General features: G+C 39.6%; 3 protein-coding genes, 1 long non-coding RNA gene, 2 other non-coding genes and 1 pseudogene across 35 annotated transcripts; 5 read left to right on the top strand and 2 right to left on the bottom strand.

Moving 5' to 3' along the window:
* The first annotated feature begins 48,060 nt into the window (after window positions 1-48,060).
* On the top strand, window positions 48,061-71,266 carry Otulinl (OTU deubiquitinase with linear linkage specificity like). Of its 3 annotated transcripts, XM_074077716.1 has the most exons (10): window positions 48,089-48,212; window positions 56,972-58,421; window positions 59,444-59,727; window positions 64,215-64,374; window positions 64,462-64,493; window positions 64,599-64,690; window positions 65,457-65,606; window positions 66,787-66,915; window positions 68,530-68,799; window positions 69,561-71,266. In XM_074077716.1, exons 3-10 carry the CDS (start codon window positions 59,682-59,684, stop codon window positions 69,732-69,734), a joined length of 1,053 nt encoding a protein of 350 aa, XP_073933817.1. In that variant the 5' UTR covers window positions 48,089-48,212; window positions 56,972-58,421; window positions 59,444-59,681; the 3' UTR covers window positions 69,735-71,266. The 3 variants fall into 3 exon arrangements, with proteins under 3 accessions (XP_020035351.1, XP_073933817.1, XP_073933816.1); XM_020179762.2 differs by lacking the exons at window positions 56,972-58,421; window positions 59,444-59,727 and having other exon boundaries at window positions 48,061-48,212; XM_074077715.1 differs by lacking the exons at window positions 48,089-48,212; window positions 56,972-58,421; window positions 59,444-59,727 and adding an exon at window positions 59,840-60,655.
* A 35,256-nt stretch (window positions 71,267-106,522) lies between these two features.
* Window positions 106,523-106,713, top strand: LOC141424359 (U2 spliceosomal RNA). Its single transcript, XR_012449306.1, has one exon. It is a non-coding gene; the product is annotated as a U2 spliceosomal RNA (small nuclear RNA).
* Window positions 106,714-115,347: 8,634 nt separating this feature from the next.
* Otulin (OTU deubiquitinase with linear linkage specificity) lies at window positions 115,348-154,493 on the top strand. Of its 4 annotated transcripts, XR_002212013.2 has the most exons (8): window positions 115,351-115,642; window positions 123,511-123,587; window positions 127,574-127,668; window positions 131,024-131,167; window positions 135,523-135,648; window positions 138,383-138,652; window positions 141,043-141,316; window positions 151,751-154,493. XR_002212013.2 is itself a non-coding variant. In XM_074077713.1 (7 exons), the coding sequence occupies exons 1-7, from the start codon at window positions 115,491-115,493 to the stop codon at window positions 151,811-151,813; spliced, it is 927 nt and encodes a 308-aa protein (XP_073933814.1). In that variant the 5' UTR covers window positions 115,348-115,490; the 3' UTR covers window positions 151,814-154,493. The 4 variants fall into 4 exon arrangements, 3 of the variants coding, with proteins under 3 accessions (XP_073933814.1, XP_073933815.1, XP_073933813.1); XM_074077713.1 differs by lacking the exon at window positions 141,043-141,316 and having other exon boundaries at window positions 115,348-115,642; XM_074077712.1 differs by lacking the exon at window positions 151,751-154,493 and having other exon boundaries at window positions 141,043-143,170.
* Ankh (ANKH inorganic pyrophosphate transport regulator) lies at window positions 154,228-288,985 on the bottom strand. Of its 2 annotated transcripts, none has more exons than XM_074077711.1 (12): window positions 288,504-288,985; window positions 210,259-210,475; window positions 199,776-199,894; window positions 193,097-193,180; window positions 186,294-186,464; window positions 184,231-184,365; window positions 182,143-182,235; window positions 178,307-178,402; window positions 160,951-161,080; window positions 157,966-158,089; window positions 157,313-157,412; window positions 154,228-156,262 (listed from the first exon to the last, which is right to left on the bottom strand). In XM_074077711.1, the coding sequence occupies exons 1-12, from the start codon at window positions 288,597-288,599 to the stop codon at window positions 156,149-156,151; spliced, it is 1,479 nt and encodes a 492-aa protein (XP_073933812.1). In that variant the 5' UTR covers window positions 288,600-288,985; the 3' UTR covers window positions 154,228-156,148. The 2 variants fall into 2 exon arrangements, with proteins under 2 accessions (XP_073933812.1, XP_020013426.2); XM_020157837.2 differs by lacking the exon at window positions 288,504-288,985 and adding an exon at window positions 213,565-213,588.
* A 2,784-nt stretch (window positions 288,986-291,769) lies between these two features.
* Window positions 291,770-675,034, top strand: LOC109682548 (uncharacterized). 24 transcript variants are annotated; one of them, XR_012449223.1, is made up of 23 exons: window positions 291,773-293,364; window positions 299,051-299,161; window positions 309,803-309,923; window positions 311,590-311,677; window positions 313,050-313,380; window positions 320,684-320,775; window positions 326,809-326,918; window positions 329,656-329,780; window positions 330,417-330,753; window positions 331,324-332,224; window positions 343,009-343,168; window positions 350,240-350,322; window positions 350,425-350,617; window positions 410,408-410,549; window positions 428,197-428,332; window positions 482,616-482,730; window positions 588,899-589,005; window positions 618,888-618,966; window positions 621,685-621,761; window positions 623,402-623,477; window positions 635,874-635,975; window positions 636,122-636,326; window positions 674,509-675,032. It is a non-coding gene; the product is annotated as an uncharacterized lncRNA (long non-coding RNA). The 24 variants fall into 24 exon arrangements; XR_012449240.1 differs by lacking the exon at window positions 331,324-332,224 and adding an exon at window positions 311,275-311,383 and having other exon boundaries at window positions 291,777-293,364; window positions 674,509-675,030; XR_012449239.1 differs by lacking the exon at window positions 331,324-332,224 and adding an exon at window positions 304,990-305,104 and having other exon boundaries at window positions 291,778-293,364; window positions 299,126-299,161; window positions 674,509-675,030.
* LOC141424336 (U1 spliceosomal RNA) lies at window positions 614,326-614,489 on the bottom strand. Its single transcript, XR_012449286.1, has one exon. It is a non-coding gene; the product is annotated as a U1 spliceosomal RNA (small nuclear RNA).
* A 68,560-nt stretch (window positions 675,035-743,594) lies between the features above and the next one.
* LOC141424311 (uncharacterized protein C2orf15-like) lies at window positions 743,595-745,930 on the top strand (annotated as a pseudogene).
* Window positions 745,931-863,371: the final 117,441 nt, after the last annotated feature.

The raw sequence follows: 863,371 nt of genomic DNA, 5'->3' as shown, positions 1-863,371 counted from the left end.
GTCTCACTTTTACCTGGGGCTGACCTCAAACCATGATCCTCCCAATTGTGACCACAGTTGTGCACCAGCTTATTGATGAGAGAGGTCTCACTAAATTTTTGCCTGGAGGGCCTCAAACCACAATCCTCCTATCCTCACCTCTTATGTAGCTGGGATTATAGGTATGTGCCACCATGCCCAGTCTCCCATCATTCTTGAAGGATATCTTTGGTCGATACAGAATTCTAGGTTAGCAGTTCTTTTCTTCCAGCACTTGAACATACCATGTACTTCTTTGGAAACCTGCTGACATTCAAATTGTTTTTCCTAGTAAGTAATGTTTTTAGTTTGCAGAAGTCTAATTCTCATGTTTCTTAGTGTGGATTTATTCGCATCTGTAGGTTTACGCTTTTACCCAATTTGGTAAGTTTTTTTTTTGTTTTGTCTGCTTGGTGCTGGAATGGAGCCCAGCCTCATGCATGCAAAGCACGCATTCCACCACTGAGCTTTCTCACCACCCCATCTTCCAGTTCACTCCATCCCTGCTGTCTCTATCGACTCCTTCTAGGACTCCAGTGACATAAGTGTTGTCATTTTTGTCATGTCCCACAGGTCCCTGAGGCTGCTGTCACTGCTGCTCCCCTTTCTCAGCCTCCTCCTTGAGATATTTTCTCCTTGTCGTTCACACTGAGTCATTTCTGTTGCTCTGTCTTTAAGCACACTGTCCATTCTCGTCCAATCCAGCCTTTTGCCAAGCCCATCTGTTGAGTTTATCTGCTGTGTTTCTGGGTTCTAAACTTTTACTTGGTTTTTCTTTACATCTTCTGTTTCTTTGCTGAGACTTTCTACTCAATGATTTCAGTCATGTTTATAATTGTTCCTTGAAGGAGCAGTTTTTAGCATGGCTGCCTTAAAACTGATTGACGAGTCTGACACCCTGTTGTTCATTTTTTCATTCAGGTGGAGATTCTCCTAGCTGATATGATGAACAATTTTCATTTGACGTGGGACATGTGGAGGATTAGTTGCAAGACTCTTGGTCTTATTTAAGACTTCTGGTTTAGTTGGCTCCCTCTGACACCGCAGGGATGGGGTGAGCTATTGCCTTGTTAATAGTGGGCAGAGCTGTGTTCCTAGGCCTCCCCTGATAACTGAGGGATCTAGGTGGCCCCCTTGGCTCTGGGTGATGACAAAAGTCCTCTCTCTGCATTAGGGCTCCGCCAATCCCACCCCAGTGGGGTCTTGTGACCAGTGGGTGGGACTGCAAGCTCCCCACATAATCTTCACTGACACCACAGGAATAGAGACCGTGCCTACCAGGGATGACAGTCCTGATGAGACAGAGCAGGAAGGGCCCCTAATCCCCCACCAAGATTTCCTGATGATGAAAGCTGCTTTCAAAAAATTGTTTCCACCAACAACCAGATGCAGGAATTACTGCCTCCTTCCCAAAGTTCTCCCACAGACCCTGCCTGAACTTGAGCCATATGTAACCTTCCTGGAATGGCAGTAGTGGACACCTCCACCATCTTATAGGAGCCGAGCACAGAGGAACCCAATGCACATAAGCAGATCATTGTGCCAAGAACAAAGAGCTGACAAGACGTGTGTGGGAAAAATGGAATCTGGTACAACAGCTGATGGTACACCTGCAAGAGCCTGGCTTTTTTTGTGTATATAAGCTTTTCTCCTCAAGTCCCCAGAACCAGTCCTGCACCCAATACCATACACTGTCTCCCTTGTGCTGGAGCATAAGCCCCAGCGGTGTCTCATTCAGATGGCATTGTTTGCCTCACATTGATTCGTATCTTGAACTGAGCAAAAGAACCCTCAGATAAGCTGCTAACAAACACTAAGAGCTAATTATGCCAAAAGGAGCTGGTCACATCAAAAAGCTGTCCATTGCCTTTTCATGATTTCTATCCTGAGTCAAGCAGAAGAAGTCCAGACTGAGTGGTTACACTGACACCCTACTTGGTCTCCTTTGGCTCAACGTAGCCAGGGCGCTGTTGTGCCCATCACAGATGGGCAGGGATAGAGGCCTGAGAGCCACACTTGTATCTGCATGTGGGGTGGGGCCACAGTTCCCTCCCGGGGAATTTGGCTAGAGAAGAGCAGTCAGCTCGCTAAAAGTCACTTTCTAAAAGTTGTCTTGCTAGACCTCCTTTTCCTTGTCCTTTGTTTAGGAGTGGGTTTTGCTGGGCATTTTTTGCCTGCATCTCTTGGCATTTTCAGATTTCTGGCTTCTTCAGTTCCAAGACTAGGACAGATGAGGCAAAAAAGAAACCCCAGGGAATCCAGCACCCTGTGGTTCTCCTGCCCTGAGGTCCCTCCTAGCTGGCATGCTTTCTTCTCTTCCTCTTGTGGGGTCTTCAACATTCTTTTTCTATAGAATGTTCAGGGATTCTCCTTGTAGTTAGCAGAGGAGAGGGGGTGGAGGGAGACAGACAGACAGAGAATGTCTACTTCATCTTCCTGAAAACTGAAGTCCAGTATCAGCACTCGTCTTGCATTGCCCAGTTTTAGGACAGGACACTGCCTCCTAAGGTAGGTACAAAACAACTGCTTGCTTTTATTTTAGAGAGGGGGCTACACACTGATGACAGTCAGAAGTTGAGTTCTTTGCACACTTTGTCTAACTTATAAGACATTCCTTGTGTGGCCTCTTTCTTGTTGACATCTTACGTACCCACAGGGCCTATAGTCTACTACCACCTCACTAATGAGGGGCAGGAAGTCCGGTGAGCACCACTGGCCAGAGCAGGCCCAAGCTGCTCCTGTAAGCTGGGCTCAGCCCGCTGTGGGAGGACGAGCGTGGGCTGGTTCTGTGCTCTTGGTGAGCATCTGGCGGGAGGGAGAGAAAAATAACCAACTCCACCAACTACTGGAAGAGGAAATGCAATGGATTGTGTGGCAGAGCTTCTGAGCATCAGAAGAGCTGGGCTGGGCCTTGAAGGAGATCAGGGTCTACAGGCAGTGACTGCAGGTTGGGACCAGGCATCAAATTGCTCTGGTGGCTGGGCCTGGAGGGCACAATTTACATGTCATTTGAGTCAACAGAGCATTTGCTTCCTTGGACATCTTTCTTCCATTGGCCGTTTCTTATTTACAATTCAAAAATGTTGGAGGTTTATCTTGCAGTCTGTGACTCTCATTCTATTGACAGCCCCACTCAGGGCTTCTTGCCGGGAATGCCATGTTTATGAGAGCCGCTGCCTGATTTCTTCCGTCATAGGACAGGAAAGCAGATTCTCTTGAAAGCCCAAGAAAAACAGACTTTCAAACGAATCACCTCATTTATCGTTACTGTTCATAGGAAAATTCATCTCTGCTCTGTGTTTGAAGGCTAGAAACATTTTACTCAGTCCCACTCAATCCATCAGTTTCCTTGGGCTACATTTCTCTCCTGTTAATGTACTTAAATAAGAAAGAAATGTCAGAACAAGTGACATAGCACAGGCTTTTGAGACACACCCTCTGGGTAATGTGAGAACTGCTTGTACTGTGTATTGTTAAGATAGGGTAATGACCTGGTTTCCATATTTACTTCAAATTGTTTACACCAAGAGAGAATAGATGCAAACCATCAGTTTTTTTTGTTTTTTTTTTTTTTTTGGTTTGTTTTTGCAAACATGAAAATGATCCACTAGCACTAAGGACTCCCAAGCAAGGTGTTAGCACATGGTGCTCACCACAGGTGGGGAGGGCAGAGGGCCTTCATTTTTCTGTTTCACTTGCATGACCAAATGGGAAAAATAGGAACTCATAACTGAGAGTAGGCGTCGCCCATGCAGGTGTTGAATTCATCATCCTGCACTTCTCTTCTTCATCCTGTTTCTTTGAGGCCTCCTCTCCTGCTCAGACAGGAAGTCAGCAGCCACCTTCTCTGCCTACACAGGCTCTTTGTCTAGGTGACCTCAGTTGGTCTCATTCCTTTGTATGTGGTATTGTTACAGATGACCACAAATTTGGTGGCTTAAAACAAAGGAAATCCTCTAAGAGTTCTGGAGAACAAATCAGCATGACTAGACAGAAGGCAGGTGTCTGCAGGACATGCTCCCTTCCCCACCTCTGGAGGCTCAATGGGAAAATCCGTTCCTTTCATCTTCCAGTTTCTGGTGACTTCTAGTGTTCCTTGACTTGTGACCTCATCTGTTTACTCTTCAGGGCCAGCGTCTTCAAATCTTTCTCTGCTCCATCTTCATGCTGTTTGCTCCTCTGTGTCAAACACCCCTCTGCCTCCCTTTCATAAGGACACTTTCTGTGGCATTGAGGATCCACCTAAAAATCCAGGATAATCTCCCCTGTCTCAAGACCCTTAATCACACATGCAGACTTTCTTCCAGAAGGGGTAACAGTCACAGGTTCCAGGGATTAGACGTGGGTATCTACTGGGAGGCCATTTTCAGCCTGTAACACTGTGGCTGTGCCATGTATCTCCAGCACAGTCCCTGTGCTCCAGGTGACCCTAACTCTAGGCAGACTTCCAAAGGACAACTCTCATCTAACCCCAGATGGCGACCATTTGTCCAGATGCTCAGCCAGAAATTCCAGAACCATTGTTCACACTCCCTTTCCCCTGCCTTCTGCAGTTTGTCAAGCTCTAGGTCCACCTCCAAAACAACCTCCTTGTCCCTTGCCCATCTCACTCATGTCCTCAGAGGCCTCCTAACTGGACCCCCTCCTCCCACTTCTACACTGAAGAGTCACCATAGAACAAGAAAACCACATCACAACCCTCCTTTGTGAACCCTCTGAGAGCTTCCCCCAGCCATGCAGACAAGGTCCAGCCCCTGCCTATGAGCCTGTGTCCCTTCTCCACCAGCAGCATTCTTTCCTCACTTCCTCCATCTGACCACTTGGCTTTGCTTGGGCCTCCAACAGGCAGCCACCTTCTCCCTTGGGGCCTGCGCACGTGAGCCAGACACTCTGGACCCACTGCCTCCTGATCCTCTGACTCAGGTGAGATGTCCTTGAAGCAAAGGCCAGCCTCTGATCTCCCAGAAGTAGCCTTTAATCTCTCTCTCATGTTGTACTTCCTTCCATTAACTGGTGCATCAGTGCTGTACTTCTTTCCTGCTTGTCTCCCCTCCAAGATTATAAGTGCATGAATTCATCACTAACCCGGCGCCTCCTACGCCATAAATACTCCCTCACAAATTCAAGACGTGCTCATCCTGCTTGGGCCTTCTGCTTCGCACGGTGACTCTTGTTCCTGACAGTAAAGGAGAGATGAAAAACAAAGGAACAGCATTCAAAAGGTTAGATCAAAAAGAATTAACCTAGAAGGTAACACCCACGCACAGGAAATCAATGTGAGTCAATGCCCTGTATAGCTATCCTTATCTCAACCAGCAAAACCCCTTGTTCCTTCCTATTATTGCTTATACTCTCTCTACAACAAAATTAGAGATAAGGGCAAAATAGTTTCTGCTGGGTATTGTGGGGGGGAGCGGGAGGGGGTGGAGTGGGTGGTAAGGGAGGGGGTGAGGGCAGGAGGGAGAAATGAACCAAGCCTTGTATGCACATATGAATAATAAAAGAAAAATGAAAAAAACAAACAAACAAACAAACAAATCACAAAAAAGGGCTATGGAGTGCCTCAGGATGTATGCCCTGAGGCGGAAAAAAAAAAAAAAAAAAAAAGGAACAGCATTCAAAAGTCTAGATGTTTAAGCTTTAGGAATTTTCTTAAGATTTCTCCCATTTAATTCTTTTCAGCAAGGCGGAGGCCGAACATTGTCAACCCTGATGGATTTCAGCACTGTATCTGTCAGAGCTGCTCAGTGAATAAACCCAGGAAGTCTGAGCACAGGGACAGGCATTTGTTCTCTCCTCCCTCTCCCTAACCCCCTACCCTGACCTCCACAATAATCTAGTAGGTTCTTTGGGCCTCCAGCCAAGTTTTATCTCAATCAGGGCTGCCTAAAAAAGTTTTCAGTGACTATGGACATGTTCTGTATCTGTGCTGTTCATCACAACAGCCATTGGATACATGTGGCTCTTGAGAGCTTGAAATAATGACTATGGAAGTCACTTTTATTTCATGTAGATTATGTTAAATATAAAATAAATAGCTCCTATACTAGACCGCAAATCTGGAGCCTCCTCACCTGTCTTGGAGAAACCCACACTGTATTGCCAAATGGCTAAGGGTTCTTTTGCTCTATTCAGACAGAAATCATGAACAAGCAAGGTAGAGCCCCCTTAGTGTTACAGCTCCAGCCTGGGCCTGGGCTGTAGCATGTAGGCTCAGCTCACAGAAGCTGTGTCTGCAGCCCTGCTGGCCACTCATGGTGACTTCCCACCAGCCAGGGATAGGAGCTTACAGGGGTTCTCTGGGACTTTTCCAGCAGCTGGAGCCAGCTGCTCCCTGTGGCATCTTCCATACTTCTTCCCTTCTCCACAGTCTTCCGCAGTCCTCAGCTCCCTCTCAGCCCTTAGCCTTCTGCAGTTCTTCACTCTCAGCTATTATTCACCTCCCATTAGCTGCTAGGTGTGCTTGGAGCCAGCAGGGCATTCATTATCTAGTCTCTGTGTGACCAGCTCAGCCTACTCTAACCAAGATAAAAATCATCAGTAGACTAGAATAGCATAGGAGGCTTTATCGGGGCCACCCCTGCAGCACATGGGCAGTACTCAGGAGGGGTCTCCTGGACTGACATGAGAACAAAGGGAGGGCCACTTATATATCCAGAGAAGGTGGGCTACACATGTGCCATCTCCCGTCTGTGAGCCAGTTTTGCTTAGTCACACAGTCTGCACCAGCACACAAAGCCTGCCTGCCTGCCCTGGATGTCATGGGTGGCCGAATGGAGCCACTTCAGAGTGTCCAGAGCAATTGCAACTGAAGTGGTGTCTCTTAAGGTAGCAGATGTTAGCATGGTGGCCTCCAGAACAAAAGTGGTAACTTCTGTGGCACCCATGACAGCTGCTGCAGCTTCCATGGCTGGAGTGAAATCTCCTGGGGTATCCATGGCTGAAGCGAAGTCTCCCTGAGTGGCCATGAGTCATGTAAAAGCAGCTACTAGCACTCAGAAGGCTGGAGAATCTTGAGTTCAAGGCTAACCTGGGCTACATAGCAAGACCTGTCTCAGAAAACCAGAAAAAAAATGAAAAGCAGCCACAGCTGTCGTGATGACAGCCTGCTAGACCATGAAGGAAGCAGCTCTTTTGGTCCTACAGAAGTGACATCTACTATAACACTCACAGCCCAGCCAGACCCCAGGCCTGCAAGAACCAGTAATGGCCCCTGATCTGGGTCTCTGTCCAGCCTGGAGCAGTCACCTGGTTGAGCTCTAGGACAATTGCTATTGTGGCTGGGTGTGGCAGAGGGATGTGACAGCTGTCAATCAAGCAGCTGAGCTGCTTGCTCTCACCAACCCCCAACAGCTTTAGAATATAAAACAGTAAAAAGTGCTTGTAACCAGTATCCAAAATAAAATTAACTATCCAAGAATAGTCCATCCAGTACTTAACCCCTAGCAATGCCCTCTCAGGAAAAATGTCCCCTGGGAGGGGAAGAAGCTTCTTTAGTCTATGTCACCTTCAGGAAGTGTGGATGGAGCAGAAGTGACCTTGAAGCTTAAGTGAAGTGTCTGTGGCATGAGGAGAAAGATAGATCCCAACCATCCCCACCTGGAGCAAGACCTTTGCCGTGATCCATGTAAATGAAACTTTCCATAAGCAAAGAAGAGCCTGCTGACAGGCAGGGGACAGCAGAAGGTGAGGTTTTGCCCAGGCAGGATGCAAACATAGGACAGCAAGAGTTCAGTTGGAAAGCAAGTTGCTAGGAAATCTGCTCCAGGTCTTGAAAGGGGCAACGGTTGGCAGGCAGACTCCTCCTGGTGGTTATCGTCGTTCAGGAGGGACCAGCGTCTAGGAGACCCAGCAGAGCCACTCATCTTCACCCTGTCAGGGGCAAAAGAAACCTCTTTGACCCCAAAACAATACTTGATGCTTTGCCCAGAATGGCCATCCCCTAACATGTGTATATGTGTACCTGAACACTCAGTGCTGCCAAGGGGAACTGCATCTTATTCTGTACTTTGAGGGTGAATGACTGAACCCTACAAATAGAAGTGAGATTTTAAAATGAACCTCTGCAGGAATGCACCAACTGGCCAAGCACCAAAAGTTAGTGGACAAGTAAGATCCTTTCTTGGGGGGCAGGTGGGTATGTGTTGTATCAATCAGGACCGTGTTGAAAACAGGTAACCCATTCAAGCTGGAGAGGTTGAGAGTTTAGCACAGGGCTATTGAAAGGTGTGGGCAGGGATATTAGAACTGGCTCTTCACGTGGTGAAGCAAGATCTGTTGGATGGAGGCAGGAGCCAGAGGAATGCATTTTATGGTTATCCCTTGTCTGCTTTCCTACTGTGCTCCCATTGGCCATTCAATCTGGACCAGAGAGCAGGAGACTCCTTGATGACACCCTTAGATTTCAGCCTCTGGGACAGGGAGAAGGTGGAGAGCACATCTGAGGGGCACCAGGGAAAGAGGAAAGAGCAGACAAAATTCAAGCATGACACTTGTGAGGATGACCAGAACCAGAACACTGACATCATCAAGTGCTGATGCAGACATGGAACAACCAGAACTCTCACTCATTCCTAGTGGAAATGCAAAATGGGGAGCTGTGCATATGGCTGGTGGGGGTGGGGGGAGGTAAGTGTCAGGGGTACCGGATGTCTCTTGGTACTTTCTGCTCACTTTGGAGAACAACTGGGCAGTTTCCTGCAAAACTAAACATATATTCACCATAGAATCCACAAATCTTACCCCTTAGTGCTCGCCCAAAGAGATTGAAAACATATCCACTCAAAAAGTTGCACAGGAATGCCTATGTCAGTTTTATTCATAATTACCAAAATTTAGAAGCAACCAAAATGTCACCAGTGGATGAATGAATAAACTGTGGAATATCCCAAAAATGAAATATTACTCAGTACTAAAAAGAAATGTGCTAACAAGTCATAAAAACACATGGAAGAAATTTAAGTGCATAATAACTGAAAGAAGCCAATCCGAAAAGGTGAAACTGTGGAGACAATAAAAAAGAACAGGCTTCCAGGGGTTAGGGAAGACAGGGTGGATAGGCAGAGCACAGAGGTTATGAAATTATTCCATGTGATTCTGTAATGGTGGATACATTTCACATTTATTCATCAAAAATCATAGAATGTACACTACCCACAGTGAGTCCTAAAATAAACTTCAGACATTGGGTGATAATAATACCTCAACTTAGGTTCATTGATTGTAACAAAGGTTCCACTCTGGGACAGGAAGTTGTCAGTGAGGGAGGCTGTGCATGTGGGGGGTGGCAAGGAGCATTTGGTTAATTTGGGTATTTTCTGCTCAATTTTTCTGTGAGCCTAAAACAGCCTTTTAAAATAGTCTATTTTTGGAAAAAAGAATGCAGACATTAGGGCATTGCTCTCAGAAACAGCCGGCAAAGGTGGAAACCGACTGCAGCCCAAAGCCAGGGCTGTCTGCGATGCAAAGTCAGGACTAGAACGGCCCTCTGCGCCTGTAATTCTCACCTGGCTCCAGTCACGGGCCATGGGAAGTAGCCCCCTTCCTCCCCAGTCCACTGGCCCACAGGCTTCCCCAGATTCACAAACATCCCATGGACAAACAGCTGCCAGGCCCTGGCCTGGGGACTACCATCCCCTTCAGATCTGTAGCTGGGCAATCCCTCCTCTTGCCGGTGGGGCTTCCTGCAAAGCCCACTCCAGCCCCTGGTCTAACCCCAGCTCCTTCCTGCCTCTCCCTTCTTCCCATGGTCCACCCCAGTGCAAGTCCAGCACAAAGCAGCATGGACCAGGGGAGAGCACGGGAGACCTGTCCTCCCTCTCTGCCAGCACACCAGCCTCCACCCCAGGCTGCCACCCACTGTTCAGTGTCCCTGGGCTTCACACCCAGCAGCCTGTTCCAGGCCCAACTCCAGCAAAGCCGCGTCCGCACAAGCCTTCCAGTGATGCACACAGGCATCAGCCTCCTCCCCAGGCTGGTTGGGACAGGAGGTCCAGATGCATTATGGCTCTGTGAACCCCAGACTGCCCTGGAAAACTCCCACGGCCTGTCCCATTGCCAGCATAGAAAACCTATTCACAGTCTCAGCTTCTTTTTGGATCATACCCCAGCTTAGAAGCTGGGGTTTGCTGTGCTCAGCTGAAGTGGAAGAATTAAGGGCCTTTAGGTATACCTGAACCTAACCCTATCAGTAAACCTCTTGAACTATGTGCCAAATGCTGGGGCAGGTCCCACTAGGAATTAATTATATGCCTCTGCAGGCATAGTAGCTGTGCAGGGTTTGAACTCAGAGCCGCCTACTTTCTAGCACATAGTTCAAGTAACAAACACAATACAAACAGAAATGTAACTTTTTTTTTTCATTTTTCTTTTATTATTCATATGTGCATACAAGGCTTGGGTCATTTCTCCCCCCTGCCCCCACCCCCTCCCTTACCACCCACTCCGCCCCCTCCCTCTCCCCCCCCTCAATACCCAGCAGAAACTATTTTGCCCTTATTTCTAATTTTGTTGTAGAGAGAGTATAAGCAATAATAGGAAGGAACAAGGGGTTTTGCTGGTTGAGATAAGGATAGCTATACAGGGCATTGACTCACATTAATTTCCCGTGCATGTGTGTTACCTTCTAGGTTAATTCTTTTTAATCTAACCTTTTCTCTAGTTCCTGGTCCCCTTTTCCTATTGGCCTCAGTTGCTTTAAGGTATCTGCTTTAGTTTCTCTGCATTAAGGGCAACAAATGCTAGCTAGTTTTTTAGGTGTCTTACCTATCCTCACCCCTCCCTTGTGTGCTCTCGCTTTTATCATGTGCTCATAGTCAGAAATGTGACATTTAAATTTGTAGCATCCTCATTAAAAATGACTTCCTGAGCCAGCACAGTGGCTCAAGGCAGTCTTCCAAGCTACTCAGGAGGTAGAAATTGGGAGGATAGCAGTTTGAGGCCAGCCCAGGCAAAAAGTAAGATCACATCTCAACCAATAAGCCAAAAGTGGTGTCTTGTGCCTCTGATCCTAACTACTCAAGAGGCTGTAGGTAAGAGGATGGAGGTCTGGGGTGGCCCTGGGCAAAAATGCCAGATTCTACCAAAAAAACTAGAGCAAAAAGGCCTAAGGGTAAGGCTCAAGAGGTAACGCTAACACTTGTGTTTGCATAGTGTTTATTACTTGCTTCTATAATTAAGTTAAAATTCTTAAAAAATTGCCACATTTCAAAAGAGCTTTTGCTGGGGAGTGGCTCAAGTTACAGAGTGCTCGTGTAGGAAGGCTTTTTAAACTCAGGGCCTCACACTTGCTAAGCAGACACCCTAGCACTTGAGCCACTCGCCAGCCGTTCATACTTTTATAGTATAATTTCTAAGAAAGATTGGGTGTGTCCATTGGCATGTTGAGAGCCTTCTAGCTCCTGCCTTCCAGAGTTCTGGGTCTTTTTGTCCATTGGGACACTTTGATTCCTCAGGGAACTAACTGTGTATAGTGGACAGCAACTGTGAAATACTGCCTTCATTATCTACAGAGCTCAGTGTTCCTGAGGCATTCATGTTTCCAAGAGGGCAAAGAAGCTCAAAACAAGGAAAATATGTCCACTTTAGGGCTGGGACATGAGGCCTGAGTTCAAACCACATATATATGTGAGATATATAGATATGCCTTTAACTTTAAAAATTTAAGCCAATAGAAATAATAGTTACAGAGGCAACACTTTTCAGGGAAGTAGCCAGGGTCATTTATAAAAGAAAACCAGCTCATTTGTAATATTCAAAAGCTTTGCAAGACCTCTTCACTAAAAAGCACAAAATTCTGAAAAGTTTTCAAAGTACTAAGTCAATGGAGGAGAACACTACGAGCATAGATTCAACAGCTCAGCACTGTCAAAATGTCATGTCTCCTGAATTCATCTACAGAGTCACGCAGTTGTAGTCAAACCCCCACAGTGCTTTTTTTCTTACGGAAATTAATAAGCTGGTTCTAAAACTGGATCAGAAATATAAAAGGCCCCCAAAACCAAAGCAATCTTGAAGGAGAATGATGAAGTTGGGAGCACTTGACCCATGGATGGACATCCCAATGGGACAAGCCAATTTGTCTTTGGTTTTTCTAGGCTGTGCCAGAGTTCAGGGACCATGACTGCTTGGGAGAACATCCTGGAATTAAGGAGCTACCCAGAAAGTGGCTCCTTTCTCCTAAGAGAAAGCCTGGCTGCACCCTCAGGTCAGAGAATCTTCAGAATGTTTGACTGAGGGTTGGTCAAACCCTCCTGGTAGGAAAAGGAGGCAGAAGGTGAGGGAGGGAGACACAGGGCTGAAGCCAAACACTTTCTGTTCAGAAAGTGCATCACTGCTAAGAACATTTCTTCTCAATTCTCCATTCACACCTTCCTTTTGGGAAATGTATGGTATGGCCAAGTGACTACATTAGTGCTGGTTTGTGTGGCCCCCAACAGTAGGCCAATACCCCGTATTCCTGGTGATGCTTGAGTCAAGGTACCAGTGAGCCCTGTGAAAATGCTAGTACTCAAGCCATTCTGAAAACCTGCACATGTAAATCTGGAAGTAAAGGAGCACTGCTGTGGGTTCAGTTAGAAGAAGTAAGGTACATTCATACACAGGAATACTGAACTGTTTATCAAACTTATAAGGACATCTCTGGATAGATATGGAAAAATACCAGGACAATTTTTTTCAGGCAGAAGGGTGTAAGACAATATGTACGGGCTCCTGGATTTAGGAGGAATTCCAATATTATTTTTTATCCTCATAACAACATAAATTAATCCCATAAATGGTGAAGGAGTGAAAGCTCAGGGAGTTGTAGAACCTATGACCCCATGTTTAACTCTGTGGAGTCTTGGGGAGAAGCTGAGTGTTCACTTCGCCCTGCTCCTCGCATCACTCTGGGCATCTAGCATGTGCACTCCTTCACTATGGAGCCCCTGGGTCAGCGGCACTAGCCTCGCTAGAGAGCTGGCCTTTTCCTAGCAGGACTAATTCCAGACATATTTTCCTTTCAACCAGAGTAGAGATCACTGTGCTGTCCTTAAACTGTAAGACACATGTAGAAAACCAGAATGGTGGAAGAGAATTTAGGATTGCATGCTGTGCTACTCATGGCTCCATGAACACAGCTACACCTATGGAGGTAGAAGTGATTAAAGAGCAGACACAAAAAGGATCCATCTTCTTCTTTCTTCTTCTCCTCCTCTTCCTCATCCACACCTGGGTTGTTTTTGTTGGGGGGGTCTCAATAATTTTTGCCCAAGCTGGCTTCAAACCACAATCCTCCCAAACTCTGCCTCTCAAGTAGCTGGAATTACAGGCATGTACCACCCCACCCAGTCCCCAAAATAATCTTTTTTTTTTAAGGATCCATCTTAACTAAGTCTTCTCATTTTCTCACTCCTTCTGTTCACACATGGCTATAACAGATAGAAAATTAAAATACATTTCAATCAGAAGAAAAGAAAGACAAATGCAGAATGCCAGGCCCCTTCAAGGTTCCCAGTTGATGTGTATGTGTATTAAAGTCTGAGAAGGGCACTGTGGGATGAAAGACAGCATCGTGGGCGTTTATACTGCTCTACCTAGTCTCAATCTATTTCATAAGACTGTGAGGAGGGTGAAATCATTACCATCAAAAACACAGACCCAAACGTGAAATCTCAGTGCAGGTTTTAAGCAACAAAGACAGGGTGGGAAGTTGACTGGAATGACACAAAGCATCCCTGGAATGTGTGTTCCGAGATAAACAGTGGGGCTTTTGGAAGCAGGGGTTAGGAAGAGAACTAAGTCAGAGTTTGTGGGAGCAGCAATGAGTCAGAACAGAGAGGCATGGCGAGTCTCTCCCTTTGTCCTGTTCCTGTTAAGCCATGTTTCTTCAAGCAAGGTAAACACGCCACACTTTGTTAGTCTTTAGTGATAAACAAAGCAGAGCACTTATACACAGCACATCAAACCGTGTCCTACAAGAGCAAAGCATTTTTAATACATAGATTATAGCAACAACACGGAAGGAAATCAAGGCCTTTGGCTAGGGACAAGATTCAAGAAATACGTCACTCAAGTGTGCAGCCAGTCAGGACACTGGCAGTAACAAGATGCCAGCGTCCATATCCCAAAACACAGGAAAGATCTCCACTCCACTGCCTGTATTCTTGCTTCATTGAATTGGTGACAAAATTGTCATGAAATATTTGATAATGAAAGGTCATTGCATAATCAAATCAAAACATTTAGCATGTGACCATCCCAGGCATTACTTTGTGTTGCAAAAAATGATCTTTAAACAAAATTAAATTAGAAATTAAGCTTTATGTCAATAATGATGGTGTTTTGGAAACCCTGCTTTATTTGGAAGAAGGCTTCTTGAAAAATCTTTGCAAACATTTTAATTCAGGCCATTTCTGGAGCGTTTCCATGAACCCTCCCAGTGCGAATCTTGGCTGATTCTTTGTTCTTTTCTCCACAAGCCACAGTAAAACTGAAACAAAACCCAAACATCATACACCCTGCCCTGTAGTTGGTATTCATGAATTCAGTTTGAGACCCTTCTACTAAGAACAGAATGAACTCAGTCCCACATCTAAAAGCTGCTGGCTAACTGGACAGTCATGCTTCCAGTCTCAGCAAGGCCGCCATATTAGATGGTGTGATGCAGCTGGTTTGGAGGCAAGGAATAGAGCTTTGCTCTGGTCTCCTCAGGCAACAGGGCCTCAAGCTGAATCCCATCCCCACCTTCCCTCCATCCCCTATTTCCACCCCTCCCACCACCACCCCTGCCTCAGGTACCTCGCCCAACCCATAGAGACACTGCTTGAAACCCCAGGCAACTCCAGGGACTCAGTAGCAAGACCTTTAGATGGCCTTCTCTTTGGGGACCCACCACTAATGCAATTCCCCCAAGCCCCTATTACTCCACGTGTCTTTCTTTTCAACACGATGGTAACTCCTTCTTGGCTGCACACATCCTCAGCCTACTCCTGACTTGCCAGGCCAGAAGTGGTCGCCAGGCTGGACCACCTCTACCTGCCTCATTCTCTTACGTGAACTGTAGTAACAGAAGAGAAGGAGAGAAGGTGTGGAGCCCCACATCTTTTCACATCCCACCACATCACAGGTTGTCCTTTGCTCCTGGTCCATTCAGAGGTGGACAGAGGAGGGTGGGCTGTGGGAGGACCATCACCCTCAGCAGGGGCTGGGTCTGACACTGGGTTTCACAGGTCTAAACTTTTTAACAGCTTTCATTTGACGGCTCAGATCTCAACAAAACCCTGGTGGTCTTATGGAGTCATTATTTATAAAAAGGGAAATCATTGTCATCCCAACACATTTTTGTGCTGTTAGGTTCAATAGCAATGGCACTGTGAGAAGCACTCCAGCTGCCTCTCCTGAGTTGTTCATCCCCTACAAAGAAGTTCATGCCTGCAGGCCCTTTGGAAATGGAGAACTCATGGGATGTTCTCCCCGATCCCATACCCAAATTTTTATTTGTTGTGTCCATCTCATTCCCTGAGGAAGTGTATCATAGGTGACCAGCCATATATGAACATATATGTATGTGTTATATATTAAAACAAGATGTGAATGGGTGCAGAGAGCTCCCGTTTGTGTGAAGGGGAAGAGAGAGACTGTGTCCACTTCTGCAGTACAACCCCTCGTGTGGAGTACATAAAGATATTTCACCCTGGGGACAAGGAAGCCAGCTGAATGACTGCAGGGAAGGGAGACCTTCACTTCCTGTCCTGTATATACCTCTTGAATTTTATAATACATAAGTCCACTTAAAATTCCATTATTCTTTCAAGTGCAATTATTCTGGCTTTCTTTGAGTCGCATCCCCAGCAAATGAGTAGCATGTTTTAATGAAAACAATCAATAGTTTAGTTCTTCTAAATACTTGCTTGTATAATAGCCTAAAATGCTAATGTATCATCTTCTAGTTGAATATTAATGAGCTGCAATATTAAGAAAATCATCATTTGCTTGTAAATGTTAACTCTTTTGTTTCAGCTCCTGTTCCTTTGTCTAAGGCAGTTTCTGTGACAGTCTTATAAGTCACATGTGTATGTTCCTTGGTTACCTTCAGTTCCCCAAAGCAGAAATGGCATTTGTAGCTGATGGTCACTATAATCCTGTATTCTGGCAAGGGGCCTTTATTGGAGACCCATGGCCAGTTCTGCCTCTGTCCCAACCATCTCCCCACTCTGTCCCCATCCCCCAGACAGAACTGAGCCTCAGAGCGCAGATCAGAGCCCAGGCCTGGCTGGACACTTGGACACTGCCCAGACAACTCCCTTTCTTTTCCCTGGGATGCCATGCAACTATCTTGTGTGTCTTCTGGGAACTTCACACTGGTCCTTCACCATGACCAGCTGCTTTCATCCAGGAGGCAGATTTCGGAGGGCCTCTCATCACCTGTCCTGGCCACGGGTGACCCAGAAGACACAGGGAGTCACATACTTCCATGTACCAGGAGGCCATGCTCCAGGAGGTGGCCCAGCATGATAGGCAGAAGTCCAAGTGCCATGTGCTAGCAGAAGCTCTGTGCCTATAAAAGAACGAAGCAAGTCACCTCACACAAAATCTGTGAGCCAGGGCAGGCAGGGCTAGCTCTGCTGCTATTGTTAGCATTTGTGGGGTGCTGCAGAGCTCTTCCCCATAATGCTAAGACAGCACAGTCCAAGGAATTTCTATCAGACTCCCTGGGAGTGGAGGAGGACTGCCCTCCCATGTGAGTGAGACACACTTGTTTGTCATTCCTGTTAGAAGGATGCACAAATTAATTAAGTAATTTAGAAAAGGAAGAAGGTGGTGTTTGTTGCAGTCAGGCGTGGTGAGGGCAGGCAACTACACGTTTTATATGTGTACATAAATATGCACACAGCAAGCATCTTCAAACGAGAGTGAACATTGTAGAGTCAGCACTTTGGCTACTGCAAGAACCCCAAGTTCCCTTCACAATGGTAGAGGGAAGAAAGAATATATGTCACCATATACTTCCCATTCTCCATTAAGTCACTCACTGTTCTCAAATGTGAATTCTAAAAGGAGAAACAAAGGCAGACTGTCCTGGTTGATTGTTCTAAGTCACTTTACTTGTCTTCTCCATGGCAAGGACACCTATAACCTACATTCAGCTCCAGTGGATTCAGTATACCTCCTGTGGGCAGCCTGGAGCCACAGAACATCCAGCTCTGGTAAGTTTATAAGTTAGGCATCTCCCGTGTCCCAGTAGATTTTTATAAATGGTTGTTTGTGCTTCTAGTACAGTGCTGATGGTTTCAAAGCCAGACTCACCCAGCAATTATGGAGGAGGGGAAAAGCAGAGAAAGCTCGGGCCAGCCAAACCTCAGTGCATAGATTATGTTATTTACTGTGCCTTCCTGTTAACACAACCAGGCAGGATTTGATTTCCCTTCACGTACCAATGTCATCAAGGTACTTTATGTGGCAACAAGGTACTTACTTCTTGGCATTGTCATAAAAGGAAAAAATCAGGGTTATACTTCTTATTGGGAAACTCTGCAGAGAACTTTTCCTTCCTGTGTATTTTGGTTCAATCTTAAATGTCCCCCAAAGGCCCATACTCAATGGGTTTTTCCCTAGCCTGTGGAACTACCGAGAGGTGGTAGAACCTTGAAGAAGTAACACCTAGTGGAAGGAAGTTAGCTTATTAGGGGTGTTCCCTTGATGAGGGTATTGGGACCTTAATCCCTTCCTGTCTTTTGCTTCCTGGCTGTCATGAAGTGAGCAATTTCTCCACCACGGGCTCCCACCATACCATACTGCCTCACCACAGGCCCCAAAGCAACAGGAGCCAAGCAGCAATGCACTGAAACCTCTGCAATGTGAGCCAGATAAACCTTTCCTCCTCTAAATTGTTAATCTTAGATATTATGGCACAGTGACAGGATGCTGACCAACACACTATGCTTTCCTGTGCCTGCTGACAAGGCAGCTCACTTTCTCTTTTCCAGGCTTTGCAGCCAGCTTCAGTTCAGCTGCTTATCTGGTTTCTGCCACATGCTCGATATTTAGGATGAGAAACTACACCCTCAAATTAGTGTCCAATATAAATTTATACTTAAAATCTGTCACACGGAGAGATTACAGACAAACATATCCTTAGGACCTGGGATATAGCCCAGTGGTAGAGCACCTTCCTACAAAAGGGCCTGGGTTCAATCCCCAGCACTGAAAAAAGTAATGATAAAATGAAACAAGAAAATCTCAGATAAGAGTAAAAGACGAGAGTAATCATTTGCATTTTAAAGTTAATCTTTATTTATGTAGTACTATAACATCATGGAAACCAGAATAAACTATGCTACCAATACAACCATTTTTGACATTTTTGTATACTTATGACCTTTTGTTATTTATCATATGCATATTTTTGTAGATGGGTCTACATTGTGATATCTTGAGTTTTTTTGACTCAGTGTAAATTGTTTCCCTGTGCTTTCTAATTCAACATTTATATTTTAGTGCCTGCATATTGTATTGCCTACTGCCCCCGCCCTAATGTTGCTCAAATTGTGCCGGGTGTGGCCGTTGGGAGCTCGTTCTGGTTGGCTCCTGTATCCCTCTCTCATGTCTGCACTCATATGTGCTTTGAGTTTTTCCTTTCTTCCTGGCAACAAGATGCTCCAGGTTCATCTTGTATTTCCTTCTTCACAGCCCTAGAATCAGCCATTTCTCCAAGATATCCTGGTTCCAATTATTGGGCAGCAGCATTAGAAACCAAGATCTGGGTGCTGCTTTCACTGATTTTTTTCTAATTTTCCCCCTATTCTCAACTTCATGGATGTTCCCTCTTCTCTTCATTGTATTCCGTACAATGATCTTGGAGAGTTGTTAGTACCTATGAAGACTGTGTATTGTATATCATACAATTCAACACTTTCATTTCTAGGAATTCACCCAGCAAAAGTGCCTGCACGTGTGCACCAAAAGACTCAGAAAAGAGTATCCAGAGAAACCCTAAGTGTTGTGTTGGTCACAGTTCTCTAGAAGAACAGAACCCAATAGAATGCATGGATAATTATGAGGCTTACATGATCAACTGGCTTACATGATCAGAGGCTGGATTGTCCCTGCAGCTGTCTGCAGGATGGAGAGTGGGGGGAACCGGTAGCTGCTCAGACCAAGAAGCTGGAAGCCTCAGAACAAGGGGGACCCATGATGCAGCCCCAGTCAGAGGTGAAGATCTGGAAGTTCTGTGGAGAGTAACTGGTGTGAATTCACATTCAAAGACTGAAGAATCTGGAGTCCAATGTCTGCAGATTATGGCAGCAGCAAAAACAAACAAACAAGCAAAAACAACCAAAATAACCCATACCTGCCTAAGAAAAGTTGAGCTTGTACACACATGCAAGTGTCCCTTCTTCTGCTTCTTCTTCCAGCCAGGGTCCCAGCCTATTGGATACTGTCACCCACATTCAGGGCTGATCTTCCCACTAAATCTGCTAGATCACATGACCATCATCTCTAGAAACACACTTAGACACACCCAGAAGTGTGCTTTACCAATTTTCCAGGCATCCTTGAACCCAGTCAAGTTGATGAGTACGATTATGCATCACATATCAAACTGGAAGTATCAGTGTGAATAAATAAATTGTGGCATACTCGTATGCAGTAAAAAGAACAAACTACTGATACATGCAATGATATGAATGAACTTCAAAAACTTTATACAAGGGAATGAGCCAGACACAAAGTGTCTTGTGTATGAATTTATAGAAGACTCATACAAGCCAAACTAAACTGTTACTAGAAGACAGGATAGAAGAGCTTTTGGGGAAATGGTGGGAGGGCCTTAGCAAGAGCAACAGGGAGAATTCCCGTGTATAGTAATATTCTTTCTCTTGATCTGGGTGGTAGTTTCATGAATTAGCTTGCTTTATAATAAATCCTCCAGGTGTATGCTTATGATATATATATTTTTGAATGAATATGATATTTTCATTAATATTTTTCAAAACTTGTTGCAGATTGGCTCTCCTTCCTAAACGGCTCACCTCTGACCGGTGGGAACCTCGTGTCCTGGTCGGCTGGTCGGCTATGGAATGTGAGCCGCATCCCCTATGGTCTCTCCCTTCTTTTCTGTGAGGGATTGTTGAAGTTAGAACCAGTAGGTTCTTCCTGCAGGTGGGAATCATGTTCCACGGAAGTCATCCTCATACACTCTTCCCTCCGTCTCTAACACCATACCATCTTTCTACCCTGTCTACATGCAAGAGCCATGAAGTCAGCTCTCACTGTTTCCTTAGAAAATCTGCCTCTCATAGCTGGTGCCTATTAATCTGGATAATCAGCTGCAACTTTCAATTTAAAATCTTCTAACATCCAGAATCTTGACTCTGTTGGTCTAACAGGATCCAGGTAATAACTTTAAATACTAACTTCTCAATGGCTCCTTATGAACAAATAAATAAATAAGTAAATAAAATGGATTGGCTGAAAGTCCTCAGAACCCCAAATTAGAAAAAAAGCCATTTTTATATAGACAACTCTGGCTGACAGTTCTTATTTGCATGTGCCCAATGCCCTGTCTCTGCTTATTTTGGCAAATCCTTTTTTTTTTTTGGTGGTACTGGGATTTGAACTCAGAGCCTGCACCTTGAGCCACTCCACCAACCCTTTTTTGTCAAGGGTTTTTCGAGATAGGTTCTTACAAACTATTTACCTAGGCTGGCTTTGAACTGCCTCTTGATATTTGCCTCCCAAGTAGCTAGGATTACAGGCATAAGCCACTGGTAACTGGCTTGGCAAAACCTTTTCTTCCAGGGTGAAGCCTGTTCCATACAGCTGTCGCTTCCCCATTCTCCACCTGGTGTCAGAGGTGGGAGTGTGACTCAGTCCTAGCCTGCAACAGTATTTCCTCTGTGTCACAGGATGGGCTTAACTAAGCAAAGCATCTTTACTCTCACCTCAGCCGGCCCTGGACTCCTCCCCTCATTACAAATAAGAGAAAGAGACAGAGACAGAGAGGTAGGGGGTTGATATGACAGTTTAAGTCAGGATCAAGTCATGACTGAAGCTACAAGCAACCCAGAAGTGTTAGTAACACGAGCCAGTGAATTCGCTGTTTTGCCTATGGCAGTCTGAGTTATGTCTTTACAACTCATCCACAAACATAATTTGCCCAAGTTATTCAGTGCATCCCATTATGTATCAAACTAGGGGTCTGAGGGCAACCAGTGTGCCCAGAAGGAGACAGCCTCCATTCTTGCCGTATCTGGACACTCTGGTGCAGCCTGGACCACCTGGGTTTGCAGGCCCACTGTCTCCTTAATGTTTGCCTGGAAAATGGCTCCCCCATTGGGCTGTTTGATGTCACATCCTGAGTGACACCAGTAAGCCTCCTTTCAAAAGCTCGGACACAGGGTATGACCCAGGACATCAACTTTTATGGCTTCATGCCCCTTACTCTATGGAAATATAATAGCATGGGAAGTTAAGTACACATTTTTCCCATCACACTGGAGTGTGGATGAACATCTGGTCCCTTTCATAGCTAGGAATTGTGTATGCCCCCTCCCATTTGCACACATTTTATGGTATGACAGCAATGTCAGCCTGGACAATATAAACCAGCACAACTCCTAGCTTTTCTAGGCACTAAAAATTAGGCAAGGACACTTGAGAAAATGTGAAAAACACTCCTGAGTGCCTCTGTGCACAGCCATTGCTGTACAGGACGTCTTCTCAGAGAGGAGACCCAGCAGACAAAGTTACATTATTATTTCTCGATTTCCATCCAGTGAGACACTGGCCAGAGGCTGAGAGTGGAGAATCCTCTAGAAAGTCAAGAGAGTATCTGATTCTGGCCACAGGAATAAACCAGAGACTTCTAATGAGGGAAGAGTGCAGAGCAGGCTGAGATCAGAACCAGGATGCTTTACTGTCTACAATTCCCAAACTTCTGGATTTAGCGACATCTCCTACTCATCTGAACATACATGGTACATGTTGGAATTCCACCCCCTGTTGCTCTCTGTTGAGGGGGAGGTGACTGAAGGCTAGCGGTGGTTATGGATGATCCTTTCAGGTATATGGTGGGGACTCCATAGTTACCCTGGGGTTGAGGGGGTGTCAGAATTGCTGATGGTATTTGATTTCCCCATCTGAGTTGTCCACAAAACTTTTCTGAGGCCACAAGAGGGAGATGCAGACGTACTTCAGATCCCCAGTGACTCCTTGTTTGCCAACTTCTCCCTCCAACTAGGAAACTTTCCACCCTTGTGATGGAAACTACACCCTTGTAATGAGGAAACTATCTTTGAAATGTCCACTGATGAATTTTCCTCTTGGTCACCTGACAGGGTGCTCCTCCCTCTTCTTCCTCCTGCCTGCCCCACCCCCTTCCTCCTCCACCTCCTCTTTCTCTTCATCATTCCCTCCTGGAAGGGCTTTCACCATGGGAAGCATGCCAGGTGAAGTAGGAAAGAAGAAGGATCTGGAATAAGAGAAGCTCCAACAGACTGGAAGAAGAGAGACTTCATTGCTTGGGTCAAAATCCCAGTGGGATTAAGGATGGTTATAAGCACCAAAGTAGATCAGAGACGTGGGGCAGGCAAAGTGCTAGTTTCTGACTTTCCCAGGGACAGGATGGGGGAAAAGATTGAGGTTCACGTCCAACATAGATCCTGACCGATTAGAAAGGGCTGACTCCAGCACCTACATGGTCCTGAGGTTCTATGCAATTCCCCACTCCTGTGGACAGGATGAGGAAAGTCGGAACACCTAGGCCTGTGCTCTGCTTCCCTCCTTGTTCAACATGGCGAAGGGCAGTGTAGGAGGTCAGCAAGATTATTCACATGCAGAGTCTTGGAGAATGCCTGGAACACTGAAGTATGCATATGTCACCCCCGTGCTTCTGGATGCCATGTGGGAGGACACAGGGTTGACAGGCTGGCTACATCTAGTGGTCTGCTGACATGTCATGCCCCTCTATCCTGGCTGAAATACATCCCCCACTACTGTTTCCTGTCTGTAGGACAGGAGGCTGCAGAATGCAGGGTTGGCCCAACTGAAAGTAAGAAACAATGACCAGGGTGCCCAGCACCCTCACACCCCAGGCAGGTCTGAATGATAGTGAGAGGGCTCTAATATTAAGCTAAACCACTCTGCAGAGGAGATGAAATGAGGACAGGGAGAAAGTGGCACAGGCCACTTTCCTGAACCTGGTGTCAGGAATGGAACACCCTGAGGAGAGACAGCCAGGCCTGGAGGATCCAGAAGTTCAAACCAACTTAGTATCTATCTCCAAGGCCAGTAGCTAGCCCCAGAGTGCCGTCCAGTGAGAGAACCGGGGGCCTTCTTATATGGTGTTTGATTATGAAACATAGATGTATTGGGTGCCTACTGCATGCATGCCAGATCCTGCTCTAGGTGCTAGAGATTCCATGACAGTGAGAGAGACCAAGTTCTACCCCATGTGGCTCGTGTCCTTTCAGGAGAGTTGAACATACATTGGGAAAGATGAAAGAAGTATTACGGCCTGCACTCAAACTCACACTTTGAAGTTCTAACTATATTTGGAGACAGGGGCTTTCAAGGGGTGAAGAGCTAAAATGCAGCCATTAGAGTTGTCTTACTCCAAACTGGTGCTCTTCTAGAAAGAGGACACCATGGGAGGCACTAGAGGTGCACGTGGGCAGAAGGAAAGCCAGGTGAGGACACAGAAGAGAACCATGTGCAGGCCACAGAGAGGGTCTTTGGAGGAAATCAGCCTTGAGACACCTTGATTTTAGACTTCCAAACTCCAAAAGTGTAAGAAAATAGAGTTCTGTTATTTAAGCCTCTTAGACTGTGGGATTTTGCTGTGGCTGCCTGAGCAAACCAAGACAAAGAATATTGTGTGATGAGAATATATACAAATGAAATTTAAAATATGACTGTAGAATATGATAAGCAGAATAAGGAAATAGGAAACAGTAGTGGGGGGTGTGTTTCAGATAGGGTGGAGGGGCATGACATCTCAGCAGACCGCTAGATGTGCAGAAGCAAGGAGCCACAAAAGGACTGGGAGCAACAAGTACAAGTTAAGCACTCCTCATCCAAAATCTGGAGCTTTTGAAGCACTGACCTGATGCTGTAAGTGAAAAATTCGACACCATAAAACTGCTTTGCATAAAATTATTTAAAAGCTTGCATAAAATTGCCTTCATGCTATGTGTGTAAGAGAGAAATGCATTTCCTGTTGGGTCCCATCTGCAGATATCTCATTTTACATACATGCAAACATTCCAAACCCCAGAAAGTCGGAAATCACTCCTGGTCACAAGTATTTTGGGATTACTCACCTGAAGAAAGGCCTGACGTTTGAGGGTATTTCTTTTCCTTGCGTCCTGGAGGAATGCTTATCCTCCTCCCCTCTCTATCTCCGTGAATTCTTACTCCTTCCTCTGGCACATGTCAAATGCTACTTACTGTACCGGGGCAGAGCTTGAGGCTCTGAGTTCAAACCCCAGTACCACCAAAAGCAAAACAAACAAAAATTTGCTTATCAAATGCTACTTACTTTATTCCAGACTGACCATTGCAGGCGAGACTGAATTCTCACTTTGGAATGTCTATACTATTTAAAAATACTCTTTAGATGTGCTTTTTATTTGCAAATCAATTAAGTTTAGCAGTTTTATTATTCGCAGTTTACCAGTTCCAGATACGTTGTTAAATATTTCTGGGCTCAAAGAAAATTAAACTGGCTCTCTGGTAAATAGTTTCTAAACATGGTAAACGGTGGGTGAGAGAGCCCTGGAGGTAGGCCCACTGTTGCCAACTGAGAGTCCCTTCTGTAATAAAAGCATTATGAGGAGGACCATTTTCAATTCTTCCTCTTCCTACCTTTCTGCAGTCTCATGGGAGGGCTTGATCCGTTCTGACCGTAGTTGGGCAACTGAGAAGAAAAGCCAAAAGAATTACAGACACCAACCAGAAAGAACCCTCACATTGTGGAGTCTCTGAATGAAACCTGCCCCCAACTGTCTAAATGTCGCTACCATTAAAGTAACCGATGGCAAAGGAAGAGCATTTGGTAAGGGCAGTCAACCACAGTGCAATGCAAAGGAAGCATCATAAGAGGGTCACACAGAAATGTGGAGGTGAAGAAATGGAAAGGACCGAGCACCAGTGGCTCACGCCTGTAATCCTAGTTACTCAGGAGGCAGAGATCAGGAGGCTCACAGTTTGAAGCCAGCCCAGGCAAATAGTTCATGACACCCTATCTCAAAAATCCCTGACACATGACAGGGCTGGCAGAGTGGGTCAAGTGGTAGAGTACCCGCCTAGCAAGCGTGAGGCCTCAATTCAAACTGCCCACGTGTTGCAGTAAGACTGAGTTTCCCCAGGTTGTTCATGCTCCTTCTACATGCCTAGGGGTGTGTGAGTTTTCGTGAACGTTTATGTGATCACTCAGAAATGTTGATCCGTTCAAGAGGATTAGTCATCTGGTTGACACTTTACTGCACCCACCTGAGCTGCTAATCTGGTGACGTCTGAAAAATAATCCTGAGAACAACCTCAAGCCTAAGAGCTATACCTCCATATTAGCAGACGTCTTCTAACTGGAGCATCTGCTCATCGGAATCGCCTGGAATCTTACTCCACAGAAATCCTGGTTGCCTCTAGGATCTGCCTTAGAATCTCTGGGGCTGGTAGCCTGGAATCTGATTTTTCGTTTTCCAAGTCCTCCACCATCACCCCGTGATTCTGATTTGAGAAACACTTCAACTAGAAAACCTTATAAAACAGAGTCCTAGTTCTTTGGGGGCAACTTCAAGGTGTATAGTGTTCAAATCTGGTTTTTCTGCATTAGGTTGCTACAGATGGCCCTGACTCACCATGGCCTGGCCTAGGAGTTTCTAACTTTGGGACAGTGTGAAAGTTATATGGCTTTAATGGAGACTGTGCTTCAGAATTCAGGCTGTTTCCCTGAGTGTCCCTTTGGCGACGTTGGACTCTGTCAGCCCCACGCTCACGAAGGGAGGTAGGCATACGCTTCAGCATGCTGTGTGGCTAAACTAGGATGGTCAATTGGTTGAGTGAGTTAAATGCATTTTCAATACGGTGTTTTCAACTTGTGATGGGCTTATCAGATGTAACCCCCGTTGTATATTGAGGTACGTCTGTACTTCACTATCTGGATAGGGTTCCTTTGATATTGAAGAGCAGTGCTGAGGGTAAACCAGGCACCAGAGGTCATAGGAAATAGAGCAGAGCCATAACAGAGCCCTTAGAGGACCTCCTTCCTCCTCTGTAGGAAAGGAATACAGTGCCAAGCAGAGATCTCAGCACTGGTTATGGACACCATGAGCCCACCGAACCCCATCAGTCTAGGCTGGGCTTCCCTCACTTCTTTTCCGTTCACCAGTCTCAGTTGACTTTGGAGATTGCTTTCCCTCTCTGTCACTAAATACATTTTGATCAATTACACCTTTATTTTATTTTATATATTTTTAATTGGCACAATAATTGTTCACATTGATAGGACTCAGTTTAGTATTTTATACATATAGACAATGTATAATGATCAAATTTAAGTAGCATATCCATCACCCAAACATTTTGTAAAGTTGGCTCAGGCGAGCCAGAGGCAACACCCACCTGCCAAGCCACAGCCACCCCCATGCTGTGACCTGAGTTTCTCCTTCCTTTTCTCTTTCTGTGCCACTGAGCCTGACATCTGCCCCAGCTGGTTGGAGATCTCTGTGGCTTCTCCAGAAGTTCTAAGCACATGAGAAGAGCTTGGCTCTTTAACTTTCCAGCACTGAAGTCGTGGGTACATTATAGAAATTGCCATTTGCAACTGTTCTTTACAGCTGACGGGGGTTGGGGGGAAGGAGGGACTCCCACCCCAAATACCCTCAAATTGCAGTTTTCAAGATCAGTCGTCATGGCACTTCTCCCTCCAAGCCCTGTCACTTGTGGCGGTTTGAAAGATGGAGCTTTCCCAAGAAAAGACCTGAAACCTTGTCTGTGCACAGATGGCTCGGACTGACAGAGTCAGCCACAGGAGGTAGGTGAGGGTGAATCTGGGGAGTGCTGCCATCTGTCAACACAAGCCTCAAAGCCACCCCAAAATCTGAGTTGAAGTTCTAAGGTCACTGACAAATACTTGATTTTTTTGTTTTTGTTTTTGTTTTGTAAGGAAGCAAAGAAAGAAGAAAAGAAAAACAATATAAAACAAAACTCCGTGCTCAACTCTAAGGAGTTGAGCCACAGGGCATTATAATATTTCTTCCACATTTGCCATTTATCTTCTCTTTTTGTCACTGCTGAAATGTTTTATAAGACTTGGCTTCAAAGCAAACCAGTTAGAGTCGACTGTGCCCGGTGTGGTAAGCGCAGTTCCTCTCTGGTTTCCTGTTGGCCCTGCAGGGTGAGACTCCTGTCACCTCTGTTCCCTCCCACGGCCTCCTGCCCAAGGCCTTCATCTTTGCCCTGTATTTTCGAGTCAGTCAGGGCACTTAGGTCTCTTTCCTGCCCCACCTGCTCATCTCTTTGTCCAAGCGGTTCTCTTTGCAAACAAAGATGGCAGAGACCAAACATGAAGCCAGAACACTAGTGTCCTGCTGCAAAGGTGTCGCAGATGAAGTCTGAGGTCTGAACTCTAAGTGGAATCCAGAACAGGCGGGGACAGATTTACCAGAGGTAGAAGTCCATGCTGCCGACCCGAGAGCAAAACCCGGATGAAAGTTGGGCGCAGCTCCCTCCTCGTTCATGTTCGCTCGGGAACGCCGGTGTCATAGCAGGAAGTGGCCGCCAGCCCCCCCAGCCCCCCACCTTCCTGAGCTAGGTCTCTTCCATCCTGTGCTTCTCTGATAAATGAGCTGCTGAGAGCCACCCGGACTTTTAAGCAAGTCAGGAGGGACTTCACACGTTCTCTGTTTCCTCTGCAGGGGTAGAGAAGAAGGGTGGGCAGGTGGAAAAGAAGTGGAGTGAGGGTGTCAGTGATCTGATTTGAGCGCAGAGGGGAGCTGGGACCGGGGATCAGCCGAGGGACCTCACCTCCCTGAGGAGAGGTCTGCAATTCTTTGAACCTTGCTTCACGTTATGTGGTGCTAATGTAAATGTCGAGATTGTTTGTGTGTAATTGTTTTTCATTCAGGGAGGATCACTGATGGAAAAATATGCAACTTTTGTCCTTTCCAGCGCTCACGAAGGAGCCAGGTTTTGAGACCACAAGCGTGAAACTCTGGCGACAACGTTAGGAGGAGACAGAGCGCGTGGTTCTTTACACCTGTAGGATTGAAGCCAGTCCTTGGCCTTAACTTTAAGTCAATTCCTATAGATCTAGCAGTAACATTTCCATTATTGAAAGTCAGAAAGGCTTTAAAATGTAAAACACAGGGCTTATTTACAGAAAATGTCACTAACATTCATTCATTGAGCGATTATTTTGTGTCAGGCACAGACTCCAGACTTTCTATAAGTTAACTCCTAACAATCCTTTGAGTAGTGAGGTTTACTGTTATCCCATTTTGTAGACACGGAGGCAGCAAAGACTTTAAGTAACTTGGTCAAGGTCATCTAGTTACTCAATGGGAGAGTCAGTCTTTGAACCCAGCTTCTCAGGTTTCAAAGACTGCTTCTCTTAACTATGACCTTATTGCTACTTTTATGAGAATGTGGTTCCAAGAAACATTATTCTGTCTTATCAGATATCATGTTTCTCATGCCTCCCACTCGCTAGGCAGGCACTCTACCTAGGATATCACAGTATTGGTGCTGTTTCTCAGGCAAGCACTTAATCTTCCACAGCACTAATTCCTTCAGTCATGTTAGCACCCAACAAGAGAGGTACTACGCTGTTCCTGGTTTTCTAGATGAGACCACAGTGGTTCAGGAAAACTGAGTGACTTGCCTAAGGTTGCAGAGCAAATTAGTGGTAAAAGCAGGGTGCACACCCACACCCAGGGTTTGACCTGGAGCCCCTGGGCTTAACGAAATTCATCTCACATCCATTAACCATGACACTCCTGATCACCCCATCTGAACTGATACACATTTCCTTTTCTTATAACAACCCACTCTTAGGGGAATCAGAGATCTACAAGAATTACATTAATCCCTCCTGAGGGCAATGCCCTAGTCACCTAACTGCCTCCTACCAGGCCCCAACATCTTAAAGGTCCCACCACCTCAACACAGCCACGCTGAAAACCAAGCCTCCAGCACATGAATTTTGGGGGCGGAGACAAACCACATCCAAACCTCTGCATCGCAGAGGACAGCAAAGTGGCATCCAATGGAACAGGAGTTGTGTTGTGGCCATCACTGGAAATCTGCCATGAATACAAGAAAATAAATGAGAAAACCACAAGAGCTACATGCCTTCTAAAAATACCAATGACCCCAAGAACAAAAGAAAGAAAGTCATTCAAATCTGTGGAGGAAAGCTGACTGTGCTGTAGTCCAGCATTTGCATGGTCTTTGTGAGAGTTCATAAGAAAAGGTAGAGCAGGAATTACAGAAGTTCAGCTAATAAAGACCTACGATATCTGCTCCAAGCAATTACAGACAGGGAAACCAAGGCAGCTGCGGCTGCAATAGCAGTCAGAGAGAGCTCTGTACATGTCCTGGAGTATGATTTTATGAGAATGAATAAAGACTTAGCAAGTGCTACAGTGCTAGAATGACAAAGGACGACAATTGGAACAGGCCCGGGATGGAGGCTGGGTCCTGGTTAATGAATTTTACCAATTCCCTGGTGAAGGTGATTATTTCTTACTATAAGAGCAGCACTCTATTAAACATGGGAGATGCTACAGTCACAATTATGCTTAAGTTACACTTGTTTCGGAATACATGAATTTCTATAGTTTTGTCTGCCCATTTCTCCTAGTAACAGACTGGCCTGTCTACTTTGGGAACTCTTGGTCCCCTAATTGGGGCTGAAATCTCTCATCCTTTGGGCTCAGGATTCAGTCTGGCTTCACGCAATGGTTTATACAATGTCTGGTTCTGAGTGTGTGTGTGTGTGTGTGTGTGTGTGTGTGATATGAGACCAGAACTCATTCTTGGGGATTTCTATGACTGCTGGGAGAAAAAGGATCTTTTTTTGAGATTGTACTAAGGATCACATGAGCCTGGTAGAGAGACACAGATAGGCGGAGACAGATCCTGACAGAAGAGATGGAGACGAAAGTAATGACATGGCATTGTCTGAACTATTGGGAAGCAGTTATATCTGGAGCCAGGCTTCCCCTTGGACTTTCTAGTCAATCGACTTAATGAATTCCCTTTTTAATATACGATGGTTCCCGCTAGGATTCTGTCCTTTGTGACCTTGGGTTCCTGACTTTCACATTAGTGTATAAACACTCTCCAGGGTGAATCCTGCCAGTCTTGTTCAGGTCTGTTGCCTTCATTGTGGTCCGCCGGGTGGAAGGGCTTCTCTTGGCATAGTTAGAGATGGTGTTTTGGACCAGCAAGTCCCTAAATCCTAACCCACTCATGACTCTGGAATTTAGCCTGAGCAGAAAGGCTAGCAGCAACACTGTCTGATGATTCATGCAACTCAAGAATACATGCTTGGGCTTCAGGGATGAACTCACAGCAACAAACATCCCCAGAATTACCAGCAGGAGGCTGGCATCATACAGAAAACATTACAGGGCAAGGAATGAAGACTCAAGAGTGCTGAGCTCCTTAAAAAATGGAAACGCACTTTGTTTTTGTCCAGTGCAGATTCATGCACTCATATTCATAGCTACTACTTTTTAAGATGTTTAAAATGTTATGTACTAGGATCTCAGCCCTGCCCTTGAACATGGGGGTCAGAACCTGGCTCCTATCAGTTCACAGACTGCCTCCCCACTGGATGGAAATCCCAAGGTCATCACTATGACTAAGACCTCTCTTTGCATTTTTGGGTCATTTTGCTATACAGAGGTTTCTTTTAGTAACTCCCCTCCCCCATATCTTCCCGCAATAACAGTTTCACTGTATTTGAAGAGACTTGAATTTGCAGGAAGTACATGTATTCTGGTTCTTGTATTTATTTGCTGGCTCATTTTAATGAAATAAGAAAATGGATTAAATTTTAAGGTTATGGACTTCTCTGGAACTATTGATTATCTGTTATATATTTAAAAAATAAGTACTTAAAATTTATACATAGATGTATATATTCAGTGCTATTATTTATATGTAGTATATAAACGTTTGTCTATAAAATAATAACAGATATGTTTTTAAAACCAAAATTTTTAAAAGGTTGTAACAATAAGCTCTAAAACCCCTGCTCTAAAATTCCAACTCTTGGCTGAGTGCAGTACTCAAGCCTGTAATTCTTGCTACTTGGGAGGCAGAGTTCAGGAAAATCATGGTTCAAGGCCAGCTCAGGCAAAAAGTTCAACCAATCTCAACCAATGGTTAGGTAAGGTGGTGCATACTGATCTTCCAACTATGTGGGGAAGCACAAATAGAAGGATCATGGTCCAGGATGGCCTTGGCATAAAGGGAGACCTTATATCAAAATAGCTAGAGCAAAATAACTCCAACCATGCTAGTAGAGTGGCTCAAGTGGTAGAGAACCTGCTTAGGACGCACAAGGCCCTAAGTTCAACCTCCATTACCACCACCAAAGAAAAAAACCCAACTCCCAGCTGAACTCTTAAGGTATTTCTTTTATATTTCTAAACAATATGCCTTTTCTAGTCTTTATCATTTTCGACATTATCTTTTGACTTCCTGTTATAATAGATGAGAAGCCTCTGCTACTCCTATGCTACATCCCCTCCCACTCTTTTATCTCTGCCCATCCTACCAATGTAGTATGTCACAATACTTTTAGCCTTCTTATGACTACGTCAGTATTGCTCACTGCTGATCCAAGAAGTGCAATGTAATACGTATTTCTCTTCTTGTACAACTGTTTGTTCTTCATTGTCTCATTTTGCTCTCTGACTGAGTTTTCTATGCACACATGTTGAATTTTTTTCCCAAATGCACCATCAGCTCTACCAGGTGTCCAGGACATTATTTTCAAAATGCTCAAATACACTAATAAATGACCAAGTCCATTTTTCTGCCTAGGGCCCTCCCTTCTAGAACCTTCCTGTCCCAATCACCTAGACCAAATGGTGTCACATTTGATACAGTAAGATGGCTAAAGATCATCCCTAAGCAGCAAAATAGTGACATCTCACTTCTAATGCCCAAATTCCAACCCTAGTTGGCTCTGTGGGTCATGGGCTCCTTCTTGCCCTGAAAAGATGGGGTACTCTGATGGCCCCTGTGCATTCTCTGTAAGAAGATATGGAGGGCTGGACATGGTGGAATATGCCTATAATTCCACCTACTTAAGAGGCAGAGACCATGAGGATTGCAGTTTGAGAGCAGCCTGGGCAAAACTGCCCACACACAAGCTGGTTGTGATGGTGTAATCCCAACGACACAGGAGGCAAAGTTAGGAGGTTTGCAGTCCAAGGTAGCCTGAAAAAACAGTGGGAACCCTATCTAAAAAATAACTCAAGCAAAAAAGGGTTGGGCTTTGGGTTAAGTGGTAGAGCACTTGCTTCACAAGCACAAGGCCCTGAGTTCAAACTCCACTGCTACCAAAAAAAAAAAAAAAAAAAGACATGGAACCTGGGAAGGGTCAGTGTTTTTGAAAGAAGGGGGCTTAACAGACTTACTTCATGTGCTTACTGTAGGGCCAAACCAAGAAAAGACAGGGAGTGGCACTACCTTGGGAGACTGGGCGTCCTACTCTATTCTTGGGTACCTGTTAAGTAGTTGCTTGACCTTGAAATTGATTGGCGGCTCTCCACCTCAATGTCCATTCCCTTCAACAGAAGGATCTAGATTTGGGTTTACAGTATAACCCAAGACTCTAAAATCTTTGCTTTGTGATAGAAAGGACACTCTGATTTGGACCTATGTTAGGTTACAAACAATAATGGAAAATAAAAGTGGAACCAGAAAGTAAAACAACAGTTAACACCTATTAAACTTTTCTGCAGTTGGGCTAGGCACTGTGGAATGCTTTGTTTGGATGAGCACATCTTCAGTTGCCAAGGGTTCTATTGTGTTCTCTGGCTGATCCATTTCAGTGCATCCTGTTACATCTCTGTGCCTCAGTTCCATCTGTGAAATGGAAGCCATAATCTTACTTAGTTCATAAGGATTAAGTGTCATGATGCCTGACCACTAAAAAATACTGAGAATGTAGTAAGTACCCAATACATATCACCAAGATCATTAGATCATTATTAGTATTCTTCCTGTTGGTTTTCTCCAAAGGAGGAACTTCAAGGGAAGCTTTTATCTTTTTGTCAGTTACCCCTTCTCCTTCTTTTATCCTAAAATGCATTGCAATTTTTGGTCTACTGTTATTTCTCCTTTGATTTTTTTTTTTTTGAGATAGGGTCTCTCTTTGAATCCAGGCTGACTTCAAACTCATGATGCTCCTGCCTTAGCTTCTTGAGTGCTGGAATTACAGATGAGTACTGCCACACCTGGCTATGTCCTTCTTTTTTAATTGCTCTGATAATTTTAGGGTAGAATAGGTGATGAATGTGTTCAATCTACTCCTGTTAAATACCATCTACCTGGCTTTAGCTTTTAGTAATGAATTTTTATTTCTTTTTAACTTGTTTTATCTAATCACATCATTTATAAAAGACTCATTCTTTTTTTTTTTCATTTTTCTTTTATTATTCATATGTGCATACAAGGCTTGGTTCATTTCTCCCCCCTGCCCCGACCCCCTCCCTTACCACCCACTCCACCCCCTCCCGCTCCCCCCCCCCAATACCCAGCAGAAACTATTTTGCCCTTATCTCTAATTTTGTTGTAGAGAGAGTATAAGCAATAATAGGAAGGAACAAGGGGTTTTGCTGGTTGAGATAAGGATAGCTATACAGGGCATTGACTCACATTAATTTCCTGTGCGTGGGTGTTACCTTCTAGGTTAATTCTTCTTGATCTAACCTTTTCTCTAGTTCCTGGTCCCCTTTTCCTATTGGCCTCAGTTGCTTTAAGGTATCTGCTTTAGTTTCTCTGCATTAAGGGCAACAAATGCTAGCTAGTTTTTTAGGTGTCTTACCTATCCTCACCCCTCCCTTGTGTGCTCTCGTTTTTATCATGTGCTCATAGTCCAATCCCCTTGTTGTGTTTGCCCTTGATCTAATGTCCACATATGAGGGAGAACATACGATTTTTGGTTTTTTGAGCCAGGCTAACCTCACTGAGAATGATGTTCTCCAATTCCATCCATTTACCAGCGAATGATAACATTTCGTTCTTCTTCATGGCTGCATAAAATTCCATTGTGTATAGATACCACATTTTCTTAATCCATTCGTCAGTGCTGGGGCATCTTGGCTGTTTCCATAACTTGGCTATTGTGAATAGTGCCGCAATAAACATGGATGTGCAGGTGCCTCTGGAGTAACAGTCTTTTGGGTATATCCCCAAGAGTGGTATTGCTGGATCAAATGGTAGATCTATGTCCAGCTTTTTAAGTAGCCTCCAAATTTTTTTCCAGAGTGGTTGTACTAGTCTATATTCCCACCAACAGTGTAAGAGGGTTCCTTTTTCCCCACATCCTCGCCAACACCTGTTGTTGGTGGTGTTGCTGATGATGGCTATTCTAACAGGGGTGAGGTGGAATCTTAGTGTGGTTTTAATTTGCATTTCCTTTATTGCTAGAGATGGTGAGCATTTTTTCATGTGTTTTCTGGACATTTGAATTTCTTCTTTTGAGAAAGTTTTGTTTAGTTCACTTGCCCATTTCTTTATTGGTTCATTAGTTTTGGGAGAATTTAGTTTTTTAAGTTCCCTGTATATTCTGGTTATCAGTCCTTTGTCTGATGTATAGTTGGCAAATATTTTCTCCCACTCTGTGGGTGTTCTCTTCAGTTTAGAGACCATTTCTTTTGATGAACAGAACCTTTTTAGTTTTATGAGGTCCCATTTATCTATGCTATCTCTTAGTTGCTGTGCTGCTGGGATTTCATTGAGAAAGTTCTTACCTATACCTACTAACTCCAGAGTATTTCCTACTCTTTCTTGTATCAACTTAAGAGTTTGGAGTCTGATATTAAGATCCTTGATCCATTTTGAGTTAATCTTGGTATAGGGTGATATACATGGATCTAGTTTCAGTTTTTTGCAGACTGCTAACCAGTTTTCCCAGCAGTTTTTGTTGAAGAGGCTGCTATTTCTCCATCGTATATTTTTAGCTCCTTTGTCAAAGATAAGTTGCTCATAGTTGTGTGGCTTCATATCTGGATCCTCTATTCTGTTCCACTGGTCTTCATGTCTGTTTTTGTGCCAGTACCATGCTGTTTTTATTGCTACTGGTTTGTAATATAGTTTGAAGTCAGGTATTGTGATACCTCCTGCATTGTTCTTTTGACTGAGTATTGCCTTGGCTATTCGTGGCCTCTTGTGTTTCCATATAAATTTCACAGTAGATTTTTCAATCTCTTTAATGAATGTCATTGGAATTTTGATGGGAATTGCATTAAACATGTAGATTACTTTGGGGAGTATAGACATTTTTACTATGTTGATTCTACCAATCCATGAGCATGGGAGATCTCTCCACTTTCTATAGTCTTCCTCAATCTCTTTCTTCAGAAGTGTATAGTTTTCCTTGTAGAGGTCTTTCACATCTTTTGTTAGGTTTACACCTAGGTATTTGATTTTGTTTGAGGCTATTGTAAATGGAATTGTTTTCATACATTCTTTTTCCGTTTGCTCATTGTTAGTGTATAGAAATGCTAATGATTTTTCTATGTTGATTTTATATCCTGCTACCTTGCTATAGCTATTGATGATGTCTAGAAGCTTCTGAGTAGAGTTTTTTGGGTCTTTAAGGTATAGGATCATGTCGTCTGCAAATAGGGATATTTTGACAGTTTATTTACCTATTTGTATTCCTTTTGTTCCTTCTTCTTGCCTAATTGCTCTGGCTAGGAATTCCAGTACTATGTTGACTAGGAGTGGAGATAGTGGGCATCCTTGTCTGGTTCCTGATTTTAGAGAGAATGGTTTTAATTTTTCTCCGTTAAGTATAATGCTGGCTGTAGGTTTGAAAAGACTCATTCTTAATTGTGTAAGCTTTCTCTTCTTCATCAGTAAAGCATGACTAAGCCTATGTACAATCTCCAGCATGGGGTCTGGGACATAGGAAAGACTGAATGAATATTTGTGATAATCCCCCAATCTTCTTTATCTTAAAACATCTTATGTTTTTGGCTCTAGGGGGGCCAAAAGCCAGCTTCATTCTATAGAGCACAAGATGATGAAAGCACAGCATCTCCTCCAAGTTGTGTGAAGACAACAGTGAACAGGTAGAATTTCAGCACTATCTGTCATGGGCAGAAGACAGCCATGGGGACAGCACTAAGGGCGTTCTGTTATAGGGTACAGCATTAAACCACAGTTGAAGGCAGGAGTGAGATGAATAAAGGAAAGGACCATTTGCTGGTAAGCTGTCCACGAAGGGCAGCTCATGCCATGGCCCAGTAACTCTTAACAGCCAGCTCATGACATTGATCCTGCAAATGTTTACAGAGGGACTGAAACACTCCAGGAGCTGAGTATCTCAGTGACCAAGACAGATGATGTCTATGCTTCTGTGAGTGCCCATTGAACTGGGATAGGTAACATAGCTTTAAATTTGGATTTCGGTACCCATAAGTAAAGTTGTATTGGAAAAAAACAGGAGAGAAATAATAAAAATAAGACCTAAAATAAGTGAAATAGAAACAAAAAAATATATACAAAGAATTAATGAAACAAAAAGTTGGTTCTTTGAAAAAATAAACAAGATTGACAGACCCCTGGCAAACCTGACTAAAATGAGGAGAGAAAAAACTTAAATCAGTAAAATCAGGAATGCAAAAGGGGAGATAACAACAAACACCATGGAAGTCCAGGAAATCATCAGAGACTAGTTCGAGAACCTATATTCTAATAAATATGAAAATCTTGAAGAAATGGACAGATTTCTATATACTTATGATCATTCAAAACTGAACCAAGAGGACATTAATCACCTGAATAGATCTACAACACAAAATGAAATTGAAGCAGCAATCAAGAGTCTCCCCAAGAAGAAAAGTCCAGGACCTGATGGATTCTCTGCTGAATTCTACCAGACCTTTAAAGAAGAACTAATACCAACCCTCCTTAAACTGTTCCATGAAATGGAAAGGGAAGGAAAACTGCCTAACACATTTTATGAACCCAATATTACACTCATCCCAAAACCAGGCAAAGACACCTCCCAAAAGGAGAACTACAGGCCAATCTCCTTAATGAACATTGACGCAAAAATCCTCAACAAAATAATGGCAAGCTGAATTCAACAGCACATCAAAAAGATTATTCACCACGACCAAGTAGGCTTCATCCCAGGAATGCAGGGGTGGTTCCACATACGAAAATCAATAAACGTAATAAACCACATTAACAGAAGCAAAGACAAAAACCACTTGATCATCTCAATAGATGCAGAAAAAGCCTTTGATAAGATCCAACACCATTTCATGATAAAAGCTCTAAGAAAACTAGGAATAGAAGGAAAGTACCTCAACATTACATAAGCTATATATGACAAGCCTACAGCCAGCATTATACTTAACAGAGAAAAACTGAAACCATTCCCTCTAAAATCAGGAACCAGACAAGGATGCCCACTGTCTCCACTCCTATTCAACATAGTACTGGAATTCCTAGCCAGAGCAATTAGGCAAGAAGAAGGAATAAAAGGAATACAAATAGGTAAAGAAACTGTCAAAATATCCCTATTTTGACAAAATGTTCCTATTTCTATACCTTAAAAACCCAAAAACCTCTACTCAAAAACTCCTAGACACCATCAAGACAGCAGGATACAAAATCAACTTACAAAAATCATTAGCTTTTCTATACACTAATAATGAACAAAATCAGAGAATATATGAAAACAATTCCATGTACAGTATCTTCAAAAAACTCAAATACCTAGGAATAAACTTAACAAAAGATATAAATGACCTCTACAAGGAAAACTATAACCCCCTGAAGAGACTGAGGAAGACTATAGAAGGTGGAGAGATCTCCCATGTTCATGGATAGGTAGAGTCAACATAGTAAAAATGTCTATACTCCCCAAAGTAATCTACATGTTTAATGCAATTCCCATCAAAATTCCAACGACATTCATTAAAGAGATTGAAAAATCTACCCTAAAATTCATTTGGAAACACAAGAGACAACAAATAGCCAAGGTAATACTCAGCAAAAAGAACAATGCTGGAGGTATCACAACACCCCACTTCAAACTATATTACAAATCAATAGCAATAAAAACAGCATGGTACTGGCACAAAAACAGACATGAAGACCAGTGGAACAGAATAGAGGACCTGGGTATGAATCCACACATCTATACCCAACTTATTTTTGACAAAGGTGCTAAAAATATACGATGGAGAAAAGACAGCCTCTTCAACAAAAACTGTTGGGGAAACTGGTTAGCAGTCTGCAAAAAACTGAAATTAGATCTATGTTTATCACCCTGTACTAGCATTAACTCAAAATGGATCAAGGACCTTAATATCAGACTCCAAACTCTAAAGTTGGTGCAGGAAAGAGTAGGAAATACTCTGGAAGTAATAGGTATAGGCAAGGACTTCCTCAATAGAACTCCAGCAGCTCAGCAACTAAGCGATAGCATAGACAAATGGGACCTCATAAAACTAAAAAGCTTCTGCTCAACAAAAGAAATGGTCTCTAAACTGAAGAGACCACCCACAGAGTGGAAGAAAATATTTGCCAGCTACACATCAGACAAAGGGCCAATAACCAGAAAATACAGGGAACTCAGAAAACTAAACTCTCCCAAAATTAACAAACCAATAAAGAAATGGGCAAGTGAACTAAACAGAACTTTCTCAAAAGGAGAAATTCAAATGGCCAAAAAACACATGATAAAATGCTCACCATCTCTAGCCATAAAGGAAAGAAATGCAAATTAAAACCACACTAAGATTCCACCTCACCCCTGTTAGAATAGCCATCATCAGCAACACTACCAACAACAGGTGTTGGCGAGGATGCGGGGAAAAAGGAACCCTCTTACACTGTTGGTGGGAATGTAAACTAGTACAACCACTCTGGAAAAATATTTGGAGGCTACTTAAAAAGCTAGAGATTGATGTACCATTTGATCCAGCAATACCACTCTTGGGGATATACCCAAAAGACTGTGACACAGGTTACTCCAGAGGCACCTGCACATCCATGTTTATTGCGGCACTATTCACAATAGCCAAGTTATGGAAACAGCCAAGATGCCCCAGCACTGACGAATGGATTAAGAAAATGTGGTATCTATACACAATGGAATTTTATGCAGCCACGAAGAAGAATGAAGTGTTATCATTCATAAGTAAATGGATGGAACTGGAGAACATCATTCTGAGTGAGGTTAGCCTGGCCCAAAAGACCAAAAATCGTATGTTCTCCCTCATATGCGGACTTTAGATCAAGGGCAAACACAACAAGGGGATTGGATTTTGATCACATGACAAGGCGAGTGCACACAAGGGAGATATGAGGATGGGTAGGTAACCGCGCTCCCCCCAAAAAAGATAACATTTGATGTCCTCAATGCAAAGGAACTAATGCAGAAACTTTAAAGCAACAGAGGCCAACAGGAGAAGGGGACCAGGGACTAGAGAAAAGGTCAGTTTGAGAAGAATCAACTTAGAAAGTAACACATATGTACATGGAAGCAATGCGAGGAATCTCCCTTTACAGCTATCCTTATCTCAACTAGCAAAAACCCCTGGTCCTCCTTATTAATGCTCATATTCTCTCTTCAACAAAATTAGAGATAAGGGCAAAACAGTTCCCGCTCGGACGTGAGGGGGTGGGGGCATGAGGGAGGGGAGGAGATTGGGGAAGGGGGAGTAATGACCCAATCCTTGTATGCACATATGAATAAAGGACGTTTTTAAAAAGTGGTATTGGAGCACCGTGCTTCTCATTCACTTATCAGTGATCTGCAGCTACTGCAGAGAGCTGATGGCCACCACAGACAGCACATGGCCTGGTGTTGACTCTGGCCCAGCACGAACAGTCTGCAGCCACACCATAGAATTCAGACCGTGATCAATAGCCCATCTGCCAAGATGTACCAAAAGCGTGTCCAATTAGATTAAAAGGTCAAACCAGGGAGGCAGAAGTGTAACACAGCAAAGTCCCACACAGTTTCTTAATGGATAGGATGCTAAGAAAACATTAAAAAATTAGGCTAGTAATAATTTTGGAAATGCTGAAAAGTATGCAGAAGAGAATAAAAATGGTCTTTCATCCTAACAATCCTAGATACTAATTATTACTATTTGGAGCTTATTCTTTCAATACTTTTCCTGTACATAATTTATTTTTCCTGTGAAATTTGCATACACCACATGCTACAGTATGGATAGGGCTTGGATGTGCCCAGGGGTTCATGTGTTAGAAGCTTTGTCCCCAGTGTAGGGATGTTAAGAGGTGGACCCTGGTGGAGGAGATCAGGTTACTTGGAGCATATGCTTCAGAAGAGATCAACGTCATTCTTGTGGGACTCCAGTTAGTTCTCTGGACAGTTAGCAGTTATAAAAGAGTGGACCCGGGCTGCGGGTGTAGCTCAGTGGTAAGGCACCTACCTAGTGTGCGTGAGACCTGGTTTTGATTCCCAGTGCCACATGCACGTATGCACGTACACACATAAACACACACACACAGCAAGCCTGACACCTGACTTCACTCTCTCTTTGGCTTCCTGCCTTGCACCTGATCTCTCTTTCAGTCTCACACATGCCTGCCATGACACCATTTGCCATATGGTCCTTGCCAGAGCCAGCACCATGTTAGTTGGACCTTCAGTCTCCAAAACCATGCTCTAAATAAATCTCTTCTTTAAAAAGTAAAGATAAATGAGGTGAATGAGCCTCAAGCATTTGTTATAATAATGGAAAATAGACTAATCTGCCATATTAGTATTAGTATTAGTATTTCAGTTGTAACTGATAGGAAACCTATCCTGGGGAGAGGGATTTGGGGACTTATAACTGCAGGGCATAGAGGAATTACTGCTTCAGGTGTGGCTGAATCCAGGAGCTCAATGTACAAAGGCCCTTTCTCCATCTCTTGGACCCAGTGCCACCATACATCAGGCAGATTTTTTCCTCACAGTGACCAAAGGTTGCAGAAGGCCCCATTGCACCTTTGATCTACACAGAGCAGTCCTAGTAGGAGAAAAGAGAGAGCATTTCTTTCCCAAAGGAAGCAAATAAAATAAGTCTTTCCATGTGTCTTAGCCTGCTCAGGCTGCTATAATAAAATGCCTTAGACAGACTAATTTATAAATAGTAGAAATTTATTGCTCACAGTCCTGGAGGCTGGGACATCCAAGGTCAGGATACCAGCAAATTTGGTGTCTGGTAAAGACTCACTTTCTGCTTCACAGATGCTGCCTTTGGTGAGCTCTCCCATGGCAGAAAGGGCCGAAGGGGCCAGGGCACTCTTTTTCACCTCTCTTAAAAGGTTGAATCCCACTCATGAGCACAGGTCGCTCATGACCTAATCACCTCCCAAAGGCCTACTTCTTAATACTGTTGCATTATACAGTAAGTCTTAATCTAGGAATTTTTTTCAGGGGGACACTAACATTCAGCCCATGGCACTGTCACTCAGTATTTTTGAGACTGTGAGTTTTTGTGGCTGTTTAGTGGTACATCATTTAAATGCACTGCAAGTGTTTAAACCAAGCCGGGTGAAGAAATTTTCATGTCAGAATTGTAGTTGTTAACCTGGCATGATACCCAGCTACTCGGGAGGTGCAGACAGGAGGCTTGTAAGTATGAGGCTGGCTAGGGTAGTGTTAGGGAGACACTCTCTCAAGAAAATCAAAACGGGGGGTGGAAATAAAGGAGAGTGATGGAGGGGGTGAATTCAAGTGTGATATCTTTGATATATTGTAAGAACTTTTGTAAATGCCACAATGTACCTCACCTAGCACAATAATAACAAAAAAGAAGAAAAAAACCCAAAATACAAATAAAAGGACTGGGTGTGTGGCTCAAGTGTTAGAGCACTTACCCAGCTTGTAAGAACTCCAGTGTCACAAAAAAAAAAAAAAGAAAGGAAAAAGAAAAAAATGTAATTGTTGGATTAGATGGGATCTGAAAAATCATCCAGCCCATTCTATTTTTCTTTTCTTTCTTTTTTTTAATTATAGATAAGGAAGTTGAGGCCCATAGAGGGTAAGTGATTTCCCTTGTCATTCAAGTAGCCAATTGTGGGGAGAGGCATAACTAGAAGATTCCAAGATTCACCCCCACCATGACCTGTTCTCTCTTAAATATCAGCACTGAGGCAAAATTTCCAGCCAGCAAATCAGTCAACTCACAGAGCGTGCCATCCCCATGCATCTCAAAAATAGAGAGCCAGAGAAGAGCAATCTGGTTTTCTTCCCACTCTTGGATTTAATTTTTAAAACTGGGGTGGGACAGGGCAAGCCACAACAGCTGTTATTTGTTTGTTCCTCTTTGACTAAATATAAAAAATATGCTTGTTGGTTAATCAGTGCTAGAGCTCAGTAAAATTTCTTCAAGATTTTAGAGATTGCTGCTCTTCAAATAGTTTTATTTAGTTGTCAGAGCTGGACGACACTGTCTTTTTATTTGTTCCTATCGTCATGTCCCTGCACACTTAGCAAACTGACCAGGCATGAAAGAGGAAGGCAAAGTGTGGGTATGGAGAACTGAGCTGGTTGACAGAGGAAGGGAGGGATGTCCTTGCAGACTGGTGAGCTTGGTGATGGGGCGTGGGGAGCAGTGGGCAGGGAGCCTTGGACGAGAGGTTTTATCTCACATCCAGCAAGCACTCACGGAGTCCCAGACATCATACAGGGAACTCGGGGGAGACGGATCAGTGTCCCTGTTCACCAGGAGCTCACGATCAAGCAAGGAGGCCAGGACTTGGCCGAGTACCTGGGAGGGTACTAAAAGTGTAGTGGGAATAGTAGGACGACTTGGGAGAGCGGAGAAGCCAGGTGGGAACTCATCTTTCCAATGGAATTGCTTCCCAAAGTATGGCAGGTGAGAGAGACTGGACAGACCCAGGGAGTCTGCCAGTAGCGCAAACACCAAGATTAAGGTCACAGGTGTTCAGGGAGCACAGCCCTATGTGCTGTCAGCAGGACAGGTGTCAGGAACTTGGGGAAGAGCAAAGCTGTCTAATTTGCTCAAAAATGAAAAAAAAAGTAAGGAAATAGTATGTTCTGGTCTGGTCCTAGGCAAATTCATGAAATTTTCCACACACAGCCTTAAGGATCTAAACTGACCTCCTTTGGCCCTCAGGCCAGCTCTCAAAAAGAACCAAGGCTCACTGACTAAGGTGACAATGACAAAACAAAGGACAGTGTTGTAAATTAGGTGGTGATGATTTTACACATTCAAAACATGTTTTACAATGATTTCTACTACGAATACAATTCAAAACACATTTTATAATTATTAATATTAATTTTCAACTCAAAACACATTTTGAGTTGTAGCATGAGGGCTCTGCTTGGACAGGTTAAATGTCCCCATCGCAGAAGCCTCTGCCAGAGCCAGCTTCAGGGTTTCTTGTGCTTGCTTCTGCGCCAGCCACCTCAGCCCCTCTCTCAAGAGCTCCCCTGGTTTCCTGGCCTCCATTGGCTTCACGCCTTAGCTTCTGCATCCCTGCCTCATCCTGCTGGGTCTCTCAGCTTTGCATGTGAAATTCTAGCTCAGATCTCAGCCTCACGCCACGAGCAGAGTTTCTTCACATTTACCTGTGATGCTGGATGTGGGAACTGAAATGTGGCAGCGAGGCCCAGGCTTCTCCTAGTCAATGCTCACCCTGGATGAAGATCCCACATGGTTTTGGAGAATTATTGAGTTCCTGGGAAGTGATTATGTTTTCAGGGAATGCTTTCCATGTGGCCCTGGAAACTGGGTACATTAAACCCCATGTGATTCAGTTTCTTTGTTATTAGGGATCATCCCAGTGTCCGTTTCAACTGGAGCTCATAGGATAAAGTGAGTTAATCCATGGCAGGTAGAAGTGCTCAGTTAAATTCTGCCACCACCGTCCTCATCATTCCTATAGATCTCTACTGCTATGCTATATTGCAAGAAATTGATCCTGACTGATTTTAGCACAAAAGTTTTTGTAGTTATTTGGGGACTTCATCTAAATAAGAAACAGTGTGACGAGATACAACGCAGAATGGAAGTAGAAAAACAGTGGTTTCTCAGATTCTCATTTGCAGGGATATCAACAGTGATGGCCTGTTTTAAAGACGATGGTCAAAAGACCTGCCCAGACATTTCCCCAAAGAAATTATATAAATGCCAATAGAGCACATAAAAATGCTTAAACTACTAATCATTAGAGAAATGCAAGTCCAAACCACAGTGAAATAAAAATACCACTTCACACTTGTCAGGTTTGGCTATTAAAAAAAAAAACCCAGAAAATGATAAATGTAGACTGGAAGTGTACATCAACGGTTAGACAACTTGCCTAAGACCCTGGGCTGATCCTCAGTACTGCAAAAGTAAGAAGTGTAGAAGAGGATGTGGAGGGACTAGAACCCTCAGACATTGCTGGTGAGGATGTTTTGCACTATGGAAAACAATTTAGTGGTTTCTCAAAAAGTTACACATAGAATGACCACATGAGCTGCCATCTGCACTTGTGAGTGCACCCTGAAGAAGTGAAAGCACAGCTTCAAAGAGATATTTGTACAGCTGGGTTCATGGCAGCAGCACTACTCACAGTAGCCAAAGGTTGGAAGCAATCGAAGGAATGTATGAACAGATGTACGGATCTAGATGAATGTATGAACAAAACTTGGCGTATATGTGAAATTAAGCCAGTCACTGTAAGATTCCGCTTTTACACAAGGTACCTAGAGTCATCAAACTCATAGACACAAAAAATGGACTGGTGGTTTCCAGGAACAATGGAGAGTTAGTGTTTAGTGACTATGGAGCTTCCATTTGAGAAGATGAAAAAAGGTGTGGAAAAACGTTGGTTGGTGATAGTTGCCACCGCCACTGAACTTTACTACACACAACTACAAAACTACAAAACTACTACAGAGTTTTGCTATGTAGCCCAGGCTAGTTTTGAACTCTCAATCCTCCTGTCTCAGCTGGGATTACAGGCATGCACCACTATGCCCACTCTATGTTTCTATTTGCCACACAAATGCACACAGAAAAGATCATGAACTTGGATAAGGACACTGGAAGTGGGCACAGGCTAGAAATTTTCACTGATTCTCAGTGGAAAGTCAAATCATTGCCTTCACTAACATTTTCACTCAATGAATATTGCATACCTTACAGCAAGTGACCCAGCACCTCCCTTTGCAAATCTCCTATTAGAGAAGGCTGTTTAAGTGGAGGTCAGCTTATCAAGGAAGCTTTCTGTAGGAATGCAGATTATAATGGCTTCCCAACATTGTAATGGGTTCTACTGTTCTCATGATCACTGTGAACTTGTCCTAGCTTGAGGCTGGTCGGGATATGAATAAGTGATCTGTGAGGAAGGGTTTAACAAAGCAGTGGAAATACAGCTGGCAGTGTCTTCAATTGTTCTGGACATTCATATTCCATTTTTCTTTGTTCAAATGGTCATGAAAACAAAAAATCAACAGGAACTATTGATCAGATTTTCTTTTTTTCTTCCCTCTTTCCCTCCCTTCCTATTTGGGTGTAAGTCTCCTGGAAACTAGAGGAGACATTGCCTTGGTCACTCATCCTGCACTCTCCAGGGTCTCAGTCAGGTGACTCTGAGCCCCATGCAAGGCATTGCCTTTGTGGTCTTTCTTGGTGGATATTTTGATGTCTGTGATTTGTGTAAACACCTTAGCCAAGGCTCCTGCTTCTGGGCACTGTGTTGAGCTCAATCTTTAGCCAGCCTCAGTACCCATTCATAAATATCCAAGCTGTGAGCTAGGCACTAGGGATTCTAGGTCTGAATTCTTGCCCACAAAGAGCTCACAATCTCTCTCTAAAACAATACTGTTAAGATGCAGTGAAGCACACAGGGTAGGACAGAAAGCAATCCAAAACCTCTATGTGCATTGATTCTGACTCTATGTGCATTAATTCTAATGTGCATATTATGAGGTTTATGTGTCCGTCTATGGGTTTTGCACATATTCGATCATTTTATCTCCATGAAAAACCCCATAAAGTACTTTTTTGAGTCCCACTTTTGAAATGAGGAAATTGAGGCACAAATACGTTAACTAACTTACAAAAGACCGTGTGGCGAGTGTCCAGGCAAGCCAGGCAGTCTGGCTCCAAGATTTAGGTCTCCAAGTACCACACTCAGACCTTTCACTCAGTTTTTCAGAGTAACAATGAACCTCAGCCCCAGCCACGAAATCCTAAATGTGGGTTAATTGAAGGGATTTTAGGCCAAATTCAAACAGCTGTGTTCGTAAATATTATCTTGTGGAAGAAGGGGAGGGAAACTGGCTAATTTGTTTTGTGGTTGAAGGGCTTAAGTAAATTTTTATTTTATATTACCACAAGAAATTAATCTTGGTATTTTCAGTTTCTAGAACAGACGATTTGGACTCATCACTGCAAATAACTTTGTTTAGTTTAATTAGGCCCAACAATTTGAAGTCGTTTCCTTTGTAAGAGATGCATATGGCTTCATACACGCAAGCAATGACCTATGGCTACAGGAAACTACCCTGCCATGTTATATATCTGATGTGGATAAAAAGGACTTTTTTTTTTTCTCACATCCAGTAGATCTAGGAACATTTTTATCTTCTGTGAATCTTGAGTTGCAGAATGGCTGGATGGTGAAGAGGTCTGTCTAAGATTCAAACTCTGCACTGGTTCTTAATGAGCTCAGTTTACTCTACTGTAAACTGGGAACACAACCTCCTATTTTGTTGGCAAGTGCAAAGATTAAATGAAACCATACACATAAAGGGCATATCAAAGCCTTGGTCTGATGCCAGCTGGCATTGTATCAACTGCTGTGGCTCCAGGGGGTTTACTGGAGTTACTAAGGACCTGTGATCCTCTGAGCCTTTGTTCTGAGACTCAGAGGGAGGGATACGATTAAATTACTTGCAGATGTTGCCCTATGGCCACTGCAGCCCCATAATATTCAGGCTGGGCTCCACATCTTTCTTTAGTAATGCAGCTTCCCTTTCAAAAGCTGCCAGAGTATTTCACACGCAAGTCTGTCTCTGGAATTGCCTATGTAGCTGGAGAAAGAGGAAGTGCTCACTAGGATTTTCATCTTCTTCCTTTTTCTTTTGAATAAAAAAAAGTGTGTATGTGTAGGTTCATCAAATTAGGAAATCAGGGACAAAAGACCCTTGTGTCTTTTTTATTGTTGGGTCGTTTATTACGTTAGCTACTCCCATACTTTTTCTTTAGATAAACCATTTTACAAAGGGACTGATTTTTGTCAATAATGCACTTATTCCACTCCTAAAGTAAACTCTGAGTTCTTAAATAAGCATAAGCCTGTTCTGCTGACCCAAGGGGAAAGATCTGAAATCTGTCCAGTCTAGAGGAACAGGCCCTGGGCAGGCACCACGTCTGGATTCCAGTCTGTCCCTCCCTGGAGGTGCCAGCCCAGCTTTAATGCACCTGCAAAGGAAGGGAATCATTTCGCTATCTTGCCCTGGGCAGGGAAAAACCACTGGTCCCTCTCCCCCAGCCCACCCTGCAGGTTTGCTTGCTTCCCACTCAGTGCGCTTTCGATGTAAAGTGCCAGGGAGGGCGGGAATCGGCGCAGGTGAATCCCCTGAGGGTGTTCCCGGAGGAGCAGCCCGGAGAGCAGAGCGCGGATGCCAGGAGCCGCTCTCCCTCCACCCTCGCGCGTCCCCCGCCCGCCACCCGGACGGCTCCGGGAGGCCCCGCCCCTCCCGCCCCAGCCTCCGCCTCGGCTTCTGATTGGCGGTCTGGCGCGTCAGTCGGGCCCGGGGCGGGACCGCGGACGGCTGTCCCCGCCCCTCGCCGCCCGCGCGGGTCGGCCGCGGGGAAGCGAGGCCGGGCTCCGGCGGGCGGCCCACGTCGGACTGACCCCCGGGCGGAGGCTGCGCGCCCGTCGGCAGCGCGCGGACCGCATGGCGGCGCCGAGGAGCTCCCCACGGGCGCGGGAGCGGCTTCGCCCCAGCGCCGCAGGTGGGCGCCGGGCCGGACGGGGCGGGGGGCGCGGCACGGGCGGTGCCGGCGGATGGGCGGAGGCCCCGGGAGCCGAGGACGGATGCGCCTGTACGCGGGGTGCTGGCGGTGGGGGGGCTGCACCGCACCTGCAGGGGTTGAGCTGCGGTGCGGACGGGGGTCGTGTCTGAATGAGGAACTAAAGGCCCTCGAGGGACAGAGGTGTTGGGGTCGCCTGCCGAGGCGGGGACGGCAGGTTCCCGGAAAGGGAAAGCCAGCCTGATGGGTTGGGGTGCGGTAGGTCCCATCACAGCCGCCGGGAGCGGCGGGGTCCACGGGCGGGGACAGCCCTGGAGCGTGGACCATCGGGACGCTGGCCAGGAGGGAAGCTGCCATTTCGCGCCTTGCGTGCAGAGGATGTGGTTCACACCTTCGCAGCAATCAGACTTGCTAAGCAACGGAGAAAACGCTGGCTTCAAAAAATGGCCAAGAACAAAAGAGCGGCGCAGGATGTCGGCAGGTCGCGCACGCAGGTCTGGTCCCTGACTCTGCGTCTCCGCCCCTCTGGCCGGGTGGCTGGGCCCTCCCAGTCCTGAAGACCATACGGGTGAAGGGCGTTTTCCTTCCTGCCCCTCAGCTGTGCCATTGATGCCCAACTAAAAGCAAGATGAACATAGTTGCTTCTCAGTTCTGATGGATTATTTCGGTTCCTGAGTTTCTCTGGTGGCCCGCTGTGAATCTGGGGAGCATGCCTGTTCACGGTGGGCTGCAGGGTCTGAGCCATTCTGGGAGGTGGGCAGATAACTGCTGTTCTTGGTCCCAGCAGGAGCTTTGAATTCACACAAGCAAGCTAAGCCGTTGGGCATAGTGGAAACAGCAGCCATTCTGGGAGTCAGGACTTGAGGTCTAGACATCATTCTGTCCGAGTGTCTCGATAGAAGTCACACTCACTCAGGACTGTCACCCCGCATCCATAAAATGAGGGTGTTGTGTTAGCTGATCCAGAAAGCACCTCCCAGTCAAGCAGTCTGTGATTGACTTACCTCCCACTCTGGAAAGTTTGGAGAATAAACTCACTTTTTAACCATTCTACACCTTGGGTTATTATAGAATTAGCCAAATATTTCCTGTGGGTGTATTCATTTGAACTTTTTATTATGTTATTTTCTTCCCTTCTCCTTGCCTTAATTTTGGCAGAAAAAGGAAAGTTGGAAGTGAAGGTAGGGGCACAGCTGAAAGAACTGGTTTGAAGGCAGAATAGTGCCTATTTTTGGCCTAATATAAGATAGAGAATTTTTCCTTTCTCTGCACCAAGTTCAAGGTCTGCCACACCTGTTAGCCTAGGGAGAGAATTCTCCTTTGCTTCAGCTCATGGGGTCTGCAGTTGGTGTGCAACAAAGGAAGATTGGAATTCAAGGATCAGATTATGGAAAACTTTTCCTCCAAAACAACTGAAGTCTTAGGAGCATAGTTTCTCTTCTTTGCTGGTTATGTTTGGCAAAAACTCAACAGTTTTTAAATCAATTGCCCAAGCTGGGAGGGAGACTGCTTTTTTTAATCTACCCCTAGCTATATATTTTGGTAACAGATGCAGATTAGCTTTTAAGATAACAGCATGTAATTCCAAGACAAATAACAAAAACAGAAAAAAACCCCACAGAACAGGTAGGGATAGATAAAAGGTTTTTGGTAGTTATTTATACTATTGTTAAAAGCGTTTTGATATGGACAATCATGGACTAAGTGTCTCGGGGCACAATATTCCTGGGAAGCCACTGTTAGTATCAGATATTGAACAAGGACGAGACATCGAAGCTCAGAGAAGATACTATCACCTATCGGGAAGGCAGGGGAGACCTGGTGGGACTGTAGAGTAGGCTCCCGATTCTCAGTTCCATTGGCAAACCTGTGTCTGAGGAACGAATGTGCACCACACATTAGTCCTTGATCCTCTTGACTCAGGGAGGTGGTACAGGTCCTCTGCGGTTCTTTCCACCACTGTCCGTCTGTTAGTCGTAATGCTCACATTTTCAACCATGTTCTGAGGAGCTTCCTAAATCCTTGATGGTCTTTAGGGGCTGGAGGACAGGAACGCCCAATATGGAAGGGGGGACCCATCAGCCAGGTCTCCCCGTTCCAGCTACTTTTAGAGCAGCTCTGCCTTTTTTCTTCTTTGTCTATTTCATGTTGCTGTTAAAGGTGAGATTTTGTTTGGGGGAAAAGGCTCTAATGTAATACCAGAGAATTTAAAATAACAGCGATGGCTAACATTTGTTAGTGCTTCCGTGTGTTAGTTCACTTATTACATGCAAAGTTGTCCTGGCCGTTCTATGGGCCCATAGTTAGCACTTGTATGTTAGCTGCTGTTAGTATAAAATAACACTACTTTGTACTACAAGGTTGCTATAAGGTTTATGTCCATTTTTAAAAAAACAGTAACACACAACTTATACAAGGTCACCTGCCTCCTACCCGGGCTTTTCTGCCAATTAAAAGGCGTGTTCTGTAGTACCTGTGTTCCGTTATCCCAAAGCCCTTCACGGCTGACTGATTTTATGTAGGAAGCAGATGTTTAGGGCAGGCTTAGGCAGTCTCTGGCCTGATCCCATGGGTAATTGCAGGTGGTCGCTAGGCAGGCAGGTGAGTTTACCTGGTGAGCCCTTCTGTGCACACGGGGACAGCTATTGACCGAGTTGCTGGCTGGGCATGAGGCGTGGGGGTGGGGTGTAAGCATCCCTTCCAAGGCAAGGACTGCTGAGCATGGGAGCTCGCTGTGCTCAAGGAGCGCACACTGAGTAGGGGTTCCAGCAGTGGTCACTGTGCCAAGAAGAGTGTAAACAGCTGTGGGTCTCCCATATGCTAGTTGTGAGCTTAGGGGAAATATTTTCCTTTAAAAAATGCTTTGAGGGACAGGGGGTGTGATTCAAGTGATGGAGCACCTGCTTTGCAAGTACAAAGTCCTGAGTTCAAACCCCAGTCTCACACACACCAAAAAAAATGTTTGAGGACTGGGCCATGGTGGCCCATTCCTGTGTTCCCAGCAGAGGAAGGAGGATCATGCATTCAAGGCTAGCCTGGGCAAAGTTAGGAGACCATATCTCAAAAACAAAATAAACAAAAGGGCTGAGGGCCTAGCTCAAGTGGTAAAATGCTTGGAGGCTCTGGGTTCAATCCCCAGGTCAGTACCACAAAAAAAGAAAAAAAAAATGGTTTGAGGGCTTAAAGGACAAAACCCAACTTTGTTAAACATATACCCACAAGAATGTTTAAAGGATCCACAATTGATGGGTTTTGCTACTCATTTGTCCCACTTTTAAGCTTTCTACTCTTACATTTCTATGAGATGATTAAACACCAAATAAAAATGTAGCTTTTTTGGTACCTTGTGGTTTATCTAGGTAGATATTCTTGACTGATATAGATATTAGCTGGAAAGTGACCTTTTGCCTGGCTTGGGTCCCAAGGGAGACTTAGGTTCAACAGGGAGGCCTCCTCTGGCTACCTGGGTGAGTGCTCTCCACTGTGCCCATGGCATCCTATGCTTGTCCCTGTCACAGTTACAGCAGGTATTTAAATTTTTTTTAATGGTGCTGAGCAGACACTGACCATGTGGTCTTTATAGCCACCATCCTTTGACACTCAGAATCATTGTAGAATGTGCAATGGCTCCAGCTTGGTGTGGGCCTCCACTAGTGACAGGTTCTCAGCCAACCATCTGCCTGCTGCATGTCTCCTGAAACAGAGTCCTGGCTTCTACCTGAGAGTGCCCCATAGTTCCCAGGGTCATCTCATCACATTAAAGCTCTTCTCAATGAAAACTGGGTTATCATTTTTCTTCCTTTGTTGTTTGAAGGGACTCTCACAGGCCTGGAGCATAGGAAAAGATAGGTTATAAACAAGTTTTCATTACCAAGCTAAAGTGTCCTATACATACAATGTCCTCTATTTGTAGCTAGTAAAATCTCTACTTAACCTTCACAGGAGTTATTGGACAAGTATATTTGACCAGGAAATGTTTCCTTTCTCTCCTGTTCACGGGAGTCACCTGATAAACATCGAGTTGCTTAGTAAGACAATTTGTTTTCAAAATTGAAGTCGTATGCCCGCTTGATTTGTAATTAATATAATGGAAGAAGGTTTAAATGTTTCTTCACAATAAATGAACGAAGGAAAGTTTAGGCATGTGTTCTCATTTTTCCAGTAGCCTTTATTCTAGACGTACTCCATTTTTTAACTTCCCCATCTCATTGGAGCCAGAGTAGAAGGTGGCATCCTGTTTAAATTAAGAGAATGATAAGGTGTTTGTGTGTAACTCTGGGACATGTAGGACTGTAGTCTGTTAGTACTGTTCCTGGGATTCCTAGGAAGTAAAAATCCCAGAAACTAGCACATAAAATTGTATGCTCAATACATTTCTGAATTAAGAATTTCATAGTAAATCTTTTGTTGTTGGTTTATCCATGTGGAATTGTGGGATGAGTAGACAGGGTTATTTAAAGTACCTCATTAGCTCTTCCTCCTCTTGCTTTGTTACTGGTTTTTAATGGATATTAGGTTTGGTCTTCTAGCAGAGGGAATAATAATGTAATTGGAAGTCAGTTTCTCAAGAGAGCCCTACCAGATTCTGAGAGAAGTGAATCTCATTAAAAGTCAAACTTAAAAAAGAGAGACGTATGCTACCCGTGTTGTCCCCATTATGGTGGAGATGAGCTCTCTGCAGTCTAGGCTTAGGACGGTCTCAGTGGGTGCAAACCAGTTCCTGGAGGTGGCAGTGGAGCTGGACTGGAAGCTCCTAGAGGGTGAGAGTTGAACATTCTGTGTTTGTCCCTAAGCCAGTGCATAGCATGCTCCCCATGGCATTTAGTCTCCCAAGTTTAAGAGAACTGAACTAAATTCTTTCTTGCCTTAAAATGAGAGAATCTATCCGTAGGTCTTAGAATAATGCCTGACACATCAGGGATGTATCCTGTGATGTGTGACAAGAAGGCCTCAACCTGCCTGTAAGCTGTGTACAGCTAAAGAAAAACAGTGCTTCTCAGCAGGCCACTTGGATGAGTGGAAATGCTGTGTAGTAAGCAGAATGCTGACAGGAAAGGGGAAGTGGAAGAGATGGCATGGCAGGCCCTGTGTAGTCTGACTAATCAGCCACCATCTTAATGTGAGTGCTGGGTGACACTGATGTCAGGGATGAGATGAGCTTTGTGTCATTGTACTTGGCATTTGTAAAATGAACTTGGAGTTCAGTCTGTAGCTAAGGAGGAGGCTGACCGCTTAGCTTAAAATGGAAACATAGCGAATGGATTTATAAATGTTGGGTGCCTTAGTCTTGTACCTGACACAGTGCAGGACTTGGGAGTATGAATTTCTTCCTCTGAGGTATAAAGATAAGAATCACTTTAAGAGAGTTTGCTCTATCAGTTTCATCTATGGTATATTTCTCTGTTTTGTTTTTAAAATACTTTTTGGATACTTAGCTGATTATCATGATAGATTACTTGTATAGCCTCTCTGTCTTGTCCTTCATGCTTTCATCTTCCAGGACATACTCTCTCTCATGTATGCTGTACCTCACTGATGTACTCATTTGAATTTTGGAGACTATAACGTGTGGACACATAGCTCCCCCTCTCCTGCTTTTTCCTTCTCTGTCTCATCAACAACTTCGTCCTCCTTCTCTTCTTTCTTCTCTCTTCCCTCTCTCTTTTCTCTTTTGCTGTCTTTTAGCGACATCACTTCTATGGAAATCCCTGTGAAAAAGACTCTTTACCAGAACTATGCTTTCAGGCCAACTGGTTTAATAGACTTGTAGACTCAAGCTTGAATGTCTGAGGATGGTGGGGAGTTTCTGGTGTTTGTCAGGATGATATGCATCTCTTGCCTGTGTATAGGGCACTGTTGCTGTGATACTAGCTTTTGTGAATTTTTTTTTTTTTTGGTGCTACTGGGAATGGAACCCAGGTCCTTTCACATGCTAGGCAAGTCTCTACTACTTGATCTATACCCCCTTCACCCCCAGCTCTGGCGTTAGCTTTCATAATGTTTTCAGTCTAGTTGAAGATCAGTTATCTCACAGCTGTCTAAATACCATGCCTTGTGTCCTAATGTGACTGTTCCCCCAACATAACTCTGAAGCACACTGAAATAGAGGCCTTAGGAGAAGGAAGGGAAGTGGTGGTTAATGGCCTGCCATCCTGTGTGTGTATTCACAGGGGAAGAAGCCGGGGTCCATGGTCACTCAGCTCTCTAGGACCAGACTCTGCGTCCCTCCTCATTCCACTACCTTGAAACCATCCCACTAAGTGACCACTTCACATTCTCACTTCCTGCTTTGTATTTACATGGAGTAATTAAGGGAAGAGAAACACACTGGCAGCTCAGTTTCTGACATGCATATTAAAAAGTTGGAAAGGAACACCTGATTGATAAAGACTGTCAATTAGGTTTAGATCTGGTGGAGTAACAGAGCAACCCCACATGAGTGAGTAAGTTTATTTTTTTCATGTCAGAGATCAGAAGTAACTCCTCAGGGCTGGGATGGATTTCATGGTGTCAGCAGTGCAGGCTCCTCCCACTTTATTTTCCCACTGTACATGGCTTCCTTGCCCACAGTCACTTTTTGGTCCAAGATGGCTGCTGGAGCATCAGTCATCAGGTTTATATTGCAGCTACCAGGGAGGAAAGAGAGGAAGTCATTCCTCTTGATGAGCCTTTCTAAAAGTTGCTCATTCTACTTCATGGCCAGAATCCACTTATACAGCTATACCTAGCGCCCAGAGAGGATGTATCCAGCTGAGGTTCAAGGTTCTTCCTCTATGGAAGGCGAAGAGAACAGATTCCGAAGCCAACCAGCAGTCTTCGCCACCGTAACACGGGGATCCTGACTACAGATTCATTTCATTCATCCAGCAAATATTTATTAGCTGTCTCCTCTGTGCCTAGGCATGGAGAAAGTAGAGAGAAAGCAGACACAGTCCCAGTCCTTAGACACTCACTGTCTTTGTAGGGAGACAGACACTAATCAAACACAAACACAGTTGTATAAACTGGAACAAGTGCTGGGAAAGAACACCCTGTGCTGAGAGAGGAAAACAGGGATTTGCTCAGCCTGGGGTTGGGAATGGGTCAGACAAGTGACATTTGAGCTGAGAGTTAGAGAATGAGTGGAGTGACCTAGGCCACGGGTGGAAGGAAGAATGTTCCAGACAGGGGGAAAAGCATAGGCAAAGCAAGGCAGAGGCTGAGGCTGGGTGAGGTCTGGGAGGCATTGAAGGTGAAGCAAGAAGAAGGGGTCCTGGGGGTGGTGATCAGCCCTCCTAGCCTGTGTGGAATTGAGGCATGTCCTGGAATGTGGGACTTTTAGTGCTAAAACTGGGAGAGTCCCAGGCAAACCAGGGTGAGTTGGCTGCCCTCCCTGGAGGCCACATGACCGGACGGGTTCCTTTCTTCATTATTAATTTCGGAAAATTTCCTTTTTGAATAAGAACAGCTCCCTGCTATAGAGAGGCAATTTACTAGTAAAAGTAGCCCCTCACAGGGCCAAAAGGAAGAGGGCACGAGACAGAAGCAACACTTACTTGTAATTGGACCACTTGCCCAGTGAGGTTTTTCTTTGTTGACTTGATTGCTCCTAAGGGTGATGCTGAAAAGGAATTGGCATCTGATGATATTTGAGATAACAGAAGGGGCCAGGGCTGGAGAAGCCCTTGATCTGTAGATGTTTCTCAGCCCTGGCAGTATATTGAAATCACCTGGAAACCTGAAAAAAAGAGACAGATGTCCAGGCCCAGTCCCTTATGTCAGAAAATCCACAGGGAGCACCGGCAAGATTCCCTGTGACCTGATGGCCTCTCAGCTGGGGATTCTGACAAGTCACAGACTCAACTTCAGTGAGGCCCGAGAATCTGTGCTTCAGAGAAGTGCTACGGTGGTATTGCTGCTGTCCATAGACTTTGAGTGGCAAGATGCCATCATACACACTGTCATGTTTGATGAGCTTGCGTTTGAAGCCACAAGTTGATTTCTTTTTAGGAGACCAGAACTATAAGCCTATGTAAAGATAGATGGGCTCAGGAGAGGAGAGAGAGGTAAAGAAGTGGGGAGGCCTCTGCCTGTGGTCCCATCACAAAGATCACCCTGAATCCCACTGGGGACATACCTTGAATTTCCAGGGGAGATGGGGAGTTACAGGGTGAGTCTTGGCTTGTAGCACTGACTGGCACTAATATTCTTGGTTATAGAAGAACCAGGTCCTGAGGCTTCTGGCTAGGATGGTATGATAACATGAGGTACCCTTCTTTATCTTTCTCAAATCTTGTCTAGGTACCTTTCCAGCCCACTTGGTGGCTGCTGGGATGTGAGTCCTTCCCACCAATAAGAAAAGCCATGGAAAAAATTTTAAAATGGAAGATGACACACCCACCAATTTTTTTTTAAAGTACCAACCTGAACTGGCTAATGGTGGAAAACAATTGGGGAAGAGAAGCCAATTAGAAGGATTAGTAACCATTAGCAGCAGCACCCAAATGACTCTGAAGAATGGGAAAATTACCATCAGGGTGAAAGCAAAAGGAAGGGTTTTCACACTTTTAAATGTAAATGTATTCTTCCAAAGAAGAAAGCAGTTTCCTGACATGAAAATAAGCAAAGTTCAGACTTCATTGGCCATAAATAAAGTTTTATTGGAACATTGCCCCATAGTGTATATAGTGTTGGCTGAATGATTGAGAAAGAAACCATTTGTCTGATGGAGCCTAAGATACTTGTTCTCTGACCCTTTATAGAAAACTTGCTGACCTGTGATCTAGAAGGAAGAAGGCGGTCACCTTGTTGAATGCTGTCCTGGCAGGGTCACATCCAAGAGGTTGTGTTCCCACCTGGGGCCTCACCATAAGCATGGAATGAGTTCATAGAACAGTAACTAATGAATGAAGAGACTCCCAAATCCTGTCACATGGGTGTTGGTTGTGAAAACCCAGAAGAGAAAAGGATGCACAGTGGAAATAATAGAAATGACAGAACTTCAAATTTTGTGCTCTTGATCGTTTTCATTCTTGGGAGAGAATTACTCCATGGAAAGCAGTAATACAGTTTCAAGGGCATTGACCTTCAGTCAGAGCACAGGGTTCAAGTTGAGGCTTCCATGTGTCTTCTGTGGGCTTCAGTTTGTTCACCTCAGAAATAAAGCAAGCCTGTGACAGCTCATCAGATGACCAGATCCACCCTGAATTAAGGTTCAGCATTCTTTCTCTGGCTTCCTGTTTGCAATGTGATCTCTTCTTCCTGCATGCACTCCTCCTGCCCTATGCCAGGGAACCCTCAACAGAGCGAGTGCTAGACCTTGAATCTCTGAAACTGTGATAAACCTCTTTTCTTCATAAAGTAAAGACTAATTTAAAAATTCAGCATTAGCCTCGGTGTTTGCAGGCTTGTAGGGGAAGCGGTCATGAGTCTACAGAATGAGCCTTCAGGGTGGACAAGAGGCTGAAGAGGGATCAGTTCTGCCCAAGGGGCTAGTGGAATCAGACCTTGGAGAAGAAACAGAATTCTAGTTCCTTTATCCCAAAGCAGTTTGCCCACCATTCTGTGAAAAATGGGAAATTATCCTATGAAAGAGGAATCAGACTTGTTTATCATGACCGTAACCAATAACAATTAGGGTTGTGGTCACAGATCTGATCACATCAGACTGTTCCTTAAAACTCTTCAGGACCTTTCTTGCTCTGCAGTCATATGTCGGCGTCCTGTCTCAATCCACAGGCCCTGCTGATTGGACCTTGGGCCAGTTGCCCCAGGGTGCCCTCACTTTCCTTGCCTTGTGAGCTCCTCCGTCCCTGGATCTCAGCTCAGCCTCACATCCTAGGGAAATCTTCCCTACCTGGTCTAGGTCAATCCCATTCCTTTCCCCAGAGATTGCCTCACTGGGCTCCATCCAATCCCATGAGGAAGGTCCATCTGTGAGTCCATGCCAGGAAACTCCAGTCAGCCACGTTCATAAAACAGTAGCATCAGCTATTGCTTGGCCTGCAAGTGCAGCTTAGAATGTGTTCCTAGAGTAAGGAGAAATATTCTGAAGGACTAGGGATGTAGCTTAGAGGTAGAGCATTAGACTGGCATGTGCACCACACTCTTCAATTCCTGGCACCAGAGAGAGAGAGAGAGAGTGAGAGAGAGAGATTGATTTTGAAAAAGAAATGGACTCTTACAAAAAGGAAATGAGTTCTCAGGTGACAGGTATCAATTTTGTTCCAACCCTATTTTATCACCATGTGTTAGCTATTGGGGAAACTTCTTGGGTCATCATGGCTGTGATTTGTCTGAGGTCCTGAACTAGAAAATGGCAGCATGAGAGTTTTTTCCTTTTCCTTTCTTTGTGTGTGTGTGTGTGTGTGTACTCAGGGCCTCATGCTTGCTAGGCAGGTGCTCTACCACTTGAGCCATGCCCCAGCCTGAGTTTTTTTGCTCATTCTGCAAAATCACTTGTCTCTTCTACGCTAGGGGAGCCTGCATGGTAGATAAAGTGGTTCTGTGATTGGAACTTGAATTTCTGTGATTTCATAGAGGAGGAATGACAAGTTGCTCTTTGATAGTAGATTGTCTCCCTAGAGCTTTTGTGTTGTTATCATTGGTGGGCTTTAAAAACTCCCTATGTAACTAGAAAATGAAACTTATCTTTAAAATGCTGAATTGCTTTAACAGTCCTATTAGATGCAGTCAGTAAAATGAAGACATCTCTGATTTATGATGTTATTAAAAGCATGCACACAAAACCCTCTCCATGTTAGGCAGGCAGCAATTTCCTGTTATATGATGGACATTTTTAGGAGCCCCCGGTGAGACATGCTCCGTCTGTGAGGATTGTGCTAACAGCTTAAGAGGCTACATGACAGGCTACAGTTGAAGATCTTATTGGTTATAACTTTCAAGATAAAAACCTTCCGTTTAGTGGTTCCCTTTCTCAGTGATAATGATCTTATAGTTGGCTTTAATAACTTGCTAAGTGGAAGGATGTCCTTACTTAATTGAGCAGAATTAATACCTGAAATACGAAAGTAGGAAGTCTTTTACCTCACCATTTTAAAGAGTAATTAAAATGGTGTTTTCTTCTAACTGTAATGATATTGAAGCAGATAGAAATATCTGTTGCTTATTAAATTGTGTTTTTACCTTAAAAATTTTAAACTAGGGGATTTGTCTGTTTCTCATTCCCTCTGTTGTCTCAGACATCTAATTAAATTGCCTTTTCTATCCTTTAGCTCAAGTTTGATGCCTCTCCTTGGCCCACTCAGCCCTGATATGCCACCTCTGCTTAGGAGAAAGTCGTTGGGCTGGATGCAGTTGACCATGTCATGGTTCTCGTGCTGTGCGGTGAATAAGACTGGGAGAGGAAGTAGTCGAGGTTGAAGACGCATGTGTAGCCCATGGGGAAGTAGAAAATAAAGAATTAGCTGTCCTGGACCCAGAACAGTGCTGGAAGCTTTGGAGGCAAACCAGATGCTGCTGAATTTCTCCCAGAGAGACTGTGATGTCCAGCCACTAGGTGCTTAAGGCCCCAGGGTAGAGCGCCGTCTGCATAACCACTTGATTTCCGGCTCTTCAGTGTCGGAAGACACTGTTTTCAGGGTTTGGTGTTTTTGTTTTTTTTTTTTTTTTTTTTCTCTCTCTCTTTTTGGTTTCCTGTTTTAATGTTTAAATTACTTCAGCTTTGAAATGTAGAGAATAGAAAAAAAAAACTAAGACTTTTACCACACAAGGCAGTGCCTTCTTGTAGTTCTACTCAGTGGTCTTGTGTGCAACATGTAGCTGGAGGGATCACAGATTAGATTGTAATGTTAGATCTTTTGCACTATTGGTTTTAGGAGATCCCAGTGCAGTTCCTCAAGCACATCTTCTGATCGTGTGGGTTGGGGTCTCAGCATGCATTAATGTTGGTGGTTGGGAAGATGTATGAAATACAGTTCACATGTTTTCCAGTACAACAGAAACGCATTGTACTGTATAGCTACCACCCAAGTGGTTCAATGCAAAAGGATTAAAAAGGAATTTCAGTTTTTGTGTCTCTTGACAGGCATGACAGGATCAAATCCGTAGTTCCTGGCAGCACTTTTCTTTCAACTGCCTCTCACAACCCATGCTTCTGGAGATTCTGCTTTTCCAGGACTTGCTTCCATCCACACTCCCTTTTGTTTCTTTCCTTGTGTGCAGTGACTGAATCTGTGGAGAGGAACTTCCCTCTTCCTACAGCACCAAATTCCAATCACCAAGCACCAGAACCCATCCAGCAGTGCCCACTTCCAGCAGCAGGGGATTGTGAAATTGGGCAAGCTCAGAACTCTCACTGCCTGGCAGGCAGCGGGACCCTCTGAACCTTCCAGTGTCCAAATGTTGCCCTATCTCAACTGTATCTGGAAAAATGAGATTCTACTCAGGAGGCCATCAGAACTGTACTCATGATGCTGTTTTGCAAGGTGTCTTGTTATGGTATTTTTTTTGTCTTTTTTAAATTATCATCCAGACTCTGGAAGTAGAAAAAGTTTAAAAAAATTTTTTGTAAATCTTAATTCTGGTTGCTGTAGCAATGTCAGTTTTTAAGATTTACTCAGCCATGTGGCAAAACAGGCAGCTTCTAGCACTGCATCCATCCTGTCTTTGAATTCTAGCTCTGCCGCTTACTCGTCAATTGGTCAACTAGTTAATCTTTCTCTCCCTAACATTTTTCTCATCTGCAAAATAAAAGTGATTAGATTAATAACAATAAAAATGATAATTCGTGTTTATGGGATATTATGTGTGGAAGACATTGTGCTAAGCACTTTTCTGACAGCTCTGTGCCTCCAGCCTTGGATAGACACAGCCATGGTAACAAGAGCAAACATGCATTGAGCGCTCACTGTGTACAGCTCCGCTATGTACTGTCTTCCTTCCTGGATTTAGAGCCTGAGGTTGACGGAAGTGAAGTTGTTTGTCCCACATCACAAGCTGCTGAGTGGAGGACCAGCTTGGGAGCTGTGCTGTCAGACTACAGGGCCACCTTTCTGTTGGTAGCACAGCATTGCTCACAGGAGTGAATGAGAAAATTCCTGTGAAGTGCTTAGCACAGGGGCTGGCATGTAGCCAAGTTCTAGCTGTCTTAGTGAGTAGTGAAGCCATACTTTTTCCTATTGAGACATTGCTCTTCCTTTCCTTGACTTAGAAGCCCCACTCCTGGTAACATTATCAGTGAACAGCTCATAGAGATCCCCATACATGGCCACATTGCCATGGCCAGCTCGCACATGAATGCATGGATCCTGCAAAGTCCCCTCCTGCCTCCAGATGCCCCCATGATTATACTCCCTGGCCCTTCTTGACTGGAGTTATTTGTACAAAAAATGTAGGCACACAAGATAAGGAATCCTAGGAGCCTGTCAGCAGAATGGGTTAAAAAAAAAAAAGATCTGTATAAACATTGGGGTTTTATTCAGCCAAAAGAAGAATGAAACCGTGTCACTTGCAGAAAAATGGATGGAAATGGAGGTGATTGTGTTAAGTGAAATTAGGTGCAGAAAGAAAAGTATCACATGGTGGTGGGGGAAGTAGAAGGGGAGAGGGCACCGAGGGCATGAGGGAGGGTGGATATGACCACAGCACCATACAGTCAGGTACAGAAATACCACAGTGAAATTCACTCACTTGTACAATTAATATGATTGAATACTTATGTTTAAAAGGTAGGCGTGCTGTGTGGAGGGAAGGCAGCAGTACAGGCTTGTGTTCCATCTGTTCAGTCCGTCATATCGGTATTTCTTGGGTTTAGTTGGGGCTTAATTTTAAGGATAATGTTAGTAGGCTAGAAGAGAGTGCGAGCAGTGAGAACCATGGTCTGGCCTCAGTTGCTGCAGGAGAGATGCCCTGAGAGGCTGGGTGGGACCTTAAATGAATGCAACAGGTCAGAGGGAGTATGTGACAAATGAGGGTTCGTGCCCATGGAGGGGGCGTGCCCATGGAGGGGGCAGCAGCCAGTGCCCAATGCCGTGGCTGCAAGCTCTGCACATACCAACACAAAGGAACACCATTCTGGCAATGATGGATGCTCTGAAAGGGTCCACAAGTAAGAAGAAACACAAATGGTCCAGGCGTACAGAACCTCGGTCTGGCAAACAATACAGAAATGCAGCCTAAAGTGAGGAATCCTAGCTGGTGTTGGGGCTTAGGGAAACAGGTGCTTTTGTACGTGTGGTGGGAGTGTTCTTAATCTGTTGAATCGATTTGGAAGACAACATCCACCCAAACTGACAGTGCGTTCACCCTTTGACCAGCATTTCCTCCTCATGAACTTATCCTTAAAAAACAAGCTGCCATGACTCCTCAAGGGGTGTTTTAAAAAAGAAAGTTTACCACAGCCTTGTTTGTAAAAGAGAAGTGAGAAATAATCCAAATGTTTGTCAATAAAGCAATGCTTATGTACAGGACAGTCTAGCTAGACCGAAGGGTTACACATTCATTACCAAGAATAATGTCCATTAAAATGTACCGATAGAAAAACTACTTATCTTTTGTGAAGAGAGAAAAGCTATAAAATCATGTAATGCTCTATATTTTTAAGAAGTGCTTACAGCTACAATAAAAATTATGTACTAAGTAGATACAGTTCTAGTTCTGTGAATTTAAGGATTTGCTAAAGATATTTCTGTGTGTGAGAATTTTCAGTTGAGAAAAATCATCCTGAGTTAATAAAAATGTAAACTATAGATGTAAAGGCAGTAGAGCTTACATTTCTAAATTGTTTTACTAAATTTCTAGTTGATAGTAAATGGTGATTTAAATAACTAATTAACTTTTAAATAGATAAGCACTTTTTAAAGAAGTGTTCTAGGTAACTATATTATATATGTAAGTATTTAATTTTCTAGTAATATTTTTATTTGTTGATAAACTCTTTCTTTATTGAGAGTGTAGATGTACATTAAATACCCTGATGATAAAAATGCTAAAACTGTAGATTCCATATCAATGAGAATTTTACTGTAGTTGGTCACTGGAATTTTACTAACTTATCTGCTGTGAAGGAAATTATTTCGCAATAAGCCTTTATTCACGTCTTCTTCCTCATTTGTACTTCAGTGTTTGCTCAAAGAGGATATATTTGGGATATTCTAAACGTAGCACAACTTGGCATGCACTCCATTTGAACCCCTAGACCTGTTAGTTTTCTCTCTTCTCAAATCAGGAATCACTGTGTACATCATAAGTAGCGTATCTAGATCCATCTTATGTGTCATCATTTATGCGGTCTACTTTCTGGAAATGTAGGCTCTTGCTGGGCTCTTGCTGTTTTGACTCACTTGTCCTATGTTACTAAGCAATGCCAGATATTATGGCCCATAATGACTCAAAAGTATAAGACTCGGCAGAAGTGGATCCTGGAAGCCACCTGGGTTGATTGCCTAGAGGCTGTTCATGGGCTCAGCAGGTACTCGGCTCCAACCTACTGCGTGCCCGGCACTGTGCTGGTACTTAAAAATCTTTGTTTTGCCTTTCTCCAGAGTCAGTATTTTCACCCTTATTTTCAAATTGCCCCAGTTACACAACTAGGTAAAGTCTAGATTCTGAAGCCCACACTCTTATGCACATCATCCTTATTTAATTTTGTGGGACAAAGATGTTCTCATAGCCAGATGCTGGTGGCTCATGCCTCTAATCCTAGCTACTCAGGAGGCAGAGATCAGGAGGATCGCGGTTCAAAGCCAGCCTGGGCAAATAGTTTGTGAGACCCTATCTCGAAAAAACCCATCACATACAAAAAAAGACTGGTGGAATGGTTCAAAGTGTAGGCCTTGAGGTCAAGCCCCAGTACTGCACACACACACTGATTATGAGATAACCAGGTATTTCTTGGTTAGATCAAATTTTTGAATACCTTAAAATGTCTGTAAATCAATGATAGATACTTTTCAGGCAAAATTATTATATGCATTTATGTGTATATACATTGTGGTTAGGCAGGCTTATATAATTGTGACATGCTTTTCTGTTTGTTTTTCATAGGCAGTGACCAAGTTCACTCTTGGACACTAGTTACAGGCCAAGCTCTTGATACTGCCTGGAGAATAGCAAAGGGCTCTGTGATGCTGGGAGTTTCACTTCTGATGGCCACCCTCTGCTACTTCAGAAGGCTGCATTTATATTTAGGGCATTGGTGGAAATGGTAGGTCATTGTATTATCTTTAAGTTTCAAGTATATCCTTGGGATTCCAAGCAGAATTTTGAAATTATTGTTCCCTTTGTCTTTCAGGTGGATTGGATATCTGCAGAGAAAATTCAAAAGTAAACATTTTATGCATATGTTTTCTTATTTTTAAAGTGTGGAGAAAGTTCACAAAGGGAGAAGAAAGGGAAAACTAACTGCCTTTAATTTTTTATCTCATCCAGGAAACCTCAGCGTGGAGGCGGAAGTTGATTTACTCAGTTATTGTGCAAGAGAATGGAAAGGAGAAACACCCCGTGCCAAACTGATGAGGAAGGTGTGTCTGTTTTATAGAGGCCATAGAAGATATAGACTGTGTCTGACAAATTCAGGAAACACTCTGTTCTGCTTTACTAAATCCAGAAATGAGCCAATACCTGATAGGATGCAAGTGACAATTCAGAAGCCAAGCAGTTGCTAGACTTTGGCTCTTGGCCTTTGACCTAGAGTTTGTGCCTTTGAGGACTTAGGTCAGTTAGATCAGTATTTCAGAAAATGTGAGCATTGTGCTGTTTTCAAGTTTCTCCTGGTCTGTTAAAACATCTGTGTGTGCAGTGGAGGCTTCCTTGAAACATCTGCATGTCAGGACCCTGATATAAATATTTTGAGAAGTTGTAGAATTTTCATTGGACTAATCTTGGTAAATGTTCCCAACAGTATTACCCAATTTTGTCACTAGCAAAAACTGAGATGGGAAGGAAGGGTACATTTAAAGTACTCTTTGGTGTGGTTTGAAAAGTATACAGTATTTTTCATTAGGTCATATCCATTATCAGCCCAAAATAACTTGCCCTGGCCTTCAAGATTTGTCATCTAAAACAGCACTCTATGCACAAGTCACCATAAATTTACACGCACGCATTAGGCATAACTTATCACTGTTTCTTTTGTCCACTTTATTTGGCAGTAATGCCTCATTGAGAAAACTTTCAGTGTGTTCACTGCATTGATTTTCTTTAGTCTTTCCAATAGAATTAATTACATCAATTATATCATCCTATCATCCAGCAGAATTAGTTAAAACTTTTTCTCTGTACTAATAGGCTTATGAGGAGCTGTTTTGGCGTCACCATATTAAATGTGTTCGACAAGTGAAGAGAGATAACTATGATGCTCTGAGATCGGTGTTATTTCAGATATTCAGCCAGGGCCTCTCTTTTCCATCCTGGATGAGAGAAAAAGACATTGTTAAGGTATGTCTTCACATGGACCACAGGGAGTGTTGTGAGAATGATTACGTGCAATTCAGAATCTCTTGATCCTCTCCAGGTGTGCTTTTCATGTGCTCACTTTCGGTCCATAGTATCTTCTTAGAAAAGTGTCTCAATCTTTTGTCCATTTTTTGTCTTGTTGTTTGTTTTCTTATTGTTGAATTGTGAGAGTTCTTTATGTATTCTAAGTACAAGTGCTTTATCAGTTACGTCATAAATAGCTATTTTCTCCCAGTCTGTGGCTTGTTTTACCATCTTCTCAACGGTTTAAGGCAGTACATTCTTGATGAACAACCTGAATTTTTATTTTGAATGCAGCATGCCTAATTTAGGATAGAGAAGCAAGAAATATATGGCATATTCATATATAGGTGCACGTGTTCTTATCTCTTAATGTCTTTAAACTTCTTTTTATTGGTTTGTTTTATCTAGCAAATACTTTTCAAGCATAAAGAGTGAGTTAGTTCTGCTGCTGGTTGCTGAGGACAAAGACTGTAACAAAGCCTTGGGGTCAGCAAGCTGAGCTGCATGGAAGATGTGATGGATTAGATTCTCATAGACACCATAATCTAATCCTCACATACCCCCAAATTTAATCCTAACGAGAGCCCTGTAAATTGAACAGTCTTATCTTTAATTTATGGTGGAGGCAATCCATTCTGGTCAAATCAACTCATAACTGATGCATGACAGCTAGGTTTGAAGTGCATAGTGCATCATTGCTGATGTGCTCTACTTCCCTAACACATTTGGCTAAAAATAGTTTCCAAAGGAGCAATACATCAAGGAAATGAGGTGTTTCATCCAAAGACTATTTATGGACATAACCTTTTATTTCAGGATTTATCATATATGAAATGAAGTAAGAATGTCGCCTAAAAATCACTCAATCCACAAATCTAAAAAAAGATGACTATATGTTCCTTTTTAAGACACGGTCTTGATGCATAGCTCAGGCTGGTCCTGAATTTCAGATCATCCTGCATCAACCTCCCAGGGCTGGGATTATAGGTATGCTCCATAGCACCCAGCAACTAAATGCTTTTAGTTAATGGTCTTTTTAAGATTACTGAATGAAAACGGTGTGCTATAACATATTCCAAATCGAATGTAATGAATATTGAGATACTAATCATGTTTTGACATCTACTTCCTTTCCAAGCTTCCTGAAAAACTTCTGTTTTCCCAAGGCTGTAATTGGATCCAGCAGTACAGTTTTGGTCCTGAGAAATATACTGGTTCAAATGTGTTTGGAAAATTACGTAAATGCGTGGAATTATTGAAAACACAGGTGAGCGTTTAGGGGAAAAAAAGACAAGGAATCAGAGCATACATCCTAAACATAGCTAGTTTTCTGTAGTGTCAGGCCTCTCATTGCATTAGTCAAGTGAGAAATGCAAGCAAAAATCTTCCTTCTAAGAGCTAATGGTTTCCTTTCCTTGTTCTTCTTTCTATTGTCAATGTCTACATGATAATTAGGCCTGTTGTAGGGTAAGAGACTTTATGGGCTGGCCTGGAAACCTGACCAACCATGTACCTTTGCTTCTCTAGAAAATGTGGTGCAAGGTACAGACAAGGTGCTCTGAAATGCCCTTCTGGAATGTGTCCTGTTAGTAAGTTGGGAATGGCACAGTTGTCGTAATTTGATTACAAGTTCTTCCTGCCTTTTGATAATGATCCAAATTTCAGATGATTGGAATGAATCTTGAGCTTACCATTTACTAGCTGGCTTACCTTGGGGAATGCCTTAACTTTTCTGAACTACATACCTGTGTAGTTATCGTGAGGATTCAGTTAATTAATACACATAGTGTGCTTTGAACTGTGCCTTGCTACATGGTGAATGTTAAAGAGTGCTAGCTGGCACTGTTCTTGCTAGAATATCTTTTGGATAACCCAACTAGTCTAAGCAGCTGTAGAGAACTGACTTGCTTAATATTTTACTTAGTAGGTGGTGATTTTTATTTTATCTAAACTAGTTTGTAATTATAAAAATAACATGTATATATGTCTTACAGCTCAGGATGCTAACAAAATACCGTAAACTGGGTGGCTTAAAGAATAAACATTTATTTCTCAAAGTTCTGGAGGTTGGAGGTCTGGGGTCAGGATACCAGCAGGGGGTGGAGTTGGTCAGCAGGACCCTGTCTCTGATTTACAGCTAGATGTACTCTTGCTATGTCCTCACATGCGTAAGGAGAGCTAGCAACCTCTATGTCCTCTCTAAAAATCAGTAACATGCTTTTGTTCTGAAATAGTGGTAAGCCTAGTATGATAATTATTATTTCCTCAAAAATCACTGAATTCTAGTATCATCTATCCTTTTTCTTATTGGTTCTCTTTCTTCACTAACATATTTTTAGTGTTGGGCTGTTAATGTTGCCACAACAGAGTGGGTCGTTGTTCATCTTAGGTGATTTTGTGAGGCATAAAGAAGGCAAGAAGACACTTGGGGCCACATAGAGAGTGATACTGTGGAGTCCAGAGTCATGTCTCTATTGTTGTCACCAGTGTCATGGAGAACCCTTCAAATTTACATTTCCCATCATTTTGCTAAGTCTTTGACCCACAGATGTGATGTTAGTCTGGTCTCTTCTTGTAGGGGCACCAATCCTATTCATGAGGACTCCACTCACAGAACTAAGGCCTCACCTCCTAATGCCATCACCCTGGATGAGACATTCAATATATGAATCTGGAGGAGGGAAATAAATATTCAGTCCATTTTAATATATACTTAATGGTTAAAAATATCAAACAGTGCCAAAGGTAGAAAATGGAATATTAAAGTTCTACCCTTGTCTATTAATCTTTGGTTTATTTTACCATTTCTTTAAAAGTTACACAGTGGTGTATGTAATCACCTTTACCCATCTGAATTTCACTTTTCCACTTCTATTTCTAGTGGACTGAATTCAGTGGAATCAGGGATCATCACAGGAGGGGAAGTATGTGTAACACCATCTTTTGTGATGCCATTCTGGAGTATAAACTCTACGAAGCTTTAAAGTTCATCATGCTCTACCAAGTCACTGAGGTTTATGAACAAATGAAGACTAACAAGATCATTCCCAGTCTCTTTAGACTCTTGTTTTCCAGGGAGACGTCAGCAGATCCTTTGAGCTTCATGATGAATCACCTGAATTCCATAGGCGACACATGTGGATTAGAGCAGGTAAGTGGGGGAGAAGAATGGCGTCATTTGACCCAGGATGATGAGCTGGCCAGCACTTAAACACGTGGGTCCTTGGGGTTTACTTTGAGCAGTAAAAAAACTAACTGCACAGAAGTGGCTGGTATATGTTATTGGTCCCAAATGAGGAAAGAAAGACTGGCAAGCCTGCTGTGTGCTGGTTACGCTGGGGGGTCTACAGACCCATGGCCTGAGGGCCAAGGAAACCTAGTGGCCTCTCAGACTGACAACAGGTTCTCCCACACAGAGGTTAACCAGGGGAAAGTCCAGTGGAAAGAGAGATAACTTCAACACAGCATTTGGTTATGTATTGCACATAAATAGAAATTATTAAAAAATGTAAATCCCCTGTGGAAAAAGGGCTTCTCTTTTGTTCTGCTTTTCTGGAGGAATGAACATAATTAACTGACATTTTCACACAAACTGATTTAAAATGATATTAGACTAGTTGGTAAACAAAGTAATTTTTAATTATGAGCATTCATTTCTTTTTCATTAGTCTTTTTTTACTCAAACAGCTTTTTCCTATAATTACTTCCCATTAGTCTAGAGAGCTGTTCCTGTACTTATCCACTTTCTTCAACATGATGGAAGTTTGTCCCTAAGTCTGTCCCCAGTTGGGTTTTTGGGTGGGTCTGTAAATAAGTGGATCATCTCCTAAACTCTGAAGAACACTCCCACTGTGGTGGGAGGCAGGAACTTAAAAATGTGTATTTGTGACCTCTCTTCCATCTCATCCCCAGATTGATATGTTTATACTTGGATATTCCCTTGAAGTAAAGATAAAAGTGTTCCGACTGTTCAAGTTTAACTCAAGAGACTTTACAGTCTGCTACCCAGAGGAACCCCTCAGGGAGTGGCCGGAGATCTCCCTGCTGACTGAGAATGACCGGCACTACCACATCCCCATCTTTTAACTCTGCAGTGGCCTGGGCTCCAGCTGTCACAGTGGCCATTGTCACACTTGCAAGTAAAATGTTTCTCAAAAACCAAAGCCAGTGTTTCAACTGTGGAAGGAATTAGGACCTTTTTCTCTGAAATTGAGAGTAACGTGATGGAGAGGTGCTTGAATGGTTTTTCTTTTCAGAGATCTTCTCTAAGACAGCCACACTGATGTATTTGGGGTCGGTGGTTTGACCTTGTTCATAAGCGCTCTGGTTATGTCACATAATGGCAGACTTTCCGTGGACAATAACAGGAAAACGCTAGAAGAAAATGAGGAGGGAGAATGGCTAACCTGGAAAGAAAGAATTTATCTCTGACCTTTGTGCTCTTCAGTAAGAATCTCATCTTGGGCTGATTTTGAATCATCGTGAATACGACGATATTTTTAAGCATTACTGTCCTGGGAATCTTTGTTGTATATTAATATTCTTGAACCATGTGATTTAAATAATGTGTGTGTTTATGTACATGTATGTTTACATATACACACAAATGTATACATTTATATATGCACAGACACACATATACAAATAGCCACTACTTTATAATACTGTACAGTTTGTTTTATATCTCTCCATGTTTTGTTACTGTTGAATCTGAGGAGCTTCATAGGTTTTATTTAGATAAAAAGGATAAATTCTATAGATTAAGGCAACTGAATGATAATTTTTGATCTGCCACAAAAATATTAAACTGCAGTATAGTTCATGTGTATTTACATGTGTGTTCATTGAGTGGAATCTCGTTGTGGTAGGACAAGTAAACCTCCCAGACACAAAGATGCTTTCATCCTATCCCAGAACTGTGACTATGTTGTGCTAAATGCCAAAAAGGATGAAGTTTGCAGGTAGAGCTAAGGTACCAACTTGCTGATTGAAGGAGGGAGTAGTTTGGATTCTCCAGGTGACACAATATGATGAAAGGGTCCTTAACAGAAGAAGAGGAAATCAAAAGTGTATCAAGGTCAGAGGAGAAAGTGAAATTCAGAACAGTCAGAGAGATGCACCAATGCTACCTTTGAAGATCTAGGGGGGCCGTGAACAGGAGTGCCAGAGGTGTCTGGAGCTGGAAGACGCTAGGAAACAATCTCTCCCCAAGCTGCCAGAATGAGCACAGCCCTGCCCACATCTCAAACTCAGCTCACTGACGTGGGTCAGACCTCTAACCTACAGAACTGTAGGATAACAGGTTCAAGTTTTAAACTAGTGTTTGAAGTAGTAGGCTACAGGAGTAACAAAAAATGGTATTCTCAGGCTAACTAAATTTTAGTTATCTTTATTTCTAAGTACTTTTCTAGTTCATTTGGGTAATCTCAATTTTGGGAGGACTTTGCTTATCTATTTTAAATTTCATAAATAAAAATAAATTTTAAAAGATTGCTAATAACATACCACTTAAGGGCCCACATACATTTCTAACAAGTAAGTGACTTATTTGGCAAGGTGCTTAGTGCTAAACACATGTTCATATTATTTCTTCAATAAATAAAAAAGTGTTAAATGCTGTGGTGTATGAAATCAATACATTCTTTTGCAGTGGAGATGATCAGCTGTATGTATATACAATATAAGCCCACTAACATTTTGTTTTCTGGTTGAAAATTAATGAACTCACATCACAAAGCTTTGCATTACCTTGACAGCCACTCAGAACAAGAGTTCTGACTCTGACTCTGCAGCCCCTTCCTGTGTGGACATGCCTATGGCTTTGTATAATCCTGCCATACAATTGACACTGTCAAAAGTCATCCATTGCTGTGTTACTGTGACAAAGAAAGCATGCAGTTTACCTTTTCTGTTCACAAGACATAGTGACAACCTGGTTCAGGTTGTCACTGGTATTTACATAACTGCTGCTCTGAACTTTGGCTCCAGTTGAACTGTCCAGGTACCTACCTGGCATTTGTATATTACCACTCACCTTGGATTTCCTTACCCAATGTAAGGATTACCCACAGCAATCCAGGATTGGAAAGAAAGCTTTTCACTGGGATTGACAGCAATCCATCCAGTGTGTTTATCCTAACTGTCGGGGTGTGGTGACATGGGACCAGAATTCTGCAGACAGAGGCCCAAGACCAAATTGTGAAAAATGAACATTTTAATATGTTGAAGATAAGAAAATAACATACTTAAATAGTGACTATGCTTTCAGAAGGCATTCAAACAAGGTTTTTAGGGAGGAGGTATTTTTTATATTTATTTGGTTTTATTTAGTTGTATATAACAAATTAGCCAGAAGTAACTGTATACAAATTAACAGCACTTTTAAATACCAACAATAAACAAGGTGAACTGCCTGTGTGATGCCAGCATCATGCTTTAAATTATGAGAGAACTATGGCAAAAATGGAACCATAGTGCCTTTGTCTTTTTCTGATTTTAGGATGTTTTAAAAATTTCTGGCCAATGTGTCTGTACCAAAAGGAAGTATGAATATTAGTATAAGACTTAACTTTATTGTAGTGAAATATGCCTAACAAAATTTGCCATTTTAAAGTGTACAGTTCAAGGGCCAGGTACAGTGGTAGCTCATTCCTACAATCCCAGCTACTCAGGAAACAGGTTAGGAGGATGTGACTTGAGGCCAGCCAGGCAAAAAGCTAATGATACCCCATCCCAATCTATAAGCCAGGCCTGGTGGTACACACTGTGATCCCAGCTATATAAGGAGGTGTAAGTAGGAAGATTACAGTCCAAGGCCAGCCCTGGGCAAATATGAGAGACCCTATCTGAAAAATATAACTAAAGCAAAAAAGGACTGGGAATGTGGCTTAAGTGATAAGAGTGTCTGCCTAGTGAGTGTGAGGACTTGAGTTTGAACCCCAAATACTACCAAAAATATAAAAAATAAGGTGTACAGTTCATCTTCAGGATTACTTTTTTCCATAGAAGGCAAGTTTAATTCCTCACTTAGGACCTAAATTTCTTTTACTTTTCACTTTTTTGGGGGGTGGGGGTACTGGAGTTTGAACTCAGGGTTTTGGACTTACTAAGCAGGCATTCTACCACTCGATCCACACCTGTAGCCTTAGCACATCCTCTACACTGAGTCCAGTATAAGGGAGGTTTAGGTGACTGTGTGGGTCAGGAAAACCCACTTATTTCATCTCCAAAGTAAAGCAGTAACGATGGTGGCATCTGGGTTCAACTTCGAAATAGTGTCATTTGGAGGTTTCCTAGGATACTATTGACTCAGAGTCACTGTGGTGATCACGTGGCACTTCGTGGTCTTGAACCATGAATTTGACCTGGGGGCATGTCCATTCCAGGTAGAGTTGGGTGAAAGTCCCAGGGCCTTCTCTAAGGAATGGGAGATCCTAGACTGAGGTGGTGAAGGATGGGCCCAGCCTGCAGGGGAGAAGAGCAGCTCAGGTCAGGGGCATTTACACTCATTTTCCCAGGACTTTCCTGCTAGTGGAGTTTGGATGGAGATGTTTGTTATTATTCTCAGTCACATGGCTTTCTCCTGTTTTAGCAGACCAAAGAGAGACAACTTAAACTGTCCCAGATGGTCTTGGAAGAAAAAATTCTAACTTTTGTGAATACTCTGAAGGTGTTGGAAATTCCACATCAAAGAAGGAAAATATGTTTATCAAAGAAGGTAAATACGTTTTGCAAAGACGGTAAATATATCGCTAACCCAGTATGTAAAAATCTATACACATGAATGAAAGGATGACTACTTGTGGAATTAGTAACAAGTTTTTGCTTGAATAGCAAGTTCTGAAAGCTGATAATTCATTTTATATGAGCATATTGTATATTGTTTAACACAACCAGTTACTGGGTAAAATTTATACATAAAAAGGTAATATGTGTTTTATGGACCTAAAACTTTGTCTATATGTTGCTTGTCATAGTTGATTGCCTTATAAGTATTATTGGTTATATTTAGGTATACTTCATAGCTACTCACTTTGTTTTTTAAATTTTATTTTAATTGATTAATTTTAATTGACAAATAATGGAACTATTAACTTTCCTTCAAATCCTGTTTTTATGACAATGCCTGTTTTACAACTGGGCACAAAATTAAGTGAGTCCAAATTGTAGAATCACTTCTTAGCCCCAGCTGACATGAAATTTGGGATCCTCCAGCCACAGTCTTCCAAATGCTGGGATTATAGGTATGTGCCACCACGCCTGGCCCCTATTCATACTCCTTTAGGCCAAAATATGAAAGTTTATCTGGATAATATTTGTGTTTAATATCCACATGGTGGATATGAAAACCCTACACATGTATTCAGCCAACTCTGACTAAAGTGCTCTATAGAATAGCTAGAGGCACACACCCTGAGTCTGCACTTGAAGCTCATGAAATGTGCTGGAGGACACTTATCCTCTGTATGGAAACAGTGGCTCAGGAGCCAGCGTGCATGAGTGCTACCTGAGTAGACTACACGTGGAGTAGTGGAGTTATCCACCTATCTGGTGTCTCTGGGAAAATACCATTCTCTGTTTAAAAAATCAAATGTGTGTGTCTAATCGTTCTACTCATCTTGCACGGTCATTTAAGCCACGCTGCTGCCACTAGTGTCACTCACTTATTTGTAATGATTCTTGGGAAGATTGGTCAAGAGACTTTCCTTAAATAAAAAAGTGCCAAGTATTTTCAGTCTAGTCTAAGTGGGTTATAAAATTCATTTCTGCACAAGTAGTTTATTTAAAACAGCAAGCTTTGCTACATGGAATTCCCCATTGAAATAGCTAGGTTAGTTATCTTTCCACAGCTTTGCCCAAAATACCTGCCAGAAACAATTTAAGGGAAGGGTAGTTTATTCTGCTCATGATCTCAGAGGGCTTAGTCTATGGTTGCTTGGGCAGAACATTGTAGCAGCAGGAGTGTGTGGCAGAGGTTCTCACCTCATGGCAGACAGGGAGCAGAGAGGAAGAGGAGGTTACCAGGGATCAGACAGAACCTTCAAAGACATGCTCACAGTGACCTTCTTCCTCTAACTAGGCTCTACATCCCAAAGTTACCACCAGAATATCCCAGCATTCAAGACATCCCAGAGACCAAGCATTCAAGATATGAGCATGTGGGAGACATTTTAATTATGGCCAGGAGTGGGTGGCTCACGCCTATAATCCTAGCAACTCAGTAGGCAGAGATCAGGAGGATCACAGTTCAAAGCCAGCCTGGGCAAATAGTTCTCAAGACCCTAGCTTGAAAATACCCATCACAGAAAAAAGGTGGGTGGAGTGGCTCAAGGCTAAGTCCCTGAGTTCAAGCCCCACTCCTGAAAAAAAAAATCTTAATTATGCAGTTCAGTTGATGTGCTAAGCTCTCAGTCAGCTCTGCGTGGTCATCAGTTGTGTTCAAATCACTGTGTGAGCTGTTGAGTATTTCCCTGCCTTTAGTTTTGTGAAAATACTATATGCCTTCCAAAAAACAAATGGTGCCCAAAAAACAAGGTAAAAGTGGATATGCTTAATTGAAGTGATAAAGTGAAAATTTTGGATTTGTTGAAAGGCAGCCTGTCTTCAGCAGAAGTTGGGTGTCATTATGGGGAAGCATGAATCAAGCATCCCACAGTACAGAACTGAACTCTTCATGCAATTTTTTCTTAATGGCAGACGCTTTGAAACCATAGATCTGCGATACTAAGCATCTACTGAATCAGCATAGCATCTCACAATTCTGTTTCCCTCACTCACAACTCTGAGATGCTGGCATGGGGTACAAGTCTGTGACACAAGAATGCCTTATGGACAGTGTGTGACTTAACTCCATGGCTTTCAATTTGTATTAGAACCAACACAAAAGCCCGGGACTATTGGATCCATTGCTTGTCACCACCGCAATCTGCAAAGACAAAATCTGGGAAATGACTTCAGGACTGTATAGAGTCTCAGCTGTGTCCACTGCTGAGCTTATATAGGGACTTCCCTTGGGTGTCAGCTTTTGTGTGGGTTGAGAGTTTCATGGAAATGACTCCAGGGGGACTGAGAGCAGCCAGTACAAACTGTTTTCCTAGGAGGGCAAAGACCAGAAAAACTGCTCATGTGTCCTGAAAGTTTTAGTATGCTTCCAAAACACATTTATGACTCCCTTAATAAAGAAGAAGCAGAGAGGAGGGAATGGCTGGTGAAAATGGTTTGTTATAAAATATTAATATCACTAGGTAAATAAAAAAGGCAAATATTTACATCTCTCTTATCAGGAGCTACCTTTAGCTATAGTTAAACATGCTGGGTAGGTTAAAAGAAAAACAGCCCCGGAGTAAATTTGTTCAGCAAATGGCAAATGAGTAAAATTCATTTTTCCCCTTGGTTTATATTTTGCAAGGTAATAATGGAATGCTTCAGTCTACTTGTGAGACCATTTCCATTGTAGCTGCATTTTTGGCTGTCTCTCCTCTATGTCCTTATAAGCGCAAGCACATTGAAAAGATATTTAGTACTCTGTCCAGGAAAAGGAAGAACCCCAGGATTCTCTTTTTAAAGCAAAAAGTGAAGTGGCCTTTTCCTTTTGCAAATTGTATTAGCACAGTGCTTTGTAAACTATCCATGGTAAAGATGGGTTTTTGAATCTCCCAATTCTTTTCCGATTGGCTCTTTAGTAAATACAATGAAAACTGTTGTACTGAGGTCAAACTGCTATAGAAATTTCTAAACACTCTTAATTTCTGTACTTAATTTTGCAGAGTGGTAATAAAGACTTCACAAGGTGACATGGGTCTAAGACCACACTGTAGTAGCCCTGAATTCGAATGTGGTTTTATCTGGTGATTGAGATTTTGCCCAGAGTGGAAGGGCAGTGGTTTTTTTAGTTTTTTGGTTGTTTGTAGTTTGCTATTATTTGTCCTACCAAAGTCTCTGTGTGGGGTTGTGCAGTGCGCACATTTCTCAGAGGTACCTGAGTACTGAGGAGATGGATGGGGGCTGATGTCTCCTCTCCAAGCCATGGCCCTGGAGGGAGGGAATGTCAACTGTCTCAGAGGAAAACGTGTCTTTCTTCCATCAACAAGGCTCAGCCCATTAGCCGAACCCTGCCCCAGTGGGGCATCTTTTCCTAATTTGCATAAAGGCTTGTTCTACAAGAAGTCCTGTGACTTCAGATAGGCTCCAGATAATACAATGACAAAGGTACACGTTTGCATAAGATGATACTTTTTCAAGAAGTTCGTCGGTTTCTCTAGTCCCTTAAGAAATCAGCAAGAACTTCAGTTTCACCTCGCAATTCTTTGTGCTTAAGAAAATCATCATCATGTTTTGTTACTTTCCCAGATTCCAAGCTCCTCATGGGAAGAGATGTGGGTCTTACTAAGGCTAGAACAGTGCTCATATAAATACCAAAAAAATTTAAAAATTTTAAAAAGTCAAATTAAAAGTTGATAATGAGAGACTAGCCAGGTTGTTACTACTTAAAAAAAGCAAAAAATCTAACAATGGGATTATTTCCTCCTGAAATTTCTTTTTATTGATCCAGGATTTGAACACAGGTTTTTTTTTAGATGCTTATCTTTTCTTTTGAACAGAAGTTTCCTATAGTAATGATAGTCTGACCTAGTCATCAAATCAGTAAATCAGTGTGGCCACAAGAAGTCAAACCAAGGTTTGCTAATATATCCTGTGAGGTTCAAATTAACCAGGGTCATTGAGTTCACTTAGAAACAGGCTATTCAACAAATGCAGCTTACAAAAGAACGTCACTTAGTGGGTTACAGACTCCTAAAGATGGACAGAACCTAACATGCTATGGAAGAGGCCTGACCTTGACCTACCTCTGCCCTGCCTGGGCTCTGCAGAACCACCATGCAGATCCCAGGTTGGAGATGTGATGCTAGATCAGGCTGGTGTGACAAACAGGAAGCAAAGGTAAGGTCACGGGCAGCCTGAATCAGCAAAGCCATAGAAAAAAAACACCAGTGCATTCAGCGAGTTATCAAAATCAGAGGCACATACTGATGGTCTACAAATTCTGCTTGGTTGACTCTGCAGGCCTCAAAGATGGTATGGCTGAAGAAGAGGCTCAGGTTAAATGTATATGCTAAGAGCATTGAACAAATCCATAAATTCCACTTCTGTGTGTACTTTATTGTGAATGCAAATGTTTATGAGCTTAAGTTTTTGTTTTATGATTCATAGGAAATATCACCTCAGCTTTGCAGGTCTTGCAAGAAACATAAGAAATATGACAGGAGAAAGTACCTTTGTGCAGAGCAATTCCCTTCAGGACAGGTTTGTCATTGCTCGTCCATATAAATAGCAGAAAAGCTACACTTGTGCTTTTTAAAAATGCAGACAGAAGCTCTGGGGGCTTTACTGCAGCATTTTGCTAGAAAATGGGTTATAGTTCTCTTGTTCTCAAGACCTTACTTTGGCACAGTTAGCCACACTTTTAGCCTGCAGCTGGGTAGCTCTGTTAGCAAAGCATTCCGGCTCTGGTACTTGAACTTGTGTTGTCAGCATTGGATCTGCCATTGTTGGCTTCCTCCATCCTCCATGACCACTTCCTTAATTTGTTGTTCTCTTCGTGTCTGAGTAGTACCTTCTTACCTGCAGTGAGTCCTGGCTTCTCATTCTTAAGCACAATCACAAGAGTCAAATCTGATGGTCTAGAACATCATGCACAGAATTCCCAACAGCTCTATCACAGACCGGTTTTATGTTTCCTGTAACAAGATATCCCCTACCCTGTGCTCCTGTGACTTCTCTGGGATGTTATATTTGTCACCCTGGGGCTAGGGGACAGGCAGAGTGCCCAACCCTGAGAAGGGTAAATCTGGTGACTTCCCTTATTGGCTTAGAATTGCATTTGTGGCTTTGTAGACATTGAAATAAATTAAAACAGTGGAAAACTGAAAATTTTGGGAGGATTTGATAGTGCATATCAGAAAATATAGTTTGTTTTTCTAAATGTATATTCCTGTAATCTATCTCTGGACCAATCTGTGCTAGAAACATTAAGTTTACCCACATTTCAATGGCTAACAATGTAACTAAGGTTTTATTTTTAATTAACTAATTAATTACTTGGATATTTTTGAGACAAGGTCTCACTATGTAGCCCACTCTTGCCTTGAACTTGAACTCGGCAATCCTCCTTCCTCAGCCTCCTGAGTGTTGGGATTACAGCTGTGTACTACCATACGCAGCTTTGCTTTGTTTTTTAATTAATTCAGACAAGAGGAAATCTTTTTTTATAAGCTAAAGATTGGCAACACACATAATGTTGAACATGCGTAGAAATTATGGTACCAAAGCAGTCAGACCTATTGCTCCATTCTAATAACCTCAGACACAAAGAAGCAAGTACCTTATAGGACAGATAGGACTATCCCCACCGTTACTGCAGTTCAGAAAAAGGAAGTAAATACATATGACGAAATAATTTCGGATGATTCTAGACCAATATCCTTACTTTACACCTAAAATATCTCCAGATAATGTGATTTCCAAAGTTATTTATTGTGTTAAGCAAGAGCCACTATGAAAAATTATAATCAAAGATTTTTCAGATAGAAAAAGTAGAATTCTCCAAACATGAGGCAATCTCCCCCACATACTATTACTTAAAAAGTTTTCTAAAGTCTAGGAATGTGAGCAGAGATGTATGATGATGGGAGACAACCACTTAACAATTCCCAGATGTGGCAAGAAGTAGGGAAATGTGGCCCATAACCATGAGGATGTAAAAAAAAGTCAACAGAGAAAAGATACACCAATGGCAAAGATTATACCATCAATATAAAAAAGACTTTGAAGTAGTTATTACAGCTATGCTCGATGTGTGCAAGGACATTTAAAATAGTGTGGATATAACCAGGAAAGTTAGTAAAGATACAAAAAACAACCAAGTGAGCTTCTAGAGAGGAAGATACAGTATCTGAAATGAAAATACTGGATAGGATAACTGCATCTCAGACATGGAAAAGAAAAAAATCAGTGAACTTGAAGTTGTAGCAATAGAAACTATTCAACTGAAACACAGAGAGAAAGGATTTGAAGTATATGTGGGGCGCCAGTGACTTGGAGGTGACCAAATGGTATGCATAATTGGAGAGACAGAAAAATATTTAAGAATTAATAGGTAAAAAATCTTCAAAATTGATTAAAAAAAACTCCAAAACTATGAACCCACAGGTGCAAGAACCTCAGTGAACCCAAGCAGGAGAAACAAAAATATCACATTGAAACAAATTGCTGAAAAAAAAGGTGAAAAAGAGATAATCTGAAAATTGGCCAGAGAAAAAAGGGCAGAACAGGGTAAGAATGAGAGCAGGCTCCTTTTTAGTAATTGTGCAGGTCTGGGGGCAATGGTGCAATACCCTTATTTTCAGAATGAAAAACATGTTGTCAACATAAAATGGCCTTTAAAAATTTTACCTTAAGATAAAATAAAGGCTTCCAAAACAATATGACTCTGGAGACTTTGTCACCACCAAATCTGTACTATAAATTTTAAAATTTTTCTTCTTTAGGCAGAAGGAAGATAAAACCAGATGGAAACTTGGATCTACACAGAAAAATAAACAACATAAAAAATAGTAAATACATAGGTAAATATGAAAGCATTTTTTAAATAAGAGACAGAGTCTTGTTATGTTGCCCAGTCTGGTGTCTAAGTCATGATCCTCTTGCCTCAGTCTCCTTGAGTAGCTGAGATTACAGGTGTGAACCACTGTGCTTGCCTGTAAATATGACAGGTTTTTTTTTTTTTGGCAGTACTGTGGTTTGAATTCAGAGCCTTGAACTTGCTAGGCAGGAAATCTACCATGTGGGTATATGCACACCACAGTCGACATACATGTCACTAACCCTGAAAGTATTTTATTGTTATTTTAAAATATATTTTTAAAGCAATCAATTAAGTAAAGTAAAAATGACAAATTTAAGATTTGTTACTTAGGCAAAAAAAATATGTGACAAACAGTACAATGAATGAAAGAGGAAATGGAAGTATACTGTTAGAAGGTTATAACAACATTCAAATATTATTTAAAGTAGGCTTGATAAGGATGTATGCTATAACTAATAACTAAAATGTAGAGGTGTAGCTAACAAACCAATAGCAGGAAGTAAGGAAGCAAATGAACAGGGAAAAGATGGGATAAACAGAACAAATAGCAAGATGGTAGATTAATCCAATCAACCATGTCATTAAATGTCAGCAATATATATTTTCCAATTAAAAAGAATGAATCTGCAGCCGGGAACTGGTGGCTCACGCCTGTAATCATAGCTACTCAGGAGACAGAGATCAGGAGGATCATGGTTTGAAGCCAACCTGGGCAAATAGTTCATGAGACCCTATCTTAAAAAAAACCTTCACAAAAATAGGGTTGATGGAGTGGCTCAAAGTGAAGGCCCTGAGTTCAAGCCCCAGTACTGCAAAAAAAAAAAAAAAAAAAAGAATGAATCTGACCCAGCTGATTAGAACTTTTGTGTAGGTAAAGTGGAAAAAACAACATGCAGAGTTGATGTATAGATATGATTCAATTTTGTTTCAGTGTTTAGGAAGCAGCAACTAAAACCTCACCATACCTACATATTTCTTTTTCTCTGTGTGTGTACATGTACATATATGTATACATTATAGCTTTAAAATGGAGAAAGTATAGAAGAAAAAATACAGGCCTGTTTGCATTGTTTATGGGTTGTAGCAAAGGAAAGAGAAGAAGGAGGTAAAGGGGGGAAGGGAGAATAGTGGAAGGGATTGAATGGACTAAAGTAAAGCACACCCACAGCAGGATACATTGAGATACCCCTTTGAACATCAACTTAAATATTAATAATGAAAAACAGGACTGTAAAGTAGGTACAGTGTGTGAGAGGGTACTAGTGAGGGGAGGAGGGTGAATGAAGGAGATTAAGGTGAGCGTATATAGCAGATGGACTTCATATACCTATATGAAACAGAACTTAGAAACCTCTTGCAATTGCTTGAAGTGGGGTTGGGGAGGAGGCTGAGGGGGAGAGATGATGGGGGCCATGTAAATAATGTACAACATAAGTCTAATTGGAATTGTCACTGTGAATCCCTCCCCTGTATAATGAATGTATCCTAAAAATTACTTTAAAAGAGATACTGGCAAAATGAAAGTATGCATTAGCATAGGTATTGATTATAATAAAATCTATAACAATATTGTTGATAAAAATGAGTTCTGAACATTGACCGGGACTAGAAGTTGTCATGAACAAGTGGAAACAGTGAATTGATTTAGGAGGGAGTTGTGGTTAATTTTACTCTCAAATTCTGGAACTTCAATATGGTTTCTGGAACAAAATATTCAAACTAAAATGTGAAGTTAGAATATACAGAAAGCTATGCCCCAAGTTCCTTTATGTAGTGTTTCTTGTGTTCTTCTAATCTCTAATTTGTAGAGGGAAAGAAAAAGATTCTTGCACAACAATTCTCCCAAGACAGTTTTCCAGAGCTGTTAGAAATGCTTCAGCTTTTTAGCTTGTATTGGCACACAACACTGGGTATTGTTTTAAGTGGTCGTTAACCATGGCAAGAGACGCCACCAAAAGTGAGAAATAAATTGGTAAGGATTCTTTGGTTATATGCAGCCAGAATTGACCTTGGCTGACTGAAAAGGAAGGAAATTATTTGCAGGATTAAAAACTAATCTTTGAGCTGGGCACTGGTGGCTCACACCTATAATCCTAGCTACTCAGGAGGCAGAGATCAGGAAGATCATAGTTCAAAGCCAGCCCAGGCAAGTAATCTTCAAGACCCTATCTCAAAAAAAAAAAAAAAAAAAGACCCACCACACACACAAACAAGGGCTGGTGGAGTGGCTTAAGGTGTAGGCCCTGAGTTCAAGCCCTCGTACTGGAAAAAAAAAAAAAACTAGTCTTGGAATCCATCCATCTCCAACAAGGAGGAAGCAAGAACTTCAGGAACAGTCTGTCAGTTGCTGTCACTGGTATGAATGAATTCTGGCCTTTCAAACATGTATCATTGTTTACATGTCAAAGTTCTGTGAGAAAGCTCAGGACTTATGGGGGCGCCCATTCCCTGAATGTACTGGGTCCTACTGGGAGGTGTTCAGAACTCTTTAGGGTCTCAGTAGCAGAAGGGCTACCACCTGTAAGTGCGGTTCCTCCAAGATTGCATACACACAGAGGGGAAAGGCCATTTCCCCAAAAGGAATCAGGGTATTCTTAGGAAATGCCGATGGACAATGGAGCCCAAAACATACCTTTCTTGGTATTGAAAACAAAAGAGGAAGCATGGATAAAAATGGTCACAGAGTTGAATGTTGCACTCAGAACACCCTCATATTATACACTGGTTAGATCACCTCCACCATCTCCACCCCTAACCCCATCCCAGCCTCACTTAAAACAATTATAAGAGGTTTCATCTTTCCATTTCATATATGTATACAAAGCCCATCAACCATATTCCCTCACCTTCATCTCCTCCATTCTCCCTCCCCTTCCCACATTTACCATCCCCGTACCTATTTTATAGTCCTGGCTTACATTTTTAATTCCAAACTCAGTGTTCAAAGGGATTTCTTGATGTATCCCAGCTGTGAATGTACTTGGTCAGTTCAACCCCCTCTATTACTCTCTTTTACCCTTTCTCTCCTACCCCCTATTATTTAACAGCTTTCAGCACAGATTGTTATGTCTTCTACCTGCACAGGTGTGATTTATTTCCGTACTGTTGAAGTTCTATCATTCTTTTTTCCTTTCTCTCCTCCCCTGAGTTCCGTAGAGTTCAACGGCATTCTTGAGTCTTAGCTAAACCGAGGAGAACAAGGCTTACGCATGTTTTTATGAGTTTATGGGATTGAATTTATGGTCCTATATCCAATATAATAGATACATTATAGCTTGCCTTTGGCTTGAAGGAAGTTGATATTGTAGTTTGCGTTGATGGTTTATTTGTAGGTGCCTGCCTGGAGGTAGTAGATGAATTTTTTTCAATAAATTCTGATTTTATTTTCAGTTTCTCATTAATCATTTTCTGTTGGAGCCCTAAAACTAATAAGAAAATACATTAATAAATCTGGGGAAAAAGATGATCCAAGTATAGTAAATGTTGCTGAATTATATGAGATAATAAGGCATGTTTTGGCCTTGGAGAAGGAGATTGCAAGGTGGGAAAGTTGGATTAATTACTAAAGAAATGAAGCCAACTGCTGAGATTCTGAGCACAGCAAAAGAAAAACAACTCTCTCTCTCTCTCTCTCTCTCTCTCTCTCTCTCATTCTCTCTCTCTTTCATTCTCTCTCTCTCATTTATCTATCAGTCTCAGATTGACTTCGAGTTGAAGAAAGTAATAAATTGATCATTGAAAGAAAGACAAGGATTAAGGAATTATCATGGAATGGAAGTGGAGAGACTTTGTTTTTTGAAACATTTAAACTCAAGGTGAATCTGCCAACTTAAAATGTGAGGAGCTCCTATTTGTGCCTGTTCCAAAGGATTGCACTTTCTTTTCTCAGGAAGAAAAGTACTATTTACTTCTATGCAGTAGTGAAACACAACATTCTTAATTAAATTGAAGTGAAGGAAACAATAGGCAACAGAACATGTATCTTCCCTTCTGTTCCTGTTAATGATTTTTATGTTTCTTCCCTCCCACTGAGGAAGTTGCATCTGGCTTTATAGAACTTGGCACAAGTAAGCATCCCTTTCTAATTAATTTTATATTTAAACATGAGCACGATTGGTAAATGGCAAAGTTGAGTCATATGAGTAAGAATGATTGTAATAAAAAAAGTACAGTGGAACTGCACCCATTTAGTTAGATTTTTGTGGCTCACCTTTTCCCGCCTCCCTACCTGTTATATAGGTGAGACTGCTATAGACCTGAGAAGTTACATCAGTTGACACAATTTTGCTGTTCAAACATTACTGGGACTTTTCTATACCATTTCTTGTTTTGAAGTGGTACTCTTACAGAATTCTTTTATAACCGTGTTATATAGGGTTGGAATTAACATCCACCTTATAGGTGAGTTTTGTTAGGATAGGAATGATCACATAGAATTATGTGTAGGGGACAGGTATCTACAATTTTGTGCTGACCAAATTAGTCCAAATTTTGGAAGATCAAGGGCTAGATACACAGTTGGTAATCATTTCCTCATCCTTAGGAATTAGCCTTTTTCTAGGCCAGATCCAGGAATGTCCTAGGATTTTTTTCCCCTGAAGCATGCTCAAGAATGCTATTCTTTCTATAAAGACTTTTTTTTTTTTTTGTGATACTGGTTTTTGAACTCAGGTACTCTATCACTTGAACCACTCTGCTAGCCTGCTATAAAGTCCTTTAATTGAATTAATCTTAAGCCTATGTATATCCAGGACATTTGTCTGGGCTTCTGGTGTCATGAGATATTTTATGTTCAAGAATAAAATAAATTGCTTAGTAATGCAATGACATGACAGGTTCATGAATACAGCAATAAAAGTATCTTTCATGAATATAAGTGAAATGAATTATTTCACAAACGTTTTCTTAGTTTGTCATGTGTGTATAATTATTCTCAAGTTTTAGATAAGGAAATAACTATAATAGAGACAAGTAATCTATGTAAAGTGTCTGGCATATAACCAATTTATTTTGTTAAATGAATGAATTAATGAGGTAGGGTAGCATATCTGTTGTTTCCTGGGCAGATGCTCACAAAATGTACATAGAAATGCAGTCATAGCTCCCATAACATATGGCAGTGCTAAAAAGAAAAGAATAATATAAATGTCACTGTTAGAAACATTTTCAGGCTCTGGTTAGCCTTTCATATACGATTTTTGAAAGGATGACAGTTGCAGGAGATCTGTCCATGGTGCTGAACCTGGCATGTATGTTTTCTTCTGGGCTTCTACTACCACTGACAATACTATTAATAAAAACATTATTTATTGGCTGGGCATTGGTGACTCATGCATATAATGATAGCTAATTGGGAAGCTAAAATCAGGATGATCACAGCATGAGGCCAGCCCAGGCAAATAGTTGGAGAGACCCCATTTCCAAAATAACAAGAGCAAAATAGACTGGAGGTGTGCTCAAGCAGTAGAGCCCCTGGTTTGCAAGTGTGGAGCCCTGAGTTCAAGCCCCAGTCCCACAATAATAATAATAATAATAACGATGATGATGATGATAATTTATCAGGTATTTTTTCCTTTTTAGGAATTTGAGGAACTTTAAAAATAACAGCTTTATTAAGCAATTTGCATACCACCAAATCCATCTTTTTAAAGTATTCAATTCTGTAGATTTTAGTGTATTCACAAAGTTTTGGAACTGTCACCACCATCTAACTTTAGAACACTTGTATTATGACAGAAAGTAATCCCAACTTCACCAAAAAAACTCTTAGACATCATTAATAGCTTCAGCAAAGTAGCAGGATAAAAAACCAATTTACAAAAATCAGTAGCCTTTCTGCACACCAACAGTGAACACACAGAGAAAGAATATAGGAAAGTGATACCATTTACAATAACCTCAAAAAATACCTAGGAATAAACTTAACAAAGGATGTGAAAGACCTATGCAGGAAAACTATAAACCTTTGAAGAAAGAAATCAAAGAAGATTACAGAAGATGGAAAGATCTCCCATGCTCATGGGTTGGCAGAATCAATATTGGGAAAATGGCTATACTACCAAAAGCAATCTACATGTTCAATGCAATCGCCATAAAAGTTCCAGTGATATTTATCACAATGATTGAAAAATTAACCCTAAACTTCACTTGGAAGCACAAGAGACTGCAAATATCCATAGCAATAGTGAGCAAAAAGAGCAATGCTGGAGGTATCACAATACCAAACTTCAAACTATACTACAGAGCCATACCAATTTAAAAAAAAAACCATAATACTGGCACAAAACAGACACAAAGACCAGTAGAACAGAATAGAAGACCCAGATAGCTATGCCCACCTGATTTTTTAAAAATTTATTTTTATTTTTATTTATTTATTTATTTTTATTTTATTATTCATATGTGCATACAAGACTTGGGTCATTTCTCCCCCCTGCCCCCACCCCCTCCCTTACCACCCACTCCACCCCCTCCCTCTCCCCCCACCCCCTCAATACCCAGCAGAAACTATTTTGCCCTTATTTCTAATTTTGTTGTAGAGAGAGTATAAGCCATAATAGGAAGGAACAAGGGTTTCTGCTGGTTGAGATAAGGATAGCTATACAGGGAGTTGACTCACATTAATTTCCTGTGCGTGTGTGTTACCTTCTAGGTTAATTCTTTTTGATCTAACCTTTTCTCTAGTTCCTGGTCCCCTTTTCCTATTGGCCTCAGTTGCTTTTAAGGTATCTGCTTTAGTTTCTCTGCGTTAAGGGCAACAAATGCTAGCTAATTTTTTAGGTGTCTTACCTATCCTCAACCCTCCCTTGTGTGCTCTCGTTTTTATCATGTGCTCAAAGTCCAATCCCATTGTTGTGTTTGCCCTTGATCTAATGTCCACATATGAGGGAGAACATATGATTTTTGGTCTTTTGGGCCAGGCTAACCTCACTCAGAATGATGTTCTCCAATTCCATCCATTTACCAGCGAATGATAACATTTTGTTCTTCTTCATGGCTGCATAAAATTCCATTGTGTATAGATACCACATTTTCTTGATCCATTCGTCAGCAGTGGGGCATCTTGGCTGTTTCCATAACTTGGCTATTGTGAATAGTGCCTCAATAAACATGGGTGTGCAGGTGCCTCTGGAGTAACCTGTGTCACAGTCTTTTGGGTATATCCCCAAGAGTGGTATTGCTGGATCAAATGGTGGATCAATGTCTAGCTTTTTAAGTAGCCTCCAAATATTTTTCCAGAGTGGTTGTACTAGTTTACATTCCCACCAACAGTGTAAGAGGGTTCCTTTTTCCCCACATCCTCGCCAACACCTGTTGTTGGTGGTGTTGCTGATGATGGCTATTCTAACAGGGGTGAGGAGGAATCTTAGCGTGGTTTTAATTTCCATTTCCTTTATTGCTAGAGATGGTGAGCATTTTTTCATGTGTTTTTTGGCCATTTGAGTTTCTTCTTTTGAGAAAGTTCTGTTTAGTTCACTTGCCCATTTCCTTATTGGTTCATTAGTTTTGGGAGAATTTAGTTTTTTAAGTTCCCTATATATTCTGGTTATCAGTCCTTTGTCTGATGTATAGCTGGCAAATATTTTCTTCCACTCTGTGGGTGTTCTCTTCAGTTTAGAGACCATTTCTTTTGATGAGCAGAAGCTTGTTAGCTTTATGAGGTCCCATTTATCTATGCTATCTCTTAGTTGCTGTGCTGTTGGGGTTCCATTGAGAAAGTTCTTACCTATACCTACTAACTCCAGAGTATTTCCTACTCTTTCCTGTATCAGCTTTAGAGTTTGGGGTCTGATATTAAGATCCTTGATCCATTTTGAGTTAATCTTGGTATAGGGTGATATACATGGATCTAGTTTCAGTTTTTTGCAGACTGCTAACCAGTTTTCCCAGCAGTTTTTGTTGAAGAGGCTGTCTTTTCTCCATTGTATATTTTTAGCACCTTTGTCAAAGACAAGTTGGTTATAGTTGTGTGGGTTCATATCAGGGTCCTCTATTCTGTTCCACTGGTCTTCATGTCTGTTTTTGTGCCAGTACCATGCTGTTTTTATTGTTATTGCTTTGTAATATAGTTTGAAGTCAGGTATTGTGATACCTCCTGCATTGTTCTTTTGACTGAGTATTGCCTTGGCTATTCGTGGCCTCTTGTGTTTCCATATAAATTTCACGGTAGATTTTTTTTTATCTCTTTAATGAATGTCATTGGAATTTTGATGGGAATTGCATTAAACATGTGGATTACTTTTGGGAGTATCGACATTTTTACTATGTTGATTCTACCAATCCATGGGCATGGGAGATCTCTCCACTTTCTATAGTCTTCCTCAATCTCTTTCTTCAGAAGTGTATAGTTTTCCTTGTAGAGGTCTTTCACATCTTTTCTTAGGTTTACACCTAGGTATTTGATTTTTTTTTTGAGGCTATTGTAAATGGAATTGTTTTCATACATTCTTTTTCAGTTTGCTCATTGTTAGTGTATAGAAATGCTAATGATTATTCTATGTTGATTTTATATCCTGCTACCTTGCTGTAGCTATTGATGATGTCTAGAAGCTTCTGAGTAGAGTTTTTTGGGTCTTTAAGGTATAGGATCATGTTGTCTGCAAATAGGGATATTTTGACAGTTTCTTTACCTATTTGTATTCCTTTTATTCCTTCTTCTTGCCTAATTGCTCTGGCTAGGAATTCCAGTACCATGTTGAATAGGAGTGGAGATAGTGGGCATCCTTGTCTCGTTCCTGATTTTAGAGGGAATGGTTTCAGTTTTTCTCTGTTAAGTATAATGCTGGCTGTAGGTTTGTCATATATAGCTTTTATAATGTTGAGGTACATTCTTTCTATTCCTAGTTTTCTTAGAGCTTTTATCATGAAATGGTGTTGGATCTTATCAAAGGCTTTTTCGGCATCTATTGAGATGATCAAGTGGTTTTTGTCTTTGCTTCTGTTAATGTGGTTTATTACAGTTATTGATTTTTGTATGTTGAACCACCCCTGCATCCCTGGGATGAAGCCTACTTGGTCGTGGTGAATAATCTTTTTGATGTGTTGTTGAATTCGGTTTGCCATTATTTTGTTGAGGATTTTTGCGTCAATGTTCATTAAGAAGATTGGCCTATAGTTCTCCTTTTTGGAGGTGTCTTTGCCTGGTTTTGGGATAACTGCAATACTGGCTTCACAAAATGTGTTTGGCAGTTTTTCTTCCCTTTCTATTTCATGGAACAGTTTAAGGAGGGTTGGTATCAGTTCTTCTTTAAAGGTCTGATAGAATTCAGCAGAGAATCCATCAGGTCCTGGACTTTTCTTTTTGGGGAGACTCTTGATTGCTGCTTCAGTTTCATTTTGTGTTATAGATCTATTCAGGTGATTAATTTCCTCTTGGTTCAGTTTTGGATGATCATATGTATCTAGAAATCTGTCCATTTCTTTAAGATTTTCAAATTTATTTGAATATAGGTTCTCAAAGTAGTCTCTGATGATTTCCTGGACTTCCATGGTGTTTGTTGTTATCTCCACTTTTGCATTCCTAATTCTACTAATTTGGGTTTTTTCTCTCCTCATTTTAGTCATTTGCCAGGGGTCTATCGATCTTGTTTATTTTTTCAAAGAAACAGCTTTTTGTTTCATTAATTCTTTGTATGGTTTCTTTGGTTTCTATTTCATTGAATTCAGCTCTTATTTTTATTATTTCTCTCCTTCTATTTGTTTTGGGATTTGCTTGTTCTTGTTTTTCTAGGAGTTTGAGATGTATCATTAGGTCATTGATTTGGGATCTTTCAGTCTTTTTAATGTATGCACTCATAGCTATAAACTTTCCTCTCAGGACTGCCTTAGCTGTGTCCCATAGGTTCCGGTAGGTTGTGTTTTCATTTTCATTGACTTCCAGGAACTTTTTAATTTCCTCGATGATCCATTCTTCATTAAATAATGAGTTATTTAGTTTCCAGCTGTTTGCATGTTTTTTGTCTTTATTTTTGTTGTTGAGGTCTACTTTTACTGCATTGTGATCAGATAGTATGCATGGTATAATTTCTATTTTCTTATATTTGCTGAGGCTTGCTTTGTGCCCTAGGATATGATCTATTTTGGAGAAGGTTCCATGGGCTGCTGAGAAGAATGTATATTGTGTATAAGTTGGATGAAATGTTCTGTAGACATCAACTAGATCCATTTGATCTATTGCATATTTTAGATCTTGGATTTCTTTATTGATTTTTTGTTTGGATGACCTATCTATTGATGATAATGGTGTGTTAAAGTCTCCCACAACCACTGTGTTGTAGTTAATGTATGCTTTTAGGTCTTTCAGGGTATGTTTGATGAAATTGAGTGCATTGACATTGGGTGCATACAGGTTGATGATTATTATTTCCTTTTGGTCTATTTCCCCTTTTATTAGTATGGAATGTCCTTCTTTATCTTGTTTGATCGATGTAGGTTTGAAGTCTACTTTGTCAGAGATAAGTATTGCTACTCCTGCCTGTTTTGGGGAACCATTGTCTTGATAAATCTTCTTCCAGCCTTTCATCCTAAGCCTATGCTTATTTCTGTCAGTGAGATGAGTCTCCTGTAAGCAACAAATTGTTGGATCTTCCTTTTTAATCCATTTCTTCAAGCGGTGCCTTTTTTTGGGGGGAATTAAGTCCATTAACATTAAGTGTTAGTACTGATAGGTATGTGGTGATTCCTGTCATTTAGTTGTCTTAGTTGTTTGAAGGTTTGATTGTGTGTACCTAAGTTGAGGTTACTCTCTACTGTCTTGCTTTTTCTTTTCCTGTGGTTTGGTGCTGCCTGTCTTTTCATGGTTATGTTGGGTTTCACTTTCTGTGTGCAGAATCCCTTGCAGAATCTTTTGTAGTGGTGACTTTGTGGTCACATATGGTTTTAGTTTCTGCTTATCATGGAAGACTTTTATTGCTCCATCTATTTTGAATGATAGTTTTGCTGGGTAGAGTATCCTGGGGTTGAAGTTATTTTCATTCAGTGCCCAGAAGATCTTACTCCATGCTTTTTTGCTTTTAATGTTTCTGTTGAGAAGTCTGCTGTGATTTTGATGGGTTTACCTTTGTATGTTACTTGTTTTTTCTCTCTTATAGCCTTCAATATTCTTTCCTTAGTTTTTGAACTTGTTGTTTTAATGATGATATGTCGTGGGGTAGTTCTATTTTGATCTGGTCTGTTTGGTGTCCTGGTGGCCTCTTGCATCTGTATGAGAATATCTTTCTCTAGATTTGGAAAAATTTCCATTATTATTTTGTTGAATATATTACCCATTCACTTCGCTTGCACCTCTTCTCCTTCTTCGATGCCCATGATTCTCAAGTTTGGTCTTTTGATGGAGTTGGTGAGTTCTTGCATTTTCTTTTCACAGGTCTTGAGTTGTTTAATTAATAGTTCTTTGGTTTTTCCTTTAATTACCATTTCATCTTCAAGTTCTGAGATTCTGTCTTCTGTTTGTTCTATTCTGCTGGATTGGCCTTCCGTTTTGTTTTGCAGTTCTGTTTCGTTCTTTTTTCTGAGGTTTTCCATATCCTGGCTGGTTTCCTCTTTAATGTTTTCTATTTTTGTTCTGAGTTCATTTATCTGTTTATTCATCGTGTTCTCTGTTTCACTTTGGTGTTTATACAGTGCTTCTATGGTTTCCTTTATTTCTTCTTTTGCTTTTTCAAATTCTCTATTTTTGTTGTCTTAGAATTTCTTGAGTGTCTCCTGTACATTTTGGTTGACCCTATCCAGTATCATCTCTATAAAATTCTCATTGAGTACCTGTAGTATGTCTTCTTTTAAATTATTCTTGTGGGCTTCATTGGGTCCTTTGGCATAGTTTATCTTCATTTTGTTGGAGTCTGGATCTGAGCATCTGTTTTCTTCATTCCCCTCTGGTTCCTGTACTAATTTTTTGCTGTGGGGAAACTGTTTTCCCTGTTTTTTCTGTCTTCCCATCATTGTCTTTGGTGTTGTTACTGTCCCTGTACTGTGTGCAATTAAGTATTTTCTAGCTCGTAATAATAACAGTGGTAATATTTAGAATGGAAGGGTGAGCTGAGATGGAAAGCAAGAAGTTAAAGTAAAGGGAAAAACAAATACACAGACAAGAAGGAGAAAACAGAACAGGGTATCAGACAAGAAAGTTTCAAAGGTATAAACAGGGAGCATTAGTGTACTAATCGACAGTAAGCTGAGCAGACATTAGAGAGACAGAGAGAGGATTGAAAATCAAAAATTAAAATAAAAAAAAAGTCTGGAAGCTTTGAAACTAGTGCAGGAAAGAACAGGGACTACACTGGAATTAATAGGCATAGGCAATGACTTCCTAAATAGAACTCAAGTGGCTTAGCAAGCTAAGAGAAACGATTTTCAAATGGGACTAAGTGAAATTTAAAACCTTCTACACAACAAAAGAAATGGTTATCAAATTAAAGAGGCTGCTCACAGAATGGGAGAAAATCTTTCCCAGCTGTACATTTGACAAGGGACTGATAACCAGAATATACAGGGAGCTCCAAAAACTAAACTCCCCCAAAATCAATGACCCAATGAATAAATGGACAAATGCACTGAACAGAGCTTTTTCAAAGGAAGAAGTCCAAATGGCCAAAAAACACATGAAGAAATGCACAACACCCCTGGCCATAAAGGAAAAATAATTCTAGACCACACTAAGATTCCACCTCACTCCTGTTAGAATGGTTACCATCAAGAACACCACTAACAACAAATGTTGGGGAGAACGTGGGGAAAAAGGAACCCTTCATACACTGTGGTGGGAACGTAAATTAGTACAATCACTATGGAAAATAGTATGGAGCCTCCTCAAAACTTAAAATAGAACTGCCATATGATCCAGCAATTCCACTCCTAGGGATATACCCAAAGGAATATGTCAGGTTACAACAAAGACACCTGCACACCCATGTTTATTGCAGCATTATTCACAATAGCTAAGCTATGAAAACAGCCAAGATGCCCCACTACTGATGAATGGATTAAGAAAGTGTGGTATTTATACACAATGGAATTTTATTCAGCCACAAAGAAGAATGAAATTTTGTTGTTTGCAGGTAAATGGGTGGAACTGGACAGCATTATCTTAAGAGAAGATAGCCAGGCTCAGAAGTCTGTTTTCACATGTGTTCTCTCGTATGTGAAATATAGACCTAATTAAATACAACAATATTATGAAAACCAGGTGACACTAAAGGGAGGTCACATGCGAGGGAGGGAGGGTAAAAGAAAGAAGTTACGAAGGTGAATATAGTTGATGTACTTCCTATACAAGAATGAACATAGAGTTTTTAAACTTGTCAAAATTACCATAAAGGGACTAAGGTATAAAGGAGAAAACTAGATGGGAAGAACCAATTTGGTTTTATATATATATATATATATATATATATATATATATATATATATATATATATATGGAAATGTCTCAAGGAAACTCCCTGTAGAGCTATCTTAAATTTTAAAAAATATCATTTTTTTTCTTTTACAAAATCAGAGAACAGGAGGGCAGAACAGGTTCTGCATGGGGAGGTTGGTACCAGTGGGAGGGGAAAAGAGGTAGGGTAAGGGTGTGGGAGGGTTAGTATAGTATAAATACTGTGTATCCATGTATATAAATGGAAAAGTAAGACCTGTTGAAACTATTCCAAGAATTGGGGATGGGGGGATAAGGGAGAATGATGGAGGGGGTGAATTTAACTATGATATATTTGATATATTATAAGAACTTTTGTAAATACCACAATGTACTCCCAGCACAATAAAAAGTTCTTAAAAATTGAAAATAAAAGTAATCCTATACGTATTATCAGTCACTCTAGTCTCCATTCCCTCCCTTCTCAGCCTCCAGCAACTACAAATCTACTTTCTGAGTCTACAAATTTTGCTTTTCTGACATTTCATGTAATAGGAACCATTCAATATATGACATTTTTGTGACTGGCCTCTTTCAGATAGCATTTTCTGGATGTTGAGGATTGAACCCAGGGCCTAGTGCATGCTAGTTAAGACCTCTTCCACTGAGCTACAATCCTAGCCTCACATAGCATGTTTTCAAGGATGTCTCTGTATTAATATTTATCAGTAGTTTGTTACTTTTTACTGACAAGCAATAATCTATTGCACAAAATACCACATTTCATCTATTTATTGACTGACAGACATTTGAATTGTTTCCACTTTTTGGTTGCTATGAGTAGTGCTGCCTTGAACACCCATGCAGGGTTTTGATGAACATGTTTTCAATTTTCCTGGTATATATCTGGGAGTGGATTTTCTGGATCATGTGATCTTTTGTCTTAACACACTGAGAAGCTGCGGAATATTTTCCCAAAGCAGCTGCACTATTTTACATTCCCATGAGCAAAGTATGAGGGTTCTGATTTCTCATCTTTGCCAACATTTGTTATTGTATGTCTTCTTGGTTTTAGCCATCCCAGTGGGTATGAAATTGTATCTCACTTGTTTTTTATTTGTACCTGTATTTCTCTAATGACTAAAAATGTTGAGCACCTTTCCATGTATTTATTGGCCATTTGTTCTTCTCTCTGGATAAATGTCTATTCAACTCCTTTAATCATTTTTTAAAAGTTGGTTTTTCTTTTTCATTGTTGGGGTGAAAGAGTTCTTTACATAGGCTGGTATAACTTCCTTATCAGACTTGAAATATTTCTACCATTCTGTGGTCTGTCTTTTTACTCTTTTGCTGGTATGAAGGACTATTTTCAACAGAATAATCCTTCTCCGATTCTTCCCCATACGCCCTCAGCAATCGTCCATGGGTACTTAGTAGAATATCTATGCTTTGAGTAGGTCAACCTTCTGCAAGAACTATATTCCCTTTAGTGGATAGAATGTGGACAAGAATCTTGTGAATGAACTAATTGATGTTTAGTCCCTTAAAAGTTACAAATACAGTATTTCTCTAGCACATACATCCAATATCTTCCAAGTCTAACAGCCCAGAGTCAAAAATACATTTCCCTATATTTACAGTTCTCCACTATGTGCTTAATGCTGAGGGAATGGTTGTCCTACTAAAACCAAAAAACTGATATCAGTATAATTTAAGAGTCATCCAAACATTTAAAGTTTCATTTGTCCATATAGATAAAGGACATTAAAAATTATTTCTTCAAATGCTTATTTTATTCAACAGAAATGAGGGTGATCTACTTAGTCCATGAGACTTTTCATTAATGTGTATCAGAAGCTCCCACTTAATTTATAAAGCCTTAAATGTCCTTCACCATAATATCTTAAAGTCATAACAGAGTCATTTGAAGTACTTTTAATATTTTATTCAAGGAACTCCTGGTAGGTTTACTTAAAAAAAATATATAGTGGGAGTCAGATGGCTTTATTTTTTGTGTCACTGTGATCGCTAGAATATATAAAACTGCTACTTTAATTTTACATCTCTTGAGGATGCTACATGAATAATTAGGGAAAATTGACCTAGAGTTTTTTCTTTATGGTGTTACCAGAATTGTAGTTTTTACTTTTGTTTTGCTTTATATGTTTTTCTTTGTTTTTTAATCATTGTCCACTACTGGGTCAAAAAGAATTCACAGTCTTTGAAAAAAAAAACTTGATATAACTTGAAGTAAGAGAAAGACAGTTCAAAGGGTTTCCTTGGTCAACTCACAGTCTGGTCATTCCCCTGCCCCACACAATCTCAGGGGGATGAGAGTATTACAGAAGGATGGGCTCTGCTAGTGTCTATCTCCTTTCATTTGCCAAAAATTTCAAAGCTGACCCCAAAGTAACCAAGTTCATCTGGAATTCCCAAAGCTTTCGGGAAGGACTAACTGGGAATTATTCTGATACCAAGAGATAAAAGTTTCCCATTTATGGTCATCTGAATAACCCCACACCATTGGGAGGTCTGCTGGAACTGTAGAGACAGAAACACTGTAAAATTCTGCCAGAGCTAACTGCCATTAAAAGAAAAAGTGAAAGTTAAATTTCAATAAGGTTCATTAATTTCACATGAAGCAAGCAAGTATCTACTTATACCTACTGTGTGCCAGGAACCAGGCCAGGTGTGGGGACAAGAATAAATGATATAGGCCTTACTATTGTAATGGGGAGGCTAATGGAAAACAAATATTGATAAAGCAGTTTTATACCTGTCTATGTTTTGAACCAATGAGGTAGAGAAAATAATTCTCACAGTCAACTAGAGAGTGGTAGAAGTTATAGTTTACAAAGTAGAGTGGATTAAATTGAGAAAAACGCAGAATGTCACATCAGTAATAATCAATGGATCAATGGGGAATAGTCATTTGAACTTTGAAAAATGACTGAGATGGATGTATGGGAGATGGAATTAGAGGAGAGACAAAAGTAGCAGGGAGACCAGTGAGAGGACTTGGTGGTCAGTTGGAAATAGAATGCAGAGAAGGGGAAAAATTCAACTCCAAATGTCTGGTGCTTTCTCTGATAACCTATGTAACATACAATACCTGTCACTACCAACTTGATTCATTTTTTCACATAGAACTTGCCACTAACACACACACACACACACACACATTATTTATTATTCATTTCAATAGTATATAAGACCCATCAGGGAAAGGACTTCACTATGTTTACTGTTGTATCCTTAGGGCTTACCACAAAAATAATTTTGAAAGGATGAATGAAATGGCCAACTTGAAAGAATAAGCGAGTTTCTGTATTGTTGATGATGATAGAAAATAAAGGAAAGGCAGGTTGACATGAATAGGAAATAGATTCTGTTCTGTTTAAGCATGGCGGTTTAGGGGTGCCATGGTGAATATGTAGTCTGGAACTTGGTAGAGAGGAGGAGGCTGGACACGGACATTTGGAAGTGAGTCATGGGTGTTTAGGTATTGACTACAGAATGATTTATAATCAAAGAGGCACAGTACACTATGCATGTCAGAGGGTGGCATAACAGACAATTTCTGTGACCTTGGTCATCAGAACTGTCTTCATCCTTATCTGCCTCTACATCACAAGATTGAATGTAATGCTTTACAGCTGTCAAGGCCATTGAGAATGCTGTTCTTGCAGCCATGCCTAACAAACACCTATCCAGTTATCCCTCTCTACTCTCTTGAGTGACTTCAGTTTGTTTCATATATGACAATATAAACTATATATATATTTTTTTTTTCAATCATGTGGAGCATTTTAATATTGTTTGGTGGGCATTTCTGCTTTACCATAAGCCATTTGAAATAAGTGCTCTATTCTCCAAACACCACACACACACACACACACACACACACACACACATGCATAACAAATTGTGTTACAAGCCTTGAAACTAACAGTGATTAAAAGAGAAAGTAATTTGATTGGATTCTCCCTCCAGTAGAATGCTCTGGACACAATGTCCGGAGAAGATGGGCATAATCTTGTTTATTTATTTATTTTTTTGGTGTGTGTGTATATTTAGGTTAGAACTCAGGGCCTTATGCTTGTTAGGCAGGCATTCTACCACTTAAGCCACTTAAGTCAAAAGGGCCCCCAGCCCTTGTAGTATTTTTTAGGTAGGGTCGCAAGATTTTGCCCCGGGCTGGCCTCAGACCATGATCCTCCTACCTATTGTCATCTGTGTAGCCAGTCACAGGCATATACTACTACACCATGCTTACTGATTGAGATGGGGTCTTGCTAACTTTTTGCCTGGTCTGGCTTCAAACAGCAATCTTCCTGATCTTCGCCTCCAGAGTTAGCAGGGGTTACAGATGTGACCCACCTTGCCTAGCATGATCTTGGGTTTCAATTGTAAATTCAGCTGTCCTTATCCATGACCTCACTTGGGCCTCCCAGCAGCAGTCTGGTGAGATGCATGCAGGGTAGGAAATAGACTTTCTCTAAAAAAATCAGCCACTAAAAAGCAGCACTGGGACTCAGATCTGGTCTCTTGACTGTATTGATGCTGGCTATTGTTTTCATGGAGGTTTATTCCTCTACGTAATATTCATAGCAGGAAATCAACCCCTTAGAAAGAAAATTTCTTAATGGACTCTTGTTGTTTAAGAGTTCTCTATGTTTCACCCTGTGCTGAAAAAGCTTTAGGCTGAAAATAGGCAACAGCTCTTGGGATTGCAGGAACTGCTTTAGGAGAAGCTCTCATGATGCCACCTAGTGTTGGTGATTGGATTTATCCACAAAGCTTAGGCTGTTAATATTCTGAAAAATAATTTATTTATGGAGATTGCAACAACCTAGTAAAGTCGAAGGTTCTCTTAAAATTAATACATTCAGGCCTGGCATAGTGGCTCATGCTTATAATACCAGCTACTTAGGAGGTGGAGACTGAGACGTATGCAGTTTAAGGCCAGTCTGGGCAAAATGTTATTGAGACCCCATCTTAACAAACAAGCCTGGCAGTGGTGGTGTAGGTCTGTCATCCCAGCCATGTGGGAGGCATAGGTAGGAGGATCTTTGTCCAGGCTGGCTGGACATTAATGCAGGACCCTATCTGAAAAATAACTAAAGCAAAAGGGCTAGGGGCATGGCTCAAGTGGTAGAGTAACCACCTAGCAAGTTGGAAGCCCTAAATTCAAACCCAGAACCACACAAAAAAAATTATACATTCTCCCATCCAAGTACTAACCAGACCTGACCCTGCTTACCTTCCAAGAGCAAATGAGATCAGGCATGTTCAGGGTGGTATGGGCATAGACAAAGTCACACATTCTGTGCCAGAAGTATCTGACACAGAGTTCAGGTCTGAACTCAGTGGGATAGTGTATTTAAGACACTTCATAAACTTCAAAGTGCTAGGCACGTGTTACATATAGTTGTAATTTTACAAGCACTTTTGCAGACTCTTGACACACATCCTTGCAAATCCTCATAACTTACTGATAAGAGTTACTGCCCAGATTTTGCATTTGAAGAAACCGAGGCTCAGAGAGGTTAAATAATCTGTCAAAGGTCACATAGTCTTATTTGCTATATTGCATGGCCTTTATAATATTGATGTAAAGAACTAATATTTAAGTCAACCAGCAAACATTTGTTAAGGACCACTGTGCACCATCCATTAGGTTAAGAACAAGGTATATAACAATGAATGTTATGGACTGACCCTCCCAATTCATATGCTGAAGCCATGACCCCTGCAATGTGACTGTATTTGGAGATAAGTCTATAAGGAAAAGTAATTAAGGTTAAATGAAGTCATAAAAGAAGTCCCTTATAGTACAGGATTTTTGTCCTTGTAAGAAGAGGAAAAAAAACTGGAGCTCTTCAACCCAGGGATAGGCCATGTGAGCACATAGGGAAAAAGAGAAAGAACCCTCACCAAACTTGACCATGCCCTCACCCTCTTTCAGACTTCCAGCCTCCAGAAGTGGGAAAGTCTGTTGTTTAAGCCACCCGGTCTATGCATCACCTTGCAGCAGTTGAAGATGAATAAGATGGTGAGCACCGCCCCCCTGCCAAAATGCTCCTGTTCCTCCTTGGTTATCCTCCCCAGATTCCTTCTCTGTCCCATTCCAGAGACAATGATAGCCATTAAATACCTGTGCCTAGTCTATCTTTTTTTTCTCATTTATTCACATGTGCGTACTTTGTTTGGGTCATTTCTTTCCCCCTGCACCCTTCCTCCACCCCTTCCCCCTCTCCCAGTCAGAACCTGTTCTGCCATTATCTCTAATTTTGTTGAAGAGAAGACATAAGCATAATAAGGAAGACAAAGCACTTTTGCTAGTTGAGTTAAGGCAGCTATACAGAGAGATTCCTAGCATTGCTTCCATGTACAAATGTGTTACAACCCAAGTTGATTCTTCTCTAATTGATCTTTACACTGGTTGCTGATCCCTTTTCTATATTGACCTCTGTCGCTTTAAGGTTTCTGTATTAGTTCCTCTGCAGTGGGAACATCACACACTTTCATGTTTTGGGTTTTCTACCTATTCCTATATCTCCTGTATGTGCTCTCCCCTTGTCATGTGATCCAAGTCCAACCACATTGCTGCATTTGCCCTAGACCTAAAGTCCTCATATGAGGGAGAGCATATGATTTTTGGTCTTCTGAGCCTGGCTGACCTCGCTCAGAATGATGTTCTCCAGTTCCATTCATTTACTTGCAAATGATAAGATTTCATTCTTGTTCATGGCTGAGTAAAATTCCATTGTGTATAAATACCACATTTTCTTGATCCATTCGTCAATAGTGGGGCATCTTGGTTGTTTCTATAACTTGGCTATTGTGAATAGTGCTGCAATAATCATGGGTGTGCAGGGGCCTCTGGAGCAACCTGTGTCACATTCCTTTGGGTATATCCCTAGGAGTGGGATTACTGGATCAAATGGTAGATCAATGTTTAGCTTTTTAAGTAGCCTCCAAATTTTTTTCCAGAGTGGTTGCACCAGCTTGCATTCTCACCAGCAGTGTACGAGGGTTCCTTTTTCCCCACATCCTCGCCAACACCTGTTGCTGTTGGTGTTTTTGATGATAGCTATTCTAACAGGGGTGAGGTAGAATCTTAGTGTGGTTTTGATTTGCATTTCCTTATAGCTAGAGATGGTGAGCATTTTTTCATGTGTTTTTTGGCCATTTGAATTTCTTCTTTTGAGAAAGTTCTGTTTAGTTCAGTTGTCCATTTCTTAATTGGTTCATTGATTTTGGGAGAGTTTAGTTTTTTGAGTTCCCTGTATATTCTGGTTATCAGTCCTTTGTCTGATGTGTAGCTGGCAAATATTTTCTCCCACTCTGTGGGTGGTCTTTTCAATTTAGAGACCATTTCTTTTGTTATGCAGAAGCTTTCTAATTTTATGAAGTTCCATTTGTCCATCCTTTCTCTTAGTTGCTGAGCTGCTGGGGTTCTGTTGAGGAAGTTCTTGCCTATACCTATGAGTTCCAGAGTGTTTCCTGTTCCTTCCTGTACTAACTTCAGAGTTTCAGGTCTGATGTTAAGGTCCTTGATCCATTTTGAGTTGACACTAGTATAGGGTGATAGACACGGATCTAGTTTCAGTTTCTTGCAGACAGATAACCACTTTTCCCAGCAACATTTGTTGAAGACTGTCTTTTCTCCATCGTATATTTTTGGCACCTATGTCAAAAAATGAGGTGGGTATAGTTGTGTGGATTCATATCCGGGTCCTCTATTCTGTTCCACTGGTCTTCTTGTCTGTTTTTGTGTCAGTACCATGCTGTTTTTATTCCTATTGCTTTGTAATATAGTTTGAAGTCGGGTATTGTGATACCTCCAGCATTGCTCTTTTTGCTGAGTATTGCCTTGGCTATTCGTGGTCTCTTGTGTTTCCAGATGAACTTTACGGTAGATTTTTCAATCTCTGTGATGAAAGTCATTGGGATTTTTATGTGAATTGCATTAAACACGTAGAGTGCTTTTGGTAGTATAGCCATTTTTACTATGTTGATTCTACCAATCCATGAACACGGGAGATCTTTCCACCTTCTGTAGTCTTCCTTGATCTCTTTCTTTAGGAGCTTGTAATTCTCCTTGTAGAGGTCATTCACATCTTTTGTTAAGTTTACTCCTAGGTATTTGATTTTTTTGAGGTTATTGTGAATGGAATTGTTTCCATATATTCCTTCTCAGTTTGTTCATTATTGGAGTATAGAAAAGCCAATGATTTTTGTAAGTTGATTTTGTATCCTGCTACCTTGCTATAGCTGTTTATGGTGTCTAAGAGTTTTAGGGTAGAGTTTTTTGGGTCTTTAAGGTATAGGATAATATCGTCTGCAAATAAGGATATTTTGACAGTTTCTTTACCTATTTGTATTCCTTTTTATTTCTTCTTCTTGTCTAATTGCTCTGGCTAGGAATTCCAGTACTGTGTTGAATAGGAGTGGGGAGAGTGGGCACCCTTGTCTCATTTCTGATTTTAGGGAAAATGGTTTCAGTTTTTCACCATTAAGTTTGGTGTTGGCTTAGGTTTGTCATATATAACCTTTACAATGTTAAGGTACATTCCTTCTATTCCTAGTTTTCTTAGAGCTTTTATCATGAAATGGTGTTGGATCTTATCAAAGGCTTTTTCTGCATCTATGGAGATGATCAAGTGGTTTTTGTCTTTGCTTCTGTTAATGTGCTGTATTACATTTATAAATTTATGTATGTTGAACCACCACTGCATCCCTGGGATGAAGCCTACTTGGTTATGGTGAATAATCTTTCTGATGTGTTGTTGGATTTGGTTTGCCATTATTTTATTGAGGATTTTTGCATTGATGTTCATTAAGGAGATTGGCCTATAGTTCTCCTTTTTGGAGGTGTCTTTGTCTGGTTTTGGGATGAGAGCAATATTGGCTTCATAAAATGAGTTAGGCAGTGTTCTTTCCCTTTTTATTTCGTGGAACAGTTCAAGCAGAGTTGGTATCAGTTCTTCTTTAAACTTCTGATAGAATTCAGCAGTGAATCCATTAAGTCCTGTACTTTTCTTTTTTGGGAGACTCTTAATTGCTACTTCAATTTTGTTTTGTGTTATAGATCTATTCAGGTCCTAGTCTATCTTTATATAACTTTACTGCAGGTCAGGGGATTCATCACTGACTGTAAGTGAAGGCTTTTCAAAGCAAATTTTATAATCTCTTTCACTTCAACAAGCATCTGTTGAGACATATTATGCAGCTACATTTTTCTGAGCTGAGAATATATGGTAGGGTTCCTGTGAAGAAATGAAAAAACAAACAGAGAAAATAATTTAAGATGGGATATAATGATCAAGTGTTAACAAGAGACATGAAAAGAGATCTGTATGGAGCAAAGTCTTTGGGAAAACCTTATGGAGACAGATGTTTGGTTAACAGATGAAGGCACTACAGATAGGGAAGATGCCTTGAGCCACAGCTTTGAAGGGCCCTGTCCTTATATCTCTGAATGTTCTGTGGGTGAAGGATGTGTAAAAGTTACTCAGGCTGACACTGCATGCTGTGAATTGATTCTGTGAACTGATCAAGAAAGAAAAAAAATAGATGATTCCAGCTTGGTAAGGGAGATAGTTTGATAGCTACAATCCACTTTCTGAGACAGATGTATGGCCAAAGCATTGTATACCCCTGCTTTATCAAGGAGTCCTGATGGTGAGCGAGACTAGCAGTGACTAGTCACAGATTCCAGACATCTGCTCTAAACCTAATTTGTGTCTTAGAAGTGACTTTGGGCTCCTCCTCGTTGACCAACACAGACTTCCTCAGAGCACCACATGCTGTCCTTTCTGGAGTGGGAGATGAAATGGAGTCGCAGAGCCTGTGACTGAACCTTGGGTTGTGGTTCAAGAACAGAACTTCTGGTCCTCAGTTTCTCCAGCTATGTAACAAAGGGTTTTGATTAGTTACCATTTAAGGCAGTTGTTTGAATATTCTTGCTCATCTTCCCCAAAATAGTTTTGAAAAACCATGAAACCGCTCCCATATTTGAGTTGACATCTAAAATTTTCTATTAGAAACATGGTTTAAAAAATATACATATAAGTATATGTACATTTTGTTAAATTATATATATATATTTATTTGTTAATTATGCATTGATAAAGCTGAGGGGGGAAAAGAGAAAAACTCGTCAGATGGAGGAACCACATTATAGGATTATATTGGTAAATAAACTCTTAGCAATCAGACAAAAATTAGGAGAGAAGCTCATGTTCTTTCCATGTGTACACAAAAGGGGTTTCCAGCTGTTTCTGTCACATAGAAAATGCTCAAGAAATGTTCATTTTATGAATGAATGAATGAATGAATTACTGTGTCTTCCAGTTTTTTCTTAAGTGGAATAGGTAATTGCCTACTGAAACTTCTGTACACATCCCTAGAAACAATTTCAAAGGATGTAATTTCTATTGTATCATAAATAAATATGGATATCTTAAAATAAAATTATAAATGACTCCTAAATTTTCAACAGAATCTAAATAATATATTTATCAGAAATTTAAAAAATTGACTGTACTTTTACATCAGTCCCTTTTCTCATTGAATTTTAATTTGTTTTTCACTCCCCATTCTCAGAATTCTATGTAATGCAATGTTTCTATGTTTGAGTCTTTTTGTTACTTAAAATTACTTGAAAATTTTATTATGAAAATTTATTAGTAATGAAAATTTGGTCAAAATAATATATTACTAATTTTGTAATTATCACATGTATATAAGTAAAATTTTATTGGATACATCACTTTCAAAATTTATTGATGAATGCTATTTATTGTTGGAAATAGGATTTGATTTAAATTCTGTTCCTACTTTTGGGCTTTAAGATGTAAGCACTGAGAAACACTGTTCTTATAAATAGATGGAAATAGAGGTTTGTTAAAAAATAAATTCTTGGAACTTCTGATTGCATATGAAAAATATCATAGTAACTTTTCATTTGATATTACTTTCAATATCATTTAGATCTCCCAAATTTGAAAGGAAATCATTGGAAACTACATGAACTGCAAAGGATTGATTATCCAGTTATTGGAGTTGTTTGTCTTCTCTGTTTCTGGAAGGTGTTATGATATAATAATCTCACTTTAAATCCCCATTCTGAGGAGAGTGCTAGCTAAGGAAGAGACTTTGCCATGAATCTGTCACCTGAGTGAAATAAGATGTCACTAATATTTCTTATCTTACATTCTTTGCTTTGTTCTCCAGAGATGCTCCAGGGAGCAAGGCATCTTTGAGTGAAATTAAAGGCTGAAAATTTGAGACTTAAAGTTAAGTCACTTGCCCACAGTCATATAGAGCTCTCTCTGCCACACTGAATAACCCTTACTGTCCCTCTCTACAATATATCTGAATCAACATTCAGCAAAACTATTCCATTTAAATAGCAAATGGAAGAAAAGGAAAGAGAAGATTTTGGTGCCTAATATTGGAGGCTTCTCTCAAAGCATTACTGCAACTGTTCCCCTTTCTTTAAATTAATGTACGTTAATTTTACAAAGGGGTTTATGGTGATATTTCCATAGATGTATACAATGTAGTTGATCAAATTTATCCCCTCTATTATACTATCCAAACCCTTTCCTCCTCCTCCCCCTCTTCAAACAGTATTTAGTGTGTTTCATTATGCTCTTTTAGAGTTTCTATTGTGAAATCTGCTGCTAGTCTGATGGGTTTGCCTTTATATCTGACTTCACTTTTCTGTCTTATAGGTTTCAGTAGTTTTTCTTTGTTCTGTATATTTAGGGTTTTAACTATCATGTATTTTGGGGAGCTTCTTTTTTGGCCTTGTTTGCTTGGTGTTCTGGAAAACCCTCTGTTTCTCAAGACTGAAGAAATTTTTCACTCTTATTTTATTGAATACATAATCTCTGCCTTTAGCTTACATCTTTTCCCTTTCTTCTACACCCATGACTTGTAGGTTTGGTCTTTTAATGGCATTCCAGAGGTCTTGCACGTTCCACTCATACTTTCTTGGTATCTCTTCTTTGCCTTTATTTGACTATTCTACCACAGTTATCCAAGTATCTGATAAATGCATGCATCCCCCGCGCGAAGGGGGTCAGCGCTCGTCGGCATGTATTAGCTCTAGAATTATTGACTATTCTAATTCCTATACTTTATGTTCAAGCCCTGATATTCTGTTTTTATCTGGCTCCCCTGTGTTAGAAAGGATTTCAACTGAGGTTTTTTTGGCTTATTGAGCTTTTCATTTTCAAAATTTCAATTTGATTTTTTTTCAGGATTTCTATATCTTTATTGCATTCCTTTTTCATATCCTGCATTGTCTTTCTTATTTCATTCAGATGTCTATTTGAATTCTCTTTGAGTTCATGTAGTTGTTTATTTTCATTCTCTTTGAATTCATTCAGGTATTTATACATGTCTTCTTTAATTTCATCGATCATTTTTATCATTGCTGTTTTTTTGAGTTCATTATTTCATCTACTTCACTGTCATTTAAGTTCTTTATTGTGAAATTGTTGACTTTTGGAGGAAATATTGCCTTATTTTTTCATATTACTTGTGATTCTACATTGGGATTTACACACCTAAGGTTAAGTTTTTGGTTGGAGTTTTTAATCTCCTGTGTAATTTCAGTTCAAGTATTCACAATGTATAGGCTACTACTATTACTATGTAGTGGCTATGTTGTGGTGTATTTCTTCACCACTTGACTGGGATTATGGCTTAGTAATCAAATAGTTGCCCTCCATGCTCAAGACACTGATTGCAGCCCCATATTCCACTCAAGGAAAGGATTAGATACAAAAACAATCATGGCTGATAGACACCCCCAATATGAGAATACGGTAATTCCTAATTAAGAATATTCACTGAATTGTTTCTCAGCCTTTTGACTAAGATCAAGTGTAGTATTTGTGCTTATCAGTTTAATATCTGATACATCTTCTATCTGAGGATAATACATTGAATGGATTTTTGGAGCAGGGTAATGGAATAAGAGCTTACTCCAGTCACTCCCTTCATTGACCTGGTATTTCAGTACCTCCAGGAATGGTACACCCCTCTGGGGACTTAAAAAAAAATAGATCACCACCAATACCTTTAGAATAATAAAGAAGCAAAGATAATACTTTGTGAACTAGTAAGAGATTACTTAATAATGGTAATAATGGAAAGAGGATGGAACGGATAATATTTATGGATTAAGATGTGTGGTGTAATAAGAATGGAAGGGAAGGCTGCTAAAGTAAATAGCATAGGGTAATGAGAAAGAAGAAGGAGATCGAAAAGATCTAGCTAAATGTATAGTGAGAAAGAAAAGAGCAAGAGAGAGAAAAGGCAATCTAGCAACCTACAACCTTCTTGAAATGATGACAGCAAAGGATTATGAATGGGAGAATAGGAGATAAGAAAGTAAGAGGAAACTACTCTAAATTGTGGGTGAAAGAAAGTAGAAATAGGGAAGGGTGACAGGAGAGGGAGTGAGAAGATATGGTTAAAAATTGAATATGAAAAGGTGGATGTTGTGGCTCACACATACTGACTGCCAAAAAAGGAAGTTAGAAAGAGAACAAACAAGAAGGCAAGAAAGAGAGAACATAAATACCCAAAACAAACAACCCCCCCAAAACACAAAGACAAAAGCAGTCAATATTTTCTTGCTGTTGGGGAGGAGGGTGGTTACCTTTCTTTCCCAGAGCAGTTTGTTTGTTTGCTTTCCTTCCTTATTTATTTATTCATTTGCTTGCTTATTTGTTCATTCATTCAATTAATTAATTAATTAAATGACTGAACTAATTAGGTCAGTAGGGCTGTCTCATTTAGGTCAGTGGGAGAATGACCACTCAGGTCCCTGAGCTGGGGCCCCAGTATAAGAGTAGATATATTCTGAAGATGACCTACTCCCAGGGGCCAGGCTCCTAACCTTCCAGACACCAGATACTCCACACTTGACCTGTGGTATCCTTCACATTTCCCAGGCCCTGTCAACTCAGACGTTGTTCTTCTTTGGACCATTGTGGTTCCCATGTCAGACCCTGCAGTGCTGGGCTCTTGGTTTGTTGACCTTCTCTATTGATCATGTCACTTAGGTCCATACATAGATTTCCAAACCTCACCTGTGGCTAATGGCAGTGCTGTGCTGGTTCAGTTTTCTAATCTGTTGACTCACAGGAGGGTCTGTGACACAGTTGATGAGGCCTCATTGGAAGGGCCTGTGGCAGAGCTAGGCCAGGGATCTATACCCATCAGGTTCCCTCCTGGCCAATCCAGATTTGATGCTCAGTTGGTATATACCTCCCAGCATCTGCTGGCATGTTCCTGAGATGCCGACGTAGCTAAATCTACTGTGCTGTCAGCCCCAATTTCCTTAGCTCTTCTGGAAGAAGTTTGGTGTGAGAGCAGCTGTTCAATTGGTGTATCTGTGAGAGGTGCCAGGGGTTGTCACTCAATCAGCAGCTTGCTGTTATTTCTGTCCCTTTTGCTTTGAATTTCTAGAAGAGTACCATCCATTAGAAACATAATGCAAGTCACATAATACATAGTAAAATTTCTGAGTAGCTACATTCAAAAAGTTAAAAAAAGGTGAAATTAGCATTTCATATATTGCAGTATTTCCAAAATTTTGCCATTTCAACATGTAATTAATATAAAAATTATGTGATCTCATATGTGTGTGTCCATGAAATCCTGTGTTTCACATGAACAGAAAATCTTATTTTGACCAGTTGCATTTCAAATGTTCAGTGACCATGCATGGATACTGTGTTGACAGTGCAGCTCTTGAGGCACACACTGTGTAAGATTGGGGTGGTTGAGAGGTAAGTTTTGTTTTTGTGTAGAAATGTGGCAAATGGAAAGGAAGTGGTTGGAAAGGAGAAAAGGCATATCCATGCTCTCCTGTACTTGTGAAAGGTAGCCTTCCCAGTAGGCCTCTGCTGTGTAACTATACAGTCTTGTACCCCAGGAACTAAAGTTACCTCAGTTTGAAGACCTATTAATGTGGATTAATATTTTAATGTGGATTCTAGTGGCCAAGGGCTTTGGGAATAAAGCAACAATGATAAAATTTTACATCCTTACATTCTGAAGATGACCTACTCAACTATCCTATGAATTCTGGACCAAGAAAAGAGCAAAATCCATTAGCAGAAAGGTCCAGAAAGCCCTTGTTACTTTGCCAGAAATAGTCTGGTATGATTTTTAAGTAAGATTGACAACCTATCTTATCACCAGTAATAGGGTAATAAGATTGGGTTATATTTGAATAAATGACCTAACATGAGACTACCTGAAGAGATGCAAATACTACAAGTTACATGGGATCTCTTCCTCACCTTTCTTTCTTAGGTAACTTTTATGATTTGCAGTTCCAGCTCCTTTGAGTTCTGGTGTACAGCATGAATGATGAGCTTCCTTTCCAAAGGAGCCCATGTCTTTGTCTTAAAAGCTAAGTGGAAGGATCTACTTTCTGATACTGTCTTAGTCCGCGTGGTCCGCCATAACAAAATACCACTGACTAGGTGACTTACAACTTATGGTCTTACGGTTCTGGGGACTGGAGAGTATGACCATGATTCAGATTCTGATGAGGCTTTCTTCTTGGCTTTCAAATGGCTGCCTTCTTGCTGTTCTGACATTGCAGAGAGAGTGAGCTTTGGTGTCCTTTTCTCTTCTCATCCCTCAATCACATTAGGGCCCTACACTTATGACCTCATTTAACCTTTGTCACCTCCTCATGGGCCCTATTTCCAAATACACACTGGGGGTTAGAGATTCAGTATCTGATATTTTTTTGGTGGGAATAAGCAAAAAAAGCAGATACTGAGGTGCTATGGTTATGAAGTTCTATTTTAAGAGATCTTCCAATAACATTATCATCTGCCTGGATAATGTCTTTAGGATGAAATTAAGTGTTGCTGGACTGGTTTAATGTTTTCTAGAACTCCAAGTCCATGAATTATAACTGCATCTTTGCAATTATTGAAATGGTTTCATTTTCATGATAAAGTAAATTTCATTTTGACCCATACTTCTCCCAATAAAAACTCCTGGGGAAAGTTTTGGGGGTTTCCAGGTAAAGTGATACTACTGCAAGGTATTCTGTTTATTGGATTATTCTCCCCTTTTTTGTCTATGAAGTAATTTAGTTTAGCCTCAAAGCTGCAAAGGTTTTTTTTTTTTCTTCTGTTTTTAAAAATAAGCATTCCATAATCAAGACGCATGCTGGAGAAAAGAGGTCTGTCAAATAAATGCTTGAGTGTTCCTGGAGTAATTTCTAAGTGAAACTAACAATTCTTCTTTTCAAGCTTGAGTACTATTTAAGAGCCTATGAAACTAGAATTAAGAAAAGTACCTTTCCTATTAAAACTATAGAAATTGATGTATAGAGTATACTTTTTTTTTCTATTTTCTATTGCTGTGGCATTGGGAAATTCCATAGAGTAAAAATAGTGTGTTTTGACTTTGCTGTAAAATATGAACTTATGGTATTAAAAAGGGGTTATGCACTCAACTTGTACTAAGTTCCTTAAAGAATATTAAAAACCAACAAGTACACTGTAATGGATCAGAAGTACTCTTTGTGAATAGTTATTACAAATAAAGGCTGGAATATGCAATGAAAATTAGCTTGGAGTTTTTCATACTTTAGCCTAAGCAAAGCCACTGAAGTAGATGTGTTAATTCAAGGTGAGTAAATATACGCTACTAAGTATTTGCAAATCACAATACCATTACATTACTTATAGTTATCTAATGTTTGAGTCAAGGAGGAACCTGGGTACTAGCTGGAGTTGTTTGGAGCACAGTTATATGGGCTCTTACTTAAGCTTATAGTATTTTTTTTGACACAAGAGTAGGCTTGCTGTTATATTAGTTTATGGGCTTTCTGCTCATGACTGACTCTAAGAAAATCTAATTTAGTTTTGACTTACTAGTCCAACACTTATGCAATTCTAATCATGTAGTTTTATTTCAGTAAAAATTAGCATATCTCCAATAAACATTTTAAAAATTCACACATATACCTGTACATCTAAGTATTATGTATACAACAGAAGAAAAATTTAAAAGAAGAGATAAAGGTGACGTAATCTCTGGATTTTTAAGCTGAAGTACAAAATAAGAGCAATATGACTGGATGTGCTTCATTATTTTGGAAAGTAATGGTTTGTCACTTTATGACACGGTGATCTGAGTTTGATGTTTTTTTTTTTTTGGTAGGACTGGGGTTTGAACTCAGGGCTTTGCATTTCAAAAGCAGGTACTCTACTGCTTGAGCCACACCTCCAGTCCACTTTGCTCTGGTTATTTTTGGAGGTGGGTGTCTCACAAACTATTTGCCTGGACTGGCCTTGAATCAGAGTCCTCCCAATCCCAGGCTCCCAAGTTACTAAGATTATAGACATGAGTTATTAGCGACTGGCCTGAGCTGGATTTTAAAAAAATGTAAGACTTTATTTTTAGGAACAGTTTTAGATTTACAAAAACAATTTGAGAAGATGGCAGTTCCTGTACACCCACATCCAATTTCCGGTATTACTAACATCTGACATTGGTATGGCATGTTTGTTGTAATTAATGTACGAGTATTCATACATTATTACTACTTAAGACCATGGTTTATTGAGATTTCTTTGGAATAATCTAACCTGAGCAGGATACTTTTGTTTTTGTTGACCTTAACAGTTTTGAAGAGTTCTAGACAGATATTTTGTAGGATGCCCTTTGAATAGAATTATCTGATGTCTGATGTTTTTTCATTAGTGTGGGGTTATGGTTTGGAGAAGGAAAACGACTTTCATCAGATCATGTCAAGGTTACATACTAGCAACAGGACATACCACTGAGGTCAGGCCATATGCTAACTAGGTGTCATGGTTAAACCTTCATCCTAACAGGGTCAGGTAGCAAACCAAAAGCAGAGTACTTTTCTGCAGAGGGTGGTAGGCCTTTGCTGCCAAATCCTAAGTGTTTGTACTGTTATTCACCTAAGATGCCTGTCAAAGACTAACCAGCATCTACCTCTGTCGCTGCCCCTTCAAGCACTACTGGACCTCTGGATCATAGGCCCAAGTGATGGAGCAACTGGCATTACTACAGAGTCTTCTTTTCTCCCACTAGGCACTGAGCTGCTCTTTCTCTTTTTCTTTGGTTGTAGAAGGGGCCAGATGCAACAACTTATTCTTCATCTTAGAAGTGGTGTCTTGATATGTCCTACAATGTTGACCCCAGCCCCAAAATTTCACTGAGATAGAAGGCTCTTGAAGTTTTGGGAAATTTATTTCCCACACTGTGACTTGCAAATATATTACCAATAAGTCCAGAGTGGTGGCTACTTCCTGCTCACCAGGACTAACTTGTGAGGTTCCCTGGAAGAAGGGAAAAGTGAACAAGGCTGCTATGGACTAAATTATGACACAGGGCCAAAGAGTTCATTTATCTCTGTGGTAGGGGAGGAAGGGATATTGCTGGTTTTCCCAGTTGGAAGTAAATAGCTTGTTTTTTCCCCCTAATGGATGTAGAGGAAAAAAGCATTTGTCAACCAGTATCTGCATACTCAGTACCAGATTTTCTCAAGCAATAAAACCAAGTCCTTTCAAAATAGCAGAACAAAGAGGTAAACCAGGTCCTGTCTGGGGGTTGGCACCAGTGGGAGGAGGGAGGATATAAGGAAAGGGTGTAGGAGGGTGACTGCAGTGGAAATATTACGCACTCATATATGAAAATGGAAAAATCAGACTTGTTGAAACTATTCCAGGAACGGGGGCAGGAAGTATAAAGGAGAATGATGGAGGGGATGAATTCAACTATGATACATTGTAAAAACTTTCGTAAATGTCACAATGTGCCCTTAGTACAACAATAATGAAAAAAAAAGCACAGGCAGAAAAAAAAATATCCTCAGCATTACAGTGAAATAAAAATAAAGACAAAGATGGTGAGGGAGGTGACAGTCTTAAAATGCCAGTTATGTGATCCATTACTTCTAAATGCAATTATCCCTGGCTTTGGGGGAACAAACCGCCCCCACTCGAGGTCATTATCACCAAGGTAAAAACAATGCCAAATATATGAGTATTATTTCTATGCAGATTTTCGGGCCTTTGCTATTATCTTTTGTGGTTTTGAACTTTAAATGGATTGTATAATGCCATGCATACCACCCTACACATGGTTTTTTCCATTCCACGTGTTTAAGATTTTCTCATATTGATACTCTCATTCCCATTAGTCTACAGTATTTCACTATATTGTCACACATTTTATAGTAATTCTTTTATTAATGGACACTTAGTTTGTTTCCAATTTTTGTTATTCAGAAAATGCTTCAGTAAAAAACATTGTGTCTTCTTCTTTACCCATGAGAAAAAAACCAAAAACTCAAAATAGCAGTACAGCTGGAGTCACCACATAATTCAATTTGTGAGACTCCAATATCACTTTCCAGGACCTGTGTTCCATGCATGCCAAATTGAAAAGGGATGTGGTACCACCATTTCAAGTCTTTGACATGGCCCTAATCTTTGCAGTCCCCCTGAGAATGTGGTATTGCTTTTGGTTTATTTACTGCCTGACAAGTTAAGAATTGATCTCCTACTGGCAAACACCACAGGTCTTTGCAAGTAAGACAATACTGCTTTGGTTCTGCTGGCCATTACAGTAACCATGTCACCTGCCTTTTGGCAAGTAAGTGCCACCCTTCATTGCTGCCACCCTGTATTCCCATTATCCCCACTGCATTTAGGAATCTCAATCTGATAGTCAGTTTCCCCTGTAATATATGTATATCACTATAGACAGGAGCAACCACAGATCTCTTGCAGGATGCTGGGGATCCCCTTGAAATTTACTTCACACAATCATGGTGAAAGGTCTGTTCTCTGTATCCTCCTGAGGTGGGAAAGTAGGTCTTACATAATAAATCTTCTGTAACATCTCAGTCTCCCTAAACCTTTGGCTACCTTCCACTAAGGTGTACCTTAGCAGTTCTGGCACTTCCACTTTGTTTAGTGTGGGTTCTTCTGGGTGGACAGAGGCTAAATGAGAGATGGAGTTTTTACTCAGATCCTTCTCACAGTGGGCCAAGTGGGCCCCAAATCCATCTCTGGTTATTTTCTCAGTATGACATGCATAATAGGAAAAAAACATACTCTACATCCAAATACAACATTAAAGCCTTTTATAACCCTTTGGGATAAAATATTGAATCCAGAATCTCTACTTGGTAGGACTATATAAATAAACTTGGCCTGAGAGAATTTTGTATCTTTCCACGTTGAGCATTGTATTCGTTTCCCAGGGTTGCCACAACAAAGTACAACAAACTGGGTGGCTCACACAAGAGAACTTCATTCTTTTAGTTTTGGAAGCTACAAGTCTGAAATCAGGTCATTGGCAGTGCCAAGCTTCTTCTGAAATGCTCTTTGAAATAATCTTTCCTCGCTTTAGCTTTTGGTGGCTCCAAAAGCTTTCCTTGGCTTATGGCTCCCTCACTCCCGTCTCTTGCCTCGTTCCCCACATGGCCTAGTTCCCCGTGCCTATGTATCTGTTTGCCTTCTCACAATACCAGTCATTAGATTTAGAGCCCATTCTAATCCAGTGTAACCTCATTTAACTACTTTATGCAAAGACTCTTTACAAGTGATCAAATTATGTGGTTTCCAAATAGAAACAAATTGGTGGTGGCGGGGGCGAGGGAGAGAACAACATTCAACCCTCTGCAATCCACACCCTTAAAATATTCTTTCATAATGCTCTCAATTTCTCACCATGTGCATTTATTACCTTTTCAAGAATTACAGGAAAAATAACACCCCAGACTTTTGCTTCAAAAAGCAAACATCGTCTCCATACGGGTTCGCCTTCTGCTGTCCTGGCCTTCGCCAGTCCTCACTCTAAACTGCAGACGTCGAGATCTCTCAAGGAAGACCAATCTCAAGCTTCGCAGTTCACCCACCGTATTTCTTCCGCCTCATCTTTCCTTAAAACGCCCCGCTTTCTACCCGTCCCGCCCCAGCCTCCCGCGGGCGTCTGAGCTGCCCTGGCCTGGCCGTTCTCCGTATTTTGGTCCTGGTTCTTGGCTGCCCATCCCTCCAGGCTGCTCCTCTAACTCTCCCCCCAAAGATGGAGCAAACATTTCACCTTCCGAGCTCTGAAGTGTTAGTCTGCTCTTTGCTTCTGCTCCTCTTAAATGAAAACCTCCCTGTGAGAGAATAAACCCAGGCACAACGCTGACGCGCTTGCTTAACTGTGACCCCCATAGCGGGGACCAAAGCCCGCGGGCTCCGCCACCGTCCCACGCGGCCCTTCCGCATCTCCGGCTTTACAGCAACGGAAGGCAACAACCGGGAGCCTCCAGCGACATTACAGGGCGTCCAAAATTTGTTAGCGCCCTTCGTTCCCAAGGCCTGCCTTCCTTGTTTTCACCCCGCCTCTCACGCCGGGGACCGGCTCCGAGGAGGAGCGGGGGCAGCGCGGAGGAGCGGAGCCAGCGCGGGGGAGCGGGACATGCGCAGAGGCCGTGCCGCGCCGGTTGAACCAGCCTTGCGACTCGACCCGCACATGCGCACAGGACGCACCGCGCCTTCAGCCTCTCCTCCCGCCCCCCCGCCCCGCCCCGCCCCGCCGCCCCGCCCCGCCCCGCCCCTTTCCAGACGCGCCCCTTTGCCGCGGGTTAAAGGCCGCGGGGCGGGCCGTGATGACGTGCGCGGAAGTGCCTTGCCGAGCTCTTTGAGCCGCTCGGCAGCAGAGCGGCAGCGGCGGCGGCGGCTACGGCCCCGGACGGCTGGGGCTCGGATCTTTGGGAGCGGGTGAACCCCGTTGGTGCCGCCGCCGCCGCATGAGTAGGGAGACCATGCCCCAGCCCGCAGCGTGGCCGGGCGCGAGCTGCGCGGAGATGCCGGCGCGGGAGGCGGGGGCCGCGGCGCGGGAGGGCGGGAAGGCGGTGGCTGGCGGGCACTCCCGGCCCGCGATGCAGTGCCCAGCCGAGCAGTGAGTGCGCGGGGCGCGGGCTGGGGCGGCAGAGGGTTCGGGGTCCCCGGGGACGGCTGGGTGGACCGGGATCCCTTCGGCTTCCCCACCTCTCAGGGAGGCCGTCCGCGACCAGGAGGAATTTGACGACCTGTTTCCCTGGGGCCGCAGTCACAGTTCTGGTCCCTCCCCCCCAACTCCGGCTTTGACATCAGCGCTTCTCTAAAATTAGGGAAAGCGCTAGAAACTTGGGAAACGAACCCAAGAAGAGTAGTGTGACTCACTAACTTTCCTCCAACCTGACCCGGGGAGGAAGTAAGGTCGCTTCTGTCACAGGCGCAGGAAAAGTGCCGTGCGACATCTTTGCTCTTGAAGGCAAGTCGCAACTTGACGAGCGTCCCACCTGTTGGACAGACTTTGGACGCCGTCTGACCCGGGCCGACTCACACTGTCGCGGCCTGGCACTTGTTCCTTCCGCCCTTCGCTTTTAAACGCGAAAGTCAGTGGTGCTCAGAGCGATGCCCTCCTGGATCCTGGAGAGAAAGAACCCTGCAGTCCGCGCGCCTGTACTGCTGCAAGGGTCTGCGGTGCGGTGGGAAGCGGGTGACATTTTCCTGCACTTTCGAGTTCCAAGCCCGTGTGAATGCCTTTGGGCTACCAAAATTGACAAAGCACTCAGCCAGTTTGATCTGCGTTTTAATTGGCTGGAAAGTTAAATTGTAAGGTGTTTAAACGGACCTTTAGAGGTCCTTTTATCCTACCTCCTAAAAAGAGGTCCTTTGGATGCCTGTTATGTACATAATATTTTGCAGTAAGCCATCTGCATAGTGCTTTGCAGTGGGTCTTGACATTATTCATTTTTTGGGCACCCAAGTGTGATGGCAATTATTCATTTAATGGGTGTTAATGGTCATTGAGGAAAGATTTAGGTGGGAGCTCTCAAACTTCTCCAAGAGCTAGGCAGGTAAATAACTTGTTAGTGAAGTCAGCCAGGTGTGGACTAGAGAGCTTGTGCTTCTGTACTGGGGACGCCAGGGTTCCCTAAACTCTCGTCAGTAGTTGTTGAATCCAGCTATCTTGGCTTTTGTATTACATAGCCCGGTTTTTAAGCAGTGACATTATTTTTCTTTATATTGGAACCAATACATAGGCCCATGTGTGAGTTGATCTGATCTGTGACTGCCAGTTTTCTGTCTGGGTGAGAGGCCTGCCTCAGCCCCTCCAGAGGGCTAAGCCTGGGGACTCTTGTCTCTGCCCCTCCTGGGGCCCATGCTGCTTCTTAACTGCTGCTGTCATGCCTTCCTCCTGCCCTGGGCCCCCATTTAGATGCCTGCCTCTCAGGTGCCTTGACCTATGTTGTTTCATGCCCTCTGAAAGATGCCGAAAATTGAAGCCATTATCATGTTCGCAAAAATACGAATAGTTGTGTGGCCGGTTTTCTGATGGATGTGGTTCTGAGTCTGAACACTGGGAGATGGAGTGGGGTGGGGAGTGGGCTTGCTTGAGGAAAAGTTTTCTTCTGTCTTCTGGCAGTAGACTTAAAGCTAAAAGGAACCTGAACCACCTAGCATAGGTTTGTCATCTTACAGGTTCCTTAGGTGCAGCTTGACCAGGAAGACATAGGTAGTAGGTTTCAGGGCCATTTCCCCTGATTCTTGAGTGGTATCCCCACACTGCTCCTCAGCAAAACCATAGGGGGGGCATGATTTATGATGACAGCAAGCTTCAGGCCACCTCTCCCATAGGTATTCTGGCTCGTGGTTTCCTTAGCAGCTTAATTTCTTTTCTTCCTGCTTTTGTCGTGTTTAATTATCCCATTCCCCTTTCTCCTCATCAGATGGGGGAATCAAAGGAGATGAATGTAACTTTCAGATGTTAACTTTCCAATCTCATATCTTAAGTTTTGTGCTTTGTAGCCTATTCTGTCTTTTTGAGTCAGCGTTATATGGGTAATAGGGCACCTTCTCTTTGTGATGTTTTCTCAGGGACTAGAGAAACTGGACTGCAATGTACAGTGTAATGTATGCATGTAAAGTCCTACATGATGGTATATGCAGCTTAATAATGTGAATGTAAATTTAAATAAATAATTCAATGCTCTTTTTAAATGTTGTTGGAGCCAAGGCCTTTCTTTCCATCCAGATAAAATCAATTAAAATATTTGTACCTGGTAGTTCAAAACATAAAGACAGTGTTTTGAGATATTCCATGGAGTAATTTTTAATACACTTAGTGGGAAGCAGTTATGAATTCAAATCATAGCCTACCTTCTGCAGCCGAATAATATATTTAGGATGTGACTCTTTGGAGGATAGGAGGGATGGCTCATTTCCTAGTAGCACAAGTTATTCTGATTCCTTTCTAATTAGCTCAGTGTATTTCACAAGGGAGAAAAGTGGGGAAGAGGGATATATAAACCACATGGATATGCTACGTTCTAAATCTCACTGCATTTTTTTTTTTCTCTAGCTAGCTTATTTGAGGGGTGTTGTTGGTTGGCATGTCCTGGGCAACCCCCAGGAGAAGTCAGCCAACAAATGACTCACAGGATAACTTAGGGTCGCATTTGAAGAGGTCTTAGACCAGATTAGTTGACTTTCTGGAAGCTCCCTCCCTGCCCCTTGTAGCAGGTCTCCTATGTTGTATTCTTTACCCTGTTAGCCCCCCCACATTTGACCCCTGCTGGTCTGCTTTTTACCTTTAGCTCACCTAAGCCACACTGGTTCTCAAGGACATGGTCTGTGGCCAGGCCAGAAATGCTTAAGGAATTGAGAAGAGAGACTACTCTGGCTTTTCTAGGTCTGCCTGAGGGTGGGACAGAGCTTGAATCTAGGGTTCACAGGCAGGTTGTGTTGGGGGCATACCATCTGTGAAGCCCTGTGAAATTGAAGACAAAATTTGTGTAATGTTGAAAAATACGAATTCTCGAAAAGGGTCTGTGACCCACCCACACACTAAAAAATACTGCTAAAGCTATTGATCTTGGGTGTTGCTGAGCATATTAGTATGTGGTGTGTTTTCTGCCTCCCCCTACCCCCAAGCTCCTAGAATATGTTGTGTAGATTAGGTGTATGAGATGGGATATAATGGCCCCTTTTCCTTTCTCCATCGGATGACGAGCCTGCTTTCGTGGTCAGAACTAGGATGTCTCTAAGAATCAAACCTCATTGTGAGGGCGGCTACATTTGCCTCGTATACCTCTGGAAGTCACATGGAGTAGCATGAACCAGTTGTGGAAAGTCCACTTATAGAAGGGGGGGTTGGAATTTTGGCTTGGGTGCCGGTACTTTCCTACATTTGATGTGCTGTCTCCCCTCTCTGCAACCACTAAGCGGTCGAGAAGGGCAGGGTTGAGTGGTCTTTGCTTTTTCCTGTGTCTGTGTGGGAAGGTATGTTGGTGTCACACTGGTGGACTCTGTCTCACTTACACTACCTGGGCCATTAGTCTTCTAAGACAGGCCAAGTCAAGCATGAACTGCAGGGCTCACTCAAGTTCAGAGTGAACAAAGCCATTCTCAATTCTTTTCGATAACTAACAGCATCTTGGTGCAAAGGTTCATAATGGTGAATGATTAAACCGTCTTGTCTATTAGAGGTGATTGTTTTCATATCACACATTTACTTGAGTCAGAAATTGAAAAATTGGCTTCATAGAAATGTCTTCTGCTTCACTGAGCTCTGCTTTTAACTTGCAGCTTGTCTTCAGAAATAATGTGGTTTTGTCTTTATATTAGTGAGCATTTTAAAAATAAGTCTTCAAAAATTGTTAGTATGGAGGTCTTTGAACAGAGCAAATAAGGCAATGTTATGTAGCTTAATCAATTTGGTACATTGCCTTCATATTAAAAATAAATTGTCCTAATCTTCCCTAGATTTTTGCTGCTAGAAGCTCTTTAATAGTTTTCCTTTGAGTTTGTGATCTCTTCTCTCTGTTGCCCTGAAGGGTTACTGTATTTTGTATGAACAATTAAAAAGTCTTTTATAAATAAGGTTTGCATTAATTAAAAAAAATCACACGTCTACTTCATGAGAAAACTGGTAAATACTGTTTAGTGGGATTTTTTTTTTTTTTTGGTGGCACTGGAGTTTGAACTCAGGGCCTCATACTTTCTAGGCTCTACCACTTGAGCCACTCCACCAGCCTTGGAACGTAAATATTTTAAAATAATGTCATGGTGCTAGATGAGGAAAATTTTAACCAGGAAGTATTAGCGTTTTGGTTTTAATATTTAACTCAACAATGTAATTGTGACTAGAATGCCAGGAAACTGAATCATTTAAAACTTGGGTCTTTCTTTTACCATTTTTCTAACTATATTTACGTTTTCCAAAAGGAAAATTTTTTTGCGTTGGTGATCATCTGCATCTGTGGGCTTCAGTGGCCTCTGCCAGTGTGGACACCTCCCTATTCCCACCCTAACACTTAACACAGAAAGTTGTCGAATTTCTGGAACTGTTCAGCGTTGATGATTTTAGCTAGCAATATCCCTTATCTTTTATTGTTTCACTGTCTTCCCTTTCCTAAACAAAATTTGACATCAAACCTCTACCTATTTCTGATTCTCAGCTTTATGTGTACTTTCATTTTGTCTTTTTCAGCTTTAATACTGATACGTAAAAAAGTAAGGAAAATGTTTGAGGTATTTTTATTTTTAAAAAAAATTTTGCTGTGCTAAGGGTTGAACTCAAGGCCTTGTGTATTCTGGGCTAGTACTCTAGTACTGAGTTTTATTTCTAACCCTGAAGTATTTTTAAAATGAAATTTTTTCTTTCTTTCTCCATCCTCCCTCCCTCCTTCCTTTAAATTGCTGAATATTTCATTCTGTCTGTTAAATGCCTTCCTTTCTGATTGTGTTGATTGAACTTCATAAGTTAAATTTAAAACTTATACTTTCTCCAAGGAGATGCAGCTTTGGGGTCATTTTTAAGGGCCATATTACTGTTTCCATCTGCCCTTGGTGGCCAAGGAAGTGTGCGTGGTCTGAGTGAAACCCAGTTGTGGCTAAAGTGATTTGCACAGTCTCTGGAGCTCTCACTCATCAGTTTCTGCTTTGTCTCTGTTGTTTGCTGTATTCGGAATCACTGTTTTTTATTTTCCATAATCTCCTTTGGTGCTCTGTCTTCCCTTTGCATTCAGTTCTGTTCATTCTGCTTTTTGTTCTTTCTCTGTTGGCCCTGTAGTATTTGTGGCTATCTGGTAAGATACTTGTTTAGAGAACCTCCTCAGAGTACTGGGGTTGTGATTGCATTTTTGCTATTTTGTTGATTAAAAAGGAAGAGGACCAAAGTGGAGCCAAGTGTGCATGCAGAATAGCCACAGAATTTGCTTGAAGTGCAAATGCATGCATAGACTGTTAGAACTAATAACTGGAAGAGGAACCATGTGGATCTTACAAATCGTATCTAGTCTTCTCATTTTGAAGATGAGAAAACAGGGCAAGATTGGGGAAGTGACTTGCCCAAAGACATGCTTCTGATAATAATATTAAATATTAAAAAATAATTAAAAATAATAGTAAATATTAAAAAAGTGATTCACTTAAATGACTGTTTTAGAAGATCAGAATTTCTCTCATTGATTAAGCTAGGAAGGAGGCTGAAAGATGTCGTTAAATTTGTCAGAGAAGAATGAACACATTTAGTCACATATTTCACTTCTTTTATCTGTAGTCCCTGGTCATCTCTTTGCTTTTAACTCGGGCACAGGCTCCCATCACACCTTTTAATTGAATCTTACTGGAGTCAGAGCGCAAGAGAAGTACCTTTTCCGTATTTGTCCTCTCACCCGCACAACATTAAAACACATGTGCATACTCTCACATGATTTACAAAGGGAAAAATGGAATAAGAATGATGATTGGGCAAGTTGTTTATTAATACTCTACACAAATGGATGTATAATAATAACTAACTTTTGAGTACTGATTATTTTACATGTGTCTGTTTCTCACAGTAGTCCTATGGGATGAATATTTTAAAGATTCTTTTTAATAGGTGGTTAAATTTAGACACCGAGAAGTGTAGTTACTCTAGTATCTGCTGTACATGCAGGTAATAATGGCTGGAGTGAAGGGTGATTAAACTCTGACAGTCTAACTCTTGGGTTTCTACACTACTGTTGCTCTCACAGAGGGCTTGCCCACACAGCATTCGTTGGGATGTGTTATGCAAGAGGCAGGTCAGGAGCTGGGAAGAGAGAGCACCTGGAGCAATGCATGGGCAAAGTGCAGGGTCATGTTGGTCAGGTGTTTGGACTGAAGCCTGGGTAATGCCTAGGGGAGTAATGGAATTTAGGCTAGATAGAGGGAAGTGGTGGGGCAGGTGTAGCTTTTGACATTAGTTCCTCCAGAGTTTGGGAAACGCTGAAAGGTTTCAGCAGGAGCATGTTAGACTTCCACCCACCTCAGTCTACCTCTCCCAGCGCCTCTTCATCCGTCTCTTCTTTTGACCTCCTCTTCTCCCTAGCTGTACTAGGCCACGTGCTGGGAGCTGGAGTGATAAGGGAATTGGAGGAAGGGGACTCTCAGTCATTCACTTTATTCCTGTGGTTTTAGCCTGACAGCTTCTTGCCTTCCACTGTGTCTGGAGGCTCTCCCAAACCCCAGTCTGGTGTAAGGGTGGTGTGCAGTCATCGGAGGAAGTACGGGGAGTTGTGGGACTGAGTGCTCATGAGTAAGCCAGCCTCCTTGTTTTTAAGCTCAGTGTGTTTGCCGCACCCTCAGACGGACTTGGTGGCCCCAGTTCCTGAGCCTGTCTGGGGTTCTGCCTGGTTTACCAGCTTGCCTTCCACAGATGCCCCTCTACCACTCTTGGATGTCCCTGCCTGTGTCATTCTGTGTTCTATGTTTTTACACATCTTCTGCTTTTAGCAAAGATGGAGTTGGTGTTTCTTTTTCCCTCTGGAATCTTGAGGGGAAAAGGGGGCATCTTCAAACTGGGATGCCTATTCTTCATCTTTGTCTACTAACTAATAGTTAATAAGCGCTCTTTCTCTCTCTCTCTCTCTCTTTTTTTTTTTTTTTTTTGGCGGTACTGGGATTTTGAGCTCAGGGCCTCATGCTTGCTAAGCAGGCGTACTACCACTTGTGCCACTCCACTAGCCCTGTTTTGTGTTGGGTATTTTCGAGACAGGGTCTCAAGTATGTTTGCTGTATCCTCAGACAAACTTGGTGGCTTCCAACCCCAGTCCTCTTGAGTAGCTAGGATTACAGGTGTGAGCCACCAGCGCCTGGCCTTGTTGGCTCTTGTTAGTTGACTAAAGAGAATAGACACTTTAGGAAGCTATTATATAAGTAAGAAGTCATCAGCAATAGTGGCAGAGTCATTAAAAGTCATTAAAGTTTGTGGGAACACAGAATGTGGGTGAGTGGTTGAATGTGGGGGTTAGGGAACAGGAGGAGCCTCAAGAAGAATTTTTAGCTTTGGGGACTGAAAATAATTGATTCACTCCTACCCTTGTTTTTAGAGTAGCTTTTGTCACATATACTTGCGACATTATCAAGGTTGGCAGTGGATCCAGAATTCCTTCATAAATATTTTTATTAGCTCTGTTCCTGTTCTTGGAACTTCAACAGAATCATCTCAGGAGCTTCACTGATAGGAAGTATGTTAATAGATGTTGATTTAAATGTCTATAGGACTTTGTAGCCAGTGGAGTGATGTAAACTGTCTCATTTAAAATAAGAAAATCTGAAGTAGAAGAAAGTGATCAAATAGAAACATGAGCATCTAAGATATAGAACCCATATGTTATCAGATTGTTGTCATGTAATGTGAAAAAAGTTAAAATTTTTTGTGTCTTATACATTTTATAAGCAGCTGTATATTTGTACTTCAGAAAATGTCAGCATAACAAGTGTTTGAAAATGTCTGCTTTGGTGTTATTTCAGTGAGGAGGACATGTACCGTGCCGCAGATGAAATAGAAAAGGAGAAAGAATTGCTTATACATGAAAGAGGGGCATCAGGTATGTTTGGAATTGTTTTATTTACAGAGTTTTTACTGTTTATAGTAGAACATAAAATGTGGACATGTACTTCCCAGGAAATATTCTTAGATGCCCAGTCTTATGTACATTGATTTTTCATTCTGCTGAAGTATGTTTAGGGCAGACTGTCTCCTGAGCTTTTTCAACTTTAATGCTAGTGTTCTTTATGTTCACGTTTCTGTACCTGTGAGGATTACTTTAACCTTTTGACACTACCCTCTCTCAGTTCCTGATTTCTTTACATTCTTAGAAGGAGAGTTTGAATTTGAAATGCATTTTTCATTTCCAACTGAAAGACTTATTGAGAAGCTGGCTATACACACATTTCCTTGCATGCAGATGGCCATGTGAATCTAACTGACTTAAAAAACAGTGATCGTGGGATTGATAGCACCAGTCCTCATTTTGTGATCCAGGTCATGTACGTGCTTCTCCTGTGTCAGGCCTGCACTTCTCACCCCAACCTGTTCTGTCACAGAGGTGAGGCATTGCCCCTGGCCCCCTCTACTGGTCATGGAGACTTGGCCAGCAGGGCTACAAGTGAAGCACATCCTTTCCTCATCTGCAGGCCTCATGCAAAAGCCAAGTGGGGGAATAATGCCTTAGATAATTCACAAGTGGTACTTTGTCTCTCATTACCTGTGTAATTTATGTGTTCTACTGATTTGTTTTGAGAATGGGCTTCTGTTTACTTTCTGGTTAACAAAAGCATTGTCCGTATAATTAGGAAGAAATGATACATAGGGTTTTGATAATTTCTGAGTCTTCCTCAGAATGAATCTGTGAACTCTTCCCTGTGGTTGCCATTGGCGATGTCTTTGTAGTGGTTTTGGGTGTTGCTGAACCTCACTGTTCCAGTCTCCTGTAGAACTTCAGAGTATGCTCAGTGTCTGTTGCTGTGCTTGCTCCAAATAACTTAGGACACAAAATCCTTGTAGTTCTATTTCTGAGAAGAATGTGCTCCTATGTATATAATCCTTGTTTGTTACTGCTGTGGGACCTCCTGTTTTCTCTCCTGCTTTCCAGGCTCTGTTGTGATTCTCAGCTGTCCAGTATTGTACCCTACACAGGCTTTTCAGTCCAAGCTTTTTAGTGGGTCTCGTAACTTCTAGTTTTGGTATGAGAGTAAAAGGGATCACTGGCTGGGTGCTGGTGGTTCATACCTAGCTAGCTGGAGGCTGAGAGCAAGTAGATTGTGGTTTGAGGCTAGCCCAGGCAAAAAAGTTTGCAAGACCCCATCTCAGCAGAAAAAAAAAACCCAAAAACTGGGCATGATGGTCTATGCCTGTCATCCCTAGTTACAGTGGGAAGCATAAAATAGGATTGTAGTCCAGGCTGGCCTGAGCAAAAAAGTGAAACCCCATTTCCAAAGTAACTAGAGGAAAAAGGGTTGGAAGCGTGGCTCAAGTGGTGGAGCTCCTGCCTAGTAAGTGTGAGGCCCTGAGTTCAACCCCCTGCCCTGGGCACCCCGAAATATCATTCCCTTTACACTCCTTGCATCTCAGTCCTTCTTAGTTCATTGCCCTTCCTCAAATAACATCCTTTGACAGGATATCCCCTTCCCAAAGCAGAGACAAGCAGGCAGAAAGGATTCTTACTCTCTTCCTTAAACTTTTCTGCCTACCTCAGAAGTCAGCAAACCATGGCTTGCTGGATACCTGATTTTATAAATAAAGTTTTATTGAAACTTTTAGTTTACATAAGTCTTCGGTGGTTTTAATGCATAGTTGAGTAATTGTGACAGAAACCTTAAGTCTTCAGAGCCTGTTATTTCCTATCTAATCTATCACAGAAAAGTTTGAGATTCCTCTCCTAGTCTATCCTCTGAGAGTCCTAGCTTCCTAGAGGGGTTCCCCTTTTATTTTTTTCACTTCTGAGGGTCTGATTCTTGTATTTGTTACTCACGTTGTGGTTAAGAACAGTCTTCTTGGTTATTTCAGCTCCTGCTTACCACTCTGGTTTTCAACTTCCCTTATTTAGTTTTAAATTTTTGCAAGCAGAAATACTCTTTTTCTGGAAACAGCAAGGAGTTTGTATAGTTCATAGTTAAAGAAAGGGACTGTTGTACTCAGTGAGCAGCTTGACGTCAAGTACTGCCTTGTCCTGTGCCTAGTCATGGCACGTAGTAGCTGTTCCAGTCCTCCTCCCAGAGAATGGTAACCAAATGGAATTCAAGTAATACTTTGATGCTGCCAGCTCTGGATCATCATTTTCCCAATCCTCCTACCTCCCCTCGGCCTGTGATTCATCATGAGGCTGTGGCCTATGTCTTGGCTTCTTGCCTGTCTGAGGTTCCAGGCCTCCTCCCCTCCATCTTGAGGTGGTAGGCCTGGCCTTCTCTGTCTGGGGTCCAGGTCTTGTGTTAGTGTGTGTGGGAGTGAGGAGAGCAGGAAGGAAGACTTCCTGTTGGAAGGCCTTTCTTGTGCTAGGAGTATGCTGTCTGTTAAAGGTCATACCTCTGCCTGAGGTAACATATGATCAGAAAGAGTCCTGACTCTGCACATTGTAGCTCTTCCTGCTCTTGGGGGAGGTGAGTGGAAAGGCAAACGCATGGGATCATGTTCTTGCCAGTAAGTATTTCTTGAATTTAAAAGATGCAGGATCTGTATTGAAGGACTGACTAAGTAGAATAGGTGTAGTGGTGGTCTCTGTGTATTACTCCTCAGGGTCTATTCACTTCTATGCTAAACCCATTGTATGCCACAGATATGTGTTTTCTGCATTTGTATCATTTTCCCTTTTATGTAAAAGGCTGATTTTCTTTATTAAAGGATTTGCAATGAGATTTTTTTTTTTTAAAGCCTGGTAATCCTTACAGTTTACTTTGAAAAAGGATTTGATTTCCCTAAACTGTAGGGAGGCTTTTTGCTCCTTAGTCACCCTAGCATCCATCTCATTCTGACATGCAAATAAACGCATGTGGTCTTTTCTTCCTGTAAGTCCTTTCAGGAAAGACTCTGTTTTCATTGCCTTCATTTTCCCAGTTCCTGGCTCAGCGCTTGGCACATATTAGACACTCAGTATATGTCTGTTAAATTGAGTTGAGTGGAACACATATTTTATGTACAGCTTCCTCATTAATAAGGAGGAATGCAAGATGTAATGCAAGGTTTATACCTTAAAATCATCACTGGCATCTACATTTTCAATAAAGGAAGTCAAAATGTGCCTTAGAATTTACCTCAAACACACACACTATGATATGAGTCAATGTATATATTTTCTCATAGTTCAGACTATTGAGTCTCTGATTAGGAAAATATTTACAGATATTTGTGGGTCAGTGCAGTTTTGGGTGTTGAGTGAGGATGCAGCTGAGAAACAGTACAAAGCCCCTACTCTTAAGAAGCTCAGGTTTTACTGTGTTCATACGTGGTTATGTGTAGCAGTTATAGAAAAAGAAATATGTCAGATGTTGGTAAATGCAAGAAGGAAAATAGAACAGCATAAGGGGTAAAGAGCAAAGGTGTGCACGTGTGATTTTAGGGGTATCAGGCGACTGGAGACTGCAGGGATAGGAAAGAGCTTGGCAGGAGTGTTGGAGAATATGAGGGGAGGCAGCTGGTGGGAGAGGGGCACAGTTAGGGTGGAAAGTGAGTCCAGAGAGGCACGGGGACTGGTAGGTCAGAAGATGGCTGTCTCTCAAGTGAGGGTAAGGTGCGAGGCCCCTGGAGCTCTCTGACCCAGGAGTGAGGGATGTTATCTGTTGATTCCTATATTAGATGGATAACCATGGATAGTTACTGGGTGGAGAATGATCTGGAGGGTGTGGTGACAAGGGAGACCCATTGAGCGATTCCCCTCGTTATCTGATGGACTAGAGGTATAGGCAGTGGTTGAATTCTGGATTTTTAAAAAGAAGTGAAAGAATGTAACGAGTGAAGGTTGACTCTCAAGTAAAGTAGTGCTGTTATTTTGATTATTCTTTGGTTCATTACTTGTTTTTTGTTTTGATTCTTTAACAGAACCCAGATTAAGTGTGGCTCCTGAAATGGATATCATGGACTACTGCAAAAAAGAGTGGAGGGGAAATACTCAGAAAGCAACATGTATGAAAAAGGTACAACAGAGGTGCACATATTACAGTCCACCATAAGTTCTATATGGTATTTTTAGATGTTGGTTATGACTGCTGTCATTAGACTTTGTAAATATTGGTATTCTAATTTTAGAGATAAGGAAACAGGCTCCAAAGGTAAAAGGACTCATTTGGAGTCACAGTGTTACTATAGAATCAGCATCGGTTTTTCAGTAACTTAATCCCTTTAAAAAACAGTTAAGACTCTATGCTATTCAGAATTGGGCCTGCCATTGGTAGTCTCCTGGTCCATTTGTGAATGATCTTCTTAGCCTGGTGTTGTAAAAGCCTCAGGGTTAGGGATGGGGTGATCCCACAGTTCCTGGGTTTGGTCACATGCTCTTTAGTCCATGGGACCTAGACCCTCATTCACTCTGAAAAGGGGTCTGGACCTGCTTCCTTCATTTGGGGTACCCAGGAGGTAACCCCTTATAGTTCCATTACATATACTGGCAATATCATCTCTAGGACTGGGATGATACTCGGGACTTGCATGATATGGTCTTGCTTTAGTGCAGACATCTTGACCCACATAACACCACACAGCTGACTGAGCAGCGTTCCTATGGGCTCTACCTTCAGATTGTATCCCTAATCCAACACTCTCTATTTGTACGTTGAAATTGCTACTACTTGACCATTCTTGACTATAAAAATGACAGTGTCAAATTGCCATCTCTCACAACTTCTAAGTTGTATCTTTTGTGTATTTTTCTCTTCAGATTGCTTACACTTTGAATTTGAATGTACTTCTTGTATATTAGAGATACTGACCTATCATATTTGATAGAAATATCTTTGAATTTTTTGTTTAGAATTGTATGGTTTTAGAGTTTCAGTTTTTTAAATATTTGAATACATTTGTTCTTTTCCTCATAGTTTGTTCTTGTAGAAAATATTACTTGTATTTCAGCATGCATCTCAGTTACACATGGACTTTTAGTCAAAATATAGCTATCACTTGGAAATCTGAGAAGAGATGTCATCCCTGTTCTTGGCAAGTCTGGTGTAACTCTATGTTGTATAGTGAACTCACTCATGAAATACCTGGGACTCTGCATTGCTGCCCAATGTTAAAAACATTTATATTTGGTAGGCCATCTGCTGACTCTACTTGTTAGCCACTCATACTCTGATTTCCAACACTGTATCAAAACTAGAAAATTAGAAAGTTTGGTATCTAAATTATATTTCTCATCTTCCTCAGCAATGCTTTCACTGACTTGTAATGTTCTTTTATGGCCTTAGTCACTTCAAAGGATCAAATAGTTGACATTACTGATGATGTCTGAGTTACCCACATATTCCATATTCATTCCTACATGGAATTACTTTCAGGGAAAGAAAGATTTGACTCCGAAGTTGACCTCTGTCAGTGATCAAATCAAGCATCTCATTTAGAGGCACATCTCATCAAGACCTATGGTGTAATTAGAGTATCTTGGGTACCTAGTAATAGCTTTGATCTTGGTTTTACTTTAGTCCTGTTTGCCTAAATGTCTGTTTCTGTTTTATGTTCTTTTGGGAATGTGTATAAATACAAATGTAATTTTAAAAAGTTTAATTCATCTCTGACATAGCATGAGTAATTTATGCATTTAGAAAGGTGCAGTTGAATTTATAATGTTAAGTATTCCTGGGATAAGTCCCTCACCAGAGGGAGCAGGTGCACATTAGTAGATGTGAGTTTGCCTGATGGTCCCTTATATGTTACAGTGGTTTAAACACTAACTGCAAATGCAACTCCAGTTTTTATTATTGGAAAGAAGTATTTTAATATTGACATAATCTTGCTCAGTCTAAAAGTAAAACAATGAAATGAACATGTTCACTCATATGCTTGGTCCTATGACACAAACTTTGAAAATGACTAATAAGAATCTAGTTTGTGCGTCCACAGGTGAGATGCATTATGCCTACTCCATGTGATGCTCATTTCTGTAAGTTCAGGTAGGAAATAGAGTTTCGAGTGACTGTCAAGAAAGAGTGGGACAAGGACAAGAGTGGACAAAGGTAGGGTGAGCAGCACAGTCCAAATAATGAACAGTGTCTAGCTGGAAAAATCAGGGTATCAAGATCCAGAGTCACTAGGATTTTGTAGTGTCCTTTTTTGGAGTATGCTTCAGAATGGTCCATGTGTATGGCTGTTTTTGAGTGACCAAGCATGTCACTTAACATTTTCAGTTCATTATTTAACTTCTAGACTGAGCAAGAGTGACACCTTAATCTACTTTAAAAAGTCCAACAGAATTATCTAGGCATTTCCTAGCAGTAGACTTTTATATACACATATACTCATATACTGACATATGCTCCATAATGATGTTTTGATGAACAACAGACCACAAATATAGTACATCCTGTAAGATTTTAACAGAGCTGAAAATTCTTATTGTTTAGTGATGTAGCAGCATTACTCAAATATTTGTAGTGATGTTGGTGTAAGCAAACTTGTATTTCCAGTCATATAAAACTATAACACACACAATTAGGATAGTATATAATACTTGATAATGATAATAAACTGTTACTGGTTATGTATTGTTATACTTTTAAAAATCATTATTTCAGTGTTTATTGTAAAGCAGTATCCCATGTTACGCTAGCAGCAGCTTTATAATCTTATGTTTACTGAATCTCTTGATTGTATCATTTTCTCTTGTGCTTAATTTAAGCTCATTTTGTTCATCATAGCTCTTAAGCATACAAACTCTACTACTAAGGTTCAGTAAGAGACCATACAGCCTAGGTGTGCAGTAGGATGATACAGCCTACTAGGTTTGTGCAAATTCATTGCTTGCACAATGATGAAATTGTCTAGTGACACATTTCTCAGAATGTATTATCATTGTTAAATGACACATGACTGTACATACATATACCTTGAAAACTTAGGATTTTTGTGCATTTTTTAAATATAGAAATATACTTAGCACATCTTTCTCTTTTCCTGTTCTTTTTATTAAAGAGTTCGGATCAATTTAAGCACAGATTAAACCTTTCAAAATATTATCATGGAGTGAGAGTTTCAATAGTTGTTTAGAAAGGACATGTGACTCTCACTTTGGGGGTGACCAGTGCCTGAATACTTGGTTATTATTTTGTATGTCAGGACTATTGCATCTGTTATGTATGCTGATACATTTTAAAATACTAGCATTTTAAAATAAGTGAATAATGAAAAGGAATTTGAATGTCTTACATGAAGGACTCAGCCAGTATTGTCTCCATTTTTTTCAATGATCTAGGGCAGTTTTTTTTTTCTACAGGAATGGAACTGTCCTTGCTAGGTGAAGCCAGTAACCACCATTTTTACTTCTTTGATACTTTTTCCCAGGGCTATGAGGAAGTTTCTCAGAAATTCACCTCCATAAGGCGAGTCCGTGGTGATAATTACTGTGCGCTGAGGGCCACATTGTTCCAGGCAATGAGCCAGCTGGCAGAACTGCCCCCCTGGCTGCAGGACCCAGAGCTCATGCTGGTACGCTGCTGTTGCAGGTTTGAATCCAGAATGTTTCAGATAGTTCTTGTGAGAAGACTTCCCTTTTCTGCTCATGCTGCCTGACAGTATTGTCTGCAATATGACGTCTTCAATTTTGTGTGTCTGGGATGATTTTACAGAGTAAAGTGAGCAGAAATAATTGGTATTTTCTAGAAGAGAAAAATGATAAAATTTAATTAAAAAAATTTATCTGAATTAAAGACCAGATGTTTGAGTTCATAAAAAAAATTTCAGTTTTGATGTTTCTGTTAAGTGGGCTGTAGATTTTACTATTTGAGAACCTGTCAGGGTTTTAGAGTACACATTTCTTTGTTTCTAACTGCAGTTCAAAAATTAGAACTCCATTCATGGTGAGATGATTAATGTTACATAGAGATAAGCTTCCCAGGCATGGTTTTCTTTCATGTTTTAAATCTGTCACATGATAGAGGTACCCTGGGATCAATGTGTCATGATACAAATAAGATCACATAATAAGATGGATGAAAGAATAGCCTGAAAGATTTTGGTGAGCAGGAATGATTGGTCAGAATGGACTATGTGATACTAATTGGAAGAAATTCTAAAGTCCTGTGCTTAAAAAAAAAAAAAAAGTTACTCCAAGTCAGGTGCCATGACTCAAGTCTAATCCTACCTACTTGGGGGTGTGGAGTTTGGGTAGAATATGGTTTGAGGTCAGCCTGGACAAAAAATTTGAGAGTCCCCATCTCAACCAATGACTATATGCAGTGGCATATACCTGTTATCCTGGCTATGTAGAGAAGCACAAGTAGGAGAGTTGAGGTCTAAGGTGGCCCAGGCATAAAGTGAGATCCTATTTCAAAAATAGCCAGCACAAAAAGGACTGGTAGATTGACTCAAGTGATAGAGTGCCTGCCTACTAAGCGCGAGGCCCTGAGTTCAAACCCCAGGACCACCAAAAAAAAAAGCACAAGGCCCCTTCTACTAATAGGATACTTGAATAATATCATCTACCATGTTAAAAATAGGTTAGGTAGTTTGCATTTGCCTTTGATCAGTGTTAGAATATGTTGTATGTGAGTGATGGGGCTCTAATGTGGTTTTCCTGGCTTAATTTGAGTAATGTCAAAATAGTTTTTAGATTCCCAAGTGTTCTTTCTAGTTTCTTCTCTTTTCTACGTGTATCATCCAGTATATTTTTCTCTTGAGGGTGTAATCTGATTAGGTGGTCACAGTGGTGGTGTTTTTTCATCTAAGCTTTACTGAATGTCAAGAGGCCTCTGTCAAAGAGAAAAAAAGTATTCCACCTGTCTGTGTTCTGTATTTACATTTACTGAACTTTGGTTTTACTGAATGTCCGCTGAAGAAATGAGTTGGGTTTTTTGTTGTTGTTCTCATTCAGCTAGAGGACTTGCCCTCGTGGTGGTGTTCCAGTTCTCAGAAACTTAATATGGTTTAAACACTTTCTTGATACATTCCCTTTTGTTGGCTTTTTCCTGAGGCTTAGTGGATAACAGATTTACTGCTCACCAGTCCTGGTTTTCCCCTTCAGAGCTATATGATTCCTTATCTACAAAAAAGGAAACTTACTTAGCAGTAAGTTTCCTTTATTCTGGGTGAATATCCCGGCTCTTTCAACTGCTCTCAGTATGAGATGAATCCTTTTTTGAGGTGCCAGGGAGGGAAGGAAAGGGTGTTAAACATAGTCTGGTTGTGTTTGACCAGATTGCTTTTTACCTCCTCCCAGTCATCCCTTAGACTCTCCAATGGATGCCTTCCCATTCCTGTTCTCTCTGGCCCCTCTGCCATGTCTTCCCTTGGAAAGTCCACTCTGACAAGAGCTTCATCAAGTGAGCAAGTATATATGGCATTATGAGTGCAAGGAGTCAGGTGTGGAACCTGTAGCTAGCTGTACCTGCTTCCACATGTAGATCAAGAGATGTTCTTTGTAGCATTTTGCCATGTTTCCTCTCTCCTAGAACATCATTTGGTTAATACCAAAGGGAAACAGGAGAGCTAGACTGAGTGATGCTCCCATGAATGAGCTCAGTGGAAGAAATCCTGGAGTTCCCTTTCTGCTGGTGTTCAGCTTCTCTGGCTTGCTCCCTTCCCTTTCTGTGGGTTGAGTGTTATCCTTCCTGCCACTCCAAATAGCTCAGCTGTTGCCTCGTCTTCTGTCTCTGTCTGGACTCCCTTTTGTTGTTTTTGTCCAGATCCCAACCTGTGTTTGACTTCAGTGGGATCATTTGAACCTGATCCCAACCTTGGAGATGACTTTGTCTGGCTATTCTTATACATGGGACAGCACCTTGTTCCTTGAGAAGTGGGTGCCCTTCATAGCAGGGGCTCTTTAGTTTCCAAGATCACTATATTTTAGAAGGTCTCTGAGTGGGTAGAATCTGTAAAGATGATTGCTAGAGCAGATATTGAAGCTCTTTTTGTGAGTTTATTTTGGGGAAATAAATTTTTGCTATTTGGTATATGCCATGATATCAAGAATTACAAGCATTTGTTAGAGAAGATAGACTGTTCAGTCACAAATGAAATGATCCTTGTGCTACTTACTGTATTCTTAAATATTTACAACCGTTGTTTCTTGTTTAAATCTTGTTTCTAGCTTTTGTCTTTCTCACCCTAAGAGAAATACTGTCTTTGCTTAGTAGAAATGAATGTGTTATGACCCCAGAGAGCATTTAAAGTTATATGCACATTTTTCTTTGGAATAAATAACTCCAAGTTCATTATTTTTTCCTAATGGTTTCTTTTTCATGTTTCACTTTTCGAACTTTCTCCAGGATTTCCATGTCTGGAAGTGTACAATCTGAACTAGATAATCACTTTACTAACAGATTGACCAGTGATTTTATGTTTCCCTCTGTGTGGTTAAATCTTTGGGCTGTCTGGAATAACTCAGCTGGCTGTTGTACCTGCTTTTTAGATAGCTGTCCAATGTCGCAGGATGCTCAGCTGATCTTCTGATCTGCCCTTTATCTCATTTCCCAGCTTATACCTTTGGGCCTAAGTGTAGTTCTGGGAATCCAGTTGTAATATGCCTTGTTGCCACTTGAGGGCACATTAGGTCCTGGTAATAAATCTGAGAGAAAATTTGAGGGTTTGGCAGAGTGACCTGCCACATGTTGCTGAAAGGTAGGACAGTGTGGCCAAAAAGCCAGGAGGACCTGACCCCTCCACTCCTTAGTGAGAGAGGTAGGTCGCTGTCACTGTGGTCAGAGAAAGAGTAATTTACATCCTTAGTGTGGTCGTTTTTTTTTTTTTTTTTTTTTTGGTAGAGATGAAACCATCTTAGTTTCACATGGTGGCTACAGACTGAGAAGGTACAATGAGAATTACCATTCATGAAAGGGTTTCTGAGGCTTAGATTTCAGTAGAACTGAACTGTAGAACTTTAAAACTGTATTTATAAACTGTTAAACAAGTTCAACATAAGATGTTGGGGAACTTAATGATCTTTTGATTCAGATGTGAACTTTTTTTCCCTCTAAATTTTATAGCAGTGAAGTGACTTGCCCATGCCAAGCCTAAATGTATGATTTTTCTCTTAACATACTCAGGACTGTGGGGGAAAGTCTGATTTTCCACATTGCCATTGGTCAAGTTGTGGCTAGATTGCCTTTCAAAGTCATGATTCTATTGATAAGTGGTACTTAGGGCGGTACCAGGAAGAAAAGAAAAAAAGGAAATCAGCACAGTAGTAGTTTAGCAGTTACACTCAAGAGTGAGAAGGGCACTGCCCCCTTACTCCCTTAACCTCTGCTACAGATTCTCACTTGTCCTTTTTATCTTACTGTGCTGATTTGGCAATAAAACTATAACAGTGTTGTTTCTTTGGATGTTAAAACTGAGTATGTGTGTTCATATCGTTTAACAAGATCTTTTCTGTGTTTTTCAGTGGATTTTTTAAAAAACAAGTTAGGTTTTTGTCTTCACATGAAGACCTTGTCTTGTACCTAGAAGCACCTACGTGAGCTCTGCATTAGGGATTGCTAAGGAGGCTGCCTGTGAACCCAGAAACTAGAAGTGGTCTGTGTAAAAAAACTGGTGGTGTGACTACTGCCTTAGCTTAGCGTTAGGATTGCTGTGGGGTGTCCCTGGCCATGGTTGGTGACCCACAGGCTTGCCTGTATCTGTGAATCTCAACTAAAAGCACCATTCACTCCAGCAGCCTCTGCATGCTAGTACTATCTACATTCCTGACTTCCAGATTTAGGTCCTCCATCCTAAACCCACATGACAGACTTGCAGGAATTAATTCTAGAAATAAAGGTAGGCTTCATGGTTTCTTCCAGCTTGGATCATGTGATAGAGTTCTTGAAATGTTGACCCCTTTCTATTTCTGTTTCTTGATATTCTAGTTACCAGAAAAGTTGATGAGCAAATATAGCTGGATCAAGCAATGGAAACTTGGACTGAAATTCGATGGGAAGAGCAAGGACCTGGTTGAAAAAATTAAGGAGTCCCTCACCCTGCTAAGGAAGAAGGTTTGGAGTGTGTGATTCCCTGTCTGTGCTCAGTGTAAAGCTCCCTTCCTATTGCCCAGCAGACCAGCTCTTAGTCTGTACTTAGTGGATTTTCAGGTTATTAAATGAGCACAAATTCTTCCCAAGAAGTCTGATAAAATGGAGAAAAAAGTCAACATTATATATTCTGGAGGAGCTACTATGCACTATTATAACAGATGATGAAATACTAATATTTTTCGGAGGATGGGGCTTGAACTTGGGGCCTCACACTGACTAGGCAGGCATTCTTTCACTTGAGCCATGCCTCTAGCTGTTTTGTTTTATTTTTTAGATAAGGTCTTGTGCTTTTTGCCTGGGGCTGGCCTCAGATTGCAATCCTCCTACTTCTGTCTCCCATGTAGCTGACATTACAGATGTGTGCCACCATACTCAGCCTGAAATGTTTAGCTTTCTTAAAAGGGGACCTTAACAAATGTTGTCATTGTTTAGTCATATTTGTAAGGTTCAGGGATATCATATAGTCATACTTACCAGTGATACTAATTCACATTTATTAAATTCTTACAAATTAAGAGTTTCTCCATACATATATTAAAGACTTACTATTTCCCAGCAAGCAAATTTATTATCCTGTCTTCTGAAAACTGTCCTGAGGGTTTGTCTGAAACAGTTCAGGAAGAACTGGTCTTTTATTTATTTATTTTTATTTACATATTTATTTTGGCACTGGGGTTTGAATACAGGGCCTCAACAATGCTAGGTAGGCATTGTTACCACTTTAGCCACTCTACCAGCCCTTTTTTTGTGAAGGTTTTTTCCAAGATAGAATCTCTTGAACTATTTGCCTGCCTGACTTCAAACCTTAATCCTCCTGATCTCTGCCTCCTGAGTAGCTAGGATTATAAGTGTGAGCCACCGGCACCCAGCAAAACTTTGTCTTTTAATTCCCCTTGATTTAGTGTATAAAATTCTACCTTTCTGTGTTTTCCTGTCTGCTCTGGATTGGACATTCTGCTTTCACATGGGCCTACATTAACCTCTAGGTTGCTTGGCATTCTACTCATTAAGAACCCTGAGTTGAGGGTCTGTTAGCTGTTCCAGGCTTTGTTGATAGAGAAGGTTGTTGTAGGCCAGGAGGGATCAGACATGGACTTTTGAGGTCATTCGTAGCATGTACCCCAAATGCTGACCTGTTTGTTCAAGTTCATTCTTTCTGCCTTTGTTGGACTTTCAGCTACCAAAGAGACTGTCCTGTTTATTCCTTTGCAGCCAGTGCCTTGCACCAGCCTTGACACATAATAGGCATTTGGTAAATGCTTTGTTGAATGTGCAAACTGAGAGCCCTGAGTTCCTCAAACTTGGTTTGTACATACAAAGATAAGTAATGTTTACCAGAAATCTGCTGTCAAAAGATGTGTAGTTGTTTTATTTTCCACTATAAAGAAGGGGGAGGGGGAGAGAGAGGGGGAGAGAGGGAGGGATTCTTTTCTCATTACCCATTGGAGTGGAACATGGAATTTTGGGGGACTAGAGACCTGTTCCTACCCAGTTCCTGGGTTAGTGATGGGATAAGTACAGGGCTGTAGCCTTGAGCAGTGGGAGAGCGTTTTAGCTGAGCTTCTGATCACAATTTCCTTTTCATATTTTTTAAGGTCTGGTGATACTGCTATGTTTGCTTTATTAGGTATGTCTACTGTAATTAGACCCTCACTGGGGGAGTGTTTAAGTGATACCCGTTTATAATAACACTAAAATTATTCATTAATAATGCCATACTTCACACCAAAAGTTTCACATGTTGCTTTATTCTCAGAACCATAAAGTGGTATTGCTGTGGTTATTTGTATTGTGTAGATGAGGAAAGTAAGGTCCAGAGGTTGCTTAAATAACCTGCAAAAACCAAACCTTAATTCCATCCTGACTTTTTGACTCTAGGCCTAAGCACTTAACTGCCAGCTTGGTCTACTTCTAGAAAATTATGAGATGTGTGGACAAGATGTTCTACCTTTCAACTCAAGTGTCAGAGTTCTGTGTAGTCATTATCATTTATGATTACTCTTATGTTTAAAAATCTGCAAAGGTTTTTGAAGTGAATGCTGATTAGTGACTTTAAGGTATTTATGTTTACATCTCTTTTCTTGTTCATTGTTAACTTAAGAGGAATTTTTTTTGGTCACTTAGTTGGCTGTGTTAAGATGAAAATTTTACCCTCTGCCTTATTCTGAATCAGGAGGTTAATAAGAAGTTTTGAATGGATCTATTCATTTGAAGCTCATGTATATTTTTAAGAGGTTGGGAAGGTCAGTTTAGTAAGCCAGTATTCAGGAGACCCCACAGTTTTCCTTGTCTGTCTTCCATTTTGGAGGGTTAGCTGTATGTTTCTGTAGGTAACTTTCTGAAAGCCCATCAAGCAGTGGAGTAATTGTAGCTGTATTCATAGTGCTGCACACAAATTTATCCTTTTAGTATTTGACTGTCTGGTTTGCTCTCATTGCCTGGGAATTTAGAAGAGTCAGAATTTCCATTCCACAGCCCCAGTGCAACTCCTTATTGCATTGTACTTCCATTTCAAATTCATGGGATAAAAAACTGGATAAGGAGGTTGTGTGGTCTAAAAAGTACCATTGTTTGAGCTGGAAACTTGAAACATTGGGATGTGACCCATGGTCCTCTACTTTTGTCCTCATAGTATGGAGGTATACCAGGAATTTTTAGAACAAAAATTCTGATTATTACAACTTTGTTATTACAGTGGGCAAGCCTGGCTGAAATGAGAACTGCTGAAGCAAGGCAGATAGCTTGTGATGAACTGTTCACAAATGAAGAAGAGGAATACAGCCTCTATGAAGCAGTAAAATTTCTAATGCTAAATAGAGCTATTGAACTCTATGATGATAAAGAGAAGGGAAAGGAAGTACCTTTTTTCTCTGTGCTCCTGTTTGCTCGGGACACATCAAATGACCCTGGACAGCTGCTGAGGAACCATCTAAACCAGGTGGGGCACACTGGTGGCCTAGAACAGGTGAGTTATGCCTCGGAGAATAAGTTACCTCAGGCCGTAGGCCCTTTAATGGTCAGGTATAACCTCATAGTGTCTATTGGTTGGTATTCAGGAGCAGCTTCTTTGGGTCTGAGTCTCATGCTGTTTAGGGCCCCAGTCTTGATTGGGGTTAGAGGATCTACTTCCGAGGTTCTGGGCAGGAAGCCTCAGTTCCTCATTGATAGGAGGATTCAGTTCCTTAGCATATGTGGCTCTTCTTAGGGCTGTTTGGATGCCCTCATGACATGACAGCTGGCTTTTCCCAGAGTGATCCAAGCAGAGAACAAGGAAGAAACCATGATGAGCTAATCTTAGAAATCACACACTTAATGGCACACAGATGTGTGCACATGTGTATATGTGTGTGTGTGTATAAAAAACTTACTCCATATTCTATTTGTTAAAAGTCAGTCACTAAATCCATAAGTCCATTTCACTGTCAAGGGGAGGGAAATTGGACATCTTTTCCAGTGAGGAATATTAGAGATATGTGGACGTATTTTATAACAACCACTGTTAGGCATCCTGGGCTTTCTTCTGTAGGGTAGTGGGAAGGACTAGTATCCTTGATTCTCTGGGAGGTTTCAAATAAATGGAGCACTTGGAAGAACCATTTGCAGGGTCTTGCTTACTCCTGACAGCTCTAGCCAATACAGCTTAGTCTCTCTTTGTCTTTTATAAATATGCTAAGTTTGGAATGTACATAGATATCTGGTATATTACTATCCCTTATCACCAGAAGTTGAGTCACCATACCTTGTTCAACTCTGGTGTGTTCATTTCCCTAAGAAGTCTTGTCTTTTTTTTTTTTTTTTTTAGTAGCCAGCCACTAAAAGTAACACTAAGGCTGTTCATCCAAACTGCTACCTTCCTGTAGACTCTTGTGTCTGGCTTCTCTTAAAAACCCCAAGTGCCAGGAGAGATACTGTAAGGAATAGAGCTGAGTTGGGTTCCTCTCTGAGCCATCCTAGGAAACAGCTGGTCCTGGCTGTGCGAGACAGGATTGATGATAATTGAATTATCTGTATTCACAGTGTGGGTTACTTATGTCTCCTGAACTATAGCAAATACCTTGCAGTAAAAAGCCTAGAAGTACATGGTTTGTGTTAGGCTGAAGTTACTCTTTCTGAGAGCCAACAAAGTCTGCTATAGTGGTGAGTCCACTGAACATTTATGGACAAAATTTTCACATAGATACATATTTCTTTTAAGTATATGCTTAAGAGTAGAGTTGTTGGAGCAGATAGTAATTCTTTTAAGATTTTGAGGAATTGCAGTTGTATTGGGTTAGGGATATAGCTCAGTGCAGAGTGCTTGCCTAGCATGTGTGAGACCTGAGCCTCATCCCCACACTGCAAAGAAAAAGAAAAAGCTGCACTATTTTACATTTCCACTATCAGTGTATCATTTCTCCCCGTCTTCACAAACACTTCTACTGTCTTTTTTAAAAAAGTGAGATGAGTTACCTAACATAAATTAAAATGTATAACTCATTGTTATATAGTACGTTTCAAGTACTGTGACCACCACCCACATGAAGTCCTCAAATACTAGGCAGGTGCTATACCACTTGAGCCATTCTACCAGCCTTTTGTGTTGATTATTTTTGAGGTAGGGTCTCACTTTATGAGAGACCATAATGGTCTCTCATATGGCTTGGCCAGCCTGGACTGTAATCCTATTTGTTCTTCCCCATGTAACTGGGATGACAGGTGCATCGCTACTGTGCCCAGCCTTTGGTTGAATGGGGTCTAGTAAACTTTTTGCCCTGGCTAGCCTTGAACCAAGATCCTCTTGATCTCCACTTCTCAAGTAGCTAGGACTATAGACTTAAGCTGGTACACTTGGCCTTCATCTTTTGATCATATCCATTCTAGTATGAATGAGGTGCTTATTGTGGTTTTGATTTGCTTTTCTCTGAGGCCTTACATTAAGCATATTTCCAAGTGGTTGTTAGCTATTTGTGTATTTTCTTTGGAGAAATGGCCTTTAAGTCTTTTGCCCAATTTTTAAACTGATAATTTGTTTTTTTAATTGTTGAATTATTAGCATTCTTTTTTCTAGGTACAGGTTCCTTAACAAACATATGTTCCATTCTTGATTACCTGCCCCCTCTTTTCGTTTTTTTTTTTTTGCATAGAAAAGAATTGGGGCTGAGTCCAGAGGGTAAGAAAAGCCCCCTTTTTTCTTTTTGTTCCTTTTTTTTTTTTTTTTTGCATAGGAAAGAATTGGGGCTGAGCCCAGAGGGTAGGAAAAAAGTTGCAGTTTAGGCACTGCAATGCATTGTCTGAAGTATGGGATAGAGCTGATAGATGTTAGGCCATCTTTCAGTGTGGCTTTGTCCAGAATACTCATTTGTCTTTTCTTCTCAGGTTGAAATGTTTCTTCTTGCTTATGCTGTGCGCCACACAATCCAGGTGTACCGGCTATCCAAGTACAACACTGAAGAGTTCATCACAGTCTATCCCACTGACCCACCCAAGGACTGGCCAGTGGTGACCCTCATTGCAGAGGATGATCGGCACTATAATGTCCCTGTCAGAGTGTGTGAGGAGACAAGTTTATGAGAGACACATGTACCTGGACAGCCTTGTGATGCAGCACAGGTGCACAGGCAGCTCCTTGGTGTGGGCCTCAGACCTGCAGGTCTGTGAGAACTCTCGGGCCCCTGAGAGCCCTGTTGGACTAGGATGTTCTGAAGACTTATCTTTTGATAATAAGAATTAACTAAGTCTTTTCCCTCATCTGTTACATTGTATTTCAGGGGGCCTTTAGAGCATTGCTTTTGGAAGGTACAAACTACATCTCCATAAGGCAAATATTTTTGTATCAGAGGAAACTCATTTTGGAGAGAAATATGTTTAAAATGCTCTCTAATGGAATCAAAATTGTCTCTAATGGTAAACTGGCTTTTAATTTAAAAAAAAAAGACAATAATTTTTTGGTGGTGGTAATGGGTCTCTGTAATGTTCGTCCTACGTGATCTGCTTAAGTGGTAGAGTTGTAGGATGGATTTATTAATGGCGCAGTCATAATATCTTCTGATAGTCTGATCTACTTGTGGGGGGTGGGCAGTGATTCAGATTTGCATATTAATAGTATTTTAAGGAGATTGTCTCTTAGAAGATTAAGATTGGGTCCTCAAGTGGGTTTTTTGAAGGCTGGAGGAGATGCATGAAGGAGTGGCAGAGGAACCTAGACTTTTGTGCTCTGTGTGACTGTGACAGATGTCTGGAGCTTGTATGGGTGGTGCCCTGTCAGCATGAAGAAGCTGCTTACACGGATGCTGTAGTATATTCAGAAATACCAAAGAGTCTCAATCTTATAGTCATAACAATTTATATATACCTGTATTTTCAGAGGTGGAAACCAAGGCCAGATGATGTCAGTCACTGATCTCAGTTAATAAGTGGGGCCGAGCTGGCCTCAGTCTTTCTGTGCCCTTTTCATGCTGTGTTTAAGGTAATTTCCATTGCCAAATCCATCATCTGATGATGGGATCAGTAGCAGCAAACAGACTTTTCATGAGTGAGTTGAAGCCGAAGCATGTAGTAAATGTAAGTGCAGAAGTGTGCTGAGCTGTTAGTGCCCTTGATTTGACTTGGGAAGTCCTGTTGTGAGCATTGACCTGGTTGGCACAGACTAGCATGGTGACTGGGATTGGTGATAGGCAGCTGTGTTGAACATGGTCTTCCTTAGGGCCTGTGTTGTCATTGTTCGTGACAGTGAACCAGACATATCACTCTTTAGGATTCTGTCAGCAGCACCTGAATGGGTTCAACATTGTGGAGGTGGTGTTTCCCTGAAGTACTAAGCTTATTTTATAATAATTAAAATATTTGATCCAATTTAATATAGTTTATAAGCTATATAACCTGCTTTGGGGGGAGGGACAGACCTTTGAAAATGTAAATTTTGCTTTTAATTAAAAATGAAGTCTTAGTTAAGACAACTCAGGATATACCAACTATTCAGGCTGTTACTTTAGTATTTTCCCATTGCCTCGTTAGTAATGTTCATCACACTTTGCTAGATGTTTATTGATTACAGTGTTGCTCTAAATGTGTGTGAATACATTAGAGAGGCTTTGTGTTTTTCACTGTGAAGTGCAGTGGTGCCTTGAATAAGGAGGTACCTAGAAGCCAAAATTTAAGTAATACTAATGACTTCTTATTGACTTTGACACTTCATTTTAGTATTTGTAACTATACAACAAGAAAAGCTCACCATTCATTTTTGAAAACACAACTTGAAATAGATAATAAAAGTCAGTGGCGGTCTGAACCCTTGGGGTACATTGAATCTGACCGTTGGTTCATATGCACTATTAAATTTTAACGATTATCTGCACTTTGAAAATAGTCTAGTCTTAGTGAACTTGAACTGGACCTGAGCAGCTGAATTGTTTACATTGCATGTTTTTCTCTTGTTCCTGTATGTGATACTATCAGGGTATAATTTCTCTGTATCATGTTCCATAGATGTAATGTTGCTCTTTCACGTTTTCAGATTCTCCTCCTTACTTGAGCTTCAGATATATAAAATCTGCTGGGTTCACTCATGCCCTCGGATCTTCATGCTGGCATGTGAGATGAGAAACCCACATATGTGCTCTAACTTAGAACTGGGGCTTATGTGGTTTTGATCAAATGTTTACAGTTTTTCCTTAGAAGAATATAGCATAAGAAAATGTTGTGAGTGCACAGAACAGGATTAATCTTTTTATATATATATAGCCACTTATACTTTTATTGCACTATGATATATACAATTAATGTCTGAGATATTTTTGATTAAGGAAAACAGACATCACCTTTTGTTTCTTTTAGTTAATTTTTTTCCCTCTAGTTTTAGAGCTTTTCAAGTAAAATCTTAGGCCACATGAATGGATAAAACCTCTTTTGGAAGAAATGTTTGTGAGCTTTAATGTGCTTGATATATGATATATATATTTTTTATGTTTTTTTGGTAAGAAGTTCTGTGGTATTCTTCCTGTGCTTCCCCTCATCCTGAGGTGCTATTTTATCTAAGAGTCAGTCAGTAGTCTGCCTTTTGAAGATAATGCTGAAGTGCTGTATCACCTTAAATGACATAGCACTTCTACCATCTGAACAGGTACATAGGACTGATGTAGACTTCCTAGCATGTCTACTGTTAAAATACAGTTTAATTAGGTTCCTATCTCATTCTCTTAAGTAATGCTTTGTAGGTACTTCCCTTTGAAGGCCACAAAGTATTTCCAGAAGCATAAACCATTGAAGAATCTTGCTTATAGGTATGCATTAAAATAAATGCCTTTATTAAGATCCGTGACTACTAAAAAATAATAAAAAGAAATGTATTTCTTTTTATATGAAATGTATATGAAACAGAATCCCCAAATAGTTTAGCAAAGGCAGGGCCTAATATCAGGTAATTTAAAAATGGTCTAAGGAACTGAGAAGTGAACTGAAGGAGGAACTGATTTTACAATAAACTTTAAAATGTTATAGAAAAGCAAAACAACAGATGTTCAAGAGAATTTCTGTGCTTAAGTTTAAAAGAACGAAAATCTGAATGGGAAGAATTACATGCATATAAATTCCCTTTTCTAAAATTTATGTCCCCTGTTTATGAGCAAAACTTTGTTTGCAATCTCTTCTAAGGGGGTGGAGAGATGAGGGAGTTGAGCAGTGGTTTGTGAATGTGTGAGTAAAGACATGGGCAGCTGATTGTTAATGTTCTTGTAATTCAGTTTATAATTTGGAGCCATGAAAAGCACCAAATTGAAGTGGCTCAGCTGCCTGCCAGCCCCTGGCTTTTCTGGGATATCAGTATGCTAGAACACAGTGGGCTTGGCCTTTGACCCATAGAGAGCAGTATGGATATGCTCATGCTAGCCTGCAGTTACAGTATCCCTTTCTTTACATGCAGTCCTGCAGCTTGGGACCTAGTTGTATTTCAGGAGGATAGAGGCAACTGTTCCATGTAATTATATTTTTTTCTTGGTAAATCAAAATTTATTATTGGGAATGATAGAATAAGTTAGTATGTATGTATTAAAATAGGGTAGCCACTCATTCTGAAAACATTAATTGTATTGAAATGACATACCAACCAGCCATCTATTATATATGTGTCTATTCCTAGGCCTCATAGCCATCTGTATATTTAAACATTTTAAATGCCCATTTGGACCGTTAAATAACAGTGGTGGAGGACACAGATTGGAGTTTTATCTCTGTTAAGTTTAAGTCAGGAATGAAATTCCAAAGCATGGGCTACTAGTAGGAGGGGCACTGATGTTGAAATGATCCATGTTCTTGGTAATCATTTCCCCAGTAACTGTAGGTGCTCGAGCTTAATGCTGAACTTCGAAGTAATTTTTGTACTTAAGTTTAGGAGTTTCCGTTTATATAGCAAAAATTGCCTTGGTCTATATTCATATAAATGGTGCTGAAAATGTGGATCCCTTACAAGAACTGCAGCAATCCACTGTAATGCTGATGACTTCTGAGTATTTTAGTATGGGAGCAAAGCCAAAGTGAATATATTTAATAAACTCCCTTCTCATTTCCATTGTGTTTATAAAACTGCTTTGGTATTGTTACCTGCATTTTAGCATATTCTAGCTTTCTGTGTTATGAAAACAACCAAACTTTAGAATTTCTGCCAGTGGTAATGGCATTTGGGGAATCCATCATGAAGGGACTGCACACTGTGAATGATGGCTGTGCTTCTCCCGGCTTGTTTCGCAACTTTTCTGTTGTCATTGTTAAGAAGGCAGCATTTGCAGCATTTGTCAACATACTCATCTGTTACGGAAAATGCCTCTGAGGCTTTGGGCAGTTTGGAGCCTTGATTCCTATCTGCAGGTTCATCCAGATGCCTGGCTTAGGGGCAGAGTTTCTTATGTCACTTACTGAATCTCTTGTCTTTGCTGTCAGAGGTTGAACCTACTCTGGGGTTTTGCTGTTGATCCTCTTTAGCACACCTGACTGCTGAAAAATAAATAACTAAAAATAAACTTAGAAAATAAAACTCAGAAAACTGGCTGTGTCACTGTGGTTAAATGCATGCTTTTGAGGACTTAGGCAGATTGTGATTCATGAGTTAGCATTCCAGCATCCCAAGGCTGGCCTGGGATGTGCAGAAGCCAACTCTTGACTTCACCTTGCCCTTGGTAGGTGGAGGAATGGAGGTTTGGGGCGGGATTGTTGGGGAGTGCTGCATAGTTAGATGAGATGAAGTGATTAGCCCAGTGCCCGACCCATAGTAAGGGCTCTGAAAAGGCACACAGTTATGGATATGGGTCTGTATTGAACATCAGCTGCTATTAGCAAGATGAGCTTGGATAAATTGCTGACACTTCTTAAATCTCATGGCTTCATCTCAACCATGCACAGTCTGTTTGAGGTGATAGTATGCATTAAGTGAGGTGCCAGCATGTAACAGATTTGGAGGAAGATGCCCACATAGCAGGGCTCCAGCCACAATCCTGACCCAGCCTTGCTGTGTTTTTGCTGAGGAGAGGCCTGTTGTGTGCAGTATATTCTTAGATCTCTGTGAACCATTGTGACTGCTGGAAGTGTACCTGGAAATGTAGTCACAAGAACTTATATATGTTGTGTATAAGTCTGACTCACTGAAAGAAGTTAATAATCCAAAGATGGGGCAAGATTTTCAAAGGTCTCTTGGGAATAGGAAATGGAGAACCAGTAGAGATCTGACTTCCTGTTAGCACTGAGTCTGGGGATCTTTTGCAAAATAGTGCAGGGCTTTGAAGGACCCACTGGTTGGGGGCATCTCTCAAGTGCAGTGCTAGGTTGGTAATGGGCAAAAAAAAAAAAAACACTACATGATAAATTTACAATAACAAACCATTCTCTTTCAATTCATTTGAATTACTCAGCCTTTTCAGTGTTCCCCTCTACTTGTCTGAGTTTATGTGCCTGGCTCATCTCTGAGGGCAATGTTTCTTGCATCTCTTCACTGGCCTTCTCCCACCCTAGGAAGTGGAAGACCAGAGGGTCCATGTTGTGGGTCTTATGGAGGAGTCCTTACAATCATCAGATGACAATACCAGCTGCATTTTATGTGTTGAAAATGAGCAGGTATTTATGCCGTGCATTCCCACTTCTGTTTTGCTCCAAGTTTGGAAATTGTTCCAGCAGTTAGAGTTGTTTCTCACCTTCCTACTCCTACTTCTGCCTTTTGTCTGGATTTAATTTCTTGTTTTTGTTCTTTGTCCAGAACATTAATCTCTTTCCCTAGTTGAGTGTGTGCTTAAGAATCTTGCCAAATTGAGTTCTAGAGAAGTTCCATTTATTTACATTCCTGCTGGAGAGTGTGAGGACCAGTTCCCTTAGGCCCTTTCCAACAGGAGCATTTTCTTTGCCAAGCTGATAGTTGGAAGTTTGGTTTGCATTCCGTTACTTGAGTAAAGTTGTCATACTTTCATTTGAATAAGCCATTTGCTGGTCATTTTCTGGGACTCAGTTGTTCCTTACCTTTGTCCATCAGTTAATTTTCTAACTACCTTTGGTTTTTATATCTATTTAATAGAAGAGAGATTTTGTAGGTTTGGGAGAAGTGAGAATGGGAGGCAGACAGAGGGGTAATTGGGAATCCTGTTGGCCCTTTTGTTGCAAGTAACAGATGCTCATGAGCTCACTCAGGTTATCTTAGTTTCTGGGTGGCTTGGCCTTCTTCAGAGATAAAGAGGGCTGTGGCACAGGTGTGTGGGGCCAGAACATGTTGAGGGGAGGAAGGTCCAAATGGCATGGTCCATCATCAACTGCCTGCTCTGGCCAACTGTGATTTTGAGCTATGGGAAGCAAAGATCAGCTAGCTGAGGCTGGGCCCTCTCAAACCCCTCTCCCACCCCTCTCCCTCCCTCCCTGATTTTTTCAGAGCTTTTGTGCATTTATAATAGATGAGCTGAACTAGCATGACCCCAGGGGTGGAATTACAAAGCAGTTTGGTCTTCTGTTGTTCAGGATGACTTCAGTGCAGAACTTCTTCCCCTACTCCTCAATGAAAACTCGACTTGATGTCCTGTGACATTGCCGACTGAACACTCTGGGGTAATAGAGCTGATTGTCATCCTAAATTGCCAGATACTATTTGGGTTAGCTTTCTATCACTGTAACAAATACCCAGGATAATCAGCTTACAAAGAGAAAAGGGTTATTTTGGCTCAGTTTTAGAGGTTTCAACCCATGATCGGGGACTCACTTTGTTGAAGCCTGTGGCAACACTGCACATCATGGCAGGAGCATGTGGTGGAACCAAATTTCTCACTTCATGGCCAAGAAGCAAAGAGGAAGAAGAGACCAGTGTTCTAGAATCACTTTTGAAGGAATGCCCACCACTGACCTAAAGATCTTTCATTGCCCACCTCTTAAAGGTTTCTTCATCTCCAGTAGTGCTAACCAGGCACCTGGCCTTCAACACATGGGCCTTTGGAGGGTTGGGAGAGGACACTGAAGAGTCAAACTGTAGCACCTTTCTAATTCAGAAATTAAAACATCCCATCTTTGTAGAGTCAGAGCTACAACTTAATTGTTGGCTGTCTTGTCAAGTCAGGACCAGAAAGCAGACTTGGGGTTCCCAGTATGTGTTAGAAATGGAAAGAGGCCCAAGTCAGGGCACCAGGAGTATGTAGAGCTGGATTTCCAACTAAGGTGGGAGAGGCCTGGGGACCGTTTTTTACTCTTTTCCAAAGAGAGTGTTGTTAAACAGCAGTGAGCAGCACAGTGGCTCTGGGAACGGGTAGAAGGACAGCTGGATTAGGATGCAGCCTTGCCAGGTAAGGTGGAGGAAGCACTTTTGAGCTCCATCACCATGGGCTTGCAAGCCTCTGCCCTAATGGCTGGGGAAGAGCTGGCCAGCTCTCCTCTACTTGGGCCAAGAGAGCATTCCCCGTTCATCAAGTGGAAGATCTGAGGGTAATCTTAGGCCTACAGCAAAGAGTGAAAAGAATTACTCCATTTATTGATTCTGTTTTGGTCTTTGGATTCAGGGGTTTCTGAATCTGAGATAAGATTAGGCTTTGTTCCTTGAAAGCTCTAGTCATTTTTCTTTGTTGAAGGCAACCCCAAGTATTCATAGATTCATTGGCTCAGGTGCTTCCCTGAGGCTTGGAAACTTAGCAGATGTGGCACCATGGACTTTTTGAACTGCCATTGATTGATCATGATCTGTAGATTCCGATGTCACAGTACAATTAGAACTAGGAAAGATCTTGCCCCTGAGTACGAAGGCTGATCCAGGGGGCACCAGTCACTTGCCTGCCTCATGGCTAATAAGCAGCAGGGACAGAATGAGGACTCAAAGCTCCTGACTTAATTTTTTCTTTTGTTCAAAGATCAGAATATTGAGCTGTAAAATTAGCATGATACTTACTGGCTTATGCTGTTCAGGTAAAACTGCTGGGTCAAGCTGGGGATCCTGGCGGAAAATGAAGGATACAAGTAGTACCTGCCTTCCCCCATCCGGTGTTGCTTTTGATATTGTTAGCAAGGGGAACTCAGAAGAGGATGGTTGTGTCTGTGATCCTGGAGACACTCAAGATTCTCTCCTGATGTGAGCTAGTGAGACCACAAGGCACACAGGAAAGAACAAAGTGAGAGCTATGTGGAAATAGTGTTGTCAGGGTGGGACCCTGCTAGAGGAATGGAGGTCATGGAAAAGTTGATACATGTAACTCCTCTAAATAGAGATGTCAGGGGGAACTGGGGAGGGTGCAGACTTGCTCCCCTCACCACCCCACCATGGTAGCACCACTTCCCAGGGGGGAAATTCTGCTTGGGGTGACATACCCCCTTACTGTCTTTAAGGTGGCCAGGAACAGAACCCACTCTGACACTAGCTAGGCATGAAGACATACATGCCCCAATACTGTGGGTGAAAGCAATGACGATGACCTCTTAAAACTTCAAAAACAGCTGGGTGTGGTGATGCACGCCTATTATCCCAGCATTTGGGAGGCGAAAGCAGGAGGATTACAAGTTTCTGGCCAGCCTGAGCTGTGTATTGAGACCCTATCTCAAAACAAAACAAAACAAAACTGTGATTAGTATGTAAGAAAAGCACAATAGAGGTAGGACTAAGAGCTGGATTTTTAACTAAAAAGATGTAATAAAGCAGCAGAAGAAAAGAAAACATAATCTGTAGCAAGTTAGTAGGACATTTATAATTTTATGGATTAAATCTTACGTATTAAAGAACTAGTATGAAGAAGCTGGAAAGGTGAGTGCCATCTTTGAGTTAAGATGTCATATTTTAAAAAGAGTAATTCTTCTCACATAAAAACTGATTAAGAGCAAGACTCCCAGATATGGACAGGAGGAGTTTTAGGCTCTATTCTTCTCAGACTCAGCCAATGTGACTAATGTTGGGATTCTCACTTTAGGAAAAGGGTAGAGAATTCAGAGAGGGTTCAGATAAGTACTTTCAGTATTACTGAAGCTATGTAGAAGTAAAAGTGATTTTAATACAGAATCAAATCAGATGAAATAGGTTCTATTTAAGACTAGGAGTTAAGGGAAATATCCCAAGGTATTTCTTGGTTTTACCTGGTAAGGCAAAGGGTCAAATTTTAGTATCTCAAAAAAAAAAAAAAAATGTCAGGATTAGGATATCAAGTGCCTTTGTGGTATGTAAACAAATGGTGAGGATAAGAAAATCAAGAAACTAAAAGCAATCTCAAGTATATGACAAATGTTTAACCTTTACTTACAGCAAAATTAGAGTAGGAAACCTTTGACAGTGTATGGGTACAAAAAAGTACCTCTGTACCCTCTGAAACAAAATAAGCATTTTAAATCCTCTGAGCAGTGACAAAACTTACATCCATTAAATACATTAACAGCACTTGTTATATTTGTCTCTGCAGTTAGTTTGAATCAAAGGCTTCACAAAAATTTTAATGTGATTGGTGTCAACAGTTTAAACCCAGAATTCTGAAGTGAAATGGAAAAACCTGTAAACTGACAGCCGTAGTGTATGATTCCCAGTAGATTTAATCTTGTTAAAAGAAAAAATAAAACCCAGGATTGCTGCTGCTGTTCAGATCTGAAGTGAAGAATGAGTTAATTTTATTTTCCCATTGTTGGAGATCATGTTCTTAAACTGGATTATCATAAAGGGCTAGATGAGAAAGGTGCCTTAGCAAAGTGTGGCCAGAGAAGTGATGTGGAAGTCATGCTGTGCTCTAGCAAGGACTCCAGGTTGGAAACTCTTCAGTGAGTAAGCACGGGTGTGTTGGTATTGGGCAGAATCTTGTGTGTGACTCTCGATTTTCTGAAGCTTTTTGACTCCTTGGTCATACAAGCTTTAGATAATCACATATCGAAACACCAATAAGCAAGCCAAAAGTACGTCACTGAATCCAAGGAACAAGGTGTTTGCCACCACAAGCCTCATGGATGTGGCAGCCCTGGGTAACGGGCCTGCTTCATGGTGATATGTCTGGTGCTGGGTGATGGGGTATACAACCCTGAACCTGCCTTGAAATGAGAGATGGTGTGAACTTTGCCTTCAGGAGGTGGTTTGTTCAAACCGTGGGTCTCTGCAGTTCACAGCCCCGTCCTGCAGGAAACCAGAGTCCACCTGGCTGGTCATACATGTTTGCAGACTCATGGTGGGGAACAACTGCCTCTAAATATTGTAGTATTCACTAGTCTCTATGTCAGTGAATTTCCATGATGTTGTATAGTGAGTGGGTACAACCAGTTTTAGCTGTCCATCCCCATCTCCTCCCTTCTTTAACCTAAGGAACTCTTTTATTCTGGAGACAAATGCTCCTAGGTGTCTGGCACTGTGGTTTAAAAACATACTTCCATGGAAGCTAATGCCAAGTCTTGCTAGTAAAGTGCACTTGGAGTTATATTAAAAAGAGGTAGCGCGTAAAAAACATTTGCTGATTCAGGCAAGCTATAAAAGTGCATATATATTAGGCAGTTTCTAAGAGACCCTGGTTGATTGCAATGAGGCAGAAAAAAAAATTATCACTAAAATATTTTTGAAGGTATTGATCATAATTTTCCTGGAAATACTTGGACTTGACAAAGTTTTTTTTTTTTGTGCTCTTCCTAGGAGAGATCTGCAGCAGCTAACACAAGACCTAACCTTCTGTCTTATGGCAAAAAGAAAACCTAAGCTTTAAATCTCTTAAGCTCTTCATCATTTCCCCCTTTGAAATCAGACAGTAAAGTATGTAATTTGTTTTGTTTTCTGAGTTTTGAGTTGAGTTTGGGTTATTTTGATTATATTATATGATTTCTCTCATGTTGTATATTGTGTGGTGTTTCAGACATTTAGCCTTTGAAGGTCCAGGCAACAGGGCCTTTTACATTTTTCTTCACATTTTCTCTACATCCTGTTTCATGTGTGGTTAGATCAGCTGATGAGTCACCTGATGTTTTGCTGCTTCAAATGACAGAAATAGAGATTCAAAATAACCACAAAGAGGAGTATCTCCAATGTTTACCAAACACATTGCTGAAAAACATACTTTTCTATGGTTCAAATGCTGTTTACAAAGGAGCCGTGTGAGGGCCGTGTGTGCAGTGCAGACAGCTCAATACTGAGTGACCATGTCTTTCTGAGTCCTACCACAGACTGCATGACAGCTTTGGTTACCAAAAGGGGGTGTGTGTCAGAACTTAGAACATGAAAAAGCCCTTTTCCTGGATGGTGCACTGGTTTGATCTATGAAGACTTTCATCGTTAGGTTTAGTGGCTAGCTCTCTTGCAAGGCCAGAGGCCAGAAACTGGCTGGTTGGCTGGTACAAACCAGCACATGATGTTCTGGGCACTGGTCTACTCAGAGGCTCACTTGAGTAGAAAGATTTTTAAATATAGGAAAACTTCTCAAGGTTATGTAATTTAATTACAAGAATGTAAATACTTTCTATTTTGTAATACACATTTTCATTCTGCTTTAGTTTGAAGAGAAAATTCAGTCAAGGGAACTACTGAATCTATAAATGGATGTGTTTCTAGAAAATAAGGTTCCCTCTGAAGAAAGAAAATCTCCTCAAACAGGGAACAATTAAGAGAATAGGGAGGGCCTGGGGTGTAGCTCAGCAGTTCAGTGCTTGCCTAGCATGTACAAAGCCCAGTGCTACAAAGAGGGGTGGGGAGTAGGGACCTGCTGACTTTTCTCACTAAAGCTGTAACTGAGTAAACTTTCCTCTTGTTGATCCAACCCTGCCAGATCCAGAAAGTGCTGTGTTATGCTCCAGCTACCCTTCCTCCTGGGCCTTGCACCCTACCTCCTCTCTCTCCCCAGAGTATTTATTGGGAAAATTTAAGAGTGAAGTATGAAGCTGTAAATATTGCAAAGATTTACTCAGCCTCATCTAATTTTTTTTTTTTTATACTTTGGATTGAATCCAGGGCCTCACACATGCTAGGCAAATGTTCTACCACTTGAGTTGTGCTCCTAGCCCTCATCTGATATATCTTAAACCAATATTAAGTGTTTCTGAGGACATTTCCAAGTCAAACCACCTGCCAAAGCTACAAAACAAAGGAGAATACCACCTTTGGTAGAAGACAATACCAACACAGGCAGCAAGGGGAGTTACTTTACCCTGTGATACAAACAGGTGGCTTAATCTGCCCCAGTGAAAGATTCTCCAGTGAGTGAAGGCTTCTGCCAATGTGCAAATCTCAGTACTCCCTAAGCTCTAGGGCTGGCAGGTCCAGTCCTTTCATGACTTAGAGCAAACCTCATCTAGTTCTGTTTGCTCAGTTCCCAGGTGTCATAGATGAGATCCCTGTAACTAGGGGCAGAACAAATGGCAACTGCATGTTGAGAATGACCTGTTGTGTACCCCTAAAAAATATGAGGCTGCTTTGATAATTCAGAGGAAATCCTCACTAGAGAAAGCCTATGCGTTGAACTGCCCAAACTCATTTCTCAGCATTTTAATGAAAATCTGCTTAGCGCTCTTGTATTTTTAGATTATATTTGTCTACAAGTAACCTTGAGAAAGTCACACCTGGTCTTTCCATAGTCCTTGACATGAGGATCTCATAGGCATGGTGTCCTTCTAAATATATCATCTATCTATCTCTCAGCTGAATGAACTGTACAAAAATAAACATGTTGGCAAAGTTGAAAGGTTGCCCCAATGCCTCTGGAAAGTGGGAAGAAGTGCCCCTGTGCTCACTTGAAGGATGGAATTCTTGGTGCAAGAATTGCAATTGGAGAATCTTCCATCTCAAGTTCTGCTTCAGGAGCCCAGGTGTGTGTCAGGTTTTGACACTGCAGCCCAGGAAAAGGAAGTGTAAGAGGGAGCCTGCACTTTGCATAAGCCCTGCAAAAATCACAGCTCCGAAGTTGAGGCCTGGGACTGGTGTTGCTTCCTGGGCTCTCAGGAACTCTGCCACAACATGATGGCTCTCATCTTTAGCACGGTCAGCAGCCCTGGAGTTATACTCACATGTTCAAATTACATAGAGAAGCGCTGATAGCTGATCTTTCCTGGATTCAGAGGGAAAGGATTTTGCCTTTTCAGTTTAATCTGTAAGTTCCAACCCCAGAAGCACGAAAGTCACACATGTTAAAAAATACTGCTGTTTAATTTTCTAGTCATGTACTTTAAAAAAGCCAATACAATCAGACTTTCCTCCCCTCACCATATTTCCAGATCTGCCTCTGAAACCACCCCAAAGTGGCTACATGTCTTCAGCATTCATGTAGGTAAATGGAGGAAAAGCCACTTTGAGGAAGCATGTGAGGACTTGTCCCCATGGTGGGCACATCTGAAGGGCAATGGGCACCCAGAAATGGGAGTGCAACCCTGTGATGTTCACAGCCAATTTTGTGCCCTTACAGTCTTTTTTTTTTTTTTTTTTCCTGTTAGGAATGGTATGATCACACAGCACTGAAACAATAAGACACTGAAACAAGGCCTGACAGTTTTCCCCCTTTTGCCCTTCCAACTTATACTTTCAATCTCTTTTTGTCTACATCAGTGGACCCACTTATTCCAGGGTTACCCATTATGAAAAATAGTTCTGTTGTCATTCACTGGCCCTACATTCATTAAAAAATAAGGGACTTTGTAAAGCTGCTGCAAATAAGATACAATGGTCATCAGTACAATAGGATTCAGCTGCAGACTTGGAGCACGCAAGCAGTAGCCATATTATATTAGAGACATTTTATTGAAAATGCGAAAATAGGAAATGTATTATAGCCTAAAATAAATTACATAACATATACAGCATATATTTATATCTTTAAAATATTTGTTTGGTTCTTTCAGTCTAGTTATTTTGACTAAATTAGAATTTAGTGAACTGTGTCCATAATTCTTTTTTTAAAGGAAAAAAAACCCGCTTTCCAAAACTTAGAAAAATATACTGCGCTAAATGGATTTCCAATGTGTCATTTCAGGGACTATCACATAGTGACTTTGATAACTGTTTATAAAATGTCTTGCTTTGTGGTGTGTAAGAAGAAAGTACCATAGTACACTCTGAATTACCTGTACCGCAGAGTTGTGACTAGGAATGGCAGAACCAGGTAATAAATCTACTTCAGAAGTTTACGAGACAGCAACCTGGCATTAGAATGCTAGATTATGACTTAGAGCTTCTGTTCACTGTAAAAAGTAAATGGCGAGTTAGAAAGCTCTACTTAACTCACTCTAGTGCCATCTTCTGGAAAGGAGAGTGAAAAGCCAGCCTTTGGGGAAAGTCATGCGTGAAGGATGCTGAGCTGACATTTGGAGATACGCTTTTGTGACAGTTTTACAAAGTTAGCTCATGTATATACATGGTGGGGAGCAGCAGCTCACTGAGAGCTAGGAAAAAAACGCAAAGTGAGATGCTGTTGTCGATCATGTCGGTTTGCTACTCCAGCGGCATCACAAACCCTTCTACAGATTATTTCCTACACCAGCCCAGCTTGGTCACGCATCTGTCCCTCTGGGTGAGCGGTGACTCTGGGCTGCAGCCTGTTGCCCACCTTTTATGTGCATGTGGTAAACAGTTGATAGCCGCATGTGGGAGGGAGTGGAAGTGGCCACCAGCTTGTATCATGGTACTGGGAAGCACATCAAATGGGGCTGCACTTTAACCTGATGATCTTAAGAGGCAAAAAGGAACAGGAAAGAGTCTGTGGCCTGGGAGGCAATGGCACAGCCGCAGTACTTTGGTTCCAAGTGGAGATTGTCCCAGGGAGGAGTAGAAACTTCAACCAAGAGGCAGCTATGTCTTTTGGGTTTTTCATGAAGCAGGGTACAAAGTCATGGTTGTGTTTACAAAGTGACAGTAAAGACCTTTTGTTAGGTCTCCACATCAGTGTGAGCATACCCAGTATGCTAGACAATTGACCTGAAACCTTTAAATCAAGGCATCTTTCGTTACCAAAAAAAAAAAAAAGGAACAAAATGTGATGGAGAGGTGGAGAGGGAAGAGATGATGTGAAGTGTTGTCTCAGCTGTCCCTGCAGTGTCCCGTCATGTGTCCTGTGCTTCATTCATTCTCCTCTCTCATTTCCACAATGTCTGTTACCTCCTCTGTTGGAGGCATATCGGTCATTGCAGAGTCTTCCCCCTCAGTGGCTGACTCATTCTCCATCTTCTTTTTCTAGATCAAATTAGACTCATCAGAGGGAGGCTGTGAGTAGGTGTGTGCCACAGCAGAACCATGAACAGGGGAGTTTAGGATTAGCGTCCAGGCTGCATTCTGCACAACAGGGTACAGTGTATTCCTTTCACTTTGGTTTTTTTACACCTGCTATGTGCCTGGCTCCCAATCCACTCATCTCTCCATGGTTTCACTGTGGCTCATGTGTGTCTTCCATGTCACTTCCCTATTCCCCTCAGCTTAAATGAAATGCTCAGTAACTAGTCACTTCCTTCCCTACTGTTCTTTGGTCAGGCAAAACCCTGACCTTACTTAGGCCCAAATCTCCATCAGTCTCAGCCTGATCACCTGGCCACCATGGCTGAGGAAGCCACAGGGTACCCTGAGCTGCATGTTCACCTCTGGGGGTGGGCTTTCATGTACACAGCCTGCTTTGCTAGCCTGTTCACCCTCCACTCTCCTGCCAGCTCTCACCCTTTCCCAGACCATGAGGCCATCTGTGCAGGGTCACCAATGCCCCCAACCATTGGCACAGGTGCTCTCTCCTGGCTCCCCTATGCCTCCCCGGTCTATTCTTATGACTTCTTCCTTCGAAGGGTAATTCATGTCCCCAGTCCCTGCATCTTGCTCACTCTGCTTCCTGTCTACCACGAGGTGAGCCACTCTCTACCATCTGCTCTTCCTCATGGTGTTCTACCTCACTACACATCTTCTACTCACTACTTGGCCCAGCAGTCATGGCGCTAAGGTGACCATGGACAAAAACTGTGAGCCAATAAACCTTTCTTCCCTTATGCTGATTTTTCTCAGGTATTTTGTCACTATGATAAGTGCCTAACAAAAGTGATAACCCCGTTCTGTTACTAAAAGCTGACTGAAGTGACTCTGGCCCTCAGGGTTCTCATACACACAAGTGGCCATGGACTCTTGGTGAACAGATCCTTGAAGGATGGGATGAAGGTAAGGCTACCCCCTACACATGTGTGGCCATGAACTCAGGCCTCCTGGCTCTTGGGAGGAGACACTGCAGCTGTCACCATTGTTTCTCACCTGTTTCCGATAGACGTAGCAAGCAGCGATAGCAACCATAGTGGATTCTCCCACAAACCCTGCGAGGAGGGAGCCCACACCCAGGGTGGCTCCGTGAACCCTGGGGATGAGAACACACAGTTGTTCTGTCTGTTAAAGCCAAGTCCAGGCACAACAGAATTGATGCCAAACCCAACTGACAATCTTGAAACCAGGAAAATAAACGCAGGCTAGAGAGGGACAGAAGACTGGTCTTCTCTCTTTGCTGAGTTCCAGTCAGGACTAAGCTGCCTTCCTCCTGGGACCACCATGGCCACGAGCTACTTGACCCCAGCATCAGCTCAGCCCTGCTCACCAGCTGGCATCTCCCTCACTGTAGACAGGGAGCTGCCTAAGGGCAGGGATGACTGCTTCCTCTCACTGATTTTCACCTTCCCTCATGTGCTCCTGGCCTAGAGCCCTGCCTGCTGCACCTCAGGAGGCGCTTGCTGAGCAGCACCTGTAGACAGGCTAGTGTGGCCTCAAGAGCCTGTATTGTATGGGTGCCAGACAGACAAAACATCCTTCTGAATTTCTAGCTCTAACACATTTGGGGATTTCACCCAAAAAGTACAGATTTTAATTTTCTAGAGAAGAGCACTTAAGTGGCAGCCCCAAATTCCCTGGTGACATACCCCAGGTAGGGCAGGACTACGAGGCTGGTGATGAGGACGATGATCCGCAGTACTGAGCTGGGTGCCAGGACAAAGGTTTTCTTCAGTGTCATCAGCCACCCAGTGAGATGGGCCCTCACGGTGACTGTGGGGAGAGAAGAACTTGTCAGCTGGGCCCTGCTTCTTCCTGTTCTACTGCCTTTGGCCTAGGGCAGGACCTTCAAGACCCAGGGGCTGGTTGGGACCCTATCTGTACTGTTGTGGCCCTGAATTGGTCACCCATTCTCCTGCCGGGGTTGGTGATCCCTGCTTCTGAGCCCGGCTGGGTCAGCTCCTGTTCCCACCCAGGCTTCCAGTCTCCTCAGTCCTGTGTCTAGATGGTCAGGTGCAGGCAGGTGCCTTGTCCCAATGTTCACTGTCTCCCTGGTGAGCCCACCTGCTCCCATGATGGTTCTGGTTAAGTCTTCATCTCTACCCCCAGACTGGCTCTGACCATCCACTTTTAGAAGAGAAAACCTAGATTAAAATGGCAACGTGGATGCTGGGTGAGCAGAAAAGCCGACACCAGATGCTGTCTCCCTTCTCACTGTCTGAGAGGCAGGGGGAAAGGAGAGGGACCTGCTACTGTCCCCACTTGCTACTGTGGCCTCCAGAGCCAGCCATTTCCCTTTCTCCTCCCCACACAGTGCCACCACTCATCCGCAGTATTGCTGTTTCACAATGACTGAGCACATGGTTCCTGCTCCCCCTCTGCCCATCCAGATTTAGGAGTGTGAAGGAAGGTGCAGGTGGACAACACATGAACAACTGTGCAGAGCACAGGCCTCTGCCCTTGCTGGTAAGAAGGGCTCTGAAGGTCTACCTGAAGCTGGAAGGGCCTTGGGGGACCCTCATCTCCTCCATGCAGCACTGGCAAAGACTCCTGGAGGAGTAACAACTTGCTTCTAGGATAGTCCATTTGGTAGGCAGAAATCGGCCTTGGTCATTTTGTGGCTGTTCTAAGGATCAGAACCCCACGCTTTACTCATGTTAGGCAACTTCTCTACTCTTGAACTGTACCCCCAGACCTACTATCTTAGTCTCACAGTGTCCTGCCTTCCCCAGGGGTGAAGTGCTATATTGAAGAGGCTCATTTTCTTATTTTAGGCGCAGACAGATGCACTGAAATTTGGTCACAGGATCACAGGCATGTAATCTGGTGGCCCCCATCCCAACAGATTGCCAAGTGTACATGGGATCTGAAAGTTTTCTGGAAGTTCCTCATCTCACAGGTGGGAAGCACAGTTGAGAGATTAAAGGTGAATGGCAAACCCAAAGATAGCCTGATCCTGGCTGGGGCTCTCCAGGCTCTCTGGCCTCTCCTTATGTCATCACCATGCTAAATGAACAACACATCTGGACCTCCAATTGTAGCCTCCTGCAGGTGCCACTGGGTTGGCCATCCTAAAGTTTGGCTCCCAGTGCCCATACAATGAAGACCAGACATCATCCCACTGTCATGGCCTTTTATCAGTTCCTCCATTCCTGCCACAGCTCAGAAGGTGACATCAGTAAAACCTGGCCTCCAGGAACAGTTGGTACCTGAGTGGGGCTGCTTTTCACCTAACTTGCGGACAGCACAGGGCTGGCTATGGGTGCGCCATTGGCCCTGGCCTGAAGCAGCTCCATAGCTCATATCTTAACCTAATTGTGGTTTTATAGAACCTGGCTTCTAACTTTAATGATTTATGTGGATTTTTTGGCAAATAATTTTTCCTCTCTGCCTCTCTTCCTTTCTTTCGCTGGGGATTGAACCCAGAATCTCGCATGTGGCTGAGCATATACTCTCCTGCTAAGCTACCTGCCCCCCACCTTCCCAGGCCTGGCAATTTATTTTTGATGAGGTGACATGCACTTGATACAGAATGTAAAAGTGCAAGAGAGAATACAGTACAAAGGCCTCCCTCCCAGTCATGATTTTCTGATCCTTGTCCTGCTTCCCACAGAGGGTCACTGTTATCAGCTTGATGAATTACTTCTAGAAACAGAAATTGTAATACAGATATACATATAGTGCTATACACTTATTGTCTTTAGAAGTACTGGAGTCTGAACTCAGGACACAAGTACCCTACCATTTGAGCCATCTCCCAGCCCTTTTTGGCTTTAGTTATTTTGCAGATAGGGTCTCCTGTTTTAGCTTATGATGGCCTCAGACTTCTATCCTCCTATCTGTGGCCTCCAGCATAGCTGACATCACAGGTATGTACCTCTACACCTGGCTTACTGATTGAGATAGGGGTCTTGGTTTGCCCAGAGTTGGCTTTGAACTGCAATCCTCCCAATCTCTACTATTCCAGTAGCTGGGCTTACAGGCTTAAACCACCATATCTGGCCTTGTGCTATAAATTTTTTATAGAAATGGTCACATACTAATCAACCATTGCACAGTTTTTATTTAATTTAAAGTGACCTTGCTCTTTTATAATATATCTCATTCTACTTAATCAGTTGGTAATTTTGATATTGGCTTATGTTTTACCTATGGGCATTTTCCTTTCTGACCTGTGCCATCTGGCCTCACCTTTGTCCCTGGATTCTTCTTGTCTCCAAGAGTCTTTCTTTCTCTTTGTCTGTCTCCATGTTTGAGCAATAAGTTTGCATGTTTTCTTTTCTTTTTTATTTTCCATTTAAAATTATACTGGGAAACTGGCCTTTTGGCATATGGATCTCAGAAGTGTAACTCTTGCACAGAGTTTGGTAGCATCACAATCAAGACACATGGCAGGTCTGTTGTCCCCCAAACTCCACATGCTACCTTTTTGGGTCTACTTTCCTTTCTTTTTACTGTGTTTGCAACTTTAAAACATAAATTTTGGCTGTTTGATTTTTTATTTTTGAACTTACAAACTGCTGGGTAACATCTTTGCATGTCTTTAACCCAGGGTGATATTTTTATTTTTTTTGTTGGTGATGTGATTGCAAACATTTTCAAAGAAATAGTATTTCACTAGGCACGCTTCTCACCTGGAACTGGGAAAAAGGAGAAGATACGCAGAGGAACAACGCAGAGTTCTGCAAAGGCGAAGTCCACTCCAATGATGTCTATCAAAATCTTCTCAGAGACGTTGGGGGTCCAAAACATCACAAAACAGAGCTGGGGAGAGTCAACATCAGGCAAGGTTGTGAGGAAAAGGCACAAACACGTGAAATGAGACACTCAGGAATGCCATGATCCCTGAGGAGTCTGGAAGAAGGCAAACCTACCATGCCTCCAGCTGCACTTGCCTGCCTTGCTTTTACCCGCCAAGGGAGGCTGCAGCTGTGGCAATTCACAATGGGTCCTATCTGAATGGGTAAAGGCAAGTGAAGGACACCAATGTGCTCTTGTCAAGGTTTATGAAGGTGCTACATGACTCTCAACCAATTCTGGATGGGCTCCAACAGATGCTTCCTCAAGCAGTTGAAACTAATGTGTCTGAATATGTGACAGGATTTATGTAAAGAAGAAACATGGGGATAAGTTAGTGCTAAGCACCCAGGAAAACAGTAAGACAATTATTAAGTCCAGGAAAAATTAAAGATGTGGAAAAAAGGAACAGCATCAGGACTTGCTTGTCATAATTCATCAAAAGAATTTACCATATTATCACAGGTTAGCCTAGTTCCATCCGAAGAGTGGAAGGTGCGCCTCTGAGAGCGGGAAAGAGAACAGGCTAGAAGGGAGAATGGCATGGGAGGTGAGCTGGGGCATGGGTATTGGTAACAATCCTTATCAAACTCACTTGAAATTTCCTGTTGATTTTAAAGACCTGAATTTAAAAATGTAATGTATATATGCGGACATTAGATCAAGGGCAAACATAACAAGGGGATTGGACTTTGATCACATGAAAAAAGCGAGAGCACACAAAGGAGGTGTGAGGATAGGTAAGACACCCAAAAAATTAGCTAGCATTTGTTGCCCTCAACGCAGAGAAACTAAAGCAGATACTTTAAAGCAACTGAGGCCAATAGGAAAAGGGGACCAGGAACTAGAGAAAGTGTTAGATCAAGAAGAATTAACTTAGAAGATAACACACATGTACAGGAAATCAATGTGAGTCAACTCCCTGTATAGCTATCCTTATCTCAACTAGCAAAAACCCTTGTTCCTTCCTATTACTGCTTATACTCTCTCTTCAACAAAATTAGAGATAAGGGCAAAATAATTGCTGCCGAGTATCGAGGGGGTGGAGGGAGAGGGAGGGGGCGGGGGTGGGGGATAAGGGAAGGGGTGGGAGGAAAGGGGGAGAAATGACCCAAGCATTGCATGCACATATGAATAAAAAAATTAAAAATATGTAATGATATTACTTTCATGGAATAAGGCTGGTCCTATTTACTATGACATGTTGAAACATTTGAAAATATCTTGGAGGATCAACTATAAATATATTTCACTTTACAAATGCAATAGGCTTTTTTCTGCATCTGGAAATTTATCCCGCTGTTTTTCAAAAATGGCAGATGGGCTGTCATTTAATCCTGGTGCTGGCTGCCAAAACACATATCCTGTTTTGACACGAAGGGAAAAATACTCCCTTGGATCTCGCAACTTGGAGCTCAGGGACTTGATTACCTGAGTGCCTGGACAAGTGGCTTGTCATCTTTTCCCACTGCAAAGCTGCCAACCTCAAACTTATGTTACTCCTGGCTATGCCCAAGCATGGCAGCAATTTCATATAACGACCCCAACACAATACCAAGTATGGGGCTGGGGTACATTTTATTCCCATCTATATCCCATCCCAACAAACAGATGAGTCACCCCGCTCTCTACAGCTTTGCTTTAGGTCTCAAATACTCCCCACAGCAGTATAGCTGTAAATGGTCGGGATGAGGGAGCACCACCCCAAGTCTGGAGTGGATCTGTGCCTTAGGACCTGCCACAGTGAACTGTTCTGTTTCCCTTATGGTTAAAGTGAAACAGGAGGCACATCCTGCTCAAAACGCAAGCTTCCAGGAGAATCATTATCGGGCTTTAGTTCTCAGCCAGCAGCAATCTGAATGTGAGAGAATGCCTCAAACACATGCTGCAATCTCTCTAGGCTTTGCAAAATCATTGGAAAGTGGCTTTTAAGTCACAACAAACCAAGGAAAAGGAGGGTGTGATTGCGTGTCAGAGAGAAGGATGGTGTGAGCATGCTTCCGAAGCAAACAAGCCAGGTAATTCCTCTCTCTGGCCTCTCTACGTGGTAATGCACACCTGGAGGCTTTTCACAGTCTTGTAGGAAATGATCAGCATCCTCTGGAGTGGGGAGGGTGCCATGATAGTGGGTGTGCCCACCTCACCTAAGACACTTCCATCAGTGTCAGTTAACCTGGGAAGGTGATTAAAAGTCCTGGTCTCTTGAATATATACAACCACAGTGTTCAGAGAAGATGGATCTCTAATAGGAGCTTTCTAGGATGGCAGCTCAATTTTGCATTTCGAAGGTTGCATGGTGTGACCTGGCACTACTAAGTCACTGGTTTCTCTCTGGTATCTACCTGTCCAGGTATCCTACACATCTTTTAGCAAAGTCACGTGCCTCTTCCTAGTTTTCAACCACACACACCTATGGCCTAGATAGGGACTCCTAGGAACATCCAAACTGAAAGCTGTCTGTCCAGTTTTAGGCTTGAGTAATCACTGGTAACTAAGGAGATGGAATGCTGCACTCATGGAGCCTCCTTTCTCTTTCTCCCTGAAGTGTCTGAAGCTTTTGCTGTGCTTGCAATACTAAAATACTGTCTCGCCTTGCAACCAGTTCTTCAACAAGGAGTGTTTCTACACTGTCCAGAAAGGAATGGTGTTTGTTAAAAGCTGCAATATCGCTCTGCAGGTCAGCTTTCCTGAGCAAAGCACTGCATCCTAGCATAATAAACAGACCTAATTCAACCAGTCTGTTTCAGAAAACAAGGAGCTTTACAAGTTCTGAGTTCACCCAGAGTAATCATGACTTAGAACATGCCCTCCTGACTGACCTTGACATGCTATGCTCCTCAATTATTTGCAGAACCCAGTGATGCTGACTTCCAAATCAGAATGCAAACCTAATAAACTAGTGACAATGAGCATGATTTATTCCCTGAGCGACTGTGGGGTTGGGTTTTCTGCTGCACTTTGCTGTCAATATTATCTCATTAGGAAGCAGCCTTCAAAATAGGACCACCCACCCTGCACCCAGATCTTGGTTTCTCTAGTTACTTTTCAAGCAAAGGAACCAGAGTTCTTTGAGGAAAATGACTTGTTATAGAACCTGGGCTGGGAATGTGCAAGATAATCCGCCTGGACTATCTACAGGGTCAGAGTGCTCAAAAAGCAAGCAGAGGACACAGGAGCTAGAGGACCAGGAGCCAACCAAAATTAGTCCCTAATGGCTGTAGCTGGAACAATTTGAGCAACATGACAATGTAGTATTGAATTATAACCCACAGTATAAAATAAATATCCCCGAGTCCATGCTCTGATATAAACAACAGGGGAGAAGGGCCTAATCTCCTGTAAAGAAGGCCACCTCCCATCCCTTAAGTGTGGGCTCACCACAGCAACCTCCTTCCAAAGAACACAGTATAGAAAGACAGGGAAAAAAGTAGCTTCACAGTGGAGAACCTGTGATCAAGGTGAAGGTTATGTGATCAAGTGGTAAGTCACGTTGATAGCATTTGGAACTGAGATTTGAAAAGTCAGTTGTACCATGGATAGTTGAATTCAGAGAACTTAGGAAGCCAGGCACAGTGGGACAGCCTTTCCTTCACATCCTTAGAGAACTCTCCTCAGAGAACGTAGCTCACTGCTGATTTTGACTTTACATCCATAAGATGATGACCATGCTTTTGAGGAGCCCACAAAGCTTTCTCTATTACCCTGAATAGCCAAGATTAGTGGCTAATGAGAGATTCTTATCCCTTGAAGTTAGAAAAAGCAAAATGCATGCACTATTTGAATTAAAATAGTTGGTCCTGGACATCATTTTTTATTTGGAGCTTTTACTTAGAAAGAAAGGTTCAGCAGAACTGTAATCAGGTTTAAATCCCTCACTGGGCAAGCCGGTGGTTAACTGTCAACAATACAGAGCACAAAGAGGTGGTTACTAGCTGCAGGCCCTGTATCCTGATTACCTGGATTGAACTCCAACCTGGCTGTTCTGTAGTTGCAAGTTTCTGAAGCATAAGGGGCTTCAGTACCCACATCTTCGAAATGGGGATAGTGCCTCGCTCACAAGGCTTCTGTGGGCATCGCCCCCGCCTTAACTGTTCTGACTGGTCCACACCATGATAAGGAACTGACTTCACAAAAGTAAATCAACACCCTGCTTCCTTCATTTAGAGTCTTGCCATACACACAGCGCCTCCCCTGGCGTGGGGGAGTCGATCCATCAGTGTCCACTACTCTTACTGTAAAAGGATTCCTGGGAGTGCAATGAAATGTTACCAGTGGATGCATCTGGAGGTGGTTAGATTAGGATTCATGTCATTTTCTTCTTTGTGCTTTTCTGCTTTTAAATACAGCAGACACTGAATGTGTCTTCACAGATACAGTTGGTCTTCGTGTACTGTGGCAGTGATGTAAGAAGTCTGGTTAGTGAGGGAGGGGCGGCTGTTAAGGTCAACACAGAACTGTAGAGAAAAGTGGAGGACTGAAGTAGTCTCTGATCTGTGGGAAGAGAGTAAGAATAACCGATGGGCAAGGCTTGGGAAAAGATAAGTACAAAAGGAACGCAGAGGCCAGGAAAGAGACATTGATCTTGGATGGGAAGAAGAAAGTCATCTTCTCTGAGATGGAAAGAGAGATGTGCATACATTTATAGTCCAAGGGGTTTAGAAATGACAGGAAATAGATGAGATTCCAATCCAATGAGGCGTAGTTCCTGTGCGAGTGGAGGAACGCAACAAGGAAAGCTAAGAGGCAATGGTCTGGTGCTAGCCACTGTGGGAAGCAAGGGTCTAGCTCCTGAAGCTGGGGACCCGACACATATACAAAGTGCTTAAGCCAATGTCTTCTTATAGGAGATCAAAATTTTCACATTTATGGAATTTTCAGCTATATTTTTCATGAGTAATACAAAAGCAAAAAAAAAAAAAAAAAGTGGTTGACAGCTTAGAGTCAACAACCAGCATCTTAGAAACCTAGTTGCTCCACTGATTTGATGCATGTGGATATGGAGGGACCCAAACAGAGAGGATACTGTTGCATAACACCAGTGTCTAACTGGCTTTTCAGAGAGAGTGTGGAGCCCCATTTGGCCTTCGATTCCTAGCATCACACCACATTGGCTGCACACGTTTGGGACGAGGGGCAGTTCCTGAAGGGTTCTGCAGGTCAGTCATGACTCTGGCTTTCACTCTGAGACATGTAGGTGAAGAAGCAGTTTGACAAGACTGACACTGTGACAGCCTTGCTCAGTGCTGGTTTGGGACGAGTGCAGAAGCAGGGAGCCCACTGGGGGGCTACTTTAACAATCTAGGCAAGAGCTGGGGAGGGCTTGGGGCAGAAGGGAAGTGAGAAATGGTTCGAGTAGGAAGTATGTGAAGGTCAATAAACAGGAGGAGTAAGAGACCGGTGCCAAGTATGAAGAAGGGAGTGGGGTGGGCAACAGGAGGAGGGCTGGAGGTGCAGTTGCCCTCTGGGGGCCTTCCTAACCCATTCTTACCACAGTTTCTCACACTGACACAGAGGGTCCTTTCTAAGAGCCTTCCCGATGCCAACCCTGTTTGTGGCTGGGCATTTCAACAGGATTGGGATTCCCAGTTCTGAAGGAAAAGCTCTGCTGTGTTGTTCTGCCATGGTGGAAATACCTACTGCCAACAGTAGGAGAAAGTAGCCAATGAGCCCGACTTCTGGGAATCAACACAGAAGGCGGTGGCAGGGAGCAGGCCTGGAGTGACTGGCAAAGAGAAGCGGCTGTCCTGCAGAGCTCCTCTGGAGACTGATGACTTGTCCTTTGAAAGGTAAAAAAGTCCTTTGAAAAGTCATGAGGGACAGCCCCGGAGGGAGAGGCCGATGGGAGAAGAACTCCTCCCTGCAGGTATCTCGAAGGGAAGGAGGAGTCACAGATGGGAAAACCTCATGAGGCAGGATGATGACGATATCAGTGTATGGCGGGGAGAGGTGGAGACTTCCCATGTAAGGTCAGGTTGCAAAAATGTGAATAGGCTGAAAGAGGCAGTCAACTGCACTGATCACTGAAACACAGAGCTTGGTTCTCTACGCTAGGGAGTTGGGAAAAGCAGATGACAAAGTGGTCATGCAGTACCTCATATTCTCCATCTGAATTGTTGATAATCAACCTCTTATTACATATCGTCCACAGGGGAGTCAAAGTTAAAGAAAGCATATTTATGGTTAAAAATGAGCACTTTTACATGTAGTTTTGTAATACTCTCCTCCCCTCTTTTTTTTAAGAATAAAGGTTTAGGTTTAATGAAATTGTCAGAGATATGTATTTCATAAGGGTACCAAGTGCCTTTCAGATCTAACATGACCTAAAATTCTTAGTGAGGCACAAATTGTTGATTGGGTGAAACAATACACCTCAAACAGCAGGGGGCGCCATGCACCAAGCCCGCAGAGAGCACTTGGGATCACAGGCCTGCCTGGCTCCACTTGCTGTATTTGCAGAATGTTTGATTCTTTCTTTCCTATTCTTACACAGTCTGAAGGATATTTAGAAAGTTCCACACTCCAGCTTCAGTTCAACTTTTCCTTCTCCTTGACTGTGAACAGTAATCTTGGAACTTGGGGATATGCAAAGATGACAGAGTGCTTAGGGATGGATGGTGGTGATAGTACCGTGACCATATGAATGATTTAACTGTTCAGTCAAAAATAGTTAATATGATAAATTTTATGTGTATTTTACACATAAGCTATATTTACATTTAAAACCATTTTTTAGATGTTTAAAAAAGTGGATCTTGCTCCTAAGAGCACAACATGCTTGTTCATTTGCCAATTATTTTCAAAACACATGAGGTTTGCATTGGCTTTTATGATGGGGACATAGGAACAGCTTTCGGGACCAGTCTTAATTGTGTCAATGTGCTCTGAATTCCTCCAACAAACCTATCAGCCCCTCAAATCTACAAGGCATGCTGATTTAAAAAGCGAATGCTGGACTATGGCAGCTTCTAGAGAGAAGTGTGCAGGGAGGGACGAGGTTCCACAGGCACAAAGTCTTACCTATTACTTATCACAGCCAAGAGCTTCCATGCATTATTTCATTTAATTCTCATTCAGTCCCTGGACAACTGTGTTATTCTTGGGTCCTCTCTGATGAGGACCAGGTCCTACAGGGACTGCATGACCTGCCTCAGTTCACCTGTTGGAGAAGGGTCTTAAGGACTCAGAAAGCTTGCTCTCTCCTATTTCCAGGATGTCCTTAAGGCACTGTAATGTCCCTACCCATTGGAACTCAGTGCACTGGTATGAGAAAGTTGTGAACTCTATTCACTCACCTTTCGTCCTTTTCTCCATCCCCCCCACACAAGAGAGCCATTTTCTTCTGCTGGATAATGGGAACAATGAAGCAGCAGTCTCCACCTCATGGTGTGGGGGTGGGGTGCTCAGCAGAAACAAAGCCTCAGACAGGCCGCCTTTGTTCCAGACAAAGGGTCAGCATGGTACGCAGCTGGAACAGGCCCCGGCAGTGGCTGGCTGGATGGCCGAGTGTCAGCCATGCTTCAGGGTGGTTTGCAACAGGAAGGTGAGCCTGGGTCATTTTTAGGAAACAACTTGTAACTAGCGCCCCAGGGCCACCTGCACAGTACAGGGTCCCATGGGACAGCGGTTATTTACTCTTTATCTGCTTGGATTTTGCTGCTCTCCAGCCCACGATCGATTGAAGGACTCAAGATTAACATGCTTTACTAAGATGTAGCTTCTTTTGAACAACACAACCAAGAGTAAGAGTTCTTGGTGTGACCAGTGTTTAAGACCCCACCCACTGAACAGGGTCAGCAGACAAATTTGAGAACTGAGGAGTTCATCCTGAATTACAAGGTGAAGATTGGCTGTGAAATTACGAAAACAGGCTCCTAAGTGGATAAACTGAGGACACAAGAGGCAGTGCTGGCCCTGACTTCAGCCTCAACTTCTGGGCAGGGTGTTTTCCTCCTGGCCTCTCTACCTTTATCTGCCAACAGTGCCTTACACAGACTGCTCAGACCTAGAGGAGCAGGTGGCCCCCTGGCTCCACAGGGGATTAGGGCACTATAAATACTGGCACTGCTGTGACCTTGCTGTCTTTCAAAGGTGGAGGCCGCCTGGGGCAAAGTTCTTGTTTACCCCTTTGGAACAAGGACCTGTCCTGTATGAGCAGCACAGACAGGTCTGAGGTGAGCAGTACCTCACAGAAAGGGGCATCCGTCATGACGGGGAGAAGGCCTCAGGGCTTTCAGCACACATTTCTCCCATTGCTTTCTTTTCTGCTGCCTTCTCCTCCTTCTGGGTGTATCTTTCTGAGGCCTGAACTTCTCTAGCTTTAGGGCTAGGATGGGTCTAAACACCAAATACCTCCCTCTGTAACTGCCTTCTCCACACCAGGGGCTGGAGATTTAAAGTTTGCCCCTCTGGACTCAGGTGGCACTTTAGTTCCACTGTGACAGTGCTAAGAGATGAACAGATGCTTGGGCCTAAGGAATAGGTTAATGCCCTTAAATATGGCCAACTGATATTACTGGATCTCATGTTCATCCTGGTAACAGTTCTATGTGGATATTAAAAAAAAAAACCAATGTAGTCTTAGTCAGCATTCATGAAAATTCTAACTCAAATGTATACAACCCTAGTCCACAGGATGTGGCCAGGCTAAACCCTACTTGGAGTTTGTGCTCCATGTTCTCAGGGGAGATACAATGTTAAAAAAAAAAGTGGGGGCTCCTGGCAGCCCAGCAAATGAGTTCCCGCACATTCTGCTGATATTTTCATGATCCCCAAGAAGGGCCCTCTCTGCTATCCTAAACAAAAAGTAATCTCCCTCACTCTCTTACACCGAATTCTCCCTTCAGACCCTCAGGGGATGCCTAAAACCAGGGACAGTACCAAACTCTATATGTAGTGTTTTTTTCCTGTGCCCATGTACCCACGACAAAATTCAATTTATAAATTAGCACAGAAAGAGATTAACAGTAACTAGTAACAAAGCACAACAATTAAAATAACATGCTATAATAAAACTGATGTGAATAACAGCACACAACTTAAACTTGTGAACTGCTTATTTCTAGAATTTTCCATTTCATATTTTTGGCCTATGGTTGATCTCAGGTAACTGAAACTGAGGGAAGAAAATCTGTGGCCAAGGAGGGACTACTGTACTTTATTTTTCTTTAAAGCACCTGTTAGTTCCTGTAACAGGTTGTGTAGGGGCCACCTAAAGACACATTCAAACCCCAATGCTCGCAGCTAGGAAATACTATGTCTTTCTGATAAAAGATGTAATTAAATAAAAGATTTTAAGATCAGATTATCTGTGTGGCCCCAAAATACTTTCACAGGATGGAAAAGGAGATTCGACACGAGACACACGGAGGCCACGTGAATACAGAGGCAGAGACTGGAATGATGGCCAAAGAATGTCAGTCGCCACCCGGAGCAAAGAGGCAAGACTAGATTCTCCCCAGACCCGCAAGCACATCCTGTCGACACCTTTATGCCAGCCCAGTGAGCCCAGTTTGGATTTCTGGTTTCCAGAACTGTGAAAGAATAAGTTTCCTATGTTTTAAGCATGCACATTGGTGGTAATTTGTTACAATAGATCCAGGAAACCATTGCGTGCATTATATGGTTACTGATTTTCCTTCCTCATTAGATGATCAATTTCCCAAAGAAAAGTCTTTATAAGTTTGATTCATCAGGTAGGTCCAGTGCTGAGCATATATATGGCAGGTGCTCAAACACGTATGAATAAATATGCATCAGCTTTTTTCCTGGGAAACTATGACCATCCACAGAAAACTGTTAAGCACTACCAATCCCCAATTAGAAGTGTTTGGATCCATTTCCTTGGAATTTGACTATTTCTGCAATGCCTATGACCCCATCTGTGTGACACAATGGCAACTCAGGGAGAAACTTGAGAGTCAAGAGCCACGCTAGTGTGCAGAGCAGAGAAGAGGAAGCAGAAGTGATGAAGGTGTCCTTAGGAAGTGTTCACATGGCTCTGGTAACCAGGCAGTACCCCACAAGAGAGGTTTCCCACATACATGTGGTGTTATTTCTAGTCTGAGGACTCAACTGCAAACACTCTTTCTAGGTCTGGGTGCAACTTAAAATCTGTCCTTTGTGCATTTTTCTCATACTTGGTGCCTACAGTTCTATCAGATGTCTAGTCATAAGACTAAACGTGTTAATTCTATTCTTTCTGTGCTCACTGCCGCGTGGTGGATAACTAGCACTTTTGCATCAGTAAGAAAGCCCAAGGCTGCGGGTAGGAAGGTCTGTCTACAGAAGCAAGTATACACCCATATGACAAGAGACTGATTTTTTAGAACACCCCCACCCCAAAAAAAGTCCCAGAGAATCTAGAAGGATTTCCACCAACACCTAATACGGCCAGGACAGTTACTGAGATGGGCAGCTATCTTTCCCTAGCTCTAAACCCTGTGCATCATGGTTGATGCCTGCGAGACGAGCTGTTGGTCTCTGCCCACAGCATTTGCCACCTATGACGTGGTAAATCTTCTCCTATCCATGTGGCAGCTGGGGCAAGTGAGGTTTATACTTTGAAGTGACTTTTCCAAAGAATGCCACGTAGCCCTGAATTCCCACCTGAGCTCATCTCTCCTGCCCTTCAAATCAACAGAGAGGATGGTCAGGTGTCATGGGAGCCCCAGGGCTGCAGTGTGACAAGCAGTCCCACATCTGAACCATCTCCAGTGAGCGCGCCCCGCCCTCTGGGTGGGTAAGGATCAATGGCTTCCTCAAGCTGCATCAGTTAAGAGCCCTGCAGGGAGGATCACAGGCAGGGTGCTGACGGCTGCCTGGCGCCTGATGGATGGCGAACAGGTTTTCCAGGTACTGCCACTTGTCATACCAAACTCTTTCCCAGCCTCTTTGGGGCTTGCACTGGGCTCAGAAGGGACAAAAAGGAAAACCAGAGTGGATTCTGATTGTTTTCTTTTGTTTCTGGGTCACATGATCTCTTACTTCAGTAAAGGCACACAATGGCTAGTTAGCATTCTTAGGAGGTCTTTCAGGGCTTCACTGTGCTCATTTCAAACTATTTGGTAGTTTTTGAGATATTTTGAGATAATGTACAAAAGAGTAGCTTGAGACAGTTTACTAAGCTTTGCTGGGTCCCAAACTGCTGCGTGCAAATCAAAGGTTTCAGGCTGTGAGGAGAAGAGCTCACAGTGAGGGCCCTGCGTGTCTGGGCACCCTGAGCCAGAAGCCCCAAGCCAGGAGCACCACGTCCCATGATGATTCCTGAGAAGCATCAGTCCAGGTCTGGACTTAACTCAGGGAGGAGCTCAAATCTGCTTCCTACACACAGTGTGCCGCCATGTGCCCCAGACTGTTTTTATTTTTTGCATTTAATGCATTTGCAAGTGGCCATGGACAGTCCTGAGGCATGCTTCCTGGAAGTCTGAGAAATAGGCCTCTGGAGTTCCTTTGCCGTTGTGTGGAGCCAGCTCCTGGCCCAGCTGACCTCTGCCTATAATAATAATGTCCTGGCCCCAGTGACTCGTGGAGAAGCGGGAGGCTGCCGAAGGCACCTGTGCAACAGGACTTGAGTCTGTAGCACTCAGCATCAGGGAGGGAGATGTGGGCCCAGCCTCCACCTCCCCGGGGCTGCAGGGGCTGGGAGCAGTCCTGCTCAGCAGCTCTGGGGACAAATACCCTTTCTTCCCTGTGTACCTCACAGATACTCAGAGCACAAGTGAGTCTGGCACACTAAGGTGGATATAAATGATTTTTATAACTGTGCCAAATCAAATTCCATTTATGCTATGGTTTGAATGGTGTCGAATGAGTCTCCCAATAGTTCATGTGTTCAAATTTAGTCCCTGTCATGAGGCTGCAAACTTAATCTGATTGGCATTTAGAAGCAAGGATTTTGGGGGGCGATTAGGATTGCATAAGGTCATCAGGGTGGAGCCCTGTGAATGAATCCTGGGGGTTTTATGAGAAGAGGGGGAGAGACCAGACACACACACACACACGTACGTGCTCCTGGTATCCCACCATTTCATATCCGTTCCCCCATCTCCCCACCCCAGCAGCTGTCATTTGTTGAAGCCAGAGGAAGCCAGGTGGTCAGTGGGATGCAGTCTGGAGCCCCAGTGCAGTCCCACAACCTCAGCATAAGCCGAACGTGGGTGCGCAAAGCCTGGTGCTGATTACATTCCACATCTGTCTTCCTGACATGGGTTAGTTCACCAAAAATCAACCTGTCAATAACTAATTTAGTCAACAGCAATTTGTCAAATGTCTTGATTCCTTCGAAATGTGTCTCTCTTAAATTCTACAGTTTACAGCAACTTGGGCCGGGAGGATTGGCAGAGCCCCAGGGGACTATTTGAGCCTGGGCAGCTGGGTTCCACATTCTCCCCATCTGTCTGAATCCCAACTTCTGCCATTCTGTTCTGTCTTTTGTGACAACCACCTCTCTGTTTTTCTGACCACAGTATCTTCCCCTTCTCCCTCTGCCCTCCCGTCACTCCATCTTGCTGACATTTAACCTTTCTCCCTTCTCTGATCCTGACTCCCCATTCCCTTACTGTCTCTGGGTACGGGGGATGCTTGTGGAGATCCACTGCACAGAAGAGCCTACAGGCTCTGCATGTCAAGATCCATCCGGATGGACGCCCATTTCCACTGTGCACAAAGGGGCCTGGGGAGCCCCCAGAGCACCCAAGCCCAAGCTTGGCATAGATCCTTCTCCATCTTTCCTAAAGCACAGAGGCCCCCGCTCTTGGCACCAGCTCCCCAAAAGCAAAAGCAGCCGGGAGCTCGAGAAGAGAAACTCCAAATGTTCTTAAAATGCCATTTGTGAGTCAAAATGGAAACGGGTCAACTAGAAGCAGCCAAAGTTGTTAAAACTTCTCAGTTTAAAATAATTTATTATGCATTTCAGAAAGAGTTAAAAGAAAAAAAAAGCCTTAGGCTAGACATATATTGGGTAAATCAGCAAATTTGATGAATTTAGCTTTCACCAAGTTAACCTGGCATCCAGATCAGCGTGGTCTGGAACTCTTGTTTGGCCATACTGAGGTTTGAACTCAGGGCCTTACACTTATGAGGCAGGCGCTCTACCACTTGAGCCACTCCACTGGCTCTGTCACCCTTTTCAGGCATGGGTGTCCCACTAACAGTACTGTTTGGAAGACATGTGCCACCCTGTTTAGTGGTTTCCATTTTTTCCCTGAGTAGAGTCCGGGGAGGACCACGATGGGCTTTCCAGGCCTCATGAGAAGTGAGGTGTCTGTAAGTTTGGCATTGCCAGTTTCTTCTCCAGCAAGAGGAAGCTCCCCTCTTATCGCCACTCTCCTCAGCCCATGTTCCCCAGGTCTGCTGAGAGAAATGCAGCCTTTTAGGGCATTATCACTGTGTGTACAGCTGGGCCATAAGTGACAGACACCATGGCTCTATGGGAGGGGTCAGGGCAAAGTGGCCATTTACCAGTGACTGCCTGTTCTGAGAGGCTCTGCCTCTTCCCTTGATCTGAATCATTACCAGCAATTCAGTCTCCCCATGTGGCTTCAACGTGGCAACGCCCTTCCACAGTAAGCGCCATCTTCAAGCTGTTCTTCCAAACCGCTTTACTCTGTATAGTCTTGGACTGTTTTCCCTACCTTAAACATCAGCTTGTCCATTGCCGTGCCTAACCTCAGTTTGCGTAAGTCCACTCCCTTATTAGTGAGGGAGTTAATTCTTATCTGACCAGTCTGAAGGAAACCTTTTGGATCAACTAATTATACCCCGTTTCCTCATCCTCACTCCTATGAGATGGTTTAGAGACAGCCAGTGCCTCCACTGTCCTCTCAACAACTGAAAGTGAGATGCTAATAAGAACAGGAACAGAAAATATACTGTTTTTCTGCTCTATATTCCTCCTGAATTCACCCTCTTCCAACTACACAGAAGATATTTGCTGCTTTTCTTAAAACTTAGCGATTAAAACAAAACCCACAAACACTTTTAGTACAAGGATTGAACCAACTTTTAGAGTGGGCTAGATATTCTAACTTTAAGTTGAAAGTCAGTAATACAGAGTAAGTAAACACATGAGACTGTAGCACGCTATAATATCAATCTCTAATAAATCGTTAAAAGTAGTAGAGTGCTGTTTTTCAAAGGCAAAGTCAGATAATGAACCCAAAATGCCAGAGCCCCAACAAAGAGTGAGCCTTCTGCGACGCAAAGGATGAATTTCATTCTGGAGAGTATAAGCTTTCCTTTGGAACAAAGCATCATTGAGTCACCAAGTGTCCTCAGGACAGATGTGAGCTTCCCCAAAGAGCTGAGCCTAGAGAACTGTGCAAAGGTGCATGGGAAGCTGTGAAGCTTATATACCATACATGAAATCGTCCACTGGAGTAAACGTGGAGTGTGCTGCTCTCCAGTGTTCCAGACATTTAGATGTTTTAAAAGTCAAAAAACAAAGACAGATTTAAGACTAAAGGGCCTCTTAAAAGCGTTAAAAATAAGATAAACTGAACATAAATAAGGAGACTGTCATTCACCAATTGCCACAGATGAGAACTGACTGACTGGCTGACTGATTAATTCTTGTGCTTATTACCCACCTACTGTGTACCTTCCACGTGTCAGGCAGGATTTGGGTCCTGGGGACTACACCGGAGGCCTGCTTTATGAGGTTCAGAGCCTAAGAGCCGCAACAGATGCACAAGCATGAATGTGCTAAGTGACATTAAAAGGCATATACACATTATAGTGACAGTTTACTGCTTAATTTAGAAAAATCTTTACATTTTTCTATGGTTTCTAATGACAGGTGCTCTACCTAAGTGTGGTATCAATTGACTGAATCATTAGAAGACAACAGATATGAGACAATACATAAGCTGCAAACCAAATACTACGGTTTTTAAATGGTGAAGAAACCACCATGTCTTCAAGTGTAGTGTCAAATGCCCTGGTCTTGAGGCCTTGCCACATTTGCTCCTATTCTTTGGGGACAGGGATCCTGGGGACTGAGTACTTGGACAAATCATTTATCCTAAGTCTTTCTTTTCTTTTTCTGAAAAGTTACAGGTTTTGACTAGCTCAGCTCCGAGTTCCCTTCTAACAGAGGATTCTGAGTCTTTATTTCTAAGGTGAAGATTTACCCTGAGATACTGCTAGTTATAGATTTTTTTTAAATGTGGAATTAGAACAATTAAAGAAACACATTTCCAGCTGGGGGACATAAGCATTTCCCCAGATTCTAAGCCATCGTTACAAAATAAACCTACGGCAGAATAATTTTTTTAGAGGTACAAATTATTGGCCGTACACCACGAGCAGCAAGGGCCTCCTGGCATCCAATGTGGTTATGCTCTCCATCACACTCACTCCAGCTGTGGGAAGATGCTTCTACCAGGAAAGAAGACAGAGCAGATAAACCTCCAGCAGCAGTGGCCCAGAGCTGCTGTCTTTTTGTGCAGATGAGGCCCAAGTCAGAACCTGGCTTTGGACTCAACTCAACTTTCTACTCAGTCATTTAATACAGTCTCCAAAAGCTGAGGTCTGTTCCTGGAATAGACACTTCTCTGTTTTTTCCTAAAATACTCTTTCAAGCAGTTTCAAAATTGCTCCGTGTTTTGCTAATACTTTTGGGAACTATGGAAAAACTTACACACAACAGAAAGAAAGAATGCCAACAGAGGAACAGGGTCGCCTGGGGTCACTGGTCCACCTTCAATAGGCATATATGATCAGAAATTCCTCCCCAGTGTGGAAGGAAGTCCTGAACTAAGTGTCCGACACCCTCAATACCACCATGGTCAATGGTGGGAGAAGCTGTGGTGGTGGTGATGGGTGCTGAGGATGTGAGGACAGACGCAGTGGTGTCAGAGGCCTCTGTGCTGGGCCATTCGTCTTGGGTTGTCCCTATCCTGCTCTATTCAGGTGTTGGATCAACAGATCAAATATTAAGCTTTGAAGCAATGTCCACTGAAGTTTAAAATGTGTTTAGGGCTTGGTTTTAAAGAACTGCTAAAAGGGCTCATCAAGATATATGGTTCTTATGATAAGGACAATAGTGACTGTGCTCCTATTCTCAGCATACAATGCTTTAAATAGCCTTTCAGTCCTCACGATTGGCTGTTTACTGCACACACTCAGACATTCCTGTAACATACTGTACATGTAAGTGGAAATTATATTCTACAGGACTTAATAGGAAATGTGTAGCCACAACAACAAATAAGAAGACGGAGTTTAGTTCAAAAGACTTATATTTCTTTTAAACCTCTTCTAATCTATATCTTAACAACCCATAAGGCACAGTCAACCATAAATGTTAGAGTTTTTGCTATTGTTGATATGTTATAAGTAACCTTAAATTATACATCATATCCTTTGGCTTATGAGGCACGTCCATATTTTCTGAACATTATCTTATATATTTGAATTGCCCATGGGAGCCTGACAAAGGAAGGATGTGTGTTGTTTATTTAAGGATGGGCATCTAGACACCAACAGACTGTCAATGGCCCAGTGTCACCCACACTTGTTCACAGCTGTATCCTCAGTAGACAGATAGGCTTGGGATCCAGAGGGAGCTCCATCAATATGGAAAAACAAGGAAGCTACATCAGCATAAGGTAATTAGGAAAGGAACTTCTACTAGGGAAACTGAAATAATGCCAATCAAAGTTGGGAAAGGGCAGGGATGGTTATAAAGTTGACTTTGGATACATAAAAAATTGGCTGGAAAATTGGCTGGAGTATCATTCAAATTAAAGGCAAAGTCTGTCTTTCTTGATCAGTTATAGTGTCCTGAGAAATGCTGGGAGTGGAGTTTTGTCCCTAGATTCAATGGCTTGTTTGAACAATAATCACTCATATTTAGGAATGAAGACATTTTCAAATAGGTATTAATCTAGCATAGTATCACATTAAAGAATGGAGGATTTCTTCTCTTATAATGGTAATTTCCCCCTTTACAAACAGAGAGAGAGAGAGAGAGAGAGAAGAGAGAGAGAGAAAGAGAGGAAGGAAGGAAGGAAGGGAGGAAGGAAAGAAGGAAGGAAGGAGGGGAAGGAAGGAAGGAAAGAAAGGAGGAAGGAAGGAGGGGAAGGAAGGGAGGAAAGAAAGGAGGAAGGAAGGAGGGGAAGGAAGGGAGGAAAGAAAGGAGGAAGGAAGGAGGAAGGAAAGAGAGGGTGCTGTGGGGACAGGCTCTCTTCTTACCGTCAGTGACAGGGCCATGCAGACAAACGTGAACTTCTTGATGTGGGCTGCCGTAACGGTGTTGCTTGTGCTCACCAGTTTATTGCTGGGATTATTCTGGGGAAAGAGAACAGCAGTGATGACGGGTGCTGGGTTATCCTGGGCTGACCCCCTAGATCTCAAAGAGCATCTTGTTTTATTTGATGTGCCTGAAGTTTGGGTTTCAAGTGACAGTTTGGAAGACAGCTGTCATGTTGGGTCTCTCTCAGACAGCTGTCAGGCTCCTGTAAATGAACCTTAACCAGAGCTAATTCTAGAGTGATTCAGTTCTCTTCCCTTGGCACCAGGTCACCCACCTTGCTCTGCTCAGGGCCTTGGCTCTGAAGCCGGCTCCCTATCCTGGTCCCAGCCACTAGGGTTGCATCCCTAAATGTCATAGCCCTGCCCGGTCTGAACCAGACTCACTTTCCCACCATTACGTCTATATCTGCATCACAAATGGAGCTTCTCACTCTTCCCCTATACACCTGTGCTTTGTTCCTTCTCCTGATTCATCCTTGTTGGATCTCCTGATTCTCAAAATACCCTTCTCTTCAAGGCTCATCTGCTTCCCAAAGCCTCTCTGACCTCCAGGCTATCTCTGGGCTTCCCCTCCTGTGCTGCCTAATGACCCCAGAGCTGACTTTAGGGCACCTTGGTATTCGGACTGCCTGTAAGGCTCTGTACCTCTGCTATCAGGTTCTGTCTCACCCACCTCTTTGGCTCTGAAGCACTTAGCACAATGTCTCTGGATCAGAGAAGGCCCTCAAAGAGCATTTGCTATACTGAATTTTAAGCCAATCCCGCAAGTGGCTCAGTGTCCTCACAGGTCACTAATCTGAGGCTTGCTGAAGCTCTCCTAGCCCACTGCCAAGCAAGTGCCTAACCCCATCTCAGCGGGAGCCTGGCCTCATAGCCAGGAAAATCAATAGAGAAGAACCCCTGCCTCATTAGGGACCCAATTAGTCCCAGAGCTGACGAACAAAAACAACCCCTGAAACCTGGCTCCGCATCCAGCCTAATGATCCCAGGATCCTCTTGGAAAGAGCTTTGGTTTTCCTTCACTTTGGAGGTCAGGCAACCTCTCAGATCCTCCCCCTGCAGATGCCACCAAGCACAGTCTTGGAAGGATTGTGTATTTCTTAATTCTATTCCTAAAATGTGTCTACTTTTTTGAACAACAGACTGCTGCTATAGCAAAGTCCAAATTCCAGTGCTCTGGTTATCTCTGCCTCCACTCAGAGTAGCGCCTGGTGGTTCAGTGGGAAGGAGCCATGCAAGAGAAGCAGGCAGCCTCACCCAAACACAGGCTCCACTCATGCTGAGGGTGCTGTGAAAGAAGAGGCACTCTTATTTGTAAAAGAGCAAATACTGCTGCTAGTGTGGTAAAGGTGAACTCTCATGCCATCAAAGAGCACAGATGTGGCACTTTGCTTGCTCAATCCTTAGCAGCACCCTTGTCCACAGATGACAACTGGACATCAGAGAATGTGCGCTAGTGGGAGCCTTGCTCAGTTTACATTTAATGTGAACTATGAGAGATGTGAGAAATCTTTACTCTCTTTTTCTGCAACCTCCAGAGGATAAGGGCTTCAACAGTCGAGGCAGTAAATTCTGGAAGTCTACACAGAGAGGTCCAGGATGTTGGTGACTAGATGGCATTTCCATAAATGGTTGGTGTTGCTCACTGGAATGTGTGGAAGCAACGGGGGAGGTTTTAAAAGGATTCTGAGCAACTCCTGCTCCCAGCCAGAGGTATGCTCATTAAAGGAATTTTTGTCATAGCTCCTTAACCTCTGTGATAAAGAGTAAAATAATGTTTTCTCGGACATTCCTCTAAAGCCATACAGTGTGGTATTGTTAAGTCTTATTATATCAAGGTGGCCAAAACCAATTTCAGATGGGACGCTCTGGTCTTCAGGTCGTGTTACATAATCTCATGCTCTGGGGCTAGAAGTACAAGTTAGCAGGAACGCTTATATTCAGTTTGTTTTCTAGGATTTACCTTAATATGCATACTCCTTGAAATGAAAGCAGTGATCTTTACCTATGGACTGCATTATTCCCACTAAGCAGAGAGCCTGCCTCTCCTATGAAGAACTCAGGCCTTTTGCATTCCAGTTGCGGAAGCCTGTGTCCAGCAACCAAAAGCACTCCTTTAGGAGAAGCTCTGCAAGCTGCTGTTGTATCCAAACGACTGCTCCAGGGGGAAGGTGGGAACTGGTAGCCTACAGAGGAAGGTCCACACCAGCAGATCCTACACAGGATCACCAGCCAGTCTCACACTAGGATGCCTGGTGGGATCTCTACAATTTGGAGGCAAGCAAGTCTTGATGGGTGAGCATGGGTAACCAAAACACAAGAGGAAGGCAAAAGGGACAGAAAGAACAGTGGGGGTGGGGGTGGAGGTGGGGGTGGGGGTGGGGGGAGGTTGAGGGGGAAGGAGAGGGGGAGGCGCTGGACGAGGGACACTGGATGGGAGGTGAGAGTAAAAGGTATGTGTGTGTGCGTGTGTGTGTGTTCACATAAGCATACACTAAATCTGCCTATGGAACTATAGGAGCAGAAGAGGAGATGAATGGACAGTAGGTGGTACCTGCACACATGATCATCCATGTCCACCTCATCACTGAGCTGCATGGGGGTGATGCCTTCAGCTCAAGGTGTGAGGTAGAGTGGAGGGGAGTCAGGCACTTCTGAGGCCTGCATTTCACAAGTTGTGCCCCTCCCCAGAAGCTCATATCCAGGTAAGGGGGGCATTTTGGAAGCTGGTGGCTGTGAGAAGGACCGAAGGATACATGTAGCTTGTGGCTGGTCCTTGCTTGCATTATTTCTCAAGGTTCCTGTACCCCAGAAGTCAGAGTGAGCATGGGGGTAAGCAGGAGGAGGGCCCAGTGTTAGCCAGATTCACTGCTACCTCTTTTGCCACAGTGACCTGCTGGGGACACCTGGCCAAGGGTTGTCCTCTCCTCTCTTCAAAGGGCTCTTGCTGGGATAAGAGAAAACAGTATCAGCAGTGGCTCTGAGCTACTGCCATAGAAATTCCAGGGAAAAAATTGTTATTAATGGTACAAATAACAGATTGTTGGCTTCTTTTTCATTTCTTCTTTTAAAGCACTATGTATGTATTTTGGTATTTTTTGCTTATCATTGGTTTTAGAATAAAAGCCTATAGGTTCAAAAAATATAACTGTAATGAAATAGACATTTTCTACCTGATGCACAGGACAGTCACAGGTAACAGGTCAGAAGGGTTTCATTCCTCCCACGGCAGAGACAGCAGATGGGGCGGACAAAGCTGTTGTTCATTGGGGTTTTCAGTTGCAACAAGTCTACCACACAGAAACCAAGCTGGACAAAAGCCTTGCATGGTCAATGTGTGCATGCATGTCCTCCGGCCACAGAAGGACAGCTGAGTGTGTATGGGCTCAAGGCCACATTTTATAACCACACCTCAGCCATAGGGAATGAACTTAGCAAGGTACTAGTTTAACTAAAGAACAAACCACAGAAATAAAATTCAAAATACATGGTTTTTAAGTTTATTTTCCCTTTTGCAAACAAATAATTTCTCAATAAGAATAACCTATAAGTGACCACAGGAGTGACCAATTTGAAAGAACATAACAGGGTTGGCATCAAGGGAAGCTTCAAATTGCTATTATTTTCAGAGGAAAATACCCCAATTACCCCAATAATATCTTAGCCTGACAAAGGGAGGTAGGACTGAAAAACAGCAGTGTTCCTCCTCCAAGACCCCTGTCTATCAAATGGCAATTGGAAAAAGTGTGTTCCAATGCTATGCTCACAGGTCTCACCTTGTCAAAAGCAGGATAGACAGCACGGATTTCCGTCAACCAGCCATATGGCATGTGACCCACGGGGTAGGTGGCTGTCAAAATTGCCACTGCCTGCAAGGGAGAGAGTGGGGAGTGTTAGCATGGGCACCAGCAGGAAGTCTTCCAGAAGCTGCCAGGCCATCTGACAGAGCTAGTGGCAGATCCCTCCATACTGGGTCTGGAACAGGGGAGAGGTGACACCAGGAAGATGCCTCTATACATAAGTGTAAGAAGAAACAGCACTGTCTGAGAGGCCAGGTTTTCAGCCCAGCATCCTCAGACTCCAGAATCTTTGCTGTTTTCAGTGAGCCCAACTGAACCCTCTAACCAAGCCCAGTTCTTGGGTCTCAAAATGAGACCACTCTTGCGAGCGTCTTAGCTAGGCACCCACCTCTCCACCTCCATTCTGACCTTGGCAGTGGCTGACACTGTATGTTTGTTGGTGGCTTTGTGCCACTCTTTTTCCAACTCGACTCATTCCAGATTGCTCGTCAGTATCACCCAATTAAAAATTTTAATAACATTAATAAATATTTCCTAGAGATAGTATTTCCGTGGAAAGGAGAGCTTTCTTTTCTCATGTGAAAGAAGAGGAGAAAAATGGAACCCCAGCGTCTCAAGCGAGTCAACTCTTCTCTCACTAGCACAGGAGGAAGGCAGGCTTTGTCTATTTTAATGAACAGCAGCAGTGCCCAGCACTTAGGAACATGAGGCAAGTTTTCAGCCACGGGAAGGAACTGCAGTATGGTCTGATGTGGCGTGGTACAGTGTGGTGTGGCATGGTGAAACAAAAGAGTATTGTGGTTAGATGGACCTAGAGCCAGAGCTTTTCCTCATGGCTTAACAGCTGTGCAAAACATAACCCTCTCAGGGCATCCCTATCTCTCCTCCAGCAGAACAGTGAGAATAACGACACCATCTTACAAGCTGATGGGGAGCCAGTGACATGCACATAAATAACTGCCTCCGTAAATGCCGGCTCTGGATGCCACACGCTGGGTTTCCACGCCATTGGCGGCAGTTTTGAAATGGCTCTAACACAAAATTTATCCCTTTTGTCTGCTTTAAGGGGAAAATGGAATTGCAGCACACAGGTGATGGCGGTCCCATACTTTTTACTGGGAAACTAAGTAGTCAAGTGAAAAAGCTGCTGTGTTAATGCAGCCACCCCAGGTGACATTTGTGACTCAAAAACAAAATTCAAGAACAAACTGAGGCCAGAGAAAGCGTTCTGCTTTTGATTTATAGGCTTCTCCTTCCTGACTGACATGAGGTCCTCCCAGGACATGGAAACTGGCAGCATGCTCTCAGCTGGAGAGCGGCTGACAGGGTAGTCAAGGGCCCGGCTGCTTCTTCGCAAAGCCACGCATAAACAGGAGGTCCTCATGAGCAGCCACCAGCCCTTCTGAAGGATGGGCAGTGCCAGAAACAGAATTAATTCTCCAGAAGGAAGTGGGGGAGGAAGCAAATGAAGTCACCCTACTTGTTCATACCCAACTTGAAAGAGGGAACAAATGAGTCAACTCTCTCTCTGGAGTAGCTGCCAGTTTCCAGATCCATTTCATGAGCTGTGAGTGAGTAAATAAAGGAGACCCTCATGTGGAGGAAGGTAGATTGCCAAAGAGCTCATCAAGTCCTGATGGGTGGGTGGACTGGGTCAGAACAGAGGCACTGGTCCTGCTCCCCCTGGGTATCCTCATTTCTGCTGCCAAGCGGCACGTCCCATCGTCCTCCAGGGAGGACGGCACATGCCAACACCTTGGAGAAATAGAAAGCCAGGTGAGAGTCAGAAGGCCTGGACCCTCACACTAGCCCAGCTTCCAGCTAGTTCTGGCCCTTTTGTGCCTCAGTTTCCCACCTGGTAAATGAGAAGGATGAAGTAGATGTTTTCTTCCATAATTATAAAAATATAAAGGTACATGATTGTAAGTCACTGACTGGTTCCTAGGGTGACTCTTCACATCACTTAATATTACAGAATCACTTGAGATCCTGAGGTAAGCTAGAATAAATTTGAATCCCTCTTCCCACACAAGGGGATGCTTATAACCCCCAAGTGTGCCTTACCTCTGTAGCCGCAGAACTGCCACCAAGGTCCCGGGAGACAAAGAGGTTGACAATAGGCCGGCTGATTCTCTGTGTGGCCAGAATCAGAGCCAAAGGCCACCAGAAACTCAGCATCTTTCTTATTGTTGCATCTCCCTGCATCAAAAAACACAGATCAAAGTTAAAGCTCCAGATACAGAATAGAAAAAACTCAGAATCAAAACTTTTCTTTTTTAATGCCAATCATGAGTCAATTCACTGTGCTTAACAGTAACAAAGGGAAAAGTCTCTGCAGACATGCCAAGCTGAATTAAAAGAAAATGTACAGTCTTATTAGAAATTAATTCAGACAGCTGGCAAGCTACTGTGAAATCAAAGCACACATTCAAGCTTGCTTGAATTTTCCATGCAGGCACTCAATCTCTAGCCAAGGTGGAACCCAGCTCTATGGCCTGAGAAACAGGTTTGAAATTAGCCTTTGTTTATATCATTGCAGTGACTGGCTAGACGCCATGTCAGTAGGAGGTATCTCTTAGAAGTACAAAATTATTATAATCTACTTTGGGATCAGTCAACGTATATTAACGTGACTAATTATTTCAGCACTGTGTAAATCGACTACAGGTTCTTATTCTCAAAGCTTCTGCAGAAGCCACATAAACTGTGCAGAAGCATATGCAAAAGAAAGCAGGTAAGGAAAAAGCGATGTGTTAGGGCCTCTGCAGCCAAGGTGTGTGCCACCTTTAAAGTCTGGCTTACATTATGCAATTTTGGTTTTACTTCTTTGAGGGTAAGAGTTACCATGGAACCATTCTCTGCCACTTTAATTTATATTCCTTTGCTGGTGGCTGAATGTTGAGAGATGGACTATTCCTGTCAAGACCGATTTGCTGTGGTTGGTCTCGTGGTGGAAATAACTAAGAAGGGTTTCATTGATGGCTTGACCAAGGATGGAGTAAGTGGTCAACACGATTACTGCTTTGACACAATGAAAGCAAAGTGTGGTTCAAGAGAGGATCGGAAGTGTAGTATGTTGATTTAGTCAGGGCTATTTATGGTCATTCCTATCTGCCATGTAGCTAGATAGAAAGAAGTCTAAGGATGCCTAACATCGATGGGGAGGAGAAATCAGCACACACACGTCAGAAAATGTTCATACTTAGGAGGAACAGAACGTTTGGCCACTTGTGAAAGGTTATATATCTTAACTTGTTTCTTTTTAGCTTTTAAGGCACAGGCCAAAGTCAGCCTTTTCCTGCTCCAAAGTGTGGCTTCTTGGACCACAGTGCCATGTTCTTTTCCTCAGTTTTAGAGGCTCTTATGGTTCTCACTGCAGTTCATGTGCTGTCTTGGGTTCATGTCTAATTGTTGCTTCTATGTTGGACTTATCTGCCATGTGGGATGTAAAGCTTTTGAAGTGAAAACCTATCTTAAAATTTTGTCATCCTATTTTCTCTAATGGTCTGCTTTAGCTTGGCTCTTTGGAGGTAGGTATCTAATTAAGAAATTGGGATTGGCCAGTGTAGAAAGTAGAAACAAAGCTTGGATACCTGCTATGGAATTAAAAATAAAATGTAAACTCAAAGATTCAATGGGTCATAAAATTTTCTTGATTATAGAAAAACTTACAGTGGCGAGTAAGAGGGGGCGTGCATGTTGTATCTGCCCTTGGCCTCACATGACCCATTGTGCCTAGTTTCCTCATACGGCAATGAGGAGGCTGGATGGTGATTGCTAAGATCACTTCCATCTCTAAGGTTCAGTAATTCTCCACTGCCTTTCCCCACCAACACCACCTAGCATTTGACCTTTGGGTACAATATCACAGAGCATATGCTTACTATATTGAGTTCTCATTTCATACAGAACTGGATGTAAACTTGTCCTACTGAGTCCCAGACAGACTGTGGTTGAACCGTTATAAACCCACAGGGGTTAGGGAGAAGGACAGGGGAGGCGGGAAAGGTAGAAGAAGGGTGGCTGGACATGATCAATGCATGGTAGATACATGTATGCCAACAGCACAGTGAACCCCGTTAACTGATACAGCGAGCGTGTGCTACTAGTCATTAAGAAAGGCGTACCCCTAGCTCTGGTCCACTTCTGTCAGGGATGATGTCGTGGATGTTCCTGTAGTAGCCCAGGCACAGGGTGGTACAGCGCACGAGTGCGCCCATGTATAGGGACAGGATGGGGATGAGCAGGGGCTCCCGGCATTCCAGGTGACTGTGCAGCAAAATGGCTACGAAAACAACCTGTGAGAGAAGATAGGACAGGTCAGTGGGAAGAGAGGGAGCAGGTCAACAGAGGCACAGCACACCACCCTGAGCACAGGCAAGGCAGGCCTCTGAAGGAGAACCTCTATGCTGAGGCACAGAAATGAAATGTGAGCTCTGACTTGACGTTACCCTCACGTGCAGATGTTTGGAGAACACGCCCATCATTTTGTTAGCACAACCATTAAGATTCCTTTAAGGCTAAGATTATTGCTTAAGAAATATCTAGAAACTTTGGCTTCCACGCTCCTCCCCAAGTATAGCAGAACTTTTCCCTCTAGAGGCTGGAGACTGGGGTGCATGTGTAACCCATACCTGAAGAAAAAAAAAGCAGTAGTGGTCAGTGATGTACATGGGCAAATGAACATGAATGTTTATAGGATGGAATTCACTAGAAATGCTGCCAAAACACCACCAGTAATTATTACAAAATGACCTAAATCAAATCTAAAGCACTAACTTACGAAAATGGAACAGGTTGAGCAGATTGAAATTTCCAGAATCAGAAGAGATTAGTTATAATAAAGTGTCAATCTTCATTGAATGGTATAGTCTTTAAAGCAAATTTTAAATGTATTAACCTCCCCATCCCTCAGAGATCAGAGAAATAGCCCAGCCTCTGTCCAGAGGCCTCATGGGATCCACTCATACAGAAGATTCTTGAAGCACACTGAGTGAAAAGCAGGGTAACTGGGCAGAGAGGATTTTCCCAACTCATGGGAGAATGGGCAGGTCAAATGTAATACCCCTAAATAATCCTAACAAAAGAATTGGATTGCTGTATCATCAAGATACGGCAAGAGCAGAACATTACAAAAGGAACTGGAGCCTGGTTAGATCCATGACATCAGTACGCTCCACTGTCCGAGGCAACACCCAGCAGCACTGAAGAGAACTGTGCTGAACACACTCTTAGATGCCAGGGGTGGCCAGCTCACAGCCTAGAGTGACACTTGTGCCCAGCTGTCATTCTGAAACTTAAGTGAAGCTGACCTGTCACCAAGTCCTCGGAAGCACAGAGGACAGAGGTGATGTTTGTCTGTATGGACACAATCAGGCTGCCTGAAGTGACCAAGTGACGTGAGTAGACTCAAGTCTAGGAACTCATACTTGCCGTCTCTCATGCACACTCACACATGCTTGCTGAGGACATGGTGGTTAGTGATGCAAACAGTCGTGTCTGTGATTGCCCCCATGCTTGCTGCTACCCAGTGGACCAAGGGACTGAAATTGCTGGAGGAAGCCTTGCTGGGACATATCATGTGTGGGACAGAAGATTGGGACTTGTGATGTGTCAATGATCCAATTTATTTATCTAACTAATTAGAATCCTCTAGGATCCCCTTATATGCACTTGGAGAAGTATACTTGCAGCAAGCTTCATATGTACCATGTACGAAACCTACCCTGAAAACCACAGTGGTGATATTAAGAAGCTGAAAACTGATGGTGTGAAAAATGAACATGTGAAGATCAATGTGTCCTCTGCCAAGTCCAGTAAGGACAGCTCTGCAAGACAGAAGTCTGATGAGCAGGACTGTGGAGGAAGTCCTGGACAAGAAGGAATGGGAAAACATGGGCAAAAGAGGAATAAGTGTGGAGATGACAAGATAGCTACCTGAAGTGTAGAGGGAGCTAGAGAGGAAGGGAAGTGGGCAGATGGGCTTGGTCAGTGGAGCTCCCACGGTCAAGGTGAAGATGCTGTTGGGCTCCCACTGAATTTTAAACAGACTGATGCCCTATAGCCCAGCACTTGTCACAGGTTTGAGGTCTTCATGGCAGACTGTGTCATCTACCAACTCAAAATAACACTTGTGCCCTTTGAATTTCAAACCATTATAATTCTGAATCTGATATAACCATCAAAAACATGTTAGACTGTGTTCTGGGGGGACCTACTGTCTCAGTGGTGAGGATGTTCCAGTGAGGGCTCTATATGCTGACCTGAGCTGGCATTCAGTGACAGAGTAGTCCCAGACTCTATTCTCCTGGGGCTGACAGTGTAGTGGAGGAGGCAGATGCACTTATCAGACAATGATCCAGAGGATGTCTACTGCCAGACTATAATGCACGTCAGGACAAAGTGTGGTACTGAAGGGGAAGGAGAGCATCTCATCTTTGCTGGGTGCTGTTGAAGCTGGAACCTCCAGTCTGAATAGAAGTAGAAGAGCAGGAGGAAAGTGGGGAAACTGAGACAGTATTTCTTCCTGGGCAGAGGGAGCAGCTGTGCAAAGAATCCTGGGGAAGGGACTCGGAGCTGTGGTGGGAACCACAGAGCAAGGGAAGGATAGGATGGGGCTGAGGCTGGAGAGGTGCAGAGTCTATGGGTTTTTTGCACCTTGTGGGCTAAGGTCAGGATTTGGGCTTTTCATCAAGGACACCAAGAAGCTATTTTTAAAGCAGGTTTTAAGTGGGGTGAGGTGGTCAGAAAATTGCTGGATGAAGATCACTGTGGCCACAGTGGGGATGACAGGAGCCAGGCAGCTGGGCGCAAGCCAGTGAGGAGACTTCTCAGCACTCCAGACTGGAAGGGTGACCCTCAGACTGGGGGACTTTAGCGGAGATGGGCAGACTGTCTAGGATTAAAAATCTAAAGACTTGGGGATAAAAGTAGTACTGTTGATTTACTTAACAAAAAGCTTGATGTAAAAGATCCTTAATTCAGGCTCAGGGTACCTTTGAAGGACTTGAGTGGAAATGACACAGAGGGATTTGAAATCCCTTGTCCAGAGCTCTGAGGAGAAGCTACAGAAATTTAAAAGGGGATTATAGCCATGTTATAGATGTTATAAACCTAGGATATTGCATCATCTGTTTTTCACTGCTATAACAAAATGCCCAAGGGAGGGGAGTTTATTTAACTCCAGTTTTGTAGGCTAAAACTCTAAACGGTATGGCGCAGACTCTGGTGAGACCCTTCCCTGCGGTGGTTGCATTACTTCATGGTTGATGCAATAGTGGGAGTGTGTATAGTAGGAAAAGATCACAGCTTGAAAACAGGAAGCCAGAGAGACTGGGATCCCACAGTCTCTTTGAAGACATCCTTCAATGACCTAAAAACTTCCCGCTAGGTCCCACTGAGGACCACATGAAACTTTGGGGATCAAACCACAACCGGGCCATAGTGGCTATGAATTAGATTCTCCATGGATGGAACAGACTGAGGAGTGTTTCAGAACTGAGGGAGTAGTTCACAGAGTGAAGGGCTGCAAAGACAGGCAATGAGATGGTAGAAACCACCTCCCAGATGTAATGGCATAAAGTAATTAGTAAGAACTATCCATGAGCTGACCAAAGAAAAGCAAGCCTTGGGTAGGGAACCAAAAGAAAAAGGAGTGAAAAAATGGAAGCAGTGAGTGAAAACCACTCTTCTAAGATGTTTGGCTATGAGGTATTAAGAGAGAATTATAGCTGAAGGGGCAGGTGGGATCCCCTTGCTGTTGTGTTTGCAGAAATCTGAGCATGCTTGCATGCCCAGAGAAATGGTCCAAGGAGAGTGAAGGGTCACTGAGAAAGAACCAATCAATAAGATTCCTAAGGAAGCAGGCTAAGCCAGCACCCAAGGTACAGGTGGAGGAAGTGATGGTGGATAGGAAGACAGACACCTGTTTCCCTGTAACAAGGTTAAGAGGAGATGACAACAAGATTTGAAGATAAACTTGCAGGTTTGATGGCCTGAAGTCGAAGAACTTCGGTCATCTGTTGGGAAGCGTGTGGTAGAGGGGAGAGAGGTTCAGAAATAATTCCCAGGGTCCAACCAAGGTGAGTGAGGTCATTTCGCACTCAGGGTTTAGTCACAAATCCTGTTGTATAGGTTTCTGAAAGAAGTGTTTACTACTTTGGGGGGCAGGTGAAGAGGGGATAAAGCATTTTCTCATTGATGATTACTCACTATTTATGCCAAGGTGGCAGTTCAAAGTATTTTGCACAGGATCTATTCATGAATTACCAAACTAGGTAACCAACAAATGCTTTCAGGTAATGAGAAGAATGAAGCCTGGGGTGGGAGGATGGAGGTATGGCTCAAGTGGTACAGTGCCTGCTTTGCAAACACAAAGTCCCAAGTTCAAATTGCAGCCCTATCTAAAAAATTAAAAAAAAAAATGAAAACTGGGGTAGGAGGAGAGAAGCTTAAGAACAAAAATGGAGCCAAGAGTTAGTGGTTCACACCTGTAATCCTAGCAATTTGGGAGGCTGAGATTGGGAGACTTGTGGTTTGAGGCCAGCCCAGGCAAAAAAGTTCACGAGATTCCATCTCCACGAATATCTTGTTGTAGTGGTGTGACCAGATGCCTGTCATCCCAAGCTACACAGGAGGCTGATATTGGGAGGATCATGGTTCTAGGCCAGTCCAGGCCAAAAAAAAGATTCCATCTTAATAGAAAAAATCTGGGCATGGTGGCACACATCTGTCATCCCAGTGGGAAGCATCCAGGCCAGCCTGGACAAAAAGTGACCTATAAAACAGATCCTTTTAGTGGGTGAGTATTAGTGGGAAGGGGAGGGTGAATGGAGGGGATAAAGGAGGGTAAATATGGTTGATGTATTTTATATATTTGAATGAAATGGAACAATGAAATCTGTTGAAATCATTTTGGCGGGTGGGGGGGATGGAGAATGATGGTGTACCTTGAAAGCATATACAGAAATATCACAAAGAATCCCCCAACCCCCATACAACTAATTTATGCTAATAAAAATGTGTTTAAACAAGTTTCAGACCACCTTGGGCTATATAATGAGACCCTATCTAAAAAAAAGCAAAATAAAATAAGATAAAAACATAGATCTAAAAGAAAAAAAGCAAGACCCTATCTCCAAAGGGCTGGAGTGAAAATGGCTGGAGGCATGGCTCATGCAGTAGAGCGCTTGGCTAGCAAGCACAAAGCCCTGAGTTCAAATCCCAGTACCACTCCCTCCCCTCTACCCCTCTTTCCGCCAAAAAAAGAAATTTATTTCCCCAACCAAATTGTGGCAGGCACTCAAACAACAAGGTTTAAAATAACAGTGCCATCAGAAGCAGCTCAAGGACAGATGGCATCTGAACTCAGCCTGCCTCACTCCTACTAACCAGATCTGTTTATTCCAACAAGCAAGGATCAGGTTGAAAACCGAGCAAGAAAATGACTGTGGGCGTACTGGCAAAGCATTTTTCAGGTTTTTTTTTTTCTTCTGCCCTTGGATGGTTACTATATTTATCAGGCAAAGTTAAGTGCTTTCTTCTTTTCTCTCTTTCTTTTTAAAATAACATACATCTACAAATGTTTACTAAGTTGCAAATGCAACATTTGAGATGAGAGGTGTTTCCTTCATTACAAATTAAAGGATTAGTGTGAAAAGGCAGCTTAGTTCATCTCTCAAAGAATGCTGAAAATAAGACTGGGACAAAACTCTTATAATGCTGCAAGAAAATTAACAAAGATATATCAAAGAATGATGTTAACTAGTATTTAGGCATGCACACACGTGTGTTAGCAGGAATTAATTTAAATTACTTTTAATAGTGATCCAAGGAGTAAGTGCAGTTAATTTGCAAGTTTAATTCTTGGTCTTTAGGGAGGTAAATCTAAGTTCAGCAGCAGATTATTTCAAAGAGTGGCTAAAAGATGAGGTGTGGCCAGACACAGTGGCTCATGCCTGTGATCCCAGCTACACAGGAGGGAGGATCGTGGTCCAGGCTGGCCTGGGCAAAAACATGAGATACTACCTGAAAAATAACAAAAGCAAAGGGCTAGGGGTATGGCTCAAGTGGTAGAGGACTTGCCTAGCAAGTACAAGGCTCTGAGTTCAAATCCTAGTACCACCCACCACCACCAAAAAAAAAGGATGAGTGTGTACAAGAAGGGCAAAAGCATGGGAATGCTGGTAGAGGAAAGCAGAATTTAAGTGCACTTAGAGCTCAAGGTCTAAGATAGGAATGAAATCTAAGTTTTTGCTGAAGTTTTTCTTGGCATCCTTGGTGGGTGGAAAAAGAAAGGAAGAACTGGAAGCCAGTGTCACTGCCAGACCTTCGAGAACTAGCCCTGCAGAAGGGTAAATGCTGGCCTTTTCAGACAGATGAATCACTTCTGGGTTCTTCTTAAATGTAGGAATTGACATGTGACTGACTATTCTTCGTGGCACCTGCACAAGAACCAGTGTTTAAGAAACGTTCCTGAGTGTGCACTGTGGAATGGAGTGACAGACTGTACTTTGTTGGGCCACACGGGATACTTTGTCAAAGGCACAGCAACTCCATGACCAGCTCAAATGTAGCAGGCCTGACTTAACATTTCATATGCATGCTCTTTAAAATTAATGGTTAAAGCCTCAGACACTACATTTAAATCCATACACCCCTCAAAACTAGCACAACTATATATATATATATATATATATATATATATATATATATACACACACACACACACACACTTTGGTCACAAGATATCTCCTTTTCCATTCATTTAAAAAGCATTCACCAGAATCCATAACTGGTATGAGTTGAATACAGGGAGCAGCACACAGCACATGATGCTAAGTGTGTCACCAGTCAGCTCTGTATATCCAGTGGGTCATTCACCAGAAGGCCACTCTGAGTAGCTCCAACTGACTCACGGGGCCATCATTACCTGAGCAATGACGTCTGAGATTGAGGCACATCCCACCAGGAAACTGTATTTGTGTTTCAAGAGGATGCCAGCATGGGTCCATGCCTGCCAGAAAGAAAAGAGTTTGCCATGAGATACACCATTGGATTATATTATTTCTCCTCATTATGATTTATTGGCTGTTCTTTATTTTTCTCCATACTGGGGATGGAGCTCAGGGCCTCAGGTTTGCTAGGCAAGTAGTCTGTCAGTTGGGCCACGCCCCCAGTCCTTTTGCTTTTAGTTTGCTTTTCAGACAGGTTCTCCTATCCAGGGCTGGCCTAGGACTGTCTCTTCCTGTCTGTACCTTCAGAGTAGCTAGGACCACAGACAAATGCCACTATGCCTGGCATTACTAGCTATTCCTGCAATATACTGTATGCTTCCAAAATTCTTAGCTGTGTAGGTTTGCTAAGTCTTCAGTAAGCAAAATTAACTTGCTCTTATGGCTAGCTCCACATGAGGGTTTTAAGTGGAATGAGTGACTATTATACTTCTTTAGAAGCAACTGTATGCACTAGTGTGCTGGTTAGCTTTGTATGCCTGACAGGAAGCTGATTGAATAGCAAGAGTAGAGGAACAAGATCTTTCACACAGAAATGGTTTCTCCTAGGAAGTGTGTTATAATGAGGGCTCTAATATGATTACTGAAGTCACCGCAGTTCTCACTGACTGATTAGGGTTCTGCTATTTTCTTCTCTTTCGGTTTTGGCAAGATTTAGTCTTGATTTTTTGTCTTCAAGGGAAGTTAAGAGGAAGGCTGGACAATGGGAGCAGGCAACCCAAAGTCTAGAGATAGCAGGTGTGGAGGTCTGAAGTTCATGAAAGGATCTGTGTAAGGATCATTCTTACTTTTAAGGCCAATCTGGACTACTGAAATAACCTTTCATCTGAGCTAAACATGGTCACATGAGTATGACTGATCCCTAGGTCAAGTCTTCTGATAGCACCTGCTGTGTCCACTTCCTTCCTCAGCTCAGAGGTCCCAAGGTGCCAAGTGTTAAAAGAAGTGCAAACTGTACATGACATGTGCACACAGCACCTTGTGGGCTGTCTCATCTGCTAGCCATCTGGATAATAAGCTCTGTGGTTTAGAACATTGTCCCTCCAAACAACACATCGGGGCCTGGTTATGTGTGAGTGTAGGTGGGAGAGGAGAACAGTGATCTGCTCTTTAAAAATGATTGCTATTTTGGTTTTTATTAGCTGAATCTTACTGTTATATTAAGGTCTTTAGGAGACTACATAGATAAAACATGAAAGAAAGGATATAATCACCTCTGCTATATAATGTATACATCAAGGATCCCTTCTTCAAAATGCCGGGACTACAAGTATTTCAGATTTTGAATTTCTTTGGATTTTGGAATACATGCATATATATAATAAGATATCTTGTGGCTGGGACCCATGTCTAAACACAAAATTCATCTATGTTTTGTATACACTTTATACACATAGCTTGAAGGTTAATTCTATACAATATGTAAAAATCTTTTGTGCGTGAAACATAGCTTCGCATATGTTGGATGTAGAATTTCCTAGTTGTGGTGTTATGTTAGTGCTCAAAGAAGTTCTGGAAGCTGGACACTGCTATTTCATGCCTGCAATCCTACCTACTCAGGAGGCAGAGATCAGGAGGATCATGGTTTGAAGCCAGCCCTGGGCAAATAGTTCGCGAGACCCTATATCTAAAAAAACCCATCGCAATAAAGGGCTGGTGGAATGTCTCAAGGTGTAGCCCTGAGTTCAAACCCCAGTACTGCAACAACAACAACAAAACAAAAGTTCTGGATTTTGGAGCTCTTAGAAGTCTGGATTTTCAATGAACCAATAAAGAAGTGGGCAACTGAACTAAACAGAACTTTTTCAAAGGAAAAACTCCAAATGGCCAAAAAAACACATGAAAAAATGTTCACCATCCCTGGCCATAAAGAAAATGCAAATCAAAACCACACTAAGATACCACTGCATTCCTGTTATAATAGCTACCATCAAAAACACCACCAACAACAAACGTTGGTGAGGATGTGGAGAAAAAGGAACCCTCATACACTGCTGGTGGGAATGCAAGCTAATACAACCACTTTGGAAACAATATGGAGGCTTCTTAAAAAACCTTAAACCTAGATCTGCCATATGATCCCACTCCTGGGGATATACCCAAAGGAATGCGACTCAGGTTACTCCAGAGGCACCTGCACACCCATGTTTATTGCAGCACTATTCACAATAGCCAAGCTATGGAAACAGCCAAGATGCCCCACTACCAACAAATGGATTAAGAAAATGTGGTATTTATACACAACAGAATTTTAGTCAGCCACAAAGAAGAATGACATTTTGTCATTCTCAAGTAAATGGACAGAACTGGAGAACATCATCTTAAGCAAAGTTAGCCAGGCTCAGAAGGCCAAAAATCATATGTTCTCCCTCATATGCAGATTATAGACCTAAAACAAGTGCAGTAATATCACTGGACATGGGTCACACGCTAAGGGGAGAATGCGCACGGGAGGAATAGGGAAAGGGAAGGAAACCTAAAACTTGAAAGTGGTTGATGTGCCCACTGTAGAGGAGTGAATAAGGTAATCTTAAACAGGCGGAGACCACTATGGGAAGGGGACTAGGAAGCAGTGAAGAGGTCTGGAAGATATGAACCAATGTGTGTTGTAATACACGTGTGTATGGAAACGACACTAGGAATCTCTCTGTATAACTATCTTTATCTCAAACTAGCAAAAACAATATGTCTTTCTCATTATCTGTTATGTTTTCTCTTAAACAAAATTGGAGAAGAGGGCAGAACAAGTTCTGTCTGGAAGCGAGGGGGTTGGAGGAGGACTGGGGGCGAGGGGCAATGGGCAAACAATGTATACACAAATGAATAATGTATAAACAATTAAAAAAAATGAAAGAATGGGGAAAGAAGCCCACAGGAAAAAAAACCGAAGTGTGGATTTTGGACTAAGGAGGCTCAGTCTACACTGAATTTTAGAAACTCTCTTGTAGCAAATTAAAATACAGCTGAAAGGCAGTAAGACAGGGTGTTCGAAGAGTTAGCAACTCACTTTTACTAACAGTCCTGAGTTCCCAGAATTCACCGTATAATTACAATTCTCTGTGTTTAGAGTCCTATTTCCAGTTCAGAGAAGGACAGAAATTAGAGCAATATCACAGCCTCAGTCTAGGGAGTTAGGCCTTAACTCTTTCAGGATGGGAAGAAGTTCACTTCATTAAGTTCTCTGAAAAGTGACTGACGAATGGATTAAGAAAATGTGGTATCTATACACAATGGAATTTTATGCAGCCATGAAGAAGAACGAAATGTTATCATTCGCTGGTAAATGGATGGAATTGGAGAACATCATTCTCAGTGAGGTTAGCCTGGCCCAAAAGACCAAAAATCGTATGTTCTTCCTCATATGTGGACATTAGATCAAGGGCAAACACAACAAGGGAATTGGACTATGAGCACATGATAAAAGCGAGAGCACACAAGGGAGGGGTGAGGATAGGTAAGACACCTAAAAAACTAGCTAGCATTTGTTGCCCTTAACGCAGAGAAACTAAAGCAGATACCTTAAAGCAACTGAGGTCAATAGGAAAAGGGGAACAGGTACTAGAGAAAAGGTTAGATCAAAAAGAATTAACCTAGAAGGTAACACCCACGCACAGGAAATCAATGTGAGTCAATGCCCTGTATGGCTATCCTTATCTCAACCAGCAAAAACCCTTGTTCCTTCCTATTATTGCTTATACTCTCTCTACAACAAAATTAGAAATAAGGGCAAAATAGTTTCTGCTGGGTATTGAGGGGGGGAGCGGGAGGGGGTGGAGTGGGTGGTAAGGGAGGGGGTGGGGGCAGGGGGGAGAAATGAACCAAGCCTTGTATGCACATATGAATAATAAAACAATTAAAAAAAAAGAGTAAATGGGAGTTTAACACTCAGATATTAATGTAATCCTGTAAATTAGGAAACAAATAAAAACATCATACTGTCAAAAAAAGAACATCGATTATATTTCTATCTACATGAAAATAGAAAATATAAGAACATCAAATAACAGTTTGAGAATAAATAAAAAGACACTAATTTTCTATGCAGAAAATTACAAAAGTAATCCTAAATAGATACACCAAGTATTTGAATTAAAAAATTTAATATAATAAAGATGTCAATACAATCAAATGAAAATGCTACCATTTTGTTGTAAAAACTGACAAGCTGATATATATAGAAATGCAAAAGGTGAGGAATAGTGAAAGCAATCTTAAAGAGTAACAATAAAGGTAGATGACATATGGCCAGATATCAAGATATACCAAAAGGTGATATAAGTTAAGATACCATTGTAGTGTCTCAAAGATAGAAAAACCATCCCACTTTCATAGGGTCACCTGATTCACAGCAAAGATTAAACTTCAATGCAGTGGAAAATCATCTTCTCAATAAAAGGTCCTTGGTAACCTAAATACATATACATAGATGGGATTACATCCCAATAAGCCCACTGTTAAGTTGAAAATATTGTAATTTGTTGGCCCAGTGATCCTGCCATACACAGCAATCTACAAAGGCCTTTCATGATGCCTAATTCATATAAAATATAGCTTATCATGTATCTTCTAAATGTTTGTAAATGGAAAAATAAGGCTTTTTGAAACTATCCCAAGAATGGGGGAGGGGGATAAAGAACGATGGGGGGTGAATTCAACTATGATATATTGTGAGAACTTTTATAACTATCACAATGTACCCCCAGCAAAACAATAATAAAAATAAAATAAAATAGAAAAAATATTTCTAATACTCTGGATACATGGAAAATTGTATGTCATCATGTAAAAAAAAAAAAGCATCAGGCTCCCTGTAGGCCAATGTGGACTGTGGGGAAGCTGGCTCCATGATTGCAGCTTCTTTGCCCTTTTCTTTTCCCTGAGTTACCTGTGTCAGCCACTAGAGGAAACCTAGCTGGTACCAAGTAAGAGAAAGAAAATCCAAGAGCACGTGTTTCAGACAACCTAATTCTCCCACCCACAGTGATATCATAACAATTAAGAACAAGGACCTTTGTGTCACAACTGGGAGTTTAATATTAAAGACTGTCTTGTAGATTAGTTGAAAGCCATCAGAGAATCACTGAGGCTGTGCCAATAATCTAACAAAAGGTCAAAGGTCAATTTAAGACTGTTGACCTGGTGGGAATGATCATATGTATTTTTACCTTGCCTCATTCCTTTAAGGGTTTGGGGCTGTGGCCTCACCTCAATGGAGATCCACTTACACATGAAACTTGAGAATTACAAGATTATGTAGACCAGAATATTCTAAAGTCTCCCTCCAGGGCTCAGTCACAGAGCACCTGCTTAGCATGCAGGAAGTGGGTTTGATTCTCTAGGATCACAATAAAAAAAAACCAAAAATTCTCACATTGAAGTCTTCTTCCAAGAGTAATTTAAATATAGCCCAAAGAGTTTATTTTCTAGTATTATATGTCGTTGGGTGTTAAGGGTGTTTATATCTATATACAGGTGAAAAGAAAAAAACATTGTCTTCAAGATCACTCACAAAGAATTTATGGAGATGAATAGTCCTTATCTAATGTAGTAAGGCTGGTTATTAAAGTAATGGAATCTTTTCAGTAGTTCAGGAAATTCTTATTCTAAAACTTTGGGTGCTTACACTATATGGGTGGTTAGCTTATCAGAAAGCTATTCTATCTGGGTGCTGGTGGCTCACATCTATAATTCTAGCTACTTGGGAGGCTGAGATTGGGAAGATCATAGTTTGAGGCCAGCCTGAGTAAAAAGCAAGACCCTACTCCCAAAATAAGTAAAGCGAAATGGACAGGAGGTGTGGCTCCAGTGGTAGAGCACCTGTTTTGTCAGTGCAAAGCCTCGAGATCAAACAAACAAACAAACAAACAAACAAAAAAAGCCAGGCATGTTGTAAAGGCCTGTAATCCCAGCATTTAGAGGCAGAGGCAGGAGGATCACAAGTTCAAGGCCAGTCTGGGCTACATTGAAAGATGCATTGCAAGATCCTGTCTCAAGAAACAACAAAAAAACCCCAAACCAAAACAACAATGATAACAACAAAAAAGGAATCACCATTTTATAGCAATCTCACTTTGGGTGTATATCCAAAAGAACTAAAAGCAGGGACTCAAACATATTTGTTTGCTCATGTTCATATGGGTATTGAGTATGATAGTCAAATGTAGCAGCAATGCAAAGGATTGGCTAGGCAAAATGTACTGTACCTATGCAATAGAATAGTATTTAGCTTTCAAAAGGAATGAAATTCTGACATGCATGCTGCAACATGGATACAACATTGAAGATATTATGTAAAATGAAATCAGGTAGTCACTAAAGAACAAACACAGACTGATGTCTCTCCTATGAGGTATCAAATGCAGTCAAAGTCATGGAGACAGAAGTAGAAGTGTGGTTTCCAGAGGCTGTGGAAGGGGGAAGTGGTTAACTGATACAGAGTTTCAGTTTTGCAAAGTAAGAACAGCCCTGAAGACTGTACACAAACATGAATGTTCATCATACCATTAAACTACCCACAGAAAAATGGTTAAAATGGCAAATTTTATGTTACATACATTTTACCATGACAAAGAAAATCCAGTGGTGTCCTCTACTTACCATGGCATCCATGAAAGGGAAGGCAGCTAGATACAGGAAGGCCCGTCTTGTTTTGCTCCCCACGGACTCGTCCACATGGTGCAGTTTGTTGATAATGTAGTAGCCTAAGTCACTATATGCTGCACAGGATCAAAAACACACATGGGAATATTTAGAAAAAGGTATTTTATAGGCTTTTTAGTCTAAAAACCTTAAAAAAAAATCTATAACCTCATCCCTCTACCCAGAGAGGGTCACCAGCTATCACTCTGGATTTTGGTTCTAATTGCTCAGTTCTGTATGGATGTGGGGGAAGGGGGTAAGTGTGTGAATTTTAACATGACAATAAGACTGACTACATATGGTTTGTAAGCATGACCATCTCTCTGTGGTATGTTTCTACATTTTAAGTCACTGAATTTGTAGGTTTACTTAGTATTAGCTTACTCAATCTCCTATTGTTGTGCATTTGTAATACCAGCTAAGAATGCTTAGCTGGGCACCGGTGGCTCATGCCTGAAATCCTAGCTACTTGGGAGGCTGAAATTGGGAGGATTGCTTGTGGTTCAAGGCCAGCCTGGGCGAATATTTCTCGAGACCCCATCTCTAAGATAACCAGAGCAAAATGGACTGGAGGGTGGCCCAAACAGTAGACCACCTGCTTTGCAAGCACAAAGCCCAACAGAAGGAATAAAGGAGGGAAGGAGGGAGGGAGGAATGCTTGGTGAATAAATGTGAAGTTAAATGTTTAGTTATTTCTAAGAGAAAATTTCTAGATGTTACCATGCCTTTTCAGTACAGTTTTAAAAAAATTAGCCCTTGATGCTTGCCAGTTCTTTTATTTCACTTCTTGGGAAGAGGGTGACGATATTGGGGACAATCCTGTGCAGTGGAAAGTGACATTTAGAAGGTATTCTTCAAAAGTCCCTATGTCAGGAGTTGTCACAGTGTGGGACTGAAACACAGAGGGCACTTAATCCATGAGGCAGATGAGTGTGTACATGCCCACAGACGTAAGAGAAGAGACAGGCAGGCCTTCCTAAGGACTACCTAGGCATCCTGACAAGGACCATCAGCAAAGTAGAAAATAGACCTCCCTGATGAAGGCTAAGTCAATGTATGACAGCATGAGCCTCTATGTTTGTCAGTGTTTTACAGGTATCTCAACAGTGAGTGGTCCACTGTACTCTCAGGTCTGTGTGTATTGACATGCAAATGATGGGCTGGTGGAGTGGCTCAAGTGGTAGAGCACCTGCCTAGCAAGTGTGAGGACCTGAGTTCAAACCCTAATACCTCCCAAAAAAAAAAAGAATATGCACAAACCACAGGAGAGACTCTGAAGTCAGAATGGAGCTGGAATACAGTCTCACTTTATGTGGAATAATAAGAATTCCCCCATTTCAAAGTTCAGGGGATAACTTATTATCACATTAATATTTTGAAGTGAGGTCTTGAACAGTATCCAAGACACTACAATGAACAGGTGGAAACCCCAGAGGCCATAGCGGGGAGATAGGTGATTTCAGGGGATGAGGAGGCTGGGATGGCTGGAATTTCCAAAGAGCAAGGCAGGGATGGATGTGGGAGGGCAAGCAAGTGCAGGAGGAAAACCCCACATCCTCCAAGGAAGGACAGAGGTGAGAACCAGAAGGCAACTGCAAAGGTAAGCAAAGGTGCCAGGTGAGGAGGGTGGCAGGGCCACAAGGGCCCTTGAGAGAGCTGGAAGTCCATGAGAGCCAGCATCACGAGGCAGAAAAAGACTAGATGTGGGATGATGAGATCAGTTATGGCAAGGGACAGGAAGGAAGAAGGCAGCTGGGCTGTCCCTTTTATTTGGATCAGAAGCCCTATAGAGATGACAAGCAGATGAGAGGAGGCTTGTCTTGGACTGGAAGGCAGCTCAGGAGAGCTGCAGCTGGACTTTACAAAGTGGTAAAGGCATTCAGACCAGCACTCAGCTGGCTGGAACCCAAAGCCAGAACAAAGATGTCACTGAATCATTTAAGTGGTCTGCTTTGGGTGCCAAACCATGGAGGTTTTGTCCCAGCATTTATCATTGCTGCTATTTATCTGTACATTTATTTTCATGTAGTCAACAAATGTTCACTCTGCAGGGTCTTGACCTACCCACACCACTGCCCCCACCTTGGAAGAGGCCACTGGCAATGCAAATGGTAGCAAGATCACGTGCAGAAGCAGGGAGCTGGCTATGGATACCTCATGAGCTAAAATCTCCTCACAAAGGCTGAAGTCAACATGAAATGCCTGGTGAGTAGACCTGGCTGCAATGGCCAAAGCTGGGGACCATAGAACTGAGGAAGAGCTGACCCTCAGAAGGATGGTATCATGGGCAAACTATGTCTCCTCAAAGTTCAAACATCAGGTCCTAACCCAAGGGCCTGAGGACGTGACCTTATGTAGCAACAGGGACACTGATGATATAATTAGTTAAGATGAAGTCATACTGTAGTAGGGTGGGCTCCCAACCCAACATGACTGGCATCCTTACAAAAAAGGCAAATTGGGATGCAAAGACAGATGCACACAAGGTGAACCTCATGCAAGGATGAAGGCAGATCCTGGAGATTCCTTTACATGCCAAAGAATGCCAAAGACTGCTGCAAACCCCAGAAAACAGGGTCTGGCATAGGCCAGATTCTCCCCCAAAGTCCTCAGAGAGAACCAACCCTGCTGACACCCTGACCTTGGACTTCCAGCCTCCAGAGCTGTGAGTTGATGAACTTCTGCTTTTAAGCCACCCAGTTTGCAGTACTTTGATACAGCAGCCCTGACAAACACAAGCAGGCAGCTTCTGAGTAAGAGAGAGAATTGTTTCAGTGTTAAACTCTGGGCTAGTGTTAGTTAAAAAAAGAAAACAAAGGGGGTCGCATGAGTTTGAGCAGTTGAAACAAAGCTCATGCTTTGCCAATGTAGCTTCTTACTAGTATATTTTAACTAAACCATCAAAAGTGCCTCAATGCAGGGCACTGGAGTAAACACACACAGATATGGGGATTGAAGGACGGCTTTAGTTCTCAATCTTTTCTCTTAAACAGGAGCCCACCCAGCTTTCTAGCCCTGGGAACATGTTTGACCCCTGCCCTTGCTTTTCTCAGCATCCAGGGCCTGCTGGGATACTCTCCTTGTCCCTCAAGTTCCAGCCTTGGGACTTATGGACGGGCCCAAGGCTACTTTGCTTCTCCTTCTTTTCATTTTAGGCTTTTTCTCTTTCAGCTACTGAAGGAGAAATGTGGAGGCCAAAATCAGAAGCTGTCCTTATTTCCTTCTATTCTTTACATAGTAGAAGGAGAATCTGCTTATAACCACTCTGGGCACTGTGAGTATAAAATCTCACACCTGTTTTCACCCAATCTCTCCAGTTCCCTGACTCCCTCCCTCCCAGCCCTTGAGCTATTTCCAGCCCTGGGAGAGCTCTTGGCCAAGGATGATTTGCTTGAAGTGCTTTGCACAGAGTCCCTAATTATCAAGCTAGCTGCCTTAGCAATATTTAGCAACCTTCAACTTCTATCAACTGCCTTACCAAGACTGTTCTGCAAGCTTGTATTAGTCCTTGTGAAGAGCAGAAAGTTATAAAACAAAATTAAACAAGGCTCCTGAATAGACGTAAGCAGATTTTATGACACTGCAAACAGCAAGAGGACATTGACTTGACCTGTTTATAGGTAGACAACTTTGACCCTGACCAAACAAGGAAAGACAGAAAGGGCCTTTCAGGTCTGTACCTCCTATGACTTCAACCAGGTAACAGGAAGGTCCTTTCTACAATCAATGGTTCTCAAACTTGTTCATCCTGTAGTCACTAGCATTTAATGCAAACCATGAAATATTAACACAAATCAAAACAAGTCTACATACATATATTTTCCAATGGGAACTTAGAAAAAGTCCCTGCTCCATTTTAGTACTAGGATAATATGTGTATTTCCAAGTTGCAAATTTGAGAAACCTAATTCTAATTCAAATTCCCAAGTTACCAATGCTTAAAAGTCTTCCCAGTACTCTTTACTGACCACTGGATCCTGTTTATGAGACTTCTTTCTTTTTTTTTATTGTGGTGCTGGGTGGGGGTACATTGGGGCATTTACAAAAGTTCTTACAATATATCAAATATATCATACTTGAATCCACACCCACCACCATTCTCTTTCATCCCACTCCCTCTTTTCAGGGGGAGCAATCAACTTCATTCTCAGTTTCTAATGTATCACTTCCAAAGTGTTTGTGCTTACAAGGCTGAGAGACCACATATAAATGACTTCAACTAATATGTGTTGAATGACTTGTTCATATTAGGTACTGTACCAACTAGCTCAGCTGTAAAAGGGAAGGTTTCCTGTATGGTAGCTGGGACCCTGACACATAACGTAACTCAGCTATAATCTGTACTGGGCAATGTTTGTCTGGAAAACATGGGGACAGGAGAGGCACACATGGCCTAGGACTAGGACAGATACCATGAACTCATGTATAAGTAGAGTAAATGCAAAATTTTAACAGAACAGAAGAACAAAATTCCTCCTCATTCAAGCCTTGGCAGAGTAGAGCTCATTAATTTATGGCAGGTATTTGCTTCTCTCTAGAGGACAAGTCTTAGTCATGTCTGAATACCCAGGATGTAGCCCAGCATTTACCCCACAGTAAGTTTGATAAAAGTCAACTGAATAGATACATGAATCCATCATCCCCAAAAGAAGTGACTGAAAATGCCCCCAATTCTTCCTTCCTCCTGAATCTCCACTCTGTGATTTTGCAGCTCTCCCTGCCAAAAGCTGGAGTTCATGTCCCTAACTCCTTAACCCTGGGCTCACCTGCTACCTTCTGGTCAGTAGCGTGCAGTGGAAGGGATGGCCTCAGGATGCCTCTTGGCCTCAGGATGCTTATGTGCCTCTACCCTTCCACCTGGAGTCTGGGCACAGCCATCTAAAGAAGTCCAGGCAATTCTACCAGACCATGAGAGACTGAGTAGAAGACAGCCCAGCTGTCCTAGCCGAGGCCGCCTGAGCCTGCCTGTGGTCAGCTAACTACCTCCAGGGAGCACCCCCCACCAAGATCAGCAGAGCCCCCCCCGACTGTTGGCTGACCACAGAGGTGTGAGCCCAGCCAAGAAACCCAGCCAGCCATCCATGGTGAGGCAAACAAAAATAAATGCTTGTGTTTTGAGCCATTAAATACCGGGAAGGGCTTTTAGATAACAAACTATGGGATGCTATTGAAACTGTCAGTTTGTTCCTAGCACCCTTGTTGGTGTGAATCGTGGCAAACTGGAGCATTCCTTCATTATAGGACTGATCTATAACCCAGGAACAAGGGGAAATTTTGAAAAGAGAAGATCAGAAAATGAACTAGTGTAGAATTACTTCAATTGCCCACTGGAGGAGCCTGTAAACGCTCAGCTCCCATGAGTTCTGCTGCCTCTTGGCTGCCTCAGAACACAAAGCGCAAGTCCCAGTTGAGAATAAGCATATAAAAAGAGCCCAAAAGCCACGGCAATTGTTCCTACAGCTCTGTGAAGGAGGAGGTCAGGAAACACCGATTTCCTTGTGGGAAATTAACTTGGGCCCAAATGAAACCAAACACAAGGTCAGCAAGCTTTCTTCTTTTATAGTTTCGTTAAGAGTGAGGAACAGGATCTCTCCTGCACAATGACCACTGGTCTAAATTAAGGGGTAGTGGCAAACCTTCTGCCCTGTATCTTTTATGAACAGTGTCTCATAGGTGAGTCCACGACAACAGGCATGGCGTAATTAAACTTAAAAAGGGACGCTAACTCAGCTGTCCAACAACAGCTAAGAAATGCTCCCAAGGTTCCTTCAATTTGGGTAGCTACAGCCAGGCTATGGGTGTGCACAGAATGGACAGGCCCTTCAGGGCAGTGAATCTTCTAGACTTTAAGTCTGTCAAATCCCACACAGTTCCAGGTTTCTTACTCATTTGGTCCATGGCATGAGGTTTGGAAGGCAGCTATGCTCACCACTATACCACCAATGCAAGCCATGGCATGAGGTTTGGTGGGTTCAGAAATTGCAGCCATCTTTGCCTTACAAGCTACATCAAGCCTTCCTGGGGAAGAGACTGTGTAGTCAGTGGGATTCAGTCTATAAGTGGGAAAGCATACCCCTGTACAAATGTCTGAAGGATAAAAGAATGTTTTCCTCACCAGTGGGGTCCAGAAAGAATGAATATGAAACACAATGGAAAAGAATTCCTTATCTTAGCAAATGTAGTTAGAAGGACCCAGTAAAAGGTTTTCTTTATTGAGACAAATGCAATTAATAACTAATGACACTATAAAAAAGCTGTTAGTGCTCTAAGATCTGAGCCTGTTTCAGTAGTGCCACTGCGACCCATTAACTGATATGCAGAGATGACATCGGGTAGTGAAAGCTACATCTGCATCCTATTTTCCAGAGGTGGACATGGTCACATTTGAAGTCCCTTCTAAGTAAAGAGGAGCCTCCAGGAACTGGTAGATTATTAGTACAAATACCAAAACCATGGAGTGTTCAACTTCATCCAGCTAAAAGCCAAAGAGGATCACACTAGGAAACAGGGTTTCTTCAATGTCTAGAAGCATTGCGGAACAAACGTAATTTTTGAAAGAAATCTTACAATATCTAACAAGGCACTAGTTCACAACCAGGGAGATGATGCAGAATTATAAAATACAGCCAATTTTTCTAAATATGAAACAATTTCTTTAAGGATTATGAGGTTATAAAGATGCAAATAAGCAGAACATAGCAACCTCTATTGGTTAAAGCTGAATTAAACATACACAAACAATAGAATAAATCTTACTCAATATTGCTGTCACTGAGCCATCACAAAAAATGCCCACTAGTGTGAAACGGTGTCCAAGGGACTTCACAAACAGCCATAGGCACACCATGTGATGCAACTGCTGTCCCTGCCAGCTTTCTCTCTTTTACTTTCCTACTCCCCTGCCTCTCCCAATTCCCCTCTCTCCCCCTGTGGTTTTCCATGCAGTCCACAGAGCTCTTCCTGGTCTTAGACTCTAAATCTCCTTTACCTGGTTACCTGCCTGGCCCGAGCACACGGCACCCATCCTAGGACCTATTACACTCAACTCTGGACCCTTTCTTGCTTCATTTCCCTCTGAGTTTTAAAGGTGTGGCTGCTGCTGGCTCTACCATCATTTCCTCCTTAACAGTTCCTTCTGTTTTCTCACGATCATTAGCTTACCTGTGTCCAGAGAGGTTTGTTAAATTCTCTGTTTTTTTTTAACTATTCTCAAAAGCGATCAATGGCTGAACACAGCTCTTCCAGCATTCTAGAAATTGGCACTGAACACACACACTTTCCCATCAGCTACATGTACTTAAGAGAGAAGGGTGTGCATCTTTTGTACCTATCTCACTTCTATTCCCACTTTTCTATCAACAGGTCCTAGAGTGACATGCACTAATAGTTCAGAACATATTTTGTTGAACCGCATCAATAAATGGAGACTGTGTCATTTGGAAAGTGAATGAAACGAAGGGCAGTTCTTACTCTCACTCTTCTGTAATCCCAGGAAGGATAATTTATAGAATAAAAGTCCCCAACACTCAAAGAGGAAGAAGAGTCTAGTGACGCGAGTGACATATCTCTGCCTAGTTAAAATGGCTCAATTCATACTTAACAACATCCTATGGGAACACAGATGAGTTTTACTAGTGAAAATATACAAAAAGAGAGCCATATTCATGAACTGTACAGAAAGCTTTATGTTGGGGAAAGTAGCTAGTATCTTAAAGAGTAAAATGAATGAACAGAAAAAGTTGAAAGCAAAGCAAAATGGATCCAAGAAAGTCACCATTAATTGAAAAAATGCACAATGTTGTAGTGGTGCTAAAGGCATGATTCTGTGCTAGACAGACATAACAGACATGTAGAAAGTAGGCAAGAAGAGTAACCACTAGGGACTCTGTGTAGATATGGATACACACACATATGCATATGTATGTGCATGTATATGTATATATTTTTTGAGGTACTACAGATTGAACCCAGGCCCCCTCTCATGCTAGTGTGAGGCAAGTGCCCTAACACTGGGCTACCCAGTCCTAGCAAAGTATTAATTTAGAGAACAGGATCAAATTCTTGACTTCATTTTATATAGAAGATTAGGAAAAAGCTAGGCAGGGTTGTACAGAAATACAACTCATCCTTTCAGAACCAGTCCATAAGGCCTTTCAGTCCCAACTCCCAAAAGAAAGAAGCTCTTCCTGCTCTGTGTGCTCATGAGCGCTTATATAAACCAGAGAAACTCGAGAAAAGGAAATAAATTCATTATGGCACTGAGGAAGTAGCAACCAAAGAAACACTTAAGGTAACCAGGCTGGTTTTGTCTGAATAGAAGAGTAGACAGAAATTAAGTTTAAACCTAAATTTCTCTGGTTCATATTCCCACTCTGTGATTTAAGCATGGCATATTTTTAATATGTGGCTTCCTGCTGACATAGATCCAGTCAGGGGCTGTTCCTGCAAGGAATAGATGCTCATTTCAGCATCAGTCTGAGCAAAGATGACTTGGAAGACTGCCGGAGGTCATACACGCTCCTCAAGTTAGGCTTATTTGGTGGAGGGTTCCCTGACACAATCATAGTCACCTGAGAGTTGACCGCTAAAGTAGAAATGTAAGCAGCTTTCTCAGCATCATTAAAAAGTGAAAATGGGTTTAAGTGTCTACTGTAGGAGACACACAAAGTAGAAACTGGAACTGGGAGGGAAATGTTTACTGATACAGGAAAAGGTGGGGGATAGAGAGATAGCAATGTCCCATCACGAAGCTGTGGTCAAGGTTATAGAAAATAAAGAATGGGCAAGACCTTACAGACCAATAAAACAGGAAGGAGGGAGAAAGGTGAGCAAATGTTCATGATGTAGCAGACAGCAGAAAACAACAGAGAGACTAAACAGTTTTGTAGAAAACTGAAATGAGGCCGGTGAACTAGAAGAGGGAAAAACCCTTGACATGTAAGATTTAGGTGTTGAACAGAATGGATAGCAACCGAAGAAAGCATTTGTTTGATGCAAGCAATAAAGCTTTGTAAAAAATATCAAATGTGATAAAATGATTATTAAATGTAATGGGATATACAGCTCTTTTGGCTTAAATTTCAGATTTTATGATTCTCCTTTAAAAAGGGAAAACTTACAATTTAAATTGAAAAGCAAAGTTCATTTTTATCTGAATGACCACATTTTCATCACATCAGTTTCAACCACAGCTTTTATGAACAGTATGTTCAGCTTTTTTCTTTCCTAGTTGTTCCTCAGCTATTCATTAGCTATTCATCCCGAAGTCTCATTTGACCATGGCTAACAGGGAATGCTAGGTTTATTTAGAGGTCCAAGTAAAAAGACTAATAGCAAAAGGAAACTAATTTACATATTTAGACAAGCCTTCAAAAATTCGTAGAATTTTTTCTCTCTATATACTATCTTTGGAAATGGTCCAGATCAAATCTAGCTGCAGAAATTTCTCTCAAATCCTGGCAGTTAGCATTTAGGGCATAAGGTGAGGGAAAGAAAGGCATCTTTCTCTACCTATCCAGGCCCTGAAGCTCTGAGCACAAATGGAATGATCAATATCAACACTTTGGCTGAATAATTTCATAGCAGATTTGTTCTCTTCCACACAGTTCTTAGAACAAAATTCTATGTCATAGTAAGGAGAAAAACCACAAAGGCCTTACCCTATTTACTTTTAGATTCATAGTTATGGAAGTAAACCTTAGCTGCTGGGAATACACCGTAAGTGGTCTGGATTAATCCTCAAGCTCCTTTATTCCCCAGACAGTCAGGCTCCTCACAGGACAGCAACCACGGTAAGGTCCACCACGGGCTTAAGAAGTGACTTTGGCGGTGTTTTAGGCAACTGGCTTCAACAGCTGTGCAGCTCAGTTTTAAAAATAAGCAAAGCTATTTTAAAGCCAACAAGTTGTCCAGTCATGCATGCCTTTGGGGTTTACCATCAAGAAAGCAGCAGAAACCCGGCCCTGAGGAAATGTCTTACCTGAGGGCTTGGTGAACCTACAGGTAAATACTATAACCTATCATTTTCTCACAATACTGATAAGCATTACTTCTAAACAGCAATCATTCTACTTTTATTGCTTTTATTCTCAATTAGTTTATTATTACAAAGTCGGTACAATAATGCACACATGTCTGTATCAAAAGCACCTGCTATTTTGTCCACCTTATGAAATGCTATTCCCAGTTATACTCACCGATTGGTGAAATCATTCCTTCTCTGACTTTGGGGATCAGAGACACAAAACTGCAGCCTTCCAGAAAAAACAATTATTTTCTTGAGCTAGGAGCATAAACACTATCTCTTCCATTGCCTGAAACTTTCATGGGGAATGTTTGACAATTACTGAAGAACTCATGTATTCAAATAGCTATACTTAAGTCCATCAAGAGGAGTAAGAAATGACCAAAGCTAGATGTTAAGTGACAGTCAGAACCTTACCTATCAAGGTATGGAAGACAGCAGCTATGGCGCCTGCCACCACCATGCACAGGACGGCTTTGGTCCTGTCTCGCTTGCTGTTCACAAACACCAGGCCCACATTTTTGAAGTCACTCATGGGACCCGTGAAGAACTTCATCAGGGAATATGCCAGCCCATAGCTTGCAAGCATCTCGACGGCATCTTCCTTGACAGCTGCGATGCCCCGGTTCAAGGCCTGCAAAGGGGAGAAACACCAGCAGCATGGTTACAGTGCAGCATCTCTGGGGAGTCATACCTCTGAAATAAAACTCAGCCCACTGAGTTTCTATAGAAACACCAGGTGGGTAAATCTCACTGTAATTTGGTAAAAGATAGTGGTTTTCATTTTCATCCCAATTAGCTTCAATATGAATATCTTTTTGTGAAGGAGATAGATACCTGTCCATAGGCTAAAGTAACAGAAAAATCCCAAAAGTATATTACATTAATATTGGGAAATACTTGTAAGGAGTTTTGGTGAAAAGCTGATTTTTATGAAAATGCTAACTGGGCGTGGTGGCACAAGTGTATAATCCCAGTATTTGGGAGGTACTACAGGCAGGAGGATGCTAAGATCTGACCAGCCTGGGCTACATAGCAAGACCTGGCCCAACAAACAAGCAAATACACTAACATGTTTAATTTTGCTTGTAGGCTGAATCTACATAATGGCAACAGGCATTTGGAAGTGAATTAGCCAGTTTATGGTCTGTTTTTTAAGTATATGTGTATGCACATCAGCTCGTGTGTATTTGAGTAACCGTCCACAGTGTGTGTAAGCCACTGTGTCATTACGAACCCCACTGTCAACCCTACAGTGCTTACCACTGCATGAGTTCTTTCTGTGCTATGAACAAGTGCATTATACCATCAATGGATGCTGATTTAATTAGAAATGTATTCCTCAGCTCTGCACAGAAAGATGCATATGAAAAGACCACCTTCAGACTGAATGCAATGTTTCATTTTTTTTTTTCCTTGTGGTGCATGGCAGGGGATGGAACCCAGAGCTAACTCGAAACACAATGTTTTACATAACGTTTGCTCAGGAAGATGCATCACTGAATGTTCTGACCACTTTAACCATCCTCCTGGAGGAACCTCCATTGACACACTGTTACCACTCAAGGCTCCTAGTTAACAGTAGGTGCTGTAAATTCTATGGGATTTGACTAATATAGAATGACATGTATCCATTATCAGAGTCATGTTTTTTTTAAATGACACCCCATTCTTGTCATTTCCACTCTTCCAACAGAAACACTATCACATTCATATATCTCTCTCATTTATCTGCTGTGTTAAAACGAGGAAGAAATGAAAGAAATGAATTTTTCAGTCAGGCATGGTGGCTCATGCCTGTAATCCTAGCTACTAGCAAGGCAAAGATCAGGAGTATTGTGGTTGGAGGCCAGCCTAGGCAAAAAGTTTGTGAGAATCCATATCAAACAATAGGTCGGTGTGGTGGCACATGCCTACAGATATGCAGGAAGCTTAAATAGGAAGATTACAGTCCAGGCAGGCCTGGGTATAAATGAGATCCCATCTCAAGAACAACTAAAGCAAAAGGGCTGGGGGTGTGGTTCAAGTGGTAGGACACAGGGCCTAGCAAGCTGGAGGGCCTGAATACAAATCCCAGTTTTGCAAGGGGAGAAAATGATTTTTTTCTGTCTGCTCCCCATTTTTATTAAGCAAACAGTGGTTCACAAATTTCTCTACAAATATAGTTACAGCATTTACACAAGTTTTGCTCCCTTGCAATACTCCTTAAAGCTAACATACACAACAGCAAATAAGCCAATGGGAGCTTGAAAAAAGAAAGGCTTGGTATAATAAATGATTCAAGAACAAATCCTCAAACACACATAATATTTAAGAATCATAACTCATACTACATTGAAACAAAACTACAATGAAACTGTGTTTCACTAACTTAAGACATTGCCAATGTAAGGTACATCATTTATAACTGCATGCAAATTATTTGTAAGATGCATCTAGAATGCAGACATGCTAACATGGGGTGTGTGGCTGAGAGGGTCTGAGAGGAGGTGTTTCATGTTACATTAATAATGGCTCCTCAGCTCTGAAGGCTAGTCTAGGATTTGGTGTCTAATGCCACCATTGGCATTCACCCAGCACAAGTGCCGGCAGAAATGTCAGCAAAACTCAAGGGCTTTACATTCTTTGCCTGTACTTTGTTCCCCTCCCTTTCCTAGGTGACACCACTAACTAATACAGTGAACCCTCACAGGGCTGAACATTCTTTGTAAAGCACTGTTACAGGAAAATGTATTTATAGGAAAATATCACTGTGTAAAAACAATTTTAGAAAAATCTATAATTAAAATGTATGATAGCCATGTGAACTTATCATTCTTCTGACAAAGCATCATAAAGCTATCTTCTAGTAATTGTTTGCAATGATTTTGCTAATTCTCTCTCTCTTCTTTAGAAATAACTTGAAAATTTCCCTAAGAACCTTCTTAGTTGTTGCCGAGCATCCCTGTAGTGATGCTTCTTTTAGAAACAAATTTTCCCTTTTGCGAAAACCGATTAAATACCTTAAACCAAAATAAAAAACAAGAAACTCCCTGATACGATTCTGTTAAATAGGAACACCCAGTGAGAGGGCGCTATTTGTCAGCGCTTACTACTCAATAACCTACCAAGTTAATTCCTCTGGACTTGGTAGTGGATACTGTTGGCTCCCACCCAGATCCCAGATATCAGCAGCGCACCCAACCCCAGGTGCTGGCAGTTGGCTACTAATGGCTCCCAGCTGTTTCCTTCTCAGGAAGAAAACCCTAACAGTTTGCATGGGTTAAACACAACTGACCCCCCCAACCTTGAACTCCCAGGTGGGGACAGGAAGACAAAGACTAGCTGACACAGGTTATAAAGATTAGCTCTTTTGCCTCCATGTGGGCCACTCTGCTGCAGTCATGTTCCCCTTGGGACCAGTGGAAGCAGTCTCCAGTGGATACCAATCCTTGCTTAACTTTCCCCAGCGCCCTATCCCACTGGCTCCCTCTACTTCGCCTGAAAGCACTTGTTCACTAAATCACAGTGCACGAGAATCCACACACAGGTTCTGCTTCCAGAGACCTCAACGTGGGACAGCTGCTCTCTCACACCAAAAGCCTGTACAGTCTGTTCTTTTTCTTTCCCCTCCCCGCAAGTCTACCACTGTGAATTGTTTACTTGTCTTTATTGCTTAAAAGTGTGTTAAAATTTAAGACATATATTATCTAGCACAAGTTTCAAAAGCTCTTGGTAGCGTACCTAAATAAAGTAGATTAGAATGTTTGTGACTTCTTGGCAAGACTTTCACTTTTTGCTAAAAAGACATCAGTTCTGGCTGGGCAACCACTGCAATGCTTTGTATTTCCAATGACAGTTCTTGATTTGCGTTCTGAAACTAGGGCTCAGGCAGTGGGAAGAGGAGGGTACAGGTAATGATAGCTCTGTCTGTAAGACTGAGTGAGAAAGTTTCATTTAGATCAACAATTATGGTAATTTGAGAAAGAGCACAGGGTTCAGAGGCAGGCAGAACTGAGTTACAGTCATCTTCTATCACTTAACTGCTGACTTATTCTCCCAGAAATAACCCAATGAGTTTAGAAGGGATATAGGCAAGTATTGCACAGGCCAAGAGGGTAGTGGCCTGGAAAAGGCATCTGAAAGTACGGATTTTTGTCTATTTTATTTACCACCTTGGTCATGCTATAAGCCCTGCTGAATGAATAAATGAATTTGCTGTTTTCTACCAACAACTTTAATGTTCATAGTGATTTTTATAAACTTAAAAAAATTACCTTTTAATTTTGAGATTTTATTGCTAATAACATATGCCACTGATTTAATCTTTGTAATGAGCATATTAAATCTACACATTATTTGAAAATCCTGTCCTAATTTTCAGAAAGTGTAAGAAAATGCAAGAAAGAAGCTTCAGAATTGAAGACATGTGCTACAATGCTATTAGCCACTTTTGTTCCCACTGATAGAAAGTATTTATCCCAATCTACTTCCTAATCTCATGATATTCTTCTGATATCAAAATATTGAGTTATTATGGAGTCTGTTGATCATTTTATGGAATTTATTCCATATCATCGGCCTTTGCCATTCTTACCCATCCATACATAATTTTGTTCTAGCTTATGGATTCATTTGCACACTTAACTTTCAATCTTTCTGGAACTTAAGAAGGAAGACATGGATCAAAATTAATTTACTCTAAATAGTTTGTGATGGTTTATTTTGATGGTTTCTTACCATTATTGGGTTTTTACATGTCTTCCGGTTACCTAATGTTTCTATCACCTGTCTCCACTTGTTCCCATTTTCCTTCCAGCATGTTTGTTCACTCCCTGACACACAGTATATTTACCTGTTATCTGTTTCACTGTTCCATTTCCTCCACCTGAATATAAGCTCCAGGAAGCACAAAGCTGTGTTTCACCACTCCATCCCCAGGCCCACAACATGGCAGGTGTGACAGATAATCAACAGATGAAAGAATGAAGTAAAATGTATTCAAGCAGAATAAACATTAGCTGTGAGGAATACTGAGAAAAGAACTCCTTGGAGGAGCTAATTTAGATAGGCAAGGCAATCCCTGTATGGAGGAGATAGTGGAGCTGAGAACTGAAGAACAAGGAGCCAGCGAGATAAAGAGCTAAAGAAAGGCAAAAAAGGAACAGAAGGAGGCAGGAGGAGAAGTAGGAGTGGGGGATAAGGTGGTCAGGACAAATAGGCAACGTCAAGGTGACCATTCCAAGCCAGGTAAAGAGGATGTGTCTTGTTCTGAGACCAGTGGGAATTCATGAAAGATGGTGGGCAGAGGAGAGACAGGGGCTTATACCAGCTATGGTGACAGATGTGGGCTGGAGAGGGAAGGGCAGAAGCAGGAAGTTGAGAGCTCTGTGGGAATCCAGACCAGAGACAGTAGCGCTGTGGCAAGGTAAGGAAGTGGAGAGGGAGAGACATAGATAGATTGGACAGCATTTTGAAAGATAAGCAGCCAGTTCTGGAGATGTACTTTGGGGTGGGGGGTTATGAGAAAAAGGGAGAAGTTGCAGGTGACTTGAATTTTTAGGCTCAAGACCCTGGTTAAGTCGAGCAAAGAAGCACTAGGTGGGTCACACATGTATTTGCATCTCCTAATATCTTCTGGGTTCATGATACTCTGTTGCCTGCTTGTTTTTGTTTTTTCACAGTAAGTCTGCAAAATCACAGGATATTAAAAAGTAAAAAAAAAAAAAAAAAAAAAAAATACAACCTCCAGGGAAATGGCTACCAAATCCCACAGGTATGAACTGATCTCTCTGGTATGAACTGTCTAGATCAGTAAATCCTAAAAGAGTTCATGACATTTTAAACTTGGGATCTGGAGACCAGAAAAATATCTATACTGCAGACTGAGCTTCTTCAGGACAAGTCACCAACTCCCTACTAACCTGCCATCATTTCATGCTGATGGAGACCCTTCTTCCCTGAGAGCAGGTTTGAGGCACAGGGTGGCTGGCTCCTCTCCTGGCTGGGAAGCCTGTGAGCTACTGATGTGTAGAAAGCTTATTTTTCTGGTCTCAGTACAAAATAAGAGCCAACGAGCCAGAAGGATGGCCATGGTAACAGAGGGACACAGTAGTTCGATTCTACCCGGCCTATTGCTGACAATACTGCTTTCCTTTCTCCCTGTGGTTTCAGTGGTAGTTACAAGGCCTGGGTGAGTGCCCTGAAGTCCTGCTCAAATGAACAAGCACTACCTCCCTGCCCTGACCACTCTCTTCCCATGGTTACCTCCCTCTGAGAGTGACCCCTTGGCTACTTATGTCCACCCACCAAATGAAATCCTTGAAGCACTCAGAGAGCCTGACAGAGTGGAGCAGAGGAATGTTGTAGTAAGCACAAGGGTTAGTGCCCTGCAACTGCACTGTGCTTGGGGCTATCCCTATTCTTCCTATTGTGGAGGTGGGAGAACATCCCTGGCTCTCCACAGCTGCTTCTGACCATCCTTTCTCCGTTCTCCTATAAACTGCCTGCTTCTCTGAGGCTCATACCACCTAGTGATATTCTCATCTAATTTAATCTCCCCTGAGAGATGCCCAGATAGAAAAGTCAAGTCCCTCTGGCCCCTTCAATATTCACTGATATTTCTGTCATGTGGCTTATAATTTCTTCTACAACTCAACTGGGCGGGGGGGTGGGAGCTGGGAGTTTCAATAGGCGTATGGTCAACTCTCTCACTTCTTTGATCTCCACTCCAGTGACCTTCTTCTCTATTCTGCTTCAGCCACCCACTCTTACAGTCACAACTTTGACTTCAATTTCAAATTTCAATGAAAATCCAACCCTCTGGCTAATATTTGCCATGTCAGCTATTTTTCCCACTCTACTGACTCTAAGTTCATTAAATTTGTTACTCTCTTAGCTCCTCCTTTACTTTCCTTACTACTCTAGCCAACATTCATGGTCATTACTTTAGCCACATCCTCATCAATGTCCACAACTCATGCCTGCAAATCTCTAACCTGAGAGTCACAAATTATTTACCTGTTCCACTCTTACCCATCTCTGTAGACTTCTACTTGGGTTTTGATAGCTGCTGGAACAAAATACAAAACATAATCTATGACTGCTCTACACACATGGTCTCCAACCTCAATGGGGCTGAGAGCTGCTCAGTCTTCTGTTCTTTCCCAATACCTCTTCTCAGTTTTCCTGGGCCACTTCATTCTCTCTCACTCAGGAGAAAAACTTATCTCTTACTTCATCTGTAATAAAGAATTGATTGGGTAGAGACTAAATTTCCTGTTGCTCTCTTCCTAAAACAATGAGGCTCAACAAAACACATCTGTCCCAGACAGGCATGGTGGCACCAACCTGGGATCCCAGCACTCAGGAAGCTGAGGCAGGAGGATCATAAGTTTGAGGCCAGCCTGGGCTACACAGTGAGTCTGTCTCAAAACAAACAAACAAACAAACACACACACAAAAATCTTTCCCAAGGCCTTCCCATCTCTTAGCTCCTGTTACAACAGGGAGGCCAGTCTGACCACGTGGGCCCAGGGTTATCCATCTGAGGCTCAGCATGTAGGTCACTCTGACCTTTTCAAGAGCCCTGTAGGAATCCACTATCTTCCTCGCTTATTTGTCTGATCTCTGCTACTTTCAGAAGGTCTGCACTGGTAACATCTCTTCAATCTCAAAAAGAACCTCTCTCCTAACTCCATACATCTTCCTGTCTCCCTGTTCCCCGCCTTCTCTCCTCTATGCTCTAGAGTGCTTTCAAAGCTCAGTGGACCCAAGACACCATTACTGCCCTTACCAGGGTGAGCTCTGGTCATCTGTCCATTCAATGGCCCAGCTTTATCATGTCTGTTAGTCCTAGGGTTAGAGAATGGGCTGATTTGTCACCAGTTTTTCTGCATCTACTTAGAGTCATGAATGTCTGAACTCAGCCCAGGAAAAAATGCATGAATTAACTGTGATCTATAACTTATGAATAAAATCCTCCGACTGTAGGTTTGGTTTTTTTGGGTAAAAAACAAGTTTTTGGTAGAGTCTATGGACTTAAACTTGCCAAGTGATGACAGCAGCACTGTACCTGGCTTTGTAGTTATGATGTTTTCTGAACAGATAGGCAGGGGTCCCCTCTGCTGTTTATGCTATGTCACATTGGGCACCTAGCTGGCTACTTCACTGTAGACACATGGACACAAATAGAATGCAGTCTTGGGCCACACTTGTCAGTGTAAAGCTTAACCAAAAGTTTTTTTTTTTTCCCAACTCCCTTTTTTCACTTCATTTGGATGACAATTGGGAGCCAGGACAAACAGTTCCCTTATGGAGTCAAACCCTATAGCAGAAGGTAAAGCTTAGGACTTGGGGAATGGCTCAAGTGGTAGAGCACTTGCCTAGCAAGCATGGGGTCCTGAGTTTGATAATCAGTTCAACCACAAAGAAAATCAGTCTTGGACTCAAAGAATAAGGCAGTCTTTTCTGGACAGACACTGAAGAAACTGAGAGAGAGAACACTGGTAATGGGTGAGTGAGTGTGGGGCTGGTGGTATGGCTCAGAGGCAGAGCATTTGTCTAGCATGCATGAAGCCCTAGGTTCAACCCCCGGAATTGCAAAATAAACAGACAAAGAGCTGAGTATGCCACTGACTTGAGACCACTGTGGTAATCTCCAAGTTCTGACAGACAGGTACTTGTGAGGGGAATGGAGCATTCAAGAGAGATGGCTGTGCATTTTAGGAATTTCCAAGGGCTCTGTACCACATATGCATGGTCATATGGGGAAAAAAATGATCATGTACATATGGAAATGGTCTCTAGTAGGAAATTAACATTGTCCCCTAAAATAGCAAGGAATTGTTACATGAAATACTAAAAGTACCAATTTTTTTTAGTGTTTAGTAAAGATGAGTACTTTCTTTAATTGCTTCATCCTGGATTAGAGAAGCCAGTGATACCTAACTGCTAGGAAATCATTTTATCTTGTTAAGAAATAGTCTAGACCATCTTCTAATCCCTTTGATAAAAGACAACTCCTCCGCTAAAGCTTTGATGTCTCTGTTACACCTATTATAGCATAACATAAACTGACCATAGTAGCTGGTGAATATAGCTTAAATATCTTTCTTAAGCCCAACATCTTCAGAAAGTTTACATTTGTGCAAGTGTGGGAACTTCAGAAGTGTATGTCTAGGCATAGCCACCTGTGGGAACAGCTTCTTCTAACGACATGGATAATCAGCCACTTTGGTTTACAATCCTCTCCTGGAGTCTGGTTCCTGTAATTTTCCACTGTTATTGTTCTGTTTGTCTGTATTTTAAAAAGTGGTTTGGGTTAAATTAGATCATTTGTCTTCCGGTAGTTTTCCAGCTACGTTTTATTTTCTCAAGGACCTATACTGCTCTAAATGAGACTGTCTTGCTCTGTTTAGCTGGAACTCCAGCCAAGAACTTGGCACCCACACATGGGGTTGTGGTTTGAAGAAGGCAACAGTCAAATGAACCTGGATGCTCTAAAGTCAAAGTTACTCCTCGGTGCAGGGTGTCCATTTTAGTGCTTCCTGAAAACTCAGAGATGAGCCTGGGCAAGCCAAAATATGACACTGGTGTTTTATGCCACTTCCCAAACCTATAGAAGAGTTTCTATGTAGAATAGAGGTGACTACTGAATGGGGTATGACAACATGTGGCTAATTCAGTTTTCTCCTGTCAGTTTCTTCAATATATCTGGGGAAATAAAAAACATTATTTGGGATGCCCTCTTAATCTGGAAATACATTTCTTCATTTCAGGGAATATTTTAGGGTCATAGGACTTTCCTCAAGTTCTCCTGATCTTTCATTTAGACAAGAACCTTACTGACCAGCTAAATTTAATTTTAGTTCAAGATGATGGAAGGCTTGATGAAGAAGGAATATTACTATGAAAAGTCTAGTGTTCTTTAAAAAACCAAAAGCTTCCTGTGCCATTTAAGACTCTTGTCTTGATCGCACATCTTTATTCTTACTGAAATGACCATATTTCTTACGGTTACTGGAATCACCATGTTTCCTAGTAATTTGAGTAATTATGAAGAAACAGTTTCCAAATATTTCTTGATATCTCAAGATTATGACTATTCACTTCAGAACTGAGCTCTATATGTTTTTATATTTACAAACAACTCCATAAATGATCTGGAATAAAAGGGTAACTCTGGGATCCTAGGAGTCTTTCTACTAACTCTCCATCCGTACTCTCTTCCTGCTTGCTAACAGACTTTTTCCTTGATTTCTTTAGCACCTAAACTGTGGCTGGGAATGTCCAAGCCACTCAGATGCTCCACTCCTTTTTCTGACTTAACTGTAACATTGAGATGTGTTGCCTGTCACCTTCCACTGACTTTTAGAAATGCATTTGTCCTAAGTGAAGAAAAAGGGAAGGCCCATTGTGCTTGGCTCTTGTGAAACTCAGTTACCACAATAATGCTCATGACGAAATGATCTGAGCATCCAGTACTTACTGAGGGCTTCACTTCTCTTGTTTGCTGGTGAGGAAACTGGTGCAGGGAGAGGCTAAGTCGCTTGCTCAGGGTGGACACAGAGATGGGAGAAAAACCTAGAGAACTTGGCCTCAGAGCTTATGATCCTAAGCCTCCTTCCTTTCACTTTGAATTAGATATTATAGGTGGTTCCAAATTCTGCCTATAACCAATAATTTCAACAGGAAGAACTAGCTATCAGATCAAAGAGAACTTGTGCATAAAGACTGGCTTTTTTAAAAAACTGAAATATCCCACAGATCCTAAAGTAAAGATTATTTCCCAAATAATTTGAGAAGTATTACCATGTGAATGTGAAGGATGAACCAAGTGTGACTGAAGACATCAATATTTCAGTTGTTCCAAGAAAATGAGAATAAAAGAAATCAGTGATGTGCAATCAACACTGTGTGCTCAGTGAACAGTTCAGAGCCTGTGAACCCAGCCCCATGCAGGCCTGCTGACAAGCCAGCACCTGCTCAACCATCCCCACGGTGATGGGACGGCAGAAGGCTCTCTGCAGCGGCCTCCTAAACATGCAAACGCAGCGCATGTGGACTGCTTTGAAACACAGGCAAAAACTTCATCCCAGTATCTTCAATGAGTCTAATGATTTTATTCACTTCTCAGCTATGGGCTTCATTTGTTCCTGCATGGGGGTCTGGTTAGGACTCACTGTTGGGAATTACTCAGCTGGTACACATCAAGTCTTAGGAATGATTTCTAAGGGCCTCGGGCTTTTGATTTGATCATTCTTAGGTGAATGAGAGTTTAAATTTGCCATTAAACAAGTTGGGTCATCCAGCTCATGGCGGGCCTCACAAGCCTCTTTTTGTTAAGAATCAGCAATGCTGCCCCTAATGACAAGGACGTGAAGTGACACTGCAGCACAAAATAAGGGTTGCCACTGTCCTCTACACACACACCCAAACCTCAGACAATGTTTCATTGTGACAAAGCTGTCTGCAAGGTTTGCTGTGTGCAAGCAGGCACGTCATCACCTCATCCCTACCCCTCCCGTTCTCCCCACTGCTGTTGTTGGCCTAAGTTATTGACTATGGTATCCTAGGTAAAGTAAATCCATCTTGCTGAAGTAAGCTATTTAGACACACACAGGAAGGGACAAAGGACATCAACACAAAGCAACAAGCAAATTAGGAAAGTGTCAGATGATGTCATTAATTACCGCAGAGATTTGAATATATTTCTTGAATTTATTTTGTTTTTACAACTATAACTATGTTTTATGCCTAGCACTTCTCACCTAAAAGTGACATGACAAAGTAATAAGCTAGAGAAAAATGTGAATAAAATTAAAATATTCTAAAGATAGAGTTGGGCACCAGTGGCTCACATCTACAACCCTAGCTATTCAGGAGGCAGAGAGTAGGAGGATTGCAGTTCGAAGCCAGCCTGGGCAAATGGTTCATGAGACCATGGTATCTTGAAAATACCCAACACAGAAAAGGGCTGGCAGAGTGGATCAAGTGGTAGAGTGCCTACCTAGCAAGTGTGAGGTCCTGAGCTCAAACCCCAGTACCACCAAAAAAAATTTTTTTTTCTGAAGATAGGAAAATGGATACATTTTATCAGTTTACTATTTCACACATATCAGTAGTGCTGGGTGTGATGGTACACACCTGTAATCCCAGCACTCAGGAGGCTGAGACAGGAGGAAGGTGAGTTTGAGGCCAGCCCAGGCTAGTTAGAAAGACCATGTCTCAAAACACCAAAAACAAATGAGTAGTAAATGCACAAGCTGAGATTCACTCCAAAAATTCAGATTCACTATAATGTAGGACTCATATCTCTGAAAATCAGAATCACCTAGAGAATTATAAAACTCTCCTGTTTTAGCCCTTTCTCCTACATGGTGAGGGGACAAATGGAATCCAGGGAAGCTGACATCTTCATCCTTCTCCACTTTGCCCTCAGAGCCCCTGATGCACACTGCAGCATCAGAAGACATATTTGTTAATGGACTACAATAATTCATTTCAGAAACATTTGTGCATTACAAGAAGGATAACAACCTCCTCCACAGATGGTACTGTAAAGACTTGCACACGACTTGACACATTCTCTTACTGGTTTTATCTAACAACACTCCAACAGCAGGGTAAACACTGAAAACCCTAAGTTATAGATGAGGAAACTGAGGCTTGAAGACATCTGTGTCTTGCCCAAAGTTCTTGGATTAGACATGGTGGAACCAAGTGAGAAGGAGTGAACCTGTCATTCTGGTGTCCTCTCCTCTTTGCAACGCTAGATGGAAGACAGAGAACAGGCAGGGACTCTTGACCAACATTGGGCCAGCAAAGCCAGGAAGGGGTGTATGTCTCTACACAGAAATGACACATGCCCTGCCCAGATACTTATGTATAAATCATAATTTGTGTATGAAAAATAACTAATAGTTATTTTCACGTCATGGCTATTTCATTTGGGGAATTGGAGCCTCCTTTGAGGCTTTTCCCTTTGAATGGAGAAGGAACAGGTCATGGTGTCTAGTAACAAATGCCAGGCGTGGTCGTTATCCTGAAGTCTGTGCAAATTCCTATAGGATCAGCAGCTCAATAAAACTCCCTGGACCGAAGCTCCTGTGGAGATCCCCACGGAAAAGAATCTCAATGAGATGTCCCTCTTCTCTGCCTGCTAGCTCTCCTGTACCTAAAGGAGCAAGTGAGCTGGAAAAGGTGACTGTTAACACTGGTACCCCAAGGCCATCGCTGACCCCAACAGAGGAGGTCAGCGATGATGTCACCAGGGATGGCAGGACTTACACTGGCTCCAATCCCTGGTAGATCTCCCCCCAGGTAGAGAGGTTTGAGGCCTTCCTTAGTTTCTGTTCATCTTTCCAGCAGGTGAAGGCTGAGAATAGACAGTGAAATCCCCCAAAGGTACTTACTGCCCAAACAGGGTTATTTAAGGCTTTGTACATCCTGTGAGCGTTCTGCTCAAAGTGGAGACCACAAAGCAAAAAGTGCTACTATTTACAAGTACTAAATTTTACCAGTTGAAATTGAAATTATTTTAAAGTATCTTTTAGGAAAATAATAATACAAATATGTGCTAGGAAAATAATGCTCTTCACATTCTCTAGTGAAACTCTTTACTGTGTGTTTATTATTTAAAAATAATCAGTGTTAAGGAAAAAAAGAAAATTAAAAGTCAGTTTTCTTTCTCCATGTTTGTTGGACATACACTCTGTGTCTATTAGACTGAAAAACTTTTAAGAACAGTGTAAGACTAATAAGCTACCTCTCTCCTACTATAAGAAAGACAAAACCATAAAATTCTTGAGACTAATTCAACAAAATAGTACTTTGTTGAAGTACATAAAATAAGACCTGTATAAATGAAGAAGCAAACTGTATTTCCCCATGTGAAGACAAGACCATAGGTATGTGAGAGATCTTTCTAAATTCACCTGTAAATCTAGGGCTTCAATCGGAAGTCTAGCAATTTGGGTTTTTAGTTGGAGCCAGGCAAAATGACTTTTAAGCTTACACAGGGGAAGCCAAGAAAGCTGTGATGAAATCCAGTGAAGAGCACAGACCTTATCCAATAGCCAATGACAGCAAAAGAGGCTCATGGAAGGAATGCCAGTGGGCTATGTATGCACAAAAAGATGTTCCACCTAAACCGAAATCAGAAAATAGAAACAAGATTGCCATCAGATTAAATAATTAAAACAACTGATAAAATCTAGTACTGTAAAAGGTAAGGCATAATGGGAAATCTTAACAGTATCATCAGGCATCTAAGCTGTTACAACTTTGGGGGAAAAGAACCTGTCAAGAGGTATTAAAATGAAAAGTGTACAAACTCCTTGATCCAGTAATCCCCCTCTAGAAATCCACCTAGCCAAAAGTGCTAAGATACAATGACATGCATATGAAGACGTTCAGCAAAGCATTCTTGTAATGGCAGACAGCTGACAACAATCCAACTGCCCACCAATATGAAAAAGTCATGGTTCCTCCGTGAACGGGAAAATTACACACAGAGCATGAAGTGAAACTAAATGTACTGAGCTGGTGGGAAGCTCAGAAGGAGCAGATAGCAGTTGCACCTTAAGCAATACAGCGTATTCTGGTAAAAATAAAAGAGAAAGACTCTAAAAATAAAAATGCTTAAGTATGAACCGAGAGGGAGCTGGAGGGTAACCCAGACCAAGCTGCAAAACTGATAATGCTGGCTACTTTAGGAGATTTGGGATTAAGGTGAACAGGAGGGGGAAATCAGTAGCTTTCCTCTATGTTGCTTTACTAATTTCAAAGACCAGATGTTACTTTTATTGGTTTAAAAATGATGAAAATAACAGTTCTTTCATTATGGCACACAAGATAATAAAAAGCTTAACTTCTTAAATGTAAAGCTATGTAAACACCCCTCCCCCAGATTTGAAGAACGCCATGATTTCCAACAGTTTTAAACACAGGCTAAATTCTAGGAGCTGTGTGCTGGCCAAAATACATCTGTAAGGCTCCAAAACCTAGACCTTTGGTCATGAGAAAAGAGGAATCTTGTCTGCTTAGCCCTAATTCCTGTTGTGGCTTGTTTAAACTCTTCAAGGCCATTTCCCCCCTTTTTTGACGTAAGTACCTAAATCAAGATTTGTTTGCAAATAGGTGAAACAATTATAACACAGTCATTAGAGTGTAAAGGCATTTGAGCCAGTCTGTGGTCAGGGAAGGACCTCTAAAATCCTAGACTCATAAGAGTACCTCAGTGCTGCCCTTGCTAAACCCTAAGCTGTGAAGTCCATTCTTTGAGTCTCCTCAGTTATCTCTTAACCCTTCAGAAATGCAGAAATGCCAGCAAGAGTCATCCTCCTATCTTCTGCCCATCCTCTGAGAACAAGGTCAAGGCCTTCCTCTTCCAGGAATCCCCTCCAATCAGTCTGAGCCCACATTGCTCCTGGATCAGGTACTATCAGCACCATTTATTTATTCATAGAACTATTTCATTCTTCCAGACATGCTTAGCGAGTGTGGTTGGCTGCCTAAGTGCTATGCTTGCTACTGATCATGACACAGTACCCATGCTGTCTGTCAACTTTTACGGCCACTGCATCATGTACATGGGTCAATAAAGAGCAAGGTGCCAGGCAATATAGTGTACTCACTCAGTGTATCTGTACATTCTTTATATCCTCAGAAAACCTTAGCTTTTGTAGGGTTTGTATGTAACAGTTACTGATGGATTAATGACTAATGCCATAATGACTGGGTCACTTTTGTATGACAATAAAGAGGACACACTCAAGGAGCTGAAGATGGAGAAGATGGTGAAATACACATAAAAGGACCAACACTAGCTGGGTGCTGGTGGCTCACACCTGTAATCCTAGCTACTCAGGAGGTAGAAATCAGGAGGATCATGGTTTGAAGCCAGCCCAGGAAAATAGTTTGTGAGACCCTATCTCAAAAAAACTTCACAAAAAAAGGCTGGTGAAGAGGCTCAAGGTGGAGGCCCTGAGTTTGAGCCCCATTACTGCAAAAAAAAAAAAAGATCAAGCACTGAACAAATGCTCAGATGTAAGCACTACATCCAGACAAGACACAGACAGGATAATAGCTTTAATTGACCAACATGGGTAGAAAAGGGAACTTTAGGGCAAAGGTTTATAGAATATACCCTCAGAATCTGTGCAAAAAGAAAAAAAAAGTATGTCTCACATGTCACAATGTAACTGGGGTTCTCTGCATATAACCACATCTAAACTTGTTTGCCATTATATAGAACAGCATTTATTTTAAGAATGCAAGCTTCATTCAAACCTCAGTGTTAACATTGTCTAACCAAGTCTCATTCTAGTACTTCATGTAGTTTAAATGCTTGTTTTCAAAGCAAATTTAATAACCTCGTGTCACACTTAGGGCCAGTGCAGTTATTCTAAACTCACATGTGCATCTTGAGTGGCAGGGATGGAAAAGCCTCATTTCTACTCTGTCCATCTAGACATTTTCTGAAGTGTCTCCACACCACAGTAAGCATTCCTTCTATATCCCTGACAAGAAAAGGCAATCCCACAGGGTTATTTATTAAATCTCAAAATGTGCAGATGCAGATATATTAAATTATACTTTGAGGATAAGAACAGTGATGGACTTTGACTATAACATAGATTTTCTCATTGTTTATAAATGGTAACAGACAATATGGCTTAGTCTGTTTAAAAGCAAAATTTCTTTCTTTCTTTCTTTTGTAGTACTGGGGATGGAACTCAGGACCTACACCTTCAGCCACTCTACCAGCCCCTTTTTTTGTTATGTTTTTTTTTTTTTTGAGATAGGGTCTCTCAAACTATTTGCTCAGGCTGGCTTCAAACTATTATCCTCCTGATCTCTTCCTCCTCAGTAGCTAGGATTACAGGTGTGAGCCACTGGCACCTGGCTAAAGCAAGTTTTCTGATACCTTCTAATTCCACAATATAGAATATGGTGCTTCTTTACAAGTTAAAATGCATTAAGATTCTCCCTCTAGTCTTCCTGAACTATGGAATATAAAGTTTCTCTATAGTTATTTACTTCCACAAGATAGAAGAATGCTAACAGATAAAATATGACAAGCTATTTTATCAGCTAGTTTTTAATCCTCTCAAACACACACAGAATGTGAGACTAGACCCATGACTGTGTTACATGTTTTCTTGGCTGATGTAAAAATTGAAGAATTCAAAGAGAAAAATACTGATGGGGAAAAACAGGAAGTCCCAATTTTGAAAAACATTCAATCCACCTTCTATGCAAACCACAAAGAGATTAGACAAACTAAGTATTTGTTAACATTGGCTGCAAATTTTGAAAAGGGGATAGAACCTTAAAATACATCTGGGATGAGACCAAATTACCTATTCACTGGTTTGTTTCTTTTTCCTCTCTCTTTAAAAAATACATTTCAAAGGAAGTGCTAAGTACAAATCTAAAATTATTTTCACATTTATCCCAGAAAAGACTAGCTGAGTTGTACAAAGATCCCAGGGTTTTCATGTACCCTCCTATGTGGTCATTTCTTATATGTGACCATACTTCATTTGGTCCTCCTAAAAACTCAGCAAGGTAGGAGTCTTAGCTCTATGAGAGATGGAGAGACTTGGACTCATAGGGAAAAATAATTTACCTCAGCCATAAAGATACTTACGGGCAGAATTGGGACTTTGGCCTCTAAATCCAGCCAAGTGAGATGGAAAGGCTGTGGGCTGACAGGTTATCTGAGGCACCTGACTTCTCTGAGATTGTGTCCTCAGTTAAGTAGGAATGCTCCCCCAAATCTGTCTTCTATAGAAGAGATTTTAGGTTAACTGAGATTATGAATCAATGGAGGCAAGCTACCAATTCTCTCATTCTCCCCTAAGTCAGAGCATCCACTGGAAATGCAAAGGTTTGGAGACGTGCATCCCCAACCAGAAGCCCTGGCACACAGAAATCCCAAGGTCCCAGTGGACCTCAGTATGCAGCTTTACATCAACTCAGACTGAATATAGTCACGAAGACCTATGGCATATCTAAAACTCTTCTGGAATTGACTTACTTTGTGGAATAGCCGAGTCACACTCACATGGCCCCCTAGTGTGGTCTGGAGGGGGTGGGAAGGCTCAGATGATGGACGAGCAGAGTCTTCTAGAATTGACCTGTGGACCGAACTGCCCAAGACTTAAAGACTATGGTCAGTAGAAAACAGAGAGACAAGAGGAACTGCAGCAACCTGCTCTGTGATTTCCCTAAAAATGAAAAATTACAGACAAAATGAAGTTTTTCCACTAGTACCTTCTCTACTACAGCCCTCTGCTGCTTAACTGGCTCCTACAGCTTCTGTAAGCCTTTTCTTATTTTCATTTTCTTCTTAAAAATATGTTGCCCTTGCTTTAAAAAAATGAGAAAAAATTGGTTTTGCATAAATGCAGCCACCGGCCAGAAGCTAAGCAAAATCAAGCAGACTTCTCATTACTCAGTGTTTATCCTCATCTATCTGATGACTTTAGAAGGAAATGTGCACAGTGGTGCAGTGAAACACTGGTTTTGCATTTTCAAAAGCACCTTCCAACAATACTTCATGTAATCAAGTCTCCCTGGCCTTTGCCATGGAGTCTCCCTATTAGAATGAAAGAGGCACAGAATAGATAGGTGTGAAGACAGTGCAATGTCAGCACTGGGTTTATTGTGGAGAAGTTGTCCTGTAGAGGGGGACCCCAGCAAGAGAGCTGGAGCCCCCCAGTGACTTAAGAGACTGGGGGAAGATATAGGAGGTGGGTGGCAAAGTCCCAGGAAGGTCACTGGGCAGAATAATACTCAATGGCCCTCTGACCCTCCCAAGATAATGGCTTATGGGCATGTCATTCCTTCTAGGCCAGGTGGGAAGTTTCTAGTAAATGGTTAAAGGTAGATTTTTTTTTTCTTCAGGGCCAGGTGGAGAGTTTCCAGTAAGTCACCTTCAAAGGAGAAGACATGCAGCTCTAACACACCTTCCTTTTGTTCACCCTAACATTCCCCGCTCTTTCCTTCCACTCCAGCAGTCTCTGCCACTAGAGGCAACTGAAGGGTCTGGCAATCACTCAGTTAAGAAGGATTTGTTCAGAACCTATTGTGTGCCTATTGCTGTCCAAAGTCAGGAGCATGGAGCACATGGAAGAGGTTTAAAAGGTGGTCCCTGCTTCAAGGAGATTACAGTAATAAATATGGCACATGTAAACGACAACTGGGATGCTAAGCGCAAGTTCTGCGTTCCTGGGAAGACAGGAAGGGATCCTGGATGCAGAGAGAGCTTTGAGTGGGATGGTGGGAGTGACAAAATTCAGTCTGCTCTGGGCTCAGGAAGGGCACAGGGGAGGGAGGGAAATAAGGTCTAGTGTCTAGACAAAAGTACCGTGTGAAAGGCAGGGGAGTTCAGATTGAATGTGACAGGCAACAGGAAGGACTATGAGCCTGAAAGTTATAGTGTATGAAGACTGGATTGGTAAGAATGTGCGTAAGGGAGGGACCAGAGTGACAAGAACCTGGACCTGTGCTGGTGGTAGGGAAGGAGGATGGGAGCCAACATTTCTCTCTGCTTCCTGTATCCTTCCTCCAGGTGTTAGTCTCCCTAGGGGCAGGACTGCACCTCCTTCACCCTGCATGAAGGTAGTCAGTGAACACTGATCAAAGGAAAGGATTTCAGGGTTGCTAGCCAGATGGCAACATAGGGGTTGGGGGAGCATCTCTGCCTGGGTGCTGAAGAACACAAGCTGAAAGCACTACCTGGGCTCACCGCCCACTCCTGAAGTTAACATAAGATAAAGATAAAACTACTCAGCTACCATAAGACCTAAACTAAAGGAGTGGTGCATTTTCTTACTTAGTCCCATGGGAGAAGGACAGGCTGTCTCCGACTCAGGCTGCTTTGACCTTGACATTGGTTTAAGTACTCTGATCCAAAAGATGCCTAGAGGGATATTGTGAGTCTCCAAAGACCCAATGGGAACACACCTGTAACTGATCTTCCCCTCATTGATTTGATATGTATGCAGTGGTAGCTCATGGGATTCTGTTTATCCTGGACCCTGGAGGAGGGCCAAGAACCCATTAGAGGCCCCTTGCCTCTGGGGGGACTTTCCCAGTAGCTCAGGGAATTCCCAGGGGTTGGTCTCATGCAGAACTGACCTCAGGATAAGCACTGTAGGGGATCAGAGCCAGGGAGACCACTGGATATCCAACAGAATGCCTCCCCAGGGGCAGAACTGGCTACGTGGTAAGAAAGTGAGTATCCAGGAGATGAGAGGGGATGAAAGGGCAGAAAAGACAGACAAAGGGCAGAAAAGACAGACAAAGGGCCAAGCAGCCAACACCAGGACCTTCATAGCAGTGGTCTCTGTGTGTTTAGTGCTGGAGACTTCGCTGCTACAGCAGCTCTTGCTCTGGAGAGACCCAGTTCTGAATGAGTCTGTTGGGGAAGCTTGCAAGTGTCATCAGGCGGCCCAGACAGCTGGGTGGACTTGAGCAGTCCTCTGCTCCTTTGCTGTCTCACAGGGCGGTGAGTTCTCTCCCTCTGTATTTGCTATCATTGCATTTCTGTGTTGCTGACTGTTGAACAATGAATGGAACAGCCGCCCACTGGGGGAAAAATGTTTTTCTCTAAGTGGAAGAAGTAATGCTAACCAATGATCCATTCTGACCTGCAAAGCAAATGTGTTTGCTAAGCTAACACTTATCTGATGGCAGACTGTGTTGGAATAAACAGAAATATCACTAGGATCTGTTTACACTGGTAAGAACCACTCTGTAGGATGCAGTCAGAGTTAATGTAACTAAGTGCAGGATTCTGCTTTCTCAAGCAGCAGGTGACTGGTGTGCAAACTCAGAGAAGGCCAAACGGCTTAGTCAGGATAGCCCCATCTTGGGACAGCAGAACCTATTTTTGAAGGACACTTATTTTAACCACAGCAGAGACTGGAAAAAGCTGAATTACTCAAGCTGGAGCCATAAGCAGTAGTTTCCTGTTCACCCAGCACTGATGGTGAATTCATGGCATAGGCATAGTGGAGACACACAGAACATGGAAAGTGAGGCTACGGACAGCAGCCCTGACCACGAACACGAACTCACAGGCAGCTGGTTCAGTGCAGGAAGGATGTTCAAGGAGCTTTGTAGGATGCTCCAATTAAATGCTTTTTCTCTTCCTCTCTTCTCTTCTTTCTCATCTTAATTACTTAACAGTTCTTCTACCATAAAAACCCCTTTTGCAAGCTATTAGATCACAGTCTTAAAAACAAATGTCCCCAGATTTATTACCTGCTCTAATTTGGAAATGTGCTGTGGTTAAGGCCCCCACAGGCAGATCACTGGTAAGTTATGGTCAATTATCTTTTTCATTAAGGTGACAACCATGATAAGCAAATGAGTGTTTGCTATACATCATTATATAATAAGCTTGCTTTTTTTTTTTAAATTGACATGGCTTTCAAGGCTTGGAAGGAAGCAGTTTCCTTTTCTTGGAATTAATTGAAGGCTGCACTTAGCATTACGTTGTCCCTAGGACTTCGAAGAAATCCGTGCTACATTTGCTTCAGCACAGGTGAGGTAACAGAACTAGAAGGTGGCAGCAGAGACAGCATGTGCCTCATCCTGCCTGTCTAAATGAGACAACAATGCCTGGACCCAAGCCTGGCCACTGTGCAGCCACCCACTGAGGCTCACGCCTCACCCAGCAGGGCAGACAGCTGCTCTTCTCCGTGTTTGTGCACAGAAACTCACTGGCATGCTAATGGCAATGCAAAACTTGCCAGCTGACGGAGCCACTGCCACCAAATATGAAAAGGTAGCTAGCAACAAGAGGGTGGACAAATTTTACTTTCAACTATGCTAGTAACATCCAATCACGGCTGAGTAAATGCTGTTGCTAGTTGTTTGAATATGCAGCATTTTCTGCATTTGAAGAAAATAGGTACAGCTTTTATCCTGACCTATAGAAATCCCTGTAGCAATACTGTGTGGCTCTTAAACTCATTTTAAGTGAAAATTGTGCCAAAATCATGTGAAACTGATATGACACCCCCTCCCCAAAGAAAAGAAAATGGATTCATCAAGTAAACCCTCACCATTTTCAAATGAGAACTGTACAAGGGACAGTGCAAAGCAGATTATGCTCAAAATGTACAAAGGCAAACATCTTGAGAGGAGCCCAGAGACTGTGGGGTTACTGGATTATTCCTTTTGCAGCCTGACACCATATTAGTGTCCTATTTCAGAGAGCATTTTATAATTAAAATGACTTTGGACACATTTTCCTTCTAGATTGTGAGAGTGGACCTCAGCTGAAAAAAATCTGGTTCTTGGAGGTGCCATTTTTACAGAATGGAGGTACCTTTTAAGAGTGTAATTGGACATAGGTACTTTAGAAGATTTAACAGAATCACTGGATTAAGAGGTTTGTTTACCAGGTTGGTTATCTCTTATCTTTACGCAGGACCCTTTTGGATGTTTTCTTTACCATTACATCCTTAAATTCTCTATGACCTTCCTGAAAACAAAGTCCCTGGCTTTGAATTCCTCCCTAATGCTTAACCTCATTCTGAAATACCCTAGATTTGGAAATTGACAATGCCCTTTCTGAAAGTGTGTCTCAAGAAACGTTATTTCTTGTGGGGGCATGGTTTAAGTGGTAAAGCACACACCTAGCAAGTGTAAGGTCTGGAGTTCAAATACCAGAACCACCAAAAAAGGAAAAAAAAGAAATACTGTTTCTTCCAGATGTTAATAGGTGCTATATAGAAAAAAGCTTCAGGCATTGAGATTGCTGTAGCAAAGGAAGTTAAACTTCTAACTACAGAATTTCTCAAAGACCATCACACGCCACAGTACACTACGAATCTCCAAAGGGACCATGACATTAGAGTGCTTCCTGTATGTCTTTTGCTTTCAGAACCCTGTTTTTGAGGTTTGTGACACAGTCACTCATGGGATACCATGGGATATGAGGCCTCACTGCTGAGAAGTGAAGCAGAATTCAACAGGCCTATCAAGAAGCAGAATGTCCACACCAGTTATTAAGAGTCAGTTCTCAAGTTTCACCCTCTTCTCATTCTACCTGTCCCCAAATACATTACTGCATCATATAGGCAATGCAGAACATCACAGTCAAGATTTTTACATTTATGAAACTGGACAGAAAGCAAGGATGTGTGTGTTGCAAATGTGGGCACACACAAAGTGAGGACTGGATGCATTTCCTCCTGTACATCACTGTCACAAAAGCACAGTGGCCATTTCCTCAGGAATCTCATATCCCACAGCTTCAATTCCTGTCCTCATGTCTACAAGGTCCCAACCTGGGACATGCTTCTTCCTGGGACACTCTCAGGTGAGCAGAATTAGTCTCCCATCAGATACTTCCTGGGGGGTTGGCAGTGCCTCCATCTCAATGGATTCTGAAGTGAATTCATCATTTAGTCTCTGATGCCCCCAGGGTGCTCCTTCAATGCTCCATTTCTAATGGCCACCCTCCCCAAAACTTGGCACCACTTCTGGTGTTTGCCTCTTCCCTGCTCCTCTTGTAATCCATCATTTATCCAGTTGCTCCTGCCCCAGAATCCTACCGGGTTTACCCATTCCTTTCCACCTCCAGGCTCCATGCAGACCACCATTATTTCTTGGGTATTTTTCCAGAGTCTGACTACTCACTACTTGATTCCCTTGACCCCCATCTTGCTTGCTTCCAGTCTACTTTCCATTTTGAAGCAGAGGAATCTTCTAGAGATACAGATCTAAACCTCCCACTCCTTTCACAGCTTCCCATCACCCCAAGTTCAAAGCCCAATGTTCTTAGTCTGGCCTGGCTCTACCTCCTCTATCTTAGCTCAAGACACAAAGCAACTCCTTCAGTACTGCAGGTTCTTCCCTCACACTCAGGCCTTCCCACTTTCCCTCCTGCTACCTCACCCTGGGTGAGGGTATTCCTACATGTCCTTCATTTCATATCACTGCCTCTGATCCCCAGGCTAGGCCAGGTGCCCAAGCCCATGTCTGGCCTATACTTTCTTGATCTAAGAGAAATCAAGATTTCAATTCTGTCTATGATCATGACAATGTTCAGATGTGTTCTCTCTTCAGGCAAGTGCTGTTTGCTGAGCCCCTTTCATGATGTCTCTCCCGACTCTTCTAACACAGCTCTCTCTAAAGCTAGCAGCAGCAGCAGCAGCAGCAATAGCAACAGTAAAGGGATTTGTTACGAGCTTTATCACTTGGTCCTACAATGATCTTATGAAGTAGATTCTGTTATGTCTCCCATTCCCTAGTGCCAAAGAAACAACAGTGCAGAATCTACCCAGAACAAACACAAACACCCCCCCTCCACCCCCCGCCCCCCCCACACACAGCTGGAGTCAAGAGAGAAATCTGAACCTGTCTGCAATGGACTTCCGCAGCTCCCTTGTGCCCTCTATACTGGCTCTCAAGTCACCTCCTAAAGGGCTGCTTGTTATCCCACCATCCCAGGTGCCTACAAGTCCTGGGCGTGCAGAGGTCTCCGTGGTCATTTGTGCTCCTATCTCTCAGAACACTCCTTGACTGTAGATAACTATTTGTAGAGTGGCAGAATGAATGGCTTTTTCAGAGTGACTGAGTGACAGTTATGAAGCAGGGCAGGACACGGCCAGAGTGTGGGCGTGTGTCTACTTTATATGTTGTTTCTTCCAGCAAAACAATGTACCTGTAAGGGAAGGACTGAAAATGTGACTAGAGCCTCAACTAGGCTAACGACTGGCATACAATGTTGTGAAACTACTGCTGACCTTCTGAAGTTAATGAAATTAATTAACTTTAAAAAAATTTTGGCAGGACTAGGGGTTGAACTCATGGCCTTGTGCTTACTAGGCAGGCAAGCTATCACTGGAGTCACTCTGCCAGCCCTTTTATGAGCTGTTTTTTTTGAGATGGGGGTCTCATTTTATGTGCCAGGCTAGCTTGTGATCCTATCTGGGCTTCCTTGAGCAGCTAGGATGACAGGCATGTATCATTGCTCCCACTATTTGGTTGAGATGGGGTCTTGTGAACTTTTTGCCCAGGCTGGATCTCTGCCTCCTGAGTAGCTACGATTAACACACCTGGCCTACAATTAATTAACTCCTGCTAGGTTTGCAGGAGCAGTAGAGCAAATAGATACTTTTATGTTTCTTGAGGAGGGAAATGAGGACTCACTGTCAGTGCTTGCTGATAGTTCCACAGGGTGATAATGGGTGGAGAGTCAACAGACCTAGGATCCAGGACTTCTTGTGGCACAGGTGGCTTTGGGAACGCTGGAGGTTACCTTGTGTCATTTCTTTTTTATGTCGTCTGAGCTCGTCTAATTGTACAATTCTCAGTATATTTGTAGGTTAGATGGAGGCAGCTGGAGATGACCAAGGTTTGACTCTCTAGTTTAGCCTTTCTTTCATTAGGTAATTCTTTTTTATTAGCATAATTAATTATATGAAGGAATTGTGATATTTCCATAAATGCACAAAATGTACTTTGATCAAATTCACCCCCTCTATTACTTTCTTATCTTCTTTTCTTTGCCCCTTTTTAAACAGTGTTAGTGGTTTCATTATGTTATTTGCATAAACACATATATGCATAGATGTATATATATGTATGTATATAATGTATTTCAATCACTCTAACCTTTTCTCCTTCCCTTCTCAAACAATGTCCTTTATATAATTATGTATCATTATTATTATTGTTATTTTACATTTAGTTGCACATATAAGAAAAAGCAGGTGACATTTGTCTTTCTGAGCTTGGTTGACCTCACCCAACATAAGGATCTCTTGTTCTATCCATTTTCCTGCAAATAACACAATTTCATTCTTCTTTATCACTGAATAATACGCCATTGTGTATATACCACATTTTCTTTATTCATTACCAGTTTATAGACACCTAGTCTGATTCCATAACTGGGCTATTGTGAATAAACATGGGTGTACAGGTGTCTCTATTGTATTCTGACTTACATTCCTTTGGGTATATGCCTGAGTCATTAGGTAACTATTCTGAGGTATCCAGTTTGCATGGAATTTGCCTTGACTTTCTTTAGTGACCTGGTTGTCTAGTGGACCCAATGCATACATTTCTTTCTATATTAGACAGTAGCTTGCACTGAATAGTTGATATAAAGTTATCAAAACTAGATGTATAACGACTTTGTAGATGGTTCTAACCAACTGCAAAAGTATTCATCTTCTCTTGCCTCCTAAAGTTAACAACATTGTCACTGGACAACATGTACTGCTAACTGTTTGCCTAGGTAAAAGCAGACTCCCAACTAACCAGAGTGACTCCATAGGCCAATCTGATACTCCTCCAAATTCAATGGTTTGTGCTTCTAAGTACTCTCATTAGCACTTAGCTAAGCATTTCAAGAAGATACACACAGAGCCAGGTATGGTGGTACATGTCTATGATCCCAGCACTTGGGAGGCAGAGGTAGGAGAATCATGAATTTGAAGCCAGCCTGGGCTGGCTATGCAGGAAGTTGCAGGCCAGTCTGGGCTACATAGTGAGACCCTGTCTCAAAAAAAGAAAGAAAGAAGACATAACATAAAGAGGTATTTTCTGACTTGTTCACAATGTAGATAGGGACACACAGTAAATACATAAAACTTGAATAAAAAGTAGATACAATGTTAATACAAGTATATAAAAGAAGTAGATAAGTAGCTACATATAACTTGTGGCAACTTTGTAACCATAATTTTCTTCCACCCTTCTGTCATTTTAACAATCTGCCTAATTCAATAGCTGTCAAATAAAATTAAAACATTAATCAGTTAAGGAGAATTATCATGTTTGAATGGAGAGAAAAGGCCAATCTACATAAGCCTACTACTTATTAGGGTTAAAACAAGCGACTTTAATGTTTTAAATAGAAGTGTTCATCCTAATTTTAATAATTACAATTTAATAATGATCTGGGAGTCCAACAGAACACTCCAGCATGGTGGTCTCTGATGTTTGCTATTTTGTTATCATGTGTTGGGGGAGGGTGGAGCTGGCTGTGGCTGCAGCAGGAGGTCACCTCTGCTGCCAGGAGAGCAAGGATGACTCTGTGGACCATGCAGAACAGTGCAGAGCAAGTTCCTGTGTGTGTTATTCTTGGAGGCCCTTCTAATGGGAATCACCGTGGAGGTTCTTCTATTAGATGTGATCTGTCTGAGGGTATCACCAGTTTTAACTGTCCTCTTGTGACCTCTTGTAAATAGAAAAAGGAAATGCTGGAAAAGACAGTGAATTCCCCAAAGTGATTACTGATAAAGTAACAAAAGAGGAAGAAACATGGCATGAAGCACTTCATACCAGGGAATCCTCTACTTCTGCAAGCTGTTATCTTAGACATGAAAGGAATTCTCCATATTCTGAACAATATTGATTGTCACGAATTTGACAAATATAGTTCCATATTTAAAAAAAAACCTTGTTTTTATCTTTTATTCCATGTTTTTATCTTTTATTCTTATATCTCTTTCTTCCTGCCCAAGCATTAAAGCAACTACCAGCAGCCACACTACACGGGTCTGGTGTGATTTGCCATGGTGTTGCCTACCAGATTGTTGATCAACACAATGAGTTTGTGAACGTTTAAGAAGTTTTACTATTTCTTGAGCACTGCTTCCACAGGTACCAGTCCTTAACCTGCACTGGTTATGAGAAAGTAAACCTATGAACATACGTTTCATGTTTGTATGCATGTCTTTACATGCAATCCCTCTGATCATCTGTGTTAGATTAGAAATCTCTGTAAGGCAGGCATTGTGTCCCTGTAAGAAAGTCTTTATGTCAGTCAATTGGCACATTAAAGGGGGAGTGTTTAAATGCTTTGATAAGGTGTTTATATAGCACAGTTAAAAGTGCTGATTTCCACCCCCCCCCCCCCCACCACAGTTCTTTATTTCTTCTTAATACAAATTGTTCATGGGATAAAAAGATGCTTTCTACAGGTGTGAGTTGCAGAGAGCAAGTATGACCTACAATGTTCAACTGTTATATTTCTGGGCTTCTCAGCCCTCTCAGGCTAAGTCCAGGGACCACTTGAATGAGAGGCTTCCAAGGAAAACTCTGGACCCACAGGAAGTGGGGTGATGACCTCAATAGGAGGGATCCTTCCTCTGAGTCAGCCTAGTCTCAATGTGACCCTGGACTGGGCTCCCAAAGCCAAAACAGAATTAAGATCTGAAACCAAGATTTTGCTCACAAAGGAGCCTACACAGGAAGTTGGTTTTTGAATGCCAGCTGAATTCAAGCCACAGACACTGACTCTGTTTTCATTCTCTGTTTTTTTTCCCCCCGTTATTTTGACTTTTCTGTGTACTAGGTACCACTAACAGATTACGAGTTCTTCTAAGGTAAAGAAGAACCAAGATGCAATGCTGAATTTCATGGGAGGGGAGAAAGAATAATTATTATGAAAGCAAGAAAATTAATAACTTTTAAAAACATAAAGTACAATAATGATGACCATGTATGCCATGGTAGCACTAAGTTTAGAAATCACTCTCTTTGTTTCTTTAATTTCAACTACCCATGTGACATTAACAATGAATTCAATACCTAGCTGTTTATCCCAGCAATTTCAGGTTCCAGGAATCTTTTACAGCCTTAAACAACAGAAGCTACCTGCCTCACTTCTACCTTCTGTCCTCTCAGAAGCCACTACTTTGGGTTTCCCTGGCTTATTCCAGGATTAACCTTTTGTTTCTAAATTTGAAAGTCTGTAAAAGAAAGAAAGGAAGAAAAAAAAAAAAACCAGGATGAGATCAAATGCTGCAAATCATTGTCAAGGTCATGTTTTACCTCTTCTCCACCTGACTATTGGATAGAAAAGTACATTTATATGATTCCAGATTTAATGCAATCATTTCCATGGTGACAAAATGCCATTTCACAGAGAATTATGATTTCACCAGGGCACTGTGGGGTAAAGAGGTAGGTGGGAAATAAAGGGCTTATAATTAGTGAAAGGTAAAGCACGTTTGTGCAAGCACAGATCGTGGTCCCTCCAGTGCAGCCCACATAGCCTCCTAAGTGAGTTAATTTCATGGCCCGAGCAGCACACTGCATTCCCAACACTTTACCGCAGCTGGTGACAAAACAGCCACTTGGCTTTCAAAGGCCTCCACTTTGGCAGTGCAACAAGCTCAGCCATTTCATATCCATTCTCCCACGTGAGAAAAGACAGAGCCAACCAGAATACTACAGCACAGAGGAAAGAGGAAGGGAAAAAAGAGAGCCCTAAGGACTTCGTGGGCACCAGGATTCTTCTCTGACAATTCCATGGCCACTCAGACACATCAAACTTTGCAGTCACAGCCTCCATGTGCAAGTGCATGACCCTGATGGGAGGAGGTAGGACTGCTGGCTTTAGCTCATGAAAGTCTTGGTATACGGTAGACCTTTTTGAATTGCCTTGTGGGCGTGTACTGTTGGATCAACATCTTATGAGCATTCTGATGATGTCACACACTGTCCCCAAATACAGCAAAAAATTAACCTTGCAAGATCCAGCAACAAAAAGAATACTGAAATTTTGACTTTCAATCCACTGAATTTTTAGTTTTACTAGCTTTTTAATACATTTCTAGTTCCAATGAAACCTCAAAATCTCTTTCCTTTTAGTTCCTAGGATCTAACTCAAAGAGGAACTTTACCACTTTCTCCCGAGTTCCTGTTTTCTGTTAAACAAATGTCTGAGTGCTTTTAATCCTTTTCCATGCCAAACAACCAACTCATCAAGCCAACGCTGGGCTATGGCTTCATTTTTTCATAAGGAGTTCATGTTTAGCATAGTCCATCTTAATTCAATTTCTTCTTCTGTTCTTAATTCTTCAAGGTCTAAAAGATCACAGGACTTCATTAGAAGTACCTTCTCAAGTTTTAATATAGAAAATAAAATATTTTCCCAGATCAATTAACAGTGCTATTATAGTCTATTATTCTCTGCTTCCCCTATAAAAATTCTGCTGAGATATTTTTTAATCATTTGATTCTGAAGGTGTTGCTTTAGTTAAGAGTATCTGCCTATTAAAAAATTAGAAAGGATCCCATACAGTTTGAAAATTACCAAGAGAAAACAGATTTTTCTTTAAGAGTTAATGTTTCTACAGCCCAAACAATGTATGCACATATAAATAAATGAATAAAAAAAGGTAAAAAAATAGAATAGGATGAGACAGAAAAATCACAGTATTTTGGAAAATGTTTCAATATTTACTTTGATTTCATATGATGGGTCATACTAAAAGATTTGGAAAACTCTACGCTAAGGCTATTCTCATAGACTATATTTCCAGCTTAATTTGGGGGAAGGTATTGCTTGGCAGTACATCTAGGATTATCTCTCTTGGAAAGTACCTTGTGACCTGTAGTTCTGGTCCAATTGTTAACTAAGGCTAGATGTGGGGTGGAGAGAAGGAAGGTGGAGAGAGAGGTACTGCTACACCTTTGAGGAAACAGAGCTCATAGACACATCCTACATGCTGCAACTGAAAATCTACTGGATCCATAAATTGGAAATGAACATGTTTAGAGAAGTAAGGGTTAGCTATGCTTAAAATCATGCAGTTTCTATTTCTACTTTTATCATCTGTATCCTTTGAGGTGGAAAATTAATATTTTTAAAGATGTTGACTTTCAGTTAAAGGAGTTGACTTTGTATGTATGTGACACAGAAATGACCTAAATTATTTCTTTTGAAAATATAAATAAATCAGTTTTGCATTTGTGCTAAAAAAAAAAAGAGTTAATGTTTCCATATTTGCCAACTATACATTAGACAAAGGACTGATAACCAGAATATACAGGGAACTTAAGAAAGTAAACTCTCCCAAAATCAATGAACCAATAAAGAAATGGGCAACTGAACTAAACAGAACTTTCTCAAAAGAAGAAATTCAAATGGCCAAAAAACACATGAAAAAATGCTCACCATCTCTAGCCATAAAGGAAATGCAAATCAAAACCACACTAAGATTCCACCTCACCCAAGTTAGAATAGCCATCATCAAAAACACCACCAACAACACATGTTGGCGAGGATGTGGAGAAAAAGGAACCCTAATCCACTGCTGGTGGGAATGCAAGCTGGTGCAACCACTCTGGAAAAAAATATGGAGGCTTCTTAAAAATCTAAACATAGATCTGCCATATGATCCAGCAATACCACTCTTAGGGATATACCCAAAGGAATGTGACTCAGGTTACTCCAGAGGCACCTGCACACCCATGTTTATTGCAGCACTATTCACAATAGCTAAGTTATGGAAACAGCCAAGATGCCCCACTACTGACGAATGGATTAAGAAAATGTGGTATTTATACACAATGGAATTTTATGCAGCCATGAACAAGAATGAAATCTTATCATTTGCAAGTAAATGGAAGGAACTGGAGAACATCATTCTGAGCAAGGTTAGCCAGGCTCAGAAGACCAAAAATTGTATGTTCTCCCTCATATGCGGACTTTAGGTCTAGGGCAAATACAGCAATGTTGTAGGACTTGGGTCACATGCTAAGGGGAGAGCACATACGGGAGGTATGGGGATAGGTAGGAAACCCAAAACAGGAAAGTGTTTGATGTCCCCACTGCAGAGGAACTAATATAGAAACCTTAAAGAGACAGAGGTCAATATGGGAAGGGGATCAAGAACTAGTGATAAGGTCAGGTAGAGATGAATCAACTTGGGTTGTAACACATTTGTACATGGAAGCAATGCTAGGAATCTCTCTGTATAGCTGTCCTTATCTCAACTAGCAAAACCGCTTTGTCTTTCTTATTATTGCTTATATCTTCTCCAACACAATTAGAGATAAGGGCAGAGCACGTTCTGCCTGGAAGCCGGAGGGGGGGGGTGAGAGGGAGGGGGCAGGGGGGAGGAATGGTCCAAACAATGTATGCACATGTGAATAAATGAATTAAAAATTTAATTAAAAAAAGAGGAGAAATATTAAAATGTTCTACCTTTTAAAAAAAGCTAATATTTCTTTAAATTAAAATGAAAACTCCAAATTTACTTTTATTTCCCAAAATATAACTATATTGGATCATCAAAACTGGGGCAAATGTTTCTGATGGGGGCCATGCTCTTAAGGCCCCCTTTCCTGTTCCTACCTCCTCTACTAGGCATTCCCTAGACTTTTACCACTCAAAGTCTAGTGATGCTTCCTGGTCTGGAAACAGACTGCACACAGGCATTACAGAACCTCCAAAAACACTTGTTTTAAACACTGAACAAGCAGTTCTTGCGCTTGTGAGTAACAAAAACTCCATCCCTGACCAAACTTCAGTTGGCCTCCTCTGAGCCCTCGGTTGGACGTTTCCTTGGACTCAGTTTTCAGCCTGCCTAATCCAGCTGTAGCAAGAACCTTGCTGAATCAGTTCAGTGAGAACCCCCCCCACCCTTGCTATCTTATCTCTTCTGGTATTTGATCAAGTGCCTCCTCCCCCACCCTAGATGCACAAGCCCTTGACCTGCCTTCAGCAAGAATCCGAGTAAGGCTGGTTTAGCAAGACGCCTCCTATCCCTGATCTCTCCTTTTAGCAATTTACCTTCCACTGGCCCCTGACTCTGTTCTGACTCTAAATCCCCACTTCTCCCTTGTGTTTGGAGTTCAGCCTGGTCTATCTCCTCTCCTGGAATAACCCTGACACCACTGACAACAGTCCTGAATAACATCTTCCTCATTGCTTTACTAAGTGTCAAAGGAATTGTTTTTCTTCAACATGGGGACAACGAAAACATGAAAAAAGCACATCCCTTTCCCCTTCATAATTGACAGTCTATGTCAGATACACAAAAATCCAACACAAATGCGAGGCAGCCCGAAACAAATGCACCTGTGTAAGAGAACAGCAGAGGATACACTTCGGTTTCCTAGTCCTATTTATGCAGGGTTGAATAGGTCCTCATTAGCACAACCCATTTTTCAGTGCATGAGAAAGTAAAGGGTTTAGGGTGATACAGGAGGGTGTTAAAAAATAGGTCTATAAATAGAGTAGGTCCATAGATAATTTCAGCAAAACACTACAGATTAGTAATGTAAAATGTCACCTGAATCTGCTAGCAAATACTAAGTTCAGATGGCTATTGAAGAATTATTTTTGGCCAAATGCAAATTTGAAAGTCACAGAAAGAGAAGGAGAAAAATTAAAATGTGCAACAGTGTCATCAGCTTTGAAGTGAAGTTCTCAACATGAAGAAGACAAAGACACATATGCTGGGCATCCTCCTCTGTGGGGACCCCAGCCAGAGACTCTCCAGGAGACTGAGTCTCACCAGGACACGGCTCCTCATGTATACCTCTACCACAGCCTCTCAGCTACAATTCTAGTCTCTTAGCTCTCTGATTGCTTCCCCACTCTGCTTCGGTATCATCTTCAAACATGAACAAATCATGTCGCTTCCACTGGAAAAAACCACTAAAGACTCCCATGCCAAGAGCATAAACCTAACTCTGGCCCATACTGATTTGTGCCAGTTCTTCCAACTTCTTCTCCCACTCCATCCCTGCTTCCATGTTCCTACTCTCTGTGAGTTCTTGGCAGCCCTGCAGGATCACATCCACCACTCCCCCTTGCCCTGCCTCCCACTGGTTCCTCAGGCAGACTCTCCTCACTCTTAGTCCCCTAGTCCCACCTATCCGTCAAGGTGAAGTCCAGGTCCTTGAGACAGTGACCGCGTCCCCCACACTGGAGCCAGCCATGACTTTCTCATTGCTTTTATACATAGCTGTTAGTCCCTGAGTGACATTTTGCCATTTATTTCACTCCTACATGGTTTTAAAAGTTACTGTTTGCCTCCTTTGCTATATCATAAGTGGTGTGAAGGCAAAGCTGGGTGTGGTGAGTATGCGAGATCAATGACTACTGGTTGGCTCGGGCAAATATCAAGCATCTAAGAGCGTAAAGGAATGAACATCAAACCTGATGGACAAGTCAGTTCCTTTTCTCCTCTTCTCCAGCTCTTTTTTTTTGAAAGCTCAAGAGTCTATTTCCAACACCAAGATACATTTTATGGCATTCCTTGACTCTAACTCAAGTATACACCTTGGGTGGTGAATATGATCTAAGTACACTATACGTATGGATGAAAATGTCCCAATGAAACACATTATTTTATGCAATTAATATACAGTAATTAAAAAAATAAACAGAACACACCTTGGATCTATCTGAACTACAAACAAACTACAACACCTCCTGAGGTCACCAAGTTCACTAGTTTTCCAATCCAGTTTTCACTCCCTCCTTTGCCTCTCTAAAGGAGGGTTTAATTCCTTCAAATTTTGTGAAGGATTGGGAGGTCCTGATCCCAGAGCACCAGTATTTACTAACCAAGGTCTTTTCACTTTACCCATACTTACCAACAGAACAGAATGCTTCACAGAGGTTTAGCTTTTCCAGCCTGAAGAGTCCTAACCATGGGAATATGCTTTTGTATGTCAGTATCTTATTTCTGTCCTTTTGAATACGTCACCACGTGGCCCTCTGGAAATTCTGTACTTCTCTAGGGATATATGATGCACAATATTCTGGCTCTACGGCTTTCTAGAAAAGTGAGGGAACACTTTGTTTCACTTTCAGTATTTTCCACCTAATGAACTTACTGGGCTGCAGAAGGACCTCAGGGTTGATGTGTTCCAGAGAGACTGTGCATCTTCTGGGTTGTACCACATCCAAGCATTTAAAAATTGATACCCACTGTGCTGTCATGACAGGGATGTTTTCCCCCATAAATCAATCCATTAGTACACGGGCGCCCAGGCTGAGGTATGCAGGTGAGTATATACGTGTACATGCATGGATCTAACAAGGACACTTCCACTGCCTTGAAACTGCTCACTGATAGCCGTTCTCACCATTTGCAGTCTCAGCTATTCTACCACTTTCTCCCACAGATCACTACAGAAACATGAAGATCTTGAAGTCTACAATGATTCCCAGGGAACCCCACAATTTCTACATTCCCCTAGTGAAATAACAGCTCTTTGCTTATCATGTCTTAAGTTTTCACAGAGGACAAAACACTCATTAGCTCCCAGCAGAGTATTATCGGATAATAACCAGGCCTTTCCCACACAAACAGAAAAAGCAATGCCAAGTGTATACCCAGAGACAGGGACCACAAAGCAGAGAGACACAATGACCACAGGTGCCCCCAGGGCACAAAGGCTCTAACAAAACAGTTGTCCCTTGGATTGGGTCTAGGACCAACTCCCCGCCCCCCCCCCCCAGGATACCAAAACCATAGAAGCTCCAGTCCCTTATATAAAATGGCATGGTATTTGGTATTTGCATAGGACCTACCTATATTGTCCTTCATACCTTACATCATCTCTAGATGACTTATACACCTAAGGCAATAGAAATGTGTATAAACAGTTGTATTGTTTAAGGAATAATGACAAGAAAAAGAAGTCTGTACATGTACACTATAAATACAATTTTTCCCCCTAGATTTATTTATTTTTTTGCGGTACTGGGGCTCGAACTCAGGCCCTTCACCTTGAGCAGCTGACCGGCCCATTTTTTGTGTGAAGGGTTTTTCAAGATAGAGTCTCAAGAACTATTTGCCCTGGCTGGCTTCGAACCTTGATCCTCCTGATCTCTGCCTCCTGAGTGGCTAGGTTTACAGGTGTGAGCCACAGCCCCCAAGATAGTTTTGATCTGAGGTTGTCTGAATCTGTATATGTGGAATCTGTGGAGATGTACTGATAAATTCAAATTGGAAAAATTTCCAAATCTTGCCTAGCTGAGCTACTCTTCAGGTAAATATCAAGGGCTCTGGCTAAGCCAGCCACTCACTCAAGGTGGGCACTTTATTGCTGAAAATGCCAATTCTGAGCTCTGGCCCCAACATTAGAAAAGTTGGAACACACACATTCACTAGGCTGTCCTATCTAGGTTTCTAGCTGAAGGCATTTTTTGGTATCAGGCTGAAAAGCTCTGAAGACAAATTGGTGAAAAATTCTCCACCTACAAAACATCTCCAGTTGCTATTCTAATGTGAATAGCATATTATGCTGAATTTCTTTCTGTTCCAAACCAAAAGATGTTTTCCTTTGCTTTGTTGATGTAAAAAGGTTGGAATAAAGAGATTGCTGTCTTCGGATAGGACCTTCTACTTCTGCAACTGCCATGGTTTCCTGACATACAAGATAAAAGAGAGCCGGCTTAGAAGAAATGAGAGAGGAGCGACTTTAAACAGGCCCAAGCTCAATTTCTTCTAAACCACAGATAAGTGCACCGATGACTTCTTTCTCTCACAACATGTTCACTGCCAAATCTGATTTAGCACCAGAGAGTGACTTGAAGCATAAGAAAAGAGCAGAAGCCAGCATGAGAAATTGTCAAGCTTAGAAGTGAGAATGAATCATGGCCATTTTGAAAGGGGATGTAAAAGCTTTGGAGGTGACTAACATTTGTGGCTCTCATCTCTCACAAAAGGTGTTTATTCCAGCATCAATATTTTTAAGAAGCCCACATGTTTCAGCCACCTTTCCTGAACGTTCATGTCAAGTACACCTGACTGTTCCTCGGCAGAGTCTGTAACAGGTTGGTCTGGTGTGAAGAAACGCTTTTCAAATAACCTCCTAACCAAGAGCACGGCAGTCAACAACACTGCAGCCTCTCCAGGAGCCTTGGTCAATATGCAATGTTCCGGCAAACAAACCACCCCACAGGGAAAAGAAAAACACTCATTCCAGATGTGACCAAAGAGAGGACCACAGGCCAGGAGCTCATGCTCTTACCTGATTCTATAGGTCTTTAATACACACATTGCCACAAGTTTCTGTTGAGTACAGTTTTTAAATTCAAAAACACTGTAAAATCTTCCTCATATAACACTGTGGCACAGTGTTTTCTACGTTGAAATATTTCACTGGATAAAATGCTTCAATTCCTTTAGACACGGGCTCTCCTTTTTCTGTTGTTTTTGCCAAATAGGCAGATGGAAAGGATGTATCGTGCTAGAGTCTAGGATTGGACACTGCAGGCCAGAAATGATGAATCAAAGCTTACTGATTTTGTTTGGCTTTCCACCGTGCACTTGGGCAGCCTTGTATTAACGATGTGTCAGAGGCCATCTGACTGTGCATGGTGCTCCTTGATGGTGGTAGGTTTCATTCCCCCTCGCCAAGTACTAGGGCTTGAATTCAGGGCCTACACCTTGAGCCACTCCACCAGCTCTTCTTTAGTGAAGGCTTTTTTTGAGATAGGGTCTCATGCACTTATTTGCCCAGGCTGGCTTTGAACCATGATCCTCCTGATCTCTGCCTCCTGAGTAGCTAGGAATACCGACGTGAGTCACTGGTGCCTGGCAACAGTGGTAGGTTTCTATGTGAGACATTACAAGTATGGAAACTGTTAAAAATGAGTGAAAATGAGTGAAATGGAAGATGGGAATAAGGAGAGCAAAAAGGGAATGAAAGAAAAAAACCCCAAAGAACAGAAAAGAATATAAGAAAGAACAGAGGTATTTGTGAACCACCATGAGGATACATTTTTCATGTTAGTTAGTCTCCACCCCTCACACACTCTGAATTCCTCAGAGACTGTCTAACCAGCTTTTCTTTACTCCTCATCCACCGGCTGTATTTATCCTGCATAGAACCAGTCAAGAAGACAGACTTGACTTTACACAGTGTGACACCTGCCATCATTTTGTACATTTAGGTTCACAAGTGTGAAGAATCAAAAGGTTGCTTATCTCCCCAGGGTATTTTGTGGAGAGAACCATTTGCTGGTGGCAGTGATGTCTCAGATATGGTTCCACAACTTACATCAGCATTCAGCTGAGACTGGCTTCACCTGGATAGAGGTGTCAACTCTCACTTTCAATGTAAAAATAAGTTTATTATAATACAAGATTTAAAATGTAAAAGCTGGTACAAAATGGGAAAGATTTTTAAAATTCCAGTAGCTACTTTATTATCTTTCTCATTAGTCTGCCCTAGTACTTATAATTCACAAAGCATCCCAAAGACACCGTTGGCTCTTTTCTCTTTCTTACTTTATTTTGTCTGGAAGTCCAGGGTTTGACCACCTCTATATTTAAGTCTTTATCACTCTCCAGCACAACCAGAGTGGGAGAAACTGGGTCCCTCCTACTTACCCCACATTTTCTTCCTGATACTGTTCTGTATTTTTAAAAAAATGAGGCAGAAAAAAGGATCACATTTATGCATCCATGCAAACTGGCTTCCATATGATCCTAATTTCAAGGCTGACATTTTTCTAGTAGAAATGTAGTGATTCTGTCTTTGATTCTTTCACAAAGAAATAAAAGCCCTCACCAAAACATTATCATTCTGGTCTGTGACATTTTGAAATATGCTCACAACAGACACTTTGATATCTTGGGGAAAGGCCTTCACCTAGAACTTAGCTTTTGGAAAAAGCTAATTTCCCTAAATCACAAAGTATTCTATTCTAAAAATAACTACATAGAAACTACTGAGGTTTAAAGATGGAGATTGAAAGTGGTGTCACAATAAGGCACTAAAGTCTCAACTCTGAACAGGGCATTACTGACCAGGTGGCCAGTGTGAGTGAAGCCCTCATCTGTCAGAAAGGGATCTTATGCTCAGTGTCAAGAAGGAGCTATGCAGTCTTGGGAAGTAACTCTCCAGAGAGTTTCCATAATAATCTTCACAAAAAAGGAAACACTAAGACTATTCTGTTTTCTCAACTTCTTTCTTTTGCAAATCTTGTAAGATAACTAACCATTGAGAAAAGGAATTTGGGCAGGAGATAGGCTGATACACAAAACTATGCATCCATGTCTATCTGGGATTATACTGCTGTCATGTGGTCATGAAAACATGCAAGGAGGGCCTGGACTGTCCAATGAAATAAGCTCTTCTGATGGGGCCCAACATTTACACCAGGAAGTCTTCTCTGTAGCAGAAATGATTTAATAAAGTTTCAGTGCAATTCTGTAGCACCTTCACTTCAGAGGGCTTGTCAGAGAGCCAATTTCCATGCAAACTCAGTGATTTCCTACAAGTGGATTACAATACGTTAAGCCTAATCTCTAACAACCTAGTATACAACACCAATGGCCCATATACAACCACACAATTTGGGCAAATTCATGACGTGAATTAAGAATGCCTAATTTCTGTAGAAATCTGCCATTTTCCTACTGACCAAAGTAAATCAGAACATAAACATTTCACAAGATTAAGAATATGGGAACTCAGCATTTCATAAATAAGTATTCTATAATGTTTTAGATGAGAGCTTACACTTTAAAGTATAATGTCTCTATATATGTATATACATACATATAATCTATTAACAGACAATGAGTTTTCTAACCACAGAACATATGCTAGCCTGTAGAGCTTTGGTGTTGCTTTTTAGTTTTATGAATGGGATGAAATAAGAATTTACTGCGTATCATTCCACAATAAAATTGTCCTGAACTCTTAATACATGAGCTTTCTATGCCACTTATGGGTCATTTTGTTAAAGAAGAAAGTTCTTCTGACACTTTTTAAGATGGTAACAAAGACTTTACCTGGGATTATTGCAATAGGGGTCAACTCTATTTTTGTATAACTGAATACAAAAGTAAGTGGAGATTTATATTCAGCTAGAAGAGTGAGGGGACACCCAGGAGACATCCTGGGTGTAGGAATTCTTGCTGAAGGCAATCCCAGGGCTTTATGTCAAGGGCAGAAGAACTGGATCAAATATTCGGGAATATTAGACATCAAAGGTGGAAGGAATATCACCAAACTGATTCTTTGCAGGACCCTTGCTAAAGGCAGGCCAGATAAGGACAGATCCAGAAGGCCAAGACTGAGGATGGCTTACAGTAGCCTTACTAAAGTCTGGTCAAGGAGAGAATCATTATCAATTACTACCATGCAATAAGTTAAGTTATTAAACTTCAAAAACATGCCAAGACTTTTTGCAACATCATACGAGCAATAGTTCCATGGATGCACATCAAGCTCATTCCAAGTGCATGTCTCTATTACTAGTCCCTGAGAGTAATACTCTAAAAAACCTTCCATCTCCAACCAAGAGCAATAAACTCAAAAGGCACAGCTTTATCAAGATGAGGCCCGATTGGCAACAACCATTTTAACTGGCTGGGGAGACAGTTTTATCACCTCACTTAGAATTATACTCATAGCTCTTTTACCTTGAAAATGAAAGGACATAAACTAGCCTGTATTCCAGAGAAGCACCAGGAAGGAATATCAGATCAGATGAAGACTTTGTGCCTAGTTCTGGTTATGAGTGAACACTAATTGCTTTTGGTAATTATACTTTTAAGTGAACGCTTTGAAGTATTTGAAATGGTATGAATGTGCCACTTTTCCATTGATCATACTAAATCAAAATATCTACAAATATTTAAGCAAAACTTCCATATTTTCGGGGGGAAAGCCTAATACAATAAAAAACAGCCTTTATTTAAAAAGTAATCTGATCATTAAAGAGGTGAGTATAACTGGAGTCTTTAATTTCTACTATATCCAATCTATGTGGCCATAGCAATAGTAGCCTCAGATAAATGGGTGAGAAGGATCTCAGATGTGTAGTTTTAATTTCCTTAAGGGAAAAACTATCATTAAATCAGATGTTTCCTTTTTTCTCCCCATGAAAATAAAGTTAACTCTGCTACTGAACAACATTCAACCTGTATAAACACCAGAAATGTAGCTATATTTTCCAGAAAGTACTGTCAACATTTTCCTTTTCAAAAAGTGACATTTAATTTTCTGCAAATGAATGGACATGTCACAAGCTTCTTTCTTCCTTCTACCTGAAGCTGCAATGGAACCACTGATGGGTTGACTTTATGAGAATACTGGACAGATGCTGTCCACTAACACATGACGACTGAGCATCTGGACAGAGGCTAGTCTGAACTGAGATGTGCTCTAAATACAAAGACACTATATTTCAGACTTAGTTTAAAAAAAGGAATAAATATCTCAATAATAATTTCATTTGATTATATGTTGAAATGATAGTATTTGGGAAGTGTGGGTTAACTATAGTACTTAAATTAATTTCAACCTTTCTTTTTGCTTTTTAAATAAGGCAACCAGAAAAAATTTAAATTTCTTTTGTTGCTCATACTATATTCCTGTTGACAGTGCCATATGAGTCTTCTTTGGGGGAGGGGTTTTCCTAGCCATCTTAACAGAATATTCTCACTTCAAAAATAGTACACTGGCAGAATCACACTAGTGATCCTACAATGGGCCCATCTGTTTAGATATGGATTCAGCTCTGTTAAATTATCTTTCTCATCATATATAAAAAGGAAGTAACCTTTACTTTTCATGACATATAGCATGCATCCAGAAGCAATACTTACCACATAGTAAAAACTCTGCCAAAAAAGAATAGAAATTTCATGACCACAAATCTTCAAATTTAAGAAATACACAAAATTCACTTTTGCCCTTTTCTTGTGCCCCATACGGCTGCCATTAAATACTAATTCTGCAAGTAATTTGAGGCTATCTGGGCTTAAAGGTATTAACTATTACACAATTTTACAATGCTAAATAAAACCTCACACTTAACTACACATGTGACATTGACTTTATTTCTCGTGAAGGACAAAGTATGAACTGCGGAGATTCCTTGGAACAGTTGTCTGGATAGTCAGACAGCTGAATCTATACTACTTAATACTATAAGAAAATGACTTTTGTTCATTTATTTTACTGGTCCTGAGTGCACTGAACTATGATTCACTTAGATATCAGTGTGTCTATCCTCCAAAATACCAGGATTAACATCAATGATTTTAAAATAGGAGAGATCCTGTTTATAGAATGAATAATTTGCTGTGGAAGTAAACAACTTATAATGCTATAGGGCAAGAAGGCAATACAGCATGGAATTTGAGTGGGTGGCCTTCCTACAAATAATTCTATAATTGGGAGACTGACAGAATAAAAAGTGGGTATTTTCAAGCAAAATGGAGATCCAAATTCATAAGTAGCTTTCAAGTTCATACCCTCTGCCCCTTAAGAAGTCATTTCCACATTGAAACATCCCTCTCTTCCTGTGGTGCTGCTGCCACAAATAAACAGGCAGCAGACAGAAACCCACTGCACAAGTAGGAGAGATGCAAGAATACCTCACAAGGACCAAGAGTCTGCAGAGCCCTCACAAAGCCGGACTGCAGAGCAAAACCATCTCCATTACATGTTGTCGCCACAAATACAAAGGCTGAAACAATCTGTTTCCAGCAGGACCACCCTCTCCCTTGAAAGAGGGGAAAAAAAAGGTTCTGATGAAATGCGAATAGGAAAAAACTAAACAGTGATGGAAATGGTTTTGTTTTTTTTTTTTTTTGCAGATTTCTTATTGGCAAAAGAAAAGAAAAAAGAATTAGAGTCAAGCAGACTTAGCTTAGAAATAATTTGTCTGATGCATAAAACATGTTTGTGTTTGGAAGTCAAAACCAGAACTATAAAAGTCTAACAACTGGGTGATTTTTCTTCCCCACCAAGAATAGAGATATGAAAAGGTGGTTTCATTTTTGATGTTAAAATTAGGCTATATTTGAATTAGGAAGGATTGATAATGCATGTCTTCAACCGTAACATCTAAAATACAGGGGGGAGAAATGACCCAAAAAAACCAAAAACAAAAACAAAAAACATCTAAAATACAACAGTATATTATGTCAGAGAACCCAACAAGATCCTCAATATCAGCTCATGGAGTGAGGATATGGAATATTTACAATAATGAAAATAAGCAGTCATTTCCTAACAATGCAAGTTAACAAATTCAATGAAAAGCCCTGCGTATTTGAGATCATGCATTTGGGTTTTCTGACATGTTATAGAAGGGTCTGTGGCAGCTAAGAATGAGGTCCCAAGTCTAAACTCCCTACTGAATTATCTCAGCTCCAGCCCAAAAAGTCAGCCCTGGATGCTTCTATTTTCTGCCTGGCCTCTGACTTAAGGTTAGTCACTCAAAGATCATATCAGTGCCCCAAGACTCCTGCTATACACCTGAAAGGTGAGCAATATTACCTTCCAACTAGTGAAAGTTACTTTGAAGAACAAATGTGATAAAGAATATAACCATACAGTAAAAAACGTTTTGAGATCTACAAGTGAACAGGGCACAGGCTTATCAGCTGTCAGTCATGGACAGATCAAACTGTTTGCCTAATGTTCCTCACATTTTTATAAAACCTGAAGAAAGGAGTATGGAAAACAAAAAAACACATGACCAAAGAGCAAATATTGAGAAACAGGTGCTTTCTTTGTTTGTCTGCCATTATCAAGATTTTTAAAAGGTAGATGAGGCCACAAACAATGAGGCAACCCTCAACAGTCTTGTGACTTGGCTAAAAGTGTTCAAGCAGATACACCAGCACACAGAAATTCCAATGCCCCAGCTATTCCACAGTCTATCAAAGCTCTCTGAATTGGTACACATGTGGGGCTACTTCCATCTGACATCTGAAAACATTTTTTAGTTCCATAGAGGGACCCAAACCTACAGAACAGATAAAGTCGGTAATAGGTAGACTTATCTTAACTGACTATGCAGAATCTTTTAAGAAAACAAGTACCTAATAAAGATCAGTCTCAACACTGTCCAACCCTAGGAGTTTCCAGAATTCTGCTTTATCTTTTTTCTCTATAAATCTATATTTGAAAATTTAAAGATCAAATACCCGTAACAGAGGTTATTTAATGTGTGTGACTGAAATACTAACTGCAGATCCAAGTAAGGGACTTAACTGATCTTTCAAGGAATAACTAAACAGATAGCAAAGGTTAAGACACTAAAGACTGATTCAATGTATGCATGGTTAACCTGAGAAGCAAATAAATTAAAGTAAACCAAAAGGTAAAGTACACACTGATGTATGTTTTTCCATGGACTTGAGTATTAGGTTTTCTTGACAAATCACCTAGTTCATCACAAATTAACAGGTTCTATGACAAGTAGAGTGAATTAAAGTCTCTTCTGCTGTATATCTTGATTTGGTCTCACTAAATAGAAAACAGAGTGGACAATTAAGTTTTCTCACTACCCAATTTTGTCAGTTTATGGATTAAAGGGATAGTGAATAGATCAACTAACAGCTTTATTAACACTGCCTGTGATTCTCCATCAACTTATATTTGTTTGTTTGGATTAATGACCTCTTTGTAATTCAGTTTCTTCATCCATCATACGCAAACAATTCTAGTATCTAACTCATAAGGGGTACAGTGGAAATTAAATAAATTATTTTCATATTATTAAATAAGATCAAATAAGTATCTAAATGACTTAGTATTTTGGCACATGGTAAATGCTCCATAGATGTCAGCTGCCAATATTTTATTCAGAAATAAGCTGTTGAATTTCTGCATGAACATAAGAATTTTCATGTTGTATGCAAAATAAGGAGATCTTTGTATTAACTCTTAAAATTAAAATTTAAAAAAGCCAGTGTTTCTTGGTAAAATCATTAACTGAAGTCATAATCATTAACTTGGTATTGGTTTTTCCATGTTCTGACCAACAGCCATAGTCTTTCCTGCTTCTTGGGCACACAGCTAAACTACATTTTCCAGAGTCCTCTGTAGTTATATGGGGCCATGTGACTGGTTCTGGCCAATGGAATGTGGGAGATGTTTAAATGTGGGTGAGGTCTGGCCTTCAAGAACTGCAAATCTCTTCCTTCACCTGCTGGCTGATGAAAATCAATGAAGAATTCAGAGGCCCTAGAATACAGCAGAACACAAGTAGTACACAACGAGTTAAGATCCCTGGATGTCTGCACAGAGCCAAGATGGCCTATGGACCAAGGCTGTGGCACAAATGAGAAAGAAACCTTTAAGTGGCTAAGATGTCACCATTGTATGCTCTGCAGTTATCATACTAGAATCCAAGTCTTTCCTCCCTTCTGTTCCTTAAGCATGACTCAAACATATTTTAGTAACAACACCTATTACTTTTACCATGTGCCAAAACTTCTCGGAGTACTCTCCATGCACTCATTAACCTCAAATTAGGTGACGATGGACTGCACATGTGATTGTCAAGCAATAGCCTACATCATATACCCTAGCTGTGCAGGAAGCTACACTGTCCAGGTTTATGTAAGCACACCCTATGATGTTCATGCAATGGACAAAATCAGCCAACACCACCTTTCTCGGAACATATCCCTCCCCATCCCACCCCTGAAAACATCTTTGTTGTTAAATGACACGAGTACATTAAAATTAAGAAATTTTTCCAGTTAGGAATTAAGGAGTTGGCTCTTCATCAGTTTCTAGTTCTATGAAAGTTTCTCCCTTACTTTCAGGGATCCCTTTACCTCCCTGAGGTCTCCTGAGTCGGCCACCATGTTGCCATCTCCATTTGCAGCCCAATCAGGAACCATCCACCAGGACTGGGCCCTGTGCCATTTTGATTAACTCTCTAGAGGAGGTTCCTGGCACTGAAATTGAGATGGACACATCAATTTGCAATTGAAGCATTTCCATTTTCAGTGAGTATTGTTTCTTGAATCCCTGATCTTTGCAAATGGTTAGCATTTATTAAAACACTCACTGAAAGAAACAGGAGTACTGTGACATTTCTAAAACCAGCAAAAATCAAGGACAGAGCCATTAGAAGTTGCCTGGATGTTTTGGGACAACGTGGGTCAAATTGTGGTGGTGCTAGGATGAGAAGCTGACACTATTGTTCCTGGAGTCCCTACTCTGCAGGGGTAGTTAATTTATCATTGTGCATTTGTCTCATCCTTGAGTGCGTGAGTGAAGCTGGTGTTTCATGGAGGACAATGGAGAAGGGATGGTTTCAAGTATTGGTAAAGGCAGACTGGAGAGTGGGGATTAGCCATGTGCTTTGGTTACATCTGCCTTGTCTCCTCTCCAGGGCAGTCATAATGGGGATGCTAAAAAGGGGAAGCAGTTCTCTCAAGTGACAAAATATAAAAGTGCAAATTTCAGTTGAAAGAATATTTTTTAAGCTTACTATTAATAATACCACTAAATAATATATCTTAATGTAAAAACAGTATATGAGAAGTCACCTTGTATGACTTTTAAAACAGCTCTCAGTGCTTCAGGATTTATCACCTTATGATAAACGTCACTTCAGCATTTGGAATTATCATAGTATCCTTTGAATTGTATTCTCTTTATTAGAAGACTGTCTCTTCATCTTAAAGTGTCTTTAAAAAAAAAAAAAGGTAGCTGAGTGTGGTGGCACATGCCCGCCTTCCCAGCACTTGGGAGGCAGAGGCAGGAGGCTCATGAGTTGAGGTTAGCCTGGGCTACACACTGATTTCAAGGCCAGCCTGAGCTATGTAAGGAGACACTGTCTCAAGAAAAAAAAAAAAAAAAGAGAGAATGATATGATTTAGCTGCCTCTCTCCTGAGGTGTATTGAGTCAAGACTTCAACACAGGGCACCAGCTGCTCAGGACTGAGAGTTTCCTGGGATGTGAGACTTTTAGTGCTAAAGTCAGGTGAGTCCCAGGAGATCAAGGCCAACTGGTGGCTTCTGAATGCCAAGCAGGATAGATGTTGGGGATAAAGTACTAATCTGAATTCAGTACTTTATCAACTAGTTGAAGGTATCAACTAGATTCCTTCCAGAACAGAGCAGGTCTTGTGAAAATGGTCAGGCAGGGGAGACAGTTTGGGACAAGAGGTCTTACAACCTTGAGTTCCTAAATAGCTTCTCACTCTTTTGGTTGAATTTATTGTTGCTGTTCTCTTTCAGTTATGTCCAAATTATTTTTCTAAGCTAGCAATGTTGTTTTTATCCCTAAAGCTTCACACGCGCACACACACACACACACACACACACACACACACACTCACTCACCTCACATTTACGTATCCGAATCCATCAAGGAATATCTTCCCAGCCACTTCCTTTCCCAGAGGTGTTTAGTTTGGCTTCTTCCCTGAGCACGGGAGCACATTTTCCTTACTTCCTATTCCTGTCCACCCCACCTTGGGTTATTCTGGCCCATGTGGGGAGGTGTAAACAGCATGAAGTAGCATCAACCCAGAAGGTAAGCCACAAGCAACATACTCTCAGTCTGATATGGCACTTCACATTAGGAAAACACAGTGGCCTGTGAACCCTGGTGTAAAAAAAGGAACATTTTGAAGGGCAGCCTCAAATACACAGAAAGATTTCTATATATTCCATAACAGGCTCATTTAAAAATACATGCTTGTTACTTACTCTGACATTCAATACAGTCTGTCATAGAGATGTGAGTATATCATTTCATGAGATGCTTTCAAATATTAACACTAGACTTTCCTTGTAGCAATTCATCCCTCCATCCATTTTACGGAACAAGAATAGATTAAGTGACCTTCCCCCTCAAATTAAGAAATTACAAAAAATAGGATCAGAAATCATGTAGTGATGATACCCTAATTTATATAAAATGGCCAACTCGCTCCTCTAGAGGATAATTTTAGAGGGCAGGTGGGTGTTTTCCTGGCAGAGTTATTATTCAGTTATGAGATGGTGAATCTTGATGAAACCACTACCTCATTTATGAGTTTTATTTTCTGTTTATCTTGAGCAGAGAGAAGGCAGTTTATATTCACCTCAGGTCCTTGCCTAAAGAAAATAGGAAATGTAGAACTCCTTCCTTCCATCCTCCCTCCCTCCCTTTCCTTCCTCCCTATCTCCTTTCTTCCCTCTCTACCTCCCTTCCTCCCTCTCTCTCTTCCCTCCTTCTCTCTTTCTCATAAGATCTTACCATGTAGCCCAGGCTGGCCTCAAACTCACAATCTTACCTCAGCCTCGCAAGTGTATATACCACAGGTGCACGTGCAACAGCTCTTTCTACTGATTATGATTTTGTGCAAAGGCTTTTTGCAAAGGCTGGCTCTAAGGACACACGTGGTATGTGATGGCTGAGCAGCACTAGCCTGGCAAAAGTGAATTCTAGATCACATACCAGACACTGTTGCACGAGAATAGGCAACTTGCCCAAATATATCCTTCCCAAGCACTTGACAGTTTATTTATAAAGCAGGGATTTGACACTTCTTCTTTGCGTACCTCAGAGCCTGTATTATACGTAGAACTTTGACATTTTCCATAGAAGCTGAATCCTGATTGCATAGCATATTCAGCTTGACAGTTCCATGTGATTATTTCTAGAAACCTCACCATTGTGATTGAGAAAGAAGAACCAAAGGGCCTTGGGCCTCTATTTACCAAAACAAGTATTTCTGGTTACACACAGCACAATAATGGTTAAAAAATGAATTAGCCTTAACTCAAGTCCTGGCTTTATCACCTATTAATGATCTGACCTTGGATAAGGTCACTCTTTCTAACTGCTTCCCCCTCCATATACTAATATTAAAGAGATGATAATGAAACATATTCCACAGAGCAGTAGTGAATCTTTTACTAGGTCAAGCAAGCAGCAAGCATGCTTACTTATAGCAATTAAGTCTTTCTGGGCTCTATTGTTCTTTTCATTATAATGGACAATATGAGTCACCAATTAACTAAAACTGCACTCAAGGTCCATGTTTGGAAACTGCTGCTTTATGACGGCCAGATAAGCAGATCCCTTGAGTATCTCAGACCTTAACAGCATGTACATTGGACTCAGGACTCAGGCAAGGCCATTCTAGCTTATTCTTTTACTTCTGGTTTGGATACTGAGTAAGGGGATGTGCATTATTTCAACTGATATTTTCCAATGGTGTGTCTAGAGCCTAGGCCATGCAACATTTTCATAGGTGTATTTTCCAAATTGCTGATGGTTTGATTCCATGGTATGGACCCAAAGAACTGCATTTTGGCAAAAAGAAAGCTTGTTAGAAGACAACCCTGGGTGGTATTCACACTCATCAGTCAAGCATCATCTGTCATTGTGCAGTGAGTTTTCCAATGTAGCATAAAGCAGACGGCAGCTTAAAGTAGGGTGCTGCATGGTAGAGGGTGTGGCTCAGTGGCAGAGCGCTTCCCGTACAAGGGAGGCCCTGAGTTCCACACCCAGCACCACAAAAAGAAAAAAAAGTAGGGCATTGCAGTGACCACCTGGAAACAAGACAATGTGTTTTTCAGTTTATAACTAATATGCTTTATCCTATGCTCCAACAGGGGCCTACATGGTAAGATCTGAGGTGCCAAGTACTCTCTATCCAAACAAATATGGTCCCTATGCCTACTTAGGGATGTTGGGAACTGCTGATAATCAAATTACCATCTCAGATTATGGCACTGTAACCTGAAGAAGGCCTGGGTGGAAATGAAAACTAATCTGAGGAAAGGATAACCTTGATGCAGTGTATCAAACTGTCATGTTGCTATCTCTCAGTGAGCAGGATTCCCAGATAAACAGGCCGTAGGACAGTAGTTTTGATCTGGGAAGAGACACAACAAAGGGAGCCAGGCCTGGTGGCACAGGAGGGAGGCTAAGGCTACATGACAAAAACTTGTCTCATAAAAGTGCCGCAAGAGCAAGAGAGAGAGACAAGGATCTGGGCATTAATACTGTATGGAGAGGGTCCTTTAGTTGGGACCCCAGGAAGCCAGGGGATGAGATACCTGATTACCTGCTACCTGATGAGGTAACAAGTTAACAGAGGAAGTAGAACGAGCTGTGAAGGGTGCTTTGGGGATCCCTGATTGACAGCAAGCTTTCTCCTCTCCTCTGCCTGGTCTTGAGCCCATATAACATCCAGGTGAGTAATCCCAAAGTGTGAGGTTGATACTTGGGCATTTATATTGGAAGTCTAGGTTAGAAGCTTAAAGTATGAACATTGGGGCTAGATCACAGCTTGCATCTGGTTCCTCAACTTACCTTGGTTGTATACTTTAGACAGATTCCTTAAGCCCTGTGTGTTTCACTTCCCTTTTCTGTAAAAAAAAATAAATAACTTGCTCACTGGGTTATGAACAGAGCTGAGATACACAGCCATGTTGTCACTCAGTGATGGAGATATGTTCTGAGAAATGTATATGAGAAATGTAAATGGATGATTTGGTCATTGTGTGACCACCACAGAGCGCACTTACACAAACTAAAATGACTACAGTGACATTAAGCGATAGAATCTTAAGGGACTGTCACGTACATGGTCCGTGGTTGATCCAAATGTTGTTATGCAATATGTGACAATTTATAGCTATGAGTGTGATGGTGCAAACAGTGTGCTCAATGTCTGAGGAGAGTCCTGCACATCACCACCGCCCCCCAAACCCTGCAGGGTAGGAAGACATCTTCATGCAGTCAGTTAACAGCACCCAACTTACCCGATCACAGGATCCACGTTCCACCCCAGACTTATCACCCAGCACATGTTGGGGAACATGCCCATCTAAGGTAGTTACATAATTAAAAAACCCTTCCTCAACTGCCGTATTAATTCCCCTGAGAAAACCATAGATTATTTCCCATAGATGGATCCCTTTCACCACCAAACTAAGTTATTAACAAAGACAGGGAGAGAAATAACTGTTTTTGGTATGGGGTCTCATTATGCAGTCCAGGCTGGATTCAAATTCATGATCCTCTTGCCTCACTGGGGGATTATGGTTATGTGCCACCAAGCCCAGCAAGCCAGAAATAACCTTTAAGGAGCAAAGATTAATAGTTTAGGAAAGATATTATGCTTTTAAAACTTTCCCCAGCTGGAGGTGTGTCTCAAGCCACAGAGTACCTAGCAAGTGCAAAGCCTGAGTTCAAGCCCAGTTACCACCAAAAAAAAAAAAAAAAAAAAATTCTCTAAATCTTTTTGGAAAAGAATTCCTTGCCCAGTGAAATATCCAGTTCTCTATGGCACGTCTCAACAGCTCCTATTACCAACAGTGCCAGCTCTACCAAAATCACGCCCCCCTCCAAGAAAAGCAATTTTTAGATCAATAACTTCTAAATACAGAGTTTTAAAAAATATTTTGTGGTCTGAATTTCATACCAAAGAATCTGCTTTCAAACAGTGGTCTTTCCAAAACAGAACATAATTCAAAAACTAAAAACATAACAAAAACATTTAAAAGTTATTAAAAAGGTTGCTGCCACAAACATTAATTTTATTGTTTCCACTGAAAATCTGACATCTTCCCAGGTGCAAATAAACATTATTTCTGCTATTGTGATTTTTTTTATAAACTTCCCCAAATAGTTTTAAGAAGGGAAAAAATATTCCTATATTATAAGTAAGCAGTTTCCTTTCCAAAAAAAAAAAACCTCAATAAATAAAGCCAATTATCAATTGCTAGTTGGTGGGAATAAGGGTAGTTGCACACAAAGGAAAAATAAAAATAAACATTACATTCAGTAAATAAGCAGATTTATAGAACTGTTTGTTCAACTAAAAAAGAGCATAAAAACTGAAAAACTCTTAACAGATTAATTTAAAGGTGCTAAGGAAGGAGTTGGAGCAGGTGAGTTGCCAACAAAGGCGATGCAAAGGCTAAACTGCAGACCTTAATTGCTCTCACGCTTTGGTTTTCTAGTTTTCAAGCTCTACTACCTACGTGGCTTGTTGGGCTGTTGGAAATAGCAATCTTTGTAATGCCTGGAGCAAAGGGAGGCTGCACCAAGGTTCAAAATGAGGATAAGGCTATGTGTCCCACTGTGAAAGCAATTAAAAATTTGAATTTTGCTAGTGAGATCCTGAAAACCATACCAACATGGAAAGCTACTAGAAAAGGGAAATTTAGTTCACAAAAAAAATTTTCCAGCCTATCTTCCACTTGACAGTTAAAACGTAAGTAGCCACAACTGAATGGGTGACAATTTCTGGGGCCTACCATGCTTTCAGTGTGCTGAGGTGGGTTGCAATGCTGCTTTGGTTGATCTGAGCTTGGCCGACCTCCCTGTGGAAAGGCTCCATCAAAGGGCACTGTCATTCCTGATGTCTCAGTTGGATCCACCAGGCAACAACAGAACCAGCACAAGGGCATGGTTTCCCTTCTGCTCACGTCAAGGCTTGTGATGCACTCCACCTTTAGATATCCCAGAGGCAGGTACACACCCCACTCTTAGATTACAGCATAGCTATGTATTTTGGAAATTCTATTGGAGAATTACAACTAAGAAAAAACTGGCTTGTTACACTCATTAAAACCTGGGAATGTGTCTTGATAGTCTAACACCTCTGCTCTGAAAAGCCTGGGGTCTTGTGGCTTCATTCATGTATCTGGTGCTAGATATTTGTGATGATGGGTAGCAGACTTGTAAACACTCTCAGCCACTCTCCTGCACTGCTTGCTGGGCTGTTAGAAAGACTAAACTATGCGACACGTGGAGCAAGGGAGGTCAAACAAGAGCTTGCTTGCTCTTTCCCTCGTCTGGGAATGTGGTCCAGAATTGATTCAGAAATAAAATGGGTGAGGATTACATGAGCAGTTGCTGCTGCACAACCTTAAAAGCCCATAGGGTGACATCTGCCAGGAGCTTCTGCAACAGCAAGGTTTCCCTTTGTGATCAGGCCTTTAGTGAGCTGCACAGGCCTATCAGGCCTATGGGCCCTGACTTACCTTATAATGCTATGCAAAGTAGAAAAGTGCTACAGTAGTCACTACATTCCCTGTGGGTCACTGCTTTGTGCAGGTAATATAAACACCAATGTGCAGGGCTCGGTAGTCCTCAGCTCCACTCCAACTTCCCTCTCTTTTCAACTGTCTCAGAGTTGGCAGTAGGGAGGAATGAGGAAACCAAGCAAGCAGCACAAGGATTACATGGGGTCACACTGACATGCACTCACTGCGCCGACCTGGCCCACATTCAGAATGCGCGCACCTTCCGTGAAACTCACGGGTATCTGTAAAGGACAGAGGCAGACCAGAGGGATTATGTATAAAATTTGAAAGTACAATGAAGAAGGACTAATGAAGTGGTGAAGAATGGGCGCTCTGTGGGGCACAGATAAGAACTCTGCTTGCTGTCTGACCCTGGGCAAGTTATCTGACATCCTTAACCTTAGTCTTCCATCTGTAAATGGAGATAATAAGAGGACCTGCCTCAGAAGATATGCAGTGCTCATGCTATCTGCCTACAGCTAGCTACAAATGCAGGCAAACACATGCCAAGGTGACAGGGAAAAAAGGGTGTTGTTATGATGGATGGAAAAAACCCATCTATTCTGGGATTACTAGGAAATTTCTTCAAAAAGATAAAGATCCATTGTGTGGTCTTGGGCAAGTCTACTTCTCCTTTCTGGGCCTTAATTTTTTCATTTGGAGAAATTATGATAACAATAGCTGCATCAGAAATTATTCAGAGGATTAGTAAATTAATATTCGAAGGTACTTAGAACAGCTGAATCTCAGTCAGCATTCTATAACTGTCACTATTTCCATCGTCAAGACAAAGAAAAGCATTGTTCTCAAAAGGACAGCCCAAGTGGGAAAGAAAAAACTTTTTATGTCACTAATATTAATGTATTGAGTAGGATCCATCATTACTCTTGATACTAGCACAATTCATTTTCATTTTTATGGCGATACAATCTTTAACAAGGTTTTGTTTTTTTTTTTTAATTCTGGATTTGTATAGAGCTTGTTAAACTTTAAAGTGCTTCCACATATATATTTAATTTTGTTGAGACTAAAAGAGATGAATGCTGCCAGCAGAGATGAATGTTGCACCCCTGGTTAATCATTAGAATAATTTGTCTCTTGGCAGAGTGTAGTGTGCCCCATTGTAAAAGGAGCCCTTTGAAAAACCTGACAGCCTGCAGCCAGGGCTGCTGGGTACATGTTAAAATGCTTCCTGAGTCCAACACTGTTGACTTGAAAACCATTTTTACAACTGGGCCATTGATCCTTGCAGACATCTGAGTGTGTTTGGTGGCAAAAGGAGCACAACTTCCACACTCTTCCCTAACTGGCTTCTGGTCCTGCTTCCCAACAGAATCTCTGATACTGTGTTACTATGAATTTTGGGCTGCTAAAATTCTGGCAGATGCCTCTGCTGGGTAGGAACTACTTTTCTTGTTTGTCTTTCTGCTTAATAGTCACCCTATGGTCTCCTGCCAGGACCCCTCTTGGGGGCAGCCTCTCCAACTCCAGAAAACTGCACCACAGCTCTGACAGCAGAACCATGCCCTTCTTGGGTGCAAGCCAGAAGCTGGAAAGGGCTGCTGTGACAACTGTGAGCCACAGCACCAAAGCTTCGCCCCAGCTCAGGAGACCACAGAGGAGAGGATAAATTGCAACACAACCAACCAATCCCTGAGGGGCTTTCACTGGATCCCAAAGGGATTATTTGATTGGCAGCTAACTCTGCAAACCATTTTCTTTTTTCTCCTAGTCACATTAAGAAAGTTGCTTGTGTTACAATTCTCAGGGAAGAAGAAAGGAAACCATTGAACATGGACAAATCACAAATATAGATTATTCTTATCTGGATGCAGAGCTCAACCAAATTCTGACTTTTTTAGAATTTTGGTTTTACCATATTAGATTTGGGATCCAAGGGATCCAGAATGAGCTGCTCATTCTGTTGATTTGTGACAGTTGTTCTTGTGGTCATTGTTTCTTTTACTTTTTCAAGTAAAAGTGGATGATTATGAATCGGCTTCCTAAGATGGTTTCTAGAAATGGCAAATGAATTGACTGAGCAAGTGTTGCACTTTTTAATTCTCTGTTTCAAAATTCCACTGGCTTAACCACCTTAAATGAGCTTCCCTGGGCTTCCAGTGATGTTCAGGCTCAACAGGAAAGGTTCTGACATCTAAAGATAGCCAAGGTACATCCTGGAAAGTGACTCAAGGGCATCTGCAGAATGGAAAATGACTGGAAAAGAGGGATTTCTGAGGGCAGCCACAGAAAAAGAACTCAAGCTGCTCCACGTTCCTGTGCTATTTGGCTTTTTATAACTTGACAGGCTAACACCTTAATTATGAACACTTCGCTTCCCCCCCGTAGTACACATCTAGAACTGTCCTAAAGCTTTGAGGGGAGATGTATACGACTGATACACAAGAGGATACTATTGATATTAAGAGGCAGAGAAGGTTTTCCAATCCTTAGGTAGAATCCAGCACAGAAAACGGCCACAGGGAGAAAAGCTAACATATGAAGCTTTGTTAAACAAAAGATGAAACAAAGGCCTTTTCAATCTGGACAAAAAGGGCTCTGAGGAAAAAGGACTGATGCATAGAGTATGTGATAGCTTTTCTGTTTCAATTTCTTTTAAATATCATGGCAATATATAGATGTAATATAACATCTACCGTCTTTTCAGTGTAAAGCTCAGAGACATTCAGGGCATTTGCGTTGCTGGGCATCCAACACCATCTCCATCTCCAGAACTTTTTTCACCTGGTAAAACCAAAACTCTGCACCCATTAAATACAAACTCCGCTTTATTCCTTCCCTTGGCCCTGCCATCCACCATTCTACTTTCTGCCTCTATGATTTTGACTATTCTATATGCCACATATGAATGAAATCATATAGTATTTGTCTTCCTGTGACTGGCGGCTTACTTTACTTAGCATACCGTCTTCAAGAGTCATCTACATTGCAGCATGTGTCAATATGCAATCATCTAGTTCATCCAAATCCAAGAATTCCATAATTAGGTGCCAATTTCAAAGTTCTAGAGTTAGTTTTAAGAAAAATAAAAAGGATTAGTGGGAAGGAACCTGATCAACCTCTACCCCCAGAAGATAATGAAAGGCTAAACAGAAAGTACTTTCACTAAAATTAGATGAATTTCTAGGAAACAGATACATACAAGCATGTTTGCTATAACAAAATTTAAAACACTATTCCAGCCTGCTTTCAGGTAGAGATGGTAAACAGCTAATTAATGTCCTTGCTACAATACTGACCTCACTTGAGAGCGCCTGATCATGGGGTGTGATTTCTTACTTGGCTGAGCACCTGGAGAATCAATTCCGTACCTATGGGGCCTGGAAATTGCTGATATGTTTCATGCAGGAGTGAACCACATAAAAACTCAGCTCACTTTAAGTTCTAAAGGCCAAGAACAGATCCACTGACCAAGCAACACTCCAGGAACACTGACCACGAGGGTCAGAACCAGTTCAGCAATGTCCACGGAGTCCAAGGTGGTCCTGGTTGTTGAGTCTTGGTAGCTAGCATGCTTAGGCCTACAGGACATAAACCCCTACAAGGGTCTTCCTTAGGGACTGGCTGGGTCTTCAGCCACATACAAATTGGGGGAATAAAAAGGAACTGATCATTCAGGCCTACAGTGTCCAAGGCTTTAGTTTATGGATCCTGCAAAAACACTCAGCTGAGTTTTTTGGGCTTGACTTGGAGTAGAATAAGCCCATAGGAGCAGGGAGTGGGAGTTTTCTTCTGTCTAACCAAGTCTGAGTGAAAAACTCAGAAGGGTCTCTTCAGTCCATTAAGTGCTCATGAGCCCAGCAGGAGCAGCACATCACATATGGGTAGAGGTTATTCTCCATTTCTTCTCTCAGTGAGAGCACCCAGAGCAGAATATTCTGAACGTTGCAAGGCAGATTGCATGAAGATTCCTAGAGAGAAAACCTGTTCTACCCATCACTCCCCTGTGTTCAGCATGCTCTGTTCCTATTGTGGTTCTGCTGTAGGATGCAAAGTCTGTTTTGAGAGCGTCAAGGTAAGGGAATGCTTGAGTTGAGTTGTGGCCAGATGCCCTGGGGTGATCAGAACTTCACAGACATTGCTTCCTGGGTATGGTAATCAATCACCTGACAGCTCTGCAGGAGACAGCCCATCTCTGGGCCATTCAGTTCCCTAAAAAGAAGGCTTCTGCATGGCTATAGGGTCCTTATTTTAATATAATGCACCAGACCCCAATAAGGACTCCTCCTCTCAAACAGTAACAGGGATTGGCCAAAGAGGAAAAAAAAGAACCCATGAGACAATGGCAGAAGAGATGAACCAGGAAACACAGAAGCAAGAGCAGATGAGCCAACCTTGGTCAGAAGATAGCCTGAGCAAGGAGGAGGACGAAACTCATAGTCAAGGTGGGCTTTCTCCTAATGCCTTGTCCTAATGACCCTCTGCTTTCTTCTCAAGGAACCCTGGCTCTTGGCTTACTGTCCAAATGAGAGAGGCAAGGATTAGAGCCATCACTAACGAATGGTCACATTAAGAGAAGCAGTAAGGATAACTTAAGGTTTACAACAATGAAATCCTGGCTTCCAATGACAGAGCCTTTTGTCTATAAGGAATGAATGATAAGCATAAGCTATTTAGATACCCAAATGTGATCTTTTTGTAATGAGCACCACATTTTCCCTTCCTCCTTGAAGTGCAAGAAAAGAGGAATAAAAGAATAGTGTGTTCTTGCACTATCCATAAGACCTGACTCGGAGTTGAATTCACATTCACAGTAGAGCAAAGGAGTAACCTGGATGCAGAGCAGAACAACTTTGTCAGGCTGGACAGCAGTAACTGGTCTCACACTGCAAATCATCCTTTGTCATAGTTCCTCTGAGGTCAGGTGTAACTTAAAGACTTTTTAGTTTTAAAATATCCCAACTGGCAACCTTGGGACAACTCTGAATCTTTTGTATCTTTGCAATAGTCTGTTCATTTTCTGCATAATAGGCAAAAGGCTTACTTATTTTCAAAACACACAATTACGTCCCACTTGCCCCGTTTCTCTGACCTTACTTTTGACCTAAAAGGTTTCTAATGACAAAGTTTTTCAGTGCTTTTGCCAAATTTCTTGGCTAACAGCTCAAAAGAAGCAGTCAAATTTCCTTTCAGAAGGCTTTCACATAAGAAAGACATTAAGACATTATTGCTATCTCTCTCTAAATTGCAACCTTCTAGTGCTATGGGCTTGCTTTCACTTGGTGAAGCTTCTATTGTGGCTGTTTAGATCCTACTTGGGTGTCCTGGGTATGGCTCAGAGATCTGGAGGAACAGTAGAGATCAAGGGCAGCCTTATATTTTCTGCATTTCCAGTTGTAAGTGGGGCCGTTGGTCACCCCTTCCGCTGTCTCTGCCTTTCTTCACGCAGCACAGATTCGGGATATTTGTTAGCACATTCCTCAGACTTTCTTCATGATTGTTTGAGTATGAGAATTATTTCTGCCTTTCTTCCTCCTCCCCCCACCCACCCCGCCATTTTCTTTGTGCCTAACAAGCTCTTGGCATTCACCTCAGAAAACTCAAAAGTTCCTGGGAGCACCTTCCAGGAAAGATTGGAGCCACAGGTTTGGTATCAATTTTCTACTTAAAAATGTTTCCCTCGGGGGCAGAAATCTTACCAACCTATCATATTATCAACTTCTTCCTGCAATTCTATTCCTGTTTACCTAAGCATGCAAGGAAAAAAAAGGAAAAGCCAGCCAGCCAAAAAAGCAAACCCTTTCTTTACAACTGAACATTCAAAGAAGACTTATAATACATCTGACGATTTAACACCCAGATTAACAGTGCTCACTGAAATGTGCTTTCCAATAACATCCCCATTTTCTTATCTTGGTAAAGAACAAAAGCAAGTATTGTTCTACCTCTTTAATTAGTACAAGAGTTTAGTTCAGAGGAATTAGTGAGTCCAGACACATCTTGTGCCTGAAACCACTGTACTGAGGTTTGAAGGCATACCTGTTTACAGATGAAAAGCTGTTTTTTTTTTTTAAAGAACATACACAGTTTCATTAAGAAAGGATAAGAGAAGACAGTACAAAATAAAATGATGTGTGTTTAGGAGGGAGGGGGTCTAAGAAGAGTCACCTTGAGAGTTTCTTGCAAGATTTTAGTGCCTTTTGTCCTCACCATACAGCTCCACAAGCTTGCAGGGTCTTCTGAGCCCCTACAGAATGAAGTGGGGTGAGAAGAAGTTGGCCTGGCTCCAGCCCTCAGAGGAGCACCTGGGGTTCCCCTGGGCTCCCCATGCTGGGCTCCAAGGAACACCAGTCCCTTTAATGTCTTCAGTGCTGGTCAGTGGCCATAGGTGCAAGGTGCCTGTGGCATGCCTAACTAGCTACAAGTCAAAGGCTAGTATGCTTGCACTGCAAACTGTGGCCACAGAAACCCCCACGCAGGGTTTTTTTTTTTTTTTTTTAACTACAAGCTTCTAGTAAACCTATTTTGATACAGCTGAATTCTAACCTTTGCCTAGCTTTTGGTAAGTCATGCTTAAGGCTAGGAAGTGGTGGTAATTTTAAAAGTTTAAGGACTGATTCTCAAATGTCTAAGAATACGATTCCTTTGAGTCAAGTGTTTAAGGCAATTTCCACCACTTTTCTTCAATTTTCCACTCAACAAGCAAAGCCATGACAGGCCTCACACACAGAACAATGGGGAATTAGAAGCTTCTACAACAAATCTGCATGACTACAGTTTAACAGCTGGTTCTTTGGCCTGTGACACTACATGGAGCCTAGGATTTATTTAACACTCAATTTTATGTGATTTTCACTTAACTTTTTAAAGGATTTCTTTTTAAATTCCTTCCTATGTAGGCAAAGGGATGGCAGTGCAAGAGTAAAACAGCAAAGCCCCAGAAAGGCAAGTGTTTATGGTCTCCTGGGACAGACCTATTTTACATAATCTGACGTGATTAACGTAAGAGACAGTGCCACATCTGACACCCAGAGAGCAGTACTGCTAAGAGTGAAACCCAAGCTAGTGCTTATTTCCCAGCTCTCGTCTTACAGAGTGTGTTAGGAGATGAAGGGCTCTTCATCATAAGTGTTGTGTTGCTCTTAGAGAGGTGAAGGGAGCCAATAAACCAGTAATGGCAGTGCTGATGACAGGAGCAAGCCATTTCTCCATACTGAGGGAGAAAGAAAGGGAAATGCGGGCCCTTCAAAATGAAGGATTAGGTGGTCAGTAAAGAAAACGTGGACATCACTAAAGGGAGAGAAAAGAGGAGCCTCTCCGGAGGCCAAAGACATGGTGCTCTGTGATACCTGACTGCAGAAGAAAGGAACTACCCTGTAATCCTTAGGGACCTGCAGGCTGCAGCAAAGACAAGGAGCAAGTTCACAGGGCTGCACGGTGAACAAAGGGTAGTGACCAAGCAGGCCACAACAAGGACTTGCTCTGTGTTCTGTGAACCAGCTCTGCGCAGCCTGCTCCTTTGGTGTCTGTGGTGCTTTGGATCCTGACAACTGCTGGGGGCCACGTCGGCTGAATGACAATCCACTGCCTGCTGCCAAAGCATGTGCACTGCAGAGCAAGAGTGTTTTGTGCCTGTAGATGGGACCATCTCTCATGTCAGAATAAAGAGATTTTTTTTCCCCTCAATAGGGAAGCACATATGCTTCCAAATAGCCACTGCTCACTATGAGACACTGGGAAAATGACAACAGAAAATTCAATACAGATTTCTAATTTGTTTTTTAAGTTTATCACTCTGCTCTACACAGAAGAAAAACTTTGTTACTACTGTAACTTTTTGCAGTAAGCAGTAATAATTATTAGGAAGAGAACATGGTGTTATGAGGAAGAGGTAAGTTATAAATTATTTTTAGTGATCTGTTGAAAGATCACTAATTTTATTTATTCTTCCCTCATCCTGCCCCTTTGCTCCAAAACAAAATACCAACCCCTCACCACTCCCCCCAAAAAAACCCCTAAACCCTTTGAGATAGAGAAGAGGAAGAAAAATGGTTTCACACATTCGGGTGTTGTCTACCCCTGAAAAACAACAACACATGCAGAGGAATGTCACATGTCACTTCTACATATTGGGAAGCCACAGTGACACGCCGACTGCATGGAATCCATAGCCACTGTAGGACTGACTGTACTGTGCTCTCCCCAGCCTAGGCTAAAGGGGCAGCTCAGAAGACCTTCTGTCACCTTTATGGCAAACCCATGTGTCACTTTCTAAGCTTTAAGTTTTGCCCGCACCCCCCCACCCCTTTTTTTAAGTGAAATCCACCCCATTTTTAAAATAACCTAGCTTAATCAAACAACATGTAAATATCTCCTATCAGGCTCAGCATGACCTCAAACAACAGAAAAGTATCAAAATGTTGCCAAGGTTATGTAACCAATGGCTTAATAACCTCAAAAAAGGAAACATTTGGTTTTAAAATACTCCCAAACAAGTAGGTATCACAGTTCTGGTTGTGGAGGCAGGGCTTTAGTTTACAAAACAGAGTTATGTTTTAAAAACATCACACTTATTTCTGTCCTTTCCCTGGGGACTTGCACCTGTACCTCAGTAAGAAACTGGTACATACTAGAGATCAGATTTCTTTGTCAGATTTGTATGAGTCCCAGATATATTTTCTCATTTGTCATCTCAGTTGGATTTGGGTGTTCTATTTTTGACCATACTCTTTTCTCTTTGTGTGATATAAGTGATACAACTAAGTCAGAATCCCTACACCAAAGGGCTTTCGCCTCTAAGATGTTAACTACGTCCAGGTAGTCCACCAATTACAGCTCTCATGTTACTTCATAGAAACTTACTACAGGTTATTAAGCTACATATTAGATAGAAGGGGAGGAAGGTAGGCTCTGAAGCAGTATTGTTTGCTAGCTGTCAGATTGCTGTTACTTAAGTGCTATTCTGAGTCCACTGTTGTGACAGATGATATAATATGGCATGGACTATAGCACATGAAAGCTGCTTTAGTTTGGTCACAGCCCATTCTGATGACCCCACGTGCAAAGTGCAGCATAGAGCACTCTTTACTAGAAGGTAATAGCAGACAACTCTTTTCATGACTGCTGTTCTTCACACCTTGCCTATTCAGTCTATTTGAACCTCAGTGGCAGGACAATCCCTCCACCTGGATGAAAATACATACCTGTCAGTCAAACACGACTGTCAGCCAGAAAGACACTGCTTTTCATATCACCCGATGTGCACGCTCAGGAGAAGTTGGTCTTCCTGTAGCTTTGAGGCCCGGCACTCTCACCTTCCCACAATGGACCCTCCAGGGTTATGGCCTCCTTTTGACCAGCAAGTTTGCTCTAGAAGACTCAAAGCATTCTGACTTTGCTCTCTCTGGCAAAATCAGCTCACACAAAAGGCGTGTGGTGAAGTTTGCCAGAAAATTTCACCAAACACAAGTACCTTGTACTTTGAGGTATTTCTTTACTCATGCATTTCATTCATTCAAACCCATCTGTGTGCCAAGTATTACAGGAGAGGGCAGTCAGGACACAGGGAAGTAGGCAGAGTCATAGAGCAGCCATGTCTCATGGGCTCATGAGGCGATGCAGGGACATCTGTGCAACACCCCACGGAAGATGGAGGTATTGTGACACCTCCCAGAAGGGACCGCTGTGACTCCCTCCTGCCTCCTCTGGAGCCCACTGCTGCCTGTGTGAAGAAAGGAATTCATCACAGCAGTAATCTGGGCAACATAATCTCAAAGTAATGAATGCTCAGGAGGAAAAAAAAAATCTTTTAACACAGCCCTGATTTATGAAAAGCTGCTGAAAAGGGAAACTGTAGCGTCTGCCAGAAGGCACAGCTAACCAAAGCCCAGAGGGCCCATGTCAAGTATTTTTTTCACCTGACACTGAGATTGTAAGAGCTTCATATAGGTAAGGAGAAGGAACTGTGCTGGAGTTAGTTTAGGGGAGACAGAGAGGCAGGGCAAGGCTGAGGTAGGTCACAGCCATACATGAGGATGGGGACACAATTTGCAATGATGATGAAGCCTCAGAGATTGGGGGAGGGTCTACTCTCCTTCATTAATGATATTGCAGGGCGGGGAGCTTAGGACACTGACACCCACCAAGAAGAGAGGATGGCCAGTAGGCTGTGAGTTTGATCGCTCTTCACATCAGGTCTCTGAAACACCAAGACTGGACTCCAGCCTCTTTCATGCTCCCAGAGGAGCCTTGCTAACAAACACCACACAGAGTGGAAGGGGAATATGCCACTCTTAGAGGAGGGGAATTAAGGTGGCTGGTGGCCAGTGCACACACATCCAGATGCACCCTCAACAGACACACATCTGGTCAGCCTCACTGTCCTGGGGTGTGGAGTAACTATTACATTTAATGAGAATATACTTTACAAATGGTGAACTGCTCTACACATATGAACTAAGCAACAGGCAAGGACCAGCAAAGCCCACTTTGCTGTGCCCTGAAATAAGATTGTCCATTTGCACTGAACTAAAAAGGGAAAAAAGTGGGGTAAGCATTTGTTTCCAATACCCATAATTCAAAGCATCTGTCTTACACTAGAGATGTCATGATTGATTAAAAACCAACCACCAAGAAAACTAGAATGGATGTACTAGATTAGCTAGATAGACAGATAGAGATATTACTTTTACAAAGTGGATATGGTCCAATTACAGAAAATATTTTCACTTCCCAAATTATCATTCAAATATGAAGCTGCTGTACCTCATGGGCCTCTTACTATTAAATGTTACTTTTTACATTATTTCCTAAGAAAATATCAACTGAATGGAGGTACAGGTAAGCCTAAACCAAGGGACACAGGTAGGTGTTTTTAAATCTTACTCTCACTAGAAAACACAGCAATAACAGATAAAAATAGAACCGAATGCCACTTAGGAACTAATTAAAGAAAAGCGAAGATGATACAGAAGAGGCAAGGTCTTTGGAACTTTGCCTGGCACCTAGTAAATTAAGTCACACTGTATTACAGGGCAGGAAACATGAATTTTAAAGTCCAAGTAGCTTCAGATAGGGACAATCAGGACAAGCATTGCTCTAAGAAAAAAGAGTTGCTTTCTATGTTAAAACATGTAAAACTGCTTTGCTTGTGGCCCTAGCAGCAGAAAACTCTTTGCTCCAATACTTTCCAGCAAGTTTCAAGCAGTGACTTGTGACCCCCTCAAAAAGGATGCCCTTTCCATGCAAACGGTGGGGTACACATTCTCTTACTCCACTCTGCACTCCACAGTCCAGGTCATCCTGGACACAAGCCGCCAGCAGTGAAAACAGTAGAATAGCATTCTTCCTGCCTCACCTGAGTATTCATCCCAATCTCACTCATTAATTCCACCCCAGGAGGTCTGTCTCATGTCATTTCTTGGCTTCCAAGTCTTGTCATGCTATGCCCCTGAGAGCCTTCCTCCCCACACATCTCCCTGTGAGTTTTCAAGCCATCTAATCACAGCTATGAGTCCATGCATCGAGAAGACATTTTAATTTTAAATTAACCCAATCTCTAAGGCCCTTGGCACCAACCTACTCCCCAAACTGCCATCACCCGCTGTTCAGGTTTGAATGTGAGATGCCTCCTATAGGGTCACATACTGGGGGATTGGTTGCCTGCCAGCTGATCAGCTTTGGGAAGTGATTGGATCCTGAGGGCTCTGACCTAATCATTAGATTAATCCCTTGATGGATTTACAACATGATGACCTTACTGGGAGGGGACAAAAGGTAGGAGGTGGGGCCTACCTAGTTGGAGGAAGGGGGTCACTGGGGTTGTGTCTTTGGGACCCTACCTGGCCCTGGCCCCTTCCTGTATTCCCCTTTTCTCTGCTTCCTGCCTGTCATGATGTGAGCAGCCTGCACTACATGATTCCACCATCAGGATGCCTCACCACAGGCCCAGAATCATGCAGCCAGGAGCTATGGAATGAAACCTCTAAAGCCATAGCCAAAGTAAAATCTTCTTCTCTGAAGTTTGTCAGATATTTGGTCACAGTGATAAAAAAAAGTCTGACTAATACACCCACTTTACACTGTAATTAAACTGTTCTTAAAGACAAGACAAATAATATTTTTCAATAGCAATGCTTTCCCAATTACAGTTGTCCTAACATTACGGTTTTCTACTGCTCCTCACTGCAAATATATAAAATTTTAATAATGTTAGGAGTTACAACTCAAGTGGGGTGGCCTGAGACCTAATTATGATTTATGATATTATTTTTATAGGATAATGTATTCTAAATGAATTTCATAAATTACAACCACACTAAAAACACAAAACCACATAAGGAAACCCTCACAGCACACAGGTAACATACAGAAAGACAGAGCAAGCCAAGGAACTTCAGCAGCTGTAATTCTAGGTGGCCTCTCTCTGCTGTCACAGGCACCTCGTCTAACTGCAGTACCCTTAGCAGAGCAGGATGGTGATGCAGATAAATTTGCTTCCCTCACCGTCCTAATGTATTCCAATACCAAATATTCATAAATAGCTTTGAATTTTTAGTATCATTTCATTAAGAAAAAGAGCCGAGAACTGACTATATTATAATGAAGTATTTTTGTATTTTAAAGGAATAAATGAATATTCATAGCACTTGAGATCAGGTAAAAAGGAGCTCTAGAAAAGCTCCCATTTATGAAGAATGTACTGAAGTTAGAGAGATCCATATGTTAAATCCTATTGCAGCTTCTATTGTTCATTCATATTTTGTACTCTTTCAGTTCTCTTCACTCTCACACAGCTCTTTTCAAATTTGGTGACCCCATCACTCACCCCATCCAGTCCATGGCTGAGTCCATTTGATTCTAGAATGGCTTCTCCCATCAGATCATCTTGCCTGCTACAACCCTAATCTAGGCCACCACCATCTGCCTAGTGGTTACCACAACAGCCTCCTAATTGGGTCTCCTTGCCTCAGAGTCTTGCTTCCCTCTAATTCGTTAGCCACAATGAAATCAAAATTGGCTGTCTAATGTGAATCCTAGCACACCATACCCTGCTAAGAACATTTATCACTCTCCCCTGCTCAGGATCACGTCCAAACTCTGTGTTCTGAATGAATGGCTCTTCCCATCCAGGCTCTGCTCCCTCAGCCATCCTCACATCCCGCCACTCTCCTGGTCCTGTTTCCTGCACACTAAGCACTTCTCATTCCTCAGATGGCACTCTCTTTCCTTCCAGGAGGGGTACACACTATTCCCTTCAGGCCTCACCTTGAACAGAACATGTCTCTGACTCTTAGGATGGGTTAAGGGCTCCTCCCATAGGATTACAGAACAAGACCCCTGTCCTGCCTCTCTCATCCCAGATCCCATTATTTGATAAGTGCCTGCTGCTCTATTTGCCTTACTAAATGACTCACTTGAACACAAGAACAGCTCCAATCAATCCTTTTCACAACTTTTTGCCTTTCTTTTCTCTCTTGCTTTCTTTTCTTTTCTTTAATGGTACTGGGGTTTGAACTCAGGGCTTTGTGCTTGCTAGGCAGGTGCTCTACCACTTGAGCCACACCCCCAGCACCCCCCACCTTTTTTTTTTTTTTGCTTTAGGTATTTTTCAAACAGACTCTCTCATATTTATGCCCAGGCCAATCCTCCTATTAATATTTCCCACACGAGATGATAGGTACACACCACCACACCCTCTTTTATTGATTGAGACTGGGTCTTGTGAACTTTTTTGCCTAGCCTAACCTTGAACTGCAATCCTCCTGATCTCCACCTCCCAAAGTAGCTAGGATTACAGATGTGGGCCACTAAACCTGGCTCGACTCTAGTTATGTTGGAGACCAGAGCCTATGCTGCTGAGGCTGGCTTCAAACTCCTGGGCTCAAGTGATCTCCATGTCCCAGCCTACCAAGTGCTGAGACTATAGGCATACACCACCACACTGAGTTTTCTGATTATCTTCAGTGACCAGCATTGTTCGTGGGACATCATGGGTCTTCAAGAAACACTTGTTGAGTTAATAAGCTCATGAATGCATTCTTGCGCTCTGTGCTTCCTATTCCTTATTCTTTAATAGTGAAAACACTTAAAATGCCTGAGGAAGAAAGTTAGAAGCCACCATATGTTGTATCAAAGCACTTTTTTGCATTACTGTCATAATTGTTGACAAAACTGGAAAAGTCTTAGTCCCATTTGTATGTCTAGATTATAGAAGGAGTTGATGGTATATGGTAGCCACCCTACCACCAACCCTGTGTCAAACAGTAACCTATAATGAAAAGAAAATTAAATTTAACTTGCCATTTTAAAAAGCAGGTTACTTAAATCCTAGTAATTTAATTAAAAAAAAAAAAAAACTACCGAGAAAAATCCAGCCTTAAATGTCTCCTCCCTAAAGTGGAAAAACACGCTGTAAATCCAAAGGTTCCAAGCATCTGTCATTTGCATGCTTACACTTGCCCCTAACCCAGCTGGCTCTAGTTTAAGAAATCCCTGTAATGCAAATTACTGAAGGAATACAAAGCAAAGTCAGTTCAAAATGTGTAAAGATAAAACAGATGTAGCAACAGAATACTTGGTTCAAAGTCTTAGTAATATTACTTTCCACACGTGCCACACTCCACACTTGTCAAAGTACTTTTGCATATATTTATTCTACACTCCAAAAAAGCAGGTTATCAACTTTTTATTCCCACCATTTCACAGATGGGAAAGCTGAAACCCACAGAGGTCAGGTTCATGGCTCGAGGTCACAAAGCCCGTGTGTATAGAGACCTCAGAGGTCAAATCCAGACAGAGGTCCCGACCACCAGGAGTTTGTTTTCTTTCTATGCACCATACTCTTACCAGCTTGTGCCACTGCTGTTGGGGAGTAGAGAACAAGAAGCCACAGGAACAAAACTGACATCTGCATTATCAGGAATCCTTTTCCTCTCCCTCCTCACTTTGTTTTTTTTTTGCCAAGGTGCACTCTAAGTGGCAAGGTCAAGGCAAGTGGAAGAAACCATGGTCAGCATGGCTGGAAGAAAAAACACTCCCCCCTCCCCAATTCCTCATTAGTAGCCCTGCATTTCTCTGCAAAACTACCAACACCACCAAACATCTGCCTAGAAGACTAAGAATGAGCCATCAGTCAGGTGAGCCTGGCTCCACAGGCCCCAGCTAGTCCTTCATTCCTCTTCGAGGTGGGAAGGTGACTGCCCATGGAGCAAGCCCTGTACCTAGGGCAGGGCCTGGCTCATAGGAAGGGCTGTATGTTTCTCCTCTCTCAGGGTACTTTTCTCTGCCTCAAACACTGCAGGAACTAGTATCTTCCCAAGACACAGGCAAATAAAATAAACATAATCCCTGCTCTCCTGCACTTACACCTGGCCTGACAGCAGTACATACTTGATCCAAAGTGCACTTACTAAAAAGAAGGAAAGTCCAGAAACAGTTTTAAAGTATTATATTATGATACACTTAATTGACTGCTCAGCATTTTTTTAAAAAGTGCTTTTAATTAAGGAAATTACGTGAAGGAGCTCAAGAGTGTGTAACTGGGGAACTAAGATGTTGATCTCAACATGTCAAGGCCATAAAATAGCTCCTGTACCAGGAACAGCCACTGTACCAGGAACAGGGGCAAATCCGAACTCAGTGTCTCCAAGGCAGATAGGAGCAACTTTCTACAGCAGCACAAGCTTCAGAAAGGTGCACACATGCAATCAGAACTTCTAGATTTTAATCCAAAGAAATAATCAGACCTGTACAAATATTTCTGCATAAAAAGCTTTCTTAATGTTATGTATAAAACGAATGAAACAAAAACAGCCTGAACATCTAGTCAGAGGTCTGGCTAAATAAATGATGGTACATAAATATGACTGAAAGCTAGAAGCATCAATCATCACATTTCAAATGAATATTTAAATCAAGGAAAATTGCCTATCACACAAAGCAGAAAAAGGTTACAACTGTGTTAGGTATATGCATAGAAACAGGTGGGAATGATAGGCACTGAAATAAGATACAGATCTCTATGTGGCTTGCATAAGACTCTTATTTTCTTTTTTGATGATAACTACATTTTCCTTCTTTTTTTTTTTTTTTTGTTGTACTGAGAATTGAAATGAAGCCTCAAGCTTGCTAGGCAGGTGCTCTGCCACCTGAGCCACACCCTCAGTCTTTTTCCTTCTTATAATGAAAATGAATTGTATCTATAAGTAGAATAAAAGTTATAAATGTATTTGATTTTTAATGGAAATCTTCAAAACCACAGATTCTCCCAGTAGTTTGTGATGTTAATTTAAAATTTTAATGTTGAGAAAATATGCATGACATAAAGTTGATCTTTTTAATGATTTTAAGTATACAGTTCAATGGCATCAAACACATTGGCAGTTATACAACCATCACCACCATCCATCCAGAACTTTTTAACATCTCAAACTGAACCTCTGCACTGTACCCACCAAACAATTCCCTATGCTCCTCTCCCCTGGTAACCACTATTCTACCATCTAGCCCTATAAATGTGACCATTGTAGGTAACCCATATAAGTGGAATTACTCAAGTTTTATGCTTATTTCATTTAGCATAATGTCTTCAGGATGCACCGATGATGTAACATACATCATAATTTCATTCCTTCTCAAACATGAATAATAGTCCATTCTATATGTTTACACCATATTTTGTTTTATTAGTTTTTTAGAACACATTTCAATGTTTAATATTTTGATGTTTAACTTGAACATCAAAATGATCAGCAGTGCATATAATTTTAAGATATACATCATTCGAAGAATTAAAACACCAAATGGTACAAATTGAAAGGTATTTTATACACAAAGTCAAACTCTTCACCCATCTAAATGTCACTAAAATACTGAACATTGAGCTATACTTTGAAATAGGGGAGAAGAACGGTGCTATACAAGGTAATAACAGCGACTGGCCCCAAATCCAGCTTATTCAAGGGCTGAATGTAAGTGTGTCATTTTTTACAAGCAGTTACAAAGACTGACACAGAAATGAGAATAGCTGAGAAGTCAGTAAAGGGACACCAGAGAACTTTCTAGGCTGATGGAAATGTTTCACCTCCTGATGAGTGTGGATTACACGTAGCATGTGCCATTTGTCAAAACTCATGACCCGTATGACTAAGAGCTGTTCCTTCCACTGTAGGTAAACTATACTTCACTTTGAAAAAAGCAAAGAAAAGCATTCTGCCCAGCCCCAATCTGAAAGCAGACATCAGAGTAGAGAAGTATTTCAGATAAACAAGGGATTCTGCAGTTGAGCCACTGATGCTCACTACCGTCAACCGCTTAGGGCCCTTCAGTGGGTCTCTGCTGTGCCTGGAGTAAAGTACAAGTTCCTTTCTATTCACTGCTGAAGCTGAAACACTGGTTGGCCTAGGACAGTCTGGTAAACACGGTGGAATAACTACTTACAATGCCAGGGTACTGCCCAGGTTGAAGAAACAATCCAAAAGGTGTGATCCCGGGGTGGTGTCATGCCTCTGCGTGGGATGAGAAATGAGGTACGAAAAACCTGTTGTGTGTCCCCAGGACAGGTGTCTTCTCAGGTGATGCAATGCTGATCTGAAACCATCCCCCATCCCAGAGGAACAACCAGTTCTCTTGAAAGTCATGAGGGAACAGAGGATATCCTGATGTGAGGTCTGAAGTTGAGGGTGATACGTTGACTCCCTTATCAGGCTGGCTGCAGGCGATCTTTCTAGTTATTGTGCACCAGAATATGGCTAGAACCATGAAGCGGTGAGTGTCACCTCCTGCTTATTAAGCATGCCCTTTTTTATTCTCTATGAAGTTTGTCTTTATAAATGTCAAGTTTAGACCACACCTAGCCATGGTGAATTTTCTGCCAAATTACTTAAGTACTCAGAAGTCAGTTTCTTTGTTTTTTTTTAATCTGCTGATTCAGATTCTCCATCCTACTGTTTTCCCCTATTAAAATGCCTGATCAGTGGTCAACAGCTCTCCAGATTGCTTACAAGACAACTTTAAAGAGCACACAAACGTATCAACTTAAAAACAATCTTGGAAACACAAACAGCCACACCTAAGCCAAATAGCAAATTAGAACATGACAGTCAGGGACTCAAATACATCCCTGATTTCATGTTACATTTTAAAAAACAGAATGGTGATTCTAAAAAGCTTGCTGATACAGACCTGGTATAATTTTAGTTGAAGTCAACAGCCTGGGGCAAGCAACTCTTACAGTGTAAATGCTCACACAAGACTGCTAAACCTGAAAGCTTCCAGACAAAAATACTCTTCCTTGGGTCACTCTAAAAAATAAAACCTACCTTTACTTCTCTCATTCTCAGTAGACTGTAATCACAAAGCTGACTTGTGCCTTCCTACTTCTTGCCTCATCTTGCTTCCTAGAAAAAGTCTCATTTACCTACCGACAGATAGTCTGTTTTCCAGCCACCTAATTCCAGCTAACTGTCCTGAAGTGCCTTGGCTGCACTGCTCAGGTCACATCTGAAACTCAGTACACAGGGATTCCCATTCTCAGTCTCAGCCAGAGATGTTCACTGGCAGTCCTACCTCAGTGGGACTGAGGAGGGGAAACAGGACCCTCCAATGGGCTGGGCATGGAGACACGGGTGGGACCTGTGACTGGTGCCTGCACTTCCTATGCTCTAAGATAAGGAACTGCACCCTCCTAGGCCCTGAGGCTGGAAGCAGTGATGTCAGCCCATGTCCACATGTCCGTGCGAGACTGCAGATTCTTACCCCAAAAAGGAACCTCTGTACAAAAAAGCAATCTTCTCACAGTGCCAACAGTGTCAAAAATCACTAAAAGCCTCAACAATCAATTCAGTCCCGTGAAAACACTATTAAAAACCTAAAAACCAGAGCCAGACCTCATAGTTCATGCCTATAATCCCAGCAATTTGAAGGGTGAGGCAGGAAGAGTGTGCGTTTGAGGCCAGCCTGGGCCATACGGGAGTTTCAGGCCATCCCGGGCTACATAGGGAGACTGTCTCAAACAAAACAAAACAAACAAAAACATACAAAAATCTAAAAACAAGTGAGGACCTGTGAGCCATTTTAAAGCGAAATGTACAGTTTGGGAGAGTGGATCAATGGGTACAGCATCTGCCTAGCAAGCATGAGGTCCTGAGTTCAAAACCACATACTGCTAAAGTAAATAAATAAAGTTAAAGCGAAATGTACAACCATACCTAGAAGCAAAGTTGGCCAACCTGTATCTAAGGACCTTGTGCCATTTCCTGGACCAGATGTACAGGCTATTTTTAGGTAGCTCTTTATCTAAGGAACAAATGCCTCCTTTGCTTTGACAAATGACCAAGTTATTTGCCCTCCCAGGATGGACTCTAAAAATATTTTTGGTTTAAAGAAGTAAATGTATAAAGCTGTAAACCATAAACCTTCTAGTTGACTAAGTTAACTCTTAGATGTTGTTTTTGTGATTTAAAATTAATCTGTTCTTATGGCATCAGATGAGTGTTACCTGGCTGGTGGACTAGGAACGGAATGATTCCAAAGCCTCAGGAAGAGCAAAAGCAAGCAAACAGAAACAAAACCTGGGTTTCTGTGGCTAGTTTAACCTATCCTGTCACTCTGTCCTCTTCTCTGTAGACCAGAGCGGTCCACTTTGATGACGGTGGCATTTACAGTGACGGGGTAGAGGGCTACATCTCCATAAGAAGTATGTCCAAACACCTTGCTGTTCATTGCTAGCACCAGCCTTACTGCTCAGCTGCAATTACTGAAGCACCTCAGGGTGGGTTATAATACACGGTGCTGTCCAATTAGACCTTCTTCTCTGTACAGCTCTGACTGCAAAAGTATTTCATGTGTGGGTTTTTGTTTTGTTTGTTTGTTTGTTTGTTTTGTGGTACTAGGGATTGAACCTAGGGCCTTGTGCATAGTGGGCAAGCCGTCTACCAGTGAAATAGGTCCTCAGCCCCTTTTTAATTTTTATTTTGAGATAGGGTCTTACTGAGTAGCCCAGACTGAGCTTGACCTTGAGGTCCTCCTGTCAACCTCCCAAGCAGCTGAAATTACAACATGTACCACCACGCCCAGCTCATTAACTAGGATCTAAGCAATTTGAGGGCAGAGGCTGTGTCAAATAGAGCAATACTTCCTTCTCTTGTTGTAAGGTCACTTCACTGCCATTGACCCAAGAATTTCTGGAATAGGAACAAAATTAATGCAGGAAAACATATGTCACAAAGTAGTACACATGCTTTTCCCAAAGGACACCTTCAAAGTTATTCATTCTTCATTTTTCCTGCCATTCTAAAGAAGTTTAGTTTCCTGGGTAAAGACCAGATCTAAAGCAGAAAATGGAAAACCCAGAACTCCACACATGTTGCCTATTTTTATTGCATTTTTGTAATTATTATTAAAATAGTTAGGTGGGCCCTTTGCACAGCAAGAAGAAAAAACTGACAGGTGCCAACTGGATAATAGAAAAACAATGACCAAATTTAAAAGAAAAACACACAAAAAACCTACAACACATCTAAGGGGCTTAAGAAGCCCATAGGGCTCCACACAGGGCTCAGGACTGGCCAAAGTCAGCTTCCACTGGTTGGAATTGAGTATTTTGAATGTTACCCGTCAGGCGATACCTCGATTGCCAGCACAAGATAGACATTCACAGGCCTCCAAAAATGTTACACTATGTTTTGCACACTGTATTTGTTTCATAATGTACAGGAATATGCATTATAGATTAGCCATTCAACAAGACTTGTTTTCATATTAAAAAAGAAGAAAACTCAGTGCTTTTCACTTAAAAGGATAAGCTTCAGTTTTCAAGAAAACTCACACATAGCTCATATCTAGATAATGCTGCAGAAGGAAGGTTTTCTTTAATTCACCCCCACGGTGACTAGTAAAGTCATGAGTGCTCAAAAACTACCTGATCTGCCAGTGGCTCATGCCTATAATCCGAGTGACTCTGGAGGCAGAACCAGGAGGACTGAGGTTTAATCAGCCCAGGCAAATAGATCACGAGACCCTATCTTGAAAAAACTCATCACAAAAAAAGGACTGGTGGAATGGCTCAAGGTGTAGGCCCTGAGTTCAAACCCCAGTACTGCAAAACAACAACAAAAAACTATCTGATTTATTTACCATTCTAAAAATGTAGGTATCTCCCAAGTCACTCTGGTATGGTAAACCAGGAATTTAACTAGGCTTATTTACTCCAGCTCAAACAGAACACTGAAGGAATGACTCTCCATCTAGGACCTGTCCTTCTCCCATCCCAACCTCTCATGTCTTATTATCCCAAATCAAACAAGGAAGAATGAAAAGAATGGCAATCAAATTATTTACCACTATTGTAAAGCTGGTCTTGTCACATCTGACGTGCTACAGGACCCTAAATGATATTACACTATAGACTTTTACAATGGTATTTAAAAGCCAGGCACCGGTGGCTCACACCTGTAATCCTAGCTACTCAGAAGCAGAGATCAGGAAAATCGTGGTTCGAGGCCAGCCCCAGGAAGTAGTTCTCAAGCCCCTATCTTGAAAAAAGCCTTCACAAAAAAGGGCTGGTGGTGTGGTTCACAGTGTAGGTTCTGATTTCAAATCCCAGTACCACCAAAAAAAAAAAAAAAAGGTATTTAAAGAAGTTCTTTACATCTGTTTCTAGAAGGAAACAGACATAAATGTCTGCCTGTGTGACAGACATGCTTACAAAGCAGTATTTAGGGTGGTCATCAGATCACCTCAATAAATAAACAAATGAGTAAACCACCCAACCACAGGGTTATACCTTTGTGGCTCTCAAAGCAACCTGCTTACCTAAGTAATCTGAAGAGAAATATTTTAAATGTAGATGCAAATTGGGAATCAGCAGAGAGGTGAGGAACAAGTGTACTAAGTATGGACTGCAAGAAAGGCATGCCCTCCTTCTCTCTGCATGAATGAGAAACTGAGATAGGCACCCAAGCATGCCAGGCAGAAAGCCCAAAGCAGCCAGGGAGGTCCATTATCCAGTTATCACACAAAGATGTTCACTGAAACTTCATATTGCAAAATACAAACAAGAAACCTCAGTGTTTAAACAACAGGGTAATATACAGCACAGGGAGGTACAGCATGTTTGTTCAGTCACTTATTATCCTGCCATTTAGAATCATCAACATGTTTGGTTTTTCTGCAGTATGGGGGACTGAATCCAGGGCCTCCAGCATGCTAAGCAAGTGCTCTACCACTGAGCTACATCCCAGCCCCATACTTACAAAATTTTTAAATAATTTGGGGAAAATGCTTCAGTGTTTTGGAGAACATTATAAACACACACACACACATACACAAAATTTCCTCAACTATGTTATGTTTTTGGGGAAAAAAAAGGTTGGCAGGAAACACCCAAATTGTTAAAAGAAATTTTCTCTTTAGAGTGGAATACAAGGTACTTTTTTCCCCATTCTTTTTAGTACTTAACAAAGTGTAAACAATTAGTATATGCTAATTTTATATTTGGAAAAAGATATTATTTTGAAAAGGGAAGGGGAAAAAGTCTCCTCTACAGTTACTTGAAAGCTTAGCTTGGGATTTACACTTCAGTCCCACCGACACTCTGACCATTACTCAAGGCAAGCCCTGTGTGGGGAGGTCCCTGCCATGGCTGGATGACCCTGGATGAACAGTCCCTTTCCAGGAGGGGCTAGTGCTAAACACTACATTTGCCCTTGTTCATTTCCATACCTCTTGACTTAATGGAAAACTTGTTTGTTTGGTTAGTTGGTTTTGGGGAGGAAGGAGGGTGTGTTTCTCTACTCAGTAGACAGAAAGAGTATTTATTAACTTCTTTTTCCTGGGCTTTTCTTTTTTTTTTTCTGTTTATGACAATAATTGGAGACCCTCTTGTGATAAATGCCTAATTCTGAGTTTCCTTGTTAGAAAGAGTGGACTGAGGAAACATTTTAGCCTTCTAGCTACATGTCTTACTCCAGGAATAATTCATATGGAGAACTCTTTAATACAGATAAACACCTCAGTTTTGGAATCGTCATATTGGATCCTACCAAATTCAGTGACTCTTTCATAGCCATTTGAAATACCTGCCTGGCATGCTGATTCATGCCTGCAATCCCAACACTCGGGAGGCTGAGGCAGAAGGATCATGAGTTCAATGCCAGCCTGAGCTACATAGGAAGACCCTGTCTCAGAGAGAAGACAGGGTGGGGGAAGAGAAGGAGGGGAAGAACCTTACATTAACTCATGAGGCTGAAAATAGGCAGAACATATTTCTTCTTAAGAACAATTTAATTTTCTTTTCTTATTCAAAGTTTTCACAGTAAAGTTGTCCTTAAAATTTTCAGTGCTATTAAAAACCTTTCTAAAAAGTTCTCTAGCTTATTCTGTATAGTTTGGTGAAGTTGGCTTTCAAGGAAATCAGACTATCAAATTTAGTTTTCAAAAGAAATAACCATCCTTTGAACATGGCGAGATCAAATGGACATTTGCAGATATTTAAAAGTACATGGGTTAATATTCCAGCACCCTCCTTCCTTCCTTAGTAATCTGTATTGTTCTAATGATAAATGCTGACTTCTAAATAACTTAATAGTGAGGTATCAGTTGTTTCTTATTCTCTTCCCTTGGCCACAGGCTACACCAGCCTTACAACAATAAGCTACTGTTTTCATTGAATTATCTGAGTAGTTCAGCTTTTCTTACATGAACGTCTTAGTTACAATTTCCCTTTCCGAGGAGCCCTCTTTATGACTGGCTTACACCTGTTGAGACTTTAAAGTTTAAAATATGATACCTAAGATTAAATTTAGACCTGAACTGAAAAGCTAGAACTTATTTCTAACTCTCTAAGAATTCTGGGCAAATCTCATTGCAAACGCTTGCTTAGAGGAAGCAAGCAGCAGAATGGGTGAGGACCAAGGTGGGTGTGGTCTTGAACCTGAGCTCTGCCACTGACTTTACCACCTACCTGAACCTGGGCAAATGACTTACCAGGCCTCGACCTCCCATTCTTCCCTTAGACATAGCATGTACTAAGATATTACAAGCACATATTTGGTGCTCACTGAAGGGAAGTAATTAATACTTTAGATTCTCAATTTGCAATAAGGAAGATAGGAGGATAATCCCAGATGTACTATAATTATCATAAAGTGTTTTACATACCTACATAGTCCTACAAACATTATTTTAGAGCTGGGCACCAGTGGCTCATGGTTGTAGTCCTAGCTACTCAGGAGGCAGAGATCAGGAGGATCGAAGTTTGAACCCTATCTTGAAAAAACCTTTCACAAAAAAAACATTGGTTGATGGAGTGGCTCAAAGTGTAGGCCCTGAGTTCAAGCCCCAGTACCACAAAATAAATAAATAAATAAAATAAATAAACAAAACCAAAAAACATTATTTTAGTTTCTACGATAATATATTTCACTATGGTACTTACATTTACTGTTAAAAGCAGGCCATTCTATTCCATATAGCTTGTTTTTCCATTGTTTCTTTTCTTTTTTCTTGGTAGTAGTGGAGTTTGAACTCAGGGCCTCATGCTTGCTAGGAAGGCACTCTACCACTTGAGCCATTTGCCAGCCCCCTCTTTTTTTCAATGTAGAATTCAACCCCACCCTCAACTTCTCAAATTACTGCTATGAGTACCACGTTCTTTAATTTTAATGTGATAATAGGTTTTGGTAGTTTTGTTAGCATACTTCATAATCATTCAGCTTCCACCCTGATTGACCTATACAGTGACAAAATAATCTATACACAACAGATGATGCTCATGGAGATGATGAGGAGGCTGGAGATGGACTAACGGGTGTCTTGGTAACCCCCCCCCCCCTCAACACACACACAAGTGTGTTGTTGAGTAAAATTCCTTTACATGGCCACACATACGAAGTCTGCTCAACTTTCAGTGGAATCTTGACATAGCAGGATTTGCATTCTAAAAGTTCTGTCCACATTTTCTAAAGAAACCACAATCTGATGGTTACAATCATGTCATCTAAGAAACGTTGAAAATGATTTTGCTATCCTTTGGTTAACAAGCTGGAGACTTTAAAAACTAATGAGATGTTTTAATTTTCCATTTTTTAATCATCCCTGGAGCATGTGAAGCAGATGCTGTGTTCACCTTTGTACTCCAGTGTCACCTTTCCACCTTAGTATTTGTAAATTACTTACACATGAATCATTCACCATACACCTGCCCAGTTGGTGTGTCCATCTGTCCAGAACTCCAAGAAAAACTCAGAATGAATCAAATAGCATTTTACTTCCAGTGCTTTGAAGCACAGTAAAGAAAAGAAACAAGCCAATTTGCAAAAGTAGATCTACCTAAGAATTCTGAAAATACGAAGCTCGCGTCCCAAATTCTCTGCCGGGCCTGAGAATGCGAGAATGCAACCGCATCCCTCTGGAGGCCCTGCAGAAACGGTTCCCCATCAAAGTGCTGGTACCAAAGCTCTGGCCAGCGAAGAGCCTGCAAGCGCTAGATTTGCAATGACGCCACACAGAGAAAGCATGAAAAAGAACCAAGGACCAGAAGGCAACACCAAGCACAGACGTGCTGCCCTTTCTTTTGTGGTCCAAGAGAGGGCGGAATTAAAAAAAAAAGATATCCCAAAGTAGAGATAGCCAATGATCCACCTAACAAGGGGGACACACCTATCCTTACTCAGGCTACAAAACAAAAACAAAAACAAACAAAATGCAAAACCAGAAGTACCTGAGAAACCAACTTGGAAACATTGTATGGAAAATTCTCCCCCCCACCACCATCACCTCCACCGCCCACCACGGGTGAGTAAAAAAGCCAGCACTTAGGCTGCTAGAAACTACATTTAGTTTTGGACCCGAGGTTTACATAATCACAAATTACATAATACTCCGCTCGTGCATGAAAAACCCTTGTATAGGTGAAGTTCCATGGCACCCGTCTTTCGTCATTTGCTGCACGTCCAGAGCTGGAAAAGTCTTCTGAATATTGGGAATGGAGGGTGCCGGCAAAGTCATCCTTGCCTGGCTGCACACCAGGATACCAGGGAGGGAGGAGCAGGTGACTCTCCTCTGCCTCCATCCCCGGCGCCCTGCGCCTGAGGCCGAGGCAGAGCCCGCAGCGTGGTACATGCAGGGTGCGGGACGCCGGCTGCGGGGCGCGGGGCGCGGCCGGGACTTACCTGCTCCCCGAAGTCGATGGCTATGTTGGTGATGCCCAGGGGCACCAGGAACCGGATCAGGGGCCAGTAGTGCGTGAGCGCCGGGAATTTCACCATAGTCCCCGCCGTGGGCTGACCCCACACACATCTGCCGCCGCGAGAGGACTCTGCAGGGAGGCGACGGGCGAGCGTGGGTGCGGACGGGCAGACGGACTGACGGACGGAGGCCGCGTGCGGCGGGGCCTCGGGGCGGCGGCGGTGGTGGCGGCTCCTCCTCGCGGCTGCGGCGCCCTCTCCAAGCGCGGCGGCTCTAGCAAGCGATCCGCAAGCTCAAGTCCATCCCTGCTGCCCTCCCACACAACAAAGATCTGCCGGGAAAAAAAGGAGGGCCGGCGGCGGCGGCGGCAGCAGCAACAGCAGTAGAAGCTTCTGCTGACAGCGGCTCCATTATAAGCGCTCCGGGGCCCGGAAATAAATAAATAACCGCGCGCACGAGGCGCCGCCGTTGCCGCCGCCGCCGCCGCCGCCGCGCGGAGGAAATCAGGGGCGGGCGCGGAGGCGCGGACACCGCCGGCGACCCGGGGGGAGGGTGGGGAGGGGGTCGGCGCGGTCCGGCGCACCGCGGCCTCCTCCCCCGCCGCCGCCGGCGCTTGGCGCGGCCACAGGGGGCGCTGCGCGCGCGCAGGCCGCGTCCCCGGGCGCGCGGGGTGGAGGGTGGGGAGCCGGGGCACTCGATGCGGTGTCCCAGTCCGCCCGGGGCGCGGCGCTCGTCGGCTCAGGAGCGGGGCGGAGACCCCACGCGCGGAGGGGATGACAAGGGGCGGGGGATCTCGGGCCAACTTCAGGCCCCGTTCTGCCCGGCCTCGGCGGCTGGGCCCTGGGTCCTCCGCGCTGTCCTGGGAGGGCCGGGGAAGGCGACTGCGCGCCGACGCGCGAGCTGGGATGCGGGCGCAGGGGTGGTGGGGAGGGGGGGGAGGTCCGGGGAGCTAGGGCTCCGGTGCCGCACGCTTCGGGTTCGGGCGGGGCAGGCGACAGAGGAAAGAGGATTTCTAGAACCGAACCAACATCCCTCTTGTTCCCGGGACGATGGGGACCTGCGGGCCTGGTGTGTGTGTTGGGGGGGAGGGGTGCAAATACAGAGGGCAGCAGGGACCGGTCCCATAGGTTCCCAGGCTAGGATACTGGGACGATCAGACCTGTCTCCAGCAGGCAGTTTGCTAACAGTGTAGAACTTTTTTTTAAAGCCAAGTGGTAAAGCCTTGTTTTTTTAAAATAAATAAATAAATAAAAAGACTTCTGTCTTATAATACTCTGCCCACACTGATTTACGGGTAATTAGTTGCTGCGTGAGAACCTTACCTAAAACTCAATCGACTGACAAAGCCTGCATCCAGCCCTCAACCCAGCCGAGGATGACGACGGTTGCTATCAGTGCATGAAAAGGGCCTTCTTGCAGGGCTGGCTTCATGGGCATGGGACCTGGGGGAATCTCACAGGCCTGGCTCTCAGCAGGACCTGTGGTTGGTTTAACACTCTGCTCCTGCCCTCTTGAAATTCTTAATTTGTGAACAAGGGGCCCCGTGTTTTCATTTTGTGTGGACTGGGCAAATTATGTAGCCTGTGTTACTCTTAATACTTTGTACACCCATTCGCATCCTGTTTAAATTTAATAAGCATAATGAAGTAATTCATTATTAAAAGTAACGAATATTTTATGCTTAGGAATGAACCTGCTTTCCTCACATTAAGCTTTCTTTGTAAAGCTTGTGCTAATGGTGAGCGTGAGACCTCAATGTCCTGGGTGCAGGCCAACCATATTGAAAGCGTTAAATGTTCGCAAAGTCTGACTGCCCTTTTTAAATAACTTTTTAAATTCCACGCAGCCTGAACAAGGTCTTGAGAAATAGGAAGCTAATTTACCTTGCTGCTCCTTATAACCCCAAATTACATTACCTATAATTAAGATGAAACTTTGGTAATTGTTTATTGTGTTAAGTATGTCAAACAGCAACATTTAAAAGATTTCCCAGGAAAACAGAAGTACTTGTGTACAGGTCTCAGGAGTGAGTTCCTGAAAGGTGTATTTCCATGTAGTTGGTTATTTCTTTAAATACCCAAAAAGGGAACTGGTTGTTTAAAGGAATTTGCTGAAAGAGTTGTTTTCTAAAGCAAATATGGCCTCCTGGTTTATTCATTCAGCTAGTGTAGGTTTTCAGAGGCTTCTTTCATTTACAGCTATCTGATTACGCTGACCTTTGTCTAGAATATGGATTGGTGAGGTGCTAGATCCATCCTTATCAAGGCCAGTTAGCTCCCACTGGTCTCTGGCCAGTGGCTGCACATCTCTGCTGCTGGTCACACAAATGCACAGTTTTGGTCTTCAGGGGGAATACTGAGAAAATTCTAGTGAATCAATTAAAGGTCATCATCCTTGTTTGAGTATTCTGTAAATGTCTTTTTAATGAGTGATTTAGTGTCATCTTTGATTAAGGCAAAGAACACTTCTGAGATTTTAAAGCGCTGACTTTAAGGAACGTTGGCAACTTGGAAGTGAATGAGACATTTAATCATTTTCGCCCGTTGAAGACCCACAATCAGATAACAGATTTGAAAGGGTGTTTTTGCCCATTTCCCCTTCAAAAAATTAGTAGATGTTTGAAAAAAATAATTTTAGAATACAAGTGATGATTGTGAACAGGAAGTTTTCTATTTAGAAACTTAGCCAGAAGCCAAAAGATCCCAAAGTCATTTCAGTTAGAGTCAGAGGGTGTTCTTATTGGGAAGGTATAGCTTTGTGTTCTATTTATAAAGTCTTCTATTTGGTTGCTTTTGGTTAAAGATCATTATTAGACTTACAGACTCTGCACTCCTTCACATATGTACATATAGGAAAAATACTGAAAGAAAACACAACCATGAACAGTAGCTGTAGCTGGGTGGTATGAATTAGGGCAATTGTTACTTTCCTTAAATATTTTTCTGTGTTTAATATAATGAGTATATATATAAGTCTCTAAAAAGGAAAAAGTGTTTTAAAAATATTTGAACCTACTCCCTCACATTGGAAGAGCAAGGTAGCATTGATTTCTGAGCATAGAAAAAATTACTTTGGGCAAAAGTAGTTTTAATAAATGATCAGTTTAATAAACAAACAATATCAGTTTACTGTCTAAAATTATTGTTAATCCAATTTTTTTCTTTCTTCTAGTCCAGGCTGGCCTTGATCCTCCTACCTCAGCCTCCTGAGTGCTGGGATTACAGACACAAAGTACCACACCCTGCTATAATCTCAATTTTTTAAGAAGCTAATGTAAAAAGAAAAAAATTACATACACATCTGATTTACTTTGTTTCTGAATTGATCTTAAGTGTATATGTTCAAGTTGTCCCCCATAGAACATCTACTGCAAAGGACAAAATACAATATTGTCCTAAGATTATCTAGTTCTGGGACTATGTAATTTGGACATCCCTGACTTGAGGAGTTCAATGGCATCAGATCGGAATGGTAGCAATGAACAAGGTTTAGAAGCAGGTGCCATGAAGATTTGTGCACATTTGAGCTTAGGGGGTTATCTACATTGATCTCCCATAGTTATCCTGTGTCACATATTTATTATAAACAAATTATTTAACAGAGAATTTTGATGGAAGACTTAATCCCAGAGATGGGTGTCTGGTTTTCAAATGAGTCACAGCCCCCAAAATAAAGTAGACTAGCAATTCAAGCCTTATAGTTCCATGTCTGTGCCTGGTGCCATTTTGCTCCATGGCTCATTGGGGATGTGGTAAGAGGAAATCTCTGATTGTAGCCATTTAATTGTGTTCACCAACCTATTTATGGAGTCATGATTTCTGCCCAGATCTTAGTATCTGGAAGTTTTTCTTTTCCTGCCCCCCAACTGCAAAATTTCCTTGTGCCCTTGTGCCATCTCTGGATTGTTCCAGCCCAGGGCCTACTTGTATTTGCCTGGGCAAATGATCAGAATCGGTTTTGTATTCCCACCACGTGCCAGCATTTGAAGGCAGGAGATGAGTGGCATGGTAAATTAGCCCCAGATTGAAATTTGCAGTGGGTAGGCTAGAAGTAGCTTGATTCTGCTAAGTTACAGTTTTCTCTTTTAATGACTTTAGTACTATTATAAAGGGAATCACACAGCTGCTTCAAACTGTTCTGTAAAAAAGATGAGGCAGATTTCTTCATACAGACATGGAGTAATCTGAGGAATACCTTGTTAAGTGAACAAGCAAGTTCCCAAACTGTGAGATGGTAGGGTACTTTGTAGGCAAAAAGGGAAAGAAATGTGAATATAGATGTGTGTATGTGCAGGTGAATTTGCTTTTATTTGCAAAAAGACACACTGGAAGGATAAGCCCCAAATTAATTAAATGTTTATGAGGGAAGAAAGAACAGAGTGGAATGGGGATGGAAGAAAGACTTATCTGAATGTACCTTTTTATCTGATTTTGGCTTCGGAAATGTTCATGTTTTACATGTTGAAAAAATAAAATTAAATCAAAAGAAAACATGGATAGTAGACACAAAAAGTCATACAAGTTTTTCTCTTGTTCATTCTCTTTTATTCTGTGGGAAAGATTTAGACAGCTTCAATCAAAGCTCAGCTATATGCCTTGTGTACTTTTAAAGATTTTTATTTCTCTATAATTGCTAGACAGTAAAACATTTGGAGAGGCCATTGCCAGGTCAATTATGTAATCTGATGGCACTGTGAATTGGTAACTATTAACTCTCTCCTACCTCTAGACAGTGGCCTAAGAAACAAAAGCCAGTTTGGGGATGGATTCTGTCAATGCTACTCAAAGATCACACCACCATCACCAACTGACCCTCAGAATCTGAGAAGTAAAGTACTCTCTCCAGGTAAGCTGTTGCTGATTTGCTCAACTTGGTGAAAGGTAAAAGACAAGCGTCTGTGTGATGTCTCCTGGCTTGCTCTCCCGGGTTCTTCATGCACAGAAAGGAACAGAGAGATATAATTGAGATCAAAATGAAACTACTCTTCATTCTTCTTTTTCTTCTCTTTTTTGGACTTTGGCTTGTTCTAGTTTAATGAACATAATAATATAAAATACCTATAATTAAAAATATTTTTAAAAACTTACATTTTAATTCTTCCTATCCGAGGTCTATTATTTTTTAAAAGCTCCTTTGAAATCCTATGACTTTTGTTATGACTTCCTGTATAACTCTAGCTCACTTTGATCATTTCTTTTTTCATATTGTATTTCGGCAACATATGGCATATAAATCTGGTATCTACCACAAAATATTAAATTCCCCTAGGTGAGACCTATTTAAAATACCATACCTGTCCTGCTTCTCACCCCTCCTTTAAGACAATAATGGACATGAAAAAATGTTTGAATTGAGTTTTCCATAAGTTTTTAATAATGATTTTTATGTTTAATCTACAGGACGACAAGTGTGCTATCTTTTGCATTACATACATAGTTAATACTGACTGGGCTTTTTTTTTTTTTTTTGGTGGGACTGGGGTTTGAACTCAGAACTTTGCAATTGCAAAGCAGGAGCTCTATCCCTTGAACCACACCTTCAGTCCATTTTGCTCTGGTTGTTTTGGAGATGGGGGTCTCAAGAACTGTTTGCTCAGGCTGGCCTTACACTGTGATCCTCCCTATCTCAGCCTCCCAAGTAGCTAGGATTATAGGCATGAGCCACTGGCTGCTGGCTCTGACTGGGCCTCTTTAGCATTGTGATAATATAGAACTCAGATTCTCCTACCACCTGGACTTTCTGTCCAATAGAAGAGGAAGCCGAGCAAGGGTTCTCTGAATTGTCATCATATTTCAATCAGATCTGTTTTCCTTTATAGGGTTACTAATTTGGTTAGAGTAGGTACCAATTCCTCATGAGTGAAAAATTCAGTATCACCTACACATTGCACAGTTTATTCCTAAATTCCTAAACTGCAGTAGAGAATTTTTACACTTGAAAATGTTCCTGATTGCAATGCAGTATCACCCTACAAATTTCAAAATTTTACTTGTAACTAAATAGATTGATTAATTGGACAAGGTGTTAATGAAAGCAATGTCTTTTCACACACACACACACACACACACACACACACACACATACAAATACATATGTTAGTTAACTCTGTTAGCCTCCTTTGAGTGCCTGCAGTACATCAGGCATGGTACAATATGCTGGGTATTTTATGGTACTGAAAAAAACAAACATAATCCCCCTAAGATGGGGAACAATGACCACTCTTATTCAATACTTAGTATAGGTCCTAGCCAATGCAATCAGACATGTAAAAGGAACGAAAGGCACACATATTGGAAAAAAAAACGAACTCTTGGTCAGGGTGTGATGGCACGTGCCTATAATCCCAGCACTTGGGAGCTAAGGTGAGAGGAACATGAGTTTGGGACAGTGTCTCAAAAACAAAACCAAACAAAAAATACAAAAACCTCTTTATTCATAGATCACGTGGTAACTTGTACAGAAAACCCCAAAGATTCTACAAGGCTGCCAGAACTAATATTTGCACTTAGGTCACAAGATAGTCTGATAATCTCATTTAATCATCAAAGTAATTCTATTTGAATTTCCTACTTTGACTGTGTGTGTGTGGGGGGGCGTGTATGTTAGCAGAAGCGTAAATGCAAAAATTGTCTAAGGTCTAATAAGAATAATAATAATAAGCAGCAAAGTTGTAACTCCAATCCTAGTAGTCATGACTTAATAAATATTAATTGTCATGCCATGCCTTCTTAAACATATGCTTAACATGCAGGTGTCAGTCCTCACCCAGAAACTGAAATTTAAATGCTAGAAGGGAAGGGCCCTGGGAACTGCATTTGCACAGGCATTCCAGGTTCTGATACAGGTTGTACAAAGAACTTCTGACTACATGACCTATACTCTCTGTAGAAATTCAGTAATCCTCCCTATCCACTAGGGAATGTTCTGAGACCCTCAGTGGATACCTGAAACATAGGTAGCACCAAGTCCTGTATGCACTATGATTATTCCTATACATACATACAGACGCCTAAGTTTAATTTATATTTTTGCTATTTTTTGGTTGTTGAACTGGGGTTTGAACTCAGGGTTTCACACTTGCAAAGCAGGTACTCTACTGCTTGATCCACAACTCCAGTCCAAGTTTAATTTATAAATTAGACACAGTAAGAAATTAACAATAAGCTGGGCGTATTTGCTAAGTCTATAATCCTGGCTACTCAGGAGGAGAGATCAGTTACAGTTATGCTCATTTCTAATAAACAACCTACAAGAAGGTGTCATCGTTGATTCTTTTTGTAGCATGTAAGAGAAATCATTAAATTATCTGAGAGTTTGAATGTGGTTTGTCTTCTCTGAAACTTGTGTTGGAGTTAAATCTCCATTGTGAAGAATTAAGAAAATGGAAGCTTCATTTAACCTGGTGTTTATAGGTGGGGCCTTTGGGAGGTGATTAGAGTTAGATGAGGTTGTCAGTGTAGAAATTCCATGACTGAACTCTGGTAGCTTTGTAAGAGGAGGGAGAGGCCAGGAGACACATGTGTGCTCCCTGTCTCTTACTATGTGACATTCAATACCATCTTGAGACTATGCCATTACCAGATGTGGGCCTTCAGTCTTGGACCAGAACCATGAACCAAAATAAATATCTTTTCTTTGCAGATCATCCAGCCTTAGGCGTTTCATTACAGAAACAGAAAATAAACTGATATGTTAGCCTAAGCTAACATAAGAGAAAAATGACCTCAGGAAGGGACTAGAACTGGTGACTGAATTATTGTTAGGACTCTTCTCTATTGTATAATCTCTCTCTCTCTCTCATTATAATCATCATCATCATCATCCTCTGCATTTCTGGTCTAGGCAGGGGTAGAAAATGTCATAACTTTTTAGCTTAGGCATTATTAAGTCCCTGTTGCTCCCAGATCTATAGTTCAACAAAAAGGCCCCAGGGTGGGTCAGGTAAGGTTAGATGCCTGCCCAGATTCAATCAGAAGAGTCAGGGGTTGGAGTCATGCTACCCACAGTGACTACTGGGAACTCTAGAGAGAAGTAGCTGAGCAAATAACTTAACAGGTATGTCACGCATGACACGCTGCCCTTTGACTGTGCAACATATGCACGTTATCCCATATGTACAGAAGCAAAGATACTGCTGCCTAACAAGGTTGAACCATTCCAGTTACATCTGCAAAAGTATACTCTCCTTTTCCAATATAAGACAACTCAAGTTCATGTCTACCCACTCTATGTGTCATTGAGGTCTGAAAGCCAGTGTTCTTAGGCAATCTCAACTTTTTTCCTGTAAGGGAATATAGACCTTTTGATCATGTAAGATGTTCTCAAGCTGGATGTCAGTGACTCACATCTATAATTCTGGCTACTTGGGAAGCAGAGATCAGGAGGATTAGGGTTCGAAGCCAGCCCAGGCAGGTAATTTGAGAGACCCCATCTTGAAAATATCCAACACAAAAAGAACAGGGCTAGAGAAATGGCTCAAGTGGTAGACCGCCTGCTTAGCAAGCCTGATGCCCCTGAATTCAAACTTCAGTACTGCCAAAAAACCAAAAAAAGATGTTCTCAGTTTCCAGAAATTAGGAACTAGACATATAGACATTGGGTGGCATTAAACTATTACAAATAGCTTCATTAAAAGGTAAAATGCAATGCATGGAACTAAATATATTTTGTTTAACCAAATGTTCCCAAATACTAGTATTGCAACATGTAATCAATACAAAATTATTGATGAGATGTTTTGCATTCTTTTTTTTTTCTACTAAGTGTTCAAAGTCCTGTGTGTATGCACAGGTTCCTGGTTCTCTCTCTATCTTGTGGTGAGTTAGTTGGTCTTAGGCTGGCACATAGCTGTGCCCACCATTGGGTCAAGTTCTAGAAGAGGAACCCCACTTAGGACATCTATTTTTATAGAGGAAGAGTAGCTTTACCCAGAGGAATAAACCTCTTGGGCTGAGTTGCCTGGAAAGCTAAGTCTGAATGCCAGATGTCCAGAGGAAGGGTGGGAAAGGTCCAGCTGTCTGGCCCGGGAGACCTTGGCAGTACTTTGTCCCTGGAAACTGAACTCAGGTACAGTCTCTTTCTCTGTCAGCTGTGTGCATACATGCATGAATGTGTGTGTGTGTGTGTGTGTGTGTGTGTGTGTGTTTGTGTGTGTGTGTGTGTGTGTGTGCTGGGAGAGGCAGGGAGGAGATGACCAGGGAGGGTTTTAATCCTGGGACCCCACTAGTCTTGCTGGCAAGAAATGGAAATTCTGGAAAGTACATTCATTCATTGGCTAGGCCTGCTTGCCTGCACAGTTGAGGTAGATACAGGATTTTAGGTCTCCAGTTCCAAAGCCAGTTCTCTCAGCTGCTAGACTCTTGGCCCCTTTCTGGCCTGACTGTATCCTTGCAGGACTTGGACTCGGTTATCACCTAAAGTGGACGCAAGTAGGCATTACTCAGGAAGCCTAGTTGGGGGTGGGGCAGACCAGAAATTGGGATAAACCAGGGTATGGTCTACGTGGCCAAAGGAACTTCAGGAAGAGCCTGAGGTGGTGGCAATGGCTGGGCTCCTCACAGGGAAACTTGTTTTGGATGGAGATGAACTGTTAGTTGTTTGTTTTTCAGTGAAATGCCCCACCCAAGAGTGTTCCAGCCATGTCTTAAAAGGCTGAACCCCTCCAGAAAGGGTCTGGTTTCCCTGAGTCAGTGATTTTGTCTCCTTCTGTCTAAGAACCTTGCCAATTTGTCTCCAAGAGTGTTTTGCCCTGAGGGTGGATGGGGACTCAGCCACTCTGGATGGAGACCCAGTCCTCTTGGCCTTTGGTTTAGTAACTTTCCAGGTCCCTCCCAGGACTGGGCCCACAGGTGGGTGTTTGGCTTGAACCTGACGCTAGCCAGGTCGGCACCAGGCGTCAGGGCTGTCTGCAATAGCAGTGTCCATGAACGTTGCTGACTGATAGTCCTTATCGCAGGTGGTTTGGCTGCCTATCAGCATCAGGGAGATGACTGCTGATGGCACCATCCCAGAAGAAAAAAAAAGCAGCTTGTCATTGCACTGGTGTGTTCCAAGGACTCTACTAAGTGCTTTTAAATCATGTTGGCAATGGTGTCAAATCTGTGCCCACCTCTTCTTGATACACAGAGCACAGAGCTCAAAAAATGTGTAAATCAATAAAGAGTTGTAGTAATATCCCAGGCTCCAATGCAAATAATAGAACAGGTTTAGTTGGTTTGCTTTTTCCCAGAGCTTACCTAACTTTCTCCCACAAAATTCCATATATTTAAATTAATACAATCTTCAAAGCAACATGATAGTCATTACCTTTAAGGCTGTTGTGATTTTTGAGCAAAAAAGATACTATTTGGAACTAATTTTCAGGGTAAGTCTGGTAGGTATAGTGGGAAGCAGAAATATTTAAGTTTTAGCTGATCTATAAAAATCAAAGGCCTAATGTATTGAGGCTGTCCAAAAACACATCCAGGGCATTTGATGGATCTACCTGAAGACTACATAGTCTCACCACTCTCATTATGTGCTTATCTGGCAGACCCAGACATGGTGACAGCAAAGGAGGGCTAGCCAGAGATGTTCTTCCTTGCCATGATAATCTGTTTCTTCTTAGGACTCTCAGGCTCCTGGTGGAGAAGATTGGAAGAAGGTAAGGTATAAAAATAATCATGGACAAATAATCATTTCTAATTAAAAAAAAAAGAATTGTCGTGGTGGTGCATGCTGGTAATCAACGAGGCAAAGAGGATGAGGCAGGAGGATCATGAGTTCAAGGCCAGCCTGGGCTACACAGCAGTGTGTATTACTTAGCAATTATAAGCTAGGTGCCATACTTACATGCATTACTTCATTCATTCATTCATTCTGTTGCACAATAGTTATTAATATAGCAAACAGCATTCTAGGTGCCAAGGACATAACAATGAATGAAACAGAGGTCTTGTTTTCATGGAGCTTGCGTGTAAGGAGACAGACAACAAATCAATGTGTATATAATGCCACGTAGGTGAGAGCTAAGAAGAAAAAGAATCTGGGGATGGGATAGAGAGGCAGGGAATCTGGGGAGATTGCTCCATGGCGTGGATATCTGTCTGCTTTCCAAGTCGAGGCAAAAAGCCTGGTTCTAAGCTTGGGAAGGACTTGCTAAGTAGAAAGTGGTAGAGGATGAGGTCCCAGGGTGCCAGGTATTTGAGTGCAATGGAGAAGCTGTTAGGCAGTTTTAATCAGGGATATATATTGATACCAGTTTTTAAGGAATTGCTCTGCCTGATTGGTGCTGGGGTGGGAGCAGGGTAGAAAAGACCAGTTTGGAGACAACTGGAATAATCCAAGAGAGAGACGGTGATGGCCTGAAGCCCTGAGCTAAAACTGGAGGAAGGAGAAATGGTAGGTTTTTGGCTATTCTTTGATGTGACTATGGCAGTAAGTTGGATTTGAACATGGTGTTCTCACATCATAAGAAAAGAGGCATGGAAGACATTTCAGTGTTTGGCTTGAGCCCAAACTAAGTGTGTCATTTCCAGACACGAGAAGCATGGGGAAGGAGGAGCCAAGCCAGCCTCGGGATGGAAATCAAGAGTTTGGAGCGGTGGATGGGGACGTAGCTCAGTGGTAAAACATTTGCCTAGCGTGTAGAACATCTTGTGTTTGAACCCTAGCATTATTTAAAAGAGAAAAAACTGGGAATAGATGTGTCAACTTTGTGATGCTTACTAGACTCTCAGTGGACATGTATAGAGAGGTGAATGACGAAAGTAGTCTGAAGCATGGAGAGAAGGCTGGATTTTGATTTTGGAGCCGTCTGTGAGATGGTGATAGGTGAAGTCACCAAGGAAGTGAGAAGATATGAGTTTCAAGGACCAAACGCTCAGTACCTCAAGCTTCCCACCCAGAGAGGGACAGACAGTACTGGGAGTTAAAAGGCAAGACAGAGGACAGTGCTTGTTTTAACAGCAAGTGGAGAAAGTGGTCAAGAGCACTAATAGGCTGAGTAAAGACAGGACTCAGAACTGACCACAGGGTTTAGCAATGTGGATTTCAAAACCTTAGCAGGGGCTGCTATTATTATCCTCATTTACAAATGAGGAAGCCAAGACTCAGAGGGGCTTAAGTACTTTGCCTGTGTGGGAAAAATATAGAGGTTCCTCAAAACTTAAAAACGGAACTATCAAATGACACAATAATCCCATTAGTAGGGAAATATCTAAAGGATATAAAATCAGTGTGATGAAGAGATATTTGTGCCCTCATGTGCCCTGGCACATGTTCACAGTAGCTAAGACATGGAATTAACCTAAGTGTTCATTGACTGACCAATGGCTAAAGGAAATATGGTACAGATACACAGTGGAGTAGTATTCAGTAAGAACATGCATGAACCTAGAGGACATTGTGTTAAGTGAAATAAGCCAGGCACAGAAAGACAAAATACTGAATGACGTCACTTATATGTGGAGTGTAAAAAAATTGAACTCATAGAATCAGGAAATAAAATGCTTGTTACCAGAGGCTGGAGGGTGGGAGGATGGAGGTGGTACTCATCGAGAGCACAAACTTCCAGTTAAACAAGTTCAAAAGGGTTTTGTATGCTGTGTTGATAATTGTTAATAATAGTATGATTTATCTGAAAATCACTAAGACAGCTTGATTTGGTGTTTTCACTGTGAACAAATGATAAGTGTATGAGATAATGCACATGCAAAATAGCTTGATTTAGCAATTCGGCATTCCATAATGCATGAATATATCAACACATCACGTTGTACACAATAAAAGCACACTTTGTTGCAGTTCTGGGGATGGAACCCAGGGCCTTGCCATGCTAGGCACGTGTTCTACCATGGAACTATACATCCCCACTATACGTTTTTTAAAAAAGTAACCTGGGTAGGGACAGGCTATTAAAAGATGAGGTCAGAGCCCCCGTCAAGCTCTCTGACCCAAAGACTCCTTGCTCTGAGATCAGGATCACTGAGAGCCACACTTTGCCCTTCCTACTTCCAGTGTGTGAGTCCTGGACCTTTTTTTTTTTTTTTAAACCTCAACACCAGGTAAACTGCACAGTGCTCTATTGCTCCAGTGCTCCAGCAAAGAAGCCTATCTCAGCTCCACTTTCTGAGAATGTTTCAAAATAAGGCCAGAAGGATAATGTAGAACACTTAGACGAAGCCTGCTTTGTCACTTATCTTCCGTTTTAGCTCATGATTGCTTTAAAAATTTCTTATTAGCATGAGAGAAAGAGAGGCTCAAAATAAAAAGTGTTTATACAAAAAATGCAGAGGGGGATTTGTGGGCTTTTCTGACAGATTGCAGTCTACAACACAGATTTGTAGGTGAAATCTAAGCCCTTGGTGTTGGTTCTTTTTCCTTTTCTTTCCTTTATGCTTAATGCACATTAAAGAAAAGCTAACTAGGATTCTATAGGAACAGCACAAATAATCCTTATCCCTAAATAATGTTATCTATTCACTGCAAAATATTTTGCATAAAAAAGCATTTTACTTCTCTTTTTCTCCTTGAGAACAAAGTAGTTTCATGAACTGGCCTACTTTATATGTGTTGTTTTCTGACTGTATATTCTTAAATTTTTTTGGACATAAATTTTCAAATCTGGATTTCCCAGTCCAAAATGGAATGGATTTGTAATAAGTTTTGTTGGCTTTTATTGCCAATACAGAATTGTAGATGATAGTTAAAAATGAAAGATTGTTAATTTCAATGTGAATATGTTTTCTTACAGCCACCATGACAAATGACAATAAATAAGAGGGCTTAAAACAACAGAAAATTGTTCCCTCTCAGCTTTGGAGTTGGAAGTCCAAAATCAAAGTGTTGGCAGGACTCTGCTCTTTGTGAAGGCTGCTGGGGAGAATTGTTGCTAGCTTTGAATGGCTGCATGCATCTCTGGCTTTGGAAACATAGGTCCAGTCTCTGCCTTGGTAGTCACAAGGTTTCTTCCTGTATCTCTGCATTTAATCTCTCTCTGCCTTCCTCCAGTAAGGAAGGACACTGTGATGGGATTTAGGACCATCTCAGCTCCAGATAATTAATTATCTGCAAACATTTTCTCCTGGCCACTCAGGTCCTTGAGCTTGCTAGGATGCAGTCTATCACTTGACCCACACTCCCAGTCCTTTTGCTTTTTCACATAGGGCCTCTCCCTTTTGCCCAGGTCATCCTCAAATCATGATCCTCCTACCTCCACTTCCCAAGTAGCTGGAATTGCAAGCATGTACTAGCACACTGGCTCCTCTTTTTTTCTTTCTTCTGTCTCTCTCTCTCCTTCCTTCCTTCCTTCCTTTGTAGTACTGAGGCTTGAACTCAGAGCCTTCACCTAGAGCCATTCCTCCAGCCTTTTTTGTGATGGGTATTTTCAAGATAGAGTTTCATGAACTATTTGCCCAGGGTTGGCTCTGAACCACGATCCTCCTGATCTCTGCCTCCGAGTAGCTAGGATTATAGGTGTGAGCCACTGGCGCCTTACAAATAAAGTGAGGTTTTGTCTTTTTAAAAAATGTTTGACAGAATTGAGGTTTGAACTTAAGGCCTCACATTTGCCAGGCACTCTACCACTTGAGCCACTCCACCAGTCCTTTTTCTTTATTTTTTTTTCCCTCGCTCCTTTTTCTAAATAAGGCTGCATTCACAAGTTCTGGTGTTTAGGATATAGTTGAGGTGCCATCAACTACCTCATCATTCAATGGATACTTGAAAGTGGGAAGGAAACAGCATTTAATGTGCTCAACACATTTGTGGTTGTGTTCAACACCACTTTCAAGAGCTTATGGGCTGATAACCCTTACCCAAAATGCTTGGGACTAGAAGAGTTTCAGATTTGTGAGTTTCTTGGATTTTGAAATATTTGCATAGACTTTACCAGTTGAACATTCCTGATCCAAAAATCTGAAATGCTGTAAGATTTGAAACTTTTCTCACTCCTGGGGTAGAACCTAGGGCCTTGGACATGCTAAACACAATAGCTATCACTGAGCTCAACCCTCATCCCTGCAAAATCGAGAACTTCTTTTTTGGAGGTGGGGTTTCTCTATGTAGTCCAGGCTGCCCTTGAGCTTGTGATCCTCTTGCCACTACGTTTGGAGTGGTGAGATCACAGGTGTATACCACCACACTGAGCTAATATGTACCCCAGCAGTGCTGAGAGTGAAACGTAGGTCCTCACAAATGCTAGACAAGCACAGTACTATGGTGGCACACCCCAGCTCAGGGTTTGTTCTTTCGTAAGCAACACGGCAAGGTAGTTGTAAGTCAGGGGCAGAGCCCTTCTCTTTCTAGTCTGCAACCTTATCATTTAATACATGCAGAGGAGCAATAAATGGGACAGAATTAAGGTAAAGTCAATCCAAGCCAGTACAACAGGGTTTGAAGCCTGTCACTTCTGGCTCTCTTGTTTTATTCACCAAGAATAAAGACATTTTGGTACTTACCCTGCAGTCTCATTCAAATGCAGACTTCTACTCAGCCACTGTGGCTGGACCTGAAGGATGCCACACTGAACATCAGAGGACCACACTGAGGTGCAGGAGACAAATAACACCTGGGACTCAATCACCAAGGTTCTCCTATTTCTACACAGGATTTCCTGAGAACTTTCCAGTGCAACGTCTCTTTTCTTTTTGCCGAAGAGGGTAGCAGGCAAAGGAAAATTACTGCTTCAATGAAAACTATTTCTTCAATCAATAAACATGCTGGCCCAGGATTGCAGTCTGCTAGACTTTACCCTGCACATTTTAGGTGTAGAGCTATGACTCAGTCTAATTCTTACCTAAAAATCTAACTGATTACTATGATTTTGTTTTACTCTTATATCTCTTAAGATTTTGCTCAGACTTCACCTCCTTTGCGAGATCTCTTTGTTCCCCTCTCAATCACGTAACCTTTTCACACCAAGCGTCCAAACACATGGCCTGCCATTGTCCATTTCCCAACATGGGCAGGGCCTGAGCATCCTTCTCATCCATGCTCTTTGAACATCAGCTCTTTTTTCAGATCCATTCTCTGTCCTAACCCTGCATCTAATGTGAACTTCTCTATTCTTGGGCATGGCAGCAGCTCCTCAGAGGGGCACCTCAGGTGCCACAGCAGGGAGCAGTATATGTGTAGGGGTGAGGAGGTGTTCTCCCATAACTGACGTGGCAGGGTTCTTGGATCCATCTGGACTTTGCTAGGAAGTAAGCAGGTCTAGCCTAGGCCTCCAGGTCGGTATTTGTCTGTATCCTAACACTGGCTTTACTGTCTTGGAGCCATCTTTTGGTGGGTCTCTTATAGACTGTGACTTCTTTGAAGGAAAAGGTGGGGACTTTTGACTGTCTTAGAGGTCCTAGACAATGGCTGGCCTGTAGAGCTTGTCTAGTAACAGTTATAATCACAAATTATAGTTCTATAAGCAACTCTAGCTCTAAACTACTGGCTTGTTGAAACAAAGACTCTTTGCTAATCCTCATTTAATCCTCAAAATAGGTCAATTTTTGCTGCCTCCCCATTTTGCAGACTGGCAACTGCAGCATGCAGAAGCTAAGTGTCATGGCTGTGATCACCCAAGTTGTCAGGTTGGGCAGGTGAGCTTCAGATGCAGGTGGGTTTACCTCTACTGTGGGAACTCTTCCAAACCTCTTTGGAATGACAGAAGAATAAATGCACCCACACTGAATTTTATGTTTATAGTCACCTGCAGAATGTGGGTGGCTAATTATAGCTTGGGCTGAATGTAGATACCCACTGGTCCATGGACTAGTGTCAGCTCAGGGCCAAGGATTCACCAAATCTTTGTATGAGGGAAATTGTAAAATAAAATTAAGTCTCTTCAATTACAGAACTACCTCAACTATGAACCTGTGGACATAGTTGATAGTCAGGTGATCTTTCATGAAATAATGGTAACAATAACTGGTGGTTGTTGTGGTGTTAAACATTCTTACTTGGCAGGAGAGATGGACTGTACTGAGTTGGAATCCCCATTTTTTAAAAAGACTATTAAATTTCAATGTCCGGAAATGACTGTTTAGAGAAATCAGGAAGCAATAAACAGCACAGCCTTTACTTGAGAGCATGCAAGCAGGTGCCTTTAGTGAATGATTTTGAGACTGCAGTAAAAATTCCTGCTCATAAACAGCCCCTTCTTTTTTTTTTTTTTCATTTTTCTTTTATTATTCATATGTGCATACAAGGCTTGGTTCATTTCTCCCCCCTGCCCCCACCCCCTCCCTTACCACCCACTCCACCCCCTCCCGCTCCCCCCCTCAATACCCAGCAGAAACTATTTTGCCCTTATCTCTAATTTTGTTGTAGAGAGAGTATAAGCAATAATAGGAAGGAACAAGGGGTTTTGCTGGTTGAGATAAGGATAGCTATACAGGGCATTGACTCACATTGATTTCCTGTGCGTGGGTGTTACCTTCTAGGTTAATTCTTTTTGATCTAACCTTTTCTCTAGTTCCTGGTCCCCTTTTCCTATTGGCCTCAGTTGCTTTAAGGTATCTGCTTTAGTTTCTCTGCGTTAAGGGCAACAAATGCTAGCTAGTTTTTTAGGTGTCTTACCTATCTTCACCCCTCCCTTGTGTGCTCTCGCTTTTATCATGTGCTCATAGTCCAATCCCCTTGTTGTGTTTGCCCTTGATCTAATGTCCACATATGAGGGAGAACATACGATTTTTGGTCTTTTGAGCCAGGCTAACCTCACTCAGAATGATGTTCTCCAATTCCATCCATTTACCAGCGAATGATAACATTTCGTTCTTCTTCATGGCTGCATAAAATTCCATTGTGTATAGATACCACATTTTCTTAATCCATTCGTCAGTGCTGGGGCATCTTTAAACAGCCCCTTCTTACTGTGCCAGGCTTACTCTGAGCAGCCCTTGGTAACTGCACCCCACATCCACAATAGGAATACTCCTTTGATTTGAGCAAAATGGTCCAGGACTTTTTCTTGAAAAACATCTGTTCATATGGGCACCTTGTGAGGGTGGACTGGATTGAAGAGGCCCTTGGGTGTGGTGTGTCTTGCCACCAACACAACATCTTAACCCACTCAGAATGCTATCGCAAAAGAGTTTAGACCAGGTTAACTTATTGCTGACAGCTCTGGAGACTGGGAAGGCCAAGATTAAGGCATTGTTAGATTCAGTGTCTGGTAAATGGTCATTCTCTTCAAAGATGGCAACTTCTTGCTGTGTCCCCAAATGGTGGAAGGGACAAGATAGCTCTTTAGGGCCTCTTTTTTAAGGACACAATGCCATTCATAAAGGTGGAGTCCAGTTGACCTAATCACCTCCCAATGGCTCAACCTTCTAATGCCATCAATGTGGAGGTTAGGTTTTATCATAAGAGTTTTTGGGGAATAAAAACATCAGACCACAGCACACAGATCCCATAATTTTCTTGTGAGGGATAGACAACATTCATTTCTAGAGGGTTAGAGCCAGGCAGCTAGAATTTCTAGGCAGGGGGACAGATAAGAGATGAGGTGTGAGAGAGGCTGAAACACTGTCTAAGAAGATGGTAGGTATATAGCTGAGGGAACATAACTAGCAAAAACAATTCTTAAATAATGAGAATGTCCAGAGTAATGTTGAACATGAAGATGATAAAAGAATGAGGAAGGTAAATTTTACCTGTTGATCTACTTTGAAGCAAAAACTCACAGCAAAATAAATATAAAAACCACACAACCCCCAAATTCCCATGATGTCATCTGAAATGGACTACTTTCCACATGGAAGTGGCAGATGAGCTGATGAAATTCTCCTTATCTCTCTAATTCAGGAAGAGTAGGGTCACAGCAGTGTTTTTCTCTCCATATTCATATTATCTGGGGATTAGAATGATTGACAAAATAAATACTGGTAATCACAATCTTTTCTTTATCCACATTTCACAGCACGTAGACCTACACGATTAATTAATCTGGTACCAGCGACTACAAAAAGAGTCTCCTTGTAGAAAGCGGCAGATCACAAACTATAATGCCCAGTTATGCACTAACCATGACCTAGGAAGGGCTTGGTGTGTGGTTCACCTCATCTTTATTGCCCCCAGGCGAGTCAGGCATCATTGTACCCAATGAACTCTTGACACATTTTATAACCAACACTATTCATCATTGTGGTAGTAAAATTACCCCTCATTGCTAAGTAGCTCAAAAGTTAAAAAGCTACCTTTGTAAGGTAACAAGCGTTAGGACAACCTCAGAAAGATTGTGTATGATTAAAGCCACTTAAACTATCTTGCTATGTAATGATTTATTATGTCTGTTGTGTAATGGCTTTTTTTTTCTGAACCAGATACTATTGAAATTAACAATGGTAAAATATCAAATCTGGTAACATTTTACATCCATCAATTTTTCAATAACAATAAGGAGACAAGGATTTCTGGCTGGCAAAGGAGAGAGTGATCCAGGAATATTTCACTACTGTGAGATGTGACCCAAGAATTGAGCCTAAATTTATAATAATGTCTTTATTGATTTGTAGGGGTTGGTGGGATTGAAGTATTTGTAGTTTTTTTTCCCTTGAAACAGGGTCTCACTATGTAGGCCAGGCTGGCCTTAAATTTATAATCCTTCTGCCTCAGCCTCCTGAATACTAGGATTACAGCTGTGTGCCTACATGTTCAGCTCAATACTAATTTAGAATTAATTTTTTTTTTGCAATGCTGGGATGTAGATTTTGAGTATAAGTGGCTCTCATTTCAAAACATCAGGCAAATACCCTCAATGTTTGTTTCTGTGGAAAGAACTTGAGATTAGGTGATGTGCTGACAAGTCAGATGGAGCCTCTGTTCTTATGCCCCTTAACAAGGGGTGTAAGGTTATATGTGCATAACTCTAGAAAAAGGTTGAAAATGATGAAGTGCTGGACAGAGATACAAAGGAAGTAAGAGGGGTTAGAATGACTGACATGATAAACATAGGTAATCATGGTCAGCTGTGTTTCTACCAGCTGGACTGAGGAGGGCAGCTTTGTGGATCACGAAGGGTTTGCGTTGAAATTTCAGGGGTAGGATCCAGGAAGATGACCTGAAAACATGTGCTACTTAGCAATTAAGTTTAGGGTAGTTTATGATGAAGGAAGGTGCTTCTCTCTCTCTCTCCTTCTTTAGCGAGGGTCTTACTTTAGAGTCCAGGCTGACCTCAAACTTGAGATCCTACAGCTCCTGCCTCCCAAAGGAAATGCAATTCTTTAAGACAGAGCAGCATGAGTATGAAAGCTTGGAGCTTTTTCCCTGGGATGCTTTGGGGTGGATGGAGCAAAAGATTTCCTGTGATGTGCAGTAGGGTGTTTGGTTGGAAGACCCAATGTATTTAGAATGTGGGAAGCTTTGAAAACCAGATTTTAATTCTGTGTGTGACTGTTGGAGACACTGTTTGTTTTTCTACCCTTTTTTTTGCTAACAGAGTTATAACAATTGTTGACTGCTTTTTATAGGATGTGTTTGCCTAGAGAAATGGGCAGCAGCTGACTTGTCATTTATGTGGACATCCCTAGAAACAGAATGGAAGGGTTGGAAGGAAAGACTCAAGACAGCTAAAAAATCAAAATGAAGGCCATGAAGGGTGGTAGCAATAGGACACGCCCCAAAATATGCATGAAATCATTTTACAAAAGCCTGGAAAGACGCTAACATCCTGACCATTCTAGAATGATAACTACATATTTATTTTGATAAATGGATGCTTAACTCCATACAGGATGCTTCTTGCTTCCCTATTCATGGTGTGTACTAACCAAGGTAACCAGATTCTGGTCATGTGCTTTGACCTGTATCATTGGAAGCACCCCCCACTCCAAAAGCATCACCAGTCACATTAAATGTAAATGAGCTGTAAGGGATTGAAAAGATAATGGTCAAGTCCTAAATTCCAATACCGCGATTATTATCCTTTTTGGAAATAGGACCTTTTCAGATACATTCAAATTAAAATGAGGTCTTGCTAGAATAAGGTGGACCTTAAGCCCAATGACTGGTGTCCTTAGAGGCAGGGAGACAGTTAGATGCAGACACACACAGAGGGAAGATGACCACGTAATGACAAAGGCAGAGATAGCATTATGTACCACAAGTCAAGGACTGTCAAGGATAGCCACAGTCATCCAAATCCAGAAGAGGCAGGAAAGTTTCCTCCCAAGAGCCTTCCAAAGGATTGTGGCTCTGCTGACACCTTTTTTCCCTGTACAAATGGTAAATTTATCAGTTAAAAATAAATACTGCATTTGTAAAGAACCTTCCTTCTGGTAATTTTCACACTTCATTTTATTCCCCCATACCACAGCGACACTGAGAATAAGGAAACAGAAGAGTGTATGGCTTTTATGCATTTAGCACTATGGCACAGCTAGTGTGAGCAGCCTCTCACCATGGTGGCTCTGAGGAGGCAGAAGGATCATTTATTGGTAAGACTTTTACTTTAAGCCTCAGTCTACCTTCTGGGAAAACTTGGGGTGATGCCTATGGCTTCTTGGCCATCTGGTTCTTCAGGGGTAGGACAGGACTTTCACAAGACAATTCTTCTTCTGAAGATGGGAAAGGCCTCAATTAAATTTGCATGCCAGCTGGCAACCCACTCTTTTGGTAGATCTGCCAAATACATGGCAGGCAGGATACTCACCATCCCCAATGGCTTCCTCCCACCTGTGCAAGTTAGTCTCTGGTTAGCAGTGTCCCCCAGAGTGGACCATGATATGGAGAGTCCTTTCCAGAGGGGCCCTCCCACAAGGAAAAACACTTGTTATTGTCTTGGTTGGCTGGGCTCCATGGGCTTCTTCCTGCCCTCACTCAGTACTAACAGCTTTAATCTTTCTCCTTGCTTGCACTAAGTTCTTCAAAGACTCCTGTGCTTGCCAATGGGATACAACTCAAGCTTTTGTGTGCACAGACCAAAGCCTCTGAAAACCCAGCTTCCTTCTGTAAATGATGACATTCATTGTGGCCCAGGAACCACAAAGCCTTAGCGCACGCCATATTGGATGGATGCGTGATATGCTTTTCAGGCTGTAAGACTTTTTTTTTAAAAAGACATCCAAGAATGCACCTAGTCAGACGAGTGTTGATTCTGAAGCAGGCTTCTGGAACTTTCAACCTAGTCCAGTGCTTTTGCCACAACACGCAGAGCTTGGGAGTCCTCTTTGGGACATCTTTAGAGCCTGTGAGAAATTCACTGGAACATGTTCCTGAATGGTAAAACACTGATTTTTGAAACAGGCTAAAAATGTTTGGATAAGAAACTGGAAAATACCATCTTGGACCATCTAGATGAGGAGTGACAATGAGTAATAATGTTGAGAGCCAATGAGAGGGCCATGCTGGAGCAATGGAGTCCTCCTCTCCAAGGCCAGATCTGACAGTCTAACTTGCAGTCCAAGACTTTGTGCTTTATATAGTCATATTGCATACATGGACTAAGAATTAGAATGCTTTCTTGGGTGGAAAATATTTTATGCCCTCTTGCTAAAGTCAAGTACCTCAAGAAAAAAATGTTTAAAAGCAAGGATTTTCCTTCAAAGTCTTTTTGTATGTTTGTACTGGAGTCTGAACTCAGGCAGGCACTCTACCTCTTGAGCCATGCCTCCAGCCCTTTTTGCTCTGGTTATTTTTGAGATAAAGTGTTGTTTTTCATCTATGATAGCATGCACCCCTATCCTCCTATTTATACTTCCCAGTAGCTGGGATGAGAGATGTATGCCACCACCTCCAGGTTTTTCCATTGAGATGGGTTCTTGCAAACTTTTTTTGTCCTGCTTACAGGAGCTGTGATCCTCATTATCTCAAGTAGTTAGGAAGCAAGTATGAGCCACCACCCCCAGCTGAGGGTGTTTTGAGGATCAAGTGACAAACACATAAAAAGACACAATAGGTACATAACGAAAGCTATCTTCTCAAAAATTGAGAATGGACGGCGGGGGTGGGGTGGGGTGGGGAGGAGGACGGGGACGGCGGGGAGGGGGGAAGCGGGGAGAAATGACCCAAACATTGTATGCACATATGAATAAAAGAAAAAAAAATGGAGGCTAACATTTCAGGTGTTTTAACTCTAAACTTCTCCTCTGGTCTTCTTTCTAGGGTCTGTAATGAAACCAGGAAATAGGCGATCCAGCTGTGAGAATGCCAACACGATGGTACTGGCAGACTAAGAAGGCAAAGGATTCAGGTGAAATCTCATGTTTCAAGTTATAAGACCACAATGGCTTGAGTTCTAGCACCCAGGGTGTTGAGGAATACATTTCTGTTGTTTTAAGTCACTGAGTTTGTGATAACTTCTTATGGCAACCCTGGGAAACTAAGACATGGACCAAATACTGCAGTTAAAAGACAAAGATTTCCATGCTAGAGGAGAATCAATTCAAATGTCTATAGCAGACATACTTTAAATAGAAGACACAAATAGGTTGGATGTAAAAAAATGGAGAATAGTGTATACCACATAAACATTAAATAACAGAAAACCATGGCTACATTAGTATCAGACCAAGTAGACTGTAAGGTAAGGACTATCAGCAAAGAGGGACATGTCTTGCTGAAAAAATAAGCTGTTCAACAGGAACATATAGCAGTCCTAAAGTGTTAGCAGGGTGTGGTGGTTCAGACCTGTTGAAATCCCTGCACTTAGGAGGCTGAGTCAGGGCGATTATAAATTAGAGGCCAGCCTGGACTACATAGCAATACCTTGATTAAAAAAAAAAAACCAAAAAAAAATCCAAAAGTGTATATACAACTAATAATATAGCTTTAAGCTCTTTGAAGCCAAAATTAGCATAACTGCAAGGAGAAATAAGGAAGCCACAGTATAACTGTAGATCTTCTTGTATACCTCTCTTAGTAACCAATAGAATAAGCAGGAAAAAAGCAAACTCAGTAGGCACAAAATTCTTAAAAAAAAAATATTGGGCAACAGGAGTTACCAACTTGATCTTAATGACATAAATTGCAATGAACTCAACAATTACAGAAAAATCACTCCATCCACTGACACACACATGTCCATTGCAGCCCGTGTCTTCCCAGATGTTGGTGGGCTTTTGGTTTACATTATTTTCAGGGTGTGTCTTCCTTGTGCAAGCAATACAGAGTTTCTATAGGGACAGAGCAATGATAGCTTGCAAGTTCCCCACCTGCTCCCCACTGTTTTGGTGGCATGGCATCAGTGTCGCAGGAGGGAGTAAGAGCCTAGGATGATTAAGATTTGGGTGGCTCAAGAAATATATAATCAATGTGAGATCAGCATTGCAAATACAAACATTTGTTCAGGGGAGGTCTGGGAGGGTAGGGCCAAAGCATGAGCACAGGAGCAAGAGTAGGGGATAACTGAGGAAAGGAGTCAAAGTTCAGACCCGGAAGGCCTTACTTCTCTCCCTTGAAGCTGTAAAAAGGGAATTGAGATAAGGTTTGAGCCTGTGGAAAATTACGGAAGGCAGCGTAGGGCTGAAGTATGGGTGGACTTTGGAGTCATGCTGTGTGGTTTTGAGTTCGGTTCCAGTTCTCACCAGCTGTGTGACCTTGAACAAATTACATAACTTCTCTAGGTCACATCCCCCAGCTGAAAAATGGAAAGCACATGGTACTAAGTTCTGAGGGTCTTGTGAAGATTAAAGAGGTCATTGAGGAGGATGCATTCCAAACAGTATTGAAATGTTTGCTTCTTCTGAGAAGAGGCATGAGTGGTGCGAGGAGCTGCTCTAGATACTGCCTCCATCTGTGTTGGTGGGAAGATCCAGGTGAGGTCAGAAGATGCCTGCTCAGTGGACCTTTGGCCATCTTCACAACATCAGAGAGGGCCCCAGGCAGGTGGCCTCTGAACCTACCCCCAGGAAAACGAGTAAGAAGCCTTACTCTGGGCAGTGTTCCCTTCACCAGGTAAGCAGTATCTTCCTTCATCCTCTCTCCAGTTCACACTCTGGTGTCTTAAACTTAATGACTTCATTTTTTCCCCAGCATCATTCATAGTAGTTAAAAATTATAGACAACCTAAATGACTCAATGTCCTAAACCTAAATGTCCATAAGGGAATGGATAGATTAAGTATGGCATATTTGCTTGGTGAATTCTCTACAGCAGTTACAATAAAGAAATTGGTTGGACACAGAGCTCCCCAAGTGACTCCCAGAAACCTAAAGTTTAACATAAAGTGTAAGCCCCAGTGATCAAGTTTCTGCAAAATTTGAAGAACACACACACACAAAAAAACAGCATTCTATGGTATTTTGGAAAGAAGGGGCTTATTGAAAAGTCTAGATGGATGGCTTCTACTCTGCACGACAGGGCTTGGGACTGGGAACAATGAGAATTCAAATTTCACCTATAACATTCAATTCCAGTGTTAAATATCTGGAGAAAAAACAGTAGTTAATTCTGGTGGGGGAGGTCCTTATTCTCCTGTCTTTTCCCTATTTTTTTTTCTTTCCTGCAGTACTGGGGTTTGCACTCATGGCCTACACCTTGAGCTGCTCTACCAGCCCATATTTGTGATTAGATTTTTTGAGATAGGGTCTGGAGAACTGTTTGCCCAGGGCTGGCTTCTAACTGCAATCCTCCTGATCTCTGCCTCCTGAGTAGCTAGGATTATAGGTGTGAGTCACTGGTGCCCGGCTCTTTCTCCTATTTTTTTTTAAAATCTTCTTCTGCACATTGTAGAAAATAGAAAAGTGATTACTATTTAGTTATAGTCACTATTATCATTTTGCACTACTCTGATATGTGTAGATTATATTTGAAAGGTATATACAGTATTATAAAATGCTTTTTTAAACTTAGTGTCGTATATTTTCATACATCACTAAATGGTCTCTAAAGATGTGGAGCTCATCCTCTGCCTCCCTCTGGGCTCCTGCTAAGCCCAGGGCTGTCTCCCTCCAGCTGCCATTGGGTATGATGAGATGTTTTCCCACATTGATAAGATGCAGTAGATCAGATGAGGCTGTGCCTAGAGGTGGAGGGGAAGATGCTCAGCAGTCAGAGGGTAACATCAAGGGCTCACTCATTGGTGGAAAGGCCTCAGCTGGAGGCCCCAAGGCAATCCCTGCTGCTATATGATGTATCTTCATATGGTCATGAGCCATCACTTCTGAGAAATTAGCCTTATGTCAGAGGTGGTGGCTTGTGCCTGTAGTCCCAGCTACTCTAGAGGTTTAGCCAGGAGAGTCTTGAGTTTGAGGCCAGCCTGGATAATGTGGCAAGATGCTAAGACCCTGTCTCAAAATGAACACAAACCAGGCACTGCTTCTAATTCTAGCTACTCAGGAGGCAGAGATCAGAAGGATCACAGTTCAAAGCCAGTGCAGGAGAAACAGGTCTGGAGATCCAATCTCAAAAAAAGACATCACCAAACAGGACTGGTGGAGTGATTCAAGTGATAAGAGTGCCGGCCTAGCAAGTGTGAGGCACTGAGTTCAAACCCCAGTGCCGCCAAAACAAAACAAAAAGCCCACCAAAAAACCACATGAAAACAATTACAAAAATAAAACAAAACCAGCCAAACAAAGGAAACCCCCCCAAACAAAATCCAGCTCCACAAAAGAAGCTTACAAGAAGTAGGTCAAATATTACATGAAGTCAATCAAAGGCAAAGTCAAAGAACAGAGACCAGAAAGAGTAAAACCTTTTCTGACAGGGGCTACAGAACAAATCAAGCCCATTCTTGCTAATCTGATAAATGACCAGATGTTTATTGGTGAAAACAGGAATCTGATGGCACAGTTGCTCACCTGGAGCACTGTGGAGATGGTGTGACCCCAGAGATGCTTTTCTCTGAGGATGGTTTAGAAATGGAGAAACATTAACAAGTTAGTCAGTGACTTCGGATCTATCCCCCACCATCATCACTGGCTGCTGCACGCCACCCTCAGTACAGGGACTGAAGACACATGAGTCTGTTGTCACTCTGAGCTCTTCATTGATTTTGATGTATTTGGAGCAGAGGCATTGTTTTTTAAGATAAAAAAAGTATCATGTAGGTTTTCTAAAAATAAAATGCATTTAAACAAAAAAGATGATTGTCAGTGACTACAAGATAATTCATTTTCTGCCTGTTTTAAAATTTATTCCATTATCTGTCTATAGCTGGATATATAAAGTATTTCCAACTTTTGGTCACCGTAAACAAGGGACTGTTTGTATGTGTTTGTACATTGTATTATGTCAGATTATTTTCTAGGATAAATTTCTAGGAAAAGAATTATAGGTTCAAAAAGTATGCACATTGCCAAGTTGGTTTCCCAAAAGCAGACCCCTTAAAACTCCCCCCAGAAGTGTACAGGATGCTCACCAATCTTAAGAGCCTTTAATTGGATATTAAAACTCAGAAACTCACCCCACCTGTACTGTGAATTTGTTTTTCCTGGTCCTCTGGGCCTATTTTCTTTTGGATTTCCTCTAGCAGAAGTTCAAAACCCAGGAAGGGAGTGGCTTCCGGCTGGAGGACAGACTTGCTTGGTGGGCGACTTCCCTCATATTTGCTCCTGTGGGAACGTCAGAGCCAACCCCCTCCCTCTGATGAATTCAGTCACTTCCAGTCATTAGATTGAAGGCCCGTCTTGTTACCCTCACCACCTCCTACACTGTGGCTGACACGTGGACTACAGCCCTGCCTCACAGAGGAAGGACAGCCTGTTATTTTGTAGTTGTGGCTGCCTTGTATCAATAGGAAGCCAGGAACAATATTCTGAGCAAAAACACGTATTCACTCACCCTGAGCTGCTGTCACTTTCTAGAAGCCATAATTGGGACCTGATGTTCACTGTAATTGGCAAAAATCCCTTCTAAGAGAGAGACATCTCCATGTTTGAAACTGACTCGGGTTAAGAGGCTATCAGTGAGTATTGCAGGGCTCTCTGGGGGAGCTGAGGATTTAGTCCTGACCTATTAATTTACACGTGACATGTATCGGTTTCATGTTTATTTCGAGAGTATTCATAGAAATAATCCCAACTATTTTCAAAAAGCATTTCATCTTGAGATACTGCATTGCTTTTAACCTTAAAGCAAGAATTTGATGGTGGAGTTGCTCAGGTGGTAGAGCGCCTGCTAAGCAAGCATAAGGCCCTGAGTTCAAGCCCCAGTACTGCCAGAAAAAAAATAAATAAAAATAAAGCAGGAATTATCTGCATACCTGATTATCACAATTAGAGCTCCATCCATTAAACATTTTAAAGTAAAAACGTAGCTGCCTCTCACTGCTCTCAGGATAAATTCTCCCATCCTCATAAGAGCCTGTCTGGTGTCATTTCATGTGAACTCTCCCTTTCAAGCCTCCTTGACTTTGCTCCCTAGACTTCAAACATAGCACATTCCTATCGGCCTCTGGGCTTTTGCAGATTCTATTACCTTTGCTTTCTCTGGGAAATGGCTCCCGATCCCACCCCAACTCCCCTCTGTCCAGTCTTCCCAGAACCATTGAGATGAACTCAAAAATCACATCTTCAGAAAAGGCTGTCCCAATATCAGAGACTGAGTCTGGACTCTGATTTATATGACCAGAGCCTCTGTGCTTCTGCTTGGGATGCTCTGCAGTGTGTAAGTCTGTGTTTATTTGGGTCATTGGTGTTTAATGTCTGTCTCTCCCACTGGTGTGTGAGTGCCATGAAGGGAGGGACCCTTTTCCTTACTACCAGAAGCTGGCCTTCCCCGGCCATGCCAGGGAGATGCTGCTGAACCAAGGCTGTGTGCTGACAAAATACTCCCAGTGGCTAGGCTGGGGTAGATTGATAGCTGAGTATTGTGCCATGCAATTCCTCTATGAGCCAGTAAATTCTTTCTTAGACTATATATGGGTGCTATTATTTATGAGTAGAGGCTATTAGAGAGATGGTAGGTTTTCTCACCCACCAGGGATGAGACCTTCTTACTGCCTTTGCTTCAGTCTCATTTTAAAATATGAATAATAGCAGGGCATGGTGATGCATACCTATAATCTCAGCTCTTGGGAGGCTGAGATAGGAGGATCTTGACTTCAAGGCCAGCCTGGGCTACATAATGGGACCTTGTCTCAAACAAACAAAACAAAACCAAACCCCATAGCATTTCCCCATTCCCTTCATCCTAAACTATCATGGACTTTAATATAACATCACTTAATAACTTTTCAGTGAAAAAAGCCAAGCCATACAAAAAAGAACCCTTCCTCCCAAGGAACCCCTCACTCATTATTGTTACCACACTAAATATAAACATTGATTGTAAAACATCCAATTCCCAGGCATTTACAGTAAAACAAAACAAAACCAAAACAACAACAACAACAAAAACCCTTAGAGTTTAGACAAAATGCAGCGTACTATCATAAAGGATGATTGTGAGCGTGGTGTGGGTGGCACATGCCTGTAATTCCAGCATTCGGGAGGCTGAGACAGGAGGATGGCAAGTTTGAGATCAGCCTGACAGCTTAGCAGATCCTATCTCAAAATAAAACAAAAAGGGCCTGGGGTGTAGCACAGTGGTAGTGTGCTTGCTGGGCTCAATTCCCAGCACTGAAAAAAATAATGATTGTGAGTTTGAGAAGAGCTGAAGGTGTGGTAATTGCTTTGCTCAGTGTCTACCATACCATGATCACTGTTCTAGTAATGCTGTCATTTTGTATTGGAAGAGTTAACATCTTTTCAGTGTGTGCGTTGTATATCCCCAAAGACTTAAAAAGCCTGTGTCTTCTCTTTACAAATTTGATCCCTTTCCACCATCACCCACCCTAGTATTCAGTAAGGTACAGGAGCATATAATAGATAAAACAGTGTACATTGGGGAATTGAGACCATGAAAAGGAGGTATGTTTGGGGTCCGTCCTGCCTCCCACATGAGGGGATGAAGGAGAGAAGCCACGGGCAGGGATCTTGACCTTCCCAGACTGTCTCTGGCTCCTTTGCTAAATAGTCAAGGGAAGAAAAGCCCCCTATTTGGTGGGTCTGTATTTGCTGCTTCTCTGTTGTGGTCAGGATGTTATTGTTGTCCTTTCTGGGTTTCACTGAATAACATGGGAGCATGTTTATTCCAAGAGGTCATTGTTGGGTGTTCCCAGTTCCAGGCCACCACCTGGCTCAGGCCTTCATTACTTTTGCATGTGCAGTTGCCTCCCCACTTGTTCCCTGCTGACTTCCAGACGTCGCAGCCTGCGGTCATCCAGATTTAATTCAATTCAGTACAACACACATGAGCCCAGACTGTCCTTGGAGTCATTCATCTACACTGTTTTAGTGTGCTCATCTTCGTCCTAGGTACTCGCTACTTACTAGGGTGGCTAAGGTGAAGGTGAAGGGCATTCTTCACCTTCTTACTGATGTGCAGAGAATAAAGTTGGTTGCCCCAGCTTGTCTGGTGCACAAAAATTTCCAGTCAAGTCCTGTCCCCACTTCCTAGCCTTCATTCTGCCAAGCCCCAGCTTTGTTCCAGACTCCATGGCTGGCCTCAGGTTCTAGCAAGCCTCAGGCTCCTCGAGTTTCTGGAATAATCTCCTTCATTCTCTCCTCCCTCGGGACACTGTTTAGGAATCCCTACAGCACTTGATTCTATCTTCTTGGTTTTAGAACACAGACATGCTCAAAACTGGTCTGCTTTCTAGACTATAAACTCCTTGAAGGCAGAGGCTCTATCTTATTCATCTTTATGATATAGTTTGACATATACACATCTACACATACATTCATTTTGGTTACTGAAACATTGAAAAACACTTCTTATAGGGTTTCAACTCAGACATCAGAAAGCAGTAACAAGGTATTGTCATTGGTCACATAAATTACATCTGCAAAAAGAAAGAGGTGCCCAGTGAAGGGACCTTTCTTTTATAATAATAATTTGTTGAGCATGTTCTTCCTTTGAAGTAACTTAATTGTGCAAAGAGGCCCTTCTGTTTTCTGATGGGCAGAGGAAGGGTGCAGATACCATCAGGTTATGTTATTTTAGCTTCGTGTCCTTTTCTGCATATAGCCAATGCTCAGACACAGTCAGTCTACACTTCTAAGCCAGCACTGTATGGAAGGTGTGTTGACTTCAGACGTGAGGTCAAGGAGCTGAAGAAGGATCAGCTCTGCCTTGGCAACCTGGATTTAGGTCCCAGTGGGCAAGGCCATGTCTAATGTCTCCTGGACTTTAGTTCCTGGGGCACAGAGTACAGGCACTGGCCATGCTCACGCCTGAGAACTGGGCTGACTCTCTCTCCCTGCTGACAAGAAAATGGGTTATCACGGGGAATTTGTTCTATCTGGAAGTGGGAGTTCATGGTGTCTTAGGGTGCCATAACAAAATTATTTGGGAAGCAACATCCATATTGTGCTTTATGGATCCCTAAAATTTTAGGTGTTATTGTGAAGTAACTATTTTTATAGTTACTTGAAAAGTCATGCATATAATTTCTTAATTCAATCTCTTTTCTTTTTCAGTGACCAAAATACATTTCTGTCTTTATCTTGGGGCAAAGAGTTACAGAACAATAAGCAATATGGTCTTATTGCTTGAAAGATGATCTTCGAATTTCTTTTAATTATCAAAAAGTAAAAATAAGTTGTTTAGGTAGTGCTGGGGTTTGAACTCAAGGCTTCACACTTGCTAGACTGGTGCTCTACCACTTGACCTACACCTCTAGAACTTTTTGCTCTGGTTATTTTTGAGATTGGGGTCTCACTTTTTCCCTGGGCCTGCTAGGCCCACCTATGTATGCTTCTGGGCATAGCAAGGATGACAAGAACGTGCCACCATGCTCAGCGTGGGGCGTGTACTTTTTTGCCTGGGCCGGACTTTGGCCACAATCCTTCTACCTATGTTTCCCACACATAACTGGGGTTGCAGGTGTGTACCCCACCATGCCTAGTTTATGTGAGTTGGGGGGTCTCACCAACTCTTTGCCCAGGCTGGCCTTGAACATTAATTCTGTCAATCTTTGCCTCCTAAATAGCTGGGATTACATGCACAAACCACCATACCAGCCCCTGTTTTTTTTTGAGATGTACCCCAGGCTGGCCTTAAACTTCTAATCCTTTTGCCTCAGCATTCCAAGTGCTGGACTAGGTGTTACCTAAGCCACCATGCTCAGCTCAAAATAGTCATTTATACTAAAAGTGGGGAAAGATCTTGTAACAGTTGGAATAGACTCAGAGGTCAGGTCCCAGACTCATTGCGGTATTGATTGAACTTGGCGATCTAGAGCAAGTTATTTTCTCCTCCACTGTCTCTCCAGCTACAGCAGGGACAAAGACGACAGACAGCCTTTAACCACCCCAAGGATGTGCAGTAAACAAAATGATGTATGGACACATTCTTAGGAGAAAGGTAAGCTTGAATTAAGTACTGAGCCCACGTTGTCTTTAGGTACTGTTCCTTGTATGTAGCTCCCTTACTAAATATTTCTACCTCAGTGACAGGTGACAAGTTACTCATCTGTCAAAACTCTTCTGTGAAAGTCATTTCTTTCTCCACTTTTCTACATTACTACCTTCACTTTCAGGCACTGCAAAAGTGGCCTCATTTTCAATGACAGATGCCATCAGAATGGTCATTTGTCTTTGTGTGTTCTGTCTCTCCCCACCCCAATGGCCAAGAGCAAGCAGGTCCCCAGGCTGGGGAAGCAGTTATCAGTAGTTTCCTCTGAAATGTCCATCTCCTGAGTAATGGTGAACCCCTAGCATTGCCCCAGGGCAAGAGAAACCTGGGGACAAGGTATTCTTAAATGTAACTTTTCTTGCATGGTTTTAACCAGATGCTAGAGAAATCAAAGTAGGTAATCTATCTGGAAGCCTTGAGAAATGCCTTCCTGGTTTCTTGGAAGTTATTCCATGATAAATGTCATTCTTTAGGTCTCTCTGACTCTGTGATTCTTATCGGAATAGAGTTATTTGCCTTAAGGACTTTTCTTTAAAAGACTCTCAATTGAAATAATGTATTTCTCATTATATAGTTACTGTCATTGCTGGAAACTCAAAATGCTTGAAAAATATTTGAAATTCCTATTCAAAAACCATTTTGCCACTGTAAAATTCACATATGGTGATATAAAGTGATTACTTTCATACCTTGCTGCAATATTAATAAAATTTAGAAGTAATAAGAAAAGAAAGGATTCTAAATTTTAATAATAACCCAGTGCTCTTTTAGAAATGCTGGGTAATCACTCTGGCTGGAATTGCAAGGACATTATTTGAAGAGTGTCACATGATACCCAGTGACCTAGAGGAAATACAATCAAGCTTTCTATGTCATCCCAAGTCACCCCTCTTTCAGAGCTTTGTGGAGCTAATGCTTCTTAGGCCAACATGATCTCATTTGCTTTTTCCTTACACTTACATAAAAGACACTGGCTTTAGAGACGTTCTCAAATAATTACTGGTGCATATTGCATCTCAACTGGGATCCCCTAGATGCAAAGCCCGACTTCGAAGGGTTCCTACATTATGTTCTAGGGTTTTCTTCATCCATTAAAGCTGCCCACCCAGGGTGGAGATCCAACAAGGTTTTTCTTTGAATACCATCTTCACCTGGCCAAAATGCTACCATCGTTCAGAAATTATACTTTATATACTTCTAGAAAGAAATGTAGACAATTAAAATTGTCTTGTAGCAGGTAATTTTTTTTTAATATTTCCTGTAAAGAGAAGAAACTGCATGGGTCTATGCAAGTATTAGCTGAGTTAGCTTGCTCTAGCAAAATGGGGTTTTCTAGAAACTGGTATCTTTTTATTCAAAAACATGGATAAGTCAATGTTTACTATTTCTTTTTCTCTCCATGGGAAGGAATTTCTGGGTATTAGAAATATCTTAGAGTTACATAGCTATTCTAGTTAGGATAGTAATACCCGAAATTACACATTGCAGTAGAGAAGAGATATTTCTCCCCAATTGTAGCAAAAAAGGGTTATGGTCTTTCTTAAGATGAAAATTAGGTTAGTGGTAATTGTGCTGCTGACATCCCTAAAGCCCTTTATGATTTTATCATGCAGAGGGTTTGTGTTTGTTCTAGTATTGTTGCCCAACTGGCATGTTTTGCCCCAAGGACTGGATGATTAGTTGCTAGAGGAGAGGAAGGGCAAGGTAAAATTCCTTTGCAAGCCCTTTTCAGTACATGGAGAGGTGGGAGTGCAGTCTGCCCTTGCTGGGTGAGTCACAGGACCCCAGCACCGACATGGAATGTCTGTCAGAGTTAATGCGTCACAGACTCTTGCCACACTCCTGTGGGTTAATCCTCAAAGAAAAACTGTCATGTGTGTCTAATGGGATATAGGTGTGCCAATGACAGTCTTTCAAAGATCCTGAGATCATATTTATACTTGTGTTGCAATTTCATTTTTGAGATGTGTGATTTACCAACATTTTAACGATAGAAAAATCATTCTGCATATAAGATCAGTAATATGAAAGTTGCACAACCAGTGGTGATAAATAATTGCTTTAGGCTTCTTCATTTTTTTCATATTTCCCTTTTACCACTGTTCTGTATCTGTGAGGTAGCAGGTCTTCTATAGGGCTGTGACTTATGGCGGTGTCTCCTTAACTGATTCTTCTTCTTAGAGCTCCAGTGTATCACAAAATGTTAATAGCTTTTTCATGAAAAGAAAAGTACTAGGATAAAGTATGGACAAGGCTGAGGGGCGGAGAGAAAAACATTTCCTGTTCCCCACACAGGAAATAGATGCAAAGACTCCTAGTCAGGGTTTTTCGATGATACGAAACTAACAGGGTATGTGTCTACAGAGAGAAGTTTATTATAAGAAATTGTATCATGAGATTATGGAGGCTGGTGAGTTCACAATCTGTGGTTTGATCCAGGGAACTTCAGACCCAGGAAAGCTAATGTTACTGATCAAGTTCAAAGACAGTCAGCTGGAGAGTTCCCTCTTGCTTAGGGAGGCCAGCATTTTGCTCTGCTCCGGCTGCTTGGAGGAGGCCTGTCCACATATGCAGTGCAGTCTGCATAACCCAAAGGTCACTGATTTAAATGTTAATCTCAACCAAAATGTACTCCAAATTGACAATCACAGAAAATTTAAAAAAAGCAGAGAGGGGCGAGGTGGGGAGAGAAACACTGAGTATTGTAGTCCCCTGGAGGGAGAATTATAATACAGATTAACATAAAGACCTTGAGAAGTCCCAAAGTGAAGATGCCTTTCATATTTGTATAACCCAGTCTTTCCCAAAGTTATTTGCTCGTGGAAGCTTCCCTTACTCCCTCCATGATTTTTTGCCGGTGTAAACTTAGTATCATCTTTCTGGATTATCAGTGCTTAGAGGAACACAAGCAGAAGAAAAAACAGGTCTATAGAATGAATGATGTATGTTTAGGAAACTGGCTCACTTGAAGATTAAACTGATGATTTCAACCTCAGTAGTGCAGGCTAGAAGCCTAGCTGATATATGTCTATTTGATTTTTTTGAATGCTAACCATTAGCAGTGCTGGCCTAAGCGTGGTGTCAGTAAGTGGGAAGTGCAGAGATGGAGGTGGACATCCGCCTAAAAAGATCAGGAGAAGTCCCATTGCTGGTTTTGCCTCATTCTCTGACAAGAAGCCTGGTTGAGCAAAAGGTAGTGGCCGAGAGAGCATGATCACTGCCACTACCCAGTGTCTACAAAAAGTCTCTTGGGTAGGACTCCATGAACTACTGGGAAGCTGTGAAACACAGACACACTCATGACTATCTCCAGCAATAACACAAAATAAGCACCTGATAAAGACACAAAAATAGGCTGTAATGTAGCTTAATGGGAGAGTGCTGGTCTAGCATGTACAGGCCCTGGGTTCAACCCCCACCACAGAAAAAAGAAAGAAAGGACATAAAAATGAAGAGAATCATGAGTAAAAGAAAACAACATAAGCCCTGCTATGGTTTGAATAAGATTGGAGTGTCTCCCAAGGGCTCATGTGCTGAAATTTAATTCCTATTGAGAGGGTGGAAAACGCTGGAGAAGGTATGGTGCTGCACACCTGTAATCTGAAAACACTTGGGAGGCCGAGGCAGGAAGATCACCAGTTTGAGTACAGCCTGGGTTACCTAGTGAGTTTGAGGCCAATCTGAGCAACACCATGATACCTTGTCTCAAAAAAAGGCATGTGGTGGTGGTGGTGGTGGTGGTGGTGGTGATTCAATCTAGCTATGATGTTTAGAGGTGGGGCCTTTAGGAGGTGATTAGGATTAGATAGTATCAACATGATGGAGCCCCCGTGACTGAATCCTGGTGGCTTGACAAGGAAAGGGAAAGAAACCATACTTTTTTCTTTTGCTGTGTGATGCAAAATTCTGTCAGCAAGAAGGCCATCACCAGATGTGGGCCCTGGATCTTGGACCTCCAGAACAGTGAGTCAAAATAGACATCTTTTCTTTATAACTCACCCAGCCTCAGGTATTTCATTCTAGCAACTACTGATATAAATTAAGACAGAAAATTGTTACTGAAAAGTGGGACCTGTTGCTAATAAAAATTACCTGAAAATGTGGAAGTGGCTTTCGAATTGGGTAATGGATGGAGGCTGGAAGAGTTTGGAGGAGATAGTTAAAACAAGCCTCAAATGCTATAAACAGCATTACCCGTGACTCTGGTGAGGGCTTGGAAGACAAGGAGAGTAGGGAAGTAGTCTCAGATGGAAATGAGGACTCTACTGGAAATTGGAAAGGCCATCCTGTCATACCACAGCACAGAGCTTGGCTGCATTGTGTTGATGTCCTTAGACTTCATAGAAAGCCAAACCTAAAACTGAGTGACTAATTTATCTATAGGAAGAGATTTCAGAACAGCCAAGTATTCAGGCTGGGACATGGGTGTTATTAGCTGCTTTTGGTCAGCTTTTCAGTGAGATACAGGAGCAAAAGGAAACAGAGCAGAAAAATTTGGAAAATTCATAGCCTGCTGACAAAGGGCATTCAGTAGAGGAGGCCATGGCTAGGTGACTGCTCACCAAAGAGTAGCAGGAGTGTTAACTGTAGGGATGATTAGAAGAAGACAGCCTGAGAAACCTTGAGGCTGTCCTGCCCATCACAGGCCCAGGGACCTTCTAGTAGGGAATTATTCTGAGAACAGAGCCAAGAGCACTCTCCATGGGCTGGGGATCCCTGTCCCCCCAATTTCAGTGGGTAAAAAATTCCATGACTACAACAGGCTGCAAGTGTGGCTCAAGAAGGCCCCAGCACAGCTCATGCCACGGTAGCTTCCACCGAAATTTCAAAGGAAAGGCTGGGAAGAAGCCAGGAAGAAGTTTGCTACAAGCTTTGAGCCCATGCGTGTGACACTGGGTGTGTTGATCCCAAGTTTGTGTCCTTGTGTAGTCAATGATTGAAGAGGCTGGATCAGGAGTTAAGAGTAAAGTAAGCACAAAGTTTTTTTGAAAGGATAGCAAAGCATCTTGATGGGTGAGACTTAGTGAAAGAGCTAAGCTATAGTATAGCTGAAGTCATATAGGGCACTAATTGGCTGAGGTCCAACTATTCTATCTTGAAACCATACTTGTGATTGGTTTGCCCTGAGTCAGCTTCTCACTGAACTGGGTCACCTGTCTGCCTCTCTCCTTATTGAACTTAGCATTTGAAGGTCTGGTCAGCTTGTCCTGGCCTTGAAAGTCTATTCATCTTGTCCTGGCCTCCAGGCCCATTACCCACATTTTGCAGCTGCATTTTGTTATTTTGGTAAAGGGTTTGTTATTTCTCTAAGAATCCTGTTGGTTCCCATGCTTCTTTAGATGTCTGCTTCTAAAGTGCCTCTCTCATCCAAAATGGAGTCATCTGTCATTGCCCCCCTTACACAGACAGCCTCAGATGGGATGATGCCTAGTCGAGTCAAGAGAGTAGAGTCCCAGTAGGGTCCCCAGAGAGATACACACATACATGCATGTGGTCCCTGCCTCTTGTCATGTGATGGACTGTACTACCTTGAGACTCTCCAACAAAGAAGGCCATCATCAGACATGGACCCTTGACCTAGGACCACAACTTGGGAGCCAAAATAAATCTCTTATAAGTTACTCAGCCTTGGATATTTCATTATAGTAACAGAAAACATATTAAGAGACACCTTTTTCCCCACTTGTACATTCATAAGCTGAGAACACATACATTTTTAATGCTAAAAAATAGTGATGTGTCTTTACTCCTCTTCTTCTGATGGGTGCAGAAAGGCATGGAAATACATTATTTGATAAAAATTTCCTGAGGCTTACATTCAGGTATGTGACTAGGTGAATCATGCAAAATCCTCAAGCTGCAAAACTTTATCTGAAAACACACAGTTAATCTGCCAATAATGATCATGCTGAAATTGTGATCGCCTCACCGTGAATGTGATCCCTGTCTTATCCATTTCTCTTTCCCTTCTCTGGTCCTCAGTGGAAGAAGTTGGTATTCAGAGAGTCAGGAGACAGTAGACAGAAGAGGGCCTGATGGCTGCCTGTTTCTGATTGGGAAGAGAAACTCCTGAAAGGGACATCTCTGAAAAGGTAACTTGGGTGCTAAGTCACACACTTGGATTTCACCCACCACAAAACCTGGAGAAGCACAGAAGGCTTTTGGGCCAGGACTGATTTGAGCAGATGTGCATTAAACCCTTCTGATATCCACTCAGCACAGATTAGTGGGCGAGGGGAATAGGAGTTCAGGTGGGGCCCCACGATGTACGATGAACAAGAACGCGGCTACAGGAGGTCAGATGTGCCGTCTGTTTTGTGCACTGTGGGCTTAGAGGACACAGATCTGCTCACAGGAAATTTGTGAATAAGGGAATACTGCAGCACTAAGCTCAGTTTCCATCTTTCCAAATTTGCTCAGACCTCTGCTTTCCTGCTATAGAGACCTTGGTGCCAGCTTGTGCTGCAGCCTGCTCTCCTGACAGAGCCAGTTGTCTCAGCTTCCCCCAGATGTGATGGCGGTGGTCTGGTTTTAGGAGCTGGGACAGCTGCAGTACTGTCTGCCTAAATGGGCCCTCTGATTACTGGAAGGTAGCAGGATAGGGGACAAGAAGCTGGCTGATAAATCGCCTGTCTCCCTCCCCTTCCACCTTTCCTGAGAAGCAGAGGCTGCCCATGACCCTTCTGGGGACCACCCATAGGACCCAGAGTCCAGGGATGTTTGGGGAAAGTTCTGGGCATCTTGGCAACATACAACCTTACATTTGTTCCCTCCTTCCCTGCTGCATTCCCCTTCCCCACTTCTGAACCCCCCCCCCCCAATATTACCTGCAGGCTTCATCTCAGGGCTTTGTTTTCTAGGGAACTCAGTACAGGAATATGGAGGTCATTTTGGTTCATACCTAATTTTTTCTACACAAGGAAAGCCAGACTAATTAATGGGAGTGGAATTATCACTTCATCAGGAAGGGGCAAAGTCTTCGACTCAGTCCTTATCCAAGTGGCAAGAGGCTTCCATTGCATTGTAAAAGAGGCCCTCTTCCTGGGATGCCCTCCATTCAAGGCAGCCCATCTTGAAGGCAGCCCTGGTTCCCAGCTCCCTCCCCTCTTCCAGCCTCTGTGCTCCCCAACTCTGCTCTAAATAAGTGCTGCTAACATTCTCAGCCTGTCATTTCTGTGCAATTTTTAATAGCCAGTGTTAGCCTCCAGCTAGGTGGAGCTGCCTGCCTGGTCTGTTGGCTGTTATCTCCCCAGGAAACAATTACTGTTTTTGTGAGGACTTTGGTTCCAAAGTTGCAAAGGTTTGGAGAGGTCTGGCCCATCCTATTTTTTCTCATAAATGCTGTAATTTTCATGCATGATTTTGGAGAATGGGAGCTATGTTCTGGACGTAGATATTGCAACCCAGTGGAAATGTTAGTGTCTCAAGTAGTCAGGACATAAAGCCTTGTTGAATGAATACAGTGCAGTAGAAATTATTTCTCGGGATAGAGAAAGCAGTATCCATATGATTGTATGATTATTTTTAAAAAATTTTCTGTGTATGTCAGGTTTTAAGACCTTACATTTAGGTAATTAAAAGGCAAGCATCTTTCCCCATGGCAACTGTGCACACTTGGGTAGTCAAGTAAGAATATAATCCATGTGGAATATCTTTGGCCCTTTCCTTTCCCAGTGTGTCCTGTGCCATGGAAGGCAACCTACATCTTGCTGTAGGGCTTCTTTTTGGGTCTAGCCAATAGGAAACAAGATTGGAGGGAGAGAGAGAGGAAATCAGGGCATCTACTCCTTTGTTAATACTCCTGGCTTGTGTGTGACACCCATTTCCCCTGGGACTTTTACAACCAAACAACTTTCTTTGAAGATTCTTGTGTTTTCCAACCCTCAGCAGGTGAACAAGCAAGGCAGCTTTATTAACTCCTGTTATGATCATCTCAATTGCTGTAATTAGATTAACAAGGGGGGATGTAATTCAGTGATAGAGCACTTGCCTAGCATGGGCAAGGCCCTGGGTTTGGTTGCCAGCACTGCCAAACAAAACAAAACAAGGAAATTAGCAAGAAATGGGGGTGGCTACTTCACTATGTCTTCAAATAACAGAAAGAATATCTCTTTCTTGGCAAATGTTTATCCAAACTAAAAATCTCATAGCATATATTTGAAAATGTGCCATTTTAAACATAATTCAATCTGTTTTTGATGATTCAGAAGATAACTTCAGTAGACGGTGTCTCTGGTGTCATGGTCATGACTAACACTTATAATTGTACTGAAGATGTGTAGACAGTCTAGTTAACAGGATCGCACAGAGCCACAGAATTTTCTATATTTTGGCTATAAAAATTCTGGATGCCCGTTGTCAAAATCCATAATGGACACTGCTAAGTTACTAATAAAACAGAGACTCAGGAAAATGATCTCATCAAAGGTTTTACACTTTTCCAATAAAGTCAGAGATACTATTGGTCGTGTCCTATACTCCAGACACTATTATGGGATGGTAGTCATATTTCCTTTCAACTTTAGGGCAACCCAACAAAGTGGTTTTATTATGTCTGTTTTATAGATGAGGAAATGGGCTCAGAGAGGTGAAGTAACAAGACTGAGGTCACACATCTGGAAAGGGCAAAGCTGTGATTAGAGGCCAGGCTGCTGGATTCAAATCTGTCCTCTTCCACTAGACCAGCTGGTTCAAGCATTGTCAGGAGAGAACTCAAGAACCCCTAGTGTGTTGGCCTTTCTGAGCTTGCAGGGCTTGAGCCATCCTGAAAAGGTTAATCCTACCTGACTGTGGCAAACCACTGCCTCTCTTTTTGTTCTCTCCTTCTAGGTGGAACTGATTCTTCTGATGCAGGCATCACTGTGTCATACTTGTTGCAATGGCACAGCTCACCAACATTAGCCTGCAAGACCATTGTTACTGGAAATGACCAACACTCACCGCATCACTGCACTGTGAGATCCTTTGACTGAACTCTTTACCTGGGGACATGGTAGGAAGCCATCTTGGCAGGCAATTACTTACACTGCACATTAAATCATAGAGTTGTGGAGCAGGAGGTGAACACTTGCAAGGATAGCAATAATTTTTTACTTACTCTTGAAGACCTGCCTCAAAATAGTAGGCAGTCTTGTTTTTCCATGACCTATAAGTAAAACAAGCTTCTGTATGATGAGGTAAAGAAAACCTGATTTTTCAAAAGTTTACATTCCTTAGATATATATCCAAGTATGTGTTAAATCCTGAAGGGTGACCCAAGCCTGAAAAGTTAGTCCCTGTTTTTCTGGGAGACACTGGGAACCATGGCTCAGGAGAAGGACTGCACCCAATAAAGAGGTTTGTTGGGGTCTCTCAGAGCCTGCTGTTGATAAGCCAGCAGGGCAGCAGAGGTCTTGAGTGCCTAGGCTCTGGAGAGAGACTGCTTGGTTTCCTATCCTGGCACTGGCACTTGCTTCTTTGTGCCTCAGTTTCCTTACCCATAAAATGGAAACAGCAAGCACATGAGCCTGGAGAGGTTGTTGTGAGCCCAAGGCACTGAGAACAGGATAAGCCAGGTATTCATGGCAATTCTTCCATTGCTTCATTTTCAGAGGCCTGGATGTGTGAATCAACTTGTTTAAGTCACATGGATGGTGAAAGATTTAGGACTGGAGACCTGGTCTATCCAAATTCAAAACTCTTTTCTCACTTCTGGGCAGAAAAGTGACTTAGGAGAGCTGTTGTAAAAGTGGGTGATGCCCAGCTAATGTCCCCAGATGACACTTAATGCAGAAAGAGGGGATGCTGTTGAAGAGATGACACCAGGACAGGTGGAAGGTGTGAGTGTCCCAATCCTGAGGCTCTCCAGAAGTCCTGACATTACCAGAGGAAACAAGAGACAAGTTTTTGGTACCAAAGGAAATGGTCAATACTGAAAGCCAGTTCCAGGTGAGAGACCCCAGAAAATTCTGCAGACATGTGGCTTTAACATTGACAGTTTCTGAAATATTCTTTCCTCTTGGTTCCACCATTTGTGTATTTAAAGCATTTGGGTGTTCACTCTGCTGAGAAAGGCTGTATGGCAGTGAGGCATCATGAATAATGACAATCACAGTCTTTTCAATATTTGCTTAGTGTGACATCTCCAGCTCTGAAAACACTAGCTGGCATGTATTAAAGACTGATGTTTATAAAGTGAATATACACTAAACAAGTGAAAGGATGGATTAAGGGAGAGAGGAATTAAAGTTTCACATGCCAGGGGTGGACAGAGAGGCACTTAATGAACACTACGCAGTGTCCCCTGTGATGGGACCACATCTGGGCCTAGAGAGACCTAAACAGAGCGTTGGAATGGCAGGTTCTTTACAGAGACTCTGTAAGCTTCTCCTGTCCTTCCCTCCCCCAAGGAAGGCCAATGTGTGTGGACAATGGATCTACACACCTGGGACCTACAGGAGGGCTTTTAGGACACACAAAGGGAGACTAACACTGGCAAATCTATTGTAACTTCCATAGGTCAGAGTGGCTCCTGGGGCACATGATCAAAAAACACATGTGGGGGTGGAGGAATGAGCTTGGCCCCACAAGTTGGAAGCCTGTTTCAGTAATCAGGTGAGAACTGAGGAGGGCTTGATTCAAGAGCAGGTGTTGAGAATGACCTGGAGGTGGTATATTCTGGAAATATTTGTAGGGAGGTTGTCAGCGCTTTATTGGACTCATCACATCCTGCCCTGAGGCCTTCGAAGTCCCCAAATAAAGCTAGTTTACAATTTCCAGCTGAGAATGTTGGCCAGTCACCAGCTACTGCTAGGAAATGTTTTTTAGAACGGCCACTATATTCATTGTTTTTGAATTTCTGAGTACCATCTGCTTGGTTCTACATTCTTTCCATACTTAGTAGAGCTCTATTGAAATGGTATTTAATTCTGAATATTTGCCCATAGGAAGAAGTCACTATACCTTTTCCCATTAATCTAGCATTACAACTTCAATAATCTCTGTCTCTCTCACTCTCTGTTTTTCTCTCTCTTTTATTAATTTAGCTATAGAAGGTTCCATATGTTGCAGCAGTTCACTACCTTATAACTTTGATTCTTATGCCAGGAAGGGAAACTTTTGCTCAGAGGCACCCTCAAAGTGCATTAATGAGTCACTAGGTCCTAATCCTTAGGACTGTAGGAGTCTGTGACTGTGGCCAAGACAGGGTCTGTCTGGTGTCAGGGATTGCCATCACTTTAAAGGCAGATTCTCTCGTTCCTATGCTCCTCTGCAGACATATGACTGAAGTTCTTTATGAGAACCAGCAAGCTTTCCCAGACATTGCTGCAATAGCTAATAGCTTCAGGACCTGTCCCTGCTCTGGTAGTCACACCTATCTGACAGCCATTGTCTGCCCAGGCCAGGAGGCTTGCTTGAAGTAAGTCAGGGGGCAGACCATAGTCCAGTCACTTCCAAGGGGCCACCTCATGTGCTTCCCTGAGGATCTGTCTTCCTTCTGTGTCCTATGTTCACCCCAGCTTTCTTCTCTCTGATCTGTGCCTTCTTGCTTTCTCTGGGTATCGGTCCTGGCTTCCTGCCTCAACTTGCTCATGTTGTCGCTGCTTACACTGTACCTGTGAGTGCCGTGTTCCATACGAATTAACCACGAGGACTTGAAAGCTTCTCTGTGCCCTCCGGTCTGCTTTGGGGACCTGGGCTGTGACCATGCCTTTGCCCGAAACCTGTTGGTCCTGTTGTGTTGGTGCTTCATGTCCTGGGTGACAGTGCAACTTGGGTGTCCCCACACGGGTCTCTTTGCCTTGAAGAGAAGCTAAGTCCTAGCTCCTGGGTCATTGTTAGGACATCATCTCTGGGCACCTCTTAGTCATTCCACATTGGGCTTCTGATTTCCGAGTTCTACTTCTTGCTGTTCAGCAAAAATTGAAAACTCAATATTCTATTTAAAATTTGTATTTGGTGAAACTGCATTTTTTAAAGCTGTACTCATTTGTACATCTTTAAGGGTAGGATGGGGTTCAGAGCGTCCTACCCCAAATGTGATATCTAGGCATTGGAGAAAACAAGCAGAAGCAAGAAGGCCTCTGTCACCTTCCCCTACCCCACCCTTTCTTATCAGACCTGCTTCCAGGGGAGCTGTCCCTACCCCTGGAGCAAAGGATTCTTGTCTTTGGACACAAGAAAGCAGAAAGGAGCCAGAACAAACAGGTCTTGCTAAGTTCCCTCTAGTTTATGAAACCACGTTTATCTAGTTCTACCTTCTCCACAGTTACCTACTTCTCCGTCAAGTCTAGCATAAAAATGCTAGTGTTTTGGGGTTTTAATTTTTGAAGGCTCTCATGTCTCATAAAAATTATATTAAATGCCTGTAATTCTAGTACTTGAGAGGCTTAGGCAGGAGGATTGTGAGCCTGAGCTATCAGGCAAGACCTTGTCTCAGAAAAAAAAGTTATATTAAATATATTTGTATGATTTTCTCTTGTTCACCTGTCTTTTGTAATGGGAACTTCAGCCATGAACCGTATTCATAAGAAAGAAAGATAGTTCTCATCCCCTCCTCTTCTGTTTTCTGTTATATATTTGTTTTGTATTTTGTAGGGTAAGAATTACTTTTCTGCTTATATTACTTTGTAATGTAACCAGTACGACTAATTGTGTTGAAGTGCAGCCAAGAACAGTCTTGGAGAAGGTTGAGGCCATTGATCATTCCTGAGTGGTTTCTTGTGAAACAAGTGCTATTAGAAAGGAGTTTAGTATGCTTTCTGTTTGCACTTGTGGTGTCCACTACTACTTACCCCTGCTCAGCCCAAGGTTTCCAGCTGCCTCTAGGACTTGGGATATTGTTCCCATAACAAAAACGTTAAGGGAAATTGAAAAAATACAGTCAGTTTCTGACATTCAAAATAGGCATTTTCTGGCTAAGGGTGTAGTCAAGTGGAGTCAAGTGGTAGAGCACCTGCCTAACAAGCAGGAGGCCCTGAGTTCTAAACCAGTGCCACCAAAATTATACTCTCTCTACAACAAAATTAGAGATAAGGGCAAAGTAGTTTCTGCTGGGTATTGAGGGGGGGAGCGGGAGGGGGTGGAGTGGGTGGTAAGGGAGGGGATGGGGACAGAGGGGAGAAATGACCCAAGCGTTGTATGCACATATGAATAATAAAACAATTTAAAAAAATAGGCACTTGCTATTAAGCCATAGGCTTGAATGCCAAATTTCCCCAAATCAGGGACTGAAACCTACCCTGTCTGTTCCTAGAGGATTGTGGGGAGCAAGACAGAGAAAAGGAAAGGAAGAAGGCAGATAGCCTTAGTCACAGCTTTCTGGGAGAGACAGAGAGAGAACACAGGCACCAAGGGGATTTGCTCCAGTGTTCTGTTTGGAGGTCCAGGAGGAGATGGCCTTGCAGGCTGACCTGTCGTGACACTGGGAACAGTCATGCTGTACAGTAAGCTAGGAATCAGAGAGTGGGCCAAGTCGCTCCTGCTTCTGGAGGGACATGGATGGGGCCTAAAATTTTCCTTGCACTCCTGGTGTTGGCAGAGGAGGGAGACACAGCACAGCAGATGGGCCAAGAGGAAAGGAGGGGTGTTGTGGCTCAGAGGCGCTACCCTACCTGTGAGAGATAAGACGAGGAAGTCAGGTCAGCCAGGAAGAAACGCCTGGCCAAGTGTAATGAATAATTTATTTTGACCTGATACAGGAAGATTATAGTAGGGGACACATGACCCCATTTTCCTTAATAACAAAACCTGAAGGTTGTCCTTCAGGAACCTTGTGGTCATCACACTGACTGTGGGAATAATAGAGAATCTTGACTTTTTTCCATCTGCTTCTCTATTTTCATAATATATTTCTTAATGAAGTGTTTGCTTTATAAAAAGAAAACCTAAAACTATCTTCAAAAATTAAAAAACCCAGAATTGTACCAGACACATTATTGTATATCTTTTAATATTATAAAGCCATCCATGTAAGTTTACAGACAATAAATCTCTTTTGAATTTCTTGAGTACATGTAATTTCTTTAATACGTGTAGAGCCATACTTTCTGGCTCAGTCTCCTTTTTTCTTTTCCTTCCTCCTGTATGGCTCCTATCCTTTAACTCCTCAGGAAAGGTGTCAGTGATCCATGCATCCCTGGTGTGTGCCCATTACCCATCTATGACTGGGCATGACATCATACAAATGTATATGAATACAAACATTTGTATGCATACACTTAAATATATTTACAAGTGTTTTTTTTTTAAAGTTTTGTATTACAAAGATGGGATCAGACTATGGACATCTTCTGTATCTTATCTTTTTTTATTCTGTACCACCTTCTGGACATCCTCCAATTCAACTGGCATACCTCCTATTCCCCTTTTTTAATGGTTTGTAATAATCTCTGATGTTGTCATGTTATGATACAGTTATCTCCCGGGCAGAGTCTTGAACATTTCTTTCTTTTTGATTCTTGGATTTGGTGGCATTTGACCACTGTCATTTGAAAGCTTATTATATGTTCTATATATTTTATTTGAAAATATTTAGCAATGAAGTTTTATTGATCTGATGTTAATATACCTACAATTTTATTTACTATGTCTAATGATATGCTTTTGCATTTTAGGGCCAAGACAATACTTTTTGGTTCATGTGAATGGTGTATAGTGCCAAACCAAATATTTGAGTCTCCATTACGTCAGCTATAGACTTTAAAGAACAGCTCACTACAAAAGTCTTTAATAGAACTATCTATGGAGGGATTATAAATGGACCAAAATCAAGAGGGTGGTGAATTCTATTTCAATTAATCGATTGTTGGAAAATGTGCTTGATCTTCAGAAGGCAATAAAGTTTCATTAAAATTTTCATTGCAATGACTATACTTAGTGTTTTACATTCAGGTATATCCCATATCTGATTCTTATCAACAAACTATAGCAATTACTTATGCCACAATGATTTGAGTTACAGACCACCAAAACCTAATTGGTGAAACACTTTTCTTAATTAAAATTTTCTGTTTTGTTTATTGTGCTGGGGATACATTGTAGCATTTATACAAGTTCTTACAATATATCAAATACATCATACTTGAATTTACCCCCTTCATTATTCTCCTTTATCCATCTTCCCCCTGAGGGAACACTTGATTATATGTGTAAATTCTAATTTTTAAAATGATATGTATATGTATATATAGTATACACACATCTAAATCCCCAGTCCTTTTTTTTTAACTTTTGAGACTGTGAATCTCATCAATAAACAGCAAGTAAATGTTATACCTTTTATTTTAGTTTGCCAAGATTTTCAGATAATGCTAACCAAATGCAACAAAACCCAAGGTTGCTTAGTTGCGTTAACTCTGATGACAGTTTACAAATCACTTCCTATCATTTTAACCACAGGAAGGAGAAGTTGTTAGCTTGTTATATTTGCTCTAAATGTCTGACTGTGGCTTCCATTACAAACAAAATTATGAAACACACTTGCCCACCATCATAAACTTTTGACTATTAAAAACAAGTACATAATAAAACTTTTTAGTCTTTAGCTTAAGTTTAAAATCAGGTGTGAGGGCAAAGAGGCTTGCCAATGTTGAACACAGTTCTTCAATCATAGAGACAATATGGAGTGTGTGATAGATGAGATTTTTTTTAAATTCTACTTTCTTCTTTGCAGGAAATAGAATCAGAATTGCTTGTGAATCTGTCCAATGTTCTCTTAACCGTACCTGCCATTTGACTCGAGGGATAGTGTTTTTAACACAGTCAAATGCTTGAGAGATATTGAAGCCCTGGCAAAGCTACTGGCTTTTCGAGAGAATCTCTTTTGTAATTACAGGGCTTAATAATCACTTCTAACTGTTTTTCTACTCAATGCATCTCATCTCCAGGATGGCGAGGAAGGTGAAACACAGACAGCTGTGGTGAGAGACTTGGTGTGAGAGCATGGTCTCTACCACCCACACACCCTTACCAGTGTGGGCTGGGTTCCGGCTGGCCGGCCTCTCCTAACCTCCTGGCTGACTCACCCTGTGCTTGTTACAGTCATATCCCCTGCGTCTGCACTGTTTGTCCCACAGGCAGAGCTGGCCCCTTGGCTCAACAGTATTGGGAGGCACCACTTGTGCCCTTGGGATTGTCCAGTGCTGAATGAGAAGAGAACTTTTGGGCCATCTCCTTGCTTTGTTGATTTGTGGAATTAAGGCTCAGGGAGAATGTCTAGTGGTCAAGTTCAAGTGGGTACAAATTTCCTGTCTTTCAGATGTGTATTTTCTGCCCCACCAGCCTCACTCCACTACTTACCTACAAGTCTCTCTTCTAGAGGCCCATCCCTTTGGATTACTAGATTCTTACTCAAGTCAAATACCCTTTGGAAGATGTGCTATCTTGGCCAATCCGAGGGCAAAATAGTTAGACACCTATAGCTCTGGTTTGAATAAGGTTGTCCCCACTGTTTAATCACTAAAGATTTATGTTAATTGTATAGGGATTAGAAACTTCATTTGACTATAGTGTTTAGAAGTGGGGACCTTTGGGAAGTGATTAAGTAATTAAGGTGGAAGCCCCATGATTAAAGGCTTATGAAGAGTGGGAGAAGGACCACATAGAGATTCATATGCACTCTTGCCATGGGCAGATCCTCAGCAGATCCTGTGCGATGCTTTGTGGACTTCTGGCCTCCTCAACTGGGTGTCAAATAAAGTAACCTGCCCCAGGTATTTCATCATAGTAATGAAAAATGGACTAATATACCTATATTGATAGGGAAGATGGCTATCAATTCAAATGGGTCTTTTGTGGAATGAAATGACAATATTTCCCCTGGGGCATGAAGCCCTGGCCTGAAGTGTTGCTGGGGACCAACGACTGAGCTCCTGGGAAAGAATGAAGAAGAAAACTAAAGCTATCTGTTTGCCTACTTCACTATTGCTTTTGTGGCTTCTTTGCTTAAATCTGCCCTAACACCAGCATCCACTATCAGTTGTCACCATCTGAACCCCCATTCTATAGGTAGGTGTGTCTCTACATTCAGGTCTGAGTGTCCAGGCTAAGAGGTTCTCCATGGAGACAAAATACTATTGTTGGTGCCTTTGATCATTGGCTTTCAGCTATACTAGCTACTCAGCTCCTGCAGCCTTTTTTGTCCCATGATATTCTCATTACCCCAAAGAAGGGAGACTGACATCAAATTCTCGATAATGTCAAATTATGACACCTCCATAAAGATTTCGGACAAATTTATTTCTTTATAACTATAAATTCTGAATAGACCTAAATGGCTTTGCTGTATTTTTTCTTTACTTCAAATAAATCAGTAGCCACATTTTTACCATCCTGGAGCTTTCCAAAAAAACTCTGCTTGTGAGGGGTATTTCTCTACCTTCCTTCCCTCCCTCCTTCCTTTCCTTCCTTCTTTCTCTCCTGTCCTTTCTTCCTTCCTTCCTTCTGTGATAAGGATTGAACCCAGGGCCTCCCACGTGCTAGGCAGCTCCACCACTGAGCTACAACCCAGCCCCTCATGAGGTCCTCTAGGTACAGTGTGAATGATAAAAAGACTTTTGGAATATAGTCTTCATCATAAGCACAAGTGACTGTTTTAAATGGCAGACGTAAACAAATCTTAACTGGACAGAGCATCCCCACTTCCTCTTTACTGTTATTCACTGATCTCTCCTGCTGGAGGGGCTGGCTAGTAGCATTTGAATGACTTAAAGAATTTCCCAAATGGGCTCTACAATATGTCATGGATTTTTCTGTAAAAAGTAATACTAGCCATGGATTTTTTTGCCCTTTAAATTGTATTTAAAAATTAGATGTAGAGGACTGTTAAACATATTGTACCTATCACTGTCACTGAGACAGCTTTCATAGGCTTACTGTCAAATTTACATTCAAAGCACTCTTTGAAGACCATCGATCTCTGCTATGTATCATATATATCTCTATATATATAGATAGATAGATATCTATATTAGTCACTTTATTTTCTCCACTTAGGATATCACACAATATATTACACAAACCTGCTTCCCCAGCTCTTCACTGACAGGGGAAGGTTAGATAGAAGATAGGATATTGTGATACTTAACTATGTTTAATATAAATAGGACCAGATAGGAATACTTAAAGAGAATGCTGATAATCTCAGTCTAGTTTCTATAAAGATGATTCAAGATGATAATAAATTGTAAGCAGCCAATTTGTGATTGCCTAAATATTATAACACCAGCAGCTCACATCTTGTTTGTCACAGTGTGTCTGTAAGACAAAGGAGTTTTCAGATTACCTAGCAATGAAGACAAAGTGTGTAAGCTGGGGGTTTTGCGTAGTTGTTCAGGTCCTGGGATTTAATATGGTGACATTAGCTCAAATTCAAACCCCAGCTGCCTACTCTCACTTTGCACAAGTTATTGAACCTTTCTAAACCTTTATTTTCTTCTCTATAGAGTAAGTAAAATCAGGAGCAAGGACCTCAAAGGATGATTTTGAGCGTGAAATGGAAACTGTTCAGGCAGTATGTGGTGTGAGTAAATGTCAGTGCAGATAACCTGTTTTACTAGTTATTTATGCTTCATCTTATATCAGGATTGGACAGAGCAATGTCAGTCTTCCTTCTAGCTCCGTATTTTAAAATTTTCCCAATTTATTTTTTGCTTTACTGAAATGTTTATAAAAATATCAGTTAAACTTAGAGTTATACCAGCAACTCAAGTTAGTACTTTGTCTTTGCTCTTTTATTTGATTTTTTTGCTTTGAACTTGAGATCCTTCTGCCTTAGCCACCTGAGTGCTGGGATTACAGGAGTGACTCACCATGCCTAGTATATTTAAGGCGGCCCAGGTCCATGCAGGAACTTTCACTTGATGCCATGCCATTGAGAATTGGTGCTGGGTGGTATTCTTGGCTTATTCTTAGATGTAGACAATCCAGTCTTTAAAAACACTCAGTAGTACTGGTGAGAGCACCTGCCAACAAGAGTGAGGACATGAGTTCAAACACCACTGCTGCCAAAACACCACACTCTGTAGACAAATTGGTCTCTGACAAAGAATTTTGTATATGTGTGGAGGCCAGGCATGGTGGGTCATGCCTGTAATCCCAGTGCTCAAGGGTGGAGCAAGAAGATCATGAGTTGTAGGCCACCCTGTGCTACACAGTGAGACCCTGCCTCAGTAAAATGAAAGGAAAGGAAAAGAAACAAAACAAAATGGACAACAAAAAAAGGAGATTTCTATGTTTGGGTTCATATCAACATGTGTACTGTGAACACTTTTTTAAAAAAATAACAGCGAGGAAAATGCTTCTCTCTGTCATCTAGTTTTGCTCAATTCTTTCAACAATGCTTTTAACAGAAACATTATCTTTTCTAGGCTTCTTAATCTCTGAAAGTGATATTTTCAAATCCGGTGTGAGGCTGGGGTGTGGCTTGGTGACAGAGTGCTGTCTACCATGTGCAAAGTCCTGGTTCCATCCTCAGCACTGCAATAAAAAGAAAAAGAAACAGAAAGGCAATGTAACTGATAGCTATGTGAGAGCCTGCAAGAACTACAAAAGTTGAGTTGGAGTTTAAGGAAACACACTACTGCCAACCAAATAATGAATTTTAAAAACTGACATGCAATTCACAAAACATGCCATCAATCACTCAATAGTGCACAAGTCAGTGCACTCACGCCGTCCTGCAACCACCACTTCTCTCTAGTTTGAAAACTTCATTCCCTCAGAAAAATAACTTGTATTCACCAAGTAGTCCCTTCCTATCCCCCACCCCGTCCCCAGGGCACCACCAATCTCTTTCTGACTCTATGGATTTGCCTACTTAGGATGTTTCATATAAAAGGAACCCACAATATGTCACCTTTTGTGTCCAGTTTCTTTCACTTAGTGTACTGTTTTTAAGGTTCATCTATGTTGTAGCATGTATCAGTACTTTATTCCTTTTGATGGTTGAATAATATTTCATTACATGAATATACCACACATTCTTTATGCATTTATTCTTCGATGGTCATATAAACTGTTTCCACTTTTTTGGTTGCTGTAAGTAGTGGTGCTTTGAATATTTGTGGACAGGTTTTATTTTCGGTACTGGGATTTGAACTTAGGCCTCACGCTTGCTAGGCAGGAGTTACACCACTTGAGTCACTCCACCAGCCCTTTTGTGTGTTATGTGTTATTTTTGAGGTAGGGTCTCGTGAACTATTTTGCTCGTGCTGTCCTCAAACCATGATCCTCCTGATCTCTGCCTCCTGATCCTTTGGGTATATACTAGGAATGAGATTGCTGAGTCATACGGTAATTCTGTTCACCATTTTCAGGGACCAGCACATTGTTACCCACAGTGGCTGCAACATTTTAAGTCCTCATCGCCAATGTGCAAGTGTTCCTGTTTCTTTACGTCTTCAACAACATTGCTCCTCTTTTCCTTTCTCTTTCAGCATTGTTTTTTCTTTCTCTCTCTCTCTCTTTCTTTTCTTTTGGTTATAGCCAAAAACTATTATTGGTTGTGACTGTGATTTGTAGTTCCTAATGACTGATTATGTTAGTTGTCTTTTTATGTGCTTTTTTTTATGTGCCTTTTGTATATCTTCTTTGGAGAAATGTCCTTCCTCCCTCCCTCTCTCGTCTCCTTTCTCCTTTCCTCCCTCTCCTTCACCCTGTCTCTCTCTCTCCCTCTTCCTTCCTGCCTCCCTCTTCCTTCCTTCCTTTCTTCTTTCTTTCTTCCTTTCTCTCTCTCTCTCTCTCTCTGTCTTTCTACTCTGTGTAGTCCAGATTGTCCTCAAACTTGTGATCCTCCTGTTTTAGCTTCCCAAATACTTGGATTAAAGAGATATTCAAATTCTTTACCCATTTAATTAATCAACTGGTTAATTAATTTACTTATTTAGATCTTCTGTGGTGCTGGGGATTAAACCCAGGGCTTTGCACACACTAGGCAATTATGTACCACTGAACTATATCCTCAGTCCTTTTGCCCATTTTTAAATTGTATTTTTTGGTCTTTTTGTTCAACAGTTTACATATTCTGGAGACTAAGCCCTTATCAGATACATGATTTGTAGATATTTTCTCCCATTCTCTAGGTTGCATTTTTCTTTCTTGATGATATCATTTTGATGCACAAAATATGCTGTTTATTAACTCCAATGTATGTATTTTTTCATGTTGCTTATGTTTTTGGTGTCAAGTCAAGAATCTATGTCCAAATCTGAAGTCATGAAGACCATCCCCTTATTTTCTTCTAATAGTTTTACTTTTAGCTATTCTATTTAAGTCATTGATCTTTATTCTTTTGCACGTGACTATACAGTTTTCCACAATTATTTGTTGAAGAGAATCTTCTTTCCCTATCAAATGATCTGGGTACCCTTGTTCAAAAGTAATTGGCCATGGATATTTTAGCTCATGTCTGCACTATTTATTCTGTTCCATTGGCCTATGTGTGTACCTTCATACTTACTACATTTTTTTTGTAGTGCTGGGGATCAAACCCAGGGCCCTGCATATGCTAGGCAAGCACTCTACCAGTGAGCTACACCCCCCAGCCCTAAACTGCTTTCATCATAGCTTTGTAGTAATTTTCAAAGTCAGAAAGTCTAAATCTTTTCACTTTACTTTTTTGTTCTTTCAATATTGCTTTAGCTATTCAGGGCTACTTATAATTCTATATGAAATTGAATATCAGCCTTTCCATTTCTACAAGAATGATGATTGGAATTTTGATAGAGATTGCATTAAGCATGTAGATTTCTTTGGAAAATATGCACAAAATTATGTCTCCTATCTATGAACATTGATGTCTCTAATTTATCTGAGTCTTCTTTGATCTCTTTCAGTAATGCTTTGTAGTTTTCAGTGTACAAGACTTTAACCTCATTGGTTAACTTTATTGCTAGGTTTTTATTCTTTTGGATGCTACTGTAAATGAAATTGTTCCCTTAATTTCCTTTGTGTATTGCTCATTGCTGATGTATAAGAGCATACCTTATTTTTCTGTGTTGAACTTGTACCCTGCAACTTTGTTGAATCTGTTTATCAGTACTAGTATTTTTTATTTGCACACATGTGTATGTGTGTGTTTTTTGGGATTTGCTATATGTGGAATCATGTCATCTGAAAATCAATGTACTTTTACTCTTTCCTTTTTAATTTGGATTCTTTCTGAATTTTTTTGTTTTCTTTTTCTTGCCAAATTTCCCTGCCCAGGACTTCCAGTACAATATTGAACAGTGGGAATGAGAGAAGATTACTTTACCCACCTCTATTTTAACATTCCGCCGAAAGTGATGGATTTTGCAGAAAACTTTCCGTATAGTTTAATTCACAAACTGATGCCAGTGATTCAACAATGCTCCACTTTTCTAAGGTTAGATTTTTTTGGACAAATTTGCTACATAGAAAATGCATATTTATGGAGGGAGGGGTCGGGGGGAATGGGGAGAAATGGTTCAAACAGTGTATGCATATATGAATAAATGAATAAAGAATAAAAAGAAAATGCATATTTATGAACGTTGAAAATGCAAGAATAGTTTTCCTAGGAGGAAGACAATGACAGTCACAAGGCTAAAAGAAGAAAGGGCCTTTCTGTTTTTATTTATTTTCTTAAGATAGAGTCTCCCTATGTAACACAGGTTTGCCTCAAACTTGCTATACTCTTTCAATCTTCTGAATATTGTGATATAGCTATGTCCCCTCACCTGGCATGGTCTATTTTATGATGAGTCCATTGACTCAAAATTGTTTTTAAAATTAGGACTACCAATTTTGTAAGAGTGGTGTTTTCCATAAAAGTGTCTAGTTCTTTGTAGTTATATGTAGTGACATTTTAAAGGGAGGAGGGAGAACAGAGAACTGTCAATAGCTGACAGTTGGAGAAATGACAGTTGGCAAGAAGAAAGATTGTGGAAGAAAAACAGAATTAAAAGGAATTTAGTGAAAGCACAAACTAAATGCTAATTATTATTCCAGAACCCTGCAGCTTCACCACATCACCCAACAATGCAGTAATACAATCAGTAACTTCTTTGTTTTACTGAGACATTCTCAGCCCCACTCTGGGCTTTCTGGGGCCTTTTCCCCATGGCCCTTCAGTCACTGCAGGTAGGAGAAATGGGGACTGGGCACTTAGGTGGCTTGGGATGGCACAATGAATAATCTTTAGGAAGACCTAGCTTTAGATGAAAGACAAAATTATGTTTCATATAAGGTATTCAGTATATTTTTAAGAGACTCCTATACACCCAACAATTCAAAGTTCTCAGAAGAAAAGTTTCAATTTCATGTGCCTTCTGTTAGCATTGTGCGTTTCATTCTCAAGGCTGGGGAAGTTAACCACTACATGAAATAATAGAACTCTTGAAATAGAGTTCTTCAGACACATTCCTGATGAAAAGCACAGGCAAAGGATGAAACATCACAACAACTGACTCTATAAACATGGATTGATGATTTTCTTCATGGGGGTGACTTGAGGATAGCTCAGACAGTAAATATTTAGACCAGGGAACAGATGGGCATTTCTTTAACAACTCAATCTTGAGAGGCCACATCATTTATTTTCTAAACTAGGAAGCTTTTGAGGAAGGAGGGGAACATTGGTTATGATAGGACAATAGGTACAAACCAGTAATGCCTTGGGGAAACTGAGATAGATGACTGGTCTTTCTAAAGTGGTCTTAGGACCACTTGAGTGTTTATCCTCATTGTTACTACTGCTTTGTCATGGAAAAAAATTAGTAATAAGAGAACATTTTATTTTTCCAAAGTATAAGACAGATTTTGGGGAAGAAAATGGCCAGAGTCCATTGCTCTGGAGGCTGTTCTTTCCAGTTCTCCTAAGTGATTTCTCTTGAGTGGCTTATTCTGGTGTTAAGAAGCTGGACTGAGGCCAACCCAAGTCAATCTCACACTGAATGTGGCCAGGACAGAGCAGTTGGTAGGTTTAGGTGCACACAAAGCCAAGAGTGAAGAGGAACTTAGATCTCCTGGGCCATTCTTGTGCCCCTCCCACACGTAATATCAGCGAGGCAGCCTGGATCACTTCAGTTTCACCAGCACCCACAAAGTATGGGAAAGTCCTAAGGTTGGACTGTAACTGGACTTCTTTTCAGGACTTGGCAGAAACTAGCAGGATAATTGTCATTAGGAAGTTTTGCTCCCTGACACTTCCTTGATAAGTAAATTTCACAGCTAAGCAATCAGCAAAACAATAAAAGCTTTTACATGAATATACTTAATCATATGGGTGCCATTATGATTCCAAGGGTTAGAAGCAGTGATGGTAGGAAGTCAGACATGATTTTGTTTATGTAAATGTTCTCAGGTTTTCCCGTCTGACTTCGCAGGACTTTGTAGTTCTTAATAGCTCTCCAGTGTAAGATTACGAACATGTGGACTGCTATAATGAAGCCACTGTGGATAAGGATTGCCATTGGAACAATGATGAAAGCTCAGGAGTCCCTTTCATTTGCAGTTCTGTAGTTTCATTTATCTTTATCAGTCACAATCTGAAAACACTAAATGGAAAATTCCAGAAATAAATAATTCAAAGGTTTAAAACCACATGCTTTCTGAGTGACACATGAAAATCTAATGTCATCCGTTCATAGCTACACTGCATGTGTCACCTTTCTGTTAGTCATTTAGGAGCTGTTGCGGTTATCAGACCTGCTGTCTCAGTCCTGTACTTCTGGTGTTCAAGACCCTTATTACACCTAATAATGGCCTAAAAGCACAAGAGTAGTGATGCTGACAATTTGGATATGCCAGAGAGAGAGAAAGAGAGAGAGAGAGAGAGAGAGAGAGAGGGAGAATAAGTACACACTCACATAATGTTTATTATAGTATATTGTAGTAATTGTTCTATTTTATTAGTTATTGCTGTACCTTTCTTCCTGTGTCTGCCTAATTTGTAGGTTAACCTTTATTACAGGTAAGCATTATAAGAAAAAACATAGTATATATAGGTTTTTGTACTATCTGCCATTTCAGGCATCTACTGTGGGTCTTGGAACATATTCTCTATGCACAGGAAACTACTGTAATGAAGGTTGTTTTCAAGCATCTGTAGATACTAGGTACAAGGAGGTTGCCTAAGGTAATGTGGTTAGTCTGTATCAGGTGCAATGTTGGAATCCAAGGCATGCTCTTTCCATTGCGACTGACCCCAAGCCATAGATATTATGGAAAATGGAAAAGCATTGAGACACAAGTCAGGAAACTTAGGTCCCAGTCATAGACATGTCTACAATAATGGCAAGTCATCTGACTCTTCTGAGTCATAGTTTATTCACTTGTTAAAGGAAGTTAACACAGGTCTAGCAGAATCCTAGGATTCTGATGTGTATGAACACAGTTTGAAAACGCTTTTCACAGTCTAAAGCATTGTGAAATGAGTTATTAAGAGGATTTTCAAACACATTTGCACCATGTGTTTTAAGAAGATTGCTTTTGGCCTTTAAAATTTTTCTTCTCTGATTTTAGATGTGCAAAAGACAGGGAAACAGGGTCTTTTGTCTCCTCACTCATCCCAGGCATTTCTCTGACCTTGAAGGAGATTGTGGGACTCTAGTCCTGGTCCTCTCTTTCTGTTTCCTGGCTCAAGACGTAAGCGATTTACCCAGACATGTGATCCCTGCAACTGCCATCTTTGGTTTTCATAAGAAGCACAACCAGTGGGCCACCCGATCTTGGACTTGAACCACCAGAACAATGAGTTAAATAATCCTTTTCTCTTCATAAGTTAATTGCCTGAGATATTTTTGTTTTAGTAGCTCAAAGCTGACTAATAAAATACAGCTAAACATTTGGGGTAGAGTGTGTTTTGGGAATCGGACCACCAAGAGCACTATAAAAAGGCAGATTGGAAGGAAGGACTACTCCATTTGACACTATGCAGCTTCCATTCAGACTCTGCAGAGTAGAGTCTTTGTTAGGCCACTTGGTAGATGAAGGTGACAAAATACCTGCTGTGTTGCACTTCTTGTCATGCAGGTGGATGATGGTCCAGCGTGAAGACACTTACAGTACAGTCCCTATTCTGGTGTCACACTAATTCACTTGTTTAGATGTAGATGTTCTGTGGAGACATATGAAAAATGGATTGTAGTCTCTTCTCTCATTTGGAGTTCTCACCCCAATACAAATGCATTCATTACCATATAAATTGGTCATTCAAACATGAAAGTAGGCCTTTTGAGAAGTCATTTCTTAGCCTCCAGAAATGTATGTGAAACTTTAATATGCTTCTAGGTGTTAGAATGAACAATATTTTATTAATGCTGCCATCCTGGAAACCTGAAGAGCTTTGATCAGATTAAGGGATGCCTTGAGAATGGCGTTTTGTAGGTTCTGTTTTATCTTCATTATTTGTTTGCACAAAGTATTATTTCAAAACTGTAAAAAGTGGGGTCCTCTAGAGTAAGTCTTCTTGGGTTTAAATCCTGGTACTCCATCACTTACCAGCTGTGTGACATTAGCAAATGATTCAGCTTCCTTGTTTGCTCTTTTGAAAAATAGGTATAATAATTACACCCCCTGCACAGTCGTTGTGAGGGTTCAGTTAGATAATACACGGAAGGTGTTTAGCCCAATGACTGGCATATAGAAGGCACTTAATCAATGTTAATTACCATGACAATGACTACTGCTATTTCTGCCACCATCACCACTGTTACTGAGTATCAATGGGTGCCAGCACTGACCAAGAAAGAGGTTCAGTGTGAGAGCAATGTATTTTATCTTGGCTAGTGAGTGGCTCAAGTGGTAGAGTGCCTGCTTAGAAAAGGTGAAGTCCCCAGTACCACCAAAAAAATGTATTTTATCTTGTCATGTGGTAGGGGAGAGGTTGGATAAATATGAGTGTGAATGAGCCTTGCACCACTTACCATTTCTTTGGGTAAAATAAGATTCAGAAGGTGAGGTAGAACCAGGGAATACCATCTTTACTGGGGTGTTTAGTAAGACAAAGTACTAGGGTCATACATTTTAAACCCTGAACCCTTTCTCTGTTTTAAAGTAGACTGAGTCAATAATTTGACAATTGTAACTTTTAGTGACTTTTGCAGAAAAAGTGAGCCCAAAATTTTATCAAGAAAGAAATGGTACCATGGAAGCCATGATTCTTTTCCCTGGGTAAATTTACAAACACTGTTTTAGCTGCCATCCTTACAGCATCTGTAATTCTGTAACCCAGTGTTGCAGGACAACTAACTACTCGGAGATATTCCCATCTGTTCCTTGATAAAGGAAACAATTCTCATCTTTTAAAAAGAAAATGATCAGCAAGATGTTATATGTTTTGATGTAATGGACAGTGTTCTTCCTGATGAAAGCTTGTTGGAATTACAATGCCTTGTCAATTACAAAGCCAGCTGTATGGCAGCTGTTTATGGTCTGTGTAATTGCAGCTGAGCCAGTATGAAGAACCAATTCTGTGGATTATTCTTTTAGTCCCCTGAAAGAAATATTTGAGAACCCAAAGGTTCCATTAGCTCTTGAGATAATCTTCTGGTAAATTCTTGGTTTAGGACAACCTACCTAAACTGTCCTGTAATTTGCTTCCTTGAATGGTTGGAATTTGGTTATAATATCATGTGCAGCTCAGTTTAGAGGTCTATACTGATTTCTGTCTTTTTTACATTTAAATGAACATTTGATATTGCAGCAAAAACAACTTATTGCACTTATGACAAAGCACAAAAACTGTCTAGAAAACTCTACTGGTAATTTAACCACAATCCATGACTAATAGTTATCTAAGTGGAACTAAGAGTAATGACTGTAAGAGGTTCATAGGAAAAAAGTGCTCAGTGCTTCCAGCAGAAACAATTGAGTAGGGTTTTTTCCTTTCTTTCTTTCAGTGTTGGGAATCCAGGGCCTCATACATGCTAGCGAGTGCTCTACCTCTGAGCTATATTCCTAACCCTCCCTTTTTTAAAAAAAAGAACGTTTAACCCCATAATCTCAAAATACGTACCAAGAACCTAGAATACATTCTTTTGAACAGCCCTGTAAAGGTATTCTCAGAAACATCATGATAAAGGGAAATAAAAATAATAAGCTTGAGGTTGACTAAATTAGTCAAAGGAGATTATTTTTAAATGTTCCTAATTCAAGTAATTCATGTCATTAGCTTTTCTGTCTGTTGGTAACAGCATCTAAATCATATGCTTCTGTGGAAGTATTTTTCAAAAGTTCAATTTTAAGGTCTGGTTCTTATTGTTTATTTTTGTTTTTAATAGAGAAAAGTCAGAGATCTCTAATAGACACTATTCTTCCATTATACTTTTGGATTAAAAAAGATAAAGTGGGAGCTATTTCTTTCATTGAACTTTATATTGAGCTTGAAGGGAAAATTAATGCAACATGGAACATGTTATGGCTTGAAGGTACAAGGAAGTGGATACCTGGTGTAATATCCCGAATGCTCTCTGGTGCTTTTAGATATACAAAGTGACCACATTTAGCTGAAAACTTCACCTCCTGTGCTCATAGACCCAGGGGCTCTTGAGTCACAGAGGGCAATTTCATATTCTGTGGAAAATGAACCTATCATATCAAATCAAATGTACTTTTTATCTTAGACATTATTTCTGGGTTATCTTTTTCACTTCTCAGCATAAATGACAACTCAGCAGGTTCGAAACTGTAACTTCAGCTTGGTTCAAAAATAACCTTTGAATTCTCTATCCTGTTCCTGTTTACCAAGCAGGACTTGAGAATAAGGTCATTTTGTATACTTTTACTCTGTTTTAGTCCCAAATAAAAATAAATAGTAGTTAAGGTGAACGGAAAGCCTGAAGTTTCTTTGACTGTGCAAATCAAAGTGCCCTTGTCCAGAGTTATTTCTTCCCAATTTCTGGGTCTCAAGAGAACTATATGATCAATAAGTATTCAGGAAGTCATGATTACCTGACTTCAAATCCCCAACCTCACAGCTTTTTCCATCTGTCAAGTTAAATACAGTTGTTTTTTTTCTCACCTTACTCACCAACATAACATTTATTACATCCGCACTCCAGGGCATACATAGGTTGAAGAGATGACAAGCTCACATTATTTAATAGACTCTTAAAGTTGATTAAGAATGATGAAGTTTAACTTTATATTTTTTGCTGTTGTTTTTGGTTAGCAGAAGAGTATTTACTGATATGCACGTACCGTCTGGGGACATACACAAGGAAAAGGGTTAATATCAGGAGTGATTTGTACTTGGAAATATTAGCTTGAGAGAGAAGCTTGTTGATGTTCAACTTTTTAGAAAAAACAATGACACCGTCTTTAACCAACTGTGAATGAGGTACCTGAACAGAAATATTAGAGTCTTAAAAACACATGCATTAATTCAACCCCATATCTCTGTATAACCCTTGACATAAAGTTGCATTTAGAGTCGAAGAGTGTCACACACTGTTCACAATTTTCATCTTACCAGATCTGCCTTCTTTTACAAAGTCAATACATCAGATGAACAAACAGATACTTCAGGATCAGAGAAGGAAGAAGGAAAATTTTAAGGTATCTTATTACTCAAGTTGCTATCACTGGTAGCTTTTACCTGATGCTATTCAAAACATTTGTTATTCACACAGACTTCTTTATCTTTTGATCTCTCACTAGGTTAGTTGTTTCTACCAAAAGTGAAATTCCATTCGAGAGCCTGGCTTGGTGCTTCATACCTGTAATCCTAGCACTTAGGAAGCAGAGACAGGAAGACTGTGAGCTGGGAGCCTGACTGGGTTACACAGCAAGACCCTGTCTCAAGAAAAAACAACAAAAAATTCCACTTGACGTAATGATGGCGGGCTTTCAGGTATTCACCTCTGTCTCCAATACAAGGCTTTCTGTCCAACTCAAAGCCTGGAATTTGTTTCTGTCTGAGCTGTTTCAGGTGTGGTTTTTTTTTTTCCCCCTTTTGTTGCTTATTGTTAGTGAAATATATGAATTATGTCAGGATTTGTTTTAAGCAAATCATCACAACATATTCACCAATGCTCAAAGTGGGCATTGTATTTGTTCAAATAATAGAACATTTTTGGAATTCCCTTCTGAGGGCTTATTGCCCACAGAGAGGAATGAGTCAGCATTCCATATAGAGGGTTCTAAGCTCTGGTTGTCTCCCCTGCCCTCTGTCACTTACCTGGGCTTCATCCAGCCTTGACATGTACCCTTGGCCACTTGAGATGATTGCTCATGAGCCCATGAACGATTCAGAGTATAGAAAATAAAAATTTTAAGAAAGTTTCATGGAACTAAGTCAGTCTTTTCCTACAAATCAGCCCAAGTTTGAGATCCAAGAAAACTATTCTCCACCACTAATCCAACAATCTTCTGACCTCTAGTGTTCTAAGTGCCTTAGATTTGTTAAATGTCACCGGTTTCTTCTCTCCAGTCTGACTTCCCATGTGTTACCCACCCAAGAAGGTGACACAGACTCTTGCACTGACTTGCATCTCTCCCTGTCTTCTCTGGGAAAATATTATAATTTCCAAGTGTGAGTTATCATTACTCAATCAACAACCAAATGGAGAGTATATGTTGTTTAAATATGATTGCTTTTCTGTTGTATATTGTGCTTTTTTTCCCATTGGCATCCTTTACATATTATATGGCAGGCACCATTCATGTATGGAAACAAACTGAAATGATGAATTACCTTTCTCTCCTCAACTCCCAAGTCCAGTCCCCTTGGATGTGCAATTAATGAGATCTTTTTAAAACTGAAGGTGTATGAAGGGCATTCACTTAGTCAAGAGGAAATTCTGATTATCCCATCCTTCATAGCTGGTCCTAGAGAGTTATTTCCATGAAGTTGACAGTTGTGTCTATTTTTGCTTACCAGTGTGTCTGTGCTTAGAACAGTGTTTGGCACTAGTAAGTTCTCAGTGACTGTGCAGTCTGCCCTTGGTGTATTTTGAGAAGCTCAAAGAGGTTGATAGAGCTGGTTTGTGAAATGTGAAGTATAATGTGGCTTGGAAGGCAGAACGGGTATCCATACCTGGTCCTAACTAAGCAGATACTTATAACTGCCTTGGGCGTATCATGCTTAGGATAGTTAAAGTTGGAAGCTGTCTCTTGTATCCATACAGGGAGAAGCAAGCAGGGAGACTTGCGTTTCTATAACATGTTAATTGGATACAGGTTTTAAGTTTTGTCCGAAACAATTTAAAATTCTCCTGATTGGAAACTACATCCTTTGTAAACATTTGAGAAAAGAGAAATAACAATTTCCTTCCTGTTTTATGGCCATCTGACCATTTGGATTAAAAGAATTGCATTGGTTCCATGTAGGAATTCTATTTGTCATTGTTCACTATTATATTCAATGCTATGTGAAAGAAACAGCACAGCACAATTGCATGGTTAAGTGAGTGTTGAAGGACGGAACACAATCTTAAGTTTGAAAGCACAAGCTCCCTGGCAGGGAACAAGTAAAGAATGGTGGCTTTTCAATATGTCTTGTTAATATTCCAGTCTCTGTGAGAGAAAGCATTGCCATGTGCCATCCAGTGGAGGGCACCAGCATATAGTCCCACTTTAGGTAGAGTCTGTGCTCTCAAGGTATAAGGTAGAGTTTTAAACCAAACGACCAAACACAATCACTTTAAAGGATTCACCAGCCCACTGAAGAATGCAAACAGTCACTGTGAAGGGGCCTGGTGACCATCCAGTCACATATCTGCTTCATGAACAAAGGCATTAAAGGGCTAATTGGCTCCATGAGAAGGCTAGTACCAAACAACTAGTTAGAAACAGCCAGAATTTAAATTCAGTAGCATTTTCTCAGTACACTATTATCTATTGCCTTTTAAAATTATCCCTGTTCAGCATAATTTACTTAGACCTTAACTAAAAAGAGCTCATTTCTGTAGGGGGATCAACATAGGCTATGTTCAAACAGCCAGAATGAAGTGAAATTCTTCCTGTTGCTGGATTTTGCCCTGGAAGCCTTGTCTTTTGCAGTTCCACAATGGGTCTTTGTGGCATTTCTCATGGAAATGGCCAAGACGCATGTTTCCATTCTGGGCCATTGTGGTGCTTTGGGTGGCACTGATGTAGTTAGGGGAGGGAGATTTGGGTTTAAGGGTTTAATTATTTTTACTCAGACATCAATGTAATATCAATAGGCCAGGAACAAACAACACAGTTCATTTATTGTGTTATGTAGATTTCTTTAGGGCATTTAGAAAATTGATGGGAGGGATGGAATGAGAAATAAGGCAACAAAAGGTCACCATAAATGCTCAAAAGAATTGTATAGTGTCTTTGGAAGTAATTTGAGCATGTTTAGACCTCTAGCCTCCCAAAGTTTCCAATCCAAACCCTAGGCAAAGTTAACACTTTCCATAGTTCAGCATTTACATTTTTTTGAAGAGATAATTATCCTTCTTCCACGTTTACTGTTTATCTAGCTGTTGTTTGTATACAATAGTAAATGTACATTTTTATAGATTAAAAAATAAATGTGCTAGGTGCCATGGTGCATGCATGAGGCAGGAGGATTGCTAAAACCGAGGGTAGCCTGGACTACATAGTGAGACTCTTTCTAAACAAAACAAAACAAAACAAACAAAAAAGACTTTGGGGGCTGGGAGTGTAGCTCAGTGCTAGGCCATGTGCTTATCACATATAAGGCCCTAAGCTCAATCCCCAGCGCCAAAAAGTAAATAAATAGTAAAACTTTTTATTAAAATACAACAGAAATAGAGAAAACATATAATGAATTTTCACAAGATTAATACAAATTATAATGTCATTCGGGCCAAGATTCAAAGCGTTCTGTCAACTCAGAACCCCTCAATGACTCTCTAACCCCACTCTCAAGTTAGCCAGTATCCTGACTTCAGTCACTGACAATTACTCATGTAAGTTTTTGAGTTTTATATAAATGAACTCTATAGCAGGTACTGTAGTATTTGGTGTCTTTTATTGGCCATTTTCATCTATGCTGTCATGGGTAGCAGGTTTGTTCATTTTCGTTTTCACAGAGCCTTTTGTTAAAAGAACAAGTCACACTTGGGTCATTTACTACTGGGCTTTTGAGTTGCTTCCAGGTTTTGGTTAATATGAAGAATGCTTTTCTGAGCATTCTGGAGCATGTCTTTTGGTACACATATGTACTCATTTGCTTTTGGGAACATAGTTAGGAATAGGATTGCTGGCCATGGGGAAGCACAAGTTTCAGTTGTTGCATTAACTTATACTACAAACAGCAGTTGAAAATCCATTTGCCTGAAATTGGTGCTCTGGTAAGTATATAGTAGCATTTCATTATGGTTTGTATTTCTTGTGCCTCGTGACTTTTATTGTTGAAGACCCTTTCATATATTTAATAATCATTCTTTTTGTAAAGTGCTTCTTCAGTTTCTATCATCTATTTTTCTATTGGGTGGTGTGTCTGGTGTTCATTGACTTGTAAGAAGTTTCATATTTTCTAGAAATGAGTCCTTTGTTGGATATGTGTATCACCAATATTTCCTCCCAGTCTGTTGTTTGCACTTAATGGTACCTTTTTGGAGAACTATAATTCTACTTTAAATTAGTTGAGTTTATCCATAATTTCATTTATAGTTACTGATGTTTTGTCTTTAATTTTTTTTTGACTACTCCAAGGTCGTGATGATGTTCTTCCTCCCTTCATCTTAGAATTTTTATTATGTTTACATTTACTTTTACAGATATAAAAATCCCCCTGGAGTTGATTATTATATATGATATGAAGTAGACATTTTAAGATTTTTTTCTTTTCATATGGATTCTAATTGGTCCAACATAATTTATGGAAAAAAATCATTCTTTCTTTACTTGACTAATGTGTTACTTTTGTCAAAAATCAAGTGGCAGTTTCTGTACTCTCTGCTGTTCCATAGGTCTGTTGCTCTATCCTTGCACTAATATCCCATTCTTTTAGCTTTGCAGTGTGCCTCAGTATCTGCTCAAGCAAAACCTTAAATGTTTTCCTTCTTCTAGATAGTCTTGACTATTCTCAGACCTTTGCATTTCCATATAAATTCTAAATCAGATTGCAGTTTTCATTAAAATCCCTGATGGAAACCTGGCATTGTGGTGTACAGCTCTAATTCCAGCTCTTAGGAGGTGAGGTAGAGGGTTGTAATTAGGAGGCCAGCCTGGACTACATAGTGACACCCCATGGAAAAACAAACAAGCAAACAAACAAGCCACAAGGGCTGGTGGTGGAGTGATGCAAGTGGTAAAGTGCTTGCCTAGCAAGCATGAAGCCCTGAGTTCAAACCCAGTACCACCACCAAAAAGAGATAGATAGAGAGAGAGAGAGACAGAGAGAGAGAGTGACAGAAGTAAAAAAAATAAAATAAGGTGAGGTAAAAAATTGTTAAAAAAAGTCACAAAAGCCCTGCTAGCATATAGATTTACTTAGATAAAACTTCCACCTTTAAAATTTTTGAATTTATTAGTATGACATAGCATTCCATTAAATTAAATATTAAAGATTTCTCTCAATAAATTGATTTGTTCCTACCTATTTTCTTGTATTATAGCAACTAAAATTTCCTGCTGTTTGAGCACAGTGACTTTAGAGCATACTCACTTTGTTCCCTATATCAGAGGAAGATTTTTTTGTAATTCATGTTTCATAGTTGATGCTTGCTGTCTATTTTTGTAAGTACTCTGTATAAAGACAAAGGAAGTTTTATTCTAAGCACATCTTTTTGTTTGGTTAAACAAACTAATTTTTCCATTTCTCCTCTATTAATTTTCTCCCTTCCTTCCACTTGCAGCTCTGAGGTTTGAACTCAGGGCCTCTCACTCGCTAAGGAGGCGCTTCCTCAGTTGAGCCACAGTCCCAATATTTTTTGCTTTTTGTTATTTTTAGAATAGGATCTCACATTTTTTTTTTTTTTTTTTGCCTGGGTGGGCCTGGACTGCGGTTCTTCTATTTATGCTGTTCATATAGCTGGGATAACAGATGTGCACTACCATGCCCAGCTTCTATTGGGTGAGATGGGGTCTTGCTAACTTTTTTGCCCAGGCTGGCTTCAAACTTTGATCCCATTGATCTCCATGTCTGAGATTACAGATAAAAACTTCTTCTTGACTTACTACAGCCTAATATAAATGAGTTCTTTACCACTTCTAAGACAAGAAGACCTTAAAACACTTTAGCTCCACATATCCCCTTTTTAATTTTGTTATTTTTGTCATGTAACTTAATTACCCACCTATTTAAATGCCCACAAGGTATTATGTCTGTTTGTAACAATTAATATTCATTTAGATTTACATAAATTTACATTGCTTATTAGTCCTATATGTACTTTGTGTTGCAATCTCTGGCTAACATATTGGGGGAATGCATTGGTGAGTGTTGGTTCATTCTTGGCAAACTCTTCTCTTTCCTATCTTTTCACTTCTGTGAAGTTCAACCTCGTTGTCTTCTTGGTCCTGAAAAATTGCTGGAAACTTTGCTTGCTTCTCTGTCTCTTAGCATCTTCTGCCCAGTTTCTCAGACTTTAGCTCAGTACCAAGAACTGATGCCCTCCTGGTGTGGCTGCTCATTTCTGTAATATCAGCACATGGAAGCTAAGACAGAAGGATCATGAGTTTGAGGCCAACCTGGGCTACACAGCAGTTCCAGGCTATCTTGGGCTAAATTGGGAGCCCAGTCTCAAACAAATAAACAATCCCCTCAAACAGATAGAAAACACCCTAAAGCAAACAAACAAAACCCTGACACTTGCCCTGAAGATGACATTGGAATGCACAATGTTGGGCTCATTTCTAACATTTTCCATCTTTCTTGAATCCAGTGTTCAAATTTTGCTTGGTTATCTTGGCATTTCTCCCATGCCTTTATAAAGTTAAAAAAAAGAGTACATGGATTTTTAGAAGTTTTTCTTTAGTTTTTTTTTTCTTTTTAACTACTCCATCAGAGCCAGAATCTGAAGTCCCATAATTATTCTTTTCATACATGTGTTCTCTGGCATATGGGAAGCCTTGGGTCATTTAAGAAACCAGCTGGTATACATGACTGCAAGTCTGTAGTCTGTATGTAGAGAGAAGCATAGAGAGGTTGCCTTATCTGAGGGAACCCATTGCTGGACTCTCTTCCGAGTTGGCATATGGTGTGATAAGGAGCCCCTCACTCCTATGTCACTGCTGCCGAGTGACATCAATAATGCAAGGGCGACTGAAATTCTTGTCACCCTTCCCCACCCCAGCCTGTGTCTGATGCCAGAAATCTCTTTAAATAAGGAACAGATTCTACAGCTTGGGGAAGTTTCAAAATTCTGAGAGCCCAGGGTATACTTTGGTGAAAGACAGCTCTCAGATTCTTCCTTAACAATGGGAATAGGGAGCTGGGAGAGGCATGCTACGACAGAGAGAAAAAAAGCAAACAGATCTGTCATTAGGAGCATGCTTTGGTGGTGGGAAACCACAGAGAAGGCATCCTTCCATTGCCACACTAACCAGAGAGACCGGAGATAATCTTCATCTTCATACAAATGTGTAAATAGGAAACTGATGGTGCTAGCCAATCCATTTCTGATTACCTTCACCTCTCTGCCAATTCTCCCAAGAGTGAGACTGGCCCAGGGGAAGCCAGGTGGCAGGAAAAACAACCTCATTCCATGCTCCTTTGATCTTGGAGTTTTCTCTTACTAATCATTTGTCAGAGGCACAGACTTTGGCATGTTTTTTTGTGTATGAATATTCTTTCCCCATCTGTTGTGTGTTTGCATATGGTATTCTATAAATATATTAATTGGTGCCACTTTTCATTTGACTGTCACTGCTGTCTCATTCCTTGACAAGCTTATATTAAATGGAGCAAAATATGATGAAGTAAAATACAACCACCTAGTCAGAGGAGCCTATTTTGGTGAAAGAGGAATGTAACAGGAAGAAAAGTTATAGTCTTTCGTGGTGAGGAAAGGACAGTTTGAACCCATCAGTGATAGTTTGTGTGTAAAATTTAAGAATAAAAATTCCCTCCTAGATGTAGGGAGAACCCTCCAGGAAACTACTGAAAAAAGGGAATGTGAAATTATCAGAGGAAGAGCTGCAATTTGGGAAATGGGCTGAAACCAATTTCAAATCCACTTAAATGTTGTTCATAAAGTCATTCTTATTTTAGACAACTTTGGTTTTGGTGGCATTTCAGAAACCACCTTCCATATATGTTCTTTTCTGCCTTGAAAGACTGCAGCCATTTAGCAAGGGGAACCCAACATGTACAAGTGCCAATTTCAAGTGTCCTTTAAACTTGATAGAAACTGGAACCAACTGGTTGTGCAACAGAGTGTATTCTTACTAAATCTCATCCATGTGACATTTAAGGACATCATAGCAAGTCATTTGGAGTGTCTGCTTCTCTGTGTTCTAAGGCTTAAAACCAATGTTTGGGGATTTGGTTGTTGACTAAAATTTAGGATATAAGGAGGTGCTTTATTTCTAGATGAATTTTGACTGATAACATCTAAGACCAATAAACTCGTGTATCAGTCAGATTCTGCCAGAGAAGCAGAACCAATGACTGCTATGGGGGCTGGCCAGTCTGCCCTCCCTGAGGGGTGCTGTCAGGGAGAATGGTCTGGAACTTGCCAGGCAGAACGATGTTGCAGTCTGCAGGTGGACCTCTTCTTTCACTGGGAAGTCTGTTTTGCTTGTAAGACTTTCCATAGAATAAGTGAGTCCCTCCCAGGTTATGGGGTGGGGTGTGTGTATGTGTGTGTGTGTGTGTGTGTGTGAATCACCTTTCTTTAAAGACAACTAACTTCAGATGCTAAGCACATCTTAAAACACCTCCCCAACAGTGCCTAGAGTAATGCTTTATTAACTAGTTGGGTACTATAGCTTTGTCATGTTGATGCCTAAGACTAAACCATGGGAGACTAAACCCTGGCCATGGGAAACCCTCTTCTGGTTTGAACAAATCATCTGGAGGTGTTATTCAGTGTATTCATTAGAAGCAACACTGGCCCCGAAGGCCTGGACTGCTTGATCTGCACTCTGACTCTTTCGTGGAGTTCTTCTTGTGAGAGAAGTAAAAGGGCTGGCTGTCTTCGTTCTCATAGTCCTTAATACTTGGATGGCAGTATTTGCTCAGGACACTAGACTCTAAGACTCTAGGGTGAACCTTTATTTTTCATGAAAGCCACACAACTATCTGGACGCTCAGTCAACCCTCTCCTTGATTCTCTACTGATGCTTCTGGAGAATGAGGTGCAGAAAATGCACTTGAGAATGTCTAATTAGTTCCAAAGAATGCTTAATTTAAAAGGTACAAAAACGAATAAAATTTCCATAAGTATGTATTCTTTACTTACAAGGAATATTTCCTGTTATAACAGAGAGAATGTAAGAAAGAAGAGTAAAACCACAAAAGTGTAAAATGCCCACTTGGCCAGCCAATATTTATTTTACAGAAACTTATATTGCTGCTTATACTTTCTATAGGTGGAGTAATGTTAATTTTATAGCCTTAAGTGTATATTGTGTTGGAATGTACAAAATGAATACAATGAGAATGAATGTAATATAAATTCAATAAGAAAGGAAATCAAATTGAATTTTGGCTTAGATTTTATTCCTTGGTCACCAAATATTGACCTAGCAAAAGTGTAATATGAAAAGGGAAGAAATTATTCAATTTATTTGTTAAATGTTGATTGTCAAGTGGGATTATAAAAGCTCTCCTTTGACAAAAACCTATTTTGATCTCTCTTCTTTTGAGTAGCTGCATTTTATCAATAATAACTTTAAAATCTTAAGTTTTTGGTTGGGTGTGGTGACAACACCCATGGGAGTCTAAAGCAGGAGGGTTGTGAGTTCAAGGTCAGCTTGGGTTATCTAGTGAGACATTGTCTCAAAAAACGAAAAAGAAAAAATACAAGTTCTGCAGATATGAGCATGCTAAGCAGCTAGTAGCATGCTGTGATGTTTCCTGAACATGAAAAATTCATCATAAATCTCTTGGCTTTTTGTTTAAGGCTCCAAATTCTATCACTATACATGAAGAGGAAGAGAAAAGGGATGTTTAAGTATTTTGATCTTTATTCAAATGATAAAATTATGTTGAGAGAGTTCTAAGAAAAAAAAAGTAACTTTGCAATATTATTGCCTGAGTTAAAACCTGTGTCTTTCATGTTCTGTGCCAATGGGCAGTGAGTCCAGTTATTCACGGTGCACACCCAGTGAGCTGACAAGCACAGGATGGTGAGGAAAGCCACCAGGGAGCAGTGAGGTCATCACAATGGCCAACCATGTATCTTTTCAACTTGCAGAACTAAAACTTGCTGCATAGAAAGGAGAATTTTATACCAGTCTGTTTTGCCTTGATTGAGGATGAAATCATGAATGGAAGTGTATGTGTTTGGATCGCTCATAACCATTTTCTTGGAAGGCAATGCTTTAGTGTCTTCTTAAAATGTCATCTGAAATTGAAAATGGAAACTGGGCTTATTAGTTTGCCGTCCGGAGAGCTTCAGAGGCGGGGGTAGGCCTGGGTGTCTGGGTGTTAGCCCATGAGGGCTGAGTGAAGTGTGTGTGGGCCTGGACACATTGTTTCTGAGAAATCTTGGCAATAAGTCCTATGATTTGTCTGCTTTTAGTGTTTAACTCCAGAACAGCTGGTTCCACATTATCCTTATGAGGCTGCCCTACAGAGATACAGCGTGCTGGAGAGACCCCTGCTCAACAAGAGTGGGATCCTGGCCCGCCCAACTCTGCTCCGTGAGCACTGAGGACATGCTGAGCTATCCTGAGCAATTCTTCACTCGTGGGTGAAAACTCGCAATCTCTGGAAATTAGGTGGAGAGGTCTCATTTCTGTTATCAAACTATTATCAACATTTTGATTATGAAAGTTCCATGTTTACATTGTGACTTAGAACACCACTGTAGTTGTATATGTACACACACAGTTTTACACCAGACTTAAATAAAAGCCTCACAACCCATCTCTTCACCTAAGTACTTGTGATATTTTCTATCCAATCCAGTCCAATCCAGTCCAGTCCAGTGCGATCCAATGTACCCTTTCCCACCTAATCGTTCCTCTCCTTTCTTATCCAAGTCCAGCCTCTCCTCTTCTAGTCATCCTGTTCTTTCTTCCCCTTCTTATTCTATCCTATCCTATGCTATCCTATTCTATCTTTTCTTTATACAAAGTGCCAGTCATAACTTACCAAATTTGTATTATGACACTTTAATATCTGGTAGAAAATACTGGATATACTTCTAGAAAATAAACATGACAGTGTTGCAGTTTCATAACATTGACAACGAAAGAAGCTCTTCTGTATAAAACAAACTGCTGCCTGTAGACATAGTGATTTCTGCCAGCACACCTAGTTCTTCTCCCTCCAAGGTAAGAAGGATATAGAGGAGAAGAGGTAAGGATGCACTCTTTCAGATAATCACAGTGATTCATGTGTGTATTTATTTATTTATTTAACCACGCATAGTACCCAAACAGTAAACAGCAGTTACTTCCGGAAAGGACCTTGGTGATCTGGATTAATGACTGGAGATGGCATTAATTTGTGCTCCATGGTCAATTCTGGGAGACAACCTAGAAGAACTTAGAAAAGAAATTAATTGCCTGCTTTCCCTCTGAGGTTAATGATGCTCCCTTGGGCTTTCAAAAGCAGCTTTCAAAGGAGAATGTGATTTGGTCTGTAGTTCTGTTTATTTTTGGTTTTCCAGAGTCTGGACTTCTTTATTAAAGACTGTCAACTGTGGGTTTTGACCACAAAGATTTAGCACCATGTTTTTAAGAAAAAGAAAGTAAAACCTGGGGTTAATGAAAGTTAACATCTTTGAATCTCCCTGTATGTTGCGTATACAGGTACTTGTTTTGCAAGTGTCTCTTGCCTGGGTGTGCCAGGTCTTTGCAGACTAGCTAAGCCAGAGGAAAAGCAAAATAAACATTACCCATGGTGGCTGTTGTAGCCAACAACCTCCTTTTTCTCCTACCAAACAAGTCTTTTTCCCCCATTAAAATTTTGTCTGTATTTGACATTTTGAATCACCCTAGAAGGTGGACTATTGTTTTTTGTTGAAGCCACCAGGTAAGCATCTCCTACCTACACTGTCTGGGAAAAGCCTGGATATCTCTTTTGTCCTTAGTGTTGGAAACCTGCTCTTCCTAGCCTCTTTGAGTCAGGCACTATAGCCCACATGGACTCAGTTCCTAAGTGTGAGATAAATAACATATCCTGACTGTGGAGGAGAAGTTATGCTCATGTTCTCAAAGGATCCTGAGACTTGCTCTAGGTGAGCTGGGACGCTTCAATGGGCCTGCTAGACTTCAAAGGTTAGATGACATGAAGTGTCCCCAGTGTCTGCAGATATTAGTCACGCAGCAAATGACAACATTCTTGGAGGAGGCAGTGGTTAAAATAGCAGAAGCAAATTCTTTGGAACAGAAGCGTCCTGTCATTACTGCTTTGCCTTATGGACAGAAGGGTGTAATACTGGGGCCAAATTCTTAGGCTGCTCCTCTGCCTTTCTGTCTCAAAGTAGTCACTGTTTTCTTTCTTGTTCTCCCAAGAGCTGACTCCAACTCTGTTTCCCTTTGCTTTTTCCTGTGCTATTGGGGATTAAACTTGGGAGTGTCCGACACTAGCTTGGCAACTTGAGCCAGGCCCCAAATCTTTTTGCTTTTATTTTGTTTTTCAGGGAGAGTTTCGGGCTAAGTTTGCCCCCACTGGCCTGGGCTGTGATCCTCTTACTACTGCCTTCTAAGTAGCAAGGACCACAGGCCTACACCACCAGGTCCAGCTTATTTTTGAGATAGGGTCTTCCTAGCTTTTGCCCAGCCTGGCCTTGAACTGTGATCTTCCTGTCTCTGCTTCCCAAGTAGTTGGGATTACAAGCATGCACAAACACCTATCTTCTCTTTTTTATTATCTGGTCTCTTCAAAGCTGCTCCTTTTCCTCATGGCATGCCAGCATGTGAAAATTCTCTCCTGTTCTGGAAAAAGAGATTCTCTCTCAACTGTCTTCCCCTTCCTTCCTGCAGCTGCTTTTCCTTCTCTCTAGGTGTGCATGTTTCTAGCTCTGAGTGTCTCAGACTTTGGTGTGCATCAGAAATACCTACAGAACCTGTTGAAACACAAATTGCTAGGCCTCGGCCGCAGAGTTGTAGGGTAGGTTTGGGGTATGATCCAAGAACACGCATTTATACCGTGTTTCCAGGCGATGCGAATGGTCATGGCCCTACTCTGAGAAACATTACTATGAAGACAGACTCTCTGCTCACTGGCTTCGCTTGCTCTTTCATTCCCTGTTCAACCTTTCCACACCTGCCCACTTCCCCCTCCTCCAGCCTCCATATGTCTAGCTTACTCAAGACCTCAGTGACATTAGTCACCCTGGTTACCTGACCATGTCCCTTGTTTCCTTCCTTTGGCTCCAGTGGCAGTGCTTCCTTTCTAGATTCTCTTTTTGAGTTGCTTTTTTTTTTGCAAATGTCTTCTTCTACCCATGATGGGTTTCAGTCTTCTCAGGGAGCCATCCTTGTCCTTTGTTTCTTTTGCTCTGACTTCTTCCTGGGGTGCCTCACCATGCTTACAGCTTCAACGGGCTCACTAGTGACCCTTAAGTCAACTCCCCCAGCACAGGGAGCTCTAAATCTGTGTATTCACAACCTCATGAAGTTAGACATGTATGTCTCTGAACAGGCTTTGAAATTCACTCTTAAGTACTCTTGTTTTTCACACCTCTATGAGTGACACCCATTTCCCCCTGAGCCAGAAATCAGTGTAGCATTCTTATTTTTCCTTGCTCATCCTTAATTCTGATGTCCAATTCATCATCAAGATAGATCTGATATCCTCCTTTTCTCATTTCCATTGCTGATGTCTTAGTTCCCTACTGTTTGCTGATATTAATGAAGTGCTTTCCTAACTATTAACTCTGTTTCCAGGAGGGACAGGAGTTCATAGGTTTGACTATGTGACATCTGTAGGCACAAAGGAATCTCAGGAACACATGGGCCCTCCACACATGAACACTTGCCATTCCATAAATTCTGATTTTGCCATTCGATGCACCAACATTTTATATAACAAGAGGAGTTGCCCTAATACTACCACCCATTGTTCTCACATTGATGTTCATTTATAGCAAATCTACAGTTTTTCTAACATCAGTGATATCTTGCTGTTGGCATTTGTGGATTCTTTTCCCATTCAATCTGAGATTCTTTGGGGGTTGGGTGTGAGGAGTGGATTTTAATTTTATCCTATACATCCTGGGTATTACATTATGAGAACCTGGGTCTTATTGAAATCTCTTATTTTGCAAATTTCTCCTAACACTGAGCTAGGTGTCAGAGTGGAAAAAGGGCAGGCACACCCAAGCTACCTTGATACTGCCAGGTGAGGGCAAAAGGCCAAGTTCCCCACTTGGTTTTCATAGATGCTGCCTGGCCAAAGGCTCCTCATACTGTACGGTGGATGTGGGTTTTAGGCTTCTGACTCCTCACAGACATCACTCTGACTGGGAAAAAGAGGAGTATTTTGCAGTTGTTCCCCATGTGGCCTTTACTGGCATGGAGTGGGCATGTACTTGCCACTGGATAGAGGCAAAAATTCTGGCTCCTAAGCCCTTCAGATGCAGCTGGGTAGGAGGCAGGGGTCTCACTCTTACTGGGTGGGAATGGCAGTCCAGATCACCAGATAGCCTCCAGTGACACCTTGGATGTAAGACTTCATTTTGCCAGTGAGGATGAGAGCCCCGAGCCTCAGGTTTCCCTAAAAATTCTCTGACGGAGCTAATGGTATGGATATGGTACGAGGATGTCCCCCAAGGGATCGTGTGTGGAAGCGAGGTCCCCAGGGTGGTGGTGTGGAGGCAGTAGAACCTTTAAGAAGTTGGGCTTAGTGGGTTGTAATTAGTTCACTGGGGGAATGACACTTGGAAGGGATTAATGTAGTTATTTTGTAACCCTGGTTAGTTCCTGCCAAGTGGATTGTTCGAAAAAGACCAAGCCTGGCCCCTGAATCTGCTTTCCTGTCTCATTATGTGATCTTTTGCTCTGGCATGGGCTCCCAGCATTGTAATGCCATCTGCCACAAAGCTTTCACCAGAAGCCTTGAGTCAGTCATATGTAAAATGGGGGTTATTGTGATGATCAAATGAGGTAATACATCTAAATTGAGTAGTGTAGTTCTAGCACCAAATAAATTCTTAATGGTTGTCATTATAATAATTACTTTTAATGTAATTTATTGAACTGTTATTGAACAATAACTTCCATTATTGACTATTTGGACTGCTTCTATTTTTCTCTTTTTTGGTAGTAGAGCTAATCCTGATAAGAGTGAAAACAATAACAACAGATGATTAGAATAGATTATTTCTATGTCTTTGTGTTTAAAGTTGACAATAATCAGCTTAATTTTCAATCTATGCTTGAAATGGTTGTTGAAAACTTTGGGATTCCTTGTGATCTTTTTCATACTAGCACATCAGGGCTTTTACAATTAATTAAATATTTCTCTCCTGCTGGGCTATTAGAGAACAACATCAAAGGAAGTACCTAATAGATAAATTTGTATGTGAGTAATGGCTATAATGAATTTGGATTGTCCTGCTCCTAGATGGATGTATTTGAAGTTTTGAAGAATACTTTGACCTTCTTTCTTCTGTGCCAACCGTCTTACCGCTGGGTTTGTAAACACAGTTAGCGTGAGGGCCCCAAATTTCTCTGTGCTAAGGGGAAGCTCATTTGAGGCATTGAGATTCTACTTTCGGCATTGGGGTAATACTGGTTTTAGCCTTATAGTCATTTGGGGCTGCTATCACAAATACCTTCAACTAGGTGGTTTAAACATTTATTTCTCATAGTTCCGGAAGTTCGGAAGTCCAAGATCAAGATGCTGGATAATTCAGTTCGTGATGAGAGTTTCTTCCTGGTTTGCAGACAGATACCTTCTTAATATATCCTCACAGGGAGAAGGATTCTCTTCTTATAAGGGCACTAGCTCCATTCATGGGGGCTCCACCCTCAACACTTAATTACCTCCCCAAAGGATCACCTCTGTATATCACTGCACTGGGGATATACAGAGAGATATCTATGAATTTGGGGAGAACACATTCAGTCCTAGACGCCTCCTTCAGAAGGAGAAGGCTAGGGAGTTTTCTGAGAGAAGGTCTTCTAAAAAATCAGTTTTAGGACCACACCATCTGATCTCAGCTCACGTCACCAAATCTTGGCGTATTTATAACTGGAGTTTATAAGACCCTCTCCCAGCATGTTCTGTGTCTGCCCTAAAGGTTCTTACTAAGATGGGCTAAGGCATTCTCGTTGTTTCCTATGCTTATTAGTGAATAATTCCTCAAATTTTAATATGCAATTAAAATTTCTCCTATTGTAACTTAGTGCTTTTGCTCTATGCTCTTGTTAGGGTGGGATGGGATACAGACAAAGATGAGTGATTGTCAACATTAGAAGTTCCCTTAATATACTCTGTCTATACATGAATTATTAAGTCATTTTGTTTTCTCCAGGGCAACTAAGCTCATATTTGTTTCATCCATTGACAAGATTTCAGTCTCACAGCCATTTAATGGTCTGCGACTCTCCTGTGAGGCTCATTGTTTGCTCTTGGGCAGTATTTTGGATTTTCCCTGCTGTAGACTAAGTTGGAAAATCAGCTCCATAGCATGAACAGTGCACTAACTAGGTTATCTTCTAGGTAGATTATCGTTTTTTTTTTTGTTGTTGTTGTTACTATAAAGTCTTCTAGAAAAAGTTCTGTTTCCTCTGCCTATAAAGCTTTTTCCCCAGAGAAAGGACACTGAGTGTGCCTGGTATTCCAAGAGCAACAAGGGGCAGCTGTGGCTGGGGGTGAGAAATAGGAGGGGAGGTAATGTGGGGAACAGACATGGAAAGCCTTGATAAAAATTGGCAAAGGTAGCTAGTATACATGATAAGTCATCAAAATCCAAAATCCAAAATATTATTCACATGTGGATTATGTCTTTACTCCTTACTAATTTTTTGTGTGTGGGGGGGGGGCGGAGGGAACTGAGCTTTGAACTCAGGGCTTCACACCTACAAATTAGGCACTCTACTGCTTGAGCCATACCTGCAGTCCATTTTGCTCTGGTTATTTTGGAGATGGGGGTCTCAGGCACTATTTTCCCAGGCTGGCCTCGAACCACCATCCTCCCCATCTCAGCTTCCCAATATATAGGATTACAGGCATGAGCCACTGGTGCCCAGCTACTTCTTGCTAATTCTTAATTATAGGTTGTCTTGTTTATTGAAAAATCCAAAATCTTTATTCAGTTATCTTTTTGGTAATGGGCAACTCAACCTGTAGCTCACCCCTGGCCTGTGGTATTCATTATTTAATTTTTATTATCTCAGTTATAAATACAGGAAGTGAATGCGCTGAGTCTGTATTTGGATTCCATACTAACATTTCCAGAATTTCATATGGTATTGGAAGAAAGAAGTAAAATCTGATGTAAACAACATGAGTGAAACATTTATTTGTGTAAAGTCTTTCAATGTAAGCAGATGCCATAGTTCTATGAGACGGTGACTTTGATCACTAAGAAACTGTGGTGGAGACGCATTTCCAAGTGTCCTTTGCAGCTAGTTATGGCCATGTGACTGAGTTCTGTTAATAGACTGTGAGTGTGGCAGTAAGGTACACTGTTTCTGGATCTGAGCCACAAAAGTCTCCAGGTCTTTCTTCTGCGAGGGGAACTGTGGAAGGGAATGGTGACAGGTAGTGAGGCCCTAAGAAAGAGGGGGCACAGGTCCCCAGATTACTGCTTGAAGGACAGTCCTGATCAGAAACATCTATTTTAGAATTCACATGAGTGAAGCCAAAGAGCTATCATATTAATCTGCTGAAATTTTGGGATTTATCTGTTCATCACCTGGCAATTCTTTAACCAATAAAAAACCTCTGGGGTTTTGGCTCAGATTTGGTTCTCATTTTCAGGTCCTAAGGGCACAGTTGATAAGTCCACGAACCTTGGAAATCATAGAGATGAGATGAGATCCTCTTATCAGCTATTGCAACTACTTTAACTTTTCAGAAACTCAGTTCCTCCATTAATAAGCTAGGGATATAGTATCTCCCCCTTGGGAGTATTATGAGGATTAAACAGAAAATACTTCTTGCAATGCCTTTCTCATAATAAGTAGCCAGTGATAAGGATGGGAATACATTTTATTTTTATTCTTCTCACCTAAATGGAAAAATGGTTCTGAAATAGTATAGCTTAATTACTTACCCTACAGTTTCAGTATTATTTATGGTAAGATGATATCTGCTTGTTTTTTTTGTCAGAACTTTCTTTTCATTACCTGGAAAAACATTTTTGTTTTGTAATGTCTAGGTCACAACAAAGGACAGATTTTACTTTCTCTAAAATGACCATGCAGCATTTACAGTCCCACAAATTCTTCTAGAATTTTACTATTTCACTATGAGGTAGTATTTGTGACTATGTGACTAGAATGTGGCAAAGTAGTGTGTGACTTCTGAGGCTAGGTCATAAAAAACAATATGACTCTCTCTCTCTCTCTCTCTCTCTCTCTCTCTCTCTCTCTCTCTCCCTCTCTCTCTCCCCAACCCTCCCCCAGCTCCATTCTTCATTTTCCCCTCATTTTCTTTCCTCTGCTCAGGAAAGTCACCTGTACATCTCAGCCATATTATAAGAAGCCCAGATAACATGGAATGGTACATATGGGAGTTCTTGCTAACAGTCCCAGCCGATGAGTGTCAGTGCCCAGAAATGTGAATGACCCAGCCTTTCAGCGATTCCAGTTCCAAGCCTTTGAGCAGACCCAGCTGGAGTCAAGGGGAGCTGAGACCAGCCATCTCCACTGAGCCCTGACTGAACTGCAGATTCAGGGACAAAATAAACATTATTAAACTGAGTTTTGGGACAGTCTGGTAAAGAGCAATAAATAGCGGAACACTTCCTTTATGAAATCATTCTTATGACCTCTTGGCTTTGGTCCCTTCTCCTAAATGAACCTCTTTTCTCTATGTTCCTTTAACTTTTTATTTATTTCACTAGTGTTGCCAGTTTGCTAAACTTTGTGAAATCCTTGAGGGCAAAGGTCAAAGCCGATTGTTTTTTGTATAACTTGTTGCAGGTACTGTAGTATCTGGTATATTGCAGATTCAGAGAAAATGCTGGGTAAAAGATAGTGGAACTTATTTTGCCTTTATTTTGTACCATGCACAGAAATTTCCACTGTGTATTAACTTCTGTATGGTAAGGTATATGGAACATGAGTAAGTTGCATAAAGCTCAAAGATGGAGATGACCATAGCTTGTAATGCGAGATAATGGGAAAGCTAACAGAATGAGATGAAAGGAAGTCAGGTAGTCATCAAACAATATTCACCAGTCATTTTTTTGTACTCTATAAAGCAATTTTAAAAGGTGATCACTGCTGGGGGGGGTATAAAATTATAGAGCCCCTGATTACCCTTATCAGAATATCCTTTGTAGAAAAACGTCTTAAATTTTTATAAGTTTGTAATGATTTCCAATGATACTCTCTGTAACTAGATCACAAATCTGTGCCACAAGATGTTCTGATATACTTAGAAAGCAATGTTCTCATTCCACATGTCTGTTTTCTACACTCTTTCATTAGCAGCTTTGGTACAAGGAAATACATGTTTATTTCAACAGCTTCAAGGTTGCTTATTTCTCCTAAATGACAGAACTCACTGGCATTTCCAGAGACTCAGTTTCTCATCTCTGCTCTGAAATTGGCTGGGTGTGTGAGCTTGGGGAATTCCCTCCCCACCAACACTTTTTTAAAAAAAATTTTAGATTTCCATTGCTGCATTTGTGAAATGGGAACTGATGGTTTCTGGGACTGGTACAAGTCTAGCTCCACCTTCTTATGAGAAAAATGTTAGCAATATTTTAATATTTATAAATGGAAACAGAAGTGCTTATGAACATTTCAATGCATAGGGAGATGATAAGGTAGAAGGTATCAGGATTTTGAAATTCCGATTCTTCTCAACAGCTCCACAAGACTAGCCTGCTCTTTCTTGTTATTTTTGTGGATAGGAGCAGTACATTTTAACCACTATGAAATGGTTGTAGAGTAGTGCTGTCCTGAAGAGGAAATCACAACAGAGTCATTGGGGCACGTCTTTAATCTGTCATACAGTGTTTTTCCAGCTATGCAACTCATTGTGCTATAAAAGAATGAAATTTCTATGACTCCTTTAAAGCTAAATCCATTTTGGGTTTGTCTTTAAGACAGACTGAGAAAAAAGCTAAAAGGCTAACCTAGGGTTCCATTTTAAGATAAAAAGAATACTCAGCAATGCTATATGGGTAACGAGTAGCAGCAAGACTACCTTATTTCTGGTACATCCTTTGAAGGTGTTTTAAGGTAAAATGGAATACAACCTGTCTATAACATTTTTCAATTTTCTGGTAAAGCATACCATCACCAGCATCATTTTCTCTCATTTGATCTAGAATTTTCTGTTTGGTATTTTTAACACTTTACTTGTTATGAAAGGGCTTTTTTTTTGCCTGTTATATTTTGCAGTTACCAATAATAGGAAATGAAATGCTAATTGGTGTACACACCATGTAAAAAAGGCATCTTCACAGGATACTAGATGATTGCTTTGATTGATGGAACCTGATGGTCTCATGACATTTTAGGGTTCATTTTATACCTTCCAAATCAGGTCATGTTTGCTCCATTTTCTTATTGCTCTTCTTACTCACATATGTTTATGGGATATTTGTGTGTATTTTAGCAATGACAAAGATGAAAATAGTTTGAGGTTTAGAGTGGGATTATTTTTCAAGCTCCAAAAATGCAACTCATATCATCCAGGGCGTAGAAAACACACCTGGTGTTAAGATAGTGCTGCAAGCACAGGAGCTCTTTTGTTCTGAGAATCAGGGCCCAATTTTCTCAGCTATTTCTCCCTGTTTTATGATCTAGTTAAGGTTGAGCTCTACCACCTGATGGTGATTTGCAACAAAAATAAAATTCTTAACTGGGCTTATTTTTATGAGTAACTATAAAATTTTTCCTTTCAACTTCACCTGGTAATAGAAGGAACCAGTCTTTCCTTTTCTTGTGGAATAAATGGAATAAAATACGACAAACAGAACGGCTACTGGAAATATGGGAGTAACTGAAAAAGAAAGGTATTGAGTTTGGTATGAAATTGCATAAGATTCTCAAATACTCCTCAAATATGATGCTCAATTTAATCTTAAAAAGGTTATACTTTTCTAAAACATGCCCTCCCCCTCCCCCTTCCCCCAGGAATCCTCTACAATAGAGCGTTCCCTGGTAGAATTGCAGTAGGATTCACTTTAGATACAGGTTATTTTGGGGACCATGGCAGATTAATTGATGGGTAGGTGGGGCATCATTATTTAGTACTGCTACCCTTAAGTACTTAGATATTAAGTACAAGATATTTTTCTTGATTAAATTTGTCTGTTAAGCACAGTAGCTTTGATAAATATTGAAGGAGCATACAATAATACATTCTTCTTTTAGTACTGGAATATTTCATTTGAATGGATTTTTTAATCAATAAAGAGCAAGTCAGTCCTCGGAACTGCATGTGTAATTCTCATTGATTTGTATAGAATTCTCATGTATTTTTTTTTTAGCATGATGGGTGGGTTAGTGTGGTTCTTCAAAAAAGGAAATTGTGTTCTTGGCCTGGAGATTTCATCCTGGGTAGAGATGGTGTAATTGATGAAATTGGTCATTGAGGCTCCTAAGGTCTCCTGGGTGGTCAAATATTACTGAATGGTTGGTTTCTGTTTCCAAGCTGAAAAACATTTCTATCATGTGCTTTCTGGGGTCCTTGTACCCCAGATACAGTGATACAATTTAGTGTTGTGGAACCCATAATGTATTATCATATATAGGTGCTTAGTATGTTGTCTGATACTATGCAAGTGTTAGAAATAATCACTACTAGTCATTCCAAGACCAGCTTAATCATCAACTCATCAGCCAAGTCAGATGGAAATGGAAAACATGAATTAGGAAGGAGGGTGTATCTGGCAGGCTTGCTATGTAACATAGAAACCTCAAAATGGATGGTTTAAATAATACAGTCATTTTTTTTTCTTTTTTGGCTCATGATTCTATGGGTCATCTAGTTGGAGTGGGCTAAGGGCTGGAGGTTTTCTTATTTTTTCCTCTGTTCTCTCAAGCATCCGTGGTCAGCTGTCAGCTGCTAGTTCATCTGGTGCCTGGTTTGTCTGGGATGAGCTCAGTTGTGATAGCTTCTCTTTGTACCATGGGTTAGCTTGAGAATGGTGAAGACAGAGGAACAAATCAAAAGCAAAATCACAAGGACCAGCTCAGATTGGCCAAAGAAAACTCCAAAACAACCCAGATCCTCTGGATGGGGAAATAATTTCCCATGAGAGGATAAAATCATGATGGAAAAGGTGAAGATAGAGCAGTGAATGATCTGAGCATTTTTGCAATCTGTTCTGTAGGGTAAGGTGATTGATGTGACAGACAAAGCCAAGAAGGGATGTACATATGTGAGTGCTTGTGTGTTTGTATGTACAATGCGCATTTGTATGCATTTAGGAACAGGGAACTGCTGTCAGGCTTGAGACAGAAGGAAGCATTAAAATTATTCCAGAGTCAAGGATATAGGTAACTTAGAATATTGTGGCACTATTAATAGGAAACACAGTAGTGGTATTTACCTCGTAATGTATAGCATTTGAAATAGAAGTGATATATTTAGGAGAAAGTATCTAGTAAGTGACCCAGATATTCTAAGAGAAACCAGCCCTCTAGATAAATACTTAGGCTATGAATAGCTGTAAATGGATGTAAATTATAACAAAAACATGTTGCTTTTCCCTAGCTAGCATCTATTCCTCTTCTCTGGTGTCCATATTATGTGGCTTTCTTTTGAGTTTCTTTTTTGGAACCCTCTCTTTCCTACTCTTAGTTCATGGTTTTTGTTTTGGGGGGTGGGGGTGGAAGTGGGGTGAGTGCAAACTGGTCACTTGCCAGCCAGGCCTGACCAATCAGCACATTCCTTCCCTCTGGTTGTAGTGATTGGTTTAGGAATGTCACCTGACCTCATTGGGTCTAATAAAAAACTAAATCCAGCTCTTTTGTTGGAACCATTGAAACTTTAACTTCCACTGGAGCAAATGAACCAGGAGGCCACAGAACTGCTGGAGGCCATGTGGCCTGTGGAATCTGTCTAGAAGTGAAGCCAATAGAAACAAAAGTAGAACTGTGTGTGTGTGTGTGTATGTGTGTGTATGCATGTGTGTGTGTGTGTGTAAGAGGGAAGGAGACAGAGAGAGAGAAAACAGAGACAGAGAACTTACTTTGAATCCAGCTGTATCTACAGTCATATATGTCTTTAAGCTTTTCAGTTTTAGAAAATATTAAGTTCTCTTTTTTATTTGACTTGTTTGAACTGGGTTTCTGTCATAGTACTCACATGAAAAGAGAAAAGAATATAAACATAGAAAACAATCACAGAGGCTGAAGAACAATTAAAGAGAAGCAATTCAGGAAGGAGGAGAGTAAGAGAAAAGGATGGCTAGCCAGCAGTGTGATTGTCATCCCATGCGAGGAGCAAGGGCTCTGTGTAGACTGTGGATGTGGAGGCCAGCACAATCTCTGAAGGAGTGCTTTTGGCAGCAGGGGTGGAGAGGAAAGGGCACTATCCACAGCTAAGGAAAGAGTGGGCAATTTCCTTTGTCCATAAAAGGGACTCCTAGTCATTTGGGCTTGCAATCCAAATCAACTCTTCCACCTCCCCTGCCACAGCCCACACATCCAAACAGTCATCTTGTCCTGCAAATTTTCCCTCCACAATTACCATCGGACTCCTACCTTCCTTCCCTTTTCTCTTGCCAAGAGCTTGGTCCAGGTGCCCAGTATTCCTTTCCTGGAACCTGTACAGGCCTCTTTGCAGCTCCTATGCCCACAGCCTTTCACCTCTACCATCCGTACTTATCCTGCTGCCAGATTGTTTGTCCTAGGGCTCAGTTCTGATTGTGAAATAGCCACACACAATGACGGGCCCTTCACTGACAACCAGAGCCAGTGCTGACTTGCCATTAGATCTTGGGAAAGACTACTAGCTTCTCTAGGTATAGGATTTTAATTGTTGAAGTGAGAAATTAAGCCAGGTGCTCTGACATTCCTTGCCTATAGAATGCTGTCTCTAATCTCTTTTAGCCTATCTCCCTTAGCCAAAATGAAATACTTCTTGTCTCTGAGTGCCCCACCTTGTACATTCCTACCTTTGTTCATCTCACCTGGAATTCTTTATCTTTCCATATGAAATCTTATCCATCCTCAAAGTCCAAGTACAAACATTGGCTGTGAAACTATCCTAAATCCCCAGCTGAGAGCATCTTACCCTGTGGTCTCATCAGAGTACCTTGCTGTGTTTTGTTGTTTGTATGTACATCTTGCCTTCTGTCAGTGGCTTGAGGATCAAACTTCTGTTGTTGTAGCCCTCAATGCATCTAGCATAGTAGCTAGTTTTCAGTAAATGGTTGAATGAATGAAAACACATAGTTTTGTCATAGACTGGCCCATTACACTGTCTTGCAAATCCTGCTACAGCAGTTGAATGTTGTAGGTCACGTGATAATGAAAACAGGGTCTTTTGAGATTTATGCTATGTATCATTGGAGTAGGAGTTGCTTCATTGCTGCCTGGGCTGGGAACGTGTCAGTAAAGCCAGTGTTGGGTGAAAGTCTCATATGATTCTTCTAGGACTCCATGTCAAGGTCATTTCAGCCAATCTTCACCTTGATGTGTGCAAGGTAACAGTGAGTATACTCTGGGCAGAACAGATTGTCTCCTTTGTTGCAGCTCCTGACTATAAAGAAGAGTGGGGGAAGGCAAGTCTAGAAGAAAACTGCAGAAATGGAGAGAAGGAAGAATGAAGAAAATGATGGGTGAAAAATGGGGGAAAGGATAGGGAGATGAGAGTTCTTCTCCATAATCCTTTTTATAGCAAGTTGATCAGCTCCAGACTGTGAACTTGTTGCCCTGCTGTGGTAAGGCTGAATATTGACAAAGCCAGTGCCATAGCCAGCAGTGAGAATTATATGGCTCTCTCTTACCTTAAACCGTGAACCTGGAGACCTTCCTCTGGACTGCTGGTTTTCCTGTGAGCCTGCGGAGAAACAGACAGCTGTACTTGGGTGAACCTTTGCTCCCTCCTTATTGGCTTCCCCTCTCCACCCACAGCAACTTAAATCATTAAAATCCTGTATAATTAAATTTTCATCCAAGTTACACCACTTATGTTTGCTGGCCACAGTAGGGAGTATAAATATCTTAGAAAGGCCCGAAGACAGTGGCGGCTTCCTGCCTGTGGTTCCCCCTTACATGGGATGCTGTCTGCTACTGTGCAGCCTGCTTCCTAGCCCTGCTCTGGTAGGACCTTTGTGCTATAGGTTTATTTATAAGACTCAGTCTAAGGTTGACAAGTTATTGGTAGGGATCGATGTCCACTTTGCTCATTATAGATCTCTCTCTCTCATTTGGTCTTTTGCTTCCAAATATGTTTAGATTAAAATATCTAAATAAGATTCTCCATTCTTTCAGTTAACTGGAAAGCAGGAGTTTACCTTCCTTCCTACCCATCCTCCTTGCCAATGTCAGATTTATTTCTCCAAAACACAATTTGTGTTGCTCTTTTGTTGCTCAAAAACCTGCAGTAGTTTTGCATAACGTACAAGACGAGGTTAAAGTCTGCTGTATGTTCTTTCACAGAACAATGCATCAGAGTACATATCCTGTGTATTAGGCACTCCCTTGTTGTAGCTTCTCGTAGCTTCTCTAGCAAGATTAGGGGATCGTAAAGAGATAGGTCCACGGGCAGGTCCCCAGTGTGAGGTTCTAGAGCCTGCAAGTGGGACTGTCTCATGTCACAGCACTGAGTGTGTCCCTAAACCATCTATTACCATACTTGACGTACAGTATCATCCTATTGAAAGTGAGATGCTGTCCCAGCTTTGGGATCAACATGTGTCATGCTTTGAGTTTCCATGTGGCAAGCCTTGAGACAGAGATCTGAATGCAAGTGTTTTATCTTGGAGATGACCCTAGGAGAGTGAGTGAGGAAGCAAGACAGGAAGGGAATGAAGTCACTAAAGGATGTGTTACCAAATCAGTTACCACCATAGGCAACTAGAGGTTAATTCCTCTGAAGGAACTCTGGGAAGCAGTGTAGAGCATTCCTTGGTTACCCCATCCGAGGCTCCAGGAAGGTGGACATCATCTGTAATGTGTCCCCAGGTGATACCGGTTAGCACCGGTACAAGGGGGCTGAGTGCTTTGGTACTTCTTGCTTGCCAGCATATTCCACAGTCAAATAAAAACATCTCAGGCAGAGAGCTGCTGGAATTTGTACTAGTCAAACTTCTTCACCCAAGGTAAGGGCTGCTGGGTGTGACTAGGGACTGGTGCACCTGCTCTAGCAGGGGAATTCCGTTTAGTGCTTAGAGCATCCTGTACAGTTGAGTCTTATTATTTGCAATAGTTGTGTTCTATAAAGTCCCCAAAACATCAAATAGCAAATGTGGAACCATTGCTTCTAGAGGAAATACAGGTAAGGCATCTGCAAGATTCTGGTCACATTTAGTCAACTCGTCAATACCTAACCTCATTTTATATGCTTCTGCTTAAAGAGAATTTCTATAACATGTAATATTGGTTTGTCAACATTGGACTCACATCCACAGCACCACAACTTACATTTGGACAGAGTTGATCAAACTCAGGTATTTTTCTCCGTAAGGCACTTCACAGACACTTTGTGCTTAGGAACACTAGCCAGCAATGCAGCGTGATCCTTCCACACCATTTAAAACAACAAAATCACCAACAGAAAGATAAAAGTGTGGCACTAGATAAGCCATGAAGAGGACATACATTTATAGTATGAGAGAGGATTTGGCCTTTGGTTGACTCAAATTTTTTGCTGGTCTGTGAATGCCCACAAATGACTGAGAAAGTGCCTTGAGTCTATTGGGGTTGTAAATATGTCTCAGGAAGTAGGTAGGTTTGAAAATAGGAACCTGTGAATAATGAGGCTTGACCTTATATCATCTTATAATGCTTATAAACAAATGTGCTAAAAGCCTGTGATAATGTCAAGTGGGGTCTTGAAAACTTCATTGTGTAAAGTGAACATCGTCTTGTGTTTTTGTGAGGTCGAAGACTTGATTAGGACAAGCCTGTGCAACCAGTCACAAGTCTGTCAAATTCTCCTTTGTATGTAAGCTGTCATTTAAAACACCTGTAGGTTATGCTACTTAATAAGGAAATCTTTTGAATTAGAATAATTTGTCTCTGCCAAATTTGCATTTTCTTGGCAACTTTAATATCTTTGTTTTATTGACACATAGAGGTTAGTGACTGAATAAGCCATAGTGTTATTGAATTGAATATGTTAACTTTTTTTTGAGATAGGATCTCACTATGTAGCCTAAGGTGGCCTTGAACTCACAATCCTCCTGCCTCAGCCTCCAGAATGCTGGGATTACAGGCATGTCCTACCATATCTAGCTGTTTTCAGCCACTTTCTAATTGTTGTGCATAGAGGAAGGGGCTTAGAAATATGATAAGAACGAGAAGTAAGAAATGTTAATTTTTATAAGTGAGAGAGGAAATTTTGCAATTTTTGTTTTCCTTTTGGTTGTACTGGGAATCATACCCAGGTCCTCACACATGCTAGAGAAACGCCTTATTTCTGAACTACACCCTCAGCCTGGGAATTTTATCTTATAAAAATAAAAATGTTTATATATAAACATTTGATATATACATATTTTAAATGTATATTAAACCACTTAAGGCTGGACGCTGTATTTTCTAGAAGTGATGGAAAGCATTTACCATGGGAACTACCTTGCAACTGACCTTGGCTGTCTCCAAATGTCATATGATCAGGTGGTAAAATGGAAGTGCTGAAAATGTTTCCATTTTCTTTTGAAGGGTTTTTACTTGCTTTTGTCTAATGTCTTTCTTAGTTTAATTTTGACTGGTGCTAGGTTGCACATAGAAAAACTGGAAATTTATTTCTGGATAAATTTTGAGAGCAATATGATCATTATAAAATGATAATAAAATATCATCATAAAAATCACCTATGAATTTATGTTCATAAAAATCCCACTAAGATACAATTGTACATAGTATTTCAAGATGAATGCTTGCATTCATTCATTCCTGCCTTCATTTGTCAATCATGCATTGAGCACCTGCTCTGTGCCAGACAGCCTTCTGGGTCGTGGAGACACCACAATGAACTAAACCTGTAGTAATTCCTGCCCTCATGGAGTGAGGAACGATAGACAATAAACAAATATATACATAAAACATAGGGCAGTCATCCCTCAGTATCCACAGGTGACCTAAAACTCAGGATACTAAAATCCATGGGTACTCATGTCCTTTTATAAAATGGCATAGTATTTTCATGTCACCCATGTATCGTTCCATGTTTCCAATCATCTCTAGGTTGCTTGTAATCCCTAATATAACATAAATGCTACAGACATAGTTGTTACACTATATTGCTTAAAAAATAATGACAAGGAAGAAAGTCTGTATAGGTCAGTATGGATACAATTTTTTCCAAACATTTTAAATTGGTGGTTGGTGAATCCATGGATGTAAACCTCACAGATATGAAAGGCCAATTGTAGAACAATGGAGAAACACAGAGTCCTACTTCAGAAGTCTTCATGGTCCTCCCTTTGACTCCATTTACTGTTGCTATGAGAAGCTCCCAGTAGAACCTGACCAAGTTTGCAAATGGTGATCTGGTCTGTGCTGTGTCTTGGCCTGCCTCTTTTCTGCTAGGTGGAACACAATCCTTGGAAGTTTGTAGTTTAATAGTCCATATTTAATTGGTCTCTCATACATTGATTCCTTTTATGAGAACTTACTTAAATCAAACCATATTCTTGCTTAGTTCTAAGCCTATATCTCCCATTGCTGTCTTATACCTGCTTTGTATCTCATCTCTAATTTATCCTAGCTGACTGACTACAAATTTAATTTTACTTGGAAGTTTTGGAAGAAGGGGAGAAAAGACTAACTCCAGGGTGGGAATTCTTCCGTGGAAATCAACAAATGCTACTGTTTAAAGAATACGGAAATTTAAAAAATAATGTGAAGTAATACTAATGTCTTCCTGAAGTTTTTTTATTGTGGACATATACATAACATGAAGGCATCATTTTAACCATTTCAAGTGTGCAGTTGAGTAATTCACATTGTCATACTACCATTTACCACTGCCCATTTTCAGAACTTTTTCATCATTCCAGACAGAGGGTCTGTACCCATTAGACACTAATTCCACTTTTCCATCCTGTGTCTGACAGGCTTGCCTTGACTCACTTTACTCAGGCTCCCTAAGCCATCTTTGTGACTAGACTTTGACCTTGGACTCCATCCTTGTCAAGCCTGCATCATCCAGTTTTAGCAAGAATTCGGATAAGTTCATGTCGAGGGAGCCCTCTACCCTCAGTAGCTGATAAATTTCCTTACTCCCCACCCCATCCTCTAGGTGATATCAGATCACCCTGGCCTGCCCTTAGCAAGAACCCTGTTAAGTCAGTGTAGAGTCCCTCCCTACACTTCATATCTCCTCTTAGTAATTTTTTATCCACTGCCCCCAACCTGCTCCTTGGCTGTCACTTTTCCTTAGTGTGCTTGAGATTGAACTTCATTGTTCTACACTGAGGTTTCTTTTTTCCCCCTACTGTAATAGTTCCTAATTAGAACCTATTTTTACCTCTTTTACAGTGTCAACCTCTGGTTTTCTTTAATATCCTTAGCTCTAAAAATTTCTATTCTATTCTCTGTCTCTGTGAATTTACTTATTCTAGGGACCACATTGTCTTAATCCATTCCAGCTGCTGAAACAAAATACCACACATTGGGTGGTTTATAAACAACAGAAATTTATTTCTCATGGTCCTAGAGGGTGGAAGTTAAAAATCAAGATTCAATGTCTGGTGAAGGCCTGTTTCTTAGGTCATATATTGTGTCTTCTCTCTTTATTCTCATATGATAGGAAAAGGGCAAATGTGCTCCTTTGGGCCTCTTGTAAGGGCACTAATCCCATTCATGAGGGCTTCTTCCTTATGATCTCCCAAAGGCTTCTCTTAATACCATCATGTTGGTGTTTACGGTTTTGTTTATTTATTTATTTCTCAATGCTAGGTATTTGACCCATGGCCTCAGATATATTAGGAAAGTGCTCTACTACTTAGCCACAAACCATCAGACCATAACATGTAGGTAAGTGGAGTCCAATAACAGTTTTCCTTTTTTTGCCTGCTTTATTTCAGTTTGCCTTGCCAGGTAGCAGTGGTAGGGGGAGTCTCCTGGGAAAGCACAACACTGGCTTTTAAAGCTGCTTGCAAATGACAAATGTCACTTGTTCTCATATCATTGGCTGAAATAAGATTTATGACCATGCCTGAGCACAATTGGGCAGGATATAAAATTAGTAGTGCACTTGTAAACATTTAACAACTAATTGATTTGTAGCCTTTGTTGATTTCTTTTCTTTTGTTCTAGGGTTGGGTTTAGGGCTTGGGTTAGGGTTAGGGCTAGTTCTGTATTAGTATTTGGGGCTGGGATTAGATTTAGGGTTAGGCTTCCTTTGCTGATTTCTTAGTATAAGTATTTACTTTGTGGGAACTTGGGTAAAGCTGGTAGAGCACTTGACTGGGGAGCATGAAGCACTTGGTTCCATCCCCAGTACCACATACATGTGTTCTCACAAATATTTCTCATATGGCTGATATCAAGGTTCCAATATAATGTCATTTAAAGTGTTGGTGCAAAGGGCTGTGCACACTTGGATCTATCTAGCTGATACAAGCCACTGGGATTCAACTCCATAATACCATTGAATAATTCTCCTAACTGAATGATATTAATGAAGAAAAATACCATCCATCAAAGGGGAGGGTTAGAGTTGAAAACAGCAGAATGAATACAGATATCAAATCCAGCATGGCAACTAGTAGAAAGATTAAGCTGATATGTCAGATCAAACATTTTTACAAGTTTTGAATAATTTTTGAGGCATGAATAACTATTAGTTATTGTTGCATTAGCAAACAAAGCCTGAAATGTAAATCTCTTTCATCATGAAACATTTCTTTTCATATGGGCATGTTCTGAGTAATGATACTCAGGGCAATGGTGGGCCATGGTCCCATAAAACTAAAGTGGAGCTGAGCAATGCCTGTTGCCTAGTGGTGTCATAGCCATAATGCCACAGCACAACACATCACTTGTGATTTTGGCGATGCTGGTGTAAACAAACTTACTTGCACTGGCACTTGTATAAAAGTATATCATATACAATTATCACATGTCAATTACACAATTGATTATGAAGAGAAATGAGAGTGTTACTGACTTATGTATTTACTATACACTCAACTGCTTTTAGAATGTAGTCCTTATACTTATAAAAGCGCTTCCTGTAAAATAGTACAATGTGTTACACCTGCAGCAACCTCAGACATCTTGTGTTTACTGTATCTCCTGACTGTATCATTTTCTCTTGTGCTTGATTTTAATCTTCTGTTTTGCTCATCATAGTTCTTGATGCAACAGGCTATGCTATGTGTGTGTGTGTGTGTGTGTGTGTGTGTGTGTGTGTATACCATACAGCCTGGTTTTTGTACATATATATTCTGTGATGTTTGCTCAACTCATTTCTCAGCACATACCCTGTACTTGAGATGAGATTGAACTTGGATTACCTCTATGACTGCCACATATTCTTTCAGGATCCTTTCTTTCATTATTTGCTCCAAAATCTGTCATAATACTAGACCATGGGAACACCATATTTCCTTTTGTCCCTTTGTACATGGTAAGAGGTGCTAGGTGACTCTTCTTGATCTAACCTTTTATAGGGGATACTATAGAATAGATCAGTTACCATTGTTTCCTCAACTTCTTAACATAACATGGATTAAATGAGTTACTGCAGTTATATCCAACGGGCTTCAAACAATGGAAAGTAGGCCAGACATTACAAATGCAGAAAATTGCAGGAAGTTTCCACATAGATATTTAACCAAGAAAACATCACTACCCAACTAAAGGGACTCTTAAAATGCTTTTAAGCATTTTCCTAGCTTAGAAAATTTCGTAATTCTATTTACTGTATTCATCCAATATATCAGAGACTCTTCTAACCTGATTTAAAAAGAAACCTGAGGTTTGGAAAGAAGCAAAGCGTCTAGGACCTAGGCTGATAAATCCATTTAACCTTTTCTTTACATGATCTGCTTAATAGGATACAGTTGAAGTAATTAATTAAAGCTAGGTTATGTTTAGAAGTTGCGAAAATAATGGTAGCTGTTCTATTCTGCGGTATGTCCTCAATGCAGTCATGTAAAATTTGGCTCTGTTATCACTATTTCAAGACCTTGGGGGATTGGACTTTGATCACATGATAAATCGAGAGCACACAAGGGAGGGGTGAGGATAGGTAAGACACCTAAAAAACTAGATAGCATTTGTTGCCCTCAACGCAGAGAAACTAAAGCAGATACTTTAAAGCAACTGAGGCCAATAGGAGAAGGGGACCAGGAGCTAGAGAAAAGGTTAGATCAAGAAGAATTAACCTAGAAGGTAACACACATGCACAGGAAATCAATGTGAGTCAACTCCCTGTATAGCTATCCTTATCTCAACTAACAAAAACCCTTGTTCCTTCCTATTATTGCTTATACTCTCTCTTCAACAAAATTAGAGATAAGGGCAAAATAGTTTCTGCCAGGTATTGAGGGGGTGGGGGGGAGAAGGAGGGGGCGGAGTGGGTGGTAAGGGAGTGGGTGGGGGCAGGCGGGAGAAATGACTCAAGTGTTGTATGCACATATGAATAATAAAACAATAAAAAAAAAGAAGAATTAACTTAGAAGGTAACACACATGCACAGGAAATCAATGCAAGTCAACTCCCTGTATAGCTAACCTTATCTCAACCAGCAAAAACCCTTGGTCCTTCCTATAATTGCTCATACTCTCTCTTCAACAAAATTAGAGATAAGGGCAAAATAGTTTCTGCTGGGTAGCGAGGGGGTTGGGGGGGGAGAGGGAGGGGATTGGGGGTAAGGGAGGGGGTGGGGGAAGAAGGAAGAAATGACCCAAACATTGTATGCAAATATGAATTAAAAAAAAAGACCTTGGCCATCTACCCATTGCAGAAAGTTTTCTCTGTTACCATAAACTTGTTGTTGTGCTGCAAGAAATTTAGAAGTCATATGAGGTCTCAGTTTTCTAGAAATATCATAATCAAAATTATTAGACTTCTTTTTTTTGCAGTGCTTGGGTTTGAACCCAGAGCCTTGCACATATTAGGCAAGTGGTCTACCACTGAGGTACATCCCCAGTCCAATGTACGCCAATAATAGCATAAATATATGTCTTAGAATATAAGTACATTGCACTTTATGATGATTTTTATCTTACAGGTAAAACATGCAAAATGAAATTGGTCAATTATAGACATCTATCCCCCAATACTAAGAGTTAAAATTCGCTGAGTACTTATATGATAGACATTGACACTCTTTACACAATTATCTTATTCAATTCTCATAAAATATCAGGAGGTGGACATTATTAGCATTCCCCCTATTTTAGAGAGGAGAGTGCTGAATTTTGGAGAGGCTAAATAATTTTTCAAAAGTTATTTACAAAGGTAGTAAGAGGGAAAGTTAGGATCCATGCTAGACCAATGGACTCCAGTGTGCAGGCTTTTGACCACTATGCTATTTGATTTCCTACAAAGCAAGAAAGAGTGGCCCTGCCCAGGCAGAGTGACCCATGGAATTTGACTGACCATTTAAATCAAGGGGTAGAAATTGAAGACTGAAAGGAAAGTTTTAAGTCACCAAGCCTAACCATTCCATAAATCTCTTCAAAGGCATCTTCACCATCTTGTAATTCACACCCACAGTCTCTTCTTCTACAAGGGGATTTGAGGTGAACAACACAGTCCTCAAATAATGTTTTCAAGTCTGCATGTCTAATGTTAGGAAGAGGGCTACGCCATATTCCACTTCTGTGGGGACTGCTAACCTTCAGGAAGCATGAACGTCTATGAAGCCAAAAGCTGACTCTCTAATTTTGCTCCCTAATGCCTAAGAAGTAATTCTGTCTGCTTAGAAGGGTTCTTCAGACATTGGAAAACAGGAATCATCTCCTCCTTCAGGGTTTCTTCTCCAATTTAACTAGCCCCATTTGAAACATCCTTCATCTTCCCCTTTGCCCTCCAGATGATAATCTGTCATTTTTCTCTCAAAGCTTAAGCTTTTTATTTGGGAGATAGCTTGAAGTCTATAAAGACTACACTCTTCCAAGTACCAGTACAATACCTCTATTGAGAAGAACATGAAATAAGGCAGACATTGAACTCTACTAGCTTTGAGCTTCCCCTCAATTCTTTTTCCTATGCTCATTCAGTATGACAGGGATTCTTTAAGGGGTAGATATGTCTGAGAATGTTTTCCATCTTCTTCTCAGGTCATCTTCTTCATAACCTTAGACCTTTCACCAGCCTTACCTGGTCTTGATTTTAGCATCTCTGGCTCTATCTTTATGATTTTTTACTCTTGCAGAGAGTGTGGCTTCTCCTCCCTCTTGAGTCACCTCTATGAGTGATTCTACCTTGCTTTTCTTAGAAACTGTTGTCATCAATAGCAGGACACAAATCTACATCCCCTACAAGTTCCTCATTACTAGGGAAAATTATGTCCAAAGAAGCAGTTTCTTTGCCACATCCTTTACTTTCTGAGAAGTGAAATTGTAAGCAAGGAAATTAGATCCAGGCATCTACCAGACAGCCTAATTATCAGATGAACAATTAAAGCCTTTTCTTACCTCTAAAACTTACCAGTGTGCCAATTTTAAGATCAGTATCAGGATTTCATTAACCAATTTCTTCAGCAAATACCCTTTATAGTACCTCCTTTCCATTCTCTATATTTTGCACATATGTACATGCTTACATGCATATATATATACATATGTGTTTATATATGTTTATACATGTCACTATTACCCAGATTTCTTTACTATAATTTTATTATTGTACTCACAGATGTTTCTAAAGGTAGAGTGACCATATGTTCTAGTTTGCCTGGGATTGTTTACCTGTTATTCCTGAAGTAATTAATAATTAATACCTCTTTTTATTATCAAAGTGTGCTGGTTTGAACTCTCTCCAAAGCTTCCTTCCCACCATCTGTATTCTTTTTTTTTTTTTTTTTGCAATGCTGGGAATAGAATCCAGGACCTTGCTCATACTAGACAAGCACTCCACAACTGAGATATATCCTCTGACCCCTTACATTCTATATTCTGTATCAAAATTTGAACCCTAAACTGGAAATAAGCAATAACACCTGCATCCCTTGGGCCTTTAATTTCCTTTCAGCTCTTGGGAAATTTTCAGTCATATGTTCCTGGCTGTGTGACGTTCCATATGGCTGGAGGGTGGTATTTTGTGCTGATGTGTCTTTTTCCTTGTGGGTTCTTTGACCACTCAGTTTCAATGTGCTAGTTCTCACGGTGGCTTCATGCAGGATGTGTGCTCATGGTTAATCCTCAGAGGGTCCTAATACAGTCTGCAGGAAGATGGGCTTTATCTGCAGTACAGGGGAACCAGTTCTGAACCTCTTCTCTTTCTCTTATTTTTCACCAATCTGTATCCAGAGAATCTTTGATGTCTTAAGATACTGTTTACTTTATTTTGTCTTGGAGTGCTTTGTTGTGTACAACAGGAAGGCATGCAGACAGAAATCATCTTTACCTTTCATCTATTCTTTAAGCCTGAAACTATCTTTAAGCCTGACTTCTAGCAGGACAAGAAACCCAGCGTGATCCTCACAGGCCATAAAAACAACACTCTTTGCCTCTTTTCTTTTTGGACTAGAAAGACAGTTGAATGTCAAGTTCTTTGCCTTTCCCATAACAATGATTATAAGTTCCTCTATGACCTGTCCTGGTTGGTGAAAGGCAGTGAATCTAGTGGTGAATGTTTTGTCCTCTGGACTCAGCTTTGGGTTTCATTCCTTACACTGTGGCTTCATTTTTGAGTCTAAGTCTCCTTGTTCAGAAAGAATGGATAACAATTCTCATTTTATTAGATTTGAGGGAGAGTGAAATGAAGTCACATATAGAATATGCTGAGCATTGTACCAGGCAATTAGTGTACATTTAATAAATAATAATAATAATTATTATGCTTCTAAGAATAGTAACTACTATTACTATTTTAGGTCAGAAAGATAGTGAATGACCATTGATTCATTAGGCTCTGTCTTGGGAAGGTGACAACTCCTTACACAATGAATACAATTCTAGAGCCAACAGTAAAGTTGAAGGGCATCCTGGTTCTGTTTTGGGTGACTGTTGTTGGCTAAGAATGCCAGTCAATAAAACAGCCAATAAAAGAGGTAATTGGATAAAAATTATTGTCTATGTCAGTGCAATTTGAGTGGCTCTGCAGAGTGATCCCTTTTCTACTCAAAGGGGTTTACATCCACTATAACTATTCTTCTTAAGGAAGGAAAACATGGAAAGAATGAGGAATAAAATGAAACCAAGATCCAAGTTGGTCTTGGCTTTGTGGCCAGATCAGATGGCACCTCCCAAGAAAAAGTCCACTGTATGCCTGAGTGTGAAACCCAAGTGAAATTTGAGGGCTTCTGTGCAGTTACATGTTCCCCAGAGGTCAGGAGAAAGACCCCCAAATTCCTGACCTTCCTTTCCCCAAGATTCTTGGTTCTTAGATTTTCTTCCCATCATAAATATTTTTTCCAATACAAATAGGTAAACAAACTGTCAAAATATCCCTATTTGCAGATGACATGATCCTATACCTTAAAGACCCAAAAAAACTCTACTCAGAAGCTTCTAGACATCATCAATAGCTACAGCAAGGTAGCAGGATATAAAATCAACATAGAAAAATCATTAGGATTTCTATACACTAACAATGAGCAAACTGAAAAAGAATGTATGAAAACAATTCCATTTACAGTAGCCTCAAAAAAATCAAATACTTAGGTGTAAACCTAACAAAAGATGTGAAAGACCTCTACAAGGAAAACTATACACTTCTGAAGAAAGAGATTGAGGAAGACTATAGAAAGTGGAGAGATCTCCCATGCTCATGGATTGGTAGAATCAACATAGTAAAAATGTCTACTCCCAAAAGGAATTTACATGTTTAATGCAATTCCCATCAAAATTCCAATGATATTCACTAAAGAGATTGAAAAATCTACCATTAAATTTATATGGAAACACAGGAAGCCACGAATAGCCAAGGCAATACTCAGTCAAAAGAACAATGCAGGAGGTATCACAATACCTGACTTCAAACTATATTACAAAGCAATAACAATAAAAACAGCATGGTACTATCAAAAAAACAGACATGAAGACCAGTGGAACAGAATAGAGGACCCAGATATGAAGCCACACAACTATAACCAACTTGTCTTTGACAAAGGAGCTAAAAATATACGATGGAGAAATAGCAGCCTCTTCAACAAAAACTGCTGGGAAAACTGGTTAGCAGTCTGCAAAAAACTGAAACTAGATCCATGTATATCACCCTATACCAAGATTAACTCAAAACGGATCAAGGATCTTAATATCAGACTCCAAACTCTAAAGTTGATACAGGAAAGAGTAGGAAATACTCTGGAGTTAGTAGGTATAGGTAAGAACTTTCTCAATGAAACCCCAGCAGCACAGCAACTAAGAGACAGCATAGATAAATGGGACCTCATAAAGCTAAAAAGCTTCTGTTCATCAAAAGAAATGGTCTCTAAACTGAAGAGAACACCCACAGAGTGGGAGAAAATACTTGCCAACTATACATCAGACAAAGGACTGATAACCAGAATATATAGGGAACTTAAAAAACTAAATTCTCCCAAAACTAATGAACCAATAAAGAAAGGGCAAGTGAACTAAACAGAACTTTCTCAAAAGAAGAAACTCAAATGGCCAAAAAACACATGAAAAAATGCTCATCATCTCTAGCAATAAAGGAAATGCAAATTAAAACCACACCAAGATTCCACTTTAACCCTGTTAGAATAGCCATCATCAGCAACACCACCAACAACAAGTGTTGGCGAGGATGTGGGGAAAAAGGAACCCTCTTACACTGTTGGTGGGAATGTAGACTAGTACAACCACTCTGGAAAAAAATTTGGAGGCTACTTAAAAAGCTGGACATCGATCTACCATTTGATCCAGCAATACCACTCTTGGGGATATACCCAAAAGACTGTGACACAGGTTACTCCAGAGGCACCTGCACACCCATGTTTATTGCGGCACTATTCACAATAGCTAAGTTATGGAAACAGCCAAGATGCCCCACTACTGATGAATGGATCAAGAAAATGTTGTATCTATACACAATGGAATTTTATGCAGTCATGAAGAAGAACAAAATGTTATCATTCTCTGGTAAATGGATGGAATTGGAGAACATCATTCTGAGTGAGGTTAGCCTGGGCCAAAAGACCAAAAATAGTATGTTCTCCCTCATATGTGGACATTAGATCAAGGGCAAACACAACAAGGGTATTGGACTTTGAGCACATGATAAAAGCGAGAGCACACAAGGGAGGGAGGATAGGTAAGACACCTAATAAATTAGGTAGCATTTGTTGCCCTCAACGCAGAGAAACTAAAGCAGATACCTTAAAAGCAACTGAGGCCAATAGGAAAAGGGGACCAGGAACTAGAGAAAAAGTGAGATCAAAAAGAATTAACCTAGAAGGTAACACACACGCACAGGAAATCAATGTAAGTCAACTCCCTTATAGCTATCCTTATCTCAACCAGGAACATTTGTTCCTTCGTATTATTGCTTATACTCTCTCTTCAACAAAATTAGAAATAAGGGCAAAATAGTTTCTGCTGGGTATTGGGGGGGGGAGAGGGATGGGGCAGAGTGGGTGGAGGCAGGGGGGAGAAATGACCCAAGCCTTGTATGCACATATGAATGATAAAACAATTAAAAAAGAAGAAGAAGAAAAAGAAAACAACACAACAAGCCTGGAGTTTGGCACATAGTAAGTGGTCAGCATCTATCAGTTATTATCATTACATAGTTTTCCTTTTCTACTTGGGAATCTAAAGTTAAAATAAATAAATAAATAAATATTTTTCCAGATATCATCACATCCAGCAACCATACCAGTAGAACCAACACTAACTGGAAACACTTACTAGAAGAATTCCTTTCAGTTGACAAATTAATTAAGAAATCTTGTGGGGTTTTTTTGTTGCCCTTGTTACCTATTTTGTGAAGCCTTGTGTTCTTATGGTATATTATTTCTTTTTAGAGTCAGTCTCATTTTTTATTTTATATTGTCAGATGATCTATTTTTAAGCAACATCTTTAGGTAGTAAAAATGGGTAAACTGAGGCTCACAATGATTAACTGACTCGCCTAACATCTTACAGTGAGTCAGGGGTGAGACAGGAATAGAAGTTGTGACTCTAGTCTCTTAATTGTTTTTCTGACCACTCCACCACACTTCCTCTGCAGACTGTGAGACACTGGAAAATGGGAGTCAGGCGGAGAATAAATATGGAGGCGAACCCACAGAAACACAATTTTACTTGCATTTAAATCATGTCATTTAGCAAAGGAAAACAGCAAAACACCCCAGTCTCTTTTCTGTCATCCAAAATTATAACCTAAACCCACAATGGATATAGAATAGGAAATGAGTCTGACCTGAATTGACATACTTTTTCCATTTAAAACGAATTTGAAAGAACTGTTGATTTTTCAAGTCCTAATGTCTTTCCACCTTATACAAAAAGGGAATTTAAAAATTCAGTTTTACTTAGATTTCAAAGTTTATAAATGAAAATATCTTTATTACTCTTACTCTTCACACAATAAAAGCCTAACTAATACTTACATATTATTTTAGGTTTTGTAGAAGCAGTAGGCTTATTAAAGATAGTCATTGTCTTTAGACTTAAAGAATGTCTTCCACCTTCTTCACAGGAGTCTTCTTCATAACCTTAGACGTAAGTGGATAGAGACGACACACACCCATGGATGTGATGAATACCAAGTGAGGAAGTGTGGTTAAAGAGCAGTATGTGATGGGGGGGAGTGAGAGGATGAAAACCAGAGCAACACTGTGCAAAAACTTGGAACTGAGTCCACTGTGCCACTAGATAATTTTCAATCTTAGACAAATTGGGTCTTATCCACTGTGGGGGTCATGGCGATTGCGTACCTCCTTTACCAAAAGCCTTGGTGTGGAGAGCAACATGAGAAAATGCATGTGAAAAAGACCACAGGCTGGAAGAAGAGGTATGGGAACTTCTGTACCATGCTGAGGTCACCCAGGCAAGCCAACCCCCTTTGTATTTAGACTCTCCAATGATACAGCTTTCAGGGGCTAGTCACCATGCTTGAATGGAAGTTAAAACAATAAATTAAAACAGGTTCTCTTTGAAATTATTTTTTTTGGCTGTGGGAACAGAAAAGAAAATATTTCCCTTTGGCAAACAACTCCCCTTCCTCATGATGTAGAAAATGTGTAAGTGAGAGGTGTCCGAAGGCCTCTTGTGAAATGTGATAATCAGTGTGAAGAGAGACCTTTTCCACTTAGACTAGCAAGGCAGAGTGAAATTTGGGGAAGGCACGTTCTTGGCTGACAGAGTGTCAAAGACCAGTGCCTCCTGTGACTCCCAGGAAGGACGACAAGCATTTTGTCACCAAGAGCACATGGCAACCAACAGCAATCCGGAAATGACCTTTCAGGGAAAGGAGAGTGCAACTGCATTCTGGGCTTCCATTTGTGGGTGCAACAGGGTATTGCTGACATGGGAAAAGGCAGGAATGATTTACTTTCAAAATTGGCAGGGAAAAATTCACCATCATTATTGTTCAATTACCACTATGAGGATACTTTAATTCCAGTAGGCTGTGTGATTTTCTTAATGGAGGAAACAACCTTCTGGAAAACTTTTAAGACTCTTTCTCTGCTTACATTAAGTCACTTTTTTGTAAATCAATAATTCATTATGCTTTATATTTGTAAAAAAAAAAATACAGATGTTGACTGTGTAACCCGAACTATGACATCAAAAGACAACAATTCAAGTTGCCTTCTATCTAAAATAAGCAAGTGAAATGCAAGTGAAATACAATCCTTGCATTTTTCTCCAGCAGTGCTCAGCCTAATGTAAGGAGTACTGTAGCGCCCTTGTGCCAGAAATTGAATAATGGGCAACATTTAGAAAATAATACCCTGGTGCCTGCCAGCGCTCCTGCATATTTTTTATTGTGTAATTTATATGGAAAACATTGTGGATAGGTTGTAATAAGTTAGCACCATCTAGTGGTAATGGACAAAGCTGGCTGTCTTCCCCACCCCCATCCCACCTCTGTCCAATAAATTTCAGCCAGACCACAGCTGATTGTACTCTATTTATAGACTCCAATCTAAATTTGTTGTCAGTTTTTGCTCTGAAAGTTAAAGGTAATACACACCTGGAGTAAAAAAGATGGAGAAGTGGTTGTGATGACAATAATGTCAATAATTGCAGTAGGCTAATGTTGTGAGCACTATACATGCATTGACTCTGTACTGAATGCATTTCATAGCTGATTTATTCATCCTCACAGGACTTGTGAGGTAGATATTGCCACCAGTTTTCTCTCTATTTTACAGGTAAGGAAACTGAGGCACAGAGAGTTTCAGTAACTTGCCTTTATGATACTTCTGGTATTTTGAACACAACAACCTGCCTTGTCTCCTGATACTGAATTTTCAGACCTTTAAAGGTTGGTACCACTAGATGCATCATCACTAGGATATGATGGAGTGGATGAAGCAGAAAGGGAAGAGGCAGGGCACATTGAGAATATGTGCTCCAGTCCAGTCAGACTTTGGGTCAAGTCACAACCCAGGCACTTACTAGTTTTATGTCCTTGGACAAATTACAGTATCCTCTGAGAACCCCAGATTCTTCTCCTGGGAAATGGAAGTAATACTACTTTACTCATAGGTCTGGTTCATGGGGTTGTTAAAAGGCTTTGATAAGATTTCCATTTTAATTTTCTTTTTCAGATCTTCCACATTTATAAATTAGGCAGGGACCCTCACAAGAATAAGAGGTAGACAGGCTCTTGAGCCCTGAATTTATAACCTGTTACCCACCAAAATTCCCCTCCTCCTTTGTCAACAATGTATAGAATGTGGTCATCCCTTATCCTTACCCCTTCCTATCTTTCTGCTCTTACTGCAGGAATACAACCTACCAGGTACAGTGATGTCCTGATGTCCCCAAAGATGAACTGACCACTGATCTGTATCTTACATGAGAAACTCTTAAAACACGAGAGAAAACCTTCTTAAAGAATGTTGTCCTCATGCCTAGTGGAAAATTACTCGGTCCTGGACCACTCCAAGGACCTGATAAAATGATTTGGGAGCAGATTGATTTTGTTGTCAGTGCTGTGCCCCACACCCCTTCCCTTTCCCCCTTCTTTTTGAGAGAAGTCGCCATTAAAACTTTGGTCTGAGAGTTCATTCTCTCTACATCTGTTTTTTTTTACACTTTAATTTTTATTAGCATATAATAATTGTACAAAGCAAAATGTTTTATTATGACAGCTCCATAATGTACTTGGATCATATTTACCCTTTCTATTACTCTTTCTTACCTCTACTCCTGGGACTGAAGTTCCTCACATTTGTATTACCTTGATTTTAATTAGAACACCAAAACCATACAGTGATTGACATCCTCTACTTTTTCTCCGGGCCTCAAAACCAAGTTTTGTGGCTAGAAAAACACGAGAGAAGAAGGATTTGTTTTAGGGTACAGAAGAAAATCTGGGTTGAAGAAAAGTATAATCCCAGGTATAATTTGTTGCTTGTGGTAGAAGGAGTGAGTGACTTGCTCACAATCACATGGTGTTGCTGCTGTTGGCAGATCTGGCTCACAGAGTACAGAGAAGGTCACACACAGTGACCAAGTAGCACTTCCAGCCAGGATAGAGGCTGAGGGTAGAGATTTGGAAATAGCCCCTCTTCCAGCCCTGGCAGGAGGCACTTGGCTTTCATTCTTGACCCTCAGGGCACTGCAGGTTTTGATCACCATGGGTCAACAGAAAAATCTCTTTCCTTGGAGCTCTTGCTTCTTTGTGCTCTTATTAGTGCCCATTCAGTTCAGGCTGGATTTACTGATGGTGGGACTGACAGTTTGGGTAGCAGAGAGGTAATTTAGATGTAGACGGTGGAGAACAGGTGAGTGTAAATGCCAGGAGAAATGAACATTTTCAATGCTCAATAGCCAAGTTACCAGATGAGTCTAGCTGCTCACTCCCATGGGCAGGCCAATTAAGTAAGGAGCAACCAGGTGTTGTGGCAAGGAAGGTGATTTTATTCAGAAAGATGGCTGTACAGAATTAAGGGAGACTTTTAACATAAAACTCTTCTCTGGGGGTTCAGAGGTACAAAGGGCCTTTGTGGGGAGGAAAAGAGATATAGGGAGACTTGGGCAGGAAGCCAGGGGTCTTTGTCATCTGGGGAACTGTAAGGGGAGCAATGACAGAGGTGACTTCATTTTGGGTGAGAGAGACACTTTAGAAACAGACACGTAAAAGGGGCATGAGAAACAAAGGGTTTTTCACAAAAATAACAAGCTTCTAACTGAAATAACAAAATGCAGCCACAAGATGTGGGCTCCAAGACCATGGCAAGTTGACCAGACTTTCTTGGAATGCTCAGTTCAATGAGAAGAGGGACAGACCTGTGGTTGAGTTTAGTGAGAGGCTGACTCAGCACCAACCAATCACAAATATAGTTTCAAGGTAAAATAGTTGGACCTAAGTCAGTTAATGCTCTATATCATTGTGGCAGGAAGGCAGGGAGTAGGAAGGGAGATAATGATAGACAATGAAGGAGATAATGAGTACAACAGTGAAACAAAAAAAGTGGATTTGAGGAATGTCAAGTAGCAGCTGGGGTGAGACCAGAGAAGGTTAAAATAGCCAACGAAATAATATGTGACCATGTATGGGGACAAGCTGTATCCCCCATGCTCTAAATAGTATATAAAGAAATCCCCCTTTGTTATTGGGGTTCAGCTAAGTCATTGCCAGCCTACTTAATAAACTTGCCTCCCAAAAGCTTTGGTGCCCTGTCTCTGTGTCTGAGCCATCCTACAAAATTTCTGGGCACTCGTCTGGGATTCAGAGGGCAGTATTTTCACCTCCTTGTTGCCAGCTCAGTGTCCCCAGTCTGCTGAGAGAGCCCACCCTGCCAGCTGCCACTGGGCATGTTGATCCGAGGGAAGGAGCCTCTCTCTCAGCAAACCATGGAGGTGAGTTTTGTCACACAAAGGAAACTGGAAAGGCTGGGGAACTAACTTGGGTGCCCCACTCATCAGACTGGTAAGAACCTGGGTTCACATTCAGGCCTGCCTCAGGAGGCAGAAGGGGAATCTGATCAACTCCCAGCAGAGACTCACTAGTAACCACTTTTTGAGGAGAAACCGTGCCTCTCAGGTTCAGGGAGTGGGGTGGAAGTACTGTGCTGTGTGAGAGTGTGTGAATGTGTGAGACTAAGATGCAGCCCAGCTGTGAAGTGAATATGGAGTCCCAATATGTGTGTCTGTGGCCAACTCATATGGTCCAGAGTGAGCCCTAATAGGGCCTCTGGTCTGGGGTTTATATGGACTCACCATGGCTAAGTGATGCCTAAATCCCCATTGGGGGGAAGCAGCTGGAGACAGACAGAACAAGTGATGTTATTTGTTTTCCTCTGTGTGCCAGAGAGGAGGACCCCTTACCTCTTCTGCACAGCCCTCATCCCTTTCATCTCTGTCTCTCTTGATCTCTGGTAATGGGAGGAGATCAGAGTAAGCACATTCCCCCTAGAGTGCATGCTTAAGAGCTTTAAAAGGAAATTTAATGGAAATTACAGAGTCAAGCTGACTCCTGACAGGCTTAGGACCTTCTGTGAAATAGACTGGCCTGCTTTTGGTGTAGGATGGCCCTCAGAGAGGTCATTAGATAAGGTCGTAGTCAATAGAGTTTTTGAAGTGATTGTAGGGGAGCCTGGACACCCAGATCAGTTTCCTTATATTGACTGCTGACAGGATGCAGTCCTAAGTCAGCCCATGTGGCTAAAGTCTCACCTAGAGGAAGCATGCAGTGTCATAGTAGCCAGGGTGGCAGCAGCTTCCAAGTACAGGGAAAAATGTAAAAAGCCAGAGAAACCTGTATTAGCAGAGGACCCTGAGGACACCCTGGCCCCTTATGTGCCACTGTAACCCCTCCTTCATGGAAAAGCCTCAGGCTCTGATTGACCTAATGCAGTCCATCATCCAAACTCATAAGCCCACCTGGACAGACTGCTAACAGCTTCTTCTGACCCTATTTAACACTGAGGAGTGACACCAGTGTAGTGCCTTTTGTAGCTCTAAAGTGGCTGGAAGATCATGTCCCTGTGGGCACTCTAAATGCCCAAGCCTACACTCCGGGCCAGTTCCTTGAGGAGGACCCCCACTGGGACCCTAACGATGACCAAGATTACCAGCTACTTGAAAGGTACCAGGAGGCATTATTGGGAGACGTGAAGAGGAAAGGCCATAAACATGAGTAAGATAACAGTAGTCCTCCAAGGCCAGATGAGATTCCCAGTTTTATGAGTGGCTATGGGAGGCCTTCTACTTGTACAACCCTTCTGACCCAGAAGCAACTGAAAACCAGAGGACAATTAATGCAGCATTTGCCAGCCAGGCACAGGGGAACATAAGGTGAAAATTACAAAAGCTTGAGGGATTTGCTGATATGAACATCAGCCAGCTTCTGGAGGTGACCACAAAAGTCTTTGTCAGTTGAGATCAGGAGGCCAAATGGGAAGCTTTTAGAAAGATGAAAAGGAAGGTGGACTTCCTTGCAGTGGCTCTAGCTAAACGGTTGGGCAGGCTCTGGCATGCTGGCCATGGCAGAGGATGAGGCAATTCCTGTGAGTGGCGGTTAAAGCCCCTGGAACAGCCTCACCCTAGAGAGGAACTAAGGAGAGACCAGTGTGCCTACAATTGTCAGGAAGGATGCTGGAAAAATGAATGCCCCCAATGGTTCAGGAACCCCCAGAAAGTCCCCTAGACCAGAGGCAGAGGCTGAGTTGTTGAAGGAAAGTATCAGCCTGCTTAGGGGAGAAGTCGAGAGGAAGACATCATTGGTTGGCCACTTTTGAGGATTATGAGGAGGACTAGGATGGACTGGGCTCCATTCTACTAGGACCACAGGAGCCTATGGCCCAAATGAAGATAGGGGACTGTCCTGTTGACCTACTGGTGGACACTGGCTTGACCCATTCAGTTGTAACACAATTCGTGGAACCTTTCTCACAGAGACATGTGACCATTGTTGGGGCCACGGGAAATCAGACTCACCATCCCTTATTTATGTCCAGAAAATGCAATCTTGGAAAACATGAAGTAAGGCATGAGTTCCTCTACCATCCTGATTGCCCTGTGGCCTTAATGGGCAGAGAATTATTGTGTAAACTAAGGGCGCAGATAACTTTTGACTCTAACAGCATGGCAGCCTTAAAGCTAAGAGGGCCTGAGGCCAAAATTATAACTCTCATGTTTGTGCAGGAAGAGGAATGATGATTCTGTGCCTCTAAGAAAGAGATTCCTGAGATGCCTGAGATTCCCTTTAAGATTCCTTCCAAGAGTACAGGCTGAAGACAACACCCTACCAACTGGCTCAGAATGTACCTCCAGTGGTGGTAGAATTAAAGCAGAGAACTATTCCCTTTAGCCATAGGCAACACTACATTCCTCCCAAGGCCCAAATTGGGATCCAAAAGCATCTTGACAGACTACCTCTGTGCAGTCAACTCAGCAACTATCACTTTACACCTTGTGGTCCCAAACGTGTACATGCTATTGGGCCTTATCCCAGCTAAGGCAAAGTTCTTTGACCTTAAAGACATTTTTCTGCATCTGCCTGGCCTCACAGAGCCAACCCATCTTTGTCTTCCAATGAGAAAGTTCTAGTACTGGAGGAAAGGGATGATTGACTTGGACTTAGTTGCCACAGGGCTTCAAAAACTTTCCCACTATCTTTGGGACTGCCCTGGTGTCCAACCTAAAGGCTTTCTCAGGTCGCCAGCATGGCTGCACACTCCTCCAGTATGTAGATGGCCTTCTGTTGGCTGTACCAACTCAGGAGAATTGTATGGAAGGAGCTTGCCTCTTTCTCTCCCTTTTGTAGAAGGCAGGATATAAGGTTTCCTGAAAGAAAGACCAGTTTTGCCAGGATATTGTCAAATACCTCAGGTTTCACCTGTCACAAGGACAATGTAGATTGGGCCCTGAGAGGAAACAGGCCGTCTGTTCCATTCTGGTCCCCAAGACCCATCGACAGATTAAAGAATTTCTAGGGGTTACAGGGCCAGATCTGGATCCTCTATTACTTTCTCTTGGCAAAACCCCTTTATGAAGCCACAAAGTAGGGAGAGTGGGAACCCATGGTATGGGGAAAGGAGCAAGAAAAGGCCTCTAAAGAAATTAAGAGGACACTCATGCCCAAAAAACACATGAAAAAATGCTCATCATCTCTAGCAGTAAAGGAAATGCAAATTAAAACCACACTAAGATTCCACCTCACCCCCGTTAGAATAGCCATCATTAGCAACACCACCACCAACAGGTGTTGGTGAGGATGTGGGGAAAAGGAACCCTCTTACACTGTTGGTGGGAATGTAAACTAGTACAACCACTCTGGAAAAAAATTTGGAGGCTACTTAAAAAGCTAGACATTGATCTACCATTTGATCCAGCAATACCACTCTTGGGGATATACCCAAAAGACTGTGACACAGGTTACTCCAGAGGCACCTGCACACCCATGTTTATTGCGGCACTATTCACAATAGCTAAGTTATGGAAACAGCCAAGATGCCCCACTACTGATGAATGGATTAAGAAAATGTGGTATCCATACACAATGGAATTCTATGCAGTCATGAAGAAGAACGAAATGTTATCATTTGCTAGTAAATAGATGGAATTGGAGAACATCATTCTGAGTGAGGTTAGCCTAGGCCAAAAGACCAAAAATCGTATGTTCTCCCTCATAGGTGGACATTAGATCAAGGGCAAACACAACAAGGGTATTGGACTTTGAGCACATGACAAAAGCGAGAACACACAAGGGAGGTGTGAGGACAGGTAAGACACCTAAAAAATTAGGTAGCATTTGTTGCCCTCAACGCAGAGAAACTAAAGCAGATACCTTAAAAGCAACTGAGGCCAATAGGAGAAGGGGACCAGGAACTAGAGAAAAAGTGAGATCAAAAAGAATTAACCTAGAAGGTAACACACACGCACAGGAAATCAATGTAAGTCAACTCCCTTATAGCTATCCTTATCTCAACCAGGAACACTTGTTCCTTCGTATTATTGCTTATACTCTCTCTTGAACAAAAGTAGAGATAAGGGCAAAATAGTTTCTGCTGGGTATCAAGGGGGTGGGGGGAAGAGGGAAGGGGTGGAGTGGGTGGTAAGGGGGGGTGGGGCAGGGGGAGAAATGACCCAAGCATTATATGCACATATGAATAATAAAACAATAAAAATTAAAAAAAAAAGGACACTCACAAACGCCCCTGCTCTGAGCCTGCCAGATGTGATGAAGCCCTTCTTCCTATATGTACATGGCAGATTGGGGACAGTTGTAGGAGTCTTGACCCAGCTGCTAGTTTCCTGGTACCACCTGGTGGCCTATTTATCAAAGCAACTTGATGCAGTTTCCTGAGGCTGGCTGCCCTGCCTGAGTGCCCTGGCAGCCACTGCTGTCTTGGTGGCTGAAGCAGACAAGCTTACTTTGGGACAAGAACTCACAGTCCGAGTTTCTCCACTCTGTTTTGAAGTATGGACAAGAAAATCTGGAATTGCTAAAAGTTGTATGGGTTCCTAAGAAAGTAGAGGTCATACACTGCCAAGGGCACCAGAAGGGGGAGACAACAGCTGTTTGGGGAAACTGAAAAGCTGAAAGTGAAACTAAGCAAGCAGCCCCCCATAGGACAAACCTCAGCCTCACCAACAGCTGCTTTGTTCCCATGCCCCTTATCTGAATTGGACCCATGGTATAGTTCACAAGAACAAGCTTGGTTTCAGACGAGGAAGGAAATTTTCTACTGGACAGATGGTGGAAGTCTGCTGACAGCTATATTGCAATTCCAGAGTCACTGGCTCCCACATTTGTTAAACAGTTCCATGAAAGAATTCCCTCAGGGTAAACAGCTCTTGAGACCACGTTGGTCCAGCATTTTTATGTCCCCAAGTTCTCCAGCATATGTAAGACAGTATGTGAAATGTGTAGTCTGTGTTCCAAAAACAATCCCCAGTGCAAAGTGTTAGAGGAACTCCTTTTGAAAACCTGACTGTAGACTTTAATGAGATGCCATGGGACAGGGGATGTAAATATTTGCTGGTGTTTGTCTGCACCTTCTCAGGATGGGTAGAAGCCTTCCCTATTTGGACTGAGAAAGCCCAGGAAGTGGCCAGGTGCCTGTTAAAGGAAATCATCCTTTGGTTCAGAATACCTGTGCCTATTGGATCAGACAATAGGCTGGCTTTTGTGGCTAATGGGGTACAACTGGTGGCTAAAGGCTTAGGAATAACTTGAAAGTCACATGACTTACCACCTCCAGAGTTCAGAGAAAGTAGAATGTATGAACAGGACTATAAAATTGCAATTGGAAAAACTATACCAGGAGACCCACCTACAATGGGATCAATTACTGCCCATTACTAATGAGCAATTACTAATCCTCGCTCAGGATTAGTCTAGCCCCACCGAATGGATGGGTCTCTCCCTTTTTGAAATTCTTTTTGGGTGCCCACCCACTTCAGTCAAGGGCCTATGAGCGGACCTTAAGGAAATGGGTGACCTCACCTTGAGACAGCAGATGCAGGTCTTTGGGTTGACTCTCTCAATGGCTGGGAAAGAGAAAGACTCCCCATTAGCCTGAACTCCCACACACCTTTATAAACCAGGGGATTCTGTTTGTGTAAAGGAATAAAATGTTCAACTGCTAAAGCCCCACTGGAGGGACTTTTGTTGTTGTTTTATCCACTCCCACTGGAGTTAAGGTAGCAGAGATTATTCTCTGGATCCACCATAGCTGAGTAGCTCATTGCTCTCAAGCAGGTGCTCCAGCTCGCTGCAGGAGGATGGGACCCTGCTCCCAGGAGACAGCAGGAGACCATGAACAATGAGATGTCAGTCCTGCTCTAGTCCCTTCGAAAGCTGACTAGTCTACACAGGCAGAAGCTTGAGGAGTCGCCCATCTAACCTTTGAGGATGAGTTCCTTCTGTGTTTTCTTCCTGCTAACCTTGGTCAGTTCTTTACCTGGGGACCTCCAGGCCTTGAACTGTGACTCATGTATATGCACTACCCAAACGGGAAGTGTTGTTACCAAAACTCTGGTTTTCCATATTTATTTTTCTTGTGCAAACCTGAAAGGGATGGAGTTCCAATGACCTGTTTGGGGGTTGGCTCTCAACCCTAGGTGGGTTCAAGACCTCAATAGGGGCAACATTCCTGTCTTGGGAGCGTGCCTGATATTACCCTGCCTAATCCCCCTCGTATTGTGGTCCCTCAGGACAATTATGGAATATAAACCCCTAGAACAAGATGATGCTCTTTGACCTAGAAGTGGGTCTGAGCATTAAAGGGGAGAATTGGGTAGGAAGGCAGGGAGAGGGAAGGGAGATAATGAGAGACAATGAGGGAGATAATGTGAGATAATGAGTGTGACAGTGAAACAAAATAAACCAAATTTGAAGAATGTCAAGTAGCACCTGAGGTGAGACCAGAGAAGGATCATCTCACCCCAGAGGTTAAAGTGGCCAATGACGTAATATGTGACCAGGTATGGGACGAGCTGTACCCCCCATTTCTGTGACCTGCTTTAAATGGTACACAAGGAAAGCCCCCTTTGTTCTCAGGGCTCAGCCTTTGGACTCGAGTCCACTGAGTCACTGCCTGCTTTCTTAATAAACTTGCTTCCTGAAAGCTTTGGTGCCCCGTGTCTCTGTCTGAGCCTTCCTACAACATCATCACCTAGACATCTGCCATTTTTTGGCTTAGTTCTTTTACTAAGTCTCACCTGTCGGGGTGTTTTTCTTTCCTTTTAATAAACTTTGTGATTGCTTTACTCTTAACTCCTGGTCTGTGGTGTGAACTTGCTTTAACTCTCAACTGCTTGTCCAGCAGCTTCAGTCAAGACTGCACCAGGACACGATCTTGGGGAACAACAACCCAGTCTGGCATCAGTACGGTCTCTTTTCTTTTCTTTAGGGTTAGAGCATTGTAATGGACCTCCTGTGGCAAGTTAACTGTAGACTGAGGCCAAAGGCCTCAGGGTTATGTGACTCTAAAGAAATATTTCGCAGTTAACATCTTAACCATTGAAGTGGCCTCTCCTGAAAGAATTTAGAAGGCCTGGTGAAAGGGAGGCATCATAAAAGGATTCAGAAAGTGGCAACTCCCCCGAAGAGCTGCCTAATTATTAAAGAATATTCCCAATAAACTGTCAGAGTTAATTATGGCATTTCTTGGTGAATATTCATTGCTGAAACAAATTAAAACTAAATTAGTTGACCAGTACATTTGCATGAGAACAACCTGATATTATCATCTAACCCTAGAATGTGCTTGTTAAAGAGCAGAAACTGGCTTAGTTTATGCGCCCAGTGTGCTTCTTGAGGACTAACATAGATACGTGCTCACAAGGATCAATATAAAATTAAAGTGACAATTTTCATGTATAGTGCACAATGTAATTAAAGTACAATGACAGGGCAGTCCGTTTCAATAGTGTGTGTCTTCTTTTGCATTCCCTTCTACAGAGTTGTTGCATTCTATTACAAATACAGAAAAATATCTTGCTAAAAGGGAATGTAAGAAGTAATAACATCTAATGAACCGACATCCATACCAGCACTCACCACTAGACTGCTTCTGAGTGTTCCTGCAACTATGAATGATTCATTTTAAGCTAGTGTCTCAGTTTCACCATCCTTAAAAGACTAATAAAATTTGCCTTTAATTAAAGGCTCAATTTAAAAAAGAAAGCTCTAGGGAAGTTGGGTTCAATGGAAAAATGCGATACTTGAGGATGTGACTTAGCCTGTGCTGGGAATTTTATAGGCAGTTGACAAAGGCTTTTTTTTTTTCTCCAAGTGATTTGCACGATATGCAAAATGTATTTTAAGCTGAACAAGTTGGACTGGAAAGGCACACAATAACCTGTCCCAAAAGCAATTATCACATCAGGACACACTCTTTGGGATTCAATGTGCCTATTTAAAGTCTGTCCAAATAACACAGCCCTTGGCTGTAATAGCTTTGGCAGAAGGTTGATAACAAGCATCTGCAAGAACCCTATTTAACTGAGCAGGAAGTGAGTGTTTTCCTTACCAGAGTTTTTAAAGTCAAGAAATACCTATTTTGTGAGCAGGACTCATAGTTTCATTCCTATACAAAGAAGAAGAGGAAGCAAATGGCAAAAGTTAATCCCATAAAGAAATCACAGGTCTGGAGCCCATTTTCCAATGGGATTTGTGGGTGTTTATGGAACCTGTTGGCTTAAGAGGTAATCTCCTTAAAACACAGGGACTTTCCTAAGCATATGAACTTTTTATTTTTTGATTTTTTTGAGACAGGCTTTCCAGATGTAGCCCACACTGGCTTTGAACTTGTGATCTTCCAGAGTGCTGTGTGCTACCACCCCAGCTTTGAACACATTTTGATTTCTGTAGATCTCTAGATTTCAAGTATAAGATTCTGTGCAGGCTTTGCTTTTTCCTGGAAGTCTTTGCTAATACCTCCTTCCCTTGCCCTCTGTCTTAGAAGTTCTTTGATAATTCACTGGGTTTTCATATTGTTTGTTTTAGAGTTGGTTGAGTTACTGACCATCACAGATACTGCTTCATTCATCCTTACCAGGTACCAGCTGTACCTACCTAGCACAGTGTTGTTTAATAACCGATTGCTGTATTAAAAAGGAAAGAGTACTGTCATTAGTATTTAGGCTTGGTACAGTGTAGGTGGAGATTCCTGGAATCCAAGCAAATAAAGCTAGTCAAGGGCCACTCTTGTTTGTGCATGACTAACTTATACCACCACCATGCATCATCCAAAGGCCAAGTGTGGGCCATGTCAGGAAGCACTGTGGTTGAATCAGTCAGTGTGTTTTGGCTCTATTGGATTCTACATGATTTCTGCTACAATGATGTGGGTAGGCGGAATGAAGCCCAAAGCAATTTCTCAACAATAAAAGCCTGTCTTTTTAAAGGCCTTCTCTTTCTTTGCCTTTAAAAGAAAATACTACTTTAACTCATGGCTCCTTAAATCACTTTCTAAGAGGAGAGAAGCATAGAAAATAACAAAGATGGTTAGGAGTGATTCTGGTTCAGGGTGAATTCTAAGGGGAAGCTATCTTGGCTCAAGGCCCAAGTGATCTTTGGTTTTCCATGGAATATGCATTTTGGAAGTCTCAGTGTTATGGGTGAAATGTTGAAGCAAAGCAGGCACATCAGCAGGTGGGACAGAGGACCTGGTTAAGAGCTGGACTCTCCACGTCATAATCAAAGGTGGTTTGATGAAGAGCAGAGGGAAGGAGCACAATTCTTCAAAGTCATGATGTGAACTTGAGAAAGGAGTTTGAAGTTAAAATTAAAAAGCAACAAAAATGACTTGGTTTCCTAAGCAAAGGAAGTGTGAGGTATAATTTTTCCCTTAGGAAAGCTCAAATTAGCTAGAAAATAAGGCTGATTTACATTACAATGGTGCATTTAAGTTATTCTAATTCTTAAAATACTAAGATCAACTTTTGTGAGAGAAGAGTGCCTTTATTTAAAACTGTTGCTCCCCACATTACACAGAAAGACATGATTATACATAACTGTAGTGGAAATAGTGTTCATTCTACACAAAGAATAGACCCATTAATATCCACGGCCTATGGATCCACAATTTTGCTGAGGTGTACACAGCTTTCTGTGTATCAAGTCAGTTTCTGTGGCCTCAGATCCAAGAAATAATCAACCTTTGTCCTCTGCTCCTGGGTATGACAGGGTATGACTCTTTTAATAAAAGACTGTGGAGTGTTTTGCTACTTTCCAAAACTCTTTGATATTTGCTGATGGAGAAAACAAAACCAAATAGTGGCAGACAACTTACTCATACATCAAAAGACATTCTCTTGAGAGGAAAGGGAACTTTTATTTATTTATTTTTTTGGTAGGACTGGGGTTTGAGCTCTGGGCTTTAATGCTTACAAAACAGGCACTCTACTTTCTGAGCCATGCTTGCAGTCCATTTCCCTTTGGTTGTTTTGGAGATGGCAATCTTGAGAACAATTTGCCTGGGCTGGCCTCTAGTACCGATCCTCCAGATCTCAGTCTCCCAACTAACTAGGATTGGGCTAGATGTGTGGCTCAAGTGGTAGAGCACTTGCCTGGCAAGAGTAAGGCCCTGAATTCAAACCTCAGTACCATAAAAGAAATTACCAAGAAGGCAGGATTTTAGTGTATAAGCCACTTGCACTGGGCTAGAAGAAAAGGAACTGACATGTCATTGTCAGTGGACAAAGAACATGTTAATACTTTCTGTACTCACACTAAAGATGACTCTTACAAACTGCTTTTAGGTCATCTCTCACCAATCAATTAGTGAAAAGAAAGGCCAATGTTACCCAAGTCAGCATGCTTCACACAGCTAAGATAGGAATCTTATTCTGAATGTGAGCTTTCCTTACAGAAGAGTTGTAGGGGTAATGTTAGTATAAGATCTATCTATCTGTCTATCTTTCCACCTATCTATCTATCTGTCCATCCATCCATCCCTCCAACCACCCATCTGTCTGTCTGTCTGTCCGTCCATCCATACATCTGTCTGCCCTTCCGTCTGTCCATCCATCCACCATCTATCTATTTTTCTATCTATCTGTCAGTCTTTATATAGGTCTATATATCTGTATATCTATCATCTATATAGTTCTACTATGTGTCAGGAATGGCATTGGATACTTTGTATCTCATCCATTCTTTTAGTCAGAGAGAGGTATTACTAATCTGGACATAGTACAGATCCAGGTGTGAAAACAGATCGAGAGAGGGCAGAGACTAATTCCAGTTGTCATGGTTTGTTAGTAGTAGAGCTGAAATTTGAACACAGGCTTGGCAGTTATCTGAACTTGAATTCTTATCCACCTCTATATATTGTGCCTCTCAAGAAGGAAGCTCTACACGAGGCCCAAAACATGTTCATAAATTAGGAAACAACCCCAAATGTAAAAACAACAAATACAGAAGGGTAATATTACTATAATAAGCCACACTGTATCTTAGCTTACATTATTGCAATAAGCCACACTGTGACTTATATGTAATAATATGATAAGCTGTACTGTATCTTGGTTTATACACACAATATTTGTATGCCAACCCCCAAATGAGCTCTAAGTTACTTCTTGGGTTGTACATTTTCTTTTCACAATTATTTAAAAGTGGAATCCCTTAAGGCCTAAGTCATTTGAATAATTTAGACTTTTGTGTTTCCCATGAAGATGGGGAATCATTAATTCTCTCTTTGGCTCAGAAAAGAGGAAGTGGGAAAGAAAATGGGCAGAGGATGATTGTGTAGGTGAGTTTGAGGGTGTTACGATCTCATTCATTTTTTCTCTCTTCCTTCACAATTCAAAACAGTGGGTAGAGGGTCATGAAGTACCCACAGAACACCTTTCAAAAATAATTCTACCAAAGGGCTGATAACCAGAATATACAGGAGCTCAAAAAATTAAACTCTTCCAAAATCAATGGACTAATAAAGAAATGGGCAACTGAACTAAACAGAACTTTCTCAAAAGAAGAAATTCGAATGGCCAAAAAATACATGAAAAAATGTTCATCATCTCTGGCCATAAAGGAAATGAAAATCAAAACCACACTAAGATTCCACCTCACCCCTGTTAGAATAGCTATCATCAAAAACCCACCAACAACAGATGTTGGTGAGGATGTGAGGAAAAAGAAACCCTTGTACACTGCTGGTGGAATGCAAGTTAGTGCAACCACTCTGGAAAACAATATGGAGGCTTCAGAAAAAACTAACATAGATCTGCCATTTGATCCAGCAATCCCACTCCTAGGGATATACCCAAAGGAATGCAACTCAGGTTACTCCAGAGGCACCTGCACACCCATGTTCATTGCAGTGCTATTCACAATAGCCAAGTTATGGAAACAGCCAAGATGCCCTACTACTGATGAATGGATTAAGAAAATGTGGTGTTTATACACAATGGAATTTTACTCAGCCATGAAGAAGAATGAAATCTTATCATTCTCAAGTAAATGGATGGAATTGGAGAACATCATCCTGAGCGAGGTTAGCTAGGCGCAGAAGACAAAAAATCTTATGTTCTTCCTCATATGCGGATTTTAGATCTAGGGCAAAGGCAGTAATGTTGTTGGACTTGGGTCACACGCTAAAAGGAGTGCACATATGGGAGAAATGGGGATAGGTAGGAAACCCAAAACTTGAAAGTGTTTGATGTCCGCACTGCAGAGTAACTAATACAGTAACCTTAAAACGACAGAGGTCAATATGGGAAAGTGACCAGAAAGTAGTGAAGAGGTCTGGTAGAGATGAATCAATTTGGGTTGTAATATACTTGTGCATGGGAGCAATGCTAGGAATCTCTCTGTATAGCTGTCCTTATCTCAACTAGCAAAAACGCTATGTCTTTCTTATTATTGCTTATGTCTTCTCTTCAACAAAATTGGAGAAAAGAACAGAACAGGTTCTGCCTGGAAGCTAGGCAGGTGGGGGAGGAGAGGGAAGAGGGCAGTGGGAATGGCCCAAACAATGTATGAGCATATGAATAAATGAATAAAGAAAAAAAAAACTAAAAAAACATAATTCTGCTATATTCTTGTGTGTTTTAAGCTGTCCTGAAGAGTTAGATGTGGTGGTACATGTCTGTAATCCCAGTACTCAGGAGGTTGAGGCAGGAGAATGTTGAGTTTAGGGCCAGCCTGGACTACATAGTGAGTCTCTTTCTCTCTCTCTCATTAAAAAATAAAATAAAAATCCAATCCCTTAAAAAGCATGAAAAGTAAAGGAACTAAAGAATCTACAGAAGGGCTGAGGGGAACATGCAAAGTAAAGAATGTAAGATGTCTTTACAAATCAAAGTTCAGAAAATATTTCGTTAAGGTCCTTTATCCTGAAAGCACCAGGGGAATCTCTTGGGAAACAAAGAGGAAACATATAGGAGCCCTGCCCTCAAGGCACAGTAGGGCATGAAGCTGAGGGAAGATTTCAGCATTGTGGACTTGGGCTGTCCTAGACATATGTCCCGATACAGCCTCAGCAGAAAATGAGCAGGAGTTAATTAAGCAGATGTGGACAGGTGGGTGGGAAGGGGTACAGGTAGAGGGCAAGGCACAGGCAGTGACAGGACAGGGCCTGTCTTAGGAACCAGGAATATTTTGGACTAGTTGAGGAAGTGAGGAGCTGATGGGGGAGAAGTGGGTTTAAGACCTTGCAAAGGAGCTAGACTTTGTGTAATACAAGGAGAATCTTTTAAAGATTGAAAACTGATACCAGAAAGAGATAGTGATGTGCAGAAGGGTGGTGAGCAACTGGTAAGTGTGGAAGTGGATTCAATTCAATAGGTTATTATGTAAGTTAATGCAGTGAATGAGGACAGCTTGGACAAATTGTTGGAGATGGCATTCAAGTTACTTGATGGTACTTGTTAAAGCCCAGTGAGGAAGACTGTATTCAGGACTACCGTGATAGGTACAGGGAGCACAACAATATGATTTTGCAGTGGGGGTGAGAAATTGGGCTCAACTCTGAACACAGCATGGGTAAGTGGAAATTAGAGCCAAGAAGTAAGGTTAGGGGTTGGTGGATAGAAAATTGCTAAAAGGTAACACCAACAGAAAGGGGGATTCTGGCTATACCTAACAGGATTCACTCTGAACACAGACATCACCCAGCGGGTGGTGGGGGATGAGGAATCTGATCAGATATTGAAGTTTCTGGATTCTTGCTAAACTGACTTAGCAGAATTCTTGCTAAAAGAGAATTTTAGGATGTCCACAACGAACTTTTGGAAAGGTTCAGGAGCCTGAGCAAAGTTAGGTAGAGCAAAGAATCTTTGTCTATGGGAGAAGGAGGTGAATTTAAAAGACATTTAGGAATAGAACCAGGGAATGAGAGAAAGGAAGACGTCTACAGTATATTCAGTGACATTTACCTACTAAGATAATGATAGCTACGGTGCCGGACTTGGAGGACACAATGGTGGGTAAGAGAAACCAGGACAAGATCAATTGAAGCTGAAAGACAAACAAATACACACTTTAAATGAAAAGAGAGAAGTGCGGTGCTGGGAGAGCATCTTACAGATTTCCATCTTGTATCTATTAGTACCATCAACCAAGTTAGAAAGCCCAGGGGACAGAAAAGAGAATGAGCTTGGTTTGGGACGTGTTGAGTTGAAGGTGGAAAATATAGATTACACATACATTATTTCCCACTACCACTGGGGAATAGGAATATTTTGTTTCCAAAAGGGATCTTCTTAAAGGGAAGAAAAAATACTGAGCCATTTTATCAATCTCTGGAGTATATATTTGGAGATCAATGTTGCCCTCTAGCGTTCAAGTCTGTGCCTTTCATTTTGTTTTGGGAAGCATGGTAAAGGTTCCAGGCAAAGACAAATTCACCTTATTTCCAGTCTTTGTGGCAGTTTTATAAGTGAGGTTTTCAATTTTCACAATGATGAAACATAGCTAGTGCTTTCTTTTGGTTAATAGAAATAGTCTGTAATTAGAGAAGAGCAGGAAAAAGACCATTTTGAACAATGGCAGAAAGCATATGCTCCTAGCAGATCCTTGAGAAAGAATCAACATCCAGTGACGGTCAAACACAGCTGACCCTGTTTTCAGGCGTTTGGGACATGTTCAATGTTTTCATTAGTGTGAAGTTCTGGGTACACTGTGTGTGTGCCTGTCTGAATCTATATATGTATGTGTATGTATCTATGGCAAAATTTTATTCTGAATATATATGTTTTGATTTTTATGAAAATCATTCTCAAAAACAAATTTCTTTAAATAAAATAACCTTATTTTTTCTCATCTTTCCATGATCAAATAAATGTCTAGTTTGACTCACAAGGATATTGAGAAGTATTCTTTTGATAAGTCAAGAGAACAAAAGAAGGATGATGAAGATCCCTATACCTTTTAAATTTTCCTGAAGAAGCTCTGAATACCCCAGGCCTCCCTGGCTTGGGAGAAGTTGTGTAACCCAGAAGTCCACACTCAGAGTGGTCAGTCATACCTGGATGACCTCTGGCCTTGCTATTTTTTTGCCAAGATGGGCCAGATATCTAAACTCTTTGAGTCTCAATTTCTATAAAGTGGGAATAGTAATTTAATTAATCTCCTAGAGACTTGAGGATTAAGTAGAATAAGGTATGTAAAGCATTTGGCACAGCACCTAGCAGGATATTCATAAAATATGAATGAAGGTGGGCACGACATATAACAGACCGTGGCAACAGAAGTTTTGTTAACAAATAAAATGGTACTCCAGAAAAAAATTTAAAAAATAGATTTTTGCTTTTGGAATTATTTTCAGCAATTATAATAATATATAGTCTACATCCCAAAGCAAATTCTATAACTCAAACTGTGAACTGGTCTTTCTGTCTTGTGACTAAGCAGTCATAAATTTTGTTTCCTGGACTGAGCAGCTTACTATTGTGTTCCTACCAGAACTGCCCTGAAATCACTGCCAAAAGCTATGAATCATTTGTGCATTCACTTCAGGGTGAACCCCTGCATGGGAATAAATCTGCCTTTCCTCAATGAATATTATTACTATTTCTGGTTCTTCAGAAACTCCTTTTGCCTCTTTATTTCTAGCTGATCCATTGCATACCTTCCCATCAAAGGTGGCTTCGTACCTTGCCTATTTTTGTTGTTTTCTGCAGACTTGGAACAAACATTTATTTACCTTACTTTTTCTTTGAGTATATCTTCAGTCACCGGGGGCTGGAGAGGCCAAATAAGCCTGATTGGATAAATACATATCTTCCCTACCAAGCCCCTTTCTTAGAGCTATAGGAATTCCAGCATAGTGAGGACCAGATTGGAAATCATTCTTTCTAGCAACCACTGATCTCAGCAACACTGAATGTCTCAGGACTCTTTCAGTTGAACATTACAGGGTCCAATTCAAATGTGAGGAAATTTATTGGTTTGAGAGACTTAGGAGTGTAGAGTAGATAGCACTTTGGGGACATCTTGAGCTAGCTGCTCAAAAAATACTGTCAAAATTATATCTGGGCTTGGTGGTTTATTTTATGTCCATAGTATGGAACATGAAGCCAGAATTTCGTCTTCATTGGTGTGTTTTAAAATTCTTTTTCAGGAGAGCAATGAATCTAATACTGGGTCCCTTCAAGCTTTGCAAATGGACAGTTCATCTCTAAGAATTCCTTGAACACTTCTCACTATCTGTGTGGGAGCTTAAGCTTTTGAGTGATCTACAGGAAGAAAAAATATCATTAAAGGTACTAAAATATGCCTTTTTGTTTTTCTTTCTTCTGCATTCTCTTTTTCTGCCTTTTATGTTGTTAAAATTTTTCTATTTAATGTCCTGCTCCCTTGGGCATGGGAACACTGGCCAGATGAGTCTAGACCTTTGCAATTCCTTATGACTTGGCTAATCCACAGTCTGATTAGTTGTGTCAACCCTTGGACCAGACACCACGCTTGTGGGGATAAGAGAGGGAAGCAGGTAGGTGAGTCTCCTTTTTCCATAGTTATGGCCCCAATCCACAGTGGGTGGAGACCTGTAAGAGTTAATAATCCCCATAAGAAAAAAAAAAAGAACCGCCATAAGATACCTTGATGGAAATGAGACCAAGACCTAAAGTGCTATTGTGGTGACACTGGGTGAAGACAGCTGCAGATGTTGCAGGACCCATGCCCCTGGACTCTACCTGACTCTCCTTGCATCAACTGGCAGCAGCAATGGCCAGTTGTGGGCTGGAAAGGGAAGGGTCTGGTGCTGCAAAACTAGGACAAACTGCAAGTAAGCTGAGGCTCCAGGGCCCTGTGCATACTCCATTGTTGCATTGGACTTTACTCACAAAATGCAAAATCAAAGATAGCTTTTAAAGACTCTCAAGCACTGCCACGAGGGCATTAAACTCAAGTGTGAGGCCCTTCTAAGAGCAGGCCTGTGTGAATGTACTTTTATGGGATATTTGTGTAGGATCAAAAACTTTCACTCAAACTTGCTGGCTTAGGTACTTAGAGGAAAGGTCAGCATCCCAAGTTCTTGTCTCATGAAGCGAAAGTGAGAGAGCTTATTAAAATAGAAAAGTAACAAAGAGTAGAGCTCCCGAACTGGGAGGGTCCCAAGAGAAGTGCCAGAGAAGTGATGTGGTCTGAGGTTTTTATTCATTGTCTCCAGGCTGTTGCTCAACCTCTGTGCTAATTAGGTGTGCAGAAAGCAGCATTCTGGTTGGCTGTGCCTGAGACATTCTGATTGGTTATGTCCTAGTCTGCATAGTGCCCTCATTCTGGCCCATTTGGCTTTTCTTTCTTTCCACCCTTTAAGGTCACAGGAAGGCCATAATGGAGGTTTTTAGGAGACCTTCTCTCTTAGCTCTACTGTCTAATTTCAGCTAACTGTCTAGCCTACTTCCTCATTACTGGTCCTGCACTGATGAAGCAGGTCCTGGTCCTACCTCTGTGCCCTTCCAGACTTCCCTGCCTTCCTTTTTCCACCTTCCCATTCTACATCTACAAATGGCTCCAAAGGTCTAGAGTCATCGACAGGGATCAAAGCCCAGGCTCCGTAGGCATCTGGTTCTGCTGCATTTAGTTGCTTTCTGTTAGAGTAAGCAGGTAGCCAGAGATGAGTGGGAAAAAGGATGAGCCTTCACCTCACCCCCCATATTCCAAGTTTAATGAACGTACTGACTCATGATTAATGAACATCCTCCTACAAGGGTTCACATCTTCATTTCAGGGCACACTTAGCATAAGAGCCACAGATGACGGCCATCTGACCTTCCATGAGGGTGCCAGACTGAGAAAGTCAAAAAGGACCACATGCACCTGGCCTCATTTTCTACCAATGTACAGATATCCGCTTTTCCACAACCAGGGACATGTGTATACACTCCAGCCCACCCAAATAGAGTTAAGGGCAGACCTAAAAGTACAGGTCAACAGATTTTTAGCTCCTGGTTACCCAACCTTACTTCAAGAAAAGGCCCCTACTGTGCAACTTCAGGGCAGTTGGATCCTCTCCAATCTGCCTACTTCTCTTCCTTTAGAAGCTATTGTCACTTTTCAATGAAAGCCTCTTTATTGTGCTTTTCTTTGCCTGCTTACTTTCTCCCTTGCTCCATGGTGCTATAATTTTAGACACTGTGCCCAAGGACTGAGGCCACCACAATGCCATTACACGTCCCAATCACTGCCTACCAGTAACATTCCTCTCTGGGACTCAGACTGTTTTTTGAGGGAAGTCCAAGTCATTTTTGTAACAATCATGACTTAGAGCTTAGCATGTGCTGGTTGTCCCTCAGAAACTACAGAAGTCATGGTAAGAAAGACTTTACCAACAGCTGGGGGTGTGGCTCAGTGACAGAGTGCATGCCTAGCATTGCCTAGGCCCCGGGTTCAAACCAAATAACAACAACATAATCTCCTATAAAGTATTGACATACAGCTGTTGTCTGGGTCCATGATGGAGTGAGCTGAGAAGGAATTACCACTGGGACTTAAAACTTGCCCCTCTACCTTCAAATATTCAAAGCTTACTTCATTCTGGAAGGCAAGTAGGAAGTGATCCAGCAGCCATGTTTTTGTTTGTTTGTTTTGCTTTTTGAGACAGGGTTTCACTATGTAGCTCAGGCTGGACTGGATCTCCTGATTTCCCTGTCTCAGTCTCCTGAATGCTGGGATTAGTTATGGGTCACCATGTCTGGCTCTGAGCAGCCATCTTGATATTTATTTACTGTCATCCCATTTTGTTTTTAAACAAGGGTTTTTGTGCATATTCTCTGAACCACACTACTGAGTCATGTGGTTTCTATTTTCTATGTCATTCCTGCAGGTTTTCAAAAATTCCATGCATTGTTTTCCTGGATTCCCATGTGACCTTGTTTGACCTACTCTTGTGGAAAACATTTTTACCAGTGTTTAATTCAATGTTTTCTTACCTATCATTTTTGAGGCAGGACTTTGAGAATGAAGAGTACAAGAGAAAATAATTTCTATTTGTGTCAATATTGCTATATCTTGGCAACACTGAATTTGAGAAAAATGATGTGGTGACCCTGTGATTTCCCATTTCTGAGACCAGTGGCCTTGCTGTATCTAACTTTTGAGATTCTGACCATGTGGAGCAGTTAAGGCACTGCTGGAATTCCTAACCTCTGAAGAAAAGAATAACACAGACATAAAGGCAGCTTTTCTTCCCCTTGTTAGAAAGGCAGTATGGTAATGTGAACATTTTTCTTCAAAATAGAATTGTTGTACCTGCACAGTGGAGATGAAAGAGATAAAACTTGTCAGATGTGAGATCTCTGTTGATGTTTTGCAAGAGACTCACAGGGCCAGTATTCTTGCTCCAAACAAGCCCCTCCCCCACCTCTTGCAGCTTTGCTTTGTTTTCCTCCTATTCAGTTCATTGCTGATTGCAAGTACAACTTTAATATCACTGTAGTGTTCCTGATGCACCAATAAACACTCTCATAACAGCCAGACCTTTCAGATGGGATAGAAATTCAGACACTTTTAACATTCTTTTTTCTCCTTGGGGTCTCAATCTTCCACTGAAGACCAAGTTTCCTTAAATAGATTTTCTAAGACTTTCATGGAAAAAATTCCATTTAGATTTCACTACTGTTCCCCATATAATCACATATTTTAGCTAAACAGTAATGTATTTATCAATTTATGGGATTGCAGACAATAATTTGTATCTTTAATCTTTATGTATTAAAATGCATTAGTTAGCTAATTAATTAACTAATTAATTAATGTTTTTTGAGACAGAGTCTCTCTATATAGTCCAGGCTGGCCTTACACTTTTGCTCTTCTTGCCTCAGTCTCCTGAGTGCTAAGATTACAGGCATGTACCACCAGGCCTGGTGGCTTACATATTCCTTTTAGATAAAGACTTATAGAGGGGAACTTTTGTTAGCTCTGTCAAAGAATATAACGGTTGAATTCTTATTTCAAGTATAAACTCTTTGTTTTGAAAATGGAGCCACTCAGAAAACACATGCAATGGTTCATAAGAGCATTACAACCAATGTTAGGAGCAGAAAAGAGGTTCTATAAACTGATGATGAGAACCCTTAGAGAAAAAGTTGAGAGAACTGAGATCTGGTTACAATATGCCAAAAAAGCATTGAGGACTTTTAATTAATAGTTTCCTCTTTTTGTAACATGGGAAAATTATAGCAACACCGGCTTCTGAATATCTGTTTGAAACATAGAAAAGACATGCAAATGAAAGGTACTAGGGTTTGAGTTTTACTAAAGAAATCTTCAGATGAATTTAATGGAACAAGCTCAGTACTTCCTTCAAAAAGACCTAGAAGTATGTATTTAATCTATGTATTATTTTATTATCTAGATTAGTAGGTACAAAACATGTTCATGGGTAAATGGAATGTGAATCAGAGGTCAGGGCACTAAGGAGGTTCTATTGAGTGTTTTGGGGCTCTCATACTTCCTCTGCCATAAGTCATTTCTCTGTCCCTTCAATATTCATACAAGGGATTCCTTCCCCTCCCCCTGTAAATGTTGGGTTCCTCAAGTTTGAAATAAAATAGGAGCAGAATGAAAAGGAACCTGGAGCCCCAGTGAGTCAAGCCAGGGCTTCTTGTACTCTTAAGGAATGAAAGAAATTCAGATCTGACAGGTGAGAAGAATTTAGGGGACAACAGAGCTCTTTGGTGGCTGTTTTTACAATTGAATTTGGATTTACTTCTGGACTTACGGGATACAAATATTTTCAGTACAACCCACTCAGTTGGAATTGAATTAGTGTGCTGTTGATGTTGTGAGGGGAATGAATGACAATGGTGACTTCATTTTGGATTTGGAGGACATTTTAAAAGTAGACATCTGAAGGGGCATGAGAAACAACAGGCTTCTTAGAGAAATAATGGACTTCTTATGAAGGTAACAGAATGCAGCTGCAAGATGTGGGTGGCAGGCTCCAAGGCCAGGACAGTCTAACCTGTTTCATAAAGGTGTGATTGGGCAGGTGGCTGGGTTCAGCAGGAGGTTGACTATGTGCCAACTAATTCACAAATGTAGTAAGTTTAAGATAGAATAGTTGAACCTAAGCCAGGCAAAGCCCTATATCACTCCTAAACTTACTACGGCTTAGTTTTCCTTAAGTCTCTCCCTTGCGGGAACTTTGCTGTCTTTCCAATAAATCTTATGCTTGCTTTATTCTTGACTCCTGGTCCAGCGTCTTCGTTCATGGACTTTGCCTGGACACAAACTTGAGATCAGTGATCCAGTATCAATATGATGTCACTGGCTTCTTCTTCTTTTTTTTTTTTTAACTTTGCCTTCATATTTTATTTGAATTGATAGAATGAATGTATTCTTACACTCATACATTCATATGTACATTATTCATACACTCAAAAGGGGAGCTGAAAATATTTTTCTCAGCATTTTTCATGCATAGAATACATAAACAGAACTGATTGAATTTTGATGTAATGTGATTTTCTGAAATCAAAGGAAATCTTATTTATAGCATAAAGAATACCCAGTATCACAAGCATATTTTCTGTATCATTGCCTGTAAGTTTCTCAGTTGATAGTTATCTTTTTAGTTGGATATACTTTTCATAGAAACTAGTTGGTAACATATCCCTTACCAAGTTTTGAAATGATAATCAAATGGGAGAATGTGGGCATGAGTCATAAAATATTAGTTTTGTATTATTGAGTGTACTCTAATTATCTCGTGTTCACTCTTTGCTGGGAGCATGTTTTTCTCTTTACACAATCATAGCTTCTTCTGAAATGAGGTAGGCTCTTGACGTTCAGGTGTGTGATGAACATGTCCTGGTGCCAGTCCTGTTCTCTTTAGGGAGAAGTTCCAGAAGTTAGCTAAGACTTTCACCACATCGGCACTTCTGCCACTGTGGTGAAAGCAAAGAAAATGGCTCTGAGCTCAAGGATGACGGGGGTCAAGATGCCATTTGAGGCATTTTGAAAGTGATAGTGTGTACAGGGCCTTATCTGCTACAAGTAATGTCTGGTATGTGGAAAAAATGTATCCCCTCCAAGTGGCTTCCTTCAAAGGAATAGAATTAGAGTCTATCCAAGAATAGTGAGAGGTTTCAGAGAAGGCAGATTTTCCCACACTTTTTCTTTTTTTAAAAAGTTTTAAAAAACACTTTATTTGGAGGTTTTACACAAATTGAATATTACCTTTCCTTTCACTTGGTACTTGGGTTGTAATTATATAATATAAAGAAAACATAATGATTATTTTCACTAGGGCCCATGTAAGATTTCCCTAAAGTCTCTTGAATTTAGTCCAGCGTACCACACAAATATGATCATCTTCTATGTGTGAAATTGATAGAACATCTGAGAACACCTGTGTATAGCTTGACAGTGTCAAATATAAAATTATCCAGAAAATAGCACATTTGATGAGGTTCAAGAGGTACTTTCATCCAAAAATAGTGGAAAGGAATCAGGAAAACTGTGATAGATTTTCATGAAGTCCACTTTTACAAAGTTGTTTTGAAAAATATAGAGTTCTACCATATTTTTTAAAAAAAGTTACAGCACAAAACTGAAGGTCTATCAAAAAAAGATAGTTAAACTCCAATCTGATGTCATAATTATAATCACAACATTCGTTTGAGGATATATCAGATATTAAAAGCCCAGTGATTACTTCACATACTAATCTGAATTATTTCCTTTAAATAAATGATTACATGGAGGAACCGGTCTATTTTTCTCTCTGTTCTTATACTGTTGTCTTGCCATTTCTTCTAAATGTGTCTTCTGAGATGAACCAAAGAGGACATTTTCCAACATATTCTCTTAGGGTGTACCATATGTGATCTCCCATAGAATCCAAGAGCAACCATACTCTTGTCTTAGAAAAAGCCCTACAGGCAAAATAGTTTCTGCTGGGTATTGAGGGGGTAGCGGGGAGAGGGAGGGGGCGGAGTGGGTGGTAAGGGAGGGGGTGGGGGCAGGGGAGAGAAATGACCCAAGCCTTGTATGCACATATGAATAATAAAATTAGAAAAAAAAAAAAAGAAAAAGCCCTACATTGTCCCTAACCGCTCAACAGGTGGAATGCCAGACCTCGAAACTAACATTGAAAAGCTCAGGGAGCAAGGCAGTGTATCACAAATTATTTCCTCATTATATGTCTGATCACATTTAGTTCCTGGTTCTGTAGAATTCTCATTCCAGGAAGTGTGAGATATTCACAATAATAATGGTTAGCAGAAAACATTTCCTCCTACACCATTTCTTTATTTCAGTGAAAAACAACTCTTGTAAGAGTGAAGACCGGTTGTATTTTGTATCCTGCTGGCAGAATATAGACAATTGTTCTACAGCAGAATGTATTTTCTTTTTAAAACCACAAAAGGGTCAAAATAGAAGGCATGTCTGCTTTAAAAAGACAACTCTGTGTCTCTTGTCATCTGGGTTCTGATGTCCCTATGACAGTGATATTCAATGGGGGTGGAGTGGGGGTGATTTTGGTTCCCAGGGGACCTTTAGCTGTGTCTGGAGATACTTTTGGTTGTCCCAACTGGGCTGAAGAAGTATTGCTGGCATTTCAAGGCCAAAAATGCTGCTAACACATCCTATGATTCCCAGAACAGTGACCCGCTCCAAAGATCCACCCCAAATGTCACTTGTGCTATTGTTAAGGAGCAGTGTCCTATTAGGATTATCTTTCATGCACTATTTTTCTCTGGCAGCAGCCACTGAATAAGAAAACAGGTCATGCCAACTGTTTTTATTTATTTTTTTTGCCATCAGTAATGGGATAATGTTTATTATTAGTCCACCTAAAATACATGTTATACAATACACGTATTGCTTTAACAGCTTTTCCTTTTATAAATAGTCTTAAAACTCTTATAGTCATCAAGAGATAGAATGCACCTGCCTTATAAGTGTGAATCCCTGAGTTCAAACCCCAATCCAACACCCCCCAAACAAAATGAAACAAAAAACCCCACAAAAATCTTATAATCAAAAACAATGAAGAAGAAAACAATTTCAAATCTCTCTTATAAGTACAAATGATCCTCACATACATATGGGCCTGATTACAAAACATATTATCTAAGTATTTTAGAAAGGATTAAAGAGAATTCTGTCATGTTGCTCATTATTGCACATAATGGTACTAAGAACAACTTGATGGCCAGTGCTGTCCCTGGTTATGTACAGCTGCCATAGTGAGAAGCAGTGTTTGGATGGGAAAGAGGAAGCAGGAGCCAGGTATAGCCATAAGTAGGACATTTTATTGCCAGTTTCATGTCACTTAAAAAGTTAAGTGAATATTGTATTTTACTCCCCACTGTAGAGATAACATTTAAAATTGCCCATCACAAATTGATGCTCAAGTGTGTCAGTTAGCTTTTCATAATTGTGACCAAAACACCTGAGAAAAGCAGCTTAAAGGAAGAAATTTGGATCACAGTTGGAGAAGGTCCAATCTATCACGGCGGTCAGGAAGCAGAGAACAGGGGAAGAAAGGGCCAGGGATGAGATGTCCCCAAGGGCCTGCCTACAGTGACTTTCTTCTTCCAGTTATCTCCCACTTCCTAAAGTTTCTAGAACCTCCCAAAATTTCACCACTAACTGGGACCAAGTATTCAAAACATTAGCCTGTAGAAGACATTTTATATTTAAGTAATAACTTTCTGCCCCTGGCCCCAGTGGTTCATGTTCATCTCATTTGTAAAATGCATTCAGTTCATCTGCATGTGTCCCATAGTCTTAATAATTTCAACATTGTTCTAAAGTCCCAAGTTTCCTTTGAGACTCAAGGCAAACAAATAAACAAGTTACATACTTCCAGCATATAATGGTACAGAGTAAATATTCCCATTCTGAAAGGGAGGACCAAAGCAAGACCAAAACCTAGCAGGACAAACACTAAATCTTGTAGCTCCTTGTCTGACAGCCAAGACATGTGGTCTCTTGATGTGAGCTCCAATAAGTTGGTAGCCCACCCCCGTGGCCATGCCATATGTAGCACACATGGCCTCTCTCTTGGGCTGGCTCCATTCATTGCCTATGTCTTTGCTGGGCTGATGTTCCATGTTCCTGGAGGCTTCACCCTCACAGCTTTACATGGCCCCCTCAGGGGCTTCTTGCAGGGAATCAGACCTGCTACACATGGCCTTGCCTCTTTTGAAATCTCATTCTTTTTCTGGCCACATTGTACATTTTTTCACATCCTTCTGTTCTGTTTTTTTGCTCTTATTGTAAATCTGGCTAAAGCAGTAGGTAATAACCATGCCACAGTTGGAATGCTATGTGGTCTTGAAATTTCCTCTAGCAAATTAGTCTGACACTCTTAAACTCAGCTTTAGAACATGGATAAATGTAGACAAGTTCTTTGGCAGAATTGAGCATGGCTTCTAGCTCAATTCCCAATAGAGTCCTTTTTCTCATTGGAAACCTCGTGAACACCATCTTTACTGTCCACATTTCTGTAGGCATTCTGGTCTTTTGAGCTCCAACCAGAGTCACCCATTAAGCTTTGCTTAAGCATGCTAGGGCTTCTCTATTCCACATCTCCAAACTTTTCAGAATTCCACCCACAAACCAGTTCAGGAGATTTAGTCACAGCAATGACCCCGGTCTTGGTGCCAGATTTCTCTGTCAGTTAGCTTTCCATAGTTATGACCAAAAATACTGGAGAAAAGCAACTTAAGGGAGGACAGATTTATTTTGGCATACAGTTTCAGAAGGCTCAGTCTATCATGGTGAGGAGGGCAGAGTGGAACATGGCAGTTAACATCAAGATGGTCAGGAAGCAGAGAAAACAGCAGAAAGGGGACAAGGACAAGATATCCCCAAGGTCTTGTCCCTAGTGACTTACTTCTACCAGCTGGGTTCCACTTCTTAAAAGTTTCCAGAATCTTCCAGAAGAGTGTCACCATCTGGGAAGCAAGATTTCATAGCATGAATCTGTGTGTGTGTGTGTGTGGGGGGGTGGGGTCATTTCATATTCAAGCCATAACACTCAAGGGAGTTGAACTCTGTTTATATGAGGGTCTTGCACATCTGAGCATACTAATGTGCTTTCTCGGAGTTAAACTCATCTTAGTTTGATAACCACAATAATAAGAGGAAAAGAACAGTAAATGAAAAGACAGAAATTACAAATGGCTTTGGACCCAAGAAAGGTGACAACTGATGTTCAGAGAGCATGTGTTTTTATCCACCTGATTATTAAGAGTCTTCTCTGTAGTAGACTTCCTTCAGTGGGCTTTTATAGGAGACACAGCTATCTCACAGCTTGAGAAGCTCAGACATATATGTCTCCCCAGATTTCCTTATCATCTCCCAAACATGAAAATCCCTGAACATTCAGCCAAGGTTTTGTAACTGCCCATGAGTCAGTGTACACCTGTACTCTGGCCATCTCACTTTATTTACTTTAACCATGAACTTCTCAAAGGTCTCCTTTGGGGGAGGGAGGGTTCCTTCCCCTTGTTCATGAGTGTTATCTTGAGTGGTGTTGTAGAACTTTAGCTTTCCTCTTTCTGGTGGTACTAGTATATCATGCTGAAGTTTACCTTCTGTAGTCAATTATTTTTCAAGAACATGCTAGGAGGAGGTCATTGGTATGCACCAAGTGACAGGAGGCAATTCCAAATAGAGTTGGTGTTGAGGGAGTCTGAGCCACCTGCTCATGCAATTTATTTGTATCTTATGGATTTATTTGAGCTCAATCTCTCATATACCTATGTTGATCAGGATCCAACCAGACAAGAACCAGTAGGTGTTTAACATATATGAGATTTGTTACAGGGACTTGGCTTGTGGGAATTGGTTAAACTGTCTGTAACACTGTTATATTTGCAAACAAACAGAACAGGCAGCTGGGAAGGGAAGATCATGACTAGACTAAGATCTGGCAGGTAGGTCAAACTAAGACCTGTGACTGATGGCCCTTTATTATGGAGTTAAAGACCTACGTACCTAATCCAGAACTCAGAAAACCTAAAGGAAGACGTAGGCTAAGGTATAGTATTTATAGGCTCAGATGCTGATTCTTGTTGATGAAGGGAATCAACTGTATGTGCACTGTAAATGGTTGCTTCTTGTTTTTTGCCTTCTAAATGTCCAAGAACCTGCATTGTGCTCCACTATAACCAAGAGCACACAAGAAAGGGAACTCTGTGAAATGCAGTTCAGCCTAGCCCAGGTGACTCATTTCAAAGTCATTGTAATACTATTTTCATTTGATGTAGATTGCTGCTTAGCATGCCCACAGTTTGACTAGATGGGTCAGATGGCACCTGGTTTTGATGGGAAACTCAGGATGTCTGATACTCTGATGCTCCAAGACCTGGTCTTCAGTCTTTACCAAGCCAGAATCTGTCTCCAAAGAATAGCTTAAATTTCCAGATTTAAGTATATCTCCATATGTAATGCACCTGATTGCAAGCATTTTCTACTTGTCTATATTGATTCTGGCATCAAGACCCAATATATAATAACCATATGTGTTAGCTGATGGAATGTTACAGCTTTTTTTTTTTTGGTATTTTGTAGGTCAAGTTCCTCTCATTGTTCTTTTCTCCCCTACATTTTCCTCTATCCTTTTATCATTGACTTGTCAAGTTCGTTAAAAGATCTTTTGCAAATTTGACCTAGATTGCACTGATTTTCTTTGATTGAGTGGATTTTGGGATACTTACTCTGAAGTATCCTTCTTACTTGCAGACTTTTATACTTTTATTTTATTTTATTTTTGCTACTTCTGTATAGAATTCTGAGAGAATTATTCAACTCTGTTATCCAATTTAGTAACTTATTCTTCAAGTGGTACCTACTTTGATATTTAGTCTATTTAAGATTGATATTTTTATATTCATGCTATTTTACTTCTAAGTTATCTAATTAGCTTTTGTTAAAATAGCTCATTGTTAGTTTATAGATGAAATAGTCTCTCTTATCACTGTGAGGTTTATAATTATACTTCATTTAAAATCTCATCTTGTATGCATGTTATCTTAATTTCCTTGCATGTCAATTTTTCTATTTTTCTTTCATGTTTCTCTGGTTAAGTATTAGTTTTTCTTTAAATATTTTCTGTTTCCTACTCATGTGTATGTATGATTGTGTTTCTGTTTGCTGTAATATGCCTCCAGTGACTTTGGAGGAAAGGGTAAGATGTGCTTCCTGGTAGAACATTTGAGTACTCTGTCTTCTGAGAATGAGGCTTCCTGTTCTATTTGTCAGAAGTTAGTGTTGGCACACATCAGCTCCTCCAACCAGGAATTCAAGATAACTGCTGCAGTCTAGGTAAAACGCTTTATTGTGATTGAAGTGGAGGGGTGGAGTGGGGAGTGGTGAAGGCAGGGGTAAATTCATCTGTTTGCTCAAATTGCTCCACATATGTTTCCACCACCCGATGGCTCCCCCAGCAACCTGGAATTGGATATTCAGGCTCAGAAAATACCCTGCTCTGCTTCTGTTTTTCATAGTGCCCTCTCCTGGGCTGAGTTTTGAGCTCTTATTTGCTCTATCAAACCAATCTCATTTGCCTTCCATTTTTTTTTAAATTAGCCAGTTTTCTGATCCACTGATACTAAATGCAGGCTAAGGCTTAAATATGAAACTCTTGTTGAAACTGGATTGCTGTCGTGGAGGTATTGGGAAGGGAGGCCTTTAAGAGGTAGTTGAAGGTTTAATGCCTTTCTTGCAAGGCTAGGTTTACTCTCATAGGACTGGATTAGTTATCCTGAGAGTGGGCTGTTGTAAAGTGAGGCAGCCCTCACTCATATTCTGTCCCTTTTTCGTGTACCTGCTTTTCCTTCCACTTTCTGCTATGAGTTGAAGCAGCATGTTTCACACACACACACACACACACACACACACACACACAAACACAGAGAGAGAGAGAGAGAGAGAGAGAGAGAGAGAGAGAGATGTGTCCAGTTGATCTTGGATTGCTCATCCTCCAGAATTGTGAGCCAAAATAAACTTTTTTTAATATAAATTTCCCAGTATCAGGTTTTCATTTTAGCAGCAGAAAATGATGATGACATTGGTGAACATTAATTTTCTTGTATGCACACATGTGTGTTCATGTACATTTTCCCATTTTCTTGTATTTCTGGGAGTCAGGACAGGATAGGAGAAAGACTATATTCTCAGTCTGCTGTCTTGACCTAATTTGATTTGGTGTTCTTTAAGGGATTGAGAGTGCCTTTTGTGATTCTACAATGCCTCAAATCATAACTTATCCTGGACCTGTTCATGTCAGATGAAATATTCAGTCATGTATCCAGAAGGCAGGATAGGTAAAGCTACTGGACCATAATGACTCACAGTAATGAGGCTTTACTTGTGGGTAAGATGGACAACTGGGAACCCTTGTCTTTGCTATCTGAATTTTGGAATGTTTTCACATTGGGAACACAGGGGACAGTGGCTGCTTCCTTGGCTTGTGTTCACAGACTCTCTAGCACACTGTCTCTTGATGGATGTGTTTGCTCATTGCTGGTGATGATTCTACAGGGGGTGATTCGCCAGGAAGCAGAGACTGAGTCTGCACATTTTCCTCCCTCCACATGCTCATTCACGTTGTTACTTGCTCCAAATATTCATTTTCTCTACTCAATAAATCATTGTTTGATGAGAAAAACGTACACAATATTAGTCATGTGAGGATTTGGGTCGTGTTTAATTTAGCACCAATGAAAAGGTTTTCTCCTTAATCCAGTAGCTGTCTGGAGCCTCAGCCTGTGATTGCTGATGACTTTGTACATGCACCATCTGAAGCCCAGACAGCTTGCTCCAAACCAGCTTGGGGCTCAGAGGCTTTGTGCTAAATTCTTCCTCTGGACTGAGTCTCTGAGCCTGGGAATGAAATTGTAAATCAAGAATAACTCAAAGCAACAACTTTGCTAAATCAAATTTTCTTCCTCTTTCTGTTGATTTTTTTCTTTTATTTTTCTGTTATTGGCCAGACCATGTTAGGTTCAATGTTACATATATACCTCAGATAAAGGGGAGCTGACAGCACCCAGCTGCCCAATCACTGACACAGAGAGGAGATGGATAGTCTATTTTCTGGGCTTGAATTAGATCCTTGCATATCAGACACCCAGGGGCAGATGCTGAGTGGTCACTTGCTTATCTCTGTTTTAGGGTCTTGTTGCTGTGCACAGTTAAGAGAATAGGTTATTGCTATGATTAGATGTGTGTGTGTGTTTGTGTGTGTGTGTGTGTGTGTGTGTGTGTGTGTGTGTGTGTGTTTACTCTCAGGCTTAAGTCAAAGAAGTGAGGAATGAAGCTGTGAATTTAAAGTATATTCATCTTTTTTGTGGTACTGGGGCTTGAACTCAGGGCCTATACCTTGAGCCATTCCACCAGCTCTTTTTTTGTGATTTTTTTTTCGAGATAGGGTTTTGTGAACCATTTGCCCAGGCTGGCTTTGAACTGTGATCCTCCTGATTGCTGCCTCCTGAGTAGCTGGGATTATAGGCATCAGGTATTAGTGCTTGGCTTATAATATTCATCTTTATGTTGACCTGCTGGGTTCAACTCTGGAGCCAATGGCAGACAGACTCCAAGGCAGACTTGCAGGTTGGGTTCTCATGAGCAGTTGATCACACAGAGTTTGGGGTGCAGAATTTTATTAGGAGCCAATGTCTATGAAGGGGAGGTGAAGTCTGGGGAGAAGGAACAATGAAATGGGGATGTAGCCTGTGAAACTCTGGTCACAGTTATCTTCTTCAGGCCAAAATAGCAGCATCTTATACCTCATCTCGCTCAGTAGCTGTGTGTGTGGGAAGAATCTGCTGATTTGCTCTTACCACTGAGAGCAAGTCTTTCCTCAGATGATCTGGCTAGCACATCTCTGTCTGCCTGCCTAAGGCAGAGTTGCTAATGGGAAAAATATTTATCCTAGAAAGAGAGGTAACCAAGCTTTTCCTGGGGCATAGTAGTAATAGCTCAGAAGGTGGAATAATTGTGAGTTCTTGATGCTTGAATTGTTTCTCAGCTTGCCAGGTGCAGTGGCTCATGCATATAATCCTAGCTACTCAGGAGGCAGAGATCAGGAGGATCCTGGGAAAATAGTTCATGAGACCCTATCTCAAAATAAAAAAATCACAAAAAAGGGCTGGTGGAGTGGCTTAACATGTAGACCCTGAGTTCAAGTCCTAGTACTGCCAAAGCAAAATAGTTTCTCAGTTCAGCATTCTTTTCTGGTAAGATTCCAAAAGAGAAAGAGGTTTTAATAAGGAGTAAATCACATCAAGAGCTATATTGTTTTAAGTCTCATAAAAATGAAGAGAGCAGCTCTGACTTGGCTTAAGAGCAGAATTCAGTTCAGGAGTGAGAGACTGTACATACAGATGGTCAGTGGGGAGACCATACATGAAAATGGAACTCTGGTTGATAACCCATAGTGCCCAGCCCAGAAAGCCAACCCGCTCTCTAACTCAGACTTGTAGGGAGTCAGATTCCCATTTCTAGCAACAACTCAGGAAGCCCATCAATAACTCTCAGAACAATTGTCTCTAAATAGCCAGGACCTGACAGTTTCCCTAATTTTTTTCTGACTTCCAACTTAGGACTAACCAAAGAAAGTCAAATATGATTTCTAGTCAATCACAGAGCTTATCCTCCTTCTAGTTATCCTACCTACAGCTTTTCCACACCAATAGCCTCCAATCAGGGAACACTTTAAACTATTCCTGCTTCACTCTATGAAGCTTTCATTCCTCTGCATGCCTTTAGTCTCTGCCAATACAAAAGTAGGTAAGTGACTGACTCCTTTGATATAGCAAGTTCTAAATAAACAGACTTTGCATGTTCTTACTTACTTGACTTTTATTTCCACAGAAGAGGCTGTTCTGACCAAGCTCATATGTTAATTAGAGGTGGAGAATAAAGGAGGAATCCCAGAGAGCCGGCCTATAGAGGAAGCCTGAAAGCAGTTAGACTGACATCTAGGAATCAGGGCTCAGAGGAATGGACTTCTGTGCTCCACATTGGAAGCTCTCTAGACTACAGAGTGAGGGTTTGGGGCTGCCAGTCTAGCAATTATGCTGCAGGAACTGAGCCTGATGAAATGAGCCTTAATTTGAATGGAGTACTGCTCCCACAAAATGCTTCTGTCTGGTTAACAACTGGTTAAATATTTAGCAAACACTTAGCATTTGCCAGACCCAATGGTGGATATCAAGGACAAGCCCATGAACAAAATAAAAATTTCAGAGGCTTTATTTTCTCCACATATGGTGTGTAGCACTAGGAAGCCCTTACTACTATTTTTATAATGTAAAAAGTCAATGTGTTGGTTGGTGTGGCTTTGCGTTTTCTGACTGAAAATTCTAAATCCTATGAGTAGATGCCTAAATGAAAGAAGGGTTTCAGAAACTAATTGTAGCTGTGTGCTCAATGTGTATATAAACACACATTGAAATATTGGCTTAAGCTAACTATTTAACTTGTGTATACTTCGATGTCCTCATTTAAAAAGTGTGATGAATAGTAGGTCTCCTTCTTCTAATAGGCTTGAGTGACAAGATGATGAAATAAGTGCAGATATGCAAAAAAAGTTTGGAGATATTGTTGTGTCCCTCCCCTCACCAACTGCAGGGCTTAGACGAGGGAGTACACACCAACTCTCCTTAGATTTCAGTACGTGCCATTTGGAATCTATGATTTTTTTAGTTCAGTTTAGGTTCCTCCCCTTCCATAATGGATTCTCTCCTTCTTGGATGTGGTCTTTGCTGAATTCCTATTGCTCTTATATGTCATTATTCTTCCTTCTGCTCTTAGGTTTAGGAAAGAGGGTGATCTGATGAAGACAGCATCTCTGCACTGGTCTGGTCTGCTTCTCCTCTTATTCAATGTGTCTTCCTTCATAGCTTTGCCAGGGGTGGAAGGCCACCTTGTTTTCTGAGAAAGAGGGCCATACTTGGGTAAAAGGCATAGAGGTCTATGCAATCTTCCACTTGGATCACAAACCAATCTTTGACCTTAAGTAATGTAAGAGGCTCTGGTTTCTAACTCTCCCCTGCATCTAACTTATCTTCCTCAGAGTTATCAGACACATAATGCTCACATCACACTCCTATTCACAACTGTTCAATCACTTCTTTTTGCTCTTGTCAGACAAAACCATCAGGGCATTCCAAAATTCAATCTCATGCACTATAATATTTAAAAATTGGTTTGGTGGCAAGAGTGGAAAAAATTTCCCTGGTGTCTTAGGTCCAGATATTACACCACTCAGACAGGTGTCTGGACTATTAACCAGTCTCAAATGCCAAGAGTATTTCCTTGGGGAAGCAAGTTGAAAATTATTTGAGGTGACGTATTTTTTTCCCCTAGTATATAGATCCCTTTTAACTCCAGGAGGGTTTAGAATTAAGGGTAGGTATGAAGAAAATGAAAACAGTAGTTTTGCTATAATTTTTTACATTTTATGCTGAGAACCTGTAGTATTGAAGAATATCTGATATATTATAGGGTCAATAAGTTAGCCCTGTGATTTCAGTTTAGAAATACAAAAATGAGCAAAACCATTTAGATTTGTGATTTCTTTGAAATAATACTAAGCTTATACACATTATTGGGACCTTTGTGAGACTTTAAGAATCATTTATAAGGTATTTAGGATAATTATGTAAGTACAAAGGAAAAGTTTGTCAGACAATTGAAAAATAGAAAGAAAATCAAATATTAAATTTATAAGTGCAAAAGTATCTCAAAACGATAGCATAATTGAATTCAAAAATTGAATTATTTTTAACTGATATAAAAAAAGTAAAATTTATACAAATTTACAGGTACCATGTGATGTTTCAATACACGTGTACATTGTGTAATGTTTGAATTAGATAAAACAAATGTATTTCCTCAAACATGTTTTGTGGTAAAAACACTCAAAATCATTTCTTTCAGCTTTTTGAGATACACAGTACATTGCTGCTATCTGTAGTCATCCGATTGTGCACGCCAGAACTCTACCCTGTCTAGCTGTAACTCAGTGATCAGGCTCTCCCTGTCCCTCCATCCTGCTTAGTCTCCTCAACCTCTGGTAAGTGCCGTTTCTCTCCATTTTGTGACATCAGCTTTTTAATACCCACATATAAGCAAGGTCACATTGTGGCAGGATTATTTCACTTAACATAATGATCTCCAGTTCCATTCATGCTGTCACAGATGACAAGATTTTACTCCTTTTTATGGCTGACACTATTCTATTGTGGATATGTAGCCGTTCATTAGTTGCTAGGCATTTGGGTTGTTTCCATTTCTTGGCTGTTGAGAGCAGTGCTGCCATAAACAGCGAGTGCAGACGTTTCTGACATTTACTTGGTATATATACCCCGCAGTAGGATTGTTGGGTCACGTGACATTTCTATTTTTGATTTTGAGGAGTCTCCATGTTGATTTGCATAATCACTGTCCTAATTTATATTCCCACCAACAGTGTGCAAGGAAGGAGTTTCTTTGCTTCTCATTCTCACCACTCTTTACCTTCTGTCTTACTGCTAATGACCATTCTTTTTAGAGCAACGTGGTATATCATTGTGCTTTTTTTGCTTATGGTTGTTTTAATTTGCATTTCCCTGTTGATTGCTGCAGGATATTAGAATGGGTAAAGTTTTGTTTTTTAGACAAGACCCCCAAATTGAAAAGCTCCTGCACAGCAAAGGCAGCACTGAAAAGTGCAGGAAGAGACAGTTTACAGAATGGAAGAAAATGTTTGTGAAACATATACCTGACAATATTAATATCCAAAATATATAAGAAACTTAAAAAAAAAAACCTTCAATAGTCAAAAACAACTCAATTTTAAAAAGTGGACAATAGAAAGAATTCCAAGATGGCGGCTAGAGGTAGGAAGCAGAAAGCGACCCTCCTATAGTGAAATCTTGGAGAGACGCTGGAGACACACTTTGCAGGCATAATCACCAAGAAAAGGCATAACTTTGACCCCTCCACATCTCCAGCCGGTGCAGAGAATCTCCGCTTCACGTTAAAACGGAGAACCGAGGAGGGCCCCCAGGGCCGCCAGTGGCCGGCGCCCATATGGCTTGGGAAGACATGGACCAGGTGAGCTTCGCGGTACCGTGGTAGCCCCACAGACAAGCCTGGGCCAGAGCAGCATAGCCCCCTGGACAGACTGACCTCCACCCGGGGAAAAAAGAGAAACTGAGTACTAAGCAATAAGAACAGTTAAGACACGCTGGAAAGAGGGTGGGGCGCCCTGAGCGCTGAAGATTGGGGGAAGGGAATCCTTCCCGGGACTGTAAATAAACAAGCCAGGCAGGCCGGAGAGGCTCTGGTGGGAGCGGGGCGCGCCCAGCAACCAGGAGCGGGGACGCTTGTGAGAGGAGGGAAGACCCACTTCCCACGTGAACTGTAAATAAACACGCAGGCCTGACAACGCGGGGCAGTGTCACCTTTCCCAGTGCTTGGAAAGGGGAAAGCCTGTAGCAGAGGCCCCCCGCACAGGAGAACTCTGAACAAACAAAGCCTGTGGGACCAGGTGAGCGCTAGCTCACCCCAGAGATCTGCATAAATAACGCCGCCAGCTACAGGCTGAGAGCAGCAGGCAGGCAAGCCACAGTTGCAGATACCACACTCAGAACTGTCTCCAGACGCTTTTTTTACTTTTTCTCCCTACCTTTGATGAGAGAACAACCGAATTACACCTGCAAGCCGAAAAACTTACTGAAACTGTATTGCATTTGAACTGGGGACACTTGGTGGGGCTTTTTTTTTTTTTTCTTCTGTGTGTGTGTGAGCGTAGTTTTGTTCTACTTTATGCATCCCCTTTGATGAGACAACTACAGAACAACATCTGAGGCACCAACTCCAGGACTGGAGATTGAGACGGACATCCAAATTATTAAGACTGAAATTGCATTGCATATAAACTTGGAAGTTTTTTTGTTTTTTGTTTTTTGTTTTTTTAATTTTCTATTTTCCATTTTATTTTAATTCATTTTTATAAATAGATATTACTTTCATATACTTATTTTTTATTTTTTTATCTTTGATTTTCAATCCTCTCTCTGTCTCTCTATTGTCTGTTCAGCTTACTGTCGATTAGTACACTAACACTCCCTGTTTATACCTTTGAAACTCTCTTGTCTGATACCTTCTTCTGCTTTCTCCCTCTTGTCTGTATATTTGTTTTCCCCTTTTCTTTAACTTCTTGCTTTCCATCTCAGCTCACTCTTCCATTCTCAATATTACCATTGTTATTATTACAAGCTAGAAAATACTTAATTACACACAGTACAGGGACAGTAACAACACCAAGGACAATGACAGGAAGACAGAAAAAACAAGGAAACCAGTTTCCCCACAGCAAAAAATTAGTACAGGAACCAGAGGGGAATGAAGAGAACAGAAACTCAGATCCAGACTCCAAAAAAATGAAGATAAACTATGCCAAAGGACCCAATGAAGCCTACAAGAATAATTTAAAAGAAGACATACTACAAGTACTCAATGAGAATTTTATAGAGATGATACTGGATAGGGTCAACCAAAATGTACAGGAGACACTCAAGAAATTCCAAGACAATAAAAATAGAGAATTTGAAAAAGCAAAAGAAGAAATAAAGGAAACCATAGAAGCACTGTATAAACACCAAAGTGAAAGAGAGAACACAATGAATAAATGGATAAATGAACTCAGGACAAAAATAGACAACAATAAAGAAGAAAACAGCCAGGATATGGAAAACCTCAGAAAAAAGAACGAAACAGAACTGCAAAACAAAACGGAAGGCCAATCCAGCAGAATAGAACAAACAGAAGACAGAATCTCAGAACTTGAAGATGAAATGGTAATTAAAGGAAAAACTGAAGAACTACTAATTAAACAACTCAAGACCTGTGAAAAGAAAATGCAAGAACTCACTGACTCCATCAAAAGACCAAACTTGAGAATCATGGGCATCGAAGAAGGAGAAGAGGTGCAAGCGAAGGGAATGCGTAATATATTCAACAAAATAATAACGGAAAATTTCCCAAATCTAGAGAAAGCTATTCCCATACAAATGCAAGAGGCCTCCAGGACACCAAACAGACCAGATCAAAATAGAACTACTCCACGACATATCATCATTAAAACAACAAGTTCAGAAACTAAGGAAAGAATATTGAAGGCTGCAAGAGAGAAAAAACAAGTAACATACAAAGGTAAACCCATCAAAATCACAGCAGACTTCTCAACTGAAACATTAAAAGCAAGAAGAGCGTGGGGTGAGATCTTCTGGGCACTGAATGAAAATAACTTCAACCCCAGGATACTCTACCCAGCAAAGCTATCATTCAAAATAGATGGAGCAATAAAAGTCTTCCATGATAAGCAGAAACTAAAACAATATGTGACCACAAAGCCACCATTACAAAAGATTCTGCAAGGGATCCTGCACACAGAAAGTGGCACCCAACTTAACCATGAAAAGGCAGGCAGCACCAAACCACAGGATAAGAAAAAGCAAGACAGTACAGAGTAACATCAAGTTAGGTACACGCAATCAAACCTTCAAACAACTATGATAACTAAATGGCAGGAATCACCACATACCTATCAGTACTAACACTTAATGTTAATGGACTTAATTCACCCATCAAAAGACACCGTTTGACAAAATGGATTAAAAAAGAAGATCCAACAATTTGTTGCTTACAGGAGACTCATCTCACCGACAGAAATAAGCATATGCTTAGGATGAAAGGCTGGAAGAAGATTTACCAAGCCAATGGCCCCCGAAAACAAGCAGGAGTAGCAATACTTATCTCTGACAAAGTAGACTTCAAACCTACATTGATCAAACGAGATAAAGAAGGACATTCCATACTAATAAAAGGGGAAATAGACCAAAAGGAAATAATAATCATCAATCTGTACACACCCAATGTCAACGCACCCAATTTCATCAAACATACCCTGAAAGACCTAAAAGCATATATAAACACCAACACAGTGGTTGTGGGAGACTTTAACACTCCATTATCATCAATAGATAGGTCATCCAAACAAAAACTCAATAAAGAAATCCAAGATCTAAAATATGCAATAGATCAAGTGGACCTAGTAGATGTCTACAGAACATTTCATCCAACCTCTACACAATATACATTCTTCTCAGCAGCCCATGGAACCTTCTCCAAAATAGATCATATCCTAGGGCACAAAGCAAGCCTCAGCAAATATAAGAAAATAGAAATAATACCATGCATACTATCTGACCACAATGCAGTAAAAGTAGAACTCAACAACAAAAGTAAAGACAAAAAACATGCAAACAGCTGGAAACTAAATAACTCATTACTTAATGAAGAATGGATCATCGATGCAATAAAAGAGGAAATTAAAAAGTTCCTAGAAGTCAATGAAAATGAAAAAACAACCTACCGGAACCTATGGGACACAGCTAAGGCAGTCTTGAGAGGAAAGTTTATAGCCATGAGTGCATATATTAAAAAGATTGAAAGATCCCAAATCAATGACCTAATGATACATCTCAAACTCCTAGAAAAACAAGAACAAGCAAATCCCAAAACAAATAGAAGGAGAGAAATAATAAAAATAAGAGCTGAAATCAACGAAATAGAAACCAAAAAAACCATACAAAGAATTAATGAAACAAAAAGTTGGTTCTTTGAAAAAATAAACAAGATCGATAGACCCCTGGCAAACCTGACTAAAATGAGGAGAGAAAAAACCCAAATTAGTAGAATTAGGAATGCAAAAGGGGAGATAACAACAAACACCATGGAAGTCCAGGAAATGATCAGAGACTACTTTGAGAACCTATATTCAAATAAATTTGAAAATCTTAAAGAAATGGACAGATTTCTAGATACATATGATCATCCAAAACTGAACCAAGAGGAAATTAATCACCTGAATAGATCTATAACACAAAATGAAATTGAAGCAGCAATCAAGAGTCTCCCCAAAAAGAAAAGTCCAGGACCTGATGGATTCTCTGCTGAATTCTATCAGACCTTTAAAGAAGAACTGATACCAACCCTCCTTAAACTGTTCCACGAAATAGAAAGGGAAGGAAAACTGCCAAACACATTTTATGAAGCCAGTATTACACTTATCCCAAAACCAGGCAAAGACACCTCCAAAAAGGAGAACTATAGGCCAATCTCCTTAATGAACATTGATGCAAAAATCCTCAACAAAATAATGGCAAATCGAATTCAGCAACACATCAAAAAGATTATTCACCACGACCAGGTAGGCTTCATCCCAGGGATGCAGGGGTGGTTCAACATACGAAAATCAATAAACGTAATAAACCACATTAACAGAAGCAAAGACAAAAACCACTTGATCATCTCAATAGATGCAGAAAAAGCCTTCGATAAGATCCAACATCATTTCATGATAAAAGCTCTAAGAAAACTAGGAATAGAAGGAAAGTTCCTCAACATTATAAAAGCTATATATGACAAACCTACAGCCAGCATTATACTTAACGGAGAAAAATTAAAACCATTCCCTCTAAAATCAGGAACCAGACAAGGATGCCCACTATCTCCACTCCTATTCAACATAGTACTGGAATTCCTAGCCAGAGCAATTAGGCAAGAAGAAGGAATAAAAGGAATACAAATAGGTAAAGAAACTGTCAAAATATCCCTATTTGCAGACGACATGATCCTATACCTTAAAGACCCAAAAAACTCTACTCAGAAGCTTCTAGACATCATCAATAGCTATAGCAAGGTAGCAGGATATAAAATCAACATAGAAAAATCATTAGCATTTCTATACACTAACAATGAGCAAACGGAAAAAGAATGTATGAAAACAATTCCATTTACAATAGCCTCAAAAAAAATCAAATACCTAGGTGTAAACCTAACAAAAGATGTGAAAGACCTCTACAAGGAAAACTATACACTTCTGAAGAAAGAGATAGAGGAAGACTATAGAAAGTGGAGAGATCTCCCATGCTCATGGATTGGTAGAATCAACATAGTAAAAATGTCGATACTCCCCAAAGTAATCTACATGTTTAATGCAATTCCCATCAAAATTCCAATGACATTCATTAAAGAGATTGAAAAATCTACTGTGAAATTTATATGGAAACACAAGAGGCCACGAATAGCCAAGGCAATACTCAGTCAAAAGAACAATGCAGGAGGTATCACAATACCTGACTTCAAACTATATTACAAAGCAATAACAATAAAAACAGCATGGTACTGGCACAAAAACAGACGTGAAGAACAGTGGAACAGAATAGAGGATCCAGATATGAAGCCACACAACTATGAGCAACTTATCTTTGACAAAGGAGCTAAAAATATACGATGGAGAAATAGCAGCCTCTTCAACAAAAACTGCTGGGAAAACTGGTTAGCAGTCTGCAAAAAACTGAAACTAGATCCATGTATATCACCCTATACCAAGATTAACTCAAAATGGATCAAGGATCTTAATATCAGACCCCAAACTCTTAAGTTGATACAAGAAAGAGTAGGAAATACTCTGGAGTTAGTAGGTATAGGTAAGAACTTTCTCAATGAAACCCCAGCAGCACAGCAACTAAGAGATAGCATAGATAAATGGGACCTCATAAAACTAAAAAGCTTCTGTTCATCAAAAGAAATGGTCTCTAAACTGAAGAGAACACCCACAGAATGGGAGAAAATATTTGCCAACTATACATCAGACAAAGGACTGATAACCAGAATATACAGGGAACTTAAAAAACTAAATTCTCCCAAAACTAATGAACCAATAAAGAAATGGGCACGTGAACTAAACAGAACTTTCTCAAAAGAAGAAATTCAAATGGTCAGAAAACACATGAAAAAATGCTCACCATCTCTAGCAATAAAGGAAATGCAAATTAAAACCACACTAAGATTCCACCTCACCCCTGTTAGAATAGCCATCATCAGCAACACCACCACCAACAGGTGTTGGCGAGGATGTGGGGAAAAAGGAACCCTCTTACACTGTTGGTGGGAATGTAGACTAGTACAACCACTCTGGAAAAAAATTTGGAGGCTACTTAAAAAGCTGGACATCGATCTACCATTTGATCCAGCAATACCACTCTTGGGGATATACCCAAAAGACTGTTACTCCAGAGGCACCTGCACATCCATGTTTATTGCGGCACAATTCACAATAGCCAAGTTATGGAAACAGCCAAGATGCCCCAGCACTGACGAATGGATTAAGAAAATGTGGTATCTATACACAATGGAATTTTATGCAGCCATGAAGAAGAACGAAATGTTATCATTCGCTGGTAAATGGATGGAATTGGAGCACATCATTCTGAGTGAGGTTAGCCTGGCCCAAAAGACCAAAAATCGTATGTTCTCCCTCATATGTGGACATTAGATCAAGGGCAAACACAACAAGGGGATTGGACTATGAGCACAGGATAAAAGCGAGAGCACACAAGGGAGGGGTGAGGATAGGTAAGACACCTAAAAAACTAGCTAGCATTTGTTGCCCTTAACGCAGAGAAACTAAAGCAGATACCTTAAAGCAACTGAGGCCAATAGGAAAAGGGGAACAGGTACTAGAGAAAAGGTTAGATCAAAAAGAATTAACCTAGAAGGTAACACCCACGCACAGGAAATCAATGTGAGTCAATGCCCTGTATAGCTATCCTTATCTCAACCAGCAAAACCCCTTGTTCCTTCCTATTATTGCTTATACTCTCTCTACAACAAAATTAGAGATAAGGGCAAAATAGTTTCTGCTGGGTATTGAGGGGGGGGAGCGGGAGGGGGCGGAGTGGGTGGTAGGGGAGGGGGTGGGGGCAGGGGGGAGAAATGAACCAAGCCTTGTATGCACATATGAATAATAAAAGAAAAAAAAAAAGTGGACAATATACCTAAAGAGACATTTCTTTTTTTTTTTAATTTTTATTTTATTCATATGTTCATACAATGTTTGGGTCATTTCTCCCCCCTTCCCCCACCCCCTCCCTTACCCCCCACCCCCTCTCTCTCCCCCCCACCCCCTGGCTACCTGGCATAAACTATTTTGCCCTTATCATAAAGAGACATTTCTTAAGAGAGGATGTGTAAATGGCCAACAGGCATGCGAAAATCTCAAACATCATTAACTGAGTTTTTAAGTAGGTTCAAATACCAACCAGACCCCTTGGGTGATCACTAAGATTTGCTAGTCTTTGAGACTTTGCTAGTCTTTAAAGGCTTATAGCAGATGAGGTTAGTGACATGTAGCTTTCACAATACAATATTAGCTAAAAAATGAAGTAAATTCTGAATTTTGATTTTTATTCACGTGCACTCTTTCATTGTCTTGCTCTTATGATAAAAATCTAAATTTCTTAGTGTGTGCCAGGCCCACCGTCATCAGGACTCGGTGTGGATGTCTATCTGCATCTTTCTCTGATTCGCTCATGAATGTACTCCAAGCACATGACCCTGCTCATTCCTTTACTCTGTGCACCCCAAATCCTCTGTGCCTTCCAGCCTTTGCAGTATGCCACCCCTGACGTGGAGGGAGCTCCCTCTGCCATTTCAGAGTCGCCCTGCCGCAGCTGAGTATTGTCAAACTGATGTCACAGCAAGGACACCTTCTTTGACCTGGCCTCTGGCTTCTCCCATCCATTTATTTCTTACAGATGAGTCATCTGTTTCTTGCTTTGTTTTGGTTTTCTGAGATTAGCTCTCACTCTGTAATCCAGGTTGGTCTGGAACTCTTTCTAGCCCAGGCAGACTTTGAACTCAATGTCCTTCTGCCTCAATTTCTAAAGTACTGGGTCTACAGGCATGTGACACCACACCTGACTTTATTTCCATTAAAAAAGATGTAAAAATATTAAATTCTTGGCTTGATCATATTATTCTCCCCTGGTAGGAAGTACTCATCACAAGACCAGGGAGTTTGTTTTGTTTACAGACATAGCAGTTAGTTGATGTTACAAAAATACTCAATAAACAATTGAAATGTAGTTTTATATTTAAAGCAAAGATGAGACAATACTATTTTCTGCTTTCAGTAATTCCCTTTTCTCATGTAGCAATTACTAAATAACTTTCCAAATTTTATCTATGTATATGTACGTGTACCTATCTATGTGTACACACGTAATAAGTACCAGGACTATATAATACCCTGCTGCATAGATACGTCATTGGTGGTAGAATTATGACCAAAAAGTTTAAATTTTGATGGTCTAAGAAACCATTTAAAAACTAATAGAAAAATAGAGAAAAAAGTGTATCATCTAAATAATAGAACCCAAGGAGGACGAAAACCCTCAAACTCAGTCTCTGTAAGGACCAGAGGTGTGGGCATGGCTTAGTGATAGAGTGTGCCCTTAACATGTCTGAGGCCCCAAGTTTGATCCCCAGCACCCCCAAACAACCCCCCAGAAAAGAGTAAGGGAAAATGTCAGAAATCCTCTCTTTTAAAGGACATAAAAAGAGTAATGAAGACAATAGTTGCTAGGAAGAAGAAACGAAATAAAAAAACCAGGCTAAGACCGAAAACAAATGGATGATACAAAAGTGGAAATACCTGAGCAAATGAATTTTTAAATGAGAATTGAGATTCAAATTAACATAAAATGGGAAAACAAACTTGAGAAGCTCTTAAGGAAAAGGAACAAGCTGAAAAAGCAATGACATGGAAAATTAGAGACATACATCTGACAAAATTTGTAATGTAGATCTGAATAAAAAGATATTTCTCTCTCTGTCTCTCACATGGAAGATGAGAGAGATAATCAAAGGCTTGATTATGCTCCTTAAACATTCTTATTCTATTTCCTTAAACCAAAGAGAAATATATATTCAGGGAGCTCTGGTTAAAGTTTGAAATGGGATAATAAAGAAAAAAATCCAATATTTCAACAGAAGAAACACTCTTCTCCTGCAGAAGCAAAAGATCAAAAGGTAGTGGGAAAAAACCTGAAGAGCACTGAAGAACAATTCCTCGTGTGATCAAGTATTTTGATGTATAGAAAAGTGTCCTTAATAAGAAAGTCAACAGAAAGATATTATTAGGAATGCAAAATTTCAGAATATAAATTAAGATCACAAGGATATTCCTGATTTGGAAATGAGAATTTTAAGTCAGGAACTCTGAAATATTGAGGAGGTAAAACTGGAGACTCCCTTGCTTTCTCCTTTTCTGCTTCTTTTTGTATGTCAGGAAGCTTTTGCCCCAATGAGTCTTTCAACCCTGTCTGACATATTTGATAATTACATAAAAAGTTTTCATGCTTTTCAATTTCCAGCACTTGCTAAGAATACACCAACAATGAATATGGCAGGACTTAGCATGAACAGAATTGTTAAACAAAAAGCTTTTTCTGCTTTCACAAAAGCAGAATGGCATAGAACTCCACAATGGTCATTTAGTTGCCAAAGAACTGAACAGTTTTTGGCATCTTGTATTAAAATGGGTTGAGTCACTTTTAAACAATCCAATAGCGGGTATTTTTAGTCACCAAACACTTGTTTAAATAATACTCCATTCTAAGTCTGTGTGTATTAGTTAACTATTCTTTCAGCTATAATATCAACCACATAGAAAAGCAGAGAAAATAATAACTTTAGGAAATTCACTACACAGTTGTTATCTTGGTAAGATAGAGGTGTAAAAATGTTAGAGGATTTTTTGCACACCACTCCATTGATTTTCCCTTTCCTTTAGGCAATATGTCTTTTGTGCTATCTTAATCATTCCCATTGGCATAAAAGTATGATGCCATTGGAACACTTCTCATCTTAAAAATTTTGACTGGGTCTTATTTTCTGTATAGCTTCACCTTATTTTGCCTCTTCCTTTTGCAGCAAAACCTTCAGAGAAGTCACTGGTCAGTCTTCACGGCTGCCTCACCTTCACTCAGCAGCATCAGTGGATGGATCACTGTCTTTCATAGTTTCTAGGACATAGTCTCCTGAACCTCTTCCTTCAGCCTGGATCCTGCTCCTTTCCCAGACATTTACAGCAGGGGTCCAGGACTCAGTCTTAGGTCTTCTTCTTTATCATATTCACCCTCTCTGTGGTGTCATCCTGTCTCAATGTTTTAAATGATACTGGATTCATTCCTAAAACAATGGTAGCAAATTACCACCAACTGGTGACTAAAAGCCACAGAAATTACAGTTTTTAAATGCAAAGAAATCTCTCAGTTCTGGAAGTGATAAGTTCAAACTATGGTAGAACCACATGTGGTGGTTTCCTGGGGGTAAATAGTTTAGGGTATTAATCAGGAAGAAATACAATCCCCCTTTGAGAGCTATAATCCGAGCTCTCTAGAAAAGAAAACAGAGTTCAAGAGCAAATCAAATTGATTCCTTTGGTTCTGCAGGACCAGAAGTGCCTGGGGCACGAACTGGCAGGCAGGGGGCACTCTATCTGCAGCAACAGATGCCTAGACTGTCTCCATTTTTTTTCCTACTGTTTCTAGCACCTACTTCTCTCAGAGCTTCCCACCCTTACAATCCACTAGCATTTTGTCATGGCTGCTTGTTACAGCTTTTTCTTTTGCCTGTTTTCTTATGAACCTTGCAGTTAGTAAGACTGAAGATTTATGACATTTTATAGATGAGAAATCTGAATTTCAGAGAGGTTCAAGTGTAATAATACCAGGTAAGTGGGATGTGTCTGGTTCTGAACGGAAGCCTTTACCCTTCCTTCTTGGACCACACTTGTTTATCTTAGGTTGAACGTGAGCTCCTTGAGTCCTATTTCTATGTTGGAATCGAATGAATAGTGAATGCTCGCAAAAAGCCAGAGTTGGGAAACATTTCCTCTCCTGTCTTCACCCACCAATACTTAGAGTCGACCATCCATCCATAACACATTTTGCTTTTTATTAGCAGAAGTCCGTTTATTTTCTGCTTAAATCAAAACAACAGCTTACCTTGTGGGTTAGGAGTAAGCACATTGTAAATAAACAGTTGTAAAATGAAGATGTATTGAACTGAGAACAGCGGAAGATTGATCTGACTGTATTTTATAAACCATGTTAAGACTTCCAGTATGAACAATAGAAGTGACTTACATTTTCTCACACAACAGTATAGAATAAGTCATTGAAGCAAGTTATTTACTTGAATTTTCCAAAGAGTGGTATCTCACTCTTTTGAGGTCACAGAAATGATGGACTTATTAAATTTTCTAGTGGCTAAAAGCATAGACTATGGAAGAGGGAGCGATCTGAACTTGAGGCTCGGTTGTACCAGGAACAAATTATGACTCAAGTACTTTAATTTCCAGTTTCCACAACTGTAGAATGGGTATCCTCTTGCAGCAAGAAAGGGGAGACCAGAAAATAAACAGACTGGTGTTCTGAGAAGCAGACAGGAGGAGGGGATGGCAAAACAGAGAGATAAAACTTAAAGAATTGAAACGTGAAGGTCACATAGCACTGGGGAGATGAAATAGCCAATGAAGCCTCATGCAGCCATTTGTGGGTTGAGATTTGCTTTTTGCTTGTGTAACCTGCTTGCTTCAAGTGTGTATAAGGTGAGTCCCTTTGTTCTCAGGGCTCAGCCCTTGGACACGAGTCAGCTGGGTCTGTCCTGGCACAATAAACGTTACTTCCTGCTAATCTGCCTCAAAGACTCCTATCTCAGATCATAATTTCCTGCAACTCTCTCATACTTATAGAATTTTTGGTATTTAAAGAAGGACATTGGTGCAGTAAAATGGTAGCTTTTGATTAAGGATGCTGAATTCTTTCCTGCTTGGGATCTTCACTTGTTTACACATTTCCAAAAGGTATGTGACACTTGGAACAATCCCCTTACCTCTTAATTCATAACTATAAATGTAATTCTGACATGTCTAACAAAGAGCTCTTGTAAAAAATTTAATCGGCACATGCACTGCTTTAGACTAAAGTATGCCTCTTACATTCTGGGATCTGCTTACACACTTTTACATGTCACATGAAGAAAAGTGACCCTTGACTTTGACTTAGTTTGTCAGGCTCATGGTTTGGAGCAGTGGAAGAATAAGAGAAAGAGAAGGACAGATGGTCACTAGTGAAACACATCCCCATGAATATCCTGGGCTCTGAGCCATCATGTTCAAGTTTCTTCCTTCCTTGGGAGTTACAGTGATTTGATTGTGTCCATCAAATTCATGTGTTGAAAACTTCACCCTCAATGCAAACTGTCGGGAGGCAGGGCCTAGTCAGATTGGGTTATGAGGGCTCTGCCTCATGGATGCATTGATGTTGTCATGGAAGTAGGTTAGTTATTGTGAGAGTGGCTTTGTTACAAAAGCAAGTTTGGCCCCACTCTTGTACTTGTTAATTCTCACATTCTCTTGACCTCCAGGCTTCTGCCATGGGATGACACAGCACAAAGACTCTGGCACCATTCTGTTGGACTTCCCAGTCTCTAGAACCACAAACTTCTACTGTTTATAAATTACCAAGTCTGTGCTATTTTGTTATAGCAGCACAGAAAAGATTAAGATAGGAGAGGTCAGCAAGAGGAAAGAAGGGATGAGCTTAGAGGGCTTCACAGGAAGAGGGTGGAAGCAGTCGCTCATTCAGAGCTACAGTGAATGAGAGGGAGCATTAAAGCCCCTGACAGGTGTGTGCCCAGTAAGTGCTGACTGTGCCATTATTGGTTATTTTAGTGCAGAAATATCCCTGAAAGTTCCCACAAAGAAATGATTCTTTTAACCTTGTTCTCTTTTTCAGGTTTGTCATTTTTAGTGCTCTTCCTCAGTCTTTCTGTGTTTGTTTGCACCTCACTGATCTCCCTAAAATTTTCCCAAATGGAATCTGTTTCCTCATGCTTGAATAAAGCTAAGTGAATTCCCACTACGCTGACATGCACATGAAGACCAGCCTTTTAGCTTCTGGGTCTTTGTTCAGTAATAGTGGGGAGCTCATTGAAGGTTTTCTTCTGAGAAGAGCTTTATTTGGTTAATGATTTTTCTTGCAAGTGATATTGTCCTGCAAGACCATACACTTCAGTGCATGTTCAAATAAATGAAATCAGCATCGTAGACCTTACTGACTCATAAAAAGGGCTTGGACTAATGGAAAAATCCACTTATTGGGGCTACACTTTTATTCAGTAATTTTTAGTACCCTTGAGGGTGTTGTTGGAAGTTGTGGAGTAAGATTTGGCACGTTTTGCCCATCGTCTAGCCTGTAGCCCATTTTGGTGGCACTTAATATAATAGTGCTACAGGGGGAAATATTTTTAGGTAGTGATGAGGAAGAAATAGAGTCCCCTTTGAGGCCAATTATAATCTCTGATTTAGTTTTTAAACTTAGTTTTTAAGGTGGTGATGGAGTAAAAAAAGTGAACTTTTTACCTTGTGTTTACTATCATGTAATATGTGACATGATCCAAAACAGATTTATTTACATATGATCTAGAATGTGTTTTCACAATGTTGAAAGAAAAAGAGCACGGATATGAGTTTAATCTTCTTTCTTTCCTTTCTTCCTTTCTTCCTTGGCCAAGACCACATCATAGGTAGATGCTTAGCTTAAAGTCTAAATGAGTTACTTTTTGTGTCAGACACATACATCAATGGTCTAATTATAGGAAACTGCACAAAATAGGTTTGCATCATTTACCTGCACGCGGGAATCACTGTCATATTAAGAACACACTGGTGGCTGGTATTTCAGAGTCCCTTCTCTATGACCTCAGCTAGCTTGGGTTGTTTGTCCAGGGGATGATCCTGTTCATAATTTCTGAGGAGGTTCAGTCCTGTTACTTCTGTCTGTACAGCGTTGTAGAGGTTTAATGTTAGTCTCCAGGACTGTGTGGTATCCTGGGATGGTGATGGGAGGGTGAGGGCCAGGTTCCACCTTATTGCTCCTGGGTTCAAAAACCTTAGTGACTAGGGTTATTTCCCTAGCGTTCCCTCTCCATTTCTGTTCTTGGCCTGATTTCTACAAGGAGGCAACACCACATATTGCACAATGATTCAGTGTGGACACACGGTGTAATATGTGTGTTTCAGATTGTGTGTTAGCTGAGTTGCCTATGAGTTGGTATACTGTTTTATGATTCCTATTTACTTTTTTCTCTGGGTGGTTTTGTTTTTTTTTTGGTTTGTTTTTATTTTGACACAGGCTATATAGCCCAGGCTGCCCTGGAACTCTGATCCTTCTGATCACTCTAGTAGGTGAGATTATAGTGTGAGCCACCATGCCTGACATCCCCTTTCATCACTTCTGATTTTCACCTGTACTGTATTCTGCATAATTTATTCTGACCTAGTTCATTATTTTCCTATTATGTCAGTATGCTGTCCAATGAATCTATTTATTTTTAATTATATGTTTTTATTTGGGCAATTGTATTTTTCTTTCTCTGCAATTTCTACTTGATTATTTCCAAGTCTGTTATGTGACTTTTTTTTCCTGTTGCTTTCCTCTACAGATGTTTTCAAACATAAAACTTATTTAACAGCTATTTTCAATCTATGTTTGATAATTCTTAATTTGTGAGAATTTATTTCTGCTGCCTGTTTTCTCGCAGACATTTATCATTCGTGTTTCTTATGTGCTGACCTTTTGACTTTGTGATGGTCATTATTTGTGAAACATTGCACTGCATCTTCCTCTAGAGGAGCATTCTCTTTCTGCCACCAGGCATTTGGGGTAGCTGTCAACCTCCACTGGGGTGTTCTCTCCAACTAACCTCTTGGTTTGAGGTTCTCTGGCTCATCCAGGTAAACTGCACCAGGAGTAGTGTTGGTCACCATTGTCAGGACGGTATTTCCCTTTCCTTAGCTCTTGGCACTAGCCTGAGGCACGGCAGGGGCAGCTTTACCACTTGTTCAGTGGTCCTCTGGGAGCATAACCCTTTTGAGGTTCCAGCTTAATGTAGAGAGTGTATCCTCACTTTGGGAAAACTGTGGGCCTTAATATTTGTCCTTCTGACTTCTCTCAAGTCTTGAGAATTGAAGGCCAGGTGAATGTCGACAGATGTTCTCTGCGAAAAAGTTGCTTTTGTTCTCCGATTTCCAGTGCATGCTGGGTTCAGGCTTTTTTCTAGACTCATAATTGGTATAACTGGTGTTTTTATACTTTAGTCAGATCTTTTTCTTTTATTTTAAATGTCTAAATAAGTCATGTCCAAATGACAAGCTAACCGTGTCTTTGTCTGCGTTGTTTTTTTGTTGCATTTAATAACACTAACTATTTCTGGATGGATGTGAATAAAATCAGTGAATCCCATGTGTGTCAATCTACAACTCTGTCTCTATCTTTGAGGTGAATCCTTTGCCAGAGCCCACATTGGAAAGAACACCATGTGATGTTGACAGCCTATGAGCACTCAGTTGATGCCACCATGACAGAGGACATTCTAAGAATGTAAATCTAAGTGGCTTTCCCCCCATGCCAATACAACCTCTATCTGTTTGGCCTGCTGTTAGTCCTTGTTGCTGAGGATGGCAGGAACTTGCAGTGGCTGAAGCCAGGTTGGCCTTTGAAAAGAGACCTTTTTTTTATTGTTATCAGAGTCATATAAAGTTCACTGTGCAACATAGCTGCTTTGTTCATGAATCCACTGGATAGGAACAGACTGAAGAAGGCAAATGGATAGCTGTGGAGATCAGATTATGAAAAGCCTCTGAGAACTGGACATAAGCAAGGTGAGATGCAGTTTAACTGTTTTTCCTAAGATTATCTGTAGGCCGAGATAGGCACAGCCCCAGCCACTGAAGAAGGGAAATGCAAAACAGCTGCTTCTAAGTTGTTTATGTTCAGAGAAGCAGGAACGCAGGTTTCACCTGTTACAATGTCACGCCCCTCCCCGAGAACCACTGCTCCACCCTGTTTACCACTGGGTATAAAAGACTCACTGAAGGAGGATGCCAGGCTTTTGTTTTGGGGGCTTTTTGCCTTCGCTTTGAGGCTTTTGCTTTTTGGCTTTTTGATGGGGAAGGCTTTGGGGCTTTTGGATATTTGGTGTGGGAGGTTTTTGGAAGGGAAAAGAATTGCTGAAGGGGAATTGTTAGCAAGCCTGAGGGCCAAGACTTTAAGAAAGCTAAAGAGAACTTTATACATAAGCTTTAGAAAAGCTAAGCTAAAGAAAAGCTAAAGAAAATACAGTGCAAGTCTAAGGACCAAGATTTTAAGAGTTATGCATATGCAGATTTTAGGCTGTTGTTGTATGTCAGTCTGAGCATCAAGGCTTTAAGAAAGCTAAAGAGACAGTGCAAGTCTGGGGGCAAAGACTTTGAGAGATTATGCTAAAGAACAGCTAGAGAAAACATGGGACAGAGCAAGTCTAAGGAAAGAGGTTTTAAGGAAGACTTTAGAAGCAAGGTTTTATTTATTTTTTTTATTTTTATTTTTTCATTTTTCTTTTATTATTCATATGTGCATACAAGGCTTGGTTCATTTCTACCCCCTGCCCCCACCCCCTCCCTTACCACCCACTCCACCCCCTCCCGCTTCCCCCCTCAATACCCCACAGAAACTATTTTGAATTTTGTTGTAGAGAGAGTATAAGCAATAATAGGAAGGACCAAGGGGTTTTGCTGGTTGAGATAAGGATAGCTATACAGGGCATTGACTCACATTGATTTCCTGTGCGTGGGTGTTACCTTCTAGGTTAATTCTTTTTGATCTAACCTTTTCTCTAGTTCCTGGTCCCCTTTTCCTATTGGCCTCAGTTGCTTTAAGGTATCTGCTTTAGTTTCTCTGCATTAAGGGCAACAAATGCTAGCTAGTTTTTTAGGTGTCTTACCTATCCTCACCCCTCCCTTGTGTGCTCTCGCTTTTATCCTGTGCTCATAGTCCAATCACATTGTTGTGTTTGCCCTTGATCTAATGTCCACATATGAGGGAGAACATACGATTTTTGGTCTTTTGAGCCAGGCTAACCTCACTCAGAATGATGTTCTCCACTTCCATCCATTTACCAGCAAATGATAACATTTCGTTCTTCTTCATGGCTGCATAAAATTCCATTGTGTATAGATACCACATTTTCTTAATCCATTCGTCAGTGCTGGGGCATCTTGGCTGTTTCCATAACTTGGCTATTGTGAATAGTGCCGCAATAAACATGGATGTGCAGGTGCCTCTGGAGTAACAGTCTTTTGGGTATATCCCCAAGAGTGGTATTGCTGGATCAAATGGTAGATCGATGTCCAGCTTTTTAAGTAGCCTCCAAATTTTTTTCCAGAGTGGTTGTACTAGTCTACATTCCCACCAACAGTGTAAGAGGGTTCCTTTTTCCCCGCATCCTTGCCAACACCTGTTGGTGGTGGTGTTGCTGATGATGGCTATTCTAACAGGGGTGAGGTGGAATCTTAGTGTGGTTTTAATTTGCATTTCCTTTATTGCTAGAGATGGTGAGCATTTTTTCATGTGTTTTCTGGCCATTTGAATTTCTTCTTTTGAGAAAGTTCTGTTTAGTTCACATGCCCATTTCTTTATTGGTTCATTAGTTTTGGGAGAATTTAGTTTTTTAAGTTCCCTGTATATTCTGGTTATCAGTCCTTTGTCTGATGTATAATTGGCAAATATTTTCTCCCACTCTGTGGGTGTTCTCTTCAGTTTAGAGACCATTTCTTTTGAAGAACAGAAGCTTTTTAGTTTTATGAGGTCCCATTTATCTATGCTATCTCTTAGTTGCTGTGCTGCTGGGGTTTCATTGAGAAAGTTCTTACCTATACCTAATAACTCCAGAGTATTTCCTACTCTTTCTTGTATCAACTTAAGAGTTTGGGGTCTGATATTAAGATCCTTGATCCATTTTGAGTTAATCTTGGTATAGGGTGATATACATGGATCTAGTTTCAGTTTTTTGCAGACTGCTAACCAGTTTTCCCAGCAGTTTTTGTTGAAGAGGCTGCTATTTCTCCATCGTATATTTTTAGCTCCTTTGTCAAAGATAAGTTGCTCATAGTTGTGTGGCTTCATATCTGGATCCTCTATTCTGTTCCACTGGTCTTCATGTCTGTTTTTGTGCCAGTACCATGCTGTTTTTATTGTTATTGCTTTGTAATATAGTTTGAAGTCAGGTATTGTGATACCTCCTGCATTGTTCTTTTGACTGAGTATTGCCTTGGCTATTCGTGGCCTCTTGTGTTTCCATATAAATTTCACAGTAGATTTTTCAATCTCTTTAATGAATGTCATTGGAATTTTGATGGGAATTGCATTAAACATGTAGATTCCTTTTGGGAGTATCGACATTTTTACTATGTTGATTCTACCAATCCATGAGCATGGGAGATCTCTCCACTTTCTATAGTCTTCCTCAATCTCTTTCTTCAGAAGTGTATAGTTTTCCTTGTAGAGGTCTTTCACATCTTTTGTTAGGTTTACACCTAGGTATTTGATTTTTTTTGAGGCTATTGTAAATGGAATTGTTTTCATACATTCTTTTTCTGTTTGCTCATTGTTAGTGTATAGAAATGCTAATGATTTTTCTATGTTGATTTTATATCCTGCTACCTTGCTATAGCTATTGATGATGTCTAGAAGCTTCTGAGTAGAGTTTTTTGGGTCTTTAAGGTATAGGATCATGTCATCTGCAAATAGGGATATTTTGACAGTTTCTTTACCTATTTGTATTCCTTTTATTCCTTCTTCTTGCCTAATTGCTCTGGCTAGGAATTCCAGTACTATGTTGAATAGGAGTGGAGATAGTGGGCATCCTTGTCTGGTTCCTGATTTTAGAGGGAATGGTTTTAATTTTTCTCCGTTAAGTATAATGCTGGCTGTAGGTTTGTCATATATAGCTTTTATAATGTTGAGGAACTTTCCTTCTATTCCTAGTTTTCTTAGAGCTTTTATCATGAAATGATGTTGGATCTTATCGAAGGCTTTTTCTGCATCTATTGAGATGATCAAGTGGTTTTTGTCTTTGCTTCTGTTAATGTGGTTTATTACGTTTATTGATTTTCGTATGTTGAACCACCCCTGCATCCCTGGGATGAAGCCTACCTGGTCGTGGTGAATAATCTTTTTGATGTGTTGCTGAATTCGATTTGCCATTATTTTGTTGAGGATTTTTGCATCAATGTTCATTAAGGAGATTGGCCTATAGTTCTCCTTTTTGGAGGTGTCTTTGCCTGGTTTTGGGATAAGTGTAATACTGGCTTCATAAAATGTGTTTGGCAGTTTTCCTTCCCTTTCTATTTCATGGAACAGTTTAAGGAGGGTTGGTATCAGTTCTTCTTTAAAGGTCTGATAGAATTCAGCAGAGAATCCATCAGGTCCTGGACTTTTCTTTTTGGGGAGACTCTTGATTGCTGCTTCAATTTCATTTTGTGTTATAGGTCTATTCAGGTGATTAATTTCCTCTTGGTTCAGTTTTGGATGATCATATGTATCTAGAAATCTGTCCATTTCTTTTAGATTTTCAAATTTATTTGAATATAGGTTCTCAAAGTAGTCTCTGATGATTTCCTGGACTTCCATGGTGTTTGTTGTTATCTCCCCTTTTGCATTCCTGATTCTACTAATTTGGGTTTTTTCTCTCCTCATTTTAGTCAGGTTTGCCAGGGGTCTATCGATCTTGTTTATTTTTTCAAAGAACCAACTTTTTGTTTCATTAATTCTTTGTATGGTTTTTTTGGTTTCTATTTCGTTGATTTCAGCTCTTATTTTTATTATTTCTCTCCTTCTATTTGTTTTGGGATTTGCTTGTTCTTGTTTTTCTAGGAGTTTGAGATGTATCATTAGGTCATTGATTTGGGATCTTTCAATCTTTTTAATATATGCACTCATGGCTATAAACTTTCCTCTCAAGACTGCCTTAGCTGTGTCCCATAGGTTCCGGTAGGTTGTGTTTTCATTTTCATTGACTTCTAGGAACTTTTTAATTTCCTCTTTTATTGCATCGATGATCCATTCTTCATTAAGTAATGAGTTATTTAGTTTCCAGCTGTTTGCATGTTTTTTGTCTTTACTTTTGTTGTTGAGTTCTACTTTTACTGCATTGTGGTCAGATAGTATGCATGGTATTATTTCTATTTTCTTATATTTGCTGAGGCTTGCTTTGTGCCCTAGGATATGATCTATTTTGGAGAAGGTTCCATGGGCTGCTGAGAAGAATGTATATTGTGTAGAGGTTGGATGAAATGTTCTGTAGATATCTACTAGGTCCACTTGATTTATTGCATATTTTAGATCTTGGATTTCTTTATTGAGTTTTTGTTTGGATGACCTATCTATTGATGATAATGGAGTGTTAAAGTCTCCCACAACCACTGTGTTGGCGTTTATATATGCTTTTAGGTCTTTCAGGGTATGTTTGATGAAATTGGGTGCGTTGACATTGGGTGCGTACAGATTGATGATTATTATTTCCTTTTGGTCTATTTCCCCTTTTATTAGTATGGAATGTCCTTCTTTATCTCGTTTGATCAATGTAGGTTTGAAGTCTACTTTGTCAGAGATAAGTATTGCTACTCCTGCTTGTTTTCAGGGGCCATTGGCTTGGTAAATCTTCTTCCAGCCTTTCATCCTAAGCATATGCTTATTTCTGTCGGTGAGATGAGTCTCCTGTAAGCAACAAATTGTTGGATCTTCTTTTTTAATCCATTTTGTCAAACGGTGTCTTTTGATGGGTGAATTAAGTCCATTAACATTAAGTGTTAGTACTGATAGGTATGTGGTGATTCCTGCCATTTAGTTATCTTAGTTGTTTGAAGGTTTGATTGTGTGTACCTAACTTGATGTTACTCTCTACTGTCTTGCTTTTTCTTATCCTGTGGTTTGGTGCTGCCTGCCTTTTCATGGTTAAGTTGGGTGTCACTTTCTGTGTGCAGGATCCCTTGCAGAATCCTTTGTAGTGGTGGCTTTGTGGTCACATATTGTTTTAGTTTCTGCTTATCATGGAAGACTTTTATTGCTCCATCTATTTTGAATGATAGCTTTGCTGGGTAGAGTATCCTGGGGTTGAAGTTATTTTCATTCAGTGCCCGGAAGATCTCACCCCACGCTCTTCTTGCTTTTAATGTTTCTGTTGAGAAGTCTGCTGTGATTTTGATGGGTTTACCTTTGTATGTTACTTGTTTTTTCTCTCTTACAGCCTTCAATATTCTTTCCTTAGTTTCTGAACTTGTTGTTTTAATGATGATATGTCGTGGAGTAGTTCTATTTTGATCTGGTCTGTTTGGTGTCCTGGAGGCCTCTTGCATTTGTATGGGAATATCTTTCTCTAGATTTGGGAAATTTTCCATTATTATTTTGTTGAATATATTACGCATTCCCTTCGCTTGCACCTCTTCTCCTTCTTCGATGCCCATGATTCTCAAGTTTGGTCTTTTGATGGAGTCAGTGAGTTCTTGCATTTTCTTTTCACAGGTCTTGAGTTGTTTAATTAGTAGTTCTTCAGTTTTTCCTTTAATTACCATTTCATCTTCAAGTTCTGAGATTCTGTCTTCTGTTTGTTCTGTTCTGCTGGATTGGCCTTCCGTTTTGTTTTGCAGTTCTGTTTCGTTCTTTTTTCTGAGGTTTTCCATATCCTGGCTGTTTTCTTCTTTATTGTTGTCTATTTTTGTCCTGAGTTCATTTATCCATTTATTCATTGTGTTCTCTCTTTCACTTTGGTGTTTATACAGTGCTTCTATGGTTTCCTTTATTTCTTCTTTTGCTTTTTCAAATTCTCTATTTTTATTGCCTTGGAATTTCTTGAGTGTCTCCTGTACATTTTGGTTGACCCTATCCAGTATCATCTCTATAAAATTCTCATTGAGTACTTGTAGTATGTCTTCTTTTAAATTATTCTTGTAGGCTTCATTGGGTCCTTTGGCATAGTTTATCTTCATTTTGTTGGAGTCTGGCTCTGAGTTTCTGTTCTCTTCATTCCCCTCTGGTTCCTGTACTAATTTTTTGCTGTGGGGAAACTGGTTTCCTTGTTTTTTCTGTCTTCCTGTCATTGTCCTTGGTGTTGTTACTGTCCCTGTACTGTGCGTAATTAAGTATTTTCTAGCTTGTAATAATAACAATGGTAATATTGAGAATGGAAGAGTGAGCTGAGATGGAAAGCAAGAAGTTAAAGAAAAGGGGTAAACAAATATACAGACAAGAGGGAGAAAGCAGAACAAGGTATCAGACAAGAGAGTTTCAAAGGTATAAACAGGGAGTGTTAGTGTACTAATCGACAGTAAGCTGAACAGACAATAGAGTGACAGAGAGAGGATTGAAAATCAAAGATAAAAAAATAAAAAATAAGTATATGAAAGTAATATCTATTTATAAAATGAATTAAAATAAAATGGAAAATAGAAAATTAAAAAAAACAAAAAAAACCAAAAAACCAAAAAACTTCCAAGTTTATATGCAATGCAATTTCAGTCTTAATAATTTGGATGTCCGTCTCAATCTCCAGTCCTGGAGTTGGTGCCTCAGATGTTGTTCTGTAGTTGTCTCATCAAAGAGGATGCATATAGTAGAACAAAACTACACTCGCACACACACAGAAGAAAAAAAAAAAGCCCCACCAAGTGTCCCCAGTTCAAATGCAATACAGTTTCAGTAAGTTTTTCGGCTTGCAGGTGTAATTCGGTTGTTCTCTCATCAAAGGTAGGGAGAAAAAGAAAAAAAAGCGTCTGGAAGCAGTTCTGAGAGTGGTATCTGCAACTGTGGTTTGCCTGCCTGCTGCTCTCAGCCTGTAGCTGGCGGCGTTATTTATGCAGATCTCTGGGGTGAGCTAGCACTCACCTGGTCCCACAGGCTTTGTTTGCTCAGAGTTCTCCTGTGTGGAGGCCTCTGCCACAGGCTTTCCCCTTTCCAAGCACTGGGAAAGGTGACACTGCCCCGCGTTGTCAGGCCTGCGTGTTTATTTACAGTTCACGTGGGAAGTGGGTCTTCCCTCCTCTCACAAGCGTCCCCGCTCCTGGTTGCTGGTCGTGCGCCCCGCTCCCGCCAGAGCCTCTCCGGCCCGCCCGGCTTGTTTATTTACAGTCCCGGGAAGGAGTCCCTTCCCCCAATCTTCAGCGCTCAGGGTGCCCCACCCTCTTTCCAGCGTGTCTTAACTGTTCTTATTGCTTAGTACTCAGTTTCTCTTTTGTTTCCCCGGGTGGAGGTCAGTCTGTCCAGGGGGCTATACTGCTCTGGCCCAGGCTTGTCTGTGGGGCTACCGCGGTACTGCGAAGCTCACCTGGTCCGCGTCTTCCCAAGCCGTATGGGCGCCAGCCACTGGCGGCCCCGGGGGGCCCTCCTCAGTTCTCCGTTTAACGTGAAGTGGAGATTCTGTGCGCCGGCTGGAGATGTGGAGGGGCCAAAGTTATGCCTTTTCTTGGTGATTATGCCTGCAAAGTGTGTCTCCAGCGTCTCTCCAAGATTTCACTATAGGAGGCTCGCTTTCTGCTTCCTACCTCTAGCCGCCATCTTGGAATTCCCAGAAGCAAGGTTTTAAAGACCTGTGAAGGAGTAAGGCCTTAACGAATAAAGATAGAGAAAAGAAGCAATGAGGGTTGTGCATCTACACCTGAGCACCCAACACACCTAATCCCACTTTCTGTCTGTCTGTCTATCCTTTGCCCTTTCTGCATCTCCAGTTACCCCTAGTTAGGCCCAGTTAGGTTCAGTAATAACCAGGAGTGAGAGAAAGCTTGTTCCAACAAAGGAGTGAGCGAAAAAGCTCACTCCAAATAGCATGTGCAGAATGGTTCATCCTTGGAACAGACTGTGGAGCTCTCTGTGGTGGACTGTTAGTGGGAGGGTGTTATAATACCCTTCCTCCCAGATTTCTTAAAGTTTCTTAAACCATTTTCTTTCTGAAAGGAGCACTGGTTGCTAAAATGACTTCCATCTGAAAACTGAAGAATGACAAGCATCCAGTTTTTTTCTGAGTCCAGCTTCTGTCCATCAGGCTTGGAATTCTAGTGATAAAAATTATGACCAATTTCATTTTGGACTCTAGTTCTCTGTTCCTTGCTGTGTCCCTCTCTCATTTCCTCCCTCATGGATGGAGTGCGTTTTCCTGTACCTTTCTTTAAGCTTGCCTACATAATTTTCTTTAGTGACATGTGGGTGGAAATGGAAGTGTGCCAGTTCTGAATCCAGGCTTCTGCAGGCCCTTCCCAGTTTTCTTCTGGTACCTCTGACACTGGACATGTCCTGGCTGGTCCATTAGTTCAAGAAGAATGATCAATAGACTCCTAACTGGCACAGAGATGTATACATGATTCTCCTCACTCTTTTAGCAATGGGAGTTTTGTAGAAATCACAAACTGACACAAAATTCATCAGATGTGTGGTGAGAAGCATGTCTGTTTCATTCTCATGAACCTTAAACATTTGAGCAAAGCCTCTCTATGTATCACAGGGATTCCCATCTCACCTGTTTGCTTTCATGTATGTATGAATGCATTAGGCACATGCTTTAGGCTAAAGTCTTACAATTGTCTCTGCTTTGCTTTAAACTATACTGCCACTTGGAATCAGTCAGCTCCAGCAACAAATGTCTCCGTTACTACCAATATCACATTTAAAAAAATTATATTTTATTGTGCTGGGTGAGGATACATTGTAGCTTTTACAAAGATTCTTACAATGTGTAAATATTTCATACTTGAACTCCCCCCCTCCACTGCTCACTTCATCCCACCCCCTCGCGATTCCTGGAAGTTTCAACAGGTAACATGTTTGTATTTACATACATGTGTATACATCATCTGCACTGTATTCATCCTCCTATCCTTTTCCCCCACCACATCCCCACATCCCCCTTCCCACTTTGTAGAAGAAAAAACATAAAAGACCAGAAATATGATGTTTTGCTAGTTTGAGATAAAGATAGCTACACAAGGAGTTTCCTTGTGTTGTTCCAATGCATATATTACAATACCAATTGGTTCATTTTTACCAGTCCTCTTCACTACTCCTTAGTACACTTCCCTTGGTAGCCCTGGCCAGTTTAAGATTTCTATACTCATTCCTGTGCAGGCAGCACATCAACCTCATTCAAGTATTTGGTTTCTTTCCCTTGTCCTATAACCCTAGTGGACAGCCTCCCCTTAGTGTGACCTGTGTCCCATAATATTACTGCATTTGTTTTAGGTCTATAATCTGCATATGAGGGAGAACATGCAATTTTTGGCCTTCTGAGCCTGTCTAGCTTCACTTAAGATGATGTTCTCCAGTTCCATCCATTTACTTGTGAATGACAAAATTGCATTCTTTTTTTGTGGCTGAGTAAAATTCCATTGTGTATAAATACACATTTTCTTAATCCTTTCATTGGTAGTGGGGTATGGCTATTGTGAATAGTGCTGCAATAAACATGGGTGTGCAGGTGCCTTTGTTGTAACCTGCAAGAGTTAGATTTTGTTTACTTATATTTTATGTTATATCCAGAGTATGTCCATTATCTGTTGTTATGGTTTGATATGAAATATCCCCCACAGGCATGTATTGAGGGTTTGTTTGCCAGCTGGTAAGCTTTTGGGCACAGACCTAATCAACAGATTAATCCCTTGATGGGTTCATAGTACGATGACCTTTTTGGGATGTAGTGAAAAGTAGGAGGCAGGGGAAGAAATTAGGCTACTAGGGAAATGTCCTTGAGGCAATATACAGATCTGTAACGGAACTTTGTTCTCCTGCAAATTCTTTACAAATATATTTTCTCTCCTTACTCTTTAATACTGTTCTGCATAAATCCCTACTTTTTAAGTATAATTCTTCTTCTTCTTCTCTTTCTCCTCCTTCTCCTCCTCCTCGTCCTCCTCCTGCTTCTCTCTCTCTCTCTCTCTCTCTCTCTCTCTCTCTCTGGTAGTGATTAAACCCTGGACCATACACGTTAGACAACAACACAGTCCTTGTTTTTCCTGACACAAGGTCTCATTATGTAACCCAGGCTTGGCCTGGAACTTGACGTCCTCCTGCCTCAGCCTCCCGAGTGCTGAAGTTATAGCTGTGCTCCACCATGTTTGATTATCATTCTTCTCCATCCTATCTTTCATATATCCCTAAGCCTAATGCTCTATTTCTACCCTCTTGAGCAGATGTGAGCCACCATAAGGAAGACTGACCCCCTGCTGATTCTGGGGAATTCCATGACATGGGGTTCTCACATTCTGATTTTTCAGATCACTATTTTTTTTTTGCCAGTATTAATTCTAACTGAAATCTTGGACATCTTTGAATTGAAAAGACCAAGATCATTAGTAGTGTTTGTTATTAACTGGTGTCTCTGATTTGCCTCCTGGTGTCCAGCTGAGCAGAAAGCATTTCCTGCAGCAGAGTTAAACTTGCTCAGAAGGAATTGTCACCCCACATACCAAAATGGATGTATTAGTTACTCCTAAATCACTGTGACAATAATACCTGGGAGAACATAATAAAGGGAAGAATTATTTTGGCTCACTGTTTCAGAGGTGTCAGTCCATCAAGAAGGGGAGCAGAGAAATTCACATCCTGGTGGCCAGGAAGCAGGGGGAGAGAGAAAATATAGGAATAGGCCAGGGTAAGATATAGTCCCCAAGGACATGTTCCAGTTGCTACCTCCTCCAACTAGGCTCCACCTCCTACTTTATACCACCTCCTAATAATGGCATCATATTATGAATCCATCAAAGAATTAATCCATTCATTAGGTGAGAGCCCTGATCTAATTGTCTCTAGAAACACCTTCATAGACACACTGAGAAGTGTGCCTCACTAATCTAGATGATTCTCAATCCAGTCAAGTTGACAATGACAATGGCCCATCACAATAGAGAATACTCTTCATTCATGTTCTTCATTTAGGAGGTATAAGTGATCATGGGAAATAAGGGTGCTGGGCATATCCCTTGGTTAATTCCTTGTGAAACTATCCCAGCCCTGTGACCTTGTCTGATTTCCTCTGGACGGTTGAGACTAGCTTTAGAGTGTGCTTATTTGGATGCTGTGAAAGTCTGTCTTCTCCCTGGGCTTGTGTTTCTTATTCCTTTTGAGTTGTTGTTTATCACCAAAGCCCAGAAGCAATAGCTATGGATTGGTTTTCTTGGTAAGGAATGGACTGCTTATTTTCTGTGTTGTGACAGGGTCACATCCCTCATCCATTTCAAGTGATAATGCTCATTCTGCATCCTCTTTGAGGTGTTGTAATTTAGAGTCTACAACATGGTAGGCAGTTTTTTTGTGTCTCAAGGAATCAGAATGACACACAAAATGCCTACATAATAGATTGCTTATTTTAAGTGTATAAGCAGGCTCAAGGCTGAAGATGAAACTCATCAAAAACTGTGGCTCTCTCAGGTTCTTACTGGTCTCTTTCAGGTACATACAATCTCTCTTGTGGAGCTTTTGTTTTACTCTGTGAGTGTGTTCTAGTTTCTGTCTGCCACCTCATAGCCAGACTTCTTCTTAATCTCCAATGAAAAGTCCAGATGAAGCTTGTCGGTTGACTTGGTTAATTTCCGATGTCCCATCTGCCTTTATACAAGGCCCTTGCTTTGGTCTCTGGCTTGCTGTGAGTCACAAACTCAACCTATTTCAGGTAGTGTCTCCCATCAGGGGCCAGTTTAACCAGCAATGTGAAGAAGAGCAAGGTAGACATCACGAGGGACATGTCTTATTTGGGAACTTATTTCCCAACAAGTTCCCAGGGTCACTTACACTCTGTATGAAGAAGGTGGAGAAGAGTGTTTTTCAGATCAACTTATCAACACTTCCATAAGGCCATTGGTCTCCAGATCTGTAGGACACTCTGACCACTACAGAGTTATCCCTTCTGATACAGCAACACATTTCTGCTTTGATCTGGCCATTTATTCCAACACTTTTATTCCTCTTTGCTAATGATCATGACAAAGCTAATGAATTGATGGCATTTTTCTTGCCTACCTTTATTCCCTGAGGATAAGAGCCAAATACATCATCAAGATAGATCATGTAGGTAATCAAAGTAGACAGTTCATTCATTCATTTTTGCTCAGTGCATGTTTAACAAACACTTTGGAAGCCATTGAAGATTTATAGCAGTGTAGGAAACAGTTATAATCTATATAGAATAAAAATTTCAAGTAACTAAAAGGGCTGTGAATATTGTAAAGGGTAATTACTGGGTACTCTCATCAGTGAGAGAGAGAACATTTGACAGATGGTGCTTCCTCATTTACCATTTGTGCATTTATTAAAAACATTTTAATTGAACATTTACTATATGTAGGCACTGAACTGGCTATTAGAATAAAGCAATGAATAAAACAAAATCTCTATGTCTCAGGACCTATGTGAAAATAAGAAAAGCAGTAACATTTCAAGGTACTGTCAGGTAGAATAAGTCCCATGAGGAAAGCAGTGCAAGAGGCAAGAAAGTGAAGGAAGGGAGGTAGTATTTGTGACAGCGTGGCCATGGCAGGCTTCTCTGGAGAGGTGACAATTAATCTGAGCCCTGGTTGAAGTAATATTCACCTGTGAATATCTAGGGGGAATTATTTCAGTCAGAGGGACCAAAAAGTACAAAATCCTGAGGCAGAAGTGCTTTCAGTGCTTTTGAACAATAGCAAGGGATCCAATGTGGAGATGGAGCAGAGAAGAGGAGAGAGGAGGCAAAGAGTGTAACTGGAGATACAGCATAGGACCAGAGCTTATGGGGCCTCCTGAGTTGTGGAAAGGACTTCGAGTTTTATTCTAGTGAGATGGCTTTGTGTGGGGGAGTGATTAGATCTGGTGTATGTTTTAAAGGTGTCATCATAACTCCCTTGTGGAAAACAGATTTATTTCTGAATAAATTTACTGCTATTTGTCTGAAGAAACTATATGTGAACCTCTATACTTACAGCTTTGCAAATACTAATTATGATCTAGGAACAGGAGTAGGATTAGTTGTATTTTTCTCTTACCCAGAGATTTTCTCTATTGCTATGCAAGGTGAAGACAGGTTTATTGGCATGTAATAACTAAACCATGGCAATTCTTTTAGGAAGAACTGATAGTATCTTTAGAATAGCTAGGGTTTTCTAAATATAAAAGGACAAAATGACAGTGCTTGCTTTAATAATATCCCAAACCTTGTTCAGCTTCCCTCTGAGAACACTTTATTGGTTCTCTTGCTTTTGAGGGTCTTAAAAGCAAGTAAGTTTCAACCTTTATTATTCATGCCAGTAAGTCATGTGAAAAAGCAAGGATGGACTTAGGAGAAAGGAAGGCTTCACAGCATCTGCTCAAATGACGTATGCTATCATTCAAGCTAAAAAGTGGCTCTAGATTGGGTCTTGACTGTGCTAGGTGAAGAATTAGCAAAATGATTCATTTTGTGGAATAAGCAAGGGCTTTGCCAAAACAGAAGTGTTTTATGAAAATCAACCTATGCTTTCCTTCTCAAACTGTTTCTTTAAAAGGATGCCAAATGACATTTTGGGCAGAAGTGATTAATTTTCTTTTAAAGAAATCAGTCAGGGAATGCTACCTTCCCTTAGCATGGGGGCAACTGAACAAAATCACAGACCGGAAAGCCAGGAACAATAGGGCTTAAGATTCTGTAATTAGTTGTTTTTATTTAACAACTTTTTAGGTGGGCATTTTCATTGGGTTTGGATTTACACTGACGGCTTTACTAATTTTTTTTATGGTACTAGAGTTTGAACTCAGAGCTTCATGCTTACTAGGCAGGCACTGTACCACTTGAGCCACTCTGCCAGCCAGTTTTTTTCTCTTTTTTTGAGACAGGATTGTACTATGTAGCCCAGGCTGGCCTCGAACTTGTGTTTCTTCTGTTTCAGCCTCCTGAGTGCTGGGATTTCAGGTGTGTACTATTATGCCTGGCTTATAGCTAAGTTTTATCACAGTTTTTCAAGTATGGCTAGATTGCAGTTTGATACAGATTTTGAAGGGGCAATGGCAAATATGGAAAGAATGATTGGGTCAGATGACCTTTAAAGTCTATTTCAACCACGAGATTCAATGACTGTAGGATATAATCTTGAATTTGAAGTCCAGGGGTCTTGAACTCTTCTTTCTATAATCGAATCTCCTGGTGATCCAAAATTGATCTGTAGAACAGCTTTAAAGTTTCAGAGTTGCTTTGTGAGTTTGAGGAAAGCTCATTTTCTTTTGAGAAAATGTGTCAGCCATCAAATATTTAATTATACTCTCTTAATGATAGAAAAATATGTGTGAGAAAAAAATTTTAAGATGGCAGCTTTCTGAAAGAACTGTGATGATAAAGATGTTTTATATCTGTGCTGTTGCACACAGTCGTCACTAGGCCTACAGGAAACATTCAAAATGCATCTGTGTGATAGAGAAACTGAATCTTTATTTTTATATAACATTGCTTGATTCAAATTTAAATTTACATATGCACACATCGCTGGTGGCTAACCTACTGAGCAACTTAGTTGCAAGATGATCTGAATTGTTCAATACTAAATTACACAAGATTAAATATACAGACTTTTATGTTTTACCTTAAATCAATTAAGCATGGCTATATATTCAAATTTCATCTCCAGTCTTGGTATGCATACATGTATAACTTTTACATATCTCTATGTCCATCTCTCTGTTCTTCCATCTATCTATCTATCCTTCCATCCTCTATCTATCTAATATTTTCAATAGTACACTTTGCAATGTATGGGGGAAGGGAAAATGTGAGACATTGGAAGCAAGAAAGAACATAATGAAAGTTTTTTTCTTGAGTTCCAAAGATAAAGTCACCATGGTTTCTTCTAAAAAGGGAAATACAAAACAACTGACACATACCTATTTGTTTGGTTTTTGACATGTCATTAAGACAAATCAGATTCAGTGGTACCTGGGAATGAATTTGTAAAATTCAAATCATATCATCCCTAGAAGCAATTGTACTTCCTGGAATTTAAGATTTTAGCAACAACTTCTAGACCTTTCCTTCTCTGGTAATGCTTTGTGTACTTCAATATATAGACAAGGGGAAGAAAAAGATGTCTGGATCAATTGAGTTCTGGGTTCCCATTCACAACTCTTGCTTTCTTGTCATGACTGAGGAATGAGAGTCTTTAAAATGTGAAAATACTAGAAAAGTATTAAAGGGTAGAGTGGTGTTCGATAGGGCTCGTAAGAGGCTGTGGTACTAGCTTAGAGAGCATAGAGTAGAAATAAGATGATTGGAAACTTTAATAAAGTATTAATTTCTATTTGAACATAGCATTCCTTAAAGAATTTTAAATTTAAACTCAAAAACTATTACTATTTGTTTAAAAGAAATTTGCTTTCCCAGTTGATTCTTCTAATAGACTAATATGATTCTTCATTTTGGACTTTAATTTTTGTTGTTATACATTTAAATTAAATTAAATTAAAATTGCTATTTTTATTTTTAAATTTTTTTTTGAGATAGGGTCTCATGTTTGTCCTTGCTCTGCCTCCCAAGTGGTGGTATTATTAGGGACTGCCACCACTCCTGACTCCACTTTGGCTCCTCATTGCTGCAAAATCAAGATATATTTCATAAATACCTCTCACAATTTTCCACTGAAGCATACTTAATAGCAGAGAGGTGAATCTGAGTGTTGGAAAATATGGAGAGTGACTTGAAGCTGAATGTAGCGAGCTAGATACTCTTTAGGAGTCTTGTATTTTATCTTCAAAATCTACATGTGATTTTCACATTAAATAGTTCTGTGCTTCTCTGATTACAAAAATAATATTTTAAGAAACTATCAGAAAAAAGTCAAACACTCACCAAAATGTTTTCTACCTGAATCCTTGTTTCATTGGGTGGTTTGCTTATGTATAAAATATTAATATATTGATTTTATCAATTTAAGAAAATTGGGTGGAGTTCAAGGGCAATGAAATGATAACAGTTCTAAGTTTTCCATGTCACAATATTTCAATAACCTACACTTAAGTAAGTAAATATTTTAAAATAGTAGTTTTTGTTCTTCATTCATATTGGAATTTCACCAGGGTACTCTCTGGAGACAGTGGCTCAGCTGTTCACAGAAGTGGTGATGAATACCGAACTCAGCGGCTCATGGCAGACATTATGACGAGGGTCCCTCTTTGAGAGGCACTTGCATAGCATGCATGTTGGAAGAGGAACTTTTCAGAAGAAAGTTGATGTTTGGCATCTTGTATTTTAGCTCCTCATTCTAATTAGTTTAAAATGAACCCATAGACTCAACTCTTGGCTCCTATGATCCACTTTTTTATTTAACTCTCAAACTTAGTTTTCTCTTTACATTTTCAATTTCAACATTAAAATTTATTATTTTTATCAGAACAACTCATGCACATGTGTTGGCATTCTGGCCATGTTCTGTCATTGGCTGGGAGTGGCCCATTGGAAAGGCAACTTGACATGAAGATGAGGCTATGATTTTTTAGAGCACAAACTGGCTCTCTCAGTCAAATGGCTCTCTTCTCCATGGCAGAAAAACTGCCATTGGACATGTCATGACATGTCATGAGGTCTTGCTTCTTCATGTGTGGTTACTTATCTCACTCCTGGGCTGGTCACTCTTGCTGGAATATCAGACTTCTCAATGGTTGCTGCCAGCTTGACCTTGGAGAGGGGACTCATTGACAAGGCCATAAAAAGTCCACTATGCTGTCATGGCTGCTTTGCTCATGAGTCCGTTAAATAAGAACATACTGAGCAAGGAAGGAGAGGGCAGATGATGGCAGCCTTTGGGGGTTGGCTTAGGGAAGATATTGTAGGACCCTTTCCCAAAGGTTTACCAAACCCCTTCCTGTAAGGGGGCTTCCAGTTGATGAAATGACTTACAACTGAACACTATAAGAAGAAGGACAGCTACAGACACTGTCAGTATTTCAAATAACTGGGAATGCCTTCTCCTGGAGCCCTTCATTCTTTGGCTCCCATCTAGGCTGGGAGTAGGAAGGGAAGAAGGAAATGATTCCCTCTAATACCAATGACATCCTTGTTTTCAGGCCCTTCCTCATTCTCCTCCAGGTTCATAAGACTGGAGTCTTAAACTACCTCTCTGCCTTTTTTTTTCTTTCTTACAGCCTTCTTTATGTGTCTTCTTGGCTTCAGTCTCCTCACCTCATACTAATCAATCCACATTTCCTGATCCATTCTCTGTTAGCCAGAGTAAGTTTTCAAAGTGACTTCCCCTTTCCTTGTATATGTTTCTGGGCATTCATTTTTATTATCTTGTTTGTTCAACCAAATTGCCTATTTTTACCACTCCATCAAACAAATGAGAAAATCAAGTGGCAAGCACTTTATCCTCTGTGAATGCTGAAGTGAATACTGTGCACTCATTGTCCGTAATGGCCTGGGGTTTGACAGCCACAACTCCAGCAGCTTGGTCTTCATTTATTTGGCTTCCCACTAGTTTTCTATTCATTTTTTCCAGTTGACCTTAGATCTACTAAAACACTCACTGATCTTTTTTAATTTTTTCCTCAAGAACACTAAACATTGATAGGTTTTTGCAGAAGACCACCATTAAAATGATTAAATGCTGTGTTCAGCATTAAATTAATTAACATTAATTAAATTAAATTAATTAACATTAATTAATGTTCAGTGTATTCTGTAGAGAATCTTGGATTCTCAATCAGTTCTCCAACATGTCTTTTGAACATAATTAAATTATGACATTTGAAGGTTTAATATGATAAGCATACCTTTGATAATTGTTCTCTACTTTCAACTAAAACACGTGGAAATATTTACATCAAGGAACTTTATCAAATCTCTCCTATTTCCTGAGGTTCACTTTTTTTTTTAAAGGCATGGTCTCAAAATTGTACATATTCCTGTGTAGACCTATCAAAGATTTCTGTCTCTCTCAGTACAGACAATTCTGGTTACACTTTAGCAACTTTTCACCATTGATTTGAATATTGTTGAAATGTGATCTTTTTCTGAGGTTTTCCATATCCTGGCTGGTTTTCTCTTTAATGTTGTCTATTTTTGTCCTGAGTTCATTTGTCTGTTTATTAATCATGTTCTCTGTTTCACTTTGGTGTTTATACAGAGCTTCTATGGTTTCCTTTATTTCTTCTTTTGCTTTTTCAAATTCTCTATTTTTGTTGTCTTGGAATTTCTTGAGTGTCTCCTGTACATTTTGGTTGACCCTATCCAGTATCATCTCTATAAAATTCTCATTGAGTACCTGTAGTATGTCTTCTTTTATGTTATTCTTGTGGGCTTCACTGGGTCCTTTGGCATAGTTTATCTTCATTTTGTTGGAGTCTGGATCTGAGTATCTGTTTTCTTCATTCCCCTCTGGTTCCTGTCCTAATTTTTTGCTGTGGGGAAACTGGTTTCCCTGTTTTTTCTGTTTTCCCGTCATTGTCCTTGGTGTTGTTACTGTCCCTGTAGTGTGTGCAATTAAGTATTTTCTAGCTTGTAATAATAACAATGGTAATATTCAGAATGGAAGGGTGAGAGGAGATGGAAAGCAAGAAGTTAAAGAAAAGGGAAAAACAAATAAAAGATATGAATATATTCAAAGATATATTCAAAGATATAAACAGGGAGCATTAGTGTACTAATTGACAGTAAGCTGAACAGGCATTAGAGAGACAGAGAGAGGATTGAAAACAAAAAACAAAAATAAAGATAAGAATAAAAATAAAAAATAAGTAAAAGAAAGAAATATATATATATAAATAAAATAAAACAAAATGAAAAATAGATTAAAAAAAAACCTCCAAGTTCAAATGCAATGAAGTTTCAGTCTTAATAATTTGGGTATCCATCTCAGTCTCCAATCCTGGAGATGGTGCCTCAGATGTTGTTCTGTAGTTGTCTCATCAAAGGGAACGCATAAAGTAGAACAAAACTTCACACACACACACACAAAAAACCCCACAAAGTGTCCCAAGTTCAAATGCAATACAGTTTCAGTGAGGTTTTCAGCATGCAGGTGTAGTTCGGTTGTTTTCTCATCAAAGGTAGGGGGAAAAAGAGAAAAAAAAAGTCTGGAGACAGTTCTGAGAATGGTGTCTGCAGCTGTGGCTTGCCTGCCTGCTGCTGTCAGCCTGCTGTTGCTGGAGGCGTTATTTATGCAGATCTCAGGGGTGAGCTTAGCACTCACCTGTTCCCACAGGTTTTGTTTGTTCAGAGTTCTCCTGTGCGGGAGCCTCTGCTACAGGCTTTCCCCTTTCCAAGCACTGGGAAAGGTGACACTGCACCCGCGTTCTCAGGCCTGCATGTTTGTTTACAGCTCATGTGGGAAGTGGGTCTTCTCCCCTCTCCTGTGGAGTTTTCCTCCCACCACCACTTTTACAAGCTTTCCCGTTCCTGATTACAGGGTGGTGGTGCTGCTCCTGCCAGCTGCCATGTTTGTTGACAGCTCACGTGGGAAGTGGGTCTTCCCACCTCTCCTGTGGAGTTTTCCTCTGTCTGCCACTCTCACAAGCTTTCCTGCTTCTGGTTGCTTGGTGCGCACCCCCGCTCCCGCCAGAGCCTCTCCAGCCCGCCCGGCTTGTTTATTTACAGTCCCGGGAAGGATTCCCTTCCCCCAATCTTCGGCGCTCAGTGAGCCTCACCCTCTTTCCCATGTGTCTTTATTGTTCTTATTGCTTATTACTCAGTTTCTCTTTTTTCCCCAGGTGGAGGTCGGTCTGTCCAGGGGGCTATGCTGCTCTGGCCCAGGGCTGTCTGTGGGAGTACCATGGTACTGCTAAGCTCACTTTGTCTGCGTCTTCCCAAGCTGTCTGGGTGCGGGCAACTGGCGGCCTGGGGACCCTCCTGGTTTCTCTGTTTAACATGAAGTGGAGATTCTCTGTGCCGGCTGGAGGTGTGGAGGGGTCAAAGTTTTGCCTCTTCTCAGTGGTTTTGCCTGCAAGGTGTGTCTCCAGCATCTCTCCAAGATTTCACTATAGGAGGCTCACTTTCTGCTTCCTCCCTCTAGCCGCCATCTTGGAATCCTCCTCACTATAACTCATTTTAAAAATCACTGTATTTGTATACACTATGTTCATATATGATAAAGTCCTTTATAAATTTTTCTGAGTTTAAGTTTTTATGGACTGTTTTTGGCAGTACTGGTGTTTGAATTCAGGGACCTGTACTTACAAGGCAAGAGCTCTACCACTTGAGCCATTCCTCCAGCTCTAGTTTTTCATAATCTTTCATATTTATTGTGGAATAAGTTCACTGAGTTCCTTAAAATGTATCCTGTAAGTTTGATTGACTAAGAAGTGGTGCTATGGATTAGCTTGGGAAGAACTGACTTTATAAAAAAACCTTATATTCCCTTACTCTACAGCATGAATATCTGCTTATTCAGATAATCACTGAGAGCTTTGGGACATTAAAAGTTTTTCTATAGCTATCTTGAGTATTTTCCAAAATTTAACTTGTTGTTGGTCTTCTGGTAAGATATTAAAAAATATCTGAAACATTTTTGGAAGAGGAAAGAACATCCAGTTTTATAAATTGATCTTTTATCTGGTGACGTTTTCAAAGAATGATAGTTCAATCTTCCAAGTCAGTGTTTAAATCTTCCTTTCTTTCTTTCTTTCTTTCTTTCTTTTTCTCTCTCTCTTTCTTTCCCTCCCTCCTTCCTTCCTCCCTCTTTCTCTCCCTCCCTCCCTTCCTCCATTCTGTCCTTCTGTCTCTCTTTCTCTTTCCTTCTTTCTTTTTTCCCCTTATGGTTTCAATCAAAAGTTTATACTAAATAATACTGGCCATTATTTTTTTTATTTCTGATCCTAAAGACATTGAGACACTCAAATTTCTCCCTTAAGAACAACTTTGTGAACACAACTTCTGCCAAATATATTCTTCAGGATAGACCATGCTGTGCTATGGTAACAAACAAACAAACAAACAAACAAACAATGCCTGAGACATTAGCAGATAATAATGACAAATTCTCCTTTGTGGGCCTGAAAAACTCATGAGGGCAAATGTCCTCTACATGGTGACAGTTTGGAATGTGGGATCATACCATGTCAATGAAGTCCTTCTCTATGGAGAAGGAGGAAGGAGAGACCAAAGATTTCTTATGAGTTATTACACTTAAAATTTTTTATTAGGATATATGCATTATACATGGGGGGATTCATAGTGACAATTCCAGTTAGAATTAAATTATACATTATTTACATTGCCTCCAATAGTCTCTCCCCCTCAACCTCCTCCCTACCCCACTTAAAGAGATTGCAAAAGACTTCTTAGTTCTGTTTCATATAGGTCTATGAAATCCATCTGCTATATACCATCACCTTAATTGCCTTCTTTCACTCTCCCCCTCCCGCTTCTACCTGCCCATCACCCTGTACCTATTTTAAAGTCCTGCTTTTTATTAATAATATTTAAGTTTATGTTTAAAGAGGCATCTCAATGTATGTCCACTGTGGGTGTGCTTTACTTTGGGTACCAAAGATTTTTACTTAGCCTTTCACTACTGCAGCATGAATGTGATAAGCAGTGTTTCCCTTTCTTTCTTTTTTTTTTTGTGTAAAAAAGAATTTTATTTATTTATTTATTTATTTTTTATTATTCATATGTGCATTCAAGGCTTGGGTCATTTCTCCCCCCTGCCCCCACCCCCTCCCTTACCACCCACTCTGCCCCCTCCCTCTGCCCCCCACCCCCTCAATACCCAGCATAAACTATTTTGCCCTTATTTCTAATTTTGTTGAAGAGAGAGTATGGGCAATAATAGGAAGGAACAAGTGTTCCTGGTTGAGATAAGGATAGATATACAGGGAGTTGACTCACATTAATTTTCTGTACATGTGTGTTGCCTTCTAGGTTAATGCTTTTTCATCTCACCTTTTCTCTAGTTTCTGGTCCCATTTTCCTATAGGCCTGAGTTGCTTTTAAGGTATCTGCTTTAGTTTCTCTGCATTGAGGGCAACAAATGCTAGCTAGTTTTTTAGGTGTCTTACCTATCCTCACCCCTCCCTTGTGTGCTCTCGCTTTTATCATGTGCTCATAGTCCAATCCCCTTGTTGTGTTTGCCCTTGATCTAATGTCCACATATGAGGGAGAACATACGATTTTTGGTTTTTTGGGCCAGGCTACCTCACTCAGAATGATGTTCTCCAATTCCATCCATTTACAAGCAAATGATAACATTTTGTTCTTCTTCATGGCTGCATAAAATTCCATTGTGTATAGATACCACATTTTCTTAATTCATTCGTCAGTGGTGGGGCATCTTGGCTGTTTCCATAACTTGGCTATTGTGAATAGTGCCACAATAAACATGGGTGTGCAGTTGCCTCTGGAGTAAACTGTGTCACAGTCTTTTGGGTATATCCCCAAGAGTGTTATTGCTGGATCAAATGGTAGATCAATGTCTAGCTTTTTAAGTAGCCTGCAAATTTTTTTCCAGAGTGGTTGTACTAGTTTACATTCCCACCAACGTGTAAGAGGGTTCCTTTTTCCCCACACCTGTTGTTCGTGGTGTTGCTAATGATGGCTATTCTAACAGGGGTGAGGTGGAATCTTAGTGTGGTTTTAATTTGCATTTCCTTTATTGCTTAGAGATGGTGAGCATTTTTTCATGTGTTTTTTGGCCATTTGAATTTCTTCTTTTGAGAAAGTTCTGTTTAGTTCACTTGCCCATTTCTTTATTGGTTCATTAATTTTGGGAGAATTTAGTTTTTTAAGTTCCCTGTATATTCTGGTTATCAGCCCTTTGTCTGATGTGTGGCTGGCAAATATTTTCTCCCACTCTGTGGGTGTTCTCTTCAGTTTAGAGACCATTTCTTTTGATGAACAGAAGCTTTTTAGTTTTATGAGGTCCCATTTACCTATGCTATTTCATAGTTGCTGTGCTGCTGGGGTTTCATTGAGAAAGTTCTTACCTATACCTACTAACTCCAGAGTATTTCCTACTCTTTCTTGTATCAACTTAAGAGTTTGGGGTCTGGATTAAGATCCTTGATCCATTTTGAGTTAATCTTGGTATAGGGTGATATACATGGATCTAGTTTCAGTTTTTTGCAGACTGCTAACCAGTTTTCCCAGCAGTTTTTGTTGAAGAGGCTGCTATTTCTCCATCCTATATTTTTAGCTCCTTTGTCAAATACAAGTTGGTTATAGTTGTGTGGCTTCATATCTGGGTCCTCTATTCTGTTCCACTGGTCTTCATGTCTGTTTTTGTGCCAGTACCATGCTGTTTTTATTGTTATTGCTTTGTAATATAGTTTGAAGTCAGGTATTGTGATACCTCCTGCATTGTTCTTTTGACTGAGTATTGCCTTGGCTATTCGTGGCCTCTTGTGTTTCCATATAAATTTCATGGTAGATTTTTCAATCTCTTTAATGAATGTCATTGGAATTTTGATGGGAATTGCATTAAACATGTAGATTCCTTTTGGGAGTATAGACATTTTTACTGTGTTGATTCTACCAATCCATGAGCATGGGAGATCTCTCCACTTTCTATAGTCTTCCTCAATCTCTTTCTTCAGAAGTGTATAGTTTTCCTTGTAGAGGTCATTCACATCTTTTGTTAGGTTAACACCTAAGTATTTGATTTTTTTTGAGGCTATTGTAAATGGAATTGTTTTCATACATTCTTTTTCTGTTTGCTCATTGTTAGTGTATAGAAATGCTAATGATTTTTCTATGTTGATTTTATATCCTGCTACCTTGCTATAGCTATTGATGATGTCCAGGAGCTTCTGAGGTGAGTTTTTTGGGTCTTTAAGGTATAGGATCATGTCGTCTGCAAATAGGGATATTTTGACAGTTTCTTTACCTATTTGTATTCCTTTTATTCCTTCTTCTTGCCTAATTGCTCTGGCTAGGAATTCCAGTATTATGTTGATTAGGAGTGGAGATTTGGGCATCCTTGTCTGGTTCCTGGTTTTAGAGGGAATGGTTTCAGTTTTTCTCCATTAAGTATAATGCTGGCTGTAGGTTTGTCATGTATAGCTTTTATAGTGTTGAGGTACTTTCCTTCTATTCCTAGTTTTCTTAGAGCTTTTATCATGAAATGGTGTTGGATCCTATCAAAAGCTTTTTCTGCATCTATTGAGATGATCAAGTGGTTTTTGTCTTTGCTTCTGTTAATGTGGTTTATTACGTTTATTGATTTTCATATGTGGAACCACCCCTGCATCCCTGGGATGAAGCCTACTTGGTCGTGGTGAGAAATCTTTTTGATGTGTTGTTGAATTTGGTTGCCATTATTTTGTTGAGGATTTTTGCGTCAATGTTCATTAAGGAGATTGGCCTATAGTTCTCCTTTTTGGAGGTGTCTTTGCCTGGTTTTGGGATAAGTGTAATACTGGCTTCATAAAATGTGTTTGGCAGTTTTCCTTCCCTTTCTATTTCATGGAACAGTTTAAGGAGGGTTGGTATCAGTTCTTCTTTAAAGGTCTGATAGAATTCAGCAGAGAATCCATCAGGTCCTGGACTTTTCTTTTTGGGGAGACTCTTGATTGCTGCTTCAATTTCATTTTGTGTTATAGATCTATTCAGGTGATTAATTTCCTCTTGGTTCAGTTTTGGATGCTTGTATGTATCTAGAAATCTGTCCATTTCTTTAAAATTTTCAAATTTATTTGAATATGGGTTCTCAAAGTAGTCTCTGAGGATTTCCTGGACCTCCATGGTGTTTGTTGTTATCTCCCTTTTTGCATTCCTGATTCTACTAATTTGGGTTTTTTCTCTCCTCATTTTAGTCATGTTTGCTAGGGGTCTATTGATCTTGCTTATTTTTTCAAAGAACCAACTTTTTGTTTCATTAATTCTTTGTATGGTTCTTTTGTTTTCTATTTCATTGATTTCAGCTTTTATTTTTGTTATTTCCCTCCTTTTATTTGTTTTGGGATTTGCTTGTTCTTGTTTTTCTAGGAGTTTGAGATGTATCATCAGGTCATTGATTAGGGATCTTTCAGTCTTTTTAATATATGCACTCATGACTATAAACTTTCCTCTCAGGACTGCCTTAGCTGTGTCCCATAGGTTCCGGCAGGTTGTGTTTTCATTTTCATTGACTTCCAGGAACTTTTTAATTTTCTCTTTTATTTCATCGATGATCCATTGTTCATTAAGTAATGAGTTTTTTAGTTTCCAGCTGTTTGCATGTTTTTTTGTCTTTACTTTTGTTGTTGAGTTTTACTTTTACTGCATTGTGATCAGATAGTATGCACAGTGTAAGTTTTTATTTTCTTATATTTGCTGAGGCTTGCTTTGTGCCCTAGGATATGATCTATTTTGGAGAAGGTTCCGTGTGCTGCTGAGAAGAATGTGTATTGTGTAGAAGTTAGATGAAATGTTCTATAGACATCAACTAGGTCCATTTGATCTATTTTATATTTTAGATCTAGGATTTGTTTATAGATTTTTTTGTTTGGATGACCTATCTGTTGATGATAATGGGGTGTTAAATTCTCCCACAACCACTGTGTTGGCGTTAATATGTGCTTTTAGGTCTTTCAGGGTATGTTTGATGAAATTGGGTGTATTGACATTGGGTGCATACAGGTTGATGATTATTATTTCCTTTTGGTCTATTTCCCCTTTTATTAGTGTGGAACATCTTTCTTTATCTCGTTTGATCAATGTAGGTTTGAAGTCTAGTTTGTCAGAGATAAGTATTGCTGCTCCTGCCTGTTTTCAGGGGACATTGTCTTGGTAAATCTTCTTCCAGCCTTTCATCCTAAGCCTATGCTTATTTCAGTCAGTGAGATGGGTCTCCTGTAAGCAACAAATTGTTGGATCTTCCTTTTTAATCCATTTCATCAAGTGGTGCCTTTGGATGGGTGAATTAAGTCCGTTAACATTAAGTGTTAGTACTGATAGGTATGTGGTGATTCCTGTCATTTAGTTGTCTTAGTTCTTTGAAGGTTTGATTGTGTGTACCTAAGTTGAGGTTACTCTCTACTTTCTTACTTTTTCTTTTCCTGTAGTTTGGTGCTGCCTGCCCTTTCATGGTTATGTTGAGTTTCACTTTCTGTGTGCAGAATCCCTTGAAGAATCCTTTGTAGTGGTGGCTTTGTGGTCACATATTGTTTTAGTTTCTGCTTATCATGGAAGACTTTTATTGCTGCATCTATTTTGAATGATAGTTTTGCTGGGTAGAGTATCCTGGGGTTGAAGTTATTTTCATTCAGTGCCCGGAAGATCTCACCACACGCTCTTGCTTTTAATGTTTCTGTTGAGAAGTCTGCTGTGATTTTGATTTTTTTACCTTTGTATGTTACTTGTTTTTTCTCTCTTACAACCTTCAATATTCTTTCCCTAGTTTCTGAACTTGTTTTAATGATGATATGTCATGGGGTAGTTCTATTTTGATCTGCTCTGTTTTGTGTCCTGGAGGCCTCTTGCATCTGTATGAGAATATCTTTCTCTACATTTGGGAAATTTTCTGTTATTATTTTGTTGAATATATTATGCATTCCCTTCGCTTGCACCTCTTCTCCTTCTTCGATGCCCATGATTCTCAAGTTTGGTCTTTTGATGGAGTCGGTGAGTTCTTGCATTTTCTTTTCACAGTTCTTGAGTTGTTTAATTAATTGTTCTTCAGTTTTTCCTTTCATTACCATTTCATCTTCAAATTATGAGATTCTGTCTTCTGTTTGTTCTATTCTGCTGGATTGGCCTTCCATTTTGTTTTGCAGTTCTGTTTCGTTCTTTTTTTGAGGTTTTCTATATCCTGGGTGGTTTCCTCTTTTATGTTGTTTATTTTTGTCCTGAGTTCATTTATCTGTTTATTCATCATGTTCTCTGTTTCACTTTGGTGTTTATACAGTGCTTCGATAGTTTCCTTTATTTCTTCTTTTGCTTTTTCTAATTCTCTATTTTTGTTGTCTTGGAATTTCTTGAGTGTCTCCTGTACATTTTGGTTGACCCTATCCAGTATCATCTCTATAAAATTCTCATTGAGTACCTGTAGTATGTCTTCTTTTATGTTATTCTTGTGGGCTTCACTGGGTCCTTTTGCATAGTTTATCTTCATTTTGTTGGAGTCTGGATCTGAGTATCTGTTTTCTTCATTCCCCTCTGGTTCCTGTCCTAATTTTTTGCTGTGGGGAAACTGGTTTCCCTGTTTTTTCTGTTTTCCCGTCATTGTCCTTGGTGTTGTTACTGTCCCTGTAGTGTGTGCAATTAAGTATTTTCTAGCTTGTAATAATAACAATGGTAATATTCAGAATGGAAGGGTGAGAGGAGATGGAAAGCAAGAAGTTAAAGAAAAGGGGAAAACAAGTATACAGACAAGAAGGAGAAAACAGAACAAGGAATCAGACAAGAAAGTTTCAAAGGTATAAACAGCTTGTGTTACTGTACTAATCGACAGTAAGCTGAATAGGCATTAGAGAGACAGGGGATTGTAAATAAAAAATAAAAAGATAAGAGTAAAAATAAAAACTAAGTAAATGAAAGAAACATATATATATAAATAAAATAAAATAAAATAAAATGAAAAATAGAAAATTAAAAAAAAAAACCCAAAAACCAAAAAACCAAACAACCTCCTAGTTCAAACGCAATGAAGTTTCAGTCTTAATAATTTGGGTATCCATCTCAGTCTCCAATCCTGGAGATGGTGCCTCAGATGTTTTTCTGTAGTTGTCTCATCAAAGGGGACCCTTAAAGTAGAAGAAAACTACATACACACACACACACACACACACACACACACACACACACACACACACACAAACCCCACCAAGTGTCCCAAGTTCAAATGCAATACAGTTTCAGTAAGTTTTTCAACATGCTAGTGTAATTTGGTTGTTCTCTCATCAAGGGTAGGGAGAAAAAGAGAAAAAAAAAAAGAGTCTGGAGACAGTTCAGTGAATGGTATCTGCGGCTGTGGCTTGCCTGCCTGCTGCTGTGAACCTGCTGTTGCTGGAGGCATTATTTATGCAGATCTCTGGGGTGAGCTTAGCACTCACCTGGCCCTGCAGTCTTTGTTTACTCAGAGTTCTCCTGTGTGTGAGCCTCTGCTACAAGCTTTCCCCTTTCCAACCACACTGGGGAAGGTGACACTACACCTGCATTCTTAGGCCTGCGTGTTTATTTACAGTTCATGTGGGAAGTGGCTCTTCCCCCCTTTCCTTGCAGTTTTCCTCCCACCACCACTTTTACAAGCTATCCTGCTCCTGAGTACTGCTCCTGCCAGCCACCATGTTTGTTTACAGTTCACGTGGGAAGTGGGTCTTCCCTCCTGTCCTGTGGAGTTTTCCTCCCTCCGCTACTCTCACAAGCTTTCCTGCTCCTGGTTGCTGGGCGCGCGCTTCCACTCCCACCAGAGCCTCTCCATCCCACCCGGCTTGTTTATTTACAGTCCCAGGAAGGAGTCCCTTCCCCCAATCTTTAACGCTCAGTCTGCCCCACCCTCTTTCCCACATGTCTTTATTGTTCTTATTGCTTATTAGTCAGTTTCTCTTTTTTTCCCTGGGTGGAGGTCGGTCTGTCCAGGGGGCTATGCTGCTCTGGCCCACTCTTGTCTGTGGGAGTACCACAGTACTGCGAAGCTCACCTTGTTTGTGTCTTCCCAAGCCATCTGGGCGTGGGTGACTGGTGGCCCGGGGGCCCTCTTTGTTTCTCTGTTTAATGTGAAGTGGAGATTCTCCATGCCAGCTGGAGGTGTGGAGTGGTCAAAGTTTTGCCTCCTCTCGGTGATTTTGCCTGCAAAGTGTGTCTCCAGCGTCTCTCCAAGATTTCACTATAGGAGGCTCGCTTTCTGCTTCCTCCCTCTAGCTGCCATCTTGGAATCCCCACAGTGTTTCCCTTTCAATCCATTACCCAAATTGGGTCATGTGATGCTGCTTGGCAACATGGATCCTGAGATGTCACTTTATTGAATGTCTTTAAGAAGTTTCTGTCTCTGTGGGATCTGTTATAATTGCCTGGAATCCTAGCTACTTGGGAGGCAGAAATCAGGAGGACTGTGGTTTGAACCCTATCTTGAAAATATCCAGCACAAAAGAGGGCTGGTGGAGTGGCTCTAGTGGTGGAGTAACTGCCTAGGAAGTGTGAGGTACTGAGTTCAAACTCTAGTATTTCCAAAGGGGAAAAAAAAAAAAAGAGAAAAGTTTGTTGTTTCCTCAGTTAGCAATGTTACCACACTGTTAAAAAAATCTACTTGGTTTTGATGTTGTTTCTTCATCTTATTTTATTTATTTATTTTTGGTTCTGTGAGACAGTGGTCTCACATCTAGCTCAGGCTAGATGACCTAGATGGCCTAGTACTTGCTATGTAGTCAAAGCTGGCCTTTAACTCTTTATTCTCCTGCCTCTGCCTCAACTGTTGGAATTATAGGTCACCAGGACCATCTAGTTCCTAATCTTAAATCAGAAATATGGGTTGGTACTCACCAAAATGTTTTTCTGCCTTGATTGATATGATTTCCTGCTCTAGTCTACTGATGTGGCAGTTAGCTCCTTAGATACTCTGATGCTATTGTTCCTGGGACAAAGTCCATCTCATCATAGTGTGCTTTTTGTACTCTATTAGATTTATTAGCTAATGCCTCAGTTGGGATGTTTGCATGTACAGTTATACCTATGATTTTTTCCTTGCATTATTCTCTCTGGTTTTACACTGAAGGTTATACTAGCTTAACTTTTCCCATTTTCTGGAATAATTTGCATAAGAGGGAATGCAATTAATTCTTTCTCTCAAAATCCTGTAAAATCCTGTGGACAGGAAATTAGATGGTGGTAGCTGTGTAGGCTTATTTCTGGACCTTCTTTTCTATTTCATTGGTCTATGAGTCTGTTTTGGTGCCAGTACCATGCTGTTTTTGTTACTATGGTTCTGTAGCATAATTTGAAGTCAGGTATTGTGATACTTCTAGCATTGTTCTCTCTGCTTAGGAGACATTCAGGGACATTTCTGCTTTCAAAGGAATGAAAAACTGGATTTCATTAAGTTAAAAACTTCTGCACAACAGAGAATACAACTACTAGAATCAAGACACAACCTTTATACCAGGAGAAAATCTTTGCTAGCTATTTATTTGGTAAAGGATTAATATGTGGTATGTATAAAGAGCTCCAACAAGTAAACACCAAAAGAACAAATAATCTAATTGATAAATGGGAGAATGAATTGAATAGAAGTTCTTAAAGGAAGAAGTAAAATTAGCCAATAAGCACATGGAGAAATGCTCAACTTCCTTAGCCATGAAAGAAATGGAAATCAGTACACTGAAATTCCATCTCATCCCAGTCAGAATGGCAACATCCAGAAAATAAACAACAGTAAATGTTGGTGAGGATGTGGGGAAAAAGGACCATAATATACTGTTGGCAGGAATGTAAGTTAGTGTGACCACCATAAAAATCAATATGGATATTCCTCAAAAAACTAAAAATAGGCTTACCATATGATCCTACTATATTGGGTCATAGGCATATATCTGAAGGAGTGTAAGTCTGCATACAATAGAGATACCTGAACATCTATGTTTACAGCAATACTATTCAAAATAACCAAACTTTGGAATCAGTGTGGGTATCTATCAACTAATGAACAGATAAGGAATACACCATTTTCACTCTCCCTCCTTCTCCTGTACTACAATCCATTGTTCTCCCTCCCAACTACTCTTTCTGCCCCTTCTCATCTACTCTTTCCCCTGTCTTCACCTCCCCCTCCTGTCACCACACAACCTCTCCCTCCTACATACTCACTACCTGCTGATAGTCTACTGCACATAACTCCAGACCCCTACAATCCCTGACACAAGCACCCTCCATTACAACAACAGAAATATACCTAAACACATATAAGGGTCACAAAACCCAGCAGCCCCATACCTCTTAATCCACCCACCCACTTCTTTTCCCAACCCTTCTTTTTTAAGTGCCACCTTTACCAATTGCCCAAATCTAGCCTAATAACCATTATCCCCCCCAATTGTGACTGTTTATAGGTAGTGTCATCAAGGGGTTTTCTATAGAATACATTAACAACTGCTCTAGCATTGAACCTATGGACTTGTTATTGCTAAATTACACCTCCAGACCAGGGTCAGATATTGCAAATCAACATACCTAACAACCAAGTGAGCCACAACACAAAAATTAAATCAGGGAAAGAAATCAGGCAATCAAATCTATCAACTAACCTACCAAAAATATAGTGGCACAGCACTAAGTTAGAGCACTGAGAAGAAGAAGAGATGGAAACCACTCTACTCAAAAAAATAATTCAGTACAGGATTCAGTGGGAAATAAAGAGAATGAATATCCAGTTCTTGACCCCAGCAAAACAATGATAAATGTAAGTGAGGAACTCAGCAATGCCCCCCCCTGCCCCAAAAATCCTCAAAGAAGAAATCTGGGAATAAATTGCTGAGAAATTCATGAAGAAGATGTTAGACATGGTAAACCAGAATGTACAAGATGCACTCAAGAAATTTCAAGACACCAAAAACAAAGAACATGAGAAGACATAGAAACAAATAAAGGAACTCAAAGAGGACTTCAACAAATATCAAAGTGAAACAAAGGGCACCGTAAAAAGAGAGATACATGAATTAAAGAGGATAACACAAATTATAAAAGAGGAGTTGAACAAAGATATGGAAAACCTCAGAAGAATGATCCAAACAGAAATCCTGGAAATAAAAAGCCCTTATAGTCAAACAAAAAACACAGTGGAAGGCCACTCCAGCAGACCAGAAAAAGTGGAAGACACAATCTCAAAGCTTGAAGATAAAATAGAAATAAAAGAAAAAACAGAAGAAATCTTAGTCAAACAACTCAAGAGCTAAGAAAGGAATATGCAAGAACTCAGCAACTCCACTGAAATACCAATCATGGGCATTGAAGAAGGAGAAGAGGTGTAAAACAAAGGGATATGTAACATGTTCAATAAAATACGAACAGAAAATTTCCCAAATCTCAAAGTTTTGCCCATTCAGGTACAGGAAGCCTCCAGGCTACCAAACAGACTTGACCAAAATAGAATCTCCCCATGGCATAGTATCATTAAAACAACAAGCATAGAGAACAGAGAAAGAATATTGAAGCCTGTAAGAGAAAAAAAAACACATATAAATATAAGCCCATCAAAATAACAGCAGATTTCTCAACAGAATCCTTAAAAGCAAGAAGGGCTTGGAGTGAGGTATTTCAGGCACTGAAGGAAAATAACTTCAACCTAGGATACTCTACCCAGCAAAACTATCATTCAAAATTGATGGAGCTATTAAAATCTTCTGCTATTAATGGAAACTAAAACAATATATGACCACCAAGCCACCACAACAGAGCATTCTACAAGGAATTCTGCACATAGAAGATGAAAGCAAATAAAACCATGAGAGGACAGGAAGCATCAAACCACAGGAGATGAAAACACAAGCAATCAGAGAGTAGCATTGATTTGACTGCACACAATCAATTCTTAAACAACAAAAACAACTAAATGGCAGAAATTACCACATACCTATCAATATTAACACTGGATATTAATGGACTCAACTCCCTCATCAAAAGACTTCATTTGGCAAACTGGATTAAAAGGAAGATCCAAAAACATGTTGTTTACAAGAGACCCATCTTATTGACAGAAATAAACACTGGCTTAGGGTGAAAGGGTGGAAGAAGATTTACCAACCAGTGGCCCCCCAAAATAGTCATGACTAGCAATACTTATATCAGACAAAGTAGACTTCAAACTTACATTGGTCAAATGAGATAAAGAAGGACACTTCATACTAATAAAAGGGGAAATACACCAATAGGAAATAACAATTATTAACATATATGCACCCAATATCAGTGCACTTAATTTCATCAAACATACATGTAAAAACACATAAATACTCCAACACAGTGGTAGTGGGAGACTTTAATACTCCCATCACTAATAGATAGGTCATCCAAACAAAAAAATCAACAAAGAAATTCTAGAACTAAATGACACCATGAATCAAATGGACCTAACTAATGTCTACAGAATGTTTCATCCAACAACACAACATGCAGCCCATGGAACTTTCTTCAAAATAGATCATATCTTAAGACACAAAGCAAGCCAGCAAATATAAGAAAATAGAAATAATCCCCTGCATTCTACCTGATCATAATGCATTAAAACTAGAACTCAACAATAAAAACAACAGCAGAAAACATGCAAATAATTGGAGGCTGAATAATAAATTGTTCAATGATCAGTGGGTTAAAGCAGAAATGAGAGGAAATCAAAAGTTTCTTGGAAGCTAATGAAAATGAAAACCCAACATACAAGAATCTATGGGACACAGCAAAGGCAAGAAGGTAAAAGGAAAGTTTAGAGCCTTGAGTGTATATATTAAAAAGACAGAAAGACCTCAGATAAATGACCTAATGCTACATCTCAAAATTCTAGAAAAACAAGAGCAAGCTAAACTCAGAACAAGCAGAAGGAGAGAAATAATAAAAATAAGGGCTGAAATTAATGAAATAGAGAAAAAAAGAAAACCATGCAAAGAATCAAAAAAACAAAAGATTAAAAAACCCCTGGCAAATCTGACTAAAATGAGGATGGAAAGACCCAAATTAGTAAAATCAGAAATGAAAAATTGGAGATAACAACAAATACCACAGAAATCCAGGGAATCATCAGGGACCACTTTGAGACTATATTCCAATAAATTTGAAAATCTTGAAGAAATGGACAAATTTCTAGGTACTTATGACCATCCAAAACTGAACCAAGATGATATTAACCACCTAAACAGATCTATAACATGAAATGAAGTTGAAGCAGCAATAAAGAATCTCCCAAAAAAGAAAAATCCAGAAACTGATGGATTCTCTGCTGAATTCTACTGGACCTTTAAAGAAGAACTAATACCAACCCTCCTTAAACTTTTCCATGAAATAGAAAGGGAAGGAACACTGCCTAACTCATTCTATGAAGTCAGTATTACACTCATCCCAAAACCAGGCAAAGACACCTCCAAAAAGGAGAACTACAGGCCAATCTCCTTAATGAACACTGACACAAAAATCTTCAATAAAATAATGCAAACCAAATCCAACAACATAATCAGAAAGATAATTCACCATGACCAAGTTGGCTTCATCCCAGGGATGCAGGGGTGGTTTAACATACATAAATAAATAAATGTAATACAGCACATTAATAGAAGCAAAGATAAAAATCACTTGATCATCAATAGATGCAGAAAAAGCCTTTGACAAGATTCAACACCACTTTGTGATAAAAGCTCTAAGAAAACTAGGAATAGAAGGAAAGTTCCTCAACATTATAAAAGCTATATATGACAAACCTACAGCCAGCATTATACTTAATGGAGAAAAACTGAAACCATTCCCTCTAAAATCAGGAATGAATAAGGGTGCTCACTATCCCCAGTCCTATTAAATATAGTCCTAGAATTTCTAACCAGAGCAAGAAGGCAGGAAGAAGAAATAAAAGGAATATGAATAAGTAAAGAAAGAGTTAAAATATCCCTATTTGCAGACTACATGATCCTATACCTCAAAGACGCAAAAAACTCCACCCAAAAACTTCTAGTTACCATAATCAGCTTCAGCATTGTAGCAGGATACACAATCAACTTACAAAAAGCGGTAGCCTTTCTATGCACCAACAATTAACAAATTGAGAAAGAATAGAGGAAAACAATTTCATTTACATTAACTTCAAAAAATCAAATAACTGGGAGTAAACTTAATGAAGTATGCAAATGACCTCTACAAGGAGAACTACAAAGCAACGAAAAAAGAGATTGAGGAAAACTGCAGAAGGTAGAAAGATCTCCCATGCTCATGTATTCATAGAATCGACAGTAAAAATGGCTATACTACTAAAAGCAATCTACATGTTCAACATAATACCCATCAAAATTCCAATGACATTCATCACAGAGATTGAAAAATCTACCCTAAAGTTCATGTGGAAACATAAAAGACCATGAACAGCCACGGCAATACTGAGCTAAAAGAGCAATGCTGGAATTATCACAATATCTGACTTCAAACTATACTACAGAGCCATAGCAATAAAAACAGCATGGCAATGGCACAAAAACAGATAGGAAGATCAGTGGAACAGAATAGAGGACCTGGATATGAATCCACACAGCTGTGGCCACTTTATTTTTGGCAAAGATGGCAAAAACATACAATAGAGAAAAGACAGCCTCTTCAACAAATGTTGCTGGGTAAAGTGGCTGTCTGATGGAGAAAACTGAAACCAGATCCATGCCTGTTACCTTGTACTAGTATCAACTCAAAGTGGACTAAGGACCTTAGTATCAGACCTGAAACCTTGGAGTTAGTACATGAAAGAGCAGGGAATACCCTGGAAACAACAGGTATAGCAAGGACTTCCTCAGTAGAACTCCAGCCGCCCAGAAACTAAGAGAAAGGTTGGACAAATGGGACTACATGTGCTTAAAAATCTGTACAACAAAAGTAATGGTCTTTAAATTGAAGAGACCACCTACAGAGTGGAAGAAAATCTTTGCTAGCTATACATCAGACAAAGGACTGATAACCAGGATATACAGAGAGCTCAAAAAACTAAAGTCCCCAAAAATCAATGAACCAATAAAGAAGTGGGCAACTGAAGTAAACAGAACTTTTTCTAAGGAAGAAATCCAAATGGCCAAAAAACATATGAAAACATGCTCACCATCCCTGGCTATAAAGGAAGTGCAAATCAAAATCACACTAAGATTCCATCTCATCCCTGTTAGAATGGCTATCATCAAGAACAGCACCAATCACAAATGCTGGGGAAAGAGGAACCCTCATACACTGCTGGTGGGACTGTAAACTAGTACAACCACTTTGGAAAACAATATGGAGGCTTCTTAAAAAACTAAACATAGATCTTCTATATGATCCAGCAATCCCACTCCTAGGGATATAGCCAAAGGAATGCAACTCAGGTTACTCCAGAGGTTACTCCAGAAGCAGCACTATTCACAATAGCCAAATTATGGAAACAGCCAAGATGCCCCACAACCAATAATGGATCAAGAAAATGTAGTATTTATACACAACAGAATTTTACCCAGCCACAAAGAAGAATGAAATTTTGTCATTTGCAAGTAAATGGATGGAACTAGAGAACATCATCTTAAGCAAAGTTAGCCAGGCTCAGAAGGCCAAAAAACACATGTTCTCCCTCATATGCAGATTATAGACCCAAAACAAATGCAGTAATATTATTGGACATGGGTCACATGCTAAGGGTGAACATGCATGGGAAGAAATAGGGAATGGGAAGGAAACCTAAAACTTGAATGTGGTTGATGTGCTTACTATAGAGGAGTGAATAAAGTAACCTTAAACTGGCAGAGGCCACTATGGGAAGGGGACCAGGAAGTAGTGAAGAGGTCTGGTAGAGATGAACCAATGTGGGTTGTGATACACATGTACATGGAAGCAATGCTAGGAATCTCTCTGTATAGCTATCTTTATCTCAAACTAGCAAAAATACTGTGCCTTTCTTAATATCTCTTATGTTTTCTCTTCAACATAATTGGAAGGGGGAATGGTACAAACAATGTATATGCATGTAAGTAAATGTAAAAATGATAAAATAAAAGGAAAAAGAAAATGTGGTACATATACACAATGGAGTATTATTCAGTCATAAAGAAGAATGAAATTATGTCTTTTGCAGGAAAGTAGATGGAACTGAAAATCATCATGTTAAGTGAAATTAGCCAGACTAAAAAAGGGAACTGGTTGGGGGTAGAAATTAGTGGAAGGGGAGACAGTGAAAGGAGAGAGGTAGGGGGAGTGATTATGACAGAAGTACTTTATAAATGTGCAAAAATAGAATAGTGAAACCCATTAAAATTTTTTAAAGAGGGAGGAAGGGTGAATAAGAAAGAGTAATAGAGGGGTGAATTTGATCAAAGTACATTAAATACATGCAGAGAAATATTACAATAAAACCCCTTTGTACAATTAATATATGCTAATAAAAGAGAGAAAATAGTGATGGTTTCATAGAAATGCAATGCTCTTTAATTAGAAGAATCTCCAAGTAGAGATGCAGTCTTTGCTCTAAAAAGTTGAGATGCACTAAACCATGAGATTTGAACTTGAAGCTCTGAGTGGATGATTAACTGGGAATGGAAATCAGTGACTGAGAACATTTGGGCAATAATTTCCTGAGAGAAACTCAATAAGCTGATGGAAAAGAAGGAAACTGCCTGCCTTTGTAAGAAGAAATGGCCGTGCAATGAGAAGGACACACAGAGGTGAAAGCTGATTTTCCCTGTACGCATTGACATACAAAGCCAAAATTCTTTCAACAAGATTAATAAGTGCTGTTCATGGCACTCCCTGGACCGCCCCACAGTGTGAAGAGCATGGGGACAAGGCTGCGAAATCCTCTGAGTCTCAGATATGCTTGTGCTGCAGAAGCTCAGATGGTCTTTCATGACAAGAAAACAAAGTGAAATGGGCCAAGTTACAAGACACAAATCAGTCCTGAGCAGATCTGATGGTTAATGAAATGACTACCTTGTTAGCTAAGGACCTTTATTTGAGAATATTGCACTTTTCTAACTTGCTTCTTTTGTATGTGTTTGTGTGTGTCACTGGAGATTGAACCCAGGGACTCCTGCATGATAAGCAAGTGCTCTACCACTGAGACCTTCTAGCAACAGGAAAACTCTATCCTGAGCAGTACAAACAGAAGGTCAGCCAAGAAGGCTGCAGGTAGGTGGAATGGTCAAACGTTAGTAACACAAGAAAAAAATACAACAACTTATGCTTTCTTTCTATTCTGATTAGTAACTAACAATTAAAATTTAATTCATATTTTTATTGAAATAAAAATTAGGATTAACTTCTAATCTAGCAGCAATGTAGTTGAAAAATGAGGACCCTAGGGTCCAGATATCTTGGTTTCGACTTTCCTGCTTTCAACTTCTATGGCTGCAGGCAAGTCTTTTCACCTCGCTAGGATTCAGTGTTCTTATCCTTATAAGGACAGGGCTTTAAGACTCTAAAATACCTTCAACTTCATGATGTTATGCTTTATGAATCTTGGGTTTCAGAGCTGGCTGACTCACTGATGATTTGTCAGAGCAAAATAATATTATTGACTCTCAAATGAGAGACTAATATTTCCTGTGGGTGAAAAATTAATTTTTAGCTATCACTAATGTCAAACCAAAGAAAATATCTTGACTCCAATAAGAAATTTAAAGAGTCTGTCTAAAGATAAATGGCTAGGAATTAGCAGCATGTGAGTTCCCACAATTAACTAAAACTCCATACAGGAATCCTTAATTTGTTTTTAAAAAGCCTGTGTTTCCTTTTCTTTTCCAAACTAAATATTCTCAAAGAAATGAAAATATGTTTAAGGAGCATACTTACTAGGAGCCACTGGATTGTTTTCCTACTGATATTATCTAACTCCTAACTGGTGAAACTAATGTCACAAAGTGATAACACACTTCTATGTACTGATGGTTGGTTTGCATTTTACATTTAATCCCCAGGAACAAAGTGAGCCATCAGACACTTGGAGTGTATTCCTTAAACACATTGGACAAACTAGATTTTCCTGAGGCCTTTACATAAGCAAAATCACTACCCAAAGTTGTTAGATCACAGATTAAACAAATGTGTAAAATATAGCAGTGAATGTGTACAAATTTATTAGTAAGGATGCTTTGAAATGTAAACAACAACAAACATGAGCTGACTTAAAGAATGAAGCAGACCCAAGGCGAGGGCAGGTCATGGCTGAGGCAGCCCAGTCTTCCTGTTTTTACTTCCTATTACTCTCTGCTCCCTCTTGGCTGTTCCATTCTGGACATTGGCTTTTGAGTTCCAGACTTACCTACATTCTGTTCTGACTCAGCTTCTCTGGACAGATTTTAGTGCATAATAATCTTGAAAAGAACTGGCCTGTACCAACCACTTATTACATGCTCTCATTGCTTTATCTATATTGATTCATTTACTCTTCACCATAGTCCTGGTTGGAGTGTGGTGTTTTAAAAATGTGTCCACAAATTTTTTTGTGGACAAAAAAATGCCTTTGAGATGCCTCCTTTTAAAAGGTGGGGTTGAATTCCCTTCCTCTTGGATGGGTTGAACTTAATAACTTGTTCTGAGATGTAGAATAAAGCTGAAGTAATTATGTATGACTTTGGCTCCTAGGTCATAAAAAGGCTATGCTTTTATCTTAAGTCCTCTCTCTCACTCTCTTTCTCTTTCTCTCTCTCTGTATCTTTCTTTCTTTGCTCTTTTCCCCCCTCACTCTGGGACAAGCTAGCTGCCATGTCCTGGAGACACCCAGACAGCCCTATGGAAGGGCTCATTTGGTAAAGAACTGAACTCTGCAGCCTGTAGCCATCAGGTTTGTCAACAGGAGTAATCTTGGGGGCAGATTTCCACATTAGTCAAGACAAGGATGACATCAGCCACCAATGGCAACTGACTGCAGCCTAATGACAGACCCTGAACCAAAGCCACTCTGGAATCCTTGGATCCTTAGAAATGGTGTGAGATAATAAAATCTGTTGTTTTAAGCTGCTAAATTTGGACTAATTTGTTACAAAGCAATAGATAACTCACATAGGTAAATACTATTACTGTCTACATTTTATAGATAGTTAAAGCAGTTAAAGCAGAGGAAGGTAAAGTTCTAGGACATATAGTTAGGAAGTTGTGGAGGCAGGATGGGGACCCATGCATATGACTTCTGAGTTCAGTTTTAGTCTCTCTTGTCATGACGTTGTAGAGGTCTGTGTACTGCCTAATTTATTTAAAGTCTTTAGTCTTTCCTGTTAAGTTATTCCAAATCCCAACGGATAATTTCAGAGGGATTAAGATGACTGATTAACAGAGTATTAAAGGTTTCTTAAGAAATATTTTATATGTAATTAAAAATAACATTTACATGTCACCTGGAATTTGTACATCTTAAAATCTTTGTTACAGAATGCAGATGTGAGTGGCAGCTCATAGCTTTAGGAAGGGATGAGGAAGTCACTGACCTTTCACATGTAGGAGAAATTTGACTTGGGGGTTCTAAGTGATACACAGTCTACTCATTGAAGGTGTGCCAAAAAGATGGAGTCACACTTTGGAAGAGTACATCCTATAAAATTCTGGTAAGCGTGTTTCTGCTAAGTCAGTTGTTGGGGGATTTCTTTCTATCTTGACATTCAAGATCAGACTTGATCATGTTAGTTTTATTCTGGATTCATGTGACCCATTGTTTTGAATGTCAAGAGAGTCCCAGGTTTTGATTCCTGTACCATTGCAGAGGCATCCTGGTGAAGCTATCATATTATGTTTTTCTTTTCCCATTTACAAATCTCTCAAGTTTCCTACTTCACAGCTTCACAGCTGGAGACATGAAGCCTGCTCCCCTCCTTCTACTCCCTCCCTGAGTCCCTCAGGACTCCTTACTTTCTTCTTTCTGACTCCCTAGTTGGGTAAGGGCCATGAGGACTGGCTGCAAGGTCCTAGAGCAACATGTGGCCACTCCTGTTTTTTTTTTTTTTTTTGTGTGTGTGTGTAGAATTCTCCCCATTTTCTAAAGAATCAGAGCTCAGAAAAGGGAGGTTAGGCCTGTATTCACTCAGTGAATGAATGACAGACCCTACCAGTGTGATTATCCTTCCACTTGCATTGCTGTGTTAGAAGTTTGCTTTCAAGACTTATTTGAGCATAGGATGATTATTTGCTTGTCTTGGGAGGTGGCCCATGCAACATCTATCTTGTATTCCTTGTACCTTGGTGATTTGGGTCCAGCTGACCTCTCTAATGACTGGAAGCTCTTGGGAAAAGTGCCTTGCCTAGAGCATAGCTCAAAATACACTCTTGATACTGATAAGTGGAAGTGAGAGGGTAGATGAGTAGAAGGATGGGTGAAAGGAGGGATGATGGGACCATAATGCACATGAATTGTCCTGCTAGTTTCCTTGCTTTCTGTGTGTTGACATAAGAAACCAAACTCTAATGCATGTTTTAAATGTACAAAACAGACAAGTTCCAAGCAAATGTTTTAGTCTAAATAAAAGTTTCCTGGAGAATAAAGTTCAGTATCAAAAATTCATTTTGTGGCTGACTTCTTAGTATTTAATGTATGGATAAAGTTTTACAGTAAACACAATAATCTATTGGTTTTCTCAAAAAGTCACCAACTGAAAACAGAGACTATTTTCTATCTTGGTGGGTGTCTTGCTTTAACAATTCTATTGTATTTTAATTGTCTATTTTCACTTACATAAATCTTTTTTCTTTTTGGCTGGGAAATGAAACTTGATATCTGATTCATAGTTTGCCTTCTTCCAAAGGGTGAGATGTGGTATATTAGGGTAAGTAATAGGCACAGTGTAACTGCACATGGCTGGTGACCACGGGGTGACATTTTGGTGCTCATGTTTTTGTCCAACAATATAGACCAAGTTATGAAGCACAAATTAGAGCTGCACAGATGAATGCATTCAGAGCAAGAACCAACAATAAAGGAAAGTTTCCTATAACCAAAAAATAAGTTTGGTTTGGGGTGAGATGGTGACTACAGAAACCCAGTGATTGCGCAGAAAATGAATATATAGTCTATGCCTGGGTCCAACCAAGTTTTGACCAGTGGACAGGCTCATGGCTAGAGGCTTAGATTTTCATAGTATTATTCACATTTAGTTTTTCTTCTTAACATTTAGCAACAAAACTCACCATTACTGAATGTTTGTGACACTGTGTATCATATAATCAGGTACCCAATCAGCCAGCGCAGACAGTGAGTCAGGTCTCTCATCTCTTTGATTTCTTTTTCTTCAGCAATCTCCTTTTCCCCCAGTCAGAGAAAGCTCTCTGCTTTTACATGGTCTATTTTACTAGGGCAACCCAATCAAGATAATCTCTGTATCAGCTGGCTTGATAATAATCATGCTTGCAGTCATTTTGTCAAATATCATAGTATACTTAATGGGTGTAACACTCTAGTATGAAGTCAGTCAGGGGGGCCAAAATTCTACCCACTATAGCTACAAAACTAGAAAGTAGTGGATTCAAGATGCTGACTGAAGTCTAGCTAAGTTCCAGTCTATATTTATTTTTTATACCATGGATTCACTTCTCATGGGTTAAACTAAGAAAATGCATCAGGAACCAGTTTAGTTTCCCAAATAGAATTTGAATAATTGCGGATGCCAAGAAACTACTCATGCTTTCTTGCTGAAATAAATGACTTGAGAATATAATCCAAAATAAATAAAATATTGAATTCAAAAGGGTATACATGTCCTATGATACTAAGCAAATGATTGAAACTTTCTGTGCTTCAGAAAGCTCACCTGGAGTGTAGAGATGATGGTAAGAGAGTGCTTACTTCATAGGGCTGTTGTTACTACAGTGTGGGAAAGTGCATGATAGAACTCCCAGAGCATAGTAAATACCAATATACAAGTCATTAGACACACACGGCAGTGCCCTTTACCTAATCATATCATTTGCCATGCACTATCTAACTGCCTGGTAATTGTTTGTTGTCTTTTCTTGACTATAGTCTCATAGGAACAGGCATCATATTCCTTTTTCCAGTATAGCTTCACGTGTAGTATTTCCAGCCTTTGATAATGAGCTGGGAATGCATGAGGCTGTTCAGTAGATATCTGCTGAATACAGGACTAAATAATTTTTGATAAAACCTCTCAGCCAATTTTTAGCATGATGTGGGTCAAAGAAAATACATTTGAGAACTGGCTTGGCCTGTGGCCATCTGATGTTTTTTTTTTCTGCCAGAGAGAATGGCCATGATAATTTAGCCTGGAGCTTATTCAGACATGTGCCATCAATCTTCCACAGAACTCAAGAAGACTCATCCATAGTACATCAATTTTGAACAATGTTGATGCTGGTGAAACTTTGAAATTTCAGTAGTTCAGATGATTTAAAATATTTTATCTCCCAAACTGAAAGAATGCCAAAGTTCTTTTATTCAATCTCCCTTTGAATTTAAAAAGTTTCTTCATTTAAAAAGATGGTAACATGTCTTAATAGCTTATGGTGGAGAGCTCTTTGCTCTTCTGAGAATGTTTTACCTCTTATTTACTTGTAACAGCAAGCTGCCTGCTCTGGTGGAGGACCACAGAAGCTATGTGGATGGGTGACCTCAAGTTAGTTCTAGGTCTTCCTATGTTCCCATCCACTCCCTTATATGCAATCCCTCCACCTCATATTTAACTTCATGACATTGGCATTTTGATCGTGCATGAAAAGAAAAAAGGGTCAACTTTAGATAATGTATCATTAAAAAGGCCTTGGAATGAAAATCAGTCCAGAAATGGAGAGACACCTCTCAAGACATCATTAGAACCAGGGTCAGAAATTCACTGTGAAAAATGTTAATTACAAAATGGTTTATATAATCAAATACTATAGTCTCAATAACCCAAACACACCCTGATATAATTATGCACACATCTCTATTTCAATCAAATTTCACTGTCTGTCTAGACAGACTGGTAGAATATTTGATTTGAAATTTAATTAAATAACTATTTAAAAAAAAACGCTGAAAAGCAAGAATACTGGATGGCTTTGGTTCTTGTTTTTGAAAAGGTGGTTTGGAGAAGAATATGTACATGAAGAATGCCAGTTTCAGAAACCAGATATTGGGAAAAAAGAGAGAGACCAAGAACATAGCTAGAATATCTGCAAAATCTCTTTCAGGAGTCGTTCTATAACTCAAACCAGGAACTGAGCCTGTATTAGATTTCTCTTTGGTGGTAACAAATATGTTTTGAAAAAGTCTTGTCCCTTCCTTATATGCTGCCTCATTACTTTAGTGTTGCTCTTCCTGCTATTCTTCTAAGAAAAAAGTACTGACCATTATGTCCTTTCTTTTAGTTTTTAGTTTACTAGTGTACTTTCAAATAAAAGCCCACATTTTAGAATGTGGTTGAAATATGGACCCAGTAAGAAAACAATCCCAGTTTCAATATGGAGTCTGGAAGAATTCATACTGTTACGTAGTCTGCAGAGTGGAAAACTCAGTCAGAGTGTAGAGTAGAAATACTCAGGTTTGTAAGTCAAATGGGTTAGAATGAGGTGACGTCTTGCATTGTAGCTTGTCCCTAAAATACTGATTCCTTAACAAATGGAGTTTGTAGTAAAATTCAATTTTAGAGATCTTGAAAAATATTTCAGCCTAATCATAAAAATACCTACACATTAATTCCTTTTATTGGACCCAGATAAATGGGTACTGACATCTAATGCTTCATACTATGGCAAGAGACTGCACAGTTCCCTTCCTGGTTTTGATGTGTCTTTATTGTAGGCTTAATTCCACCACCATCGCCACGCTGTCCACCTGCTTCAATCCTGAAACAGAGTTTGCATCGTACAGTGCCCAGGATGGGATTATATAAGGAAGGGATCTGGAGAATATGATGGATGGAGTAGTTTGTCACTTCTGAGTTTAGGTCGTAAATACCATTTTTGCTTTTGCCTGAATCTTCTGGAACCTATTATTTTGGGGACCTTTACCTCTGAGCTTCAAAATCAGGTTCTTGCTCATCCTTCTCCTCACACCTCTACATGAAAGTCCCACATTTGAGACTGAACACTTGATTTCCAGTCCCCCTAAACCTCTCCCTTTGATATTTTCTCATCTTGGGAAGTGGTACATCCCCATCTACACAGTGGGGTTGTCAAAATCTAAGGATCAGCCTTTATTTCTCCCTCCTTCCAACTCTACTCCACCCTTTAACATTATTGAGATCCAGACATGATGGGACACACCTACAGTTCTAGCTATTCAGGAGATAGAGGTATGAGGATCATGGCCCAAGGCTGGCCCTGGGCACAAGTGCGAGACACTATCTAAAAAATAGCCATAAAGTAACTCGGTTTCCTCCTTCCTCCTGCATTTTCTCCAGCATTGTTGTTTGCATTGTTATCTCTTTAAGGCTGTCTTTAGGAGGCCCCTGCCTTCTTTCCTGATGCCCTCTGTTCTTCAGTAAAGTAATATTTTAGCAATGTAAGCTGTGTCTTCCTGTGCCCACGTATAATTGAATGGCTTGCAATGGCATTTACATATAATCCAAATCACAGTATGGCCGGGATGGTCTGGAATAGTCTTCAACAGCCTCATCTTCCCTGTTCAACGCTTCTATCACATAACCCTTGCTCACTAAGGGATTGTTCTCTGCCTGGACAGCTCTCACTTGCACATTATTAGCTTAAATGCCCTGGAGGCCTCTCCTGATCACCCCATCTAGAGTGGATTCCCCAGTATTCTCAATCAAGGCTCCTGTTTGTGTGCTGTAGTGTTTGTGACCACTGTAATTGTAATGTGTGTATGTATATGAAATATTTATTGTCTAGATCTCTACTGTATTCTTGAAGCACCACAAAGGTAGGACCTATGTCTATTTTGTATTCACTCTTGTTTTTTGCACCTTGCATGGTACCTGGAACGCACAAGATGCATAATTAATTATTCTGTGGAATAAATGAACAAATGTTGAAATGTCAATAGAACCACATGCTTAATTTATGAGAGAAACTATCAGAAGCCTAAGGGAGAAATTTTGAGAATGTCTTCCACTGTGACCCAGAGAGTGGAAAACTAAAGCAGAGGACCTGATCCAAAGGGTGTCCCCTAGGCAGGTCCCACAACACCTCATGCCATATTTCCTGGACTTGCCACCCAGCCTTTCATCACCAAAGGTCCCAGCTTTCTCCCCATCCTGGATATTTCACTCCTTGACCCTTCAGTTGTCCTGTCCTCTCCTCACCCTTACTCATAACCCCACCCTATAAATGTTCTCACCCATACATTGGAATGTGAGTTTCCACTTCTATCATGTAGCAAGTGGGTGAGACAGGTGGGGCAGGTGGCAGAGGCAATCTTTAGTTCCCAGGTCCTACAACAGCACTCCTAGTGCCCTAATGAACTTGGAGGTGCCTGTGGGTCTTTCTTGCATGGATGTGAGGAGGATGTGCAGATATGCGACTTGAGGCTCAGCAACGTTGTTCTGGGACAGAAGAATTTGGGAGTTGTACAATGGTGAAGCCATGGGAAAGGAGGAGATCCTTAGGGAAAAGCTTATAGAGAGGAAATTGGACTTAGAGTTGTACTCAAAGTTTACTCAGATCAATGTTAGGAAAACTGGATGATCAACAGGAAAATATCATTTCTCTACATATGAAGAGCCTGTGTCCAAAATGCATTCTTCCCTGATGCAACTTCTACTCTCTCAGCATCAGCCTGGGGAGATGAGTTTGAGGGACTTCAGTGTATCTCTCTGTCTCTCTCATCGCAATTACATGTTCCCAGCTTCTCCCCAGTCTCACTCATTTCTTCCATGAAGCCCACCAGGGTTTTGAGAAGTGCATAGTGTCCTTTTGGCTGACCACAAAAGTCCACCATTTTTTCTCTGTTCTTTCCTGGATGCTGGGGCCATAATTTTGTATCCCAGCCACAGGCCACCCTTCTCTGAGCCCCAGGCCTGGGGACAAACTCCTGGGTCTTCCAGTGATGCTCTGAGGCCCTAGTCACCAGGACACTTTTGGGTCCATATACAAATAGGAGGAATCCACTTCTCTCTCTCTTTTCAAACATTGTAATTAAACTTTTCAACTCTCTCTCTCTCTCTCTTTTTTGGTGATACTGGGGTTTGAACTCAGGACCTCACACTTGCTAGGCAGGTGCTCTACCACTAGAGCCACTCCACCAGCCCCGAGCTTCTCTTCCTTTGTGTTGATTTTGTTCATAGAGACAACTACAAGACTTATGCCTCTCCACCCCCAATTTTTTTTCATTACTGGGGTGTGTAGCAGCTCTGCCTCTTGAGTCATGGTCCCAGCCCTTTTTCTGCTTTAGTTATCATTTGGATAGGGTTTTGTGTTTTCACCTGGCCTCAGACCGTGATATTCCTATCAATTTCTCCTGCATAGACAGGTGTGTGCTACCACATGTGACTTGTTGGTTGAGATGAGTTCTCATTAATTTTTTTGCCCAGAGTGGTCTCAAACTGTGATTCTTCTGACCTCTGCCTCCCAAGTACCTGTGATTATGATATGTCACTCTGCTGGCCCAGATTTGTCATTTTTTAAAACTATTAGCTGGTGTTTTAGGCATTGTACCTACTGTTGCCATTGAATTCAGATTTTGTAGGAGGACTTCTGAGGTCACAAAAGGCAAGCTCTCCAACCACAGGGAATTCACTCTCCACATGCTCCTAGAGAAAAGGTGCATAAAACAAAGACCTTGAAAACTCAACAGCTGCTGGTCCAGAGCCCTCCTTCCATAGAGGTGGAGGTGCAGCCCTGCAAGTGTTCTCTGGGGTGACAACTGAGCTTGTTCCTTTGCTGTCCTCTAGGGGTAAAGGGATTTGGGTGACCCATGTTTGGAGGTATTTGAGGCTGAAGAGGACACAGAAATTCCCAGCTGATTAATACAGGAGTTGTCAGTCCCACCTGTACACGGAGTGTTAGCAAACGCGATAGGGCCCAGTGGTCCTGCAGCCATTCATCTCAGGTGTGCTGGACCTTTGGGCCCTGTTAAAGCTTTTGTCTACTTCATAGACGCAAAATGCCCCCCTCTCTGAAATGCAGATTTCAGATGTTCTGAGATCTCTGAAGGATAAACTTGAACTGAATTTTAGAAGTATAGAATGGCTAGAAAACAGGACTTAAAGGGTGCTTTTTAGACTCTGGAGACAGGAAGATAAAGTTTCAAAAATAAATATAAATAGTCTTTCATACCCTTTTTCTCATGGGTATAAATTGTTATAGTCACAGGAGAGACTAGAATTAGGAAAGTATCATGATATTGGGCTGAAGTGGACAATCTTATCAGTAGAGCTTTTGTGATTTTTTTAAATTTAATTAATCAAGGAATAAGGTGGGTTCTAGTCTTTTCCTAGGGTGTCCCAGACATTGCAAGGCCAATAAAATTTGAGATTCTATGAGTCAAATTGATCTCTGTTTCTTCTACGAAAGATGTCCCCACAAAAGGCCATGGTCACTACATGAAAGGAGGGACATGAATCTTCACTCACATGAATGATATAGTTTAACTTACTTTTGTGTTTTAGAGTTTCTTTAATGCTGTCTCCATTGTCCATACTGACTCACCACTGTCAATCAAGGAATCTTTCTAAAATTATTCTTAAGGTATTGAAGAAAGCATGGTGTTTTAATCCCTTTTGCCATATTTTTACTTGCTTGTCATTAGCCTGGCTATTGAGGAAGGATGAGGTGGATCAGTTCAAAAAACAATGCATTGCAGTATCAAGATGAGTAAAGAGGAACAGACAAACAGTGTAAGCATAGCATAAAACTTATCAATAGAATTGTAAAGTCTAATTTATCCATAAAGAAAATGAAATAGTCAGGAGTGAAAATGATAATCAACTAGCATAGTTGATGAAAAACAAGTCTGGGAAACAAAGGAACTGAGGACAGTGAATAATCTCCATCGCAGTTAGGAAGCAAATAATGACCTCTGAGTCAAATAATACCAAGATACATTGGTTGCAAGACCAATGCAACACTGGGTCCCTGTAAAAACTGCAATCACTTTGGAATTAAGAAATTTGGGCATCAAGAGTGGGAGTGGTATTTACTTGGTTTTCAGTCCCTGAAAGAGTCAGTCTGATTTGGAGGTGGGTGGCTTTGTGTTCCAGCGCATATAACATATTTAAACTCTACCGTCATGGATATAATACAATTGCTATGTTGTCTACTTAAGTATTTCAGTGATTCCTCACTCATCATGTTTCAGTTTTGACTCTTGTTTCTGTTTTTACCTTCTAATAAAAAATCTTGCATTCCTAGGAAAATGCAGAACCCTGGGTGCCAGATTTAATGAAAACCTCTACCAAGTGCTATATCAAAGCAGGTCATGGTTTTATTAAGATGCATTAAATAATCATGACTATTGACCTTTAGCATTTTCAACTTCTCTGTCTCCTTGAAGCCAGGAATAATGTAGAATTGTAATTTCACTCTCTATAGTGCATGGTTTGACTTTGCAGGACAGTAATTAGGAAAGAAGACAAGTTCATGGTTGAAGACTGCTTCTCTGGGTGCTCTCTCAAACGTAACAGCCTCATGGCATACTTAAAGTGCTAACTGTTATAGCCTTTGATATCCAACAAAGAGATCATTTTATGAGCCTTGGCATCTGTCCTTTGCTAAAACAAGAACTGTGTAACATGCTGGCACACACTCAGAATTTGAAGGAAATGTACCAGCTGGGCCTCACCCTCTTGTAACACAGACTCTGTGCACGTTCTGAAAAGAAGCCTATCTGCTCAGCAATCATGCAGCTGTGCAGTTTCCTGGAACAGAAGTACAAATGGGATGAGCTAAAGCAGACACTTTTTTTTTGAGACTCAGAAAGGTGATGAAAGCTTATCAAAGGCTTATATAAATGATAATTTCGTATGGTGAAGAGTTTTAGGACAGTGTGGGCTGGTAAGATTTAAAAGTTAAAGCTCCTGGAATAGATTGTGACCATAAAGGTGTTATTATCTTGATGTCTGTTTCAAAATTTTTATGTAGTGCATTATTATAAAGAGTGCACCATTCAGGAGAAGGATAGGGACAGTTGCCCAAAGATTGTCAATTTGGGGAGCCCTAAGACAGATCTATTCTATGAAAGCAAAAAATATGGATTCAAGAAGAGGTGATCAGTGGTGGTCCCTTTCCTCTCCCCCATCAAGCTGCTGCAGCTGCCAGAAAAGACATCTACTACTGCCAGCAGAAAGGGAGAAGGGCATCCCCAAGACTGCCTGCTAGTGCATTGCCCAGACCTTTTCCTTCCCTCACCCAGACAAGTGGGGATGGAAGAAGATTCTTCAGAGAGCACTTTGGCAGACTGTAAAATTTATTGGTTAGTTCATGGGAATAATATCTTCCAGTCTTCTGTCTGAGAAATTGACTATGAAGCTACCCCCAGTGAAAAGTGTGTTCTTGCAGCAGCTCTGATGGCAGTTATCCTTGATGACCTCAAGTATGGCGGGGAGCCATCAGAACAATAAGTGTGATGTGAGCAAAAAAAAAAAAAAATCTCTTTGGTGTAACTTTTTACATAAACTAAAATAAGTATATAATAAGTAAAATTTAAAATAATTTTTATAATTTCTCCTTTTTAAGTCTTTAAAAAATATACAGTACATTGTCATTATCTATAGTTATCCTATAAGGCAAGAGCACATCAGAAATGATTTCTCCCACCTAGCTGAAATTTAGTACTCGGTGACTAGCTTTTCCCCTCTCTCTTCTCTCCACCCTACTTTTCCCAGCCTCTGGTATACACCATACTGCTCTAACTTCTATGACATCAACTTTTTAAGATTCCTTATATGAATGAGATCATGATGTAGTTGTCTTTCTGTGTTTGCCTTTTTTTAATGTCCCATAATATTGTTGCAAACAACTCTATTTCATTCTTTTTTTGTGGTTGAAAAGTATCCCATCATGTAATATATAGTACATTTTCTTTATCAGTTCATCAGTTGATGGCACTTGGGTTGTATCCATTTGTCAGCCACTGTGAGCAGTGCTGCAGTTAACTTGGGAGTGCAACTATCATTCCACATATTGACTTCATTTCCTTGGGACACATAGCCAGTAGTATGAATCCTGTATCATATGGTAATTCTATTTTTGGTATTTTGAGAATCTGCCATACTGGATACCATAGTTACTCTATTAATTTACATTCCCAATAATGGCATGTAAGGGTTGGGTTTACTTTCTTCCACATCCTAACCAACAGTTGTTATTTTTTTATCTTTTGGACAATACCTATTCTGACTGAAGTGAGGTGATAACTCATTGTAGCTTTGATTTGTATTTCCTAGGGATTAGTGATATTGAGTATCTTTTGGCATGTGTCTGTTGGCCATTTGTATGTTTTCTTTTAAGAAATGTCTATTTAGATATAGTGCCCATTTTTAAATGGGGTTATTTGTGTTTTGGCTATTGAGTTGTTTGAGGTCCTGATGTATATGGATATCAATCCCTCCTCACATACGTGATTTGCAAATATTTGTTCCCATTCTGTTAACTGTCTCTTAATCTGTTGATTGTTTCCTTTGCTAAGCAGAAGCATTTTAGTTTTCTGTAATCCCATTTGTCTGTTTTTTGTTGCCTGTGGTTTTGGGGTCTTATCCAAAAAATTCTTGCTCAATGGGATGTCCTGAAGCATTCTCTTATGTGCTCTTCTAGTACTTTCAGTTTTGCATCTCATATTTAACTCTTTAATCAATTTTGGAATTATGGAGACACTGGAGATACACCTTACAGGAAAAACCACCAAGAAGAAGCAAAACTTTGACTCCTCCACACCTCTAGCCCGTGCAAAGCATCTCCATTTCATGTTAAATGGAGAAACCAGGAGGGCTCCCGCGCTGCTGCCAGATGGCAGTGCCCAGACAGCTTGGGAAGATGCAGACCACAAGGTGAGCTAAGAGGCACTCAGTACTCCCACAGACAACCCTGGGCCAGATCAGCATAGCCCCCTGGACAGACCGACCCCCACCCAGGGAAAAAAGAAAAAAACACTGAATAATAAACAATAACAACAAAAAAGACACGTAGAAAAGAGGGCGGGGTGCTCTGAGGGCTGAAGAGGGGGGAGGGGAAATCCCTCACAAGCCAGCTGGAGAAGGCAGGAGCAGTGGCACACACCCAGCAACCAGGAGCGGGCAAACTTGTAAAAGTGGTGGTGGGAGGAAAACTCCACAGGAGAGGGGGGAAGACCCACTTCCCATGTGAACTGTAAATAAACACGCAGGCCTGAGAAAGCGGGTGCAGTGTCACCTCCTCCAGTGTGCTTGGAAAGGGGAAAGCTTGTAGCAGTGGCTCCTGCACAGGAGAACTCTGAGTAAACAAAGCCTGCAGGGCCAGGTGAGTGCTAAGCTCACCCCAGAGATCTGCATAAATAATGCGGCCAGGAACAGCAGGCTGACAGCAGTGGGCAGGTGAGCCACAACCGCAGATAGACATTCACAGAACTGTCTCCAGACTCTTCTTTTTTTCTCTCTTCCTTTAATGAGACAACAACCAAACTAAACCTGCATGCTGAAAAATTTACTAAAACTGTATTGCATCTGAACTTGGGACACTTTGTGGCTTTTTTTTGTTTTGTGTTTTTTTTCCCCTTTGATGAGACAATGACAGAACTACTTCTGAGACACCATCTCCAGGATTGGAGGCTGGGGGATTAGCACCAAAATTATTAGGACTGAAATTTTATTGCAGTTGAACTTGGAGATTTTTTTTCATTTATTTATTTTTAATTTTTAATTTTTGTTTTTTTCAAACCTCTCTCTGTCTCTCTAATGCCTGTTCAGCTTACTGTTGATTAGTACCACATCTCTCCCTGTTTATATCTTTGAAATTTTTTTGTTTGTTTCTTTGTTTTGTTTTTTTCTACTTGTTTGTTTATTTGTTTTCACTATTTCTTTAACTTCTTTGCTTTCCATCTCCTCTCACACTTCCATTCTAAATATCACCATTCTTATTATTACAAGCTAGAAAATACTTAATTGCACACAGTACAGGGACAACAACAACACCAAGGGCAATGATGGGAAGACAGAAAAAACAGGGAAACCAGTTTCCCCACAGCAAAAAATTAGGACAGGAACCAGAGGGGAATGAAGAAAACAGATACTCAGATCCAGACTCCAACAAAATGAAGATAAACTATGCCAAAGAACCCTATGAAGCCCACAAGAATAATCAAAAGAAGAAATACTACAGGTAATCAATGAGAATTTTATAGAGATGATACCGGATAGGGTCAACCAAAATGTACAGGAGACACTCAAGAAATTCCAAGACAACAAATATAAAGATTTGAGAATGCACAAGAAGAAATAAAAGAAACCATAGAAGCACTGTATAAACACCAAAGTGAAACAAAGAACACGATTAATAAAGAATTAAATGAACTCAGGACAAAAATACACAACATTAAAGAGGAAATGACTCAGGATATGGAAAACCACACAAACAAGAACAAAACAGAACTGCAAAACAAAATGGAAGGCCAATCCAGCAGAATAGAATGAACAGAAGACAGAATTTCAGAACTTGAAGATGAAATGGAAATTAAAGGACAAACTGAAGAACTATTAGTTAAACAACTCAAGACCTGTGAAAAGAAAATGCAAGAACTCACTGACTCCATCAAAAGACCAAACTTGAGAATCATGGGCATTGAAGAAGAAGAGGTGCAAGCAAAGGGAATGTGTAACATATTCAACAAATAATTACAGAAAATTTCCCAAATCTAGAGAAAGCTATTCCCATACAGATGCAAGAGGCCTCCAGAACACCAAACAGACCAGACCAAAATAGATCTACCCCATGCCATATTATCATTAAAACAACAAATACAGAGACCTGAGAAAGAATACTGAAGTCTGTAAGAGAGAAAAAATAACATACAAAGGTAAACCCATCAAAATCACAGCAGACTTCTCAACAGAAACATTAAAAGCAAGAAGAGCATGGGGTGAGATCTTCTGGGCACTGAATGAAAATAACTTCAACCCCAGGATACTCTACCCAGCAAAGCTATCATTCAAAATAGATGGAGCAATAAAAGTCTTCCATGATAAGCAGAAACTAAAACAATATGTGACCACAAAGCCACCACTACAAAAGATTCTTCAAGGGATTCTGCACACTGAAAGTGAAACCCAACTTAACCATGAAAAGACAGGCAGCACCAAACTACAGGAAAAGAAAAAGTAAGAAAGTAGAGAGTAACCTCAACTTAGGTACACACAATCAAACCTTCAAACAACTAAGACAACTAAATGACAGGAATCACCACATACCTATCAGTACTAACGCTTAATGTTAATGGACTTAATTCCCCCATCAAAAGGCACTGTTTGATGAAATGGATTAAAAGGAAGATGCAACAATTTGTTGCTTACAGGATACACATCTCACTGACAGAAATAAGCACAGGCTTAGGATGAAAGGCTGGAAGAAGATTTACCAAGCTAATGGCCCCCCAAAACAGGCAGGAGTAGCAATACTTCTCTCTGACAAAGTAGACTTCAAACCTACATGGACCAAATGAGATAAAGAAGGACATTCCATACTAATAAAAGGGGAAATAGACCAAAAGGAAATAACAATTATCAACCTATATGCACCCAATATCAATGCACCCAATTTCATCAAACATACCCTGAAAGATCTAAAAGCATATATTAACTCCAACACAATGGTTGTGGGAGACTTTAAACCCCATTATCATCAATAGATAGGTTATCCAAACAAAAAAATCAATAAAGAAATCCTAGATCTAAAACATACCATAGATCAAATGGATCTAGTTGATGTCTATAGAACATTCCATCTAACTTTTACATAATATACATTCTTCTCAGCAGCCCACAGAACCTTCTCCAAAATAGAGTATATCCTAGGGCACAAGGCAAGCCTCAGCAAATATAAGAAAATAGAAATTATACCATGCACTCTATCTGATCACAATGCAATAAAACTATAACTCAACAACAAAAGTAAAGACAAAAAACATGCAAACAGCTGGAAACTGAATAACTCATTGCTTAATGAAAAATGGGTAATTGATGTAATAAAAGAGGAAATTAAAAGTTCCTGGAAGTCAATGAAAATGAAAACACAACCTACCAGAACCTATGGGTCACAGCAAAGGCAGTCCTGAGAGGAAAGTTTATAGCCATGAGTGCATATATTAAAAAGACTGAAAGATCCCTAATCAATGACCTAATGATACATCTCAAACTCCTAGAAAAACAAGAACAAGTAAATCCCAAAACAAATAGAAGGAGAGAAATAATAAAAATAAGAGCTGAAATCAATGAAATAGAAGCCAAAGAAACCATACAAAGAAGTAATGAAACAAAAAGTTGGTTCTTTGAAAAAATAAACAAGATTGATAGATCCCTGGCATACCTGACTAAAATGAGGAGAGAAAAAACCGAAATTAGTAGAATCAGGAATGCAAAAGGGGAGATAACAACAAACACCATGGAAGTCCAGGAAATCATCAGAGACTACTTTGAGAACCTATATTCAAATAAATCTGAAAATTTTAAAGAAATGGACAGATTTCTAGATACATACGAGCATCCAAAACTGAACCAAGAGGAAATTAATCACCTGAATAGATCTATAACACAAAATGAAATTGAAGCAGCAATCAAGAGTCTCCCCAAAAAGAAAAGTCCAGGACCTGATGGATTCTCTGCTGAATTCTATCAGACCTTTAAAGAAGAACTGATACCAACCCTCCTTAAACTGTTCTATGAAATAGAAAGGGAAGGAAAACTGCCAAACACATTTTATGAAGCCAGTATTACACTTATCCCAAAACCAGGCAAAGACACCTCCAAAAAGGAGAACTATAGGCCAATCTCCTTAATGAACATTGACGCAAAAATCCTCAACAAAATAATGGCAAACTGAATTCAACAACACATCAAAAAGATTTCTCACCATGACCAAGTAGGCTTCATCCCAGGGATGCAGGGGTGGTTCCACATATGAAAATCAATAAACGTAATAAACCACATTAACAGAAGCAAAGACAAAAATCACTTGATCATCTCAATAGATGTAGAAAAAGCCTTTGATAAAATCCAACACCATTTCATGATAAAAGCTCTAAGAACACGAGGAATATATATATGACAAACCTATAGCCAGCATTATACTTAATGGAGAAAAACTGAAACCAATCCCTCTAAAATCAGGAACCAGACAAGGATGCTCACCTATCTCCACTCCTATTCAACATAGTACTGGAATTCCTAGCCAGAGCAATTAGACAAGAAGAAGGAATAAAAGGAATACAAATAGGTAAAGAAACTGTCAAAATATCCTTATTTGCAGACAACATGATCCTATACCTTAAAGACCCAAAAAACTCACCTCAGAAGCTTCTAGACATCATCAATAGCTATAGCAAGGTAGCAGGATATAAAATCAACATAGAAAAATCATTAGCATTTCTATACACTAGCAATGAACAAACTGAAAAAGAATATATGAAAACAATTCCATTTACAATAGCCTCAAAAAAATCAAATACCTAGGTGTAAACCTAACAAAAGATGTGAAAGACCTCTACAAGGAAAACTATACACTTCTGAAGAAAGAGATTGAGGAAGACTATAGAAAGTGGAGAGATCGCCCATGCTCATGGATTGGTAGAATCAACATAGTAAAAATGTCTACTCCCAAAAGGAATCTACATGTTTAATGCAATTCCCATCAAAATTCCAATGACATTCATTAAAGAGACTGAAAAATCTACTTTTAAATTTATATGGAAACACAAGAGGCCACGAATAGCCAAGGCAATACTTAGTCAAAAGAACAATGCTGGAGGTATCACAACACTTGGCTTCAAACTATAATAAAAACAGCATGGTACTGGCACAAAAACAGACATGAAGACCAGTGGAACAGAATAGAGGATCCAGATATGAAGCCACACAACTATATCCAATTTGTCTTTGACAAAGGTGCTAAAAATATACAATGGAGAAAAGACAGCCTGTTCAACCAACATTGCTAGGAAAACTGGTTAGCAGTCTGCAAAAAGCTGAAAGTAGATCCATGTATATCACCCTATACCAAGATTAACTCAAAATGGATCAAGGATCTTAATATAAGACCCCAAACTCTTAAGTTGATACAAGAAAGAGTAGGAAATACTCTGGAGTTAGTAGGTATAGGTAAGAACTTTCTCAATGGACCCCCAGCAGCACAGCAATTAAGAGATAGTATAGACAAATGGGACTTCATAAAACTAAAAAGCTTCTGTTCATCAAAAGAAATGGTTTCTAAACTGAAGAGAACACCCAGAGTGGGAGAAAATATTTGCCAGCTATACATCAGACAAAGGACTGATAACCAGAATATATAGGGAACTTAAAAAACTAAATTCTCCCAAAACTAATGAACCAATAAGGAAATGGGCAAGTGAACTAAACAGAACTTTCTCAAAAGAAGAAATTCAAATGGCCAAAAAACACATGAAAAAATGTTCACCATCTCTAGCAATAAAGGAAATGCAAATTAAAACCACACTAAGATTCCACCTCACCCCTGTTAGAATAGCCATCATCAGCAACACCACTAACAACAGGTGTTGGTGAGGATATGGGGAAAAAGGAACCCTCTTACACTGTTGGTGGGAATGTAAATTAGTACAACCACTCTGGAAAAAAATTTGCAGGCTACTTAAAAAGCTAAACATTGATCTACCATTTGATCCAGCAATACCACTGTTGGGGGTATACACAAAACCTGTGACACAGGTTACTCCAGAGGCACCTACACACCCATGTTTATTGCGGCACAATTCACAATAGCCAAGTTATGGAAACAGCCAAGATGCCCCACCACTGATGAATGCATAAAGAAAATGTGGTATGTATACACAATGGAATTTTATGCAGGCATGAAGAAGAATGAAATGTTATCATTCGCTGGTAAATGGATGGAATTGGAGAACATCATTCTGAGTGAGGTTAGTGTGGCCCAAAAGACCAACAATTACATGTTCTCCCTCATATGTGGACTTTAGATCAAGGGCAAACACAATAAGGGAATTGAACTTTGATCACATGATAAAGGGAGAGCACACAAGGGAGGGGTGAGGATAGGCAAAACACCTAAAAAACTAGCTAGCATTTGTTGCCCTCAACGCAGAGAAACTAAAGCAGATACTTTAACATCACCGATTGATATCACCCCTCTCGTCATCATCATGTCCCCAGCCCCACAGTTTATGCTATCATGAGTGATATACTCCTAAGATAAAATAAAAAAAGCTCACTTATTTTCTCAAGAACTACTTTAGGGCTCCTGATTAACTTTCTAGTAGGTCCAAACCCTTTGACATATAAAATTTAACACTTTTGTTTTATGGCCACAATCTTCCAAACCCACATCATACATCTCACCCTAAATTCAGGGTGCCAAAATGTTTTCTATGCTACAAACATGATCTCCATTATGATGTGTTTGTATTCCTGCTGAATATTTATTATTCCTTTAGTCCATATGGCTTTCCTATGCTAAGGCAATTCTTGCCTTATGAGTCCTCAAGGGAAGAACTTACCAGCTGTTACAGATATTCACTGCGATTGGCGCCCCCAATTAAAATGCACCTGTCCCAACTTCTTAATTAAGAACCATTAGTTGGCAGAGCAACTCAAGTGGTAGAGCATCTGCCTAGCAAGTGCTAGGCCTGAGTTCAACCCCCAAAGCTACCAAAAAAAAAATAAGTGTCAAGAAAATGTGACTATCAGGAACCCACTGGGGCAATGTCATTTAAAGGTCTAGGGTGGCAGGAGTATAGAGTTGTGCCTTGGGTGTGAGCACATCAGAGTTGAAGCTGCATGTCTAATGATTGGGAGCAGCAGTATTCAGTTCTGCAGTGTGATTTTTTCCCCTCTGGAGGCCTTGCTTCAGGTTGCTTCTCAAGCCCTTTCCAAAATTCTATGAAACAAACATTCTGCCAGCAAAATCTACCTTAACTGTGTTCTAGGCTTGCCACAAGATACTGCTTTTCTTTTCTTACCATCCCAACCTGAGCCTTCTCATTTTTTGACACCTCAGTGTCACCTATTCTTAGAAGCCTCCCTTCAGGGTTGCAGTACTAGGGTTTTTTTTTTTTTCTCACAGGACTAGCTTTTAACCTTTTAATAGTACCCATGGCATGCTTTCCTATCTGAATTCGAAACCTGAGTTTTCTGATTATTACCTTTATATTATTTACACCAATTAAATAATTTATTTAGAAGACTTCACATTACAGATCTCTGAGAAACTGCAAAGATGTTCCTTTATAAACTCCCTGTCCAAGGGCAAGAGAAGTAAAGGATTTTTTGAAAGTCTTGACCCTGGGTAATTCACTATATGGAAATCACCTACTCTTTCCAGTTGTAGTCTCCTTACCTACAAAGTGGGGACAATCTAATTACATGGAAGCAAGAAAATGAGGATCATGAAGACCATGTACCACAGAGGAAGAGGAACTGTGGTTCAGCCAGTTTTGAAGAACTGTTCTGACTTTGGGCACCAGAGGACCTAGAACCATTAGAAAAAGCGGGTTAGTGGTTCCTTCCTTAGCAATAAAGATGTGATCATTTTTCTAGTGCTCCACTATTTTGGTAACTCAGCTGCTATTGGTTTCTCTTGCTCCCAGTGTCCCTGTCAACCAACTCTGTCTCTGAGTGTCTTGAATTCAAATTCTCCAATGGAATCTAAAAACACTGATCTCATAGGAGTTGAGAGTAGACTGGGGACAATAGTGTGAATGGTGAGGATAAGAAAGGCTGATTAGCAAGTACTAAATAACAGTTAGATGGGAGAAATAAGGTCTGGCATGCTGTCATCCTGTAAGGTGATTATAGACACTATAATTCCAAAAGAAAGGATTGTGAAGGTTTCGACTATAAAGAAGTGATGTGTTTGAGGAGGTGGATATGTTTAATCTAACTTAAATATTATGTAATGTGTATATTTATCTAAACATTGCATGCCACTCCTTAATATGCACAATTTTATGGTTTTGTGTATCAGTTCAAATAAATTAAAAACAAAACACAAAAAACATTTAACAAATTCTACTGATGGGAAGACCTAATCCCATCAACCAGTCACTGTCCAGCCTTCATCTATGTTCCTGTTGGGTAGACTTGTAAGAATATTGGCATTGGATGAGACTGTCGTCCCTGGTTTAATCCATGTCGAATCAGAGGGGCAGGGTTGCATGACACAGACCGAGACTCTTTTTTTTAAGAAATTATCACCTGCACTGAGAACAGGTTTCCCTTGGGCAGGGATTGGTCATCTCGAATATAATCAACTCAGGTCCTGTATGAGAGATGTTAACCCTACCTCCTCTGGAAGGATTGAAAGAATGCCGAGTGCAAGCATGGTCAGGGCTTAGTGAAGAAATGGGGCTCTTCCTGACCTCCTCTATTGGTGGAGCCTGTGGCCAAACAGTAACTTTTCAAGATTTTAAGTTTCTCACGAATTTTATTTTTTGTGTGTGTGTATAACTTTTATATCTCAGGATTGATACTTGTGTGTCACATTCAGGACACAACAATAAAAGAACATATTTTATCTTTGGATGATGGTGAGGAGGAGGAGGAGGTTGTTGTCGAGGTGCTGATGCTGACGGGTGGCTACAATGTTGATGGTAGCTAGCAGTATTGAATGCTGTGTGGCAGGCATGGTGCTTCATATCATGAAGCAAGCTCTGTTTCTTACCTATACTATATAGAGGACATCTCTGAGACTGTCAGGATGGTTAGGCAACTTTCTCAAGGTCACATTACTTGTGCACCTGGTCTCTGAACTCAATTGCAGAAATACACTCTTAAACAACTAGTATGTTGAGTTCAGTTTCTGGAAAGTTGTTTGGTTGATGGTGCTGCTATTAGAGAACCATTGTTTGTTAACTAATAGCCTACATCACCAAAGGGGCTGGTATGTAAGGGCTACATATGAAATTGACATTAAAAAATGCTGGCCAATGCTTTAAAAAATTTTTTTTGTTTTTATCAGGTTGACCAATCTTTTAATGTTTAAAATATTTGAAAATCAGTGGTTAGCTGAGACAAGAGTACTTAGATATGTGTGTGTGTGTGTGTGTGTGTGTGTGTTTTATAGTAGTAGTAGTAGTGAGATTCATAAAGGTGTATTTAAAAACAACTAAAATATAAAATCTGTGAGCTATGTCTCTCCTTTCATGGTTATAGGACCTGCTGCTCTGAGTTGGATTAATTTGGATTAATTTCTATCCTACCAGCTGCACATGGAAAAGTGTTATCCACATTTTCTTTTTAGAAGTACAATGTACAGCCATTGCCTGTAGCAATTCTATACATGATTTTAAGTGAAATGTGGAGTGATTTTAAATAAACACCCCATTTTCATTATTTGATTCTGCCGTCAGTGACATAAACACACTGTTTATTTCAATGTCTGCAGCTTCTGCTCAAGGACGTCTGTGAACAATCACATCATCCTAACTTCTTGACTCATTGTTTGTAAAGGGAAATCCAAGCATATTTGCTTTTCCTCTCCCTTCCTTATGTACTGTGGACACATCAATGTTTATTTTGTCTAAATGCAACTGCAAACATGCCAGTATCTCTTATCTTCTAGAAGGTCAAAAACGTTTGGATGCTTTTGAGGATATTTGAAATGAATATTTTGATATTTTGGGAAAGAACCTTCATGGAAAGAAGCCATGACAAATTTCTCCGCATTTCATAATTTAGACAAATTTACAGCAAAGAATTAAAAGTGGCATCAGTCTGTTCTGGAAATAGTTGAAGAATGAAACTACTCATTGTCACTCAGCATAGGTCTGTTACAATCCAAAGGACAGGGGACAGTGGTGGATTTTTCACAATATTAAAATATCGCCATGTGAAATATGCTCATATACCTTCTCATAATAAAGTACTATGGTAAGTATCATAAATCAAAGCCATAAGTGGTATTTTTGGACCTAGAACAGCTCTGTGTATACAGGCTTCAATGATATGTGTGCATGAAGTGAATGAGCCATTTAGAGACAGGATAGGATTGTTTAGTTATGTAAACTTCACCACCTGGATTCAAATACTAGCTTTGCCACTGCCTAGCTATGTGACATTGAGCAAACTTCTTGGCTTCTCTGGGATTCTCCTTATATATGTTATATGAATAACAAGGGATGCTAGGCACTGTGCTTTTAAGCCTAGCTATTTGGGAGGTGGAGATCAGGAGGATCCCAATTCGAGGCCAGCTTAGGCAAAAGTTGGAGCCCACCTCTGCCATTTTGGCCATGATGCAGTTCTCCATGCTTCTGTCAGCTGAGGCCAAGTGTTCAGTAAAGCAGTCAGGAAATCCTGCAATTGCCGTCCAAATAGTCCCTTATGCTGTGAGGCAGAACCAGTTTATTAAGATTTCCTTTTCCTTGGCAAAGGCTCCACTGCACACTCTTGAGCAATGTGTCTGCAGGTCTTTTACTACAGGCTTTACATTTTTATCAGAAAGCCACAATTTTTATCATTCATGAAGAATTTCTTCACCACTAGCTTCAGATACCCAAAGGGCCAAGTCTAATTCTGGAACTTGTTTCCCTTGTTAAGCAAGGTGCCCCCTGGGACAGCTCAACTTTTCTCCCAGATCTGGGTACTGGATGTAGGCTGTATAATTGAAGGAAGACTAAAAAAAAAAGATGGGGTGCCAATGGAACAACATCTGGGGTCTCTTGATATTGGTAGATGTTGTCTTCCAGATTAATGTGTCAATAAATTAACTAAAGAAACCTTCTGTGTTCCTGTTTTGTGTAAGACCTTAAACATTTATGCATATAAGCATATCAAAACCAAAACAACTCAGTCCAGATGGACTGGATACTATGGAAGGTTTATAGGTTAGCAATAATGGAAAATGCACTCATGTTTTGAAGCAAAGAACTCTCCCTCTCATATCTAAATGACAATGACTGAGAAGGTGAGAAGGAAAATGAAACAGGGTGGACTTTGTTACTGCTTGATAGATTTCAGAATACTTTAGGATTCTTTGATAGTCTTACGGTTCTTTTTTCCTAATGAACATTTTTGACCAAAATACCTATGAATCTAATATTAGAAATGGAGAATCAGCTTCTAACTTCTACTTTCAAGAGGATGTTACTTCTGATGGGAACTGTTAACCACAAACAGATCCCTTCATCTGTCCTGTATCCAGAAGACCCCAAGACCTCTGTGATTCTTCTTGGGATTTTACAGAGAAAAAAATGTTTAAAGAGACATCTCTTGTTTAGTCAAAAGGAACTCCAGAGTTTATCCTAAAATTCCACAAAATAGTTTCATGTTTAATGAAAACAAGAGACAATACAGAGAGGTTGGCAACAGCAGACATTGTCTTATGAAGTAAGAATGTGTGAACAAATTCTGGGTGTGGGGAATGGATGTCTCTATACATCAGTGTTGGGTGGTTGGGAAATGCTGTCCTGGATTTAAAGAGACTGAAGAGACATAATAGGCAAGTGTAATGTGGTGACATCAAGTGGATCTTAGATGGAAAACAAAAGAAAAAGAAAAATTGTGGAGGACATTTTTGGGGGTGGTTGAATACAATTGGTGTGCATACAGCTTGAAAATTCTTCATCTGAGAGATTTGAGACTAGAAGGTCTCATGTTCTCTCTCATATGTAGAAGGCATATAGGCCCAATACAAATCCAAGGAATATCATAGATACATATAAATATACACAGAACATGTACCCAAAAGTGGGACTGATAGAGGAGACTAAGGGAGAAAGAAGAGGAAAAAAAGAAGGATGGTGAATAACAATAAAATATATCACATCTGTGCAGGAACAAGACAAAAGGAAGCACGCTGAAAACTGTTGAACAACACAGGGTGGGGGAAAGGGTAAGGAAGTACAGTTGAGAGGGGATAGATTGACTCAAGCTTAATATATTTATAGGTAAAATATCAAGGCAAAAATCCCATTGAACAACAGACACCTAAACAATGAAGGGCCACACTTAGGGGAGGGAACTGATGGGAGAGACAGGGTAAAAGAAGGATGTAAAGAAGGTGAATATAGTTGATGTACTTCCTATACAAGAAGGAATAAAGAACATTTAAACTTGATGAAATCACCATAAAGAAAGGGACTAAAGCAGAAAGGAGAAAAATGGAGGGAATGAATCAATTTGAGGTATAATACATATACATACATACATACATATATACATACATATATATATGTATATATACATATACATATATATATGTATATATATGGAAATGCCACAATGAAATTCCCTGCATAACCCTCATAAACAAAAAAATATCCTTTTAAAAACAATTAAGGACAGGAGGGTAAAACAAGTCCTGTCTGGTGGTTGGTACCAGTGGGAGTGAGGAAGGCATAAGGAAAGGGTGAAGGAGGGAGAATATGGTGGAAGTACTACATATTCATGTATGAAAATGGACCAATGAGAACTGTTGAAACTGTTCTAAGAAGGGGGAGAAGGATGGAAGAGGTGTATCCAACTAAGATATATTGTGAGCACTTTTGTAAATGTCACAATGTACTCCTGGTAAAACTATAATATGTTAATAAAAAAATAAAAAACAAAAAGACAATGATTTTTTTTGAAATACAGGTACTTATTGAGATTTTTGGGGGATAGCACTTGAGTCTTAACACAGAGTTCATGTCTATTTCATGTGTACCTTGTACTCTGAGACCGAAGGTGATTTTTCTACTTCACGTTAATTTCCTTATGTGTGGCATTGATATTGTGGTTAGGGAGATGAATGCCTGTATTCTTGGGAAATAAATGCTGAACTATTTCAGAGTGAGGTCTTATAATAACTGCAACTTGCTGTCAAATTTTAATAAAGGAAAAAACAGTAGATTGAAGTAGAGAAACAAAGAGACACAGCAAAATCTCAATAGCTGGTGAATCCTAGAGAAGAGAAAATAGATGCTTCATCATACTATTAGTTCAGTGCTATGAAAGGCTTGAAATTTTCTGAATAAGAAGTTGGTGGCTACGATTCTGAGGTGGCAGAACTTGTCTTACAGATCAGCATCCATCTTCTGAATGTATAGCAGCTACGATATATGATAAGTGCTTTATGTGTTCATTCTAGTTTGCTTTTTCTGAGAGTGATGCCTTAGCTTTGCACACACTCAAGCACTTTGAAAATATTAGAAGTTTTAAAAAGCAAATTCTATTTTAAACGAATGCCACTCTTTAGATGAATCACTTTTAGAGTTCATTAACTTCCTCATTCCCGAGATGGGATTTGTGAAAACATCTCAAATTTCTTCCTGTGGGTGTTTTTTTGGGGTTTGGTGCCCATGCTTTCTCTGGAAGTAGCCACAAGATGGCAGTGTTTCAGAACATTGCTTTACTGGAAAGATAAGGGATAGCTGAACTGCTGACCAAGAGGGTGGCAATGGCAAAAGGTTGGTCAGTTGGTCTGATATGCTCATCATCCAAAAGGTTTGAAACAAAAACCTGGAAGGCGTATTGTGGAAAGACAATATGTGCTGTCCTTGTTAGACCCCTTGGTTAGAGCTCAACCAGTTTATGGAAACAACCATCCCTTGGAACTCTATGTAGTGTTTTCTTGCCTGCCCATTGCTAAGGTTGTCACTCTGCTTAGCTATCAATGCTGTCATGGATTAATGCAATGACTTCACCTGGCATATTTCTGTGTTATGGACCATTAAATTTATTAAGAAATTCAAACTACACTCCGCTGTGTATTTGTGGCATAAATTCTAAATACAAGTAGCAGTAAGTATTCCTCCCTTCTCTGTATAGTCACAGAGTTAAGGATTTGTGGGTGTTTTCATTATACATTAATTAACCTTGAAATCAAAGAAGAAAGTGTTTCTTATTTAGGATCATTAAGTAGGTTCACCTATTTCATAGGTACAACCTTCAATAGTGGACTTTCATAGTTTATAAGGATCTAATGACTGAAATGTATGATCCCAATGTTCTTATGAAAAAGCAAATGAAAGCCACTTTGTCCAAAGTTTAGTACAGACTGGCTAAATTCCAGAGGAGCCTAATAGAAATAAACTCGATGACTCTGCAGCTATCTTTGGATGATCTTCAAACTGAGGCTAAAGATCATTATCAATGTCTAGGAGGGTTTAGTGTTGGTGAAGCCAAACCCAAAGCTTGAGAAGAGGTTGCTATGGGATCCTCTCATGAGTGTGGTCTCCTTGCTCCACAAATCTGCATATAGCTTTGTCTTCAGTGTGCACTCTTTGGAGGGCCCCTTTTCAAATCTGCACATGGGCTTGATGTCTGGAGAAGCATCATTTGGGTTCTTTCCTCTGACAGTCTCCTGATGAATTGTTCACCCCATGGACAGACACTTGAGCAACTATACTTAATAGATTATCTTTTTAGAACAGTATAACCTTTGGATTATCCAGGGCTGAATAAATTGCAAATGTTTGCCTTCCACTTGGTGAACCCACAAATTGAATTAATCCCTTGTTTATTTATCAGGTCGACTGACAAAATGGCTTCGTACTGCAGAAAAATGCAATGGTGTGCATGAAAAAGCTCATGTGTGGAGTAGTAACTCTGAACCCAAACTATTGTAGCCTGCTTTAGGGATTAGGGCATGTTTCCCTATTCCAAAATTATGGACTACCTTTTGTTTCTGATTTTCTTAAAACATCAGGGACTATTTTGTGGACTGTGGATGGATGACTACGGGGCCTATTGTTTTTCCTATAAACATCAAAGTTCATACTTTGCTTACAACATTACTATACACTATTGTCACAAACATTCATTACTAAGATTTGCCCTAATTGTAGATTAGTATTCTCCCTCCCCAAAGTGGAACACACTTCATCACTCTGGAAAGTAATGACTAGAACTAAAGCTTTTATAACAGATTCTATCAGTTCCAATTGTTTTAAAAACTTTAAAATCAGAAAAGGACTGCAATAATTTAGAAATGCATTAATATGGTTATTTCCTGACTGGTTGCATGAAGTTACTACAGCTTTTAACATCTGTTCCTTTCAATATGTTGGAAATTGCACCATTGGAGATTATTAGGGTAGAAACTGGCCAGGACATCCCTTTTTGCCTTTAAAGTGGTTCCAGTGTCCTGAAAGATTTAAGGATACTGATGTTAAACAATAGCTGGCGGTGACTGCTTTCAGAAAGAAAGATTTCAAGACAACAGATTAAGTGAGAAGGCAGTTTTTTATGGTCTAAAGAAAGTGAAATAGAAGATAAGTGCAAATGGTGAGTGAGACAGAGTTGCTTTCAGCTGAGTGGAAATGTAACACTAAATCTCTCAACTGAGAGGAGTTCAGTGTAGAAACTAGTTCCAAACTGATTGTAACTTCCTTTAAATGTCTAAGTCACGGGTCTGCACTGCTTCCTGATGGGCCGCCATCACTTTCTTTTCTGAGGATGTTTGCTATGTCATGTTAGCCCATGGAGCAACTCCATGGGTCACTTTATGTTTCCTCCTTTTAGTCTTGATATCTAAAGAGGTGAATTCCTTTTTTCCTCTTCTCTCTCTTTTTCAATTGTTTTGCTGGGTGGGGGTACATTGTAACATTTAAAAAAGTTCTTACAACGTATCAAATATTTCATTCTTGAATTCATCTCCTCCACCATTTTCCTTTATCCCCCTGCCACCATTCCTGGAACAGTTTCAACAGGTATCAGTTTTCCATTTACATACATATGTACACGGTATTTGCACCATATTCATCTTCTTACCCCTTTCCCCACCTCTTCTCCCTACTACTGGCACCAACTCCCCCTCCCCCCACCAGGACCTTTTCTGCCCTCCTGCTGTCCGATTTTGTAAAAGAAAAAGAAAATGACATTTTTGTTTGTCATTTCCTTGTGACATTTCCATGTATATATGTTTTATAATCTGAATTAGTTCATTCCCTCTATTTTTCTTCTATCTTAGTTCCCTTCAGTGGTTTCAACAGGTTTAAAGATTCTACATTCACTCTTTTATAGGAAGTGCATCAACCATAGTCACCTTCTTAACTTCCTTTTTTTTACCCTCTCCCTCTCATATGTGATCTCCCCTTAGTGTGACCTGTTTTTCATATTATTTCTGCATTTGTATTAGGTTTATATTCCACATATGAGAGAAAACATGCAGCTTTTGATCTTCTGAACCTAACTTCACTTAAGATGATGTTCTCCATTTACCTGAAAATGACAAAATTTCATTCTTCTTTGTGGCTCAGTAAAATTCCATTGTATATAAATATCACATCTTCTTAATCTATTCACCAGTAGTGGGGCATCTTGGCTGTTTCCATAGCTTAGCTATTGAAATAATGCTGTAATAAACATGGGTGTACAGATACCTTTGTTGAACCTGACATTACTTCATGTCTATCCCTAAGAATAGAATTGCTGGATCATATCACAGGTCTATTTTTAGGAACTTCCTTACTGTTTTCCATAGTGGTTGTACTAATTTACATTCTTACTAGTAGTGTATTATAGAATGTGATGAGGGAGAATTTTGGTGACTTATTCTTATATGTATTGCTTCTCACCCCCAACTCCAGTAATTCAAGAGGGAATGTGTCTACAATAGAGTTTCAAAGACCCCAAAAAGCATAGAGGATGAGGTAATTTTATCAAATCAGGTTATCAGAAGTATATTTCTGGATGACATGTTATTTGATTCAGGCTTTGGAGGGAATAGTGAATTGTAGAAGGCATTTTGGGGGAGGTGGCTATTTAGTCAGAAGTAGCTATAAGAGCCTATGCAAGGAAATGGGAAAATGTATGGCCAGTTTTGAGTAATGTCAGACACTCTGATGGGCATAGATAGTAATGTGTGTGTGCTTGAACCATAGAGTATGAGGAAAACATAAAGAAGTAAATTGGGGCTGGGTCTCAATTGGCCAGGTAGGCTGTGCTGAGAGTTTTGATCTCCAGTCTTTAAGCACTATGAGTTGTTAGCAGTATTTGAAAACAGAATAGCATGGGACCTGTGTGAACAGCCAACAGGGACAAGGTGCTCACTGGGTTGTATGCACTGTCCTAGCGCCATTTTATACCATTTCATTGTCTCAGTCTTATGCACTAAATATGATTGCCATCCCCTTTTTAGATGGAAGAACAGAGGATTTGACTAATTTACTGAAGGTCTCTCTCTCTCTCTCTCTCTCACACAAACACACACACACACACACACACACACATGCACACACAAAGACACACAGGGAGAAAGAGCAGAGTTAGCGCTCACACCCAGACAGTCTGACTAAACCATCACACTATTTGGGGACAGGAGTGGAACAGAGAGGTTTCAAGGGAAGAAGGAGTAGCAGCAACTTAGTAAGTGTCAATAAAGCTTCAAATTAGACAGGGAAGTACAATGTGCAGAACCAAAAGACCCTGCCAAGGAAACCACCACTGGCCTTGATAAAGATTGAAAGTCAGTTATTTACCTATCTTGGTTCCATATCCCTCTATTATACTCTTACTTTCTTCTCTCCACTACTGTCTTGTGCCCAGCCTCTTCACTCAGTGCTCTAGGTAAGGCCTCAACTGGACAGTCAAGGGTGGACCCTAGGTCTTCTACTACACACATAACCTTTGTGTTGATGGATCAGTTTTCCGGAAGTTACATCACTTTGGTAAAACTACCAAGTCTGTTCCTCATGGTAACTGTGATGTGCCCTTCTTCCCTTCTACTTATCATGATTTAACCCAAAGAAAGGACATTAACATTTATCACAAAGCTTTAATGTTTTTAGGAAAGACCTGAGAAGCAGAATAGAATGAAAATGCCATCTCCTTCAGTTTGGGAACTTTACATTCTCAACTTTGGACCATTCATTTGCAACATGTGGTTTATTAATCTGGTTTATTAACCCACCAGAACAACCCAGCTTTTTTCCTTGTCATGTCTTGTGTTCATGAATTCCTTTGCTAGAAAAGGCATCTCTCAAGATAAGATTTTTTTTGAGAGAGAAGTTCTTGATAGGAGCACTGAATTATGATGTTAACATGGTGTCTCAATTTGCTAAATTTACCTTATTTAGGGAATTCATATCATTATAATAATACTGATGATGGCATATCCTGGATTTACAAAGGAGTTTTCGACCTACTAACTCATTTTGAACTATCAAGGAAAAACAGAAAACCCTATAATGTAAATACATTTGACATCAATAATTGCTATATCTTTCTGGAGTCAGCCATGTAAAAAATATAGAAAGTGTTATGATATTTTTGTAGTTATTACACAATGAGCTGAAAAAGGGCTATAGTCCACCAAGCAGATAGGAACAGTAGTCTAAGAAAAAAAGTTTAAAGAAATCCTGGACCGGCATCTTACCATGGAATGTTGAGAAGCAACCATAGAATCAGTTTATTGGCACATGTCACTGGGCAAGTCTCCATGTGAGTGATTCTAGTGGGAATAAAGCGTATGTTTTTTGAGCATCTGTTCACAGTCATGCCTATTTTGTGCTATTAAACCTAACTGTGACCTAGGATCTGGGTGTTTTTCAGCTCAGAGAATGAGAGCAATAGACCATGGTCTCATACAACCAGTAGGTGATAGACGGAAGCTTATGATCCAGGTCTGCCTAATGGTAACTGAGTCCTTTGCCTCAAATGACTGAAAGCAGCAGTCACTTTTAGTAGCACAAGGTCATATGTGTGGAAGAGGCCAAATCAATCATTTCAATATCACTTCTTGTCAGTGAAACAGAAACAAAGTCAACAGTCATTCAGAAGACTGGGTAAAGCTGAAGGTCATAGAGTTACCTGGGCATCTGAGTAAGACTCACCCCTGAAATGATGCTGTCAGAACCTAGCGACCAATGGTAATGGTCTCTAATGACAACAATGAACTAAGACTCCTTAGACTTTCTAACTTCCTTCCTACCTAGGGACTCAAAGGGGAAGTCATGTGACCCATTATTTACAGAATGTGATGTGAGCACATTCAATACTTCTCTGGGTTATAAAGTTGCCCCTCTGTGTTTGTGGGTTCCACATTCACAGATTCAACCAACTGCAGATCAAAAATATATGAAAAAAATTGTGGTTGCTGATATGGATCATACAATCAGGACTATGTTGGTTACATTTGTACTGAACATACATAGACTTTATTTCTTATCATCATCCTCTAAATAATAATTATAACAACTCTTTATATAACATTTACATTGTATTACATATTACAAGTCATCTAGAGATGATTAAAGATATACAGGAGATGCACATAGGTTATATGCAAATACCATGTCATTTTATATAAGGGTCTTGAACATCCGTGGACTTTAGTATCCACGGGAGGTCTTGGACTCAATCCCTGGTGGATATGGAGGAACAACTGTAATGTACATATAACTGTAAAGGAACAGGAAAAGTCAGAGATGCTGACATAAGACCTGGAATCATAGATCTCAGATTCTTTATCTAGAATGGCTAGTGTATTACCATCAAAAACTTATTACTATATGTGTTGCTTTACTGTGCCTCTCTGAGTAACATCCACACTCCATTGCAGAACTGTCTCATCAGGTCAGTTTCAACAGTTCATTTACTTTTCTTCACATTGGTAGAGCTTTGCCAGAGAGGAGAAAATTCCTATGAGCAATGGGGAAGATGTTTCTAATGTTTTCTGGGTTGTTCTCCCTCATAATGCTTTGTATCTTCCTTGTTCAAGGTTTCATGCAATTTCCAGGACAGAAAGAGGTTTAAGTTTGTGCTGGTGATGTTTACAGCTTAATTGAGGGAGAAAGAGAGACAGAAGTTGCTCATCTAAGAGCATCACACAAAAGGACGGTTAATCCAAGGGTAGAATGGTTACATCCAGAGTCTGCCACCTTCCTTGTGTTTATATGACACACTAATTATGCATAGCATTTACTCCATGTCATCTCCCCTTAGCTCTGATGCCCACTTCTCTCTCTCTCTCTCCCCTGAGGGGGATATTTACATAAAAACAGAATCTTTGGATTTTTTGAGTTTGTTTTTATTCTCATTTACCCTTTGAAAATAGTAACTTTTATCACTGAGGCTTAAAGCACAGATCCACACGGTTCTGTTTATAATAACACAGGTCAGTTGCAAGGGAAACATGCAGCATCACAGTTATCATCAACAGAAAGCATGGAATAAAATAGAAAAGCTTTTATTGTATTTACTGACAAGTTTGTATTAATGTATTGGACTGTCTCAATTTCTTCCCTTAGGGCATCTTAGCCTTGTAACTTAGGAGGCTAATGGTTTTGAAAAAGATCTTGTAAAAAGACTTTTTTAAAAGTCACAACAAATTATTTAAGTAATCTTAGTAGTATTGACCTTAATTATAGATTTGTTTTGGGCCTTTGCTTTAAGCTAGGCACTGTGCCCAGCTCTTGGCAAACATTGATGTATTGAATCATTACTACGGTAGTTCAAGCAGGTGCTTTGGCTGTGTTCACTTTAAGGATGAATAATTGAGCAACAGAGAGGCTGACCAGCTCACTCACAGAATTATAGGCAGCAGTGTGGCAGAGCATGTCCTCAATGCCAGGAGGCGGGCACTGTTGGTGGTGGACTTTATCAGCTGTTGAGCTATCCTCCCTCTTAATCTTGATCCCACTGGTTGTTCATTCACAAAATCTAATTTTCAAAAAAAGTAAAGTGAAAGAATATGAACATGAGAAATTCCATTGTATATGAAAAAATTTCCCACAATGCTCTCTTCTCACTGTGTGGGTTAGCCAGCCTCTCCATGACTGTAACTAATACCTGAGATAGTCAAGTTATATAGAGAAAAGTTTTGTTTTGGTTCACAGTTTTAGAGGTGCTAGTCCCTGGTTGCTTGACACTATTGCTTTTGTCAGGAAGCACATGGAGGATCAAAGTCCCTCACTTCATGGTCAGGAAGCGAAATAGAGAAAGAAGGCAGGCATTGAGATACCTTCAGCATTGCTCTTTTTGCTCAGTATTGCCTTGGCTATTCACAGTCTCTTGTGTTTCCAAATGAACTTTATGGTTGATTTCTCAATCTCTGTGATGAATGTCATTAGGATTTTGATGGGAATTACATTGAACATGTAGATTATTTTTGGTAGTATAGTCATTTTCAACATGTTGATTATACCAATCCTTGAGCACGGGAGATCTTTCCACCTTCTGTAGTCTTCAATTTCTTTCTTCAGTGGTTTATAGTTTTCCTTGTAGAGGTCTTTCACATCCTGTGTTAGGTTCATTCCTAGGTATTTTTTTGAGGTTATTAGAAATGGAATTATTTCTCAATCTGTTCATTATTGCTGTATAGAAAGGCTATTGATTTTTGTAAATTGATTTTTTAAATTTTTTATTTTATTATATGTGCATACAATGTTTGGGTCATTTCTCTCCCCTTCCCCTACTCCCTCTCTTTCCCCTCCCCACCATTCCCCCCTTACCCCTCCCCCTTACCCCTCGCTACCCAGCAGAAACTATTTTGCCCTTATCTCTAATTTTGTTGAAGAGAGAGTATAAGCAATAATAGGAAGGAACAAGGGGTTTTGCTGGTTGAGATAAGGATAGCTATACAGGGAGTTGACTTACATTAATTTCCTGTGTATGTGTGTTACCTTCTAAGTTAATTCTTCTCAAACTAACCTTTTCTCTAGTTCCTGGTCCCCTTTTCCTATTGGCCTCAGTTGCTTTAAAGTATCTGCTTTAGTTTCTCTGCGTTGAGGGCAACAAATGCTAGCTAGTTTTTTAGGTGTCTTACCTATCCTCATATCTCCCTCGTGTGTTCTTGCTTTTATCATGTGCTCATAGTCCAATCACATTGTTGTGTTTGCCCTTGATCTAATGTCCACATATGAGGGAGAACATACGATTTTTGGTCTTTTGGGCCACGCTAACCTCACTCAGACTGATGTTCTCCAATTCCATCCATTTACCAGCGAATGATAACATTTCGTTCTTCTTCATGGCTGTATAAAATTACATTGTATATAGATACCACATTTTCTTTTTTTTTTTTTTTTTCATTTTTCTTTTATTATTCATATGTGCATACAAGGCTTGGTTCATTTCTCCCCCCTGCCCCCACCCCCTCCCTTACCACCCACTCCACCCCCTCCCGCTCCCCCCCTCAATACCCAGCAGAAACTATTTTGCCCTTATCTCTAATTTTGTTGTAGAGAGAGTATAAGCAATAATAGGAAGGAACAAGGGGTTTTGCTGGTTGAGATAAGGATAGCTATACAGGGCATTGACTCACATTGATTTCCTGTGCGTGGGTGTTACCTTCTAGGTTAATTCTTTTTGATCTAACCTTTTCTCTAGTTCCTGGTCCCCTTTTCCTATTGGCCTCAGTTGCTTTAAGGTATCTGCTTTAGTTTCTCTGCATTAAGGGCAACAAATGCTAGCTAGTTTTTTAGGTGTCTTACCTATCCTCACCCCTCCCTTGTGTGCTCTCGCTTTTATCATGTGCTCATAGTCCAATCCCCTTGTTGTGTTTGCCCTTGATCTAATGTCCACATATGAGGGAGAACATACGATTTTTGGTCTTTTGAGCCAGGCTAACCTCACTCAGAATGATGTTCTCCAATTCCATCCATTTACCAGCGAATGATAACATTTCGTTCTTCTTCATGGCTGCATAAAATTCCATTGTGTATAGATACCACATTTTCTTGATCCATTCGTCAGTGCTGGGGCATCTTGGCTGTTTCCATAACTTGGCTATTGTGAATAGTGCCGCAATAAACATGGATGTGCAGGTGCCTCTGGAGTAACAGTCTTTTGGGTATATCCCCAAGAGTGGTATTGCTGGATCAAATGGTAGATCGATGTCCAGCTTTTTAAGTAGCCTCCAAATTTTTTTCCAGAGGATACCACATTTTCTTGATCCATTTGTCAGTAGTGGGGCATCTTGGCTGTTTCCATAACTTGGCTATTGTGAATAGTGTCGCAATAAACATGGGTGTGCAGGTGCCTCTGGAGTAAACTGTGTCACAGTCTTTTGGGTATATCCCCAGGAGTGGTATTGCTGGATCAAATGGTAGATCAATGTTTAGCTTTTTAAGTTGCCTCCAAATTTTTTTCCAGAGTGGTTGTACTAGTTTACATTCCCACCAACAGTGTATGAGGGTTCCTTTTTCCCCCCATCCTGTTGTTGGTGGTGTTGCTGATGATGGCTATTCTAACTGGGGTGAGGTGGAATCTTAGTGTGGTTTTAATTTGCATTTCCTTTATTGCTAGAGATGGTGAGTATTTTTTCATGTGTTTTTTGGCCATTTGAATTTCTTCTTTTGAGAAAGTTCTGTTTAGTTCACTTGCCCATTTCTTTATTGGTTCATTAGTTTTGGGAGAATTTAGTTTTTTAAGTTCCCTATATATTCTGGTTATCAGTCCTTTGTCTGATGTATAGCTGGCAAATATTTTCTCCCACTCTGTGGGTGTTCTCTTCAGTTTAGAGACCATTTCTTTTGATGAACAGAAGCTTTTTAGTTTTATGAAGTCCCATTTATCTATGCTATCGCTTAGTTGCTGTGCTGCTGGGGTTCCATTGAGAAAGTTCTTACCTATACCTACTAACTCCAGAGTATTTCCTACTCTTTCCTGTATCAACTTTAGAGTTTGTGGTCTGATATTAAGGTCCTTGATCCATTTTGAGTTAAAATTGCTATAGGGTGATATACATGGATCTAGTTTCAGTTTTTTGCAGACTGTTAACCTGTTTTCCCAGCAGTTTTCATTGAAGAGGCTGCTTTTTCTCCATCATATATTTTTAGTACCTTTGTCAAAGACAAGTTGGATATAGTTGTGTGGCTTCATATCTGGATCCTCTATTCTGTTCCACTGGTCTTCATGTCTGTTTTTGTGCCAGTACCATGCTGTTTTTATTGTTATTGCTTTGTAATATAGTTTGAAGTCAGGTATTGTGATACCTCCAGCATTGTTCTTTTGACTGAGTATTGCCTTGGCTATTCGTGGCCTCTTGTGTTTCTATATAAATTTCATGGTAGATTTTTCAATCTCTTTAATGAATGTCATTGGAATTTTGATGGGAATTGCATTAAACATGTAGATTCCTTTTGGGAGTACAGACATTTTTACTATGTTGATTCTACCAATCCATGAGCATGGGAGATCTCTCCACTTTCTATAGTCTTCCTCAATCTCTTTCTTCAGAAGTGTATAGTTTTCCTTGTAGAGGTCTTTCACATCTTTTGTTAGGTTTACACCTAGGTATTTGATTTTTTTTGAGGCTATTGTAAATGGAATTGTTTTCATATATTCTTTTTCAGTTTGTTCATTATTAGTGTATACAAATGCTAATGATTTTTCTACATTGATTTTATATCCTGCTACCTTGCTGTAGCTATTGATGATGTCCAGGAACTTCTGAGTAGAGTTTTTTTGGTCTTTAAGGTATAGGATCATGTCATCTGCAAATAGGGATATTTTGACAGTTTCTTTACCTATTTGTATTCCTTTCATTTCTTCTTCTTGCCTAATTGCTCTGGCTAGGAATTCCAGTACTATGTTGAATAGATAGTGGGCATCCTTGTCTAGCTCCTGATTTTAGAGGGAATGGTTTCAGTTTTTCTCCATTAAGTATAATGCTGGCTGTAGGTTTGACATATATAGCTTTTATAATGTTGAGGTACTTTCCTTCTATTCCTAGTTTTCTTAGAGCTTTTATCATGAAATGGTGTTGGATCTTATCAAAGACTTTTCCTACATCTGTTGAGATGATCAAGTGGTTTTTGTCTTTGCTTCTGTTAATGTGGTTTATTATGTTTATTCATTTTCGTGTGTTGAACCACCCCTGCATCCCTGGGATGAAGCCTACTTGGTCATGGTGAATGATCTTTTTGATGTGTTGTTGAATTCGGTTTGCCATTATTTTGTTGAGGATTTTTGCATCAATGTTCATTAAGGAGATTGGCCTATAGTTCTCCTTTTTGGAGGTGTCTTTGTCTGGTTTTGGGATAAGTGTGATACTGGCTTCATAAAATGTGTTAGGCAGTTTCCTTCTCTTTCTATTTCGTGGAACAGTTTAAGGAGGGTTGGTATCAGTTCTTCTTTAAAGGTCTGATAGAATTCAGCAGAGAATCCATTAGGTTTGGACGTTTCTTTTTGGGGAGACTCTTGATTGCTGCTTCAATTTCATTTTGTGTTATAGATCTATTCAGGTGATTAATTTCCTCTTGGTTCAGTTTTGGATGATCATATGTATCTAGAAATCTGTCCATTTCTTTAAGATGTTTGAATTTATTTGAATATAGTTTCTCGAAGTAGTCTCTGATGATTTCCTGCGTTTCATGGTTTTGTTGTTTTCTCCCCTTTTGCATTCCTAATTCTACTAATTTGGGTTTTTTCTCTCCTCATTTTAGTCAGGTTTGCCAGGGGTCTATCGATCTTGCTTATTTTTTCAAAGAACCAATTTTTTGTTTCATTAATTCTTTGTATGGTTTTTTTGGTTTCTATTTCATTGATTTCAACTCTTATTTTTATTATTTCTCTCCTTCTATTTGTTTTGGGATTTGCTTATTCTTGTTTTTCTAGTAGTTTGAGATGTATCATTAGGTCATTAATTTGGGATCTTTCAGTCTTTTTAATATATACACTCATGGCTATAAACTTTCCTCTCAAGACTGCCTTTCCTTGTCCCACATGTTCCAGTAGGTTGTGTTGTCATTTTCATTGACTTCCAGGAACTTTTTAATTTCCTCTTTTATTTCATCAATGACCCATTGTTCATTAAGCAATGAGTTATTCAGTTTCTAGATGTTTGCATGTTTTTTGTCTTTACTTTTGTTGTTGAGTTGTACTTTTATTGCATTTTGATCAGATAGAAAGCATAGTATAATTTCTGTTTTCTTATATTTCCTGATGCTTTCTTTGTGCCGAAGGTTCTCTGGGCTGCTGAGAAGAATATATATTCTGTAGAAGTTGGATGAAATGTTCTGTAGCCATCTACTAGGTCCATTTGATCTATAGTATTTTTTAGATCTAGGATTTCTTTTGATTTTTTGTTTGGATGACCTATCTATTGATGATAATGGAGTGTTAAAGTCTTCCACAACCACTGTGTTGTAGTTAATATATGCTTTTAGGTCCTTAAGGGTATGTTTAATGAAATTGGGTGCATTGACATTGGGTGCATATAGGTGATAATTGTTATTTCCTTTTGGTCTATTTCCCCTTTTATTAGTATGGAATGTCCTTCTTTATCTCATTTGGTCCATGTAGGTTTGAAGTCTACTTTGTCAGAGAGAAGTATTGCTACTCCTTCCTGTTTTCAGAGGCCATTGGCTTGATAAATCTTCTTCCAGCCTTTTATCCTAAGCCTATGCTTATTTCTGTCAGTGAGATGGGTCTCCTTAAGCAACAAATTGTTGGATCTTCCTTTTTAATCCATTTCGTCAAGCAGTGCCTTTTGATGGGTGAATTAAGTCCGTTAACATTAAGTGTTAGTACTGATAGGTATGTGGTGATTCCTATCATTTAGTTGTCTTAGTTGTTTGAAGGTTTGATTGTGAGTACCTAAGTTGAGGTTACTCTCTACTTTCTTGCTTTTTCTTTTCCTGTGGTTTGGTGCTGCCTGCCCTTTCATGGTTATGTTGGGTTTCACTTTCCGTGTGCAGAATCCCTTGAAGAATCCTTTGTAGTGGTGGCTTTGTGGTCACATATTGTTTTAGTTTCTGCTTATCATGGAAGACTTTTATTGCTGCATCTATTTTGAATGATAGTTTTGCTGGGTAGAGTATCCTGGGGTTGAAGTTATTTTCATTCAGTGCCCAGAAGATCTCACCCCATGCTCTTCTTGCTTTTAATGTTTCTGTTGAGAAGTCTGCTGTGATTTTGATGGGTTTACCTTTGTATGTTATTTGTTTTTTCTCTCTTACAGCCTTCAGTATTCTTTCTCAGGTCTCTGTATTTGTTGTTTTAATGATAATATGGCATGGGGTAGATCTATTTTGGTCTGGTCTGTTTGGTATTCTGGAGGCCTCTTGCATCTGTATAGGAATAGATTTCTCTAGATTTGGGAAATTTTCTGTTATTATTTTTAAGAATATATTATGAATTCCCTTTGCTTGCACCTCTTCTTCTTCAATGCCCATGATTCTCAAGTTTGGTCTTTTGATGGAGTCAGTGAGTTCTTGCATTTTCTTTTCACAGGTCTTGAGTTGTTTAACTAATAGTTCTTCAGTTTGTCCTTTAATTACCATTTCATTTTCAAGTTCTGAGATTCTGTTCGTTCTATTCTGCTGGATTGGCCTTCCATTTTGTTTTGCAATTCTGTTTCATTCTTTTTTCTGTGGTTTTCCATACATTGAGTCGTTTCCTCTTTAATGTTGTGTATTTTTGTCCTGAGTTCATTTATCTCTGTATTAGTTGTAGTTCTTTGTTTCACTTTGGTGTTTATACAGTTCTTCTATGGTTTCTTTTATTTGTTCTTTTGCTTTTTCAAATTCTCTATTTTTTTCTTGGAATTTCTTGAGTGTCTCTTGTACATTTTGTTTGACCATATCCAGTATCATCTCTATAAAATTCTCATTGGTTATCTGTAGTATTTCTTCTTTTAGATTTTTCTTGTGGGCTTCATTGGGTCTTTGGTTTTTCTTCATTTTGTTGGAGTCTGGATCTGAGTATCTGTTTTCTTCTTTTCCCTCTAGTTCCTGTACTAATTTTTTGCTGTGGGGAAACTAGTTTCCCTGTTTTTTTCTGTGTTCCCATCATTGCCCTTTGTGTTGTTATTGTCCCTGTCCTGTGTGCAATTAAGTATTTTCTAGCTTGCAATATTAACAATGGTGATATTTAGGATGGAAGGGTCAGAGGAGAGAGAAAGCAAGGAAGTTAAAGAAAAAGGGAAAAACAAATAAACAAACAAGTTAAAAAACTGCAAACAAACAAACAAACAAAAAGTTTCAAAGGTATAAACAGGGAGAGATAGTGTACTAATCAACAGTAAGCTAAGCTAAACAGGCATTAGAGAGACAGGGAGAGGATTGAAAAAAAAATCTCCAAGTTCAAATGCAATAAAGTTTCAGTCTTAATAATTTTGGTGTTAGTCCCTCAGCCTCCAATCCTGGAGATGGTGTCTCAGAAGTAGTTCTGTCATTGTCTCATGAAAGAAGAAAAAAACCAAACCAAACCAAACCAAAACCAAACCAAAACAAAACAAAAAACACCACAAAGTGTCTCAAGTTCAAATGGAATGCAGTTTCAGTAAGTTTTTCAGCATGCGTGTGTAGTTCAGTTGTTGTCTCATCAAAGGAAGAGAGAAAAAAAAAAGAGCCTGGGACAGTTCTGTGAATGGCTATCTGAGGCAGTGGCTCACCTGCCTGCTTCTGTCAGCCTGCTGTTTCTGGAGGCTTTGCTTATGCAGATCTCTGGAGTGAGCTTAACACTCACCTATCCTCACAGGCTATGTTTATTTAGTGGCATGACTGCCACTACTATAAGTTTTCCCCTTTGGAAGCACACTGGGGGAGGTGACACTGCACCCGATTTCTCAGGCTGGCATGTTTATTTACAGTTCACATGGGAAGTGGGCCTTCCCCCCTCTCCTGTGGAGTTTTCCTCCCACCACCACTTTTACAAGCTTTCCCACTCCTGGTTGCTGCAGATGTGCTGCCACTCCTGCCTTCTCTGGCTGGCTTGTTTATTTACAGTTCTGTGAGGGATTTCCTCTTCCCTCCTCTTCAGTGCTCAGGGTGCCTGTCATCTTTGCTACGTGTCTTTTTTGTTATTGCTTATTATTCAGTTTCTCTTTTTTTCCCTGGGTGGAGGTCGGTCTGTCCAGGGGGCTATGCTGATCTGCCCCAGGATTGTCTGTGGGAGTACCACGTGCTGCTTAGCTCACCTTGTGGTCCACATCTTCCCAAGCCGCCTGGGCACTCCATCTGGCAGTGGCGAGGGAGCCCTCCTGGTTTCTCTGTTTAACATGAAGTAGGGATGTTATGCACGGGATGGGGGTGTGGAGGAGTCAAAGTTTTGCCTCTTCTCAGTGGCTTTTCCAGTAAGGTGTATCTCCAGCGTCTCTCCATGATTTTACTTTAGGAAGCACGCTTTCAGCTTCCTCCCTGTAGCTGCCATCTTAGAATCTCCTGTAAATTGATTTAGTATCCTGCTACTTTGATGAAGCTGCTTATGGTGTGTAGGAGTTTTTTGGTGGGGTGTTTTGGTCCTTTAGGTATAATATCATGCATAGCAATAAAAACAGCATGGTACTAGCACAAAAATAGACATGAAGACCAGTGGAACAGAATAGAAGACCCAGGTGTGAATCCACACATCTCCGCACACCCAATTTTTGACAAAGGTGGCAAAAACATATGATGGAGAAAAGACAGCCTCTTCAACAAATGCTGCTGGGAAAACTGGATATCTGCATGCAGAAAACTGAAACTAGATCCATGTTTGTCATCCTGTACAAGTATCAACTCAAAAGTGGATTAAGGACCTTAACATAAGACCTGAAACCTTGAAGCTAGTGCAGGGAATACACTGGAAGCAATAGTCATAGGCAAGGACTTCCTCAGTAGAACTCAAGTGGCTCAGCAAATAAGAGAAAGGACTGACAAATGGGACTACATGAAATTAAAAAACTTCTGCACAACAAAAGAAATGGCCTCTAATTGAAGAGACAGCCCACAGAATGGGAGAAAACCTTTGCCATCAGACAAGGGATTGATAATGAGAATATACAGGGAGCTCAAAAAACTAAACACTCAAAAATCAATGACCCAATGAAGAAATTAACAAAAGAACTGAAGAGAGCTTTTTCAAAGAAGTCCAAATGGCTACATGAAGAAATACTCACTGTCCTGACTATAAAGGAAATGCAAATCACAACCACGTTAAGATTCTTCCTCACTCCTGGTAGAATTGCTACCATCAAGAACACCACAAACAATGGGTGTTGGCGAGGAGGTGGGAAAAAGGAACCCTCATACACTGGTGTTGGAATGTCAGCTAGTACAACGACTATGGAAAACAGTATGGAGTCTCCTCAAAAAACTAAAAGTAGAGCTGCCATTTGATCCAGCAATTCTACTCTTAGGGATTTATCTGAAGGAATGTAAGCCAGGTTACAACAAAAGCACCTGCACACCATATTTATTGCAGTATCATTCACAGCACTTAAGCTATGGAAATAGCCAAGATGTCCCACTACTGATAAATGGTTTAAGAAAGTTTGGCATTATATACAATGGAATTTTATTCAGCCTTAAAGAAGAATGAAATTTTGTCATCTGCAGGTAAAAGGAATGAACTGGAGAACATTATGTTACGTGAAGTTAGCCGGGTTCAGAAAGCCAAAAGCTGCATGTTTTCTTTCGTATGTGTAATAAAGACCTAAAACAAAGACAGCAGTATTATGGAAAATGGGTCATACTAAGAAGAGGTCACAAATGAGAGGGGGAAGGTTAAAAAAAGAAATTAATAAGGTGAATATGGTTGATATATTCTCTATGCAAGAATAAATACAGAATTTTTAAGCCAGTTGAAAACTTTGCAAGAAAGGGACTAAAGTAGAAAGAAGAAAAACAGAGGTGATGAACCAAATTGGGCTATAGGACATATATACTCAGAAGTGCCACAATGAAACTCTCTGCAAAGCAATCTTAAATAAGCAAAAATGTCTTTTTTTTTTCTTAAAAAATGGGAGAATAGGAGGGTGGAACAGGTCATGTCAGAGGAGGTTGGAGCCAGTAGGAGGGGAGAGGAGGCGGGGAAGGGTATGGGAAGGTGAACATAGTGCATATACTGTGTACACATGTATGTAAATGCAAAAATGAGACCTGTTGAAACCATTCCAGGAATGGGGGGATGAAAGAGAGTAGTGGAGGGGGTGAACCCAATCTGATGTATTTGATATATTGTAAGAACCTTTGTAAATGTCACAATGTACCCCCACCCAACATAACAATTAAAAAAAAAACCCAAAATGAAACAAACAAAAAACACAAAACAGAGAAAGAAGGGACTGGGGTTCCAGTATCCCCTCCCAGGACATGTTCCCAGTAACTGGGAAACCTTCCACTAAGACTCACTTAAAATTTTCACCATATCCCAATAGTGCCAAGCTAGAGATCAAGCCTTTAACTCATGGGCCATTGGGAAAGTTCAGACCTAAACTATAGCACTGCGTTAATTCTAAAATAATTTAAAATTTAAATTTGAATCTGATTTGTTTTTGGCTGTTCTTCAGGGCAGAGTTAGCTTCAGAACATCATTTTTGTAGTAACTTCAATTATCTCAGTCCTCAGTAGAATGGTAGTTATAGGATGGAAGGCGGCATTGGCTAACTCACTGGAAACATCCCTTGTTTCACCCTTTCCATAGCACTAACTTATTCTTTAAGATACTTACTGGACAAGGCTCATTTGTATTGAGACAGAATCACTACACTACACTGTAAGGAGGGCACTTTCTAGAAGAGATTTGTGCATGGGATACAATAGGGATTCAAGGTGTTTTCTGACATCCTCCTAAGGATCAGGACCTCTGTCTCTGTGAAAATAAGTGTCCCTGAGTTGAAGTGGACTGTGTAGCTGGCTTTTTTTTTTTTTTTTGGCAGTACTGGGGTTTGAACTCAGCACCTCATGCTTGTTAGGCAGACACTTCTCATTTGAGCCATTCCCCCAGCCCTTTTTTGTTGGGTTACTTTTTGGAAAGGGTATCATGTTTTTCCCCAGGGCCAGGCTAGGGCCACACTCTCCTAACCCATACCTCCCACACAGCTAGGATTATAGCTGTAAATGCTCATGACCAGCTTGTTGCTAGGCTGGCCTCAAAACATGAGTCCCCTGATCTCCACTTTCTGAATTGCTGGGATTACAAACTTATGCCACATGCCCCACCAGTGCTTATGTTTTTATACAGATATGTTGATGTAGGAGACTTTTCTAGAAAAGAGGTGCTACTTCCTGGCAAACACTTCCATGTAGATAGGAGTAATCATTTGGGAACAAACAGTATCTCCATCAACTTTGCAATAAGAAATGCAAGCAGAAGTGAAATCTTATTTCCTAGTTGCATTTCAGGTCCCCTAACTCCTTTCCTACAACTGTTATATTTTCTGGACTCTGTGCCCCCAAAGATACACGAGGACAGAGAACAGCTGATGAAGTGCTTCTCCCTGATAATTAAAGACAGCTGTAATGACGCCACTTCTGTCCCAGATGGGAGGCTGGTTTCCAAATGAGAAAGATAAAGTTAACTGGAGATGATGCTGTTTGCTTCCAGTTTTAAACTTCACCTTATCTTTCTAGATTGGGTAATGCTAAAGGAAAGACAAAATCCAAAGCCAAAAACCAATAGCACATACTATTCTGGAAGCCAATGAATCATTTAGGTTGTATCTGGAAAAAAACAGAAAAAGATCAAACACAACTAAGAACTTTCCCCACTGGTTTTCTTAGAATCTCTGGAGGCTGAATTCAAAGGTCTATGGTTAATATAAACATTAGGGGCAGACCTACTCTAAGGTGCTAAGCTTCTGGAACTGTCACCAAACAATGGTAACTTTGCTGCTTTGGTTTTTCAAAAGCAACAGAGAGAAGACCATCAGTAGATGGCCAGTTGGAGTTCTCTGCCTTAGATGCACAGACTTGCTTTCTCTCCAAAAATGAAAAAAAAAAATTCCATTCTATGTTAGGCATTTTCTCCCCCCCAGAAAAGTGTTGGTCTGGTACAGTTTTGTACTGTAGAAAAGCATTTGTTCAATTAGAGATAAGGGCAAAATAGTTTCTGCTGGGTATTGAGGGGGTGGGGGGAGCGGGAGGGGGCGGAGTGGGTGGTAAGGGAGGGGGTGGGGGCAGGCGGGAGAAATGACCCAAGCGTTGTATGCACATATGAATGATAAAACAATAAAAAAAAGAAAAGCATTTGTTCATGTGGACATAATGAGCAGGATGAAAACATGGTGGCTCTGTACCTGGGTTTCATTTCCGACTGAGCCATGTCTGAGCTGTGTAACTTGTTCTCTCAACTCCAAGGTGAGATCAGAAGACGTACCAGGTGTGTGGCAGCCCTCAATAGAAAGCCTTTCCCTTTCCTCTAACGTCAAATGAGACAAATGCCAAGAGTTGAGAATAGTAGCCAGTGCTGCATGCTGTCAGCCACTATTATGGTTTTACTTTGAAAGCATTGTAAGCATGCAAAATGTGGTCAAAATTTCTTTTTTTTCCTTTTTTTTGGCAGTACTGGGTTTTGAACCCAGGGCTTCACACTTGCTCGGCAGGCAGTCTACTACTGAAAATTTCTTTTTGATGAGTGAATAAATGGCTATACCTTAATATCTAACCTTTAGCTCATACTTTGTGGTAGGCACTATTGTCACTGCTTAACCTCTGTTAACTAAAGTAATCTCCATAGCTGCAAGGCATAGGTAAATTATGAAAGCATTTTGTCTTCCCGGATCAGACAAGATCAGCACATTTTGGGTGAAATGGTGGTAGCAGAGTGAACAAAACTCTGTTTTTGGAGTAACCTGTGTCGCATTCCTTTGGGTATATCCCCAGAAGTGGGATTGTTGGATCACATGGCAGATCTGTGCTTAGTTTTTAAGTAGCTTCCAAATTTTTTTCTAGAGTGGTTGTACTAGTTTGCATTCCCACCAGCAATGTACAGTGGTTCCTTTTTCCCCACATCCTCACCAACACCTGTTGTTGGTGGTGTTGCTAATGATGGCTATTCTAACAGGGGTAAGGTGGAATCTTAGTGTGATTTTAATTTGCATTTCCTTTATTGCTAGAGATGGTGAGCATTTTTTCATGTGTCTTTTGGCCATTTGAATTTCTTCTTTTGAGAAAGTTCTGTTTAGTTCACTTGCCCATTTCTTTATTGGTTCATTAATTTTGGGAGAATTTAGTTTTTTAAGTTCCCTATATATCCTGGTTATCAGTCCTTTGTCTGATGTGTAGCTGGCAAATATTTTCTCCCACTCTGTGGGTGTTCTCTTCAGTTTGGAGACCATTTCTTTTTAAGTGATAGAGGCCAATAGGAGAAGGGCATCAGGAACTAGAGAAAAGATTTGCTCGAGAAGAATTAATTTAGAATGTAACACATATGTACAGGAAAGCAATGCAAGTAAACTCCCTGTATAGCTATCCTTATCTCAACCAGCAAAAACTCTTGGTCCTTCCTATTATTGCTTATACTCTCTCTACAACAAAATTAGAGATAAGGGCAAAATAGTTTCTGCCTGGTAGCGAGGGGGTAGTGGGGGAGAGGGAGGGGGTGGGGGGGAAGGGAGGAGGGGAAGGGGGGAGAAATGACCCAAATATTGTATGCACATATGAATAAAAGAAATAAAAAAAAAACCTCAGTTTTTGCTGAGGAAGGACCTCTGCTATAACACCTAGTCCAGCTGTGTTTTCATCCTCATCTGAAGACAGCAAGCCCACACTGGGCCAGCACAGTGACAGCACTTCACAGGAGACTCAAACTGGGGTGTAGAGAAAAGTGACAGCTGATGGATAGAAAGTTTTGTTTGAACTACCTGAATTTTGTTCTTAGAATCTTCTAGACTTTCTACTAAATTTTTCAACTTTTCCTCACACACATATTTAAAGCTTTCCCTAATGCAGAATCAAGTTAGCAAAAATAACTATTTGTAGTGCCCAGCGTGCACTTGCTTGCCCTGCTATGCTGATTGTGGGTTTTTCTCTAGGGCCATGTGCTTTGTTTGACTGGTGATCTCTGTCCTAGTAGCCTCTTTTATTGTCACTTAGTGGGGACAATTGCTTGGCTTTGTCCAGGTGAGCTGGACATTTCTGTGAGATCAGAATCTTGACATGTATAAATGAATCCTCAGATCCACTGGTGTGAAGTGCCGTAACGGAACACAAATAGGTACCTTCTGATAAGTGTTGGGTACATCTCCATTCCCAGCTCCTGCCACTACTCTGTGGCCCTCTCTTATCAATAAATGAAAGAGCCCAAGCTGGATTTGGTGGCGGTGGAAGAAATGATAGTTTCCATTGCCTTTCGTCATGCTATCTTTCATTATACAATTCTAAACCCTTACTTTTTTCTCCCAAGAAAAATGATGATGATGAGAGAAAGAGAAAGAGAAAAAGAGAGAGAGAGAGAGAGAGAGAGAGAGAGAGAGAGAGAGAGAGAGAGAGAGACTGAGAGACTTTAAAATCTCAGCCAATAAAGGAAAATTTGGGAAGGAAAACCCCATGAAGTTCTAGCTGTGAGAAAAGGAAAAGGGTCAGTTTGATTATAATACCATGTGCGCCAAATGGAAAATTCCAAATCTTCCTTTCATAAGTCACCACTTTTCAAAATAAACATGTCTCTGTTCTTTGGTTCTCTTCTTCCCGCATGTTGAGAATTACATTTTCTCAGTTCGCTCATCTCTTTATCAATGGCAGATGCATTCCTCCTCCACCTTCGGAAATAGTGTTTTAATTCAAAAGTCAGTTGTTTTAATCGCCTTTGCTAATGAGATGAGTCAGAAAACGAGGGGAACTGATGCATTTAAAATTTTTTTCTCCCTCCCCCCAAAAACAAATATGTTGAGGCAGCCTGGCCTGGAGGGCATTTACAGCCCACATGTAACTCATTAAAGGTTCATTAAGAGACTTTTAAATTGAATTTGTTTGTGTGACCACTGTTTATATTTCGCTAGCTGATGATTTATCACAAAGTACAGTAGCACTCCTGAAAGATGCATGCAGGCTGGGGATTGTGACTCAGTCTTGCCCGTGTTTCTTCATGTCCTGATCTTCAGGTCACCTGGAAGGGGACCATCCAATTTGCTTGCAAGTTTCCTGGCTGCTCTTCCAGAAGGAAATGTCCTTGTAAAGGCAGATTCTGTAAAATAAACAGCTTCAAGCACAAGGATTTAAGAGCAAATTAGTGGCTTACTCACTTTGTCAGATTTAGGGAACTAAAATGTCAAGATATTCTTTCATTTGATGGGCTTAACAGATTTGGAAAAAATGTAATTTGTACAGCATTATTGCATTTGTAAAGCTCTTATCCGAGCCCTGAAAGCCCTGCTGTTTTGAGGTTCAGACAAGTAGAGTGGGGAGCTATCCCTTCTTTACAAGAATGTGGAAACAAGATTCCAGAAGGTTGAGACTAGACCTGCATTAACTTAGTACTTGCAGAGTTTCTAAATGGGTGAAGCAGACTTTGACCAAAACTCTTGCCTTCCAGTCTAGAATCTTACATAGTATTTTTTGCCCCCCCCATCACAACTACCATTTTTACAGTTTTTAATTCCACTGGGAAATGGTGCTCAAAAGTGAGCAAAGAAACTTCTTTTTCCTTTACTTTGTCTTCTTGTGCAGTAATTTCCATTAGAATTCCATTTCTGGTTTAATACTTTTGCCCGTACTCTAGGTATCTCATGAATTTTGGTGAAATAACTAGCCTGCTCATATAATTTTTTAAAATCAGTAAAAAGCTAACTATTTGATATCTATCTACTAGATACAGTGTTTATACTCTAAAATGTATAATTAGGTCTGGGAAGTTATGATTCCTGAATTTTATTAAAATTTTCATTTCTTAGTTCACACAACTGTAGCAAAATAGGTTTTTTTTTCTCTCTGATCAAATTGTTGGCTTATTATCCATTTTACTTTCCAGATTCTTATGGTTGGGGCATTGTGGTAAAAATTTCAGATGCCTTTAAAACTTGTTATTGCTATGTTGGGTTGCAACCAACTCAAGGACATTTTTTGGCATGGGTTGGGACAATGTCTTAATTTTCTTTGTAGCTTCCTGGTTATGGTTTAGTTCCCATTGTTTAGGAGGTTGCATTGAACTACACAAGAGTAGTTATTACCATGGCCACTTCTCCTTGTGTGTAGCTAGCTGCAAATTACACAACCTATGCTTTAGTGTAAATTAAAAATTATGTCTTTTTCTGGATATATGAGTCAGAGCTGCTTATTGTAAGATGTAAAATATTAAAATTATGACAAAAGTCACCAATAATGACTTCAGAGATAACTGTCAATAATAGTTTGGTGGCCTTCTTTTTAGGTTTTCTTTGTGTCTCTATTTCTCTCTGACCTTTCTTTCTCTTTATTGGTGCCCTTTGGCTCTTCTCTGTTTTCTTTTCCCAAACATGAAAACCATCTTTTCATTTTTCTCATTCCTCATTATGAGATGAATATTTTTCTTGATTCTTAAACATTTCCTTAAGAAATTTTTTACTGAGTTATCTTATTTGCTCATACATTATTTTGAGTTCCATTTTGGTAGTTGTATAAGTTGCTTGAATTGTAAATAATACTATGATGTACATCTTCGAATAAAAATCTGTGATCAAAGTTTTATTTCCTTAACTGTACTATTTCAGGGCAAAATGCTATGCCTGATTTTTGGTTCTTCAATAGTTATTGCCAATTAATTTTCCAAGATTTTGTATTCTGGGTTGCATAATCCAGGTCTTTTGATCTGTGTGCATTTAGAAAGCTCATCACAGCAGCCTCAGTTTCTTTTGCAGTGTCATAGGACTCTTAGTCACTTGGAAGTCCCTGGCCTAAGGGACATGTGCACAAGTTTGCAAATGCATGCATAAATGCTCATGGACTGCCAATTTACAAAGTTTTACATTGCAAAAAGATTAACAATAGCTGAGTGTAAGCTTTTCATAATAGCAAAGCATAAATTCTTCAACCATCTTTTGGTCTTTGAGTTAGTGTCAGTATTTCAGCAACCAAAGGCTACAGGTGGTCAATGGTCTGAGAATCAGCTCCTTCTCAGTTTGACCATTCCAAACAGACTGAGAAGAAAACAAGACTCCACAAACATTTCCTTACTTGTTTAGACTCAGAAGGTTGGCAATGTCAGGCATAACCAAGGACAAATGGGTGAATGTTTTTGTACTTGTGTTTTCTTAGAAAATTGGCCAATCATAGCCACAAGAAAACAAAACTGAGAGTGTAATTGTTACCCCACTGCCCAATCACAGCCTTCTGTCCTGCCACCTTAAACAGAGAAGTGGGAAGTTCATGATGGCGATAGGATTCCTGTTTTCCTATGATGGGAATTTTTTAGAAAATCCATTACAAGTATTGGTTGCAAGGATGCCAGTGTGGTGAAAATGATTACCTGAAAGCATGGGTGGTCAATAATTGGCACACAGGCAAGCTACCACCTCCCAATGCTAGGACAGATATCACAGAATTCACTGAATTCCATTCTTAGGACATTCAGTAGAGGATTCTAGAGCAATTGATCAATGAACAGAAATCAGAACTTCCTCATGAATTGGAACCTGTTTGCCGTTTCTGCCTGAAATTGTGACTATAATTAGCTTTGGAAAGAAGATGCAGACAAAGAAGTCTGTTGATGATTTTCAAATCATTTTAAAAATTTTAATTAGAAATGTTTAGTTGTGGTAAAAACACATGGCATAAAATCTAGCATTCTAAAAATTTTTAAATGTTCAGACTAGTAATGCTATGGTTTGTTTGTGAAGTGTCCCTCAGGAGGCTCATGTGTTTCAGGTTTCGCCCCCAGCTGGTGGAGCTCATTATTGAGACGTGACTGGATCATGAGGATGCTAACTTCATGGATGGGTGGTGAATCCACTGATGAGTTCAACTTGAATGAGATTTTAGGAGTGGGGCCTGGTTGGAGAAAGTAGGTCCCTGTGGGCATGTCTTTGAAGGGTTTATCTTTCCCTGGACACTTCCTGGCTGTTTCTTGTGGCTTCCTGGCTGCCATTAGGTGAGGAGCTTTGCTCTGCTATGCACTGTTGCCATCACATACTTCTTTACCACTGTTCAGAAATAATGGAGCCAGCAGAGTGTAGACTGAAACTGCTAACGCTGAGACAAAATAAATCTTTTCCTCTTTTATGTTTTTTTTTCAGGTATTTTCACAGTGGCAAAAAGTCTAACACAAGTAGTCTTAAATATATTCTCATTTTTTTCAAAACCAACCCCAGTAATATTCATTTGGAACATTGAAACTCTATACCTATTATAAAACACCCTATTCTTTCCTTCCCCCAGACCCTGGCAACTGTCATTCTAATTTCTGTCTTTAAAATTTGACTATTCTTTATGCAGGGAGCTCAAAAGAGTAAACTCCCCCCAAATCAATGAATCAATAAAGAAATGGGCAACTGAACTAAACAGAACTTTTTCAAAAGAAGAAATTCAAATGGCCAAAAAGCACATGAAAAAATGCTCACCAACTCTGGTCATAAAGGAAATGCAAATCAAAACCACATTAAGATTCCACCTCACCCCTGTTAGAATAGCCATTATCAAAAACATTACCAACAACAGGTGTTGGCAAGGATGTGGGGAAAAAGGAACCCTCTTACACTGCTGGTGGGAATGCAAACTAGTACAACCACTCTGGAAAACAATATGGAGGCTTCACAAAAAACTAACATAGATCTGCCATATATCCAGCAATCCCACTCCTAGGGATATACCCAAAGGAATACAACTCAGGTTACTCCAGAGGCACCTGCACACCCATGTTCATTGCAGCGCTATTCATAATAGCCAAGTTATGGAAACAGCCAAGATACACCATTACTGATGAATGGATTAAAAAAATGTGATATTTATACACAATGGAATTTTACTCATCCATTAAGAAGAATAAAATCTTATCATTCTCAAGTAAATGGATGGAACTGGAGAACATCAACTTGAGTGAGGTTAGCTAGGCTCAGAAGACCAAAAATTGTATGCTGTCCCTCATATGTGGACTTTAGATCTAGGGCTAAAGCAGTAATGTTGTTGGACTTGGGTCACATGACAAGGGGCAAGCACATATGGGAGGAATAGGTAAGAAACCCAAAACATGATGGGGACATGATGTCCCCACTTCAGAGGAGCTAATACAGTAATCTTAAAATGACAGAGATCAATATGGGAAGATGACTGGGAAGTAGTGAAGAGGTCAGGTAGAGATGAATCAATTTGGGAAGTAATGCTAGGAATCTCTCTTTATAGCTATCCTTATCTCAACTAGCAAAAATGCTTTGTCTTCCTTATTATGCTTATGTCTTCTGTTCAACAAAATTGGAGAAAAGAGCAGAACAGGTTCTGCCTGGAAGAGAGGGGGTTGGGGAGGAGAGGGAGGGAGCAGGGGGCAGGGTGGGGAAATGGCTCAAACAATGTATGCACATAGGAATAAATGAATAAAGAAGAATAAATAAATAAATTTGGTAACCCTGTTAGAAAATGAGAAAAGAAAAAGAATTTGACTATTCTAGATGCCTCATACAGGTGGAATCAACTGCATTTGTGTCTTTGTGTGTGGCTTTGTTTCCTTTAATTTCTTCAGGGTTCATTTATGTTACAGCATCTACTCAATTTTTAAGAACTGAACAATATTTATCAGTATATATCCCACATTCATTCATTTGGTTTTCCACTCATCTATCAGTGATAGATGAGTTGGGTTGGTTTTACCTTTTGGCAATTCTGAACAGTGTTGCTATGGCCGTGGGGATGTAGATATCTCTTTGAGACCTTGATTTCAGTTCTTGCTAGATGATATGGTAATTATATTTTTAATTTTTGAGGAACTGTCATACTGTTTTCCATGGTGACCATACAATTTTACATTTCCACAAACAATGCAGAAGAGTTCTGATTTCTTCATATCCGTGCTAACACTTGTTATTTTTATTTTTTTAGTTTTTGATAGTGGCCATCCTAGTGGTTGTGAGGTGGCAATTCATTGTGGGTTTTATTTGCATTTCCCTAATTATTAGCAAAGTTGAGCATTTTTTCCTGTACTTATTGGCCATTTGTATTTCTTCTTTTTTTTCGGGGGTGTGGGGCAGGGGTTTGGAACTCAGGGTGTGGCACTTGCCAAAAAGGTCCTCTACTGCTTGAGCCACACCTCCAGTTCATTTTTCTCTGGTTACTTTTTGGAGATGGAGTCTTGTGAATATTTTTCTGGACTGGCCTCAAACCATAATCCTCCTGATTCCAGCCTCCCAACTCTCTAGGATTACAGGTGCAAGCCACTGGAGCCCAGTTTGTATTTCTTCTTGAAATAAATGTCTATTCAAATTCTTTGCTCGTTTTTCAATTTGTTTCTTGTTGAATTATAGGAATTGTCTGTGTATTCCAGGCATTAACCTCTTATCAGATCTATGATTTGCAATTTTTTTCTCCCATTCTCTGCTTCACCTTGTCAATTGTTTCCTTTGATGCACAAAAGCTTTTCAATTTTATGTATCCCATTTATCTACCTTTGCTTTTATTGCCTGTGCTTTTGGTATTGTATCCAAGAAGTTGTTGCCAAATTCAACAGCATGAAACGTTTTTCCTATGTTTTATTCAGAGAGTTTTTTTAAAAAGTAGTTTTAGTTTTTAGCTATGTCCTTGATTCATTTTTCATTTTTTGTGTATGATATGAAGTAAGGGTCCTACCTATTTCTTTTGAATGTGAGTATCCAGTTTCCTTAGCATCATTTTTTGAGAAGACTGTCCTTTCATTATTGGGTAGCTTTGGTACTCTTGTTAAAAAGCAACTAGTCATACACATGAGGGTTTATATCTGGGTTCTATATTCTATTCCATTTGCCCTTATTTCTGCCTTTATACCTTTACTACACTGTTTTGATGACTGTAGTAGTTTTCTTTTTAATTGTCATATTATTGTTGTTCTGGGAGTACATTGTGACATTTACAAAGGCTTTATAATATATCATAGTTGAATTCACCACCTCCATCATTTTCCTTTATCTCCCCTCCCCCCATTCCTGGAACAGTTTCGACACATCTCTTTCCACTTTCATACATGAGTACACAATATTTCTACCACACTCACCCTCCTATACCCTGGTAATTACAGTCTTAAAATGAAGAATTATGAGATCTGCAACTTTTTTCTTTTTAAAGATTTCTTCAGCTCATCAATATTTTAAAGCAAATTTGCATCAAACTTATGTTTCTATCATGATGCTTTTTCTGCCTATTCACCTGAGGCAATTTTCTACTGAAACGACTTTGTTTTTTTGGTTTAAATAACTGCAAATGGGTTGACTCTTTTAGGTACACTGTTTCTTTGAAATTATTTCCATGTTTTTTGTGGCTTATTGGAAAGAAAATGTATTTTGAGTCATGGCATCTGGCTTCCAAGTTTGGGCCTGCCATTAACAAGCAATTATGTCTTCAGAAAAGTCACCTAACTTGATAATGTCCTTAGCTTTCTCTTCCATGACAAGATGAGCCTTAGGATCAATTTTAGTTCTCAAAGTCCAATACTTTTTTTCAGTACTGGAATTGAATTCAGGGCCTTGCATTTGCTAGGCAAGTGATTAACCACTTGAGCTACACATCCATCCATTTTTGCTTTAGATTATTTTTCAGACAGGGTCTTGAGCTTTTTCCCCAGGGCCTTGGGAGAGTGATCCTCTTTTATAAGCCTCCTGCATAGCTGGGATTATAGGTATATACTACCATGCCTTGCTTGGTTGAGATGGATTCTCATTAACTTTGGTTGGTATGGCTTGAACTGCTATCCACCTGATAGCGCTTGAGCAGCTGGGATTAGAGTCCTGATCCACCACATGGCCCTTAAATTCAAGATCAGTGTTAGATATTTGATAAAGGATTATTCCTTTAATATAAACATTGTTGTTCGTGTTAAATATTTCTACTTATTTATCATAACTCGTGCAAAATTCCCATATGCATGCATGAATTATCCATGAAAATTTATTTTTTGGCAGCACAGGGGTTTAAACTCAGGGTTTCACTCTTGCTAAGCAGGTGCTCTTACTACTCGAGCCACTCTGTCAGACCTGAAATTCTTATATAGAACATAACAGAGAATCTCAAATATGAAAAACACCAGGCTTCTATGCTGCAGAGAGACAGCAACTTTATTCTTTCTCACTACTCTCCATTAAACTTAATCTAGGAAAATCCATTTTCCAAATCTGGATAAAGTCTTCAGCATCCCAGAAGATCTGATATCTCCGAGATAATTCAAAGTCCACTCCAAATGAAAAACCACCTGGTACCAAATGTCCCTTTCTACTTTAGAGCTTCTCTTCTCTGGCTCCCATGTAGTGGGGGTTAAAATACTGTCATTGTCATTGGCTGTTTCTGTATGAGAGTAGTGGTTCCACACCATTCCTCACTCACTAGCTGCTGTAAGTGCCCTGGGTTGAGAAAGATTGGAAGGAAAGGTAAGGATGCTTTCCTATCCTGGTAGATTTGGAATCTGGAGATGGTTCCACCTGGTGTAGTAGCTTCCAAATGTTGATTCTTTGTTTCGTCACATGCATCCTTGCCCCTGTAAACTCTGGGAGCTCAGGTCATTATCTGCGTAACGTTATCTTCTCACCTTTAGACAGTCATCTAAAGACACCTTCATAGCTCTCAAACTCCAGTGGATATAGGTAGCCAATCCATGGAGTTCTCTTAACATCTTCCTCAACTGGCTTCCAGGAAAGAGAAAATGACTGGAGCACATCAGAGCCTGGTTTGCTAAGAGCATGCTTGTTGCTGGGCTCTTTGAAAACCTAGGGAATCCTGCCTGCTGTTCTACAATCTGGAGGGAGATCATGAGGCCATGCCTGCACAGCTGGTTTGCAGTCTCTTGGCCTGTCTCTAATGGGTGTCTTACTCTCTTGCTTTTCAAAGTGCAGTCTGAAAAGTAAGCCTTGTCCCTCCTTGTTAGCTATGCTAACATTGCGTTGTACCCAGATCACTAGGTGGTTCTTATGTATGTTAAAACTTGAGAGGCATGCATCAAGGATAGATGGGATAGTGTCTCTCTGATGAGGCCAGGGAAAGGTACAACCTTCACATATATATCACCATAAGGCTGTAAACAATGAACTCTTGAGACAGGGAATAGATGAAAATGAATGAAAAGAACAGATGAGGTGGCAACTCTTTAACACCAGTTAGGCCACATGCAATGAATTTCAGGGTTCCCATGGTGGCATCTGATGCCATCACCCTGGCATTCCTGGAGGCCTTGGTTTCAGCTTATTTTTCACTTTGAGAATCTTGGTTGCATGTTGTTCTTTCCATCTTTTTCTAATTGCTTTTCCTACCATGTTGTAGTCCTCACCCTCCTAACCCCCAGTGCAAAGTCAGCACTCTGGGTTCTTTATTTGTTTAGCTCATATGATTCAGGGATTTCTTTTTGTAAACTTGGTAAACTTTTCCATATTTCCAGTTATATTGTTAGTGGGTTTGGAGCATTTTTTCCATTTATAGAACCCTTGTTGAAGTTTTGGAGTCTTGGAACTGTTAACTATTCAGTTATTTGTTATAAAAATATGACATGTGTGTGTCTCTGTGTGTATGTTTAATGAGAGGGAGTTAAAATAATTACAAGGAAATTCCCTGAATTAGGATCTTTGTTGGTAAAGCTAAATAAAACTTCAATTTGTCGTTTTGTCAGTAGGCCAGCATCCACTACTACACATTAAGGACATACACGTTTAACATTTTTGTTTCCTTTAATTTTAACTGACTTATCTGAAAAGCTCTGGGCTGGACTTAATTTCTGCACACCATCTGTTACCACTGTTTTTTGACCATTCTGTTTGGCTCAGGCACAATAGAGCACAATTAATTTCCACATCTCTCATCTGAAAGCAACTATTTATGTTACAATTTGTAGAGTTAAACTTATTTTGATATATTAATTTTTCTTCCTCTTCTTTTAGCACAGAAGATAAAAGCTTTTACCTTAGATTTTTTAGTAAGGATATTTAAGATAAGCAAACATCAAAAGACTTCTCCCATCCTTTACATATCTGTGTCAGGCACTCACCACTTAAACATGTCTAACATTTAAATAGCATCATTTTCATTTTATTTTTCTCATGGTCTCTTATTGCAGGATTAGTGTGAAGCAGAATCATAAAATTGGCCTTTTGTAATACAGCCTTCTTAACAAAAGCTTTTTAATTTTTATTCTTTAAAATAAGCTTTTCTTGGAAAGAATTTTAGATAACAGTGGCAAAGATGATCCTTCACTCAGTTTCTCTTCTTGTTAACATTTGACATATGCTGCTATATTCATAACAACGAGGAAATGGAAGTTTGTTCAGTACTATAACCAAACTCTGCACTTTATTTAGATTTTACTAGTTTTTCAGTAATGTCTCTTTACCCTTCCATAATGCCATCCAGCACATTCCATTACATTTGTTATTTTGCCTTAGTCTATCTCTGCCAGTTTTGGGGTTTTTCCTGGTCTTGTCAGTTCAAGGACAAAGGTGAAGTGCCCTTCTTCTTGTATCCAATGAGGTGACTGACATTGACTTGATTCATCATTGGAAAGGTGAATCTTGCCTCATTGCCTAAGGTTGTATCAGGCAGCTAGCCCTCACTTTTTATTCTTTGCCTCCTACAGACTATCACCATGACCCCCCTCCTCTTACTCAGGGAGGAGAATCATCTCCATTCTCACATTAACATAAGTCTCAGGAAAATTTTAGAAAGAATCATATGTGACCAAGAAAACATTTAAACATCTGGTTCCTCTCCAGGGACATTTGGTTTCCCAGTTGTCTTAGTCTGTTTTTATTTCTGCTATAACAGAGTACCTGAGGCTGGATAACTAATAAAACACAGAAGGTTGCTTTTCTCAGTTTTAAGGCTGAGGAGCCAGTATCTGAGGAGGGCCTTCTGGGTGTGTTATTCCATAGCAGAAAGCAGAAAGACAAGGAAGCATGCTAAGAGAACAGAAGGGAAGAGACCGAATTCGTCCACCAGGAACCCACTCTTGTGATACCCAAGCCCCTCTTGTGATAACGCACCAATCCATTCACGAGGACTGAGCTCTTCTGACCTCTTACTGAATCACCTAATCAAACACTGTGGCACTGGGGATTGTTTCCAACTTAATAAAATTTGAGGGACACATTCAAAGGACCAACCTATCTCTAATGATGGAACCATGGAAGAGAAGACTGCGATTCCTGATAAAATATTTCAACCCTCAAGAAGTGTGGCAGAGTTTTAACCTTTTCCTGGGCTATGGGACAGGCTCAGGAGAAGGAGGAGAGTCTGGAGGACTGTTCTTTTGCATAACTGTTGACACCATTGTAGTTAATATGTTGTCTTCTCTTCTAAGAGCAAGTCCTGTCCTGTGCACGCCCCCATTCCATTTCAATGCTCTTTTAAAAATGTCCTAAGCCATTGCCAGGAGCTGGGTCTAAGTGAGCTCAACTTTCCATTTGAAAGAGGAACAGGCTGGGTGTGTGGGTGCAAGATTGGGTTTCCTGGCAGAAAAATTATGTAATGTGAGGTTTGCCAAGCATCTTTCTTTGGTGTTGGGATAGTTCCTTATTATTTTGACCAGAGGTGCTTTGTGCAGTCTGCATGACTCTTTTCTAAGATGGAAGCTTGCTTTCTGCTTTCTTCTCCTCATTCTTTACTTTATAGGCTTTTTTAACCCCCAATCTTGTTCTTGGTGTCTCTCATGATTCCAAAATGCTAGGTGCCCCACATTTGGAGTTTTCTGTTATCCATTATAGCTTTTCTTGTTGCCTTTACTCCTTAGTTATTCTAATTCTAAGATTGCAAAGGAGAAAGCATAGCTGCCATTCTTCCCAGGTGACATGGTTATGAATGTACAAAATCCTAAAGAATGTACAGACAAACTGTATGAACTCATAAGTGAATTCATAAGCCCATTGAATACAGCACGTGTATAAATATCAATTATATTTCCATATATCAGCAAAAAATAGGAAGTCAAATTTAAAATGAAGAATGCCATCAATATAGCATCAAGAACGAGGAACTGAAGCAAACCTCACTAAGCGTGGGCAAGGTCTATGCAATGGAAAACTGAAACATTACTGAAAGAAATGAAAGAAGACTATAAACAGAGGGCTCATCAATTTAATGGGCTGCAATAGTCAATGTTATTAAGGTACCTATTACATCTAGCTTGATTCCTAAATTAGTGCAATCCTATTATAAATCCAAGGAAGATTTTTTTTTAACAAGCTGATTATAACACTTATTTGGAAATGTAAAGTATCAAGAATACACAAGGCAGTCTGGAAGAACAAAAGTAAAACAGAAGCGCTTAACTAAATGATGGCAATTAGAGCAGTGGGTTTTGTGCAAGAAGAGACAAACTGATCAATGAAAGAGAAAACACTATATGCAGAACCTGATATATACATTTGTGGTGAAGGTACCACTGGAGTGCAACAAGGAAAGGATGAGGTGATTGTAGTCCTTATGGGAAAGAAAAACATCTGGACTCCTGCTCTACATTATTCAAAAGATAAATTCTGAATAGATTGTAGGTCTAATTGTGAAAGATAAAATGATAGAATTTTAATAGAAAAATCACAGAAACAGTTTTGTGATCTTGGCATAGGTAGATATTTCTTTGAAAAAATCAAAATGCATCACTATCAAAGAAAAGTTTATGAATTGGACCAAACCCAAACCAGAAACTGTGGTGTATAATGGTCATCACTGAAAGAGTGACTATTCAATTTGTGACTAGCAAAAGAGATTTGCATACATATATCCAAAAAGTACCATATCCAGTGTCTTACTGCATTTTCCATTGCTATAACAGAATTTCGCATACTGGGTAATTTATGAAGAAAAGAATTTTATCTGGCTCACAGTTATGGAGGCTGGCAAACACACATGGCAGGGGCAGTTGGGCTACATTACCTTATGGTGGAGAAGTGAAAGGACAAGTGAGTGTGTGGAAGAGACAAAGCTTGGTTTATATGTCACCTGCTGTGTCAGGGTAACCAGCCCACTCCATAGTAGCAGCATTAATCATGAAGGCTTCACTCTCATGACCCAAACACAACCCAAGACCAGGGAATTGAGAATCAAGCTTCCAGTACATGAGTTCTGGGGGACAAATATACAAACTGTAGCTTCCTGAAACTGTAAGATAGCAGCAAATAATTTAAAAATCAGTAGAAAAATGGATGAGACCCGAACAGATATCAAAAAGAGATACATGAATGGCCAATCTCATTAGTCACTGAGGAAATGCTAAATAAAACCACAGTGAAATGCTGCAACATAAGTACTGTTAAAGCAAAAATGAACAAAGAATAAAAGTGCCAAGTGTTGGCTGATCTGTGGTGCAAGCAGACCTCCATCCACAGATGATGGGAGTCTGAATTGGCATAAAACCTTGAAAAGCTGTTTGGCAGGATGTTTAAATATAAGCATGTGCCCACACTATGGTTAGAAATTCCATTCCTAGACATATACCTGACAAATGTATAGATATATATGTATGCACTTATCAGGGAGTACCAAGGAATGGTCATAGGAGCACTAGTCACAGTGGCCAGGAACTAACCAAATGCCTTTCAATGATAAAGTGGATACATAATTTGTATATATTTACAACATGGAATGGCCTGCACCAATGAGAGCAAGTAATCTAGAGGCTTACAATGAATATGGATGAATTCACAAATATGGATGAATAAAGGAATCCAGACACAAAAAATGTGCATGATGTAATTTCATTTGTGTAAAGTACCAAATATTTATTGTCCTTTTAGTAGTTACCTCAAGAGGGTAGTGAGTGACTGGCAAGGAACACAGAATATTTCTCTTTCTTGGGTTCTGTATATGGGTATGTTACTTTCAAAAAAATTAATTGCTTAATATACATATAATATGTATAATATTCTTAAGGCTACAACAAGAAGTGACAAATAAAAAGTGTTTATGCTAGATGTTGCTTTTAATGAAAGGATACTTCTTTCATATTTTCTTGGATAGTTTCAAAGATAGTTCACTGTGAGGGTAGTTTTGCTTCTTTGGTCTTCTTCCCTTCTAACTTCTCTCTTTTGTTTTCTATAACAGACGTGATTGGGAAGAAGCAGCAGGAGAAAGGGAAAAAGTTCATTCAGCAAGAATGTCACTTTAAAAAAATTACAAAAAGAATCAGTAAAATACTCTTTATTGTTCTTATCTTTTTATTTTTTAAACTTATTTTAAATTGACACAATAATTTCATCTATCTACCTATCATCTATCTATTATCTATCTATCTATCATCTAATCTATTGTCTATCTATCTGTCTATCTATCTATCTATCTATCTATCTATCTATCTAGGTAGTGCTGGGGATTGAACTCAGGACCCTGTGCTTATTAGTCAAGAACTCTAGCACTTGAGTCATAACCTCAGCCCTTTTGTTTTTTGTTTGTTTTTCAGATAAGGTCTTGTGCTTTTGCCCAGGCTGGCCTTCGACTGCAGTCCTCCTATTTCTGCCTCCTTAGTAGTTGGAGTAAATGCTACCACACTCAGCTTGTTTTCAAGACAGGGTTTCACTAACTTTTGCCTGTGAGGCCTCCAACCTGAATTCTCCTGTCTTTTTCTCCTGAATAGATAGGATTACAGGTGGGATCCACTATACATAGCCCCAAGGCTGGGTATATTTTGATCTATACATTTGATAGTCCCAATTTATGATGATTTGACTTCTAATATTTTGACTTTACATGTTTTCTTCTTTTGCTGATTTAAATGTGTTTTGAACTTACAATAGTCTTATTGTAATTCCATAATGAGTTGAGGAGCATCTGTGTGTTTGCAACGTGGAATGATTAAATCAGGCTAATTAACAAAACCATCAACTCACATACTTTTTTTGTGGTGAAAACATCAAATCTACTCATTTAGCAGTTTTGAAATGTATAATGTGATGTTTATAATTGTTATCATTTTGTGGAAGAAGCAACTAAAGCTTATTCCTCCTGTCTAACTACCCTTTGATGACCAGCTTCCCACTCTCCTCCTCTGGCTTCTTGCAACCATCATTCCACTCCATCCTTTTATGCATTTAACATTTTTAGATTCCCTATGTAAGTGAGAGGATTCAGTATTTGTCATTCAGTTCCTGTCTTATCTCACTTAGCATGATGTCTTGGACTAGGCTCACCCATGTCGTTGCAAATGACCGAATCGCTCTCTTTTTAAGGCTAGCTAGTCTTCCTTTGTGTCTTCTGCTTTCTTTTCTCCATTTTTCCAGTGACAGGCATCTTGATTATTTCTGTATCACAACTGCTGTGAATAGTGCTGCAAAGAACATCAAGGTACAAGTTCTGTTTGGCACTGATTTCAGTTCTTTTGACTATGTACCTAGAAGTGGTATACAGCAATCTTGCTTCTACTTTTCTGCAGAACAGTAAAATGCTATTTTCCATTATGATAATATTAATCTACCCTACTGTCAGCAGTGCACAGGGTTCCTTTTTTTCCACATCCTAACACTTTTCCTCCTTCATCTTTTTTTTTTTGAAAGTAGAACTTATTTTTAAAAATGTTAGAATCAACATTGGAATATAAACTGCTCAAATTCCTGGCTGGCTAGTGTGTGTTTGTGTGGGAGACTCTAGAAAGACTGGTAAAAAAACAGGAATTAGATGTGAATCTGCTCGTGAAAGACAGTGTTGTGATGGATAAGGCTTGAGTTTTCTGAGTTCTTGACTTTGGTGCTTCAGAATGCACAAAGTTCAGGCAGCAAAAACATTGAAACCTTTCCAGGATTGTGGTATCAGAGGACAGACTTGGGATCTGTCAGAACAACTAATTTGACAGAGATAGAAAAACAAAACCTAAGAAAACAAAAGAGAGAGTAGGCCTCAAAATCTGAGTAGAAACTGCCCTAACTCTTGGTTAAATACTGAAGCATGCAAGTGCAGGGCCTTTTCCCATGTCCTACTGTCCAAGGATTTAGTACCTTTTCCTATCTCATATGTAAGTTAATGGCTGTTTCCTTCTAAATTTTCATATCCTCATCAACATTTGTTGTCTTGGATTTTTTAAATAATCGCCATCCTAACAAGTATGAGGTGAACCCTCATTATAACTTTGATTTGCACTTCCCTGATCACTAGGGATACTGAAAATTTTTTCATATATATGTTGTCATATTTGGAGAACTATTTATTCAAGTCCTTAGCCAATTTTCAATCTCGTGAGGATTTCCCTCTCTGTTTTCTTCTAAGCATCCTACATCTTTTAATAACAGCCATTCTAATAGATGTGTGATGGTATCATTCATTTTATGATGCACCATGGGGAATACTTTTCACATAGTAGCCATTTTTATGTCTTCTTTTGAGAAGTGTCTATTTAGATCCTTTGCCTATGTTTTGATTGAGTTTCTTACATATTTCGGATATTAGCCCCTTGTCAGAGGTATGGTTTGCAAATATTTTTTTCTAGTCTATGGATTGTCTCATAGTTAGGTCTTGATTTATCCCCATGCACAGAATCTATTCTGAAGAATATTCTAAGTATGTTTTGTGTTGTTCACGTCCAAAAGTCTTCTGTTGATTTTCTGTCTGTAAGTGAAGTATTAGAAATCTACTACTATTGAATTGCCATTTATTTCACCTCTAAGATCTACTCACCTTTACTTCATATATTTAGAGAATCCAATGTTGGATGCCTATATATCTAAAATTGTTTTATCCCCTTGATTTATTGGCCACTTTTAAGTAATACAACAACCTTTTTGTCTCTTTTTATCATTTCTGATTTAAAGTGTCTTTTGTCTGATATAAGTATAAGTCTCCTCCTCCTCTCTTTATTTCTATTTGCCTAGAACATCTTTTTTCCATCCCTTGACTTTTGATGGATGCATGTATGCATGTATGTATGTATTTATTTATTTTAGTGGCACAGGGGTTTGAACTCAGGGCCTACACCTTGAGCCATTCCACTAGCCATTCTTTTTGTGTTGGGTTTTGTGAACTATTTGCTCAGCTGACTTCAAAGGATGATCCTCCTGACCTGTCACCAAACCCAGCTCCTCTTTTCACTTTCAAACTATGTGTGTTCTTAAATCTAAAGTGAGTCTTGTAGAAACATATATTGGGTCTTTTTTTCTTATCCATTCAGCTACTCTGTGCTTTTTGACTGGAAAGTCTATTCTATTACCCTTAAAATAGTTATTGATGAAGAAGAACTTGCTAGTACTGTTTTAAGAATTTCCTTCTGTTTGTCTTATACTTTTTTCATATATTTTTGTTTCATCTCATTGATTTTTGTAGCCATGTGCTTTAATTTTTCTTTTTTAAGTCTTTTTTCTTTGTGGTTATCATGAGGCTTACACAAAACACAACAGTCTACTTTGAACTTAGAACAACTTGATTTCAATCACATGCAAAAATTCTCTTTACTTTTTCTTCTTCCCAGCTCAGATATCACATTTGTAATGTAATATCACAATTTATATCTTTCATATTGGTCATCAATGGTAAACTTTCAGAGTTACAGCTATTGCTTTTATTTTTAAATTTTATCCTACAATTAAAAGTGATAGCACTGGGTGTAGTGTACATGCCTGAATCCTACATTTGGGGAGGCTGAGGCAGGACAATTGCAAGTTCAAGGCCAGCATGGGCAATTTAGCAATACTTTGTCTCAAAATAAAAAAACGAGTGAGGGGGCAGAGAATATAGCTTTGTAGTAAGGTGTTTACTTAGTATGTGCAAGGCCCTGGATTTGATCCTCAGCACTACAAAAAACCCCTGCCCCCCAAAACCCCAACTCACCCTACAAACCAGAACAATACCACCAGAAAAACTCAATGATACGTACACCACTTTATGATATTACAGTATTTGGTATTCTGCGTTTGCATATTTTTCTCTATTATTGTTTTATTCTTTCAGATGCTTTCATGAAGCAGGTTAGTATCCTTCTGTTTCAATCTGAATAACTCCTCTTAATATTCTTACTTTTGGTACTGGAGGATTGAACTCAGGGCTTGTACGTCCTAAATAAGCCCTACCATGAGCTACACTTCCAACACTTTAAAAATTCAAAATTATTTTAAGACTGGTTCTCACTAAGTTGCCCAAACTGGATTTGACTGTTGCCTAGACTGGTCTTGAACTTGTGATCCTCCTACCTCAGCTCCTGAGCAGCTAGCATTTTAAATGTATGTATGCTACCATCTCTAGGACAGTTCTAGTAGTGATGAACTCTTTCAGCTTTTGTATGGAAAGGGCTTTATTTATCTTTTTTGTTTGCTTTGTTTTGTTTTGTTTTTTGAGATAGGGTCTTGTAGCCCAGGCTGGCCTAGAACTCTTGAACCTCCTGCTTCAGCTTCCTGAGAGCTGGAATTGCAGGCACATACCACTACACCCAGCTTATTTCCTCTTTTTTTAAAGGACAGTTTTGCTAAAGGTAGTATTTTGGATTGGAAATTTTTTCTTTTAGCACTTTGAACACATCATCTGACTCCCTTCTGGCCTGCAAGTTTATGTTATGTTTGTTGTAGGGGAGCCCTTGTATTTTGCAAGTTGCTTTTCTGTTGCTGCTTTCAAAATATCTCATTGTCTTTCAATTTAAATACAATAGGTCTAAGTGTATATTATCTTTGTGCTAATTCTATGTGGTAGCTTTTCGGCTTCATGAATTTGGATATCCACTTCTCTCAGATTTGGGAATTTTTCAGGCATTCTTTTTGCTGCATTTTCATTAGTGTGTATGAATTGCACAAAACAGTAGGTTTCATTGTGACACATTCATATGTGAATATAATGGAATTTGATCAGATTATTTACACTTATCCTATCCTCCCTCCTATTGGTCTTCTTCCTAGTCCCCAAGAGTATCCCTTCTACTGTCATGTATTTTATTTTTTATTAATTTTTCTTTTTAGATTCCACATAGGAGAGAAAACACGATATTTCTCTTTTTCAGTCTGTTTTAGTTCCTTTACATGATCTCATGTAAGGGAGAGCAATATGAGTTTGTTCTAATGGCTGAAAAACACTTCATTGTGTATGTGTACCACATTGGCTATCGTGAATTGTGCTGCAATAAACATGACTACACAGACATCTGTGCTGTGTGACATTGAGCATTACATCTTTAAAGAAGTTTTCCTTTTCTTCTGGGATTTCCATAATGCTTATGTTGCAAGTTATATTGATGGCACACATGGCCTGTAGGCCTTCTTCACTCTTTTCATCCTTGGTTTTTCTTTGTATCCCTCTGACTGGATGGTTTCAAATGACCTATGTTTGAGTTCACTGTTTTTTTTTTTTTAGCTTAGTTGAGTATGTTGTTGAAGTCCTTTGTTGAACTTTTTTTATTGTTTATGTCTAGAATTTTCTTTTCATTCTATCTTTATTCTGTTCTATTTATTAATATTCTCTCTTGGTTCACCATCACTTCCCTGATTCTTTTAGTGCTTTATCTGTTTTCTTTTGTAACTCACTGAGATTCTTTAAGATTATTATTTTCAACTCTTTTTAGGTAATTCATAGATGTCAATTTCTTTACATTGGTTTCTGGAGATCTGTTTTCTTCCTCTAGTAGGGTCTTATTTCCATGATTCTTCATGTTCTCAGTAACTGTGTTTTGGTGTCTTTGCATTTGAAGACAGTCACCTTTCATTTCTGTCTTTACAGAATGGCTTTGACAGGTAAAACTTTCACTAATCAGCCTGGTTGGAGATTGTGAGAGCTTCCCAAATCATATTTGTGGATGTGCATGTCCATCGTTCTCCCCAACTTTTGAGGGAGAATTCTCAGGGCTGTATGTCCTCTTAATTTTGTAGAACTGTGCTGACCACAGTAAGCCACCACCTCTTTTTTTAGGGTAGAGCACTGAAAGGCCAGGATGTCACATACATGGTCCAGTCCATTCCAGTCCTCCCACAGGAAAAGTCTCAGGGCTGTGTACATTCTTCAAGTCTTGCTCAGCTCTGCCTGTTGTAATAAACTGTTCATCCTTTCTCTTTGTTCTTAGTAGCCCTTACCTTAGCCATTCAAATTATGCCAGTTTGGCAAAGTTCTAGGTGAAGAAGGACAGAAACTGGTCCCTTAAGCAGTGTCCTGAAAGGCTATGGACATTGGGTGCATACTATAATATATTTTTGTGCCCAAGGGAGAAGTCATAGTCTGAAGTGATATCTCTTGAGTCTGAGTGCTGCCTGTCTGGAGCAGACAGGGTCCCACATGGAGCTCTTCTGACCAGTTTCCGTGTGGTCATTCTTAGTTTCCTGCTTATTTTGGGTACTGTTGCTTCTTCACTGGAATTCTGAACTTCTCATAAAGATACTTGGCTCTGCTTATCATTAGTAAATCAATGTTTCTGTGGGAACACTGAGGGCAGACTTTCTATGTCATCAACTTGTTGATGTCACTCTCATTCCTGATTTTCTGCTGTTAAGGGAGAAGATTAAAGAAAAGAGTTAAGTAGTGTCCATGTGATCTTGATTACCTAAAATGGATCACTGTGTGTGCACACAGGATGTAGGACATTCCAACTATACTGCTTGTGGCTATGGATGGTTTTGCTCTTGGCTTTGTGTGTTTGTTTCCTATAACATACATGCTAACTTAAAAAATAAAGGTTATTTTAAAACTCTGAAAAAAAAAAGAGTAAGTAGTGTAAGGACAGGAAACCTACTGGGTAGGGTACAACAAAATTATTAGTCTTCCTCCTGTCAAGGGAGATTAAGAAAGAACAGAGGGAGAGAGAAACAGAGAGGAAGAGGGGACAAGGAGAAAAAAGAATATTTTCTTATGAAGAACTCTTGTCATGTGTCATATAACATTGTTTTATTTTTGTACAAAATATCTTCGAATTGACACTAAGATAATAAAATAGCTAATTAATATGTCATTGATTTAAACAAAAGGGATAACATAGATTCTTTTGTCAACTTTAAATCTCTCTGAAACAAAGTTTTGAACAATTTAAAAATTTAATCCTTTCATAGATTGAAAGAAAACACATTCTTTCATTTAATATTTCAGAGAAAATCAGACTGAAATGTACATAAAGGGTGTGGCCTCCAATGATGGGTGCTGTCTCATTTTCATCTGTTTAAACAATAAAGCCTTTTGCCTCAACTGATTTAGTACCTTTAAAATAACAGAGTCACAAACATAACTGAACATTCTATAGACATTCATTGTTCCATATGAGAAGTTTCTGTTTCTCTGTAATGCAATTTAGTGCTAATGTACAAAGAAAGTACTATATATTTCTGTAATATTAACCCATTTATTTAGAACTTTGTACTGATAAAGGTAAACATATAGTCAAATCCAAGCTACTTTAATACCATAAAGGTGGTGTTTGAGTACTCTCAACTCTAGCACAAGAGTTAAAAGACAAATGCATTAAAACAGTGATAGGTACAAACAATTGTTGAGCAGGTACACAATAAAAATAGATGTAAAGTGTGACATCAATAGGTATAAAATGTTTTATGTAAACCTCATCATAACCACAAAAAACCTGTAGTAGTTACATAATAGAGAAAAGAACCAAAGCATATCAAACAAAAATACAACAAATCACAAAGAAAGATAGCAAGATTAGGAGAGAGGTCCAAAAGAACTATAAATCAATAGGTAAAAAATTAACAAAACAAAAACATCAAAAAGAACAGGATAGATTAAAAACAGTACTAAGAGGGATGTTTATGGTAAAAAGAAGAAAGAGTCCCTTCCAAATCCAACTTTAGACCTGAAAGAACCAGAAAAAGAACAAGCTAAGCTCAAAGTAAGCAGAGGAAAGAATAAAGATTACAGAGTAGAAACATACAAAACAGAACATAAAGACAATTGAAAAAATAAAATGTTTTTTAAAAAGTAAGCAAAATTAACAAACTTCTAGCTAAATAAGAAACACAGAGAAGACTCAGTAAATAAAATTATAAATTAAAGAGGGGGATGTGCAACTGTTGCCACAGAAATAATGATTATAGGCTACTATGGAAGATTATGGACCAAAAAATAAGATAATGTAGAAGAAACAGATAGTCTTAGAAACTTATGACCTGCCAATACTGAATCATGAAGAATCAGGAAACCTGAACAAAGAGTAATGAGACTGAATAAAAAATATCCCAACAAAAAAAATCCAGGACCAGATGCTTCTCTCATTAATGCTATTAAATCTTAAAAGAAGAACTAACAATAACCTTTCAAATTCCTCCCAAAAATTGGATAAGAAGAAATATGACCAAAGTTATTTTATAAGACTAGCATAACCTGATATCAAAGTCAGGCAAGGACAGTGCAAAATAAGAAAACTACGGTCCCATTTAGGAAAGAAGAAAGTGATAGGGGGAGAGAGAGAGAGAAAGAAATAAGGGAAGGTAATGAGGCATGAATATGATAAAAGTACATTATACGCATGTATGCAAATGTCACAGTGAATCCATTATTTTGTACAACTAATGTTCACTAATAAAATTTATTGTCTTATATTCCTGATGAATATAAATGCAAAAATCCTCAACAAAACACTAGCAAACCAAATTCAGCAAGAACATTAAAAGTATCATATATCCATCAAGTGGGGTTTATCCCTTGAATACAACACACAAAAATCAATAAATGTGATATGCCCCACTAACAAGTAAAAGAGCAACTGTCATATGGTTATCTCAACAGATGAAGAAAAATCACTGGACAAATTCAGTACCTTTCATGGTAAAAATAACTTCAACAAGGTAGTTATAGAAGGAATATACCTTAACATAATAAAGGTCATAACATGGTAAGCCCATAGCTAACATCATACTCAATGGTGAAAAGCTGAAGCCTCTTCCTCTAAAATATGGAACAAGACAAGGATGTGCACTGTTGCCATTTATATTCAAGCTTGCTCAGGTCATTCTAACCAGAGCAATTATATAATAAAAAGAAATAAAGGCACAGAAAGTCCTAAAGTTCTAATATTCCAACATAGATTCTTGCAAAGTTGCAGGAAATCAAATCACCATACAAAAATCAGTTGTACATTTATACATTATCAATAAACTATCTGAAAACAAAAAACTAAAAAATCCCTCTTTCCAATAGCATAAGAATAAAATACTTAGGAATAAACTTAACCAAGGACAGAAAAGATTTGTATATTGAAAAGTACAAAACAAAACATTAAAGGAAGAAATTAAAGAAGACACTAATAAATAGGAAACATCCTATGTTCATAGATTTGAAAACTTACTATTATCCACATGTCTACACTACCCAATGTAATCTAAACTATCCCTACCAAATCTCAAAGGGATTTTTTTTACATAAACAGGAAAAAGATTCCTAAAATTTATATGGAATCACAAAACCTCCAAATAACCAAACCAATCTTTAGAAAGCAGAACAAAGATGGAAGTATCACATTACCTGAGTTTAAAATTATTACAATGCTACAGCAACCCAAAACAGCATGATACTAGCATAAAAACCAGCACATTGACCAATGGAACAGAATAGAGAACTTACAAATAAATCTACACAAATTTAGTCATCTCATGTTGGATGAGGGTGCCAAGAATACATAATGGAAAAAGGGTAGTCTTTTCAACAAATAGTATTGGGAAAACTGGATATCCATATGCAATAGAATGAAATAGGACCCCCACTATATGTTATGCACAACATAACATAACATAACAGTTGAACATAATACTTAAAATTCAAAACTTCTAAAAGAAAACATAGAGGACATCTTCTAACTATTTTCTTGGCAATGATTTCTTGGGTATAACACCAAAAACTCAGCAACAAAAGGAAAAATAGATAAGTGGGTCTTCATCAAACTAAACCTTCTGCACAGCATAGGAAACAATCTACAAAGTTAAAAAGGCAACTTGCAGAATGAGAGAAAATACACATAAACCATTTATCTGTCCAAAACATATGGGAAACTCTCACGATTCAATAGCAACCTCCAAGAGCCTGATTAAAAATGAACAAAGGACATGAAAGCCTATTTCTGTAAGTATGAGCTCTAATATCCATGAAGGTAAAAGGCTTTCAAAATCATTAATTATCAGGAAAATGAAAATCAAAACTATACTGAGATAGTCCCTTAAGGGTCTTAGGATAGCTATTACCAAAACCAAAAGATAACAAGTCTTAGCAAGGATGTGAAGGAATCTGAAGAATTGTATGCTATGTACATTGGTGCAGCCACTGTGAAGAACAGTGACACATTTCATCAAAAATTGAAGTATAACTACCATATAATCTCAGTGCCACTTCTGGGATTCTCAAAATCAGATTTTCAGAGAAATATCTGCACTCCCATGCCATTACAGCATTATTCAAACAGCCAGTGTATAGAAAAATAATCCAAATATCCACAGACAGATACATAGAAAAAATGTGGTACACACACACACACACACACACACACACACACACACACACACACAATACTATTTAGCCTTAAAAAAGAGAAAGAACTCCTATATGAACCTGGAGGACATTATGCGAAGTGAGACAAGACTGTCACAGAAGGACAAACACCACAGAATCCACTTATGTGAGGTACCTAAAAAAGTCAGACCCATAGAAGCAGAGCAGAATGATGGCTGCCAGGAACTGAGGCAGGGAAATGGGTTGTTAGCGATACAAAGCTTTAGTTAAGCAAGTGGGTAAGTTCTAGGGACCTGTGGCACAATATAGATTCTTAAGTCAACGGTGTATTGTACCCTTAAAATTTTTGTTGAGAGGTTAGATGGGCCTGGAGGGAGGGGATGGAATGCTTACCTTGCATGCCTGAGGCCCCGGCTTTAATCCCCAGCTCTACAAAGAAACAGAAGTTGGAGCTCAGGTCAAGCATTCTTACCACAAAACAAAGCAAAACGCAAGTAGCAAAAAACAAAGAGTCATGAAGAAACTTTTGGAGGCAATGGATAGGTCATTATTTTGCTGTTTTCACAGGTGTATGGGTCTGTCCAAACTCAGACAGTATACATTAACTATGAGTAGTTTCTGTATCTAAATTATGCTTTAATAAGGTCATTTCCCCCATGTTTACTGCTGAATTTTCCTTTAACATCTGTTCTCTGTCTAATGTTGGTGGATTCTGTTTCAGGCTAATCTTTTCCTACCTCTTGTGTTTTGGTCATGTTAGATTTCTTCAGGTGCCTCAAACTGCATGGTTTCTCCATCACCTTTGTCTTAAAAAAAAACTCCAAAAAACTGCTCATATAGTCCAGGCTGCCTTGAACTTGTGATCTTCCTTCTTTAGCTAGAATGGCTCCTGGCACCTACCCTCCTAGTCCATGGGACACAGGCGGTCCTTCTTCAGGGGCCAACCCACATTCTTAGAAGCTTTTTCCTGATGTCTTTCCCCCAGTTCTGCTGCAGCCCATTTTAGCCCCTTTTCCCATGTTTGAATTTGTTGCTAATTTATCAGTTATACACACACATGCACGCACACACACATACACACACATACATACACAGTTGTATACTTTTGTTGATGTTGTTAATTCTCTAATATCTAGTTGGTGACTTCATGTAATAGGTGCCTAAAACATATTTATTTTAGTCCCTTCTTGATTTATTTCAAATTTAAGTTAGTAAGGTTTATATGCTATTAATATTCTCAAAATCAGAGGAACCGGTATAGAGGTGCATCTCTGTAACCTCAGCTGCTCCAGGTAGGGATTGGGAGGACCATGGTTAGAGGCTGGCCCTGACAAAGGCCCTGACATGTGGTACATGTGCCAATCATTCTGTGATGAGGGAGGCTGTAGGTAGGAGAATTGTCAGTCTAGGCTGGCCCCAGGCAAAACTGTGAGACCCTACCAGAAAAATAACTAAAGCAAAAAAGGGATGGGTGTGTAGCTAAAGTGGTAGAGTGCCTGCCTGGAAAGTGTGAGGCCTGAGTTCAAACCCCAGTACTGCCAAAAAGAAAATTCTCAAAATCATATGAAGAAGTGTTATGATTGAAGTGACTTCTAGAATGTTGGTTAAGGAACTCTAAACCAGAATGTCCTAGAATTAATGTCAAAGGGGTACAGCTTTGACTCTGACAGTCTGTCTTAAATTAAAAAATTCTGACACTAGGAAATGCATATCATTTGTTCAGACAAATGAGGGAGGAACAGCCAGCCCAAATTACAGATTAATTAAATAAGTTACATTTTGTTGCTATCAAGTGCACATGACTACTAGATATAAATATATTGTCTCAAAATTGCTTTAGTGACTTTCTTCAATAAAGATAATTATTTATAGAGTATATATTGTTGCTGTGAAAAGGGGTACTTGGTAAATAACTGTATAAAATTTTCATTATAATTTTATTATCATCAATAGGCAAAAGAACAAACTATCAAATGTCTCTACCCAACTCTTGCTTATTGTGTCTGTTTGTTTCCAAACTCTTTTCCATAGTAATGAATAAACTTTCCCCCAAATCATAAATTCCAAATTAACAGCATGTGATTGATGAGGATTTTGTCAAAAGCACTTCAGAGTTTACATGTACTCAAACTGAGTCGAAGTCACACATCATAATTCAGAATCAGCCACACGCACTTTTGAAAACATTTCCATTATAAAAGGGATAAATATGCAATTCCATTGAAGGACTAACTATTGCCTCGAGTTAAAGAACTATGCTGTTCTCAAGTACTGTTTATAAAAATAACTATTTATTGGCCCAAGGTGTCATTATTTCTGCTTTGGATAGATTAATTGGAGAAACCAACTAATGAGTTTTGCACAGGTTGGATGTGCATAAACTTTCTTGAACTCTAATTCCTTTAAGCTTCAAAGCTTCTTACTTTTAAATCTTGTTTACTTTCAACAAAACGTGACTACTTTGCTTCAAAGTAAACAGGCTATAAAAAGTCCCATAAGTCATCTTGGGATTTAGAAAACTCTTACCAAACAAAAATCTTAATGGGTTCAGTGTCCACGATTCAAAAACATACGGATTGAGTTTCCCTTAAAATACACATGAGCTTAAAACTGAAGGGTGAAAGTGGTTGGCCAATTGTATTTGAGGTTTTGTGGGATGAAGGCCTTTGGAAAGGGCCTGAAGATGCCTTTTTCTGTCCTTAGATTCAATCAGGTTTTCCATTTCAGAGTGGTGAACTCCTCATAATAGCACCCAGTTCATGCATGTAGCATGAAAGGTTCTCATGCAGGCTGTACAGGCCTTTGTAAAGGCCAAGGGCAAGTGAGAGTACATAACTCTAGAAAATTTGTGCCCCTTTTGTGAATATGTCAACAGACATGACTCATTGCCTTTTATCCCCAAGGTGAAGGGGCTTAATCTTTGATGACCTTACATGAGTAAATAAGATGGATCACCAGTTTAGACTATTTGTATATTGTCATGCCATGTATATCTTTCTCTTCTGAAACAGGAATGTGGATAGAGTATTCTTTTTGTCAAGATTCCACCCACCACCTAAGTCTTTGATAATGAGTTTGTATTTCTCATCAAAAGGCATGGAGACAAATTTTGATGAGTGGCTTGTGGAGTTGATCACATTTTTTTTTTGAGACAAGGCCCAGCTATTATAGTCTAGGTTGGCCTTGAACTTGTGATCTTCCTGTCACACACTTTCAACCACATTTTTATAGTCATTCTTATTATGCTTTGAGTTGATGGAAAGCGTTGTCTGGCATAGATACTTTATCTATATATAAATTGTGCAGATAGTAAACTATACTTACTTATACAGATTTTTACATAATGGTATATATCTATATAATTTTCTTTATATAACTTAAAATAATCCATTTTCTATAGAACTTATTATATAGATAATGAAACTTTCAATGGTTATCTATAATAATATGCTATTTATGAATACTGTAATATATAATGTATATCAGAATATATATTATACATAATAGCCATTGGAGATTTATAATCTTTGGAATGCAGAGAATGGCTTCTTTCCTGATAAGAAAGGGAAAATGGTGATTATATTTCCTAATGTTCAGATGAGATCATTTATTTAAATGAAACTTTCAATATGGTGATACTTAACAGTTGTTTTGGCTCTGTAAACTTTGCTTGCAAGATGATATTTGGTTTGGAGTGAAATCATTTAAAAAAACCTTTTTATTAGCATATATTAGCTGTATAAGGGGAGACATTGTGACATTTGCATATGTGATTACAATTATTTGAACTAGATTCATACTGCCTCCATCATTCCCTATCATCTCTTCCTCCTAAGATCAATTTCAGCATGTTTCATTGTTCAATCATCATACATGTATACAAACTACATCAACCAGAGTCACCATCTTTAACCCCAAATCATTTAAAGAATGCATTAAAAACCTTTGAATGTGACGTAGCATGTACATATTTACTTTGATAGGACACTACGAAATCCCAGGTTGGCTGATAAGAAAAGCAGTGTTCAGCTCCCTATGGAACCTCCTGACTGGTAAGTGAATGAGGGCCATAAGTAATTTCTCTTTCCAAGGGAACTAAAGTGCTCTCATCTTTCTTCTTCACTGTTAGGCTACAAAAGAGTGTTCAGCATGATGGCTTGAGGGTTAGAAAGTCTTGATTTATGACACCCAAATGAGGTGTTCTGAAACACATTTTCTTTCTCAAAGGAAAGTAGGTTGTAAGATGGAATATGACCTGCTTAAGAGAATTTCTGTATATTTGGGGATGGGCTAGGTGAAAATTTAAAAAAATTATTAGCGTATTCTATTTGTACTGGGGGTAATTGTGACAGTTACAAAAGTGCTTTCTTTGTTAGATTCATCATCTCCATCTTTCTCCTTTATCCCTCTTCCCCCTATTTCGAGGTGAAATTACTTTTAAAGCTCCTTGATTTAATTCTTATGATTTCAAACACTTCAGAAAAAAAGAGATACTTTATTTTGAGGATCTGGTGAGAAACGAGATATTTTCACATTAAAATGTTTCTAGATGCATTCTGTAGTTACCTACGTGAAAGAGATTGTGCTGAGAAACAAAAGTTCGTTTCCTGCCAGTCTGAGGGTTCTTTCTAAACCGCGCCTCCCAGCCATTGTAACCCATGCAGCACTTGCAGGGCGCCATGGCAGAGGAAAGGAAGAAAGTGTTGAGTTCACAGGGATTCATCAGCTCGAGTTGGAATCACAGGGCCATTCTGCAAGTGGACTTGGTGCAATTCTACGTGTGCCCAGAGGGGGGAGCTGGGATGATGACTAACCACTCCAATGGCTATCCTAACTATGTGCTCACAATCCGTACAGAACAATTTAATTTTCAATTTTTGTCTCCAGAGGATATGTTGTTAGAAGTAAGGGACTTGCATTGCTTCTCTTTTTCTTCTACAAAATCGGAGAACAGGAGGGCAGAACAGGTGTGTGTGGGGTGGCACCAGTGCGGGGAGGAGGTGGTGGGAAAGGGTGTAGGAGGGCGAATGTGATGCAAAAAAATGTGTACACGTGTATGTAAATACAAAAATGGTACCTGTTGAAACTGTTCCAGGAATCCGTGGGGGGAGGATAAAGGAAAATGGTGGAGAAGGTGAATTAAAGTGTGATCTATTTGATACATTGTAAGAACTTTGTAAATGCCACAATGTACCCTCGCCCAGCCCAACAACAACCAAAAAGAAGTGAGGGATTTGGGACTCTTGAGCAGCAAGCATTGTTCTTTGTTACCACTGGCTTGTCACAAATAATGAAGTAATTGATTAGAAGAAGCCATTTTCATAAATGGAAAAGGTACCACTTCATTTAGCTCTTTTAGAGTTTGGTTGAGTGTACTGACATTTTCTTCAAAATGGAAAAATATTCTGTGGGTAAGTTGAGAGCTTCCATGTTGAAATATGTGTTGAAATAAACTTCATAATGCTGATAATTATTTTAGTGAATGATAAAATATTGTTCTATAATTACTTACCATTAATCATTACTCTAAAAACATTTATTGAATTTCTCTGCACACATTTTAGAAATTTTAAGTAAATTTTAACTTGATTTAATTTTAACATGGCTAACTCCCAAGTCTTGCAATCTCTTAATTCTTATTTTTTTTCTTTCAGTTCACCTATAAAGATATGTGTTTCAAACTAAATGTTACAATACCTTTATTGCCATGCAGTCTTTTTAATGGGTGGTAACAGCATGTTTTTTCTAAATAAACTAGGACATAAAGTATTAAGATGTACTACAGTTACTAGCAAAGTTATTACTTATTGAGACTTGTTATAATCATGTATATTATTATGTGTACATATTTGTGTGTTTCCATTGTGACATTAGCCATTGTTAAGATTTTAAAAATAGACTTAAGTGGATCTTGTTCATGAGGTGATTTGAACTATGTGAATAACCAACTCAAACTTGAGATAAGCGAAAAGGCCATAGGAAAAAACATTTTTTGGCATGATGTATTCAAACATCTGATTATAAACTAGGAGAGTATAAAAACAAAGTTTTTAAGTATAGGAAGTATAATTACAAATATGTATATAATTTTAACAAAGCTCTGTGGCAAAGAACAGTTAACATATTCTTGAGTCATAGTTATGTTTTCATATCTATTCTGGAATCCAATTAAAGTTGGATCCAAAGCAGTCAGATTATAGTGTGCTTTTGGTTTGTTTAAAATTCAAATGCTGAAATAGAACATGCTTTCATTTGCTATAATTAAAACAAATGATTTCTGAGCTTATGCAGTTAAATCAATAAGGTCCCAGTCAAGAGGACGTATACCATACCTTGTGCTGCAGGCTAAACTTCAGTTGAGGCAGTGTGTGATTCTCTTGAGTAGAGCTACTACTTGATGCAAATGCACAAGTGTGCTTAAGTTTGTAAACACCTTCCCCATATATAAGTTCTTCCTTCAGTGTTCCAGGTAGGTGGTGCACTTGAAATAGGTGATTGAGAAGAGATTAATTAATAAGGTATTTGCAAGAAGTGGAAAAGGTGATGGCAAATGAATAAGGGATGCAGAGCAAGCTTTATGTCCCCAGATAGGAATGCGAAGGAGAAGAGGAGATTCTTAGATGGATGAGAGCATTAGCTGCAGGGGAGTTCCTCCAGGAAAGACAGCAGTAAGTAGCCTTAGGTGGAAGAACACACTGCTGATGTATGTGAGGGAAGAAGTCAGAGAAAAATGCACAATATCTCTGGCTTCCTGATTTCTGATCTTCTGCTAATACTTTGCCTTGGCCAAACCATCCAGAAATCACAGAGTTAGAGGAGCATGTTTTTGCATTCCAAAAACATAGAGGCATATAGCAGGATGTGAAGGGCTGGAGAGTGGATTTGATAGAGCAACAAGAGAATATTACATGAAATTCCAGTACTGGCATATTTGTGGCTCTAAAACTCCTATTTCTTCAAATATGAGGGCATCTATTTCATATTATGAAAATTTCTGTATATTATGATTGGGGATAAGTAAATAAAAAAGAAGGCAAGGTTAGTAATTGGAAAAGTAGATAAAGTTCAAGTTAGAAGGAGACTTGAGGTTTGACCATATTATGCTATGATATAGTATGAGGAAGGGAGCTGAAGGGATGTGCGCTGGCCCCTAGTGTTATGTTCTTGGGGGTGGGGAGACAGCTAAAGAAACCTGTGTTCTGGAGCAAAGCCATCTCAGAATGAAGGCTTAGACAGTACTCCTGGGAGGAGGGAGATAAAGCTAGCACAAGAAAGCCTTTATCATATGTTCTGTGCTGTGACTGTAGCCAGGCTAAGAGGAACTCAAGCTATGTGTATTGAGGAATTTAAGAAAAAAACTACTCAACAAGGCTGACTTACCTACATAATGATTTCAATCATTTTCCTCCCAAGTACCTAAATTTGTTTTGAGACTACAATGGGTTACAGAAAACCATATTAACAGTTCAGAATAATGGAATTAAAAAAGCTTTATCATTGCATGAACAAACCAAAGAGAAAAGAATGAAAAACCAGGCATATTATTAGCAAAAATTTGAGTGTACAGAAGAGAGTAACCCCAAATGGATAAAAAGCAGAGCACTAAATAGAAACTGGTTCCCATTATTAGGTTAAGGAGGATAGAACACCATGAATAATCTCTTATTTGGGTGTCTATATTCAGTTGTAGAGATTGTAAAGTATCTTGCTTGACAAATGCTTTGAGTGTATTCACAACTTTGCTGTCCAACTGGAATCTTGCATAAGACCTAAACTTTTCCAAACCCGATGACTTTAATGTGGATATTTCAAAAGTTTTATGGCCTGAGATTATATATTTTGAGATCTTAATTAAATAGTTATCTCTAAGAGTAGACACAGAGGCAGATGCATTATAATGATGCTGACAAATTTTACTGACTACATTTCCTTTATGTAAACTCTAATACTGGCATATTTATGAGTTTATGACATCTTGCTTTTCCTTCAGGCTTGATGCTATTAACTTTTTAGCAATAATAACTCTGTACCTATGGATTCCTTAAGACTTTAATCTTTACTGAAAGATGCTATAACTGGTAGGGGTTGTTATTCTCAAGACAAAATGTCAGATAGGTTACCTTATCTGAGGGCTTTCCAATCCCTTAGCTCGAGAATTCCTTAATAATTTATTTTTCTTGTCTGCCTCTTTGTCTCCAGTGTTCTCCAAAGGATTAACCTGAGACAAAAGTGTGAAGTAGATTTCTTTTTCCTAGAAATCTTATTTTTCATTTTTACTCTCTCAGCTTTGCATTCATTAAACATTGAGGTGACTTTATTGTGTGTTTATTGAATGTTTACTAACTGCAGATCACTGTAGTGGGTAGATGGAAGTCAGTAAGCCAGAATTTACCATATGTTGCCAAAATTATCTTGGAAATAAAACATGAGTCTGTTAGTTCCATACATCAAGATTTCTGTTGTATCTCAGTGCACACAGACTATAATTTTCAAATGTTATTTTGTTCAAGTTGCTTTTCATTCTTACCTTAAGCTGGGTGTTCTAAATGTTGAGTTACATATTTTTGTTTAATTCTCCTTCTTCCTCATCCCCCATGTCTTGATTGTCCCATTTTTCACATTTCTCTAGGTCATATTTTAAATTTCTCTAAAGGGTGTTAATCTGATTAAAGCAGATATATACAGGTCTGAAATACCAAGGTGAAATCTCCTTGAACAATCAACATACACATAAAAAATGAAGGACAGGAAGGTAAAATAGGTCCTTTTTGGGGATGGGTATCAGTGGGAGGAAGAGGGCAAAAAGAGAGGGTCTGGAAGTGTGAATATGGCACATGTATTTTATATTCAAGTATGAAAATGGGACAATGAAATCTGCTGAAATTTTTCTAAGAAGTAAGGAGAGGAGGGGGTGAATCTAAGGGATCTACATTGTAAGCATATATGTAAATGTCACAATGCGTCTCCCATGTATGACAATTATATGGTAATAAAAATAAATTTCTATCTCTTATTATAATTCTAATATACACATTTAGTACAATTTTCACTTAACTACTTAAAGTAGTATAAAGGTATGGGTTATTTAAACAACACGACATCATACTTAAGCCATTTTTCCATTACTAGTAAGCTACTTCCATGAGCAACTTCAGGACAGCAATTTTGTCATTGCATTTTTGTGTACCCAGAACCTGGCACACAGGAAACACACCCCCTTTGGCTAAATGAATAAAACAAGTAGAGGAGATAATAGAAATGCATACATGAGTGGTATAAACCAAGTGTTATAAAATATGGAAGATTCTGGGACTGAATTCTTGAGGTGAAGAACTCAAGAGTAACTTCAAAAAATGGGCAATTATTGGTTTGGTCTTTGGGCCACCAGGACTTTGATAGATGATGTTGAGGAAAATGCTTCCTTCTTTGAAAGGTCTTTTACCACTTTCAGTTTCCTCTCTCATGTAAACACCTAACCAGGAGGAAGACAAGGTACTTTTTATTTCCCATGTCAGCTCTGAGTGAAAGTGGTGGCTGCCAGGAGAGTGATGCTGAGGTCAGGTGGGGAGGGCAGAATTGTCTTTTTAAGTGCTGGTCAATGGATACAAACTGCCTTGCAGTTATGACACAGAACGGAGCAGGTCTTTTTATACATTAGACATAGCTTTGGACTACATTTTGTAGTATAAGGAGTGATAAAAAATTTCTGAGGGAAAATATATCCTCTTGTGATCTCTCAATTCTACATCTATCAATTTCTTTTCCTTCTCCTTTGGCCTCTCTATCTCCCCTTTCCTCTTCTCCCCACCTTCCTCCTCCCCCCTCCCCCTCCTTCCCCTCCTCCCCCCTCCTCCCCCTCCCCATCTCCCTCCTCCTCCTCCTCCTCCTCCTCCTCTTCTTCTTCTTCTTCTTCTTCTTCTTCTTCTTCTTCTTCTTCTTCTTCTTCTTCTTCCTCCTCGTCCTCCTCGTCCTCCTCCTCCTCTTCCTCCTCTTCCTGTTCCTCCTCCTCTTCCTCTTCCACCTCTCCTCTTCCTCTTCCTCCTCCTCTTCTTCTTCTCTTCCTTCTCCTCCTCCCCCACTATCTCCTCCTCTTCCTCCTTTTCCTTTTCTTGTCCTTTGACTGACCTCATTATGTAACCCAAATTGCTCCTAAACTTGCCTCAGTCTCCTGAGTGCTGTTATTATAGGCATGTGCCACCATGCTTAGGTCAATTTTTTTTATGTTAAAGTTTTTCTTCTTCTAAGATGAATCTTGATGGTCAAGCAACCTAACCTGTGATATAAGAGGCTATAATAACATACTGGGGACTCCCAGTTAATGATAGTCTGCAGAATGACTTGTGTATACTTTTGTACATCTCGGTGTTTTGAGTTAAACAATTATGCACTCATGGGTATTACAGCAACTCTTTTGGTTCTAAAGTCCTGTGGTAGATTGAAAATTAAACTGTGTTGCTTCCTCCAAATGGTATGACAGAAGTCCTGGGAGAAGGGCAGGCAGTTGTGACACCATGGTCTGAGTTGCCTGCTTGGGTGGAAGCCCGTTTCATCTCTTCCAGCATCAACACACATCATGTGTCCAGGCTGTCATAATATTTACCCACAACATCTGGAATGTGACAGAGAGTGAAGTTTGCTTCTTCATTCAAATTAGATCCATTGCTTGGTTTATTTGAACTGGTACAGGGGAAGAAAAAGTTTTACACACTATGACATCTGGGAAGAGAGGTTCTTGTGTTTCAGAACACTAATAGCCTCATAAATTCATGATTTTGCTGGAGGGTGACATATGGGAAAAATACAAAGAGAAGAGACTGAAAAGAAAAATGGATTTTAAGTACTTAGTTCTCTGGTTCCTCAGGTGTTTCTTAGTAGGTATGGAATTAGCTACTAATAATTTTTTCTGTTTGGTCATGCAGAGCTGGGAAGGAGGCTGCTGCCTTTTGCATTTAATGTCATTTAACTATTGTGATCATGGCCGTCGGTGAGATGACTGACATTGGGAAGTGGCTAGCTGGATAGTAAAGCAGGGAGGGGACATGTCTCATCTCAAAACTTTCCAGGATGGTATGGACTGCAGAAATTGGACCATTTGTAGTTAAGTTCTTCTGGGAAGGTGGCTAGGTGGACCTGTAGGGGTCCACTCACAGTGTTATGTTGTTAAAGCCAGTGGAATCTTTCCTGTTTCTAATAAACTTCACTGTGCAGACTGAGGGGACAAGAGGTCACAGGAAGACCAGAGTTTTTTGGTATATAATCTAGTAGGCTAGGGAAACTTTTTGTTCTTCTTTTTTTTTTTTTTTAAATAAGCACCCTTAAGCAAATAACATTTTGCAAAAATAACTGACATACTTGTTTTCCACATTTCCTTATTCCTGATACTCTCCAAATTCAACCAGTGACTTCCATTCCACAGGGAAGGGTTAGAATTGTTACAGGAAAAAAATGCAGAGAAAGAATTCATTATTTTAAAATTCCAAAATAGGTTCTTAATTTCTACTTTAGAGACAATAGTTGTGAGAAAGACTTGAGTCTACAAGTGCTTCTTGAAAGCTATACTGAATGTTTACTTTCTATTATTATTATTTTTTTAGAAAATAAATAAGTAAATAAATGATTTAACTTTTTTAATACCAGTTTTCTTTGGTAGTTTCTTGACTCTTATAGGCCACTTATTATAATAATTTTTAAAAGCATAAAATGTAATAAATTGACTATAAAATGTAATTTTCTTAAAATATAACCATGAAACTAATTAGAAATGAAAAATGTCTCATTGGATAATATATGTTTCTTTATTATTTATTAATGTGTGAGATGATAGGATCTAGTGGTGGGTCTAGCAACTTTGATATTTCAAAGTAGTGATGACTTCAAATGATATTTTGAGATGTCTGTAACATCTGTAATGTGGCATAAAATACAGGTAATTCTTGGGGTGGTAAATCACAAATTCTCTTAATTACTGTTGTTTGTTGCAACATTATACTACAGAAAATGTTAAATTCTAGTTAGAGAGTAGTGAACATAAACATCAATTTTTTCCTCATTTAAGTTCATGGAGTCTCTGAATTTTGTGGACTGGCAGACCTCAGGTTACAAACCATTGATCTAAAGGCAAAGTTTTTCTGGAGCTGGACCCAATGTAATTTTATTTACAATAGAGGTAAGGTGGTGAGACAGACCTCTCTGTTCTGAGGGAGTCCCTGGTTCAGGGACTTAGATAACAGAGGTTGGTATTAAGGTTTCTTGCACTGGTGCCTGTTTTTCCTGTGTTGGTGGAGCTCATCTTTGGCATTCTCAGGTTCTGTGTGGTACTGTGCTGGTGCCTATAGCAAGTCCCTCACCACACAGAAGCAGGATATGTTTTCTGAGGTATAGATACAGGACTTCAGAAAGAGAAAAACAGTAACAATGGGTGTGTCCAGCTCATATAACACATAGTCAATCAATGTTTAGTCAGCAATGATTTCTTGAGTATCTATTATGTGCCAGGCTTGGTGCAGGTAGTGGGGTACAATAGTAAGGAACACATTTATGATGCTGTTCTCATGGACACATCAGGCTGGTGCAGAAGACAGGCTAGTGATTAATCAGTTCAAAGATCAAGGAGTTCTGGGACAGTGGTGCCCAGGTCTTAGGGAACACATGGGTGGGGCATCTGCCTAATGGTTCTGGAAGAAATTCCTGGAGCAAGGAGACAGTGGGAGCAAATGTTGAAAATGATTCTTATCAGAGGGCACAAGACAAAGGAGAGAATGGTATTCTGCAAACGTGAAAAAGGTGGTGCTTAAATGTGGGAAGGACAGGGCAAATATTGAAAGGTAAGGGTAATATTGGAAGTCAGGTCATTCAGGCCCCTGCACTTGTGCTGGTTCTTTCAAGAAGACTCAGGAAGCACTGGAGTGTTTCACACTGTCGAATGATGAAGCCAAATTTGCATTCTGGAAAGATGGGTCTGTTGCTGAGAGGATAATGGGTTGGTGCAAGGGGAATAATGGAGGCTTGGAGGCCAGAGAAGGGGACTAGCATGAATGTTCACCTGCACAGTGATGGTTTTGACAGTGGTAGTAGATAGAGTTGGTGTTTTGGATAGAGAGAAGAGATAAATTCAGGAGATATTTGGAAATGGACATCATCATCAGAGAGAGAGAGAGAGAGAGAGAGAGAGAAAGAGAGAGAGAGAAAGAGAAACAATATTCTAAAAGGGAATTATCAAAGACATAGGAGAAAAAAATAAGGAAAAAAATAGAAGCCCAAGTTGCATATTTCCAGAGGAGAGAGTGGTCAGTAATGCTAAATGCTGCTGAAACATCAAGTCTGCTAGGACTTGGGAATTGACCATAGTCCAAATCAGAGGTGGCCAGGGAACATGGTGACAATAGTTCCTTTGGCATGGTGGGGTGGGGAGGGCACTCTCTTTCTGAGATTTAAGAAAGTATGCTGGGTACAGTGGTAATGGGAATCTTTAATACCCCTCTATCACCAATAGATCGGTCATCCAAACAAAAAGTCAACAAAGAAATCCTAAAACTAAATGACACCATAGATCAAATGGACCTAACTGATGTTTACTGAATACTTCATCTGACAACAGCACAACATACATTCTTCTCAGCAGCCCATGGAACTTTTTCCAAAATAGAGCATATCTTAAGGTACAAAGCAAGCCTCAGCATACATAAGAAAAGAGAAATAACACCCTGCATTCTATCTGATCACAATGCAATAAAACCAGAACCCAACAACAAAAACAACATCAGAAAATACACAAATAATTGGAGGCTGAATAATACATTGCTCAATGATCAGTGGGTCATAGAAGAAATAAGAGAGGAAATCAAAAGTTTCCTGGAAGTTAATGAAAATGAAAACACCTACCAGAACCAATGGGACATAGCAAAGGCAGTCCTAAGAGGAAAGTTTATAGCCATGAGTGCATTTATTAAAAGGACAGAAATATCTCAGGTAAACAACCTCATGCAACATCTCAAACTCCTAGAAAAACAAGAACAAGGAAAAACCAAAACAAGTATGAGAGAAATAATAAAAATAATGGCTGAAATTAATGAAATAGAGACAAACAAAACAAAACAAACCAACCAAACAAACAAAAAACCATACAAGGGATCAATGAAACAAAAAGCTGGTTCTTTGAAAAAATAAACAAGATTGACAAACCCCTGGCAAATCTGGCTAAAATAAGGAGGGAAATGACCCAAATCAGTAAAATCAGCAATGAAAAAGGAGAGGTAAGAACAAACACCAAAGTAATCTAGGGAATCATCAGAGACTAATTTGAGAACTATATTTCAATAAGTTTGAAAATCTCAAAGGAATGAGCAATTTCTAGATACTTATGACCATCCAAAACTGAATGAAGAGGATATCAGCCATCTAAACAGATCTATAACACAAAATGGAATTGAAGCAGCAATAAAGAGTCTCCCAAAAAAGAAAAGTCCAGGACCTGACTGATTCTCTGGTGAATTCTGTCAGACCTTTAAAGAAAAACTAATACCACCCCTCCTTAAACTTTTCCATAAATAGAAGGCACACTGCCTAACTCATTCTATGTAGCCAGTATTACACTCATCCCAAAACCAGACAAGACACATCCAAAAAGGAGAACTACAAGCCAATCTCCTTAATGAACACTGATGCAAAAATCTTCAATTAAATAATGGCAAACTGAATCCAACAACATAATCAGAAAGATCATCCACCATGACCAAGTTGGCTTCATTGCAGGGATGCAGGGATGGTGCAACATACACAAATAAATGTAATACAGCACATTAATAGAAGCAAAGATAAAAATCACTTGATCATCAAATAAATGCAGAAATAGCTTTTGATAAGATCCAACACCACTTCATGATTAAAACTCTAAGAAAAGTAAGAATAGGAAGAATGTACCTCACATTATAAAGGCTATATATGACAAACCTATAGCCAACATCTTACTTAATGGGGAAAAACTGAAACCATTTCCCCTAAAGTCAGAAATGAGACAAGAGTGCCCCCTTTCCCCACTCCTATTAAACATAGTCCTGGAATTTCTAGCCAGAGTAATAAGGCAAAAAGAAGAAATAAAAGGAATACAAATAGGTAAAGAAATAGTCAAAGTATCCCTATTTGCAGATGACATGATCTTTCACCTCAATGATGCAAAAAACTCCATTGAAAAACTCCTTATAATCATAAACAGCTTCAGCAATCAACTTAGAAATAACAGTAGCCTTTCTATACACCAACAACGAACAAATTGAGAAAGAATATAGGAAAACAATTCCATTTACAATAGCCTCAAAAAATATCAAATACCTAGGAATAAACTTAACAAAGGGTGTAAATGACCTCTACAAGGAGAACTACAAGCCACTGAAGAAAGAAAATAAAGAAGACTACAGAAGGTGGAAAAATCTCCCATGCTCATGGATTGGCAGAATCAACATAGTAAAAATGGTTTTACTACCAAAAGCCATCTACATGTTCAACACAATTCCCATTAAAATCCCAATGACATTCATCATTGAAAAATATATCCTAACGTTCATTTGGAAAGGCAAATAGCCAAGGTAATACTGAGCAAAAAGGGCAATGCTGGAAGAATCACAATATATGACTTGAAACTATACTACAGAGCCACAGTAACAAAATCAGCATGGTACTATATGAAGACCAGTGGAACAGAATAGAGAACCTGAATATGAATCCACGCAGCTATGCCCACCTTACTTTTGACAAGGTTGTCAAAAACATACAATGGAGAAAAAATAGCCTCTTCAACCAATGTAGCTGGGAAAAGTGGTTATCTGTCTACAGAAAACTGAAACTAGATCCATGCCTGTCATCCTGTACTAGTATCAAATTAAAGTGGATTAAGAACCTTGATATCAGACTAGAAATCTTGCAGTTAGTACACAAAAAAGCAGGGAATACCCTGGAAAAAACAGGTGTAGGCAAGAACTTCTTCAGTAGAACTCAAGTGGCTCAGCAATGAAGAGAAACGATGGACAAATGGGACTACGTGAAATTAAAAAGCTTCTGCACAACAAAAACTATGGCCTCTAAACTGAAGAGACCACCCATAGAATGGGAGAAAATCTTTGCTAGCTGTACATCAGACAAGGGACTGATAACCAGAATATACAGAGAGCTCAAAGAATTAAACTCCTCAAAAATCAATGAACCAATAAAGAAGTGGGCAACTGAACTAAACAGAACTTTTTCAAAGGAAGAAGTCCAAATGGCCAAAAAACACATGGAAAAAATGCTCACCATCCTGTCCATAAAGGAAATGCAAATCAAAACTGCACTAAGATTCCACCTCACTCCTGTTAGAATAGCTACCACCAAGAACATCATCAACAACAAATGTTGGTGAGAATGTGGGGAAAAAGGAACCCTCATATACTGCTAGTGGGAATGTAAGCTAGTACAACCACTTTGGAAAACAATATGGAGGCTTCTTAAAAAACCAAACATAGATCTGCCATATGATCCAGCAATATCACTTCTAGGGATATAGTCAAAGGAATGCAACTCAGGTTATTTCAAAGGCACCTGCACACCCATGTTTATTGTAGCACTATACACAATAGCCAAGCTATGGAAACAGCCAAGATGCCCCACTACTGACTAATGGATTAAGAAAATGTGGTATTTATACACAACTGAATTTTATCCAGCCACAAAGAATGAAATTTTGTCATTTGCAAGTAAATGGATGAACTTGGAATACATCTTTTTAAGTGAAGTTAGCCAGGCTCAGAAAGCCAAAAATCATGTTCTCCCCCATATGCAGATTATAGACTTAAAACAAATGCAGCAATTTTTTTATTCATTTATTCATCTGTGTATACATTGTTTGGACCATTTCTCCCCCCTGCCCCTTGCCCCCTCTCTCTCCCCCAATCCCCTCCCTTCCAGGCAGAATCTGTTCTGCTCTTATCTCTAATTTTGTTGAAGAGAAAGTATAAGCAATAATAAGAAAGACAAAGCATTTTTGCAAGTTGAGATAAGGATAGCTATACACAGAGATTCCTAGCATTGCTTCCATGTACAAATGTGTTACATCCCAAGTTGATTCATCTCTAACTGATCTTTACATTGGTTACTCATACCCTTCTCATATTAACCTCTGTCATTTGAAGGTTTCTGTATTAGTTCCCTTGCAGTGGGGACATCAAATACTCTCATGTTTTGGGTTTCTTACCTATCCCCATACCTCCCATATGTGCTCTCCCCTTGTCATGTGACTCAAGTCCAACCACATTGCTGTATTTGCCCTAGATCTAAAGTCTGCATATGAGGGAGAACATACAATTTTTGGTCTTCTGAAACTGGCTAACCTCGCTCAGGATGATGTTCTCCAGTTCCATCCATTTACTTGCAAATGATAAGATTTCATTCTTCTTCATGACTGAGTAAAATTCAGCCATTATGTAAAAACACTACATTTTCTTGATCCATTCGTCAGTAGTGGGGCATCTTGGCTGTTTCCATAACTTGGCTATTGTGAATAGTGCTGCAATAAACATGGGTGTGCAGGTGCCTCTGTAGTAAACTGTGTCACATTCCTTTGGGTATATCCCCAGGAGTGGTATTGCTGGATCATATGGCAGATCTATGTTTAGATTTTTAAGAAGCCTCCATGTTTTTTTCCAGAGTGGTTGTACTAGTTAACATTCCTACCAGCAGTGTACAAGGGTTCCTTTTTCCCCACATTCTCACCAACACTTGTTGGTGGTGTTCTTGATGATGGCTATTCTAACAGGGTTGAGGTGGAATCTTAGTGTGATTTTGATTTGCATTTCCTTTATGGCTAAAGATGGTGAGCATTTTTTTCATGTGCTTTTTGGCTATTTGAATTTCTTCCTTTGAGAAAGTTGTGTTTAGTTCAGTTGCCCATTTCTTTATTGGTTCACTGATTTTGAGAGAGTTTAGTTTTTTAAGTTCCCTGTATATTCTGTTTATCAGTCCTTTGTCTAATGTACAGCTGGCAAATATTTTCTCCTACCCTGTGGGTGTTCTTTTCAGTTTAGAGACCATTTCTTTTGTTGTGCAGAAGCTTTTTAGTTTTATGAAGTCCCATTTGTCCATCCTTTCTCTTAGCTGTTGAGCTGCTCGGGTTCTATTGAGGAAGTCCTTGCCTATACCTATTACTTCCAGAGTGTTTCCTGCTCTTTCCTATACCAACTTCAGAGATTTGGCTCTGATATTAAGGTGCTTGATCCATTTTGAGTTGATACTAGTACTGGTGGTAAACATGGATCTAGTTTCAGTTTTTTGCAGATGGGTAACCACTTTCCCCAGCAACATTTGTTGAAGAGACTGTCTTTTCTCCATCGTATATTTTTAGGACCTTAGTCAAAAATAAGGTTAGCATAGTTGGGAGGATTTATATCTGGGTCCTCTATCCTGTTCCACTGTTCTTCTTGTCTGTTTTTGTGCCTGTACCATAAATGCAGTAATATTATTGGACTTGGATTACACAGCAAGGGAAGAACGTGCAAAGGAGGAATAGGAAAAGGGAAGGAAACCTAAAACTTGAGTGTGGTTGATATAGATGAGCTAATAAAGCAATCTCAAAATGACTGAGGCCACTGTGGGAAGGGGACTAGGAAGTAATGAAGAGGTCTGGTACAGATGAACCAATGTTGGTTGCAATACACAAGTGCATGGAAGCAACAGTAGGCATCTCTCTGTATAGCTATCTTTATCTCAAAGTAGCAAAAACGCTATGTCTTTCTTATTATCTCTATGTTTTCTCTTCAAAAAATTGGAGAACAAGAGGTAAGAAAAGTTTCTTATGGAAGTCTGTGGGGGGTGGTGGAGGTGGCCCAAACAATGTATACACATGTTAGTAAATGTAAAAATGATAAGACAAAAAATTTTAAAAAGAGAATGTATGTTAGGTATGAAAATGGAGCAGGTTTCAAGACATTTGACCAAGTTGAATAAAGGATGATCACTGGAAAGAGATTTGTTTGCTAGGAAATTTTTATCCCTAAATCAAAGTGGCATAAACACAAGTGGAATTCATTGTTCCGAGCCTCTGAAGTTAGGTGGTGACATCATCTGATTGAAGCGGGCATAGTAGGACATGTGGTGAAGGGTGTGAGTGAGGCACTGTTATAATGATGGAAAGGAGAGCCACTAGGGGAAAAGGTCACAGCTGATGGGAAAGCCCTGGAGGGCCGGGGGTGTGTAAAACCCAGCACTATTCCTTGTAAGTCAAGTGATTTAAGATACTAAGATTCTGCTAACTTTGCAGAAGTTGTTTAAATTTGGTAAATCCAAAGCCTTGACATGCCATTCCCACTGAATTCATCATGTCTTCCTGCATTTATTTTCTATTGCTGTTAACACTTAGCACTTTAAGCCACACTCATTCATTTTCTCATGTTTCCATGGATCAGGAGTGAGGGTACGGGTTACTTGGGTCCTCTGGTTCCTACACATGAAATAGATTTTTAAATCTCTTGAATAATACCTGATTACAACTCTAATGGAGCATTAGTTTTATTACAGCATCATATCTGATTTCACAGTATTTAAACTTTTGAAGGTAAGAAGTTTACAAAGAAGTGCAAGAGGAAAAATCTAAGGTTACATTGGAAAATATATAGAATTAGAAATCGCAGTGTGTCACCCATGGACTCCCTGAGTGTCTTTCATTCAGCAGGGAATTGTTTAAAAATTGAATTTGTTGCAGATCCCCCAAGTTCCACTATCTTCCATTGCTCTACATGTGACTCACCTCAGTGTGTATTGTACCTCTGAAAGTATTTCAATTCGAAATTCTAGGTCCAGAATTATCTAATGTGATGTTATTCCTTATTTTCAGAAAATCTGAAATCCACCAATTCATTTATTCATGCATTCAAGAATATCTAGTGAGTGGCAGCTTGTATTCTGGGAATTTGCCCCAAAATGACATTGATTCCTGCCTCTGTGGAGGAAATTTTCAGTATAATAAATAATAAACCTAATTAGCAAATTATATACAATATTTGAAGGTGACAAATACAACGCATAGGCCAGGTGTGGTAGCAGATGGCTGTAATTCCAGCTAATCAGCAAGTGGAGGTAGGATGATTATGTTCTGAGGCCAGCACTGGCAAAACAAACTAAAACAAAAAGTCTAAGGGCATAGCTCAAGTGCAAAGCACTTGCTTAGTGTGGCCCTGAGTTCAAACCACAGGACTGAGAGAGGGAATGAGAGAGAGAGAGAGAGGGAGAGAGAGAGAGAGAAAGCATAATGGGGGTAGCTTTATTTTACTTTATTTTATTGACAGAGTCTCACTATGTAGCTTGGATCCCTATGCTTGGATTACAAGCCTGTACAGCTGGCACCTTACCTAGTGCCTTTATAGTTTTAAATCAAATGGTCTCAATGGCATTATAGATCTCATTGAGAAGATAGCATTTGAACAAAGATTTGAAGGAAGTGAGGAAGGTGATTTTTGAAATAAGAAAATGAGGCTTATGGAGTGGCTTAAGTGGTAGAGCACTTGCCTAGCAAGTGTGAGGACCTGAATTCAATCCCCAGTTCTAAAAAAGAAAAGAAAGAAAGAAAGGAAAGAAAGAAAGAGAGAGAAAGAAAGAAAGAGAAAGACAATGAGTACAGGAGTTATTCCTGTTGATTAAAACATTTTATCTAGAGCATTTTCCAATGATAGTGAGCTTTCTCTTTCTAAAAGAACAGCAGAGCAAGGACACCCTTTGCTTACATTTCTTGAGTTTAACCTAAGTGTGTATCAGCTGAAGAGTGGGTTAAGAAAATGTGGTATCTATCCACAAGGGAATACTATTCGTCTACACAAAGAATGAGATCCTGTCACTTGGAACAACATGGATGGAACTGCAGACCATTATGTTAGGTGAAGTAAAACCAGGCACAGAAAATAATCTCTCTCATATGTGGATTCTACATCAGCCAGTCTTGTGGGAACACAGAGTAAGAGAGTTGTCAGGGTAGCAGAGGCCGGGGCAGGTAGGAGGGGGCGGAGAAGATTGATCAAGTGAAGGAGTTACAGCTAGGGAGGAAGAACAGGCTCAGATGTTCTATTTCACAGAATGGTGACTGTAGTCAATGATATCGTGTCACATATTTACAAGTAGGGAGAAGACAGGAGTTTGGATGTCCTCATCTCAGAGAAATGGCAAATATTTGCAATGATGGATATGCTAAATACCCTCCCTGATTTGATCATTAGATAATGTATACATATACAAAAGCATCACACTCTGCCCCGTAAAATTATCATCTATTAATTAAAAATAAGTTAAAATATCATGGAAAAGTTCCATTCTCCACTGTTTGTGAACTTTCCTAATATTTCAGATAGTAGCATAAGAAATCACTATGCGTCTGTTTTTTCCTAGGGTTTTGGTGTCATATGGATTTTCTTAGCACTCTGCAAGGGCATATGGGCTTTCTTTTGTGTTTTAAGATCAGGGTCTCCAAAGGTAGGAAGGACACAGGCACCATTCCATTTGGAAGGCATCAATGCTCCTATTGTGCAAACGGCACATTTTACCTTCATGGATGGCTTTCATGGACAAGAACTGGAGCTGAGCCACAGACAGAAAACAATTTATGTCAAAGGTGGCAGAGTGAACCATCCACAGTCCACTGAAACACAATCTCAGGCTTTGACTGCTGTAGCGAGTCTAATTGAAGCCATCATTTCACGACTGAGATGGAACTTTCTCTGGAGAAGCTGAGGTATGCATTATCAAAACAAATCTGATCCAGAACTCAGAATTTCAGAGCTACAGAATTTGCTATGTTGGAAAGAAAATGTTTCCTCTTCAGACAGCTATATTGTACTAAAAGACCCCAGGGATCACAGCTGATAGCTGATTTAGCGCTTAGTACAGGAACAGTGTTTGTACCCAGACCCTGTGGCCTAACTTTTGAGATTCAAAAGGGTGATTAAAATGTTTGTGCTTCAGAGAAGGAGGCAATGAGAAAGGGCAGCATTTCAAAAATGTTGATTTTGGAGAAGTAATCCTACATAAAAGGCTTTTTGTTTCTATCCGTTAAGTGGGACTGTCCAGCCCTTGCTGAATTATCGTGAGGGCTGTTTTGTGTGCATTTTCTCTCAGTTGTCAACACCAAGGCAAAATACAAAGAAAGCCTTGTCACTCTGGAGGAATTTCTAGGACATGGTTCACATTTAACTTTTCCAGGCATGCTAATGGACCTTGGGTGATATTTCAGTAATTTCTATCTAACAAATTACTTTCTTTGAATTTGATGGTGGTTGTAAAAGGAGAATGGAGAAGTGTCAGCTGGATGAGAGATTGTGTTGAGCATTAAACTTAGGCTCACATCTCTTGCAAGTGAAATTGGCCTCCTCCAGCAGGAGGGACCCACGTTCAACATTCAGGAGGAAGGTACTGATAGGCCTAGGCCAGTGTTTTGAGTCTCCCCCAAATCAGGTCCTGAAATTAAGAGTCTGGACAAGTTGTTGACTTGGGAAGGGGTAGGGCATGGAGGGGAAGGCAGCCAAGTTACCACTGTGGGCGATGGGAGTTTATTTCCTATGGTAGATTCTGGAAAATGGTCTAGGACCTGGCTAAGCTGGTTTTCTCTCAGTAGATATTCCTCAATATATTTGTTCAATAAATACTCCTAAAAGCTACTAAGACCTGACACTGTTCTCTGCACAGGGATAATAGATTCATTACTTAAAAAGAATAAAATGTTCTTATGTAGCTTTCATTTCAGAACGAGAGAGACAAATAATCAAAGGCTAAAGTCTAGGCCTGTGCTGTTCAATATGGTAGCCTCCAGGCCCGTGACTATTGCGAGCTTGCAGTGTATAAACTGAGATATGCCATCATGACAAAATGTACACTGGATGTTAGAGACAGACTATGAAAAAATAGTGTAAAATATCTCATTTGTATTTTTTATTAAAAACATGGTGAAGTCATAATAACGAAATGGGGGCAATAAAATATATTATTCAAATTAAGTTTAATGATTTATTTTTTAACCATGGTTACTAGTCACATATGTCTCTTATATTATATTTCCATGGGACAGTGCTGATTAAGCCTCTGAAGCCTGGCTCTACCCCACTTTATATTCTAGTAGCATCAGCATTAGCCAGATGCTTGCTAGAAATGCAGACTCTCTGGCTCCACCCAGACCTACTCAATCGGAATCGGCAATTTAATAAGATTCTCAGGTTATATTTAAGAATATTAGTATTTGGAGTCACTGATACACAGCAAACACTCTTTTAGTACTAAGGTAAAGAACAAAGCCAGGGAAGAGGATGTGACATCCAGGCATTTTTCTGCTATTATTTTTATCTAGCTTTAGATGTGATTTCTAGATGATGTCTTCACTAAGTCTAGAGAAAGTACCCACCCATAAAACAATAATTAAGTAAAATCTAAAGGAAGGATGGAGCAGCCATGCAGATATATTTGGAAATACTGTTTCAGGGAGAAGAAAAAGCTGGTGCAAAAGGCTGAGGCAGGTGTGTTTAAGGAGAAAGGGATTCAGAGCACAGATGGAATCAAATGACAATAGGTGTGGTTGGGTAGGTACAGGGTCCAGACTCCATAGACTTAATAGGTCTTACTTTTTTAGCTGTTTAAATTTTTATTATAATATTGTTGTAACTGGGGGTACACTGTGACAATTACAAAAGTGCTTGCAATATATCTTAGTTAATTTCACCCTCTCCATCATTCTCCTTTATCTCTCCTCCCTCCATAGAATAACTTTGCATATGTCCTTTGAACAAGGCATTTGGAAACTAAATGGAGAAGGAAGGGGAACTGGCCCTGGGAGCATTTGCTCCTTGTTGGGAAGTAGCTGGCACAGCACATTGTCCCCATACTTGGGTTCTACATTCCTCACTCCTCTGGGTATTAGTGGACATGCTAAAGAAAAAGTACACTGTGCATAGCTGAGTTTGGAAACTTCTGGGTTACACTGATATAGCGGGTTTCTTTATTGCAAGACATCTCAGAGCCTTTAGTGTGTTGATACCTCTCTAAAAGAAGAATGTAGTATCTAGTTTCCAAAGGTAAGTTGACCATAGAATAGTCTTTTAAAGACATGCTTATTAATATCACCCCATGTGATTTTTCTAAGAAAATCATTTTAGAAAATAATGGTGTAGTTGGAAAAGCACTGGCTTTACTTTTATTTTTATTTTTTTATTCATTTATTCACATGTGCATAAATTGTTTGGATCATTTCTACCCCTTCCCCCTGTCCCCTCCCTCTCTCCACCACACCCCTTGCTTCCAGGCAGAATCTATTCTGCCCTTATCTCTAATTTTGTTGAAGAGAAGAAAAAACATAATAAGAAAGACAAAGATTTTTTGCTAGTTGAGTTAACAATAGCTATACACAGAGATTCCTAGCATTGCTTCCATGTACAAATGTGTTGCAATCCAAGTTGATTCATCTCTAACTGACCTTTACACTGGTTCCTGATTCCCTTCTCCTGTTGATCTCTGTCACTTTAAGGTTTCTGTATTAGTTCCTCTGGAGTGGGGACATCAAATAATATCATGTTTTGTGTTTCTTACCTATCCCCAAACCTCCTGTGTGTGCTCTCCACTTGTCATGTGACCCAAGTCCAACAACATTGCTGCATTTGTCCTAGATCTAAAGTCCTCATATGAGGGAGAACATACGATTTTTGGTCTTCTGAAACTGGTTAACCTTGCTCAGAATGATGTTCTCCAGTTCCATCCATTTACTTGCAAATGATAAGATTTCATTCTTCTTCATGGCTGAGTAAAATTCCATTGTGTATAAATACCACATTTTCTTAATCCATTCGTCAGTAGTGGTGCATCTTGGTTGTTTCTATAACTTGGCTATTGTGAATAGTGCTGCAATAAACATGGGTGTGCAGGTGCCTCTGGAGTAACCTGAGTTGCATTCCATTGGGAATATCCCCAGGAGTGGGATTGCCGGATCATATGGCAGATCTATGTTTAGATTTTTAAGAGGCCTTCATATTTTTTTCCAGAGTGGTTGCACCAGCTTACATTCCCACCAGCAGTGTATGAGGGTTCCTTTTTCCCCACATCCTCACCAACACTTGTTGTTGGTGATGTTTTTGATGATGGTTATCCTAACAGGGTTGAGGTGGAATCTTAGTGTGGTTTTGATTTGCATTTCCTTTATGGGTAGAGATGGTGAGCATTTCTTCATGTGCTTTTTGGCTATTTGAATTTCTTCTTTTGAGAAAGTTGTGTTTAGTTCAGCTGCCCATTTCTTTATTGGTTCATTGATTTTGGGAGAGAGTTCCCTGTATATTCTGTTTATCAGTCCTTTGTCTGATGTGTAGCTGGTAAATATTTTCTCCCACTCTGTGGGTGGTCTCTTCAGTTTAGAGACCATTTATTTTTTACAGAAGCTTTTTATGAAGTCCCATTTGTCCATCCTTTCTCTTAGTTGCTGAGCTGCTAGGGTTTTATTGAAGAAGTCCTTGCCTGTACCTATTACTTCCAGAGTATTCCCTGCTCTTTCCTGTACTAACTTCAGAGTTTCGGGTCTGATATTAAGGTCCTTGATCCATTTCGAGTTGATACTAGTACAGGGTGATAAACATGGATCTAGTTTCAATTTAATGCAGATGGATAACCACTTTTCCCAGCAACATTTGTTGAAAACGCTGTCGTTTCTCCATCATATATTTTTAGCATCTTTGTCAAAAATAAGATGGGTATAGTTGTATGGATTTATATCCAGTTCCTCTATTCTGTTCCACTCATCTTCATGTCTGCCTTTATGCCAGTACCATGCTGTTTTTATTGCTATTGCTTTGTAATATTGTTTGAAGTTGGGTATTGTGATACCTTCAGCATTGCTCTTTTTGATGAGTACTGCCTTGGCTATTTGTGGTTTCTTGTGTTTCCAAATGAACTTTAGGGTAGATCTTTCAATCTCTCTGATGAAAGGCTTTTGGGATTTTGATGGGAATTGCATTAAACACGTAGATTGCTTTTGGTAGTATCACCATTTTTACTATGCTGATTCTACCAATCCATGAACATGGGAGATCTTTCCATTTTCTGTAGTCTTCTTTGATCTCCTTTTTTCAGGGGTTTGTAGTTCTCCTTGTAGAGATCATTCACATTCTTTGTTAAGTTTACTCCTAGGTATTTGATTTTTTTTGAAGGTATTATAAATGGAATTGTTTCTATATATTCCTTCTCAGTTTGTTCATTGTGGGTGTATAGAAAAGTTAATGATTTTGTAAGTTGATTTTGTATCCTGCCACCTTGCTGTAGCTGTTTATGGTGTGTAGGAGTTTTTGGGTAGAGTTTTTTGAGTCATTAAGGTATAGGATTATATCATCTGCAAATAGGGATATTTTGACAGTTTCTTTACCTATTTGTATTCTTTTTATTTCTTCTTTTTGCCTAATTGTTCTGGCTAGGAATTCCAGTACTGTGTTGAATAGGAGTGGTGATATGGGCACCCTTGTCTCGTTCCTGATTTTAGGGGAAATGGTTTCAGTTTTTTACCATTAAGTATGATGTTGGCTGTAGGTTTGTCATATATACCCTTTATAATGTTGAGGTACTTTCCTTCTATTCCTAGTTTTCTTAGAGCTTTTATCATGAAGTGGTGTTGTATCTTGTTGAAGGCGTTTTCTGAATCTATTGAGATGATCAAGTGGTTTTTGTCTTTGCTTCTGTTAATGTGGTTTATTACGTTTATTGATTTTTGTATGTTGAACCATCCTTGCATCCCTGGGATGAAGCTGACTTGGTCATGGTGTATGATCTTTCCAATGTGTTGTTGAATTCAGTTTGCCATTATTTTATTGAGGAATTTTGCATCAATGTTCATTAAGGAAATTGGCCAATAGTTCTCCTTTTTGGAGGTGTCTTTTTCTGGTTTTGTGATGAGAGTAATATTGGCTTCATAAAATGAGTTAGGCAGTGTTCCTTCCCTTTATATTTCATGGAAGAGTTTAAGGAGAGATGGTATTAGTTCTTCTTTAAAGGTCTGATAGAATTCAGCAGAGAATCCACCAGGTCCTGGACTTTTCTTTTTTGGGATACTCTTTATTGCTGCTTCAATTTCATTTTGTGTTATAGATCTATTCAAGTGACTAATGTCCTCCTGGTCAATTTTGGATGGTTGTAAGTATCTAGAAATCTGTCTATTTCTCAAGATTTTCAAATTTATTAGACTATAGATTCTCCACACCTGGATTTCCATGGTGTTTGTTGTTATCTCCCCTTTTTTATTTCTGGTTTTACTGATTTGGGTTTTTTTCTCAACTTTTTTTAGTCAGGTTTGCCAGGGGTCTGTCAATCTTATTTATTTTTCTAAAGAACCAGCTTTTTGTTTCATTGATTCTTTGTATTTTTGTTTGTTTGTTTTTATTTCATTGATTTCAGCACTTATTTTTATTATTTCTCTCCTTCTGATTGTTTTGGGATTTGCTTGTTCTTGTTATTCTACGAGTTTGAGATGTAGCATTAGGTCATTGATTTGAGATCTTTCTGACCTTTTAATATATGCACTCATGGCTATAACTTTCCTCTCAGGACTGTCTTTACTGTGTTCTCTAGGTTCCAGTAGGTCATGTTTTCATTTTCATTGACCCTCAGGAATCTTTTAATTTCCTCTTTTATTTCATCAATGACCCATTGATCATTGAGCAATGAGTTGCTCAGCTTCCAATTGTTTGCATGTTTTTTACTGTTATTTTTGTCATTGATTTCTAGTTTTAATGCATTGTGATCAGATAGAATGCATGGGATTTTATCTATTTTCTTACATTTGCTGAGGCTTGCTTTGTGCCCTAAGATATGATCAATTTTGCAGTAGGTTCCATGGGCTGCTGAAGAAGAATATAGGTTATGCAGAAGTTGGATGAAATATTCTGTAGACATCAGCCAGTTCATTTGTTCTATGGTATGATTTAGTTCTAGAATTCCTTTATTGATTTTTTGTTTGGTTGACCAATCTGTTGGTGATAGAGGGGTATTAAAATCTCCCACTACCATTGTGTTGGAGTCTATATATGTTTCTAGGTCCTTCAGAGTATGTTTGATGAAATAGGGTGCATTGACTTTGGGTACATATAGGTTGATAATTGTCATTTCCTTTTGATGTATTTCCCCTTTTATTAGTATGGAGTGTCCTTCTTTATCTTGTTTGATCAGTGTAAGTTTGAAGTCTACTTTGTCTGAGATAAGTATTGCTACCCCCTGCCAGTTTTCAGACTGCTGGTCTGGTAAATCTTCTTCCAGCCTTTCACCCTCAGCCAGTGCTTGTTTCTGTTGATGAGATGGGTCTTCTGCAGGCAGCAGATTGTGGATCTTCCTTTTTAATCCAGTTTGCCAAATGATGTCTTTTGATGGGGGAATTAAGTCTGTTAACTGTCAGTGTTAGTATTGATATGTATGTAGTGATCCTGTCATTTAGTTGTCTTTGATGTTTAAGGATTTTATTGTGTGCAGCTGAATCAATGTTATGCTCTACTTTCTTGCCTTTTTTTCTCCTGTGGTTTGGTACTTCCTGTTCTTTCATGGTTTTATTTGATTTCACTTTCTGTGTGCAGAATTCCTTGAAGAATCTTTTATAGTGGTGGCTTGGTGGTCATATATTGTTTTAGTTTCTGCTTATCATGGAAGACTTTTATTGCTCCATCTATTTTGAATAATAGTTTTGCTGGGTAAAGTATCCTAGGGTTGAAGTTGTTTTCATTCATTGCCCAGAATACCTCACTCCATGACCTTCTTGCTTTTAAGGTTTCCTTTGAGAAATCTGCTGTGATTTTGATAGGTTTACCTTTGTATGTTATTTGTTTTTTTCTGTTGTACAGCCTTCAATATTCTTTCTCTATTTCTTTGTGTTTATTGTTTTAATGATAATATGTAGTGGAGTAGTTCTATTTTGGCCAGGTATGTTTGGTGTTCTGGAGGCTTTTTGTCCCTGAATGGTCATAGTTTTCTCCAGATTTGGGAAATTTTCTGTTATTATTTTATTGAATACATTATGAAATCCTTTTGCTTGCAACTCTTCTCCTTCTTCATGCCCATGATTCTGAGGTTTGTTTTTTGATGGAATCAGTGAGTTCTTGCATATTCCTTTAATAGTTCTTGAGTTGTCTGACTAATAGGTCTTCAGTTTTTCCTTTAATTTCCATTTCATTTTCAAGTTCTGAGATTCTGTCTTCTTCTTGTTCTAGTCTGCTGGAGTGGCTTCCATTTTGTTTTGTATTTCTGTGTCTCTTTTTTCTGAGGTTTTCTATATCATGGGTCACTTAATCTTTAATGTTGTCAATTTTTCACCCTTAATTCATTTATCTTTCTATTTATGGTGTTCTCTCTTTCTCTTTGGTGTTTATTTAGGGCTATTATGAGTTCATTTGTGTTTTCTCATATCCTTTATTTTTGTTGTCTTGGAATTTCTTGAGTGCCTCCTGTATGCTTTGGTTGATCATGTCTAGTAACATCTCTGTGAAATTCTCATTGATTACTTGCAGGATTTCTTCTTTCACAGTGTTCTTTGTGGACTTCATTGTGTTCCTTGGTATAGTTTATCTTTGTTTTGTTGGAGTCTGGATCTGGGTATCCGTTTGCTTCATTTCCCTCTGAATCCTGTACTCATTTATTTTTTGGGGGAGAATGGTTTCCATCCTTTTCATCTTCCCATCATTCCACTTGGTGTTGTTGCTGTCCCTAGCCCATGTGTGATTTTGTATTAGCTAACTTAGAATAGTCAACTAACAAAACCAAAAAAGAAAAAGGAAAAAAGAAAAAGAAAAAAGAGAGAGAGAGAGAAAAGGAGAACCAAAGAAATCCACAGGGAGAGATGGTGGACAATCAAGCAGCAAACAGGACAAACAAACACTTAAAGAAAAGAAAAAAAAAATTCCCGGTTCAGGAACAGTAGAATTTTAGTCTTAGTAGTTCTGGTGTTACTCCTTTAACATCCAGTCCTGTTTGTCTGCATCTCCTAGGAAAGTTTGTAGCCGGTGTCTGGCGGTGCTGGAGCCCTCCTTTTTTCTCACATGGAGAAATGTGACATGGAGAAGCTTTTTACGGGCTGAGGGTTCAGGGTTTTGGTTTTTGTTTCTTCTTTTTGCTTTTTTTCTTTGCCACATGTGGCTCCAGCAGGAAAGTATTCTGTTTGGTCTTCTGAAAGTCTCCTAAGCATGTTTGGAGCTGGAGGCAGGTGGGTCAGTGGGTGGGCAGTGGCATGGAGGGCCTGTGGTGCAGTGGCCAGTTGGGCTGGTGGGTGGCAACCCAGCGAGCCAGTGGCTGGGCGGTGGTGGTGTAGGGGTGGTGGCCCATCTGTTCTTTCAATGTATTGTGGTGTGGAGAAGCCTTCTACAGGCTAGGGGTTCAGGATGCCAAAGTTTCAGCTCTCCCTTGTGCTTTACCTCAGCCAAGGGTGTCTCCAGCATCTCAGCAAGGTCCCTGATTCACGGAGCTCATGCAGTCTGCATTTGTGTCCCAGTTGCCATTTTGGATCCTCTCCAACAGGCCTTTATTAACAACTTCAGCTTTTACTCTGAAGTTATAGGAAGCCATAGGCATGTTTTAAGCAGAGGTGTGACATGCTCTGAGTTTCATTCCAATAAGAACATTCTGATTGAAGTGTTGAAAAGAGATTATAGTGGGTAAAGAGTGAAAACAGGAAGTTCCTATCATACTGCAATAGTTTAGGCAAGAGATCATGAGGACTTGCTACTGTAGTCTAATCAAAAGATAGAGCATGGCTTAAACTTGAATGGTAGCAAGGGAGTTAATGAAAACTGAACCAACTTGCTTTTGTTAAATTATTTGAAGACAATTTCAGTAGAATTCTTTGAAATAAAATAATCAATGGTAACTCAAGATATTTTGGCCTATACAGTTGTCATTTTCTGAGATGGTAGAGAGTAGGGGAAATGTAGACTTGGGAGAAATATTACAAATTTGGTTTGAAAAGGTAAAGTCTGAGATGTTTATGAATGTGTAAGGGGAATTTAGGTTAAGGTAGCTGTACGAACCTGGAATTCAAAGGATCCCACGTTCTGGGCAACAGATACAGATTTGAAAGGTTTGGGGTATAGGTGATGCTTTATTGTACAAAGATGAAAAGGGACCAGAAATAGATAGAAATGAGGAAAGGTAAAGGACTCACTTCTGGTACACCAAAATACTTGATGTCAGGTAGTAGGGGAGGAACCAGTAAAGCAGACTCGGGGTAACCCTGTAGCAGGAAAATCAGATAAGCACAGAGACCTAGAAATCTAGTAAGGAGAGTGTCTGGATTGTAAAGAGTTATTAACTTGATAAAAGAATGTTGATGGTCAAGTAAGGTAAAAATTGAGAATTGAACTGAAGAAGTTATGTAATATCTCTGTGATACAGAGAAGTTTTTGTGGGGTGTAGGTGAGAAAACCTGTCTAGACTTGATTCAAATGAGAATGGAAGGCAGACATTGATGTTAATAAGTGAATTAACTTTTAACATTTTTGTGATATGATAAAGGATAGAAATTGGAAGGAATTTGGAGGAGGAAAGTGCGAGTCAAGAGTGGATATGAGAGTATGCTTGGTAATGAACTAGTAGAGAGGGAAAGAGAGGATAAGGAAAGAGAATCAACCACTGCTGGACTGACATCTTTGAGGTGACAGGACATGAGACCATTAGCTGGGAATCCAGAGTGTTCATGTAGGGCAGAAGCTAGTGACTGAGGACAGACAGGAAGATAGGTGTGCAGATGTAGTGGAAGCTTTAAGCTGAGAGGATGAATATAAGAAGAAAGAGTAGGAAAGAGAATAGATGGAGGGCACATAGCAGGATTGCTGGTAGCATTAAAGACCCACTTAGGGTTAATGATTGTGGCAGTGACTGCTAATTGTCAATCAAAATCCCCTCTCCCTTTCTTACGTAGGCACAGCATTTTAACTGGGCCGTGGGTCATCCAGCCTGTGTAACATTTACAGTTTCTGTTTTACTTTTGTGTGGTCATTTCCTAAAAATAAACTATGAGAAGAGCTGTCTGCCACCTCGAGGCTTACGTTTAAATACCGGACATGGATGGCTCCATGATTTTCCTCTCTTCTACCCACTGTATTGTTAACATGGAAGTGTTTTAGCTTTAAGCTGTTAAATGTAAACGAGTCAGGACTTTCCCATCTTCCCCAGATCTCAAACAATTTTCAAAGAAAGGGGTTTAGCCTAAAGATAGAATCTAGAGACTTTAAAAAAAATACACCGTAACAATCTAAGGCTCTCTAGGCTTTCTCTGGGCCTCTAAGGATCTCAAAATCCTACCTGATTCTCCCCTTTAAACAAAGGACTTATAAGAACCTTATGGGTAATGTCTAGCAGCAGCTCAAAGGGAAGCAGAGAAGGTTTTGGCTCTTGTTTTGTAGCAAAAACTCCAATATGATTGATAGAAAATCCACAATGTTCCTGAGAATTTTCTAAAATAAATACTTCCAGAGTAGACTATAAAAGACAGAGCTAGTTCAAATTAAGAAGCTTCTTCTTACCATGAGAAGTTTACTAATCAGGTGAAGAAAACTACCCAGCTTCAAACATGGGGTGCTCGCAAGGGAAAAAGAAAGATAAGTCAGAAAGAAGAGCCAAAATCTTTGGAGGATAACTTCAAGGAATGAGATTTAGAAGTAGCTAAACAACTAGCCACATTACTTCACCAGGTTTTCGAATCACTATAGATCAGTAATTCCTATATGCCACTTTTTTTTTAAACATTTGTGAACAGGAATGCTGAAGTGGTCATCCCATGCCAGTCCCATGAGATAGCTTTGCTTTTTACTTTAGGTGTATTCAGAAAAGGAATGATATCTAATGAGCCATACCAAGGGTACTACATTGAGAAGCCTCACCCATTTCCAAATCTAATTTAGGAGATAATATTCTAAAAACTTTAAGCCTAAACCTTATGCTGTGGGATGAGTTTGAGGTCATAGAATTGGAGATAAGTAGATTTTGCATGTGGGAGGTTTGTGATTTATGTGGCCAGATGGAGGACTGTGAAAGATTGCATGTTCCAATGATGGCTGGAAAAGTATTATCCTACATGCTTTTACGCATTATCATTTTTCTATCAACAGGTAAAGTGTGTCTCCTATTTTGAGTCTCAGCAATGTTTGTGATTTGCTTAGCCAATAGAATATGGTAGAAGTGATATAATATGACTTCTAAGTTAGGTCATAAAATTTCATGTGCTTCTGCTTTGCTCTTTTGTAGTGCTCAGCATTGGAACCCAACCACCATGTTGTAAGGAAGACCAAGCAGCCTGTGGACAGACCTACCTTAGAAGCATTTGTCTCCCACTTGAGTGAACCATGCTGCAGGTATGTCTTTCTTCCTCCAATCAAGATTCCTTTTCTGATGCTTCATGAGGCAGAGATGAGATTACACCTTTGCCAAATCATAGATTCTTGACTAAAGTGAATTATCATTGTGGTTTTATGCCAGTAAATTTTGATGCTCAATTATATTATGATACCATCCCACTCTATTTCAGCTTTCACTACTGCTATTCAGAAGTCATCTGCACATGTAAATCATGTTCTTATACTTTTATTTTGCTTTGGTCCTACTTTTAAGAATATGTTTTCTTAGCAGGCACCAGTGGCTTACACCTGTAATCCTAGCTATTTGGGAGGCTAAGATCAGGATGATAGCAATTCAAGGCCAGCCCAAGCAAAACGTTTGTAAGACACCCATCATAACCAATAGCTGGGCATGATGGTGCATGCTTTTCATCCCAATGACAGCAAGAAGCTTAAAATAGGATCGTGGTCTAGGCAGGTCTGGACAAGAAGTGAGACCCTGTCTCCAAAATAACCAGGAAAATAAGGACTGGAGGAGGTGTAAAACCCTGAGTTCAATACTGCCAAAAAAATAAGAAAAAGGGTCTGTTTTGTTTTTCATTCTGTTGTATATGAGTGTAAATTCAGTTTTATTTATCTTGTTGGGGACTAATTGGTAATCTTGAAACTAAGCTTTGATCTTTCACCATAACTGGAAAATCTTCAAATATTACCTGTGTTCCATCCTTTCTGCTCTCCATCTGGAGCTCTAAATATTTGGGAATTAGTGAATATTTGTTAGTTAAAATAAATATTTAGAGTACCAGAAAAAGAGAGAGAATGGAGAACAAGCAACATCTGAAGTGGTGATAGCTATGAGTTTTCAAGATATCCTCACTATAATCTCCATGACTCCTTAGCTCTGTCACATGTAAAACTAAATCTAGTCATTGACTTTTATGTTCAGTGATCTTGTTCATTTCTAAAAGTTTCTTTGCCTCCTATGCAGTGTACATGATCATTCTTGGTCATTTCCTTTACTTTGCCGGGATTTTAATCTTGACTCTGAAATGTTGTGTATTGTTTGTGGTTTCTTATTCCTTGGAGAAGTAATTGTGGGAAGTCTTTTGAGGTCTAGAGTCAAGGCAAATTCCTCCAGATAGGATTTGAGTTTGCTTTTGCCAGGTGCATGGGAACCATCCCAATCTGGATACTCTTTAAACTAAATGTACTGTTTGAATTTGCTTATGTGAATTTAGGCAAAAACTGTGCAAGAATTAGCTTGTCATTACCATTTGTCTTTCTTTCTTTTCCTCTGCTTTGTTTATTGCCAAACCAACTAAGCAATTTTCCTTGCAGTCCTCAGTAAGGGGGTGATTATTTTTCTTCCAATTAATCCTTAAACTGAAAGCAGAACCCCCTGGCTTCTCACTTTGGCAAATGCCCTCAGGTCAAAGGGGGGCTAATGCACATAGCTTCCTCTTGTAGCTTCCAGCTTTCACTTTGATTTTGGCCTCAGACTTTCTTACTATCTTGCAGCTCATCAGTGCTTTTAGGAAGATACGTTTTGTTTTTCTGTTTGTTTTCACTAACATTTTAAGTCATGTTTTTTTTCCCCTGGGAAAACTAAGCCTAATACCTAACTCACCATATTGCCAGAAATACCTCACTCCCTGTGGAACAGTCAGGCCTTCTAAAGTGCTTTCAGGCACTGTTTAAATCCGTTGGGCCATGCTCCAGGTGGATTTTGCACATGTGAAGTTTAAGCCAATGGACAGATATGGAATCTGGAATAAAGTTTCACTGATCTCATTAGAGGGGACAGATGGGCTCTTCTTCTATCACCACCCCACCACAGAATGCATGGAATCAGCAAAAGAATTTCAGAAACAGGAAATTTCTAACAGACTAACCAACAGTGTCATCTTCTTTTATGCACATGGTATGCTTATTCAGAGAACAGAGAGCAGAAGCCTTGAATACTCTTCAGCTTTTGGTTGGAGGTTGAAAAAAAGAGGTCTCCCAATGGTGGGCATTTATTCATTTGTTTGCATAGAGTTTTAAAATACTTTCTGGGGCAACTGTTCATTGATGGTAGGATGACCCCTTAAGAATACAGATGGCTTGTGAATGGAATTTATTTCTGTTAAGTTTAAACCCATATGACGTTTCAGGAGATAAGAAACTTAGAAAATAATTTAAAAATAGTGTAAAGAAAATGAGAGGTGCTTTAGAATATATGTTCAACAAGCAGTTGAAGAAATATCTAGGCACAATTTTTACCTTATTTTTCCCCATGTTCCTCACAATTGTACGTATCACTCTGGAGTCAATATTCATAATTTTGAGAAATGCTTATGTGTATTTTGCAGTCTTAAGAAGTACTCAGCTGTTCCCAAAGGCATAATTTTACAAGAAAAAAATACAGCCCACAAAATTAGGATTTACTAATAGATAAAAGAATCCCGAAATGGTATTTGAGAAGAACTGTCAATCATCGTGAACATAACTGTAGATGCTTGAGGCTAGAGAAAGACGGACTTAGACCAGCTCAAGTGCTTGCTACATTTAATGTTCTCTCCTAAGCAAGGAAACAACCTACTGTTTTGTACCCAGATTTCCACTCATTGTACCATAACATCTTGTAGATCTGGCTACTCTTGAGGGACCTTGGATGTTTGGGCAAGAGGAACTCTAATTTTGTTGTTTGTAACTCTAACAAACCAATGAATTCTTCTCTGTCTCTCACTGTTTTTGAGACAGGGTCTTTCTATGCAGCTAGTTTGACCTTGGACTTGAGATCCTCTGCTACCAGAGTGCTGGGATTATAAACATGCACTACCATGCCTAAATTCTTCTCTTTTGAGAAGTTTAAATATAAAATAGGAAATACCAATATGCCAATATAGATAGTAGAATAAAACAGAATCTGAGAGATGCAGAGACAGCCTGCATATAAGAAAAATCCAAGGAAGCAGAAACCATGAGTCAGAGCAGCAAATAGAGGTAGGCAAAGTTGAGTGGTTACAGGAAACAGAAAGGAGGCAAATATGGATGACAGAGTCACTAATGGGATGCTAGTCTTGCTGTTGTTTAACTAGGAACATCCAACTCTCCATGAAGGTTGTTTGCTTACTACATGTGCATCTGTTTTTTAATCTTAAATTGCTCATATATCATACCAATAACCTCTCGTTACCTTAAGAAAATATGTCTCTGTTTCTTAAAAACTAAAAGATACTAATCAAAGTAGCTCTTATCAAATGGATGCTTTCAAAAATTTGTCAAGAGAAAATTAGTCAAGGTGGTATAATAGGTATCAAATATAAGTAATGATGCTATGTGTGTTATTTTTATATGTGACATCTTGCATGTGCATATATAGCAATGAGAGTTAAACATTTAAAAAAGAGAAAAAAATAAAGTCATTACTGTGTGGTAATAGAAAATACAAGGGTGACATGAGTGGCTGTGACCAGTTTTACTGTTTAAAACAAGTGAAAGGAAGATGAAAATAGTCACAGGCCATTTCTGCCTGTGACCCACATCTTAGGGGCTGAGGAAGAGGCAGGCTGTACCTCACCAGCAGGACATGGGCCAAACTGCTTACTCGCTCAGGGACAAGAACAATAATGTCAGTAATGTCACCTTGGAGCAGAACCTGACTAGCTGGATGGAGGAAAATGGAAACTACTAGATAGAGAAGGATGAGCTCAGAACCAGAGAGAAAAACAAAGGAGCAAAAAGGAACAAAGATAAACTTATAAATTGAGACTGCAACATCAACTCCTGTCCAAATTACAGCCTCCAAATAATAGCCTCCCATCTGCCTAAAAGATTTCAGTCTTGCCAGCTTCATTATCCTGTGAGCCAGTTCTCTCTCTCTGTCTCTCCCCTCCCTATTGGTTTTGTTTCTCTGGAGAATCTTGACACTAATATGACAGACAGGGATGGTGAATGAAGAGGTCACAACATGGGTCTGGTTCCAATTGGAGTTTCAGAGCACACAGATAAAGCAACATAAAACGAGAGGAGGAAAGAAAAGGAGACAGGAAGATTCTAGTCTGCTTTAATGCTGAAAAACTTTGAACTCTAGTAAGGTAGCATTTTCTTTTGCTTCCCTATGAAAGCAATCCTGAGGGTCAGCTCATTTGTTGGGGGGGGGTTTAACACAGGTTTAGTCTGTGTTCAAAGCAATCCACTCTTGTGCTCTGGTATGGTAGGAATAAAATATTCCACAACACTAGTCTTAGGAGGAGTGTCTTCAGCTGCAGCCATGGATGCAGTGGTCTTCATCGTTGGTGTAGAGTTCCCTCAGAACGATTATGGGTGTGTTCAAAGCAGCTGGGCTACAATGATTACAGACCAACCAGTTATCAAGGAAATTGCTGCTTGATTGGTAGCTCCCTGCTCAAGGCAGCAGGGTACAAAGGAAGAGTCCAATAGTTCTCTCTCAAGTAGCCCAACAGTTTGGCCATATCAGCTTTGATAATTTAAAATGGAAAAACACCAAAGGGTGCTTACAACAAGGATCTATGAATGGAGTTAATATTTTCAACAGTACTTAGTGGTGTGTAACTCTTAGCCAAATACCTCTGGGGAGAGTTGGGTCCTTAGTATCAGATTAATAATGAGCTGCTGCTGCTTCTTTTTTTTCCATATTCATTTTTTTTACTGTTGTGCTGGGTGGGGCTGTATTGTAGCATTTACAAAAGTTCTTATTATGTATCAAATATATCATACTTGAATTCACCCTTCCACCATTCTTCTTCATTCCTCCTGCCTCCATTTCTGGAACAGTTTCAGTAGATATCATTTTTCCATTTACATACATGTGTACAGAGTATTTGCAATGACCTTCTTAGGTAGGTAGCCCTTAGGTTCCTGGGAGTGAGTGAGAAGAGGGTAGTAAAGTCCTGGGAGAGGAGTCACATGGGCTGGTGGAAGAGTCCCCAGGCTATGTGATGCCAGCTTACTTAAGGTCAAGTGTCATTTTAAAGCCACTTAAAACTCATTCAGGGGCTGGCGGAATGGCTTCAATGGTAGAGGACCTGCCGAGCAAGTGTGAGGTCCTGAGTTCAAACCATAGTACTGCCAAAAAAAAAAAAAAAAAGCAAAAAAAATCCCAACTCATTCAGATCACTTTCAACCAGATTTATTCCATCCTCACATTTAAGCAGTGTATCATAGCAGTGAATTGTGCAGTAGGAAAAGTTGAACTTTGTTTCCAACTCGTTAAATTGGTCATGAAAACTCCCAAATAGCTCCAACACATTAGCTGGGTTTATTTAACATCTTTATTTCAGGGAGATCATAGCTTTATAGACAGTTTCATTTATTCTCACATCAAATGTCACTGAAAGGTTAAATTTGGTGTTCAGTGACATTCTCCAGGCAACCTTTCCAAAGCTAAAACTGAAAATAATGGATGTGATATTTCTTCCAGGAATCTCTTCTACAGCACCTAGCCTTCAGCCCTCAAAGGACCCAGCAGTTGGATTGTATCAGACTTGCCAGTTTTTTGTTGAACCTTTGACTCTTTCAACTGGACAGAGTGTCATGGGACAAGGTTTCCCCAGTTGGCAAGAACTCAAAGGAGAGTGAAGAAGGCAGATAATGAAAGAGGGAGGGTTGAGTGAGAAAGAGTAAGGGAAACATTGGGCATTAAGAGAGGCTCCATGCTCACTGTTGATGAAAAGTAATTGGAGGAATTAAACAATTGATCCCTTTCAGAAGAGGCACTGTGGTATAGTTGGAAAAGCTTAGAGTAAAATCTGGTTTCAAATGCCATTTCCACCATTTAATAACTGTGCAATCTAGTATTGAGGCTCAGTCTAATTATCAAAAAACACTAGCTTGATAAGAGCATCTAATCCATAGAGTCATCACAAAGATTAAATGACTTAAAACATGTATTTATGAGTTTCTGCTTAATAAATATGATTATAAAGGTAGCTATTAATTATCATTAGTTGTGGCAGTAAAAATTTGACTTTATAAAAGGAAACAGAAAAGGAAAAGTGAGCCATTTACATCAATTTGCCCAATTTGAAATCTGTTGGGATTACTTGAAAAAATAAATATATATCAGTTTCTTAAAGGCTGCCATAACAAATAACCACAAACAGAACGGCTTAAAACAACAAAAATTTATCTTTGTGTTCTGGAGACCAGAAGTCAGAATTCAAGGTGTGGGCAAGTCTGTGCCCCCTCTAGAGATGCTGGGGGAGATTCTGTTCTTTGCTTCCTCTAGCTTCTGTTGGCTTTAGGTGTCTGGTGGCTTATGGGCTTATCACTTCAATGTTTGCCTCCAAGTTCATATTCTTCCTCTTTTTCTCTGTGTCTCTTTGAGTTTAGGGCAAAACTGGATAATCCAGGATGAACTCTTCAGCTTTACTTAATCATACCTACATTTTCCAAAAGGTGACATTCTTAGGTTTCAGGGATTAGGACATGGATGTATCTTTTGTGAGCAGCTACCATTCAACCCACTATGCATGCATTTATGTATATATACAGTTGTGTATTGTGCAACAATTTTTTGGCAGCAACAGGCTAAATACTTGGCAGTAAGCACATAAAATTACAGTGGAGCAAAACATTCCTATTGCCTAGTGACACAGCAGCTGTTGTAATGTCACCATGCACTGTGTTACGTGTTTATGGGGATGCTGGTATAAACAAATTACTGCCCTGCCAGTCATATAAAAGTATGAAACATCCAATTATGTATGAATATAATATAATGTAATGCACTGTCAGTTGTTGAATAATAGGGGAGCAGGGTGATGGAGAAAGAGTAAGCAATGGGGGAGGTAACCTAATTAAAGCACAATATATACAGATCTGAAATGCCAAGGCAAAACCTCCTTGGACCATCAATATACATTTTAAAGAAGATGAAAGACAGGAGGGTAAAATAGGTCTTTTCCTGGGGTTGGGTACTACTAGGAGGAGGGAAGAGTAAGGAAAGGGTGAATGAGGGTTAATATAGTGCATGTATTTGTACTCATTTCTGAAAATAGAATAATGAAACCTATTGAAATTATTCTAAGAAGAGGGGAGAGAGGATGTGGGGAACAATGCAGAGGGTGAATATAATTAAGGTACATTGTTAACACATATGTAAATATCACAATGTATCCCCATACAACTATTATATGCCAATAACAAAACATTTAGACCCACAAAAAGTATAGCATATACATTTACATACCTGGGGTGTATAGTGGGTTATGCCTTCTAGGTTCGTGTAAGTATACTTTATGATGTTCTTATCAGTGACAAAATTGCCTATCAATGTTTTTCCCAAGATGTATCCCCATTATTAAGTGAAAAGTGACCTATATGTATATTGTATGTGTAATATTTATGTTTTCTTCATGTAATACATGAAGTATAAGTAACATTTTTTGTTTTTAGAGAATGCCCATGTGCAATAAAAATTCAGGACAGTCTCGGGTAGTAGTACTGTGTGTTGACTTTTAAAGACAACACACAATTGGATACACAGAGAACACACCAAGGACAGTACCAGATGACTAGAGATCAGCTTCAGTGTCTGCACTTACTAGGCGTTTGCCTTCTCCTGCTTACCTTTTTAGATTCAACTGTCTTTAAAATGAAACTATTTAGTCTTCCTACCCAAGATGTTAAAAGAACCAGAATACATTTTACTTTGATGGAAAGCTTCCACAAGTCAAAGAAACATCTTAATTTGGTACATTCCTCTCCTTCTTCACTGAAGTGCCACACCCTCAGCAGCTTTCCCTGACTTCCCAGTCTGTGCTCTGGTACCTTCTTTCACGGCACGCTGCACTTACTTCACACACAGTGTGGACGTATGGATGTATCATCTGCTTGTCTAGCATCTGTCTCTGCTACTGGACTGTGTGCTCACTGAGGGTACAGACCATGCATGCCCATCATGAAGCATAGCACTGGGCAACACAGTAATCACTCAATAACTGTGGTATTGGAAAGAATAGATGCTTCCCACATGCATAGTCCTCAGAGATGTTCATTTTGTGACACACGAAAGAGATGTTCATATTGTTATCATGAAACTTGCTGCTGGAATACATATAGATTTATCATAATGAAATTATTAAATAGATGAGCTAAAGGAATGATAAGTGACATGGTAAGTTTTTAATAATAATAATATAACCATGAAATCACTTGAAGAAAGTTAAGCAGTCTCAGAGAAATATTGAAACTGTCTTTTTTCTTTCAATGATTGATAAAATTTTAAGACACAATATTGAGATAATGCTGTATATTAGTTATTTATAAGGCACTTCTCCTAAGTTTTCTCATATATTTTGTCCTAGTACATTTTGCAAAGGAGACGACCACTTAATATTTGGTATAAAAAGCAGTATTGCTTATTGCTGGCTATGTAAGAAAGGAGAGCTTTGCTGGTTAAAATTACTTCTCCCTCTGGGACTGGTGAACTTTCAGAGGCCTAGTGGGTTGATCTCATCTGAAGAGGCGTGGCTACGCTGGTTGAGATGATTGTTGATTGGCGCACACTTAGAAGTGTGGCTATCATACGAAGAGCTCTGATTGGCTAACTTTCAGGAGTAAGTGGTGAGGGTATTTGGTTGATTTGCAAAAGTGTGCTTATGGGAACAAATCGTTGACTGATTGAACATGTTTAAAAACGATTCCAGGGTCTGGTTATTGTGGCTATGGGACAATTGGTCTTTCAGTAAGTTAGGGAACTTCTAAAACTTTTTGCTTTACACTTAAATTTATTCATTCAATAGATATTGAGTGCCTGATATGTTTTAAGGAAATGAAAGAGATTAGAACCAAGAATGTTCCTACTCTTATATTCAAGTGCAGGGAAAATGAGGTAAATAGAGAACATATTATGATGATGTGACCGTGGGGTGGAGAGTGGGGCTGATATCTTTTTATAGATAGGCAGGAGAGGCATCACTGGTAAGGAACATTTGAGCCATCAAAATGGAGATGTCAAACACAAAATCATGTGTGTGTGTGTGTGTGTGTGTGTGTGTGTGTGTGTGTGTGTATCTATCTATCTATCTATCTATCATCTATCTATCTACCTGGAGGACAGGGAGAGTTCCACCAGAGGGAAGAGAGTTTTGAGTTATCAGCATTTAGATGGCATTTAAAAAGCTTTAAGCTTTTAAAGCATTTAAAGCAGTAAGCTCAGTAAGATGACACAGGTGCCAGATGTGTAAAGAAGCAGATGAGCCTAGGGCCAAGCTATGAAAGGTAGGTAAGATAAGCACGACATATATTACATATAAGAAAACTGACTCAGGGAAGTTAAAAGAACTTGCCTGAAGGAAGGTAATTAGAAATAATGCCAGGATTTGAAATTAGTTCTTCTGCTTCCAAATGTCTTTTATGTAAACTTTCCCATAAAAGGAAAAGTTCTATTTTTTACTGTACCCTATAAAGTTTAATTTTTAGTTAGTATATGGACACATGACTTTTCCCTCTGACCTGCATTGTCACCTAATGTTTACATTTAACAACAGAAACAAGTTTCAACTTGAGACAATCAAAGTAAAAGTCATTAGTTACAGACCCAATTCTGGACTTCATTAAAATGAAGTTATGCTTTGAAATTCTTATCAGATAGTAACTTATTGATGCTCTTTTTATTCACATCTTGGGAATGGATAACTTATGGTTGGTTTATTGTATATTGTCTTATGCAGTTGCTATTCTAAAATATTTTTGGTTAGGTGGTCAATGAAGTTTACTTGAATCAGATGCGGTTCACATTCCTACTTGATTCAGTAATTGTATAAGTTTAAATTTGCAGGACACTATATCACAATTAAAAACAATCCCACAACAAAAACCACCTTGCTTCCCCAAACAGAAAGGATGGATTCCAAAAGCATAACTCCTAGAGTTAACCAAGGTTAACCCCTTCAGTCTAGAGTTAAGGAAAGCTTACCTTGGAGAAGCTAAGACCTAGAGTAACACAGTTGATAGTAGGGACTGAAATGTCCCTTGTCTCCAGTGCTGGGGGCCCATCTCCCATGGGAAAGCTGAGAAAAAATAAGGTAGGTTGATGTTTTTGACTGACATCCTCGAACATTTTATTGTAGTCTGGATTTAAAGAACAGAAAATCAAGATAGAAATGAATAAAAACAACTTTGTTAAAGTATTTGGGATGAAGTGTTCCAATGTACAGCAAGTCAAATCATAAGAAAGAAGCAAACTCTGTCTCTACCACTTACTTCTGTCATTTCAACTCGTCAAACCTCTATTTTCTCTTCTGTGAGATGGAAATAAAAGTATTTGAGTTGTTTTGAGGACTAATGTAAGAACACATACAAAGCATTCAAACAGTGCTTGGGCACGGTAAGAACTTAATTAATGCTAGTTATTATTGGTAGTATATTTTTATGAAAGAATCTGGGAAGCTAGCAGTAATCTCTAGCTCTTCCACTAGGCTTGAAATCTCAGACAAGTTCCTGGACTTCTCTGAGCCTCAGTTTTTCTCACTATAACATGGATCATAATTCTTGACCATGGAAGTGATGACAACCGTGAATAGAGTACTAAATGAGAATTATAAATGAAATGGAGAATTGTTTTTGATGAGCTATCCTTGCCTTGTATTGTTCTCTCCTCCAAAGCTGTGTCTGAACACATCTTTAATCCCCCTGATAGTGAGGTTAGTCCATATTAGTTGAAGAAAGATCAGTTTATTTTATGGAAGGAAAGGGAAAAGAAATTCTATTAGAGACCAAATGTTAGATATCTGAAGAATGTGAGCTAATAAATTATTTTCGTTCAAATGAGACCTTCCTAAAGTAATTAGCAAAAAGTTCCCATTAGTATAGTTTTCCTGGCATAGTGAAAAGGATAATAGACTTTTTTATAAAGCAGTTGAATGGGTTTTATACAATATTAAATTTAACACTCTGAAAGTATATGGTGATTGTGGAACTTTTCATTATGATTATATTTTGCAATACAAAAATGAGGCAGGAAATGACCTTTGTTAACCAGGGATAATTAGGAGTTGGAAGCCACAATGCTTCTTTTTGCTCCCATTCAACTTTTCTCTAGGCACTTTTGTCACATTTGGTTCATTTGTTCCATCTTCTAAGGGAACACTGAGTTTTAGCTCTTCTCTGCATCATCTTCTCTGCATGCATATTCTGAGGCTTGCTTCCTACTAATTCCCTTGAGTCAGTAACAGAATAGTAATCATTTTGAGACATTTGCCTTTATGAAAATACTATTTTAATTGAACAAAGGAAACATGGTTAGAATGATTAAACACAATATGACATAGTTTTCTATATTTTGTTCTTACTTTTCACTAATATCTTCGTTATATTTTTATGTGTAATCATCTTCACAGTTTAAAAAAATGATAATTTTAAAAATCAGGTTGCTAGTGCCTAACAAATTTCACATGAAAATTTGACTTAAAAGCAGTAAATATTAGTTTATTTCCTCTCATGTCAAACATCAGATGCCCTATTTCTGTATTAATTTTCCACATACAATATCTTCTTCCAAAAAGAGGCCTAAAATAAGTGGCAAACTGGGTGCTTGCTAAGTTGTTCCCAAAGTAAAAGTGTGATGGAAGTGAGATGCGTTGACATTTGCCTGTTTCTCATTCTGGACTCATATTCCATTTTCTTGTTTTCCCCTCAATACCTCTTTGGCAAGTAGAATCTTTTCTCTCATCCCCTGCTCTCTTTCTCAGTTTTATCTGAACATGGACCAAGGAAGGGCTTTGATTTCAGTCCACTTTTCTCTATGTGAATTGAAGCCAATAAACCACTTCAGCCATGGCTATTTGCATCTTAAGTTTTAGTGATAAATATTGAAAAAAGTTTTTCTTCCTGGTAATTTACATTTATATCCTCATCAGGTGGAGAAAGCATATTTTAAAGCAGAGAATAAATTTTCCTTTAGTCATACATTTAATACTTAACATGGGTCATGTTGACCAGAACTATAATAAATACTCTTATTCAAAATCCCAGTAGAATAAAGAGATATGTGAAGAATTTTTGCGTTTAAAGGAGTCATATTTGAGATAGCTTTGAGATTCCTTGAGAAATCAGCATATTTGTTCTGAGATCTTATTCTCTTAAATTTTACCTTCAGACAGAAAAAGCCAGGAATGATGAATTAGATTTGTATAATATTTAAATGAGAATCCTTCAAAAACAATGAGCCTGTGTCTGGGGTGTTTCTCAAGTGGTAGAGTGCCTGCCTAGCAAACATGAAGCTCTGAGTTCAAACTCTTACCACAAAACAAAAAACAAGAAAGAAATAAAAGTTTGTAAACATAGACCATTTGTTTCTAAGTTATCTCATCAACTGGACTGTTCCTGATAGACAAATATGCTTCAATGAAAAAAAAACACACTCTATATAGCAAATGATTGTTGGAAATCTTAAAATGAAATATGGATTAGTTGCAAACCAGAAAATGCTCTTTTGGATGGAGATGGTCTCACCACTAGTTTAATTCTGCCCTCTGGTGTGTACAGAGTGCATTGATATGGGACCAATAAACTTCCCAGTAAGCAATGCAGGTCCAGTGTTTCTCTTTAAAGGAATTGTCAAGAATATCCTAGAAAAATATTTTGTGATCTAAAATCCTATATCTTACAGAATAACATAGTTATACTCATTAAGTAGAGAAGTATTTTCCTATAGAAAAATAGAAAACTATATTAAAATAATATTTAAGAATAGACCATCTTTCTAAAATCAGTTTAAACTTTCCACTCTACAATAAAAATGATTTCTGATTAACTTGTGCAATAGGCCAAATGGTTAAAAGATAAGATAATGTCTATTACATTCTTAATTAAGACTGTACTTACTGAAATAAAAAAATTTGACTTAAAATTCCAACTTAACAGAAGATTATTGGTTTTGTTTTAATATAATCACTATAACTACTTTAAATGCCAAAGAACTTGTAAATTCTTTTAAAGTCAATTGACTTTTTACAGCAAAAGTACTAACAGTGATACTTTGTGATATTGTAGAAATAAAATATACAACAATAGTATCACAAAGATAGAAGAGGCTATAAATGAAGTTATACTGTTAAAAGATTATTATATTTTATGTGAAGTTATATAATATTATGCCAAAGATGACTGTGATAAGTTGAAGATGCATGATGTAATACCTTCGCATATATTATAATTGTACTCATTAAATAATTACATATGTTCAATAAATAATTGTGTGTGTGTGTGTGTGTGTGTGTGTGTGTGTGTCTGTGTGGCATCAGCCATTTGCAGTAAAATGGATGAACTGGAGACCATCACATTAAGTGAAATGAGTCAGACTTCCAATGACAAATATTACATATTCTTTCTTATATGTAGAATGTAGAATTTTAAAAAAGACATGAAAATGGAAGATCATTATTGGGGGGAGACCAATGGGAGGATGGAAGGATATAAGGGAGGGTGATGAGATTGAATATAATCAAATTACATAGCATGAAAATGTCATAATGAAACCCATTATTTTGTACAACTAAAAATAAAGAAGCCAGTAGAGGAGCTATAGAATGTAATACTGAAAAAGTACTTGACTAATCCAAAAGAAACTAGAAGCAATGGTCAAAATATGAAAACAACAAAAAGCCTACAAAGAATAACTAGAACAAGATAATATAAATGAGCACAGCTGTTATCAATAGTGTCCAATCTAAGTGTGGTAAAAACTAGGACTAGATTTTGAAAATCAGTATACATTTGTATGCTGTTTGTAAGAGATTCTTAACTAATATAAAGCAGATTAAATAGAAATGTAGGGAAAATGATATACCATGCAAACTGTCAAGCATGAAAGGTAATGTCTCAGTGTACAAAGTGGACTTTGAGGAAAGGTATAGGTAAAGAGAGTTAGTTCATAGTGACCAAGGAGTCAACTGATGAAGAATATAAAACAATACTAAACATGTACATATGTTATAACAGAACTTCAAAATATGTGAAGAAAAAATTGGCAGAATTAAAAGAAATAGAAAAGCTCACATTGTAAGAACTTCTATAAATGCCACAATGTATGCTCAACTAGCACAACAATAAAAAAAAGGACAGCTCACAGTAATAGTTGGAGATTTTGACACTCCACTCTCAATAAGTAGAACATGTACAGAAAAAGCATTGGGATTGACTGAACAACTTTCAGTATCATCACTAAAACCAGTTAAAACATTACAGCAAACAAGTATAGAATATACATAGAACATTCATCAAGACAGATCAGATCATAAAGCATGTTCTGATAAATATACAAGGACTGACCTGTAAAATACGCTATTCTGAATGTAGGAGAATTAAATTAGCAATCAGTAATATAACAATTTCAGAAAATGCCCAAATAATGGGAAATAAACAATACATACTCAAATGATGAATTAAAGAAGGAATTACAAGGTGAATTAGAAAAAAATCAAAATAAATATAAAACAAAATATATCAAAATTTGTGAAATGCAGCTAAGGCAGTGTTAAGTCAAATTAATGGCTATAAATAGTTAAGATGCCATGAAAGTGAAAAATAGTGTTTTAAAAATGAGAAATTTGAACCCAAAGTTGTAGAAGAAAAGAAATAATAAACATGAAAGCAGAAACAAATGAAAAAGCAATAAAGCAAATCAATAAATTTGATATGTAAAGAATGATAAAAGTTAGATTCTTCTTTCTAAATTTATCCTCACACCCTGCAAAAACCTTAAAACCAAACGAAGCCAAACCAAACCAACAAACAAACAAAAAAAACCCAGGACAAAACAACAACAATAAAACAAAAAACATACATAAATTATCAATATCAGGAATGAAAGCTAATACCTCACTACCAATTCTCTAAATACAAAGCTGTTTGAGTATTGTGAGTAATGTCATGAAAATAAGATAAAAAACAAATGAAATTGAAAAAATTTCTAAACAAGTATAAGAAGAAATAGAAAAACTACATTGCTCTATTAAAAAAACTAAACCTTTAATTTTAAAAAAGTTGTGCAAAAAGTTACCAGGCCCATTTAGCTTCATTAATTTCTTCTATTTGAGGAAGAAATCTTCTCTGTCTTAGGCAAATTATTTCAGAAAATAAAGTAGAAACTACATTCCTCTACTCCTTTCATAAGTCCACTGTATCCTTGACAACAAAATCTGGTAAGTACATTACAGGGGAAGAAAATATAAGATCAATATCTCTTATGAAAAAAAAATCTTGCAGTTCCACTGAAAAATTTTATCAACTTACAAATGAAACCAAGCAATGTTAACAAATGAATAATTCATTAAGACCTGGTGAGTTTATACCAGGAGTGCAAGGATTACTTAGCTTGTGAAAAATCATTCAATGTAATCTACTGTATTAGTAAACAAAGGGAAAAGAAAATAGAAATAGGTCTTTTAAAAGTCAAAGTCTGACAAAATTAACTGAAATTTATGATTTTTAAAAAAGTCTCAACAAGGTAGGAATTGAAAGGAGAAATTTCAATCCAATAAAGCACAAGTATGTGAAACTTACAGTTGACATTATAAATTATATATGTATATGATATACATACATTATTCATACATAATTGTGAAAGAATAGAAGAAAACAATTTAATATCATTATTTTTATTTAACATTACCCTGAAGATTCTGTCCTATGCAATAAGGGAAGAAAGAAAATGAATAAGTATAAAGGTTGAAAATAAGGTTTAAAACTCTTCACAAAGAAGTGGATAGAATGTGGAGTTAGTTAGCAAGACACCATTCCACTGAAGGAGTGGAGCAATGCCTAAATCAAAGGAACTTGTTTCTTCAAGCTTTTTAAACAGTGATTCTGACAGTCAAGTTGCTCTTGAAAAACCTGGAAAAAAGCAAAGGACTGGTGAAACTTACAGTTCTGGCATTTTCCAAGTACAGCAATGATAGGAGAGATAATACCATGTTTGAGATTTGGAAAATGAGAATGTTCTAATTAATGTGAGGGAATATCAGATAGACCCAGCAAGTGAAAGGAAACCCCAGAGCAGTGGAGCAGTGGAGAAACCTGAAGGAACAGATTTCTGACATTGATGATGCAGTAACACTAAAATCTGGGCCATATAAAACCTGTACTTTTCTAGTTGTTTTATTCTGTTTTTTTTTTACATTGGATTTTGTTTTCTTAATGTTGTTTTTAAAGCTGTTGTATATTTAAATTGAAGAGCAATTTTTTAAGATGAGTACTTTTTTAAAATGTGCATTATTAAAAATATTCTGGCTGAGCGCCAGTGGCTCATGCCTGTAATTCTAGTTACTCAGGAGGCAGTGATCAGGACGATCGTGGTTTGAAGCCAGCATGGGCAAATAGTTCATGAGCCCCTATCTTGAAAAATGCCCATCACAAAAAAGGCTGGTGGAGTGGCTCAAGGTGTCAGCCCTGAGTCCAAACCCCAGCACAGAAAAAAAAAAAAAAATCCAACACAGAAAAGGGCTGGTGATGTGGCTTAAGTGATAGAGCACCTGCCTAACAAGCATGAAGCCTTGAGTTCAAACCCCAGTATCTCACACACACACACACACACACACACACACACACACACAAAATAGTGTTCTGAATGAAGTTCATTCTCAACTTAATATATGTTTGTGTTCCCTACCCAGTCTAAAATAAAATCAAGTAATTATCATATTAAATATCACAGCTTTTTCTTTGATTAAGACTAGATGGACACTGTTTAAGGCCAAACTAATAGTTTTATAAACCTTTTAGTTTGAACTCAACTTTCACATTAAAAATAATGTTTGGAAGTTGACTCACATTAATTTCCTGTGCTCCTTATCTCAACCAGCAAAAACACTTGTTCCTTCCTATTATTGGTTATACTCTTGCTTCAACAAAATTAGAGATAAGGGCAAAATAATTTCTGCTGGGTATTGAGGGAGTGGGGTGGATATGGTGGGGGTGGAGGGGTGGCAAGGGAGAGGGTGGGGGAAGGGGGGAGAAATGACCCAAACATTGTATGCACATATGAATAAAAATAAATTAAAAAATTAAAAAAAAGAAACACATATCCATGGTAGGTCAGATAATAAATTTATGTATAGAAAAAAAATGTTTGGATTGCACCAAGTTTTTAAACTTTTGAAAAATATACTTCATCTCTTTCCTTTTGACCAAATGTCTACAAACTTGTTTGGCTTTTGTACCCCAATATTTTACTTTCCTTTTTTTCCCTTCATTTTCCTTTAGTAATTTAGTCTCCTGATGTTCTTTTCCTTAATTATATTGTGATGATTTGGAAAGCCAGTGAAATTGCCAAAAATGTTATCTCAATAACGTGTTCATAATTAAATATTATGTGGCATCAATGAGTAGGGCATGGTGTGCCTTAGGAAAGACTGTGCACAAAGAAAACTGTTACCGCAATTAAGAGAGGTGGCTTGTGAAGAGGAAGGAATTTTCTTGAAATTAAATGATTATACATGTGTTACTTTGATGACGTCAATAGGACATAATTCTAGGAAAATGGTAAAAAGAAAAGTTTAAAGATATGCACAAAATATTATTGACAAATAATACTTACGTTAGCAGATCTCAAATATTTATCACAATTAATGGACATATCAGAGAATTGCATTATTTTGCTACCAAGTTTGATTCCTACATCTAAAACAATTTGTAGCAGAATTGTCAAGGACTTAAATTTTAAAACCATCTATCATACCACATAGAGTCACCAGTTTTTTGTTTTCTGACAGCTCTTCTTTTGTATTTTATTTTTTAAATGGTTTTATTGGCATATAATAGTTGTACGTGAAGATACATTGTGATATTTTTTGCATATGTATTTAAAATATATCTTAGTTGTATTTACCCCCTCCATTGTTCTACCTTTTCTCTCTCCCTCCCCCTCTTAGAACAATTTCAACAGGTTTCATTCTTCTTTTTCATATATGGATACAAAACACATCCACCATATACACCTTCATTCCCCCTTTCCTTGTGCTCACCCCACACACACTAGTAATACCCCCAGAAAAGATTTATTTTTCCCTCCTGCCCTTCATTTTTTAAATTAAGTGTATATTGACAGTCCAAGGGGATTTCTCCTTGTACTTGAGGCCTGTGTAAATCATGCTTTTATCAAATTAATCCCCTCTCCCATTACTTCTCATTCTCTATCATCATGCTCCTCTAATATACAACAGCTTACTACACAGTGCATTGTCCTATATTCATATATAGATGGTTTGTTTCACTGTTTTCCATTCTCTGATGTTTTCTTTCTCTCTCCCACCTCCAATAGCCCCCTCAGACTGTCTCACTAATACAATTTTTTCTCTCTGTATTTTATTCTTCAGATAACCTTTTTAGTGCACTTGGTAGAAACACTTAATAGTTGCAAATTGATATAATAAAGAAATCTAATTTCTGGCAGTTTAATCTTAAATATTAGATACCAAAGTATTCAAAATACCATGTGTAATTTAGACAAGTCATTCCTGAGAGATAGCCCCTCCTTATTTGGGAACAGACGTGTGTCCCATTCACTTAATTAGATAGTTTTGTAAATATTCCTTAGTTTCTGGTTCATAGAAAGGATAGTTAGTATAGAAAAGTTTGATTTCGGTGTACATAAAGAGGGAATGATGAATAGATTTCCTGGGTTTATGTGAATTCAGAAGATGTATGCATTTGAAACAATCTATTTATGCAGAGATTGTGTAATTGATTACCTAGGCATTTACTAGCTATTTAGCATAATCTTCATCCATAGAAGGAGTTTTTTCTTTGGCACAGTTTGGTAAGTTGCCTGCTGACTTCACTTAACTATGTTACTGGATAGGAAGTATATTAGAATTATTAACCTTTTTCTTGCACATGTATAGAAAAGGATGAGAAATGAGAAAAAAGACTTACTTATACCGAAAAGAAAGAGTAGAGTACATTTATTTTTTGTACTTTTATCTCCTTCATAAGATTTCTCCCAGGAAGAAGGTTTGTCATTTTAAGGTAAAAGTATCTTACTCTGTAATGCCAAAATGAATTTAATTAATATCAGTCTTCAGGTTCTACCCTTTAATATGGTCAGCAGCAGGGTTTTCTGGTGGATTTTTCCTCTTTGTTTTTTAAAGTAGGAGCAACATTTGATCAGTTCCCAATGCTTTTGGGATCTTATTTAAAGAATAAGTACTGAAAAAGAAAAACTTCATAATTTGATTATTCTCTTTTTCTTTGCCAAAAGATTTATTTTGGAGAACACTCCTACTTCATTAACTAGTAAAGTCAATGTGATGAGCAATCTGTTCCACAATATAAATGTTTAGAAACAAAGACTTGGGGGGAAAATGAAGAAAGTACATCCTGGCTTGGCAACTGAGGGGAAAAGAGAGAAAAAAGTGAACATTAATTATTTATGTGGTCCTAACCCAGGTATGTTAGCACAGTACTATAAAAGTTTGAAATTTAAAAAAACTGCTGGTTAATATTTCAGTATCTCTCCTGAAATTCTTCGTGGTTCACTTTTTATGAAAAAGTGTTTTTCCTGATAAAACTCTTGTGTATGTATGCATATAGTCACAAATATGCAATTCTGTAATTGTAGAATGTCTGTGTGCTTTGTTTGGTACATCTTCCATGGAAATGTCAATGAATATAAAATCTCACCTGTGAATATTTTAAATGTTGAAATCAAAGCAAGAAATTTGAATAAAAGAATTGGATAGATTGATAGATGGTTATTGAAACAAATGGAGCAACATTCTATTGGTAGTAAATAGGTATCCGATCTTTGGGTATTTCTTACAAGTAATTCATGGTAAACAAGTTTCTCACTTGTTTACCAAAATGTAGCTTTTCAGTGCTACCAGATGTTTACACTGGAGGTTAAAAGTAAAACTCAAGTAGATACAAAAAAGCAACTTAAAGAAAACTGCAGGGCAGGTCAGAGTCTTGGGTAGGACTTCCAAGAAAATGAGGCTTGAATAGAATCTTGAAGGCTGGTACCTTAGTTTCCTATCACTGCTGTATCAAATTACTATAAATCCAGTGGCTTAAAAAAGAAGTTTATTATAATTTGAGGCTCAAAGGTCCAAAATTTGCTAATATCACGGTGTGAGCAAGACTTCATTTACATGAACCTCTTTTCCAAGGCTACCTGCATTCCCTGTGCCTCCTCCCATCTTCAAAGCCAGTAGTCCCACAGTACTGACCCATGCTTCCATCTGTATCCCTCCTGTTTTGTTTCTCCTGCACCTCTTTCTCCCACTAATAAGGGCCCCTGTGATTACATGGTGCTCGCCCAGATAATCCTGGATAAATTCCCCACCTCTATATCATTAATCTAACCTATCAGCAGAGGTGCTTTTGCTATGTCAGATAACAATCACAGGCTCCGGGAACTGGGGCCATTATTTTATCTAACTTTTCTGGGTAAAACTGGGACAGTCAGAGATGAAGAATTTTTCAAATCATGAGAGAATGAGGATAGGATGTTTCAGGAGGAGAAAGACTTCCGATTTGTTTAGAGATTCATACAAGGAAGTAATGAGATCAGCTGGGGATGCAGTGGAAAAGCTAGATTGTAAAGAATCTGATTTCTTTGAGCAGTGATATTTTTACTTTTCTGAAATCATTGGAGAATCTTGAAGTTTCTATGGGTATATAATTAAAGGCCCTAGTGCTATATAGAATCTTAGGAGGAGCTCTGATCCCATTTCCTGCCTTTAGGAATGTAAAATGTGCTGATGCCCATTTTAAAGATAACACCACAAAAGTCTAGTAAGTGCCTTTCCTAAGGCATAAATCTAGAACATTAGTGGTATAGACTGGATCTGGAGTGTCCCCCAAAGGCCCGTGGCTAAAGGCTGGTGAACCTGTGGTGTATTGGGAAGTGATGGACCCAGGGACTAAAGGAAGGAAGTTAGGTCATTGGCCTAGAAGGGGATAGTGGGATCCCAGCCCTTTTCTGTCTTTCTCTTTTTGCCACATGCTCTGGCCATAATCTTCTGTGTGGTCACAGGCCCAAAGGTACAGGGGCAAGTGACCATGGACTGAAACCTCAAACTGTGAGCCAAAATAACTGCTTCTTCCTTTGAAGTTGATTATCTCAAGTATTTTGTCAGAGCAACTGAAAGTTTACAACCTTAATTAGCTTGTCTTCTCTTGCTGCTTCTTGGAGGGTTAATTGTGATGTGGTGTTTGGATTTTTTGGGGGGCGGTACTTGGACTTGAACTCACAGTCTCACATTTGCTAAACAGGTGTTCTCCTACTTTAGTCACTTGCCAGCTTGTAATTGTGCTTTGGAAGTGGGGATATAAATTCTCTATGCATTACTTTCCAGAGGCATTGATTTGTTAACTTGTCTTTAGGCCAAATGAAGAAGAGATTGAATGTCTGGACTTTTCTGCCAATCAAAACTTTTGGAGTTGTATTTGCCAATCTCAGTGCAGGCACCATGACAGTCAATTAGCATGGGCTATTTTTATATGCTGTGAACCTTTGCAATCCATCTAGATTCAAAGGTGATTTTTCTAGATAAGATAAAAGAATGCTTGCTTTATTTAATTTAATTCTGTGCTTTTTTCAGCTTTCAACTCTATCTAACACATTTCTTTTTTACGTTTTATTCTTTGGAGTTCTTTGTCTTTCCTGTACTTTTGTAAATACCCTGCCCCTCAATTTAGAATTCTGTGTACTAGCATGAGTGAGTAAGAAGTCCTGAATATTCCTGGCTATAGACAGCCTTTAATTTGGAGAAAAGAGAATCAGAAATACAGTTTTTTAAATTGCTATACATTGTAGTATTTACAAATGTTCTTACAATGTATTAAATATATCATATTTGAATTCACCTCCTCCACTGCTCTCCCTCATCCCTTCTCCCCTAAACCTGGAACAGTTTTGACAGGTATCTTTTTTGCATTTACATATGTATGTATGCATTGTTTGCACCATACTCATCCTCCTACCCCTTCGTCCACACCCAGAGCAGAACCTGTTCTGCCCTCCTGTTCTCTGATTTTGTAGAAGAAACAACATAAAAGATAAAAGGAGAAACATGGAATTTTGCTAGTTTGAAATCAAGATAGCTACACGGGGAGTTTCCTTGTGGCATCCCCATGCATATGTGCATTACAGCTCTGGTTGATTCTCCTCTTCCAGTCGTCTTCACTCCTTCCTAGTCCATTTCCCATGGTGACCCTGGTCAGTTTAAAATTTCTATATTCATTCCTGTACAGTGAGCTCATCAACCTCATTCAAATTTTTGGTTTCCTTCCCTTGCCCTATATCTCCCACACACAGCTTCGCCTCAGTGTGACCCATGTCCCAAAATATTGTGCTTTTGTTTTAGGTCTACAATCCGCATATGAGGGAGAAGATGTGAGTTTTGGCCTTCTGAGCCTGGCTAACTTCACTTAAGATGATGCTCTCCAGTTCCATCCATTTAGTTGTGAATGACAAAAAGAATTACAGGTTTGAAGAAACTGACTCTTACTAAAAGAACACAGGAATGGGAAGAAAAGGATGCAATGCTGCAGAGTTTTCCCAAGTGATGTCTTTTTTGGCTTCACATCATTCCAAATTTGTATCTGTTTAGGGTTCTTTTTGAGATTTTTATATCTTTTAAAAAATACATATGCATACATTTTGTTTACTATCTTATGAGACATATCTTCCACTTTTGAAAGGTAAAACTCTAATGTTATTAATTAACATTGCCTAAACATGTAACAACTTTTTTATTTCAGTACTATCAGAATATCCTAACCAACATATGTGTCTTAGTTTTATATTAGGTGCCATATGGACCAGTCACATCCTTTTTTTTTTTTTGTAAAGGTACATTGTTTCCAAATAGAGTGAGTTCACACCTTAGAAATGTTGTTTTCTGAGTACAAATAGATAACAAGAACACAGTATGATTATTGGCATACAATAATAACATAGGGACTCAAGTTGCTAACTAGTGGGTGGGTTGCTCTGTTTCTCCCACTGTGAAAGGGTGGGTGAATAATACTTTATTTCATAAAGTCGTTGTCACATGCAGAATCATGAGGTAGACTTTTCACTTCTTAATGTTTAACTGTTACATATTTTGATTCTATCCCTTCAGCATTGAGTGGCACACAAAGGAAGATTGATTTCTTCTAACTTGCATATCATTTATATTCTGAACTAAGAGATGAAGGACCATGGAGTTCTTAGCTCCTTGAGTTGCAATAGACAAAGCCCAGCAGCAGAAAAAGCACAGGGATGAATTTTAAAGACTCATGGTGATGAATCTTCACTCAACAGTTGAGACTTTTGACCACACAGAGAGAAAACAAGTAACAGAGGATTGTTGAGTCTTTGCTGGGGTATTTGTTTGCAGCTCCACACAGTCTCCTTAATGACAGATTTTCTTTAATGGGTGAGAGACCACTTAGCAGTGCTTCTCTGCCAATGGCCAGCCACAGATGATATGACAGTCTAGGAGTAGGGAAGTATTATCTGTTATGGAAAGTGATTTGACCAGTTCCTTCAGAGAATAGAATTTTGGTATATCAGTTCTGCTTTCAAATTTGTTGTCCCTGACCATGTTTAAAGGTAACTATGTTTGAAAATTTCTGTATAAAAATAATGATGAATCTATAAGGCAAGTTCAAATAATGCAACTAATAAAGCTATAAGGTTTTCTTGTTAATGCAGGTCAGGTGGAAGACAGACTCTTTGGAGCTTATTTTTGGAGGGGCTAGCATCCCCTTGGAGTAACCTCCCTCTTGCTGTTCCCCCATAGATAGCCCCTCTTTCACATCAAGGTCCCATTATTTATTATGACTATTATTACAACCACCAACATCATCCTTAACGTCATCATCATTTAGGATTAGGTTCCACAAATGAGTGGAAGACATGGATTCATTGCAGAATTCTATAGGAACTTTAAAAAAGAATGAACACCAATACTTCTCAACCTTTTCCATAAAATAAAAAGAGAAGGCGTACTACCAAACTCATTCCATGAAGCCAGTGTTACAGTCATTCCAAAGCCAGATAGCAGTGTAATAAGAGAATTATAGACCAATCTCTAATAAATATAGATGCAAAAAAACTGATTTCATCAACACATTAAAAAGATCATACACCATAACCAAGTTAATTTCATTCCAGTGATGCAAAGATGGTTTGACATATATAAATCAATAAGTGTAATACAGCATATAAACAGAAGGACAAAAATCACATGGTGCAGAAAAAAAAGCCTTTGACAAAAATTCAACATTCTTTCATGATAAAACTCTGATGAAACTAGGAATAGAATGAATATGCCTCAACATCATAAAGACTATATGACAAACCTATGGCCAACCTCATACTAAATGAGGAAAAACAAATCATTCCCTCTAAAGTCACTTCTTCTTATTCAGTGTAGTACTGGAATTCTTAGCCAGAGAAATAAGACAGGAGAAAGAAATAAAAATAATTTAAAAAAGGAAGGAAGAAGCCAAATTATCCCTATTTCCAGATGAGGTGATTCTATACTTAAAAGACCCCAAAGATTCCACCAAAAATCTGCTAGATCTAATAAACATTTTTGGCAATATAGTAGGATATAAAATCAACACACACAAACCACTAGCTTTTCTGTATACCAACAATGAACAGTCTGAAAAAGGAATCAGGAAAATAATCCCATTCAAAATAGTCTCTACCACGAATAGCCAAGGCAATACTCAGCAAAAAAAAGCAATGTTGGAGGTATCACAATACCTGACTTTAAACTATATTACAAAGCAATAGCAATAAAAACAGCATGGTACTGGCACAAAAACAGACATGAAGACCAGTGGAATGGAATAGAGGACCTGGATATGAATCCACATAGCTATGCCCACCTTATTTTTGCCAAAGGTGCCAACAATATACGAAAGGGAAAAGACAGCCTCTTCAACAAATGTTGCTGGGAAAAGTGGTTATCCATCTGTAAGAAACTGAAACTAGATCCATGTCTATCACCCTGTACTAGTATCAACTCAAAATGGATCAAGGACCTTAATATCAGACCTGAAACTCTGAAGTTTAGTATAGGAAGGAACAGGGAAGTAATAGGTATAGGCAAGGACTTCTTCAATAGAACCCCAGCAGCTCAGCAACTAAGAGAAAGGATGGACAAATGGGACTTTATAAAATTAAAAATCTTGTGTACAGCAAAAGAAATGAATTGAAGAGACCACCTTTAAATATTTGCCAGCTATACATCAGACAAAAGGACTGATAACCAGAATATATAGGGAACTTGAAAAACTAAACTCTTCCCAAATCAATGAACCAATAAAGAAATGGGTAACTGAACTAAACAGAACTTTCTTTTTTTAATTTAAAAAAAATTTTTTTAGGGGAGAGTGTGAACGCAGTCCCCCACTACCACAAATTATGTAGTCTAGTTTCCCACATTTGGGGAAATTGCAGGGGTCAGCACATCTGGAGTGCAATGGATAAGCCTTGCCCTGGGAAAACCACCTTTGTGATCATGGTATCTCCTCTGCCAGGTAAGTATAAAACAGAACTTTCTTAAAAGAAGAAATTCAAATGGCCAAAAAACACATGAACAAATGCTCACCATCTCTGGCCATAAAGAAAATGCAAATTAAAACCATAATAAGATTCCACCTCACCCCTGTTAGAATAGCCATCATTAGCAACACCACCAACAACAGGTGTTGGCGAGGATGTGGGGAAAAAGGAACCCTTTTACACTGCTGGTGGTAATGCAAGCTAGTACAACCACTCTGGAAAAAATATGGAGGCTTCTTAAAAATCCGAACAGATCTGCCATATGATCCAGCAATCCCACTGCTGGGGATATACCCAAAGGAATGCGACACAGGTTACTCCAGAGGCACCTGCACACCCATGTTTATTGCAGCACTGTTCACAATAGCCAAGTTATGGAAACATCCAAGATGCCCCACTACTGACAAATGGATTAAGAAAATTTGGTATTTATACACAATGGAGTTTTACTCAGCCATGAAGAATAATGAAATCTTATTATTCTCAAGTAAATAGATGGAACTGGAGAACATCATCCTGAGCAAGGTTAGCCAGGCTCAGAAGACCAAAAATTGTATGTTCTCCCTCATATGTGGACTTTAGATCTAGGGAAAATACAACAATGTTGTTGGACTTGGGTCACATGATAAGGGGAGAGCACATATAGGAGGTATGCGGATAGTAAGAAAGCCAAAACATGAAAGTGTTTGATGTCTCCACTGCAGAGGAACTAATACAGAAACCTTAAAGCAACAGAGGTCCATATGGGAAGGGGATCAGGAACTAGTGAAAAGGTCAGGTAGAGATGAATCAACTTGAGTTGTTACACATTTGTACATGAAAGTAGTGCTAGGAATTTCTCTGTATAGCTATCCTTAACTCAATTAGCAAAAACTCTTTGTCTTTCTTATTATGCTTATGTCTTCTCTTCAACAAAATTAGAGATAAGGGCAGATCAGGTTCTGCCTAGAAGCAAGGGGTTGTGGGGAAGAGAGAGTAGGGGTGGGGAGCAGGGAGGAGGAATGGCCCAAACAATGTATGCACATGTGAATAAATGAATAAATTTTTTTTTAAAGTCTCTAGCAATTACCTAGGTATTAACTTAACCAAGGAGATGAAAGACCACTACAATGAAAACTATAAAACCTTGAAGAAAGAAGTCAAAATCAAAGAAGATACCAGAAGATGGAATGACTGCCCACATTCATGGACAAGCAGAATTAATATCATGAAAAAGACTGTACTGCTGAAACCAATCTGCAGAGTCAAAGCAATTCCCATCATAATTCCAATATTATTCTTCACAGAATGTATTTTCTTCATGTACAGGAAAATAGACAGAATTTGGGAATTTTGTGTCAAATAAAAGTATCCTGACTTTATGTAACTATCAGAGTCATTGATGCTGGTTTGCATACATCTTTTAATTACTCTGCAGTGCTTTGAGATGGAATTCATCCATCTCAAATGAATGAGGGATCTCATTCTAAAGGACATACTGTTAAACCATGGAAGCCCACTTAGCTCCAACGGGACTCCCAGCTCATCCTAAGTGAGGACACTTTCCTAGGTATTAAATGCTGATTGGAATTTTATTCTTGCAAACTTCATTTAAAACTTTGGCTGCTTGGAGTAGATTTACTATTTAGAATTTCATTCCCTTCTTGCCCCTTCATAATCACCCCTTGTTATCTTTTCAGAATTACATTACAAATTGAACCAGAAGTGGAAGGCATTGAGTAAATGCTATGGACTGAACTGGGTCCCCCCAAAATTCATAGGTTGAAACTCCAATCCCCAATATGCCTCTGGGAGACAGGGATTTAAGGAGGTGATTGAGGTTAAATGAAGTCAATAAGGAAGGGTATAGTCCTGCAAGAAAAGGAAGAGAGGACTGCTGAAATGGCTCAAGCAGTAAGAGGCCCTGAGCTTAAATTCCAGTGTTGCCAAAAAAAAGAGAAAGGGACAGCAGGGAATTGTGTGCACAGAGGAAGTGCCAAGGGAGGACACGGTGGGAAGGCAGTCATTTGCATGTCAACAGGAGAGGTCATAGGAGACACCAACCCTGCCTACACTGTCTGGGACTTCTAGCCTGAGAACTGTGAGAAAAATAACATTTTGTTATGACAGCCTTAGCAAACTACTTCAAGTAAGAATAAGATCTTCGAGAATCTACACAATTGTAGGCATTTCAGTATGAAGTCCACAGTGATTGCAAACATGGCCAGACATTCTTGCAGCTTCATCTTGCTCCAACCTTCAGATCCTGATCTGTACAGATTACACCAACCTGCTCTCCTACTCTCTGACTTCTATTGATTGGATTATTCAGCAGGGAGCACCAGCAGGAGATGGAGAGAGATGAGAGGGTGGTCCAAGCCGTGCTATATCCTCCAGAGGAAGGTCCCAGTTCCTGGCAGGTAGTCTTCTCCATTCAGGCATCTGCCTTTCTGTAACTGCTAGCTCCCTTCATTTCTTCAGGCCTGAAGGTGGTTGTGAAGCATTTCTTTTCCAAGGCCCAGGCCCCAAAATGGCACTGGCCTCTGATATTCCCCTTTCTCTTTTTAAATGATTCTTTTTACTAAACTCTCTTCAAATTACTCTCATGTGAGTGTGCCACTATTTCACATCCTAAACTCTGAGTAATATAATGCATCTATTCTACTCCACAAAAGAAAAAGTTCTTTTCTACTGAATATCACCATTGAGGGTTGTAGTAATGGTGGAGGGATGTGTGTGCGAGATTGCTATTTGTTTATTGTTTTGAAGAAGAATGTTTCATGGTTCATGAGGTGACAATTCTGGACTCTGAAAATGAGAAAGACTCTGACTGGTTCTTATAGTGTTTGCATCCCCTAGGAATGATGCTGACTGTGCTTGCAACACAGTACAAAGGAAATCATGGCTCAAGTCTTATTAAGGGAGAACTATATTTCTTTACCCCACAATTTTAGGTTGGCTTTGTGGCAACAGCATGTGACAGAAGTGACAGTAGGCAAGTTCCCCTGTACAATTCCTCTCCTGGGACTCTGCTGCTTGCTGGAATAGAGACCACAACTATAAAGGTTTCCTTGTCCTTGCTCTCTACACTGAGGTTGTCAAAAAACAGCTAACCCCAGTCAATGTAGTAATTAGCTAAAGACCCAACAAACATGGCCAACACCAATCAATACCGGCTCAGATTAGAAGAATGACCAACTTCAGCACATCCCAAATTGCCAAAATGCAGAAGTGTAGCTCAATACGTGAGTTTGTTTTAAGCTACTAAGTTTTGGGAGTGGCTTGTTATGTAATGAACTATGATACACTATTATAGTTCACCAGGGTCCAATGACTTTCCAGTGCACCGTTCTGCCATTCCCAAAGTATGAGCTATATCTTCATATTTTCTAAAAGAATGCTGAAGTGCTAGCCATTACATCTGCATTCCAGACATGAGATAGAGGAGAAAGCCAAAAGCCTGCCTTATAAGAATATGATCTCTTTTAAAAGAGCTTCTTAAGAGCTCCACCATATGGTCTCATTAGGTGTACCTATCTGCAAGAATGATTGAGAATTATTATTTTTATATTTGGGCACATTGCAGCCCACTCCCCCAAAGAAGGGTTCTATTATTAAGGAAACAGAGAAATTGAACATGGAGTAGCATCTAGCATTTTGGCCACCCCATCACTATAAACCCTCTGAGATTTTTAGGACTGCTTATTTTTGAGTTCATTGATAAATGCTTTATACCATTACATAGAACAACGGCGTCATAACCAGGTCACAGACATCACGTATGTCTTTAAAATTAGTTTAGTGATTCTTTGGTTTGTTTCCATTTGTCTTCATACCTACCTGGGCTATGGCTATGAAAGCATATTGGAGAAATGTTTTGTGTCTTGAGATATTATATCAGAAGATCTGGGAAAATAATAAGGGCACTGTTTTGAAATCTACCGAGAGACCAAACACTAGACTGGATAAAACTAGCATAGAATGAGTAGTTCAAATGAAGAAGGAAGGCGTAGGAGAAGCCAGTGTTTACAGATTCCTTTAACACATCAGAATATGTCAGTTTCTGTTTTCATTCATGACTTCCACAATGCAGAACTTGAACTTGTAAAGCCTGGTGTATTATTGATCCAAAACAAGTAAGAATCTGATCTTTCCTGGGATAAATTCATCTAAGAACCAATGGCAAATTTAAGTAGACATAGGTCTTCTGTGCTGACTACATAATAGTTATCCTAGTGTGTCTAAGAAAAAAATGTTAAATGAAATTACTGTGCATATCAGCTCCACACCTAGAACGTGTAGGATGCTTTACAATGACAATTTTGAAATTATCTGTGGTAGAGGACTTTTTCATAACATTCCTGACCCGTCCATGTCTGACACATGGCTGTGCTTGCTACAGGTGACAAGAAAGAAGCTGATGTCCCAGAGATTCACATAGGAGTTTCTCCCCCTGGAACCAGTCCATATCTGTCCACAAGGTAAGCCTTCCAAACACACACTTGGATATACTAGTCATGGAAAATTGTCATAAACATTTAAAAATACTTTTGATTTCTGTACTCATCTCATTGCAATAACAAATAGTTCACAGGCCAGCAGCAAAGAAATAAGATGTCATTCACCAATGGAGCTTACAATCTTTTTGGGAAGATAATTAAGGAAGAAGAGTCATTCTTTGTAAGATAGAGCTAAAGAAAGTGTGAGGTGACATTGGTTCTGTTTTGTCCCCAGTAAGCAGACTCAGAGATAAGAATTTGGGTGGAGACAGTGTTCATGGGGGATGACAGTGTTCTTGGGATGTGGGAATATGAAGGTCAGAAAGGAAGGATGCCAACCCAGGTGTGAATGCCAGCAGGTTACTACTGTGGGAGACAGAGATGAATGGTGTTGGACCCCTCAAATTTTATAAGGACTGAGAAGTACCACATGACACTTAGGAAGCAGAAGCATGTATCTTCTAACTCTTATATCCTTGGTTGAGAATTGCTTTGTTTTTTTATTTTTATTTTTTTATTTATATGTGCATACAATGAGAGTCGCTTTGCTTCTAGAGTTTTCTGGGGATTTCTCCTGTTCCACTCAGTGCTGGACATGTTCTGTTGACCAGAGAGAGCCTTCAGGCAGACTTACAGGTTCTTGTAATAAAAAGCTAAAGGTGTTGAAGAAAATGATGAGGGATGATGGGATATGAGTGGGCCAGGCTCAGCATCTGCTGATATCATATAATATATAAATAAGCCCTAGACACAGAGGAGAATACCAAGGGTTATGCAAGGGAGTTTTCTTGGCAGAAATTTACTTTGAAAAAGGCTATGAAGGATGGGTACAGGTAGGATTTCAGAGAGAAGCAGGCCCAGCAATGTAGATGAAGGTATTCAAATCAGTGAGGACAAAAACCGCAGTGAGTGAACACATGTGGCAACCAGAAAGGAGCAGCCTGCCTGGAATAGAGGAGCCATATTGGGGAACAGTGTGAGATTTGTTTGGTATTAATTGAGGATGTGTCATGAGTGAAACACAAACAATAAAGTGATAATTACTGCCATGTAGAAGCATTCTGCTATAGGGATGAATGCTGTTTCCATTATATTTTGTATGCAGCATGCATAACACTTTATCTTACGACTTTCAAATATAAGAAATTAAATGTTTAAAATTTTCTTCTATATTAATTTACATCTATTCCTCAACTCCACTCACTCAGCTGATGGGAAATTCTTTCTTGGTTGTGTTTTATGAGGATTATTCACCTTGCTCATACTATGCTCAAGTCTCTGACCAGACTATTTAGAGCTGAGTCCACTGGCCTTGACCTCACTTTGATTTGCTCAGTTTCCAAGTTCATGGGGCTCTTGATGGCAATGTTCTATGTCAAGATTGGACATAAGAATCTTTGTCCAGGTAAAAGTATCTGCAGCTTCTCTCATGAAGTTTCTGAGCTTCCTCAAGCCACTTGGGAAACAATGTGCTGGTCCCAGTACTCCTGGATCTGAAAGGTCCGCATTCATCATCCTTCAAGCCTAAGGAAGGGTTCTCAAAATCTCTCCCTTCTGTACTGAAACCATTCAGGGGCCAAGGAAGATACTCAGAACTTGAAGTACAAGGAAGGTTACCTTTATGTCTATGAGCGTGAAAACCTTAGTTGATGTTTCAATAGATTGCTTTTTAACTGTCACAACCATAATATAAAATAGATAATATTATAATACACATTAAGGTTGAACATGATGGTTAATCTTGATTGTCAGCTTGATTAGATTAAGAGATATCTAGGAAATTAGTGGAACACATTTCGGGCATGTCCATGATGAGATTTCCAGAGATGATTGATATGTGAGACAGCAACTAAGGAGGGAAGACCCACCTTGAGTAGCAGCACACTCAATAGGCTGTGGCTCCAGATGGAACAAAGGTGGGAGAAGGAGGTAACTAGCCTGCATATGCAAACTCTCCTCTTCCTGAGCAGCGTGTCTATGGCTGCAGCTCCCTGAACTCTAGATTCCAGCTTCTTCAGCCTTTCAGAGTGAACTCACATCAATGACTCTTCAGGGAGCGTCTAGGTCTTCTACCTCATATTGGGGATGCATCATTGGTCCTCTTGTTCTGAGGTGTCCAGTTTCTTAAACTGAGCATCAATCTGGTTGTCTGGCTCTCCACTGTTAGACTTTCTAGCCTCCAATGATGTAAACAAATTTAGTAAGCCCATATAGATTATAATATATACGTATGTGTATATATTATATTGATTCTGTTACCATAGAGAACCTTGACTAATACAGACAGAGAAACAGAGACTAGTGAGGATTTAGAAATACATCTAAGATTACAGTGTAGTTAGTATGACATTGTGTAACTTCATGGTTATAACACTGTGATCATTTCAATTGGATTTGAAAGTCGACTTCAGGCCTTTGGAAATTCTGAAGCACTTGTGCAAAGTTAAGATCAGTTTTCCTTTTAATTTGTTTTTGTTTTTTGAGGCAGGGTCTTACAATGTGACCCAGGATTCCCTGGAACTCAATATGTAGCCCAGGCTGGCCTCAAACTTACAATCTTCCTGCCTTAGTCCCCAAAGTGCTAGGCTCACAGGAGTGTGCCACCCTGCCCGGCTAAGAAAGCAGTGTTTTGAATGCTTTGGGGCATACAGAAAATAGAGATCAGGAGAATTTTGATGAGGCTGATTTAACAATCCACAGGTAATGTCAGAAGCATCAAAGCTATAAGACAACAGGAATCATTCATTGATTACGGAGAAGAAAAGAAGAGAGACAAGGTGAGAAGAGAAAAAGAAAATGCTAGGTTTAAATGTCTGTTCTCCCTCTACTCATGTCTTATTAAATTACATGAATTTTTCCTTACATAATTATTAAATAAGTGACCATATGGAACAGTTGAAATTTAATAAGCCAATCATCCTACTCTCAGATTAATTCACTATAATTCCCACTGAATCTGAGTACTAAATCTTTCTGATGAACTGTAAGGTCATATTGCCAATGGTATAAAGCCTTTAGAACTTTGAAATTGTGTTGAATTTATAGAGATTGTTTCAGATGATTTGGCAGATTTATATTATTAAGATTATCTGTGGGTACAGGCTGTGTGATTTTACCTTTTCAATTCTTTTTTATGATCTTCAATAAGATTAAAGTTTTTCTTTATATCAAACTTACACATTTTTCATATGGCTAATTTCTAAACATTTTGTGTTAACTCTTGCTATTATAAATAGATTTGTTTTGATTTTTATTATTTAACTGATTATTATTAATATAAAACAAAGCTATTAATTTGTTATGTTTATCTTTGAACACCTAATATTTAATAGATTTTATGAGTTCCAACACTTTAATTATTTTTCTGGGTTACCAAGATAGATGAATGGCACAACATAATATTTGTAAATGATAAATTATTTCTTAAGAGTGATACTTGTCCCCCCTTTACTTGAAACACAGAGAATGTTGGATATAATGATAGTTTAGTTTAAAGTCTTTTAAACATTTATAGCAAGTGCTATAAGTATGATGAAACCTAAACTATTAATGATTAATCTAAACTAATAAATGATGTCATACTTCAATTTGTTGCTTTGGATTGGATTTGTTGAATAAAAGACTGTGATTGTGATCCTGAAATCATAATTCCAATGTCAATCATGGCTTGAAAAGGAAACTCATGATGGATGGGAATTGACTGAATTCCACAGGATACCACTGTCTTCATGAGGGAGACCTCAGTATCTGAAATATCAGTGCATGACATATGGTTGGATGGTTCATTTCCAGAGAACATTTGGCTCACTCAGATGGAGCTCTACTACTTTTGAAAATGTCCCCTTTGGGAGAACAGCATACTGGGAAGTTTATACTATCAAAAGAAGCAGTAAATACAACATATAATTTGTTGTTAAAGGGATTTGGGAGTTTATTCACAATGGGTGCTTATTTCAAGCATGGGTATATGATTCATATGTTTTACTTTTATTTCTTGCCATGTAATCAAATAAAATGACATCATTAAAGATCATCTGAGAATAATTACCATTGTGTCACTACTTGGATTCTGAGACAGAACAAATAGGCACATTGGCAGGAAAAGCAGCTGGGGGTAGTGCTGGGGAAATACCAAACACTGGAAGACACAGCAACCTTTAAAGACCACCCGAAGTGGAGCTATGTGCTCAGAGGGAGGATGCTGGAGAAGTAAGCCCGCTGTGGATCAGTGACCCTTGCCAGGAAATGAAACAGGTGTTCAAAATTAAAGAAACAAAAAAGTAAAGTTGACTTTTAGGCTGGGACTGGGATTAAATCTCATAATACATATATACAATAAGATCAAAACTCCAAAGCTAATGTAAAGCGGGTAATTGTAACAATTTTGCTTGATTGGTTTCTTTTCTTTTCTTTTTAGCTTTGCCAAGAACATGCTACAGGAGTGAACCTAAAGACTATCAACTTGAGAATACCCATCCAGGATGTCTTACCTGGTCAGTTCTAGATATTTGAGTTTTCCCCTTAGTTTTAGACATGAGCTCCAGAATTGGAGAGTGATGACTAAGTGAAGAACTCTGGCTAGAAGTCTACACTGACACAATCCTTTAATGAAAAGAAATAGGCACTCCTCTGGGAAAAATTGGTACAAATAAGTTAGGATAAAGGGGATGAATAATCCAGTAGAAAAAAAAAAAACAGGAAATGACTTAAGTGCTCACTTTGGATACACATGAGATGGGAGCAGATGGAACTGAATTACTGATGGTATAAGAAATTATAAACCCATCTTGCCTTACATGAAATAGATATTCTTAAGCACTTGAGTAGCATCTGAAATCTAACCTTCCTCATTTGTAAGATCAAATGTGCACCTCATTCAGGATTGGTCAATGGAATCTGTTGAGTAGGTAGTGTATTCCATGTTCTTTGCAAATATTTCTATCATTTTGGCCCTAGCAAGTGCTATGGCTTGAATGTGTCTACCCCGAATTCATGTGTTAGAAATGTAATACCCAGTGCCACAGTGTTGGGAGTTAAGAGCTAAATAAGAAGTAATGTTTAATAATAAGACATTAGAATTAATGTCATTATCAACTGAGTAGGTTAGTAATTATGAGAGTGAGTTGGTTATAAGTTTGGTCTGCTCTTGCCTTATCTCCATCTCATGCATTCTCATTTGTCCTTCCACCATTCTGAGACACAGCAGAAGGCCATCACCAGATGCCAGCACTCCCTATGGACTTCCTAGACTTCAGACCATGAGCCAAATAAACTTTGTTTTTATAAGTGCTGGAGATTGAACCCATGGCTTTGCACACATTAGGCAAACATTCTACCACTGAGCTAAATCACCAGACCTTCTAATAAACTTTTCTTCTTTACATATTACATAGTCTGGTTTTCTGCAATGGCAATAGAAAATTCACTAAGACAATGAGGTATTTATTTATTGTTATGAAGTTACCTTCCTTTTACTCTCATTGTAATATTCCTGATACAAACAATGGTATTAATTGTATTTAAACAAAATACAGATAATGTTCTTTTAGTTGGAATATTAAAATTTATATCTCTGTATTTTGGCTGTTTAAAGATTATATATACTGACCATGCATATGTTGAATGAAAATAACATGATTTAGCCAACATCTTATACTCCAGGAGAATTTTGTGATTCCTTAAGGTTCTTATTTTGAATAGTAATCATTGTATGACATTATGTGCAAAATCTGGTCATTTGTGATTTTATTTAACTGTTCTTTAAGTTTTAGATAACTAGACATTTAGAATAAAATTTTAATTTTAGAGAATCAAGAAATTTATGATAGAGGATGAAATTTTCTTGAAAGAAAGATTGCTTTAACAATTGGTTTACCGTGAAGGACACTATGTCTCGGGATCACTGTAGAAGAGGGATCTAATTTAGAGCAGACCAATAAGGCTAATTGGAGTGGGGAGTGTGGCCTCCTAGACCCTCTGCTTTTCCACATCCTTCCAGCCTCATGGTACCTTCAATGAAATCTGCATGGGTCTGGTGCAAGTGAGCAAAAGAGACAGGATTCAATTTTCATGACATTAAGAGAATATTCTAGCAAAATTTAGTGGTTATTCTACAAGGTTCTAAACACTTTTCACATACCAATCAATACCAGAGCTGAAAGAAAACATGTAATTAATGCCATCACAGTCACAAGCCACTGCCAAGCTCTTTGCCACCCATAAAAGAAGTCCCAACACTACTGCATTATTATTATGTGCTATGCTCTATGCAAATATTTGTTTTCAATAAAAAGACCCATATGTAGCAAAAAATGCTTAGCTTACTTTTGAACATCCTCTGGCATGTCTCTGGGATAAGCAGTGAAAGAGAAACTTTCAAGTACAAAGCACTCTCAAGGGACTTTTATGGAAGCAACTTATGGTGTTCCTTCTGAGGGTGGCCTGATGAAATAACATGACCACACGTGTGTCCTCACCTTGTCCTTCGGATTTATGCACTTATTATTGAGGTGCCCAGCAACCAATCCTTTTTGAGGACAACACAACTCTTTTCAGAAAGCTACTTATGCCTTGTTTAATGATAGTCTCCTGTCTACCAACTTATTTCTCTTCTGCTAGAGACATGAGATAGGGTACAGAATGCAAGCTAGATGGGTCAGTTTTTTTCTCAGTTGTGACCTAGAGAAGAATTGTCTTTACTCTTGTGTGGTCAAACCAAGAAGACCTACATCCAGTAATTGTTCCCAGCCTGTGGAGGTAGTTAACCTGTCGCCATTGGTTGAAGCATTAACCACCCACAAGGGTGCCCAGCAGCCTCAAGTACCTGATTCCTGCTACCTGTAACTCTACCTGTTTTTTTCTAGTGGTGTAGGTCATCCATTTATTTTTGCCTGACTTGATTTGAACTATGTCTTGATGTACACAGGACAAGGAACAGAATCACAATGATTTACTGGCTGGTGATCTTGGGCAAGTTATCTAGCATTTCTGCTCAGTTTCCACATCTGTAAAATTGGAACCACAGGGTTGTTGAGGGCATTAAATGAGCTACTATGTTTGTGTATGGGTACACAAATATATGTACATATGTATGAGTACACAAATACATGTACATATGCATGTAACACAAATACATGTAAATATGTATGTTAGATAAATACATGTACATATGTATGTGTACACATATACATCTCCATGTGATCCAAAACACAAAGTTAAACAAAATCTGTGTATTTTTAATTTTATTTAAGTATTCTCTGCTTGTAAAATTTCATTAATCCTCCTTTTAGTCTTAGCTCAAATGTCTTCTCCTCCATGAAATCACATACATCATTTTATGTTCTCAGAATTCTATATTATAGGCACCTCTAGGTTTGATTCCTGGGCTTTTTATTTAAATATTTATTTGCTCTGCTGTTTTGTCCTTGCAATGAGATAGAAAAATTTACCTTCAAATCAAAAGCATATAAAGCTAATTATTTATACAAGTTCCAATGTTAGCTGTTATCAAACTTAAAAAATAAAATTTATGAGCAAAAATGATCTCATTGTTTTAATTTCCATTTTTCCTATTTTAGTTTGAAAATATCTTTCAAGTATTTTAGCAAGTTTATCTGAAGTTTACATTTGGTTTGGACAAACTATGAGCAATAAATTATTTTGGGGACACATCATACTTGTTTATTATTGAAAATGTGTCAGAGAAAATAAAAATTAAGGTGTCAGTTATAAGACAACTTGGTTTAAATTTGTTAGAATGGTATTAGCTAAACAGCAATAAAACTACTTGTCTTTTTAAAATCAACTTATGTAATTAATAATTAGTAGAAACAGTCACATAAAAATAAAATATAGACACTAAAACACACAAAGTAAAATTATATTTGTTAAATTTCATTCAGGAATCATTTACTTGGTATAAACAGTGGCCACAGAAACAAACTCACAATAGCAACAGCTCAAATAAGTAAAAAAATTCTTAAACTATTTGCTTTAGAAAATAATATCACCTCCAAATCCCAAAGAGAATCTGATAAAAGTTATGAACACTCTTAGAGAAAATGTGCACAAAAACATACTCATATATACAATTTCAAATACACAATTACAAGCAGCCCCAAGGGTCTCATTACATTAAAAACCCTCAGAGGTGGAAAATATGTATATTATATCATTAATTATTATTATCTCATTTTTTATTCCTGAGAAGTGAGTAAGAGATTTCTCCAGGTGGATGCTTTATTATTCCCCAGATTCTCAGAAGTCCTGTACCATTTGGAACTTCTGCATTCATTTGCCATTGTGTAAGGCTATTTTGATGTACGTAATACTCAGTTTTGGAGTCACTAACATACATATGGCCTTAAGTCATGAAAAGGGGAAAATAGATCAACAAGAGTTTCCAGAACCAGTCTGTGGGGGTCACTCCAGAATCTCTGTATCTTTCTGAGGAGGAAAACTCATGAAAGGAAACTGAAAAGGAGGAAAATTTTTTAGGTGCAAGGAAAATCAGGATATTAGGAGAGTATCATGTTATGAAGTTAACATAAGAAAGCACTCAAAGATAATGGTCAACTATGATGAATGTTGCTGAGATGGAAAGTAAAATCAGGATGGAGAAGTCATTCATATTTTTTGTATGAAGTTTAAAAGATAAAATTATTAAAATAATAATAGCTGTAATAATTTAGGGGATACACAACAGAAAATGATATCAAAAATGTGGGAGACATGGAATAAAGGTATTGAACTTTTACATAATCCAATTAAGCCTTATCACCTTAAATAGTCTGTTACAACTATAAGATATTTTATGTAAACCTCTTGATAAGCACAAAGTGAAAACTCACACTGAATCTGGATGTGGTAGTGTATGCCTACAGTTCTAGCTACTTGGGAAGCTGAGGAGGGAGAATCACTTGAGCCTGTGCAACAGAGATTACCTTCCTGAAGAAAAAAACACTTGTGGTAGATATAAGAAAGATAAAAAGTAAGAAATCAAAGCATACAACTGGAGAAAACCATCTAATCACAAAGGAAGACAGCAAGGGAGGAAAAGAACAACAAAGGATATATAAAACAATCAGAAAACAATTAAGAAAATGGCAGCAATAGCCTTTACCTATTAATTATTACTCTAAGTGTAAATGGATTAAATTATGCTCTTAAAAGACATGTAGTGCATGAATGGATTAAAAAAACCATAAGACTCAACTATATGCTGCTTACAAGATTCTTCAACTTTAAGGCACATAGAGATTGAAAGCAAAAAGCTGAAAAATTATACTTTGTGTATATTAACACCAAAAAAGATTAGAGCTAGCTATGCTTATATCAGATAAAATAGATAATAAGTCAAAAACTGTAAATGAGACAAGGTCATTATACAATGATAAAGGGGTCACTGCATCAAGATGATGTAACAATTATAACTTTCTATATACTCAACACCAGAGCACCTAAATATTTAAAATATACTAATAGATCAGAAGGGAGAAGAAAGACATTTACATTCCTACATACATACATAGCTTTTTATTCAGCAGCACACCTGGGACATTCTCCAGGATAGGTCATAGGCTAGACCATAACATGAGCCTTAACAAATTTAGGAAGACTGGAATCCTGTCAAGTACCTTCTCTGATCACAATAGTATGGAATTAGAAGTTAATAACAGGAATAATTTCTGAAAATTCACAAATACATGAAAATTAAACATGATATTTATGAGTAATCAATATTGGCCAAATATGCAATTAAACCAGAAATTTACAAAATCTTGATAAAAAAATGTACATAATATACCAGAACTTACAGGAGGCAGCAAAAGCCTCCTGTAAGAAGGAAGTTCACAGCAATAAATGCCTACATTCATTTCTTGAGAAATGAATAAAGATCTCAAATAAATACCCTGACCACACACTTTAAGGAAATAAGAAAAGGAATAAAGGTAGTAAAAGGAAGTTAAAAAAATAAGGAAAGGAAAATAGTACCGATAAGAAACAAGGAGATCTGTAGACTAAATGGAGTTGACCTTGATAGAAGTGAGAAACTCCTTTTACTGTAGCAGGAGAAGAGGCAACAAGTCAGGTAATATTATGGAAGAAGAGTGGGTATGCAGGGGGTACTTCCATCTTTATAGTTTCTCTGAGAAATATAATACATGTTCATCACCTGAGAAGTATGGGCAAGAAGAAATGGAAAAACAATGAGGAGGAAGAACAAAGCAGGAAATAACCATTTTTGAAAGTGAGAAAGCAAACATAAGGCAAGTATAGTAGGCATTTGGCTCATGGTAAATTGTCTCATGAGATTTGTGATAATAAATTTTCTTTTTTTTTTCTGCTTGAGTATGAATGAAAGGAGAAGGGTGGAGGGAGTTAAGAGTTATTTTCAAGGAAATGATTATAATGAGGGACTACATAATTTAAATTGGGTAAAAGGAGAGGTGATGAATATGGACATGGAAAAGGTTTTATGGTCAATGGACTTTGTATTTTGTGGAGAGGAATGAAAAATTGGAATTAATTAATGAGCTGGAATAATAGAAGGTGATTATTTCTGAGTGAGATGCTTGAAATTGAGCATTTCAAGATAATGAAAATGTGAGAAATGATGAGCCTAAGTAGATAACAGTGGGGCTGAGAATGAGAGGTGCAAAATAAGATCCCTGGATGTGAGGAGCTCAAAAGACCAAGATGCACATTGTTGGGGGTTATTTATGCAGAAGACCAATAGAATTATGGAGTCAGAGTAAAATTAAAGATAATTACATGTGTAACAGTCATAATGAGAGATGTGATCTGGGTTTTGGTGGATGATAACAGAAGATTTTATGAGTGGCAAGGTCAGATGACATGAATTTCTCAAGTTATGAAAGGTTTGAAGTAAGAAGACGTGAGAGTGAGATGATTTGGGATCAGCAGTGGAGAGAATGCGGGAACTTACCCACCTCCATGAAAGACATGAGCAGCTGTGTCCAAAAGTCCTAATGAAAGAAATGAGCAGACACTAAAAGCATCCACTAGAGAGGCCTGTACAGGAATCAGCGTTTCCAGAGGCAAGAAGGTGAAGGGAATTTTCAGAGATGATGTTGCGGGTATGGAGGAATCTGTGCATGACAGATGGCACAGTACAAGGGCCATAATGAGAAGTGTTATAAAGATAGATCAAGTTCTGGGAGGTACAGATGATGAAGAATATAGGATGGCATGGGCTCTCCTCAGGCTTCTCTGACTGATGACATGCAGGGTTAGTCTGGAGACCTTGGGGAAAAGCAGGTAATTCACTCATCCTGGCAGGTCTGGAGTCATGGCTGTAATGACCACAAGCCTCTGCTGTGTGCAGGGGTTGCCTGGGAGATTTCTTCAAGACTCTGTGGAAGGCTGATCTCTTAGATATCCAGGAACATGATACTGTTTGGAGTCTCTGGCCTCCTCAAAAAAATTGCATCACCAACCGCTGTTTATCAACCCACCTGACTTAGAAAGTTTGAAATGACCTTTATGCTCCTTGTCTCCCTCTGTGTGATACCAGAGCACCAAATGGCAAAGGTCATTGATAAATCTTGAGAAATCTGAGCCTCTGGAAAGATGGAGTTTCACTATCTCCATATGCAGTCTCAATGCCTAGATCCTTCTGGTGCACTGGCATAACCTTGTTCCAAGTCTCCTGTGAAAATCACTCTCAGAGATCCTCTCCTTGAGGAAACACAGGCCTCTTTTTCTAGTTTACTTAGATCTTAATCTCTTTCAGATAGGCTGTGTCTGTGTTGTGTGCTGTAAGGTGGCCATGGTAAATCATTCTTTGCTCAAGACCAACAAGAATCAGTGAAAGAGTGTGAAAAAAAAAAAAAAGCCAGCAGAGGCCAAATCAGCCAGGAAGACATCTCTGGGTGGAGAATTCCTTCCTTTGTCTGGGATATTTAAAAAAAATGGTAATGAGAGGAAATGACAAAAGCCCAGGAGCTGATCTTGAAACTTTTAGCTCCGTGGCTGGTATCGCTTATGAGCAGCTCTGATGCACTGCTAATTGTACAGTTCTGGGGCATGTGGCCAAGTGGCAGAGCTGGGCAAAGTCTTTGTCTTCTTATGTTTACAGGAGGGAAAATCTTACGCTATTGTGTGTGTCTGAAAAGACCACGTCCCAGAACTCAGTATATTCTTAAACCTCTCTGTCCTTGAGTTCCCAGTGCTGTTACTCAAAGGACAAACCACATTTATTTAACTTCTTCAAGAGCTCCTTTTGTAAGAACTTTGATTATCACTATAAGTGTTTCATAAATTCTTCTCCCATTATAAAAGTTTTAAAATAACAATCTTCTTTTAATTGATGTAATGGACAGAGACCTAGTTTTGGAGTCAGGCTAGTCCTTATTCTGATCTCAGTCCTGCTATAAATTAGATGATTACTTAGAAAAAGACATTTTGCCTTTTTGGCCCCAGCCCTTTCCTCTGTGAAATAAAAAGATAAACCCTTTCCAGTTCTAACACTTTGAGACCCTTAAAATAGACTTCCAAGAGGAGGGAGCAAGGAAAATTGTGTCCCACTAGTAATCAAGGAGATAATACTTTAAAATCAATGTGATTTCAACATTTACTTATCAAGACAATAAAAGTAAAAAAAAATCAGTGGCTGGTATTGCTTTGAGTGCAAAAATATGGACCTTTTATATACATAAAATGGAATATCAAATTGGGAAGCAATTTAACAACAGTATCAGGAAAATTTCATTTTTTGTATACTTCCAGGAAAGAGAAAACAATGAAACCTTTTGCATTTGTTTTAAGTGGGGAGAGGAGGATGAGGGAAAGAGATGGTGTGGGCAAACCCAACTAATGTACAATGTAATCATATTCAGAAATGTCACATGATCCCTCATGTTTGCTAATAAAAATGCTTCGAGAAAAAAAGAAGAAAATTAAAATTATACAAACTTAAAAATTCAACCTCTGAAATATTTGTTTATATTTCTTGTAGTAAATATGTACTGACTAATTATAAGAAAAAAGAAAATGGTGGAGTAAGTAGAGAAGGAAAGAAAAAGAGGGAGGAGGAAAGGAAAGAAAGAGGGAAGGAAGGAAGGAGACTAGATGATAAAGGAGCAAGGAAAGGTAAAGAGACCTAGGTGGCTATTGCAATAGCCCAGGTAGACATCAGGGTGGCTTGGCTCAGGTTGGTTATAGTGGGACTGATGAGACATGTTCAGGTTGGGCAAGTCAAGCTTGCTGAATGGGCTGGATATGGACTGTGAGATAGAAGAATTGAAGTTGATGGCAGCCAATTTCTTTAGCTAAACATCTGGTAGAGTAGGACTTTCATTTTTTCATCTATGGTGATGAGAAAGAATTTAAGAGTGCAGAAGTATTTTTGTTTTATGTGCTTTTCTTTGTATATTTTTCTTTTCTTCATCTTTCAACATGTTAAGTTTGAGACACCAATTAGACAACAATTGACTAGATCTTTATACATAAATGAATTGGACATACTCCATTCTTTTATTTCAGTCTTTCTTTTGCTTAATGACATAGCATATGACTTGGTTGTGTTTGGAGCTTGGTTTTAGGTTATGTACTAGAAATTAATAGTCTACACTTAGGTCCTATGGAGTTCAATCTTCCATTAATAACACATTTTCTGGTCATGTCTGCATCCTTGACATATTGGAAATTGACACATCTTGGTGCAAAGAAAATTTGTAATAACCCAAACTCCTCATGGATAGTCCTATTTGTGTATACCTCTTCTAGTTGGGGAATTCTTGTACCAATGGAACTTATACTATTTAGAGAAGACATCAAATACTCTCACAGAATGCTATAGAGTGGAGATAGGAACATGTCTATGAAAGGGTGCCCAGCAAGATTTATCTAACTCATGAAATGTGTTCATTTCATCCTGGGAAGCAGGAGAAATGCCATGCGGAAGCATTTTATAGAAAACATGTCCCTCCTTTTTTTTCAAATCAATCCAAAGCAAAATCTCTCAAAGTGAGAAAAGGGCAGCATTTCTTTCTTTTAAAGTTTTAGCAAGGATTTATTTTAGAAATAACAGAATAAAGTATAGATAAATGGGGGAGAAGAGTGGAGAGAAAGAGAGAGAAAACATTTCCTGTTCCTCACACAGGAAATGGGAGGAAAGACTCAAAATGGTCATCCCCAACTCTTTAGTTTTATAGTAGAGAGCTGGGGAAATACATGTGGTCAAAAATAATAGGTCTGGTTGTCTGAGATGGCTGACAGAGAGGGGTCACCCTCCCAAATCATACCCTAAATTGGGGATACTAGGATACTTCAGAACTTCCCTTGCCTAGATGTGATTATTTCTCCACCCATCCCAGGATCCTTGTAGCTTCTTAACATTTCAAAGAGGAAAGCAGAAGCAGGTAGCTCCTCTTTGTCCCCCACTTTTTATAACTTAGCATCTAAAAGATAGGAGGGAGCCAGCTGCTTTGGCTGTCCTTATTCCAGTGTCAGAGTCTGGCCTTTTAAATATTGATTAAAATACAATTTCCCTCTCCTCATGTCTCTATCCTGCCTCATTTCCCCCCAGACAACTTTGGTCCTTTTTAATCTTAAAAGGGGTGCAGAGGGGTGACAGTGCAAATCTTCTATAGCTACTTCTGGTTGAGTTTGGGTGCAGGCCCTACCTATCTTAAATTTAGGAGGTGACAAGGGAAATTCAGTTGGCAGAAAATTTAGTTCAAGGGCTGTCAGGATCAGGACCAGGAGACATCAAGTTATTCTTTTTCTTTTGAGATTTAACTCCTGGCCTGAGCCAGGACAGATGAGGGTGATTCAACAGCTTCTCAGTTGCCACACAAAAATCATAGGTCCTTGAGATCCACGAACATTGAAAAGCATTTCAAGGTGTCTCCTAACAAGGAGTCTCACAATGTGAGAGTTTTAGTAAGGATTTATTTTAGTATAACAAGATAAAGTATAGACACGCAGGGGCAGGGGGTGGAGAGAAAGAGAGAGAAAACATTTCCTGTTCCCCACATAGGAAACAGGAGCAAAGACTCCACAGCATTTCTTTCTAAGAAGTAACATCTGGTAGGTAAAGTCCCTAGTAAGTCAGCAATGCTGATTTTATTTTGCAGTCTTAGTTCATCTTTGACATTTCCTTTCAAAAAACTGGCCACACTCTCATGCTCCTCACAGAGAAGGCATCTGCACATGATGATGAATTAATTTCTATTGAGGAGAATGGGTCCTGACATGAATCAGAGGAGTGTGAGTGAAATTGGGTGCCTAATCTTGGGGATGTGTCATTACTTTTATAAAGTGGATAGTCACGTCCTGTAGATTTAGGCAAAAATTTTGTATTTTATGAAGGATTTATAAACATGAAGTTTATGAAATTTTTAAAGTTTTTTTTAACTTAATGGTAGGTAATTGTTACAGATATTTAAATCACGTTGGCACTTATCTGAGAGTTAGTGATCCAACATTTACATAGCAGAACAAGGGTTTTCCTTTACTGAGCCTCCCGCTTTAGTGAGGAGTTTTTCAGGTGTGAGGGAGTCTTAATCACAGGAGGGAATTTGTTAAATACAACACCAACTAGGGGAAATAGTAGAGGCAAGGTCAAGGCCAGGTGCTCCACAGTCAAGTCTGGAACCTATCTCTTGCTCTCTCCTGGCTCTGTTTTCTCTATTTTGGCTTCATTCTCAGACAGCCCCTTCCTTCATAGTGGGAAAAAAGAATCCCACCAGCTAAAGGCTGACACTGCACTTGCTAAGCACTCCAGAAGAGATTAGTGTCTCCTGTGCAGAGTCTCAGCCCAACACTCAGGACTACCCTGATAGGCTTGGTGCAGTTCAAATGCTGGCCAGGGGTGAGTCTAAGGTGGAATCTTAGAGTCGGGTGGGTAAGGGTTATATGCCCATAGTTGGAATTACAGAAGTGAGACTGGGATCGTTCCTACCTGGCCCATAAAATCAGAGTTTTGTATTATGTTAGGGAGGCTTAAATATCAGAAACTTATTTTCTCCTAGATATAGAGACTGAAAGATCAAGATCAAGGAGTCTGAAGGTTTGGTTTCTCCTGAGGTCTCTCTCCTTGTCTTTTCAACTGTTGCCTTCTTACTGGTCTTCACATGGCCTTTATTCTGCTGTCCTTCCCTCTTCTTAGAAAGAAAGTAGAACTAATTTATTAGGGCTCCATTCTTAGGCCCTCATTTATCCTTAATTGCCCCTTTATAGACCCCATCTCCAAACAGAATCACATTGGGGGTTACTGCTTCAATGTATGAATTTTGGAAGACTATAATTCAGCCCATAACAGGTTTTGATTTTTCAGAAGTATAGTCAAGCAAAAACAAACAAACAAACAAACACCCTGTGTCCACTGCAGCCTTGATCAGCCATGGAGATGACAATGAGAAGAATGCCCTGAGTGTCAAATGTTGGGAGACATGGGAAGTTCTTGCTCAAATAATTCAGGTGCTTCTTCCAAATGACCCTGAATAGGGTGATGAGAGTAAGAGCACATTCTAATCCAGAGAGTATGGTCAGAGAGGGGAACTGAACACAGGAGCTATGATTCCTTGAATGGTAGTGGAAACCCTAAAGAGCTCTAATGAAAGGATAAGACTGGGAAATAATTTTCATACACCTCCCTAGGCCATGATTTGTATTTCCTAGGGCTTGTTTTGTTTTTTCTCATACTTTTGCATGTTGACAATCAAAAGTCTCACAAAGCTACTTTGGAGGCTATTAAAATTAATGTGGATTGCTTTGAGAGTTTCTTAGGAATAAGCAAGAGGAGTTATTTTGCAATTTACTTAACAAAATTTAATAGCACTCTTGTTTGAATGTCTTTCACCACATTGTTGCTTGTCTCACCCTGCATCTCCCTTGATTTATTCTTCCTTTCTCTTTTGGAGGGGTGAGTTTAGAGGAGGCTACCAAATGACTTTAACAAGATGAAGCCCCCAGATATGGGCAAACTGTGTGGACTTAACAGTCCTCCACCTGGTCTCTAGAAGGTGTGTATAAAAGCATTTCTTTCAATTTCTTTTTAAAATATTATTTGTGGAAAATATGCAGAATGCATTTGACTTTGACCTTGTATTTTATGACCTTGTTAAACTAACATTAATTTCAGGGTTTTCGTTGTTTTAAAATCCCTCAGGAAGCAGGCATCTCTGTGAAGTTATGAAGGAGCTGACTGCCTGAAGCCATCTGTTGACCACACTCGCCCCTTCTTTAAAAAGTGATCTGGGGGTACACATTTCCATGCCACTATGGTACACTTCTCGTGAAGGTTGTTTGCAGAGCTCCATATACATTTGGGGAGCAGCCACTGAAGGGTTATGGTGGACCTGTCTCCCTGAGGGGTAAGTAGGAAGAGGTTACTGAAGAGACCTATAGTTTCCTCCACTGCAATTATTCTTAGGGCTGCCATCATTTGTGTTTTTCTTCCTTTATGTTTCATGCTAGAATGTCATTATAACAGGCTACCACCTCTGCTGGCCTCAATGCCTTACCTGGTGACTATTCCTTTCCCTAAGATACCTAAAACCCTAGCCATTATGCCCTTCTTAAGTCAAAGCTGCTGTACTTATCAACTTACAATCATTTCTAATTGCCTAACTACCTAAAAACAGCTATAGGTCCCTTTAGGGAAGGACTGGGGAATTAATTTTAGTGTCTTTCCTTCAATACACCTGGATACCTATCTAGTCAATGTAATCTGGGTCTAAAACCTGTCATGTCTGAAAACCGGGCAAGAGAATCATGATTTTGGGGAGTGACTATCATACTTTCAGTTTCATAACCATCCATACTTAATTTTTCCTTGCTGGTACAAGTTGACTAGTGCTCTGGACAGCTGTCAGTTGAGTGTCCTCCTCAGGATGCCATGTCCTATTAACTGTTTCTGTAATTGTCTATGGCTGCCACTCTGACCTGGCCCTTCACTGCAATAATTGTAACCTCATGACCTCTGAGAGATTGACTGTCACTACCTGCCCTCTCTCATATCCAGATCCTATCATCCCCTTTACTGTTAGGAGTAGAGTTCTGTAATTGTGCCTCCTACCATTAGCCCTTGTCTAGAAAGGAAAGTTTCCACTGAATTTTAGCAATATTCCAATTTCTAAAAAGGATATTCCTCTTGCCAGTGCCTTCCTTATGTCCTTGGTGAGTAGTGTTTCCTTTGACCTTTTCATGAAGCCTCATCATCTAGGGGCTTCCTCACTGTACTTACGTATCCATCACAGCATGTCTCCTTTCTCAGTCCCTTTCTATAATCTTCCATGTCAACCACGGCATGGAACCTTCCTCAGTGACAGGCAGGGTTTCTTTTGTGCTCTACAAGCCACATATTTGCACCATCTCCTGTGGTCTTTGCCATGTTGGAAGATTCAGCACTTCAGAAGGGCACTCCCAGAGAAGCACACTCTTTCGTATTCAGTTTCATACTATGGACACCTGATTCAGCACCCTCAGAGTCTAGTACTGTGCTCCTCCCAGCTCCTACCAGGGAATGCTAGGTAAATGTTCAGTTACTCTGACTCATGTCCCATTTCCTCTGCTGCCAGCATCAGTGCAACCAAAGCCAAGTTGCGCTGTGATTTAACCCTATGACCTTCATGGCCAAAATCTATGGTGCAGGAAGATCTATGTAAGCCCCTGTTGTGAGGGAAAGGACTCTGCATTGTCTTCCAGCTTGAGATAGAATGTTAACTCTTCCTGAGGAAGAAAGGATAATTATGTATACTTGGATGATTCAAAGAGTAAAAGTCTTTGGGAGTATTCAGTAGATGTTTCCATCCTATGCGTCACGGTCCTGGATCCTCACAACCAGAACTCCAACCTTGCCATATCGTATCTATTTCAGTTAAATGTTTAAGCTTCTTTGACATTCATGTATTTGGATTCTTAATTCCTGAATTTGGTCTTCTGCCTCACTGTTGCAGAAGATGAAAGCCTCTTTGAAAATAGGTTTCATTGTCTATTATGACAATTTGGTTGTTGGTTGTGTTCCTTTAGGTAAAGGAATATGTTTAATTGAAATGCAGGCAGACAAAACATGGCCCAAACGTCACAGAACTCTCAGGTCAATATTGTCCATGCTAGGTTGAAGTAACTGGGTTTTCATACCTCTGAGATATGCAGTCACCATAAGCAAGCTGAGTCAGGCAAGGCAGCCATCTGTAGATTCAGCGTGCCCAGAAGTTGCTGATACTGGAGGCTATGCGCCAGTCATATTTTCTGTAGCTGGATTGCAAGTCCTTCCTTGAAAGGGGAACTGAGCACAGCACCTTTGGATTTATCACAGGTGTTATCCCACAGGACCTGAGGTACTGTTCCTTTTTCCTGTCTTCTACCTCCATCAGATTGCATAGTTTCTATTTGTCTTTGAGTTGATTGACTCTTCGGCCATCCTAAAAACTGCTTTTGAGCCCATGCAAAAAAAATGTTAAATTTTTATTCACTTTACTTTCTCTGTTTTAGAATTTCCACTTGGCTCTATTTTCCAATTTTCATATCTTTTATAATGTCCTTTATTTGTTGAATCATTAAGATCATGTTTTCATAGTTAAGGAAAAATTCCTTAAATATATTTAAAATAGGCACTCTCAAGTTTTCACCGCTAAGTCAAATATTTGGTTAACTTTTGTATGTTTCAGTGTTTTTCTTGACTCCCCCTCTTTTTGCATATCTAGTAATTTTTATTGTGTGGATAATATTAGGAATGCTACATTGCAAGGCTTCAGAGTTCATTGTTCTCTAAAGAATGCTGATGTCTGATCTATTGTGTGGATTGATTACTGATTGATTAAACTTGAACTTGCCAATTGCTTTAAATAATCACCATCTTAATGGATACAAAGCTGTGTCTTCTTGTGATTTTGACTTGCATTTCCCTTATGAAGCGTGAAGTTGAGTATATTTTCATGTGTTTGTTGGATATTTATATAATCTTCTGTGAAGAAATGTCTATTCAAGTCTGGTTCATTTTCAAATTGAGCCTTTTTTTGTTGTTGAGTTGCAGGGATGCTTTGTATATTCTGGATATTAGTACTTTATCAGATATGTGATTGGCAAATATTTTCTCCTATTCTATTGGTTGTCTTTCCATTCTATTAATTTTTTTAGCAGTACTAAGGTTTGAACTCAAGGCCTTGCAAGAGCAAGGTAGGTAGTCTACTGTTTGAGCCACACTTCCAGCCCTTTTTATTCTGGTTATTTAGAAATATGATCTCACTTTTTGCCCAGGCCAGTCTGGACCCTGACCTTCCTATTTTAAGCTTCTGGAATGACAGGCCCTGCACTACCATGCCCAACTTTTTTCAGTTCAGATGGGGTCTTGCAAACTTCTTTGCACAGGTGGGCCTGGAACCTCTTTCTAATTGCAGCTCCTAATAGCTTGGAGTAACAGGTGCATACCATCATGTCCAGTTACTGGTTGAGGTGGGCTCAAAGTGAGAGCCTCCAGATCTCACGCTCCCAAGTATGTAGGATTACAGGCATCAGACACTAGTGCCTGGCTTACTGGTGTGTTTTGAGGGACAAAAGACTTTTGTTTGATGCAATTTATTTATTTTTTCTTTAGTTGCCTGTGCTTTTGATATTATATCAAAAAAATCATATCCAAGACAAATGTCAAAACATAGGTTTTCTTCTAGGATTTCTAAAGTTTCAGGATTTATATTAAAATCTTTAATCTATTTTGAGTTGGGGTCATTATTTTGAGTTAGTTTTGTGCATTAAATAATGTAAGGATCCAACCTAATTCTTTTCCACATGACTTTCTAGTTTCCTAGCAATGTGGGTTGAAAAACCATCCTTTCCCTATTGAATGTGGAAGGACTCTTGTTAAAAATCATTTGACCTTTTATGTTAGGGCTTTGTATTCTATTGCATTGATCTGTCTGTCTTTACTAGCCTAAAGCATACCACACTTTTTTGTTGTGATGGTGGTGGTCCTTGGGGGTCAAATCCAAGGTCTTGTTCATGTTAGGCAGGTGCTGTACTGCTGAGCTATACCCCAGCCTCGGATACAACTATTTTTATTACTGAAGCTATGTAGAAAGTTTTGAAGTTAAGAAGTATGAGAGCTCCAAATTTGTTCCTTTTTTTCAAGATTGAGTTAGATAGTCAACATTTTTTGAGATTCCATATGAATTTGGGGATAAGTTTTTCTATTTCTGTAAAAGTATCAACGTGATTTTGATATATATTTCATTGAATGTCTAGATTTACCTGGCTAGCATTGTCATCTTAACAATATTGGTTTTTCAATCTGTGAACATAAATTTTCCATTTAAATTTATCTTCGTTTATTTCTTTCAGCAATGTTCTACAGTTTTCAGCCTACAGATCTTTTGCCTCCTTGATTAGTATTTATTTATTTATTTACTTACTTACTTACATACTTACTCCTTTATTTTTTTCAGTACTGGAGGTTGAACTCATGCTGTTAAGTAGGCACTCTCCACTTGAGCCATGCTGCCAGCCTTATTTGATTCTTTTTGATGATAATGGAATAAAATTAATTTCTACCTTTTCATTTTTGGTTTCTTGCTGTTTGTGTGTAGAAATGCAACTTATTTTTGCATTGATTTTTTTTTTATCCTGCAACTTTGATAAATTTTTTTAATTCTAACAGTTGTGTTCAGAAATCTTTAGGGTTTTTAACAAATAAGATCTGTCACTTGTAAACAAAGATAATTTGACTTCTTTCAAATTTTGAGACCATTTGTTTATTTTTTTACTGTCAAATTGTGCAGTCTAGATCTTCTAGTGCTGTACTGAACAGAAGTGGCAAAAAAGTGACAACCTTGTTTTATTCCTGACCTAGAGGAATAACTTTCACTTTTTCACCAATATTTATGAGGTTAGCTGTGGGGTTTTCATATGTAGTCTGCATTAAGTTAAAGTAGTTTCCTTAGAGTCTATGTTTATAGAGTGTTGAGTCTTTTTATGAAAGACTACTGAATTTCATGAATAGCTTTTTTTATTCCTCAATTTCAGGCAAGTATGTGCTGTTTCCCCATATTCCATTAATGTGGTGTATTCCATTGATTGATTTTCATATATTGAAGCATCCTTGCATTACAGGAGTAAGTGTCATTTGGTTATGGTATATAATCTTTTTGCTACACTCTATATTTGGTTCACTTGTATTTTGTTGAGGATTTTTGCATTAATATTCATTAGGGATATTGTTCTATATCTTTCTTTTCTTTGTAGTGTCTTTGGATTTGGTATCAGAGCAATCCTGGCCTCATACACTTAGGAAATGTTCCTTTCTCTTTCATTTTTTTGCAAGAGTTTGAGGACTGGTGTGAATTCTGCTTTAAATGTTTGGTAGATGTCACTAAGGAAGTCATTTGATAATGGGGCTTTTCTTTGCAGGTTTTTGGTTATGAATCCAATCTCCTTACTAGTTGTAAGTCTATTCAGATTTGTGTTTGTTTAGGGTTCAGTCTTGGTAGATTTTATACCTTTAGGATTGTGTTTATTTTTCTGTGTCATCTAATCTTCTAATATCGTATTATTATTCATACTACTTACTCTCTTATAATAGTCTTCATTATATAAAATCAATATATCATCCCTATTTTCATTAATAGTTTTAGTAATTTGAGGCTGCCTTTTTTATTAACCAATCTAGCTAAATTTTTGTTAATCTTATTGATTTCAAAGAACCATCTTTTTGTTTCATTGATTTTCTGGTAACAATTCTGTGTCCAGGTCAAGGGTGTTTAAGATATTTATTTTAACAGCTCTGTCAAGTAATTCCAATGTCTGTTCTTCTCTGGAGGTAGTCACTGCAGATCTATTTTGCTCATGAGAAATAGTCACATATTCCTGTTATTATGTATGCTTTGATCTTTTGTTGAAAATTGGGCATTTGAAAAAAAAAACACCAAAACAACCTGCCACATTTTCCATGTGCAGACTGGCTCTGTGCAGGGGATAATCTGTATTAATGAATCCACAATGAAGACTTAGGGTCTTCTTACCTGTTTTCAAGGACATGTCTTCCCTGAGCAGATGCAGGTGCTTTCTTTCCCCTTCAATTCCAGTATATAAGCAGCTGCTTTTAAATATCTTAATTTATCAGAGTCTCACTCATGCTCTTTTCCCCTGGTGTCTTTGGTTGCTTTATTTAATCCTTCAACTAGTAACTCATACCCCAGCCATCTATGGGCCTATAGTTTTCTTGAAGTTTTCAAAAGCTCTCTTGTATTCACCAAGCTTTCCTTAGCATAAGGTCCCAGCTACTTTTGGGTATCTAAACTCTAAGTTAGGGAACACAGAGAATAATATCTCAGATAGCCTACAGACAGACTAGAACATTGCAAATTTGTTCCATCATACTCTCTTTGGAGGGTAATCATGGATCAAGCCACCACTTCACCCGCACTGTGCCAGGCAGGGAGTGGGACAAAGGCAAGTAAAATGTTACAAATTTTCCTGTGACTTTTTCTTGTTGTGGAATTTGTAGCTGCAAATCTTTGACTAATTTCCAGAGTGCCTATGAAGTTATTTTAAAGTTTCTTATGGTTTATTTAAAGTTTTCATGGGGGAACAGGGACTTAGACCTTCCTTCTCTGTCATTTTGCTGACATCAATCCCTCACCTCTTTATAATTTAAGGGAAACTTGGTACAAACCATGAGATATCAGAATTGGTGTTTGTGCTTGCTCACATGAGCTCTCAGCTGGGTTAGGAGCTAGAATGGATGCTCTGCACATCGGTGGAACTCTCCAGTTACTACATGGAATTGTTATTATGCAACCCCATAGATGCCTCTGAGAACTGGAAGGACAGAGGCAAACAGTCTCAGGAAGCTTTCTTTTGTCAGGCTTTATATTTTTCCAATTAACATTTACTGCAGACCTTCTGTTAAAGGTGAAAAGATTAGACAAAGTTGGCTGCTATTGTAATTGTTCCCTGACCTTCTTCTGAACACAGGAAGTAGGACCATCAGTTCAAATTATGTCAATTTACAAACCAGAGTACATTACTGCCTACTAGGTGTATTGCAGAGGAATTAACTTTTAATTGTGATGACCCAGAAAGGGAAGCTTTCTCAGCAGAGACCTTTTGCCCCAAGAAATTGGCTTTTAATGACCAATTTCCTTTCATGTCAATTCACCAGAGTAGGTTAAGTTAAGGAATCTTTTGCCCACCTCTGGTGCTCGAGAGTAAAGGCTGGAGAAAGGGTAGACAGGGAACTGAGAATGCAGTAAGTCTGCTAAAGAATGTCAGAAAGGGAAGGAAGCACCCTAGGCTATTAAATAAAGGAACTTCCAGGCAATTAAGCTCTTGACCTTGAGATTTTCTTATTACAGAGTAGCTTTTACTGCTATGGCTGATAAAATGACTGTGGACACAAGCTCGTTAAAAACGCTAATCACTGATTTCAGTTGCTAAATGCCTGTGTTTCTCCTGGTTTTGGAAAGTTGGTTTTCTTTTTCTCTTGTATTCAGTATTCTGAAGGAAAAACAAACTAAGTATCTATAGAATGGCCTGTTTGAAAAATTGATAAGTTAATTTTCTTCCTACGCTTATTTTCCCATGTTCTATTCTTCTAGGATACTTAGAATGTGTCATCATGATGGAATCCTTGGGTGATTTAAGGAAATTTTGCACAGTTTTACAGTTACCCTTTATATAGTGGGACCTTCAAGTAATGACTGGCCATGTTTAAAGAAGAGGAGGGATGATTGCATTTGAAATGTAGCATAGGGTTCTATAAATTCTATTCATGTTCTTGTGACTTAAAGTAAAGGAACACAAAATTGGAGTGACACCATCCTAGTATATATATATATATATGGTGATCTTGCCTTGATGGCCTCTAACTGAAATGTAACTATTTTCTTCTCACTGATACATTTTCCTAGATGAGGGAGTAGCAGATAAGATAAAGGATGAAAGAAGGACACTGAATAATCGTTTATTCTCAATGAGCTTTTTGCACAGAAATTTCAAAATGTGTATGTTTGTCCTAGTAGGATGTATGATGAATCATAAAGTTATGAATCATAGTTTTTAAAAAACTGCTACAGGGATAAAAAGAAATATACCTTTGCATCAGTCATGGCAAGACATCCAGGATTCCAGTAAAAATTTCTTTGTTTGAAAGGAACACTGAACACATGCAGATGTTGACAGATAGAAAGTGTTGAGGATGTCAGTTTCAGAACAAACTCTACTAACCCCACCCATCTCCTGAAATATTGTGGTATTTTGTGTATCTCAAAAGAGCAGGCCCTTTTCATTGGTGAATGCAGTCATCATCCCAATAGCTAAAGACACAGGAAACACGTCAGAGTGGAAAAATAACCATCAGTTTCCTTGCTAAAATCAGTAAAACTTTCTACTCCATTTTGTAAATGAAAATCGGTGACCTTTAGTTAGGAGTGGTTCACTCCTAACTGTATCTACTTTTTTTCTACTAATCTTGTATTACAACCTTTTAGGTTTGAGAAAAGCAACATATGGAAAAATGAAAGTATACTTAAAAAAGCCTGCTAGTGTCTTGAAATCGAGAAGATTCAGAAGTGACTTGGCCATGACAATGAGTTTCAGTACTGGAAAATTCCATCTTTCCCACCTTCCTTCCTCAGGTAGTTTCCTGGGTTAGGAAGAAGAAAGACGCACAGTATTAGTAATCTGAACACATACTCGCTTCTTCCAAAAGTTCTCATATCAGAATTCCTAAGCCTCATTGACTGTCAGCAGGCAGTTTCTGTTAAAGGAAATTTATTGTCAATTAATAAGCCTTCAGAATTTTCTGCCATTTCACAGGTACATCTACCCTAAGAAATTTTCTTGTTTCTTGGTTTGAAGACCAGTGTTTTTGCTCCTCCTATTCAGGAAAGTAGTATAGGAAATACATTGATATTTTACAGGTCCCAGGTGAGTTATTTTAAAACAAGAAGGTTATGTGCAGGAAACCCCCTGGTGGGAACCTTAACTTGGGTATTGTACAGTCTTTGATCTGTCTCCTCACTGCTCTGCATGAGGAGAGGTTGCTCCCAGCTCCTGCTGACCCAGCTGTGTTCTCAGCAACAATACTATTTTGATACCTGTGGTTTTCTTGACCTCTAGAGGTGAAGTATTTGCTGAAGGGAAGGGTGAAAGAGCTGGGTCAACCTAAGAGATTTGCTGGAGGTGTGGAATTGATGACTAAAAAATCTAAAAATCACAGACCCAGCTTTCTGGCCCCTTCTCTCTAAATTTCAGTATTTTTTGTTTTTGGTAACACTGGGATTTTGAACTCAGGGCCTCATGCTTGCAAGGTAAGTGCTTTTACTGCTTGAGCCACTCTGCTAGCCCTAGTGGATAGCTTATTCCACTATCAGCCTAGAGTTTGTCTTCTGTAAAAATTTCAGACCAAAGTGAGAAGAGCCTCACACCTCAATAAAGTAGAACAGAAAACGATAGTGTATCACCCACTGTGTCACTGGTGATACTTTAGTGATGAATAGTGAAATTTACTTAAATGAGACAAGTTAGCCAAGCATTTGAAAAGACTGTAAGGTACCTATAGGTCCAATTATATACCTATTAATCCATTTGTAAAACCCAAACCTGTCTCAAGAATATATCACTGAAATGTAGTAAGTAGAGTTAAATAGACTCATAGAAAATAATGCCAGGAGTATTTTTTTACAATAAGTTAAGTAATATCTTCAGTTCTTGTTTATATGTGGTTGACTTGGAATAAGCTTTCACAGTGTTGGAACCTGAGGCAGTTAACAGAAGCCAGCTGGAGACAGAAATTCTGCCCAGGAGGAAAGGAGAGATTTCGTAATTACTCCAGTGCCCGAGCAGAGTTACGGACATCAGGGAATGGAAGGTAAAATGGTCACCTCACATTAAGATGAATGATTGCTTAGAAATGGAGAGGTTTTTATTTTCTCTTTGGTTTCTTTTGTGTAAGTTAGTAGAATTCCCAGAAATTTCAAAATAATGTCCTATATCTCTGTAGTGATTTCTAGAAGCCACAACTTCAGTTAGCTATCTCATCCCATCCCCAGTACTGGGGTTTGAACTCAGGGCCTCACACTTGCTAGGCAGGTGCTCTACACTTTAGCCACACCCCCTCAATTAACTATCTTTTGGACACATGCATGGCTCTGTTGATTTTGCAACTTGGGAAATCCATCACACAGGACACATATTTTCTGAAAGCAGATGAGAAACCTGTAGGTGGTTAAATAGTGAAATATGGGGAGAAGAATGCAAAGCTGTCTGTTAAGCATATTTCTTTAGCTTCAGGAAAGTTTTTTGGTAGTAAGGTTTTATTTGCCTTGTCAATTTGCCTTTTTTTTTTAACTGACCACAAACAATGTTTAATTGTTTAACTTCAGTCTTAGAATTTCTAATGTTAATTTTGAATGTTTTTTGAATTCTTCTCAACATTAGATACACCAACTCATTCATTCATTTTTATGTAGTCTCAAACATATTTATCTACTGACCATCCTAGGCTATTGGGCTATTGAGCAGCAAAATGTCTATTAAATTTTCTGATAAATGGTTTACCCCAATACATATATGATTAAAACGAGAGGGTTTAAAGTACACACTTAATACTAGATGAATTAGCACAGCAAATCAAGGGAAATGAAAATGTAGATGAATATTGAATCTTGGAAGATTTTTGAAAGTAAAAGAAAATGGAGAAAGAAAAAAAGAAAAACAAAAGCATATAAGAAAAGAAAAAACTCATTTTTGAATTCTCCTAAGCAACTGGAGTGTGTTTGGTAGGTATTCAACTGATGTTTGTTGGATGAATGCTACACAATAAAATGTTGAAAGGCTGCAGACCAAAAACTGCCATCCCACAGGCTTGTTGTTGGGACAGACTGAATCTGAAATGTTTTGACAGAAGGTTAAGCTCTGTATGCCTTTTCTCTTTCCATCCTCCATCAGTTTTCAGTATATTACCCACATCTCTCCAGAGCTCAATTCCTTCTGTTTTTGTTTCATTGTTCCGGACAGGTTTTTGTACTTTAGAAAGACTCAGCAGTGTGCTTTTTAATTCTCTGTTTTTCAAGTAAGATTAATTTCCCTATCTCCTGCCCGTTTACTCTTTAATCTGCTAGATTATATGAGTAGAAATTACAGCAACAATAGGTAGGTGAGGCTTTGAATTTCAAGGCTTGGAGCCAAGTTGAAGGCTCAACAGAAGGAGAAACACCACATTTGCACACATGTACTCATATACACTCACACATGCATGCCGAAAAACTCCAGCAATGCATTCTGCAAAAACTGCTAGGTACCTTGTACCCTAAGTCAACCCCAAATCCAAGGAGCAAGTAAAGCCAGGGAATCCAGAAGTTAACTGAGGTCATGTTCCACCACTCTCAGTGGGTTTGTCTGTTCTATGTGTTTCCTCTAGTCTGTTCTAATTTTTCTTTTCCCCGAAGAGGCATTTAAAACTTTTTAAGAAGATAAAGTAGCTGTATTCTTAATACTGCTTTGTTTGTGACTTGGTAAATGAACAGCTCTTTGGAGGTCATCGAAATCCATTTTAGAACCCTCCTAATTGACTCATCCTAGGAAAAGCAATGACTCTTTTTAGTGTACTTGGTGACCTTAGGGATTTTATTATAGTTCTTCTAAGAACATATCAACCTGAAAGATTTAAATAGAGTTCTTTACACAAAAAAGTCCCTTAAATGCAGTATTTTCTTTTATTAATTCTAAGCAAAGAGAATAGAGAGCAACCAATCTTTTTGCCATTGGATGAATTATAAGATGGAAGACAATTGCTTCAGATCAGCAAATACAGTAGTTAATTAGGAGCTGGGTTAGAGTTGGCAACTCAATATTGTAGGTGGCTATTTGAGAGCTCAGAAAGCTCGTTTTTGGCATTATCTTTGAGTCCTTTTGCCCTCTTTCTCCTCATTTGAGGGACGTGCCCCTTAGTCTTGGCTGTCATATTCCATAGCCATGGACTTATGTCATTGTACCTTCCTCAAACTCAAGAATTTCCTCAAAACTCCCCTTCCTCAACCTAACTCACTCTCAATCCTTTATAGTCTCACTTCTATTTCACTCTTCTGCCAACACATTTATTTCAGGGAAAAAAGAAACAACAAAACTACGAAACACGCTGGGTGCTGGTGGCTCACACCTGTAATCCTACCTACTTGTGAGACTGACATTGGGAGGTTTACAGTTTGAGGTCAGTCTGAGCAAATAGTTTCTGAGAACCAATCTCCAAAATAGCCAGAGAAAAATGAACCACAGGTATTGCTCAAGGGGTAGTATGCCTGCTTTGCAAGTGCGAAGCCCTAAGTTCAAACTTCAGTACCATCAGAAAAAGAAAAAACAGGAAACAGGTTTAAATATTTTCCCTTTAAGATAGATGAACTCATCTGAGTAACAAAATAGTTGAATTTTGAACAACTGCCTACCCACCAGTGATGAGGCTGTTTTTGTTGTTTTTTTTTAAAAAAAAATGTGAAAGAAACTTCTGCAAAACATCGCAGCTTGGACTTCAACCTAGAGAATAGGCACTGGCATTGCACAGAAATGACATGATTTTATTGTTGAACCTCAAGTCTCTGACAAAACTTGGAAGAGAGACAGTGAAAAGCAATCACCTGATGTCTTATTCTTGGAGCTCATCTTACCTGGCACCTTTGTATTTTTTTCACTCTTGTCCCCAGTCATCTTTGCCTCTTGTCACCGTCACCTACTTTCTTAGAGCTGAGCCTGGTGGTTCCTCATCTGCAACTTCTTAGTCACCTTCTTGGCTTATCTTTCTCATCTCACTCTGCAATGATAGGATTCTCCACAATGAGGGGTCCTTTCTGTGTCTGCCATAGCATATCCACTTTCATGTGTCACTACTGTCCATGTGTCATTGTCCCCAAGTACTCTTTCTATAGTTAGCCCTTCCTCTCAGCTCAAGACCCATCTTCCTACTTTCCTAATGACAACCTCAATTGCTTATGCCCCACAATTATATTGAACAGATTCTTACTAATCTTTACTCTTTCCTCTTCCCTTCTCCTCCAAATCCACATCTCCTCTTGCATTAACCACCCCAGATAATGGAGCTGTGTTGCTTCAGCACTTTTTCACAACTGCATTCTCCAGACCCAATCAACCACAAATCTTTTGCAAGGTCTACTTACTAAGTAGCTGGAGTCTCTCTTCTTTTATCCCCATTATCACCCAACATCTGTCACAAAGCCATTGAAGTACTGTCTTGCTTGGCTCCCTTCTCCCTAGTTTCTTTCTTCCCCAACCTTTGTCCAAAAAAATAGCCCTATTTTTTAACTAGAAAATGATATTATTATCATAACTAAAAATTCTAGGGTCACCCTTAAACTCAAGAGAAAGTTTAAAAAAAAAAGATCAGGTTGTCATACAAGAACTGCCAGGCTCTGGTTCCAGTCTGGTTGACCAGAATTATCTTTATAAGGTCTTCCACAGCAACAGGTAAAGCATGGCAGGATCATTTGTGATTCATTGCCAGTTCCTTCACATGAAAAAAAGGCCTCTCTTTCCTCTGCTTGGTAAAAGTGTACTTGTTCAACAAGACTCAAAGTGAAGGTGTACCTTGTGATGACTTATCTCAATCTGCTTTCATTCCAAATGTTTTGGTCCATTTGCCTGCCACAGTAGTATAGAAGATGCTCTGTGCATGTCTTCTGTAGTTCAGAAAGCCTGGATCTACTGTCCATCAGTCTGGCTATAGATTCCTGAGTTACTTGTTGTGTGATTGTGGATGGGACATGTGCCTGATCTTCAAAACAGACTTAATAATAAGTTACCTAATAACTCTGAGAAGATTAAGTAGAAAAATATGTGAAAAGACTGCAGATCACAGAATCTTGCAAGTTTGTTACTGTTCACTGTTCACAAAGGTTGATCAGGAATAAATCTGTTTCATATCCATTTAAGCATCAGAAAACAAATGAGGCTAATTTGTGATCATCTAAGAGGTGTGTCTTTTCCTTACCCCAGGTTTACATGGGAAGAGAGTTTTCTGCTTTTTTTTGTATACTTTAATTTTTTCAACTGAGAATAGGAATTTATTAGCTGATAGGTAAATTTCAGGATAATACGCTCCATGCATTCTGAGTTAAGCTTTGCCCATCTTTGTGGATCTCTTGTCACAGAGAAGATGAGATTTCTTTGACTTCTTCAGAGATCTACCTCAGAGAAAGCTAGACTATGACAAAGAAGACCTATCTGCTTGAACAGCAAAACTAAAGCTATGTTTTTCCAACCTGAATTTTATCAGTTATGCAGGTCATATTTTGATTGGTGCCAGAGAAGTGAGGTTTGCTGTGACCAAACTTAACCATGTGGTTCTTAAGCCTTCAGAAGTGATTTGTGCAAGGAATCCAGAGGCCTTTGGGGAGCTAGATTAGAAAAAGCCTAGGATGCTGTAAGCAGAGTTTAATGGGTTACTCTGGTAACCATTGATTGAAATGTGATGAAAACTAACTAATACAAGACTCTAGCCATGTTTCCTCTTACAAGTTTTTATTAATGCAAATTATATCATAATGAAAATGGCCACAGTTATTTTGAAGGTGCAGTGATCTAAACATTTACCACTTAGAACAGTGAATGGTACCAGGTAAACACTTCATCTAAGTTAGCTAGTGCTGTGATGAGACCATTATTAACAATGGAAATGGTCTGACCCAGTTTTGTCTTTAACTCCTGCTTTTCTTCTCTTTTTTTTTTTTTCATGGTCCCTTACACATGGCAGAGAGAACCACCTGAATATACAGTCCAACTCTCGTAATATCTTGTGGAAATATAGTGAGAATCATCTTATATCATGGAGAAACTTCTGGTGAGATAAAGACTCCTTAAAAAAAAAAGCATTGTTTTAGTAGCTTAAAAGAACAAAACAATAACTGGCCAAGCCAGTCCATTTGGTGGGAGTATATTCTGGTGGAGAGAATGTCCAATTGCCACGTCTACTCCATCTTGAAGGAGAAAGAACAAAAATGAAAAGCAGGGGTGTTACTTTCCCTATGCTGAAGTGTTTTCTTGGTGTCTGCAGTGTCATCAGTGTTTTGGTGATGTACTCATGTTTGAAGGGTGGATATTGAAGTTTAGTCCTTACCTCATATATGTATTGTGTGTAACTCCTGCTTTTCTAGTTTGTGTCTTTCAGTCCTTTTAGCTGTCAGGCTTTAGTTTTGTTTTTAAAATGGATTCCTATATTTCTGATACTGTTTCAAATACCTCATAAACTACCTGCAATGGACTGAAAGTTTGTTTCCCCTCAAAATTCATACATTGAGATTGGGAGGACCTTTGGGAGGTAATTAGTTCATGAGAGTGTTGCCCTCATGAGCAGAATTCATGCCTGTATAATAGACCAAAAAGCTAGCAAGTTCTCTTTCTTGCATGTGAGGATACAGTGAGAAGTTGGTGCGTACAGCCAGAAAAGGGCCTTTAGGGGAGTCATACTGACACTTTTGAATGTTCAGCTACACCAATTGTAAGAGGTAAGTTTCTGGTGTTCATAAGCCACTCCAGATTGTGGCAATTTGTTAGTAGCCTGTAGCTGAGACTTCTCTCCTTCCTCTAACTTTTTATTCTTTTGTCTAAAATGCAAAATAAGTTTAGAACTAAGTTTAGCATTGAGAATGAAGATATAAGCTTTAGTAAGATTTCCATCTGAGTGACTATCATTCCATTTCTTGTTTGTCTTCATAGAGCCTGCATTTTTCTATTGATACAATTTTTTTCTGGATAAACTGTCCAACTTTACAACCGTAAGATAATTTTATATCTAACTAAATCTGAAACAAATTTAGGTGATAAGTGTTTCTATTCTGCATCTGATTTTATAACCACATTTGTTTATTTGTGATTATTTCAAGTTAATAATACTTGGGAAATTTGAATAGTTCTTTTTCTCTCAGAGAAAATACATAATAATATCTTTCAGGATAGTCTTACATTTTGTGTTTGAGACATGTAGTGTGGGTACATCAAGTGAAAAGGCCTGTGGATTAATTTGGTGCTTTAAAACTTTGAAATAGGTAGATGTTTACACTCCAAAAACTCTTCTCTTGTTATAATTTATTTTTTGTATTAATATCAAATATTTTATATTTTTCAAAATTGAAAGCACACAAAGTCTGTTTTTCAAAAATGTAAAATTGCCATGTTAATTGACCGATTTTTATACATGTATCTATGTTGTAGTTTGATTATAATCATCCCCACATCGGATGTCCTTTCTTATTCCCTCTTCCCTTTTCCCCTGATCCTCTTCCTTTTCCATGTTAATTTTTTCCTAGATATGCATGTGAGAGAACACATATGATACTTGTCTTTAAGCCAGACTTAAAATGACTACATCGATTAAAATGAGCTACATTGATTTACTTATAAAATACATTTTTCTTTGTGGCTGAATAATACTCCATTGTGTACATATACCACATTTGCATTGTCCATTCATTGACTCATGGGCACTTTGGCTGATTCCACGATGTGACTGCTGTGATAAACATGGGTGTGCAGCTGTCTCTATTGTACACCAGTTTTATTCCCTTGGGTATATGCCCAAGAGTGGTATAACCGGGTAATGTGGTGAATCTATTTTTAGTTTTCTGAGGATCCTCTATACTCATATCTTCAGTGGTTAGCTAATCACTTTTGTTCCTTTTTTCCTGAATCCTTCCCAGAATTTGCTGTTCTTTTCTTTCTTGATGACAGCTATTATGACTTTTTAAAAAAATTTTTGTTTTATTCATATGTGCACACAATGTTTGGGTCATTTCTTCCCCCTTCCCCCCCACTCACTTCCTTATCTCCCCTTACCTCTCACTACCAGGCAGAAGCTATTCTGCCCTTATATGTAATTTTGTTGAAGAGAGAGTATAAGCAATAATAGGAAGGAACAAGGGTTTTTGCTGGTTGAGATAAGGATAGCTATACAGAGAGTTGACTCACATTGATTTCCTGTGCATGTGTATTACCTTCTAGGTTAATTCTTCTCGAACTAACCTTTTCTCTAGTTCCTGGTCCCCTTCTCCCATTGGCCTCAGTTGCTTTAAAGTATCTGTTTTCGTTTCTCTGTGTTGAGGGCAACAAATGCTATCTAGTTTTTTGGGTGTCTTATCTATCCTCATGCCTTCCTTGTGTGTTCTTGCTTTATCATGTGATCAAAGTCCAATCCCTTTGTTGTGTTTGCCCTTGATCTAATGTCCGCATATGAGGGAGAACATAACAATTTTTAGTCATTGGGGCCAGGCTAACCTCACTCAGAATGATGTTCTAAATTCCTTCCATTTACCTGCAAATGATAACATTTCATTCTTCTTCATGGCTGCATAAAATTCCATTGTGTATAGATACCACATTTTCTTAATCCATTTGTCAGTGGTGGGGCATCTTGGCTGTTTCCATAACTTGGCTATTGTGAATAGTGCTGCAATGAACATGGGTGTGCAGGTGCCTCTGGAGTAACCTGTGTCACATTCTTTTGGGTATATCCCCAAGAGTAGTATTGCTGAATCATATGGTAGATATCAATGTTTAGATTTTTAAGTAGCCTCCAAATTTTTTTCCAGAGTGGTTGTACTAGTTTACATTCCCACCAGCAGTGTAAGAGGGTTCCTTTTTCCCCCTATCCACACCAACACCTGTTGTTGGTGGTGTTGCTGATGCTGGCTATTCTAACAGGGGTGAGGTGGAATCTTAGCGTGGTTTTAATTTGCATTTCCTTTGTTGCCAGAGATGGTGAGCATTTTTTCCTGTGTTTTTTGGCCATTTGAATTTCTTCTTTTCAGAAAGTTCTGTTTAGTTCACTTGCCCATTTCTTTATTGGTTCATTAATTTTGGGAGAATTTAGTTTTTTAAGTTCCCTATATATTCTGGTTATCAGTCCTTTGTCTGATGTGTAGGTAACAAATATTTTCTCCCACTCTGTGGGTGTTCTCTTCAGTTTAGAGACCATTTCTTTTGTTGAGCAGAAGCTTTTTAGTTTTATGAAGTCCCATTTATCTATGCTATTTCTTAGTTGCTGTGCTGCTGGGGTTCCATTAAGAAAGTTCTGGCCTATATCTATTAATTCCAGAGTATTTCCTACTCTTTCTTAAACCAGCTTTAGAGTTTGGGGTCTGATATTAAGATCCTTGATCCATTTTGAGTTAATATAGGTATAGGGTGATAAACATGGATCTAGTTTCAGTTTTTTGCAGACTGTTAACCAGTTTTCCCAGCAGTTTTTGTTGAAGAGGCTGCTATTTCTCCATCATATATTTTTAGTGCCTTTGTCAAAGACAAGTTGGTTATAGTTGTGTGGCTTCATATCTGGGTCCTCTATTCTGTTCCACTGGTCTTCATGTCTGTTTTTGTGCCAGTACCATGCTGTTTTTATTGTTCTTGCTTTGTAAAATAGTTTGAAGTCAGGTATTGTGATACCTCCAGCATTGTTCTTTTGACTGAGTATTGCCTTGGCTATTCGTGGCCTCTTGTGTTTCCATGTATATTTAACAGTAGAGTTTTCAATCTCTTTGATGAATGTCATTGGGATTTTGATGGGAATTGCATTAAACATGTAGATTAATTTTGGAGTATAGACGTTTTTACTATGTTGATTCTATCAATCCATGAGCATGGGAGATCTCTCCACTTTCTATAGTCTTCCTCAATCTCTTTCTTCAGAAGTGTATAGTTTTCCTTGTAGAGGTCTTTCACATCTTTTGTTAGGTTTGCACCTAGGTATTTGATTTTTATTTTGAGGCTATTGTAAATGGAATTGGTTTCATACATTCTTTTTCAGTTTGCTCATTGTTAGTGTATAGAAATGCTAATGATTTTTCTATGTTGATTTTATATCCTGCTACCTTGCTATAGCTATTGTGATGTCTAGGAGCTTTTGAGTAGAGTTTTTTGGGTCTTTAAGGTATAGGATCATGTCGTCTGCAAATAGGGATATTTTGACAGCTTCTTTACCTATTTGTATTCCTTTTATTCCTTCTTCTTGCCTAATTGCTCTGGCTAGGAATTCCAGTACTATGTTGAATAGGAGTGGAGATAGTGGGCATCCTTGTCTGGTTCCTGATTTTAGAGGGAATGGTTTCAGTTTTTCTCCATTAAGTATAATGCTGGCTGTAGGTTTGTCATATATAGCTTTTATAATGTTGAGGAACTTTCCTTCTATTACTAGTTTTCTTAGAGCTTTTATCATGAAATGATGTTGGATTTTATCAAAGGCTTTTTCTGCATCTATTGAGATGATCAAGTGAATTTTGTCTTTGCTTCTGTTAATGTGGTTTATTACGTTTATTGATTTTCGTATGTTGAACCACCCCTGCATCCCTGGGATGAAGCCTACTTGGTCATGGTGAGTAATCTTTTTGATGTGTTGCTGAATTCGGTTTGCCATTATTTTAGTGAGGATTTTTGCATCAATGTTCATTAAGGAGATTGGCCTATAGTTCTCCTTTTTGGAGGTGTCTTTGCCTGGTTTTGGGATAAGTGTAATACTGGCTTCATAAAATGTGTTTGGCCGTTTTCCTTCCCTTTCTATTTCATGGAACAGTTTAAGGAGGTTTGGTATCAGTTCTTCTTTAAAGGTCTGATAGAATTTAGCAGAGAATCCATCAGGTCCTGGACTTTTCTTTTTAGGTAGCCTCTTGATTGCTGCTTCAATTTCATTTTGTGTTATAGATCTATTCAGGTGATTAATTTCCTCTTGGTTCAGTTTTGGATGATCATATGTATCTAGAAATCTGTCCATTTCTGGACAGATTTATTTGCATATAGGTTCTCAAAGTAGTCTCTGATGATTTCCTGGACTTCCATGGTGTTTGTTGTTATCTCCCTTTTTGCATTCTTGTTTTTACAATTTGGGTTTTTTCTCTCCTCATTTTAGTCAGGTTTGCCAGGGGTCTATCGATCTTGTTTATTTTTTCAAAGAAACAACTTATTGTTTCATTAATTCTTTGTATGGTTTTTTTAGTTTCTATTTCATTGATTTCAACTCTTATTTTTATTATTTTTCTACTCCTATTTGTTTTGGGATTTACTTGTTCTTGTTTTTCTGGGAGTTTGAGATGTATCATTAGGTCATTGATGTGGGATCTTTCAGTCTTTTTAATATATGCACTCATGGCTATAGACTTTCCTCTCAGGACTGCCTTTGTTGTGACCCATACGTTCTGGTAGGTTGTGTTTTCATTTTCATTGACTTCCATGAACTTTTTAATTTCCTCTTTTATTTCATCAATGACCCATTGTTCATTAAGCAATGAGTTATTCAGATTCCAGCTGTTTGCATGTTTTTTGTCTTTGTTTTTGTTGTTGAGTTCTAATTTCATTGCATTGTGATCAGATAGAATGCATGGTATAATTTCTATTTTCTTTTATTTGCTGATGCTTGCTTTGTGCCCTAAGATATGATCTATTTTGGAGTAGATTCTGTGGGATGCTGAGAAGAATGTATATTGTGTAGAAGTTGGATGGAATGTTCTGTAGACATCAAGTAAGTCCATTTGATCCATTGTATATTTTAGATCTAGAATTTCTTTATTGATTTTTTGTTTGGATGACCTATCTATTGATGATGATGGGGTGTTAAAATCTCCTACAACCACTGTGTTGGAGTTAATATATGCTTTTAGATCCTTCAGGGCATGTTTGATGAAATTGGGTACGTTGACACTGGGTGCATATAGGTTGATAATTTTTATTTCCTTTTGGTCTATTTCCCCTTTTATTAGTATGGAATGTCGTTCTTTATCTCATTTGATCAATGCAGATTTGAAGTGTACTTTGTCAGAGATAAGTATTGCTACTTCTGCCTGTTTTCAGGGGCCATTAGCTTGGTAAATCTTCTTCCAGCCTTTCATCCTAAGCCTATGCTTATTTCTGTCATTGAGATGAGTCTCCTGTAAGCAATAAATTGTTGGATCTTCCTTTTTAATCCATTTCATCAAGCAGTGCTTTTTAATGGGTGAATTAAGTCCGTTAACATTAAGCATTAGTACTGATAGGTATGTGGTGATTCCTGTCATTTAGTTGTCTTAGTTGTTTGAAGGTTTGATTGTGTGTACCTAAGTTGAGGTTACTCTCTACTGTCTTGCTTTTTCTTTTCCTGTGGTTTGGTGCTGCCTGTCTTTTCATGGTTATGTTGGGTGTCACTTTCTGTGTGCAGAATCCCTTGAAGAATCCTTTGTAGTGGTGGCTTTGTGGTCACATATTGTTTTAGTTTCTGCTTATCATGGAAGACTTTTATTGCTCCATCTATTTTGAATGATAGTTTTGCTGGGTAGAATATCCTGGGGTTGAAATTATTTTCATTCAGTGCCTGGAAGATCTCACCCCATGCTCTTCTTGCTTTCAATGTTTCTGTTGAGAATTCCTCTGTGATTTTGATGGGTTTACCTTTGTATGTTATTTGTTTTTTCTCTCTTACAGCCTTCAATATTCTTTCTCGAGTCTCTGTACTTGTTTTTTTTTTACTGATAATATGCTGTGAGGTAGTTCTATTTTGGTCACGTCTGTTTGGTGTTCTGGAGGCCTCTTGCATCTGTATGGGCATAGATTTCTCTAGATTTGGGAAATTTTCTGTTATTATTTTGTTGAATATATTACGCATTCCCTTTGCTTGCACCTCTTCTCCTTCTTCAATGCCCATGATTCTCAAGTTTGGTCTTTTCATGGAGTCAGTGAGTTCTTGCATTTTCTTTTCACAGGTCTTGAGTTGTTTAACTAATAGTTCTTCGGTTTTTCCTTTAATTACTATTTCATCTTTGAGTTCTGGGATTTTGTCTTCTGCTTGTTGTATTCTGCTGTATTGGTGTTCCATTTTGTTTTGCATTTCTGTTTTGTTTTTTTTTCCAGAGGTTTTCCATATTCTGAGTTTCTTCCTCTTTAATGTTGTCTATTTTCATCCTGAGTTCATTTATCTCTTTATTAATCGTGTTCTTTGTTTCACTTTGGTGTTTGTAGAGTGCTTCTATATATTTTTTTTATTTCTTCTCATGCTTTCTCAAATTCTCTATTTTTGTTGTCTTGGAATTTCTTGAGTGTCTACTGTACATTTTGGTTCACCTCATCCAGTATCTTCTCTATAAAATTCTCATTGGTTACTTGCATAATTTCTTCTTTCAGATTGTTCTTGTGGGCTTCATTGTGTTTTGCATAGTGTATCTTTGTTTTGTTGGAGTCTTAATCTGTTTTCTTCATTTCCCTCTGGTTCCTGTACTAATTTTTTGCTGGGGGAAAACTGGTTTCCCTGTTTTTTCTGTCTTCCCATGATTGCCCTTGGTATTATTACTGTCCTTGTACTGTGTGCAATTAAGTATTTTCTAGCTTGTAATAATAACAATGGTGGTATTTAGAAAGGAAAGGTGAGAGGTTAGGGAAAGCAAGGAAGGGAAAGAAAAAGGGAAAAAACAAATAATCAAATAAAAAAAGACAAAATAAAAAATTCCAAAGAAATAAACAGGGAGACATAGTGTACTAATCAACAGTAAGCTAATCAGGCATTAGAGAGACAGAGTGAGGATAAAAAAAAAATCCCCAAGTTCAAATGCAATAAAGGTTCAGTTTTAATAATTTTGTTGTTAGTCCCTCAGCCTCCAATCCTGGAGATTGTGTCTCAGAAGTAGTTCTGTTGTTGTCTCATCAAAGGGAAAAAAACCCAAAAAAACAAAAAAATCTCCAAAACACAGCAAAGTATCCCAAGTTCAAATACAATACAGTTTTAGTAAGTTTTTCAGCATGCAGGTGTAGTTCGGTTGTTGTCTCATTAAAGGAAGAGGAAAAAAAAAAGAGTCTGGAGACAGTTCTGTGAATGGTATCTGCAGCTGTGGCTCACCTGCCCACTGCTATCAGCCTGGTGTTGCTGTAGGCTTTATTTATGCAGATCTCTGGGGTGAGCTGAGCACTCACCTGGCCCCGCAGCATTTGTTTACTCAGAGTTCTCCTGGGTGCGATGCCAGTGCTACAAGCTTTCCCTTTTCCAAGCACACTGGGGGAGGTGACACTGCACCTGCTTTCTCAGGCCTGAGTGTTTATTTACAGTTCACGTGGGAAGTGTCTCTTCCCCCTCTGCAGTCGAGTTTTCCTCACACCACCACTTTTACAAGCTTTCCCACTTCTGGTTTCTGGGTATGGGCCACCACTCCTGCCTTCTGTAGTAGGCAGGAGTGCCCCTCCCCTCCTCCAGTGCTCAGTGCGCTCCCCCCACTTTGCTATGTGTCTTTTTTTGTTGTTATTATTCAGTTTTTTTCTCTCTTTTTTCCCTGGGTGGGGGGTCGGTCTGTCCAGGGGGCAATGCTGATCTGGCCCAGGGTAGTTTGTGGGAGTACCACGTGCCACATAGCTCACCTGGTGGTCTGCGTCTCTCGAGCTGATAGGAGCTGGTGTCTGGCAGCACGGGAGCCTTCCAGGTTTCTCCGTTTACGATGGAGTGAGGATGCTATGTGTGGGCTGGGTGTGTGGAGGAGTCAGAATTTTTCCTCTTAGTGGTTTTTCCTGTAAGGCTCGTCTCTGGCATCTATCCAAGATTTTATTTTAGAAAGCATGCTTTCTGCTTCTTCCCTCTAGTCGCCATCTTGGAATCTCCCAACTGAAGTCTTATGACTGGTTTTGATTTGTATCTCTCTTGTGTTTAAAAATATTCAACATTTCTTCATGTATTTATTGGCCATTTGTACTTTTATTGACAAGTGTCTCTTATGTTCATTTTTCCACTTATTGATTAGATTATTTATTCATCTGGTGTTTATTTATTAATTTATTTATTTTATTATTCATATGTGCATACAAGGCTTGGGTCATTTCTCCCCCCTGCCCCTACCCCTCCCTTACCACCCACTCCACCCCCTCCCTCTTCCCCCCACCCCCTCAATACCCAGCAGAAACTATTTTGCCCTTATCTCTAATTTTGTTGTAGAGAGAGTATAAGCAATAATAGGAAGGAACAAAGGTTTTTGCTAGTTGAGATAAGGATAGCTATACAGGGAGTTGACTCACATTAATTTCCTGTGCATGTGTGTTACCTTCTAGGTTAATTCTTTTTGATCTAACCTTTTCTCTAGTTCCTGGTCCCCTTTTCATATTGGCCTCAGTTGCTTTTAAGGTATCTGCTTTAGTTTCTCTGTGTTAAGGGCAACAAATGCTAGCTAGTTTTTTAGGTGTCTTACCTATCCTCACCCCTCCCTTGTGTGCTAAAGCTTTTATCATGTGCTCAAAGTCCAATCCCATTGTTGTGTTTGCCCTTGATCTAATGTCCACATATGAGGGAGAATATACAATTTTTGGTCTTTTGGGCCAGGCTAACCTCATTCAGAATGATGTTCTCCGATTCCATCCACTTACCAGTGAATGATAACATTTCATTCTTCTTCATGGCTGCATAAAATTCCATTGTGTATAGATACCACATTTTCTTAATTCATTCGTCAGTGGTGGGGCATCTTGGCTGTTTCCATAACTTGGCTATTGTGAATAGTGCTGAAATAAACATGGGTGTGCAGGTGCCTCTGGAGTAACCTGTGTCACAGTCTTTTGGGTATATTCCAAGAGTAGTATTGCTGGATCAAATGGTAGATCGATGTCTAGCTTTTTAAGTAGCCTCCAAATTTTTTTCCAGAGTGGTTGTACTAGTTTACATTCCCACCAGCAGTGTAGGAGGGTTCCTTTTTCCCTGCATCCTCGCCAATGCCTGTTGGTGGTTGTGTTGCTGATGATGGCTATTCTAACAGGGGTGAGGTGGAATCTTAGTGTGGTTTTAATTTGCAGTTCCAAAATTGCTAGAGATGGTGAGGATTTTTTCATGTGTTTTTTGGCCATTTGAATTTCTTCTTTTGAGAAAGTTCTGTTTAATTCACTTGCCCATTTCTTTATTGGTTCATTAGTTTTGGGAGAATTTAGTTTTTTAAGTTCCCTATGTATTCTGGTTATCAGTCCTTTGTCTGATGTATAGTTGGCAAATATTTTCTCCCACTCTGTGGGTGTTCTCTTCAGTTTAGAGACCATTTCTTTTGATGAACAGAAGCTTTTTAACTTTATGAGGTCCCATTGTTCTATGCTATCTCTTAGTTGCTGTGCTGCTGGGGTTTCACTGAGAAAGTTCTTACCTATACCTACTAACTCCAGAGTATTTCCTACTCTTTCCTGTATCAACTTTAGAGTTTGTGGTCTGATATTAAGATCCTTGATCCATTTTCAGTTAATCTTGGTATAGGGTGATATACATGGATCTAGTTTCAGTTTTTTGCAGACTGCTAACCAGTTTTCCCAGCAGTTTTTGTTGAAGAGGCTGCTATTTCTCCATCGTATATTTTTAGCTCCTTTGTCAAAGATAAGTTGCTCATAGTTGTGTGGCTTCATATCTGGGTCCTCTATTCTGTTCCACTGGTCTTCATGTCTGTTTTTGTGCCAGTACCATGCTGTTTTTATTGTTCTTGCTTTGTAAAATAGTTTGAAGTCAGGTATTGTAATACCTCCAGCATTGTTCTTTTGACTGAGTATTGCCTTGGCTATTCGTGGCCTCTTGTGTTTCCATATAAATTTCACAGTAGATTTTTCAATCTCTTTAATGAATGTCATTGGGATTTTGATGGGAATTGCATTAAACATGTAGATTCCTTTTGGGAGTATTGACATTTTTACTATGTTGATTCTACCAATCCATGAGCATGGGAGATCTCTCCACTTTCTATAGTCTTCCTCAATCTCTTTCTTCAGAAGTGTATAGTTTTCCTTGTAGAGGTCTTTCACATCTTTTGTTAGGTTTACACCTAGGTATTTGATTTTTTTGAGGCTATTGTAAATGGAATTGTTTTCATACATTGTTTTTCAGTTTGCTCATTGTTAGTATATAGAAATGCTAATGATTTTTCTATGTTGATTTTATATCCTGCTACCTTGCTATAGCTACTGATGATGTCTAGAAGCTTCTCAGTAGAATTTTTTGGGTCTTTAAGGTATAGGATCATGTCGTCTGCAAATAGGGATATTTTGACAGCTTCTTTACCTATTTGTTTTCCTTTTTTTTTTGCCTAATTGCTCTGGCTAGGAATTCCAGTACTATGTTGAATAGGAGTGGAGATAGTGGGCATCCTTGTCTGGTTCCTGATTTTAGAGGGAATGGTTTCAGTTTTTCTCCATTAAGTATATTGCTGGCTGTAGGTTTGTCATATATAGCTTTTATAATGTTGAGGAACTTTCCTTCTATTCCTAGTTTTCTTAGAGCTTTTATCATGAAATGATGTTGGATTTTATCAAAGGCTTTTTCTATATCTATTGAGATGATCAAGTGATTTTTGTCTTTGCTTCTGTTAATGTGGTTTATTACGTTTATTGATTTTCGTATGTTGAACCACCCCTGCATCCCTGGGATGAAGCCTACTTGGTCATGGTGAGTAATCTTTTTGATGTGTTGCTGAATTCGGTTTGCCATTATTTTAGTGAGGATTTTTGCATCAATGTTCATTAAGGAGATTGGCCTATAGTTCTCCTTTTTGGAGGTGTCTTTGCCTGGTTTTGGGATAAGTGTAATACTGGCTTCATAAAATGTGTTTGGCCGTTTTCCTTCCCTTTCTATTTCGTGGAACAGTTTAAGGAGATTTGGTATCAGTTCTTCTTTAAAGGTTTGATAGAATTTAGCAGAGAATCCATCAGGTCCTGGACTTTTCTTCTTAGGTAGCCTCTTGATTGCTTCTTCAATTTCATTTTGTGTTATAGATGTATTTAGGTGATTAATTTCCTCTTGGTTCGGTTTTGGATGATCATATGTATCTAGAAAACTGTCCATTTCTTTTAGATTTTCAAATTTATTTGCATATAGGTTCTCAAAGTAGTCTCTGATGATTTCCTGGACTTCCATGGTGTTTGTTGTTATCTCCCCATTTGCATTCCTAATTCTACTAATTTAGGTTTTTTCTCTCCTCATTTTAGTCAGGTTTGCCAGGGGTCTATCGATCTTGTTTATTTATTCAAAGAACCAACTTTTTGTTTCATTAATTCTTGGTATCGTTTTTCTGGTTTCTATTTTGTTGATTTCAGCTCTTATATTTATTATTTCTCTCCTTCTATTTGTTTTGGGATTTGCTTGTTCTTGTTTTTGTAGGAGTTTGAAATGTATCGTTAGGTCATTGATGTGGGATCTTTCAGTCTTTTTAATATATGCACTCATGGCTATAAACTTTCCTCTCAGGACTGCCTTAGCTGTGTCCCATAGGTTCCGGTAGGTTGTGTTTTCATTTTCACTGACTTCCAGGAACTTTTTAATTTTCTCTTTTATTTCATCAATGATCCATTCTTCATTAAGTAATTTGTTATTTAGTTTCCAGCTGTTTGCATGTTTTTTGTCTGTAATTTTGTTGTTGAGTTCTACCTTTACTGCATTGTGATCAGATAGTATGCATGGTCTAATTTCTATTTTCTTATATGTGCTGAGACTTGCTTTGTGCCCTAGGATATGATCTATTTTGGAGAAGATTCCATGGGCTGCTGAGAAGAATGTATATTGTGTAGAGGTTGGATGAAATGTTCTGTAGACATCTACCTGGTCCATTTGATCTATTGTGTATTTTAGATCTTGGATTTCTTTATTGATTTTTTGTTGGGATGACCTATCTATTGATGATAATGGGGTGTTAAAGTCTCCCACAACCACTGTGTTGGTGTTTATATATGCTTTTAGGTCTTTCAGGGTATGTTTGATGAAATTGGGTGCGTTGACATTGGGTGCATACAGATTGATGATTATTATTTCCTTTTAGTCTATTTCCCCTTTTATTAGTATGGAATGTCCTTCTTTATCTCGTTTGATCAATGTAGGTTTGAAGTCTACTTTGTCAGATATAAGTATTGCTACTCCTGCCTGTTTTCGGGGGCCATTGGCTTGGTAAATCTTCTTCCAGCCTTTCATCCTAAGCATATGCTTACTTCTTTCAGTGAGATGGGTCTCCTGTAAGCAACAAATTGTTGGATCTTCCTTTTTAATCCATTTTGTCAAATGGTGCCTTTTGATGGGTGAATTAAGTCCGTTAACATTAAGCATTAGTACTGGTATGTATGTGGTGATTCCTGCCATTTATTTGTCTTAGTTGTTTGAAGGTTTGATTGTGTGTACCTAACTTGATGTTACTCTCTACTGTCTTGCTTTTTCTTTTCCCGTGGTTTGGTGCTGCCTGTCTTTTCATGGTTAAGTTGGGTGTCACTTTCTGTGTGCAGAATCACTTGAAGAATCTTTTGTAGTGGTGGCTTTGTGGTCACATATTGTTTTAGTTTCTGCTTATCATGGAAGACTTTTATTGCTCCATCTATTTTGAATGATAGCTTTGCTGGGTAGAGTATCCTGGGGTTGAAGTTATTTTCATTTAATGCTGGGAAGATCTCACCTCACGCTCTTCTTGCTTTTAATGTTTCTGTTGAGAAGTCTGCTGTGATTTTGATGGGTTTACCTTTGTATGTTACTTGTTTTTTCTCTCTTACAGCCTTCAATATTCTTTCCTTAGTTTCTGAACTTGTTGTTTTAATGATGATATGTTGTGGAGTAGTTCTATTTTGATCTGGTCTGTTTGGTGTACTGGAGGCCTCTTGCATCTGTATGGGAATATCTTTCTCTAGATTTGGGAAATTTTCCATTATTATTTTGTTGAATATATTATGCATTCCCTTTGCTTGCACCTCTTCTCCTTCTTCGATGCCCATGATTCTCAAGTTTGGTCTTTTCATGGAGTCAGTGAGTCTTGCATTTTCTTTTCACAGGTCTTGAGTTGTTTAATTAATAGTTCTTTGGTTTTTTCTTTAATTACCATTTCATCTTCAAGTTCTGAGATTCTGTCTTCTGTTTGTTCTATTCTGCTGGATTGGCCTTCTGTTTTTTTTTTGCAGTTCTGTTTGTTCTTTTTTCTGAGGTTTTCCATATCCTGGCTGTTTTCCTCTTTAATGTTGTCTGTTTTTGTCCTGAGTTCATTTATCCATTCATTCATCGTGTTCTCTCTTTCACTTTGGTGTTTATACAGTGCTTGTATCGTTTCCTTTATTTCTTCTTTTGCTTTTTCAAATTCTCTATTTTTGTTGTCTTGGAATTTCTTGAGTGTCTCCTGTACATTTTGGTTGACCCTATCCAGTATCATCTCTATAAAATTCTCATTGAGTACTTGTAGTATGTCTTCTTTTAAATTATTCTTGTGGGCTTCATTGGGTCCTTTGGCATAGTTTATCTTCATTTTGTTGGAGTCTGGTGCTGCTGCTCCTGCCGGCCACCATGTTTATTTACAGTTCACATGGGAAGTGGGTATTCCCTCCTCTTTTGTGGAGTTTTCCTCCCTCTGCCAATCTCACAAGTTTTCCCGCTCCTGGTTGCTGGGCGCGTGCCCCGCTCCCACCAGAGGCTCTCTGGCCTGCCCAGCTTGTTTATTTACAGTCCCGGGAAGGATTCCCTTCCCCCAATCTTCAGTGCTCAGGGTGCCCCACCCTCTTTCCACCGTGTCTTAATTGTTCTTATTGCTTATTACTCAGTTTCTCTTTTTTTCCCCAGGTGGAGGTCAGTCTGTCCAGGGGGCTATGCTGCTCTGGCCCAGGCTTATCTGTGGGAGTACCGCGGTACTGCGAAGCTCACCTGGTCTGCGTCTTCCCAAGCCGTCTGGGCGCCGGCCACTGGTAGCCCGGGGGCCCTCATTGTTTCTCTGTTTAACGTGAGGTGGAGATTCTCTGCACTGGCTGGAGATGTGGAGGGGTCAAAGTTATGCCTTTTCTCAGTGATTATGCCTGCAAAGTGTGTCTCCGGCATCTCTCCAAGATTTCACTATAAGAGGCTTGCTTTCTGCTTCGTACCTCTAGCCACCATCTTGGAATCTTCTGGTGTTTATTTTTTGAGGTCTTTATATTTCTGGGTATCAATCCCTCTTCAGATGAATAGCAGGTAAAGATTTTCTCTCATTCTGCAGGCTATCAATTCACTGTAGTAATTATTTCCTTTGTTATGCAGAAGCTTTTTAACTTGATATAACCCCATTTGTTAATTCTTGCTCTTATTTCCTGAGCTATTAGAATCCTATTCAGAAGTGGTTGCCTCTGCCTACATCTTCAAGTGTTTTTCCTATGCTTTTCTGCAAGTAATTTCAGTTTCATACCTTACTTGATTCATTAGGAATTGATATTTGGACAAGGTGATATATAGAAATCTATTTTCAGTATTGTGCATGTGTATATACAATTTTTGCAACACTATTTGTTGAAGAGGCTCTTTTCTCTAGCATTATGTTTTTGTCACCTTTGTTGAGAATCAGATGACTGTAGTTGTGTAGGCTTATTTCTGAGGCCTCTCTTCTATTACATAGGTCTGTGTGTCTGTTTTTTTCCAGTACGATCTTGGGTTTTTTTGTTTGCTTGTTTGCTTTGTTTTTAGTGGGGTTGGGGTTTGAATTCAGGCCTTCATGCTTGCAAAGCAGGTACTATAGTGCTTGAAACCTCCAGTCCATTTTGCTCTGGTTATTTTGGAAATGGGGTCTTGCAAACTATTTGCCTGGGTTGGCCTTGAACTGTGATATTCCTGATCTTAGCCTCTCAAGTAGCTAGGATTATAGGTGCAAGCACATATATCTGGCTACTATGCTGGTTTTGTTACTATAGCTCTGCAGTATAATTTGAAATCAGGTATTGTGAAACCACAAGCATTACTCTTTTTGTTCAGGATTGCTTTAGCTATTTGGGATCTTTTATGCTTCCTTATGAATTTTAAGATTGATTTTTCTGGTTTTTGGAAGAACGTCATTGGAATTTTGATGGAGATTTCATTGAATCCATAGATTTCTTTTAGTAGTGTAGCTATTTTCACAATACTAATTCTGCTGAACCATGACCATGGGAGGTTTTTCCATCTTCTAGTGTCTTCTTCAATTTCATTTTTAAGATGTTTTACAGTCTGTATTTTAGAAGTCTTTCATTTCTTTTGTTACATTTATACTTAGGGTTTTTGTTGAGGCTATTGTGAATGGAATTGTTTTTGTGATTTCTTTCTCTGCATGTTTGTTACTGATATTTAGATTGTTGTATGTTGATTTTGCATCTGCTACTTGGTTGAGAGTTTTTATTGGATCTAAGAATTTTCTGTCAGTCTTCAAAGTTTTTTATGTATAATATCATGTCACTTGCAACTACAGATTATTTCAGTTTTTCTAACAGCAGCAATAGGAGTAGTTGGCTTAGAAACAATTGTGTTATAAAGTTTTAAAATATGATAAAGAAGTAATAATTCAGGGTAAGGAACATGGGAAATAGAAAGCAAAATAAGTTAAAATATTTAAAAGAGGAAAAGGGAAAAAATGGAAAATAAAGACCATAATTGAGAGAAAGAGAGAGAGAGAGAGAGAGAGAGAGAGAGAGAGAGAGAGATTGTGTGAGAGAATTTTACTATTAGGACAGGAAGAGAAAGAATAGCAAGTAAAAACAAAAGAACAATAAAAAGAACATATATATATGTATATGAAAAAAAACCAATTAATCAGCCAGCAAATAAAAAATGAAGACATTAATTTTTTTCTTTTTTCTTTATTCATTTATTCATATGTGCATACATTATTTGGGGCATTTCTCCCCCTTGCTCCCCCACCGCTCCCTCTTCCCCCCACCCTCTCGCTTCCAGGCAGAAGCTGTTCTGCCCTTTTCTCCAATTTTGTAGAAGAATAGACATCTGCAATAATAAGAAAGACAAAGCATTTTTGCTAGTTGATATAAGGATAGCTATACAGAGAGATTTCTAGCATTGTTTCCATGCACAAGTTATTATAACCCGAATGAATTCATTTCTACGTGACCTCTTCACTACTTCCTGGTCACCTTCCCATATTGACTTATGTCACTTTAAGGTTACTGTATTAGTTCCTCTGCAGTGGGGACATCAAACGGTTTCATGTTTTGGGTTTCCTACCTATCCCCATTCCTCCCGTATATGCTCTCCCCTTAGCATGTGACCCAAGTCCAACAACATTACTGCCTGTCCCCTAGATCTAAAGTCTGCACGTGAGGGAGAACATACAATTTTTGGTCTTCTGAGCCTGGCTCAAGATGATGTTCTCCAGTTCCATCCATTTGCTTGCAAATGATAAGATTTCATTCTTCTTCATGGCATGGTATTTGTGTACAAATACCACATTTTCTTAAAGCATTCGTCAGCAGTGGGGCATCTTGGCTGTTTCCATAACTTGGCTATTGTGAATAGTGCTGCAATAAACATGGGTATGCAGGTGCCTCTGGAGTAACCTGAGTCTCATTTCTTTGGGTATATCCCTAGGAGTGGGATTGCTGGATCATATGGCAGATCCATGTTTAGTTTTTTAAGAAGCCTCTGTACTGATTTCCAGAGTGGTTGCACTAGCTTGCCTTCCCCCAAGCAGTGTATGAGGGTTCCTTTTCCCCCACATCCTCATCAACACCTGTTGTTGGTGGTGTTTTTGATGACTGCTATTCCGACAGGGGTGAGATGGAATCTTAGTGTGATTTTGATTTGCATTTCCTTTATGGCCAGAGATGGTGAGCATTTTTTTGTGTGTTTTTTGGCCATTTGAATTTCTTCTTTTGAAGAAGTTCTGTTTAGTTCAGCTGCCCATTTCTTTATTGGTTCATTGATTCTGGGGAAGTTTACTCTTTTGAGCTTCCTGTAGATTCTGGTTATCAGTCCTTTGTCTGATGTATAGCTGGCAAATATTTAAAGGTGGTCTCTTCAATTCATTTCTTTTGCTGTACACAAGATTTTTAATTTTATAAAGTCCCATTTGTCCATCCTTTCTCTTAGTTGCTGAGCTGCTGGGGTTCTATTGAAGAAGTCCTTGCCTATACCTATTACTTCCCTGTTCCTTCCTATACTAAACTTCAGAGTTTCGGGTCTGATATTAAGGTCCTTGATCCATTTTGAGTTGATACTAGTACAGGGTGATAAACATGGATCTAGTTTCAGTTTTTTGCAGGCAGGTAACCACTTTTGTCAGCAACATTTGTTGAAGAGGCTATGTTTTCTCCGTCATATGTTTTTGATGCCTTTGTCAAAAATAAGGTGGACATAGCTGTGTGGATTCATATCTGGGTTCTCTATTCTGTTCCTCTGGTATTCATATCTGTTTTTCTGCCAGTAACATGCTGTTTTTATTGCTATTGCTTTGTGACATTGTTTGAAGTTGGGTATTGTGATACCTCCAGCATTGCTCTTTTTGCTGAGTATTTCCTTGGCTATTTGCAGTCACTTGTGTTTCCAAATGAACTTTAGGGTAGATTTTTCAATCTCTGTGATGAATGTCATTAGGATTTTGATGGGAATTGCACTAAACATGAAGAATGCTTTTGGTAGTAAAGCCATTTTTACTATGTTGATTCTACCAATCCGTGAGCATGGGAGACATTTTCACTATCTGTAGTCTTCCTCAATCTCTTTCTTCACAGGTTTGTAGTTCTCCTTATAGACATCATTCACATCCTTTGTGAAGTTTACTCTTAGGTATTTGATTTTTTTTTTGAGGCTACTGTAAATGGAATTGTTTCCATATATTCTTTCTCAATTTGTTCATTGTTAGTATATAGAAAAGCTAATGATTTTTGTAAGTTGATTTTGTATCCTGCCACCTTGCTGTAACTGTTTATGGTGTCTAGGAATTTTTGATAGAGTTTTTTTGGTCTTTAAGATATAGGATCATGTCATCTGCAAATAGAGATATTTTGACATTTTCTTTATCTATTTGTATTCCTTTTATTTCTTCTTCTTACCTAATTGCTCTGGCTAGGAATTCCAGGACTATGTTGAATAGGAGTGGGGATGGTTTTAGGGAAATGGTTTCAGTTTTTCTCCATTAAGTATGATGTTGGCTGTAGGTTTATCATATATAGACTTTACAATGTTAAGTACATTCCTTCTATTCCTAGTTTCTTACAGTTTTTATCATGAAGTGGTGTTTGATCTCGTTGAAGACTTTTTCTGCATTTATTGAGATGATCAAGTGGTTTTTGTTTTTACTTCCATTGATGTGCTGTATTACATTTATAGATTTGCATATGTTGAACCACCCCTCAATCCCTGAGATGAAGCCAACTTGGTCATGGTGGGTGATCTTTCTGATGTGTTGTTGGATTTTTTTTGCCATTATTTTATTGAGGATTTTTGCATTGATGTTCATTAAGGAGATTGGCTTATAGTTCCCCTTTTTGGATGTCTTTGGTTTAGGGCTCCTAGGAGTTCATTTACTTGTTTCTGTGTCTTCTCATATTCTTTATTTTTGGTGTCTTGAAATTTCTTGAGTGTCTTTTGTAGGTTTTGGTTGACCATGTTTAGTAACATCTCCATGAAATTCTCAGTGATTACTTGCAGGATTTCTTCTTTGATGATGTTCTTGTGGACATTGTTGGGTTCCTTGGTGTCGTTTATCTTTGTTTTGTTGGAGTCTGGAACTGGGTATCCATTTTCTTCATTTCCCTCTGAATCCTGTATTAAATTATTTTAGGGGGAGAATATTTTCCATCCCTTTTTCTTCTTCCCATCACTCCACTTGGTACTGTGCAACTATGTTCCTGATAGGCTAGTTGGTGGTTTCAGTCACCTGTTTTCTTTCCCTTGGTTTAATTTTGTTTTGTGGCTGTATTGGGTTTTTAGCTAAGTGTGTGTGTGCTATTTCTGTCCTGGTCTAGGTATAATTTAGCATTAACTAATTCACAATAATAAAACTAACAACAACAAAAAAATCCCCAAAGAAGTCAACAGGGAGAGATGAACAAACAAGAAACAAAACAAACAAACAGACAAACAAGTAAACAAAAACTCCAGGTTCATGAACAGTAGAATTTCAGTCTTACTTTAAGTTCTCATTGTAATCCTCCAGCATCCAGTCCTGGTGTTGGTATTTAAGCAGAATCTCCGTTGTAGTCTCATCAGGTGTTTGGATAGTGTTTTTTTCTTCTGTCTTTCAGTGGCAGCTGCTTGGTCTGCTCTTCCCTCAGTGAGATGTGGCAGATTAAGTTTGCATGTTGTCCTCACGTTCTGGAGTTCAGCTCTGTAATCTACCAGCTGTTTTGCTTTGGAGTTGGATTTTCTTTGTGCATCATTACTGGGGGCTTGTTTCTTTGCCTCACCCCCTTTCTCTGGGGCAAGGTCAGTGATCCATCAGTTGGCTTCCTGCTGTCAGCATGTTGTGATGGTTTGCTGTTTGTTTATCAATTTTGCAGAGCCATTTGACTTTGAGTATTGCTCACTGGCTCAGGAGATGATCTTTGTGGTCCACTACCTGCTGTACTTCAGGCAGTGGCTTATTACCCACCCACTGTCGGCCTTCCTGCCTTTCCAGCTGTTTGTTTACTGATAGTTCATGTGGAGATTAGCTCCTTACCCATCCCCTCTTCTCGGGTGCACTTTCAGAGTTCCCGCTCCCTCTGCTGTGTGCTAGTTTTCATTTTGTTGTTTATTGTTCAGTTGTTTTTTGTGGGGGTGGGAGATTAGTCTGCCCAGGGGGATATGCTGGTTTATCCCAGGTGTGGCTGAGGGAATACTGCATGATGCTTGGAGCTCACCTATTTGGTCTGCCAAATGTCTCTCAAGCAAGTTTGGAGCCAGTGGCTAGTGGCAGCAGTGGCAGCTCTTCTGTTTTCTCAGTGTAACATGGTGTGGAGAAGCTTTCTATGGGGTAAGGGTTCAGGGTGTTGAAGTTTTGATGCTCCTTGGTGCTTTATTTCCACTAAGTGTGGCTCCAGTATCTCATCAAGGATTTTGATTCATGGAGCTCACACTGTCTGCTTTTGTACCCTAGTTGCCACCTTGGATCCTACTCAGGCATTAATTTTTAATAAGTAAAAAGTATTATCTTTGCTGGGATGGTCATGCATGCAGAAGTGGGTATTCATACCTCTGTCTATGCACTTCTGTGTCTTGTTGGGCTATCTGCCACTTAGAGAGAGCTAAGGCTGGTTTTCCTTCCCCACCTCTACCCACTTTTTATGCTGCTTGTCAGTAAGTCAGTGGAAGTTGTGTAGGTTTTAGCTTATTAGAATGAATATCCTATAGCTCACAACAAAGAAACAGCTGATCCAAATATTAGTAGCAATGAGATTGAGAAATCCTGCTTTAATCCCAAAAGATCATCCATAAGAAATATGTAATAAATATCACTTAAATGGGCCCAGCCTTTCATCAGAAGAAAAACTGTTATCTTGGGGGAATTTCTGAAATCAGAAATTACTTTAAGAATTTTTCTAGAGCTTTTTTTTCCCATCCTGGTGTGAATTTTATTAACCTCATAGCTCATCTCATCTTACGATGTAAGTTCAGTAAAGGGATACATCACTTGCTTTAAAAATTGGGTTTAATATTTCATCCAAATGGCAAACAGATACCAACTATGCACATATTTAAAAAAGTGGTGTCCATGTTTTCCATAGCCAGTGTTTAATTTTTATAAATATAATCATACAATAAAATGTTCCCATGAGTACATTTAGGTTTTCAAATTATTTTAATATTATTATGTAGTTGAGGAATTAAATGCAAAGGGCATGCTAGGGGTAAGGACATAGGGAATATTCTTTACTTTTGCTCAGGATCTAAAGTATCCATTTACTACCTCATCAATCTTAAGTAAACTATGCTATTAAAATGGAAGTGGCAGAAAGACTAGGTCCAGAATCACATAAAAAAAATGAAAGCAAGACTCATTTAAACCCCAAAAGGATTTATCTCTGTGTCCCTCTCCTTCTCTATTACCTTTCTTTTCACTTGCTAAGGATGTTCTACCTACTGTAAAGGAGCTTGGTCCCTTCCTTGTATCACAGGGCTCCACAGACCAGTAGAATTTAGAGAATGCTAGAGTTGTGTCATTTCTGTCACTTATCTGCTGAGACACTATTGTATTGTGTCCTTGGATGCTGAGATCACACAGGGGAAAAGAACATGAACCAGTTTCCTAACTCAGAGATTAAGCATTCACATTATCTCTCTTCATTTGACAAAAGATAGGACACATAGTTTTTCTAGTCTTCTTTCTTAACTAAGATGGTGGTGAGGAGAAGGATGGTACCACCTATGGTACATAGGTGAAATTTCCAGTTTGGAGATGAGGTTTAATTACGCATGCAGTTTTTGAAGGCTAACACACTATAAAATGGTATGAATTATTGTTTATTGAGGACCCATTTGAGTTTTGAGGAGAGAAACAAAGCTCTTTAAAACTTTTAGAAATCTCTTTTTCTGACAATATGGCATAGGTGACATTTTCCTTCTGGAAAGTCCCAAGAGCTGCCATGTTGGGCCACAGTCCTTGAAGATAGAATAAGTTGTTTTTGAGGAAAAATTGATAGAAAATGTGCTAACCTCCCCCTTTTCTAAACTTCAAAAATCAGACTCTAATTACAGATATCTTTTCCAGATTGAACCACCACTAATTTAACCAGAAACATGTGTGTGTAACAAAAGAACTCATAAAAGGAACATTTGAGGTTTCACATGGATTTCTGCAGAAGACAAACACAGTAAAATCACAGAATTGGCTGATGGATACTCTGCTATACTAAAGCTATAAAGATTTTATTGAATCTTTGGGGCTTATAAGATCCATTCATCCTTTAAGAGAAACTAAAGATTTTAATCCACAGAGGATCTTTCCACTGTTTACCAGAGGAGCAAATCCTCCCACCTTGAATGGCACAGTCTAGACCTTTCTGGAACCTAGTATGATTTGCACATCTGATCTCCATTGAGTTCTGTCAGATATGCTATGGAGGGGTGTTACCCCTGTTGCTTGTTATATGAACTGAGATGATATTGAGCACTTCGAGCTTGAATTATTGCAATATGCTTCCTATTAAAAATAGCCCATTTTGGAACTCTTATCCCAGAAAGAAGTCTAATAATGCCAACAATACTAAATAGATATTCACCAAATTACCATACCACATGAATTCAATTGATTCATCTTCAAGGTGAATGTTCTCAGGACTATTCCAAAAGTCCACTTATTAACCTAGAGGGCTGATACATGGAGATGCACCCCAAAGTCCTGTACCCTCAATGTTTTGGAGGGATATTGAGAAAAATTATTCAGCAAGTTGAATTCAATAAACACTTCCTTTCCCTAGTAAAGCCTATCTACTCATTCCTATTTCCTTTGTCTCTTCTTATAAACTGTTATCAGAAAACTTTTAGAAGTTGAACAGACCAACATACTAAAGCATGAGTCTTAGAGGTTGTCACCTATCTAGGATAGATAGGCAAGGTCTGTTATAACATTACAATGCTCACACCTGCTCCCCCACTGTCATCAAGCATACCAGGGTATTCAAATGCCTTGTGATCTTTGTTCTTTTCATATTTATACATCAAAGTCTGCTCAGCAGATACGCACATGCCTGGACTCTTTACCCCCATTAGTTCTGTGTTCTAATGTCACCTTTCCAATTAGGCCTACTTTCCCCACACTGTTCAAAATGGTACACAGTATCAGCTTTTCTTATCCAAATTTCCTGCTTGATTTTCTCCCTAGCAATTACTGTCTTACATAAACTCCTTATGTAATTGGCTTTTTGTCTTAATTTTTGTTTCCCCAGCCAAGATGCCCCACCACTGACGAATGGATTAAGAAAATGTGCTATCTATACACAATGGAATTTTATGCAGCCATGAAGAAGAACGAAATGTTATCATTCGCTGGTAAATGGATGGAATTGGAGAACATCATTCTGAGTGAGGTTAGCCTGGCCCAAAAGACCAAAAATCGTATGCTCTCCCTCATATGTGGACATTAGATCAAGGGCAAACACAACAATGGGATTGGACTTTGAGCCCATGATAAAAGCTTTAGCACACAAGGGAGGGGTGAGGATAGGTAAGACACCTAAAAAACTAGCTAGCATTTGTTGCCCTTAACGCAGAGAAACTAAAGCAGATACCTTAAAAGCAACTGAGGCCAATAGGAAAAGGGGACCAGGAACTAGAGAAAAGGTTAGATAAAAAAGAATTAACCTAGAAGGTAACACACATGCACAGGAAATCAATGTGAGTCAATGCCCTGTATAGCTATCCTTATCTCAACCAGCAAAAACCCTTGTTCCTTCCTATTATTGCTTATACTCTCTCTACAACAAAATTAGAAATAAGGGCAAAATAGTTTCTGCTGGGTATTGAGGGGGTGGGGGGAAGAGGGAGGGGGTGGAGTGGGTGGTAAGGGAGGGGGTGGGGGCAGGGGGGAGAAATGACCCAAGCTTTGTATGCACATATGAATAATAAAATTTAAAAAAAATTTTTTTTTGTTTCCCCTTACTATGTATGAGCTCCCAGAGAAAGGTTTTGCTTTTTGGTTTTTTTACTGCTCTATTCTTAGTTCTAAGAAAATGATTGGCATACTGCAGGTGATTGATAAATATCTACTAAATGAATGGTGTTTGTAGATGCAAAGCAGCCATCTCTAGGCAACTAGCAGGGATGGGTACTTGAAGGGAGTATAGGCCCCAGGGCTGACTGATTGGCCAGCAGTGACCTGGAGCCAGGCTGCCCCGGCTCACAGGGCCATTGGCTTCATTTCTTCTCAGCTCCTTATTCAAGGACATCATGTGGCAGTTCCCAAATCAGCCCCAGGACCTTTAACCACAGAAAACTGCAAAAGTTACAATCAAGAGGTTCACTTCTCCCACATTCCCCCAAAGCAGAGCTCGACCAAGACAGGACCATGACAGGGACATAGCAAACTTTAGAATCTGAGGATTAGCATTTGAACCCCAGCACTTCTGCTTACCAGTTCTCAGATTTGTAATGATCCATTCTCATTGCTGAGTCTGTTTGCTTAACTTTAAAATGCAAGGGAGGAAACCCACCAAGGGTAGTTTTGGATAAAACACATGGAAGTAAATTTTGGGTTCCTGAGATATCATCCTTCAGTCCCCCTGCTACTGCCTGCCTCACAACACACTCACCAAAGCACAGGTTAAAACTTTGCTTTGCTTTGCTCTCCCCGGTTTGCTTGGGTTACTGAGTTTATTTGTAATGTCCCATACAACTTCAGATATTTTGTTAACGATTTTGACTTTTAGTCTGTAGTTTTGTAGTTCATGCCTATCTAGTTTTGTCATCAAAGCTATGTGAATCTCATTAAATATGTTGAGGAGCATCTGGGGTTTTTTTAGATGAAAAAATGGGTAATGATTTTTTTTTCATTTTTTATTATTGTTGTGCTGGAAGTCTGTTGTAACATTTTTCAAAGTTCTTACAATATATCATAGTTGAATTCATCCCTGTCATCATTCTCCTTTACGCCTCCCCCATTCCTGAAATCGTTTCAAAAGGTCTCATTTTTTACATACATGTGTATAGAGTATTTCCACCACATTTACCCTCCTGCACCCTTTCCTTTTATCTTTCCCCTCCTGCTGGGTACAACCCACAAGACAAGACCTGTTTGCCTTCCTCTTTCTGTTTTTGTTTGTTTAAGATAGTTCTACAGGGAGTTTCTTTGTGACATTTCCATGTATACATGTATTATAGCCAAAATTGGTACATCTCATCTATTTTTCTCCTTCCTACCTTAGTTCCCTTCTTATGGTGATTTCAATAGGTTTGAAAATTCTATATTCACAGAGTTTGAGGCCAGCCTGGGTTACTTAGCAAGACTGCTATCTCAAGAATCCAAACAACAACAATAACAAAAAATTGTCATTTTACAAGTTATATCATTTATGACATAAGGACTTTTGTAAATGCCACAATGTACTCACACCCAGCACAAAAATAAGAAAAAATTAAAATGTCATTTTAAGTAAAATTAAAAAATAAGAATTCTATGTTCATTCTTATATAGGAAGTACATCAATCATACTCACTTTCTTAATTTTCTTCTTTTTTACTTTTTTTTTTTTTTGGTGGTACTGGGATTTGAGACTTCCACTTTCTAGGCAGGTGCTCTACCACTTGAGCCACACCTCCAGTCCCCACTTCTGTTTTAGTTATGTTTTTGGATAGAGTCTCATGTTTTTGCCCAGGGCCAGCCTCTGATCACAATCCTCCTATCTATGGAATCCCAAGTAGCTGGAATTACAATGTGCACCACAATGCCTGGCTTACATATTGAGATGGTCTTGCTAAATTTTGGCCCAGGCTGATCACTACCTACAGTCCTCCCAGTCTCCACCTTCTGAGCATGGAAAACTTTTTAATAGGCCTGAAATTATTTCCTCTTTGAATATTTGATATAAATTGCTTGTTCTAGGCTTGATGGTATTTAAAAGTTATATTTCTACCTACTCAATTTACTTAAAGTTTATAAAGCAAGTAGGGTTTTTTCTTGATTCAGTTTTAATGTTATATTTTCCCAAGAATTTGTATATTTTATGAAGCTGTTAAGGCCAATAAACATTCATATTTTCTACTTTTTATTTGAACCATTTATGTATAACCTCTTTTCTCTGAATTTTACTAGATATTTGATTATTTTATTAGTCTTTTCAGAGAATTGAAGTTGACTTTACTTATTAGCTCTATTAAATTTATAGTAGTTTATAAAGATATCCCTTGTCTTCATTTTTTCCTTATAATGTCTCCAAATAGTGAACATTTATTACTTTGTTGTACTTTTTCTTATCTAATATCAACATTTAAGAAAATACATGTTGCTTAAAAGTTTAGTCCTATCTCACAAGTTTTGTTGAGTTACTTGTTTTGGTTAACTTTTTATCACTGTGACAAAATGTCTCAGATAAAATCTGAAGGTAGAAAGGACCTATTTTGGCTCATGGTTTCAATCCACAGTCATCTGATTCCATGGCTTCTAGGTCTGTGGCAAGGCAGAAATGCCCTGGCAGAAGTGCACAGCAGAGGAAAGCTGCTCACCTCATGGAGGCCAGGAAGCAGAAAGAGAGAGAGCATTAGGGTCAGGGACAAAATACACCCATCAAAAGTTCACCCACAGTGACCCACATCTTCCATCTAGACCTCACCTCCCAGGTGCCTCCATTATCCAATAATGCCATCAAATTGAATCCATCAGTGGACTAATCCACTGATTATGTCAGAGCTCTCATGATTGAATCAATCCCCCCTTCTCCTAAACATTGCTGCATGTGTAACCAAGCCTTCAACACAAGAGCCTTTTGGGGGGACACTTTATATCCAAACTATAACATTCTTCATTATTACAGAGTTTTAAGTATCTTAAATTCTTCTATTATATTTTTCTTTGAATTTTAAGTCATAAGGAATGTGCTTTGAGTTTTTTTAAAATATGGAGCTATGTTTAGTGAACTTCTATGAATAACATTGATTGTTAATTTAATTTCATCATTGTGTAAGAATGTGGTCAGTAAGAAATTTTTATTTTGAAGTTTATTGGCATTTAATATATGGTCAGATTTCATAAAAGTTCCATGTGTGTCCAGAAGCATATACATTCTCTAATATGGGATATCCTTTAAATCAAGTTTTTTCTCTGTATTGTTTCTTTGCATTGTTTAATTCTTCTGTATCTGTGTTCAGTTTTGTCTGTGTTATCAATTTCTGAGAAGTATGTTAAATTTTCCTACTATGCTGATTTTTTTTCTCCTGAGTATCGTGTTTTTTTTTTGAGAGTATATCTGTCATATGTTAAGTTTGTCTTCAGGGTAAATTGTTTATCACTAGTAACACTTCAAGGCAGAAATTCTACTTCATCTGTACTAATACAGCCATGCTGATTGTCATCTGACTGGCTTTGCCTATTGGGTCTTTCCCTATACCTTGACTGCAACCCATTTGTGTCTCAATGCATTTTCTATTATAACATTTAAAGCTAGGTTTTGTTATTCCTTCCTTCAAAATTGATTGATTTTTTAATCCAAATTTTCTTTATTTTCTTGGATGTTACACATTGCATTGCTATCATTTTTGTGGTTGTCCTTATGATGCTAACATGATTTAATACATCATTGTCTTTATTTTCTTCTCACATAGTACAAAGACCTTAGAATAGTTTAAAACTAACCAATCATCTCTTAAATGTTATTTCTATCCAGCGCTTTATCTAAAGTTTTAAAATCAAATGTTATTACTATTATTTGAAATAGTCAGTGCTTATATCTAACCATTTGTTTGCCATTATTTTTGCTTACTGCCCCCCCACGTCATTCTCCACCTTCTCTGGTAGGACCCTGCTATTTGTTCATGGTGAATGTTTTTATTTTCCTGTTCTTTATATTATAGCATATTCTTTCTTTTTTGTTTGAAAATGTCCTTATTTTTAAATAATAACTTAGCCATGTATGGCATTTTTAGTTAATTACTATTTTCCTAGAGCATTTTAAAGATATTAATGCATCATGTTGAAACTTTCACACTACTGTTGAGCAGTCTACTACCTGCATAAGTATTGTTCTCTTGTAATTTATCTCCCTTTTCTCTCTGACTCTCCTTGTTATCTTCTTATGCTCAATATGTATAATCACTCACTGTCAAAAACATCTGTCTCTAAAACTGCCTAAAATATTTTATGTTTTAGAAAGTTCATTTTCCTTCGCTTTAGGAAAATGATGTGATATGTATTTCTTCACTACTCCTGAAATTGGACTATTTTTACTCCCTTTAATTAGTACTGATTGCATATCTTTTACATGAAGAATAAAGCAGAGAACACCTGTGCTCTAATAGAGCATATCTTATTCCTGAGGTGATTAAGTCCTGCCTATTTTTCCATAGACTAAAAATATGGATCACATTTACATTTCTTTCTTTAATTTTTTTATTAGGCTATATTCATTGCACAGGGGGGACTCTAGCAACAATTCCAATTAGGCTTACACTGTAGATTAGTTATATTGCCCTCATAGTTTCTCCCCCTCAGCCCCCTCCCTGCCCCACTTAAAGCAATTGCAAGAGGTTTCCTTACTCTATTTCATTATAGGTTTATGAAGTCCACCAACCATATACCCTTACCGTAATCTCCTTCATTCATCCTCTCCCCTCCCACTAGTACCCACTTTCCCACACATTGTACCTATTTTACAGTCCTGTCTTTTGTTCTCAATATCCAAGCCTATGTTCAAAGGATTTTCTCAATGCATCCCTGTTGTGGGTATACTTCACGTTGGTCTGTTCAGTCCGTTGCATTGCTCTCCCATACTCCTTTCCCTCCCACCTCCCACTATTCAACAGCCTTCAACATGCATCTCTACATACTCCACCTTCACAGATGCAATGTTTTATGACATTACCAATGCTCTATCATTCTCCTTTCCCTTCCCTCATTCCCCGAGCTCCACAGAGTAGTTCCACTATTGCAAAAGTGTTCTACATATGAGTTGGTATATGATCATACATGTTTTTGTGTATATGTTTATCTTTTGGATCTTTCATGTATGAGAGAAAACATGCAGCCTTTGTCTTTCTGAGCCTGGCTTACTTCACATAACATGATGTCCTCCAATTGCATCCATTTACCTTCAAACCACATGTCACTATTCCTTATGGCTGAGTAATACTCAATTGTGCATATATACCACATTTTCTTGATCCATTCATCACTTGTAGGGCACCTGGGTTGTTTCCAAAGCATGGCTATTATGAATAGCGCTGTGATGAACACCAGTGTACAGATGACATTATTGTATTCTGACTTATGTCCCTTTGGCTAGATGCCCAGGTGTGGAATCTCTGGATCATATGGCAGTTCTAGTTTTAGATTTTTGAGGGATCTCCATACTGCTTTCCATAATGGTTGTATCAATTTGCATTCCCATCAGCAGTGTATAAGGGTTCCTGTTTCACCACATCCTTGCCAGCATTTGTTGTTGTTATTGCCCTTGAATTAGTGGCCATTCTAACTGGGGTGAGATGAAACCTGAGCGTTGTTTTGATTTGCATCTCTTTTATAACCAGGGAAGATGAACACTTCTTCATGTATTTATTGGGCATTTATACCTCCTCCTTTGAAAATTCCCTGTTTAATTCATGTGCCCATTTCTTCATTGGGAGGTTTATTCTTTGGAAGTTGAGCTATTTTGAGATCCCTGTAGATTCTGGATGTTAGTCCCTTACTGGATGAGTTGCTGGCAAAGATTTTCTCCCATTCTGTGGCTAGTCTATTGAATCTAGTGATGTTTCTTTTGCTGTTCAGAAGCTTTTAGGTTGATGCAGTCCCATTTGTTCATTCTTTCTCTTAGATGCTGAGTCTTGAGTTCTACTTAATAAGTTGTTCCGTTTACCTATATGTTCCAGTGTATTTCCTACTACTTCCTGGAGTTGTTTCAAAGTTTCAGGCCCTTGAGTTAATTTTGGTGCAGGGTGAAAGACAGGGATCTAGTTTCAGTTTTCTACATGTGGATATCCAGTTTTCCCAGCAGCATTTGTTGAAGAGGCTGTCATTTCTCCATCATGTGCTTTGGGCTCCTTTGTTGAAGATCAGTTAGCTATAGATGCATGGATTTATGTCTGGATCTTCTATTCTTATCCATTGGTCTTTCTGTCTGTTTTTGTGCCAATACCATGCTGTTTGTATTGTTATGGCTCTGTAGTATAGTTCAAAATCTGGTATTGTGATGCCTTGAGCATTGGCCTTTTTTCTCAGAATTGCTTTGACTATTCAATGTCTGTTGTGTTTCCATATGTATTTCATGATTGATTTTTCTATTTCTGTGCAGCATGTCATTGGAATTTTGATAGAGATTGCTTTGAACGTGTAGATTCCTTTGGGTAGTATGACTATTTTCACAATGCTAATTCTACCAATCCATGAACATGGGAGATCTTTCCATTGTCTGAGTTCTTTGATTTCTCTCTTCAGTGGTTTATAGTTTTCATTAAAAAGGTCTTTGGTTTCCTTTGTTAAGCTTACTCCAAAGTTCTTTATTGTTTTTGAGACTATTGTAAATGGGATTGTTTCTCTGATTTCTTTCTCAATCTGTTTGTTGTTAGTGTATAGGAAAGCTACTGACTTCTGTACATTAATTTTGTATCCTGCTACTTTGCTGAAAGAATTTATAATTTCTAACAGTTTTTGGTAGAGTTTTTAGGGTCTTTTAGATATAAGATCATGTCATCTGCAAATAAGGATAATTTGACTTCTTCCTTCCCTTTTTAATTCCTTTTAATTCTTGTTCTTGTCCTTTTACTTTGACTAGGAATTCCAAAACTATATTGGAATGGGGGAAGTTTTTCTTATGTGCTTAATTTTTTATTCCTTAATAATTCTTATCTTTCACCTAAGGCTCCCCTCATTTACTTTGTTACCTTGAGTCTCTCAAAGTATGTTAATTTGAATCAGTGTAAGGCTTAAAGAGGATTTCAGTAGTCTCAGAAGCAAAAGTTCTCTTTAATTTCAGAGACACATGGAACCACACCAGAGAAGAACTTAAATTACCAGGATCTTACTCAAGCTTGGATGGTCAAGTAGTTTTGAATAAATCTCTACCTCATTTGGTTTTTAACTTCCTGAGTTTTAAAATGAAGAAGTTATCTTTAAGATTCTTTATGTCTTTCTAGATCTTCTACTTCATTTCCCAAAGCATTAGAAGGTAGATGCTTTGGTGATAAGCTCTGAAATGTATCCTGTCATATTTAGTTATAGAAATGAAAAGTCTTCCTTGCATAAAAACATTTGCATCAAGATTAACTTCATTTGCAAGTTCAGAAAACCCAATTTGGTGGTCTTTGAAGTTGAAGATTTGTTATTTCACATGATAACAACTCAGTAATAAGCTCAGGGTTTATATAGGCTGCTTCAATATGTCAGCAGGAGCCCAGGTTCCTTCTATCTTTTGCTTTGGCTATCATTAGCAAGGGGCCATTGTTCTTATTGTGACAAGATGGCAGCCATACCTTTGAGCATTTCTTCTCTGTTATAGGCAGCAAAAAGAGGTAGGAAAAGCTGAAGAGGAAAAATGGGTCTCAAATGTCTGTCCATTTTTTATGAACCTTTCTTGGAAATTCCCCCTTTGACTTCCATGAACATGTAATTGTTAGAATATGCTAGTAATTGCTATAATGTGGCTATTTCTATTTAGCTTTTCTAAACATCAGTAACAAAGAGGCTTAGAAATAAATCAGGAAAACAGTCTCATTCATAATACCCTGAAAAAAATACCTAGGAATAAGCTTAACTAGGAGGTAAAAGACCTCCTCAATGAAAATTATAAAGCATTGAAGAATGGAAGAAGACACTAGAAGATGGAAAGATCTCCTGTATTTATGGATCAACATTAATATTATTTAATTGATTATGTTGTGAGAATGGCTCTACTACTGAAAGCAATCTACAGATTCAATGCAATCCCCATCAAATTCCAATGTAATTCTGCACAGAAACAGAAAAGTGTGCCTTTAAATTCATATGGAAGCATAAAGGCTCCAAAATATCCAAAGTGATTCTAAGCATAAAGAGCAATGCTGGAGGCATCATAATACCCGAATTTAAACTGTACTACAGAGCTACAGCCAATGAATGGATACAGAAAAGGTGATCGTATATACAATGGAGTATTATTTAGCCATAAAGAAGAATGAAATAGTGTTATTTTTAGGAAAATAGTTGGAACTGGAGATCATCGTTTTGTTAACAAAATAAACCAGACTCAGAAAGACAATTGTCACATGTTTTATTTCATATAAACATGAATCTAGACCAAAAAAAAAAAAAAGACATGAGTATGAAATGGGGACTCTTTTTTTGGTGGGAGAGAGAGCCAGAGGGAGAGTAAAAGGAGAGGGCAATGGGGGCGTGAATAGTATCTACATACATTATATGCATGTGTGAAAATACAATAATGAAACCCATCAAAATTATAAATAAAAGGTGGGAGGGGAAATAAGAAAGAATAATAAAAGGGGTGAACATTATCAAGGTACATTATATGCATGCATGGAAATGTAATTAAACACTTGTACAACAACTATTCTAATATAAATAAATAGTGAAGTTTGACACATACTGAGTTGGAGATACAGATAACAGGAGAGGAGACTGTGGTTGATCTAAGTAGAGATGTTCAGGCAGCCATTAGATACTCTGTCAGGAACTCGACTGCTCAGCATTTAGTAAGCACCAGTGGGCCAGGCAGTGGACTGAGCAAAGAGTATGTAAAGATGACAAGACATGGTTCTCTCAAGGATTTTATTTCTCCTTAAGTGAGCAGTCATATACCTATGTAAGCCAAATGAAACCACATAAATATTAACATGAAAGTAATATGGAACATACAGGATAATATTTGAATTTAGTCTTTGAAAGAAAAGTTTAGAATAGAGACCAATTGGCTAATAATAACACAATGAAGGTGATTGGTGATTGGTGATCCCATGGTTGGGATCACACAGGGAAAAGAGCCAAGGCATCATCAACATGCTTGAGAGAGAGGAGGCAGGACAGGGCAGCACTAAAGGGCAGGTGTTATTATAGAAAGACCAGGCTTTGCATCTTCTCTCTGCCTCTGCTGAATGAATGACCTCACAAAACTTATTCAGCCTCTTAGAAGTTATTGCTATCTTAGATGTGATTTATTCTCCAAATTCCATATGCTGGAAACTTGGTCCTCAGCACATGAAATTGATGTGATAGTGTTGAGGTGGTGGAACCTTTAACAGGTAGGGGCTAGTGTGAGATTATTGGGTCATCAGGGGTATTTCCAGTGGAGGGGATTAATGCTGGTATCATAGAGTGATCTAGTTCTCATGACACTGAGTTGTCAGAAGGTGAGGCCACCCTACATACTGGGTACCTTCTACCTGGGATTGGTTCTCTTTCTGTTTCTCCTCCATCTTGTATTACAGCCAAGGGGCTGGTGCCACTAGAATTGTGAGCCAAATAGACCTCTTTCTTAAAATACCTAGGCTCAGATATTTCATATAGCAGTAGAAAATGGACAAATACAAGTATTTTATCACTTAAAAATGTGGAGATGTCAATACGTTTTACCCAAAGGGGTACTGAAAGAATTAGGGAAATAATGTAAATCTAGAAAGCATTTAGTATTTTATGCTAACTTTTAAAAAATGTTTTAAATCTTCAATGAAATTGGAAAATGAGAGTTCAAAGTCATGAATAAAAACAAGGGAACCGACTTGCCGTGGAATCTAAGATAGAACAGAATTTCAAAATAGAAGTCTGTAGTTATCCATGCCAGACATTACAGCAGATACAGTGAGGAACAAAAACTGTCTTGGGCTGGGAATAGGAGTCCATTGGAAACTTTAATGAAAGTAGTTTCACTACAAACCCCAGATTACAGGGGTTTAAAAAGTGGATGGTGGTAAAGAATTACAAAAAGCAAGCTACAATTACTCTTCAAGACTGTTTTGTGCTGTAGAGAAGAGGAATAGCTTGAGGGAAACAAAAAGCCAGGGAAAGTGCTTTGTTTATCTTTTAAGATGGCAAAAATGGTTTTCCCTGTGGATAGGAGGGAATTGTCAGAAAAGCAAATGGTGAAGAATCAGGAAAGAAAAAAAAAAAACCCAAAAAAACACTTGATTGACTGAGGTCCAGAGACCACTGGGGAGATGAGGACCAGAACGTTTGTGGTTGTCTGAGTTTTGAGAAGACCTAAGTCAGCGGGAAGGGAGAAGTGATTCCCATCAGTCTTCTCCATGTAGAGAGCTTCAGTTTCCACTGAGATGGGGATAGGTCACTGCTGACATGGGGTCAGCAGGTGCTTTCCATGAGTGAAGCTGGTCTGCCTTTGGCACATCTGCAGATGTTATGTAACTTAGAATTGAAATGCTCACCATCCTCTGTCCCAGATGGCGGTACTGAATATTGAGGGCAGGTTTGAGAGATATTTCAGTTCTTCAAAAGAAGCCAGAAGCTTGTATTTTATGCGGAGTATCCTGATTTTTATTTTGGTCCACATTTAAGGGGAGGGGAGCAGAGCCAAGTCCAACAAAAACCCATCTGCATGCCAGACTTGTTCTAAAGACAGCTAGATTACAGCCTCTCCTTTGAGAGGAGTCATTGTAGTGATGGAGATGGTAGAGACTGTGAAGCAGGAAACAGACATTGTATCAACTAGGTCAAGAAGGTATCCCTCACTGAACCAGGTAGGCAAATGCACAGAGACACATCAGCTGATCAGGAACCATATGACTTATTTGTTGCTCTAAAGGTAGATTTGATGCTTGTCTAAATGAAAACATCAAAAGAAATAAGAAGAGAGGCAAAGATATCTTTCATATTATAAAGGTGCTTTCCTTTCCAATCTCTTCCCTGGCTTGACATGTGTGTGCCCAGGAAACTTCAGTGGGTGCTTATACGGTGCCCATCCTGAACACATGTCCATTTCTCCATCACTGCTCTTATGCAGTGCTCTGGTCCCAAAGCTTCAAGGGGAGTATGAGCAAAGGAAGGTGGTTTAAATTGGAAAGGAAAGAAAGAGAGAATTCAATACAATTTCATCTCTTACCCCACCTTATCCTTTCCTTAGACCTGATGAAAAGAATGAAGGTTTTCCTGTATTATAAAACAAAGTTACATTCTACTAATGTAATCTCCTTGGCCCCATCTCTAACCTGGAAAGCATGGAAGAAAACCAGAAAGATTACATATTGAAAAAAGGACTTCTAGATTATCTCCTGTTTTGTTTGGAAAATGTGTAACTCTGCCTAGAGATAGTATAGTAATGCAGTTCCTTTATGGTGTGGCAGGAATATTGTGACATTTCTTAAACACAATAGTCTCATGGTTTTTTGGATAGAAAGTGTCCAAAGGAAACTTGGAAAAAGTTGTTTTGTAAACTCAACAGAAATTTGAGATAAAAATGTCATTTTTTGGCTTTAACTGCAATAATTGCTTAGACAATACCATATTGTGTATTGAAAAGATCTCAGAAGAAAATATTTAATCATCTGTATACTGAATTGTATCTGTAACTCCTTGGTAGGAAATGTTGTTTGAACACATTTCTCTTATTATAGGTAGTTTTCAATGCCTCTCTATTATGAGAGACCTACAGTAAGACTGACAAATACTGTCAGGAGCAAAGATATGAATGATGTCTGGATGACACTCCCAGGGATCTCCAAAAGCCTTGAGCAAGTGGAAACTGTGGTTGTCCGCTCACTGATACACTCTTGGTGACTAGCTCAATGCCTGGCCTATGCAGAGGGCTCCTTCTGCAAAGTAAATAAATTGGACCTGTGACTGTGGGGGGTTCATATAAATATTTTTTTAGTTTACTTTTTAAAGTTTGGATTATGTCACACAATTAGATTATTTTCTTTATTACGTACTTACTTCAGATAGTACTGTGCCCCATTACAATACTAAGTAAACTTTTGCTGTCTACACAGCTTTCCAAAACTGAACTTATTGGTTCTGCTTTTCTTTTCCACTTAGCTGCTGAATTCCTTCAACATTGTAGATACAAAAAGGATGCATTCTCTAGGAAATGCAAGAGGAGGCTTCAGGTTCACTTGCAATTTTCTTAGATTCTGTTCTACAGAATGCTAGTATTACTCAAGATGTTAGAGAGGTTTGCCAAAAACCTTTAAATGGCCAAGTAAGTTTAGGAAATACAGCATGAGACAGTACATCTGGGAGAGTCTCAATGGATATGAGTTTATCAAGGTCTCTGAAAAGTCCCTCAATAAAGGAAATCTGTTCAATTTAATTTAGTCAAGCACTCCCTATTTTTTTGACAATGAAATCTACTTCTAATGGTATTAAGTGTTCTATTTGAAAGGCTTGGAATATGCTACTCTGCCCAAAATTCATTTCACTGTGCTAATTCTTAATATATTGTACATCAAATTGAATAATCATGAAGAAGAAATAAAACAAGGAGAAATTTGGCTATGACTTCTTTCCTGATACTTGATAAGGCTTTGGTCTATTTCTTTAAAGTATGTGATTATCTTTAAAGTACATGAAATATATGAGAGTTGTTCAATGGCCTAATGGGGTCCTTTAGTTTCTAATGCATAATTTTGTAAGCCAAAAGAGACACCGTGTTGTTTGGAAAGTGGGGAAATAGATAGAACTGCCTACTTCATTGACCATTTCCATTTTGTCTATGATAAATTCAAAATTCCCAATGAAGTATATTGGCTTCATAGGAATGAATTTCACTAATTCAACCCTCTAGTATTGGCAGAACATTGTCTTTTGACATGCTTACATGCCACAGAGTATGAAGCATTTCTGATATGTGCCAACATGGTGTGGACTCCACTTTATTAGAAACTGAATTGCTCTTTCTAACAGGTTCACATATACCATTCCACCTTTGGGGAAAGAAATATGTAGAGTAAATATATGAACAGATCAGTTGAGAATTGATGGATCTTATTCATTTCAAAGTCCAAATGCCTACTATATTCCTAAAAAAGTCTGATGCATCCAAATTTTAAAACTTGAGCAGCTAAACTGAAAAACACATAATACATATAACTGGGAATTCAGATTTACATGTTTTATCTCTAAGTCACCCTTAGATGTATTTTGGAATTTGGTAAAATTAATTTAGGGCTCAGTTTTTGTTATGGAAATTGAAATGACACAGGACAAGGTGTGGATAGCTAAGATGATTGTGTCTTTTGCAAGAAGAAATTAAAACAAAACAAAACATTTTGGTTGCAGAGGGTCTGGAATTAACCAATGCAATTTGATTTCCTATACTTTGAAAAAAATTAAATTCAGTAAGGCTATGGATTCTAATGTCTATAGAATAATGGTTATAAATGTCAAGGAAAGGCATCTAAAATGGTCCATGGGACAAGTATAGTTAGGCAGTATCACATTGATACCCTTTCTTAGTTAATTCTGAGGAGAGCAGTTAAAGATGAATAACTGTATATGTCATAAGAATATGAGTACATCCACTGTGCCTGTTTACAAAAAAAGAATGGGCAACACTGTAAGAGAGAGAGTTTAGTGGATTATTCAATGTCTTTGGATACTGTTGAACATGAACGGGTCTTTGATATGTAGGAAACAGAGTTCCCTAGATAATCATGATTCCAAGATGGTAGTCCCAGTTGCAGGGCAAAGGCTTCCCAGGTCATCTCATCAGCAGTGCTTGTGTCTACATACATGTAAGTATTTTGCTGAACTTTAAGCTGCTTAACTCTTAAAATTGGGGTATATATATATATACCTTTGTACATATGTAAGCACACACGGATATACTTAAAGATCTTTGGCAGAAAATCCTTATTGGATTATGATGTGGAGATGACAGGTCTGGAGAGATCAGCCTCCCCCAGCTCCATTCCATCCAATTCCCTCCTCCTGCTGGTCTTAGGGTTGGGGCTCCTGAGACTCTCAAGTGACTCTTTAACAGAGAAGCCCTTTAAGGTTAGTAAGACTTCCTCTTAATAGTGCTATAAAATCCCTCCGGTTAGATGATTCTTTCTCTAGAATAGAGAGTATTTGGCACTTCTAGATGGTGGTTGCAGAGAAATCCCCATTGCTTAGAATGCTTTGTGTTCCTGTACTCTTGCCTTTTCTTGGAAATATAGGAAGACTGCATTCCTCTAAATATCTTGCTTTGGGGTTAAGGCTATGAAACTGGCCAATGTCTTACACATGGAAGGGACTTCTAGACTTGGTGTTTAAAAATATCTCATGGGAGCAGTGAGGATCCCTGAAACACCCATTCAGAGAGACAGAAATTCCATTTGTGTAAGCAAAAAATAAAAACTTTTTTTGTATACGCTCACTGATTTGTGAGTTTATCTGTTGCCAACAACTAGCATTAATTACCCTGAGTGATAAACTCACAAAACAATCAAATTAGCTGGCAGTCAAGCGCTTCCATCAAATTTTGTCCTATTAAATATTTTCATCAAGTTGATCTCATTAATAATGAAGCAAAAGTGTTCACAGGCCTCTCACACACTTACCAATAGTCTAGGAATGTGGTATCATATGGAAGCAAGCATTAATAGTCTGAATACATTTGTCAAAGGGCCATGGGTTGTTATTTTGTTTACCTTAATGAAAATTTGATTCACAGCCAGATTTCGATTTCAGCATGGCTTACATTCTTTTTGTCTTTTGTCCTGAGGCATTTTGCAGCTATATATTATGGGTTGCTGTCTGGGACTTGTATACCAGAGAGATGAGAATCTTGTACAATTCAGACAAGGTACTTAATTTTAAGTATTCATAGCTACTTAGTATTCACTACTTCACTACTAATGTGTATTTAGCTCTGTCTTGACTTCTATATCAGCCAGCTTTACATTTCTGTTGGGTAAAGGAATAATAAAATTTGATTCATGTATTCAAAACTGTAGGTAATTTTCTACAGAACAAATAGATAGTCTTGGGCAAATGGCCCCATTTGAGAACAGGAAGAGAGTGATAATATCCACCCAACTGATGATATGAGGAAAAGGGTAGACCAAGTGGAAGCAGCAGTGGTTTGTAGTGAGGAAGTCGAATATCAAGTTCTTACCTGACAACCAATGCCTATGTTAGCAAATGTTTATCAGGAATCACTTAGTCTTTGGGGGCTCTGATTTATAAAAGGAGGGATAATAATATTTGCCAGCCTCCATGATACCATGGCTTTAAATCACACACAAGATAATATGAATCAAAGTGCAGATGTAGTGTTACATCAGTCTACTATTAATAATCAGTTAGGATTATTATCGGAAGTTATGAATTAAAGTCGAAAGAGCACAAATAGGCCAGCCATTCAGTTACTGAAGTGGAGACACTGTGGAAGAGGCTGTCTCTCACCGAGTCACCCACATTGCTTATTTATTAATGTTAAGTGATTGAAGAGCACCTTCTTGGAACTTTGGCACTCCTCTCCTATGAGGGTTCTAACCTCACCATCCAAAACACTACTTTTGCTTCTGGATTAATTAGCTCTTTAAGATTATGAAGCTAGACAAACTCTGCTGGAGGGCCTTTCGAAAGGAAGAGAGAAAGCATCCCAGGTACAGACAGAAGTCATGTGATGCTGAGTGTAACATTTCTCCTGAGCTGGATTTAATTAGAAATTGCTGGGACTCTCTGGCGTGCAAGCGGCTGCAGTCAGATCTGCACATTTCCCAGCCTTGAAACAGCTGGATGTAGTTTTTTTTCTTTCCCTTTCCAACTAGACCTATGTAGAAAACCTGTTATGTTCTGGCAGGGTTTGCAGCTATTCTCGTGAGCTAATCAGATCAGCTTAGACAATACATGAAAAGATTTGAGTATTTTATATCTAAATAATCCTTTGCCCTTACTTTGTTGAACCGTTCTCCGTATGTTCTCAGTGTGAGCTTTTGAGAGTTTTTTTGGAGGGAAAATATTTCGGAGCACCCTGGAAGCCCCAGCAGTGCTGAGACAGTTTGTTAAATTTGAGCCTGTACAGTTTTAGTGTTTTAAACTTGTGCTGGCTGGCAGAATTCTTTAGTTTAGGCACTTAGAATGTGCTACTAATTATAAGGTGGAAGGGTAAGGCATCTGAATTTTGTACTGAAAATTCAGATGGCCTGGCTACATTATACATAATGCTAGGAAATTTATTCTTTGAACTCAGGGCCTTGAGCTTGCTAGGCAAGTCCGCTTAAGCCACAACCCAGCCCCTTTGGCTGTAGCTATTTTTCCGAGAGGGTCTCCTTTTTGTCCAGATTGGCTTCAGACTGTGATCTTCCTATATATATCTCCTATCTAGCTGGGATCATACAGCATGCACCACTATGCTGACTTTGTTTGTTGAGATGTGACCTCCCTAACTTTTTGCTAGGGCTGACCTCAAAACATGATCCTTCTAATGTATGCATCTTGAGTAGCTGGGGTTGCAAATGTGTGCCACCACAACAGGCCCTTTAGATGAGAGCTAGTCTGGATAACCACCATGCAAATGGGTCATGGCAGTCACAGGAGAAGATGAGGGTGAATTTTTTGTGTAGCCTATCCTCACTACCTGGAGATTTCCAAATGCTTCGCTGGTGATCAGTAGTATCACATGGTCATATGCAAGGGAGTATAGGATGTTTGTGTGTGAGCATGTTTGTGTGTGTAAAAGTATTCTGAAGAGTTTGTGAACTTTAAGCTCTGCTATAGAGACCTCCATCCTGACTCTGGCAATTTAACTCCTCTTCCCCAAAAGCAGTTCCACAGGTGGACAAAATGGTTAAACCAACAACCATTTTTCAGCACTCTTGAGTCTGATCAAAAGCATGCAGCCATCTGAGAAGTATTTATTCATGAAATCTCCAGACCTTGGTTAAAAACTGAGTAAGTGTGTGGCTCTGTTCCTAGGGTCTGTTCCTACATCACCCCCTACCCACCCCTGCTTATCAGTGCAGTGGTTCAACCAAGGCATGTGAGGCAGTCATGAGACCCACCATCTTAGCTGTCCCTGCAGAAAGGCTGTTGTAGTACCATATCGTGTACTGGGTGGCTTACAATAATAGGAATTTATTTTCCCAAGTTCTGGGGGCTGGAAAGTCCAAGATATAGTCAGGTGCAGTGTCTGGTGAAGGGCTGTGGATCCTGAGGATCCAGTCCATTTCCTGGTAAAAGAGTCTATTGATATAAAGATTTCTAGTTAAAAGGGCAATTTAACTCCACTAGGTGGTGAGTGAACTGGGGCAACCAACAGCTCTGTTTGCCTGAGTTTGGGAACTTACTTTGGGCAGGCACCATACAAGAAGACCCAGGAGGGATTTAACAGGAATTTCTAGGAAGTACAACAGCCTTGAGGTTTGCTGAACTCTGCTATTCTAAGTTGATCTGAGGCTGTGTGCACACACAAAAGAGATCAACCTAGCCGACATTATCATCCACACATCCCTGGCAGATCGACCTTGAACACAGGGGCAAGGGAGGATGAGAGTTCACTGAGATTCTTGTATGTATTGCTAAGGACTTTGGATTTTATCCAGTAGGCAGTGAGAGGCCTGAACTCATACAAGAGTTTAATCCCACAAATATTAGTGTTAATGGTATTAAGAGGGGAGAATATTAATCTAACTATGGTGTTTATAGGTGGGGCTTTAGGTAAGTGATAATAATTAGAATAGGTCATTTAGTTAGAGTGGAGCTCCCATGATTGAATCCTCACAGCTTTACAAGAAGAGGGAGAGGTATCAGACAGACACACAGACAGACATGCATACACATTGATGTGAAGCTGAAGTTGTGTTCTCAAACTATGACTCCTTGTCTTTCATGGTAGAACTGCATCTGAATCATCTAGGAGTCTACCCACCATGCAGATTTTGGGCTTCTAGTTAGACTTACTGAATTAGAGGCATTGAGGGTTAAGGCTCAGGAACTGATACTTTTGCAAACATGGAAGGTGATTGTCATGAATTCTGCTCCTGTAGATTAAAAACAAGAGAATTAAAAGGCAGAATGCTGGCTCCAGTGAGAGAGTTAGAAATTAGAAGAAGAAAGGAATTGGAAGTTTTGAAGAGAGAGGAAATGTTCTGGTAGCTCAATTTCTCTGATACTGTTGATAAAATATTTGTACATTTTGAGAACTGCATCTTTCTCTGTTGAATAACAAAGCATTGAAGATTATTTAGATACAATTATGTTACGTATGCATCACACCAATTCCAGTTGACAGCTATGGTCACTAAAACTTCAAAACATAAGAAATTATAATTATTAACCACTAACAATTTGCATATCATACAGAGATACTTTGAGAGTTAAAAAGCAATGCTAAAATAATTTAAATAATATAACTTTTTGAAGTATTTATTTACAGAGCTGCATATTTTTATTATAGTGGCAGACCTACATACAATCCTGTTCACAAAAAATATTTTTGGAGTAAAGTTGTACAAAGAAAATGTAACATGTAGCCACGTGCATTATATTAAAAGAAAACTTCTTTATACTAATCATCTGAAGATTAAAAATAGCATGAGTACAATAACTATTCCTGGAATACATTCCTGTAACTCAATCATTGTTTTAGATATTCTTTCCCTAATACTATGTTATTGGAATTTTTTTGAAGAACTTTATCTCAACATAGTCTTAATTTTTTTCTATTAATTTATGTATCACTTTCTTTAATGTTATATTTTGTGACTAATAAATATATAAGTGCTGACACACTTGACATTTTTCTGTATACTACTATATTGTTAGTTTAGAAAATTATTTTCCTTTAGGTATCTGGTAATTCAGGCAAAATTAGTAAAAGTAGGAATTATACATTTTCCTTTTTTTCATACTGAAATACATAAACATTTAAGTCCTAATATTTTCATGAGTACTACCTTTTTACTTCCATTTATGATATTTTTCTTGACAGATTTTTTATAAAAAACATGACAAACAAATTTTCTATATGACTCCTTTGAATGTTTTACTATATTGAGATGTCTCAAAATCAGAGACCCTCTGATTTACTCCATTTTGGTAAGGAACATATAATTATCTAATCAAAAAGAGAACTTTACTAAAACATGAGTAATCCAAAATTGAGTTATTGTGAAGCTCAACTATATATCTCTTCAGGTTGAAATTAAAGGATGCTAAAGGTAATGTGAAAATATCTGACAGTCTAAAACTAATTGGAAAAGATCAATATATTAGCAAATAAAGAATAGGGTGCATGTAAATATTGGCATAGAAATCACTTCTAATTTTAGTATAAAAATTAAGGTATAAAATACTAGTAAAATCTATGGCTACAAAAACTGTTAATGTGTTCACAATAAAAAGGGTAAGAAATGGGTATTTACAACATAAAATGTGTGTTGCGGAAGTAAATCTGTAGAGTTTTGTATATAATTGATGTTAAGATATCAGCTTAACAAAAACTGTTTTACTATAAGATAAAAGTTTCAGAGGAACAAAATAAATATGTACATAATAAAAATGAGAAAAGAATTAAGGAACAACTTTATAATAAAACACAACAAAACATAAAAGAAAAGAGTAAGAGAAGAAAAGAATTACAACATTAACAGGAAACAAGGAATGGAATAACAACAGTAAGCCAATAATTAAATGTAAATTTAATTAAACTTCTCAATCAAAATACATAGAATAGCTGAGTGGATAATAAAACAGGACCCAACTATATGTTTTTTATAAGAGATCCACTTTAGATTTAGGGACAGGCATAGGCTGAAAGTGAAGGATGGAAAAATTATTTCCCAAAATGCAATAGGCGTGACTATACTTATATCAGACAGACTAGACTGAATCAAAAATTATTATGAAACAAAGAGGACAATCATATAATTATAAAATTCCATTCACCAGGAAGATATACAACAGTTATTAATACATACACCCAATGTCATAGAACCCAAATAAACCAGATATTGACAGAACTGAAGAGAGAAATCAAAAACATGAAAAATAGCAGGAAGCTTTAATATAGTACTTTAGATGATGGACAGATGCCAGACAATAAATCAATAAGGAAATAATGATCTTGAATAACACTGTGGACCAAATGGAACTTACAGACATACAGATGACTCCATTCAATAACCGCAGAATGCACATTTGTCTCATGTGCACATAGTACTTTTCTCATGATAGATCACATCTTGGGACACACAACAAGTCTTTTTGTCTTTTTGGTAGGAAAACTTACAATTTGCTGTAAGCATGAATACAATTGAAGTGATTCACACCAAACATAATTCAGGAATCACTATTAATCTTTTACAATATTCATTTGTGACTTTGCAATTAAAAATACTTTAGTAGTTTTTCATAGACATACAGAATTTTACACATCAGGTGGGTGAAAAAACCCAAATTGACAGTAAAAGAAATATAGATTGACAGAAAAATACAGCATTCATTAGAAGTCATGTTTCAACTGGAATACGTAACATGTAGGTCTTTAACCTCCTTTGTGGAATTGTATCCTTAGGTTTTGTTATTATACAGAACCTGTGGTAGGTAGAAGTTTAAGATGGGCTCCTAAGATTCTTCTTCCCTGGTCTTCATTTCCAATGTAATTCCTTCTTTTTGAATGTTGGTGGGCCTGATCTAATCAGGTGAGCCCTTTTCAAGGAAGATCTAAAAGTCAGAGAGAATTGGATCCACAGCAGATGCTCTTCTGTGGCCTTGAAAATGTGACCTTGATGAGTTGTACAGCTACAGGGAAGTGAAGTCTGCCAATAACCTTGTGAACTTGGAGGAGGAATCTGAGCCTCATAGCACCTCAGCTCTGGCTGGCACTTGACTCAACCTGGGAAGACCCTGGGAAGAAAACCCAGTTGAGCTGTGCTTGGAATCTTGACTTATATAACTGAGCTAATATATTGGTTGTTTTAGACTATTTAATTGTGGTAAGTATTTATGCAGCAACAGTAAACTAATACCATATTTAAAAAAAAATTGCATTCATTTCTTTTTTCCCTCTTTGTTGATGTGCTGGGTGGGAGTACATTGTAGCATTTACAAAAGTTTTCTTACTATAGTATGCTTGAATTCACCACCTCCATCACTCCCTTTTATCTCCCCCCTATTCATAGAGTAGTTACAACAGGTATCAGTATTGCTGTTATACACACATGTACACATTGTTTGCACTGTATTCACCTACACCTTCCCTTCCCCCTGGGCAGGACCAGTTCTGCCTTCACATTCTCCAAACAAAACAAATCTTAGCAAATTTAATAAGATTGAAATTAGACCAAGCATCCTTTCCAACCACAGTTGTGTAACATAATTCCATTTGTGATAGCATCAGAAAGATTAAAATAGTTAGAAATAAATTTAATCAAGGAGGTGAAAGACTTGTACACTGAAAGATATAAAGTATTAGTGAAATATATGAAAAGAGACACAAATAAATGAAAGACATTCCATATTCATAGATTGAAAGAGTAGAAATTGTTAAAATCTCCATACCATACAACATTATCTGCAGATTAATTTATTTGTCTCAAAATTCTAATGACATTGTTTCACAGAAATAGAAAAAACTATCCTCAAGTTCAAATGGAACCATGAAAGACCTATAACAATTAAAGCAAAATTGAAGAAGAACAAGGCTGAAGGTGTCATACTTGCTAATTTAATGGGGGGAGGGAGAATAATGGAGTTCGGGAATTCAAGTATTATGTATTTGATATATTGTAAGAACTTTTGTAAATGCCACAATGTGCCCCCAGCACAATAATAAGAAAGTATATTACAAAGCTATAATAATTCAAAGGTATGATAATGACATAAAGACTAATGAATCAGAATAGAGAGCCCAAAATAAATGTGAGAATATGTGGTTGACTGATACTGGGGAAGGGTACCAAGAAAACACATTGGAAAAGGAGAGTCTTTTCACCAGGTGGTACTGGGAAAACTCTATATCCATGTGCAAAGTATGAAATTGGGTCCCTATTTTATACTGTGAAACTACTAGAAGAAAACATAGAGGAAATTATTTAGGATCTTGGCCTAAGCAAAGATTTTTTTAGATATCAACCTCTATTCATAGGCCACAATAGCAAAAATAGAAAAATAGGAGTACATCAACTGAAAGGATTCTGTATAGCAAAGGAAACTCAACAGTGAAAAGGCAACCTATAGAATGGGAGAAAGTATTTGCAAACTATTCTTATGATAAGAAAGTGATATCCAGACTATTTAGGGAACTCAAATAACTTAACATCAACAAACAAATAAATAATCCAATTAAAATGATGTGAGTAGTTATTTCTCAAAAGTAGACATACAAATGGCCAATAATTATATGAAAAATGCACAACATCACTAATCATTAGGGCAATATAAGTCAAAATCATAAGGAGATATCACCTTAGTCCAATTAGAATAGCTCTTATGAAAAAGATAAGAAACAATGGTGAGGCTACAGAGAAAGGGAAATTTCTATGTGTGGTTGATGGAAATAAAAAGTTGCAGAGGTTCCTCATAAAACTAAAATATATAAGTATCATGTGATCCAAGAAAAAGGTCATGTGATCCAGCAATCCTACCATTTGTTATATAACCAAAGGAAAGGCAATGATTGTGTAGAATAGATGTTTTTACTCCTTTGTTTATTGTAGCAATATTCATGAATATTACTCAGCCATAAAAAAGAATGAAGTTGTGCCATTAGCAGCAACATGAATGACCTTGGAGACCATTAGGTTAAATGAAATAAACAATGTACAGAAGGATTAAATACCTGGTCTCATATCTATATGGAAGCTAAAAAATTTGATCTCATAGAAGTAAAGATTGGAATAGTGGTTACCAGAGGCTGGAAAAGCTAAGGGGGAGGGGGAAATAAGGAGAAACATTTAAAACTACATATAGAAAGGAAGAATAATAAATTCTGTAGCACAGAAGGATAACTATAGGTTAACAATAATTTGCTCTATTTTCAAAGTAGCCAGAAGAGAGGATTTTGAATGTTCCTAATTCAAAGAAATGATAAATGTTTGAGCTGATGGCTATGATAATTACTCAGATTTGATCTTCATGAAGTATATTTGTATATAACATATTTGCCCCATAAATTTGCACAATTATTACATATCAATTAAAAATAAATTTAAAATACTTAAGGCAAAATGGTGTATATATATATATATATATGGAGAGGGAGTGAGAAGGCTGGAACTGAATAAATCTCAGTTTCTGACATTAAGTAATTCACTTTATCCATTCCCTCCTTTCCAAAAATGATGATTTCTGGCAGTCTGGTGTAGCTGTCATATGATAGAAAGTGGAATGTGTGATCCTCCTCTACTAAAGAGTGCCCTGTGGGGTCAGAGGGCAGAATTCTTCTTGCTCCAGTTTGTGAAGTCTGAGTCCAGAGACTTGGCCTATGGTTCTTAAGAGCTTCCTGATGGATTGATGCTGAGACAGATGCAAAGGTCATTAATTCAAGCACCAGTCCAGTACTTTCCAATGCTGCTACACATTTGACTCACCTGTGGAGATTTAACAAGAAATGATGACTGTGTGTGCCACTCCTTACCCAAAAGATCCCATTATAATTGATTTTGTGTGGACTCTGAATATTACCTTTTTAAAAAATTTCTCCAATTGATTGTAATATACACCCATGCATGCAAACCACTTGATTAGATGGACTGTAATACTCAAAATTCATTGCTTAAAGAGAGGATTTGAGATGAGATTGGGCAAGATGGAGGATCTGAAACATTCTCTGTTTTGACTCCATGAATGAAAAGAGTCAGGTAAGACAGGAGAGACTGTATCCTGAAGACAGAGAGAGAGGAAGAGCTTCAGGAATTATGAAAGAGTAAGATGGCAGAAGTGCACAGAGAAACTGGAGCAGCAGAGAAAGGCAGCAAAAAACTCCAAACCCATCCTGGCTTCTTGGGAGGGAAGCTGAAGACAACACTACAACCACTAAGCATGATGGCCATGGTGACAGACTGGCAATTCTAGCTGTAAAATAAACTCACATCTCCCACAAGCCTTAAATCCAGTGCAGGGATTTGTGAGACACTGACTTTTTGGGTGTGGAAAGAAAGCCTCCTTAAGAAAGACATTCTGATTCCACTTATCTCAGAGGACTACACCAAGTGCCATCTAGATAAAGGGCCTATTGTTTGAAACTGAAATACTCTCAGTTCCTGGAAACAAGGAACACTCACTGCTCAGGGATCCTGGGACTTCCTGCCACAGAGTCTAGGTGAGAGAGAGCCCCTTAGATGATTGAGGAGAGAGAAAGGATCTGATGAGTTTCCATAAAGAAGTTCAAGTAGCATAGAACTCTGCAGGCAGCAAAGTGTGCATTTAGTCAGAGACCCCATCCTCCCTGTCCAAGATCCAGTCCATTGCCTGAGGTTTGGGTGGAAACAAAGCACTTAGGCATTGGCTGGCTTAGTATTCAGCCTCCAGGCCTGCCTTGTGGCAGCATCTATTGACTCTGGGTAGGTCAGAGCCCTGCACCCAGAGACCCTGAATCACATAACACCCACAGTTTCCTCCCCCACAGGGAGGGGACTTGTCAGGTAAGGCATAAAAGCACTGAGATCCACCCCTGGGAACTGCTTCCTGGCATGCATTTTCTGACAGTCAAAGCTGAAGGTCTAGAGCCCAGAACCTCTGAATCATGACATTTCCACAGCCTCCTTCTCCACAAAGTGAGGCAACTGCTGGACAGGGTTTGTAAGTATTGAGAACAGCAAGCAGAGTGACTGGGTCCCTTAATTCTCCCCCAGCAGAGCATAACTCAAAGCTCTGTTTGCTCTGATGCATTCAGGGGTCATCCTGAGTCTTAGATGCTTTCATTCCCCGGGGACAAAAATGAAGTAAGTGGGAAGCTGCCCACCTTATAGACTGCAAAGCTCCCTGAAGCCAACAGTGGCTCCCAGTACACAAAGAAGGGAAGCTTCTATAGTGAAAGCAGCCCAGAAGTGGACAACCAAGAATTTCATAAGGGACTCCAGCTAATTTACCTTGATCTGTGCAGAGCTGGGGATTAGGTGAATACTTGGTTACTGAGCCATACCCCCATCTCCACTGTTGACTGATGCAAACTACTGCCTCAACCCAGCCACTGCACTTTCCTGCCTGAGCTTTGAGACTATTTCAAACAAAAAGACTGCAGGTGATTAAAACTTCCAACTAACAACTTGGCCTCAGGTGTCTAAATCTCAATTTAGAAGCACAAGTAATATATAAAAACACAAGGAAACATGTCTTCTCCAAAAGTGAACAATTCCACAGTAAAGGACTTGAATGATAGTGAAGTGAATGAAATTGCAAACAATGAACTCAAAAGGGCAATGATAAGATTGATCAATGAAATTAAAAAGGATGTTGTATAAGCATCTGAATGAATTTAAAAAGAACATAAATAAAATCTTAATGTTCTCAAAAAGAATTCAAATAGACAGCTGAATGAAATAAAGAAGGCAATGAAGGATATGAAAGATGAATTAAAAATAAATAGAAATCCTGAAAAAAAGATTTTAATTCTGGAAATGAAAAGTTTGATAAACCAAATAAAATACTCAGTTGACAGTCTTACAAATAGGTTGGAATAATTTGTAAATAGAGTGTCAGGGATCAAAGATAAAGTAGAAGAGTTAGTTCAATCAAACAAAGACAAAGCAAAGTTACTAAGAAAATACAAATATAACATGCAAAACCTCTGGTTTCTTCTCACTATACTACATATAGGAAAAATATTCATTTAAGAGCATGTATGGATAACTGGAATCCCCAGTGATAGCTTTTAGTTAGTTCCTCATCTCTGGGGCAGAGATGAGAATCAAGCTTCAGGTCTGCTTTGGATTGAATGCTTACGTACTCCCAAAATTCATATATTGAAACCCTAACTCCCAAGGTGATGGAATTGGGACATGGGGACATCAGGAAGTGATTAGAACATGAAGGTAAAGCTGTCACAAAGGAGATTAATGCCCATATAAAAGGTTTCAGAGAGCTCTCTAACCTCCTCTGCCATGTGAGAACACAGTGAGAAGCCAGCAATCTGCAACCTGGAATAGGGCCCTCATGGGAACCCAACCATGCAGATACCATCTAGAACCATGAGAAGTACATTTTTGTTATTTATAAGTCACTTAGCCTATGGTATTTTGTTATAGCAGCTTGAATGAATGAAGACAAGGTCTACTGTAAGGGCTTTAGAGATAAAGAGACAATTAAATGTTTAAAACCCATCTCTTACTCTGAATTAGGAACTGATGCGAATGGCTGAGTTATATAACAGGACAAGTTGTGCTGCCTAGTGACACCTTCATGCTGAAACCCCCACTAATTGTCTCCTGTGTGCTCTTGTCTATCACTAATGTTCAGGAAACCCTATGTCTTGCCTGTCCTCTGTTTTCCAGGACTCCTCATTCACTACACCTTTCCTCATGATGGGTTTCTTCCAAAATATCCAGTTATCCAAATCTCTCAATCCTTCTCTCACTCTCTTGGCCAGGAATTTGTTAAATGGCATTGTCAGGGGGCATTGAGGCCATATTTCCTGCAGTCAGTGAATTTCTCACGGAAATTCCAAAGCTTCTAAAGGCCTTAACAGTAACCCCATAAGTGTAGAGGCTGCATTCATTTTGAGTTCTCAGTTCTTATCCCAGTAGTTGTAACTTACAGGACCCCAATCAATCAATATTGAATTTAATACCTGAGTGCCTGAGTGGAGAATAATTGGACACCTGCAATCTTTTTCAAATATATATTTAAGAAAAGCAAAAAAAGGGAGTTATATGGTATTGAAGTTGGGGTAAGTGTTTTAAAGGACTGAATACCTATTATGAAAAACTCCAGGTTGGATTGGTGGCTGGTCTTACTGTGCTTTCCACCTCTGCTGGAGCACTTCCTATACATGCTGTTCCTTCTCTGAAGCTCCAGGTGCGTCAGGGTTGGGAGCAAGGCTGTTTCTTCACGTTTTTCTTTATCTCTTCCAAACCATTAGACAACACTCTACTGCTCAATTGTGGACTATGCACTTTGTCCAGAGGAGTAAGAGACAGGATAGGTGAGTGTGTATGCATGTGTGTTGGGGGGAGTCTGGCCACGAACATCCATGAGAGCTAGCCTGTGGCTTTGGGACTTCATTCTGCAGGGAGTTACTGGATATTGTCCATCAGTGGCATCACATGATCAGCTCTGCATTTTGGAAAGTTGGTTCTGGCAGTGTGTGAAGGCTGAGTCTAAGGGGTTTTGACAGAGCAGAGAATAGTTAGGATGTCATTAAGACAACTGAGTTCAGATTATACATTACTAACATTGAAGCTGGAGAAGAGAGGCAGACTAAGGAGATATTTAGATGATTTAATACCTAGCATTCACTCACATTTTACCCTTAAAAGTTCTTTCAGTTTTCACTCACAAGCCTTCTTCCTATCATTGGACTCATAAGGGTGTAGTGTAAGAGAAACGTCTGAAGGTCAAAGTCAAATTGACATTCGTACTTGTCATCTATGCCCACACACATTCTGACACTATTTGATATTCTATTCCTTTATGATGTGTTCTCTAAGACTTACATTACATGAGTAGAAGTTGTTATTTATTCAATTCCCTGATACTTAATCCTCTTCTCTAAGACATATCAATTAACACGGAGGAAGAGGAAAACATGTTTTCTGTTGAAGTAAAAAAATAGCAAACAAATATTTCCCCCTTAACTAATGAATACCAAGATGCATAGAAGAGATTCTCTCAAAAACTGCTCTCTCAATTTACACAATAAATGTAATATACCAAGAAAATAATGGAAAAGTAATAATTCACTTGGATTACATTGTTTATCTTACACATGATCAACAGTGTGGAAATTGCTGTGGTTCATAAATCATCTCCATATGGTGTCAGATTATTCACCCTGTCTAGCAATCTGCAAATCATTTGCTCAGATGATGCCAATTTTTAAACATACTTGAATATGAGAAATCTACCCAAAATCATGAATTTGTACACTTTTTTGAGATAGCACTCATAGCCTGTCTAATATTGTGGGAATTCACATATAAATTAGTCTGCAATAGTATTTTTTGTTAAAGATCTGAGTTGCTTAACAGAACTGACTATGATCCTTTTTCACGTTTTATAGTGAGCATCTTAACACCACTGTGGTCGCAATGGAGGATGTACACATCTAAGAGCCCAGGCAAGGGGTGGGGAGACATTTAGTCATAGGGGGGTCATCCTAACTGGTCCTACTATGGGAGAAAGATCTTTCCAGTGCTGATGAATGCCTTATGGGAAATTGGGAGAAAACTAAGCTCTATTTGCATGAATAAAACCTCCATATGGCTTCAAGAAGTGTGTGCATGTGTGTGTTTTTAAAGTAGCTTGCTCTTTCCCACGATAATTGGAAGAAGATCATGCTCTAAGAATTTCAGTTTATGACAGCCATGCAGCTGTGGTTTTAACAAAAAACCAATAGTTATATATGCATACACATATACGTATATATAAAGCAAATAGTAAAAGAAAATAAGTGAACAAAGTTATGTGTAACAAACCCCAAAAGGTATATCATTGTAGCAACAGAAGTTTAGTGACTTTTCTACAACTTATGAAAATCTCAAAAGTAGAAAACGGACACCCTTTTCTCCTTGCCAGACTCTCTCAGTATGTGTGGAATTGGGCTACAGAAAGTCCCCACATTCACTGTTTTGCATTGTCCCATCCACTTATTATACACTACCCAAGGGCCAGTTGTGACTCTCGTGATGAGACAGAACTTACAAGGGACGCATGCACTTTGGCAAGGCCATGGCTAGGATAAGGCAAGTAAGTAAGACACTTGTTTTGAATGTTTTAGTGGGTTGAATAGTGGCTCCCAAGAATATACAGCCAAGACTTATACATTTTTTTTCGTTCTACTGGTTCTTTGCTCATGTGTTGTTGACTAGCTACAATTATTAGTGGTAGTAGTCAGGCTGTTAGAAGTAATAGGGGGGTGGAGAGGGAGTCTGAGGAGAATAATAGTGAGAAGTTGAGGCTGTTTTCGTTTCAGGAACCTGTTAGTATGATCTTATTTGGTGAAAGGTCTTTCCAAATGTAATTAAGAATCTGCAGGGCTGAGGATATAACTCAGGGGTAGAGAACTTGTGAAGCATGCTCAGGGTTTGGGTTCAGTGTCAATCTCCAGTACTTGAAAAACAAAACAAAAGAATCTACAAATTAATTAGATCATTCTGGACTTAGGGAGACAGGTATCCTTATGTGGGCAAAGCAGAAGACAATTTGACACACAGGAAGGAGGCCACGTGAAGATGGAGGCAGAGATTGGAGTGATGGTGCCACAACGCAGGAGCACTGGGAGCCATTAGAACCTGGACGAATCAAGGTAGGTTCTCTTCTGGAAGCTTTGAAGTGAATGTGGCCTGTCATGATTTTAGACTTCCAGCTCCCCAAGCGGACAGACTGTTTGCATTGCTTTAAAGTTACCTACTTTTTGGTAATTTGTCCTGGCAGCCTTAAGAAGCTAATACTGGTACAAAATTTAAGAGAGCACCAGAATACTCAGTAATCAAAAGAGACACAATATCCTGATGCAGTAGTTTATATATTTTTTGGTGCTGGGGATTGAACCCAGGGCCTCACACATATTAAGCATGTACTCTACCACTGAGCTTCACCACCAGACTTGAGTCAATTTTTTAAAAAAGAAAAATGAATGCTCCCCCCACCAAACCAACTCATAATGAATAAAATGTTAAAATTGTAACTAAAGGTAACACATGTGGAGTCATGACAAGGACAAACATGCAAGTGCTCCAGCAGATTGACATTAGTAGGTTAATAAATGTCTTTTAAATTGAAATTAAACAAACGAAACAATTGTTCACCATTATCAGAAGTCAAATCCTCCATGGGGAGAGTAGATAAACCGTAGGTGCACATAATTTCCTTTCTACAGTTCAGACCAACCCACACCACAAGACAGAACCTCTGAAGTAGACCACAGGACAGTGGAGAATTATCCATGTATCTTTTTATTCTCAAGTTCTCTGAGAAAGGCTTGGTGGGAGCCATTTTTAACATCTGGCTAAATTTCTTTTCGCTTTAACGTCTCTAGCAATGGCCTTCTTGGCTGCCTCTGAATCTGGTTTTACTCCCATTCTGCCAACCCATCTTACAGTTGGCTGGTTGAAGTTGGGGCCTCTGAAATGAATTGAGTCTAAGGTGAGGCAACGCCTCTGCTGGAAACAGCTATTGACGCTCTTCCGTCATCTCCCATTTAGGGTCATGAGCCTGTCCTCCTGGTCTGCTTAAGTCATCAAGGAACCTCACTGGGAAATGACAGGGTCAGAGCTACCTGATGTGTAGTGACTGGGAGAGTCTGCCATCTTTACCTCCTCAGAGACTGGTTAAAGATTTCATCCCTCAGGCTAAGGCTCTCCCTTGGACCAGACCACATCTTCTCTGAATAAAAAAAAGATCACACTTTGGGAGAAGCATCTTTATACTCCCTGCTAACTCTAGACTGTCTATGTCTATATGTCTCAGAGGGAGACACAGCCTCTACCAAGAGCTTATTTTCTAAGTCAGCCATATTTCTAAAACACCTAAGGTCCTCTTCCTGTGTCTGGGCACTGTGGCAATTTAGAGCAATGGGGAGGCAGAGAAATGGGATAAAGTCTCTAAATAAGTGGGACCCAGTGACAACTCTCAGATCCCTGTGGGGAGAAGACATATAAGAAAGGCAAAAAGAAAGTCTACCTGGGTGGCTATGGTTTGAGGCTCAGAGGTCATTATTTCTCCCTAGGACTCATTTTACATCTACAAGTTCAATTTCCTTTAACTATTCAAACAACACCAAATCTTCCCTGGGTTTTTTTCTACATGTGGCAACAACAATAAATAAATTCTGAAATGCCTTTATAATTTGTCGTGATTTACAGCAAAGCTATAAGCATAATTTGATGTCAAAATTCAGTGACTATAACTTAGTACTTTTTTCTATAATGTAGATGGAAGGAATGATTTTTTTCACCCAACATTTTAGCACTGTTATTTTTAAATGCATAGTGCACACGTTTCAATTGTTGAATGTGTCTTAGGTTAAAATCTCTTCAGATACAGTGGGAAATTCAGCCATTCATCTGAACATTTAAGAATGTGAAGCTGAATGTCCATGCATTTGGAAAGAGTCTGCTTGAGTTGATGTGACATCATCTGAGAGGCAGCTCAGCTCCTAGTGTCCAGGTCAGGAAGGCCTGAGGCAGTGAAGTTCTGAGCTTCTGTGGCAGGGTGGGGGGCTGAGCACTCTGCAGGAAGTGTAAGGGTGTCTGTGTTTCTGCACAGTGTGGGGTTCACTTTCATCTTTCTCTCTGAGCAGGAAGTGGCTCTTTCTGCCAAAAGAGTTTAAAAATCCATCTTATCACCACATCCTACAGAAGACTGATGATTCTACAGAGAGAGCATAGTTTCCAGAGAGCACGAGTGAGTGTAGGTTCCCACCAAGAGACTGAAGGCAGCTGCTGGCAGACACAGAACCTGAGATCAGAGAGAAACGCAATGAAGAGGCACAGCCAGAACCAGGATTTCACACAGAATTTGGGATGAAAGAGAACTCTAGTAAAATCAACTGGCAAAGGTTCAATCTTTAAATGATGTACTTGGTGTATATGTAGTGAGTTATACTTGCAAAGATTTCAGAACACAGGCTCCAAGGGGATGGTAGCTACCTCATGCCACCTCATATGTGATGAGAACAGGTCTGGGCACTCTGAGCAGAGTCCAGACTCATCCAATGTGACCGACAGAGCTCATACCATAATCCTTCATGAAGAGGAGCTATGGACTGATTGAAGAAGAGTTTTATTTCAGAAGATATATATTTGGAGTACTGAAGGTTTGAACTCAGGGTTTTGCATTTGCTAGGCAGACATTTTACCATTTGAGCCACACAATCAACCCTTTTTGCTTTAGTTATTTTTAAACAGAAGTAGCCTGGACAGAGATCCTCCTATTTATGCTTCCTGCATAGCTGGAACGACAGGTACACACTACCACACCCAACTTTTTATTGGTTGAGATGGAGTCTCAGTAACTGTCCAGAATGGCCTCAAATTGCAATCCTCTCAATCTCTGCCTCCTGAGTAGCTAGCATTAATGATGTGAGCCACTGCTCCTGACTAAGATGTAAACTTAAATAGATAAATAAGAATTTCAGATCACACAAAAGTGCTCTGTAATATAATGGCCATTATTTTTTTAAAAGCAAATTTAATTGTGTTTGGATTCTCCCCCTGCCATTCCATCAGACAATGGAAATTTAATCTCAGATGATTCAAGTTTCTCTCTAGACCTCTATCTCTTTTTCTCCAAATCTATGCCTACATGGTCCTAAGTATTATACTGTATTCTTCACTAGCATTGGGGAAGAAACTGTTTTCCCACCAACCTGGCTACCCTAGTCTCTGCCCTGTTCTACTATCCTGTCTGGTCCTTGGTTCTTTTGTCCTGTCTGGTTGGTGGAGGACCATCCAAAGTTGCTGCTAACTCACCTCTCAGCTGGTATTTCAGAGCCATTCATGAGCATGCTTAAGCACTGGGCATCTTCAGAGGCTACCTCTGGAACACCTTTGGGACTTTTTCATCTCCTCCTGCTCTGTATTAGGCCATGGCCACCCTGTGTTTGTCTAGAACTTAGATGCTTTTGCAGCCATTGTTATCTTGGGGTACTGCTGCCTTTGGGATCTCTTTGGGAATAACTATGGGACCTTTGATAGTAGGGAGAGTGACAGATTTTCCCCCTCTCACTGGAGACCCACAGCATGTGGTACTGTCTTCTGGATCTCTCCTCTTTCCAAAGATAAGGAAGAGTCTTCCCCAGCCCCATGTTTATAGTGAGGGAGGACTTGAGAGAGCATAGAGCAGAATATGGGATTTTTCTCAAAAGAAACCCCCTGCCAAATGCACTGTTTGTACCTTTTCTCTGAGCTTTGTGTGTCTGAAACTAAGAACAACATTTCTTTTGTTTCCTGCTCTCTGCTACAGCCACCTTCTACAGGCTGGTGGAGCAGAACAGTAACTTCTATGAATGGAAGAAGGACAGAGGACTGAAAGGAAATACCATTTAACAATACATTAGTTAATATTTCAAAATGTCAGCATGCCTTGAAAGTATATTTAACCAACTGATTATAGTTTCTAGAAAATATGAGTTTGGTTACTTTTGACATATCTTTTTATTTATCTTTATGAAGTTCTAGGTTTAGGCAACCTATTTAGTGTCCCTTTAATGTAAGCAATCGTGGTCTAGATGTATTCTATCTATTAGAATTAGGATTTGTGTAAGTTTATAGTAGGAAATAGAATAATATGAGCAGTATCTGACAGAGTTCTCTCTTGGGAAGTTGTATTTGACATGCGTTCATGAACACAATGTATAGGATAAATAGAATTTCTGTAGTAACTAATGTCCAAATTCTTTCAAATACATTTTTTAGAAGCCAACACTAAAGTGAGTTACTGGGAATAACAAGCTAAGCCCAAATCTTATACTGTAAAAATTTCCTATTATCTATAAGTAGCTATGTGTATCCTATCTTATTCTTTTAATTAAATAATTTGATATTAAGGCTAAGCACTACTGTGAAGCCAGTAGTTTAGCAATTCCCCAACTCATTATGCACTTCATGGTAAACACAATTTTAAAGTGGTGAAAAAATTTTATCACTTCCAAGGAATTCTAGATTTTGAGTAAAGTAATCTTGTATTTGAAACAGAAAAAGCATTTAGGAAGTTCTCTATATGTAGTTCAAATCAGTCCTGCAAGATTTTCTCATTCTTCTTACAAATTAACTTACCAGTTTCTAGAGTTAAAAGTAGTTTCTATTAGAAAAGAAATAGTTTCTGTTGGAAGAGAAAGCCAATAGAAACTTCAGTGAAATGGAAATGTGACAGTGTCAAATGGAGTTGAGACTTATTGAAACTGTTCACTAAGTCTCAAAAGGGTTGATAGCCACACAATTTATCTTGATATGGTTAATGTTCAGCTTTTACCTTCTAGAGGAAATACTGCCAGATAGCTCACTAAACTACAGGCTGCTGACCAGAGGCAGTTTAAACAATTGTACCTGAAAGGTTATGTGAACATCTTAGACAGAAGACAAGAGCATTAATTCTTTCTGCAGGTTTATATCCCTCAATTAGGACACTAATAATGACATTTGACCTGAATATGTGGCTATTTTATAAAAGGAACATATCAAAGTTTAGAATAAAGCTATCCGTGGTTTAATTTTGCAATGTGGAAAAAAAATGTTGTTTGTTGTACAATGAGACTCAGAATGTTGATTGCACATGGAATCATACCAGTCACACCTGCTGTTAAAAATCTATTTTAAAAAAAATTGTGGTGTATTTCCTGAGAATGTTTTAATGCATCTTCTCATTTGTTTCTCGGAGGACACTGTGGCTGTGGAAATGGAATCTCATAGAGATTGTATGACTTGCTTGGGCTTGTGGAGATAATTGATCTTCACGCCACACCCCACTTCCTTTACTTGACTGATGTCTTAGCCAACTCAGACTGCTATAACAGAATACCACAGGGCAGGTGGCATAAAAAAGAGACATTTATTTCCCATAGTTCCTGAAGCTGGAAAGCCAAGATCCAGGTGCTTGCAGATTGATGGATCTCTTCCTGGTTTTCAGGTCACCTTTCAGTTATGTCTTCACATGGGGTGGGGGGAGAGAAACCTATCTTTTAGACAGAGTTTCACTATGTACCCAGGAAAGGCTTGAACTTATGATTCTCCTGCTTCAGCCTCCCAAGTGCTGGGATTTCAGGCACAGGCCACCATGCCTTACAAAGACTCTAATTCATCATTAGGCCTCCACTCTCATGACCTCATCCAAACTTAATCACCTCTAAAGGACTAACTTCCCAATAGCCATCACATTGGGGGTTAGGACTTCAACATTTGGTTTGGTGGGGGTATTAACATTTACTCCATAGTAACCAACAATCATTTCCTTCAGAATGTGACCTCCTTCAGGAAGCCTGCCCTGACCTCTCACTTCATTTTGTGCTAATGGACCCTAATACAATCTCAGAGCATATGAATTTCCCTCTACCAGACTGCATAGAACAGTGGGATGGGATAACAGAGTGTTTCTAAGTTTGGTTCATTTTCACCAACATGATGTGGACAATTGGTTCATGGTGCTGCAAGCATGGTTCATGATTCTTCCACACATAATTCTTCTTTCTTTTCCTCTGTCCTCAGTAACTTTGGAAGCCACAAATGTGTACTTTATATGTAGGAAGAATAAAATTATTTCCTGAATAAAAATAAGAACTGTTTCAGGAAGAAAATTCATATGATAAGAATTCTGCTTTGTGCTGGAGGTGTGGCTTAAACAGTAGAGCACCTGCTTTGTAAGTGTGAAGCCCTGAGTTCAACATCCTCTAGTTCCAACTCCCCCCAAAAATAGTGCTTTGATAATATTAGTAGGGAAGAAAAAGAAAGCCAGGAGTATGTGAACTGAGAAAATAATCATAATAGTTAACACTTTTCAAGCTTATTATTTGAACAGTTTCCAAACCAATATTTCTCTTCTTTGGCTCTGTTAATATTTGGTGGAGCCTGTCTTGTGCACTATGGAATACCTCACTGCATCCCTGACTTTTACCCAGCAGGTTTGCTGCTGCAAACCCTGACCCAATTGTAAAAAACAAAAATGTATTCAGGGTTATTGCCAAATGACCCTGGGAGGTATAATTGCTGATGGTTGAGAATCACTGCAAGAGCAGTTCTCTGAGCAGGTACTCCTATTATCACATGCGTTGTGCAAAGACAATGTCCAAGGTCAGCTGAGAGATATCAAATCTGAGACTTGAGAAAGGGCAGTTCATGGGGAATCAGACAACTGGGACTGGGCTGCCTGAACTCTACCCAACTTCTAGCTGAAAGGTATTAGTGGAATTAGCCTTTTGAATGACACACTTGCTTTAAAGGGATGCATTGTGGATGTGCTCTCTTCTGTGACCCTCTGTGATGTGTTAAATACCAGTGCTTCTGTAACAGAACTTAGTAGTCTACATAGAAACTTTCTCCTCCTCTCTTTTCTTTTCCAGCAAAGGGCACCTCTAATGACCCTATTGCCCAAATCAGAAATATTAGCTTCTCCTCTCCCTAGAACCTTTATTCTGAGCTGTGTATTATCATGTCCATAAATTCAATTCAAAACTAATATGAAGTAATAAGCTGATAGATCATTAAATACTAAATGATTTAAATGCTAGCACAATATTGGGATGTAGCCAGTCTTTTCAATGAATTCCCTTTTTTGGGGAAACTATAAGTTTTTAGTTGCTCTGATGTTCATAGATCATAAAAAATTTAAAATATACTAGGTACTTTATATGCATTATCTAAAATTAAATCCTCACATCACTTTTACATGGGAGCCATCATTCCCTATTATAATTTATGAAGTATCCACCAGAGTCTCATGTGTTGAAGGCTTTGTTCCTGGTGCATGAAGTGTTCAGAGGTGGGGTTTTAGGAACGTGATTGGATCATGAGGGCTCTGATCTCATCAATGAATTAATCCATTGATGGATTTATAATTGAACAGACTATTGGGAAGTGGTAGAAACTGTGGAAGGTAGGACTTAGTTGGAAGAAATAGGTTTCTAGTGCCAAGATTTAACTTGTCCCAAGTCCATTGCTTGCTCTTTCTGCTTCCTGGTTTCCATGAGGTGAGCAGCTTTCCATCAATCACTATACCCTTCCACCATGATGTTTATGTCTTGTCACGGGACTAACAGCAATGGAGCCAGCCAAACATGGACTGAAACTGTTGAAATCATGAGCTAGTAAACCTGTCATCCTTTAAGGTATTTTCTTCAGATACTTTGTCAAAGTGATGGAAAGCTGACTAATACACTCCCATTTCCCAATTTTTAAAAATGTTGAAGAATTTCTCACAAACAGATCTGGACCGCAAATCCATACTTTCTGGCTCCAGTAATCCTGCTTTTTTCACCTCACACAGCCTGAACACACTGAAAGAAATGTATCTACATCTAACTATTAGAATTCAAACAGAAAAATTAATAAAGAGTTTAGCCAGATTTTCTGAAGTATTGAAATTGAAGTAGACTTAAATAATAACAAACTCCAGTATCCAGAGTACCCCCATACCTTTAGTGAAGGCAATTGTTGCCATTACACATTCAGAAATAGATCTTTAGTTCTCGTATTATTATTTTCATACATATTAATAATTGGTACTATACTCAAAGAGCTAAGGACACTCTGAATATATAAAATTTTGTAGATAATTGTTACCATTTCTGAAAATGTTTTAAGTTCTAAAAATTAAGTCTCTAATGCAGGTTTTTCAAAAATCAGTCTTATAACAATTTAAAGAACCTTCCTCCATTATGTACCTTGTGTCTATATGACATAGGATAATTTAAATGAAAAAGAAAAATGATTATTTCTGTTGCTTTGTGCCTTTCTTCTCCTATTATTGTCTTTTGAATCTCTTTAGTGGTTCAGAGACATTTTCCCCATAGTTCAGCTTGACGAGTTACAGTCTTTTGAATGACATGGTGATTCTGAAAATAAAGTTTTGCTCTTCTTGTTATCAGGTGCTCATATTCTTGCAGAACAGAAAACTACACTAATAGTTAAAGAATATCTAAATATTTAAGTTTAATGAAGGTGATATTTCTAGCCGCAAGTAGCTTGATATAGTGGTAACATATGTTAATAGGTAGCACAACACATAATTAGGGAAAGAGAATAAAATAGAATTGGTGGTTCTGGAGACACAGGATACAGAACAGCCACAAAGTATCTATTTGACACATAAAGTATTGATTTGATTTGTACATCACCTATTTTAGCAAAACTTGAACAAATTCTTCTTTGGTAGACTAAAATTCTACGTAGTTTTCTCCTTCAACTTGCATTTTAACCTTACTTCTGCATAAAATTTCTTACTGATTAATAAACTTTGTGTTTCAAGTTTAGACACCTTAATCTGCTGTCCCACAACAAAATTATAGATGCAATTATAAATTATAAATTTAAAATTTAGAATGTTCTTAATTCTTGTCACTGTCTCTAAAAGCTAAAAACATTCTTTGGGATTATCACTGAAAATATTAGTAGCATCAATTTTATTTTCAAAATGTCTTAATAATTTTAATTTCAGTTTATAATTTACCAAAACAACATCTATTACAACTTTTGAGAAATTATTTTTAAAATTGAAATGTAAAATTTGTTATACATGCATCTCTTGAAGAATTGAGTGAGAATGTTTTTTGAAAATTAGTTCTGAGTTGGGCACAGTTGACTCGTACCTGTCATTCTGGCTACTTAGGAAGCTGAGATCAGGGGGATCATAGCTTGAGACCAACCTGGCCAAAAAGGTCACAAGACCTCATCTCAGCCAACAGCTGGACACAGTAATGCGTGCTTGTTATCCCAAGCTACACGCTGAGATCAGGAGGATTGCATTTCCAGGCCAACCAGGGCGAAAAAAAAAAAAAAGTTTGTGAGAACCCATTTCAATGGGAAAAGGCTGGGCTTGGTGGTAAACTCCTGCCATCCCAACAACAGTGTAAAACCTATGCTAGGAGGATTACAGTCCAGCTCAGCCTGAGCAAAAAGAAAACCTTGTCTCTAAAATAACCAGAACAAAAAGGGTTGTTGAGGGTGTGATTCTTAGCAATCATGAAGTCTCAGGACTTCAAACCCCAATACCATGGATAAGTTGTAGATTACTAGAGTGAGACAGAATGTAGTATCAATTCTACTCCTTTTTATAAACTATGTACATGCAAATTAAGAGAAACTATTCCTATGAGTGAGTGGTAATATACAGTATTTTTATTATCGCCATACTCCTCCCTCGATTCTCTGAATTCCTTCTAAGGTAGAGACCCACCTATCAGTCACAGAACTCCTACACCACTCTTCTGATTTATTCCTTTGTTCTGGAACTCAAGGTTTTTTGCAGCTTTGACAGAGCTCCTTATTAAGATGTGTACCCTCTTGAGAATGGGAATTGGAAAGTGAAGATGACTTCTTCCCCCCAGGAGGGATGCATGCTTGGGAAGTCCTTGAGAATTTGAAGATGAATCTGAAGAATAATTTCTTTAATGCCACCTTTGGCCTTGTATAGTATCTGCAGGTAGGGGACATATGGTCTATTATGGAGTCCTTTGGTTTAGAGAAGTGAGAGTTTGGGGGAGCTCAGGGAAACCTCATAGGCTAGGATTTGAGTGAGCTTCAAATGTGAATAAGATTTTAATACTCAAGATCTACTCAAACTGATTTTATTCCCCACTCAAAAGATGGCACTGCTTATCATCTACAAGTCCCACAGACATAAAGAAATGCATTAGATGACAGGTACAATTAAGATTTGATTATATATAACTGTCACATAATCTGGGCAATTATGCTATAATACCTAAATGCCTTTATCACTGAGCATTGAGCTATCTGGAAAAACAAGAATTTTTCTTTGTGTTGCTGCAATGGACTACGTAGTTCGTATCTTTCAAGTATGTATGTTAAAATCCTAATCCCAAGGTGATGGTTTTAACATGTGTGGCCTCGGGGACGTGTTCTGTCATGATCATAGAGCTATCCTGAGTGAGAATAATATTCATAAAAAGGGCTCCAGAGAGCTCTCACCCCTCATTCCACCAACAGTTTGATCTTGTACTTCTAGTCTCCCCAACTGTGAGAAATAAAATCTTACTGTGGAAGTCACCCAGACAATGGCATTCTGTTATGGCAGCCAGAGATGACTAGGACAGTTGTTTAAACATTTGTAAGTGTTTAATTGCTTACAAATATACATATGTCAATTAAAAGTATACAAAGAATCTGAGTAATAATGACACAATTTTAACTCAGAGTATCAGAGAAACTCAGTCTTTTAAATCCAGCACTTAAAACTTTCAGCAGTTATCCCCAATGCTCTAACAAAAAGGGTACATTAGTAATGATTAATTTCTTATCATTTGGTAAAATGCTAATAACCAAGTCAATGAAAATGTATTTTCATATAGAAGAAAGAATTGACACATATGCATTGATTTCTTACTATGTACAAGTTAAGAACTGTGACTAGTAAAGTAATTTCTCCACACTTCTTTCAGCTATCCAAATATTTGATACTAAATACCTTGTGAAGCTAAGTACATCCTATTTCATGTAGTCACCTCATTACTTTCCTACAGAAAACCTAAAGTGACCCACAAATAATATTCCTCATGAGTTAGGCACAGAGGCTCATACCTGTAATCTCAGCTACCTAGAAGGCAGAGATCAGGAGGATCATAGTTCAAGGTCAGCCTGGGCAAAAAAGTTAACAAGATCTTGCCTCTACCAACAGGTGAAGCATGGTGGTACACAGTTGTGATCCTAGCTGGGTGAGAGGTGTAAGTAATAGGATCATGTCTGAGGCCAGCTGTGGACAAAAATGTGGTATCTAAAAAAACCTAGAGCATAAAAAAGGGGTTGGGGGCAAGACTCAAGTGGTAGAGCACCTGCTTAGCAAGTGAAAATTCTGAGTTCAAACCCCGCTGTCCTTAAAAAATTGCTAATAGATGACTGATGAAATTTTGATAGGTCAGTATATAGTCAATCCACAAACATTACTGTGCATATCTTCTAGCTCCATGTTAAGAACTAAGGGGTGTGTGTGTGTGTGTGTGTGTGTGTGTGTGTGTGTGCTGGTGCACCTCCTGTTGGACATACAGACAAGCCAAGGACATCTACCACTGTCATGTATGTGCTATCACTTAGGGAAGCACAGATCTTCTGGGAGCAAAGGGAAGAGCATGAACACCAGCTTTGTAGGAACCCTTATTTCTGGAGGTGCTTAATTCTAGTGTGATGCCTGAGAGAAAAGAGCAGAGTTGAGGTAAACTAAACACGGAAGTTAGTACACTTGATCTTCGTCAAAAGGCCAGGAAATGATAGAGCCAGAAGTTAAGTAAAAATTTTCTTCCTTTCTGCAAGGAAAAAGCCCTTAGCATCAAAGACAAGGAAGAGGTCTGGGAAAGATAACATGTGAGTGGGAACAAACAAAAAAGACATTTTCAGTACTTATTACCATCCATTCAAGAACATTCACCACAGAAAGTTATCTGGATAACCAAGAAGACAAAATGACCAGCTTAGTGGATGTCAGGTAAACTTTTCCAACAGGCATCCCAGAGCTAGTGTGATAGACTTGGAATATCATATAGCACCTATCAGCAGACCTACCACACAGTTTCATTGGAGACATTGAGAAGTTTTAACCAGAAAGCTTATCTGACTGATCCTCATTCTTAAAAATAAATCTTTTTTGGGGGGGGATAGGGGAGAAGCAGTATTCTGTTTGAACATAGGCCTTACATTTGCTAGACAGGTACTTTATCACTTGAACAATGCTTCCAGCCCCTTTTTTCTTAGTTATATTTCTTAGTTGCTTTTGCTCAAGGTTGGCCTGGCCTAGATCCTCCTACTGATGCCTACTAAGTAGGTGAAATTATAGATATGCACCACCACACCCAGCTTGTTTGTTGAGATGGGGTATCAGTAACTTTTTGTCCAGGCCAGCCTCAAACTGCAATGTCCCTGATCTCTGCCTCCTGAGTAGTTTGGATTATAGGAATGCACCACCTGCCCCATTGGGAAGGAAATGGAAATAGATTCAGGGAAAGAGTTAGAAGCAATTGAGATGTGATAAATTCTGGAATAAAGCCATGGTAGTGGGAAAGGGCTTAAGAGATATTAAGAACTAGGATTTATAAGACTTGGGGACTGATTAGATAACAGGATTAGGGAGAGGGAGAAGTTTAAGACAACTTCTGGATTTATATATTCTGCTTTTGAAAATTAACTGTGGAGGGATAAATTGGACTGAAGTTGATGGACAGATCCAGAAGAAAAATAATTTGAGAACTATTTTGTCTCCTTCAAATTCAAACCACTTTAATTCTACTTGGGACCAATTCTGTTATGCATTATAATAGGAAACATAATACTTTTTAAATATCCTGAACGATAAAAAGAACTGGCTCCCTCTTCTCTATTTTACTTTATTTTAAAAAATATACATAGGCTTTTTGCACATATTGTTTTGATGGATTGAAAAACCTTCTTTTATTCGTCCTTCATAAAGCACAGGCAAAAAAGGGAAAGAAAAGAGGATAGTTGTTTTGAATCATTAATTATCCATGTTCTAGTGTTTTTGGCTGCTATATTAAATAGCACATGTTGATTAATTTATGAAGAACAGAGATTTATTTTTCTGGAGGCTAGGAAGTCCACAATGCAGGGGTTGCATCCTGTGCATGCAGTCTTTCTGAGTCCTAACACGATGGACGGCATCATGTGGTGAGAAAGGACAAGGGATAGAACATGCAGCCACAAGCCCTAATGTGATTGGCATTGTCATCCCATAGGGTGAAGGCCTGTGGTGGGTAATCTTGACTGGATTAAGAAACACCTAGGAAGCTAGTGAAGCGCACGCTGGGTATGTCTGTGAGGGTGTTTCCAGAGAGGATTAACCAATCTGGGTAGACCCACACTGAATTTGGAGGCACCATCCTATAGGATAGGGGCCTAGAGGGATTGAAAGGGGAAAAAGGAGAAAGATCCTAGAGCACCTCTCTCTCGCTCTCTCTCTCTCCTTCTTTCCTAAAGTTGTTTATGTGAGGTGCTTTGTCATAGGGACTAACCATCTAACCCAAGCCCTCATGACCTAAACACTTCCAGTTAGGCCCTATGACCAAATGTTGTTCAATTGTGGATTAAGTTTCTAACACATTTTTCAGGACGTTTTCAAATTGTGCCAATATCTTTAGGTATGAAACAAAGAAACAAAATTCCAAAGTAGTTTCTCCTCAAATATGAACCAAAAAGAAACAAGAAAGATTACATATCAATAATAATGAGTTTTCCAAAAATTTACTTGACTGATTATGCAATTATTAAATTTGTATATCATTTTTCTCTTCCAAAAATATATGTCAAGATTCTATGCAAAGCATGACTCACAGAAATGAAAATGACATGCACAAAGTTAGTATATCTTCAACCAAACAATAATGGTCTTACTTAATACTTTTATTCAGTTACAAACTTTTGGGCTGGATGTGTGGCAAACTTCTATAATCCCAGATGCTCAGGAGGGGGAGACAAGAGAATGGAGAGCTCAAGGCTAGCCTGAGCAAAGTTAGAAAGATGCTGTCTCAGAAATGAAATACATAGCAAACAGACTGGTGTTCTGCTCTTGCTTCCCATATGTGAAGCACTTGTGGTTCAATCCCTAGTACTACCAAAAAAGATAGAAAGGGAAATGAAAACTTTGTCTTTTATTTATTTATTCAACTATTGAGAGTGTAGAATATGCCAGTCAATGTAATGAGTAATAAGGACACAACAGTAAACACTACGGACAAGACCTCTACTTTCAATGTCTGAACATTTGCTTTCTGTCATGTATCTTGCTAAGTCTCTGTATGCATACAGAAGTAAGAAAAATAGCCAACAGCTAGGAAATCACTTTTATAATTCCTTGTATGATCTTTGCCTAGTTTTGATTGCTTGAACATAGTGCTCTGTTGGGTCATATGAAGATAAAGAAGGCATGGTCTTGGTCTCTACCTTTAAGACATTGCCATTTTGCAAAAGTGAATGAAGAATACCAAGATATTGGAGATCAACTGAAAATTCAATGTTGTCACTGGTGGGGTCTTTATAAAACAGTTTCCAAATTGCACCACCTGGATCATACTGTGTAATTAGGCTGCATGGAGCTCACAGTTGCTAAGACAGAGGAACTTGGAAAATGTTTTAAGCATCACTGAGTTTCTTTTACAGAAAACTTCATTTTAATATGACAGAAATTAATGTTTTCAAGCCAATGTAAAGTAAAATTCTTAGGATTTGCTGTAAATATAGTGAGTACTTAATTTCAATATCCACTGTAAAAAATTATCTAAGAGAAACCCACAAACTTGAGATAAATTTTGTATCACAATCGTTATGTGAGCCAGATGTGGTAGTACATGTCTGTAATTCCAGCACTTGGGAGGATGAGGAAGGATGTTCAGGAAGTTCAAGCCAGCCTGGGCTCCACACGGAAACCCTGTCTTAAAAAAGTGGTTAATAACACTTAAACATCAGAAAGATGAAGGTCTTGAGAGCAGCTGAGTTGACTTGTAGAACTGGGAAGCAGAGGGGAACATTGGCTTATGAGACTAAGAGGGAAGGAGTTTTGTGCCTGTCATGTAATAGAGAGGACCAGGAGAGGATTGGACTTACTTTTGCCTATGTTTGAGGTCTGGGAATAAACACACATCCTGATGGCCCAAGGCTAGGATGGAACACATTCTTGAACAAATGCCATGGAGAAACAGTGGATACTTACCAGCTATTTAGTTTCATTGCCTTGCACGGAGACATCTTGAAGAAAGAGCAATCTTTTAGTAGTTGTAGAAAATAGAAATTTGACTGGCTGGGAAAAAGCTCTTGTCAGCTGGTTGCCAGGCTAGGAAGATGATGGTGCAAATGCATCATGGGTAGCAGCAGTGTCAGGGTTGTAGGTCATCCAACAGTGACTGACTGAGGCTTGTGAGATACCTGAGGAATTCCCCTCAACTATCTCCCCTGAGTGGGAAGAAAGGGTTTAGTGGATATCCCAGTTTCTAAGCGTGAATTCAAAGTGAAATGTTTTATTATTAACTCACACCGGGACAGATGGGAGGAGAAAAATATCACACTAGTTGCAACAATATTCATTCATAGGCATGGAGTATTAGGTACTTGAGAAATGATTGTTGTCTTCTGTGTTCACTCAGGAATCACCAAATGGCTCTGTGCCTCTCTAACTTTCTAGCCCCTCTTATAGTTGAATTTGGTTGTGGTCACTGGGATATGGGCAGAAATGATATGTCATTTCTATAAATGTACCCCTCATAAGATTATTCCTCAAGACCCACTCTTTTCTTTCCTTGGTGACTGTGGAGATCAATATGACACGGGAACAGGATGACAGAGGGCTAGGAGTCTGCACTACACTTTACAAAGGCAAGAAAGAAACATGTCATTTGTCAAGTTCTTTAGACTTGTCTGTCATAGCATTTGGGATTGATATCCTTTACCAACCCAAGTCTTTCAGAGACGAGAAAGACTTGCCACTCCCATTTTTGCTTTTGGATACTTTTTCAGAGGTCTGTTTATAATCAGCCCTGCCCTCTCTCAAACAAGAGAGTATTTGTTCATTAGTTGTAAACTAACAGGGAAAAGGCATTGGATATAACACATGTATTATCTCAGTGGTTCAAGAAAGGATCTGATTCTAAAGGTAAATCAAGAAATTAAAAATAGTATCTATAATTCCAAAATGTATGGTTTAACATATGAATAAAATAAAAAAAGTATGGCTTACTTGGAGAAACAAGACACATTGAACTTGGAATCATTAGAAAAATAGTTGTCAATTCTATGGGATTCATCCCTTACGTTAGGACATATCCATATGGTTAATGTTCTATATCTGCTGTGTAAAGACAGAAATTCTGGAGTTTTTAGGTCTGACTTTTATCTTAAAATGAAGTTTTACCTATAAATTTTTTTTATTGTCACTGAATTTTTCTAAAGTGTACGTTCTTTTCTAGTTTGTTGGATAAATTTTACAGTAGATCTTAGAAACACCAGTTACAAAGCTACATATTTTTTATTAGTTAACATTAATTGTACAAATAGGGTTTTATTGTGATATGACCTTACATTGATATAATGTGCTTTTATGAAATTCACCTTTATTGCTCTTTCTTATTCCTCATACCTTCTTTGTAAACTAAATTTTAATAGTTTTATGATATTTTTGAATTAGCGTTCATTAATAATTTGAGGGGTTTCATTGGTGTAAGTCCATACATACATATATACAACGTACTTGAACAAGTTCACCTCCTACTATTTCCCCTCCATACTTCCCCCCTTTCAAAGAGTAATTGGTGTATGTGTGTGTGTATATGTATGTGTATATATGTGTCCCATTTTTGTTACCATTATCATTATCACCACCATTTTAAATCTAGGTTCCACAAGTGATCGAGAATGTGAGATATTTGGTTTTTTCAGCTTGGCTTATCTCTTTTTTTTTATTATTATTCATATGTGCATACAAGGCTTGGGTCATTTCTCCCCTCTGCCCCCACCCCCTCCCTTACAACCCACTCCGCCCCCTCCCTCTACACCCTACCCCCTCAATACCCAGCAGAAACTATTTTGCCCTTATTTCTAAGTTTGTTATAGAGAGAGTATAAGCCATAATAGGAAGGGACAGGGTTTTTGCTGGTTGAGATAAGGATAGCTGTACAGGGAGTTGACTCACATTAATTTCCTGTGCGTGGGTGTTACCTTTTAGGTTAACTCTTCTTGATCTAACCTTTTCTCTAGTTCCTGGTCCCCTTCTCCTATTGGCCTCAGTTGCTTTTAAGGTATCTGCTTTAGTTTCTCTGCGTTAAGGGCAACAAATACTAGCTAATTTTTTAGGTGTCTTACCTATCCTCACCCCTCCCTTGTGTGCTAAAGCTTTTATCATGTGCTGAAAGTCCAATCCCATTGTTGTGTTTGCCCTTGATCTAATGTCCACATATGAGGGAGAACATACGATTTTTGGTCTTTTGGGCCAGGCTAACCTCACTCAGAATGATGTTCTCCAATTCCATCCATTTACCAGCAAGTGATAACATTTCGTTCTTCTTCATGGCTGCATAAAATTCCATTGTGTATAGATACCACATTTTCTTAATCCATTCGTCAGTGCTGGGGCATCTTGGCTGTTTCCATAACTTGGCTATTGTGAATAGTGCCGCAATAAACATGGATGTGCAGGTGCCTCTGGAGTAACCTGTGTCACAGTTTTTTGGGTATAACCCCAAGAGTGGTATTGCTGGATCAAATGGTAGATCGATGTCTAGCTTTTTAAGTAGCCTCAAAATTTTTTTTCCAGAGTGGTTGTACTAGTCTACATTCCCACCAACAGTGTAAGAGGGTTCCTTTTTCCCCACATCCTCGCCAACACCTGTTGTTGGTGGTGTTGCTGATAATGGCTGTTCTAACAGGGGTGAGGTAGAATCTTAGTGTGGTTTTAATTTGCAGTTCCAAAATTGCTAGAGATGGTGAGCATTTTTTCATGTGTTTTTTTGGCCATTTGAATTTCTTCTTTTGAGAAAGTTCTGTTTAGTTCACTTGCCCATTTCTTTATTGGTTCATTAGTTTTGGGAGAATTTAGTTTTTTAAGTTCCCTATATATTCTGGTTATCAGTCCTTTGTCTGATGTATAGCTGGCAAATATTTTCTCCCATTCTGTGGGTGTTCTCTTCAGTTTAGAGACCATTTCTTTTGATGAACAGAAGCTTGTTAGCTTTATGAGGTCCCATTTATCTATGCTATCTCTTAGTTGCTGTGCTGCTGGGGTTTCGTTGAGAAAGTTCTTACCTATACCTACTAACTCCAGAGTATTTCCTACTCTTTCCTGTATCAACTTTAGAGTTTGTGGTCTGATATTAAGATCCTTGATCCATTTTGAGTTAATCTTGGTATAGGGTGATATACATGGATCTAGTTTCAGTTTTTTGCAGACTGTTAACCAGTTTTCCCAGCAGTTTTTGTTGAAGAGGCTGCTATTTCTCCATCGTATATTTTTAGTGCCTTTGTCAAAGACAAGTTGGTTATAGCTTTGTGGCTTCATATCTGAGTCTTCTATTCTGTTCCACTGGTCTTCATGTCTGTTTTTGTGCCAGTACCATGCTGTTTTTATTGTTATTGCTTTGTAATAAAGTTTGAAGTCAGGTATTGTGATACCTCCAGCATTGTTCTTTTGAGTGAGTATTGCCTTGTCTATTCGTGGCTTCCTGTGTTTCCATATAAATTTAACAGTAGATTTTTCAATCTCTTTAATGAATGTCATTGGAATTTTGATGGGAATTGCATTAAACATGTAGATTACTTTGGAGTGTAGTCATTTTTACTATGTAGATTCTACCAATCCATGAGCATGGGAGATCGCTCCACTTTCTATAGTCTTCCTCAATCTCTTTCTTCAGAAGTGTATAGTTTTCCTTGTAGAGGTCTTTCACATCTTTTGTTAGGTTTACACCTAGGTATTTGATTTTTTTTGAGGCTATTGTAAATGGAATTGTTTTCATACATTCTTTTTCAGTTTGCTCATTGTTAGTGTATAGAAATGCTAATGATTTTTCTATGTTGATTTTATATCCTGCTACCTTGCTATAGCTATTGATGATGTCTAGAAGCTTCTGAGTAGAGTTTTTTGGGTCTTTAAGGTATAGGATCACGTCGTCTGCAAATAGGGATATTTTGACAGTTTCTTTACCTATTTGTATTCCTTTTATTCCTTCTTCTTGCCTAATTGCTCTGGCTAGGAATTCCAGTACTATGTTGAATAGGAGTGGAGATAGTGGGCATCCTTGTCTGGTTCCTGATTTTAGAGGGAATGGTTTCAGTTTTTCTCCATTAAATATAATGCTGGCTGTAGGTTTGTCATATATAGGTTTTATAATGTTGAGGAACTTTCCTTCTATTCCTAGTTTTCTTAGAACTTTTATCATGAAATGATGTTGGATCTTATCAAAGGCTTTTTCTGTTCCTATTGAGATGATCAAGTGGTTTTTGTCTTTGCTTCTGTTAATGTGGTTTATTACATTCACTGATTTTTGTATGTTAAACCTCCCCTGCATCCCTGCGATGAAGCCTACTTAGTCATGGTGAATAATCTTTTTGACGTGTTGTTGAATTTGCTTTGCCATTATTTTGTTGAGGATTTTTGCGTCAATGTTCATTAAGGAGATTGGCCTATAGTTCTCCTTTTGGAGGTGTCTTTGCCTGGTTTTGGGGCCCTGGGGCCCTCCTGGTTTCTCCGTTTAACGTGAAGTGGAGATTCTCTGTGCCGGCTGGAGGTGTGGAGGGGTCAAAGTTATGCCTCTTCTCAGTTGTTAAGCCTGCAAGGTTTGTCTGGAGGCTCGCTTTCTGCTTCCTCCCTCTAGCCGCCATCTTGGAATCTCTTGGCTTATCTCACTCAACATGATGATCTCCTGTTCAATCAACTTTCTAGGAAGTGACATAATTTCATTTCTTTTTATGACTTAGCAATCATACTTATGTATATACACACATACATATATATATATACATATACAATAAATGCCTTTCTTTATCCATTAATTAGTTGTTGGGCACCTTGGCTGATTCCTCAGGTTAGCTGCAGTAAATATGCATATACGGGTGTCTGTCTTAGAAGCTGATTTGCATTCCTTTGGATATATGCTGAAGAGTGGTATGGCAAGGTCATAAAGTAGGTCTATATTTAGTTTTTTGAGGGACCTCCATACTGATTTCCATAGTGGTTGCACTAGTTTATATTCCCACCAACAGTGTATGAGGTCTCCTTTCTTCTCTCATTCTCAATAGTATTTATTGTTGTTTATTTTTTTAATGAATGGCAATGTACTGGGGTGAGATAATTTTTTAAAGTATGGTTTTGATTCGCATTTCCTTTATGGCTAAAACATGCAGAAGGCTGAAACTAGGCTCTGATTTCTCACCTTGTACAAAAATAAACTGCAAGTGAATCAAAGACCTTAACATAAGACCTACACTTTGAAATTGTTTCAGGAAAAATATGGAAAATTCTGGAAGATATAGGCATAGGTAATTATTTTCTGAATAGGACTTCAAGTGCCCAGGAAATATGAGAAAGAGTTGATACATGGAACTGCATCAAATCCAAACTTTTCTTTATATAAAAGAAACACCAGAATCAAGAGACATCCTACAGAATGGAGAAAATCTTCACTAGCTATTCAACAGAAAAAAGATTAATATCCTGAATATACAAAGCACTTAAAAAACTAAATCACAAAAGAACAAATAATCCAATTAATAAATGGGCAAATGAATTGAACAGACAGTTCTCAGGAGAAATACAAACACATGAAGAAATGTAAACAAATTTTAATGGGTTTCACTTTTCTATTTTCATATATGCATATAAAGTACACTGAACATATTCACCCCTAATTAACCTCTCCTTTTGCCTGCCCCCTCCTGCTGGTGGCCCCCACCAAACAATCCCGTTTTTAAGTCTTTATCTCAATCTGATCTAGCATTTCAAGTTGGCATTTATCTTTCCAAAACACTCGTGGTCCAATCTCATTGAAGTAAAAATTCAACAAGTTTTTAAGAAGAATAATAAGGGCAATTTATACATCAATGAATAATACCTCTTTCACTCAAAAATACTACCTTCTGGAAACAACAGATAACTTCTGTGCTTTGTTGTCTTGTTCTTAAAGAAGAAAAGTTGAATATTTTCCCCATTCAACTTTTAGAGCATGTAATTAGAGATAATAAGCTTAAAAGAGGAAGAGGGAATAATTAAATAGCTAGCTACAAAAGTTCATCATGCAATAGTTACACGCACTGATTTGTTCCTTTGTCATTCCAGCTTACTGTTTTATAAATCTATGTCTATATCTATCTATCTATCTATCTTGGCAGTAATGGGGTTTGAACTCAGGGCCTACACCTTGGACCACTCTGCCAGCCCTTTTTTGTGATGGGTTTTTTAGAGATAGGGTCTTGCGAACTGGGCTGGCTTTGAACCTCAATCCTCCTGATCGCTGCCTCCTGAGTAGCTAGGATTATAGACATGAGCTATCAGCTCTCTGCTATTTTTTTTACAAAACTGAACACAAGAAAAAAAACAGCTATAACATATGTAGTCCTGCTTATATCTTGATGATGACTAATTCACATTATGAGATCCGTAATAAAATGGGAAGTTTCCCAATTAAAAACCCACTTAACATCAGACAAAACCTTTTTACAAAGGTAAAAGATATAAAATACCTATCAGCCTTGATTTTAATAACATGACCTGAAGATGCCATGTGTCTTGCCATTACAATGAATCTCTCATGAGATTTGATGTGGAATAAATATCAGACTGAGAATTCGTTTTATTGACGTTAGTATCTTTTTAACTTCTAGATTTAAAATGAACATGTATAATTTTTCAGAATTCATACAGCATCATTTTCCAAGGCAAAGCATTTGAAATTAATGATTTCACCTTGCAAAGAATAGATATAAACTAGGTGCAGAAATACAGTGCCAACATTCTCAGCCTTGTAACAATCTGCTTTTAGAACAGTTGTATACTGCTTTGAATTACAGTATATAGGCTCAAAATGAGCCATAATATATACATATAAAATGCTGATCTTATTAAAACTCTTTATTGGTAATTAAAAGGAGGTACCATAAGGTGGATGCTTGAGTTTAGCTGCTTTGCTATAGATAAGATATTTAATCTAAATGCAGCCACACTCTTCTTATGTATAGGTTAGTTTTTCTGCCTACATCATTTAAATAGTTATTCTTAGCTCTAAAATTATCTCTTCATTATATAAAGTATATTGTGCACAGAAATTAGTTTAGATATAAAACATTCATATAAACAAAAATATTATATCACATTTAAGAATAATTGCTTAATTTTAAGCTCTTTAATGGAGATTAAATCTTCTCAACAAAATTTTAAAAGTGCATTATAATTCGCTTGAATTGTAGAGGAGGAAACCAAGGTTTAAAAAGGTTAAGAATATTGCTCAAATTCCTCCTCTCCCCCCACCACAACAGAATCAGTGGAGCTCAGTTTACACTCGATTGCATTAGTTTTTGGTTGGATTGAGGCATTCTAAAAAGTTTAACTTTTGAGACATAATTTTCTTTTCTTGGTCATTGTGCCAGATGTCTGCTGAAGCTCAGTCCCACCTTTGCCTTCTAAGCACTTCTCTGTACTGCAAAGAGGGAAAGCCCCAGACCTTCTTGCCATCCAGGTCTCATTTGGAGTCTGCCATTGAGAGGTTCTCCATGACATTCAGGAGGCAGAGAGAAGACATTTCTACTGTACAGTGGCAAATGACTGTGGAATATTGGTAGTGGCTTCTTGGTGACCCCTTGGAATCACCTGTGCAGTAATACAGGGATCTGAGCTCATTTGGTGACTGTTTTCTGGAATCGCACCACTTCTGATCTCCGGGGACTGGTGGCAGCTTCCCTGATTTTTCACTCCTGAAAGCCTTCTCACTGGCTCCACAAGTCTCTAATTCTAGAAATGGCAACATAAGTTTCTAATTTCCTGACTGAACCTTTCAGATAGAAAATTTGGTACCAAAATTCAACACAAGTACAGAACCTCACAGATTGTAATTTAGATTGGTTATCTGATGGGTGAGATTTGAAAGCAGTAATATCTTATGGCTAATCAAAAATTGGCTATTGACAATTCACAGCATGAAGGCAAAACATTTGGTGAAAATAATATGCTTGCAACTCTGGGACTGTTGAAAGAAAAGACTAGGAGACAAGTGGTTATTCTAATACAAGGTTTACAGTGGAAAAGATTATAATGCAGACTATGGAATGATTTGGCTGCTTCTTACTACAATGGAGAGCTTTAGTCAGTTAATGACAAATTTATGGTTCAGAAAAGTGGAGAGCTTCTGTAACAGTCTAAAAATAGTTCTTAACCAAAGTATCCAAAAGCTGGATTCAAACTTTGATCCTATAGGTTGTCTTTTATGATGGAGGGGTTAGTTACATGTCCTCACTGTAATATGTATTTGCTCTTGCTATGGACTATCCTTCTTGTTCTCATTTCTTCTGACTAAACCATCATCTATAGATTTAATGTTATTTTATTTACTATCATGATGATAAGGCATTCGTTTCATTTATTTTATGAAATAAAATAAAAACTATTCTCATGGAAAAATGGAAAAACTTAATGAAGACAATTTTATACCAACTGAGAGACAATACCCTGCAGGATCTAAATCAAATGCCAGTGATTGTGAACATGATGTGGTGCTCGTTCTTCAATAGTAAGAAGTCACAGATATAACAAACAAGGGGTAGAAGGAGTGGGCATGACTCTTCTTAAGCTTTCACTTACTAAGATACTGTCAAAAGGTACACTTTCTGTTCTTGAATTCTGTGGGCTCTGCAGATTCTGAGATCTTCATTTTCAAGAAAGCAAAAATTTTACCAGGTGGCACATGGAACTTGCAGTTCAGATTGTAACTTGGACACATTGAATTTGAAGGATACTGTACTGAGTGGGGTGATTAATCCTGATTTTTAAGAGAAAATAAAATAGGGTCAACACTATCATCAAGGAAGAAGTATGGCAAGAATGCAGAGGGGATGGTCTGGGTGAGCCTCTTACTGCCCTTAATTCTTTCATGAAAATCGGTCACCCAACAGAGGCAAGAATACTATTGGGTTGGATCACTAAGGAATGAAGTCTTGGATTTTTCTGCCAGGCAAAGTCCATATCCACCTGAGATGTTTAGGAAAAAGTGAATATGACATGCAATAGGATGAGTAAGTTCTAACTCAATAACAGCTTTATGATCAATTTCAGAAAGAAGGACTTTAGTAATTATATTTATATTCTTCCTCCATACATTTTATGTGTAATATGAAAGTCATTATATAGAAAGCATATATTAGCTGAATTCTTTCCCCCCTTGTTTTATTGGCTTATATAAGGAATATCATTAGTCATTAAACTTCTAGCTCAGTCTGAAAATTTTTGTCTGGGATAGAAAATTAATAACCAGAGACAGAAACTGTGGCATTAGTATTTTTGTGTCTTACATTTTGAGGGAGAGATGAGCAAATCTTCATTAAATTGAGGAATGGTTATGTAAGATTAGTCAAAAGAATAATATTGTTGTTAGGCAATTTAAATATACATGTCTGGAGAGCTAAGATAGCTATTGCTTTTTTTGATACGTAGGGTGATCTTTGTTCTTTTAAACTCTACTTTGTAACATGGGTCTTAACAATTTGGAAGTTACAATAACCAGATTTACTGGCCAGTAGTGATTTGGTTTAAATTCTGCCAATGAAAGTCATTTGTGTGAGATTTGGAAATAGGAAATACAGAGAAGATATCATTTTCCAGGAGCATCTGGGAGTCTGCAGATGGCAGATATGGAGTTTTTTCAGTGGCTTTCCAGTGTCCTCTTTCAATACTGTAGGCAGCATAGGTCATTGGTAAAAGTTTATTGATATCTTCTACTTTCTGATTTTTTAAGTGTTCTTTTCAGCTTTCTTGATGTTGCAAAAATTATACTTCCCTATATTGTACCCTTTTTTGCTTAAAATAGCTAGCATGGTATCTGAATTTGTGATCAAAGATTTCATCTTTACTTATATATTTGGCTATAATAAAGACTTTGTAAGACTGTGTAATATGAACACTGATAATATATTTCATGAATATTTCAAAATGCATGCATAAATAAGTGTTTATCTGCAGCATTTTGTTAAAATACAATAGTTCAGATGGAGTATATGTAAATAGACTGTATGTTGTGAAGTATCACTCAAGTGGTTCATGTAATCAAAACAGAATAACTTTAGAGTGCTCAACTATTCAGCCAACTCATTTTTATCTTGTTGTCTTCAAATGCATTCTGCTGAACTTTCAATCAGTTCACCTACCGTGATATTGTGAACATAAGTGGGAATAGAAGAGCTGGTTCCTTAAAAATCATCACAGATCTAACCACATGCTCATACCTTTAAAAAATATTATTATTATAAATTTATTTTATCTTACCTGAACTCAATATTTTTCTTACAAAAAGGAAGGAAATGAGAGGGTGGCAGTTATTTTCATCAAGGATACTTTCTATTTTTTCTTTTAGTTAGATAAACTAACTCTCCTAAGTGTCCTTTAGTCAATCTGCCTGGACAAATATATTTCTTATAAAGTGCTTTGAGTGACATTATGCAGATGTAAAACAAAAAAACCCATTATATCCAAGATAGAAACCAAATATAGCTGTTCTTCGGTATCTACAGGGAATTGGTTCCAGGACCCCTGTGGATACGCAAATCTGCAGATGTTCAAGTCTCTTATGTAAGATGGTGCAGTAATTGCTATAATCTATACATATACAATAAATCAGCCCTAGATTATTTATGATACATAACACACAATGTAAATGCTATGTAAATAATTGTTATATTGTGTTTTTTTAGGGAGTGATGACAAGAGAAAAATGACTATTACATGTTTTGCACAAGTGCAATTTTTTCAAAACATTTTTGATCTTCAGTTGATTGACTCCATGGACACAAAACACACAGACATGGAAGGTTGACTGTGTTTCTTTTTTTTTTTCATTTTTCTTTTATTATTCATATGTGCATACAAGGCTTGGTTCATTTCTCCCCCCTGCCCCCACCCCCTCCCTTACAACCCACTCCGCCCCCTCCCTCTCCCCCCCCCCAATACCCAGCAGAAACTATTTTGCCCTTATCTCTAATTTTGTTGTAGAGAGAGTATAAGCAATAATAGGAAGGAACAAGGGATTTGCTGGTTGAGATAAGGATAGCTATACAGGGCATTGACTCACATTGATTTCCTGTGTGTGGTTGTTACCTTCTAGGTTAATTCTTTTTGATCTAACCTTTTCTCTAGTACCTGCTCCCCTTTTCCTATTGGCCGCAGTTGCTTTAAGGTATCTGCTTTAGTTTCTCTGAGTTAAGGGCAACAAATGCTAGCTAGTTTTTTAGGTGTCTTACCTATCCTCACCCATCCCTTGTGTGCTCTCGCTTTTATCATGTGCTCAAAGTCCAATCCCCTTGTTGTGTTTGCCCTTGATCTAATGTCCACATATGAGGGAAAACATACGATTTTTGGTCTTTTGGGCCAGGCTAACCTCACTCAGAATGATGTTCTCCAATTCCATCCATTTACCAGCAAGTGATAACATTTCGTTCTTCTTCATGGCTGCATAAAATTCCATTGTGTATAGATACCACATTTTCTTAATCCATTCGTCAGTGGTGGGGCATCTTGGCTGTTTCCATAACTTGGCTATTGTGAATAGTGCCGCAATAAACATGGGTGTGCAGGTGCCTCTGGAGTAACCTGTGTCACAGTTTTTTGGGTATATCCCCAAGAGTGGTATTGCTGGATCAAATGGTAGATCGATGTCCAGCTTTTTAAGTAGCCTCCAAATTTTTTTCCAGAGTGGTTGTACTAGTCTATATTCCCACCAACAGTGTATGAGGGTTCCTTTTTCCCCGCATCCTCGACAACACCTGTTGTTGGTGGTGTTGCTGATGATGGCTATTCTAACAGGGGTGAGGTGGAATCTTAGCGTGGTTTTAATTTGCATTTCCTTTATTGCTAGAGATGGTGAGCATTTTTTCCATGTGTTTTCTGGCCATTTGAATTTCTTCTTTGGAGAAAGTTCTGTTTAGTTCACGTGCCCATTTCTTTTTGGTTCATTAGTTTTGGGAGAATTTAGTTTTTTAAGTTCCCTGTATATTCTGGTTATCAGTCCTTTGTCTGGTGTATAGTTGGCAAATATTTTCTCCCACTTTGTGGGTGTTCTCTTCAGTTTAGAGACCATTTCTTTTGTTGAGCAGAAGCTTTTTAGTTTTATGAGGTCCCATTTATCTATGCTATCTCTTAGTTGCTGTGCTGCTGGGGTTTCATTGAGAAAGTTCTTACCTATACCTACTAACTCCAGAGTATTTCCTACTCTTTCTTGTATCAACTTAAGAGGTTGTGGTCTGATATTAAGATCCTTGATCCATTTTGAGTTAATCTTGGTATAGGGTGATATACATGGATCTAGTTTCAGTTTTTTGCAGACTGCTAACCAGTTTTCCCAGCAGTTTTTGTTGAAGAGGCTGCTATTTCTCCATCGTATATTTTTAGCTCCTTTGTCAAAGATAAGTTGCTTATAGTTGTGTGGCTTCATATCTGGGTCCTCTATTTTGTTCCACTTGTCTTCATGTCTGTTTTTGTGCCAGTACCATGCTGTTTTTATTGTTATTGCTTTGTAATATAGCTTGAAGTCAGGTATTGTGATACCTCCTGCATTGTTCTTTTGACTGAGTATTGCCTTGGCTATTCATGGCCTCTTGTGTTTCCATATAAATTTCACAGTAGATTTTTCAATCTCTTTAATGAATGTCATTGGAATTTTGATGGGAATTGAATTAAACATGTAGATTACTTTTGGGAGTATCGACATTTTTACTATGTTGATTCTACCATTCCATGAGCATGGGAGATCTCTCCTCTTTCTATAGTCTTCCTCAATCTCTTTCTTCAGAAGTTTATAGTTTTCCTTGTAGAGGTCTTTCACATCTTTTGTTAGGTTTACACATAGGTATTTGATTTTTTTGAGGCTATTGTAAATGGAATTGTTTTCATACATTCTTTTTCAGTTTGCTCATTGTTAGTGTATAGAAATGCTAATGATTTTTCTATGTTGATTTTATATCCTGCTACCTTGCTATAGCTATTGATGATGTCTAGAAGCTTCTGAGTAGAGTTTTTTGGGTCTTTAAGGTATAGGATCACGTCGTCTGCAAATAGGGATATTTTGACAGTTTCTTTACCTATTTGTATTCCTTTTATTCCTTCTTCTTGCCTAATTGCTCTGGCTAGGAATTCCAGTACTATGTTGAATAGGAGTGGAGATAGTGGGCATCCTTGTCTGGTTCCTGATTTTAGAGGGAATGGTTTCAGTTTTTCTCCATTAAGTATAATGCTGGCTGTAGGTTTGTCATATATAGCTTTTATAATGTTGAGGAACTTTCCTTCTATTCCTAGTTTTCTTAGAACTTTTATCATGAAATGGTGTTGGATCTTATCAAAGGCTTTTTCTGTACCTATTGAGATGATCAAGTGGTTTTTGTCTTTGCTTCTGTTAATGTGGTTTATTGCATTCACTGATTTTTGTATGTTAAACCACCCCTGCATCCCTGCGATGAAGCCTACTTAGTCATGGTGAATAATCTTTTTGATGTGTTGCTGAATTCGGTTTGCCATTATTTTGTTGAGGATTTTTGCATCAATGTTCATTAAAGAGATTGGCCTATAGTTCTCCTTTTTGGAGGTGTCTTTGTCTGGTTTTGGGATAAGTGTAATACTGGCTTCATAAAATGTGTTTGGCAGTTTTCCTTCCCTTCCTATTTCGTGGAACAGTTTAAGGAGGGTTGGTATCAGTTCTTCTTTAAAGGTCTGATAGAATTTAGCAGAGAATCCATCAGGTCCTGGACTTTTCTTTTTGGGGAGACTCTTGATTGCTGCTTCAATTTCATTTTGTGTTATAGGTCTATTCAGGTGATTAATTTCCTCTTAGTTCAGTTTTGGATGATCATATGTATCTAGAAATCTGTCCATTTCTTTTAGATTTTCAAATTTATTTGAATATAGGTTCTCAAAGTAGTCTCTGATGATTTCCTGGACTTCCATGGTGTTTGTTGTTATCTCCCCTTTTGCATTCCTAATTCTACTAATTTGGGTTTTTTCTCTCCTCATTTTAATCAGGTTTGCCAGGGGTCTATCGATCTTGTTTATTTTTTCAAAGAACCAACTTTTTGTTTCATTAATTCTTTGTATGGTTTTTTTTGGTTTCTATTTCGTTGATTTCAGCTCTTATTTTTATTATTTCTCTCCTTCTATTTGTTTTGGGATTTGCTTGTTCTTGTTTTTGTAGGAGTTTGAAATGTATCATTAGGTCATTGATTTGGGATCTTTCAATCTTTTTAATATATGCAGTCATGGCTATAAACTTTCCTCTCAAGACTGCCTTAGCTGTGTCCCATAGGTTCCGGTAGGTTGTGTTTTCATTTTCATTGACTTCCAGGAACTTTTTAATTTCCTCTTTTATTGCATCGATGATCCATTCTTCATTAAGTAATGAGTTATTTAGTTTCCAGCTGTTTGCATGTTTTTTGTCCTTACTTTTGTTGTTGAGTTCTACTTTTACTGCATTGTGGTCAGATAGTATGCACGGTATTATTTCTATTTTCTTATATTTGCTGAGGCTTGCTTTGTGCCCTAGGATATGATCTATTTTGGAGAAGGTTCCATGGGCTGCTGAGAAGAATGTATATTGTGTAGAGGTTGGATGAAATATTCAGTAGACATCTACTAGGTCCATTTGATCTATTGCATACTTTAGATCTTGGATTTCTTTATTGATTTTTTGTTTGGATGACCTATCTATTGATGATAATGGGGTGTTAAAGTCTCCCACAACCACTGTGTTGGCATTTATATATGCTTTTAGGTCTTTCAGGGTATGTTTGGTGAAATTGGGTGCGTTGACATTGGGTGCATACAGATTGATGATTATTATTTCCTTTTGGTCTATTTCCCCTTTTATTAGTATGGAATGTCCTTCTTTATCTCGTTTGATTAATGTAGGTTTGAAGTCTACTTTGTCAGAGATAAGTATTGCTACTCCTGCCTGTTTTCGGGTGCCATTGGCTTGGTAAATCTTCTTCCAGCCTTTCATCCTAAGCATATGCTTATTTCTGTCAGTGAGATGAGTCTCCTGTAAGCAACAAATTGTTGGATCTTCTTTTTTAATCCATTTTGTCAAACGGTGTCTTTTGATGGGTGAATTAAGTCCATTTACATTAAGCGTTAGTACTGATAGGTATGTGGTGATTCCTGTCATTTAGTTGTCTTAGTTGTTTGAAGGTTTGATTGTGTGTACCTAAGTGTGTTTTTTTAGGGAGTGATGACAAGAGAAAAATGACTATTACGTGTTTTGCACAAGTGCAATTTTTTCGAAATATTTTTGATCTTCAGTTGATTGACTCCATGGACACAAAACACACAGACATGGTAGGTTGACTGTGTTTCAAAATTTGGTAGACTGATTATGGAAAATTGAAAAGATTGTATTTTAAGAGCATATTGGTTTTTAAAAATTATCAAATAATTGTTAATTAATTCAGTCTATATCTAGACAATTTTTTCTGAAACAGATTTTTATTTAAAGGAAGAAGAAAAGAAACAAGGATGACTCTGAAAATAACTTAGTGAATAAAGTCCAAGTTCCTTGGCATAGCACACAAACTTCAAAGACATCATCCCCCACTCACCTGCATTTCCTTGGAGTGGCACACACCACAGAACTTCCAAAGGAGATCGTTCTCTGGTCTGGCACAGAGTAAGCACTTGAAACTCCTGCATGGACCACACTTGGATGTGAATTGCCTTAGCAGTTTGTAGATATTTTAGTTGTTTATATAAGCCTGTTTAACTGGATGATTCCAGAAGTGTAAAGATTTTTTAATTCATCTGTGTGGTAATGGTGCTTGGAAATATAGATGGTCAGTACCAACGGGTTTTTGATAAATAAAAATGAATATATGAATAAACCACAGGAGATTAGATTTGGAAGAAATATTGTGAGTTATGTTGTCCAGTTTTCAAAAGAAAAATGAATCTAGTGAACCTTGTTTTGTTCAAAGTTATAGCGGCATGGGGGTACAGGTGCATAGGTACCCCCTTCAACTTTCCATTTTGAAAGTTTTTAAAATAAATTTTTATTAGGATATATTCATTATACAGGGGGGATTTGTAGTGACAATTCCAATTAGTCATATATTGTACATTGTTTACATTGTCTCCATAATCTCTCCCCCTCAACTCCCTCACCACATCACTTAAAACAACTACAAAAGGTTTCTTAGTTCTGTTTCATTTAGGGATATGAACTCTATCTACCACATACCATCACCTTAATCTCCTTCTTTCCCCCTTCCCCTTCCCAGTAGTACCCTCCCCAGACTGTACCTATTTTAGAGTCCTAGATTTTGTTATTAATACTTAAGTTGATATTCAAAGGTGTGTCTCAATGTATGCCCTGTGGGTGTGCTGTACCTTGGTCCATTCAACCCCTTCCATTACTCTCCCTTACCCCTTTACTTCCCATCTCCAATTTTTCAACAGCTTTTGATGCACATCTTTATATCCTCTACCTTCACATCTTATGTTACGAAATATTACTGATGCTCTATCATTTTCTTTTCCTTTCCTTCTTTCTCTGAGTTCCATAGAGTAGTTCCACTGTTACAAACATGTTCTATACCTGATATATGTGTGTGATCATGCTTGCTTTTGTATAAATGTTTATCTTTGGATATATCTTCCATATATGAGAGAAAACATGTGGCTTTTGTGTTCCCCATCCTGGCTTACTTCAAGTAACACTGATGTCTTCCAATTGCATCCATTTACCTTCAAACCACTTGTCATTATTCTTTATGGCTGAGTAATACTCCATTGTGTATATACACCACAATTTCTTGATCCATCCATCAGTTGTAGGGCACCTGCATTTTTTCCACAGTGTGGCTATTTTGAATGGTGCGGCAATGAACATCAGCGTACAGGTGTCTTTATGGTATCCTGTCTTATGTTCTTTTGGGTAGATACCCAGGAGTGGTATCATTGGATCTGATGGCAGTTCTATGTCTAGTTTTTTGAGGAATCTCCATACTGCATTCCATAGTGGTTATACTAATTTACATTCTCACCATCAGTGTAGTAGAGTTCCTGTGTTGTCACATCCTTGCCAGCATTTGTTGCTATTGTTATTCTTGATTATAGCCATACTAACTGGGGTGAGATGAAATTTTAGTGTAGTTTTGATTTGCATCTATTTACACCCAGGGAAGTTGAGCACTTCTTTGTGTACTTACTGATGATTTGTTCCTCTTCTTTTGAGAACCCTCTTAAATTCATGTGCACAGTTTTCATTGGGGTGTTGATTCTTTGGGGGCTGAGTTTTTTGAGTTCCATGTAGATTTTGTTTTGTTTTGTTTTTTATTAAATTTGGGAAGCCTTTTCATTCATGTGTATTCTCTTTCTTTCAATAAAATGTGACTGTGATTAATCTATTTTTTTTGTCTTTTCTTCTTTGGTGTTGGGGATCAAGCCCAGGGCCTCATGCAAAGTAGGCAAGCACTCTACTACTGAGCTATATCCCAGCTCAGGACTGTGATTAATCTTTTTTTTTCTTTTATTATTTAATTGTGCATACAAGGCTTGGGTCACTTCTCCCCCCTGCCCCCACCCCCTCCCTTACAACCCACTCCGCCCCCTCCCTCTCCCCCCCCCGCTCAATACCCAGCAGAAACTATTTTGCCCTTATCTCTAATTTTGTTGTACAGAGAGTATAAGCAATAACAGAAAGGGACAAGGGTTTTTGCTAGTTGAGATAAGGATAGCTATACAGGGCATTGACTCACATTGATTTCCTGTGCATGGGTGTTACCTTCTAGGTTAATTCTTTTTAATCTAACCTTTTCTCTAGTTCCTGGTCCCCTTCTCCCATTGGCCTCAGTTGCTTTTAAGGTATCTGCTTTAGTTTCTCTGTGTTAAGGGCAACAAGTGCTAGGTAATTTTTTAGGTGTCTTACCTATCCTCACCCCTCCCTTGTGTGCTAACGCTTTTATCATGTGCTCAAAGTCCAATCCCATTGTTGTGTTTGCCCTTGATCTAATGTCCACATATGAGGGAGAACATACGATTTTTGGTCTTTTGGGCCAGGCTAACCTCACTCAGAATGATGTTCTCCAATTCCATCCATTTACCAGCGAATGATAACATTTCGTTCTTCTTCATGGCTGCATAAAATTCCATTGTGTATAGATACCACATTTTCTTAATCCATTCGTCAGTGCTGGGGCATCTTGGCTGTTTCCATAACTTGGCTATTGTGAATAGTGCCACAATAAACATGGGTGTGCAGGTGCCTCTGGAGTAACCTGTGTCACAGTCTTTTGGGTATATCCCCAAGAGTGGTATTGCTGGATCAAATGGTAGACCAATGTCTATAGATTTTGGATATTAGGTCCTTGTTGGATGAGTAGCTGGCAAGGATTTTTCTCCCATTCTATGGTTTGTCTCTTGAGTCTGGTGACTGTTTTCTTTGCTGTGCAAAAGCTCTTTAGTTTGATGCAGTACCATTTGTTTATCCTTTCTCTTACATTCTGAGCCTTTGTAGTTCTGTTTAGGAAGGTGTTCCCTATACCTATCTGTTCCAGTGTATTTCCTACTGCTTCCTGGAATTTCAAAGTTTCATACCTTATATTAAGGTGTCTGATCCACTTTGAGTTGACTTTGGTACAGGGTGAAAGATAGGGATCTAGTTTCAGTCTTCTACATGTGGATATCCAGTTTTCCCAGCAGCATTTGTTGAAGAGGCAGTCTTTTCTCCATTTTGTGTTTTGGGCTCCTTTCTTGAAGATAAGTTATCTATGGGTGCATGGGTTTATGTCTGGGTTTTCTATTCTGATCCATTGGTCTTCCTGTCTGTTTTTGTGTCAATAACATGCTGTTTTTTATTGTTATGGCTCTGTAGTATAGTTTGCAGTTGGGTATTGTGATGCTTTGGCATTGGACTTTTTGCTCAGAAATGCTTTGTTTATTCACAGTCTTTGTGTTTCTCTCTCTATATATATATATTTCATGATTGGTTTTGCTATTTCTATGTAGAATGTCATTGGAATTTTGATAGGGATTGCATTGAACATGTAGATTGCTTTTGGTAATATGGCCATTTTCACAACGTTGATTCTGCCAATCCACGAGCATTGAAGGTCTTTCCGTCTTCTGAAGTCTTCAATTTCTCTCTTCAGTAGCTTATAGTTTTCATTAAAAATGCCTTTGGCTTCTTTTGTTAACTTTATTCCAAAGTACTTTGTTGTTTTGAGGCTATTGTAAGTGGGGTTGTTTCCCTGATTTCTTGCTCAGTTTGTGCGTTGTTGGTATATAGAAAAGCTACTGATTTCTGTATTTTAACTTTTGTATCCTGCTACTTTGCCAAAAGAATTTATGATTTCTAATATTTTTTGGTAGAGTTTTTGGGGTCTCAGGTACAGCATCATGTCATCTGCAAATAGGGATAGTTTGACTTCTTCTTTCCCTCTTTGAATCCCATTTATTTTTTGCTCTTGTCTTACTGCTCTGGCTAAGAATTCCAAATCTGTACTGAATAGGAGTGGAGAAAGCAGACAGTCCTATCTCATTCCTGACTCTAACGGGAATGGTTTCAGTTGTTCTCCATTTAGTATATTGGCTCTAGGTTTGTCATATATATCCTTTATTATGTTGAGGAACATTCCTTCTATTCCCAGTTTCTACAGTGTTTTTATCATGAAAAGATGTTGGATTTTGTCAAAGGCTTTTTCTGCATCTATTGAGAGGATCATATGGTTTTTGTCACTGCTTCTGTTTATATGCTGTATTACACTTATGGATTTATGAATGTTCAACCATCTGTGCATCCCTTGAATGAAACCAATTTGGTCATGGTGTGTGATCTTTTTGATGTGTTGTTGAATTCTGTTTGCCAGTATTTTGTTAAGAGTCTTTGTATCTATATTCATTAGAGTATTGGGCTATAATTCTCTTTTCTGGTTACGTCTTTATTGGGTTTTGGAATAATTGTGATGCTGGCTTCATAGAATGAGTTTGGTAGTGTTCTTTCCCTTTCTATTTCCTGGAGAAGTTTGAGAAGTATTGATATTAGTTCTTCTCTAAAGGTCTGGTGAAATTCAACATGAATCCATTAGGTCCTGTGCTCTTTTTTGTAGGGAGATTTTATTACTGCTTCAATTTCATTGTAAGTAATAGGACTATTTAGGTGGCTAATGTCTTCTTGGTTCAATTTTGGTTGGTTATATGAATCTAGAAATTTATCCATTTCATCTAGATTTTCCAGTTTACTTGTATATAAGTTTCCTTAGTACTCTCTAATGATTCTCAGGATTTTGTTAGTATTTGTGGCTATGTCCCCTTTTTTATCTCTGATTTTATTAATTTGAGTCTTTTCCCTCCTGCATTTGGTCATGTTGGCTAAGGGTTTGTCAATCTTGTTAATGTTTTCAAAGAACCAAGTTTTTGTTTCATTGATTCTTTGTATAAATTGTTTGGTTTCAATCTCATTGATCTTGGACTTGATCTTTATTATTTCTCTCCTTCTGTTGGTTTTAGGTTTAGGTTTGTTCTTTTTCTGGGAGTTTAAGGTGCATTGTTAGGATGTTTATTTGAGTGGTCTCTGTTTTTTTTTTAAGGTAGGCACTTATAGCTATAAACTTTCCCCTTAGCATGGCCTTTGCTGTGTCCCACAAATTCTGGTATGTTGTATTTTCATTTTCATTGGATTTAGGAAGTTTTTTATTTCTTCCCTTATTTCTTCAGCAGTGTGTTTTTCAGTCTTAATGTGTTTGAATATTTTCTGTGGTTTCTTTTGTTGTTGAGGTCTAGTTTTATTCCATTGTGATCTGGTATGATGCAGGTAGTTATTTTGATTTTCTCAAGTTTGTTGAGAAGCTTTGCATCCTAAAATATGATCTATTTTTGAGAAAGTTCTATGAGCTACAGAAAAGAATGTGCATTGCCTTGTTTTGGGGTGAAATACTCTGTAGATATCAACCATGTCTATTTGGTCTAATGTTTGGAGTAGTTCTGAAGTTTTTTTGTTAATCTTTTGGCTGGATGACCTATATATTGATGACAGGGAGGTATTCAGGTCTCCCACTCTCACTGTGTTACAGTCTACCTGTGCTCTTAGGGCCATTAGGGTTTTTTTTTTTTAAATGCAGATTGTTGCCCCTGTGCTTGGTGCACATATGTTAAGGATTGATATTTCCCCTTGGTGAATTTTTCCTGCCATTAAAATGAAGTGACCTTTATTGTTTCTTCTGATTGGTTTTAATCAGATATGAGTTTAGCTACTCCTGCCTGTTTATAGGATCCATTTGCTTGGAAAACCATTTTCCACCCTTTGACTCTAAGCTAGTGTTTATTTTTTTCAGTGAGATGAGACTCTTGGAAGCAACATCTGATTGGGTCTTGTTTTTTTAACCCAGTTTGCTATTCTATTTCTATTTTATTTTATTTCTTTTTTTCTTTTACTCATATGTGCATACAATATTTAGGTCATTTATCCCCCCTTTCCCCACCCCCTTTCTTACCTACCCCACCCTCTTCCTTTTCCCCCCCACCCCCTTGCTACCAGGCAGAAACTATTTTGCCCTTATCTCTAATTTTGTTGAAGAGTGAGTATAAGCTATATTCTATTTCTTTTGATTGGGGCATTAAGGCCATTTACATTCAGTGCTAGTATTGACAGGTGCCTGTTGTTTCCAGCCATTTTTATTCCCTAGTTTAGTTTTACCTATTCCTTGTTTATTGGTCTGCTTGCTCAAAAGGATTTATTCTTTCTTGAGTCTTCCTGTCTCACTCTAGTTTTTTCTCCTATATGTAAAGTTCCCTTAAGTATCCTCTGTTGTGCTGGCTTGGTAGTCACAAATTCCTTTAGTTTTTCCTTGTTGTGGAAGGTTTTAATTTCTCCTTCAATGAGGAAAGATAGTTTTTCTGGATAGACTAGTCTAGATTGACAGTTGCTTTCTTTCAGAGCCTGAATTATGTCTTTCCATGACCTTCTTGAGTTTAGAGTTTGTGTTGAGAAATCTGCTGTTATTCTGATGGGTTTGCCTTTATATATGACCTATCTTTTCTTTTGCAGCTTTCAGAATTCTTTCTTTGATCTGTGTGCTGAGGTTTTTGATTATGATGTGTCTAGGGGTGTTTCTGTTTTGTTCCTAATGGTTTGGTGTTCTGTAAACTTCCTGCACCTGGGTGATTCTCCCTTTCTCTAGGTTAGGGAAGTTTTCTGCTATTATTCTATTGAATAGTTTGTCAGTACCTTTAGTTTGTATCTCCTGTCCTTCTTCTACACCCATGACTCATAGGTTTGGTCTTTTCATGGTGTTTCAGATATCTTGCATGTTCCATTTGTATTTTCTTAACATTCTTTCATGATCCTTTCCTGTTTGGTCTAATTCCTCTACTTTGTCATCTATTTCTGATACTCTATTTTCTACTTGCTCTACTCTGTTCACCAAGCTTTTGATTGACAGCTTTATTTGAGAAATTGAGTTGTATATTTTGGAAGATTATTTTTCAGGGTTTCCACATCTTTATTCATTTCCTCTTTCATATCCTAGATAGTCTTCTTAATTTCATTCATCTATTTGTTTGTATTCTCTTTGAGCTTATTTAATTGTTTATTCACATCCTTTTTGAGGTCAAATATTAGCTTTTTATGTTTCTTCTTTAAGATCATTAATCATTTTTACTATTGTTTTTTGGAATTCATTATTTGATAGCTCTTTCAAATAATCCTTAGTGGTATTTAGATCCTTAGTGGCAGATTTGGATTTTGAAGGAGAGTGGTTGTCTTGCTGTTTCATTCTGCATTGAGATTTATGCATTTGGAGTTGTTTTTTATTACAGTTTTAATTCCTTGTGCCCCTGTAGTTGGGTTGGGGTTTTGAGGTTTTTTTTCTCCTGAAACTCCAGAAGTTTGCTCAGAGATGGGTATGCTGGAAATGTTACCCCTTGCAGGGTTCTTGTTGAAGTGCAGATTACCTCTTTTCTCCCTCAGTGAGGGGGCTGGAGTTCCCACTCTTTGATGGGGGCACAGGGACTCTCCTGTAGTCACAGTGGAGAGTGGGGGATCTCTGTGCACTGTGGGAGCCAGGCCTCCTAGCACCTGCAGAGTAACAGATTGCACTCAGTGGAGGAGCTGGGATTTTGGCTCTTGGACAGCACAGATAAGACTCTCCTGCAGGGGGGCACAGTGTCAAGTGCTGGGCTTCTGTGTGCCTTGGGGAAACAGGCCTTCTGGTGCCACCTGCAGCTTTCCTCCTCTCAGTGGAATCTGGCATTCTTGCTCTGACAGAGGAGCAAGGGCTCTCTTGCTGTCATAGACAGTGTGGGATGTTGGTCCACTATGAACCTTGGGAGGCCAGCCTCCTGGCAGCTGCAGAGTAGCAGATTACCATGCAGTTGAAGAGCTGAGGTTCCTGGTCTGAGACAGAAGACTGAACTGTCCTGTAGTCAGGCAAGATGGAAAAGTGCTGGGCCTCTGTGCACTTTAGGAGGCAGGATTTTTGATCCCACTCACTGAGTAGTAGGTTACAGCTTTCCTCCCCTCAATAGGGAATCTAGTGTTTTGGGTCTTTAATGGAGAAATGGGGGCTTTCCCGTGGTCAGGCACATTGGGAAGCCCTGGGCCTTTTTGTTCCTTAAGGAAGCAGATTTCCTGGCGCTCAATGAATGGCAGATTAACATTCAGTGAAGGAGCTGGGTTCCTGCTCTTTGACAAGGCACCAGGAGCTCTCCCACAGGAGGCTTGGTGGTTAGTGGTGCACTAACTGGAGGGACATTTCCTGGCACCAGCAGAATAGCAAAGCATGGAGCCTGGGGTTCACTTGTGTTGTGGCAGTGGGCTCTTAGCACTGAGTAGCAAGTTGAGGGTGCCTGTGGGGGTAGCAAAGCTGGAGGGCTTGAATTGTCTGGTGCCCACAAGGCAACAGATGCTCTAGGATCTACTTGTGTTGGAGCATGGGCAGAGGGAGTTCTGGGGCCTGCTTGCCAGGTGCTGGCTTCAAAGAGCCACAAGAGTTGCTGCAGTCACAGGAAAACAAAGCCTTCAGACAGTGGGTGTTCTGGAGCCTGCTTGCCAAGGCATGGGCTCCATTTGGATAGTACAATAGTGCTGCAGGGAGGATTCAAACCTTCAGGTAGCAGTTGCCCTGGGGCCTGCTTGCTGGCACAGGCTACCAGGAGCTGTGGCAGCTGCTGCAGGCACAGGGACTCCAAGTCTGTGGGGTAGCAAGATTTCTGGGACCTGCTTGCCAGGCACTGGCTTCTAAGAGCCACAGGAGCTACTGCAGTTGTGGGAGAACAAAACCTGTAGGAAGCACAGTACAGCAGCTGTTGCCAGAGGAACCAAGCTTGCTGGTTTGTGCATTTTGTTACCTGTGGAGCAGAAAGAGCCCTGGGTCCTGCTTCCATAGATATGCTGGCTTCCCTGGCATTTCTGAGTGAAGGTAGCAGATTGTGTAGTAGGGAGGAGTGTGGAGCTCCGAGTTCCTGTGAGTGCCAAAAAGTAGGACTTACCCCCAGCCAGCACCCAATAATGAAGCCTGGAGCTGTGTGGAGACTTTAGGGGCTAGGGGTCCAGAGTGTTGAGCTGCGAGTCATTCTTCCCATTCTTTCTGTGGATAGTTGCTTCTCTATTTGTAGATTCAGAGAGAGCTTTGTTTCTCACTGATTATGGGAACTCTTGGGTGTCTTTTGGGGTCCTCTGATCTTCCTTTTTCAGGATAGTTAGTTGTCACTGGGGTATAGGGATGTCAACAATCCTCCATCTTGCTCCTTCCTCCTTGGACAGTTTTCTACTGGCTAATTTGGAAATTTTCTTGGAGGGAGTGTGGTTCAGTTTCTCAGTGTAACAATCCCAGTATCCTTGGAGGCATCATTCACAATTTTAGAATAATTGAAGAAAAGCATCCATAACTTCACATAGTCAAATAGGTACATTAGCCTTCTAGTTTTTCAATTGGCTTCTTGCCTGCCTAGTATTTCATCTCTTTCAAAAAATAGCAGCACTCAGAAATCTCATAGTTTTTCTGTAGCATTTACACTTATTATTATTATTAAATTAACTTTTGAATGGTACAAGGCAGGGCTTGATCATAATTCTTTTTCCCTATGTTCCTCTTCTTGTACTAGTATTATTTAAAAGATTTTCTTTCCCCATTTGACATGTTTTTGAAAATCAATTCACCATAGAGGTAGGTCTATTTCTGAACTGTGAATGCAGACTCACTTTGCCAAATTTACTGTCTTGATAATTTTAGCTTTGCTGTAAATATTTAAATCAGAAGATATGTCATGCATTGTGTTCTCCATCAAGATCAGTTTTACTATTCTAGATCCTTTTCAATTCCATATAACTTAGAATTGGCTTGCCAATTTTTACCTTGGAATTCTTTGAATCTAGAGATTGTTTCAGTACCATAGACATCTAACAGTATTATTTTCTAATCCATAAACATGGATTTCTTTTACCATTCATTTAAGTCTTCTTCATTCCTCTCAGCAATGTTCTGTAGCTTCAGCAGAGAAATAATGCAGCTTGTTGAATCTGTTTCTAAGTGTTATATTTTTGATGCTGTATTTTCTAGTTAAGGAGAGAAAATACTACTATTTTATTTCAAGATTTCTAAGTCTCAGTTGCATTCTAACAAATAGTCAATAATGCTTATTTAGAGCAGTGTGTTTAAATCTTGAGATATAGTTCCACACTGATATAATCATCACAAAGTGATAGTTATTGATTCATGTTAGCCTGTCCAAAACAAACATGACATTATTGGTGAAAATGAATTGCAGACACATAAATAAATCTGTGTTAATATTTGAAAATCTTGCTGGCTTTATAGTTAACTTTATCTTCCCAAATTATCTTTCTGTTGTTGAACTCTTACATAGCTTTATTGGCTAAATGTATGCTGCTTAATTAGACCTGACATATGATCTATAGACGTCAAGTAGGATTTATGGTGAAAACAGAGGCTTTGGTTTGATACTTAAGCCTACAGTGAATTGTGGGCATCTATGAAACCTGTAAAGGAAAGTGTAGGAGACAAATATGACTAAAAGTATCTGATGCTTGACTGCTGTGAGCTAGAGTGCAAAGGTCTGAGAAAATTAGTTTGGAACCAGTGACTCATTTATTTCAAAACAATAAGAAAACAAGATTAGAAGACACAAACCAAGAAAACCAAACAAGGATTGAAGGAACTGGCTCATGATCTCTTTCAGAGAAAGCCTTGGGTTCAGTGGTGTATGTTAAAGAAACTGATGGAGTAGAAATGACAGATGTGGAATGAAGTAATTTGTACATAGAACCAAAGAAACCAAAAATTGTTTTGCTGGATAGGGGGGTGTTAAATGAGAATTTAACCTTATTAGGAAAACCTAACAAAACAAAGCAAGACTATTGTTTTATTTTTCACTATTTATGAATCATATTTGACTGCATTTTTTGGTGGTGTGTATTCAAAAGGCAGTTGCTTTAGGGAGAAAAAACCTTTCAAAATTCAAAGCAGATTTCTCTGGTTTTGTAGTCTACCATTGTTTTCAGAAAGTTTTCTTTTTAGTAAAAGTATTTGAATGTCACCAAAACATTTTTCTGCAATTTTAATAGAAAGTGATTTAAAAAATGTCCAAGAAATTTGACATCAATATTTGACATTATTTATGGTATGGCAGTTTTATGCATCATATTTCTAGTTTGGGATTTTGCTTTAGGGTATGTTGTCTTCCTATATTTTGCATTTCTTCTACAAAAGAGATTATTGCAGGTAAAGACTGCAAAAAAGTGGTAAATTATGTTACATCTTCAGAAGAATTTTATATTAAAATTTTTCCTTTTAACACTGCTTTTCTCTTCTGTTAGATACATTAAAGTTAGAAAATAGAACTTCCTAAATCTAACAGTTTATCTTATAGGTGCTGATGTTCTTATACCACCAATATATAATAGAATAAAAAGAGCCTGTATTAAAAAACTTTGCTTTATATAGCAGTTATTAAATTATCTGATAGTTTGAATCAGTAGCATTATTCAAAGTAACAATAAATGTGATTAAAGTTACTTCACACCTGGATATATACTGACTTACATAAAGTATTTATAATATGTATATTTTGAACATGTCACCTTACTTTAATATATAATTTATCTCTGATTCCTAAGTATGTGATTTCTTAATATTCATTAAAAAAGAAGCATATTTAGGGAAAATAATATTTTAAAATCAGAAAAGTACTAAACAATATATCTGTAGGGAATATTGATTTGCAGTGAAAGAAAAATAAAATTATTGAATGGAAAAATGGACACATTTCATTGTACCAAGTAAAGTGTAAAAAAACTTAGTCCTAATAACAAAACCATAATGTTATCAGAAGTAATACTATAATCAAAATGCATATCAATAAATATTAAACATTTTTCTTCAACTTTTTTTCTTCTGACAGAGGCTTACTTACTTACACTTCTACATCAAATATGGGCTCTTTTTTTGGCAGTTCTGGGGATTGAATTTAGGATCTCATACATGTTAGGCACTATTCTACCACTTAAGCCATGACCTAAGTCCTTTGGCTTTTAGTTTGCTTCTCAGATAGGGCCTTGCACTTTTGCCCTAGCTGTCCTTGGACCATGATACTCCTACCTTCATCTTCTGAGTAGCTGGAATTACAGGAATGCACATATGGGCCTTTTGGAAACTATTTCATTCCTGCTATCCATTTCAGCCATTTGTAATTTTAACTTTCAAAAATCTTGGTGTACAAACTAGGGTTAGAGTACTTGAAATCTGTTTTTCCTTCTTTTGGAAAACATGGCTACTCATAGAGTTCTTAAGATCTGTGCTTTAAAATTTCTTTACACACTTTTTCAGGTGATAAGCTGACATTTCATAACTATTTAATCAAAAACATAGTTGTTTATTATTTCAGAAACTATCTTGTCAACATCTTTAGACAAGCTCCACAAAGGTATAGACTTTGCTTTTCCAGTCTTTCTTGATTCTGGGTAGTCTGTGAGTTGTAACAGTGGCAGACTGGAAGAAAATCACTTGAATCTGGGTTCATAAAGTCCTGCAAGTGGCCATCCCACAGAGACTGATTGTCCTAGGATCATGATTTCCTTGCTGGGTGCATGACAATGACCTTCCCATTTACCTGTCAAATTCCAGCAGGTTATATGACAGTAGCCTCCTACTGGATCTGCAGAAACATGCCAAAGTTATTGAGCCTATATGCTTCTTTTGGTGCTCTTAAAGAATCTTTGTGATGCTCTTTTAAATGGTATTTAAAAATTAATTTTCTTTTTTGCAACACTGGGGTTTTAACTCAGGGCCTCATGCTTACTAGGCACTTTCTTTTACTGCTTGAGCCACTCCACCAGCCTCCCCCCCCCAAAAAAAGCACTATTAGAGATAATAATGGCTCAGTGACTGGCTGGGCTATTTTAGTGACCTCTATTTACTCTGCAGTGGAAAGCTTCTAGTGTTGTTGTTTAGAAATCACAGTCTTTGCTCCATACACATTGTCTGCTTAGGATGCACACAGTCACCATGAGACTCACATTGTCATCTTGGACATACATAATCATCAGACAGGATGCACACAGTCATCCCAAGGTGACATGCTATGTCTGAGGTCGAGTCTCTGTCCTGTAAGTGGGTTCTTGGTGTAGGAGGAAGGGCTGCCCTGACCTTTTCTTTGCAGCCATTCAGAATGTAGCCTCAGCAACATAAATCTGTAGTTGAGGAGAAATGTTGGTGGTGAGCCCCTACTGGAAAATACAGTGATCCTGTGGGAATAAACCATCCTGTGACCTATTCTTGTCTGAGCCCATTGGGAGACCAGTTTCCATCTTAGATGGAAGGAGTGAGGGAAAAAAATGATTTGTGGTACAAATACCACATACCTTCACTGCTCAGTAATGCCTTTTTACTATGATTTGTCTTGTATTCCGACCCATTTGAGAACGATGTCATCTCTGTATCACTGTACAGCCTTTGCTCCAGCAGCCACTAGAGATCCAATGTCTTGCTATGTTTGTGCACAGCTCAGTCTCATCTCAGTGCTCTCTCTGTGCACTTATTCCTCTCAAATACTCCAACGTGAAAAATTTTTTTTTTCATTTTTCTTTTATTATTCATATGTGCATACAAGGCTTGGTTCATTTCTCCCCCCTGCCCCCACCCCCTCCCTTACCACCCACTCCACCCCCTCCCGCTCCCCCCCTCAATACCCAGCAGAAACTATTTTGCCCTTATCTCTAATTTTGTTGTAGAGAGAGTATAAGCAATAATAGGAAGGAACAAGGGGTTTTGCTGGTTGAGATAAGGATAGCTATACAGGGCATTGACTCACATTGATTTCCTGTGCATGGGTGTTACCTTCTAGGTTAATTCTTTTTAATCTAACCTTTTCTCTAGTTCCTGGTCCCCTTCTCCCATTGGCCTCAGTTGCTTTTAAGGTATCTGCTTTAGTTTCTCTGTGTTAAGGGCAACAAGTGCTAGGTAATTTTTTAGGTGTCTTATCATGTGCTCAAAGTCCAATCCCATTGTTGTGTTTGCCCTTGATCTAATGTCCACATATGAGGGAGAACATATGATTTTTGGTCTTTTGAGCCAGGCTAACCTCACTCAGAATGATGTTCTCCAATTCCATCCATTTACCAGCGAATGATAACATTTCGTTCTTCTTCATGGCTGCATAAAATTCCATTGTGTATAGATACCACATTTTCTTAATCCATACGTGAAAAATTTAATTTCAGCACCAGGGACTCCTCATTTCTCCACAGCTTATCAAAAAGCATTTGCTTTTCATTTGTTTGCATGAATACCACTTTCCCATGCCATGGTGAGGAAAGCACTCACAGTCTTAATGCTAAGGCAGATGTGAGACTCTCTCAAAGCTCATAATACTTTTAGGCTAGTTGTCCAATGCCAGAAAAGGATTTTATAATGTATTATGATCAGTGTTGTACTTGCTTATGTGAGAGGGTGAATCTGATTGCACCTTATCCTGCAGAAGCAGAAGCAGAAGAGGATCAAGATGGCAACTAGGGTATGGGAGCAGATAGCCTAAGTTCTGTGACTCCAAAACCTTCCTGAAATTTTAGAGACACACTTGGGTAATTCTGACTGCTTTTTGCTAAAATAATAACTGCCATCAAGCTAGGTGCAGGAAAAAATTCAAAGACTGACACACAAATCAGCTTTTAATTGCACCTAACAGCTGTACCTGGTGCAGAGCCAGCAAGGCATGTCCAGCCCTGGGGCAATCCTCCTTTCCCATGGTAATGGCAATTTTTTTTCTTTTCTTCTCTTCTCCTACTCTATCAAGTGGAAATACAGCATCAAACAGAATCAAAGCTTTGACACCCTGAACCACTAGCCTGTGGAACACCTCCTCACCACACTTTACAGTGAGAAAACTTGAGGACTGCCACTGCCACCACAGCTGATGCAGTTGGCTACAAACTTGCCTGTGAGACATTCAACAGACCAAACAGGTGAGTGCCATGCATCATGCAGAATTCCCCCAGCCACCCCTGGGATAAACCAGCACAACCCCTGGGCAGAATGACCCTCCAAAAAACCCTGAATGACAAAGAGTTAACTGTAATCTAGCACAACAGCAGAGGGGGAAGGGATGCTGAAAGTGCACTGGAGAAAGGGGGAGGAGTAAGGCGCTAATCTCAGCTGTAACTGTTGGTAAACAAACACTGAAAATGCAGGAAGGCTGAGACCAGGTGATAAGCCACTCCCTGAAGCAGGGCAGGTAGTGATCACAGAACTCATCTCCTGAGCCAGTGAGTGGCACCCAAAGTCAAACTGCCCCACAAAACTGAAAAACAAACAGTGAACCATTATAACACAATGACAGCAGAAGGGGCTGATGGAACACTGAACCTGTTCCAGAGAAAGGGGGCATGGAAAAGAAAAAAGCCCCTAGTGTGGAAGTCCCAGTAAACAAGCACAGCAAAACATCACCTCCAAAGCAGGGCAACTAGTGAACTACAGAACTGATCTCTTGAACTGGAGGGCAACATTCAAACTTAAACTGCTATACCTCCTGGGGGAAGAGCTGACCAAGCAGCTGCAGTTGAAGGATAACACATCTATCAGCTGAGGAAATCAATATCTCTGACTATCCTGTATGATCTGGCAAAGCTACCTCATCTCACAATTTCAATTTAATTGGTAGACAGAAGAACAAAACACTACTCACAAGCCAATCACCTGGTGAGACCACATCAGAGCTTCTGCTTATATGCCAATACCAGGACTGGAAAGGAGTAACTCCAGAACTTAAACTAAGACTAAAATTCTATTGTTCCTGAACCTGGTGTTTTTCTTTCCTTTTTATTTGTTTGTTTGTTTTGTTATTGTTGGTTTTCTATTTTTATTTCTATTCCTATTTTTTTTCTTTCTATGCTATCAACTTTACCATCATCTTCTCATCCCAACTCTCACCCCCTTCACTCTCCCTCTGTCTCCCGTGCTAAAATCCATTGCTCTCCCACACAACAACTTGTTCTGCCCCTTCTTAAACACTCTCTCCCTTAACCCTCACATTCCCCTCCCATTCTTCCAACCTGTCACCAGACTACCCCTCCCTCCTACACACTCATTACCCACTGACCAGCCTACTATACCAACCTTACACAACCCCAAACCCCTGCAATCTCTAACACAAGCAACCTCTACTAAAACAACAGAAATACACAAAAACACACACAAGGACAGCACAAATAAGAAGCCCCTGCACTGCTTCCCCCATTCACCCATGCCACTACCCACCTCTCCCTTTAGTGCCACCCTATCCAACTGCCCAAATTTCTATAGCTTGCCATACAAATGTTAACCCCCCAACTCCCACTGCTTATAGATATTACCACCAATGAGTCTTCTATATAACATATAAACTACTGGTCAGGTGTTAAACCTGTGAATTAGTTATTACTAAATTACACCCAGGCCAGGGATAGAAATAGCACACCAACCTAGCTAAAAAGCCAAGACATCCACAAAACAAAAATTAAGTAAAGGGAAAAAAAACAGGTGACTAAAACCACCAACTAGCCTACCAAGAATATAGTTGCACAGTACCAAGTGGAATGATGGGAAGAAGAAAAAGGGATGGAAACCAACTCACTCAAAAAATAATTTAACACAGGATTCAGAGGGAAATGAAGAAAACAGATACTCATTTCCAGACTCCAGCAAAACAAAGACAAATGTCACCAAGGAATCCAGTGATGCCCACAAAAACAACCTCAAAGAAGAAATCTGCAAGTAATCACTGAGAATTTCATGGAGCTGATACTAGACACGCTTAACCAAAATGTATAAGATGCACTCAAGAAATTTCAAGACACCAAAAATAAAGAATACGAGAAGACACAGAAACAAATAAATGAACTCATAGGAGCCCTAAATAAACACCAAAGTGAAACAGAGAACACTATAAATAGAGAGATAAATGAATTAAAGTTGAAAATAGAAAATATTAAAGAGGAAGTGACTCATGATATGGAAATCCTCAGGAAAAAGAATAAAGCAGAAACACAAAATACAATGGAAGGGCCATTCCAGCAGACTAGAACAAGCAGAAGACAGAATCTCAAAACATGAAGATAAAATGGAAATTAAAGGAAAAACTGAAGAGCTATTAGTCAAACAACTCAAGACCTATGAAAGAAATATGCAAGAGCTCAGCAACTCCATCAAAAGACCAAACCTGAGAATCATGGCATTGAAGAAGGAGAAGAGGTGCAAGCAAAAGGGATTCATAATATATTCAATAAAATAATAACAGAAAATTTCCCAAATCTTGAGGAAGTTATGCCCATTCATGTACAGCAACCCTCCAGGACACCAAACAGAATTGACCAAAATAGAACTACCCCACAACATATTATCATTAAACAACAAGCACAGAGAAATAGAGAAAGAATATTGAAGGGTGTACAAGAGAAAAAACAAATAACATAGAAAGGTAAACCCACCAAAATCACAGCAGATTTCTCAACGGAAACATTAAAAGCAAGAAGGGCATGGAGTGAGGGATTTTGGGCACTGAATAAAAATAACTTCAACCCTGGGATACTCTACCCAGCACAACTATCATTCAAAATAGATGAAACAATAAAAATCTTCCACTATAAGCAGAAACTAAAACTCTATGACTACCAAGCCACCATTAAAAAACATTCTCCAAGGAATTCTGCTCACAGAAGATGAAAGGAAACAAAACCACAAGGGTACAGGCAGTATCAAACCACAGGAGAAGAAAACACAGGAATTGGAGAGTAACATTGATTCAGCTGCACACAATCAAACCCTTAAACCACAAAAACAACTAAATGACAGGAATCACCACATACCTATCAATATTAACACTGAATGCCAACAGACTCAACTCCTCTATCAAAAGAAACTGTTTGGAAAACTGGATTAAAAAGGAAGATCCAACAATCTTTTGTTTACAGGAGACCCATCACATTGACATAAACAAGCACTGGCTTAGGGTGAAAGTCTAAAAGACAATTTACCAAGCCAATGGCCCACCAAAATAGGAAGGAGTAGCAATACTTACCTCAGACAAAGTAGACTTCAAACATACATTGATCAAATGAGATAAAGGACACTCCATACTAATAAAAGGGGAAATATACCAAAAGGAAATAACAATTATCAACCTATATGCACCCAATCTCAGTGCACCCAATTTCATCAAACATACACTAAAGGACTTAAAATCACATATAGACTCCAACACAGTGTTAGTGGGAAAATTTAATACTCCTCTATCACCAATAGATAGGTCATTCAAACAAAAAAAATCAATAAAGAAATTCTAAAACTAAATCACGCCATAGATTAAATGGGCCTAGTTGATGTCTACAGAATAGTTCATCTAACATCCATACATTCTTCTCAGCAGCCCATTGAACTTTCTTCAAAATTGATCATATCTTAGGGCACAAAGCAAGCCTCATCAAATATAAGAAAATAGAAATAATCCCCTACATTCTGTGATCCCCTGGTCACAATGCATTAAAATTAGAACTCAATAACAAAAACAACAGCAGAAAATACTCAATTGGAAGCTCAACAACACATTGCTCAATGATCAGTGAGTAATTGTTGAAATAAGGGAGGAAATTAAAAGGTTCCTATAAGTTAATGAAAATGAAAACATGACTTACCAGAACCTATGGGACACAGCAAACTTTCCTAAGAGGAAAGGTTATAGCCATGAGTGCATATATTAAAAGAACAGAAAGATCTCGAGTAAACAAACTAATGCTACATCTCAAACTCCTAGATCAATAAGAATAAGCAAAACCCAAAACAAGCAGAAGGAGAGAAATAATTAAAATAAGGGCCAAAATTAATGAAATAGTGATTAGTGATTCCCCCCCCCCTAAAATACAAAGAATCAGCAAAACAAAAAACTGGTTTATTGAAAAAATAGACAGACCCCTGGCAAATCTGACAAAAATGAAGAGGAGAAAAAACCCAAATCAGTAAAATCAGAAATGCAAAAGTGGAGAAAACAACAAACACCATAGAAATCCAGGTAATCTTCAGAGATTACTTTGAGTAAGTTTGAAAATCTTGAAGAGTGGAGAATTCCAAGATGGTGACTAGAGGGAAGAAGCAGAAAGCATGCCTCCTAAACTGAAATCTTGGAGAGACACTGGAGATACACCTTACAGGAAAAACCACCCAGAAGAGGCAAAACTTTGACTCCTCTACACCTCCAGCCTGTGCATAGCATCTCCACTTCACATTAAAGGGAGAAACCAGGAGGGCTCCTGTGCCACCACACATCAGTGCCCAGATGGCTTGGGAAGATGCAGACCACAAGGTGAGCTAATTGGTATGCGGTACTCCCACAAACAACCCTGGGCCAGATCAGCATAGCCCCCTGGACGGACCAAACCCCACCCAGGGAAAAAAAGAGAAACTGAATAATAAGCAATAACAGCAACAATAAAAGACACGTAGCAAAGAAGGCGGGGTGCCCTGAGAGCCAAAGAGGAAGGGAGGGGAAATCCTCACAAGACAGCTGGAGAAGGCAGGAGTGGTGGCACATGCCCAGCAATCAGAAGCGGGAAAGCTTGTAAAAGTGGTGGTGGGAGGAAAACTCCACAGGAGAGGGGGGAATGCACACTTCCCATGTGGCTGTAAATAAACAAGCTGGCTGGAGGAGACAGGAGTGGTGGCACATGCTCAGCAATCAGGAGTGGGAAAGCTAATAAAAGCGGCAGTGGGAGGAAAACACAGGAGAGGGGGGAAGACCCACTTCCCACATGAACTGTAAATAAACATGCAGGCCTGAGAAAGCTGGTGCAGTGTCACCTCCCCCAGTGTGCTTGGAAAGGGGAAAGCTTGTAGCAGTGGCATTGCACCCAGGAGAACTCTGAGTAAACAAAGCCTGTGGGGCCAGGTGAGTGTTAAGTTCACCCCAGAGATCTGCATAAATAGAGGCTCCAGCAACAGCAGGCTGACAGCAGTGGGCAGGTGAGCCACAGCTGCAAATAGCCATTCACAGAACTGTCTCCAGACTCTTATTTTTCTCTCTTCCTTTGATGAGACAATAACCAAACTACACCTGCATGCTGAAAAACTTACTGAAGCTGTATTGCATTTGAACTTGGGACACTTTGTGGGTTTTTTTTTTTGTTTTGTGCTGTTTTGTTTTGTTTTTTTTCTCATTTGATGAGACAATGACAGAACTACTTCTGAGACACCACCTCCAGGATTGAAGGCTGAGGGATGAACACCAAAATTATTAAGACTGAAACTTTATTGCTTTTGAACTTGGAGTTTTATATATACATATATATGTATATATATATTTTTTAATTTATTTATTTTTTATTTTAAAAATTTTTTTATTTTCAATCCTCTCTGTCTCTCTGATGCCTGTTCAGCTTCCTGTTGATTAATACACTATCTCTACCTGTTTATACCTTTGAAATTTTTTGGTGTTTGTTTGGTTTTTTCTAGTTGTTTATTTGTTTTTCCCTTTTTCTTTAACTTCTTTGCTTTCCATCTCCTCTCACTCTCCATTCTAAATACCACCATTGTTATTATTACAAGCTAGAAAATACTTAATTGCACACAGTACAGGGACAATAACAACACCAAGGGCAAATATGGGAAGAAAGAAAAAACAGGGAAGCCAGTTTCTCCAGAGCAAAAAATTAGTACAGGAACCAGAGGGGAATGAAGAGAACAGAAACTCAGATCCAGACACCAACAAAATGAAGATAAACTATGCCAAAGAACCCAATGAAGCCCACAAGAACAATCTAAAAGAAGAAATACTACGGGTAATCAATGAGAATTTTATAGAGATGATATTGGATGTGGTCAGCCAAAATGTACAGGAGACACTCAAGAAATTCCAAGACAACAAAAATAGAGAATTTGAAAAAGCACAAGAAGAAATAAAAGACACCATAGAAGAACTGTATAAACAGAAAAATGAAACAAAGAAAATGATTACTAAAGAGATAAATGAACTTAGGAAGAAAAAAGACAACATTAAAGAGGAAGGGACTCAGGATATGGAAAACTTCAGAAAAAAGAATGAAACAGAATTGCAAAACAAAATGGAAGGCCAATCCAGCAGAATAGAACAAACAGAAGTCAGAATCACAGAACTCAAAGATGAAATGGTAATTAAAAGAAAAACCAAAGAACTATTACTTAAACAACTCAAGACTTGTGAAAAGAAAATGCAAGAACTCACTGACTCCATCAAAAGAACAAACATTAGAATCATGGGCATTGAAGAAGGAGAAGAGGTGCAAGCAAAGGGAATGAGTAATATATTCAACAAAATAATAACAGAAAATTTCCCAAATCTAGAGAAATCTATTCCTATACAGATGCAAAAGGCCTTCAGAACACCAAACAGATGTGACCAAAATAGAACTACACCACAGCATATTACCATTAAAAAAAAAGTAGAGAGACTCCAGAAAGAATATTGAAGGCTGTAAGAGAGAAAAAACAAATAACATACAAAGGTAAACCCATCAAAATCACAGCAGACTTCTCAACAGAAGCATGAAAAGCAAGAAGAACTTGGGGTGAGATCTTCCAGGCACTTAATAAAAATAACTTCAATCCCAGGATACTTTACCCAGCAAAACTATCATTCAAAATAGATGGAGCAATAAGTCTTCCATGATAAGCAGAAACTAAACCAATATGGGACCACAAAGCCACCATTACAAAAGATTTTTCAAGGGATTCTGCACACGGAAAGTGAAACCCAACATAACCAAAAAGGGCAGGCAGCACCAAACCACAGGAAAAGAAAAAGCAAGACAGTAGAGAGTAACCTCAACTTAGGTATACACAATCAAACCTTCAAACAACTAATACAACTAAATGACAGGAACCACAACATACCTATCAGTACTAACACAATGTTAATGGACTTAATTCTCCCATCAAAAGACACTGTTTGATGAAATGGATTAAAAAGGAAGATTCAACAATGTGTTGCTTACAGGAGACCCATCTCACTGACAGAAATAAGCATAGGCTTAGGGTGAAAGACTGGAAGAAGATTTACCAAATCAATGGCCCCCGAAAACAGGCAGGAGTAGCAACACTTATCTCTGACAAAGTAGACTTCAAACCTATATTGAGCAAATGAGATAAAGAAGGACATTCCATACTAATAAAAGGGGAAATAGACCAAGAGGAAATAACAATTATCAACCTATATGCACCCAATGTCAACACACCGAATTTCATCAAACATACCCTGAAAGAACTAAAAGTATATATTAACTCAACACAGTGGTTGTGGGAGACTTTAACACCCCATTATCATCAATAGATAGGTCATCCAAACAAAAAATCAATAAAGAAATCCAAGATCTAAAATATACAGTAGATCAAATGGACCTAGTTGATGTCTACAGAACACTTCATCCAACTTCTACACAATATACATTCTTCTCAGCAGCCCATGGAACCTTCTCCAAAATAGATCATATCTTAGGGCACAAAGCAAGCCTCAGCAAATACAAGAAAATAGAAGTTATACCATGCATTCTATCTGATCACAATGCAATAAAACTACAACTCAACAACAAAAGTAAAGACAAAAAACATGCAAATAGCTGGAAACCGAATAACTCATTACTTAATGAACAATGGGTCATTGATGAAATAAAAGAGGAAATTAAAAAGTTCCTGGAAGTCAAAGAAAATGAAAATACAACCAACCAGAACCTATGGGACACAGCAAAGGCAGTTCTGAGAAGAAAGTTTATAGCCATGAGTGCATATATTAAAAAGACTGAAAGTTCCCAAATCAATGACCTAATGATACATCTCAAACTCCTAGAAAAACAAGAACAAGCAATGTTCCTTAATGAACATTGATGCAAAAATCCTCAACAAAATAATGGTAAACAGAATTCAACAACACATCAAAAAGATCTTTCACCATGACCAAGGAGCCTTCATCCCAAGAATGCAGGGGTGGTCCAACATATGAAAATCAATAAATGTAATAAACCACATTAACAGAAGCAAAGACAAAAACCACATGATCATCTCAATAGATGCAGAAAAAGCCTTTGATAAGATCCAACACCATTTCATGATAAAAGCTCTAAGAAAACTAGGAATAGAAGGAAATTACCTCAACATTATAAAAGCTATATATGACAAACCTACAGCCAGCATTATACTTAAAGGAGGAAAACTGAAACCATTCCCTCTAAAATCAGGAACTAGACAAGGATGCCCACTCTCTCCACTCCTATTCAACATAGTACTGGAATTAATTCCTAGCCAGAGCAATTAGGCAATAAGAAGGAATAAAAGGAATACAAATAGGTAAAGAAACTGTCAAAATATCCCTTTTTGTAGATGACACAATACAATACCTTAAAAACCCAGAAAACTCTACTCAAAAGTTCATAGAGAGGATTCCAAGATGGCGGCTAGAGGTAGGAAGCAGAAAGCAACCCTCCTATAGTGAAATCTTGGAGACACGCTGGAGACACACTTTGCAGGCATAATCACCGAGAAAAGGCATAACTTTGACCCCTCCACATCTCCAGTCGGTGCAGAGAATCTCCACTTCACGTTAAATGGAGAAATGAGGACGGCCCCCAGGGCCGCCAGTGGCCGGTGCCCAGATGGCTTGGGAAGACGTGGACCAGGTGAGCTTTGCGGTACTGCGGTAGCCCCACAGACAAGCCTGGGCCAGAGCAGCATAGCCCCCTGGACAGACTGACCTCCACCCGGGAAAAAAAGAGAAACTGAGTAATAAGCAATAAGAACAGCTAAGACATGCTGGAAATAGGGTGGGGCGCCCTGAGCGCTGAAGATTGGGGGAAGGGAATCCTTCCCAGGACTGTAAATAAACAACCCGGGTGGGCCGGAGAGCCTCTGGCGGGAGTGGGGCACGCGCCCAGCAACCAGGAGCGGGGACGCTTGTGAGAGGAGGGAAGACCCACTTCCCACGTGAACTGTAAACAAACATGGCAGCCGGCAGGAGCAGCAGCACCACCCAGTAAGCAGGAGCAGGAAAGCTGCTGAAAGTGGCAGTGGGAGGAAAACTTCAGAGGAGAGGGGGGAAGACCCACCTCCCACATGAACTGTAGATAAACACGCAGGCCTGACAACGCGGGGGCAGTGTCACCTTTCCCAGTGCTTGGAAAGGGGAAAGCCTGTAGCAGAGGCTCCTGCACAGGAGAACTCTGAGCAAACAAAGCCTGTGGGACCAGGTGAGTGCTAGCTCACTCCAGAGATCTGCATAAATAACGCAGCCAGCTACAGGCTGAGAGCAGCAGGCATGCAAGCCACAGTTTCAGATACCACTCTCAGAACTGTCTCCAGACGCTTTTTTTTCTTTTTCTCCCTACCTTTGATGAGAGAACAATCGAATTACACCTGCAAGCCGAAAAACTTACTGAAACTGTATTGCATTTGAACTGGGGACACTTGGTGGGGCTTTATTTTTTTTTTTGTGAGTGTGTGTGTGTGTGTGTGAGTGTGTAGTTTTGTTCTACTTTATGCATACCCTTTGATGAGACAACTACAGAACAACATCTGAGGCACCAACTCCAGGACTGGAGATTGAGATGGACACCCAAATTATTAAGACTGAAACTGCATTGCATATAAACTTGGAAGTTTTTTGGTTTTTTTTTTTTTTTAATTTTCTATTTTCCATTTTATTTTAATTCATTTTTATATAGAGATATTACTTTCATTTACTTATTTTTTATTTTTTTATCTTTGATTTTCAATCCTCTCTCTGTCTCTCTAATGTCTGTTCAGCTTACTGTCAATTAGTACACTAACACTCCCTGTTTATACCTTTGAAACTCTCTTGTCTGATACCTTGTTCTGCTTTCTCCCTCTTGTCTGTATATTTGTTTTCCCCTTTTCTTTAACTTCTTGCTTTCCATCTAGCTCACTCTTCCATTCTAAATATTACCATTGTTATTATTACAAGCTAGAAAATACTTAATTACACACAGTACAGGGACAGTAACAACACCAAGGACAATGACAGGGAGACAGAAAAAACAGGGAAACCAATTTCGCCACAACAAAAAATTAGTACAGGAACCAGAGGGGAATGAAGAGAACAGAAACTCAGATCCAGACACCAACAAAATGAAGATAAACTATGCCAAAGGACCCAATGAAGCCCACAAGAATAATTTAAAAGAAGACATACTACAAGTACTCAATGAGAATTTTATAGAGATGATACTGGATAGGGTCAACCAAAATGTACAGGAGACACTCAAGAAATTCCAAGACAATAAAAATAGAGAATTTGAAAAAGCAAAAGAAGAAATAAGGGAAACCATAGAAGCACTGTATAAACACCAAAGTGAAAGAGAGAACACAATGAATAAATGGATAAATGAACTCAGGACAAAAATAGACAACAATAAAGAAGAAAACAGCCAGGATATGGAAAACCTCAGAAAAAAGAACGAAACAGAACTGCAAAACAAAATGGAAGGCCAATCCAGCAGAATAGAACAAACAGAAGACAGAATCTCAGAACTTGAAGATGAAGTGGTAATTAAAGGAAAAACCGAAGAACTATTAATTAAACAACTCAAGACCTGTGAAAAGAAAATGCAAGAACTCACTGACTCCATCAAAAGACCAAACTTGAGAATCATGGGCATCGAAGAAGGAGAAGAGGTGCAAGCGAAGGGAATGCGTAATATATTCAACAAAATAATAACGGAAAATTTCCCAAATCTAGAGAAAGATATTCCCATACAGATGCAAGAGGCCTCCAGGACACCAAACAGACCAGATCAAAATAGAACTACTCCACGACATATCATCATTAAAACAACAAGTTCAGAAACTAAGGAAAGAATATTGAAGGCTGTAAGAGAGAAAAAACAAGTAACATACAAAGGTAAACCCATCAAAATCACAGCAGACTTCTCAACAGAAACATTAAAAGCAAGAAGAACTTGGGGTGAGATCTTCCAGGCACTTAATGAAAATAACTTCAATCCCAGGATACTTTACCCAGCAAAACTATCATTCAAAATAGATGGAGCAATAAAAGTCTTCCATGATAAGCAGAAACTAAACCAATATGTGACCACAAAGCCACCATTACAAAAGATTCTGCAAGGGATCCTGCACACAGAAAGTGACATCCAACTTAACCATGAAAAGGCGGACAGCACCAAACCACAGGATTAGAAAAAGCAAGACAGTAGAGAGTAACATCAAGTTAGGTACACACAATCAAACCTTCAAACAACTAAAACAACTAAATGACAGGAATCACCACATACCTATCAGTACTAACACTTAATGTTAATGGACTTAATTCACCCATCAAAAGACACCGTTTGACAAAATGGATTAAAAAGAAGATCCAACAATTTGTTGCTTACAGGAGACTCATCTCACTGACAGAAATAAGCATATGCTTAGGATGAAAGGCTGGAAGAAGATTTACCAAGCCAATGGCCCCCGAAAACAGGCAGGAGTAGCAATACTTATCTCTGACAAAGTAGACTTCAAACCTACATTAATCAAACGAGATAAAGAAGGACATTCTATACTAATAAAAGGGGAAATAGACCAAAAGGAAATAATAATCATCAATCTGTATGCACCCAATATCAACGCACCCAATTTCATCAAACATACCCTGAAAGACCTAAAAGCATATATAAACGCCAACACAGTGGTTCTGGGAGACTTTAACACTCCATTATCATCAATAGATAGGTCATCCAAACAAAAACTCAATAAAGAAATCCAAGATCTAAAATATGCAATAGATCAAGTGGACCTAGTAGATGTCTACAGAACATTTCATCCAACCTCTACACAATATACATTCTTCTCAGCAGCCCATGGAACCTTCTCCAAAATAGATCATATCCTAGGGCACAAAGCAAGCTTCAGCAAATATAAGAAAATAGAAATAATACCGTGCATACTATCTGACCACAATGCAGTAAAAGCAGAACTCAACAACAAAAGTAAGGACAAAAAACATGCAAACAGCTGGAAACTAAATAACTCATTACTTAATGAAGAGTGGATCATCGATGCAATAAAAGAGGAAATTAAAAAGTTCCTGGAAGTCAATGAAAATGAAAACACAACCTACCGGAACCTATGGGACACAGCTAAGGCAGTCTTGAGAGGAAAGTTTATAGCCATGAGTGCATATATTAAAAAGATTGAAAGATCCCAAATCAATGACCTAATGATACATCTCAAACTCCTAGAAAAACAAGAACAAGCAAATCCCAAAACAAATAGAAGGAGAGAAATAATAAAAATAAGAGCTGAAATCAACGAAATAGAAACCAAAAAAACCATACAAAGAATTAATGAAACAAAAAGTTGGTTCTTTGAAAAAATAAACAAGATCGATAGACCCCTGGCAAACCTGACTAAAATGAGGAGAGAAAAAACCCAAATTAGTAGAATTAGGAATGCAAAAGGGGAGATAACAACAAACACCATGGAAGTCCAGGAAATCATCAGAGACTACTTTGAGAACCTATATTCAAATAAATTTGAAAATCTAAAAGAAATGGACAGATTTCTAGATACATATGATCATCCAAAACTGAACCAAGAGGAAATTAATCACCTGAATAAAACTATAACACAAAATGAAATTGAAGCAGCAATCAAGAGTCTCCCCAAAAAGAAAAGTCCAGGACCTGATGGATTCTCTGCTAAATTCTATCAGACCTTTAAAGAAGAACTGATACCAACCCTCCTTAAACTGTTCCATGAAATAGAAAGGGAAGGAAAACTGCCAAACACATTTTATGAAGCCAGTATTACACTTATCCCAAAACCAGGCAAAGACACCTCCAAAAAGGAGAACTATAGGCCAATCTCCTTAATGAACATTGACGCAAAAATCCTCAACAAAATAATGGCAAACCGAATTCAGCAACACATCAAAAAGATTATTCACCACGACCAAGTAGGCTTCATCCCAGGGATGCAGGGGTGGTTCAACATACGAAAATCAATAAACGTAATAAACCACATTAACAGAAGCAAAGACAAAAACCACTTGATCATCTCAATAGATGCAGAAAAAGCCTTTGATAAGATCCAACATCATTTCATGATAAAAGCTCTAAGAAAACTAGGAATAGAAGGAAAGTTCCTCAACATTATAAAAGCTATATATGACAAACCTACAGCCAGCATTATACTTAATGGAGAAAAATTAAAACCATTCCCTCTAAAATCAGGAACCAGACAAGGATGCCCACTATCTCCACTCCTATTCAACATAGTACTGGAATTCCTAGCCAGAGCAATTAGGCAAGAAGAAGGAATAAAAGGAATACAAATAGGTAAAGAAACTGTCAAAATATCCCTATTTGCAGACGACGTGATCCTATACCTTAAAGACCCAAAAAACTCTACTCAGAAGCTTCTAGACATCATCAATAGCTATAGCAAGGTAGCAGGATATAAAATCAACATAGAAAAATCATTAGCATTTCTATACACTAATAATGAACAAACTGAAAAAGAATATATGAAAACAATTCCATTTACAATAGCCTCAAAAAAAATCAAATACCTAGGTGTAAACCTAACAAAAGATGTGAAAGACCTCTACAAGGAAAACTATACACTTCTGAAGAAAGAGATTGAGGAAGACTATAGAAAGTGGAGAGATCTCCCATGCTCATGGATTGGTAGAATCAACATAGTAAAAATGTCGATACTCCCCAAAGTAATCTACATGTTTAATGCAATTCCCATCAAAATTCCAATGACATTCATTAAAGAGATTGAAAAATCTACTGTGAAATTTATATGGAAACACAAGAGGCCACGAATAGCCAAGGCAATACTCAGTCAAAAGAACTATGCAGGAGGTATCACAATACCTGACTTCAAACTATATTACAAAGCAATAACAATAAAAACAGCATGGTACTGGCACAAAAACAGACATGAAGACCAGTGGAACAGAATAGAAGATCCAGATATGAAGCCACACAACTATAAGCAACTTATCTTTGACAAAGGAGCTAAAAATATATGATGGAGAAATAGCAGCCTCTTCAACAAAAACTGCTGGGAAAACTGGTTAGCAGTCTGCAAAAAACTGAAACTAGATCCATGTATATTACCCTATACCAAGATTGACTCAAAATGGATCAAGGATCTTAATATCAGACCCCAAACTCTTAAGTTGATACAAGAAAGAGTAGGAAATACTCTGGAGTTAGTAGGTATAGGTAAGAACTTTCTCAATGAAACCCCAGCAGCACAGCAACTAAGAGATAGCATAGATAAATGGGACCTCATAAAACTAAAAAGCTTCTGTTCATCAAAAGAAATGGTCTCTAAACTGAAGAGAACACCCACAGAGTGGGAGAAAATATTTGCCAACTATACATCAGACAAAGGACTGATAACCAGAATATACAGGGAACTTAAAAAACTAAATTCTCCCAAAACTAATGAACCAATAAAGAAATGGGCACGTGAACTAAACAGAACTTTCTCAAAAGAAGAAATTCAAATGGCCAGAAAACACATGAAAAAATGCTCACCATCTCTAGCAATAAAGGAAATGCAAATTAAAACCACGCTAAGATTCCACCTTTCCCCTGTTAGAATAGCCATCATCAGCAACACCACCAACAAGAGGTATTGGCGAAGATGCGGGGAAAAAGGAACCCTCTTATACTGTTGGTGGGAATGTAGACTAGTACAACCACTCTGGAAAAAAATTTGGAGGCTACTTAAAAAGCTGGACATCGATCTACCATTTGATCCAGCAATACCACTCTTGGGGATATACCCAAAAGACTGTTACTCCAGAGGCACCTGCACATCCATGTTTATTGCGGCACTATTCACAATAGCCAAGTTATGGAAACAGCCAAGATGTCCCAGCACTGACGAATGGATTAAGAAAATGTGGTATCTATACACAATGGAATTTTATGCAGCCATGAAGAAGAACGAAATGTTATCATTCGCTGGTAAATGGATGGAATTGGAGAACATCATTCTGAGTGAGGTTAGCCTGGCTCAAAAGACCAAAAATCGTATGTTCTCCCTCATATGTGGACATTAGATCAAGGGTAAACACAACAAGGGGATTGGACTATGAGCACAAGATAAAAGCGAGAGCACACAAGGGAGGGGTGAGGATAGGTAAGACACCTAAAAAACTAGCTAGCATTTGTTGCCCTTAATGCAGAGAAACTAAAGCAGATACCTCAAAGCAACTGAGGCCAATAGGAAAAGGGGAACAGGTACTAGAGAAAAGGTTAGATCAAAAAGAATTAACCTAGAAGGTAACACCCACGCACAGGAAATCAATGTGAGTCAATGCCCTGTATAGCTATCCTTATCTCAACCAGCAAAAACTCTTGTTCCTTCCTATTATTGCTTATACTCTCTCTACAACAAGATTAGAAATAAGGGAAAAATAGTTTCTGCTGGGTATTGGGTGGGGGAAAGGGAGGGGGCAGAGTGGGTGGTAAGGGAGGGGGTGGGGGCAGTGGGGAGAAATAAATCAATCCTTGTATGCAGATATGAATAGTAAAAGAAAAATGAAAATAAATAAATAAATAAACCCCCCCCCCAAAAAAAAAGCTCCTAGACACCATCAATAGCTATAGTAAGATAGCAGGATAGAAAATCAACATAGAAAAATCATTAGCATTGCTATACATTAATAATGAGCAAACTGAGAAAGCATATATATGAAAACAATTCCATTTACAATAGCCTCAAAAAAAATCAAATACCTATGTATAAACCTAACAAAGGATGTGAACGACCTCTAGAAGGAAAACTATAAACTTCTGAAGAAAGAGATTGAGGAAGACTATAGAAAGTGGAGAGATCTCCCATGCTCATGGATTGGTAGAATCAACATAGTAAAAATGTCGATACTCCCCAAAGTAATCTACATGTTTAATGCAATTCCCATCAAAATTCTAATGGCATTCATTAAAGAGGATTGAAAAAACTACTGTGAAATTTATATGGAAATAGAAGAGGCCACGAAATAGCCAAGGCAATACTCAGTCAAAAGAACAATGCTGGATGTCTCATGATACCTGACTTCAAACTATATTTCAAAGCAATAACAATAAAAACAGCATGGTACTGGCACAAAAACAGACATGAAGACCAGTGAACAGAATAGAGGACTTGGATATGAAGCCACACAACTATAACCAACTTGTCTTTGACAAAGGAGCTAAAAATATACAATGGAGAAAAGACAGCCTCTTCAACAAAAATTTCTGGGAAAACTGGTTAGCAGTCTGCAAAAACTGAAACTAGATCCATGTATATCACCCTATACCTATATTAACTCAAAATGGATCAAAGATCTTAATATCAGACTTCAAACTCTAAAGTTGATACAGGAAAGAGTGGGAAATACTCTGGAATTAGTAGGTATAGGTAAGAACTTTCTCAATGGAACCCCAGCAGCACAGCAACTAAGAGATAGCATAGATAAATGGCACTTCATAAAACTAAAAAGCTTCTGCTCAACAACAGAAATGGTCTCTAAACTGAAGAGAACACCCACAGAGTGGGAGAAAATATTTGCCAGCTACACATCAGACAAAGGACTGATAACCAGAATATACAGGGAACTTAAAAAACTAAATCCTCCCGAAACTAATGAGCAAATAAAGAAATGGGCAAGTGAACTAAACAGAACTTTCTCAAAAGAAGAAATTCAAATGGCCAAAAAACACATGAAAAAATGCTCACCATCTCTAGCAATTAAGGAAATGCAAATTAAAACCACACTAAGATTCCACCTCACCCCTGTTAGAATAGCCATCATTAGCAACACCATCACCAACAGGTGTTGACAAGGATGTGGGGAAAAAGGAACCCTCTTACAGTGCTGGTACAACCACTCTGGAAAAAAATTTGGAGGCTACTTAAAAAGCTAAATATTGATCTACCACTTGATCCAGCAATACCACTCTTGGGGATATACCCAAAAGACCGTGACACAGGTTACTCCAGAGGCACCTGCACACCCATGTTTATTGCAATACTATTCACAATAGCCAAGTTATGGAAACAGCCAAGATGCCCCACTACTGATGAATGGATTAAGAGAATGTGGTATCTATACACAATGGAATTTTATGCAGCCATGAAGAAGAACGAAATGTTATCATTCGCTGGTAAATGGATGGAATTGGAGAACATCATTCTGAGTGAGGTTAGCCTGGCTCAAAAGACCAAAAATCGTATGTTCTCCCTCATATGTGGACATTAGATCAAGGGTAAACACAACAAGGGGATTGGACTATGAGCACAAGATAAAAGCGAGAGCACACAAGGGAGGGGTGAGGATAGGTAAGACACCTAAAAAACTAGCTAGCATTTGTTGCCCTTAATGCAGAGAAACTAAAGCAGATACCTCAAAGCAACTGAGGCCAATAGGAAAAGGGGAACAGGTACTAGAGAAAAGGTTAGATCAAAAAGAATTAACCTAGAAGGTAACACCCACGCACAGGAAATCAATGTGAGTCAATGCCCTGTATAGCTATCCTTATCTCAACCAGCAAAAACTCTTGTTCCTTCCTATTATTGCTTATACTCTCTCTACAACAAGATTAGAAATAAGGGAAAAATAGTTTCTGCTGGGTATTGGGTGGGGGAAAGGGAGGGGGCAGAGTGGGTGGTAAGGGAGGGGGTGGGGGCAGTGGGGAGAAATAAATCAATCCTTGTATGCAGATATGAATAGTAAAAGAAAAATGAAAATAAATAAATAAATAAACCCCCCCCCCAAAAAAAAAGCTCCTAGACACCATCAATAGCTATAGTAAGATAGCAGGATAGAAAATCAACATAGAAAAATCATTAGCATTGCTATACATTAATAATGAGCAAACTGAGAAAGCATATATATGAAAACAATTCCATTTACAATAGCCTCAAAAAAAATCAAATACCTATGTATAAACCTAACAAAGGATGTGAACGACCTCTAGAAGGAAAACTATAAACTTCTGAAGAAAGAGATTGAGGAAGACTATAGAAAGTGGAGAGATCTCCCATGCTCATGGATTGGTAGAATCAACATAGTAAAAATGTCGATACTCCCCAAAGTAATCTACATGTTTAATGCAATTCCCATCAAAATTCTAATGGCATTCATTAAAGAGGATTGAAAAAACTACTGTGAAATTTATATGGAAATAGAAGAGGCCACGAAATAGCCAAGGCAATACTCAGTCAAAAGAACAATGCTGGATGTCTCATGATACCTGACTTCAAACTATATTTCAAAGCAATAACAATAAAAACAGCATGGTACTGGCACAAAAACAGACATGAAGACCAGTGAACAGAATAGAGGACTTGGATATGAAGCCACACAACTATAACCAACTTGTCTTTGACAAAGGAGCTAAAAATATACAATGGAGAAAAGACAGCCTCTTCAACAAAAATTTCTGGGAAAACTGGTTAGCAGTCTGCAAAAACTGAAACTAGATCCATGTATATCACCCTATACCTATATTAACTCAAAATGGATCAAAGATCTTAATATCAGACTTCAAACTCTAAAGTTGATACAGGAAAGAGTGGGAAATACTCTGGAATTAGTAGGTATAGGTAAGAACTTTCTCAATGGAACCCCAGCAGCACAGCAACTAAGAGATAGCATAGATAAATGGCACTTCATAAAACTAAAAAGCTTCTGCTCAACAACAGAAATGGTCTCTAAACTGAAGAGAACACCCACAGAGTGGGAGAAAATATTTGCCAGCTACACATCAGACAAAGGACTGATAACCAGAATATACAGGGAACTTAAAAAACTAAATCCTCCCGAAACTAATGAGCAAATAAAGAAATGGGCAAGTGAACTAAACAGAACTTTCTCAAAAGAAGAAATTCAAATGGCCAAAAAACACATGAAAAAATGCTCACCATCTCTAGCAATTAAGGAAATGCAAATTAAAACCACACTAAGATTCCACCTCACCCCTGTTAGAATAGCCATCATTAGCAACACCATCACCAACAGGTGTTGACAAGGATGTGGGGAAAAAGGAACCCTCTTACAGTGCTGGTACAACCACTCTGGAAAAAAATTTGGAGGCTACTTAAAAAGCTAAATATTGATCTACCACTTGATCCAGCAATACCACTCTTGGGGATATACCCAAAAGACCGTGACACAGGTTACTCCAGAGGCACCTGCACACCCATGTTTATTGCAATACTATTCACAATAGCCAAGTTATGGAAACAGCCAAGATGCCCCACTACTGATGAATGGATTAAGAGAATGTGGTATCTATACACAATGGAATTTTATGCAGCCATGAAGAAGAACGAAATGTTATCATTCGCTGGTAAATGGATGGAATTGGAGAACATCATTCTGAGTGAGGTTAGCCTGGCCCAAAAGACCAAAAATCGTATGTTCTCCCTTGTGTGTGGACATTAGATCAACACAACAAGGGGATTGGACTTTGATCACAATGATAAAGCGAGAACACACAAGGGAGATATGAGGATATGTAAGACACCTAAAAAACTATATAGCATTTGTTGCCCTTAATGCAGAGAAACTAAAGCAGAAACTTTAAAGCAACTGAGGCCAATAGGAGAAGGGGACCAGGAACTAGAGAAAAGGTTAGATCAAGAACAATTAACCTAGAAGGTAACACACATGCACAGGAAATCCATGTGAATCAACTACCTATATAGCTATCCTTATCTCAACTAGCCAAACCCTTGGTCCTTCCTATTATTGCTTATACTCTCTGTAAAACAAAATTAGAAATAAGGGCAAAATAGTTTCTGCCAGGTAGCGAGGGCGTGGGGAGGAGTGGGCAAGGGGGTAAGGGAGGAGGTGTCGGGGTAGAAATGATCCAAAAATTGTATGCACATATGAATAAAAAATAAATAAATAAATAAATAGAAAAAAGAGAAAATCTTGAAGAAATGGACAAATTTCTAGATACTTATGACCATCTAATATTGAACCAAGTGTATATTAACCACCTAAATAGATGTATAGCATGAAATGAAATTGAAACAGCAATAGACTTTCCCAAAAAAGAAAAGTCCAGGGCCTGGCAGATTCTCTGGTGAATTCTATCAGACCTTTAAAGAAGAAATAATACCAGCTCTCCTTAAACTTTTCCATAAAATTGAAAAGGAAAGAACCCTTCCCTTAGCTAACTCATGCTATGATGTCAGTATTGCAATCATTCCAAAACCAGACAAAGACATATCCAAAAAGGAGAACTATAGGCCAATTTCCTTAATGAACATGATGCAAAAATCCTCAATAAAATGATGGCAAACCAAATCCAACTGCATATCAGAAATATCATTCACCATGACCAAGTCGGCTTCACCCCAAGAGTGCAGGGGTGGTTCAACATATGTAAATCTATAAATGTACTACAGTACATTAAAAGAAACAAAGACACTCATTCCTATTCAACAGAGTCATGGAGTTCCTAGCCAGAGCAATTAGACAAGAAGAATAAATATAAAGAATACAACTAGGTAATGATACTGTCAAAATATCTCTATTTGTGGACAACATGATTCTATACATCAAAGACCCAAAAAACTCTACTGAAAAACTCCTAGAAATCATAAACAGCCTCAGCAATATGACAGGATACAAAATCAACTTACAAAAATCATTAGCTTTTCTATACACCAATAATGAGCAAATTGAGAAAGAACATATGAAAACAATTCCATTTACAATAGCCTCAAAAAAAATCAAGTACCTAGGATAAACTTATCAAAGGATGTGAATGACCTCTACAAGGAGAACAACAAAGCCCTGAAGAAAGAGATTGACGAAGACAACAGAAGGTGGAGAGATCTCCTGTGCTCATTGATTGGTAGAATCATCTTAGTAAAAATGGCTATACTACCAAAAGCAATCCATATGTTTAATGCAATTCCCATCAAAATCCCAAAGACATTCATCACAGAGATTGAAAAATCTACCCTAAAGTTCATTTGGAAACAAAAGACCACAAATAGCAAGGCAATACTCAACAAAAGAGCAATGCTGGAGGTATCACAATACACAACTTCAAATTATATTACAAAGCAATAGCAATAAAAACAGCATGGTACTGGCACAAAAACAGATATTAAGACCAGTGGGACAGAATAGAGGACCCAGATATGAATCCACACAGGTATGCCCACCCACCTTATTTTTGACAAAGGTGCCAAAAACATACAATGTAGAATATATAGCCTGTTCAACAAATGCTGCTGGTTATCTGTCTGCAGAAAAATGAAACATGATCCATGTTTATCACCCTGTACTAGTATTAACTCAAAATTGATCAAGGACCTTAATGTTAGACCCAAAACTCTGAAGTTAGTACAGAAACGAGCAGGGAATACTCTGGAAGCAATAGGTATAAGAAAGGACTTCCTCAGAAGACCAGAAGCTCAGCAACTAAGAGAAAGGATAGACAAATGGGACAACATGAAATTAAAAAGCTTCTGTACAACAAAAGAAATGGTCTCTAAACTGAAGAGACCACCCACAGAGTGGGAGAAAACATTTGTTACCTATACATCAGACAAAGGACTGATAACCAGAATATACAAGTAGCTCAATAAACTAACCCTTCTCCCCAAATCAATGAACCAGTAAAGAAGTGGTCAACTGAACTGGACAGAATTTTTTCAATAGAGGAAATCCAAATGTCCAAAAACACATGAAAAGTTGCTCACCATCTCTGGCCACAAAGGAAATGCAAATCAAAACCACACTAAGATTCTACCTCATCCCTGTTAGAATAGCTATCATCAAAAACATCACCAACAACAAATGTTGGTGAAGATGTGGGTTAAAAGGAACCTGCAGACACTGCTGGTGGGAATGCAGTACAACTACTCCTGAAAACAATATGGAGGCTTCTTAAAAAACTAAACATAAATCTGGCATATGATCCAACAATCCCACTCCTAGGGATATACCCAAAGGAATGCAACTCAGGTTACCTCAGAGGCACCTGCACACCCATGTTTATAGCAGCACTATTCACAATAGCCAAGTTATGGAAACAGCCAAGATGCCCCACTACTGACGAATGGGTTAAGAAAATGTGGTATTTATACACAGTGGAATTTTACTCAGCCATGAAGAAGAATGAAATCTTATCATTTGCAGATAAATGGATGGAACTGGAGAACATCATTCTGAGCGAGGTTAGGCAGGCTCAGAAGACCAAAAATCGTACTGTTCTTCCTCATATATAGACTTTACACCTAGAGTAAATGCAGTAATATTATTAGACATGGGTTACATGCTAATTGGAGAACACATATGGGAGGAATAAGGAAAGGTAGAAAACCCAAAACTTGAAAGTGTTTGATGTGCCCACTGTAGAGGAATTAATATAGAAACCTTAAAACGACAGAGGTCACTATGGGAAGGTGACTGGGAAGTAGTGAAGAGGACTTAGAGAGGACTCAATCTTGGTTGTAATACACATTTGCATGGAAGCAGTGCTAGGAATCTCTCTGTATAGCTGTCCTTATCTTAAACTAGTAAAAATGCTATGTCTTTCTTATTATTGCTTATGCCTTCTCTTCAACAAAATTGGAGAAGAAGTCACGACAGTTTCTGCCTGGAAGCGAAAGAGGGGGGCGGGTGGCCGGGGGTGAGAAATGGCCCAAACATTATATGCACATATAAATAAATGAATAAATAAACCAAATAAATAAATAAAGCAGAAAAAAGAATCAGAAGCAGAATTTTTGTCTCCCACATTGCCTGCTTTTAAATATGTATTAAAATTTATTTTTGAATTTTTCAATATTGCATAAATAGTTTTTACCTATCTCTATAATTCTTGAATTCCAGAAACTTGCACTACTATTGATGCTGATTATCACTAGCAGTGTTTGACCCTTAGAAAGAAACCATAGTGCTTTGTGATTTGTGACGAAATTAGAATACAGGGAAATTCCAATAGATAGTGCCACTGAAACATTCCTTATTCCTTCTATATGAATTAGGGAAAGACAAAGCCTGTCTCACCTCATACCCAAGAGGAGATGTTTAGGAGGTACATATGTTCTGAGAATTTTAAAGAATGTAACTTTAATTCAGAAAGTTGTAAACTTGAGAGCAAAGAGACAGTAAAGCAAGTTCTGAAACCAAAGTTGTGCCAATGGTGTGTGTGTTGTTGGGGTGGGGGACATCCCCAATTGTAAGAGAATAAATTTAATGCAGTATAAACAAAGAAGAGTCAAAATGCTTAGTTAGCATAGCATTGGTACAATGGGGTAAGCTTTATTTATTATTTCAGTTGACAAAGTATGTTGGAATTGATGCTCTCCAGGCATGCTAAATGCTGGAAAAATGTTATTAGCAATGTAACTTATGTGAATTGACTTAAAAAAATTCTCTTACTTGTGTATATGTTAAACATATTGCTGAGAAAATGTCAAATTGATATAATCACACTTCATGTTTAGAAAACATTTCAACATATGAGTAAGGCTGCCCCATACAGACACTTAATTTGAAATGGAAATGTTAAGACTGCCAAAGTCAATATACCTTTCAGAAGAGTATTTTATCTATGGTATCTTTGCAAGTGAGATAGACTAGTTGAAATGTTCTCTTTTGTGTGTATATGAAAGTGGCAATTTTTTTCTCTCAGTTTTACTTTAGGCACAAGATTTCCTATGTGAAAGGAGGAACAGTTTTTCATGTGACAGTGTGTTTTAGTGAAATGCTCTACCTGTGATTTTAAATTTAATCTGGTTTGCAAATTATATCAGGTGCTCATGTGGATTGGGTGGATCTATAGGAAGTGAAAACTCAAGTCTAGCAGTAATGATTTCAGAGTTATGAAAACTCCTTTTCTACTGCCAATGTTGAAAGCACAGAGTGTTCTCACCTTACCTACATTTATGCAGTCACTAGAAAATACATCCACAGTGTGACTGACCAACTCTTACAACCTCTCACATAATAAATATGATAATAGAGGAGGCCTCTTTTCAGATTGCCCAAATGCCATCTACACACAGAAGGGATGAGTAGACCACATTGTCTTAGATTTCTCTGTAAATACTTTTACTGAGTAAAAATTAAATAATTTGTTCTCTGCCTATGAAAAAGTCACATTTCAAAACATGCATTTGATCAGTTTTCTGCATGTTTTATAAATGTTTAAAGTTGCTATTTTATTTATCATTTGGTATCCGTTAAAAGGAAATCTGTCTTTTCTTTAACTTAGTCCCTGGAAAATCTGGACCTTGGCAAAGAGTTTGAATTTCCCTCCTTTGTTAGGCAATGAAGCACAGGTAATTCCATGAGTGGTAGAGTTCATCTCATATGATATTGTAAGAAGAGCAAATCATATCAAATTAAAAATCCTGGTTTTGAGTGTTGATTCTGCTACTACCAATTCTGAGTAGGTCACTTATTCCTCTGAGCCTTCATCTTCTCATCAGTGGTATGTGGACTATAAAATGGGTCACACAGATTGTTGGAAATTTCAAATGGTTCTCATGGGTGAAACAATAAAGGTGCTGTTTTATTGTAGAAAATCCACAACCCACATTGTACAATGTGAACTATAAAATGTTGAGGGCTGTTACTTATTATTTCCTCTCGCCCATATACTGTCTCTTTTTACTCTATAGAACTGTAATATTTTAGGCTGGGGAAGAAGTCCTTAGAGTCATCCACTTCCATGACCCAATATAGTAGACATTTTTAAAAATTGTAATCTATAAAGAGTGATGCGAAACAGGACTTTTTCAATACTTGAAGCAATCCTATTTTTCCAGGACCTTGCAATATATTTTCATTCATCTCTCCTCACCTAGGGTCCTTTAAGAAGTCAGTTTCTCTCCAAAAGTCTCAGAACTTACTAACAGGTGTATCTGTATGCAGTTGCTACTTGTCAACTGGTCACCATTGCAAATCTTGCCATTCACTAGTGAAGTTTCTAATGGAAGTGAAAGAAAGTGTTAGAGGCAGATTGTTGCCTGCCCAGTTGATATCAACATAAACATACCTTTTAGTGCTATCTCCTCTACAGCACTATTAATGTGTTCTTATACTCCATTTTAGCTTTGTATGGAATGGCACCTCTGAGTGTGGAAGGGACTGTGCCTTCTTTATCAACACTCCTCCCCCAGTGCCTTGCACAGTGCCTGGTACTCCATAGATGCTCCTTAAGAATTTGTCAAATTTGCAAAATTAAAATGCCTCTCAAACTAAATGGGAATGTGTAAGCATTAAAGTTTGAGAGAAAGGTTACATGTGGGTGTGTAGATTTCAGACTCTAATTAGATCCCTCTTTTGGTCTCTCCAGCACATTGGTATGTTATCAGAATGGACAAAGCAGACAAACTTCTAACTTCAAATAATGCACCAACCAGTTATCTAAAGGAAAAAAAAAGAAAGGGTTAATTTTCCCATTGGTGTAGCTTATGCTTTAGTGTAGAGTAAAAATTTACTTAGCAGTTAAGTACCATTTGGGAAAATTCTAGTTTACATAGTAGTCATTTATTTTACCTGAGGTAAAATATCTCAACGCTTCACTTGGCTTCTCTAACAAAACTCATTCTTCAACTAGAAGACAAAACCCATACCACCCTTTTCTTAATGACAATACACCAAAGTATAAACAAATCATTAGGATCACAAAGCAGAGCAAGATAAATGATGTGGACACTACCTGGTAATGCTTAAACAATTGCACATTCCAAAATAAGTTTTTAAAAAAACATCAATTTTCCCAGACACAGACACAAATGATGTGGACTATATAGGGAAAAACCTTAAAAAAGCAAACTATTTAAATTTTAGGTTGTATCTGTGTGGCAACCTAGCTTGCATCACATGTTTCCCATATTTCCATGGAAACACTTCAAAATAAAGAAAAAAAGTCCTACAAACCTCCATCAACCAAGTCAACCTGAAATACCTGACTGACTTAACAAGGAGCCAACAACAGGATGGGATCATACTTCTTGGGGACTCTGAATGGCAAGGATGATGGATGAGCATCTGCAGAATTGAGGATAATTCAAAAATTTGATACCCATCGATTTTTCCTTCACAGGCAATGATGACCTATACACACCCAACACCAGTGCGACACTCTTTTGGTGGCAATCTCACAGTTGCACACTGCTGGCACCTGAGAGGCTGCAGGTCTTCCCCATGACTATATAGAAGACTGACTCTGCCTCACATTCCAGGTCAGAAGTGCCAACTGCCCATACAGTTGGGATTGCCTGTGACTTATTTACATTTTCCATGTTTTGTTCAGATATCTCGCATAGCCAAAGGCAAACTCAGAAATGAGCTTAATAGACACCGAAAATGTCAATCTGTTGGTTGGGGACAAATGATACAAAGAAATCAAAGGAAGCCATGGTAGGTTCAAAGTGGAAGGCAAAGCAAAATTCAAAAGGGTCCATTACAGTGATTAACTAGAAGAAGATACAATAGTTAGAAACCATTTAGTGTTGTCTGCACAGCATCAAAATATAGATATTAAAATACATTAAGCTGGGTGTGGTATTTCATGCCTATTATCCCAGCTGCTTGGGAGGTGGAGATAAGAGGTTCACAGTTGAGGTTGGCCTTGGGCAAAAGCCTGAGAGCCTACTTGAGAAATAAATGAAGGCAAAAAGAGATGGGTGTGGTTCAGGAGATAGAATACTTACCTAGCAAGTGTGAGGCTCTGGGTTCAAACTCTAGTAGTGCCAAGAATAAATGAATGACTGAATGACTGAATAAATAAATAAATAAATATTACTAGGACATAGTAATTATTTTTCCAGAGACATTCAAGGAAATTGAGATAAATAGTATGAGAGTTGAATGATATTAAAAGAGGGATATATCACTTTATCTGCATAGATGTCTTTTCTGTAGCAATTTCTTATTTTCTTTAAATACACATAATACAGTTACAGAAACTTTTATGTAGTACTCTACAAATAAAATTATAACAGCAGTTCCCCAAAGTACAATTTGCATATACATTATGTTTCTGACTAGACTATGTTAACACTAAAAATTGATTAAAATATTTACCAACTTGGAAAATTTTACATAGATTTTCCACCTAATAGATACTATTTTGTAAAGAAATTAAACTTGTATTCATTGTAGGATATTACAGAAAACATTTCACCTAAGAGATTTCTGTGCATGATAGATGATGAATTCAGAAAAGAAAATTGACTGACGTCATCATCACGTTAACGTTGAAGAACCATTACCCACAAAGCAGACACAGAAGCTTATATATAACATGTTTGCATCACTTTTCATAATTATAATTAGATAACCACATTCTTTGCCAGGTGAATTTGGAGTACTTCCCACTAGAGTGAATAATACACAGAATATATTACTTTGCCCCATTGATCTTGAGGTAGCTTTATGACTTATCTATTAAATGAAGTTCTAGCAGAAGTGAAATGAGGAATGCCACTGGCTAGAAGTCCAATAGGTAAGAAGTAAGTAAGATACTGAATTTTGGGGTTGTCATGCAGCACTATTACAGAAACAGCTGGTGAATGTACTCAAATCAAAGGTTTATAGGAAATATGGCAAGAATGAATATTCATGCAACCTATCTTATAATCATTGAAAATAAACTCCTGTACTCCTCCATGCAAGAATGAGTAAGAAAACACAATAGACAAAGAAGAAGTTTAAAACCAGTAAATAAAAATTTATGAAATATTTAAAGAAAGCAAATAAAATAAGTCACAAAAATTGTGAGTTTTATATTTTAACTAAGACAATGTTTAAGATGGAAAATGCTCAATACTAACAAAGACAGAACTTACAGCATTATACTGGTAAGAGTTTTAGTGGTTCAGAAATTTTCTAAGTGTTTAAAAAACTCATAAAATTTGACCAAATAGTTTTCTGGTAATCCTTCCTAAAGAAGTAACAATATACTCTCTATATACATGCATATATATCTATATATCTATATGTGTTTGTGTGTGTGGGGAGAGAGAGAGAGGGAGAGAGAGAGAGAGAGAGAGAGAGAGAGAATATATATATGTGTATATATATATATATATGTGTATATATATATATATATATATATATTCTGCTGGGTGGGGGTACATTGTGGCATTTACAAAAGTTCTTGCAATATATCAAACATATCATACTGAATTCACCCCCTTCACCATTCTCCTTTATCCCATATCCCTCCATCTCTGGAAGAGCTTCAACCAGTATTATTTTTCCATTTACATACATGTGTACACAGTATTTGCACTATATTCACCCTCCCACACCCTTTCCTCCCTTCTTCCCACTGACACCAATCCCCCCAGACAGGACTTGTTCAACCCTCTGATTCTCTGATTTTGTAAATGAAAAAAAAAGACATTTTGTTTGATTAAGATAGATACACAGGGTTGGCAAAATGTGGGGAAAAAGGAACCCTAATCCACTGCTGGTGGGAATGCAAGCTGCTGCAACCACTCTGGAAAAAAATTTGGAGATTTCTTAAAAACCTAAACATAGACCTGCCATATGATCCAGCAATACCACTCTTGGGGATATACCCAAAAGAATGAGACTCAGGTGACTCCAGAGGCACCTGCACACCCATGTTTATTGCAGTGCTATTTACAATAGCCAAGTTATGGAAACAGCCAAGATGCCCCACCACTGACGACTGGATTAAGAAAATGTGGTATTTACACACAATGGAATTTTACTCAGCCATGAAGAAGAATGAAATGTTATCATTCGCAGGTAAATGGATGGAACTGGAGAACATCATTCTAAGCGAGGTTAGCCAAGCTCAGAAGACCAAAAATCGTACGTTCTCCCTCATATGCAGACTTTAGATCTAGGTCAAATGCAACAATGTGGTTGGACTTGGATCACATGACAAGAGGAGAGCACATATGGGAGATATAGGAATAGGTAGAAAACCCAAAACATGAAAGCGTTTGATGTGCCCGCTCCATTGGAACTAATACAGAACTTAAAACAACAGAGGTTATCATGAGCAGAGGATCATGAACCAATGTAAAGATCAATCAGAGATGAATCAACATGGGTTGTAACACATGGGTACATGAAAGCAATAGCAGGAATCTCTCTGTATAGCTATCCTTAACTCAACTAGCAAAAACGCTTTCTTTATCTTCCTTATTATGCTTATGTCTTTTCTTCAATAAAATTAGTGATATGGGCAGAACAAGACCAGCCTGGAACTGAGGGGTGGAGGGCGAAGTGGGGTCGGGGGCAGGGTGGAGAAATGACCCAAACAATGTATGCACATGTGAATAAATGAACAACAACAAAAAAAAGTAGATGCACAGGGAGTATGCTTGTGACATTTCTATGTACATATGCATTATATGCATTATAACCAGATATGTTTCATCTCTATTTTTCTTCCCTTAGTCCCTTTCTTATGGTGGTTTCAATAGCTTTAAAAATTCTATATTCATTCTTGTACAGAAAGTACTTTAACCATATTCACCTTCTTAACTTTCTTCTTTTACCCTCTCCCGTCATATGTGACCTCCCCTTAGCGTGACCTCTTTTTCATAATATTGCTTTATTTGTATTATGTCTTTAATAGAGTATATATTGTAGTAAATTAATTCCATGACACACATGTAAAGAGATGAAATATTTGAAACATGAATGGTATTTTTGAAAAAGTTTATGACATAAACATAGTTTTGATATAATTTTAAAAGGAAAATGCAGGATTTTTTATAAAGGAAAAATAAATTGTCTGGAAGAAGATACTCTAAAATATTATCAATGGCTACTTACTTCTATGACTCTGATTTTCTCTCCCTTGCTCTATAATTTGTTTTTTTTCCTAGTTGAAAACTATTTATTGAGCACTTACTATGTACCAGACATTATTGTTGATGTTTATTAATTCATTTATTTATTTTATTTTTAAAATAAAATTTATTGGAATATATTCTTGATATTGGGGGTTTCATAGTGACAATTCTGATTAAACTTATATTGTACATTATTTACATTATCCCCATCATCTCTCCCCCTCAGCTTCCTCTTTACCTCACTTAAAGCAATTACAAGAGGTTTTTTAGTTCTGTTTCATATAGGTTTATGAAGTCCATTTACCATATACCTTCACCTTAATCTCCTTAGTTCACCCTCCCTCCTCCCACTAGTACTCTCCCCCACACACTGCCTATTTTACAGTCCTGGTTTTCATAATTAATATTTGAGTTGATGTTCAAAGGGGTGTCTCAATGTATGCCCTCTGTGGATGTGCTTTATTTTGGTCTGTTCAGTCCCTTTAAATACCCTCCCTTACCCCTTTACCTCCCACCCCCATTTCAATACACATTCTAATATTCTCTACCTTCACATCTTGTGGTATGTGATATTACTGATGGTCTATCATTCTCTTTTCCTTTCTCTCTTTCCCCAAGTGCCATAGAGTAGTTACACTGTTACAAACATGTTCTGAATCTGGGTTTGTATATGATCATGTTTGTTTTTGTGTATATGCTTATCTTTGGATCTAGCCTCCAGTTATGAGAGAAAACATGTGTCTTTTTTGTTTCTGATCCTGGCTAACATCACTAACATGATGTTCTTCATGCATCCATTTAACTTCAAACCTCATGTCATTATTCCTTGTGGCTAAGTAATTCTCCATTGTGTATGTATACCATAATTTCATGATCCATCAGTTGTAGGGCACCTGGGTTGTTTCCAGTACTTAGCTATTGTGAATAGTTCTACAATGAACATCAGTGTACAGGTGTCTCTACTATATTCTGTCTTATGTTCTTTTGGGTAGATGCCCAGGAGCGGTATCACTGGATTGTATGGCATTCCATCTCTAGTTTTTTGAGGAATCTCCATACTGTTTTCAATAATGGTTGTATTAATTCCATCAGCAGTGTATAAGGATTCCTGTTTCACCACATCCTTGCCAGCATTTGTTTTTGTTTTTGCCCTTGATTCTGGCCATTCTAACTGGGATGAGATGAAATCTAAGTGTTATTTTAATTTGTATCTCTTTCATAGCCAAGGAATTCACACACTTCTTCATGTATTTACTAGCCATTTTTACCTCTTTCTTTGAGAATTCCCTGTTTAATTCATGTGCCCATTTTTCACTGGGGTGTTGATTCTTTGGGGGCTGAGTTTTTTGAGTTCCCTGTATGTTCTGGATGTTAGTCCCTTGTTGGATGAGTGGCTGGCAAAGATTTTCTCCCATTCTGTGAGCTGTGAATCTGGTGACTGTTTCCTTTGTTGTGCAGAAGCTCTTTAGTTTGATGCAGTCCCATTTGTTCATTGTTTTTCTTAGTTGCTGAGTCTTTTAGGTTCGGTTTAGGAAGTCGTTCCTTATACCTATCTGTATTTCCTACTGCTTTTTGAAGTTTTTTTTTTTAAAGTTTCAGGCCTTTTATTAAGGTCTTTGATCCACTTTGAATTGATTTTGGTACAGGGTGAAGGACATGGATCTAGTTTCAGTCTTCTGCATGTCGATATCCAGTTTTCTCAGCAGAATTTTTTGAAGAGGATGTCTTTTCTCCATTGTGTGTTTTGGGCTCTTTTGTCCAAGATCAGCTGGCTATAGATGTGCAGTCTTATGTCTGGATCTTCTTTTCTGATCAACTGTTCCTTCTGTTTTTGTGCCGATCCTATGCTGTTTTTATTGTTATGGCTCTGTAGTGTATTTTGAAGTCAGGTATTGTCAGCCACCAACACTGGACTTTTTTCTCAGAATTGCTTTGGCTATTTGAGATCTTTTGAGTTTCCATTTGTACTTCATGGTTGCCTTTTCTATTTCTGTGTAGAATGCCATTGGGATTTTTGATAGGGATTGCATTGAACATATAGTTTGCTTTTGGTAGCATGGCCATTTTCACAATGTTGATTCTACCAATCCATGAGTGTGGAAGTTCTTTCCATCTTCTGATGTCTTCTTCGATTTCTCTCTTCAGTGGTTATAATTTTCATTAAAAAGGTCTTTGGTTTCTTTTGTTAAATTTATTCTGAGTTACTTTACTATTTTTGAGATATTGTAAGTGGGACTGTTTCCCTGATTTATTTCTCAGTCTGTGTGCTGTTGGTATATAGAAAGGCTACTGATTTCTGTATGTTAATTTTGTATCCTGCTACATTCCCAGAAGACCTTAAGATTTCTAATAGCTTTTTGGTAGAGTTTTTGGGGTCTTTTAGCATTATGTCATCTGCAAATAGGGATAGTTTGACTTCTTCCTTTCCTATTTGAATCCCTTTTATTTCTTGCTCTTGTCTTATTGCTCTGTCTAGGAATTCCAAAACTGTATTGAATAGGAGTGGAGAAGGCAGACAGCCTGTCTCATTCCTGACTTTAAGGGGAACAGTTTCAGTTGCTCTCCGTTTAGTATGATGTTGGAGCTAGGTTTATCACATATAGCCTTTATTATGTTGAGGATGTTTCTTCTATTCCTAGTTTCTTCAGAGCTTTTATGATGAAAGGTTGTTGGATTTTGTCAAAGGCTTTTTCTGTGTCTGTTGAGAGAATCATGTGATTTTTGTCCTTGACTCTGTTTATGTACTGTACCATGTTTATGGATTTACATATGCTATACCATCCTTGCATCCCTGGAATGAAACCAACTTGGTCATGGTTTATGATCTTTTTTGATGTGTTGTTGAGTTCTGTTTGCCAAAATTTTGTTGAGAAATTTTGTGTCTATGTCCATTAAAGATATTGGTCTATAATTCTCTTTTCTGACTATGTCTTTTTGGGTTTTGGAATGAGTGTAATTCTGGCTTCATAAAATGAGATTGCTTGTGTTCCTTCATTTTCTGTTTCCTGGAAATGTTTGAATAGTATTGGTGCTAGTTCTTCTTTAAAGGTTTGGTAAAATTCAACCATGAATCCATCAGGTCCTGGGCTCAGCTCTTCTTTGTAGGGAGACTCTTTTTTACTGATTAAATTTCATTGCACGTAATAGGACTATTTAGGTGGTAAATATCTTCTTGGTTCAATTTTGGTTGGTTGCAAGCATCTGGAATTTATCTGTTTCATCTAGATTTTCCAGTTTACTTGAATATAAGTTTTCAAAGTATTCTTTAATTATTTGCTGGATTTCATTGGTATTTGTGGTTATGTCCTCTTTTTCATTTCTGATTTAATTAATTGAGTCTTCTTCCTCCTCCATTTTGTCACGTTGGCTAAGGGTTTGTCGATCTTATTAATCTTTTCAAAGAACCAACCTTTTGTTTCATTGATTCTATGTATAGTTTATTTGTTTTCAGTTTCATTAATCTGGCCTTGATCTTTGTTATTTCAGTCCATCTGTTGGTTTTGGGTTTGGTTTGTTCTTGTTTTTCTAGAAGTTTAAGATATGTCATTAGATTATTTGAGAGGTCTCTTTTTTTAATGTAGGCACTTACAGCTATAAACTTTCCCTTTAGAAATGCCTTTGCTGTGCCCCACAGATTCTGGTATGTTGTATTTTCATTTTCATTGGATTCTAGGAATTTTTTTAAACTTTTCCCTTATGACTTCAGTCACCCACTGGTTTTTTAGCAGTGTGTTGTTCAGTTTCCATTTGTTTGAGTATTTTCTGGGGAATCTTTTGTTATTTAGGTTTAGTTTTATGCTGTTGTGATATGATATGATGCAGGGAGTTATTCTGATTTTCTTGAAATTGTTGAAACTTGCTTTGTGTCCTACAATATGATCTATTTTGAAGAAAGTTCCTTGAGCTGGCAAAAAGAATGGGTATTGACAATTGTTGGGTGAAATACTCTATAGATGTCAACCATGTCTATTTGGTCTAATGCTTGGATTAGCTCTGAAGTTTCTTTGTTGATCTTTGTCTAGATGATCTATCTATTGGTGACACAGGGATATTCAGGTCTCCCACTTTTACTGTGCTAGTGTCTATCTGTGCTCTTTGTGCTCTTAGGGCCATTTGAGTTTTTTTTTAATGTAGATGGGTGCATCTGTATTTGGTGCATATATGTTAATGTTTGATATTCCTCTTGATGAATTGTTACTTTAATTAATATGAAGTGACCTTATTTTCTCTTCTGATTGACTTTAGTTTGAAGTCTACTTTGTCTGATTTTATGGGGTTCATTTGCTTGGAAAACTTTTTTCAACCCTTTAACTCTAAGCCAGTGTTTAATTTTTTTTTTAGTGATATGAGTCTCTTGTAAGCAACATATGCTTGGGTCTTGTTTTTTAATCCAGTTTGCTATTTTATGTCTTTTCATTGGGACATTGAGGCTATTTACATTCAGTGTTAGTATTGAGAAGTCCCTGTTGTTTTCAGTCATTTTTGTTTCCCTGTTGTTTAGTTTTTGTATTCCTTGTTTACTGGTCTGCTTGCTCAAAAGGGTTTATTCTTTCTTGGGTCTACCTGTCTCACTCTAGTTTCTTCTTCTATATGTGAAAGTCCTTTAATATCTTGTATAGTGCTGGCTTGGTGTTCACAAATTCCTTTAGTTTTTCCATGTTGTGGAAAGTTTTAATTTCTCCTTCAATTGGGAAGGTTAGTTTTTCTAGGTAAACTAGTCTAGGTTGATAGTTGCTTTCTTCAGGGCCTGAACTGTGTCTTTCCATGACCTTCTTGCATTTAGATTTTGAGTTGAGAAGTCTGCTGTTATTCTCATTGGTCTGCCTTTATATGTGACTTGTGTTTTCTTTTTTGCAGATTTCAGAATTCTTTCTTTGTTCTGTGTGCTGAAAGTTTTGATTATGATGTGACTGAGGGTATTTCTTTTTTGGTCTTGATTGTTTGGTATTCTATAATCTTCCTGCCCCTGGGTGACTCTCTCTTTCACTAGGTTAAGGAAGTTTTCTGCTATTATTCTATTAATAGAGTGTCAGTGCCTTTAGCTTTTATCTCCTCTCTTTCTACATCCATGATTCATAGGTTTGGTCTTTTCATTGTGTCCCAGATAGTTTGCATATTCCATTCATATTTTCTTATCAATTTTTCATGATCTTTTACTATTTGGACTAATTCCTCTACTTTGTCTTCAGTTCTTGGTACTCTATTTTCAGCTTGCTCCACTTGGTTCACCAAGCTTTTGATTTTGATATTTATTTGGGATATTGAGTTTTTTATTTTGGATTAATTATTTTTCAGGGTTTCCACATCTTCACTGATTTCCTCTTTCATATCCTAGATAGTCAGCTTAATTTCATTCATCTCTTTCTTTGTATTTTCTTTGAGCTCCTTTAATTGTTTATTCATGCTCTCTTTGAGGTCAAATAGTAGCTTTTGTGTTTCTTCTTTGAGGTCATTAATCATTTTTACTATTGTTTTTTGGAATTCATTATTTGATAGCTTTTCCTCTATGCAGGTGTTTGGATCCTTAGTGGTGGAATTCACTTTGATGGAGAGGGGTTGTCTTGTTTCATTCTGCATTGAGATTTATGCATCTGGAGTTGTTTTTTGTTATGCTTTTAATCTCTCATGCCATTGTAGTTGTTTTTTCTTTTCTTTTTTTCTCCTGGAGATGCAGCAGTGTTCCTCAGAGGGAGTATGCTGTATATGTTATCCCTTGCAGGGTTCTTATTGTGGTGCCAATTGTCTCTTTTCTCCCCTCAGTGAGGGGGCTGAAGTTCCTGCTCTTTAATGAGGGTGCAGGGGCTCTCCTGCAGTTGCAGAGGGAGTGCTGGGTCTCTGTGCACTGTGGGTGGTAGGACTTCTAGCACCAGCAGGGCAGCAGATTGCCACTTGGTGGAGGAGCCAGGATTCCAGCTTTTGGACAGAAGACAACTGATTCTCCTGCAGGGAGGTGCAGTGTGAAGCACTGGGCTCCTGTGTGCCTTGGGGGAATGGGGCTTCTGGTGCTGCCTGCAGAGTAGCAGTCTTAGCTTTCCTCTCCTCAGTGGGGAATCTGGCATTCTTGTTCTTTGATGGGGGAGTGAGGGCTCTCTTGCTGTCAGGGACAGTAGAGGGTGCTGGGCCTCCATGCTCTGTGGGAGGGAAGCCTCCTGGTGCCAGCTGATTAGCAAGGCCTGAAGCCTGGGGTTCGCTTGGGTGTGTGGTGCCAGGGTCCTGGCACTGTGTAGCAAGTTGAGGGTACCTATGGGGCAGCAAGGCCAGCAGGCTTGAATTGTCTGGTGCCCACCAGGCAGCAGAGGCCCTGGTGTCTACTTGCATTGGGACGTGTGCTTCCAGGAGTCATGGCAGCTGCTGCCTGCTTAGGACAACAGAACCTTCAGGCAGCAGACATTCCAGGGCCTGATTTCCTGCAAGGACCTCAGGGAGTGCAGTTCTGTTGGACTGCTGCCCACTTGGGAGAGCCAAGCCAGCAGGTGGAGAGAGTTTTGGGGCCTGAGCCCCACACAGGCTTCAGAGAGCTCAGTTCTGTGGCACTGTTGCTGGGGGAACTAAGCCTGCTGGCTTGTGCCTTTTGCTACCCATGGAGCAATGGTACCATGGGACCTGCTTACACAGGGGTGTGGGTTTTCCTGGCATTTCACTGTGAAGGTAGAAGGCCATGTATTGGGGGGAGCATGGAGATCCTAGTTCTTGTGTGTACTAGGCCTTGGGACTTACCACTGAGTAATGGAGCCTGGAGCTGCATGATGACTTTGAGGGCAGGGGATGGGGAGTGTTGAGCTGCAGGTCTTTCTTTCCATTTTTCCTGTCATTAGTTGTTTCTCTATTTGCAGATTCGGAGAGGGTTTTGCTTCTCACTGGTTATGGGACCCCGTGGGTCCTCTGATCTTCCTTTGTTGGGATAGTAGGTCACCCTTAGGATATAGAAATGTCAACAATCCACCATTTTCCCCCCTTCTGCCTATAAATTTTTTTTCACCCCAGTTTGTTACAGAGCTATTCTCTTAAAGGACATTAATACCCTGCACTTTACACTTCAGATACCAATGATGCAATTTTGGGGTTTTTTTTTTTTTCATTTTTCTTTTATTATTCATATGTGCATACAAGGCTTGGTTTATTTCTCCCCCCTGACCCCACCCCCTCCCTTACCACCCACTCCACCCCCTCCCGCTCCCCCCCTCAATACCCAGCAGAAACTATTTTGCCCTTATCTCTAATTTTGTTGTAGAGAGAGTATAAGCAATAATAGGAAGGAACAAGGGGTTTTGCTGGTTGAGATAAGGATAGCTATACAGGGCATTGACTCACATTGATTTCCTGTGCGTGGGTGTTACCTTCTAGGTTAATTCTTTTTAATCTAACCTTTTCTCTAGTTCCTGGTCTCCTTTTCCTATTGGCCTCAGTTGCTTTAAGGTATCTGCTTTAGTTTCTCTGCGTTAAGGGCAACAAATGCTAGCTAGTTTTTTAGGTGTCTTACCTATCCTCACCCCTCCCTTGTGTGCTCTCGCTTTTATCCTGTGCTCATAGTCCAATCCCCTTGTTGTGTTTACCCTTGATCTAATGTCCACATATGAGGGAGAACATACGATTTTTGGTCTTTTGGGCCAGGCTAACCTCACTCAGAATGATGTTCTCCAATTCCATCCATTTACCAGCGAATGATAACATTTCGTTCTTCTTCATGGCTGCATAAAATTCCATTGTGTATAGATACCACATTTTCTTAATCCATTCGTCAGTGCTGGGGCATCTTGGCTGTTTCCATAACTTGGCTATTGTGAATAGTGCTGCAATAAACATGGATGTGCAGGTGCCTCTGGAGTAACAGTCTTTTGGGTATATCCCCAAGAGTGGTATTGCTGGATCAAATGGTAGATCGATGTCCAGTTTTTTAAGTAGCCTCCAAATTTTTTTCCAGAGTGGTTGTACTAGTCTACATTCCCACCAACAGTGTAAGAGGGTTCCTTTTTCCCCGCATCCTCGCCAATACCTCTTGTTGGTGGTGTTGCTGATGATGGCTATTCTAACAGGGGTGAGGTGGAATCTTAGTGTGGTTTTAATTTGCATTTCCTTTATTGCTAGAGATGGTGAGCATTTTTTCATGTGTTTTCTGGCCATTTGAATTTCTTCTTTTGAGAAAGTTCTGTTTAGTTCACGTGCCCATTTCTTTATTGGTTCATTAGTTTTGGGAGAATTTAGTTTTTTAAGTTCCCTGTATATTCTGGTTATCAGTCCTTTGTCTGATGTATAGTTGGCAAATATTTTCTCCCACTCTGTGGGTGTTCTCTTCAGTTTAGAGACCATTTCTTTTGATGAACAGAAGCTTTTTAGTTTTATGAGGTCCCATTTATCTATGCTATCTCTTAGTTGCTGTGCTGCTGGGGTTTCATTGAGAAAGTTCTTACCTATACCTACTAACTCCAGAGTATTTCCTACTCTTTCTTGTATCAACTTAAGAGTTTGGGGTCTGATATTAAGACCCTTGATCCATTTTGAGTTAATCTTGGTATAGCGTGATATACATGGATCTAGTTTCAGTTTTTTGCAGACTGCTAACCAGTTTTCCCAGCAGTTTTTGTTGAAGAGGCTGCTATTTCTCCATCGTATATTTTTAGCTCCTTTGTCAAAGATAAGTTGCTTATAGTTGTGTGGCTTCATATCTGGATCCTCTATTCTGTTCCACTGGTCTTCATGTCTGTTTTTGTGCCAGTACCATGCTGTTTTTATTATTATTGCTTTGTAAGATAGTTTGAAGTCAGGTATTGTGATACCTCCTGCATTGTTCTTTTGACTGAGTATTGCCTTGGCTATTCGTGGCCTCTTGTGTTTCCATATAAATTTAACAGTAGATTTTTCAATCTCTTTGATGAATGTCATTGGAATTTTGATGGGAATTGCATTAAACATGTAGATTACTTTTGGGAGTATAGACATTTTTACTATGTTGATTCTACCAATCCATGAGCATGGGAGATCTCTCCACTTTCTATAGTCTTCCTCAATCTCTTTCTTCAGAAGTGTATAGTTTTCCTTGTAGAGGTCTTTCACATCTTTTGTTAGGTTTACACCTAGGTATTTCATTTTTTTTGAGGCTATTGTAAATGGAATTGTTTTCATACATTCTTTTTCCGTTTGCTCATTGTTAGTGTATAGAAATGCTAATGATTTTTCTATGTTGATTTTATATCCTGCTACCTTGCTATAGCTATTGATGATGTCTAGAAGCTTCTGAGTAGAGTTTTTTGGGTCTTTAAGGTATAGGATCATGTCGTCTGCAAATAGGGATATTTTGACACTTTACCTATTTGTATTCCTTTTATTCCTTCTTCTTGCCTAATTGCTCTGGCTAGGAATTCCATTACTATGCTGAATAGGAGTGGAGATAGTGGGCATCCTTGTCTGGTTCCTGATTTTAGAGGGAATGGTTTTAATTTTTCTCCGTTAAGTATAATGCTGGCTGTAGGTTTGTCATATATAGCTTTTATAATGTTGAGGAACTTTACTTCTATTCCTAGTTTTCTTAGAGCTTTTATCATGAAATGATGTTGGATCTTATCAAAGGCTTTTTCTGCATCTATTGAGATGATCAAGTGGTTTTTGTCTTTGCTTCTGTTAATGTGGTTTATTACGTTTATTGATTTTCGTATGTTGAACCACCCCTGCATCCCTGGGATGAAGCCTACCTGGTCGTGGTGAATAATCTTTTTGATGTGTTGCTGAATTCGATTTGCCATTATTTTGTTGAGGATTTTTGCATCAATGTTCATTAAGGAGATTGGCCTATAGTTCTCCTTTTTGGAGGTGTCTTTGCCTGGTTTTGGGATAAGTGTAATACTGGCTTCATAAAATGTGTTTGGCAGTTTTCCTTCCCTTTCTATTTCATGGAACAGTTTAAGGAGGGTTGGTATCAGTTCTTCTTTAAAGGTCTGATAGAATTCAGCAGAGAATCCATCAGGTCCTGGACTTTTCTTTTTGGGGAGACTCTTGATTGCTGCTTCAATTTCATTTTGTGTTATAGGTCTATTCAGGTGATTAATTTCCTCTTGGTTCAGTTTTGGATGATCATATGTATCTAGAAATCTGTCCATTTCTTTTAGATTTTCAAATTTATTTGAATATAGGTTCTCAAAGTAGTCTCTGATGATTTCCTGGACTTCCATGGTGTTTGTTGTTATCTCCCTTTTTGCATTCCTGATTCTACTAATTTGGGTTTTTTCTCTCCTCATTTTAGTCAGGTTTGCCAGGGGTCTATCGATCTTGTTTATTTTTTCAAAGAACCAACTTTTTGTTTCATTAATTCTTTGTATGGTTTTTTTGGTTTCTATTTCGTTGATTTCAGCTCTTATTTTTATTATTTCTCTCCTTCTATTTGTTTTGGGATTTGCTTGTTCTTGTTTTTCTAGGAGTTTGAGATGTATCATTAGGTCATTGATTTGGGATCTTTCAATCTTTTTAATATATGCAGTCATGGCTATAAACTTTCCTCTCAAGACTGCCTTAGCTGTGTCCCATAGGTTCTGGTAGGTTGTGTTTTCATTTTCATTGACTTCTAGGAACTTTTTAATTTCCTCTTTTATTGCATCGATGATCCATTCTTCATTAAGTAATGAGTTATTTAGTTTCCAGCTGTTTGCATGTTTTTTGTCTTTACTTTTGTTGTTGAGTTCTACTTTTACTGCATTGTGGTCAGATAGTATGCATGGTATTATTTCTATTTTCTTATATTTGCTGAGGCTTGCTTTGTGCCCTAGGATATGATCTATTTTGGAGAAGGTTCCATGGGCTGCTGAGAAGAATGTATATTGTGTAGAGGTTGGATGAAATGTTCTGTAGACATCTACTAGGTCCACTTGATCTATTGCATATTTTAGATCTTGGATTTCTTTATTGAGTTTTTGTTTGGATGACCTATCTATTGATGATAATGGAGTGTTAAAGTCTCCCAGAACCACTGTGTTGGCGTTTATATATGCTTTTAGGTCTTTCAGGGTATGTTTGATGAAATTGGGTGCGTTGACATTGGGTGCGTACAGATTGATGATTATTATTTCCTTTTGGTCTATTTCCCCTTTTATTAGTATGGAATGTCCTTCTTTATCTCGTTTGATCAATGTAGGTTTGAAGTCTACTTTGTCAGAGATAAGTATTGCTACTCCTGCTTGTTTTCGGGGGCCATTGGCTTGGTAAATCTTCTTCCAGCCTTTCATCCTAAGCATATGCTTATTTCTGTCGGTGAGATGAGTCTCCTGTAAGCAACAAATTGTTGGATCTTCTTTTTTAATCCATTTTGTCAAACGGTGTCTTTTGATGGGTGAATTAAGTCCATTAACATTAAGTGTTAGTACTGATAGGTATGTGGTGATTCCTGCCATTTAGTTATCTTAGTTGTTTGAAGGTTTGATTGTGTGTACCTAACTTGATGTTACTCTCTACTGTCTTGCTTTTTCTTATCCTGTGGTTTGGTGCTGCCTGTCTTTTCATGGTTAAGTTGGGTGTCACTTTCTGTGTGCAGGATCCCTTGCAGAATCTTTTGTAATGGTGGCTTTGTGGTCACATATTGTTTTAGTTTCTGCTTATCATGGAAGACTTTTATTGCTCCATCTATTTTGAATGATAGCTTTGCTGGGTAGAGTATCCTGGGGTTGAAGTTATTTTCATTCAGTGCCCGGAAGATCTCACCCCACGCTCTTCTTGCTTTTAATGTTTCTGTTGAGAAGTCTGCTGTGATTTTGATGGGTTTACCTTTGTATGTTACTTGTTTTTTCTCTCTTACAGCCTTCAATATTCTTTCCTTAGTTTCTGAACTTGTTGTTTTAATGATGATATGTCGTGGAGTAGTTCTATTTTGATCTGGTCTGTTTGGTGTCCTGGAGGCCTCTTGCATCTGTATGGGAATATCTTTCTCTAGATTTGGGAAATTTTCCGTTATTATTTTGTTGAATATATTACGCATTCCCTTCGCTTGCACCTCTTCTCCTTCTTCGATGCCCATGATTCTCAAGTTTGGTCTTTTGATGGAGTCGGTGAGTTCTTGCATTTTCTTTTCACAGGTCTTGAGTTGTTTAATTAGTAGTTCTTCAGTTTTTCCTTTAATTACCATTTCATCTTCAAGTTCTGAGATTCTGTCTTCTGTTTGTTCTATTCTGCTGGATTGGCCTTCCGTTTTGTTTTGCAGTTCTGTTTCGTTCTTTTTTCTGAGGTTTTCCATATCCTGGCTGTTTTCTTCTTTATTGTTGTCTATTTTTGTCCTGAGTTCATTTATCCATTTATTCATTGTGTTCTCTCTTTCACTTTGGTGTTTATACAGTGCTTCTATGGTTTCCTTTATTTCTTCTTTTGCTTTTTCAAATTCTCTATTTTTATTGTCTTGGAATTTCTTGAGTGTCTCCTTTACATTTTGGTTGACCCTATCCAGTATCATCTCTATAAAATTCTCATTGAGTACTTGTAGTATGTCTTCTTTTAAATTATTCTTGTAGGCTTCATTGGGTCCTTTGGCATAGTTTATCTTCATTTTGTTGGAGTCTGGCTTTGAGTTTCTGTTCTCTTCATTCCCCTCTGGTTCCTGTACTAATTTTTTGCTGTGGGGAAACTGGTTTCCTTGTTTTTTCTGTCTTCCTGTCATTGTCCTTGGTGTTGTTACTGTCCCTGTACTGTGTGTAATTAAGTATTTTCTAGCTTGTAATAATAACAATGGTAATATTGAGAATGGAAGAGTGAGCTGAGATGGAAAGCAAGAAGTTAAAGAAAAGGGGAAAACAAATATACAGACAAGAGGGAGAAAGCAGAACAAGGTATCAGACAAGAGAGTTTCAAAGGTATAAACAGGGAGTGTTAGTGTACTAATCGACAGTAAGCTGAACAGACAATAGAGTGACAGAGAGAGGATTGAAAATCAAAGATAAAAAAAATAAAAAATAAGTATATGAAAGTAATATCTATTTATAAAAATGAATTAAAATAAAATGGAAAATAGAAAATTAAAAAAAACAAAAAAAACCAAAAAACCAAAAAACTTCCAAGTTTATATGCAATGCAATTTCAGTCTTAATAATTTGGATGTCCGTCTCAATCTCCAGTCCTGGAGTTGGTGCCTCAGATGTTGTTCTGTAGTTGTCTCATCAAAGGGGATGCATAAAGTAGAACAAAACTACACTCACACACACACAGAAGAAAAAAAAAAAAGCCCCACCAAGTGTCCCCAGTTCAAATGCAATACAGTTTCAGTAAGTTTTTCGGCTTGCAGGTGTAATTCGGTTGTTCTCTCATCAAAGGTAGGGAGAAAAAGAAAAAAAAAGCGTCTGGAGGCAGTTCTGAGAGTGGTATCTGCAACTGTGGCTTGCCTGCCTGCTGCTCTCAGCCTGTAGCTGGCGGCGTTATTTATGCAGATCTCTGGGGTGAGCTTAGCACTCACCTGGTCCCACAGGCTTTGTTTGCTCAGAGTTCTCCTGTGCGGGGGAGGGGGGCCTCTGCTACAGGCTTTTCCCTTTCCAAGCACTGGGAAAGGCGACACTGCCCCGCGTTGTCAGGCCTGCGTGTTTATTTACAGTTCACGTGGGAAGTGGGTCTTCCCTCCTCTCACAAGCGTCCCCACTCCTGGTTGCTGGCGTGCCCCGCTCCCGCCAGAGCCTCTCCGGCCCGCCCGGCTCATTTATTTACAGTCCCGGGAAGGCTTCCCTTCCCCCAATCTTCAGCGCTCAGGGCGCCCCACCCTCTTTCCAGCGTGTCTTAACTGTTCTTATTGCTTAGTACTCAGTTTCTCTTTTTTTCCCGGGTGGAGGTCAGTCTGTCCAGGGGGCTATGCTGCTCTGGCCCAGGCTTGTCTGTGGGGGAACCGCGGTACCGCGAAGCTCACCTGGTCCGCGTCTTCCCAAGCCGTATGGGTGCCGGCCACTGGCGGCCCGGGGGCCTCCTCGGTTCTCCGTTTAACGTGAAGTGGAGATTCTCTGCGCCGGCTGGAGATGTGGAGGAGTCAAAGTTATGCCTTTTCTCGGTGATTATGCCTGCAAAGTGTGTCTCCAGCGTCTCTCCAAGATTTCACTATAGGAGGGTCGCTTTCTGCTTCCTACCTCTAGCCGCCATCTTGGAATTCTCATTTTGGGGGTTTTTATTCTTTTTGAACCTTTCAAAGTCTAATCCTTTAGCCTTCAATGACTGCTTCAACTATGTCAAGGTCATTTCTTTTCTGTCTTTTTTTTTCTGTCCAATCTTGTTTATTAAAAATACTTTCTTTTTAATTGTTTATACATTTATTCATATATGTATACATAGTTTGGGCCATCTCTACCCTCTGCCTCCCCACCCTCCCCCCTTCCACCTCACCCTCCTCACTTCCAGGCAGAACCTGTTCTGTCCTTTTTCTTCAATTTTGATGGAGAGAAAACATAAGAGGTAATAAGAAAGACAGCATTTTTGCTAGCTTGAGATAAAGGTAGTAATATGGAGAGATTACTGCCATTGCTTCCATGTACATGTGTATTACAACCTGAATTGGTTCATCTCTACCAGACCACTTCACTAATTCCAGGTCATCGTCCCATAGTGGCCTCTGTCAGTTTAAGGTTACTTTATTAAATCCTTTACAGTGCACACATCGAACACTTTCCAGTTTCAGGTTTCCTTTCCTTTCTCTATTCCTCCTGTATGTGTTCTCCCCTTATTGTATAACCCATGTCCAATAATACTACTGCATTTGTTTTAGGTCAATAATCTGCATATGAGGGCGAACATATGATTTCTGGCTTTCTAAGCCTGGTTAACTTCACTTAAGATGATGTTCTCCAGTTCCATCCATTTACTTGCAAATGACAAAATTTCATTCTTCTTTGTGGATAAGTAAAATTCCATTGTGTATAAATACCACATTTTCTTAATCCATTCATCAGTAGTGGGGCATCTTGGCTGTTTCCATAACTTGGCTCTTGTGAATAGTGGTGCAATAAACATGGGTGTGCAGGTGCCTTTGGAATAACCTGAGTTGCATACCTTTGGGTATATCCCTAGGAATAGGAATGCTGGATCATATGGCAGATCTATGTTTTGTTTTGTAAGAAGCTTCCATATCATTTTTCAAGGTGGTTGTACTAGCTTGCATTCCCACCAGCAGTGTACGCATGTTCCTTTTCCCCCTGCATCCTCACCAATTTTTTTTGGTGGTGTTCGTGGTGCTAGTTATTCTAACAGGAGTGAGGTGGAACCTTAATGTGGTTTTGATTTGCATTGCCTTTATGGCCAGAGATGGTGAGCATATTTTCATGTGTTTTTTGGCCATTTGGACATCTTCTGTTGAAAAAGTTCTGTTTAGTTTAGTTGCCCAGTTCTTTATTGGTTCATTGATTTTTGGGGAGTTTAGTTTTTTGAGCTCCCTGTATATTCTGAGTATCAGTCCTTTTTCTGATGTATAGATGGCAAATATTTTCTACCACTCTGTGGCTGATCTCTTCAATTTAGAGACCATGTCTTTTGTTGTGCAAAAACTTATTAATTTCATATAGTCCCATTTGTCCATCCTTTCTCTTAGTTTCTGGGCTGCTTGATTTCTTCTGAGGAATTCTTTGCTTATACCTATTTCTTCCAGAGTATTCCCTGCTCTTTCCTATACTAACTTTAGGGTTTGGGGTCTGATATCAAGATCCTTAATCCACTTTTAGTTGATACTCATAGAGGGTGTTAGGCATGGATCTAGTTTCAGTTTTCTGCAGACAGATAACCACTCTTTCCAACATTTGTTGAAGAGGTGGTCTATTCTCTATTGTATGTTTTTGGTGCCTTTGTCAAAATTAAGGTGGGCATAGTTGGGTGGATTCGTATATAGGTCCTCTATTCTATTCCACTTGTCTTCATATCTGTTCTTGTGTCAGTATCATGCTGTTTTTTTTTTTTTTTTTTGCTATGGCTCTGTAATATAGTTTGAAGTGATATCTCCTGCATTGCTCTTTTTACTGAGTGTTGCCTTGGCTATTCATGGTATCTGTGTTTCCAAATGAATTTTAGGGTAGATTTTTCAATCTCTGTGATGAATGTCATTGAGATTTTGATGGGTATTGCATTGAACATGTAGATTGCTTTTGGTAGTACAGCCGTTTTTACTATGTTGATTCTAACAATCCATGAGCACGGGAGAATTTTCCACCTTCTGTAATCTTCCTCGTTCTCTTTCTTCAGAAGTTTGTAGAAGTCACTCACATCCTTTGTTAAGTTTACTCCTAGTTATTTGATTTTTTTTTGAAGCTATTGTGAATGGAATTGTTTTCATATATTCTTTCTCAGTCTGTTCATGGTTGGTATAGAAAAACTAATGATTTTTGTAAGTTGATTTTGTATCCTGCCACATTGCTGAAGCTGTTTATGATGTCTAGGAGTTTTTGGGTAGAGCTTTTTGGGTCTTTAAGGTGTAGGATCATGTCATCTGCCAATAGGGATATTTTGACATTTCCTTTACTGATTTCTAATCCTTTTATTTCTTCTTCTTGCCTTATTGCTCTAGCTAGGAATTCCAGTACTATGTTGAATAGGAGTGGGGAAAGTGGGCACCCTTGTCTCATTCCTGATTTTAGGGGACATAGTTTCAATTTTTTTCCTTTAAGTATGATGTTGGCTATAGGTTCATCATATATAACCTTTATAATGTTGATGTATATTCCTTCTATTTCTTGTTTTCTTAAGGCTTTTATCATGAAGTGCTGTTGAATCTTATCAAAGGCCTTTTCTACATCTATTGAGATGATGAAGTGCTTTTTGTCTTTGCTTCTATTAATGTGCTGTATTACATTTATGGAATATACATAAATGGGATGAAGCCAACTTGGTCATGGTGAATGATCTTTCTGATATGTTGTTGAATTCAGTTTGCCATTATTTTATTGAGGATTTTTGCTTCTATGTTCATTGAGGAGACTGGCCTATAGTTCTCCTTTTTGGATGTGTCTTTGTCTGGTTTTTGGATGCATGTAATACTGGCTTCATAAAATGAGTTAGGCAGTTTTCCTTCCCTTTCTATTTCGTGGAAAATTTTAAGGAGAGTTGGTATTAGTTCTTCTTTAAAGGTCTGATAGAATTCACCGAGAATCTTTCAGGTCCTGGACTTTTCTTTTTTGGGAGCCTCTTTATTGCTGTTTCAATTCCATTTAGCAGCATTTAGATCTGTTTATGTGATTGATATTCTCTTTGTTCAGTTTTGGATGGTCATAAGTATCTAGAAATTTGCTCATTCCTTCAAGATATTCAAATTTATTGAAATATAGGTTCTCAGATTAGTCTCTGATGATTCCCTGGATTACCTTGGTGTTTGTTCTTACCTCTTCTTTTTCATTGCTGATTTTACTGATTTGGGTCTTTTCCCTTCTTATTTTAGTCAGATTTGCCAAGGGTTTGTCAATAGTGTTTAGGTTTTCAAAGAATCAGCTTTTTGTTTCCTTGATTCCTTGGGTTTTTTTTGGTCTCTATTTCATTAATTTCGGCCCTTCTGTTTTATTATTTCTCTCCTTCTGCTTGATTTGGGTTCTGCTTGTTCTTGTTTTTCTAGGCATTTGAGAGGTAGCATTAGGTCATTGATTTGAGATCTTTCTGTCCTTTTAATATGTGCACTGATAGCTATAAACTTTCCTCTTAGGACTGCCTTTGCTGTGTCCCATAAGTTCCAGTAGGTTATGTTTCATTTTCATTAACTTCCAGGAACTTTTAACTTCCTCTTTTATTTCATCTATGACTTATAAATCACATGATCAGTTTTGGAGAAATTTCCATAAGCTGCTAAGAAGAATGTATATTGTGTGGACATTGGATGAAATATTCTGTAGACATCAGCTAGGTCCATTTGATCTGTGATGTGATTTAGTTCTAGAAGTTCTTTATTGATTTTTTGTTTGGATGACCTATCTATTGGTGGTAGGGAGTATTAAAGTCTCCCACTACCACTGTTTTGGAGTCTATATGTGCTTTTAAGTCCTTTAGAGTATGTTTGATGAAATTGGGTTCACTGAGATTGGGTCCACATAGGTTGATAATTGTTATTTCCTTTTGGTGTATTTCCCCTTTTGTTAGTATGGAGTGTCTTTGTTTATTTCATTTGATCCATGTAAATTTGAAGTCTACTTTGTCTGATATAAGTATTGCTACACCTGCCTATTTTGGGGGGCTACTGGCTTGGTAAATCTTCTTCTAGCCTTTCACCCTTAGCCAGTGTTTGTTTCTGCCAATGAGATGGGTCTCCTCTAAACAACAGATTGTAAGATCTTCCATTTTAAAACAATTAGGCAAATGGTGTCTTTTGATGGGGGAGTTGAGTTTGTTGACATTCAGTGTTAATTTTGATACAAATGTGGTCATTCCTTTCATTTAGTGTTTTTGTTGTTTAAGGATTTGATTGTGTGTACCTGAATCAATGTTATTCTCTGATTCTTTGTCTTTTCTTCTCCTGTGGTTTGACACTGCCTGTCCTCTCATGGTTTTGTTTGGTTTCACTTCTGTGTACAGAATTCCTTAGAGGATATTTTGTAGTGGTGGCTTGGTGGTAGTTTCTGTTTATCACGGAAGATTTTTATTGTTCCACCTACTTTGAATGATAGTTTTGCTGGGTAGAATATCCCAGGGTTGAAGTTATTTTTCATTCAGTGCCTGTAGTACCTCACTCCATGGCCTTCTTTTTGTTAAGGTTTCCATTGAGAAATCTGCTATGATTTTGATGAGTTTACCTTTATATACTGTTTGTTTTTTCTCTCTTACAGCCTTCACTATTCTTTCTCTATTTTCTGTGCTTGTTGTTTTAATTATAATAGAGCCATGGGGAGGCTCTGTTTTGGACAAGTCTGTTTTGTATACTGAAGGCTTCCTGTACCTGAATGGGCAAAACTTTCTAGAGATTTGAGAAATTTTCTGTCATTATTTTATTGACTATATTATGAATCTCTTTTGCTTGGACCTCTATTTCTTCTTTGCCCATGATTCTCAGGTTTGGTCTTTTGATGGAGTTGCAAGTTCTTCATATTCCTTTCATAGCTCTTGAGTTGTTTGACTAACAGTTCTTCAGTTTTTCCTTTAATTTCTATTTTATCTTCGAGTTCTGAAATTCTGTCTTCCACTTGTTCTAGTCGGCTGGAGTGGCCTTCCACTGTGTTTTGTGTTTCTGTTTGATTCTTTTTTCTGATGTTTTCCATATCATTGGTCACTTCCTCTTTAATATTTCCTCTTTAATTCATTTATCTCTCTATAGTTTTCTCTGTTTCACTTTGCTGTTCATTTGGGGCTCCTCTGAGTTCATTTATTTGTTTCTGTGTCTTCTTGTGCTCTTTATTTTTGGTGTCTTGAAATTTCTCCAGTGCATCTTGTACATTTTGGTTAACCACGTCTACTATCTCCTCCATGAAATTCTCAGTGATTACTTGCAGGATTTCTTCTTTTTTTGTGGGCATTAATGGTTCCTTGGTGTCATTTATCTTTGTTTTTCTACTAATCTTCTTGTAAGAAAAAAATTTAAGCAATAAACTTCAAGGATTTTTCCAAAATAAAAAATATATAATGCTCCTACAAATTTTAGCATCTTTCTTCTCTATGTACAAATTTTCTTCTAGAAAATTATATCCCAGTATTTCCAGCCTTCTAATAGACATTGTCCCTTGGTTGTACAATCCACAGTTACTTTTACTTTAAGATGGTCATTTGAGAATCATGACTGTGTTCACAGCCAGAGCAGTGTTACTCAGCAGGGTTGTATCTCATGGTAGCCTCTGGAAGGAAATGTCTCCATTCTTTGAGCTATTTTTTAGTTCTTAATAATCCCTATTGCTTAGGGAGAATAATGTGCCAGAATGTATTTGTGTCCATAAAAATACATATACTCCCTTCTCACATTCTAGTGGAGAATTGTCTTTTTCCTTGATGTTCAGCTTGACCATGGGAGTTTTGCTTTGACTTCACATAGTGAAATGCATGTCCCTGAACCATGAATTGGCCTAGACAAGTGCCTCACTTTTATCCAAAATATGTCAGATGCTAAGCCAGTAGCAGGGGCTTGAATTGCACCTGCATGTTTGTGCTTGTCTCCTCATGTTTGTGTCATTGCCATGACAACTTCTCTTGTGTGTCTATTGCCCAGAATAACAAGCCTGGAGCCAGTGTGGCTCAAATTTACAGTGAGGAAGCTGGAAAAGTCAAACACACAGATTAAAGCAAAGCAGAACTGCTGGCCTCAGCACACCTTGGCTGTCTTCCAGTTAACTCATAGAAATGTAAACAAGCTTAAATGGTTACAAGTTTAATCTACTGAATTTTGGGATGGTTTGTTATGCAGTATTGTTTTGGGAAGAACTGACTGATACATGAAGACCCTTTTTGAAGTTACATCCCCACAATAGAGACCTTCCTTGCACTTTTATGATTTCCCACTTTATCAATTATGAGTGTTTCTTTTGCAAAGGTTTTAACTAAAGTTTTAACACAAAGTTCTAACTAAAGCTTGATTTAGGGATTAAAGAGTGTCATCAGGTCTTAGCTCCTCTTTTTCCCTGATAGTGTTAATTCTGTTCTCAGGCTTCCCTTTTTGAATGGCAAATGGTTGCCTTAAAAATATGCTTATCGAAGTGGCGAGGTATGATGGTACATGTCAGTAATCCAAACTCCTTGGGAGGTGGTGAAGATCAGGAGGCTCAAGGTTTGAGGACATTCTGAGAAAAAAAGTTAGTGAGACTCAATCTCAGCTAATAAACTGGGCACAATGGCTCACACTTATAACCCCAGCAATGTGGGAAGCATAGGTAGGAGGATCACAATCCACACTGGCAAAAATGTGAGACCCTATGCAAAAAATAACTAAAACAAAAAGGACTGGGGATGAAGTTCAAGTAGAGAACCTGCCTAGCAAATGCAAGGCCCTGAGTTCAAACCTCATACCATCCCTCCCATATCTACATATTGTTGTTTCCAAGTTCAATCTAATATGAATAAACTCTTTTCTTTACCCATACTAAAATCAGTAGTGACTTTGGCCAGGGGAACACATTGTGCTTGTGGGGTTTGATCACAGGGCATGTGCTTGCTAGGCAGGTGCTCTGCCACATGAGCCACTTTTTGCTCAGGATATTTTGACCAGGGCAGCCTGGATGGCAGTCCTCCTACTTACACTTCCTGTAGTGGCTGTGATAACAGGCTTGGGGCATGATGCCTAGCCTTTTTACATTAGATGGGGACTCAAAAACTCTTTTACTCAGGATGGTCTGTGCCTGTGATCCTCCTGATCTAATCCTCCCTCATAACTTGGGATAACTGCTGCATGCCAGCTATTAGTTGAGATGCAAACTTTTTTGTCCAGACTGGACTTGGACTGTAATCCTCCCAATCTCAGCCTCCCAAGTAGCTAGGATTATAGGTGTGACCCACTGGAACCCAGTGTCAAATGCTCTATCACTTGAGCCACATCCCCAGACCTTTTTTATTTTAGTTATTTTTCAGATAAAGTCTCATGTTTTTGCTAAGGAACCAGTCTTGGACTGCAGTCCTCCTATGTATGCCTCCCAGTAGCTGGGATTACAGATGTACACCACTATGCCAAGATTATTTGTTCATATTGGGGTCTCACTAACTTTTTTCCTGGGCCAGCCTTGAATCATGATCCTCCAGATCTCCACTTCCCGAGAAGCTGGTATTTCTGGTATATGCCACCACACACCTGGACCATATTTTGATTGGGGTCACAGAGGTCGCATGCCCAGGCCTGCAACCAAGAGAAGAGTCAATAACACTTGAACTACATCATCTATGAAAAATTTTGTTCCCTAAAGGGAAACTAAGGAACTGTGACCAAGAGAAAGGGTTGAGAGTGCTTGTCATTGCATGGAAGGCAAACAATAGCTCCTTCTGAGCCTTCTTCTTTTTTTTTATTCATTTATTCACATGTGCATACATTGTTTGGGTCATATCTCCCCTCTGTCCCACTCCCCCACCCTCTCCTCCCTTCCCCCCTCAGTTCCAGGCAGGTCCTGTTCTGCCTTTATCACTAGTTTTGTTGAAGAAAAGAGACAAGCATAATAAGGAAGACAAAGTGTTTTTGCTAGTTGAGTTAAGGATAGCTATCCAGAAATATTCCTAGCATTGCTTTCATGTACACGTGTTATGACCCATGTTGATTCAACTCTAACTGATCTTTAACCTGGTTACTGATCCCCTTCTCATTATAATCTCTGTAGCTTTAAGGTTTCTGTATTAGCTCCTCTGGAGTGGGGACATCAGATGCTTTCATGTTTTAGGTTTTCTTCCTATTTCTATATCACCCATATGTGCTCTCCCCTTGTCATGTGATCCCAGTCTAACCACATTGCTGCATTTGCCCTTGATCTAAAGTCCACACATGAGGGAGAACATACGATTTTTGGTCTTCTGAGCTTGGCTGACCTCGCTCAGAATGATATTCTCTAGTTCCATCCATTTACCTGCAAATGATAAGATTTCATTCTTCTTCATGGCTGAGTAAAATTCCATTGTGTACAAGTACCACATTTTCTGCACCTACTACTTAATGTTCTATTCCCAAGAGATCTACACTTTAAATTGTCTCTCACATGCACCCGGTCTTCAGGCCTGATGGTAACACATTCCTGCCCAAACTGGCAGGAGTCACAGACACATCCAGAACAGGGGCCAAAATTCAATGTTGCCTTTGCCAACCGTGAATCCTGAGCACATATGCAGGATTTCATTTCAGTGGCACCAGCAGCTCTTCCTTTCCTCTGGCACACCCTGCAGCCCTCTTGGCATCACATCTAATCCACTATGTGTCTTCCAAGGTGAATGATGGGCTGGAAAGAGCCATAGAACATGGTGGACATTTTAGATTTTAGAGACATTTGGACATGTGCTCTGACCTCTTTATTGAGGAATCAGAAAAGCTACAAAGTTTGAGTGCAATCCAGAGTGAGACAAAGCCCTTGAAATACCACCAGGTTTCTCTGAAAGTTTTTCTTTCACTCTGTCTGTGGCCCTTAAGTATGCTGTATGGAGAATCCTTGAATAAATGGTACAGAGAAACAATATCAGAGTCTAATCACTATCTCTAAGGTGTGGGGAAATGGGAGAAAATTTTCTAAGTGCTGTCCAATAAAATAAAAAGTGATATCACACTCCACAGCAAAGGTAGACAGGTTTGCTTATAGCCCATTATAAAACCTTTGGGTCCCAAAGCTTGGAGCTCTCAGCTGAGATGCAAACCCACTGTATGTGCAGCATTCACTTAGGCTGCTTTGCAATACCCTGGTAGAACTTTGTGCCAAAGGAAATCAACACAGAAAGCTCATGGTGCTTGCTGTACTGTGAGAAATAAATTTTATTGCTTTTGACTAAGGAGACCCATGTCTTCAACTAGTGCCCATGAAACTATGGCAGGTTAATTTCTAAATTGACAAGAATCCTGTAATCTCAGACCCTTTAAGGCTGTTGAAAGTATTTGGTAATGATGATAAGGTGCTGATGGAGACAAGTCTTTCTGGAAGAGAGAACTGGAGGGTCTTGTAAGCTTGGCCAGGGAATCTAAGAAGATCTCCTACAATCTAGTAGCAAATACTCTTATCCCAATAGATAACCCTGTTGATGGCTATTTAGAGGCTGAGTTCAAGAGGGAGGATTAAAACAAGCCCCCTTAATGGTGCTTTAGGTTTTGCTTTCTTTCTAAATGGTAGAGAAGGAAGGAATGGTTGCAAGTAGAATGGGGCAAGTCCCGAGAAACCAAACCAACGGCAATGTGACTGCAGCTGCTGAGTCAAGAAGTCTGTGCAGCAGAAATAAATCACATGAGTCATGAGAGTAAAGAACTTAGAAATTCCAGGTTGAACTGTGAGCAGCCTCCAGGTCACGCAAAATAAGAAGTAAGCGTGCCTTCTTTAGGGGGCATGAGCGTGCTCTTCTTTCTATGCTCTTCCTTCTAATTGTGGCTCCCATTACCCAATTTCAAGAGAAAGATGACTAAATTGGGACTGTGAACTCTATTTTCCAAAGGACACTAAAGACCATATGCCATAATCTGAGCATATAAGAAAATTTAAGGAACAGACAGGATGCTGGGGGTGGGGCCTCTTGGGGTAATTCAATATACTATTCAATGTTGCTATTGTTTCTACATCTGAAAGTATAACTGTAATTACTATGTTGGTGTGTCCCATAATAGGCAATTCTCCCAATCTGGAAGTGACACAGTTAAGGAAATACCAGTGGGAAAACAGCCCTGGCAACCTGCCGTCTGTGTGCGTGTTGGGGGTACAGTTTAGGATTTACAATGAATGTTTCTTTCTTCTTATGTCTAAATAGTTCACCGTGTAGATGGTGTCTTGATTGACAAGTTGGAAACTTCACTGTGAATTTCCTAAGTGTAATGTTGCCATACCTTTACTAGACAGGTTGGCTGATAAATCCTGACAAAATTCAGAGTCCTGCTTGCCATTGTTTCTTGGACCTTTATGGAGGGATTCACAATGCTCAATTCTTCTGGGGTCAAGGAAAACTACTGTGTCTTCAATTTCTCCAGCACCAAAAAGAAAGTCTAACACCTTATTTGATTCTTTATATATTAGACCATTTGTGACTCACTTGGGCATTCTACTTTCTCATTCATACCAGCCAACCCATAAATCAGCATGGTTGATTGTCAGCCAAACCAACAGACTGTGGAGGAATTTATCCAGAAATCTGCGGCATGCTCTTTGTACCTTTGGGACTCCATAACCCTAGTGACCCCTTTGAACTGTAAGTCTCTGTGACTGATGATTTTACCATCTGGCAAAGAGGGGCAGCTTCCTTCTTACAGGCAACTCTTGGAAATCTGAGCCCAGTGTCTTTCTGAAATGGCTACCATGTACCCCTCTGAAAAAGCAGTTATTAGCCTAGTACTAGCTTTTGTTAACACCAAACTTTTGACCCATCAAGACCTTGTGGCCCTCCTGCCTGATTCCAGTTTGGTTGTTATTACTTAGGACTTAATGACTAACAAGGTGGGAGGGCCCAGAAAACCTCACTTGTCAAATGCAAATGGGATAATCAACAATGCAGTTGACCTGCACCAGTGGCCTCCAACTTTACATGACATTATAGCAAATGAACTTGTTAACTTGTAAGGAAGGTAAAAATCTCAGACCCTTTGTAGTTCTCAACAGTCAGTAAACAAATGTAACTTGGACTTTGGATGGAGACGCTATTTCTGTCTTCCAAGTTCGTATATAAACATCTTTGAAAATATAGTCTAGAACAAAGACCATTGGTAACTATGCTCACCAGACACTTAGAAATGCAATGTAACTCATGCAGAATGATCTCCTAACAATAGGCCCTTATTAGATGGAAACATTTCACTTGGAGTAAAAGCAAATTCTCCCACAGAACAGAGCTTTGATTGATGTACATAACTCTTTATCTTCCTTGGAAGAGGCCAGAGACTCAGACCTATATTGACTCCTGGATAGTAGCCAATAATTTCCATGATGGCCATCAGTTTAGAAGGTAGATGATTAGAGAATGGTGGTAAGAAGGTCTAGGGAGGAGATCTTTGGGTAGAATTTTCTAAATGGATACATTATGAAGATATTTGTGTTCCATATATCCTAAAGCAGGGCAAAATCTTAGTGATGTGAACAAGATGATTTATTCTATAGTCATCAGTGAACTTCTCCCCCCTATTTTCTTAGCCCACTTTGTGCTACTATAACAGAGTATCAAATATTAGAATTTATAAAGAATAGAAATTTGTTTGGCTCGTGGTTCTGGAAAGAGGCTGGGAAGTTCAAGATCAAGGTGCCAGCATCAAATGAGAGTCTTCTTGCTACATTATAACATAGTGGAAGATAACACAGGAGGAGGCAAACTCAGCCTTTTAAAAGGAGTCCATGCTGGTGATAACATCATCAATCCATTCATGAGGGCAGAGCTGGCATGACCTAATTACCTATTAAACGTTTCATCTCTCAATTCTTTTTTACTGAGGATGAAGTTTCCAATATATGAGCTTTAAGGGACAAAGCATTCCATTCATGACCTCCGATGTTCATGTCCTTCTCAAATGCAAAATGCATTAATTTCATCTTAATAGTTCTAAAGGACTTAATTTTTAATTCTAACAACTCAAAAGTCAAAGTCTAAATCAGATATGAGTGAGACTCAAGGCATGATTCATCCTGAGGCAAATTCCCCTGCAGCAGTCTGTGAAATCAAAATAAGTTATATGGTTCCAAGATACAATTGGAAAACAATTTAAGGGTAGACATTTCAAAGGATAAACAAAATAGCACAGGTAATGTAGAGTGAATGTCTATCTCTGTGTTCTTTTTCCTATACATGGTATTGTATAAGTAAGAGTTTTGGAAGCTAGTAATAAAATAGGAAAATGGATGAGAAAACTTGTAATAAATAGTAAAAACTTTCACTTATGTTTTGGCTTCTGCCATGAAGAAATGGAGCCTATTTCCTTTGCTCTTAATCTGGATCATCACAGTGACTTGTGTTGGCCAACAAAATTCAGTAGAAGTGAGATTGCACAAGTCCCAAGCCAATGCCTCAAGACCCTTTCAACTTCAACTTTTGGAGCCCTGACACCACTATGTGAAGAAGTGTGGGCTAGCTTGCCAGATGATGAAAGGCACACAGCCCAGTTACTCCTATGAGTCTGAACCACTGATGCCAGCTACCAGCCATCTCAATGAAGCGATCCACGACCATTCAGCTACCAGCTGACTACTTACAATATGGAGGGATTCCAGCAGAACTCAGCAAAGCCAGTCTAGCCAGGAGAATCACTCTGCTGATCCATGGATTCATGCACAAAATAAATGTTGTTTTAAACTGTTAGAGGGTAAGGTGGTTTATTATGCTAGAAAAGCTAACTGATACAAGTCTCTTTTTAACAAACTTGGTGAATCATAGAAGCCAATTACCACTTGCAGGCTGCAGACACAAACATACTGCAGCCATTGAGCAAAAGTCCAATACTCTAAGACTTCATGAAAAATATTTCTTGAAGTGGCCCATCTGCTCTAAAGATCTTGGTGTAAATTTTGAAAAATAATAAAAAGTAGAATGGCACATTATAAAACTAAAGAAAATAAAATAGCTTACATCTGCTCAGGTAAAGAACAGGGTAAAATCCTGATACTTTAAAAGCAACGAGGTTCCCCTTGTTAATTATATCATGGCAGGGTTTAACCACATTCTTAATATTTATCTTAAAACTGAAAAATACATTGTAAATAGCTACTCACCCACGGCAAAAAATACTGAACCACAAAAACATTAAAAATAGTTATTTTATTTATTTTTATTGCTTTTGTGTGATTTCTTCCAGGAAGACTCATATCATATTTTTATTCATATATTCATATGTACATACATGGTTTGGGCCATTTCTCTCCCTTGCCCCCTCCTCCTACCCCCTACCCTCTGGCTTCCAGGCAGAACCTGTTCTGCTCTTTTCTCCAATTTCATTGAAGAGAAGACATAAGCAATAATAAGAAAGTCAAAGCAATTTTGCTTGTTGAGATAAGGATAGCTATAGAGAGATTCCTAGCATTGCTTCATGCACAAGTTTATTACAACCTGAATTGATTCATCTCTTCCTGACCTTTTCACTAGTTCCTGATCACCTTCCCATACTGACCTCTGTTGCTTTAAGGTTACTGTATTAGCTCCTCTGCAGTGGGGACATCAAACACTTTCAAGTTTTGGGTTTCCTACCTACCCCCATTCCTCCCTTATGTTCTCTCCCCTTTGCATGTGACCCAAGTTCAACAACATTGCTGCATTTACCCTAGATCTAAAGCCTGCATATAAGGGAGAACATACAATTTTTGGTCTTCTGAGGCTGCCTGACCTCACTCAGAATGATGTTCTCCAGTTCCATCCATTTACTGGAGAATGATAAGATTGCATTCTTCACAGCTGAGTAAAATTCCATTTTGTATAAATACCACATTTTCTTAACCATTTGTCAGTAGTGGGGCATTTTGGCTATTTTCACAATAACCAAGTTGGGAACTTGGCTACTGTGAATAACACTGCAATAAACATGGGTGTGGAGGTGCATCTGGAGTAACCTGAGTTGCATATCTCTGGGTATATCCCCAGGAGTGGAATTGCTAGATCATATGGCAGATATATGTTTAGATTTTTAAGAAGCCTCCATGTTGTTTTCCAGAGTGGTTGTACTACCTTGCATTTCCACCAGCAGTGTACAAGGGTTCCTTTTTCCCGCATCCTTGCCAACACCTCTGGTTGGTGGTGTTTTTGATGATAGGTATTCTAACATGGGTGAGATGGAATCTTAGTGTAGTTTTGATTTGCATTTCCTTTATGGCTAGAGATGGTGAGCTTTTTTTCATGTGTTTTTTGGTCATTTGAATGTCTACTTTTGAGAAACTCTGTTTAGTTCAGTTGCCCATTTTTTTATTGGTTCATTGATTTTGGAAGAGTTTAGTTTTTTAAGTATATTCTGGGTATCAATCCTTTGTCTGATGCAAATATTTTCTCCCACTCTGTGGGTGGTCTCTTCAGTTTAGAGACCATTTCTTTTGTTGTACAGAAGCTTTTTAATTTTATGTAGTCCAATTTGTCCATTCTTTCTCTTAGTTGCTGAGCTGCTGGGGTTCTATTGAGGAAATCCTTGCCTATACCTATTACTTCCAGAGTATTCCCTGCTTTTTCCTGTACTAACTGCAGAGTTTTGGGTCTTGATCCATTTTGAGTTGATACTAGTACAGGGTGATAAACATGGATCTAGTTTCAGTTTTTTGCAAACAGATAACCACTTTTACCAGCAACATATGTTGAAGAGGCTGTCTTTTCTTTATTGTATGTTTTTGGTGCCTTTGTCAAAAATAAGTTGCAGACAGCTGTGTGGATTCATATCTGGGTCCTCTATTCTGTTCCACTGGTCTTCATGTCTGTTTTTGTGCCAGTACCACGCTGTTTTTATTGCTATTGCAATATTGTGATACCTCCAGCATTGCTCTTTTTGCTGAGTATTGCCTTGGCTATTTGCGGTCTCTTGCATTTCTAAATGAACTTTAAGGTAGATTTTTCAAGCTCTGTGATGAATGTCATTGGGATTTTGATGGGAATTGCATTAAGCATGTAGATTGCTTTTTGTAGTATAGCCATTTTCACTATGTTGATTCTAGCAATCCATGACCACTGGAAATCTTTCCACTTTCTGCGGTCTTCCCTGATGTCTTTCTTCAGGGGTTTATAGTTTTCCTTGTAAAGGTCATTCACAGCCTTTGTTAAGTTTACTCTTAGGTATTTGATTTTTTTTTAGGCTATTGTAAATGGAATTGTTTCCATATATTCTTTCTCAATTTGTTTGTTGTTGGTATATAGAAAAGCTAATGATTTTTGTAAGTTAATTTTGTGTTCTGCCACCTTGCTCTAGCTGTTTATGGTGTCCACGAGTTTTTGGGTAGACTTTTTGGGTCTTTAAGATATAGGATCATGTCATCTGTGAATAGGGATATTTTGATATTTTCTTTACCTATTTGTATTCCTTTTATTTCTTCTTATTGCCTAATTGCTCTGGCTAGGAATTGCAAGACTATGTTGAATAGGAGTGGGGATAGTGGGCACCCTTGTCTCCTTCCTGATTTTAAGGGAAATGCTTTCAGTTTTTCTCCATTAAGTATTATGTTGGCTGTAGGTTTGTCATATATAGACTTTACAATGTTGAGGTACTTTTTTTCTACTCCTAGTTTTTTTAGAGCTTTTGTCATGAAGTGGTGTTGGATCTTATTGAAAGCTTTTTCTGCATGTATTAAGATGATCAAGTGGTTTTTGTCTTTGCTTCTATTGGTGTGCTGTATTACATTTATAGATTTGCATATGTTGAACTATCCTTGCATCCCTGGGATGAAGCCAACTTGGTCATTGTGAATGATCTTTCTGATGTGTTGTTGGATTCATTTTTCATTATTTCATTAAGGATTTTTGCATCAATGTTCATTAAGGAAATTGGAAGTGTCTTTGTCTGATTTTGGGATGAGTGTAATACTGGCTTCATAAAATGAGTTAGACAGTGTTCCTTCCCTTTTTACTTCATGGAACAGTTTAAGGAGAGTTGATATTAGTTCTTAAAAGTCTGATAGAATTCAGCAGAGAATCCATGAGGTCCTGGACTTTTCTTTTTCAGGAGACTCTATTGCTTCATCAATTTCATTTTGTGTTATCAATCTATTCAGGTGATTAATATTCTCTTAGTTCAGTTTTGGGTGGTTGTAAGTTTCTAGAAATCTGTCCATTTCTTCGAGATTTTCAGAGTATAGGCTCTCAAAGTGGTCTCTGATGATCTCCTGGATTTCCATGGGGTTTGTTGTTATCTCTCCTTTTGCAATTCTGATTTTATTAATTTGGGTTTTTTCTCTCTTCATTTTAGTTGAGTTTGCTAGGGACCTGTTAATCTTGTTTGTTTTCAAAGAGCCAGCTTTTTGTTTCATTGATTCCTTGTTATTTTTTTGTTTGTTTGTTTCTATTTCATTAACTTTGGCCCTTATTTTTATTATTTCCTTTTGCTTGTTTTGGGTTTTGCTTGCTCTTGTTTATCTAGGAGTTTGAGATTGAGCATTAGGTCATTTATTTGAGATCTTTCTGTCCTTTTAATATATGTACTCATGGCTATAAACTTTACTCTTAGGACTGCCTTTGCTGTGTCCCATAGGTTTCAGTAGGTCGTGTTTTCATTTTCATTAACTTCCAGGAAACTTTTAATTTCCTCTTTTATTTCATCAATCACCCATTGATCATTGAGCAATGTGTTGTTCAGCTTCCAATTGTTTGCATGTTTTCTACTTTATTTTTGTTGTTGATTTCTAGTTTTAGTGCATTGTGATCAGATAGAATGCATAGTATAATTTCTATTTTCTTATATTTGCTGAGGCTTGCTTTGTGCCCTAAGATATGATCCATTTTGGAGAAGGTTCCATGGGCTACTGAGAAGAATGTATATTGTGCAGAAGTTGGATGAAATATTCTGTAGACATCAGCTAGGTCCTTTTGATCTATGGTGTGATTTAGTTCTAGAATTTCTTTATTGATTTTTTTGTTTGGATGACCTATCTATTGGTGATAGGGGGTATTAAAGTCTCCCACTACCACTGTGTTGGAGTTTATATATGTTTTTAGGTCCTTCAGAGTATGTTTGATGAAATTGGGTGCATTGATACTGGGTGCATAGAGGTTGATAATTGTTATTTCCCTTTGGTGTATTTCCCCTTTTATTAGTATGGAGTGTCCTTGTTTATCTCATTTGATCAATGTAAGTTTGAAGTCTACTTGTCCAAGACAAGTATTGCTACTACTGCCTGTGTTCGGGGGCCATTGGCTTGGTAAATCTTCTTCCAGCCTTTCACCCTAAGCCAGTGCTTGTTTCTGTTGATGAGTTGGGTCTCCTGTAAACAACAGATTGTTGGATCTTCCTTTGAAACCCAGTTTGCCAAACAGTGTCTTTTGATGGAGGGGTTAAGTCTGTTAACATTCAGTGTTAGTATTGATTGATAGGTATGTGGTGAATCCTGTCATTTAGTTGTTGTAGTTGCTTAAGGGTTTGATTGTGTGCAGCTGAATCAATGTTACTCTCCAATTCCTTGTCCTTTCTTCTGTGGTTTGGTACTGCCTGTCCTTTCATGGTTTTATTTGCTTTCATTTTCTGTGTGCAGAATTCCTTGGAGAATCTTTTGTAGTGGGCTTGGTGGTCATTATTGTTTTAGTTTCTGCTTATCATGGAAGACTTTTATTGCTCCATCTATTTTGAATGATAGTTTTGCTGGGTAAAGTATCCTAGGGTTGAAGTTACTTTCATTCAGTACCTGGAATACCTCACTCCATGCTCTTCTTGCTTTTAAGGTTTCCATTGAGAAACTGGCTGTGATTTTGATGGGTTCACCTTTGTATGTTTTTTTTTCTCTTTTACAGCCTTCAATATTCTTTCTCTATTCTCTGTGCTTGTTATTTTAATAATAATATGCCATGGTGTAGTTCTATTTTGGTCACATTTGTTTGGTGTCCTGGAGGCTTCCTGTACCTGAAAGGGCATACCTTTCTGTAGATTTGTGAAATTTTCTTGTTGAATATATTATGGATTCCTTTTGCTTGAACCTCTTCTCCTTCTTCAATGCCCATGATTCTCAGATTTGATCTTTGATGGAGTTGTTGAGTTCTTTAATATTCCTTTCACAGGTCTTGAGTTGTTTGACTAATAGCTCTTCAGTTTTTCCTTTAATTTCCATTTCACCTTCAAGTTCTGATTCTGTCTTCTGCTTATTCTAGTCTGCTGGAATTACATTCCATTGTGTTTTGTATTTCTGTTTCATTCTTTTTTTCTGAGGTTTTCCATATCATGGGTCACTTCCTCTTTAATATTTTCTATTTTTATCTTTAATTCACTTATCTATTTATAGTTTTCTCTGTTTCACTTTGGTGTTTATTTAGGGCTCTTATGAGTTCATTTATTAGTTTCTGCATCTTCTCATATTCTTTTTTTTTTTTTTGGTGTCTTGGAATTTCTTGAGTTTCTCTCGTATGTTTTGGTTGACCATGTCTAGTAACATCTACATGAAGTTTGCAGTCCTTACTTGCAGGATTTCTTCTTTCAGATTGTTCTTGTGGGCTTCGTTGGATTCCTTGGTGTAGTTTATCTTTGTTTTGTTAGAGTCTGGAACTGGGTATCTGTTTTCTTCATTTCCCTCTGAATCCTGTATTAAATTATTTTGGGGGGAGAATGGTGTCCATCTCTTTTTCATTTTTGCATCACTCCACTTTGTACTGTGTAACTATGTTCTTGATAGGCTTTTGATGGTTTCAGTCACCTGTTTTCTTTCCCTTGGTTTAATTTTGTTTTGTGGGTGTGTTGGCTTTTAGGTTAGTGTATGTATGCTGTTTCTGTCCTTGGTCTCTGAGTAATTTAGTATTAACTAACTCACAATAGTAAAACTAGCAAAAAAATAAAACAAAAACAAAAACAAAAAACCAAAGTATTCAACAGGAAGCTATGGACAAACACACACACACACACACACACACACACACACACACACACACACACAAACAGACAAGAAACAAAACAACAAACACACAAAAAAATTCCAGGTTCAGGAACAATAGAATTTCAGTCTTAGTATTTCTGGGGTTACTCCTTCAACATCCAGTCCTGGTGTTGGTATTTAATCAGAGGCTCTGTCTTAGTCTCACCAGGTCATCGAGAAGTCTTGCCAGTTTTTTTTCTGTCTTTCAGCGACAACTGCTTAGTCAACTCCTCCCTCAGTGAGGTGTGGCAGTTTGAGTTTGTATGTTGTCCTCTGTGGTTCACCAGCCATCCTGCTTTGGAGTTGGGTTTTCACTGTGCTGGTTTACTGGGGGCTTGTTTCTTTGCCTTGCCCCCTTTCTCTGGGGCAAGGTCAGAGATCCATCAGACAGATCCCTGCTGTCAGCATGTTAAGATGGTTTGCTGTTTGTTTTTCAATTTTGCAGCATTGTTTGACTTTGGATGTTGCTCACTGGCTAAGGAGATGAGTTTTGTGGACTGCTACCTGCCCTATTTCAGGCATTGGCTTATTACCCATCCTTCTGCCTTTCCAGTCTTTGTTTACTGAAAGTTCACACAAAGATCAGCTCCTTGCCCCTTCCCCCTTCTCCGGTGTGCTTACAGCACTCCACCCCCTCTGCTGCATGTTCCTTTTCAGGTCCTTATTTATTGCTCAGTTTGTTTGTTTTGCAGGGTGGGGGGTCAGTCTGTCCACAGGGCTATGCTGGTTTATCCCAGGGGTGGCTGTGGGAATACTGCATGACACTTGGTGCTCACCTGTTGGTCTGCCAGATGTCTCCCAAGCAAGTTGGAGCTGACATCTGGCAGCATGGGTGCCCTCCAGTTTTCTCAGTGTAATGTGGCATGGAGAAACTTTGTATGGGCTGGGAGTTCAGGGGGTCGAAGTTTTGATTCTTTTTGGTGCTTTATTTCTGCCAAGGGTGGCTCCCGTGTCTCAGCCTGATTTTTGATTTACAGAGCTCACACTGTCTGCTTCTGCACTCTAGTTGCCATCTTGGATCCTCTCCTCATATCATTTTTTAAAGAGGGTATTTTTATTTACATTTCAAGATGTTTAAAACAACTTCATTAAAGTGAATCTCTAGGCTACATTTTTGAGTGCTTATTTACCCCTTATTATGACCTCCAACTATTTTCTCTCAATTTCCTCACTTGCAAATTGTGGATCATGCTATTTAACAGGATTAAGTGAGGATTAAACAAGATAATGTGTATTAAAGAGGCTTGTATATTGTGAATATTTAATGAGTCTTTATTAATACTCTGCAGTTTAGAAATTGATAAAACTTGTTCTTGACTATCTCTGAACCAAAAATTATATAAGGGGTGGATAAATGTCAGAACATTATTTAACTTATGATTATATATTAAAGAAGCAAAACACTTAAACTCAAATTTCTTCATTTATTTTTCCACTTATAATATTACATTAAAATTAGCAAAAGTTGACATTTTGCACAATTCTGTGTTCCACAGTAATGATTATGCATTTCAATTACTATTCTTTAGATAAAATGCAATTATATAGCACTTTACATTCTTCATGGTATTGTAACATCCCGTATACTCCTTGACAATATCTTCAACACCTTAACATATGTAGACAGACCTTATCACTTCCTATTCTTGAGCCAGAAAGTGAAAAGCTATTAAATTCAATGACTTGCTGAAGATCACTCAGAAGCAGAGGGCCCTCAGTACTTTACCTGATTCTATATTGTATACCCAATATTAGGTACAGATCAGCTAATACAAGCTAGCACGTGTGGATGTGGGTGCCATGTTTTGTTATTTTAAGACTGTTTTCACCTGTAGCATTTCTGCTTATTTTGGAGAGAAGACTTGTTCTGCTAAGGTATTTTTTAGACACAACACAGAGATGACAGGTTTGGAGTTTGGACCAAAATGGAAACTTGAGGTGTGTGAAATTTATTTGCACTTGGCAAACCACAGCTTCCTGTTATTTAGCCTTTCCTTTAGAGTGACATTTTTTTTTAAAAGAAGAAAAGCACTTTTAAACACTCATTAAAAAAAACCTTCCTGAACATTAGATAACTATAAAATAAAACAATTTTTAATGACTGAAGTGTAAATGAATCAAAAACATATGGATGAAATTTTCTCTAAAACACACATGAGCTTAAAAACAAAATAAAATTGTTCAGGGCCAAATACATCTGGAATTTTATTGGACCCCAAAACATTTGGAAAACAGCCTGTGGCCTTCAACAGATTGTTACCATAGGTTGGTTCTACACTCCTTTGCATGTATCCAGTGGAACCTGGGTCAAGGGTGAGTAGCTATCAATATGAGGTCAAATGTCCTGAAATGAGACCTTGAGCTCATCAACTCTAGTGTGTGAAATTTCCCTGATATAAGTTATCTTTTTATCAAAAGAGATTCATCACCTGGAAAAGCAAGATCCCTGCTCAAAAGTAAATAATATTAGAAAAGGCTAATAAGGTAATAAATAATTAAATGGGCCTTTATAGTTAATAAACTCTTTACACACATAAGTGCTTGGAAACTCTTTTTATAATTTACAATATATGATTCTGTACTTTATCGAGGCTCAGAAAGAGAAGTGATTTACCCAAGACACATATAATAACTTCTGTGGTTAGTTCTTCACCAAGCCACACTCTTTCTCAGATAACATGCATTTCTTTGTACCCATTGACCTCTCAGTAGGTTTTTTTGCTCTACTTATTAGGTACCACCTTGATAAACACAGAACAAAGACCTGAAAAAGGAACATAGTCAGAAATAAACTTGACTAGGATTAGAGTAGAACAGAAGGACTGGGTGGATCTTATGACAATGGAGATCATGTATGAGGCATCCAAATGTCAAAGAAACCTTTCAATAAGTAACTTTTCAACACACACATCATTCTTCTCTAATGACAGAAAATAAACACAAAAAACAAAAGAAAACTCATGCAAATTAAATGTTTTTTTCTAACTACTGAAAGGTAAGATTAAGATTCTACCCATGTTCACTGGACTCTGAGTCTTGTGACTTTCACATCTGTCTCCCCGTAGAAGGTCTCTTAAGGTAGGTATTTCATTTTACCTCAAGTGCTGATAAAAGCTTTGCCATTTGAATGTGTGCTTCATAGGGGAATGGGCGCCTGGTCGTGGTAGATGCTCAGTAAACATTTATTGAATGAGTGAATGGATAATGGAGAATATACAAAATTTTAAAATTGTACAGAAGTGCTTTAAAACCCTTTTGTGCTAATATAGTCATCATGAGAAGGACTCAATTTAGTTTTTTAACATTTGTTTCTGGATTTTATTCCTTTACTGGTCCTCCATTAAATATAATATAATATAATATATACATACTTGTTTATAAATATTAGACATTAATTGCTTGATAATTTAAATAAAGATTAAATTCTCTTCTATAATCTATCCCAAGAGTTAATCATATTTAATTCTATTAGCTATTTGTATAACATAAAGTAATATTTCAATTTCTTTGTATTTTATTTAATCAATTATACATCTTATATACTAACCACCTTTTTTTAAAAGTGAAAATATTATTGTCTATTTCTTTTACCTCTTCTTTTCTACTTTCTAATTTCTATCTCCTATGCATATAAAAGGTTGAAGAATTTATATACTTTCAAAGTATCATTAATGATATGGGTTGAATTTGTCCTCAGAATTTAAATGTTGGAAACTTAATCCTTAATATGACAATGGTATTGGGAGGTGGGGCCTAATGGGAAATGTTTGGGTCACTAGGGCTCTATCCTTGTGAATAGGTTAATGCAATTATGAAAATTTGTTGCTGGAGTAGATTCACTCTCTTGAACTCTTGTTCTTCTGCCTTCCCCAATGTGTTGATGAAGTAAGAAGCCCTTGCCAGATATTGGCACCTTGATCTTGAACTTCCCAATGTCCAGAACTGTGAGCCAATAAATTCCTAGTGTTCTGTTACAGTAGCACAAAATATACAAGACAATGACTATGGGTTGCCTGTAAAAGGTGAAAATATATAAAAACCATTTGTATTATAACTGATGTAAATATTATTCATTGAAAAATCTGAGAAATATAGTGTTCTTGTATAACTTCTTAGAAATTCTAAATATATTGCCTTTTGTTTTTCTATGTGTATCATTTTCATAGTCTTAATTATCTCTGATATATCAAGAAAGCATCAAATTCTAGGAATCCTTTCCAATTTTTTGATCCTTTCCTTTTTGATCACTCTTAGGTAAGGCATATTCTCAAAGTCAGTACATGGGTAAAACAATTACTATAACTTTACATACATTGGAATAGCTCTAACCTATTCTTAAAAAATTGTTAATGAGTGAAAGGTATATTGGGAAAGAAATTATATGTGAAATAATTGTGCTTTTCCTCAGATACTTTTTGGGGTGTTGGTTCACTACTTTCCAAGTGCTGGTGCTGCTGATGGGAAGTTGAATGCTAACCTGATGGCTATAACTTTTTCATTTAATTTTTTTGCCCCTTTCTTGGAACTTCTCTTTATACTTTGCTTTCTGAGAGTTATTTATTTCTAAGGCAATTTCCATTCATTTTGCTGGACATCAAGGTGGTCCATGAAAATAGAAACTTTCCATCTTGGTTTAACTACAGATATTTCTCTTCCATTACTCTTTTTTTTTTTAACTAAAGTGCTTGCTATCTTGTGTTCTCTCTATCCAGAAGGCTTACCAACTTGGGTTTGACAATTGATAGTCTTGATTTTATCCTTTTTATCAAATTTTCAAATTTTCTCTTTTTGGATGAGCCACTTTCAGGGAAACTTTCTTGATTTTATCTCCTAACACTATCATTGAACTTCTTGGAACTATAGGAATAATCACATGCATTTTAAGGTGTGTTTTAAATCATATGTTTCATATGTAATCAGTAATGTTTGATAAACACTTAGCACAGTGACCCTCACATACCTAGAACCTAGTAAGTAATAGATACTTGTTAGGAAATAGTGTAGAGGAAAAACTCAAGTAAGAAAACCAAATAAAGGGGAAATTCTCCACTTTGAGCATATCAGTATGGAGCATGTGGAAGGGAAATAATTCAAATATGATATAAATATTTTTTTAAATTGCAAAACACTTAAATAACATTAGAATCAAAAAGTGGTCAGTGAAAGCAAGACTGAGGTGTTAGCAGTGGATATTTTTGTGACATAGAGTTTGAAGTATTTTAAGATGTCTCAGGATACCTCTTAGACATTAATAGAAATAGAAAGCTGGTGTTGGCAATGAAATTTTATGCAGCTATGAAGAAGAATGAAATGTTATCATTCGCTGGTAAATGGATGGAATTGGAGAACATCATTCTGAGTGAGGTTAGCCTGACCCAAAAGACCAAAAATCATATGTTCTCCCTCATAGGTGGACATTAGATCAAGGGCAAACACAACAATGGGATTGGATTTCGAGCACATGATAAAAGCGAGAGCACACAAGGGAGGGGTGAGGATAGGTAAGACACCTAAAAATTAGCTAGCATTTGTTGCCCTTAACACAGAGAAACTAAAGCAGATACCTTAAAAGCAACTGAGGCCAATAGGAAAAGGGGACCAGGAACTAGAGAAAAGGTTAGATCAAAAAGAATTAACCTAGAAGGTAACAGACACGCACAGGAAATTAATGTGAGTCAACTCCCTGTATAGCTATCCTTATCTCAACCAGCAAAAACCTTTGTTCCTTCCTATTATCGCTTATACTCTCTCTACAACAAAATTAGGAATAAGGGCAAAATAATTTCTCCTGGGTATTGAGGGGGTGGGAGAGAGGGAGGGGGCGGAGTGGGTGGTAAGGTAGGGGGTGGGGGCAGGGGGGAGAAATGACCCAAGCCTTGTATGCAAATATGAATAATAAAATTAAAAAAGAAAGTTGGTATTGGGTTGAGAGAAGAATACAGGCAGATAATACCTGAAGAAACAAAGTGAGAAATGTATCATAGGCACATCTTTCTGCATCTCACTCTCCTCTTCTGGTCTTGCTCTTTTGCTCTCACAGTTCTAAGCTCACAGTAAGTTATTCTGGAGGTGCTGTCCTCTTCATGGCAGAAATGACAACACTGAAGTCATAAAATCATTTTAATTGAGTGTGCCATCTATTTTCTGATAGTCCTGACTGATGTATTTGCTTAATGGAAATAGTTTCACATTTGTAGCACACAACTGGCCTTCTTCAGCCAAGAAGAACCCTTTAGTTTATAGATTGTACAACTCCTGTTCTACTCTTTCTTTGTACATGAGATAAAATATTTCAGTCCATATAAGTACTTTTTCCCCACAAGAATATACATAGATAAGTTAATCAACTCAAACATGTTGGATTGTATGCTTCCCACCCCCCCAAAAAATAGTACATTAAAGTACCAGTCTCCTTTGCCTCAGCTCATGACCTTATTTGGAAAGAGTATTTCAGAGGCAATCGAGTTAGAATGAGGTCAGTAGGGTGGGTACTAGCCTAATACACCTGGTGTTCTGACACAAAGGACATGGGCAGAAGGAAGACAGTGTGAAGATGCCCAGGGAGAAGACGGCCATGAGGCTGGAGTAATGCGCTGTGAGTCAGGGAATGCCAAGAGTGCTGACTACCACTAGCAGCTAGTAGAAGGAGGGGACAATTTTCTCCTAGAGTTGTCAGCAAGAGCATGACCCTGTTGATACCTTGGTTTTGAACTTTGAGTCTCCAGAACTGTGACACCACACATCTCTGTTGTTTAAGTCAGCCAGGTTGTCAACTTTGCTATAGAAGCCCTAGGAATCTAATATAGAGGACTGCTGTGTTTCCCAGGCAGGGTGAGGTGAAGGTGAGGAGTAGGGGATGAAGCTGAGAAGTGGCAATGTGAAATGGAGAAGCAATGAGAGAGGTGGAGGGGCAGTGACAGCAAGCTGAGGTCTAGTCCTGCCTCTCAGAATCTGGGCATGTGGGTCTCAGAGCAGGAATTCACCCATCTACATTGCAGTTCTCACATGCATGTGAGCATTAGCGAATTTCCTACCTTTGCTTTCCTTCCAAGACACACTGGCTTCCCCAGCTCCTGGTCTGAAGCTTCCTTCTCTGTTATTTCTCCACTTATGCTTAGATTTTCTTTCCTTCCAGCTGGAGACTATTCCTGGTCTTTACTGAGCACTGCTATCATTTTGTTCTCTATGTATCTTTTAAGCCTCAGCGTCTACTCACGACTGCCAACTTGGCTCTCTATTTCACAGCTCCATTTCCCAGGAGTTATGAACCTATTGGCCTAGCATCTCTGTTTGGCCAGAATTCTTTATTGCAGTCCTTGGAAATTGGATGTCATCACTATATTGTATTGGTTGCAAGTATGAGGCTCCTTGTTAAATTGAGCTGGGTTGTGCAGTAAGCACAAGGACCTTCTTTATCTAAAGTAGAGGCGGTCACTATGCCTCTTCTCACTTGACTTTAGTATTTTCCTTTAAAAGTCAGGAAGATGCCTTTTCCTAAGTGTGCATCCTGTCAATCGTACATCTGAAATGTGATAGAAGGGAAATGAAGATCCCATAAAGTATGTAAGTCATGTATTTCATCTTTTCAAAGTCCCAGCATATTTTTATGCTAAATAATATCTCAGTGTTTCTAAGCTACATTAAAAAAATGTGTAGAAGCCCCAAATGAATCCAGAAACGAATATGATCAGTGTAGTAACATACAACATAAGCACCAATTGTCTTAGTAAGAGTTCCCCAAAAAAGCTAGTGTTCCCCAAAACTACACCTTACTGAAAATTTTCATATATGTAGTTCTGTACCATAGACTCAAGCAAGTATTCTGATCTGTAGGTTGAAGTAAATATTTCTTATATCAGAAATAATCGGTAGGCTATGGAAATGCTTGCCTTATAAGGGAAAATTTGTGCTTGAATGTAAATCTCTGCCTTGTGTAGATCCAGCATGTCACCCTCCAGATGGTTTGAGTGTCTCTACAACTGATTTTGCAATACTGTAAATCTTAATTAATAACAATGCAAATAATTACTGTTCATAGACTTGTAAGCTCTGTCCTGTCTGATTCAGTTCAATTGTTTTCTTTCCTTTCAGTAGAAGAAGCTAATTTAGGATTGGTTTACACAATCATATCAGTAACAGTGTGCTTTATCTCTCCTTTGAGACAGGTGTGGTGGTACCTGTCTGTAGTTCTAGCTGTTTGAGAGGCCAAGGCAGGAGGATTTCTCCTTTGAGGCCAGCTTGGGCAACCTCAAAATACAAAACAAAACAAAATGTTTTCTTCCTTAAAGTGACTATAGCATTTTCCTGTTTCCCTCATTGATTAATAAGTTCAATACAATTTTAACACATGTTCAAGACATATTTTATGTATTTTTAACATAAAAATTATCTATTAACATACTCCACAGAGTGTTGGTTCATGCATGATAGCAGCATGCTATGCCACTTTAGACTAACTCACTCAGTTAATCCTCACATCTTCCCTGTGAATGGGTACTATAATTATCCCCACTTTGCAGATGAGGAATCTGAGGAGCACAGGGATTACATGTCATGCCTAGGATCACAAAGCCAGTAAATGTCAAAAATAGAATGGGAAACCCATGTGACTGTTTCCAGAGCTGATGAGTTTAATTCTTCTCTCTCTCATACCAGATGTCTAAGAAACTATCACTTTGTAATTCAAAATTAAGTGATTAATTTTCCATATTTGTGTATATTTAGAGGGATGCCTATTATAGCTGGGAAATTCTGCCTTTTCTCAGAAAATGGCTTCTGAAACATAACAGTTTTCTTACAAACATTAGAACTGACAATGCTGGTTCTCTAGTTCTTAATTCTTTCTTTACTGAAACTCTCTTTTTCTGAACTGATTTTTAAAATTAAGTTGCTATGTATTTACATTTCTTCTCTGAATCCTGCTTTCCTTGCATTGGACTCCTGAGTTGGATGCTGGCTGTGAGTGAGAAAATCATTTCTACTGCTACTTTCAAGCAGGGTGATTAATATTTTTACAAGAATTTCTCCAAACAAGGATTTTTATCTTGCCTTTCATAGATTCCATCAATCATGTGTACATCTAAAACGTATTTCAGATTAATCTAAACATCGGCTTAATTCAAATGTCATTCTCTGCTCCTTCAAATAAGTTGCTGAACATTGATTGCTGAAACCATTGCTTGACTGCAAAGATGCTCCCAAGAACTTAAACTGCTCCACCCAAAGTAGAATCCAAGGGTTTTCCTAACCCACACTGCTGTTGGTGGCACTTTCATTATCATCATTTCATTGATGATAATGAGAACATGTATGCCACAGCCAACAAGCTCCTCCAAAAATGTTTACTTTTCCCTAGCTTCTAATTGTCCCGACAGTTGTTATCTTCCACTTCTCTAATGACTGCACAACATCCTTTCCAAGCCATCTCTTCTTTTATAGTCATGGAAAGAAACTTGGTTCCTTCTGGAATAATAATCCAGCATAGGATGAGAAATAGGAGAGAGAAGACAAAGGGTGAGTACCTAGAAAAACCCTATCACCTCCAGTGCCAACAGCATCAAGCCAGAAACCCATTCTGGAGCACTGTCTTCTGTGAGGGGCAGCTGTCCTGGCTCTAACACAAAATTTACTGCTAGTCCCTGTTTTCTGTATGATCATCGGAATCCTGATGCTCTGTCTGTGCCACAGCCCTGCTTTGCCCCCTATAGCATTGGACCCTTCCTTGGTCATGCTGTTCAGAATTAAAGCTGTTTCCAAATTTGATGCCCTGAGTGATGCCAACTCCAGATTCTTAATGTGTTTCAAATAAGATGTCTGACCACTCATTATAGAAAGAGAGAGAACTCCAAAGGCAAGATTTGTCTAGTCTACATAATCACAGAAACCTAATTTGTAGTTTCAAGGACACATTAAATGAGTTTGTGATTCTGAACAAGGGTTAATTTGACTTCTGCATGGGGACATTTAACAATGTGCAGAGGTGTTTCAGTTGTCATAACTGGGGACAAGGGTGCCACTGACATGTATTGAGTAGAGGCAAGGATGCTACTAAACAAAGAATTACCTGGCTTAAAATGTCAATAGTGCTGAGGTTGACAATAATGCAATAAATTGGCTGTCCTGTAGTTCACTATAGGCAACTCAATGTTACCTTTGACCTTATGAATTGAGCTAGGTCCCTGTGAGCACAAAGATTCCATTTTTCCAAGTTAGAGACAGAGTAGGGACATGATCTATGTTTTTCTTAACTTGGGATCTAAAGTTTGGGAGTAAACAAGATAGCAAGAAAGGTCACTTCCAAAAGTAAGGTGAAACCTTGGCTTTTCTTCTCATTGTACCAGTTGTGTAGAAAAGTGAAACAAATTCAAAATGTAATTATCTCAAAAGAGAAATATCTCTTAAAGAACAAAATTTTCTTTTATAGGTAACAACAGTAATTTGACTCTTTCTAACTATCACATAAAGCTCCTACATGGCCCAAGAACTGGGTCAATAACAGCAACCCCTAATTCAGAGATGACCACCCCCTTTCAGTGTGGACAATGCAACTAAATCGGTAAGTCCTACTAGGAATGTACTTAGTCCTGGGCTCTACCTCAACATCTAAGTGTATAGTTAAATTTTACATCCAGAAACATGGACTATGATTATAGTCACTGAAGGCAGAGATGAATAGGTTGAGAAGAGCAGGGGGCAGTGTCAAGGGGCATCAGAACCATGTGGTAGCATATTGAGGAGTGAAATGGGGAAAGAAGACATAGAAATTTCAAACAATGAATATACTTTTACCAAACTTGTGTGTGAAGGAAAGGATAAGGACAGGGGTAGAGGCTGAGGGTTTTTGTTTTTTGTTTTTTTTAGATTGAGATGGAGAAGCCATCAGAAGATAGATTTGCAGACCCAGTAGAGAATGGAGGCAGTTAATAGAACAAAATACCTGGGGATTAGGTTGAGATGGGATCCAGAGACTATGTTGAACAATGCCTTACACTGCATTAGCAAAGCAGGAGTGTGGTTGCCTGTAAATGTGTGAATATTGATAAGCTGGTTGGGAAAAGGACTGAGGGAGTTACTCACAAAGCAGTTTCTGTTACCACAATGAAGAAAGAAGGGAAGAGCCTGTGGAGATTCCAAATGAGGTCAAAGCATGGACAAGGAATGTAAACACGAACTAGTTCTTCAGAAGCAAAAGAGAGGTTGGTGACCAAGAATACATAAAGGAGCCATTGTGTGGAGCTGTCAGCAAACCCCACTTTCAGATAATTCATTCACTGGCATTTTGTCTTCCCCAAGGCAGATTTTTTTTTAATGCAGTGTGCAGAAGCTTAGTTGATGGAGCATACAGCCAGATTTGTAGATTAATCTCTAGTTAGAAATAAGGTATTTGAGGTTGATAAGCTAAGAGATTTATGACTGCAGAGACAAAGTAGTTTTGCATAGTGACTCAGTAGAGGATTTAGCCCTATGAGTAGTTTACTAAAGGACAATGAAATTGAAAGTTTGGTTTACTCAGAGCTTTCAATCACCTTTTAGGCTATTGATGACCCTAAGCATTCAAAGGAAGCAGATATGACACCTGCCAAGACCTGAACCAATAGAGGACTGATAGAGCACATTGCCTTAGTATGAACTGTTACAGGACGTTGATCTGAGTGTTCTAAGCTCGATGACGCTTTTATTTTTTTTTCAGAATGCTATTTTTTATTTCACAAATATATATGTATATACTCATTCATATAATTATAGAATGACATCTCGATGATGCTTTTAAACAAGGATAAAATAGCACAAGGCACCATTATAGACCAAGAAACCTGCTACTACCTCCACAAACTGAGATTCCTGAGAAGTAATAGAAGCAAGCTTAAGAAGGTCATAGGGGAGGCAAATACCTTCTGAAACCATCCTGAGGAAAGGATGTTATCAAGATGATTGGGGACAGGGAAGGTTGGGTGAAAAGCAAGGCAAAGAAAGCAGAAGGTAGAAAAGACTAAAAAACATGCTTATTTGTGGGTGGTGTTCAAGCATGCCTTGGGAAAGTGGGAGAGGGCTTTGGCAAACTCACAGTTCTGTTTAAAATTCTGATTGACTGATGACACATCTAGCCAGCCATCTTGAGCCTTCATTCAATGGAACATGGATGGAATCTTGTTTCTTGCTTCTGTCACAGGCACAGCAACACTAGGTGCAAAGTTTAGGGAATTTGGAGAAATTAGAATTTTTAGCTCTTGGTTTCTTTACACAGTAGAAGCTCAAGAAACACTGGTTTTTCTTGGTCTGGTCACCTCCTGCTTTCTTGTTGTATCTTCTGGGTAGAGCTGAACTGATTTTTTTCTTTTGTTTTACAACAAGTTCTCTCACTTTTTATGCATTTCTATGGAAACCAGTTTGGGTTTTTACCTGGGAATCTTAAAATTCTATTTTTCTGAAGAAATAAAATGTATTCTTGAATGAAATGTTTCAATCTTATACTGAACAGGGCCTTGTAACATAGCTTTCACATGAATGCTTAACTTTACAATCTAGTGGGTTTACAGGCTTTATCAGTTGAACTCACTTTTACAAGTGAGTTGTATTTTAGGTATAAATTTAGAAATTTTTAAATATATTGTTGTTAAGCAACTTTTATAAAAGTATATTCAAGATTTATTTATATAAGAATTTATATTGATAAAGTATTCATACATGTACCATTTTTCTGATGCTATGTATAAAATACAAATGACTTATGCTTGTTTTTTGTCAAGTTTATTCATTAGGACTTAGGTATTCTAATAGATAAAGTATTATACTGGGATATTGCTAAGAGTTCAAGGAATCATATTAGTATGAAGTAATTAAGAAAACACAAAACGCCTTAAGAATTCACTCAATTCTAATTTATTTCAGAAATAAAATTTGAGAGCTTTTATTTTATAAACCATAGTTTTAGAATAGTGAAAGCTTGAGGTCACTTTAAAAATACTTTATGGCTTTGATAAATATTTTTAAGCATCTATTATGAAAATATAGCAATGAACAACATAAAGTCCCTACTGTCATGGGATTTATTGTATAAAGGAAAACAGACAAATAGTATTAAATTTTTATTTCAAGTGTTAGTATTTTAATTCTAGTCTCTTCAAATTAAAAAGCTATAAGTATTTACAATATAACATGATGTTTTGGGAGAAAAATATGCACATGTGGATTGATTAAATTTAGGTAGCTCACATATGCATTACTTTAGAGAGTTACCCGTTTTGGTGAGATTACTTAATAGCTACTCTCAGAACTTTTCAAGAACACAATAAATATATTGTTATGAATTGTAGTCACCATGTTGTACACTAGTGCTCCTGAACTTATTCGTCCTTTCTAAATGAAATTTTGTATCCTTGGACCAACATCTCCCCAACTCTCTTTCTTCCAACTGTCTCTGGAAACCATCATTCTAGTCTCAAGTTTTTGATTCCACATATGCATGATATCATGTAATATTTGCCTTTCTGTGTTTAACTTATTTCACTTAATATAATATCTTTGAGGTTCACCTATGCTGTCAAAAATTCATTCTTTTATGGGAATATTCCATTATGAATATATACCACATTTTTTATATATTCATCCACTGATAGGCATTAAGATTGATTCCATATCTTAGTTATTGTTAATAAGGCCATTGTAAATAAAGGAGTGTAAATATCTCTTCAATGTACTGATTTCTTTTCTTTTGCATATGTAACCAGTAGTTGGATTGCTGGATCATATGGTAATTGTGTTGTTAATTTTTTGAGGAACCTCTATATACTTTTCCATAATGGCTGGATGAATTTACATTCCATCAAAATTGGGCAAGAACTCCCTTTTCTCATCCTTGCTAAAACTTATTTCTGTCTTTTGAAATCAGCCACCTCAATAGTGTGAGGCAGCATCTCACTGTGGTTTTGATTTATAATTTCCCTGATGATTGGTGATGCTGACCATTTTTCATATTCCTGTTGGCTATTGGTATGCTTTATTTTCCCTACCCCTTAACAAAAACTTTAAGTGTGTAATATAGTCTTGTCAACTATAGGCAAAATTGTGAGTAGCAGATCTCCAGAACATATTCATGTTGCAAAGCTGAAACTTTATGCCTACTGAATGAATACTCTGCATTTTCTACACCTGTTTAGCCTCAGCACAATTCTACTCTCTGATTGTAGGAGTTTGGCTATTTCAAATATCTCATGTAAGTGGAATGCCTTCTTTTTGGAAATGTCTATTCAGATCTATTTTCTAGTTTTTAAATTGAATTTTTAGCATGGATTTATTTGAGTTACTTATGTATTTTTGGTATTAACCTTTGTCAGATAGATAGTTTGAAAATACTTTTTCCCTTTCAGATAGTACTGAGGTTTGAATTCAGGGCCTCATGATTGGTAAGCTGGTGTTCTACCATTTGGGCCTTGCCTCCAGCCTACTTTCTCCCAATCTGTAGTTTATTTCTTTGCTCTATTGATTCATTCCTTTGCTGTGCAGAAGAAACTTTTTAGTTTGATAGGATCTTGTTTACTTATTTTTTCCTTTGTGGCTTATATAAACAACTCTTAAAACTCAACTCTATAGTTTTAATGTAGTTTTTCTTCCAAAGATTCATGTATTGGAACTTTGGTCCCCATTGTGAGGATGTGAGGGTGATTGAACCTTTAAGAGTCAAGATCTAATGAAAGGTAATTAGGTCACTGGGGGCATTTCTATTGAAAGGGAATAATGCTGGTCTTGAAAATTGAGTATAGTTCCCACAAGACTTGGATATTATAAAAGAGCAAGTCTGATTTCCTGAATTCCTTAGGCTTTCTGCCTTGTCAGATGATTTCTTCCCTTCTTACATTCCCCTGCCATGGTGCCACCTGCCATATTGTGACACAGCCAAAAAAGTTCACACCAGGTGCTGAAAGGAGCTGGTCATGCTCTCTATGACTATGAGCTACATAGGCCTCTTTTCTTTATTTATAACCCAGTTTCAAGTATTTTAATATAGCAATAGAAAATGAGCTAATATACACAACAATAAGACACAAGCAACATTACTTTTTAAAAAATGAGTCAAAGACCCAGCCACAGATTACTTCACCACAGAAGATTACAGATAACAAACATTTACAAAGATCTTCTGTATCATATGCTACCATGGAAATGTGAATCAGAACAACCAAAATACAGAATGCAGACAACACACAATTCTCGTGAAGATGTAGTGCAACAAAGACTCTTGGTGATTGTTGGTGGGAGTTCAAAATAGCACAGCCACTTTGGAGGACAATTTGACAGTTTCTTACAAAACTAAACTATACTCTTACTATATATGTGTATATATATATAGGTTAGCATTTTCCAGAGGAAGTGAACCAATAGAAAATATACAATAATAGGGATTTATTAGATTGGCTTACATGATCAGAGGCTGGATAGTCCCACAATGGTTGTTGGCAGTCTGGAGACCTGGAGAAACCAGTAGTTGCTCATTCTAAGAAGTTGAAAGTCTAGGAACCAGAAGAACCCATGATGCAGCCCCACTCTGAAGTTGAAAGCCTGGGTTCTCCCTGATGAGTCACTGGTGCAAGTTCACATTCATCCACAAGTCACAGCAGCAGCAAGAAATGGATCCTTTTAAGAAGACCAAGCATGAACTCAATTGAACTTCTACTTCCTTCCACCTTTTTGATACATTCAGACTCCCAGTCCACATACAAGGTGGGTCTTCTCTCTCAGTTCACTGACCCACATACCAGTTTTCTCTGGAAATACATTCACAGGCACACCCAAAAATCTTTTTTTAACCATTTTCTAGGTGTCTCTCAATCCAGTCAGGTTGACAGCCAAGATTAACTGTCATGCCATATGTTCCAGTCATTTGCTGTTTGATATTACACAAAAATGTTGACAATTCATGTTCACACAAAGACCTCCAAACAACTCTTTGTATAAGAGTTGTTTAGTTGTTAGTCATAATTGCGCACTTAGAAGCAAACAAGATGTCCTTTAATAGCAAAATGGAAAACTATGGTATGTTCAGTGGAATGTTATTTAGTGCTAAAAGGAAACAAACTATAAAACCATGAAGAAACTTAAATGTATCTTATTGAGCGAAAGAAGCCATATGAAAAGGCTATACTCTGGGATTATAACTATATGATACTCTGGAAAAGGCAATACTATGGAGACTTTTAAAAAATGAGTGGTTGCCATGTCATAGGAGGGAGAAAAGATACATTGGAGGAACACAGAAAATACTTAAGATAACAAAATTACTGTGTGTGATTACTATCGTCAGAGTACATCTTTGTCCATGCCCAAAGAATATACAACACCAAGAGTGAACCTTAGTCTGAACTGTGGACTCTAAAGGATGGTGATGTAAGTTCAACAGTTGTCAAAAATGTACCAGTCTGGTGGGAGATATGTCATAAAGGAGTCAGTTATGTGTGTGCAGGTGCAGGAGATATATGTCAATCTCAATATCCTCTGTTTAATTTTGCTGTGAAATTAAAACTGCTCAAAAATAACATCTATTTTGTGACTACTGTGTGGACATTTGATTGCTGTGAAGACAAGAAAGGAAACTGAAACAACATTTAGAATGCGGTTATGGGGTCCTAGTGGGAGATGTGAGTTAGGTGGTACTAAAGAGGTAGAATGGTGCAGAATCAGAATGTATTTAAAAATGTTTTACTCTTGTAAGGTTTACCTAAAGTAACATTTGCCATTTTTAAGTGTACAACTTAGTGACATTAAATACACTCACAATGTTCGACAACCATACTTGACGTCCATTTCCAGAAAAGTTTCATCATCGCAAATGGAAACTCTGTACTCATTAAGCTGTGTCTTCCTATTTCTCCCTTCCTTTCTGCTTCCTGGTACCTCTGTTCTCTTTTCTGAATCTATGAATTGGCCTATTCTTGAAAGCTCAAATAAGTGAAAACATATAATACTTATTTTCTTGTGTCTAGCTTATTTCACTTAGCATGTTTTCAAGAATTTTCTATGGAGTGGTATGTATCAGAATTTCATTTTTGTGGATAATATTCTTGAAAGCTCAAATAAGTGAAAACATATAATACTTATTTTCTTATGTCTAGCTAATTTCACTTAGCATGTTTTCAAGAATCTTCTATGGAGTGGTATGTATCAGAATTTCATTTTTGTGGATAATAATATTTAATTATATAAATATGCCATAATCTGTTAAAATAACTGAGTTATTTCTACTTTTTCACTACTATGAATCACACTGCAGTAAACATTGGTGTATAAGCATCTATTTGAGTCCCTACTTTTCATTCTTTTGTGGAATGGAGTTGCTAAATCATATGGTAATTTTATGTTTAACCTTTTGAAGAACTGCCAAACTACTTTACACAGTGACCCTATAATTTTATATTCCTACCAACAATACATAAGGATTCCAGTTTTTTCACATATTTGACAATGGTTGTTATTTTCCAAAAAAAATTATCATAGCCATTCTAATGAGTGTGAAGTGTATCTCATCCTGGTTTTGGTTTGCATTTTTCTAATTACCAATGATGAATATCCTTTCGTGTATCTATTGTTTATTTGAATATCTTCTGGGGAAAATACCTATTCAAATCCTTTGAATGTTTTGGAATTGTTTGATGCTGTTCATTGGTATTTGTTATCTTGGTGTGTGTGTGCGTGTTTTCACAAGATTTCTTAGGATATTCCAGATATTATTCCCTTATCAGGTATATGACTTCAAATATTTTTCCCATTTTTCCAGTTGTATTTTCCCTCTTATTAGAGTGTCCTTTGATACACAAATGTTTTTAGCTGATTATTTTTGGTATCAAACCCAAGAAATCATTGCCAAATTCAAAGTCATGAAGATTTTCTAAAGTTTTCTTCTAAGGATTTCAGCATTTTCACTCTAAAGTTTAGGCTTTTGATCTATTTTGAGTTAATTTTTATAGAGAGAGGTAAGAAAAGGATTCAACAGAGTCCTATTGCATGTGGATAGCTAATTTTCTCAAAGCCATTTGTTGAAAAGACTGTCTTCTCCCCATCGAATGGTCTTGGCAACCTTGTTGAAAATCAATTTACCACTTGAGCTCATTTTTAAAAAAGTTTACAGCTTTTTTATTTTAGAAGCATAGAAAAATCTTATTTTTAAGTGCTTGCCCAAAAGGATTTAATCCAAAGTGTTAGTCATATAGAATTGGCATGTGTCCATACAGACCCTGGATCTAATCTTTGAATCAAGGTTACAAGGATAGGGATTGAGCTTTAATAGTTTCTAAAAATATAAGTGTGTATTAATCTACTCAGGCTGTCATAACAAAATATATAGACTAGGTGGCTTCAACAGCAGAAATACATTATGTTATAGTTCTTGAGACTGGAAGTCTAAGATCAAAGTGGTAGCAGATCCATGCCTGGGGAGAATTCTCTCCTTGGGTTGCAGATGGTCAGCTTCTTGTTCTGTTTTCCCATTGTGGAGGTAGAGGAAGAAGCTCCTTTATCTCTTCCTCGTATTGAAAGGGAACCTATCAGATTAGGGCTGGTGCTCTTTTGACCTCTTTTGGCTTTAATTACCTTCTCAGAATCTCTATCTCAAATATAGTCATAGTAAGGGTTAGAGCTTCAAAAGAAGAATTTGGGGAAGAGACAAACATTTGGTTCATAACGAAGTAGAGAGGTCATCACTTTGGGTCTGCCTAAGTATGTCTTTGTGCTAACATTGTGCAAAAGGAATAACAGTTCTCCCAGTGTTAAGAAATATATCCAGAGAAACTGACTCTGAAATGTAGTGGTGAGAGGAACCAAAGAAATGATCCAACACACTCATCCCATTGAATTGGGTGAGGAAACCTTACACCTGAGAAGTATAATGCTTTGCAAAATGTCATACAGCCAGCCAATAAGTCAGACTCAATTTTGAAACAATTTTTAAGCCTAAATTTATTTCTCTTTCTGGACAAAAACCATTAAATATTCCATACTTTTTCCCTTTCCTTTTAGACGTCCCATGATATTCTCTTTGCCTTAAATGCCAATCGCACATTCAAGCAGGGAGCAGGAGTCTTTGTGTTTCATCAAACCATGATTTTATTGCACAAATATTTCTCACAGATAGAACAGCAGCAGCCTGGTCAACTTATCTTCTTCCCTGTCAGCAAGAGTTTCAGACTCTTGGCTTCCAGCTGCCTGGGGGCAGGTATCAGACCTGCCATCACAAGCAAGGAAAAGAAAACGACTGGATGCTGCAAGTGAGAAGAAATTGGGAGGAGGCATTTTTATTTCATGACCTCTTGTAACATCATTTAAAAAAAATGTTAATCCATTCTTTTCAACAGAACCATGTATCTACATATTATCTAGAAGATTTGTGTTCTATGAAGAATATTTTTTGTCTAGCAAACACCTACAGGAAAGTGTTTGACTCTTCTCTATTTCCTACGTGGTACACATTTTAGGGTCCCCAAGCAGATCCAAAAAGTAGCAAGGTTTAGCACATCATTATCATGGAACCTATTTGAGCAAATGAGGGTCAAATTTTGTAGTAATTTATCTTCATATCTATTGAAAATAATGCAGAAATGAATATTCTAGCTTAGATCAAATGTTCTTTAAGACTTTTCTAAATTTGAGGCAAATCCACAAGTCGTCTGTTAGCTGGAGTGGATGAGCCTGTTCGTTTTTCCCTGATGTGTAACAATCCCCATCTTTTCATCTTTCTGGCATGCAATGACTCTGAACCTCTGCAGCTTGGGTCTGGGATGGCTAATGTCATTCCAACACATGGGCGAAGCCCACTCAGCATACATTATGGAAAGCAGCTCATGTTAGTATTTAAATGCAACTTGTCTCTCTGCCAAGGGAAATGAAGGGCCTCTAATGAGCCCCATGTGTGGGGGAAACTTGTTTGGAAGTTTGGAATTTGCCAGTCTCTGTAGAGGAATGCTATATGAAAATGCAGTTCTGAATGTGTCACTATGCCATCACCTTGTCACAATTCAAATGCTCTGGGGAGGGTTAATAATTTTGAGGAATGTCTTCTTTTTCATGTTCATATAATATTGTTCCATACTGGAAATTCAATGACCAGCTCTTCCCATTTTGCAAAGGAATCTTGGTCTTAGAGCCTCTCTGGGCATTAGACTTGTATGTGTGTGTGTGTATGAAAAACTTTTTTTATTTTTATTTTTTGTTGTTCTGGATGGGGTTACATTGTGGCATTTACAAAAGTTCTTACACTATGTTGAATATATCGTACTTGAATTCACCCCCTCCACAATTCTCCTTTATCCCCTTCCCCTGCCATTCCTGGAATAGTTTCAACAGATATCATTTTCCATTTACATACATGTGTCCACAGTATTTGTACCATATCCACCCTCCCACACCCTTTCTCCACATAACACCCCCCTTCCACTGGTACCAACCTCCTCCCCCAGACAGGACCTGTTTCACCCTCCTGTTCTCCAATTTTGTATAAAAAGAAGAAAAAAATATGACATTTTTGTTTGTTTAAAATAGCTACACAGGGAGCATCCTTGTGGTACTTCCACGTATATATGTATTGTAGCCTGATTTGGTTAATCTCTTTCATTTTTCTTTTTTCTACCTTAATCTCTTTCTTATGGTGGTTTCATCCAGTTTAAAAATTCTAAATTCATTCTTATATAGAGAGTACATCAATCATATTCACCTTCTTAACTTCCTCCCCCTCTCATATGTGACTCCTCTGCTTTTGGTGCCAGAATCCTCTAGAGATTTTAGCAAGATGGGCCTGTATGGTTTACCAGCCATAAATGGCTCAAACTGCTTTGTCAATCTTTTAAATTTTTTCAGTTCTTATAGCTTACTCTCACTGTCTTATCCACCTTTAGCTCATGGCAAAATGTGCTTCTCTTCTTTCACTAATTTGCCCCAGAGACTGCCTGTTAATGGAAAGAGCCATTGCACCTGGCTGGTGATCCCAGTAAGAAGTCACTTTCCTTATTCTCTGAGTCCCACTGTTCTTTGGAATACACAACTTCTTCATATTGAATAAGCCTTTTTCAGGCCACAAACAACCAGTGGGTGACTCAGTGAGACATTTTCAATAAAGAAGAAAGAGGATGCCATATCACAGGGAGTCTAAGAATGAAAGAGACATAGAAAATATCAAATAAGAGGTACTTGGATGCAAGGTAAAGCCTAAATGATAACTAGAGGATCAAGGAAGGGAGTCTATTCTTAAAGTGAGAGCAACACTGAGTATGGATTGGAAAAAAATGTTTTGATTGATGATAGATAGATCTAGGCTGTGGTAAGAGATAGAATGCAGAGCAAAGGTTATTAGAGCGAAGGAGACAGGGTAGGTTCTTAATGCCTTTTCTAAGTGGTACTGCCATTCGGGCTTAGAAAGATCAGTAGAGAGGAAGATGGAGTAGATTTACACTATTCAATAATAAATAGAACTGATCATGAGTCAGTAGAAGACAGTGATGAAGGAGATTAGAGCATAATCATGGCCTCCACTTGAGAGAAACAGGGGTTCCTGGGTGAAGGTGGGTTGCCACGATCGTTTGGGTGTATCCCTGGAATTTGCATGTTAGAAACTTAATTCTCAAAGTCTTATGTTGATGGTATTTGGAGGTGGGTCTTTGGGGAGGTAATTGAGATTAATGTAAGTGATCAGGTTGGGACTTCCCTTGGTGGCATTCATGGATTTATAAGAAGAGGAAGAGAGACCAGGGCTTGCATACTTGGTTCATCTCACTTCATGATGCCCTTCACCATATTATCTATGATTACAGCATGAAGGCCCTCATCAGCTTTTATTACTTCCCAGCCTCAAAAAACATGAGCCAAATAAACTTCTATTTCTAAATTACCATGTCTAAGGAATTTTATTATAGGAACAGAAAACCAACTAAAACAGTGGACCAATAAAAATAAGGAAATGACAATAGGCCACTAAAGACAGGACAACCCTAACTTCTCTCTCTTCTATTATGACTGGACCTTTTGTTTAGAGTGACTGCGCCTGTCCAGTGGAAAATGGATGAATTATTTGGAACTCATTTGTAAAACATTTTCAAAATTACCACAAAATCACAATGCAGTTTTGAATAACTTAAACAGAAAACTTTCTGTAGTTTGTACTAAAGCAAGTATTTTTCATTTTTCTAGCTACTCATTCTGAGTAAGAGAAACATGAATGGTCTACACTGCTAATTAAGACACTTAGAATTTCTACTACACATTTTATTTTCCTGGAATTTTTCTAACAAGGATAAGAGATGCTGTGATTACTGCCAACATAGTGCAGATTCAACTTAGTTTGAGGAGAGAATTAAAAAACCCAAGCTGAGCAAGCCAACCTTCACAAAATGTTTAAATCTTGAAATAAGACCCAGGCCTGAACTCATCTCATAAATGTCCATGGACTCTTTGCTTGTACATCTGTCTCAGGGATGAACCCGATGAAATCAATGATAAGTTCTAACCATTAACCTTTGTTCCTGGATATTTGACTTGATGGGAAAAATAATAACAGGCTGCTGGTTTTAGAAAGGTCAATAAAGCAGGTATTTCCAAAGGGAGAATTGACAGTGAAATTGTGAGGCATAGGGCCATTCTTGGAACTGACATGTCCCCAAGGGTATAGGACAATACAGCTCAGGAGAGGGAATTCTCCCATGGTGATTTTGCATGAATTACACGGCACCTTAAGTGTTCCTAGGGCACCCGAGAAAAAGAATTATTCATGCCTCCCTGATCATTCAGCCTAACGGCATAAACCAGTACAAAGAAGGGCTATAGTGCAGTGCTGTTGGCCTGGAAAGCTTTGCAGAGCATTTTTTTCCCAAGAGACTCTCTAAAGGGAGTTGGGGGTAGGGACGTTGTTGTACACTAATTGTGAAGTGGTTCCAAGAATTAGAATTGGCATGCAGACAGAGGGTGTTGGAGGAGACTAGGTGGGGAGACATTGAACTGGGAGGGGGAAAGGAGGAATAATGCAGAGTATAAAAACCAGGATGCTGCAAAGGGTTCAGTGAGTTGCCAGGAGCCCTGAAAATGAGAAAAGGGTGCATTATTAAGGTAGACAATCACTAAGATAGTAAGAGCAAAGAATGCATGCAACTCAAAACCAAAAGGAGCTTTGCTGATGGAGGTGTAAGGACAACTCTAGTGTTCATTGAAAGCATGACTGTGGATGGTGAATAAACATGCAGACTGCTGGCTCTACCATTGCTTTTTAGGCAGAACCATCTTAGAGCATTAACTCTGCATTTTCTGGTTAAGCTGATTTTATTAATACTTAATATCAAAGAGTATGTTCAGAGATGATCTATTCTTTGGAACAGTACATAACTTTTTTATTTCTAAGAATTTTGCCTTTAAGATTATATTTTATGAGCTTCCAAAATAATTTGCTTTCTCTGTAAAACTGTAGAAAGTGCTAAAAATAAATCATGTGAGAATCGAATGCACAGATAAATGAATCACACAGCCTTCTGTGGAGACCAAACACTCTTAAAGGAAAGACAGGAGAAACAAAATCTTCACAAATACTCATTAATATTCAAAGAAAAACAATTTAAGTTTAAATTTTTCATGTGCTTTTTCCAGGAAAATAATATGATAATAACATAGGTATTTTCACATCACATTTGACTTTGTAAAACAAAATAGAATTAAAAAGATGACACCTGTTGAGTTATGCCTGCTTGCATTGCTTGTTTTCCCCCTAAAATATCATCCTAACTTTTCCATGCATCCTAGTGTTCTGACCCCTCCCCTCCTCTGTGTAGCTGCTCTTTGTGATTCCCCACTATGTCATAGCCTTTGTTTTTTTGTGTAACCATTTGAAACTTTATAAATAAGTGTTTTGTCCTCATGTCTAGAAAAAAACTGTGGAAATAGAGCCATTTAACAAATGATGATTACTTATAATTTGATAAAATTTAAAATGCAGTAGTTGGAACGCTAAGCTAATTCCTTCAACAAAATATGTTAAAACCAAAGTTTATATTGTGCCATGATATATATATATATTTTTTCCATTTATATGATTCATTTTATTGCCTGAGGTTAAAAAACCCCTCTCCCCTGACACCTTGGAGAAGTTTCTGAGTAAGCTGGACCTTAGGAAATCTTGTGAGCAAGTAGTGGAACCCATCTGCCTCCTCTGTTCTAAGTGTTAAAAAGGTTGCATGGTGTCCACGTTGCTCTAAGCATAGCTCTGCACTGGTTTCCACACAAAGACAGGTAGTGAGTTCTTAGCTCAGAATCAGAGCTAGGAACTGTGCAAGTTTGCCATGCTTATCACTTCACGTAATATTACCCAAATATGAAAAAAAAATTACATCAAGAATAAGGATATTATCATAACCCCAAAAGACTGACTAACATATTGAAAAAGACGTTCTTTGATGTCATCTTCTTTTTAACAACCATCCTCTAACTATTGTCAATATCTCTCTGATCCTCTCAGCTCACAGGAGGATCTATGAAGTGTTCAAAATAAATATGTAAAAATTATTGAAATAAATCCTAGTTATTGTTGCATTTCTTGTAAAAGATTCAGGTGTTCATGAAGCCTGTGAAAATGATGTTGGAGGATATATCATTTTATCCCTGTCTTAAACCACGCAGGAAAAACAAACCTAAATTTTCTTAGAATTGTAAGAATGCACTTTTAGAATTTGGAGGTGGTAGAGGTCTCAGTGAGACAGCAAATCCAGAGTCTATTAAAATAAAGACTAATATACTTAATCACACTAAAAGAAAAGCAAGTACCACAATGCAATTAAAGATATAAAAATTTTTAAAAAGCAGAAGGGTAGGTTAACAGAGAGGATAAGATTTTAAAAGTTAACTTTGTAAGATTTTAGCACCTTTAAGGAGTGTTTATGGAGGTAATCTATTTCCTCCTTCTCCCATAGTCTAGGGAGAAAGATTCCCAGAGATTAACTTCACAACACAAAAGCTGCCTGCAGGAAGAGAAGCATACTTAATTTTCTGGTTGGATGTCTGCTTAGTTGTTATTTTTCCTACCTTTACCTAGGTTGTTCCTAGGAGTAAGTGATGCTGTGGAGGTATCACCCGCATAGAAAAGGAGCCAGGCTGCCCTTCTGATTCTTTGTTTTAGAGAAAAATAAAAGGCGGATGCTGCCCATATTTGTTAGGTAAAGAGCTGCTGAGTGAGATGGTGGAGGAGACCTGGAATTAGTGATCCTCACACGGTAATGATTGTTTATCATTGACTAATTAAAATCTCAGGAGAGTTTAAAACAATGGTTATATGATAGTATTTTTTTTTAAGTATAATTGGGTGATGTTAAAAGTAAGTAACTCAAAGTAGTCAAAAAATAAAGCTTATTTGAGTAGTTGAAACTAATTACCCTTTCTGTGAGATAAAAGCAAATTCTTGGAGAATTATTTTTAACATCCTTATTTTAGACTGACACTGTAAGCCTGAAATGTCCATCAGAAACATTGCTAACACACAGAGACAGGAGATAGGTAAGGTCATGTTATCTACACAGGAAATAATGACGCACCAGAAACTGAAGGTATTTTCAAGCGATAGAACAGCTGCGTTTGGAGAAAAGACATTTGAACTTTGGCAGACCCATCCTAACAGTAATCTGCAAGAGTGGTGGTGAGTGGAATGAATAAATGATAGTGGCTAGAGGAAGGCTCAGATAGTCTGCACTGGAGGTCACTTAGCTTCCCCAGATAGCCACTAGCTATAGCCATGTGATATGCTGGATAAGTATTTCATGGATAATTAAAGAATAAGAGAAGGCAACAACTTCTCAAAGGCTTGGCCCCACAAAATTTTAGAAAATGATGCCCTCACAAAGTGAGGCACCAACTATTCATTATTGGAATACTCTCAGGGAAAGGTTGGTAGAGCAAATTTAGGCAACAAGACTTTTCTGAGGTTCCCAAAGCTAAAATAAATGCTTAGACCATTATCTGGAAGTTGGAACCAGCTCGGCAGTTCTGAGTATTGTTCAGTCTTGAGCTTGCAAAGATGCTTAATCAGTGGGAGACTCACTGTCCTGCCATGAAAAGAAGTTATTGCTGAATGATGGCTGGGAATTTAAGGAAAGGAAAATATTAATCCTATTATTTTTCTTTTGAGGGAAATGATTTTTTTTCCTATGTCCTTCAGACAAGATTCTACTACTAATGATAGAAAAGTTAAGGTGACCCTGAAAACTTCAGAAAATTAGGATTCAAGCAAAGATGTCTTGGTTTTGTAAATGATTAGGCTCCACAGTACAATTCAGCCCTGGTTTATAACAGTTCAACTCAATTTTTTCTTTCAACTTTGCTATGGTAGGAAAGCAATGCACATTCAGTAGAAACTGTACTTAACATTTTGATCCTTTCCCAAACTGGTCATATGTGGTGCTGTCCTCCGTGCCCCTGCTGGATGCTGTGCAGTGACAGTGGGCTTCAGCTCCTAATCATGAAAGGAAATAACCCAGACTCTACTGTTCACGGTGCTGCTAAGTTATGAAGTTTGGTAGGGCAAGTATATCGAACACATTTTCAACTTAGCATAGTTTCAATTTATGACAGATTCATGAGGATTTACTTAATCTCTCTGTAAGTGGAAAAGCATCGGTATTTAGGGCCTCTTATTACACAGTTCATAAGAAGCCAAAGAAGAAGAGTGTGTGGTATGAAAATGTAATAGCCTCAAAGTTGCCTGGTCCCCAGAATTTGTAAATATTACCTTACATGGCAAAGGACTTTACAGCTTTGATTAGGTTATAGGTCTTGAGATGGGGAGATTATTTTGATGGGATCAATGTAATCACCAGGGTCCTCACAGGGAGGGAAGGTCAATATCAGAGGAGATGTGACAAAAGGAGCTGGGGTCAGAGTGAAGTAGGATCTGAGCCAAGGACCATGGGCAGTTTCTAGAAGCTGGGTGAGGCTGGGGATGAATTCTTCTTAAGTGTCTGGGATGCATGCAGCCCATCAGACCCATTTAGGATTTCTGATTTCTAGAACTCTGCCTTAGTAAATTTTTGCTGTTTTAGGCCCTGAGTCTGTGGCAACTTGTTATAATAGCAATAGGAAACTGGAGGCAGAAGAGATCAGGAATCCCACATGTAATCAGAACTTGTCATGGAGAGAGAACGGCCACATCCACACAAGTCACACTTCTGTTAGACCCCTCGGAGTGAATTCAAAGTTAGCTGATGCCCTGAATCCCACAGCAGAGGTCAGGCCCCACCACAGAAGCCTGAGCTGTCTATATCCTGGTGCTATTATGAGGCCTATCACTTGGAGGTTAAATGTCACCCTACCTAAGATGGGGAAGTTCAAGCTGGAGACCAACCTCTGTGCTGGACAGAACTAAAACAACTAAGCAAACTTAAGTTCACCTTCAGGTCTTCCTTGAGTTATCAAAATATTTCTCAATACCACAGAAATCCAAGCAGAAGTTAAAATCTTTCAGTTCTGAAGAAGCAGCCAGAATTGGGGTTAAAGAGGCTGCATAGGAGGAAATTGTCACCATAAGAAGAGAGCTAAAATCCTGCAGTCATCTGGACAGGTGGCAGGGAGATTAGATGCTGTGTGCCTGTGAGAGGTGCCTTGGAGAAGTGGGTCAGGGCCTCCTATTGTGCAGAAAACCTACAGGCTAAGAATAGTCTGGATGAATTATGTCTAGCCCCTCAAATTTATCCCAAAGCCCATTTTTCCATCATAGTCTTCCAAATCTGGGCCATGTCTTAGAAAAGTTAGTTCTAAGGTGAAGTATATCCTACTCTTCAAAATCCAGATCCCTTATCAAACAGCACCAATGGTGTCTCCTTAGGGTCCACTGTCACTCCAATAATGCTGAGTCTCAGATACATTTACATGGTGCAAATATTTAAACTCTAGAGTGTAACTAGAAAATATTTTTAATGCATGCTTTCAGTGCACATTTATCATCTCTTCTGAAAATAAATAAATGTTGGCAAACATTTTAAACATATTTAAATAATGTGTTCATTGATGGATGAATGGCTAAAGAAAATGCAGTATATAAATGCACTGGAATATTATTCAGCCATAATAAAAGAAGGGAATCTGCTATTGGCCACAACATAGATGAAGCTGGAGGACCTTATGCTAAGTGAAATAAGCCAGGCAGAAGAAGACAAACGCCTCATTATCTCACAAGTGGGTGTCTAAAAACAGTTAAATTGAAGAAGCTGAGAGTCTAAAATGCTGGTTTCCAGGACATAAGGCAGGGGAGGAGGGGAGATGCTAGTTGACAGGTACAAAGGGTTATAAAGTGAATAGATTTGGGGAATCTGAGTTACAATACGATGACTATTGTTTAATACCATGTTGTTCACTTAAAAATTGACGGGTATGACTTTAAGTGTCTTTGAACTCCCAACACACAGCAAGGGGTACTGTGTGGTGATGGGCGTGTCGATTGTTGGATTGAGGCGATCGTGCACTGCGTACTGTGTATTGGAGAATCATATTGTACACCTTAAATATATACAATTTTCATTTGTTGATTACACTGCAATAAAGTTGGACAAAAGTAACATTTAAATTCTCAAGTTTTTGCTTTTTAAATTGAATAAATAATGAACGCTCAGAAGTAAAAAGTGGTTTGTTTTTTTCCTCTCAATTTATTTTAAGTTAATCACAGCCAGGCTGTACAAACATAGTATGACTCCCTGGGCTGTGTACTTCCGTCTTCCTCTGGGAGCCAAGGCCATTTTAAAATGGAGGAGCCAAGATTTGGGTCAAAGTCACTTTGTGCGTTCCATTGTGTATTTGGATCAGCCTTCTGTGAAACTGCCTAATGCTCTAGCCAGACATTCATTATTTCCCATTTTCAAACTGCAGTGTTCACAGATGTTTTGGGAGCCTTGGCACACTTATATTAATATTTGCTACACAAACCAGCCACCATTAATATTTGAAGTAGAAAGAAATAGTGATACAATGTGTGTGTGCGTGAACCTTGCACACCCTTTAGAGGTCTAATTCTTCTCAACAAAACAACTTCCTACTGCATATTATGACCAAAATGCCTATGTTTTTCTAGGACCTGGAAACAGGCAGAGCACTGCTTAAGGAAAAAGAATAAAACAAATGAGAAAAACCCTGGAGTAAAAATATGTTGAGATGAAATCCAAGAATGGCCAAAAAAAAAAAAAGAAAGTAGGAAAGAAAAAAGAAAGAAAGGAAGAAAAGAGAAGGAGGGAAGGAAGGAAAAAAAGAAGGAAAGAAGAAAGGAAGGATAAAGGGAGGGAACTAGGAGGGAGGAGAAAGGAAGAAGGGAAGGGATAAAGAAAAGAAGGGAAAAAGAAAAAAAACCCTCTCCCCCTTTTTGAGAAGTTGACAAAAATACTTCAAAATCCAGGAATAAAACACCATATAAAAATAAACATATCTAAAAAGGATGCTGTTCTCCTTAAGTACTGAAAGCAATGGATTCCAGTCATAGCTAGGAAGACTTGATTCCTGACACTGGCAGGACACAGTTTACAAAATAATAAATCTAATTGCAAAACATACTTGCATGAGAAACCAAATGCAGAGCAAAAGCACACAGGGGGCTGTAGCCCACAGAATAGGGCAGTTGAGGTATATAAACTACAAGAGATTGGGTTTAAATAAATTATGGTTGGGACTAAATTCACAAATGCAGAGCATTCCAATTTGTTCTTGAGGGGAGACCTCAAGTGGTCCAAGGGGCAGCCCAAGCAAAGCAGTTACATGTTAGTTCATAACCAGTGAATAGGAAAGGCTGTAATGAGAATGCTGACAGAAATGCAAAGTTTATAAGAGAAAATTGTAACATGATGCAGCCATGGTTATTTATTGATTTCCTTGTTTCCTGCATCATCTCCACCGTATCCAGCTGGCAACCAAAGTCTTTGAACCATCTCTAGAAGATCCAGAACAAGGTGGAAGTTCTTACTGAGCAGTAAGTACTTCAGCCTCTTCTGTGTGGAAAGGACTTTTGTAGATATTTTAAGTGGAGGGAGAGAGTTGAGTCACAGTTGATACCTTCAAAGCATTCACCAAACCAGACGTATATGTGTGTGCACACACCTTTACTACAAAGCAGAATCATAAGACAAAAACCAAATGCCCTGTGATTCAGAAAAATTTTAATGTTCCCAGGCAAAAGTACTTTTACTCTTTTCTCAATTCCCATAGCATTTTGTGCTTGTCTTGATCTCTGGATATAGAAGTAACAACATGCCCTCATTGAATAGAGGACAAGCATGTGAAGTGTGGATGTGGAGAATACAAAGAACAGTAGATTGAGATATAAGTGTAGTCAATTTTAGTTTAACAAAGCATTTGTGGAGTGTCCACCATCTTTCAGGCAATTCCCCAGGAATAGGACACACACGAAATTTTCTCAGGCACCTTGTGATAGTCTTTTAATAAAATATAAGTTGAATGTCCCTAATTAATGCAAGTCAGAAATGTGACTACACACTTATGTAAATGACAGTATTCATTTTATAAAGAGAGAGTAGCTTCTTTTCAGAGGATAAGACTATCCAGGAGAACACCTGGACAATGCTTCTAGCCCAAGTTCCCATCTTCCTGAAGTCTGGAAAACAAGGAATTGTGGCCTAATGTTTCCATAGGACTTCTCAGACAAATTTTGCTTTGTCAAAGTTGAGGGAGTTAGCAGACCCATGGGACAGTGATGTGATGTGGAAATGAACTGTTTCTAAGTGCTGTTTAGTTGACCATAGATTCAACTGCCATTAATATCTCAACCATCATTTCACATGGAAAGTGGGTGAGAAGACCTGCAAGAATATAAGTTCACTAGTTTTCTAGGGCAGCTGTAACGAATTATCAACAAGCTTGGTTACCTAAAACCACCCAAATTTATCTTTTTTTAGTTCTGGAGACCAGAAGCTTAAAGCTAACTTGTTGGTAAGGCCATAACTCCTCCAGAAGATGTGGGGAGAAAACTTCTTTGTTGTTCCAACTTCTAGTGACCATTGACATTGCTTGGCCTGTGGCCTCAACACTTCAGTCCCTGCCTCCATCTTCATGTATCCTTCTCTGTGTCTCTCTTCTTTCTCTTGTAAGGACTCCTGTCATTGGATTTAAGGCCTAGCTAGACCTCCTCCAGAGATCATAATTCTATTGCACCTGCAAAGAACTTTTTTCTCAAGTAAGGTCATGTAAGGTCATAGGTTCCAATGGTTAGGAAATGGACATATCTTTTGAAGGGCTACCCTTGAACTCTCTACAGGGACAAAAGAACCTGTGGAAATACCTCATTCTTAAGGAAATAAGAATTCAGCCTTATAAATTTGGCTTCAGGACAATGGGTCAGAAGTATGTCATTTAATAGGAATAGGCTGTCTGATTTAATTAATCCCAGTCTCCCTATTACTATAACACTGAAATTTCTGTAATAACATTTGAAAATCTCATTGGAGACTAAAGGGCATTTGTCTCCCCGTAGAACATTAATGCTTGGCGTCTGCTGGCACAATCTTAAAAACAGTAGGAAAGTACCTGTCATGGTATCTTTGTATTTCCAGGTCTCTGCTCAAATCTTAACAAGCAAAAGTATAGGTGGATACCTTAATGAATGATCAAAACCTAGATCTTAAGCTCAGCGTTACTTCTAGGCAGCAATAGGAATCAGAGTCATTTTAAAGCCTGTGGAAAAGAGTAAATGACTGATTGAATGGAAAATTCCAGAAACCAGAAATTATTAATGCCAGGTTTTCTGGAGTCCTTTATTCAGGGGATGTCAAGTTCTATATCTCACTTCTTGAAAATGTCCCAACATTGCAGAAATGAAAACGTAGTACTGGATGTCAGGCAACAAGAACCTGTCACGTGCGTTTTTAGTCATGCTATGTTGAGAAAGCAAGGTGTCTCTCACTACCCTCAATGTCAGTGGATACACCTCAGTTGATACTCAGAACGAGCATATGTAAAACCTTCCCCTTGCAAGTTCTATCAACAGATTCATGGCACTACTCTTCCTTCAGTGTGTCCAAGAGTTTTCTGGGGCTTCTGAGTGTCTTGAGACCAGAATCTGCCTTAGTTGTAATCTAACCATGTATGTTGATCAGCAAAGGGTACTGGCAGCTCAATAGACTCTATGCTGATCTGTCATGACTTGCAGAGTTGCTTCTTGATTTACAATAGCATCATGTCCCAATAAACCCATTATAAGTTGAAAATACACTTAATACATCCAACTTCTCAAATGTCATAACTTAGCTTAGACTACTTTAAACAATCTCAAAAATACTAACATTAACCTACATCTTGAGAGAGTATAGAATTGTATATCATTAGCCCAAGAAAAGATCAAAAATCATGCTTCAAAATTCTGTTTATACCAAATTCTTATTGCTTTCAGACTACCATAAAGACAAAAAAGATTGTTAAGTTGAGCTATTGTAAGTTGAAGGCTATCTGTGTATAAAATTCTCCCCAACCCTCACAGTAGGCAGAGGGTTTGGGATGCTTGTTTTCTTGCAGTGCCCACAGTGAAGGCCGGTGCTGCTGACCTTGAGGTAGAAAGACAGCACTGTGGCAGACTTCCTTTTGCTGTATGACCCCATCCCAACTCAACAACCTGTTGTAGAATTTCTTTACAATCATGTTCCACCACCAAAAGTGGGGCAAGATAGCAAAATTGTTGCCAGCAGCCTACAAACAATCACTACCCTCTACTTTTCCTGGCAACGCCCCTAGGCACCATCTCATTTTCCTTTTAAATCCCTAGAATTCATGGACTGATTGAGTGTCTTTCCTCTGGTAATGAGTTACTTGTTCTGTATCTACCCTTCCAAGACTGCACTGGTCTATAATGATATGGCAAGGCCAGTGGTTTAAACACCAAAATACTTCCATGTTAGCTAGTTTGTGTGGCTTCTGCCTTATGTTTCTCACGGTCTCATCCCCAGCTGTTCCATCCCATCACTTGTGACTGCCAGGCCTCTCCATTATCAGTAGGTGAAGCACAGAAGGTATCCAGAACTCTGGTATGTGGCCAGTGTCCATTCTGTCCTATCAGTGCCAGCCCCACACCAGTGGTTAGTATTTTGAATATCACTTCTATGCCTGTGATCTCTAAGGACTTTTTTCTCCCCAGCTTTCAAGAGGTATTTTTTGATGGAGTTTCCTGACACTTTCCTTACAGAGAAGAAAAAAGACAACCACACACAAGTTGAATCACTGCTGGGCCCATGCTATCCTCACTGAAATCATTTATCCACTTTTGAGCTCAGATTCTTCATCTATAAAGTACAGGAGATGAACTACCATTTCTAAGCCCCTCCTGGCTCTGATATTCTATGACTACATACTTTTCAAGAGGAAAAGTAACACTAATCTTAAAAAATTCATGAATGATGGATCAATAATCAGTATTAAAAACAGGGCCTGGAATAGTGGCTCCTGCCTGTAGTCCCAGCTATTCTGAAGATAGACATAGGAGGATTGTGGTCGGAGTCCACCAGGGCATAAGTGCAAGACCCCATAAAAACAAACTAAAGCAAAAAGGGCTGGGAGTGTGGCTCAAGTGGTAGAATGCTTGCCTAGCAAGCATGAGGCTCTGAGTTCCATCCTTAGTAATGCTCCCCCAAAAAATCGGTGTAGAAAAGAAATTTGGTGTTAACTCACCTCTACAACACAGCCTTGGAAGCAGTGAGCAGTGGAGTTTTGAGTGAATAGGTCTGAGACTGATCCCAGGGTTCACCACTCCAGTAAGGAAACAGAGTCAGAAAACACTTCTCATTACATCACGCTTTCAGCAGGAGGTCATAAGTCAGAGCCTGACAACCACAATAAAAAAGCCACAGCAGTCTGAGAATTGCCTTGAATGCTACCACACCGATGGTTATTTGTTTGTCTCCTTTTATTGCTTTCCTTTTTGCTCATAGCCCTAATTACCCGATCATAATGGGTCTATGTGAGAAATAAAGGGAGGCTTTCATCAGGAAAGTGAAAAATGAGAGACTCAGGCATCTCCTGAACCCTGGACCCCCTCACTTCTGTGGCAGTTCTAGTCACACAAAGGCCTTCTGTGCTCTGACTCTGAAATGTCAGTGCTTTTGGAAATGGGAAACCTATTATCATGGTTCATGGTTGCTGTTGCCATTTAAGGGCTCTGACTGAGATGCCAGGGATCCAGAAATTTCCATTGTTTAACTCAAGCAGAGTGGCATGGAAAACAAAAAGGACCAAAACCTTTTAATAAAAAACAAACCTTCTCTTGGACAATTCTCTTCTCTTAATTTCACTATTCCATAGCCTTTGCCCATAACTGAGTAGCTGGGAAAGACAAGTGAGTTGTTATATTAACTGTACAGATCCTTCATGTGTTTGTGTCCCTGGTGGTTTTTCATTATAAAAAAAAAAGAAGGCAGGCAGAACAGACCCTTTTGGGGCTTGATACCAGTGGAAGGGGGAAGGATCTGGAGAAAGGGTGTAGGAGGGTGAATATGGTTGGAAATATTGTGTACACAGATATGTAAATGAAAAAATGAGACCTGTTGAAACCATTCCAGGGAGAGGGGATAAAGGAGAATGATGGAGGGGGTGAATTCAACTATGATATATTGTAAGAACTTTTGTAAATGCCACAATGTACCCCCAGCACAACAACAAAAAAAGAAGGGAAAAAATAAATAAAAATACATTGTTAACTTCTAAAAAGAAGAACAAGAAATACGTCCATAACCCATTGCTAACAAGGGTCACACATGCAGCTGGTGCCCAAGGTGGAATATGATAAAGAGTTCATAGGCTCAAAATGTTTGCAGCACTGGTATTTATGTTGGTTTAATGTATGATTAGCAATCAATGGGTCTGGGTTATTAATATCACTAATACTTAAAAAAATAACTGGATAGACTCAGAAGGATTAGATGACTCCAGTTAAAAGTTCATTGCAGTGCACAGTCTGGATCTCCCTGTGTTCTGCTGGTGCCTGATATTCTGAGATCTCTTGAGCAAGGGCGTTGTAAGAATTACTGCCTGCGGAACAGTGTTGGCAGCTTCCAAGTGCTCAGCAGCCATCAGAAGATGCTTCTTCATATTTAAAAATGGACTGCAAGTGACACAGACCAGATGAAGGTGACATTGTACTGAACAATAGCACAGCAGCATCTGGAATGTTTTCTTCATTTTTGGGTGGAGATTGCCGAGACTGACAAAGTCCAGAGAAAAGATGCTAGAGTTGTTATAAAGCAGTATGAATCTAAATGTTTCACTTCAAGTGTATGATCAGCAGTTGATGGGGAGTAATCCTGCAGTCTCAATGAGCTATGCATCATTTCTCTTTCTGCAATAGGCAGCTCTTGTGCTATTCCCAAATGATATAGTTAGGTATGATATTTCAGGCTTCAGCCACCCAGTAGCCTTTAATCTCTATCTAGTGTAGGATAGAGCAGTGCTATACTTGCAAATGGTTAAAATAATTCATATAATTTCCCTGGTAGTAATTCTGTGAGAGACATAGATAAGGCTTCCTCTTCCAGAGTCAGTCCTGAACATTCCCCATGGGATGAGAAAGTACCATATCTTTATTTTTACTTAAATTGAAAAATTATGAATACATATATGATGTATATATATATAAATATATATATATTTATAGGGTGTAATGTGATATTTTGATATATGTGAAAATGTGGGATGATAAAATGAATTACCATATCCATCACCTGCCAATTTACCATTTGTTGTGTTGAGAACATGTAAAAATCTATTCTTTTAGCAATTTTGAAAGGGCAAATGTGATCAAAGTATTTTATATGAATAGATGAAAATAGAATAATGAAACCCATTGAAAGTAATTTTAAAAGGGGGAGGGAGAGGGATAAGAAAGATTAATAGAGTGAATGTGATCACAGCATATTATATACCTGTATGGACATATCCAAAGAAACCCCTTTGTACAATTAACACATGGTAATAAAAATTATATAATCCATTATTATGAACTCTTGTCAACATGCTGTGAAATAGGAAGATCCAAGATGGTGACTGGGACACAGCTGCAGACCTCCTGACCTCCATGATCCAGGGACTTTGCTGAGAGGCTGGAGACACACTTGGCTGAGGTACAGCATCAGGGAGAGCTGAAGCATTAGCACTCTGAACCCCGAGCTCATGGAAGACTTCTCCATGCCACAAACACTAAAAGAATAGACAGTGCTGCACACCAAGCCCTGCTTGGTGGAGGTGCTGCTCTGTAGGCCATGGGATCTCTGATCCTCTGGCCTTGCTTCTCAGCCCCACCAGGGCCACTTACCCCAAACTCCCACCCCTTAGACTCCACCGGACCTAGCCCGTAAGGCCTACCAAGCCAGCAATCCACACATGCACGATCTCCACCAGCCACGCCCTCATGCCTGCATGATCTCCACTGGGACCGTGCCCCTAAAGTGTACCAAGCTGGCAATCCACAGACACGTACGACCTCCACTCTGCCAGGCCGTGTCCTTCAGGCACGCCAGGCCCATGCTCCAAAGTCCCGCTAGTTTGTCTCAATGAAAGGCCTCCCACAGGAGGGCTCCAAACCTGCCTAAGAGACACACACAGACAGGTCTGGATGCTAAAGGAACAACTAAGATAGCAATTCTACTGTTCCAGAACTGGTGATTTTTTTTCTTTTTTGTTTCCTTCTTTAAGGGATTTGCTGCCTGGTTTGCTGTTTGATCACCCACCATCTCTTTCGTTTTCTTTTCTTTTTTTCCCCTCTCTTCTCTCTTCCTTTTATATTTCTGTCTTTTTCTCTTTTTTATCCTTCTCTCTTGGTTTTGTTAGTATCAATATTGTAACCCAGCTAATACTAAATTACACATAGTCCAGGGATAGAAATGGTACCTAGTGGAAATATGGGAAGAAGTAAAAGGGATGGAAACCATTCTCTCCCCAAAAATAAAGTAGTACAAGATTTAGAGCAAAATGAAGAAAATGGATACGCAGGTCCAGACTCCAACAAAGCAAAGATAAATTATACCAAGGAACCCAAAGAAGTCCACAAGAACAACCTGAAAGAAGAAATCCTACAAGTAATTAATGAGAATTTCATAGAGATATTACTAGACACGATGAACCAAAATGTACAGGAGGCACTCAAGAAGTTCGAAGACAAAAAAATTGAAGAATATGAGGAAACACAGAAACAAATAAATGAAATCATAGGAACCCTAAATAAATACCAACTGAAACAGAGATCACCATAAACAGAAAGATAAATGAATTAAGGGCAAAAATTGACAGTATTAAAGAGGAAGTAACCCACGATATGGAAAACTTCAGAAAAAAGAATAAAACAGAAATACAAAACAAAATGGAAGGCCATTCCAGCAGAATAGAACAAACAAAAGATAGAATCTCAGAACTTGAAGATGAAATGGCAATTAAAGGAAAAACTGAAGAACTATTAAACAACTCAAGACCTGTGAAAAGAAAATGCAAGAACTCACTGACTTCATCAAAAGACCAAACCTGAGAATCGTGGGCATTGAAGAAGGAAGAGGTGCAAGCAAAGGGAATGCATAATATATTCAACAAAATAATAACAGAAAATTTCCCAAATCTAGAGAAAACTATGTTCATTCAGGCATAGGAAGCCTCCAGACACCGAACAGACCTGACCAAAATAGAACTACTCCATGACATATTATCATTAAAACAACAAGTACAGACTAGAGAAAGAATATTGAAGGCCATAAGAGAGAAAAAACAAATAACATACAAAGGTAAACCCATCAAAATCACAGCAGACTTCTCAACAGAAACATTAAAAACAAGAAGAGCTTGGGATGAGGTCTTCCAAGCACTGAATGAAAATAACTTCAACTCCAGGATACTCTACCCAGCAAAACTATCATTCAAAGTAGATGGAGCAATAAAAGACTTCCATGATAAGCAGAAACTAAAACAATATGTGACCACAAAGCCACCACTACAAAAGATTCTCCAAGGAATTCTGCACCCAGAAAGTGAAATCAAATAAAACCATGAAAGCACAGGGAGTACCAAACCACAGGAGAAGAAAAGGCAAGAAAGTGGAGAGTAACATTAATTCAGCTGCACACAACCAAACCCTTAATAAACAAAGACAACTAAATGACAGGAATCACCACGTACTTATCAATATTAACACTGAATGCTAATGGACTAAATTCCCCCATCAAAAGGCACCAATTGGCAAACTGGATTAAAAAGGAAGATCCAACAATCTGCTGCCTATAGGAGACCCACCTCATTGACAGAAATAAGCAGTGGCTGAGAGTGAAAGGCTAGAAGAAAATTTACTAAGCCAGTGGTCCCCTGAAAACAAGCAGAGATAGCAATACTTATCTCGGACAAAGTAGACTTCAAACCTACATTGATTAAATGAGATAAAGAAGGATACTCCATACTAATAAAAGGGTAACTATAACAAAAGGAAATAACAATTATCAACCTATAACACCCAACCACAATGCACCCAATTTCATCAATCATACTCTGAAGGATCTTAAAACATATAAACTCCAACACAAAGGTAGTGGGAGAACTTAACACCCCCCTATCACTAGTAGATATGTCATCCAAACAAAAAAACAATAAAGAAATCCTAGAACTAAATCACACCATAGATCAAATGGACCTAGCTGATGTCTACAGAATATTTCATCCAACTTCTGCACTATATACATTCTTCTCAGCAGCCCATGGAACCTTCTCCAAAATTCATCATATCTTAGGGCACAAAGCAAGCTTCAGCAAATATAAGAAAATAGAAATAATCCCATGCATTCTCTCTGACCAAAATGCATTAAAACTAGAACTCAACAACAAAAACAGCAATAAAAAAACATGCAAACAATTGGAAGCTGAACAACACATTGCTCAATGACAAATAGGTGACTGATGAACTAAAAGAGGAAACTAAAATGTTCCTGGAAGTTAATGAAAATGAAAACATGATCTATCAGAACCTATGGGACACAGCAAAGGCAGTCCTAAGAGGAAGTTTATAGCCATGAGTACATATATTAAAAGGACAGAAAGATCTCAAATCAATGACCTAATACTACAGCTCAAAATCCTAGAAAAACAAGGACAAGTAAATCCCAAAACAAGCATAAGGAAAAAAAAATTAAAATAAGGGCTGAAATCAATGAAACAGAATCCAAAAACACCATAAAAAGAATCAATGAAACAAAAAGTTGGTTCTTGGAAAATAAATAGGATTGACAGACCCCTGGCAAACCTGACTAAGATGAGGAGAGAAAAAACCCAAATCAGTAAAATCAGAATTGCAAAAGGGGAGATAACTAAAAACACCATGGAAATCCAGAAATCATCAGAGACTACTTTGACAGCCTATACTCTAATAAATTTAAAAATCTTGAAGAAATGGACAGATTTCTAGAAACTTACAATCACCTAAAACTGAACAAGGAGGATATTAATCACCTGAATAGATCTATAACACAAAAAGAAATTGGAGCAGCTATTAAGAGCCTCTCAAAAAAGAAAAGTCCAGGACCTGATGGATTCAATGCTGAATTCTATCAGATGTTTAAAGAAGAATTTATACCACCTCTCCTTAAACTGTTCCACAAAATAGAAAGGGAAGGAAAACTGCCTAACTCATTTTATGAAGCCAATATTACTCTCATTCCAAAACCAGATAAAGAAACCTTCAAAAAGGAGAACTACAGGGCAATTTCCTTAATGAACATCAACACAAAAATCCTTAATAAAATAATGGCAAACTGAATCCACCAACACATCAGAAAGATCATCCACCATGACCAAGTCGACTTTATCCCAGGGATGCAGGGGTGGTTCAACATTTGCAAATCTATAAATGTAATACAGCACATCAATAGAATCAAAGACAAAAACCACCTGATCATCTCAATAGATGCAGAAAAAGCCTTCGACAAGATCCAACACCACTTCATGATAAAAGCTCTAAAAAAACTAGGAATAGAAGGAATATATGACAAACCTACAGCCAACATCATACTTAATGGTGAAAAACTGAAACCACTTCCCCTAAAATCAGGAAGGGGACAAGGGTGCCCACTATCTCCACTCCTATTCAACCTAGTACTGGAATTTCTAGCCAGGGCAATTAGGCAAGAAGAAGAAATAAAAGGAATATAAATAGGTAAAGAAACTGTCAAAATATCCTTATTTGCAGACAATATGATCCTATACCTTAAAGACCCAAAAAACTCTACCCCAAAACTCTTAGACACCATAAACAGCTACAGTAAGGTGGCAGGATACAAAATCAACTTACAAAAATCATTAGTTTTTCTATACACCAACAATGAACAAACTGAGAAGGAATATATGGAAACAATTTCATTCACAATAACCTCAAAAAAAATCAAATACCTAGGTGTAAACTTAACAAAGGATGTGAATGAATTCTACAAGGGGAACTACAAACCCCTGAAGAAAGAAATCAAGGAAGATTACAGAAAGTGGAGAGTTCTCCTATGCTCATGGATCGGTAGAATCAACATAGTAAAAATGACTATACTACCAAAAGCAATCTACATGTTTAATGCAATTCACATCAAAATCCCAGTGACTTTCATCACAGAGATTGAAAAATCTACCTTAAAGTTCATTTGGAAACACAAGAAACCTAGAATAGCCAAGGCTGTACTCAGCAAAAAGAGCAATGCTGGAGGTATCACAATACCTGACTTCAAACTATATTACAAAGCAATAGCAATAAAAACAGCATGGTACTGGCACAAAAACAGACATGAAGACCAGTGGAACAGAATAGTGGACCCAGATATGAATCCACACAATTATACCCACCTCATTTTTGACAAAGGTGCCAAAAATATACGATGGAGAAAAGACAGTCTTCAACAAATGTTGCTGGGAAAAGTGGTTAACTGTGTGCAAGAAACTGAAACTAGATCCATGTTTATCACCCTGTACTAGTATCAACTCAAAATGGATCAAGGTCTTAAATATCAGACCTGAAACTCTGAAGATACTAAAGGAAGGATCAGGAAACACTCTGGAACAAATAGGTATAGGCAAAGACTTCCTAATAGAACCCCAGCAGCCTAGCAACTAAGAGAAAGGATGAATAAATGGGACTTCCTAAAATTAAAAAGCCCCTGCACATCAAAAGAAATTGTCTCTAAACTGAAGAGACCACCCAGCTATACATCGGATAAGAGACTGATAACCAGAATATACAGGTAACTTAAGAAACTAAACTAAAATCAATGAGCCAATTAAGACATGGGCAACTGAACTAAACAGAACTTTCTCAAAAGAAGAAATTCAAATGGCCAAAAAACACATAAAAAAATGCTCACCATCTCTAGCCATAAAGGAAATGCAAATCAAAACCACGCTAAGATTCCACCTCACCCCTGTTAGAATAGCCATCATCAAAAACACCAATAGCAACATGTGTTGGTGACGATGTGGGGAAAAAGGAACCCTTGTACACTGCTGGTGGGAATGCAAGCTGGTTCAACCACTCTAGAAAAAAATTTGGAAGTTTCTTAAAATTCTAAACATAGATCTGTCATATGATCCAGCAATCCCACTCCTAGGGATATACCCAAAAGAATGCGACTCAGGTTACTCTAAAGGCACCTGCACACCCATGTTTATTGCAATGCTATTCACAATAGCCAAGTTATGGAAACAACCAAGGTACCCCATTATTGTTGAATGGATCAAGAAAATGTGGTATTTGTACACAACGGAATTTTACTCAGGCATAAAGAATGAAATGTTAACATTTGCAGGTAAATGGATGGAACTGGAGAGCATCATTCTGAGTGAGGTCAGCTGGGCTCAGAAGACCAAAAATTGAATGTTTTCCCTCATATGCAGACTTTAGATCTAGGGCAAATGCATCAATGTGGTTGGACTTTAATCACATGACAAGAGGAAAGCACATACGGGAGATATAGGAATAGGTAGAAAACCCAAAACATGAAAGCGTTTGATGTCCCCACTCCAGAGGAACTAATACAGAAACCTTAAAGTGACAGAGGTCAACATGAGAAGGGGATCAGGAACCAGTGTAAAGATCAGTTAGAGATGAATCAACATGGGTTGCAACACATGGGTGCATGAAAGCAATGTTAGGAATCTCTCTGTATAGCTATCCTTAACTCAACTAGCAAAAATGCTTTGTCTTCCTTATTATGCTTATGTATTTTCTCCAACAAAATTAGTGATAAAGGCAGAACAAGACTAGCCTGGAACTGAGGGGGGGGAGGGGAGTAGAGGGTGGGGGAAGGAGGCAGGGTGGACAAATGACCCAAACAATGTATGCATATGTGAATAAATGAATAAAAAAATTAAAAAAAAATAAAAAGCACAAATCTTAAAAAAAATGCCATGAAATAGGTGGACTTACTCCTCCTTTGACCAACATACTCTTTCCCCCATCCTTTGTGTCCCCTCTCCCCAGCCTCTGGTAACCACCATTCTACTCTGTTTCTGGGAGTTTCATTTTAAAGGATTCATGAGATCACACAATATTGGTGTTACTGTCCCTGGCTTATTTCAGTTAGTAGTCTATGTTGTCCCTCTTGACAGAATTTCCTTCTTTTTAAAGGCTGTATAATATTTTACCAGATATATATGTGGTTAAAAAAATATATATATCCGGATAAATTGTTTCTCCATAGTTTTATTACAGATAGAAAACTATTTAGTGAACTTACTATCTTCAGGAACAGGGCTCAGAAACTTGTTCTGTAAAGGGACAAATAAAAAATACATGGACACTTTTGAGTGAGGATAGAAAGTGTTAGAAAATAGAATAATTCTCTTTCACTGCTTCTCCCAAGAGTCGGCAGGCCAAAGGAGATATCTTCTGTGCAATGTCTCTCTCTGTTCTTGCTCCACCTGCATCCCCACACCCAGTGTTTGGAAACTTTTCAAGTGTCCTCACAAAAGGTAAGCCCACCAGCCTCACCTTTGAGATATGTCAGATTTTGAGGTGGGGCATTCTCCAGATTGCAACAACCCCCTCTCCTGCCTCTGCAATCATCTTTTCAAATAAAGTCCTTTCTTACTGGCTGGCTGCTGGCTTTTTTTTTTCTTTTATTACTCATATGTGCATACAAGACTTGGTTCATTTCTCCCCCCTGCCCCCACCCCCTCCCTTACCACCCACTCCATCCCCTCCCTCTCTCTCCCACCCCCTCAATACCCAGCAGAAACTATTTTGCCCTTATTTCTAATTTTGTTGTAGAGAGAGTGTAAGCAATAATAGGAAGGAACAAGGGTTTTTGCTGGTTGAGATAAGGATAGCTATACAGGGAGTTGACTCACATTGATTTCCTGTGCATGTGTGTTACCTTCTAGGTTAATTCTTTTTGATCTAACCTTTTCTCTAGTTCCTGGTCCCCTTTTCCTATTGGCCTCAGTTGCTTTTAATGTATCTGCTTTAGTTTCTCTGCTGGCTTTTTTAAAAAAGGAGATAGACTTGCTCTCTCAACCAGCAGCTGCCACTTTCATTTCTAACTGGCATACCAGGGAGTTCCCTGACCCAAGAGAGGGAAGAATGGACCAAAAAAACACCAGAAAAAAACTGTGAAAAGAAATGAGAATCTGTTCTTGCTCTCAGCTGTGCAGATGTTAACAATGCACCTTACTGCGTCTTCTGCAGCAACACTTTTCATGTTACATTATGGTCCTGGTTACAGGTTGCCATCACTTTGAGAAAAATCATTCAGAGTTTAAAGGAAAAGTAATTGACTATTTTAAGTGCAGACATGAACTCTTTAACAACCGAAAACTGTTGCAGCTTTTCAAATGAGAAATAAAAGCCACTTTTTACTAAGGTAAATATTGAGAAGTATACATGTTTGCTTTTCATCTCTGGGATAATCAATACATCTTACAGGCAAAGGGTTCTTGAGGCCAGAAAAGTGGGAGTAAACCATTGTTGGGAACACAGCCTGGGTTGACTGTGCCCAGTCTTAATTGGTTGGTTTTGTTTTTTTTATGACCACACAAAGAGCCAGTCTGTGATTGGGCTTCTGGAGGCCATCACAAGATCATGACTGCCTTGCTATCCTTCTGCTCAGGAAGCAGCTGCCACCTACCTGAGGGACTTGATCAAAGTTCGCTTTTTCTTCCTTTAACTGTGTCACATTGACGTCATGTGGCTTATCTGGTTTTGTTTTAAACTATTTGTACTTTTATCTTTATTGTCTTTCCTTCTGCCCCCCTCCTCCAATTTTGGTCTGTCTCTTATTGTTTAATTTCTCTTAATTTTTATTTATTCCTTTTTTTCCTTTTCTTATTCTTTATTCCTTATATTTTATCTCTAATCTTTCTTTTTCTTCACAACTTTCTCTTTTGTCCTTATTCTTTTATTAATTTTTAAATTTGTTCTCTTTTTCTTCCATTCTTTTTCTCCAATTTTTGCTTCTTATTTTTCTCTTTTCACTCTTCTTCTTCTCCTCCTCCTCCTTCCTTCTTTTCTTTCTCTTCTCCTTCTCCTCTTTCTCCTTCTTCTCTTCTTCCTCTTCTCTTCTCTCCCCTCCTCTTTAGGCTTCCTTAGTTTTTATTTTTCTAGTTTTTACTTTATTTCTTCACAGCCTGGACCCACTTTTACCAAAAATCCTGAGGGCCTTAGTGCACCCCAGCAATCACTCTGATGGCACTGAGGGAGGGAGGCTGAGGGACATTGGGGCCCAGCACAGCCTCACAGAATGCTTGTTGTTTCTCCCAATACTCAAGATCAGAGCAGTCCTGGGACTTCAGTCCAAACCAATTTCCTCCTGGTTGAGTGGATTCACAAAAGCGTCCACACCAGACCTCTCCAACAGGTATGTGGCTATCAGAGTTAACACTAATGTATGACCCTAGTCTCTCTCTCTGGCCACTGGGGGCCTCTGTGGATATCCTCAGCATGGAAGCAAAGATGAATGGAGATTCTTGGCCTCCCATGGCGGGCAGTGGAGGTGATGATAAAGGTGAGGATTTCACAGAGGCCACACTCACTGCCCTTCAAGCTCACTCAATGGAGTAAAGGAAATGATGTGTGAATTCACTGTTTTTGGCCTTCAGCAACATCTCACAGACTGGCTGGAAGCATCAGAGCAAGTGTGATTACCTGGCTTGGAGGCCTTGCAGTGCCTTATAATGTTTCAGGAGTCTTCAAAGACTTCCCTGGCTTTCAAGATCATGGTCTCCAAACTAGCCACATGCTGCCTGGAACCGAGGGAGGCAGCAAGACCCTGACACCTTGGTTCACTTGGGTACGGCAGCACAGACTGGGCTGACCTCCTATCAGCAAGTCAGTCCTTGCTGGTCCTTCAGCAAGTTTTATTCCATGTTGTGGGAACCAGGATATTGGTGTTTCTCCAACATTCACACTGTCCAGAAATGACCCCACCTCTTTCTCTGCAGAAAAGGATGGGAGAGGACAGAGATGAACCTCAGGTGCATAGAATATGTAGCCTAAATAAGGAAATTATCACTGAAAAGAAAGGAAAGAATTCCTCTGGCCATCTTTCCTCCCTGCCACATGGGGCCAGGTGAGACAGGATCTGCAGGGTCTCTCAGGAGGGTGGTCAGGGCTCAGTACACTCTCAGGTAAGAGCAGTGGAGTTCCAGTTATTGCCATGGGCCAGGCCTACCACAGCTTTTTACACTCTTGTTCTCTCCAAGCCAGTCACCAGAGGAGGGCCTCAGGGTCTTGAGGCCCAGACCCTGGGGGTCAGGAGTAGTCGAAGTTGCCACTACTCTGAGAGGTAGAGAGCACTGTCCTTCCTTCTTCTCAAGAGCTGCTGGACATTCCCATCCAGAAGCTGTCCTGTGGGTACTCATTATTTCTTCAAAAGTAGATTCTATCTTCCCTCCCTCCACACACTGACCTAGGGCTCGGAGTGGGGAGGGACTGCAAGTGGGGTGAAAGATTCCCAACAGCAGTACCCATTTGGGCACCAGCTAATACCAAAGCAGTGACCCGTTCTTGTCCTTCACCCTTCTCTCTCTTTTGGCCTTGCTATCTCATGGCTTCCTCATCTTGTCCCCCACTGGAAGGGGAAACACATTGCTGAGTAGCTCTCAGTGCCTCACATCTATGGTCATGTGGGAAAGAGTAGCTATGGGCACTTGGCTTGGGGTGTCCTCTGCATCTCTCATTGATGTCTCTGACATTTCCATTCTTGAGGAACTAGTCTTTTGTGGAGAAACTTGTGCACAGAGTGGCTCCCATTTTCACCTGAGTTTCACAATTTTATTTTACAGTAGTGGGGCTTCAACTCAGGGCCTCACACTTGCTAAGCAAGCATTCTACCAGTTTTTGATGATGTCTTTGGCTTTTATTTTATGGTTTCCTTCCCTTGTATTAAGGCTCTTCCCCTTTTCATCACCTCTGCTCCCAGCCCCAAATCGACTACAAATGGAAAGCTTAGGTCCCAAGAAGGGGTCTGACCAACCATGGCCATGGGTTTCAAAACAGACCCTTTCACCTTCCTGCCTGTGAAATAGCCCAGGCCTCCAAGTGGGGTCTCCTTTAGGGGATGGAAGCCCAGGGTACCAGACACAGCAACCTACCACCCAGCTCCTGGACTGTTTCTCCTCCAGATCAAATAGTCAAGAGAATGTTGGTAGGGGAAGTTATTCATGATGTGTGAGTCTTAGTGGTGCCAGTGGGTAAATAACCAGGCCAATTAGAAGTCAGTTATAGTCCAGGGAGAATGAAATAGTTTGAGTTAGAATTATCAAAGAAACATAGATTTAAGACAATCCTGGAGGTAGAATTAACAGGATTTACTGGATGTGGAGAGTGATGGGAGGTCAAGATAATGCCTACTTAACTAGCTAAAGCAACTGCTTTAGATAGGGAAGACCTGGAAAGGTTCTGATTTACAGGGGAAAAACACACATTCAGTTTAGGACACATTAAATCTGAGAAGAGTGTGGCTGCCATGTTAGCATCTGCCTATGTGTCCCTGCATCTGGAAGAGAGGTAAGTTTGAGGTAAAGTTGTGAAGACAGTATTTAAAGCCATGATGATCAAGAAGGCTGCCTAATGAGAGAGGGGGAAAGAGGGAAGAGAAGAGGCTGCACAAGCAAAAATTAGGAAAAGAACAGTAGAGTCAGAAGTGACAAAGCATAAAGACAGGGAGAAAATAGCAGTGTAGTGTTGCAGAGTCTAGTTGCAAAGGGGACAGAGAAGGGGCTTGTGGAATCAGAGTGTCACATCAGTTCAGGGAGGTGCTGGGACAGGGAAAGGGACCTACCGAGGAAGTTCAGTTTCACCTCCAAAGAGAGGAGAGGACCTCCCTGTGTTCTACAAGGAGGAGAAAGGAGATTTGTTTAAATTAGGGGCCAGCATACCTGTATAAAACCAGAAAGTAAATATTTAAGCTTCCTTGACCAGTGGTCTCTGCCACAACCCTGTTCTTAAAGCAAGAGAGAAGCCACAGACAGGTAAGCAAATGAACATGGCTGGATTCCAGTACAACTTTCTTTATGGACATTGAAATTTGAAATTCATAGTATTTTCATGTGTTATGAAATAAGTATTCTTCTTTTTCCCAGATATTCAAAAAACATTGAAATCCTTGAAAGCTGGCGGGCCCTACAAAAACAGACAGAGGGCCGGCCAGCTCTGACTCACAGGCCATAGTTTGTTGGAATGTAGAAATGTTTATTGAAACGTGTGCATGGGGGACTTTGAAGGGATGGGGGGAAGGAGTGAGCCCTGCTCACAGAGCTCTGTTCCCTCCTGGAAGTGTGAGGCAAAGTCTTCAGCCAAGGGTGGGTTCGAATTGCCAAAGAGTGAATTCTGGAGGAGTTTAGGAAGCTGGCTTATAGGAAAAATAGCATAGCATGTAGAGTAAGGTGGAAATTCAACTGAGACACACTGCTGTGCACCAAGGGCAGGGAGCAAGGCTCCTGGAGACTCTGACACGTAAGCTGGGTGTTCAGGATTACAGATGCACTTCAAAGTGGGAAGTAGTGTTGAAATACTGAGAAGACAAAGAAGTGATAAAGTGATACAATGTGGCTATTTTGAAGGGACAATAATCACATTTGGTAATTTCTGTTCTAAGCAGATTGCCTCTGAGTGGTCTTAAAACAGAGACCGGCTTTAGGGTGAATGTCCAGACATCTCCCAACAGCCCAGTGGGATGCAGTACATACACATCTGGTCGGCATCTGTAGCACACATGGCAGAAAATTTATCATGTTTGCTCTGTATGTTAAACATGGGTGTAGCCAAAGAACCTTGTGTTCATTAGGTAAAACTGGTCAATTTGGAGCAGGGGAAAGCCCTAAAAGCAAGTCCTGCTTATAGTTTTGGTGGAGTCTACTGTAAGCTCCTGGAGTGTGACTCCACTCCAACTTAGCCTTACTAAAGTTAGAGTATAGAGATTCCTCATGAGAGACCCTTACCAACTGTTTCCACAAAAGAGAGAGAAGAAAGATGTTCCACCTTTCTTTAAATTTGTGTGTGTGTGTGTGTGCGTGCGTGTGATACCCAGGATTGAATTCAGGGTTCGTGCTTGCTAGGCAGACACTCTGCCACTTAAGTCATGCCTCTAGCCCTTTCTGGTTTGATTATTTTTGAGATACAGTCTTGCAATTTATACCTGGACCAGCCTGAACCACAATCCTTCCCATGCTTCCTTGTGTAGTTGGGATGACACACTCAGTCATTATTGAGATAGGGTCTTGTGAACTTTTTGCCTAGGCTGGCCTTGAACCAATGATCCTTCTAATCCCTACCTCTCTAGTACCTAGGATTACAGGCTTGAGCCACTGCTCTTGCCCTTTTTAAAAAATTTTTAAAAGCTTTGTTGAATATCAGATTAAATTAAAATAAACAAAGCAAATTAAAATAAAGACACAGGACCAGGTGTGGTGACACAAACTTGTGACCCCAGCTACTCAGGATATAGAAGTAGGAGGATCACTGTTTGAGGCCACCCTGGACAAAGTTAACCTGAGACCCTATCTTGAAAAACAAAACAAAAAAAAGCATGAAAAGTAAAATGACTGGGGGAGTGACTCAAGTGGTCACTCTAGCAAGCGTGAGGCCCTGAGTTCAATCCTCAGTACTGAACAAATACATATATACATACACTGGGCTTTCCATGAGAACAGAAGATGAGTAGGGTCCAGAGAGCTTAGTGTGTTTCCTCAGAAGTCCTCACAGAATGGGGATCCCATGGATAAAAATGAAAATTTTTAACTCCTAAACTGGTCTTAGACCTTGGGGCAGATGGCTTCCCAGTGAGCAAACACAACTGATTCTGACAAATGTCTTTGTTTTACATTTTCTCTATGCTGGAACATTAAAATAGCTTCGTGCTCATTTTTATTTCTGGCAAAGAGAAACTGGTTTGGCTAAAGAGTTATTTTGGTGGGCATTGCCATGTTCCTATGCATAGGATTTGCTTTTTAGCCCAAGCTAAATGAAAGGCCAGACAATTACGGTTTTAGTGTTCTCTTCCAGGATGCAAATCAATATTTTTTAAAGGCAACATGTAGACTTGAGTTATTAAAAGATTTTTTCAAGAACATTTATATTCTATAACCTCATGTCAGAAAAATTCAAGCAGTAAGATGTGTAAAAGGTGGGTTTTTTAATAGTTTTACCCTTCTCCTTATTAGCACTTCATAAAAAGTGACAACCCAAATATCCTATGGCCTTCTTGCTTTGACTTCACATTGTCTCATGGGAGATTTTCTCTACATATGAGCATCTCTTTGCCCCTTCAACTGCCCTGTATTTAAGAGTATTTGGAACCTTCCTCCATTGTGAGACATATCATCAGTCTTCAGAGATAACTGAGGGGAAAATGGATTGATTTAGTACATAAGGCCAGATACTCACACACTTTTCTCCATCTCACACAACCCAACTGATACTACGAATGAATTTTCTTGATTTAGTAACCATAACAGCAAAGAAACAATTTCCCTTTAAAGGCCAAAAGCTAAATTTGGCACAAAATAAGGTCTGCTTTTATTAAAAAAAAAAAAAACTATTGGGAATAAACAGATAAGCTCAAAGCTCTCTTGAAAACAGCATTTGTTTGCATTTAGGGGTAGGGAAGCCTGGGATGTAGAGAAAAAGAATTGAAATACCTTCAGAGGCTTTTTAACATTTCTAACATTTAAGTGTATTTTATCTGGACTGAAATATATAATTGCTTCTCATTGAAAGCTAAAATAATCTATTTTTATATGTAACTGAAAATGCTATGGGATTTTATTGGTTCGGCCAAACAAGAAATGCAATTAAACTTCCACTTGGGTGGGAGAGACCTTTGTTTGGGATAAGGAGAAAGGCAGAGGTAGG

The sequence above is a fragment of the Castor canadensis genome, chromosome 6 (genome assembly GCF_047511655.1).
Source record: "Castor canadensis chromosome 6, mCasCan1.hap1v2, whole genome shotgun sequence".
Lineage (NCBI taxonomy): Eukaryota > Metazoa > Chordata > Mammalia > Rodentia > Castoridae > Castor > Castor canadensis.
Note: the sequence above shows the minus strand (reverse complement) of the source record. Positions and strands in the feature narration are given on the sequence as shown.

Coding starts and splice junctions, on each gene's coding strand:
- Otulinl (XM_020179762.2), top strand. CDS start 48,155: ATGGCGGCGCCGAGGAGCTCCCCACGGGCGCGGGAGCGGCTTCGCCCC. Junction 64,494..64,598: donor TCTGCAGAGAAAATTCAAAA/GTAAACATTTTA, acceptor TATCTCATCCAG/GAAACCTCAGCGTGGAGGCG. Junction 68,800..69,560: donor ACACATGTGGATTAGAGCAG/GTAAGTGGGGGA, acceptor TCTCATCCCCAG/ATTGATATGTTTATACTTGG.
- Otulin (XM_074077712.1), top strand. CDS start 115,491: ATGAGTAGGGAGACCATGCCCCAGCCCGCAGCGTGGCCGGGCGCGAGC. Junction 127,669..131,023: donor AAGCAACATGTATGAAAAAG/GTACAACAGAGG, acceptor ACTTTTTCCCAG/GGCTATGAGGAAGTTTCTCA. Junction 131,168..135,522: donor AGGACCCAGAGCTCATGCTG/GTACGCTGCTGT, acceptor TTGATATTCTAG/TTACCAGAAAAGTTGATGAG.
- Ankh (XM_074077711.1), bottom strand. CDS start 288,599: ATGGTGAAATTCCCGGCGCTCACGCACTACTGGCCCCTGATCCGGTTC. Junction 210,476..288,503: donor CCATCGACTTCGGGGAGCAG/GTAAGTCCCGGC, acceptor TCCCCTTTGCAG/GCCTTGAACCGGGGCATCGC. Junction 186,465..193,096: donor TCTCAGACGTCATTGCTCAG/GTAATGATGGCC, acceptor CTTCTCTCACAG/GTTGTTTTCGTAGCCATTTT.